Source organism: Zalophus californianus, chromosome 6 (assembly GCF_009762305.2).
Source record: "Zalophus californianus isolate mZalCal1 chromosome 6, mZalCal1.pri.v2, whole genome shotgun sequence".
In the NCBI taxonomy this organism is placed as follows: Eukaryota; Metazoa; Chordata; class Mammalia; order Carnivora; family Otariidae; genus Zalophus; species Zalophus californianus.
In genome coordinates, this window is record NC_045600.1 from 119136508 (window position 1) to 120289940 (window position 1153433).

Below are 1153433 nucleotides of genomic sequence, written 5' to 3' on the forward strand. Positions count from 1 at the left end.
GATTACCTTGACTAGAACTTCCAGTCCTACCTTGAATCGAAGTAGTGGTAGTGGGCATCCTTGTCTTGTTGCTCATCTTCGAAGAGAGATTTTAGTTTCTTGCCATTGATTATGATATTAGCTCTTTCTGCATTAGTGAGATAGTCATGTGGTTTTCCTTCCTTCATTCTATTAATATGGTATATTGTATTGATTAATTTTTATATTTTGAACCAACCTTATATTGTTGGGATAATATCCACTAAAACACTTTTTGTAAAAAGATTTATTTATTTATTTTAGAGAGAGAGAAAGAGAAAGAGAGAGCAGGGGAGAGGAGTGGAGGGAGAGGGAAAGAGAGTCCAAGCAGACTCTGTGCTAAGCACAGAGCTTTACATGGGGCTCGATCTCATGACCCTGAGCTGAAACCAAGAATTAGTCACTTAACTGACTGTGCCACCAAGGTGCCCCCACTAAAACACTTTAAAAAAGAAATTTATTTTATGTAGAACATCTTCCTGGACATATAAAACAATTAGAACTTTCAAGTAAATTTAGCAAAATTATAGAGTATAGGGTAATATATAAAAATCACTGTGTGCTTTTATATACTAGTACAGGTAACTGGAATTGAAATTTTAAAATACCATGTAAAGTGCTGTCTGGAAGAGAGAGGTCAAGGTGGCATCATAGGAAGACACTGAGCTCACCTTCCTCCACAGACATAAGAAACCTACAACTACATATGGAATAATTTTCTCTTTAGGACACTTAGATACTGGATGAACAAAGCCTCCACAATAAGAGACAGCACTGAGACATGTAGAAGAAGCAGAGATGTGGTCTTGCTAAGGAAAAAAACCACATCCAGATGCAACATTCCATGGTCAGGAGGGATCTCAAAGGTAGAGAACTTTTTCCTTAGAAGTGGGAGATTTGAGCTCCACATCAGGCACAGGAGATATGAATCCCCCAAACACCTGACTTTGAAAACTAACAGGGAATATATCCAGGAAAACTATAGAACTGTAGAGAAAGGAAAACACACTCTTAAAGGGCTCATGTACAGACTCACTCAACCAGAACCCAACAGAAAAAGAGTAGATTGAAAAGAGCATAAGCCATAGATGAAGGAGACCCAATTGCTAATCTTGGAGCACTTGCCAGAGAAGCAGGAGGAAGCTGGGCTGCTACCCAGGGACTGAGACAGTGATGGCAGTCATTTTTGCTATCTCATTCTGCCATGTTGATCCTGGAACTAGTGGATGCCATATTGGAATCCTCCCTCTAGATTGCTGATACCATTGGGCACACCCTGCTGAGAGCCTAGCACAACTCTATACCTTAGCTGTGTCTCACAGCCAACAGGATAACTTTGTCCACAAGCACTCCCATATGAGTGGCAGCCAGCAAGGCTGGGGGTCAGCCCTGCCCACCAATGTGCTCACAACATTTGTGGCATCACCACAACAGGAGATTGAACACAGCCCACACATGGAACATCCCTGGAGCACCTAGTTCTGATGGCTATAGACAATTGCACCACTGGATCACACGGAACATCTCCTACATAAGGCCAGTCCTTCAAGACGGGGAAGTGTAGTTGAAATACCTAACACATAGAAACAAACACACTGTGAAAAACAGTATGGAGGTTCCTCAAAAAACTAAAAATGGAACTATCATACAATCCAGCAATTCCACTTTTAGGTATTTTTCCAAAGAAACAAAAATAGCAATTTGAAAAAAAAAACACATGCACCCCATGTTCATTGCCACATTATTTACAATAGCCAAGATATGAAAGAAATCTAAGTGTCCACCAGTAGGTGAATGTATAAAGAAGATGTTGCATGTATATACAATGGAATTACTCAGCCACAAAACTGAGATCTTGCCATTTGCAACACCATGGATGGACCTAGAGGGTCCTATCCTAAGTGCAGTAAGTCAGACTGAGAAAGACAAATAGCATATGATTTCACTTATATGTGGAATCTAAAACAAAACAAATGAACAAACAAAACAAAACAGAAACAGATTAGTAGACAGAATAACCTGGTGGTTGCTATAGGGGAGCAGGTTGGGGGATGCACGAAATAGGTGAAGGGAATTAAGAGATACAGTCTTCCCTTATGAAAAAATAAGACAGGGACACCTGGGTGGCACAGTCAGTTAAGTGATCCACTCAGTTTTTGGCTCAGGTCATGATCTCAGGGTCACGGGATCCAGCCCTGCATCAGGATCTGCACTGAGCATGGAGCCTGCTTTAAGACTCTCGCTCCCTCTTCCCCTCCCCCCACCCTGCACTCTTTCTTTCTCAAGTAAATGAATAAATCCTAAAATTAATATATATACACACACACACATATATGTATAATCACATCTTTATCCATTTGTCTATTGATGAACACTCAGGTTGTTTTCATATCTTGGCTATTGTAAATAATGCTGCAACAAACATAGGGTTCTATATATCTTTTCAAATTAGTGTTTTCATTTTCTTTGGGTAAACAGTAGTGGAATTACTGGATTGTGTGCTGTTTCTACTTTTAATATTGTTTTAGATCTGTTTTTAATTTTTTGAGGACCCTCCATATTGTGTTCCACAGTGGTTGTACCAATATTTCTATCAACAATGCATGAGGGTTCCCTTTTCACCACATCCTCATCAACACTTGTTATTTCTTTTCTTTTGATACTAGCCATTTTGACAGGTGTAAGGTGATATCTCATTGTGGTTTTGATTAACATTTTCCTGATTATTATGATGTTGAGTATCTTCTTATGTGCCTGTTGGCCATTTGTATGTCTTCTTTGGAAAAATGTCTATTCAAGTCTTCTGCTCATCTTTAAATCAGTTTATCTGTTTGTGTGTGTGTGTGTGTGTGTGTGTGTGTGTGTGTGTTGAGTTGTATGAGTTTTTTAATATATTTTGGATATTAATCTTTTTTAAAAATTTTATTTTGTTATGTTTGTCACCATTCATTACATCATTAGTTTGATGTTCCATGGTTCATTGTTTGCATATAACACCCAGTGCTCCATTTAGTACGTGCCCTCCTTAACCTATCACCAGCCTAACCCATCCCTCCACCCCCTCCCCTCTATAACCCTCAGTTTGTTTCTCAGAGTCCATAGTCTCTCATGGGTCATCTCCCCATCTGATTTCCCCCCCTTCATTTTTTTTATGGTGACAGATGTTAACCAGATTTATTGTGGTGACCATTTCTCAATGTATACAAATACTGAATCACTGTCATACACATGAAACTAATATACTGTTATATGTCAGTGAGGGCTCAATAAGAAACAAAAAGAATGATCTCTGGATGGAAACAAGGTCTATAAAAATGCACATGCACACAAATGTGTAAATGCTCTCCCACTGTGAAGTAATCTGATATCCACTCCCAAACTTCTACCCCAAAATTAAATATGATAAAATATGAATGCTTCAACAACAAATTAAAGAGCATAAAAGAAATAAAAGTGCCATATATCTGATGCCCCCAAGGGTTAGCCAATCCTTAATTCTACTTTTATATCTGCTAAACAGCAATATTTAAGAACCCTATCATTCAAGTCTGTACAATTTCCATAACAAAAGACAGGACAGATTTTTTTTTGAGAACTTCTTCAAGCCTTGTTTCTTTACCACTCAAGGTCATATCTGCCTTCCAACTATGGCACCTGTTCTTGTTCCTCTGAGATTGTAAAATCTTCTTGAAGCTTTTGAGCATCAACAGGCTTCTCTGCCAGAGGTGCTTTATGTTTTCAAACAGTATTCATATAAATTGAATAGTCTTAGCTTTTGAACATTGTAGATAGAAGATTTCTTTAGCCATGTTTTTTTGAAAATACTTAATAACAATAAAAAAGAAATTAATTAATAACAATTGAGTTATGGTGAAGATACAAACTCTAACATGTATTTCCTATTGGATTACAGTTGGTAAAAGTCAATTGTGAAGAATAAACATTCATGATATGATTCTATTTAATTAAAGTTTAAAAACAAATCTATGGGCATAGAGGTCAAACTAGTGCCCATATTTGGAGGAAAATGGTATCTGGTAAGGGGTTTGAGAGCATTCTGGAATATTGAAATGTTCTATCACTTGATCTAGATGGTAGGTACATGGATGTAAACATATGTGAAAATGCATCAAGCTGCCTAGGAAATACTCTTACTACTATAACTATTAGTAATAATTCTAGGACTTTCAATATGATATACATCAGCAAGGCCACCATTCTGAGTCAGACTAAAAGAGGGGCATGATTGCTTAGTCAGCTTCAAGACAACTTGAAACCCATTTTGCAAAACTTCAGGACCCAGTGAAATCGACCCATGGCTCTCACCCTATTAATTTTCCCAACACCATTTGTTGAAGAGACTGTCATTTTGTCATTGGACATTCTTTCCTGCTTTGTCGAAGATGAGTTGACCATAGAGTTGAGCATCCATTTCTGGGCTCTCTATTCTGTTCCATTGATCTATGTACCTGTTTTTGTGCCAGTACCATACTGTCTTGATGATTACAGCTTTGTAATAGAGCTTGAAGTCCGGAATTGTGACACTACCAGCTTTGCTTTTCTTTTTCAACCTTCCGCTGGCTATTCGGGGTCTTTTCTGGTTCCATATAAATTTTAGGATTATTTGTTCCATTTCTTCGAAAAAGTTGGTGGTATTTTGGTAAGGATTGCATTAAATGTCTAGATTGCTCTAGGTAGCATTGACATCTTCACAATATTTGTTCTTCCAATCCATGAGCATGGAAAGTTTTTCCATTTCTTTGTGTCTTCCTCAATTTCTTTCCTGAGTATTCTATGGTTTTCTCAGTACAGATCCTTGCTTCTTTGGTTAGATTTGTTACTAGATATCTTATGGTTTTGGGTGCAATTGTAAATGGGATTGACTCCTTAATTTCTCTTTCTTCTGTCTTGTTGTTGGTGTATAGGAGTGCCACTGATTTCTGTGCATTGATTTTATATCCTGCCACTTTACTGAATTCCTGTATGAGTTCTAGCAGTTTTGGGGTGGAGTCTTTTGGGTTTTCCACATAAAGTATCATATCATCTGCAAACAGTGAGAGTTTGACTTCTTCTTTGCTGATTTGGATGCCTTTGATTTCTTTTTATCTGATTGCTGTGGCTCGGACTTCTAATATTATGTTGAATAGCAGTGGTGATAGTGGACTTCCCTGCTGTGTTCCTGACCTTAGGGGGAAAGCTCTCAGTTTTTCTCCATTGAGAACGCTAATCACTGTGGGTTTTTCAAAGATGGCTTTTATGATATTGAGGTATGTACCCTCTATCCCTATACTCTGAAGAGTTTTGATCAAAAAAGGATGCTGTACTTTGTCAAATGCTTTTTCTACATCTATTGAGAAGATCATATGTTTCTTGTTCTTTTTTTCTTTTTTGTCATTTTTTTAAAGATTTTATTTATTTATTTATTTATTTGAGAGAGAGAGAGAGAGAGAGATAGGGAGAGAGGGGACACAAACGGAGAGTGGGAGAGGGAGAAGCAGGCTTCCCGTGGAGCAGGGAGCGTGATGTGGGGCTTGATCCCGGGCCTCCAGGATCATGACCTGAGCCGAAGGCAGATGCCTAACCGAGCCACCCAGGCGCCCCTGTTCGTTCTTTTATTAATGTATCATATCACATTGATTGATTTGCAGGTGTTGAACCAAACTTGTAGCCCAGGGATAAATCCCACTTGGTGGTGGTGAATAAGCCATTTAATGGACTGTTGGATCCTATTGGCTAGTATTTTGTTTTTTGTTTTTTATTTTCTCTTTAAATTTTTTATTGTTATGTTAATCACCATACATTACATCATTAGATTTTGGTGTAGTGCTCCATGATTCATTGTTTGTGCATAACACCCAGTGCTCTAAGCAGAACGTGCCCTCTTTAATACCCATCACCAGGCTAACGCATCCTCCCATCCCCCTCCCCTCTAGAACCCTCAGCTTGTTTCTCAGGGTCCATTGTCTCTCATGGTTGGTCTCCCCCTCCGATTTACCCACCTTCATTCTTCCCCTCCTGCTATCTTCTTATTTATTTTTTTAACATATATTGCATTATTTGTTTCAGAGGTACAGATCTGTGATTCAACAGTCTTGCACAATTCACAGTGCTCAACATAGCACATACCCTCCCCAATGTCTATCACCGAGCCACCCCATCCCTCCCACCCCACCCCCATTCCCACAACCCTCAGTTTGTTTCCTGAGATTAAGAATTCCTCATATCAGTGAAGTCATATGATACCTGTCTTTCTCCGATTGACTTATTTCACTCAGCATAACACCTTCCAATTCCAGCCACGTCCTTGCAAATGGCAAGATCTCATTCCTTTTGATGGTTGCATAATATTCCATTGCTGTATATATACCACACCTTCTTTATCCATTCATCTGTCGATGGATATCTTGGCTCTTTCCACAGTTTGGCTATTGTGGGCATTGCTGCTATAAACATTGGGGTGTATGTACCCCTTCAGATCCCTACATTTGTATATTTGAATAAATACCCAGTAGTGCAATTGCTGGATTGTATGGTAGCTCTATTTTCAAATTTTGAGGAACCTCCATACTGTTTTCCAGAGGGGTTGCACCAGTTTGCATTCCCACCAACAGTATAGGAGGGTTCTCCTTTCTCCACATCCCCGACAACATCTGTCGTTTCCTGATTTGTTAATTTTAGCCATTCTGACTGGTGTGAGGTGGTATCTCATTGAGGTTTTGATTTGGATTTCCCTGATGCCAAGGGATGTTGAGCACTTTTTCATGTGTCTGTTGGCCATTTGGATGTCTTCTTTGGAAAAAAGTCTGTTCATGTCTTCCGCCCATTTCTTGATTGGGTTATTTGTTCTTTGGGTGTTGAGTTGGATAAGTTTTTTATAGATTTTGGATACTAGCCCTTTATCTGATATGTCATTTGCAAATATTTTCTCCCAATCTGTCGGTTGTCTTTTGGTTTTGTTGACTATTTCCTTTGCTGTGCAAAAGCTTTTTATGTTGATGAAGTCCCAATAGTTCATTTTTGCCCTTGCTTCCCTTGCCTTTGGCAATGTTTCTAGGAAGAAGTTGCTGTGCCTGAGGTCGAAGAGGTTGCTGCCTGTGTTCTCCTTTAGGATTTTGATGGACTCCTGTCTCACGTTTAGGTCTTTCAACCATTTGGAGTCTATTTTTGTGTGTGGTGTAAGGAAATGGTCCAGTTTCATTCTTCTGCATGTGGCTGTCCAATTTTCCCAACACTATTTGTTGAAGAGACTGCCTTTTTTCCATTGGACATTCTTTCCTGCTTTGTCAAAGATAAGTTGACCATAGAGTTGAGGGTCCATTTTTGGGCTCTCGATTCTCTTCCATTGATCTATATGTCTGTTTGTGTGCCAGTACCATACTGTCTTGATGATGACAGCTTTGTAATAGAGCTGGAAGTTCGGAATTGTGATGCTGCCAGCTTTGCTTTTCTTTTTCAACCTTCCTCTGGCTATTTGGGGTCTTTTCTGCTTCCATCAAAATTTTAGGATTATTTGTTCAATTTCTTTGAAAAAAGTGGATGGTAATTTGATGGGGTTTGCATTGAATGTGTAGATTGCTCTAGGTAGCATTGACATCTTCACAGTGTTTGTTCTTCCAATCCATGAGCATGGAACGTTTTCCATTTCTTTGTGTCTTCTTCAATTTCTTTCATGAGTATTTTATAGTTTGCTGAGTACAGATCCTTTGCCTCTTTGGTTAAATTTATTCCTAGGTATCTTATAGTTTTGGGTACAGTTGTAAATGGGATCAACTCCTTGATTTGTCTCTCTTCTGTCTTGTTGTTGGTGTATAGGAATGCCACTGATTTCTGTGCATTGATTTTATATCCTGCTACTTGACTGAATTCCTGTATGAGTCCTAGCAGTTTTGGGGTGGAGTCTTTCGGGTTTTCCACATACAGTATCATATCATCTGCAAAGAGTGAGAGTTTGTCTTCCTCTTTGCCAATTTGGATGCCGTTGATTTCTTTTTGTTGTCTGATTGCTGTGGCTAGGACTTCTAGTACTATGTTGAATAGCAGTGGTGATAGTGGACTTCCCTGCCATGTTCCTGACCGTAGGGGGAAGGCTCTCAGCTTTTCCCCATTGAGAATGATATTCGCTGTAGGTTTTTCGTAGATGGCTTTTATGATATTGAGGTATGTACCCTCTATCCCTATACTCTGAAGAGTTTTGATCAAGAAAGGATGCTGTACTTTGTCAAATGCTTTTTCTACATCTATTGAGAGGATCATATGATTCTTGTTCTTTCTTTTGTTAATGTATTGTATCACGTTGATTGATTTGCGGATGTTGAACCAGCCTTGCAGCCCAGGGATAAATCCCACTTGGTCGTGGTGAATAATCCTTTTAATGTACTGTTGGATCCTATTGGCTAGTATTTTGGTGAGAATTTTTGCATCCATGTTCATCAAGGATATTGGTCTGTAATTCTCCTTTTGGATGGAGTCTTTGTCTGGTTTTGAGATCAAGGTAATGGTGCCCTCAGAAAACGAGTTTGGAAGTTTTTCTTCCATTTCTATTTTTTGGAACAGTTTCAGGGGAATAGGTATTATTTCTTCTTTAAATGTTTGGTAGAATTCCCCTGGGAAGCCATCTGGCCCTGGGCTTTTGTTTGTTGGGAGATTCTTGATGACTGCTTCAATTTCTTAGGGGTTATAGGGCTGTTCAGGTTTTCTATTTCTTCCTGGTTCAAACTGGTAGTTGATACATCTCTAGGAATGCACCCATTTCTTCCAGGTTATCTAATTTGCTGGCATAGAGTTGCTCATAATATGTTCTTGTAATTGTTTGTATTTCTTTGGTGTTGGTTGTGATCTCTCCTCTTTCATTCATGATTTTGTTGATTTGGGTCATTTCTCTTTTCTTTTTGATAAGTCTGGCCAGGGGTTTCTCAATCTTGTTAATTCTTTCGAAGAACCAGCTCCTAGTTTCATTGATCTGTTCTACGTTCTTTTGGTTTCTATTTCATTGATTTCTGCTCTGATCTTTTTTTTTTAAAGATTTTATTTATTTATTTGAGAGAGCGAGTATGAGAGAGAGCGAGAGCACATGGGGGGGGGGGGCGAAGCAGACTCCCTGCTGAGCAGGGACCCCGATGTGGGACTCGATCCCGGGACTCCAGGATCATGACCTGAGCCGAAGGCAGTCGCTTAACCAACTGAGCCACCCAGGCACCCCTCTGCTTTGATCTTTATTATTTCTCTTCTCCTGCTGGGTTTAGGTTTTATTTGTTGTTTTTTCTCTAGCTCCTTTAGGTGTAGGGTTATGTTGTGTATTTGAGACCTTTCTTGTTTCTTGAGAAAGGCTTGTATTGCTATATACTTTCCCCTCAGGCATGCCTTTGCTCTATCCCAAAGATTTTGAACAGTTGTCTTTTCATTTTCATTGGTTTCCATGAATTTTTTAAATTCTTCTTTAATTTCCTGGTTGACCCATTCATTCTTTATTAGGATGCTCTTTAGCCTGCATGTATTTGAGTTCTTAAGACTTTCCTCTTGTGACTGAGTTCTAGTTTCAAAGCATTGTGGTCTGAAAATGTGCAGGGAATAATCCCAATCTTTTGGTACCGGTTGAGACCTGATTTGTGATCTAGGATGTGGTCTATTCTGGAGAATGTTCCATTGGCACTAGAGAAGAATGTGTATTCCGTTGCTTTGTGATGGAATGTTCTGAATATGTCTGTGAAGTCCATTTTGTCCAGTGTTTCATTTAAAGTCTTTATTTCCTTGCTGATCTTTTGCTTAAATGATCTGTCCATTAAAGTAAGGGCGGTGTTAAAGTCCCCCAGTATTATTGTGTTGTTGTCAATGTGTTTCTTTGCTTTTGTTATTAATGCCTTGTATAATTGGCTGCTCCCATTTTAGGGAAATAAATATTTACAATTTTTAGATCTTCTTGTTGGATAGACACTTTAAGTAGGATATAGTGTCCTTCTTCATCTCTTATTACAGTCTTTGTTTTAAAATCTAATTTGTCTGATATAACGATTGCCACCCCAGTTTTCCTTTGGGGTCCATTAGCATGGTAAATGGTTTTCCACCCCCTCACTTTCAATCTGGGGGTGTCTTTGGGTCTAAAATGAGTCTCTTGCCAACAGCATATCTGTGGGTCTTGTTTTTTAATCCAATCTGATAGCCTGTGTCTTTTGATTGGGGCATTTAGTCCATTTACATTCAGGTTAACTATTGAAAGATATGAATTTAGTGCCATTGTATTGCCTGTAAGGTGACTGTTACTGTATATTGTCTGTGTTCCTTTCTGATCTATGCTGCTTTTAGGCTCTCTCTTTGCTTAGAGGACTCCTTTCAATATTTCTTGTAGGGCTGGTTTCGTGTTTGCAAATTCCTTTAGTTTTTGCGTGTCCCGGAAGCTTTTTATCTCTCCTTCAATTTTCAATGAGAGCCTACCTGGAGATAATATTCCTGGCTGCCTATTTTTCTCGTTTACTGCTCTGAAGATATCATGCCAGTCCTTTCTGGCCTGCCAGGTCTCTGTGGATAGGTCTGTTGCCAATCTAATGTTTCTACCATTTTAGGTTACATATCTCTTCTCCCGAGCTTTTTTCAGGATTTTCTCTTTGTCTCTGAGACTCATAAGTTTTACTATTAGATGTCGGGGTGTTGACCTTTATTTTGATTTTGAGAGGGGTTCTCTGTGCCTCCTGGATTTTGATGCCTGTTTCCTTCCCCACATTAGGGAAGTTCTTTGCTCTAATTTGCTCCAATATACCTTCTGCCCCCCTCTCTCTTTCTTCTTCTCCTGGAATCCCAATTATTCTAATGTTGTTTCATCTTATTGTATTGCTTATCTCTCAAATTCTGCCTTCGTGATCCTGTAGTTGTTTCTCTCTCTTTTTCTCAGCCTCTTTATTTTCCATCATTTGCTCTTCTACATCGCTGATTCTCTCTTCTGCCTCATTTATCCTAGCAGTTAGTGCCCCCATTTTTGATTGTATCTCATTAATAGCTTTTTTGATTTTGACTTGTTTAAGTTTTAGTTTTTTTATTTCTCCAGAAAGTGTTCTCTAATAACTTCCACGCTTTTTTCAAGCTCCGCTAGTATCTTTAACGTCACGATTCTGAACTCTAGGTCTGACATCGTACCAATGTCTGTATTGAGTATGTCCCTGGCAGGCGGTATTACCTCTTGTTCTTTTTGCTGTGGTGATTATTTTCGTCTTGTCATTTTGTCCAGAGAAGAATAGATGAATGAGAGAACAAAATGCTAACAGGTTAACAACGTCCCCAGCAAATATACTGTATACAAATCAGAAAAGACCTGAAACCAGGGGAAAAGGAAGAGAAAGAAAGAAAAAAGAAAGAGAAAAAAAAGATAAAGATCAAAACAAACAAAAACAGAACAGAACAAAAAAAAACCAGAATATGATCAAATAGGAGTGCATAGATCAGTGCCACACACTAGATTTTGGGTGTATTTTGGTCTGTTAGATGAAAGTGCCTCCTAAAATTTTAAAGGAAGAAAGACTTATATGTGTACAAAATAAGGGTTGATACAATGAAGGGATGGAAGAGGACTGTAAATATGAAAATTATAAAAGATTTTATAAAAGGAATTGATAAGAAGTTGTTTGAAAAATGAAAGAAGAAGATTTTAAAAAAAAGGAAAGAAAATAAATGGGAGAGAATGTGATCAGGCAGGAGACTAGAACAAAGCCGTACACTAGTGATTTAGGGTATATTTTGATCTGTTAGAAGAAACTGTATCTCAAAATTTTAAAGAGAGAACAACTTATATATATATGCCAAAAATAAGGGTAACTACTATGAAGGGATAAAGTATGACTCTAAAAATGAAAAATAAAAAATATTTTTTTTAAAAAAGGTATTGATAAGTTATTGTTTGAAAAAGGGAAAAAGAAAAATTAAAAAAAAAAACAGTTAAAAAAATTAACTTTGAAATACTAATGAATCATTGTAAAAAAAGCCATGAATTCTATGTGCAGTATTCCCCTTTCGCTGGAGTTCTCCGGTTCTTTTGATCGGTAAACTAGGTCTTGGCTTGCTGGCTGTTCATGCTGACCTTCTTCTGAAGGCCCCCCTTCAGGGGGAAGGGCCTGTTGCCGTAGTTTCCAAATGTCTTTGCGGGAGGCAAAATTGCCCCGCCCTTTTTGGTTCGGTCTAAGCAATCTGCTCAGGTCTGCTCTCAGGAGCTTTTGTTCCCTGCAAGCTCTCAGTACAGGTTTGGAGGACCAGAGTGAAAATGGTGGCCTCCCAATCCCTGCCCAGAGGAGCTGAGAACTTGGGGTGCCGCTCCTCAGTGCGCCCCCAGAGAAAAGCAGTCACTTCTGTCTCTCTGGTCCCCGGCCGCACTCCGTACTCACCCGGCCTGTGACCGAGCGTTTCTATCTCTGGCACCCGACCCCGTGTGGAGTCTCCAAACCCAGCAGATCCCTGCAGTGCGCTTCTGCGCCGCTCCTCCCGGGGGAGGAAGGGGAGTCTCCCCCGCTCTGCCGCTTGTTGGGTCCCTGCTGGAGGAGCAGTGGCCCGACTGGGCCTTGGATCACAGTTTATGGCAACCCCGAGCTGAGATCCCGCACCTCGGCTCCGTTTCTGCAGCTGGCTTCCCTGCCCCGATACCTGGGAGCTCTGCTGCACTCAGGCACCCCCGGTCTTTCTGTGACCCCGAGGGTCCTGAGACCACACTCTCCCGTGGGGTTTCCACCTCCAGCTTAGCGACTGGAGCAACATCCCTCAGCGTAGCTGACTTCTAAAAGTTCTGATATTGTGCTCCGCGGCTCTATCACTTGCCAGAAGCGGCCGACAGAGCCCCCTCCCCCGCCGTCTATCCTCCTGAATATCGCCTCGTATTCACTTCTCCGCATGTCCTACCTTCCAGTAAGTGGTCGCTTTTCTGTTCAGAGAGTTGTTGCTATTCTTCTTTTCGATCTCCTGATGAGTTTGTAGGTGTTCAGAATGGTTTGATCCCTATTCAGGTGAATTCCTGAGACCAGATGGAATCTAGGTCTTCTACTCCTCCGCCATCTTGCTCCACCCCCTAAAACCTCCATTTGTGATTGCACCTCATTAATAGCCTTTTTGATTTCGACGTGGTTAGATTTTAGTTCTTTTATTTCTCCAGAAAGGGATTGTTTAGTATCTTCCATGTTTTTTTCAAGCCCAGCTTGTATCTTTATAATCATCATTCTGAACTCTACCTCTGACATCTTACTAATGTCCGTATTGATTAGGTCCCTGGCATTCGGTACTGCCTCTTGTTTTTTTTTTTTTTTTTTTTTTGAGGTCAGATTTTCCATCTTGTCATTTTGTCCAGAGGAGAACAGATGAATGTGAGAACCAAATGCTAAGACAGTAACAATGACCCCAGAAAAATATACAGTAATCGTATCAGGAGAGACCTGAAACTGGGGGAAAAGAAAGGAAAAAAAAACGAATATGATCAAATATGATCAGGCTGGTGAATAGATCAGTGCCACACACTAGATTTTGATCATGTTTTGATCTGTTAGAAGACAGTGCCTCCCAAAATTGTAAAGAATGTTATATTTGTATATGTAGAACAATAAGGGTATATACAGTGCAGGGATGGAATATGAGTGTAAAGATGAAAATTATAAAAGATTTTATAAAAGGAATGGATAATATAACAAGTTGGTTGAAAAAAGATAGAAGAGAAATTGAAAAAAAAGGGGGGGGAGAATGTCTTCAGGCAGGGGACTAGAATAAAGCCATACACTAGAGATTTAGGATATATTTTTGTCTGTTAGAAGTAACTGTATCCCAAAATTTTAGAGAGAACAACTAATATATATACAAAAAATAAGGTCAACTACAGTGAAGGGATAGAATATGACTCTAAAAATAAAAATTAAAAAAGATTTCAAAAAAGGGAGTGAAAATGGGCCTAAGAAAAATTCAAAAAATAGAAAAAGGAAAAAAAAATGTAAAAAATTAACTTTGAATGACTAAAGAATCATGGGGAAAAAAAAACATGAATTCTATGTGCTGTATTCCCCTGGTGCTGTAGTTCTCCCGTTCTCATTGATCGGTAAACTTGTTCTTGGCTGGCTGTTCTTGCTGATCTTCTGGGGGAGGGGCCTGCTGCTGTGCTTCTCAGATGTCTTTGCCAGAGTGGGAATTGCCCCGCCCTTGCCTGTCCGGGCTAAGTAATCTGCTCAGATTTGCTCTCAGGAGCTTTTGTTCCCCGAAAGCTTTCCATACATCTTTGGAGGAGGAGAAAGAAAATGGTGGCCTCCCAATCTCCACCCTGGAGTTGCCGAGAACTTGGGGCCCCACTCTTCAGTGAGCCCCCAGAGAAAAGCAGTCAATCACTCCCATCTTCCTGGTCTCTGGTCGCACTCCATGCTCACCTGGACTGTGACCGAGCATTTCTTTCTCTGGCATCCGACCCCATTTGGAGTCTCCAAACCCAGCAGATTACTGTGGTGCACTCCTGCACCACTCCTCCTGGATGAGGAAGGGGAGTCTCCCCAGATCTGCCACTTGTTGGGTCCTCGCTCGAAAAGTAGTGGCCCGACTGTGCCGTGGACCATGGTTTATGGCAACCCCAAGCTGAGAGCCCACTCCTTGGCTCTGTCTTTGCAGCCGGCTTCCCCATTCTAATACCTGGGAGCTCTGTTGCATTCAGGCACCCCCGGTCTTTGTGTAAGCACCCCCCCACGCCCCCACCCCCCCCCCCACCCCCCGCTTAGCCACTGGAGCGATGTCCCTCAGCAGAGCTGAATTCTAAAAGTTCTGATTTTATGCTCTGCTGCTCTATCACTTGCTGGTAGCTGGCTGAGGAGGCTCCCTCCCTCCATGGTCTATCTTCCCAATTATTGCCTCGGATTCACTTCTCTGCAAGTCCTGCCTTCCAGAAATTGGTTGCTTTTCTGTTCAAAGGGTTACTACTATTCTTTTCTTTGATTTCCTATTGAGTTCATAGGTGTTCAGAATGTTTTGATACCTATCTAGCTGAATTCCTGGGACCAGACAAAATTTAGGTCTCCTACTCCTCTGCCATCTCACTCCTCCTCCCATATTTTGGATATCAATTTTATCAGATATATCACTTGCAAAAATCTTCTCCGATTCAGTAGATTGCCTTTTTGTTTTGTTGATGGTTTCCTCCAACTGTACAAAAGCTTTTTATTTTGGTGTAGTCCCAATTGTTTATTTTTTATGTTTAATGGATATTTAAGTATATATATTGATATTTAAGTATACCAAGACAAATCACTGGAACAAGGAAAACTCTCCAACAAATCGTCCTGGGGCAATTGGATACCCCTATGGGTGAAAAAGGAACTTTGACACATACTTCACACTATATATAGGTATGAGTTTTGAATCTCTCATATACTTGAATATAAGAGCTAAAATTAAAAAAAGAAACTTTTAGAAGAAAATAGGAAAGAAAATATCTGCAACCATGGCATAGGCAAAAACTTTTTAAAATACGAAATGAAGAAACACAAAACATAAAGGAAAAAGTAAATAATAAACGAGTTTTTATCAAGAATAAAATGTTTTTGTCCTCAAAAGACACTCTTGCAAATGCTATGTCCTAGCATGTACATTCTTAATATAATATGTAAGATTAGAATATACTGCATGTGTATAATATGTTATATATAACACATCCTATATCTTAACTTGATGTATAACTTTTTTATTGTAAAATATTTTGTCATTACAGCTGACAATGCTTTATATATACTAGATTTTGAAAACATCTTGGTTTTTTATTGATTGAATGAAAATTAATGCAGTCCTAAATAAACTCAGCTGATTTCAGCACCATATTTGAGATTGATTCCAAATGAGGTGGGATGTAAGTTTAGTGAACAGAATGGGAGAGCTGTTCTGCAGAGGGAGTGGGATGAGTAACACACTGGTGAGCTAAAGGGAACCATCAAAGACAGAAGACTCATTTTTTACCTTTCCCATTAACATCCAAACTGTCACTCTTAAATATGAGAAATTAGTCAATTGTGTACCCTGATGGAATTTAAAGACATTCAGTGCTCACATTAAATAATATTTTTAAGTCTGGTTTTTAAAGATTCACTTATACTGATGTTACCAATTTTGTTTTAGAATTTGTTACATGCTTCACTACCTCCTTCTGATGTAGGAAAGTGAAAATTTTCTCTTACAGGTGAGCAAAGCATTAAGAATAATTCAAATAAGGATGGGACTGCTGTAAATCAGTAAAACATAAGAATTAATCTCACTATTGTAGGTTTCAGTGCTACTTTTGCTGCAGAATAGAGGTGACAGCTTCAATGATTCAAGATTCAGATAGGACCCATTGACAGAGAGTTATGGGAAGAAGAGAAATTGCACATGGTGAGTGACTGAGCATGTCTCATGCCCTGTTGATTTTACCTTTACCTTTTGCAGAAAGGTCATTTTAGGCTTTACTGCATGTGTGCCTGTTTGTGCATGTCCTTGTGTGTTTCATTGTGTTGCAAATTGTTTTATATCAGTGGGAAGTGAAATCCCTAATTTTAAGGCTTTCAGACCATTCATAATGATGCAGCTTTTTATATATTCTCTTATATTCTTCAGAACCTCTATGAAGGGTGCCTGGGTGGCTTAGTTGGTTAAGCGTCCAACTCTTGGTTTCTGCTCAGGTCATGATCACAGGGTCATTGGATCGAGTTCCGTGTCAGGCTCCATGTTCAGCAGGGAGTCTGCTTGAGATGCTCTCTCTCCCTCTGCCCCTCTCCCCACTCATGTGCATGCTTTTCTCTCAAATAGATAAATCAATAAATCTTTTTTTAAAGAACTTCTACGAAGATCCAAGTATACTTTCTTTTTAATGCTAAGATTTTTTTTTTGATCAACCTATTTCTTGGGTCCACTTCAATCCTATACTGAATAAAATACCAAGATACATGAGGGAAACCCACTCACTGTGGTTAAGAACTGCTGTCCATGTGTGCATGTTCCCTACCAGGAGAGCACCCATCAGCTGGTGGTGCCAGGTTGTAGGCCCCAGTCTCTGTCACTATTTTCCCATCAGAACTACACAACCCGTGAGGGCTGGGTCTTCCTATTTGTAAGAACTAGGGCCACCAAGGGTATGATCCCTGCCTTTTTATATCTAAGGCAATGTAACCAATGTGCTTTCGTTTCTCTCTATAAAAATAATATCTGTATACCTTTTCCCGATATTTCTTTCTCCCAATGCACAAAGCAATATATTGTTTTGTTCCTCTAGAAGCTTGAGCCAGCATTTGTTGTGTGTGTGTGTGTGTGTGTGTATGTGTGTTTTTTGTCAGTGCAGATAAGATAAAGGAGGAATTAGAAGATGGGATATTATCCTTTCTCTAGATGAAAATAACCCTAAAATGTCAAATTTTCCATATAGTCAGAAAAAGCAAGTTGCAGAAATAATTGAAACTCTCAATTAGAAAGGACAATAATATATGTTAATTAGTCCCTATTACATACATGGACCCACACAAGTTGAGACATTAACAAAACTTCTCTTTTAACCAGCAACTAGCCCTCATCAGAGGCTAGGGTCACAGAGTTGCTCTCAACCCCAAAGGAGATCAAGGGCAGAAGAAACACACAACTAACTCTTAGATTTTAGGCTTAAAAACACATGATTTGGGTGAAAGCAAAAAAAAAACCCAATTAGTTAAAAATATGTATATTTATATAAACACCCACATATTTTGGGACAGGGTCAATCCAGTATAACCTGTATCCATCTCAACTAGAAAAATAACCCATCTTTTATAAAGGGAGAGTAGATTTTTTTTTTTAAAGGAACAGTCTTAGGCACCTGGGTGGCTCTGTCAGTTAAGCGTCTGGCTTCGGCTCAGGTCATGATCCCAGGGTTCTGGGATCGAGTTCCGTGTTGGGCTCCCTGCTCAGTGGGGAGTCTGCCATTCCTTCCACCCCTCCCCCCCGTTTGTGCTCTCTCTCTCTTTCTCTCTCTCTCTCTCTCACACTCTTTCTCTCAAATAAATAAAATCTTAAAAAAAAGGAGCAGTCTTGGGGAAAGAAACTTTGGGACCCAAGAGAAGCTTGGATCTGTGCCTTTTCCACCTTTAGTTTCAGAAATTATTAGCAGCCCCAGAGGTCCCCATTACCACATAACTTAGAATCCATAGAGATGGCAATATGACAGGTCAGGGCTTCAGCTCCCCTTTGGTTTCTAGAGTGCAGAAAGTCCCCACATAAGATCTGGAATTCAGTGAGGCAGAAAGATAGAGCAGGTGCTTGCTGGCGTCAGGCCATGTGAAGGGTACCTGGTAGAAGGATGTGGGTGAGGATGAGCTCCATGTCCCTGCCTCCCTGTGCTAGATCACAAATTTGGTAAAATCAAATTGCACTTCTGTACCCCTGGCTCTAGGACCAAGGTGTTTTAGCAGTTGCATGCTGTGCCTTCAACACGACTTCTAAGAATCCTTGTACTCAATACCTTTGCATGGCTGTCCTGTTTGATGGGCTAAACAGTCTATTCTCCCCCATGATGAGGTCTTATTCAAGTTCTGAAATTTGGAGGTGCCATTCTCCCTAAGAATAATTGTCAGATTGGGGCAAACAACAAAGACGTCATATTCTGGGATCAAGAAAAGATTTTGAAAAATATATGAATTATGGGAAAACCAGCCCTGTCCCCACCTCACCCACTCCATCCCCAGATTAATCAAGTTTCCCCAAGCAGGGAAGAAAAGGCAGAATTAGAGAGATGTCAGGGGTTCATTTCCCTGCAAACCACATCCCAGTGCACAGAGTGGAATGCTGATGTGACTTAGGTAATGCTAACTGCTCTAAATCGCTAAGCTTCAGTGGCCTAATGTGGTAGAGGCTTAAATCATGCATAGACTGCTTGCTTAAATGGTGCTTACATTGTGTGATAAGGCAGTGAGTAGCTTGTCACAGGGGATGTTGGCATTCAGCCTTCTTGACTGGGGGTTTTGTCTTCTCCTAGGGCCCAGTGTCCTCTGCACAGGAAGGAAAATGAACGATGGCACATGGGTGTTATTTATAGGCCAGAGATAGGCATCACTTCTGTTCATGTTTCACTGGCTGAGTATGCAAGCTCTGTAAGGTCTGTACCCAGGATAATGAGGAAAAGAGTTTGGGGAATGCTGGTCCTATCCCTGCTAAACCTCATTACAGGTCTGGGCATCTGAGGGCAGAGGTGGCTTTTGCTCTGCATCATAGGGTCACGGATGAAGTGACAGTTTGAGAATCCTGGGAAGTGAGACTTTCCTATGGCTTAGGAGGAGGGCCAGCAGCCCTGAGAACCCATGGGCATTAGACAACCCAGGAGGCATGCCTGGAAGGACTCACATATTAATCTTTCAATCACAATGATATATTTTTGATAAGTAAAAAATTTCCTCTTCACTTTTTCTTAAGATACTTAATTTTGACTAGTAGTATTTATTATATTCAATATAGCTGAACTTAAGTAATTACAATGGGTAGTATCTTACACAAGAATTATGTTCTAAATGCATCCTGTAAAGTAAAAATCATGTTCAGACAAATTTTTCCTTTACTTTACATGACCATGAAATAACCAAAACATAAATCCCAGATGCTTAAAAGCTTTATAACTGAAATTCACAACAATAATATTAAGCACAGGAAAACAAAGGATGGATTTGCTAATGGTTTTCCTTCCTTTGCAAGTCATATGAATATTTGCACTAAATATTAGATTAAGAATTAATCTAAGAATTAGTTTAAGAATCAAAGTCCAACTGCAGTTAAGTCCTGCAAGTTCATAATGATTGACAGGCATTATGTGACTTATCAAGTTAAGACCCAGATATATGGATATTATAAGATAAACGTGTGATGCATGCACACACACTGATAAGCACACACATGTATTTTTATGCTCAGGTTTATAACCCATAACTATTAATGATCAGCAAATTGTTTATTAAATTGCTCATCAATCTAATGGGTTATTCAATGTCTCTTATTAAAGGATCCAAAGCATGTGAAAAAGATGCTTATAATCACTGTTTGGTTTGGAGGGAAATAAGCACAGCAGTGATGTTCTATTTTGCTAATTTGTCAACAGTTGTGTCAATATGTCAGTAGGCCCAACTGAGAATATTACATAAATAACACATTAGTCTGAGAAGATGTGTCCTAGGAGTACATCATATTCACTTGCTGACAAATTTGGTAAGGGGTTGACATTACCTTTGGAAGTCATATAGTTCGTTGAGAAATGTTGGGAAAAATAAAGCAATAAGCCTGAAGTGTCTTTGTTGGTCCTCCTACCACTTCTGAGGGTTCCCATGGCAGGACATTGGCCTCACTCTGCAGGTCCTCCCCATTGACTGTACATCTTGTCCCCGGACACATCCTCTCCACACAGATGGTGGGTGCGATTGAAATTTTCAGTAACCTGAACTTTAATCAAGGTGACAGGTATTTAATGTCAGTGAATTGACACTGGAATATGAAGTCAGTCTGGAAAATAGGGTGCTAAACAGTTGTATTAGGCCACCTAGAGAAATGTTCTGTGATTATAAGAAAGTAGGAAACTCTGATCAGGTCTGACAAATGCATAACAAATAGTCTGTACTCAGGGCAGTCTCTCATCCACCAGGGTCGTCTTCCTCACACATCCTGTACACAGCCACCTCCAAACCCTTCTTGGAGCAGCACTGAGACAGCTACTCCCAGTTGCTCATGGATGAACATAAGGATCCTCAAAATTTCCCCTCCATTTTTCTGATCCTAGGCCCACCATTCTGTTTGCTAGATTGGCCTTCTAAATATAGCAATGCAAGAGAGGGGGTGCTCCCATGGTGAACAGAGGGATTCTAATCACTAAGGTACCTTGGAAACAAATATATCAGATCTGGTATTTGTCTTTTGAACTCTTAGGAGGTTGGTAAGGGTGAAATTTATCCTTGACTCAATAAACTCTGGGATACCAAGGGACTGAAAAACATTTTGAGTGAGGTCAAGTACTCCAAGCTACTTCCTTTATAATAAGATACAGGTTATTTTACTTTTATTACCCAGACAATTCCTTCAACTCTCTTCTGTAAACATTGCTTCTCTCAACAGGGACCAATTATTCTACAAACTACAATAGGTAGGGTGGGGGGAAGCTCCCTAGAACACAGTAGTCTGTTAGCTCATTCACTTTGTTTCCTAAATATGCCATTTCTTCCAATTTCAAATGTGTTCTTTTAATTTCTACAAAGTTATTAATTAATATTTAAAATACACAGTTCTGCATAACTTGATACACTCAAAAGAACTGAAAGTAGCCTTCATTTTGTTTTCAGTTGTGGGACCAGTGCAAAAACGTTCTTCATACACATTCTAGATATTTGGGATATGATTTATAGCATATAGCAAACAACACAATGTGTGGAATTACTGAAATAGCAATCTAAGGTCTAGAAAATCATTAGGATTTGCAATCAGGTAAACTGAACATACCAGGAGGAAGAGATTCGGAGGCACCAGCAAGAGACCCAGTTTCTGAATCCTGGATGAACTGTTTGATTTGGCAAAAAGAAGGCTGCCGTGATCCACTCTAGTCAGTCCCTATGAATGTGGTATCATTGAGATCTGACATCTGGTCATGCCTGATTCCATGGCTCAGGTACATCTGGGAAGAAGCTAACTACACTTTCTTTCAGCATTGTTAATCCTAGGGTACAGCTATCACATAACACATATTAACTGAGTGTCCACTCCTGGTCTGGCATCCTTTATGCACTGAGCACAATAACAGTGTCAAGGAGATAATAAGCAGGAAAGGGGTTAGTGCTTCCAGTTTAAAATGGAGTGATTTGGGAAGATCTCAGCGAAAGTGGTGGTTATCTGAGCAAAGACGTGAAGGTTGGGTGCAATGTTCATCAGTCAACAAGGAGACAGCAGAGAGTGAGTGATGTGGGGACAGAGGGAGGGTAGATCAAAGCAATAATGTGAAAGTGGGGTGTCTGTCATGGAGGGTTGGGGGACCCACTGTGAAGAATGTTCTGGTACTCTGAGATGGAAACCCTTGGAAGGCTTTGTGAGGAGAATGGCATCTGACTTATAATTGCAAAATTGCAGGGATGAAATGATAGATACCTATTTGCAAAGCAGGGCAAGGCAGCAAGGACTTTCTTAAATGAGAATTAATACTAAGAGGAAGGGGACCTAAACAAACAAACAAAAAGCTTGGTTAGTAACAGCCTCAATTGCTCAGGCAGATGAATTTGTATCAGCTGTCTGGAGGTCTGGACACTTATTTTTGAAGCCCCTGCTTCCTGCTCAGGCCAGCTGTTCTGTGTGTTATCCTAAGCAGTGACTAGTTCCTTGAGTAGGCTGTTTAAATTCTCAATGCCTCAGTTTCCTTATCTGTAAAATAGGCTTAAAATAAAACTTAGTTCAAGAGGTTATTATAAGGATCCAATGAAATAATATATAAAAACTGCTTAGAACAACTTGGCACATATGGCAAGAGCTTAATGAGTGTTAGATATTATTTTTGTTGCAGGGAGAGCCATTTACCCCACTTAGCAGCATGAGGGCATATGGCTTTAGCACTAACAGCTCCCAGGGCCTTAGTGAAGAGTGAAATAGGGCAACCATGAAGACATACTGTATCTGGTGGAAGAGCCACAGAGACTGAGAACAGGGCAGGGATTCTGGGACAGAGGTTTCTTTTCTTTTCTTTTCTTTAAAACATTTTATTTATTTTTTTGACAGAGAGAGACACAGTGAGAGAGGGAACATAAGCAGGGGGAGTGGGAGAGGGAGAAGCAGGCTTTCTGCTAAGCAGAGAGCCCAATGTGGGGCTCAATCCCAGGACCCTGGGATCATGACCTGAGCCAAAAGCAGATGCTTAACGACTGAGCCACCCAGGCGCCCCTGGGACAGAGGTTTCTTATGCAAGGTAGAACGATCATGCAATAAAAGTGGTCAATGCACAGATTGTTTGAGGAAAGGTATGAGGTCCTCTCACTTTCCGTCCCCCTACCATTTGCAAGAGCAAGAGATCTGACTTGAACAGGCAGACTCTCAAGAAGAACCAAAAATTAGGTCATATTTGAGTAATAAGACATGTTAAGTATTTTCTTAGTGTTTACTAAGCAGTGATAACAAGTGCAGGTTTACAAGACTAAGATCTAAAATGACAATTGAAGAATAGAATTTATGATGTGGACTCTAGCATTTTGATTCTTTCTTATTTAATTTCTTTAGAAATTTAAATCTATATAATTACACAGTGAACTGTATTTGCAGAATATCAAACCACCCAGGGGTAAGATTTGTCAAGCCAAGTGAATGTCCACTGGCTTTTTAACAGAAGTGACTGAATTCTAAAAATACTAATTTCAATTTTGCATATTTGTTCCAGATAGGTCTTGACATTCTCTTAGCATATTGATATGTGGATCACTGAAAAGAGTATTAGATCAAAGCAAATCCCATTTGGAGAGTAAAATATAGAATAAGTGATTTTTTTATCCCTATAATGATGCCAATAATAATATCAGATAAAATAAATTTCAGAGCAAGAAAAAATACCATGGATAGAGGCTGTCATTGTATAATGATAAAATGGTAAATTTACCAAAAAGATATGACAATCTAAATATTGTATGCACCTAACACAGAAGATCAAAAACCATGAAGCAGAATTGAAAGTAGAAATAGACAAATCCACAATTATAACTGGAGATTTCAATACTCCTCATTCAGCAATCAAAAGAGGAATTAGAAAATCAATAAGCTTATAGAAAAGCTGAATAATACCATCAATCAACTTGATTCAAATAAAAATTATAGAAAATTCCACCCAAAGACAGCAGAATGCCTATTCCTTTCAAGAGCTCATAGAACACATTTCAATACAGAACATATTCTGGTTCACAAAAAAAAACCCTTAAATTTAAGATAATTGAAAATCTATAAAGTATGTTCTCTGATCATAGTGAAATTAAATAGGTATGGATAACAGAAAGGAAGCTGAGAAAGTCCCCAATACTCTAAAGTTAAATAACATACTTTTAGAAATTCGTGAGTCAAAATAGAAGCTTCAAAGGAAATTAGAAAACATTTTTGAACTAAATGACAGAGAAAATATGACATATCAACATTTGTGGAATGCAGCTAACACAGTGTTTAGAGGGGAACTTACAGGATTAAATTCTTACATTGAGAAAGAAGAAAGGCCTAGGGGCACCTTGGTGGCTCAGTCCTTAAGGGTCTGCCTTCCGCGCAGGTTGTGATCCCAGAGTCCTGGGATCCGGCCCTGCATTGGGCTCCCTGCTCGGTGGGAAGCCTGCTAAAAATAAAACAAAAAAAAAATAAAATAAAAAAAAAAGACTTAAAACAAGTACATGGTTGGAAAAAAGGAGAACTTAACATGAGTAGAAAATAAATGATAGTTCACATTCTCTTGTATCTGTGGTCAGCATCAGTGCAGCACAGTGAGAAAGTTTGGGAACACTTAGAAGCCAGTATTCACAGGCAGAAGAATGGATGACATGATATTATAAGTAATGATAGTCAGGATTAAGTGTTACTAGGAACTTCAGAGATAAGCAGATCTATAATATTTCAATATGAATGTGTTTGGAAGAACCCTGGCAGTATGAGTAATAACAGTGTTGCTACATTCTTCTAGTGGTTAGAGACATGTAATTAGCCAGGAATGGCACATTTGACAATAAAAGACTTAGCAAGGAGTCTTCATGTTTGTGGGCAAAAACTAACTACTACTCTTCTATTAAAGCCCTCTTTAGCCGACTAATGTGTTAATCCCTTTTAATTTCTCTGTTCTATTTGACTTTCTCTAGCAGCAGCTCTGGTGAACTAAGAAGACTAGATGTATAAACACTGTCTATCAGAAATGGCTCAAAAAATGCTCTCTTCTAGCTGCTTAGTTGTCTTCCAATTTCAGATTTCAAAGTTTGTGAGGGTATATGGTATGGTGAAGAGTGGAGGATGGAATCACAGCTGGGATATATGTTAAAATGTACTCAAATACATTTATGAAAGCTTTCAAATTATTTTCCAAGGGAAAAAATTTCAGTCACCAATAGTCACAAATATTTATTGAGACTGGGTGATGGGCATTCAGGAGGGCATGTGATGTGCTGAGCACTGGGTGTTATACACAACTAATGAATCATTGAATATTACACCAAAAACTAATGATGTATTATATGTTGGCTAATTGAATTTATTATTTTTTAATTAATTAATTTATTTTTGATGTAGTGTTCCATGATTCATTGTTGGCGAGGATGCAGAGAAAGGGGGAACCCTCCTACACTGTTGATGGGAATGCAAGCTGGTGCAGCCATTCTGGAAAACAGTATGGATGTTCCTCAAAAAGTTGAAAATAGGGCTAATTTAATTTAAATAAAAAATGAAAAAGACACAAATATTTATTGAGAACCTGCTGTGTTAGACATTGTGGGAGATAAAAATTTCAAGACACAGACTCTGCTTTCAGGAGGTGTGTACTTTAACTATGGAGTTAAAATAGCAGAAAAAGAAATATATAACAATATACACACACAGAGTAAATACTCCTGAGATTCAAGGGGGGGAGATATCACAGTGAACTGAAGGTAGGATATGAAAGGAGTCTTTAGCAAGGATATAGGGGATGGGTAAGGAGTGGTATTTATTTCTAGAATCAATTAATTTAATTTAATTTAATTTATTTTTTTTTAAATGGTATTTTTTTTAATTTTTTTATTGTTATGTTAATCACCATATATTACATCATTAGTTTTTGGTGCAGTGTTCCATGATTCATTGTTTGTTCATAACACCCAGTGCTCCATGCAGAACGTGCCCTCCTCAATACCCATCACGAGGCTAACCCATCCCCCTACCCCCCTCCCCTCTAGAACCCTCAGTTTGTTTTTCAGAGTCCATCATCTCTCATGGTTCGTCTCCCCCTCTGACATACTCCCCTTTTCTTCCTCTCCTGTTATCTTCTTCTTTTTCTTTTTTCTTAAAATATGTTGCATTATTTGTTTCAGAAGTACAGATCTGTGATTCAACAGTCTTGCCCAATTCACAGCGCTCACCGTAGCACATACCCTCCCCAATATCTATCACCCAGCCACCCCATCCCTCCCACCCCCAACCACTCCAGTAACACTCAGTTTCTTTCCTGAGATTAAGAATTCCTCATATCAGTGAGGTCATGTGATACATGTCTTTCTCTGATTGACTTATTTCACTCAGCATAACACCCTCCAGTTCCATCCACGTCGTTGCAAATGGCAAGATCTCATTCCTTTTGATGGCTGCATAATATTCCATTGTGTATATATACCACATCTTCTTTATCCATTCATCTGTCGATGGGCATCTTGGCTCTTTCCACAGTTTGGCTATGGTGGACATTGCTGCTACAAACATTGGGGTACACGTACCCCTTCGGGTCCCTACATTTGTATCTTTGTGGTAAATACCCAGTAGTGCAATTGCTGGATCGAACGGTAGCTCTAATTTCAACTGTTTGAGGAACCTCCATACTGTTTTCCAGAGGGGTTGCACCAGCTTGCATTCCCACCAACAGTGTAGGAGGGTTCCCCTTTCTCCACATCCCCGCCAACATCTGTCGTTCCCTGACTTGTTAATTTTAGCCATTCTGACGGGTGTGAGGTGGTATCTCATTGAGGTTTTGATTTGGATTTCCCTGATGCCGAGCGATGTTGAGCACTTTTTCATGTGCCTGTTGGCCATTTGGATGTCTTCTTTGGAGAAATGTCTGTTCATGTCTTCTGCCCATTTCTTGATTGGATTATTTGTTCTTTGGGTGTTGAGTTTGATAAGTTCTTTATAGATTTTGGATACTAGCCCTTTATCTGATATGTCATTTGCAAATATTTTCTCCCATTCTGTCGGTTTTCTTTTGGTTTTGTGGACTGTTTCTTTTGCTGTGCAGAAGCTTTTTATCTTGATGAAATCCCAATAGTTCATTTTTGCCCTGGCTTCCCGTGCCTTTGACGATGTTTCTAGGAAGAAGTTGCTGCGGCTGAGGTCGAAGAGGTTGCTACCTGTGTTCTCCTTTAGGATTTTGATGGACTCCTGTCTCACGTTTAGGTCTTTCAACCATTTGGAGTCTATTTTTGTGTGTGGTGTAAGGAAATGGTCCAGTTTCATTCTTCTGCATGTGGCTGTCCAATTTTCCCAACACCATTTGTTGAAGAGACTGTCTTTTTGCCATTGGACATTCTTTCCTGCTTTGTCAAAAATAAGTTGACCATAGAGTTGAGGGTCCATTTCTGGGCTCTCAATTCTGTTCCATTGATCTATGTGTCTGTTTTTGTGCCAGTACCATACTGTCTTGATGATGACAGCTTTGTAATAGAGCTGGAAGTCCGGAATTGTGATGCCGCCAGCTTTGCTTTTCTTTTTCAGTATTCCTCTGGCTATTCTGGGTCTCTTCTGGTTCCATACAAATTTTAGGATTATTTGTTCCATTTCTTTGAAAAAAGTGGATGGTATTTTGATGGGGATTGCATTGAATGTGTAGATTGCTCTAGGTAGCATTGACATCTTCACAATGTTGATTCTCCCAATCCATGAGCATGGAACGTTTTTCCATTTCTTTGTGTCTTCTTCAATTTCTTTCCTGAGTATTTTATAGTTTTCTGAGTACAGATCCTTTGCCTCTTTGGTTAGATTTATTCCTAGGTATCTAATGGTTTTGGGTGCAATTGTAAATGGGATAGACTCCTTGATTTGTCTCTCTTCTGTCTTGTTGTTGGTGTATAGGAATGCCACTGATTTCTGTGCATTGATTTTATATCCTGCTACTTTACTGAATTCCTGTATGAGTTCTAGCAGTTTTGGGGTGGAGTCTTTTGGGTTTTCCACATACAGTATCATATCATCTGCAAAGAGTGAGAGTTTGACTTCCTCTTTGCCGATTTGGATGCCTTTGATTTCTTTTTGTTGTCTGATTGCTGTGGCTAGGACTTCTAATACTATGTTGAATAGCAGTGGTGAGAGTGGACATCCCTGCCGCGTTCCTGACCTTAGGGGAAAAGCTCTCAGCCTTTCCCCATTGAGAATGATATTCGCTGTAGGTTTTTCATAGATGGCTTTTATGATATTGAGGTATGTACCCTCTATCCCTATACTCTGAAGAGTTTTGATCAAGAAAGGATGTTGTACTTTGTCAAATGCTTTTTCTGCATCTATTGAGAGGATCATATGATTCTTGTTCTTTCTTTTGTTAATGTATTGTATCACGTTGATTGATTTGCGGATGTTGAACCAGCCTTGCAGCCCAGGAATAAATCCCACTTGGTCGTGGTGAATAATCCTTTTAATGTACTGTTGGATCCTATTGGCTAGTATTTTGGTGAGAATTTTTGCATCCATGTTCATCAAGGATATTGGTCTGTAATTCTCTTTTTTGATGGGGTTTTTGTCTGGTTTTGGGATCAAGGTAATGCTGGCCTCATAAAATGAGTTTGGAAGTTTCCCTTCCATTTCTATTTTTTGGAACAGTTTCAGGAGAATAGGTATTAATTCTTCTTGAAATGTCTGATAGAATTCCCCTGGGAAGCCATCTGGCCCTGGGCTTTTGTTTCTTGGGAGATTTTTGATGACTGTTTCAATTTCCTTAGTGGTTATAGGTCTGTTCAGGTTTTCTATTTCTTCCTGGTTCAATTTTGGTAGTTGATACATCTCTAGGAATGCACCCATTTCTTCCAGGTTATCTAATTTGCTGGCATAGAGTTGCTCATAATATGTTCTTATAATTGTTTGTATTTCTTTGGTGTTGCTTGTGCTCTCTCCTCTTTCATTCATGATTTTGTTGATTTGGGTCATTTCTCTTTTCTTTTTGATCAGTCTGGCCAGGGGTTTATCAATCTTGTTAATTCTTTCAAAGAACCAGCTCCTAGTTTCGTTGATCTGTTCTACTGTTCTTTTGGTTTCTAGTTCATTGATTTCTGCTCTGATCTTTATGATTTCTCTTCTCCTGCTAGGTTTAGGCTTTCTTTGCTGTTCTTTCTCCAGCTCCTTTAGGTGTAGGGTTAGGTTGTGTATTTGAGACCTTTCTTGTTTCTTGAGAAAGGCTTGTATTGCTATATACTTTCCTCTCAGGACTGCCTTTGCTGTATCCCAAAGATTTTGAACAGTTGTGTTTTCATTTTCATTGGTTTCCATGAATTTTTTTAATTCTTCTTTAATTTCTTGGTTGACCCATTCATTCTTTAGTAGGATGCTCTTTAGCCTCCATGTATTTGAGTTCTTTCCGACTTTCCTCTTGTGGTTGAGTTCTAGTTTCAAAGCATTGTGGTCTGAAAATATGCAGGGAATGATCCCAATCTTTTGGTACCTATTGAGACCTGATTTGTGACCTAGGATGTGATCAATTCTGGAGAATGTTCCATGGGCACTAGAGAAGAATGTGTATTCTGTTGCTTTGGGATGGAATGTTCTGAATATGTCTGTGAAGTCCATTTGGTCCAGTGTGTCATTTAAAGTCTTTATTTCCTTGTTGATCTTTTGCTTAGATGATCTGTCCATTTCAGTTAGGGGGGTGTTAAAGTCCCCCACTATTATTGTATTGTTGTCAATGTGTTTCTTTGCTTTTGTTATTAATTGCCTTATATAATTGGCTGCTCCCATGTTCGGGGCATAGATATTTACAATTGTTAGATCTTCTTGTTGGATAGACCCTTTAAGTAGGATATAGTGTCCTTCCTCATCTCTTATTACAGTCTTTGTTTTAAAATCTAGTTTGTCTGATATAAGGATTGCCACCCCAGCTTTCTTTTGGTGTCCATTAGCATGGTAAATGGTTTTCCACCCCCTCACTTTCAATCTGGGGGTGTCTTTGGGTGTAAAATGAGTCTCTTGCAGACAGCATATCGATGGGTCTTGTTTTTTAATCCAATCTGATAGCCTGTGTCTTTTGATTGGGGCATTTAGCCCATTTACATTCAGGGTAACTATTGAAAGGTATGAATTTAGTGCCATTGTATTACCTGTAAGGTGACTGTTAACTGTCTGTTGTCTGTGTTCGTTTCTGCTCTTTGCTGCTTTTAGGTTCTCTCTTTGCTTAGAGGACCCCTCTCAATATTTCTTGGAGGGCTGGTTTCGTGTTTGCAAATTCCTTTAGTTTTTGTTTGTTCTGGAAGCTTTTTATCTCTCCTTCTATTTTCAATGATAGCCTAGCTGGATATAGTATTCTTGGCTGCATATTTTTCTCGTTTAGTGCTCTGAAGATATCTTGCCAGTCCTTTCTGGCCTGCCAGGTCTCTGTGGATAGGTCTGTTGCCAATCTAATGTTTCTACCATTGTAGGTTACATATCTCTTCTCCCGAGCTGCTTTCAGGATTTTCTCTTTGTCTCTGAGACTCGTAAGTTTTACTATTAGATGTCGGGGTGTTGACCTATTTTTATTGATTTTGAGAGGGGTTCTCTGTGCCTCCTGGATTTTAATGCCTGTTTCCTTCCTCACATTAGGGAAGTTCTCTGCTATAATTTGCTCCAATATACCTTCTGCCCCTCTCTCTCTCTCTTCTTCTTCTGGGATCCCAATTATTCTAATGTTGTTTCGTCTTATCGTATCACTTATCTCTCGAATTCTGCCCTCGTGATCCTGTAGTTGTTTCTCTCTCTTTTTCTCAGCCTCTTTATTTTCCATCATTTGGTCTTCTATATCGCTGATTCTCTCTTCTGCCTCATTTATCCTAGCATTTAGTGCCCCCATTTTTGATTGCACCTCATCAATAGCCTTTTTGATTTCGATTTGGTTAGATTTTAGTTCTTTTATTTCTCCAGAAAGGGTTTCTCTAATAACTTCCACGCTTTTTTCAAGCCCAGCTAGTATCTTTAAAGTCATGATTCTGAACTCTAGGTCCGACATCGTACTAATGTCCGTATTGAGTAGGTCCCTGGCTGACGGTACTACCTCTTGTTCTTTTTGCTGAGGTGATTTCTTTCGTCTTGTCATTTTGTCCAGAGGAGAATAGATGAATGAGAGAACAAAAGGCTAACAGGTTTACAACGTCCCCAGCAAATATACTGTATACAAATCAGAAAAGACCTGAAACCAGGGGAAAAGAAAGGGAAAGAAAGAAAAAAGAAAGAGAAAAAGAAAAAAAAAAGAAAAAAAAGATAAAAACAAAAACAAAACAATTCAAAAAAGGCAGAATATGATCAAATATGATCAGGCTAGTGCATAGATCAGTGCCACACACTAGATTTTGGGCGTATTTTGGTCTGTTAGAAAAAAGTGCCTCCTAAAATTTTAAAGGAAGAAAGACATATATGTACAAAATAAGGGTTGATACAATGAAGGGATGGAAGATGACTGTAAAGATGAAAATTATAAAAGATTTTATAAAAGGACTTGGTAAGATAAGTTGTTTGAAAAAAGAAAGAAGATTTAAGGAAAAAAAAAAAAGGGGGAAAAGGGAGAGAATGTGATCAGGCAGGAGACTAGAACAAAGCCATACACTAGTGGTTTAGGGTATATTTTGATCTGTTAGAAGAAACTGTACCTCAAAATTTTAAAGAGAGAACAACTTATATATATATGCCAAAAACAAGGATAACTACTATGAAGGGATAAAATATGACTCTAAAAATGAAAAAAAAATAAAAGTTTTTTTTTTAAAAAAAGGGATTTATAAGATGTTGGTTGAAAAAGGGAAAAAGAAAAATAAAGAAAAGTCAACAAAAATTAACTTTGATGAAATAATGAATCATGGTTAAAAAAAAAAAAAAAAAAAGAAGCCATGAATCTATGTGCAGTATTCCCCTAGCGCTGGAGTTCTCCTATTCTCCTTGATCGATCAACTTGGTCTTGGCTTGCTGGCTGTTTGTGTTGATCTTCTGGGGGAGGGGCCTGTTGCTGTGGTTTCCAAATGTCTTTGCCGGAGGCGGAATTGCCCCGCCCTTGTTGGTCCGGGCTAAGGAAGCTGCTCCAGTTTGCTCTCAGGAGCTTTTGTTCCCTGCAAGCTCTCGGTACAGCTTTGGAGGACCAGGGCGAAAATGGCGGCCTCCCAGTCTCCGCCCGGAGGAGCCGAGAACTCGGGGCCCCACTCCTCAGTGCGCCCCCAGAGAAAAGCAGTCACTCCCGTGTCCCCGGTCTCTGGCCGCACTCCGTGCTCACCCGGCCTGTGATCGAGCGTTGCTATCTCTGGCACCCGACCCCGCTCGGAGTCTCCAAACCCAGCAGATCCCTGCAGTGCGTTCCCGCACCGCTCCTCCCCGGGAAGGAAGGGGAGTCTCCCCGGATCTGCTGCTTGTTGGGTCCTTGCTGGGGGAGCCGTGCCCCGACTGGGCTGCAGATCACAGTTTATGGCAACCCCGAGCTGAGAGCCCGCGACTCTGCTCCGTATCTGCAGCCGGCTTCCCCGCCCCGACACCTGGGAGCTCTGCCGCACTCAGGCACCCCCGGTCTCTCTGTGACCCCAAGGGTCCTGAGACCACACTGTCCCGGGAGGATTCCACCCCCCGCTTAGCCACTGCAGCGACGTCCCTCCGCCAAGCCAACTTTTAAAAGGTCCGATTTTGTGCTCCGCGGCTCTAGCACTTGCCAGAAGCGGCCGGCGGAGGCCCCTCCCCCGCCGTCTATCCTCCCGAATATCGCCTCGGATTCACTTTTCCGCACGTCCTACCTTCCAGTAAGTGGTCGCTTCTCTGTTCAGAGAGTTGTTGCTACTCTCCTGTTCGATCTCCTGTTGAGTTCGTAGGTGTTCAGAATGGTTTGATCCCTATTCAGCTGAATTCCTGAGACCAGACAAAATCTAGGTCTCCTACTCCTCCGCCATCTTGCTCCGCCCCCCTAGAATCAATTAATTTTAAAAATGAGTTTACCAAAGTAATTGAAAACCTAAATTAAAAAAAAGGTCATGTATAGTAGCTCCAAAAATACATATGTGTAAATCTAACAAAGCATGTATATTCTGAAAACTACATAAATCAAAGAGCTAAGTATATATAATATGAGGAACTAAGGAACTTCCTAATTTATTTAAGAAGCTAAATAAGTATAATATGTTCATAGATTAGAAAACTAATCCATCAGTAGGACGGGATGAAATCCTGAAGGAGATCCACACAAATATGGTCAATTAATATTTTTTATCAATATTGAAAGGGAATTCAGAGTAGGAAGAACAGTTTTTCAACAAATTTTGGAACAATTGGACATCCATATGCAAGAAAAAAAACACACCTCAATCTAGACTTCACACACTATGTAAAAATTAACTCAAAATATAATGCAACTAAATACAAATTGTAAAAAAAGAAATCACACTTTTTGATAAAAACAGGAGAAAATCTGCCATATCTAGGTTAGGCAAAGAGTTCATAGATATAATACCATAAGCACAACTCTTAAAAGTAAAAATGCTAAATAGGATTTCATAACAATTAGAAATAACTATTTCTTCAAAATACAGTTAAGAAAATGAAAAGCTAGCTTAGGAGAAAATATTTGCAAAGCTTATATTTGACAAAAGACTTGTATCCAGAATATTTAAAGACTTTTCAAAACTCAATAAGAAAATAAACACCCAATAAATATATAGGCAAAAGATTTGAACAGACACTTAACCAAAGAAGGTAACCTAACTGGATGCAGATAAGCACATGAAAAGGTGTTCAACATCATTTGTAATAAGAGAAATGCAAATTAAAACTAAAACAACACACAGCTATTAGAATGGATAAAGTTAAGAAGACTAGCCATAGCAAGCATTGTTAAAAATGTATAGGAAATAATATTCTTACACTGCTGGTAGGAATGTAAAACGGTTTAATTATTTTGGTAGTTTGGCAGTTTCTCAAACATTTAAACACGTATACCTAATATATGAGTCATATCACTCCTAGGTATTTATCTACCCAAGAGAACAGAAATCAAATGTCCATGCAAAGACTTGTACACAAATGTTTGTAGCAGCTTATTTGTTATAGCCTCAAACTGGAAAAAATCTAAACATTCATCAACAGGTTAATGGATATGCAAATTATGGTATATCCATTCACTAAAAGAGAACAAACTGTTGATACACACAATAAGGATGAATCTTTATCTCAGTAAAAGAAGTTAAACAAAAAGGAATGCATTCTGTATGATTCCATATGCACCAAACTCTAGAGCGTGCAAACTATAGTGACAAAAGGCAGATCAGTGGTTGCCTGTGGACAAGGAGTGAAGGTGGGCGGGAGGACACTTCTGGGAATTATGGATTGATTCTCTATCTTGATTTTGGTGATGGTGCATATATACATATGTAAAACCCTGTTAAATTATACATTTTAATATGTGCCAGTTATTGTGTATCAATTATATTGTAATATATTATCAGAGATTTAAATGAATAAATGTCTTGAAATTTCTGGGATCTACTTAGGTTGTCTTCAAGAAATGGAAAGTGAAACTTACAAGAGCATGGTTGTTAAGACCCTGGGGACAATATAAAACCAAATATAAAATTTGAACAAATTCAGACTACTCAGTAAGCTGGTTACATGGAAAACCAATGAAGATATGATAAATGTTTTGTTGGTGACATGAACAAAGTACTGATATGAGCAACATAGAGAAAACTTGCAGTTGTTTGCTAAATAAATGATTATCAAATGTTTCATCATTTAGAATCATGAACCAGTTTTATGTTGATGCCATAACAGGTCACCACAACCATGGTGACTTAAACAATAAAAGTATGTTATCTTACAGTACTGTAGGTCAGAAGTCTGGGAAGGGTCTCATGGGGCTACAACTACAGTTTCAGGAGGGCTGTATTCTTTTCTAGAGACTGTAGGGAAGAATATGTTTTTTCCTTTTCTAACTTCTCTGTCTGCGTTACTTGACTCATGGCTCCATTCTCTGACCCTCTCCTTCCCTCTTCCAAGCCAAGGTACAGTCCTTCTCACATTGCCATCATTCCAGTTTTTTGTTTTTAAGGACCCATAGCATTAAGTTGGGCTCCCTGCATAATCCAGACTAACCTCCCTAAGAGTTTTAATTTACATCTGCAATGTCTATTTGCCATGTAAGGGAATATTTTTCACAGGTTCCAGGGATTAGGATGTGAACCATTTTTGGGGCCGTTATTCAGCTTACTATACTTTTTCTAAAAAGGTCAGGTAATAAATATTTTAGGTTTAAGCTCCTGTCATAACTACTCAACTGTGCCATTGAGGCATGAAAGCAGTCATAAATGATATGTTGAATAATGAGTACAAATAAAACTTTATTTATAAAAACAGGTGTAGGTGGGATTTGGCCAGAGGGCCACAGTTTACTGGCTCCTGGTCCAGATCACTGTGTTTTCCATTGTTCTTCCTTAAGATTGATTCATCTTACCCAACATATTCACATCATAAATGGTGTGATGAGTGGTAAGTCATTAGCAATATTTCAAGGGATTGTTGTGCAGCTATCCATAATGATTCATGCTTTTCTGTCCTTTTCTCTAGTGGCTTGCTGTTTCATTTGCTCTGTCCACCTTGTTGGAGACACTTGTTCTCAGACACAGAGTCTCAGGCTGGGCCTTGAATGAAACAACCCAGTTAGCTCCATGGGGGAGGGAGATCTCATTTGGGTTCTAACAAAAACAAGCTTCGTGGTGTGTCACTCCTCACTCAGGAAGCATAAATTACTTGTGCAATGTGCATGGCTGCTTGTCAGAGTAAGCATTATGTCCTCTATGGCCCTTGCAAGTGCTCTCTGGTGAATGAAGGAGGGAACATGGGAAAACTCCTTTCCCTGGTTAACAACAAAATAGTGAGCAATGGTCTGTGTAAAATTCCAGTTCTTCCTGGGACCATCATGCCCTTCATGTGACCTCCAGGTTCACTCCTACCCTGATCCAAAAAAACTTCCTGACAGTGGCTGCCCTTGAGGGCTGGCCCCACAAGGTGCAGTAGGGATCGCCCTATTTTCAACTTGCCACAGTCCGTTCCACCCAGCCTCCAACAAGGTGGCGTAGTCATGCTGGGGTTAACTATCTTCCCACTTTCCAGGACCCTGAGACTGTGTCCCCTCCATTGGTATGACTTCCTGTTAGAGAGGGCCTTTCTCCCTTGAAGGTGAGTACATGTGAGGGAATATGGTCCTAAGCCTGCAACTGACCAGGCCCTAGACCCTCAGGGCTAATAGGAAACAATGTGCCAGGCTGCTCTAATTGCCATAGACACACAAATAACAAACCAGCCCAGTTCAGACTGAGCAATCCATTCTGGGATTTAGAAGATTTATTTTCTACATTGTTGTTAATAGTAATCAGACCACTGCCATCTTTTAGAAGGATGTGGCAAAAATAATCAAACAAACTAATACATGAATGGCTGGATAAATAAATAAGTCCTGTAATTTAAATGGATTTAGGTTTAGTTTCTTCAGAACAGGAAGTTTTAGTTTTTTTTAATTTTTTTATTTTATTATGTTATGTTAATCACCATACTTTACATCGTTAGTTTTTGATGTAGTGTTCCATGATTCATTATTTGTGTATAACACCCAGTGCACCTTCAATACGTGCTCTCTTTAATACCCATCACCAGGCTAACCCATCCCCCTCCTCCTCCCCTCTGGAACCCTCAGTTTGTTTCTCAGAGTCCATAGTCTCTCATGGTTCATTCTCCCCTCCGATTTCCCCCCCTTCATTCTTCCCCTGCTGCTATCTTCTTGTTTTTTTTTTTCTGTTGTTGTTGTTTTGTTTTGTTTTTTAACATATAATGTATTATTTGTTTCAGAGGTACAGGTCTGTGATTCATCAGTCTTACAGAATTCACAGCGCTCACCATAGCACATACCCTCCCCAATGTCTATCACCCAGCCACGCCATCCCTCCCACCCCCCACTACTCAGTCAAAATTTGTTTACATGTTACAATTTGACTCTGTTATACAAAGCAGTTGTCAACCCAACTAGATACAAAGTAAGTGTTTAGATCAGTATCCAGCTCGGACTTTAGGACTGTCAGACTTTAATTCAAGGATCTGTGATGGACTTGAATCTCACCAGACTTCCCTGCTTGCAGTCTACCTGGTCTCAGACTCCCAGATGGCCATGTGGCCTTTTTAGGCATCACCATGGTGGAGGGGGCTTTTTTTTCCTTGAAGGAGATGCTCCTGAACACAGCAAACAGGGATCCCTGGCATCACTCATATGTCTAGGACATTTAATATTTACACGTGCTCTTTAAATATCACTGTCTTGATTTTCATTTTAAATGAAGAAAGGAAAAAGAAGTTTTATTTTTTTTAAAGATTTTATTTATTTATTTGAGAGCGAGAGAATGAGAGATAGAGAGCACGAAAGGGAGGAGAGTCAGAGGGAGAAGCAGACTCCCCGCTGAGCAGCCTGATGCGGGACTCGATTCCGGGACTCCAGGATCGTGACCTGAGCCGAAGGCAGTCGCTTAACCAACTGAACCACTCAGGCACCCAAGAAGTTTTAAATTTTGTTCCTTTTCTATAGTTTTATTAATACAAATATGACATGCACATACACTGTCTGTCTATTCATTTTCTTTGCTGTGCAGCCTGCCATTGGGATTGGTGACTCTAATGGCCAGCTGGGCTGCTCTTTCGACAATGACTTTGCGATTCTTGGAGGAGACATTGTGAACAATCCCTACACAGTAAGATTTGTTGCACATCAGCAGCATTTCAAGCTCCTTGACCTTGTGAACTAGGAACTTCCAGAAGCCACTGAGCAGCATGTGTTTTGTTTTCTTGTATCTCCTGTAACCAGTGCTGGGCATCAAGATCTGGCCCTTGAATCTTCTGTGCACCCTACTGTCTATGCCTCTGCATTTCCGCCAGTTGCTCTTAATTTTGACATATTAGTCTGACTGGTGCTAGATTAACTTCTTGGTCCTCTTTTTAATGATCCTGAGCTTCACCAGAGGTCTGAGGGTGGCCATGATGATGAGTAGGAGATTGGCTACCACCTCTGCAGGAAGCACCGAGGAAGAGAGGGAAGTTTTTAATTTCGTGGAGTCCAAGTAATTTTTTTTTCTTTTGTGAATCATGCTTTTAGTGTTTTATCTAAGAAATTTTTGCCTGAAACAGTGTCAGAAAGATTTTGTCCTATGTTTTCCTCTAGAAGTTTTATAATTTTAGGATTTACATTTTGGCCTAAGATCTATACTGAGTTTATTTTTGCATATGATACAAAAATATAAATCTAAGTTATTTACTTTTCTTTTCCTCCTCTCCCTCATATTTCTTGGCACCATTCATTGAAAAGATTATCCTTTTCCCCTGAATTGCCTGTACACCTTTGTCATCCATTGTACTCTGATCCATTGACCTATTTGTCTATCTTGATGCTAATACCACAGACTTCTTTGACAAAAATTTATAGTAAGTCTTGACATTGGGTAATGTGAGTCTTCTAACCTTTTTTTATCAGAAGTGTTTTGCCTTTCCCCTTATAGTTCTAACAGCTGTTGCTTTAGGTATTTTGAAGCTCTGTTATTAGATACATAGGCTTTTAAAATTATTTTGTCTTTTTCATGAATTGGTCCCTTGATCCAAATGATATGACTTTAGTTATCTATGGTAATATTTGCTCTGAAGTCTACTTCAATCTGATATTAATGTAGCTGCTCCAACTTTCTCTTGATTATTTTTAGAATGGTATACTTTCTCTCATCCTTTTATTTTTAACCTATTTGTGTCTTAGTATTTAAAGTGTGTTTCTTGTAGCTAGTCGATAGAGTGTCTTTCCATTTTTCCAAGCTGACAGATCTTGTCCAAGCTGACAAATATTGCCTTAATTGGGGTGTTTACACCATTACCTCCCTGGTGTAGAGTTCTGTCCTATGAACTCTAGCCATCTTAATCTCCCAGACTCTCATCAATGTCTCCTTGATTCAGGGAACTGTCATGGTGCCCCCAGGATCTCCCTGCCTACACCACACACTAGAAACTCCTTCAAGGCGCTAAACAGGAGTTACCTTAGGGCTCATCTAATTTGTTTCCCATCTCTGAGAGATCACCGGTCTTCATTGCCTGATGTCCCACATCCTGAAAACCATTTTTTCAAATATTCAAATATATATTCAAATATATATATTTCAAATATTGCCAAGCAGGAGATTATTTCTTTTCCTTGTTACTCCATCTTGGTCAGAAAGAGAAGCACCTCCATAATGATTTAAATACTATTATCTTCTTCAAACTGAATTACATCCAAAGACTTAAAGGGAAGAAGGATTTGTTTTACCCTAGGTTCTTCCTTCCCTCTCCTTCTGGGTCCTTTCCCCCTATTCTTGTCAATTCAGAGTGTAGGGGTATTAGAAAGTTTTTTCTTGCCTGGTGGCTGTTTCAATACCAGTATTTCCTCACTGTCATTCTAGGTGACTCATTTTCTTAGAACCTCTTCCTTGAGTTGGGTTTCAACCTTCCTCAGCTGAAAACTAGTCTCTCTTTCTCCTTTTCTCTCTCTTTCTTACCTTTCTTTTAAATAGACTGAGGAGGATGTTTGAGGGAGGGTTCGAGATGGCAACATAGGGAGATCCTGAGTTCACCTCCTTCCACAGACACAGCAAAGTTGCAACTACATATAGGACATTCTCACAAAAAATACCTGAAGACTGGCAGAGCAGCTCCTCCACAAAACAAAACAAAACAAAACAAAACAAGCAAGTCATATCAAGATCAGTAGGAAGGGCAAAAATGATCTGGCTAGGACCCCCATACCCAACTTGGTGACCCACAAAAAGGAGGGATATCAAAGGCACAGCTCCTCTTTGAGGAATAAGGGTTTCAAGCCCCATATGGGGCAACCTAGCCTATGAGACCTGCACCAGAAAAGGAAGCCCTCCAAATTATTAGCTTTGAAAACCAGCAGGGCTGATGTCTGAGACAGTCAGAGGACTGTAGGAAACTGAGACCCCCTCCTGAAGGACTCACACAGAGAATCACTTGCTATGAGTCCCAGTGTAGAGGTAGTAACTTGAGAAACACCTGGGCCATATGTGAGGGAGATTCTTTGACTTGTCTTAGGGGAGGTGTACTGAAGGGGTAGATGTCTCTTGAAGATCTCTATGGAAACAGAGATACTGGCAGGTGCTATTTCTTTTATTTAAATTCAATTTAGCCAACATATAGTGTATTATTAGTTTCAGGGGTAGAATTTAGTGATTCATCAGTTGCATATAACACCCAGTGCTCATTACATCAAGTGCCCATCACCCAAATACTCCATTCCCCCACCCAAAAATTCCCCTCCAGCAACTCTCAGTTTGTTTCCTAGAGTTAAGAGTCTCTTACGGTTTGCCTCCCTCTCTGTTTTCATCTTATTTTATTTTTCCTTCTCTTCCCCTATGTTCATCTGTTTTGTTTCTTAAATTCCACATATGAGTGAAATCCTATGGTATTTGTCTTTCTCTGACTAACTTATTTTGCTTAGCATAATACATTTTAGTTCTATCCATGTCATTGCAAATGGCAAGATTTCATTTGTTTTGGTGGCTGAGTAATATACCACTGGATATGTATATACCATATCTTCTTTATCCATTCCTCTGTCGATGGACACCTGGACTCTTTCCATATTTTGGCTATTGTGGACATTGCTGCTATAAACATTGGGGTGCATGTGCCTCTTTGAATCACTATTTTTGTATCCTTTGGGTAAATACCTAGTAGTGCAATTGCTGGGTTGTAGGGTAGTTCTGTTTTTATCTTTTTGAGGAACCACCATACTGTTTTCCAGAGTGGTTGTACCTTTGTATTCCCAACAACAGTGTAAGAGGGTTCCCCTTTCTCTGCATCCTTGCCAACTACTTTGGTTTCCTGAGTTAATTTTAGTCATTCTGACTGATGTGAAGTGGTAGCTCATTCTGGTTTGGATTTGTATTTTCCTGACGCTGAGTGATATTGAACAGTTTTTCATGTGTCTATTGGCCATTATATGTCTTCTTTGGAGAAATGTCCATTCGTGTCTTCTGCCCATTTCTTGACTGGATTATTTGTTTTTTCAGTGTTGAGTTTGATAAGTTTTTGTAGATCTCTTGAAAATATCTTCTCCCATTCTGTAGGTTGCCTTTTAGTTTTGTTTATTATTTCCTTTGCTGTGTGAAAGCTTTTTATCCTGATGAAGTCCCAGGAGTTCATTTTTGCTTTTGTTCCTCTTGCTTCTGGAGATGTGTCTAGCAAGAAGTTGCTGTGCCCAACGTCAAAAATGTTAAATTACAGGCCAATATCCTGGATGGACATGGATGTGAAAATTCTCAACAAGATACTAGCTAATAGGATCCAACAGTACATTAAAAGAATTATTCACCATTACCAAGTGGGATTTATTCCTGGGATGCAGGGTGGTTCAACACCCACAAATAAATCAACATGATACACCATTTTAATAAAAGAAAATATAAGAACCATATGATCCACTCAATAGATGCAGAAAAAGCATTTGACAAAATACAGTATCCTTTCTTGATAAAAACCCTCAACAAAGTAGGGATAGAGGGAACATACCTCAACATCATAAAGACCATATACAAAAGACCCACAGATAATATCATCCTCAATGGAGAAAAACTGAGAACTTTTTCCCTAGGGTCACGAGCATGACAGGGATGTCCACTCTCACCACTGTTGTTCAACATAGTACTGGAAGTCCTAGCCTCAGCAATAAGACAACAACAACAACAACAATAACAAAATAAAAGGCATCCAAATCAGCAAAGAAGAATTCAAACTTTCACTCTTTGCAGATGATGTGATACTTTATGTAGAAAACCAGAAATATCCCACCAAAAATTACTAGAACTAATACAGGAATTCAGCAAGGTGGCAGGATATTAAATCAGTGCACAGAAGTCTGTTGCATTTCTATACACTAACAAAGAAGTAACATAAAGAGAAATCAAGGAACCAATCCCATTTACATTTGCACCAAAAACCATAAGATAGCTAGGAATAAACCTAACTGAAGAGCTAAAAGATCTGTACTTAGAAAACTATAGACTATTGTATGGTGACTAACATAATAAAATAAAATTAAAAAAAAGAAATTGAAGAAGACACAAATAAATGGAAAAACATTCCATGCTCATGGATTGGAAGAACAAATATTGTGAAAATGTCTATTCTACCCAAAACCATCTACACATTCAATGCAATCCTTATCAAAATACCACCAATATTTTTCACAGAACTGGAACAAATCATCCTAAAATTTATATGGAACCAGAAAAGACCCTGAATAGCCAAAATAATGTTGAAAACAAAAACCAAAGTTGGAGGCATCACAGTTTTAGACTGCAAGCTGTATTACAAATCTATAATCATCAAGACTGTATGGTACTGGCACAAAAACAGACACATAAATCAATGGAACAGAATAGAGAACCCAGAAATGGACCCTCAACTCTATGGTCAACTAATGTTCAACAAAGCAGGAAGGAATATCCAATGGAAAAAAAGACAGTCTCTTCAACAAATGGTGTTGGGAAAATTGGACAGCCACATGCAGAAGAATGAAACCAGACCATTTTCTTACACCATACACAAAAATAGATCCAAAATGGTTGAAAGACCTCAATGTGAGACAGGAATCCATCAAAATCCCAGAGAACACTGGCAGATGTTATTTTTAAATGTTCTTCTTCCTTGCTAGACTGGCCTTAGTGGGTACCATTTTTGTGCTCTCAATCTTCATTTTAATGTTATTGGCCCTGCCTTAGTGTTCACTGTGGACTCACCCCACCAGATCTGGCCCAGTTCTCGTTCACTGTAGCTGGTCTCCTGACAGACCCTGTAGGTGCATGCACCCTACCCAGGGGACAGACTTTGAATATCTGGTGCTGCTTGCCAAGGGGACTTGCATTTCTGAGACCCACAGAACTGAAACCATTGACGAAACAGAACCTGGAGATTATCCTCTCCAGGGCACTGCATAGACAACAGATTGAAACATACCTCCAGCCTTACAGTGACCACTCTTTTAAGACAGAGAGAAACTGCTTCTCCAAATACATAGAAACAAATACAGAGTTTCAGGAAAAATGAGGAGAGGAAAGAATATGTTCCAAATGAAAGAACAAGACAAAACCTCAGAAAAAGACATTGATGAAACAGAGATAAGCAATATACCTGAATAAAGAGTTCAGATTAGTGATCATAAACATGCTCACTGAAATAAGGAGAAAAATGGATAAACAGTGTATCTTTTCAACAAAAAGATATAAAATATAAGAAAGTTCAAACAGAAGTAACAGAGCTGAAGAATACAATAATCAAACTGAAAAATACACTAGAGGTGTTCAACAGCAGACCTGATGAAGCAGAAGAATGGATCAGTGAGCTGGAAGACAAGGCAGTGACAATCATATTGACAGAGAAACATAAAGAAAGAAAAAAGGATTTAAAAAATAAAGAGTCCTTAAGGGACATTTGGAGCAACATCAAGCAAAATAATATTTGCTTTATAAGGATCTCAGAAGGAGAAAAGAAAGAGAAAGGAAAACTATTTGAAAAAATAATGGCTGAAAACTTCCCTAATTGGGCAAGGAAAGAGACATCTACATCTAGAAATCCCAGAGAATTCCAAATAAAATGAACCCAAAAAGATTCACACCATGACACATTATAATAAAATGGCCAAAGTTAGAGATAAAGAGAGAATCTTAAAAGCAGCAAGAGAAAAATAATTTCTTATATACAAGGGAAACCCCATAAGGATACCATCAGACTTTTCAGCAGAAAATTTGCAAGCCAGAAGAAAGTGACATGAAGGGAAAAAAACAACAAAAGGCAAAAAACAAAAACAACTTCCAAACAAGAATCCTTTGCTTGGCGATGTTATCATTCAGAATTGAAAGGGAGAGATTTAAGTTTTCCAGATAAGCAAAAGCTGAAGGAGTCCTTTGAATAAATATGTAGTAGTGCAATTGCTGGGCCAAAGGGTAACTTTATTTTTAACTTTTTGAGGAAACTCCATATTGTTTTCAGGGGAAGGGATAATTGGGTGATGGGCATTAAGGAGGACACTCGAGGTAATGAGAAGTGGGTGTATGCAACTGACGAATCACTAAATTCAGCCTCTGAAACTAATAATACAAAGTATATATTAATTAAATTGAATTTAAATAAAATTAAAAAGCTGAAGGAGTTCAATAGTAAACTTGCCTTTTGAGAAATGTTAAAGGGACTTCTTCAAGCTGAAAAAAAATGGCACTAAATAACAAAAACAAAAATATATACAAAAGTAAAAATCTCAGTGGAAAAGGTAAATGTATAGTAAAGATAGTAGATTAATCACTCATAAGTGTGACGGTTAAAAGACAAAAGTAGTAAAATTAACTAAAACCATAATAATTAGCTAAGGAATGCATAAGATATAAAGATGTAAAATGTGACATAGAAAATGTAAAACTCAGTGGAGGATAGTACAAATGTAAAGTTTTGGAATTTGTTCAATTTTAAGTTGCTGTCAGCTTAAGACGCTATTATATATGTATGGGATACTATATGTGAACCCTTCACAGTAACCACAAAACAAGAATGCATAGTAAATAAACACCAAGAAATGAGAAAATAATCCAAATGTAACACTAAAGAAAGCCATAAAACCACAAAGGAAGAGGGAAAGAGAGGAAAAGGACAGATGGGAACTACAATAAAAGCCAGAAAACAATAAAAAGAAATGGCAATAAGTATATACTTATCAATACTTTAAATGTCAATGGACTAAATTTTCCAATCAAGAGAGTGGCCGAATAGATAAAAAACAATACGTCTACATACTGCCTACAAGAAAGTCACTTCAGAAGTAAGGACACACACAGACCAAAAGTGAAGGGGAGAAAGGTATTCCATGCAAATGGAAATGAAAAGAAAGCTGATGAGGCTGTAGACATATTAGACAACACAGACTTTAAAACAAAGACTGTACTAAAAGATAAAGAAGGGCATTATATAAAGATAAAGGGGTCAATATTCAGCAAGAAGACATAATATTTATAAACACATATGTGCTTGGGGCGCCTGGGTGGCTCAGTTGGTTAAGTGACTGCCTTCAGCTCAGGTCATGATCTCAGGGTCCTGGGATCGAGCCCCGCATCGGGCTCCCTGCTCTGAGGGAAGCCTGCTTCTCCCTCTGACCCTCCCCCTGTTTGTGTTCCCTCTCTCGCTGTCTCTCTCTTGTGTCAATTAAATAAATAAATAAAATCTTTAAAAAAATAAATACATATGTGCTGAATATGGGAGCGCCTAAAGATATAAATAAATATTAATCCACCTAAAGGGAGAAATTAACATCAATACAATAATAGTAGGGGGTTTTCATACCTCACATCAATGTGCAGATCAACCATATAGAAAATCAATAAGGAAACATTGATTTTAAATGATACATTGGACTAGATGGATGTATGCAGAACATTGTATCCAAAAAACAAACAAAAATACACATTCTTCTCATGTGCATAAGGAATATTCTTCAGGATAGATCATATATTAGGCCACAAAACAAGTCTCAATAGATTCAAGATTGAAATCATATCAAGCATCTTCTCTGACAACAGTGGTATAAAACTAGAAATGAATTACAAAAAGAAAACTGGAAAAGCACAAGAATGTGGTGATTACACCACATGCTAGTGAACAACCAATGGGCCATCTAGAAATCAGAGAAGAATTTTTTTAAAAGATTTCATTTACTTATTTGAGAGAAAGAGAGCAAGAGAGCATGAGCAGGGGGAGGGGCAGAGGGAGAATCAGACTCCCTGCTGAGCAGGGAGCCCGTCATGGGGTTCTATCATAGGACCTTGGGATCATGATCGAAGCTGAAGACAGTAACTTACCTGACTGAGCCACCCAGGCCTCCCTCAGAGAAAAAATTTTTTAAAAATGTTTAGACAAAGGAAAACAGAAATATGACATTCAAAAATCTATGGGATGCAGCAAAAATGGTTTTAAGAGAGAAGTTTATAGCAATTCGGACCTACCTCAAGAAACAAGAAAAATCTCAAAAACAATCTAACTTTATACCTAAAACAAACTAGAAAAATAAGAACAAAGCACAAAGTTTGTAGAGTAGAAGGAAAGAAATAATAAAAATCAGAGCTAAAATAAATGAAATAGAGACAAAAATAAAGAAAGAAAAGATCAATGAAACTAAGAGCTGGTTCTCTGATAACCACGGGGAAAAGAGAGAGGGCTCAAATAAAATTAGAAATGAGAGAGAAGTTACAACTGATATCACAGAAATACAAAGGATCATAAGACTACTAAGAACAATTACATGCCAACAAATTGTTCAGCTTAGAAGAACTGGACAAATTCCCAGAAACTCATCATTTTCCAAGACCAAATCAAGAAGAAATAGAAAATCTGAACAGAACAATTATCAGTAAGGAGATAGAACCAGTAATCAAAAACCTCCCAACAAACAATAATTGAGGACAAGATGGATTCATTAGTGAATTCTACTAAACATGCAAAGATTTAATGCTCATCCTTCTAGAAATATTTCAAAAAAAAAAAAATGAAGAGAAGGGAATGCTTCCAAACTCATTTTATGAGGTCAGCATTACCCTAATACCAAAACCATGCAAGGATACCACAAAAATTACAGGCTAATATTCTTAATGACCACAGATACAAAACTACTCAGTAAAATATTAGCAAAATGAATTGGACAACACATTAAAAGGATGATACACCATGATAAAGTGGGATTTATTCCAGTGATTCAAGAATAGTTCAACATCTGCAAATCAATCAATGTAATATACCACATTAACAACTTGAAGGATAAAAATCATATGATCATCTCAATAGATGCAGAAAAAGCATTTGACAAAATTCAACATTGATTTATGATAAAAACTCAACAAAATGGAAATAGAAGAGACACACTTCAACATAATGAAGGCTATATATGACAAACCCCCAGCTAACATCTCCAATGTGAAAAGCTGAAAGCTATTCCTCTAAGATCAAGAACAAGACAAGGATGCTCACTCTTGTCAATTTTATTCCACAAAATATTGGAAGTCCTAGCCAGGGCAATTAGACAAGAAAATGAAATAAAAGGCAACCACATTGGAAAGGAAAAAGTAAAACTCTCATTATTTGCAGATGACATAATACTTTATATAAAAAAAAATCCTAAAGACTCCACCAAGAAATTGTTAAAACTAATAAATTAATTTAGTAGAGTTGCAGGATACAAAATCACTTTTCAGAAATCAGTGGCCCTTCTGTACACTAATAACAAGCTATCAGAAAGAGAAATTAGAAAACATACCTATTTACAATTATATTAAAAAGAATAAAATATCTAGGAATAAATTTAACTAGGAGATGAAAGATCTGTACACTGAAAATTATAAGACTCTCATGAAGGAAACTGAAGAAAATATAAAAAAAATGGAAAGGTATTCTGTGCTCATGGATTGGAAGAATCAATATTGTTAAAATGTTCAAAGTACCCAAAGAAATCTACAGATTCAATGCAATCCCTATCAACTACCAATGGCATTTTTCACAAAACTAGAGCAAATAATTAAAAAATTTGTATGCAATCACAAAAGACCCCAGATAGCCAAAGCAATCTTGAGAAAGAAAAAATAAAGATGGGGGTATCATGTTTTCTGAATTCAAACTATATTACAAAGCTATAATATACCAAACCAGTATGGTATTGGCATAAAAAACATACACAAAGATCTGTTTCCTTAATTGAGAGCCTAGAAATAAACCCACTCATATATGGATAATTAATTTACAACAAAGGAGCCAAGAACATACAATGGAGAAAGGACATCTCTTCAAAGAATGGTATTGGAAAAACTGTAAATCCATGCAAAATAATGAAACTGGACCACTATCTTACACCAGACACAAAATTTAACCTAAAATGGATTAAAGACTTGAACGTAAGACCTGAAACCATAAAATTCATAGACAAAAACATAGGTTGTAAGTTCCTTGACATTGGTCTTAGTGATGTTTTTGTGGATCTGACTCCAAAGTTAAGGGAAACAAAAATAAACAAGTGTGATTACATCAAACTAAAAAGCTTCTGCACAGTGAAAGAAAACATCATCAAAAAGAAGAGGCAATCTGCTAAATGAGAGAAGATAATTGCAAGTCACATATTCAACAGGGGATATATACCCAGAATATATAAAGAACTCCTACAACTTAACAACAACAAAAAACAACCCAATTAATAAATGGTCGGAGGATATGAATAAACGTTTTTTCCAAAGAAGACATACAGATGGCTAACAAGCAAATGAAAACGTGTTCAACATCAGTAATTATTCGGGAAATGCAAATCAAAACCACAAGAAGATATCACCTCACACCTCTTAGAATGATTATCATCAGGGGTGCCTGGGTGGCTCAGTCAATTGAAGGTCTGACTGTTGATTTTGGGTTAGGATTGTGGGATTGAGCCCTGTATGGGGCTCCAGGCACCACACTAAGCGGGAAGTGCACTTGAGGATTTCCCCTCTCTCTCTCTGCTCCTCCTCACCTCTTGGGAAAGAAAATGGCTATCAATCATCAAAAAGACAAGAAGTAACAAGTGTGGAGAGTATGAGGGAAAGAGCACTGTTGGTAGGAATATAAATTAGTACATACACTGGAAAACAGTATGGAGCTTCCTCAAAAATTTAGCAGTAGAACTGTCATATGATTCAGCTACTCCTTATCTGAGTATTTATCCAAATAATATGAAAGCATTAATTCAAATAGATATATGCACCTTGATGTTCATAGCAGCACTATTTACAACAAGTAAGATGTGGAAGCAACCTAAATGTCCATTAGTGGATGAATGGATAAAGGTGTGGCATGTATACACAATGGAATACTCTTCAGTCATTAAAAGAATGAAATCTTGCCATTTGTGACATGGATGAACCTTGAGAGTATTATATTAAATGAAGTAAACAGAAGGAAAAAGACAAAACAGTATTTCACTCATATGTGGAATATAACAAAAGAAAAAGAAGAAATGAGACAAAACAAAACAAAAACAAACTCATAGACACAAAGAACATGTTAGTGGTTATCAGAAGGGAAACCTGTTGCGAGATGGGTAAAACGAACAAAGGGGGTCAAATGTATTTTGGTGGATGGTAACTAGACTTTTGGAGGTAATAGCTTTGTAATGAATGCAGATGTTGAGTTTATAATGTTGTACACCTGAAACTTATGTAATGTTATATACCAGTTTTACCTCAATAATAAATAGATAGGTGATATAAACAGACAGAGAGACAGACAGACAGATTGGGCAGGGATAGGGATAATGACAAGGGTAGCCGGACCAACTATTGACAACATTGGAGTGTGTCCAAATTCAGGGTGTGGAGAACATGAATACCATTTGCTCTCTGTTTTAGTTCTCAGTCCCTAAGCTTGGAACTAGGGTAGGTTCTTAATGGTGGGGATAAGGATTTTCCCACTCTTCCTTTTCCAAGAGACATTTGGCAATGTCTGGAAATATTTTTGTTGTTACAACTAGGAGAGGGTATTACTAACATCTAATGGCTAGAAACCAGGGATGCTGCTAAACATCCTATAATGCACAGGATAGCCCCCCACAAGAAAAATGTCAGTAGTGCTGAGGTTGAGATGTCCTGAGTCCAGGGAATAGTTCTATTCAACGTTTCTTTATATATAGAAGGGTTTTCCCCACTATATTATGGGTCTTTTTTATTCCTGATTCTTGACACATAGTGGGTGTTATTTTTTTAATGGATTATGTATTGAATTACTAATATACATGGTCACTGTGGCTCAACTTGAATTTTCTTCATAAAATGTAGTATTCTTTATAAAATGATACATGTGTACTATTCAATTTGGCAATGTTGAATTCTGAAGACCCTGCTTGCTTGAGACCTAGTGCACTGAAAAAGCCACACTAGAACCCTTTCCCCCCATTTTCTCCTTTCTGACTATTCACAACTGCTGGGAGTTTGTGGGAAGAGGGGTGTGGTTCACACCATGCTAACAAGAGAATGGTCTCAATTTTGGAGTGTTTTGGATCAATTCTTTGTTTTTCACTTTAGAAGCTCCATTTGGACACATCAGCACACAAGTACTGTTCCATGTACATCAGCTGTGTTTCTCTCTATAGACATAATTATGGAGTCCATCCCAGCACCACAGTGCCCACACCTTGTGATAGGGCAACTTGACCTGCATCAGTGGCCAGATTGGAACACAGCAGGGCCCTTAGAGGCAGTATGGAAGGCTCTTTCCCCACCTGTGTTCCTGATTACACTCATCCCATTCTTGGGGTGCTGGGTGGGGTATCTCTGAGCCACAGGAACCATGTCTGATGAAGACAGAAGAGATTAAGGCAATGCCAATAACTTAATATGTCATGAGGAGCAGTGCTTTATACTTTTCCATGTACAATCTCATAAAATCATGAAAACCATCTATATTATATCTCTATTTTACCAATGAAGAAACAGAACTCAGAAGGGTTAAGTAAGAATCTAAGATTACCTGTCTAGCAAACAATATTTGGGCCCAAACCCCACAGTCCCATTCTGCTCAACTGTCCCAGGTGTGGGGTTCCTTGGCACAAGTTTCCTGGCCGCATTCAGAGTGAGTCAGTTTTGGTCATCTCCACTGTATTTTTAGACACTGGTAAAATCAGTTTCATGAGCTCTGAGAAATTTACTGTAGGAATTCTCAATTTTATCTGTAACCCGGAACTGCCAATCTGGTCTTCCCATGAGAAATTAACAGAAAATAAGAAGACTGTGCAAGAGATAAAAAGATGTTTCTACAAATAATGTGAGAGCTGTGGCACAAAATGAGTCTTTATTATGATTTTCAGACACAGTCTCCTTGGGGGAGATTCTTTTCATTTTTCCCTCTCCTGCTTTCCCAACTTTAGTGAAGGGGAGGGAGGGAGTGAAAGAGGAGTGAGGGTGGTACTAAACAGACTTTGAACTGCAGGATCCCCTAGATGCTAGAATGAGCTAAGGGATAAGATGCTTCCTACCTATTCCAATGCAATTATAGCTCAAGAACATCACCTTAACAACAAGCTTACATAACAGGGAAGCTCTGAACATTGAACTCAGCAATAGAAAACTGCCTCAAGCCAGGGAAAACATATACAGTTCTGAGAGAAAGATGAGTTCGAATTTATAATTTAGTGAAAACATACTAAACAGCAAATACTTTGTTTTGCATGTGTTTTAAATTATCATGGCTTTCAAGCACATTTTAGTAAGGATTAATATTTTAAATATTTCCTTGTATCATGAATGAGCACAGGTCTATCTTTTGCATGTTTATTGAATATCTAGTTAGCATTAGATCAGATAATTTTGGCTATACAAAGATAAATCAAACATGGGATCTTTATTCCTAGAATGACCAGCCCTGTAAATTACATCCTATGAGTCCTGTTTTGCTCACCTCCCCCCATCACAGAGAAAGGCTTATGTATGGAAATCCCAATTTCTGGCCCTTTGTTTCAACATTTCTTCACAAGTAGGGAAGGAAGGGAAAACAAGAAGTGACTTTAATGGCATCAGTTATGGCTCCTGTGTAAGGACCATTTACCCAACCCATCTCTAGCCTTGTGGGAGGGACAGAAGGTTGAATCCCAGGTAGATTGGAGCCTGTTGGATAATCCCAAATTGGGCCTTGGAACTCTGTGTAGCACATCCCTGCCTTGGAAAGTCAAACAAGGTATATCCTTGATTTGTTTCCAAAATGTCTATTTTGTAGGAGTAGTGACCCTGCTAATAAACTTGAAAAAGTTTGTGGTGGGAAGATCCTGAGCCCCCAGCCTACCAGGATGATCTGTCCTCCAAATTTGGGAGATGTTCTATTAGGAAATGAGTAGGTAACTATAATGTAAAGCAGAAAGAGTTAATTTCCATAGGGCATGTACTGATAAATTATTCTAGGAGTTCAGCCGACGGAGATTATACATGCTGGAGAAATCCCACATTGCTTATGACCTTTAAGTAGAGCCTTGAAATATGGGTAAAGTGAACATGTCCAGTCACTGAGGGTAGGGAAAATCATTCCAGGCTGGGGAAACAACATAAGTGAAGATATTCATGTGGAGAAATGAAAGTCATATAAAAAATGGTAGATACTTAGTTTGATTGGAATTTAGTCCACATAAAAAGGGATTCCATGAGGATTAAAATGTTTTGGTGTCAGATGATGGGATAGCTTAACTGCCAGAGTAAGAAAATAGATGTTATCCTTTAGATAAGGAGAATGAATGAAAACAGAGCAGTAGCAGTATCAGAAGTATGTTTTTGGAGTTAATTTTCAAAGTGGTAGATTTCAGGTGGGGAATCATCAATGAAGATTCAATAAGTAGTTGTTGAATTAATTCAATTGTACAACTATATAGTGTTCATGGAAGAACAAACAAACAAAAACCACCTACAAGTTTCTGCAAAACAGATTTTACCTTAAGGTGAAATACAGATTTAGCTTTAATTCTAGCCTGACACCTGACTTCCTCTCTGTGAAGCTGGGATGGCTTGACACTCACTTATCAGATCTAGCTCTTCCTTGAGCACTAAGTCTTCCCCTGAAGAGCACTCTAACTTTAACTTATTACTATGAAAATTAATATCAAGTCACCCTTCATTCCAGCCTTACAATCCAGGCCTGATGAAAGTACTAAAACAAGGTAAAGACATTATAATAAAAGACTAATATCTCTTACAAACATAGATGCAAAAAGTCCTCAACAAAATATTATTAAAGTAATTTAACAATGTATAAAAGAAAAAAAACCTAAACCATTTATGTGAAGACATCAAAGAGATGCTGAGGCTGTGTGAATGGAGGTCTTATGATTCTGAGAAAAAGAAAAGCTCATTGAAATGACACATACCATTTCTCTTGGGACATATGCATGGTGCAAGAATATTAAAAGACGGTAAAGGGTAGCTTACAGAAGGAAAGAAGCAGAGATACATTTTAGAAATTGTATGGGGGCTCTAGAGATAAAACCTTATATTCTGGGTTTGTCAAAATAGCCAGGGCATGAGTAGCTAAGGTCACTTAGAAAAGGATACCTCAAAGAAATAAGCACAACATTTTGCTCTAGGCTTTATTTCAGGCATTTGCTGATTCTTAAACTTCACAGGGTGAGATGCCAAAAATAAAGAGAAATCTGATTAAAAGCTGAGTGGAGCTTCCAGCAGTATCAAGGTGGCAGAGAGAGAAAACAAATAGAGTGTAAGAGCCTCCAAGTAGAAGAGCCCATGTTGAAGACCTGAAGCTTTTTATAGAACCCCCAAAAGCTATACCTTAGAAGTCAGAATATAACAAATGTTTACTGAGCATTAAAAAGTCTGAAACAGGGCGCCTGGGTGGCTCAGTTGGTTAAGCGACTGCCTTCGGCTCAGGTCATGATCCTGGAGTCCCGGGATCAAGTCCCGCATCGAGCTCCCTGCTCAGCTGGGAGTCTGCTTCTCCCTCTGACCCTCCCTCCTCTCATGTGCTCTCTCTCTCTCTCTAATTCTCCCTCTCAAATAAATAAATAAAATCTTAAAAAAAAAGTCTGAAACATGACCTAAGTCAAGAATCAGGGGGGGTCATGACTAATTGAATTGAAAAGACCTGTCCTACAGTAGCTACTTCTCATATGATAGGGTGAATTTTTTCTTGGGAAGATAATATAATCTAGAGCCTCTATAATTCTCCATGCAGAATTTCTGCCATAGAATTGGCATTTAACGGGCATGCCAAGAAGCAGGAAAAGACGATAAACAGATTATAGAATAGACCCATAGGTGTTACAGACATCAAAGTTATTAAGCATGATCTCTAAAGTAATAGTAATTGTCAATACTAGGTATATAAATGACAAGAAAGAAATTTTAGCAGAAAACTATAATACGTCAAGAAGAATAAAGCAGAATTTCTAGAATTGAAATTAGGAACATGCATTTTTAACAGAAGATTAGAAGTGCCACAAGAAATGATTAGATAAATGGAATATAGGTCAAGAGAAAATGGTCATACTAAACTGTAACAGTCACCTTACAGGCAATACAATGGCACTAAATTCATATCTTTCAATAGTTACCCTGAATGTAAATGGGCTAAATGCCCCAATCAAAAGACACAGGCTCTCAGATTGGATAAAAAAACAAGACCCATCGATATACAGTCTGCAAGAGACTCATTTTAGACCCCAAAACACACCCAGATTGAAAGTGAGGGGGTGGAAAACCATTTACCATGCTAATGGACACCAAAAGAAAGCTGGGGTGGCAATCCTTATATCAGCCAAATTAGATTTTAAACAAAGACTGTAATAACAGATGAGGAAGGACACTATATCCTACTTAAAGGGTCTATTCAACAAGAAGATCTAACAGTTGTAAATATCTATGCCTCTAACATGGGAGCTGCCAATTAAATAAGGCAATTAATAACAAAAGCAAAGAAACACATTGAGAACAATACAATAACAGTGGGGGACTTTAACACCCCCCTGACTGAAATGGACAGATCATCTAAGCAAAAGATCAACAAGGAAATAAAGACTTTAAATGACACACCAGACCAAATGGAATTCACAGACATATTCAGAATATTCATTCCATCCCAAAGCAAAGGAATACACATTCTTCTCTAAGGTCCATGGACATTCTCCAGAATTGATCACATCCTAGGTCACAAATCAGGTCTCAACTGGTACCAAAAGATTGGGATTATTCCCTGCATAATTTCAGACCACAATGCTTTGAAACTAGAACTCAATCACAAGAGGAAAGTCAGAAAGAACTCAAATACATGGAGGCTAAAGAGCATCCTACTAAAGAATGAATGGGTCAACCAGGAAATTAAAGAAGAATTTAAAAAATTCATGGACACCAATGAAAATGAAAACACAACTGTCCAAAATCTTTGGGATACAGCAAAGGCAGGCCTGAGAAACAAGAAAGGTCTCAAATACACAACCTAACCCTACACCTAAAGGAGCTAGAGAAAGAACAGCAAATTATGCCTAAACCCAGCAGGAGAAGAGAAATAATAAAGATCAGAGCAGAAATCAATGAAATAGAAACCAAAAGAACAGTAGAACACATCAACAAAACTAGGAGCTGGTTCTTTGAAAGAATTAACAAGATTGAAAAACCCCCGGCCAGACTTATCAAAAGGAAAGGAGAAATGACCCAAATCAACAAAATCATGAATGAAAGAGGAGAGATCACAACCAACACCAAAGACATACAAATATTATAAGAACATATTATGAGGAACTCTATGCCAGCAAATTAGATAACCTGGAAGAAATGGGTGCATTCCTAGAGATGTATCAACGACCAAAATTGAACCAGGAAGAAATAGAAAACCTGAACAGACCTATAACCACTAAGGAAATTGAAGCAATCATCAAAAATCTCCCAACAAACAAAAGCCCAGGGCCAGACGGCTTCCCAGGGGAATTCTACCAAACATTTAAAGAAGAATTAATACCTATTCTCCTGAAACTGTTCCAAAAAATAGAAATGGAAGGAAAACTTCCAAACTCATTTTATGAGGCCACCATTACCTTGATCCCAAAACCAGACAAAGACCCCATCCAAAAGGAGAATTAAAGACCAATATCCTTGATGAACATGGATGCAAAAATTCTCACCAAAATACTAGCCAATAGGATCCAACAGTACATTAAAAGGATTATTCACCATGCCCAAGTGGGATTTATCCCTGGGCTGCAAGGTTGGCTCAACGTCTGCAAATCAATCAACGTGATACAATACATTAACAAAAGAAAGAACAAGAGTCATATGATCCTCTCAATAGATGAAGAAAAAGCATTTGACAAAGTACAGCATCCTTTCTTGATCAAAACTCTTCAGACTATAGGGATAGAGGGTACATACCTCAATATCATAAAAGCCATCCATGAAAAACCTGCAGCGAATATCATTCTCAATGGGGAAAAGCTGAGAGCTTTTCCCCTAAGGTCAGGAATGCGGCAGGGATGTCTACTACCCTTACTGCTATTCAACATAGTATTAGAAGTCCTAGCCACAGCAATCAGACAACAAAAAGAAATCAACGGCATCCAAATTGGCAAAGAGGAAGACAAACTCTCACTCTTTGCAGATGATATGATACTTTAGGTGGAAAACCCAAAAGACTCCACGCCAAAAGTGCTAGAACTCATACAGGAATTCAGTAAATTGACAGGATATAAAATCAATGCACAGAAATCAGTGGCATTCCTATATACCAACAACAAGACAGAAGAGAGACAAATTAAGGAGTTGATCCCATTTACAATTGGACCCAAAACCATAAGATACCTAGGAATAAATCTAACCAAAGAGGCAAAGAATCCGTACTCAGAAAACTATAAAATACTCATGAAAGAAATTGAGGAAGACACAAAGAAATGGAAAAACGTTCCATGCTCATGGATTGGAAGAACCAACATTGTGAAGATGTCAATGCTACCTAGAGCAATCTACACATTCAATGCAATCCCCATCAAAATACCATCCACTTTTTTCAAAGAAATGGAACAAATAATCCTAAAATTTGTATGGAACCAGAAGAGACCCCGAATAGCCAGAGGAATATTGAAAAAGAAAAGCAAAGCTGGCGGCATCACAATTCCGGACTTCCAGCTCTATTACAAAGCTGTCAGCATCAAGACATGTATGGTACTGGCACAAAAACAGACAAATAGATCAATGGAAGAGAATAAAGAACCCAGAAATGGACCCTCAACTCTAGGGTTCACTCATCTTTGACAAAGCAGGAAAGAATGTCCAATGGAAAAAAGGCAGTCTCTTCAACAAATGGTGTTGGGAAAATTGGACAGCCACATGCAGAAGAATGAAACTGGACCATTTCCTTACACCACACACAAAAATAGACTCCAAATGGTTGAAAGACCTAGATGTGAGATAGGAGTCCATCAAAATCCTAAAGGAGAACACAGGTAGCAACCTCTTCGACCTCAGCCACAGCAACTTCTTCTTAGAAACATTGCCAAAGGTAAGGGAAGCAAGGGCAAAAATGAAGTATTGGGATTTCATCAAGATAAAAAGCTTTTGCACAGCAAAAGAAACAGTCCACAAAACCAAAAAACAACCGACAGAATGGGAGAAAATATTTGAATATGACATATCAGATAAAGCAGTAGTATTCAAAATCTATAAAGAGCTTATCAAACTCAACACCCAAAGAACAAGTAATCCAATCAAGAAATGGGCAGAAGACATGAACAGACATATTTCCAATGAAGACATCCAAATGGCCAACAGACACGTGAAAAAGTGCTCAACATCACTCGGCATCGGGGATATCCAAATCAAAACCAATGAGGTACTACCTCACACCAGTCAGAACGGTTAAAATTAACAAGTCAGGAAACGACAGATGTCGGCGGGGATGCGGAGAAAGGGGAACCCTCCTACACTGTTGGTGGGAATGCAAATTCGTGCAACCACTCTGGAAAACAGAATGGAGCTTCCTCAAACAGTTGAAAATTAGAGCTACCATACGATCCAGCAATTGCACTACTGGGTATTTACCACAAAGATACAAATGTAGGGATCTGAAAGGGTACGTGCACCCCAATGTTTATAGCAGCAATGTCCACAATAGCCAAACTGTGGAAAGAGCCAAGATGTCCATCGACAGATGAAAGGATAAAGAAGGGGTGGTATATATACACAATGGAATAATATGCAGCCATCAAAAGGAATGAGATCTTGCCATTTGCAACGACGTGGATGGAACTGGAGGGTGTTATGCTGAGTGAAATAAGTCAATCAGAGAAAGACATGTGTCATATGACCTCACTGATATGAGGAATTCTTAATCTCAGGAAATAAACTGAAGGTTGCTGGAGTGGTGGGGGGTGGGAGGGATGGAGTGGCTGGGTGATAGACATTTGGGAGGATAAGTGCTATGGCGAGTGCTGTGAATTGTGCAAGATTGTTGAATCACAGATCTGTACCTCTGAAACAAATAATGGAATATATATTAAGAAAAAAAAAGAAGAAGATAGCAGGAAGGGAAGAATGAAGGGGAGGAAATCGGAGGGGGAGACCAACCATGAGAGACGATGGATCCTGAAAAACATACTGAGGGTTTTAGAGGGGAGGTGGGTGGGGAGATGGGTTAGCCCATAATGGGTATTAAAGAGGGCACATTCTGCGTGGAGCCCTGGGTGTTATGCACAAACAATGAATCATGGAACACTACATCCAAAACTAATGATGTAATGTATGGTGATTAACATAACAATAAAATTAAAAAAAGAGAAAATGGTCACACTGAAGCATAAAAAGAAAATTTTAAACTATAAAATATGGAGAAGAAATGTACAAGAAGCATGGTGAATAGAAGGCAAGGATCTAAATTATATGTAATTAAAGGCCCAAAAGTAGAACAGCAAAAATAATGTAGAAAAAATAATTTAAGAAATACTGGTTGAGGGTTTTCAAAATGATGAATGACATCAAGCCCTAGATTCAAGAATTTCTAAAAAATGTAATTATGATAAATACAGTTGGCCCTTGAACAACATAGGTTTGAATTGCATGGGTCCACTTATATGTCAGTTATTATTATTTTTTGGATACATACAGTACAGTACTATAGATGTATTTTCTCTTCCTTATGATTTTCTTATTTTCTTTTCTCTAGTTTACTTTATTATAAGAATACAGTATATAACATAAAACATACAAAATTGTGTTGATCACTATTATCAGTAAGACTTCTGGTCAAACAGTAAGCTTTAGTTAAGGTTGCAGGGAGTCAAAGGTTATAAGCAGATTTTTTACCGCATGGGCGGGGAGTCAGAGCCAGTAACCCTTATGTTGTTCAGGGATCAACTGTACAAAAAAAACCATGTCAAAGCATATTTGAGTTAGACTAAACTAGTGCAAGCTAAATAAAGGAGATCAAAGCTAACACAATAAAAAAAATGCAACAAAGAAACATTTATCTTCAAAGGAGTAATAAGTAATAAGGTTTACCTCAGACATCTCAACAAAACAATAGATAGCATAGTACAATGGATTCATCTGGTGGTATTGAAACAATTAGGTATCACATGCAAAAAAAAATCAAAAAAAGTAAACTTTAATCTGCACGTTGCACAATTTAGAAAATTAACTAAAAATAGATCAAAGATGTAGATATATAATCCCAAACTGTACAATTCCTAAAGAAAATATAAGAAATTTCACTTATACAAAGATTTCTTATCTATAAGACCAAAAGCATGATCTATATGAGAAAAAAAAAAAAAGATAAATTGGGCTATACCAAAGCTAGAAACTTCTGCCCTTTGTAAAATAGTTTTTAAAAGAATGAAAATCTGAGCCACAAACTGGGAAGAAATATATGCTTATCATATATCCTACAAAGGATTTGTAGGTAAAATATATAAAGAACTCTCAAATCTCAGCCATATAAAAACAAACAACCCAATTTTAAAAATGGACAAAAGACTTGAATAGACATTTCATCAAAGAGGATATAATTATGGCAAATAAACCCATAAACAGCTGTCAAACAACACTGGCCATTATGGAAATGCAAATTAAAACCATAATGAGAAACTAACACACATCAATTAGAATGGCTAGAATAAAAAAGACTGAGCATACCAAGTGTTAGCTAAGATGCAATGTAAGGAACTTTGAGAAGTTGCTGGTGGGGATGCAGACTGGCACAGTCACTCTTGAAAATAGTTTGTTGGTTTCTTATACATTGAAATGCGCTCTCATTATATAGTAAAGAAATTTTATCCCTGGGTAGAAAAATGAAAACTTGTGTTCACACAAAGCCTGTAAATGAATATTCATAGCAGCTTTATTTGTAATAGTTGAAAACTGGAAATAGTCCAAATGTCTTTAAATTATTGGATGAGTAAACAAACTGGGATATATCTGTAGAAAGAAATAACTACTCATAAATAAAAAGGAACAGACTATTAATACATGCAACAACCTAGATGAAGCTTAGGCATTATGTTGTGTTAAAGACATAAATTTGAGAAGATTACATAATAATTCCATTTATATGACATCTATGAAAAGATCAAATTATAGGAATAGAGAACTGATAAAATATATTACCTACAGAGGAATAAGGGATATAAGTTGGGACACTTCTTATTAATACTTATGCAAACCAGGAGACAATGGAGTGACAAATGTAAAGTTTTGAAGGTAAAAATTAACAAGCAAGAATTGTATAAGCCACAAAAATATCTTTCCAAAATAAAGGCAAAACGAAGACCTCCTTATACAAAAAGAGAGAGAGAGAAAGAATTCATTGCTAGCAGAAGTACTCTCTAAGAAATTAAAGGAAATTTTTCATGCAGAAAGAGTATGATTATCAGACTAAAACTTAGATCTACACAAATAAATGAAGGACACTGGAAATGGAATAATTAATTTTTTTAACTTTTAATTGACCTAAAAGAAAACTAACTTTCTAAAGCAAAAATAGTAGCAATGCATCATGTAGTTTACAGCATATGTGAAAGCAGAATGTATGACAAAAATAAAACAAAGGATTAAAGAGAAATTTTGAATATATTTTTAAAAAGTTTCTTAAATCACATAAGAGCTACTATATTATTCAAAGCTGGATTCTGATAAAAGATGTATATTGTAAACCTGAAGACAAGCACTAAAAGCAAAAATGTTAAAATAATCTTAGAATATAAAATGGGATAATAAAAATTGGTATAAAATACTGCAAGGCAGACAAAATGTTTAAATAAAATAATATAGAACTAATATAAAATTGCAATCAAGATGGTAATTTTTAGGGCACCTGGTTGGCTCAGTCGGTTAGTGTCTGGCTCTTGGTTTTGGCTCAAGTCATGATCTCGGGTTCCTAAGATTGAGCCCTGCATCTGACTTCCTGCTCACCAGGGAGTCTGCTTCCCTCTCTCTCTCCCTTTGCCTTTCCCCCAGCTCTTGCACTCTCTCTCTCACAAATAAATGAGTCAATCTTAAAAAAGAAAAGATGGTAGTTTTTAATCTAACAATCTTAATAGTCACATTAATATGAATGTTCTAAACACACTAGTTAAAAACAGATTTTGAAATTGGATTTAAAGCAAGATTTAACGATATGCTTTTAAAAAAAAAAACTCACTTTAAATGTAAAGACATAGATCATTTCAAAATAAAGGGAGAGAAAAATATAGAATTCAAGCATGAACATAAAAGCTGGTGTAGCAATACTAATTTAAGCAAAGCAGACCTCAGAACAGGGAAAGAAGTTAATTATAGAGGTTAGCATTACCTATGTATCATAACTGAACAAAAGCGTCACTATAGAAAATGCAATGTAGTTGCAAGCCTGAACAAAATACTAGAAAATCATGTGGGGCTCTTTCCAGGAATATAAAACTTGTTCAACATTCTAAATTCAATAAAATTATATCAACAAACTAAAAAGGATTAAAAAACACATGATCATTTCAAAGATGCAGAAGAAGCATATAAGAAAATTTAATACACATTCATGATAAAAGAAAAAACACTCTCAGCAAAGTAGGAATAGAGGCTTCCTTAATCTAATAAACACAATTAAAAAAAATAATCCTACAGCTAACATAATACTAAATAAGAAGAGACTGAATGCTTTCCCTCTACATTTTAGAATAAGCCAAACTGTCCCTTCTTATCACTTCTACTCAACATTCTGATGGAAGTTCCAACCAGTCAATAAAGCAAGCAAAAGAAACAAAAGGAATACAAATTGAAAAAGAAGAAATCAAACTGTCTCTATTCACAGGTGCAATATTTGTCTATATAGAAATTTCTAAAGTATTGATGAAAAACCTCCTAGAACTAAGTGCATGTATCAGGATTATTATACAAGAAATTTAAAATTTTAAATATAATTTAAAATATCCCCCCAAATAAGATATTTAGGTATAAATCTCACAAAATCTATGCAGAATCTGTGTACTGCAAAGTATAAAATATTGATGAAAGAAATCAAAGAAGATCTAAATGAATGAAGAGATATATTGTGTTCATGGTTGATATTTGATATGATTTGATATTGTTAAGACATCAGTTATGCCTAATTCATTCTATAGGTTCAAAGCAATCCAGATCAAATTCCAGGATCCATTTTTTTGGTACTTATAGACAAGCTAATTCTAAAATTTACATGGAAAGGCAAAGGAACTAGAAGAGACAAAACAATGTTTGTCAATATATTTTGAAAATTTACAATAAAGAAATTCCATGATTCATATGATTTTGTTTTGATTAAATATGTCAGTTTGTATTTTCCTGCATTGGGAGTTTTTGTGTCAGCTATAAAATATTCTAAGGGGGGAAAAAAAAGAAAAAAGAAAAAACATTTAAAGTAATGGAGAGAGGTAGCTATAGTGTAGAGGCCTCTTTCTATTAAAGAAATGAAAATATGTCTAAAAAAATTCCATAAAAAAATACAATTTACCAAAACTGACACAAGGCAAAATAGATAGCCTGAGTAGTTCTATTCCATTAAACAACAACAGCAACTGAATTAGTAACTAAAATCCTCCTCACAAAATGAACTCCAGGCCCAGAAGTCTTCCCCATTGGAATATTTACAAGTATTTAAGAAATAAATAATTCTAATCATTCCAAAACTTCTCTAGATAATAGAAAAAAATAGGAATATTTCCCAATTTATTTGATGAGGTCAGCACAACCTTGGCATCATAAGTTGACAGGAACTGACAAGAACATTATAAGAAAGGAAAGTGTAATAGGAAAAGAAAAAAAACATTGTTGAGGAAAAAATAAAGTTGTCTTTATTCAAGATTTATACAAGAATCTAAAATCCATATTTTAAATGGGACAAAGACACGAATAGAGATTTTTCCAAAGAAGACATACAGATGGCTAACAGACATATGAAAAGATGCTTATCACCACTTACCATCAGGGAAATACAAATCAAAACTAAAATGAGATATCATCTCATACCTGTCAGAATAGCTAAAAGTAACAACACAGGAAACAACATGTATTGGTGAGGATGCCCAGAAAAGGGAGCCCTCTTGCACTGTTGGTGGGATGCAAAATGGTGCAGTCACTCTGGAAAATAGTATGGTGGTTCCTCAAAAAATTAAAAATAGAACTACTCTATGATCCAGCAATTGCACTAGAAGGTATTTACCCAAAGGATACAAAAATACTGATTCTAAGGGACACATGCACCCCATTAGCAGCATTATTACAATAGACGAATTATAGAAACAGCTCAAGTGTCCATCAACTGATAAATGGATTTAAAAAAATAAGATGTGGTATATATACACAAGGGGATATTATTCACCCATCAAAAAGAATGAAATCTTGCCATTTGCAATGATATGGATGGAGCTAGAGAGCATTATGCTAAGTGAAATAAGTTAGTCAGAGAAAGACAAATACCATATGATTTCACTCATATGTGGAATTTAAGAAACAAATGATCAAAGGGAAAAAGAGAGAGAGAGGCAAACCAAGAAACAGACTCTTAACTATAGAGAACAAACTGATGGTTACTAGAGGGGAAGGGGGTGGGGGATGGGTTAAGTTGGTGATGGTGATTAAAGAGTGCACTTGTGATGAGCACCAGGTGTTGCATGGAAGTACTGAATCACTATATTATACACTTGAAACTAATATTACACTGTATGTTAACTAACTGGAATTTAAATAAAAACTTAAAAAAAGAAAAAATAAAATCCATATTTTAGCATAACAAAATTGACTTAGCATGTCACTGGACTTAACATCAATGAAAAAGTAAACTTTATTTTCATATACTGCCTACAAAATTTACAAATACTTAACCCACTCACCATAACACTAAAAATTTTATATAGCTAGGAATAAATCTGATAAAATATGAGACCTACATAAAAACTACAAAAGACTGTTGGGTGATATTAAATACTTAAGTATAGCAACAAATTATATTTTTAACTATAAGTTCAGTACTATAAAGATATCAATGCTCCCTGAGATTATAGAATCAACACAATCATTATAAAAAAGTACCAACATTTTTCTTTTGTGGCAGTTGGCTAAATAAAAAGGCAAAAAACCAAGAATACCCAAGATGATTATGAAGGTAGGAGAGCTTTGCTACTACATACCCACTCTTCTTGTTTCACTGACAAAATTCCAATTTTGTTTTAGGTACCAATGTGCCCAGCTAGAGGTGACTGTGGGACATGGTGCTGACTCATGAGACGTAGACACATGTTGTTTGTTCGAATTCCAGGAAAACTCTTTTCAAGGTGTCAGATTCAGTTGACAGGAGAGTGTTTTGTTTTTATTGTTTTTTCATTTTTGCCTAAAATGTGAAGATAAAGTGACTGAGAATATGGGAAAGCAAATGTGGATAAAAGCTGCTCATGGAGAATGATTGAGTGAAATAGGAATAGAACCTTGGTCCCCAAAATTATTTTTTTTGAAGCTGCTATAGCAACCCAAGAGTCCCAACCTCCAGAAATCTTGTCATGTGTGAAAAAAAAAGACAGCTATTTGTTTCATCCGCTGTAGTTAGTTCTCTATTACTTACAGCTGAAGGCAATTCCTAACAGACATAAAGTTTAATTTTTATGTTAATTAAATTGAATTCACTGAACATCTACTATTTTTAAAAGATTTCTTTTTAAAGAGCAATTTTTAGGTTTACAACAAAATTGAAAGGAAAGAGCAGAGATTTACCATATATCCTCTGCCCCCACACATATATAGCCTCCCCCATTATCAACATCACTCAACAGAATGGTATCTTTTTATTGTTTTCTCCAAGGATGAACCTACATTGATACATCACAATCATAATCACCCGAAGTCCCTAGTTTACATTAGGGTTCACTCTTTGTTTTGTATGCTCTGCGGGTTTGGACAAAGGTATAATGACATGTACCCACCATTGATGTATCATGCAGAGTATTTTTACTGCCTTAAAAATCCTCTGTGCTTTGCCTATTTATCTCCCTCACCCAACCCCTGGCAGTCACTAATCTTTTTACCCTCTCCATGGTTTTGCCTTCTCTAGAATGTCACATGGTTAGAATCATACAGTATGTAGCCTTTTTACATTAGCTTCTTTCACTTGGTAATATGCACTCAAGCCATGTCCTTTCATGGCTTGATAGCTCATTTCTTTTTAGTGCTGAACACTATTCCATTGTCTGGGTGCATGTACTTATCCATTCACCTGCTGAAGAACATCTTGGTTTCTTCCAAGTTTTGGTGATAATGGATAAACTGCCATAAACATTCATGTGCAGGTTTTTGTGTGGACATAAGTTTTCAGTTCCTTTGGGTAAATACCAAAGGATATGATTACTGGAAAGTATGGTAAGAATATGTTTGGTTTTGTAAGAAATCATCTAACTGTCTTCCAAAGTGTTTGTACTGTACTGCATTCCCACCAGCAATAAATGAGAATTTCTGTTGCTCCACATCCTCACCATCATTTGGTTTTGGATATAGTGTTTTGGATTTTAGCCATTCTAATAGGTATGTGGTAGTATCTCATTACAGTTTTAATTTGCACTTCCCTCATGACATCTGATGTGCAGCATCTTTTCCTATACTTATTTTCCATCTTCTAGTATATCTTTTTTGGTGAGGTGTCTGTTATGGTCTTTGGCCCATTTTTAATTAAGTTTAATTTTAAAAATTAGATTTATTATAGTTATTTATTATTCCACATGAAGTGATGATTTGTTGATAGCACAAATGGCTGACAGTATCAAACACATGCTAATAAAACACTTCTGCGGTTAGAAAATGACTCCTTTACTCTCCTTACTATCCATGTAGCCTTCGGCAAGTATGTTTTGTGACTTAGATTCCTTATCTTAGAAGGGGGATTAAAATAGCGCTGAGGTAAGGATTAAGTTCACTTCAGAAAAGTTCTTAGAACACTGACTTATCTTCCATTTGCCCCTATAAGATATATAAAGGCAGAAATTTTTGTTTTATTCACTATTGTTTAGTACATAGTAAGTACTTTCTAAATATGCATCATGCTGATTAGTCCATAATAAGTACTCTTAATTATGCAACATATTGATTAGAGGAATGAATAAATGAATACATCTAGGTATAAATTAAACTCACACAAATGGTTGCTTTGTTATTATTGTAAGTAATAGTAGCGACATATATGGTATGCTTAAAATAGTTTGCAGTGTCATTAACTTCATTCCTTGTGAAATATTTTGGGGTGTTGCTGTGTGTATGAATGCCACGTATTTTGCAGTAGGACAATTGTTTAGACCCAACATGAAGGATAGAAATAGCTTCACAATATTGGATGTGACATTTTCTATTTTCAGAAATAGAAATTAGCTATTCTTCATCTTCTGTCATTTAATGAACCTCTTCACTTACCTAAATTTTTTGAGAAAGGCGGAGGGTCAGATAGTGAGGTGAGTGGCACCTATAACTAGTTTTGGAGGGTCATCCAGGGCAGTTCCTTGAGGGGACACACCTGTGGCGAGGGGGCCCATTAAGATATCTCCAGGGTAGTCCTGGGATCGAGTCCCGCATCAGGCTCCCTGCTCAGCGGGGAGTCTGCTTCTCCCTCTGACCCTCTTCCCTCTCGTGCTCTCTATCTCTCATTCTCTCTCTCTCAAATAAATAAATAAAATCTTTAAAAAAAAAGATATCTCCAGGGTGGGGGGCGCCTGGGTGGCTCAGTCGTTAAGTTTCTGCCTTCGGCTCAGGTCATGATCCCAGTGTCCTGGGATCGAGCCCCGCATCAGGCTCCCTGCTCATCAGGAAAACGACTTCTCCCTCTCCACTCCCCCTGCTTGTGTTCCCTCTCTTGCTGTGTCTCTCTCTGTCAAATAAATAAATAAAATCTTAAAAAAAAAAAAGATATCTCCAGGGTGGGGACTGATGGTTAGTCACAAGTCTTAGCTCCACTGTTCTCAAAATAAAAGCTTGCTTTGAGGCTTAACCTGGATTTCCATGTTCTCTATCATGCAAGCATACATTTCAAGGAAAGATTAGTCAGAAAAAGCTCACCATGGATTGTTGCTCTATTAAATAGTCATCCTGACTAGAAGACATTTTGGTTGCAAATTGTTCATGAAAACCTAGCTCTGCTTCTTAATCCTGCACCTAGATCAGTGGCTTTAGAAAGAAATTGTAGTGGCAAGAAAAGGTGGGAAGAGCTGTCAGAAGCTTCCTTCCCCCATTTTCCAGGAAAGTGGGTTTGCTATGGCACTCAGGAAAATACTGAAGCTCTCTTGGTCTGTTTCTCCCTCTTTATACCATCATTTAAGGTACTATACTGCATCATCTGATTGGTTTTACCCTCCAGTGACTCTGTCAACTGTTCTTTCTCCTTGTTCCTTGCCACTGTCTTATTAAAGCAAAGCTCAAATGACGTATCTGAACCAATTCTACAGCTGATATGTGTCTCCCACCTTCAGTCTTGCAAACCCTACACCAGTAACTTCTTTATATTATAATCAGAGTGATCTTTCCAAAATTCAAATCTCTTCACTCATAGAATCCAATTTTCTTAAGGATGGATGGAATGAAAGTTTTTCCCCATCTGGACCCAGCTTTCTTTCCCCAAATCTCTCTTATGGCTAAAAATAACAACATCCCAGCAGTGGCTTTCCAATCATGTCTGACAACCTCATGCCCATGGACATTGGATGCCTGTTCTCCGCCCCGAAGCACCTTTCCTTCCTGATATTTTGGGACATCTGCTCATGCTTCAAACCCCTTTTATCTCTCAGGGGTCCTCCGTGAAACCCTCTTGGACACTCCTGTCATGTCTACAACCTTGAACAGATAACTACAGTTTCTCCTCCACCATGTGCATGCTTTGTCTCTACAGGGAGGCACTGCATTTGAATCAATGTAGTGTTCATCTAATTAACTGTTTCAACTAGGATTTCAGGATATGCTGAGATGATCTATAACAGGGACCTCCATAGTGGGGTAAAAATAATACAGGATGAGGCCATGAGGAGTAGATCAGGTTAAATAGAGTCCAAAAGGTGAACCAAGGGTAAATCTGTCTAACTAAAACAACGAGGCATTGGGGATGGGGAAGAAAGGAGTGTATGGGGAGGGAGGGACTGAGCAGCAAGGTCTGGGCTATCACCTGTGCAGAAATGTGAGACATTCTTGGTATCAGGGTGGTAAAAGAGTTTAAGACTAAGCAAGGCTAATATCTAACTTCAGGTAGTTGAGTTACTCTGATGTAAACTGCTTTGTTGATCCAAATCTTCAGTAAAATCTATTATATACTGAACAGCCTTGGCTACATGCTTTTTTTTTTTTTTTTTTTGTAAGGGATTAAGAGAAAAGAATTGGTTCCAAAAGTAAAAGAACATTCCTGGGAGACGAATTGTCAGTAGAATCTGGTGTTTAGGGAAAGTCATCTCAGCACTAGAGGGGACCAGGAATTGTGAGTTCCCCAGGGAATTTGCAGATGCTGTGCAGATTCTAGTCAATTTTCCCCAGAATGAAGGACAGCAGCTGGAACCAATATCAGTTAGATGACAGAGCAGTGGGACCTAAGCTTTCCACTTGTCTTGATCTTTGTATTCATATACTCGGCACAGAATGATCGTTTAGTTGGACTGACTTGAACTGGATGGTTGTGATATGTGCAAATTGAAGTAAAGACATTTTCTAGACACTTAACACTAAAGCAAATTAAAAACATAACCAAGCAAAAGAAAACACAAGTTTAAAAGTTCAAGCTATTGGGCTAAAAAGACAATATGATATCTTGAGTAATTATGAACAACTTGTAAGATTGCCTTGTTTCTCCCTATCATAGCATATTGGTGGTAAGTCTTTGAGGGTCACTGAAGGTAAAGTTAGGGTCACAAGTGGAAGTGTTGGGAGAGGGAGATGAATTTGACTTTGAATATTCAGTAAAGATTTTCTCTGCTGATGATCAAGGGCAAGGGTGTCCTTAGAAACAACATAGTGAGAATATTTTTTATGCAGTGGTTGACTCTGTTTTGTCCTTATTAGGTTTTGCTATCTTATCCCCAAGGATGTGGACTTTATGGAAATGGAGTAATAAAAGTAATTGTTTTATAAGTTTATTGTCTTCTGAGATTTATGTGAGGACCTCTGCATATAGCTAACACCCCTCATTGTCTCCAGTTATTGCTAGGCATATTTAATTTACTTCATGGAAAGTACTAATAAAAACTTATATTTCTTATAAACTTGCAAATTTTTCTTGAAGGGATTCATGAGAAAATGAAACTCTGCTTCATCCTCATAATACAAAGAGACGTTCTAAAACAGTGACTGCCACAGCACTTGATGCCATCCCTTTTTGTGTGACTGTCACATGTTCTGTGGAGGAGACAATAACAGAGTAGAAATGAAACCCCATTGGTGGTATGGATAGGAACGACTGAAACTCACAGAGCAGATGATCTTTGTTAGCTGATGCATCAACTGAAGGAAACAGAATTGATCAGAGGACAATAACCATCCTAATCATCAGGATAATAACTAATTGTCATTGACCACTTACTATAGACCAGGCATTTAGAAAGAATTCCTGAAACCTGAGACAAACTTACCAAATGGTTACTAGCTTGCTTAGATGTAAGATCTTAAACATAAAAATACTTCCTCTTCCCAAGCTCAAGAATGTCTGGGTTTAAATGGGCTTTGACAATGGAAACCCTGCTCAAAAACATGAGTCCACATCCCCACAGCCTCTTGCTTCCTCTGCATCGACTATTTCTAAGGATATGAATCCTTGAGGACATATTTCCTAATCAACTGCCAAGGCTGCTGCCACCTGCTACTTCAGCTGGACCAAGTTGTTTGCCACTGTGTGTGCTAAGGGGGAATGATGCTCACTGCAGGGAGGAGGGGAAGAGGAGGATGAGGAGGGTTAGAAGGGGGAGGGAGAAAGGAGAGAGAAGGGAACGGAGGGGAGAGAGAGGGAGAGGAAAAGAATGAATCTGTGAATAAAACTCAAAGTCAGAATTTTATGTCTACTTTTACTTTTTCTTAAGCCTTCTTCCTAAAGACTTGATATATATATATTTTAAGTGGCATATTTGTATTTGTAACTACTATAAATGTGTTGGTGAAGTAGACCTAGCTGACAGCTTTGGAAAAAAAATATTCCCCATTTCTAAAGAAAATAGTATTCTTTAGCCTTGAGTCCTGCTTCTAAAACCACATACATGGAATTATGTGGGAAGAAGCAGAATGCCCAGGTCAGCTATTCCAGCCTCAGTGGTCTCTGTCATGCAGGCCCTCATCCATTCAATGTGGACTGAATACCCACAATGTACCAGGCCCTGTTCTTGAGATGCCGTCACGAGGGGGACATGACTTTGCTTTAACAATGCTTCTGGGACAGTTGATTGTCTTTGCCCTCATCTGGAAGCCCATGCCTGAGCACATTCAGGCTGAGGATAGGCTGCCCAGCCTTGGAGTGGGGAGCTGGGCTGTATCGCCTCTATGCTTACTGGCAAGGCACTACATCAGTTTTCTAGGGGTTTCTGTGTGTCTTCTGTTCTCTAGTTCATCTCTGTGAATGGAGCCTTGGAGGTGAAAGGAAAACTCTCCATCCAGTTTGGGGTGGCTGCAGTGCCTGGGCACTCCTATACAGCTACCTGTGAACCTCAAATCTGAGTCCCAAAGGGTGATTTTTTTTAAATTTTTTATTGTTATGTTAATCACCATACATCATTAGTTTTTGATGTAGTGTTCCATGATTGTTTGTGCATAACACCCAGTGCTCCACGCAGAAAGAGCCCTCTTTAATACCCATCACCAGGCTAACCCATCCCCCCAACCCCCTCCCTTCTAGAAACCTCAGTTTATTTTCAGAGTCCATCGTCTCTCATGGTTCATCTCCCCCTCCGACTTACTCCTCTTCATTCTTCCCCTCCTGCTATCTTCTTCTTCTTCTTCTTCTTTTTCTTAACATATATTGCATTATTTGTTTCAGAAGTACTGATCTGTGATTCAACAGTCTTGCACAATTCACAGTGCTCACCATAGCACATACCCTCCCCAATGTCTGTCACCCAGCCACCCCATCCCTCCCAACCCCGACCACTCCAGCAACCCTCAGTTTGTTTCCCGAGGTTAAAAATTCCTCATATCAGTGAGGTCATATGATACATGTCTTTCTCTGATTGACTTATTTCACTCAGCATAACACCCTCCAGTTCCATCCACATCGTTGCAAATGGCAAGATCTCATTCCTTTTGATGGCTGCATATTATTCCATTGTGTATATATACCACTTCTTCTTTATCCATTCATCTGTTGATGGACATCTTGGCTCTTTCCACAGTTTGGCTATTGTGGACATTGCTGCTATAAACATTAGGGGGCACGTACCCCTTCGGATCCCTACATTTGTATCTTTGTGGTAAATACCCAGTAGTGCAATTGCTGGATTGTATGGTAGCTCTATTTTTAACTTTTTGAGGAACCTCCATACTGTTTTCCAGAGGGGTTGCACCAGCTTGCATTCCCACCAACAGTGTAGGAGGGTTCCCCTTTCTCCACATCCCCGCCAACATCTGTCGTTTCCTGACTTGTTAATTCTAGCCATTCTGACTGGTGTGAGGTGGTATCTCATTGAGGTTTTGATTTGGATTTCCCTGATGCCGAGCGATGTTGAGCACTTTTTCATGTGTCTGTTGGCCATTTGGATGTCTTCTTTGGAAAAAATGTCTGTTCATGTCTTCTGCCCATTTTTTGATTGGATTATTTGTTCTTTGGGTGTTGAGTTTGATAAGTTCTTTAGATATTTTGGATACTAGCCCTTTATCTGATATGTCATTTGCAAATATTTTCTCCCGTTCTGTCGGTTTTCTTTTGGTTTTGTGGACTGTTTCTTTTGCTGTGCAAAAGCTTTTTATCTTGATGAAATCCCAATAGTTCATTTTTGCCCTTGCTTTCCTTGCTTTTGGCAATGTTTCTAGGAAGAAGTTGCTGCGGCTGAGGTCGAAGAGGTTGCTACCTGTGTTCTCCTTTAGGATTTTGATGGACTCCTGTCTCACATTTAGGTCTTTCAACCATTTGGAGTCTATTTTTGTGTGTGGTGTAAGGAAATGGTCCAGTTTCATTCTTCTGCATGTGGCTGTCCAATTTTCCCAACACCATTTGTTGAAGAGACCGTCGTTATTCCATTGGACATTCTTTCCTGCTTTGTCAAAGATGAGTTAACCATAGAGTTGAGGGTCCATTTCTGGGCTCTCTATTCTCTTCCATTGATCTATTTGTCTGTTTTTGTGCCAGTACCATACTGTCTTGATGATGACAGCTTTGTAATATAGCTGGAGGTCTGGAATTGTGATGCCACCAGCTTTGCATTTCTTTTTCAATATTCCTCTGGCTATTCTGGGTCTCTTCAGGTTCCATACAAATTTTAGGATGATTTGTTCCATTTCACTGAAAAAAGTGGATGGTATTTTGATGGGGATTGCATTGAATGTGTAGATTGCTCTCGGTAGCATTGACATCTTCACAATGTTTATTCTTCCAATCCATGAGCATGGAACGTTTTTCCATTTCTTTGTGTCTTCTTCAATTTCTTTCATGTGTATTTTATAGTTTTCTGAGTACAGACCCTTTGCCTCTTTGGTTAAATTTTTCCTTGGTATCTTATGGTTTTGGGTGCAATTGTAAATGGGATCGACTCCTTGATTTGTCTCTCTTCTGTCTTGTTGTTGGTGTCTAGGAATGCCACTGATTTCTGTGAGTTGATTTTATATCCTGCTACTTTACTGAATTCCTGTATGAGTTCTAGCAGTTTTGGGGTGGAGTCTTTTGGGTTTTCCACCTAAAGTATCATATCATCTGCAAAGAGTGAGAGTTTGACTTCTCCTTTCCCGATTTGGATGCCTTTGATTTCTTTTTGTTGTCTGATTGCTGTGGCTAGGACTTGTAATACTATGTTGAATAGCAGTGGGGATAGCAGACATCCTTGCCGCGCTCCTGACCTTAGGGGAAAAGCTAGCTTTTCCCCATTGAGAATGATATTGGTTGTAGGTTTTTCATAGATGGCTTTTATGTTATTGAGGTATGTACCCTCTATCCCTATAGTCTGAAGAGTTTTGATCAAGAAAGGATGCTGTACTTTGTCAAATGCTTTTTCTGCATCTATTGAGAGGATCATATGACTCTTGTTCTTTCTGTTGTTAATGTATTGTATCACATTGATTGATTTGCGGATGTTGAACCAGCCTTGCAGCCCAGGGATAAATCCCACTTGATCATGGTGAATAATCCTTTTAATGTACTGTTGGATCCTACTGGCTAGTATTTTGCTGAGAATTTTTGCATCCATGTTCATCAAGGATATTGGTCTGTAATCCTCCTTTTTGATGGGGTCTTTGTCTGGTTTTGGGATCAAGGTAATGGTGGCCTCATAAAATGAGTTTGGAAGTTTTCCTTCCATTTCTATTTTTTGGAACAGTTTCAGGAGAATAGGTATTAATTCTTCTTTAAATGTGTGATAGATTTCCCCGGGAAAACCATCTGGCCCTGGGCTTTTGTTTGTTGGGAGATTTTTGATGATTGCTTCAATTTCCTTAGTGGTTATAGGTCTGTTCAGGTTTTCTATTTCTTCCTGGTTCAGTTTTTGTAGTTGATACATCTCTAGGAATGCACCCATTTCTTCCAGGTTATCTAATTTGCTGGCATAGAGTTGCTCATAATATGTTCTTACAATTGTTTGTATGTCTTTGGTATTGGTTGTGATCTCTCCTCTTTCATTCATGATTTTGTTGATTTGGGTCATTTCTCTTTTCTTTTTGATAAGTCTGGCCGGGGGTTTTTCAATCTTGTTAATTCTTTCAAAGAACCAGCTCCTAGTTTCGTTGATCTGTTCTACTGTTCTTTTGGTTTCTATTTTATTGATTTCTGCTCTGATCTTTATTGTTTGTCTTCTCCTGCTGGGTTTAGGCTTTATTTGCTGTTCTTTCTCCAACTCCTTTAGGTGTAGGTTTAGGTTGTGTATTTGAGACCTTTCTTGTGTCTTGAGAAAGGCTTGTATTGCTATATACTTTCCTCTCAGGACTGCCTTTGCTGTATCCCAAAGATTTTGGACAGTTGTGTTTTCATTTTCATTGGTTTCCATGAATTTATAAAATTCTTCTTTAATTTCCTGGTTGACCCATTCATTCTTCAGTAGGATGCTCTTTAGCCTCCATGTATTTGAGTTCTTTCTGACTTTCCTCTTGTGATTGAGTTCTAGTTTCAAAGCACTGTTGTCTGAAAATATGCAAGGAGTAATCCCAATCTTTTGTTATCGGTTGAGACCTGATTTATGACCTAGGATGTGATTAATTCTGGAGAATGTTCCATGGGCACTAGAGAAGAATGTGTATTCCGTTGCTTTGGGATGGAATGTTCTGAATATGTCTATGAAGTCCATTTGGTCCAGGGTGTCATTTAAAGTCTTTATTTCCTTGTTGATCTTTTGCTTAGATGATCTGTCCATTTCAGTCAGGGAGGTGTTAAAGTCCCCCACTATTATTGAATTGTTGTCAATGTGTTTCTTTGCTTTTGTTATTAATTGCCTTATAAAAGTGGCTGCTCCCATGTTAGGGGCATAGATATTTACAATTGTTAGATCTTCTTGTTGAATAGACCCTTTAAGTACGATATAGTGTCCTTCTTCATCTCTTATTACAGTCTTTGTTTTAAAATCTAATTTGTCTGATATAAGGATTGCCACCCCAGCTTTCTTTTGGTGTCCATTAGCATGGGAAATGGTTTTCCACCTCCTCACTTTCAATCTGGGGTGTCTTGGGTCTAAAATGAGTCTCTTGCAGACAGCATATTGATGGGTCTTGTTTTTTAATCCAATTTGATAGCCTGTGTCTTTTGATTGGGGCATTTAGCCCATTTACATTCAGGGTAACTATTGAAAGATAGGAATTTAGTGCCATTGTATTGCCTGTAAGGTGACTGTGACTGTATATTACCTGTGTTCCTTTCTGATCTATGCTGGTTTTAGTCTCTCTCTTTGCTTAGAGGATCCATTTCAATATTTCTTTTATGGCTTGTTTTGTGTTTGCAAATTCCTTTAGTTTTTGTTTGTCCTGGAAGCTTTTTACCTCTCCTTCTATTTTCAATGACGGCCTTGCTGGATATAGTATTCTTGGCTGCATATTTTTCTCGTTTAGTGCTCTGAAGATATCATGCCAGTCCTTTCTGGCCTGCCAGGTCTCTGTGGATAGGTCTGTTGCCAATCTAATGTTTCTACCATTGTAGGTTACATATCTCTTCTCCCGAGCTGCTTTCAGGATTTTCTCTTTGTCTCTGAGACTCGTAAGTTTTACTATTAGATGTCGGGGTGTTGACCTATTTTTATTGAGTTTTAGAGGGGTTCTCTGTGCCTCCTGGATTTTGATGCCTGTTTCCTTCCCCACATTAGGGAAGTTCTCTGCTATAATTTGCTCCAATATTCCTTCTGTCCCTCTCTCTCTGTCTTCTTCTTCTGGGATCCCAATTATTCTAATGTTTCATCTTATCGTATCGCTTATCTCTCGAATTCTGCCCTCGTGATCTTGTAGTTGTTTATCTCTCTTTTTCTCAGCCACTTTATTTTCGATCATTTGGTCTTCTATATTGCTGATTCTCTCTTCTGCCTCATTTATCCTAGCAGTTAGTGCCCCCATTTTTGATTGCACCTCATTAATAGTCTTTTTGATTTTGACTTGTTTAGATTTTAGTTCTTTTATTTCTCCAGAAAGCATTTCTCTAATAACTTCCACGCTTTTTTCAAGCCTAGCTAGTATCTTTAAAGTCAGGATTCTGAACTCTAGGTCCGACATTGTACTAATGTCAGTATTGAGTAGGTCCCAAAGGGTGATTTTTAAGAGACCAGTTGTCAGGGGTTATTTCCATCACTTTCCAGTATGGCATCTTTGATCTCTCAGCATTACAACTGAAAGATGCTAAAGAATGATATAAATAATACAGGTATACTGGATTTGCATAAAAATCATACCTTAAAAAGCTACATATGAATATCAGTGTTCATTTTTATTTCTCCTGAATGAAGTGGTGTTTTAAATGCACTAATGAGTGAAACTTATTCTCTAGATGAAACTTGGACAAGTGTATGCAATGCCATAACCTCAATCTACACACACAAGTTTTTCTCCTTGATTTATCTATTTTATTATTTGGAGGTAAAAAAGAGAAGGCTTGAGCCCTGATCCTATTGCTAGTTGAATAGGCCTAGGCAAGCCATTGACATTCACCCTGGCTTTCGTGAGTGTGCAGTGGCCCAGCTGGGGACTGGCTGAGAAGAGATTTTTGTCCTCAGGTCATGCTGACAGCAGAGGGATGAGGGCCAGGATTGAGGAAATTTGTGCTGCTGTCTGCCCTTAGGTTCTGGCCCTGCCCAGCAATGCCAACACAGGGTCTGCCTTCCAGTGTAAGGGTGGGCAACCAGAGCTCAGGTGCAAGTGGGAGAAATGTGCTTTTAAGAGAGCTGCATAGGCTGAGAGGGGTCTTTGGCCACTTTTAAATTCTTCCAACTTTGTCCGTGGTACAGTGCAGGAAAGCATTTTGCCAGGGGTGGGGGGGTGTCTTTTAAAAATTTTGTGGTAAAATACACATAATGTAAAAGTCACCATTGTAATCATTTCATGTAAATGATGGGTGTTACCAGCCTTTTCTGATCCCTTTGAAGCATGGTCATCTTCATGCTCTGGACCCCCAGCTCTGCCCAGCAGCCCACCTGGTATCTGGGCTGCACAGGACCACCTGGACCCCCATGGACCCTGTCCAGAATTCTTGGATTTTGTCATGAGTTTTTCCACCACAGCAGAGCCCTACTCTCAGGCCCTCTCAATCCTCAATCTTCACCCAGTGGTTTCAAGAGAAGCAGAGACCCCTGAGAGCCTGGGAACAAATAGTCTCCAGATCTCAAAAGTTTTACACTGTTTTTAAAAAGGTTACTTACCACTTCTTTTTTTTTTTAATTTTATTTATTTATCTGACAGACAGAGAGAGCACAAGCAGGGGGAATGGCAGAGGCAGAGAGAGAAGATGGCTCCCCACTGAGCAGGGAGCCCAATGAGGGACTTGACCCCAGGACACCTAAGATCATGACCTGAGCCAAAGGCAGACGCTTAATGACTGAGCCACCCAGGCATCCCGGTTACTTACCACTTCTTAAAAAAATGAACATATCTGCCTAAATTCTGATATGTATTGTTATAAAAATTCTGCATTGTTATTTTTCTGGCCAATGAGAAAACTATGGAGCCGTATCATGTACAATAAAATAGTTCATGCTAGACATACTAGGATTAAAACTACTTTTCTTCCCCCTAGTTAAGTAAACTACACAATTCTGTTATAGCAATTGACTTCACTTATTTTTTTATAGTTTTATTTCCATTATAGTACTTAATGGCAGATTCCTTTAAATATGAAGATTGTTTATAACAAAAAGTTGAAATACGCCACATTTGTGATGTTTTTACAGATTAGGTTTGTCAAAGATAAACAGGGGCTCCTGGGTGGCTCAGTCGTTAAGCATCTGCCTTCGGCTCGGGTCATGATCCCGGGGTCCTGGGATCGAGCCCTGCATTGGGCTCCCTGCTTGGTGGGAAGCCTGCTTCTCCCTCTCCCACTCCCCCTGCTTGTGTTCCTGCCCTTGATCTCTCTCTCTCTCTCTGTCGAATAAATAAATAAAATCTTTATTTTTTATTTATTTTATTTATTTATTTATTTTTAAAGATTTTATTTATTCATCTGAGACACAGAGATACAGAGAGAGAGAGAGAGAGAGCATGAGCAGGGAGAGAGGCAGAGGGAGAGGGAGAAGCAGGCTCCTCGCTGAGCCAGGAGCCCGATGTGGGGCTCGATCCCAGGATCCTGGGATCATGGCCTGAGCCGAAGGCAGATGCTTAACCATCTGAGCCACCCAGGTGCCCCAAATAAATAAAATCTTAAAAAAAAGATAAACAAAGCTGGACACTATTTAAGCTGGTAAGGGTAGATTTTGTCCAGTAGCAACTATTGCAAAAGGCAGAGCATCCAGCGTGAAGTAAACTCAACTTTGCTAAAACAAAAGGCAGAGGATCTTCTAATGGCTGGGGTGTGCTAGGGGATAGACAATGAGAAGTGTGGAGTGTTTTAGTCTGTGTGACTTAGGCCATCAGGGTTTATTAACTGGTTTTTATCTGGAGGAGAAACATACTTCTCATATCTTTATGATGTGGTGTGGGTAGGCCTGTACCCTCCCACAGGGGCTGGGAGCAAGAAGAGAGTAATCTCCTTGAATGTTTGCATTTCAACAATACAGTTCTTAGGTCCTTGAGGAAACAGCTCTGGTGGTGGAGGAGTTAAATCTCAAAGGGCAGAGAAAGGATTTACAACTTGAAGCTTTCTAAAGTAACTGTTCTGAGAGAAGGTACAGGGGCCTATCTGGGTGATACCAGGTTTTGGCTGGTACTAATAAGTAAATTTGGCTGAGACAAATAAATCCTGGCAGCACTGAGCCTTCTCAGGCAGGCATTTTAGGGAGGGTCATCTGAGCAACACGGCCTTAAGCTGCTGGAAGCCATGCTAGAGTTTGATCAAATCATTTCACACAAGGGCTTGGATGGAGTCATTCCATGCCAAGAGGTCTTTTGTAGTTCTCAGGCTTCATCAGTGTTTGAATTCTACCACTGAACTGAGTTGAAAGCAAAGAGAAAGAAAACATTTTTTCCTAAGCCAAGAGGATCGACACACACGTGTGTGTGTGTTGTGTTTGCACACATGAGTGCATGTGTGTAAGTGCATACTCATGTGTGTTTCAGGACAATGTATAGAATATCTCAATGAGTGAATGAATTCAATATATCCAAACTCTGCAACTAGTATTTTTACCTAGTGTCTTAGTTTGCCCCAATCTTTAACTTTGGAGAAGAAATGAAATGAATATTTTAGAACAGTCTATGGTACCCAAAGCCTCAGGTATATGGCTCTCACAGCCATACCCCTGGGAAGAGTGCCCTTCCTCTGGACTGCTGCATAATACTGTGACATATCAACAATGAAGACGACAATAGCAAGAGCCAGGACACCAGACCTACGTTGCACACTCTCCACACACAGAGCCCCATTCTGCAAACCTGACATGTTACCTGATTTCATCCAGGCTGTTTCCATCTTCAACACACCAGCAAATGGAGGGATAGAGAGGTAGACTCAGACAGTATCAAAGGTTTTCAAACTTTAAGCTTTGTTTTCAGTTTTCCTGTCTTAAAAGAAGCCTTCTGTGTAAAACCTTCCCAGAACCTCTCTGGCTAAGGTGACTGTCTGGTAGGATTCCCTGATGCTCCCCCACACACCAAGGACTTGACAGAGTGCAGTATGGAAAATACAAACTCAACCCTTGATATCATTTTCTGCTTTTAAACATTATACATCTAATATCTTCAAAACTACCAGTTTATTAGAAAAATCCTAAAGTCTTGTTTTTACAGAATAGAGCTAAAATTTCACCAATGTATATATCCATTATAAAATTGTTCTGCTGGAAATCCCTCCCTGACCCCCCCCACAACCAAATAAAATTGAACCATGATTTATAGGAAAATAACCCAAAGGGGTATGTGCATCTTTGTACTGTGACTTCTGTAAGGTCTGAACTGAGATCAGTGAATCTGTTTCTCATTGCCTATATAGCACCCATGAACTGGTGACAAGTTTGGGTTTATAATAAGGCAGGTCAGGTGTATTCTAAATGCAATAGGATTATTTTCTCACATTTTTAGAGAACTTGGAGGCATATTTGATATCTCCAAATGTAAGCCCTTTGGTTTACAGAGGACCACCTTGGTGCTGGGTCATGGTGTGTGTTTAGTGGCCTTAGCTGGCTTCATTCCTAATGTGGATTTCTATTCTTTTCCTCTTTATGTGTGCTTTTTCCTGGTGGTTCACAAATAGAATAAATAGGAAAAGAAGCATTGAGAATCATAAAGATGACTATATTAAAATGGGTAATAAGCCTGAAAATGCTTATTGCCTGTTGTACCTACATGTGCATTGCCCATGTGGGACTTCTTTCTACAATATCTGTTTTTTAAGGGAAAATTACAATATTCAAGGTAGTGAAATTTTATTTTTTTCTGGAGAACATGTTTGGTGTATACTTTAAAAATGAGACAAAACAACCTGCTTTGGGGAAGGTATTTAAAACACCAGAATACTTTCTGGATTCTTCTGGGATGATTTTTTACCCATTCCTCTGGGTAGAGCCTCCGTTTTCTGCCTTGTACTGGTGGTAGTGAGTTTGTCAGTGTGCTCATTGTTTGACAGATCGAAAGGTTTTGCCTAAGAAATAACGCCAATCTTTAGCCTGCCAGTGGCCACATAGCAGGACTTGTTATACAGGGAAAAGTAGATTTCATCTGTACTCACAGCCATGCAAACCTTTTAGTAACCCTGGGTTTTTGCCCAGTTGACCAACAATGTAATAGTTGTCACTCAGGCTTCTCAGCTTTCTTGGCACAGGTGATTGAAGTGTTGATATTTGATCCGAATTTTATCTAACACAATCTCAAATATCTATAAATAGGATTGTCTTGTATGAATTCTGATGTTTATGCATCCTTTATGCTCTTACATGATTTTAAAGATAGTTCTTGGGGCTCAGCACTCTAGAAATACATAGGAATTGATATGTCTGAATTTGAAATGTGTCATTTTGTCACATTTGAAATAATTAGTTTAATTGCTGTTAAATTCAAGGTAATGTGTGTGGAGATGTCCGGTGAATTTTAATTGAATTATAGTCTTCTCATTTCCACTGACCTTTGAAGATAACCATAAGATTAAACTACGTGAAGACAATTCTGACTTGGCAAGAGCAGTCAGTACCTCTCAAATTTTAAGGAGCTTATAAATGCAGTTTTATTTCGGTGGGTCTGGGATGGGTCCAAGGCTGCATTTCTAATAAGCATCCAGGTGCTGTGGCTATTGCTGGTCCATGGAAAACCATGTGCTGTGTTTATTGGCAGCTACAGGGTTTTCCAATATTGCTTGCTGGTATTTGAACTGCAAGGGTTCCCCACCCCATTTCCACTTCTGTTCACCTGTGTGGCAGAGACTCTTACTGACCAAACTCCGAGCTCTCCCTCTTTCTTCCTAGGCAGACAGCTGGACACTTCCCAGCCTCCTGTGCAGTCAGTTGGGTGTGGCCCTGCTCTTTGGCTCTGCCTCATGGCACGTGTGGTGCCACTTGACAACCCAGCCCATAAACAGTTTCCACCTGTGAGCCTCACACTCTCTCCCCCATCCACCTGATAAGTGGAAAAGAAGAACAGAGCCATATAGGAGAAGCAATGTGTATCTCCACATGTTGAATGGAGCCGAATCCCTCTGCTGGCCTGTCTAGGCTGCAATGTGAGAAAGCTCTGATTATGTGAGGAGGCTGAGATTTCAGAGTTTGTTGTATCAGCCTCCTTGGCAAATTCAGCGTCTGAGGTCAGACTGCTTAATTCTGGGACCGTACTGCTTGCAGAGAAGATTTGCTACTTCAATCTAATTTCAAAAATACTTCTAAGCCTAGGGCATCTGGGTGGTGCTGTTTGTTGAGCATCAACAGTTGGCAAATCTTGATTTCGGCTCAGGTCATGATCTCAGGGTTGTGAGATTGAACCCCACATGGGGCTCTGTGCTCAGCATGGAGTCTGAGATTCTCCCTCCCTCTCGCTCTGCCCCTAACCCCTGAGCGCGTTCCCTCTCTCCCTAAAATAAATTTAAAAATCTAAAAACAAAACAAAACAAAACAAAACTTCTCAACCTCAAAGATATACCTATTTAATTTATGATTTGCATCCCCCCTTCCATTCTAAGGGGACAACTGAAGAGCTTTGCTCAGATATCACATCTTTCTCATGTTACCTCTACATTAACTCCTCCCAATTTAGTTGGATAAATGTTTTACAAATGCATATTGTGAATAGTGGGTCCTACTCCAGACCTAATAAAATCAGAATCTACAGAGGGGGCACTTAGGAGGAACCTAACTTTAGCGAGAGCCCCAGGTGTCATGTTTATCAGCAGCTAATTTTTGGAAATGAGGAATCAGGCAAAATAGGCTTTGTGGATGGAAGGGGAAAATGGATTGGAGAGGAGTGGCATTTTTAACTTTCCATCTTTAAAAAGGCTTTCTTTGTGGAAGATTATTCTCAACTTTGCATTTTTCTTACTTGTTTAGTTTATTCACTTATTCCGCCCCCAGGGGGGAAAATGTATAGGAGTTAAATTCATAAAATTTAACTTTCTGTCACCAGGTGATCTGTACTTATTTGCATCTTACTTTTAAAATGCCAGATGCTGCATCTCCTTGGGTCGGGTATATGCACCTGTCTGCTGGCCCCATGTTTGCTACTTCACTCAATTACAGTGATTTTCTGCTCCATATTGTGTTCATATGAGGAGATTTATGCTATATTCAAACCTTGAATGGCAAGCTGAAGAAGGTGAGAGGGATAGACAGATCAGATTAAAGGTGAGTGTCCAGAAACCTGTCAGCCCTCTTTTTCATGAGTCTGTTAACACTTGAATTGCTCTGACACTTCATTTCTTTTGCCTTTTATTTCTATTCCATTGGTCCTCAATGAATTATGGCTAGTATTATTAGACAGTGTGGATTATCTGACTGGAGCGTTGTGGTGTGTTTGTCCATCATTGCTTATATCATTATACCATTACCATTTAAACATTTCCCACCAATAAGAGCATTTGTTTCTAGACCATTCATAAATCTATGAGAACCTCTTAAGTTCTGGCAAGTCGTATCAGCCTGAAAAGCAGAGGTGATGCTGTGTGGGCTGCCATGGCAATGAATAAGGAGTGTAAATATGTGAATGGCCATATTGGTAGGAAAGGTAAATTCACATCAGAAATACTTATCTATTCCAAAGAGAGGAACCATTCACTACTAGCTCAAGGATGTGTTCTATGTAATGAAACTGCCAGGTGGATGGCTGTGTCCCTAAGGAATGGTGCTGTATCAGAAGCATAGAGGGGCGCCTCGGTGGCTCAATTGGTTAAGCGACTGCCTTCAGCTCAGGTCATGATCCTGGAGTCCCGGGATCGAGTCCCACATTAGGCTCCCTGCTCAGCAGGGAGTCTGCTTCGTCCTCTGACCCAACCCCCTCTCATGTTTTCTCTCTCTCTCTCTCTCATTCTCTCTCTCAAATAAATAAATAAAATCTTAAAAAAAAAAAGCATAGAGTTTGTCTCCTCTGGTGACAGATGGGCTCTCATTGGTGGTAGATCATTTTTGGTGAAGGAAAGTCCATTTTCTTGCGCCTATGCATGTCCTCAATCCCTTCTGTCATGGTTACTTTATATATGGACTTGATACCATGAGAATCTGTACCTGCTGCTCATGCAAAATTGCTTATGCTTTCCACCTCTATTCAGGCATGGTGTCATACATAGCATCTCCATTTATGATGGGCCTATCAGGCCACATATCTTCCTTGGCAATTCACAGTCAGTCATTAAATCTCTACAAGCATACTAGCAAACCAGGAAAGGCTACTGGAATGGAGAATGGTTGTCAATAGAGGGGCACAAGTCTTTGCTCCAAAACTCAAGGCGTAGGCATGGTGATTTTCCTATTACAGCCTGTCAGAGATTCCATACAACATCCCTGTTTGTCACAAATACCTTAAATATCATTGGCTCTACTGAGTCACAAGGCCTACTGTGCACTTCAGCCTGTACCTATCTAGGGCCTACTTCAAATACTTCTTTTGCTATGGGTTCTACCCCAACTTTTCAGTTTTATGCGCTATGCAATAAATATGTCAAAACATTATATCTACATGTTTTGTATATTGCTTCCAAAGTCCAAAGAGATGTATCAAATATTTATTTATCTATTGTGTGTGACTGAAGATGGAACAATTTGTCTCTACATGTAAGGGAACTATCTAGACATGCTCAAGATCAGTTTGCTCCTAGGAAAGTCACTCATATAGTGGGACTCTGGGCTTCCCCAGAATTCATTGGATTCTGGAATGAGTCTCTTACTAAAGCATCTAGGATTCTTAATTCTGCCATTTGAAAGACCTAAATAATTTTGAATTCATTGAAATGGACTAGTATAATGCTCTGTGTACATCAATATAATTAAGGTCCCTCTGGGCTGGATATATTATGACAGAAGCACATGAGTTTACATTGTTCTGGTATTAGAGTCAAAGTGTATTACTGGCCATTGCAGATGAAAGCCAATCATTTTTTAATGTGTCCATTAATTGGGACTAAAATCAAAACATTTCCTGGATCAGTAGCTGCACACTAACTGCCAGAAACTTTGTTCATTTGCTCCAGAAAATATATCACATCTGGAATAATCTCTGAATGGCATTGTAACTTGATTCATTTTATAATAATCCCCAAAGTCACTTATCACAAAAAGTCATTCTCTAAGGTCTGTCTAGCTTTTGTACCAGACACATGTGCAAGTTCCAGAAGGGTGGTAGAATCATCTCCCCTTCATCTTTTACATCTTAGTTGGAAGGAGATTGAAACTTCCCCAGGGATATCACAATATTTTGGATTTACTATTTTGGCAAACTGGGGCAGCTAGGCCAGCTTCCACTTGACCTTCATACTGTAGTAGTCCTCACTCCATGGGTCAGCAAATATGGAAGCAAACTGACAACCCCCATGGTAGCACATCATGGGGAACATTGTATGGAACACAGTCAGAAAGAAAAAGGCACTTTGTCTCCTACCTCAACTACCCCCAAAAAATAAAACCATGAGCTTTTCTGTTTTTCTGTTACTGATTTAATAAGAACATGTTTATCCCTAACTTCTACATTCCTGATGTTTAAAGATATGTGATACCCTTTGTTGATATTGTGTTAACCATGATAGAAAATGCTTGCTTTTGGGGTGCCTGGGTGGTGCAATCAGTTAAGTGTTGGACTCTTAGTTTTGGCTCAGGTCATGATCTCAGGGTCCTAGGTTTGAGCCCTGAGTCAGGCTCTATGCTCAGCACAAAGTATGCTTGAGATTCTCTCTCCCTTTCCCTCTGCTCCTCCCATTCATGCTCGCTCTCTCTCTCTCTAAAATAAATAAATAAGTCTTAAAAAAAAGAAAGTGACTGTTTTTGTCACATGAACAGTTATATCTTGGTTACTTTAGTAATTTGGTTTTATTTCCTTTAAATACCATCATGTGTTTCATTCGGCAAGATTTAGCTGTGACTTCACTGGAAAACACTTTTGCACATAGAATGCTTTTTCTTATTTATTTATTTGAGAAAGAGAGAGCATGAGTGGGGGTAGGGGGAGGCAGAGAGGGGGAGGGCATGGGAGAGGGAGAGAGAATCTCTCCACACTGAACATGGAGCCAACTCCAGGCTCGATTCCACCATCCTGAGACCATGACCTGAGCCGAAACCAAGCGTCTGTCACTTAACTGACTGAGTTACCCAGGGCTCGATCCCATGACTCTGAGACCATGACCTGAGTCAAAACCAAGAGTAGGACTGTTAACTGACTGAGCCACCCAGGGGTCCCTAGAATGCTTTTTATTAAAGCCTTTGTCTCTCAGTCTTCAAAGAACAAATGTGTGGAGATTCCATCAGATTTACAGTATGTGTACTTCTATTACATATTAAGAGCCTTAGTCCTCTGGCCTCCTGGAGGATTGGCACAGGCAAAGAGAAAGAAGAAAGACTGTTTATGCCCTGACTTCCATAGCCCCACTGTGACCTTAGACCTAGTGTCATTTTGTGTTCCCAGGGAACTTTTAACATTCATAACCAATATCAAATAACTCTAGAAATTTTGATGATTTCCCTTTTCTCCTGACACAGTCACTCTGATAAATAGCTCCTTTTCTCTAGGAAAGGCTTAGAGGAGGAATCTCAGGATATACTTTTAGCCATGATGCAGGGTCCCTTTCAAAGGGATCTGGTTCATGCGCCACAAGGGGACTCTGTGAATCAGCTTAATCCAGGGCTGTAGTAAGGTCCATGAACTTTTATTATGTCAGCATGAGTTTCTGCCTGCTTGCGCTAGAACTTCCCTGATTATATACATCAAGCAATACCTTTGTAGGCTTTGCATCTATGTCATTCCTACAGACTTTGGCATCAGTTAGCCACTGCCTCAGATATTTGTGGATTGACATGCTCTGATTTCTCCTCCATTCCTAGGGCTTATTATGCTCATTAAGTCCACTGCCTCTGAAGGTTAAGTCACACCACCTGGCCCTGCTACTCCAAGATTTAATGATTCCAACTGAAACCAGGGATCTCAGGTCTATGGTAGCACATCTCCATCATCTGCAGCCTCCCCTGAGCTTCCACTGATGCTGGGGTTCCCTCACCGATGACTTTCCTAGCCTCTAGGTGAGGGGGTTAACCCTAAGTGTCCCTGTTTGTGGTTAGATGGTGGATAGATTAGTTGCACATGATGGACCCCTTCCAATATTCCCACCTCACAAAGACTTAGGCTTTTCCTCTATGGTATATCAAGGAAGTGAGGGCATCTCAATTTCTTTGGCTGAATACCACTGTGAATCCAGGTTTAAATAGTCATTTTTCTTGATTAGTTCATCATTAACCTTAAAAATTAATTGCTGGTGCTGTTTAATCCTTTCATATATAAATGCAGCCAGCCCAGCCTTATAGTTGGTCCCTTCTATTTCTAAAACCCTTAAAATAACTTCCAGGCAGGCTTCCCAGCATCCTTTCAATACAAATATTTAACATGCTGCTGTGTCCCAAGTGTACCTGCCATCTCCCCTAGGAAAGATCTGAGGCACTCCTTCTGGTCTGTGCTTAGATGAGACTTTGCTTTGGGTCTGGACCAATGAGGCTAATGGCCCATGGAAAGTCACTGAAAGGTTTTCAGAAAAGAGAATCTAGTTTGGTGTGAGGTGAGAAGTTTAAACATGCCACTCCAAGTCTCAGGGTCCCAAATCTTGAGACTTTATGAAGTCTCTCTTTTACCTAGAGTTCTTGTTCTGCATCTAGTACCTTCAGCTCCTGAGCATGAACTCTCTTCTTAATTTATAAGTCAAGCAATCAAGTGAGTGAACATTCTATGTATTACTTTTTAGTTGAGAGTAGCTTTTATTGGATCCCTACCAAGTACAGATCACCTCAGTGTGCCATTTTAACACATTATTTAGATGCCCCTTTGAAAGAGATGTTCTTTCCCAAACAACGGTGTGTTTAAGTTAATTAAAAAGTAAATTGCTACCACAGTAAGAGAACTGTCTCAGAAGTTCACTCCACAATATCAAGGTTTTCAAGACACTGACTGGCCGTGTGTAGCCACTAAGCACAGGAGGTTTAAAATGCTTGAAGTCATATTTCTAGCCTTTAAGTATTTTTTTCTGCATTTTTTAGGTTTACAGTACTGGACAAGTTATTTTAACCCACATCTTAGTTGTTTTATCAGTAAAATGGTGACAAAACAGTACCTCCATCACAGGGTGCTGGAAGGACTGAATGATTCAATGTGTGCAGAGTTCTTAGTACATAGTCCTCCATACATGAGAGCTGTTGTTATAATTATCTCTGAAGGGGCCACAGACAAGGGAGAATGTGACAATTCTAGTAAGAGGAAGCAATTAAGAACATGAAATGTTCACCAGTGTTTAAGCACAGATTGAAGTAATCCTAGAAGTAATTGCTGAAAACGCCAGACTAGATACCTTGGAGAGGTCTTATCAACTTCTGAAAACACAGTATCACATTTGGAGTCCTCTATTAGGACTGAGAGCAGAGCTAGAAACACACAGAGGTGGTAGAAAATGTCTCATAGCCCCCCCCCCCTCCCACCAGCACAGTGCCCATCTGAGAAGAGGTGGAGTCCTCTTGTTGAAGAGTCCAGTCTTGTTGAAGTCATAGTACATGAGCCAGAGGATCTGGGGTTGTTCATTTTTAGTATATGTGCTCAATTCAAAGGGACTAGAGTATAAATTTTCTGTCTGCCTGCAGTGCTTGTAGTTGTAATTGGTTTGTGGTTTTTGTGAAGGTTTGCCTTTACGTAGTGTGGGGCTACAGCACCATCCCACGGAGCCAGTGTTTGGACATTGGGGGTAGCCAGCTCTCCTTTCCAGATGCATAGAAGGTGTAGGATCCCTGCCAACACTATTTAATCCACTCCTGAGCTTCAGGTGAGGCCCTGAAGGCTGGCACCAGCTGCCTTGGCTTGGCTGGAGTGGGGCCTCCTGCTCTCTGGGATGGGTTCGAAATCTCTGTTCATGGGCTTTGGCAGGAGTGGAAGAGGAAGGCATTTCCTCTGGACACTGTCCACTTGTAACCTTTCTGCCAGAGAAGACACTTAACCTCCTCCCCTTTAACATTTGCAGAATCTGTCCCTGTGTGGGACTGAGCAGGGAGCTGAGTCTCCAAAAGGGGCAGTTGTTGCCATGCCCCTCTGGTGGGCAGAGTCATATAGAATTGTACCCTTGATCTCCACCCCAGCCTGCGTTTCCCCAGCCTCCTGGTCAGTCACCCCAAACCAGAAAGATGCTCATTCCTGGCTCAAGTATTTTTGACAACATGTGCATTTATTTGTATTAGAAGTACAAATGTAGGAATCCAAATACAAATACAGAGGGTGGCCCAGCCACCAGGCCCAGCTGGCCAAGGTCAGGGGGCCTAGAGGCTGCAGCAGGACCGTACAGGCGAAGCGGGGTGCGGTGCCTCCCGTGTCGCCAAGGCACGTCGGGCGCTAGTGCGCCCTCGTTTCACTAGGACACCACGAGCTGAGCTGCACGGTTAGCGGGGAGTTACGTCCTTGACAGAGGGGAGGAGGACAGCGGGACCTCAGTACTGTCTTGGGACAGTGGGGAAGGGACCAAGATGGCCCGAAGACTGGGAGTCAGGGCTTCCAAGCCCTTTTAGGACGACAGGGGAGCAGGGGCTATTGGAGGCCACTTGGTGAGGGCAGGGACCCTGGCCTGGTCCTTGGTCCACTTGCTGGAGAGGGTTGGGTGCACGCACTTGAGCAGAGTGGACCCCTTCTTGGGGCCAAGCTTGTCTGCACTGTGTGCTAAGAGCTGATTCCAAGATGCTCTCAGGCTCTGGAATCCCTCTACCTTCCTCCCAACTGAAGGAAATGGTTTCACAAGCAGGAAGGATTCTATTGAGGCAGAGAGCAGACCTGTGCTTTTGCCCTTCCTTTCTGTCTAGGGCATCTCCCAGGGCTCAAGATGGTTTTACTTCCTACACAAGCTTCAAAAAGAGAGGACAGTCCATGCACTATGGCTAATTCCTATGTCACATGGTTCACACCAGACCCCTGATAGATGCTTTCTCACGTTATATTGGAAAGCTGTGTCCTAAACAAGTGTGAGGATGGCTACTTGCCACCTACATCTTGAGAACTACTTCTAGCCTATCAGATGATATTGGCCACCTGCACAAATGATCAAGTAATCACTCAGATATGCACTCAAGTAAAAACATGATCAGGTGTTCTCAATAGGAGGCAGCCTTGTTTGAACTCAGAACCAACTTCTGATCAGGTATTTAAATTTGATTTTTTTTTTTTTTAGGAGAGAATGTGGTCCCACATTTCCAGAAAATGTAGAGATTGTCAGTTTCTCTTCCTCTCTCTCCCTCTCTCTCCCTCACTCCCTTTTCCTTAACTAAATGCTTAGTAAGCTAATACACTACCACTAGGAAACTGTGCTCCTTTCTACTTGTTTCAACTACATTTGGGGTGATGGGTAGAGTAATACACATATTAATAAGTTGTTCCAGTTTTACCACTGTACATACATACACAAATACACACATCACTGCATGTAAACACAAGATGGCCCTTTGCTTCTTAAAAGACTACCCAGGCCCAATCCCTGAAAATTATTATTCTTCTAAAATCTTCCATAGGAAAAGCACTCATGAGGAATGACCCTTTCACTCAGTCTAGGAGCTGCTTGTAAAGAAAAACATGTCATGTGGTTTTACAAATATATGCATGTAAACATTGTTCACTAGCACAAAATTAGTCATTTTGAAGGTCAAGAATGATTGAAAGTATCTTTTACACTGTTTTCATAGAGTTATTCTAAACAGATAATATAAAACACTGTAAATTTAATCAATATATTTTGCCTGTGTCTATTTCTATCTCAAAGTAAAAATCTCAAGATAAATTAGGGAGAATCAAAGCCCAGACCCAAATTGTATAATATGAAGCATATTGATTGTCCTTTTGGGCTAAGAAAATCTGTGGTGTCCACAGATGCATCCATTTTAGGGAAAAAAGTTCTTAGCCAATACATATGTTATCTTCATGAAAAAGAATGCAAAAGCCAAGTGAGATAAAACAAAGCAAACAAATATAAAACCCAAAATAAATGAAAGTAAGTGGAGTGTTCTCTTAAGGAATTGTTTCAAATTTTGTTTGAAGAAGGATAGATAGAACTGGGGGGACACAGAGAAGTTATGGAAATGTTTTAGGAAAGCAACATTTTAAGCTATGATCTGTGTATTTAATATTTAAACTAAAATGAAACTTATCCATTTTCTTCTTAATTTAAGTTCTAATTTCATAATGATTTGGAAAAAACATTAAACCTTTGTTTTGGATCAATAGCTAAGGACTAGTATGGAACAAGAAAAAGGATATAGATGATGATAATGGTGATGATGATAATGGTGCTGATGATGGTGATGGTGATGGTGATGATGGTGGTGATGATGGTGATGATGGTGATGGTGATGATGGTGGTGATGGTGATCATGGTGATGGTGATGATGGTGGTGATGATGGTGGTGGTGATGATGATGGTGATGGTGGTGATGGTGGTGATGGTGGTGATGTGATGGTGATGATGATGATGGTTATAGTGATGCAGCATAGTTTATTTCTTCTAAAATCTTATCCTATATGGCACAGAATTCAAAAATTTAGTCAGCAAATTATGTGAATTTTCTATCATCATTACTTATTTTGCAATTGCATTGAAAGTTACTTCAGAATGCAGTTTTTTTCTTTTCTTTTAAAACTTTTTCTATAGGTTCCAGGGCTACCCTGCACTAACCAGTGCATAGACTAAATGAATGGGGCATGTTAACTAAATGGTGGATGGGTTGACTGGGACTGTCATGGCTAGATAGAGGATGGGGTGGTCTGATCTCCCCATCAAAGTGACTAAACTGTTGCTCTATGTATTGGGGGGCTTTCACTCAGTTGACAAACTGACCTCTCCAAACCCCTCCTCTTATAAACATGAACAGTGCATAGTAAAAAACTATTATAATAAATTCTAATCAAATCAAAGAACTTGTCATTTGTTCCTGAAAATCAGTCTGACTGTGAGTTGGGACTTCTACCTTTTAATGGAAATTGGGAACTTTAATTATTTTGTGAATAACTGTTTCGTGGGAAAAACAAAGAAGAAACTCCAAATAACTAGAAAAGAGGAAAAGATAGCAGCTACCTTCTCACTCTGGGGGATATCATTACTGACAATCAATCTTCACTATTCTTTCCAATCTGTTGAGTTTAAACTGTTCAACAGACATAGAGGACCTTACTTCCCTGCAGGAACCATTATCACCCTCACTTTGTGGAGCTGGTCCACTGGGCTGGGAAAACTGTGTTGTGATTACAAATTCGACAAATAAAGTGGTGAAAGTAGGCCATTATCTGAATAATTCAAGTACAACAATTTACATTTCTTTCAATTACCTGAATGTTGCATTCAAGCAGTGTTTGCTTTGTGTGTATGCATGTGTGTGTATGGAAGTATGTATGTGTGTATGCACGTGTGTGTGTGTGTGTGCACGTTTGTGTGTTTGGTCTTCCTAATTTTCTAGCTCATGTTCCTATATTATACAATCTGAAAAACCTACTTGATTAGCTCAAAACATTGAAAACTTGTTAGTGACTGTTCAACTAATTTTTAACACTGATTTAAACTAGTCTAAAATTTGTTTTTTTATGTGAGCAGAGTAATAAGAGGCTTAAGGTATTTTATTGCCAACATTAAAAACCAAAGCATCATTTAACTAAAGGACATTTTGAAACAAACAAACAAACAAACAAATAGTAGGGAACAGCCTGTCTTTTGACTTTACTAGAACTAGACCAGGCTTATAGCCTGGAATTGCTGAGTTGTAATCAGAAGAAATTTTAAAAGGAGGATTCGAATTGCTCTAGTCTCTAGTCTTCAAAACCATCAGACATTTTTAAAAAGCCAAGTTTTTATTCTCCCAGAGATATGAATGTCTGAGTTGTTATCCTGTTATCTCAACATATACATGTTTTCTCCTTATAATGATAGAAATTTATTTTTAAGTAAAAAGTAAGTCAAGAAGGAATTACAAGAAGGGATTTGTCATTTAGCCTGAATTGTTCTTTTTTGGTTGGTTCTTTGGATGTTATTATACAATTTGGAGGTACTTCTAAACCATATGAACCTGAAGGTTTCCTACAGGCAAATTTGAGAGAAAGAAACATGTACAGATTGCATACTTCCTCAGTTTTGGGCAATTTGAAGGGGACTCAACAGAAAATTGTGAATTTCACATTTACAGTGTATTTACAGTCTGTTTCCCCTCATTTCCAGACCCCCTTCTGAATATTTTAAAAACAATAGTGTTCTGAAGCCCAAGACTAATCATAAACATTTCAATGTATATTTATATCTATGTTTATCCCAAATCATTCACTAACTTTTCTTTTTTACAGAAATTGATGATGAAACTTCATATGTGTATCATTCATAAACTTTCAGAAAAAGCAGACAGTTGCAAGATTATGGAGAGATTTCAAGGTGCTTTGTGTCTTGAGAATTTTGATCTCATATAGTGATAAGTTTAATGGTTAGAAACCAGTTATAATTCTTCAAGTTTGCAAATAAATCACAGAAAGTTCTCAGTTACTGGCAGCTGAGATAAAAAATGATCAAGGAAGAAGAGGTTTTGTTTGTCTTGTTTTCTAGCCCTTTAGATAAAGAGTGTGTTGCTTCCTAGTTGTGGCAAGTATTTGTTAATGCAAAATGGAGTTGTCAATTACCCACCTTTGCTTGCAGACTGTGATATTTTGCAGAGCAGCAAAAATATGTCTAGACACTTTTACTGCAGCAAGCTATGGCTAGGTAAAAAAGACTTGGTGTGAAGATTCTATGTGGACACTCATATCCCATCATAAGTACTATGTCACTGACTTTTAGATAGGCTCCAATTTCCCTTATGTAGCCTGAAAATACTTTGCCATGGAGAACAAGCATTTTTCCAATTGAAGCCACAAAAACTGTGTTCTTAACTGATTGATAGACAATTAAGGATAAGACTGCTTGGCACATAAAAAAATGAAAATGCTGTCTCCATCCATTCATAAACAATAAAAAAACCTGGCATGAAATACATGTGATCACAGGAAATGGAAAATCTATAAGATGTGTATGATATAAGCTTTATATGTTACTGTAAGGCATATTTTGGGCAAATTAGGGTCAGTATTGGCTGGGTCCAGAGTAAATTATAGTAACATTTTCCTTCTCTGTCCAGTACCTGAGAATCTCTCCTCTGGTCATTGGTGTTGAGACTTTGTACAGACTGTACTTTCTAGGCTCTGAAGAGGCATTTTTCTCTAATTCCATTAATGTGAAATGCCTTCTCTTTATCTCTCAAGCTGGATGCATCCTAAAGGAGAGACAGTCACAGTTGTAAGTATGATCCACAGTGGTAAGAAATTAGAAATCCTTTTCAAAATACAGAACTCTCATTTCTCCAATTTACAGTATTTCTGAAAGTAAGGAACACAGTAGCACCTTTAGGATACCAGTCACTCAGACAACTTCCCCACCAGCTGCCACAAAACCACAAAAGTATTTCTCAAGTCTAAATGCAAAGCAAGCTGCGCAGAGCTGTAAGGGTGCTGGGTCTGTGCAGAACAGTCTTACATCCATACACCTTACACAAACCCTACTAACCAAGCATACTGGTGAAAGAGAGTCCTTCAATTTAAGAGTGATACATTTCCCTCACATTGTTCCTGTGCCTCTCCTCTTCCTTTCTCCTAAAGGTAAACTCATACATACTTAGTAAGCGAGCCCCTGAGTTCTGCATCTGCATGAGGTACATGCCACTCTCCTCTATTTGTGGACTGAAGGCTCATCTCAGGAGTTGAAATTGATAAAGAGAACTTGAACAGGCAAGGCTGCGGAGAAACTGACATTAATGTGTTCTGAAGGGATGTCTGAGTTCTTTTTAGTCAGAACCCATTGTGGGTAGATTGCTGTATGTACAGAAATGAATTTTACACGTTGTGAGTGAACATCTATTAGACTCTCTTGAGATGAAAGTTTCCCTTCATGGAAAATGAATGATAACTAATGTGTTTAGATCAGCAGGATGACTGAGGTCAGGGAGAAGAGAATGGTTGGATTCAGAAAACAGGTTATTTATACGTATATCCTATATATATAATTTCATAAGAGTTGCCAATGAGACCCAAATAATAAGTGGCTTTGAAACAAGAAGCATCAATAAAATTTTAAAGGTAAAATTGTGCCAAACTTATGTTATAAAAGTGTTCTAAGTTTATTTTCCTTCCAAGAAGAATTTCACTAGAAAGTTCATTTCCCTCCAGAACTTTTTAAAAGACATAACGGGTTGAAATTCTTCATATTTAGATATTATAAATTCATAAAATTGAAAATTATGTTTGAAGAAGACTGGCCTTGGGCCACCTTCCATGGGTACTCAATGCTTTGGTGGGACATGGAGAAATTCCTTTGGTCAGGATGCCTCCAAACTACCACTGCCAGGTTGGGAGGGTGGTTTATGCATAAGAAACAGAACAAGGATGCTAGGAGGTGAAATTCTCCAATAGAGTAGAAATTTTATTAAGCCAATAGGTTCAACCTGGTTCTCCACAAATATTTATTGTTATTTTATATTTTAAGCTGAATTTGCTAGATCGAACCCAATTGGCTTATGGCCTATGTAGCAACTATCAAATCAAATGGCAGGGAGTTGACAGGAAGAAAAGCAATGGGCTTGAATATCTCACACTATTTATAGACTAAGTCCTTGAAAACTGGGTGATTGTATCCCAATATACTTGCATTTACTTGATATGAATGATGTTCATAAAAGTAAACAGATTCATCTAATTTTACTTTTCTAGCCTCTTCCACTCCCATCCCCTTCTGTCTGGTCTGCATCCAGTAAATTGTGTGAAATCAGTACTTTTATATATTCTCTCTGTATATTATTTTATCTTTTTTCTGAGTAATAATCATATTTGCACTAGATAATTAAAATAAAATTATATGGTTTCCAATAAAATTAATTCAGTTTTCTGGGTGAGAAAAATGAGAAGCACAGAGATACTGGTACCAAAATTTTAGTACCAAAATTTTAATAATGCCAAAGCATTATTAATGAACTGTAGGACTTTCTTTTTCCCTATCAATGGTGGGAAGCTTCTGAAGAGTCTTGTGAAGTACATACTGGCATCCAGTCATAACAAAGAACTAACATCAAGAAGCAAGTTAGTTTTGTGTTATAAAAATATCAAAAGAGTAATAATTTCAGGGGATTCTTTTCTTTGGGATTTTGCTATGTATTCATATTTCAAAGTATAAAATAATTTTTGTTCATCAAAATATATCATTGATGATAGCCATTGCCCTTGTTTTTGCATCTAAGGTTGATTTGACTTGAAAGTTAATATTCCCTAAGCAAGTTTTAAATTCTATCTACATTTCTTTCACACTCTGGAAAGCATTTTCAAGACAAAATCTTGTGAATGCTATATATCTGTCTTTGCAAGATGAAGATAATCACTGACCCTGTAATAGCATAACATAAGCAAGACGCATACTCTGGGGTAGTGTTTTGGTCTAGTAAAACACAACTAAGGTAAAATGTTGAACTCCAGCTGAACTAGTCCCAGAACCCAAAGTTAAAAATACTGCTGACTCTCAGTAGTTTGGAATAAAGTGGTAACTGATGTTCAGAGGCAATAAACATCATTGAATTCAGCAACATGAGAATTTTTAAAATCCTATTTTTTTCTCAACTAGAAACTTGTGGATGCATATACACCCTTCCCAAGCCTAGGGTGAAATTATTTGATAAAGGAATGCTAAGTAACAATGATGGTGCCTGCGTAAAAGAGGACACAGGGAGAGGAAACTGGGTCAAAACTCACTGCAGTTCACATTTGAACTCAGACTGCCCAAGAACGTGGGGCTGAGGTCAGCATGAGTGTGTACCAGCAAGCAGTGGCTCCACGAATGTGGGCACTGGTACATCCAAGGGTTGCAAAGGAAAGTTATAGAAGGGGTCTTGGCCTGAGAGATCTTCTTGGCTATTTGCTTGCATGTTTTACAGATTTCTTGGCAACAATTGGCAACTGCTTTCAATATCCAAAAACCATTCATAAACATCACCAAGCTACAGATTTAATAAGGGATTAGCAAGAATATCACTTTAAGACTCAATTAATGTGTATGTGCACACATGTGTGTGAGTGTGAAATACATAATAGAAATATTTGCCACATACTCCTGTACTGCTCAAAGGTAATGTATAACTTCAGATAAATTGAGCAGTGTCCTTCCTTCCTACTGCAGTTGGTCACTACTGGTCTGGGGAGGGTGAAAGGTAAAGAGGGAAACCTAGTGCTCTTCACTCATCACGATAGCAACATTTAGAGATACAGGTATCCAACCCAATAGACCAAGTTGAAGAGCAGGAACGATGTAGGGAAAAAGACCCGGGAATATGAGTCCAGCTCCAAGATGTCTATGTGAATACGCCCTTTTCTCCAAGATCCTGATTTGCATTCTTCATAGCAGCAGAAGAAGCTCTGACAGTCTTTGCCATCCAGACACTCATAGACACAGGTATCTTCAAATTCCTGCCAGTACACAGAATTGTTTAAAGTGATCATTGCAGATGGTGGTGGCCTCATGTCGAGGAGAGAATAGTTCTGTAGGCAACAAGAACAACACAAAAATCATCATGAAATACAATAAGTACAGCCCAAGGTGAATCAAGCAATAGGTGTATGTTATGTCTGTCCTTTAGATAAATAGAATAATGCCATGCCCCTTCCCACACATCCCCCATCTCTGTACTGGACAGTTTGATCTTTGAGAGTTCAATCTGCCAATTCAATATTTGCAAATTTAATGCAAAAAGAGTACAGTGCAGTTTTCAAAACTTGCATATCTCAGATTATTGATGAGGGAGGCTGAGCACATTTTCAGATGTGTATTAACCATTTCAAGTCTCTGTTCTGCCTACTTTTTGATTGATTGGGAGTAAATATGTACATATTGTCTACAAACCCTTAAGTGTTAAGCAGTACATTTAAAATGTGGAGAGATAAATTTGTTTTTTACCTAAGTAGTAAATAGTAAAAACTGTGCTATATAAGAATGATGAGAGAATCTTCTTGTTCCATGTAATTTATGTAAAAAATTAGCTTTCAGTGTGTGGTGGCCAGACACCACTTGTCATATCAAGAGTCACAGCCAAAAATGTGTACAATTGGAATGTTTTATTTTCTACTTCCCAAGCTCTCCTTCTGATGTGGAAAAGTGACTGTAGGGCAGGTAAAGGAGAGAGGATGACTTATGTTCACTCATAAATGAGAGGAATCACTCTTAAACTTTGAGAAGTGGCTTCTCAAAGGGTGAAAGGTAAAGAGGGAAACCTAGTGCTCTTCACTCATCACCATAGCGACATTTAGAGATACAGGTATCCAACCCAATAGACCAAGTTGAAGAGCGGGAATGATGTAGGGAAAAAGACCTGGGAATATGAGTCCAGCTCCAAGATGTCTATGTGAATATGCCCTTTTCTTCAAGACCCTGATTTGCACTCTTCATAGCAGCAGACTTGTCAATTCTTCAGACACTTGTTTGAGTTCTTCAAAATAACTATGAATTATGTATTAAATTGAATTCTGTCAAGAGGATATATTTCTAAATTTGAGTGAATAATGTGAAAGAAATAAAAATCATAGTTGCCTTTCTGCTTTAGTGTTATTTGTGCTGGTTGAACTGAGGGACTGAAGTGTGCCAGTGAAAGCAGTGGAGCCTGAAATCAAGGGAGAAGAGGATGCACAAACCCAGTTCTCAGCTGGCTGGCTAGATCCTTTGTCCCTTGCTGGGAGAGAGACCTTTCAGAACTCATTAGAAAGCATCTTTGAGTACCTCTTATGCAGTTGCCCCTGCAACATGGATTTCAACAGTGCAGATCCACTTATAGGCAGATATTTTTTTTTCAATAAATATAAGCCCAGTACTGCAAATGTATTTACTTTTCCTTATGATTTTCTTAATAACATTTTTCTCAATCTTATGTTAATGTAAGAATATAGTATATAATACATATAACATACAAAATATATGCTAATCAACTACTTATATTATTGGTAAGGCTTCCACTCAACAGTAGACTATGAGTAGTTAAGTATTTGGGGAGTCAGAAGTTATTGACTGCATGGATATTTGACTGCATGTGTTGGGGGTCGGCACCCTTAACCCCTACATTATTGGGTTAACTGTATTTCTTTTAAGGATCAACTATATTTTTATCAAAAACAATTGTTACAAGGAAACATTGTGCCCCTTTCCTTTTTCTTATGGATGTTAATTTGAATATGTCCATAGAAGTCTGGAGTCAAAAACCAGAGGAAAGCTGGTAAAAGTGTAGAGCATGCAGCCTCACAACTGGTAGCCTATTGGGGCATCCTTTTTTTTTAATAGTTTTTTTTTTAATTTTATTATGTTATGTGAATCACCATACATTACATCATTAATTTTTGATGTAGTGATCCATGATTCATTGTTTGTGTATAACACCCAGTGCTCCATTCAATACATGCCCTCTTTAATACCCATAGCCAGGTTAACCCACCCCCTATCCCCCTCCCCTCTAGAACCCTCAGTTTGTTTCTCAGAGTCCATAGTGTCTCATGGCTTGTCTCTTTGGGGCATCCTTTTAATGGCCAGTCAAGAGTGTCATGATGCAGCCTTCTACCTTCCTCCACAATTCTGGGCAATGGACAGAAACAAAAACTTTGTTGTTCTATAGGCTCTACTGTGGACACATTTCTAGGGGTATAAAAATCACCAGGAGGGGTCTGCTGAAAAAAAAAAATGTAGTCCGCTGCATTTGAAGATTCTGCATCTTTTTGACAAGATTCAATCTGAAAAATCTGCCTTTATTAAATAATAATTGCTTGTGTGTTTTGACAGTTTTCAGTCAGATATTCATCTTTTTATTTCTTCAAACCTCTGTGCCTGTGTAGTGACACAGAGATGAGTAGCCAGCCATTACTGACAGAGCAGGCCTAAAGGAAGATGTTGATGCAGAAAAGGCATCAGAAGGCTCTGAAGGGGTGGGGACAGCTCACTAAAGATCTAAAGGGTGACAAGAAGAGCTGTAGGCAAATAAGCAGCAAGGTTTCTGGGGTCAAGAGAAACCCCTATTTCACTTCTTCATTTAACAAACTAAAAACTTATGATCGTTGAAACATATACAAGCCTGATCTAATAATTAAGAGAGTTCTATTTATATCTTTATAGCTTACTTTTGAAATAAAATTAATTGCATTTTATAATATTGCAATAAAACTTAGGATGCTAAGAGCCCTAAACAGCCATATGTTAAATTGCTTAAATACTTTTTTAAATGCATACTTCTCATTTGTCATAAAAATTTCAAACTGTGCTCAAAATGGAGATTTTAATTATTGAGTCCTCAAGGTCACCTGCAGCCAAGTGGGACTGTGACTCATTCTTGCTTTGCCTGCATATATAATGCAGTCCTATGACTTCCCTGGAAATGCTATGCTTCCTGGGTGGCAGGTACTACTGCACATATGAAGTGGTTAGCCTTGCATTTTACATGTTAGGAAACTGAGGCACAGGGATGTTCAGACAGCTTGCCCTAACATGCACATGTGATTGTTAGTAGGACCTGGCTCCTGTCCTGAGCAGCTCAGAGCTGCTCATCTCTGTGGCTGTTGGTGATAGCAGCCCTTTAACCAGCCTATCCCTGTGGATCTTTCAGAATAGTACTGAAGACATTGACAATTATCACCCAACCTTGGAAAACTCTTTATTCGGCTGTTTTATGAACTTTTGTTGAAGATCTCTCCGTGTCTTCTCACCTGGCCTAGAGCCTCTCACTCTGAATTGTTTTTCTATGTACTTTCTTCAAGGCCATTACACTTTGCCTCTTAAAAAAAACAACAACAAACAATTCTTATAGCTTTATGAAAAATTCTTTTTTCTCTATGTTAAAAAATTCTTTCTTTTGGCAGTATCTTTTCTATACCAAAATGTCAATATTTCTTCTTCCACTCCCAGCCCCCTGGCTATGTGTGGTAAAGTGCTTTCTGGACCTCAGGCTATTTGTTCTGACTTGTCTCTGTTACAGCATCCCCATTCCCAACATTTTCCATTACTTTTCAGTCTGTTGCTATTTGGAAGCATTTGCTGACAAATCTGTATGTTCTCTGTGGCTTCCCACAGCTGTAAAAGTGGCTTCACCACTCACCTTCTGTCAGAACTAAAATGATGCACTTGCAGAGTAGAGATAACCAAGCAGTCTCCTTGAAAAAGTATGTTGAAATGCACTAAACATAAATTACTGATCAGCAATTAGAAAACCACGTATGGGTGGGCATAAAGCATTCAGTGTAATTAGTGAATTGAAATGTATAAAGAGATACAAGTTATATATAAATTTTGTTATATAATAAAAAAGGTAGTCCACATCAGCGATTTTAAAACATTTCTCAATTTTTCAATAGTTGGGTTCTTACCTCAAGCCACATACTAAAAATTCAGATGCATTAATAATTAAATATAACAATATTGTAAGTTGTTGAAACTTAACCAATATTTATAGAGCTTAATTTCTCCATATTTCAGTTTTCTCATCAGTAGAATGGGTTGTTTTGAGGATAAAATGAATTGATACATGAAAACACTTAGAATATAGTGTCCAAAAAAGTAAGTGCTCAAAAGAAAGTGAGGGAGAGTTAGATCATTCTGAGCAAGATGCAGAGACCACAAAAGGGAAGACTGATAGATTTGGCAAAGGTGATTTAAAACCATGTGTGTGGAAAAAGCACAAGAAATGAACAGTGACAACATTGCAATTAAACTGAACTAAAACTACATAACAAAAAAACATATTAATATCCTTAATTATTCGGTATATAACTATATAAGTTTTATGTCATATAAAATACAACATACATAATATATAGTATAAGTAACTGGCAGATCGTTACTTTAAAAAAGTTAAAAGACAAAAAAGTTAAAAAGGTTATATAAAAATTTTTCATAAAAGTCAAAAGACATAAAAACAAGTCACAAAAACAGAAATGCAAATAAAAAATAAACAAACGAAAATATTCAACTTTATCAGTAATCAAAGAAATGCTAAGGGAATAGTTTGCAGAAGCCAGTTTTCTGTTTGGCTATCAAACCTGTACAGGGAGAGTTCTGGGAGGTGGGTGTTCCACACTGCTGATGGAGCCAAGCAACCCTTTTGGCCCAGCCATTTTGCTTCTAGGAATTTATATTAAGTTAATAGTCGCAGGTTTATACAAAACTGCGGTGATAAGAATATGTATAAAAGTGAGAAGGTGTGGATTAGCCCAGTATCCAACCAAGATTGTCTATGCATCAATCATGAACATATAATGCATCATTAAAATGATTCTGTAAAATAATATTTGTAATATAGAAAATTATTCATAATATATTTTGAGTTAAAAAACAGGAATATGTATATATATGCTAATCCTTAGGTAGAAGGATTATGATTAATTTTTCCCTTTATTTTCCAAATTGGATATTTAAAAAGTATACACATTTTTGAAGGGGTTATATACATTACTCATTGTTTTTCAATACATGCATACATAAACAATAACATATCATTCAATCTTAGTTTAAAAGAGTTCTCAGAAATATTTGCACCTTCAATGCTATACATACGGAGGGGGCTTGTAGGCTTATTCTCTCATGAATCCATCTTGAGGAATCTGGATGTAATAACTACAAGAAAAGCAGAAAAAAAATAATTAGAAAACTTCTTTGGAAATCTGCATCATAGATCACCTTCATTAAGAGCAATCTTTGAGGTATGATTACATCAATCCATGTCACTGGTAGGTGAAGCTGAAGAGGTGCATTTGGGTCATATTCATATCTTCAGAATATCTGTCTTGTTTTTTGACATCTTTTTGAAGTAGTTATTTATATAACATTGTATAAGATCCTTAGGAATAAGGATCATTTATTGCAAACTATCCTCCCACTACTTTCCCAGAAAATCTTTGCTACCAGAACTCACCGATGTTTTCTTCTTAGTGGTAGTTGGTTTTCTACAACTTGAATAGTAGTTGAGGGTGGCGTACTCCATCAGAGCAGCAAAGACAAATAAGAAGCAAACGGTCACGAAGAGATCCATGGCAGTCACATAGGACACACGGGGCAAGGAATTCCTGGCAATGGTGCTGAGCGTGGTCATGGTCAGCACTGTGGTGATGCCTGTGCAGGAGACAGTTATCAAGTTGTAAAAGGAGCCATACAAAATTCCTCCACTCCAACAGTGTTTTATTTTTAGGTCAATCCTTCCTGACATTACATAAATATAATAATACTTTAATTTTAATGTCTATATAATTTTGCAAGCAACATTTCCATAACATTTTTTATCATAATCCATACATTAACATTAAAATACCTGAATTAAGTCAACACCTTTCAATTTATTCAGAAATTTTCAAATTGTTTCATATTTTGTCTTTTAAATATTTTTTAAATAACTGAGGGTTCTAGAGGGGAGGGGGTGGGGGGATAGGTTAGCCTGGTGATGGGTATTAAAGAGGGCACGTTCTGCGTGGAGCACTGGGTGTTATCCACAATGAATCATGGAACACTACATCAAAAACTAATGATGTAACATATGGTGATTAACATAACATAATAAAAAAAATTACACACACACACACAAAAGATAGTTTGCAGTCCTCCATACATTCTGTCTGTTCCACATCTCACACTGTTCTTCTGTCCAGATAAACTGTTTCCTTTCTTATTTTTTCTTTCTGCAATTTATAAATTCCCACCTTTCTTTAAGACCCAGCTGAAGTACCTCTCTTAATGGGGTGGCATTGCTTATAACACCCCAGGCAGAGTTGATAACATGCAAGACTGCACTACCCTTACCTTCTATATGCCTGGTTTCTGCATTAGCACAGAGAATTGCATGTTTTATAGTCTTTGTAGTCTGTCTCTCAATAAATTGTGTGATCATTACAAACAAAACTGTACCTTGCTTATCTTTGCTTACTTGTCATCAAGCATTGTGCTTAGCACATCTTAGGCATTTCAATGAATGCTTCACATGGAATGTATTGATTCATTGATTAATTAGTTAATTAATAATAGTGTTGGTCTGACTTTGACTATTTTATATATATATGTGTCAATACTAAAGATTATTTATTTATTTATTTATTTTAGTTTTAAGATTTTATTTATTTATTTGACAGAGAGAACACACAAGCAGGGGGAGCAGCAGAAGGAGAGAGAGAAGCAGGCTCCCCACTGAGCAGGGAGCCTGACGTGGGGCCCGTTCCCAGATCCTGGGATCATGACCTGAGCCAAAGGCAGATGCTTAACCAACTGAGCCACCCATGCGCCCCAACAGTGGTGACTTCTTATGAGAGTAGACATTATTTTTGGTGAGGTTGGAGGCTGTGGTGAAAGAATACTTATAGTACTGTTTGTAATGCTTTAATGTTTTCACAAGGAGCAGGTATCTACATATTACTTGGGTAAGGAACACATCAACTTGTTTTAATGTTCCAAACTTATCAAATACATGAGCACACACTCCTTGTATGGGAAACGAGGTGAATAGCATGACTGTACAAGGTGAATATAATTAAAAAAAATGCAAGTTCGCTTTTGGAATCAGCAAGATCGGTAGGCAGTCTACTGCACTAGTCTGTATAAGAGACAGGAGTGGGTGAACCAGAGCACTGGCAACAGAAAGGGAGGGAAGGATTTAAGATGTTTGGCAGGTTGAAGATACAGCAGAAAGGAAAATTAATGAACCCTGAATAAAGGAACTCTGAATGGATTGTTTCCAGGGTACAATGGAGCAATTAGCCTTGAACTGCAAATGAAGATTTGGAGTGGCTTTTGAGGAAATGAACAAAGGAGTTGACCATGGACATTTTGGGTAAAAACTGCTTAAATGCTAATCAATAGAAGCTAGTTAAATAATTTAGGGTAGATCCATAAACTGCTGGGTTTTCATTTAAAGAATAAGATGGAATTCATTCACATTTCAAAAGATCTCTAAGGCAGAGTGATTAAAAAAAAAAAAAAGCAAGTCAGAGAATACTATATGCCCAAATAGAAAAATATACATGTATTTCTAAAAGTCTGGAGAGAAATCAGGTTACCCGTAGAGTGGTTTCCCAGACAACAGAAAAGGAAATGATAAAAAAAAATATAAAATTAAAAATTAAAAAAAGAGGAATGGGACTTAGCTGGGAAAAGCGAACTTGCATTTTTTTTAAATACTAAAGATTTAAACAGAGACTATGGAAAAGAATCAGAAAACAGACATATATGTGATGGATGGTTTAAAAGGAAAGACAAATTAAAAAAAGAAGGGAGGCTACTAACGTGAAGAAGAATGAAATTACTGGGTGATGATTATACAAAAGGAGTTAAGGCTAACTCTCCTCTAGATGAGCTCCTGTAAAATCAGAACCTGCTAGAGCTGCTGGACAGGCAGGCTAGTGACATGGACTCTGGAATCATAGGAATATTGACCTAACACTCACTACTTCTGTGCTTGGATGAGAATACTATAAAATATCTACCTAGCAGTAATACTCCGTGATTGGGTAGACATGACGGATAAATACACATTAGTTCCCACCTTTGCTGAGCATCACAACTCCTAAACAGTGCTTCCCTGCACCTCGTCAGGGAGGTTAGCCAGGGCCAGTTGGAGAATGAGGCTAACAGCATAAGGTGGACAGCTTAGCCCCGTGTAAAAGGATATTGACCTGGAAGTCAAAGCCCTCGGCCTTGCTCTGGGACTTCTCAGCATTTGGTCATGTAAAATTACCTACCTTCTTTGAATCTGTTTCTTTAATCAGTACAGTGAAAACAGAATGCCAGGCTCTCCTTACTGTAGGTGGGAAAAAATGCTGTGTAAAAAGTCTACACTGATGGTAGATGTGTTTTTATAAAAATAATGATTTTGTAATAAATATCCAATTTAACTTTAAAAAATATGGTGACTATGTCATGTCTACAGAATATGTAGGTAGGAATTTTTTCACTAAATTTGGGGATTTTAACCTAATTTCTTAAAATTTTTTTATTGCATTCATTTTCTTTTCTCATTCTGGAACCCCAGTTATAGTTATACATCTTCATATTGTCCTACTGATCATTGAGGCTTTGTTCATTTTCCAAAATCTTTTTTTTAAGATTTTATTTTATTTATTTGACAGAGAGAGATAGAGACAGCGAGAGAGGGAATACGAGCAGGAGGAGGGGTAGAGGGAGAAGCAGGCTTCCGCAGAGCAGGGAGCATGATGCGGGGCTCAATCCCAGGACCCTGGCATCATGACCTGAGCCGAAGGCAGTCGCTTATTGACTGAGCCATCCAGGCACCCCTTAAAATCTTTTTATCCCTCTCTTCTTAAGATTAGATAAATTTTATATGATGGTCTTCAGTTACACATGACCTTTTATTTCTGCCATCTTCAATCTACTATTAAGCCCAGTTAGTGAATTTTTCAATTCAACTATTATACATTCATTCCAGAGTTTACTTTTTAAAATACTTTACCTGCTGTGATTATCCATCTGTTCATTCATTAACATTATTTTTTCCTGTAAGTCCTTTAACATTGTTATAATAGGGGCTTTAAAACTCATGTCTGCTGATTCAACACCAGATTTGTCTTTTTATATTGATTATTTTTTTCTTGATCATGGGTCACATTTTTCTGCTTCTAAGAATGCCTAATTATTTTTTATTGCATACTCAATATTGTGGATGATACATTACAAAGATTATGAAGTATATTATCCTTTTTTAAACCATGTTAAATGCTTTCTTATGACAGTTAATTTACTGGTGGTTCTCATTGATCTTGTTATGGCTTGGTTTAAGCTTTATTTAGAGGGGGTCTAGAGTACTCCTTTCATCTTAGGCACAGCTTTTTCTGGTGTCTCAACTAAATATTCTGGTGTTAATGACATTTCTCCACTCTTCTGGACTGTAAATCTATTATCTTCCAGCATTATGTATTTCTAGTATCTCTATCTCCTCAATGCCCCCGTGGTGACTCTTTGACAGGACTTTCATAGCTTCAAATTGTGTAACCATTACTACATATTATACTGTTTGGAAGCTGATTTTTCAAGTGATGCTTACTATGACACCTGGCATTTGTAATTGTGCAGTCATAAGCCCAAGAATAGTTACTAAATTTGTGTTGTGACTTTGCTGGATGATTTATCAATTCTATTATGTATTTTCTATAAACATGCAAAACTAACACTGGTGGGGGCATTACAGGCTAGTTTATCTTGATCAAAAAGTACTTAGTTGGTTGAACAAAGAATAAAGTAACAAATACAGAAAAAACACCATGTAATATGAGAGACTTTGCAAGGATTTTGAAATTGGGGGAGCTCCCTCTTCTGAAAAACATTTTTAGGGAAAACAACCTTTATATTCAGTCTTATATAATCTGTTTTCACAAATCAAAATATTGAAAGTTAGGTAATACTCCTATCATAAAGAAAAATTGATAGAAAAATGTTGCACAATTCTAAAACCACTGGAATTTAGTGTTTTATTAAGAGGACTTTGGGGGTCAGAGGAAAACTCATGAGAAGACTTTGAGCTTTAGTGTGTAGATTACAGCTGAAAAGAATGATCACTTTCTTGTTTGATGATAAAGTTGCTATAGACAATCAGAACTTTTGTTATTGAGAGACTATTTTACTGATATTATGTCTTTAGTCCTCAAAAGTGTGTGAAAAGTTGTATCTTTTTATACTATTGTAATGAGACTTTTCAGGGTGGCAGATTCCTAGGATGTGACTAATTTTTATGATGACATCATCCTTAGAGCATAATATCAGATGATGCAATTGATTTGTTCTTAATCTCTAACCCCAACTTATTTTAAGTGGCACACTTGGAATTCTATTGTCAGAAAGAAGAGTCTAACTTGACTACTTGAAACAATCTAAGCATAGTTTAAGGAGCCCTCAAATTAGATCAATTACATTTGAACTAAGTCTCTTTCACTGGAAGTATTTTTATGAATAGTTCTGTATTAATATTATACAAAATGGTGGGAAAGTTTTGTTTTTGTTTTTGTTTTTGAAACTCACCTAATGCTGTTCTTGCTGGTGTAGCATCTTTTTTGATCCAAAATGACACCCAGGATAAAACCACAGTCAGTATACAGGGAATGTATGTTTGAATAGTGAAGTATCCCATTCTTCTACTCAATTCAAAATATATGGTCATGACAACATAATCACCTGTAATAAAATATTGTCAAAAGTAAAACAACTTTCTTTGATTAAAAAATAATTCAGGGAAATAATTTTGTTAAATGTATGACTTGGATAAAAATATACAACTACAATAAGATCAAACTGTGAAAAAAGGTCAAAATACTGGTGTTCTTAAACTTAATTTTCATAAACTTTATTTTATCCATGGCTGTGCAAGACATTTTACTGGTCACTGGAAAAGACAAACAAACATATTAATTGATAGAGGAGACAGACATGCACATCTATTCTGTGATAGACCATTACTTAATGAGCTATTATTGCTTGGGTCCATCTGTATGTTTCATGTTTAAAATCAAGCGTAACATAAAATCCATCAAGCAGATCATAGTTATTTTGTTTTTTCAATAGTAACAAAGCTAAACATAAACTTTAATACATAAATTTGTATAACAGTTTTATATTTCTATGTTATAGCATGATTTTAGTTTATCAACCTTGTATTTTATATTTTATTTAACATTTTTATGTTGATCTTAGATTCCTTTCATGGCTCCAGCAGTTAGGCTGTGCCAACCCAGGACACAAACAGAAGAAATCATTTTATGACATTCTGCTTCCTCCTACTACAGCAAAGCCACACCATAAAAGAGTTATTACTAGAGAGTCCATAAGATTCCCTGAAAGGTTAAGAGAGGGTGCACGCTAAATACATTAGACATTTTATTCCAAAATCATCTCTATTTATGCCCTTTCTAGGCAACCTCCTGTTGAGAGCAGGTCTGTCCCCTTTCTCCCACCTGACCTTCACTCTTCAACGTGCTGGATTCAGCCTTTTGGCACTTGAAATTCACCATGTCCAGACCTGAACTATCATCTTCCCCCACACCAATGCCTGCTCTTCTCTCACCAAACCCAAGTCCTTCTCACTATGCAAGGCGGAAATCCAGAAGCCACCTGTGACTCCTCTTTTCCCTTCTTCATTTCCTGCATTGCCCTTAATTCTTTTTCCCACAAGTGCCAGATTCTATCACAGCTCCCACCTATCTCCTAACAACTAGCCCTTTTCCACTCCAGACCATTCCATGTCCTACCATCAAAAGGATCATTCTAAAACACAAATATCAGGATATCTCTTTCATAATCCTTCCTTAGCATCTTGCTACTCATGACTTTATTATGGTCTATACCATTCTGCATGCAATGCCCCTTGCCCATTCTGTATGCAATGCCCCTTGCCCCTTCCAAAGGAAGTCTTTGCACTCTGGACATCAGAGTCTCCCCAGGTCCTCAGATATACAAAGATCCTTCCCCATGGATCAATAAATCTCTTTTCATCTGCCTAGGGTGCTCTTCTTTTCCTTTCCCCTGCATCCCAATAGTTCCATTCACCTTTGAATCTCAGCTTAGAAATCACTTAGTTTACCAGGAAGTCCTCACTGAGCCCCTCCCAACAACTCTTATTAATTCATTTCCATAATTGCTAATATATTTTTCAGAGCAATAAACTGGTTAGGTTATAGAATATATCTCTCTTGTTTACCAATATTACTTAATGATAAATGATTGATTAGTGTTTGTTTAATGAAAAGATCATAATGAAAATCCCATTTTTACTTAAGAAGATTGACAGGGAGACTATATTGAGCCCATATGAAAACTGCCTTTCAATAATTAGAATTTTTTTGTGGTGTTCTATTGTAGCAATATTCAGGATGGTTGATAGAAACATCAATATTGAGATCATTTTCCAAGAAAGGCTTAAAATTTTAAGCAAATTAACATTTCAGTACAAAGAAATCAGAATGATTAACCTGAAGCAATCAAAAGACACAAAGATATTTTTCTAATATGAATGCCAAGTTACATCATTTCCTGAGGAAATATTATTGAATTATGTGTGATACTTAAATGCCTATTAATTTTTACATAAAATTTCAATTAAAAGCCAAGCAGAAAACAAGTGTAGACAGAAAAACAAAACATAATAAATCAGTTATGAACACAGCCTCAATGGAATATCCAGAGTTGAATAATTTCTTCAGCTACCATTGTAGGTTTCTGAGAAAGATAAAGAGGGACAATTTCAGAGCAGACACACAATTCATTTTAGCAAATCTATATGCTTCCCCCAACCTAAAGTAAATGGACTCTCTACACCTGTGCTCAACATACACCTTTGCCTGACTCAGAGATCTGTTGAATGTCCCATTATCAGGTATGAAGGACAGATGGACTGTCAGGGCCACATTCTGGGGCCTGGTCCTATAACTAGTAGTTTTTGGTGAGGTTTTGGGACACTCCCCAAGAAGCAGTTCCAGAGAGGGAGGAATTGTGGGCTCTAGCCCATTGCCCACACAAGACCAACGCATAGCCAATTTGCCACTCATCCTAAATTGGAAGGAAGGGGCCATGGGGTCCTAATTTTCAGATGCATCACATGTTTCAGTATATACTTAATTTGTTTGTGTAGGCTTGAGGCAAGGAGAGGAAGCAAAAACCCTCAGAGGTAACAAAAATCCTTCCCTATATCTATAAACATGTGGTTGAAAAGTTCTTCAGAGTGGCCAAGTACATGCCTAAGTTATATGTGCCATTAGTTTTCGGGCTCTTGGCTCAAGAAAAATGTAGTTCTATCTGCTCCGCTTCTGTAAGTGTACATATACCCACACAGACACATTCCCACACACAGACACTCACACACCGCCATGGACCCAGTCTGCTCCAACTTGGGTGTGAAGTCTCAGCTCCTGCTTTGTGTTCCTTGGAGGCTTCCCCCCCACCCCCGTAATGTTTTCCCATGCACCCTTATCAATGTGCAGCTTTCCTAATGGAATTCATGAACTGGACAAGAATGGTTTTGGTTTTCTGTGATCAGTTCTTTCTAAACCAAAGTTTCCTGGGTTTTTGGTTGACTCTTATGACAGATAATAGGGATCTAGAACCCACGGAGGTCTCCAGAGTTCACCCTGGAATGTGCTTGATGCCCACTTCCCCAGGGGAAAATGGAACAGAAACAGTTGGGGAGGGACTGAGAAGCTTCTCTTTGATCCATCAAGGTAAAAAAAAGTCATCTTGGGCCTAGTGGAATTATAATAACAAGTTGCTCTTTGCCAGTAGTTCACTTGTGTGCGTGTGTGTGTGTGTGTGTGTGTGTGCGTTTCCTGAGCCAATGTAAAGAAAAATATGTGAAAGCGTTGAAGGCTTTTTGGGAGAGCATGTGTAGTACTATTTTTTAGCACAATGGCACATATTTATGAAATAAAAATTTATTAAGCTAATACTGTGTTTCATGAAGTTGGAAGTACAAAGATTAATAAGATACAGAAAGTTCCCTCAAAGCTAAAGACTAGCCAGCCGCATCTTCCGTAATTTACCCCAGCATCGTTTCCAGAAAGAACTATTATAAATCATTATTTACTCCATGTCATAGATAACTTTGTTTATTTATTATATCTTAGGCACCAAAAACTTCCTTTGAATCTCTTTTATTTTATTTTTATTTTATTTTATGTTAGTCACCATACAATACATCATTAGTTTTTGATGGAGTGATCCACAATTCATTGTTTTCATATAACACCCAGTGCTCCATGCAGTACATGCCCTCGTTAATACCCATCACCAGGCTAACGCATCCCCCCACCCCCTCCCCTCTAAAACCCTCAGTTTGTTTCTTAAAGTCCATAGTTTTTCATGGTTCATCTCTCCCTCCGATTCCCCCCCCTTCATTTTTCCCTTCCTTCTAATGTCCTCCATGCTATTCCTTATGTTCCACAAATAAGTGAAACCATAGGATAATTGACTTTCTCTGCTTGACTTATTTCACTTAGCATAATCTCCTCCAGTCCCATCCATGTGGATGTAAAAGTTGGGTATTCATTCTTTCTGATGGCTGAGTAATTATCCATTGTATATATGGACCCCATCTTCTTTTTTTTATTGTTATGTTAATCACCATATATTACATCATTAGTTTTGGTGCAGTGTTCCATGATTCATTGTTTGTTCATAACACCCAGTGCTCCATGCAGAACGTGCCCTCCTCAATACCCATCACCAGGCTAACCCATCCCCCTACCCCCCACCCCTCTAGAACCCTCAGTTTGTTTTTCAGAGTCCATCATCTCTCATGGTTCGTCTCCCCCTCTGACATACTCCCCTTTTCTTCCTCTCCTGTTATCTTCTTCTTTTCTTTTTTCTTAAAATATGTTGCATTATTTGTTTCAGAAGTACAGAACTGTGATTCAACAGTCTTGCACAATTCACAGTGCTCACCGTAACACATACCCTCCCCAATGTCTATCACCCAGCCACCCATCCCTCCCACCCCCAACCACTCCAGTAACACTCAGTTTCTTTCCTGAGATTAAGAATTCCTCATATCAGTGAGGTCATATGATACATGTCTTTCTCTGATTGACTTATTTCACTCAGCATAACACCCTCCAGTTCCATCCACGTCGTTGCAAATGGCAAGATCTCATTCCTTTTGATGGCTGCATAATATTCCATTGTGTATATATACCACATCTTCTTTATCCATTCATCTGTCGATGGGCATCTTGGCTCTTTCCACAGTTTGGCTATGGTGGACATTGCTGCTATAAACATTGGGGTACACGTACCCCTTCGTGGACCCCATCTTCTTTATCCATTCATCTGTTGAAGGGCATTTCAGCTCTTTCCACAGTTTGGCTATTGCGGACTTTGCTGCTATGAACATTGGGGTGCATATGGCTATTCTTTTCACTGCATCTGTGTCTTTGGCGTAAATACCCAGGAGTGCAATTGCTGAATTTCTTTTAAACATCATTGTTATTTCTCCCAATTTGCTCTCCTTCTGATGGCCATGTCTTCTAACCCCCTCACAGAGGTATCTTCCCTTGGTCTCCTTTCAAAATATCCCAAGTTAATAGCCATCAAAAGCCAGCCAAGGCCTGGTAATTAGCAAGCAATGTTCAGTACAAAAAAAAAAAGTTTGCCATGGGAAGACTTGTCTTTTCTTTTGTTTATGACATCTGTTCATGAAATTAAATTCTTCATTTTAAGGAATTAAATCTATCAACCTTTTATGTTATTGTTAGTGCTGTTGAGAATCTGTTTCCTATCCTAAAATCATGAAGATATTGTATTGTTTTTGTCTATAAGTTTTGTTTTTATTTTTAGATGTAGTTGATTCTTCTTTAAATTAAGTTTCTTAAATTCCATGATCAGTTGTCACAAAATCATTCATTGTCACCCTCAGTCATCCACAGTGCCATCTCACATGTCCATATAGGTATGGATCTGTTTTATTCATGTATCCATATATGTATGGATCTATTTCTACATGTCGATTCCTGCACAATCACCACATTATCTTAATTATTAAAACTGGGAAACACACCCTTAAATGACCCCAAATTAATCACACTCTGGTACAATTCTCTCATCTTGAGTGTAAGAAGAACCTGTGATTTTGTTTTAACCAAAAGAATGTAACTTGTCACTTCCTTGATCAGGTTACTTTAGAGAGCAAAGGTGAATAGATTTTGAGATCTGTTGATTTTAAGCTAATCCAAAGAGAAATTATCATGGGTGGACCTAAGGATTGGGACTTTCCTGAACAGAGATTCTCCTTCTGGTCTTGAAGAAGTGAGCCACCATTAGCTCTACAGCTACAAATAATAAACTCTGTGAACCACCTAATGAGTTTAGAAGTAGGTTCTTCCTTAGTCAAGCCTCCAGATGAGAATGAAGCTCAGCCAATTGTAGCCTTATGAGAGCCTAAACAAAGGACCAAGCTAAGCCAAATCCATGCTTTTTACTCACAGAAACTGTGGAATTATAAATGTTTTATTTTAAGTCACTACATTCGTGGTAATCTGTTACACAGAAATGAAAAATTAAGGGACAGTGACATCAACAAGATGGCCAAATAAGATGTCCCTCAAACATATTCCCCCTCAATAACACTAATTTGGCATCCATCCATCTTTGTGCCTTTGTGGGATCTGTGGGATCCAAGTAGGAGACTATGAAATCCTGGTGTTATTCAAGAATGAAGACAGCCATTTTGAGAAAACAGACTTTTACTGAGGCAACTGACTCATTGAATCTAAAAACAGCTCTGTTCACCTGAGGACTCATCTACAGCCTCACTTGTAATTGGTTCTGTTGCTAGCACCATATGTCAAGGGACCCATGAAAAGTCACACCTACTGTGTGTGGGGTAATTGGCATATAGAACCTCAATCCCAGCTATGGACCATAAAATGGCTCATGAAACAGCTCTAGCCGGGTTGGTCACTATCTGGGAGTCTCTGAAGAACACTGACTTAGACATTCGTCCACAGATGAGAGAGCCTTTGTGGAAATCCAAAAGTCAATGGAGATGTTAAAGCACACTGCTAGAGCAAAAAAATCTGGGACTGGACACATTTAAGAGGAATAGTTTGACTTAAGCCATATCACCCATCCCCCAAAGCAGCACAGCTCAGTGACAAGAGGGATCTTGGTCTGTGATTTCTCCCACAGGGGAAAGTGAGAAAGTGTGACTTAGTGCCTGGCTTCCCCAGCTGTGTGGGGTGCTGCTAATGAGGCCCATTTCTCTCTCCTCTCACACAGAGTGCTGAGTCCTGAGCTGCATGCATGGAGGGTGGTGAGCACTGAGGGAATAGCAGCCAGGGCTTGGAATGGAATATAATAAAGGGACACAGATCCTGCTAACAGTCTCATGGATTCTATCAGGAGGTTTGCCAACAAGTTGCTGGGGAAACCTCACCTATGGACCTCCCTAACTGGACCACAGGCCCCTTTAGTGCTCTGTGTACCACTCCCTCCCCCAACAGTGGCTAGCTCCCTGTGTGCATTCTCAGTAGTGGTGAGAGCAAGCTTTAGCAAATGGCTAGTGAGCACACACAGAAAGCTCGCCCAAATCCGTAGGCCTGGGAGAAACTACAAGCTTGAGCACTCAGCAAAGCACTAAGGAAAGCAAAAAAGAGGCTGTGAGCACCCGCTATGGCTTTTCCCGATTGAGAGAAGGCATACAAGTTTAAATATTATGTCAGGAGGAAGGAAAGATGGCGGAGGAGTAGGGGACCCTATTTCAACTGGTCCCTGGAATTAAGCTGGATATCTACCAGACCACTCTGAGCACCCACGAAATCAGCCTGAGATGTAAGAAGATCTGGATCTCTACAAACAGAATATCCTGGGTGGTTGGTTTCGAGGTACAAAATGGGGAGCCTAGATTCCACAGGCAGATACTGAAGCATATAAACGGCAGTGGGAGGGAGCCTGGCCATGGGTATCCTACACCTTCGGTGAGTGACAGCCTCATGCGCTGGGGACGGGGCACAGACTCTCAGACTGGTAGCAGTGGGAAAAGGACTTTAGGGCAGCCCCCATGGCAGAAACCCAGAGCAGCAGGGTCGCACATGCGAACTGGAAGCCGCTGGCAGTTTTAGAAGCACAAAGGGCAGAGACATGCCCCAACCTGGAGGCAGGACTGGGAGTGCTGCAGAGGGGCGCACAACCCAGCACACTGCAGTTTATAGCAGCACAGACAGAAACGGAGACAGTGTGGCCTGGAGAGCTCACTGAAGAACAAACTGTGATCTCTCTGCTCTGAGGCAGAGGGTTGGAAACAGTCTCTTCTGCTATGACTCACAGAAGAGATGCAGAAAGCCACCAGGGAAAACCGCCAGAGAACAAAAGCCCCCAAAACCTGATTCCCACTGAGCCCATCCCTTGCCACAGGGGGGCAGGGTAACTCTGCCCAAACAGGGATGCCTGAGTAACAGCATGGCAGGTCCCTCCCCCAGAAGACAGGCTGGGAAAACAAGAGACCACCAACCCTAAGGTCCCTAGAAAACAGGTGCATCTTGCTTGGGTTATGGTCAATAATTTGGACTCTATACATTCCCTCAACCACCCATCAACAGAATGACTAGGAGGAGGATTGCCCCAAATAGAAAGGACTCAGAGATTATGACTTATGCCGCAGATTTACAAATGGATGCAGATATAACCAAGATATCAGAGATGGAATTCAGGCTAGCAATTGTGAAGACAATAGCTAGAATGGAGAAATCAATTAATGGCAACATAGAGTCTCTAAGGGCAGAAATGAAAGCTGAACTGGCAGAACTTAAAAATGCTATCAATGAGATCCAATCTAATCTAGATAATCTAAGAGCTAGGGTAAGTGAGGCAGAGAACAAATAAGCGACCTGGAAGACAATTTAATAGATAAAAAGGGGAAAGAGGAGGCCAGGGAAAAACAACTCAGAATCCATGAAAATAGAATCAGAGAAATAAGTGACACCATGAAGCGTTCCAATGTCAGAATTATTGGAATCCCGGAGGAAGTGGAGAGAGAGAGAGGACTAGAAGATCTATTTGAGCAAATCATAGCTGAGAACTTCCTTAATCTGGGGAATGAAATAAACATTCGTGTCCTAGAGGCAGACAGGACCCCTCCCAAGATCAAGGAAAACAGGCCAACACCCCAGCATGTAATAGTAAAACTCGCAAATCTTAGAACAAAGGAAACCGTCTTAAGGGCAGTTAGGGGGAAGATATTCCTTATGTACAGAGGGAGAAATATCAGAATAACATCAGACCTATCCACAGAGACCTGACAAGCCAAAAAGGCCTGGCAAGACATATTCAGGGTACTAAATGAGAAGAACATGCAGCCAAGAATACTTTATCCGACAAGGCTGTCATTTGGAATGGATGGAGAGATGCAGAGCTTCCAAGACCAGCAGAAACTGAAAGAATATGTGACCACTAAGCCGGCCCTGCAAGAAATATTAAGGGGGGTTTATAAAAGGAGAAAGACCCCAAGAGTGATATACAACAGAAATTTACAAGGACAATCTATAAAAACAACGTCTTCACGGGCAACATGATGACAATTAATTCATATTCTTCAATAATCACTCTCAACATGAATGGCCTAAATGTTCCCATAAAATGGCACAGGGTTGCAGATTGGATAAAAAGACAGGACCCATTCATATGCTGTCTACAAGAGACTCATTTTGAACCTAAAGATACATCCAGACTGAAAGTGAAGGGATGGAGATCCATCTTCCATACCAACGGACCTCAAAAGTAAGCTGGGGTAGCAATTCTTATATCAGACAAATTAGATTTTAAACTGAAATCTGTAGTTAGAGACACAGAAAGACACTATATCATTCTTTTTTTTTTTTTTTAAAGATTTTATTTATTTATTTGAGAGAGAGTGAGAGAGAGCACGAGAGGGAAGAGGGTCAGAGGGAGAAGCAGACTCCCTGCTCAGCAGGGAGTCCGATGTGGGACTCGATCCCGGGACTCCAGGATCATGACCTGAGCCGAAGGCAGTCGCTTAACCAACTGAGCCACCCAGGCGCCCACACTATATCATTCTTAAAGGGTCTATCCAACAAGAAGATCTAACAATTGTAAATATCTATGCCCCCAACATGGGAGCAGCCATCTACATAAGCCAACTGTTAACCAAAATAAAGAGTCATATTGATAACAATACGTTAATTGTAGGAGACCTCAATACTCCACTCTCAGTAATGGACAGATCATCTAAGCAGAAAATCAACAAGGAAACAAGAGCTTTGAATGATACACTGGACCAGATGGACCTCATAGATATATACAGAACATTCCACCCTAAAACAACAGAATACTCATTCTTCTCGAGCACACATGGAGTTTCTCCAGAATAGACCACATACTGGGTCACAAATCAGGTCTCAACTGGTACCAAAAGACTGAGATTATTTCCTGCATGTTCTCAGACCATAGTGCTTTAAAACAGGAACTCAATCACAAGAAAAAATTTGGCAGAAATTCAAAAACTTGGAAGCTAAAGACCACTCCGCTCAAGAATGTTTGGGTCAACCAGGAAATCAAAGAACTTAAACAATTCATGGAAATCAATAAGAACAAAAACATCAGTCCAAAACCTATGGGATACTGCAAAGGCAGTCCTAAGGGGGAAATACATAGCCATCCAAGCCTCACGCAAAAAAATAGAAAAATCCCGAATTCACCAACTAACTCTACACCTTAAAGAACTAGAGAAAAAGCCACAAACGATGCCTAAGCCATGCATTAGAAGAGAAATAATTAAGATTAGAGCAGAGATCAATGAATTAGAAGCCAGAAACACAGTAGATCAGATCAAGGAAACTAGAAGTTGGTTCTTTGAAAGAATTAATAAGATTGATAAACCAGTGACCAGACATATACAAAAGAAAAGAGAAAGGACCCAAATTAATAAAATTATGAATGAAACGGGAGAGATCAGAACTAACACCAAGGAAATAGAAACAATTATTAGAAATTATTATCAACAACTATATGCCAATAAACTGAGCAATCTGGATGAAATGGAGGCCTTCCTGGAAACTTATATGCTGCCAAGACTGAAAAAGGAAGAAATTGACAACCTGAATAGGCCAATAACCAGTAACGAGATTGAAGCAGTGATCAAAAACCTCCCAAAAAACAAGAGTCCAGGGCCTGATGGATTCCCTGGGAATTCCAGCAAACATTCAAAGAAAAAATAATACCTATTCTACTGGAGCTGTTTCAAAAAATAGAAGCAGAGGGAAAACTTCCAAACATATTCTATGAGGCCAGCATTGCCTTAATCTTCAAACCAGCCGAAGACCCCATCAAAAAAGAGAATTTCAGACTGATATCCTTGATGAATATGGATTCCAAAATCCTCAACAAAATCCTAGCTAATAGGATCCAACAATACATTAAAAGGATCATCCACCACGACCAAGTGGGATTTATCCCCGGGATGCAAGGGTGGTTCAACATTCGCAAATCAATCAATGTGACAGAACACATTAATAAGAGGAGGAAGAAGAACCATATGGTCCTCTCAATTAACGCAGAAAAAGCATTTGACAAAATACAACAACTTTTCCTGATTAAAACTCTTCAGAATATAGGGATAGAGGGAAGATTCCTCAAGTTCATAAAATCCATCTATGAAAAACCCACAGCGAATATCATCCTCAATGGGGAAAAGCTGAGAGCCTTTCCCTTAGGATCAGGAACACGTCAAGGATGCCCACTCTCGCCACTATTGTTCAACACAGTACTAGAAGTCTCAGCAACAGCAATCAGACAACAAAAATAAATAAAAGGTATTCAAATTGGCAAAGAAGAAGTCAAACTCTCTCTTTTCACAGATGACATGATACTTTATGTGGAAAACCCAAAAGACTCCACCCCCAAATTACAAGAACTCATACAGCAATTCAGTAATGTGGCAGGATACAAAATCAAAGCACAGAAATCAGTTGCTTTCTTATACACAAACAATGCAACTGTAGAAAGAGAAATTAGAGAAACGATTCCATTTACAATAGCACCAAAAACCATAAGATATCTCGGAATAAACCTAACCAAAGAGCTAAAGGATCTATACTCTAGGAACTACAGAACACTCATGAAAGAAATTGAAGAAGACACAAAAAGATGGAAAAATATTCCATGCTCATGGATCAGAAGAATAAACATTGTTAAAGTGTCTATGCTACCCAGAGCAATCTACACCTTCAATGCTATCCCGATCAAAATTCCAATGACATTTTTCAAAGTGCTGGAACAAACAATCCTAAAATTTGTATGGAATCAGAAAAGACCACAAACTGCCAGGGAAATGTTGAAAAAGAACAACAAAGCTGGGGGCATCACGTTGTCCAATTTCAAGCTCTATTACAAAGCTGTGATCACCAAGACACAGCTGAACTGGCAGAACTTAAAAATGCTATCAATGAGATCCAATCTAATCTAGATAATCTAAGGATCTAGATTAAAATTAGATCCACATTAAAAGGACTAAAACAGACATATAGACCAATGGAAGAGAATAGAGAACCCAGATATGGACCCTCAGCTCTACAGTCAAATAATCTTTGACAAAGCCGGAAAAAACATGCAATGGAGAAAAGACAGTCGCTTCAATAAATGGTGCTGGGAAAATTGGACAGCCACATGCAGAAGAACGAAACTTGACCATTCTCTAATACCATACACAAAGATAAACTCAAAACGGATGAAAGACCTCAATGTGAGACAGGAATCCATCAAAATCCTAGAAGAGAACATAGGCAGTAACCTCTTTGACACAGCAACTTCTTTCAAGATACATCTCCAAAAGCTAGTGAAGCAAAAGCAAAAATGAACTTTTGGGCCTTCATCAAGATAAAAAGCTTCTGCACAGCAAAGGAAACAGTCAACAAAACAAAGAGGCAACCCAGAGAATGGGAGAAGATATTTGCAAATGACACTACAGATAAAGGGCTGGTATCCAAGATCTATAAAGAATTTCTCAAACTCAACACCCAAAAAACAAATAATCAAGTCAAAAAATGGGCAGAAGATGTGAAAAGACACTTCTCTGAAGAAGACATACAAATGGCTAACAGACACATGAGAAAATGTTCACCATCATTAGCCATCAGAGAAATTCAAATTGAAACCACATTGAGATATCACCTTACACCGGTTAGAATGGCAAAAATGGACAGGTAAAGAAACAGCAAATTTTGGAGAGGTTGTGGAGAAAGGGAAACCTTCTTACACTGTTGGTGAGAATGCAAGTTGGTATAGTCACTTTGGAAAACAGTGTGGAGGTTCCTCAAAAATTTAAAAATAGAGCTACCCTATGACCCAGGAATTGCACTCCTGGGTATTTACCCCAAAGACACAGATGTAGTGAAAAGAAGGGCCATATGCACCCCAATGTTCATAGCACCAATGTCCGTAATAGCCAAACTGTGGAAAGAGCCTAGATGCCCTTCAACAGATAAATGGATAAAGAAGATGTGGTCCATATATACAATGGAATATTACTCAGCCATCAGAAAGGATGACTACCCAACTTTTACATCCACATGGATGGGACTGGAGGAGATTATGCTAAGTGAAATAAGTCAAGCAGAGAAAGTCAATTATCATATGGTTTCACTTATTTGTGGAACATAAGGAATAGCATGGAGGACATTAGGAGAAGGAAGGGAAAAATGAAGGGGGGGGAATCGGAGGGAGAGATGAACCATGAGAGACTATGGACTCTGAGAAACAAGCAGGGTTTTAGAGGGGAGGGGGGTGGGGGGATGGGTATAAGGAGGGCACGTACTGCATGGCGCACTGGGTGTTATATGAAGACAACGGATCATGGATCACCACATCAAAAACTAATGATGTATTGTATGGTGACTAACATAACATAATAAAATTTAAAAAATAAATATTATGTCACAAGAGGGAGCATGTGCACTCATGGAAAAATTATGAGAAAGACTCACAATCCCTAGCAGGGCTACTGGAAGGAAGGTATTTACCTCCCAAAGTCAGTATGTAAAGACTGGAGGAAGTGACTGCTACTCCAAATGCAAAGACAGCAATGCAAGACTTAAAGGAATATAAAAAATTAAGGAAACGACTCCAACAAAGATCATAATTTTCCAATAACCAAGCCCAAATATGGAGATCTGTGATTTACCCAATAAAGAATTCAAAATAGCTGTTTTATGGAAGCTCATTGAACTACAAAAAAACAGAAAGACAATTTAATACAATCAGGAAAACAAGACACACAAAAATGAGAAGTTTGACAAAGAGATAGAAATCACACACACACACACACAAAGACGAACCAAACAGAAATTCTGGAGCTGAAGAATACAATTAATGAGGTTGGAAAAAAAATGCAATAGAAAGCATCAACAGCAGACTTGATAAATCAGAAAAAAGAATCTGTAAACTAGGAGCACAGGACCTTTGAAATTATTCAGTCAAAAAAGAATAAGGAAGAATAAAAAAGAGGGAAGAAAATCTATGTGATCTATAGAATATTATTAATAGAAACAATTTGCCAATTATTGGAGTCCCAGAAGGAAAAGAGACTCAGATGTGGATAAAAAAATTAATTAAATAGATAATGGCTAGCTGAGACTTCCCAAATCTGGAGAAAGACTTGGACATCCAAGATCATGAAGCTGATAGGTAACCCCAACATTTCAATCTAAAACAATTTCTCCAAAATACATTATAATAAAACTGACTAAAATAAAAGAGACAGATCATTAATAGAAGAAAAAGAAAAAAAAATAGTTCTCATAGAAGGGAACCCCAATGAGTTTATCAGCATAATTCTCAACAGAAACCTTGCAGGTCAAGAAAAGGTGGAGTGGTATGTTCAAAGTGATAAAGGAAAAAAAAAAAATCAGCCAACCAAGAATACTTTACCTTGCAAGTTGTCCTACAGAAATAAAGGCAAGATAAAGACTTTCCCAAACAAAGAAAAGCTTAGGGAGTTCATCACCACTAGACTTGCCTTAAAAGAATGCTGAAAGGATTTCAAGTTGAAACAAAAGGAGGCTAATTAGTAACATAAAAACATGAAAATATACAACACACTGGTAAAGATAAGTATGTAGTCAAATTCAGAATATTCCAATACTGTAATATGGTGGAGTGTTAACCACTTTAGTATAAACGTTAAAGGAAAGAAGTATTAATAATAATTATAGTTACAATAATTTGTTAATGGGTACAAAGAATAAGAGGCAAATTCTGATATCAAAAATATAAAAAAATTAAAGGAGGAGGAATAAAAGAATAGCATTTTTAATGCAATAGAAGTTAGTGTAAAATAGACTGTTAGAGCTGTAAGATATTTTATTTAATCTTCATGGTAACTGTAAGACAAAAAGTTACTATCCTACAGAAATAAAGGCTACTATAGATATACAAAAGATAAAGGGAAGGGAATAAAAGGATACTACAATGGAAAGTCATCAGTTTACAAAGGGGAAGACAGCAAGAGAGAAAGAAAGGAATAAGGGGATTATAAAACATCCAGAAAACAATGAATAGGATAACATTAGTAAGTACATACTTATCAATAATTACTTTAAACGTAAATAGAATAAAAATCTCCAATTAAAAACATATAGTGGCTGAATAGATTAAAAAGGAGATCTAACTATATGCTGCCTATCAGAGACTTCAGCTTTAGACATACATAAGCTCAAAGTGAAGGATGGAAAGAGAAATTCCATGCAAGTGGAACAAAAAGATAACAAGGTTAGATATACTTATGTCAGACAAAAAAGACTTCAAGTCAAAAGTTGTAACGAGAGACAAAGAAGGTCATTATGTAATGTCAAAGGAGTTGATTTATCAACAGGATATAATAATTGTAAATATAAGTGCACCCAACATTGGAGCATCTAAATATATTAAGCAATAACTAACAAATCTGAAGAGAGAAATAGACAATAGTACAAATATAGTAGTGGGCTTTGATACCCCACTTGACACACTGGGGAGATCATTCAGATGGAGAATCAATAAGGAAATGTTGGACTTGAACTATATCTAAGACCAAATGGACGTAACAAACATATTCAGAACATTCCATCCAACAGCAGCAAGCATACACATTCTTCTGAAGTGCACAGGAAACATTTTCCAGAACAGATCATGTTAGGTCACAAAAAAAGTCTTACCAAATTCAAGAAGATTAAAATCATACCAATTCTTTTTCTAACCATAATGGTATGAACCTACAAATCAGCAACAGGAAAAGAAATGGGAAAATTTGTAAACATGTGGAAATTTAACCCCACACTCCTGAATAACCAGTGGGTCAAAGAAGAGATCCAAGAGAAATAAAAGCAATTCTTGAAACAAATAAAAATGAAAACATACAAAAACGCATGGGATATAGCAAACCCAATTCTAAGAGGGAACTTTATAGTGACAAATACCAACTTTAAGAAAAAAGACAGATCTCGAATAAACAGACTTACTTTTATGTATCAAGGAACTAAAAAAATAAGATCAAATTAAGCCCAGAGTTAGTAGGAGGAAGAAAAAAACAAAGATCAGTCCAAATATAAATGATAGGTCCATACCGTCCACTGGATCCTCACTCTAAGCATAAGCATGGTTTAGTCCCTCTGTAGTCCTGAATGCCAAGTCTCAGCAAAGATGGAATTTGGGACACAAGACTCGCCCTTGATGAATCAGCAAGAATACAGGACGAAACCATGCCAGGTGCAACCATTGGGATCCCATTGGAGAGCATGATTCTAGGTAAAACTTTACCCTCAGCCCCATCATGTGCCTAATCCCTGACCCTGAACATGAACCCTGAGCCTCACCCTAACGCTCACCCTCAACCAGCCCTCAGGGAGTTCTGGGTGGTGCCATTGGATAGGCCCCTACTGACTCCCAGTCCATAACCCCAACCCTAGCCCTGGCTGTGGCACTGAGAGGGCCCAAACCCTAGTTCTGAAGGCACAATGGATTTGGGACACCTGGCCATGCCAGATGAATTGGGCAGGAACACAGAAGGAAACCAGGCCACTTGCAACCCCCAGGGAGTTGCTGGAGAGCATGATTCTAGTGAAAAACCTAAACATCAGCAACATTATGAAGATCCTTCTGAGGCCAAACCAGAAGGTGGAGCCTCACCTTAATGCTAGTCCTCAACTCAGCCTTCAGGGCAGGTCTCTGCACTCCCATCAGATAGATGCCTACCACCTCCTGGATCCTCACGTTAACCATAGGCATAGATTTGGCCTTACCTGGACCTGAATGCTAGGTCTGAGGAGAGATGGGATTTGGGACACAAGATTGGCACAGGACAAATCAGACAAGAATTCAGAAGGAAGCCGTGCATGTGCAACTGCAAGGATTCCAATAGATAGCATGATTCTAATGAAAAATTCACCCCCATCATGTGGAACCCTAACCCTGAGCCTCACCCTAAAGCTCTTCCTCAACTCAGCCCTCAGGCCTGGTCTCCACACTGCTACCAGATAGGCCCCTACCATCTCCTGTACCATAACCCTAACCCTAGTCCTGGGTGTGGCCCTGACCTGGTCTGAAACCTAGGTCTGAGGGCATAATGGATTTGGGACACCTGCTCCATGCCAGACTAATTAGGCAGGAACACAGAAGGAAACTGTACCACTTGTAACCCCTGGTAAGTTGTTAGAGAGCATGATTCTAGCAAAAACCCTAAACTTCAGCAACACTATGAGCATCCCGCTGAGGCTAAAGTGGAAGTCAGAGACTCACCCTACTTCTACCTCTCAACTCAGCCCTCAGGTTAGGTCTCCATACTGCCATAGATAGGTCCCTACCATCTCCCAGGACCTCATCCTAACCCTAGACAAGGCTCTGGCCCTACTTGGCCCCAAATGCTAAGTTTGAGGAAAGACAGGTTTGGGACACAAGACTGGTGCAGGACAAATCAGCCAAGAATACAGAAGGAAACCATTGCAGGTACAACCACCAGAATGCCATTAGAGAGTATGATTCTAGTGAAAACCTGATCCTCAGCTCCATCATGTACCTAGTCTCTGAAACAGAAGATGAACCCCGAGCTTCACCCTAATGCTCCCCCTCAACTCAGCCCTTAGGGCAGGTCTGCACAGTGCCATTGGATAGACCCCTTCTGACTCCCAGAACATAACTCTAACCCTAACTCTGGCTGTGACCTTGACTTGGTCTGAACCCTATGTCTGAGGGCACAGTGAATTTGGGATACCTGGTTGATGCCAGACTAATCAGGCAGGAACACAGAAGGAAACCATACCACTTGCACCCCCCAGGATGTTATTGGAGAGCATGATTCTAATGAAAAACCTAAACCTCAGCAACACTATGAACATCTCCCTAAGGCCAAACCAGAAGACAGAACCTCACCCTAAGGTTAGCCCTCAAGTCGGCGCTCAGGGCAGGTCTGTGCACTGCCATCAGACCCTAAATAGCCAAAGCAATCCTGAGGAAGAAGAACAAAAGTAGAGGCATCACACTTTCTGATTTCAAATTATATTACAAAGCTATAGTAATCAAAACAGTATAGTACTGGCATTAAAATAGTCAAATGGAACAGAATGAGAGCCCAGAAATAAACATCAATAAACATCCACATATATGGTCAACTAATATTTGACCACGAAGTTAAAAATATTCAATAAGGGAAATAATCTCTTCAATAAATTGGAAAACTGGATAATCACATGCAAAATAATAAAACCGATTCCCTATCTTATACCATTCACAAAAATGAACTCAAAGCTGTTTAAAAACTTCAATGTCAGTCCCTTAGAATATGAAACTCCTGGAAGAAAACATAAGGGAAAAATTCCTTAACATTGGTCTTGGCAAAATTTTTTTTTGGCTATGATATCAAAAGCACAAACAACAAAAGGAAAATTAAATAAGTGGGACTATATCAAACTAAAAAACTTCTGCATACCAAAAGAAATAATCAACAAAATCTAAAGACAACCAATGGAATGGAAGAAAATAGGTGCAAATCCTGTATCTTATAACAGGCTAATATCCAAAATATATAAGGAACTCAACAGAGAATAAATCTGACTAAAAATGGGCTGAGAACAAAATAGACATTTTTTCAAAGAAGACATACAAATGGCCTACAGGTACATGTAAAGATGTTCAGCATCCATAATATCAGGGAAATGCAAATCAAAACCACAATAAGATATCACCCTATACTTCTTAGAACAGCTAATATCAACATGACAAGAAATAACATGTACTGAAGAGGATGTGGAAGAAAGAGAACTCTTATGCACTTTTGGTGGGAATATAAGTCGATGAAGCCACTATGGAAAACAGTATGGAGGATCCTCAAAAAATTAAAAATAGAACTACCATATAATCTAGCAACCTCACTTCTGGGTATATCTCTAAATGTATCTCAAAGAGATATGTTCATTGCAGCATTACTTATGACAGCCAAGGTATGGAAACTGCGTAAGTGTTCATGTACAGATAAGTGGATAAAAGAAGTGATATATGTATCATATCATTTACATACAAATATTGGATATTTTCCAACCATGAGAAAGAAAGAAATTCTGCCATTTGCAACAAACAACATGGTTGGACCTTGAGGGCATGATCTGAGTGAAATAAGTCAGACACAGAAGAAAAATACTCTATGATCTCATTTATAAGTAGGCTATAAAAATGCCAAACTCATAGAAACAGAGAGTAGAATTGTGGTTGTCAGGGGCAGGGATGGGGAGGCTGGGGGAAATGGGGAGATGTTGGTCAAAAATTAAATACTTCTAGTTATAGGAATAATATGTTCTAGGGATCTAATATTCAATGTAGTCACTATAGTTATCCTACTGTATTATATACTTGAAAGTTGCTAAGAGAGTAAATCTGTAATGTTCTTACCACAAAAAAGGTAATTATGTAAGGTGACAGAGGTGTTCATTAATCCTATTGTGGTAATCATTTTGAAATATATACATGTATCAAATCAACATGTTGTACACCTTAAATGTACAACAATGTTATATGTTAATATTTCAATAAAACTGGAAAAAAGAGAGATGAGAAATAATACAATAACATTTATTACTAGTAGAAAAATCCTCAACCTTAGTATTCTTCTCCAAGAATACCAAGGCTAGTTGTGGGTCTTTGTATTTCTATATAAATTGTACAGTTTGAAAAGTTCCTTTGGGCGCCTAGGTGGCTCAGTTGGTTAGCGTCTGCCTTTGGCTCAGGTCGTGATCTCAGGGTCCTAGGATTAAGCCCCGTGGTGGGCTCCCTGCTCAGTGGGGAGTTTGCTTCTCCCACTCCCTCTGCCTTTCCCTCAACTTGTGCTCTCTCTCTCGCTCACTCTCTCTCAAATAAATAAATAAAATCTTTAAAAAAAAAATTCTTTAATAAACACTTTGGGTATTTTTATTGGAGTATATCAATAAATTAATGTATCTTCATTTATTTATAGTTCAATGTGATTACCTGGAGGTAGAGCTCTTAGCAAAACAAAATTTTATCCTTCATAAAGTATTACTTATTTCAATTTGAATATCCTTCAATAAGATATTGAGTTTTTTCCATACAGTCTTGGCATGTCTTGTGTTAAATTTAATATTGATGGATATATATTCTGTTATGGACAATGACATATTTAAATATAAATTATATTTCTACTTAAATTACATTTTATAACTCTATATTTCTGGCATACAGAAATGAAATTTAATATGGATCTTATATCCAACTACCTTTAAAATCTTATTAATTTGAATAATAATTTCTATGGATTCTGTCTTTTGGGTTTTCTATGTAGAATATCTTAACTTTATACTTTCAAGTACCTCTAGTCATATATTGATAGAACAGAAGGAGTCATCTTGAGCATACTTCTGTTGTTTTAATTTTTCTCTTTCTCTCTCATTATAACTTTTTAAAAATTTTTTATGTTAATTCCATGTAGTTAACATACAGTGTTATATTATTTTCAGGTGTACAATATAGTGATTCAATAGTTCCATATATTACTCAGTGCTCATCAAGATAAGTGTACTCTTAATCCTTTCACCTCTTTCATCCATCTCCTCACCCTGCTCCCCTCTGGTAACCTTTATTTTGTTTTCTATAATTAAGAGTCTCTTTCCTGTTGTGACCCTCTTTTTTTCTCCTTTGTTCTTTGATTTGTTTCTTAAATTCCACATATGAGTGAAATGATATGCTATTAGTCTTTCTCTGACTGGATTATTTCACTTAGCATTATGTTCTTTAGATCCATCTATGTTGTTACAAGTGGAGAGACTTCATACCTTTTAATGGCTGAATAATATTCTATCACATATATATATATATACATATAATATGTATATATATAAACACATCTTTATCCATTCACCTATCAGTGGACACCTAGGCTATTTTACACTTTGACTATCATAAATAATGCTGCAACAAATATAGGGGTGCATATATCCCTTCCAATTAGTATTTTTGTATTTTGGGGGGTAAATACACCATAGTGTGATTACTGGATTGTAGTGTAGTTCTATTTTTAATTTTTTGAAGAACTTCCATACTGTCTTCCATAGTGGCTGCACCAGTTTACATTCCAATGAACAGTGTGAGAGCTTTCCTTTTTCTCCACATTCTTCCCAGCACTTGTTGTTTCTTGGGTTTGTTTGTTTATTTATTTATTTATTTAAAAAATTTATTTGTTTATTTGTCAGAGAGAGAGAGAAAAGAAAGAGAGAACAAGCAGGGAGAGCAGAAGGCAGAGGGAGAAGCAGTCTCTCTGCTGGGCAAGGAGCCTGATGCAGGGCCTGATCCCAGGACCCGATCATGACCTGAGCTGAAGGCAGACGCTCAACCAACTGAGCCACACAGGAGTCCCTTGAGGTTTTATTTTAGCCATTCCCACAATTGTGAGGTGATATCTTATTGTGGTTTTGATTTGCATTTCCCTGATGATGAGTAATGTTGAGCATCTTTTCATGTGTCTTTTGGCCATCTGGATGTCTTCTTTGGAGAAATATCTGTTCATATAATCTGCTCATTTAATTGGGTTGGTTTTTTTTTTTGGTATTAAGTTCTCGATATATTTTGTATACTAACCTTTATCAGATATGTCATTTGCAAATACATTCTCCCATGAAGTAGGTAGCCTTGTAGTTTTCTTCGTTGTTTCCTTTGCTTTGCAAAAGCTTTTTATGTTGATGTCATCCTAATAGTTTTTGCTTTTGTTTCCTTTGCCTCAGGAGATGCATCTAGAAAAAAGTTGCTACATCTGATGTCAAAGAAATAACTGCCTATGCTCTCTTCAAGGATTTTTCTGGTTTCAGGTCTTACATGCAGGTCCTCAATTTTGAGTTTATTTTTGTGTATGGTGTGGTAAAGTGGTCCAGTTTCATTCTTTTGCATGTAGCTGTCCAGTTTCCCAAAAGCATTTGTTGAAGAGACTTTCTCTGATTGCATATTCTCATCTCCTCTCTCAAAGATTAATTGACCATATAACCATGGGTTTATTTCTGGACTTTCTATTCTGTTCCCTTGATCCATGTGTATATTTTTGTGCCAGTACCATACTGTCTTGATTACTACAGCTTTGTAATATAACTTGAAATCTGGAATTGTGATGCCTCCAGCTTTGCCCTTTTATCCCCCCAAGATTGCTTTGGCTATTCAGGGTCTTTTGTGGTTCCATACAATTTTCAGAATTCTTCATCCTAGTTCTGTGAAAAATGTTGTTGGTATTTTAATAGGGATTGCATTAAATCTGTAGATAGCTTTGGGTAGTGTAGATATTTTAACAATATTTGTTCTTCTAATTCATGAAAATGGAATGTCTTTCCATTTCTTTCTGTCTTCAATTTCTTTCAACAATGTTTTATAGTTTTTAGAGTATAAGTCTTCACTTCTTTGGTTAAGTTTATTCCTAGGTATTTTATTACTTTTGGTGCCTGTAAATGGGATTGTTTTCTTAATTTCTCTTTCTGCTACTTCATTATTGTTGTATAGAAATGCAATGGATTTCTGTCATTGATTTTGTATCCTGTGACTGTAATTACTGAATTCATTTATGAGTTCTAGTAGTTTCTGTTTGGAGTCCTTAGGGTTTTCTCTATATAGAATCATGACATCTGCAAATAGGGAAAGTTTTACTTCTTCCTTACCAATTTGGATGCCTTTTATTCGTTTGCTAGGAATTCCAATACTATGTTGAATCAAAGTAGTAAAAATGACATTCTTATATTGTTCCTGACCCTAGAGGAAAAGCTCTCAGTTTTCCCCCATTGCGTATGATGTGGCTGTGGGTTTTTCATATAAGGTCTTTATTGTGTTGAGCTATGGTCCCTCTAAATCTACTTTGTTGAGGGTTTTTATCATGAATAGATGTACTTTGTCAAATGCTTTTTTCTGCATCTGTTGAAGTGACCATATGGTTTTTATCCTTTCTCTTATTGATGTGATGTATCATGTTGATTGATTTGAAAACATCGAACTATTCTTGCAACCCAGAAATAAATCCTAGTTAATCATGGTGAATGATTTTTTTTTTAAATGTATTGTTGGATTGGGATTGCTAATATTTTGTTGAGGATTTTTGCATCTGTGTTCATCAAGATTTTGGCTTGCTGTTCTCTCTCTCTCTCTCTCTTTCTCTTTTGTACTGTCTTTATTTAGTTTTGGTATTAGGATAATGCTGTCCTCAGAATGAATTGGGAAGTTTTCCTTCCTTTTCTATTTTTTTTTAAAGTTTGAGAAGAATAAATATGAACTCTTCTTTAGATGTTTGGTAGAATTCATTTGTGAAGCCATTTGATCCTGGACTTTTGTTTGTTGGGAGTTTTTTGATTACTGATTCAATTTCATTGCTTGTAATCAGTCTGTTCAAATTTTCTATTTCTTCCTGCTTCTTTTTTTTTTTTATGAGTCTGGCTAGAGGTTTTTTTGATGTTATTGATCTTTGCAAAGAACCAACTTCTTGTTTCATTAATCTGTTCTATTTTTTTTTTTTTTTTTTAGTTTCTATTTCAGTTATTTCTGCTTTAACCTTTTGGTTTTCCTTTGTTTTTTTCTTTTTTAGCTACTTTAGGTGTAAGTTTAGGTTGTTTGAGATTTTTCTTGCTTCTTGAGGTAGGCCTGTATTACTATAAGATTCCCACTTAGAACTGCTTTTGCTGCCTCCCAAAGATTTGGGACCATTTTTAATTTCTCTCCATGTAATTTTGACTTTTTTTTTTAATTTCTTGGTTGACAAGTTCATTGTTTAGTAGCATGTTATTTAACCTCCATGTATCTTTGTCTTTCCAGATTTTACTCTGTGGTTGATTTCTAGTTTCATAGCACTGTGGTCAGAAAAGATATATGGTATAATTTTGATCTTTTTTATTTGTTGAGACTTGTTTTGTAGCCTAATATATGATCCATTCTGGAGAATGTTCCATGTATACTTGAAAGGAATGTGCATTCTGCTGTGTTAGGATGGGATGTTCTGAATATATCTATTAAATCTATCTTGTTCAGTGTGTCATTCAAAGCCATTGTTTCCTTGCTGGTTTTTTGTTTGGATGATATGTCCATTGATGTAAGTGGAGTGTTAAAGTCCCCTAAGTCCCCTACTATTATTATGTACTATTGCTTAGTTCCTTTATGTTTTCTACTAAATGTTTTGTGTATCTGGGTTCTCCCATGTTGGGTGCATAAATATTTACAATTACCATATCTTCTTGTTGTGTTGTTCCCTTTATTATTATAGAGTGTCCTTCTTTGTCTCTTGTTAGTGTCTTTTTTAGAAAGTCTATTTGTTCAATTTAAGTATTGCTATCCTGCCTTTTTTTGACATTCATTTACATGATAAATATTTCTCCATTTTCAATCTGCAATTGTCTTTAGGTCTGAAGTGTGTCCCTTGTAGGCAGCATATGGGACTTGAGTTTTTATTCATTCTGTGACCCTTGTCTTTTGATTGGAGCTTTTGGTCCATTTACATTCAAAGTAATTATTTATATGTGTGTATTTATTGTCTTTTTATTAGTTGTTTTATAGTTGTTTTTGTAGTTCTTCTCTGATCCTTTCTTCTCTTGCTTTCTTTCATCTTTTGCTGGGTTTCTTTCTCTTTTTTTTAATGTTTTATTTATTTATTCATGAGAGTCAGAGAGAGAGAGAGAGAGAGAGAGAGGCAGAGGCAGAGGCAGAGGGAGAAGCTTAGCAGGGGCCGAAGGCAGATGCTTAACCATCCGAGCCACCCAGGTGCCCCTTTGCTGGTTTTCTTTAGTGATATACTTGACTCTATTTCTCTTTACTTGTTACATGTCTATTACTGGTTTTTGATTTATGGTTACCATTAGGTTTGTATATAACACCTTCTGCATATAGCAGTCTATATTATTTGGTCACTTAAGTTTGAACCCATTCTTTATTCCTCTGTCTCTCAGGTTTTAGGTATATAGTCTCAATGTTATAAATTTTTATCTTGTGAATGACTTGACTGATTTTTACAGATATACTTATTATCACTGTTTTTGTTTCCTTCTATTCTTATTCTTATTTATGGTCTTTCCTTTTCACTCAAAGTCCCCTTTAACATTTCTTGTAGGACTGATTTAGTCGTCATGAACTCCTTTAGCTTTTGTTTGTCTGAGAAACTCTTTATTTCTCCTATTCTGAATGATAGCCTTGCTGGGTAGAGTATTCTTGGCTGCAGATTTTTCCCATTTAGCACTTTGAACATATCATGCAACTCCCTTCTGGCATGTAAAGTTTCTGCTGAAAAATCTGCTAATAGCCTTATGGGGTTTCCTTTGTATGTAAATGTCTTCTTTTCTCTTGCTGTTTTTAAAATTCTCTCTTTATCACAACCTTTTGCCATTTTGATTACTATTTATTTTAGTGTGGACTTCTTTTGACTGATATTGTTGTGTGATCTCTGTGCTTCCTGGATCTGGATTCCTTCCCCAGATCAGGAAAGTTTTCAGCTATTATTTCTTCAAATAAATTTTCTGCTCCCTTTTTTCTCTCTTCTTCTGGGATCCTTATAATGCAAATGTTATTACACTTGATGGAGTCACTGAGTTCCCTAAGTCTATCTCATTTTGCATATTTTTTTCTCTCACTTGCTCAGCTTCATTCCTTTCCATTACTCTGTATTCCAGGTTGTTAATTTGTTCCTCTGCTTCCCATAGCATGCTATTTATTCCATCTAGTGGATTTTTAATTTCATTTATTGTTTTCTTCATCTCTGATTGGTTCTTTTTTATATTTTTGTTAAGGGTCTCACTGATGTCCTCTACTCTATTCTCAAGTCTGGTGAGTATCTTTACGATCATTACTTTAAATTCTCTATCCAACATATTACTTATTTCCATTTTGCTTCCATCTTGCTATAACTTTGTCTTGTTCTTTCATTTGGGACATATTCCTCTGTCTTCTCATTTTGTCTAATTCTCTCTGTCTCTCTGTGTTAGGACAGTCAACTACATCTCCTGCTCTTGAAATAATGGCCTTATGGTGAATAGGTCCTGTAGTGCCCTGCAGTGCAGTGTCCTCTTTCACCAGAACCTACTGCTTCAGAGGGTGTCTTCTGTGTGTTGTGTATGCCCTGCTGTTGTGTCCTGGCCATTTTTTCCTTCAGTCCAGTTATCTGCAGAGGCTCTCTTTGCCTGTTGTGGGCAGTGTTTTGTCCCCAGCCAAGGTGGGGCATGTAGTTTTAAGTGTGAGAGCTGGTCTGCTTGGGTAATGAGACCTTTTTCTGCTGCTGCTGCCAGGACAGGGCCAGCCTGGGTAGAGCCACAAAATGCATGTGGGCAGGGCATACAATTTTAACAAGGTGGTTTTGGGCTTCTGTCAACACTATTGGGACTGAGGCTCTGCACAAAGCACATTGGGAGAAGAGGTGTTGGCAAGGTTTGTGCTAATCTTCTGGAAGAGGGGACCTGAAGTGTCAGGACTGGGGCAATTGTGACTTGTAAGGGCAGATCTGCCCCCATCCTGGGGGTTGGGTGGGGCAGGGCTCAGTGTAAGCAAGTTAAGTAGTGAATATTGGCACCCTGCTTGTTCCCACAGGTGGCCATGTGTTTATGCTGGGGGGCTGAGGGGTTGAGGGGATTGGTGCCTACCAGCTCCTTTTTTTCTAGAAAAGTCCGTCAGTGAACGTTGCCCCTCTGGGACATGCGCTGAGATTACTAAATAACTCCCTCCTGTATGTCTCAGGTGTTTTCAAATCACTTCTTATACTGTATCTCCACAAGCTGTTTGTCTTGCTATCACTTTAAGGGTAGAGATTCAGCTTCCTATCACCAACCCCTCACCCAGGCTGTCCCAGAACCAAATCTGCTGATTTTTAAAATTTTAGTTTTTAAGCCCTGCTGTTGTAAGAACTCATGAAGTTTTGTCCCTCTTGCTTTCAAAGCCAATTGTTATGAGGATTCATCTTCCCTGTGCTGGCTCCCTGGTGTGATAGTCTGTTTCTCCTGCTTCTCCATGCCTGAGGCTCCCTCTTCCCAATGGACAGCCATGGTTCATTTAGCTCCCCACAGTGTCTCTGCCTTTCCTACCCTCTTTGATATGGCCTCTTCCCCACCTTTGGTTGTGGAATTTGTTCTGCCAGTCTTCGGGTCATTTTCTGGATTATTTATGCTGATGTGAGTGTTATCTAGTTTTTTCCATGGGATGAGGTGAGCTTAGGGTCCTCTTACTCTGCCATCTTCCCAGCTTTTCCTGTTTCTTTATAACTTTATTAAGACATCTCACATACTGTTTTCCTAGGATCTAGTCTCCAGATTCATGGCTTCCTTCATTTCAGGTCTTTCTTTTTTCTAATAATATCTTTAAATATTTTAGTTTATTTGGTTTGTTCTTTTCCCTTTCTCAAGAACATTAACTATGTGTTTGTGAACACTCTGTTTGATTTACATACAGATTATTTTCTTCTAACTAATTATTCTGTCTTGGGTGTACTCCTCAGTATTTCTAAACCTGTTGTTCATGTTCCTGACAATGTTTTTGGCAGATTAGAGTTTATTATTTCTCCTTTTAATGTGGTTTTCATCTTTTATTATCTTATTTCTTCTTCTGTTTTATTTCTCCTGACCTCTCCCACCCTTTATATTTCCTTTCTTATTATCTCTTTCCAGCCTTCTTTTATTTCCTTTTGGCTATTTCATGTTTGAACTCAAACATTTTTTCTCCCCAATTACTCTAAAGTCTTAGGGAAATGTTTAGTATTTGTTTGGATTCTTAGGATACGTATCCATCACCTGAATTTGTAGTGTTTTATGTTTTTTCTTTCGTTTGTGTTTTTGTTCTTTTTTTTTTTATTCTCTGGTATCTTTGCATATGTCCTATTTATACTCATAACTCAACATTAATTGAAGATTCTTCTTTTAGGTTCAGCACTACTAGAAGAATAATGCCAACTGAGGTCAACTTTGCACAAGTGATTGTCTAGAGATATTTCTAAAGCCCTCAACTGTCTATTTTCCCCCTGGGCTTTGTCTTTGAGCAGTATCTCCTTAATCTTATTGTAGTGTCTCTTCCTCTATGCAACCTCTGTATATGAGCATATCCATAGTTCAGCCCTGAGATCTTCCTTCTATTCCTTTTCTCTAGAGGATATCATCTAATTTCAGGAGTTTAAATACTATGAATGTACCATACAATATTGGCCAGTCATATATAACCTAACATCATTTCAATATGTCCACACAAATGTCTAAAAAGCATTTCAAACTCTATGTGCCCTATGACTCCTGCTTCTCTTGCTTCCTGCTCTAGAATAAGCAGCTCTGTCTGCAGTATAACCAGCTCAGCAAATGTCAACTCTGCCCTTCTAATTGCTCAGACCTGAAATTTCAGAGCTATTCTTCATTCTTCTCTTCCTATCACACTATATATTCAATCCATTAAAAAAACATAAAAATATACTCAGATTCCAACCACATATTAGCATCAGTGTATAGTCATGTCCCACCTGGTTATTATAATAGTTGTCTAACTTGCTTATCTGCAGACTATTCTCCATCCAGCAGCCAACACAATTCTTTTAAAGTAGAGGGCAGATCGAACCTTGGCCAAGCTCCATCCAGGAACTTCCCATCTCATTCAGACAAACCCCCAAGATCTTAAATTGGACTATAAAGACCTCCATGGCTTGAATTCCCTCTCCATTACTGACCCCAATTCCTGCTACACTGGCCCTCATACTATCCCTCAAACATCCCAGTTTTTCCTCCTTTGCTTTTGCATTTTTAGTTCCCAAACCAATCTCCCAACAGATCTCTGCATTTCTTACCTCTTCACTGCCTTCAGGTTTTCCCCAAATAAGATCCCATTAGATCCTTGAATACCTTGTTTAAATAAAAATCGTTTGCCACAAACAGTGGGAATCCATTCTCTCCTTCCCTGTTTTATTTCTATTGCACTTATCACCATCACATACAAGATATCTGCATGTTTATTACTTTACCATCTATTCTCCTTGCCTCGTCGAATGCAAGTTTCAATAGGGCAATTTTGTCCTTTTCTTTGCTTTCTTAACTCTTGTGGGCCCTCCATGGATGTTTGTTGAATAGCCAATTAATTTTTCAGCATTGTGCAGCCTCTGATTTTTCATTGAACAAGACATCAGTGGAGAATTTTAAAGGGTTTTTGTAAGACATAGGGCTAGGTATAGTAATTTAGTGCTTCCTTTTCCATGATTAGTAGCAGTATGATGGATCTCTCTCTCTCTCTCTTTTTACTGATATATCATTGTCTATTCCATGGAATAAGGCCTATTTCTATGATGCCTTCTGTGTCACCTTTGTCTCATTCATAGTTTAGTATACATACATATATTTCCTTGCTCTATCTGTGCAGAGGGTTTAGAAGTGATGATACACCATTAGCAATGAGCTAACTGAGGACCTAGATTTTGATTTATAATACTATTCCCCAATAAAGAGAACCAGGGATCCCTGGAGAAATCTCTGATTTTTTTTTTAAGTGAGGGCAGAAAATAAACAAGATGAAGTTGGAGTTTGTGTGTAGTGCTTAAAGATGTGCTGAAGAAAATTAAATGACAGGGGGTATGTCAAAGGACTCTTTAATGCTCAAGGATGGAATAGTTTGAGAAGAAAAATGGATAGAACTATATTGGATTGTAACCCAAAGTATAAAATAAATATTAATGAACCCATACTGATATAAATAAATAAATAAATGAATGAGTAAATAAATACTGGAGAAGGGACAAATCTCCCATGAAAAATATTGCCAAATAATTTATGTAGATACTTTTACCTCAAGGAAGTAAAGCATACCTTCTTGCCTGATAAGTAGGTGTGATTAGTAACTTGCTTTCAAAAGGTACAGTAAGAAAGCAGGGAGAAGTAACTTTACAGTGAGGATACACTATCTTATCATCAGTGATAAGTAATGTTCAAGCACTTACCTTAATGTGGTGTGTTGAGAATGGTACCTCATCTCTGTGGTCTCTCTTCCCAAACCTTTAACACTAATCTAATCATGGGAAAAACACCCGAGAATCCTAAACTGAGGGACATTTTACAAAATGCTTGATAAGTACTTTCAAAACTGTCAAGTTTACTAAAAGCAAAGAACATCTGAGAAACTTTCATAGCCCAGAAAGCCTAAGGAAATATTATGACTGAATGTAATGTGGTATCCTGCTTGGGATCCTTGAATAGAAAAGATATAGTGAACAACAATTATGAAATCTGAATACTTTTAGTTTATTTAATAATAATATATCAATACTGGTTATTTATTTATCTTTCCTTTTTTTACTCATATACTATAGAAATTGAAAGAGATGTTAACAGAGGGACCTAGGTAAGGAGGGTATAGGAACTTTCTATAGTGTCTTTGCAAACTTTATGTAAATTTAAAATTACTTCAAAATAAAAAGTTTAAATTATTAAGATAGCATAAATTAGAAATAAGCATCAGGTATATGTTAATTGGGTTGAGACAAACATTTTTATAATTTAGGTATGAATAAAGCATTTAGTATAGTGGAGGTATACAGTTTGTCTACCCCTCATTTTTTCCTATGGAAAACTGCCATCTCCCATTTCATTTAGTTCTTGTTAGGCTGTCAATCATTGTCTCTGGCCCTCCTTAATAATAATGTAATCTACTCTTGGCTAACTGGGGCAATTTACTCACTTGCTTGTAGTGATTGCAAATTAATAATATTTTTTGCAAACTAATAACTTTTATTGAACCATCTTTTACTGAATAATAACTTTTATTGAACTATCAAGAATATAAGGTTTCAGGGCAAATGACTAATCTGAAATCTTTACAAAGAGAGACACTAGTAGGCATTTGCTTATTTAAGCATTGCTTACTTGAGATAAGCATCACCAAACACTATATAATCCATTAAGACTATTGAGGCAAAAGGGTTTACCAAATTACTAAACGTTAAATGTAGGTAGCATGAAAATGTGAAGCCTCTGAGAGCCACAGAGATAACGGTTTCTCATCCTCTTGCAGTTTCTTATCCAGAAATTTCACTGGCTTTCAAAGGGAGGATCAGGGAGAATCCTGAGAAAGCCTTTCCAGTGACACAACCTGTGGGAGGGCAACAGTTTCCACTGCCAAAACTCATCGCTTCTCGGCCTTTTGGCTAAGATCAAGTCCACTGCCAAAACTCTACCCAGACACATATTGCTGTGTTCCCTGTGAAATAAATACCTTATTATATGGGAAGAGAACAGCAAGTACTGTTGCATTAGGGAACTGTTGGAAACCTACTGCAGCTGTGAGAGGAACTGTAAAATAAAAAAAAAAAAAACTACTTTCAAGGAAGAGTAGGAATACTTGCTAGGCTCAGCATTACACCTGGAAGGGGCATAGAAGCACTTGCAAAGTTCACACCTGAAGAACTAAATATACAAATTCTGCCTAAGACTAGATTTTAGTCAAAATATCAGATAACACCCACCCTCCCCTGTTGCAAACACTAATACACTAGCAAGCATTGAATAAAAGCAATAGTGTAATCCAGGTGGAGAAACTGTAAGAGACAGATTATCTCTGGGCAAAGGAAAAGGGAAGACCCAAATCCAAGTCACAACACTCAAAGTCAAGTAGGAAGAAAACTTTAAACCCGGATCAACTTCCTACCAGATAAGCAAAAACCCTCACACTAAAGGCCTAAGAGAATGAAAGGCATACTCATCTCCAAGCATACAAAACATTAACCTCAGTGCCTACTATTCTATACAACATGTCCAACAATAAACCAAGAGTAGCAGTCTGAAGACACAAAGCAGTCATTAGAAAGAGAACCAGACATAAAAGAAGTGTTTAAAATAATCATTTAATATGTTAAAGGCTGTAATGGAGAAGGTAGACAACATGCAAGACCAATAGGTGATTTCAATGGATCAATGGAAATTATTAAGAAGGAATCTAATGGAAATGCAGAAAACAAAACAACATAGGGGAGATAAAGCATGCCTTTGATGGTTATATGAATAGACTTATCACAGCCAAAGGAAAGAACCAGTGAGCTTGACAACAGCTGAACAGAAATTATCCAATCTGAAACACAAAGAAAAAAATAAGTTAAAAAAATCAGAACAGAGAAACCAAGAGCTATGAAACAGTAACACACTGTCTACTATTTGCTATATTGCTAACTCCATATTCAAGCCAGCAAAAACACATGAAATCCTTCTAGTGCTTTACTCTAAATTCTGCTTTTGGAACTGGCTAGAGAAAACTCTTGTTTTTTTAAAAGATTCACGTGATTAAGCAAGGCCCATCCAGATAATTTCCATATCTTACATTTAACTGTGCCATGTAAATAACATAACCTAATCATGGGAGCAAACTACATCAAATTAATGGTGTGGAAGACTATATAGAGGGTAGAAAACCTTGGAAGCCTTCTTAGAATCCTCCCTATACAGCTGAAAAAGCCCTGGACAAGCTTGCCAAGGAAAAAAGATAAAGCACAAAAAATCAATATCATAAACAAAAGAGGGGGCAACATTATTTTATGATCAAAAAATTAAGTGGAAAATGCCATATCAATAATTCTACAACATAAGTTATATTTAACATATTCCTTGAAAGATATAAACTATCAAAACTCATTAAAAAATAGATAATCTTTATAAACCTATATCTATTAAAGAAGTTAAATTTCAATTAAAGATTTTCTAAATACACAACTCTAATCATAAATAGCTTCTCTATCAAATTTTATCAAGCATCAAATTTTATCAAGCATTTATAGTACAAAGAACACAAACTTTTCCAGAATATAGGAAAAGGAGAATTTTTGAATTCATTTATGAGACCTGCCTTACCAATAGCAAAAATAGACATAGATATTAGAAGAAAAGTTAATAAAACTAATGAAGGCAATTACCTCTTATTAATGTAGACACAAAAACCATCAACAAAATAAGAACAAAATTGAACCTAGCGATACATATTAAATACACATCATGACATGTAAGATTAATACCAGAAATGAAAGGCTGGTTCACATTAAAAAATCAGTCAATAATTCAGCTTAAACAGGAAAAATTATTTGGTCATTTAGGAAATGTAGAACAATTTGATGAAAGGGAACAAAAAATCTCAGAAAACTACAAATAGAAAGGAACTTCATTAATCTATAAAGAGCATTTACAAGAAAAAAACAAAAAAACAAAAACAAAAACACTACAGCTAACATCATTCCCTCCCATTGAATATGGGCTAGACTTAGTGACTCACTTCTAATTAGTAGAAAATTAAAAAGGATAAAATTGTTACTTTACAGTGGAGAAATCTGGCAGACAGTATCTTAATAAAGAGATGAAGACTAATACCACCTGTAATAAGTAATGTTGATATCACATAATCCCTAATGTTATGTGATGAAAAGTGTCTAATATGAGAAAACATCAGAAAAGCCTAAGCTGAGGATATTCCACAAAATATTTCACCAGTAGTATCCAAAAGTGCCAAGGTCAATTTGCTTTTCATAAAGCAAATTGTCACAGATTAGAAGAGACTAAGGAAACATATAAACTCAATGCAACATGGTATCTTGGACTGGATCCTAAAACAGGAAAAGAACATTAATGGAAAAATTGATAGTGTCAACAAAGGCCATAGCTGAGCTAATAGTTTTGTGCCTATGTAAACTTCTTAGTTTTGCCAACTTTGCCATGGCTATGTAAGACATTAACAGTAAGGGAAGGTGAGGAAAACATAAATGAGAAATTTTTATATTACCTTTTATAATTCTTTTGTAAATCTAAAACTTTTTCAAAAGAGAAATAAAAAGCAATCCTGTCAACTTATAAGACTATACCAGCAAAAATATCTTCCAGACATATAAAAGTGGAAAGAATTCATCACCAATAGATCCATAAGAAATGTTAGAGGAAATCATTCACATGGGAAAAAAATAACAAATGGAAACTTGGATCTACACAGGGAAACCGGCCCTCTAAATGGTAATCACACAAATAAAAAGCAAAGGCCAGAAGTACCATTTTATATGATTCCACTTATATAGCTAGCATTCCTGAAATGGCAAAATGGAAGTGGAGAGCATATTAATTGTTGCCAAGGATTAAGGAGGGAGTGAAGGAGAAAGGGAAATGAGCATGGCTATAAAAGGGCAACATGAGAGATCTTTGTGGTGATGGAAATGTTTCATATCTTGTCTATATTACCAATCTGTGATACACTTTATAACTTGGTAAAGACTACATATGTATATATTACTTATATATATTTCTTATACTTATATTTTAATCAATAATTATCTTAAAATAAAAAGGGTAATTTAAAACACCCTATCAAATAATAAATCAAAATGTGGAAGTATTTTAACTAAAGGAAAATTATATTGAATGTAAATGTTGAATGAAAATGAACTTAGTAAAAATCATCCATGATTCTGATTCAGACTTTGCCAAAGGTGATTAGTTTCATTTACCTAAGCTATCTGATTTTTATTAAATCTAAGTCATATGCTCTCCTTACCCTGAGCTTGGACTTTTTTGTTGGTGATCGTATCACCAGATCTGTGGTAGGCCCTTGGTCAGGTCCTCTCAAGTCAACTCCTGAGAATATTTCAACATGAATGCAAGACTGACTCATGGGTAATAAAACAAGTGTCATTTTCTAAAGTTGGCATTTTCTCAGTACGCTATGACACTCTATTCTTATATTTGTAGGCAACTCCATTATAGAAAATCAGAGATAGAACTAAAATTAAAACTCCTAGTTTCTCATTTCCAGGTGTTCAAAGGTGCTTTAACACTATTAATCAAGACAACTTGGGCACAGTCTCAAGTGCCTGAAGTCAGATGAGGAGCGTTCACGTGGGATGTTTCATAAACGTATTTTACTTCATATAAAGTCTGTTCAATTCTTTGTTTTAAAGCTTTGGGATTTTTCACAGCTGACGGAATTCCTTCAAATTCAGTGTCAGGGATGAACTGTCAGTTAGGAATCCTGATTTAAATAGATTGTAGAAGAATGAGCCTCTTTTGGGCTAGAACTCATTACATCTGTGATGAAGGTTTAAAATGGTTTTGAGGTGTTTGATTTTGAGACTCTAAAAGGAGCCTCAAAGACTGGCCTCATGATCAGTCCATAACTGTCTGCAGGGAATATTCCAGGAAGATTTGTGCGGCTTGCTTTGGAGAGGAGAATCTCTGTTCCTGGCACATCATTGTAGTTGAAGTCTGCGTTCTTTAGGGATAAACATTCGAGTCTGCTTCCACTACCCCAGTCAATGTTTAGAAACAGGTCTTGGTTCTTATTTTGATGCAACAGTTACTCAAGGCTAAATCTATGGTCATCTTTTATCTTTTCATTCTCCCTTATTATAAGGTTCCTGAGTTAATTTTTTATAGCAAATACAGATGATCCCTGCAAATTACCAAAAATAATAGACACTTGGCTATATTGTTAATATAGTTATTCAGTCTGTAGCACTGAACTCTGTAGATTTTGTACTACACTACTTTAACTTTATATAATAAGTGAATGTATCCTAAAATAAAAATAAATGAGATCAGAGAGTAGGCTGGGCAGATTTTCCGGATTTCAAATTGACAGATGGAACTTAACATAGAAGATGCCTCCAGAAAAGGCAGATTTTAGGGAGTGGGAATTTAAGGAACATCTTTATTTAACAAGACAGGTTTATGTCATGTCTGCGCTGGCCTTGGGCCTCTGACAACAAATCTATCCCTTGTCTCTCCTCTGTCCCATTCTGTACTTCACAGAGACTGGCAACTGTGAGCTATTTCCCTAGCTCCTAGGTAAGTGGCTAAATGATTGCCACTGAGAAAGGTAGCTGGCAGAGTGGAGAATGGGAGAAACCAAGTTATTTCCCCCTCTCCCTGGCTGTCTTGGCTATGTCTCAGGGACATGGAGCTCACTAGGTTCTATGAGACTCCTCTTAACTGGGCTTCCATGAGGCTATTTTGAACACTCCCTCCTTTGTCTCACTAATATGGAGGAATAGGGTCTTCCACCCTTATTAACTCTGGGTTGTCTTATATCCCCCGGTTGCCTTCTCTGCCTTTCAATCACTTGTCTAGCCAATTCCCTGCATTCAACTCTCTCAGCTGTTATCCTGGTCACGCTCTGACCAGCTCAAGTCAGCTGATATGTAAGGTAGTTCCCATACAGAGAGACATTTCTCCAAGTTCATCTGTCTTTTGTGCTTCTTCCAGACATCAGGTCCTCTTTCAGTGGCACTGTGCTCCTTCTAACAGCCTGCTTCCCAGAGCCACCTTTTCCACCATGCCAAATGTACCCCTTTGCTTGTTCATTCAGGTCTCAGTTTGAAGATTACCTTCCTGACCACTGGGGTGAGGTCAGGCTCCCCAGTTAGTGTCTTACAGAGAATTTTGCGCATGTATTCTCCTTAACTTATCACAGTTGTGATTTCATACTTTTTGGTGACACTGTTGATTAATGTCCATCTTCCCTACTGACTACAAACCCCATTAAGAGCTGGGTTTTTGCAGGATGCCTGGGTGGCTCAGTTGATTAAGTGTCTGACTTCATCTCAGGTCATGAATTTGGGGTCCTGGGATGGAGCCCCACATCAGGCTCTGAGTTCAGCAGGGAGTCTACTTGTCCCTGTGCTCCTCCCCCTGCTCATGCCCTCTCTCTCTCAAATAAATGGATAAAATCTTAAAAAAATTTTTTAAAAAGAGCTTTCACAATTGCATTTCTAATGTTTAACAAGAGGCATTACTCAGAGGAGATGATGATTACTAATCATGTCAGCCAATAAATGAATGAAAATCCAATTGCCACTTTAGACTGCAGTCAAATGGATGAGTAGGTTAGGCAAGACATTGCCCTCATAGGAGCAGCTGTGGACTCTGGTTCTGCCCTGCTTTCCTCACTCTTTTGGTAATATTCTCAGCATCTGCTAAGTGTCTAATGTGCATTGTAGACTCAAATGCAATAGTTTTGTTTTCTGTGCCTATCAGAATTGCTGGTATATTTACTCATCCATCATCAGAACTCTTATTTTGTAAAGAAGCAGAGTAGCATATTTAAGAGCACAGCCGGAGCAACTGTGTTACCTGGATTTTCACTAGGTGGCTCATCTCTTTGTGTCCCCATTTTCCTCACTTGTGAACTAGTAATAATAATGATATCTATATCTCCTATGCTTGTTGGGAAGGCTAAATAAGTTAATAAATGTAAAGCCCTCAGAACAGGGCTAGTAGAAGGAAGCTGACAGCATATGTCAACTGTGTTTTTAAACTATGCTGATGTTGTAGACACTATATGACACCTTTGAGGACCAAGTAAAATTCATAATTTGTATCTTTTTACTTCAATAAAGACTACAAGCTTAATTGCTGCTAATGCTCACTGCTTATCAAATATCCTCAGAAGCCTTGCTTCTTACATGGAAATAAACATTTACATTAAAACAAAGCTTTATATCAAACAGGAGTTGGTTTTTGAAGACAAATGTAAGACTAGTTCTCAGATTGGAGTTGAACATTTTTTTAACATTACTTGTGCCCCTCACCAATGACTGGGTTGTTTATAGTCAGTAATATGTCTCTGGATTTAGTGCTATTGTTTCAATAATGGAAGATTTGAATGGAAAAGTGGATATTAGGAAGTCAATCTCCCCTGTGGACTATATCTTATCTTCTGAGACTCCTTCTGGTGAATGTTTTATCTGAGATCAATTAGTACTTAGAATGCAACCCTTCTCAAATCTGTTTCCAATATTTTCAGAATGAGTCTTACATCTTTGTATCAAATTAAATCCTAAAAATTCTAAGAATTGTCATGATGTGCAATTATAAATATGAAAAAAAGTGTATCTTAAGCCATATGAGGTTAGTTATCTTGGGATGATGAAAGCATGGTACTTATTACCACTATAACTGACCAGGTTTGTTTGATAATAAATTCCTAATGGACAGATATCTTTTTCCTAAATTATAATCAAAGGCTAGAACAAGCCCAGCTATAACTCCAAAAGGTGATACTTCTCATATGAGTTAGTAGACAAGCCATGTGGATGAAGTAGTGCAAATTCACAATGATTACCACTGTAAAGCTGCTATCTTTCTGATATGGTATATGCTTCTAAGGGGAAACCTTTGCATTGGCCTCAGATTTCTCCAAACATTCATGGCCAGAAGACATAGAACAATATCTACAAAGTTCTCAGGGAAAGAAACTGACTAAGCTAAGACACTATTAAAGAATAAAGGCAAGGGCAAACATTCTTAAATATAGAAGTCAGGGGGTCTTTCATGAAAAAAATAACTTAAAAATAAAACCCACCCCATTAAGTATTGGCTCAAATTAAGAATTCAGGGAAAAGGTCAAAGTTTTTTCCTCAGTCTTTTGGGCCTTAAATATTTTCAGCTTGAAATAATCTGCATGCCAAAGCAACATATCTTGGGGCCACTCCTTCTGAACCCCTATACTACATATAAATGAAATCAGTAGGAAAGCAGTATTTCTATTTCCCTTCCAAATAAGTGTTAAGTGACCCCCTAATGTTTTCATGACCCAGGACAAGATTACAAATAGAGACACTTATTGTATACAACTGGAGGTTTAAAAGGTATAAACCAATTTAATAAAGTCATAAAATATGTTTATTCTCTTTATCCTCCTAACTTGATAAATATACTTTATTATGACCTAGTAGTGTAGGTTCAAAAATGAAATTCCTGGATCTTTAGCATTCTATCCTGGAACATGGCACTGTAAGGAAAGTAAGCTTCTGGTTGCTGGTCCCAAACCTTCCGCTTCCTCCTTTCTCTTTCCATCTCAAGCTCCATCCCACAGCACAATAAATGTGGACAAGCCATCTTGCAAATGCAAGCTTCATACATATCCTGTAAACAGTGTTAACTTGGCCATCCCTCAGGAAAAGATAAGCAAACGCAGCAAAATGTTAACTATTGATGAATCTAAGTGAAGAGCATACAGATGTTCATTGAATTATTCTTGCCATTTTTCTAAAGGTTTAAAAATTTTCAGAATAAAAATGTAGGGAAAAATGAAGGTTTTTTTATTGAACAAATAAATTTCTAAGTTGACCTTCCTTAAAAGAATTTAAATAGAGGACCTGTCCCAGGAAGGGAGCTATTTCACCATAGACAACTACAGTATAATATGAAGTAGGAGTGGCAGAAAGAAAGGAATTTAGCAGTCTGTTAAAATTCCTCTCTATATCCCATTGTTCCTGCATAACCCAGCAAACATCTGTTAACCAAATGTTTATTCTTCATTTTTCTGTGAATTGCCTTCCTTCCCTTTGACTTCCTGGAATGTACCCCCTTCTCCTTAGTGCAAGATAGCATATATAACTCATTTTGTCTGACTGCCTTCAAAATCTCATGTGTATGTGGTTTCCTGTACATATGTAATTAAATTTTATTTTCTCCTGTTTAAAAAAAAGAACTCAGGGGCAAAAGGATATTACATCAGGAAATTTGGTAATCATTGAATTCACCTTAATATAGGAAGACTTTTTAAAACTTTGGAAATTTTCATTCCAGAAGATAACTTGAAATTTATGGAATCTAAAAGTGAAAAATCCTAATGTAAGGAATATGTAACCATGCAGGATATTAATGAGAAGAGAATTTAGAAAGATAGTGTCTCTGAGAAAGAGAAGAGTCTCTGGCATCTGGGAGCTGGCCTTATACTACTGGCTAGGGCTCCCTTGGGGTTGCTAGGAGTTGACATATGACACTCACAGATAGGCATGTGGTAGCATCCAAAATCAGAGCCAAGCTCTACACCCTCAAACCTTCCCCCAGACACATGAATGCTATAATAATTCCTTTATGTCCCTCTTACTAAAATGCCCCATTGTTCCCACACTTCATGTTCTCCCTCACTCAATGAGTAATAAATCCAGCTTGTTCAACTGTAGGTGTGTTCCTGATGATCTCTGGCTGGAGGGTATGACACCACCTCGATGTCTTGGTGCTGAGACTATTGAGTCTATCTAACATTAATGAAAAAACATTTATTTGAAGTTTTAATTTCTTTACTCTTTAGTTTCCTATTATTCAATGAGAATCATGAGAAATTATATAAACTCTTTAACTTAGAAAATAGCATCAAATATAAAATTGTTATGAAACATATCTAAATTATTTATTTATTTATTTTATTATTTTTTTAACATCATGCACATGCAATTCCCAACAATGTCCTTGAAAAATGTTTTTGTTAGTCTAGATTCTAAATAATTGCTATTGCTGCTGTTTTTTTTTATCATAATAAGTGTACTCTTTAATCCCCATCACCTATTTTACCCATCCCCCACCAACTTCCCCTCTGATAACCATCAGTTAGTTCCCTTAGTTGAAAGTTTATTTCTTCGTTTGCCTCTCTCTCTCCCTTCCTTTACTTGTTTTCTTTCTTAAATTCCACATATGAGTGAGATCATATGGTATTTGTCTTTCTATGACTTATTTTACTTAGCATTATACTCCAGATCCATTCATGTTATTGCAAATGGCAAGATTTCATTCTTTTTTATGGTTGAGTAGTGTTCCATTGTGTGTGTGTATACACACACACACATACACACACCACTTCTTTACCCATTCATCTATCAGTGCATACGGATAGTTGGGCTCTTTCCATAGTTGGCGATTGTAAATAATGCTGCAATAAACGTAGTAGTGCATGTATCTATTTGAATTAGTGTTTTGTGTGTTTTTAGTAATTACTCAGTAGTGTGATTACTGGATAGTAGGGTAGTTCTATTTTTGACTTTATTTTTTTTAATTTTTTATTGTTATGTTAATCACCATATATTACATCATTTGTTTTGGTGTAGTGTTCCATGATTCATTGTTTGTTCATAACACCCAGTGCTCCATGCAGAATGTGCCCTCTTTAATACCCATCACTAGGCTAACCCATCCCCCTACCCTCCTCCCCTCTAGAACCCTCAGTTTGTTTTTCAGAGTCCATCATCTCTCCTGGTTCGTCTCCCCCTCTGACTTACTCCCCTTCATTCTTCCTCTCCTGCTATCTTCTTCTTTTTCTTTTATCTTAAAATATGTTGCGTTATTTGTTTCAGAAGTACAGATCTGTGATTCAACAGTCTTGCACAATTCACAGCGCTCACCATAGCACATAGCCTCCCCAATGTCTATCACCCAGCCACCTCATCCCTCCCACCCCAACCACTCCAGTAACACTCAGTTTGTTCCTGAGATTAAGATTTCCTCATATCAGTGAGGTCATATGATATATGTCTTTCTCTGATTAACTTATTTCACTAAGCATAACACCCTCCAGTTCCATCCACGTCGTTGCAAATGGCAAGATCTCATTCCTTTTGATGGCTGCATAATATTCCATTGTGTATATATACACCACATCTTCTTTATCCATTCATCTGTCGATAGACATCTTGGCTCTTTCCACAGGGGGGCTATTGTGGACATTGCTGCTATAAACATTGGGGTGCACGTACCCCTTCGGGTCCCTACATTTGTATCTTTGGGGTAAATACCCAGTAGTGAAATTGCTGGATCGAATGGTAGCTCTAATTTCAACTGTTTGAGGAACCTCCATACTGTTTTCCAGAGGGGTTGCACCAGCTTGCATTCCCACCAACAGTGTAGGAGGGTTCCCCTTTCTCCACATCTCCGCCAACATCTGTCGTTCCCTGACTTGTTAATTTTAGCCATTCTGACTGGTGTGATGTGGTATCTCATTGAGGTTTTGATTTGGATTTCCCTGATGCCAAGCGATGTTGAGCACTTTTTCATGTGCCTGTTGGCCATTTGGATGTCTTCTTTGGAAAAATTGTCTGTTCATGTCTTCTGCCCATTTCTTGATTGGATTATTTGTTCTTTGGGTGTTGAGTTTGATAAGTTCTTTATAGATTTTGGATACTAGCCCTTTATCTGATATGTCATTTGCAAATATTTTCTCCCATTCTGTCGGTTGTCTTTTGGTTTTGTGGACTGTTTCTTTTGCTGTGCAAAAGCTTTTTAACTTGATGAAATCCCAATAGTTCATCTTTGCCCTTGCTTCCCTTGCCATTGGCGATGTTTCTAGGAAGAAGTTGCTGTGGCTGAGGGCGAAGAGGTTGCTACCTGTGTTCTCCTTTAGGATTTTGATGGACGCCTGTCTCACGTTTAGATCTTTCAACCATTTGGAGTCTATTTTTGTGTGTGGTGTAAGGAAATGGTCCAGTTTCATTCTTCTGCATGTGGCTGTCCAATTTTCCCAACACCATTTGTTGAAGAGACTGTCTTTATTCCATTGGACATTCTTTCCTGCTTTGTCAAAGATAAGTTGACCATAGAGTTGAGGGCCATTTCTGGGCTCTCTATTCTGTTCCATTGATCTATGTGTCTGTTTTTGTGCCAGTACCATAGTTTCTTGATGATGACAGCTTTGTAATAGAGCTGGAAGTCCGGAATTGTGATGCCGCCAGCTTTGCTTTTCTTTTTCAATATTCCTCTGGCTATTCGGGGTCTCTTCTGGTTCCATACAATTTTAGGATTATTTGTTCCATTTCTTTGAAAAAAGTGGATGGTATTTTGATGGGGATTGCATTGAATGTGTAGATTGCTCTAGGTAGCATTGACATCTTCACAATGTTGGTTCTCCCAGTCCATGAGCATGGAACGTTTTTCCATTTCTTTGTGTCTTCTTCAATTTCTTTCCTGAGTATTTTATAGTTTTCTGAGTACAGATCCTTTGCCTCTTTGGTTAAATTTATTCCTAGGTATCTTATGGTTTTGGGTGCAACTGTGAATGGGATTGACTCCTTGATTTGTCTCTCTTCTGTCTTGTTGTTGGTGTATAGGAATGCCACTGATTTCTGTGCATTGATTTAATAGCCTGCTACTTGACTGAATTCCTGTATGAGTTCTAGCAGTTTTGGGGTGGAGTCTTTTGGGTTTTCCACATACAGTATCATATCATCTGCAAAAAGTGAGAGTTTGACTTCCTCTTTGCCGATTTGGATGCCTTTGATTTCTTTTTGTTGTCTGATTGCTGTGGCTAGGACTTCTAATACTATGTTAAATAGCAGTGGTGAGAGTGGACATCCCTGCCGCATTCCTGACCTTAGGGGAAAAGCTCTCAGCTTTTCCCCATTGAGAATGATATTCACTGTAGGGTTTTTGTAGATGGCTTTTATGATATTGAGGTGTACCCTCTATCCCTATACTCTGAAGAGTTTGGATCAAGAAAGGATGCTGTACTTTTCAAATGCTTTTTCTGCATCTATTGAGAGGATCATATGATTCTTGTTCTTTCTTTTGTTAATGTATTGTATCACGTTGATTGATTTGTGGATGTTGAACCAGCCTTGCAGCCCAGGGATAAATCCCACTTGGTCGTGGTGAATAATCCTTTTAATGTACTGTTGGATCCTACTGGCTAGTAATTTGGTGAGAATTTTTGCATCCAGGTTCATCAAGTTTATTGGTCTGTAATTCTCCTTTTTGATGGGGTCTTTGTCTGGTTTGGGGATCAAGGTAATGGTGGCCTCATAAAATGAATTTGGAAGTTTTCCTTCCATTTCTATTTTTTGGAACAGTTGCAGGAGAATAGGTATTACTTCTTCTTTAAATGTCTGATAGAATTCCCCTGGGAAGCCATCTGGCCCTGGGCTTTTGTTTCTTGGGAGATTTTTGATGACTGCTTCAATTTCCTTAGTGGTTATAGGTCTGTTCAGGTTTTCTATTTCTTCCGGGTTCAGTTTTGGTAGTTGATACATCTCTAGGAATGCACCCATTTCTTCCAGGTTATCTAATTTGCTGGCATAGAGTTGCTCATAATATGTTCTTATAATTGTTTGTATTTCTTTGGTGTTGGTTGTGATCTCTCCTCTTTCATTCATGATTTTGTTGATTTGGGTCATTTCTCTTTTCTTTTTGATCAGTCTGGCCAGGAGTTTATCAATCTTGTTAATTCTTTCAAAGAACCAGCTCCTAATTTCGTTGATCTGTTCTACCGTTCTTTTGGTTTCTAGTTCATTGATTTTTGCTCTGATCTTTATTATTTCTCTTCTCCTGCTGGGTTAAGGCTTTATTTCCTCTTCTTTCTCCAGCTCCTTTAGGTGTAGGGTTAGGTTGTATATTTGAGACCTTTCTTGTGTCTTGAGAAAGGCTTGTATTGCTATATACTTTCCTCTCAGGACTGCCTTTGCTGTATCCCAAAGATTTTGGACAGTTGTGTTTTCATTTTCATTGGTTTCCATGAATTTTTTTTAATTCTTCTTTAATTTCCTGGTTGACCCATTCATTCTTTAGTAGGATGCTCTTTAGCCTCCATGTATTTGAGTTCTTTCTGACTTTCCTCTTGTGATTGAGTTCTAGTTTCAAAGCATTGTGGTTGAAAATATGCAGGGAATGATCCCAATCTTTTGGTACTGGTTGAGACCTGATTTGTGACCTAGGATGTGATCATTTCTGGAGAATGTTCCATGGGCACTAGAGAAGAATGTGTATTCCGTTGCTTTGGGATGGCATGTTCTGAATATGTCTGTGAAGTCCATTTGGTCCAGTGTGTCATTTAAAGTCTTTATTTCCTTGTTGATCTTTTGCTTAGATGATCTGTCCATTTCAGTCAGGGGGGTGTTAAAGTCCCCCACTATTATTGTATTTTTGTCAATGTGTTTCTTTGCTTTTGTTATTAATTGCCTTATATAATTGGCTGCTCCCATGTTCGGGGCATAAATATTTACAATTGTTAGATCTTCTTGTTGGATAGACCCTTTAAGTAGGATATAGTGTCCTTCCTCATCTCTTATTACACTCTTTGTTTTAAAATCTAGTTTGTCTGATATAAGGATTGCCACCCCAGCTTCCTTTTGGTGTCCATTAGCATGGTAAATGGTTTTCCACCCCCTCACTTTCAATCTGAGAGTGTCTTTGCGTCTAAAATGAGTCTCTTGCAGACAGCATATTGATGGGTCTTGTTTTTTAATCCAATCTGATAGCCTGTGTCTTTTGATTGGGGCATTTAGCCCATTTACATTCAGGGTAATTATTGAGAGGTATGAATTTAGTGACATTGTATTGCCTGTAAGGTGACTGTTACTGTATATTGTCTGTGTTTCTTTCCGATCTATACTGCTTTTAGGCTCTCTCTTTGCTTAGAGGACCCCTTTCAATATTTCTTGGAGGGCTGGTTTCGTGTTTGCAAATTCCTTTAGTTTTTGTTTGTTCTGGAAGCTTTTTATCTTTCCTTCTATTTTCAATGACAGCCTAGCTGGATATAGTATTCTTGGCTGCATATTTTTCTCGTTTAGTGCTCTGAAGATCTCATGCCAGTCCTTTCTGGCCTGCCAGGTCTCTGTGGATAGGTCTGTTGCCAATCTAATATTTCTACCATTGTAGGTTACATATCTCTTCTCCCGAGCTGCTTTCAGGATTTTCTCTTTGTCTCTGAGACTCGTAAGTTTTACTACTAGATGTCGGGGTGTTGACCTATTATTATTGATTTTGAGAGGGGTTCTCTGTGCCTCCTGGATTTTGATGCCTGTTTCCTTCCTCACATTAGGGAAGTTCTCTGCTATTATTTGCTCCAATATACCTTCTGCCTCTCTCTCTCTTTCTTCTTCTTCTGGGATCCCAATTATTCTAATGTTGTTTCGTCTTATCGTATCAGTTATCTCTCGAATTCTGCCCTCGTGATCCTGTAGTTGTTTCTCCCTCTTTTTCTCAGCCTCTTTATTTTCCATCATTTGATCTTCTATATCATTGATTCTCTCTTCTGCCTCATTTAACCTAGCAGTTAGTGCCCCCATTTTTAATTGCACCTCATCAATAGCCTTTTTGACTTCGACTTGGTTAGATTTTAGTTCTTTTATTTCTCCAGAAAGGGTTTCTCTAATAACTTCCACGCTTTTTTCAAGCCCAGCTAGTATCTTTAAAGTCATGATTCTGAACTCTAGGTCCAACATCGTACTAATATCCGTATTGAGTAGGTCCCTGGCTGACGGTACTACCTCTTGTTCTTTTTGCTGAGGTGATTTTTTTCGTCTTGTCATTTTGTCCAGAGGAGAATAGATGAATGAGGGAACAAAATGGTAACAGGTTTACAACGTCCCCAGCAAATATACTATATACAAATCAGAAAAGACCTGAAACCAGGGGAAAAGAAAGGGAAAGAAAGAAAAAACAAAGAGAAAAAAAAAGAAAAAAAGATAAAAACAAAAACAGAATAATACAAGAAAAACAGAATGTGATCAAATATGATCAGGCTAGTGCATAGATCAGTGCCACAGACTAGATTTTGGTCGTATTTTGGTCTGTTAGAAAAAAGTGCCTCCTAAAATTTTAAAGGAAGAAAGACATATATGTACAAAATAAGGGTTGATACAATGAAGGGATAGAAGATGACTGTAAAGATGAAAATTATAAAAGATTTTATAAAAGGACTTGATAAGATAAGAAGTTGTTTGAAAAAAGAAAGAAGATTTAAGAAAAAAAAAAAAAAGAAAAAGGGAAAGAATGTGATCAGGCAGGAGACTAGAACAGAGCCATACACTAGTGATTTAGGTTATATTTTGATCTGTTAGAAGAAACTGTATCTCAAAATTTTAAAGAGAGAACAACTTATATATATATGCCAAAAATAAGGGTAACTACTCTGAAGGGATAAAATATGACTCTAAAAATGAAAAATAAAAAATGTTTTGTTTTTTTTTTAAAAGAGATTGATAAGATGTTGGTTGAAAAAGGGAAAAAGAAAAAAGAAACAGTTAACAAAAATTAACTTTGATGAACTAATGAATCATGGTAAAAAAAAGCCATGAATTCTATGTGCAGTATTCCCCTAGCGCTGGAGTTCTCCCGTTGTCCTTGATCGGTAAACTTGGTCTTGGCTTGCTGGCTGTCCGTGCTGATCTTCTGGGGGAGGGGCCTGCTGCTGTGGTTTCCAAATGTCTTTGCAAGAGGCTGAATTGCCCCACCCTTGTCGGTCCAGGCTAAGCAAGCTGCTCGGGTTTGATCTCAGGAGATTTTGTTCCCTGCAACTCTCCGTACAGCCTTGGAGGACTAGGGCAAAAATGGTGGCCTCCCAATCTCCACCCGGAGGAGCTGAGAACTCGGGGCCCCGCTCCTCAGTGTGCCCACAGAGAAAAGCAGTCACTCCCTTGTCCCCGGTCTCCGGCTGCTCTCCGTGCTCACCAGGCCTGTGACCGAGCATTGCTAACTCTGGCACCCGACCCCGTGTGGAGTCTCCAAACCTAGCAGATCCCTGCGGTCCGTTCCCGCGCCGCCCCTCCCTGGGAAGGAAGGGGAGTCTCCCCGGATCTGCCGCCTGTTGGGTCCCTGCTGGAGGAGTAGTGGCCCGACTGGGTCGCGGATCACAGTTTATGGCAACCCCAAGCTGAGAGCCCGCGCCTCAGCTCCGTCTCTGCAGCCGGCTTCCCCGCTCTGATACCTGGGAGCTCTGGCACACTCAGGCACCCCCGGTCTTTCTGTGACCCCAAAGGTCCTGAGACCACACTGTCCTGGGAGGATTCCACCCCCTGCTTAGCCGCTGCAGCGACGTCCCTCAGTGGAGCCAACTTCTAACAGTTCCGATTTTGTGCTCTGCGGCTCTATCACTTGCCAGAAGCAGCCGGCGGAGGCCCCTCCCCCGCCATCTATCCTCCCGAATATCGCCTCGGATTCACTTCTCCGCACGTCCTACCTTCCAGTAAGTGGTCGCTTCTCTGTTCAGAGAGCTGTTGCTAGTCTCCTCTTTGATCTCCTGTTGAGTTCGTAGGTGTTCAGAATGGTTTGATCCCTATTTAGGTGAATTCCTGAGACCAGACGAAATCTAGGTCTCCTACTCCTCCGCCATCTTGCTCCGCCCCCAGGGTAGTTCTATTTTTAACTTTCAGAGGAATCTTCAAAGATATTGTTTTCCACAGTGGCTGCACAAGTTTGCCTTCCCACCAACAGTGAGAGAGGGTTCCTTTTTCTCCACATCCTCGCCAACACCTGTTGTTTCTTGTGTTTTGATTTTAGCCATTTCCAAAGGTGTGAGGTGATATCTCATTGTAGTTTTGATTTGTATTTCCCTGATGATGAGTGATGTTGAGCATCTTTTCCTGTGTCTTTTGGCCACCTGTATGTCTTCTTTGGAGAGATGTCTTCTCTCCATTTTTTAATTGGATGATCTGGTTTTTGGTGTTGAATTGTATAAGTTCTTGATATATTTTGGATATTAACCTTTTATCAGATATCTCATTTGCAAATATCTTCTCTCATTTTAGGTTGTCTTTTAGTTTTGTTGATTGTTTCCTTTGCTGTACGGAAGTTTGTTTTTTTTCTTTTTTAATTTTGATATAGTCCCAATAGTTTATTTTTGCTTTTATTTCCCTTGTCTTGGGAGACATACCTAGAAAGAAGTTGCTATAGCTCATGTCAGAAAATTTACTGCATGTGCTCTCTTCAAGGATTTTTATGATTTCAAATATCAAATTTAGGTCTTTAATTCATTTTGAGTTTATTTCTGTGTATGGTGAAAAAAAGTGATCCAGTTTCATTCTTTTGCGTGCAGCCGACCAATTTTCCCAATACCATATGTTGGAGACTTTTTCCTATTTTATGTTCATTCCTTCTTTATTGCAGACTAATTGACCATATAATTGTTTTGTTTTTTTTTCTTTCTGGGTTTTCTGTTCTAGTCCATTGATCTGTGTGTCTATTTTTATACCAATACCATATTGTTTTAATTATTATTACTTTGTCATAGAACTTGAAATCTTGAATTGCAATACCTCCAGTTTTGTTTTCCTTTTTCAAGATTCCTTTGGCTACTCTAGGTCTTTGTGGTTCCATACAAATTTTAGGATTATTCTAGTTCTGTGAAAAATGCTGTTGGTATTTTGATAAGGATTGTATTAAATGTGTAGATTGTTTTGTGTAGTAGAGACATTTTAACAATATTTGTTCTTCCAATTCATAAACAGGGAATGTCTTTCCATTTCTTTGCATAGTCTTGAATTTTTTTTATCAGGGTTTTATAATTTTTAAAGTACAAGTCTTTCACCTCTTTGGTTAAGTTTATTCCTAGGTATTTTTTTGTTCTTGGTGCAATTGTAAATGGGAATGTTTTCTTAATTTCTCTTTCTGATTCTTCATTATTAGTGTACAGAAATGCAATAGATTTCTGCACATTGATTTTGTATACTGTGACTTTACTGACTTCATTTATCAGTTCTAGTAGTTTTTTGATGGAATCTTTTGGATTTTCAGTATATAGTATCATGTCATCTGCAAATAATGAGACTTACACTTCTTTCATACCAATCTGGTTGTCCTTTATTTCTTTTTGTTGCCTAATTGTTGTGGCTAGAACTTCCAGTACTATGTTGAATCAAAATGGTGAGACTGGACATCCTTGTCTTGTTTCTGACCTTAGGGGAAAAGCTCTCAGTGGGAAATACCCAGTGGGAAACTGGGTATGATGTTAGCTGTGGGTTTTTCATATAAGGCTTTTATTATTTTGAGTTATGTTCTCTCTAGACCTACTTTGCAGAGGTTTTTTTTATATCATGAATGGATGTTGTACTTTGCCAAATGCTTTTTCTGCATCTATTGAAATGATATATAACTTTTATCCTTATCTCTTATCAATGTGGTATATTACAATAATGGTTTTGCAAATATTCAACCACCACTGCATCCTGGAAATTAATCCCACTTGATCCTGGTGAATGATTTTTTTTTTTTTTTTAGTGTATTATTGGATTAGGTTCACCAATATTTTGTTGAGGATTTTTGCATCTAAGTTTACCAGAGATATTGGCTTGCAGTTCTCTTTTTTGGTGGTGTCTTTGTCTAGTTTTGGTATCAGGGTGATACTGGCCTCATAGAATGAATTTGGTGGATTTCCTCCCTCTTCTATTTTTTGTAATAGTTTGAGAAGAATAGGTATTAACTCTTCTTTAAATAAATATTTGTTAGAATTCACCTATGAAGCTGTCTGGTCCTGGACTTTGTTTATTGGGAGTTTTTTGATTACCAATTCAATTTCATTGCTGGTAATCGGTCTGTTCAAATTTTTCATCCAATTCTTCTAAGTTGTTCAAAAACATATCTACATTTCTATGTTTGCATATCGATCTACTAATCTGTATGGGCTCATTGCATACTGTTGTGGAAGACATCTACCTAATATTAGCTGTGGGCTTTACTAGGAGATACTTAAAACAAAACAAAACAAAACAAAAAAACTCTCATCTCTGTACTTTTCTCCACTTTTGAAGTTTTTTTTTTGAGAATTTATTTTTTAAAATATGACAACAAATCTATTGCATGCAACGTAGTGTGTTTAATGTTAAGGGGAAAAAAAAAACCTCTGGTTATATTTACAAGATATTAATGATTGGTGGAGGATGGAGATTTATTCCTCCTTTGTGAATTTTCCTGTGACTTTTAAGTTATTAGGAATAACAATATTTCAGGGGCACCTGAGTGGCTCAGCCAGTTAGGCATCCAACCCTTGGTTTTGGCTCAAAACCTGGCACCCCCATGTCCTGATCTTGGGGTTATAAATTTGAGCCCCGGATTGGGCTCCACTCTCAGTGTGGAGTCTGCTTGGGATTCTTTCTCTTCCTCTCCCTCTGCCCCTCCCCCTGCTCACATGCTCTATCTCTCTCTAAAATAAATAAATAAATAAATAAATAAAATATTAAAAAAAGAATAACAATATTTTGAAACATGTGGAATATGCACACATAATTTAAGAAGAATGGAAAATATTTCCCAGAGATGATAGTAAAACCACCATTATGGTTTTATTTTATTTGATCTAACATTTTTATAAGCATTTTTCATTGTTCAAAATAACTAATTCTTTCATGGTCTTCTTATTCAATAAATCATCCTTTCCTTTGGGGCCATTGAACAGTTTGTGAATTGAAGACACAGAATATTACTGATGACAGAAACTTCAAATAGCAGGTGTGATGCTAAAAGGTAGGCTTTATATGCAAATCATAAATGCACAGATGTATTTTTACCAGTGGTTCTTTCATCAATACAAAGAACAATACAAAAATCTGTCTTAAACAAATAGCTATTCTTCTTCAGGAAAACACATTTCTTTATAAAACAGTGTCATTCCATTCAATCCAAGTGGCACTTTGAAGATTCATTCCTAGAAAGCAAACATTTCGTTATCTTGGGAAATAGGTCTGAGTTTCCCCAGATTGTATGTTGATTAAAAAGAAAATGGAAGTCAAATCAAAATCTTCAGGTGAGTTAGATGAGTTACCTTCTGGATGAACATTAACAACTTAAGCTCCTGACCCTCTAAGGGATTCCTAATTAAGGAAGCCAGTCTCCAAACAGGTTCCAAGCTGTTAAGAAGGGTCACATGCACCCCAATGTTCATAGCAGCAATGTCTACAATAACCAAACTGTGGAAAGAGCCGAGATGCCTTTCAACAGATGAATGGATGAAGAAGATGTGATCCATATATACAATGAAATATTACTCAGCCATCAGAAAGTATGAATACCCACCATTTGCATTAACATGGATGGAGCTGGAGGAGATTATGCTAAGTGAAATAAGTCAAACAAAGAAAGTCAATTATCATATGGTTTCACTTATTTGTAGAACATAAGGAATATCATGGAGGACATTAGGAGAAGGAAGGGAAAATGAAGGGGGGAATCAGAGGGAGAGATGAACCATGAGAGACTATGGACTCCAAGAAACAAACTGAGGGTTTTAGAGGGGAGGAGGTGGGGGGATGGGTTAGCCTGGGGATGGGTATTAAAGAGGGCACATATTGCATGGAGCACTGGGTGTTATACACAAACAATGAATCATGGAACACTACATCAAAAACTAATGACTCCTGCCAAAAGTATTCAGGGTTTTCATAGAAACAAATTTGTGGTAAAGCATGTCTTGTGTGGTCTATAAATATGCATATCAAATAACTTAATAAATTAATCTGCTCTGTTCCTTTCACAAATTTCAGTTCAGACATTTGTATTCACACACCAAAATAAGTGTTATCTGTAAAGTACAAAGTAGATAAAAGTGTTCTTCTTAATTAAATTTTAAATCATGAAACTATAAACAAAATACTAAATAAAAAATAGAAAATACTACTAAAATCAAAATGCAATTTCTTTATTACTATATCATCTTAATGGTATTATATTAATATTTCTAAGATGATAATTAAATCTTGGCAAAGTGAAATATTTATCTTTTTTACTTGTTTGGTAAACAAATGGTTCTTTTTTCTTCCACACATTCATATATCTACCAAGTACTTTCTTTTTGAGAGAATTATGTACTTTGCTAGAACCTTTCCATCTATTGGGAAACACCCATAAAATTAATGCTAGACAATGATTACTGACAAATTTCAAGCTCATTTAATCCTCACAAGATCCTTGTCTATGAGGCAGGCACTGGTATTGTCTTCCCCATTTTACAGATGAAAAAACTGAGTCTCAGAGAGGTAAGATAACTGTCCAAGATGATACAACTTATAAGTATAAGCCTGGAATTTAAACCGAGAGAGCATGGTTCTAGAGTTCTTGTTCTCTACTATGTTTCATATTTTCCCTTTGATTGCAATCATAATACATTGCAATGTGATAAACCCTACCCTGGGGCAAGGTCAGGAACTGTAGAAGTAAATGGCTGTCCTACTTAACCTAGTGTTTGAGAGATTTCTTAAAAATGGCTTCCTGGCTGACCAATATCAATGCTTACAACTGTAGGGATAAAGTGAACAAGGGTTGTGTGGAAGGGAATGTGGAGAAATGTGGTGTGACATGCTTGCTAGGATGTAGACAGGAATAAGTACTCTAGGTGGCTTTAGCACAGGGTTCGGAGAATTGTTTGATTTTATGCTAAACAGGACTCCCCTAGCACTTTTTAGAATGATGTACTCAATAAGAACACTCAATAGCTGTCTTGAGGCTTGACACTGGTTGACATAAACAAGCATGATTTTAAGACCTAGGTTTGCCATCTGTTAACATTTTAAACATGGGGATATACTAGAGTATTCCTTGCCAGAGTTCTAAATTTCAACAATAATGTAATTCTTTTTACAGATAATTTTAAATTATTATCCTTCCTTATATGAGTGTAAAATTTAAAACATTTCTTCCAGTAAAATGATTGGAAACAGGAATGTAACTCCATAATGAAAAAAAAATGATATACAATATCAGTCACGACAGGAAATATACCAATGAAGTCTAACCCAACATATAGGACTAGAGAAAATAAAATATTCTGAAAATTGAGAGTTAGCTGCAGGAAGTAATGTTAACTCTTTGTTTCAGTGATGTCATGGAAAAGACACTGGCCTCAGAGTAAGAGGCTCAAACATCAGCCGCAGCGCACATTGGGTGTGTTGCTGTGGGCCATGCCCACAATCTTCCTGAGATTCAATCCCTTATCTATTAATAAAGATATTGGTGCATGTTCCACCTTCCTCAAAGTGCAAGATGAGAAGCAAATGAAAACTGTAAAATGGTATATGTATAAATATCACTGTCACCATATACTAAGTGTTATAATTTGTTCAGGTCCCATGGAAAGATGGTTTTGCTTTTAAGGAGTAATTAATTAAATCTGATTTTAAAAGAGCAGACATAGTCAGATGTAATTTGTATTAGAGAATTTCAATTTTCTTAGTGGGTGAGCAGTTCATTCAACCAAGCCATGGTTCTTCCACATTTCCTCTCTGAATTAGAGGAGGAAGATGACTCACAGTGGGTTTGAAAGATTTTTCACTCAGTCTTGTGCACAAAGACACCGTCGCTATTTTTAGAATTCTGACTCTAAAACCCAGACTGATTTATTACTCAGATTGCACTCAGACAAATATGACAAAAAGCCCAGAAGAAACCACTTTTAGAGTTTCTTCTACCGAGCTATTTTAAATGTATATTCCTATTTGCACTCAAGATATAAATCTCACTCTAGTGCCATGTTAAAGCATGTCTCATTGAATACAGCGCTAACAGCTGATTTAACGGACTATTTACTAAATGAAGCAATGCAGAAATCTCACAATTGTCCCTCACAGGAAGTGGATTAAAGCAATAATAACAGATAATATTTATATGAAGGGATGGCAATTATGCACTTTATGTATGGTAGTTTACTTAAATTCACAACAGCCATATAAAGGAGAAGGCAATTTCCTTCTCATTTATGAGAGATGTGCATGGATGGATCACAGAAGTTGCCCAAGGTCAGATAGCAGGTAAGTGGTGCTACTGCATTCAAAGCTGGGCAGTCTGGTTCCGCTGCTCCTACCCTCTGTGCTTACTCTTTACCATGGGCACTGATAGAGAAAATATTTTTTAAAACTTCTACTGGAGGATGACCTACCTATTGAATATATAAAATTTCATGTACAGAATAATTTGGGGGAGGTTAGGAGAATTAGTTTCAGAAGCTGCTAAACTTAAAGCCTGAATAAACTTTAAAAATATCAGGCATATTCACATCAAATGGTGTGGCTTTTGCCATAGTCATGGCAGAGCAATTCTTTCCCATGGTTACTTTGATGATAACAACTTTACTTTTTTAGGGGGCCTATTTGGGGGCTTGTAACAAAACAGGCACCCAGAGGAAAAGCCACTAGTGCAGTTATATTTGGGCCCCAAGCTTCTGACTTGATCTCTTCCTTTGATGCCTCTGTTAGGACTGCCTCCACTAAAAAGCCACTTATAAGCATGCTCTGAGCATGCTCTAAGCTTGCCATAAGTATGCCCACCATGGAATGTGTTTCACATTTCTGGTCCCATTTCACAAAGCTTGCTCTAGATGCTTGGACACTCTGGATAAAAAATGCTGTGTGTCTTGCCCAAGTGATTTTAGATAACTGGACTCAGATTCAGATGGACATTATGGGTAGACTTGATACAGCAAAGAAATGGATTAGTATGCAAATATCTTAAAGGTTTAACCCAAGAGAGAAGCGTTTGCTATAAAAAATCACAAAATCAATCTCTCTCTCTCCCCCATGTTCCCTTAGCCTGAAAACATCATCATTTCACTTTTATGTTTATTGCCTATTTTGTTGGATATCAAATTTTCTTTTTATTTATATTTAATTATAAAAGTATAATTTTTAAAAAGGATTTTATTTATTTATTTGTCAGAGATACAGAGAGAGAGCACAAGCAGGGGAAGTGGCAGGCAGAGGGAGAAGCAGGCTCCCTGCTGAACAAGGAGCCTGATGAGGGACTTTATCCCAGGACCCTGGGATCATGACCTGAGCTGAAGGCAGACACTTAACCTGAAGTATAATTAACATATAATGTTATATTAGTCTTAGGTGTACACTATAAGGATTCAACAACTCTCTACATTTCTCAGAGCTCATCAAGATAAGTGTACTTTTAACCCCTTTTATCTATTTTGGGTGATTATCCCCCCAACTACCTCCCCTTTGGCAAACCACCAGCTTGTTTAAGAGTCTGGTTTTTTGTTTGTCTCTGTTTGTTCATTTGTTTTGTTTCTTAAATTGGACATATGAATGAAAAAAATAAATTCTCTGTTTCTTTTCACATTTTAAATTCCATTGTCTTTTGGCAGCCTTGATTTCTTGTTCAAAGTCAGATATCTGTGTTAATTTTGCTCCTTTGATGGTAATGCATCTTTTCTTCTCTCCATGCTTAAAGACGTACTTTCTACCTTTGGTCTTTGGCAGTTCAGTGGTTTCCTTTGCATTATACATCCTTTGGAGTTTACAAGTGTTACTGAGCATGTGAGTGAATATCTTCATCTATCTATGGTAAGTATAAGCCTTTATTTCTTCAGAGAGTGCTTCCCATTTTCTATTGCCTACATTTCTGGGATTCCAATTGCACTTAGTTTTTAATTTTTCTCTTTACCAATTCATTTACATTATAACTTTATAACATATCCCACATATTTATTGCACTCTTAACTCTTTATTTATTCCTTTCTATTTTTTCTTCAGTTATGATATTTTCTTTCTTTTTTTTAAATTTTATTTATTTATTTGACAGAAAGAGACACAGCAAGAGAGGGAACACAAGCAGGGGGAGTGGGAGAGGGAGAAACAGGCTTCCCGTGGAGCAGGGAGCCTGACGCGGGACTCAATCCCAGGACCCTGGGATCATGACCTGAGCTGAAGGCAGACACTTAACGACTGAGCCACCCAGGCGCCCCTGTTTTTGATATTTTCTATCGATCTGTTTTATAGTTTACTGGTCATATTTGTCCTTTTATCTATTTTTATCTAATAAGTAAAGGTTTTTTATCTTTTGTGTTTGTAATTAAAATCCTTGAATTAAAAAATCCATTTGAGTGTTTTCTATTTTACAAATTCCTGTTCTCTGATGAAAGTAAAAATATTTTCATTCATCATTTTCTCTTTTCCTCTGTTCTCTTAAAAATATTATTTATTTCCATACTAAAGTGTTTGCTGGCTAACTCCAATATCTTAATCACCTCTGTGTTTATCCTCTTTTATTTTTCCTTTGGGTTTTGTTCATTTGGCAACAGCATACACCTTGTGTGAAATTTGTATGAAACTTTTTTTTTTAATCCTCCAAAGACAGTTCATCATTTTCTTTTTTGGTCAATAAGTATGGGACTAGTCACTCTAACACAATGAGGGGCTGGGGTAACTCAAGGCTCAGTTAGTTTAGTAGGATACATTTTGTTTTTGTTTTTGTTTGTGTGGTTGGTTTTTGTTTACTTGTTTGTTTTTTGTTTTTGTTTTGGTCTCTTTCACAATTGCTCTAGGCTATAACCCTTCAGGGATTCTGAGTGCTTGGTGTGTTCACCATGGCCCCTATTCCTGGTACATCCTCAGTGATAATTCTTGTCTTACCAACATTGATGGGTTGTTAGACTATTCTGCTTTTCAGAGGTTTTTAGCTTGCTTTAACTTCTTTCTCTTAACAGTATCAGAATTAAAATATTTGGAGAATAGAATTCATTTCCTCTTCATCCTTTCCCCCAGGGATTCTGGCCCAAAAGACCTTTAATTATTAAATCTTGTTGATGCTCTAACCCAAGAAGAGAGCTTTTCAGAGCACCCACTCTCCAGAGTCTTTACCTATATTTTAAAATTCATTTTCTATTTCCAGATGCTCAGCAAATGTCCAGGAAGATAAAGCCACAACAGAATGTAGGTTCACCTCCCTATGTGGTGTTCACTTTTCCAGGATTTTGTACCCTCAAGTCATGGTTCAGCACAGCACCTACCTGATGTCTTCAATGAGATTATAATGTTATCCTATCCATTTATATTTTAGTTTATCTCAGTTAAAGAGTTGGTGTACTGCAAGCCACTTAAAAATAATTGGAAGCAGAACTTCATCATTATGATTCAGTTTCTTTTTCTTTTTTAATTTTATAACAGTTTTAGACTTACAGAAAAATTGTGAAAATAATGGGTTTCCATAGTCCCTACACTCAGTTTCCCCTATTATTAATAATTGCATTGGTATAGCCCATTTGTTACAATTAGCCAATATTAATACCTTATTAGTACCTAAAGCCCATACTTTATTCAGATTTTTAAAGTTTTTTCCAAATGTCCTTTTTCTGTTCCAGGATCCTAATCTGGATACTATATTGACTTTAAGTGGTTGTGACAATTTTTCAGACTTCCCTTGTTTGTACTGACTTTGACAGTTTTGAGAAGTACTGGTAGTGTTTTGTAGGATATCCCTTGATTGTGATTTGCTAATGTTTTCCTCATTATTAGACTGGGCTTCTATGATTTTAGGAGGAAATGACCAGAGGTAAAGTACCACTTTCATCACATCATATTAAGGGTACATACTACCAACATTATATGACTGTTGATGCTGACCTTGATCCCCTGCCTGAGCTTGTGTTTGTCAGATGTCTGCTCTGTAAAATTATTTTTCCATATTGTACTCCTTTCCATACTGTACTCTTTAGAAGGAAGTCACTAATTGTAGTTCACACTTGAGGAGTGGAAGTTAGTCTTCATTTCCTTGAGGGTGTAACATCTACATAAATTACTTGGAATTTTTATGCACAGGGTATTAGTCAAATTTCTCCTATTTATTTATTTAATCATTTATTTATGTCAGTAGGAACTCCAGATCATCATCATGTACATATTTTACACTTGAGTTATAGTTTAACTCTACTTTATTTTATTGCTCAAATTTTTCAGCTTTAACAATTGTGACATCTTTTAGTTGGCTCCTGTTTCCCTTTTACATACATTGTCATTGTTTGTGTGTTTTCTTTCTTCCTGGCACTACAAGGTGCTCTAATCTTATATATTTCCTGCCCTAGCCATACAATCAATCATTCCTCCAAGAAGCCCTGTTTCCTTTTACTGGAGAATGGCATTAGAAACCAAGATTTGGGCTCATTGATACTGGAGTGTCATTGCTTCTAGAGACTCTCAGCTGACAGAGCAAGAAAATGTATGTGTGTATACTAACCTGTGCATGTATACATATTTATAAATACTTTACTTCTTTTAAATTAATACAATTTTTTGAAAACCCAGGCCAAATGTCTTGACACTGACTTATTTCAAATAATTCCAATATATATGTCCTTAAATTCCCTGCACATTTTTCTCAGTGAAGATATTGATATACAGATTTTAAACTGTTAAAATAACAACCTAATGCAGGCATACCTTCTGTTACTAGTCTTTGCTTTATTGCAATTCACAGATATTGCATTTTTTATAAATTGAAGATTTGTGGCAACAAATGTACTGGCACCATTTTTCCAACAGCATTTGCTCACTTTGTGTCTCTGTGTCACATTTTGGCAATTCTCCCAATATTTCAAATTTTTTCATTATTTTTATTATGGGGATCTGTGATCAAGTGATCTTTGATGTGACTACTCTAATTATTTTTGAGGTGCCATGAATAGCACCCTTATAAGATGACAAATTTAATTGAAAAATATCATATATGTTCTGATTGCTTCACCAACTGTTTCCCCATCTCTCGCCCTCTCCTCAAGCCTCCCTATTACCTAAGACACAACAATTTTGAAATTAGGCCAATTAATAACCCTACAGTGGCTTCTAACAGTTAAGGTGAAAAGAAGGGTCATACATCTCTCACTTGAAATCAAAAGCTAGAAATGATTAAGCTTAGCAAGGAAGGCATGTCAAAAGCTGAGATAAATGAAAAACTAGGCCTCTTATGCCAGTTATCCAAGCTGTGAATACAGAGGAAAAGTTTTTAAGGAAATTAAAAGTGTTACTCCAGTGAACAGAGAAATGATAAGAAAGTGAAACAGCCTTATTGATGATATGAAGAAAGTTTTAGTGGTCTTCATAGAAGATCAATACAGCTACAACATTCCCTTAAGCCAAAACTTAGTGCAGAGCAAAACTCTTTTTTCTTTTTTTATTATGTTATGTTAATCACCGTACATTACAACATTAGTTTTTGATGTAGTGTTCCATGATTCATTGTTTGCGTATAACACCCAGTGCTCCATGCAGAACGTGCCCTCTTTAATACCCATCACCAGACTAACCCATCCACCTACCCCCCTCCCATCTAGAACCCTCAGTTTGTTTCTTGGAGTCCATAGTCTCTCATGGTTCTTCTCTTCCTCCGATTCCTCCCCCCCTTCATTTTTCCCTTCCTGCTATCTTCTTCTTCTTCTTTTTTAAAACATATAATGTATTATTTGTTTCAGAGGTTTTAATGCTATGAGGACTGGGAGAGGTGAGGAAGTTGCAAAAGAAAAGTCTGAAGCTATCAGTGGTTGGTTCATGAAGTTTAAGAAAAAGAAGCAGGGTTCCTGGGTGGCTCAGTCATTAAGCGTCTGCCTTCAGCTCAGGTCATGATCTCAGGGTCCTGGGATCAAGTCCCGCATCAGGCTCCCTGTTCGGCAGGAAGTCTGCCTCTCCCTCTCCCTCTCTCCCCTGCTTGTGTTCCCTCTCTCACTCTTTCTCTCGCTCTCTGTCAAATAAATATATAAATAAAATAAGAAAAAGAAGTCATCTCCATAATGTAAAAGTGCAATGTGAAGCAGCAAGTGCTGATGCAGAAGTTGCAGCAAGTTATCCAGAAGAGCTAGCTAAGATAATTAATGAAGGTGGCTACACTAAGCAATAGATTTTCAATGCAGATGAAAAAGTCTTATAGTGGATTATGATACTGTCTAGGACTTTCATAGCTAGAGAGAAGTCAATGTGTGGCTTCAAAACTTCAAAGAATAGGTTGACTCTCTTGCTAGAGGCTAATGCACCTGGTGATTTTAAGTTGAAGTCAATGCTCATTTACTATTCTAAAAATCTTGGGGCCCCTAAGAATTATGCTAAATAGGGGTATCTGGGTGGCTCAGTTGGTTAAGTATCCAGCTCTTGATTTGGGCTCAGGTCATGATCATGGGGTCATGAGATCAAGCCCCATGTTGGGCTCCACACTCAGCAACAAGTCTGCTTGAGATTCTCCCTCTCCTTCTGCCCCTTGCCCTGCTCTCTCGCTCTTAAATAAATAAATAATTAAATAAATAAATAAAAAATAATTATCTTTAAAGAAAAATAATTATGCTAAATCTACTCTACCTGTGCTCTATAAATGGAATAACGAAGTCTGGGTAATAGCACATCTGTTTACAAAATGGTTAATGAATATTTTAAGCCCAGTGTTGAGACCTACTGCTCAGAAAATATTTTTTCCCAAAATAATACTGCTCATTGACAATGCACCTGGTCACCCAAGAGCTCTGATAGAGATGTACGAAATTAATATGGTTTTCATGTCTACTAATGTAACATCCATTGTGTAGCCCATGACTCAAGGAGTCATTTCAACTCTCAAGTCTTATTATTTAAGAAATAAATTTCATAGGGCTATAGCTACCATAAATAATGATTTCTCTAATGGTTCTGGGCAAAGTCACTTAAAAACATTATCATATGGTTTCACTTATTTGTGGAACATAAGGAATAGCATGGAGGACATTAGGAGAGGGAAGGGAAAAATGAAGGGAGGGAAATTGGAGGGAGAGATGAACCATGAGAGACTATAGACTCTGAGAAACAAACAAAGTTTTAGAGGGGAGGGGGTGGGGGGATGGGTTAGCCTGGTGATGGGTATTAATGAAGGCATGTATTGCATGGAGCTCTGGGTGTTATATGAAAACAATGAATCGTGGATCACTACATCAAAAACTAATGATGTATCATATGCTGACTAACATAACATAATAAAATTTAAAAAAATCATTATGGAAGGGATTCACCATTCTAGATGCCTTAAATTAAGAACATGAGTGATTCATGGAACACTACACCAAAACAAATGATGTAATATATGGTGATTAACATAACAATAAAAAATTTTAAAAAAAAGAACATGAGTGATTCATGGAACGAGGTCAAAATATCAACATGAATAAGAGTTTGGAAGAAGTTGATTCTGACCTGCTTGGATGACTTTAAGGGGTTCAAGACTTCAGTGGAGGAAGTAACTGCAGATGTAGAGGAAATGGCAAGAGAGCTAGAATTAGAAGTGGAGGCCGAAGATGTGACTGAATTGCTACATTCTTATGATAAAATTTTAATGGATGAGGAGTTGCTTCTTGTGGATGAGCAAAGGAAATGTGGTTTTCTTGAGATGGAATCTGCTCCTGGGAAAGATACTGTGAAGATTGATGAAATGACAACAAAAGATTTAGGATGTTACATACACTCAGTTGATAAAATAGTGACAGGGTTTTTAGAGGATTGACTTCAATTTTCAAAGACATTCTATTGTGGAAAATATGCTATCAAAGGGCATCACATGCTGCAGAGAAATTGTTTGTGAAAGGAAGAGTCAATTGATGTGGTAAACTTCATTGTTTTCTTGTTTTAAGAAATTGCCACAGCCACCCAACCTTCAGCAACTACCACCCTGATCAGTCAGCAGTCGTCAACATCAAGGTATGACCTTCCACCAGCAAAAAGATTATGACTTGCGGAAAGCTCGGATGACAGCATTTTTTGGCAATAACATATTTTTTAAAATTAAGATATGTACATTATTTTCTTAAACACACTGCTATCCCACACTTAATAGACTATAGTACAGTATTTATAGTTATGTTTACATAACTTTTATATGCACTGAGAAACCCCAAAATTTATGATATTTGCTTTATTGTGGTGGTCTGGAACCAAACCAGCAATATCTACGAGGTATGTCTGTATATATATTTCAATATATATATATTATAATTCACCACATCAAAAACTAATGGTGTATTGTATGGTGACTAACATAACAATAAAATTAAAAAAAAAAAGACTTTATGTATTTAGATATAAAATTTCGTTTTTTTGATGTAGTGTTCCATGATTCATTGTTTGCATATAACACCCAGTGCTCCATTCACTATGCACCCTCTTTAATACCCCTCACCAGGCTAACCCATCCCCCCACCCTCCTCCCCTCTAGAACCCTCAGTTTGTTTCTGAGTCCATAGTGTCTCATGGTTTATCTCCCCCTCCAATTTCCCCCCCCTTCATTTTTCCCTTCCTACTATCTTCTTTTTTTTTTTTTTAACATATAATGTATTATTTGTTTCAGAGGTACAGGTCTGTGATTCAACAGTCTTACACAATTCACAGCGCTCACCATAGCGCATACCCTCCCCAAAGTCTATCACCCAACTACCCCATCCCTCCCAACCCCCACCACTCCAGCAACCCTCCATTTGTTTCCTGAGATTAAGAATTCCTCATATCAGTGAGGTCATATGATATATGTCTTTCTCTGATTGACTTATTTGGCTCAGCATAATACCCTCCAGTTCCATCCATATTGTTGCAAATGGCAAGATTTCATTCCTTTTGATGGTTGCATAATATTCCATTCTATATATATACCACATCTTCTTTATCCATTTTAGATATAAAGTTTCTGATTTTAATCAGAAACCTTTAATGCAAGGTGGCATTTGGCTAATACAAAGGAAAAGATTTTCTGCAACCATCTTCAGAGGAATAGCTGAGGAAGGCATAAAGACTAAATAAAGAATGTTCAAAAACATCAGTAACATAAGAAATACAGCACACTATTGAGTCAGTCAGAAATCATAGTAGGAGATTATTCTTCACTGGCTTTGCTGTCACAGGAATGCAATTTTTATCCACCAGCTATAATCTAGTCTGGTCCACCCAGTGCATGCCAACCTTCGGTATCATCAGAATCACTGGGGGGGGTGGTATGAAATGTAGAGTCCTGGGATCCTCCCCAAAAGATTCTGATCTAAAAGGTTTGGGGTGAGTCCCAGGAATCACAATTTCTGACCATCTACTAGGTGATGCAAAGGCTGCCCATTAACAGGTCACATACATGCTGGCAGTGCTGGTGCATGGCCTATTTTCTTCACAGTCAATGCAAACAGTCCACTTGGGAGGGAACACTTATCCTTAAGGGAATCCAAGTATAAAGAATGTGTTTGGGACAAAGAGAAAGTCTCATTTCCAAATACAACTGAAACACAAATCCTCATAGTATGTGATACTTTCTAGGTTACTGTTATGGGTTGAATTGTGTTCCCCAAAAGGTATTGTAGTCCTAACACACAATACCTCAGAATGTGACCTTATTTGGAAATATAGTCATTGCAGATGTATAGTTAAGATGAGGTCAAACTGGAGTAGGGTGGACTTCTAGTCCAATATGACTGGTATTCTTACATGAAAGGGGAAATTTGAACACAGAGGCAGACATGCACAGAGGGAAGATGACATGAAGACACAGAGACAATGTCATTTACAAGCTGGGGGGGGTTGGCTAGGACAGATCCTCCTTTACAGTCCTCGGAAGGAACCCCAGTGACACCTTGAATTTGGACTTACCACCTCCAGAACTGTGAAACAACCATTCCATGCTACCGTTACCACAGCCCCAGGAAACAAATACAGTCACTCATGCTCTGAAATGGTGTCTGCAAAATTTAGATAAGCATATTTATTATTTTATATCAAAGTCTGAGAGTAATATAAATAATATTTTTTATATTCTTGTTAACAGAAAAAAGTAGGGCCAGTCAGATAAAAGTGGCTGTCCAGAGTCACACCCAAAGGATGTTGGGGTTAGTGAAGATTGTGCTTACATAGGTTCTGTGATGATATGAGGCAATAATGAAGACAGTCCACCTCAAAGTACCTGGTGTTGGCAACACAACTAGAGACTGGACACCTGGCCTTATGATTGAGAGGTTTTGCAATGTTCTTCTATTTCACAGATAAGTTCCATAGAATTATTTATACATATTTAAAAACATGGAATAATAATATCCATCCTCTTCAAACTTCACAATGATTCTGGGAACCAGTTAAATAGATAATGCTCCAAATGCCTTAATCTTCTTGGATAAAAGAGATGTGTAATTCTATATTATTGTCATCCTCATTTTGAGATAGGAGATTGAAAACAAGAAGTGACATTTGTCTATAAAAAGACATTTATCTAACAGGGATCCTCTAAAATGCCATCAGAGCACTGTGAGTGATCCTCCATGTTGCAAAATTCCAGACACACTTAGCCACACAACTGTGTTTCATGAATATTCATTAAACTGTCTTAATTGTTGACACTTAAACTCATGCTGGATTTGGCCAGAAAAACACATACAAAACAGCACATTGTGGTGGGCGGGTACAGCATGTTTTCTCATCCTTGGGGGTTCTAGCTACCACACACCCATCTCACATTATCTTCAGTCCATAGAAATTTTGCAGTTATATATGAGAAAATTTCCTTCCCATTTATCCCTGCTGCACTTTCTTGCAAACCTTAATTGTAAACAAAGGTTTAAATTTCTCTCCTCAAATTGGGTGTTAGAGTAATGAATAAATGAGTCGTTGTAATATATCAATCAATCTATCTATCTACCTATCATCTATCTTTAAAAAAATTATGAAGAAGCTGATCAATGCAGCAAAGCTGGACACTTGTTGATGCTACTTTAGGACTTTGAGGGGCTCATAGTAACTCCTTTTCATATCCATTAGGTTGGATATGAATCCCACTAACCTTGAGTTTCTACAAAAAGAAGAATATGCCACCTGGGAATTCCCTCAGTAGGAAGTGGGGTATCAGGTCAGATCTCTCCCCAAACTGCAATGATATTTGTAAGAACATTCTGGGGATCTTAGAAAGATGATGTGAAGCTAAGAATAGTGTGAGGAGACACTGCATAACATGAAACGCACCTGAATTAAAGAGTATAAAAACCTAATATTTTTGATCAGTAGATAAACTTCTACAGGAGCAGAATTTTTTGTTTGTTTTTGCTTTTGTTTTCATACTTGGAGACATTACAACACAAGAATGTGATTGCCAAATAAAGAAATACCTAAGAGAACTATTTTTTATCTTATTTTGCAAATAGTGATTATACTAATGAATTGATTTCCTGGTTCACATAATCTGGATTCCGCCAATAATCAACAACAATCTGAGAATTGTATTGATGCTGTGATTAATGCTCATCAATGGTTAAAGTGCAAGTAAGATTATCAATTAGTAAACATATGAATTGGAATATTTTTTACATGTAAAGAGTGTTCTTGTAATTATGTAATTATACAAAAGATTGACTATGGTTACAAAACTTTTTAAAAGTGTGAACTCAGATTTATTCTAATTTTCTTATGGACCACAGTATTGGTAAAAATAAATAATCTCACCTGAGGAAATTAGTTTTCTCCATGATAAAAATTTAAATGAGAAATAAATTTGCAAGTTTCTCTGTGGCAGAAAGCATTTCTTCTTTTTCTCTCTCAGAATACATGTGAGCGGCACATGTAAATATTCCATATTCGTCCAAAGAAAAAGCTCAATTATTGACTAGTATGTTGATTTTGTGAGGCTATCTTTTTTTTTGCATTTTTCCCTCAATGATGACATTTAGTATTCAACCTATCTTCTAAATCCAAAAAAAAAAAAAAAACAACAATATTATACACAAATGGAATGCCCTAAGTGATGTTTTGCCGACTAATAATGCTATCCAGGAAGTTGTTGGATATTCCATGAAAAAAAAGTATTTTATGGTATAATGCATCTGAAAAATGCAGGATTAAACACAGACTAATTTATTTAAAATAATTCTTCTTTGTGTTTAGACATATTGGACATCTTCAGGAAGAGAATGCAATATGCAATGTTTCCGTGTTTCCTAATTTATTGCTTCAGTTAGGAAACACTTTCACTAACACTGTTGTTGGTATTTTGTACTATACTGGTGACCCATAGAAAATGGTGGGGAGAGGGGTGCTGGGTGGCTCAGTCATTAAGCATCTGCCTTCAGCTCAGGTCATGATCTCAGGGTCCTGAGATTGGGTCCCGCATTGGGCTCCCTACTCCATGGGAAGCCTGCTTCTCCTTATCCCACTCCCCCAGCTTGTATTCCCTCTCTAGCTGTGTCTCTCTCTGTCAAATAAATAAATAAAACCTTAAAATAAAAAAGAAAATGGTGGGGAGATGCTGAGACACCTGGTCACATGTGAAGTGCCAGCAATAAGCTATTCCTTCACCCCTGTGCTCCTGCAGCAGTTGGTGGAACACATTTATATTGACACATCTCTCACTAAATTCTAAATCCTTATGGTCATTGCTAGCCTGAAGACTCCTTAAGATCAAGCAGTGTCCAGCACATTTTAGCTTCTCCAGGAACCCTTTTGCAACTAAAAGAGTTAATAGATGATTGAATCTAAGAATAGTAGTTGAAAATACTTTTAAGGGCATAGCAAAATTTGTATAAAAATATTCAAGAAATCAGCTCATGAACATTTCCACCACTTCCTAAATATTTTAGAGTTTTCTATCATGATATTTTAACAGAAAAATTACTTTGCCTATATTTAACACCTCTTATGATTGTGTTAAATCATCTCATATCCATAAGGTTTGTCTTGGGTTCTATGGCAAGAGTAATTCATATGGACTTTGAAGTACTCCAGTTCCACCAATAACTTGCTTTGGGCACATTACTTTATCTTGATGAGTTTTGGGTTCCCTAACAGTAATAATGTGTGGGCATTGTGAAGTCTAAATGAGTTAATTCATGAAAACATTTAAAATAATAACTGGCATATTATATATTAACTGGCATTATTACAGTCAAGGTCATCCAGCTCATTGTGCTGTATCTGAGATCGACCAATTACCAAACTGCTTTACAGATCTTTGGGGCCTTACAGCCAGATGTCAGAATTGATATTGCACCAAGGAAAGATTTCAGGAATCTCTCTGAAATTGCAGGTGAAATCCAACAGCTGTATTCCCTTCAGGCAAAGAACTTCACAGGCTGGGACAATCAGGAAGGGATCCAATCTCAAGCAGGCATTATTCCAGAAGCTACTTGATCTAGATCTGTTCTTATGGGTATCACCCTCTGGTTATGACTAGTTATAGACACCCTTCCAGCATGATTCTATTACAGAAACATGGACATCAACTTGTTCAGCCCCCATTTCACAGATAAGCCTACTAGATTTGGAGTCATATCTGCCATTGGGGACTCTTAATGAGAATTTTCCTCCAGAATATCTGAGTCAGTCTCATGATTCCCTCCAACACATGTCCAATCCTGTTTGACCAATGTGATCACATATTGCTCCTATATGCCTTACTTCATTCCCCTTTGTTTTTAATGTATTTGTCTTATCTCATATATACATCACTTACTAGACTTGTTCATTTTACTGACAGAAAGTCTTTTAAATATAATACTTTTCCTTTGTATTGCCTCTTTCTGAGTCAGCACTCAATGATTTCTTGTCTAGACTCACAGATTCCTCCTAACTTATCTCCTTGACTCAAATATTTTCCTTTCTAATTTATTTAGGAGAGTATCACTAGGAGCCAAGCACAGTCTACATGTTCCATATAATTAGTTAATAACATAGACAATAACCCCTTCATGTAACACAGCAAAATAAGATAAACATAATAAATACATAAATTATATGATAGATTATATCAACTAGTGAAGGTAGAGATTGCTCATAGGGTAGGATTCAATAAGAAGATGATTTTTGAGCACAGACTTACAGAACATAGGGAGTTAGTCATGCAGAAGCCCTAATGAAAGGTATGTAAGCATAGAACCATCAGTCAAAAGTCAAATGGTGAGAACACGCTTGATACAGTGGGAGCAGTCAGAAAGAGTGCTTGGGTGAGATGTGGGGGGCAGGCCATCAGGAGGGAGATCATGTAGGGCTTGGTAGGCCATCATAAAGACTGACATTTGCTCTAAGCAAGAAGCGGAGTCATGAAACAGTTTTGAGCAGAGAAATGTTGACTTCAATAATGAAATATCACTTCGTTGTAGACCATAGGTAGGCAAGTCAAGAATCAAAGAGGTAAATAAGGGGCTAATGCTATAACTGAGGAAAAGGATGATGATGACTCAAATCAGGATAGTAGCAATGGAATTGGTAGAAGTCATCATATTTAGAGTGTTTTGATGATATAGTCAAGAGCATTTGCTGATATTTTGGATTTGATGTATAAAAGAGGGAAGAGTTGATGATTTTGGAGTTTGGGCTTGAGAAGATGAAAGGATGGAAGGGCCACTATCTGGTAGGGAAAGACTACAGGTGGAATTGTCTGTGAGCATGAGTTTGGGACATGCTAAGTAGAAAGAGTCTCCAAGACATCCCAGAGGAGATCATGAACAAGCGTTTGGGTCTATGAGGCTGGAATTTATGAGATGTTTGATCTAGGAGCTGGAGATATAAATTTTGGAGTTAATACCAGAGAAGTCTGGATGAGACTCACAAAGGAGTGAGTATACATAGAAAACAGAGTCCTGGGGCACTCACAAATGAATAGAAGGTGGAGAAGATGGAGGTCCAACACAAAAATGCAGAAGAAACATCAGGAGGAGGAGAACCAAGTGAGGAGTATCCTGGGAGCCAAGGGAAGAGTCATGGTGAAAGAAGGTTTAGCATTGTAGAGGTCCCTGGTGAGCTTCCTAAGAATAGTGCTGGTGGAGGAGTAAAAAGGAAAGCCTGGCTGGGGTGGGCTCAAGAGAATGGCATGGAAGTACTGGGTCAGTGAGATCTGATGACTCTTTAGAAGAGTTTGCTGTGAAGGGCACAAATAAGTCAGTATCTTATGGAGGAAAGAGTATTGGAATAACATTGTGTGGGGCACCTTCTGTTGCCCCTCCATACCTACTTTCTACTTTTTTTTTTACCTGCTTTATGCCCAGGAAGGTTCTGCTTGAGGCACACCATATAAGTTCCCTGAGCCTCGGCTTCTGGCCACTGGGGAGAAGGAACAGATAATGTGAGGTAAAGAGGTTAAGCCATGTATCCTTAGGCTTCTTTCCTGCCTCTGTGCTGCAGGTTGGCTGGATTCTCTGCTGAAAGTGACACCAGCTGTCATGCAGCCCTCTCACTTGTACTATTTCACCAGATTCCAGTAACCATTCCCACTTCTTGCCTCTTTAGCTAAGTGGTAAAAGCTTCTCAATACCACTAGTTTGAGATTACTGCAATATGTCTATATTAGTTTCCTATTGCTATTGTAACAAATGATCACAAACAGTGGCTTGAAACAATAAAACTTTGTTATGTTACAGTTCTTCAGGTTAGAAGTCTGACACATATCTAGTTTGGCTAAAATTAAGATATCAGTAGGGTCATATTCCCTTCTACAGATTCTAGAATTAATTTCCTTGCTCTTTCCAGCTTCTACAACTACCCACTTGCCTAGGCTGGTTGGCTCCTTCCTCCATCTTCAAATCCAGGAAAGTTGCACCTCTTTGTGAATTTCTTCCACAGTCACATTTCCTTCTCACTCTCTTCTTCTGCCTCCCTCTTCCACATTGAACCCACCTCAGTAATCCAGAATAACCTCTCCATCTGAAAGTCAGCTGACTTCCAACCTTAATTCCATCTGCTACCTTAATTCTCCTTTATCATGTAACACGATGCACTCACAGGTTCTGAGAATTAGAAAATGGAAATCTTTGGGAGCCATTTTTCTGCCTACCACAATGCCTTATTGCAATAAGTCCTAAGCCACGCCAGCAAGATTGTACATAGTTTCTTCCCTTCATTAACTTCTTCTAATAACCCAGTTTGTGTGGGTCAGTTATTGCATGCTGGAGACCTAACTGAAACAATTAAAAAAATATGTTAGTGAAATAAAAGCTTATTTTTAAATAGATGATAGTAACAATCCAGTAGAAAGTAAAAAAAAAAAAATGGTGTGAGTAAAAGGGAGATGTGCTGGAGCAATCTCTTGTGTAGGGGAAAGAACAGGATCTGATGTACATGTGGATAAGCAATGGGAGCTCATCTGCAACACTATGAGGGAGTAGTTGCCATAGGTGGGCAAAGATGTTGGACATTGTCTAATTTCCTCAAGATTCTAGGAACAGTGAGGAACAAAATCAGTAATGGAAAATAAAGAAGGTGTTGCTGTCAGAGGTTGGGACCAAGAACAAAATAGGAACCCCATCTAGGAAAGTGAAAGAATAAACAGACTAGAGTTTGCATTTTAATGGAGGTGATATTTATTCCTATGGGAGTGAAAATTCCTTTTTGGGGGGAGAGGTGACAAATCATTGATATTGCTATATGTAGCCCTCCAAAAGGCCATAACATATGAAAAGATATACAAGCATATCTGTAGTATCAATATTTATAAGAGAGGCAATTAAAAATACCAAAAAGACTCCTTAAGAGAGGTGATAATGAATAAAAGATTGAGAAACACTGGACCAGCACATACTATGATACTATAACCTTAAAATTCTCTTGAAATTCATGGACAACAACTTCAAAAGACAGCAGTTATGGAAATAGTGTGCTTTATTTATTATTAACCCCCCCATAATGCTGCACACTTGTGGTGTGGAGTGGGTGGAGTTCTGGATTTCACTATGGTTGGGTGTGTGCAAGAAAAGAGGAAAGGGAATGAGGGAGTGTGCAAAAGAGTGACTGTAATGATTTCTCCAGGGTTTTCCACTGGGGAAATAAGATAAAGAGCATTCTGGGCTGCTAAAGACAGATATGGGAGGGTGCTGACCACCTTGGGCCCATGAGAAGTTTAGAAATGAATAGTGAAAATCCATACATCTCACTCCCATCTTCAAAGAGCAACTGATTAGCTAGAAGCAAATGAGTTTAATTTTTTAATATAGATTAATTTCTTTAGAATATATTTTTTGCTTATTTTCTAAAGGAGAGGGAATGATTTATAAGATTCAATATAATGTAAAGTTTCATATAGAAATAGGAGAAGCCAGAGAAGAGGAGCAGATGGAGAACATCCATCTATTAATGTCAATACATTCATTGACTTCATGGAAAAAGAATGACCAAAAAAAAAAAAAAAGTCCTGAGAAACATTCATTCCTTATTCATAAAGGACTGTCCTAAACCTTGCTTCCATCTTGAGTACAATTTAGTTTAATATAATGTCTATTTGTTATGCTGGTGTACAAATTCCTAGTTTGTTCATAAGTCTCTCATATCTACCATGTTTTTCTAGTGAGACTGAAAGCTCCTTGCTGCCAGTGAATGTTTTCCATATATATTTTTTTAAACCCACAGTAATGTAATAGCACTCCCACCCATCTGAAGGGTAAACTTGCTTCAAGCTTATACACTCATTATTTGTAGAACTAAGTCCTTTAATCTCTAACAGAACCAACTTACTTTCCTTGGGATTTACAGACCACTGGCCTCAAGGAGGGAAGAACCAAACTTTCCCAGAAGATAAGGCCTGACTACATTGGAAAACAACTGCCACTGATGCCAACAAGTCTGTTCAGGATCATGTCCACAGAGGACTGGCCCCTGGGTACCTGCTTCTCCTGCATGTAGTCCTTCTCCCTTCTCCTATGCCTTTCCCTTTAAAACCTTCCAGCTTCAGCTGGACAAGGAAGATGATCTTTGAGATGTTAGCCCACCATCTTCTGAATAAAGCAACCTTTCCTCTCCCACCATCACATCTCTTGAGTATTGATTTTCCAGCAGCAGGTAGCTGAACCTTTTTGCAATGGGTTCTGTGTCTGGTAAAAGTATCACCTAGCACATAATCACTAAGACTATTACTTTGACTCCACACCCCTTTCTGTTTGCTGCTTCCCTGTGCTGGCATTCTCATACAGTCAGTTTCAAAACCCTATAGCAGTTTTACTTGCCTTTGAATTTCCTATCCTTTAACACCATCTTTCAGAGAACACTGAGAAAGGAAAAACAGAATCGACATTTGGCATTTAAACGCTAGAACAATCCCCTCATTTAGTTACCCTCCTTTGGGTTGCCTTATATCCAAAGGTCTGCTAGTGCATTTCTACCTTTCAGGGAGCAGAAATACATTCTTAATGTAGGTGCCTCATAATTGGGAAAAAGTCTCTCCAAAACACTTCCCTTCTTGCTGCCTCCACAGATTATTTAAATAGATTATGATCTTCTATTCTTTTAACCTTATTGTTTAATATTTAAACACAGATGGCTTTCTCACCTTTACCACCATGACACCTATAGGGAAGTTTTGCTCTTCTCTGTTAATCAGGTAGATTTTCAGACTTTTCTTAATGTATAAATGTTCTATATTTTACAACTCTATCAAAAATTCAGACTATCCTTTAAAGATATTTACCACTGATTAGCAAGGTTTAGATCTTAATCTTAGTCATCAGTGAAACAAATTATTATGGAGTTTTAAGAGCCAATAAACTATTCATATTAACAATAAGATCAGTAGAGAAGTTGGCTCCAACCTCATCTGCACCCCATACCCTGGCAAAAGAAAATCAGTTGCAAAATAGTGGATTATAGGAATAAATAGTCAAAAATAAATTAAAAAACCCATAAAACAAAGCAAAAAAAAAACCCCTATAAAACAAAACAAAACCCTTAAAACAGTCAAATACTCTAATAGATGAAACATCTCTTTTTATCTAATTACATACTTTATATTATGCATATAATGGTCACTTAATAAAATCAAATTGGTGGATAATTATTGTGTGTTCAATATGTTGGAAAAGAAATATAAAGCTCAAAATAAGGTTTAGAATAAAGGAAAGGAAGAAGCTAGAAATTAAAACTCAAAGGACATTTCACAACAGCTTCTTTTATGTGTAGATTGTCAATAATATTTTATTCTTATTATGTATGTGGAAAGCTGTAGAACTCTCATCATTAGTAAAATCAGTTTATGTAAATATGGTCAATAGTGGGAATCCTAGTTAAGTTTGTAGACATGATGCAAACAATATTGATTAAAAAATATGAGACAATTCTCATGATCCTTTTTCCATCCCAATAAAACATTAAAAAATATTTTCACTAGTGCACCTGGGTGGCTCAGTTGGTTAAGCTACTGCCTTCAGTTCAGGTCATGATCCTGGAGACCCGGGATCAAGTCCTGCATCAGGCTCCCTGCTCAGCAGAGAGTCTGCTTCTCCTTCTGACCCTTCCCCCTCTCATGCTATCTCTCTCTCATTCTCTCTCTCAAATACATAAATAAAATCTTAAAAAATATATTTTCACTATTGAATCAGTTGTTTTGTCTCAATTATCACCGAGGTATATAATTGCCTTAATATAATTAGTTAAAACATACACATGATGTAACTCTACATTAAAGGCACGATTATGCCTCAGGCATCAGAGGAAAAAAGTCAGATTTTCTTTGATAGTTATGTTTCCTTAAATTAATTCCTACCTGCAGATGTTGTTACAATTTCTGTCGTGTTTCTGAGTCCCATAAAGTCAAACTGATAAAGCCTCCAGGATTTCTGATCAGCTGCCTCAACTGAATTTTTTCTCCATCTGTAAATCATCTCTTCTTTGGGGTAGCCATCTGAAAATACAGAATAAATATTAACACTTGAAGACATAGGTTTATTAAATATGAAAGTCAAAATTATCATTCTGATCATTTAACAGAAGTTAAAATTTTAGGCCATATTTGTTTTTGTTCTCAAAAATTTCCTCAAAGACACTAAAACTCAAAAATTAATGGGTAAAGGCCACTCAACCCAGAGTTCTTGCTGCAGATCTTCATCAGCAAGATGTTTCCAGCCACAAGCCTGGTCATTGTGTGGACACAGCATATAAGGAGGCTGCTATCTTTATTTCTTTAACCTTGGAGAGCCACTTTTAGTCACCATAGGCTGTGGTCAACTTTCAAAGTGTGGAGATGCTGCTCAGAGTGTTACTTGTTTCCAGACTCTGAGATCTAACTACCTGGCCTACGCCCATCACACCTTCACCCTTCCCCAGAAGTTAATCCTTTCAGATCTCAGGAAAGACAAATTTAATAAGGCAATCACTCCAGGATTCCAAAGGTCAACTGACTCTCAGTCCTGCTCTGACATCAGTCTCCAGTTCTGATCAGTGAGCTTTGACCATTATTAGAGACCAATGCTTATCTTATTCATTCATTACTCAAGGAAGCAAGATGCTGGTGTGTTTCTGCTGCCTTAAGCCTAGTGTGGTAACCTGCCCAGAGCCAGGTGTCCTGGACAGGTGTTATTACTAGGGCCGCTTGGGCTCCCTGACCCAAGCCAGAGATTGTCCCTGTGGCTGCTTCTCAACTCCTGGATCTCCACTTCTGAATACCACTTGGGCAATACTTGTTTTCTAGAGTACCTGTCTCCAGGCTCTATGGCAAGGTCTGCTCCCTGGGGCATCCCTCACCAAAAGCAGGTCTAGAGCCCATGTTGTCACTCAACACATGACAGCATTGGTATTATTACCCCTTCACTGATTAATATAGGCACCGATGGCAAGACTGTGGTAGGAGGAAATATATGCACTACCACCCTGAATATGAAAAACACCTTACTGATACACACATGCTTACACAAACATATTAATAAAGTGGTTGGAAATTTCTAATTAGACATTGCAAAGATCAGTTTGTAAAACTCTTAAAGATAATATGCCTTCCTGGTATTTTCCCTTTCTTCCCATCAGTGCTAGCTTGGCTCCCTCATTCAAAGACTAAAATAAAACACAGGTATGCCCCCTGCTTTCTGATTGTGTATTGTTCTGTGAAATTATTGTCACCATTGCTGGGATACCTGCTCTCTTTTAACTTGACAATGTTCATATCAAGGCACTAAGACTCAGCCCCAGACATTTCTATGAAGTAACCAGACATTTTACTTGGTCATAAGCCACTGTCCTGCTTGCTTTATCTTCCTATTAGACTATCATAATCAGAAAAAGTACTTTATGCTGTAATTATTTCTTTTAATTTTTTTATTAAACAGCTTTATTGAGGTGCAATTCACATACATAACACATGTACAATTCAGTGGTTTTTAGTGTATTCTTGGAGTGGTGCAACTATTATCACAATGTAATTTTAGAATTAGATTTTAGAATATTTTCATCACCCCAAAATGAAACCGCAGACCCAGTAGCAGTCACTCCCCAGTCCCCTTCCTTGCACACATTGCACACATCACCTGTCTCATCCAGTTCTTGGCATCCATTAATATATTTTCTTTCTATAGATTTGCCTGTTCTGGACCTTTCATATAAATGGGATCACACAACATGTTATCTTTTGAACTGATGTCCTTCACTTAGTGTAATGTATTCAACATTCACTCATATTGTAGCCCTTGTTAGTATTTCATCCTTATTTATTACCCAATAATAATATTGGAATAATAATTCACTACATGAATATACCATATTTTGCTTATCCATTTGTCAGTTGATAGGCAGTTTGAGTCCACTTCTATGCTTTCTATGAATAATGCTATTATGAACTTTAGCATTTTCTTTTTTAAATAAACAAGGACTTCTCCTATCTTTATGATGAGTGGTAGTTTTGCAACTTGGAGCAAGGCCCCCACTGAATTAGGCTATTACCTTCCCACAGAAACTAGGAGATTGGGATATTATCTTTCTTGATTATATTTTAAAGAAATGGCTCCCAGACCTTAAGAAAGCCTTTAAAAAGATTTACATCTTGTTCCAAAACAGAGTTCCCTTCCCTTAACCGAAACTTGTTTCTCTTCCATTTTTCTACCTAAGCAAATGACAGTACCCACCTAATTGCTTAAGAGTTAAGAACACTTGTGTATGAGATTTTGTGCTGACATAGTTTTCAATTTGCTTGGGTATGTAAATAGGAGTGAAATTGTTGAGGAATAAGGTAACTCTATATTTAACATTTTTGAGAAACTGCTGGACTGTTTTTCAAGGCTTTACCTTAAAATCCTACCAGCAATGTATGAGGGTTCCAATTTCTCCATATTCTTTCCAACATTTGCTAATATCTGTCTTTCTAATTGTAATAGTCATAGTGGGTGTGAAGTGGCACCTTGCTGTTTAATTTGCATTTCCCTAATGATTGATGATATAGAGCATCTTTTCATGGGTTTATTGGTCAATACATGTCTTCTTTGGTGGGGTATCCAGATTTTTTGCTCATTTTTAAATTGTATTATTTGTTTTCATATTCTTGAGTCTTAAGAGTTATCTGTATATTTTGGGTCAAGTCTTTTATCAGACATATGTTTTACAAATATTTTCTGCCATTCTATGGCTTATCTTTTGACTTTCCTGCATTTTTGAAGAGTTTTGCTAGTTATAGAATTATTGGTTGACAGTCTTTTTCCTTCAACATTTTGAAGCTGTTATCTGTCTTCTAACCTCCATGGTTTCTGATGAGAAATCATCAAGTTGACTCTGCTGTGGATAGGTGTGGATCTCTGAGTTCATTGGAGTTAGTTGAACTTCTTCTGATTGTTATTTTTTCCAATAATTTTGGCCTTATTTCTCTGGTCTTCTCCTCTGGGACTTTCATTAAATGTATATTGGTAACTTTCATGATGTGCCACAGGTGTATGAGTTTCCTCACATTTTTCTCCATTCAGTCTTCATTTTGTTTCTCTTACTGGATAATCTTTACTGGCCTATCTTCAAGTCTGCTGATATTTTCTTCTGTCTCCTCAAATCTGTTGTTTGTAGCTGGCTAGTGACTTTTTAATTTCAGTCATTGTACTTTTCAACTCCAGAATTGCAATTAGTTTCTTTTCAATAATTTCTGTCTTTTTACAGATATTCTCTATTTAATGACACCTAGTTGTCAGACTTTCCTTGCCTTTAATTCATTGGGCATTGGTTTATTTTAGTTCTTTGAATGCATGTAGAATAGCAGACTTAAATTCTGCCTAGTACATCCAACATCTGGGATTTTTCAAGGATTATTCTATTATTTCAAGGATTATTTCTATTGACAGTTTTTATTACTCTGTATGTGATGTGCTTTCCTGTTTCTTTGCAGGTTTTGTAATTTTTCACTGGAAATCAGACATTTTAGATAATGTTTTGTGACAACTCCAATATCAGAACCCTCTTTCCACTCGAGGTGGTGGTTGTTCCTGGATTTTTGGTTTTGTTCTTGTTTTTCTTCTTGTTGTTTATTTCCTTAGTGACTTTTCCAGGTTAATTTATAAATCTGTACTCCCCACAGTGTGTAGCCACTGAGTTCCCTGCTATCTTTTTGTTGTTGTTGATTTTATGTTCTCGTTTTCAAGCCTGGTCTCCTAGGGTTCACCTTTGGTTCATTATAATTTAGTGGTCAGCCAATGATCAGTCAGAATGCTTCCTTAAATGCCTTGCCTACCTCTGCCAAGGAGATCTGTGTGTGAAAGCATGTCTTCAAACTTTAAACAGTTTACAAGTCAGCCTTAGCTTTAATTTTCTGCTTGTACAATTCCTCAAACCCAGAGGTGAGTAACTGGGGCTTTCTCCTTTCTTAGATCTTTCCTGGGCATGCACACAGCCTTGCACATGTGCACAACATTCTTATAGATCCCTATGAATTTGCTGGAGTTTTTCAAAGTTCTCTGTATCTAGGTCTTGCTTTAATTTTTTGGGGTGGGGTGTGGTTTTTTTCTTTGCACTAATTGATATCACAAACTTAGGCAGATGTAACACTGTCAGAAGATTTCCATTTTTTTCTATGATGCCCTGGTGATATGGCTTCTTAAATTTATTTTTTAGCTGAGCTGAGCTCTGAGTCAAATCAAATGTCCACAACACTTTGGGAATGAAAATTTTCAAATACTGCTAGTTTTGACATAATATTGATGATGCTCTTGGTATAAAGTTCTTACCTCTCCATTCATTGTGAGCCTGCACATCTTACACAACTACCACACTCCTGAGCTGGCAGGGAGGCAGAGAGAAAGGGAATAGTCCCAAGCTGACAAGTACAGGCACTGTTGTCTTTTTGAGATTCAGAAGTTTCTCTTTGATAGACAATTTTCATTTTTTCTGTGACTTTGGTTAATTTATGGTGTTTTAAAATGGTTGATTTTAGTTGCTTTGCCAGTATTTTCACTGCTTCTGTGGGAAAGTGGTCACTGAGATCCTTACTCCACCACTCCGAAGTTGATCTCCCTATGCCATAATTCTAATAACAATAATAACAGAAACAAACGATGGCTTCTATTTATTGCACACCAATAGTCTCAATAGGACTTTTACCTACATTTTCCATTTAATCTTATCCTGTTTTGGACTGATCTGAGCATTGTAATGTTAAATAACTTGCCCATTTCGATGAAGCTGCAGAACAAACCCAGAGCCTTCTCTTAACTCCATTCTACATGACTTCTCCTTTTACAAAACTTCCATTTTTATTTCTAATTCAGAAGGCCTCCCATTGTATCCTTCCTTCCACAAATAAATCAATACTAATGTGTTGATAAATTTATATGTAACACTTTCAATAAAACGTATTTACATTTAAATTAACCATAGTCTTCCAAAGATGCATGTAATAACTTGATATAATGATGGTAGTTGGGATTTCAGAGAGAAGGTAAAGTGGGAGGAAAATTTCAGTATCTTAAGTAGCCACTGAATTTTCTTCTACGCTTCCTCTTCCAATATATCATCATCATCAATATCCTCACAATCATGGTCATGGTCATCATTATCACAGTGATCATCAACTTCCCCAGTACCACCACCACCACCATCATATTGCTGTCACATATAACTGTAATTATGTGCCAAACAATGTTCTAAGGGTCAAGGGGCCCTTACTTGCAGGAAACCTCCCAAAGTCCTAAGCAGGGCATAGAAACCTTTTTTTTTTTCTAAAGATTTTATTTATTTATTTGATAGATAGAGAAACAACACAAGCAGGCAGAGTGGCAGGCAGAGGGAGAGGGAGAAGCAGGCTCTCCACCGAGCAGGGAGCTGGTTGTGGGGCTCCATCCCAGGACCCTGGGATCATGACCTGAGCCAAAGGCAGCCGCTTAACCGACTGAGCCACCCAGGCGCCCCGGGCATAGAAACTTTTGTTTTGGGATAATTTTGAATCATTTCAAGAAGGCCTCCCATTCCCATTTGTTTTCTCTCTCTTGGTATTTTTCTTGTATGTCTGACACACTGAACTTCAACAATTTTGTATTAGTAAATTCATCAATCATTTCTATATATATCTTTGTATTGATGTTTAAGTAATCCTTCCTTAAAATATATTCAGATAAGTATTTCCAAAATTTAATTATAATTATTTTATAGTTTTATTATTAATTTTATTTATTAGTTATTCTGAACTTATTTTGACCAAGTTCCTTCTACTTGGATGTCAGTTCTGTGTATGTGTATGTATGTGTACCTGTATGTGTGTGTGCGACTTGTGTGTATATATGATATTCACTAATACTACTTGATGGCAATTTTTTAAAGAGAAACATGCCCTGTGGTTATGAGAATAAAGTTTTCATATCAACAAAGTTAATTCCTAATCTTGTCCATTAAACTGTCCAGCTGGCCTCATGTTATAAAGATTTTACTGAAGCTTGCATTAAGAGTCATGACCATGGCAGATAGGCTTGCTCTCCAGGTTCAGCCCCTGGCTGCCATGATGGGAAAGATTTTCTTCAGGCTCTCTGTGTGTATCCTATAAAACAAAGTATTTTCTTTCTTTCTTTCTTTCTTTCTTTCTTTCTTTCTTTCTTTCTTTCTTTCTTTCTTTCTTTCTTCTTTCTTTCTTTCTTTCTTTCTTTCTTTCTTTCTTTCTTTCTTTCTTTCTTTCTTTTTTTTCTTCTTTCTTTTCTTTTCTTTCTTTTTTTTCTCCTTTCATTCTTTCTTTTTAAGATTTATTTATTTGTTTGGGAGAGAGAGAGAAAGTGCAGAAGGGAGGGGCAGAGGGGGAAAGAGAATCTCAAGCAGAGTCCACACTGAGTGAAGAACCTGAGGTGGGCCTGGATCTCATGACCCAGAGATCGTGACCTGAGCTGAATTCAAGAATCAGACAGTTAACTGATTGAACCACCCAGGCACCCCAAAGTATTTTCTAATTTTTGAAGCTAGAAGACAATATTAAGAAAAATCTAAGACAAGGATTTTAATCTTTACAGGCTTTCTCTATTAACTGTTGCTTTGTTGTTTCATTAAAACAAAGATTTTTTTTTAACCTTAAGTTCTTTCACATACATCATGAGATCTAGGCTAATACTTAAATTATCAGTTCAGGTATAATATTTTCTACAGTATCTTACAGAAATCAAAATCCTTGCCATAACCATATATTCCTTGGGAAACCAAATCTGATCAATCTAATTTATTTCTTATTTATTTATTTATTTATTTATTTATTTGACAGAGAGAGCGAGAGCAGGAACACAAGCAGGGGGAGTGGGAGAGGGAGAAGCAGGCTTCTTGCTGAGCAGGGAGCCCGATGTGGGACTCGATCCCAGGACCCTGGGATCATGACCTGAGCCAAAGGCAGACGCTTAACAACTGAGCCACCCAGGCACCCAATCTAATTTATTTCTCACTTGACCTATTTGATCTGCTCATTGTGAAAACATGAAAATTATTTCTTTTTCCTCACTTCACAGTGAAATATATAAAATTAAGCTTTTGATTAAACAAACTGACCAATCATTTTATTATATTGAATAGTTAACATATAAAATAAAAATATCAATGATTCATGTACCAGACATTCATAACTTCAGTGGCTGGTCAAGTTTGTCATGAAGGTTATAATTACTTTTAACACAGATTTAACAAACAACAATATTTCACAATTAGAGCATTTTACTTGTAAAAGATTTTACTCTACAAGTTCTAATTTTCAAAAACATGAGTATTTTTCTCTTTTTCATAGTTTCAAATTTTCTTTCAAAACAATTTGGTTCCCATAGAAGGAAAAATGGAAGGTTGTAGAACAAGTGACTGTGAGAAAGCATCAGGCCAGATAGAAACACAGGGAGTCCTACCATACCTTTAATAATCAGATCTTGTTGGTGGTATTTAAGCCCATCTAGAGAGTAGAAAATGAAGGAAAACATCCTAGTTATTTTTATATAGTAAGTATAACAATGATATACAACCTGATAATGGATGCTCAAGAAAAGCAAATCACACTTAACAAATACTGATGCTAAACCTCAAATAAATTATTAGTAAACAGTCTCAATCAGCATATTATTTTAAATACACATGACCTAATGAGATTAATGGGAAGAAAAGAGTGGAAATTCATGAATATAATCCATCTGATATTCATCTCCATAGAAGGCAAAGACATTTGATAAAATGTAGCATGTATTTGTGTAAAAATATTCAATAAAGGAGAATCTAAATGATATTTCATATATATGTATAAGTATATATACATATATGTGTATACATAGTGTGCACATATTACCAGAAGCCAATAACTTAATTAAAAGGAAAATAGTAGAAACTTTCCTTTTCTTTTAAAATGAGTAAATGTCTATTATCTTCACTCTTATTTGTCATTGTATTGGATACATTAGCCAAAATATTTCTAGCAAAATAAATACATAAAATAATAAATGGCATACAAATTAGAAAGAAAAATATGGTTTTGCAACTAGAAGACACAGAAGACTTAATGGATGAACTAACACAAATGATTTTTTTTAGCTATCATAAAATAACCAGTTATAACAACAAAAATGTGAAATTCTCTAAGAGGCAGTCCATAAGTTATTATTGAGCCAAAAGTAAACCAAATAAATGAGACACAAGCCATGTTCTTGCATAGGGAGACTTAATAATGTAAGGGTGTTGATTTTACCCAAGTTAAATATGTATTTGATGTGATCTAGATTAAGAAGTTCATTAGCTTCTTTTTTTTTTCCCTGTTTCCGGACAATTTGATTATTTATCAGTTTTACTTGAAAGAATAGTTAAGTGAGAATTACCAGGAGAAATGCAATGAGGGGAACCAGTTTTTGTTTTTTGGGTTTTTTTTAGATTATTTAGTATTATAAAGACTACACTAAACACAATTTTGCATTGGTACATAACAGACCAAGGAACAAGATAGGTGAGATTCTCTTGGAATTAGTATATGATGAAGGCAGCAACTTAGATTAGTAGGAGGAAGGAGTTTATGATCTGTGGAACCCATATGAGAAAAATATAAATTGGATGCATTCTTATACCGTACGCCAGGATAAATTCAAAAAGGATCAGAGATCTAACTGTGGAAAAAAACAAAACAAAATAAAACAAAACCAAGCAAGTACTAGCATAGAAATAGGAATGAATTCTTTTACAACTTTGGATTTTAAAAAAGTTTCCTAACAATCAAAATCCAAAAGCAATTAAAAAACATATTTATAAAATAGGCAATATGAAAAAAAAGATTTAACAATCTACAGCAAAAAGTATCCTTAAAGAAAGTAAAAACAACAAATGACAAATTGAAACAAATATGGTTAATATATCAGAATAAAAGGACTAACTACACTGATAAAGAATTACATATAAAAATGAGAAAAATTAACACCAAAAATCCAATAGTAAAATCTATGAATAAACAGTTAACAATAAAAATGGACCATAAGTTGATAAAGACACCAAACCTCATTCCAAATAAGAGAAAGAACTAGAAGGTGCTGGGAGCCAACAAATTGTACTGAAAATTGATAAATAAAGGGCAATATGCATTTTTCATGGGTGCCCTCTAAGAATTGAATTTAAGCTAAATAAATGCTGATTAGGGAAAGTTATTTTTTACAAACAAACCACAGCTAACAAATGTAGAAAAAAATGGTGTAATTAAATTATGCCCCTCTGTAGCATCTGAGGGATTTGGGAGGCTGTCTTAACATCATTAAAGAAGGAGAAGCAGACATGTTCCTTCTGCCATGATGTAATCAAAATTACACAGGACTGCCTATCAAGTGTTCTTGTCAAGAGAGTTAAACCTAAAGCTCACTAAGGCTCTAGAGCTAACTACCAGTGTGCAAGAAATGTGGAGACTACATGACACCATGAAAATACAATCAGCCAAATCTAGAATGTGTAAAACTTGACAGGCAAGATCATTTAGTTTCTATCCAAATAAATAGAGGGTCAGGGTGCCTGGGTGCCTCAGTCATTAAGCGTCTGCCTCCTGCCCAGGTCATGATCCAGGTCATGATCCCAGGTCATGATCTGGAGAAACTGGCCATAGATTGAGCTTTCTATGATATTAAGGAATCACTATTAACTTTGTGTGATAATGACAATGGATTAGCAGAAGTGTGTATCTGGTAGAGGCACCTATGGTATTCTTTAACAAATAGGAGAGGAGACATTCTAAGCTGAAAGAGCAAAATGTTGATGTTGGGTACCTATCATATGGGGTTTCATTGCACTTTTCCTTATCAAAAAAAAAAAAAAAAGAAAGAAAGAAAGGAAAAAAGACTGGGAAAATGTCCACACAATTTGCAAACCAAAGCCTATATTTAGCCAATAAAATAGCCACTGGGAGCCTAAAAGTTTTATCAAAATGAAAATATACGAGCATGTCAAAAACAGCAATACCAGCAACCCTACAGCCAGGATTCAGACTCTGCCCTTTATGCTCTAGGACTTTGATCCCATTAAGTAAAAAACTTCCCAGGTCTTAGGCTCCTAATTTGTGAAATGTGAAGAATGCAGATGGGAATCCTATCTCCTAATAGTGTAGTGGCACTGAGGACTGCACATAGTTACATGTTATGGAGTGATTGTTTGTGTCCCTAACACCCCACTAAATTTATATGTTGAAACTCTAACCCCTAATGTGTTGGGATCTGGAGGTGGGACCTTTGGAAGGCAACTAGCTTATGAAGGTGGAGCTCTTGTGATGGGATTAGTGTCCTTATAAGAAGAGACACAAGAAAGATGATTACTCTTTTTGCCACATAAGGGCAGGGCAGGGAGATCTGCAGACCAGGAAGTGGGCCATCCGAAGACACTGAATTTGACACTTTGATCTTGGACTTCCAGCCTCCAGAACAGTCAGAAATACATGTTTGTTGTTTAAGCTGCCCATTTTATGAAATTTTATAATAGCAGCCCAAACTGACTAAGAGATTATATAAAGTGCTCAGCAGTGTTCCAGGCCATGGTAATTACTGAATTAATGTCAACTGTAGTTTTTATTGTGGAGCCAAATATAAAATAAAATTACACCCCTCATTCAAAATACTGCATTGAAAAGTTCTTCCCTCTTTGTGTTGAGCTGTCCAGAAGGCTCTCCATTATGGGTTTTCAGTCCTAGGTGGCTAAAGGAGGGAGGGTGGGTAAGGCACAACAAGTAGTAGCTATGCCAACTGTCAACTGCTCTCCTGCAGGCCCCTCTGGGTCCCTCTTCTTGTGCTTTCAGCTTAGGATGCAGTGGGTCAAGAGGCAACAACCTTAGAGAAAAATTATACTCTGCACAGCCTTTTGTCTAGAGAAAAGTGGTATTTGTTTTGAATGATGAGAGTTAAGTGGTAGCTTCCTTATCTGTTGCATTTGACCTACTCTGAGAAATGTTTAGAGGTGAAAGAGGACACCATTGATTTAAAAGATGCAATAAGAAGCTGTTTTTAAATTTATTTTTGTTTCTAAGCAAGAAAAAATAAATTCCACTTTGGCAATTGTGATTAATTTCTTGTTTATGGTTGTTAATGTAGCCAACTATAATAATAATTTTCCTGATGCTAGGAAAAATGTTATTTTCTCAATGCAAATGTCACAAAAAGTACTCCAGAGATTAGGGGCAGCTTCAGGCATCAATGGCAAATTTATCACTGTCAGGGTAAGAGGGCACAGAGATTAAGAAATATTGTAAGGGCTACTGGATATATTGTCTAGGGGGCTGATGGATAGTGTAGGGGCTACAGGATGTTGTAGGGTTTACTGGGTACTGTAGGGGCTACTGGATACTGTGGAGTCCACTGGATATTGTAGGGTCTACTGGGTATGGTAGGGTTTACTGCTAGGTCACAAAACTCTTAAGTCCACTGTTTAAAAATCATTCCAGATTCTACCTCAAAATTCTTCATTCAGAGGTTTCTGAACTCACTGTACTCCAACATTCAGTGGCTATTTATTATTAAATAAGAGCCCTTGAATTGAAGCTTGTAGGTTATTTTTTGGTCTAAACACATTGTTCACCTGGTTTTTAGATAGTAGACAAGCCACTCAATCTCTTGGGGCTTTATCTCTTTAAATATGACAGGGTGAGGATGCCGGAGTGGCTCAGCCAGTTAAATGTCTGCCTTTGGCTCCGGTCATGATCCCAGGGTCCTGGGATTGAGTCCTGCCTCAGGCTCTTTGAGAAGCAGGGAGCCTGCTTCTCTCTCTGCCTGCCGCTCCCCTGCTTGTGCTTTCTCTCTCTCTCTGACAAATAAATAAATAAAAATCTTAAAAAAAAATATGATAGGGTGGTCTAGGATAGTTTTTTTGAAACATTGGGTCTTTGAAATCAATTTATTGGATCATATCCAGGATTTTTAAATGAAATATAGTAGAAGAATAGAAAAGAACATATCAGAAACCATCATGTATTGTCCCCAGAAATATTTTGTGCTATTTTCAGTACACACATATATGTGTACATATCCTGATTCTGGAATGGAAATTGTACTTTACAGGAGGACTTCGTGTGAAAAGTTGAAAAGCTCCATCTAGAAATAAATTTGCAAGTTCAGTGCCTTTGGGAGCAGGGAACATAAATGAGAGAGGCCATGGGTGAAGTGGGATGAGGGGGTAAGGGTGACAGAGACCTCCAGCACACAGCCCTATCCAGAGCAATGCCCACCACCTGTATCTGCCCAGAATCACCAAATATTTGGCCTTTCAAAAAAAAAGTAGAAATAGGTAATTTTGTATAAAATCTCCTGGCTTCTAAATGTTGACAACTCTTTTTTTTTTTTTTTTTTTTTTTTTAACAAGCCAAATTTGTTCATGGGATGGATGTTGACACTTCAGGGAATTAGTTGGTAAAAGGTAAAGGTTTTCAAACTATGTTTCCCTAGGGAGACAGCAGTTCAGACTTTGGGAAGTTAATAGTCAACAAGAGACCCTTAGGCTTATGTTTATTTTTTGTATTACTTTTAAGGGTTTCTTAGTTTTAAAAAAAAGGGAAAACACCAGCCTAGATTTAATTATACCTCTTGTGTATATATATATATTTTTAATTTTCTTTTGTAATTCTCAGAAGACTGTCATCAATCCTTAATCTCACCAAATGGAGGACAAATGAGCCCAGCTGAGGTGTGCAGGGGCTAGTGGGGCTACATGAGGTTGGCATTCCACCCAACAAGTGAATGGGACCACATCATCTGATCATCCTAGCTTAGTGCAGTCTGAGAGGCATCCATGTGCTCTGTGCCTGGGAGTGTGTGTATATGTGGCTTCTGAAGTCTTCCAAGGTTTCACCTACTCACTACTTATAAAAATTCAGCTACTCACAAAGAATTACCCATTCATAAATTTGAAATTATTAGCTTTGTTGTGTAATTTTAATATCCTACAAGATTTAAAAAAAATAAAAATAAAAATTTAAAAGCATGCTGGAACAGAATGGGAGCAAATATTTGCAAGTCATGCATCTGATGAAGGACTTGTATCCAGAATATATAAGAACTTTTACATCTCAACAATAAAAAGACAAATAGTCTAATTAAAAATGAGCAATAGTTTTGAATAGATTTTTTAAAGGTAGATATCTGTATGGCCAATAAGCACAAGAAAAGATGCTCAACATCATTAATCATTAGGGAAATGAAAACCAAAACTAGCATGAGATACTGCTTCACATGCACTAGGGTGAGTACAATAAAAAAAGAGAAAACAGCAAGCGTTTGAGAGGATGTGGAAAAATTCGAACCCTCAAACACTGTTGGTAGGAATGTAAAATGGTGCAACTTCTATGGAAAACAGTTTAGCAGTTCCTCAAAATGTCAACCATACAAATGTCAACCATACATACCACTTTCCCAGTATATACCCAAGAGAAAAGAAAAAATGTTCACACCAAAACCTGGACATTAATGTTCATAAGAGCAATAGTCATAATAGCCCCAAAGTGGAAACAACCCAGTATGTACCAACTGAGGAATGTAAAAATAAAACCACATATTGTATGACTCTACTTATATGAAATGTCTACAATGGGCAAATCTAGAGAGACAGAAAATACATTGGTGGTTACCTAGGGTTGCCGAGGAGGAGCATGGAGAGTGCCTGCCTAATGGACACAGAGTTTCATTTGGGGTAATGAAAATGTTTTAAGTTAGGTAGTGATGATGGTTGTGCAATTCTATGAACATACCAAAAGATGCTGACATGTATACTTCAAACTAGTGAATTTTATGGTATACAAAATACAACTCAATAAAGTGGTTATTTTAAAAAGTTCTGGGAGTACCATAAAAATACAGAGTGCTCATACCTCCAATAACTGTTCAGGGGCACCAACACATGAGTGAAACTGGCCCCCTTTTCACTAACAGATGGCAGGCTGCATGTGAGTGATGCAAATAAAGACATAACAAATTTCAAGTTCTAGTTATGAGAAGGGGCTATGGATTTGGTGATGTCAAAATTGAGCCCACTCCCTGGGATGGGAAGGCAAGAGAGGAACATTTGTTGAGTGATGTAGTAAACACCTAGTTTTCCATGAGCAGCAAAGGAGCTGTCAGCTATTCCTCTAACCTTTCACCTCATTTTCCTGAAAAGTTTCTAACATGCAAAGCTGCTCCTGGCAAGCCAAGAGAGAAGTTCGGGACTGGCACATGGACTCAGGAACATGTCTCAAGATGTGTGCACAGGTGTGAAGTGCGGACACCTCTGACTCCAATCAGCCTCTTCTGTTGCATCCTAAATGTGGCCACCACTATGCCCATTGCTCCCTCCAAAGTGCTTGGGAGGCAATGTGGAAAGGGATAGGCATGGTCATATAGCATGGCTTGAATATTTTATTTTTGCAGATTTTCCTAGGATCCCTCCTTGGGGCTTTGAAAGAGCCTGTACAAATGAGAGGTCAGGCAGTTGAAGCTTATCATCATCACTGTAATCCTCCCCTGGATCACTGTTAAAATTAGGATCCCTTCTCCTGTTATAACCGCAATTAATACAACAATTATACAGAAAAACCCACACCATTGGAATGCTGATTGAAATATCTTAATTATCAAATTAATCATGGAAGTCATCTTTGCAATAGCAAATCTTTCCTTTCAGGAACATATTCCTCTCTTGAAGGACTTATTTTAGGTTCTTCAATAGAATTTTGGTGATTTTCTTCACATAAGTCTTGTGCCATTAATGTTAAAAAATGTTCCTATCATGTATAAGTTTGCTTTTACTTTCTCTTTTTGTCTACTGCAAAGAGGCATTTTTCATTTATATTTTTACATACATATTGATAATGCAAATAAAAGCTGTTAAACATTATATATTTATTTTGTATTGAGCCCATTTCAAAATTTCTATTATTTTTAATCATTGCAGTTGCATGCATTATTTTTTCAAGATATATGATCATTTCATCTGAAAATGATAATATTGACTTTTCCAGTATTCTTGATGCTTATGTTTATTTTCTTCATATAATTCACTGAAGCAGTGATAACATCCCTGATGCTTGCTTTGTGTCTGGCATCTTGTATTTCTCCTTGTAATGCATGCTTAGAGTTTTTATTGAAATATGCTACTGAATCATTTTTTTAAATTTTATTTTATTATGTTATGTTAGTCACCATACAATATATCATTAGTTTGTGATGTAGTGATCCACGATTCATTGTTTTCGTATAACATCCAGTGTTATACGTACTCCATGCAGTACGTGCCTTCCTTAGTATAATCACCGGGCTAACCCATCTCCCCACCCCACCCCCCCTAAAACCCTCAGTTTTTTTCTCAGAGTCCATAGTCTCCCATGGTTCATCTCTCCCTCCAATTTCTCCCCTTCATTTTTCCCTTCCTTCTCCTAATGTCCTCCATGCTATTCCTTATTGACTTTCTCTGCTTGACTTATTTCACTTAGCATAATCTCCTCCAGTCCCATCCATGTTGATATAAAAGTTGGGTATTCATCTTTTCTGATGGCTGAATAATATTCCATTGTATGTATGGACCACATCTTCTTTTTTTTTTAAGATTTTATTTATTTATTTGGCAGAGAAAGAGACAGCGAGAGAGGGAACACAAGTTGGGGGGACAGTGGGAGAGGGAGAAGCAGGCTTCCCTCCGAGCAGGGAGCCTGATGAGGGGCTCGATTCCAGGACCCTGGGACCATGACCTGAGCCTAAGGCAGACACTTAATGACTGAGCCACCCAGGCGCCCCATGGACCACACCTTCTTTATCCATTCATCTGTTGAAGGGCATCTCAGCTCTTTCCACAGTTTAGCTATTGCAGACATTGCTGCTATGAACATTGGGGTGCAAATGGCTCTTCTTTTCACTACATCCATGTCTTTGGGGTAAATACCCAGTAATGCAATTGCTGGGTCATAGGGTAGCTCTATTTTTAATTCTTTGAGGCACCTCCACACTGTTTTCCAAAGTGGCTGTAACAACTTGCATTCCCACCAACAGTATAAGAGGGTTCCCCTTTCTCCACAACCTCTCCAACATTTGTTGTTTCTTGCCTTGTCAATTTTTGCCATTCTAATTGGTGTAAGGTGGCATCTCAATGTGGTTTTGATTTTAATTTCCCTGATAGCTAATGATGATGAACATTTTTTCATGTGTCTGTTAGGCATTTGTATGTCTTTTTTTGGAGAAGTGTCTGTTCATGTCTTCTGCCCACTTTTTGACTTGATTATTTGTTTTTTGGGTGTTGAGTTTGAGAAGTTCTTTTTTTTAAATTTTATTATGTTATGTTAGTCACCATACAATACATCATTAGTTTTTGATGTGGTGATCCATGATCCATTGTCTTCATATAACACCCAGTGCTCCATGCAGTACGTGCCTTCATTAATACCCATCATCAGGCTAACCAATCCCCCTCCCTCCTCCCCTCTAAAACCCTGTTTGTTTCTCAGAATCCATAGTCTCTCATGGTTCATCTCTCCCTCCAATTCCGCCCCCCCTCATTTTCCCCTTCCTTCTCCTAATGTCCTCCATGCTATTCCTTATGTTCCACAAATAAGTGAAACCATATGATAATTAACTTTCTCTGCTTGACTTATTTCACTTAGCATAATCTCCTCCAGTCCCATCCATGTGGATGTAAAAGTTGGGTATTCATCCTTTCTGATGGCTGAGTAATATTCCATTGTATATATGGACTACATCTTCTTTATCCATTCATCTGTTGAAGGGCATCTAGGCTCTTTCCACAGTTTGGCTATTGTGGACATTGCTGCTATGAACACTGGGGTGCATATGGCCCTTCTTTTCACTACATCCATGTCTTTGGGGTAAATACCCAGGAGTGCAATTGCTGGGTCATAGGGTAGCTCTATTTTTAAATTTTTGAGGAACCCCTACACTTTTTTCCAAAGTGGCTGTAACAACTTGCATTCCCACCAACAGTGTAAGAGGGTTCCCCTTTCTCCACAACCTCTCCAACATTTGTTGTTTCTTGCCCTGTCCATTTTTGCCATTCTAAATGGTGTAAGGTGGTATCTCAATGTGGTTTTGATTTGAATTTCTCTGATGGCTAATGATGATGAACATTTTCTCATGTGTCTGTTAGCCATTTGTATGTCTTCTTCAGAGAAGTGTCTTTTCATATCTTCTGCCCACTTTTTGACTTGATTATTTGTTTTTTGGGTGTTGAGTTTGAGAAGTTCTTTATAGATCTTGGATAGCAGTCCTTTATCTGTAGTGTCATTTGCAAATATCTTCTCCCATTCTGTGGGTTGACTCTCTGTTTTGTTGACTGTTTCCTTTGCTGTGCAGAAGCTTTTTATCTTGATCAAGTCCCAAAGGTTCATTTTTGCTTTTGTTTCACTAGCTTTTGGAGATGTATCTTGAAAGAAGTTGCTGTGGGTAATGCCATCCTGATCAAATTCCAATGACATTTTTCAAAGTGCTGGAACAAACAATCCTAAAATTTGTATGGAATCAGAAAAGACCACAAACTGCCAAGGAAATGTTGAAAAAGAAAAACAAAGCTGGGGGCATCACGTTGCCCAATTTCAAGCTCTATTACAAAGCTGTGATCACCAAGACAGCATGGTACTGGCACAAAAAGAGACATATAGACCAATGGAACAGAATAGAGAACCCAGATATGGACCCTCAACTCTATGGTCAAATAATCTTTGACAAAGCAGGAAAAAACATGCAATGGAAAAAGTCTCTTCACTAAATGGTGCTGGGAAAATTGGACAGCTACATGCAGAGGAATGAAACTCGACCATTCTCTTACACCATTCACAAAGATAAACTCAAAGTGGATGAAAGACCTTAATGTGAGACAGGAATCCATCAAAATCCTAGAGAAGAACATAGGCAGTAACCTCTTTGAGAAGTTCTTTATGGATCTTGGATACCAGCCCTTTATGTGTAGTGTCATTTGCAAATATCCTCTCCCATTCTGTGGGTTGCCTCTTTGTTTTATTGACTTTTTCCAAGATAGGCAGTGTATATATTTTAAAAAACAACTTACTAAAACAGGTATCATAACACCCAGTGCTGATAAAGGTGATTAAAAAAAAGATCACTTACACATTATTAATTAATACAAAATCATAAAAATGAAATGTGGCACTATGTTTTAAAGCAGCAAATGTCATAAATTTTGGCTTGTGAATTTATTTGATAGAAATTCAGTCCTGGAAAACGAATAATAATAGTAATAAAACTCAAACAAAATAGACACACACAAATGTTTATTACCATGCTGTTTTTCAAAGGTGGAAAATATTATGCTCCATCCATATTCTTGATTACAATAAAGCCATTAAAAAGAAGGAGGTAGTACAATATGCACTGAGTTGGAAGTATGCCCACAGCACTTTAAAAAACACAAGATCCAGAAAGATATGGTGAGTGTAAGTTTATCTTAAAAAATAAGTGTGTGTACATGTGTGTATTCATGTACATATTATTGTAAGTTTGCATGAGCAAACATAAACATATGGGACAAATACATGATGTGCTAACCATGGTTCAGTGTCAAGCAGAGGTTTGGGTTGCCATCAGGAGAGGTGGAATGACTTTTACTTATTTTGGATATTGTTTGAATTGTTGCCTCATGCAAATTATCACAAAAAATGTCTGCCTGGAAACAATTTTTTGGGGTCTATCTACCTAAAACAATATGAAAAATCAGAAACTAAAAATATTTGAAATGTTCTATTTGAGGAAATGGTGAGCAAAAATATTGTGAGTGGTAATATATTTAAATATTTTTCTGGTTATATTATTATAATACTTACCTTTATCCAATGATCAATGCTTTGATACTAAACTCAAATATTCCTGGATACATCTACAACTCCAGAAGTATGGACTCTGAGCAATTACATTAGCAATGACAGTCTTAATTCTATAGAATGGACCCTCAGATTTTTAGGCTCCCCATGATTCAGCTAGCCATGGTCGCCTTTCCCTCATTTCCCCCAAAACAGAAACAACAAATAAGAGATAAATGCAGAAAACATGCAAGTTTCACTCTTTGATAATAATGAAAAATTACACTTTATAGCAAAAATGAGAGAGAAAAACTCTGAATATTGGACAATGAATATCAGTCTGAGGAATTTAGTTATAGTTTGAAGGAAGTTTGCAAATACATGTCACCAGTCTTGAAATTGCAAAGGACTGTCCAGAGACCCATGTTTAAATTATCACCTTGATTATTAAATCTCATGCTAATTATAATTTGTTTTCCAGTTTCTTTTTCTGGAGGGTGACATGTTTTGGATGATGACATCCTTGAAAGGGGTTTTCCCTTCTTTTTGGAAACCGCTCACATTGTCACGTGTGTCACCTGAAGCACATGGGCTGACTATGGCCCACAGGATGTATGTGTTCACTTTGACATTCCAGAGACTCATCACAGATATGAGGATGCAAGACTGAGGCAAAGGGAGAACAAACCAATCATACCACCCTATGGACACCTGTGAAATAAATAAAATCTTAAAAAAAAGAGGGGGGAGAACAAACCACCATCATGTGGTAGCTGACTCTGAAGACTCCTTGTCTCACCATGAGAATAGAAAGAGAAAAGTCCTCTCATATTTTTACACTGACACATTTTCAATAGCTATCACATATTCCATCTAAAAATTGTTGAGACAGAGGGCAAAGAACAACCAGTTTTTGATATTCAGGAATGTGTGCTGGGAAGGATGTATGTCTTGAGAATGCAGAGAAGGAAGGAAAATCTTATAAGAGAGGATGTTGGTGGAATAGAGCTATGAGAGCATGAAAATAATGGGTATGGAATACTGGAACCAGAAAGAAGGGGCAGAAATATGCTGGAGACAGGGTAGTCAGAGAAAACAAGTTCTTGGGGATGTGATACTCACAGCATCCTCCTGGAGAACTACACTTCCATGCCTGGGTGCCATGGAAACCAAGAGTTCCTCTAAAAGACTGGACAGCCTAGACTCTCATCATTACATCCTCTGTTATAAGCAATAAGCAGCAATGTGCAACCATTAACTCACATAAAAAATAACCTTTGGAAAATAAGTCTGGATCTGGGTTATTTTTTGTTGGAAGCATTTTTTGTTGGAAGAAGAAAGTGAGCCCTTCTCAGTTAAGATACTCTCCTGAGAGGCACATTTAATTGCTGCCCAATCTCTGATCCAAAGGAACCACAAGGAATTGATTGCTTCTCAGCCAGATAATGAAATTGAGCTTGCATTTCCTCAAATCATGAAACAGCTATGGAACACCTCTCAAGACTTGATGAGCATGTGAATGAGCATGGAGATGAAATTTCAGGGAAAGAGCATTGTATTCCCAGTAACTAAGGCTATATTAAATTGAACAATTTCAACTGTTTCAATCAGGGTGAGAATTGGCTAGACAAATACATGTCACCAGTCAAAAAGTACTATTATTAAATGGTTCTGTGGTTCTTTCTGCCAAACTGTGATGAAGATAAACAGCATAATTGTCAATGTGATTCACTAAGATAGAGTATTGTGATGAGTCACTTAGTTGCATTTGAAGAATAAGAGAAACATGTCCCCTATAAGCCACATTCCAGTGGGCTTGCCATGATCTGCGTTTGCTTGCCCTGAAGATGCTACCTGGTCATGCCTCAGGCATAGTGCACTGGTCAGTGTCCAGCATGTGCCAGCAAAAGGAGTCTGACAATGTACCTATGCTCATAGAATTCAGGAATCTTACTATATTTTCCATCATCTTGAAGCAGCTTGCTTCACAGAAAGGTGGAATGGCCTCTTGAAAACTCAGATGCAGCACCAGCTGAATGGCAATACCTTGCAGAGCTAAGACAAGATTCTCCAGGAGGTTGTATATATTCTGAATCAGCATCCAATAAATCGTGCTATTTCTCTGATAACTAGTATTTATGATTTCAGAAATCAAGGGATGGAAATGAGAGTGGCACCACTCATTATCTATCACCCACTAGCAAAATTCTTACTTCTTGCTTCCCTGACCAGAGGTCTTAGTTTCAAAAAGTGGAATGTTTCTACCAGGATACACAACAGTGATCCCACTGAGCTGGAAGAGAAAACTCCCACCCATTCACTTTGGATTCCTCATGCTTCTGAATCAATAGGAAAGGAAGGCAGTTACTGTGTTGGCTGAGGGTACTGATCCTGAATAGCAAGGGGAGATTAGATAATACCACTCCACAATGGAGTTAAGGAAGAGTATGTCTGGAATACAAGTGATTCCTCAGGGCATCTCTTAGTATGACCATGCCCTGTGGTTAAGGTAAATAAAAAACAACAACTCAATCCAAGCACGACTAGCAAATGCCCAGACTCTGGGAATGAAGGATTGATCATCTCATTAGTTAACGAATCATAACCAACAGAGGTGTTGCTGAAGGCAAAGGGAATGTGGAGTACATAGTAGAAGATACATATAAATACCAGCTGTGAACACATGAGCAGTTACAAAAAAGAGGGCTATAATTGTCATGAATAATTGTCTTCTTTATTTCATTATGAATATTTGTGTACAAATATCTTTTTTCTTCCTTCTCTTATTCCTTTATGTAACATAAGTGTATTGACTTTATACCATAGTATTTAAGTATTGTTAACATTATAGTATTTAAGTTCGAGAATATCAAGAAGAGTAGGGACTTACTTCCTTTTATGGAGAAGAAGTTAGTATGTTTTGGTTGGAGGTAGGATAGTTGTATCATGACGGGTTGTATCGTGACAGTTGTATCATGATAGTTGTACCATGTTAGGACTTGATTTGTCATTGTCTTTATTTGGAGATTAAGTATGGTTTATGGAGATGTGTATGGGTGCCATGTTGACAAGGGGTGGACTTATGATGGTTAATTTTATGTGTCGACTTGACTGGGTTAAGGGAATAGATAGATGTTTAAAGAGATAGCTGGTTAAACATTATCTCTGGGTGTGTTTGTGAGGGTGTTTCCAGGTCAGGTTAGCATTTGAATTGGTGGAATCTTAAAGCAGATGGCCTTCCCCAATATGGGCAGGCATCATTCAATCAGCTGAGGGTGTGAATAAAAGCAGAGGAAGGGTGAATTTATACCCCCCCTTTTTTTTTGCCCATTAAGCTGGGACATGTCTTTCTATCTTCTGGGATTAAACTGGGATTTGCATCATCAGCTCCCCTGATTCTCAGACCTTCAGACATACTGAATTTCGCCACCAGCTTTTCTGGCTCTTCAGCTTGCTAATGGTGGATCGTGGGACTTTGTAATCACATGAGCCAATTCCTACCACAAATTCCTTTATACCCTATTGGTTCTGTTTCCCTGGAAAGTCCTGACTAATAGAGATAGAGATTGAGATGCAGTGGGGGCATCAAGAGGAGGAGGACAAAGGAATGGAGTTTTGGGCCTAGTTTCTACACTTTCCTGAGAATTCACGATAAGGGGAAATGGTCTTGTTTCTGCCTCTTTTGCCAGGCTGTATCCAATAATATCCCAGGAGAAAGCCCCATAGCCCTGGAGTCTGGAAGCTTTGTTTAATGGTCTAGAATTAGGAGATGTAGAATCTTCAGATTAGGTTCACATACACACACACACACACACACACACACACACACACACACACACATACCACGTGCATACACTTATACATACCTTACACACATACAAACTTACACAATCACACATGACATGCATACACATACATACCACACACACACCATGTGAACACACTCATAACATCACACACAAACTCACATGCATACACCCATACATACACACATACTCACCACATACACACATACACAAATGGTAGAAGATTAGAAGAAGAGAGAAACAAACACACAGAAGTTCTGTAGCTGCTTATACTGATTTATTTTCTTGAATTGTTTATCATTCCACCTTTTGCCAGCCAGGATAATGGTGATAACCAGGAATATTAACAGTTTTTCACTTAAAAGGACCTTAAAAATTTAAGATTCCAGTAAAAGAGAAAGACTCCAATGAAGCAAATTCTTTCTAGGCAGTTTCAAGCCTCAGCCATTAAAATGATAATGGAAAATGTACACTGAACAACCATTAGATACTACAGTAAATGGGAATGATGCCTATGTTTATTGATGTCAAAGAGAATGCACTTAGAGCTAACTGCCTGAAGGGAGAAAGAAAAGATTAATAATGACCATGTAACATTCCAGGTTTACAGTTTATATAAGATTTAGTATAGAATTGGATGAACTCATTATTGCTTCCTGCAGGTGTTACTGTTTACAATTTTTCACTTTGTTAAGATACGTATAGTTTGATGTGAAAGCTGCTTTGCAAGAAGCAAAAATGAGCACTTTTCCAAATGTGGATAAGGATGATTTGCTAAGGACTGAAACACATGAATGGAGGAATGTAAGATAGAGCATAATACAATAGCCACTTTGCCATTATGGTCTGAATACCCCAGGCAACTAAATAACAGATTCTGATGTGCAGGTTTCACCTTTCTGTGTTCTTCTAGTGTGAAAGAAACATGATTATATCAGCAGCACTAGGTGTCTGCATGGTGGCAGCATTACTGAGCCACATGGAATCTTGAGCCATTGGACCATCATTTCCTCTGCTTGAAAAATATTAACATCAATGTTACCAGTGTAATCAATTACCCTTTCAAAATTTCTTCATTTCTGAAGCAAAGTTATTAGAAATGCATTACCCAGTTTTTCTGTATTTAGATGCCTACTACAAAAATTCCCAAGAAGCTTTGCAAATATCTAGATAAGGCATGCTGTTATGATGCACAATAACTTTTCTCTCATTTTTGTGCAGGGCCAGGGAGAGATGTTTTTGTCCATTTCATATCAAATATGTTTAATTTTTCCAAAAATGCTCAAGGAAATGCTATGTTATTCCAATGAAAACATTAGGGGCATAATGAAAAGCTTATTTAAAGATGGACACACTACAGCTGCTTAAATAAAGGTCCATCCCCAAAATGACCTTGTGCAGGAGTTTTCCTGTAACTTTTGCCTAACCTGTCAGCATGGCAGCCACCTCTGTGGACCTATCACTTTCAATATAGAATTTGAATATACCACAGAACTCCGGAGCTTTATGACAAAACCATAAGAAGAAGTACATAGACCTATCCATGAAACGGAATAATATAAGAAAAGGAAGAATAGAAGCAAATGGGGTTGGAGGACAAGCAGAGTGTTAAAAATAAGATCAGTGTTTCTCAAAAGAAGACATCCAAATGTCCAGCTGGTGCATGGAAAAGGTTCTCAATATCACTAATCATCAGGGAAATGTAAATCAAAACCACAAGGAACTGTCACTTCACATCTGTTAGAATGGATATCATTGGATTTCTGGGAAAGATGACAGAGTAGGAAGACCCTAAGCTCTACCAGCATAAATAACCCAGAAAATTACCTGAAGACTGGCAGAGAAAACTTTACAGCTAAAGGTAGAGAAGAAGCCATATTGAAGAGGGTAGGAAGGGCGGAGACACTGTGGGGAGCTAAAAGGATTTTTGGGCCATCCAGGGGAGAGGGGGAACCATGAATGTGGAGAAGGGTGAGAAACAGACTATCACACCAGGGAGTCCACACAGGGAAGACAAATCTCCATAGCAATTGGCTTTGAAAACTGAACTTCATGATTTCTGACAACTAGTGGGACTTAAAGCCTGGAACTTTTAAAATCAGCAGGCTTGGCTATAGGAGATCCAGAAAAGCAATAGGAAACTGAGTCATCACCTTTAAAGAAACAAAACAACAACAACAAACAACAACAGAAAGAAAGAAAGAAAAAGAGGCAACATATCGAACAGCCTGTGGAGATAAAGAGAGCACATAAGCAGCAGTTTGAAAAACATTTGAGGCATATGAGAGGGAGAGTTATTTACTAATTGCAGAGTGTATCCCAAAGTGACAGAGATCACTGGGACACTTCTCCAGGAACAAAGGAGCTGGCAGGTGCCATTTCCCTCCCATGTCCCTTAGCATAAAAATAGTGGTCACCTGTGGAAATCAGCACAATAAAAATATTCACTACATAACTTGCTTATACTGCTCCCCACTCCCTGCAGCCAGGCCTGACTCAATCTCATTGCTGTGGGTCCCATCCCCAGAAGACCAGCACAAACCTTGCCAACACCAAGTCTCCCAACCCTTGTGCTTAGCAGGGCCCTGGTCTTGACAGTGGTGGTACATCCATGTAGAAAACTTGTGGGCACTGCACCATCAGCCAACCCCCCAAGCCACCCCACTGCCAAGACCAGGGCATCACATACCTTGTGGAAGAGAACCAGTGTGAATAACTTGTGGGCACTGTGTGCTGTGCTCACACAGCATGGTAGAAGATGACTAGAGAACAAAAGTTGTGAACACTGGGTGCCCCACCCATATGTGCTATGTGGTTTCACCCTGGCTTGCCTGTTCTTGGCAAAGCATGTGCCCTCTGGCAAAGGACCAGTGCTGCCTTGTGAAAGTGCATGTACAACCCACTACTTTTTTTTTTCTCCACCCAGTACTTTCAAGAAAGGAGACATGGCTGACTTTCCTAACACAAAGACACAACAAAAAAGAGTTAGACAAAATGAAGAGACAGAGGAATATGTCTCAAATGAAAGAACAGGACAAAATTACAGCAAGAGACCTAAGCAAAATGAAGATAAGTAATATGCCAGATAGAGAAGTTAAAGTAATGATCATAAAGATACTCACTGGACTTGAGAAAAGAGTGGAGGACATCAGTGAGACCCTTAACAAAGAGATAAAAAAGAACCAATCAGAGATGAAGGAAACAATAAATGAAATTAAAAATACACTAGATAGAATAAATAGTGGGCTGGAGGAAGGAGAGGAATGGATTAGTGACCTGGAAGACAGAGTAATGGAAAGGATTGAAGCTGAGCAGGTGAGAGGAAAAAAAAAAAAGTTATGCAAAATGAGATAAGCTTAGGGAACTCAGTGATTCCATCAAGTGTAATAATAACATTCACATTATAGGGATCCCAAGAGAAGAAGAAAGAAAAGGGAGCAGAAAATTTATTTTAAGAAATAATGTGAAGATATTTCCAAATGACACTACAGATAAAGGGCTGCTATCCAATATCTATAAAGAACTTCTCAAACTCAACACCCAAAAAACAAATAATCAAGTCAAAAAATGGGCAGAGGATATGAAAAGACACGTCTCTGAAGAAGACGTACAAATGGCTAACAGACACATGAAAAAATGTTCATTATCATTAGCTATCAGGGAAATTCAAATCAAAACCACATTGAAATACCACCTTACACCGGTTAGAATGGCAAAAATGGACAGGTAAAGAAACAAAAAATTTTGGAGAGGTTGTGGAGAAAGGGAAACCCTCTTACACTGTTGGTGGGAATGCAAGTTGGTATAGCCACTTTGGAAAACAGTGTGGAGGTTCCTCAAAAAATTAAAAATAGAGAGGTCAGGGAGCAAGATGGCGGAGGAGTAGGAGACCTGGATTTCGTCTGGTCTCAGGAATTCAGCTGAATAGGGATCAAACCATTCTGAACACCTACGAACTCAACAGGAGATCAAAGAAGAGAGTAGCAACAACTCTCTGAACAGAGAAGCGACCACTTACTGGAAGGTAGGACGTGCGGAGAAGTGAATCCGAGGCGATATTCGGGAGGATAGACGGCGGGGGAGGGGGCCTCCGTCGGCCGCTTCCGGCAAGTGATAGAGCCGCGGAACACAAAATTGGAACTTTTAGAAGTCGGTTCCGCTGAGGGACGTCGCTCCAGTGGCTAAGTGGGGGGTGGAAACATCGCGGGACAGTGTGGACTCAGGACCCTCGGGGTCACACAAAGACCGGGGGTGCCTGAGTGCAGCAGAGCTCCCAGGTATCGGAGCGGGGAAGACAGCTGCAGAGACGGAGCCGAGGCACGGGCTCGCAGCGCAGGGTGGCCATAAACTGTGATCTGTGGCCGAGTTGGGCCACTGCTCCTCCAGCAGGGACCCAACAAGCGGCAGAGCCGGGGAGACTCCCCTCCCTCCCTCAGGAGGAGCGGCGCGGGAGCGCACTGCAGGGATCTACTGGGTTTGGAGACTCCACACGGGGTCGGGTGCCAGAGATAGAAATGCTCGGTCACAGGCCTGGTGAGCAAGGAGCGCGGCTGGAGACCGGGGAGACGGGAGAGACTGCTTTTCTCTGGGGGCTCACTGAGGAGCGGGGCCCCGAGTTCTCAGCTCCTCCGGGCAGAGAGTGGGAGGCCACCATTTTCACCCTGGTCCTCCAAAGCTGTACCGAGAGCTTCAGGGAAAAAAAGCTCCTGAGAGCAAACCCAAGCAGCTTGCTTAGGCGGGACCAACAAGGGCGGGGCAATTCCGCCTCCAGCAAAGACATTTGGGAACCACGGCAACGGCCCCTCCCCCAGAAGATTAGCACCAACAGCCAGCGAGCCAAGACCAAGTTTACCGATCAAGGAGAACGGGAGAACTCCAGCGCTAGGGGAATACTGCACAAAGAATTCATGGCTTTTTTACCATGATTCATTAGTTTTTCAAAGTTAATTTTTCTAACTATTTTTGTTTTTTGTTTTGAATTTTTCTTTTTCCCTTTTTCAACCAACATCTTATCAATCTCTTTTTAAAAAAAATTATTTTTCATTTTTAGAGTCATATTATATCCCTTCATAGTGGTTATCCTTATTTTTGGCATATATATATATATATATATATATATATATATATAAAGTTGTTCTCTCTTTAAAATTTTGATATACAGTTTCTTCTAACAAATCAAAATATACCCTAAATCACTAGTATATGGCTTTGTTCTAGTCTCCTGCCTGATCACAGTCTCTCCCATTTTTTTCTTTACTTTTTCCTTTTTTTTAAATCTTCTTTCTTCTTTCAAACAACTTATCAATTCCATTTATAAAACCTTTTATAAGTTTCATCTTTACAGTCATCTTCTATCACTTCATTGTATCAACCTTTATTTTGTACATATATAAGTCTTTCTTCCTTTTAAAATTTTAGGAGGCACTTTCTTCTAACAGACCAAAATGCACCCAAAATCTAGTGTGTGGCACTGATCTATGCACTAGCCTGATCATATTTGATCATATTCTGTTTTGTTTTGTTTTTATCTTTATCTTTTTCTTTTTCTTTTTTTTCTCTTTCTTTTTTCTTTCTTTCCCTTTCTTTTCCCCTGGTTTCACGTATTTTTTGATTTGTATACAGTATATTTGCTGGGGACGTTGTTAACCTGTTAGCATTTTATTCTCTCATTTATCTGTTCTCCTCTGGACAAAATGACAATCGAAAAAATCACCTCAGCAAAAAGAACAAGAGGTAGTACCATCTGCCAGGGACTTACTCAATACAGACATTAGTATGAAGTCGGACCTAGAGTTCAGAAATATGACTTTAAAGATACTAGCTGGGCTTGAAAAAACCATGGAAGTTATTAGAGAAACGCTTTCTGGAGAAATAAAAGAACTAAAATCTAACCAGGTCGAAATCAAAAAGGCTATTAATGAGGTAATCAAAAATGGGGGCACTAACTGCTACGATAAATGAGGCAGAAGAGAGAATCAGCGATATAGAAGACTAAATGATGGAAAATAAAGAGGCTGAGAAAAAGAGAGAGAAACAACTACAGGATCACGAGGGCAGAATTAAAGAGATAAACGATATGATAAGATGAAACAACATTAGAATAATTGGGATCCCAGAAGAAGAAGAAAGAGAGAGAGGGGCAGAAGGTATATTGGAGCATATTATAGCAGAGAACTTCCATAATATGGGGAAGGAAACAGGCATCAAAATCCAGGAGGCACAGAAAACCCCTCTCAAAATCAATAAAAATAGGTCAACACCCCGACATCTAATAGTAAAACTTACGAGTCTCAGAGACAAAGAGAAAATCCTGAAAGCAGCTCGGGAGAAGAGATATGTAACCTACAATGGTAGAAACATTAGATTGGCAACAGACCTATCCACAGAGACCTGGCAGGCCAGAAAGGAATGGCATGATATCTTCAGAGCACTAAACGAGAAAAATATGCAGCCAAGAATACTATATCCAGCAAGGCTGTCATTGAAAATAGAAGGAGACATAAAAAGCCTCCAGGACAAACAAAAACTAAAGGAATTTGCAACACGAAACCAGCCCTCCAAGGAATATAGAAAGGGGTCCTCTAAGCAAAGAGAGAGCCTAAAAACAGCATAGATCAGAAAGGAACACAGAGAATATACAGTCCCAGTCACCTTACAGGCAATACAATGGCACTAAATTCCTATCTTTCAATAGTTACCCTGAATGTAAATGGGCTGAATGCCCCAATCAAAAGACACGGGCTATCAGATTGGATTAAAAAACAAGACCCATCAATATGCTGTCTGCAAGAGACTCATTTTAGACCCAATACACCACTAGATTGAAAGTGAGGGGGTGGAAAACCATTTACCATGCTAATGGACACCAAAAGAAAGTTGGGATAGCAATCCTTATATCAGACAAATTAGATTTTAGAACAAAGACTGTAAGAAGAGATGAAGAAGGATACTATATCTTACTTAAAGGGTCTATCCAACAAGATGATCTAACAATTGTAAATATCTATGCCCCTAACATGGGAGCAGCCACTTTTATAAGGCAATTAATAACAAAAGCAAAGAAACACATTGACAACAATACAATAATAGTGGGGGACTTCAACACCCCCCTCACTGAAATGGACAGATCATCTAAGCAAAAGATCAAAAGGAAATAAAGACTTTAAATGAGACACTGGACCAAATGGACTTCACAGACATATTCAGGACATTCCATCCCAAAGCAACAGAATACACATTCTTCTCTAGTGCCCATGGAACATTCTCCAGAACTGATCACATCCTAGGTCACAAATCAGCTCTCAACTGATACCAAAAGTTTGGGATCATTCCCTGCATATTTTCAGACCACAGTGCTTTGAAACTAGAACCTAATCACAAGAGGAAAGTCGGAAAGAACTCAAATACATGGAGGCTAAAGGCATCCTAATAAAGAATGAATGGGTCAACCAGGAAATTAAAGAAGAATTAAAAAAAATCATGAAAAGCAATGAAAATGAAAACACAACTGTTCAAAATCTTTGGGATACCGCAAAGGCAGTCCTGAGAGGAAAGTATATAGCAATGCAAGCCTTTCTCAAGAAACAAGAAAGGTTCAAATACACAACCTAACCCTACACCTAAAGGAGCTAGAGAAAGAACAGCAAATAAAGCCTACACCCAGCAGAAGAGAAATAATAAAGATCAGAGCAGAAATCAATGAAATAGAAACCAAAAGAACAGTAGAACAGATCAACGAAACTAGGAGCTGGTTCTTTAAAAGAATTAACAAGATTGAGAAACCCCCGGCCAGACTTCTCAAAAAGAAAAGAGAAATGACCCAAATCAACAAAATCATGAATGAAAGAGGAGAGATCACAACCAACACCAAAGAAATACAAACAATTATAAGAACATATTATGCGCAACTCTATGCCAGCAAATTAGATAACCTGGAAGAAATGGGTGCATTCCTAGAGATGTATCAACTACCAAAATTGAACCAGGAAGAAATAGAAAACCTGAACAGACCTATAAGCACTAAGGAAATTGAAGCAGTCATCAAAACTCTCCCAACAAACAAAAGCCCAGGGCCAGATGGCTTCCCAGGGGAAATCTACCAAACATTTCAAGAAGAATTAATACCTAGTCTCCTGAAACTGTCCAAAAAATAGAAATGGAAGGAAAACTTCCAGAACTCATTTTATGAGGCCACCATTACCTTGATCCCCAAACCAGACAAAGACCCCATCAAAAAGGAGAATTACAGACCAATATCCTTGATGAACATGGATGCAAAAATTCTCACCAAAATACTAGCCAATAGGATGCAACATTACATTAAAAGATTATTCACCATGATCAAGTGGGATTTATCCCTGGGCTGCAAGGCTGGTTCAACATCTGCAAATCAATCAACGTGACACAATACATTAACAAAAGAAAGAACAAGAGTCATATGATCCTCTCAATAGATGAAGAAAAAGCATTTGACAAAGTACAGCATCCTTTCTTGATCAAAACTCTTCAGAGTATAGGGATAGAGGGTACCTACCTCAATATCGTTAAAGCCATCTCTGAAAATCCTACAGCGAATATCATTCTCAATGGGAAAAAGCTGAGAGCTTTTCCCCTAATGTCAGGAACGCATCAGGGATGTCCACTCTCACCACTGCTATTCAACATAGTATTAGAAGTCCTAGCCACAGCAATCAGACAACAAAAAGAAATCAAAGGTATCCAAATCGGCAAAGAAGAAGTCAAACTCTCACTCTTTGCAGATGATATGATACTGTATGTGGAAAACCCAAAAGACTCCACCCCAAAACTGCTAGAACTCATACAGGAATTCAGTAAAGTAGCTGGATATAAAACCAATGCACAGAAATCAGTGGCATTCCTATACACCAACAACGAGACAGAAGAGAGACAAATCAAGGAGTCGATCCCATTTACAATTGCACCCAAAACCATAAGATTTCTAGGAATAAATTTAACCAAAGAGGCAAAGGATCTATACTCAGAAAACTATAAAATACTCATGAAAGAAATTGAAGAAGACACAAAGAAATGGAAAAACGTTCCATGCACATGGATGGGAAGATCAAACATTGTGAAGATGCCAATGCTACCTAGAGCAATCTACACATTCAATGCAATCCCCATCAAAATACCATCCACTTTTTTTCAAAGAAATGGAACAAATAATCCTAAAATTTGTATGGAACCAGAAGAGACCCCGAGTAGCCAGAGGAATATTGAAAAAGAAAAGCAAAGCTGGCGGCATCACACTTCCATACTTCCAGCTCTATAACAAAGCTGTCATCATCAAGACAGTATGGTACTGGCACAAAAACAGACACATAGATCAATGGAACAGAATAGAGAGCCCAGAAATGGACCCTCAACTCTATGGTCAACTAATCTTTGACAAAGCAGGAAAGAATGTCCAGTGGATTAAAGGCAGTCTCTTCAACAAATGGTGTTGGGAAAATTGGACAGCCACATGCAGAAGAATGAAACTGGACCACTTCCTTACACCACACACAAAAATAGACTCCAAATGGTTGAAAGACCTAAATGTGAGACAGGAGTCCATCCAAATCCTAAAGGAGAACACAGGTAGCAACCTCTTCACCCTCAGCCGCAGCAACTTCTTCCTAGAAACATCGCCAATGCCAAGGGAAGCAAGGGCAAATATGAACTACTGGGATTTCATCAAGTTAAAAAGCTTTTGCACAGCAAAAGAAACAGTTCACAAAACCAAAAGACAACCGACAGAATGGGAGAAAATATTTGCAAATGACATATCAGATAAAGGGCTAGTATCCAATATCTCTAAAGAACTTATCAAACTCAACAGCCAAAGAACAAATAATCCAATCAAGAAATGGGCAGAAGACATGAACAGACATTTTTCCAAAGAAGACATCCAAATGTCCAACAGACACATGAAAAGGTTCTCAACATTGCTTGGCATCAGGGAAATCCAAATCAAAACCTTAATGAGATACCACCTCACACCAGTCCGAATGGCTAAAATTAACAAGTCAGGAATCGACAGATGTTGGCGGAGATGTGGAGAAAGGGGAACCCTCCTACACTGTTGGTGGGAATGCAAGCTGGTGCAAATACTCTGGTAAACAGTACGGAGGTTCCTCAAAAAGTTGAAAATAGAGCTACCATACGATCCAGCAATTGCCCTATTGGGTATTTACCCCAAAGATACAAATGTAGGGATCTGTAGGGGTACGTGCACCCCAATGTTTATAGCAGCAATGTCCACAATAGCCAAACTGTGGAAAGAACCAAGATATCCATCAACAGATGAATGGATAAAGAAGATGTGGTATATATACACAATGGATTATTATGCAGCCATCAAAAGGAATGAGATCTTGCCATTTGCAACGACGTGGATGGAACTGGAGGGTGTTATGCTGAGTGAAATATGTCAATCAGAGAAAGGCATGTATTATATGACCTCGCTGATATGAGGAATTTTTAACCTCGGGAAACAAACTGAAGGTTGCTGGAGTGGTGGGGGGTGGGAGGGATGGGGTGGCTGGGTGACAGACATTGTGGAGGATATGTGCTATGGTGAGTGTTGTGAATTGTGCAAGACTGTTGAATCACAGAGCAGTACTGCTGAAACAAATAATGCAATATATGTTAAGAAAAAAAAAGAAGAAGATAGCAGGAGGGGAAGAATGAAGGGTAGTAAGTTGGAGGGGGAGACGAACCATGAGAGACTATGGACTCTGAGAAACATACAGGGTTTTAGAGGGGAGGGGGGAAGGGGGATTGGTCAGACGGGTTATTGTATTAAGGAGGGCATGTACTGCATGGAGCACTGGGTGTTATACGAAAACAATGGATCGTGGATCACCACCTCAAAAACTAATGATCTATTATATGATGCCTAACATAACATAATAAAATTTAAAAAATTAAAAAAAAAGAAATAGTGTAAACTTCCCAAATTGGGGAAGTAAACAGAAATTCAGTTCCAGGAGCCACAGAGATCTCCAAACAAAATCATCCCCAGGAGGTCACACCAACACACATAATAATTAAAACAGCAAAAACAGTGGCAAAGAAAGAATTTTAAAAGCAACAATAGGAAAGAAGACAGTTACATACAAGGGAAACTCCATAAGGCTTTCAGCTGATTTTTCAACTGAAACTTTGCAGACCAGAAAGGAGGGACATGATGGGGTGCCTGGGTAGCTCAGTCAGTTAAGTTTCCAACTCTTGGTTTTGGCTCCGGTCATGATCTCATAGGTCATGAGATCAAGCCCTGTGTGAACTCCATGCTCAGTCGGGAGTCTGCTTGAAGATGCTTTCCCTTTGCCCCTCTCCCCACTCTCTCTCTGTCTCTCAAATAAATAAATAAATAAATCTTCTTTAAAATAAGAAAGGAGGGGCACGATATATTTAAAGGGCTGAAAGGAAAAATCTGCAACCAAGAATATCCTATCCAGCAAAGCTACAATTCACAATAGAAGGACAGATAAAGAGTTTCCCAGACAGACAAAAGATAAAGAAATTCATGGCCACTAAACCAGCACTGCAAAAAATATTAAAGGTGACTTTGAGTAAAAGCAAAGACCATAAGGAAGGTTAAGAAAGTAAGAAAAATAAAAGCAGTAAAAATAAGTGTATCTGTAAAAGATCAGTCAAGGAATTCACAAAATAAAGGATGTAAAATATGACACCCTATACCTAAAATGTGGGGGGAGATGACTAAAGAATCATCAACTTAATATAGACTGTTATATGCAGAAAATGTTATATACAAACCTAGTAGTAACCACAAATCAAAAACCAGTAATAGATATGCAAATAATAAAGAGAAACAAATCATAGTATATCTTTAAGGAAAGCCAGCTTATGGTGAGAGAAAAGAGTAAGGGAAGAAAGAAATAGAGAAGATATACAAAAACAATGACAAAACCAATAACAAAATGACAATAAATACATACCTATTGATAATTACATTGAGTGTAAATGGACTAAATGTTCCAATCAAAAGATATAGGGTGAAAGAACAGATAGAACAATAAGACCCATATATACACTAACAACAAGAGACTCATTTCAGACCAAAAGAAGCATGCAGATTGAAAGTGAAGGGATGAAGGAATAGTTATCACACTAATGGGCGTGAAGAGAAAGTCAGGGTAGCAATACTTATACTGGAGAAAATAGATTTTAAAACAAAGACTACAATAAGAGACAAAGAAGGGTACTATGTAATAATTCAGGGGACAATGCAACAAGAAGACAAAACAATTGTAAAGATTTATGCACCCAACATGGAAGCACCCAAATACATAAAACAATTAATAACAAACATAAAGGAACTAATCAATAGTAATACAATAATAGTAGGGGACTTGAACATCACACTTACATCAATAGACAGATCATCTAAACAGAAAATCTACAAGTAAACACTAGCTTTGAATGACAAAATGGACCAGATAGATTTAATAGATATATTCAGAACATTTAATTCTAAAGAAGCAGAATACACATTCTTTTCAAGTGCACATAGAACATTCTCCCAAACAGATCACATATTAGGCCACAAAACAAGTCTCAACAAATTAAAAGAAATCAAAATCATACCATGCAACTTTTCTGATCACAACACTATGAAACTAGAAATCAACCACAAGAAAAAAATCTGGAAAGAGCACAAGTATATGGAGGTTAAATAATAGGTTACTAAATAATGAATGGATCAGCCAAAAAATTAGAGAAGAGATAAAAAAATTACAGAGAAACAAATGAAAATGTAAACACAATGGTCCAAAATCTTTGGGATGCAGCAAAAGTGGTTCTAAGAGGGAAAATTACAGCATTACAGGCCTACCTCAGGAAGCAAGAAAAATCTCAAATAAATAACCTAAACTTACACCTAAAGGAGCTAGAAAAGGAAGAACAAATAAAACCAAAACAAGCAGAAGGAAGGAACTAATAAAGATTAGAGCAGAAATAAGTGATATAGAAATTAAAAAAACAAAAACCAAAAACACCAATAGAGCATATGAAGCCAGGAGATGGTTCTTTGAAAAGATCAACAAAATTGGTAAACTAGCCAGACTCATCAAAGAGAGAGAGAGAGAGAGAGGGAGAGGGAGAGGGAGAGAAGCAAACCATAAGAGACTCATAATAGTGGAGAACAAATCAAGGGTTGATGGAGGGAGGTGGGGTGCGGGGGAATGGGCTAAATGGGTGGAGGGTATTAAGGAAGGTACTTGTTGTATGTAAGTGATGAATCACTAAATTCTACTCCTGTAACCAACATTACTCTATATATTAACTAAATAGAATTTAAATAAGAACTTGAAACAAATAAGAAAATAAGCACCTTAAAAAAGAGGAAATCTCAAATAAAGTTATGAATGAAAGAGGAAAAACAATAACCAACACCACAGAAATAGAAACTGTAAGAGAATATTATGAAAAACCATATGCCAACAAATTAGGCAACTTAGAAGAAATGGACAAATTCCTAGAAACATATAACCTACCAAAACTTAAGCAATAAAAAATAGAAAATTTGAACGGGCTTATTTCCAGCAAGGAGATTAAATCAATAATTAAAAAATTCCCAACAAACAAAGTTCCACGACTAGATGGCTTCACAGGTGAATTCTACCAAACATTTGAAGAAGAGTTAATACCTGTTCTATTCAAACTATTATAAAAATAGTAAAGGAGGAAAATGTCCAAATTCATTCTATGAAGCCAGTATCACCCAGATACCAAAAGCAGAAAAACACATCACAAACAAAAAAAAAAAAGAGAGAGAGAGAGCGAGAGAGAATGAGAGAGAGAAAACTACAGAGTAATATCTCTGATGGATGTAAATGCAAAAATCCTCAACGAAATACTAGCAAAACAAATCAAACAATACATTAACAAAATCATTCACCACAACCAAGTGGGGTTTACTCCCAAGATGTGAGGGGGATTTCAATATTTGCAAATCAATCAACATAATACATCACATCGATAAGAGAAAAGATAAAAATCATATGATCATCTCAATAGATAGAGAAAAAGCATTTGACAAAGTACAACATCCATTCCTGACAAAAACCCTCAACAAAGTATGTTCAACAGCCAAAGTGGTTACACCAGCTTGCATTCCCACCAACAGTGTAGGAGGGTTCCCCTTTCTCTGCATCCTTGCCAACATGTCGTTTCCTGACTTGTTAATTTTAGCCACTCTGACTGGTGTGAGGTAGTATCTCATTGTGGTTTTGATTTGTATTTCCCTGATGGTAAGTAATGTTGAGCATCTTTTCATGTGTCTGTTAGCCATCTGTATGTCTTCTATGGGAAAATGTCTATTCATGTCTTCTGCGCATTCCTTAACTGGATTATTTGAGGTTTTTTTGTGTTGAGTTTGATGAGTTCTATATAGATTTTGGTTACTAACCCTTTATCAGATATGTCACTTGATAATATCTTCTCCCATTCTGAAAGTTGCCTTTTAGTTTTGTTTATTGTTTCCTTCACTGTGCAGAACATTTTCATCTTGATGAAGTCCCAAAAGCTCATTTTTGCTTTTGTTTCCCTTACATCAGGAGACATGTCTAGCAAGAAGTTGCTGTGGCCGATGTCAAAGAGGTTGCTACCTGTTCTCTCCTCTAGGATTTTTATGGTTCCATGTCTCACATTTAGGTCTTTCATCCATTTTGAATATGGTGTAAGAAAGTGGTCCAGTTTCATTCTTCTGCATGTTGCTGTCCAGTTTTCCCAAAACCATTTGTTGAGAGACTTTTTTCCATTGGGTATTCTTTCCTGTTTTGTCAAAAATTAACTGACCATGGGGAACCTGGGCAGTGCAGCTGGTTAAGTATCTGACTCTTGGTTTCAGCTCAGGTCATGATCTGAAGTTCCTGAGATAAAGCCCTGCATTGAACTCTGTGCTCATCATGGAGTCTGCTTGAGATTCTCTCCCTCTCCCTCTGCCCCTCCTACTTGTGCTACCTCTCTCTCTGTAAAATAAATAAATAAATCTTTAAAAAAAAGAATTAGTTCACCATATAGTGTGGGTCCCTTTCTGAGTTTTCTATTCCGTTCCATTGATTTATGTGTCTATTTCCATGCCAGTACTGTACTGTCTTGATGATGGCAGTTTTGTAAATATAGTTTGAAGTCCAGACTCATGATGCCTCCAGCTTTGCTTTCTTTTTCAGGATTGCTTTGGCTATTCAGGGTCTTTTCTGGTTCTGTACAAATTTTAGGATTGTTTGTTCTAGCTCTGTGAAAAATGCTGGTGGTATTTTGATAGGGATTGCTTTAAATACATAAATTGCTTTGGATAGTATACACATTTTCAAAATGTTTGTTCTTCCAATCCATGAGCAAGGAATGTTTTTCCATTTCTTTGTGTCCTCTTCAATTTCCTTCATATATGTTCTGTAGTTTTCAGAGTACAGATCTTTTCCCTCTTTGGTTAGGTTTATTCCTAGGTATCTTACTGGTTTTGGTGCAATTGTAAATGGATTGATTCCGTGATTTCTTTTTCTGCTGCTTTATTATTGGTGTATAGAAATGCAACAGATTTCTGTATGTTGATTTTATATCCTGAGACTTTGATGAATTTATTTATTACTTCTAGCAATTTTCTGGTGGAATCTTTCTGTTTTCTACATAAAGTATCATGTTGTCTGCAAATAGTGAAAGTTTCACTTCTTCATTGCTGATTTGGATGCCTTTTATTCTTTTTGTTGTCTATTGCTGAGACTAAGACTTCAAGTACTATGTTAAATAGTAATGGTGAGATGGACATCCCTATCTTGTTCCTGACCATAGAGGAAAAGCTGTTTTTCCCCATTGAGGATATTAGCTGTAGGTCTTTTGTATATGGTCTTTATGATGTTGAAGTATGTTTCCTCTATCCCTGCTTTGTTGAGAGTTTTTATCAAGAATGGAGGCCGTCCTTTGTCAAATGCTTTTTTCTGCATCTATTAAGGATCATATTGTTCCTATCCTTTCTTTTATTAATGTGGTGTATCATGTTGATTGATTTGCAAATATTGAACCAGCCCTGCAGCCGAGGAATAAATCCCACTTGATCATGGTGAATAATTATTTTAACGTACTGTTGGATTTTATTTGCTAGTATCTTGGTGAGAATTTTTGCACCCATGTTCATCAGGGATAGTGGCCTGTAATTCTCCTTTTTAGTGGGGTCTTTTTTCTGGTTTTGGAATCAAGGTAATGCTGGCCTCAGAGAATGAGTTTGGAAGTTTTTCTTCCATTTCTATTTTTTGAAACAATTTGAGAAGAATAGATATTACTTCTTTAATGTCTGGTAGAATTCCCCTGGAAAGCCATCTGGTCCTGGACTTTTTTTTGTTGGGAGATTTGAGATTACTGATTCCATTTCCTTGCTGGTTATGGGTCTGTTCAAATTTTCTATTTCTTCATGTTTCAGTTTTTGTAGTTTGTATGTTTCTAGGAATTTGTCCATTTCTTCCAGATTGCCCAGTTTGTTGACATATAATTTTTCATAATATTCTCTTATGATTATTTGTATTTCTGCAGCATTGGTTGTGATCTCTCTTCTTTCATTCTTGATTTTATTTGGGTCCTTTCTCTTTTCTTTTTGATAGATCTGGGTAGGAGTTTATCAATTTTATTAATTTTTTTCAAAGAACCAGCTCTTAGTTTCATTGATTGTTTCTACTAATTTTTTTGGTTTGTTTCCATATCATCTATTTCTGCTCTAATCTTTATTATTTCCCTTCTGCTGGCTTTAGGCTTTGTTTGCTGTTCTTTTTCTAGCTCCTTTAGGTTTAAGGTTTTGTACTGAAACTTTTCTTGCTTTGCAGGGTAGGCCTGTATTACAACATACTTCCCTCTTAGGTCTGCTTTTGCTGCATCCAAAAGGTTTTGGACTGTTGTGTTTTAATTTTCATGTGCTTTTAAATTTTTACTTTTAAAATTTAAAATTTTACTTTTTAAAATTTCTTCTTTAATTTCCTGTTTAACCTATTCATTCTTTAGTAGGACGTTTTTTAACCTCTATGTATCTGTGATCTTTCCAAATTTTTTCTTGTGGTTGGCTTCAAGTTTCATAGCATGGTCTGAAATTATGAATGGAATGATCTTGATCTTTCTGTCCTGGGTGAGGACTGATCTGTGACCTGGGAGAGTGTTCCATGTGCACTTGAAAAGAATGTGTATTCTGCTGCTTTAGGATGAAATATGAATATTCTGTTAAGTTCATCTGGTCCAGTGTGTCATTCAAAGGCATTGTTTCCTTGTTGATTTTCTGCTTAGATGCTCTGTCCATTGTTGTAAGTGGGGTGTTAAAATCCCCTACTGTTAGTATGTACCTGCTCTTATTGTATTATTATCAGTGAGTTTCTTTAATTTTGTTATTAATCAATTTATATATTTGGGTGCTCCCAAGTTGGGGGCATAAATATTTACAATTGTTAGGTCTTGTTTTTGGATAGACCTCTTAAATATGATATAATCCCTTTCTTCATCTCTTGTTATAGTCTTTGATTTAAAATCTAGTTTGTCTGATATAAGTATGGCTACACTGGCCTTCTTTTGACATCCATTAGCATGACGGATGGCTTTCCATCCCCTTACTTTCAATCTGCAGGTGTCTTTAGGTTTAAAATGAGTCTCTTGTAGGCAGCATGTTATGGGTCTTGCTTTTTCATCCATTCTGACACTCTATGTCTTTTGATTGGAGCATTTAGTCCATTTACATTCAGAGTGATTATTGAAAGATATGAATTTAGTGCCATTGTGTTACCTATAAAGTTGGTATTTCTGGTGATTTTCTCCATTCCTTTCTAGTCTTTGTTGCTTCCCACCCATCCACCCTCAAAGAGTCCCCTTTAATATTTCTTGCAGGACTGGTTTGGTGGTCATAAACTCCTTTAGTTTTTGTTTGTCTGGGAAACTCTTTAGTTCTCCTTCTATTCTGAATGACAGTTTTGCTGGATAAAATATTCTTGGCTGAATATTTTTCCCACTCAGCACATTGAATATATCCTGCCATTTGCTTCTGGCCTGCTATGTTTCTGTGGACAGATCTCCTGAGAACCTGATCTGTCTTCCCTTGTATTTTAAGGATTTTTTTTCCCTCTTGTTGCTTTCAGGATTCTTTCCTTGTCTTTGTATTTTGTGAATTTGACTGATGTGTCTTGCTGATGGCTGGCTTTTGTTGAATTTCATGGGAGTTCTCTGTGCTTCTTGAGTTTTGATGTCAGTGTCCTTTTCCAGATTAGGGATGTTTTCAACTATAATTTGCTCAAATAAACCTTCTGCCCCCTTTTCTCTCTCTTCATCTTCTTAGACTCCTAATGTATGAATGTTATTACATTTTAAGAAGTTGCTGAGTTCCCTAAGTTCTACCCTCATGATCTAATACTTTTCTTTCCCTCTTTTTTCAGCTTCATTATTTTCCATAATTTCATCTCCTATATCACTGACTTGTTCTACTTCATCCATCCTCATTTTTCTGGCATCCATTTGTATTTGTATCTCATTTATATCATTTTTAATTTTGGCCTGACTAGATTTTAGTTCTTTTTTCTCTGTAGTAAGGGATTCTCTAGTGTCTTCTAAGCTTTTCTCAAGCCCAGCTAGTATCCTTATAATTGTTATTTTAAATTCTAGTTCAGACATCTTACTTATACCTGTATTGATTAAATCCCTGGCTCCCTGGCTGTTACTTATACTTCCTGTTCTTTCTTCTGGGGTGATTTCCTCCTCTTATCATTTTGTCCAGAAAAAAAAAAAGCTAGATCTCAGGTGTGTTTTGGTTTGCTTGTTAAAAGAATCTAGATACCAAAAGTAGAAATTACATATATATATATATATATATATATATATATATATATATATATATATATACATATATATATATAACAAATAATTCAGAAATAAAAAAACAATTAAAAAATAAAAATAAGATTTGAAGCAAAGCTTTGCAGCATTCTATGATCAGTAGACTTGATGCATGTAAGGGGTTTGTGTTGGTCTTCTAGGGGGAAGGTCTCTTGCACTGATTCTCAGGCTGACTTGTCCTCATAGAGATGCACTTGCTGTTCACAGGGGTGCTGGGCTTGGTATAAATGGTTCTTGTCTCCACTTGATGCTGTTTAGCTCACTGAGGTCAGTTAGTGATAGTGGGCAGGGGGCAAAATGGTGTTCCCCTGTTTTCTTGTATCCAGAGTGGAGATCTCACACTTGACACTCTTCAGGAAGCCCTCACAGAAGAGCAAACAATCATCCCTCTTGTGTCTCCATCTTCCTTCACCCTGTTTGTGTCTGAGCTGTCTGCCTGCCAGATGGCACAGTATTCTTTGTGTCTTATCTCAGGCTCATAGCTGTTTCTGAATCCCAAATTTTAGGGAGTCACCCAGTGTGGCCCTGTGTTGATCCTCTGGGGAAGGATTTCACAGTGCTTTTGCTGTTTGCTGACCAGTCCTAGGAAAGCAGTCCCATGACCATGTGGTGGTTCAGAGTTTATGGCAAAATGGAGCATAAAGTCAGTATCAAGACTCGCTGCCTTCAGCTGGTGTTCCCACTGCTACGCTTGGGAACAGTGCAGCAGGTTGGTACCACCCATTGTTCTGTCCATGAGGAGGTCTTGCCACCACTCCAAAATGCACTCCAGGCAGGGGAACTGTTTCTTCCTGTGCAACCTAGGGGATCCCCAGACCATGCAGTCCACTCCCAGGATTCCACCCTCCTTCCCTACAGGAATACTGCTAAGCCAGGCATGACTCCAACAGTGGTGGACTTCTAAAAGTTCAGATTTTGTGTTCTGCTACCTTGCAGTAGTCTCTGTAAACAAGGCTCCCTCCCCTCCACAGCACCCACAGTTCTAATCCCCCCTAAATTAAATCTCCACAGATCTTACCTTCCATGATTCTACTTGTAGATGTGCAGTTTTATTCTTTCAGTCCTCATATTGATTTCTTGGGTGTTCAGAATGATTTGAGATTTATCTAACTATGTTTGAGGGATGAAGCAAGCTTAGGATCAACCTACTCCTCCACCATCTTAACTCCTCTCCCATAATCTACGTATTTAATGTAATTCCTATCAACATACCAACAGCATTTTTCACATAACTAGAACAAACAATCCTGAAATTTGTATCAACCATAAAAGACCCCAAATAGCCAAAGCAATCTTGAGAAAGAAAATGAAAACTGAAGGTATCACAGTTCCAGACTTAAAGTTATATTATAAAGCTGTAGTAATCAAAACAGTATGGTACTGGGTTGCCTGGATGGGTCAGTCAGTAGAACATGTGACTCTTAATCTCGGGGTTGGGAGTTCAAACCCCACATTGGACATGGAGCCTACTTAAAATAAAATTTAAAAAATTAAAAAAAAACAAATTAGAACAACAAAACCAGTATGGTACTGGCACAAAAATAGACACATAGTTCAATAGAACAGAACTGAAATCCCAGAAACCAACCCACTATTACAGTCAATTAATCTTTGACAAAGGAGACAATAATATGCAATGAGAAAAAGACAGTCTCTTCAGCAAATGGTGTTGAAAAAAGTGTTCAGCTACATGCAAAAGAATGAAACTGGACCACTTTCTTACACCATACACAAAAATAAACTCAAAATGGATTAAGGACCTAAATGTGAGACCTGAAACCTTAAAAATCCTAGAAAAGAGCAGAAGCAATAATTTGTCTGACATTGGTCATAACAACATTTTTCTAGATATGTCTCCTAAGGCAAGGGGGAAAAAAAGCAAAAATGAAATATTGGGACTTCATCAAAATAAAAAGCTTCTACACAACAAAGAAAACAACCAACAAAATTAAAAGACAGTCTACTGAATGGGAAAAGATATTTGCAAGTGACATACCTGATAAAAGATTTGTATCCAAAAATATGAAGAAATATAAAACTCAACACCAAAAAACCAAATAATCCAAATTAAAAAATGAGCATATACAACTAATGAATCACTGAACACTATATCAAAAACTAATGATGTATACTATATGCTGGCTAACTGAACATAATAAAAAATATGAGCAAAAGACACGAATAGACATTTATCCAAAGAAGACATATAAATGGCCAACAGATACATGAAAGGATGCTCAACATCACTCATCATCAAGGAAATGTAAATCACCACCACAGTGAGATATCACCTCTTTCCTGTCAGAATGACTAAAATAAACAACTCAAGAAATAACAGTGTTAGTGAGAATGTGAAGAAAAAGGAATTCTCATGCACTTTTGAAGAGAATGCTAACTGGTTGCAGCCACTGTGGAAGACATTATGGAAATTCCTAAAAAAATTAAAAATAGAACTACACTATGATCTAGTAATGGCACGACTGGGTATTTATACCCAAAATACAAAAACATTAGTTTGAAGGGATATATGCACCCCTATGTTTATTGGAGCATTATTTATAATAACCAAATTATGGAAACAGCATTAAGTGTTAATAGATGGTTGGATAAAGAAGATATATATATAATTCAGTCATAAAGAATGAACAGAATATCATTCAGTCATAAAGAATGAAATCTTGCTATTTGTAACAACATGGAACAATCTTAGTAGTTTAATGCTAAGTGAAATAAGCCAGTCAGAGAAAGACAAATACCCTGTGATTTCACTCATATGTGGAATTTAAGAAACAAAACAAATCAACAAAGGAAATAAAAAGAGACAAACCAAAAAAACAAACTCTCAACTACAGAGAACAGAGAGTCACCAGAGGGGAGGTGGATGAGTCTATGGTTGAAATAGGTGAAGGGGATTAAAGAGTACATTTATCTTGATGAGCACTGAGTAATATATGGAATTGTTGAATCATTATATGTACAAGTGAATCTAAATATAACACTGTATATTAACTATACTGGAATTAAAATTAAACAAATAAAACTGGAAGGTAGGCCAAAAAAAAAAGAAGGGACACCATCAATAAAACAAGAGATAGTAAGTGCTGATGAGTGTGTGGAGAAAAATGACGCTTGTGCGCTATTGGTGAGAATGTAAGTTGGTGTAGTCACTATGGAAAACAGTATGGATGTTCCTGAAAAAATTAAAAATAAAACTATCATATGATCCAGTAATCCCACTTGGGGCAAGTTTTCAAAGGAAATGAAATCAAGATCTAAAAGAGATATCTGCATACCCATGTCTATGGTAGCATTATTCACAACTGATATGGAAATACCCTAAATATCCATCAACGGACGAATGGATAAAGATGTCACACACACACACACACACACACACACACACACACACACACACACACACTGGGATATTACTCAGCAATGGGAAAGAAGGAAATTCTGCCATTTGTGACAACATGGATGGATCTAGAGGGCGTTATTCTAAATGAAATAAACTAGACAAAGAAAGATAAATACTGTATGATGTCAGTTATGGGTGATATCTTTAAAAAAACCAAACTCATAGAAGCAGTGAGTAGAATGGTAGTTATCAGGGGCTGGGGAGGATGAGGGAAATGAGGAAATGTTGGTCAAAATTGCAGGGGGGATAAAAGAGTAAGATTGCTGCCATCATGAACTTAGTTTGAGGGATTTTGTGAGATTTCAAAGGTTACTGATATGATTAAATGGCTATGTTCTACCCTTGAGTATATTAATAACTTCTGTATTTTCATATTTTTGAAGAAGCATATGCAGTGGATTAAAAATGAAAAGAATGACAGTAGGGAAGGAAGTTGCAAAAGATATGTTTTTGTCAAACTTATGAAAATCCACCCCCAAATGTCTATGTCTGCCAGAAAATAACTATGTTCTTCTCATGGAGGAGGCAGAATTTTTCCAGAATCTCCATTTATGAACCAGACATCCGTTCAGCCTATCCCCAGTGCAAAATGCCTGATTGCAGGGTGAATTTGCAAAATCACATTTCAAATATTTTGAGTATTTTAAAAGACAGTTATATGTGCAGCTATAAAAAAGGTACAAAATCAAAGTCACCAACACCTTCGTATACTCCTGGAGAGTGCCTCACTTTCTACTGAGTCTGGCAAGCATTTGAGGACATTCAATTCTTTCAACTGAACTTCGCACAAACTTCATGTTGAGCTGATTAAAGCATGACTCACAATGTAGGTGTTTAGCCATCTTAGAGTTGGCCCTCATTGTCATAAATGATACAACACCCGAGCACAATGTAGGTACCTTTTCCTTTAAAACTCACACAAATGTGTTCATTCTCCTAGAGCTGGAGAGCACATAGTGATTCCATATTTCTCATTTTGTTTTTCACTATTTTAAACCAGTTTATCTGATTCCCCCCTGGATAAAATGTAGGAATCTCAAATAACAAAATTATTTCCTTCCTTATCTAACAGCAAGAATGTAAACATTCTATATTTTTCTATTTTCATGGGATTTACCATCTTAAGTTTTCAAAGCAGAATTTTAAAAAAAAGATTAGATTTCATTACTGAAGGCTTATGGGATGGCTGGTCCCAAATGGGGTAAGATGATTTAAAAAAACAGTCTTCAGCAGAGCTACGATTTTACTGATTGAATTTTGTGGGTTCTTTTAGCCCTCTGGAGTTGAGTTGCCAGAGGTAAGGAATACTACTGAGGAGATGCCCAGATGCAGGAGAAAGTGGCCCAACCTGAGCTTGAGGACTTCCAGGAAGCTGTAGTATTCCAACACAGGTATGCAAAGGCAGAGCTCTTCCTGAAAGATTATACCTCCCAGCACGTTCCTTTCCTTCACTTACTGGTATAGGAGACACCTTTGCAGGAGGAGATCAGCACAAGAATGAGGGATTAGCATGAAAAGGAAGGAAGACAGGTCTGTCACAGGTACGTTGTGGACACCAGACACATTCTTCTCCCCTCTTGGAGATGATGAATGCATTAGAGATGCTTAAAAAATTGGTATTAAATAAATGTACTAAATTTTGTTATTCAGGGAGTTTCCTGCAACTATCTGAAAAAAAAAAAAAAACTACAAAAGAAACAGTTGGGAAAACCCCTGGTCCAGACTATACATGGTAAGATCTACTTTTATTATTTTTTTTATTTTTATTTTTTTATCTTTTTAATTTATTTTATATTTTTTAAGCCCCAAAGCAGGGCTTGACTCCATTACCCTGAGATCAAGACCCAAGTTGAGATCAAGAATTGGACGCTTAACTGACTGAGCCACCCAGGTGTCCTGGTAGGAGATACTTTTAGAAAATTTTAATTTAATAACTTTTCAAGTATATGTTCTGCATGTATGGATGTTTGCATTTGTGTGCAGGCACAGAATGCATGTGTGAAGGCTTGCATTTTCTCAAGTTCTACAGGCTTTGTGAGGACAGTCATTTCAACCAACAAATGTTCTCTGATATCTACCATATGGAATATATGCCTATGGGACATATCAGTGAACCTAGCAGAGATCCCTGCCTTCTCTCCCTGACAAGGATTATGGAGCGTGCATTCATCAAAACTTGCCAAACTGATTTGAATCAGGGTTCTCTGAAGCATATAAGATGATATCATCAAATGCTAGTGCTATGGATATGTACTCAAACTATATTTTTCAGGCATAATTATGTGAATAATTATGTCATAACTGGTATTCAAATGAAAATGAGCTGCATTTACAAGTGAGACTCCTATATGCTCTTCCCTGCTAGCATCTTCTATTTTGCATGAATTGATGCCTTCCAGATTGATACTCTACCCCATTTAGCTGAATTCCTGGTCAGATTTGTGCTGTGTATTTCAATTCTTATTTCAATGTGTCTATGATGAAATTTATTCTCTTTTGTAATAGATTCTTATTTCTCCTCACTATCCCTTCTCTTGGGTAAATGTATTATAATTTCTCCAGACATATAGGCAAAAAACTATCAGAGTCATCTCCCACCTGTGCTTTATTTAATCATCAGTACATGAAGTCTGTGTCTTTTCCCCATTTGCTCAACCCCATCATTCTTGTTCAGACCCTCCCAGGTCTCCTTTGGCCTCTGATGTGGCCTCTTAATTTCTCTTTATAATTATGCAAACTTCTCTGCTAAAAATACTGAAAACACCATTTCCAGAATGATTTTTCTTTCTAAAAAATCTATGGCACTTCTATTATTAAAAACCTTAATGACACCCCACTTCCCACAGCATAAATGTCCGTAGTAAGCAAGGCTACCCCAAGTCTAGTGCAGCCTCTCCCACCTACACTTCCAGGCTTATACAAGTTCCACTCCCCCACTGGAGTGGACGAGTATGTTCAATGCTCCTGACATGAGCTGGTCTCTCTCTCTCTCTTTTAAAGATTATATTTATTTATTTATTTGAGAGAGAGAGAGAGAGAGAGTGTGTGTGTGTGTGTGTGTGTGTGTGAGCAGAGGGAGAGGCAGAGGGAAAGGGAGAGAATCTCAAACAGGCTCTGCACCTAGAATGTAGCCTAATGCAGGGTTCAATCTCAGAATCCCGAGATCATGACCTATGTCAAAACCAAGAGTTAGATCCTCAACCAATTGAGCCACCCAGGTGCCCCAAGCTGGTCTCTTTTGATTCTTGTTTTGCCATGATTGTTACTCTGTTTAGAATGAGAACCTTCTTCCCAAGGCCTTCCCTTACTCTTCCACATAGAATTAGTTGTTCCATCCCCTCTAGAGCTGTTGCATTTTGTACATATATGAGTTATGGCTCTTGTCAAATGCATTTTAATATTTTACAGGTGTGTCTTCTTGCATAGGCTTTGGCTTTTTTATGAAGGCAGGAATATGTGTCTGATTCATTTCTATCACCTTAAATGCACAACATCACCTCTGTTGCAGAGGGGGAATATTGCCTATGTTTTTTAAAGGAAAAAGGATATCCTTTAAAAAAAAAGGATATCCTCTGTCTAGTTGGAGGTATAGTGAGCTCAATGGTCCCAGAATGCTTAACAACCATAAGTACTATCTGTAAGCAGAGTGTTTACCATCCCCAGCTAATGAGTCCTAGATGAGAAGGTATTTTTAACAAAATGCCTCCTTGACAGCACCCAGAGTGTGACAAGGAACTGAATATAGTGAAAAGGCACAACCATCATAGTCTCAGTGAATAGCATATCTCTCTCTCTCCCTCTCTTTCTCTCTCTCACACGTGTACACACAACACTCACAGACTCATACACACTCATATACATACACACAGTCATATACATACACATACCACACTCATATGCATCCATTCATGCACACTCACATATGTATACACACTCATAAACACACACTCACACACACATATGCAGTCACATATATGCCATTCTGGAAGTTCCAAGGTAACTCAGTGGTTCCTAAGAATTAATAAAGCACAAGGTGGAAGTGAAATACTTATTCTTACTTTCATTTTTGCTTTCCCTTGATGTGGCAGTTAGAGCATTATACTATTTTTTTGAAAACTTTTTCTGTGTAAGTGGGTTATATTATTCACAGATTTTATTTCAGAAAAGTAAGATACATCAGGTATTAGTTGTAAAAAGGAAGCATAAGTGTTATGAGTTGAATTGTTTCCTCCAAGTTGAAGTCCTAATCACCAGTGCCTCTGAATGGAGCTTCATTTGGAAATAAGGTCTTTACAAAGGTGATCAAGTTAAAATTAGGTAATTAGGTAGACCCTAATCCAATGACTGGTGTCCTTGTAAAAGGGAAAATGTGGACACAGAAACATAGATAGAAGAAAGCCAATATGAAGAGATACGGGGAGAAAATGGCCACCTGCAAGCCAAGAAGAGAGACCTGAAAGAGATTCTTCCCTCATAGCCCTGAGGAGGAGCCATTCTTGCCAATACCTTGATACCATCCAGCTTTCAAAACTGTGAGACAATACATTTTTGTGGTTTGAGCCATCCATTTCATGGTATTTTCTTATGGTATCCTATCTTAGTCTGATTGGGTTGCTGTAATACATACCACAGCCTGGATAGCTTATAAACAACAGAAAAGTATTGCTCACAGTTCTGGAGGTCAGAAAGTCCAATACCAATATGCCAGCATGGTCACCTTTGTTTTGAAACAAAACTAATTCTTAGTCCCTACTTAATGTGTACCCACAATGTAGGCTAAGGATATCTTTAGAGCCTCTTTTATAAAGCACTAATCCCATTCATGAGGGCTTCACTTTCATGACTTAAGCACCTCCAAAGATTCTGCCTACTAATACCATCACCGTTAGGGGTTAGAATTTCAACACATGAATCTGGGAGAACACATATTCAGACCATAGTGCAGCTTTAGCAAATACAATGCAAATTTTACAATAATATACTGGGATTACAAATCATGGATCTACACTAACTGCTATGGACTGAGTTGTGTCTCCCTCAAATTTATATGTTGAAGCCCTAAACCCCAACGTTTGTATTTGGAGATGGGCTTTTTAGGAGATAATTAGGTTTAAAAAGTCATAAGGGTAAGGTCCTCAAATTGGATTACTGCCCTAATAAGAACAGACACCAGAAAGCCTGGTCTCTCTTTCTGCCTTATGAGGAAAGAGGTGGTCATCTGCAATCAGGAAGAGAGTATTCACCAGAAACCGAATTGGCCATCACCATGATCTTGGACTTCCTAGCCTCCAGAACTATGAAAAAATAAATTTCTGTTGTTTAAGCCATCCAGTTTAAGGTACTTTGTTACAGCAGCCTGCACAGACAAGGACACCAATCTATAGCTAGGAACATTTCACTGAATCAGGGCATTTCTGCCCACACTGGAAAAGAGGTGGTCTAATTCCCTTTTACCATGTTATCTATCCCTCAGGGACAGATCTGTCTTCATATCATGGAAGGATTGGAATGTGGGGAGAGCTCTTCTCTGACCACACCAGGGAGTCATTTAAAGGACAGTTCAGTGAGCCACTGTTTCTTATGCTATATTTCATATACTGGACTAAATACATGCCTTGTTTTAGCAATATAAAATAATTTGTGATGTTTTGAAATATGTCCAGGTCTCATCTGCACCAATTGGAAAAATAAATCAACCAAGTACTATTATATTCTCATGAAATGTACCACTGCTCTGTTGAAAACAGACACCTGAGAGTGGAGTAAGACTTAACAGCCCCCTACCCCATACATACACCACTTGCCCAAATTTCAAAGCTTTACATTGCCCCATGATCTTGGTGTCTGATGTTAATTCACATGATTATACTTTACATGGAAAAGGGAGTTTTCAGATATGATTAAGATTACTGATCAGTTGACCTTAAAATAGGATGATTATAGGGTAGGCTTAACTTAATCATATGAGCCTTTTACAAGTACAGAGATTTATAAATGATCACAGATATTAGTCAAAATATTACAAAAGTGAGAAGGATTTAAAATGAGGAAAGCTCTTTGTCCCTGGCTTTGATATGGAGGAGGATAAGGAACAAGAACTTGTGAGCAGCATATATGAGCTTAGAGATGTCCCTAGCTGACAGTCAGCAAGAAAATAAGACTTCATTCTTATATCCACAAGAAATTGAACTCTGTCAACACCCGGAATCAGCTTGGAAGAGGTCCTCAAGAGGACCCTCCATAAAAGCATGTAATCGGCCAACTCCTTGATTTCAACCTGAGCACATAATCCAATCACGTTATGCCAGATGTCTGATCTACAGAATCCTGAGCTGATAAATAGGTGTAATTATCCACCAAGTGTGTGATAATTTATTATGAACTGAAAGAAAAATAATATAAGAAGTCTCCGCAGAGTCCCTCCTACGAGTCTTTGTTCTTTTTTGGTGGTGTTGACAGCTTGACACAGAGGTTGAGAACCGGTAATGTTAATGATAATAATGATGATAATAATGACAATACTATTCAGGGACTCCTTAAATATGCAAAGTGCTTCCATAAGTGGTTTACCTGCATTAATTCACTTATTCAGCCTGTCACAAAGTGGCAGATGAGAATCTAAGATTTCCACATTAGGCTAAAAAACTGAGCAGGGCTAAAGTATTCCCAACTTTGTTTTGTCCAATGGAAGCCATAAATTAAAACAAAAATTTTCTCTGGGAGAGGGACATAGGATCTAGGATAGCACCTGCACCACTAGAGGAAAAAAACCTTTCTTCTGTTCCAGGTATTTATTGCCAACAGGGGATCAGGGTTGAAGAGCTGTCAATATTAAGGAGAAGCTAGAAATATGGATTTTTAAAAAATGTTAAATATTCCCATTTCTAAATGTTAGCAACTACTTTGACAAGAACTACAAAATGCTGTGTTGAATGAACAAAATATGCATCTTCAAACTTTGCTATAGAAAAATGAGCAAAGGCTAAAAATGGGCCATTCACAGGAACACAAATGACCAAAAGAAGTTTAAAAATATGGCCAACTTCCTTTAGTCAGAAAAAGAAAAAAAGGAATCATGAAGTATATTTTTCACCCATCATATGGCTGAAATTAACAAGAATAAATAATATTGTGTGTTGATACAAGGCTTAATAAAATGGGCAATTGTATACCCAGTTGCTAGGAGATTAAATGTTGATATCTTTTTCCTGGAGGGCAATTTGACACTATCAAAATTAAAATTTTAAAGGCATGTCTGTTGATGCAGTAATCTTATTCCTAACTATTTATCCTTTTTTTTTTAAATTTTATTATGTTAGTCACCACTAAATGCATCATTAGTTTTTGATGTGGTGATCCACGATCCATTGTTTTCGTATAACACCCAATGTTCCATGCAGTACATGCCCTCCTTAATACCTATCACCAGGCTAACCAATCCCCCTTCCCCCACCACTCTAAAATCCTGTTTGTTTCTCAGAGTCCATAATCTCTAATGGTTCATCTCTCCCTCTGATTTCCCGCCCTTCATTTTTCCCTTCCTTCTCCTAATGTCCTCCATGCTATTCCTTATGTTCCACAAATAAGGGAAACCATATGATAATTGACTTTCTCTGCTTGACTTATTTCACTTAGCATAATCTCCAGTCCCATCCATGTGGATGTAAAAGTTGTGTATTCATCCTTTCTGATGGCTGAGTAATATTCCATTGTAGATATGGACCACATCTTCTTTATCCATTTGTTTGTTGAAGGGCATCTCAGCTCTTTCCAGGGTTTGGCTATTGCAGACATTGCTGCTATGAACATTGGGGTGCATATGGCCCTTCTTTCACTACATCTGTGTCTTTGGGGTAAATACCCAGGAGTGCAAGTGCTGGGTCATAAGGTATCTCTATTTTTAATTTTTTGAGGAACCTCCACACTGTTTTCCAAAGTGGCTGTAACAACTTGCATTCCCACCAACAGTGTAAGAGGGTTCCCCGTTCTCCACAACCTCTCCAACATTTGTTGTTTCTTGCCCTGTCCATTTTTGCCATTCTAACTGGTGTAAGGTGATATCTCAATGTGGTTTTGATTTGAATTTCTCTGATGGCTAATGATGATGAACATTTTTTCATGTGTCTGTTAGCCATTTGTATGTCTTCTTCAGAGGAGTGTCTTTTCATGTCTTTTGCCCGTTTATTGACTTATTTGTTTTTTGGGTGTTGAGTTTGAGAAGTTCTTTTTTTAAAATTTTTTTATCTTTTTATTGTTATGTTAATCACCATATTCCATCATTGGTTTTTGATGTAGTGTTCCATGATTCATTGTTTGTGCATAACACCCAGTGCTCCATGCAGAATGTGCCCTCTTTAATGAGAAGTTCTTTATAGATCTTGGATACCAGCCCTTTATCTGTAGTGTCATTTGCAAATATCTTCTCCCATTCTGTGGGTTGCCTCTTTGTTTTGTTGACTGTTTCCTTTGCTGTGCAGAAGCTTTTGATTTGATGAGGTCCCAAAAGTTCATTTTTTGCTTTTGTTTCACTAGCTTTTGGAGATGCATCTTGAAAGAAGTTGCTGTGGCCTATGTCAAAGAGGTTACTGCCTATGTTCTCCTCTAGGATTTTGATGGATTCCTGTCTCACATTGAGGTCTTTCATCCCATTTTGAGTTTATCTTTGTGTATGGTGTTAGAGAATGGTTGAGTTTCATTCTTCTGTATATAGATGTCCAATTCTCCCAGCACCATTTATTGAAGAGACTGTCTTTTTTCCATTGTATATTTTTTCCTGCTTTGCCAAAGATTATTTGACCATAGAGTTGAGGGTCCATATCTGGGCTCTCTATTCTGTTCCACTTGTCTATATGTCTGTTTTTGTGCCAGTACCATGCTGTCTTGGTGATCACAGCTTTGTAATAGAGCTTGAAATCAGGCAATGTGATGCCCCCAGTTTTGTTTTTCTTTTTCAACATTTCCTTGGCTTTTCTGGGTCTTTTCTGATTCCACACAAATTTTAGGATTGTTTGTTCCAGGATTTTGAAAAATGTCATTGGAATTTTTATCAGGATGGCATTGAAGGTATAGATTGCTCTGGGTAGCATAGACATTTTAACAATGTTTATTCTTCACGATCCATGAGCAGGGAATATTTTTCCATCTTTTTGTGTCTCCTTCAATTTCTTTTGTGTGTGTTCTGTAGTTCCTAGAGTATAGATCCTTTTCCTTTTTGGTTAGGTTTATTCCGAGTTATCTTATGGTTTTTGGTGCTATTGTAAATGGAATCGTTTCTCTAATTTCTTTTTCTACAGTTGCATTGTTAGTGTATAAGAAAGCAACTGATTTCTGTGCCTTGATTTTGTATCCTGCCACATTACTGAATTGCTGTATGAGTTCTAGTAATTTGGGGGTGGAGTCTTTTGGGTTTTCCACATAAAGTATCATGTCATTTGCAGAAAGAGAGAGTTTGACTTCTTCTTTGCCAATTTGAATACCTTTTATTTATTTTTGTTGTCTGATGTTGCTACGACTTCTAGTACTATGTTGAACAATAGTGGCAAGAGTGGGCATCTTTGATGCGTTCCTGATATTAAGGGAAAGGCTCTCAGCTTTTCCCCATTGAGGATGATATTTGCTGTGGGTTTTTCATAGATGGATTTTATGAACTTGAGGAATCTTCCCTCTATCCCTATAATCTGAAGAGTTTTCAGGAAAGGTTGTTCTTTTTTGTCAAATGCTTTTTCTGCATCAATTGAGAGGACCATATGGTTTTCATCCCTCTTCTTATTAATGTGATCTTTCACACTGATTGATTTCCAAATGTTGAACCACCCTTGGATCCCGGGGATAAATCCCACTTGGTCGTGGTGGGTGATCCTTTTAATGTATTGTTGGATCCTATTAGCTAGGATTTTGTTGAGGATTTTGGAATCCATATTCATCAGGGATATCGGTCTGAAATTCTCCTTTTTGAAGGGGTCTTTGCCTGGTTTGGGGATTAAGGCAATGTTGGCCTCATAGAATGAGTTTGGAGGTTTTCCTTCTGTTTCTATTCTTTGAAACAGCTTCAGTAGAATAGTTATTATTTCTTCTTTGAATGTTTGGTAGAATTTCCCAGGGAATCCATCAGGCCCTGGACTCTTGTTTTTTGGGAGGTTTTTGATCACTGCTTCAATCTCGTTACTGGTTATTGGCCTATTCAGGTTGTCAATTTCTTCCTGTTTCAGTCTTGGCAGCTTATAGATTTCCAGGAAGGCTTCCATTTCATCGAGATTGCTCAGTTTATTGGCATATAGTTGTTGATAATAATTTCTAATAATTGTTTCTATTCCCTTGGTGTTAGTAGTGATCTCTCCCCTTTCATTCATAATTTTATTAATTTGGGTCCTTTCTCTTTTCTTTTGTATATGTCTGGCCACTGGTTTATCGATCTTATTAATTCTTTCAAAGAACCAGCTTCTAGTTTCATTGATCTGATCTACTGTGTTTCTGGTTTCTAATTCATTGATCTCTGCTCTAATCTTAATGATTTCTCTTCTAATGCGTGTCTTAGTCATCATTTGTGACTTTTTCTCTAGTTCTTTAAGGTGTAGAGTTAGTTGGTGAATTCGAGATTTTTCTATTTTTTTGCGTGAGGCTTGGATGGCTATGTATTTCCCCCTTAGGACCGCCTTTGCAGTATCCCATAGGTTTTGGACCGATGTGTTTTTGTTCTCATTGATTTCCATGAATTGTTTAAGTTCTTCTTTGATTTCCTGGTTGACCCAAACATTCTTGAGCACAGTGGTCTTTAGCTTCCAAGTGTTTGAATTTCTGCCAATTTTTTTCTTGTGATTGAGTTCCAGTTTTAAAGCACTATGGTATGAGAATATGCAGGGAATAATTTCAATCTTTTGGTATTGGTTGAGATTGATTTGTGACCCAGGATGTGGTCTATTCTGGAGAATGTTCCATGTGCGCTCGAGAAGAATGAGTATTCTGTTGTTTTAGGGTGGAATGTTCTGTATATATCCATGAGGTCCATCTGGTCCAGTTTATCATTCAAAGCTCTTTTTTTCTTGTTGATTTTCTGCTTAGATGATCTGTCCATTACTGAGAGTGGAGTATTGAGGTCTCCTACAATTAACATATTGTTATCAATATGATTCTTTATTTTGGTTAACAGTTGGCTTATGTAGATGGCTGCTCCCATGTTCAGGGCATAGATATTTACAATTGTTAGATCTTCTTGTTGCATGGACCCTTTAAGAATGATATAGTGTCCTTCTGTGTCTCTAATTACAGACTTTAGTTTAAAATCTAATTTGTCTGATATAAGAATTGCTACCCCAGCTTACTTTTGAGGTCCGCTGGCATGGAAGATGGATCTCCATCCCTTCATTTCAGTCTGGATGTATCTTTACGTTCAAAATGAGTCTCTTGTAGACAGCATATGGATGGGTCCTGTCTTTTTATCCAATCTGCAACCCTGTGCCATTTTATGGGGGCATTTAGGCCATTCACATTGAGAGTGATTATTGAAAGATATGAATTAATTGTCATGATGTTGCCTGTGAAGACATTGTATTTATAGATTGTCCTTATAAATTTCTGTTGTATATCACTCTTGGGGTCTTTCTCCTTTTATAGAAACCCCTCTTAATATTTCTTGCAGGGCCGGCTTAGTGGTCACATATTCTTTCAGTTTCTGCCAGTCTTTGAATCTCTGCATCTCTCCATCCATTCTAAATGTCAGCCTTGATGGATAAACTATTCTTGGCTGCATGTTCTTCTCATTTAGTACCCTGAATATGTCTTGCCAGACATTTCTGGCTTGCCAGGTCTTTGTGGATAGGTCTGATGTTATTCTGATGTTCCTCCCTCTGTATGTAAGGAATCTCTTCCCCCAACTGCCCTTAAGATGGTTTCCTTGGTTCTAAGATTTGCGAGTTTTACTATTACATGCTGCGGTGTTGGCCTGTTTTCCTTGATCTTGGGAGGGGTCCTGTCTGCCTCTAGGACACAAATGTTTGTTTCATTCCCCAGATTAGGGAAGTTCTCAGCTATAATTTCCTCAAATATATGTTCTAGTCCTCTCTCTCCACTGCCTCTGGGATTCCAATAATTTTGACATTAGAATGCTTCATGGTGTTACTTATTTCTCTGATTCTATTTTCATGGATTCTGAGTTGTTTTTCCCTGGCCTCCTCTTTTCCCTTTTTATCTATTCAGTTGTCTTCCAGGTCACTGATTCGTTCTTCTGCCTCACTTACCCTAGCTGTTAGAGTATCTAGATTAGATTGGATCTCGTTGATAGCATTTTATTTCCGCTTTCATTTCTGCTCTTAGAGACTCTATGTTGCCATTAATTGATTTCTCCATTCTAGCTATTGTCTTCACAATTGCCAGCCTGAATTCCATCTCTGACATCCTGGTTATATCTGCATCTATTTGTAAATCTGCTGCATAAGTCATAATCTCTGAGTCTTTTCTATTTTGGGGGTTCCTCCTCCTAGTCATTCTGTTGATGGGTGGTTGAGGGAATGTATAGAGTCCAAATTATTGACCAGAACCCAAGCAAGATGCACCTGTTTTCTAGGGACCTTAGGGTTGGTGGCCTCTTGTTTTCCCAGCCTGTGTTCTGGGGGAGTGGCCTGCCACTCTGTTACCCAGGCAGCCCTATTTGGGCACAGTTGCCCTGCCCCCTGTGGTGGGGGATGGGCTCAGTGGGAATCAGGTTTTGGGGGCTTTTGTTCTCTGGCGGCTTTCCCTGGTGGCTTTCCGCCTGTCTCCTGAGAGTCAGAGCAGAAGACCGTTTCCAACCCTCTGCCTCAGAGCAGAGTGATAGCAGTCTGTTCTTCAGTGAGCTCTCCAGGCCACACTAACTCCATTTCTGTCTGTGCTGCTATAAATAGCAGTGCTCTGGTTTGTGTGTCCCTCAGTAGTGCTCCCAGTCCTTGCCTCCAGGTCGGGGAATATCTCTGCCCTTTGTGCTTGTAAAACCGCCAGCCACTCCCAGTTCACACGTGCAACCCCGCCGCTCCAGGTTTCCGACCCAGGGGTTGCCCTAAAGTCCTTTCCACGCTGCTACCAGTCTGCGAGTCTGTACCCCATCCCCAGTGTGTGAGGCTGTCGCTTACCAGCAGTGTAGGATCCCCAAGGCCAGACTCCCTCCCGCTGCCATTTATCTTCTGATATCTGTCTGCAGAATCATGGCTCCCTTTTTCATACTTCCAAACTAACTGCCCGCAATAATCTGTTTGTAGAGATCCAGATCTATTTTCTTATATCTCAGGCTGATTTGGTGGGTGCTCAGAGTGGTCTGGTAGATATCCAGCACAATTCTGGGGACTAGTTGAAATAGGGTCCCCTACTCCTCTGCCATCTTTTCTCTCTCCCCAACTATTTATTCTACTAAAATATCTTCACCTGTTCACAAATATATACTTAGTATTCTTTGTTATATTGCTTAGAATTATGAGACATTGTAAAATCTCATTCTCTATGGAAAGACGGTTATGTTAAATAAATTAGGGTTGAATCTTCACTGTAAAAAAATTCTCTCTGGGGTAAATCATCTGGACTCTCAAAATAGTACAGGAAAGATTAAATAAATATAGTTCACAATCAAACAGCACACAAAACTCAAGGAAACAAGCCCCCCAGGAAAATGTTTTCTTGGGAAAAACAAGTAGGGAGTAGGAAAGGGGATTAGATAGGAAAGGAGATAAAAGAAATATGACGTGTAAGACAAAATCCTATAGAGATTCTGACTATAATTCAATCTTGAATGAGTAAGTATGATTAAGAGATAGAAGCCTTGGTAGAATTGAAAACTACCTGCAAATCATCTCATGCACCCAAATACCTGTCAGAAACAAATTTAACTCACTCTGAAGAATGAATTATATCTGTGGGCTAATATTATCTCAGTATATTTTTATATGCATCATCCAGTACTTAAAAACTATTAAGCATTGTGTGCTATAATAATTGCTAAAAAAGAGGAGAGGATACAGAGGTTTATAGAAGTAATATTTCCATACCACACTATAATTAAATTGGATATGAGAAATAAAGAACAAATGACAAAACTTACAGGATGCAACTAAAGCAGTGCAGGGAGGGTAATTTATAGTGGTAAATATCCATATTATAAAAGAGAAGAAATATAAAAGAATAAATACTTTAACATTCTACTTTAAGACAGTGGAAAAATAAGAATAAATTAAACCTAAAGTTAGCAAAAGTAAGAAAATTAAAGATTAGGGCATAAATTAATGGAATACAAATAGAAGATTAAAGAAAATAAAACAATAAAAGTTGGTTCTTTGAAAAGTTTAACAAAATGGACAAACCTTTGCATACTTTCCAAGAAAAACTAGAGAAAACTCAAATTACTAAAATTAGGTATGAAAGAAGCGTCATCGCTGCTGAACTTACACAGAAATAGAAAAGACCATAAGGGAATAATATGAACAACTGTACATCTACAAATCAGATTACTTAGAGTAAATAAAGAAATTACTTGAGAGATACAAACTGGACCATAAAAGAAATGGAAAATCTGAATAGATCTATAACAAGTTAAGTGATTGAATTCGTATTTTAAAACTTCCCACAAAGAAAATTCCAGGCCCAGATCTATTCACAGGCACATTCTATGAAACATTTAAAAGTGAGTTAATATCAACATTTTAGGAAGTCTTCCACAAAATAGAAGAGCAAATGCTTTCTAACTCATTGTGAGGCTAGTATTACCTGGATACTAAACTCAGACATCACATTATAAGACTAAAAACAAAACAAAACAAAACACCTCTAAAGCAACAACCCCTAAGAAATAGACAAAAAATATCATGAACAAAATATTGCAAATCAATCCAGCAACATATAGATTATAGAATATTACTAAGTGCTATTTATCTTAGGTACACAAGGACAACTTAATATCAAAAAAAAAGATTAATGTAATACACCATATTATTATGATAAAGGACAAGAAACACATGATTCTCTCAATAGATGCAGAAACAGAATTTCACAAAAAATCCATAACCTGTGTGGAAAAAAAAAACACTTAAAGTGAGGAAAAGATTTTCCTTATACAACTTGATAGCAAACAAAAGAAAACAAAACAAAACAAACAATCCAATTTAAAATGGGCAGAGGATCTGAATAGATATTTTTCCAAAAAAAGGCATACAGGTGGCTGACAGGCACAAGAAAAGATGCTCTACTCCAACGTAACTAATCATCAAAAAAAAAAAAAATGCAAACCAAAACCACAATGAACTCATCACCTCACACCTAGTAGAATGGCTATTATGAAAAAGACAAGAACCAACATTTGGCAAGAATAACCAGAGGCAAAGGATCAGTACTCAGAAAACTATAGAACACTCTGAAGGAAATTGAGGAAGACACAAAGAATTGGAAAAACGTTCCATGGTCATGGATTAGAAAAACAAATATTAAAATGTCTATGCTACATAGAGCAATCTACACATTCCTTATCAAAATACTATCAACTTTTTTCACAGAGCTGGAACAAGTAATCCTAAAATTTGTATGGAACCAGAAAAGATCTCAAATAGACAAAGGAATGTTGAAAAGAAAACCAAAACTGTTGGCATCACAATTCCAACTTCAAGCTCTATTACAAAGCTGTAATCTTCAAGACAGTATAGTATTGGCACAAAAACAGACACATTGATCAATGGAACAGAATAGAGAACCCAGAAATGGACGCTCAACTCTATGGTCAACTAATCTTTGACAAAGCAGGAACGAATGTCCAATGGAAAAAAGACAGTCTCTTCAACAAATGGTGTTGGGAAAACTGGACACCCACATGCAGAAGAATGGACCATTTCCTTAATACATACAGAAAAATAGCCTCCAAATGGTTGAAAGACTTAATGTGAGAAAGGAATCCATCAAAATCCTAGAGGGTAACTCAGGCAGCGACCCCTTCAACCTTGGCCTCAGCAACTTCTTCTTAGACACGTCTCCAAAGGCAAGGGAAATAAGGCAAAAATGAACTATTGGGACTTCATCAAGATAAAAAGCTTTTGCACAGCAAAGGAAATAGTCAACAAAACCAAAAGCCAACTGACAGAATGGGAGCAGATATTTGCAAATGACATATCAGATAAAGGGCTAGTATCCAAAATCTATAAAGAATTTATCAAACTCAACACACAAAGAACAAATAATCCAATCAAGATATGGGCAGAAGACATAAACAGACATTTTTCCAAAGAAGACATCCAAATGGCCAACAGACACATGAAAAAATGCTCAACATATACTTGGCATCAGGGAAATACAAATCAAAACCTCAATGAGATACCACCTCACATCAGTCAGAATGGCTAAAATAACAATTCAGGAAACAAAAGATGTTGGCGAAATGCAGAGAAAGGAGATCCTTCCTCAACTGTTGGGAATGCAAGCTGGTGTAGCCACTCTGGAAAACAGTATGGAGGTTCCTCAAAATGTTGAAAATAGAGCTACCCTATGACCCAGCAATTGCACTACTGGGTATTTACCCCAAAGATACGAATGTAGAGATCCAAAGGGGCACCTGCACCCCAATGTTTAGAGAAGCAATGTCCACGATAGCCAAACTATGGAAAGAACCCAGATGTCCATCGACAGATGAATGGATAAAGAAGATGTGGTATATATATACATGTAAATATATGCATATATATATCTGTACTCAGATGTGATATATATATATGTGTGTGTGTGTATACTTGTACATATATATGTGTATATATATATATACACTTGTACATATATATGTGTATATATATGTGCTTTTGTGTGTATGCACACACACAATGGAATATGATGCAGCCATCAAAAAAATGAAATCTTTGCATTTGCAATGAGTGGATGGAACTAGAGGGTATTATGCTAAGTGAAATAAGTCAATCAGAGAAGGACAATTATCATATGATCTCACTGATATGTGGAATTTAAGAAACAAAGGAGAGGAGCATAGGGGAAGGGAAGGAAAAATGAAACAAAATGAAACCGGAGATGGAGACAAATCATAAGAGACTCTTAATCGTAGTAAACAAAGTGAGGGTTGCTGGAGGGGAGGAGGGTGGGGGGATGGGGTAACTCGGTGATGGACATTTGGGAGGGTATGTGATGTAATGAGCATTGGGTAATGTATAAGACTGATGAATCACAGACCTGTACCCTTGAAACCAATAATACATTCTATGTTAATTAATTGAATTTAAATTAAAAAAATGTTTAAAAAGAAAAAGAAGGAATGTGAAGAAAAGGGAAAACTTGTATACACTTGGTTGGAATATAAAGTGGTGCAGCTATTATGAAGATTCCTCAGAAATTAAAATAGAACTACCATATGATCCAGCAATTCTATTTCCAGGTATTTAGCTTTAAAATATTTGTGCACCCTCATGTTTATTGCAGAATTATTTAAAATAACCAAGGTATAGAAACAATCTAGGTGTCCCTTGATGATGAATGAATAAAGAAAATGTGTAAATATTTTTATATTTTATATGTGTACATTTATTTAATGTATTTAATTTTTATATGTATATAATATATATGTATAATGGAATATTATTTAACCATGAAAAAAGAATGATAGTTGCCATTTGCAACAACACAAAGGAACTTGAGGCGTTATGCAAGTAAAATGTCAGAAAGAAAAAGATAAATAGTGTATGATCTCACTTTTATGTGGAACATAAAACAAAACAAACAAAAAACGAAGCTCATTGATATAAAGAACAGATTGTGGTTGCCTAAGGCAGAAGAGGATGGATGGATGGGGTGGATGATATAGGTGAAAGGGTTCAAAAGGTACAAATTTGCAGTTATGAAATGAATAAGCCATAAGGATATAATGTACAGCATGGTGACTATCATTCATAATATTGTATTGCATATTTTAAGTAACTCAAAGAGTGGATCTTTAAAGTTGTCATCACAAGAAAAAAAATTGTAAATATATATATATTGAAAGATGTTAACTGGACATATTTATTGTGATAATTTCCCAATATATACAAATATCAAATCATTATGTTGTATTGTAGCATAGTTGCTGGCACAACTAGATTTGCATGCCAAAGAAAGAAATTACACTACTCTCTCACAGTACACAAAAATTAACTGTATGTGGAACATAGCTGAAGCTACAAAATTTTTATAAGAAAAATTAAGAGTGAAGTCTTTGATATGACACCAAAAGCACAAACTGAAAGAAAAGAACAGACCTCATCAAATTAAAATTTTTTCACCTCAAATGTTACCATTATGTAAGTAAAATTACAATGTATAGAAAGGGAGCAAATGTTTGCTAACCTTATAATCTGATAAGACACTTTTACCTAGGATACATTTAAAAAACTACAACTCAATAATAAAAATAACAAATAAAACAATTTAAGAACACCAACAGATTTGAATAGACTTCCTTCTCCAAAGAAGATATATAGAAACATGAAAAGACACTCAACATTAATGACTATCAAGGAAACTTGAATCCAAACAACAATGTGCTGCCACTTCACACCTAGCAGGATGTCTATAATATTAATAATTAAAAAAAAACAGGTAACCAAAAGTATGGATGAGGATGTAGGAAAATTGCTGGTGCATATGTAAAATGGTTCAGCTACTTTGAAAATAGTCTTATGGCTCTTCAACAGGTCAAACAAAGAGATAGCATATGACCCCAAAATTTCACTCCTAGTTATACACCAAAGTGAAATGAAAACATATGTACATGCAAAATTTGTATATGAAAGTTAATAGCAGCATTATTCATAACAGGAGGGAACTGGCCTGGGAGATGTACATCAACTAATGAATGGATAATCAAAATGTGGCTTGTCTGTACAATGTAATATAATTCAGCAATGAAATGGAGTGTAGTACTTAAAACATGCTAAAACATGGATGAACCATGAAAATATGCTAAGTGAAAAAAGTCAGTCACAAAAGACAGACCATTTCATTGATAAATTCCATTCATGCAAAATGTCCAGAAGAGGCAAGATCAGTGTTTGTCTAAAGATGGAATAGGGAGTTGGAGGTAACGGGGAGTGACTGCCAATAAATTTGGGTTATGATCACGGAATGCTGGAATTTTTTCTAAAATTGATCACAGTGATGGTTGCCCAGTTCTATGAATATGCCAAACATCATAGAACTGTTCATATTAGGGTGGCTGGGTGATAGATATTGGGGAGGGTATGTGCTATGGTGAGCACTGTGAATTGTGTGAGACTGATGAATCACAGACCTGTACCTCTGAAACAAATAATACATTATATGTTAAAAAACAAAAAGAAGAAGAAAATAGCAGGAAGGGAAAAATGAAGGGGGGGAAATTGGAGGGAGAGATGAACCATGAGAGACTATGGACCCTGAGAAACAAACTGAGGGTTCTAGAGGGGAGGGAGATGGGGGATGGGTTAGCCTGGTGATGGGTATTAAAGAGGGCACATACTGAATGGAGCACTGGTTGTTATATGCAAACAATGAATCATGGAACATTACATCAAAAACTAATGATGTAATGTATGGTGATATAACATAATAAAATAAAATTTAAAAAAAGAATGGCTCATATTAAATGGGTCAGTTTTATGGCATGCAAATGTGTCTCAATAAAGGTATTATACAAGAAGAAGTTGTCAAGTAATGTAGAAAAAGCAGACGATAGAATAGAATAAATAGCAGACAATAGAAAATACATAGGAGACAATAGAAAAATATTGCAGGATCTAACTAATGGAAATATCAGACAGAGAGGCTTAAATACTTATCTTTAATATGTTTCAGAAGACAGATAATAAGATTAAAAATCTTGGTAAAATACTGGGAATTATATGCAACAAGTGCTAGAATTTAGGAATACAAAATAAAAATTAAGAATTCTGTGGATATACCTGAAACTCACATACAGTGTATATTTACTAACTGGCATTAAAATAAAAACTTAAAGAACTCAGCAGATAGGTTAGATATCACTTGGATACAATCAAATAACACAACAATGATGTAGAAGATAGCTCAAGAAAAAATTATCCAGAATAAATCACTGAAAATCAAAGGAGGATAGAATTAATAAAGAAATAGGAGATACAGTCAAAAAGCCTAACATGTGTATTTGGAGTCCAAGAAGGAAAATATAACTATGTGGAAGAATCAATACTTGAAATAATAATGGCTAAGTATTTTCTAAGACTATAGAAATGTACAGGGGCATAAATTAAATAAGCTATATGATCTAATGATAAAATTGACAAATAAATACACACATGTAGCATATCATAATATCCTCATTAAAAACAAATGACAAAGAGAAAAACTTAAAAGCAGAGAAAATGATAGACATTTTCAAGTCAGCAACAGTTAGACTGATAGCCGACTTAATAGAAAAATGAAAATCACAATACAAATCTATAACCTCCTCAAACTGATGAAAAATATTTATAAGCCTAAAATTTTATAAGCAAATATTCTACAAAAATGAAACAAAGACATTTTAGGCAAACAACCAGGAAAATTTATTCATCTGTGTATCTGACCCAAAATATTGTTGGCTAAGCAGAATTAGATTCTCTTAAAGGGAAGCACTGAAGGGCAGTAGGATTGAAGATCATGCAAAGGGTAAACATGATGGTAATATTGACAATATAAAATAATAATAATGCACTAAGTGTATACATAATTACCATACAACCATAATACCAAATTAAGTAAACAAAAGTAAATGATGTTAAAATGTTATAAAGTCTTTTTATTATCTGAAAATAATGAAAACACACCAAGTGTCATCAATTCCTACAAGCCAGGAAGACTTGTAGTAATGCATGATATAATTTCTATTTTTTAAAAAGATTTATTTATTTATTTCTAAAATAATAACTAAAAAGCTGTATAACTACCAAGATAATAAAAGGGGGAAGTAAAATAATGAAATATAAGCTGGTCAAAAGAAGATAAAGAAAATAAAGGGAGAGGGATTGCAAAGGTGGGCTAATTAAAAATTAAATAGTAAGTGGATAGAAATAAATCCAAACATATCACTTTTTAATTATATAATTATATAATAAAGATTATATAATTAAGAGTTATATATAATTAAGATTATATAATAAAGAACTAATAACTACACTCAAAAAGATAATATTAGACTTTAAAAAATCCTGAAAATCAACTACACTATTTTTAGTTTATTATCTAAAACATAAAAATTAAGAAGTTGGAAATCAAGTCATAATAAAAAAAAATCATGAAATCATTAACCAAAATAAAGCACCTGTTGCCATAGTAGCATTAGAACATGTAGACTTTAATATAAAATGAAGAACATTTAATAGTGGTGAAAATTTCCATTTTGGGGAGGTATAGCAATTCTACATTTGCATAAACCTCATATAGCCTCACAATATTCAAAGCCTCAATGTACAGAACCAGATGTAAAAATGAAGAGCTCTTAATCATTTTGGAAGATTTGAATATGCTTTGTGATGGTTTATTGGTTCTGTCTCTCTAGAGAACCATGACTAATAAGTGACTAATAACTGAATAAGTATACAAAAGTATACAAAAAAATTCAGTAAGTAGTAAGAAGATTTTTAAATGTATGACAAAGTTAATCTAATTCTTTAATTTAGAAAAAGAACTGTAAATTCTTTCACAAGGTAAACATTAAAAATCAATTGTTCCCACCTAATTTTATGAGACCATTTTTACTTTGATAATATTTCTCTTTTTTTAAAGATTTTTATTTATTTATTTGACAGAGAGCACAAGCAGGGGGAGTAGCAGGCAGAAGTAGAGGGAGAAGCAGGGTCCCCAGGGAGCAGGGAGCCAGATGCAGGGCTCTATCCCAGGACCCTGGGATCATGACCTGAGCCGAAGGCAATTGCTTAATGAACTGAGTCACCCAAGTGCCCCTAAAACTAAAGATAATTCAAGAAAAGAAATTGGACAAAAACGCTTCAACAAAATATTAGCTATTTGAATCTAGCAATATATGAAAAAGACAATATATAATGTACAAGTAGAGTTCATTCCAGGAATACAAAATCATTTTAACATTTGAAGATCAATCAATGCAACTTGCCATATTAATAGATTAAAAAAGAAAGCAGTATGATATTACAATAAATGAAATAAGCATCTGATTAAATTCAACACCAATACTTGATAAGTGAATATATTTATCATAAGTGAATTTATGATAAAACCTCCCAGGAAATTTGAATAAAAGGAATCCTTTTAACTTGATAAAGGACATCTACAAAGAACCTTTAGCTAACATCATGTTTAATGGCGAAAGATTAACAACTTTCTTTCTGAGATCTGGAAAAAGGAAAAGACATCTTTTCTTGCTACTCCTATTCAGTGTGGCACTGCACATTCTAGCAGGAACAATCAGACAAGTAAAAGAAATTAAATAGGCAAATTGGAAAATAAAAAAGAAAACATGAGTCTATATGTAGAAAATACTAACAAATCTACAAAAACTTATTTAAATTTATATGTTACTTTAGCAAAGTCTCAGGTACAAGATCAATAACAAAAATATATTACACTTCTATATTAGCAGTAAACAATTAAAAATGAAATTTAAAGTAAAATACCACTTATAATTGCATTAAAATATGAGATTCTTAAGGATAATTTAAACAAAATATGTGGTATAATATGTGGTATGAGCATTATTCAGAAAATTTAAAGAATACCCAGCTAAATAAAGAAATATCCAACTTAATGGATTGAGAGATGCTTTGCTTTTAAAAAGTCAGGTGTCTACAAATTAATCTATAGATTTAATTCTATCCCAGTCAAAATTCCAGTAGACACTTTTTGCAGAAATCAGTAAGATAATCCCAAAATAATATGGAAATTCTATAGACTTAGAACAATTTTTTAAAAGATCAAAGTTGGATTTCAAGATTTACTATAGGGGAGGAGCAAAATGGGAGGAGGAAGGAGTAAGAGACCTAAATTTCGTCTGGTCCCGGGAATTCAGCTAGATAGGGATCAAACCACTCTGAATACCTACGAACTCAATAGGAGATCAAAGAAAAAAATAGCAACTCTCTGAACAGAAAAGTGACCAATTTCTGGAAGGTAGGATGTGCTGAGAATTGAATCCACGGTGATATTCCAGAAGATAGACAGCGGGGGAGGGGACCCCCATCAGCCGCCACTGGCAAGTGATAAGAGCAGCACAGCACAAAATCGGAACTTTTAGAAGTCTGCTCCACTGAGGGATGTTGCTCCAGTGGCTAAGCAGGGGGTGGGAGCCTCGCTGGGACAGTGTGGTCTCAGGACCCTCGCGGTCACAGAAAGACTGGGGGTGCCTGAGTGTAGCAGAGCTCCTATGTATCAGAGCAGGAAAGCTGGCTGCAGAGATGGAGCCAAGGAATGGGTTCTCAGCTCGGGGTTGCCATAAACCGTGATCCGCAGCACAGTCAGGCCACTGCTCTTTCAGCAGTGACCCAACAAGTGGCAGATCCAGGGAGACTCCTCTTCCTCCCAGGGGAGGAGTGGCACGGGAGCACACCACAGGGATATGCTGGGTTTCGAGACTCCAAATGGGGTCGTGTGCCAGAGATAGAAATGCTCAGTCACAGGCCGGGTGAGCACAGAGTGCGGCTGGGAACCAGTGACATGGGAGTGATTGACTGCTTTTCTCTGGGGGCTCACTGAGGAGTGGAGACCGGAGGTCTCGGCTCCTTCAGGGAGGAGATTGGGAGGCTGCAATTTTCACTCTCATCCTGCAAAGCTGTACGGAAAGCTTGCAGGGAACAAAAGCTCCCAGAAAAAAAAACCCCAGCAGATTACTTATTCCAGACCCAGCAAGGGCAGTGCAATGCCGCCTCAGGCAAAGATATTTAAGAACCATGGCAACAGGTCCTTCCCCCAGAAGATCAGCAAGAACAGTCAGCAAGGACCAAGTTCACCGATCAATGAGAATGGCAGAACGCCAGCACTAAGGAAATATAGCACATAGAATTCATGGCTTTTTCCCCCTGATTCTTTAGTCTTTCAAAGTTAATTGTTTTGAATTTTCTTTTTTCTTTTTTTTTTTGAATTTTTCTTTTTCCCTTTTTCAACCAACATCTTATCAATCCCTTTTTTAAAAATCTTTTTCATTTTTCATTTTTAGAGTCATATTCTACCCCTTCATAGTAGTTAACTGTATTTTTGGTATATATATATAAGTTGTTCTTGCTTTAAAATTTTGGGATACAGTTTCTTCTAACAGACCAAAATATATCCTAAATCCCTAGTATGTGGCTTTGTTCTAGGCTCCTGCCTGATCACATTCTATCACCCCACCTTTTTTTTTAATTCCTCTTCTTTCTTTTTTAAACAAACTTTTTATCAATGCCTTTAATAAAATCTTTAATAATTTGCATCCTTACAGTCATATTCCATCCCTTCATTGTATTTACCCTTATTTTTGTACATATATAAGTTTTTCTTTCTTTAAAATTTTGGGAGGCACTTTCCTCTAACAGACCAAAATATGCCCAAAATCTATGTGTGGCACTGATCTATGCACCAGCCTGATCATATTTTATCATATTCTTTTTTTTATTTTAATCTTTTTCTTTTTCTTTCTTTCCCTTCCTTTTCCCCTAGTTTCAGGTCTCTTCAGAATTGTTTAGTGTATATTTTTCTTTGGTCATTGTTACCCTGTTAGCATTTTGTTCTCTCATTCATCTATTGCCCTTGGACAAAATGATAAGATGGAAAAAATCACCACAAAAAAAAAATAAAGAAAAAGAGGCAGTGCTGACTGCCAGGGACCTAATCAATGTGGACATTAGTAAGATGTTGGAACTAGAGTTCAGAATGACGATTTTAAAGATATTAGCTGGGCTTGAAAAAGCATGGAAGACATTACAGAAATGCTTTCTGGAGAAATAAAAAAACTAAAATCTAACCAAGTTGAAATCAAAATGGCTATTAATGAGATGAAATAAAAAATGGAGGCTCTAACTGCTAGGATAAATGAGGCAGAAGAGAGAATCAGCGATATAGAAGACCAAATGATGGAGAATAGAGGAGCTGAGAAAAAGAAAGATAAACAACTACTGGATCATGAGGGCAGAATGTGAGAGATCAGTGATACCATAAAACAAAACAACATTAGAATAATTGGGATCCCAGAAGAAGAAGAAAGAGAGAGAGGGACAGAAGGTATATGGGAGCAAATTATAGCAGGGAACTTCCCTAATTTAGGGAAGGAAATAGGCATCAAAATCTAGAAGGCACAGAGAACCCCCCTCAAAATCAATAAAAATAGGTCAACACCCCGACATCAAATAGTAAAACTTACAAGTCTCAGAGACAAAGAGAAAATCCTGAAGGCAGCTTGGGACAAGAGATCTGTAACCTACAATGGTAGAAACATTCGATTGGCAACAGACCTCTCCACAGAGACCTGGCAGGCCAGAAAGGACTGGCATGATATCTTTAGAGCACTAAACGAGAAAAATATGCAGCCAAGAATACTATATCCAGCAAGGCTATCATTGAAAATAGAAGGACAGGTAAAAAGCTTTGAGAACAAACAAAAACTAAAGGAATGTGCAAACACGAAACCAGCCCTAAAAGAAATATTGAAAGGGGTCCTCTAAGCAAAGGGAGAGCCTAAAAGAAACATAGACCAGAAAGGAACAAAGACAATATACAGTAACAGTCACCTTACAGGCAATACAATAGCACTAAATTCATATCTTTTAATAGTTACCCTGAATGTAAATGGGCTAAATGCCCCAATCAAAAGACACAGGATATCAGGTTGGATTAAAATACAAGACCGCTTGATATGCTGTCTGCAAGAGACCAATTTTAGACCAAAAGAACCTCCAGATTAAAAGTGGGGGTGGAAAACCATTTACCATGCTAATGGACACCAAAAGAAAGCTGGGGTGGCAATCCTTACATCAGACAAATTAGATTTTAAACCAAAGACTGTAATAAGAGATGAGGAAGGACACTATATCCTACTTAAAGGGTCTATCCAACAAGAAGGTCTAACAATTGTAAATATCTAGGCCCCTAACATGGGAGCAGCTAATTATATAAGGCAATTAATAACAAAAGCAAAGAAACACATTGACCACAATACAATAATAGTGGGGGAATTTAACACCCCCCTCACTGAAATGGACAGATCATCTAAGCAAAAGATCAACAAGGAAATAAAGACTTTAAATGACACACTGGACAAAATGGACTTCACAGACATATTCAGAACATTCCATCCCAAAGCAACAGAATACACATTCTTATCTAGTGCCCATGGAACATTCCCCAGAATAGATCACATCCTAGGTCACAAATCAGGTCTCAACCGGTACCAAAAGTTTGGGATCATTCCCTGCATATTTTCACACCACAATGCTTTGAACTAGAACTCAATCCCAAGAGGAAAATTGGAAATGACTGAAATACATGGAGGCTAAAGAGCATCCTACTAAAGAATGAATGGGACAACCAAATATAAAAGAAGAATTTTTTTTAAAGATTTTATTTATTTATTTGAGAGAGAGAGAATAAGAGATAGAGAGTACGAGAGGGAAGAGGGTCAGAGGGAGAAGCAGACTCCCTGATGAGCAGGGAGCCTGATGTGGGACTTGATCCCGGGACTCCAGGATCATGACCTGAGCCGAAGGCAGTCGCTTAACCAACTGAGCCACCCAGGCGCCCTAAAAGAAGAATTTAAAAAATTCATGGAAACCAATGAAAATGAAAACACAACTGTTCAAAATCTTTGGGATGCAGCAAAGGCAGTCCTAAGAGGAAAGTATAGAGCAATACAAGCCTTTCTCAGGAAATAAGAAAGGTCTCAAATACACAACCTATCCCTACACCTAAAGGAGCTGGAGAGAGAACAGCAAATAAATCCTAAACCCAGCGGGAGAAGAGAAATAATAAAGATCAGAGCAGAAATCAATGAAGTAGAAACCAAAAGAATAGTAGAATAGAATAACAAAACTAGGAGCTGGTTCTTTGAAAGAATTAATAAGATTGATAAACCCCCGGCCAGACTTATCAAAAAGAAAAGAGAAAGCACCCAGATAAAATTATGAATGAAAGCGGAGAGATCACAACCAAGACCAAAGAAATACAAACAATTATAAAAACATATTATGAGCAACTCTATGCCAGCAAATTAGATAATCTGGAAGAAATAGATGCATTCCTAGAGATGTATCAACTACCAAAACTGAACCAGGAAGAAAAGGAAAACCTGAACAGACCTATAATCACCAAGGAAATTGAAGCAGTCATCAAAAATCTCCCAACATAAAAAGCCCAGGACCAGATGGCATCCCAGGGGAATTGTATCACACATTTAAAGAAGAATTAATACGTATTCTTCTGAAACTGTTCCAAAAAATAGAAATGGAGGGAAAACTCCCAATCTCGTTTTATGAGGCCACATTACCTTGATCCCAAAACCAGACAAAGAGGCCATCAAGAAGGAGAATTACAGACCAATATCCTTGATGAACATGGATGCAAAAATTCTCACCAAAATACTAGCCAATAGAATCCAACAGTTCATTAACATGATTATTCACCACGATCAAGTGGGATTTATTCCTGGGGTGTAAGGTTGGTTCATCATCCACAAATCAATCAATGTGATACAATACATTAATAAAATAAAGAACAAGAACCATATGGTCCTCTCAATAGATGCAGAAAAAGCATTTGACAAAGTACAGCATCCTTTCTTGGTAAAAACTCTTCAGAGTATAAGGATAGAAGTTATATACCTCAATATTATAAAAGCCATTCATGAAAAACCCACAGCGAAAATCATTCTCACAGGGGAAAAACTGAGATCTTTCCCCCTAAGGTCGGGAATGCAGCAGGGATGTCCACTCTCACCACTGCTATTCAACATAGTATTAAAAGTCCTAGCCACAGCAATCAGACAACAAAAAGAAATCAAAGGCATCCAAATCAGCAAAGAAGAAGTCAAACTCTCACTGTTTGCAGATGATATGATACTTTATGTGGAAAACCCAAAAGACTCCACCCCAAAACTGCTAGAACTCATACAGGAATTCAGTGAAGTGGCAGGATAAAAATCAATGCACAGAAATCAGTGGCATTCCCATACACCAACAACAAGACAGAAGAGAGAGAAATTAAGGAGTCGATCCCATTTATAACAGCACCCAAAACCATAAGATACCTAGGAATAAATCTAACCAAAGAGGCAAAAGATCTGTACTCAGAAAACTATAAAATACTCATGAAAGAAATTGAGGAAGACACAAAGAAATGGAAAAACTTTCTATGCTCATGGAACGGAAGAACAAATACTGTGAAGATGTCAATGCTACCTAGAGCAATCTACACATTCAATGCAATCCCCATCAAAATGCCATCCACTTTTTTCAAAGAAATGGAACAAATCATCCTAAAATTTGTATGGAACCAGAAGAGACCCCGAATAACCAGTGGAATGTTGAAAAAGAAAAGTAAAGCTGGCGGCATCACAATTCCAGACTTCCAGCTCTATTACAAAGCTGTCATCATCAAGACGGTATGGTACTGGCACAAAAACAGACACATCAATCAATGGAACAGAATCGAGAGCCCAGAAATGGACCCTCAACTCTATGGTCAACTCATCTTTGACAAAGCAGGAAAGAATGTCCAATGGAAAAAAGACAGTCTCCTTAACAAATGATGTTGGGAAAATTGGACAGCCACATGCAGAAGAATGAAACTGGACTATTTCCTTACACCACAGACAAAAATAGACTCAAAATGGTTGGAAGTTCTAAATGTGAGACAGGAGTCCATCAAAATCCTAAAGGAGAACACAGGCAGCAACCACTTCGACCTTAGCCGCAGCAACTTCTTCCTAGAAACATCGCCAAAGGCAAGGGAAACAAGGGCAAAAATGAACTATTGGGATTTCATCAGGATAAAAAGCTTTTGCACAGCAAAAGAAACAGTCCACAAAACCAAAAGACAACCGACAGAATGGGAGAAGATATTTGCAAATGACATTTCAGATAAAGGGCTAGTATCCAAAATCTATAAAGAACTTCTTAAATTCAATACCCAAAGTACAAATGATCCAATCAAGAAATGGGCAGAAGACATCAACAGACATTTTTCCAAAGAAGACATCCAAATGGCAAACAGACCCATGAAAAAGTGTTCATCATTGCTTGGCAGCAGGGAAATCGAAATGAAAACCTCAATGAGATACCACCTCACACCGGTCAGAATGGCTATAATTAACAAGTCAGGAAATGACAGATGTTGGCATGGATGCAGAGAAGGGGAGCCCTCCTACACTTTTCATGGGAATGCAAGCTGGTACAGCCACACTGGAAAACAGTATGAAGGTTCCTCAAAAAGTTGAAAATAGAACTGCCCTATGACCAAGCAATTGCACTCTGGGTATTTACCCCAAAGATACAAATGTAGTGATCTGAAGGGGTACATGCACCCCAATGTTTATAGCAGCAATGTCCACAGTAGCTAAACTATGGACAGAGCTAAGATGTCCATCAATAGATGAATGGATGAAGAAGATGTGAGATATATATATCTATATATAGACAGATGATAGATAGATAGATAGATGATAGATAGATAGATAGATATAGATATAGATATATATTTGCAGCCACCAAAATGAAAGAAATCTGCCATTTGCAACAACCTGGATGGAATTGGAGGGTATAATGCTGAAGGAAATAAGTCAATCAGAGAAAGACTTGTATCATATGACCTCACTGATATGAGGAATTCTTATCTCAGGAAACAAACTGAGGGTTGCCGGAGTGGGGTGGGTTGGGAGGGTTGGGGTGTCTTGATGATAGACATTGGGGTGGGTATGTGCTATGGTGAGCACTGTGAATTGTGTAAGACTGTTGAATGACAGACCTGTACCTCTGAAACAAATAATACATTCTATGTTAAAAAAAAAAGAAGATAGTAGGAAGGGAAATATGAAGGGGGGGAATTGGTTGGGGAGATGAACCATGAGAGACTGTGTACACTGAGAAACAAACTGAGGGTTCTAAAGGGGAAGGGGGTGGGGCGATGAGTTAGCCTGGTGATGAGTATTAAAGAGGGCAGGTACTGAATGGAGCACTGGGTGTTATATGCAAACAATGAATCATGGAAGACTACATCAAAAACTAATGATGTAATGTATGGTGTTTAACATAACATAATAAATACAATAAAAATAAGAAAAAAAGTTTTAATATATATCTACAGTATTCAAGACACTGTGTTACCAGAGTAAAACAAAACAGAATCAAGAAGTAGATTCACACATATCTGGTTAATTGATATTTTACAAAAGGAGTGAAGATAAGTCAATAGGAAATTGATAGTCTTTTTTAAGAAAAGTGAATTTCAGTCCTTACCTTTCACCATTTACAAGATTTAACTCGAAATGTTTAATGTAATTTAATGTAGGTTCAAATGTAAAAATTAAATATATAGATTTCCAAGAAGAAAATATAGGAAAAAGTGTTCACCTTCTTGAAGTAATTCAAGACAAGAACACAAGAATCATATCAAAGAAAAATGTCACAAATTGAACTTTCCCAAATTAATAACTTCTGCTCTTTCTCTTTGACTGATGCAAGTAAAAAAAAAAACTGAGAAGGAAAGCCACTATATATCTATTTGAATGGCTATAATTTAAAAGATGAATAAAGTGGAGCAAACTTCATAATCTTCCTGATGGAAATGTAAAATGGTACACTTTTTAAAACTGTTGGACAGTTTCTTATAAAGTGAAGCATACCTTTATATTTGGCCAAATAATTTCACTCCCAGGTATTTACCAGAAAGAACTGTGAAGTTATGTCCATGCAAAGACTTGCATATGCATGCTTATAGTAGCTTTAATCCTCAAAGTTCAAAACTGGAAACAACCTAGCTTTCCATCAAACAATGAATGGATCAATAAATTGTGGAATATCTACACTAAGAGAATTATTTTTCACTAATAAAAAGGGTATGGAGTAATTTTACAGATAATAACATAATAAATCTTAAGAAAACTTTAAGCTGAATGAAAATAGTCAAGTTCAAAATAGTCTACACTTGTGATTTCATTTACATAAAATTATAGAACAGGCAGAATTAATCTGTAGAGAAAGAAGTAACTAAAGTTGATAATACGTAAACTAAAAGTTTCTTTTAAAAATTGATTATCTTGAGTCTGAGGGGGGTGAAACAAGATGGCGGAGGAGTAGGAGACCTGGATTTCGTCTGGTCTCAGGAATTCAGCTGAATAGGGATCAAACCATTCTGAACACCTACGAATTCAACGGGAGCTCAAAAAAGAGAGTAGCAACAACTCTCTGAACAGAGAAACGACCACTTACTGGAAGGTAGGATGTGCGGAGAAGTGAATCCGAGGCGATATTCGGGAGGATAGACGGCGGGGGAGGGGGCCTCTGTTAGCTGCTTCTGGCAAGTGATAGAGCCACAGAGCAAAAAATCGGACCTTTTAGAAGTCAGCTCCGCTGAGGGACGTCGCTCCAGTGGCTAAGAGGGGGGTGGAAAACTCGCGGGACAGTGTGGACTCAGGACCCTCAGGGTCACAGAAAGACCGAGGGTGCCTGAGTGCAGCAGAGCTCCCAGGTAACGGAGTGGGGAGGCCGGCTGCAGAGATGAAGCCGAGGCACGGGCTCGAAGCTCAGGGTGGCCATAAACTGTGATCCGCGGCCCAGTCAGGCTGCTGCCCATCCAGCAGGGACTCAACAAGCGGCAGAGCTGGGGAGACTCCCCTTCCTCCCCCAGGAGGAGTGGCGCGGGAGTGCACCGCAGGGATCTGCTGGGTTTGGAGACTCCACACAGGGTCGGATGCCAGAGATAGAAAACTTGGTCACAGACCGGGTGAGCGCGGGGTGCGGCCAGAGACCGGGGAGATGGGAGTGATTGACTGCTTTTCTCTGGGGGTGCACTGAGGAGCGGGACCCCGAGTTCTCAGCTCCTCTGGGCAGAGAGTGGGAGGCCACCATTTTCACCCTGGTCCTCCAAAGCTGTACCGAGAGCTTCAGGGAACAAAATCTCCTGAGAGCAAACCCAAGCAGCTTGCTTAGCCCGGACTCACAAGGGTGGGGCAATTCCGACTCCAGCAAAGACATTTGGGAACCACGGCAACAGGCCCCTCCCCCAGAAGATCAGCACGAACAGCCAGCAAGCCAAGACCAAATTTACCGATCAAGGAGAAAGGGAGAACTCCAGTGTTAGTGGAATACTGCACATAGAATTCATGGCTTTTTACCATGATTCATTAGTTTTTCAAAGTTAATTTTTTAAAATGTTTTTTGTTTTTTGCTTTGAATTTTTCTTTTTCCCTTTTTCAACCAACATCTTATCAACCCCTTTTTTAAAAAAATTGTTATTTTTCATTTATAGAGTCATATTTTATCCCTTCAGAGTAGTTACCCTTATTTTTGGCATATATATATATAAGTTGTTCTCTCTTTAAAATTTTAAGATACAGCTTCTTCTACCAGATCAAAATGTACACTAAATCACTAGTGTATGACTTTGTTCTAGTCTCCTGCCTGATCACAGACTCTCCCATTTCTTTTCTTTTCTTTTTTCTTTTTTTTACCTTCTTCTTTCTTCTTTCAAACAACTTCTTATCAATTCCGTTTATAAAACCTTTTATAAGTTTCATCTTTACAGTCATCTTCCATCCCTTCATTATATCAACCCTTATTTTGTACATATATAAGTCTTTCTTTCTTTAAAATTTTAGGAGGAACTTACTTCTAACAGACCAAAATACACCCAAAATCTAGTGTGTGGCACTGATCTATGCACTAGCCTGATCATATTTGATTATTTTCTGTTTTTTTTTGTTTTCTTCTGTTTTTGTTTGTTTTTATCTTTTTCTATTTCTTTTTCTTTTTTTTCCTCTTTCTTTTTTCTTTCTTTCCCTTTCTTTTCCCCTGGTTTCAGGTCTTTTCTGATTTGTATAGAGTATATTTGCTGGGGATGTTGTTAACCTGTTAGCATTTTGTTCTCTCATTTATCTGTTCTCCTCTGGACAAAATGACAAGACGAAAAAATCACCTCAGCAAAAAGAACAAGAGGTAGTACCGTCTGCAACGGACCTACTCAATATGGACATTAGTACGATGTCGGACCTAGAGTTCAGAAACATGACTTTAAAGATACTAGCTGGGCTTGAAAAAAGCGTGGAAGTTATTAGAGAAACCCTTTCTGGAGAAATAAAAAAACTAAAATCTAACCAAGTCGAAATGAAAAAGGCTATGAATGAGGTGCAATCAAAAATGGGGGCACTAACTGCTAGGATAAATGAGGCAGAAGAGAGAATCAGCGGTATAGAAGACCAAATGATGGAAAATAAAGAGGCTGAGAAAAAGAGAGAGAAACAACTACAGGATCACGAGGGCAGAATTCGAGAGATAAGCAATACGATAAGACGAAACAACATTAGAATAATTGGGATCCCATAAGAAGAAGAAAGAGAGAGAGGGGCAGAAGGTATATTGGAGCAAATTATAGCAGAGAACTTCCCTAATTTGGGGAAGGAAACAGGCATCAAAATCCAGGAGGCACAGAGAACCCCTCTGAAAATCAATAAAAATAGGTCAACACCCCGACATGTAATAGTAAAACTCACGAGTCTCAGAGACAAAGAGAAAATCCTGAAAGCAGCTCGGGAGAAGAGATATGTAACCTACAATGGTAGAAACATTGGATTGGCAACAGACCTCTCCACAGAGACCTGGCAGACCAGAAAGGACTGGCATGATATCTTTAGAGCACTAAACGAGAAAAATATGCAGCCAAGAATACTATATCCAGCAAGGCTATCATTGAAAATAGAAGGACAGGTAAAAAGCTTTGAGAACAAACAAAAACTAAAGGAATGTGCAAACACGAAACCAGCCCTAAAAGAAATATTGAAAAGGGTCCTTTAAGTAAAGAGAGAGCCTAAAACAGCATAGATCAGAAAGGAACACAGACAATATGCAGTCCTAGTCACCTTACAGGCAATACAATGGCACTAAATTCCTATCTTTCAATAGTTACCCTGAATGTAAATGGGCTAAATGCCCCAATCAAAAGACACAGGCTATCAGATTGGATTAAAAAACAAGACCCATCAATATGCTGTCTGCAAGAGACTCATTTTAGACACAAAGACACTCTCAGATTGAAAGTGAGGGGGTGGAAAACCATTTACCATGCTAATGGACACCAAAAGAAAGCTGGGGTGGCAATTCTTATATCAGACAAATTAGATTTTAAACCAAAGAGTGTAAGAAGAGATGAAGAAGGACACTATATCTTACTTAAAGGGTCTATCCAACAAGAAGATCTAACAATTGTAAATATCTATGCCCCGAACATGGGAGCAGCCACTTTATAAGGCAATTAATAACAAAAGCAAAGAAACACATTGACAACAATACAATAATAGTGGGGGACTTTAACACCCCCCTGACTGAAATGGACAGATCATCTAAGCAAAAGATCAACAAGGAAATAAAGACTTTAAATGACACACTGGACCAAATGGACTTCACAGTCATATTCAGAACATTCCATCCCAAAGCAACGGAATACACATTCTTCTCTAGTGCCCATGGAACATTCTCCAGAATTGATCACAACCTAGGTCACAAATCAGGTCTTCACCAATACCAAAAGATTGGGATCATTCCCTGCATATTTTCAGACCACAGTGCTTTGAAAGTAGAACTCAATCACAAGAGGAAAGAATGAATGGGTCAACCAGGAAATTAAAGAAGAATTAAAAAATTCATGGAAACCAATGAAAATGAAAACACAACTTTTCAAAATCTTTGGGATACAGCAAAGGCAGTCCTGATAGGAAATTATATTGCAATACAAGCCTTTCTCAAGAAACAAGAAAGGTCTCAAATACACAACCTATGCCTACACCTAAAGGAGCTGGAGAAAGAACAGCAAATAAAGCCTAAACCCAGTAGGAGAAGAGAAATCATAAAGATCAGAGCAGAAATCAATGAACTAGAAACCAAAAGAACAGTAGAACACATCAACAAAACTAGGAGCTGGTTCTTTGAAAGATTTAATAAGATTGATAAACTCCATACTTATCAAAAAGAAAAGAGAAATGACCCAAATCAACAAAATCATGAATGAAAGAGGAGAGATCACAACCAACAACAAAGAAATACAAACAATTACAAGAACGTATTATGATCAACTCTATGCCAGCAAATTAGATAACTTGGAAGAAATGGATGCATTCCTAGAGATGTATCAACTACCAAAACTGAACCAGGAGAAAATAGAAAACCTGAACAGACCTATAACCACTAAGGAAATTGAAGCAGTCATCAAAAATCTCCCAAGAAACAAAAGCCCAGGGCCAGATGGATTCCCAGGGAAATTCTATCAAACATTTCAAGAAGAATTAATAGCTATTCTCCTGAAACTGTTCCAAAAAATAGAAATGGAAGGAAAACTTCCAAACTCATTTTATGAGGCCGCCATTACCTTGATCCACGAACCAGACAAAGACCCCATCAAAAAGGAGAATTACAGACCAATATCCTTGATGAACATGGATGCAAAAATTCTCACCAAAATACTAGCCAATAGGATCCAACAGTACCCCAAAAGATTATTCACCATGATCAAGTGAGATTTATCCCTCGGCTGCAAGGTTGGTTCAACATCTGCAAATCAATCAACGTGATACAATACATTAACAAAAGAAAGAACAAGAGTCATATGATCCTCTCAATAGTTGCGGAAAAAGCATTTGACACAGTACAGCATCCTTTCTTGATAAAAACTCTTCAGAGTATAGGGATAGAGGGTACATACCTCAATATCATAAAAGCCATCTATGAAAAACCTACAGCGAATATCATTCTCAATGGAAACAAGCTGAGAGTTTTTCCCCTAAGGTTAGGAACACGGCAGGGATGTCCACTATCACCACTCCTATTCAACATAGTATTAGAATTCCTAGCCACCACAAGCAGACAACAAAAAGAAATCAAAGGCATCCAAATCAGCAAAGAAGAAATCAAACTCTCACTCTTTCCAGATAATATGATACTGTATGTGGAAAACCCAAAAGATTCCACCCCAAAACTGCTAGAACTCCTACAGGAATTCAGTCAAGTAGCAGGATATAAAATCAATGCACAGAAATCAGTGGCATTCCTATACACCAACAACAAGACAGAAGAGAGACAAATCAAGGAGTCGATCCCATTTACAATTGCACCCAAAACCATAAGATACCTAGGAATAAATCTAACCAAAGAAGCAAAGGATCTGTACTCAGAACACTATAAAATACTCATGAAAGAAATTGAAGAAGACACAAAGAAATGGAAAAACGTTCCATGCTCATGGATTGGAAGAATAAACATTGTGAAGATGTGAATGCTACCTAGAGCAATCTACACATTCAATGCAATCCCCATCATGATACCATCCACTTTTTTCAAAGAAATGGAACAAATAATCCTAAAATTTGTATGGAACCAGAAGAGACCCCGAATAGCCAGAGGAATATTGAAAAAGAAAAGCAAAGCTGGCGGAATCACAATTCCAGAATTCCATCTATATTACAAAGCTGTCATCATCAAGACAGTATGGTACTGGCACATAAACAGACACATAGATCAGTGGAACAGAAGAGAGAGCCCAGAAATGGACACTCAACTCTATGGTCAACTCATCTTTGACAAAGCAGGAAAGAATGTCCAATGGAATAAAGACAGTCTCTTCAACAAATGGTGTTGGGAAAATTGGACAGCCACATGAAGAAGAATGAAACCGGACCATTTTCTTACACCACACACAAAAATAGACTCCAAATGGTTGAAAGACCTAACCATGAGACAGGAGTCCATCAAAATCCTAAAGGAGAACACAGGTAGCAAACTTTCGACCTCAGCTGCAGCAACTTCTTCCTAGAAACATCGCCAAAGGCAAGGGAAGCAAGGGTAAAAATGAACTATTGGGATTTCATCAAGTTAAAAAGCTTTTGCACAGCAAAGGATCAGTCCACAAAACCAAAAGACAAGTGACAGAATGGGAGAAAATATTTGCAAATGACATATCAGATAAAGGGCTAGTATCCAAAATCTATAAACAACTTATCAAACTCAACACCCAAAGAACAAATAATCCAATCAAGAAATGGGCAGAAGACATGAAGAGACATTTTTCCAAAGGAGACATCCAAATGGCCATCAGACACATGAAAAAGTGCTCAACATCGCTCGGCATCAGGGAAATCCAAATCAAAACCTCAATGAGATATCACCTCACACCCGTCAGACTGCCTAGAAGTAACAAGTCAGGAAACGACAGATGGTGGTGGGGATGTGGAGAAAGGGGAACCCTCCTACACTGTTGGTGGGAATGCAAGCTGGTGCAACCCCTCTGGAAAACAGTATGGAGGTTCCTCAAAAAGTTAAAAATAGAGCTACCATACGATCTAGCAATTGCACTACTGGGTATTTACCCTAAAGATACAAATGTAGGGATCCGAAGGGGTACGTGCACCCCAATGTTTATAGCAGCAATATCCACAATAACCAAACTGTGGAAAGAACCAAGATGTCCATCAACAGATGAATGGATAAAGAAGATTTGGTATATATATATATATATATATATATATATATATATACACAAAGGAATATTATGCAGCCATCAAAGGAATGAGTTCTTGCCATTTGCAACGACATGGGTGGAACTGGAGGGTGTTATGCTGAGTGAAATATGTCAATCAGAGAAAGAGATGTATCATATGACCTCACTGATATTAGGAATTTTTAACCTCAGGAAACAAACTGAGTCTTGCTGGAGTGGTGGGGGGTGGGAGCGATGGGTTGGCTGTGTGACAGACATTGGGGAGAGTATGTGCTATGGTAAGCGCTGTGAATTGTGCAAGACTGTTGAATCACAGATCAGTACTTCTGAAACAAATAATGCAATATATGTTAAGAAAAAAAAGAAGATAGCTGGAGGGGAAGAATGAAGGGGAGTAAGTCAGAGGGGGAGACGAACCATGAGAGACAATGGACTCTGAAAAACAAACTGAAGTTTCTAGAGGGGAGGGGGTTGGGGGGATGTGTTAGCCTGGTGATGGGTATTAAAGAGGGTACGTTCTGCGTGGAGCACTGGTTGTTATGCACAAACAATCATGGAACACTACATCAAAAACTAATGATGTATGGTGATTAACATAACAATAAAAAATAAAAAAATCGATTATCTTTTCATGTACTAATAGTCAATAATTAGACAACTTAAAAGGTAGCATTTGAAATATAACTTAAAATGTAAATCTTTTACTACTATGTAAATGGAGGATATTAAAAACATATTACAGAAACTTATGGAGAGAGGGGAGGAATAATTTAATCATTCTTCATTCCATATTCTGTATCCATGGATGGGAAGTCACTTTTGTGCCCATATCTGTTATAGTTATCTGTTGATATCCTTCTCACGCCTATAGCTTTAGGGCATGGCAGCCTAACCTCCCATTTGCCTGCTCATTTTATTGGCCACCAGGGTCTCCTTTGCCTATTTGTGTGGTGGCTGGAAGACTGGAGAATAATTGTCCCCTGGGGACAGGTTTCAACCAATAACTGTGGAGTTGTGTATTAATCCTCCAGCAGGACAATTCTGAGGCCTTTGAATTGTGCTGGTTTCCAGAGCTTCCCTGCAGGATTGGTGAATTGCATAATTATACACTTTATTGTAAAGTGTGGCTATGTCCTTCCCTTCCTGATAGTGTTCCTATAGTAGTGCTTCTTTCATCTCCCAAATTGCTATTTGCACTTCTCTTAGGGTTTGTTGCTAGTTAAGCCTAAACAAAGGCACCAATTCACACCAAATGTATTAAAAATTCAATGCCATTTGAAATAAAATACCAATTGTGTGCTTGCATATGTGTGTGTGTGTGTGTGTGTGTGTGTGTGAATAAACTGACAAAATGACTCATAGTGTGAGGTACCTTGCTCTAGGCTCTTCAGCAGCAAGCAGACCCTGAGACAAGTACTGTAGCAGAAGTAATTTACTAAGATGTGTTGCTGGAAAACCAGTAGGGTGTGGGTAAGGCGGTGCAAGTAAGGAAAGGGGCTAAGAAAAAATTGGTATGGCCCCATTCAGAGTTGCCCCATCAAGCAAGAGGTGGGAGCTGGGGTATTTTTACTTCTGCACCAGTCTGCAGAAAGGGAGCACTTGGAGGACATATACTTCCCATCACTCTGGACCTCCACGTGTGCAGGCAGCATGGGCTCTGGTAGCCCCCCATTAAAGATGCTGTCCATCAGAGAGAAAGTATGTCTCGGGAAGATGCCTTGGAATGCCAGCAGAATCCAAGGGCAGCTGGGGGAACACAGCATGCACTGCATTCGGAGGGACACTTAGAGAAGACAGAAGCATTCTCCCTGGGAGCCTCCATTGACTGAAGCCCCAGTGGTGATACCAGAAACACTCTTAGCAGAACTGTTGCCAAGACATCACCATGAAGTGAACAGCTATTAGGAGGGACTTCCTATGGAAGACATGTTTCCAATGGCATCTGTTAAAACTGCTGCCATAAATTTCTGTTGATGGATCAAGGGGCTTTCCCAGGGACTTCCCTGGCCAGCACATCAAGCCACAAACATTCTGATTTATCGAGGCCTTAGTGTCATTGTGAGTGTCTCCAGGCATTTGACTGAGGTTGCAACTTATTGTATTTCTAGTTCTAAACTATGCCCTATCACTAACCAAATTAAACCTTAATTTGTTTTCAGGGTAAAAGATTAATAATATCTTCATCAGGGACACCTGGGTGGCTCAGTCAGTTAAGCGTCTGCCTTCAGCTCAGGTCATGATCCCAGGGTCCTGGGATCAAGTCCCACTTCAGGTTCCTTGTTCATCAGGGAGCTTGCTTCTCCCTCTGCCTGCCACTCCCCCTGCTTGTGCTCTCTCTCTCTCTCTCTCTCTGACAAATAAATAAAATCTTAAAAAAATATCTTCATCAGAAGCTCGTTAAGAGGTAATACTTAAGTGCCTATCAGAGTCTTCCAATCATGCAGGTAATTGATATATACTTCTTGCAGCTTATTTGTAAAATAATCTTTAGATTTCTCAGCTATGAGGATACATTCCCCTTTGGGAATATTGGTGCTTTAATGGCAGAATTTTGATCTACTGGCTAATGATTTTGAATTCAGTGGGCAAGGCTTGAGAAAAGAGTCAAGTTTCACTATAGTCCAAAATGTCACTTTTATTAAGTGACTGGGAAGAACAAGTGGACACTCACCCTAACAAAAAATGCCTGGCTTTATTAAAAAACAAAAACAAAACAAAACTGACCTTAAATTTTTACACAAATTCTAGCCAGCTTAGTTGAAAAGTTTTCTGATTTCATAACTATGATTTCCATGGTTATGACTAAGACTTCCTTTGTTTTTACTTCATAGTCCTTTGGAAAGCAAATAAGAATACCTCAGTGCAGAATGCTTTGTTTTTACTCTAAATTTTCTGAGGAGATGTCCATTGAAAGTGAAATGAAAGCATGAGCAACCCTACCTAACATATAAGAGGTTCCCAAAGGTAGCAAAGAATAAAAACTAAAAACTGAGGGGATCCAAGGTGTTGTCTGACAGTCACTCCACTGGATGCTCTGCAGAAAGGACTTTATATGGGTTTGTTTGGCTGCCATTTGTGCCATAACAAAATACCACAGAATGGGTAGTCTCACAGTTCTGGGGGCTGGACATCTTAGATCAAAGGGTCAGCAGGGTTGTTTCTTCTAATGTCTCAAGTCTCAGCTTACAAATGGACACCTCCTTGTGCCCTAATGTGGTCATCCTTCTGTGTGTGTCTGTGTCCTAATCTCTTTTTGTAAGGACACCAGTTAGATTGGATTAGGGCCCATATATATGAACTCATTTAACCTTAATCACCTCTTCAAAGACCCCATCTTTCAATGCAGTCACATTCTGAAGTACTGGAGGTTAGGACTCCAACATATGAATTTTTAGGAGACACAGTTCAACCCATAACAGACTTCATGCAGGGAGGACCAGACTCTGGCCAGCTCCTAGAGCACGTCTACTCTGATAGCATACAGACCACCCTTACTGAAGAGAAATGTTCTTCTTGCCTTTGATGTTTGACAGTTCCTATTTGCTTTGATGGGCTGACCCCTCTGACCTCATGCAGTCTACTACTTAGAAGAAAACAATCATGTTTTTCTCTATTTTCTATCTGAGATACAAAAATGTTATCAGGATTTATAGCCTCATTTGTTCAAATTTCCTGTATAAAGGGACCATATTGTGGAAAAATAGGTTAAAAAAAGTGATTCTGGAGGTCCTTATAAGAGGATGAAAACTTGAACCCAATGCTAATATATGGAAAAACTAACTTAATTGGCCTCCAAACTGCATTTTGTGTAAAGGAATTACCTGTATGGTCTAGCTTCCAGTCTGACAGTGCCCAAGGTGGCTTGATTAGACACCCTGATTAAAATACATGTGTGTTGGTTTCTCTTAATGGGTTCCTTTTCCTAGTAATTTGCTACAAGGAGAAGCTGAGCTGTGGCATATTCACCTGTTAATGCTATAAAGTGGACTTGTGCCCATGAGTGTGTTCCAGTACTCATTTAACCACTCAGCACTCTCATGCATTGTCCACCATTCTGAGGCTGTGTTTATAGAGAACATCACTGTTCTGGTGCACTCACAGGACAGTAATTGTCATAAACACTATAAAAAAAAAAAGAAGGAAAACTCTGGGAGCAAAAGAAAGGGAACCTGGAGGAATCTGTGCTTTAGGGAGCAAAGGATTAGAGGAGGAGGCTAAGACAGAGCCTTGCTAAGTGCATCAGCTATGAACTCTTCCAAGACTGGGGGTGGAGACATGGTAGTCACCTCTCCCTCCTAGAAGCTCTAAGGAGGGAGCAGTGGGTTTCTCTGGGCCTGGTTTGTTTGCACAGGCCTCACCCTTTGGCCCAAGATTTCACCTAGTGTAATCTTAACTGCTTCTTTAAAATATGAGTCTGTGGCAAAATAATTTGAGGAATGCTGTATATTATGCTTTCACTTTGAAATTCCCAATTGGTGTGAGTAACCTCATAGTAGTAAACTTCATTGAAATGTGTTTAATTCAGTGGTTTCCAAACCTTATCACAAACTTTAAAAAAAATAGCATTAACTCTCTGAACATCCTATGGGAACCACTGCATTAGAATGTGTGGACTTGGCTATTTCTTCCCAGGAAGTCACAGGCACAGAGAAGGAAATTCAAGAGGCAAGGGCTTAATGATAGCTCCTGGCTGGCCTGGGTCCTCCCTGATTTGTATATGTTCTCAGGGTAGTTTGAGAGCCCCCAAGATTTTAGAGATGAAATTTTGGTTCTAGGCAGGGAAAATGAAGATGAAGACAAGCTTTTATCAGGAAATTGTTCCGTGATATCAAGGAGAAGAGAAATGATTTGTCATTGCACTCATCCTGGAGTGTGTGTTGGGAATTCCTAACTGCTTTGTAGCTGGGAGTTCAAGGATACAAGATAGTTAAACATCTTTCCAGGGCTGCTTTCCAAGCCAAACATGAAAAAACAACCACGTTATAGGATACTCTGTGCTTTACCTGCTAAACTAGAGCAGAACAGTGAGATACCTGCCATATGGCTTATACAGATCAATAACTTAACATGATGAACTTAGGATGACAAAATATATTCCATGCAAGAGACTTAAGTCTACAGTGGGTACAGAAAATTGACATTGTACAAATGTTCCAAAGTAGTCTGTCCCTTTGAAAAAGAAAATTGCAGCAATATTTCATAAGTCATGTAGAATGGATCTTTGATATAAATGCTCAAAGCAATTAGAAATATCTGCCATATTTTTGCTATTCTTCATATTTATGATTTTTTTGAAATAAAAAAAGAAAAACAAAAAACAAAAAAATCCTGATCTTTTTTTTTCTTGCTTGGGTTAACAAAGGAGATCCATATTTTGAATTGTAACAGGAAATGGGAATGCAGCTTCAAGTGACAACTGGCAACCTGAAGAGATTCCTTTAACCTCAACACCTTTTGCCACTGAAGAAACTAACAGCCAGCACAGACACTATAGACTCCTTGCAGATTTCACCAGTTTTTCCCTCTCAGGTTTTCACATTCACAGATACCAACCCTCAGAGTCCCTCCCTACCAATCAATAATTACTTTAAATGTAAATAGATTAAAGTCTCCAATCAAAAGACATAGAATGGTTAAATGGAAAAACCCCACTCTATTCTGCCTATGAGAGATTCACTTCAGCTTCAAGAACACAAAGGCTCAAAGTGCAGGTATATTAAAAGATATTTCATGCAAATGGAAACCAAAAGAGACAAGGGAGAGCTATACTTACATAAAACAGACTTAAAAGTCAAACACTAACAAGACACAATGAAGGTCATTATATAACGATAAAGGGGTCAATTTATCAAGAAGATGTAACAACTGTAAATATATATGCAGCCAACATTGGATACCTAAATATTTTAAAGAAATACTAACAGATCTGAAAAGAGTAGTAGATGACAATGTAATAATAGTAAAAGACTGCAATATCCTACTTTCAACAATGGACAGATTATCCAGACAGAGAATCAATAAAGAAACATTGGGCTTGAACTATGCATTAGACCAAATGGACCTAGCAGACATATATAGAACATTCCATCTACAAGAGCAGAATACACATTTTTCTCAAGTGTGCATGGAACATTGTCCAGGATAAATCAGATGCTCAGTTACAAAACAAGACTAAGATGATTGAAATCATACCAACCATCATTTCAAACCACAATGGTATGAAAATAGAAATCAATAATAGGAGGAAAACTAAAAAATTCACAAATATGTAGGAATTAACACACTCCTTAACAACCAATGGGTCCAAGAAGAAATCAAAAGGGAAATAAAAATATCTTGAAATGGAAACACAACTCACCAAAACCTATGGCATGATGCAAAAGCCAAGCTAAGAGTGAAGTTTATAGTAATAAATGCCTACATAAAAAAAACTCAAATAAACAACATAACTTTACACCTCAAGAAATTAGAAAAAGAACAAACTAAGCCAAAAGTTAGCAGAAAAAAGATGATTTCATATGTGGGATTTAAGAAACAAAACAGATGAACATAGGTGAAAGGAAGGAAAAATAAAATAAGATAAAAACAGAGAGTGGGGGGCATCTGGGTGGCTCAGTTGGTTAAGCATCTGAATCTTGATTTCATCTCAGTTCATGATCCTGAGATCATGTTGTGAGATCAAGCACCACCTCCAGCTTCCAGCTGGGTGTGGAGCTTGCTTAAGTTTCTCTCTCTCCCTCTCCCTCTCCCTCTGCCCCTCCCCCTCTCTAAAAAAAAGAAGAAAACAAATGAACAAACAAGCAAAAAACAGAAACAGAATCATAAATACAGAGAACAAACTGGTGGTTGCCAGAGAGAAAGGGATCAGGGGATAGGTGAAATAGGTGAAGTAGATTAAGAAGGGCAAATTTGCTGTTATAGAATGGATAAGTCACAGGGATGAAAAGTACAGCATAAGGAATATAGTCAATAATATTATAATGGCATTTTATGGTGATGGATGGTGACTGCAATTTTCATGGTGCACATAGCTTAATGTATGGAGCTGTCAAATCACTATATTGTGCAACTGAAAATAATGTAGGATTGTATGTCCACTATATTTCAATTTTAAAAATCTCCTAACCAAAAAAGCTCAGTCCAGATGGATTGGTTAATTCTATCAAATATTTAAATAAGAACACTAGTGATCAAGACAGTATTGTACTAGCACAAAAACAGACATATAGATCAATGGAACAGAATAGAAAACCCAGAAATGGGCCCACAACTATATGGCCAACTAATATCCAACAAAGCAGGAAAGAATATCCAATGGAAAAAAAGATAGTTTCTTCAACAAATGGTGTTGGGAAAACTGGACAGCAACATGCAAAAGAATGAAACTGTACCACTTCTTACACCATACACAAAAAAAAATTCAAAATGGATGAAAGACCTAAATGTGAGACATGAAATCATAAAAATCCTATAGCAGAAACAGGTAGCAACCTCTTTGACATCAGCCACAACTTTTTGCTAGATGTCTCCTGATAATAAGGGAAACAATAGCAAAAATGAACTATTGGGACTTCATCAAGATAAAAAAAGTTCTGCACAGTGAAGGAAACAATCAATAAGACTAAATGGCAACCTTCAGAATGGGAGAAGATATTTGCAAATGACATATCTGATAAAGGGTTAGTAACCAAAAATCTATAAAGAACTTATCAAACTCAACACACACACACACAAAAACAACTAATCCATTTAAGAAATGGGCAGAAGACATGAATAGACATTTTCCCAAAGAAGACATACAGATGGCTAACAGACACACAAAAAAGATGCTCATCATTATTCATCATCAGGGAAATACAAATCAAAACTTCAGTGAGATATCACCTCACACCTGTCAGAATGGCTACAACTAACAACACAGGAAACATCAAGGCATTAGTGAGGACGAAGAGAAAGAGGAACCCTGTTATGGTGTTAGTGGGAATGCAAGCTGGTAGAGTCACTCCAGAAAACAGTATGGAGTTTCCTCAAAAAGTTAAAAATAGAACTACCCTATGATCCAGCAATTGCATTACTAGGTATTTTACCCAAAGGATACAAAAATACTGATTCAAAGGGGGTACATGCACCCAAAATGTTTATAGCAATATTATCAACAATAGCCAAATAATGGAAAGATCCAAAAATCCAATGACTGATGAAAGGATAAAGAAGGTGTGGTACACAATGGAATATTATTCAGCCATAAAAAAGAATGAAATCTTACCATTTGCAACGACATGGATGGGGCTAGAGTGTATTATGCTAAGTGAAATAAGTCAGTCAGAAAAGACAAATGCCATATGATTTTACTCATATGTGGAATTTAAGAAATGAAACAGATGAACATGGCGGGGGGAGAGACAGGCAAACCATAAAACAGACTCTTACCTATAGAGAACAAACTGAGGGTTGCTGGAGGGCAGATGGGAGGGGGGATGGGTTAAATGGGTGATAGATATTAAGGACGGCACTTGTAATGAGCTCTGGATGTTGTACATAAAATAAAAAAAAAAAAGAATTAACCCTAATCCTTCACAATCTCTTCCAAAAAAGTGAAGAGGAAAAAAATACTTCCAAACCCATTTTATGAGGCCAGCATTGTCCTAATATTAAAACCATGTAATGGTACTACAAGAAAAGAAAAACACAGGCCCATATTGCTGATGAGTATAGATGCAAAAATTCTCAGCATAATACTAACAAACTAAATTCAACAGTACATCAAGAGGATCATATATCATGGTAAAGTGGAATTTATACTTAGGATACAAAGATGGTTTATCAATAAATGTGATATTTCATATTAATAGAATTAAGGAAAAATTCATATGATCATCTCAATAGATGCAGAAAAGGCACTTGACAAAATACAATATCCTTTCATAATAAAAATACCCAACAGATTGAGAATATAAGAAGTGTACTTCAACATGATAAGCCCATATATCATAAGGCAACTGCTAACATCATAGTCAATGGTGAAAGTTTAAAAACTTTTCCTCTAAGATAGGAACAAGAAAGTCCACTTTCATCACTCTTACTCAAAATAGTACTGGAAGTTCTAGTCAGACCAATAAGCAAGAAAAAGAAATAAGAGGGATCCAAATCCAAAAGGAAGAAGTAAAACTGTCTCCTTATGATGTGATGCTGTATACAGAAATTCTAAAGACCCCACCAAAAAAGAAAGAAAGAAAGAAAGAAAAAACTATTAGAACTAATCAATGAATTCAGTAAATTTCAGGAAGCAAAATCAGCATACAAAAATCAATTGAATTGCTTTAGACTAGCAATGAACTATCTGAAAAAATTTTAAAAAGGTCCTATTTACAGTGGTATCAAAAACAATAAGAATATGTAGGAATAAACTTAACCAAGGAAGTGAGACATCTATACAATGAAAGTTATAATACATTGATGGAAGAAATGGAAGAAGACACAAATAAATGGAAAGATCCCATGTCCATAGATTGGAAGACTTAGTATTAAAATGTTCATACTATCCAAAGTCTATGAAATATCAACAAATTCTAATTGCATTTTTCACAGAAATAGAAAAAGACAATCTTAAAATTTATATGGGACCATAAAAAATTACAAGTAGACAAAGCAATCTAGTAAAAGAACAAAGTTGGGGACATCACATTTCATGATTTAAAACTAGATTACAAAGTAATAGTCATCAAAACTGTATTGTACTGGTATAAAAACACATTTATAGACCATTTGAACAGAAGAGAACCCAGGCATAAGCCCATGGATATACTGTGAAAAATATTTGACAAGAGGGACAAGGATACTCAATGGTGAAAGGAGAGTTGTTTCAACAAGGGTTGGTGGGAAAATTAGATCTCCACATGCAAAAGAATAAATTTGGACTCCTACCTTTCACCACTGACAAGTATCAACTTGAAATTGATTAAGGACTTCAATGTAAGGCCTGAAGCCATAAAACTCCTAGGAGCAGGGGGAAAAAACAACATAAGTGAAAAGCCCCTTGATGTGGATCTTGGAAGTAATTTTTTTGATATGACAACAAAAGCACACACACCAAAAGCAAAAATGAAATGGGACTACATTAAATGAAAAAGATTTGCATAGCAAAAAAATAATATAACGAAACAGAAAATTATGGAATGGAGGAAAACATCTGCAAATCATCTTTCTGATAAAGGGTTACTATCCAAAACATATAAGGAACTCATACAACACTGCAGCAAAAACAAAACAAAACAAAACAAAAACAAACAAGTAATCCAGATAAAATATGGGCAAAGGACCTGAATAGACATTTTTCCAAAGAAGATATACAAATGGCCAATAGATCCATGAAAATGTGCTTGACATCACTAATCATCAGGGAAATGCAAATCAAATCCACAATAAGATATCACCTCATACCTGTTAGAAAAGCTGCTATCAAAATGACAAGAGATATGAAATATTGGCAAGGATGTGGAGAAAAGGGAACCCTGGTGGTACACCGTTGGTGGGAATGTAAATTGGTGCAACCATTATGGAAAATAGTATGGAGGGGCCTCAAAAATCTAAAAGAACTATCATAGGATCTAGTAGTTCTGAGTATGTATCCAAAGGAAGCGATATCAGTATTTGAAGAAATATCTGCACCCTCCTGGTCTTTGCAGCGTTATTCACAAGAACGAAGACATGGTAGAAGCTTAAGTGTCCATCAGTGAATGAATGGATAAAAAAAAGTGTCATATATAAATAGGATATTATTCAGCCATTAAAAAAAAAAGAAGGTAATTCTGCATTTGCAAACAGCATGAATAGATCTGGAGGGAATTATGCGAAGTGAAATGACTCAGAAGAAGAAAACAAATATTGTATAATCTTATACATGGAACCTAAAATTGTCAAATTCATAGAAACAAAGGGTAGACTGATGCTTACCAGGGGGTGGGAGTATGGGGAGATGTTGATCAAAAGCTACAAACTTTCAGTTATAAAATGAACAAATTCCGGGGATCTAATGTACAACATGGTGACTATAGTTAATGATATTGTATTAATTTACTTGAAAATTGTGTGAGGGTAGACCTTAGCTGTTCTCATCATAATTATAACAAAAAATGGTAATTATGTGAGGTGAAGAATGTGATACTAATCTTATTAAGAAACACATTTTGCAATACATACATTGTACACCTTAAACTTACACAATATTATATGTCAAATATATCTCAATAAAGCTGTAAAAAAGGAATAAAGTTGGAGAGCCTTGCTCCAGGGTAACAGTAAATACTCCAGGACCCACATAGCATTCATGCATGCATTTTACTTTCATGTTCCTCATGATTATGTACCCAAATGCACTCACATGTATGATAAAGAACTTCTCTCACATGGAAGGGCACCTCACAAACCATACCCAGCCACCCAAGAATTTTCACCTGGAGTAAGTACTTGGTGTTTGGGATAGCTGGTGGTATGTAGGGAGCCACACTCTTCTGCCTCCCAGCAGGGCTGCTCTCACTCACTGACAGAATCCATAACTTACACATTATGATTTCAGAGGCTCCAACATGTATGCCCCTCTACTTACCTCCAATCTTACTACAAAAAAGAAGTAAAAAAAAAAAGAAACCGCTTTACATAAAGACAGGAATACCTAATCTCAGGCCTTCACCTGGTAAAATCTGTGATTTACTCCATTGTTATACTATTTACTTTGTCATTTATCTTCTATTTTATAATGGCTTCATGTAATTGAATAATTAGATATATCAGATTATTATGATCTATTTTTTAGCCATGTTACATTTATAATTCCTTTAAAGAGTAGCACCAGGCCCACCCCTTGCTCTGGACTAAATAATGAATCTCTCCTGCCTGCTTCCTTAGATAAAATGGGGACTAAATATTAAAAATGCCTACTTTGTGGGTCTGATATATTAAGCGTGCTTTATAGTGCCTGGCACAGGAAAAGCCCTAATCAACATTAATTGCTATATTAACACAGATTAATATTTGCTGTTAATATCCAGCAAAGAGAAGTGACACCAACAGATGGATTTTGATACTCTTCTAATGGAATGAAGCATATTGCAATGCAGATGGCATAGCTAATGATGAGAATTACTGAAAAGGAATGATTTTGGAGCTAGAAGGCAAGAACAGTTCCCCAACATTTCTAACTTGTTGGAGAAAAAAGATGCACTATAATGAAAACCTCAAACACACACATGTGAATCTCAGAGCCCATAAAAATGTTATCTAGACAGGTATAGATTCTAAAAAGTAAAGGATCAAACTGGCTCAGAATATCTTCCATTATTGATTTGTTTCTATTTATAATGTTGAAAGGTCTTTCATGGGTAGTTACAGACAGGGCACTGGCTTGCTAGGGAAAGCCCAGAAAAATTCTTGAGAGATTGGTGGGAATGGGGGGAAGTGTGGGTAAAGCAGATGTCTGAAAAGACCTCCAGCTTGAAGCTCCCCCATATGTGGATTCTCAGGATGGGGCAGGGATCCTGAGCCAAGTGGGGGCTTGGGGGGGAGAGTTTGGGCAAAAAGTTCACAATTTAGTGACATCCACACAGGCCACAGACATATACAATTCATATATAGCCAAGATCTCACATGTATGGTATCATTGCACACAGAGGGAAATGCAGACACATGGAAAATCTAATAAGGTCTCTGGTGTCAGTCATAAATGTTAACAACCTGGAAATAAGATTAAGTCCTAGGGGGTTAAACTAGTACAATCTATACCTTCTCTACATATAAAAAAATCATAATGGGCCAATGGTAACTTCCAAGTTTCCATAGTAAATATCCTAAAGCAAAATGTAGGGTTCTACCTTCTACAGTGACTCATTTGATTGAATTTGATAATCACGCAAAATTATTTCCAAGGCGTAAGGCCACCTGGAGTGGGCTCCTGGGATAGCCTTCTGCTCTGAAGGTGACCCTCTGGAGGTCCCAAAAGTGTGGGTCCTGGCAGTGTGGGTCCTGGTGGTCCTTAGGGGCATTCCACCGCAGACATGAGTGACAGTTCCAAAGATGGATACATTTCATTGAATTTCCCAGTGTACTTTGACTTCACAGACAATGCTGGTCTTATGTATTGTCTTTAGAAAATAAGCACAAGACTTCAAAGTATTATTTATTTTTTTTATAAAAAGCCCTCATAAAATGTGTGACATGAATAAAATTATGAGGAAAAACTTTACTTTTAGCTAAGCAATTGAGGAAACACTGAACAGATCTCTGGTGAGTGATACATTTATTAGAAGTAAGAAATTCAAATGTCACTTAAACAATCACACCATTATTTTCAGGTAATCAAATCTGTATGACTTTTGACCTAATGAACTGAACCAGATGATGTCCTATTAATGCAGGAGGAACACCTTCTTCAGGGGTCCACCTTGGATCCACAGAGATCCTCCCTCCTCCTTTCTCCTCTGCTGGAATGTGAATGCTCACAGAGGACACATCAACACTCAGACTTCTCCCCTGCTCTGCTTTCAACTGAAGCATCATTTCCATATGGGCCTTCCCAGGCCTGCTTCCTAAGGCACAGCCTCCCCTCATTTGTAGGAGGTGAACTCTGCTCTGTTAGGCTTAGTTAGATATCGTATTCATTCTCATATTTCTCCCAGAAACAATGCTTCCCTGGGAGGCAGCCAGGTCTGCTTTTTCTCCACTGCATGCCAACTTTTTGTTCAGGGCCTGGACATAGTGGGTGCTCTACAAATATTTGCAAAATGAAGGATAAGAGGCGCCTGGGTGGCTCAATGGTTAAGCATCTGCCTTCAGCTCAGGTCGTGATCTCAGGGTCCTGGGATCAAGCCTATGTTGGGCTCCCTGTGCCCCCTGACTCATGCTCTCTCTCTTTCTCAAATAAATAAATAAAATCTTTGAGAAAAATGAGGGAAAGAGTGGAAGAAAATGCCTCCATTAGAGTGAAAAGTGGGGTGAGGTGTAGAGGGGTTTGAAAGTAGGAAAAGATTTGCAAAAAAAGCCAAACTAATCTATTTCCTAGATAATAAAGAAAATTTCTGTTTCCACCAAAATACAATATGAAATAAAATTTAATTATACCCCACTTATTAAGCAAAGACACATTTAGAGTTGCTATGTTCAGTAACTCTAAAATTTACAACTTCTTTGACTTATATGCTGAATAATGCATCATGTCAGCAGATTCACCTGAAAAGTTTTAATATTTTTTTCACTCTTCCTAAGTAGCTGCAATTTTAGAACAGTCTGGAATGTGTGTGACAAATTCAAAGATGCTTGATGATAATCAACATTATCAAAGCTAAGTAAGTAGAAGATGAAAAGAAATATATATTATTGCTGATGTTCTGATGAGACTGTGGACTGCCCCCTGATTAATCCTCCTGACCTCCTGGATGCTCTTCTTGTACTTTGCAAGTTTTTTCCCCACTTTCAGGCCAGTCCACGTAGCAACCCAGCCCTCAGTCAAAGACCCTGTGATTTGCACTTTCCCTCTAAGGGGCCATATTCAGTGCTGTCGCTTTAAATACAAAGGATGTGCAGACAATTGTTACATTTCTCTCTCTCCTAGATTCGCCCCCTCCAGGCTCATCTTTTGAGTAACTCACAATTACCACTTATATATATAACAAGAATCACAATCTTATCTTTCCATGTCCAAAAGACTTAAGATTGCCTCCAAGCCTATTCCCCCCACATACCCAGTGTTCAAGCCAAAAATTAAGTTAAAGTATTTTATTTATCCCTTCAGTAACCCTAACACTCTTTTCATCAGCAATTGCCATCTATATGAACCCCAACATATATCATGAGTCTGAACACTTCCCCTCAACTTCACCGCACTGTGTACGTCAAAGCATCTTTATCTGGTACAGGAACTACCGCAATGGCTTCTCTTAGCCCTGCACCCATTCACAGAGCTTATAGAAACTGAGCAGCAGGAGGGCAAGCTGGATCCTTCTCTCCCTAATTCATACCTGATATAAAGGAGGCATCAATAAACTATTTATGGAATGTTTGCTAACTGATTAAAAGAATAGTTAATGGACAACTGGTTGCCTGAAGTCTAGGGGTTCTGGACTCTGGTCTGTCTCCAGATTTAGACATTTTACTTTCGTAGGCTTTGGCGGTGATTCTAATACCATAAACTTAAATTATTTAACAGAGATAAGGTAAGAAGAAACTAATATCAATCATTCAATGTTTAAGCAATAGTCTTTATTCATTCCTCATTCACCATATTTATTGAGCACCCATATTCTGGTGAAAGATAATAAATAAACAACATTTTTCCAGGGGTGCAAACTGCCAGCTCTAGAGCAGGGGCCAGCATACAATGGCTGCTGGTAAAATCTGGCTTCCACCTATTTTTATAAATAGGTTTTATTGAATCACACATTTATATGCATATTTTCTATGTGCCATAATGACATAATTGAGTATATATAGCCCACAAAGCCTAAAACTACTGACTGCTTTGACATTTACAGAAGAAGTTTGCTAAACTCTGTTACAGAAAGAAATAGAGCAGTGTAAGGGAAGAAAGAGACTGTGGGACAGTGATCATGGCAGGATATCTAGGGTAATTTGGAAAGCCCTTAGGATAAAGAAACCCTCCAATAGGTCCTAAAAATGTGAGGGCACAGGTGCTGCACTTGCAGGAGAAGAGTATCTAAACAGAGTGGGAGTTAGTATAAGGGCCCAGTACAAGAAAGTTTGGCATATTGGAAGAACAACAAAGGTGTCAGGGTTCTTGGGCTGGGTGACTGGGGAAGAGTAGAAAAAGATGAGAAGAGGAAGAAAATTCAGATAAATGCACAAATGGAATGCAACTAACCCAAACTGGACTCCAGATAAAGAGGGATCCTGTTGTAAGGCAGGAAAATTTCCCTCCACCTTAGACATCAAAGAGGGACCTTCCAAATCAAAGGCCCTGGAGAGTAATGACAGTCCTCTCCTGGTCTCCCCAGGAGAGTATCCCACTGCTCTGGCCCATTTCTACTGCTCTCAGTGACAAGTGACACTGGCTCGAATGGCATATGAGGGAAAGGCTATATCTACACACTCACACTTTAGTTGTGTTAGGCTATGGTATGTGCTATCATTTGTTTTAATTTTAAGAGATATTCAATATGAATAAGATCATTTCTCTATTCTGGATTTTCCAGTTATATAAATAAGCATTATATCTCATGAATTAGTTCATATAAAAGATGGATTTTTTAAAAATCCATCACTGTTATGTGTTATAAAGGCAAAAAATGATGACAATATGAGACCCCTGTCAGAGATACTACCTATACTGAACTCTCTTCTTTCTCTCTTTCTCTCTTTCTCTCTTTCTTTCTTTCTCTTTCTTTCTTTCTTCTTTCTTCCTTTCTTTCTCTTTGTTTCTTTGTTTCTTTGTTTCTTCTTTCTTCCTCCCTCCCTTCCTACCTTTCCTTCCTTCCTTTTTTCCTTCCTTCTTTTCTACCCATCTTTCTCTTGTCTGTCTTTATACTGCAGTACAAATCACTATGTATAACTTAAATGTTTCTTTTTCACTGTGCTTCAATTCTGTTATTCAAAGAAGTTATTTCTCATAATTTTATCTGACAAAATGATTATCCTTAAGTGCTCATTGTCTCCATCTTTTTCTAGCCATAAACACAAATTTAAACCATTCTAATTGAATTTGCTGTTAACATCTGCATAAATATGTCATGCATTATTCTGGGCTGCTTATAATGTGTGTGAACTATAGTGTTACACTAGCAATTTTAATGTTTATCAAAAAGCTTTAGTAAAGTCAAAAATCAACTGCCTGCAATTTGTTATGCAAATATATTTCCTCGGTCAGATTGAAGACTTCACATAGCTGCACTTGACATGGGTACCTGGTGAAGAAAAGTGTTATAAATAAAAAGACTCAGTACAGGTCTATAACAATTGTGTTGTCTAAACATTTTGGGCGAAATAAACATTTATTAGAAACTCATTACTCTTAGGTTTTTAGTGTTTGTACAGAAGGCACAGGTCATCTTGAAATTTATCTTTAGGACATTTGAAGATGTGGGGAGGGATCTATGATCACTGCTCCCTAGAAGGTTCTGAATCAGCATCTACCAAAGCAGAGTGATAGAGCATGTTTTTGCCATATGAACTATACCCAACCACATGCAATGGCACCCCTAAAGCCAAGGACGGCTTCACAGCCCCCAGTGAATTGAAGTTGCTAAAATAATTAATGAGATCATTTTGATAAACTAGTTGATTAATTGGATTTTAAAATAGCCACCAGAGTGGCAACACTTCTATAAGGACAAAGTAAAGATCTCTGCAAAGCCACTACTCCATAATAGCAAGGAGAACACTGGCAAAACTATTAATCTTTTCAGAACTCTGGAAATTAACCAAAGCCTTATAGCAGTCCAAGGAGAATTTATACAGACAAATGTTGACAGTTCAGTAAGAAGAGAAAGCTCTGTGGTGTTGTGACTTGCCTACTTCCACCTCCCTCTCCCCACCTCTGTGGTGGCTTTGAAAACCAAAGGCTTCCCCACCACAGTAGCTGTGAAAGCCAACACAGCTTAGAAGGCATGGGAAGAGTCAGAATGTACTGGGAATTCCCCAGTGAGTCCTAGACCATAGACTTTTCACTGTTTATTCTGTTTGGCTGTGTCAGTAGGATAAATAATGGCCCTCAAAGATACCCACATCCTAATTCCTGGAACCTGTGCATATGTTACTTTACATGGCAAAAGGCCTTTACAGATAGGATTAAGAGTTTTGTAGGGGGTAAGTATCTTGCATTGTTCAGGGCTCAATGTGGGCTTAATGTAAACAATGATCCTTAAAGAAGGAGGCAATTGGGTCAGATTCAGAGAAGGATGTGATGATAGAAGCAGAGGTCGGATCCGGTGTAGCAATGAACAAAGAAATGCAGACTGCCTCATGAAGCTGGGAAAGGCAAAGAATGGAATCTCCAACAGCCTGTGGAAGGAACAAAGGTCTACTGACAGCTTGATTTTAGTCAAGATCTATGTTAGACTTCTGATAATGAGACCTAGAGGATAACAAGCCTATGTTCTTTTAAGACACTAAGTTTGTTGTTATAGCAGCAATAGGAAACTAAGATTTTGATACCCGGAAGTAGGGTTCTGGCTTTTGGCAGTGGAGAGAAGCTAGCATCATTCTGAGGAGAGCAATAGAAAAAAGCCTAGATTTCCTTGAAAAGACAGTATAAATGTAAATATTAATAGCTCTGCTAGTGAGAATTCAAAGTGAGGACCATGGTAGAGAAAACATTATTTTAAAGAACACTTAAATCATCATAAACACACTGTTGATAGAAATATTAATATTAAAGGCACTAGGCATGAGGGATGTGTCGCTGAAAACTGAGGAAGGAGACTCATTGTTATACAGTAGAAGAAACTTTTGCAGAATCATGTTCTATAGTTATGTAGAATATAGAACTCTTGAATAATATGTTGTAAGTTTAGCTAAAGAGATTTCTGAACAAAGTGTTTCTTCTTGCTGCCTATAGTAAAATGTGATAGGAAAGAGATAAATTGAGGAGATAAACTGTTATGTAAAAAAGAACCAGGGTTTCATGATATGAAAAATTATCAGCCTATCCAGATTGCAAAAGATGATAAATTCAGGAAATGTGAGGAAAGTGTGTCCTGAAGAAAAAGCCAAGAATGTGGCTAGACTTTCTTTTCCTCCTAAGGATCAAAAAGTAGAATATTCAGTCACATAGAAAGCTCTTTGAAGAGATTAGGCATGTGGCTCTTGGATCTACTTAGCCATGTCAACAAATGAAAGAACGCTAGACAATAACTTGAATCCACACAAAGAAATAAAGAACACTAAAGAAATTTACATTTGTATATATAAAAGAAAATATAAATGTAAGTTGCTTGTTATACTCTTCTGTCTAATTTAAAAGATAAATACATAAATCAATAATTATATAAATGTGTTGATGGGCTAATAATGTATAGATAAATTATTTGTATATAATTAATAGCACAAAGGTGGGGTGAGGGAAAGGCGCTATACTGGAACAGAGCTCTTATACAGTATTAAAATTAAGTCAATATTAGTCTGAACTATATTATTTTAATTTAAGATGTTAATTAGACTAACAGACATCTATAGATGTCTCCACCAAACAGTAACAGAATACATATTCTCCTCAAGTACACATAGAATAATTTCCAGGATGAAGCATAGACTGGGCCATAAAGCAAACCTCATTACATTTAAAATTATTGAAACCATCCAAAGTATGTTCTCCAAACACAATGGAAGGAAATTATAAATCAATAACAAGAGTAAATTTGGTAAATTCACAAATATTTGTAAGTTAAACAACACACTCCTAAATAATGAAAAGATCATAGAAGAAATCACAAGGGAAATAAGAAAATACTTTTAGGTGAGTGCAGAAATGCAAGGTTGGCTTAATATATGAAAATCAAATAATATAAAACATATTATTAATATAATGAAGAAAAAAATAACATGACGGTCTCATAGATTCCAAAAAAATTAGCAAAACAAATACTCTTTTATAATAAGAGCAGATAACCAACAAGGAATAGTCAGCAGGTAACTTCCTCAACCTGATAAAGGGTATCTACAAAAAAAACTTATAGTTTACAGGATGCTGAGTATTGAAAAACTGCTTTCACCCTAGGAACAACACAAAGATATTTTTTCCTACCATTTCTATTCAGACTTGAACAAGAGCTTCTGTACAAGGATTTAAGCAAGAAAATGAAATGAGGTACTCATATTAAAAAGGAAGAAGTAAAACTATTTCTATGTATAGATAACATGGCATAAAATATAGAAATCCAAAGTAATCCACAGAAAAACTATTAAATATAATAAGGAAATTCAGTAAAGTTGCAGTTTCCAAGATCAATATACAAAAGTAAATTGTGTTTCTATACACCAGCAATGAAAATCAGAAAGGAAAAGTACAAAACAATTTCACTTTAAAAGCTTCCAGATGACATTTTACAGAAATTGACAAACTGATCCCAAAATTCATATGGAAATTCAAAGGACCTAGAATAAACAAAACATTCTTGGAAAAGAACAAAGTTGGAGGACTGGCAGATCCTTATTTCAAAACTTCCTACAAAGCTTCAGTAACCAAGATAGGGTGGTACTGTCATAAGGTTAGGCATGTAGACCAATGAAATAAAATTGAGAGTCTACAAATAAACCCTCATTAATGTGGTCAATTAATTCTTGACAAGGGTGCCAAAACTATTCACTGGGTGAAAGAACAGTCTTCTCAACAAATGGTGTGTGACAATTGGTTATGCACATGAAAAAGAATAAAGTTAGATTCCTTCCACTCACCATATGCAAAAATTCATTAAGAATGGATCACAAACCTAGCTACCAGAGCTAATATTATAAAACTCTTAGAAGAAAACAGAAATAGAACTTTATGACCTTCATTTGGTAATGATTTCTTAGATATTATGCCAAAAACACAAGCAACAAAAAATTAAAAAATTATATTTATTCAAAATTTATAATTTTTGTATTTCAAAAAAATACCATTAAATAAGTCAAAAACAACCCAGAATGCAAGAAAATATTTCTACAACATATGATATTATAAGGTACTTGTAACCAGAATATTTAAAGAAATCCTATAACTCAACAATAGTCAAATACAATTGAAAAATGGATAGAAGAGTTGAGTAGACATATCTTCAAAGAATATATACAAAGGGCCAGTAAGTATTTGAAAATATGATCAACATCATTAGTTATTAGATAAAATGGAAATCAAATCACCATGAAATACCACTTCACATCCACTAAGATAGCTGAAATAAAAAAGATAATACCAAAGTTTTGATGAGAATATGGAGAAATTGGAATACTCTTACATTGCCAGTAAGATTGTAAAATGATGAATTCACTGTGGAAAATTGGAAGTTCCTCAAAATATAAACTAGATTTACCATATGATCTAGCAACTCAAATCCTAGGTATATGCCGAAGAGTATTGAAAACAGAAATTAAAACTTGTACATGAATTTTCACAGCAGAATTATTCATAATAGTGAAAATGTGAAAAAAAAAACCCAAATGTCTATCACTTGAAGAATAGGTCTTCAAGATGTAGTATATCCATACAATGGAATATTACTCTGCAAACAAAAGGAATGCAACACTTACACATGCTACAATATGGACAAATCATGAAAACATTATTTTCAGTGAAAGAAGCCAGTCATAGAAAGCCACATATCATACCATCCATTTATATGAAATATCCAGAATAGGTAAATCCAAGTACAGAAAGTGGATGCCAGGATCTGAGGCAAAGAGAAAATGGGGAGTGACTGCTAATGTGTACCAGGTTTATCTTGGAGGTGACAAAAACAGTAGTTTTTAAAATTAGACAGTAGTGACACTTGCATAATTCTGTTAATATACTAAAAAACTATTAAATTGTATACTTTAAAAAGAAGGAATTTATGGTACATGCATTACATCTCATTAAAGTCATTATTTCAAAATTAGCCATCAGAATTTTAAGTTATATGAGACCGGACCCCAAGTCAAGCCCTGCTTTTAATTCTGTAGAATTCACTACCATGTTAGTAGCCTAAAGTCAAAAAGTAAAAAATGGATAAATCATCTTTACCTGCAAAATGAAAAGGTTAGATTAGGTAATCTCTCTTCCTTCCATTTCTTACTAATATGATGATATGAATGACTTAGCTCCAAGTCCTGTTCAGTTTAGTTTTGAAAGTGTTAATGTTGATAGAGATTGCATTAAATGTGTAGATTACTCTAGGTAGCATTGCCATCCTCACAATATTTGTTCTTCCAATTCATGAGCATAGAACCTTTTCCATTTCTTTGTGTCTTCCTCAATTTCGTTCATGAGTATTTTATACTTTTCTGAGTACAGATTCTTTGCCTCTTTGGTTAGATTTATTCCTAGGTATCTTACAGTTTTGGGTGCAGTTGTAAATGGGATCGACTCCTTAATTTGGCTCTCTTCTGTCATTTTGTTGGTGTATAGGAATGCCACTGATTTCTGTGCATTGATTTTATATCCTGCCACTTGACTGAATTCCCGTATGAGTTCTAGCAGTTTTGGGGTGGAGTCTTTTGGGTTTTCCACATAAAGTATCATATAATCTGCAGACAGTGAGAGTTTGACTTCTTCTTTGCTGATTTGGATGCCTTTGATTTCTTTTTGTTGTCTGATTGTTGTGGTTAGGTCTTCTAATACTATGTTGAATAGCAGTGGTGATAGTAGACATCCCTGCCATGTTCCTGACCTTAGGGGGAAAGCTCTCAGTTTTTCCCCATTGAGAATGATATTCGCTGTGGGTTTTTCATACATGGCTTTTATGATATTGATGTATGTACCTTCTAGACTTCAAGCTCTATTACAAAGCTGTCATCATCAAGACAATATGGTACTGGCACAAAAACAGACACATAAGTCAATGGAACAGAATAGAGAGACCAGAAATGGACCCTCAGCTCTATGGTCAACTCATCTTCAACAAAGCAGGAAAGAATATCCAATGGAAAAAAGACAGTCTCCTCAACAAATGGTGTTGGGAAAATTGGACAGCCACATGCAGAAGAATGAAACTGGACCATTTCCTTACACCACACACAAAAATAGACTCAAAATGGTTGAAAGACCTAAACATGAGACAGGAGTCCATCAAAATCCTAAAGGGGAATACAAGCAGCAATCTCTTCGTCCTCAACCACAGCAACTTCTTCCTAGAAACATCACCAAAGGCAAGGGAAGCAAGGGCAAAAATGAGCTATTGGGATTTCATCAAGATAAAAAGCTTTTGCACAGCAAAAGAAACAGTCCAGAAAACCAAAAGACAACTGACAGAATGGGAGAAGATATTTGCAAATGACACATCGGATAAAGGGCTAGTATCTAAAATCTATAAAGAACTTATCAAACTCAACACCCAAAGAACAAATGATCCAATCAAAAAATAGACAGAAGATATGAACAGACATTTTTCCAAAGAAGACATCCAAATGGCCAACAGACACATGAAAAAGTGCTCAACATCACTCAGCATCAGGGAAATCCAAATCAAAACCTCAATGAGATATCACCTCACACCAGTCAGAATGGCTAAAATTAACAAGTCAGGAAATGACAGATGTTGGCGGGGATGTGGAGAATGGGGAACCCTCCTCCACTGGGGTGGGAATGCAAGCTGGTGCAGTCACTCTGGAAAACAGTATGGAGTTTCTTCAAAAAGTTGAAAATAGAGCTACCCTACAATCTAGCAATTGCACTACTGGGTATTTACCCCAAAGATACAAATGTAGTGATCCAAAGGGGTACGTGCATCCCGATTTTTATAGCAGCAATATCCACAATAGCCAAACTATGGAAAGAGCCAAGATGTCCATCAACAGATGAATGGATAAAGAAGATGTGGTATATATATTCAGTGGAATGTTATCCCATCAAAAGGAATTGGATCTTGCCATTTGCAATGACGTGGATGGAACTGGAGGGTATTATGCTGAGCGAAATTAGTCAATCAGAGAAAGACATGTATCACATGATCTCACTGATAAGAGGAATTCTTAATCTCAGGAAACAAACCGAGGGTTCCTGGAGTGGTGGGGGGTGGGAGGGATGGGGTGGCTGGGTGATAGATATTGGGGCGGGTATGTGCTATGGTGAGCACTGTGAATTGGGTAAGACTGTTGAATGACAGACCTGTACCTCTGAAACAAATAATACATTATATGTTAAAAAAAAAAAAAAGAAGATAGTAGGAAAGGAAAAATGAAAGGGGGGAAATTGGAGGGGGAGACGAACCCTGAGAGACTATGAACTCTGAGAAACAAACTAAGGGTTCTAGAGGGGAGGGGGTGGGAGGATGGGTTAGCCTGGTGATGGGTATTAAAGAGGGAATGTAGTGAATGGAGCATTGGGTGTTATATGCAAACAATAAATCATGGAACACTACATCAAAAACTAATGATGTGATGTATGGTGATTAACATAATAAAATAAAAAATAAAAATAAAAAAAGAAAGTGTTAATGTGATCAAATAATTCTTCTAGACTTCAATTTCTAAATAATCAAAGTAATCATATTAGGAGACTCAATATGATCTGTAATCCTAGATTGCAGAAATCTAGTTAAAGCTTATCTAAGTAAGAGAATGAAAGTATACCTTATTTTTCTTCTGTCCATGAAAATGTTTTCTGAACTTTTAAAAGGCTTAGTTTCACATATTCACATTCAACTTTCCCCCTGAATTGTTGTAAACATTGAGAGGTTTAGACAAAATGTTGGCATTTAGCTATTTTAGTTTTAGGAAATCCATTTGTGAACTGACACAACATTTAAATGGACCTATTTTTTCTCAGAGTCTTTGCTTGTTTGCTTATTTGCTTATTCAGTCAGAAACACTTAAAATCACATGCCATTACTTTTTTGTTGTTAACCAGAAGTATTAGTTAGGAATGTGGTAAAGACTTTCTCCCATTAAGTTTATCTCTTATTATTTCATTCATGTCTGGTGGGCCAATTAGGAAGCAGTAAGCTAAACAATATAGGTCTAATCCACAGAAAAATGAATAATAAGAATTCAGATTCTTACATTTTTTATTTTTGAAAATTACACAAATCCTCCAAATAACAACAGAGTCAACAGAGTGGCAGAAGATCATTCATGGTCTCATTTTAAGTTCTCTCCCCCTCCCTTTGTCCCCTTAGTCAATCATTCTTTTTTTTTTAAGATTTTATTTATTTTTTTGAGAGACAGAGTGAGCAAGAGAGAAAGCATAGGAGCAGGGGCAGAGGGAGAAGGAGAGGCAAGCTCCCCTGCTGAGCAGGGAACCCAACATGAAGCTCAGTCCTAGAACACTGGAATCATGACCTGAGCCAAAGGCAGACACTTAACTGATTGAACCCCCAGGCACCCCATTAGTCAATCATTCTTGTGAAAATGATGGGAGTTAAGCTTCAATTTAAATGTTGCCAAATCTTCCCAGACCAGAAAGTAATAGATCCAGGATGAAAATGACCTTTGGCAATATATCTCTGGTATGAATGACAAAGCAGTATCCTTAATCATATATCTCAGCTATATTTTCATATTTAGTAAGAACAACACAGGAGATGGTAGTAGTTTTCACATTCCATGGTAGGAGTTTTCAAATGGAAGCCCTATTCCCCACCCTAAAACTCACACATTAAGGGTTTATTTGAATGTTTTTTATTTTTTTTAAGATTTTATTTATTCATTTGACACAGAGAAAGAGAGAGAGCACAAGCAGGGGGAGCTGCAGGCAGAGGGAGAGGGAGAAGCAAGCTCCCTGTGGAGCAGGGAGCCAGTTGTGGGGCTTGATCCCAGCACCTAGGATCATGACCTAAGCTGAAGACAGATGCCCTAAAGATTGAGCGACCCAGGTGCCCCAGCATAAGCCTTTTAAATTTCAGAGAAGTTAAATATAACAAGCCACTCCAGGGGATGGGCTAGATATATCTTAATTTATGAAAATGCTTAAGCATACATTTGTATATAAAGGTTAGGAAAGGAAGGAATCAAAAGCAAATAAGTAGAATCAAATTTCTCTTCCAGCTATTCAAGACATAAATGAAATTTAAAGGAGACCAAACAATACCAAGGTGAGTAGAAGAAAATAAATAATAAGGATCAGAACAGAATAAATGATGTAGAGACTAAAAGCAATTTAAAAATCAATGAAATCAAGAGCTAGTTCTTGTAAAGATAAATAAAATTGGAAACCCTTAGCCAGACTCCTCAAGAAAAAAAGATAAAGGGCCCAAATCAATAAAATAAAAAATGAGAGAGAAGTAACAACTGACACAACAGAAATACAAACGATTATAAGAGAATACTAAGAAAAATTATATGCTAACAAACTGGACAAACTAGGAAAAAATGGATAAATTCCTAGAAACATGCAGTCTTCTGAAATGAAACAAGCAAGAAATAGAAAATCTGAACAGACCAACTACAAGTAATTAAGTTGAATTGGTAATCAAAAAACTACCAAAAAGTAGGACCTAAGGACACCTCTGGACCAGATGGATTCACAAACGAACTCTACCAAACATTTAAACAGGAGTTAATACCTATTCTCCTCAAACTATTCCAAAAAATGAACTATTCCAAGTTCATTCTATGAGGCCAGCACTACCCTGATAACAAAATCAAACAAAGATACTACAGAAAAAGAAAATTACAGGTCCATATCTCTGATGAACATAGATGCAAAAATCCTTAACAAAATTTTAGCAAAACACATACATGAATATATTAAAAGATCATTCACCACAATCAAAATGTGATTTATTCCTTGGATGCAAGGATAGTTCAATATTCACAAATCAATATCAAACACCACATCAAAAAAATGAAAGATAAAAATCATATAGGGGGACAGAGCAAGATGGCAGAGGAGTAGGAGACCTGGATTTCGTCTGGTCTCAGGAATTCAGTTGAATAGGGATCAAACCATTCTGAACACCTACGAACTCAAAAGGAGATCGAAGAAGAGAGTAGCAGCAACTCTGAACAGACAAGCGACCACTTACTGGAAGGTAGGACATGCAGAGAAGTGAATCTGAGGTGATATTCGGGAGGATAGATGGCGGGGGAGGGGGCTCCATCAGCCGCTTCTGGCAAGTGATAGAGCCGCGGAGCACAAAATCGGAACTTTTAGAAGTCAGCTCTGCTGAGGGACATCGCTCCAGTGGCTAAGTGGGGGGTGGAACCCTCACGGGACAGTGCGGTCTCAGGACCCTCGAGGTCACAGAAAGACCGGGGTGCGTGAGTGCAGCAGAGATCCCAGGTATCAGAGCGGGGAAGCCGGCTGCAGAGACAGAGCCGAGGCGTGGGTTCTCAGCTCAGGGTTGCCATAAACTGATCTGCGGCCCAGTCGGGCCACTACTCCTCCAGCAGGGACCCAAAAAGTGGCAGAGCCAGGGAGACTCCCCTTCCTCCCCGGGGAGGAGTGGCGCGGGAGCGCATCGCAGGGATCTGCTGGGTTTGGAGAGTCCACACGGGGTCGGGTGTCAGAGATAGAAACGCTTGGTCACAGGCCGGGTGAGCACAGAGTGTGGCCGGAGACCAGGGAGATGGGAGTGACTACTTTTCTCTGGGGGCGCACTGAGGAGTGGGACCCCGAGTTCTCAGCTCCTCTGGGTGGAGATTGGGAGGCCACCATTTCACCCTGGTCCTCCAAAGCTGTACCAAGAACTTGCAGGGAACAAAAGCTCCTGAGAGCAAACACGAGCAGCTTGCTTAGCCTGGACAGACAAGGGTGGGGCAATAACGCCTCCGGCAAAGATATTTGGGAACCACGGCAACAGGCCCCTCCCCCAGAAGATCAGCATGAACAGCCAGCAAGCCAAGATGAAGTTTACCGATCAAGGAGAAAGGGAGAACTCCAGCGCTAGGGGAATACTGCACATAGAATTCATGGCTTTTTTTACAATGATTCGTTAGTTTTTCAAACTTAATTTTTTAACTGTATTTTTTAAATTTTTCTTTTTCCCTTTTTCAACCAACAGCTTATCAATCCCTTTTCTAAAAAAACATTTTTTATTTTTCATTTTTAGAGTCATATTTTATCCCATCATAGTAGTTACCCTTATTTTTGGCATATATATATGTTGTTCTCTCTTTAAAATTTTAAGATACAGTTTCTTCTAACAGATCAAAATATACCATAAATCACTAGTGTATGGCTTTGTTCTAGTCTCCTGCCTGATCACATTCTCTCCCTTTTTTTTTTAAATTTTCTTCTTTCTGTTTTCAAACAACTTCTTATCAATTCCTTTTATAAAATGTTTTATAATTTTCATCTTTATAGTTATCTTCCATCTCTTCATTGTATCAACCCTTATTTGGTACATATATAAGTCTTTCTTCCTTTAAAATTTTAGGAGGCACTTTTTTCTAACAGACCAAAATACGCCCAAAATCTAGTGTGTGGCACTGATCTATGCACTAGCCTAATCATATCTGATCATATTCTGGGTTTCTTTGTATTGTTCTATTTTTGTTTTTATCTTTTTCTTTTTGTTTTTTTTTTCTTTCTCTTTCTTTTTTCTTTCTTTCCCTTCCTTTTCCCCTGGTTTCTGGTCTTTTCTGATTTCTATAGAGTATATTTGCTGGGGACGTTGTTAACCTGTTAGCATTTTGTTCTCTCATTCATCTATTCTCCTCTGGACAAAATGACAATCGAAAAAATTCACCTCAGCAAAAAGAACAAGAGGTAGTACCATCAGCCAGGGACCTACTCAATACAGACATTAGTACGATGTCGGACGTAGAGTTCAGAATCATGACGTTAAAGATACGAGCTGGGCTTGAAAAAAGCGTGGAAGTTATTAGAGAAACGCTTTCTGGAAAAATAAAAGAACGAAAATTTAACCAAGTCAAAATCAAAAAGGCTATTAATGAGGTGCAATAAAAAATGGGGGCATTAACTGCTAGGATAAATGAGGCAGAAGAGAGAATCAGTGATATAGAAGACCAAATGATGGAAAATAAAGAGGCTGAGAAAAAGAGAGATAAACAACTACAGGATCACGAGGGCAGAATTCGAGAGGTAAGCGATACCATAAGACGAAAGAACATTAGAATACTTGGGATCCCAGAAAAACAAGAAAGAGAGAGAGGGGAAGAGGGCATATTGGAGCAAATTATAGCAGAGAACTTCCCTAATGTGAGGAAGGAAACAGGCATCAAAATCCAGGAGGCACAGAGAACCCCTCTCAAAATCAATAAAAATAGGTCAACACCCCGACATGTAATAGTAAAACTGACAAGTCTCAGAGACAAAGAGGAAATCCTGAAAGCAGCTCGGGAGAATAGATATGTAACCTATAATGGTAGAAACATTCGATTGGCAACAGACCTATCCACAGAGACCTGGCAGGCCAGAAAGGACTGGCATGATATATTCAGAGCACTAAAATGAAAAATATGCAGCCAAGAGTACTATATCCAGCTGGGCTGTCATTGAAAATAGAAGGAGAGATAAAAAGCTTCCAGGACAAACAAAAACTAAAGCAATTTGCAAACACGAAACAAGGCCTACAAAAAATATTGAAAGGGGTCCTCTAAGCAAAGAGAGAGCCTAAGCGCAATATACACCAGAAAGGAACACAGACAATATACAGTAACAGTCACCTTACAGGGAATACAATGGCACTAAATTCATATCTTTCAATAGTTACCCTGAATGTAAATGGGTCAAATGCCCCATTCAAAAGACACAGGCTATCAGATTGGATTAAAAAACAAGACCCATCAATATGCTGTCTGCAAGAGACTCATTTTAGACCCAAAGACACCCCCAGATTGAAAGTGAGGGGGTGGAAAACCATTTACCATGCTAATGAACACCCAAAAATAGCTGGGGCGGCAATCCTTATATCAGACAAATTAGATTTTAAAGCAAAGACTGTAATAAGAGATGAGGAAGGACACGGTATCCTACTTAAAGGGTCTATCCAACAAGAAGATCTAACAATTGTAAATATCTTTTTGATATTTGACTTGGTTAGATTTTATTTCTTTTATTTCTCCAGAAAGCGTTTCTCTAATAACTTCCATGCGTTTTTCAAGCCTAGCTAGTATCTTTAAAATCGTCACTTTGAACTCTAAATCTGACATTGTACTTATGTCCGTATTGAGTATGTCCCTGGCAGACCGTACTACCTCTTGTTCTTTTTTTTTTTTGAGATGATTTTTTCCATCTTGTTATTTTGTCCAGAGGAGAACAGATGAATGAGAGAACAAAATGCTAACAGGGTAACAACGTCCCCAGAAAATAAACCCTAAACAAATTAGAAAAGACCTGAAGCTGGCGGATAAGAAAGGGAAGAAAGGATAAAGAAAAAAGAAAAGAAAAAGAAAGATAAAAACAAACAAAAACAAAACAAAACAAAAAAGGAGAATATGACCAATTATGATCAGGTTGGTGCATAGATCAGTGCCACACATTAGATTTTGGGTGTATTTTGGTCTGTTAGAAGAAAGTGCCTCCCAAAATTTTAAAGAAATAAAAACTTATATATGTACAAAAATAAGGGTTGATACAGTGAAGGGGTGGAATATGACTGTAAAGATGAAAGTATAAAAAATTTTATAGAAGGAATTGATAAGAAGTTATTTGAAAAAAGAAAGAAGAGTATTTAAAAAAAAGAGAGGGAAAAAAGGGAGAGAATTTGATTAGGCAGGAGACTAGAACAAAGCCATACACTAGACATTTAGGGTATATTTTGATCTGTTAGAAGAAACTGTATCTCAAAATTTTAAAAGAGAACTACATATATATATGTGTGTGTGTGTGTATATATATATATATATATATATATATATACATATGCCAAAAGTAAGGGTAACTACTATGAAGGGATAGAATATGACTCTAAAAATGAAAAGTAAAAATGTTTTTTAAAAAAGGGATTGTTATAAGATGCTGGTTGAAAAAGGGAAAAAGAAAAATTCAAAAAAAAACAACAAAAGACAGTTAAAAAAATTAACTTTGAAAGACTAAAGAATCATCCTAAAAAAGCCATGGATTCTATGTGCAGTATTCCCCTTGCTCTGGAGTTCTGCGGTTCTCATTGATCGGTAAACTTGGTCTTGTTTGGTTGTTCCTGCTGATCCTCTGAGGGCGGGGCCTGTTGCCATGGTTCCCAAATGTCTTTGCTGGAGGCGGAATTGCCCCGCCCTTGCCAGGTCCGGGCTAAGTAATCTGCTCGGGTTGGCTCTGGGGAGCTTTTGTTCCCTGCAAGCTTTCCGTACAGCTTTGGAGGATGAGAGTGAAAATGGCGGCCTTCCAATCTTCGCCCTGGAGAAGCTGAGAACTCGGGGCCCCACTCCTCAGTGAGCCCCCAGAGAAAAGCAGTCCATCACTCCCATCTCCCCAGTCTCTGTCCGCACTCCGTGCTCACCAAGCCTGTGACTGAGCATTTCTATCTCTGGCACCTGACATATTGTGGAGTCTCCAATCCCAGCAGATTCCTGTGGTGCGCTCCTGTGCCACTCCTCCTGGGGGGAGGAAGGGGAAGTTCCCCGGATCTGCCACTTGTTGGGTCCCTGCTGGAGGAGCAGTGGCCCGACTGTGCTGCAGATCACAGTTTATGGCAACCCCAAGCTGAGAGCCTGTGCCTCAGCTCCATCTCTGCAGCCAGCTTCCCCACTCTGATACCTAAGAGCTCTGCCACACTCAGGCACCCCCAGTCTTTCTGTGACCTCGAGGGTCCTGAGACCACACTGTCCCATGAGGGTTCTGCCCCCCAGTTAGCCACTGGAGCAACATCCCTCAATGGAGCTGACTTCTAAAAGTTCTGATTTTGTGCTTCACTGTTCTATCACTTGCCAGAAGTGACTGACGGAGGCCCCCTCCCCCGCCATCTATCCTCCCGAATATCGCCTCAGATTCACTTCTCTGCCCATCCTACCTTCCAGAAAGTGGTCGCTTTTCTGTTCAGAGAGTTGTTGATATTCTTTTTTTCGATCTCCTGTTGAGTTCATAGGTGTTCAGAATGGTTTGATCCCTATCCAGTTGAATTCCTGAGACCAGATGAAATCCAGGTCTCCTACTGCTCTGCCATCTTGCTCCACACCCAAATGATAGCCTTTTCAATACAAAGTATAGGAAAAATTGGATACCAGCAAAAGAAATAAAGTGTAACTTAAACTTTATGTCATGGATAAAAATTAATTTTAAATGGATTTAAGTGCAAAACTATAAAAATTTTAGGGGTTCCTGGGGGGCTCAGTTGGTTAAGCATCTGACTCTTGATTTTGGCTCAGGTCATGATCTCCGGGTCATGAGATGGAGCCCCAAGTCAGGCTCCACACTGGGCATGGAGCCTGCTTAAGATTCTCTCTTTCTCGTTCTTTCTGCTCCTCCCCCTGTTCTGTCATACGTATGCTCTCAAAACAAAAACAAAAACAAAAATGAAAACAAAAAAACGATAAAAATTTTAGAAGAAAACATGGGGGAAATCTTTGAGGTCTAAAGCAAAATGTTATTAGATGTAATACCAAAAGCATGATCCATATTAGAAAAAACAAAGTAATTGGATTTCAACAAAATTAAAATTTTGCTTTATGAAAACGCCCTATGAACAGGATGAATAAAAAAGCTACAGACTAGGAGAAAGTTTATGCCACATATATATGACAAAATCTTATGTCTAGAATACATAAAGATAACTCAAAACTCAACAGAAAACAAACAATCAAACAAACAAGTATTTAAAGGATGGGCAAAAGAAATGCAGAGATATTTCACCAGAGAGGAGTTATGCATGGTCAATAAACACAAAAAGATATTCAACATCATTTGCCATTATGGAAATGCAAGTTTGCCAGTAGACCAGCTAAAATAAAAATAGTCATATTACCAAATTACTGATCCAGTTGCAGAGCATCTTGATCTCTCACACATTGCTAGTGGGAATCTAAAATAGTATAAATACTCTGGAAAATTGTTTGGAAATTTTTTTTTATTAAAGATGTACTTTTCAACAAATAGTGCTGGGAGAGTAGGATAGCCACAAGCAAAACATATGAAGTTGAACCCTTCCTTCACACTATATACAGAAATTATCTCAGGATGAATTAAAGAACTAAAACTATAAAACTGTTAAAATAAATCACAGGATAATATCTTCATGACCTTGGATTTGGCAATAATTCTTAGATATGACAGCAACCATTTTGTTCTTAAGAAAAGAAAACACAAATAAATTAGACTTCATCAAAATAATTTTTAAAATGTTTGTGATTTCAAAGGACACTTAAGAAAGTGCAAATACAACCCATAGAAAAGGAAATACATAAGTGGCTTGAGGAAGATATACAAAAGGCCAATAAGCACATGAAAGAAGATAGACATCATTGGTCATCAGGGAAATGCAAACCAATACCATAATGAGATACCATTTTACATCCAGTAGGATGGTTAGAATAATAAAGTGAGATAATGACAAGTATTGGCAAGGATGCAGAGATATCAAAACTTCCATACACTTCTGGGCAGGAATGTGAAATAATGCAATAGCTTTGGAAAATAATTTGGTAGCTCCTCAAATGAATAAACATGGAGTTACCATATGACTTCAGAATGTCACTACTTAGTATATACCCAAGAGAAAAGAAAACAGATGTCCACACAAAAACATGCACACAAATGTTTATGCCAGCATTATTTACAATATTTGAAAGTGAACACAACCTACATATCCACCAACAGTTAAATGGATAAACAAAATGTGGTATATCCATACAATGAAATATTACTCAATTATGAAAAGGAACAAAGTACTGATGCATGATATAACTTGGATGTAAATGAAAAACATTATGCTAAATGAAAGAAGTTAGGCACAAGAGTCCAGATATTATATGATTCCATTCACATGAAAGTCCAAAATAAGCACATCTAGAGAGGCATATAGTAGATTAGTGGATTAGTTGCTGAAGAGTGGAGGAGAAATGGAGATAAGCCACAATAGTGGACACGTATGGGGATTTTTTGTCAGGTGATGAAAACTGAGTGGAGTGATCATTGCACATGTCTGTGAATATACTAAAAACCATTGAATCGCACATTTTAGAAGGGCATAGTATGTGAATGATAGCTCAATAAAGATGTTTAACAAAAAGGTAAACAGAATTTACAACATGACACAGAAATCACATTTTTAGGAATTTGCAGCAGAGAAATAAAAACTATGTTTACGTAAAAAGCTGTGTACAAGTGTTCATAACAATTATTCATAACAGCTTTATTTGTAATAGCAAAAACACTGGAAACAACTCAGATGCCTTTCAAGGAGTGAGTGGCCAAATGAAATCTGGTACATCCATACAATGGAATCCTTCTCAATAATAAAAAGAAACACACTACTGATTTAGGCAACAACGTATGCTTAGTGAAAAGTGCATCTGATAGAAGAAATTAAAGAAAATCTAGATAAAGAGAAATAGCATGTTGATGGATTAGAAGACTCAATATAGTAAAGATATTCCCCCAGTTAAGCTATAGGCTACATGCTTATATGATAATATTTATATAGATCTTTTAAAACACAAGACTATAGACCAGGAGTAGAGAACAGGTTAGTGGTTGCTAGGGGGTAGGGCTGGGAGGTGGGGGGTAGTGATGCATGGTGCAAATATAAAGTAGCAGGAAGGAATTCCTTTGAAGTGATAGAACAGTTTTGTATCTTGATTGTGGTGGAAGTTACACATTATCTTTGTGTGTGATTAAACCACACAGAAATATACAAATACACATATGAATAAGTCAATTAAAAGAAAAGGTGAGCACCAAATAAGGTTTATACTCTACTTACTAATATTGTTCCAGTGTCAATTTTCTGGTTTTGTTATTTTACTTCAGTTCTGTATGATGTCACCATTGCAGTAAGTGTGGGGAAGACTATATGGGATTCTATGTGGAATTTTTGAAATCTATAATCATTTCAAAATTCAAAGTTTTAAACAAGAGATGGGGAGCATTCCCTACTTTTAGCTATTGCCATCAACTTAACACCTACTACCTGTGACATTTCCTTCCCAGGTCCCACTCCATGTGCCACCATGCATACCCAGCCCTTTGCATTTTATTGCTCCCTGTTTTCTTGTGGTGCATTAGCAGATTGTTGTCAATTCCCACCCTTCTCTCCTCCATGAAGTGAAGCATTCTCTCTATGCCCCATGCTTTTTGTATTCTAGGTTTTGTGTTTTCTAATTTTATAAGTGGCAATTTGATAAATTAACTTGGGCTGGTTTGATGAGGTAGCTGCTCTGGAGAACACTCCACTTGGGTATAAGGGCTTCTAATCCTGCTGTCCCACACCCTTTGATTTGGTTTCATGGTCTGTTTGAGCCCTAAATATGTCTGACAAGACTAAAAATATTGGATTCACCTGAAGAAAGAGGCTGTACTCTGATAATATGAGAATGATGGAGGAGAAACTGAATGCTTTTGCTTTTTCCCATTAATAAAACACATGTCATCTATTAGGATTTGTTTAAAGCAGAGACTCCTTTTTTATTATTTTCAAAATTAAACAACCTATTTTCTATTGGTTAAAATGTAGTACAATAACATAAAAGCTAATTGGAGGGATTTGAGGAAAAGCAAGATGACTTCTGATATTCTCAAATCTTTATACAGAAAGTTGCTGACTTCACCTGATGTAAGGTCCAGGACACAGTCTTTTCTAAATAACTAAATTATTACAGAAGAAGATACTGCATTTTAAGGCGGAACTTAATTCAGAGCAGTGGCTATATCCAGAAATAGCCAAATTAAACAAAGTGACCCAGATAGGGACCAACAGTAAATTTTTCTCTAGCTCTTATCTTTGTTCACTATTTACAGAACCTGGGTGAAGGCTACATGGGAATCAGGGTACCATGTTCACATTTAGAATGGAAATTGGGAGAAAGCAAACAGACTAGAGCCTTGAAATACAGATGTTGAGTCAACAGACTTGTTGACAGAACACTGAACATCACCACTTAGCAAAGATCATACCATCAACAAGAGATCATGGCCACCATCCCTGAAGTCATTGTATTTCAACATTGAGGAAGAAGATAAAACTGTGCTGACAAAATCTGGAGAGAAGGGGTCATGCCACCGAAAGACAATGATTGACAGGCTTCAACCCATGAAAACCTCTCATAAAAGGACATGCACTTGCCACATTATCAAGGTTCCTAAACCAAAGGACACAGTTTTAATAGTTGGGAAAAAATATCACAGAATTGTACAGCTTGTAGATATCATAATCTAAGACAAGGAAGGCAAAAATCAGATTAACAAATCCCTTGCTTATAATATAGGGTTTTTTTGTTTTGTTTTAAATGCCATCTTGACTTAATTTTGGGGTCCTGGCTAGAGGCTGATCAATTCCCTTTCTTGAGCAGCTGAATAAATCTGCACCTGAACCACTTCTATTGCCAGGATCTCACACAGAGCCACAGTGCACCAGCCCTAATCACTCAGGGCCAGGTATCAGATAAAAAAGGGCAACCTTTATGCCCCTGAGCCTAAGGAATTACTTAAATTAGCCAATCCATGGGGAGTCCATAAAACCTGGCCAAGTCCACCCCATATGCCATGCACAAGCCGCCCCCTGGAGCTGCAGTTTGCTGTTACTCTGTCCCAGGGGACAACCTCCCATTTGACCCTGACTGGCAGCCTTCTCTTGCTTGGAACTGCAAGTTATGAAAATGTTCTGCCTTTCATCTACCTGAGTGCTGAGTGTCCTGCCATCAAAAGAATCTTTAAAAATTATAAAACATTGCCCAAGGCTATGTTCTAGTTCAAGCAATGATATTAGTCAATGATCAAGTGCAGCCTAGCCAGAAATGTAAGGTATATACTCCTTTTACCATTCACAAGACCTGAGCACCTTATGGTTCACTTTCTGATAGTTAGATAGTCTCCTTGGAATTGGGAACGGGCATTTTTAACCTCATTGCCTAATAGAGTGCCTGAAACTTTTAATATTTTTACTCAATGTTTTTCTCATAATGTAATTAGATGAATAAAAGTTACTCAGCAATGTTGCATGAAATTAAATAACAAACAATTAATGCCAAATGTTTCAGGTTACACTGTCCCCAGATAAAAACTGTAAGACAAAAGGTTTTATCTTCTAGAATTTTCCATGTCTTTATTGTCATTCTAAGTCTAGAAGTTTTTCTGTACACAAATAGTCTTTTTAAAGATTTTTTTAATTTATTTGACAGAGAGAGAGAGAGCACAAGCAGGGACAGAGGGAGAGGGAGAAGAAGGCTCTCCACTGAGCAGGGAGAACAATGTGGGACTTCATCCCAGGACCCTGAGATTATGACCTGAGCCGAAGGCAGATGCTTAACCAGCTGAGCTACCCAGGTGCCCCCACAAATAGTTTTGGCTCAAACTTTGACGGTGTTGCAGCAGAGAAAAGAAACTGCCAGGTAAAATCCACAAGCTTTGATAATCATCTGAACAAAGGTGCAGATAGTGTCTTCACTTGGATAAGAAATGGAAATAACAGCTTTGGAATGAGAGCTGAGGGCTTGGTGGGTAGTAATGAGTGAGGTTTGCAGCATGTTGATTTTGAAGCAATGATGGGGCATTGGGTGGTAGTGGGATGAATGGATCTGTAGTTAAGATAGAAGTCTGAAGAGGAGGTAAGTGTATGAAATGTGTTACCAAGAGAAGTGTCTCAAAATGTGTTACCAAGAGAAGCTGAAAAGAAAGAAATGATTCCTGCTTCCTGTCTGATTTGAATATTTATCTTATATTAGGTGGAGGTAAATAGACTTCATGACATCTGGAAGTCAGAAAGCAATTAGGGCCCAGCAGGTGCCATGATAAGGAGAAATGTCCTCTCCAGTCATCCTGAAGCGGAATAACACCACACTGGAATTCTCAGGAACTATTCAAAATGTGGCAGGCATGGTGGCCCTCCCAGCTGTTACTGTTTCATTTTTCACCTTTCCACCCACCTTGACACAAGGTTCTCTTGTACCAATCTTCAGTTGAACACTGATAACAAAATGCATAAGTCCTTTAATATTCATAAATCATTTCAGAATTATGAAGCAGCCATTTGTAGTTCTCCTAAGAGATTTGGAGATTTGATTTCTAGTGTAGCTCATACTAAAATAGCTGTGTGACCACAGGCTATTCATTAATTTTTTGGTAGGGATGTTCTCACCTATATTCTTATTCATACATATTACTGATATCAAACTCAGTTGGTGTTCTTGTTAAAATTTGCCATTCCTAACTAATTCTATGTCTCCTACCAGGAAAAAAAATGAAGGAACACTGTAATTACTCACAATGCTATGGCTCTTTGAAACCTGTTTGTATAAAAACAGCACATATCTTCTTGCCTTTTGCTGTTCCCCAATACTATTGATTTGTTGTTGGTTACATCATTACTCATGATTGTGCTTCATCCATTGGGCTGCCTCTACATACCAGTTTCTAATAACTCTTTCAGAGGTGTTTATTTTATTTCATTTATGATAATCACAAATACAAGTCTAAACCAGAGTATGCAGGAAAAAAATGATAATTCATATTCAGATCATAGTGAATTTTACTATTTGGAATTTTATAGCACAAGCATAGAACAATACATTCTCCAATCATATCTCTTCCTGAACTTCTAAGGTCCTAATAACTGCATTCCTGGAATATGATCTGTTTTAATATAGACCACATCCCTGACTTCTGAGAAGACTCCCAGCAGGAAGAATGGAAGGGTTGTATAAATGGCTATGCCATTTATACAAAGGATGAGCATCCCTCCTCCAACATGGCTGAAACAGAACTGAGACCACAGTGACACCTTATCAGTCAAAATCAAGGGAGGACACTGATGGGAAGAATTGGTTGCCTTTGCTGGCCAATGGTCTCGAAAGCCATCAGGGAAAATATGTGTGGCCTTGGATGACTGACTGCCATGTGGTATATACTGAGGTGATCACACAGAAGGCCAGTGGCACGGGTGCACAAGTGGAGAATGTGTTGGTTCTTATAGACTAGTGGCGGCATTGTGGTGAGAACACAGATGGGACTCAAAGTCCACATCTGCCAATAAGGCAGATCTCTGAATTCTTCTTGTGTCCAATATGAGTAAAAGTCACCAAACATCAGTGCATCAGCACCATTCTTGAGCTCCAAGCTCAGATAAGCAAGCAGGAGCAATACATTGACCAGACTGCCCTCCCAGCACCAGGCCTTGCCACTGGACCCCAGGATGACCCACAGGCACAAAATCCAGAGCTATGTGGGGCATTTGGTTGACCTTATGTGTAGAAGAGAAGGTTAGAAAGCACTCCAAAGGAAAGAAACAGAGACAAAGGCCAGATGTGTATAACCTGGGCTCATGTTGCCAAACCAACTAGGCAACCCCCTAGTCGGATACCAGAAGGGGAGTTAGATAATTTTAAGGTCATCATCTCCAGGAACTGAGATCCATGCAGGACATTGTCTGTGCTGGTGGTGTCCTGGATGCACTGGCCATCCCAAGCAACAGAGAGGGATTTAAAAGATTTTAAGGAAGGTACTCCAAAGTATGGGGGCCCCAGAAGTACAAGACCCTGATGTCAGTTATTTTTTGAAAGTATGTTGAAGAATTCACTCTATTGTCCTCTGAATTCCATCTTCTCAGTTGGAACTTAGCTTTCAATCTAATGATTGCATCTTTCAAGGAAATGAGTGTTTTTGCTCTAAGTATTTTTAAGATTTTTCTATTTGGTCTAATTTTTAGCTGATTACCTCGATGTGTTTAAGTATTTTTTAACTACTTTCTCATTCATCCTGATTGGAATTCATATGGGTTTTTGAATTTTTGATTTGATATCTTCCATCAGTTTTGAAAATTTCATAGCTGTTATTACTTCAAATATTGCCTATCTTATTTTCTATCTCTTCTTTGATTAGGACTCCAGTTATTCATATGTTAAGCTTTTGCTTATGCATTTTAGGAAAATAAGGTTTTTTGAGTCAATTGATTTCTTTCTGTTCTGAAAAGCTCATCTTGAACTTGGAACACTCCACATATAACTATTTTTAAAGAGCATATTCTTATCTAATGATGAGGAATAATAAAGTTATGAAGTTACACATTTTTTTAAATTCTGGTTTTGTTTGTCTGACATATTTTAGTTCTAAGAAAATCATGTGCTTTCCTAATTACCACTTAAGTATTAACAGGGGTGCCTGGGTGGCATCTGCCTTCAGCTCAGGTCATGATCTCAGGGTCCTGGGATAGAGCCCCACGTTGGGCTCCCTGCTTGCAGGGAACCTTCTTCTCCCTCTCCTCCCTGCTTGTGCTCTCTCTCATTCATTCTCTCTCTCTCTAATAAATAAATTTTAAAAATTAAAAAAAATAAAAATAAAACAAGTAAACAAACATGTGAGTGGAAGGGGAATAAGGTGAAAGGAACTAATCAATTATTATTATGCAAAAACACCAAATAATATTATCTCAGCATGGGTAATGGCAGAATTTTATTTACTTTAACATAGTATTTTAAAGTAGAGAAATTAATTGAAACATTCCTATATGATTGCAGAATACTATGTAAAATCATGGAAAAATAAATACAAATGTGAGATAAAAATCTTAGATCAGAAAAAACAAAAATAAACTTATTTATTTCCATAATCTACTTTAAGGAAGAAGGACCTAAAAGGACATTTTTTTAAAATATGATGATGACAATTCATTTTAGTGTTCCAAAAACTACCAATTGTAAAGAGGAGGAAAAATAGTGTTAAAACCCTCAATATCTGGCTTTAGTAGAGAAGGGGAAACATCATCTGTGAAATAGATATTTGCTTCAAAAATTTATTTGATAACAAAGTGGTAAAATACTTAAACTTTATTTGTAACTTTGAAAATATGGAATAAAAATAAAAATAACATGCAATAGACATGGGCTTTAATTATTCATATAGATTATCATATAAAAATATATAACTCCTTATATTTCACTTGGAAGCAAGGCCAAATGCCTTTCTTCTTTGAGTACCTTAAAGAGTGTGTTAGTAAAATGGGGATATTTAATTTCTGACTCAGATCTGACCTTTTCTGTCCACTTGTGAAGATCTGGGTCTACTCTCATCACTCAGAGGAAATAACTTTAATAATCTTGAGGCAGAAAATTGAAGATATTTTAATAAAATGGACCAAACATTCAGAGTCAGCCATTTAAATAGCAAATACAGATAATGCTTTAAGATAAATCTATAATAATATAATCTATAAAATATAATAAAGTACTCTCTTTCTTCTACTAAGGGTCCCGAGGTCAAGCACAGGAATGAGTCTCTTCAGAAAACATACTTCCAAGTCCAAAGTTTCTAAATATCTCAAACCTTAAGCTAGAGCCTTTTGATAGACTAATTGAAAATGCACTATAGTTTGAACAAAGGTTACTAGGTATGTCTAAGGAAAGCAAAGGGATTACAAAGAAACCGTTGCTATGTAATTAAATAAGGCACTTGAATATTGATTAAGTGCTGGATTGGAAACCATTATTAAGCATCTTAAGCACAGGTTTGAGTCTGGCAGAGAGAGCACTTGCCATTTCTCTCCTTTTCAATGGACAGAATTGACATCCTCTGATTTGTCAATTTTTCATTTAGTCACTCAGTCTTTTTTGTAGGGTCTTTTCAAACAGTTTCCGAATGGACTCAGAGGAAGTCTTCAGGTAGAAAGCCTACTATTACTAAACCAACTTCCTGAAATTTTAGGTAATAAATAACAAATTTTAGCTGCCCACAGACTATGCCATTCTTTCAGCTTATTAACCAGTTCTGTTTTCATCTAGATTTGTAAATGAGAAGAAAGTTCTGCCGTTCTTCATATTTAAAGTTAAGAGTAAAACTCATAAACTACAGCTCTGATGATGGGAAGGTTCTGTTCACAATGCAGAAAACAAATTTCTGTTTGGCTGTCATGTGTCAGATGTGCCCCAAACTTGTGTTCTAACCCCACCTCTGTGCTTTATTTGTTCTTCTACTCAGAATTGCCTCTCTTGTGCACTGCTGATGATGTGGATTTTATCTGTAGTTCAGGGACTACTATGTTCTATCTTCTGAAAAATTCAGCAAATAGTTTGGTCTATGTTGGTCTCTTAGCAAGCCCTTTACTGAACTCAAACATTATTTAATTATACAGTGCCTTCCATTGTGCTGTGACTGGCATGTGTGTGGGTGTGTTTGTGGGTGTGAGATTCTCCCAAAAAGATGGCAAAACTTTTAAATTCGTGTGCCTTGTCTTATACATTCCTACTACACCATACTGGTAGGAAATTAGTAAGTATTTGTGATTTCCAAATAAAATGCTTTCTTTATAAAATATATTTCCTTTGCAACTCTTACCATAATTTGCACACATAAACACACACATATAACACATATATTCATAATGGCAATTGCCCAATAAATATTTATAAATTTAAAGATGTGATACATCAGGGTGCCTGGGTGGCTCAGTGGGTTAGGTCTCTGACTCTTGATTTCAGCTCAGGTCATGATCTCAGGGTTGTGGGATCCAGCCCCACGTCCAGCTCCTCACTCAGCAGGGAGTCTGTTGGAGATTCTCTTTCTCCCTCCCTCTCCCATGCTCACTCTCTTTCTCTCTCTCAAATAAATAAATAAATCTTTAAAAAAAAAGACATGATATGTCATATGAGAAAGAAAATAATTCATGTTAATGAGTATGGTTTTGAGAATGGCAATAAAAGTTTACCTATTCCTTCATCTCCACCTTCCAAAAACTTATAGTAGTAGAAGCTCATAAAACCCCAAACATATCACCTTAAATTAAGTATATGTATATACTTATTGCATTATTTATATATTATATAATAATAGTGTATTATATTTACATATATATGTAATTTTAAATATCAGGTACTATTTAACATCTTGACATCCAGAAACTTCTTTTCCAGCAAATGTCAATCTCAGGCTTTTCTGTAAGTGGTTTCAACTTGCATTTATATATGATATAGATATCTTACATTTATTTATAAATGACATAGAAAGTAAAGTTTCAGAAAAAAAAGTAACTTTGATGCTGAGATGAAGATTGGTGTGATACTGTGAACACCCACAACAAATACCTGTATATAAAATATCCTCTATTTGTATAAGTTACATGCGAATCACTGTCAACTTAATCAGAAGTTTGGAGGAAAGTATAGGACTGGGCTGAGAAAGAACATACATAAGCAGAGGCAGAGAAAAAAATTAAAAGCAAGAAACACTGAAAAATCAGAGGGAAGTATGTCCCTTACATGGCAGAAGACATGTGTTGTGGTCTGTGAAGGGGCCACTGTGAATGGAATCAGAGAGAGAGGCAGATTACAAAAGAGTCTAAAATAAGATGAACTACATAGGATAGGATCTCCTGATGATTAGTATTGCCCAAAAGCTAAGTAGAAAACCTAGGACATGACAAATCAGAAAATATGGAGAAATTACATAATAATGACAAATTGTTACAGCACTTATAAATAGTCATCATTTCCTTATATACCAAGATTGGAATTATAGACATTTAGGAAAACAACATGGTAGTCAAAATTAAAATTGCAGTTGTTTTTATCGTTAACCTTAGAGGATCACATCAAAATGATGTACCTCTGAAACAAATAATACATTGTATGTTAAAAAAAAAAGAAGGTAGAAGGAAGGGAAAAATGAAGGGGGGGAAATCGGAAGGGGAGAAGAACCATGAAAGACTATAGATTCTGAGAAAGAAACTGAGGGTTCTAGAAGGGAGGGGGTGGGGGGATGGGTTAGCCTGAAAAACAAAACAAAACAAAACAAAACAAAACAAAACATTGTTACTGGGGACAGCTCTTTTCTCCCCTACCCCTTTTAGGGTGGTCATATGTTGTCCTTGTAAGGTAATCAGATTCATTTGTCAGAGAATGAATTTCATCTTTACTTTCATATCCTGATGATTTTTAGAAATTTTAAATATTCATATTGTGATGGGGGATAAACAGGAAAATCCTAATCACTTGGTGTGTTCACATTTTATTGAAACAAAAAACTTTCCTGAAATCAAAATTGTATGCTACCTAGCACATAGTTTTAGTGAATACTGCCTTCACTGTCATACATTATTTTCTCTTGTTCTTGAATTTCATATAATTAGGATCAGTATATATTTTTTGTGTGTGTCTGGTTTTTTAATGTATGAGAGATTCATCATGTTACTTATATCAATATTCCATGTTTTATTGCTGAGGAGCATTTATTTGTATGAAGGTTTGTCCATTCTTCTGTAGACGGGTGTTTGGAACTTTGAACCAAGCTGAAGTGAATATTTTTTAATATTCTTTGTGGGCACTCATTTCTCTTGAGTATATGCTAGGAGTGGGATTCCCAGGTCATAGAATAGGTATATATTTAAGCTTAAGAGATAGCATCAAACAATTTTCTACAATGGTTGAGCCATCCAACTGTGGGTCTATTTGTATTTCTAATATCTCCCAGAAAATCTCATTTCCTGTGCATAGCTCATTTTCTCTGTTGAGAAAAACCAAAGTATTGCATAATTAAGTATCAATACTGATAAATTAGTTTTCCCCTTTAGATCCCTGTTTTTCTGCTTCATGTGATAAGATTAGAGCCAGTGAGAGGGAAACTAAAATTTGGATTGTTCAAATGAATGTTAGTTCCAAACAAAGGAAACTTAAATGCTTTCAATAGAACTCCTGCATTGGTAAAGCTCTGGAAGTATGGTTAATGAACATGAGTCAGTAAAATTTCAGTCTAGCACAGTATTGTATTCTCATGCCTAAGCATGAACTTTTCTCTCTTTGTTATTTTTATATCTCAACAAATATAGGTTTGTCTCTCTTTAAATTTTGAGAATTATAATCATGCATGCAGAAAATAATGCCTTCACATATTAATTTACATTAATTCTTCTTATTTGATGATGTATCATTTTTTGTTTCTTTGTTTTATTGTTGTTGTTTGCTACACAATAAAGCAAAATTTCTCCAGAGCTAAACAGGCATGATCGAACAGTATTCCTTGTAAAACTAATATTGTGATTCCAGCAAGAAAAGTCATCTTATAATTTTGATTTCAGACATTTTATGTGTGGAACCCTACTATCTTTTTTTTTCCATTGACAAAAAATACCCACAGACAGTTACAAACTTAAACTATGTATTTAAACCTCAAAATATGTATTTAAACACTTAAAATATGTGTCTAACCACTCAGGTGATTTGCTCTTTAGTCCTTCTCATGCCTTCCTCCAACTCCACATTTCCCAGGAATTCAGGAGAAAAGACCTTATTGCAGTGGTATCATCTGCCTGGAAGAGTTTGCTGCCCAGCATCACAGCTTCCACGTTGCATTCCCACTCACTTGATATGGTTGTCGGGGACAAAATTCTCCATGCCAGTTCACTTTCCCAGATATCATTTCCTTTAAAAACCTGCCTATTTCTGGGCACCTGGGTGGCTCAGTTGGTTGGGCGACTGCCTTCAGCTCAGGTCATGATCCTGGAGTCCCGGGATCGAGTCCTGCCTGCTCAGCGGGGAGTCTGCTTCTCCCTCTGACCCTCCCCCCTCTCATGTGCTCGCTCTCTCTCTCATCCTCTCTCTCAAATAAATAAATAAAATCTTTAAAAAAAGTTTAATAAAAAAAGAAAAACCTGCCTATTTCTCAAACCACTGATATTTCTAACATGGAGGCCAGCATCCTTTCTTCTTAGTATCTCTCATGAACACTGTGTGTATCCTCAGCACCCAAATTTGGGTGATATTCTCAAGAATACATGCATCTGGCTCCATTTCCTAGAACTTGGGAAACTCCTGTTGTTGAATTTAGGGAAAAATCAACTATTCTAAACTACAGAGGAGATGTAATGTATGGTGATTAACATAACAATAAAAATTAAAAATAAATAAATAAATAAACTACAGAGGAATAATTCATGTGCATACTTCCCCTGTTATACTAAACATGGTCCTTAGAGTCAAAAACAGTTAATGCACCAATTAAGTACTTGCTGTCCAAGAGTGACTGAAACAGTGGAGAGCATCTGAGTCTATAGTACATAAAAGTCACAGCTTACAAAGCAAAGAATTCAATAGAAGGAAATGAAATCTGCAATAGCACTAGGAAATTAAGGGGACTATTTTATATTTAATAAAACCAGAAAACTTGCTGGAGGAAAAATAGAAATTACTTTGGTTCTTTTGGCAGGATAACAGGGATGCTTTCTTGGAGGTCATACACATTGAGAAAACTGATGGCTATAGGGGATACATTAATTGAAGACTTTTGGACCACCTCAAGAAAATTCTGACCAGTTTCTTTTAACCAAATTTAGAATGCAGTTCTTCTGACCTATCCACATAAAAATCTAATGGAGGTTGAGGGCATGGATACTCTTGTTATTTTTTTTTTTTCATGATCTTTGCACTGTCTGAACTAAAATGTAAATTTCTGGAGGAAAAAGAATGTATTCCATTTTTAATACCAGGCATGTGGCAAGTGTTCATGTAAAATGTGAATTATATTGTCACTTTGGAAGACCAGTGTCCAAAAATAAAAATATATGGATGGAGATATATGAACTACACATACAGTTTTACATACTTTTTCTATGTTCATATGTCATCCAAATTGGAGATATTATACAACATTTCTTTGACAAATACTATCACTAACATAACTCTTTAATTCACTTCCTCTAGAATGCTCATTAAATGTATGAAATAACATAAGGGGATAAATTAAATTAGGGTATTTTTTTCATTCAAAATAAAAAACAGTTTTAATTTTGAGCCTCCTGAATCCGCACCTCTGCAGGAGGCCACAGGCAGACCCACACCAGAACCATGTTTCGCAACCAGTATGACAATGATTTCACTGTTTGGAGCCCTCAGGGCAGGATTCATCAAATTGAGTATGCAATGGAAGTTGTCACGCAAGGTTCAGCCACAGTTGGTCTGAAATCAAAAACGCATGCAGTGTTGGTTGCATTGAAGAGAGCACAGTCAGAGCTTGCTTCTCATCAGAAAAAAATTCTCCGTGTTGAAAACCATATTGGTATCTCATTTGTGGGACTTACTGCTGATGCTAGACTGTTATGTAATTTTATGCACCAAGAGTGTTTGGATTCCAGATTTATATTTGACAGACCTCTTCCTGTGTCTCATCTTGAATCTCTAATTGGAAGCAAGACCCAGATACCAACACAATGATATGGCCGGAGACCATATGGTGTTGGGCTGCTTATTGCTGGTTATGATGATATGGGTCCTCACATTTTCCAAACCTGTCCATCTGCCAACTATTTTGATTGTAGAGCCATGCCCACTGGAGCCCGTTCTCAATCAGCTCGTACTTACTTGGAGAGACATATGTCTGGGTTTATGGAGTGCAATTTGAATGAACTCGTTAAACATTGTCTGCGTGCCTTACGAGAGACACTTCCTGCAGAACAGGACCTAACTACAAAGAATGTTTCCATTGGAGTTGTTGGTAAAGACTTGGAGTTTACGATTTATGATGATGACGATGTATCTCCATTCCTGGAAGGTCTTGAAGAAGGACCACAGAGAAAGGCACAGCCTGCTCAACCTGCTGATGAACCTGCAGAAAAAGCTGATGAACTGATGGAACATTAAGTTACAAGCCAGTCTGTATGTTTATTATCAAACCTGTAAGAATGCAGGAACATGTACTGATGACAATAATCTATACATAGGAATCAGTCCAAATGTGTTTTTCCTAGCAACTTGTCTGAAACTATATAATGGTGTGCATTTTTCTTTGAGATCATCTATATAATCATTTTCTAGAAAGTATAGGTATCTGTACTGATGTTTTTATATGAAGAACATAGTGTCTTTGTGGTTTTAAAGACAACTGTGAAATAAAATTATTTCACCTGAAAAAAATAGTTTTAAGTTTGAATGTAAAGGACAAGCACACATAACTCCCAGTACATTAAAAAAAAAATAGTTTGATCACCATCATTTTGTTGTTGGTGGTTTTGAGTTATTACCTCCACTAACACTGGGAGCAGAGGCAGAGGAAAAACATTAACCATCCTTTCATTTTATTTGCAGTTCCTGATTTCCTGATTTTTTTCTTTCTATTTTAGCATATACCTCTCTAAATAAAAATATGAGACTTTACACAGGGTTTCTATGCTCCATTGACTGAATATATTCTACTAAGTACATTGAAAGAAAGTAAATATTCTATTTCCCTTAGAAAATGTTTCACATATCTAAAATAACCATAGAAGCTTCCAAGAAAAACTGCCAACTTTCAGAGAAAATTTTGGGGGAAAACATTGACATTATTTAATATGATATTCATATAGTTATCTTTCTCTGAGTAAATAAAACTTTTTTCTTAAGCTTTTCTTTAATTTGCATGTGAAAGACATCAATCAGATCAATGACAAAAGGCCAAGTGAGCAGGTAAATGTTTGGTTGCTCCAAATTGTCCATGTTCATAATTGATATACATTGCAAGAAGCCACAGTGTTTCTTTCTTAAGAATCTTCCTTATCTAACAGATTTGTGGCTCTCTTATCCATGATGTTGGTTTTTAATAAAAATAAAGCCAAGAAACCAAAACCAAGTAAAGCATTTCCCAAATTTACAGAACATGAAGCTCAAGTAACATGAAGTTTGGAGTAATCTTTCATCCGTCGGTGCAGGGATTGCTGGCCGTTCCTGGCAATGATGCATTTCACAATGTATGTATTGGCTCTGCGAATTAACTCTTTAAACCAGATTTCAGCAAGTTATTTTCATCTAAGCTTATGTGGTTATGTGGAGCAAAAACCTGGACAATGTCTTGCCCTTTGCTTTTTCATTCCCTGGAGTCATTCTGGCCTACTTACATGGTTAATGAACAACATTGCCAAATGAATGGACAGAGATTGTGTCAGCATGTTATTTTTTAAATTTTTTATTGTTACGTTAATCACCATACATTACAACATTAGTATTTGATGTACTGTTCCATGAGTCATGGTTTGTGCATACCAGCCAGTCTCCACGCAATACGTGCCCTCTTTAATACCCATCACCAGGCTAACGCATCCCCTCACCTCCCTCACCTCTAGAACACTCAGTTTGTTCTTCAGAGTCCATCGTCTCTCATGGTGCGTCTACCCCTCCGATTTACTCCCTTTCATTCTTCCGCTCCTGCTATCTTCTTCTTCTTTTTTTTTTAACATATATTGCATTATTTGTTTCAGAGGTACAGATCGGTGATTCAACACTATTGCACAATTCACAGCGCTCACCATAGCACATACCATCCAAAATGTCTATCACCCAGCCAGCACATCCCTCCCAACCCCCCACCACTCCAGCAACCCTCAGTTTGTTCCCTGAGGTTAAGAATTCCTCATATCAGTGAGGTCATATGATACATTTCTCAGATTGACTTATTTCGCTCACCATAACACCCTCCAGGTCTATCCACGTCATTGCAAATGGCAAGATCACATTCCTTTTGATGGCTGCATAATAATCCATTGTGTATATATACCCCATCTTATTTATCCATTGATCTGTCGATGGACATCTTGGATCTTTCCACAGTTTGGCTATTGTGGACATTGCTGCTATAAGCATGGGGGTGCACGTACCCCTTCGGATCCCTACATTTGTATCTTTGGGGTAAATACCTAGTAGTGCAATTGCTGGATCGTATGGTAGCTCTATTTTCAACTTTTTGAGGAACCTCTGTACTGTTTTCCAGAGTGGTTGCACCAACTTGCATTCCCACCAACAGTGTAGGAGGGTTCCCCTTTCTCCACATCCCCGGCAACATCTGTCGTTTCCTGACTTGTTAATTTTAGCCATTCTGACTGGTGTGAGGTGGTATCTCACTGAGGTTTTGATCTGGATTTCCCTGATGCCGAGCAATGTTGAGCACTTTTTCATGTGTCTGTTGACCATTTGGATGGCTTCTTTGGAAAAATATCTGTTCACGTCTTCTGCCCATTTCTTGATTGGATTATTTGTTCTTTGGGTGTTGAGTTTGATAAGTTCTTTAGAGATTTTGGATACTAGCCCTTTATCTGATATGTCATTTGTAAATATTTTCTCCCATTCTGTCGGTTGACTTTTGGTTTTGTGGACTGTTTCTTTTGCTGTGCAAAAGCTTTTTATCTTGATGAAATCCCAATAGTTCATTTTTGCCTTTGTTTCCCTTGCTTTGGTGATGTTTCTAGGAAGAAGTTGCTGTGGTTGAGGACGAAGAGATTGCTGCTTGTATTCTCCTTTAGGATTTTGATGGACTCCTGTCTCACGTTTAGGTCTTTCAACCATTTTGAGTCTATTTTTGTGTTTGGTGTAAGGAAATGGTCCAGTTTCATTCTTCTGCATGTGGCTGTCCAATTTTCCCAACACCATTTGTTGAGGAGACTGTCTTTTTTCCATTGGATATTCTTTCCTGCTTTGTCAAAAATTAGTTGACCATAGAGTTGAGGGTCTATTTCTGGGCTCTCTATTCTGTTCCCTTGATCTATGTGTCTGTTTTTGTGCCAGTATCATACTGTCTTGATGATGACAGCTTTGTAATAGAACTGGAGGTGGGCAATTGTGATGCCACCAGCTTTGCTTTTCTTTTTCAACATTCCTCTGGCTATTTGGGGTCTTTTCTGGTTCCATACAAATTTTAGGATTATTTGCTCCATTTCTTTGAAAAAAGTGGATGGTATTTTGATGGGGATTGCATTGAATGTGTAGATTGCTCTAGGTAGCATTGACATCTTCACAATGTTTGTTCTTCCCAATCCATGAGCATGGAACATTTTTCGATTTCTTTGTGTCTTCCTCAATTTCTTTCATGAGTATTTTATACTTTTCTGAATACAGATTTTTGCCTCTTTGGTTAGATTTATTCATAGGTATCTCATGGTTTTGGGTGAAATTGTAAATGGGATCAAATCCTTAATTTCTCTCTCTGCTGTCTTGTTGTTGGTGTATAGGAATGCCACTGATTTCTGTGCATTGATTTTATATCCTGCCACTTCACTGAATTCCTGTATGAGTTCTAACAGTTTTGGGGTGGAGTCTTTTGGGTTTTCCACATAAAGTATCATATCATCTGCAAAGAGTGAGAGTTTGACTTCCTCTTTGCCGATTTGGATGCCTTTGATTTCTTTTTGTTGTCTGATTTCTGTGGCTAGGACTTCTAATACTATGTTGAATAGCAGTGCTGATAGTGGACATCCCTGCCACGTTCCTGACCTTAGGGGGAAAGCTCTCAGGTTTTCCCCATTGAGAATAATATTCGCTGTACGTTGTTCATAGATGGCTTTTATGATATCGAGGTATGTACCCTCTATCCCTATACTATGAAGAGTTTTGATCAAGAAAGGATGCAGTAGGTTGTCAAATGCTTTTTCTGCATCTATTGAGAGGATCCTATGATTCTTGTTCTTTCTTTTGTTAATGTATTGTATCACGTTGATTGATTTGCGAATGTTGAACCAACCTTGCAGCCCAGGAAGAAATCCCACTTGGTCGTGGTGAATAATCCTTTTGATTTACTGTTGGTTCCTACTGGCTAGTATTTTGGTGAGAATTTTTGCATCCATTTTCATCAAGGATATTGGTCTGTAATTCTCCTTTTGGATGGGGTCTTTGTCTGGTTTGGGGATCAAGATAATGGTGGCCTCATAACATGAGTTTGGAAGTTTTCCTTCCATTTCTATTTTTTGGAACAGTTTCAGGAGAATAGGTATTAATTCTTCTTTAAATGTTTGATAGAATTCCCCTGGGAAGCCATCTGGCCCTGGGCTTTTGTTTCTTGGGAGATTTTTGATGACTGCTTCAATTTCCTTAGTGGTTATATGTGTGCTTAAGTTTTCTATTTCTTCCTGGTTCAATTTTGGTAGTTGATACATCTCTAGGAATGCACCCATTTCTTCCAGGTTATCTAATTTACTGGCATAGAGTTGCTCATAATATGTTATAATTGTTTGAATTTCTTTGGTGTTGTTTGTGATCTCTCCTCTTTCATTCATGATTTTGTTGATTTGGGTCATTTCTCTTTTCTTTTTGATAAGTCTGGCCAGGGGTTTATCAATCTTGTTAATTCTTTCAAAGAACCAGCTCCTAGTTTCGTTGATCTGTTCTACTGTTTTTTGGTTTCTATTTCATTGATTTCTGCTCTGATCTTTATTATTTCTCTTCTCTTGCTGGGTTTAGCCTTTATTTGCTGTTCTTTCTCCAGCTCCTTTAGGTGTAGGGTTAGGTTGTATATTTGAGACCTCTCTTGTTTCTTGAGAAAGGCTTGTATTGCTATGTACTTTCCTCTCAGGACTGCCTTTGCTGCATCCCAAAGATTTTGAACAGTTGTGTTTTCATTTTCATTGGTTTCCATGAATTTTTTTAGTTCTTCTTTAATTTCCTGGTTGACCCATTCATTCTTTAGTAGGATGCTCTTTAGCCTCCATGTATTTGAGTTCTTACCGACTTTCCTCTTGTGACTGAGGTCTAGTTTCAAAGCATTGTGGTCTGAAAATATGCAGGGAATGATCCCAATCTTTTGGTACCAGTTGAGACCTGATTTGTTACCTAGGATGTGATCATTTCTGGAGAATGTTCCATGGGCACTATAGAAGAATGTGTATTCCGTTGCTTTGGGATGGAATGTTCTGAATATGTCTGTGAAGTCCATTTGGTCCAGTGTGTCATTTTATTTCCTTGTTAATCTTTTACTTAGTTGATCTGTCCATTTCAGTGAGGGGCTGTTAAAGTGCCCCACTATATTGTATTGTTGTCAACGTGTTTCTTTGCTTTCATTATTAATTGCCTTATATAATTGGCTGCTGCCATGTTAGGGGCCTAGATATTTACAATTGTTAGATCTTCTTGTTGGAAAGACCCTTTAAGTAGGATATAGTGTCCTTCCTCATCTCTTATTACAGTCTTTGGTTTAAAATCTAATTTGTCTGATGTAAGGATTGCCACCCCAGCTTTCTTTTGGTGTCCATTAACATGGTAAATGGTTTTCCACCCACTCACTTTCAATGTGGGGGTGTCATTGGGTCTAAATTGAGTCTCTTGCAGACAGCATATTGTTGGGTCTTGTTTTTTAATCCAATCTGATAGCCTGTGTCTTTTGATTGGGGCATTTGACCCATTTACATTCAGGGTAACTATTCAAAGATATGAATTTAGTGCCACTGTATTGCCTATAAGGTGACTGTTCCTGTATACTGTCTGTATTCCTTTCTGGTCTATGCTGCTTTTAGGATCTCTTTTTGCTTAGAGGACCCCTTTCAATATTCCTTGGAGGGCTGGTTTCGTGTTTGCACATTCCTTTAGTATTTGTTTGTCCTGGAAGCTTTATATCTCTCCTTCTATTTTCAATGGCAGCCTAGCTGGATATAGTATTCTTGGCTGCATATTTTTCTCTTTTAGTGCTCTGAAGATGTCATGGCAGTCCTTTCTGTCCTGCCAAGTCTCTGTGGATAGGTCTGCTGCCAATCTAATATTTCTACCATTATAGGTTACATATCTCTTCTCCCGAGCTGCTTTCAAGTTTTTGTCTTTTTGTCTGAGACTCGTAAGTTTTACTATTAGATGTTGGGGTTGACCTATTTTTATTGATATTGAGAGGAGTTTTCTGTGCCTCCTGGATTTTGATGCCTGTTTCCTTCCCCATATTAGGGAAGTTCTCTGTTATAATTTGCTCCAATATACCTTCTGTCCCTCTGTCTCTTTCTTCTTCTTCTGGGATCCCAATTATTCTAATGTTGTTTCATCTTAGCATATCGCTTATTTCTCGAATTCTCCCCTCATGATCCAGTAGTTGTTTATCTCTCTTTTTCTCAGCTTCTTTATTTTCCATCATTTGGTCTTCTATATCACTGATTCTCTCTTCTGCCTCATTTATCCTAGCAGTTAGTGCCCCATTTTTGATTGCACCTCATTAATAGCCTTTTTGATTTCGATTTGGTTAGATTTTAGTTCTTTTATTTCTCCAGGAAGGGTGTCTCTAATAATCTCCATGCTTTTTTCAAGCCCAGTTAGTATCTTTAAAATCATGATTCTGAACTCTAGGTCCGACATTGTAGTAATGTCCGTATTGAGTAGGTCCCTGGCAGACAGTACTACCTCTTGTTCTTTTTGCTGAGGTGATTTTTTTCGTCTTGTCATTTTGTCCAGAGGAGAATAGATGACTAAGAAGACAAAATGCTAACAGGTTAACAAAGTCCCCAGCAAATATACTCTATACAAATGAGAAAAGACCTGAAACCAGGGGAGAAGAAAGGGAAAGAAAGATAAAAGAAAGAGAAAAAAAAGAAAAAGAAAAAGATAAAAACAAACAAAAACAGAAGAAAACAAAAAAAATAGAATATGATCAAATATGATCAGGCTAGTGCATAGATCAGTGCCACACACTAGATTTTGGGTGTATTTTGGTCTGTTAGAAGAAAGTACTCCTAACATTTTAAAGAAAGAAAGACTTATATATGTACAAAATAAGGGTTGATATGATGAAGGGATGGAATATGACTCTAAAGATGAAAACATAAAAGATTTTATAAAAGGAATTGATAAGAATTGTTTGAAAAAAGAAAGAAGAAGATTTAAAAAAAAAAGGAGAGAATGTGATCAGGCAGGAGACTAGAACAAAGCCATACACTAGAGATTTAGGGTATATTTTGATCTGTTAGAAGAAACTGTATATCAAAATTTTAAAGAGAGAACAACATATATATATATGCCAAAAATAAGGGTATGTACCATGAAGGGATAGAATATGACTCTAAAAATGAAAAATAATTTTTTTCGCAAAAAGGGATTGGTAAAATGTTGGTTGAAAAAGGGAAAAAGAAAAATTAAAAAAAAAACTGTTAAAAAAATTAACTTTGAAAAACTAATGAATCATAGTAAAAAAGCCATGAATTTTATGTGCAGTATTCCCCTAGGGCTGGAGTTCTCCTGTACTCTTTGATTGGTAAACTTGGTCTTGGCTGGCTGTTCGTGCTGAACTTCTGGGGGAGGGCTCTTTTGCTGTGGTTCCCAAATGTCTTTGCCGGAGGCAGAATTGCCCCACCCTTGTCCTCCCGGCTAAGCAAGCTGCTTGGGTTTGCTTTCGGGAGCTTTTGTTCCCTGCAAGCTCTCAGTACAGCTTTGGAGGATGAGAGTGAAAATGGCGGCCTCCCAATCTCTGCCCCAGAGGAGGCGAGAACTCTGGGCCCGCTCCTCAGTGCGCCCTCAGAGAATAGCAGTCAGTCAGTCCCGTGTCCCCAGTTTCTGGCTGAACTCTGCTCACCTGGCTTGTGACCGAGTGTTTCTATCTCTGGCACCCAACCCCGTGTGGAGTCTCCAAACCCAGCAGATCTCTGCAGTGCACTCCCATGCCACTCCTCCCGGGTGAGGAAGGAGAGTCTCCCCGGCTCTGCCACTTGTTGGGTCCCTGCTGGAGGAGCAGTGGCCTGACTGTGCTGCAGATCACAGTTTATGGCAACCCCGAACTGAGAGCCCACGCCTCAGCTCCATCTCTGCAGCCAGCTTCCCTGCTCCAATACCTGGGAGCTCTGCCGCACTCAGTCACCCCCGGTCATTCTGTGTCTCCGAACGTCCTGAGACCACACTGTCCCACAAGTGTTCCACCCTCAGCTTAGCAACTGGAGTGACGTCCTTCAGAAGAGCCAACTTCTTTAAAATTTCTGACTTTGTGCTCTGCTGCTCTATCATTTGCCAGAAGTGGACCACGGAGGCCCCCTCCCCTGCCATCTATCCTCCTGAATATTGCCTCGGATTCACTTTTCTGCATGCCCTACCTTCCAGTAAGTGGTTGCTTTTCTGTTCAGAGAGTTGTTGCTATTCTTTTCTTCGATCTCCTGTTGAGTTCATAGGTGTTCAGAATGGTTTGATCCCTATTCAGCTGAATTCCTGAGACTAGACAAATTCCAGGTCTCCTACTCCTCCGCCATCTTGCTCCACTCCCCCCAGCATGTTTTAAACAAGATTTTAAAACAATTCCTGTGGGCATGAAAACAGGGGCTATTTTTTTTTATTTTACAAAGTCTTCTGGGAAGTTATGTGAATATTTGGTTCCCAGCCTACACTGGGTGCTGTTTTCTACCTGAGGGATGGTAATTGCTTCCTTTGATCAGAATACCATAGACTTTCCAGAGCTGGTGAGAAAATCTCCAGACAGACCATAAAGACCTAACAAAGGATTTCATTAGCCTTCCTTCTTGGTTTAGCTAGATGACAAAAGATGTAATAGATCTCTACTTCTTATCTGACTCATTGTGGGACACTCATAGAAATGAGCAGGGACAAAAGTGCAGACAACATTCCATATTCCCTAGGGTCACTAGGATGAAGTGACAGAATGGGGGCCATGAGGAGGGATGAATGGATGAATGAATCCACTTCATTCAGTGCATGAATTATATTTGTGTTTTGGGTGCTTGGGCTTACTGACACCCTGGGGTGTTTATAGATTCATGGTTATCACAGTAAAACAAATAAAATCATGTCAACAGTTTGAAGTCCAGTGCTTCAAAGCAGAATAACTATCAAACTTTATTTTTGGTTTGTTCATTTATTTTAAATTTTATTTATTTATTTGAAAGAGACAAAGAGAGGCAGGGAGGGATGGAGCAGGGAGCCAGATGTGGGGCTCAATCCCGGGACCCTAAGATCATGACCTGAGACGAAGGCAGATGCTTAACCAACTGAGCCACCCAGGCACTCCTGGTTTGTCCATTCTTAACTTATATTTTAGAAATTACAAGCTGTTCACAGTTTATAATCTATTCCTAGTGAAGTCAAATATAATTTCTACAGAGCAACTAATGTTAACAATAAACAACAGTGGTTTGTTTTCTAATTTTCTAATGAGGTCACATATCAAAGGAGCAAAATTGACTTGAGGTATTATTTATGAAGCATTACTCATTAAAGTATTTATTGCTCAATATTTCTCCTATATGAGGGGTGCCTGGGTGGCTCAGTCAGTTAAGTGGCTGCCTTCAGCTCAGGTCATGATCCCGGGGTCCTGCAATCAAGCCCAGAGTCAGGCTCCCTGCTCAGTGGGGAGCCTGCTTCTCTCTCTCCCTCTGCCTGCCCCTCTGCCTACTTGTGCTCTCTATCAAAAAAACAAATAAAATCTTAAAAAAAATATTTCTCCTATATGATTTTACCACTATGAATATTTGATTTTTAAAAAGCTAAAACAATAAAAATAGCAAACACCTCACTAGACGCATCATGAGAAATTTATACTTTTAACATTGACATTTATATTTTTATACATTTTTTAATAGATTCCTAGCACACAAAAAGTTAGCATAAGAGGTGAGATAGATTACATTCTTTGTTCTTGAATAATATTTGCATATTTCCTTGGCTTCATGACATTTTTTATACCCTGGAGGCAGTTTTATGCCTGCATATTTTGTACTGCTTTTAAATTTAACCATAAAGGAGGATAAACCACAACATGCTTTTTTAAATTTTTTTCTATATTTGTTAAAGGAAAAATGGAAACCAAATATTTAACTAAATATTTAACTAGATTTAAGCAATTTACCAAATTAATTTTTTTTAGCACAGACCATTTAAATAGCTTATTCTGAGTAGGTGTGACTATTGGGTGCCGTCATATGTATATATTTTATCAATCAGAATTAGATTGTGGGATGGACTAAAAGCAAGAAGACATCACTTTAAAAGTTTAAGAATATATACTTAGTAAACAAAATGTAGTCAATGGCCAGCATTTTCCTGAGGGTACACACATACAAATATTACACATTATTTATCAAAATAATCCATGTATCTTGAATCCATTTGACCTCAGATAACACTGGTTGCATTGGCACAAAATTTGGCTGGATAAGCCTTTAACTTATATAGGCATCTGATCAGTTCTCTGTGGTACAGGAAATATTTTCCCACTTGGAAGAAAGATTGAAGGTTTAAATAATTGAATACCAAGTTACTTTCAAGGTGATATATTCATTTATGTTATTTTAAAACTCTCTCATTTCACACATACTCACTATTGAGCCCTTTCAAACAGTTTAATTGTTGCTACTTTCGTAGTTTAAAATGACAACTCACAGTTATTTTTATTTATATTTTGTATTTTATTGATATGCAACTAATTTTTTGTTAAATTACCATTTGTGTTTCTTTTTCTGTGTGAATTTCCTGTTTGTATTATATGCACACCTTCCTATTGCATTGTGGATTTTATTTATTTAGGTTTTTGGTATTTATTTATAGGGCTGCAGTTTAAGAAAGATATTATATAAGTCAGGATTCTTTCAGTTGCAAGTCATAAGTGTCCTTCCTTCCTTCCTGTCTCTCTGTCTTTCTTTTAAGGATCTTGGGAGCGCATAATTGGATGAATCATTATCTTTGTTTCATGATATACCCTTGTCATTGGTCCATTCAAAGTCTCCTTTTATTAATTTATTCAGCTAGATATTTTTAATGGTATAATAAGCTCCTACAAACTACCACCTGAAGTAAAAATTAGGACTTCAATAACACCCTGCATCTAAATTAGCAGTCTCCCCCAAACCCACCCACTTGCATACCCACAGTGGAATAATTATCTTAGTGTTTATTATTCCCCAGATTTCCTTTTATATAGTTGTAGTGCCTCTCTCTGTGTGTGTGTATGCACACACATACATATATACACATATGTTGTTTTATTACTTTCTACAAAGGTCACCATTAAGTTAACAATCTATGATGTAAATAATCCTCTGAGAATTTTTTCATTAAATATAATATTGCTTTACCGTTATCCTTATTGGATGTCATCATAGTTTATTTATCTTTATTATTGTATAATACTCCATTGACTTTTATTTTTCATATGTTCTTTAATAGTCTGTTCTAATAATGAAACCCTTTTTCAATTTTTGTGGTGTTATGAAATTATTTTATTTTCATATATTTTCTATAATTTTGGCAGGATTATGAATGAAAGAGAAGTTAATGTCATGCTCAGTCAACCGTTTTGTACTAAAAGTAGCATTGAGTTTTTTTAAGATTTTACTTTTAAGTGATCTCTATACCCAATGCAGGGCTTGAGTTACCCTGAGATCAAAAGTCACACACTCTACCACCTGAACCAACCAGGTGCTCCTGCATTGTTTTATTAAAAGTACTATTACTTTCTCTAAATTAGGTGTGAAACTCTAAAAACTCAAAGAAAAAAAAACCCTTATTATCCGGCACTCTTTGATTGTTTTCATCCATGTAAAAATAAATTTCTTATGACCATGACTTCCATTTATCTAAGAAAAATGAAAATATTTGAAAGTTAAACAATAATTTTTATAACAGCTTTTCATAAATGAAAAAGAAAACACTGAAATCAACCCAACTGTCTACTTACAAAAAAAGAGAAAACAAATTTTGGCATATTCATACAACAGAATAACACTCATTTTTAAAAGTCCATAAAAGATGAAATAAACACGTTCCACCCTTTTTCTATTGCTGATCACAACTCAAAATCCTGGACAATATATCTAAAACAACTATCAGAATATCCTGAAAGGGGATAAAGAAGCTAGAATGGCTAGGAACTTTGAGACTCAAGAGAAGACATGGTGGTGAACCTGCCAAAATGGCTAAACTCAACAACACAAGAAATAACAAGTGTTGGCAAGGATGGAGAAAAGGGAACCCTCTTGCACTGTTGGGAATGTAAACTGGTACAGCCACTGGTGAACAGCATGGAGGTTCCTCAAAAAGTTAAAAATAGAAGTACCTTACAATCCAGCAATTGCACTACCAGGTATTTACCCAAAAGATACAAAAATACAGATTCAAAGTGATACACGCACCCTGATGTTTATAGCAGCATTATCAACAATAGCCAAACTATGGAGAGAGCCCAAATGTCCATTGACTAATTAATAGATGAAGAAGAGGTGGTGTATATATATATTATTCAGCCACCAGAAAGAATGAAATCTTGCCATTTGCAATGACATGGATGGAGCTAGAGTGTATTATGTTAAGTGAAATAAGTCAGTCAGAGAGAGACAAATACCATATGATTTCACTCATATGTGGAATTTAAGAAACAAAACAAATGAACATATGGGAGGGGGAAAAAGAGAGAGAGGGAAACAGACCATAAGAGACTCTTAAAAATAGAGAAAAAACAGGGATGATGGAGGAAGGTGGGTGGGGAATGAACTAGATGAGTGATGGGTATTAAGGTACTTGTTGATGAACACTGAGTTGTATGTAAGTGATGAATCACTGAATTCCACTCCTGAAATCAATATTACACTGTATGTTAACTAACTAGAATATAAATATAATTTTTAAAAAAGAGAAGACATGGTGGTGAGTTTCTTGGGATTTTATATTTACATCTCTTATGTACACAGGCCTGGGAAATTGAGAAATTTTCAACTTGAAAATGTCAGTGACAAATATACATATGTGCACTCACATGTCTCCATGCATGTATGCACATACACATTCACACACACACACACACACACAATCCACTGTTTCTAATCAAGAGATAAGGAAGAGTATAGACTTGCAAGATAAAAATATGGGGGGCTATATCTGCCTTACTCCAGGTGAATGCCACAAAAATAGCAATACTTCTCACCTTGCCCAGAAAGTGCTGTAGAGATTGTGGGGTGGAAGACTCTAAAGTCCACCAACTCTGCACTCTTATGAGCAAAGATATTGCTCATCCCAGTCTCCAGTGGGTCTGTCAACACTGGGGGAGGGAGACCTGCCAGCCATCTCCAGTGTGTACTAAACAAGTCACAGCAGAGTTGGCTTCCAACCTCCTCCACCTAAGGAGGATAAAACTGGAAAAAAAATATTTCATAGTGGTGTATTGAGTCCTGGGCACACACCCAAGTTGTGCATGAATGAAACCAACCAGAATACACAGAGAAAAGCTTTAATAAGTGAACTAGAATATGGAATATGTGATTAAAAATGGCCTCTGGGTAGTACTAACTAGGGTGGGCCAGAATAGTGCTGCATAGACTTTGAAAACAAAATTAACATTCAAATGGAAGCTCACAAATGTGAGCCAGAATAAGTATTTGGAAACCAACTGATTTATTTTTTGCTAAAATAATAGATTTAAATAGGTACAAAAGTCTCATAATTTCATCCTCAAAATGTCTAGGATACAATCCAAAATTACATATCAAAAAAAGTGAAATCGCAATTGAAATGACAAATGATAATCAGCAGACATCAACACCAAGAAAACACATGTGGTTTACTTATCTGACAAGGATTTGAAAGCAGTGCTTAAAAAATGCTCTAACAAATAATTCAAAACACTCTTTAAGCATATGGGGAAATAGAAAATCTCAGCAAATAAACAGATGATATACAAAAGAACTAAATGAAAATTTTAGAACTGAAAAATGAAGTAACTAAAATAAAACAGTCAGTGGATGGGCTCAAAAGCAGAACAGAGATGACAGAGAAAAGAATCAGTGGATTTGAAGATAGAAGGATAGGATTAGAAACTTTCCAATCTAAACAACATATAGAAAATCAATTGTAAAAATAGGAACAGAGCCTCAGGGACCTGTGAGATATACAAGAAAATTGATATTTGCATTATGAAAGTCCAAGAAGAAGAAAAGGAAAAGTGTGGTGTGGGGAAAAAAATATGTTTGAAGTAATAATGGAAGAATACTTCTCAATATTGGTGAAAGACAGAAACATACAGATTCAAGAAGCTGAGAGACTCCAAAAAATATAAACTCAAAGAAATCTGCACACAGACACATCATAATCAAATTTCTGGAATTAAAAAAAAAAGAACACAAAGAAACAAAAACAAAAGAAACAAACAAACAAAAAACCTTGAAAGAATCCAGAGAGACATGAGACATTACTGACATACTTACAGGGGAATAACTATTCAGATTAATTTTTCATCAGAAATCATGAGAGCCTAAAGAAAATGGCATGAAATTTGCCAGATGCTGAAAGAAAACTGTCAACCTAGAATTTGAGGTCTAGGAAAAATAACCTTTAAGAATAAAGGTAAAAAAGAGGGGGGCAAGATGGCGGAGGAGTAGGAGACCTGGATTTTGTCTGGTCTCAGGAATTCAGCTGGATAGGGATCAAACCATTCTGAACACTTACGAACTCAAAAGGAGATCAAAGAAAAGAATAGCAACAACTCTCTGAACAGAAAAGCAACCACTTTCGGGAAGGTAGGATGTGCGGAGAAGTGAATCCGAGGCGATATACGGGAGGATAGACGGCAGGGGTGGGGGCCTCCGTGGGCCACTTCTGGCAAGTGACAGCAGCAGAGCACAAAATCGGAACTTTTAGAAGTCGGCTCCAATGACAGACATCGCTCCAGTGGCTAAGCAGGGAGTGGAACTCTCGCAGGACAGTGTGGTCTCAGGACCCTCGGGGTCACAGAAAGACCAGGGGTGCCTGAGTGCAGCAGATATCCCAGGTATTGGAGCGGGGAAGCCAGCTGCAGAGACGGAACTGAGGCGCAGGCTCTCAGCTCGGGGTTGCCATAAACTGTGATCAGCGACACAGTCAGGCCACTCCTTTTCCAGGAGGGATCCAACAAGCGGTAGATCCAGGGAGACTCCCCTTCCTCTCCTGGGAGGAGCGGCATGGGAGTGCACCACAGGGATCTGCTGGGTTTGGAGACCCCACACCCAGACAGGTGCCAGAGATAGAAACACTTGGTCACAGTCTGGGTGAGCATGGAGTGCAGCCGGAGACTGGGGAGATGGCAGTGATTGACTGCTTTTCTCTGGGGGCACACTGAGGAGCGGGGCCCAGAGTTCTTGGCTCCTCTGGGGTAGAGATTGGGAGGCTACCATTTTCACTATTGTCTGCCAAAGCTGTACCGAAGCTTGCAGGGAACAAAAGCTCCAGAGAGCAAACGTGAGCAGATTACTTAGCCCAACCAGCAAGGGCGGGGTAATTCCGCCTCTGCAAAGTCATTTGGAAACCATGGCAATAGGCCCCTCCCCCAGAAGATCAGCAAGAACAGACCGCCAAGACCAAGTTTACTGATCAGTGAGGCTGCAGAACTCCAGCGCGAGGGGAATACTGCACATAGAATTCATGACTTTTTTACCATGATTCTTTAGTCTTTCAAAGTTAATTTTTTTAACTGTCTTTTTTTCCCTTTTTCAACTTTCTTATCAATACCCTTTTTTTAAAAAAAAATTTTGTTTTTCGTTTTCAGAGTCATATTCTGTCCCTTTATAGTAGTTCCCCCTATTTTTGGCATATATATATAAGTTGTTCTCTCTTTAAAATTTTGATATACAGTTTCTTCTAACAGATCAAAATATACCCTAAATCTCTAGTGTATGGCTTTGTTCTAGTCTCCTGCCTGATCACATTCTCTCCCCCCTTTTTCCTCTTTCTTTCTTTTTTTAATCCTCTTCTTTCTTTTTTCAAACAACTTCTTATCAATTCCTTTTATAAAATGTTTTATAATTTTCATCTTTACATTCATATTCCATCCCTTCATCGTATCAACCCTTATTTTGTATATATATAAGTCTTTCTTTCTTTAAAATTTTGGGAGGTACTTTTTTCTAACAGACCAAAATACACCCAAAATCTAGTGTGTGCCACTGATCGATGAACCAGCCTGATCATATTTGATCATATTCTGTTTTTTTTGTTTTGTTCTGTTTTTGTTTGTTTTTATCTTATTCTTTTTTTTCCTCTCTTTATTTTTTCTTTCTTTCCCTTTCTTTTCCCCTGGTTTCAGGTCTTTTGTGATTTGTTTAGAGAATATTTTCTGGGGACATTGTTAACCTGTTAGCATTTTGTTCTCTCATTCATCTATTCTCCTCTGGACAAAATGACAAGACGAAAAACATCACCTCAGCAAAAAGAATAAGAGGTAGTATCGTCTGCCAGGGACCTACTCAATACGGACATTAGTACGATGTCAGACCTAGAGTTCAGAATCATGATTTTAAAGATACTAACTGGGCTTGAAAAAAGCATGGAAGTTATTAGAGACACCCTTCCTGGAGAAATAAAAGAACTAAAATCTAACCAAATCGAAATCAAAAAGGCTATTAATGAGGTGCAATAAAAAATGGAGGCACTAACTGCTAGGATAAATGAGGCAGAAGAGAGAATCAGCGATATAGAAGACCAAATGATGGAAAATAAAGAAGCTGAGAAAGAGAGACAAACAACTACAGGATCACGAGGGCAGAATTTGAGAGATAAGCGATACCATGAGATGAAACAACATTAGAATAATTGGGATCCCAGAAGAAGAAGAAAGAGAGAGAGGGGCAGAAGGTATATTGGAGCAAATTATAACAAAGAACTTCCCTAATGTGGGGAGGAAACAGGCATCAAAATTCAACAGGCACAAAGAACCCCTCTCAAAATCAATAAAAATATGTCAACGCCCCGATATCTAATAGTAAAACGTATGAGTCTCAGAGACAGAGAAAATCCTGAAAGCAGCTCGGGAGAAGAGATCTGTAACCTGTAATGGTAGAAACATTCGATTGGCAACAGACCTATCCACAGAGAGCCGGCAGGCCAGAAAGCACTGGCATGATATATTCAGAGCACTAAACGAGAAAAATATGCAGTCAAGAAAACTATATCCAGCTAGGCTGTCACTGAAAATAGAAGGAGAGATAAAAAGCTTCCAGGACAAACAAAAACTAAAGGAATTTGCAAACATGAAACCAGCCCTACAAGAAATATCGAAAGCAGTCCTCTAAGCAAAGAGAGAGCCTAAAAGCAGCATAGACCAGAAAGGAACACAGACAATATAGGAACATTATAGGCAATGAAAATGGCATTGCCACTTACAATGGCACTAAACTCATAACTTTCAATAGTTACCCTGAATGTAAATGGGCTGAATGCCCCAATCAAAAGACACAGGCTATCAGATTGGATTAAAAAGCAAGATCCATCGATATGTTGTCTGCAAGAGACTCATTTTAGATCGAAAGACACCCCCAGATTGAAAATGAGTGGGTGGAAAACCATTTACCATGCTAATGGACACCAAAAGAAAGCTGGGGTGGCAATCCTTATATCAGACAATTAAATTTTACCCAAAGACTGTAATAAGAGATGAGGAAGGACACAATATCCTACATACAGGATCTATCCAACAAGAAGATCTAACAATTGTAAATATCTATGCCCCTAACATGGGAGCAGCCAATTATATAAGCCAATTAATAACGAAAGCAAAGAAACACATTGACAACGATGCAATAATAGTGGGGGACTTTAATACCCACCTGACTGAATTGGACAGATCATCTAAGCAAAAGATCAACAATGAAATAAAGACTTTAAATGACACACTGGGCCATATGGACTTTACAGACCTATTCAGAACATTCCATCCCAAAGCAACGGAATACACATTCTTCTCTAGTGCCCATGGAACATTCTCCAGAATTGATCACATCCTAGGTCACAAATCAGGTCTCAACTGGTACCAAAAGATTGGGATCATTCCCTGCATATTTTCAGACCACAATGCTTTGAAACTAGAACTCAGTCACAAAAGGAAATTCGGAAAATTCAAATACATGGAGGCTAAAGAGCATCCTACTAAAGAATGAATGGGTCAACTAGGAAATTAAAGAAGAATTAAAAAAATTCATGAAAACAAATGAAAATGAAAACACAAATGTTCAGAATCTTTGGGATGCAGCAAAGGCAGTCCTAAGAGGAAAGTATATAACAATACAAGTCTTTCTCAAGGAAAAAAAGGTCTCAAATACACAACCTAACCCTACACCTAAAGGAGCTAGAAATAACCCTACACCTAAAGGAGCTAGAGAAAAAACAGCAACTAAAGCTTAAGCCCAGCAGGAGAAGAGAAATAATAAAGATCAGAGCAGAAATCAATGAATTAGAAGCCAAAAGAACAGTAGAACAGATCAATGAAACTAGGAGCTGGTTTTTGAAAGAATTAACAAGACTGATAAACCCCTGGCCAGACTTATCAAAAAAAAAAAAAAAAAAAGAGAGAGAAATGACTCAAATCAACAAAATCATGAATGAAAGAGGAGAGATCACAACCAACACCAAACATATACGAACAATTATAAGAACATATTATGAGCAACTCTATGCCAGCAAATTAGATAACCTGGAAGAAATGGATGCATTCCTAGAGATGTATCAATTACCAAAACTGAACCAGGAAGAAATAGAAAACTGAACAGCCCTAAAACCACTAAGGAAATTGAAACAGTCATCAAAAATCTCCCAACAAACGAAAGCCCAGGCCCAATGGCTTCCCAGGGGAATTCTATCAAACATTTCAAGAAGAATTAATACCGATTCTCCTGAAACTGTTCCAAAAAATAGAAATGGAAGGAAAACTTCCAAACTCGTTTTATGAGGCCACCATTACCTTGATCCTCAAACCAGACAAAGACCCCATCCAAAAGGAGAATTACAGACCAATATCCTTGATGAACATGGATTCAAAAATTCTCATTAAATACTATCCAGTAGGATCCAACAGTACATTAAAAGGATTATTCACCATGACCAAGTGGGATTTCTTCCTGGGCTGCAAGGTTGGTTCAACATCCACAAATCAATCAACGTGATGCAATACATTAACAAAAGGAAGAACAAGAATCATATGATCCTCTCAATAGATGCAGAAAAAGCATTCGACACAGTACATCCTTTTTGATCAAACCTCTTCAGAGTATAGGGATAGAGGGTACATACCTCAATAGCATAAAATCCATCTATGAAAAACGTACAGCGAATATCATTCTCAATGCGGAAAAACTGAGAGCTTTCCCCCTAAGGTCAGGAACGTGGCAGGGATGACCACTATCAGCACTGCTATTCAACATAGTATTAGAAGTCCTAGCCACAGAAATCAGACAACAAAAAGAAATCAAAGGCATCCAAATTGGCAAAGAAGAAGTCAAACTCTCACTGTTTGCAGATGATATGATACTTTATGTGGAAATCCTAAAAGACTCTACCCCAAAACTGCTAGAACTCATACAGGAATTCAGTGAAGTGGCAGGATATAAAATCAACGCACAGAAATCAGTGGCATTCCTATACACCAACAACAAGACAGCAGAGAGAGATATTAAGGATTCAATCCCATTTAAATTTCATCCAAAACCATAAGATACCTAGGAATAAATCTAACGAAAGAGGCAAAGGATCTGTATTCAGAAAAGTATAAAATACTCATGAAAGTAATTTAGGAAGACGCAAAGAAATGGAAAAACTTTACATGCTCATGGAATGGAAGAACAAACATTGTGAAGATGTCAGTGCTACCTAGAGCAATCTACACATTCAATGCAATCCCCATCAAAATACCATCCACTTTTTTCAAAGAAATGGAACAAATAATCCTAAAATTTGTATGGAACCAGAAAAGACCCCGAATAGCCAGAGGAATGTTGGAAAAGAAAAGCAAAGCTGGCGGCATCACAATTCCGGACTTCCAGCTCTATTACAAAGCTGTCATCATCAAGACAGTATGGTACTGGCACAAAAACAGACACATAGATCAATGGAACAGAATCGAGAGCCCAGAAATGGACCCTCAACTCTATGGTCAACTCATCTTTGACAAAGCAGGAAAGAATGTCCAATGGAAAAAAGACAGTCTCTTCAACAAATGGTGTTGGGAATATTGGACAGCCACATGCAGAAGAATGAAACTGGACTATTTCCTTACACCACACACAAAAATAGACTCAAAATGGTTGAAAGACCTCAATGTGAGACAGGAATCCATCAATATCCTAATGGAGAACACAGGCAGCAACGTGTTCGACCTCAGCCATAGCAACTTCTTCCTAGAAACATCACCAGAGGCAAGGGAAACAAGGGCAAAAATGACCTACTGGGATTTCATCAAGATAAAAAGCTTTTGCACAGCAAAAGTAACAGTCCACAAAACCGAAAGACTACCGACAGAATGGGAGAAAATATTTGCAAATGACATATCAGATAAAGGGCTAGTATCCAAAATCTATAAAGAACTTATCAAACTCAACACCCAAAGAACAAATGATCCAATCAAGAAATGAGCAGAGACATGAACAGACATTTTTCCAAAGAAGCCATCCAAATGGCCAACAGACACATGAGAAAGTGCTGAACATCTCTCGGCATCAGGGAAATCCAAATCAAAACCTCAATGAGATACCACCTCACACCAGTCAGTATGGCTAAAATTAAGAAGTCAGAAAACGACCAATGTTGCCGGGGGTGTGGAGAAAGGGGAACCCTCCCACACCGTTGGTGGGAACACAAGCTGGTGCCACCCCTCTGGAAAGCAGTATGGAGGTTCCTCAAACAGTTGAAAATAGAGCTACCATACGATCCAGCAATTGCCCTATTGGGTATTTACCCCAAAGATATAAATGTAGCGATCAGAAGGGGTATGTGCACCCCGATGTTAATGGCAGAAATGTCCACAATAGCCAAAATGTAGAAAAAGCCAAGATGTCCATCGACGGATAAATGGATACAGAAGTTGTGGTATATATACACAATGGAATATTATGCAGTCATCAAAAGGAATGAGATCTTGCCATTTGCAATGACGTGGATAGAACTGGATGGTGTTCTGCTGAGTGAAATCAGTCAATCAGAGAAAGACATGTATCATATGACCTCACTGATATGAGGAATTCTTAATCTCAGGAAACAAACTGAGAGTTGCTGGAGTGGGTGTAGGGTGGGAAGGAGGGGGTGGCTTGGTGATAGTCTTTGGGGAGGATATGTGCTATGGTGAGCCCTGTGAATTGTGCAAGACTGTTGAATCACAGACCTGTACCTCTGAAACAAATAATGCAATATATGTTAAAAAAACAAAAAAGAAGAAGAAGAAGATAGCAGGAGGTGAAGAATGATAGGGGGTAAATCGGGTTGGGACACGAACCATGAGTGACAATGGACTCTGAAAAACAAACTGAGGGTTCTAGAGGGGAGGGGGTTGTGTGGTTGGGTTAGACTGGTGATGCGTATTTAAGAGGGCACGTTCTGTGTGGAGCACTGGGTGTTATGCACAAACAATGAATCATGGAACAGTACATCAAAAACTAATGATGTAATGTATGGTGATTAACATAACAATAAAAAATTTAAAGAGAAAAAATAAACACACAATGAGGAAAGAGAAAGATAAAAAAAGAATAAAGGTAAAAAAGGCACTCTTAAAATTAAAAAAAATAATAAAACTATGAGAACCTGTTAGACCCGTTCTAAAATAATGGGTAAAGGCATTTATTCAGACAGAAAGAAATGACAACAGAGAGAAACATGGAACATAAAAATTAATAAAAGTAATAAAAATGATAAATTTCAGAATTCTTTTTTTTTAAAGATTTTATTTATTTATTCATGAGAGAGAGAGAGAGGCAGAGGGAGAAGCAAGCTCCCAAGGAGCAGGGAGCCCGATGCGGGACTCGATCCCAGGACCCTGGGATCATGACCTGAGCCGAAGTTAGACACTTAACCATCTGAGCCACCCAGGCGCCCAAATTTCAGAGTTCTTATAATACCCTATTTTTCTCTAGAGTTTTTTTTTTTAGATTATGTTTGATGGTTTAATAAAATTAATAACACCACCTTACATAGTTTTCAATGTTCATAGTAGAAATATTTAAAACACTTATATCATAAAAGTTAGAGGGGTAGGTAAAGAAATGTAAGTGCTTGTGAGGTTTCTGCAGTCTACTTAAGTGGTAAAATGTTGACATTACTAGACCATGATAAATTAAGGATGTATACTGTAATTCTTGGAGTAGCCAGTAGCACCATAAGATTCCTACCAAAATCCTGAAGATTTTTTTTATAACTATAGAAAAGCTATTTCAAAATCTTCTATGTATAGGAAAAGGAATTAGAGTAGGTAAAACATTTTTGTATAAGAATAAAGTTACAGAATTCACATTACCTAATTTAAAGACTTACTATATAGATACAATGATAAATATAGTGTGGAATTAGCATAGGGATAAACTCTAGATCAGTGAAATAAAAGACAGTCCAGGACTCATACAATTATAGCCAACATTTTTTTTACAAAGATGCAAAATTAATTTTATAGAGAATTGATAGTCTTTTCAATACATAAAACAATAGGCCAAAATGAACTTTAATTTAAACCTTATACCTTATAGAATTCAAATATTAACTCTAAATGTGTCATAGATGTAAGTGTATAACAAAATTTTAGTATTTTATAAAAATATAGAAAATCTTCATAATCTAAAATTAACTGAAGAGTTGTTAGATTTAACACAAAATCAAAATTCATAAAAGAAATTGGTAGACTGAATTTCATCAAAATCAAAAGTTTTAACTCTGTGAAAGACACTGTTAATAGAAGAAAAATGTATGCTACAGATTGGGGGAAATATTTGCAAATCATACATTTAAGAAATGGTTTCTATGAAAAATATATAAAGAACTTTCTTAACTCAATTGTAAGAAAACAGTGTAATTAGAGAATGGGCAAACAGATCATTAAAGAAAATATATGGATGACAAATAAGCATTGCAAATATATTCAACATTATTAGCCAAAAGGTAAATTCAAGTTAAAGCAGAATGACTAAAATAAAAAAAAAAAGCTGGTAAAACTAATAATGGGATTAGTACAGAGCACCTGGATACATCCTACATTGCTGGTGAGAATACAGAATGATAGAGTCACTGTAAAAACATTTTGGCAATTTCTTATAAAATTAAGCATTCACCTTCCATATGACTTAGCCAGCCCATACCAGATTACTTACTGTACAAAAATGAAAACTTATGTTCATATAACAGCTTGTGTACAAGATTTCATAGTGGCTTTCTTTGTAATTACTGAAAACAATCTAAATATCAATGGGTGAGTGGATATGCAAACTACACTAAATCCATACAATAGAATACTATACAGCAATAAAAGGAAGAAACTATTGATACATGCAACAATTTGGGTGACATTATTCTGAGGGAAGAAAGCCTCAAAAAGTTTGCATCCTCTATTGTTCTACTTATATAACATTCTTGAAATGATAGAATCAATTATGGAGAACAGATTGATGGTTATGACTAGTTAGATTTGGGTAGAGGATATGAATATAAAATGATAGAGAATTTCTTTTAAGCAATAAAATAGTCCTGTGTCCTGATTATAGTGGAAGCTGCATGAAGTTATTCACATGATAAATTCTTAGGACACACACACACATACACACACACACAGTGAATTTAAAAACTGGTAAAATCCAAATTAAAAAAAAATAAAGGTCATGGTGAATTGAGGAAAAAAAAATCCAAATAAGGTTTGTCATTTAGTTAATATATTTTATCAATGTCAATTTCCTTGTCTGATCATGCATACTGTATTGGGAGATTCTGGGTAAAACATACACAGGTATTCTCTATACTATTTCTCAAGTTTCTATGTGAAGGCAAAATCATTAATAAATTAGAAAAATTAAAAAGTAGAGAAACTACTGATACAAACATTAACACGGAAAAAATTTTTAAACTGTCAAAATAAGTCAGATATATACACGCACATACATATGCACACACAATTGCATACTGTATAATTCCATTTTTCTGAAATCTAAGAAAAAACAAAAGTAATCCATGGTAGCAGAATGTCTGTGAGAGGAACTTGGTTAATCCTTTTCCAAAAAAAACAATGATAAAGTTGACAACGTTTTCAAAAATTATGATTTAGTCTCTAGATATTGGCTGAAGGACATACAACAAGTCAAGAATAATTCATTAAAGAAAGCTATTGAACTCTATATAAACTCTGAAATCTATGTCATTTTTTTGCCATGGATTGCTTTTACCCACCCCCAGCTCCATGAATGTAAGTTCTTCCCTGATTGTTGGGGCATTCCTTGAGTACTGGCAGCTCTGCTGCACTGTCAGACAAGGCTTATTTTATTTGGAGCAGAGCGTGGGAAAATCCTATTAAAAATAGAATATTTGTTTCAAAAACAGTAGAAATTTCAGTGGCAAACTATGAAGGCTAACATGGCTATGATGTTAGTTGAAGAAAGTAACAAAAAAAAGACCAGCCAGAGATTTGACAGATAGATCCAGAGAAAGAGACTGCCAAAGAGAGCCCTGCTAATATTTCACTTATCTTGAACCCACGCAGAAGATTGGAGAGGGCCTTTGGAACACTGAAGAGACTCATTAGGTCCTTTAATTAAAAAAAATCCAATGGTAAAATGTGGCAACCTAATTCACTCAAGGGGTTTAAACACAACTAAAGTTGTGCTGATCCACTTACAAAGCCAAATTTAAAAATAAAAATAAAGAAAAACTAAAAAAAAAAGAAGAAAGAAAGAAGAATGAAAAAGAAAGAAAGAAAGAAAGAAAGAAAGAAAGAAAGAAAGAAAGAAAGAAAGAAAGAGAGAGAGAGAGAGAAAGAAAGAAAGAAAGAAAAAAAGAAAGAAAGATCAGAAACTCTTCCTGTGAGGGTAACAGATGTCACGAAATTAGTCCAGGCAAATCAGGAAACATAAAAACTGCAATGGCAATAAATCTTAGGCATATCAGAATACAGAGCTGCTACATTATCTACTATGTCCAGTTTTTTAAGGTTTTTATTTTATTATGTTATGTTCATCACCATACATTATATCATTAGTTTTTGATGCAGTGTTCCATGATCCATTGTTTGCGTATAACACCCAGTGCTCCACGCATATGTGCCGTCTTTAATACCCATAACGAGGCTAACACATCCCCCCACCCCCTCTCCTCTAAAACCCTCAGTTTGTTTCTCAGAGTCCATAGTCTCTCATGGTTCATCTTCCCCTCCAATTCCCCCCCCTTCATTTTTTCCATGAATTGTGTAAGACTGATGAATCACAGACCTGTACCTCTGAAACAAATAATATGTCCAGTTTTTAATAAAGAAATACGAGATGTTAAAAGAAACAGGAAAGTGTGACCCATGCATAGGAAAAAAAATAATAGAAACTCTTTGAGGGGTTCCGGATATTGGACAAGCAGACAAGAGCTACAAAAAAGATGTAAGTATGTTCAAAGAACTAAAGGAAACTACTTTTCCAGAATTAAAGGAAAGTATTATGATAATGACTCACAAAATACAGATTATCAATATACAATGAAACTGTAAAAATGAACCGAATGGAAATTCTGGATTTGAAAGGGCAATAATGAAACAAAAATTCACTAGTAAGACTCAGTATCAGATTTGAACTGGTAGGAGAAAGAATGAACTTAAAGATTGTTCAATAAAGATTACTCTAAAAAAGAAAACGGAAAAAAATGAAGAAAAATAAGAAGAAACTTAGAGACCTGTGGGACATCATTTAGGACCCTTAAATACACATAATGGTAGTGTCAGGAGAGGAGAGAGATAAAGCAATAGGAAATATATTTGAAAAAAAATAACAGTTGAAAGCTTTTAAAATTTGGTGCAAATGTTGACATGTATGTCCAATAAGCTCTACAAACTCCATGTTGGATAAACACAAAGAGATCCACACTCAGACACAAGATAGCCAAATTCTTAAAAGTCGAAAACAAAAGTAATTTATAGTGATAGATAATGCTTTTGCTTTAGGGCTGTAGAGAATTTGTAAAGTGTTTCAAAATGCAAACTTTATTATTCAAATATGGTGAGGCCAACAAATCAGGACAAGATTGTCATTGAAAAGATAGTTCCCAAGAGGAAAATGTATGCTATGCCATGGGGGTCCACACAGAGAAGCGCCAGGATTGTTTAGGGATAGAGGGAAAAGGGGGAATATAGGAGGGAATAGACAAGGCAGAGTAAGCTGTTTAAGAATGGCTAGTTTGAATAATTTCAGCAGACTCTGGAGCATACAGATTTTCTCTACTTGTCTGGTACCTGGCTCTGGGGTGATTAGGGCAGGTGGAGAGGGACACCAAGTGTAACAGACCCTGCAGGAGGTTGTGGGGTATGGGCTCTGGATTGGTTGGTTTGCTCCCAGGGAAGCTGTTAGCTATCCCTAGGAATTAGTTAACTCTGGGAGCCCTTTATAGTGTCAGCAATGTCCCAAAAGGTCAAAGCATCAGAATAAAAAAATATGCTTAATAAATAAAGGGGTAGGAGGAATATTTGGGGGATAAGAGAAATTTTCTATATCTTTTTGGATTGTACTTACACAGATGTAGACAAGTGTCAAAATACATTAAATGGGACATCTAAGATCTGTGAATTTTATGGTATGCCAATAGTACTTCAATCAAATATAAATACAAATAAAATTCAGAAAATCAATCTGATATAGTAATATTAATATTAAATTAATAGTAATACTAAAATTAGCCAAAAAAGTCCATATTGGAAACTTATTATGAGGGTCAGATACCATGTACAGAAGGTTTCTAGTGCAGTTTGGTACATATTATGAGTTTTATAAAATAGAGGCATTTTTATTCTTGTATTACCCACAAGACTTTTCTACTTTCCACCACTTTTGTACATTTATCATTAATGTGTAACTCAGAATTATGTTGTCAATAGTTAGTCTTTTTCTTGGTTTTCCTCTCTCCTTTTCCCCCATGATCATTTGTTTTGTTTCTTAAATTCCACATATGAGTTAAATCATATGGTATCTGTCTTTCTTAACTACTGAGAACAAACTGATGGTTACCAGAGAAGGGATGGGTGGGGCGATAGGTCAAATAGGTGATGGGGATTAAGGAGTGCACTTGTGTTAAACATTGTAAGTCCTATGTAAGTGTTGAATCACTAAATTCTACACCTGAAACTAATATTACACTGTATGTTAACTAACTAGAATTTAAATAAAAATTAAAAAAATGAATTATGGTCATAATCTAAGGCACAGAACATTATTAAATCATTACTAAATCAGGAGCAATCATCAGGGCATTTTTATTATCCTCTATTCTCTAAATATTCATAATTAATCTAAAACATGAATTAACTTATTCTGTCAGTTAAAATGATCCACACACCACCTTTCCCAGGTACTTGTGTGTGTATTTCACTTCTCACTTGTGTTTATTCTTAGTAATTTCCAAAAATCCTTTTATTAAAATGTCCTCTTTTACTTTTTCAGGCAGCAGGTGGGTTTTGTGATATCATAGCTGGAATCATCTTATTTAATGCAATACTCAATTCTCATTTCCTAGGCTTATGCTAGATTTCAAGGTTCTTCTGAAAATCATCCTCAGTGACACTTGATTTGCATTTAATCAAGAGAAGCGACAGAATCTGGAAGGCTGAGCCATCTTCTGTGCCTCTTGCACTGATTCACTGTGTCCTGGTTGTTTTCTATTGCCAAAATTACTTGACCTCAGATTTTGCACTTTAGACATACAGTAACCATTAAATATAATATAAAAATAGCATTGAACTTATATGTTTGCATTTCTGTTGAGCAAAATTAAACCTAGTTCATCTGTTGAACAGATTACAATTAATTAAGCTAAAAAATAGCAGAAGAAAGCTACTATATAAAGTCTGTTATGTGGTCCTTAAATATTGTTCATTCTTGAAGAAAATTTGCAGAATAATCAATAAAAATATCAATCAATTGGCCTCAATTTTCCATTGCTAAATTTACCACTGCACTTGGTGACATTATACAAATAAAACATGGAACCCTGTAATTATCATATACTCTATTTTATAAAATTACTTTTAAGCTCATAAGCACTCATTAAAAATTATTTTGGGGACGCCTGGGTGGCTCAGTCGGTTAAGTATCTGCCATTCGCTCAGGTCATGATCCCAGGGTCCTGCTCAGCAGGGAACCTGCTTCTCCCTCTGCCTGCAGCTCCTCCTACTTGTGCTCTCTCTCTCTCAATCTGGCAAATAAATAAAATCTTTAAAAATTATTTTTAAATTTCAATTAAGCAAGTTAAATAGTGAAGATAATGACATATGCATTTATAATGCTTCACATTTAGTGAGATTCTATAAGGTGTGAATAATTTTTCCTTCAGATATTGTGTCTTCCTCTTATAGGTACTTGGATAAACCTATGTCCTGCTTTGCTTGATACAGTTGGCAGAATGGCTGGAAATATTTCACTTAATGTTCTATTTTATTGAAAAATGAAACAAATGGGACAATTACTAAACTGGACATATGTAGCTGGAAAATAAGAAGGGATCAGAATTGCTTTGAGCAGCTAAATGAATGATCACTTATGATAGGGAAACTGAGGAATAGATGACTTGCCTAAAGTTACAGCCTAGAATTACAGTATCCTAGTTTCAACGGGAGCATAAGACAGGGGTCTGTCAAAGTACACATAACCTAGTTTGTAAACTATATTAAACAAATGAACGAGTGGTCTTGGGTAACAAGATAGAAAGACAAAACATTTTGTATCTTCATGAAAATCCCAAATTAAAGTAACTGTACTCAGATGAAGATAACGATGCCTTGTTTAAGAAAGAGCCTTAAGACACATTAACCATTAGTCAAGACAGTCAAAACTGTTGCCAGGATGGGGCCCCTAGTGCATCAGTTCATCTCGTGGACCACTTCTCAGTCTCCTTGGTGGCTTTCTCTTCATCTCTCCAATCGCTTAATGCAGGAGTGTTCTATGAGTGTTCAGATGATTTCTCTTTTCTCTCAACTTGTACCTTATGTGATTTCATCCAGTTAAAATATCTCACATTCCAACTCTCCATTAAATTTAGTAGTGGTATATCCAACTGTACTCAACACTTCTAAATATCTACCAAACATCTCAAACTCAATATCCTCCAAAAGAGCTGAAAATTGTCCCCTAATCCACCAAAACTGACTCCTCCTATGGTGGTCCTCATCTCTATACATAGTAATCTGATTCATCCATGACTCTTCTTTACTCTCATACCATATATTTAATCCCTCACCAAATGGTTTTCACTATACTCTTGACATATATTCAGAATCCAATTACACCTTATCATTTTTTCTTTTTTTATGTTATGTTAATCACCATACATTACATCATTAGTTTTTGATGTAGTGTTCCATGATTCATTGTTTGCGTATAACACCCAGTGCTCCATTCAGTATGTGCCTTCTTTAATACCCATCACCAGGCTAACCCATTCCCCGACCCCCCTATCATTTTTTCTAATACACACTAGTTTAAACTATTATCATAACTTGCCTTCTATTGGTTTCCCTCTATGTACCCTTGTTCTTGTCCCATTTATTTTCCACACAATATCCAGAACAAACTTTTAAAAATATGAATCAAATTATGTCTTCTCCTTAAAACTCTATAATGGCTCCCATCTTCACTCAAGTGAAAGCTATATGGTGGCCTCTAGCTTCTCTTAAATAGTCTAAGTATGTTCTGCCTTAGGAACTTTACACTTGTTTTTGCATCTGCCCTTAATGCTCTTGTCACTTAATCAACATAGTTGGCATTGCCCTACTTGAAAGACCCCCTCTCCAGCATTTCTATATACTTCCTCTTAGTTTCATCCATATATCTTATCTCCATATGGCATATTGGATATTTCACACATTTGCTTATTGATTTTTTTCTACCTTAGAATATGGCATGAACATGCCAAAAAGATAGGCATTTTTGTCTATGTGCTTATTAATGTATTTCCAGTTCCTGGAAGAGTACTTAACACATAGCAGGTATTAAATAAATGTGCAGTGAATGAAGTATGTAAATTCAGCAAAATATCAACTAACTGTTGCTTAATCTTTAACAAGGTTTTACAAATGCAACACTAGTTTTGATAGAGAATATAGAAGCAGGCATAATAGCTACATTACATCTTCAGTAAATTATGATTTAAAATAATAAATTCCTCTGAATATTCTTGTAATTGGGGCATGGAAGAGCAGGAAAGCAGGCTGACATAGGTGGAAAGCTCATAAGTAAATCATACTTCCAACTATTCAACACAACGCTGAATCCTAAAAGTCATCTTAGCCTCTCTTTATCTCATTCTGCATATCCAATCAGACATATCATTGAGGGGGGAAATGTTCACCAGCCTGGATCTTACACATAAGTGAGTATCAGGAGAAACAAAGGAGGAGGACTTCCATTCTCCTTTATTTTCTGGTTCAGCATGTAAGAAACTTGGACGTCATCACTCTAAACATCACAAGAAAAAAAAGCTGAATAAACTGAAAATAAACAACTCCTCTTAGATCTGTTAAAGAGCTGAGGTCACAAGGAAAACGATTGCTCCCAAAATTGGAGACAGACAAGTAAATACAGAGACTTGTAACTTACTGAAGCAGAACTGCAGGAATAGAAAGTTCTGTGGGAACCAGTATTCTTACAGAAAACTGAACTGTAATTGACAAGTTGTCAGAGACTCGCTGTGGACAAATCTGGAGAATTAAAAACTTCAGGGAGTCCAGTCTTCAGAGGGCTTTAACATTTTCATGAGTTTTACCCCCAGGAGGCCCACCAGGTTTTCACAGTGAAGACTAGAGAAACATTCTTTTGATTCCAGCAGAAGGGGGAGATAGCTGTTTCAAAATATACCTAGAGCATCCTGTTCTTAACAAGGCATAACATCAAGGAAATTGTTTGGTTTACCAGCAAAAAGTAGGTAAAATAGGGTTTTACCAGAACCTAACTAACCTTGGGGAAGAGAAATACCTAACTCAAGCTCCCATTAGCCTTCTTGTCTCACCTAAAAGTGGGAAGAACAACGGAGAAGAATTTGCAAAGATCACAGACCAGGAAAACAGGCACACTAAGAGACGGAGAATTAATAGTAGAACTATGGAACCCTTTTCCTCTCCTGACCCCTTACTACCACATCAATAGGCTCCTGTATTATAACAGGGGCATACAACTGAAAGAACTATATGTCACAGACCTCATTCAAGAAGATGTCTCTAAGGAAATTTAAAGACAACATAGGGACTAAAGCAAGGAAATCAAGAAATTTTAGTCAGCTAGACTAAATTTCATGACAGCTAGAACCAAGAATAAACACAACATAGTTCCTAGCTAGATAAGTGCAAAACCTCGTATTAAAGGTTTATTTATCTCAATTCCTTTTACAAATACAACATGTCTGGCTTTCAGAAAAAAATTGCAAGGCATCCTAAAAGCCAAAGAATACAGTTTAAAGAGATGAAACAAATTTCAAAGCCAGACTCAAATACGGCAGAAATTTTGGAATTATCATACCAGAAATTTAAAACAATTGTGATTAGTATGCTAAAGGACCTAATGTAAAAAGTGGACAGCAATGTGGGCACCTGGGTGGCTCAGTTGGTTAAGCGACTGCCTTCAGCTCAGGTCATGATCCTGGGGTCCTGGGATCAAGTCCCACATTGGGCTCCCTGCTCAGCAGGGAGTCTGCTTCTCCCTCTGACCCTCTTCCCTCTCGTGCTCTCTATCTCTCATTCGATCTCTCTCAAATAAATAAATAAAATCTTTAAAAAAAAAGGAATAGGTGAGCAATGTAAACAGAAAGCTGAAAATTCTGAGTTCAAAAGAAAATGCTAAAAATAAAAAACACTAACAGAAATGAGGAAAGTCTTTAATGGACTCATAAATAGCCTGGACACAATCAAGAAAACAATTAGTGCTCTTGAAGACAGGTCAATATAAACTTCCAAAACAGAAATGTAAAGAAAAAAAGAAAAGAATGAAAGGACGGAAGAGAATATCCAAGAACCATGGGACAATTACAAAAATTTAGCATGTATACAGTGAGAAAACCAGAAGGAAAGAAAGAAAAAAAGAAAGGAGCAGAAGAAATGTTTGAAAAAGTATTAACTGAGAATTTTCCAAAATTAATGATAGACATCAAACCACAGATCTAGGAATTTCAGAGAATACTAAGTGGATGAATACAAAAAACTATAGCTGTGTATCAATACAAACTGTAGAATATAAAAAAAAAAGAACATCTTGAAAGAAGCCAGGTATATGTGTGGGGAAACCCCTTATTTACAGAGGGGCGAGAATAAGAATTACATTGTGTTTCTTTTCATAAATCTTGGAAACAAGAAAACAATGGAGGGAATTATTTAAATGTTGAAAGAAGAAAACCACCAACCTAGAATTATGTATCCAGAAAAATTATTCTTCAAAAGTGGAGCACAATAAAGACGTTCTCATATGAACAAAAATTGATGGGATTTGTTGCCAATAGACCTGCCCTGAAGAAATATTAAAAGAAATTCTTCATAAAGAAGGCAAATTATATAGGTTAGAAACTCAGGTCTACATAAAGAAGAACGTTAAGGAAAGGAGATAAAAAAGTACTTTACTTTTATTATTCTTAATTGATCCAACAGATAATAGTTTTTCAAAATAATAACAGTAATCAATTTGGTGATTATAGTTTATGGCTAAGGGAAATGAATGACAGCAATATTATGAGGGATGAAGGAAGTGAGAGAAGAATTAAGATTACTCTGTTATAAGGTACTTGCAATACCTGTGAAGTGATACAATGTTACTTGAAAGTGGACTTGACTTTGTTGTAAATGTATATTGCAAACTCAAGAGCAACCACTGAAAAAGGCAAAAAAAAAGCATAATCAATATGATGAGGGGAGAAAAATGGAATCATACAAAATATAAATTGCTCAGTTACAACCATGAAAGGCAGAAAAAAGAGTGGGAACAAAGGAGGAGAGATGACCTTTGGCTTTGGGAGACTGGGAAATCTTAGTTCTTCAGATGAGTGGGGATCTTTAGAAACAAAGACAGCAAAGAACAGACACATTCACATGAATACACACACACACAGAGGGGCACAAAGCAAAACAACACTTTTCTAATACACACGTCTGTGGATGGCATTCATTGAAGATCTACTTCATCTAATTTTCTTTCTTTGCATCCCATAACCACTTCTCCCATCTGTTCAAAATTAACTTGGCTTCTTCACACACCAATTCCAAAAACAAGAGATTTATATGATCTCATCTTAGTTTTCCAGTGAGATGACACTCCTTTCATAAAATATGTGAAATTGCTGCCTTAGCTTAACCATTAGCACTCTGACCATTTATCATGACTTCAATAAATCAATAATCAAGTAATTATACAAATAAACTGTAGAGCCAAAACATGGATCAGAAATCATCATGCTTTAAACATGCGTGACATATTAGGTCACATATCTAATTGCAAGACTATGATGTTTCAGAATCCATACCAGAATCATACAGTGACAATAAAAATGTCCTCATCTACCCTAGTAATATTTACTTCACTAGTAAGGTGTATTCTCACTGGGTAGCTTTGTTCTTGCCAAATGTTCAACTACCTATTAGTCACTATTGACTACTTCTGATAGATAACAAAGTTTTCATGTCTGACAGATGGTCCAACAAAACTGGCCAAATTGTGCCTCAAGTAGCCCATTCAAGGAACGAAGGGAGGGGATAAGTACTTTGGGGAATGTTGATAAAGTAGAGATTGTTAGTTGTTTAAAAAGAAGTAGAAGAATGTCAGACAATTTCCCTACCTCATAATTTCTGCGTGGAACCTATGCTAATATCATGACATCAGATAAAACAGTTTTTTGTCTTTTTTTTTTTTAGAAGGCGATAGCACATGTGGTACAAAAGGTCATCACTCACCAACTGACAATTTGGGGGCAAGTTACTCAATCATCTGTAAGGTTAGAGGGTGAATTAAATTGTTTCCATGGCCTCTTTTCTAACTTCTTAGGCCTGTTAATATTATATGATCATTTAATTGCTATCTGAAGTTTCCACACCTTATTCTAGCACAAAAATCTTAAAAAATGATTTCAGAACTGGTAAAGACCAATTAAAATTTGGCCAAATGAAGCATGAAAAACCAATACTAGGTACTATTTCAAAGACTCCACAGGTAAGCCTTACAAAGAGCCATGTTCAACCAAGGTACTTTTAATGATATATCCACGTGGATGGTGTTGGCCCCTTTGGCACTCACAGCTCTAATATGAGTGTCCTAAAGCAGCACCTGCAATTCTGTTTTAAGGCTTCCTTCCACTACAAGTGACAGGACCTTAGCCAATGGTAAATGCAGCTGGAGGATAAGCCCCAGTTTCCTAACCCCTAGCTGAGACAATTCTGAGGTGTGTTCTATTCCAGGAGACCACAGCCTGCTCTATGCATACTTTTGATTGGCTACCAGTGTTTCCTGAGGTTTCCTCCCAAATATACTGCTTGCAGTTAGTGTTTGCTACAGGTTCTGTTTCTGGGAAAACCCACCCTGAGACAAGAGAAATACACAGACCATACAACTAGGTTGTATGGGTAAAGCATTTGTTTATGAGTAACAGGAACAAACTTGAAAACAGACAAAATATCAAATGGATTCTTAAATTTTAAGATGCAAATATATTAATAAAACACTGTAGGATACATCAGTTTGAATTCTTTTTTTTACAAAAATAAATGTCATTTAAGACTTGAGCATCCCCTCTGAGATGAGAAATAAATAACAAAATAAAGAAAAATATGAAAATATTAGTAGCACATTAATATTACATTGGGACTACAGCTACACATGATAGTGTTTCAGAGAAAAACTAAAATTAGCTGATGTACCAGGAGAGGGGTCTAATGAAGGTTCTCTATTACTAAGTGTTAATTATCTTTTGAGTATTTATAAATAAAATTATCCATGTTTTAATCATAAATTTGTAGGACACCAAAATTATTTTTCTGTACTATTGAGGGTTAAAAATAAATGCCAAGGTGTGGGCGGAGCAAGATGGCGGAGGAGTAGGAGACCTGGATTTCGTCTGGTCTCAGGAATTCAGCTGAATAGGGATCAAACCATTCTGAACACCTATGAACTCAACAGGAGATCGAAGAGAAGAATACCAACAACTCTCTGAACAGAAAAGCGACCATTTATTAGAAGGTAGGACGTGCGGAGAAGTGAATCCGAGGCGATATTCAGGAGGATATATGGCAGGGGAGGGGGCACCCGTCGGCCGCCTCTGGCAAGTGACAGAGCAGCAGAGCACAAAATCGGAACTTTTAGAAGTCGGCTCCGCTGAGGGACGTCACTCCAGTGGCTAAGCGGGTTGTGGAACCCTCGTGGGACAGTGTGGTCTCAGGACCCTCGGGGTCACAGAAAGACCGGGGGTGCCTGAGCACGGCAGAGCTCCCAGGTATCAGAGTGGGGAAGCCGGCTGCAGAGACGGAGACGAGGTGCGGGCGCTCTCAGCTCGGGGTTGCCATAAACTGTGATTGGCGACACTGTCAGGCCACTGCTCCTCCAGCAGGGACCCAACAAGCAGCAGATACGGGGAGACTCCCCTTCCTCCCCCGGGAGGAGCGGCGCAGGAGCACACTGCAGGGATCTGCTGGGTTTGGAGACTCCACACGGGGTCGGGTGTCAGATAGAAACGCTAGGTCACAGGCCGGGTGAGCACGGAGTGCGGCGGGAGACCGGGACCTGGGAGTGACTGACTGCTTTTCTCTGGGGGCGCACTGAGGAGCGGGGCCCCAAGTTCTCGGCTCCTCCGGGCAGAGATTGGGAGGCCACCATTTTCACTATCGTCCTCCAAAGCTGTACGGAAAGCTTGCAGGGAACAAAAGGTCCTGAGAGCAAACCGGAGCAGATTGCTTGGCCCGGACCGACAAGGGTGGGGCAATTCCGCCTCTGGCAAAGACATTTGGGAACCATGGCAACAGGCCCCTCCCCCAGAAAAATCAGCACGAACAGCCAGCCAAGACCAAGTTTACCAATCAAGGAGAATGGGAGAACTCCAATGCTAGGGGAATACTGCACAAGAATTCATGGCTTTTTTACCATGATTCATTAGTTTTTCAAAGTTAATTTTTTTAAGTTTTTTTTCTGAATTTTTCTTTTTCCCTTTTTCAGTCAATATCTTATCAATCGCTTTTTGGAAAAAAATTTATTTTTCATTTTTAGAGTCTTATTCTATCCCTTCATAGTAGATACCCTTATTTTTGGCATATATAAGTGGTTCTCTCTTTAAAATTTTGAGATACAATTTCGTTTCTTCTAACAGATCAAAATATACCCTAAATCACTAGTGTATGTCTTTGTTCTAGTCTCCTGCCTGATCACATTCTCTCTCTTTTTTTTATCTTCTTTCTTTTTTCAAACAACTTCTTATCTTATCAATTCCTTTTATAAAATCTTTTAGAATTTTCATCTTTACACTCATCTTCCATCCCTTCATTGTATCAAACCTTATTTTGTACATATATAAGTCTTGCTCTTTCTTTAAAAATTTAGGAGGCACTTTCTTTTAAGAGACAAAAATTTACCCAAAATCTAGTGTGTGGGACTGATCTACGCACTACCTGATCATATTTGATCATATTCTGTTTATTTTTTTGTTTTGTTCTGTTTTTGTTTTTTTATTTTTTTCTTTTTCTTTTTTTTTTCTCTGTTTCTTTTTTCTTTCTTTCCCTTTCTTTTCCCGTGGCTTCAGGTCCTTTCTGATTTGTTTAGAGTATATTTGCTGGGGACGTTGTTACCCTGATAGCATTTTGTTCTCTCATTCATCTATTCTCCACTGGACAAAGTGAAAAGGCAAAAAATATCACCTCAGCAAAAAGAACAAGAGGTAGTACCATCTGCCAGGGACCTACTCAATACAGACATTAGTACGATGTCGGACCTAGAGTTCAGAATCATGATTTTAAAGACACTAGCTGGGCTTGAGAAAAACATGGAAGTTATTAGAGAAACCCTTCCTGGAGAAATAACTAAAATCTAACCAAATCGAAATCAAAAAGGCTATAAATGAAGTGCAATCAAAAATGGGGGCACTAACTGCTAGGATAAAGGAGGCAGAAGAGAGAATCAGCGAAATAGAAGACCAAATGATGGAAAATAAAGAAGCTGAGAAAATGAGAGATAAACAACTACTGGATCATGAGGGCAGAATTCGAGGGATAAGCGATACGATAAGACGAAACAACATTAGAATAATTGGGATCCCAGAAGAAGAAGAAGAGAGAGAGAGGGGCAGAAGGTATATTGGACCAAATTAGAGCAGAGAACTTCCCTAATGTGGGGAAGGAAACAGGCATCAAAATCCAGGAGGCACAGAGAACCCCTCTCAAAATCAATAAAAATAGGTCAACACCCCGACATCTAATAGTAAAACTTACGAGTCTCAGAGACAAAGAGGAAATCTTGAAAGCAGCTCGGGAGAAGAGATATGTAACCTATAATGGTAGAAACGTTAGACTGGCAACAGACCTATCCACAGAGACCTGGTAGGTGAGAAAGGACTGGCATGATATATTCAGAGCAGTAAACAAGAAAAATATGCAGCCAAGAATACTATATCCAGCTAGGCTATCATTGAAAATAGAAGGAGAAATAAAAATCTTCCAGGACAAACAAAAACTAAGGGAATTTGCAACACAAAACCAGCCCTACAGGATTTTGAAAGGGGTCCTCTAAGCAAAGAGAGAGCCTAAAAGCAGCATAAGCCAGAAAAGAATACAGACAATATACAATAACAGTCACCTTACAGGCAGTACAATGGCACTAAATTCATATCTTTCAATAGTTACCCTGAATGTAAATGGGCTAAATGCCCCAATCAAAAGACACAGGCTAACAAATTGGATTAAAAAACAAGACCCATCAATACGCTTTCTGCAAGAGACTCATTTTAGACCCAAAGACACCCCCAGATTGAAAGTGAGGGGGTGGAAAACCATTTACCATGCTAATGGACAACAAAAAAAAGCTGGAGTGGCAATCCTTATCAGACAAATTAGATTTTAAAACAATGACTGTAATAAGAGATGAAGAAGGACACTATATCCTACTTAAAGGGTCTATCCAACAGGAAGATCTAACAATTGTAAATATCTAGGCCCCTAACATGGGAGCAGCCAATTATATAAAGCAATTAATAACAAAAGCAAAGAAACACATTGACAACAATACAATAATAGTGGGGGACTTTAACATCCCCCTGACTGAAATGGACAGATCATCTAAGCAAAAGGTCAACAAGAAATAAAGATTTTAAATGACACACTGGATATAATGGTCTTCACAGACATATTTAGAACATTCCATCCAAAAGCAAAGGAATACACATTCTTCTCTAGTGCCCATGGAACATTCTCCAAAATAGATCCCATCCTAGGTCACAAATCAGGTCTCAACTGCTACCAAAAGATTGGGATTATTCCCTGCATATTTTCAGACCACAATGCTTTGAAACTAGGACTCAGTCACAAGAGGAAAGTCGGAAAGAACTCAAATACATGGAAGCTAAAGAACATCCTACTAAAGAATGAATGGGTCAACAGGAAATTAAAGAAGAATTAAAAAAATTCATGGAAACCAATGAAAATGAAAACACAACTATTCAAAATCTTTGGGATGCAGCAAAGGCATTCCTGAGATGAAGGTATATAGCAATACAAGCCTTTCTCAAGAAACAAGAAAGATCTCAAATACACAACCTAAACCTGCACCTAAAAGGAGCTAGAGAAAAAACAGCAAATAAAGCCTACACCCAGCAGGAGAAGAGAAATAATAAAGATCAGAACAGAAATCAATGAAATAGAAACCAAAAGAACAGTAGAACAGATCAACGAAACTAGGAGCTGGTTCTCTGAAAGGATTAACAAGATTGATAAACCCCCGGCCAGGCTTATCAAAAAGAAAAGAGAAATGACCCATGTCAACAAAATCATGAATGAAAGAGGAGAGATCACAACCAACACCAAAGATATACAAAGAATTATAAGAACATATTATGAACAACTCTATGCCAGCAAATTAGATAACCTGGAGGAAATGGATGCATTCCTAGAGATGTATCAACTACCAAAATTGAACCAGGAAGAAATAGAAAACCTAAACAGACCTATAACCGCTAAGGAAATTGAAGCAGTCATCAAAAATCTCCCAACAAACAAAAGCCCAGGGCCAGATGGCTTCCCAGGGGAATTCCAGTAAACATTTCATGAAGAATTAATATCTATTCTACTGAAACTGTTCCAAAAAAATAGAAATGGAAGGAAAACTCCCAAACTCATTTTATGAGGCCACCATTACCTTGATCCCAAAACCAAAGACCCCATCAAAAAGGAGAATTACAGACCAATATCCTTGATGAACATGGATGCAAAAATTCCTCACCAAAATACTAGCCAGTAGGATCCAACAGTACATTAAAAGGAATATTCACCATGACCAAGTGGGATTTATCCCTGGGCTGCAAGGCTGGTTCAACATCCACAAATCAATCAATGTAATACAATATGTTAACAAAAGAAAGAAGAAGAATCATATGATCCTCTTAATAGATGCAGAAAAAGCATTTGACAATGTACTGCATCCTTTCTTGATCAAAACTCTTCAGAGTATAGGGATAGAGGGTACATACCTCAATATCATAAAAGCCATCTATGAAAAACCTACAGTGAATATCATTCTCAATGGGGAAAAGCTGAGAGCTTTCCCCCTAAGGTCAGGAACGTGGCAGGGATGTCGACTATCACCACTGCTATTCAGCATACTATTAGAAATCCTAGCCACAGCAATCAGACAACAAAAAGAAATCAAAGGCATCCAAATTGGCAAAAAGGATGTCAAACTCTCACTCTTTGCAGATGATGTGATACTTTATGTGGAAAACCCAAAAAACTGCACCCCAAAACTGCTAGAATTCATACAGGAATTCAGTGAAGTGGCAAGATATAAAATCAATGCACAGAAATCAGTGGCATTCCTATACACCAACAAGTCAGAAGAGAGACAAATTAAGGAGTTGATCCCATTTACAGCTGCACCCAAAACCATAAGACACCTAGGAATAAATCTAACCAAAGAGGCAAAGGATCTGTACTCAGAAAACTATAAAATACTCATGAAGGAAATTGAGGAAGACACAAAGAAATGGAAAAACGTTCCATGCTCATGGATTGTAAGAACAAACATTGTGAACATGTCAATGCTATCTAGAGCAATCTACACATTCTGTGCAATCCCCATCAAAATACTATCCACTTTCAAGGCGCCTGGGTGGCTCAGTCGTTAAGCGTCTGCATTCGGCTCAGGTCATGATCCCAGAGTCCTGGGATCAAGCCCCGCATCGGGCTCCCTGTTCAGCGGGAAGCCTGCTTCTCCCTCTCCCACTCCTCCTGCTTGTGTTACCTCTCTTGCTGTCTCCCTCTGTCAAATAAATAAAAAATCTTAAAAAAAAAAATACCATCCACTTTTTTCAACGAAATGGAACAAATCATCCTAAAATTTGTATGGAACCAGAAGAGACCCCAAATAGCCACAGGAATGTTGAAAAAGAAAAGCAAAGCTGGCAGCTCCCAGTTCCGGACTTCCAGCTGTATTACAAAGCTCTCATCATCAAGACAGTGTGGTACTGGCACAAAAACAGACACATAGATCAATGGAACAGAATAGAGAGCCCAGAAATGGACCCTCAACTCTATGGTCAACTCATCTTTGACAAAGCAGGAAAGAATGTCCAGTGGAAAAAAGACAGTCTCTTCAACAAATGGTGTTGGGAAAACTGGACAACCACATGCAGAAGAATGAAACTGGACCATTTCCTTACACCACACACAAAAATAGACTCCAAATGGTTGAAAGACCTAAACGTGAGACAGGAGTACATCAAAATCCTAAAGGAGAACACAGGCAGCATCCTCTTCGACCTCAGCTGCAGCAACTTCTTCCTAGAAACTTCGCGAAAGGGAAGGAAAGCAAGCGCAAAAATGAACAACTGGGATTTCATCAAGTTAAAAAGCTTTTGCACAGCAAAAGAAACAGTCCACAAAACCAAAAGACAACCGACAGAATGGGAGAAGATATTTGCACATGACATATCAGATAAAGGGCTAGCATCCAAAATATATAAAGAACTTACCAACTCAACACCCAAAGAACAAAAATCCAATCAAGAAATGGGCAGAAGACATGAACAGACATTTTTCCAAAGAAGACATCCAAATGGCCAATAGACCCATGAAAAAGTGCTCAACATCGCTCGGCATCAGGGAAATCCAAATCAAAACCTCAATGAGATACCACCTCATACCAGTCAGAATGACTAAAATTAACAAGTCAGGAAATGACAGATGTTGGCAGGGATGCGGAGAAAGGCGAACTCTCCTACATTGTTGGTGGGAATGCAAGTTGGTGCAACCACTCTGGAAAACAGTATGAAGGTTCCTCAAACAGTTGAAAATAGAGCCACCATAGGAACCAGGAATTGCCCTACTGGGTATTTACCACAAAGATACAAATGTAGGGATCTGAAGGGGTAAGTACACCCTGATGTTTATAGCAGCAATGTCCACAATAGTCAAACTCTAGAAAGAGCCAAGATGTCCACCGACAGATGAATGGATAAAGAAGAAGTGGTATATATACACAGTGGAATATTATGCAACCATGAAAAGGAATGAGAGCTTGTCATTTGCAACGACATGGATGGAACTGGAGGGTGTTATGCTGAGCGAAATAAGTCAATCAGAGAATGACCTGTATCATATGACCTCACTGATATGAAGAATTCTTATCTCATGAAACAAACTGAGGGTTGCTAGAGTGGTGGGGGGGTGGGAGTGATTGGGTGGCTGGGTGATAGACATTGGGGAGGGTATGTGCTTTGGCGAGTGCTGTGAATTGTGCAAGACTGTTGAATCAGAGATCTGTACCTCTGAAACAAATAATGCAATATATGTTAAGAAAAAAAAGAAGAAGATAGCAGTAGGGGAAGAATGAAGGGGGGGAATCGGAGGGGGAGACAAACCATGAGAGACAGTGTACTTTGAAAAACAAACTGAGGGTTCTAGAGGGGAGGGGGTGGGGGGATGTGTTAGCCTGGTGATGGGTATTAAAGAGGGCACATTCTGCATGGAGCACTGGGTGTTATGCACAATGAATCATGGAACACTACATCCAAAACTAATGATGTAATGTATGGAGATTAACCCAACAATAAAAATATTAAAAAAAATAAATAAATTCCAAAAGTAAATGCCAGCAGTTGTAAAAGTTCATGTTTTTCAAAGAAATTTTAATATGAATTGTCACTAATATAGTTAAATATTACTAATATTGATTCATAGCATTTTAGAGTTGTGAGATCCCTTTTAATGAACACTGTTAAGACCACTGACTAAAAGCCCTGCTCCTAGTGAAGCCACCTATTAACCTGTAGACTTCTGCCCAGTAGAGATGCAAATATTTTCTGTCTTGTAGAAAAGATAACCCTAAATATTAAGGGTTATTTTCCTGAAGGGATTTAATTATTCTATATCTAACAGCAATCTTTCTACCATTTTTAAAAGTCAAATTTCCGGGGCATCTGGATGGCTTAGATGGTTAAGTGTCTGTCTTCGGCTCAGGTCATGATCCTGGGGTCCTGGGATCGAGCCCCACATCGGGCTCCCTGCTTGGCGGGGAGCCTGCTTCTCCCTCTGCCTCTATCCCTCCCCCTGCTTGTGCTCTCTCGCTCTCTCTGTCAAATAAATAAATAATCTTTTTAAAAAAATAAAAAATAAATAAAAATCAAATTTCCTTTAAATACCTCATTCTTCAAATGAGTTTGGCATCTTATTGATTTCCTCATTTATTGAATTTATTAAAATGTTTGACACATGTTCATTTTATATTTTAAGAGTCATCCTTTTAGGTTTTTGAAAGTTATACTTCAGCAGCATATAGTTTGAATTCTTCATTTCATAGGCAGAGACACTGAAAAAGATTATGCAAATTCCTGGTCAAGAATTTGAGGGTATTAAGGAGGGCTCTTGTTACGATGAGCACTGGGTGTTATATAGGTAAGTTAGGAATCATTAAATTCTACTCCTAAAACCAGTATTATACCATATGTTAACTAACTGGAATTTAATTTTGAAAAAAAAAATTGAAAAAGTAAAAAAAAAATAATTTGAACCCATGCATTCTAAATCCCAGACTGGGCCCTTGCTAGAATGGCTCATCTTTCTCTTACTGTATTTTAGTTTTTTTAAATTTGACAGAAAGAAAGCACAAGCAGGCAGAGTGAGAGAGAGAAGCAGGCTCCTCGCTGAGCAGAGAGCCAGACATGGGGCTCAATCCCAGGACCCTGAGATTATGATCTGAGCCAAAGGCAGACGCTTAACTGACTGAGCCACCCAGGCACCCCATCTCCTACTGTATTTTAATTGACGTCTGTATGTCCTTTCATTTACATAGGTACTGTTAGGTATGGGTTAAACACTAGCATTTTGCAAATGGAGAGAAGTGAACACAGATGGCATAATATCTTGCTTAAGGCCGCAAACCTAGTAATCAGATCACCACAGTATGGCTGATGCCCACAAGGAGCTGTCAGTTACAGTTAAGGACCATTTAAGCTACAGTGGCCTGGGACCTGGAGAGAGGTCTGCGCACAGTGAGTGCTGCTGGGGCTAGAAGGGGGGCAATCAGGTGTGGAGACACAGTGAAGGATTCAAAGAGGAAGCTGGTTTTGAGCTGGACCATTTAAACAGGCTCAGTGATGGTAAGTTTCTATATTTAGTGGTGGACTTAAGTTTTAAGAAGTAGACTAATGCTGCAAGGAACTTGTTCTTAAGAATAATAAAGTTTGGGGGGGAGGGTGGGGGGATGGTTTAGCCTGATGATGGGTATTAAAGAGGGCACGTACTGCATGGAGCACTGGGTGTATGGTGTCATACACCAACAATGAATCATGGAACACTACATCAAAAACTAATGATGTAGTATATAGTGATTAACATAACAATAAAAAATTAAAAAAAACTAATGATGTAATGTATGGTGATTAACATAATAAAATTAAATTAAAAAAGAATATTAAAGTTTGGTTGTTAAACTACGTTTTAATAATAAAACTGAGAAAGTTTTAATAATAAAACTGAGAAAAAAACACATAAAGATATCATCAGAAAATCATCCCCTAAGATTCTGATATCATTTTAGCTAAAAAGCATCCCATAATAGGATTCAAACCTAATAACAATGACATATAGTCTATAAAATGTGGACAGATATAAGCTTTAAGCTGAGTCAATATTTGAATAAAATTTTGTGCAATATTTTAGGTTTTTATTAACTTAAAATATAAATATATCCGAAGTCAATTAAAACAATTAAAACTGAACGGTATGTGTTTTAAAAGCCATTGAAAAAAAGATGCAGTATTCTTTGCTCTTAAGCAATCAAAATGAATTAACATTATTAAACCACATGTTCCCATCATTTTAATGCTCTGATTTTAGGCTATCAATATAATATTTTGATAACATTAGCATTATTTGCTTTTTATAAAATATACTGTAAAGTAAAATATTAATATTTGTGGATGACAAATTTCATTGTAATGAGCTTTATTGCAACTGAGATTTAGGGAAATAGGTCATCTTTTTGTAATTCTTTTTCTTTTTCCTCACATATGCACAGGTTTGTTGGATATAAACAAGAGTCAAAATCCATAGAAACAAGTTGCGTTTCAACTTTCCTCTGGCACCCAATCATTAACAGTTTTGGAAATCATTTAACATTAACTATAAATGGTACTCTTGTGATTTGTGTTATTAATTATCACCAACATAATTGCCACAGACTACAAGGAAAGATACATTTATATTATATATTATATTATTATATTATGTATAGTATGTATGTTATATAATATATACATTAATAAGAGGGTCAGCTTTTCCTTCTAACAGAGCAGATTCCTTTTTCTAAATCATCTTTCTTTTTTAGAAAACGATCAAAAGTTTCTTTAATAAATATACTTGCATCTTCCTACCTAGGCTAAAAGAGATTAGCGTTTAATTCACACCTGGGAATTCCAGATATATTTATAAAACATTCCAAAAATGTTGTTTGAGGGAAAAGAGAGGCAGGAAAATGTTAACATATTCTATCAATGGTTAATCATTAATCTAGCCTTTAGGCAAACACAGAATTAATGTATGATTTAATATAGTACATGATTTAATATAGTAAATCTTTTCTCACAAATCTCTGTTTCTAATTCTTTTTTTTCTTTAATTTTTTTATTGTTATATTAATCACGATACATTACATCATTAGTTTTTTTAAGATTTTATTTATTTATTTGAGAGAGAGAGAGAGAATGAGAGATAGAGAGCATGAGAGGGAAGAGGGTCAGAGGGAGAAGCAGACTCCCTCCTGAGCAGGGAGCCCAATGTGGGACTCGATCCTAGGACTCTAGGATCATGACCTGAGCTGAAGGCAGTTGCTTAACCAACTGAGCCACCCAGGCACCCTACATCATTAGTTTTTGATGTAGTGTTCCATGATTCATTTTTGTGCATAACACCCAGTGCTCCACGCAGAACGTGCCCTCTTTAATACTCATTACCAGGCTAACCCATCCTCCCACCCCCCTCCCCACTAGAACCCTCAGTTTGTTTTTCAGAGTCCATAGTCTCTCATGGTTTGTCTCCTCCTCTGATTTCCCCCCCTTCATTCTTCCCCTCCTGCCATCTTCTTCTTTTTTTTTTTTTCTTAACATATATTGCATTATTTGTTTCAGAGGTACAGATCTGGAATTTAGTGCACTGACCATAAAAGCTGGTTAATGTAGGGCGATCACATAATTGCAGAGATAAATGAGGGCACCTGTGTCACTTTAAAACTCAACATAGGGTGCCTGGGTGGCTCTGATGGTTAAGCGTCTGTTTTCGGCTCAGGTCATGATCCCAGGGTCCTGGGATCGGTGCCCGCATCAGGCTCCCTGCTCCTTGGGAGCCTGCTTCTCCCTGTGCCTCTCTCTCTGTCTCTCATGAATAAATAAATAAAAACTTTTTAAAAAAATAAAATAAAATAAAACTCAACATAAGACATAAGTGCTTGTATGTTTGTTTTTTCCCAGTATCGTGACCTGGTGACTGAGAAAGAATCAGGAGAGCAGTGAATGTCACAGCTGTGTAGTGCAGAACCAAGTTTGTCATTGTTATTAATGTGCACATGGACCTGCACCCATTTTTGGCCACTGTTGGAATAACAACTAATATCTTTAGAGTAGCGACTGGTAGCATCTCCATGCATGAGAAACACAGATATTTGTTATATTAAATATAGCAGGAGAATGTGCCAGACTGCCACTTCATTTTGCCATTGCTAGTTATTTTCATCATTGAAATGTAACTGATGAGGAAAAAAACCATGCAATTGCTTTAAACAAGCAGCCAATGAAGTGGGAGGCACCTGGCTCCTCTTCTGAAGTGGACTTCTGAGATTCTAGGGCAATAACAGGTCCATGTCACAGTGCCTGAAGTCTGCTGGACCAAGCAAAATGGGTCGCTCCAGACTCTGCTGCTCAGATCCCAGGTGGAGTGGCAGAAACACTTCGCCAAGCAATCTGGACGTTATCCAAACAGGCAGAAGACTGGCAACTTTAAATTGTCTGATGTTGACAACAAAAACAAAGCAAGGGAAAGCTGTAAAATATTTACTCCAGGCTATTGTTTGAGCAAGATGAGTGGCTAAGTAACCATCTGGTTGGTAATTCTTCCCTGGCAATCTGTACATTGCATTGTTCTCCTTAATTTCCCTCTAGGCTCTGCTAAAAGCTTAATGTAATCATCATGGTTGCTGTCAACCTAAATAAAGAGATAAACTGAGGCAAACTCAAAATTGACTAGAAGATGAAGCAATAGCAATTGCAATTGCAACTAAATTTGCAATATGACAAATTGTAATTTGAGAGGACCAACTGTAGCAATCTACAGGCGAGTCCATTGAGGGTTTTGGGCAGACTGTATTTATGGGCAGGGAATGTAAAGAGGGACAAGGTCAGTTAGTGGTGAATTCTGTTAAAGGCATATTTTAAAGAATGGCTTTGTTCTTTAAGAACTAAAAATTCACTTGATTAGGATGTATTGAAGGATTTTGCAATCAGTATCCAACCTATTATGCTTACACGTTGGAACTGATGGGCCTCGCATGCTTATCTGGAGTAAGGGGGTAGAAGGAACATCCCATTCTCAGTCTCCACATGATGAAAGAAGAAGGAAATTTTGTCAATACCCATGTCTGAAAGTTCTTTCTAATGTGCCTTAACTTCATACAACAAGAAAATTCCTAGAATTTCATCCAATTTTCAGACAGAATACCTACATCATTTTGTGTTGAGGCAGCACTACCTATATTGGTATTGTCTACATTCCCAGCAGAGCTTTTGTGTTGAGCAATTTTCCTAGTTATGCTTCTTATGCCCATTAATTGAAAGGTCTTATAAAGAATATTTGGACTGGGTATTTCCTTGTTTTTGTATTCATTCACCATTAGGTTATCTTTCTGAACACACTTGAGTTACCTAGAACTTTCTGATAATTGGTTCTCTACACACCTATGGTATAATACTAACTGATGTCAGATAAAATGATCTCTGAGGCTTTAAAAACTAAATAAATCCTTTGAATAATCAAGATAAGATTAAGTTGTTCAGTACATTTTTAGTAGTATGCTTAAGAAAGATCAAATACAGTTAAAAGGCAAAAATACTAGGTGGGATGAAAAGCATAAACCGTTTTTTAAATAATGAAAGAAAAAAGGTGAATGAAAGTCAAGTCTTAGAAAATGTAGAGAATTTATTATCTGACTCTTGCCTACCTATCCAAGATCATTTCAAGGTGTTGGGCTGTTTCAACTTCCTCCCTTTCTTTCACTTCCTTGATTTCCTTTCCATCCAGAAAACCCCTACATATCTGTCAAATCCTCATTTATTCATTATCTCTACTGTGATGCTTCCTCGACTCCTAAGTGGATGCATTTCCTTCTACAGGGTTCTTCTTATTTTCAGAGTGTACCGAAACCTGTATGTTGAACCCTGTGTGACCTAGAGTTCTTCATCCCTATGCATCAGCATCCTGTAAAATTGGAGCATCCCAACCACAAATTGTGTTGTGAGGGTTAAGTAAAACAACACCAGGACAATGACAGGAACAGTGGCAGCAACACTATGAATGTCAGATAGGATAACTGTTAGTGTTAGTAGTATTATAATTATTTGTATCATGTAATAAAATGATTGAAATATTATTGTTTTCTGAGAGGGACAGTGGTACAGTGAGGACAGTTCCATGTCCTTTTCATATTCCTTATACCTAGATCTACTATATCACAACATTCTTGACCAACTACCCTAGCATTTTCTGTGTGTGCACGCACACGCGTGTGTGTGTGTTTGTGTGTGTGTGTGCGCACGCACGCGCGTGTGTGTGTGTGTGTGCGCGCGCATGCTCTTGGGCCCACACACCTCTATCAGGTTTCCTGATGATAAGCTTTAGGAATGAGTTTAAAACTTGGATGAGAGGTGGCCATATTGTCTTCTTGTCTCCATTCCCTTAAATTCATGCTATAATCTGAGTCATTAAGCTCTGACTTTACTTCACTGAAGAAGAAATTAAATGAAGAGAAGAAAGAGTCCTTCTTTCCAAGACTTTAAGCTGAGTGGCCCATCCTATCAGTCCTTTTCCTATCCCACTCCTGGCCATGCTGGGGGTCTCAGGAAGTGGTGAGGTCCTGAACCTGGAAATACCCCAATGAGATGGATAGGAGTAAGAAAAGACAGTGAACTCAAAAGAGAGAGAGACAGAGAAAGCTAAGAGATTTACCCTGATCTCTTTCTACTTTCCCACCTATAAAAGTATTCCTTATTACAGTTGTCTGACTTTCCTTATCTCACATTTGGACTTCTTTGCCTGGTAAACAGAAGGAAAACTGGTACAACCCATGAAGGTTAACCAGTCAGGGCCATATGGCATCAAGAGGGTTTACAATTAATGTATGATTAGCTGACTAAAATTTATAAAATTTAAATAATCAACAAGCTGCATACAATTTAGAGAAGTTGCCACATGTGTATAAAATGATTCAATTTTGTCATAATATTTATAGATACTCCCACTATATTTGAAACATTTCAAATGTAGTTTGAAAGTCTAACTTCTTTCCAATTCTTTCCCTTCCTCTCTCACTTTATCTCCCTCTCCTTCTCTCTATAGTTCTCTCTCATTTTCTCTCCATCCTTCCCTTTCCCTCTCCCTCCTTCTCTTTTCATGCAATGGGAAGGGCACTGTGTAAAAAAGAGAACTGTAAATTTATTGGCTCCTCAAAGTAATATAAAATGCCTTTTAGTAATAAAACAATAGTATCCTTGCTGCCTACCCTTACCAAGATTTACCATATTGTTTGGAATAATGAAGCTACTCTTTGACCTTTAGACACCACATATTTTTATTGGTAGCTGGCTTCTTTTGCTATCCCTTTTGTCCATGAGGATAGGTTAAGAGTTATATTGTTTTAGAGAAGGAGGAAGAAGACTACTATCTGTCACCTAGATGACTTAAACAAATATATAGGACAGGTAGGTTTTAAGGGTGGGGAATGAGAAAGATGCCACAGATATTCCTACCAGCCTGGATGAGGGAGAAACTCCAGGTGAGGGAGAAAAAAAAAACACATGGGGAGCGCCTGGGTGGCTCAGTCGGTTAAGCGTCTGCCTTCAGCTCAGGTCATGATCCCAGGGTGCTGGGATTGAGCCCCATGTCAGGCTCCCTGCTCAGCGGGAAGCTTGCTTCTCCCTCCCCCACTCCCCCTGCTTGTGTTCCTGTTCTCGCTATCTCTCTCTCTGTCAAATAAATAAATAAAATATTTATAAAAAAATAAAATAAAATTTGTAGCAATATACAATATCATTATTTTCATAAGTTTTTGTTTATCAGTATAATTACTTGTTTTATTCTTATGTACTTTCTAGTTCCTTGAAATAATGAAGAACAAAGTGTTATTTTTGGCAGTTTAAACAGCTTCATTTGCACCATTGTGTGGAGAGATGCTCATTTGAAATACTGATATCTGGCTCTAACATCTGAGATGGAATGTTAAGCCCTAACTAGTTGGAAGCAGTGACTATAACCTAGAGCAGAGCATGATATTAGGGTTAAGTAAAAGGCATCCAACTGAATGTCAAGGTATACAGAGTCCTTTTGGTGAACCTTCCATTTCCTGTTACATGGCAAAATCACAAAAATGGGAGATATTTTCACTTGTGTCTATTTTTCATGTTTTAATATACTGAATATAAATGCTACATCAAAGGGCTCTTAATATATACTGAAAAGTAAAAACCATAAAAAGTTAATGATGGAAATAGGCATTAATCAATTCTCACCACTTTCTTAGCCAAAAACTAATCCCTTCAAAACCTCTACTTTTGCAGAATTATAAGGTCACAATATTTTTTTTATTTTGATTCTTGACTTCTTCCAAAGAACATCTTCACACACTGATTCAAACTACAACACCATCTTTAATCCTATGTCTGAACCTCACAGATGAATCCTGCTGGGACACTTGCCATGTGCAAAAATTCCCTCTTGGTGGAATCTGCTAGTCTAGATTTTACATTTTAACCTAATTTCTGTCATTAAAGTGAAACCACCAGATAAAGAACAAAACATAAAGATGATAGTAGAAGGTGTCATTTTGCCACTTTTGGATGTGTGCTTTTAATATTCTGTATGTACATTTAATTAAGCCAGTTTGAGCTCTTGAAAAATATTCAATAGTTTCAGAAAATATCCAATCTAACACTAAGTACCTGGGAGCAAATATAAAATCATTTTGTATAATGAACATTTGTGGTCATCATAATTAAGTACAATGAGTTGGGAGACAGAAAAATGGTGTTGAGTGTGAGTGCAAAATATACATGTGTATATTAATTTTTTAACATGAACTTTTCTCAAAGTAAATAAAATGGGGTTATTGAATTATACTCAAAGAGGCTAGTGAAATCCATCAGTTAAATAAGTCCTAATATTTAAAGATATGGGATAATAATCATTTTAGAAATGTTGAAATTACAGATTGAATGGGAAATGTTGTAATTTGACTTAATTGGCCCATACTCTTCCTTTTTTTAATTGATTGATTGATTGATTTTAGAGAGTGAGAGAGAAAGGGAGGGAGGGGCAGAGGGATAGAGAGAGTGAATATCCAGCAGATTCCCCTCTGATGTGGGACTTGATGCTGGGCTCAATCTCATGATCCTGAGATCATGACCTGAGACGAAACCAAGAGTCAACTGACTGAGCCATCCAGGTGTCCCTGACATATACACTTCTGTTAGCCTGTCTCTAAATGAAGGCCAGATTCAGGAGTGCAACAAAAAGTGAATGACATCTGTATTAGAACACATAAGCCCCGAAGAATCACCTGCCTTCTTATATTCACAGTCTGTTGACCACTCACCCTCATTAAAGGTTGGAGTGCTTGGGCCCAATCTTGGAAGAATTTCCCCTGGGCTCTCCAGTGAGAGGAGAGGACTCCTGTCTTTTGCCAGGGATGTTCATGAAGGTGAAACCAGCTTCAGTTAAATTTCATGGAAGTTTACCCATGAAAATAATGCTATTCTCTCCACCCTTACCTCCAGAATAGAATAATATTCAGAGAAAGCACTGATCCAGTCCTTAATCTTAGCTCATTAGCATCATTCCAGAAAGAAGTTAATTCAGTATCCCACCTAAGACATTGCATTGGCCTTTTCCCACCTCTGGGGTACCATTTAGATAAGCAGACTTCAGCACTCAAATCCAGAAATGGGCTGAACCAGGAGAAAGTGAGTTTCACTGTGGAAGTGCCCCAAGTGCCATGCTAGATCATACCACAAGTCCAGGTGTTTTGCTGAACCTACTAGCTAAAATGCCACATGAACATACTCCTTCAGAGCCCTGAGCCCTAGTCAATGAGAAGAAGGCTCTGCTCTTCTGTGCCTCCATTCAGCCTTGGAGAGGCTGCAGTCATGATGGACAACAGGTACTGAGGGCTTGCTGATTGCCAGGCACAATGCTTAGGCATTTAAATAAGTGATGATTTCACTCTTGCATGGTACTGTTGAGATAAGCTATTCGTGATCTCTCTTTCCCAATTACCAAAACAAAGACCTCAAGTCAGTCCCAGAATGAATTGCCCAAGATTACACTGCTAAGAAATGGACCTCAGCCCTGAATGCATGAGCTCAACTCCATAGTTGCCTGACTCATGGCCACACAGCACCATCTGGAAGCATCAAGGGTTCCATTTCACACAGATGAGGGAGGATCCCACACATTTCTCTGGGAGCCAAAGAAACTTGGGCTCTTCATCCCAGAAACAGATGGGAGTTTAGCATCACAGTGGCAACCTTTGGATTTCTTAGGGGTCATCTTTGCAGCAGGGGAGTCTGGTTTGGCAGAAACAGGCTTGCAGGGCTTATGTAGTAACTGCAGGGGAACAGTGAGCATGGAGGAGGAACATTTCCTTTTTGTTTTTTTAAGATTTTATTTATTTGTCAGAGAGAAAGAGAGCACAAGCAGAGGGAGAGGCAGGCAGAGGGAGAAGCAGGTCCTCACTGGGCAAGGAGGAGCTCAATGTGGGGCTTGATCCCAGGACCCTGGGCAGACGCTTAACCAACAGAGCCACCCAGGCATCCCAAGGAGGAGCATTTCCTACCACTGGACACACCGACAGGTAGACTGGGAGGTCCTTATCCAGGTCACATGCCTAGACTATGATGGCTTGTCTATTAGGAATTACTCATCACTGGTGTTTCATGTTAATAAAATCTCCTTTTGGTACATTCTCATTGAAACAGCACATGTTCTGAGGAAAATGCTTTCCAGGTAAAATATTTTCCAACTGACTTACAGGGCTCTGGGTTCAGAGCAGTTAAACATCCGGACAAGAGAATGCTAGTTCTTTTTCACTTGGGCTTTCTGACACAAGCCAAGATCATGTCCCATTAGACACATTTCTCAAGCCCTCTCTTCTGCTCATTCTTTGAATCACTCTCTCCAGGCAGGACAAGGCTCCCAGTGAGTCTGCCTAAGGAAAAGCAACAGGGTTTGGACCTAAGTTTCTTCCACTCTCCCACCCTCCTGGTCACTGAATAGTCGTGCCTGTCCTGCCACAGCTGCTTCTGTTGTCATACTGGGTATCACCTTCTCTGTTAAGTTAAAAGTGTCTGGTGAGCCCTTAAGTAATTGCTCTCCTTGCATAGCACTTTGACGCTGCATCATGGTCTGGAAATGCTCTGGGTCCTAACTCCTAGAGGCAGGGAAGCAGGTTCCCTCTGTCCCCAGGCCCTAGTACAGAGCCCAGTGTGTGGTCTATACCAAAAAACTGTGTGGTAAATTGAAGAACAAAGTAGACAAGCTTACGAAGGAGGAAGAAGAGAATGAGGACACATATAAAAATATTTATATCAGACCTAAATCAGAGAACTTGAAGGTTTTATAAAGATTTCAGATAATCTTGGCATGACTTCTCTGGCTTACATAAGCCTCTGCTTCAAATCTGTCTTAAAGAAAGGAAATCTGGATGGAGGTTTAAGATAAACATGCACGGAAATAACAGAAATTATCTATTAAACCCTCAGAAATTGCAACATGTCATTTGCCTATAGTGACTTCATAGAAAAGGTCACAAAAATTTAGATAGGAATGCTTATACAAATACTTTCCCTTTCATTTTATATTTTATTATACTTTTAACGATGGGGATAGATCACAAATGTTTGCTTCCTCAGCTTCAAACCAGAGTTTATAATATCCTGGCCCATAAAGAATTGCATTGTTTATCCTAGCTTTTGTTTTGTATTTGACTTGATTATTCACAAAAACAAAATAACTGGGGCGCCTGGGTGGCTCAGTCAGTTAAGCATCCATCTCTTGATTTTGGCTCAGGTCATGATTTCAGGACCATGGGATCAAGCCCCAGGCCTGGCTCCACACTCAGCGGGGAGTCTGCTTGGGATTCTCTCCCTCTTCCTCTCCCACTGCACTTCCCCCAGCTCACACACTGTCTCTCAAATAAATAAATAAATCTTGAAAAAATTAAAAAATAAAATAACTAAATGAATATATCACCTCTCATTCAATTAAGTTTTAATTATGGGCCACTGTGGAAAACATTAAAATCTGATTAAAATTGAATATATTGCCAAAAAAAAGGCTGAAAAGGAGGTATAACAATAAAAATCAATGTATTTTATTATAATTGCATAACACTTTAAACAGCTTCTGACTGAGGAAACTGAAGGACCAAAGAGACAATAGATAGTTGTCCCCACTGAACAAATGAGTCCAGCTCATGATGTTTTGGGCACCATCCTGAAGTGGGATTGGCATGGGGCCAGGAGGCCTCTGGGACATCCTGGATGGGAGGAATGAAGCCAAGCTGACCTGCCCAGTAATGCTTCTCCACTGCTTTCCCTCTAAACTTCAGTGTCTATAAAAGAAGCCTGCAGTGCCACATAGCCACCAGACGGTGTCACTGCGGCTCTTGAACTACGAACCGGTCGCCCTCCCAAGTACAACCAGGATAGGAGTCAGACCTAACCAAATGCTCCAAAAAGTGGCACTCTGCATTGCTTAACTCTGTGAACTGGAGCTGAGGTTAGCCCTTCAAGGAGCTTCGAGATGTGCAAACCAACTAGTTTCCAGCTCACACAGTAACCAGAGTCTCCTATGTTTCTGTGTGCTTCAAGAGAAAAATAAAAACAAAAAATCCTTGCTTCTTGACTGTACATTTCACCCATAGTAGCCTCTTGATATATGTATTTGAGTAGGAAATAAATTATTTTTTATGCAATACTTTCTCTTTACATTCTTCAGTGTTCATCCAGTGTCTCATTTATTACATGCCCTGTGCTCTGACAGTTTTTCTTTTTGGATCTCTTTGGAAACCTGAAGGGATAACAGAATAAAGGGCTTCAGGCAGATCTGTTAGCTCAGAGCACAGCTTCCCACTGGGGAGGTACATTGAGGGTGTGTCACTTCTCTCACCTCTGAATTTACTGATTGCTTTACTACCAACCACCAGCCCTTCTCTCTACACTTCTTTTCGTGTCTCAACACAGTATAATTTGCATTGGAATAAAATTTCCTAAAGCTGGGAAGGATACTGTCTTCAATAGAGTAGTTCCCAGAAAGGATTTAGAATGAATCTACAATATTCACCTACAACTAACCTTACATCCAAGGTGCTAAAAGGCACAGTTTTTCTCATGAAATAGAATGCTATTTGTAAAAACAAGCAGACAAATTGTGGTTACTTTCAGACTTGGGTGTTTGGTAGATATTTTCTTGAAAATGAAAGAAGGCAGTCTGTCACTTCTAGGAAAACAATTGAAAGTTTTTGTTGAAAATACTAAAATTTCAGATTTCAAGCACACATTAAAATTTTGGAAAACTTGTATTTACCATCATGAGTTTGATAGATTCCCAATACTTTAAATACTATTCTAATGAGATTGGTGAGATCGTTAACAAGTGTGATCTTTGTGACATTGTGTCAACATTTGGATGATCTGCATGACTCTGTGAACCAATATTTTTCAAAGGACCAGTGCATAATGTTGCAAAATCATGCATGGGTAAAAGGTATATTCAAATAACAAGATAGACCAATAGATTGCAATGTAACAGTATGAACAGTTTATTATACAGTTTCAGGTTTCACATTGCAATTAAATTCTAAGAAATTACTCCTTGTTGAAGTTTATGTGATATCAAAGAAGAATATCCATGATTACCTGAAAGGTCTAATAAAATACTTATCCGTTTTTTATTTTTATTTATTATTTTTTAAGATTCTATTTATTCATTTGAGACACAGAGATACAGAGAGAGAGAGAGAGCATGAGCAGGGAGAGAGGCAGAGGGAGAGGGAGAGGCGGGCTCCCCCCTGAGCAGGGACCCCAATGTGGGGCTCCATCCCAGGATCCCAGGATCATGACCTGAGCTGAAGGCAGATGCTTAACCATCTGAACCACCCAGGCGCCCCCTACTTATCCGTTTTTTAACTACAAATCTGTCTCAGGCTGGATTTTCTTCAATCAAAATTATATATCACAAAATATTGAATGCAGAGGGAGATATGAAAATTTTCTGGCTTTCATTAAGCCAGATTATTATAGAGATTTGCAAAAATGTAAAATAATATCACTAAGTTCTTGCTAAATTCTTTTGTTTTGGATAATATAGTTGTTTTTATAGAAGTACATTACTTATGCAGGCTTTTTGTTATTTTCAAATGAATTAATAAATACATATATTAAAATGAATCAGTTTTAATCTCTAATATAGTAAATATTGATGGAGATAATGCACATCAAAGTTTTTTGGGCCTTCAATAATTTTTATGAGTTTTACATAATACTGAGAGCATTTTTGCTGTATTAGTGGGCACATGGACTGGGGGTTTTGTATCTTATGCTAAGTCAATTCACACATTTAAAAGTCATGGCTGCTAATATAAATTTCACTGAGACTCAGTGTATTTTAGTAAATTCAAATTATTCACTAGGAATCGTTTCAGAGGCAGAATGGGAAAAATGAACATAAAGGGCTAGTCTCCGCTCAGTATTAGGGAAGACAGAATGAGAGAAGGGGAGTTAATCACAGTGAAGGACCTTTAGACTGCAAGGGTAATTTCTGCATTGGAGTACCTCCCCATGGAATCCCAGTAAAAACAAAAACAAAAATAACACCAAAAAATGCCCCACTCTTGAAGTTAATTTATCTTTATAATGTTTACAAAAATTTCAAATGTACAAAAATGCTGCAAGGCTTTTATAATGAACACCCCATATCCATGTAGATTCTTCAGTTAACATTGTACTATATTTGCTTTTACCCTTATCCGTATAGATCAAATAAATCCATGGGGTTATAGGATTCCTGCTGTGATCTAACTGCATTTATCAGTCAACATGTTAGGAAATTCTCTCCATGTCATGAATACAAGTCCTTAGCACCACATTCAAAGTGTGCAGCCTGTTCTTGTAAGGACACACTGAGATCTATCTAACTTATCTCAGATTATTTAATATTTGGATTGGTTAAACTCTTTACTAATTTGAGAAATGTTGAGATAGACACATTTTTCCATTACAATGATCCTTTATTTACCTAAGATAAAGTCTAAGAATTAGGATCCTTCAGTGAATGAACATACACTTTTCCAAGGTTTCGTGTGTCTATTGTGGTAAGTTTTGTCAACATAAATCTTCTGTGCAATATGAGTCCATATGTAGCAGGCAAAGAAAGTTTGAAGACAAGAGGAATAGAGGGGGCATTAATAGCTCTTTTCACATCCTGCTTCATAGTGGGTCCTCAATAAGTATCATAAATAACTTAATTAAATGAAATAACTTAATGATGAAGCACAGTGCTAGAAGATTTATTTCTGGAGTCTCTGATTGGGAGGTAAAAATCACAGAGTTGCTGGGAAGTCAGCTTTGTCTGTACATTGAGATCTCCTGCCTCCATCGCATCCCCCGTCAAATCCTCCCCACTCCCTAGATAGAAATTTTTTTATTCGAATTGTCATGGAAATCAAGGGTAAGATATAATTTATTATATAAATATAAAATTCATTATGGTAAATACACTTTATAAATCATCTATAGTATTTTTTATAGCAGCTCTATCTAGCTATAAATGACATACCATTAAATTCACCCTTTAAAAGTGGACAATTCAGTTGTTTTTAGTATATTCACACATTGGTTACCAATCCATTAATTACCAATATCTGATTCCAGAACATGTCTTCACTCCAACAAGAAAGCCTAATCTATGCCTTTTAGCCCTTATTCCTTATTCTTCCCTAGCCCCAGTCCCTGGCATCCACTAATATAATTTTTGTCTTTATAAATTTGTCTATTCTAGATATTTTATATAAGTGGAATCATACAAATTTTGGTCCTTTTTTGTCTGCTTTTTTTTTCATTTAAAAAAGTGCTTTCAATGCTAATCCATATTGATGCATACCTCAGGACTTCAAATTTCTTCTAATTGCTGAATAATATTCCATTGTGTGGATATATCACAAGTTTTTTATCCATTCATCAGTTGGTGGACATTTGTATTTTTTCCACTTTTTGTTTATCATGGATAATGCTGCTATGAACATTCATGAACAAGTTTTATATAAGTGTGAATGTATATTTTCATTTCTCTTGGCTATATACCTAGGAATGGAAATGATGAATCATATGGTAACTTTATGTTTAACTGTTTGAGGAACTGCCAAACTGTTTTCCAAAGCAGATGCATCATTTTATATTTCCACCAGCAATGAAGGGTTCTAATTTCTCCATATCATCACAAAGACTTACTTTACTATGAAGCCTTCTTAGTGGGTTGAGGTAGCACTTCATTGTGGTTTTGATTTGCATTTCCTTCATGACTTGTGTTATTGAGCATCTTTTCATGAACTGATTGGCCATTTGTATATCTTCTTTGGAGAAAAGCCTATTCAAATCCTTTTCCCATCTTTAATTGCCTATTTGTGTTTTTGTTGTTGTGTTGTACAGGCATACACTCTTAGTGTCTCTATTCTCGTGGTCTGTTTGTTTACACAGAGGAGACAGACTCCCCACCAGATTTAAGGCTGGGGATCACTAAGCAGCTCCCATCTGGTGGCAGATTTTGAGACATAGAGAGACTAGGAGACAAACATGTTATAGCTCATGATGGAAGCCAGCAGAGACAAACCTTTTCCTGTTGAAGTGAAACCCTGAACACCCTGAGCTTTTCTGGCACAGCAGTTTGGTCCTGTTGCCATCCCAGAATTATTGACAGTGCTCTTTCCTTCTTAAAAGTGTTTTGATTGAAACAAGAATTCACATGATATACAAGTCCTGGGTAGTAACACTACTGAACAGCAAAAGTCCATTCAAAAACTCAGTAATGTGGGTTGTGCATCACCCAGGCTGTGTGCAAGACATGTGGTGCTGAATATAGCAGGTGTAGCCACTGACTTTGGGAGCATTTATCTAGTTAATGAGAGTCTTCCATAAAACTCTAGTAGATATCAAGATTGTGGGAATTGAATCATGCTTTAAACACATGTGAAACAGTCTCCCATGTAACAGAACTCTGAAGTGAAACGTAACAAATATTAAATTCTTACAGTAGCTTCTCTGGTTGGGGCATACTGCTACTGTAAGCCACAAAATATGAGAAAGCATATTAGCATTTCTTAAAGCCTCCCCTTGATGCTTCTCTGTGCAGGTAAGTGCTGTTGCCCTTCTTCAGGCCCCTGACAATGCTGAGTCTTCGAGGCTCCCATCCACACACAGGCAGCATCACCCATCCTTAGACAGCCCCTGCCGGGGGTAGGAGTTGTCATTGTGCTTCCGTCTCAAAGTGAGGTATGGCCGAAGACATAGTCATTCATTGTAGTCAAAATAACTTTAAAATGATATACTTTTGTTAATTAGAAAAGATTTGAAGTTATGGTGATGATGGCACAGCACTGAATTCCATCTTGCTCTTCTGAGAAGGAGGTGGGCAGGGACATGCTTTAATCTCATGGTGAATAAATGCTCAAATGATAACTTGCACCTGCTGTCAGTTTTCTTGTCACCAAGAGTGCGACTCACCATTCCAAAGGGTTATCTAACTTCATCCTACTATTATTACCATAATTTTTCAGACTATGAAACTAAGGCTTAGAAAGATACAGTAATTGCCCAAGGTCATCCAGTTTATCAGTGCAAGCTCAGATTTGAACCAAAGTAATCTGACTTTAGAATTGGCCAACTACCTTATCAACCCTTTCTTCCTCCCTTCTTTCAAAAGCACTGTGAGCCCTTACAGAGCCAGGCACTGCCCTCAGGGGCTAGAGGTGCCACAGAGAACAGAGAAAACTGCTGTGCTCATGGTACTCACTGGGGTGGGAAAGGCAGTGAACACAGGAAAAAGAACATGCATGATGTCTCAAAGAAAATAAAGCAGAACCCAAGGGTGGAGTGTGGTACTGTTATACACAGACAAATCTCAGAAGGCTTCTTGAATATGGTGAACTTTACACCAAGACCTGGAAAAAGGGCAAGAAAATTATGCATAGGTGTATGAGAAGAGGCTTCTGGTCAGAGAGAAAAGCTGATACAGCATTTGCAGGCAGGCATGTCTGGCAAGTGCAGAACATAGGTGTCCAGTGTGGCTGAGCACCTGGAGGAGCAACAGTATGTCTGTATGGGAGGTGGAGAAGCCTTGGGAATGTGGTAAGGATTTGGTCTTTATTCTGAGTGAGGTAGAAAGCAATTGCAAGGATATATCTGACCAGCCTGGCTGCACTAATGAGATGACGTATAAATGCCCTGGTGGTGGCAAGAGGCATCCACCAGCCTCCACATGGAGAAACTGCCACTGGGCCAGGAGGAAGCTACACAGACACTGAAAGTGGACATAGGCCCTCAGAGAATACAGTGACTACATGTTAGGGAGAGAGAGATGTCCAGGACAACTCTAAAGTCTGCAAAGATGGTTTTCCTTTAATGAGCAGAGAAAAGAACAGAAAAGGACATGTTTGGGGTGGTTTGTAGGTGTTACACTTGAAATGCGTGATGGGCACCCAACTAACAGAATACCCATCCCCTTTCAATGTTTCTTTGTCAACAATAGCAAAATTAAATAATACAGATAAAATGAGGTATCAATTTTTTACCAAATGAGCACATGCTGGGTTCTATCTTGGGCATGTCACAGAGGTGGTTTCCTTTATTTTATCCCCACAATCCTGTGAGTTAATTATCAGGCCCTGTGACTTCCACCACATCACCTCCTGCTTCTATGTCAAGTGTGGGGCATGGGGAAAGCAGTGAGAACATCGCTCAGCATTGACTCTCAAGCTCAACTATAGGCATTAGGGCTGAGTCCAAACCTGACCCTAATGTGTGGCCTGTGGCCTCAAGCAAGTTGCTCGTACAGTCTCCTTCCCCCTCAGAAGCATGGGGTGACGTGAGCACCTGCCTTACAGGCCAGTGAGGAATAACTTCTGACAGCCCCTGACCCAAAATATGTTCACTATATCTCATTTTTTCATTCTCAGAATTCCATACTTTAATGTTTTTTAGTCTTAATTTGAAGGCTATCAACTTGCTTGGTTCACCTTGAATTTATGTCTTGTGGGATTTCCTGAGTCATTTTTTCTAGTTTAGGAAAATGAAAAAGAGAAGCTGACAAATCTCCTCCCCACACACCCCTCCCTCTTTGAAGTGTAGAGAGCTGAACGTGCTCTCCCTTGGTCCTCTTTCTCTATCTGCCCTGATTTATGAGGTGAAGAGTGACAGTGAGGTGGAGATTAAATGGCTGAGCGAGGGGTTTGGCAGAGTCCCTGTGTGCCATGCAGTCTTAAAAGAATGTAAGAGGACAAAAAAGAAAAAAATAAACACTCACAAGAAAGAATACCTGGCCTGTCTAGACCTATGTATTTTAGCTGCAAAGGAATGTCCAGTGGACCAACGGTCTCCTGTGGAAACCCTGTAACCTCCAAAAGCCATACAGCACACATCTTCTGTCTCAGCACTCATGACAGGCCAACCTTGTTTGTCTGCCAAGTCTAGGGTGTCTTTCCTCTCCCACCAGGGCTTCCAGAGTTGGCCTTGTTGGGCTCTCCTCCCTCAGCAGGCCTGTCATCCCAGTTTGTCTCCCATTTCTGATCCAGCTCCATCCTGACTCTCCAAACATAAAGAGCAATGGGATTTCTACAATTCACTTGGCAAACAATTGGTAACCTCTCTTATCTGTGCAATCATCCCTTGTGTATCTTCATATCGATCTATATTCAATATTTCTATTTTTATGTATTGATAGCTTATCTATTTAAAAAAAAAGACAGTTTAAGTTGTTGAATTGATGTTGGATTTTTCCTCCTATAATTCCTCCAAAAACTGAGTAATAAAAAGAGCACTGATGTGGTTTCCCATCATGGATCTATCAGGACCAGCTTTGTGCTGTGAGAAGCATAGGTAAGCTCTCTGGGCCCTGGTTCCTCATAAATGGAGTGAAAGTCTTGGATGAGATTATCTGTAAGATACATTCAAGCTTGAAACTTTTAAATGTCTCAGATGTACATGGAGGGAAGTCCTGAAGTCTAAAAGGATGGTTGGGAAAGTGATTAGGAAGGAAGAAATGTATGACAAGTGTGGTAATTTCTCCAAATAAAGTTTATTGTGTGTACACAGGGGAAAATCACAACCCAACACAATAACCTTTTGGCTATTGTTGAAGTTGCCAAAAATAAGTATTGGTAAGAAGTGTTTTTGTTATTGTCACAAAAGAAAAAAAATAGGGCAGTAAAGGATGCAGTCAGGTATGAGCAAAATAATAAACATGGTCTGAAACTTAATGGGGAGCCCAAAAAACATGTTTCTGGGAGAAAGACTGCTGCACAACCATTCCTCTAAAATGCATTTCCCCCAAAGCACAAGTTCTAAACATCCCTCCATTTTCTTTGGTAATAACCTCACAAACTATGAACTATGGAAAACTTTACACAAGGCTCAAGAAGCAGGCAAGGTTCTGTTATCCCAGCCAAACAATAAAGAAATTCCCTTAGTGGGGGAATTTGCAAGGACAGAAAGGCAGACCCAATGTCTGGTCAGCATGTTCTGAATGCAGAAAGATTGCAAAAAGGTGTTTGATCTCAACAGTGTTGATGATGTTCTGGTGAGAGTGGGAGCTGAGGACACCACCCTTCACCATTTCTATTGTCCCCTATATTAAGTTAAATAAACTCTCTTTAGATTTTAAACTTAAGTAGAAGTGTGTCTCTTCCGAAAAAAAATGACACAATCCCTCTCTTGAGTAAGAGTTATGGCAGACATAATTTTTCTTTGGTCTCTGGGTCTTGAGAAGATCACCCTTCATTTTAGGTTCCAGCCCAACTAATTACAACGACACAGAAAGCTAGAGGAGTATTTGAGTTCTCCCCTAAGGGCTCCAATTTAATTTTAAATGTTATTTTATGTATATTATTTGCTCTTTAGCAATCTATTTCATCATTCTCTAATCACAGAAACTTTAAACACTAGAGTCAATTTTTATTTCTTTTTCTGCCTTAACACATCCTCAACTCACTAGTCTTTGTCCCCTCTGGCCCTTTCTCCCCCTTTCCACTCTCACTACAACTGTCTAACATGTATCTAACTAGTTTGTCTGTCTCTGTTCCTTATTTCTCCAGCTCTCTCTGTTACACATTGATCTTTTTCAAACATGCAAGTGATCCTGTCGTTTCTTAATTCAAAAGCTCTCTTTCCTGTTGTTGTCAGGAAACATTTGAGATCTCCCAGGCTGACATTCTGTTCTAGGCTTCTCTCTCTCTCTCTCTCTCTCTCTCTCTCTCTTGCACTGCACACTGTTTATGAATCTCTGGGTCTGTCCACCATTTTTCTTCCTCTCAAAAGCCTGTCATCATAACTGTCTGTTAAATCCTAACTTTAATAACTGGAAATGCCAACTCTTCCCTGATTCCCCATTACAGGAGTAATTTCCTGCCTCCTAAAATGTCAGAGGAAATTTTACTTTCCTTGTTACTATTTGCATTATTATGTGTTAGTATATTATCTACACGTAATAGTTGGAGAGAGGTAAAGTACAGTGGTTAAGAGAATGAGATCTGCAGACTTGTTTTAGAATCTTGACTCTTGGGACTTGAGCAAGTTACTTGAGCACCTTGGACCTCAGTGTCCTCATCCGAAAAGTGAAAACAACAATGGTATGTATCACATTGGGGCTTTTAAAGGGTTAAGTTAATTAATTAATTAATTATTACATAAATACAGCCGTCTAAACAGTATCTGCTCAGTAAATTCTTACTGATGAAAGGAGTGTCGGACATTTATTTAACTCTGCAATCTTTTGTTTCCATTTTCAAGGACATCTTTCTTTGAAAATTCCTGATTCTTAACTATTAGCTGTAACTGAAATAGCATACATAGACACTTCTGGACTCTGCTCCAGGCTGAAAAGAGCTTGCAAGTTGTCACAACTGTCCTTACAATGAGAAAAGCTTGGACTAACTGAAAGTCAATGACTTTTTTTAGACCCATCCAAGAACTGAGATCACAAAGCAAATCATCACTCAGAAATATGGAGAGACATGTGAACATGGAGTCAAAGAAAAGGTCTATTTATATGGAGAAATCACTGAAGCAATAAGCTAGTAGGAACACTCACATAATAATTCTGATAGTTGTTGGAGGCTCAGTGTGAACAAGAATGAAACCGAAAAACTTCTTGGGGCAACAACTTCAGGGGTGCCCCAACATTTTCATGGACTTAACCTCCAGGAACCCTATAAGGTTCTCGAAGTGAAGGTCCAAGAAAGATCTCTTCTTTTCTCTGGGAAGAGAAGATTAATCATTATAAAATACATCTGAAGCCCTCACTATATAAAGGATATCTACTGGAGAGGGAAAAAGTCTTTACCAGAATCTTATCTCAGATAGAGAAAGGCATTCCTGGCACTTCCGGGCCTCTGGCCTTCTTATCTCACCTAAGGTGGTGAGGCACAGTCAGCAAGAACTAGGGCTTCAAGAATATCAGATAAGGATACTGTAGCCAGCGAGGTGAATAGGGGTAAGGAAGAAAACATCTTATACCCCTGGAGAAATACTTGTGAAAGTCATAACCAGAAACCCAGGCTTACTTAAAGGCTGAGATGCAATTATAAAATTAGAGCTCCCCCACCCCAATACCTCACTATAAACTAACAGGACTCCAGTGTAAGAACAATGGATTGGAGCTGAGAGAGTTTCAAGATGCAGACTCTCTATGAGGAGGTGCAACTGGCAAGCCTAAATCACTCAACAAGGACACTGGAGGGATTTTTAGCCTTTGGCACTTACAGCTCCAGCAAATGTGACAAACAGCCCAACTCCTTACCAGATTAAGGTAAATTCTCACATTAAAGGCCTATTTCCTGGTATTTAGTAATCAATACAACTTGCCTGGCTTTCAAAAAAAATTAGAAGGCAGGCCAAAAGGCAACAAAACTCTGGAGAGACAAAGCCATCAATAGAACTATACTCACAGATGACACAGGTGTGAAATTTAAATTAATTAAGATTAATATGTTAAAGGTTCTAATAGAAAAAAATGGAGAACCATTGAGTTATATAGGCAGAAAGCTGAAAACACAAAGAAAAATTAAATGGAAATGTTATAGGGATGCCTGGGTGCTCAGTTGAGTGTCTGACTCTTGGTTTCAGCTCAGGTCATGATTTTATGGGTTGTAGGATCAAGTCCCATGACCTTGGGCTCTGCACTCAGTGGGAGTCTGTTTGAAGAGAGACACATGCTCTCTCTCTAAAATAAGTAAATAAATCTTTAAAATCTTTAATAAAAAAGGAAATATTTTAAGCCAAAAACACTATAACAGAAATGAAGACTATCTTCATGAGTTCATCTGTAGATTTGACACAATCAAGGAAATAATGAAGATAGGTCAATGGAAACTTCCACAACAAATGGAAAGTAAGGGGGAGAAAAAGAGGGACCATAACATCTAAGAACTGTAGGGCAATTACAAAAGGTTTAATATATACATAATTAATGGGGTGCCTGGGTGGCTCAGTGGGTCAAGCATCTGGTTCAATATCAGTTCAGGTCTGGATCTCAGAGTCATGAGTTAAAGCCCTGGGTTGGGCTCCATGCTGGGCATGGAGCCTACTTAAAAAAATAAATATATACATATATATACATATACATTATTAAATATATATAATATATGTAAAATATATAGATATAATATATATAGTTATAGAATATACATATATTTTATTAAAATACTAAAAGGAGGAAAGACACCATGGTGGCTCAGTCAGTTGGTTAAGCATCTGCCTTCAGCTTGGGTCATAATCCCGGGGTCCTGGGATTGAGTCCTGCATCAGGCTCCTTGGTCAGCAGAGAGCTGCTTCTCCCTCTACCTGCTGCTCCCCCTGCTTGTGCTATCTCTCTCTCTGATGAATAAATAAATCAAATCTTTAAAAAAAGAGATTTAAAATACTAAAAGGAGAAAGAGAGGAGGAGAAGAAATGTACAAAGTAATACAATAAGGGCTAAGAATTTTCCAAGATTGACAGACACCAAACCACACATCCAAGAAGCTCAGAGAACATGAAGCAATTTTTAAAAAATACAACAACCAAAAACCCATCACTTAGACATATCATATTCAAACTGCAGAAAACCAAAGACAAACAGTAAATTTTGGGGAAAAAACATGAGAATGGTAGCAGGTCTAAGAGGGCTAATAAATCCTAACATTAGAGAAACAAGGACAAAAACTCCAGTGCACATGTTAGAAACCATGCTGGTACAGACACTTTGGAAGACAGTTTAGCAGCTTCTTACAAAACTAAACATCCTCCAACCATACAATTCAGCAATCACACAGCTTGTTATTTATCCAAAGTAATTGAAAACTTATGTTCACACTAAAAGCTCCACAAGGAATTTTGGAACCAACCAAGATGTTCTTCAGTGGGTTAATGGATAAGCAAACTATGGTACATCCAAACAATGAAATATTAATCAGCATTAAAAAGTAACGAGTTACCAAGCCATAAAAAGACATGGAAGAACATTATATGCACATTATTAAGTGAAAAAAGCCAATCTGAAAAGGCTATAACCTGTGATTCCAACTATATGACATTCTGGAAAAGGCAAAACTATGGAGACATTAGAAAAATCATTGGTTGCCATGGGATGGGTGCAGGGTGCATGGATAAACTGGCAGATCACAGAGGAGTTTTAGGGCAGTGCAAGTACTTTGTGACACTATAATGTGAATATGTGATCATACACTTTTCAAAATCCACAGAATGTACAACACGAAGAATGAACCCAAATGTAAACTATGGACTTTTGGTAATGACATGTCAATGTGCGCTCATAAATTATAACAAATGCACCACTCTGGTGGGGGACATTGATAATAAGGGAGGCTGTGTGTGTGGGGGGGTGGGAGTATGTGGAAAATCTCTGTAACTTCCTCTTAATTTTGCTGGAAACCTAATAATAAAGTCTTCCAAAAAAAATGCAGGCAAGAGATTGGAGTGAAATATTTGTAATGTTGAAAGAAAGAATAAAACATTAATTTAGAATTCAATATCCAGATAAATTATCCTTCAAATGTGAAGGAAAAAACTTTCTCATACAAACACAAACTAAGAAAATTTGTCAACAACAGACTTGCCCTTCAAGAAATGTTAAAGTATGTTAAGCAGACAGAAGAGAAATGAAGTCAGAAATTCAGATCTACCTAAATAAAGGAGTATTAGGGGAAAAAAAGAGAAAATAAAATCTTTTAATAACTTTTAATTGATGTAAAATATAACTGTTTAAAATAGTAACTATATGATTATAGCATATGGACAAGTGAAATAAAAAAGAATAATGTCACAAGGGACAGAAAAAAAAAAAGCAAATTCTCTAATCAGGAATCTGCACCACACGTGAAATAATATCCCATCATTTGAAATTAGAATTACAGTTGTTCAGAATGTAAATTGCAAACTTTAGGGAAACTATCATTTTTTAAATAATATAATTTATATGCTAAAAATTAAATGGAATCACATAAAATCACATGAAATGCTCAATTAAAACCAAAGAAGGGAGAAAAAGGGAGAGGGGAATTAAAGAACAAAGGTAATGAAACAAAAATAATTATAGACATAGTAGATATTAATCCAGTTATATTAATGATAATTTTAAATCAAAATGCTCTAAATACCTCAAGTAAAAGAGATTGTCAGAGTGAAGTAAAAAAAGAGAGCCATATGTTGTTTATAGGAAACTCATTTTAAACAGAAAGACTCAGACAGGTTAATTTTAAAGGAATGGAGAAAGATTTGCTAACATTAATCAGAAGAAAAAATAGTTATTTTAGTTTCAGACAAAGCTGACATCAGAATAAGAAAGTTAATAAGGGGTAAAAAGTTACATTATACAATGGTAGAGGTGTAAATTGTACAGGAAGACAAAGCAGTTCTAGAAATGTAGGTACCTAACAAAATAACATCAAATTACATGAGGTAAAATTGAAAGAACTGAAAAGAGAAGTATATAAATTTCTTGAGATCCTTCAACATCCCTATCTCAGCAGATATAGAAACTTACACAGCTATTAAATGGCAGAGAAAATTCAAATCTAAATCAAAACCACTGTTTTATCAATTGGTAATTTTCCAACTAGTTCATAAACTTATGATTAAAGAAAGCACCAATCTGTGACTTAAAATGTCTTAAATGTTTTAAACAGTTTATAGAATTTGATATAATAATCAAAATAATTTCATCACAAAAATTACATTGCCTTTCAAAAGTTAAGAGGATTTAATTCAGCTAAATTAAGAGAATGTTTCCAATATTCATTTCTGTCCAATATTAACTTTTCACTATGGGACTTCTTTAATGAAAATTCTTTACAAAGACTAGTAATGGAATGAACTCTGAAAGATACATATTAAATAACAAAGCATATTTACATTGACATTCATAGTCTGCATCAGATCGATAATAAAACAAACAACAACAACAACAACAAAACATTCATCACTTCACATTGCTGAGGTATTAAGACTAATAAGGAAATCCCTCACCTAAAACAGAGTCTGACCCAATGTTTCTTTTATTCCAAGCATGCAAGCATGAGAATGTGTGTTATGTCAGAATAAGCTTAACAAGTTGGGAGGAAGATGGCAGCAGAGTAGGAGGACCCTAGGCTTACCTCATCCCATGAATACAACTAGATAACTATCAAATTATCATAAATGCCCCAGAAACCCACCTGAAGACTGACAGAATAAACACAACTAAAAGGAGAGAAGAACCCACATCAAAGAAGTTATGAAATGTGGAGATGTGGCTTCAGGGAGAAGAGGATTCCTGGCTGCTGTGGAGGGGAGGGAGCCATGGCTGCAGAGAAGGGCAAGAGAGAGAAGGGCACACAGAGGAACACACAAGGAGAATGTTTCTCCATAGCAATTGGCTTGGAAAATGAGAAAGACTGAATTTCATCAGTTCTTGAAACCTTAAAGCCTGGAGTTTTAAAGGTCAGCAGGCTTGGCTGAGAGAGTCTGGAGGACACTGCACTGCTCTTGGAGAGAAAGCAGGCAAACAATCCAGGGACATACAGTGTGGAAACACTGATCTCAAGAGCATCCAGGGTACACAGTGAGGAGATTATTTGCTCTTCTCAGGTGTCTCTGAAAGACAGTATTCATGGAGACACCTCTCAGGGAACGAAGTAGCTAGCTGGTGCCATTTCCTTTCCTGCCCCTCAGATTGAATACAAAACCACATGCAGGAAACAGAACAGCCTGGACACTGGCTGACTAACTTGCTTACACTAAGTCCCACCCCTTTGTGCTCTGGTGGAACTGCCCTTCTCAGTCATGCTTGCCTCAGTCCCATTGTGGGGGCACCTTCCCCAAAAAAACAAGCATAAACTCCTGCCCACACCATGTCTCCAGAGAGTTTTGCAGGGTTCAGTTCCAGTGAAGGTGGTGACAGTTCTCATTTCACAAGCAGGCCAGAACACACCCAGTTAAAACTCACCACATTCAAGCCAGGGACCAAACACGGCCCACATCAGGCAAGAAGAGCCTCTGTAGATGACTGGCCTGAAGGACAGAATAGCGAGGACATAACAGCAAAGTGCACACAACACACACAGGAGGCACTCCCTGAAGTGCCAGGCCCTGGGCATTATAAGACCTCTTCTTCATAAGGCCATTACTTTCAGGAGAAGGAGATAAACTGGCTTTTCTGACACAGAGAAGAAGGCAGAGACTTAGACAAAATGAGAATACAAAGGAATTTATCCCAAATGAAAGAACAAGATAAGGTCACAGTCAGAGACCTAAGCCAAACAGATATAAATAACATGCCTAATAAAGAAGTTAAAGCAACAATCATAAGGAACACACTAGACTTGAGAAAAGAATGGAAGACATCAGTGAGACCCTTGCCACAGAGATAAAAGAGTTAAAAAAGAATCAAAGATGAAAGAGTACAATAAACAAAATTAGAAACATGCTTGATGCAATAAACAGCAGGCTAGAAGAAGCAGAAGAATGAATTAATGATCTAGAAGACAAAATAATGGAAAGCAATGAAGCTGAACAAGAGATAGAAATAAGAATTATACAAAGGGAATAAACTTAGGATACTCAGTGACCCCATCAAACATAATAACATTAATATTAGAGGTGTCTTAGAAGAAGAAGAGAGAGGGAAAAAAAGTGGGCACAAACTTTATTTGAAAAAATAATAGCTGAAAATGTCACTAATCTGGGGAAGGAAATAGACATCCAGATCCAGGAGACACAGAAAACTCCCATTAAAATCAACAAAAACGGGGTAAGGGGTGGAGAAAGATGGCGGAGGAATAGGAGACCTGGATTTCATCTGGTCTCAGGAATTCAGCTGGATAGGGATCAAACCATTCTGAACACCTACAAACTCAATAGGAGATTGAACAAAAGAATATCAACAACTCTCTGAACAGAAAAGCGACCACTTTCTGGAAGGTAGGACGTGCAGAGAAGTGAATTCAAGGCAATATTCGGGAGGATAGATGGCGGGGGAGGGGGTCTCCGACTACCGCTTCTGGCAAGTCATAGAGCAGCGGAGCACAAAATTGGAACTGTTAGAAGTTGACTCCTCTGAGGGACATCGCTCCAGTGGCTAAGTGAAGGGTGGAACTGTCGCAGGACAGTGTGCTCTCAGGACCCTCGGGGTCACAGAAAGACCGGGGTGCCTGAGCGTGGCAGAGCTCCTGGGTATCAGAGTGGGGAAGCCGGCTGCAGAGACGGAGCCAAGGCGCAGGCTCTCAGCTCGGGGTTGCCATAAACTGTGATCGGCGACACTGTTGGGCCACTGCTCCTCCAGCAGGGACCCAACAAGCGGCAGATCCGGGGAGACTCCCCTTCCTCTCCTGGGAGGAGTGGTGTGGGAGCACACTGCAGGGATCTGCTGGGTTTGGAGACTCCACACCAAGTCGGGTGCCAAAGAAAGAAACGCTCGGTCACAGCCCGGATGAGCAAAGAGTGTGGCCAGAGACCAGGGGGAGTGATTGACTGCTTTTCTCTAGGGGCGCACTGAGGAGTGGGCCCGAGTTCCCGGCTCCTCTGGGATGGAGATTGGGAGGCTGCCATTTTCACTCTTGTCCTCCAAAGCTGCACCGAAAGCTTGCAGAAAACAAAAGCTCCTGAGAGCAAACTCGAGCAGATTACTTAGCCCGGACCGACAAGGATGGGGCAATTCCGCCTCCAGCAAAGACATTTGGGAACCACGGCAGCAGGCCCCAGAAAATCAGCAAGAACAGCCAGCCAAGACAAAGTTTACCGATCAATGAGAATGGCATAACTCCAGCGCTACGGGAATACTGCACATAGAAATCATGGCTTTTATCCGATGATTCTTTAGTCTTTCAAAGTTAATATTTTTTTAACTGTCTTTTTTTAAAATTTTTCTTTTTCCCGTTTTCAACCAACAACTTATCAATCCCTTTTTTAAAAAAACATTTTTATTTTTCATTTTTAGAATCATATTCTATTCCTTAATAGTAGTTACCCTTATTTTTGGCATATAGATATATATATGTTGTCTCTCTTTAAAAATTTGAGATACAGTTTCTTCTAACAGATCAAAATATACCCTAAATATCTAGTGTACGGCTTTGTTCTATTCTCCTGCCTGATCATATTCTCTCCCCTTTTTTTTCTTTTTTTTAAATCCTCTTCTTTCTTTTTCAAACAAATTCTTATCAATTCTTTTTCTAAAATTTTTTATAATTTTCATCTTTAGTCATATTCCATCCCTTCATCGTATCATCCTCATTTTGTACATATATAAGTCTTTCTTTCTTTAAAATTTTGGGAGGCACTTTCTTCTAACAGACCAAAATACACCCAAAATCTAGTGTGTGGCATTGATCTATGCACCAGCCTGATCATATTTGATCATATTCTGTTTTTTTGTTTTGTTCTGTTTTGTTTGTTTTTATCTTTTCCTTTTTTTTTCTCTTTCTTTTTTCTTTCTTTCCCTTTCTTTTCCTATGGCTTCAGGTCCGTTCTGATTTGTTTAGAGTATATTTTCTGGGGACATTGTTACCCTGTTAGCATTTTGTTCTCTCATTCATCTATTCTCCTCTGGACAAAATGACAAGACGGAAAGGGACGTTGTTACCCTGTTAGCATTTTGTTCTCTCATTCATCTATTCTCCTCTGGACAAAATGACAAGATGGAAAAAATCACCTCAGCAAAAAAAAACAAGAGGTAGTACCGTCTGCCAGGGACCTACTCAATACGGACATTAGTACGATTAGGGACCTAGTGTTCAAAATCATGACTTTAAAGATACTAGTTGGGCTTGAAAAAAGTGTGGAAGTTATTAGAGAAACCCTTCCTGGAGAAATAAAAGAACTAAAATCTAACCAAATCGAAATCGAAAAGGCTATAAATGAAGTGCAATCAAAAAGGGGGCATTAACTGCTAGGATAAATGAGGCAGAAGAGAGAATCAGCGATATAGAAGACTAAATGATGGAAAATAAAGAAGCTGAGAAAAAGAGAGATAAACAACTACTGGATCACGAGGGCAGAATTCAAGAGACAAGCGATACCATAAGACGAAACAACATTAGAATATTGGGATCCCAGAAGAAGAAGAAAGAGAGAGAGGAGCAGAAGGTATATTGGAGCAAATTATAGCAGAGAACTTCCCTAATGTGGGGAAGGAAACAGGCATCAAAATCCAGGAGGCACAGAGAACCCCTCTTAAAATCAATAATAATAGGTCAACACCCCGACATCTAATAGTAAAACTTACGAGTCTCAGAGACAAAGAGAAAATCCTGAAAGCAGCGTGGGAGAAGAGATCTGTAATCTATAATGGTAGAAACTCGATTGGCAACAGACCTATCCACAGAGACCTGGCAGGTCAGAAAGGACTGGCATGATACATTCAGAACACTAAATGAGAAAAATATGCAGCCAAGAATAATATATCCAGCTAGGCTGTCATTCAAAATAGAAGGAGAGATAAAAAGCTTCCTGAAAAACAAAAAAATAAAGGAATTTGCAAACACGAAACCAACCCTACAGGATTTTGAAAGGGGTTCTCTAAGCAAAGAGAGAGCCTAAAAGCAGTATGGATCAGAAAGGAACACAGACAATATACAGTCACAGTCACCTTACAGGCAATACAATGGCACTAAATTCATACCTTTCAATAGTTACCCTGAATGTAAATGGGCTCAATGCCCCAATCAAAAGACACAGGCTATCAGATTGGATTAAAAAAGAGGACCCATCGATATGCTGCCTGCAAGAGACTCATTTTAGACCCAAAGACACCCCCAGATTGAAAGTGAGGGGGTGGAAAACAATTTACCTTGCTAATCAACACCAAAACAAGGCTGGGATGGCAACCCTTATATCAGACAAATTAAATTTAAACCAAAGATTGTAATAAGAGATGAGGAAGGACACTATATCCTACTTAAACGTCTATCCAACAAGAAGATCTAACAACTGTAAATATCTATGCCCCTAACATGGGAGCAGCCAATTATATAAGGCAATTAATAACCATAGCAAAGAAACACATTGACAACAATACAATAATAGCGGGGGACATTAACAAACCCCTGACTGAAATGGACAGATCATCTAAGCAAAAGAGCAACAAGAAATAAAGACTTTAAATGAAACACTGGACCAAATGGACTTTACAGACATGTTCAGAACATTCCATCCCAAAGCAACAGAATCCACACTCTTCTCTAGTGCCCATGGAACATTCTCCAGAATAGATCACATCCTAGGTCACAAATCAGGTCTCAACTGGTACCAAAAGATTGAGATCATTCCCTGCATATTTTCAGACCACAATGCTTTGAAACTAGGACTCAGTCACAAGAGGAAAGTCGGAAAGAACTCAAATACATGGAGGCCAAAGAGCATCCTACTAAAGAATGAATGGGTCAACCAGGAAATTAAAGAAGAATTAAAAAAATTCATGGAAACCAATGAAAATGAAAACACAACTGTTCAAAATCTTTGGAATGCAGCAAAGGCAGCCCTGAGAGGAAACTATACAACAATACAAGCCTTTCTCAAGAAACAAGAAAGGTCTCAAATACACAACCTAACCCTACACCTAAGAAGCTAGAGAAAAAACAGCAAATAAAGTCTAAACTCAACAGGAGAAGAGAAATAATAAAGATCAGAGCAAAAATCAATGAAATAGAAACCAAAAGAATAGTAGAACAGATCAACGAAACTAGGAGGTGGTTCTTTGAAAGGATTAACAAGATTGAGAAACCCCTGGACAGACTTATCAAAAAGAAAAGAGAAATGACCCAAATCAACAAAATTATGAATGAAAGAGGAGAGATCACAACCAACACCAAACATATACAAACAATTATAAGAACATATTATGAGCAACTCTATGCCAGCAAATTAGATAACCTGGAAGAAACGGATGCATTCCTAGCGATGTATCAACTACCAAAACTGAACCAGGAAGAAATAGAAAACCTGAACAGATCTATAACCTCTAAGGAAATTGAAGCAGTCATCAAAAATCTCCCAACAAAAGCCCAGGGCCAGATGGCTTCCCAGGGGAATTGTACCAAACATTCAAAGAAGAATTAACACCTATTCTCTTGAAACTCTTCCAAAAAGTAGAAATGGAGGGAAAACTTCCAAACTCGTTTTATGAGGCCACCATTACCTTGATCCCAAAACCAGACAAAGACCCCATCCAAAAGGAGAATTACAGACCAATATCCTTGATGAACATGGATGTAAAAATTCTCACCAAAATAGTAGCCAATAGGATCCAAAGGTACATTAAAAGGATTATTCACCAGGAACAGTGGGATTTATCTCTCGGCTGCAAGGTTGGTTCAACATCCGCAAATCAAACAACGTGACACAATACATTAACAAAAGAAAGAGCAAGCATCATATGATCCTCTCAATAGATGCAGAAAAAGCATTTGACAATTGGGAACCACGGCAAAAGGCACCTCCCCCAGAAGATCAGCAAGAACAGCCAGCCAAGGCCAAGTTTACTGAACAATGAGAACTGCAGAACTCCAGCCCTAGGGGAATAGTGTATCAAGAAAGTACAGCATGCTTTCTTGATCAAAACTCTTCAGAGTATAGGGATAGAGGGTACATACCTCAATATCATAAAAGCCATCTATGAAAAACCTACAGCGAATATCATTCTCAATGGGGAAAAACTGAGAGCTTTCCCCCTCAGGTCAGGAACGGGGCAGGGATGTTCACTAACACCACTGCTATTCAACTAGTATTAGAAGTCCTAGCCACAGCAATCAGACAACAAAAAGAAATCAAAGGCCTCCAAATCACCAAAGAAGAAGTGAAACTCTCACATAATATGATACTTTATGTGGAAAACCTAAAAGACTCTACCCCAAAACTGCTAGAACTCATACAGGAATTCAGTGAAGTGGGAGGATATAAAATCAATGCACAGAAATCAGTGGCATTCCTATACACCAACAACAAGACAGAAGAGAGACAAATTAAGGAGTCAATCCCATTTACAATTGCACCCAAAACCATAAGACACCTAGGAATAAATCTAGCCAAAGCGGCAAAGGATCTGTACTCAGAAAACTATAGAATACTCAGGAAAGGAATTGAGGAAGACACAAAGAAATGGAAAAACGTTCCATGCTCATGGATTGGAAGAACAAATATTGTGAAGATGTGAATGCTACCTAGAGCAATCTACACATTCAATGCAATCCCCATCAAAATACCATCCACTTTTTTCAATGAAATGGAACAAATCATCCTAAAATTTGTATCGAACCAAAAAAGACCCCGAATAACTGGAGGAATGTTGAAAAATAAAGCAAAGCTAACGGCATCCCAATTCCCCACTTCCAGCTCTATTACAAAGCTGTCATCATCAAGACAGTATGGTACTGGCACAAAAACAGACAAATAGATCAATGGAACAGAATTGAGAGCCCAGAAATGGACCCTCAACTCTATGGTCAACTCATTTTTGACAAAGCAGGAAAGAAAGTCCAATGGAAAAAAGACAGTCTCTTTAACAAATTTTGTTGGGAAAATTGGACAGCCACATGCAGAAGAATGAAACTGGACCATTTCCTTACACCACACACAAAAATAGACTCCAAATGGTTGAAAGACCTAGATGTGAGACAGGAGTTCATCAAAATCCTAAAGGAGAACACAGGCAGCATCCTCTTCGACCTCAGCTGCAGCAACTTCTTCCTAGAAACATTGCCAAAGGAAAGGGAAGCAAGTGCAAAAATGAACTATTGGGATTTCATCAAGATAAAAAGCTTTTGCACAGCAAAAGAAACAGTCCACAAAACCAAAAGACAACAGACAGAATGGGAGAAGATATTTGAAAATGACACATCAGATAAAGTGCTAGTATGCAAAATATATAAAGAACTTATCAAACTCAACACCCAAAGAACAAATAATCCAATCAAGAAATGGGCAGAAGACATGAACAGACATTTTTCCAAAAAAGACATCCAAATGGCCAACAGACACATGAAAAAGGGCTCAACATCCCTTGGCATCAGGGAAATCCAAATGAAAACCTCAGTGAGATACCACCTCACATTAGTCAGAAATGCTAAAATTAACAAGTCAGGAAATGACAGATGTTGGCATGGATGTGGAGAATGGGGAACCCTCCTACACTGTTGGTGGGAACGCAACTGGTGCAACCACTCTGGAAAACAGTACGGAGGTTCCTCAAAAAGTTGAAAATAGAGCTACCATACGATCCAGCAATTGCACTACTGGGTATTTACCCCAAAGTTACAAATGTAGGGATCTGAAGCGGTACATGTACCCCGATGTTTATAGCAGCAATGTCCACAATAGCCAAACTGTAGAAAGAGCCAATATGTCCATCGACTGATGAATGGATAAAGGAGATGTTTTATATATATATAATGGAATATTATCCAGCCATCAAAAGGAATGAGATCTTGCCATTTGCAACGACGTGGATGGAACTGGAGGGTGTTATGCTGAGTGAAATAAGTCAATCAGAGAAAGACATGTATCATATGACCTCACTGATATGAGGAATTCTTAATCTCAGGAAACAAACTGAGGGTTGCTAGAGTGGTGGGGGGTGGGAAGGATGGGGTGGCTGAGTGATATACATTGGGGAGGGTAAGTGCTATGGTGAGTGCTGTGAATTATGCAAGACTGTTGAATCACTGATCTGTACCTCTGAAACAAATAATGCAATATATGTTAAGAAAAAAAGAAGAAGAAGAAGATAGCAGGAGGGGAAACATAAAGGGGGGTAAATCAGAGGTGGAGACAAGCCATGAGAGACTATGGACTCTGAAAAACAAACAGGTCCTAGAGGGGAGGGGTTTGGGGGATGTGTTAGCCTGGTGATGGGTATTAAAGAGTGCACGTTCTGCATGGAGCACAGGGTGTTATGCACAAACAATGAATCATGGCACACTACATCAAAAACAAATGATGTAATGTATGGCGATTAACATAACAATAAAAAAATTAAAAAAATCAACAAAAACAAGCAACACCAAGACGTATTGTAATTAAATTTGCAAAATATATTGATAAAGAAAATATATTAAAAACAGGAAGAAAAAAAGTCCTTAAGTTTCAAGGGAAAACACATATGGCTAGCTGGATTTTCTCACCAGAAACATAGCAATCCAGAAGGTAGTGTCCTACATACTCAAAGTGCTGAATAGGGAAAATCTGCACCCAAGAGTACTTGATCCAGCAAGGCTATTATTTCAGAATAGGAGAGATAAAGAGTTTCCCAGACAAAAATAAATAAATAAAGGACTTTGTGACCACCTAATCCTTCCTGCAAGAAATATTACATGGGACCCGGTGGAAAGGAAAATCAAAAGTGACAGTATAAAAGTAGGAACCAAAAAAGCAGTAACAATGAATATTTCTGTAAAAAATCACTCAAGGAACTCATAAAAAGGATATAAGTTATATAACATATACCTAAAACATTAGAAGAAGAGGAGAAAAGAATAGGTTCAAACCTAAATGACCGTTAACTTAATATAGACTGCTATTTGCAGAAGAGGTTATATACAAACCTAATAGTAACCATATATCAAAAACCATTAATAAACATGCAAAGAAAAAAGAGAAAGAAATCCAAATATATCACTAAGGAAAATCAACAAAATATGAAAGAAAGACAAGGAAGGGTCAGAGAAAATCTACAGAAACAAGCACAAAACAGGTTATAAAATGGTAATAAATACATATCTATTAATAATTACTGTGTATATAAATGGACTAAACTCTCCATTCTAAAGAAATAGGGTGTCAGAATGGTTGAAAAAAAGACCCATCTATATGCTGCCTACAAGAGACTCATTTTAGACCTAAATACACCTGCAGATTGAAAGCGATGAAATGAAAAAATATTTATCATACAGATGGATGACAAAAGAAAGTTGGAGTAGAAAAACATATATCAGACAAACTAGACTTTAAAACAAAGACTATAACAATAGAAAAGGAAGCATTATATAATAATAAATGGGACAATCCAATAAGAAGATGTAACAGTTGTAAATATTTATGCACTCAATGTGGGACAACCAAATGTATAAAACAATGACAACCACAAAGAAACTAATTAATAATAATATGATAATAGTCGGGGACTTTAACACCCCACTTATATCAATGGACAAAACATCTAAACAGAAAATCAGCAAGGACACAATGGCTTTGAATGACACACTGGGTCCAGATGGACTTAATAGATATATTCAGAACATTCCATTCTAAAATAGCAGAATACACATTCTTTTCGAGCACACATGGGTCATTCTTCAGAGTAGATCATATATTAGGCCACAAAAGAGGCCTTAACAAATACAAGAAGATTGAAGTTATACCATGCATACATCTTTTTTTACTACAATGCTGTGAAACATGAAGTCAACCACAAGAAAAAAATCTGGAGAGACCACAAATACCTGGAGGTTAAATAGCATGCTACCAAACAATGAATAGGTCAACCAGGAAATCAAAGAAGAAATTTTAAAAATACATGTAAACAATGAAAATGAAAACAGTCCAGAACCTTTACGATGCAGGAAAAGTTGTCCTAAGAGGGAAGTATGTAACAATACAGGCCTACTTCAAGAAGCAAGAAAAATTTCAAATTAACAACATACCTTACACCTAACGGAGCTAGAGAAAGAACAACAAATGAAGCCTAAACCCACCAGAAGGAAGGAAATCATAAAGAGTAGAGTAGAGATAAATGACATAGAAACAAAAAACAAAACAAAAAAAATGAAATGAAATCAGGAGCTGTGTTTTTTTTTTTTAATTAATAACATCTATAAACCTCTAGCCAGACTTACCAAAAGGAAAAGAGAAAGGACCCAAATAAACAAAATTAAAAATGAGGGAGGAGAAATAATAAACACTACAGAAATACAATTATAAAAGAATATCATGAAAAAGTATATGCCAACACATTGGGCAACCTGGAAGAAATGGAAAATTCCTAAACATATAAATTACCAAAACTAAAACAGGAAGAGATAGAAAACTTGAGCGGACTGATAACCAGAAAAGAATAGAATCAGTAATAAAAAAAACTCCCAACAAACAAAAGTCCAGGATCAGATGGCTTCTAGGTGAATTCTACCAAACATTTAAAGAAGAATTAATACCTATTCTTCTCAAACTATTCCAAGTAAAAAAAAAAGGAAAACCTAAATTCATTCTATGAGGCCAGAATTACCCTGATACCAAAACCAGAAAATAAGGGAACCAGTAGCCAATATCTCTGATGAACACAGATGCAAAAATCATCAACAAAATACTAGCAAACCAAATCCAACAATACATTAAAAAACATCATTCACCATGATCAAGTGGGATTTATCCCTCAGTTGCCAGGGTGGTTCAATATTCACAAACTAATCAACGTGATGTATTACATTAATAAAAGTAAGGATAAGTACCATATGATCATTTCAATAGATGCAGAAAAAGCATTTGACAAAGTACAGCATCCATTCATGATCAAACCCTCAACAAAGTAGCAAAGTGGGTTTAGAGGGAACATACCTCAACATAATAAAGACCATATATGAAAAACCCGCAGCTGATATCATCCTTAATAGGGAAAAACTGAGAATTTTTCCCCTAAGGTCAGGAACAAGACAGGGATATCTCCTTTCACCAATTTTATTCAAAATAGTAGTGTAAACCACAGCAATCAGACAACAAAAAGAAAGAAAAGGCATCCAAATCAGCAAGGCAGAAGCAAAATTTGGTTTATCCGCAGATGACATGATACTATATATAGAAAACCCGACAGACTCCACCAAAAAACTGGTAGAACTGATACACGAATTCAGTTAAGTTGCAGGATAAAAAATGTACGGAAATCTGTAGAAGTTTTATACACCAATAATGAACCAGCAGAAAGAGAAATTAAGGAATCAGTCCCATTTACAATTGCACCAAAAACAATAACATACCTAGGAATAAACCTAATCAAAGAGAAGAAAACTCTGAAAACTATAAACACTGTGAAGGAAATTGAAGATGACCTAAAGAAATAGAAAGACATTCCATGTTCATGGATTGAAAGAACAGATATTAATGCCTATACTATCAGAAGGAATCTATGGATTTAATGCAATCCCTATCAAAATACCAACAGCATTTTTCACGTATTTCACTGAGCATTATCCTCTAGTTCCATCCATGCCATTGGAAATGGCAAATTTTATATACTACCCAAAGCAATCTACAATGAAATCCTTATCAAAATCCCAACAGCATTTTTCACAGAACTGGAAGAAACAAACAAACAAACAACAACAACAACAACAACAAAGAACTGGAAGAAACAATCCTAAAATTTGCATGGAATCACAAAAGACCTTGAATAGTCAAAACAATCTTGAAAAAGCAAAGCAAAAGTCCATCACAATTCTCAACTTCAAGTTATATTACAAATCTGTAGTAATCAAAACAGCATGGTACTGGCACAAAAATAGACATAGATGAATAGAACAGAGTAGAAAACACAGAAACTGGGGTCCTGGGTGGCTCAGTGGATTAAGCATGTGACTTCAACTCAGGTCATGATCTTGGGGTCCTGTGATCAAGCCCCATGTCAGGCTCCCAACTCAACAGAGGGTGTGCTTGTCCCTCTCCCTCTGTCCCTTCTCCCACTCATTCTCTCTTTCTTTCTCTCTCTCTCCCTCAAAGAAATAAATAAAATCTTAAAGAAAAATAGGAAAACCCAGAAATGAACTCATAATTATATGGTCAATTAATTTTTAACAATACAGGAAAGAATATCCAAAGAGAAAAAGACTGTCTCCAACAGCTACATTTAAAAGAATGAAACTGGACCACTTTCTTACACCATACACACAAATAAATTCAAAATAGATTAAAGACCTGAATGTGAGACATAAAACCATAAAAATCTTAGAGGAGAACACTGGCAGTAACCTATTTGGCCATGGCAACTTCTTTCTAGATGTGTGTCCTGAGGCAAGGGAAACAAAAGCAAAAATAAACTATTGGGACTTCGCCAAAATAAAAGGCTTCTGCACAGCAAAGGAAACAACCAACAAAACTAAAAGGCAACCTGTGGAATGGAAGAAGATATTTGCAAATGACATATCCAATAAATAGCATCTAAAATACATAAAGAACTCCAAAAACTCAACACTCAAAAAACAAGTAATTGAATTTAAAAATGGGCAGAAGACATGAATAGACATTTTTCCAAAGAAGAGACACAGATTTCCAATGGACACATGAAAGATGTTCAACATCACTCATCATCAGGGAAATGTAAATCAAAAGTACAATGAGATGTCACCTTACAGGAATCAGAATGGCTAAAATCAACAAGAAAGAAAACAATAGGTGTTTGGGAGGATGTGGAGAAAGGGGAACTCTCTCGCACTTTTTTTGGGAATGAGAACAGGTGCAGCCACTCTGGAAAGAAGTATAGAGTTTCCTCAAAGAGTTAAAAATAGAACTACCCTACGATCCAGCAATTGTACTACTAGGTATTTACTCAAATACTACTAAAATACTGATTCAAAGGAATACATGCACCTCGATGTTTATAACAGCATTATCTACAATAGCCAAACTATGGAAACAGTCTAAGTGTCCATTGACTGATGAATGGATAAAGAAAATGTGGTGTGTGTGTGTGTGTGTGTGTGTGTGTGTGTGTGTGTGTGTGTGTGTGTATATATAATGGAATATTACTCAGCCATAAAACAGAATCAAATTTTGCTATTTGCAATGATATGGATGGAGCTAGAGTATTATGGTAACTGAGAAAGACGAATACCATATGATCTCACTCATATATGGAATTTAAGAAACAAATGGATAAAGAAGATGTGGTACATATATACAATGGAATATTATTCAGTCATCAGAATGGATGAATACCCACCATTTGCATCGACATGGATGTAACTGGAGGGGATTATACTAAGTGAAATAAGTCAAGCAGAGAAAGACAATTATCATATGGTTTCACTTATATATGGAACATAAGCAATAGCATGGAGGACCATAGGGGAAGGGAAGGAAATCTGAAGGGGGAGAAATCATAGAGGGAGAAGAACCATGAAAGACTATGGACCCCAGGAAACAAATTGAGGGTTTCAGAGGGGAGGGGAGAGGCGGTAACAGGGTGATGGGTATTAAGGAGAGCACATGTGGTGATGAGCACTGGGTGTTATATGCAACTAATGAATCACTGAACACTACATCAAAAACAAATGATACAGTGGCTAACTGAATATAATATAAAAAAGAAAAAAGAAACAAATAAGCAAAGGGGGTAAAAAGTAAAAGAGAAGCAAACCAAGAAACAGACTCCCAGCTATAGAGGGACGGTGGGTGAGGGATGGGTTAAATTAGTGATGGGGATTAAGGAATGCACTTGTGATGAGCACTGGGTGCTGTATGGAAGTGTTGAATCACTATATTGTATGCCTGAAACTAATATTACACTGTATGTTAACTAACAGGAATTTAAATAAAAGCTTAAAAAAAGAATAAGCCTAACAAGTTGAGAACAGACATGATGTTCCTCCCTCCTGGTCCTCTCAGTACAGATCACATACTTCATAAGATGATGACCTGAGATCCCAGAACCCTCTAAGTTCTCAGGAAATACATCACTCGTTATAAGCTATGTGTCAAACATATTTATAGAACCCTGAAACAAAGTACTCCCTTTCACCATAACTATTTTCCTTTTTATTCAAGCTCAAAGATGTGCATCATCTTAAATTCTACAACCTCTGCCTGGCTGCAATAAAACATCAAAATGTATAGAGTTATCTGATTTTCTCTACTTCTTGGTCATCCAAAGAAAGGAAATGTGTCTAGAGGTATAGAATGTAGTTCACCTGGTACTTAAACTTTACCCAAGTCCTCTGTTCATGCTCACATAAAGAATAATAGGATTGTTTTGGCTCTATTCCCAAATAATGAAAATTGATGATGAGTGCTTTTTGACTGCCAACTCTCTCTCTCCCTCTCTGTCTTTGTCTCTCTCTCCTTTTTCCCTCCCTCCCTTCCTTCCTTCTTTTTCTTTCTTTCTTCTTTCTTTCTCTCTTTCTTCTTTCTTTCTTTCTCTCTTTCTTCTTTTCTTTCTTTCTTTTTCTTTCTTCTTTCTTTCTTCTTTCTTTCTTTCTTTCCTGATAAATAAATTTGAATTTACTTATGAATAATTTTTGAAAATTTTTAAAGAAGAATGATTCACATTTCCTCTTTTGGTAGGTCATTTAGTTGAATCAGTAGAGAACAGATTTTAAATCTGAGTATTAGTGAAAGTTTAAAGAATCACAATATAGAGGAAAGGAAATTAATACACAAATTCAAGATATGTTTAAAATAATATGTATTTGATAGTTATTTGCACTTATAAATGTATTATTTTTCAGCTGTAAACTCATCCTTTACTACCTGCTCTGTGATGACAGACATGGACTCCTGTCAACAATTTTCCTTTACAGCTGGTACAGTGTTAAGTATTGTAAATAGAAGGCATAGGAAAGAAACTGAAAAAAGGATGGGACTGCATAATATTCCATTGTGTGTGTATATATATATATATATACCACATCTTCTTTATCCATTCATCTGTCGATGGACATCTTGGCTCTTTCCACTGGGTGATAAATATTGGGGAGGGTATGTGCTATGGTGAGCGCTGTGAATTGTGTAAGACTGTTGAATCACAGACCTGTACCTCTGCAACAAATAATACATTATATATTTAAAAAAGAAGAAGATAGCAGGAGGGGAAGAATGGGGGCAGAAATCAGGGTGGGGGAGACGAACCATGAGAGACGATGGACTCTGAAAAACAAACTGAGGGTTCTAGAGGGGAGGGGGTGGGGGGGATGGGTTAGCCTGGTGATGGGTATTAAGGAGGGCATGTTCTGCATGGAGCACTGGGTGTTATACGCAAACAATGAATCATGGAACACTACATCAAAAACTAATGATGTAATGTATGGTGATTAACATAACATAATAATAATAATAATAAAAGTGTGGGACTTCTTTTCCTAGTTTGGGTGTTCTTCTCTTGGCTTTTTCTTCCTTCTGCTATACAGTGTACACTCAGAGCATGCAGTTCCTTTGTGAGTTTGCAGCCCCAGTTCTGGCCTGCTTACCACCTCAATGCAGTCCTCTCAGTAGAGACCGTACAACCCAGCTTTTGTGCTAACCATTCAGTGACCAGTTCCTGATGCCTTGTCCTCCTCCATGAATCCATCCATGTGCCTGGGTCTACCTGCACCCCATCAGTGTGTCAAGAAACATCTGACACAGATACCACATACCTCAGGCCTCACAACACACAGCCATTTAGCAGGTTCTGAAGCCCTGACTTCCTCTCTGGGCCTTCCAATCAGGCTTGGTCACCTATACCCACAGGGTTGTTTCCTGGTTGCAAATACCAGCCAAGATTTTTACCCATTTGGACTCTGACCAGGTGCTTCCTACTTGCATGCCAACGATAAACCAGCTCTGGCCCAGGTCAGCCCAGAGAATTTTCCACCATCTGGTGAGCTGCCACCACACTTGCTCCAACAAGGTCCCAGCGTAAATCCTTCAAAGAAGATCTGCTTCCGGTTTGTTTCTACTTTGGATTCTCTCCCTCAACCTTAGGTTTTTTGTTCATTTGTTTTAATAGATTTTATTTTTTGGAACAGTTTTAGCTTCACAGCAAAACTGAGCCAAAATTACAGAGATTTTAGATGAGATGTTTGAGATGACATTTTAGAATTTGTTGATGGAAAATGTTCTTTAATAAGAGCAGCATATGTCCTCATTAATGAGCTCACCACCTACTTAGACCAATAGTATTCCCCAAAATGAGGCATTACATGGGCTGCATCACCTTAAGTTGCTAATATAAATAGTTGACCTTAGCCAGCTACCTACACAGAATAAATATCTATTAAGCACCTACTGTGAACAGGTATTTAGTAGCTCACAGAAAATATGATCCCTAACCTCCAAAACTCAACAAGGTCAAGTTTTTTTTTTTTTTTAAATAATGACTAAATGTACAGAAAGAGCAGTTTATAACCAACATGCATTGATAGTCTTTCTTCCCAATTACATTCTGGCTTCATTGGCCCAGCAGGGAAATTTAGTTGGTTTATAGATTTCCTATTTTGATCTTTTCATGTTGTTAAGGTGACAACAAAACACTTTTCCCAGAAATTCTTTCAGTTCATAACTGAAGACCACAGGGTCTTCTGCACCCCATGATCTTAGTATATTGGGGTGCCTGGGTGGCTCAGTCGTTAAGCGTCTACCTTTGGCTCAGGTCATGATCCCAGGGTCCTGGGATCAGGCCCTGTGTCGGGCTCCCTGCTCAGCGGGAAGCCTGCTTCTCCCCTCTCCCACTCCTCCTGCTTGTGTTCCCTCTCTCGCTGTCTTTCTCTGTCAAATAAATAAGTAAATAAAATCTTTAAACAGGTATATCAGTGGACAAGTGAAATGAAGCACAGCAGCTTTTCAAAATTAATGGAAAAGTCAAACTCATAGTCCACATTTCTCCTTCCTTTTTCATATTTATCTATGAAGGTCAGATAAGTTAGTGGCACCATGCAAACTATCATTGGACAGTTGAAAGGGGAGGAGAATTTAGAGGAGAAAAAGACAAGTTTTATAGTAGACAGGGAGGGAATTCAAAACATTTTTTGTAGTAGTTCTGTGTCACAGTTTACCATGTTTTTCTGTTGCTAAGTGCACCCACCTTGGCATGGTTCAAATAATCCTGAAACTGTCCACACACCCTTGCTGAGATGCGCTTTAACCTCTAAGCAGAGTAGAAAACAGTGTGAAGCTTCCTGAGAGCCCAGCCACAGGGAAGAAGCAGGTGAGTGAGGAGTGCTGCTTTCTGTCTATGGCTTACCTGATTCAGGCAGAACCCTCTGAATCAGGATCTAGAGGCAGGCTCCCCACCTTGGTTCACTCAGTGGAACAAGGCAAAGCAGAGCAGGGAGAAGCTCCAAGAATTCCTGGTATCTATCATTTAACAAGCTTTTACAAATGACATCAACAATGCTTTGATAAAGAATGTGCTAGGTTCTCCTTTGAAAAATGCATTATTTCCCTAGGAATCCTCTGAGATTTACATTTCCAAGTTCTTTTTCTGTCTGGAATGTTTAGGGAAATGGAAGCAGTAGTTGTGTCATGTCCTGCATTCAGGTTCATGCCTTTCAGTCGTCCACTGAGGAGGCAGTGTTCAGAGTATGGATGGAAGAGATGGAGAGTACATTTCTAGAATGCCCTACAAGGGGTCATTTGCCTTGACATTGGTTCTATTTAACTAATAACTGCGCAGGTAAAGGCTGGCCTGGTAGAGAAAAGCCTGGATTTGGGGAAGCAAGAGTTGATTTTATCTACCATGCACTAGCTGTATGACCTTGAACCTGAATTTTTATTATTTATGTAAGACTCCGTTTTCTCATCTGTAAAAGGGGATTGGCAGGTGGGAATGGGGTTCAAAATGTGCTTCCCTGCACACTGACAGGAAATACATGCCCAAAAGAGGATCTGTCACTGCTCTCTGGCCACTGCTTGGTGCTGGGTGTGGCATCAGACCAGAGGGATAACTGGATTCACCCTTTGCTCTAACTCAGCAGTGGCAGGACCCAGACACATTGACACTGAGATTTACTAACTGGCATTTACTCCTCTTCCAAATTAATTACCTTGGGAGAATGGAGCATTGCCTCTTAAAACTCTGAAATCAGCCAACATTCTCAGACATTTCATACATCATTGTAGCAGCAGTGACATTTCCCTAATAATTTTTCTAGCTTCAATGTGGTTACAAGTTGATATAAGTGTCAAAGATAAATAGTACTTGTGTATGTGTTTATTTTTGCCTTAAATGGTTTACTGGGATAAAGCCACACTGCAGCAAAATACCTCTCATATCTTATGATGTGGGTATCTGTTTTTGCTCTACCTTCCTCTACCAATAACAATAAAAATAGTGATAATCAAGACCACAGACTCAATAGCCATTGGACTTGATTCAAACCTCCAGTGATGTAGTAGATGACCTCATTGCTCTTGCTGGATTTCCACAGCTGTGAAAGTCATTGGGAAACACAGGGCCTCCCAGGGTCACTGTAAGGATCAAATGGGGTTATGATCATAAGTGCTCAGAACAGTGTCTGGCACATACTAAGTGCACCTACAAAAGTGTCAGGTGTCAGGGGTAAGCACGGAGGTCAATGCTTAACATTAATCCACAACCCCTCTACCCCAGCCTGTGTGTAGGTCTGAGCAGGGAAGAGGCCAGGGCTTCCCTGATACTCAGCATGGCTCATACTTTATTTTTAAAGTTCAAAAAAGTTTTTTAAACTTCATTTTAGAGAATACATGCATTATATAAAACAACAAAAACACACAAAGAGAATAGAGATTTCACCATTTCTATTCCTTCACATAATGCTTACTATCAAGACTGTGTTAGGGGAAAATTTTTAAAGGCAAATTAATGATGTATTGTATGGTGACTAACATAAAAATAAAATAAAATGAAATTTAAAAAAATGAAAACAACTACTAAATAAATGTCTCTCCTGCCCCCACCACACTGGTTAAATTTCTTCTGGAAAGCCAAATGTAGAAATAAAATAAAACAAAAATCCTGAACTGGAGGGTAAATACTCAAGCGGATTGTTGACGTAGGTAACTGTTCATTAGTTTAAGGCATTCATTTCTCCATTACAGTGTTTCAGCTGTCCTGCCCTGTTTTCCCTCTAAACTACAACCCAGAGCAAAAATGCTTGTATCTTTGGGTATCTGTTCCTAACAATTCATTTTAAAAAAGAAAATACTGTACAAGAATTTGTAACAGAACTATAAAAAATGTAAAGAAGCAGTCCTTTCTTCATAGCCAAGCAGTCTCTGCTTTGCCGGGCTTCTTTTGTGTACTCTTCAGTGTTTGTTTGTCTGCCCCAAGAGTAAGACAACACTTGTGGGATAATGTTAGATGAAAGGTAAAAAATATCTGTCTCCAATAAACAAAGGAAGTAATGACGTTGTCATTAGATTCCCAGTTGTTGCTGCTGAAGTTTTGGTTCCATCTTTGCTGACTTCAAGTTTTGCTTTTTACAAGATGTAAGAAACATGAAGGTTTTTTTGATCTTGTTATTTTTGCAGAAGTTTCTTTTGATGGATCAAGCACCTTGGCAACACCAACAACTTTCAGTGGCTCCTTCAAATCAGTTTGTGCTATGGCTGTGCACTTGGGTAGGATAGATGCATGCTCTTGATGCCTTGGTGCTCACATTAGCTGTCTATGGTAGGTACTGATGTGGAGGTAATGGCCAAGGATGGCGGTGGAGATATTGGTTGGCAGAATGGTCAGCCTGCTGATGCTTTCTCCATGATATGGTAGTTCAATGAAGTTGTACCATAAATCACTGGGGGTGCTTTTGACCTCCACCAGAACACAGAGAGCTGGACTAGTACTGACACTGATAAGATTTCCTATCAGCTGCCAAAAATATACTTTCTTTGTATTCTCAGATCGAAACCTTGATTTTCTTAAACCTTAAATTTCACCTCACTGACAAGACCCAGTCCAGTGAGCATGCCATTGATATGGTCTAGGGAAAGGAGACTGGCTATCGTATTGCTGGCTTCATTTTTAACACAGTCACAGAGCTTAGTGTCTTCAGACAATCCTATACAGAAATGTGTGCATTGTTGGGTAAATTCTTTTGACTAGGAGAAGTCAAGTCCAGTAGGAAATGCTAATAACTACATAACTACAGAGGGTTTGACTTTTTTCTTTTCCCTAGAAAGCCTTCTGTGCAGAGTGTGTCTACTATAGTTGTGCATCATTGGGAAATCCAACAGAAAGAGGGAAAATGTGCAAACATCTCTCACACTTGTTCCTGACATCCTAATCCCATTGATGTTGACATCCTTGACTAAACCAACCAGAAATCTCTAAACAGAGTGCTTCTAGTCCCTTTCTATCATTTAGTAACTTGCTGCTATTCTCACCTTACAGATGGGAGGAAGGAGGTTTAAAGAGATTTAGAGAAATGTTACTACTGCTAATCAGAGAAATTATTGCTTGTGTTCTCGTCTAGGATTTTTATGGTTTCAGGTCTCACACTTAGGTCTTTAATCCATTTTGAATTTATTTTTGTGTATGCTGTAAGAAAGCTGTCCCATTTCATTCTTTTGTATTGTAGCTGACCAGTTTTCCCCACACCATTTATTGAAGGTACTGTCTTTTTCCCATTGCATATTCTTTCCTCCTCTGTTGAAGATTAATTGACCATAAAATTATGGGTTTCTTTCTGGGTTTTCTATTCTGATCTATTGAGCTATTTGTGCCATTACCATACTGTTTTGATTACCACTACTTTGTAGTATATATTGATGTCTGGGATTGTGATGCCTCCAGTTCTATTTTTCTTTTTCAAGATTGCTTTGGCTATTCAGGGTCTTTTGTGGTTCCACACAAATTTCAGGATTGTTTGTTCCAGTTCTGTAAAAATACTATTGGAATTTTGATAGAGATTTCATTAAATCTGTAGATTGCTTTGGATAGCATATAAAATCTTACCATTAGAAATGGCATGGATGGAGAGGCAGAGCAAGATGGCGGAGGAGTAGGAGACCTGGATTTCGTCTGGTCTCAGGAATTCAGCTGAATAGGGATCAAACCATCCTGAACACCTACGAACTCAACAGGAGATCGAAGATAAGAAGAGTAACAACACTCTGAACAGAAAAGCGAACACTTTCTGGAAGGTAGGACATGCAGAGAAGTGAATCCGAGGCGATATTCGGGAGGATAGACGGCAGGGGAGGGGACCTCCGTCGGCCGCTTCTGGCAAGTGACAGAGCCGTGGAGCACAAAATTGGAACATTTAGAAGCTGGCTCCACTGAGGGACGTCGCTCCAGTGGCTAAGCTGGGGGTGGAACCCTTACGGGACAGTGTGGTCTCAGGACCCTCGGGGTCACAGAAAGACTGGGGGTGCCTGAGTGCGGCAGAGCTCCCATGTGTCAGAGCAGGGAAGCCGGCTGCAGAGATGGAGCCGAGGCGCAGGCTCTCAGCTCTGGGTTGCCATAAACTGTGATCCGCGGCCCAGTCGGGCTACTGCTCCTCCAGCAGGGACCCAACAAGTGGCAGAGCCGGGGAGACTCCCCTTCCTCCCTGGGGAGGAGTGGCGTGGGAGCGCACCGCAGGGATCTGCTGGGTTTGGAGACTCCACACGGGGTCGGGTGCCAGACATAGAAACGCTCGATCACAGGCCGGGTGAGCATGGAGTGCGGCCGGAGACCGGGGAGACAGGAGGGACTGCTTTTCTCTGGCGGCACACTGAGGAGCGGGGCCCCGAGTTCTCAGCTCCTCTGGGCAGAGATTAGGAGGCCACCATTTTCACCCTGGTCCTCCAAAGCTGTACTGAGAGCTTGCAGGGCACAAAAGCTCCTGAGAGCAAACCGGAGCAGCTTGCTTAGACTGGACTCACAAGGGCGGGTCAATTCTGCCTCCGGAAAAGACATTTGGGAACCATGGCAACAGGCCCCTACCCCAGAAGATCAGCACGAACAGCCAGTAGGCCAAGACCAAGTTTACCTATCAAGGAGAACGGGAGAACTCCAGCGCTAAGGGAATACTGCACATAGAATTCATGGCTTTTTTACCATAATTCATTAGTTTTTCAAAGTTAATTTTTTTAACTTTTTTTTAAATTTTTCTTTTTCCCTTTTTCAAACAACATCTTATCAATCCCTTTTAAAAAAAACATTTTTTCTTTTTCATTTTTAGAGTCATATTTTTATCCCTTCATAGTAGTTACACTTATTTTTGGCATATATATATATATATAAGTTGTTCTCTCATTAAAATTTTGAGATACAATTTCTTCTAACAGATCAAAATATACCCTAAATCACTAGTGTATGGCTTTATTCTATTCTCCTGCCTGATCACATTCTCTCCCTTTTTTTTCTTTTTTTTCTTTTTTCTTTTTCTTTTTAGATCTTCTCCTTTCTTTTTAAAAACAACTTCTTATCTTATCAATTCCTTTTATAAAATCTTTTATAATTTTCATCTTTACATTCATCTGCCATCCCTTCATTGTATCAACCCTTATTTTGTACATATATAAGTCTTTCTTCCTTTAAAATTTTAGCAGGCACTTTCTTTTAACAGTCCAAAATATGTCCAAAAGCTAGTGTGTGGCACTGTTCTATGCACTAACCTGATCATATTTGATCATATTCTGTTTTTTTTGTTTTGTTCTGTTTTTGTTTGTTTTTATCTTTTTCTTTTTCCTTTTTTTTTTCTCTTCTTTCTTTCCCTTTCTTGTCCCCTGGTTTCAGGTCTTTTCTGATTTGTATAGAGTATATTTGCTGGAGACGTTGTTAACCTGTTAGCATTCTGTTCTCTCATTCATCTGTTCTCCTCTGGACAAAATGACAAGATGAAAAAAATCACCTCAGCAAAAAGAACAAGAGGTAGTACTGTCTGCCAGGGACCTACTCAATACTGACATTAGTACGATGTCAGACCTAGAGTTCAGAATCATGACTTTAAAGATAGCTGGGCTTGAAAAAAGCGTGGAAGTTATTAGAGAAACCCTTTCTGGAGAAATAAAAGAACTAAAATCTAACCAAGTCGAAATCAAAAAGGCTATTAATGAGGTGCAATAAAAAATGGGGGCACTAACTGCTAGGATAAATGAGGCAGAAGAAAGAATCAGCGATATAGAAGACCAAATGATGGAAAATAAAGAGGCTGAGAAAAAGAGAGATAAACAACTACAGGACCACGAGGGCAGAATTCGAGAGATAAGCGATACGATAAGATGAAACAACATTAGAATAATTGGGATCCCAGAAGAAGAAGAAAGAGAAAGAGGGGCAGAAGGTATATTGGAGCAAATAGCAGAGATCTTCCCTAAGGAAGGAAACAGGCATCAAAATCCAGGAGGCACAGAAAACCCATCTCAATATCAATAAAAATAGGTCAACACCACGACATCTAATAGTAAAACTTACGAGTCTCAGAGACAAAGAGAAAATCCTGAAAGCAGCTCGGGAGAAGAGATATGTAACCTACAATGGTAGAAACATTCGATTGGCAACAGACCTATCCACAGAGACCTGGCAGGCCAGAAAGGACTGGCATGATATCTTCAGAGCACTAAAGGAGAAAAATATGCAGCCAAGAATACTATATCCAGCTAGGCTATCATTGAAAATAGAAGGAGAGATAAAAAGCTTCCAGGACACACAAAAACTAAAGGAATTTGCAAACACAAAACCAGCCCTACAAGAAATATTGAAAGGGGTCCTCTAAGCAAAAAGAGAGCTTAAAAGCAGCATAGATCAGAAAGGAACACAGACAATATACAGTCACAGTCACCTTCCAGGCAATACAATGGCACTAAATTCATACCTTTCAATAGTTACCGTGAATGTAAATGGGCTCAATGCCCCAATCAAAAGACACAGGCTATCAGATTGGATTAAAAAACAAGACCCATCAATATGCTGTCTGCAAGAAACTCATTTTAGACCCAAAGACACCCCCAGATTGAAAGTGAGGGGGTTGAAAACAAATTACCATGCTAATGGACACCAAAAGAAAGCTGGGTTGGCAATCCTTATATCAGACAAATTAGATTTTAAAGCAAAGACTGTAATAAGAGATGAGGAAGGACACTATATCCTACTTAAAGGGTCTATCCAACAGGAAGATCTAACAATTGTAAATATCTATACCCCTAACGTGGGAGCAGCCAATTATATAAGGCAATTAATAACAAAAGCAAAGAAACACATGGACAACAATACAATAATAGTGGGGGACTTAAACACCCCCCTAACTGAAATGGACAGATCATCTAAGCAAAAGATCAACAAGGAAATAAAGACTTTAAATGAAACACTGGACCAAATGGACTTTACAGACATATTCAGAACATTCCATCCCAAAGCAACAGAATCCACATTCTTCTCTAGTGCCCATGGAACATTCTCCAGAAATGATCACATCCCAGGTCACAAATCAGGTCTCAACCAATACCAAAAGATTGGGATTATTCCTTGCATATTTTCAGAGCACAATGCTTTGAAACTAGGACTCAATCACAAGAGGAAAGTCGGAAAGAACTCCAATACATGGAGGCTAAAGAGCATCCTACTAAAGAATGAATGGGTCAACCAGGAAATTAAAGAAGAATTAAAAAAATTCATGGAAACCAATGAAAATGAAAACACAACTGCTCAAAATCTTTGGGATACAGCAAAGGCAGTCCTGAGAGGAAGGTATATAGCAATACAAGCCTTTCTTAGGAAACAAGAAAGGTCTCAAATACACAACCTAAACCTACACCTAAGGAGCTGGAGAAAGAACAGCAAATAAAGCCTAAAACCAGCAGGAGAAGAGAAAAAATAAAGATCAGAGCAGAAATCAATGAAATAGAAACCAAAAGAACAGTAGAACAGATCAAGGAAACTAGGAGCTGGTTTTTGAAAGAATTAACAAGATTGATAAACCCCTGGCCAGACTTATCAAAAAGAAAATAAAAATGACCCAAATCAACAAAATCATGAATGAAAGAGGAGAGATCACAACCAACACCAAAGAAATACAAACAATTATAAGAACATAGTATGAGCAACTCTATGCCAGCAAATTAGATAACCTGGAAGAAATGGGTGCATTCCTAGAGATGTATCAACTACCAAAATTGAACCAGGAAGAAATAGAAAAGCTGAACAGACCTATAACCACTAAGGAAATTGAAGCAGTCGTCAGAAATCTCCCAACAAACAAAAGCCCAGGGCCAGATGGCTTCCCAGGGGAATTCTATCAGACATTTCAAGAACAATTAATACCTATTCTCCTGAAACTGTTCCAAAAAATAGAAATGGAAGGGAAACTCCCAAACTCATTTTATGAGGCTACCATTACCTTGATCCCAAAACCAGACAAAGACCCCATCCAAAAGGAGAATTACAGACCAATATCCCTGATGAACATGGATGCAAAAATTCTCACCAAAATACTAGCCAATAGGATCCAACAGTACATTAAAAGGATTATTCACCATGACCAAGTGGGATTTATCCCTGGGCTGCAAAGCTGGTTCAATATCCACAAATCAATCAACGTGATACAATACATTAACAAAAGCAAGAACAAGAATCATATGATCCTCTCAATAGATGCAGAGAAAGCATTTGACAAAGTACAGCATCCTTTCTTGATCAAAACTCTTCAGAGTATAGGGATAGAGGGTACCTACCTCAATATCATAAAAGCCACCTATGAAAAACCTACAGCAAATATCATTCTCAATGGGGAAAAGCTGAGAGCTTTTCCCCTAAGGTCAGGAACGTGGCAGGGATGTCCACTCTCACCACTGCTATTCAACATAGTATTAGAAGTCCTAGACACAGCAATCAGACAACATAAAGAAATCAAAGGCATCCAAATCAGCAGAGAAGAAGTCAAACTCTCACTTTTTGCAGATGATATGATACTGTATGTGGAAAACCCAAAAGACTCCACCCCAAAACTGCTAGAACTCATACAGGAATTCAGTCAAGTAGCAGGATATAAAATCAATGCACAGAAATCAGTGGCATTCCTATACACCAACAACAAGACTGCAGAGAGACAAATCAAGGAGTCCATCCCATTTACAATTGCACCCAAAACCATAAGATACCTAGGAATAAATTTAACCAAAGAGGCAAAGGATCTGCACTCAGAAAACTATAAAATACCCATGAAAGAAATTGAAGAAGACACAAAGAAATGGAAAAACGTTCCATGCTCATGGATTGGAAGAACAAACATTGTGAAGATGTCAGTGCGACCTACACCAATCTACACATTCAATGCAATCCCTATCAAAATACCATCCACCTTTTTCAAAGAAATGGAACAAATAATCCTAAAATTTGTATGGAACCAGAAGAGACCCTGAATAGCCAGAGGAATGTTGGAAAAGAAAAGCAAACTGGCGGCATCACAATTCCGGACTTCCAGCTCTATTACAAAGCTGTCATCATCAAGACAGTATGGTACTGGCACAAAAACAGACACATAGATCAATGGAACAGAATCGAGAGCCCAGAAATGGACCCTCAACTCTATGGTCAACTCATCTTTGACAAAGCAGGAAAGAATGTCCAATGGAAAAAAGACAGTCTCTTCAACAACGGGTGTTGGGAAAATTGGACAACCACATGCAGAAGAATGAAACTGGACCATTTACTTACACCACACACAAAAATAGACTGCAAATGCTTGAAAAACCTAAACGTGAGACAGGAGTCCATCAAAATCCTAAAGGAGAACACAGGTAGCAACCTCTTCGACCTCAGCCACAGCAACTTCTTCCTAGAAACATCGCCAAAGGGAAGGGAAGCCAGGGCAAAAATGAACTATTGGGTTTTCATCAAGATAAAAAGCTTTTGCACAGCAAAAGAAACAGTCCACAAAACCAAAAGACAACCGACGGAATGGGAGAAAATATTTGCAAATGACATATCAGATAAAGGGCTAGTATCCAAAATCTATAAAGAACTTATCAAACTCAACACCCAAAGAACAAATGATCCAATCAAGAAATGGGCAGAAGACATGAACAGACATTTCTCCAAAGAAGACATCCAAATGGCCAACAGGCACATGAAAAAGTGCTCAACATCGCTTGGCATCAGGGAAATCCAAATCAAAACCTCAATGAGATACCACCTCACACCCATCAGAATGGCTAAAATTAACAAGTCAGGGAACGACAGATGTTGGCGGGGATGTGGAGAAAGGGGAACCCTCCTACACTGTTGGTGGGAATGCAAGCTGGTGCAACCCCTCTGGAAAACAGTATGGAGGTTCCTCAAACAGTTGAAATTAGAGCTACCGTTCGATCCAGCAATTGCACTACTGGGTATTTACCCCAAACATACAAATGTAGGGACCCGAAGGGGTACGTGTACCCCAATTTTATAGCAGCAATGTCCACCATAGCCAAACTGTGGAAAGAGCCAAGATGCCCATCGACAGATGAATGGATAAAGAAGAGGTGGTATATATACACAATGGAATATTATGCAGCCATCAAAAGGAATGAGATCTTGCCATTTGCAACGACGTGGATGGAACTGGAGGGTGTTATGCTGAGTGAAATAAGTCAATCAGAGAAAGACATGTATCACATGACCTCACTGATATGAGGAATTCTTAATCTCAGGAAAGAAACTGAGTGTTACTGGAGTGGTTGGGGGTGGGAGGGATGGGGTGGCTGGGTGATAGATATTGGGGAGGGTATGTGCTACGGTGAGCACTGTGAATTGTGCAAGACTGTTGAATCACAGATCTGTACTTCTGAAACAAATAACGCAACATATTTTAAGAAAAAAGAAAAAGAAGAAGATAACAGGAGAGGAAGAAAAGGGGAGTATGTCAGAGGGGGAGACGAACCATGAGAGATGATGGACTCTGAAAAACAAACTGAGGGTTCTAGAGGGGAAGGGGGTAGGGGGATGGGCTAGCCTGGTGATGGGTATTGAGGAGGGCACGTTCTGCATGGAGCACTGGGTGTTATGAACAAACAATGAATCATGGAACACTGCACCAAAAACTAATGATGTAATATATGGTGATTAACATAACAATAAAAAATTAAAAAAAAAAAAAGGGATAGTATCCAAAATCTCTAAAGAACTTATCAAACTCAACACCCAAAGAACAAATAATCCAATCAAGAAATGGGCAGAAGACATGAACAGACATTTTTCCAAAGAAGACATCCAAATGGCCAACAGACACATGAAAAAGTGCTCAACATCGCTCGGCATCAGGGAAATCCAAATCAAAACCTCAATGAGATACCACCTCACACCCGTCAGAATGGCTAAAATTAACAAGTCAGGAAACGACAGATGTTGGCGGGGATGTGGAGAAAGGGGAACCCTCCTACACTGTTGGTGGGAATGCAAACTGGTGCAACCAGTCTGGAAAACAGTACAGAGGTTCCTCAAAAAGTTGAAATTAGAGCTACCATACGATCCAGGAATTGCACTACTGGGTATTTACCACAAAGATACACATGTAGGAATCCGAAGGGGTACGTGCACCCCAATGTTTATAGCAGCAATGTCCACAATAGCCAAACTGTGGAAAGAGCCAAGATATCCATCAACAGATGAATGGATAAAGAAGGGGTGGTATATATACACAATGGAATATTATGCAGCCATCAAACGGAATGAGATCTTGCCATTTGCAATGACGTGGAGGGAACTGGAGGGTGTTATGTTGAGTGAAATAATCAATCAGAGAAAGACATGTATCATATGACCTCACTGATATGAGGAATTCTTAATCTCAGGAAACAAACTGAGGGTTGCTAGAGTGGTGGGGTTGGGAGGGATTGGGTGGCTGTGTGATAGACATTGGGGAGGGTATGTGCTATGGTGAGCTCTGTGAATTGTACAAGACTGATGAATCATGGATCTGTACTTTTGAAACGAATAATGCAATATATGTTAAGAAATAAAAAGAAGAAGATAGCAGGAGGGGAAGAATGAAGGGGAGTAAGTCGGAGGGGGAGAGGAACCATGAGAGACGATGGACTCTGAAAAACAAACTGAGGTTTCTAGAGGGGAGGGGGGAGTGGGGGGATGGGTTAGCCTGGTGATGTGTTTTAAAAAGGGCACATTCTGCGTGGAGCACTGGGTGTTATGCACAAACAATGAATCATGGAACACTACATCAAAAACTAATGATGTAATGTATGGTGATTAAGATAACAATAAAAAATTTTTTAAAAAAAAGAAATGTCATGGATGGAGCTAGAGAATATAATTCTAAGCAAAATACATCAGTCAGAGAAAGACAAATGCCATATGATTTCACCCATATGTGGAATTTAAGAAACAAAACAAACAAGCAAATGAAAAAAAAAAAGAGAGAGAGAGAGAGAAACAAAGAAATAGACTCTTAACTATAGAAAACAAACTGATCGTTACCAGAGGGCAGGTGGATGGAGTAATGGGTGAAATAGGTGATGGGGATTAAGGAGTACACTCGTCCTTATAAGCCCTAGGTAATGTATGGAATTGTTGAATCACTATATTGTACACCTGAAACTAATATAACACTGTATTAAAACAAAAACGTAATAAATAAAAAAGGGGGGTTTAAAGAGGTAAAAGAAGTTCCCTGATGTTCTATAGTGAGTGAGCTGCCAGCTGGGATTCCAGCCCAGAAAGCCTTGCTTCATGTCCTTGTCCCCTCCCTCACAGACTCTGCTCCCAGTACTCTGCTGCCACAGGGTTCTTTATAGTAATGAAGATCAGATGACTCCCTCCTGACCTCTAGGTGAGCCCTGGGCAGTGGCTCCGATTGCAAACACACTGTCACTTTATTTAATCTTCAGTGACAGATGAGGTAGGTATTATTATTCTGATTTCATAGATGAAAAAACTAATGTTCAGAAGGGTTAAACAGTATGAAAACACCTATACAGTGAGAAGTGGTGAAAGTGGGAAGAGATCCCACTCCTGTTTCACTCTAGACCTCTGATGCTTCCACTTTGCTTTTTTACAGGCACACAGTGTTTGGAATGTGCAGACAGCCCCTGTGTACATTCTTGTGCAAAAGACAAAAATCACATTCTTCTCCATGTGATCCAGCCTTGAATACAGGCACAACCACAAGACCATTTGCTGCATACCCTTTAGATATCAAGGGAAGTGGTCTTGCTGTTATATGATAGAATCTGCAGGATACTGAAAAATCACCGTCTCTGGCACCTCCTTGACCTTCTTACCACTGTACCATCCTCCCTCCTTCCACCTGTTGTAAGTCATTTGGAAAAGAGGCAAGATGCCTCCAGGGATTCACTGTGACAGGGCTCGCTACAGTGGGACTACATGAAAAAAAGAGCTTCTGTAAAGCAAATGAAACAATCAACAAAATGGAAATCAATCTCCAAAATGGGAGAAAATATTAGGACAAAACATATAAAGAACTCACACAACTCAGTAGGGGAAAAAATAACGTGATTAAAAAATGGTCAAAGGACCTGAATGATATTTTTTCAAAGAAGACATACAGATGGCCAACAGGTACAAGATAAATGCTCAATATCACTAATCATCAGGGAAATACAAATCAAAACGACAATGATATGTCACCTCACACCTATCAGAATGGCTATTATAAAAAAGATAACAGTATTAGGCTAGGATGTGGAGTAAAGGGAACACTAGTGTCCTGTTAGTGGGAATGTCAACCAGTTCTACCACTATGGAAAACAGTATGGATGCTTCTCAGAAAATTAAAAAATAAAACTACCTTACAATCCAGCAATTCCATTTTTGGGCATGTATTCAAAGGAAATGAAATCAGGATCTCAAAGAGATCTGCACACCCGTGTTCATTTTAACATTCATAACAAGTAAGACATGGAAACAACTTAAGTGTCCATCAGTGGATGAATAAAGTAGTTGTGATATATACATATATATACACATAGACACACACACACAGACACACACACACACACACAATGGAATGTTATTCAGTCTTAAAAAGGCAAGAAATCCTGCCATTTACAACAATATGGTTGGATCTTGAGGGCATTATCCTAAATGAAATAAACGAGACACAGAAAAACAAACAGTGCATGATCTCACTTATGTGTGGAACCTAACACAGTCAAACAGTTAGCAGAGAGTAGAAAGATGGCTTCCAGGGGCTGGAGGGAGGGGGTAATAGGGAGGTAATGGTCAAAGGGCACAAAGTTTCAGTTATGCAAGATAAATAAATTCTGGAGATCCACTCTACAGCATGGTGCCTATAGCTAACAATATTTTACTATGTACATAAAACCTGTTAAGAGGGTAGATCTTATGTTAAGTGTGGTTATCAAAAAATGAAAAAATAAAGTAATAATAAAAATATAAAAATAATTAATAATAATAAAATAATAATAAAAATAATAAAGGGAGCTGGAGGAAACCTTGGGAAATGATGGATATATTTGGGGATGATTTCATGGCTACATATTTACCCCCAAACTTATTGAGTTGTACACATTAAATATTTACAGCTTTTCACATGTCAATCATACCTCAATAAAGTGATTTCAAAAATAAAAGTAGCAGAACATCATTATGAAAGAAAAAAAAAGATGGGAAAAAAAAAAAGAAAAGCCCAGCATTCAAAGTCACAACTTATCTCTTGCAGTGAAGCATTCTTTGTTCTGCCATGATCAGGTCCTTAACCTCTCTGAACATCTTACTTCACCTAAAGCTAGAATAAATATAACCCACATTCAAGACTGGACAGTGGAGCCACAGAAATCATGTGTAACAGTAATTTACCAGTTTTAATGAGTTTCCACCACATTGAGGGTGACAGTTACATGGAGGAGATCCCAAAGCCCTGTTCGTTCTGCTGTGGATACCATCACTGCCATTGTAGAAGGCATGCCCAGTCATAACCATCTGCAGTGGACACCCTCCCAGCCCCACCAAGGCATGTGTGTCTACAGCAAGGGGAAGACAGGGACAAGACAGAATTGGAGAGGCCAGAGATCCAGGAACATGTGGGCAATCAAGCTGGCTGGCAGTTGTGGGGTAAGCACCTTGAGGAGTATGGGGCCGGCCAAGAGAAGGCGGCAAAGTCTGCCTCACCCACCACACAGGCTTGCCTGGTGTGGTCCTTGATGGGAAACCTGGTTGCTAGGGTGCTGTCTTGATTCTCACTGAAAGGTGGAGGCTGTTGGACTCAGTTGTGTCCCCCAGACATGCCACAGAGCTCACTCTTGCTGCATCCAGATTAGGTAGATTCAAGCAGATGCTGGAGCATTTGAGACCTTGGAATTCATGTATTTGGTAGGCTCAGAGGGTGGGTACTTCCTCTTAGTATCAGTCAGGGTTCTCTAAAGAAGTGGAACCAGTAGAATAGACAGATACAGATAGGCATAGGCATAAGAGAAGACTTACTACAGGAATTGGTTCATGCAGTTAGAGGCCAAGAAGTCCCATGATCTGTCATCTATAAGCTGAAGACTCAGAAAAGCTTGTGGTGCATGAATACCTTGGAGAAATCGCAGGTTCAGTTCCAGATCACCGCAATAAAGTGAGTATCACAATAAAGCTAGTCAAATGAGTTTTTTGGTTTCCCAGTATTTATACTGACTGCACTTTATGAAGTATACAGTAATATTATGTGAAAAAATGATGTACATAACTTAATTTAAAATACTTTATTGCTAACAAATGCTACCATCATCTGAGCTTCCAGTGAATCATAATCACTGAGCACAGAGCACCATGACAAATAAAATAATCATGAAAAAGTTTGAAATATTGTGAGAGTTACCAAAATATTCACAGAGACATGCAATGACCAAATGCTGTTGGAAAACATGGCATGAATAGACGTGTTCAATGCAGGGTTGCCACAAACCTTAAATATGTGAAAAAAAGAGTGTTTGTGAAACACAGTAAGTGAAGGGAAATAAAATGAGGTATGCCTATGTAAGTCTGTGTCTATAGGCCTGACGACTGGGGGCTAATCATATAAGTCCCAGTCTGAGTCTGAAGGCCTCAGAACCAGAAGGAGCAATGTCTGAGGGCAGAAGATGGATGTCCTGGCCCCAGTAAAGAGAGCAAGTTTCATATTCCTCTGCCTTGTTCTATTTGGACTTTCAGTGCATTGGATGATGCCCACCAGCATTGATTAGAGTAATCTGTTTTAGTCTAGCAGTTAAATGCTAATCTCTCTTCTGGAGACATCCTCACAGACACACCCAGAAATAATGTTTTAGCAGTTATCCAAGCAACCAATATCATAGTCAAATTACACATAAAATTAACCACCACTCTCCCCTTGGATGATGTGTTTCCTTTTGGAAGTCTCACACCTGAGCATTTGCTTCAGAGGACACAGGACAACTGCTGGCATTTCACACCATCTGCTATTTGGTGATTAACTCCTCCAACTTTCAAGGAGCTGTGTGATTCCTTTCCTGCCAAAGCAAAAAGGATGGGAGACAGCCCCACCTGCCAGGATGCTCTACCTGGCAGAAGGCCCACCTCATTAATGCACTTCGGCAGCATTCAGGAAACAAACAATTTTGACTCAACTTATTTTAAGACATGCACTGGTTATAAAAGCATTTGGATGAGCCTAGAGTACTTAGTTCCCTCTCCAGGTCACATCAACAAAAGCTTAGAATAAAATACATTTGGCTGTAATCTGGCTGCTGCACACATAGGAATAAAGAAGGTATTAATGACTCCTAAAAATAAGTCTTTCTGGTTTATTTGTACCTCTGCAAGGCAGTCAGATGTTGCTGGAGCCTGATAGTGATGAAGCTAAGTGAAGTCTTCTAGTCCTGCTCAGCTTGCCTTCCTGCCTTGAAAGGATATAATTCAACTGACCATGAGATGCAGATGGTGCCCTCCCTCTAAGTTCTGAGACCTAAATGGGAGCATGAACCTCCTGGATGTCTTTAGAATCTTTTTCTGAGTCAACATTCCTCAGAGATCCTATTGCCATGAAGGGATGCGAACAGAGTAAACCAGTGTCTGAATCAAATTCAGTAGCAATGAATTTAACTTCACAACCACAGAACTGGGTAATTTGATCAATTGGAAACTGGTTTCCATTGCCCTTTGGCTTTTTTGTATCTCATCATGGCAGGTATGTATTAAGAGGAAAATAGAAGGGATGTCTGGGGGCATTACTAAAGGAAATTTTTAATCAAATTGTCTTTTTTTGTTATTGAATTGTATGAGTTCTTTATATATTTTGGATATTAGTCCTTTACTATATATATGATTTGCAAATATTTTATCACATTCAATAGGTTGCTTTTTCATTTTGTTTGGTTTCCTTTTCTGTGCAAAAAAAAAAAAAAAAAAGCCTTTTAGTATGATGCAGCCCCAGTTATTTATTTTCATTTTTGTTAGTTTGGGTTTTGGTGTCGGATTCAAAATATCATTACCAAGACCTATGTCAAGGAACTTACAGCTTATGTTTTCTTCTAAGAGTTGTATGATTTCAGGTCTTATATTTAAGTGCTTAATCCATTTTGAGTTAATTTTTGTGTGCATGTAAGATAGTGGTCAACTTTCATTTTTTTGCATATGGCTGTCCAGTTTTCCCAGCATCATTTATTGAAGAAACTGTCTTTCCCCATTGTATATTCTTGGCTCCTTTGTCATTAATTAATTCAGTATATATGCATGGGTTTATTTATGGGACTTCTATTCTGTTCCATTGATCTGTGTCTGTTTTTTCCAAAAGCCATTGGAATTTTGATAGAGATTGCATTGAATCTTTAGATTGCTTTGGATAGTATGGACATTTAAAAAATAGTGATTCTTTCAATCCATGAGCATGGAATATTTTTTCATTTATTTGTGTCTTCTTCAGTTTATTTAGTTAATGTCTTACAGTTTTCAAAATACAGATCTTTGGTTAAATTTACATCTAGGTATTTAAGTAAACTAAACAGGGAGCAAAATAGGAAAGAGGAATCAAGAACATTATTGATATTAAGCAAAATACACAGTTTTAAAGGAGATTAAGAGCTGGTTTGAAAACCTCTGGGAGAGTCTAAGACTGTGCTTTCCAACAACAGTTGGCCATGAGCTGTAGGTAAACTAATGAGTACTCAAAATGTGACTACTCCAAACTAAAAAGTGAGGTTAGCATAAAATATACATTGGATATTGAAGACACTATGAAACTATCCCATACTAATTTATTAAAACATTTCACTAATTATTTTTCACATTGATTGCATGTTTAAATGATGATATTTTGGATAAATTTTGTTAAATAAAATATTATTAAATTTAATTTTAAGCTTCTTTTAACTTTTTAAAATGTGAGTCCTAGAGGGGCACCTGGGTGGCTCAGTTGGTTAAGTGCCCAACTCTTGATTTCAGCTTAGGTCTTGATCTCAGGGTCATGATTTCAGCCCCACATTGGGTTCCGTGCTGATCATGAAACCCACTTAAAGAAAGATGCAAGTCCTAGGAAATTTACAATTACACCCTTGGTTCGCATTCTATTTCTGTTAGATAGTATGATAAAAGGAGAACAAGGACTGTTAATTGAAAATAAACACTTTGGAAAATGAAGAGAACACAGTGCTACCCAGAGGAAACAGTTACACAGTTTAAAAGAAATGTAAAACAGAGGAAAGAGCTAATACAGAGATTGTGCTGTTGTCTGTCCAGTTCATGGATATATTTTGTTTGGTCAGTAGAGTTCTAAAGTTCAAAATGTTTTAATTATACATTTAATTTTAAATGAATTTCTTGTCAACTTTTAAAAAATATTGGAAACTTTCATATAAAAATTCAGATCTCCTGTTTGAAAAATAAAAATACCTGGCAAAATCTTTCCTGTGTTCCATCAAAGTAAGATTTGGCCAACATTGAAAGTGGTTCTCTCACAGGCAATTTATGTACTTTGCCATAATCTCCATCATGACCTGTTTTACGCTGGAGCCTGAAAATAAAGGTTGGCTGCTTTTTACTAGTCAAGCATGTAGTCATGCTTCTTGCTGTATACTTATGAGGGAAAAAAAGTATATATGGTATATATATATATGAGGGAAAAAAAGTATATATATCAGAGTCATTCACTGAAATTCTTGATGTGGCTCAGTATTTTTGTTTTTGTTTTGTTGTTGTTGTTCATTGCATTTGCAACCCCTACCCTATGGTATAGGAGAGGATGGTGCAGCGCCAAGAAGAGCTAAGAGTAAATCTTGGCATTCATATAGAGTACAAGTTTCTCAGAGTTAGGAGCACTAGATAAGGAAAAATAGAAACAGAAATTTCTGCAATGGGGAAAATAATATTGAAGGATGATCAAAGATAACTATTTCTGTGGGTCCTAATATATCTTTTCAATTTATCTTTATAAGAACAATTAAAAATAATCCACAGATCAGGAACAGAAAGCAATATCCCTCTTAATATGATAGAATAACAGTTTCAGATATTGAAAAAGATATGGGAAGAAGTATCAGATCTCAACGTCAGAAGGAAGCTGTACATATCACAGAAAATGGAGGGGTGGACTTGAAGTTTATTTTGGTACATGTGAGGTACTGTTATTGAGTAGATAATCAAATTCCTAAGGAAAACACAACAGGTTAGTGTAACCTCCTTCCTTCACAGAAACTTCTCATGAAATTGAGTAAAGTGAAGCACAACTGACATTATCCACCAGATGCCATTTCTCACCAAGCACATAGCTACTCTCCTGAATGAGGGGCTCATGGAGTGCTAGAAGAGCTAACAAACATCCCTCCTCATCAAGTAACCATAAAGGAATATGGAGGATGATCTTATTGTCATGATGATTATGATCCTCTTTAGAGGCTTCCATTCTACTCACAATGACTATATTTTATTCTTTTCATATGTGTTGTTCTGCAGGTGAAATATCATTAAATCATATAACTAAAAACTGTAGAAGAAACTATTTTTGGTTTGGAACATGCAATTAAAATTCTATGAGTAAAATCCATAGATACTAAATCTTTGTGTTTGAATTGATCTATATACACAAGCTATTGAGGATGCCTTAGTTTACAGTTTGGTAAAATGAAAATATAAAGGATATAGAATAGTGTTGTATAGAGCTATATTTTGAGTGAAAAAGAGATAAACATCCATAAAAGGAATAGTAAAGCATGCACTTTCAAGACAGAGAGTGGAAAGAAATTAAGTTAGAGAGAGAGGAAGGAATCTTGTTGGTTATGGTAAAGCATTCCTGTCTGATACTCATCACCAGGGGAAAGAATTTTGAATGGTTAGAAGTACTGGAATGATTTAGACAGATATATATTTTAGTAAGTGAATGCCAGGATATATGTATATAATGAACTTGAAATATAAGAGTTGGAGCGAAAAATCCAACAGGTGGAAACAGTTAGCAGTGAACAAGTTCAGGGACATTTTTGAGGTAGAGTCAATAGTAACATTTTTGAGGTAGAGTCAATAGTAACTAATCAATAGTAATAGTTTGATACAATGGAAGAAGCACTTTCCAGAAGTCAGAGGATCCCATTTCTAATCCCTTAACCTAGGAAAGTGACAGCATCTGTTTCTGTTTCTTCATCTACACATGAGCAAGATGGACTAGATGAGAAGTTTTGAAACTCTGGACTACAAATTATGTAGCTGGGAGGTGCAAAATATCATGTGAAATTATCTAAATGTGTGAATAAAGGACCATAAGTTTGTTCAGACTCTCATAGTGATATGTGAGCCCAAAATATGTAAGAACCACTGTACAAGATTGTTTACCACTGAGATCTCTACGCTGGAACTTCTAACTCAGGGTCTCCAGAAATTTCCCATAATTCAGAAGTTTGTTTTGCTGAAGTGAAGGAAGAGGCATGGGATCTTGTTTTGTCATTTTTCACCTTATTATTTCACTTAAGCCCTTAAAGTAGTAATTTATCAGCAACTTGGACCAATTTTATTTAGGATTTGGACCTATAATACCAGCTCGGTATGATTACTCATATTTCTATCTTTTTGAAGATAAGATTTTTGGGGGGGTGTTGAGTTTGATAAGTTTTTTTATAGGTTTTGGATACTGGTCCTTTATCTGATAAGACATTTGCAAATATCTTCTCCCGTTCTCTAGGTTGTATTTTGTTTTTGTCTACTGTTCCTATGCTGAAATTTAAAATAGTTTTAAACTTATGGAAAAAATTACAAAGATACTAGAGGGAGTTCCCAATACACCACACCCAGTTTCCCCTATTATTAATATCTTACATTAATATATACATTTGCCACAATTATTGAGCCAATATTGGTATATTATTGTTAAATCATGTCCAGTCTTCTTTCAGATTTCATCCATTTGCCCCTAATGCTCTTTTTCTATCCTGGGATGCCATCCAAGATACCACATTGGCTATGATGGTTTCAAAGACATTTCTTGCTCTGTCAATGGCATTGACGGTTCTGAACAGTACTGTTCAGGTTTTTGTAGAATTAGGATTTGTCTGGTGTTTTTCTTATGATTAAAAGGGGGTTATGGGTTTTTAGGAGGGAGATCACAGAGGTAAAGTGCCATTATCATCTCATCATATAAAGGTACATACTATCAATATGACTTACAACTGTTGATATTGACCTTAATCACCTGGCTGAAGTAGTGTTTGTTAGTTTTCTCCACTATAAAATACCTCATTTTATCCCTTTCCATTATAAACTTCTTGGAAGGAAGTTACTATGCTCATCTTTGACCTAAGGGGTAAGAAGTTATGTTCCACCTCCATGAAGGTGGAATATCTATATAAATTATTTGGAGTTCTTCTGCATGGGAGATTTGTCTCTTTTCCCAATCTACTTAAGGTGAAGTTATATTCTGTTATACATCAAATTTTATCTGTTCATCAATTGATGGGCATTTGAGTATATCTGTATATCCATCTTTATAGCAGCACCACACCACACTGTCTTGGTTATTGTAGCTTAGTAGTAAGTTTTGAAATCAGAAGTGTGAGCTCTCTAAATTTGTTTTTCTTTCAAGATAGTTTTAGCTATTCTAGATTTCTTTAATTTCCCCATAAATTTTAGAAGCAATTTGTCAATTTCAGGGAAAAAGAGCCAGCTGGGGTTTTGATAAGTATTGTACTGAATCTATAGATTATTTTGGAAAGCATTACCACCTTAAAAACATTGTCTCTGTTCATGAACATAGAATGCCTTTCCATTTGCTTAGATCTTCTTTCCTTTCTTTCAACATTTTTGTAGTTTTCAACATACAATTCTTGCATTTATTTTGTTAAATTCATTCTTAAGTATTATATTCTTTTTGATACTTTTGAAAATGTAATTGTTTTCTTACTTTCCTTTTCAAGGCTTAATTTCTAGTTTATAGAAATGCAAATGTTGTTTGTATATTGATCTTGTATCCTGCAATCTTAATTCAATCATTCTAAATTTATTGACTTGTTTCATTACCTAATATGTGGCTTATCTTGCAGAAAGTCTCATGTGCACTTAAGAACAATGTGTATTCTGTTGTTGTTCAGTGGGCTATTCTATAGATATCTACTAGATCTGGTTGCTTTGAAGTACTGTTCAAGTCTTCTGTTTCCCTGATAGACCTTCTATTTATAGTTTTTCTATCCATTTTTTAAAGTGAGTTATTAAATTACCTAACTATTGTTGAATCATCAGTTTTTCCCTTCAGATCTGTCAATTTTTGCTTTATGTATTTTAATGTTCTATTATTAGATGCATGCATATTTATTATTACTGTGAATTTCTTGATGTGCTGACACATTTTATCATTATAAACATCCTTCTCTGTCTCTAATAACAGTTTTCTTTAATATATTTTGTCTTATATTAATATAACCAATCCAACTCTCTTTCCGCCACTATTTGCATTATATATCTTATTTCATCCTTTCACTTCCAAATGATTTATCTTTGAATCTAAATTGTGTCTCATATAGACAGTATATAGCAGGATCATGATCTTTTATCCTTTCTCCCACTTTTGCTTATCCATGCATCTGTTGGTGGACATTTGTGTTGCTACCACAGGGAAAGGAGATAACCTCAGCTTGTGGACTCAGGAGAAACTCTCCCTAAAAGTAGATTCCCTATCCTGATTTGGCTCTGGGAACAACAGAAAAGCAAAAAAAGTCTTTCCTAAGAATGTAAAATCACAGACATGTAGCTAGAATTCACACCAACTATGTAGCCTAGGAATCCAGGTTTAAACTTTAAAGTTATAGAGACACCAGGCAGAGCCAGAGCAAAACCTGCTTAGAAAAACCTGTTTTAAATGTAAGCCTCAAAGAAATCCCACAGAAAAAAAAAAAAAATCCAAGAAACATGAACTGAAATGAACAAATTACTTATTGAACAGAAAAGTAAATTAATTACCATGTAACCAAGTAAAACAAAACAACAAATTCTGCAAATTGCTCCTACAAAGATATCGGAAAGTTTTGGAAATTTAAATAAGTGGAAGATGACATTAAAAATTTAGTGAAGAAATGAGATGCTGTCAAATTGCATAAAGAATTAGAAAAAAGCAAAAAATAAGAAACAACCATTAAAGTTATGTAGTAGTAATAATTATAGTTATAGTAGTTATAGATGAATTAATAGCATATCAGAGCATTGGAAGGATCTACATAGCTAAATTGGGTTTACTGAGAACACTAATAAATAGTGAAGTGGACAAATCACTAGGAAAATTGTATACATTATACCAAACTGACTCACAAAGAAATAGACTATTTGAATGGTTCTATAACTTTTAAAGTAATAAACGCTTTCTACCTTGCCTTTTTCTGTACCTAAAATGAACTATAAAATGTGTTCATCTCTTATTTCATTTTTGTCTTTTCACTATAATGTCTGGTGAGGGAAGCCACAAAACCTCTGCCTGAGATTTCATCACATTTGTTTGTCAAGTTCCATATGCAATTTTATAGAAAGCCAATAAAGTTAACTAAATTCTTATGAGTCATACTTAGCTACTTGTGATCAATACATTTAAAAGGAACTATCCTGAATTCTACAGATATATTTCCATATTGAGCTTTACTTAAAAAGTTATTTTATAAATACACATAAATTTGATATTTCCTTTTATACGTATCCCTGTATGTATTAGATATTGTCTTAAAGAATTTGTGAATGATTACTTGTTAGCTAATATTAATTATATATAAAATATTAGAAAATAAAATACTGAAAAATTATATCCTACAATATGGCAATAAAACAAATATAAATATATTTAAATAAAATTTTTTACCTTTCTATTCTGAAAACAAAACAACTTGCTTGAAGATGATATTAAACCCAAAAATATTGCAAATGAATTTTTTATACTTCCAAATATGCACAGCTCATTAGCATAAGGGTCTTTGGTAAGTCAACTGTTCACCAATTTCTGACTCTTTCATTATTCTAAGTAATGGTCAAGTTGCTCACAGCTTTTTCAAAGCTACCTATTCTGTAACATACATCCAAACAATAGAGTTAAAACACCCATGTGTCTAATACCAAAACCATTATCCCTTTTTGCTGTGCACAATGATGCTATAATCAATCTCATGACCATCTGCCATAAATCAACAGAAGATAGACATTCCTTTACACAGCATTTATACCCAAGTTGGTACTCACAGCTGGAGAAAATCAGAGGGCAGGAGTGCTCATCCATGGGGAAGTTGTGCAGCTGCAGCTGGCATTCTGCATTTATAGTGAGCCTGCAGGAGAGCCAAGGGTCACTCTTGAGGTCTGCCAGGAGCAACCCAGAAAAGTCCCAGATCAAAGCCAAGGAGCAGTCACTTTACCACAATTGGGGAGTGAGAGCAGTGCACTTAACTCACTCGGCAGTGGTGCCTTTTAGGGATACCATTTAGTGGCTTTTGGGTTATTTTGTTCTGTTTTTAACTATTGGTAGCAGAGAGAACTTCAGTTAGTAAAACTCCAAATATGTCTAGAAATACAAGCAAAGTCAGAGAGGAGACAAATAAAAACAACCGTTATTTTATGTCTTTGTCTTCAATCTGTTTGACTGAATTAAAACCTTCCTCCATTTTGAAACTGGTGTATTTGTCTAGGTAGGTATAATGCAAAACTAATCCACTTGTAGAATGGACTTCATATTTAGACAACTCTCTCATTAGACTAAGCAGGTGGTGGCTATACAAGTGTGTGCACTGCATCCTTCCAGAGCACACAGCTCTGGGGCCAGAGTTCCTATGAAGGATCCCAGGATAGGCCATGTCCCCGTTCTGGTTTGCTGAGGCTCACCTTTACTTCAGAGTCTCATCCGCACTCCATTAAGACTGATGTGGAAACACCTGTTACAGACTCTGTCTCTCTAACTATAATCCATCAGCAGAGTTCCCTGCTGTGGATTTGTTGTTGTTGTTCTCTGCCTGCCAAAATTATTATTTCCCTGAAAGTTGAAATTCTCTAATCTTCCACTTCTTTTGATTTTAATCAGTACTTTTATTTGTGCTGTGGATACTTGTTTACCATTCTGAGTTACAGACTTCTCTGCATGGCCACAATTCACCTGCAATTAAGAGTTCATGTACTGAATGTGGGGGTGGGAGAGGAGACGTGCCCAGGGGCTGGTGGTGGGCTTTACTGAGCCAGGAAGATACATGTGTCAGAAGAATTAGACAAGTCACAGTCTCCTGAGGCATGCTGAATTTGCAATGCCTTTCAGACCCTCAGGAGGAGACATCCCATAGGCAGGTGGCTCCAAGCATCTGGAGTCCAGAAGGAAAGTTCTGGGTTGGAGGTAGGCATGTGGGAAGCCTCAGCATAGATATGGAAATGGATGAACTAAGTCAGCAGGAGGGAAGAAAGTGAGTGAAGTAATGAGGAAGTCCCGAGGCAGAAAGAACAGTGGGAGAAAAGACTGCACAAAAGCAGAAGCAGGAGACATAGAGAGGAGCCATGGTGCTGCAAAGGTGGTGAAAGAAAGTGTTAGAAGAGAGTGAGCACATATAGTGTTCCTAAGGGATGGCGGGCAGTGGGGACAACAGTGTCTGGAGGGTACTGTCTTGATCCTAATGCTAGACAAACAGAAAGGCTGGCCAAGGTACAGGGCATTCCTGTGGTATGTTACAGCTGGGTGTTCAGTTAGACTTGGGCCACGCTAGTGGAAAGACTTCTGAGAGATACAGACACAGGTTCAAACTCTGATAACACTAGTTCCCAGTGGTGACTTTGGACAGGCAAGTCAGTTCACTTCTTTGACGTGTGGTTTCTCTTACCTTGCCCAGCTTTGTAAGGACTGCCTGGCCCACAGGAAGTCTTATTACACTGTAGCTGCCACTTCCATTAGGGATGCATTGGGGAATACCTTTTGTGCTCTTTTTTTCCTGTAGTCTTAAATTTGGCTATGATTACATTTGTTAATTGGTACACCAAGATATCTTTATTTTCTTAGCTGAGTGGACCCATGGGTTAAATATATTAAAGATAATTGCACAGTCCACTTCCAGCAGAAATGGGTTCTGACGAAGGAATGAGTTTATATTCATTGTAGATCATTTGTATGCCTTTATTTTCACACATAGTGGCATTAGGACAAACTTTTTCAGGATGCTGTAGCATGTCAAACGTGAGAAGTGACAGAACGCAGAAATGAAAATAGGGTCCCATCTCTACAATGATCTAAATTATCAGCCCATCAGTGATTAAAAATCCACCACATCTCACCTTAAAGTATAAAGGATTTTCCCATCATTCCAAATTCTGAGTAGCTGATTGGGGGTGGTGATCCAGTGAGCCTCTGCAGTTTTAGAATTACGGAAGATTGTGTCTGGAATCCATATTAATCCCACCATGTTGCTGTTCAGAGTGAGTATTTTCATAGTACTGTTGAATCGAAGGCGACTGTCTGTCCAGGTCTGAGCAAAAAATATGTCAATTTGGTATTCCTGAAACAGAGCAAAAGGAGAGGCAAAGTGGTTCATTAAATGAATTTTCCGTATGTTTCATTTTCTTTGTCAAAAGTTTGGGTTTCCTCCATGTTTACCTCCTTAACCCCCACGTCCTTTTCTGTTAGAGCTTAGTATAGTGCATGGCTCAATATGGTAAACATTTTAACAAATGATAACCAGTTTATTAGTCAATAATGTGATAACATATGTACAAAAGATTCTGTAAGTCTTAAATTGTAATAAACACATAAAATATGATAAGGGGTCAAGTGGTAGTAGACTATAATTCAAAGCACAGAATCAGATTCCCCTGCATTCACAAGTCCAAGCTTTAACTGGTAATATTACCTATTGAAGCCTCATTCTAATCTGTACAATGGGTGGAATGTTCACCTCCTAAATGGGTTATAAAGAAGAAAGGAAATGATTACATGAAAAACCCTTAATGTCTGGCATAGATCCATACAGTATTAGCTTATATAATAATGATCATTTTCACTTAAAAGCCTTATCAAACAACACAATCTAAATCAAAAAGAAAAGTAAGAAACAAGCAACAACAAAGAACTATAAAGGTAACAGACATCCAAGCCAAATGCTGATTCAACAGAAGGCTGGTGAGGTTCACACGACCTCTGTAATTGGAAACCTTTTGGTATTCCCAGCACAGAATAAAGCTTTGCTGCAACCATTAAATGTGGGATAGGACTAATTTCACCAAGAGACCTAAATAAATGTCCCGAGGGACACCTGGGTGGCTCAGTCGGTTGAATGTCTACTTTTGGCTCTGGTCCTGATCTCAGGGTCCTGGGATCAAGCCCTACATGGGGCTCTCTGTTCAGCAGGGAGCCTGCTTCTCCCTCTCCTTCTGTGCTCTCCCTCTGTCTCTCAAGTAAATAAATAAAATCTTAAAAAAAAAATAAAAGAAATATTCAGAGACTGGACCACTTCAGAGGCCCTTCCCCTAAACATAGTTTAAAGGATTATCATCAATTAGGCCCATAGTAAAGTGGATCTAGAAGCAGACTGTTAGAGATTTTTATACCTTTCAGTTTTATTTACATATTATATATAATAATGAATTACTATTACCGAGTGTGGGTTCAGTAATTCTCAATAAATCCCACATTTATCCTTACCATCGAGTTTCCAGTTAAAGAACCTTTCTGAGGTAGTTAATTCAACTGACCAGATCCTGATTTTTATTAACTGATCCATTCATTTATATCTCTTTGCTGCACTGAGTATGCCATGCCCTGCAAACCACTGAAGACCCAGCACTGCCCCGACAAGAAAACTCCCTCCCTTCATGGAGCTTATATTTTAGTCTGGGAATTAAACATACAATTAAGGTGAAAAAACAGCAAGTTTGATGGTCACACATAGCAACCAGAAAAATGAAGTCGGCGTATCAATTAGGATTCCAGCTAGAAAAGACAAAAAACATCCAAGTTTTTAATGTGGAAAGAATTATGTATAGGGAATCTGAGTCTTGCTTAAGCATTTGACCAGCTGCAGGAGCAAATACCAGGGAAGCAGAAGCTGGGGGCAGGTAATTGTGGGAGCTTCCAGAGTTGAATGAAATCTCAACATCCAGAGGGGCCCAGTGCAAGTCCTCCCCTCTGTCCATGTGTCTGCCTAAACATGCCTTTGGGGGATAATAGCCTGTCTCATTATCACCTTCCAGAACTTTGCACGTGTCTCTCATTAACAGACTCTGACCTTGGAATTGTACAGAGAGAGAGAAATAAAGAGGAAGTTTGTGTGTGTGTGTATACATGTGTGTTATTTCCTGTTGTATACTGACTAATTTTAAAATGGGTTTGGGGGCACCTGACTGACAACCTAAGGTTGACTAAGGATTAGTGAAACCATAGAAAGGGAAACCACAGATAAGGGGGGGGGCCACTGTAATCAGAAACCATCTGTGATGCTACAGCTTGCAGAGTGAGGCATGGATTCCTGTCCCTACCCCCAGTATTACTTTCTTATAAGGGAAAAGAGCACACCATGATGCTCTGGGGTTGGGGACAGTGGGGCTTGGGGGAATGCTCTCTTTATTCTGAAGCCCTGCCACAAACTCTAACTCAAGAGGGTATAATGCAGATGGTGTGTGTGGTGCATGGGGTAGATGTTTTATTGTGTCTACATTTGACTAAATGTTGAAGAAACACTTCCCACCCACAGAGAAATATTTTTATGTTTCTCAAACTTTCTTTGTTATGTCATTAAACATTTTTCCTTTCTGCAAGAAAAAAAATCACTTACAAATAAATATTTTATATAATTCATAAATAGCTGTGAAATTAATGTGTTTAAAATACTAATAAATGTAACACATGGTAAATGTGCAGAATCCCCCAGTTTAAAACATCATGCTTGTGGAGAGCCTATGTTCATAATTTGTTTTAATAATTGGAGAGCTTAATGATTCCTAAATAGGCCATGAATTATTGTAGCATGTGGAGCATTTTGACAAAACAGAAGAAAAATTATGCCTCTTAATGATATCAATTTGTAACTTCTAAAACTCAGAAAATTACTTCCTAACACTTTCCTTTTCCTTTACCATAGATAGAAGAGGGTCAAATGGAAAAATGATTAATAAAGGACAGGGACTTGGAGATTGGGTTTATAGCAGACACACACTCCCAGGGGGCAGAGGCTCTTTTCCTTAGGTTCTGAGCACTTTAGCACCACACCTGGTACTGGTGCATAAATATATTAGTAAATGAAGCCACTGGAAGTTTTCGTTATAAAATGGTAATCACAGGCCCGTGCCAATTAAAGGCTGCTCAGATATCTCAGCCAAGCGCAAAATGTCAGTTGAGATTGTCAGAAATAAAACACAAAATTATCCAAAGGTGTTTGTAACATTTGTCCTTAAACACAGTTTTCTGCCACTTTCAGGTTTCCATTTGAAAATGCACCTATCCTTGTTACCCAAACTCTCACTGTCTCAATATTCACTCTAACAGTTCACAAACAGTATTATCCAAATTTACTATCAAGTAGAAAATCTGCTATAATGAATCTTTATGTGCACATTAGCAAAACTTTTAAGAGATAGGTGAAGGATGAAAGTGTGTCTGGTAGTATGTAAGTTATTTGTGAAAACAGCTATAAGAATTCTTTTTATTTTGTTCATGGCCTTGTCCATGTGACTTAATAGCAAAAATGACATCAGCAGAAACTTGGAAAGTCTTGAGGGCTGGGTTTGGCCCCTCTTGCTGCTCTTGGGAACGCTGTAACCACCAAATGAGTGAGTCTAGGCCAATCTGCCAGAAATAAGACAAATGCCCAGACATGTTCATGGCCCCAGCTCAAGTCAAGCCAACACCCAGACGGGTGAGTAATGCCATCATTGACTAGCCAGCCCTAGCCTGGCCATCCTCAATCAGACAACTTGCCCAACCAATCCAAGAATCATGAGGAATAATAAAAACCCACTAGATTTTAGGATGGTTTGTTACACAGCAAGCTGACTGATAGGCTCATACATCAAATGTTATATTTGTTGCATTATGATTTTCAATCCCCTTCCCTTTCCTGAAAAGTTTAACTCCTAAAGTTTGTGATATTCATGTCTTCAAACCTATCAAACCTATTGCAAAATTGAGCCCAATTTTAGGTAGTATCTTTATTATCTTTTAAATATTATGTCTCTATTCTTTACATCATAACATGTATTCTTTGCAGCTTGCAGAGTGGGACATGGACTCTTTGTACTGGGGAGGAAAATTATAATTCATAACCAGTACAGTACTCAGATAGCCTTTCTGGGTTGTTATATAGGTGTTTAATAGTATTTCATTGTTTTTTAGGGAAATTGGAATTTCTTTTTTTTAATTTAATTTCAATTAGCCACCATATAGTACATACTTAGTTTCAGATGTTGTGTTCAACAATCCATCAATTGTGTAAACACCCAGTGCTCATCACATCATGTGCCTCCTTAATACCTATAACCCAATTACCCCATCCCTCCACACACTTCCCCTCCAGCAACCCTCAGTTTTTTTTTCCTATAGTTAAGAGTCTCTCATGGCTTTTCTCCCTCTTTGATGACTTCCCAATCAGTTTTCCCTCCCTTCCCCAATAATCCTCTGTGCTATTTCTTATATTCCAAGTGTGAGTGAAACCATAAGATGATTGTCTTTCTCTGATTGACTTACTTCATTTAGCAAAATACCCACCAGTTCTATCCACATTGATGTAAAAGATAAGTATTCATCCTTTCTGATAACTGAGTAATATTCCACTCTGTGTGTGTCTGTGTGTCTATATATATATATATATACACCACATCTTCTTTATCCATTCATCTGTCAATGGACATCTCATCTCAGCTTTTTCCACAGTTTGGCTGTTGTGGACATTGCTGCTATGAACATTGGGGTGCAGGTGCCCCTTTAAATCACTAAATTTGTATCTTTGGGGTAAATACCCAGTAGTGCAATTGTTGGGTCTTAGGGTAGCTCTATTTTTAACTTCTTGAGGAAACTCCATACTGTTTTCCAGGGTGACTGTACCAGCTTGCATTCCCACCAACAGTGTAAGAGGGTTCCCCTTTCTCCATACCCTTGCCAACATTTGTTGTTTCCTGTCTTGTTAATTTTTGCCATTTGGACAGGTATGTGGTGGTATCTCATTGTGGTTTTGACTTGTATTTCCCTGATGCCAAGGGATGTAGAGCATTTTTTCATGTGTCCATTGGTCATTTGTCTCTCTTCTTTGAAGAAATATCTGTTCATGTCTTCTGCCCATTTCTTGACTGGATTCTTTGTTTTTTCAGTGTTCAGTTTCATAAGTTCTTTATAGATCTTGGATACTAACCCTTTATCTGGTATGTCATTTGCAAATATCTTCTCCCAGTCCATAGGTTGCCTTTTAGTTTTGTTGACTGTTTCTTTTGCTATGCAGAAGTTTTTTATCTTGGTGGAGTCCCAATAGTTCATTTTTGCTTTCATTTCCCTTGCTTTGGAGAGGTGTCTAGCAAGACATAGCTGCAGCTGAGGTCGAGGAATTTGCTGTTTGTGTTCTCCTCTAGGATTTTGATGGATTCCTGTTTCACATTTAGGTCTTTCATCCATTTAGAGTTTATCTTTTTTTTAAGATTTTATTTATTTATTTGACAAAGAGAGACACAGCAAGAAAGGGAACACAAGTAGGAGGAGTGGGAGAGGGAGAAGCAGGCTTCCCGCTGAGCAGGGAGCCCGATGTAGGGCTTGATCCCAGGACCCTGGGATCATGACCTGAGCCGAAGGCAGATGCTTAATGACTGAGCCACCCAGGCGCCCCATTTAGAGTTTATCTTTGTGTGTGGTGGAAGAAAATGGTCCAGTTTCATTCTTCTACATGTGGCTGTCCAATTTTCCCAGCACCATTTATTAAAGAGACTGTCCTTTTCCCATTGGATATGCTTTTCTGCATTGTTGAAGATTAGTTGACCATAGAGTTGAGGGTCCATTTCTGGTTTCTCTATTCTGTTCCAATGATCTATGTGTCTGTTTCTGTGCCAGTACCATACTCTCTTGATGAACACAGCTTTGTACTATAGCTTGAAGTCCAGAATTGTGATGCCACTAGCTTTGGTTTTTCTTTTTCAACATTCCTCTGGCTATTTGGGATCTTTTCTGGGTCCATACAAATCTTAGGATTATATGTTGCAGCCCTGTGAAAAATGTTGATATTTTGATAGGGACTACATTGAATGTGTATATTGCTTTGGGTAGCATAGACTTTTAAACAATATTTATTCTTCCAGTCCATGAGCATGGAATGTTTTTCCATTTCTTTGTGTCTTCTTCAATTTCTTTCATAAGTATTCTGTAGTTTTTGGAGTACAGATCCTTTACCACTTTGGCTAGGTTTATTCCTAGGTATCTTATGGGTTTTGGTGCTATTGTAAATGGGATCAATTCTTTAATTCCTCTTTCTGCTGTCTCATTGTTAGTATATAGAAATACAACTGATTTCTGTGCATTGATTTTATATCTTGCCACTTTCCTGAATTCCTGTATGAGTTCTAGCAATTTTGAGGTGGAGACTTTTGGATTTTCCACATAAAGTATCATGTCATCCATGAAGAGTGAGAGTTTGACTTCTTTGCCAACTTGAATGCCTTTTATTTCTTTTTGTTGTCTGATTGCTGAGGCTATATTGAACAACAGTCATGAGAGTGGGCATTTCTGTCGTGTTCCTGACCTTAAGGGAAAAACTCTCAGTTATTCCCCATTGAGAGTAATATTTGCTGTGGACTTTTGTAGATGGTTTTTAATATATTGAGGTATGTTCCTTCTATCCCTACACTGTAGAATTTTAATCAAGAAAGGATGCTGCATTTTGGCAAATGCTTTTTCTGCATCAATTGAAAGGATAATATGGTTCTTGTCCTTTCTTTTATTAATGTGCTCTATCACATTGATTGATTTGTGAATGTTGAACCATGCTTGCAGCCCAGGAATAAATCCCACTTGGTCATGGTGAATAATCCTTTTAATGTACTGTTGGATCCTATTGGCTAATATCTTGATGAGAATTTTGGCATCCATGTTCACAGGAATATTGGTCTGTAGTTCTCCTTTTTGATGGGGTCTTTGTCTGATTTGGGGATCAAGGTAATGCTGGCCTCAGAGAACGAGTTTGGAAGTTTTCCTCCCATTTCTATTTTTTTTTTTGAAACAGCTTCAAAAGAATAGGTATTAGTTTTTTAAATGTTTGGTAGAATTCCCCTGTAAAGCCATCCAGCCCTGGACTCTTTTTTGTTGGGAGATTTTTGATTACTTCCTCAATTTCCTTGCTGGTTATGGGTCTGTTCAGGTTTTCTATTCCTCCTGTTTCAGTTTTGGTAGTTTATATGTTTCCAGGAATTCATCCATTTCTTCCAGATTGTCTAATCTGTTGGCATTTGGTTGCTCATAATATGTTCTTACAATTGTTTGTATTTCCTTGATATTGGTCGTGATCTCCCCTCTTTCATTCATGATTTTATTAATTTGGGTCCTTTCTCTTTTCTTTTTGATAAGTATGGCTAGGGGTTTATCAATATTATTAATTCTTTCAAAGAACCAGCTTCTAGTTTCATTGATCTGTTATACTGTTCTTTTGGTTTCTATTTCATTGATTTCTGCTCTAATTCTTTATTATTTCTCTTCTGCTTGGTTTAGCCTTTATTTGCTGTTCTTTCTCTAGCTGATTAGGTTTAGATTGTGTATTTGAGATTTTTCTAACTTTTTGAGAAAGGCTTTTATTGGTATGTACTTCCCTCTTAGGACCACCTTAGTTGTATCCCAAAGGTTTTGAACATTTGTGTTTTCATTTTTATTTGTTTCCATGAATTTTTTAAATTCTTCTTTAATTTCCTGGTTGACCCATTCATTCTTTAGTAGGATGCTCTTTAACTTCCAAGATTTTGAGTTCCTTCCAAATTTCCTCTTGTGATTGAGTTCATTTCAAAGCTTTGTGGTTCAAAAATATGCAGGGAAAAATCTCAAAATTTTAGTACTGGTTGAGACCTGATGTGTGACCCAGTATGTGATCTATTCTGGAAAATGTTCCATGTGTACTTGAGAAGAATGTATATTCTGTTGTTTTAGGATGGAATGCTCTGTATATATCTGTGAAGTCCATCTCATTCAGTGTGTCATTCAAAGCCCTTCTTTTCTTATTGATCTTCTGCTTAGATGATCTGTCCATTGCTCTGAGTGGGGTGTTGATATCCCCTACTATTATTGTATTATTTCTTATGTGTTTCTTTAATTTTGTTATTAATTGGTTTATATAATTGGCTGCTCCCAAGTTAGCATAAATATTTATAATTGTTAAATCTTTTTGTTGGATAGACCCTTTAAATATGATATAGTGTCCCTCTTCATCCCTTACTACAGTCTTTGGTTTAAAAACTAATTTATCTGATATGAGTATTGCTACCCCAACTTTCTTTTGATGTTCATTAGCATGATAAATAGTTCTCCACCCTCTCTCTTTCAATCTGGCGGTGTTTAGGTCTAAAATGAGTCTCTTGTAGATAGCATATCAATGGGTCTTGCTTTTTTATCCAATCTGATACCCTGTCTCTTTTAATTGGAGCATTTATCCCATTTACATTCAGAGTAACTACTGAAAGATAAGAAGCTAGTGCCATTGTATTGCCTGTAAAGTCTCTGTTCTGTAGATTGTCTCTGTTTCTTTCTAGACTATGTTACTTTTGGGCTCTCTTCACTTATAGGATCCCTTTAATATTTCTCCAGGGCTGGTTTAGTGATGACAAATTTTTTTAGTTTCTGTTTGTCTTGGAAGCTCTTTGTCTCTCTTTCCATTCTGAATGACAGCCTTGATGGATAAAGTATTCTTGGCTGCATCTCTTTCTCATTTAGTACCCTGAATATATCATGCCAGCCCTTTCTGGACTGCCAAGTCGCTGTGGTTAGGTTTGCTGCTGCCAGTCTACTGGCCCTACCCCTGTAGTTTAAGAACTACTTGTCTCGAGCAGCTTTCAGGATTTTCTCTTTATCTCTGAAATTTGTAAGCTTCACTATTATATGTCAGAGTGTTTATTTTTATTGATTTTGAGGGGTATTCTTTCTACCTCTTGGACTTGATTGCCTATTTCCTTCCCCAGATTAGGGAAGTTCCTAGCTATGATTTGCTTCAATATACCTTCTGGTCCTCTCTCTCTTTCTTCTTCCTCTGGGACCCCAGCAATTCTAATATTGTTTCACTTTATGATGTTGCTGCTTTCTTCAGTCCTCCCCTAGTGGTCCATTAGTTGTTTTTCTCTCTTTTCCTCAGCTTCCTTCCTTTCCATCATCTTGTCTTTTATGTCATTGACTCTGTCTTCTGTGTCATTAACCCTAGCTGTTAGAACATCTATTTTAGACTGCATCTCTGTTAAAGCACTTTTAATTTCAGCCTCTTTAAATTTTATTTCTGCACTAGGAGATACTCTAGTGTCTCTTATGCTTTTCTCAACTCAGCTAGTAACATAATCGTTATTCTGAATTCCAGCTCTGACATTTTACTTATATCCGTATCAACTAGATCTGTGGCAGAGTCTTACCTCTGTTTTTTTCTTTTTTTGTGAATTCCTTCTTCTAGTAATTTTGCCAGAAGAATGGATTAACAAAATCAAAAATATCAACCATGACCCAAGTGAAATACACACTAGACAATGTTAGAAGACACTAAATCCCAAAATTGTAAAGAAAGCAAACATATATATATATATATACATATATATATATATATAATCTAATATACAAAACTAAAATAGAATACAGTTAAAGGAAGCCAAAAATGAAGAACATATCTACAAAATGTTAATGTAAAAATATAAGTTAAATAAAGGCTTAAAAACAAAGAGTTGATAAAATAAGAAACTAGATGAAAAGGAGAAAAAGCAAAAAAGAAGAGGAAGATTTTAAACTGAAAGATAAAAGAATCATGAGAAAAAAAACTCGAATTCTACATACTGTTTTCCCCTAGTGCTGGAGTTTTGAAGTTCTGTGTGCTCTGTAAACTTGGTATTTGCCTGCTGTTCCAGCTGGTCTTCTGAGAGAGGGGCCTGCTACTCTGATTCTCAGATATCTTTGCGTGGGAGTTGCACCACCCCTTGCCAGTGGGCCAGGTTCAGTGTAAGCTGCTTGGGTTGCTCTATGTGGCTTTTGTTCCCTGAAAGCTTTCCAGTTCTCTTTAGAGGATGAAAATAAAAATGGCCCCACCCAATCTTCAGCCTTGGAGTTCAAAGTTCCTAACCTCCTCTCTTCAGGGAGAAAGCAGGGAAAAATCGTTTTTATGTTACTGTGCGCCAAACTCTGCAGACTCTTGCAGTGCATTCTTGAGCTGATACTCCCAGGGGAAGGTGGAGGGTCACCGTGTTTCATCCCTTTGGAGGGTCCCTGCACGGACAGTGGTTGCCTGATCCTGCTGGGGTTTGTGGTTTATGGCAAACTGAGCTGAGAGCCCCCTACTGGGTTCACTGACCAGAGCCGGTTTCCCTGGTCCAATACTTGGGAGCTCTTCCAGCTCAAGTACCCCCATTCTTTCTGTGACCCTGGGGATCCTGAGACCACACTGTCCCTCCTACAATTCTGCCCTGCTTCTCCATCTGAGAACCTTTCAGGCAGGAAGTCTCTCACTGGAGCAGATTTCTAAAAGTTCCAATCTTGCCCTGGGGGCTATATCACTTTCCAGCAGCCAGCTTATGGAGGCCTCCCCCAACATTTATCTTCCAATATATCCCCTCAGATTCACTTCTTTGCACCTCCTACCTTGCAAAAAATGATTGCTTTTCTATTTGTAGAATTCCAGCAATTCTTTTTTTACATATCAAGTTGAATTCATAGGTGTTCAGAATGACTTGATAGTTATCTAGGTAAATTCAAGGGACCAGATGAAACGAGGTCCCCTACTTTTCTGCCATCTTGCCTCTTGGAGATTGGAATTTCTGTATGGACTGCAAATACATTAATGTTTTCACTTGAAAATAGAATATAGCCTTCCACTATCTAAAAATTGCTATTTTTTCAGTTTTCACAAAGGGATTGAAATCAAATAATGAAAATGCCATTGTAGTCCCATCCAGGTTTGAAGAAGTTGGTATTATGGGGAAAGGAGGGCAAAGAAAACCGTAATCACAAATAAAAATCATAAACAAAAACATAAAAACACAGACATCCCACTAGAGAGAATATCAATGGCATCTGCACATCCAAAGTAAAGAGAGAATGTCATAGAAATAATTTCCATTTATCACCCCTTGATACTTATCGGGAACTTTCATCTCCGAAATTTCAAAAATGAATTACATCCTATGATCCAGCAATAACACTACCATGCATTTATCCAAAGGATACTGAAACAGTGATTTGAAGGGGCACATGCACCCCAATGTTTATAGCAGCAATATCCACAGTAGCCAAAATATGGAAAAAGCCAAGATGTCCTTTGATGGATGAATGGGTAAAGAACAGTGGTTTTATATATATATATATCAAAAAGAATGAAATCTTGCCATTTGCAATGATGTGAATGGAGCTACAATATATTAACGCTAAGTGAAATAAGTCGGTCAGAATACGCCAAATACCATAAGATATCACTCATATGTGGAATTTAAGAAACAAAACTGATGAACATAGAAGAACGGAAAGAAAAATAAAATAAGAAAAAAACCGAAAGAAAAGCCAACCATAAGAGACTCTTAACTATAGGGAACAAACTGAGGGTTGTGGGAGGGCAAGTGAGTGTGTGAAGGGCATTAAGGAGGGCACTTCATGTAATGAGCATTTGGTGTTATTATATGCAACTGATGAATCACCAAACTCTATCCTGAAATTAATAGCACAATACATGTTAACTAAAAAAATGCAAGATTATAAATGGGTGATGGGTATTAAGGAGGGCACTTGTTGTGAGGAGCACTGAGTATTATATGTAAGTGATGAATCACTAAGTTCTACTCCTGAAATCAACTAACTAGAATTTACTTTATTTTTTTTAAGATTTTATTTATTTTTTGAGAGAGAGAGAGAGACAGTGAGAAAGGGAACACAAGCAGGGGGAGTGAGAGAGGGAGAAGCAGGCTTCCCGCTGAGCAGGGAGCCCAAAGTGGGGCTTGATCCCAAGACCCTGGGATCATGACCTGAGCCAAAGGCAGATGCTTAACAACTGAGCCACCCAAGCACCCCTCAACTAACTAGAATTTAAATAAAAACTTTAAAAAATGGTTTACAAATTTTACTTTGTTCCATTACAGATAATACAAGAAATATGTGTTAATAGTTGTCCTAGTTGTATGATTCTAGTCCTCAAAAACAGTATTGAGTGCCTTCCAGATGCCAGAACTGAGAGTGATTCTGGGATCCCATATGTCTGGAGACACAGTACAACATGAAAGCAGAGGAGGTGCCTTTCAAAGCTGATTCCCTACACCCAGGTTTCTAAAAAATTGGGGCCATCCCAAGCAACTTCATGACTGCAGAAAGCATCATAGGGACTGGGAAAGCATCATAGCCCAGGTCTGACCATCCACTCAGACTTATTAGCCTCATATTCTCATGTTGTTCCTAAGGGAGGAATTGTAAAGCTCACTGCTCCTATCACTCTTCTGCTCCCTCTCCCAGTGTGTCCTGATGGAAGCATAGCCTAGAGACAGCCTACCTGGGTTCATATCACACCTCACCACTTAGGGTAGTGAAAACATGGGTATGCTACAAAACCTCTTCATGCCAAAGGTTCTCTAGGCAAATTGGAAAACTAAAGATTCATATATCATTTTTTAAAATTTTTTATTGTTATGTTCATCACCATATATTACATCATTAGTCTGTGATGCAGTCTTCCATGATTCATTGCTTGTGCATAACACCCAGTGCTCCACACAGAACGTGCCCCCCTTAATACCCACCACCAGGCCAACACATCCCACCAACCCCCTCCCCTCTAGAACCCTCAGTTTGTTTCTCAGGGTTCAGTGTCTCTCATGGTTTGTGTCCCCCTCCGATTTACCCCCCTTCATTCTTCTCCTCCTGCTATCTTCTTCTTCTTTTTTTTCCTTAACATATATTGCATTATTTGTTTCAAGGGACAGATCTGTGATTCAACAGTCTTGCACAATTCACAGTGCTCACCATAGCACACATCCTCCCCAATGTCTATCACACAGCCACCGTATCGCTCCCACACCACCCCCACTCCAGCAACCCTCAGTTTGTTTCCTGAGATTAAGAATTCCTCATATCAGTGAGGTCATATGATACATGTCTTTCTCTGATTGACTTATTGCACTCAGCAGAACACCCTCCAGTTCCATCCACGTCCTTGCAAATGGCAAGATCTCATTCCTTTTGATGGCTGCATTATATTCCATTGTGTATATATACCACATCTTCTTTATCCATTCATCTGTCGATGGGCATCTTGGCTCTTTCCACAGTTTGGCTATGGTGGACATTGCTGCTATAAAATTGGGGTACACGTACCCCTTCGGGTCCCTACATTTGTATCTTTGGGGTAAATACCCAGTAGTGCAATTGCTGGATCGTATGGCAGCTCTATTTTCAACTTTTTGAGGAACCTCCATACTGTTTTCCAGAGTGGTTGCACCAGCTTGCATTCCCACCAACAGTGTAGGAGGGTTCCACTTTCTCTGCAACCCGCCAACATCTGTCATTTCCTGACTTCTTAATTTTAGCCATTCTGACTGGTGTGAGGTGGTAGCTCATTGAGGTTTTGATTTGGATTTCCCGGATGCCGAGCAATGTTGAGCACTTTTTCATGTGTCTGTTGACCATTTGGATGGCTTCTTTGGAAAAATATCTGTTCATGTCTTCTGCCCATTTCTTAACTGGATTATTTGTTCTTTATAGATATTGGATACTAGCCCTTTATCTGATATGTCATTTGCAAATATCTTCTCCCATTCTGTCGGTTGTCTTTTGGTTTTGTGGACTGTTTCTTTTGCTGTGCAAAAGCTTTTTACCTTGATGAAATCCCAATAGCTCATTTTTGCCCTTGCTTCCCTTGCCTTTGGTTATGTTTCTAGGAAGAAGTTGGTACGACTGAGGTCGAAGACGTTGCTGCCTGTGTTCTCCTTTAGGATTTTGATGGACTCCTGTCTCACATCTAGGTCTTTCAACCATTTGGAGTCTATTTTTGTGTGTGGTGTAAGGAAATGGTCCAGTTTCATTCTTCTGCATGTGGCTGTCTAATTTTCCCAACACCATTTGTTGAAGAGACTGTCCTTTTTTCATTGGACATTCTTTCCTGCTTTGTCAAAGATGAGTTGACCATAGAGTTGAGGGTCCATTTCTGGGCTCTCTCTTCTGTTCCAATGATCTATGTGTCTGTTTTTGTGCCAGTACCATACTGTCTTGATGATGACAGCTTTGTTATAGAGCTGGAAGTCCAGAATTGTGATGCCGCCAGCTTTGCTTTTCTTTTTCAACATTCCTCTGGCTATTCGGGGTCTCTTCTGGTTCCATAAAAATTTTAGGAGGATTTGTTCCATTTTTTTTTAAAACAGTGGATGGTATTTTGATGGGAATTGCATTGAATGTATAGATTGCTCTAGGTAGCATTGACAACTTCACAATATTTGTTCTTCCAATCCATGAGCATGGAATGTTTTTCCATTTCTTTGTGTCTTCCTCAATTACTTTCATGAGTATTTTATAGTTTTCTGAGTACAGATCCTTTGCCTCTTTGGTTAGATTTATTCCTAGGTATCTTATGGTTTTGGGTGCAATTGTCAATGGGAAAGACTCCTTAATTTCTCTTTCTTCTGTCTTGTTGTTGGTGTATAGGAATGCCACTGATTTCTGTGTATTGATTTTATATCCTGCCACTTCACTGAATTCCTGTATGAGTTCCAGCAGTTTTGGGGTGGAGTCTTTTGGGTTTTCCACATAAAGTATCATATCATCTGCAAACAGTGAGAGTTTGACTGCTTCTTTGCTGATTTGGATGCCTTTGATTTCTTTTTGTTGTCTGATTGCTGTGGCTAGGACTTCTAATACTATGTTGAATAGCAGTGGTGATAGTGGACATCCCTGCCATGTTCCTGACCTTAGGGGAAAGCTCTCAGTTTTTCCACATTGAGAATGATACTCACTATAGATTTTTCATAGATGGCTTTTATGATATTGAGGTATGTACCCTCTATCCCTATACTCTGAAGAGTTTTGATCAAGAAAGGATATGGTACATTGTCAAATGCTTTTTCTGCATCTATTGAGAGGATCATATGATTCTTGTTCTTTCTTTTGTTAATGTATTGTATCATGTTGATTGATTTGTGGATGTTGAACCAAACTTGTAGCCCATTCTCCTGTAAAGTCAGACTGTAAAGATGAAAATTATAAAAAAAATTATAAAAGGAATTGATAAAATAAGAAGTTTTTTGGAAAAAGAAAGAAGAATATTAAAAAAAAGAAAGAAAGAAAAAGGGGAGAGAATGTGATCAGGCAGGAGACTAGAACAAAGCCATACACTAGAGATTTAGGGTATATTTTGTTCTCTTAGAAGAAACTGTATCTCAAAATTTTAAAGAGAGAACAACTTATATATCTATGCCAAAAATAAGGGTAACTACTATGAAGGGATAGAATATGACTCTAAAAATGAAAAATAAAAGGTTTTTTTAAAAAAGGGATTGATAAGATGTTGGTTGAAAAAGGGAAAAAGAAAAATTAAAAAAAAAAGACAGTTAAAAAAATTAACCTTGAAAGACTAAAGAATCATGGTAAAAAAAAACCATGAATTCTATGTGCAAATTCCCCTAGCCCTGTAGTTCTGCCGTTTTCATTGATTGGTAAACTTGGTCTTGGCTGGCTGTTCTTGCTGATCTCCTGGGGGAGGGGCCTGTTGCCATGGTTCCCAGATGTCTTTGCCGGAGGCGGAATTGCCCCGCCCTTGTCGGTCCAGGCTAAGTAATCTGCTCGGTTTTGCTCTTGGGAGCTCTTGTTTCCTGCAAGCTTTCCGTGCAGCTTTGGAGGACTTAGTGAAAATGGCAGCCTCCCAATCTCCACTCTGGAAGAGCCAAGAACTCAGGGTCCCGCCCCTCAGTGCGCCCCCAGAGAAAATCATTCAATCACTCCCATCTCCCAGGTCTCTGGCCGCATGCTGTGCTCACCCAGCCTGTGACCGAGCATTTCTATCTCTGGCACCCAACCCTGTGTGCAGTCTCCAAACCCATTAGATCCCTGCAGTGTGCTCCCGCGATGCTCCTCCCAGGGGAGGAAGGAGAGTCTCCCCAGATCTGCCGCTTGTTTGGTCTCTGCAGGAGGAGCAGTGGCCCGACTGTGTCGCTGATCACAGTTTATGGCAAACCCGAGCTAAGAGCCCATGCCTCAGCTCTGTCTCTGCAGCCAGCTTCCCCACTCTGATACCTAGGAGCTCTGCCACACTCAAGCAGCCCCAGTCTTTCTGTGACCCTGAGGGTCCTGAGACCACACTGTCCCATGAGGGTTCCACTTCCCACTTAGCCACTGGAGCGACGTCCCTCAGCAGAGTCGCCTTCTAAAAGCTCCTATTTTGTGCTCCGCTGCTCTATCACTTGCCAGAAGCGGCTGATGGAGGCCCCCTCCCCCGCCATCTATCCTCCCAAATATCACCTCGGATTCACTTCTCTGCACATCCTACCTTCCAGAAAGTGGTCGCTTTTCTGTTCAGAGAGTTGTTGCTCTTCTTTTGTTCGATTTCCTGTTGAGTTTGTAGGTGTTCCAAATCGCTTGATCCCTACCCAGCTGAATTCCTGGGACGAGATGAAATCCAGGTCTCCTACTCCTCCATCTTGCTCCATCCCCCTCATATATCATTTTTAATTGCATCATGGAGTCCATAGTCTCTCATGGACTCTGAGAAACAAATTGAGGGTTCTAGAGGTGAGGGGGGTGGGGGTATGGTTTAGCCTGGTAATGGGTACTAAAGAGGGCACATATTGAATGGAGCACTGGGTGTTATACGCCAGCAATGAATCATGCAACACTACATCAAAAACTTATGATGTAATGTATGGTGATTAACATAACATAATAAAAGAAAAAAAATTGCATCATGGTAATATATAGCTTGCACTTAACACATTAGATACATTTGTTTTTAAGAAATCACTTAGTCATCTTCATATAGTCCTAGTTTTAAAAACTATTTGAAAGCTTATTCTATGTATGTGTGTATATATATACATATATATGTTATTTAAATGTATATTAAACATATATAACAAATATATAAAATAATTATATCTATGTACTAATTTATGGAAAAGTATGCCTGGCCATGGAAGAAATGAGAATCTGAAGTAAATACTACCTTTTGCAAATAGTCATGGCAGCATGGCTCTCTTCATATCCCTGCACATTGACAAAGGCTGTTAAATTCTTGCATATATAGAGAATTTTAAGAGAAAGAAGGTAATCACAATGCTTACAAGAAAATTTCGAGTTCATTGGTGCTTCCAATTAAGCAAAGCAATCTTTACTGTCCATTTTGAAAAGTAATGCACATGATGAGATTTGCACTGTAAAGTACACCTTTGCATGGAGATATGTAAAGAAAACCAGATTGTGTGTAGATATCTAGATATTTGCCTAAGTTCTAAGGCATCTCTGTAAGCCCCTGAATTTTCTGACTGTGGTTGTGTTCACCTTTCCCCATTAATGCCCTTGGCACTGGAGTCAAGACCTTTTCAGAGACAACTTTGCAGCCCCTTGGACCTTCCTTAACCTTCACAAAAGAGTCAGACAAGGCCCTGAATGACTCTTTTTTTCAATTTTTTAAAAATATTAAAGTTCTGAAAGATTTGTACCTGCAATTTCTGAAATGTCATCTTATGTTAAGAAAAAAGAATGTCCTATGCAAACCCTTCCTACAGAATGTATGAAACCCATGGGGCAACTGAGTGGCTCAGTCAGTTGAGCATCCAACTCTTGATTTTGGTGCAGGTTATGATCTTAGGGTTGTGGGATCCAGTCCTGCATTGGGCTCTGCACTGGACGTGGAGCCTGCTGGAGATCCTCTCTCTCCCTCTGCCCCTCCCCCACCTTGCACTCTCTCTCTTTCTCTCTCTTTCTTAAAAAAAAAAAAGGTGTAAAACCCTGAAATTGAAGGTGCAATTCTTTCAGAACTTTAATATTTTTATGGAACCACAACAGACCCTGAATAACCAAAGCAATCTTAAAAAAGAACAAAACTGGAGGTATCACAATCCAGATTTCAAGATGTACTACAGAGCTGTAGTAATGAAAACAGTATGGTACTGGAACAAAATAGACACATAGATCAGTGGAATAGAATAGAGAGCCCAGTAATAAATCCACAATTATGTGGACAATTAATCTATGCAAAGGAGGCAAGAATATGCAATGGGGAAGAGATAGTATCTTCAATAAATGGTGTTGGGAAAACTGGATGGCTATATGCAAAAGAATGAAACTGGATGACTTTCTTACATCATACACAAAAATAAACTCAAAAATGATTAAGGACCTAAATGTGAGACCTGAAACCATAAAAATCCTAGAAGAGAGCATAGACAGCAATTCTCTGACATTGAACATAGCAACATCTTTCCAGATATGTCCCCTGAGACAAGGGAAACAAAAGCAAAAATAAATTATTGGTACTACATCAAAATGAAAAACTTCTGCACAGCAAAGAAAACAATCAACAAAACAAAAAGATAACTTATGTAATGGGAGAAGATATTTTCAAATGATACATCTGATAAGGGGTTAATATCCAGCATATATAAAGAACTTATATAACTCAACACTTAAAAAACAAATAATCCAATTAAAAAATGGACAGAAGACACGAACAGACATTTTTCCAAAGAAGACATACAGATGGCCAACAGACATGAAAAGATACTCAACATCATTCATCATCAGGGAGATGCACATCAAAACCACAATGAGATGTCACCTCACATCTGTCAGAATGACTCACATCAAAAAGACAAGAGATAAAAACTGTAGATGAAGATGTGGAGAAAAAGGAACACTTGTGCCTTGTTGGTGGGAATGAAAACTGGTCCAGCCACTGCAGAAAATAGTATGGAGGTTCCTCAAAAAATTTAAAATAGAACTACCATAAGATCTGGTAATTACACTACTGAGAAAAATGAAAACACTAATTCAAAAAGATACATGCACCTTTATGTTTATTGCAGCGTTATTTACAATAACAAAGATATGGAAGCAACCTAAGCATCCATTGATAGATGAATGGATAAAGAAGATATGTTATATATATATATATATATATATATATATATATATATATATATATATATATATATATGTAATGGAATATTATTCAGCCCTAAAAATGAATGAACTCTAGCCATTTGCAACAACATGGATAGATCTAGACAGTACAATGCTAAGTTATATAATTCAGTCAGAGAAAGACAAATTCTACATGATATCACTCATATGTGGAATTTAAACAAACAAAGGAAAAAAGGAACAAACCAAGAAACAGACTCTTAACTGTAGAGGACAAACTAATGGTTACCATAAGGGAGGTGGTTGGAGGGATAGGTGAAATAGATGAAGGAGATTAAAAGTACACTTGTCATGATGAGCACTGAGTAATGTATAGAATTGTTGAGTCACTATATTGTACACCTGAAACTAGTATAATATTGTATGTCAATTATACTGGAATAAAAGTTAAAACATTAAATTAATTTTTTTTAAAAGATGACTCTTTTAAACAGAGTACCTGAATTTTTTTCTAGAAAAATTGTCTGCCACTTTCCTAGTATATCTTCTTTCTAGATAAAATCCTTCATGTTATTATTTGTATGTAATACAAGTTTTAGGACGTTCTAGGAAGTTAAATATCAGTACCAAATGATAAATGCATTTTCTTTGTTCCAATCAAAGCACTGGACACCACTCATTCCCTAAATATTCATGAACATTCCTCTGGATGTGCATTTTCCAAGTGTTCTCTTGTTCAGACAGGGTAACTTCTGAGTGTAGGAAGTGAAGTTAGCATATACTGACAGCAGGATACTACTGGCACATGCAGGAAAGTTAGAGAGGGGAGTTCTGTCACCAAGACAGGGACACAGGATCACAATCCTCCAGAAATAATTAGGTCCCTAAACTGAAATTTTAAATGGACAGTGGTGCCCCATCAGTAAGTTCAGCATAGTATAAAATGGAGAACAGGAGATGAGAGAGGCCTGACTTCTTGGTGGACTGTGGTCACATCACCAGCCCATGTGTGCCTGGTGTTCCTGTTGATTAATAAGTAACCACCAAGACCCCTGCCACAGTGATGACAGGTGTCATCACCAAATTACCTTTGTTGGAAGAAAGTAGGCTCCATCTTTCTAATACATTGACACTCATTACAAATTTCTAGGACTCAATCCATGTTCTAAATGATTCATGTACCCTCAATTTGCTGAGTGTTCATAACTGTTAATATCCTTGTTTCTCAGACAGGAACCAAGGGGTGGGTAAATCATCCACCTAACCAGTGATCCAGCTTTGGTGGAGCCAAGTTGGTTTTAAATGTTTTCTCATGACTATGTCCAGCAATAGTGAGAGGTTCACCTCAGACCACTGGACCCACAAACAGGAGGCAGAAAGTGGAGATATGCCTTTTGGTGCTAGCCTCCATTCGAGGAAGTTGCCTTCATACATGCAAAGCTAAATACATTATAAAGAGGATGCATTACAGAGATTTAAAATCCTTCCAGGTAAAGTAAGATGAATTGAGTCACAATCTGACAACAGTCTGTAGCATTCCTGGGGCATCACCACAATAAAGAATAAACAGAATTTCCGACCAATATGAAATGAAGCCTTTTTAGGTCCTGGGATCTCATCAGTGATTTAGAGAATCCACATAATGTTCCAAGGTAGAGCAAGGAGGAAGGAGGTGGAACATACAGTATTTTTCTCCTCCTTTCCAACAGAGTGCCTGTTTTACCCTAGGGGACCTTTACAATTAGAGATGACTTTAAAGATGTAAATCTCCCCTTTGGGACATTGCTTTACATGAGGCTCTATAAAGGTAATAGTGGAAGGTGAAAAAAAATAATGTGGCTTTCCTGTGCATAGAGAAAACTATTATAATTCTGCACTGGGTTACATTTTTAATATTTACCTCTGTAAATAGGTCTCCAGGAGATCCCTGCTTTGTGTTTCCTTCCAGAATGATGAAGTACTTTCCTTTTAGTCATTATTCAGAAGTACTCACCACCACCCAAAAGGGAATTGTGAGAATTTTAGAATGTAAGATGGTGTAGTAAAACTTTATAAAGGAAGCTGTATCAGGTATTTACATAAGCAAGGTTTTTACTTTGTGTTATTTGCTTTTACCCTTGAAGAACTGAGCTCTTTCTCTTATTAGCAACCTTAAAAATCAGGATTCCAGATTTCATAGTGTTGTTGTTGTTTTAACACAGTTGGTGTTAAAATGTATTGCAAGATATGTTAACAACGCTCTATTTAAACTGCATGAGCAAAGGATGTGGGGAAGTCTTTTTTCCAGGTTTATTGAGATATAAATTAATATATTCACTGTGTAAGTTTTAAGAAGTATAATGTACGGGCACGCTTATATATTGCAAGTGATCATCACTATCGCTTTAGCTAGTACTTCCATTCCATCACATAATTACATTTTATTCCTGTGGTGAGAAAAGGAAAATGATGCTCTATCTGTAATTTAACAAGGTGACTTCTCAACCACTTTTTTTAGCCCAAAAATGTTTGACCATTCCATGAGAAAATGATTTAAGTTCCTACAAAATGTTTCGATGTACAGCTGATCCCAGCATGAAGTTGGTCGCAGTTGGTGATCATTCCTGGTCAAAGTTCATTGCCAAATCACATTTTATCTTCAGACTAAAGTATTGCTTTTTTAATATTTAGACATAACACAGCAAGTCCTTAGCCTCGCCAGGTCTCTAAATAACTTTGCACTAGTGGGGATTCTCAATGAACATAAAGCACCTTTGAAGGAAGTCTGGGTCAATCTGGAATAACAAAGAAGAATCTAAGATAAATGGTGGCTAACACAGAAAATGACAACAGCTGATTCTCATGCTTGGGTCCCATGAGTCCACCACTCAAATTGGTGAATACAAAGTATAAGCCTGAGCTAGCCAGGAGAGAAACTTTTGACCTCATTTTCAGATTGGAAAGCAGTCCCCACAGTGGTACTGGAAGGCTGTGTACATAATTTTCAAGCCTTATAGAAGATACCACATATTCAGGATGGATGCCACAGTGAAGAGGGAAGAGAGGTCAGGGTTTCAGTGCAGGGGAGAGGACAGAGGCATGGGAAAAATGTGAGCCAGCACTTAACTGAAGGAAAGAGTTGATGCAGTAAATGAGGAAGGACCTGGAAAACAATTATAAAAGTGGAGAGGAGCTCCAAAGCACATCAGAGTTTAAAACCTCTGACCTAGAAAGATTAAAATAAGTAAACTAAGCGAGCACAAACTTTATCAGCTCTGGGATTAGGGTTCACAGAAGACAGGTTTTTTTTTTTCTAGATAGTACTTTGTGACATCACAAGAAATTTCTGAGATTTTTTAATCTTCTTTTATTTAAACATTTTATATTCCTCACAAATATCTAAGAAGTGATTTTCATTTGGAAATTGGGATTAAAAAAAGAATTGATTGAAAATCACCACTTTCTCATATAAATTTGTAGAGATGAAAAGCATCACTTCATAAAATAGCACTCCTTGTTTGACAGCTATAGCCCAGGTGGAAGTCAGAGGTCATGCTGAAAACTCCACTCCCTAAAACAAACTAAATTCCTCATTAATCAGAGGAATTTCTCTCACATGAAAAATATACCCAAACTAAAGACATGGAATAAGATCCTGGATTATAATCTTAGACATTTTAAAGCACCAGTGAGTAATTCATTTACTGTGTACAAGTGTGCACAGTATATATCCCAAGTGTTACAGTTGTTTGACAAATACTTTTTTTAATCTGCCCAACTACCTTATGAGGTAAAAACTTTCTCAATTTTTTATCCAAAGATGGTGTCAGTGAAGAGATATACTTTCTTTTCAACTGGAAACAGCCAAACCATTTTCACATTTTTTTTGAAAATACTAATGAATTAAGAAGCTGAATAAGTGAAGGTAATTTACAAAATATAATTCCAAGGAAAATATCATTTGAAGTTGTCAAATTTCGTTAAAACAAATATTTTCAAAAAGAACTCATGTTTAAAAATGTAGAATGCTACAACTACAAAAATCAAAATTTGGATGTTTTCAGAAAAGTCAAATGAAGAAGTTTGAACTACAAAAGGAGTGCATATTGAAAAACTTCAGAAGTCAAATGAAACATATACTTGTATAGTCTACATATAGATTCATCAAAAATCATTGTGTAGATCTAAGACCATTTTAATTATTTGAGAAGTCTCAACATTTATATAATCAATGTGTTTTTTAAAAATGGTCAATATTACCAAAATTATTTTAAAGCACGTGATAAAAGGATAAAACAGGATAAAAGGATTTCTGTGCATAAATGTAATATGACTCATATCTATCACCATGAGAAGAGCAAGAATGCGTTTGATGAAAATATTTAGCATTCAGGTTCCAATCTGTCAATTACCAGGACTATAACACTAACAGGAATATCTCCATTTATTTATGTCCAGAAGGTTTATTGTTTTGTCTTTCATATTTTAGTCTATAATCCATCAGAATTGGGTTTTGTGTGAGATAGATGTTAAGTTTTCTTCTCATATTGTCATACCATTATCCCACCACTACTGACTGAAAAGGCTGTGTTTTTCTCACTGTTTGGCAATGCCAATCTTTTCATAAACCTAGTGTCTATATATGCCCAGGCCTTTTTTCCAGATTCTTGAATCTGTTCCACTGACCTGTTAGTGTACCTTGACACAGATACCACTCTTGTAACCATTATAGCTTTCTAATAGATATTGATATCCAGTAGAGCAAGTCCTTTCAACTTGTTCTTTTTTTTAAAAATATGGGGGTGGTGGGTTGGACAAAATTGGTGAAAAGGAGTGGGAGATCCAGACTTCCTGTTATGGAATGAATAAGTCACAGGAATAAAAGGGAAAGGCATAAGGAATATAGTCAATGATATTGTAATAGCAATGTATTGGGACATATGGTAACTGCACTTGTAGTGAACACAGCATAATGTACAAACTTGTCAAATCACTAAATTGTACACCTGAAACTAATGTAACACTGTTTGTCAGCTATATTCAAACAAAAAAATATGCTGGTCATTTCTAGTTATGTGTATATTACATACATTTTGGATTAGCTTCTAAATTTTTACAAAAAACAATAGGATTTTGATAGGGATTGCACTGACTCTACAGATTAATGGATAATTGCCTTGTTTCCAATATAGAGCCTTCCAAATCCATGAACATAGAATACACCAACCTTTACTTAGGTCTCTCAATTCTCTCAATAATGGTTTATAGTTAGCTATCAGGTAATAAGCATCTTTTGTTAGGAGTTCCTTAGGTATTTGCTATTACATTTTATTTCTGTATTTATCATACAGTAACTCTTTCTGTGGAAATACAGTTCCATGAATTTTAAACATGTATATATTTGTGTAACTATCAACATAATAAGAGTATGGAACAGTTCTGTCATTCACCAAAATTATCTTCTGCTAAAGCTTTATCATACTTCTTCAGAATTGTTTTGGATAGTCTAGTTCCTCTACTTTTCCAATAAATTGTAGAATCACTTGTCCATATCTACAAAAATCCTTCTGGGATTTGGATTGGTTTTGCATTCAAACTATGTCTCAATTTGTGGATAATTTTTATGTTTACCATATGAGTTTTCCATTTGATGAACACAATGTAACTCTTCATTTTTTATGTCCTCTTTGATTTCTTTTATCAGCATTTTTAGTTTTCTATAAACTGACACTGTGCATATTTTGTTACTTTTATACCTGAGTCTTTCAATTTTGGACTTATTTTAAATGATGCTTTCAAACTTTTCTGTTTTCCAATATATATTTATACTATGCAGAAATATACTTGATTCATATAGGGACTCAGATGTGAGAGAATGAAAGAAATGGGGGGAGGAAATGGGAGATTTTTGTCCTCTCTATGAATTAGTTCTTGTCCAACTCCTCAAGCAGGACTAGAAGGCTTATTTTAAGAGCTCTCATTGTCTACAAAATAGTGCTGACTTCCAGATTTCAACTTGTGTTGAATTCAGGTCAGAAGATCCTGGAAGAAAAATAATGGTAAATTCCTTGACTGTGTGTGGTACTTCAAACTTTGGTGTCCTTTCCCAATCCACCTGCTATTATTTAATTTTCAGTGTCTTCAAATAGGTGTTCCAGGCACTCTGCCTATGTTTTTTATTGCTGTAATGAAGTGAGAGAGAAAGAGTGAAGAACGTTTATCCTATCTAACCTAGAACAGGAACTTATAAATTGTATCTTTAAGAAAATTTTAGTTTTAACTGATTTTTCATTGATATATAAAAATAGTTAATTATGAAATATTGATATTATGGCCAAGAATCATGGAAAAGTCACACATTACTTTTTAAAAATAGACCTTATTCAATATTTTATGTATAAAATTATTGATTTCTAATTTAATTCCATTGTTGTTAAAGACTATACATTGCATGATTTCAATCCTTTTAAATGCATTGAGTCTTGTTTTCTGGCCTATGATGTGGTTTTTCCTGGGGAATGTTCCATGTTACACATGAGAAGAATGTGCATTTTGCTGTTTGGGGATGAGTATTCTAGAGACAATTGTTAGGTTTAATTGATTTATACTGTTGTTCAAGTCTTCTATTTCCCTATTGATTTCTATTTTTTCTATCCATTATTGAAAGTGGTCATTGGAAACTCCAAATATTATTGTTGAATTGTGTATGTCTCTCTTCAGTTCTGTTTTTCCTTTATATATTTTGGAGTTTTTTTTTTTTTTAATTGAAGTATAGTTGACACATAATGTTACATTAGTTTCAGGTGAACAACATGGTGGTTTGATAATTCTATACATTATGCTATTCTCACCACAAGTGTAGCTACAATCTGTCACCATACACCACTATTATAATACCATTGACTATATTCCATATGCTGACTTTACTTGAGGCTCTGTTTTTATGTTCATGTATGTTAATATCTTCCTGATGCAATGACCATTTTATCATTATGTAATACTCCTATTTATCTCTGGCAACATTTGTTTTTCTTAAAGTCAATTTTGCCTGATATTTGTATAGTCACTTTAGCATACTAACTTTGGCTGGTTTTGTGTTAATCTCTTTTCATCATTTTACATTCAACTCATTTGCATCCCTGAATCTAAAGTGTATCTTTGTGGACAACATATGGTAGGTAGGGTCCTCCTTTTTTCTAATCTGATAATCTCTGCCTTTAATTAAATTATTTAATTCATTCAGATTTAATGTCATTGATATGGTTGTATTTACATCTGCCATTTGCTTTTTTAAATATTATTTCTACTTTTTTTATTCTTTTTTTCCTTGTTTATTTATTTCTTTAATATTAAGTGAATGTTTTCTAATATAACATTTGAATTTCTGCAGTAATTTTTTAAATTGTATTTTAAAAATTATATTTTTAGTTGTTGTTCTTGGACTTACACAATACATCTTAGCTCATTAAATATATTTCAGATTTGCACAAAATTAGTCCAGGGAAATGTGGAAACTACTCCTACATAGCTCCATTTCCTCTGATTTTTGTGTTATTGTTATATGTATGACATTTATATATGTTAAAAACTCTACACATTGTTTCGTTATTATTTTATATAATCTTATACATTTTAAGAAAGCCAAAAGAAGAAAAGAGATCAAGTATACATTTATATTTGTAGAGTTGTTATATTAACCATCTTATTTACCATTTCTGATTCTTTTAATTTTTTCCAGTGGATTCAAATTAGCATCTAGTATCAATAATCTTCATCTAGTACAGTTTTATTCTCACTCACATCCTCTATGCTATTATTATTAATTAAATTTCTCTTTATATATACATATTGTTTTATGCAATTGCTTTTAAATCAAGAGAAGAAACAGGCAATTATACTGTCTTTTGTAATTACATATTTAGCTTTACTGTTGTCTTTGTTTTCATGTGGAATTACTGTCTAGGATCACCTGCTCACAGCCAGAAGAATATCTCAGCATTTCTTATAATCGGGTCTCATCATCGCCACCTTCACTCCCATATTGCACAAGCTCTAGTCAAGATAAGTGCAACAGAGAGGACAGAGGCTCCTCCTTCATGCTGCCCTACTCACAGGGTAAGAGATCACTCTAAGCACAGCAGGCCATAAACACTTGGGGCCCCAGTAACCCCTATCACAGGTTACCTGTGGGTGAAGATCCCATACCAAGAAGGGCAAGCCTACAGGATCAGGGACTACTATTCCTCCCATTTTCAGCTCATAGAGCAAATTCATCCTGGAAGAAGTAGAAAGCCACTGTCTCCCTCCCAGTTCCTGTTTCTGCCCAGGGTAAAGGTAGGTCATAGGGTTAAAGATCTCCATAGCTCTGCCTGAAAGGACTGACTTTATTTGAAATGCCAGCAGCCTGCCCATCCCAGTGAAACTGTAGTCCTAGATTAGGATCTGAGGGGAGAGGTAGCCGCAGTCTTGTTGGAGGCACCTGTCCAGAGTACAGTGCCTATATTTAAACTTCCATAAGATAAAGGTGGGGGGAGGGAGCAGATGTGGCTTAAACACCACAGGCTTTTGCTCTCCTTACTGAGACTTAGTAGATTTCTTGAATGGTTCTCCATTTGTTGTATGCATTCAGGATGAGCTCCAGAGACTTTAAATGATTGTGTGTGTGTGTGTGTGTGTGTGTGTGTTATAATTTTCTCCAGTTAAATGGTTGTTTTGCCAAAAAAAAAAAGGATCTGCTGAGCTCCTCATTCCATCATTCCAAAACACCCATCTGCATTCCTAATTATCTGCAAATAATGACAGCTGTGTTTGCTCCATTATAACACCTACATTTTCCCCATTTCAGGAACAGGATTCAGTGTGGGTCTATTTCCATATACTTTTACTCCTAGTCTGTAGACTTTGGGAGTTGAAATCCAAAGTTTGCAGGTTTCATCAGACATCCTCTTGGAGGGCTCTGGACATTAATTTTTTCTTTAATACCTATATGGTTGGCTAGAATTTCTGCTCAGAGTCTCAGCTTGTCAACAACCTCTCCCAAAATGCAGATGCTCCTTAAGGTAACATAGTCCTAACTACCTGGCTACCTACTGTGAATTTTCTTTATCACTTGAATCTTTGTCCCAAAACTTTTCACAGCCATGATGCTTGATTTCCCATGCTTTCAAGCAGAATTTTTGTATTTTGTTCAGCTTTTGTGGTTATTTTTAGTGGGCTAGTTGTTCTGATCTCCCTTATTCACTATTATCAGAATTGGAGTCCAATATGGTTCAAAACATCATGACTACTAGTAAGATTTTAGGCTAAAGTGAAGGAGTAAAAAGATATAAGCTATCCTTGTACTTATCCACCTCAAGTTGGAATATAATTCTAATATTAAGTAATGGAAAGGAAGGAAACATAATAAAATTTAATTAAAAATCTACACTGCCCCACATTTAGGTAAAAATTGACTCAACAGTGACTTTTGATGGGTCTCTCTCTCCAGAGGACCTTTGTTCTCAGAGTGGTTCTAGAAAATCCTTTCTTTCTCCATGGATGAGATTCTTTTCCCCCAGAATTTCCTCCAGGTTGGGTGAATTGGTGTCCCAGAACTTGGCTGTTCTTACATTTATTCTTTGTTAGGATAGCACTAGGCCAGGCCTTCATCTTTGGGTATCCATTCTGTCCTCACTTGGTTCTGATTATGCTACATTGAAGGTATGTCTTCTTTATTTTGGAATAAATTCTGTTGAATATTTCCTTCTTACAAAAAAACAAATTGGGATATTGGGGAACTAGGATAGTTGATAAATTAGGACTCATTTATGAAAGATGTCACAGACCCCAGAATCAAAAGTGAGGCAAGTCATTGAAGAGGATGTGCAGTGTATTTAGAGAAATAACTATCAGAATTACCTGAGGAGCTTGTTAAACTCAGTAAGTCTTTGGGTAGGGCCTGATAGTTTATATTTCTAACCAGCTCCCAGGTAATGTTGATGCTGCTGGTCCAAGGACAGCCCTTTGAGAACCTCTGAACTAGAACAATTGTAGAGGAAATTATATTGGTGGGCAACTGTTTAAAATGGAGGGATAGAGAAAACAATGAGACACAGAGGACAGGCACTAGGTTTTATTCCTGGTCTGCCATTATCTGGCATGTGATATTGTCAAGACAGTACCCTTCTTTCTTACTGGGATGTTCTTCCTAAGCTATTTGGCATGGCTAACTTCCACAAATGTTGCTTACCCAATGAGGCCAACCCTGATATTCCATTTTAAATTATAACTCCACCTTTATACCTGCTATCCTGCTGATTTTGCATTCTTTTATAGCACTTGTCATGTACACACACATGCACACATGCACAACTTTCTTATTTATTATCTTTACTTTTTATTGTCCATATTTTCCCTTGAGACTATAGCTCCACAAAGACAAGGATGCTTGTCTGTTTAAATCACTTATATACAAACCAAGAACTTAAAATAGTATCTGGCATATAGGAGAGGCTCAATAAATATTTGCATGAATGAATGCCTTTTAACACTTGATATGCAAATTGAGCATGCATAGTCTTAATGTGCCTTTCCAGCTGTGCAATCTTACCCTCCATTTGCTTTTATTTCTCCTTTCCCTCCAGCGTTTACTTCCAAGGAACACACTCATATTACTGCATCAATTACATTTTTCTCTTTTTTTATCAGATCTTTGTTATGTAATGTTGCAATCTATTCAGATTCCCCCTCCATACATTCTAAATCTAATTCCATTTACATCACTTCTCTAATGTCTACTTTTGGTTTTATTTATTTATTTATTTCTTTATTTGAGAGAGAGAGTGAGGAAGAGTGGGGTGAGGCACAGAGGGAGAAGAAGACTTCTTGCTTAGCAGAGAACCTGACACAGGACTCCATCCTGGGGATTCCAGGATCATGACCTGAGCTGAAGGCAGATGCTTAACTGACTGAGCCACCCAGGCACCCCTAATGTCTACTTATTCTATATCTTGCACTTGTCCCCTGACACAGTCCTTGGTACAAATAAATTAAGGAAAATTTCTCTGAATTTTGCAGAAAAATAAAAAGAAACATTTGTAGCAGTCAGTAATCCCTTAGTTTCCCCAGTGTCAGTCATCCAAATTCACAGCATCACCCCTGGACCTTAGTGACATTTTCAATTAATGCAGTTTCTATGTCTTTCATTTTAGGCCATTATTAGTTCAGGATCAGGGCTTTCTAAATTTCTACTCCTATAAAATTGTTAATGATTAGTATCAGTATTATTAGGTAAAGAAAAGTATAATCTACCAACAACAGTAGATCTATGTTGCTATGGACACAGCCCCGATTTCTTTTCCCTTTGTCCCTTGTCTGAAAGCACTTCTGTTTACTGCTCGTATAGAAATAGACTGCAACTCGGTAGCAATAGTAACAGCTTGCAGAAAGTTGCTTTTCATATCACTGCTTCTCTCCCATCTCTGCACACCAGAACATAGTCTTTATTTCAACTAAGTGACATGGCTTATTATCTAGGAAACAACGTTAGATAACTTGTTCTAACACCAATATGCAAATGCCTCAAAGACATTTGGAGTGTTAGTTACATGGGGAGACACACCCATGTCCCCTTTCTCTCTCTCTTTCATACATCTAATCCATAGCCAAATTTATTAGACATACAAAGAGTACAGCATGAAGGAAGAGCACAGTTTCTTCTTTCTAATGGAGGGCTGCCCCAACAATAGCAGGATGAAATGAGGTCAAAATTATAACTCTGCCCCAAACACATTTGTTTGTTCTTCAGTTCACATTAAAAGAGTTCAATGATTTTGACAAGATTTGGAATACTATATAAAAGGGCAAAATATTCATTTTGTACAGAATGTTTTCATTAACTAAGAAACTTCTCAAATGGACTGCATAATTCTGTTTTACTTCTTGAAGTTAAATGAAAACTGGTGTTTTAAAATAAGATCATCTGCTGCCATGTTGATAGATTTCAGTGGGATTCAATTATATGGGTACAGATAAAAGATGGGGATGATTTTAATGACTGATGTTGAGAACAAAGACCAAGGTTATACTAATATGTCATCTAGACATAGCACAGATATTAACATACAAGGCATTAAGATTCACAGCAACTACAATAAAGTTAAGTAAAAATACAAGTGATATCTGAAATTACACAGAAGGCCATGTTTATCCTAGAATCCAAAACTATTAATCATGGATCTACTTTCATAAGCATGGGTTATATCTAACTTCATAATAATCAAAATAGCCAGTTATGGAATGTTGCCTTGATAAGGAGAACAAAGGCAAAAGAAATGCAGATAAAATTAAATTTCCTTACAACTTGCAGCCTATTTACAAATACTTGAGACAAGCAGAGTATTAAACATTCCTTAAGGAGCTCACAACTGCCTTAATGTTAATGCTTTGCTAGAGGCAAAAATCCTTAGCTTGAGAATAGCCAGAACTCCAGGATCCTGTAAGTATTCTTTAACATATGAAAATAACTTTATGGGGCACCTGGCTGGCTCAGTGAGTTAAGCACCTGCCTTTGGTTCAGGTCATGATCCTGGAGTCCTGGGATTGAGCCCCACATCGCATCACATCGGGGTCCCTGCTCAGTGGGGAGTCTGCTTCTCCCTCTGCCCTTCACCCCATTCGTGCTCCCTCTCACCCTCTCTCTCAAATAATTAAATAAAAATCTTAAAAAAAAAGAAAATAACTTTAGAAACTTCCTTTATCTCTACCCCTGTCAACTTAAAAGTATGTAATGAGTCACTCCTCACAAACCCAGTGCAGCTCTTTCTGCCCGGAGGTCCTGTCCCTGTGCTATAATAGAAACACCTTTTTGCATCAAAATGTCTCAAGATTCTTTCTTGACCATTTGCTTCTGGCCCATATCACATCAGCCAAATATCCAAATATCTTGGGAATTTAAGCACAGTTTGGCAATAAATACAGTGTGTGTGTATATTTGAGTGTGTGTGTGTGTGTTTTCTGAAACACCTATAAAATTCTCCATTAATATTATTCTTTCTATAATTACTGAGAAAAGTTTTATAAGAGAAAATTTTTTTTAAAGATTTTACTTATTTATTTGAGAGAGAAAGAGTGTGAGCAGGGAGAGGGGCCAGGAAGGAAGATGGAAAGAGAAGAGAATATCAAGCAGACTCCATACTGAGCACGGAGCCCAAAATGGGGCTGGATCCCACATCCCTGAGATCACGACTTGAGCCAAAACCGAATCGGATGCTCACCTGACTGAGCCACCCAGGTGCCCCAGAAAATAGGAGAACTTTTGTTGTTATTGGGACACATATAATTCATTGTATAATTCAACAAACTGTAAGTATGGTTTTTTTGTTTTATTTATTTTCTTAATAATTTTTAAATTAAGGACAGTTTTGGATTTACAGAAAAACTGGAAAGATAGTATAAAGTTCTTGTACACCCTTTACCCAGTTTTTCCTGTTATTAACATGTTAGATTAGTATGAAATATTTGTAACAATTAATGGACCAATATTGATACATTATAGTTAACTAAGGTCCATATTTTATTCATATTTCTTTTTTTAATATACAAGCTTTTTTCTTTTTAAGATATTTATTTATTTATTTGAAAGAGAGAGTGAGAACACAAGCAGGGGGTGTGGCAGAGGGAGAGGGAGAAGCAGACTCCCAACTGAGCTGGGAGCCCAATGCAGAACTTGATCCCAGGAACCTGGAGGTTATGACCTGAGCCGAAGGCAGACACTTAACTGACTGAGCCACTTAGGAGCCCTGTATTCATATTTCCTAGTTTTTACCTAATACACATTTTTTATTCCATGATCCTGAAACCAATGCCTGGACCCCTCCAGCCAACTTAGTAGTCTTTAAATTTTAGCAAACACATGATTTAGCCCACATGATTGATTAACTAAACCTTTCTTTGTGTATCTATAGATCATGCATTGCTTCCTAGAAAGACTCAGACCCAGACCCTCCCCCCAGGCACCAATGCACAACCTCTAAACACCATGATAAGGTCTGTAATTGGCACCATTGAGTCTGCAAACAATCAAGAAGTGTTACAGACCATTGCACTCCTTTTTTACTGATGAACTGTTGTAAAATTCCTTTAAAAATCTTTGGGCCAGGCAGAAACCTCGGAATTGGTTTTTGGGCAAGAGCGTCCCTTCTCCCCAGGTGGTGGTCTTCCGAATAAAGCTCATATTCCTTTCCAATCAAAACTCATCTCTTGAGTGTTGGCTTTTTGAACCACAAGTAGCCAAACTTGGATTTTTCCGTAACAATCCCATCCAGGGTACCACATCAATTTTAGTTGCCAATTCTCCTTAGGTTCTTTGTGATCGTGACAGTTTCAGACTTTCTTTGTTTTTGAAAACCTTGACAATTTTCAAGACTACTAGTTAGGAATTGTGTAGAATGTCTTTAATTGTGATTTGTCTGATGTTTTTCTCATGATTAGACTTGTGTTATGGTTTTTAGAAGGAAGACCACAGAGGTATAGACACACTCAATACAATCTATCAAGGGCACATGCCTGCTTAGCACTGCTGATGTTGACCTTGATCCCCTGGATGAGGTCATGTTTGTCAAGTTTCTCCTCTGTAAAGTTACTTTCTTGCCCTCTTTCCATATTCTAGTTTTTTAAAAGAAAATCATTAAGTCTAGTTTACACTCAGGTTGGGGAAGGATTGAGCTTCACCTCCTGGAAAAAAGTTATCTACATAAATTATCTGAAATTCTCCCATAAGGAAGATTTGCCCCTTCTCCACATTTATTTATTTATTTATTTATTTATTTATTTATTTATTTATTTTCATTTATATCATTATGGTCTCATGGTATTGATTTATACTTTCACTTATAAACCAATTGTACTTTTTATGTATTTTTGACTCAAATTCTTCCAGCTTTTCCACTGTTTTATTGGCTCATGTGCATTTTTGCCATACATCCACCAGTGTGTGTGTGTGTGTGTGTTTAGAACTGTCTTGCTTTCTGCCACTATAAGATACTCCAGACTCATGTATTTACTTCCCCAGTCCTAGAATCTGCCATTTCTCCAAGAAGCCCTGGTTTATATCTTTTTTATTGGAGACTGGTATGAGAAACCATTATCTGGATACTAGTTATGCTTGTTGCTTCTAGGCACTCTTAGCTGAAAGAACAACACATATCTATGTGTGTACTACTCTATGTATACATTTATTTATAAATATTCCTACTTGTAACTATATCTATATTAAACTAAACATGAATTCACACTCAGCTAAATTATAACCAATTCTAAATCATTACCACACAGATCATTCCAGCCTCCTCCCTTTGCTTATGTAAAATTTCTCACTCCAACCATGAGAAACCTGACTCCTACATTGGCCATCCATTTATTTAACTGTGCAATTTTAGTATACTAGATAGTGGTATCAGAATTTTAAACCATACTCCCAAAGGACACAAATTTGTCATCTAGTTTACAGTGTTTATGTACAGTTTTTGATCTTTAGTCTTACAGACTCCACTTATTTACAAAGTTAGTTAGGTCACTAGATTTTCCCTGCCCTTTTTGTTTCATAAATATGTGATATTGTTAGAATGTTTTCTCATATTCTTCATTCAATACAGGGAGTTAAGTTTATCCATAATGAGCAGAAAAATATAAATGACAGATGATAGTTCCAATGGACTCAAAGATAGATTGTCTAGATTGAAAAAATAAGTAAAATAAAAATGTATAAAATCTTAGAGACGTCTTAGACATCAACATTTGAGGAATTAGAGTCTTAAAAAGAGGGAAGAGATAGAATGGGCAGAAAAAATGAAGAATAATATTTAAATAAGTAAACTGGACAAAAGTGTGTGTGTGTGTGTGTGTGTGTGTATGATAATGAAAATTCAGGCTCAGGAAAAATTATATATGAAAACATGGAAGAACTTCGTAAATTTAAATATCTGTGTAAATAAAAATCATCAACTTTTTACATTTTTCCTCTTAATTTCCTTATGAAGATATGACATTTTTGAGCAAATACTATATTTTCTCATGGATAATATATGCATTAAAAATACGTTTAACAACTATAGCATAAGGTACAGGGGAGAGAGATAAGTGGATTTATGCAGTTTTGGAATTTCTATATTTGTCTGTGGTAGTACAACTTCAATTCTAAATAGATTGTGAAAACTTAAGGAAGTCTATTTTAATTCTTAAAGCAAACACTCAAATATAGTGCAAAGTATTATACATGAAACAACCTAAAAACTATAGTTTTTATCTTTTATGTATTTTTACTGTTCTTTATGGTTTTTAAAATCAGGCATAATGGGGAAAAATTAATAAAATTATAGACCCAAACTCAATCTTATCAAAGATGTTCAAAGTCATTATTCAGCATTACTAGAGATGTGGAGTACCCTGAAATCTTCTATATTGCTAATAGGAATATAAAATGGTACAGTCATTTTGGAAAATTTGGAAAATTATTTGTCAAGATCTTATAAAGTTAGTCATATACTTATCATCTAAACCCAGCCGGCCTGTTCCTTGGAATTTACCTAAAAGAAATAAAAACATACACTCACATAAAGATTTGTATGCAAATGTTTAGAGTGGCATTATTCATAATAGCCAAACTCTAGGAACAACTCAAATGTATGTCAAGTTGTGAATGAATAAATTGTAGTAGTCTATGCTATAAAATATTAATTATATAAAAGCAAATGAACAAGTGATAAACACAACAACAATGGATGAATCTTAAAAACATGGCATGAAGTAAAAATCTGTCAACTACAAATGACTACATATTGCATCATTCCATTTATATAAAATTTTAAGCCAAGCAAAACCATAGTGACAAGAAGCACATCAGTGACTGCTTGGGGCTAGATGAATGGAGGAGATTGATTGCAGAGGGGCATGAAGATGATGGGGTGATGGAAATGTTGTTTGTAGTGGAAGTTACATGACTGTAAACAATTGTTAAATATCAATAAACTACACAGAATTAGCAGGTTTTATTATGTGTAAATTATATGTGAATAAAGCTGGAGAAAAAGATATAGAAAAATATTAAAATAGAGCCTGAATAAAACAAAAATAACTTCAAGAGGGCTGATTTAAAAGGAAAAGGAAAGCATAAATACAAAATATTAGGCATAAAAGAAATAGTACAGCCACAAATGAGTATAAGTTTTAATAATAACAAAAGAATATGACAAACAACCTGCTGTGAATAAATTTAAAATTTTAGATGAAATAGAAAATTCTCTGAAGAATTTTTATTTATCAAAATCAACCTAAAAAAAACCTGAAAACAGGAAGCTACCATATGCAATTAAGATAACTGAAATTGTTATAAAACATTTTGCCAGTGCCTTCCCCCAACCCTCACCCAAACAAAAAATGTACATAGTCCGGGGAGTTTCTTTATCAAATGTTGAATGAGTGGATGATTTCAATTTGTAAAACTGATTCAGAGAATAAAAAGAAAAAAAGGAAGGGCACCTGGCTGGCTCAGATGGTTAAGCGTCTGCCTTCAGCTCAGGTCATGATCCCAGGGTCCTGGGATCAAGTCCCACATTAGGGTCTCTACTCAGTGCAGAGCCTGCTTCTCCCGCTTCCTCTGCCATTCCCTCTGCCTGTGCTCTTCTATCTATCTCTCTGTCAAATAAATAAAACCTTTAAAAAAAAAAGGAAGCTATTCACTGGTTTTATGAAACAAAAATAATCTTAACAATAAACAAAACAAAGAAAATACAAGAAAAATACCAAATGCAATTAAAGACATTGTATTAGATTTTACTGCTGTTGCAGCAAATTGCCACAAATGTAGTGGCACAAACTGCAGCTCTTATAATTCTGGTGGTTAGAAGTCTAACATGGGTTAGCAGGGCTGCATGCTTGTGTGGAGGATCAAGGATAAAATCATTTCTTTGCTTTTTCCCATTTCCAGAGGCTGTGGCATTCCTTGGCTCTAGTCTGACATCACCTTGTGTTGCCTTGTCATGTCTCCCTCTCTGACTCTGGTGTTACGCCTCTCTAAGAACCCTTGTAATTAGACTCACATACCAGACACTAGGATCATCTCCCCATCTCAAATCCTTAACATATTCACATCTGCAAAGTCCCTTTACTTATGTAAGATAATATTCACAGGTTCTGGGGATTCTGATGCAGACATCTTTGGGGAGCCATTATTCTGCCAAATTCAAAAAAGCAAAAATCCTAAATAGTTATATCAAAACTAAATATATATAAAAACAACAAATCATCCTGAACAAATACAAGTTATGTTCCAAGGTTGGCTCAACATCAGAAATTACATTACAAAGTAAGAAATTGTAGCATTATCTCAATAGTTGAAGAAAAACATTCCTTCATTCATAATAAATATTTATTCATAATAAAAATATCTTAACAATTGAGAGGTATAATTGTGAATGTGTAAATGTGTAAATATTTAGCTTATTTCAAAATGATTACCTACAACCTGTTATTCCCCAAAGTAATTTCCCAATTTTAACTTCCTTCAGGAAGATATAGGAAAGAGTTCTTATTTTTGCATATCTTCACCAATATTTGATATTGTCAGACTTTTCAAGATTTGCTGGGTGGGTGGGCACGTGGGTGGCTCAGTCATTAAGCATCGGCCTTTGACTCAGGTCATGATCCCAGGGTCCTGGGATCGAGCCCCTCATCAGGCTCCCCGCTCAACAGGAAGCCTGCTTCTCCCTCTCCCACTCCACCTGCTTATGTTCCCTCACTCATGTCTCTCTCTGTCAAAAAAATAAATAAAATCTTTAAAAAAAAAGATTTGCAGTCTCATGAATGCAAATATTATTTCACTGTTTATCTATGAATATTACTATTTACTAACGGATTCTCTTTCCCCTTCTTTTTCTCCTTTTCCTTCTTCCTCTCCTCCTCCTCCTTTTCCTCCTTCTTATCCTCCTACTCTTTTGTTCCTTCTTCCCTTTCTTTCTTCAATAGTTAATTGCTGGGAGAAAGAGCAAGATGGTGGAGGAGTAAGAGATCTAAATTTCATCTGGTCTCAGGAATTCAGCTAGATAGTTATCAAACCATTATGAACCCCTCAAACTCAACAGGAGAGTGCAGCAACTCTCTGAACAAAAAACTGACCACTTTCTGGAAGATAGGAGGTGCAGAGAAGCGAATCCGAGGTGATATTTGGGAAGACAGACCACGGGGAGAGGGAGCTGGCTACCAGCAAGGGATAAAGCAGTGGACCACACAAAATTGGAACTTTTAAAATCTGCTCCACTGAGGGATGTCACTCCAGGGGCTAAGCGGAGGGTAGAACCCTCGCTGGGACAGTGTGGTCCCAGGACCCTTGGGGTCACAGAAAGACCAGGGGTGCCAGAGTGTGGCACAGCTCCCTGGTATCAGAGTGGGGAAGCCAGATGCAAAGATGGAGCTGAGGAGTGGGCTCTCAGCTCGGGGTTGCCATAAACCATGACCTGCGGCACAGTCAGGCCACTACTCTTCCAGCAGGGACCCGAGTGGCAGATCCAAGGAGACTCCCCTTCCTCCCCTGGGGAGGAGCAGTGTGACAGCGCACTGCAGGAATCTGCTGGGTTTGGAGATTCCAAATGGGTCAGCTGCCAGAGATAGAAATGTTCAGTCAAAGGACAGGTGAGCACGGAGTGCAGCCAGAGACTGGGGAGATGGAAGTGACTGACTACTTTTCTCTGGGGGCTCATTGAGGATTGAGGCCCCGAGTTCCCAGCTCCTCTGGGGCAGAGACTGGGAGGCTGTCATTTTCTCTCTCCTCCTCCAAACCTGTACAGAAAGCTTTCAGGGAACAGAAGCTACCCAGAGCAAACCCGAGCAGATTGCTTAGGGACCGACAAGGGCGGGGCAATTCAACCTCCAGTAAAGACATTTGGGAACCACAGCAACAGGCCCCTCCCCCAGAAGATCAGCACGAACAGCCAGCGAAGAACAAGTTTACCGATCAATGAGAATGGCAGAACTCCAGCGCTAGGGGAATACTGCACATAGAATTCATGGCTTTTTTACCATGATTCAATACTCTTTCAAAGTTAATTTTTTTATAACTGTTTTTTTAAATTTTTCTTTTTCCCTTTTTCAACCAACATCTTATCAATCCCTTTTTTTTTAAAAAAAATTTATTTTTCATTTTTAGAGTCATATTCTATCCCTTCATAGTAATTACCCTTATTTTTGGGAGATATATATATATATATATATATATATATATATATATATATATATATATATAAGTTGTTCTCTCTTTAAAATTTTGAGATACAGTTTCTTCTAACAGATCAAAATATACCCTAAATCTCTAGTGTATGGCTTTGTTCTAGTCTCCTGCCTGATCACATTCTCTCCCCCCCTTTTTTTCTTTCTTTCTTTCCTTTTTTTAATCCTCTTCTTTCTTTTTTCAAACATCTTCTTATCAATTCCTTTTTTAAAATTTTTTATAATTTTCATCTTTACAGTCATATTCTATCCCTTCATCATATCAACCCTTATTTTGTACATATATAAGTCTTCCTTTCTTTAAAATTTTAGGAGGCACTTTCTTCTAACAGACTAAAATACACCCAAAATCTAGTGTGTGGCACTGATCTATGAACCAGCCTGATCATATTTGATCATATTCTGTTTTTTTTTTGTTATGTTTTGTTCTTGTTTGTTTTTATCTTTTTCTTTTTTCTTTTTTTTTTTCTCTTTCTTTTTTCTTTCTTTCCCTTTCTTTTCCGCTGGTTTCAGGTCTTTTCTGATTTGATTAAAGTATATTTTCTGGGGAAATTGTTAAGCTGTTAGCATTTTGTTCTCTCATTCATCTATTCTCCTCTGGACAGAATGACAAGATCAAAAAAATCACCTCAACAAAAAGAACAAGAGGTAGTACCGTCTGCCAGGGACCTACTCAATACAGACATTAGTGTGATGTTGGACCTAGAGTTCAGAATCATGACTTTAAAGATACTAGCTGGGCTTGAAAAAAGCATGGAAGTTATTAGAGAAACCCTTCCTGGAGAAATAAAAGAATGAAAATCTAACCAAGTCGAATTCAAAAAGGCTATTAATGAGGTGCAATAAAAAATGGGGGCACTAACTGCTAGGATAAATGAGGCAGAAGAGAGAATCAGCGATATAGAAGGTCAAATGATGGAAAATAAAGAAGCTGAGACAAAGAGAGATAAACAACTACTGGATCATGAGGGCAGAAATCGAGAGATAAGCGATACCATAGACAAAACAAAATAGAATAATTGGGATCCCGGAAGAAGAAGAAAGAGAGAGAGGGGCAGAAGTTATATTGGAGCAAATTATAGCAGAGAACTTCCCTAATGTGGGGAAGGAAACAGGCATCAAAATCCAGGAGGCACAGAGAACGTCCCTCAAAATCAAGAAAAATAGGTCAACACCCTGACATCTAATAGTAAAACTTACGAGACTCAGAGACAAAGAGAAAATCTTGAAAGCAGCTCAGGAGAAGAGATATGTCACCTACAATGGTAGAAACATTAGCTTGGCAAAAGACCTATCCACAGAGACCTGGCAGGCCAGAAAGGACTGGCATGATATATTCACAGCACTAAACGAGAAAAATACGCGGCCAAGAATACTATATCCAGCTAGGCTCTCATTGAAAATAGAAGGAGAGATAAAAATCTTCCAGGACAAAAAAAAAAAAAAAAAACTAAAAGAATGTGCAAACACGAAACCAGACCTACAAAAAATATTGAAAGGGGTCCTCTAGGCAAAGAGAGAGCGTAAAGCAGCATGAATGAGAAAGGAATACAGACAATATAGAGTAACAGTCACTTTACAGGCAATACAATGGCACTAAATTCATATCCTTCAATAGTTACCTTGAATGTAAATGGACTAAACGCCCCAATCAAAAGACACAGGCTATCAGATTGGATTAAAAAAAAAGACCCATCAATATGCTGTCTGCAAGAGACTCATTTTAGACCCAAAGACACCTCGACATTGACAGTGAAGGTGTGGAAAACCATTTACCATGGTAATGGAAACCAAAAGAAAGCTGGGGTGGCAATCCTTATATCAGACAAATTAGATTTTAAAAGAAAGACTGTAATAAGAGATGAGGAAGGATATGATATCCTACTTAAAGGGTCTATCCAACAAGAAGATCTAACAATTGTAAATATCTATGCCCGTAACATGGGAACAACCAATTACATAAGGCAATTAATAACAAAAGCGAAGAAACATATGGACAACAATACAATAATAGTGGGGGACTTTAACACTCCCCTCACTGAAAAGGACAGGTCATCTAAGCAAAAGATCAACAAGGAAATAAAGACTTTAAATGACACACTGGACCAAATGGACTTTACAGACATATTCAGAACATTCCATCCCAAAGCAACAGAATACACATTCTTCTCTAGTGCCCATGGAACATTCTCCAGAATTGATCACATCCTAGGTCACAAATCAGGTCTCAACTGCTACCAAAAGATTGGGATTATTCCCTGCATATTTTCAGAGCACAGTGCTTTGAAACTAGAACTCAATCACAAGAGGAAAGTCGGAAAGAACTCAAATACATGGAGGCTAAAGAGCATCCTACTAAAGAATGAATGGGTCAACCAGGAAATTAAAGAAGAATTTAAAAAATTCATGGAAACCAATGAAAATGAAAACACAAGTGTTTAAAATCTTTGGGATACAGCAAAGGCAGTCCTAAGAGGAAAGTATATAGCAATACAAGCCTTTCTCAGGAAACAAGAAAGGTCTCAAATACACAACCTAACCCTACACCTACCTAAAGGAGCTGGAGAGAGAACAGTAAATAAAGCATAAACCCAGCAGGAGAAGAGAAATAATAAAGATCAGAGCAGAAATCAATGAAATAGAAACCAAAAGAACAGTAGAACAGATCGATGAAACTAGGAGCTGGTTCTTTGAAAGAATTAACAAGATTGATAAACCCCTGGCCAGACTTATCAAAAAGAAAAGAGAAATGACCCAAGTCAACAAAATCATGAATGAAAGAGGAGAGATCACAACCAACACCAAAGATATACAAACAATTATAAGAACATATTATGAGCAATTTTATGCCAGCAAATTAGATAACCTGGAAGAAATGGATGCATTCCTAGAGATGTATCAACTACCAAAATTGAACCAGGAAAAAATAGAAAACCTGAACAGACTTATAACCGCTAAGGAAATTGAAGTAGTCATCAAAAATCTCCCAAGAAACAAAAGCCCAGGGCCAGATGACTTCCCAGGGGAATTCTACCAACCATTTAAAGAAGAATTAATACCTATTCTCCTGAAACTGTTCCAAAAAATAGAAATGGAAGGAAAACTTCCAAACTCATTTTATGAGGCCACCATTACCTTGATTCCAAAACCAGACAAAGACCCAACCAAAAAGGAGAATTACAGACCAATATCCTTGATGGACATGGATGCAAAAATTCTCACCAAAATACTAGCCAATAGGATCCAACAGTACATTAAAAGGATTATTCACCATGACCATGTGGGATTTATCCCTGGGCTGCAAAGCTGGTTCAACATCCACAAATCAATCAACATGACACAATATATTAACAAAAGAAAGAACAAGAATCATATGATCCTCTCAACAGATGCAGAAAAAGCATTTGACAAAGTACCGCATCCTTTCTTGATCAAAACTCTTCAGAGTATAGGGATAGAGGGTACCTACCTCAATATCATAAAATCCATCTATGAAAAACCTACAGGGAATATCATTCTCAATGCGGAAAAACTGAGAGCTTTCCCCCTGAGGTCAGGAACGCAGCAGGGATGTCCATTATCACCACTGCTATTCAACATAGTATTAGAAGTCCTAGCCACAGCAATGAGACAACAAAAAGAAATCAAAGGCATCTAAATCGGCAAGGAGGAAGTCAAACTCTCACTCTTTGCAGATGATATGATACTTTATGTAGAAAATCAAAAAGACTCCACCCCAAAACTGCTAAAACTCATACAGGAATTCAGTCAAGTGGCAGGATATAAAATCAATGCACAGAAATCAGTGGCATTCCCATACACCAACAACAAGGCAGAAGAGAGACAAATTAAGGAGTTGATCCCATTTACAATTGCACCCAAAACCATAAGATACCTAGGAATAAATTTAACGAAAGAGGCAAAGAATCTGTACTCAGAAAACTATAAAATACTCATGAAAGTAATTGAGGAAGACACAAAGAAATGGAAAAACGTTCCATGCTCATGGATTGGAAGAACAAACACTGTGAAGATGTCAATGCTACCTAGAGCAATCTTCACATTCAATGCAATCTCCATCAAAACACCATCCACTTTTTTTTAAAGAAATGGAACCCAAAAATAGACTCCAAATGGTTGAAAGACCTAGATGTGAGACAGGAGTCCATCAAAATCCTAAAGGAGAACACAGGCAGCAACCTCTTCGACCTCAGCCGCAACAACTTCTTTCTAGAAACATCGCCAAAGGCAAGGGAAGCAAGGGCAAAAATGAACTATTGGGATTTCATCAAGATAAAAAGCTTTTGCACAGCAAAAGAAACAGTCCACAAAACCAAAATACAACAGACAGAATGGGAGAAAATATTTGCAAATGACATTCAGATGAAGGGCTAGTATCCAAAATGTATAAAGAACTTATCAAACTCAACACCCAAAGAACAAATAATCCAATCAAGAAATGGGCAGAAGACATGAACAGATATTTTTCCAAAGAAGACATCCAAATGGCCAAGAGACACATGAAAAAGTGCTCACATCTCTTGGCATCAGGGAAATCCAAATCAAAACCTCAATGAGTTACCAGCTCACACCACTCAGAATGGCTAAAATTAACAAGTCAGGAAACGACAGATGTTGGCGGGGATGTGGAGAAAGCGGAACCCTCGTACACTGTTGGTGGGAATGCAAGCTGGTGCAACCAGTCTGGAAAACAATATGGAGGTTCCTCAAAAAGTTGAAAATAGAGGTACCATACAATCCAGCAATTGCACTACTAGGTATTTACCCCAAAGATACAAATGTAGGGATCCGAAGGGGTACGTGCACCCCAATGTTTATAGCAGCAATGTCCACAATAGCCAAAGAAAAGAAAAGAGCCAAGGAAAGAGCCAAGATGTCCATTGACAGATGAATGGATAAAGAAGATGTGGGATATATACGCAATGGAATATTATGCAGCCATCAAAAGGAATGAGATCTTGCCATTTGCAAGGACATGGATGGAACTGGAGGGTGTTATGCTGAGTGAAATAAGTCAATCAGAGAGAGACATGTATCATATGACCTCACTGATATGCGGAATTCTTAATCTCAAGAAACCACCTGAGGGTTGCTGGAAAGGTGAGGAGTTGGAGGGATGGGGTGGCTGGGTCATAGACATGGTGGAGGATATGTGCCATGGTGAGCACTGTTAATTGCATAAGACTGATGAATCACAGATCTGTACCTCTGAAACAAATAATACATTGTATGTTAAAAAAAAAAGTAGGAATGGAAAAATGAAGGGGGAGAAATCGGAGGAGGAGATGAACCATGAGAGACTATGTTTTCTGAAAAACAAACTGAGTGTTCTAGGGGGGAAGAGGGTGTGGTGTTAGCCCGGTGCTGGGTATTAAAGAGGGTATATATTGAATGGAGCACTGGGTGTTACACACAAACAATAAATCATGGAACACTGCATCACAAACTAATGATGTAAGGTATGGTGAGTAACATAACATAATAAAATACAATTCGAAAAAACAAAAACAATGTAATAACCAAAAGTTTCCTAACAAAAAAGTTATTTGCTGATTCAAGTTATCTCTTTTCCAAATCCCCTGTCCATAACCTTGGCCTCTTTTTCGAGTGTGTTGTCCTTTGTTTCCTTAGTTGATGTACAGTAGTCCTTTATGTTTTCTGAATAGTAATCCTCATTAAGTAAGTTGTATGCGAATTTTCTAGAAATTCTGTCATATATGAGAATGGGAAACATGGATGAAATTGTTCTCTGCTGCATTATTTTAATCCTGAAAATGGAAAGGTCAAAACTATCTAACTGAACTGTGATTCAGACAAACAACAGAATACTGCATAGCAGTTAAATGAATATGAATAAAGTAGACCTATACATATGCACATAGCTAGTTTTCAAAAACATAAAGTTCAATGTGCCAGCTGCAAGTTAAAAGACCTAATGGACTATCATATCATCTTTGTGAATTTGAAGACACACCAAGCCATACTATAAATTTTATAGATAATATAGCCAGTTAGTGGAAGTAAAAATAAAGTGACTGGAAGAATACACACCAAATTCATGGGTGTGGTTGACTCTGGGCACGGCAGTGTAGATAGGTATTAGGAAGCAAGCAGAAAGTGATTTTAGTTTTATCTTAAGTATTCTGCTTCTTGTTGTTTAAAGAAAATAGCAACTAATAAAAAGGAAATACCATCTCACTTTATTAACAGCACTATCAACAACTTAAAGTTGTTTCAAATGATCAACTTAAAATTTATAAAGATCTTTCCAAAAAGAAAACCAGATTTTCAGGGCACCTGGGTGGCTCAGTCAGTTAAGCATCTGCCTTCGGCTCAGGTCATGATCCCAGGGTCCTAGGATCGAGCCCTCTGCTTAGCAGGGAGTCTGCTTCTCCCTCCCATCTCTCCCCAGCTTGTGCTCTCTCTGTCTCCAATAAATAAATAAAATCTTAAAAAAAAAAGAAAACCAAATTTTCATAATTAACCAAATTAAAAGCCTAAGCAGATAGACTCACTGGGCATTCCAAATCCCCTCACTGATTCCAATTATCAATGGAAATAAATATATAAAATAGCTACTTTCAAGAATATCTAAGAAGGGTATTTCTTATTAGCAACAATTTCAGCTCCATATAAAAGAAAATGTTATAAAGATCAGATACACATGTAAACATATTCAGCATTCATGACAAAGCCCATGAAGATGTGGAGGGAAAGGGTGTTCTTTCAGTATTCTGCTACATTAATATTTTATTTTTCTGTTGCCTATTTCATAGATTAACCTTCCTCCTGTTTCTGAAAAACTATTTGGAAAGAGGAAGAATTTATATGAGAAGAGTGCAAGAATATGAAAGCATATAAAGTGAGACTCATACCAAAGCTGACTCACCTTTCCTTCTTTATATTATAAAACATTACTGTTTATCAAAAACAATTATTGTTTAACTTTAAGCTTTTTAAAGTGTTCTTAATATGGCTGAGAAAAGGCTGGTAATATTTTTAAATAAACTTTTCATTTTAATTCACTTGCAAAAGGCAATGAATAAATATAGTGTGATGGCCAAAGTCTGTTGATGAATGTAACACTTGTTAAATGATAGGGAAGGTGTTAACATTGAACAGCTGCTCCTCACAATAATAAAAACCTAACAAAATGAGGATCTGATTTGGGAATATATATTGCAGTCATTGATGTTGAATTTCAGAAGGAAGTAAATAAAAAAGTTGTGAAGTCTGTTTATCAACCCAAAGTACTTAAAATAGTAGATTCTTCCAAAAGTTAGAAAAGAATTGATAAATGATTTCATAGAAAAGAGTAAATAATTCTTAATGTTACTCATATGCACCTGAAAGCTCATATTTGTTTACATTTCATTTGAACTTGATGTGAAATAAGGGGTAAGATATCTAAAGATTTCAATTAACAGCTCATCTGCTAAAGTCAGTCATCAGGGCTGAAAACTGAGATACTTATCCTAGTATCTCATGTGATCCGGACTTTTATAATATGTCTTCTAGACTCAATCTATTACAAGATAAGGTAAACTTCTTACTCTAAGCCTTACAATCTTAGTCCTTGTCACCTGTACCAGTTTCATTATCTTAATTGCTTCTCTTGTGATTGACATAACCCCAAAAGAATACTTAAATGTCTGCATATTCAAATATATCTTTGAGACATGATCTTGCTAACCATGACCTTTTGCCTAACTGTGCTGATTCAATAATTCTATTTTTACTCAAAACATATTAAACGTATTTTTAAAAAAATATTTCCCATACATATTACTCACTGAAGACTTTCATTTCATTCTTAATATTATAAATCTCCCAACATAATATTATATAAATAATATTCTATAATATAATAATATAAATATAATATAAATAAAATTATAAATCTCCCACATAATTAAGTGATTTGTAATGATCAATGTATTCCCCAGGCAGAATCAAAATACTTCTTGTTACTTGCAGAAAAAAGTATTTGAATTTTAAAATTCAAGGGGTCTTCTCACTAAATAGTGTAAATTTCCTTGCAAGAACTGGCTCTGTGTTCAGTTAGGATAGAGCAACTCAAAAGCTATTTATTGAAAGACTCTGTGCAATCTAAACCATTATCCTCCAAAACGTTTTTTTTTTTTAATTTCAGGATTAAAATTTATACTCCTCATCACAAAGTACCTATAAGTGCTATAAAAAATGGACTTTATTGACTCAAATTTTATCATGTATTTACCTTTGGGAAGTTCTATTTTCTTTTTTAATTTTACATGGAAAAAAAAACTTAACCCTTTATCCTCCTAATAACTTTTTCAAAATATTCTTTCATAATTCAAGTCTTTCTATCTTTTCTTACTAACATATTTATCACAACTTCTTAATCCATAAAATGGCAAATTCCATCACATTATTAAAAATATTGCTTTAAAGAGAAAACAAAAATAAAAATTAAAATAAATAAAATAAAATATAAATGAAGTTTTTCTTTGTATCCTTTCCTAGACATCTTGCAAGGCTAAGACCCACCCACCTTTAGGTGGCATTCTTAGCCAGTTCCCCTCACTGGGCATCAGCTACACCTTTACAAAATTAAAAGCTGAACAAAAACATCTCAAAGATTCCTTCCAAACCAACAATTCCCTAAATCTCTAATTGATTAGCCCTGGGATAATTAGCTATCTATGATGTGACAGTCACTCATTTTATTACTTTTAGTGTGAGTACTGACACTATATAATATAGAATATAGCTTATGATGAAATTATCTTGATTTCCTGAAAGCAACACAAGTTCATTAACCTTTAATCCATTAAATATTGAATTAATTCTTCTTCCACTGATGCAAAAAAATACAATTACTGAATTGAACAAAATATGCATTAAATTAAACCTTCATATTTAAAAGTCAAGTGTGGGTTCCTGATTTATATTGTAAGAGATCAATTTTTCATTGGTTAACTTGATGAAATCAATTTTATCCATGGTTTTATCTCAAAGCTTTTAAATTTCTTTTGGAAAACATCACTATCAGAGATGTCATGGTGTCTTCAAGGAGAATGATTGTGTGTGAAGCAAGAAAAGAAAAAGCCAACCTGTGAATTACTTCATTTGCTCACTCAGCCCATATTTCCTCAGGCCACAGGAGGCCAAGATTTAAACTGTAGTCACTAAGAATAATTTCACTTATGTTTCTATCTTTTTTGTCAAGATTTCTAGCTGTCTGCAAGATCTCTTCTGTACTGTCTCTTTCTTGGGTGAGAAGACCCATAGGTACAAAAGCAGTTACTGTCAGTCGTCCTGTGTCATCAGCTCTTCCTATCTTTCTCTCTCCTGGCAACGGGTCAATATACCAATTACGGCAACTGACACTGCAGCATGATATGATCCCGGGGCCTCACCGAGTGCAGGACAGAGCCACAGCACCTTCTTAAAAGAGTGAGAAACAGAACTGCTTATCCCAGTGAATCAGGGAGATTTAGAAAGAATCACTCCTTAAAGGATAAAATAGATTCCAGAACAAAGGTAATTATCAGATATTAAAGAAGCACATTACATGATGATAAAAAAGATCAATTTGCCAAGAAGACAGTGATTCTAGATGGCAAAAAACAACACAACTGTAAAATATATGCAACAAAAAGCCTAAAAAGATAAATAAAAAAGTCCACAAATAGAGGTGGGGGCTTCAACACCAAACTCTCACCAGCACTATGAGGCACAAATGAGTAAGATATAGAATAACTGAACAATACCATCAACTAACAAGATTTCACTGCTATCTATAGGACAATCAACCCAGCAAGAGCAGAAGATAATGTTACAGAATCTATATCATCGATCTGCTGATCATTTTAGCTGCATCTGACATGTTGACTTGTAGGATTACATTAAGGAATGATCTGATGGGAAAGGGCATAGTAGCTACCTATCCAGGCCAGGGGCTACCTATCTAGGAAAAAGATGAGGAGAGATGGAATTAAGACAGTGGCAGTGAGGATGAGCCTCAAAAGGAAGGACTCTCCCTTACATGAATACTTGATCCACTGATTAAAATATATCATGGTATATTTCTGTTCTTTACCAAGGAACTCCTTATATTTTTATTGCTTGAGGTGAGATTTTATGTTTCTGAGTAGTCATTCAGGAACTTCTTTCTTGAAAGTACTCAAGGTCTGTGCACTCCTTAAATTATTGATGTTTCTTCTCCATTTTTACAAACATTGAAAGTACAAACTGCACCTTTTCTATCTAAAGTCATTTCAACCAGACTCTTCTAGTGATCTGGATGATTTGATTCAAATGCTACTCTCCTTCCCATGGCCATACAGTTGCCTTCTTTCCTATCATTGCTTGCTCTTCACAAGTAGCAGACTTCCCTTTCTCCATCCCTCCCTCAGAGCACAGCCTCAAGGGGCATGTCCCTCTGTCAACCCTTGTGGGAAGAATAAGAAGCTGTTTGAAGCTTTCCAAATGGGAAGGAGAACAGACAAACCAGCCAGCCCCAGAGAAAGAAAATGGTCCAGATGTCAGGAGATTCAGTCTGGTTGAACCATCACAGGTTTCAGGGTTAGAAGGAGTGACTATTTCATTTGACTTTGTATATCCTAAAGTAAGTGTAACACTGCCCTGCATTTAAGAGGTATATACACACATATCAGGTCAATTCAAATGAAGATTTTAGAAAATGCTTGATGAGTGAATAAAAGTTGAATGTAAAGCTCATTTTGCTTATACATTTGCCTGGTGTGTAAAGTATGATATTAGTTTTGTGTTCTGTGATCTCTTATGACTGCCTATTTTTAAAATGGTTATTTTTAAGCAAAGAAAGTTCCCAAATGAATTTATTTATCAGGTATTTTTCAAGATCCTACCATGTGCCAAGCAATGTGTAATTGACACAAAGGTGAGAAGATGCCCCTCAGCTGTCTGGGAGCTTCAGTGTAATGCCAGAAGCAAACCATAAAGCATAATTATATATAAATGTAGCAATAGAGAGAGGTAGAAACTACCACTTAAGATAAAATAAGGAGTGACCTCTTGCCTAGTATAAGCCAATCTGCTTTGATGGCAGAGAAGATGGAATCCATTTTCCTCTCAAACTCTTTCACTACCAAAGGAGATAAAGATTATGTAACTAGAAATAGGAGCAGAAAAAAAATCAGCTTAAATGTCTGCTCATTCTCTGGTTATATCACCTCTGTCATCAAATATTAATGGCTAATACTAATTAATAAACTACATATCTATACTATATCATTAAATGTCTTATTATTTCTCACTTAGAAAAAACAAATACATTTATTTTTTCTATTCTGATTTTTTTACTGAATGACTAAAAATTCAAACAATGATGTAGAATTTCACTTAAAAAAATTCAATACCTGCTGACAAAATTTTTGGCAAGAAAAATTAACACATTTTTTTCTGGGGAAACAAGGAGGTAACAATGGGGAAACATTAGCTTCAGGGAAGCTAAATGAGTTTTCCTCTGTCTCAGTCATTGGTTACAGAGCCTGTCCTCTGATTTCCTTTGCACACCATATTACAGGTAACACACACACACACACACACACACACACACACACACACACACCTGAAAACTCAGCAAACTATAGCTACCATACTACAGAAAACACATTATAGGAAAACTTTAGTCTCTAAGGTTCTTTTTTTTAAGATCTTATTTTTTGTAGTGTTCAATGATTCAATAGTTGTGTATAACACCCAGTGCTCACCACATGTGTCCTCCTTAATTACCCAATTCTTGAATTAAATATACACATATAGAACTAAGGAGGGAGGAACAGGTTGTTCTGTTCTGACATTTACCCATAGCAAAATCTCCAAGGTAACTACAATTCATAGTTCTTTATGGATTGGTGGAAACATTCTTTATTGTACCCAAAGAAAAACAAGTCATCACAGCAAATTTAAGGATCGAAGGTAGAAGTTAGAACAAAGCCCTGAGATTCTTCATTAGCCAAATGCAATATCTACTTTCCACATTGTGAAAAGTCACAAAATAAAGAGGAAAACATTTCTGTAATAAATTTATATCCTTCCTGAGTTGTCTTTCTTCTCAAAAGCTATTAGAACTGAAAATACAACTTTTTCTCTTGTATTTTGCTTCCATCATTAGGGACTATGGCAAACTAGAAGAAGGAAACAGGAATCATTTCTGTAGATCACTAGTTAAATTATTTGGAGTTTGTAGGCTAATAATGAGTTATATTCTGTCTCCATGGAAACTCCAGTCAAATCTTGATTATCCTAAGTATGAGAGGATTTTTCAGACTTTTCTAACTGCTCACAGTGTTTTCCTCTTGCTGCTCAGCTGGGTTCAAGCCAGTCTCTCCCGATGAGAAAAAAAGGGGGGGTCAGATGCTGCTTCCTTTGGGCCATGTGTGTGTGCATGTGAGAGAGAAAGACAGACACAGAGACAAAGAGTGAGAAAGATGTCATGCACAGACAGGTGTCTGTTCTTAAATACATAGATAATATTTTTATTTATCTTTCCTATCTATCATATCCTATATATAAACAAAACTGACCACAATTCTATTTTTTCATGACTTAGATCTCAAGAGTCACTTGGCAAATATTTGGGAAATATTTTTATGAAATCCTAGATTTTTGTGAACAAGTTTAATTCCATAGGAAGCAGGTGTTAAATTTGCTTCTAAATCTATGTTTCTGCAATTCATGACCTTGAGTAAGATGACTGACCTTTTATTATAAACTACCTTTGTTAATAAGAAGGAAGGGAACACTTATGTGTCTATTTTTGTATACTGCTTAGTTTGTCTTCTGATTTTCTGAGACCACAAAAATGACTTGATTGAGAACTTCTAGTTCTGGACAAGACAAAATAGACATACATTTAGTTATTTTTTTTTTCTTGATCTCTCCTACTGAGTACAGCTAAAAACCCTAAAAACCATACATACACTAAAAGGTAAGGAGAAGATTTCAGATCAGCTTGGGATCCCAGGAGACACACTGGTAAATTCTCTGAGTTTCCTTTTTTGTCTCAAAATCCCAAACAGAATTTGGAAAAGCCTGTGACCTGGAAATGCCAATAGGCACAGACAAAAATATCCCCAAGAAAAGCCTGCTTCAGTTTGCCATAAAACCAGAGAAGGGGAAGCTTAGCAAGACAGAAATTTTTTGATAACACACATCCTACTCAGTTAGAGCATCAGGGAAAAATAAATCACTGTCCTTAACCTTATCAACAAATGTCTGGTAATAACAAAGTGCACCAAATCCTCCAAAGTGCCAGCAGAAGCTAAGTGAGAATCCTGGATGTCCACTCCACCCAGCAGGAGGAAGAGCCTCTTGTCTCCCCAGCAGGATGATACTGGTAGGGGCTGAATGGGCAGCCTGGGCTACCACTGAAGCTCAGCCATAGAGTGTGTCCCTCCACGTCCCTGAGTGGGATGTTGGAGGGAGCCAAACAGGCAGCAAGACTTTACTCACCCACTGGCAACCAAGCACCCCTCCCACCAGTGTGTCTGAAGATGAGTGTAGAACCTGGACTTCCAACCCCCCACCCAGCAGTAAGAACTTGGTTCCCCTCCTTGACTGACAGCATGGTTTCAGAGAACAATTAGTAAAAGAGAAGATCCAGTGTTTCATAACATAATTAATAACAGGTCAAAATTGAAAATCACTCATAATGCCAAGAACCAGGAAAATTTCAACTTGAATGGGATAAGACAATCAACAGAAAACAACAACCAGATGACAAGGTGTCAAAATTATCTGAAAAGAATTTTGATGCAGCCATCATAAAAATGTTTTCATGAGCAATTAAGAACATAGTTGATACAAGTGAAATGAAAATCACAATACAAAAAATAGATGATAAAGTAGAACCAAATGGAAATTTTATTTATTTTTTAAATACTTTATTAATGTATCTGAGAAAGAGAGTGAGCAGGGAGAGGAGCAGAGGGAGAGGGAGAAGAAGACTCCCGCTGAGCAGGGAGCCCGAAGTAGGACTCAATCCCATTACCTTGGGATCATGACATCATGACCCGACCCAAAGGACTTGAAAATAGATAGAAATTACTCAATCTGAACAACAGAGAGAATGCACTAAAAAAAACCCAAACAAACAAACAAGCAAACAAGGAGGGCATTAGAGACATTGATTCTATAACAAAAGATGTGACATTCATGACAGAGTCAAAAAAGGAAAGAAAGAAGAGAACAGGGCAGAAAAAGTACTTAAACAACAAACAAACAAACAAAACAAATAATAAAGCAAACTTCCTAAAAGGTAAAAGACATTAACTGACATATTAAGGAAGATGAATAAACTCTAAACAGGGTAAATCCAAAGTAATCCATATCAAAACACATTATGATCAAACGTCTAAAAATAAAGGACAAAGAAGAACATTGAAAGAAGTTAGAGAGAAACAAGCATTACATATGGAGAACAATTACTTGAATGACAATAGATTTCTCACCAGAAACATAAATAAGGAAAAGGCACATATATTGAAAATATTTATTATAAAAACATTAATCAAAAGAAAGTATAAGATAAAATAGACTTCAGAGCAAAGAAAATTACCAGGAGCAGAGAAAGACGTTACCTAATGATGAAATGGTCAGCCTACAAAGAAGACATAACAATCTAAATGTGTATGCACAAACAACATAGATTCAAAGTACATGAAACAAAACATAAAACTGGAAAAAGCAATAGACACATTGGAGACATCAACACCCCCTTTCAGTATTGATAGAACAACTAGTCAAAAAATGAGCATGGATAACCTGGGGGAAAAGATGGTGGGGAGGAGTAGAGGACCCTATTCTAACCGGTCCCCTGAACTGAGCTGGATATCTACCAGATCGCTTTGAACACCCATGAAATCAGCCCGAGATGTAAGAATATATAACTGAATCTCTACAAACATAGTATCACAGGCGGTTGGTTTCGAGGTATGAAGTGGGGAGCCTGATTGTGCAGGCACATAACGAAAGATAAATGGAAGGGGGAAGGAGCCATGGGGATCTTGCACTGGGGACAAGGCACAGACTTGCAGACCAGTAGCGACGGGAAAAGACTTTAGGACAGCCCCCCAGACTGAAACCCAGAGCAGTGGGGGCCATGCCTGCAAATTGGGGGCAGCTGGCAGTTTTAGAAGCACAAAAGGCAGAGACATGCCCCCATGCCCTGACTTGGAGGCAAGGACTGGGAGCCTTGCTGAGGGGCGCACAACCCGGGACACTGCAGTTTATAGCAGCACCGACAGAAATGGACACAGTGTGGCCTGGAGAGCTCACTGAAGAAGAGACTGTGATCTCTCTGCCCTGAGGCAGAAGATTGGAAATGATCTCTTCTGCTCCGACTCTCAGAAGAGAAGCAGAAAGCCACCAGGTAAAGCTGCAAGGAACAAAAGCCCCCCACAAACAGGTTTTCACTATTCCCATCCCCCCCACAGGGGACAGGGCAACTCTGCCCAAATAGGTTTGCCTGAGTAACAGCATGGCAGGCCCCTCCCCCAGAAGACAGGCTGGGAGAACAAGAGGCTGACAACCCTAAGGTCCTTATAAAACAGGTGCATCTTGCTTGGGTTGTGGTCAATAATTTGGACTCTGTACATTCCCTCAACCACCCCTCAACAGAATGACTAGGAGGAGGAACCCCCAAAATAGGAAAGACTCAGAGACTGTAACTTCTGCCGCAGATTTACAAATGGATACAGATATAACCAAGATGTCGAAAATGGACTTCAGGGTAGCAGCTGTGAAGACAATAGCTAGAATGGGGAAATTGATTAATGGCAATGTAGAGTCTCTAAGGGCAGAAATGAAAGCTGAACTGGCAGAACTTAAAAATGTTATCAATGAGATCCAATCTAATCTAGATAATCTAACAGCTAGGGTAAGTGAGGCAGAAAACGCATAAGCGACCTGGAAGACAATTTAATAGATAAAAAGGGAAAAGAGGAGGCCAGGGAAAAACAACTCAGAATCCATGAAAATAGAATCAGAGAAATAAGTGACACCATGAAGTGTTCCAATGCAAGAATTATTGGAATCCTGGAGGAACTGGAGAGAGAGAGAGGACTAGAAGATGTATTTGAGCAAATCGTAGCTGAGAACTTCCCTAATCTGGGGAATGAAATAAACATTCATGTCCTAGAGGCAGACAGGGCCCCTCCCAAGATCAAGGAAAACAGGCCAATACCCCAGCATGTAATAGTAAAACTCACAAATCTTAGAACCAAGGAAACCGTCTTAAGGGCAGTTAGGGGGAAGAGATTCCTTACGTACAGAGGGAGGAACATCAGAATAACATCAGACCTGTCCACAGAGACCTGACAAACCAAAAAGGCCTGGCCTTTTTTCAGGGTACTAAATGAGAAGAACATACAGCCAAGAATACTTTATCTGGCAAGGCTGTCATTTAGAATGGATGGAGAGAAGCAGAGCTTCCAAGACCGGCAGAAACTGAAAGAATATGTGACCACTAAGCCGACCCTGCAAAAAATATTAAGGGGGGTTTTACAAAAGGAGAAAGACCCCAAGAGTGATATACAACAGAAATTTACAAGGACAATCTATAAAAACAATGTCTTCACGGGCAACATGATGACAATTAATTCATATCTTTCAATAATCACTCTCAACATGAATGGCCTAAATGTTCCCATAAAATGGCACAGGGTTGCAGATTGCATAAAAAGACAGGACCCATCCACACGCTGTCTACAAGAGACTCATTTTGAACCTAAAGATACATCCAGACTGAAAGTGAAGGGATGGAGATCCATCTTCCATGCCAACTGACCTCAAAAGAAAGCTGGGGTAGCAATTCTTATATCAGACAAATTAGATTTTAAGCTAAGGACTGTAGTTAGAGAAGAGAAGGACACTATAACATTCTTAAAGTGTCTAACCAACAAGAAGATCCAATTGTAAATATCTACATCCCCAACATGGGAGCAGCCATCTACATAAGCCAACTGTTAACCAAAATAAAGAGTCATATTGATATTAATATGTTAATAGTAGGAGACCTCAATACTCCACTCTCAGCAGTAGACAGATCATCTAAGCAGAAAATCAACAAAGAATCAAGAGCTTTGAATGACACACTGGACCAGATGGATCTCATAGATATTTACAGAACATTCAACCCTAAAACAACAGAATACTCATTCTTCTCGAGCACACATGGAACTTTCTCCAGAATAGACCACATACTGGGTCACAAATCAGGGCTGAACCGATACCAAAAGATTGAGATTATTCCCTGCATATTCTCAGACCACAATGCTTTAAAACTGGAATTCAATCACAAGAAAAAATATTGCAGAAATTCAAACACTTGGAAGCTAAAGACCACTCTGCTCAAGAATGTTTGGGTCAACCAGGAAATCAAAGAAGAACTTAAACAATTCATGGAAATCAATGAGAACGAAAACACATTGGTCCAAAACCTATGGGATACTGCAAAGGCGGTCCTAAGGGGGAAATACATAGCCACCAAACCTCACTCAAAAAAATAGAAAAATCCTGAATTCACCAACTAACCCTACACCTTAAAGAACTAGAGAAAAAGCAACAAACGATGGCTAAGCCATGTATTAGAAGAGAAATAATTAAAATTAAAGCAGAAATCAATGAATTAGAAACCAGAAACACGAAATCAATGAAACTAGAAGTTGGTTCTTTGGAAGAATAATAAGATCGATAAACCACTGGCCAGACTTATCCAAAAGAAAAGAGAAAGGACCCAAATTAATAAAATTATGAATGACAGGGGGGAGATCACGACTAACACCAAGGAAATAGAAACAATATTAGAAATTATTATCAACAACTCTATGCCAATAAGCTGAGCAACTTGGATGAAATGGATGCCTTCCTGGGAACCTATAAACTCCCAAGACTGAAACAAGAAGAAACTGACAATCTGAATAGGCTAATAACCAGTAACGAGATTGAAGCAGTGATCAAAACCTCCCAAAAACAAGAGTCCAGGGCCTGATGGATTCCTGGAGAAATCTACCAAACATTCAAAAAGGAAATAATACTTATTCTCCTGATGCTGTTTCAAAAAATAGAAACAGAAGGAAAGCTTCCAGACTCATTCTATGAAGCCAGCATTACCTTAATCCCCAAACCAGGCAAAGACCCCATCAAAAAGGAGAATTTCAGACCAATATCCCTAATGAATATGGATTCCAAAATTCTCAACAAAATCCTAGGTAATAGGATCCTACAATACATTAAAAGGATCATCCACCATGACCAAGTGGGATATATCCCCGGGATGCAAGGGTGGTTCAACATTCGCAAATCAATCAATGTGATAGAACACATTAATAAGAGGAGAGAGAAGAACCATATGGTCTTCTCAGTTGATGCAGAAAAAGCTTTTGACAAAATACAGCATCCTTTCCTGATTAAAACTCTCAGAGTATAGGCATAGAGGGAATATACCTCAAGTTCTTAAAATCCATCTATGAAAAACCCATAGGAAATATCCTCAATGGAGAAGAGCTGAGAACTTTCCTTTAAGATCAGGAACACGACAAGGATGCCACTCTCGCCACTATTATTCAACATAATACTAGAAGTCCTAGCAACAGCAATCAGACAACAAAAAGAAATAGAATGTAATCAAATTGGCAAAGAAGTCAAACTCTCTCTCTTTGCAGATGACATGATACTTTATGTGGAAAATCCAAGACTCCAACCCCAAATTACTAGAATCCATACAGCAATTCAGTAATGTGCAGGATACAAAATCAATGCACAGAAATCAGTTTGTTTCCTTATACACTAACAATGCAACTGTAGAAAGAGAAATTAGAGAAATGATTCCATTTACAACAGCACCAAAACCATAATATACCTTGGAACAAAACTAACCAAAGAGGCAAAGGATCTATACTCTAGAACTACAAAACACTCATGGAAAGAAATTGAAAAAGACACAAAAAGATGGAAAAACGTTTCCATGTTCATGAATCAGAAGAATAAGAATTGTTAAAATGTCTATGCTACCCAGAGCAATCTATACCTTTAACACCATCCCGAATCAAAATTCCAAACGACATTTTTCAAAGTGCTGGAACAAACAGTCCTAAAATTTGTATGGAGTTAGAAAAGACCCCAAATCACCAAGGAAAATATTGAAAAAGAAAAACAAAGCTGGGGGCATCACATTGTCTGATTTCATGCTATATTACAAAGCTGTGATCATCAAGACAATATGTGCTGCACAAAACAGACATATAGACAAATGTAACACAATAGAGAGTCCAGATATGGGCCCTCAACACTATGGTCAAATAATCTTCGACAAAGCAGGAAAGACTTATCGAATGGAAAAAAGACAGTCCTCTTCAATAAATGGTGCTGGGAAAATTGGACAGCTATATATAGAAGAATGAAACTCAACCATTCTCTAACACCATACACAAAGATAAACTCAAAATGGATGAAAGACCTCAATGTGAGACAGGAATCCATCAAAATCCCTAGAGGAGAACATAGGCAGTAACCTCTTTGACATTGGCCACAGAAACTTCTTTCAAGATACATCTCCAAAGGCTGAAACAAAAACAAAAATGAACTTTTGGGACCTTCACCAAGATAAAAATCTTCTGCACAGCAAAGGAAACAGTGAACAAAACAAAGAGGCAACCCATAGAATGGGAGAAGATATTATAAATGACTAAAATAAAGGGCTTGTATCCAGGTTCTATAAAGAACTTCTCAAACTCAACACCCAAAAAGCAAATAATCAAGTCAGAAAATGGGCAGAAGACATGAACAGACACTTCTCTGAAGAAGACATACAAATGGCTAACAGACACATGAAAATGTTCATCATAATTAGCCATCAGGGAAATTCAAATCAAAACCACATTGAGATACCACTTTATACCAGTTAGAATGGCAAAAATTGACAAGGCAAGAAACAACAAGTGTTGGAGAGGTTGTGGAGAAAGGGGACCCCTCTTACACTGTTGGTGGGAATGCAAGTTGCTACAGCCACTTTGGAAAACAATGTGAAGGTGCCTCAAAAAATTAAAAATAGAGTTACCTTGTGAACCAGCAATTGCACTCCTGGGTATTTACCCCAAAGACACAGACGTAGTGAAAAGAAGTGCCATAGGCACCCCAATGTTCATAGCAGCAATGTCTGCAATAGCCAAACTGTGGAAAGAGCTGAGATGCCCTTCAACAGATGAATGGATAAAGAAGATGTGGTCCATATATTCAATGGAATATTACTCAGTCATCAGAAAGGATGAATACCCAACTTTCACATCAACATGGATGGGACTGGAGGAGATTATGCTAAGTGAAATAAGTCAAGCAGAGAAAGTCCATTATCCTATGGTTTCACTTATTTGTGGAACATAAGGAATAGCATGGAGGACATTAGCAGAAGAAAGGGAAAAATGAAGGGGGGGGAAATCAGTGGGGGAGATGAACTATGAGAGACTGTGGACTCCGAGAAAAAAACTGAGGGTTTTAGAGGGAAGGGGAGGGGGGTGGGAGGATGGGTTAGCCTGGTGATGGATATTAAGGAGGGCAGTACTGGATGGAGCACTGGGTGTTATAGGATAATAATGAACCATGGAGCACTACATCAAATATTAATGATGTATGGTGACTAACATAACTTAATAAAATTAAATTAAATCTAAAAAAGTGAGTATGGATAGAAAAGGACTAAACAACACCATCAATCAACATATTCGAAATGCCATCTGCAGAACTTTCTATGACCATCAACAAATACGTATTTTTTAAACAGCTATCAAACTTTCATCTGAATACATCACACCCTGAATCACAAAACAAACTTCAACAAATGTAAAGGAGTTGAAGGCATATAAAGTTTGTTTTCTAACTACAATGAATTAAAACTAAAATGCAGTAATAAAAAGATGATAGGAAAATCTGCAAACATTTGGAAATTATACAAAACAGTTCCAAAAAATCCATAAGCCAGAGAGTGGGTCACAAAAGAAATCAAATATACATTCAGCTGAATGAAAATAATAAAACACATTAAAATTTGTAAGATGCAACTGGGGCACCTGCGTGACATAGCTGGTTATGTATCCAACTCTGGGTTCAGGTCATAATCTGATGGTTGGGACCTCAGGGTAGTGAGACTGAGCCAGGCGATGGGCTCCCCCACTCAGCATGAAGTCTGCTTAAGACACTCTCTTACTTGGCCCCTCCTCCCTCTAAAATAAATAAACACATCTTTTAAAAAGATTTGTAAGATGCAATTAAAGCAGTGCTGAGAGAGAAATTCATAGCACAAAAAATGTTTACATTAAAAAAGAGAAAAGTTCTCAAATCAATAATTAAAATTCTCACCACAAGAAATTTGAAAAATGATAGCAAAATAATCCCAAAGAAAGCAGAAGGGAAGAAAAATGAAGATATCAGCAGAAATCAATAAAATTAAAAGAGAAAATTAATGGGGGTGGGGGTACTAGTTCTTTGACATTATCAACAAAGTTCACAAAGATCTAGAAAGACTGACAAAGAAGGAAGTCACAAATTACCAGTATCAGGAATGAAACAGTGAATATCATAACACACCTGCAGATATTAAGAGGATAATAAGGGACTACTATAAGCAACTCTACACACATAAACTCAACAACCTAGATAAAATAGACGATTTCCCCCAAATATACAAAATAACAAAAATCAACTAACATTAAATATATCATATAAATGAAAAGCCTAGGGATGCCTGGGTGGCTCAGTTGGTTAAGCATCTGCCTTCAGCTTAGGTCATGATCCCAGAAGCATCAGATTTCTTGCTCAGTGGGGAGCCTGCTTCTCCCCCTGCCTGCAGCTTCCCCTGCTTGTGTGCACACGCTCTCTCTCTCTGATAAATAAATAAATAAATAAAATCCTTAAAAATAAATAAATAGCCTTATACTTATTAAATAAATTAAATATATAGTTTAAAGTTTCCTAAGGAAAATATCTCCAAGTCTAGACTATTTCAGTGGGAAATCCTACCAAATATTCAAAGAATTAAGATCAATTTTACCCAATCTCTTCTAGATAATGGAAGAGTATGGAACACTTCCCAAATCATGTATTATCCAATACCAAAACCAGAGACTACAAGAAAAGGAAGAATACTAATATCCTTCATGATTATAAATGCAGGAATACTCAACAAAATATTAGCAGATCAAATCCAGCTATATACAAAAAGAATTTATACACCATGACGAAGAGAATTTTATTTCAGAAATCCAATAAAAATTAAAAACACATTACAATTTATAATGACTAGAAGTGAAATACATAGGTATAAATCTAATAATAACTATACAACATTTGTACACTGATAACTACAAAATACTGATGAAAGAAATCATGAACCTAAATAAATGGAGAGACATAATGCATTCATGGATTAGAAGCTTTGATATTTTCAGATAACTGACTTTCTCCAAACTGATCTGAAGTTTAATATAATTTCTATCAAAGTCATATAGATATAGAAAAAGGTTTCTAAATTCATGTGGAAAGGCAAATAAGTGAGAATAGTTAAAGCATTTTTTTAAAATGAAGAATAGTGGGAGGAATGATTCTATCTAATGTTAAGACTTACTATCTAACTATCATACTCAGAAGAGTGTGGTTCTGGAAGAAAAACAGAAACTCAGATCAAAGGAACAGAATAGAGAAAGCACAAATAAACCCAAAAATGTATGACCAACTGATTTTGTATAAAAATGCAAATCAATTCATTCAAGGAAGGATATTCTTTTTAATATATGGTGTGAAAGCAACTGGATATCCACAGGAAAAACAAAAATGAACTTATAGCAAAGTCTCACACTTTATACAAAAAGTAATTAAAAATTGATCATAGATTTAAAAGCAAAATGTGAAACTACAAAACTATTAAAATAAAACATAAGAGGAGAATCTTTAAGACTTATAGCAAGATCAAGAGTTGACTCCAAAAGTTTGATCCATAAAAGAACAAAAAAAAAAGGAACAAAAAATAAATGGGACTTCACCAAAATTAAAAACTTTTGTTCCGCAAAGCCCTATTAAGAGAATGGAAACATAACATATAGATTTAGGGAAAATATTTGCAAACCATATGTTTGACAAAGGGCTCCTATCTAGAATACATGAAGAACTCTCAAAACTCAACACTACAATCCAATTAGAAAATGGGCAAAAAACACCAACAGAGATTTCACTAAAGGGAAGATATAGATGGCAAATAAGCATATGATAAAATGTTCAACATCATTAACCAGTAGGGAAAGGCAAATTAAAGCCATGATGAGATATCAACACACCTATTAAAATAGCTAAAATGATAATAATAAAAAAAAGTAATAGCACCAAATGCTGGAGAGGATGTAGAGAAAATAAATCTCTCATACATTGCTGGTGGGAATGTAAAATGGTACAGCCACTCTGGGAAATAGTTTGGTAGCTTAACAAAAACAAGAACAAAACAAAACAAAAAAATTAAACATATCATTACTATATTATCCAGAAATTACACTCATGGTCTTTTATTACAGAGGAATAAAGACTTAGGCTCACATAAAAACCTGTACAAGAATGTTTATAGCAGCTTTCTTTCTAATAGTTAAAGATTGCAAATTATCCAAACGTCCTTCAATGAATGAATGGCTAAATAAACTGTGGTACATCCATACCAAGAAATACTAGTCAGGAATACAAAGAAACAAACTATCTATACAAACAAGTTGGATGAATCTCAACAGAGTTATGCTGAGAGGAAAAGAAGGCAATCCCAAAAAGTTACATTCTGTGGGATTCCATTCATAAAACATTCTTGGAAAACAGATTAGTGGTTTCCAGCAGTTACAAATAGGGGTGGGGATGGGTATGGCTATCAAGCAGAGCACATCTTCTCAAGACATCATTGTGGTTAGGAAACCGTCCTATATGTTTACTATGGTGGTAATTACAGGCACCTACTATGTAACAAAATTTCTTAGAACCATACACAGACACACACAATGAGTGCATGTAGAACTGGCTAAATCTGAGTAAATTCTGTGGATTGTACCAATGTCAATGTTATGGTTTTGATACTCTCCTAAAGTTATGCATAATGTTTCCCCTGGGGAAAATGGGATAAAGAGTTTCCAGGGCTTTCTGTACTATTTTTATGATTTCCTCATAATCTATAATAATCTCACAATGAAAAATTAAAAAATAAAAATAATGGCTCAATTGCCTTTATATTTCTTCTTTATTACTGATTAACAATAGTAAATTTAGATTATAATCACACAGAATTATAGTAGTTAAAATGGAAGTCTTTTTGCAATCTTTATAACTAGTATCATAAAGCAGAAAATAGGAGAAAAAGCAGAGAAAAAGGTTAAATGCATTATAGAAGTGAATGTCAGGCTATCAATAGATCGTTACATAATTATGAGTTTATATGCCCTGGAAGAATGAAAGTCTATGAATATTTTTTTAAATATTTTATTTATTTATTCATGAGAGACAGAGAGAGAAAGAGAGGCAGAAGTAGGCTCCCAAGGAGCAGGGACCCCAATGCGGGATTCGATCCCAGGACCCTGGGATAATGACCTGAGCCGAAGGCAGACGCTTAACCATCTGAGCCACCCAGGCGCCTGTCTATGAATATTTTTATACTGATCCCACTAAGTATGCTTTCAGTGTCCTCCAGTTAGACACCAGGACTGATTCTCCGAAGCCATCAAGGAATTTATGGTGAGTAATTATCATCTCTATCTTCATAATTATGCAATATGAACTAGTTTGTACTCAAATGTCCATACCTTGTAATATTATATGGTGATTAGGAAAAAATAAAAACAATGAACAATGTAGATAAGAACAAGAAGGCTTCAAAACAACAGGTGGTCATGTGTCATACTTTTCCATAATCATTCACAGATATCTTTTTCTGTAAACATTTCATTTACTCTGTTTCCTTCTCAAAGAACTCCTTGCTGGACTCCACAAAGAAAAAAAAAGAAAGAAAGAAAAAAAAGAAAGAAAGAAAGAAAGAAAGAAAGAAAGAAAGAAAGAAAGAAAGAAAGAAAGAAAGAAAGAAAGAAAGAAGAAGAGAAGAAAGAAAGAAAGAAAAAGAAAGAAAGAAGGAAGAAAGGAAGAAAGGAAGAAAGAAAGAAGAAAGAAAAATTGCAGAGAACTTCTCTGATTTCTTGTTGGTCTGAACCTGGATCTACATCCTCCTCAACCCTCATCAAAGAGGAAGCCTCCTTACCTGCTCAATGACCTCAGCTCTCAGTCTCAGAGGCTTGCCTTATTCTGACTTTCCCTTTCTTGAGCACCTTATTTACGGCTGTTTTGATATTTTCTTCCTTATTTTTCATCTAAACAAACTACAAACTTCTCTCAGAGATATCCAGTCAACTATCAAACTTTGTTTCTATTTTAGCTAGGGGCCATGAGGAGGCACAGAATAGAAACATTGGTCCAACCCCAGTAAAATTAGCAATTCCAATGGCATTGGAATGACATCCACACAGGGATGTAAAAAATACATGTCTCACATACTGAATTCAGACCCTGCTTTGGCTTTGCTTTGTCAGATTTATCTTATACTTTAATCCGTTGTGTGGAGCGAGCATTTCCTACTCTGAGGTGCTACAACCAGGATGGTCATGCAGGCCTGCATCATGCCACCCTTTTCCCTTTAATCAATGCTACATAGCATTGCAGGATAAAATTTTCCAAACAAAATTATCACCATTCCCATACTCAAGTCTCTTGGTAATTAAGCCCAGTCTTATCTGTTTCTTAATATTTAAAAATTATAATATGGCTCATTGAAAGCTTTACCATACATAAGGTGATGTGCTGGGTACTTGGTGACATCTCATTTAATCCCAATCTGAAAGAATGGACATACAGGCAGACAACAGCCAGACCACATACGGCAATAGAACTCTGCATCACAACCTCTGCAGCTAACAGCTCAGGAAGCTAAAATCAACTGCAGCAGCCATTGGCTGAGAATGGTCAGGACTTGGTGGATGACTGCCAGATTCCTTAATTTGCCCACATTTCTAACTCAGGACAAACCAGAGAAAGCCAAATATGCTCCCCAAACCAATCACATAGGATACCCAACTTTAATTAGCCTGCTTCCAGCTTCCCATGCCAACAAACCTCCAATCAGGGCATGCCTTAAGCCATCACTTTTTTAACTATAAAGCTCTCTCACCTCGCTGCCTTCTTTTAATTCCTTGTCAAATGCAAGTCATGGTGGCTGATTTCCTTACTATAGCAACCTCTGAATAGCCTCTGCTTATTGGCATTTGGTTGGTCTCATTTATTTCCACAAGTCTACAATCCACAGGGTCATCTGCATCATTGGCAGATGTAGAGACCATGATGTGGGGTGGGCAGAAGCTGGTGAAGGTCATTATCATTCAACCTAATGTATCCAGGACTCTGTTCTCAAAGCTCCTTTCTCTAACATCTCTGTGTTCATTATCATTTGTTCTTGCTACTAAATGATACCATGAAGTCCCTTGGTCAGGCCTGCAATCACAGGAATCAGTGGTTAATTAGTGCATTTTACTGATGACCTAATTTAAATATTCAGGGTTTTTCTGTTTGTCATAGGGAAGCGATACTAAAACCTGACCAAACACTGAGGACAATTATTCATTTACCTGGTGGCATTTGTGAGAAGATACAATTTCTCTTATGTCTCAACAGACAGGAGAAGAGTAAAGACCATTGGGAACTATCAGAAATTCAACCCAATCCTTGTGGGAACAAACTTGGCAGGTCTGTTTGGTGTAGTCTAGGCAGGTGTCCCAGTAGAGGGATGGGCTTTCCTGGACTTTAATCACAGAACATCACTTTCTCCATGCAGTCCATAAAGGTTCACTGACTCAATAGGACCAGCTTTTTGTCAGTAAAATGTTTAATACTAAAATCTCATTATTTTAAGATTTTTAAAAAATATTTGTTATATACAAAGCTAGTCCTACCACCCAGCCAGGGGGAAACTGAATGTATAGCTCAAGGAGATAATAGGTAGATTTAGAACAAACAAGGATATTTTGAACAATAACACTCAAGTATAAGTCAAAAGCTCATGTTACTTGCAGACAACCCAGGGACTCTTAAAATGCATAGACTGCAAGCCTACCTAACCTCCATGATTGTAACATGCATGACTGAGTTCACCAATGCTTGCACTGAGGGTAGGATCCTTGTTTTTCCATTGCCATCTCCCAGAGGTCACAGATGAACAGATTCACTGTGTGGATGCAGCACACTGTGGCCCAAGTCCAGGAAACATTGAGCTTATTGCATCACTTACTCTATCGTCTTGCCTTTGTTATCCTTCAATTCATAACACTAGACATTTCTATGGTTTTTGCCTTCACATCCACCACAAACATTTTAGCAATTCAAGAAATGACAACACTTTGATAAAAGGACAGGGGCCTTCAAGATTAATTTGTTCTTTAATGAACACAGTACTTATCATGATTAACTGCAGTGTTGTTTCAAGAAAGATGCTATGTAAGCAAAGCACTATGCATATGTATAAGGTCTGTGTTATAGAAGGAAGAATGAGAAGGAAGATGCAGGCAGAAAGAAAGATGGTAAATAAGTAAGGATGACTGAAGGAGTAGATGATTCTTCGAGGGCCAGTGCCACATTCCTTCAGTAGTTCACAAGCAAGACAAGTAAATGAACCATGTAATGCACATGAATTCTCACTTCAGATAATTATTCTATCTTTGACATGGGGCTGAGGCTTCATCCTCTTGCAGTGGTTATGTCTCTTTCTCCAAGCAGCCTTTCTCTGAATCTTTCACTATGAAATAATTTCTATGAAATATTAATAGAGGTTCCATGAAAAAGTGTCCATAGTCTAATAACTTTGGGGAACAATGCCCACCATATGCTTCAACCCTGCCAAGTTTCATAAGGAATTTTAGTATATCAAAGTCTCTAAGAAATCCTGAAATTACAAAACAAAGTTTTACTTTGCTAAATTCAGTGTTTCCCAGATATTTCCACATGCAAACTTTTTTCACTGACCACATGTTTAACTCATTGCATAGCCCTAGCATGTCTCAGAAGGTGTTCTGAGACTTCATGCCAGTATGTGATAGGTGGTGCTTTTTGATATAGAACTGGAAGCAGAAAACAGATACCAAAATGGACCCCGATGATCCTTGTCATTTATTATTCACAGTCTTGTGTAGTCCCCTCCCACATTCTACTAAGGCTAGCCTGTGTGACCAACAGAATATGGCAGAAGTGCTGTATTATAAATGACTGTGACTGTCATCTTGGACTTGCCCTTTCTTGGATCTCTAGCTTTGCAGCAAGGTGGCTGCCATGTTGTGAGGAAGATCAGGCAGCCTATGGAGATAACCTTTTGGTGAGAAATGGAGGCCTCGTGCCAGCAGCCATGTGTGTGAACTTGGAAGATGCTCCTCCCTTGGCTGCAACATTTGATGGACCTGAAGCCAGACTCACCAAGCTAAGCCCCTCATGAATTCCTGATCCTTAGAAATTGTGAGACACTAAATGCTGTTTTCATAAGCTACTAAGTTTGGGGGCAATTTGTTATGCAGCAATAGGTAACTAATAAACTAGATAATTAAGAAAACCTGGGGAATATGATATTTAGGTTTGTACCAGGAGGACATGCTCATTCATGCAATCAAGTGTGAATTATGTTGATACCATGAGCCATGCACTAAGATACAGCAGTGAACTAGGCAGAAAATCCCTTTCTTTACCTTGTGTTCAAGTGTGCATTTACTTGGCAGATAACTCCAGTTGTCTTTCAGAATGTCTCACGTCTACAGTGACTCCATTTGTAGCTGGTCCCAGGCTGAGCCCACTTCCCAGTCTCCTGTGCAGCACTGTGTGGAGGGGCTACCAATTTCTCAGAAGCTCATGCAGCTTCTGTGTCTTGGAGTATTATCTCCCTCCTCTGTTTCTTCCCTTTTTCTTTTTTATTTTTTTAAAGATTTTATTTATTTATTTGAGAGACAGTGAGAGAGAGAGAGAGAGAGCACATGAGAGGGGGGAGGGTCAGAGGGAGAAGAAGACTCCCTGCTGAGCAGGGAGCCCGATGCGGGACTTGATCCTGGGACTCCAGGATCATGACCTGAGCCAAAGGCAGTCGATTAACCAACTGAGCCACCCAGGTGCCCTGTTTCTCTTTTTCTTGCTACCAGCAGAAATGCAGACAGAGAGTAGCCTAGTTTTAACCACGAAGAACATCACAATGCCCTTGCATATGATTATGAACCAAAACATGCAAGAAACCTGGGCCCCTGAGTAATTGCATGGAGCAGAGTCATCCCACAGCCCTGATGGCTCATGTCAAAGCATTACATGAAAGAGAAATAAAATAAGCTTCTATGTGTTTTAAGCACTCTACTGTTTTTGTTTTTTTTTTGTTGTTGTTGTTGCAGTAGGATAGCCTAGAGCATACTGATGCAATCTATCATCACAAAATATAGGTATTAAACACTTAATTGAACTAAGCTATATACAGTTACTCAAAAAAAAAAAAGTCTTTCAAGAATCAAACAGCATCCAAAAATAATGTTATTTTGGACTTAGGGGAAACACTTCTTCTGTCATGATCTCTAGCTTGCTCTTTGTCTATTTTTTATCATTGTAGAACAAGAGTCAGGGGTCAGCAAATGATGGCCCATGGGCTAAACTCTAACACACCATCTATTTTTGTAAATCAAGTTGTATCAGAACACAGCCATGTCCTATTAGTTACGTGTGGTCTGTGGTTGGCTGCTTTTGCACAACTGCGGAGGTGAGTAGTTGCAAGACTTGGCCTAAAATATTTACTACCTGGTGCTTTACAAAAAAAGTCTTTTAACCCTTGCTGTAGAATATATGTTTCCATTAAATACTTTGTTGAAAATACTTTATTATTGGCTCATTATTAAAAATTACAATGTCTAAAAATTCACTTGCCCTGATTGTATTTTGGATAGCCAAACAGCCTGTTTCTTCTGTTACTTTCCTAAAGGAGAAAAAGAAAACAGTCAGTCTTCCTATGAAGCACCCTTTCTCCTGAATGAGACTGAAGCACGCCCCCCACCAGGGCTCAGCTGTCATCACGTTAGTGACTGAAATGCTGCACCATGGGTCCTAGCTGCTCAATTTGGTCTCCTCCCCTGTCTTCAGGAGCATGATTCAGCCCTGATTCAGCAGCCAGACATTCAGGGGGAAAAAGGGTTTTGAAGAGCTTAGAGTAGGTACAATCATAGACATATCTTTTTCCAGAAGACTTTAATAATATACACTGTGGATCCTTATGTAAATTGAACCATACTCATTAAAGGTAGTGGAAATTTCAAACCTAGTTTATGTGATTTAAAAAGACAGGCTATACTGGCAAAGCTTACATGGGTATTATTCCTCAAGACCTCCCTGGGGCCTGCATATGTCCTCTGCCCTCTTTCTCTTTGCACTTTATCTGCTAAGATACAGCAAGTGTCTGCATCTCACCCTGTAAAGTGCATCATCCAGGAGGGTCCCCCAGCCACCTACACACGTCTACCCTGATGTACAGTTACTAGCAGAAGATTACAGAGAGTGTCTTGCTTTCTTGCCATGTTTGTGACTGATGGTTGGTTGCATACCTAACCTGTTACTTTCTTAAGGAAGAAAAAGAAAATATGCAATCTTCTTATGAAGCACCCTTTCTTCCAAATGAGACTGAAACATACCCCTCTCCAGTGTTCAGCTATCATCATATTGGTGGCTGAGATGTTGTCACCCCAACTTCCACCCAACCCTCTTGGTTGTTGCCTCCCCAAGGGTGAGGCCCGGGCCCCACTTACCTCTACTTCCAGTGTCTAGCATATGTCAGAGCACATATGACACACACAAACAGCAAGCATGTGAGAGCCCGAGTGATAGCCCAAGAGACACAAAGAGACATTTCTGGCAGAAAAGCCAAACACAACTAACTCAAAGGTCTGCCCTGCAGGGCTGTAGAACTGGGTCCAGATGTCAGAACCAGCAATTTCAGTGGGTAGGGCCAGCCAGGAGAGTTCTGACTGGGTGGAAGAGCCTTTCTCCCCATCCTCTCGTTCAACCCCTAGTGATGGGAGGAACTCACCCAGAAGGGAAGGGGGGTTCAGAGAGCTAGACTCCCTAAGTTCAGTGTTTCCCCTCTCTGTTCAGGCTCTATCTCGGTGTGCACAGCACATAAAATGATAATAAAAGAACAAATAAAAATAGTCACCACCATGACCTTGAATCCTTGAATTTCCTCTGCCAGTTTCTCCTGGAGTGGCTCTTGTCCACCTACATCCCAGAAGAATAGCTGAGTTAGTCTATTCCCCTTACATGTTTTGGTATTAGGTAGTGAATTCAAGGTACATCATCTATAAGTGGACCTTTTCCTCTTAATCTGCTTGGCTATAGTTTCTGTGTTGAAGAAGCAAGGTTACATGACCAGCTGCCAACAGACAAAGTAAAACAAAGTTGGGAAACAAGCAAGGCTACATGACCAGGTGCCAACAGACAGAGTGAAACAAAGCCCCATGTCCACACCATCATTTGTGTTTTAAAGATCAAAGAAAAATTCAATTACTAGGCATCTGAATACATCCTCTTCATGGCCTTTCCCTCTTGCAAAAGAGATGTTTCCAGATCTTAAGCCCAAACACAGATCATTCAAAATATTAGCAGAGAAAATGGATTCATTTTTCCAAAAAGTGTTTTTTTATTTTCATTCTCTTTTTTATATACTGCTCTTTACCACTTCTATTTTGGATGCTATCTGGAATATTCATTATTTTTTCCTGACATAGCTTCCTTTCAAGTGATGGATTTTTTAATTTCTATGAATCTTGGGTTGTAAGTATCTTCCACTATAAAAGAGTTAATAAAGGAAGTATTAAAATTTAAATGTTTAAAAAAAATTTCCCTTGCTTTTATGGTTATAGTTAATATAATATTTAATATTAGTTAGTATTAATAATATATTTTTCACGATACTTAAAATAGGTGTGTGTATTTATGACATATATATTAAACAGAAAATAAATGATAAAACATCATTCAATTACCTATCACCAGTTCTCCAGACTTCCAGTGATGTTTTATGATACATCATCTTCAGGCCAATTTCATGTTGAATTATTCTTTTAGTCTATAAGTATATTCATTACCTATTAACGTCAGGACTACACAAGGCCTGGGGTATAAAAGATGAACTGTGAGTGGCAAAGCCCTGCCTTCAAAATGTTTAGAGAGTTTTAACAAGATAGATATGTAAAAATTCATTTAAATATGATGCTTGCTGGGAGTGAGTTGTACAAAATGCAGTATAAACATAAAAGGGAGAACACTAAAGTTAGTGAAGGATGGAGGTGGTGGTATTAGAGGATACAACTTTAGGCTGATGCATAAAATAATAGCTGGAATTTCCTGAAGACACCTAGAGACAGAGGGCATTATAGGAAAATGACAACATGTGAATGAAAACAGGGTTATAAGAACTCCATGTGGCTTTGAACTGTTGGATCAGGCAATAATGTGCTGGATAAAGAAGACTGAGGAAGGACCAGGATGAAGCAGGCCAGTAGCAAGATCAAGAAAATTCTTGGCTTGGGCCACCTGGGTGGCTCAGTTGGTTAAGCATATGACTCCTGATTTTGGCTCAGGTCTTGATCTCAGGGTTGTGAGTTCACGCTGGGCATGGAGCCTACTTAAAAAAAAAAAAAATGTCTTGGCTCCAAATTAAAGATATTTAGGTTTTACATTGAAGTCATGGGGGAGACCACAGAGGGGTTCTGGGAGGCAGATGTTGCTCTGGCAGAGGGGGGAAGATTGGTTAATTTTTTGTGTGAGGGACAGAAGAACAGGCACTGAAGTAGCCCAGTTGAGAGACCATGAATGATAAAAGGTGGCAGAAGTGAAGATATTTCTTCACTTCCAGTGTTTGCAAGAAACGGCATCAGTGGATGGTTCCCTAGAAAAGGGAATCAAAAGAGGTGACCCCTATGGTTGTTCTTGCTTACTGACTTAGAAGAGTTTCTAGGCCTCAGGGCAATGAAGGAAATCCTTGAATTGAGGGGATGAAGCTGAGACGCTGGAAAAACTAGGTGGCTAGAGTTTGCAAAACAGAGCACTAGAGGAGAGAACTGCACTGGGAGCAAATATTTGAAATGAATAAAAGTGAAAACATAACATAGCAAACAGGCAGGATGCATCTAAAGCAGAATTGTTTTTTACTATTTACTGTACTAAGTTAATTTCTTATTGCACTAAGTTTATTGCACTAAACATATTAGAAGAAAGATCTCAAATCAATCACCTTAGCTTCTGCCTTAAGAAACTTGTAAAAGAAGAGCAAATTAACATCCTCACTTTTCTTATCCTCACCTTTCAATAGAAGAAAAGAAATATAAAGTTCAAGAAGGAAAATAATAATAATAAAAAAGAAAACAACAAAAAATCAATTAAACCACAAGCTAGTTCTTGGAAATTAATAAAATTGACAAACCTGTAGCCAGACTGATCAGAAAAGGGAGAAGACACAATTAGTTGTATCAAAAGTGAGAGAAGTGGGCGCCTGGGTGGCTCAGATGGTTAAGCGTCTGCCTTCGGCTCAGGTCATGATCCCAGGGTCCTGGGATCGAGTCCCATATTGGGCTTCCTGCTCCTTGGGAGCCTGCTTCTCCCTCTGCTTCTCTCTCTCTCCCCCTCTCTCTCTCCCTCTGTCTCTCATGAATGAATAAATAAAATATTTAAAAAAATGAGAGAAGTGACATCACTACAAATTCTATTTCTGTTAAAAGGAAAAAAAAGTTAAGACTACAAACAACTTTCTGGCACTAAATTGATACCTGAGATGAAATGGGAAAATTCCTTAAAAGACACAAATTTCCAAATTTAAGTGAAGAAATAGTTAATCTGAAAATCCCTGGATCTATTTTGAAATTGAATTTTCAGTTAAAAATCCTTCCCATATAAACAACAACAACAAAAAAACAAAACAAAAAAACCAAAACTCCAGGTCCAGATAGCTTCACTGGTGAATTTAATCAACATATAAGTAAAAAAATGAAACCAAATCTATAAAATCTATACACATCTTCCAGAAAGCTGCAAAAAAGGGAATACTTCTTAATTCATTATATGATCCAGGAATACCCTAACGTCAAAACCAGAAAAAGACATTATAAGAAAATTACATAGCAATATTCCTCATGGAAATACATGCAGAAATTTTAAGCATATTTTTAGCATAGTAAATCCAACAATACATAGAAAGGAAAATGCAGCATTATCAAGTGGTATTTAATCCAGGAATGTAAGGTTGGTTTAACACCCAAAAGTTAATTAATGCAATTCACCATATTAACAAACAGAAAAGGATATAATCATATCAATATATACCAATAAATAATTTATCAAAATACACCTATTCCTGACTTAACAACTCTTAGTAAACTAGAAATAAAAGAGAATATCCTTAATCTGATAAATGGCATTTTGAAAAATCTTTGAGGTGACATCAGACTTAATTATGAAAGACTGGATGCTTTCCTCCTAAGATCATGAAAAATTTAAGGATATCTGTTCTCACCATTTCTACTGAACTTTGTACTAGGGATTTTAGCCAATGCAATAACACACACAAAGTAAAGAAATAGAAGACATACAGATTGAGCTGGAAAGAATAGTTATTTGTAGGTGACATAATTACTTATGGAAGTTATTTTAAAAGCATATTACCAAGACAGCAAGATACAATCAATGTACAAAAATAAATTATATTTTTATATACTAGCAACAATTGGAAATTAAAATTAAAATCAATGCTACCTACAGTACTATCAAAAATACGAAATTAATGGGTATAAATCTGACAAAAGATGTGAAATAGGTGTAAACTGAAACCTACAAGGCATTGTTGGGAGAAATTAAAGAAATCTTGAATAAATGAAAAAAATATACCACATTTATACTTCAGAAGACTATAAGAATATTATATCTCAATATTAAGACATTAATCCTCCCAATTGATCTTTTTGATGTAAATTGATTGGTGCATTCCTACTAAAAATCCAGTACAATATTTTTTATAAATTGACAAACTATTTCTAAAATTCTCATGGAAATGCAAAGCATCTATAATAGCCAAAACCTTGGAAAGAGAAGAATAGAAAAACAAGACTGCAGGACTATAGATCTGATTTCAAGGTTTATTTAAAGCTATAGCAATCCAGACAGTGTGATAAAAACAAATAAATTGATCAATGGAAGAGGACAGAGTCTAGATATAGACCCACACACATGAATAACTGACTTTTAACAAAGATAAGAAGACAATGCAAAATGATAATCTTTTCAACAAATAGCATGGAAAGATTGGGTATCCACAGCAAAAAGAAAGAAAAGAAAAGAAAGAGAGAGAGAGGAAGGAAGGAAGGAAGGAAGGAAGAAGGAGGGAAGGAGAAAGAAAGAAGAAAGAAAGAAAGAAAGAAATAAAAAAGAAAGAAAGAAAGAAAGAAAGAAAGAAAGAAAGAAAGAAAGAAAGAAAGAAAGAAAGAAAGAAAAAAAAGACAAAAAGAAGAAAGAAAAAGAAAGAAGAAAGAAGAAAGAAAAGAAAAGAGAAAAGAAAAGAAAGAAAAGGAAAGAGAAAAGAAAAGAAGGATTCTGACTGATACTTCATACCACATACAAATACTACCTCAAAATGGGTCACTGACCTAAAGGTAAACCTAAAACTCTAATCTTCAAGAAAAAAACACACAGCTTGGGTTTGGTGATGAGTTTTTAGGTAAAGCACCAAAAGCATGATCCATGAAAGGAAAAAAAAAAGTAGATAAACTGGACTTCAGCAAAATTTAAAAATCTGCTCTTCAAGATAGTGCTAAGAAAATGAAGGACAAGCCAGACTGTGAGAAAACAATTGCAATGCACGTATATGTTAAAGGACATGTGCCAAAACAACAGTACTCACTTTTGTTCCCTGAAATATCTACTCCTAGTTGGGGCCAGAAAGGTCACTTTAAAATGCATATCCATTCATGTAAACACCCATGCCGAATGCCTCCACTGCTTCCTTTAGCTCTGGCCATGAAGCCCAAACACTTAGATAGTTCTGGAGCCCTGGTTACCTTGATTATTATCATCCTGTTGTGCTATGTCTTGGATGTTCACTCTTTACTCTCTAAGCATGAGGGTTGCTAGCCTTTCTCAGTTTCTCCAGAAGCCTGTGTCTACACTTACTTATCCACACCTCTACATCCATCCTCCACTGTTACCTCCAAATAGAATATTGCCACCTCTTCTTGAGCCCAACAATGCCTTGTTTATTTCTCAGCTGTCAGCTCAAAAATTAATCTCCCAAGAGACATTTCTTGACCCTCCACCAGACGAAGACATGGGTTCTCACAGAATCCTGTGCTCCTCTTTTCCAGCACTTGTTACGATTGTAATTTATTTAACAATAGTCTGATCAGTGTTCATCTACTCAACATGGGGATCACGCTTACTGTCTCAGCAAGTGGCATTGATCAATATGTAAAAATAATTCATAAATATTTGTTTAAGGAATCATAACTGAACACCACTGACTTGGTAGTAATTAATCCTAGGCATAGAAGTTTTGGTTCATAAGTTTAAAACAAAAATGATTCCCACAGATAGAGAGAAAGAAAATGGGTGTTTTAAATATTTTGGTTTCTGTCTGTGTATCAGATGTTCCCATCTGCTCCTAAAATGGCTAACCACAGGCTTCATTTACTTGTTTGAAAGTGTTCAACAAGTTCAAATCTCTTAATGTGGGGAAATATCCAAGTATCAGTTATAGCATCCATCTCTGTCATAGACTGAATGGTTACTAGAAATTAGGGCCCGGTGACTTGAACAAAACAACATCACACGTTTCAGATGAATTTTTTTGGGACACACTACAGCTTACAGATGACTGACCACTTGGGTTGAGATCAAAATATTACTAAACTCTGGAAAACAAGAATCTAGCTATGACACCACATTTGAGTGCTAAATTCAAATTGCTTCCATTTCTCATCTGTCCTTCAGGGAAGTTTATGGCCCACTGCCAATCTGTCATTACTACAGATGCACTCCTTGCATTCTGCACTATCCGTGACAGCTCCTGGCTTTGATGTAAGTGAGCTCTGATGATTTCATTTTCAAAGAGGAATTCACTTAGCATGTATCCTTGGCTAGGCTAGGAATGAGAGCCCACTTGATTCAAAATTAGTAGTTCTCACCTGCGCCAAACTGATACAATAACCAATTGAGGAAATGTGTGTTTCTTTTGTGTAGAAAATAGCACTGGGCATAGTGAAGAGAGACAAGACGTATAATTTAGTGGACTCTATATTTTCTCAAAATTATTTGCTAATTTTAAAAAGAGGAAATATGTGTTTCTTTTGTGTAGAAAATGGCACTAGGCAGAATGAAGGACTAGAGAGAAGACATATAATTTAGCGGACTCTATTTTCTCAAAATAATTTGCTAATTTTTAAAAAAAAGTTTATTAAATTGATTTCTTAGTAAGTCACTTGACTGTCTTTTGGTTCTACATGTGCATCCCTAGAAAGTTCCCAAATTGTTAAAGATGATACTTAAATCAGGTAAGGGCATTTGTCCCACCTCAAATAATTATGAATGGCAAACAAGTGAGTAAAATTTATAAACTTCCTCAACATTCTGGTGGGAGTCAACTGTAGCTAATGGGGCAGGGAGGAGAAGGAGTTAACCAAATGTCACCTTCCTAATAAGGCAGAACTAGATCCTAAAAAGAAATCACTCGTGTAATAAGGGCTGCAGAGATCTGGAAAAGAATCATTAAGACCCATTATGGACCAAAAGACCCTGTTGCATCCTTGTTTTGAAAATAGCATTCTTATAAGCAAGTGTTACAGAAATGGCTCATTAAAGGCACCTAGTATCACAGGGTAGAAGATTCCACTGACTACCTGCAGCTTTCATCTGAAAAGAGAAAAGAGATAACAACTGATGGAAGTGTCTCTTTAAATTCTGAGATTCTCCTTTCTCTTCCCTGGTACACATTATATTTTCCCTCCCTTGAAAGACACACAGGTCTCTGATCACTGTCTAAGTAGGATGCACAAATATGGAGCTTTTATCATTGTTTTCTACTCTAACACAGGAAGTTTGAAAAAGGAGGAATTTGAGAGAGAATGGCTGTGTAGGTGGTCTCAAGAATGAGTTCTGATTTGCTGTATACTCATGGAAAAGAAAGACAAGATGGACTCTGTTGGGAGAAAGGGAGAAAGCAATAATAAAAAACAAAGCCATTTACTAAAGCGACTTTGGTCTAAGACACAGATGTGCAACCAACTGATTCACAGGGAAAAATAAGGGAAAATTTGTATTATTGGCCTCAACTCACAACACATAAATTTAGAGAATTAAAAAATGTAGACCCTAAATGGTAGTCATTCATATAATGGAGGCTTTTTATTTAGATAGAAATGGGGCAATTTAAGAGCATGGCTTGTTGTGAAGTGAAATAAATTTTTCAGTAATTTTGCAAGTCAAGAAGTTGATCCTGCAGATGGAAATACACCAGGAAAAGGTTTATACAAAAAGGAAAGTAAAGGGAGAGGTAGTTTTTAAGTCTTTGTCAACTAAAATGTCAACATTATAAATATCAGATATATTTAATTATATGCATTTGATATGCCTATTTAATTAAATACACACGTATATGAACAAATAGAATGTCAGAAGTGTATATGATGGGGATCTGCCCATCTAGCTAACCCAAATACCTTCTACCTTGAGCAGAAGCAAGTGGGGAGGTAAGGGTGGGGGTGTTAATTCTTTCAACTTTTTCTCGTCCCAGTGGTTAATTCCAGCTCTCCAGATAATGCTTTGCCACTGAAATACATATTGATTTAACAATTCTAGACTCTAGTACATGAAAATCACCTTTCTTAAAATGTCTCTAAGACTGTTACGATTGCCTATATTGCTTACATTTGTAACTTTAAATCACCTGCTTCCAAATGTTTCCTTCTACAGATAAGAGATCTTGATTCACAGTGTTACAGGATAACTTATTTTCCCATCCTTTCCTCTCATCTCTCAGCTTCTAATTTGTCATCTATTAACACAAAGTTTGCATGCTGATTCTAAAAGCTGAAAATCAATAAATAACTCACATTAGTATTTTTACCACAGAGATAGGTGGAGTATTATTATGCCCTTTTATTTATGCACATCTTGTGGCTTTTTTCATTATTATTTTTCTTGTACCCTTGTGTTCTTGGCCCATGTTACATCATTTAGTGCATACCTGCTTTGTCCTAGTGCCCTTGCTTCTGACCTTCCACCACCCCAGTCCATTTGCCCTGGTGCTTTCTAGAGAACATCTATACAGGATCATCCTTGAACCCTCTTCACACATTTCCCACTTTGGCCTTATTTCCTGGAACCAGTATCTTTCTTGAAATTTGGTTTACCAGGTTTTCTGGAAGGAGGCAAACTGTCTGAGTCCTTGACATATATAAATGTCTTTATTTTACCATCACACGTATTTGTGTTCCTCCAAAATTCATATTTTGAAGCCCTAAACCCCAATGTGACTATATTTGAAGACAGGGGTAGTTAAGAGGTAATTAAGGTTAAATGAGGTCATAGGGTGGGACCCTAATCCAATAGGACTGTGGCCTTATAAGAAAAGGAAGAGATACCAGGGATGTACACTCAGGGAAAAGGCTGTGTGAGACCGTAGCAAGAAGGTTTCATCTGTAAGTCAATGAGAGAAGCCTCAGGAGAAACCAATCCTTGATCTTAGACTTTCAGGCTCCAGAACTATCAGAAAATAAATTTCTGTTGTTTAAGCCATGTAGTCTTTACTATTTTGTTATGGTAGCCCTAATGGACATGGTTATTGGGCCATATATATTTACATGTAAGGAAAGAGAGAAAGCTGCTGCCTTATAGCTGGCAAGGCTTTTAGGCAGGAAGGGTGAACTCTAGGGTAAGCAGACAGAAGTCCAACTAGACAAATGCCCAGGGTTGTACTCAGGGACCCTGCCTCTCATTACCTCCCTGTTCAACTCTCTTGAACAACACCTTTTGGGTGTTCTCTGGTGGCACACACCTGACTTCCAGTATGATGCTCCTAGGGACAAGGAAAGTCATGCTCTGTCTGTGCAGCTCAATGGTGGTTGCTTCCTGCCTCACATATCTAAAGACTGGGTCTCTTCCAGTTCTTGTAGGACAAAGCATGCCCCTTTTCTGCAGCCTCTTAGTGGGCTTTGAGCTGCAGTTCCCCCACTCAGATTCCCCACTCCTCCATCTGCTTTCCATGTTCCAAGATGTTTCCCATCACTCACAATGAAGACCCTCCTCCTCCTGTCTTCATTGTTGTAAAGGTGTTCCATTTTGTTCCTCAGTCTCATGGAAATGGGAATAAGGCAGATGATGGTGTAGTTCCCAATCTACTCCAGGGAAAGAGACTTGCTGACTCGTTAACTCTCAAAAGGTAGAAGAGATTCTTTGAACTTATCTCTTACTATCAATGGCAAGATTTGAGGGGCTGGAGCTTGAAGATGGTGGGACCATGCTGTCTTAGAACTCATGAAAGTAAAAAAAAAAACTTTTCTTTGTATCACAGGCAGGCATATTCCCAAGGTATTGGGGCAACAGAAGACTCTGGATAGCTAATGACTGAGTATAACAAGCAGAAAAAACAAGGTCCTGAAGAAAACCTTGTGCTGTATTCACAGTATCCAAGGACATCTTGCAATAGAAAAAGGAGCTGAGAGACAGAGAATAGAGAAGAGGGTGAAGGAGATCACAGCCACACTACAGGGCTGATAGGGAAGTGGGAGCTGCAGAAAGCAAGAACTTAAGGGGCTGAGATGGTCAGCCATACTAAGGAAAAGAAACAGGCATAGGGAATATAGTCAATAATATTGTGATAATGTTTTAAGATGGCAGATGGTAACTACACATAGTGGTGAGCATTTTGTAATGTATATCATTGTCAAATCACTATGTTGTATACCTGAAACTAAAATAATATTCTCTATACTTCAATTAAAAAAAGTAAGAAAAGATGGGTATCCTCTGGGAGCAGTGCCAGCCCCTGGCATGGTGCTCACCAACATGGCCAGCAGGGGGCGCCGGGCCTCCCCCAGGGGAGGCATCTCCAGGAAATTGCCTCCAGTGCTGCTGGGGGTCACTCAAAGCTTAGACTTATAAAGGAGCCTTTCACAGACTGTGGAGATAATGATTCTGGAGATTGTAGAGATAGAGGGGTAGATTGTGCAACCACTTTTTAAAAGGTCATACTTTGACAGACCCTTTGGTTGTTCCATATCTTGGCTATTGTGAACAATGCTGCAATAAACATGGAAGAGCAGATATCTTTTTAATATCCTGTTTTCATTTCCTTTGGGTCAACGGATGAATGGATAAGGTAGATGTGGTATTTATATACAGTGGAATGTTATTCATCCATGAGAAGGAAGGAAATCCTGCCATTTGCAACAACTTGGGTGGACCTTGAGGACATTATACTAAGTGAAATAAGCCAGACAGAAAAAGGCCAATATTGTATGATCTCACTTATATGTGGTATCTAAAAAAACCAAACTCATAAAAGCAGAGAGTACAAGGATGGTCGCCAGGGGCTGGTGGGTGGGGGAATTGGGAGATGTTGTTTAAGGGTGCAATCTTACAACTAGTAGATAAATTAAGTCCTGGAGACCTAATGCACAGCATAGTGATTATAGTCAATAATACTGTATTATAAACTTCAAAGATGCTAAGAGACTAGATCTTAATTGTCCTCACCACAAAAAAAGAAATGTTAATTGTGTAACATGATAGAGGTGTTAGCTAATGTTTTGGGATAATCATATTGCAATATATAAATGTATCAAATCAACATAGCCTCCTATACAATTTTATATGCCAATTATATCTCAATTTAAAAACAGTTTGTACTTTCATTATTAAGATTTATGTTGGGCATTACTATTATGATGACATTGAAATAAGGCTTCGTCTTTATATATTTATACCTACGCTCAACTTGTGTCCTTTAGATTTTCTTCCTACACTCAGGATGCCCTTAGAAATCAAATGTTTCCTTTCATAATTTTACTCCCAAGGGACTGGGCACCCCAGGCCCATGTTACTATTGAAGCAAGCACAATAATGCATTTGAAAACAGCCTGTATGGGATACACAGTGCAAGTCTGTTATTTAGACCATTGACAATAAGCTGTTTTTAAAATACAAATAACATTTTCCTTTTGAACTACTTTATTAACTAAGAAAGTTCTAAGTAGAAAACTGATGAATGTTTTGAGCCAAATTACCTATAGAGATATAAGTAAATAGATACCCTAATGTTTCACATACTGTTCTAAATATTCTTCTGCAGGGATAAAAAATCCTTGAACACAGTACAATGTGACCAATTGAAATAATAATTTTGTAAAAAGAGTCACTCTAGAAAGAAACACTGTATTGTATTAGTTACAATATATTATATCATTATATTAGTTTTTATCATTGCTTTGACAAATTACCACAGATTTAGCTTAAAACAACATAAACTTATTATCTTGTTCTGAAGGCTAGAAATTTAAAATGTGTCTGCAGAGTTGCATTCTTTCTGGAGGCTCCAGGAAAGAATTTATTTCTTGCCTTTTCTAGCTTCTAGAGGCCATCCACATTCCTTGGCCCAGGGCCCTCACACCTCCTTCCTTCTACACCACCCTGCCTCCCTCTTAAAAGGACCTTTATGATTACATGAGGCCCACCCAGATAATACATCTTGCTATATCAAGACCATTAACTTAATCATATCTGCATAGTCCTTTTAACATAGCATATTCACAGGTTCTGGGACATGGACATATTAGATGGAGGGAGGACCATTATTCTGCCTTCCACGCTCACTAAAAACCCACAAAAAGTAACCAAAGTATGTTTCAGTTTCAAGTGAAATTTGGCATCTTCAGAGCCAACTTAGGAGAAAGGATGCTGTGTAGCCCCAGAGTCCTCTGCCTTGAAGATACCAGACCTCAATTCCAGCCTGGCTCTGCCCCTTAGCACTTACTGGCTTTGTCACCAAAGGCCTCTCAGGAGGATTAATGCAATGGACCATGTGAGCTGCTTGGAGGAGCCTAATTTATGATAATAATACTACTTACCGCAGGATTCAAAAGAATGAGGTATAATAGATCACTAATACATTTCCAAAAAAATATGAAAATGGAATAGAAGTTTCAATTTGAAAAGACCTTATGTCCTCCCTATCATCTAAAGATATAGCCTGAAATGAAATGGTAATGTGTGAAAGCAGGAGGCATTCCAGCACCCATTTCATTCAGTTTCATACATAAGTAGGCCAATAGTCCATTAAAGGACAAAGCAAAATGAAGACCAAACCTCAAAATTCTCTGAGCAGATAAAACCATTTAAACCAGGTAAGCAAAACTAAATCTAATATTTTATGAACATAGGCAAAACTTAACTTGGGTTATTTCTTGTAAATGGCTCTGATAATCATAACAGAAACTTAACTCATCTTTCTAAAAATGGTATAAGATAATCACTTTTAACCAATCTCCTGACATCTAGAAACCCCACTATAATATCTAGTATTATAAAGGTTATTTTTTTTTAAAGATTTTATTTATTTGAGAGAGAGAGAGAATGAGAGATAGAAAGCACGAGAGGGAAGAGGGTCAGAGGGAGAAGCAGACTCCCTGCTGAGCAGGAAGCCCGATGCGGGACTCGATCCCTGGACTCCAGGATCATGACCTGAGCCGAAGGCAGTCGCTTAACCAACTGAGCCACCCAGGTGCCCTAGTATTATAAAGGTTAAACAACTTCCTCCTTTTTACTTCAAAAGCCATTCTAGAAGGTCATGCCCCTGAGCTGCATACCAGTTCAAGGATTTGAAAGCTCCCATTCACAAACTGTTTTTATGAGCACAATATACTCTTACTAGTTACCACGTTATTGACCTGGTGATTTTAATTTTGTTTTCTGGATTTTTAACAAGCCAAGCAAGGCATGAGTAGCCTGACATATCTGAATTGATCATTACGTTGGTCTGGCTTCTCCAAAGCTACACACAGCAAAGTTTCCTGGAGCTACTGGTCTATTGAGGGGTGTGGAGGGGGGTGGAGAAAGGAGACCCTGGCTCTTGATTTCATAGGGCATTCTCCAGGAGGAAGCTATGCCCACGGGGGAAGAGGTGGAGGGAAGGATCTGCAGATCCTGCTTCTGTCGATCAAAGGTTTGCCCAGGGAACTAGCCTGTGTGGAAAGAATGAAACATATTCCTTACCTCAGCATCAACTGCCAAGCCAGATAGGTCACACACCCTGAGGGGCAGCCCTGGGAGCTGTAAGGAGCCCACACAGAGATAGTACCCATGCAGCTGTGAGCCTGGACAAGCTGCCAAAAAAGGCACGGGTGCTGGTGGGCAGTGTCTGGCCCAGGTGGGACCAGGCTAGCTCTGTGTGTGCCTCCCTGCTTATGTCAGAGCAGACAGCTCACCTCTCCACCTTCCTTTCTGTTTTCTATGCCCTGCTCTCTCCAAGAGTGATGGATTACTTCTCACTGCAATGTGGGCTCTGCTCCTGTCCTACTGCAACCTAATCCCACAGAGTGGAGCACAACAGAGAAGATCCTTAAATCAAAACCAGACAGTGCAATTTCCTTGATTAAAATGACAGGGAAGCTTACTCAAAAAAGCATTCAAGAACCCGCCCATGTGATGTGTTCCATCTTACAGTGTCCCTCCACTGTGCTCAGGTCACCTTGCCTTCTCTCAAGTCTATAACACATTGAGCTCCTTCCCACTTTAGGTTCCTTGCCTTTTGTGCTTCTGTGAGGTCTGCATGCAAACCCCTCCCTTCATCTGGTTTCTGTTGAATGAAGCCTCTTGCAGAGACCCTTCCTGACCCCAGTCTGCCTCCTCGCTCTCAGGGCCTCTTGCCCAGGCCCTTTCTTCCCCAGCCTTTATCTCCATCTGACACTATGTGCATGGGTACTGGTGAGTGTGCTGAGCAGCTGAGAGCCAGGCAATTGCACTGTCACCTCTGAGTTCTGGGACAATGTCTCTGCAGTTACTAGAAGAATTCTAGAACTGCAGCAAAACAAGATTCTTCACAGATGCCCCAAGATTCTTCAAAGCAAGGTGATTAGAGTTAGTAATTGGGAAAATTAATTTCAAGCATCACATTAGGTTACTTTTCGAACTATAGGAGGAAAAGTCAATTGGAGAATGACACAACCTCTGAGAATGACTCTATTTAAAGCAGGAAATTTAAAATATCACCAGCCGGTCATTATTCCTCTCCCCAAAGTGAAATTGAGCTAGTCCAAGAAGCTGGGAATAAAAGAAGTTAGATCTGGCTCATGGTAGAATGAGAATTATTCCTTCCCACCCCATTATATCATAAAAGACAACACCCATGGCACTGCAGCAGATGGAGTCCTAAGCCCAGGGTTTGTCAGTGAGATCAGAAGAGAGTTTCTGTCTTTCCCGCCAGGGGCGAGCAGCTGCGGTATTGAACCATGACTCCAGGTTCCTGCGCTACATTCCCACTTTGTGCCCGGAACTTATGGCCAACACCACCAAGACCAGGGACCAGGTCTCTTCAGGGTCTTTCCAGAGGAAGCCTACTCCACAAGGAGGCTCCTGTCTTTGAAAATGCATTTTCTAACCAACAGCAAAAGGAATCAGTGCACACAGGGCCAGGAAACCCTCTGGGGAGTTTTACCTCATGGGGATTTCTCAAAGCCTGGAATGTGACAATTGGGCCAACTGGGTGGTTAGCACCAAGGGAGGGAGGAGCATGAGACACCCTTAGAGAGGCAGAGGAGGTCAGCCAGGGAAGGGGCAGAGGGTTCCAGTGAAATTCACCCTGCTGTGCCCCTTGTAGCACCCAGGAGAGCCCTGCTCTGGGCATTCTCACTAAAAATCAGTCATGTCCCTAAATGCCTAAACCCATCCATTTGGAAAATACTGTAGTCTACATTTTGATACATGCCATTTTTGCAGTGCTCCTTCCCAGGAAGTCCTTTCTTGGGTGACAGGCAAACACTCCATGAGTGGCCCAGGAGCCCTGCGACTAGATCAATGATACCCCAGAACTATTTTATGTTAGTTCAGTGAACTTGCCATAGCCAGTATACAGTGTGTGTGTCTACAGTATTAATCACTGAGGAAATAATCTGACAATATGACCTCAACCATCTAAGCACTAGAGCCAATGTTGGGGCCCAAGCTCCAATTCAGTAAAAGCAAGTGGACTTCAATGTGAAAGCAAATGTTACGGTCCTTGAAGATACATGGCCAAATTAACACAAACCCTGTGTTAGAGACATACAGATGATTACAGATTAAAATTATAAACTGTTAGGCAGTGTGCTGTGCTATTATTTACAATGAAATCCTCTGGACATGGACCTTTCAAATCCTAAGTTTCTTTATCCATAAAATGATAGCATTGGATTATCTCAGAAATCTCTTCCAGATTTAGTATTCTTTCTGTCCTGCCTGGTGTCAGGGATGTAGGTGGGAAGGGTCCCCTCTCAGAGTCTAATTTTGTTACCTGAAAGAATCTGCCCCACTTGACCCTGCTGAAGCATTTAATTTCCATGGTTGCAGAGTGCTTGGGGGTTTAAGAAAGTTGTATAAATTCCTCAGAGGCCCAACTGGTTTGTCCACAAAGCAGATGGCATGAGTTTCCCCTGGCAAAGAGAGAGATGGAGGCAGGTATGTTCTCCCTGATCTGGGGCAATCTCATCTATTTAAGTGCTCAATACCTATAGGGCACAGGCTTTTCACGTGGGGTCCATGCATGGGATAGGATGGCCCCTTGGAAGCTAGGGAAGTAGTGTTGACAGAGTGACTAGCCAGCCTAAGGTCTGGGGCTGGTAAGGACCCAGGGAAGCCAGGCCTGGGCTGGCCCATGATGATGCATTATGTCACCTAGTGGTCTGGAAGCCTGGAAGACATCAGACCAGAAAAAAACAGAACCTGAGGGCATGAAGGGGTGACTAGCAGCAGAGAGCACAGAGAAGCTGTCTCAGCGGCCACTCTCTGTTCTCTTGCTAATCATCTCCCATACCCACTGACTGAATAGCCAGTGTTATATCACCGGTGACGGGGCACTAAAGAAGGGGAGGGAGACTGCAAGTCTCACTTTAGCAATTATTAATTTCCTTAGCATGCATCTTTCTCAAGGAGGCTCATCTATACTGGATTTGCAGGCATCAGGCCTCAAAGCACCGGCAGGGTGTATCCACCCAAACTCTCACAGGGTTGATGCTGAGCAGCCCTGCAGGGGAAGTCTCATCTGTTAGCAACAAGGATCCCAAGGTTCTGGCCCAGGTAGGCAGGGGCAGCGATGGCAAAGGAGGGGGCTGTTTGGCTGGGACACAGGAAAAAAAAAGCCTGCAGTCAATTCTGTCCCCATTTTGCTTTTCATCTGAGCTCTTGACTTCTTCTCAGGTTATCCCGGACTAGACTCCCCTACAGAATCACCTCTGTGAACTGCAGAAAGGAATATATACTGAGAATAAATCAAAACCTCACACAATGCTTGAGTTATGAAAAAAGCCCATCAAATAATTTATAGCTTACCATATCATATTTAATATTTTATTAGGATATCTTTAAAAAGCACTGTAGTTTATCTGTAACATTTGGTTCAAGTCAAAATGTTACTACTTACATTCACTAAGAATAGCACTTTTTTTAAAAAGATTTTATTTACTTATTTGGCAGAGAGAAACAGAGAGGGAACACAAGCAAGGGGAATGGAAGAGGGAGAAGCAGGCTCCCCACTGAGCAGGGAGCCCAATGCGGGGCTGGATCCCAGGATCCTGGGATCAAGACCTGAGCTGAAGGCAAATGTTTAACAACTGAGCCACCCAGGCGCCCCAATAATAGCACTTTTAAAATCAAACAATGAAAAAAAAACAAAAATGCAAACAAACATAAAAAGATTTTACTCTCCAAATATCCTACATTTTCCAAGTGTCCCTTATTCTCTCTGCTTTGAGAAGAATGGAAGGTAGGGGTATGTCACTGTCTCTGAAGGCACATGCTTCTTGTAACCAAAAACAAAACAAAACAAAACAAAACAAAAAACCCTCACTGGTCATCACCTGGGAAGTCATGAATGCAAAAGTGTCTAGAAAAGAAACTTCTGCAATGCTAGAAATAAAACATGAAAGGAGTTAGCACTTGAAGACAGCAAAAGGAGAATCATGATGAGAGAGTTTACCTTTCTAGTAACTACCATATAGGTGATAGAATAAGCCAGAAAACAGGTATGGTTTGTCAATTCACTTTAGAGCTCTCTCCCCCTGCAAGAGTGAACCACACAGTGAAGCTGGATAGGAGAGAATAGCCAGAGCATCTGGCAGGTGGTCTCTGTTGTAGAGTGTGCCTGAAGGTTCACTTTGCCCCAGGCCTCCTGCAGGCAAGACAGGGAAGCAAAGACAGAATGCAATGAGAAGCTGTGAAAGCAGTGGGCTCTGGCACTGGGGGCGGCTAACAGGAACAGTGCCTGTGGCTTGCGGAGCTCTGTGGTGGCCCTTCACTTCCCTTGCACTCTGAGCAGCCTCTGAATTTGCACTGTTCCTATCTTATAACTTGACAGCCTAGGAAAATGTGATGAAATATTTAGCTCTGCTCATAGGTACTATCTAGAGTGAACTTTGTGCAATGCTAGAAGTGTTCACATAAAATGCGTGACTATTTATCACTTCAAATGTGGTCAGTGCCACTGAGGAAGCAAAATTTTAACTTTATTTCCTTTTCACTAATGTAAATGTCAATGGCCTCTTGTGACCAGTGGTTATGGTACTGGACGGCATAGGTCTGCAGGCAAGCAAAGCTTATGCTGCAAGACAGGGGACAGAGAGTGGTTTTCAGGGCAAAAGAAAACAGATACTCTTCCACGGGGTAAGGATGGGGGAGTGTGGCTGGGTATACAAAGACCCCTTGTGTCCAGGGACAAGGCATTCCTGTTCTTAAACTCAGAAGTGCCCAATCAGGCCAATGGAAGTGAGACAAATGTGGTGGTGGGTGTGGGGGAGGTTAGGTGAGTGTGGAAAGGAGGGGAAGAAGCAGAGGAGAAGATGGAGAGAAGGAGGGAAAGGTGAGGAAACTGGGTGTGCACATGGTGATGCCTCCTGTCCAGGGCAGCCTGTGCCAGGTTACCACCTGCCTCCACCCCATGGATTTCAGCATCTTTGCTGCCCTGAACGGAAGGTCAGATCTGAGGCTCCCAGTTCCTTTTTGTCCCTTGACACAACCTGCTCGGCTTTCACAAATCACAAAAACGTCATTATCTTAATGCACCAAATGAAATTATGCAGAAACTTCTTTCTGGTTGCCAAATGAAGCATCACTCTTTCTTTGTGCTGTCTCTCCTCCACAGTGTCTGGTAAAAGGTTTTGCAGGTTGAGTTGCAAAGGTTTGAGCGATCAATTAGGTAATCTCCTTTAGAGCTACATTCTTTAATTAATACACGTATCTGCTCAAGCAACGTGTGTCATTGAGCTCACACTGTCATACAGTTGAAGGTGACTGGGATGCAGCAGTTTGTAGTTAATCCTACTGGGGGAGGACAACAAGGAATGCTATAGTGTCCTGTGGTGACACTATGACCATGGCGAGATTAAGCAGACAAAGCCTCAGGGAGGAGGGATGATAAGGAAAGGGCTCTCTGAGGAAGGGAGAAGGGACTTACAAAGTTCTGGGGGAAATATGGTGCCAGGCAAGATAAATAGCAAAGACATAGCCCTGAGCTGTGTTTAAGGCATGGGGCTGAGGTGATGTAGATCAGATATGTGTGTGTAAATCTATGCCTTCAGATTTTGTAATTATGGTGACATGCAGGACCCATTAGTAAAGTGGGCTTCAGTACCAATGAATGTCTTTCAGCAAAGAGATATCTTGCAATAATCCCACTAGCCTACAGTTGTCCAGATATGCACCCTGCTCCCAGAGAGCCTGATGTCCCAACATGCAGGGTTAGGTACCCCCAGTTCAAACTTAGTTGGCATCAAAGCCAAAGTCCACCCTTATGCTCTGTGTATTTGATTGTGAAACTTGACTAATCTTTAAGATTTCAATAAAGCTCACGTAAAGCTTATGCATTATATCCATGCATAAGGCCTTAGGCATTTTCCACCCCACTGCCCTCCTTGTGCTATCCTACTCATTGCAAAGTACTCCTGAGACACAGATGTGCCATCATCACATTTACTAGGGTGCACGTAAGTAGATCAGCATGGAAGAGACACTCCAGGAGGGGGTGGCTGTCCACTTAACAGGTCACTTATGCTCTCCAAAAGTCAGAAAGTGCTTTATCTTTCATCAGTGTGGCAGAGATGGTCTTATTCGAAATTCTGTGCTCCTGCAGAATACCAAATTCCACCTTCTTCCAACCATGAGGAATGAGAGAAAAACTGGTTATTATACCATCTGAAAAAAATAAATGCATCACATGTCTGCTGGTACGAGCTGCCTTTGTCATCTGGCTACTGCCCACCACAATCAGATATTGCAGCTTCTTCATTACCCATCGAGAATATTTCTTCAGCTTGTCAAGCCTGGCTCTACATCCAATTCACACTAATAGGCACTCAAAAGTATGTCCTGCTTCCTGGTAGGAAACTTGTGACAGTAATAGAGTTTGCATGGCCAGGCTGAGTTGGTGTGAGTTGCTAACATAGATGCAGCCATGTGAACGCCCTGTGATGCCATGGCCTTGGGGTAGGGTAGGTTCCATGGGCTGGTCTTGAAATGGGTTCAGTGACATCCTTAGCAGGTACACATGGCAAGCTTTGAAGTAGAAATCTTGGAAATCCCTTCCTGATGAATGAGTAACAGCTGACTGACCCCAAGCTTCTCAGCCCTGCTTTTGGATGACAACTCTCTGGTTTTAGTCCCCAGGTCTGTTTTTGACCCATGTTAGGAAGAAACCTCTGAGGAGCATGGTACATGAATCTGAGAAACACTGATGATGATGGCTGTCACCTATAGACCAGGACCTTCAGGTTCAAGCATTTCTCCTGACCTTCTCCCCAAATGTGTCTACTTGAAAAATTGGAAGTGACTATCATTTTTACAGCCCACCTCATATCTGTCAAATGTCCTGAATAATCTTCCTTATGTGTTGTCTCTAGTTATCCCAGCCATTTAGTTAAATTCCGTGTTGTTGTTCCTCACAAGGAGACTGTATGTGTTCCTCACTCTACATATCACCCTATCACCCAGAACACAGACTTGTTGATCCATCCTCAAAGTTGTGATGGTTCATTGTTTCAATGGTGTTCTCCTTAATGACTGACACACAGGCCCCTGAGGTTACGATGGTCCTTCCTTTCTCCAAGACCTACAGAGGCCATTCTTCTTTTTACTCCTCACTCAAAATTCTTCCATTTTTAGATGTCATTACTGGTATCATCAAATACTCTACAGATCACTGATTTCAGTATTTAGTTTGTTCTTAGTGCCAATGATATGACTGGAACCATATGCCAGAACTTTATGTGGTCAAACAGCTCAAGTACAAAAATTAAGACAGGATTTAACTTGTACCAATATTGAATGTTGTGAAATACTCACGTTTTCTTTATTGGATGTATGTGCTATTTTCTGAAAGTATACTTTAGTTCTTTGCCTTGCCTTCAGATACCAATGGGATGAGCTATTGCTCATTGTATGGTGCTGGTTTGGCTCTGACCATATGACAGATAGTTAGGAAAACAGAAGGCAGGATGGCCAATCTACCTAAAGACTGCACCAGATCTAGTGGTGACCTGATAGAGAATGACAGTAGGAACCCACTGAAACAGGATTATGGGATCTATTCCTAGGAGAATGGGATGCTTTTAAAGTGGTGAGGTTCAAAGGGAATTTGGGGGAGCAGTTTTGCCTGATGAGACAGGGAAACTGCAGGTGAGACAGGCACCTGTCTGGAGGACTTCAACAGCAATGAGCAAAAATTAGAAAATGAAGCAGAAACTGCTTTTCCAAATACATGAAGAGCTTTTCTGCATGGTTCATGGGAGAAAAAATAAGTAGAAGTGCATACAGATGACGGTGGAGTCACTCCTGCTTTGTCTTCTCTCTGTGTTTCAGACTCTGTTAGTGATCATCTGCTTACATGTACCATGTGACAGTTTGGGGGGATTCTCCTCTGTCTCTTAAAATAGACAATATTTTTTTTTCTTTTATGGCAGGGTTGAGTAGTATTTTAAGAAAACTCAGAATAAGAATGAAAGTGTGGTGTTTTCAGCATCAGATAACATCTGGAAATATTACAAGGCTAAATATTGTAAGGCTAAATATAAAGCAGGTCAATTATTGAGCTCATGGTTCTTGGAGGTTGGGAGTGAGAAAACTCAATCAAAGGTGGTAGCCCAACATGTGCTTGAGGCAGCAGCTCTGCAAGGAGGATGGATGGGGTGACCAGAGCAGTAAGAGAATTACGGGACAGGAGGAGGATGCAGAGCTCATGAGAAGAGGGGCATATATAAGACAATTTAAAGATGGGATTTTATATAAATATACATTTATGTGCATATGAGTACACACGCACAAAATGCAATCACAAGCAAAAGAAGCGTTTGTAAATCATTATGCTACTTAACACCATTTTATATTCAGGTCACACTGCTTTTGTTACAGTGCTGTCTTTCAGTATTTATAAAACCAGAAGAAATATTCTTTCATGGCAGGTCTTTCCAAATTGCTGCTTAATAATCAAATCGTGATAACCACAATATTTATCTAATTAGGTCTGTTATGATTTTAATTCAAGGCAACTAATGATGCTAGAATTGGAAACCTAGTGCTTTGAGCCAGAGTTATGCCTTAATTAGAACAGTTGTCCAAGTTTAATATTACTTAAAGCCATTTTAAGAATAAAAAAGCTAAGAAAGCTTTGCTAGGTAGCTTCCTTAAAAGAGAAGTTTGATGGATAATATTTTATTATATTAATGGCCTATACATTTGTGACCAAATGATACCCAACCTTTAGAGAATAACAACTGCCGTATCTTAGATGTGTTTGTTTATCTTTGCACATCAATCTCCATTTGTAAATGGAACATGTATATATTTAGAAAGTAATTATTCATAAAATGATTACATGACTCAGCTATGTTCACCCACATTCACATTCATTTTCCCCATGTAAAGAGTATGCCATATCATCTTGGAATTAAACTCCTAAATATGTTGACATTGCTATATTTTATTTTATTTTTTTTAAAGATTTTATTTATTTATTTGAGAGAGAGAGAATGAGAGATAGAGAGCACGAGAGGGAAGAGGGTCAGAGGGAGAAGCAGACTCCCTGCCAAGCAGGGAGCCCAATGTGGGACTTGATCCTGGGACTCCAGGATCATGACCTGAGCCAAAGGCAGTCGCTTAACCAACTGAGCCACCCAGGCACCCCTACACTGCTATATTTTAAAGAAAAAAGGAGACAGAGAGATTATGTCCATGCTGTGTCAGGTTTTTGGATGCCCAAATCATATTTCAGCCACCTTTTGAAGACAGCTTGAAGGAAAATCCAATTTTTAGTTAAACAACTACTCATTAGTACATTTGCGCACATATAAACAACATCATTCCTTGAGAGTTAACTAAGTGCTGGGCAACTGGGTTAGAGTATTGTCAATGTTACTTCATTGAATCCTTACAATCCATTGAATCCATTAGGTCTTTCACAAGTGAGGAAGCAGACCCCCTGAAAAAGATGTCATTTCCAAATGTTAGGGCTGTTTCATTTGCTCCTCCTGCCTGGAACCTGCTACCTGGCCCAGATCATCATATTCCAAAGTTCAAGACAGACCTCATTTCCCCCTTGTAGATTCTCCTCAGCTCTCACATCACAATACAGAATGACAGCCCTCCTTTGTGGGGCCCTCCTCTGTCAGAGTGTCCATGTGTCTCTCTCTATGTACCTTACAGGGCTGAGGAGGGCCTGCTTTACACACATTTCAACCCATACACATGACATGCATATGGAAGGAAGGGACCCCCTTTACTAACCTTAAATTACTTCTCTCTAGGGGCAAAAAGACCATGGAAGTTTTAAGAACACACATATACACACTGTTGAAAGGGATATGTAACCTTCTTTGGAAAGAAAAATTATTAGAGTATTATTTAGTATTATTTTCTTTAAATATTTCCAGACTGATAAAAAGAGAATTCTATCCAAATGACATTATAGTTTAAAAATACCACAGCTATTTAATATATATGCTGTACATTAAGTGTCAAATGAAGTAAAAATGACAGATCCATCTAGGTTGAAGCTATGTAGCATGATAGAGGCTAATACATACTGGAGTTAAGATGTTCTGTGAGGGGCTCAGCTGGGTACATTCCCTGGATCTCAGGTGCTCCTGCCGGAATTGTTCCTAACTCACCAAATCAAGAAGGCCCCTATGGTCTTCTAATGTCTTTTTTTCTTTTTTCATGTTATGTTAATCACCATACATCATTAGTTTTTGATGTAGTGTTCCATGGTTCATTGTTTGCGTATAACACCCAGTGCTCCATGCAGTACATGCCCTCTTTAATACCCATCACCAGGCTAACCCAACCTCCCACCCCCTCCCCTCTAGAACCCTCAGTTTGTTTCTCAGAGTCCATAGTTCTTTAATGTCTTTTATACAGTCACTCTCCTCTCACCTCTACCCACACCTTGTTATGGTGCTAATTGCAGGTTGTAATAAATATAACATGTTTGTACCACATGAAAATTATGAGATCTTATAGCTCAGAGCTCTTTCATTTTCATTTTCCCAAACCCTAAGACATAACCTAGCTTCATCTTACACAAAAACCTTGAGATGGATAAAGAATGTTTTTTTTTTCAACTTTGCCTCTTAAATATCCATATACACATGCTCTTAATCTCCAGGCAGATAAAGAGATGATGTCTTCTGTTTCCTGTGTATTTATCCACAGTGGCCAGAAACCAGCACTCACACATTCCATACTCAATCAATATTTTACATGCTTTTCTTTCTTTTTTTAAAATTTAATTGGGGCGCCTGGGTGGCTCAGTTGGTTAAGCAACTGCCTTCGGCTCAGGTCATGATCCTGGAGTCCTGGGATAGAGTCCCGCATCAGGCTCCCTGCTCAGCAGGGAGTCTGCTTCTCCCTCTGACCCTCCCCCCTCTCATGCTCTCTCTCTCTCTCTCTCATTCTCTCTCTCAAGTAAATAAATAAAATCTTAAAAAAATTAAAATAAAATTTAATTGTATTTTATTACATTATGTTAGTCACCATACAGTACATCATTTGTTTTTGATGTAGTGTTCCATGATTCATTGTTTTCGTATAAAACCCAGTGCTCCATACAATATGTGCCCTCCTTAATACCCATCACCGGCATAACCCATTCCCCCACCCCCTTCCCCTCTAAAACCCTCAGTTTGTGTCTCGGAGTCCACAGTTTCTCATGGTTTGTCTCCCCCTCTGACTCCCCCCCTTCATTTTTCTCTTCCTTCTCCTAATGTCCTCCATGCTATTCCTTATGTTCCACAAATAAGTAAAACCATATGGTAATTGACTTTCTCTGCTTGACTTATTTCACATAATCTCCTCCAGTCCCATCCATGTTGATGTAAAAGTTGGGTATTCCTCCTTTCGGATGGCTGAGTAATATTCCATTGTATATATGGACCACATCTTCTTTATCCATTTGTCTGTTGAAGGGCATCTTGGCTCTTTCCACAGTTTGGCTATTGTGGACGTTGCTGCTATGAACATTGGAGTGCATATGGCCCTTCTTTTCACTACATCTGTGTCTTTGGGGTAATACCCAGTAGTGCAATTGCTGGGTCATAGGGTAGCTCTATTTTTAATTTTTTGAGGAACCTCTACACTGTTTTCCAAAGTGGCTGTACCAACTTGCATTCCCACCAGCAATGTAAGAGGGTTCCCCTTTCTTCACAACCTCTCCAACATTTGTTGTTTCTTGCCTTTGTTTCATTTCAATTTCCTTAGCATCTTATCACTTTCAGAAATCAACAAAGCCAAAATAAATAAAGAAAAGAAACAACAAATAAACACTAAGTGCTGTAACCTTGTTTTCCTGAAAAATCCCAGTTTAATTGGGTTATCATTATTCATACAGTTCTATGGCCCTAAATGTGAATGTACTAGTAAGCTCCAGTGTGTATGTACTGAAATCTACTTGACAGCTTCTAGAATACATGCCTTATGAATATGCACACAAGATTCTGAAATTTTCCATTTACTGGTAAAATCATGATTTGGGGTCTTTTTCTTCTGAAAATGTTCTGTCATAACATTTAAGAGGATTCCCATTAAGCTTTACTAGTATTAATTGTTGTTGAACTGGTACTTATAGACAGACTATGCAAACAGACAATGGCCAGACCATATATAAAACAGAACTCTGAGTCATAACCTTTGTAGCAACCAGCCAGGGAAGCCAAGCCACAGCTCTGCAGCAATTCACTCAAATTTTTCTCAACTTGGTCAATAACTGCCAATTTCCCTAATTTTTGCCCCCATGTCAAACTTAAGAACCACTAAAGAAAGCCACATAAGCACCCTTAACCAATTACACAGATGCCTTGTTTCTAGTTAGCCCACCTCCAGTCTCCTCATGCCAGTGGCCTTCAGGGCACCCCTGAAGCCTTTCCTTTTTTCCACATAAAGCTCTCCCACTTTTCTACCTGCTTTTGAGTCTCCACCACCTCCAAGTGATGGTGGCTGACTTTTTTGCTATAGGAATTTCCAACCAAAAAACAGCCTTCACTTACTCTCTTTTGGGTGGTCTTTTTTACTTCTACAGTATTAATGATGGTAACATTAAAGTACCTTCCTTCTTGCATCTGAACGAAGAGCATGCACCCTTATCAAGTATTTATTCTTCATATCAAATGTTTTTCTAGCAATTATAAAAAGAGAATTGTATTAGGAGTATTCCCTAACACGAGTGGAATAGTAACTGGTAAGGATCCAGAAAACTTCTTTAGAACTGACATGATTGGATACTGAAGTCTGTAATCCTAGCAGAATTCAAAATGCTAAGACTCACAATAATTTATGGTGATTCCCACTATCCCTCTCATCTATCCTTCCATTCATGCAGCTGCAATGTCTATTGTATCTTCATGGATGTTGTGGATGTTGGGAAGAAATAGGAATAAAGTAAAAAATAAGTTAAAAATCAATCCTAAATGCCTCAATTAATTCATTTATTCTCTAAATTAATATTTATAATCTAACTAATACTTATGTGGTAAACTGTATGAGAAACATGTAAAATAATTTGCTCATTTTTAGTTATTGAGAATAATCTAATTATCAAGCTGCAAATTACCCAAAATTAAATTCTCATCATCCATCCATTTTTCTGTTGTGGCTCTTTCTGTGGTCCTTAGCAAATGGTGGCCCAAATTGCAGTTGCTATTTATCCTGCTCTGTCCAATGAAGACTTAACATATACCAACTATCAGTTTCAACTGAATAGAAAGTAATTTGAGCATTGGTTTGATAAATACATTGACTTCTTGAAGTATCATTATTCTGATTGAGAATTATTAGCAACAAGGCTTTTCAAAGGAAATAAGATGTAGAGTTCATTATTTTAACCAAAATAATGTAAGTAAATTTAATTTTTATGTAAATTAAGGACTACTCAGGAAAGACCTAACTGAATTTTCCCTAGTTAACTAATAATTTGGGTAGACACAAACTGTCTTAATCACAAATACTCAAAGACTTAAAAAAAAATAACTCCTCTAAGCCCAAAACAACTAAGTGAATGTTGCAGTATCATAGAGATATGTAGTTGTCTCCTGTTTGACCCCATGTCTCCTCCTGTCCTACAAGAGAACCCTAGGGAATGTATCCAGTTTAAAGAGTAGAACTACCCAGTGTCTCTTGCAGGTTGGTATAGCCACAAATGTGAGTTTTAGCTAAAAAGATCGTGTGTTATATATAACTTCTGTAAGTCCTTCTCACACCCTTCTTCATTTTTGCTCCCTGAGATGGTAGAGCAGCAGTTTGTCCAGGCAAACCTTCCATCATGTATGTGAAGGATGAAAACAACCAGGACAGAGCAATGGCAAAAGGGAGGAGCCTGGGTCCCTGATGATTTTATGAAGTCACCATATTAGCTCTGAACTATCTACCTACAGACACCTTCTGGGAGAATAATCTCTTGTATGGTTAAGGCACTTATGTGGAGTCTCCATTACTATTTGTTAAGCTCAATTTCTAAGTGATCTACAGGGTTGCAGATATAATATTAAATCTAGTTTTAGCTCTTGTGGAAAGTGGAGCTTTTATTAAGAAAAACAAAAAAAATTCAAAATTCTGATATGCCATTCACTTTAGAGGAAGGGACATATCGAGAGGCAAAATCTGGCTTGTCTTGATTGATCACCTTGGAAAGACAGATGTTCAACTGAATTTAGAATGCTCATGGACTGCTAACTATGCACGAGGATAGTAGTTGATGTGACTAGAATCAAATAGTACATGAACGAGAACATTTAAATGGAGATTTAAAAAGTGAGATTTTTAAAGAAGAAGATAACAGGAGAGGAAGAAAAGGGGAGTATGTCAGAGGGGGAGACGAACCATGAGAGATGATGGACTCTGAAAAACAAACTGAGGGTTCTAGAGGGGAGGGGGGTAGGGGGATGGGTTAGCCTGGTGATGGGTATTGAGGAGGGCACGTTCTGCATGGAGCACTGGGTATCATGCACAAACAATGAATCATGGAACACTGCACCAAAAACTAATGATGTAATATATGGTGATTAACATAACAATAAAAAATTAAAAAAAAATAAAATAAAAAGTGAGATTTTTAGATGCAGCATCCAAACATTCTCAATTGCAACACAGTCCTGTCACCAAATACCCAATATGCATGTTAAATGGGAGATTGTGCTGGAAGCCATAAAGTCCCACCTGCTGCTCTAGGAGGTATGGCATTCAGTCACAGAAATAGTATACTTCCTAAAAAGTCAGCCATTCTTTTACCCAAGTGTTGCCAAATGTCTTAATTTGACAAATTAAGCTGATAAGCATATAGGAAGAAACAAAGGAGATAATGCTGTCACCAACTTACATTCTTTGTAATAGATTAAGATTTTTCACTCTATCTGCCTCTGAAGAAATGATCTGTTGTGACCCCAGGTATCTTAAAATACACATGAAGTCTTCGATCTTGAAAAGACATTAAAAAACACAATTTACACTTGCTTCTCCAGGGAAATGAATCCAATTATTTTAGTGTGTGTTAAAACAGTTATTCTCACACTGTTCCCTATCAGTGCTCAATGCTCGGGATATCTGGAGTTACCTGAGGGGTCACTTGGGGTGGTGGGAAGGGATGCAGGGGTTGATGGACATGGAAGGACTTACTCTTGCCCCAACTTCAGTAAGAGCATCTCAGATTTTTTATCAGGATTCCATATAAAATTGCATTTGATGAAAAGTTTCAAAGCCCAAAATAAACGAATAAAAACAAAGAAAGAAACACCACTATCCTGAACATTTACAATGGTATGAAAAGTCACCTAACCACATTCAGTGCAACACTGAAATCAACATTTTACATATCATTTCATCATGATAACAGAAAACATAAATATGCTGAGGTCTCTACAAAAGTCATTCATCAGACCTAAAAGAAAAATTAAAAATTTCAGGACTCAATTTGATAATATCTGTTACCTTAAGCTTAGACCCACCTTGATGCCTTTAAATAGGTGTTTTGTTGTTCTTTATCAATACAATTTAGTCATAATTCCCACCTGCTTTATAAAATATTAAGAATATTGTCAGGAATATTAGAAATAATCCATTTAGATAATCCAGATGGGAGCGAAAATATTTAATTATTCTTGTGTACATTTTTTTAAATGGCACATATATTTTTAATGTGTTAGCTAATTATGAAGTAATTTCCACAAGTCATGCAAAAGTCATGTATGGAAATCATCAGCTGCAAAACTCAAGGTCCTACCTCATCAGGAAATGAACTCCTACCACCTATCACTAGTCTTCCCACATCCCTGATCAAGAGTTTCTCACATCTGTGTGTACGATGGTCCCGTTCTTTGCTCTAAGAGCCCTGCTTTACTGCTTTTACCACCTTGTTAGCAAGATAATTAGCTGTGTCTAGTTCATTTTCTAAAAATATAAAATGATCTTACACATAACAAAATATAGGGGGCTTTAGAAAGAAAGTCAAAGATGACAAAATCATAGAGCAAGTGGGAAATTTCAGTGGATTTGTATGGGCTTGCCGTTCTAAAGTTTAAATTTCAGAAAAAATATTAAGTAATTGATAGCACTAACTCATTAGGAGTTTTCATAAAAGTTTCAAAGCATCAATACTAAATGATTGAATTTAACATTGAGGGAGTAACTAATCATTGTTAGTATTATAATAAGGATATGGTAATTTATCATAATACAATTAGCTGTAAGTCCAAGCATATAAATTAGTAAATGTTAAGAGATCTTAGATAATGGTTAGGAAAGTGTGGAGTGATGAAAATTCTCATATAAGAGCAATTTATGAATGACTAAAGATTACCATTTAGTTCTGAAGATATATGAGAAAATGTTTTTAGATAACTTGTAGAAACCAATATATTTAAGCAGATGGGGAAACTGTTTAACTCAGATAAAAATTTTATTAATAAGATATATGATTTCTGAAGTCTCATGAGCTTTAAACAGGTGTTATTATTTAAACAAATGCTCTGAGTTCAGTATTAGAAAAAGAAATATATAAAATCAACCTATTAAATTTATTTCACTTAATATATAGAAATGTTTAGCTGTACAAGGTTAGAAAATATAAAAGTGGTCTTAAACTATGCATAGTTCTTCTATTTCTAAAGAGGTTATGCTCTTTTTGAAAGAATCAATGTTTTACAAATATTCTTCTAAATTCAGAATTTTAGTTTTTGTTTGACTATTAGGATACTAACAATCATGATGTATATAGAAACATTTGAAGCAACCGTAACCTATCCGTTAGTTTAATACAGTAGCGATGCTGACTGTTCTTTGAAACGTCAGGTGAATTAACCAGTAGTTGTTGAACACTTTCTAACTATAGAGAAATTTTACTTGGTCTTGTTATGGGAAGCAAATTCTTTAAGTGATTAAAAAACTCAAAAATTCCCAGCACTTACAAACAAGAAAGAGAAGGGAAACATACATAGCATTAAAAAATATTATTTAGTTCAATTATGTGTCATTCATGAAGGTTGGGGCCTTAGTCTATGTTTATTTTCCTCTTATTCGCCTCATATTACAGATTAGGGAAGGAATGAATGAAGGAAGGAAATGATAAAATATTTCTCATCCAGATCTCTGTAACTTCACAGCATCATTTCATGTCTTTCCACGTTGTTGCCCTAATGTGAAATAAATGGGATAATGTATACTATTCTCCCAGGTCTTCCTCAGGAAATCCTGAGCAGGAAGGAGGGTGATGGAAGCTTCACTCCTCCTGCCATGGGTGTTCTGAGGACCCATGTTAGAGAACACTGTCTCTCCCAGTTTTTAATAATTTAAACACATTAAACAAATGTAATTTCTGTCACTGCTTCCTTATGAAGCATAAATTCTTCCATTTCTGAGACCTCATTTATCACATATCTAATAAGGAACAAAAACAAAAAGAAGTGTTAAATCTACCATGCCTGCTATCTAGTAGGTGTGGAGTGCTAGGATGATTCTATCATAGTATGTCCAATACAAAGGACCAAGTGCTTCACCTTCTAAGTGCAGAATTGATGCAGGGTCTGAGTAAACTCTTCTCTTACCTTTCCCTCCTTCCCTTCCTTCCCCTAGATATAATAACTAAATGTTCCTGTGTTCACTAGCACCATGCACAGTCTATGTACAACAGGTATAAACAAAAATTAAATAACACATAGACCCACATAATTCACCTACTCCTCACAGAGACCCTCTATATTAGGTGCATTGTTAGTCTCCCTTTACAGATGAGAAATCTCTCTGCTGGGTTGAAAAATCAGTTGAATGGATCATGGCATCTTAGTCTGTTTGGACTGCTATAACAAAATACCACAGACAGAGTGGCCTATAAACAATAGAAATTTATTTCTTTCAGTTCTGGAGGCTGCAAGTTTGAGATCAGAGTGCCAGCCTGGTCATATTCTGGTGAGGGCCCTCTTCCTGGCTTGCAGACAGCCACTTTCTCATTTTATCCTCACATAGCTTTTTATCACCATGTGTGTATAGAAGGAAGGAGACCTCTCTCTTTACTTCTTCTTTTAAGGTCACCAGTCCTATCAGATGAGGTCTTCCCATCTTATCGCCTTATTTAAACCTAACCTCTTCCTAATGGCCTTATCTCCAAATACAGTCAATGGTGGGTTAGGGCTTCAACTCAGGAATTTGGGAGAGACACAATTCAGTCCACAGCACACCTTCTCTGGTGACATGAAAACATCAACTAGACATCAAGTAGCACTCAGAAGGACTGACCTCATTCATGGAGCTCTGAATACATTGGACACCTCATAGGAATTTGCAGATTTTTTTGTTAAGATGGGTGCATGCATGCTGTGCATGCATGCTGGATGTGTCCTACTGAGTCTCTGCCATGGTTCTTTATAAAATGTGCTGTAATACCATTCTTCAGGTGATCAAACTGTCATGACCTAGAGATGAGAAGGGGTTGTGTTCATCTGAATGCAGTTGCTTTACACTTAGTCCTGTGATTAAAAAGTGGTCAGCATTGTCACCATTAACTTCCCATTTATTTCATAGATTCAATTTCATTTATCATTAACTTTCATGAATTATGTCAGTTTATACCTCTTTCTAATAACCTATAACATTCATTCAACTCAGCAATCATCCAATCTAATATGTACCTTCGACATGCTTAAAGCTAGTTGTGCTAAAATCTGTTAGATACATAACAAAAATACTTGATCCAATGTCAGCTTTCACTGGATTTATAATTTTAATGAGAAGACAAGATAAAAAAATCCAGAAAGAACAAATACCCTTTGCAAAGGGCAGCTTCTTTCATTCTCGCATTGGTAGCAATCACTAGCAAGGGAAGACGGGGAGAGACAGTGTACCCCTTTGGGGGCATAACAGGGTAGGTATTAACTGCCAACCCTGAGGGTCCCAGAGGACCCCATAAACCACGAGTTAGGGAATCATGGACTGTAGCCATTAACGTCTTAGGAAGTTCTGAAATAATCATTTGTTTCAAAACAATTTATCTACCTTCTTTTATGAATGTGACTATTATTTAATGAAATGGGGGATAAAATTGGATACATTTCCTAATGGATATTTCAGTTTGAACACATTAAATGAATTGGGTGAATTTCTTTCACCAAAGAAATATGTGGGCACAGTCACTGGGACTCAATGATTTTATGAGAGTTTTTTAGTTAGTTTACACTTAATATGTTGTGACATGCAAATCACTGACCAGCTTCTAGGGAGACAGGAAGGTATGTAATTACCATGTCAAATGCAGAGCATGTAGAAGCCACAGAACAGTGGTTCTGCCTGGACACTAGTGTGGAGTGGTAACTGGCTATGAAAGAGTTCAGTTTCTTGGGTCATTTTAGTGAAAAATAAAATAAAATAAAACTTTAACCTGGAAATTCCAACACCTTAAAACATTTAAATCTTTGCAATTCTGTAATAAGATTGAGCTTGTGCCAGGCATGTTTTCCACCTACTGTAAGGCAACAACTTAGCCTCTGGGCTCAGCCTTCTCTTAAATTTCTCCTCCTCATAATGGCCTTTTATTTTTTTATTTTTTTAAAGATTTTATTTATTTATTTGAGAGAGAGAGAATGAGAGATAGAGAGCACAAGAGGGAAGAGGGTCAGAGGGAGAAGCCGACTCCCCGCTGAGCAGGGAGCCCAATGTGGGACTCGATCCTGGGACTCCAGGATCATGACCTGAGCTGAAGGCAGTCGCTTAACCAACTGAGCCACCCAGGCACCCATCATAATGGCCTTTTACATCCCTTGTCTCTTACCAGCCATTTGCCTGCTAATAAAGTAATATGCCACAAGCTGGAGCCCTAATTCTTGACCTTTGAGTTCCCCTTTGAAAAGAAAGCACAGCTCTGAGTCATTACGGAAGAGCACAGGAAGAGAGGAAGGCAGATTAATTGCTTTTCAACTAATCCTAATTGTTTGCTGCTAAACAGTTTGTTTATCTTTTCACATCAAGAGAAGAGGTGGCTAATTGTGTTATTGTCAAACATGAGAATGTTCCCAATGCTATCAAAAACCCAATGTTGGGTTGCCTGGGTGGCTCAGTTGGTTGGACTGCCTTTGGCTCAGGTCATGATCCTGGGGTCCCAGTCCTGCATCCAGGCTCCCTGCCTAGCAGGGAGTCTGTTTCTCCCTCTGACCCTCCCCCTTCTCATGCTCTGTCTCTCATTCTCTCTCTCTCTCAAATAAATAAATAAAATCTTAAAACACACACACACACACACACACACACACACACACACACACACACACACACACACAAATTTCAAGAGAATGGGAGAGGACACGTCCAAATAGGAACTCTCCTTGCCGGTCTAAATGAGTGCCCTGAAATACATATAAAACGTGACCACCTTCCAAATGTTGTTCACTTTGGAGTGTTCACATTGGTGAGCTGCAGATAATTTCAAAAGTCAAATACACAGTAGTTGGGAAGGATAGAAGGAGGGCTGAGGAAGGGATTAACCTTCCCTTACATGAGAGGTTTTCTTTGAATGTGTTTGTTAGCACAGTGAATTTTTTTCAGTAAAATCTTAAATACCATTACTCAAACCTCTGCCCAAGGTACCCCATCCTTTTTAAAAAATAAAAAGTAAAATAGAATTTTAAAACAAATTAAACCCCAAAATAAATAAACTACCCACATGCATCCCCTTTCTTACTTCTACTCACTTCTCTGCAGGAAGGTGGGGATCACTAGCCCATACCTCAATTTCCCCTACAGCTTGGAAATCTGTGTCCCAAGTGTATCCATGACAGGAGTGATTCTCAAAATTGGATAAACAGGACTCTGCACTTTCTTACTGCATTTCCAATCTCCTAGAATCTTGTGTTCCTATTTGCATGTAATTCACATTAAGAGAACATCAACTCTACTTCTTATGTGTTCTCCTCCACCTTCCTCCTTCCCAAACCTCTAGTACACTTCTTCAAGGAGTTTATGGACTCTGGTGGAAATAACACAAACATAAGACACCTTAAGTTAGCACAAATGAGAAGACTCTCTGCTTGACCAAACTTTAGCCTCATTCCCCTGAGCTCTCTTCTCAACTATATCTCAACCTTGGCCTTCTGTATCTGTCCTGTCCTTCCTTGCTAGGCCTGCCTAGCATAGTTTTAGCAAGAATTCTGCTAAATCATTTTAGCTGAAATCCCCCCATTCTCTGTATCTGATCACCTCTGCTATCAGATCAAGTTCCTCATCCCCACCTGTGATGTAAAAATCGTGACTTGGTCAGCAAGAATCCTATTAGGTCAGGCAATTAAGAATCCCTCCACCCCTGGTGTCTAACCAAGTTCCTCTTAGCAATTTTTCTTCCACTGAACCCCTCACTAGACATTGGCTATAAATTCCTACTTGTCCCTATTGTATTTGGATTTGAGTTCAGTCTCTCTCCCCCATTGCAATAGTCTTGAATAAAATCTGTCTTGCTATTTTTAACTAGTGCCTGGTGAATAATTTCTCTTTAACACATCACAGATTGGCCTGTTGTACCATGAAATTGTTGCACTGTAGGATGGTTTCCAACTTGGGTTACCCACTTCCCGGGATTTGGGGACTTGGGTCAATTGGCGATAGGGTGGAATGAGAGTATTTGAAGAGGGCTGTGGGCCCCTTCATTACCACTGTCCTCTGTCTTATATTACGACTTTCTGCTGTAGATTTCATTTAAGGGGAAAAAAGCAAAAGTATTGAAAATTGCTGCATGAGTTATGTGACTTCTAAACCTATTGGTAGATTATTAAAAATTTCTGGAGTATGAACTTATGCTGTGAATTTTATTTACATTGTTAAAATTACTTAAAGAGTAATATATGTATGTGAAAGAAATAAAATAGTGCAAATACAAAGCAAAACATTCATCCTTCTCCCTGGAGCCCCATACCTAACTCCTTGGGGCTCTCATCTAGCCTGTGGTGTTCCTTCTCATGGGTTTCTCAATCTGTCTCCTATGTTATCAGGTGAATTTTGCCAGTTTTTTTTTTAAATAATTTTTAATGGCCTCATATTATGTACATGGCTCTAGAATTAACTTTTTTCTATTTTAAATTGTGAATAAAATGTGCACTCAAAAGAATGTATAAAATATATTAAGTGTGGCAGTTTTTTTCATGCAAACTCTCTTATAACCAAGAGAGTTATAGTTAAGAAGTTAAGAAGTAGAATGCCCCTCTGCCCCTCAGGTTAAGAAGTAGAATGTTGTAGGGACATCAAGCACTCGTGTGTCCAGACTTTTCTTCAGAAGGTATTCACTACTTTAAATTTGTGCTAATAGTTCTCTTACATTCACTATAGGCTTACTGCCTCTCTATGCAGTTCTAAGTAACAAAGTTTAGTGTTCTATTTTCACTTGGCAATCCTCAATTGCTCATGAGGTTGAGCATCTTTCAGATTTTTATTGGCTATTTACGTTTTCTGTGAAATATCTATTAAATTGCTTTGCCCATCTTTATCATGGGTTGATTGCCATTTTCTGTTTTATAGGAATCCATTATATACTGTTCTTTTGTTTATGTAAGTTTGTATGGTTTGATCACCCTCACCCATTTCATCTACTACCCTACACCTCTGGCAACTACGAATCTATTCTTTGTATCTATGAGTTTTTGTGGGTTTTTTTTTTTTTGCTTTTTGTTTTTGTTTTTGTTTTGTTTTGTTTTTAGATTGCACATATAAGTGAGATCATATAGTATTTTTTTTCTCTGACTTATTTCACTTTGCATAATGCCCTCAAGGCCCATCTGTTTTGTCACAAATGACTAGATTTCCTTCATTTTTTTATGGTGAATAACATTTCATATATATATATATATATTATAATATATATATCACACACACCCCATTTTCTTTAACATTCCTCAATCAAAACCACAATGAGATACCACTTCACACCCACTGTAATGGCTATATGCTTTTTTGAGATTCACTTATTGTTTTGAGAGAGAGAGATGGGGCAGGGGCAGAGGGAAAGGGAGAGAAAGAACCTTAAGCAGACTTCCTCCTGAGCACAGAGCCCTACAGAGGGCTCAATCTCACGACCCTAAGATCATGACCTGAGCTGAAACCGAGAGTCAGTTACTCAACTGACTGAGCCACCCAGACGCCCCTATAATTTTTTTTAAAAGTGGAAAATGACAATCGTTGATGATGGTTGATGATGGTGTGGAGAAGTTGGAGTCCTTATACATTGGCTAATGGGAGTGTAAAATGATGTAGGCCTTATAGGAAATAGTTTGGCAGTTTCTTAATGGGTTAAACAGAGTTGTCATTTTGCCAAGCAATTCCTCTTCAAGTTGTATATTCAAAAGAATTGAAAACAGATATGCAACAAAATATTTGTTCACAAATGTTCATACCAGTACTGTTTATGACGGTTGAAAAAGTGAAAGCAGCCCTAATGTCCACCAATGGATGAATGGATACAAATGTGGCATATTTGTACAATGGAATATTGTTCACTTTAAAAAGGAATTAACTACTTCTAATCTATGAGCACAAACTTTCAATTTATTTGTGTCTTCTTCAATTTCTTTCATCAATATCTTATAGTTTTCAGTGTATAGGTGTTTTATGTTTGGTTAAATTTATTCCTAGATATTTTTATTCTTTTTGATGCAATTGTAAATGGGATTGTTTTCTTAATTTCTCTTTCTGATCATTTATTATTAGTTATAGAAATGCAACAGATTTTTGTATACTGACTTCGTATCCTTCAACTTTACTAAGTTTGTTTATTAGTTCTGACAGTTTTTCAGTGAAGTCTTTAGGGTTTTCTATATGTAATATCATGCCATTTGCAAATAATGACATTTTTTCTTCCTTTCTGATTTAGATGCCTTTTATTTCTTTTTTTCTGTCTGATTGCTCTGGCTAGGACTTCCAATACTATTCTGAATAAAAATGGTGAGAATGGACAACCTTGTCTTATTCCTGATCTTACAGGAACATTTTCACCATTGTAGCTTTTCACTATTGAGTATAGTATTACTGTGGGTTTGTCATATGTGGCCTTTATTATGTTGAGGTATATTGCCCCTATATCCACCTTGTTGAGAGTTTTTATCATTAGTGGATGTTGAATGTTGTCAAATGTTTTTGGCATCCATTGAGATGATCATGATTCTTATCCTTCGTTTTGTTAATGCAGTTCATTACATTGATTTATTTGTGGATGTTAAATCATCCTTGCATCCCAAGAATATACCCCCCTTGTTCATGGTATGTTATCTTTTTAATTTATTATTAAATTCAGTTTGCTGGAATTTTGTTGAGGATTTTTGCATCTATGTTCATCGAGGCAACTGGCCTATAATTTTCTTGTGGTGTCCTTATCTGGTTTTGGTATGATGGCAATGCTGTCCTCATAAAATAAGTTTGGAAGTCTTTCCTCCTCTTCTATTTTTGGAAGAGTTTGATAAAGATTGGTATTAATTCATCATTAAATGCTTGGTGGAATTCACTATTAAAGCCATCTGGTCCTAGACTTTTGTCTGCTGGGAAGTTCTTACATATTTTTAGTATTAGTCCTTTTGGATTACTATGTAATAAAATGGAAATTCTTAATTTTAATCCATCTAAATATGTACCTAACCTAATTATCCAGTAAAATTTATATGTATATATGCATAGATGGACTTTTAATATATATACCAGTTACTTTGCTTGTTTTGTATGTTTACATATATATATGTATATATAGATCAACAAATTATCCAGTAACATTTATTATAAATCCATTCACTGTCCATAATCTGAAAATCTACCTTTGGTGTGTTTCTAGGCCCCATCTATACAGGGATATATACATCAGTCTGTTTCTGCTCCTTTGGTCTATTTATGTATTTTTACACCAATCCTACATACCATAATTACTAATGCTTGATAACAAATCTTGATAAATGCCAGGGCAAGGCCACCCACACCTAATCCTCATAGCAACCCTAGGAAGAAGGTCTTTCTATTTTATAAATGAGAAGACTGAGGCCCAGAGAAGCTAAATACATGTGAAAAGGTCACACAGCAAGAATGTGGCAGAACTGGCACTGGGGCCCAGGGACGGATGGTGCAGAGCCACACCCTTGCCCATGTGTTATGGATGTGAGGATGGGGTGCCTCCTTGGGGAGAATGTGGGCTTCAGGAGGTTTTTTGTTTTGTTTTTTATACAATAATAAGCTTTCTTGATACATTATTCCATCAACCAAATGTCACAGAACCAAACAGAATAGAACAGAATAGAATTAGAACTAAATAGTTCTAAATAATTTTTAGTTTCCTTTTTAATAAAATTGTAGAATTTTATTCCTTATTTTTTAAATCTTCTCAGACTAATGAAAAAAGAAAGAGAAAGAGAGAGAGAAAGAAAGAGGAGAGATGAGAAAAGAACAAAAAAAGAAAAAGAAAGGAAAGGAAAGAAAAGAAAAGAAAAAAAGGAAGAGAAAAGAAAAGAAAGAAAAGAAAAAAATATTTAAGAAAAGAAAAAGAGAGAAAGACAGACAGGAATCTTCCTCTCTAAAGTTCTGTGGTCTTGAAGTACAAATGCATGGTTCATAATATGTAAAGAAGGAGAAGACGTCATATTGTAAATTTAAATAACTACCTATTTAATGACATAAAAATAATTTTAATAGAATGATAATTTCATATTATATCTAATAGCTTCACAACTTATAGGAAACATAAAAACCATGAATGGGGGCAAAATTAACCCCATTTTTCTATTATAGTCAAGCTATCTAGTGGTTTGTATAGGTGTCTAGTGTATTTTGTAGAAAAATGTTAATGAAGTGGGTTCACTATTTCTATAAACTACTCTGGACCAAATGATTGTATCGCCCAAAACTCATGTGTTGGAATTCTAATCTCCAATGTGACGATATTTGGAGGTGAGGTCTTTGAGATAAAATTAGGGTTAGATGAGGTCATGTGGGTAGAGCCTCCAGGATGGGATTAGTGTCCTTATGAAAAGAGCAAGAGACACAAAATCTCTCTCTGCTGTGTGGAGACAGAGTAAGAAGGACATGGTCTGTAAACCAGGAACAAGGTTCTCACTAGAACCCAACCATGCTGGCATCCTGATCTCAGACTTCCAGCCTCGAGAACTGTGAGAAATAAATTTTAAAGTCACCAAGTCTATGGTATCTTGTTATATTAGCCCAAGATGACTGAGTCACACACCCTATTCCACTTCTCTATGCTTCATATTAAGGCTTAGCTAAATAAAACAGGAATTTAAAGAAAAGGGAAGTCTAACAAACAGATGTTTGGGTACACGGCAAAGATAAACACAACCCATCACCCAGCAGCCCCATCTCTTCGCCCCAGCCTGAGATGAAAGGCACACACGCCCCACATTTCCAGGCATGCCACCCAGTGAGATAGGTTTAGCTTCCCACACAACCACACCTCTAATTGTTTCTCTTCAACCCAGGCTCCCATCTCTCCCACTCCAGGGACAAAAGGACCCGAGACTGAGGGAGGGCATCATTCAAATGGACAGATGCTCACAGAAGAATGTCTGCTTCCACCTGTGTTTTCTCTGCAGCATGCCCAGGAGAGCAAGGCTCCTCTTGATTGACACAGGCTCCCCGGAGGGCACTACATCAGAAGTAAAGAAGCAGATTTCTCATCAACTCATTTCCTTTAGAGATGCAGGTAGAAGAGAGCTCAATTACCATGGACCTAACTATGGTATCTTATTTGAGAAGAAATATTTAAGACATTGTATCATTTTTCCCCTGAAAATGTTTGTGAGTAGAAAGTAATTTCTACTCTTAATGTCATCAAACAAAAGAGAATAATGGCCTTTCCTCTTTCATCTATGTCTCCTTGCCTTCTGCCCCCAAGTCAAGGTTGACTGATCATAAACAGAATTTTCATGGATATCCTCTAGGGTCTCGGCACTTAGAATGTGACCTGGTAGGAGAAAAGCTGCCTCAGTTTACCCCTAAGGTAGGGAGTCGCTCCTGGTGTACTCTGGGTCTCCTCCTCAGCCCAGCACACTGCCAACCTATCCTCTCATGCCACACCACAGCCCACCAAGATTTACAGTCTCCATCCAGTAAGTAACCATGTGCTAACTCTGTACAGAAGACCTCAGATCTGGAATGAGGCAGGTGGCAGATAAAATGGCAGTTGCTTGAACCACACTTGCCTCCACTACATTTCAGGCCAGAAGCATGAAGAAAATGGGTTACTTTAAGTACTTATTGAATTTAATGTAAACCATATTCACTCTTTGTTATTTTACTGAATTAAGTTTGAAGAATCGGCCCTCACTAACCATATTCCACGTGGTTAAACAGTATGTTCAAGACCTCAAAGTTAGACTGAATTATGACATACAGAATTTCCTGCAATGAAATTGGATTTTACTCCATTTAACACAGCACAATTATTATAAAGCATCTGATGTTTCCATTTTCTTTGAGAAAATTAATCTAAAATTGTCTTACTTTCTATATCATTTTCACATATTAAAAATTTATTTTTACCTGAATTGTAAGAGGGCTGATACAATTTATTATGTAGTTGACTTTATTATTTACCAGCATAAAAATTGGATTTTTGTATGAGAAGCTCTTATGAACCACGGTAAACAAGAGTAGCATTACAGTTTTCCCATCTATTATTTAGATCATTTGATGAAGGGGAGAGGATCTTTGTCAAGTTAAAAAAAATATTTTAATATGTTTTGCAAGGTTTAGATAATTGGATCATTCTTTCCCTCGCAAAACTGTGGAAGAGCCAAAAAAATTTGGATATACTCTGTCTACCAAGCAAAACATAAAAAGGTTACCATATCCAGAAAACGAATTAATTGAAAATAAATGAAAAAAAGCTGAAATCTCTATTTTTGTTTCTACAGCTAGGATACTAGGGAGGGTTCTAGGATGCCAACCTCGACTGGCAGGCACCCTCTGCCTTTCTTTTCCAGAAGATATTTTCCAAGAAAGAGAGTCACCAAATTCAGGTTTTCAACCCCACATCCATGAATGATAGCAGATAATACAAGACATTTAGAAATTAACAGCTTATTTCATTCCAGGCTACAGTCTCCTTGGCATAGGACCAAGCCCTCCTCTTCTCCTGCTGTTGATGTCCTCTTCCCCCTCCACATTTCACAATATCTGTAGCACTTGAACCTCAAGGAATGTTCTGAAATCAAAGACAAACTTGCTGCTCAGGAGGCCTTCAAAGTTCTCAAGAGAAAGTACTGCCTTGAAGCTTGGTATGACTCTTGCTAAGTATTTTCTATCCCTTCCTTCCTTCTTTCATATTTCTTTCCTTCTCTCTCTCTCTTTCTTTCTTTCTTTCTTTCTTTCTTTCTTTCTTTCTTTCTTTCTTTCTTTCTTCTTTCTTTCTTTCTTTCTTTCTTTTCTTTTCTTTTCTTTCTTTCTTTCTTTCTTTCTTTCTTTCTTTCCTTCTCTCTCTCTCTTTCTTTCTTTCTTTCTTTCTTTCTTTTCTTTTCTTTCTTTCTTTCTTTCTTTCTTTCTTTCTTTCTTTCTTTCTTTCTTTCTTTCTTTCCTTTCTTTCTTTCTTTCTTTCTTTCTTTCTTTCTTTCTTTCTTTCTTTCTTTCTTTCTTTCTTCTTTCTTTCTTTTCTTTTATGGTTATCATTAGCTTAACTATAATTATATTGCTGTGTTGGACATCTAACACTTGAACATATAGGATTTTTTTCACAGGATTTTTTTAAAAAATTAAGTGTTTGGGAAAATATGTAAAATATAAAGGTAACTTTAAAAGTTCATAGTTTATTTATTCATACAAATACATGTAACACTAGTGTGTATGCAACATGAAAACATTAGTTTGAGATTCAGATATTTGATATGTTATATAGAAAGTATAAGTATATTAAAGGTTTATTTTCTTGAATCCCCTTTAATATTAAGAAGAAAGCCCACCATATGTACATGCACACACACACACACACACACACACACCTTTTAATTTGGTCCAATCACTTAAAATACAGTTTTAAAACTATTTTCACTATTCAAAGGACCAAAACAATGACCCAGATTTCAGCTGCTCTACTGTCTCCTGCAGAGTACTTTACACCCAGCTGTTAATGACAAGCTACAACAGCATGGGAGGTTCAGGTCTATAATTTGTAAAATTTATTTTTAGGCCAATTTAAATATTTTCAGTGCTAAGTCATTTAATGGCTTAATATTCACAGTTAAAATAAATAAATAAATAAGAAGACCACAGTAGAAATGTTTCTCATTTTCAAATGGCAGCTCTTGCAAAGAGCACTAGACTAATTATTTTCTCCACTATTAAAGGGTCAAACAAGGCAGAGGAAACCTATTCAGCAAAAACCAACAGCAAATAGTCTAGAGGAAATCATATGCAAATTCTATAGACATCCACAAATGATAAAAGCCTGCGCTTGTAGAACAAGTATTTCTAGGGAAAAAAATGAACAATTAAAAAGTAACAGTGAGAGTTAACATCCAAGGTAGAAACTAAGGAAAATGAATGTGAGTAACCTGTCCATTCCAGACTCTGGCACATAACCTCATTTAGGGTGTGCCATGATATTTTGACAGGTAGAAGCCATCAGATGTGCAGAAACAAACAGAACAGTATAAAAACTAGTTAGGGTTGATCTGTAATTTAATTTCAGACCGTTACCATCATAAATGCATCTCAGATTCATGCTATAGGTTTGATTCAATGTACAAGTTCAGAGCTCTGTATTACAATGGGTATTTAATTGGTGCTAACACTGTTATTCAACTGTGAAAACATAGTAAACATTACCTTTCAGTTTATCTATGTGAGCATTTAAAATTGTAAAAATAAGGGTGCCTGGGTGGCTCAGTTGGTTGAGCACCAGGCTCTTGATTTCAGCTCAGGTCATGATCTCAAGGTTGTGAGATGGAGCCCCACCTCAGGCTCTGCGTTCAGCACAGAGTCTGCTTGAGAGTCTCTCCTTCTGTCCCTCCCTGCTTATACATGTTCTGTCTCTCTCTTTCTAAAATAAACAAATAAAATCTTAAGAAAAAGAAAAAGTTTAAATAAATAAAATGAAACTGTAAAAATATATATCAAGAGAGTTAAAAGTTTTTATTCCTAATTACAAGCAAAATGAAAACCTGCAGTTTTATATGGTTTATTAAGACCACAAGGAAAGACATGCATGGTAGGATGGAATTACTGAATAATTACCTCAGCCTTTATATTATTTTTGAAGAGCAGATACAGTACAAAGCTTCTCTACCAAGTACTTGATAACATTTCTTTATTTCATGGTTGAAATCTAGTAATTGATTTTTTCTATAAAAGAGATATGAAGGGGTATGTGCACCCCAATGTTTATAGCAGCAATGTCCACAATAGCCAAACTATGGAAAGAGCCAAGATGCCCATCAACAGATGAATGGATAAAGAAGATGTGGTATATATATACAATGGAATATTATGCAGCCATCAAAAAAAACAAAATCTTGCCATTTGCAACGATGTGGATGGAACTAGAGAGTATTATGCTAAGTGAAATAAGTCAATCAGAGAAAGACATGTATCATATGACTTCACTGATATGAGGAATTCTTAATCTGAGGAAACAAACTGAGGGTTTCTGTTGTGGTGGGGGGTGGGAGGGATGGGGTGGCTGGGTGATAGACTTTGGGGAGGGTATGTGCTATGGTGAGCGCTGTGAATTTTGTAAGACTGTTGAATCACAGATCTGTACCTCTGAAACAAATAATATATTATATGTTAAAAAAACAAACAAAACAAATATGTGGAACAATCTTACTGAAAAGCATGGGGGTAATGGTGCTGACCTAAGTATTTTTGGAAATGACTGGAGTCTATGAATAAAGACAAAATGAACTGCAAAAAAAGAGAGAGAGAGAGAGATTACCATGGCTGCTTTTGTGTCTTCTTTAATTATGAGATTATCATATTTTCTAGTTTCTGTTAATAAACTTGATACTTTAATGTTAAGCCAAGAACCTTTTTTTAAAGATTTATTTATTTATTTTAGAGAGAGAGAGAGAACAGGGTGGTAGGGAGAGAGAGAATCCTCAAGCAGACTTTCCCGCTGAAGGAGGAGCCCAACACCAGGCTAGATCCCAGGGCCCTGAGATCACAACCTGAGCCTAAATCAAGAGGCGAAAGCTTAACCGACTGAGCCACCCAGGCACCCCAAGCCAATCTTCTATGTAAGTTAACATCTAGGGAACTTTGCTGTCTGCCTCAGGGCCTTTGGCTGTTTTTGCAACTTATGAAGAACTTTGTTCCTTTTTTCCTTTCCTTTCCTTTCCTTTCCTTTCTTCTTTCTTTTTCTTTCTTTTCTTTTCTTTTTTTTTTTTTAAGGGGTATGGATGTTTTATTATAGGAGGATAAAAAGTTCCTTGGGGAAGTAGAGGTCTGTGGTTAATTCCTTTGGTAACAGGGACAATATGAGCCAGTCTAACTCCCTTAGGGGTCCATTCTTCCAGGGGATAAAACAATAGGTTAAGAGGAGGTGCTGGCTGTGACCAAATAAATGTCCAGGATGCCCTTCATGAATCAGGTGAGCATGCTTCTGTCCTCGTGTCTCCAGGAATGGAGAGAAAGATCTTAGTTAGGAAAGGTATGGCAGTGTTGTCATTCCATAAACTTAGGAGTTGTCACTGGTAGATTACATTAACTAAAATGGAAGCAGAGTTCCCCACTCAGCACCTCTGTCAGCATGGGCCCTGACAACCAGAGGGTGGGCAATCACCAATGATGTGCACCCCAACCCCCAAGCCCAGAGCAGCTGGGCCTTGCTGCAGCCATGACGAAGCTTAGTGTGAGCACAAAGTTCACACCATGCTCCCTGGGATGACAGCTCATCTGCCTAGGCCCATGGCTCCTGAGACCCTGTTCCTCTAATCTCTAGGTGTCCAAGACAGCTACTCCCAAGCCTTTGGCGACATTCCCACAACATGAGTTTCCATAGCTTGGCTATGGAAATCTTCCTCCATCTTCTTTATCCATTCATCTGTTGATGGGCATCTTGGCTCTTTCCATAGTTTGGCTATTGTGGACATTGCTGCTATAAACATTGGGGTGCATATACCCCTTCATATCTCTTTTATAGAAAAAATCAATTACTAGATTTCAACCATGAAATAAAGAAATGTTATCAAGTACTTGGTAGAGAAGCTTTGTACCATATCTGCTCTTCAAAAATAATATAAAGGCTGAGGTAATTATTCAATAATTCCATCCTACCATGCATGTTTTTCCTTGTGGTCTTAATAAACCATATAAAACTGCAGGTTTTCATTTTGCTTGTAATTAGGAATAAAAACTTTTAACTCTTCTTTTAGCACTTCTCCCTGAGCACTCTGTCCTTAATGCTCTGCCAGCGAAGGCCCACACAGTTACCTTTACCCCTTTCTGCTCAGGCTTTCAACCTCCCTGCCTCATTTTCCTAGGCTCAAATCCATCAGCACATCCTCAGCACCAAGTGCATCCACATTGCCGTCTGTGTGCCTGTACCTGTCTGCTGGCTGATTCTTCCTAGGGTCAGGTAAAACTATACACTGTTTAGATTCCCTAAGAGCTACTTCCTATACAGCTACTAAAGCTGGGTAACATGATTCAGTATTTCAGGGTTTCTAAGAAAATGATTCTGCACTCAGGGACACTAAAATCCAGCTTGGCTGAAATATGATTTTTCTGTTTTACATATCTAGGTGCTGGCACAGTGAGGACACAAACATGGGATACTACAGAATCCCTTCTCTCAGTGAAAGTCATGTTAACTGTTAATCATTTCCTGCGAAATTGGAGACCAGCAGTGGGAGGTTGGGGGTTAAAGCAGATTTAAAGCCTTAAGAAATGTCCAACCTTAGGGGGCTGAGCAAGATGGCGGAGGAGTAGGAGACCTGGATTTCGTCTGGTCTCAGGAATTCAGCTGAATAGGGATCAAACCATTCTGAACACCTACGAACTCAACAAGAGATCGAAGTTAAGAAGAGTAACAACACTCTGAACAGAAAAGCGACCACTTTCTGGAAGGTAGGACATGCGGAGAAGTGAATCCGAGGCGATATTCGGGAGGATAGACGGCGGGGGAGGGGGCCTACATCGGCCGCTTCTGGCAAGTGACAGAGCCGCGGAGCACAAAATCAGAACTTTTAGAAGTCAGCTCCGCTGAGGGATGTCCCTCCAGTGGCTAGGCGGGGGGTGGAATCTTCGCGGGACAGTGTGGTCTCAGAACCCTCAGGGTCACAGAAAGACTGGGGGTGACTGAGTGTGGCAGAGCTCCCAGGTATCGGAGCAGGGAAGCCGGCTGCAGAGACGGAGCTGAGGCGCGGGCTGTCAGCTTGGGGTTGCCATAAACTGTGATCCGCGGCCCAGTCGGGCTATTGCTCCTCCAGCAGGGACCCAACAAGCGGCAGAGCTGGGGAGACTCCCCTTACTCCCCTGGGAGGAGCAGCGCGGAAGCACACCGCAGGGATCTCCTGGGTTTGGAGACTCCACACGGGGTCGGTTGCCAGACATAGAAACGTTCGATCACAGGCCGGGTGAGCACGGAGTGCGGCCGGAGACCGGGGAGACGGGAGTGACTGCTTTTCTCTGGGGGCACACTGAGGAGAGGGGCCCCGAGTTCTCAGCTCCTCTGGGTGAAGATTTGGAGGCCACCATTTTCACCCTGGTCCTCCAAAGCTGTACTGACAGCTTGCAGGGAACAAAAGCTCCTGAGAGCAAACCGGAGCAGATTGCTTAGCCCGGACTCACAAGGGCAGGGCAATTCCGCCTCCGGAAAAGACATTTGGGAACCACGGCAACAGGCCCCTCCCCCAGAAGATCAGCACGAACAGCCAGCAAGCCAAGACCAAGTTTACCGATCAAGGAGAACGGGAGAACTCCAGCGCTAGGGGAATACTGAACATAGAATTCATGGCTTTTTTACCATAATTCATTAGTTTTTCAAAGTTAATTTTTTAACTGTTTTTTTTAATTTTTCTTTTTCCCTTTTTCAAACAACATCTTATCAATCCCTTTTTTAAAAAAACATTTTTTATTTTTCATTTTTAGAGTCATATTTTTATCCCTTCATAGTAGTTACCCTTATTTTTGGCATATATATATATATATATAAGTTGTTCTCTCTTTAAAATTTTGAGATACAATTTCTTCTAAAAGATCAAAATATACCGTAAATCACTAGTGTATGGCTTTGTTCTATTCTTCTGCCTGATGACATTCTCTCCCTTTTTTTTTCTTTTTTCTTTTTCTTTTTAAATCTTCTTTCTTTTTAAAAACAACTTCTTATCTTATCAATTCCTTTTATAAAATCTTTTATAATTTTCATCTTTACAATCATCTGCCATCCCTTCATTGTATCAACCCTTATTTTGTACATATATAAGTCTTTCTTCCTTTAAAATTTTAGCAGGCACTTTCTTCTAACAGACCAAAATATGCACAAAACCTAGTGTGTGGCACGGACCTATGCACTAGCCTGATCATATTTGATCATATTCTGTTTTTTTTGTTTTGTTTTGTTCTGTTTTTGTTTGTTTTTATCTTTTTCTTTTTCCTTTTTTTTTTTCTTCCTTCTTTCCCTTTCTTGTCCCCTGGTTTCAGGTCTTTTCTGATTTGTATAGAGTATATTTGCTGGAGAGGTTGTTAACCTGTTAGCATTCTGTTCTCTCATTTATCTGTTCTCCTCTGGACAAAATGACAAGACAAAAAAATCACCTCACCAAAAAGAACAAGAGGTAGTACCGTCTGCCACGGACCCACTCAATACTGACATTAGTGTGATGTTGGACCTAGAGTTCAGAATCATGACTTTAAAGATACTAGCTGGGCTTGAAAAAAGTGTGGAAGTTATTAGAGAAACCCTTTCTGGAGAAATAAAAGAACTAAAATCTAACCAAGTCGAAATCAAAAAGGCTATTAATGAGGTGCAATAAAAAATGGGGGCACTAACTGCTAGGATAAATGAGGCAGAAGAAAGAATCAGCGATATAGAAGACCAAATGATGGAAAATAAAGAGGCTGAGAAAAAGAGAGATAAACAACTACAGGATCATGAGGGCAGAATTCGAAAGATAAGCGATACGATAAGATGAAACAACATTAGAATAATTGAGATCCCAGAAGAAGAGAGAGAGGGGCAGAAGGTATATGGGAGCAAATTATAGCAGAGAACTTCCCTAATGTGGGGAAGGAAACAGGCATCAAAATCCAGGAGGCACAGAGAACCCCTCTCAAAATCAATAAAAATAGGTCAACACCCCGACATCTAATAGTAAAACTTACGAGTCTCAGAGACAAAGCGAAAATGCTGAAAGCAGCTCGGGGGAAGACATATGTAACCTACAATGGTATAAACATTAGATTGGCAAGAGACCTATCCACAGAGACCTGGCAGGCCAGAAAGGACTGGCATGATATCTTCAGAGCACTAAACGAGAAAAATATGCAGCCAAGAATACTATATCCAGCTAGGCTATCATTGAAAATAGAAGGAGAGAGAAAAAGCTTCCAGGACAAACAAAAACTAAAGGAATTTGCAAACACAAAACCAGCCCTACAAGAAATATTGACAGAGGTCCTCTAAGCAAAAAGAGAGCCTAAAAGCAGCATAGATCAGAAAGGAACACAGACAATATACAGTCACAGTCACCTTCCAGGCAATACAATGGCACTAAATTCATACATTTCAATCGTTACCCTGAATGTAAATGGGATCAATGCCCCAATCCAAAGACACAGGCTATCAGATTGGATTAAAAAACAAGACCCATCAATATGCTGTCTGCAAGAGACTCATTTTAGACGCAAAGATACCCCCAGTTTGAAAGTGAGGGGGTGGAAAACCATTTACCATGCTATGGACACCAAAAGAAAGCTGGGGTGGCAATCCTTATATCAGACAAATTAGATTTTAATACAAGACTGTAATAAGGGATGAAGAAGGACACTATATCCTACTTAAAGGGTCTATCCAACAAGAAGATCTAACAATTGTAAATATCTATGCCCCTAACATGGGAGCAGCCAATTCTATAAGGCAATTAATAACAAAAGCAAAGAAACACATTGACAATAATACAATAATAGTGGGGGACTTTAAACCCCCTTAACTGATATGCACAGATCATCTAAGCAAAAGATCAACAAGGAAATAAAGACTTTAAATGACACACTGGACCAAATGGACTTCACAGACATATTCAGAACATTCCATCCCAAAGCAACGGAATACACATTCTTCTCTAGTGCCCATGGAACATGTTCCAGAATTGATCACATCCTAGGTCACAAATCAGGTCTCAACTGCTACCAAAAGATTGGGATTATTCACTGCATATTTTCAGACCACAATGCTTTGAAACTAGAACTCAATCAGAAGTGGAAAGTCAGAAAGAACTCAAATACATAGAGGCTAAAGAGCACCCTACTAAAGAATGAATGGGTCAACCAGGAAATTAAAGAAGAATTTAAAAAATTCATGGAAACCAATGAAAATGAAAACACAACTGTTCAAAATCTTTGGGATACAGCAAAGGCAGTCCTGAGAGGAAAGTATATAGCAATACAAGCCTTTCTCAAGAAACAAGAAAGGTCTCAAATACACAACCTAACCCTACACCTAATGGAGGTGGTGAAAGAACAGCAAATAAAGCCTAAACCCAGCAGGAGAAGAGAAGTAATAAAGATCAGAGCAGAAATCAATGAAATAGAAACCAAAAGAACAGTAGAACAGATCAACGAAACTAGGAGCTGGTTCTTTGAAAGAATTAACAAGATTGAAAAACCCCTGGCCAGACTTATCAAAAAGAAAAGAGAAATGACCCAAATCAACAAAATCATGAATGAAAGAGGAGAGATCAGAACCAACACCAAAGAAATACAAACAATTATAAGAACATATTATGAGCAAATCTATGCCAGCAAATTAGATAACCTGGAAGAAATGGGTGCATTCCTAGAGATGTATCAACTACCAAAATTGAACCAGGAAGAAATAGAAAACCTGAACAGACCTATAACCACTAAGGAAATTGAAGCAGTCATCAAAAATCTCCCAACAAAGAAAAGCCCAGGGCCAGATGGCTTCCCAGGGGAATTCTATCAGACATTTCAAGAAGAATTAATACCTATTCTCCTGAAACTTTTCCAAAAAATAGAAATGGAAGGAAAACTTCCAAACTCATTTTATGAGGCCACCATTACCTTGATCCCAAAACCAGACAAAGACCCCATCCAAAAGGAGAATTACAGACCAATATCCTTGATGAACATAGATGCAAAAATTCTCAGCAAAATACTAGCCAATAGGATCCAACAGTACATTAAAAGGATTATTCACCATGACCAAGTGGGATTTCTTCCTGGGCTGCAAGGCTGGTTCAACATCTGCAAATCAATCAACGTGACACAATACATTAACAAAAGAAAGAACAAGAATCATACGATCCTCTCAATAGATGCAGAAAAAGGCATTTGACAAAGTACAGCATCCTTTCTTGATCAAAACTCTTCAGAGTATAAGGATAGAGGGTACCTACCTCAATATCATAAAAGCCATCTATGAAAAACCTACAGGGAATATCATTCTCAATGGGGAAAAGCTGAGAGCGTTCCCCTTAAGGTCAGGAATGCGGCAGGGATGTCCACTCTCACCACTGCTATTCAACATAGTATTAGAAGCCTAGCCACAGCAATCAGACAACAAAAAGAAATCAAAGGCATCCAAATCGGCAAAGAGGAAGTCAAACTCTCACTCTTTGCAGATGATATGATACTGTATGTGGAAAACCCAAAAGACTCCACCTCAAAACTCCTAGAACTCAACAGGAATTCAGTCAATTAGCAGGCTATAAAATCAATGCACAGAAATCAGTGGCATTCCTATACCCCAACAACAAGGCAGAAGAGAGACAAATCAAGGAGTCGATCCCATTTACAATTGCACCCAAAACCATAAGATACCTAGGAATAAATTTAACCAAAGAGGCAAAGAATCTGTACTCAGAAAACTATAAAATACTCATGAAAGAAATTGAAGAAGACACAAAGAAATGGAAAAACGTTCCATGCTCATGGATTGGAAGAACAAACATTGTGAAGATGTCAGTGCTACCTACAGCAATCTACACATTCAATGCAATCCCCATCAAAATACCATCCACCTTTTTCAAAGAAATTGAACAAATAATCCTAAAATTTGTATGGAATCTGAAGAGACCCCGAATAGCCAGAGGAATATTGAAAAAGGAAAGCAAAGTTGGCGGCATCAGAATTCCGGACTTCCAGCTCTATTACAAAGCTGTCATCATCAAGACAGTATGGTACTGGCACAAAAACAGACACATAGATCAATGGAACAGAATCGAGAGCCCAGAAATGGACCCTCAACTCTATGGTCAACTCGTCTTTGACAAAGCAGGACAGAATGTCCAATGGAAAAAAGAAAGTCTCTTCAACAAATGGTGTTGGGAAAATTGGACAGCCACATGCAGAAGAATGAAACTGGACCATTTCCTTACACCACACACAAAAATAGCCTCCAAATGCTTGAAAGACCTAAACGTGAGACAGGTGTCCGTCAAAATCCTAATGGAGAGCACAGGCAGCAACCTCTTCGACCTCAGCCACAGCAACTTCTTCCTAGAAACATCACCCAAGGCAAGGGAAGCCAGGGCAAAAATGAACTATTGGGATTTCATCAAGATAAAAAGCTTCTGCACAGCAAAAGAAACAGTCCACAAAACCAAAAGACAACTGACAGAATGGGAGAAAATATTTGCAAATGACATATCAGATAAAGGGCTAGTATCCAAAATCTCTAAAGAACTTATCAAACTCAACACCCAAAGAACAAATAACCCAATCAAGAAATGGGCAGAAGACATGAACAGACATTTTTCCAAAGAAGACATCTAAATGGCCAACAGACACATGAAAAAGTGCTCAACATTGCTCAGCATCAGGGAAATCCAAATCAAAACCTCAATGAGATACTACCTCACACCGTCAGAATGGCTAAAATTAACAAGTCAGGAAACGACAGATGTTGGTGGGCATGTGGAGAAAGGGGAACCCTCCTACACTGTTGGTGGGAATGCAAGCTTGTGCAACCACTCTGGAAAACAGTTTGGATGTTCCTCAAACATTTGAAAATAGAGCCACCATACGATCCAGCAATTGCACTACTGGGTATTTACCACAAAGATACACATGTAGGGATCCGAAGGGGTATGTGCACCCCAATGTTTATAGCAGCAATGTCCACAATAGCCAAACTGTGGAAAGAGCCAAGATGTCCATCGACAGATGAATGGAGAAAGAAGAAGTGGTATATATACACAATGGAATATTATGCAGCCATCAAAAGAATGACATCTTGCCATTTGCAACGACGTGGATGGAACTGGAGGGTGTTATGCTGAGTGAAATAAGTCAATCAGAGAAAGACATGTATCATATGACCTCACTGATATGAGGAATTCTTAATCTCAGGAAACAAACTGAATGTTGCTGAGTGGTGGGGGGTGGGGCGGATGCAGTGGCTGGGTGATAGACATTGGGGAGGGTATGTGCTATGGTGAGTGCTGTGAATTGTGCAAGACTGTTGAATCACAGATCTGTACTTCTGAAACAAATAATGCAAGATACGTTAAGAAAAAAGAAAAAGAAAAAGATAGCAGGAGGGGAAGAATGAAGGGGAGTAAGTCGGAGCGGGAGAGGAACCATGAGAGACGATGGACTCTGAAAAACAAACTGAGGGTTCTAGAGGGGAGAGGGGTGGGGGGATGGGTTAGCCTGGTGATGGGTATTAAGGAGGGTACGTTCTGCATGGAGCAGTGGGTGTTATGCCAAACAATGAATCATGGAACACTATATCAAGAAATAATGTTGTAATGTATGGTGATTAACATAACAATAAAAAATTAAAAAAAAAGAAATGTCCAACCTTTGACTCAAATAGGTTCTGGGAATTTACCTAAAGAAAATGGTTCTATATAGAAAAGATTGTGTATAGCAGTGTTCTGCAACATGAAATCAACATTTCTTGCAATGAGGAAATGGACCAAGTGAATTTAGGGGCAGCCACTCACTGTACTCAATTGAGTATTATCCTGCAGCAGACTTCACAGTCCCTGAGTGTGCAGTGTCAGGCTGTGGATAATCTATCTAAATATCCTTTTATATCTATCTAGCTATGTAGCAAAATGGGTTGTATATGTATGTATGTATGAAAATACACACACACACACACACACATATATTTAAAGATCTAACATTTATTTTTATCTATCTAATCTACCTAGTATTTTAAAAATTAAAAAGTGATCCTACCAAAATGCTAAACATAGCTGTGTTAAGGTAGTAAGATTGTGAGTCTTTTAAAAAATTTTTTCTTCGTATTCTGATATTTTGGAAAGAAAAATCATTTAATTATAAACTGATCTTAAATTTCTGCACAATAAAAAATATGTGTTTTAGTTTTTTTGTTTGTTTTGGGGTTTTTTTTTAGAAAGAGACAGTGAGCGAGCATGCACACACATGAGCTGGATGTGGGAGGGAGGAGCAGAGGGAAAGAGAATCTTAAACATCTCCATGCCCAGTGCAGAGCCCAACTGGAGGCTCAATCTCATGACCCTGAGATTAGCACCTGAGCTGAAATCAAGAGTTGGGTGCTTCACCAAGTTAGCCACCCTGGTGCCCCATGTTTTAGTGGTTTACAAGAAAGTTTCCTCAGGCGCCCCCACATCAGTGTTGGATTGAAAAGAAATGCTATAAAGATACAAATCGATGTTACATCTTTAAATTATTCACAGCACTCCTTTCTCTGCCCTTAGAATGAATGAATCATGAATTTCAATTACTTCAAACCTACCCTCAAGAAAGTAAATAAGAATCAACCAAAAGAGGCAAACAATTGAAGAAAGAGGAAGGATTTCTTAAGCTTGGCAGCAGATTGTTTTTAATTCTGCTTTGGGCACCCATGTGTGGCAAGAAGAATTTATGTAAGGCCCTCTCTGTGTGTTCTTGGGCTGAAACTATTCACAAGCGAGTGTAGCCACTGGCAATGGCTTGGCTTCAGCCTATGGCTCCCGAGGAGCATCACTGCAGCTACAGCTGGAATCAATCTCGGTTTGTAATGAGGTCATACAAATGTACATCATACATTTGTAATGTAACAATTCACTCCAAATACCTCTCAAATACCTCTCAAGATCTTGAACACATTCAGGATTGGGGAGCTCCTATCTTTGGAGATAATGAGTTATGTCATTTGACACCTCTAATTCCTAGATTGATATTTGCACTGATTGTGTGTTCCTGCTTTATGCACCCATATTGTACTCAAGTACCCCTGAATTCCAAAGTCCACATTCTCCACTAATTCACTTTAGAAAACTAGGAATTTGCTTTTGGATATTTTGCCAGAAGTTTTAGCATGAAATCCAAGTGAAGAAGTAGGTCTGACAGAGATCATATCACTGATAATTATAACTAACCCTTATTTGACATGAAGTATCTCTCAGGTACTCTTCTGAGACTTTGTATATGATCTTCAAACATCCCTGCAAGCAGATTATTCTATTATTCCCATTTTACATATGCGGATACCCTGCCTGAGACGGCATTGCCAATAAGCAACTGAGCCAATATTCAAGCCTATGCACCTGGCTCAGACCTACTGACTCTCAACGTTGAAGGGGTAGGGGATAAGCTCCACCCAGGGTAGTGCTCACAAAGGAGAAAGCAGTTCAGGGAGTCTTCTGTTGAAGAATATTTGGAGCCTTAGGATTAGCTTCCCCAGAAAGGTTCCCCAGGAAGAGAACAAGGAGGGAAGGGAGAGAAGGGTTGAGACCAGAACGATAGAGAAATCTGCATTTGAAAGGCAGAAGAATATATTAAAAAGGGTTTAAAAAAAGAATATAGAGGCAGCAAAGGAAAACCAAAAGCACCTGCTATCCTCAAACTAAATGGATTTCAATCATGTAACCCATTTGGGGGCAATCATAAAAACGCCTAGTGCATGGCTTTACTTGAGAAAGAAGACATAAAACAGGATCTTCATCATTTTTATTTGCCATCTGGACAGGCAAGGTCAGTTTGCTGACCTCAAATTTTGAGTAGCTGAGAAATAGAGAGAAGCAACATTTTATAAAGCCAAAACAGGCTACATTTATCCAGGCACACTCAGAAGAAATTATGAAGGGCTATTTAGACACTCTAGAAAATGACCACTACATTGTAAGGAGGCAAAATATTACAGAGGCAACTGGAAATGTATTTTAGTTCACAAGTGTGATGGATGACCTGATGGGAGCCCCCAAAGTCTTGGTACACATGGTTATGTCTGTGTCCCCCAGGGCCTTCTGAGAATCCACCTTGAAATTAGCATCTCTTACCAGACTCCTTTTCTCTGAATACTTTAAAAGTAAAAATCAGTATCCACTTAGTCACTGTACCTTAATCTTGCAAAACAAACAAACAAAAAAAAGATTATTGCTTTTTGTTTGTCTGGGTTTTTTTGTTTTATAACTTCCTCTACTCTTTTTCAAACCATGTGGTCATTGATTTTGTGATTTAAAGATGTAAAGTGCAGTAACATAAACTAACATTGCACCAGGAATTAACTGGTCTTCAGCCTCTTCACCAAACAAATGGGAAGAGAAGGAGGTTTCCCTCTACAGAGCATATTGGGAGCACAGCAAGTATCTAAAAATGAAAGTCACAAAGAAAGGAAAAGAATCACATTTCTGCATGTTTCAGGAGACAAATATTCCTGGAATATTTTATATCATGTTAATCATCTATTAAATAAAAGACTTCATCTCTTTAGAACAAATTCTAATTCCCTTTAATTAATCCTGAAAGTCTGAGCAACTTTCTTCCCTGGATGTAGCCCAGTATGTGCACCTCAATATTTGTGGAGTAAAAGATAGAAAAAAATAGAAGAAAGAAAAAATAAATAATTCTAGGTTCAACCGACTGGAAAGTTCAATAATGCCTTGCATATAAAGTATTGTCAATTTAAAAGTTTGAACAGAATTCCTGATCTGTAATTTTTTATTATGGATGGCAAAAAGCACCCCCTACTACTACTATGTAGTAAAATGGCCACATTCCTCAATTGTTGAATGTGTAACCAGGAATAGTTCTTGGGAGAAACAGTTGCACAAGTCATGGCAAACAGACTTGAATCTAATGATTACATTTCTGCAAATCTGTCTTAAGTAAATCATATTAATTGTAGGGAGATGCTTTTAAACAAAGCAAGGAAGGAACAGGCATTAAATTTCCTCAACACTGTATTCCTCAGTGTTCCAGGCTCTTGTGGGGCTCCCTGCTAGGGGAAGCCAGCACCAGCCAGCCAGCAGGAGCCTGCAGCATGCAAGTCTGCAGGGTGGTGACACAGTTGGCTGCCAGGCAGAGGCCAGGAAGATGGAGGCTGGGGGTGGCAACCATGGGATCCCACAGCAGGTGTCCAGGGCTATGGGATCCACAGCCATGAGTGCATCTATCCTCCTGCTTCCTCCTTGCTCTATCCCATCACCTGTCATGGCAGCTATGTGTGGGGTAGGAAGGCACAGAGCCACTGGAGACTATTTCACCTCTACAATTCAGAGGCCAGAAAGGGGACAGAGCTTCTCTCACCCAGACCTTGTATGACTAATACTGGGGAAGAGGTTTTGCCCAAATTGGGCTCTTTGCTTATCCCTTGGGGCAATTGCCATGGCCTGGGAGGAGAACCAAAGGGAAAGCCATGCCCACCCCCAGGCCAGGACGACTATGTAGGTGAAAACAATCACCACTCCCCATGCAATGACATCCACCTGAAATAGAAAAAAAAAAGTATATATATATATATATATGGTACAGGGTCCCCTTGGGCCCCTATGGTTGCTGAAGGAACTTAAAATCTAGAGGGAAGAAATTAAAACCAATGAAGGAACAAGTCCAGCAAAGATTTCAGAATCTCAGGGCAAATAGTTAGAGCTTGGACTGTAGCCAAAAGGAGAAGGCCAAGGTTAGAGCGGCACATAAGTAAATTGAGAGACTGGCAGGGAGAATGCCAGCCAGGTTCCTCAGGGGCAAGAGGAAACCACAGGGTTTGTGTTCATTAGTCCTTACTTCAACAGTTAGAATAATAGTAGCTGACTTTTTCTCTGTTAATGTGAATAGACATAAAACCTCTGTCATACTGTCAAGGGGGAGAAATGGAAACTATTTTGGAAGGTGACCTGCTCAAGGTCACCCACCTGTTAGCATCAGTCCCAGCCATTCAAACCCAATGGTGACTGATTCCTGAGTCCTCTGCTAAATCCTGCTCTGTTCTCTAAAACAAGCAGGATATGAGTTGCATGACCACCCTCAGAGCTTGGCCTCAGAGTTGATAAAGGGGTTAATAGAGTTGAGAGGACACATTTGGGCTGGGCTGCCACATTCAACCAAGTCAGACAGACAGAAACTGGGTAGTGATGAGGAGGAGACAGAAATGCAGGGCATGGCAGCCCTGGGATGTGAGCATTTATCACTGCTGTGTGAAGATCAGAATGTGCCACCCCAAATATGCCACTTTGGCTATAGATTATTTTGAACTGAAGGCCACTGAGATTCCATAAGTACAGAAAGAAGCCTTCTCAGGAGCATCCCTTATCTAAGAGCATGAACTTCTGAAAAATGAGGACTGCCATAAATCCCCTCTTCCAGGGGAGTCTGGACTGAGATTGGACTGTACAAACATTACTAAATAACCCTTATCTTCCCTTGGTTTTCTTATATATTTACTTTCTCACAATTTATCATCCCTAGAAACTCAAAACCCTTTTCCTTTGATCTATCACTTCTCCACAAATTTATTGCCCTTTGTTAAAATGGTATATAAACATCCAGGTCTGCCTGTCTCTTAGGGGTTTTCATGTTGTGTCTGTGAGGCCTACCACATGTATATGAAATAAACCTTTTCCTCCTGTTAATCTGTCCTATTTCAGTTCAATTTGTGGGGCTCCAACTATTGAACCTAAAGGGTAGAGGAAAGTTTATTTTCCTTCTTGTCATGAAGAAGAAGTGGGGCTACCACCCTGTGAGTACGGACGAGGTCCAGAAAAATGGTGAGACTTCCAAAGTGCAGGTCACTAGAGCACCCAGAGGTTGTGGCCCTTGTTCATGTCCTCCTCTCATACCCTGCCCCTGAGGTTGGAGTGCTGCTCACCCCCCTTCCCACAGACCCCACCTCAGGGAGAGGCAAGATAGCTCTGCCTTCTGGGAGGCTGTGCCTACAGGTGACCCGGCCAGGGTCTGGCCAACAAGGACTGCCCCATTGAGCCTGCTTTCTCTTATGTGTGTCTATCTTGAAATCAAAATCCTTTGGTCTCCTTTGTGTCCCTCAATGCATGACACACAGAGTATCAAACTGTAGTGACAGTGTGATCCCTGATACTTTATTGTTTACAAAACACTTCCATATTCACCATTACCACATGAGGCATGCAGGGGTGAAAGCAAAATTTTTAACAACCAGTGTGGCCACAGCCTGCAGCAGGATCCTAGAAGCTCCTGCTGGCCCAGGTGGAGACTTGCAGCTCCGGAAACTGAGGTAGAGCAAGGAAGGCCATTCCAGGCGGTTCTGGGGTAAGGTTGTGAGGCCAGGGAGGGGGCCCCTAGGGGCCACAAGGCAGTGGGTATTATTTAGCTATACAATAGCATCTCAGAACCATGACACCCTGGTGGATGAAAAAAAGAAGCTAAGATGCGTTTCCCAAAATATCACATGTATACAGCGGTGGCGACTAGAGCTGTACTTGTCGTCCACTGCTGTTACTAACAGCCATAGCAGGTGTTCAAACATCCCTACATGGAAATGAGCTGGTCAAATATAATGGCAGGTTTATAGCTTGGGAGATTATACCTGCAGAAACAGGGAATGTGTAGTCACAGCATGAACCCAGCTCCAAGTTCACTGAGTGTTGGTACCTAACAACTGATTCCCAAGAGCTGGTTTGTGAAATATGCAGTGGATTCTTCTTGAAAACATACTGATGGAGATAAATGTCAGAATAGGTGATCCCCAGTAATAAAGTAGCTTCTGCCTCTGGGACTGCTCCAGAGCAATGGTTGCTGGTGTGACTTTTGAATGCCCACCCCCTTGGGCTCTGTCTTTCTCTGCAGAAGAACCCCTGTGCTCCCAGGTGGCAGAACTGAGCTGGAAGGCTCTCTAGTTTTTACTGTCTCCAAAGATTTCTGCAGAGTCTCCCTGCTCTCCTTTCAAATCTTGGTAAACTTCATCTTTGTGCATCTAATTATCACCAGCTCCATAGACTATGTTTCCAACCCAAGCATGCAGAGGTCTGCACCCATGTTTGGCCCCAAATCCACCTCCCTTAGTTTTTACCATCTACAGAATAGCCAGCCTGTGCCAGTCTTATTTGTAAAACACCGCAAATGAGCCAATACCACATTAGAGCATCAGTAAAGCAGAGATCTTTGGATAATCTTGATACAGTACAGGTTTATCCTAGCCAATTCCCTCAATTCATTAAGTTGTGTGTAAATGCGACTGAAGATACACATTCATCTTTTCTATATCCTGCAAACTCAGCTCATAAAAGAAGAATATATGTATAAATTATTTTAATTTGAGCCACTAATTCTAGGTAACAATATGCAGATATTCATCAGCTCCCAGAAGAGGGACCAGGAGAGGGAGGACATGGCCCAGTAGAACCCATCCCTATGACTAGAAAAAACACAAACCACATGTCCTCACAGAAAGTCACTGCCCACATTCATCTGTCACACACCAGTCATTGCAGGTCCACACTCCTGATCCAAGTGACTCAGAATACCCTGGTCTGGTCTTGTGATTCATGCCCAAGGAGTGGATGCCAATTCTCCCACACAGGTTTTGCAAATATCTTTAATAATACAGCATGAGATAAAGAGAGGCAAACTGAACCTTTGCTGGTTAATCATAAGGAATGGTTCTAAGGTCCTTGCAATGTGTGGGAGAAGTTTGGAACTATCTATCAAGATTAGACTTAGGATCTTGATGGGGTAAAAGTTTGCAGAATGTTGAGCTTCAGAGAAGCATAGGAAAGTTTAAATGGCAGGAATGAGGTGCAGCTGGGAGAACCCCTTGCCTCCTTTTAACCCTAGCCCTTAGGAAACAGTGCAGAAGTACATGAGAAGGGCTCACCTTTTTAAGCCTAGGGCAAGAGTGGGATAAAGACCAAAGAAGACAGGCAGAGGCAAATCTTCTGTGCTTCTGCCCTCAGGCCATGTGCAACCCCTCCTCATAGTGCTTTCTGGAGTGCAGCATAGGGTAGGCACATCTCGCATTCCTAACGTGTTGAGCGTTGAACAGTCAGGCCTTGTCATGGTTGCCTAGGGAGCTGCAGCATGTTTGCAAGAACATCAAAGTCAGGGAGAGTGCCTAATAATGAGCTAGGGAAAGAAAGGGAAGCCAGGGAGCTCAGAAGCCACTGGGAGTGTGCAGGGTCCCAAATCACCTGCTAAACAGCCTTGCTGAGCCCTCTTCCTCTTTTGAGTTTCCCAACCTTTCCCCGCAAGGAGCGATCCAAAAATACTGGCTGCTTCTCTTTAAAGGAATATTGGCATTGAGTAAATCTGACATAGAGTGAACATTAGATAGAAGACTGATCCACATCCTTGTCAGCATTTGGTGTTTTCAGTGTTCCAGATTTTGGCCATTCTAATAGATGCATAGTGGTATCTCACGGTTGTTTAATTTGCATTTCCCTGATGACATATGATATGGAACATCCTTTCTCTATATATCTTATATGGTGAATTGTCTGGTCAGGTCTTTGGTCCATTTTTCAATCAAGTTGTTTTCTTACTATTGAATTTTAAGAGTTTTTTGTATATTTTGGATAACAGTCCTTTATCAGATGTGTTTTTCTGCAAATATTTTCTTCCAGTCTGTTGCTCATCTCATTCTCTTGACATTGTCTTTCATAGAGCAGAAGTTTTAAATTTTAATGAAGTCCAGCTTATCAATTATCTATTTTATGTATCATGCCTTTGGTACTGTATCTAAAAAGGCATCACCATACTCAAAGATTTTCTCCTATGTTAACTTCTAAGAGTTTTATAGTTTTGCATTTTACATTTAAGTCTATGATCTATGATCTATTTTGAATTAATTTTTGTGAGGGGTGTAAAATCTGTGTTAGACTCATTTTATGCCTGTAGATATCCAGCTGTCCCAGCACATTTGTTGAAAATTATCTTGTTCCATTGCTTTTGTCAAATATCAGTTGAATACACGTGTCTGTTTCTGGGATCTCTCTATTTCTGAGATCAATGGAGAGTAGCTACATTGATTTATTTGACTATTTTTCTTAACAGTTCCACAAAGTCTTGATTACTGTAGCCTTATAGTAAAGTCTTGAAATCAGATAGCATCAGTGCTCTAACTTTGTTCTCCTTCAATATTATGTTGGCTATTTTGGGTATTTTTGCCTTTCCATGTAAACTTCAGAATCATTTTGTCAATAGCTACACAATAACTTCCTGGGATTTTGACTGGGATTGCATTAAATCTATAAATGAAGTTGGGAAGAACTGACATCATGAAACTATTGAGTCTTTTTATCCATGAACAAGGAATATCTGTTTATTTTGTTCATCACAGTTTTGTAGTTTTCCTCATACAGATCTTGTACATATTTTGTTAGAGTTATACCTAAGTATTTCATTGTTTTGGGGTGCTAATGTAAATAGTATTGTGCACTTAATTTCAAATTCCACTTGTTCATTGCTGGTGTACAGGGAAAGGGCTGACCTTTTTATATTAACCTTGTATCTTGCAACCTTGATATAATCACTTGCTATAATCACTTATTAGTTCCAGGAGTTTTTTGTCAATTTATTCACATTTTAAAGATGCTCATTTTAATGACAAGATTCAGCTTTTTCCCTATATGTAGTTTTCCTTAAGCTGAAAATGTAAGTGCTATTGTCCCCTGAACCCAATTCTTGAAGTTTGAACTCAAACCGTTAAGCCTCAATTTTCCAGTTTTTAGAATGGAAAACAAAAATTCCAACACCAGTATTGTTATGTGTATTTAATGAGGTTATGCATGCAAATTCATGAATATATAGTAAGTATTTCAAACACAAAGTCAAATTCTAGATGAGAGAGCAGGAGGACAGACCAGTGGAGCCGAATGTGTCTAATTTTTATTACTCAGCACAGAGGCTTGGGGATATTTAACTGGCCTTTCTTACTAGTCTCAAAAAGAAAAAAGAAAGGCAAGTTGTCATTCTAAACTGTACTCTCAATGATAAGAGGAAAAACATATTAGCATGCGCTGTTAGTTACTTTCCAATGTATCTGTATACAAGCCTAACTACACTATAAAAATATGCATGTTAATAACCTCTATTCTAGTTTAGGAATACTAAAACCTTCTAAATGTGTTTGTTTCTTAGGACGGGAAGTCTCTATGCTTCATGTATTATTTGTTTCCTAAGCAGTATTTCTCTATTATATCAAAAGTCTTATTTATCAGTGGTTGAAATGTCTCGTTTTTATATTAAATTTTTGTAGGTTGTTAACTAATGAACCATGGCACTGCTTCTGTGATAGTAACCAAGGGGCCAGGAGCAGGGAATCTAGAGGTAGTTCATTCCTGGAAAGCCTTGGGCCTCTTTTAGATGCATCGATCAGATATGTTCTCTACAAGAACTGTCTCCTAATAGCCCCACCCTGGAAGCACTTGCAAGAATCCCACGATGGGGTCTGTATGGAGATAGCCCATGGCAAGACCTCAAGAAATGTAGCTCCCATCATTATACCCAGCATGGACAAAAGTTCACCCATGTAAACCTCCCAGGAGCCAGACCAAAGCCAGACCTTCCATGAACTTAAATTGCTCATGTTCTGATTTACTATTTTTTTTAAGTTTTTAAATTCCAGTTTGTTAACATACAGTGTTATATTAGTTTCAGGTGTACAATATAGTAATTCAACATGTCCATACGACACCCCGTGTTCACCATGACAAATACACTCCTCAATCCCCATCACCTATTTCACCCATCCCAGCCACTCACCTCCCTCTGGTAAATCAGTTTGTTCTCTATATTTAAGAGTCTATTTCTTGGTTTGTCTCTCTATATTTTTCCTTTGTTTATTTGTTTTGTTTCTTAAATTCCACATATGAATGAAATCATATGGTATTTGTCTTTCTCTAATTTTGCTTAGCATGGTGCTCTCTAACTCCATCCATGTCAATGCAAATGGGAAGATTTCATCCTTTTTATGACTGTATAATATTCCATTGTATGTATATGCCACTTCTTTTTTATCCATTCATCAATTATTGAACACATGGGTTGCTTCCATATCTTGGTTATGGTAAATAATGCTGCTATAAACATAGGGATGCATGTATCCCTTTGAATTAGTGTTTTTGTATTCTTTGGGTAAATACCCCCTAGTGCAATTGCTGGATCATAAGACAGTTCCCTTTTTAACTTTTTGAGGAATCTCCATACTGTTTTTCACAGTGGCTGAACCAGTTTGCTTTCCCACTAACAGTGCACAAGTATTCATTTTTCTTCACATCCTCGCCAATACTTGTTGTTTCCTGTGTTGTTGATTTTAGCCTCTTAGCTTTTCTGACAGGTGTAAGCTGATGTATCATTGTAGTTTTGATTTGCATTTCCCTAATGATAAGTGATAATGAACACCCTTTCATGGGTTCATTGGCCATCTGGATGTCTTCTTTGGAACAATGTCTGTTCATGTCTTTGCCCACTTTTTAATTGGGTTATTTGTTTTTTGGGTGCTCAGTTATATCAGTTCTTTATATGGTTTTGATACTAGCCTTTTATTAGATATGTCATTAGCAAATATCTTTCCCCATTCTGTAGGTTGCCTTTTAATTTCGTTAATTGCTTCTTTGTGCAGAAGAGTTTTATTTTGATGACGTCTCAATAGTTTATTTTTGCCTTTGTTTCCCTTGCCTCAGGACACATATCTAGATAAAAGTTGCTATAGCTAATGTCAAAGAAGTTAGTGCCTGTGTTCTCTTCTAGGACTTTTTTTTTTTTTGGAGAGAGAGAGAGAAAGAGGAGGGAGATGGAGAGAGAGAATCCTAAGCAGGCTCCACACCCAGCACTGAGCCTGACACGGGGCTCAATCTCATGACCCTGAGATCATGACCTGAGCCAAAATCAAGAGTCAGGAACTTATCCATTTCTTTCAGGTTGTCCAATTTGTTGGCATCTAATTTTTCATAATATTCTCTTGAGTCCTTTCTCTCTTTTTCTTGATAAGTCTGGTTAAAGATTTATCGATTTCATTGATTTTTTTTTTTTTTCAAAGAACCAGCTCCTGGTTTCATTGAGCTGTTCTTTCATTTTTGTTTTTTTTAGTTTTTTTTTTTTTTTAGCTTCTGTATCGTTTATTTCTGCTCAATCTTTATCATTTCTTTCCTTCTTCTGGTTTCAGGGTTTGTTTGTTTGGGTTTTGTTTCATTTTGTCTTGTTTTGTTGGTGTTCTTTTTCTAGCTCCTTTAGGTGCAAGGTTAGGTTGTTTATTTGAGATTTTTCTTGCTTCTTGAGGTAGGCCTGTAATGCAATAAACTTCCTTCTTGGAATCACTTTTGCTGTTTTGGACCATTGTGTTTTCATTTTCATTTGTTTTCATGTATTTTTTTTAAAGATTTTATTTATTTATTTGACAGAGAGAGCACAAGTAGGCAGAGGGTCAGGCAGAGGGAGGGGGGAAGTAGGCTTCCCACTGAGCAGAGAGCTCAATGTGGGGCTTGATCCCAGGACCCTGGGATCATTACCTGAGCCAAAGGCAGATGCTTAACCGACTGAGCCACCCAGGTGCCCCGTTTCCATGTAGTTTTTTATTTCTTCTTTGATTTCCTGGTTTACCCATTCATTGTTTAATAGCATGTTCTTTAACGTCTGTGTATTCCAGATTTTTTCTTCTGGTTTATTTCTATTTTCATAGGGCTGTGTTCAGAGAATATGCATGCTATGACTTTGATCTTGATTTATTAAGGTTTGTTTTGTGGGCTAATATGTGATATATTCTGGAGACTGTTCCATGTGCCTTTGAAAAGAATGTGTCTTCTGCTGTTTTAGGATGGAATGTTCTGAATATATCTGTTAAGTCCATCTGGTCCAGTGTGTCATTCAAAGCCATTGTTTCCTTGTTGATGTTCTGTTTAGATGATCTGTCCATTGATGTAAGTGGGATGTTAATGTCCCCTACTATTATCAATTAGTTCCTTTATGTTTGCTATGAACTGTTTTGTGTATTTAGTTGTTCCCGTATTGAGTGCACAAATATTTATAATTGTTATATTTTCTTGCTGGATTGTTCCCTTTATTATTATATAATGTCCTTATTTGTCTATTGTTACTGTCTTTGTTTTAAAATCTATTTTGTCCAATATACATATTGCTACTCTGGCTTTCTTTTGACATCCATTTGCATGGCAGATGTTTCTCCACCTCCTTCCTTTCAATCTGCAGGTGTCTTTAGGTCTAAAATGTATCTCTTGTAGGAAGCATATAGATGGGTCTTGTTTTTTAACCATTCTTCCACCCTATGTCTTTTGATTGGAGCATTTAGTCCATTTACATTCAAAGTAATTATTTTTTTATTTTTTTAAAGATTTTATTTATTTATTTGACAGAGAGAGAGAGAACAAGTAGGCAGAGCAGCAGGCAGAGGGAGAGGGAGAAGCAGGTTCTTTGCTAAGCAGGGAGCCCGATGCAGGGCTCAATCCTAGGACCCTGGGATCATAACCTGAGCTAAAGGCAGACACTTAACCAACTGAGCCACTCAGGTACCCCCACATTCAAAGTAATTATTGATAAATATGTATTCATTGCCATGTTGTACTTGTTTTGTGGTTGTTTCTGAAGATTTTCTCTGATCTTTTTCTGTCTTTCTTTCATGTTTTGTTGATTTTCTTCTGTGATATATTTGGATTTCTTTCTCTTTATTTTTTGCATATTTATTAGTGGTTTTTGATATATGGTTACCTTTAAATTTGTATATAAGCTCTTCTGCATATAGCAGCCTGTATTAAGTGGATGGTCATTTAAGTTTGAACCTATTCTTTTTTCCTCTCCTCCCCACATTTTAGGTATATGTTATTATATTTTATATTCTTTTTTTGTGATTTCCATGACTGATTTTTTACAGAAATATTCTTTATTACTGCTTTTGTGTTTCATACCTCTGTACAGCCACCTTTGGTTCTCTTTTCCACTCGAAGAGTCCCTTTTAATATTTCTTACAGAGCTAGTTTAGTGGTCATGAACTCCTTTAGTATTTGTTTGTCTGGGAAACTCTTTATCTCTCTTCCTATGCTGAATGATTACCTTACCGGATTGAGTATTTTTGGCTGCAGATTTTTCCCATTCAGCATGTTGAATATGTCATGCCACTTCCTTCTGGCTTGATCACTATATTTTGCAAATTTAATCACAATATGTATTGGTGTTGGTCTGCTTTTGTTGATTTTGTTGGGGGTTCTTTGTCCCTCCTGGATCTGGATATCTGTTTCCTTCCCTGTATTTGGGAAGCTTTCACCTATTATTTCTTCAAATAAATTTTGTGGCCCCTTTTCTCTTTCTTCTTCTTCTTGGACTCCTATAATACAAATGTTATTATGTTCGATGGAGTCACTGAGTTCCCTAAGTCTATTCTCATTTTGCATAATTCTTTTCTCTCTCTTTTGTTCAGCTTGATTACTTTCCATTACTGTCTTCTAGGTAACTAATTTGTTCCTCTGCTTCTTTCAGCTTGCTGTTTTTCCATCAAGCTAGTTCCTTACTTCATTTATTGTATCCTTTATCTCTACAATATTTTCCTTATCTCTGTGTAAGGATCTCACTCATGTATTCCATTCTTTTCTCAAGTCCAGTGAGTATCCTTATGATTATTGCTTTGAATTCTGTATCACGCATGTTACTTATATCTATTTTAGTAGATCTTTGCCTTGGCTTTGCTCTGTTCTTTCATTTGGGATAAATTTCTCTGTTTCCTCATTTTGTCTGCCTCTCTGTGTCTATTTCTGTGTGTTAAGAATGTCAGCTGTGTCTTTTCCTCTTCAAAGTAGTGGCTTTATGAAGAGGTCCTAGAGTTCCCTGTAGTCCACATCCCCTGTGCACCAAAACCTGGCACTTCAGAAGAATATCCTATGTGTGTTGTTTACACCTTGCTGTTGTGTCTGAGTCACTTTTCCTTTCTGTGCAGTCATCTGCACTGACTCTTTGCCTGTTTTGGGCTGTGTTTGCTCTCTGTTGTGTTAGTAGGACTTACTAAGCCAGCTCTGGGGGTGCATGTCCACTGGAGAACTTGGGAGAAGGGTGGCAGTGTCAGAAAAATGTGTACTGGGCAACTATTCCTACACCAGATCCCATTCATTGCTGGGGTAGCAGGGGGCTGTGTGCCAGGGCAGCCAGGGGCATGAGGCTGGTTGCAGAGCCAGATGGTGGCTGGGGATGTGTGGTTAAGCATGGCATGCCCTTCTAGCTAATTGTGGTGGCCAGGTGTCAGTGTGGCCTCGGCTGTGCACCTGGCAGGTGGGTGAGGCACACAACTGCTGCCGGGGTTGCATAGCTGGGTGGGGTGAGAGACGGTGCCTGTGGGCACCCTGCTAGGCAGGGGCAAGATAGTGCATCAACCCATGGCACGTGTTGGTGGCTGGAGGTGCATAGTTGGGTAGACACTGGGGTCGACATAGTGGGGCAAAGGGGTGCATAGCCAAGCACAGCAGATGTACATGGTGTCAGTGGCAGCTGTGTACCTGGCATCTGGGTGTGGTGCCCGTGTACCACAAATTTTTAACAAAATTTGCCCTGATCTCAGGCCTGAGGCCAGCAGGCTTGGAGTGGGCAAGTCCTAAGGAGAACTTGTAAGCCTGCTGCACTGCTAGTGGGTTAGGTAGCAAGTGTCTGTGCAGCCCGGCCTCTAGCAGGTTTCTCTGTGCTTATGTTTAGGGCGTGGGAGGGGGGAACGGTGCCTGCCAGCTCCCTTGTTTTCAGAGAAGTCCCCTAACATGCTCAGAAATCAGTGTGAACAGTTCTGTCTCCTGTTTGCCCCCAGAATTATGTAAATGACCATTTGTATGTTGTTTCTCCATGCAGGCTGCTATCTCTCCAAGGGTGGCAACTGGCTCTTGCTTGCCCTCCTGGCTCATCCAGTGCTGAGTCAACTGACTTTTAAAGCCCCAGGTTCCAAGTCCTACTAGTTTTACAAACTCCCAGAATTCAGCCCCACCAGTTTTTAAAGCCAAACATTACAGGGATTAGTCTTCCCCATGTGAGCTCCCTGGTTCAAGGACTAGTGTCTCTGCCCTCTCCGAGTGCACAGCTCACTCTCTCCTGTGGGCAGCCTCCCTCTATCTTTCTGACTTTTGTAACCTTTCAGATGCAGCTTTTTCTCTGAATTTAGTTGTGGAGTTTGTTCTGCCAGTCTTTGAATCACTCTCCAGTTTATTGAGTTGGATGTGGATGATATCTCACTGAAAATGTGGGGCAAGGTGAGCTCAGGGTCCTCCTACTCCACCATCTTCCCAAGCTCCTCCAGTTCTGATTTACTTTAAGATTTGTTTTCTGAGTTCCAAGCTGCTGGAAGCTTAGAAGCTTAAAAATGTTAATTAGAAACAGAGGGAATTACAATAGATAATATTACCAATGGCATCAAAATGTTAGGAGAGCATAAGATCAGGGAGGGACAGAATGAAATAATGACAAGAAGACACAGGACATCAGAGACCTCCAGCTTCCAGGAGCACTTAGCACTGTGGCCAGCACTGCAGCTGTGCCAGAGGACCTCTGGTCCCCAACCAGCCCTCTGTTTGGAGACCACAGAGCAACTTACATTTGATGAACTGTCTTTAAGAACACCAAATTGCAAATTACATTTTAGAAAGAGGGCTGCCTAAAGGGTATAGTTAAATCTATCCCTGTAACTTGGGGATGATGAATATTTATGTGTTCTAGGGACTTCCTGTAATTCTGAGCATATGGAATGTTTGCTTGGGTCCCATGAAAGGTTGTGTGTTACATAGACCTGGTGAAGAGATGACTGAAGGAACACAGGCTTCTTGTCTTGAAGGAATGGCCTGCTTCTGTTAGCCGAAATGACATTAAGGATGCAACATCTGGTCCTCTCAGTGGACACAAGGAGACCTGCGTGACTAGAGTCCAGATGCAGGCAAGCCTGGCCCTGGTGTTCCCTCACTGGCTCACTTCCTTCCAGGTCTCTTTTTCAGTCTCCCACAATAACAAAAATATATTCCCAACAGGCTCAGAGATGGCCTAGGGTATTTCTTCAATCCTCCTTTTATTTCTACTTTCTGATAGATAGAAAAATGCTCCTTCAGTAGGGGATCTTCTAAGGAATCTGGAGAGATCAGGGTGAGAGAAAATAGGGACTATGTTCCTAGGAACCTGGCTTTCTAGTGTGCTTTAACAAAACATGTTGTCAAGCAAAACACTTACACCAGGGCTGTCCCCATAGCTCCTCCTTATGTCCCTGGGGGGGGGGGTGGCATCTGCAAGGTCCACAGAGTGTTCCTTTCCAGGCTATGGAACTGCTACTTCTCCTACTCTGTTGGCACTTGACTTTTAAAATGTCAAGATTTAAACATTCAAACTGTACCATGGTCTACTGTTATTGTATCTTCTAAGAATAAGCACTGTCAGTAATATTCTCCATTACACTTACCTGTTATCAAGGGAAATATTAGAGTGGCATCCCTCATAGTTGGCAACTCACTGGAAACACAATTCTGCATCAGTTTAGGTTGTGAGTTTGAAAGTGACCATGCCCTAGTGCCTGTGTTTGTGTGTACAGGTGTGTGCATATGATAGAGAAAAAATTCACATAGCTGCAAGTAGCCCAAAGTTGGGAAGAATCCCTGGCTGTGAGAGACAGGCAGTATGCCACTAAACACTATGGGAACTAGAAAGTTGAAAGTCACCTATGTGGGGGAAAATGTGTTCATGAATACTCTTCTTACTACACTCATTTGTTTTTAGCATAGGTAAAATAAAGGCCAGCTCTGTTGCCTGCAATCAGGAGGGGAAAGTTTAAAATGAATTACAGGTGTTTCTGGAGGCTGAGGAGAGAAAGAGGGATCCTTTCTTCTGCTTTATCCACCTGTGAACATTCACCTCAACTCTGCCCCCTATCTAGGGCTCATGTGGTCTTGATTCTGTGGTCTTCTGAGAGGCATTCCTGCATAGAAGTGGCCAGTCCCTGGTAAACTGGGCATGTTGTCCGGCCTCATAAAGGAACCTGGATGTTTGTTGGACTTTTTTCTCATCCTAAGAGTCCCTAAACCAGATTTTCAGGCCTCAAATATTCAAGTTATTTACATAGACCAAAACTGTCAAGAAGAAGCAGTTCCCAGTTTTCAAAAATACTATGGACTCTGGTCCACTGCCCTTGGGCAAGTTGTTGTCTTTGTTGTTGTGTTGTGTTGCTCAGAATGACTGTTCTTTCTCGTTCTTTCTGTATTCCTTTCTCCTTTTCTCTCCCTATTTCACACACACACACACACACACACACACACACACACACACACAGCTGGGTAGATGCTCATTCCATGTACTCCAGTGACATCCTATGTGGAGCTCTGCTGGTTGACTTTACCATGCTCTACTCTGCTGGGTATTTGCTTTTCTAACTCTCTTCCTGACCTGCCCACATTTAAGGGATAGCAGCCTTGTCCTACAGCTGCATATCCAAAAAACAACACACTGGTAGGGACCCAACAGGTACTCAACAGAGAAGAATTTCTGTTTAATCTCTTCTTTAGAAATCGAAGCAGATGCAGTTAGTCAAGCAGCAGACAGGAGCTAAAGACAAACATTCTGCTCTATTTCTCCGCTCTACTTTATATTTGTTTGGATTAGTGGGGATTATTCCAGGGGAGATGTGTAGAGATGGCTGGTTATCTATACAGAGTCTAGGAGATGCTGTTCTCTGCATTTCATAAAATATGGATGAGCTAAAAAGCTGGAGACAGCTAAAAGGAGTAGGGAATATAGGCAACAGCAATAAAAAATTTAAAAAGATGTAAATATCGAGGCCTTAAGGAAAGATTTTGTGGGGAGTGATGAATATAGCTCAGAGATAGCACACTGGGACTCTCAGGTCAAGTCCACCTAAGGTATACTTCTATAAATAAAGTTTCACTAAACACAGCCATGCCCATCATTCACATATGGTTCACGGCTGTTTCCAAAACAAGGGCGTGGGTGAGCAATGGCAAGAGAGACCCAGTGGTCAAAATTTAAAGCATTTACCATCTGGACTCTTATAGGAAGACTTTTGGGACCCCCTTCTCTAAAAGAGAAAAGGGGTCAGTCACTCTTCTTCCTCATGCCAGAATGCAAACTCCCTGAAGGAAGGGCCTGCATCTGCTGTGCTCAGGGATGTGTCTTGAGCTAGAGAAGTAATGCCATCGATGAAGCACCGACAGAAATCCTAAACACTTAACTAACATGCCAGTCTGGAAAAACATGATTTTCTTATTTTGTTTCCTGTAAAATTCCCAAAAGGGAGCATATATTTTAAGAGTGAAGAGTGCTGAGACAGTTTTTCTAGTATGGCTCATAGAATTCAACCTCATAATTAGATGATTTATAGTAAGAGGGAAAGCCACATCTGCGCCATATAAACTGAATTTAAACGTAACACGTCATAGCTGCACACAGACAATGTCAGCCAGGAAATCTTGCTGGACTGTATCTGCTGTAATTTCTTTGTTGAAGGGTCACAGAGAAGCTGGTAAACATTCTTCCTTCTTTTTCTTCTGTTTTTTTGTTTGGAAGAGATAGAGGCATTATTTTTAGGAGAAATATTTAAGAAAGAAGGAAGGAAGGAAAGAAAAGAAAAAGAAAGAAAGAAAGAAGAAAGAAAGAAAGAAAGAAAGAAAGAAAGAAAGAAAGAAAGAAAGAAAGAAAGAAAGAAAAAGAAAGAAAGAAAGAAAGAAAGAAAAGAAAGAAAGAAAGGAAGAAGAAAGAAAGAAAAAGAAAGAAAGAAAGAAAGAAAGAAAGAAGAAAGAAAGAAAAAAGAAAAAAGAAAGAAAGAAGAAGAAAGAAAGAAAGGAAGGAAGAAGAAAAAAAGAAAGAAAGAAAGAAAAGAAAGAAAGAAGAAAGAAAGAGAGAAAGAAGAAAGAAGAAAGAAAGAAAGAAAAAAAAAAAAAAAAAAGAAAGAAAGAGAGAAAGAAAGAGAAAGAAAGAAGAAAGAACACTAGGAAGGAAGGGAAAGAGAGAGAAAAAAAGAAAGAGAGGAAGGAGGGAGGGATAGAGAGGGAGAAATAAATAATATAATAAACTAATGAATCCTTGAACACTACATCAAAAACTAATGATGTACTGTATGTTGGTTAACTGAACATAATAATAAAGAAAAACAGATTCACTTTAAAACAAAAGTGCATCACCTCCAGGACCAGATTAACACAATGGTTGTCATTCTAACCACACAATCAAAATAAAAAACCAAAGCAGGTTGTCAATATGTGGTCCTTTTGTTCCAATAAGCTTTGGCTCCATCTATCCTTAATCCTTTCTTGTGAGACCTTCCATAAAATGCATATTTGACATTTACTTGTATGTACTCCACTGGACACCAGACCCAAGTACAAGCCTGAGTTCCACTGTTCTGTTTCCTGAGGGCGTCACCTGGGAAGGTCACTCCCACCAGGGGCATATGCAGCTGCCACCTCATCCACATTGCTTTCAAGATGAAGTAAATTCTTATTTAAAGAAGACAAAAATTAAATAAATAGGTGGATGCTTATTTTGCTATGGAGAGTTCCATTGGTATCTCCTCAACAAGCCCTCCTATGAACATCAACTTCTTGCTCACATAAATGGAACAAAGAGACAAGTTTGGTAGTGAGAGCTGTTCAGGGCAGAAGCAGGCAGCTAATATATCACATTTTAAATAGAATGGTTTTTGTTCTTTCTAGAGTTTCCATAGAGGAAACCTGGAAGTAACCAGAAGGATCATTCCATCTACTCCTCCTCCCACCCTGTGTTTCCAGTGTTAGAGAGACGTCCACCTTGTACCACTTATGAGCTCTGTGCTCTTGGGCTAATTTCACCTCATTGAGTCTCACTTTATGGCACGGCAGTAATGTTAAGCTCAGCAACAACCAGAGCTGCAGAAGTTATCGAGTGCTTACTATGCTCAACACCTCACACCAGGAGCTCTCATGTGTCGCCTCCTTTAAATTTCACAACCCTGGGAGTACTGCCCATATTTCATGGATGCAGAGCTGTGATCCACATGGTCAAAGACCCTCGTAGTAGGGCTGAGCTGGGATCTGCATCCAGGGCCAACTCCTCCAGAGTCAAGTGAAATAAGTCAGCCAGAGAAAGACAAATACCAAACCATCTCACTTATATGTGGAATCTGAAAAACAAAACACTGAACTCACAGATACAGAGAACAGACTGGTGGTTGCCAGGGACAGGTTGCCATGGGGGTGGGGGGTGGGAAAAGAGTGAAGGTGGTCAAAAGGTACAAACTTCCAGTTATAACATAAATAGGTTCTGAAGATGTAATTCACAGCATGGTGACTATGTTAACAATAGTGTATTGTGGATTTGAAAGTGGCCAGGAGAATGGATCTTAAAAGTTCTCATCCCAAGAAAAGAATTATAACCATATAAGGTCACCATCTTACAATATATACACCCATAAATCATCACATTGTACACCTCAAACTAATACAATGTTATATGTCAATTACATCTCAATAAAACAGGGGAAAATATACTTTGAGAGTTTTTAAGGCCCAGAACCATTTCAAACCTCCTTCAAAACACCACTTTTGTTACTTAAATTTGCAGTATTGGATAAAATCAGGGAATGGGGATCCAAACTGCCTGTTCTCAGTCTGGCTCCCTCTGCTTAGCTAGCTGTGCAACCTCAGGCACACATCTCCATCACTCAGTTCTCTCTCTTCTTATCTTGATGCCAGGAACAAGATGCTAGTTGAAAGCCAAGCCTAATGCTTTGTTTTGTTTTCTCTTTCCAGGCTTTCTGTAGCTAAGGGAGTAGAGGAGGTGGTAATAAAGTTAACTATTTTTTTATATCCTTATCATTCAGAAATTCAGCAACATGATCAGGTACCTATTAGAAAGAAATGAAGCATGTTTGTCATCCATTTAAAACTCTAGCCGATCATTTCACTGCTTGCCAGGAGGAAAAAAATTGAAAACAAACAAACAAACAAACTTGTCATCTGTGAAATAATATTTCACAAAGTAGAAATCAAGGATTTAAAGGAATCCACCACCTAAGGCTTTTGTCTCTAAGATGAACCGATCATTCTTCAGTAAAAACTAAAAATAAATCACAAAAGTGGAAGTTTTATTTTCTTGCTGTTTTTGCTCAATTTAGCTTGGCATCACCTTAAGACTGTGTCCTCGGTTATCAAAGGATGTTTTTTGTAGGCTTCCTGTAAACATTAGTTGCCCATTAGCAGCCTGAATCAGCAGAACCTCGGTCAAGAGGACATCTTGCTAGTTGGACCATTGAGCCCACACACTGCCTGCTCCCCCAGCAGGGCCACTCTTGATTTGCAAAAGTTGAAAATCCAGCTGTGCACAGCTGGATATCCAGTGGGGCCACCAGCGTTCAGCACAAATCTATTTAGTTGATGGTTGCTTGGGAAGCTCTTTTCTCTCTATACTGGCCTCCCAGCTAAGCACCCTCCTCAGGTCATCTCATTCAAATCTCAGCACCATGCTGAGAAACAGGAATCCTTACCTCCATTGTATAAATCAGGAGTGGAAGCCCAGGTGTGTCCAGGCATCAGGTCACACAGCTTCAGAGCATGGTCTCTGATTCCTGAGTGCATCCTCTTAAACATCACTTATGAAAAACAATAAAAACCAGTAAAACTCTGACTCATGGATTTGACTACCCAAAGTCTTGAGTATTTGAGAATAACTTCTCAGGTCCATGACATTTTACTACCTGTAATTTTGAATACATGCACATTTGAATAATAAACCTAACAAGAGTAGTTTGTGGGAGCAAACTGTGTCCAAGCACCAATCTGCATTCAAACATAGAGCCTGCAGTCTAAAAATCAGCCAGAGAAACTACAGAAAGTACCTGTGATGTGGGACCATCCCCAGGGCTGATGTACAAGGGTGCCTCAGAATCTGCATTTTTATTGACTTCTCCATGTTATTCTAATATCTGTGTCCACATTCAATTGTATTGCTTTTTTACTAAGTACTAACTCTCAATAGGAGTCACATATATTTTTCAGTTATATTCAGTTGTATTTTATATTGGAAATGCTATGCCTTTAGTAGTTTCAGGAATTCATTGTACTTTCTTGTGTGCAGAATTTAATGGGAGAGATTGCTAAGTATATGGCATAAAAAGATTGCTAAGTATATGACATATATGTCATTAAGAAGTTCAGAGAGTTCTTAACTAGGACCTTATGATCTGAATATGACCAGAACTTGTCACTCTTGAGTGCTGGAGTCTTGGTTTACAGCTGCTTACCCAGCACTTTGGGGAGTGCTTACACATAACAGTCACTCAATAAGTATTTGTATAAGTGAATGAATAATCATTTATCACTGATGTATTATGGAACTGAAAAAGGAACAATCAGAAAGATGTGGCTGGAATATATGTGTGTGGTCAGATGGCTTTGTATATATATGATAGTGTATTATCATAGAACAAACAGAATTAGCAATTCATTCAGACAGAAATCATGAAATCTGTGTTTCTGGCCCTAACCTCTGTCTGATCCTTTCAGTGGCCACACATCTGTAACACTGCCTTTGTTATTTGTTGTATGCCCAGGTATTTGTATTAGGGTATGTCTGTTACACAAATCCAGACCCAACTGTGATTCTAGGTAAGACTTCTAGTAAATAAGGTGTATGTTGGCAAGAGGACTGTCTTCTTTTTCCCTCCCTGATCAATAAAATCTAGAACGAAGGACTCTGGGGATTTGGAATGGGGCATCATGGTTATGCTGATTTTAGACTCCCCACCAAAAACACCCCCCGCAAAATTGCCCACATGATATATGAGCAGCTCTTAGTGGCTGTCAGTGGCACAAGACTAGAGAATAAAAGCAGCTTTTAACAAACCATCCCTCCTATCAGGTGCCTGCTTGCAATGTCTCCATCCCAAAATGTTGGAAGATTTGATGGTGAGATATGAAGGAATTTATTGAATTCTGGCCCTTCAACTCTTTAGGCCCTTACTGCCCTGCTCCCTCTCATGAAGGTTGAAATTGGGGCTCTTGTAAGCAGAGTCAGTGCAATCTAGCAGCTAGAAGTAACTTCTGATGTGAGAGAGGAATTTCCAACCTTGCTATGGACTGAATATATTCCCTGCCCCCAAGTTCATACACTGAAGTTCTAATGCCCAATGTCGATGTGGGAAGCAAAAGCAAAAGAAAAATTAAATTCCCAGGGCACCTGTTTGGCTCAGTTGGATAAGCATTCAACTCTTAGTTTTGGCTCAGATCATGATCTCAAGGGTCCTGGGATGGAGCCCTGCACTAGGCTCTGCACTCAGCAGGTAGTCAGCCTAAGATTCTTTCCCTCTGTCTCTCGTCCCCCCCCCCAGTAAATAAATAAATCTTTAAAAAAAAGAAAAATTAAATTTCCTTACTACCTATAGCCTACTGACAAGTCCTTGAAACAGGCAGAGTGACATTCCTCTAGGAACTCAGCTGCCTTGATTTAATACTTGGCTAAGGGCAAAGGCAATCTTAGCCCAACCTCCAGGATCCTGTGAATCTACTTTAACGTATAAAAATTACTTTGGAAATTTCCTTTATTATGTTAGCAATCATCCCCCAAGTATATGACCTACCGATATACATCTGAAGGGACTCATGACTAGGGTTTTATTAGACAGTAATAAATGACCTTTTTCTAACAATAGCTAGCCCCCTCAAGGTCTTGGAAACTTTGCTTCCAAAATTCCTTAGAGATTTATGCTACCCCTAACTCCCTTCCAACTTGAAAGTATATAATCAGCCACCCTTCACGATCCCAGGGCAGCAGCTCTTTCTGCCCACCGGTCCTGTCCCCATGCTTTAATAAAACCACCTTTTGTACTGAAGACGTCTCAGGAATTTTTTCTTGACCAATGGCTCTGAACCCCACCACTTCAAACCATTTCAAATATAACTATATTTGGAGAGAAGGCCTTTATGGAAGTAATTAAGGCTAAAATGAGGTCATAAGCATGAGGCTCCAGTGAGATAGGATTAGTGTCCTTATATGAGTCTCTGCCATGTGAAGACACAGAAAGAAGGCTGCGATCTGCAAGATAGGAAAGGAGGTCCTACCAGGAACCCAACTGGCTGGCACCTTGATCTTGGACTTCCCAGCCTCCAGAACTGTGAGACGATAAATTTCTGCTGTTTAAGTAACCCAGACTATGGTATTTTGTTATTGTAGTCTGAGAAGACTAAAACAAACCTTAAAATACCAAACCAAAACAATTTTGTGCATTTGGTTGGTCAGTCTGAATCTTGAGCCCTATCTAAATATTAGAGAATTTTCAGAGGCCATAAGTTCTGTGTCTATGCTAACAGAGACAGCATTAGTGTTAGTCAGTGGGTTTGGAGCCAGGGAGAATGAAGGAAGAAATAGAAGAACAAGGAACAAAAACAGAGCTGCTGGTGGTGGTGTTTTCCAATAATCTCTAGAACTGACCCTGCTTGAACCCTTGTAAGAATGTGCATGTGCAGTCCACAATAACCAAACTGTGGAAAGAGCCAAGATGTCCATCGACAGATGAATGGAGAAAGAAGAAGTGGTATATATACACAATGGAATATTATGCAGACATCAAAAGGAATGACATCTTGCCATTTGCAACGACGTGGATGGAACTGGAGGGTGTTATGCTGAGTGAAATAAGTCAATCAGAGAAAGACATGTATCATATGACCTCACTGATATGAGGAATTCTTAATCTCAGGAAACAAACTGAGTGTTGCTGGAGTGGTGGGGGGTGGGAGGGATTGGGTGGCTGGGTGATAGACATTGGGGAGGGTAAGTGCTATGGTGAGCACTGTGAATTGTACAAGACTGATGAATCACAGATCTGTACTTCTGAAACAAATGATGCAATATATGTTGAGAAAAAAAAAAGAAGAAGAAGATAGCAGGAGGGGAAGAATGAAGGGGAGTAAGTCGGAGGGGGAGACGAACCATTAGAGACGATGGACTCTGAAAAACAAACTGAGTGATCTGGGGGGGTGGGGGGATGGGTTAGCCTGGTGATGGGTATTAAAGAGGGCACGTTCTGTGTGGAGCACTGGGTGTTATGCACAAACAATGAATCATGGAACACTACATCAAAAACTAATGATGTAATGTATGGTGATTAACATAACAATAAAAATTATTAAAAAAAAGAATGCACATGTGCATGTGCACACACACAGAGTATAGATTCACCTTAGAAATGGGATCTAAGTTGGGGTGAAGATAATAGGGTAAATGATGATGTGGTTGGAGCCCTAAGTTGAGCTTGAGGGTATGAAAGGAGTCAGGGTTGGCTAACAGAAATGGGTTGATCAATGAATCTCGAGAAGGTGAATGCAAGCTACAGTATAGGAAAGTCTAGTACTTTACCAGAGGGGCACTGGGCCACCTGAGGATGGAAATGCATTTGAAAACAACTGTCACTAAGTGATCTGGGAGAATATTACAGCTGCTATCTTGTTCAGTGTCTCTTTGTTTTTTGTTTTTCCACTCAGGCCATTTGCCTGTCTGTTCTCAGTTGCTGTTGAAAGGTATAAATCTACTCAGTCTTCTAAACTAACAGTTCCCACAGCTTTACTTAGATATTAATAAGTTTCTTCAGAAAGAGTGTGGTGGTCATGCCCAATTTATCACTATCACCCCTAGATGCCAGCTAACATCTTCATGAACTCTCTGTGACATGAAGATGAAGTACATTGAGCCCAGTGTTTCCCGGGGAAAGCCAAAGATCCAAGGATGTTCCAGCAGGCAGTCTACCAGCAAGCACAATGCACTCAGAGGTAGAACTGCTCTGACTCCTCAGAGCTGCCTTCAGTTACATCTAAAAGGTGATGAACTTACTGTGACAGCAGAGGACAGTTTGGTAACAGAGATTAAAAACAGAGGCACTGTTTTGAGTCATACCAGGCTGAAGAGGGAACTGTTCCCCTTCCCCACCTTACATCATTACGTTGTTTCCTTTTCCAAGCACCCCGTGCTGCTTCTGACCTCCACATACTGTGGCATTTGAAGTTCATGACATGAAAGGATAAGGAACAAGTGGCAACAAATAGGGAATCAAACTTTTGAAGACACAAGATAAATGGGTTCCTGACCCAGGAATAGAACCCTAGGGTGTTGTGTTTCTTTGTACTCTGGAAAGAGGTGAATTCTGAACATTTTCAAACTGGAAATTGCTCACTTGGGTACTTCTTGATTAAAGTTTTCATACTATAGCAGAGGAGAAAAAGATAAATTTCTTGGGAGTCAGACTAAGCATCAAACCATGAGGATTTCATCACAAAAATCAGAGGAATTTGTTATGCAAAGAAGTTAGTAGACCGAAAATAAGTGATTACAAAACTGGTGGCACCGTTATCAACAAAAATGGAAAAAGCACAATGCCCCTTTTTTGAATGTGACTAATGCATTATTATCGTGGACACATACAATGAATGCATAGTGACACTGCCTTGCAAGGGGCATGGGACAATGCATGGGACATTGTTGCAAGCTGCTCTTAGAGGGAAGACTGACAACACTGCTTTTCTAGATTGCTAAACTGGACATGTTCCAAAATGGCAAATCGTGGCACTTCCTTGATGATACTATTTTCATTTACAAAATAAGTAGTATTTTTGATTCTGGCATTGATTTGTATTTCTGAAGAGGAATTTCATATTTTCTGACATTTAGGCTTGTATGAGTTGTGGTTTTTAACCAAGAGTAAGTATTAACTGAGTCAATAATACTCATAATCTCTGTTGGAGCATCTATAAGATGCCTCATATCATTTTCCATGGTTTGGTTAAGCTAGTCTTCTTGGCAGCCCTGCAAAGTTTTTAGAAAGAGATTGAAATGTGGGACGACTGGGTCGCTCAGTTGGTTAAGCGTCTGCCTTCGGCTCAGGTCATGATCCCAGGGTCCTGGGATCAAGTCCCACATCGGGCTCCATGCTCAGTGTGGAGCTTGTGTGCTCTCTCTCTGGCAAATTAATTGAAACAATTAATTAATTTAATAAAAAAAGAGATTGAAATGCATTGAAGCAGTTAAGGAGTGTTCCTCTGCTTAATGAACCACAGAAATGAGACACACCCAGGTAGGTGTGACACAAGCCAAACTGATGTAGGAAACAAAGACAAAAGAAAAATTATTAGATTTCCTTACTACTTGCAGCCCATTGACAGGTCCTTAAAACAGGTGGAGTGACATTCTCCTAGAGTGACATTACCTAGGGACTCAACTGCTTGGATGTTGACACTTCGCTAAGGGCATAAAGCAAGCTTAGCCTGCCCCCCCCCCACCCCAACCAGGATCCTGTAAGTCTACTTTAACATATAAAAATTCCTTTGGAAACTTCCTTTATCTCTACCCACCCCCCCCAAAGATACATGTTGGCAATCATCCCCTAAGTGTATGACTCACCGATATACATCTGAAGGGTCTCAGTGAGTAAGGGACAGGCAAGGCTAGGTAGGGAGAGATAGATAGGGGGCTATGTGATCAAGCTCACAGAAATGCTGAGACATAATGAAACCAGAGATAAGGGAACAAACCAAATCACCCTGCCCTTGGTGTCAGAGGTAGGGAGCTTTTATAACAGTCATTTGTGACCAACAAAGAATGAGCAGACCCCAAAGAAGATGTGAGCCATTAAAGATTTTATCACCAGTCCTTACTCTAAACAAGACATCACAAGAATGTTAAGGCCACAGGCTTTCTGGTCAGTTCTAAATAAAAGACTGTCAGTGGAGGCCCACATTGGCAACCCTGTTGGGACCCCTCTCACTCCTGAGAGCTTTTTCTATATCCTTGCTTTATAAAACTCTATTGCTTTACTCACTCTCCTTTGTCTGCAAGATTCATTCTTTGACTCCGTGAGAGAGGAACCTCACTTTCCCACTTCAAAACCAACTCTTCCACACAATATCCATTAATTCAAGAGTCATAACTTGAGCATTGTCACTGATGCTCTTCGTGGCTTTATTTAAAATCAGGCATTGAATTCAGCATTTGAATCCCAGAATTTTCCAAGCTCTCCTTCCAGTGGAAAATCACACAGTGGTACATGACATATTGGGATTGGACACTCCCAACTCTTTCAGCTCTCTGCCATGCAAGTTCTCAGACTTGTACTCTCTGGGCACTGCTTCTGGGAAGCCTTTCTGACTTTCAAAAGCAGAGGCAATCACAGTGTTAAAACAATTAAACAGATAGGCTAATAGACCGGTGGCTCTAATGCCTTGGTGGTTTCTGTAAGCAAACCGAAACCTAAGCCAGAGTCAAGTCCTATAAATGCATTGGTATTCCAGAAAATGAAATTTAAGGGATGCCTGGGTGGCTCAGTTGGTTAAGCATCCACCTTCAGCTCAGGTCATGATCCCAGAGTTCTGGGATCAAGTCCCACGTCAGGCTCCCTGCTCAGTGGGGAGCCTCCTTCTCCCTCTGCCTGCCGCTCCCCCTATTTGTGTGCTCACTCTCTCTGTCTCTCTGACAAATAAATAAATAAAATCTTTTAAAAAAAAAGAAAATGAAATTTAAGAACAAGCAAACATAAACAGTCAGCTAGGCTTTCCCAAATAAGGAAACTGCTTAAGCTATAACTAATCAAATCATTTCCTTGTTTTGCTTCCATGTCTGCTCCTTAAAAGCTTTGCCCCTATGATGAGGGAACAGAAGTCAAGCTGAGGACAAAGCAGAAGCTGACACCCCTCAACCCCCCCCCCACCATGGGATATATGTGAAATTCCTCAGGCACTCTTGGCTACCCTAAAGGAAAAACAAATAGTTAACTTACAGAGATCACAATCCTACAAGACATGAGTCTCCCTCAGTTTACAAATGTTTTAGCAATCTACAAGAACCAAAGCATTCCTATCATCAATGATTTAGCTTCCAAAAGGAAATGTAGATACGATTAAATGCCCTTATAACCTGCAGCCCATTGACAGATACTTGAAGTGGGCAGAGTGTATTCCTCCAGGAAGCTCCCAACTATCTTCATGTTAATGCCTTGTTAGAGGGAAAAACAACCTTAACTTGACAATGGCAAGTCTTCTGGTATCTTCTAGGTCCTCTTTTGCATGTGAAAGTTCTTTTGAAAGCTCCCTTTTTCCTTACCTCCCCTAACCCCATAGTATATAATCAGCCACCCATTACAACCCCCATGCAGCAGCTCTTTCCGCCCATGGGTCCTGTCCCCGGCTTTAATAAACCACCATTTTGCACCAAAGATGTCTCAAGAATTCTTTCTTGGTCATTGACTCCGGACTCCATCCCACTGAACCTCACCTATATTCCAAAACCACATCACCTTGTTCCTGTCATTGGGGCGCTCTTAACCACTTCTGGGTTGGCACTGCCTGACTCGAATTGATGTTTGCGTAAATAAAGTTAAAATTTCAACATGCCTCAATCTAACTTTTAACACTAGAAATAAACCACAAATGTTTAAAGTAACAATAAAACTATCCTTAGTATAAAAGATCTCTTGTTCTTTTAGCCATAGTTCCTCGTACTTTATAACTGCTGAACTCATCATGTTCTGTTATGATGATTTCCTAATTTCCTAATGTCTCCTTCGGTGGCATAACTAGCATGACCTGGGATGACACCAGGCTATTCAGTAAACACTAGTTCATAAATAAGTTGTTAAAGAATAAATATTATTACCTTTCTTAAGCTCACAGTAGTTTTTTGGTGCTAATAAGTGCTAGAGCCCCGTTACATTCATTCTATAGCTGTGTTTCTTGGGATTGAACTGTTAAAATATAAGTGTAAAATGGGTGGGTGGTCAAGTTAGCTGGGGGATGCTGACTGCTGGCTCTTTCTTTAAGAAATTCATTATTATATGCATTGCTATTATATATATGTGTGTGTGCATTGCATTAGCATACCAAAGAGTGTGATGATTTCTTAAAAGAAAAAAAGGAACAGATTTTCACTACGTTGTATACCTGGAACTAATGAAACACTGTATGTCAATATATTTTAATAAATTTTTTTTTTGTAAAGGAACAAGTTTAATTTTACTTAGGAGACAAATTTAAGCTACAGAATGTCTTTTTTGCTTGTTTATTATTATTTTTTCAGCATTTCTATTTACACAGGTCAAAATAAGTTTCCCTAATACCAGCTTTGGGCTTCAAGTCTTTTTTTTTTTTTAAGCTCCAAGCCTTTTTAATGAAAGGTTGCTAAGAGCTACTCTCTAAGCCTTTTTTTTTTTTTTTTTTTTGGTTTGCCCCAGACCTGCTGCTCCAAGCCATTCTGCTGGGTGGCTCTGCAGGTGTGCTTAAAAGGAAGGGACAATGGCTCTTTTCTTTCATTGTAACCAGCAGTTAGAGGTGAACTAGAAATGTTTAAAGCAACAACTGAACTATTCTTAGCACAAAGGTCAGGATGCATTGTGAGGGAAAGAGAATAAAGGCATCCCTTCTTTAGGACAATCCTGAGGGATGCTGAACCACCAAGGGCCCATTTGCCTTGCTTTCTGGCGTTTGTTTTGTTTTATCTTCTCCTCTGAGAACATGTCTGTAATGTCTCCATAAGAGGCATATGTCTAGGCTATGTCTAATTATATACTAATTTTAATTTAAAACATTATTGGGCCATGGAATTAGAATGTCTGCATCGTTTCTGGATTTCCCCAAATTCCCAATGCAAAACAAACAGATCGATGGGGATAGTATATGGAAAACTCATGGATAATATCTTTGAACGAAACAGACAATTGTCAGGGAATAGCCTGAGCCCTAAAATACTGGTGGTGGCCACATCGGTAGCTGGGGTTAGTGTGGGGTGTTGGGGTCATGGATGATGCAGGAGATACCTGAGGTCCCATAGGCTGCCCACCAGGTTCCATCCTTCCTAAAGGAGGATTTGGCCCCTGATAGAAACCAGGTCCATGGGTCAGCAAATGATGGTGAAACCAGAAGTCAGTGCAGACCCCAAACTGTAGGTAAATGCAGAAAGTGTGCCTGGCAGAGGGGCTGATGGATTGCCCCTCTGGGCAGGGAACTCTGTGATGGTCACAAATACTAGATGGTTGCAAAAGCAGGGTGTCCCTTGAATAGGGCAGAAGCCCTGGGCCAGGAAAAACAAAGTGCCCCTGGGATGGGGTGAGAGGGGTGCAAAAGAAGGGGATCCCAGAGAGATGGACAAACATCAAAATCCACTATCCCCAGGGAAAGGCCTGGTGGAAGACTGACAAATGTGGGGCTAACCCTTGGTCCCAACTGCTTTCTTTAAACACTATGTATTTCCTAGCTCTGAACCATAGAAGGTTCTAGAAACTGTGACCTCCGAATAATAGCAAAGCCCAACCATAGGTGCCTGATGTTATTTTCTAAAAGCCATTCCCTACCGAATCGGGGCAGAGCTCCAGAGAGGGATAATTGATTCCAGGGCTTGAGAAAGAAATGTGAAAAGAGATTCTGGGACGTCCTGAGGAGAGTCATGTCAAAAGTCACAGAAGCCAACTTGTGGGGGCTTCCATTCTCTAAAGATAGGAATATGTGAGAATCAAAAGGTAACCATTGTAACTGACTGAAATGCACTGAATATATAAGAAGGCTGAATTTCTAATGATATTTAACAAGGTGCCAGGGTGAGGAGGGAAAGAGGAGAGACAGAAGGAAAAGGAAAAGAACGAGGGGCAAGAGGAGCAGGAGGAGAGAGAAAAGAACAGTCACTGGGCGACACTGGAGATAACTGGGGCACCGCTCTCTCTGCAAACTGGCAACTGGAGGGAAAGATCTCCACATTTATCCTCCATTTCCTATACAGTAGTCTTTCCAGGTAACCAAATAGTTCTAATTGAGGAAGAGAAGTAGTTTTGCACCGAGAAACTCTAGCTATTAAAAGTGGAAGAGATGGCACACCTGATGTGATGCAGTATTTGCAATTCAGAGAAGGGGGGCAATAGAAAAAGTTAAATGGCTCAGTGAGAAAGAAAACTGCCAAATGTCTTCAGCAAATCAGCATGAGATAGGAAAACTGAAGGGCTCCATAAAAATCTGCTTTTTCTCCTTCTCCTGCTTCAATTCTTGCTAGGACCTGCACTTCCATCCCACTTGACATATGCCTTGTAATGCAAATAGCATATGTCCTCCTTGTAAGGGACAAAGAGTTTATGATTTCTCTAGAACAGATGACATCTAAGGAAGGACCAGATGAGAACGACTGGATAAAGTGATCATATGTGTATTCCAGATCACCAGAGCTAGACATCTCAATGCCAAGACCCCTGGCTCCAAAGAATAACACCCAGGCCCTCATCTTTGTTCTAACCAGTTCCTGGATGCCCAAGAGGACATGGACACAAGACCACTGTCCTCAGTAAAAACTCTCAGACTCCAAAGACGAGACTCTCTCCTTTCCTTTCTGAGTCTCCCAGACACTCTGTCTGTATCTGCACTCCCTCTATATCTTCAATAAACTCTGCTTTCACCTCCTGCTGGCTTGTTTGATTTCCATCCTGTGTGCAAGGGACCCTGTTGGCTGGTCCTGTGGGACCCCATCTGGGTCCTCTGACCTGGCTTGCTGGCATCATATGCTACGGAAAACAAGCAGATCGAGGTTCTGCTGGAGAACAAAGGACATTCAACAGACATGTGGGTATTTCCAAGTGTGGACAGTGGAGTCTGATACTGCTTTAAGCCAGGCAGCCACACAAATGCATTTGAATGTGGACTGGGGATTACATACAGGATGTCAGAGAAATACCAGGAATTTTTTTGGTAGTATAATAGCATTGTTGTTAGGTGTTAAAAGTCCATATTTTTGCTAAAAATTATGGACCTGTGTGTTACAGTCTTTGGAGCAAGGAATGCTATTCAGAATTTCCACACTAGGTGTCCACCCCTCCCCCTGCCCCCTAACCCTCTCCCTTTCTTATAAAACCATACCAACTGTATCCAGATGGCTTGGAATTGCTAGTCAAAGGAGCAGACATAATGGGTATTTGCGTTTGGGTTATCTTCTGAACACCGCTAGAATGCAGAAAATTCCCGCTGAACTGCTAATGGGACTCTAACTGCATACAACATTTCCCTACACCAATAAAGAGAATCACATCCAGAACATTTTGAAATGAAGTAGGTAGTTAAAATGCAACAAGAAGAAAGCCCTGACATATCAACTTTAGAGTTAGCAAATGATTATAGACTTTTAGAATGGTGCATTATATGCCTCTGTCACAAGAAATGAGTCTAACTGTTTGATGGAGTGTTGCTCTCCTAATATGGGAGTGAGGCTTGCAAGCGGAAAAAGAATTTCTCTAGGTGCATTCACACATGGATAAGTGAAATTCAGGCCACCCAGATGATGATGGGGTACAAACTGTTGCTGGCAATCTGACAGTCCTCATCTGATAGAGTGGCTGGATGCCTTGCACAGTATTCCCAGACTCACCAGTTAATTCTGAGATGACAGTTTGCAAAAGAGGAATGAGACCATGATTTCCAGGTACAGAGACCTGAACTAGGAGGCTGTCTGTGGACTAAAGGCCCTTCTCTGAAGGTCTGAGTAGCCCGGAAATCCCTGGATCCCTGGAGGGGGAGTAAGGTGCCTGCCCAGTAATGACTGGGATTAAACTGAGTGATGGGGCTTGCAGTCATACTTAACTTGACTAAAAAGGAATCAGTGGACTTTTCTGGCTCACAGAGGTTAGGAGTTGCAGGTGCAGCCTGCTACATGCATTAACTAAATGAGGTGGCACTACAGAAGTCCCTGTCCAGCTCCACCTGTCCTGTTGAAACTTGGAGCTAAAGGACAGAGAAGATCCCGTGGAAGTAGTAACAAAAGTGTCAGAGAGGAGTTCAGTACGCAAAAGTGCAGGATAGTGACTTGTCTAAGTTACACATGTCATGGTTCTGAGCCAATGAGTTTCAAAGGAGGAAAGGGGAGTGAAGGTCAGTGTGTAACCCAGCGCTGACAATACCCAGAGAAATTTTACAGCCAGGAAAGCCATCATCCTGAGAACTAAAGATCTTCCAGGATTTCACAGGGGCAACAACTCCATGCATTCGGGGAAGCTTCACCTCTCAGCACCAACACTATATAAGAAATGTTGTGCCAGGTGACAAGAGAGGGAAATATTTTCTCTCCTTCTATCTCTCCCTCTTCCTCTCTCTCTTTTCTCTCTGCCTTTCTCTTGTTCTCCCTATACTACACACACACACACACACACACACACACACACACACACACACACACACACAATTTGGGGAGAAAGGCAATTGGCATGGCAGGTACTTTTGGGCAAATCTACCAGGAATAATGATTCAATAGGAACATTTATATGCAACACTATTCCTTTATTTCTAGCTGTTACATTGGGCCAAGTGAAAGAAAAATAATTTTTATTTAATATTAAAAGAAATCATTACTTAAAGTGAATGGGTTTCATGATTTTTGACTGATATAGAATCTCAAAGCTATAATTTATTTCTTAATTTAGGATCATGGATTCTAAAATACTGGTGTTTCATCTGCCTTACCAAATTATGGACTATAATTTTAGGAGAAACTTTTGATGATCTGGCTCTAACATCGAACCCACCCAACCCACTGCTGAGCAGTGAAATCTGTGCTTCTATGCCCTGAGACACTAGGCCTCTCATCCTATCCTTCCCTTGTCACCCCAGCACCAGACCATGCCCAGCTCTTTCTTTTTTGTCACCCGCCCTGGTGAAGTCTGAGTCAGCTACAGAGCGAGAGCTAAAAGCCCAATCTGGAAGGGACAGACTTGAAAGTAGTAATTATATATTTTCAATTTGAAAACTGCTTGAGTTGAGAGATTCAAAATCTATTTGGGGAATGCATAAATAATATACTGATAATTGGCACATTTTTTACATCAGCCTTCCTATTTTAAACACTCATTTAAAACAACTGGCAAAAAAATGCTAACAAAATAAAAATGAAATCTTATTTCTTGCACACATCTTATTTGTCACAATCTTTACATGATTCCACTGTCATGATTTCAAAATAATCAAGAGCGCTAATACTGCTATTGAAAAATGGATGTATTAGGTAATTAATTTGAGTATTTGGTCCATTTACATTTGATGTGATTATTGGTATATTTCTGTTTGCCTTCCATCTTGTTATTAGTTCTCTATTTTTTCTATCTGTTCTTTATTCCTTATATTTCTTTTATGTCTTCTTTTGGATCAACTAAGGATTTTTTCATATTTTACCATATCTCCTTTATTTGTTTTTAAGCTACATCTCTGTGTTTTTTTTAAATTTGTGGCTCTGTGGTTTACAATATGCATCTTTTAATTTATCAATGTCTATTATAAACTAGTATTATATTATTTACATATCACATTATATTAGAAACTAAAAGAGTATATGCTTCCAATTACTCTCTCTTGTCCTTTGTGCTATTATTGTCACATGTTATTTCCGTATATATTAAACTTAATTCTACATTGTTATTACTTGTTCTTTAAATGGTCAATTGTCTTTTGAAGAAATTAAGAAATAAGAAGTGTTTTAAATTTGCCTATATATTTACATTTATCTGAGCTCTTCAATCCTTCAGTGGACAACTTCCATTTGGTATAATTTTCCTTCAACATGAAAAAATTCCTTTCATGTTTCTTGTAGTTCATCCCTGCTGGTGATGAATTCTTTCACTCATTAATCATATAATATCTTACTCTCACCTTCATTTCTGGAAGATATTTTCCTTAGATCTAGAATTTTTTCTAGATCTTAGGACTGTATAAGTATAAAAGGCTAGTATAATAATGTTCATAGTTGCTTAATTTGTAATAGCCTAAAACTGGGGACAACTAAAATTTCTCTCAGTAAGTACACAGTTAGGGAAGCTGTGGTACATCCATACTATGGAATATCACTCAGCAGGAAAAAGGAATAAACTAGTTATTCACTCTACAACTTAGATGGTACTTAAGGACACTGCTGAGTGGAAAAAAAAAATAGCCAATCTCATAAGGTCACATACTGTGTGATTCCATTTATATAACATGCTCCCAAGGAAGAAAAGTGTAGAAATGGAAAACAGAGTAGCAGTTGTTGGGGTTAGAAATTCAGAGTGTGACCATAAAAAGGCAGTAGGAGAGAGATCTTTGTAGTGATGGAACAGGGTGAGGGAACGGTTTTGTATCTTCATTGAGGTTGTGGGTACAGAAATATACACATGTGATAAAATGGCATTAAACTATATCCATCCACACACTATAGCAATGCCAATCTCATGGTTTTGACACTGTAGTTATATAAGATGTAACCTTTGGGGAAAACTGGGTGAGGGGTACAAAGGACTTCTCTACACTAGTGCTGCATTTTCCTGTAATTATTTAAAATAAAATATTTATTTAATAAATGCAAATAAAATAAATGTATTTTATTTTAAATAATTATTATTTATTTGAATATATTTATAGTTATTACAAAATGAAAAGTTTAAAAAAATCATGAAAAAACTCACAAAAGTGTTGCTGTCCTGATGACTTTGAAGTTACCTATGGTAGCTTTAAAATTCATGAAAAATCTGCAATCTATCGTATAACACATCATATTTGTTTTAATATAAACTGATGTTTTAGATTACTTATGTTAGAAGTACATGAAAGCTTTATTTTCTGCTCTTCCAGCCATACTTCAAAATCCCCCAGTCTGAGGAAGTTTAGACTCAGCCTCCATTGGGTTGAAGCTAGTCTCTGCCATTCTCAGTCTTGTACTCCCCAAATAATAATCTTTGTAAACAACAGTTTTCTTATCTGAAAAATAGAGGCAAAAATTGTGTTTGAAGGGTCACTGTCAGATTTGGAGATGATAAACACAGCACCTATGATAGCTTCTGACATCCAGTGCTCACATGTTGTAACTACATACTCCTAAAGTAGGTGCACCGTAGGTATGCATGTGTAATATATATTTTTAATCATATGAAAACTCACATAAAGTCACCTATTTAACCAAAAACATTGTTTTCAGGGTAAAATATCTTTTTTCTGCTCTTCTAAAAATGAAATTTACTAATCAGAGAGGGGGAAAAAAACTCTCAAGGATCACAGAGAAGAGTAAAAAAGATTATGAATTCACTTTTTTTAAGAGACATTAAAATCCTCTTTAATGTCTAAAACATTTAAAATAATATTCAAATCTATATATTAAGAATTAAAAACAAGAGGGGAGGGGAGGTAAAAAAATAAGTAGGGAAGGAAGAGTTAAAGATGTCCTCAGAAATGAAAAGAGTTTCCAAGAGAAAATTAAGAACAAGAGTGGAAATACCTATGGAAGAAAGGAGAGGAAATGGGAGAGATGGGGTGGAAGCCCACAGTAAAATAATAGGAATAAAGAGGAATTATTAGACCTTGAGAAAATTCTAAAATCTTGGGCAAATGTCATTGTCACATAGTGTCTCCCTTGAGACAGCTGTCTTAGAAGATTTTAACTTGCCTTATTGCTCTTTGAAATTCCCAGTAAGCTCTCTCATCATTTTTTATGGTTCTTCACCTATTTTCTGAAAGATAACAGAGAATCCACTGAGTAGGAGAGGGAAAAAGATGTCCTCTAGTCTCCAATAGTAAACTGAGGAATATCACACACATGGAGTGAAAGTAAAAATCCAGAATACTGTTATCCTTGATTAAATTCCAGCCTTGGAAATAGCTGAAAGAATTACCTGCCTCTAGCTAGTCATTCAATTTCCACTTTTCTGAGTTTAATGCTATTTCAAATACTATCTATATCTTTTCTATCAAAAGGAATAATTTTGGAATTAGAAAAGGTAGAATGTTAAAAAGAATGATGATGACTGACAAATATCATTTATTGGGTATTTACTGCACCCCAACTCCACCAGGGACATTATGCATTGTGTCTTATTTAATTACTATTTATTGTAATATATTAACAATTAACATTTATTGAGAGCCAAATAAGTATGAGCATGCTGCTTTATTTACATGCATTATTTCATTGACCCTTACACTTTCATATGAGAAAAGTGAAGTAGAGAGGAGTCAAGTACCTTGCTCACATTCATTTAAATAGAAAGTGATAGTGCTGTGTTCCAGTTCATCTTTCTTTGACCATTTTCAGGACTCCATTTATTCAATAATTCTTTAACTGTTTACAGGGCATTACGTTAAAAGGATGTGGTAACTGGCCTCTTGTAACTAACTGTAAGTAGCTTTCTTATGGTCATAGAGCCAACAGGTGGCTTAGCTGAGCCTCAAACCCAGGTCTGTCTGACTGCAAAACCTTGTTCTTTATCCTTATGACCAACCATCTCATCATTGAGGTAACTGAGGCTCACTGGAGTTAAGTTATAGTACTTGAAATAACGAACACTTCAATCTCCTAAACTAGGCAACCACATGCATTTATACAGCAAGTGTTTATTACATTCTGGGCACTGTTTTCAGTACTTTCAGCCACATTTTACAATCCTAATGTTTTGTAATAGATATTTCCATTCTGTTAGTAAGGAAAATACATTCCAAGGAGGTGTCTGGCTTGAAAGTCTTAACCCAAGCTCCTTGCTGCCTCCCTTTTAGGTTTTCCCAGCCTTCCGGATGTGGGCAATAAGCAAGGTTGACCAGGAGAATGAATCAAGTCATAAACTTCAGTCTGACACCAAAGGAATGTGAAGTGGATGAACTGAATTAAGATTTTCATGTGGATTTAACACACTTTGGCCAAGAAGAGGCAAAAAAAAGTAAGACTTGATTCCACAGGAAATGGAGAAACTTTGAAAGCTTTTTATTTTTTATTTTTGTTTTTAAAACAAGCTGTGGCCAGTTTTATCAAAGAAAAATTTTGCGTGATTTACTTTTCACCAGTCTGTTCTGGCATGCTTCTAATGATATCAGAATCACCTGGATCAATGATAGCCAGTGTGCATACTCTGCAGTATTTCCCACATGCTGTGCCCAATTCAATATTATTGCCGCTGTAGTGATGGGCACCAGTTTTGGCCAACATGGCATAGTATTCTATTTCAGATTTCCTCAAGGCTGGGCAGTTGTTGGCAGGGAGGACCAGTTTCGCTTTGCCATGTCTGATCATTTTCAGAGTGCTTGTACCCCAGCACGTACTTTCCACTTTTCATAACAAGCTGGAGCCTGGAGTCGACGGACTCCAGCAACTTTTTCGTCTTCTTTGCGGCCACCATCCTCCTGCCTTAGATGCCGGAGGGTCCCAACCCAAAGCAGCCGCCAAAATGGCCGGAAGAGAGAAAGGAAAGAGTTCCCACAATGCAAAGCCCTTCACTGCCTGAAAGCTTTTGAAAAGGAAAATACCAGGATAAAATCTGTGCTTCAGCAAACTGGATCTGCTGCAACATATGGGAAGACAAGCAAGTGGCAGGGTCTGGAGACATCGGGAATGTCCCAGGTAAGAGGATATGAGAACCTGAATTGGACCTTGGGATTTAAAAGGAGGACACAGCTGCCAGATAGGTAGGATTACCAAGTCTTAGAACTTGGTTGGATATAAAAATATAAGTTAAAGATAGCAATAAATGTTAATGGTAAGTGAAGCCCAGAAAAGCAATGGGAGGCAGGAGAATTTTAGAACAGGAGATGGTGCTCTCTAGTGAGCTTTAGAAATAATGAGAGATCCAGGGGGCGCTAATAGCAGGAAAATGTAAGGCTAAAATGGACTTCCAGGAAGCTTTAGCCGTGGAAGGTGACATTTAGTTGTTAAAATTTTAGGTTTAAAGTTTCAGGTTCAAGAGAATTACCTCCATATAGATGTTAACTACAAACCCTTCAAAGTGCAGAGAAGATAGCGGTTATGGAATAGTAGAAACTAGCACATGCTGTTATGATTTTCCTAACATTGAAATGGTAGGTTTGGGATAGACTGGTAAATCTAACAATCTCTCCTCAATGGTAAGAATAAATAATTATTGGGTGGTTGTTAAGCCTCTAGAAAAGGATACTCTAATCACTAGGAGTAAGATGGAATCAGTGAAAAAAAAAAAAGGTTATGGCAAACCATGCCACATCTTTTCAAGAGCTACCAAAATTGCAGGTCAGAGGAAAACCAGAGAGCCCATATGCCTTGATTTTTAGCAGGCGTTTGTGGACACTGAATGCTGTGGTGAGCACAGAAATGTGGCAGCTATATGCTGAGCAGTATAGAGGTTTAAAGAGGATTGGAGTCATGCGCAGAGAATAGAAGTTAATATCAGCTGAGAACATACTTCTCAGCATCATAAACATTTGTCACATTTGAAAACATGATGAAGATGTAGGAACATCATAACATTATGAACTATTGGGTTGAGCATTCTGTGGAGTAAGGGGAATATCTTAGCTGACATTAATGCCCAAAATATTGTCCCAGGTTATTGTGATCAATTTAAACTAAGAAGAACTTTTAAAGGGATAAGAAGTAAAAATTAAGTACATAATAACTGAATAAAAAGAGATCATGTAGCAGGAAATCATTTGAGAAAGGCCTCAGAGTTTGGGCTACAAACAAACTTTAAGCCAGCAAAAAATAAATAAATAACTAATTATTTAATTAAAATAAATTGCTAGTATAGACTCATGCTGCATAAATAGAAGTCTTTCATCCCTATTAAGGGCAGCAAAGGTGGTCCAGCATTGGTCACTGAACTGACTATATCTGGAGTCACTTCATGGTTGGAAAACTTATTTTTTTAAAGATTTTATTTATTTATTTGACAGAGAGAGAATACAAGTAGGCAGAGCAGCAGGCAGAGAGAGAGGGAGAAGCAGGCTCCCCGCCGAGCAGGGAGCCTGACACGGGGCTCAATCCCAGGACCCTGGGATCATGACCTGAGCCGAAGGCAGACGCTTAACCAACTGAACCACCCAGGCGCCCTGGAAAACTTATTTTTAAAAGTTCATTGCTGGGGGCGCCTGGGTGGCTCAGTTGTTAAGCGTCTGCCTTTGGCTCAGGTCATGGGATCCAGCCCGGCATTGGGTTCCCTGCTCCGCGGGAAGCCTGCTTCTCCCTCTCCCACTACCTGTGTTACCTCTCTCGCGGTGTCTCTCACTGTCAAATAAATAAATAAAAAATAACAATAAAAGTTCATTGCTAAACAGGAGGATTTCCAGTGGAAATTATTAGCAAGGTTGAATATTTTGAGGAATGAGATAGATAAAAACACTTATGTCCAACCAAGCTAATAAAGGGAATCTCATTGGGAGAAGAAAACAAAAGATTTTAAACCTTGAAAATGGAAGACTTATTGGTAATGGGATTATATTTTCAAATATTTAAAGACCTTAATATGCAAAGGCTAATTCCAGGAAGTAGAATTAGGAGCACTGGTTTGACAGATGTTAATGAGTAACTAGGAATATGCTTATGTGGGAGATATTTTAGCAAGATACTTGATTCAAAACCCTTTGGGCAGAAATACACCAGTCTTGGACATGCTAGCAAATGTCAAGGCCAAAATAACATGCATTTATTCCACAAATATTTTTTTAAGCTTTATAGTGACCCACACACTGGGTTTGGGGGTAGAGATGCACTGATAAATAAGAGAGACAGTCATGGACCCATTAGTATGGGGCTAGTCATAGTGGGGACATAGACAGGACTTTTCACTGGGGTGACCGGTGGGAAGAAAGTGCTACCTAAGAATCTGAACTGCTGAGACAAGACTTAGCTTGTAACCAAGGAAAAGAAAAGGTGAGGTGGAAGTGGGAACAGAGAGGCTGGGTGTTTGGTTAACCAATATCCCACACAAACTGAAGCACAATAATTTTGCTATTAAGTCCTTTTCACAGAGGGTGGTGGGACTTTTTCTTTTTTTTTTTTTTTTTAAGCCACTGCTGGGAGGATAAATGAATATATGTAAAACACCTACAAGCATACCAAACACATAGAAAGTGCTACATAAAGGTTGGCTAATATTGTTGTCATTGTTGTTGGCCTTTTTCTTGATGGTCTTTGAAAGTGTTGTGTTATGGACTGAATGTAAGTGTTTCCCCAAAATTCATATGTTGAAGTCCTAACCTCCAAATGTGATGATATTTGGAGGAGGGGCCTCTGGGAGGGAATTAGGGTTAGATGAAGTCATGAAGATGGAGCCCCCATGATGCGAGGAGTGTTCTTATAAAAAGAGGAAGAGACACCAGTACCATGTGATGACATGAAGGCAACTGCATCAGTCAGGACCTTGATCATAGATTCCCAACCTCCAGAACCTTGAGAAAATAAATGTCTGCTGTTTAAACCATCCAACCTCCTGTGTTCTGTCATGACAGCCCAAGCTAAGACAGACAGGGAGGGAGAGCTGCTATCAAAGGATACTGAACTATCTCAGTGAGGAGGGAGCACATGCTATTGTTGGTCATCAGCTATAGCTCTTCTTGTGCAGAAACCCTCAAAGGGAAAGGATTTGACACACAATTTTGTTCACATTCCCATCAGCCATTCCTAATGGCTTTCCATAGCTATTATCACCTAGAAGCCTTGGGTAAGCTATCCTCAGCCCACTTCTCCAGGCCCATCCATCAACATGCTCCTCTTCATTCTCTTCCTTAGACTCACTGGCCTTTGATCAGCTCCTCCAATAGGCCATGCTCCCTACAGCCTTCATGCCCTGTTGTATTACTCCCTCTGCATGTCATGCTCTTTCACTCCCTTTCACATCTAGCAGTTGTCCAGGAAAGTCTCCTCTGACTTTCCTAATCAGATAAATTTTACCATTACACATTTCATGACACCTGTACACAGCACTTACCAACATCTGTTAAGTATGTTTTCTATAAGTGTGAGATTAATGGCTTTTCCTCCACTCTTCTCTCCTTGTTCCACAAGGACAAGGGCCCCCATGTCTATTTTGTGCACCATTGTATCCCCACCCCTCAGCACAGGACTTGGCACATACCTATTTTGGCCCAACTTATCTATTCTAATAAACATGTTGATAAAGAACAATATAGACTTCCATATACATAAGGTCGTGCCATCATGGTTCTCCCCTTAGACCTAGATTTAATTCCTCTGCATAAACCTTGACTATAGGAATCTTGCAGAAAAACAGAAGGAGAAACTTTTTAACCAAACAACTACATGTTCTGCCTTTCACAGGGAGACCTGATTAATTATTGTATGTTTTCAGCACAAGTGGGGTGACCACCCATTGGGGAGTTGTGATGGTTAATTTTACACATCAACTAGACTGGGTTAAGACAAGTCTAGAGAGCTGGTAAAACATTATTTCTGGGTATGTCTGTTAGGATGTCTCTGGAAGACATTAGCATTTGAATTGGTGAACTGAGTAAAGATTACCTTCACCACTGTAGGTAGGAATCATCTAATCCATCCAAAGGCCCAAATAGAACAAGAAGCAGAGGAAGGAGCAAAAGCAACATGAGGCACTATGATGGTGGGAGCACAGTAGCCTTGAGGATGTGCTTCCTGCAGTCATTCCTTCAACTATTCATCCAAAACCAACAGAGCCTGGGCCTTGTACTATGGAAGAGCTGGGGACACAAAAATGAAGAGAAGCCCCTGTTCTACATGAGCTCATAGTCCAGAGAACCAGAAAGAGGGAATTATATTTTAGAGAAGGATATATTTAGAGATGCTGAGCAAAATTAGTCAAGGTCACACTGGCTGGATAGTTAAACCTAGAGAGAATGAGGCTCCCTATCACTTGAATTTTTGTTATAAAGAGTCTGGCTTCAGCCTAAAGTCCCCTGAGGTGACACAGGAGAGGGGTTCAGGCTGCAAGACTTATTCCATCATCTCTGTGAAGAAATATGCTAAGAAAGGAGGGATATTATCTTTGCTGAACAAGCATGTCCTGCATACAGTTTGAGACATTCATCCTTCAGGATGATTGAATTTTCCTTTGCTGTAATCTTATTTAAATAACATTATATGTAATACTATTTGTGATAATATACTGAACATCTTTATTTCTCTACAGACAGCAGGAGCTATTTGTTTTGCCAGTCCAATGCCAGTGCCTCACTGGGTGTTGGAACCTAATGGGTGTGACCAAACTGATGGGCATGGTGGCTGCAGTACATGAAAGCTGAGGGCTGTCATGGCCACACAGTTTTCTACATGTGGGCCAAGCCAAGAGAACAGGCACAGGCCTCCCTGCAGTATCTGTTCTACCCCAGAGAGTTCTCCAAAGAGTTAATGCTGGGAAGGAGGACACAGAAATGCTGTTATTTTCCTAAAAATAAAAAAATTTAAAAATGGCTCTAAAGCTCAAAGAAGATGGTGTTATAGATGTAAGGGCACTTTTTTTTATGTTATGTTAATCACCATTCATTACATCATTAGTTTTTGATGTAGTGTTCCATGATTCATTGTTTGTGTATAATACCCTGTACTCCATGCAGAATGTGCCCTCTTTAATACCCATCCCCAGGCTAACATGTCCTCCCACCCCCCTCCCCTCTAGAACCCTCAGTTTGTTTTAAAGAGTCCATTGTCTCTCATGGCTCATCTCCCGCTCTGATTTATTTATTTATTTTTTAAAATTTTTTTGTTCTTATGTTAATCACCATACATTACATCATTAGTTCTTAATGTAGTGTTCCATGATTCATTGTTTGTGCATAACACCCAGTGCTCCACGCAGAATGTGCCCTCTTTAATACCCATCACCAGACTAACCCATCCCCCCACCCTCCTCCCCTCTAGAACCCTCAGTTGTTTTTTCAGAGGCCATTGTCTCTCATGGTTCGTCTCACCCTCCGACTTACTCCCCTTCATTCTTCCCCTCCTGCTATCTTCTTCTTTTTCTTTTTTCTTAACGTATGTTGCATTATTTGTTTCAGAAGTACAGATCTGTGATTCAACAGTCTTGCACAATTCACAGTGCTCACCATAGCACATACCCTCCCCAATGTCTATCACCCAGCCACCCAATCCCTCCCACCCCCCACCACTCCAGCAACACTCAGTTTGTTTCCTGAGATTAAGAATTCCTCATATCAGTGAGGTCATATGATACATGTCTTTCTCTGATTGACTTAGTTCACTCAGCATAACACCCTCCAGTTCCATCCACGTCGTTGCAAATGGCAAGATGTCATTCCTTTCGATGGCTGCATAATATTCCATTGTGTATATATACCACTTCTTCTTTCCCCATTCATCTGTCAATGGACATCTTGGCTGTTTCCACAGTTTGGCTATTGTGGACATTGCTGCTATAAACATTGGGGTACACGTACCCCTTCAGATCCCTACATTTGTATCTTTGGGGTAAATACCCAGTAATGCAATTGCTGGATCATATGGTAGCTCTATTTTCAACTTTTTGAGGAACCTCCATACTGTTTTCCAGAGTGGTTGCACCAGCTTGCATTCCCACCAACAGTGCAGGAGGGTTCCCCTTTCTCCGCATCCCTGCCAACATCTTTCGTTTCCTGACTTGTTAATTTTAGCCATTCTGACTGGTGTGAGGTGGTATCTCATTGAGGTTTTGATTTGGATTTCCCTGATGCCGAGTGATGTTGAGCACTTTCTCATGGGTCTGCTGGCCATTTGGATGTCTTCTTTGGAAAAATGTCTGTTCATGTCTTCTGCCCATTTCTTGATTGGATTATTTGTTCTTTGGGTGTTGAGTTTGATAAGTTCTTTAGAGATTTTGGATACTAGCCCTTTATCTGATACGTCATTTGCAAATATTTTCTCCCATTCTGTCGGTTGTCTTTTGGTTTTGTGGACTGTTTCTTTTGCTGTGCAAAAGCTTTTTATCTTGATGAAATCCCAATAGTTCATTTTAGCCCTTGCTTCCCTTGCCTTGGGTGATGTTTCTAGGAAGAAGTTGCTGTGGCTGAGGTCGAAGAGGTTGCTACCTGTGTTCTTTAGGATGTTGATGGACTCTTGTCTCACGTTTAGGTCTTTCAACCATTTGGAGTCTGTTTTTGTGTGTGGTGTAAGGAAATGGTCCAGTTTCATTCTTCTGCATGTGGCTGTCCAATTTTCCCAACACCATTTGTTGAAGAGATGGTCTTTTTTCCATTGGACATTCTTTCCTGCTTTGTCGAAGATTAGTTGACCATAGAGTTGAGGGTCCATTTCTGGGCTCTCTATTCTGTTCCATTGATCTATGTGTCTGTTTTTGTGCCAGTACCATACTGTCTTGATGATGACAGCTTTGTAATAGAGCTTGAAGTCCGGAATTGTGATGCCGCCAGCTTTGCTTTTCTTTTTCAATATTCCTCTGGCTATTTGGGGTCTTTTCTGGTTCCATACAAATTTTAGGATTATTTGTTCCATTTCTTTGAAAAAGGTGGATGGTATTTTGATAGGGATTGCATTGAATGTGTAGATTGCTCTAGGTAGCATTGACATCTTCACAATGTTTGCTCTTCCAATCCATGAGCATGGAACGTTTTTCCATTTCTTTGTGTCTTCTTCAATTTCTTTCATGAGTATTTTATAGTTTTCTGAGTACAGATCCTTTGCCTCTTTGGTTAAATTTATTCCTAGGTATCTTATGGTTTTGGGTGTAATTGTGAATGGGATCGACTCCTTGATTTGTCTCTCTTCTGTCTTGTTGTTGGTGTATAGGAATGCCACTGATTTCTGTGCATTGATTTTATATCCTGCTACTTGACTGAATTCCTGTATGAGTTCTAGCAGTTTTGGGGTGGAGTCTTTTGGGTTTTCCACATACAGTATCATATCATCTGCAAAGAGTGAGAGTTTGACTTCCTCTTTGCCGATTTGGATGCCTTTGATTTTTTGTTGTCTGATTGCTGTGGCTAGGACTTCTAATACTATGTTGAATAGCAGTGGTGAGAGTGGACATCCCTGCCGCGTTCCTGACCTTAGGGGAAAAGCTCTCAGCTTTTCCCCATTGAGAATGATATTCGCTGTAGGTTTTTCATAGATGGCTTTTATGATGTTGAGGTATGTAGCCTCTATCCCTATACTCTGAAGAGTTTTGATCAAGAAAGGATGCTGTACTTTGTCAAATGCTTTTTCTGCATCTATTGAGAGGATCATATGATTCTTGTTCTTTCTTTTGTTAATGTATTGTATCACGTTGGTGATTTGCTGATGTTGAACCAACCTTGCAGCCCAGGGATAAATCCCACTTGGTCATGGTGAATAATCCTTTTAATGTACTGTTGCATCCTATTGGCTAGTATTTTGCTGAGAATTTTTGCATCCATGTTCATCAAAGATATTGGTCTGTAATTCTCCTTTTGGATGGGGTCTTTGTCTGGTTTTGGGATCAAGGTAATGCTGGCCTCATAAAATGAGTTGGGGAGTTTTCCTTCCATTTCTATTTTTTGGAATAGTTTCAGGAGAATAGGTATTAATTCTTCTTGAAATGTCTGATAGAATTCCCCTGGGAAGCCATCTGGCCCTGGGCTTTTGTTTGTTGGGCGATTTTTCATGACTGCTTCAATTTCCTTAGTGGTTATTGGTCTGTTCAGTTTTGTATTTCTTCCTGGTTCAATTTTGGTCGTTGATACATCTCTAGGAATGCACCCATTTCTTCCAGGTTATCTACTTTGCTGGCATAGAGTTGCTCATAATATGTTCTTATAATTGTTTGTATTTCTTTGGTGTTGGTTGTGATCCCTCCTCTTTCATTCATGATTTTGTTGATTTGGGTCATTTCTCTTTTCTTTTTGATAAGTCTGGCCAGGGGTTTTATCAATCTTGTGAATTCTTTCAAAGAACCAGCTCCTAGTTTCGTTGATCTGTTCTACTGTTCTTTTGGTTTCTAGTTCATTGATTTCTGCTCTGATCTTTATTATTTCTCTTCTCCTGCTGGGTTTAGGCTTTATTTGCTGTTCTTTTCTAGCTCCTTTAGGTGTAGGATTAGGTTGTGTATTTGAGACCTTTCTTGTTTCTTGAGAAAGGCTTGTATTGCTCTATACTTTCCTCTCAGGACTGCCTTTGCTGTATCCCAAAGATTTTGAACAGTTGTGTTTTCATTTCTATTGGTTTCCATGAATTTTTTTAATTCTTCTTTAATTTCCTGGTTGACCCATTCATTCTTTAGTAGGATGCTCTTTAGCCTCCATGTATTTGAGTTCTTTCTGACTTTCCTCTTGTGATTGAGTTCTAGTTTCCAAGCATTGTGGTCTGAAAATATGCAGGGAATAATCCCAAACTTTTCGTACCGGTTGAGTCCTGATTTGTGACCTAGGATGGGATCTACTCTGGAGAATGTTCCATGGGCACTAGAGAAGAATGTGTATTCCGTTGCTTTGGGATGGAATGTTCTGAATATATCTGTGAAGTCCATTTGGTCCAGTGTGTCATTTAAAGTCTTTATTTTCTTGTTGATCTTTTGCTTAGATGATCTGTCCATTTCAGTCAGGGGGGTGTTAACGTCCCCCACTATTATTGTACTGTTGTCAATGTTTTTCTTCACTTTGTTTTTAATTGCCTTATATAATTGGCTGCTCCCACGTTAGGGGCATAGATATTTACAATTGGTAGATCTTCTTGTTGGATAGACCCTTTAAGTCAAGTATAGTGTCCTTCCTCATCTCTTATTACAGTCTTTGTTTTAAAATCTAATTTGTTTGATATAAGGATTGCCACCCCAGCTTTCATTTGGTGTCCATTAGCATGGTAAATTGTTTTCCACCCCCTCACTTTCAATCTGGGGGCGTCTTTGGGTCTAAAATGAGTTTCTTGCAGACAGCATATTGATGGATCTTGTTTTTTAATCCAATCTGATAGCCTGTGTCTTTGATTTCCCTGTCCGATTTCCCCCCGCTTCATTCTTCCCCTGTTAGGGCACTTCTTAAAAGTTTAAAGAGCATATTGTCTGCAAACACAATAATAAAATCAAATCAATGGTGATACTCTGTTTACAATCAGCTAAGGTGGTATAAGATAACCAAGATATTAAGAGAAAAGGAAAATATAGTTCTGTTTTGCATTTTTTTCCCTCTTTGGTACATCTGATGATTAGTTGAGAAAATACTTTATTTCATATATAGATATCTAAATGCATTTTCCATCAGACATCCTTCTAAAAGGTGTGTCTGTCTTGTTACTACTCTGTAATGTGAAACTCATTCTGGAAGCTTCCTACTGCTCAAAGACATAATCTAAATCACTGAGAACAAGGCTCCAAAGACTATGCCTGGCTCTTTGCCTTCACCATCCCACACTCCTGCCACCTTACACTTCCCTACTTTGTAACTTGGTATGTCTTCCTCTTGCACTCCCCCATCCAGAACTTAGGCCATGCCCACCCCTCCCTAGAATACTACCACTCATACAAAACTGAGGTTCTCTTTCCTCTGGGTCCAGTGACCACTTCCTCCTTCATGATGGGTGTGACAGGAGCCCAATCCCAGTCATGGTGCTGACTCACTGCTGTGAATGCTGTTGGTTCCTTGGATTCTGTCCTTGTACTTTTGTGATTTGTGAGCTCCCTGAGGAAAAGCAGTCACCTTGGTGTTCCCATGCCTGGTTTGTACATGGTGGACCCCAATTATTGCCTGAGGAAGGAAATGAGAGATGGAGGGAGGGAGAGAGGACTGGAATACACATTTTAGAAAGAAAGCAGGCAGAATGTGCACATTTAGAGGAAATACCCAGGGGACAGAGGACAAGCTTAGGATTTTTAAACCAGAGAATAAAATTCTTCTGAGAACATAGAGCTGTCTACAAATATTTGTGGGTTTTAAGGTAGGTAAAGGCTTACTAGAACTATAACTTATATTTATATATGAAGATAGGGGGAAATTTTAACTCAAAAATTTCAATGGATGTCTCTGGTGATGGATGTCACCATTTTGAGTGGGGACCAGTTCTCTGCAGGGAGTTGGTGCAGTGAGTTGGAACACTGTATTACATGATCATGTGGGTGTCTCCCAACACTGAGTCTGGCTGTAGATAAATGCAACATCACTTCTATGGTCCTCTAATAAGAAGCCCCAATCCATCTGCCCCATATCAGACAAAAGAAAAGGGAAAGAAAACAATCTAGGACAAGAAACTAAATAGCTCTCTTAATGACTTATCTCAACTACCATTAATTTCTGTTATGTTAAGTTTTGGATTTTTTTTTCAAAGTAAAAAGTAAATTTTTAAGTAAAAATACTTAAAGCACATCTGCCATCTTGGATCTCTTGGAGAATATTTAAAAGAACAATATGAAGAAAATTCTGATCTGAGACTTATTACTGATCTGCTTATGGAGCTGAATTTCTAAACACTTCAAGAGCAACATGGATCTAATGTGAGAGATATCACTTTCCATTTAGAGAAGGAGATCCACATGTGTTAATATTACTTGTTAATTTTGTTGGAAGCTAAGGAATGCATGCCCATTATGATGAAGACTCCCTTTCACAATAGCAGAAAATGTAATATAGAAATGTATAGCAGAAAATGGTTATCATTTTCTGGTTAATCAAATTTATTTCACCAATGAGATATTACTGCCAAAAAATGTTCATTGTAAATCTAATCATGATGAAACAATCAGGTATTCCAGAATGTGGGACATTCTACCATTTAGTACATAACCAACCTGGAATCCTCACAAAAGTAAGTGACACGACAAACACAACAAATCAAAAAGGAGGGTGCCAATCTAGTTCAGAAGTGACTGAAGACACATAATTAGTAAGTGTCAAGTGTGAACCTTGATTCTTGGATCAAAATAACACAGCTATGGAAGACATTTCAAATGCAACTGGAAAATTTTTGACTGTAGATTAGACACCAAATGATAACTTTATTTTAGTGGTATTATGAAGGGAGTGCTTTCATTCATAGTTAGGGCATCCAAAATATTCAGAAGTGACATGTTGTGATGTCTGCAACTTATTTTCAACATATTAGCAAAAAAGAGAGAGTGTGTGTGTTTGTGTGTGTGTGTGTGTTTACAGAGAGAAAGTAAACATGGAAAAGTTAACAATCTAGGTCATTCTACAATGAATCAAACTAGCTCACTATGACTTATACAATGAAAACATGTGAACAACTGAGAAACTGAAGGTTACAATGGAGGGATGCCATGTGGAAGGAACTTTCATTACCCACAGCTTTGTCTTTCCCTGGGTACTGTTACTAGTAACCTGCTTATTTGCTCAGAAGTCCAGCACATTGTCTGGAGCCCAAGAATGAGTTGAGGGGACCTAAGCAATATTTCTTCTCAACTCCAGTCTGAGGTTAAGATGTCCTGAAGAGAGAGCAAGGTATATATAATGGAATCCAGCTCTTTAAGGATATCAAAAGGGAATTTTCAAGCTACTTTTTTGTACAATCTAGATGTTAAAATTAGCATACAATTATTTCTTTATAAATAAAAATTTTTAGCCTTCAAAAAAAAAAAAAACCCAGTTAATCTAGGTCAAGGGTAAACAGGCATCTATTGTACTATTCCTTCAGCTTTTTTTTACATTTGAAAATTTTCAAAAGAAAAGTGCAAAATTATTTTTGGAATATTAATGTCAAACATTCTCATTTCTTCTATGTTCAGTGGTAATAAAATTTACTTGGGAACATGACTATGGTTCCCTCTGATGCTTCTTTTTTCCAAACTCTCCACTAAATGAATTGGATCAGAGTCCACTACTTAGAAGATTCTTTTAGTGACAGTGAGTCTGGGCCTATCAATGGTGGAGTCGGCCCTCTACACAGAGCACTCCCCCAGCTCCTGCAGGGGAGATGCCAAGAGGCTCTGGATACCCCTCCTACCACAGAATGTTCACTCATGGAGGGACTAAGAGATGGAAACCCATATAGTGCATTATAGAGAGCAATGTTTGCACTGGGAGAGATTGTAATGGGAGTTTACAGAAGCTTTGGGAAAACTTGAGATGTTTGGGAAATTGGTTGAACCAGAGAATAAGAGAAGTGAGAGAGAAGAAGGGCATGTGACTGCCAGGCTGAGGCATTTATATGTAATCTAGGAGCCAGTGGGGAGTCTGCATGTGTTGAATAGTGTAGAAGCATAGTTAAGAGCAGCATTTTTCAGCAGAATTTGCCTGCGAGTGGTCTTGGTAGGTTGATGGGTCAGGATTGTTGAGAGAAATTTAGGGTGAGAAACTGTGGGGACAGTGAGGCTGCAGAGAGTAAGAGGCAAGAGTTAAGAGAATGATGTCCATAGACCCAGGTTCCACTAGACTGGGACTGACTACTAAAATAGTAGGCAAATCTCTTAACCTCCATGTGATTCCTTCTTTTTCATTTTAGAAAAACTGGCTGCAGTTTCTTGGGTTAAGAGAATCAAATAAGTGAGATAATTTAAATGTTTTAAAATCCAATAATAATGTTGCCTTACATTTATATGTTCAAAATAGTTTTCTGCTGGTCCTCTATCCCAGCTGCTAATTAGACCCTTATTCTTCCTCCTGCCAACCCTTCTCTTGCTCATAATCTATCTAAGAGCCTCAAAGAGATGTTTCACGTGTCTAAGGAAAAATCCCAGGGACAGTTGGGTGGCTCAGTTGGTTCAGCATCCAACTTTTGGTTTCAGCTCAAGTCATCATCTCAGGGTCATGATCTTAAGAGTCATGAGATCAAGTCCCAAGTTGGGCTCTGCACTCATCGGGGAGTCTGCTTGGATTCTCTCCCTCTCCTTCTGCCCCTCTCTCCACTCATGCTCACTCTTTCTCTCTAAAATCAATCAATCAATCAATCAATCAATCAATAAATAATCAATCTATCTTTAAAAATAAATAAATAACGGGGCACCTGGGTGGCTCAGTCAGTTAAGCATCTGCCTTCAGCTCATGATCCTGGGGTCCTGGGATCAAGCCTCACATTAAGCTCCATGCTCAGGGGGAGTCTTCTTTTCCCTCTCCCTCTGACCTTCCCCCCCTGCCCATGCTCTCTCTTTCTCAAATGAATAAATAAAAAAATCTTTAAGAACGAAAGAGAGTGAGAGAGTGGGAGGAAGGGTGGAAAGAAGGGAGAAAGAACAAGCCCAGTCTGCTCTCTGAACCATCAAAATGTAATGCTCATTTTCTCTCCTCTAATTGTAGTCTAGAAAACACTAGATACATTTGGCATGCTTTATCCATTGTACATGATTTCCTTTGTTGCTGGGTGCTGCCATCTGATCTGGTACCTGCCTTGTCCAAAAGGTGCCATTATAATTCCATTTAGCTCACTTGCCCTGTAGCTCTCAGAGGACCAAAGCTGCACAGTGATTAGTAGCAAAATGAGGAAGAATTAACTTCACCCTTTTGTGTAGACCCAGGTTTAAGAAATGATAAATTAGGGCTGCAAGGGCCCCAATATCCTACAATGGTTTCAGTGAAATAGCTTTACCTGCAGAAGAAAGGGAGTGTCAGATACCATACTCAGAGTTATCTCTCACATCTATTAACCAAAGCTTTGTTTATGAATCCAATTTGCCTTTCCTGGTGCTCCTTTTCTTGGATTGAGTTCTCTCCTAGGAAATTCCTTAATATATCAAGATATACAGTTTTTCCAGGCTCCCTAATTTTCCTTAGGCATGGACAGATATTTTGGAACAAATGTGACAACTGCAGTACTATAGTAACAGTTAAGAGGTCTTAGAAAAACATGTTATCCATTTTATTGCATAAATTTTTCCTTCATTTATATAAATTATAGTATATGTATAAAGTTTATTTCTATCCATTTGTTTATAACCTCCTTAAAAACAGATCTTTTGTTTCTTTGTTTCCTTTGAATACTCCAATCACAAATATACAAATAATACAACACAATAATGGCAGCCTTATCTGGTCTTACATTCTATAGTTCATAAAAGTAGTACATATTAAGTACTGAAACATGCTCCCAGTCTTTAGGATTCTATGCATTCTTTAAGATAGTTTTTCAAATATGTGGTCATGGAGCAACTGGATATCATAATGAGGGAGGGAAATTAACCTTGACTCTTATCTCATGTCATAGACAAAAATTAAGTTGAGGTAGATTATAGATCTAAATGTGAATGTTAAAATATTCAAATTTTAAGAAGAAAATAAATTTTAAAAATATGTTCATGACTTTGAGATAGGCAAATATCTCTTAAATAGGACATTAAAACATTGAGCATAAAAGAACAAATTGATAAATTGAATTTCCTTAAAATTAAGAAATTTCTTCATCAAATACATCATTAAAAGATGTGCAGACACTAAAAATGTCAGGGTTTTCTAACTTCAGGGGTCCTCATCTATGACACAAACTGTTTCACATTTATCCCATGGAACTTGGGTGGCAAGAGGAACAGAGACAGACATGGAACTTATGATGCTTGCTGTGACCTGAATAATAAAGTCCTTTGTCTCTGAACCAGTCATCTCTCTTCTGCCAGAATCTATGAAACTATAGTAGGCCAACTTATTAACTCACAAATGAGGTAGTATCTCAGACTGTCACAGTTCTTGATAAGGAGAACCCTGACGTATCTCAAGAGTTAGAGGTTCTGGGTATCTCAGGACAAGAACTAGCAATGGATCAAAAATAGAAGAGGGAGTTAAAACTCCATAAACCAAACACAGAGTTGGTGATTGTCTTTCCCCATTCCAGTAGAACATGGAGTTCCTTGATCTTTGGAGACTGAATCAAAAAACCCAGGATTCAGTGACACAGAAATAAAAGATGAGCACACCAGGTCATTTTCTTGTTTGGCTTCCAGCATTTTGTCCACAGGCTTGCAACTTCCCAAGCAAAGTATTAAAAAAAAAACTTTGTGAAATGAATAAGCCAAAGTAAAAAGACCTAGAAATACTAACAAGCCACACTTGCTCTAAATTCCCAGTCTTCACCCTAATGTGAGACCTACAGAGAGCTCCAATCATCCATAAGTACTTCATTTCTAAATATTAATAAGACACCAGTGAGGAAATGCTTTATTATAAAAAAAGTACTCCAAAACAAATAAATGATACCAGAGGTATCAGCAGCAATGTGGGACCAGAAGAAAACTTCAAAGTAATTATGATTAATGTCCTCAGAGAGAGAAAAGACATTATTAAGTCATCAAAATAATAGCAAGATGCCATAAAAGAAGAATATTCCAAGGACAAGATAGTGCTTTGGATTTGTTGTTTTTTTTTTTTAATTAGTAGATAGTTGGCAGGTAAATTGGTAGAAGTTTCCTGAAAACTAGTTCAATAAGAAAAATGCATACAGTACAAAGTGGTTATAATATAATTATAATATGAGAAGAAGATAATACCATAGAAGAAAGAATTTATTAAAGAAATAATGTAAGAAAGTTTTCAGAGAAAGATAGTGGTGGAATCGGAGGACTGTAGGATTGCCTCTTCCCATAAACACAACTAGATAACTATCTAATCATCCTAAATATCCCAGAAATAGACCTAAAGCCTGACAGAACAAACTCCACAACTGAAGAAAGAGAAGAGGCCACATCAAAGAAGTAAGAAGTGAAGAAATGTGGTTTCAGGGAGAAATGAATTGCTCATGCTGTGGAGGTGGGGGCGCCATGGTCATGGAGAAGGGAGAGAGAGAGAGGAACAGACAAGGTAATGCACAAGGAGAACTTTTTCCCAAAGCCATTGGCTTGGAAAATGAGAGGTGTTGAATTTCATGACTTCACGCAATGAGCAAAGCTTAAAGTCTGGAGTTTCAAATGTCAGCAAGGTTGGCTGGGCTAGAGCCTGGAGGGCACTGCCTTACTCCCAGAAAGAAGGCAGGCACACAACTTGGGGGCAGACAGCCTGGAAACAGCAGTCTGAAGAGAACCTCGGGCTCACAGTGGGGAGATTATTCACTCTTCTTAGAGTGCATTCCTGAGAGGCAGCTTTCATGGAGACACTTCTTAGGAAACACAGGAGTTGGCCAGTGCCATTTCCCTCTGCTGCCCTTCAGTATAAATGCAGAGCCACTTGTGGGAAGCAGCACAGCCCACACACTGGCTGCCTAACTTGCATACACTAAGCCCTACCCTTGTGCTCTGGTAGGACCGCCCTTCTCAGTCACGCTTGCCTCAGTCCCAGCACAGCAGACCCCTCCCCCAGAAGAACAGCGCAAACCCCTGCCCATACTGCTTCTCCCAACCAGAGAGTTCCTTAGGGCCTCAGTTATGGTAGAGGTGGTGACAAGTCTCATTTCACAAGCAGACCAGAGCACATCTAGTTAAAACTCACCACATTCAGGCCACAGACCAAACACTGACTACAGCATGCAAGGAGAACCTCAGCAGATGACTGGCTTGAAGGATAGAGCAGTCAAAACAAAACAACAGAGCTCATGCAGCACACGCTGGAGACTCTCCTTGAAGCACCAGGCCCTGGGTACTAGAGGACCTCTTATTCATGAAGCCATTACTTTCAACAGCAGAAGACATAACTGGCTTTTCTAACACAGAGAAGGCAGAGACTTAGAAAAAATGCCAAGATGGAGGAATTTATCCCAAATGAAAGAACAAGATAAAGGCATGGTCAGATCAAAGTGAAATGTATAAGAGTAACATGTCTGGTGGAGAAATTCAAGAAACAGTTATAAGGATACTGGGCATGAGAAATGAATAGAGGACATCAGTGAGATCCTTACCACAGAGATAAAAGAGTTAAAGAATCAATAAAAGATGAAGAATGCAATAAATGAAATTAGAAATGTGCTTGATGCAATGAACACCAGGCTGGAAGAAGTAGAGCAATGAATTAGTGATCTAGAAGACAAACTAATGGAAAATAATGAAGCTGAACAAAAGAATTATAAAACACGAGAATAGACTTAGTAAACTCAGTGACTCCATCAAACATAACATTCATATTATAAGAGTCCCAGAAGAAGAAGAAGAGAGAAAAGGGGGCAGAAAATTTATTTGAAGAAATAATAGTGCCAAACTTCTCTAATCTGGGGAAGGAAATACACATCCAGATCCAGGGGACAAAAAGAACTCCCATCAAAATAAAAAACAGGCCAATACCAAGACATATGGCAATTAAATTTGCAAAATATATTAATAAAGAAAACATCTTTTTTTAAAGATCTTATTTATTTATTTGACAGAGAGTGTGAGAGAGGGAACACAAGCAGGGGGAGTGGGAGAGGGAGAAGCAGGCTTCCCGCAGAGCAGGGAGCCTGATATGGGGCTTGATCCCAGGACCCTGGGATCATGACCTGAGCTGAAGGCAGATGCTTAACCGACTGAGCCACCCAGACACCCCTAGTAAAGAAAACATCTTAAAAACAGCAAGAAAAATGAAGTCCTTAATTTACAAGGGAAAACACATAAGGCTAGTTGGACGTTTCTCAACAGAAATGTAGCAATCCAGAAAAGGGTGGCATGATATATTCAAAGTGCTAAATAGGAAGAATACTTGATCCAGCAAGCTATTATTCAGAATAGGAGAGATAAAGAGTTTCCCAGACAAGCAAAAACTAAAGGACCACTAAATCAACCTTGCAAGAAATATCAAAGGGGACTCTTTGAGTGCAAAGGAGAGACCAAAAGAGACAAAAATAAGAAATCATCAGAGAAAATCTCCAGAAAGTAAAACAAGTAATAAAATGGCAATAAATACATATCTATCAATAATTACTTTCAATGTAAATGAACTAAATGCTTCAATCAAAAGATAAAGGGTTTCAGAATGGTTAAAAAAAATAAGACCCATCTATATGCTGCCTATAAGAAGCTCACCTTAGACCTAAAGACACATGCAGATTGAAAGTGAGGCCATGAGGAAACATTTGTCATGCAAACGGGCGTCAAAAGAAAACCAGAGTAGCAATACTTCTATCAGAGAAAATAGATTTTAAAACACAGACTGTAAGAAGAGACAAAGAAAGGCACTATATAATCACAAAAGGGACAATCCAACAAGAAGATATAACAATCGTAAATAGTTATGCATCCAACATGGGAGCACCCAAATATATAAAACAGTTGATAACAAACGTAAAGGAATGAATTGATAATAACACAGTAATATTATGGGACTTTAACACTCCACTTGCATCAACAGACAGATCATCTAAACAGGACATCAAGGAAACAACGGCTTTGAATTACACACTGGACCAGATGGACTTAACAGATATATTCAGAACATTTCATCCTAAAACAGCAGAATACACATTCTTTTCAAGTGCACATGGAACAGTCTCCAGAACAGATCACATATTAAGCCACAAAAGAAGCCTCAACATCGAAGTCATACCACACACCTTTTCTGACCACAATGTTATAAAACTGAAGTCAACAACAGGAAGAAGTCTGGAAAGACCACAAATATATGGAAGTTAAACAACATGCTACTAAACAATGAGTGCACCAACCAGGAAATCAAAGAATAAATCAAAAAGTACATGGAAACAAATGAAACTGAAAACACAATAGTCGAAAACCTTTGGGATGCAGCAAAAACCATCCTAAGAGGCAAGGATAGCAATACAGGCCTACTTCACCAAGCAAAACAAAACAAAACAAAACAAAAAAACCCTCAAATAAACAACTTGACTTTATACCTAAAGACCTAAAGGAGCTGGAAAAAGAACAACAAATGAAGCCTAAAGCCAGCAGAGGGAAGGAAATAATAAAGATTATAGCAGAAATAAAAGATATAGAAAATTTAAAAAACAACAACAATAAAACTGATCTATGAAACCAAGAGCTGGTTCTTTGAAAAAATTTAAAAAGTTGATAAACCTTTAGCCAGACTTATCAAAAAGAAAAAAGACCCAAATAAAGAAAATCACAAATGAAAGAAGAGAAATAACAACCAACACCACCAAAATACAAACAATTCTTAGAGAATATTATGAAAAACTATATGCCAAAACATTGGACAACTTGGAAGAAATGGATAAATTCCTAGAAGCATATAAACTCACAAAACTGAAACAATAAGAAATAGAAAATTTGCACAGATGGATAATTAGCAAAGAAATTTAATCAATAATCAAAAAACTCCAAACAAAAAAAAGTCCAAGACCATATGGCATCACAGGTGAATTCTACTAAACATTTAAAGAACTGATACCTATTCTACTCAAATTATTCCAAAAGCCTAGAAAGGGAAGGAAAACTTCAAAGTTCATTCTATGATGCCAGCATTACTCTGATACCAAAACCAGGTGAAGGCTCCACAACAAAAGAAAACTACTGGCCAATACCCCTGATGCAAAAATTCTCGAAAAACTACTAGAATCATTCACCATGATCAAGTGGGATTTATTCCTGGGTTGCAAAGGTGGTTCAATATTCACAAATCTCTCAATGTAATACATCACATTAATAAAAGTAAGGATAAGAAATATATGATCATTTCAATAGATGCAGAAAAATCATTTGACAATTATGATAGAAACCTTCAACAAAGTAGGTTTAGAGGGAACATACCTCAACATAATAAAGACCATATGTGAAAAACCCACAGCTAATCTCATCTTCAATGGAGAAAAACTGAGAGCTTTTTCTCTATGGTCAGGAGCAAACAGGGATGTCCACTCTCTCCACTTTTATTTAACATAGTACTGGAAGTCCTAGCCATAGAAATCAGACAAGAAAAAGAAATAAAAAGCATCCAAATTGGCGAGGAAGAAGTTAAACTTTCAATATTTGTAGATGACATGATACTATATATATAGAAACCAGGAAGATTCTGCTAAAAACTTCTAGAACTGATGCACAAATTCAGTAAAGTGCTAGCATACAAAATAAATGTACAGAAATCTCTTGTGTTTCTGGACACCAATAATGAAACAGTGGAAAGAAAAATTAAGGAATCAATTGCATTTACAATTGCATTCAAAACAATAAGATACCTAAGAATAAACCTAACAAAGAGGTGAAAGACCTATATTCTGAAAACTGTAAAACACTGATGAAAGAAGTTGAAGAGGACGCAAAGAAATGGAAAGACTTTCCATGCTCATGGATTAGAAGAACAAATATTGTTAAAATGTGTATACTACCCGAAGCAATCTACATATTTAATGCAATCCCTATCCAAATATCAACAGCATTTTTCATGGAGCTAGAACAAACAATCCTAAAATTTGTATGGAACCACAAAATACCCCAAATCGCCAAAGCAATCTTGAAAAAGCAAAGCAAACCTGGAGGTATCACAATTCCAGACTTCAAGTTATTTTAAAAAGCTGTAGTATGTAGTATGGTACTGGCAAAAAAATAGACACATAGATCAATAGAACAGAATAGAAAACCCAGAAATGAACCCACAATTATATCATCAATTAGTCTTCAGTAAAGCAGGAAAGAATATCCAATGGGAAAAAAGACAGTCTTTTCAATAAATGGTGTTGGAAAAACTGGACAGCACATGCAAAAAGAATGAAACTGGATCATTTTCTTACACCATATACACAAATATCATTAAAGACCTAGTTGTGAGACCTGAAATCATTAAAAATCCTAGAAGAGAACATGTAGTAACTTCTTTGACATCGGCCATAACAACTTCTTTCTAGATATGTCTCCTGAGGTAAGGGAAACAAAGGCAAAAATAAACTGTTGGGACTTCATCAAGACAAAAAGCTTCTACACAGTGAAGGAAACAATCAACAAAACTAAAAGGCAACCAATGGAATGGGAGAAGATATTTGCAAATGGCATATCTGATAAAAAGTTAATATCAAAAATATATAAAGACCTTATGTGACTCAACACCCAAAAAACATATATGCCAATTTAAAAATGAGCAGAAGACATGAATAGACACTTTTCAAAAGAAGACATACAAATGGCCGGCAGACACATGAAAGAAGCTCAATATCACTGATCATCAGGGAAATGAAAATCAAAACTACAATGCAATATCACCTCATACCTGTCCAAATGGGCTACAATGGACAATAGACGAAAGAACAGGTATTGGTGAGGATGTGGAGAAAGGGAAATCTTCTTGCAGTGTTGGTGGGAATGCAAACCATTGCAGCCACTGTGGAAAATGGTATGGAGTTTCCTCAAAAAGTTAAAAATAAAACTACTCTCTGATCCAGCAATTGCACTACTAGGTATTTATAACCCAAAGAATATTAAAATACTATTTTAAAGGGATACAGGTACCCAGATGTTTATAGCAGCATTACCTATAATAGCCAAATTATGGAAACAGCTCACATGCCCATTGGCTGATGAACTGATAAAGAAGAAGTGTTATATATGTACACACACACACACACACACACACACACACACGAATATTACTTAGCTGTAAAAGAAAGAAGTCTTGCCATTTGCAATGACATGGATGGAACTAGAGAGTATTATGCTAAGTGAAATAAATCTGTCAGAGAAAGACAGATACCATATGATTTCACTCATATGTGGAATTTAAGAAACAAAATAAATGAGCAAAGGTGAAAAAGAGAGAGAGACAAACCAAGAAACAGACTCTTAACTATAGAGAATAAACTGATGCTTACCAGAATGGAGGTGGTTGGGAGGATAGGTTAATTGGGTGATGGGGATTAAGGAGTTCACCTGTTATGATGATCACTGGGTGTTGTATAAAAGTGTTGAGCCACTATATTGTACACTTGAAATAATTTTACACTGTATGTTAACTGGAATTTAAATAAAAACTTTAAAAAAGTGTAAAGTTCTGTGTAGAAGCAAATGGATATAGCAGTAGGCTTAATTCACTAGAACTACAATGTATACATTATGTTCTTCAAATAACATCTTCTTCATTAAGATAGAAGTCTATGTAAACTTATGTGTAGAAGCATATGCGAATAGCCCTATGCTCAACTCATTGAAACTACACTTTGTATAATATGTGTTTCAAATGACATTTTCATTCATTAAGATAGGGTATGTAAACTCTTGTGTAGAAGCATATAGGAGTACCATTATGCTTAACTCATTAAAACTACTCTGTGTATAATGCATCTTTCAAGTAACATCTTTATTTTTTATTATAAGTGTTTGTAAACATATGGGTAGAACCATATGGGAATAGCCACATGTTTAACTCATGGAAACTGTACTGTGTATAAACCTTTTTTCAAGTAACATTTTCTTTCATTAAAATGTAAACATACATGTAGAATTATATGGGAATAACCAGATACTCAACTCATTGCAATACACTGTGTATATAACTTCTTTCATGTAACATATTTATTCATTATAAGTATTTGTAAATGTATGTGTAGAAGCACTTTAGAGTATACCTGTTACTGACTCAGTGAAACTCTACTCATATAATGTGTCTTTCAAGTAACATATTCTTTCATTAAGATAAAAGTGTTTGCAAACATATGTATAGAAGCATGTTAAGAACAGCATATAACTTGTCTTTTGAGTTATATCTTCTTTCATTAAGATACAATTGTTTGTACACTTAATGTGTAAAAGCATGTTAGACTAGCATTAGGCTTAATACTTTAAAACTACAGTGGGTATATTTAAAAAAGGAATAATAGGAGACAAATTTTTATTATCTAAAGGCTTGACCTTCCAGGTAGTTAAGATTTGCCTAGTGCCTGGCATAATGAAAGGAAAAAAAAAACAAACAAACAGATAATACTTGTATTTAAACACATCATCATAAAATTCCAAAATTTGAAGAGGAAAAGAAACTTTCTGATTGTGGCAAGGAGTAAAGGGGTTGAGGCAAAAAGTAGTCACAATCAAATGAGCATAAATAAGGTTGAGATAGAACCCATCCACATGCAATAACAGAATCTAGCCAGCAATAGATTAATGCTTGCACAACTCTGAGGGGAAATTATTTCCAACCTAGGAGAGTGAAGGTAAAGAAACTTTCAGATATTCAAGGTTTCTAAAAAGTTTCCTTCTATGAAACATTCTTCAGGAAGTTCTTGGAGAATGTGTTCCCCCAAAATAAGGGAAGAGAATGCCTAAGACTGGGAAGGACTGGTCTAGACACAAGAAAAAGAAGAAGGGGCTTCCTAGGATAATGGTGTAGGGAAACTCCAGGTCCACAGCCAGTGAGCAGTTCCATGAGCAGATGTAGGGAGAGCAATCTGAGGAAGATGGCCAAAGGTGGCTGTTGAAGAACTCAAACCTAGAGAGGATTTTATGATTCAGTCAGAATTACTGATAAAACACTGTGATGTCAGGATATGACATTATGTTTTTTAAAGGAAGTATTTACCTCCTAGAACAAACAGAATTTCTATTTCCCTCCCCCCAAAATTGAGCAAATCACACTAGGACATTCTGCGCAGTTCAGTAATCACATGATTATAACATGTAAGCAGGGAATATATATTTAATCAAATTTTGTTTTGTAATTGTTTGGGGACAATGGGGGTGGAGAATACACAGGGGAGGGCAGTTAGTAGAAAACTAAATTCTAGTCATTTCTGGTAGGCACTAATATGTACTGTCTTACAATGACTAATCCAGAAATTTTCATATAAACATATTTTAGGAACGGGAAGATAAGTAACAATGTAGAGAATGGAAAGTGGACTCAAGTCAGGCAAGGTAGAGCATGAAGCAGCTCTATTTTTCTTTTTAAAATCTTTTAGTATTATTTTTTTCTTTAAGTTATGAAAATTAAGTTCCATTGATTAACATAAATTTTAAAGGAAAGAAGAAGCAGAAGGAGGAGTGAGAAGGGGAATAGGAGAGGAGGAGAACAGAGAGGAGTAGAAGAAATAATTTTTTTAAATCCTTGGTAGGTGCATAAGCAATGTGGGAAGTTTGGAGAAAATGTCACATGACTTCATGAAATACTAAAATGACCTGTATAAGGAAGTAAATAATTTTGGTGGGAAAGGTGGGCAATGTGTGTGGAAGAGGGAGATGTAAATTATAAGGATGATGTCTTTAAACCAGAGAGGAATAAAAGACCACTATCAGAATAATTTAATATTCAGATGGTATTTCTACATAAAAAATCAGCAGTATAGTATTTTCATCTAATAAAAGAAGTATTCCCCAAGTGACATGGTTTCTATTTTCCCTTTTTTATCCGTATCTGACAAGAATGCTATTTTTTTGTTATTAAACCTCTGGCACATTATTTAAAAAAAACTCACACAGGTGCATAGTTAGGATAAAATAACATATTACACTCAAAATTCTTATGGAAATAGGTATGAGTAGTGTAATTCCTTTTTATTACTGCCATAATTAGACAAAATGTTTAATATAAAGCAAATTTAAATAGGATTTATAGGTATAATTTGAAAGTAAAAATTTTAAAAATCACATTAAAGAGAGCATGGAATATGGGGAAATAAAAAGCCTTTAACAAAATGATTTCCTCATGGACTCCTGGGTACAAGATCTGTTAGGTTCAGATTAGTATGTGTTCAGCACAAAATTACAGGAATGAGAAATCTGCTGTGATGGTGGGAGCTGTTTTTCTGCTGCTATGCACCTTGCTTCAGTGTCTAACCCATGGTTTTAAATGTATTTTCTCTTCTTTTTATCTCTCTTTTCTTGTGTAATTAACCCGAAAACTAACCACACTCTTTTCCATATGGGTTTTTATAACCCAGGTCTTATTCCTAACAACTATATTTCTCCACCCACCTGTATTCCAGAAGTTCCTGCTCACCTGAAAACCTAACCTGACCCAACAGGCAGGAGAAAAACCTGGAAAGCCCATCTGTGGGTCTGGTTTACTGCTATATAACCAGGGGCCAGAGCCTGCTTGCACAAAGTAGATGCTTAGCAAGTACTTATAAACTGAGAACATAAGAACTCCATACACTTCATTCAGGTATATAGTAGAGCTTCTGTGCATTTGGGTGAATGCAGATGGAGAATGCAGATAGTAATTTATATTCAGCCAGAGAGCTCTATGCACAAGAAGTCTGAGGAGGCATGATCAAAAGAAGTTTGATAACATGAGAAATTCTGACACTGTACACACATAGTCCAATATATTCTGCCTTATACATTGTGATATCTCAGTATAGTAAAAATTATAATAATGAGCATATATGCATCTGATATTGGAATATGCCTGTATAAGAATTATTACTATTATAAGGAGATAATATTACTATTTCTAGTTTATAAGTAAAGAAATAGAAATGTGGTAAGATTAATACTTTACCCAATTGTCATACAGGCAGTAATGGCCAAACTAGCATTTGAGTCCAGGTCTGTCTGCCCCCTTCCAAGCTCAGGATATACTTGAACACAGGAGTAAATATCTCAAGCGCTTTCAAAGTTCAGGTTGATAATAAATATATGTAAAACCCAGAGGATTGACAGTTGTGGGGGGAGGCACAAGAGCTTTGGTGCACTAGAAAATTCAGGATGAGGCTAAAGGAATTTTAATGTATTATTTTTAACCCACTGTGTTATCAAATGAAAAATTATTGCTAGCTTTTCTTCATCTTATGGCTCCTGTGTTCAAATCCTGAAAAATTTGCATTTCATATGTTCCTAATTCTTATGGGGCAAACTATCACATTAGAATAAAAATTTTAGTACCATATGGGTGAGTTTTTTTAAAACTTGGATAAACCACATAATTTTGCAAACCATAATTCTCAAAAAGTATTTGTAATATTTTCTTCTCCAAAATATAAAAATTTCCATCTTCTGCTCCAAGCATGCAGCAATTGAATTCCAGCTCTCATATTTCTGAAGTGGAACAGGATCATATATTATTGGCAAAATTATTTTTATTTTTTTATAGTGCAGTGTTCCCTAACCACAAGTGCAAATAAGTTTGCCAATAATATATGCTTTTCTTCTACTTCAGGAATATGATTCTTTCTCTGTTGGGCTGGGGAATGTCCAAGAAGGCAGATTTTATCAACTCTTATAGCTTCTATATTTGGAAAGGAATGCCATTCTACATCTGGGTAAGAGGCAGACAGGAAAATGGGAGGATAAAATTACTTCTCAAGTATAGTCTTCTTTAATGGACAAATTATCTAAACCTTTAATAGAAAGGAAAATATGACATACCTTTTAATTTTATCTGTGATCCATAGTTCCAAATGTATTAGTCCTACCCTTGCACAAAAATAAAATTTCTGGTCACTGAGAATAAAAACAGAAAAGCAAACCCATTTTCTATTAAAACCCAAACTTCTCTTGATGAGAACAGACTGAGCTGAGAAAAAAAAAAAATTATCTCAGAGATCTCACTTCTGCAAAGATGCAAGAGACATACTTACTCATATTTCTATTGCTAGGTTAGCTAAAATCCTTGGATATTATCATAAAACAGCATAAGAATGTGAAAAATAGAAGAAGGCCGACACTTAGGGCATCAGGACACAAAGAATGGCTTGGGGGTAAGTTCCTTGAGGTATCTATTCACCTCATATGGTCCAGACTTGGAGCTGAAAAAGCCAGCAACTGAGAAACATTTGAAAACACCACAAAAGCATGCTCTTTCTAACTAAAAGACCAATAAAAGTTCAACCTAGCAAAACAGAATACTTTTTTTTAACAATAATTGCTTTACTTTAGATAAACACAATGGATAAAATAGTGGACCCAGCCCCACTCATGCCAACAAAGATGAGTGGGGAGCCTTCACTTCCACTCCTGCCAGGCTACAGTAAGAATCCCCCACCTTCAACCAAGGTGGTTTCAGAGAATGTTGAGATGGGACTTTCATTTCCCCTGGACAGTAATGAGTAATTAAAATGAAAAACAGAATGACTAAAATGTAAACAAAAAACTCACTGATGGGTTCAACAACTGAATGGAGGGGACAGAAAAAAGAATCATGAAATTTAACATAGAACAATAAAAATTATACAATCAGAAAAGAACAGAGAGAAAATAGACTGAAAGAAAAATGATCAGATTTTCAGAGATTTATGGGTCTATTACAAAAGAGCTCATTCGTATCACTGAAGACCAAGAAGCAAAAGAGAAGGAGAGTAAGTATGAAAAAGTACTCAAAAAAAGGGGGGGGGGTGTTGAAAACATCACAATTAAGCTACAGACATAAATCTACACATTAAGAAGCTAAGAAATCCAAAAGCAGAATACATGCAAAGAAAGGCAAACTAGGACACATCATAGTAAAATTTCTGAAAACTGAAAATAAAAAGAAATCCTGAAATTAGTGAAAGAAAAATGATTATTTAAAACAAAAAAAAAAAATCAAAAACTTAAGTGACACTGGATTACTCATCAGAAACCATGGAGGTCAGGTATAAGTGGCACACATTTTCAAGTGCTGAAGGAGCTAAATAACCCTGTATTTGGCAAAAATAAGCTTAAAAAAGGAAGCAGTAACCAAGACATTTTCAGATGAAGGAAAGCTAATAAAATTTGTTACCACTAGACCTACTCTAAAAAATGGCTAAAGGAGTATCTCTAAACGAAGAGAATAAAAAAAGAAATTATAGGCAACAGGAGAAAGGAAGTAAGCCATTAACAAAAATATGGGAAAATACAATAGATTTTCCCTCTCCTCTTTATTTTTTGAAATTATATTTGATGATGGATGTAAAAATAATAATACTGTCTGATGCAGTTCCAAATGTATATAATGGAATTACTAAAGCAAGTTTATTACAAACTGGGGAGGGTAAAGGGATGTAAAGAAGGTATGGTGTCTAAACTTCACTTAAACTGGTAAAATCATTGCACCAGTAAAGTAAGATAAATTATGTGTATATAATGTAAGTCCTAGAGCAGAAAACAAACAAACAGAAAAAACCCAAGAAAACAAAACATAAAATGGCAGACTTAAGCCTTAGCATATTAATAATTACATGAAATGCACATGCTTTAAAGATATTAATTAAAAGATAAAGATTGGTAGAGTGGATTAAAAAAGATGAATCAATTATATGTTACTTAATTCAACCATATAGATAAGTTGAAAAAAAATGGGAAAGATATATCATGCAAAAGTTAATCAAAAGAAAGGAAGAATGGCTACATTAACATCAGCTAGAGTGGACTTCGGAGCAAAGAAAATTGCCAGAGACAGGGTAATATAATGATGTTTCAATCTACCAAGAAGATACAGCAATTTTAAATGTGAATGCACCAAACAACAGAGCTATAAAATATATATGAAGTGAAAACTGATGGAACTGAAAGGAGAATTAAATAAATCTATTATTACAGTTGATGGCTTCAACATCCCTCTGGCAACAACTGATAGAACAACTAGCAGAAAATCAGCAAGGATACACACAAACTCAAAACATCATAAAACAAGAGGGTCTAATCAACATTTATAGAGTAAGCCACCCAACGTAAGAAGAATATGTGTTCTTTTCAAGTGCCCACAGAATATATAGCTAGACAGACCATATCTTGTGTGATAAAGCAAACCTCACCAAAGGTAAAAGAATTGGAATCATACAGAGTATGTCTATAACCACAATAGAATCAAACTAGAAAGCATTAACAGAAAGATAATAGGAAAACCTCCAAACACTTGGAAACTAAACAATGTACATCTAAGTAATCCAAGGATCAAACAGGAAGTCTAAAGTGAAATAAAAATATACATAGATCTGAATAAAGCTAAAAATACATTGTATCACAATTTATGGAAAGCAGTTAAAGCAGTGATGAGTGGAAATTTACAGAATTAAGTGCATGCATTAGAAAAGAGAAAAAGGTGACAATAAATGATATTAAGAATACAGTTGATAGAATGAATAGCAGGCTGACAGAAGCCAAGGAACTATTAAAGAACTAGAATACAGAGTAATGGAAAGTAATCAAGCTGAGCAAATGAGAGAAAAAGAATTGTGCAAAACAAGGAGAGAATTAGGGAATTTAATGACTCCATCAAGCATAATAACATTCACATATAGGGATCTCAGAAGGAAAAGAGAGAGAAAAGGGGACAGAACATTTATTTGAAGAAGTAATAGTTGAAAACTTCCCTAATCTGGGAAGAAAATAGATATCCAAATTCAAGAGGCATGTAGATCCCCCAACAAAATCAACCAAAGGAGGTCCACACCAGGAAACATAGTATTCAAAATGGAAAAAAACAGTGATAAAAAAAATTTAAATCAGCAAGAGAAACAGAAGACAGTTACATACAAGGATAACCTCAAAAGGTTATCAATGGATTCTTCAGCAGAAACTTTACAAGCCAGAAGAGAGTGATATAGTCAAGGGCTGAAAGGGAAAAATCTGCAGCCAAGAATACTCTATCCAGCAAGGCTATCATTCAGAATAGAAGGAGAGATAAAGACTTTCCCAGACAAACAGAAACTGAAGGAGTTCATGACACTAAACCAACCCTACAAAAAATATTAAAGGGGACTCTTCAAATGGAAAGGAAGGACCATAAGTGAGAGTATGAAATGTAGGAAACACAAAAGCAGTAAAAGTAAGTATTTATGTAAAAAATCAGTCAAGGGATTGACAAAATAAAATGATGTAAAATGTGACACCATATACCTAAAATGTGTGGGGTTAGGGGAGGAGTAAAGAATGGGTTCAAACTTAAGTGACCATCAACTGAACATAGACTGCCAAATGCAGATGTTATATACAAACCTAATGGTAATCACAAATAAAAAACCATTAATAGATATGTAAAGAATAAAGAGAAAGGAATCCAAGTATATCACTAAAGAAAACCAGCCAACCATGAAAGAGAGAAAGAGAAGAAAGAATCAGGAAAAAAGCTACAAAAATAAGCACAAAACACTTGTGACAATAAATACGTATCTATTGATAATTACTTTGAATGTAAATGGATTAAATGCTCCAATCAAAAAACACAGAGTGACAGAGTGGATAAAAAAACAAGACCCATCTTTATGCTGCCTATAAGAGACTCATTTCAGACCTAGAGTCACCTGCAGATTGAAAGTGAGGGGACGGAGAAACATTTATCATGGAAATAGATATCAAAAGAAAGCCAGAGTAAAAGTACTTACACCAGACAAAGCAGACTTTAAAACAAAGGCTGTAGCAAGAGATAAAGAAGAACACTATATAATAATAAAGGGACAACCCAACAAGAAGATATAGCAATTGTAAATATTTATGCACCCAACATGGGAGCACCCAAATACAGAAAAGAGTTAATAACAAACACAGAGGAACTAACCAGTAGTAATACAATAATTGTAGGAGAGTTTAATACCCCACTTACATCAAGAGGCAGATCATCTAAAGAGAACATCAACAAGGAAACAGTGACTTTGAATGACACACTGGACCAGATGGACTTAACAGATATATTCAAAATATATTTAGATACATTCCATCCTAAAACAGCAGAATACACATTCTTTTCAAGTGCACATGGAGCAGTCTCCAGAATAGATCACAGGTTAGGCCACAAAACAACCCTCAACAAATGCAGAAAGATCGAAGTCATACCATGCATTTTTCCTGGCCACAGCACTATGAAACGAGAAGCCAACCACAAGAAAAAAATCTGGGAAGACAGCAAATGCATGAAGGTTAATGACCCACAATGGATGGGTCAACCAAAAATCAAAGAAAGAATCAAAAAGAACATGGAAACAAATGAAAAAGAAAACACAATGGTCCAAAACCTTGGGGATGCAGCAACAGTGTTCCAAGAGGGAAGTTTATAGTAATACAGTCCTACTTCAGAAGCAAGAAAAATCTCAAATAAACAACTGAACTTTACACCTAAGGGACCTATAAAAAGAACAACAAACAAAATCCCAAACCAGCAGAAGGAAGGAAATAATAAAGATTAGAGCAGAAATAATGGTATAGAAACTAAAATCAAAAACAAAAACAAACCAAAAACAGAACAGTAGAACAAATCAATGAAACCAAGAGGTAACTCTGTGAAAAAAAATTAATAAAATTAATACACCTCTAGCTAGACTTACCAAAAAGAAAAAAGACCCAATTAAATAAAATCACAAATGAAAGAGGAAAAATAACAACCAATACCACAGAAATACAAATAATATGATCATTTGTAATATAAATAATATGATCAATAAAATACATATGATCATTTCAATAGATGCAGAAAAAGCATTTGACAAAGTACAACATCCATTCATGATAAAAACCCTCAACAAAGTAGGTTTAGAGGGGACATACCGGAACATAATAAAGGTGATATATGAAAAACTCACAGTGAACATTATATTCAATGGGGGAAACCTGAGAGAAACATTTATCATGGAAATAGATGTCAAAACAAAGCTAGAGGGAAAGCCATATGTCAAAAGAACAAGACAAGGATGTCTACTCTCACAACTTTTATTCAACATAGTACTAGAAATCCCAGCCACAGCAATCAGACAACAACAACAATAAAAATAAAAGTCATCCAAATTGGCGAGAGAGAAGAAACACTTTCACTATTTGCAGATGACATGAGACTACATATAGAAAACCCAGAAGACTCCACCAAAAAATTTGCTAGAACTGACAAACAAATTCAGTAAAGTCACAGGATACAAAATCAATGTACGGAAATCTGTTGCATTTCTATACTCTAATAATTAAGCAGCAGAAATTAAGAAAACAATCCCACTGACAATTGCCCCTAAAACAATAAGATACCTAGGAATAAACCTAACCAAAGAAGTGAACAACCTGTACTCTGAAAACTCTAAAAAACCGAAGAAAAGGGGCACCAGAGTGGCTCAGTCAGTTAAGCATCCAATTCTTGATCTCAGCTCAGGTCTTGATCTCAGGGTCATAAGTTCAAGCCCTGGGTTGGGCTCCACACTGGGCATGAAGCCTATTTTAAAAATATTTATTTATAGAGACTTGGTAATGGCGACGGGTTTGTCGGAGCACCATAACATGGTGTGGGAAGTGAAGACAAATCAGATGCCTAATGCAGTACAGAAACTCCTGCTGGTGATGGACAAGCAAGCTTCAGGAATGAATGACTCACTGGAGTTGCTGCAGTGTAATGAAAACTTGCCATCCTCACCTGGATACAACTCCTGTGATGAGCACATGGAGCTTGATGACCTTCCTGAACTTCAAGCTGTTCAGAGTGATCCTACCCAATCTGCCATATACCAGCTAAGTTCAGATGTTTCACATCAAGAGTATCCAAGACCATCTTGGAACCAAAATACCTCAGACATATCAGAAAATACTTATGGTGAAAATGAGGTGGACTGGCTAACAGAATTAGCAAATATTGCCACCAGCCCACAGAGTCCACTTATGCAGTGCTCGTTCTACAACAGATCATCTCCTGTACACATCATAGCTACTAGCAAAAGTTTACATTCCTATGCACGCCCTCCACCTGTATCCTCTTCTAAGAGCGAGTCAGCCTTCCCTCATCATCACTGGAAGGAGGAAACACCAGTCAGACACGAAAGGGCAAATAGTGAGTCAGAATCTGGCATTTTCTGCATGTCCTCCCTCTCCGATGATGATGATTTGGGCTGGTGCAATTCCTGGCCTTCAACTGCTTGGCACTGTTTTCTGAAAGGCACACGACTGTGCTTTCATAAGGGAAGCAAAAAGGAATGGCAGGATGTTGAAGATTTTGCTAGAACCGAAGGCTGTGATAATGAAGAAGATCTCCAAGTGGGCACTCACAAGGGCTATGGTTCTGATGGTCTAAAGTTGTTATCACATGAAGAAAGTGTATCATTTGGTGAGTCTGTACTGAAGTTGACTTTTGATCCCGGTACAGAGGAAGATGGTTTACTTACTGTAGAGTGTAAGCTGGACCACCCTTTCTATGTTAAGAATAAAGGTTGGTCATCATTTTATCCAAGCTTGACTGTGGTACAGCATGGCATCCCATGTTGTGAGATTCATATTGGTGATGTATGTCTACCTCCTGGACACCCCAATGCCATTAATTTTGATGATTCAGGTGTTTTTGATACATTTAAAAGCTATGACTTCACACCTATGGATTCTTCTGCAGTCTATGTGTGAAGTAGTATGGCTCATCAGCGTCGTGCATCTTTGTCTTGTGGAGGGCCTGGAGGTCAAGACTTTGCAAGATCTGGAGTCAGTAAAAACTGTGGCTCACCAGGATCATCACAGCTCTCTTCCAATTCCTTGTATGCTAAAGCTGTCAAAACCCACAGCTCAGGGACTGTGAGCGCCACTTCTCCTAACAAGTGCAAAAGACCAATGAATGCCTTCATGCTTTTTGCCAAAAAATATAGAGTTGAATATACTCAGATGTACCCAGGGAAAGATAACAGAGCCATAAGCGTGATCCTCGGCGACAGGTGGAAGAAAATGAAGAATGAAGAGAGAAGGATGTATACGTTAGAAGCAAAGGCTTTGGCTGAAGAACAAAAACGCCTAAATCCTGACTGTTGGAAAAGGAAAAGAACCAATTCAGGCTCACAGCAACATTAAGCCAGGATGCATATGTTCTTAAGTCTGTAGTTGCATAAACACTGACTGTTGACGGAGGGACTTAAGATCGAGGTGTCACCATTTGTCCTGAATTCGTGTGACCATAAGATACTGATAGCATTGAGTCTTGAAATGATTTAATAATATGAATGAGGATTTGCTTTTTCCATTAGAGCATTAAGTAAGCTAAAACTATCAACATTGTAAACCAAATTGCCTTATTTTTCTTCCAAACTTCATATATGTCTCTCAGGTAATATAGGCTTGAAAATTGATATCCTGTGGTGTTAAAGTACAGTAGAAAGAGAGGAGAGTGTATACATGTTTTATTTTAAATTGTACAAAAGGGGAATTTAAAAATATGTAACTGCTGTTTATACATTGGCTCCTTACTGCTTATTAATCTGTATTGTACACATAGTGGAATGAAACCAAGCCGGGAGCTGGCCTTTCCTTGAGCGACCACCGCATGGTCCAGCATCTGTGCCAAACCCGGGAGCTCCTGAACATGTGCCTGGTGTTGGCGTCCCAGTGCACGCACGCCGCCTGCCACAGGGTCCCCCGGGCACGCCGAGACTGGCACCGGGCGGCAGCACCCATGCAGGACTTGCGGCGGAGGCCTCGCCCAGGCCCAGGTCAAGTTAGTTAATAGCATTGGGATATAGTCACTGTCATGGTGCTATTAACAGTTGACACCATTGTATTTTTTAACTTTGTGTTCTATATCTCCTCAGCCACATATCTTAAATATCTTGTTTGTCATCCTATGTGTATGGTGGGGGCAGACTTTGCACTTCCTGCAGTGCAACACATGCACTTTACTTCTCCTCCAACTGTCTGAGGTGAGAGCACACACGTTGGCAAGACAACTGCTTCTGCTCTGAACTACAATCATGGCTTTTCATGTTACTTACCAAGTGGTGTTTCTGGTTAGGAATCACAGCTGTAAAATTGATTTCAGTTCATTACACTTCTTCATGATGTTGCCCCTAAATTTTGCACACTATATTCTTATATATTATTTCAAATAAAATGAAAAAAATTGTTTAAAAAATATTTATTTATAAATAAATAATAAATAAATAAATAAATAAATAACAAAACAGATGAAAGATACTCAAGACAACACAAAGAAATGGAAAGATCCACGCTCATGGTTTGGAAGAATAAATATTATTATAATGTCTATACTACTCAAAAAAGCTACACATTTAATGTAATCCCTATCAAAATACCAAGAGAATTTTTCACCAAACTAGACCAAAAATCCTAAAATTTATGTGGAAACAAAAGACCCCCAAATAACCAAAGCAATTTTGAAAAAGAAAACAAAGCTTGAGGTATTACAATTCTAGACTTCAAGTTATATTACAAAGCTATAGTAATCAAAACAGTTTGGTTCTGGCACAAAAAATAGACACATAGATCAAAGGAACAGAAAAGAAGATCCAGAAAAGAATCAACAATTATATAATCAATTAATCTTCAACAAAAGCAGGAAAGAATATCCAATGGGAAATTGAAAAGTCTCTTCAATAAATGGTGTTGGGAGAAATGGACAGCTAAATGCAAAAGAATGAAACACAAAATACACAATACACAAAAATAAACACAAAATGGATTAAAAACCTGAATTTGAGAGTTGAAACCACAAAAATTTTAGAAGACTGCACAGGCAGTATTGTCTCTGACGTCAGCCATAGCAACATTTTTCTAGATATATCTCCTGTGGTAAGGGAAAGAAAAGCAAAAATAAACTATTGGAACTACATGAAAATAAAAATCTTTTGCACAACAAAAGAAACAATCAACAAAACTGAAAGACAACCTATGGAATGGGAGAAGATATTTTCAAATGACATACATGGTAAAGGGTTAGTATCCAAAATAAATAAAGAACTTAAACAACTCAACATCCCCAAAACAAATAATCCAATTAAAATATGGACAGAAGACATGAACAGACATTTCACCAAAGAAGTCATCAGATAGCCAACAGACACATGAAAAGATGCTCAATATTACTCCTCATCAGGGAAATACAAATCAAAACCACAATGAGATGTCACCTCACAACTGTCAGAATGATTAAAATCATCAGCACAGGAAACTACAAGTGTTGTTGAGGATGTGAAGAAGAAGGAACACTGTTGCAATGTTTGTGGGAATGCAAACTGGTGCAGCCACTGAGGAAAACATTATGGAGGTTCCTCAAAACGTTAAAAATAGAACTACCCTACTATCCAGTAATTGCACTACAGGATATTTACCCCAAAAATACAAAAACACTAATTCAAAGGGATACATGCACCCCTATTTTTATAATAACATCATTTACAATAGCCAAATTATAGAAGCAGGGCAAGTGTCCATCACTAGATGAATGGATAAAGAAGATGGGGTGTATAAATATAATGGGATATTATTCAGCCACAAAGAAGAACAAAATTTGCCATTTGCAATGACAAGCATGGAGCTAGAGAGTATAATGCTAAGCAAAGTGAGTCATAAAAAGACAAATACCATGTGATTTCACATATATGTGGAATTTAAGAATCAAAAATGAGCAAAGAATAAAAATGAGACAAATCATGAAACAGACTGTTAACTATACAGAGGAAACTGATAGTTACCAGAGGGGAGGTGGGTAGGGGGATGGGTGAAATAGGTGATGGGGTTTAAGGAGTGAACTTGTGATGGGCACCGGGTCATGTGTGGAATTGTGGAATCACTACATTTGCACCTGAAATTAATATAGCAGTCTATTAACTATATTGGAATTAAAATTTAAAAATAAATAAAATATAGGCAAGATTTTTGTTGAGATGGAGATTATTATAAAGTTTATATTAAGATGCAAAGGAACTAGAATAGCTAAAACAGTTTTGAAAAAGTAGAATTAATTTGGAGGAATTAATGTGTCTGATTTCAAGACTAATTTCATAACTACAGTAAATTAGACTGTGTGGTATTTGTGGAATAACAGGCACATAAATAGAATAGAAGAGAGAACCCAGAAAGAGACCCACACCAATTGCAAATATGCCCAACACACATTTGACAAAGGTTTGAAAAGAATTCGATGGAGGGAAGAGTCCCTTTTCAATATATGGTGTAAAAATTAGACATCTATTTTTAAAAAATTAATCTCATTCTTTATACAAAAATAATAATAATTCAAAATGCATCACCAGCTTAAAGAAAAACCACAGGAGAAAATCTTTAGGATTTAGGCCTGTGAAGAAAAGGTCTTGTACTGTTTTCAAAAGCATGACCAGAAAAGGATAAATTGATAAGTTGACTTCTTCAAAACTAAACTTTGTTCTGTGAAAAATCTTGTTAAGAGGATGTAAAGATAAGCTGGGACAAAATATTTACAACAACATAACTGACAAAGAACCAGTACGGAGAATATATAAAGAACTTTTAGAACTCAACAAAAAACCAAAGTGGGTTTCACAAATCTAAAACCAAGTGTTGGAAGGACTGTTTATTTTGGATACTCCAGGTGAAAAACTGTTTCCTTGCTTTTCCTAGCTTCTAGAGACCTCCTGTATTCCTTGAGTACTGGTCTTGTTCTTCCAACTTCAAAGCCAGGAACAGTGGGTTCAGTCATTCTCACATCAAATCACTTACCTCTTCTTTCTTCACATCTCCTTCTCTGACTCTCCTGTCACTCTTTTCTTTATAACAACCCTGTGATGATGCTGGGTCAACCTTGATAATCCAGGATAACCTTCTCATCTCAAGATTCTTAACTTAAGGGATGCCTGGGTGGCTCAGTCAGTTAAGCATCTGCTTTCAACTCAGGTCATGATCCCAGGCCCTGGGATAGAGTCTTGCATCAGGCTCCTTGCTCCCTCTCTCTCTGCCTGCCACTCCCCCTGCTTGTGCTCTCTCTCTGACAAATAAACAAATAAAATCTTTAAAAAAAAGATTCTTAATCACAACTTCAAAGTCCTTTTTCCATTTGACATAAAATATTCACAGGATCTGGTGTTTAAGGCATACTAAGTATGCTATTATTCTGCCCAATGTATTATGAAGCACTATTCAGTAATAAAAGGGAAGCATCTACTCAGTAACTTGGATCAAAGTAGAAAAAGCCAATCCCAAAGGTAGCATTCTATATGATTTTTTTCTACAATAATCTTGAATTAACAAAATTATGGAAATGGATGACACATTAGTGGTTGTCACAGGTTAAATAGAGGATGGAGGTGAGAAAAAAATGTATGTAGCTATAAAAGGGCAACATGTAACATTATTGTGGTGGTGGAAATGTTATGTATCTTGACTGTACCATTGTCAATATTCTAAATGTTTGACAAAATGTTATCATTTGGAGAAGATGGGTAAAGGATACAGGGGACCTCTATTATTTCTTACTACTGCATATGAATCTATAATTGTTCCAAAATAAAAAAGTTTAACTTAAAAATATTTATCTCAGGCATGTTATGAAAATCAGTAAATTTGGAAATGAGATGCTTCACAGTCTGTCTTAATCATCACCTGAGCACCTAGAAAAATTGAATTGCTCCTTCTGTGAGCTCATAGTCTATTCAGCAACTTGACAAATACTCTCTTCTCTAAAGTACCTGTTCCTTTCCAGGCATCCACTTGGTCAAGGTGCTATTCAAAATTGCATTTAGTCAATCAGAGGAGTGGGCTGTGTTGGAAAAAACAAAGTAGTCAGCTTGAGAAACGTAGGCCCCTTGTCTGCACTCTGCAATAACAAGTTGTGTGTTGTACTGTGAGCAGGTGATTCACAAAATTTATTCCTATTGAGTAAAACAGGAGTTACATGGGAAAGTGGCAGGGGTCAGTAGTGATATCACTTATTTTACATTTTGGCTAGGATCAACCTAGTTAGTAGAGTTCTTTTCTCTTTGTTTTTCTTTCTTTCTTTCTTTCTTTTGATCTTGTATTTTATGACTTTGCTGAACTAATTAGTTGTAATAGTTTAGGTTTTTTTTTTTAGATTCCTTTGATATTTTATATATAAAAACATATCATCTGAAGATATAGTTTTGCTTATTTTTTTCAATAAGATGTGTTTTATTATTTTTATTATTGACAGGTGCCTAACTGCTCTGAGTAGAAACTCTAGTACAATGTTGAATAGAAATGGTGAGAGTGGACATCATCATATCTTCTTCCTGTGCTTAGTGTGGAAGTTTTCTTTTTTCTTTTCTTTCTTTCTTTTTTTTTAAATCATTAACTATGTTGTTAGCTGGGGATTTTTCATAGATTCCCTTCATCAGGTTGAAGAAGATACCTTTTATTCCTAGTTTGTTGGGTGTTTTCATCATGAAATAATGCTTGATTTTGTCAAATTTGTTTTCTGCATCTACTGAGATGAACGTGATTTTTTTTTTTTTTGCCTATTCTCTGAACATGGAATTTTACACTAAATGATTTTTGTATGCTGAACTATTCTTACATTCCTAAGATAAATCCTACTTGGTCATTGGTGTATAATCAAATTTATATATTACAGGATTCAGGTTGTTACTATTTTGTTGATGATCTTGGTGTACATATTCATAAGATATACTGATCTGTGGTTTTCATCATTTGTGATATCTGTCTGGTTTTGGTATCAAAATAATATTGTCCTCATAAAATGTGTTTGGAAGTAATCCCTTCTCTTCAATTTTTTTAGATGAGTTTGTGAAAGAATGGTGTTAATTCTTTAAAGGTTAGGTAGGATTCACTAGTGAAGCCATCCAGGTCTACAGTTTTCTTGATAGGAAGGCTTTTAATTACTAATTAAATCCCTGTATTTGATAGGTCTATCCAGATTTACTTCCTTTAAAAAAAAACTTTACTGAGACATACTTAATAAAGTTTCACATATATAATTATACATTTTGATGAGTTTAGACATGTGTGTATATCTGTGATATCATCACCACAAACAAGTTTCTTAACACATCTATCACCTCTAAAACATTTCGTGTGTCCCTTGTGTGTGTGTGTGTGTGTGTGTGTGGTAAGAACACAGCATGAGATCTACCCTCTTAAGTTTTTAAGTGCACCACACAGAATTGTTAACTATAGTCTCTGTGTGGTACAGCAAATCTCTAGAACTTATTTAGTGTGTATAACTGTAACTTTTTACCCAAGGAACAACTCCCCATTTTCCCCACTCTGCCCATCCACTGGCAACCATTCTATTCTCTACTTCTGTGAGTTTGACTATTTTATGTACCTCATATAAATGAAATCATGGAATATCCTTCTGCATCTGACTTATTTCACTTAGCATAATGTCTTCTGGGATAACTCATGTTGTCACAAATGGTAGAATTTCCTTCTTTTTTAAGACTGAATACTATACCAGTGTATGTATGCACCATATTTTCTTTATCCATTCATCTATGTATGCACATTGGGATTGTTTCCAAATTTTGGCTATTATGAATAATGCTGCAATAAACATGAGGATGAAGATGACTTTGAGACCCCTTTTTTGATTTCTTTTGAGATATATCCAGGAGTGGGATTGCCAGATCATATGATAGTTCTATTTTTAATTTTTTGAGGAATTTCCATACTGTTTTCCATAGTAGTGACACATTACCAGCAGTGTACAAGAGTTCCTATTTCTCCACATCCTAGCCAATACTCGCTATCTTTTGAGTTTGGTTTTGTTTTTTGATAATAGTCATCCTAATTGTTGTAAATCTTGAGTCAGTTTTGATCATTTGTCTTCCCAAAAATTAATTTATTGTGTCTACATTATTTAATTCATTGAAATACAGTTGTTCATAGTATTCCTTTATAATCTTTTTTTTCCCTGTGAGGTCAGTAGTAATGTCCCGTTTTCCAGTTTTTAATTTAGTAATGTGTATCTTCTTTTTTTCTTGGTTAGTGTAGCTAAGGGTTTATTAATTTTGTTGATCTTCTCAAAGAACAACATTTTGGTTTTATTTTTTCCATTGTTTTTCTATTCCATTTTTTGTCTATTTCCAACATAATCTTTATTGTTTCATTCTTTTCACTTCTCTGTGGTCATTTTGCTCTTTTTCTACTATCTTAAGGTGAAAAGTTATCTATTTGAGGTATTTCTTCTTTTTTGAAATAGACATTTGCAAGTATCCATTTCACTCTAACCACTGCTGGTGCAGAATCTCAAAGGATTTAAAATATTGTCTTTCTATTATTTCATCTCAGTATTTTCTAATCTCCTTTTATTTCTTATTTGACTCATTATTTAGGAGTATATTGTTAATTTCTACACATTTGTGAATTTCCGAAATTTCTATTATTGACTTCCAAATTCATTTAGAAGAAGATACTTTGTATAATTTCATATCTTTCAAATTTATTGAAACTTATTTAATGGCTGAACATAGAATTTTTTCCTGGAGAATGGAGGAGATCTGTCTGTGTACACTGAAGAAGAATGTGTAGTCTGCTATTGTTAAGTTCTATAAATATGTCTAGTTGCTTTATAGAGTTAAAATATTTTATTTTCTTGTTAATCTTCCATCCAGTTTTTCTATCCATTACTGAAAGTAAGGAACTAAAGGCTCCAATATTATTGTTGAATTATCTTATTTCTCCCTTCAATTTTGTCAGGTTTTGCTTCATGTATTCTAGGGCTCTCTTGATAGGTCCATGTATGATTATAATTGTTATGTCTTCTTAGTGAATTGACTCTTTTTTTTATTATAAAATGTCCTTTATTTTTTTCTGGAAATCTATTTTGTCTAATATTAATATAACCACTCAAGCTCTCTTTTTTTGTGACTGCTTGCATGGCATATCTTATTTCCATGCTTTCACTTACAATCTACTTGTGTTTTTGAATATAAACTGTGTCTCTTATAGACAGCATATATTTGAATTATATTTTTAAAAATCTGTTCTGTCGATTCTTGCCTTTTGATTGGGGTGTTTAAACCATTTACTTTGGGGGGACGAAAAGATGGAAGAGGTGTAAGGGACCCGATTCCAACCAGTCCCCGGAATTGAGCTAGATATCTACTAGACCACTCTGAACACCCATGAAATCAACCTGAGATGTAAGAAGATAGATCTGGATCTCTAAAAACAGAGTATCACAGGCAGTTGGTTTCAAGGTATGAAGTGGGGAGCCCTGATTCCCAGGCACATATCCGAAGATAAACTGAAGGGGGAGGAATCCATGGCAATCCTACACTACCAGTGAGCAATAGCCTCCCGAGCTGGGGACAGGGCACAGACTTGCAGACCAGTAGCAACAGGGAAAGGACTTTAGGGCACTCCCACTGGACTGAAACCTGGAGCGGTGGGGCCGCATGAGCAAACTGGGGGCGGCTGGTGGTTTTAGAAGTGCAAAGGGCAGAGACATGCTCCTGTGCCCTGACCTGGAGACAAGGACTGGGAGCCCTGCTGAGAAGCGCACAACCCAGGATGCTGCAGTTTACAGAAACACAAACAGAAACAGAGACAGTGTGGCCTGGAGAGTTCACTGAAGAACAGACTGCAATCTCTCTGCTCTGAGGCAGAGGGTTGGAAACAATCTCTTCTGCTGACTCTCAGAAGAGATGCAGAAAGCCACCAGGGGAAGCTGCCAGAGAACAAAAGCCCCAAAAAACCAGTTTTCACTGAGCCCATCCCCTGCCACAGAGGGCAGAGGAACTCTGCCCAAACAGGGTTGCCTGAGTAACAGCACAGCAGGCCCCTCCCCCAGAACACAGGCTGGGAGAATAAGAGGCCAACAACCCTAAGGTCCCCATAAAACAGGTGCATCTTGCTTGGATTGTGGTCAATAATTTAGACTCTGTACATTCCCTCAACCACCCCTCAACAGAATGAGTAGGAGGAGGAACCCCCAAAATAGGAAAGACTCAGAGACTGTAATTTCTGCCACAGATTTACAAATGGATACAGATATAACCAAGATGTCAGAAATGGACTTCAGGGTAGCAGCTGTGAAGACAATAGCTAGAATGGAGAAGTCGATTAATGGCAATGTAGAGTCTCTAGGGCAGAAATGAAAGATGAACTGGCAGAACTTAAAAATGCTATCAATGAGATCCAATCTGATCTAGATAATCTAACAGCTAGGTTGAACAAGGCAGAAGACTGAATTAGTGATCTACAAAACCAATTGACAGAAAAGAAGGAAAAGAAGAGACCAGGGAGAAGCAACTCAAAATCCATGAAAACAGAATCAGAGAAATAAGTGACACCATGAAACGTTCCAATGTCAGAATTATTGGGATCCCTGAAGGGATAGAAAGAGAGAGGACTAGAAGATATATATATTTTTCTAAGATTCTGTTTATTTATTTAATTGACAGAGAGAGAGACAGTGTGAGAGGGAACACAAGCAGGGGGAGTGGGAGAGGGAGAAGCAGGCTTCTGGCTGAGCAGGGAGCCCAATGAGGGGCTCGATCCCAGGACCCTGGGATCATGACCTGAGCCGAAGGCAGTCGCTTAACCAACTTATCCACGCAGGCACCCCAGAAGATATATTTGAGCCAATCATAGCTGCGAACTTCACTAATCTGGGGAATGAAACAAACATTCATGTCCTAGAGGCAGAGAGGACCCCTCCCAAGATCAAGGAAAACAGGCCAATGCCCTGGCATGTAATAGTAAAACTCACAAATCTTAGAACCAAGGAAACCATCTTAAGGGCAGTTAGGGGGAAGATATTCCTTATTTACAGAGGGAGGAACATCAGAATAACGTCAGACCCATCCACAGAGACCCAGAAAGCCAGAAAGGGCTGGCAAGACATATTCAGGGTACTAAACGAGAAGAACATGCAGCCAAGAATACTTTATCCAGCAAGGCTGTCATTTAGAATGGATGGAGAGATGCAGAGCTTCCAAGACTGGCAGAAACTGAAAGAATATGTGACCACTAAGCTGACCCTTCAGGAAATATTAAGGGGGGTTCTGTAAAAGGAGAAAGACACCAAAAGTAATATAGAACAGAAATTTACAAAAACAATCTATAGAAACAAGGACTTCACAGGCAACATGATGACAATAAATTCATATCTTTCAATAATCACTCTCAATGTAAACAGCCTAAATGGTCCCATAAAACAGCACAGGGATGCAGATAGGATAAAAAGACAGAACCCATCCATATTTTGTCTACAAGAGACTCATTTTGAACCTAAAGATATATCCAGACTGAAAGTGAAGGGATGGAGATCGATCTTCCATGCCAGTGGACCTCAAAAGAAAGCTGGCATAGTTAGAGACACAGAAGGACACTATAGCATTCTTAAAGGGTCTATCCAACAAGATCTAACAATTGTAAATATCTACGCCCCCAACATGTGAGCAGCCATCTACATAGGCCAACTGTTAACCAAAATAAAGAGTCATATTGATAACAATACATTAATTGTAGGAGACCTCAATACTCCACTCTCAGCAATAGACAGATCATCTAAGCAGAAAATCAACAAAGAAAGAAAAGCTCTGAATGACACACTGGACCAGATGGACCTCATAGATATATACAGAACATTCCACCCTAAAACAACAGAATACTCATTCTTCTCGAGTGCACATGGAACTTTCTCCAGAATAGACCACATACTGGGTCACAAATCAGGTCACAACCAATACCAAAAGACTGAGATTATTCCCTGCATATTCTCAGACCACAATGCTTTAAAACTGGAACTCAATCACAAGAAAAAATTTGGAAGAACTTCAAACACTTGGAAGCTAAAGACCACTCTGCTCAAGAATGTTTGGGTCAACCAGGAAATCAAAGAACTTAAACAATTCATGGAAACCAATGAGAATGAAAACACACCGGTCCAAAACTTATGGGATACAGCAAAGGCAGTCCTAAGGGTGAAACATATAGCCATCCAAGCCTCAGTCAAAAAAAACCCAGAAAACCCTGAATTCACCAACTAACTTTACACCTTAAAGAACGAGAGAAAATGCAACAAACAAAGCCACACATTAGAAGAGAAATCATTAAGATCAGAGCAGAGATCAATGAATTAGAAGCCAGAAACACAGTAGATCAGATCAATGAAACTAGAAGCTGGTTCTTTGAAAGAATTAATAGGATCGATAAACCACCGGCCAGACTTAACCAAAAGAAAAGAGAAAGGACCCAAAATAATAAAATTATGAATGAAAGGGGAGAGATCATGACAAACACCAAGGAAATAGAAACAATTATTAGAAATTATTATCAACAATTATATGCCAATAAGCTGAGCAACGTGGATGAAATGGATGCCTTCCGGGATTCCTATAAACTGCCAAGAGTGAAACAGGAAGAAATTGACAACCTGAATAGGCCAATAACCAGTAACGAGATTGAAGCAGTGATCAAAAACTTCCCAAAAAACAAGAGTCCAGGTCCTGATGGATTCCCTGGGGAATTCTACCAAACATTCAGAGAAGAAAGAATACCTATTCTCCTGAAGCTGTTTCAAAAAAATAGAAACAGAAGGAAAGCTTCCAGACTCATTCCATGAGTCTGCATTACCTTAATCCCCAAACCAGGCAAAGACCCCATCAAAAAGGAGAATTTCAGACCAATATCCCTAATGAATATGGATTCCAAAATTCTCACAAAATCCTAACTAATAGGCTCCAACAATACATTAAAAGGATCATCCACTACGACTAAGTGGGATTTATCCCTGGGATGCAAGGTTGGTTCAACATTTGCAATCAATCAATGTGATAGAACACATTAATAAGAGGAGAGAGAAGAACCATATGGTCCTCCCAATTGATGCAGAAAAAGCATTTGAAAAAATAGAGCATTCTTTCCTGATTAAAACTCTTCAGGGTATAGGGGTAGGGGGAACATTCCTCAAGTTCATAAAATCCATCTATGAAAAACCCACAGTGAATATCATCCTCAATGGGGAAAAGCTGAGAGCCTTTCCCTTAAGATCAGGAACATGTCAAGGATACCCACTCTCACCATTATTGTTCAACATAGTACTAGAAGTCCTGGCAACAGCAATCAGACAACAAAAAGAAATAAAAGGTATTCAAATTTGCAAAGAAGTCAAACTCTTCCTTTTTGCAGATGACATGACACTTGATGTAGAAAACCCAAAAGACTTTACCCCCAAATTACTAGAACTCATACAGCAATTCAGTAATGTGGCAGGATACAAAATCAATGCACAGAAATGAGTTGCTTTCTTATACACTAACAACGCAAATGTAGAAAGAGAAATTAGAGAAACGATTCCATTTACAATAGCATCAAAAACCATAAGATACCTCGGAATAAACCTAACCAAAGAGGTAAAAGATCTATACTCTAGGAACTACAGAATGCTCATGAAAGAAATTGAAAAAGACACAAAAAAGATGGGAAAACCTTCCACGTTCATGAATTGGAAGAATAAATATTGTTAAAATGTCTATGCTACCCAGAGCAATCTATACCTTTAATGCCATCCCGATTCAAAATTCCAATGACATTTTTCAAATTTCTGGAACAAAAAATCCTAAAATTTTTATGGAATTAGAGAAGATCCCGAATTGCCAAGGAAATGTCAAAAAAGAAAAAGCTGGGGGCATCACGTTGTCTGATTTCAAGCTATATTACAAAGCAGTGATCACCAAGACAACATGGTTCTGGCCCTAAAACAGACATATAGACAAATGGAACACAGTAGAGAGCCCAGATACAGACCCTCAACTCTATGGTCAAATAATGTTCAGCAAAGCAGGAAAAAATATCGAATGGAAAAAAGACAGTCTCTTCAATAAATGGTGCTGGGAAAATTGGACAGCTATATACAGAAGAATTAAACTCAACCATTCTCTAACACCATACACAAAGATAAACTCAAAATGGATGAATGACCTCAATGTGAGAAAGGAATCCATCAAAATCCTAGAGGAGAACATAGGCAGTAACCTCTTTGACATTGGCCACAGCAACTTCTTTCAAGATACATCTCCAAAGGCTAGTGAAACAAAAACAAAAATGAACTTTTGGGACTTCATCAAGGTAAAAACTGCACAGCAAAGGAAACTGTCCACAAAACAAAGAGACAACCCACAGAATGGGAGAAGATATTCGCAAATGACACTATAGACAAAGCACTGATTTCCAAGATCTATAAAGAAGTTCTCAAACTCAACACCCGAAAAACAAATAATCAAGTCAAAAAATGGGCAGAAGCCATGAACAGACACTTCTCCAAAGAAAACATACAAATGGCTAACAGACACATGAAAAAAATGTTCAACATCATTAGCCATCAGGGAAATTCAAATCAAAACCACATTGAGATACCACCTTACGCCAGTTAGAATGGCAAAAATGGACAAGGTAAGAAACAACAAATGTTGGAGAGGTTGTGGAGAAAGCGGAACCCTCTTACACTGTTGGTGGGAATGCAAGTTGGTACAGTCACTTCGGAAAACAGTGTGGAGGTGCCTCAAAAAATTAAAAATAGAGCTACCCTATGACCCAGCAATTGCACTCCTGGGTATTTACCCCAAAGACACAGATGTAGTGAAAGAAGGGCCATAGGCACCCTAATGGTCATAGCAGCAATGTCCGCAATGGCCAAACTGTGGAAAGAGCCGAGATGCCCTTCAACAGATGAATGGATAAAGAAGATGTGGTCCATATCTACAATGGACTATTACTCAGCCATCCGAAAGGATGAATACCCAACTTTTACATCCACATGGATGGGACTGGAGGAGATTATGTTAAGTGAAATAAGTCAAGCAGAGAAAGTCAATTATCGTATGGTTTCACTTATTTGTGGAGCATAGGGAATAGCATGGAGGACTTTAGGAGAAGGAAGGGAAAAATGAAGGGAGGGAAATCGGAGGGGTAGATGAACCATGAGAGGCTATGGACTCTGAGAAATTAACTGAGGGTTTTAGAGGGGATGGCAGTGGGGGAATGGGTTAGCTCGGTGATGGGTATTAAGGAGGGCATGGACTGCATAGAACACTGCGTGTTATATGAAAACAATGAATCGTGGATCACTACATCAAAAACTAATGATGTATTGTATGGTGACTAACATAACATAATACAATTAAATTCAATTTTTAAAAAAAATAAAGTACTTTATTATTTTTTTAAAGATTTTATTTATTTATTTGAGAGAGAGAGCACATGAAAGGGGGTAGGGTCAGAGGGAGAAGCAGATTCCCTGCTAAGCAGGGAGCCTGATGCAGGACTCAATCCTGGGACTCCAGGATCATGACCTGAGCTGAAGGCAGTCGCTTAACCAACTGAGCCACCCAGGCATCCAGTACTTTATTATTTTTAATGAAAAAGAAAACCATTTACTTTTATTTTAGTTACTAATAAGGCAGGATTTGTGTGTGTCACTTTGGTATTTATTTTTTAAATTGATATTATGTCTTTTTTGTTCCTCCATTCCTTCACTAGTGCCTTCTTTCATGTTCAATTGATATTTTCTATTGTACTACTTTAATTCCCTTGACCTTTGTTTTAAATTTTTTAAAGTTATTTTGATAGTCATTGCCCTGGGGATTACAACTAACATCTTAATTTATAATCATCTAGCTCACATCAGCACCAACTTAATTTCAAATATATACAGAAACTATGCACATACATAGCTCCATTCTCTACACCCTCTTTGTGCCATCATTGTCATAGTAAGTGCATCTTTTTACATTATTATATCCATCAATGTAGATGTATAATTATTGCTTTATACAGTTGCCTTTCAATTTAGATAGAAGAAAAATACTATTTCTCCAGATAGATTTCAATTACTCTTTGGTGTTTCCATTTAAACCTGAAAGATTTCCTTTAGAATTTCTACAGACAGATCTGCTAAGGATGAATTTTCTGTTTTTGTTTATCTGGGCATGTCTGAATTTCACCTTCATTTTGGAATGATAGTTTTGTTGGATACAGAATTTTCCTGTGAGTCTTTTTCTTTTAGCACTTTATTATAATTCTCCCAATCTTTTGACCTCCATGATTTCTCTGTAGAAAAAGAAGGGGTAAAGATGTCCATCGACAGATGAATGGATGAAGAAGATGTGGTATATATAAACAATGGAATATTATGCAGCCATCAAAAGGAATGAGATCTTGCCATTTGCAACGACGTGGATGGAACTGGAGGGTGTTATGCTTAGTGAAATAAGTCAGAAAGACATGTATCATATGACCTGACTGATATGAGGAATTCTTAATCTCAGGAAACAAACTGAGTGTTACTGGAGTGGTTGGGGGTGGGAGGGATGGGGTGGCTGGGTGATAGACATTGGGGAGGGTATGTGCTATGGTGAGCACTGTGAATTGTGCAAGACTGTTGAATCACAGATCTGTACTTCTGAAACAAATAATGCAACATATTTTAAGAAAAAAGAAAAAGAAGATAACAGGAGAGGAAGAATGAAGGGGAGTAAGTCAGAGGGGGAGAGCAACCATGAGAGATGATGGACTCTGAAAAACAAACTGAGGGTTCTAGAGGGGAGGGGGGTGGGGAGATGGGTTAGCCTGGTGATGGGTAGTAAAGAGGGCACATTCTGAATGGAGCACTGGGTGTTATGAACAAACAATGAATCATGGAACACTACATCAAAAACTAATGATGTAATATACGGTGATTAACATAACAATAAGAAAATTTAAAAAAAGAAAAAAAAAGAAGGGGTAGGTTTACTGAGGATCACTTGAACAGAATGAATAGCTTTTCTTCACTGCCTTCAAGGTCCTTTCTCTTTTGCTTTTAAGTCAGATTCAGTTGTGTCTGGTATGGATCTCTAAGTTTTTCCTACCTATAGTTCACTGAGCTTCTTGGATGTGTAAGTTAATTATTTTCTTCAAATTGGAAATTTTGGGCCATTAATTTTTCAAATATTCTTTCTCCCACCCCTCTCCTTCTGGACTCTTATTATGTATATGCTTATGCAGACGTGATTTACTATTTTTTCTTCAAATTGGAAAATCTTGGGCCATTAATTTTTTCAAATATTTTTTTCTGCCACCCCTCTCCTTCTGGATTCTTATTATGTATATGCTTATGCAGAGTAAATAATAAATCACAAGTCTCTGAGGCTCTATTGATTTTTCCACACTTTCTAAAATTTCTGTTCCTCAGACTGGGTAATCTCAATTGACTTATCTTGATGTTCATTGGTAACTTCTGTCAATTTAAATCTGTTTTTGGTGCTTCTAGTGAATTTTTTAAATCAATTATAGAAGTTTTCAATTCTAGAATTTTGTTTGGATTCATTTAAAAAATAAGCTCTATCCTTTTTTTACATTCTCCATTTGGTGATATTTCTTTATTACTTCCATTAATTCTTTAAACATGGTTTCCTTTAGTTCTTTGAACATATTTAAAATAGGTAATTTAAAGTCCTTGTCTATTAAGTCCAATGACTGAACTTCCTCACGGACAAGTTCCACTGACTACTTTTTTACTTGAGTATGGGTCATTCTTTCTTGTTTCTTTTCACATCTCATAATTTATTCCCTGGAAATGGGACATTCAAAATAATGTGAAATCTGGAAATCAAATTCCTTTTCCTCCCAGGAATTGTTGTTGTTCCTGTTTCTTACTGCTGTTATTTGTTACTGTATTCTTTGTTGTGTGTAGCCATTAATATCTCTGCTGTTACTTAGTGGTCTTGCTTAGTGTTTGGAGAGATTTCCTTTAATGCCTAGAAGTAATAAATCTCTCAGCCTCTGCCAAAGAATTCTATGTGCATGTTGGTGTGCACATTCAATGCTCAGGTAGACATTTTACAACTTTGCCTTAGCCTTCACTTTCTGCTTATGCAGAGCCTCAAGGCCAGTCACAGATGAGAGCCCAGGGTTTACTCAGGTCTTTTCTGGACATTCATAGACACTGGGCTTCCCAAAGCCCTGCATATATGCCATATATGCTCAAGCCCCCCTTGAGCATCTTAGACTTCAGCTATTTATTCCTTTAAATCTTTTGGTCATCCTTAATTGCCCCAACTTATATTGTCATCTCAGGAATATGTTACTGTAAAAAAGTACTTTCAACAAATATCTCTGGTGAAAAGAATATTTGTACTAAGAGAACTCTGATTAGGTCAAATAAAGACAAAACAGCTTCATGGGAACTACTAAACAGTCTGAATAATGACAGTCCTCTGGGGAGTTCCAAATCCATTTTACATCTTCCAGTATCTTCTAGGCTGCTGGTTTTCACCATAATTTGGGGCTGTTGGTTTTCAAGGCTACCACAGAACTGTGGAGAGGGACATGGGAATGGGGCAGGTTGAAATCACACAAACTCACTGTTCTTATCAAGACTGAGATATTTTACTTGAATAAATGCTACTCAGATTATTGCAAATACTTGACTAATTTTCAGACTTCTGAAAAAGTTGATTTTGACAATTTTTGTCAGTATTCACATTGTTTTTATGGAAGAGTGAATTTTGGGAGGCCCTTACTCCACCATTTTCCTTAACCTCACTTAGAGTTCTCAATATTTCACAAGCTCTGTTAATGGCAAGCCTCTGAGTTGCATTTAAATGTCTTCAAAATGTAGCAAAATACTGTCTTGTCTTTCTATAAAGAAATATATTTTCCATTTTCTATTTTTTTCCCTACACTATGAAAGTCTACTTATCATCATCACAGCAAAGTTTCTGGTCAATACATTTATAAATTGATCAAGAGGGGGATATATAAATATCCAAATCAGCTTTGAAAAAAGAACTCAATGCCAGTTGCAATTCAACTTATCTTTTAGACACAGCTATTTCAATGCAAGTCATTCAATATTTTATGTTATTGTTTTGGTCACTCCTCTCAAAACATTCTAGTCTTAATAGACTGTCAGCCATTTCTTAAGTCTATAGGAAAGATACACTCACAGAATTCCATATCATTATCTCAAATACTCCTGTGAAATATCATTCTGTCACCCTGGCCTTTCTTTTTATTGATAATGTATGATTTGCCTTGCTCTTATCTAGGAGCATGAAAGATTCTTTAGTGAAATTTTCATTTGATAAATAAAGTGCATTTCAACCTGTGAAAATAATTGACAAATATTTGTCAAATTCATCTAATCTTTAAGGAAAGGTTGAACTGAAGGCTTTCATGGTGCTTCTTTTCCTAAGAAACCCAGTAACCCTTCTCAGTGGCTATGAAGGGGGTGGACTGAAGTGATAAACAGATGGGCATGTAGGGAAAACTGACTTATGCAAAACGTTGACTATCTAGCCATGAGAATTTGATCAAGAGGGAAAAGTCATGTACAAGAGAAGCATTTCAAGTGTCCGTGATGTGAATTTTATCTTAAAACAGAATACCTATGCAAAATATAGTAAAGGAATAAATTATCAAAGAAAAAGTAGCAAAATCATATGTATTTTATAGAATGAACTCAACCATCTAGAATTCCATTATGAAAGTATAAATTATGAAAGGCTGATTGTAAATTAAAATTAAAAAGAAGAAACCTGATAGTTTTAAAATCTAGGTGGAGGTATAAAAACTTTTTCACTTCTTTCTCAAGAAGCATCAAAGAGAAAAGGGAAACAGGATATAAACTCTAATAAAGCTAGAAATATTTAAAACTCATTCAAATATAGGAAGATAGAAAGCAGTAGGATAAATGAGAAATGACTGAGCAGTAAGTAGAAAGAGCAAACACAAGTTCACAAAAGGGAGTGGATTGGTGAAAACAGGTCTTGAAAATAGGAACAACAGTTCTTGAAAATAGGAACCTCTATTTATTCCCAGTACCTCTGTTGGGTTTTTAATCTTATCTTTATTAATTATATCCTTAATGTGCACATGTGTTATTCAGGATCCGAGGCATATTTCTTATTAAATACTTTACAGTAAATATGTTTGTGCCCCTCTCCTCCACTTTCACTAGTCCTTGTCCCTAGAGTAATGTAACAGCCAAATCAATTGTCCTATGTTGGTAGCTGGACACCTTTTAGGTGAAGGATAAGGTCCCTTGCCCCACCAAACAGGATCTCCTTGGGAATGTAATGGGTCTGAGTCCCAATTCCAGCCATTTGGTATGTCAATAAAAGAATCTACAGGAACTTGATCACCATAGAGATGTCTCCAAAGCTCATTCCTTCTTGAAATGTAAACACCTAGGGAGATAACCATCTCTGTCTTCCTGGAACCCTAGAGTCTAACCTAGGATCTGGCCTGAGCTGTAACAATTCAGTCCTCTTTGTGAAGATAAAAGATGTTTTACTGTCATTTCAGATCAGAGCAATTAACTAAACAAATGGTTAGAGATCTAATTCTTTTTTTTTTTTTTTAATTCTTAAGGGGTGTGAGATCTGGGGCCTAGAGGACCAGGGCTTTTTATAGAAACAATAAGAATTCCAGGAACATTTTATTTTTCCATAATCCCAAAGGCTAAGTATGTCAGATGTCAGAAAATAAGCCTATATCCAATTCTACTCTACCCTATGACATCTCCTCCAAGGCAGATACTACACACGAGCCTACTTTTCTGGATAGACAATCACAAAGAAACAATAGCAAAAAGGAAAAAAAAAATCAGCAAATGCTGATGATTGTGAACTCCAAAGGAAAAATATGTGAGACCTACCAATAACCCTGTAGTGAAGCACTCTGTCTATACATCCACCTCCACCCACATACACACAAAGAAATTTTAACCAACTTTTTAGTAATTCACTCTCAAATTAAATGGCAGTAAAATATGAGGGAACCAGAACCATGAAACAGACAATAAAATAAAAAGATAAAAAATAATATGAAGTATAAAAGAAAATATCAAAGTAACTATAATATCCTCAGGGAGATTAAAAAAAAAGCCAATGCACCCATAAATTAAAAACAATATGCTATTATAAAGGAACAATCAGGGAATAAGAAAATAAATCTTAGAAAATATATGATAATTTATAAAAATTCCATAGAAATTTGTAAGCTGAAATTGGGGAAATTTCCCATATGGGGAAAAAAATTGACAAAGCTAAAGGAGTAATGAAAAGAATACTATATGATTGGTCCAATGCCCAGTTAATATCAATTCCAGAAGGGGAGGCCAAAAAGAAATGGTAATAAAATTGTCAACTAAATACTACAAGAAGAAATTTCAGAACAGAAGGAGAAATATCCAAGATTGAAAAGGTCCCCCAAAATTCTTTAGATGGTAAATGAAAAAAAAAATCCATTTCTAGTCATCTCATAGTAAAATTTCAGAACACCAAGAATAAAAGGAATTCCCCAAAGCCTCCAGAGAGAAGAAAAACATTACAAAGGATAATTAATCAGAATGATATAGAACTCCCTAACCAGCTAAACTGAAAGACAATGGAACAATGCCTTCAGAATCCTGAGGGATAATGATTTTCAACTCCACAGTGGAGCTTAACCAAGGATGAGGAAGGCCTGAGATCCTAGATAAAGATGTCCAAGGCCAGAGGGAGGTGAAGCTCAAGGAAGATTCTAATGGGACAGGTGTCCGTCGGGGTTACAGCACTGTCACAGGGAACAAGTCTACACGAAGCAGTGCAAGGCTCTAAGAGGTGGGGGATGGGTAAATCATCAGACAGAACTAAGTGTCTGCAAAATTCTTCTGAGAGGTATTTTGCAAACTGTTTGAGGATGTAGGAAGATTTTGGGATGTGTTCCAAGAAACCTGAGTCTATAGTAGAAAAAAAGGTCAATTTTTGATTCCAAGGAAAAATAAAGAGTTTGGTGAGAATGGACATATAATTACAGTATACTAGCCCAAGAGGGAACAGAATTTACATGGTCAAAAGAATGAAAACTCTTATTATGAGTTTATCCAATTAAGATGCAGTTACACAGGGAGGATAGAGGTTATGGAGAGGAGCCATGAGTTACGCAGAATCTTCAGCAACCATTATAGGAAGTCAGTAGTCTGTGTCTAAAATTGAATCAAAGAAGTAGAATATACACATTATCCTGAACTGCAGGGATAAATAACAGAAAAAAAAAAAAAAGCTGGAAAAGTTGAAAGTCGTTACCTCTGGAAAACAGGATTGAGAAGGGAAACGTGATTTTTTGTTATGTTTTAAAGTATTTACAAATAACATAAGAATAGGAATAGCAAATAAGTTAAATGAACACGAAATAAACTTTAGAAAAGTAAACACATTTCAAAAGTGCTGTCACACCATCTCATTTTACAGGGGCATCAGCTGCTTTGTTAAATCCTAATGAAGGACTTTGTCACATACCCTAACCATGCAGAACAACCAGCAGAAAGCAAAAAGAAACAAACAAGCAAACAAAAACCTTAGATGGAAACAAAGCAAGCTTCCCAGCCCAACACCACCCAAAGAAGAGAAAGACAAGGAAAAAGTAACCTGAGTATAGGTTCATTTGTCACAGAATACCTACGGCTTTATGAAAGAGAAAACCAAATAGCAGTCACAAAGTCCTCCAAATAGATATTAGCAACTCCTGTGAACTGTTTGAAAACAGACAAAACGTAGGGAGTCTGTATTACAAATGGTTAGTCAGAACACTTCCCAGGTCTTTGCCCCAGTACATTATGCATTAGGCTTGGTTGTCCCAGAAAGGATGTGCACAGAGTGTTTAGAATACCCAATATTAAATGGACATTGATGTAGTTATTACACCAAAAGAAAAATAACATGGCTTTGCTTACGTAAGTGAAGTTCTTCCACAAGATCTCCTTCTTCAGGACAGAGGAGCCACAAGCAAAAACTATAAATAATAATGTGGTACTGGATTATTGTTTTTTTACTTTAACCTTTGGTCTTGTATCCATTTCCCCTTAGACCATCGGGAATTTGATTGGGAGTTAATTAATTGACTGATAGCTTTAATATTCCAAAACACATGCTCACTGGTACATTTCAGCCTAGGAAGGGGAGTTTTTTCAGGACAGACCCTTGGCTTTCCTCTTGCCTTCACTGCAGTGATGTCTCCTCCTCTTTTCATAGTACTTCTCTCCATATGCTTCTTCCTCCTGAATTCATTTGAATACTTGATCTTGGCATTTTCTACAGATGTTTTCATCAATTGCTTTGCTTCATCGCAATTATCTCATAAGGTTCCTCCAGCTCCCCACTATGACAGGGAAAGGATCATTCATTTATCCACAAACCTTAATTATCACACACTGTGTTAGGCAATGTGCTATTGACTGGACATAACCATAGGAATGAATCTGTAGATTATGGTCTAGCGTAGGAGATGGCAAATACAGCTATTGTAAGACAATATAATAAATGCTATAAATTTTTTTAAAGACTAACCTTGGGGTGTAGGACCAGAGCTCAGACAAGGCTGCCTGGGGCATGGATTACTGGATCTGGTAGGCAACAGGCTGGAGGGCCACCCACAGAGGTCCAGGATATTAAGACTACAGGGAACCTTGCATAGACAGTTTGGAGTTTGCCTGCAATGGGAGATGCTGGGGGAGACTGGTGAGATTTGAGGCCCAGTTCAGCTAATGGGGCATCCTGTACATCCCAGGAGGACACTAGGACTTTCTCTTACAGAGGAGTCAAGTGAAAATCACTACAGTATTTTAATCCGAGGAGTGATCCAGAAGCAGCCCCATCTATAGTCATCCAAGAGAGAAATGGCAAGGACTTGAGCTGAAAGAAGGAAGGTGTGTGGGGTGGGTGGTCTGCACTTGAGATAATTTCGGTGGTGTAATTGGGAGATCTTGTGACCCACTGACTGAGTTGGATGATGTGTGGGAACCTACGGTTTATTTTAAAGATTTTATTTATTTGAGAGAGTTCCTGCACATGATGGGGGCAGGAGAAAAGGCAGAGCAGACTCTCCGTTGAGCAGGAAGCCCGACTTGGGGTTCCATCCCAGGACCCCAGGATCATGACCTGAGCCGAAGGCAGATGCTTAACCAACTGAGCCACCCAGGCACTCCTGAACCTATGATTTTTTTAAAAAAGATTTTATTTATTTATTTATTTGAGAGAGAGAGAGCAAGGAAGAGCAGAGGGGGAGCGAGAAAGAATCTGCAGCTGACTCCATACTGAGCACGGAACCCAACATGGGGCTCAATCCCACCACCCGGGATCATGACCTGAGCTGAAACCAAGAGTCAGACACTTAACATACTGAACCACCCAAGCGCCATGGAACCTAGGGTTAATTTACATTTTCTAGACCAGGGAACAAATTTAGAGTATTATATCCAAGAGAACATAAATGGGAAATGGCAATTCTTTAAAAAGAATTTATATCCATTTTCACATAAGAAGAACATGAAGCAGCTAACCTATGATCACATTATAAGTGATCATTTAATAACTGATCTCTAGGGTCTATGACTGGTCCCAGCCTTTCAGCATTATTACCTAATTCATGCATTTAATAAAAAGCTGGTAAAACACAAGGAAAGACTTGAATTAGCAGAGCCACATTCCAACCCCTAATGTTAAAACCTCCACTTCATCTGAAACTGTTTTCTATTATATTCAGATGTAATTAAAGAGCATCAGAATACAGTCAAAAATACTTCTTCTGAAAATGACTCTTTCAAAACTTATATATGTCAATTTCACATCCCATATCAGTAATTATAAAATTCAATCCAAATTTTCACTCTTTGAAGACCAGTATAAATAATTCTTGATGCGGAAGTCATTTTGCCAAATATAACTTTTCAGAGCCTTAAAGAGATAAAATGTTTAATCATTGTATTTATATTTAATTAATGATCATAGCATCCTTTCACATACACGGCAGGCCTGGAGCTAAAGGGACAGAACCCGGCATTTCTTTTGCTTCAAGACATCATGTGGCTGTGGGTGTCACAGTCATACCCCAGCATGGGCTGCCAGCTCTTCATAACTCCCAGTTAGAGAGAAGGAAAAAACAGGCTTACTGAGCATCACCTCAGGGCACACCATTGGACTTTCTCGCCATCTTCTTTAGCTCTAATAGGAAACCTAAAGTCAGTGCTGGAAAATATGACTTTACTTGCCCTAGCTCACACAATTAGTGTGCTTGAGACATGGTTTACCTGATGAATCAAAATCCTCCTCCTTAAATGTCTAGATCAAGTACTGGATGGTGGGAGCTATAGGGAAGGAGCTGGGAAACAAATTAAGATGGTATGCAGAATTCCCCTTGCTGCTTATGAGAACAGACTGTCTTCAAGTACATAAGAACATCTACTTAGGAAAATTGCCATTATCCATCCATTCAAAGAAGCTCTATCTAGCCACGTATTCTGTTACTCTCAAAAGTTACTTAATGTTTTCCCTAATTAAGATTGGTTGATGTTTCATTGTTTATTTACATAAGAATACACATCCACACATAAATAAATGCACTATATCCTAATCACATTTATCTAAACTAGTGAAATTTAGCATGATAAAAAAAAATTTAGCATCCTACATTGCCACTGATATTTCTCTTCACCATACCTGAAAGCACCCATTTACTTATCAGTACAAATATATTTTGAATATAAATTTTTAGAGGAAATTACTGACCTTGTTTTCTATGATGTCTGGAAGTCCCACATTATCACTGGTGGTGATAATTGTTCTCATCACACTTTGGAAAATCAACTCTAATGTGGGGAACACCATTAATGAATCCCTGGAAATCTGTATCTTTTTACTTTCTTTTTTTTAATGAATAGAGGACGAGCTATGTGAGATTCAGAAGTGAAACAGAAGCCTCAAAAATGATCATTTTTTTCAAGGAATTTTTGATGATCTTAAAGAGGAAATTGTTTTATCATTGTCATATGCTTTGGAAGAAGTATTAAATTGCAAAATGCCAACTTATGAATGCAAGAGGATCTCTGTGGAGGGTGAGACCAGCATGAACAATAGAATTTCAGGAAGGCTTCCTGGAGGAGGGGCCTTGAGAGGGCTCTGTCTAAAACCAGGGCAATTTCATGCCTGTGGTCATTCTGAGGAAGACAGTGTACAGTTGGGAGGTGGTAAAAGAACAAGCCAGGCATGAGTGGGAATAAGCCAGAGGCTAGTGTGGTGATCATGGGGGCCTCAGCAGATGGGGGGCATCTGGGTAGACAAGTGGGGTGTCACATTGCAAAGCCCCCAGAAGCCAAGGAAAGGAGGCTGACCTTGAACAGATGTGGCGGTGGCCTTGAGCAGAAGAGTGTTGCTCACAAAGGCAGTGTTAGGGGCTCCCCTGGCAGAGTACCAAAGAGGGAAATACCCTTTCAAAACTGTGAGAAGGGGGAGCGGCAGCAAACTTGCACTTCAAGGACACGCTGCTGCTGTCTCTCAGACGAATCTCTGCTTAACACCTGGTACTTGCCATTTAACTTATGTATGTTTAATTCAATGACATACATTTTAAACTCTGGTCTCTGGCCAATCGTCATGGTTATGGCCAAGGTCATTTCCTACATTCAGAATTCCATAAGGGATAAAATGAATGAGGTGTAAGAAGATGTTTTCTGATGCCTATGGACACACTCAGAGATGTGAAATTGTCTTTTCTTTAAGTGGCAGGAGGTAAATGACAAAGTATTTTTTTTTAAGATTTTTTTATTTTTATTTATTTATTTATCTATTCGAGAGAGAGAGTGAGCACGAGCAGGAGGGGCAGAGGGAGAGGGAGAGAGAATCTCAAGTAGACGCCACACTGAGTGCAGAGCCCGATGCGGGGCTCGATCTCACAACCCAGAGATCAGGACCTGGGCCAAAATCAAGAGACAGACACTTAACTGACTGCACCACCCAGGCGCCCCGACAAAGTATTTAATTATAGCAAGGCCATAAGAACCAAATAATAATTTCCTTTGGTTCATGAGTAAGGAAATGTTGATTTTCTGCAATTAAATGCTTAAAATGCAAGTAGCCCAAAGAGGTCCAAATGTTTGGCATTCTGTGAGAAATTTTTAAGCTGCTGAGGTATATAGATCTTGCTGAAATGTGAAATCTTGTAAATGCATACTATAAGATGAACCTAGGTATTTACATTAACAAAAATCATTTATCATGCTCAAATTGACAACCTGATTGCATTTGCAACTTATAACAATTTGCTATCCAACTTCGCAGGTAACAGATTCAAATGATTCCTCACAAATTGCCTAATGGAGAAAGACTCCATTGCCGTAAGAATTAATAAAAAGCTCTCCCAAAGCAGTTTGTATTTGGATGTTAGAAAGCAAATTATATACTTGGAAGCAGTGCAACTAATTTTTGTCGCTATGAAAGCACTTTATTAGAGGTCCATTTCAAGGTGGGAAGGCTTAGAGGGAGGAGGACAATTCACAGCTCTGAAGTGAAACACAGGCAATCCACAGGCTGCCTCAAGAGCCCCTTGTGTGGTAGCTACAGGAAGTCACCCCATGACTCAGCAACTACGGGCACAACACAACCCCCGGGGCAGGAGTTTCCACAAATAATAATTGGTCAATGAGAAAAAAAGTTTGGCAGTGGAGAACCTGAGAATTTTAGGCATTTAACTCAGAACACTTGCTAAAAAAGTAATGAACCCATTATTTTAAAACCTCTTAATTTCTCAACAGGCAAGCAGAAAGGGTAATGAAAGCATGGCCATATTCACTTTTCTGTTCTCTATCCGTTAGCAGAAGAAACTGCAACAATTGGAGTGAAACTAGAAATTAGAAGCAGAAGAAAAACTGGGAAATTCACAAACATGTAAAAATTAAACAACACATTTTTAAACAAGTGGGTCAAAGAAGAAATCACATGTGAAATTTGAAAGTATTTTGAAAATAATGAAAATTAAAATATCACATAGAAAAACTTGCAGAATATAGCACAAGCTGGGTTAAGAGGAACATTTAAAGCTGTAAATGTTTATGTAAAATAGAAGAAATATTTCAAATCCATAACTTAGGTTTAGGCTTAAAGGAAAAGAAAAATAAGAACTAAACCAAAAGATAGCTGAGGGAAGGAAATAAAAATTAAAGCAAAATAAATTGGACAGACAATAGAAAAACAATAAAGAAAATCAACAAAACCAGGAATTGGTTCTTTGAAAAGATCAACAAAATTGACAAACCAAGAAAAAAAATAAGGAAAACTCAAATAACTAAAATAAAAAATGAAAGGGGACCTTCTAACCTATTTTACTGAAATAAAAAATATTATAATAAAGTACTATGAGGTGGAATGCCTGGGTGGCTCAGTCAAGTTAAGCATCTGGCTCTTGATTTCAGCTCAGGTCATGAGCTCAGGGTCATGAGCTCAAGCCCCAGGTTGGGCTCCAAGCTTAGCACAGAATCTGCTTGAAATTCTCTCTCTCCCTCTCCCTTTGCCCCTCCCCTTGCTCATGTGCATGCTCTCTCTCTCTCTCTCAAAATAAATAAATAAATAAAAAATCTTTTAAAAAAAAGTACTATGAAAAATTGTACACCAACAAATTGGGTAACCTAAATGAAATGAAAACTTCCCAGAAATACAACTTATCAAGACTGAGTAATGAAAAAATAGAAAATCTGAACAAACTTATAACTACTTAGGGGAGTGAATCAGTAGCCTAAAACCTCCTAAAAAAGAAAAGCCCAGAAACTATATGGCTGCACTGGTGAATTCTACCATTTAATGAAAAATTAACAACAATCCTCCTCAATCCCTTCAAAAAAATTGAAGAGGAAAGAACACTTCTAAACTCATTCTATGAGGCCTGATACCAAAAGACAAAGACACTATAAGGAAAGAAAACTACAGACTAATATCTCCTACCAATATTTATAGAAAAATACTCAATGAAATATTATCAAACAGAATTCAATAGTACATTTAAAGGATTATAGACCATGACCTTGTGGGACAACAAGGATGGTATCAACAATAATCATCTCAACTCATGCAGGAAAAGCATCTGATGAAATTCAATACCTTTAATGATAAGAACCCTGAAAAAAGAACCAAGAGGAAACAATTTCAACATAATATAGGCCATATATAAAAAGTCCACAGCTAACATCATACTCATTAATGACTAACTAAAAACTTCCTTCAGATCAGAAACAAGACAAGGATGACCATTTTACCACTTCTATTCATTGTAGCACCGGCAGTCTTAGCCACAGCAATTATGAAAGAAAAAGAAATTAAAAGGCAGCCAACCTTGAAAGGAAGAAGTGAAATTAACTTTTCAGAAAAAGACATGATCTTACATGTAGAAACCCTAAAGATTACACACACATACACTTAGAACTATAAATGAATTCAGCAAAGCTAAAGGATACAAAATTGACATCTGAAAATCGGTTGTGTTTCTATATACTAGCAAAGAAAAATCCAAAAAAGACGTTAAGAAAACAACTCTATTTATAATAGTATAAAAATAATAGGGATGCCTGGGTGGCTCAGTTGGTTAAGCATTTGCCTTCGGCCCAGGTCATGATCCCAGGGTCCTGGGATCAAGCCCCACATCAGGCTCCCTGCTCAGCGGGGAGTCTGCTTTTCCCTCTCCCACTGCTGCTCCCCCTGCTTGTGCTCTCGCTTTCTCTTTTTCTGTCTAATAAATAAATAAAATCTTTAAAATAATAATAATATACTTAGAACTAATTTTTCCTAAGCAGGCAAAAACCCTTGTACACCAGAAACTACAAAATGTTATAAGAAATTAAAGAAGACAATAATAAATGAGAAGATATTCTGTGTTCATGGATTAAAAGACAATATTAAGATGTCAACACTACCTAAATTGACCTACAGATTCAATGCAGTCTCTGTCTGCTTCCCAACAATGCCTGTTGCCAAAATAGAAAAAAGAATCCCAAAATTCAAATGGAATTTCAAAAGACCCCAAATAGTCAAAAAGGTCTGGAGAAGAACAGAGTTAGAGCTCTCCCACTTTCCAATTTCAAAATTTACTACAAAGTACAGTAATCCAAATAGTGCAATACTGTTATAAAGACAGACATAGGGACCAATGGAATAGAAAAGAGATACAAGAAATAAACCCACAAATATATAGTCAGATGATTTTCTACAAGGGTACCCAGTACTATTAAATGTGGGAAAAGACAGATTTTTCAATGAATGCTGGGAAACTGGATAGTCATATGTAAAAAAATGAAGTTGGACTCTTAACCTTACACCATATACAAAACTCAAAATTTATTAATGACCTAAATGTAAGAGCTAGAACTATAAAACTCTGAGAAGAAAACATAGGGAAAAAGCTTCATAACAATGGATTTATCAGTGATTTCCTGGATATGACACCAGAACACAGGCATTAAAATAAAAAGTAGATAAATTGGGGTTGTTGAGCAAGATGGCGGAGGAGTAGGAGACCTGGATTTTCTCTGGTCTCCGGAATTCAGCTGAATAGGGATCAAAGCATTCTGAACACCTGTGAACTCAACAGGAGATCGAAGAAGAGAGTAGCAACAACTCTCTGAACAGAGAAGCGACCACTTACTGGAAGGTAGGACGTGCGGAGAAGTGAAACCGAGGTGATATTCGGGAGGATAGACAGCGGGGGAGGGGGGCCCCGACGGATGCCTCTGGCAAGTAATAGAGCCGCAGAGCACAAAATTGGAACTTTTAGAAGTCGGCTCCGCTGAGGGACGTCGCTCCAGTGGCTAAGATGGGGGTGGAACCCTCGCGGGACAGTGTGGTCTCAGGACCCTCGGGGTCACAGAAAAACCGGGGGTGCCTGAGTGCAGCAGAGCTCCCAGGTATTGGAGTGGGGAAGCCAGTTGCAGAGACGGAGCCGAGGCTCGGGCTCTCAGCTCAGGGTTGCCATAAACTGTGATCCGCAGCCCAGTCGGGCCACTGCTCCTCCAGCAGGGACCCAACAAGCGGCAGAGCTGGGGAGACTCCCCTTCCTCCCCGGGGAGGAGCGACACGGGAGCGCACTGCAGAGATCTGCTGTGTTTGGAGACTCCACACGGGGTCGGGTGCCAGAGATAGAAACGCTTGGTCACAGGCCGGGTGTGCACAGAGTGCGGCCAGAGACCGGGGAGATGGGAGTGATTGACTGCTTTTCTCTGGGGGCACACTGAAGAGCGGGGCCCCGAGTTCTCAGCTCCTCCGGGTGGAGATTGGGAGGCCACCATTTTCACCCTGGTCCTCCAAAGCTGTATCAGAGTTTGCAGGGAACAAAAGCACCTGAGAGCAAACCCAAGCAGCTTGCTTAGCCCAGACTGACAAGGGCGGGGCAATTCCACCTCCGCAAAGACATTTGGGAACCACGGCAACAGGCCCCTCCCCCAGAAGATCAGCATGAACAGCCAGCAAGCCAAGACCAAGTTTACCGATCAAGGAGAGCAGGAGAACTCCAGCTCTAGGGGAATACTGCACATAGAATTCATGGCTTTTTTTTACCATGATTCATTAGTATTTCAGTTAATTTTTTTAACATTTTTTAAAATTTTCCTTTTCCCTTTTTCAACCAACATCTTATCAATCCCTTTTTTAAAAAGACATTTTTTATTTTTCATTTTTAGAGTCATATTTTATCCCTTCATAGTAGTTACCCTTATTTATGGCATATACATATGTTGTTCTCTCTTTAAAATTTTGAGATACAGTTTCTTCTAACAGATCAAAATATACCCTAAATCACTAGGGTATGGCTTTGTTCTAGTGTCCTCCCTGATCACATTCTCTCCCCTTTTTTTTTTAAATCTTATTCTTTCTTTTTTCAAACAACTTCTTATCAATTCTTTTATAAAATTTTTTATAATTTCAACTTTACAGTCATCTTCCATCCCTTCATTGTATCAACCCTTATTTTGTACATATATAAGTCTTTCTTCCTTTAAAATTTTAGGAGGCACTTTTTTCTAACAGACCAAAATACGGCCAAAATCTAGTGTGCGGCACTGATCTATGCACTAGCCTGATCATATTTGATCATATTCTGTTTTTTGTATTGTTCTGTTTTTGTTTTTATCTTTATCTTTTTGTTTCTTTTTTTTTTTTCTCTTTCTTTTTTCTTTCTTTCCCTTGCTTTTCCCCTGGTTTCAGGTCTTTTCTGATTTGTATAGAGTATATTTGCTGGGGACGTTGTTACCTGTTAGCATTTTGTTCTCTCATTCATCTATGCTCCTCTGGACAAAATGACAAGATGAAAAAAATCACCGCAGCAAAAAGAACAAGAGGTAGTACCGTCAGCCAGGGACCTCCTCAATACGGACACTAGTACAATGTCGGAACTAGACTTCAGAATCATGACTTTAAAGATCCTAGCTAGGCTTGAAAAAAGCGTGGAAGTTATTAGAGAAACCCTTTCTGGAGAAATAAAAGAACTAAAATCTAACCAAGTTGAAATCAAAAAGGCTACTGAGGTGCGATCAAAAATGGGGGGAACTAACTGCTAGGATAAATGAGGCAGAAGAGAGAATCAGCAATATAGAAGACCAAATGATGGAAAATAAAGAGGCTGAGAAAAAGAGAGAAACAACTACAGGATCACGAGGGCAGAATTCGAGAGATGAGCGATACGATAAGATGAAACAACATTAAAATAATTGGGATCCCAGAAGAAAAAGCAAGAGAGAGAGGGGCAGAAGGTATATTGGACCAAATTAGAGCAGAGAACTTCCCTAATGTGGGGAAGGAAACAGGCATCAAAATCCAGGAGGCACAGAGAACCCCTCTCAAAATCAATAAAAATAGGTCAACACCCCGACATCTAATAGTAAAACTTACGAGTTTCAGAGACAAAGAGAGAATCCTGAAAGCAGCTCGGAAGAAGAGATATGTAACCTACAATGGTAGAAATATTAGATTGGCAACAGACCTATCTACAGAGACCTGGCAGGACAGAAAGGAAAGGCAGGATATCTTCAGAGCACTAAACGAGAAAAATATGCAGCCAAGAATACTATATCCAGCTAGGCTCTCATTGAAAATTGAAGGAGAGATAAAACCTTCCAGGAAAAACAAAAACTAAAGGAATTTGCAAACACGAAACCAGCCCTACAGGAAACATTGAAAGGGGTCCCCTAAGCAAAGAGAGAGCCTAAAAGCAGCATAGACCAGAAAGGAACAGAGACAATATACAGTAACAGTCACCTTACAGGCAATACAATGGCACTAAATTCATATCTTTCAATGTTACCCTGAATGTAAATGGGCTCAATGCACCAATCCAAAAACACAGGCTATCAGATTGGATTAAAAAACAAGACCCATCAGTATGCTGTCTGCAAGAGACTCATTTTAGACCCAAAGACAACCCCAGATTGAAAGTGAGGTGGTGGAAAACAATTTACCATGCTAATGGACACCAAAAGAGGGCTGGGGTGGCAATCCTTATTTCAGACAAATTAGATTTTAAAACAAAGATTGTAATAAGTGATGAAGAAAGACACTATATCCTACTTAAAGTGTCTACCCACCAAGAAGATCTAACAATTGTAAATATCTTTGCCCCTAACATGGGAGCAGCCAATTATATATGGCAATTAATAACAAAAGCAAAGAAACACATTGACAACAAAACAATAATAGTGGGGGACTTTAACACCCCCCAGACTGAAAAGGACAGATCATCTAAGCAAAAGATCAACAAGGAAATAAAGCCTTTAAATGATACACTGGACCAAATGAACTTCACAGACATATTCAGAACCTTCCATTCCAAAGCAACGGAATACACATTCTTCTCTAGTGCCCTTGGAACATTCTCCAGAATTGATCACATCCTAGGTCACAAATCAGGACTCAACCGGAACCAAAATTTTGGGATCGTTCCCTGCATATTTTCAGACCACAATGCTTTGAAACTAGACCTCAATCAGAAGAGGAATGTTGGAAAGAACTCAAATACATGGAGGCTAAAGAGCCTAAAGAATGAATGGATCAACCAGGAAAAAAAAGAAAAATTAAAAAAATTCATGGAAACCAATGAAAATGAAAACACAACTGTTCAAAATCTTTGGGATGCAGCAAAGGCAGTCCTGAGAGGAAAGTATATAGCAATACAAGCCTTTCTCAAGAAACAAGAAAGGTCTCAAATACACAACCTAACTCTACACCTAAAGCAGCTGGAGAAAGGACAGCAAATAAAGCCTAAACCCAGCAGGAGAAGAGAAATCATAAAGATCAGAGCAGAAATCAATGAAATAGAACCCAATAGAACAGTAGAACAGATCGATGAAAGTAGGAGGTGGTTCTTTGAAAGAATTCACAAGATTGATAAACCCCTGGCCAGACTTATCAAAAAGAAAAGAGAAATGACCCAAATCAACAAAATCATGAATGAAAGAGGAAAGATCACAACCAACACCAAAGAAATAGAAACAATTATAAGAACATATTATGAGCAAATCTATGCCAGCAAATTAGATAACCTGGAAGAAATGGGTGCATTCCTGGAGATGTATCAACTACCAAATTTGAACCAGGAAGAAATAGAAAACCTGAACAGACCTATAACCACTAAGGAAATTGAAGCAGTCATCAAAAATCTCCCAACAAACAAAGCCCAGGGCCAGATGGCTTCCCAGGGGAATTCTATCAGATATTTCAAGAAGAATTGGTATTCTGTTCTCCTGAAACTGTTCCAAAAAATAGAAATGGAAGGAAAACTCCCAAACTCATTTTATGAGGCCACCATTACCTTGATCCCAAAACCAGACAAAGACCCTATCAAAAAGGAGCATTACAGACCAATATCCTTGATGAACATGGATGCAAAAACTCTCACCAAAATACTAGCCAATAGGATCCAACAGTACATTAAATGATTATTCACCATGACTAAGTGGGATTTATCCCTGGGCTGCAAGGCTGGTTCAACATTCGCAAATCAATCAACGTGAGACAATACATTAACAAAAGAAAGAACAAGAATCATATGATCCTCTCAATAGATGCAGAAAAAGCATTTGACAAAGTACAGCATCCTTTCTTGATCAAAACTCTTCAGAATATAGGGATAGTATACCTCCATATTATAAAAACCATCTATGAGAAACCTACAGCGAATATCATTCTTAATGGGGAAAAGCTGAGAGCTTTTCCCCTAAGGTCAGGAACGCGGCAGGGATGTCCACTCTCACCACTGCTATTCAACATAGTATTAGATGTCCTAGCCACACAATGAGACAACAAAAAGAAATCAAAGGCATCCAAATTGGCAAGGACGAAGTCAAACTCTCACTCTTTGCAGATGATATGATACTGTATGTGGAAAACCCAAAAGACTCCACCCCAAAACTACTAGAAGTCATACAGGAATTCAGTCATGTAGCAGGATATAAAATCAATGCACAGAAATCAGTGGCATTCCTAGACACCAACAACAAGACAGAAGAGAGACAAATCAAGGAGTCGATCCCATTTACAATTGCACCCAAAACCATAAGATACCTAGGAATAAATTTAACCAAAGAGGCAAAGGGTCTGTACTCAGAAAACTATAAAATACTCATGAAAGTAATTGAAGAAGACACGAAGAAATGGAAAAAAGTTCCATGCTCATGGATTGGGAGAACAAACATTGTGAAGATGTCAATGCTACCTAGAGCAATCTACACATTCAATGCAATTCCCATCAAAATACCATCCACTTTTTTCAAAGAAATGGAACAAATAATCCTAAAATTTGTATGGAACCAGAAGAGACCCCAAATAGCCAGAGGAATATTGAAAAAGGAAAGCAAAGCTGGCGGCATCACCAATTCGGGACTTCCAGCTCTATTACAGAGTTGTCATCATCAAGACAGTATGGTACTGGCACAAAAATAGACACATAGATCAATGGAACAGAATCGAGAGCCCAGAAATGGACCCTCAACTCTCTGGTCAACTCATCTTTGACAAAGCAGGAAAGAATGTCCAATGGAAAAAAGGCAGTCTTTTCAACAAATGGTATTGTGAAAATTGGACAGCCACATGCAGAAGAATGAAACTAGACCATTTGCTTACACCACACACAAAAATATGCTCCAATGGTTGAAAGACCTAAACTTGAGACAAGAGTCCTTCAAAATCCTAAAGGAGAACACAGGTAGCAATCTATTTGACCTCAGCCGTAGCAACTTCTTCCTAGAAACTTCGCCCAAGGCAAGGGAAGCAAGGGCAAAAATGAACTATTGGGATTTCATCAAGATAAAAAGCTTTTGCACAGCAAAAGAAACAGTCCACAAAGCCAAAAGACAACCGACAGAATGGGAGAAAATATTTGCACATGACATATCAGATAAAAGGCTAGTATCCAAAATGTATAAAGAACTTATCAAACTCAACATCCAAAGAACAAATAATCCAATGAAGAAATGGGCAGAAGACATGAGCAGACATTTTTCCAAAGAAGACATCCAAATGGCCAACAGACACATGAAAAAGTGCTCAACGTCACTCGGCATCAGGGAAATCCAAATCAAAACCTCAATGAGATACCACCTCACGCCAGTCAGAATAGCTAAAATTAACAAGTCAGGAAATGATAGATGTTGGCGGGGATGGGGAGAAAGGGCAACCCTCCTTCCACTGTTGGTGGGAATGCAAGCTGGTGCAACCCCTCTGGAAAACAGTATGGAGGTTCCTCAAACATTTCAAAATAGAGCTACCATACGATCCAGCAATTGCACTACTGGGTATTACCCCAAAGATACAAATGTTGGGATCCGAAGGGGTATGTGCACCCCAATGTTTATAGCAGCAATGTCCACAATAGCCAAACTGTGGAAAGAGCCAAGATGTCCATCAACAGATGAAGGGATAAAGAAGGGGTGGTATATATACACAATGGAATATTATGCAGCCATGAAAGGAATGAGATCTTGCCATTTCCAACGACGTGGATGGAACTGGAGGGTGTTATGCTGAGTGAAATAAGTCAATCAGAGAAAGATATGTATCACATGACCTCACTGATATGAGGAATTCTTAATCTCAGGAAACAAACTGAGGGTTGCTGGAGCGGTGGGGGTTGGGATGGATGGGGTGGCTGGTTGATAGACATTGGGTAGGGTATGTGCTACGGTGACCGCTGTGAATTGTGCAAGACTGTTGAATCACAGATCTGTATTTCTGAAACGAACAATGCAACATATCTTAAGAAAAAAGAGGGCGCCTGGGTGGCACAGTTGTTTAAGCCACTGCCTTCGGCTCAGGTCATGATCCTGGAGTCCCAGGATCGAGTCCCGCATCAGGCTCCCTGCTCGGCAAGGAGTCTGCTTCTCCCTCTGACCCTCCGCCCTCTCATGTGCTCTCTCTCTCTCATTCTTTCTCTCAAATAATTAAAAAAAATCTTTAAAAAAAAAGGAAAAAAGAAAAAGAAGAAGATAGGAGGAAGGGAAGAATGAAGGGGAGTAAGTCAGATGGGGAGACGAACCATGAGAGATGATGGACTCTGAAAAACAAACTGAGGGTTCTAGAGGGGAGGGGGGTGGGGAGATGGGTTAGCCTGGTGATGGGTAGTAAAGAGGGCACATTCTGCGTGGAGCACTGGGTGTTATGCACAAACAATGAATCATGGAATACTACATCAAAACAAATGATGTAATGTATGGTGATTAATATAACAACAAAAATATTTTTTAAAAATTAGATAAATTGGACTACACCAAATTAATAACTTTTCTGCAGGGATACTATCATGAGAATGAAAAGTAACCTACAGAATGAGAGAATAGATTTGGAAATCATATGCCTGATAAGGGGTTAATATTCAGAATATATAAAGAACTACAATTCAACCACTGAAAAGCAAAATAAAAACCAAAAACAACCTGATTTAAAAGTGGGCAAACAGAGGCGGAGGAAGATGGCAGAGGAGTAGGAGACCTAGATTTCATCTGGTCTCAGGAATTCAGCTGAATAGGGATCAAACCATTCTGAACACCTACGAACTCAACAGGAGATCGAAGAGGATAGTAGCAACAACACTCTGAACAGAGAAGCGACCACTTACTGGAAGGTAGGACGTATGGAGAAGTGAATCCAAGGCAATATTCGGGAGGAGAGATGGTGGGGGAGGGGCCTCCACTGACCGCTTCTGGCAAGTGATAGAGCCGTGGAGCACAAAATTGGACCTTTTAGAAGTTGGCTCGACTGAGGGACATCGCTGCAGTGGCTAAGCGCGGGGTGGAATCCTCCCGGGACAGTGTGGTCTCAGGACCCTTGGGATCACAGAAAGACCGGGGGTGTCTGAGTGCGCCAGAGCTCCCAGGTATCAGAGCGGGGAACCCGGCTGCAGAGACGGAGCCAAGGCGCGGGCTCTCAGCTCGGGGTTGCCATAAACTTTGATCCACAGCCCAGTCGGGCCACTGCTCCTCCAGCAGGGACCCAACAAGCGGCAGAGCTGGGGAGACTCCCCTTCTTTCCCGGGGAGGAGCGGCGCGGGAACGTACCGCAGGGATCTGCTGGGTTTGGAGACTCCTCACGGGGTTGGGTGCCAGAGATAGCAAGGCTCGGTCACAGGCCGGGTGAGCACGGAGTGTGGCCGGAGACCAGGGAGATGGGAGTGACTGCTTTTCCCTGGGGGTACACTGAGGAGCGGGGCCCTGAGTTCTCAGCTCCTCCGGGCGGAGATTGGGAGGCCACCATTTTTGCCCTGGTCCTCCAAAGCTGTACCAAGAGCTTGCAGGGAACAAAAGCCACTGAGAGCAAACCCGAGCAGCTTCCTTAGCCCGGACCGACAAGGGCGGGGCAATTCAGCCTCCGGCAAAGACATTTGCGAACCACAGCAACAAGCCTCTCCCCCAGAAGATCAGCACAAACAGCCAGCAAGCCAAGACCAAGTTTACCAATCAAGGAGAACGGGAGAACTCCAGTGCTAGGGGAATACTGCACATAGAATTCATGGCTTTTTTTTACCATGATTCATTAGTTCATCAAAGTTAATTTTTGTTAACTGTTTTTTTTATTTTTATTTTTCCCTTTTTCAATGAACATCTTATCAATCCCTTTTTTTAAAAAAAACTTTTTATTTTTCATTTTTAGAGTCATATTTTATCGCTTCCGAGTAGTTACCCTTATTTTTGGCATATATATATAAGTTGTTCTCTCTTTAAAATTTTGAGATACAGTTTCTTCTAACAGATCAAAATATACCCTAAATCACTAGGGTATGGCTTTGTTCTAGTCTCCTGCCTGATCACATTCTCTCCCTTTTTCCTTTTTTTTTTTCCCTAAAATCTTCTTCTTTCTTTTTTCAAACAACTTCTTATCTTATCAAGTCCTTTTATGAAATCTTTTATAATTTTCATCTTTACAGTCATCTTCAATCCCTTCATTGTATCAACCCTTATTTTGTACATATATGTCTTTCTTCCTTTAAAATTTTAGGAGGCACTTTTTTCTAACAGACCAAAATATGCCCAAAATCTAGTGTGTGGCACTGATCTATGCACTAGCCTCATCATATTTGATCATATTCTGCTTTTTTTGTATTGTTCTGTTTTTGATTTTATCTTTTTTTTTTCTCTTTCTTTCCCTTTCTTTTCCCCTGGTTTAAGGTCTTTTCTGATTTGTATAGAGTATATTTGCTGAGGACGTTGTTAACCTGTTAGCATTTTGTTCTCTCATTCATCTATTCTCCTCTGGACAAAATGACAAGACGAAAAAAATCACCTCAGCAAAAAGAACAAGAGGTAGTACCGTCACCCAGGGACCTACTCAATACGGACATTACTACGATGTCGGACCTAGAGTTCAGAATCATGACTTTAAAGATACTAGCTGGGCTTGAAAAAAACGTGGAAATTATTAAAGAAACCCTTTCTGGAGAAATAAAAGAACTAAAATCTAACCAAGTCGAAATCAAAAAGGCTAATGATGAGGTGCAATCAAAAATGGGGGCACTAACTGCTAGGATAAATGAGGCAGAAGAAAGAATCAGTGATATAGAAGACCAAATGATGGAAAATAAAGACGCTGAGAAAAAGAGAGAGAAACAACTACAGGATCATGAGGGCAGAATTCGAGAGATAAGCGATACGATAAGACGAAACAACATTAGAATAATTGGGATCCCAGAAGAAGAAGAGAGAGAGAGATAGGGGCAGAAGGTATATTGGAGGAAATAATAGCAGAGAACTTCCCTAATGTGAGGAAGGAAACAGGCATCAAAATCCAGGAGGCACAGAGAACCCCTCTCAAAATCAATAATAATAGGTCAACACCCCGACATCTAATAGTAAAACATACGAGTCTCAGAGAGAAAGAGAGAATCCTGAAAGCAGCTCGGGAGAAGAGATATGTAACCTAAAATGGTAGAAACATTAGATTGGCAACAGATCTATCCACAGAGACCTGGCAGGCCAGAAAGGACTGGCAAGATATCTTCAGAGCACTAAACGAGAAAAATATGCAGCCAAGAATACTATATCCAGCTAAGCTATCATTGAAAATAGAAGGAGAGATAAAAAGTTTCCAGAACAAAAAAACTAAAGGAAATTGCAAACACGAAACCAGCCCTCCAAGAAAAATTGAAAGGGGTCCTATAAGCAAAGAGAGAGCCTAAAAGCAGCAAAGATCAGAAAAGAACACAGACAACATACAGTAATAGTCACCTCACAGGCAATACAATGGCACTAAATTCATACCTTTCAATAGTTACCCTGAATGTAAATGGGCTCAATGCCCCAATCCAAAGACACAGGCTATCAGATTGGATTAAAAAACAAGACCCATCCATATGCTGTCTGCAAGAGACTCATTTTAGACGCAAAGACACCCCCAGATTGAAAGTGAGGTGGTGGAAAACCATTTACCATGCTAATGGACACCAAAAGAAAGCGGGGGTGGCAATCCTTATATCAGACAAACTAGATTTTAAAACAAAGACTGTAATAAGAGATGAGGAAGGACACTATATCCTACTTAAAGGGTCTATCCCACAAGAAGATCTAACAGTTGTAAATATCTATGCCCCTAACATGGGAGCAGCCAACTATATATGGCAATTAATAACAAAAGCAAAGAAACACATTGACAACAATACAATAATAGTGGGGGACTTTAACACCCCCCTGACTGAAATGGACAGACCATCTAAGCAAAAGATCAACAAGGAAATAAAGACTTTAAATGACACACTGGACCAAATGGACTTCACAGACATATTCAGAACATTCCATCCCAAAGCAACGGAATACACATTCTTCTCTAGTGCCCATGGAACATTCTCCAGAATTGATCACATCCTAGATCACAAATCAGGTCTCAACCGGTACCAAAAGATTGGGATCATTCCCTGCATATTTTCAGACCACAATGCTTGGAAACTAGAACTCAATCAGAAGAGGAATGTTGGAAAGAACTCAAATACATGGAGGCTAAAGAGCATCCTACTAAAGAATGAATGGGTCAACCAGGAAATTAAAGAAGAATTAAAAAATTTCATGGAAACCAATGAAAATGAAAACACAACTGTTCAAAATCTTTGGGATACAGCAAAGGCAGTCCTGAGAGGAAAGTATATAGCAATACAAGCCTTTCTCAAGAAACAAGAAAGGTCTCAAATACACAACCTAACTCTACACCTAAAGGAGCTGGAGAAAGAACAGCAAATAAAGCCTAAACCCAGCAGGAGAAGAGAAATCATAAAAATCAGAGCAGAAATCAATGAACTGGAAACCAAAAGAACAGTAGAACAGATCAACGAAACTAGGAGCTGGTTCTTTGAAAGAATTAACAAGATTGATAAACCCCTGGCCAGACTGATCCAAAAGAAAAGAGAAATGACCCAAATCATCAAAATCATGAATGAAAGAGGAGAGATCACAACCAACACCAAAGAAATACAAACAATTATAAGAAGATATATGAGCAACTCTATGCCAGCAAAGTAGATAACCTGGAAGAAATGGGTGCATTCCTAGAGATGTATCAATTACCAAAACTGAACCAGGAAGAAATACAAAACCTGAACAGACCTATAACCACTAAGGAAATTGAAGCAGTCATCAAAAATCTCCCACCAAACAAAAGCCCAGGGCCAGATGGATTCCCAGGGGAATTCTATCAGACATTTCAAGAAGAATTAATACTTATTCTCCTGAAACTGTTCCAAAAAATAGAAATGGAAGGGAAACTTCCGAACTCATTTTATGAGGCCAGCATTACCTTGACCCCAAAACCAGAGAAAGACCCCATCCAAAAGGAGAATTACTGACCAATGTACTTAATGAACATGTATGCAAAAATTCTCACCAAAATACTAGCCAATAGGATCCAACAGTACATTAAAAGGATTATTCACCACGACCAAGTGAGATTTATCCCTGGGCTGCAAGGCTGGTTCAACATCCGTGCAAATCAATCAACGTGATACAATACATTAACAAAAGAAAGAACAAGAATCATATGATCCTCTCTATAGATGCAGAAAAAGCATTTGACAAAGTACAGCATCCTTTCTTGATCAAAACTCTTCAGAGTATAGGGATAGAGGGTACCTACCTCAATATCATAAAAGCCATCTATGAAAAACCTACAGCGAATTTCATTCTCAATGGGGAAAGGCTGAGAGCTTTCCCCCTAAGGTCAGGAATGCGGCAGGGATGTCCACTCTCACCACTGCTATTCAACATAGTATTAGAAGTCCTAGTCACAGCAATCCGACAACAAAAAGAAATCAAAGGCATCCAAATCGGCAAAGAGGAAGACAAACTCTCACTCTTTGCCGATGATATGATACTGTATGTGGAAAACCCAAAAGACTCCACCCCAAAACTGCTAGAACTCATACAGGAATTCAGTCAAGTAGCAGGATATAAAATCAATGCACAGAAATCAGTGGCATTCCTATACACCAACAACAAGACAGAAGAGAGACAAATCAAGGAGTCGATCCCATTTACAATTGCACCCAAAACCATAAGATACCTAGGAATAAATTTAACCAAAGAGGCAAAGGTTCTGTACTCAGAAAACTATAAAATACACATGAAAGAAATTGAAGAAGACACAAAGAAATGGAAAAACGTTCCATGCTCATGGACTGGGAGAACCAACATTGTGAAGATGTCAATGCTACCTAGAGCAGTCTACACATTCAATGCAATCCCCATCAAAATACCATCCACTTTTTTCAAAGAAATGGAACAAATAATTCTAAAACTTGTATGGAACCAGAAGAGACCCCGAATAGCCAGAGGAATATTGAAAAAGAGAAGCAAAGCTGGCAGCATCACCAATTCCGGACTTCCAGCTCTATTACAAAGCTGTCATCATCAAGACAGTATGGTACTGGCACAAAAACAGACACATAGATCAATGGAACAGAATAGAGAGTCGAGAAATGGACCCTCAACTCTATGGTCAACTTATATTTGACAAAGCAGGAAAGAATGTCCAATGGAAAAAAGACAGTCTCTTCAACAAATGGTGTTGGGAAAATTGGACAGCCACATGCCGAAGAATGAAACCGGACCATTTCCTTACACCACACACAAAAATAGACTCCAAATGGTTGAAAGACCTAAACGTGAGACAGGAGTCCATCAACATCCTAAAGGGGAACACAGGTAGCAACCTCTTCGACCTCAGCCACAGCAACTTCTTCCTAGAAACATCACCAAAGGCACGGGAAGCCAGGGGAAAAATGAACTATTGGGATTTCATCAAGATAAAAAGCTTTTGCACAGCAAAAGAAACAGTCCACAAAACCAAAAGACAACCGACAGAATGGGAGTAAATATTTGCAAATGACATATCAGATAAAGGGCTAGTATCCAAAATCTATAAAGAACTTATCAAACTCAACACCCAAAGAACAAATAATCCAATCAAGAAATGGGCAGAAGGCATGAACAGACATTTTTCCAAAGAAGACATCCAAATTGCCAACAGGCACATGAAAAAGTGCTCAACATCGCTCGGCATCAGGGAAATCCAAATCAAAACCTCAATGAGATACCACCTCACACCAGTCAGAATGGCTAAAATTAACAAGTCAGGGAACGACAGATGTTGGCGGGGATGTGGAGAAAAGGGAACCCTCCTACACTGTTGGTGGGAATGCAAGCTGGTGCAACCACTCTGGAAAACCGTATGGAGGTTCCTCAAACAGTTGAAATTAGAGCTACCATTCGATCCAGCAATTGCACTACTGGGTATTTACCACAAAGATACAAATGTAGGGACCCGAAGGGGCACGTGTACCCCAATGTTTATAGCAGCAATGTCCACAATAGCCAAACTGTGGAAAGAGCCAAGATGTCCATTGACAGATCAATGAATAAAGAAGAAGTGGTATATATACACAATGGAATATTATGCAGCCATGAAAAAAACCCGAAATCTTGCCATTTGCAATGACGTGGATGGAAGTAGAGCGTACTATGCTAAGTGAAATAAGTCAGTCAGAGAAAGACAAATATCATATGATCTCCCTGATATGAGGAATTCTTAATCTCAGGAAACAAACTGAGGGTTGTGTGTGTGGTGGGGTGTGGGAGGGATGGGTTTTTTGGGTTATGGACACTGGGGAGGGTATGTGGTTTGGTGAGTGCTGTGAATTGTGTAATACTGATGAATCACAGACCTGTACCTCTGAAACAAATAGTACATTATATGTTAAAAAAAAAAGATAGTAGGAAGCGAAAAATGAAGGGGGGGAATCGAAGGGGGAGACAAACCATGAGAGACGATGGACTCTGAGAAACCAACTGAGGGTTTTAGAGGCAAGGGGATTCGGGGGATGGGTTAGCCCTGTGATGAGTATTAAGGAGGGCACGTATTGAATGGAGCACTGGGTGTTATACACAAACAATGAATCATGGAACACTACATCAAAAACTAATGATGTAATGTATGATGACTAATATAACATAATAAAATAAAATTAAAAAAAATAAAAGTGGGCAAAGAGCATGAGTATCTATTTCTCAAAGAAGATATATAAAATGCTAATAAGCCATGTAAGGATGTTCAACATCATTCATCATCAGGGAACTGCAAATCAAAAGCACAATGAGATATCATTTCACACCCAGTTGGATAGCTATTAGAAAAAATAATTGACAGTAACTAACAAGCGTTAGTAAGGATGTGCAGAAACTGGAATATTTGTGTACTGTTGATGAAAATGTGAAATGGCGGACCTGCTATGAAAAATGGTATGGCAGCTCCTCAAAAAATTAAAAACAGAATTATGCTATGATCTAGCAATTCCACTTCTGGTACATACACACCCAAATGATTTGGAAGCGGGTACTCAGACATATCTGTACATATATGTTCATATCAGCATTATTCATAAGAGCCAAAAGTAGGAGCAACCTGAGTGTCCATTGAGAGATGGATAAACAAAGGTGGTATATCCATTCAATGGAATATTATTCAGCCTAAAGAAGGAAGGAAATCCTGACATATGCTAATGAATGAACCTGGAAGTTATTATGCTAAGCGAATCAAGCCAGCGACAAAAGGACACAGATTGTGTGATTCCATTTACATGAGACACCTAGAGTAGTCAAATTCATAGGCACAGAAAGTAGAATTGTGGTTGCTAGGGTTTGAAAGGTATGGGGAAAGGGAGTTATTTTTTAATGGGTACAGAATTTCAGTTTTGGAAAATGAAGAAAATTTTTTGGATAGATGGTGATGATAGTAGCACAATTTGAATCTACTAATGACACTGAAGTAGTTCAAATGATAGATTTTGTTATGTATGTTTTAACAGAAGTAAAAAAAGCCCCCACAAAAAGGTTTTTCAAACTTCCAATATTGACTTAAATTACCTTAATTTTAATTTTACTTAAATACGTGGGAACTTAAAAGTAGATATAAATTACATGACATAATAAAATACAAAAATTTTAAAAAGTAGATATAAATTCCATATCTTCTTTTTAAATTCCGTATCTTCTAATTCTCACACAAGTGAAAATCCAGTTTCATAAACAAAATACATAACTCAAAATCAATTAAAAATATCAGACAGACCTTGTTAAAATAATGAGATGCATGGTACTGTTCTGTAGATAATTATAGCTGCTTTGGTCTCCTCCACTGGACATGAACAACATACGCCATTAATCATAACAAACCAGATATTAAAGGATGAAAGAGGACTTTCCCTCCAAACATCACTAGATGCATGTTAATGTTATTGACTGTGATATCCAAGTCACATATGTTTCTCCTCATTTCATAATATTGAACCCACACATATGCTCCTTAACTGACCTCTCCTTGACCCGCTCACGGGACAGAGTATGGCCCTCCATCATCACCACCACCCTTCATGCACCCACCAGCTGAGGGTTTCTACTCTTACTGAGAGTTATAGCCTGCCAAATCTACCAAGGCCAAAGGCAATTTTTAGTATGATCACATGTACTATTATTTAAAAGACACATGAAATATAAGTTAAACAAAGAATGCATGTTTCTTTGAAAATTAAGTTCATGTTGTCCAGACAATGAGAAAGCACTCTGTTCACCAGTGTCTTTAAACTCTCACTCCACCTTAAAATATAGGGATTGGAATTCATAGAAGATTTCTGCAATTAAAAAAAGAAAAGGAGACAGGACTTTCAGTGAGATTCTGTTTTGGGGGACTAGTCTTGGTTCAGGATTGCTGTCCAGGGGCTGCCATGTTCTGCACCTCACTGGCCTTGGACATCTCAGCTGTCCCTGCTGATGTTCCCTGGTGACCCAGGGTTTCATATGCCCTTCACTCTGTAAGCCCAGATTCCTGAACTGTCTGGAACCAGCTTTCATATTGTTTCCCAGGCAGAGCGAAAGCGAGGGCTAAAGAGTATCCAACTGACAATTAAATGTGGAAGTGGTATCAATCCTGGCTTGAACTAGTCCCCCAGCCCTACCCAACATTATGGGTCTAGGAAATACAATCCCACCATGTACAGGGAAGGCAGAGGGTGACAATATTTTATGAAAAGCACTCTGGTCACAGTGTTTGGTTCCCTTTCCTTCCTGCAGGGAGACAACCCGAGGCCTTCCTTTGCATGGCATCCAGCTCACAGCTCCAGCATTCTGTGTCATATGCAGCAGTCTCTGTCAAGTCCCAGATGCAGTTCCTCTTCATCTGGAGACTCAGAACTAAAATGACCAGTTGCCTGCCTTGTCTTCCACCCACTGGGAGGATGGCAGGAATTGGTCCATGCCAATGCTGTGAGGGGTGCCAACTCTTTGGGAGGGCCCCTACTGTTCTCTGACAGGGTCTCCCAACAGCCTTGCTCTGTCCTTGGAGGCAGGGGTGAGTTTCCCTTTCTGTTGCCTTCCTTGGGCCCTTCGGCAGTGGGCACTGGAGAATATTCCTTTTGGGGGGGGGCTAAGCAGTTTTCTTAGCCTTGCTCATAGATGTTTAATGGGTTAAGTTGCACACAGTCACAGAAACTTTGTTCAGGTTCATGTGTTTCAGTCTTTGTGTCTGTGATTATTTTGGCAGTGTGAGTCTCCTGAAATCAAGTACATTTTTAAGCACGATGCCACCAACTGTACGTGCTCACAGCTATTCCTACAGCTGCTCCCGTAGCTCTCTAGACACACTGGTGAAGTGTGGTTTTTCTGTGCCTCCTCTCCCCATGCCTTCAGCCTCCTCTTTCTTGCCATCATCTTTTTCTCTCAGCTGTGGGTACTTTCAGTGTGGGTGCTTTGGCAGGTCATGCTCCAGAGTGAGGACTACATTTGTATTTCTTTTTCCAAGCCTTGGAAGGGCTTACTGGGTGCCAGTTTCAGTAGTGATTATAATGGGCACACTCTTGATTGTGTGCTTGCCACTGGTCTATTATAATCAGATTTTGTTGACCAAGATGCTTCTCAATTTTAACCTTTAGAATTTGGAATTGAGAAGTAATTGCCTTTTTCCATCTGGTAAGTCCCTGAATTTGTGAACTCCTATTAGTGCCTTAAATTTCTACTTGTAAAAACCACTTGTTTTTTGGGATCATCTCTTTCTTTTAACGCCTTGTCAAATACAATCAATACCGAAGTAACATGTACCATTGACAATCTTGGTTTCTGATCTCTCCCCTGGCCATGAGGTCTGTAGTACCTGCTCTGCTTTCCAAATTATTGCTCATCAAAACCAAATGTTTCATCACTGTATAACACAGATCAAGATGCCATTGGCCCCAGAGAATATTTCCCTTGTCATCTACTATTAGCCCTGAAACTAGTGCTGGATATTTTAGGTGTTTGGTTATTATGCCATCCATTCCTCATAGCAATTTCCGAATTCATCATAATGGGTAAACTAAACTTTTGCAAAAGAGAATCCCACAATTTCTTTGGCCTACAACAACAAAAGTTATTTCTCACTCTGCATTTTCCATAGCAGGTTGGCAGGGTGCAGCATTGTGCTATCCTCACTGTGGACTTATTCCACCAACGGGGGATGATTCACCACAGCATGGGGGTAGAGAGCTTGAAAGGATGTCCCATTAACTATCTGATGCTCAGGTCTGGAAGTGACACCCATCGCTTCTGTGAAAAACCCATGACCTTACCTGGTTAGGTGACTGCAATCAAACACAGTCAGGAAGTGCAGTCCTGAGGGCGATCAGAAGGAAAAGACTCACAAGTATTGTAAGAACAGTCCTATACACTTAGAAGAGGTAGAACTCCCAACCAGGGACTGTCTGACTTGGTGAATGCACCTTAACATTTATCTTAAAAACACACATTGAAGTACATCCAGTCATCAGGTCTTTCATGCCTCTGCTGCATCACATATGGCAACTTTCTTTTACCGTATATGCCATTTTAAAGCTCCTAATACATCTTATTATTACTTCCCTTCAATTCTGTTAAGAAGCATTCAACTACAAACTTAGATCCAATCTTGCATTTGGTGTTTACAGTGGTCCTGAGCAGACTCTGGTACACCTGCACATAATCCACATGACCCAGCCATGTGGTGGACAGCTGCCTTCCCCCCCCATGTCTTACTTTGAGAGACAATCTCGCTCTCAGGAAGATGGCACTCCAGCTAACAAGGCTATTTTTTGCCTATGTTTGAATTACCTTTTATTATGCAACAGTGGCTGCTGAATCTATCAGTGATAGATTTCAGCTCTTTTTTTATTCAAAAAAAATTTTTTAAGCCCTTTGGCATATTCTCAGACTGAATCTCTTTAGGATCAAAAAAGGTAATATAATTAAAGATGTTTTGGAAATGCAACTGGCTTCTTAAAGTCAATGTCTGATGAACATTTGGGGAAAAACAAACCCACATTGACTAGTAAGCAAGCATTAAAAGTCATATTGGAAGGAACTGAGGTTTTTTAGAAAGAAGCAGCTATAATTAGAGTAAAAATGTAATTATAAGGCATCAAACAGGTAGTCTCAACAGCACTGCTGAAAGAGAAAAAGAAAAGATAGGGAAAGCTTTCAAAATATATTCTTTTCAAAGGAACCAGAACAGTTCCTCCAGGAATTTCTAAATGTGGAGAGAACCTCCAGCAGGCCGGTCCGAGAGCATTAGGTTTACTCATTGCACCCACAGCTTTTCCCACCAGAGAGTTTTCTGTGCCTCTCTCCACCCCTATGTTCCCCTACTAGAGCTGCGATTCAAAACAAGGTATTTACTCACACAGTGAATAACTGATGCACATTGCTGAGAATGGTTTCCTTTTAATGAGACACAAAACTGACAAGGCCCATGATAATCAATCAAAGACAACAGGGGCCTAATTTCTCCCTCCATTCCCTGATCACATCATCCAGAAGGCTATACTGTCTTGACTGTATGGAAAAATGACTCTGCTTCACATGGTGAAAAACAGGATGGCTCAGCTGTGGGCAGCCTGGACTTAGAATCGGAAAACAGTTCCACTGGGCTTTTTGGTTCAGTCTAATTGACCCTCTGAACTCCATCTGTTCACCTGTAAAATGGGGGTAATGACTTCATAGGGTTACTATGAGGATCCCAGGAAATAAAACAAAGTGAACTAGACACAATAAGTTAAATGTGATTTCTTACCACAGTTGTTTCAATCATTCTACAAGTTGTGTTTAAAGGGAAACCATGGTTCTACAATATCTGAAAGTGTCTGTAACTATCTCAGTAGATATCATCTACTTGGTAATTTATTCCCAGACCCCATAAAAACACAGGCCATTCCACTATGATCTCATGTGAGTCAAACTGCTCTAGAGTTTGCCTCCTCAGTGCTGCCCTCTAAATACCTCAGGCACTCCACCTTTATCAATCTGGATTTTAATACCTTCCCTAAAATGTGAGCTTCACAGGGAGATCCATGATAGTCAGCAGGATAGTTCAGCCACCTGGGTGTTCAGCAAATGCCAGATGGATGGATGGGATGGGTGGGTGTCTACTTCCAGAAGTGGGTCAGAGGCCACCTTCACTAACACTTTCAGTGACCTAAGTCAACCCCCATTAACCTCAGCTTTCCCTTTGCCTACACTCACCTTTTTGGGTCCTGTTCTATGCAGCTTTAAATTTTAAATTTTCATTTTCATGGATGTATTTCTCTCCAGCTGTACACTGAGCTGTTTGAGAATAGAGATTGGATATAAGTTATCTTTATTTCTCTCAGTATATTAATCATTCAAGACTTTACATGGATGATACTTAATAAATGTCTATTGGTTTCACTGTAGGCAATGACAAAGAAAATGTGCCAAGATGTCCAATCATCACAAAGATATCTCACACCTAAGAGGATGAGAATTCATCTATATTTTTTCAAGTAGTCACCTATTTTATTCATTAGCATATTCCAACCTCAACAAAAGTTTCACTGACAAAGAAAGAAAAAGGGGGATTTCACAGATGCCCTATTAGGTAAAATCAACATGTAAGGTTAAGATGGTTCTTAGAAAAAGGTAGGAGGGGAAAAAGAAAGGGAACCACTCCATGCTACAAGCCATGCCTATGACAGTGGCCCACCTGTGCCCAACATCTTACTAGAAGTGGGATCACTTTGACGCTCTTGAAACAATTATCCAGCTTGCTTTCAGTGGTAAACATATCCTATTTTCAAAATATCAAAACAAATCATAAAGGGGGAGTGAAGGAAACAAGTTAGGTGCAGAAGGTATACTATTTTACTGAGCTTCAAGAATAACCATTAGCTTATTATCTACTTTGACTCTGAATCAGTTGCTAAAGAGCCATCTTTTAGCAGGAAGGCCTATTTTTTATTTTTTTTTATTTTTTTTAAATTTTATTTATTTATTTCAGAGAGAGAGAGAATGAGAGATAGAAAGCACAAGAGGGAAGAGGGTTAGAGGGAGAAGCAGACTCCCCGCCAAGCAGGGAGCCCGATGTGGGACTCGATCCCAGGACTCCAGGATCATGACCTGAGCCGAAGGCAGTCGCTTAACCAACTGAGCCACCCAGGCGCCCCTAGTAGCACGTCCTATTGATACGATTGGTATGGGGCCACAGAGACAGATCAGCTTTATGTGCAGAGCACCAGGCTATCTAAGCCTTCATACTGTAAGAGAGGAATTTTTCTGAAATGATGCTGCTTTGGCTTTCTCTCCTTTTTACAAATTTTCTTTTTTTACTAAATGCAGAGCAAGGTCATGTGGATAAATAAATTCCTCTACACAGTTCATAATTTCTAGTATATTGGTTAACAGTGCATATGTTGGGTTTGAACCCATTTCTAGTTGTGAGACCTAGAACAAGTACATCACCTTTCTGTGTGTTGGTTTCTTCATTTCTGAAATAAGACGATAATAATAATATATCTCATTTCACAGGTTGTTCTTCTATCATATGGAACACTACATATGAAGTATATAGTACTGTATCTGGCACATAAATTGTTTGTATTGATATTATTTATCCAAAGCACATCTTATATACTATGCTTTTTTAAGATTATATAATACTATAGAGGAAACAAATTGCCTGAGTTTATATCCCGGTTCAGTTATGCTCTAGCTTTATGACCTTGGGCAAATTATATAACTTTCTAAGTATATAAAGTGCTTAGAAGAGTAGATGGCACAGTTTTTACCATATTGCCTAGTATTATTGGGGTGGTGGCTGGATGGGCAGACCCATGCTGGAGCTTCTACAACAGTCCCTTTTAGTCACATTACAGCACAACCCTGGCATCACTCAGTAGTTATGCATATAGCTGTTGATTGAATAACTTACTCACCAGCTGCTCAAAGGGAAATTAGAAATGATGGAACCAGAATGGGTATCACCAAAGGGAAGCTGAGCCAGGCTTTAAGATTCTGACTCCCTGAAGCTGTGAGATACAAATCTGAGTACTCTCCAAGGGCAAAGGCATCTGTAGTCTATGAACATCTGCTTTAAAGCAATCAAGAATATCTCAGTTTAGCTTCAAATAAGGAACGAAAATACAAGCTCCACTTTACTGGAGAGAAAGTTAACCAGCTTCCAGAATAAGCAGGCATTTGATTTCTTATATAGCGGCCATGATAGGGCTGATGTTTGTATTGTATCAGAACCATAAAATAATCTGTAGGAATGCTACCCTCTTGTTGCCTATAGGACTTGTGCTACGTAGAGACAATAAATAAAGTGAAATGTGGTCTATAAATGAATAACCATCCTTCCCTAAGGCGGTTCATTTTCTGAATTACAAGCTATGGATGACCTCAGATTATTTACTTTTTTTTTTCTTCTTCTTCTTTTTTTTTTCTAAAGAAAAGGCCAACTGAGTGGTCACTTTGGGATAGCACTGCCTCCTGAGAGTATTGAGATATTGACAAACAGGGAGGATAACCAACATTTTTATGACAATGAATCTGTAACCTCAGGCTGTCTTTGACTAAGGTGAATATCTATACTATGTAAAACACATTCAAGGAAGTTAGAGATTTAAAGAAGTTTACTACAAGTCAAGATTCTAAAACAGTAAGATGGGGCTTCAAGACTTGGCCTCCACCAAAGGAGTTTTAGTTGGCAGTGACAACCAGCAGCCTTGACACTAGGATCCTGGTTAAGGAATACCAACTGACAAGCACAAAGCCTGTGGATGATTAGAAACTTTCAGTGGCCAAAGATAGACTATTATGATTCCTTACAATCTTTAGCACAAAATGATAGCCAGAATTTCACAAGGAGTAGGAGCAATCAAAGACATCATGCAACCCTAAGGAAAGGAAAGAAATAATATTATATATTTAGACCAGGAGTCATAAAACCTCAAATGCCAACAGAGGCCAGATAGGTACTACAAATAATTGATGCTGCTTAGATGTGAGAAAAACAACTATGCAAGGATAATAAACAGCAGCATACAGTAAGAAGACAGACTGTGAGCCAAAGAAGAGCAAGTGACCTGTTCAAAGGAACTAGCTATTTCTCAACCCACACCAGTACTTGCCATATAAAAACATACCTTCTATCAACCTTCTTAAAATCTGGAAACCACCTTGTTTTTAATATATGATTTCCTAACATTTAAGTGGTAGCAATAAATTTAATCATTTAAATGTGTCGCAGGCAGACACATAGCCCTCCGTGATCCTCCAACTCCTCATGTTCACATCTTTGTTCAATCTCCTCTTCTTGGGTATAAACAGGTCTTGCAACTTGCGTCTAACCAAGGAAACTTTGTAAAGTGATGGAGTGTCACTGCCGTGATTCCATGACATTATATAAGACTCTGTTTTGCTGGTAGACTCACTCTAGAGATTCTCGTTTTTTTAAGATTTTATTTATTTATTTGACAGAGAGAGAGAGAGAGCACAAGCAGAAGCAGCAGGCAGGGGGAGAAGCAGGCTCTCTGCTGAGCAGGGAGCCTGACGTGGGGCTTGATCCCAGGACCCTGGGATCATTACCTGAGACGAAGGCAGACGCTTAACCGACTGAGTCACCCAGGCGCCCCTCTAGAGATTCTCCTTATTGATGGATGAAGTCAGTATCCAAGTAGGGAAAGCCCACATGCCAAAGAGCTGCAGGTGGCCTCTAGGAACTGGAGGAACTAGGCCCAGGGTGGTGTCCAGGGCCTGAGGGTTTTCTCTGGGACCTAAGAGCTGACCCTAGCAAGAATCCAAAGCCTTCTGTCCAACCACAAGGATATGAATTCTACAAACAACCTGAGTGATCTTAGAGCAGATTCTTCCCCAGTTGTGATTCCAGATGAAAACAAAGACAGATGATACTCTGATTGTAGCCTCATGAGACCCTAAACAGAGGACCCAGTTAAGCCATGTCCAGACTGCTGTCCTAGAGAAACTATGAGATTAAAAATGTGTGCTGTTTTAAGCCATCAGTTTGTGCTCATTTGTTGCACAACAGTATGCAACTAACACACTATGCAAAATAAACAAATCACATCTAAAAGACATATTTTGCCATGGAAAACTAACTTACAGTATCTGCTGTATTCCACTAAACCTGACATCAATATTTGCCAAAATTATAATGTTTTCTAGGCAGAGTTCAAAGCATTTAGGGGAAACAGATAAACCCTGAGAGTCATTATAGTACATGCAGGGTACGTTTTTCCTTTTTTAATTCATTTCCTCATTAGTGAATCAGGAAAATGACTGAGGCATAACCCTGGATTTTATTATTATATTTGGTAAAGATTTATGTGCTCATTTCTACAAAGATTGGATGAGTTGGTCTAGATAATAACACAATTACTTCAGAGGTGGATTTTTTAGAGATTGGGTGACTCACCAAATGGCATTTAAAGCAGAGCTAGATGTGCAGTAATTATATGTTAAATGGATGCATGAATGACATTTAATGGACAGGTGCCACCTTGGCATGCCTCAGGTGACTGCCCTTGTGCTATTCTTCTACAATATTAGAATTAGTAACTCAAAGCAAAACAGAGTTTCTGGATACCAAATTCATAAATGACATGTTGTTTGGAGGAGAAGAAAATGAATTAGAAAATAGAACAAGGTAGACTTAAAAGGTCAGAATGATGCACCAACTCTAATGATACACATTTTTTTAGGATTAAATTGAAATCTCTCAGTTTAGGTTGAAAAGTACAAACCACACACAGATGAAGTAGAGTACATATGGTAGCAGAAATGGAAAGGTCTTATATCTTGGGCTGTATGCCCCTTCTTTGTGAATCAAAAGAAATGCCCTATTACTTAATGTCACCATTGCTACTGCATTTATGGTATAATATACACACATGAACCATGCTACCAGGTTTCATCCCATCTCGATTCCAGGCCTTGGAGAACCATGTTCAATTTTGACAGGTATCACCAACTAAAGCCCTTTAAAGGAGGCAACCCAGCATGGTGGTATGGTGCCTGGTATGTGGCTAATAGTCAATAAATATTTATTGAATAACTACATTATGGACTGAGTGAACGAATGTCTGTAAACAGAAGCCACAAGAAACAGTTTGGAAAATGAAGATTTAAATTAGTAGAAGACATAGTGGGGGTTTCAGTTTGCAATTGTAGTATGCTGGTGATGGAGCTCAAGGACACATTGCCTCAAAATAAGGCACCTTGGCATATTGAATATGTCATCTGAAGGAATGTGAGAAATGGCATGCATAGGAAGGTCTTTCAGATCTTCCCCTGAAGCAGGTTACAAAACCCTCATGAGAAAGGAGCCCTCCCTATACCCAGAAGAAAGGAGCATTCTTACCTCTGAAGACAAAGGGAACAGAGTAGAATCTCAAGGAAGAGGCCTTGCTAAGTTTCCCTCAATTTAGCACCCTTTGGTCATACCCTTTTGTTCTACCATATCTTTCCACAACTTTCCATTCTTCCTCAAACTTAGCATAAAAGCATTCAATTTTAATCATTTCTTCAGGTCTTCATTTCCTTATGAAGGCTCTGTGTCATGTAGAACTAATATTAAATAAATTTGTACGCTTTTTTCCCCTGTTAATCTGTCTTTGACTGTTTCATTTTAGGAAAACTTTTTACTCCGCAAACTGGTTAAGTACATAGACACAGGAGCAAGGCTATTTGAGTTCAAATCAGCTCTTACGCCTGCATTTTATATTATTTGCTCCCGTTTTACTTAAGTGTTCTTATTTGTAAAATGAAGATCAGAATATCAACACCCATCTCAAGAGGGTTTCATGAAGAGACATGTTAGCACATTTACACAGCTTAGAAAAAGGCATGTCACACAGTAGCACTTAGGAAGCATTAGTGATTAGTAATAATATTATTAGTATTTTCCCATTAGCTAAAAGACTAGTTAGAAGTAGGCTTGCTCTGAGGTCAGAACTACTATTAGTGGATAGAAATCACAGAGACAGAGACCAGTTCTATGTAAAGAAAAACTTTCTAATTATCTGAGCCTGATAATGGAAATGACACTGTTTGAAGTAAAGGGCACTTCACCCCTGGAAATTTGCAAATAATTCTCTATGATTTTTTAGGAGAGTTCTTATAAAAATATCTTTAATTCATCTCAATCACTCAACAATTCAAATGATCCACTTTATCAGAGTCTTTTTGTCCCAACCCCACTCCAAAATGTTACAGGAGGACCACTTTGTGAGCCTGTGGGAGAAGGCAAGGGTATGCCATTCAGAATATGGAGAGAGAAAGCACTTCTTTGTGATCTGTTTATATTGCATCTAAGAAATCTTTTTTTTTTAAGATTTTATTTTTTTGACAGAGAGAGACACAGCGAGAGCAGGAACACAAGCAGGGGGAGTGGGAGAGGGAGAAGCAGGCTTCCCGCTGAGCAGGGAGCCCGAGGCAGGTCTCGATCCCAGGACCCTGGGATCATGACCTGAGCCGAAGGCAGATGCTTAACGATGGAGCCACCCAGGCGCCCCAGGATCTAAGAAATCTTGATTATTTCTTTGATTCAGGGAAGAAAATTCTAAACTGAAATCCAGGCCTCATCTAGGGGGATAAGGAAGAAATTTACCTATGTAAGATTTCCAGGGAGAGTAAAGTTTCCAGAGAAATACCTCAGTGAAATGAGATTCACAAAACAAGGGAGTTCAAGGTATGAAACAAAGACTGTGCTCTAAAGCCAAACTCTTGGTTTAAATTCTGTCTCCATTCCTTATTAGCTTTGTGACCTTGAGCTATTGCCTTGATTTGCTTATATCTAAAAAATCAAGACAGTAGTATTACCTACCTCATAGCGTTGATGTGAGCATTAAATGGGTTATGACGTGTAAAGTATTTAGGAGAACTTTATGCATAAATGGTAGCTATAATTCTCCTCCTTTTCCTCCTTTTTTTCCCTTAGTAGTATAGAAGAAGTAGTAAAAGTGGAGTACTAATATTATTTACTAGAATCCTTCATTGTGTCTTGAGAAAAATAAGTAGACAATAAATATTTCTAGGTTTTATTTATTTTTTTTTGGCTATTAAGGAACTCGAGTAACAAGAGTATTACATATTCTAGGCATGTATGTGAAAAAAATAATCATGAACAAATTGTAGAGGCTGATAAAGTTAATTCGTATATCAGGACCCACAAAATGGATCTAAACCTGTCTCTCTACATTTAAAAAAACACCTCAGTATCAAGGAAACAACACCAGTCACATTCTCCAACTCCGCTTTAGCTGGCTTAATTTACCTTACACAGTAGGACCTGCTAAGCTGAAAAGGAAATCCCCAACTTCCTAGCCAGCTATGCCATTTCTGCATTGCCTCTCCTAACAATCTATAAAACTCACTCTTGCCCAAAATCCTTTGGGAAGAGTTCTCCATTGCTTGTGAGGCACTGTTAGCCAAAACTGAGTCACTTTTTGGTGGATGTCAAGCCAAAAGACAACCAAGCCAAAGAATAGGAAAAAGAAGGGTTTTACTTGCAACAAGTAAAGGAGAACACCAGGGATATTTCCCAAAGCAGTGTCTCCCTGAACAACAAAACTAGGGAAGTTTTAAGCTTAAGAGTACATATATATTGGAAGGGGCTTGCACAATAGGGGATTTAGCATGGAATTGGAACAAAAGTCATCTTAAGATGATAGAGTCCAGGTCTAAATCACAAGGACTGCAAGGGTCAGCATCATGAATTCTCTGGCTTTAGTTGGTTTGGTGTCTGAGTGCTCAAAGAGGGTTAAATCCAACAAAGATAACTCAAGAATGTGTTTCAGGTCAATCTTTACTTTTGAACCAGCACTAGAAGTTCTACCTGATTTATTGTCCCTGATATGATTGGGCTATCTCTTGGCCTTATAGTAGTGTTTGTTCTTACATTCTTTAGTTCCTTTTAAACCATTATCTATTGGGATCTATTCTTCCACAATTTTAACATATCCCAGGAGGTTTTGCAAGAAATGTGCTTTGGTCAAGTAGTATTGGTCAGGCATAGATCACAAGATGGCCGGGGACATAAAATGACTTCTCTTACGTCAAAAAAGCTGTTTCATCTTTCTTTCTTCCAGGGACCCCTAACTCTTTCTGCTTACAGCAGTGGACTCCCCCCAGCCCATGGATTGTCTTCCCTTCAGTAAAGGACATCAAACTTGTTACTAAATTGTTTTAGTTTTGTCATTTGTCAAGGCTATTATTGTTTTCTATAAAGAGGAAAATGAAGGATGAATCAACATCAAATCCTATTTTCAAGATTTGTATATAACTGCATGGATTTGGAAATTGGGAACTTTGAAAATTTTACTGTTTATAAATTCATGAAAGAATTCTGGAAATACCAATTAAAAAACAAATGTTTATTAGCATGTGTATTGGAATAATATTAAATTCAAAGGTATGCTGTGGAAGTTAATCCCAGCAGGACTACAACTAGCTTGAAATAAGAAATGTTATACTAAAATAAGAAATGTACTTGCTTGGGACTGACACCTAGTCAAGGCATGACACATGATACTTGACAATATTGTTTATAAGCACAGATCCAAGAAATTTGGGGGTGATTTGCACTATCAGCATTTTATTGATAATGTTAGTTAGAATGCAACAAGGATGTACTCAAATCAGAGGGCTGAAAACTATAAGTTGAACGGAGGAGGAGGTGGTAGGGACAAAAGCAGAGAAAAATGTGTTTTGTTTTGAAGAATGAGCAGTTCCTTCCAAGGGGACACCCAACTAGGTGTTTCACCTGATAGCCCCTTGCTAGGTGTTTCATCTGATAGCTCCTAATGTGAGCCAGTTTAAGCCAGATGAAGTTGAGGACCTGTGCAGAAGCCCCCCTAAGTTGTCCTGAGATTACTTTTAGCTCATTATAATACTAAGATCTCCTCCTATGGGCGGGGCTTTCTGCCAGTTTCTGAACATGTGATGTGTGCACTAGGACACTGACATGCTGGGAATGCACAATTGAACCAAAGTGCCTAAGTAATAGAATATGCATAAGTTCTTTAATGTATATGCAAGCTCCCTTCCTCTGCTCCCTAATACACTAAATAAAACCTTCCTGTACTAATGCTGTGGGGAGACAGTGAGTGCTTTTGAGAGCTATCTCCCTGTTTCCTTACATGCTGCAAGTAATAAAAACTATTTGTTCAAACAGAAAGGACTTGGGCTGATCTATTGGCTGACATATTCCAAGAGGCAAGCCTTTTCCATTCAGTGACAGTAACAGTGAGAGTGATGAGTCACACAGGCTGAAGGTGAGAAACCCAGAAGTATCTGCTATTGGGGTTGGTTGTGTGGTAGGTATATGCCACAACCAGAAGGATATAAAATGTCCTGACCAGGACTCAGTTTTGGGCATCTCAACCCAAGGTGTTCTGTGCATGTGTCAGTGGTTCTGAGAGAATGAGTGTTTATATGTGGCACCTGTCCTCTCTGGACCTGTCAGGGTGTCTTTGACTCTCATGTATATCCTTTTTTTAATGCTGCTGTTGCTATACTGAGTCCTTTTCCTGCACTAAACTATAGCTTTGTACGCATGATCATTTTGGGTCCTCTGAGGCTTCTGTCCAATCAAACCCTATCTAACTTCCACCATTAGTCAAAAAGTATATCCCACTTACAAAAAAAAATGTATAGAAGTAGCTCACTATTTCTATTTATTTCACTTTTTAAAGTATGTCCTGGATGTTATAATAGGAAAGTAAACTAAGGGCAAATTTTAACATCAAGAAGTTATCAAAATTTATCTAAAAATTAATATTTCCAGAAATCAAAAGGCCAATGACATTACTAAAAGTTTTATTCCATGTAATGATTATAATAAACTTCTTTGCAATAAAGGCAGCAGATGATAATTATACCTGTGAGTTCACTGTAATGGTACATTTCCATGGGCAAACAGAATAATTCTTTTGGGTAAATATTCCCTTATTCCCTCAATAAATCTGTACCTTATATTATCTAGTCAAATAACTTTATCTCCTACTTTCACTTTTAAATCATTATCTTCATTCATCAACTAAAACTATCCTGGAAACTTGTAGCAGAATCCAGATAGTAGTCACTAAATATTATTTAGCAGTAAAGGGAACCAGGACTCTTTGAAGAAATGGTCATTCTAAGTTTAAAGCAGGAAATGTATAAGATAAGCCTGGAGTATCTTGTTATAACAGAATGCAAATAATCTGTTAAAGACTACTCAACATATACCCAAAGAAGTTAGGAGGAAATTTCAATATTTTCCTACTGGCTAAAGATAAGACAATTTGAGTTTCAGTAAGAATAAGCGCAATGGATTAAAAATATATCAGATATGTTTATCCCATGCCTTTATAGAAATTTTTAAAAATTATTGGTCATCTTGGCAAAATAATTAGCTAGTGCCTTACCATCACCCAAACCAGTAAACAAAGGGGCGGGGGAGGCAGAATTAAGCATTTATCTCATCTTTTCCATACAAACTGCACCTCAGAGTATCCAGGCAATCAAATAGTTGGTAAGTTTTTATACAGTATCATATTCCTTGTTGCTGTTATCCATATTTCATTCATGTAGAAGGTTTTATTCTATGTCAGATTTTTAATTTTGATGAAACTGCTCTCTCTTGGAAACAAATACCCAAAGGGACCTATTTCTAAAGAGAGAAAGCAGGAATCCCTAGATTTAAAGCTTAAAAAATTGAATGATTAAGAAGCTAGGGGCACACACTTCTGCCAAAAATGTATTAGGATTCTGATTATCTAGCCCACCTTTGTCTGAATCTTTGCCCAGGTCTTAAAACTCAGAAATATACCTCCTCCAAATGCATCGACCCCTCACCAGATCACAGCCAGAACATCCCTCATCTTTACTCTCAACTTAGTCCAGTTACATAGACACACTGGTATGTGGTTACTCCATTAAACTCCCAGTCACTCACTACATAGATGAAAAGTCTTAGATCCACTTGTCACATAATAATCAAATTTATGAACAGACAAGGAAGAATCACTAGAGATTAAAAACATAGACTAACAGGGGCGCCTGGGTGGCTCAGTCGTTAAGCGTCTGCCTTCGCTAAGCGTCTGCCTTCGGTTCAGGTCATGATCCCACGGTCCTGGGATCAAGCCCCGCATTGGGCTCCCTGCTCGGCGGGAAGACTGCTTCTCCCTCTCCCACTTCCCCTGCTTGTGTTCCCTCTCTCGCTGTCTCTCTCTCTCTCTGTCAAATAAATAAGTAAAATCTTTAAAAAAAAAACATAGACTAACATAAAAACACAGAAATCAAAACAAACAAGAAAAAAGGAACTTGGAGGAAGCAGAAACAATGCATGAAGAAATAACATACAATAAACTATTATTAATATAACCTCAGAGAGAGAAAAAAAATTATTGCATTCAAGAGAGAAAAAGAATTATTCAGGAAAAAAAAGCTCTTGGAAAAAAATATGATAGTTTAATTAGAAGGAACAGAACATAAAGTTGAGGAAATCTATGACCAAAGATTAGAAAAACAAAAAAATAAAATGAAAAGAGTAAATATATGCCAAAGAGAGGATCCCTCTAGAAGTTATTTAAAGAGCAGAAGGGTGGGCGTTGGGGGGCATGGGGTAGCCGGGTGATGGGTATTGAGAAGGGCACGTGTTGTGATGAGCACTGGGTGTTATACATAACTAATGAATCACTGGACACTACATCAAAAACTAATGATGTACTATGCAGTGGCTAACTGAACATAATAATAAATAAATAGTAAGAATTTTTAAAAGTAAAACCAGAGAAAACATATTAGAGGAAATTTATTTATTTATTTATTTTTAAAGATTTTATTTATTTATTTGTCAGAGAGAGAGAGAGAGAAAGAACACCAGCAGCGGGAGCAGCAGGCAGAGGCAGAAGCAGTCTCCCTGCTGAGCAAGGAGCCCCATATGGGACTCAATCCCAGGACCTGGGATCATGACCTGAGCTGAGAGTAGACACTTAACTGACTGAGCCCCCCAGGAGTCCCATTAGAGGAAATTATTGAAGAAATATTTCAAGATTATTCCTAGAGCTAAAGGGCAGAGTTTCCTTGTTGGAAAGGATTACTGACTGCAAATAAAGTAAATGGATGAAAATGTCCCCAAATAAATCATAGTACTGTGAACTAGCAAACTAGTTAACTAATTACACATGAGGGATCAGATGACTAATTTATAGCATGCCCATACAATGCAAGTGAAAACAACACAAACTTGTGTTTTCTAAAGAAATTAAATGACATAAGAAAATGATTAAGATAGAAGGTTAAGTGGGAAAAAAAATTTGTTTAGTAGGACATCTGGGTTTGTTTCCTATATATTCAGAGAACTCAAAAGCTGTTATTCCTGCTTTATGACAAGAAAAAGCTTTACAAACTGATAATCAATGACCTTTCTTGGAAGCATCAGAGAAATAAAGTTATAAGGCAAACTGCCACATCAAAATCTGGAGAGATGGCAGCATTCTGAGAAGTAAGCAATGGAGATCTGCCTGCACTGGGCAGAAGCCATGGGAGCCATAAAACGGCAGGATCAATGAAATGTTGATTTTCTGGAGGCTGAGCTCAGGTGAGCACAACAATGAGCAAACTCTGTGGGCCCCATCGTAAGATACACCCAATACTTTCCTGGGCTTTTCCTCAGGAACTCCACCAGATTCTGTGATATTGTGACTTGTAAGATACATACAGTTAGTCTTCATCCCTGTTTCTGGCACAGAGCTCCTAAAATGCTTGAAATTTCCTAAGTGATGACAGCAACAAAAGTCTTTTTTTTATGTTAATGAGGTGACTTTGGAGGCCATCTAAGAATGGAGGCTGGTTGTCAGGAGAACCAATAATGTGATTAGAGGGTTGGAACTTTAAGTCCCACTTCTCTGACCTCTCAAGAGGGGAGAGGGGCTGGAGAATGAATCAATTGTCAATGGCCAATGATTTAATCAATCATGCCTAAGTAATGAACCTCCATAAAAAAACAAATTACAGGGTTTGGAAAACTTCCAGGTAGGTGAACACTGTGGAGATGCTTGGAGAGTGATGTGCTTGGAGAATCCATGGAAGCTCTGTGTCCTTTCCCCATATTTGCCCTATGCATCTCTTCCATACGGCTGTTCTTCAGTTATATCCTTTCATATCAAACAGATAATTTAGTAAGTAAAATGTTTCTCTGAGTTGCGTGAGCCCCTCTAGCAAATTAATCAAACCTAAAGAGGGGGCACTCCTGACCTATAGCCAATCTGTCAGAAGCACAGGTAATAACTTGAACTTGCAATTGGCTTTTGAAGTGTGTATATGTTGGGGTGGGCAGTCTTATAGGACTGAGCCCTTATCTTGTGGATTCTGATGCTATCTCCAAGTAGATAATGTCAGAATTGAGCTGAATTATAGGACACCCAGACGGTGTCAGAGAATTGCTTAGGGATATGCAAACCCCTACCACCAACACACACACACACACACACACACACACACACACACACACACACACACACATTGGAATTGATCAGAATCCTTAGATTAGCTACAAGACATAAACTCTTAGATTCTCATGGTAAGGACACAAAAGGAACCCATTCTCATGGTCCTGGTAGTGGGTAAGGGACAGTAATTATTGTGAAACACTCACAGAGGCTGCTCCATAACAAAGGCCTCCTCACCAGAGGAAATAACTTTGCAGTAGCAGAATTCTGAAACTTACCACTCCTGAAGGAATGGGGTAGGAAGAAAATCTATACCACTAGAGCAAGAACAAAAATACCTAAAAGCCCACAACACTAAGACACAGGCCTACTTAAAGACTGAGACTATATCAGAAAAGTATAGCATGGTTCCCCTACTCCATATACAACCACCGTACCAAGGTGGCTCCAGTGATGGTTAACAGTGGGCCAGGGATACAAAACATAAACTCTTGGAAAAATGACTGATACTAGGGCTAGGGCAGGGAATATACAAGATAAGCCTGGAGCACCTTGTAGTACCAGAAAAGAAAGCACAAAACAAACAAAAAAACCCACAATGGAGACAGGACAACTAAATATAATGTGATATCCTAAATGGGATCCTAGAACAGAAAAATGACATAGAACTCACTGTTCCATATATTCCATTAGGAAATATAAATAAAATATGGAATTCAGTTAATAATAATGTATCAATATTGGCTCATTACTTGTGATGAATGTATCATATTGATGTAAGATGTTAGCAACAGTGGAAACTAAGTGTGGGATATATGGGAACTCACTCTACTATCTTCATGACTTTCCTATAAATCTGAAACTATCCTAAAATTAAAAACTTATTTTTTAAATGGCATAAAGAATTGGAGATATGCAACCCTAATTCTATTTTCTAGAAGAACCTGTGTAAAATTGAAGAGATTGTATGAGATTATTTAGTATAACCATCTGTGCCAAGATATTTCTTTTTGGGGAGCTTAGTAATCACAAATTAAATTCTGCAGTGGCTCTAGAGTTATTCAGGTAGTCTAGTTAATCCTGGTTGAAATTTTATAATTTTCAAGGACCATTTCTTAAAGCTGGTACATTTCTTAAAGTTGTTGAATTTATTTGTTTTTTAAAGATTATTTATTTATTTATTTGAGCAAGAGACAATGAGAGAGAGAGCATGAGAGGGGAGAGGGTCAGAGGGAGAAGCAGACACCCTGCTAAGCAGGGAGCTGGATGAGGGACTCGATCCCGGGACTCCAGGATCATGACCTGAGCCAAAGGCAGTCGCTCAACCAACTGAGCCACCCAGACGCCCCAAAGTTGTTGAATTTATCAGCATAAAAGTGCTCAAAATATTTCCTTATTATCTTTTTAATAGATGTAGGATCTGTACTGATATTCCTAATAATGATGATTTGCATTTTTCTCTCTTTTTATTTTTGTCATCTTGCGTACCAATTTCATTGATTTTGGGGGACGAATCAGCTTTTTTTTATATTATGTTATGTTAATCACCACACATTACATCATTAGTTTTGATGTAGTGTTCCATGATTCATTGTTTGCGTATAACACCCAGTGCTCCACGCAGAACGTGCCCTCTTTAATACCCATCACCAGGCTAACCCATCCCCCCACCCCCCTCCCCTCTAGAACCCTCAGTTTGTTTTTCAGAGTCCATAGTCTTTCATGGTTCGTCTCCCCCTCTGATTCAGCTTTTTGTTTCATTGATTTTGTGTACTGTTTTCCTATTTTCAATTTCATTGATTTCTGTTCTTATTAGTACTGTCTTCCTTTTATTTGTTTGGGTTCATTTTACTTTTCTAATTTCCTGTGGTAGGGATTTAGATTACTGATTTGAAATCTTCCCTCGTTTCTAATGTAAACATTCTTGCTATGAATGTCCCTCTCAGCACTGCTCTAACTTTATCCCACATATTTTGATATGTTTTCATTTTTGTTCAATTCTATGTATTATTTTTTCTTTTAAACTTTTTGATGGGTAGATTATTTAGATATGCATTCATTTCCATTTGCTTAGAGATTTTCTTATTGTCTTTCTGTTATTGATTTCTAATTTCATTGCATTATGGGCACAGAACAGAACAGAATTCTTCTTTTTTTAAAGATTGTATTTATTTATTTATTTAAGAGAGAGAGAGAGAGAGAGAGAGAGAGAGAGAAAGCATGCACAAGCAGGGGGGAATGCCAGAGGAAGAGAGAGAAGCAGGCTCCCAGCTGAGCAGGGAGCTTGATGCAGGGCTCAGATCCCAGGACCAGGATCATGATCTGAGCCGAAGGCAGATGCTTAACCATTGAGCAACTCAGGCACCCCTGTATAATTGCAATTCTCTTAAATTTGTTGACGTTTGCTTTATGACCTAGTATATAATCTATCTTGGTATATGTTCTATGAACACTTGAAAAATAATGTGTATTCTGTTGTTAATTAGATCCTGCTGGTTGAGTGCATTGATCAGATTTCCTGTATTCTTCCCGAAGTACATCCAAAGTATATATGACTATGTACTTCCCAAGTGGGTGTATATGTTTCTTCTTTCAGCTTCATCAGTTTTTGCTTCATGTATTTTGAGGCTCTATTGTTTGATATATACATGTTTAGAATCATTACATCTTCCTTGTGGGTTGATACTTTTATCATTATGTAATGTCCCTCTTTGTCTCTATCTTGATCTGAATTCTACTTCATAAGATATTAACATAGCTCCCCTGCTTTTTAAATTTTAATTTAATATTTTCAGGGTATAACTTTTTTTTTATTTTTTTATTGTTATGTTAATCACCATATATTACATAATTTGTTTTGGTGTACTGTTCCATGATTCATTGTTTGTTCATAACACCCAGTGCTCCATGCAGAATGTGCCCTCCTCAATACCCATCACCAGGCGAACCCATCCCCCCACCCTCCTCCCCTCTAGAACCCTCACTGATATGAGGAATTCTTAATCTCAGAGTCAATCAGGGTATAACTTTTCTCATTCTTTTACTTTCAACCTACCTATATCATTGAATTTGAAGTGAGCTTCTTGTAAGGAGCATAGAGTTGGATCTTTTTTTTAAATTTAAAGCCAGTCTGCCTATCTCTGTCTTTCCATTTGCATGTTTTAACCATTTACATTTAAGGTAATTATTGATATATTAGGGTATAAGTCTGTCATTTAATATTAGATTTTCTTTGTTTCCTCTGGTCCTCTTAATTTTACTTTTAAAATTTCAAAATTTATAGTTAAACAGAGATATCCTTAGAAGGAAATGCCTTAATTTTTACAATGACTTTCTCTTAGCTGTGTGATTCCAGTTACTTGTATTTCAGTGTATTACATTTTCCATCTCCCATTCAACCAAGGAAATGAAGATCACCTGGGGCTTTTATTCTTACCTAGGTAGACTAGCCCAGTTAAAACGTTATGAGGCAGAAGAAAAAGCTATGGGTGAGATGCCTGCTGAGGCCAGCTTAACATCTCATAGGAAACATAAGCCGTGCTTAATTGGTATCTGTATAACAAATGCATAACATAGCATCAGTCATACAGATAGCCCTCCATGTTTCCCTCAATGTGTGAATGAGAGAAAAGGTTTAATACAGCCCATAAACAAAACTACAACAAACAGACAAATTTTAAAAATTTGTAAAATTTACTTCTCCCTGAGACTAAGTTAGCATCCAAATTCATACTCAAAAGCCAGGACACCTTGGCCATTATTGGACCATGCTTGTCACTGTACAAAAGCCTCTGGAAGGCAACAGTGCTTGGTCAGTTTGCTTGTCATTTGATTCAATCAAGTGCCATGGGCAAAGTATTAGAAAACAAAATATAAAACAAAACAAAACAAAAAACAAGATATCATATAGAAAGAAAATTAACTAGGGCGCCTGGGTGGCTCAGTTGGTTAGGCGACTGCCTTCAGCTCAGGTCATGATCCTGGAGTCCCAGGATGGAGTCCCGCATTAGGCTTCCTGCTCAGCAGGGAGTCTGCTCTCCCTCTGACTCTCTTCCCTCTCGTGCTCTCTATCTCTCATTCTCTCAAATAAATAAATAAAATCTTTAAAAAAAAGAAAGAAAATTAACTAAAATCATCATTTTAAGGCAGAACAAATAGCTCAGCATTCTATAAACAAGCTAACAAGAGTTATTTTTCATGTGACTTCACATTTCATTAGGAGTAGGTTTTCTCCTTCCCCAAACACCTTAAGGCAAGGCACATTCCATTCTGTGACTTCTATACGCATGTGTGTTGCACTAAGACTGCCTCAACTTGGTAATTTCCATATATTGAGGCACATTCTATAGGGCTCTGGCTGAGCTAGCCTTTTGTTCTTTAAAACAACTGTTTATTTATTTTCCAACTAACCATTAAAGAAACCCCTCACCATGAGAAACAGATGCCAAAGGACCATTTAAAAAGCAGTCATTTAAAAGGCATATAATTTATATTTGAATGCATGTATAAGAGCCAGGAGAAAGCTGTGGGTGAACATACCCCCAAACTATTGGTCACCTTAGGTGGGTGGGAAAGAACAGAGATCAGAAAGGGGAGTTAACTGTTTTTTAATACATCACTGTATTGCATACTTGTTACAATGGGTGTGTAAAATTTTTATAATTTATAAAACCAAATAAAGATTTAAAGGAAAATAGGAAGCAATTCCTTTTGGTTTTCTCTTCTCCAGGCTTCCTGCCTACACTCTGGTATTTATAAATTGGTCCTATTTCTTCTGATTCCCTCCTGCTGCAAGGGCAGCCCTGGGTCATCTGAATGGGGCCTGCTGTGGGCAGCCCCGGGGTCCATGGGCTCTTTAACTATGCTTGAGTGGAAGTCTTTGATTTGAAACTTTGACAGCAGAAAGATTACCTTTTATTTTTAAAGATTTTTAAATTTATTTGACGGGGAGAGAGACAGCGAGAGCAGGAACACAAGCAGGGGGAGTGGGAGAGGGAGAGGCAGGCTTCCCGTGGAGCAGGGAGCCCGATGCGGGGCTCGATCCCAGGAGCCTGGGACCATGACCTGAGCCGAAGGCGGACGTTCTAACGAATGAGCCACCCAGGCGCCCGAAAGATTACCTTTTAAGCATTAAACCATGCCAATATGATTTTATTAACACTAAAGGATAAGGGATTCAGTTCCAAGAAGAGGCTTTTCAGTCCAGGGCAAATATGGATAGAGATGGATATGTCAGAGCAGATGTAAGGCCTTCAGTAGACCTAGAACCTGCTGAGAGTGGTTGTTCAGTGTCCCTGATGTATTACTGTATGATGAAGATCACACAGCACACATAAACACCTGTAAATCTTCCACATTCACTGAGAAGAGATGTTATATGATTATAAAATAATAGTATATTGGTCTCTGCCCTCAGTTCCTGGCACAGAGCTCCTAAAACTCATAATTTCCTAAGTGATAAGAGCATTAGGAGGATCTTTTGTTTTAATATTTGGTCTTTGACCCAACTCTTGACACATAGCTCCTAAATCCCTTGGAATTTTCTGGGTGATAGGAGTGTATTTTGTTCAAATGAGGCAATGCTTGGTGGGCACTTGATAGCTTCAGGGTGAGGGCTGGTCACCAGAAGGACCACACCATGATTAGAAGATCGGGATTTTTACTCCCCCTCTTCCAGGAAATGAAAAGGGAAATTGAGTTAATAATCCATCATGCCTATATGACGAAACCTCCATAACATTCCCATTATTACGGGGTCTGGAGAGCTTCCAGGTTGATGAACACATATCTGTGCCAGAAGGGTGATACACACTGATAAAGGAAATTTTCAACTTTTAACATTTGAGGGACCTGTTTCTGGGATTCCAGGGAAGCTATATTTTTATCAAGGCCAGAATGACTTCACCAAACTTCAAAGCATGGGCTCTTATTTCTGCCCCAAGCACACATTGTACATCTGCTTCGTTAGCAAATAACCTAAAAGAAACATTCAAACTAAAGAGTAAAAATCTCCCTAAGTTCCTACCTCCAAAACCTGCAACCTTGCACATACTAACAGCATAAGATAAAATTTGTAATTTTCTGAAATGTTCTTCATCATGATGATTTGTAATACTTGATGTAACACAAAAACATATAACGCTGTATTAAACATTCCTTCTCTGGGGCGCAGGGGTGGCTCAGTTGGTTAAATGACTGCCTTCGGCTCAGGTCATGATCCTGGAGTCCTAGGATCGAGTCCCGCATCGGGCTCCCTGCTTGGCAGGGAGTCTGCTTCTCCCTCTGACCCTCTTTCCCTCTTGTGCTCTCTATCTCTCATTCTCTCTCTCTCTCAAATAAATAAATAAAATCTTTAAAAAAAAATCCTTAAACATTCCTTCTCTGGAGCACTCTTCTTTGTGAAGGTTGTGTATCCCAGGCAGCTGTCCTCACTTGGGCTTGAATAAAACTTTTTTTTTTTTTTTAGAAATTCTAAAAGGTTTGTCCATTTTGTGTCTACAACCCCAACTTTATGGAGACAAAAGCTCCTGTGCTCAGGACCCTCTCAGACCTTGCTCTATGTATCTCTTCATCTGTTCATCTGTATCCTTTATCATATCCTTTTTATATAATGAATCAGTAAACATAATTGTTTCCCTGAGTTTGCCATCCTTGCAAATAATGCAACCCAAGGAAGGGGTCATGGGAACCCTGATTTATAGCCAGTGGTCAGAAGTACAAGTGATGATCTAGGACTTGCAATTGGTATCTAAAGTGGAGCGGTCTTGTGGGACTGAGCTTAACCTGTGGGATCTGATGCTATGGCCAGATAGATGGTGTCAGGATTGATTTAAATTACAGGACAACCAGCTAGTGTCACAGAATTGCTTGATGTGTGGAAAACCCACACACCTGGTGTCAGCAGTGGTACAAATATGGCAGTAGCAGGGTGAGAAGAATGTTTTTCTTATACAGTGACTAATATCTCATAATTCACAAATCTGAATGCTTGGCATAAACAAGTTTTTAAACTTTTTAAAAGATAATAATACAAAAGCAATTAAAGAAAATATTAGTTAGAAATCACTTTGTATCATTTCTATCGATGTAAGTTTTATTTGCTCTTCCTGGGATGTTTCCCCCCCCCCCCGGGATTTTTTTAAAGATTTTCTTTATTTATTTGACAGAGAGAGAGAGAACACAGGCAGGGGGAGCAGCAGAGGGAGGGGGAAAAGCACGCTCTCTGCTGAGCAGGGAGACTGATGCAGGGCTCAATCCCAAGACCCTGGGATCATGACCTGAGCTGAAGGCAGCCTCTTAACTGACTGAGCCACCCAGGCACCCTTTCCCTAGGATTTTTAATATTTGAGACTTGGTTAACTTTTACTATACATAGTACTCCTGGGAAGACTGTGCAAAAAAAAAAATACAAACATGCACCAAAATTACATATTTATGTCGAAAAATCAGATATTAGCAATTACATGTACTAAATTTAATGAGTATTAAAAGGTATGCCCTGTCAGCACTTTAATTAGGAGAAGTGAGCTCATGTGTTAATGTGGTGGAAATTCTGAAATTCAATCCATAGCATCATATTCCTGAAGCATATAGTACAGGAAGCAACGTGTTCATATTATATGACCATAGAACAGTCTTTAGCCAAAGATTCAAATAACAATGAACAATATTTGAATAACAATACCTCAGACCATGGGATATCCCCCCCTCCTAGGAAGACTATCATCACCAACATCTTCTTCAACATCATTTATTATTATGGAGACTGGGCATTTATCTGAACACCTTTGAGGAAACAGAATATGCCTCCAAATCATTTTTTAGAGCCAAGTTTGAGTGTCTAACTCCTCAGTGGAAATTCTGATTAGCTATCCCCAAATCCTCAAATAATTAGACCCATTAAGAATAAAGAGGCAGGTCATACTACAAACCAAAGACTGTCATTTCCAAAACTGTATGGAAAATAGCAGTTTTTAGGATTTTATGTGTTAAGATTAAATTTAATTAACTGGATCCATGAACTTCTAACATCAACAGCAGCCAATGTATTTATCTGGACATGAGGACCCTGCTAAGCAGAGCTCAGGGGGTACAAGCCCATGTTGGAAGACCTCTGACACCAGGAGGGTCTTGTTCACACCTGAGTGGCCTCCCTGTAGCAAGATTGTGTGGGTACTCACATTATGCACAGAGCCTGGGTCGGCTGTGGAGAGCCTCTCTCAGACCAGAAGTCAGTGGTACCCTACAGCGTTCAATGGATAAAATTATGTCCAAATCGTTCTTAACACATTCATATACATACATGTGAAAAGCATACTATTACATATATTTTAACTTTCTTTTTGAGATCATTGTAGGTTCACATGCAGTTTTTTTTTTTTTTCATAGATTTATTTATTTTTTTATTTTTTTAAAGATTTTATTTATTTATTTGAGAGAGAGAGAATGAGAGATAGAGAGCATGAGAGGGAAGAGGGTCAGAGGGAGAAGCAGACTCCCTGCTGAGCAGGGAGCCTGATATGGGACTCGATCCCAGGACCCTGGGATCATGACCTGAGCCGAAGGCAGTTGCTTAACCAACTGAGCCACCCAGGCGCCCGGTTCACATGCAGTTTTAAGAAGTAATGCAGACAGATCACATATATACTTTACCTGGTCTCCCCCACTGTTAACATCTTACAAAACTATAGTAAAAATTCACAACCAAGATTGACTGGCTTTATTCAGATTTCACCAGTTTTGCATGTGTGTGTTTAGTTCTATGCAAATGTATCATATGTGTAGATTCATGTCACCTCCTTCACAGTAATGACACAGAGCTGTTCCATCAAATGGATCCCTCACACAACTCTTTTATATCCATAGTCACCTTCCTTTTGCTTCCTCCCAGGCCCCAACACACAGCAACCACTCATCTGGTCTCTGTTGCTATAATTCTATCATTACAAGAATGTTATCTAAATAGAATTGTATAATATGTAAACTTCTCAGTAGGCTTCTTTCATTCAGCATGATTTCCTTGAGAACCATCTAAACTATTCTTTGTATCAACAGTTCATTCCTCTTCAGAGCTGAGTATTATTCAATGGTAGGAATGGACCCAGATTATTTGGCCATTCTCACCCATTGAAGAACATCTGAATATTTTCAGATTTGGGCTGTTACTCAGAAACCTGCTATGAAAAGGTATGCATAGGTTTTTCTGTAGTTTTCATTTCTCAGGGACAAATGCAGAAGAGTGCAATGGGTTGAATTATAAATTCACCTTGAGTTTCTTAAGAAACTTCCAAACTGTTTTCCAGGGTGGCTGTCGATTTTACTTTCTCACCAGTAACATGAGTGTTTTGGACTCTCTACATCCTTGTGGCATTATCACCATTCTTTTCTTTTAGTCATTCCGATTGGTCTATAGTGATATCTTTTTGTGTTATGTTTTTAACATTTTATTCATTTATTTGAGAGAGTGAGAGAGAGAGAGCACCAGTGGTGGGGAGAGGCAGAGGGAAGAGGGAGAAGCAGGCTCCCAGCTGAGCAGGGAGCCTGACATAGGGCTCATCCCAGGACCCCGGGGTCATGACATGAGCCACCCAGGCGCCCCTCTTCTAGTGGTTTTAATTTGTATTTCCCTAATGGCTAGTGATGTTAAATATCTTTTGTCATCTGCATATCTCCTTCAGTGAAATGTCTCTTCATGTCTTTTGCCCATATTCCAATTGGATTGTTTGTTTGTTTACTATTAAGTTTTGAGAGTCCTTTATACATTCTAGGTACTAATCTTCTGTTGGATATGTGGTTTACAAATATTTTCTCTCTTTTCATCTACTTAAAAGGTCTTCGGTAGGGCCTTAATTTTAATGAGGCCCAGCTTATCCATTTTTCCTTTTTTATTAATCTGGGTCAAGTCTAAGAATTATTTTGACTAAACCTAGATCCTAAGAATTACCCATTTTTAAAATAAAAGCTTATAATTTTACATTTTATTTTGAGTGAATATTTTAAATATAAAGTGTGAAGTTAATGTTGAGGTTTTGTAAGGGCTTTTTGGTCTGTTTGCCTATAGATGCCCAACTTTGTCAAATTCAGTTGAGCATAATTGTATGGGTCTACTTATGGATTCCTCATATTCTGTTGAGTTATCTGTCTATTCTTCTATGCAAACTTGCTGTCTTTATTATGATAGCGACATAAAAGGTCTTTAAGTAAGATAGACTAATTCTTCCAATTTTATTCTCTTTTTTTCAAAATTGCTTCAGCTATTCTAGGTCTTATAACATTCTATATAATTTTTTTTTTTTGACAGAGAGAGAGCATGAGCAGAGAGAGGGAGAAGCAGACTCCCCACTGAGGAGAGAGACCAACGCAGGGCTCAATCCCAGGACCCTGATATCATGACCTAAGCTAAAGGCAGTCGCTTAACCTACGAAGCCACCCAGGCACCCCTCATTCTATATAAATTTGTAAATAAGCTGCCTATATCCACCAAAATCATTGACAATATTTTGATAGGAATTACATTAAACCTATAGATCAAGTAGGAGAAAACTAACATCTTTATTTTGTTGAGTCTTCCAAACCTGGAACAAAACATTTCTCTATTTACTTAGAGCTTCTCAGATTTCTTTCATCAGCATTTTGTAATTTTCAGCATATAGAATCTATACATGTTTTGTTAGATTTATACCTAAGTGTTTCAGTTTTTGAAACAATTGTAAATGTTACTGTGTTTTTAACTTTGGCTTCTACATATTCTCTGTTATTATATACAGATATGATTCAATTTGTGTGATGATCTTTTCTCCTAAGACCTTGCTGAATTCATTAGTTCTAAGTGTATTTTGTACATACCGTGTGATTTTTATGTAGACAATCAGGCTGTCTGTAAACAAGTATACTTTTATTTTACTCTTTCCAAAGTGTTTCCCTATTATTTCTTATTCTTGCCATATTGTAGTGGCTAGGACTGTCAGTACTATGATGAATAAGACTAGTGAAAACATAGGGGAAGGGAGGGAAAAATGAAACAAGATGAAACCAGAGAGGGAGGCAAACCATAAGAGACTCTTAATCTCAGGAAACAAACTGAGGGTTGCTGGAGTGGAGGGGTGTGGCTGGGTGATGGGCATTGGAGACGGTATGTGCTATGGTGAGCGCTGTGAATTGTGTAAGACTGATGAATCACAGACCTGTACCCCTGAAACAAATAATACATTATATGTAAAAAAAATATATACACTCCTGCCTTGTTCCTGATTTTCAGTCTTTCATCGTTAAGTATAATGTTAGCTGTAAGTTGGTTTGTTTATGTGAATTTTGTAGATGTTCCATATCAGGGAGGTTTCCTTCTATTCCTAGTTTACTGAGAATTTTTATAATGAATAGGCATTGGATTTCATTAAATACATTTTCTTCACCAAATGATATAATCATATGATGTTTGTTTCTTTAGCCCACTGATTTTGTAGATTGCATTGATTGATTTTGAACGTTGAACCAGCCTTCCATACCTGGTATAAATCTCACTTGGTCATGAGGTATAATAATTTTATACTTTGCTGGGATCTATTTGCTAATTTGTTAAGGATTTTTACACCTAGGTTCATGAAAGAAACTAATCTGTAGTTTTTTTTTTTTTTTGTATTGTCTTTATCTGGCTTTAGTATTTAAGAACACTAGCTTTATAAAAAGAGTTGAGGAATGTTCTCCACTTTTTGATTTACTGGGAGAGATTGTGTAAAGTCAGTATTAATTTTTCTTTAGCTATTTGGTAAAATCCTCTGGTGTAACCAAATCAAATTAAATATTTCTTGTTTGGGAGCTTTTAATTACTAATTCAATTATTTAATGGTTATAAGAATATTCAGGTTCTTGTTGCATCTTTTTTTTCTATAGTCAATTTTTTTTAAATGGTCCACTTATTCTAACTTATAAAGTAATGTCAAATTTGGGTTTAAATTTGGTTATATTATTCCTTTCCTATCCCCTTACTGTCTACAGGATCTATAGTAGTACACTTTGTTTCCTTCTTAATACTAGTGATTGATGGTTTTTCTCCTGGTTTCTATTTTCCCTCTGTTTCTCATTCTTCTGTTACTTTTGTTATTTCTATAAGGGTATGTGAATATTTTTAAGATTTCTTCTTATCTTATTTATAGTTTTAGTTTTTTAAATTTTTTATTGTTATGTTAATCACCATCCATTACATCATTAGTTTTTGATATAGTGTTCCATGATTCATTGTTTGGGCATAACACCCAGTGCTCCACGCAGAAGGTGCCCTCTTTAATACCCATCACCAGGCTAACCCATTGCCCCAACCCCCCTTCCCCTCTAGAACCCTCAGTTTGCTTTTCAGAGTCCATCATCTCTCATGGTCCCTCTCTCCCTGCTATTTACCCCCTTCATTCTTACCCCCCTGCTATCTTCTTCTTCATCTTTTTTTCCTTAACATATATTGCATTATTTGTATCAGAGGTACAGATCTGTGATTCAACAGTCTTGCACAATTCACAGCGCTCACCAAAGCACATACTCTGCCCAATGTCTATCACCCAGCCACCCCAACCCTCCCACCCCCACCACTCCAGCAACACTCAGTTTGTTTCCCGAGATTAAGAATTCCTCATATCAGTGAAGTCATATGATACATGTCTTTCTCCGATTGACTTATTTCACTCAGCATAACACCCTCCAGTTCCATCCACGTCATTGCAAATAGCAAGATGTCATTCCTTTTGATGGCTGCATAATATTCCATTGTGTATATATACCACTTCTTCTTTCTCCATTCATCTCTTGAAGGACATCTTGGATCTTTCCACAGTTTGGCTATTGTGGACATTGCTGCTATAAACACTGGGGTGCACGTACCCCTTCAGGTCCCTACATTTGTATCTTTAGGGTAAATACCCAGTAGTGCAATTCCTGGATCATATGGTAGCTCTATTTTCAACTGTTTGAGAAACCACCATACTGTTTTCCAGAGTGGTTGCACCAGCTTGCATTCCCACCAACAGTGTAGGAGGGTTCCCCTTTATCCGCAAGCCTGCCAACACCTGTCATTTCCTGACTTGTTAATTTTAGCCATTCTGACTGGTGTGAGGTGGTATCTCATTGAGGTTTTGATTTGGATTTCCCTGATGCTGAGCGATGTTGAGCAGTTTTTCATGTGTCTGTTGGCCATTCGGATGGCCTCTTTGGAAAAATGTCTGTTCATGTCTTCTGCCCATTTCTTGATTGGATTATTTGTTCTTTGGGTGTTGAGTTTGATAAGTTCTTTATAGATTTTGGATACTAGCCTTTATCTGATATGTCATGTGCAAATATTTACTCCCATTCTGTCGGTTGTCTTTTGGTTTTGTGGACTGTTTCTTTTGCCGTGCAAAAGTTTTTATCTTGATGAAGTCCCAAGAGTTCATGTTTGCCATTTGGAGTCTATTTTTGTGTGTGGTGTAACGAAATGGTCCAGTTTCATTCTTCTGCATGTGACTGTCCAATTTTCCCAACACCATTTGTTGAACAGACTGTTTTTTCCCATTGGACATTCTTCTCTGCTTTGTCAAAGATTAGTTGATCATAGAGTTGAGGGTCCATTTCTGTGCTCCCCATTCTGTTCCATTGATTGATGCGTCTGTTTTTGTGCCAGTACCATACTGTCTTGATGATGACATTGGTAATAGAGCTTGAAGTCCGAAATTGTGATGCCACCAGCTTTGCTTTTCTTTTTCAACATTCCTCTGGCTATTCGGCGTCTTTTCTGGTTCCATACAAATTTTAGGATTATTTGTTCCATTTCTTTGAAAAAAGTGAATGGTATTTTGATGGGGATTCCAATGAATGTGTAGACTGCTCTAGGTAGCCATGACATCTTCACAATGTTTGTTCTCCCAATCCATGAGCATGGAACGTTTTTCCATTTCTTTTTGTCTTCCTCAATTTCTTTCATGAGGGGCGCCTGGGTGGCTCAGTTGGTTAAGCGACTGCCTTCGGCTCAGGTCATGATCCTGGAGTCCCGGGATCGAGTTCCACATCGGGCTCCCTGCTCAGCAGGGTGTCTGCTTCTCCCTCTGACCCTCTTCCCTCTCGTGCTCTCTATCTTTCATTCTCTCTCTCTCTCTCAAATAAATAAAAAAATAAAATCTTTAAAAAAAATTTCTTTCATGAGTATTTTATAGTTTGCTGAGTACAGATCCTTTGCCTCTTTGGTTAGATTTATTCCTAGGTATCTTATAGTTTTGGGTGCAATTGTAAATGGGATCAACTCCTTAATTTCCCTCTCTTCTGTCTTCTTTTTGGTGTATAGGAATGCCACTGATTTCTGTGCATTGATTTTATATCCTGCCACTTTACTGAATTCCTGTATGAGTTCTAGCAGTTTTGGGGTGGAGTCTTTTGGGTTTTCCACATACAGTATCATATCATCTGTAACAGTGAGAGTTTGACTTCCTCTTTGCTGATTTGGATGCCTTCGATTTCTTTTTGTTGTCTGATTGCTGTGGCTAGGACTTCTAATACTATGTTGAAGAGCAGTGGTGAGAGTGGACATCCCTGCCGCATTCCTGACCTTAGGTGGAAAGCTCTCAGCTTTTCCCCATTGAGAATGAAATTCGCTGTAGGTTTTTCATAGATGGCTTTTATGATATTGAGGTAGGTACCCTCTATCACTATACTCTGAAGAGTTTTGATCAAGAAAGGATGCTGTACTTTGTCAAATGCTTTTTCTGCATCTATTGAGAGGATCATATGATTCTTGTTCTTTCTTTTGTTAATGTATTGTATCACATTGATTGATTTGAGGATGTTGAACCAAACTTGTAGCCCAGGGATAAATCCCACTTGGTCGTGGTGAATAATCCTTTTAATGTACTGTTGGATCCTATTGGCTAGTATTTTGGTGAGAATTTTTGCAACCATGTTCATCAAGGATATTGGTCTGTCATTCTCCTTTTTGATGGGGTCTTTGTCTGGTTTGGGGATCAAGGTAATAGTCACCTCATAAAATGAGTTTGGAAGTTTTCCTTCCATTTCTATTTTTTGGAACAGTTTCAGGAGAATAGGTATTAATTCTTCTTGAAATGTTTGGTAGAATTCCCCTGGGAAGCCATCTGGCCCTGGGCTTTTGTTTGTTGGGAGATTTTTGATGACTGCTTCAATTTCCTTAGTGGTTACAGGTCTGTTCAGGTTTTCTATTTCTTCCTGGTTCAATTTTGGTAGTTGATACATCTCTAGGAATGCATCCATTTCTTCCAGGTTATCTAATTTGCTGGCATAGAGTTGCTCATCATATGTTCTTATAATTGTTTGTATTTCTTTGGTGTTGGTTGTGATCTCTCCTCTTTCATTCATGATTTTGTTGATTTGGATCATTTCTCTTTTCTTTTTGATAAGTCTGGCCAGGGGTTTATCAATCTTGTGAATTCTTTCAAAGAACCAGCTCCTAGTTTCGTTGATCTGTTCTACTGTCCTTTTGATTTCTAGTTCATTGATTTCTGCTCTGATCTTTATGATTTCTCTTCTCCTGCTGGGTTTAGGCTTTATTTGCTGTCCTTTCTCCAGCTCCTTTAGGTCTAGGGTTTGGTTGTGTATTTGAGACCTTTCTTGTTTCTTGAGAAAGGCTTGTATTGCTATATACTTTCCTCTTAGGACTGCCTTTGCTTTATCCCAAAGATTTTGAACAGTTGTGTTTTCATTTTCATTGGTTTCCATGAATTTTTTTAATTCTTCTTTAATTTCCTGGTTGACCCATTCATTCTTTAGTAGGATGCTCTTTAGCCTCCATGTATTTGAGTTCTTTCCGACTTTCCTCTTGTGATTGAATTCTAGTTTTAAAGCATTGTGGTCTGAAAATATGCAGGGAATGATTTCAGTCTTTTGGTACCCGTTGAGACCTGATTTGTGACCTAGGATGTGATCAATTCTCGAGAATGTTCCTTGGGCACTAGAGAAGAATGTGTATTCCGTTGCTTTGGGGTGGAATCTTCTGAATATGTCTGTGAAGTCCATTTGGTCCAGTGTGTCATTTAAAGTCTTTATTTCCTTGTTGATCTTTTGCTTAGATGATCTGTCCATTTCAGTCAGGGGGGTGTTAAAGTCCCCCACTATTATTGAATTGTTGTCAATGTGTTTCTTTGCTTTTGTTATTCATTGCCTTATATAATTGGCTGCTCCCCTGTGAGGAACATAGATATTTACAGTTGTTAGATCTTCTTGTTGGATAGACACTTTAAGTAGGATATCGTGTCCTTCCTCATCTCTTATTACAGTCTTTGGTTTAAAATCTAATTTGTCTGATATAAGGATTGCCACCCCAGCTTTCTTTTGGTGTCCATTAGCATGGTAAATGGTTTTCCACCTCCTCACTTTCAATCTGGGGGTGTCTTTGGGTCTAAAATGAGTCTCTTGCAGACAGCATATTGATGGGTCTTGTTTTTTCATTCAATCTGATAGCCTGTGTCTTTTGATTGGGGCATTGAGCCCATTTACATTCAGGGTAACTATTGAAAGATATGAATTTAGTGCCATTGTATTGCCTGTAAGGTGACTGTGACTGTATATTGTCTGTGTTCCTTTCTGATCTATGCTGCTTTTAGGCTTTCTCCTTGCTTAGAGGACACCTTTTGATATTTCTTGGAGGGCTGGTTTTGTGTTTGCAAATTCCTTTAGTTTTTGTTTGTCCTGGAAGCTTTTTATCTCTCCTTCTATTTTCAATGACAGCCTAGCTGGGTATAGTATTCTTGGCTGCATATTTTTCCTCATTTAGTGCTCTGAAGATATCGTGCCAGTCCTTTCTGGCCTGCCAGGTCTCTGTGGATAGGTCTGTTGCCAATCTAATGTTTGTACCATTATAGGTGACATATCTCTTCTCCCGAGCTGCTTTCAAGATTTTCTCTTTGTCTCTGAGACTCGTAAGTTTTACTATTAGATGTCGGGGTGTTGACCTATTTTTATTGATTTTGAGAGGGGGTTCTCTGTACCTCCTGGATTTTGATGCCTGTTTTCTTCCCCACATTAGGGAAGTTCTCTGCTCTAATTTGCTCCAATATACCTTCTGCCCTCTCTTTCTTCTTCTTCTGGGATCCCAATTATTCTAATGTTGTTTCATCCTATCGTATCGCTTATCTCTCGAATTCTGCCCTCGTTGTCCAGTAGTTGTTTATCTCTCTTTTTCTCAGCTTCTTTATTTTCCATCATTTGGTCTTCTATATCGCTGATTCTCTCTTCTGCCTCATTTATCCTAGCAGTTAGTGCCCCCATTTTTGATTGCACCTCATTAATAGCGTTTTTGATTTCAACTTGGATAGATTTTAGTTCTTTCATTTCTCCAGAAAGGGTTTCTCTAATAACTTCCCGCTTTTTTCAAGCCCAGCTAGTATCTTTAAAGTCATGATTCTGAACTCTAGGTCCGACATTGCACTAATGTCTCTATTGACTAGGTCCCTGGCTGACGGTACTACCTCTTGTTCTTTTTGGTGAGGTGATTTTTTTCGTCTTGTCATTTTGTCCAGAGGAGAACAGATGAATGAGAGAACAAAATGCTAACAGTGTACCAACGTCCCCAGAAAATATACTCTATACAAATCAGAAAAGACCTGCAACCAGGGGAAAAGAAAGGGAAAGAAAGAAAGAAAGAGAAAAAGAAAAAAAGAAAAAAGAAATAGGTAAAAACAAACAAAAACAGTACCAAACCAAACATAAAACAGAATATGATCTAATACGATCAGGCTGGTGCATAGATCAGTGCCACACACTAGAGTTTGGGTATATTTTGGTCTTTTAGAAGAAAGTGCCTCCTAAAATTTTAAAGAAAGAAAGGCTTATATATGTACAAAATAAGGGTTGATACGATGAAGGGATTGAATATGACTGTAAAAATGAAAATTATAAAAAATTTTAAAAAAGGAATTGATCAGACAGTGTTTGAAAAAATAAAGAAGAGGATTAAAAAAAAGGAAAAGAAAGAAAGAAAAAAAGGGGAGAGAATGTGATCAGGCAGGAGACTGGAAAAAAGCTGTACACTAGAGATTTAGGGTATATTTGATCTGTTAGAAGAAACTGTATCTCAAAATTTTAAAGAGAGAACAACTTACATATATATGCCTAAAGTAAAGGTAACTACTATGAAGGGATAGAGTATGACTCTAAAAATGATAAATAATTTTTTTTTTTAAAAAAGCGATTGATAAGATGTTGGTTGGAAAAGGGAAAAAGAAAAATTCAAAAAAAAAGATAAAAAAATTAACTTTGAAAGACTAATGAATCATGGTAAAAAAGCCATGAATTCTATGTACAGTATTCCCCTAGCGCTGGAGTTCTCCAGTTCTCCTTGATCGGTAAACTTGGTCTTGGCTGACTGTTCTTCTTGATCTCCTGGGGGAGGGGCCTGTTGCCATGGTTCCCAAATGTCTTTGCCGAAGGCAGAATTGCCCCGCCCTTGCCGAGTCCGGGCTAAGTAATCAGCTCGGGTTTGCTCTCGGCAGCTTTTGTTCCCTTCAAGCTTTCCTTACAGCGTTGGAGGACGAGAGTGAAAATGGCGGCCTCCCAATCTCCGCCCAGGGGGAGCCGAGAACTGGGGCCCCACTCCTCAGTGCGCCCCCAGAGAAAGGCAGTCAGTCACTCCCTTCTCCCCAGTCTCTGGCCGCACTCTGCGCTCACCCCGTCTGTGACCGAGTGTTTCTATCTCTGGCACCTGACCCCGTGTGGAGTCTCCAAACCAGCAGATCCCTCCAGTGTGCCCCCGCGCCACTCCTCCCCAGGGGAGTCTCCCCGGATCTGCCACTTATTGGGTCCCTGCTGGAGGAGCAGTGGCCCGACTGTCACCGATCACAGTTTATGGCAACCCCAAGCTGAGAGCTTGCTCCTCAGCTCTGTCTCTGCAGCCGGCTTCCCGCTCTGATACCTGGGAGTTCTGCCACACTCAGGCACCCCTGGTCTTTCTGTGACCCCGAGCGTCCTGAGACCACACTGTTCCACGAGGGTTCTACCCCCCGCTTAGCCACTGAAGTGACGTCCCTCCGTGGAGCCAACTTCTCAAAGTTCTGATTATGTGCTCCGCGGCTCTATCACCTGCCAGAAGTGGCCAACGGAGGCCCCCTCCCCTGCCGTCTATCCTCCCAAATATCGCCTCGGATTCACTTCTCCGCACGTCCTACCTTCCAGAAAGTGGTCGCTTTTCTGTTCAGAGAGTTGTTGCTATTCTTTTCTTTGATCTCCTATTGGGTTCGTAGATGTTCAGAATGGTTTGATCCTTATCCAGTTGAATTCCTGAGACCAGACAAAATCCAGGTCTCTTACTCCTCTGCCATCTTGCTCTGCCCCTATAGTTTTAGTTTTTTTAAGTGTATCACTTGTATAGTTTTCTTTGTGGTTGCTACAGATATTATAATATGCATATAATTGCATAAAATACAATGTGCATAATTATTATGGGCTGAATTGTGCCCCCCCAATTCATATGTTGGGTCCTAACCCCCTGTACGTCAGAATGCAACTATATTTGGAGATACGGTCTTTAAAAAGGCAATTACATTAATATGAGTTCATAAATGTAGGCTCTAAGCCAATATGACTGGTGTCCAATAAGAAGAAGAGATCAAGGGATTCCTGGGTGGCTCAGTCAATCATCTGACTCTTGATTTCAGCTCAAGTCATGATCTCAGGGTCATGGGCTTGAGCCCTGCATTGGGCTCTGTGCTCAGCGGGGGCTCTGCTTGAGATTATCTCTCTTCTCCCTCTGCCCCTCCCCTAGTGCTCTCTCTCACTCTCTCTCTCTCTCTAAAATAATAAATAAATAAAAAAAGAGATCAGGAAACAGACATGCATAGAGAGAAGACAATATGAGGACACAGGCAGAAGACAGCCATCTACAAGCCAAGGAGAGAGGCCTCGAGAGAAACCAACCCTGCATACATTTTGATTTTGGACTTCTAGCCTCCCAAATTTTGAGAAAATAAGTTTCTGTTATTTAAGCCTCCCCTACCAGTCTGTGGTACTTTGTTATAGCAGCCCTAGCCAACCAATGCAGTAATGCCTCACAGTCATAGTCTACTGGTGTTGACATGTTAGCCCTTTGAGTGAAGTAGAGGGGACTTATTTCATTCAGGTCATTTTATCTTCCCCACTTTCTAAATGTAATCGTCTCAGTATTTTCTCTGCATACTACATCCTTTGTTAAATAATAATAACATCTTATTTATCTCGGTAGTGCCATCTGTTCATTTTCTCTTCTCATTCAGGTTGTGATTTTCCTGTCTCATTGGATAACAAGTGAGTTTCATTTCTATATACAGCATTCCAGATAACATATTATAGCACTGAGGCTAACTCACCATTGTGTTGTTCTTAAGTCCTAAAGTCCCAAGGAGATTTGCCTCTTATTTCCATGTTTCAGCCTTTCTATGCTTGATAATTGTGTTATATCCAGGGATTTTCTCTCCTAAAATGAAGGTCCTGAGAGCAATGGGGCTGCTCCATCTTGACTGGAACTAGAAATCTCTCTGATATGTTTAAACTTTTGTCTGGTACAGGGAATGTTTCTATCTTTTTGGTCAATTCTTTTTGTCATTTTCCATATGGAAATTTGCCATATCTGAGTTTTATAAGAATTTCTGATTTACCTTAATGAGTAGAGACTCTCTGCTTCTCCTATCAGACTTAGGAGGCCTTCAGACCTCACTCTTGAAAGTAGGCTTGGGAAAGGCTCAAATTACTTAAGAAATAATGATAATTATGTAAAATTTCTTATTTAAAAACTAAAAAATTACTTCCTTTTCCTGGTATCCAAGTCAGGTTGGTTAAAAAAAAATGGGAGCATATTTTCTGGGGTAGGCCCTGTGATATTAGCGTTCAATATTTTTTTTTTAAAAAACTGAATTTTCCCTTATTGTTTCTCAGAGTATATTTACAAAAATTCAAAATAATAAAATTCAAAATACCCCAAATATTCAGGCCTAACTATCTGTGCATTACCCAGGACTTCATTGTTACTGTTTGTTTTGATTCGATTGCAAATGGGATTGTTTTCTTTATTTCTTTTTCAGATGAAAAATTGTTGTTAGGGCAATTACACTTATAAGAATTTATCCTAAAGAAATAATCAGACAAGCATACAAAGATGTTTGCACAGTTATTCACTGCTGTATTGCATTTAATTGTGAATAACTGGAAGAATTCAAATTGGAAACAACAAAGAGATTGGCTAATTACATGCTGGTGTACCTATGCAGTAAAATACCATGCCGTCATTAAAAAAGACAATGTTGATCTATGTGTACTTACATGGAAAGATATTCGTGATGTATTTGGTGAAAAAATAATCAGAGGAAGGGTCTAGCAGGGCTACTATGTTAGTGGGTATCATGCAAAGGGTGTAGGTGAATGCCAGCAAGCGTTGCTGGTAAGGACTAGGATTCATGGGGAGAAGGACATCACACAGGACCCTCACAATTTCCTGACATCCTATGGAGAAGCATGCCTGGGCCAAGATGCAGCTACATGCACTTGAGGACTGGGATCTACCACAGGGACCTCACACTCTGTTGCTTTCTTTTCTTTTCAGTTAAAAAAATTTGAGATACAACTGACATATAACATCGTATTGGTATCAGGTGTAAAATGTAATGATCTGATATGTGCATGTATTGTAAACAATTACCACAACAAGTTTAGTCAACATCCATCAGCTCAGATAGTTACAAAGGTTTTTTCTTGTGATGAAAACTTTTAAGATCTATTCTCTTAGCAAATTTCAAATATACAATGTAGTGTTACTAACTGTCATCACTATGCTGTACATTACATCCCTAAGACTTATAATCAGAAGTTTGTACCTTTGGAAACCCTTCACCCATTTCACCCACCCCTCACCCCTATTTCTGACAACTACCAATCTGTTCTCTGAATCTACCAGTTGGTTTTGTTTTGTTTTAGATTCTCCACATAAATGGGATCATATAGTTTAGGTTTTTTTTTTTTTTTTATTCTACCCAGGATCTCTTCTTGTAACATCTCTGATAAAATAGAAAAATACACTTAAGAAGGAAAGAATTTTTAGCTAATAATGATAACAAGCTTGTAATACAATCACAATGCCCTTTATCCTGGATATCTTTATTTTCTAGGGCAAAGTTCCTCATAATCTTGACACTATTGACATTTGGGCCAGATAATCCTATTTGGGGGGATGGGGAAGGACTTTTGTGTGCATTAGGATATTTAGCAGCCCATCTCCAGCTTCTACCCACTCAGTGTCAGTGGCACTACCTGTATACATTGCACCAACAAAAATGGCTTTGAGCATTGCCAAATGTCCTCTAGTGTGTGTGGCAGGGAGGAGGGGGCAGCAAAATAGCCTTGGTTGTGTATCACTGCCCTAGAGTGATCAGACAATTTAAAGAATATTATAATTAAAGCCGGGGCACTGAAGGAAAGAAAGGCTTGGGTGGAGAGGATAGGAGGGAGGGAGAGGGGAAGGAAAGAAAGGTAACAATAACTGGATAAGCTTTTCTGTGCCTCAAGAAAAATTATGAATGAGCTGAGCCATGTCTATGAAGAAGATGCCTTTTCTTCCTAACCCTTCCTACCTTTGGGGCTATACCTCAGGTAAATAGGTCCCTCATCCTAAGCCCCATGTACTGAAGGCTCCCACTAGCCCACCCCTCACCTCAAACTACTTTGTCTCTGTCACCCCAGGCCTCCCTATGCAGCTTCTTCCATCACTCATATTTTTATGTGCCAGAGAGAGGGCCAGAATTTGCAAGTACCTGCCCACCAGACTCAGAACTTAGTAGAAGGAACTAATGTAAATAACATGTCAGCATGTGCTTCAACCAATTTTTTTTTAATTTTATTTATTTATTTGACAGAGAGACATAGCGAGAGCAGGAACACAAGCAGGGGGAGTGGGAGAGGGAGAAGCAGGCTTCCCGCTGAGCAGGGAGCCCGATGTGGGACTCGATCCCAGGACCCTGGGATCATGACCTGAGCCGAAGGCAGATGCTTAACGATGGAGCCACCCAGGCGCCCTCACCAATGTTTTAATACAGAGGTAGACATCATACAGTGATAGAAAAATAAAAATAAACCCCAAAACGAGGTGGACAGGACCTAATCCTTGCCCTTTATCTGACCCAGTTCAAATTTATAGCTTATTTGGAAAGTGATTCTACATTTGAAAAATAAATTTAGAAAGGGAAATTAGTATCTCACAGTTATGTGTCCTTCTCAGAAAACATACAAATAAAATGTATGCACACAGAGCTCCTGAAAATTCGAAGGTAAATGCTGGTTCTAATTTTATGCTTTGTCCAGAGTTGTCTATTCTTGACTAAAGATTCTTGTCTTAACACAGTTAACCCTGTAGCACTGCAGCTCTCTCTTAAAAGTCCAAAGATGCAAGAACCATGAATATGAACAAAGATGAGTAATCAATCCATCATCTCTGCTGAAAGATCCATTTTTTCCTGATGTCCAAAACACAACAGAGGCACAATGCTGCATCTGGTTTGCCAGATATTTGTGTGCACCTCTTAGCCACTCCCCAAACTAGATACTCCAGGACAGAGACTTTCTCTCACCAACCTCAGGATCCGTGGCAACACCAAGCCCAGGGCCTCTATTCAATTGTGCTCAGTAAATATTTGTTAAATTGAACGACAAACATGAGATTAAAAAAATACATGGAAACAGAATGCTGCTTTGTGTGATAGGATCCACTGTGAATCTGTGAAAGAACAATTTGTCATGACTTATTACGAGCTGATTGACTACATTTTGCTGGGAACTGTACGTGATGAATTGGAGCATTTCTGAATGCAAGAATCCACAGCCTGCCAGGCTGACCATATGGTGGCTGTTTATCAAACGTGATAATCCAGGTCAAGCTGAACTGCTGGAAATTGAAGAGCTGTCATGGGCACACAGGAAGGGAAGGTGGGCCCCCAGGAAATTCTGCAGCCAGGGGAACTCAGTCTCAAGACGCAAGAGAGACGTGGGCATCGTGTCTGAAGACTAGGGTGGTGTGAAGAGGAAAGCAGAAGAGCAGGGAGAGCCAGGGGAAAACATGTCCTTTCTGGCTATGGTTAAATGAGGTCAGCCTTCACGAGGTGTGAGCAGATGAAGGGGTCCAGCAGGATCTCTCCTCAGGGCAAGTCTTGGATGATTTTCTCTGAGGAGGCTTAATTCCCAAAGACTTGCTCCACAGAACACATCATCCAGAGGGAAAAACCTAAATTCAGTGAGAAAGTGGGGAAAAGATGACACTTGCCTCCCCTCCCCATGCTTTAGCATCATTCTCTGCTAGCAAGTGATTAGTGTAAACTTGGTTATGAGAAGTCTGAGAAGGTTTTGCAAATTGTAATGAGAGACAACCACACATGATTCCAGAATGATTTCACTTTCAGATACCACCATACTCCAGCACATCAAAATATCCAATGTAAGAGATGCTAGCCAGAGGAAGTCATTTTAAATGAGAAAACTTACATTTACCACATCTGTTGCAGGAAAGTGAGCAGATGGCAAAGAAGCGGAATGACCACTGAGGCTGAGCTTCCAGATGTGATTTTGGAGTGGATCTGGATTCCCAGAACTCTCTTTTGCCATATAGAAGATTATAAACATATATATACATATATAAGCAAACATATATATATACACATATATGTACCTTTTATATATTATATATGTCATATGTTATATGTTATAGATGTGTGTACAGATACACACAGATACATACAAAACCCCAATTCTTAAAGCCTTCAGCTCCATAAAATCCATGCACATTAGCTAAAACAAACATTAATGCCTTCATTCAGCACAGTTGCTGACAGCCTGAGCCAGGCATTGTTGATATGATGGTGACAGGATAGGCTAAGTCCTGCTCCTGTGGAATTTGTTCACTGACATTTCATTTTTTTTTTTTTTTTACAATGGGAGACATCAATGTGGCAGAAACCCAGTATTGTACAGTTTGTTGGCAGAGATGCCGGCCTCTCAGGGTGGAGAATGTATTAAGGGCCTATATAGAGACATAGACTTTGACTCATGACTGTAAGAAACTGTGGTATTGAAGAAGCTAGTCACCCAGGTACTTATAATGTATTCTGTGTAAAAAGCATATGTGTGTGTATATGTTGTCATAATGCATATATATTTGGAAAACTATACACTGAAATGTAAATGATGATATTTAGGATTTTTTTTTCTTCTCTGTTTTTTTTTAATATATTTTCAAATTTCAACAGTAAACGTTTATCACTTTTGTGGTCAGGAAAAAAAACTTCATGGTAAATTTTTTAAAAAATTACCTTTTGAGTGTAGACATAAAGGGATAGAAACATTTTTGGGCCCTATTCTATCAAGATAAGAAGGTACCTGGCTCTCTCTGTTCACTGTGTTACTGCCATCTATCTTTATGTTCTGGATCTCTAGAATCTAGGCATCCCTTCCCTAGAGCCAGAGGCTTTTCCTAGGACCCAAGAAGGGCATTGTCTTATGGGTACAATCCAGTCATCTGTTTTCCTTGGTTGAGATTTGTAGACACTGCTTTCTGGACCAAGTTACAAATATCAGGGCAGGCAATTTTTCAAAAAGGTAGTCTGGTACTCTGAAAAGCTTTATAGTCTGACAGTCCTTATTTGGAATCTTATATCTCCCTGCAAACGCCTTGGGCAATGCTCTCAGTCTCTGTGTCCCAGTTTCCAAAGGAATAACAAGGAAATATGGTAACCCTTGCAGCCTCTGAATAATCAGTCATTAGAGTATTCACTAGGAAATGGGAAGGATAATTGCCTGAGTTATTGGCTCAGAGCCCAGGGTTGAGCACATGGAAGCACCCAGCTCAGTAAAGGTCTGTTTCCTATATTGAGTAAATATTTGCAACCACTAATGCTAATTATGAACGTGTACTATGTGCCAAGCACTTTGCTATGTAATTTGCATGCATAAAACCAATTTCAGTTGTAGAACACTGTAGGAGGAAGGTATTATTATTATCATTTTCATTTTTTAAATAAGGAGGCATGGAGTTGACAAAGTTATACGCTTGCTCATGATCCCATGGAGTTTGGTTTTGGAACCAGGTTATCTGATCAAACTTTGAGCCACTATGTTTTCCACCCTTTATATGAAGACATTAAGACATTACTAATGCATGCATTAGCACACTGAAGTGATCTCAACATTTAAAAAGTACAATACTGTCAATATCATTTGGAGCTTCTCTAGGGCTCTTTAGGTCATTCTCTGACTACAATATGGAAAATTGGGTTTTTATTTTGAGCACCCAAGCATTGGTTGCCAAAATTATCCAGCTTGGTATCTTTCTAAAATTAAAAAAAAATTAAAATTCTAAAAGCCTTTCTTTTCACAGAAATATCCTGGGTATCAGTACATGTAATTATTTTGTACATCCAGTAGAAGAGCCAACAGCAAAGATGAAGAGAAAGCACATTGGACTGGACCCTGTGCATACTGAAAAGCAGAATCCCTGAGTTCACTGGGGAGCCTCAGTGCTTAACATGTGTTTACAAATGATAGCAATGAATTAATAACAGCTAGCAAACTCTCATAGAGTTCTTTGTGTATGTCCTAAGTGTTTCATACATTTTCTTCATTAATCTTTTCTATCACTATTATCCCCCTTGTACAGATGGAGAAACTGAGATGGAGAACATGTAACTGGCCTGCTGAAAGTCACACAGTAATAAGTGGCAGAACTCCCCGCCCCTGCCACCCCATTTGACCTGAATCTGCCTGGCTCAGCCTCTCCTATCTTATCACTGTTCTTCTACATCTGACTCACCAGCCCAACCACACTTGCCTTTGGTTTGTTCCCTTCTCACTTGTATAGTCCTTTCTTCTCCTGCTTCATGCTCCAGGTGCCAGGGCCTTCACCTCAGGCACTGATGCTCTGGGCTGCCATCCCTACCAAAGAAATACCTTCATTCATACCAACTAGAGAAATGATTAGTGGTAGGATTTCAAAGACTGGGGAAAGATGCAAGGAAGGCATTAGGAAAGGAGGTACCTTTCTCAGTTCCCTTTAAACTATACCTCACAAGAATCTGAAAATTCAGCTACCAGATAAGGCTTAGTGAAAACTCACTGAGAAGAGCCACCTAGATGAAGACACTAGCAACTGTGTGATGCACCAGAGGCACACTCCCCTGGAAGGAAGGAATCTGTTGCCTGAAGGGCTTTTGTGAATTCTATTCCCTAGTCTGTAAATGAAGACACTGAATAAGTGATCTCAAAGATTTTTTTCCATTCTGAAAAATCTGTTAATTCAAATTGTACACAAAGGAAACAAATAATAAGCACATCTTCTCTTTCTCAACATCTCTTTTTTCAACAGACAAGCCTGTCTTTGTTTTCATTGGCACTAAGTCACCAGAGATTGAGAACTATCAGCCCATGGGGGCTGGGAATCACTACCTTGAACATTCAGAATATTGGTTGCTGGTAAAAACAAGAAAAACCATGAAGTGAGAGTGTTATGGATCCTTACACAGCAGCCAAAGGTCAGTAACAAATGTCAAATGTGGGTACATCAAGATAGAATGTGGTCTAAATAAGTGAAAGAGGAAAGCAGAAGAGATGTGGATGGGCCCTCAAGGTCCTCTAGAAATACTATACTGGGGAAAGCAAATGAGAAAGACATTCCCTGCCATGTTTGCTCATATACTAAGAATTTGCACACACAAATAACATTATTTATGAGATTCAAATCTGAGGGACCATTTCACCTAAAGATTCCTCATTGCTCCCAAAAAAGAAATAAAAAGCTGATGAACCAAGTCACATGGAAATGAAATGGTTAGTTTATCAACTGATGCTGTGTGATCCAGACACTGAAGCCATGAATTAATGGACGCAGTAGCATGCTTTCACCAGAGAGCCTATATAAGACTATAAAAATAATGAAAATGTTTAAAACTCCAAATTAAAAGGAATAATGCTTGAAGAAGTATCAGCAGTTTGAAAGGAATAACAGGGGCAAAAAATGGTGGAGTAGGGATCCCTAGGTCCCAAAGAAACAGAAAAAATTCACAAAAATTATCAAAATCAACCTTATCAGAACTCTCAAAGCTTGTCGAAGGTTTCTGGTAACCAAGTGAACAGTAAGCCAGGACATAAGTCCACTGAAACAGGGTAGGAGAGCATTGTGATATTTTAACTTTTCTAAGCCAACCCTCTTACCCAGTACAACATCAGTCTTGAAGACAATAGCCTGTGTTCCCTGGGTGAGTACTTGGTTCCAGAAAGGGCAGAGCAAACGTTGTTCCCAGGAAATTGTGTTTGTTGGTCTTGCCCTGACAGGGATTTCCATAAAGAACTGATTCAAGGGACTGATTCACAAAGAAAACAGGAAATCTAATAGACCTATAGCAAGTAAAGAGTTTGAATCAGCAATCAAAACCTTCCAGCAAAGAAAAGTGCAGGATCAGATGGCTTCACTGGTGAATTCTGCCAAATATTTAACAAAGAATTAACACTAATCCTTTTCAAACTTTTCCAAAACTAGAAGAGGGGGGAATACTTCCCAACTCATTCTTTTTTTTTTGAGTTTTTTTATTTTTTATTGTTATGTTAATCACCATATATTACATCATTAGTTTTTGGTGCAGTGTTCCATGAGTCATTGTTTGTTCATAACGCCCAGTGCTCCATGCAGAACGTGCCCTCCTCAATACCCATCACCAGGCTAACCCATCCCCCTACCCCCCTCCCCTCTAGAACCCTCAGTTTGTTTTTCAGAGTCCATCATCTCTCATGGTTCGTCTCCCCCTCTGACATACTCCCCTTTTCTTCCTCTCCTGTTATCTTTTTCTTTTTATTTTTTCTTAAAATATGTTGCGTTATTTGTTTCAGAAGTACAGATCTGTGATTCAACAGTCTTGCACAATTCACAGCGCTCACCGTAGCACATACCCTCCCCAATGTCTATCACCCAACCACCCCATCCCTCCCACCCCCAACCACTCCAATAACACTGTTTGTTTCCTGAGATTAAGAATTCCTCATATCAGTGAGGTCAGGTCATCATTACAAAGTAAAACAGAGACATCACAAGAAAACTATAGAACAATATCCGTTATGAATATGTATGCAAAATTCCTTAACAAAATACTAGCAAACTGAATGTAGTAACTTATTAAAAGAATTGTATATCATGACCAAGCAGGATTTATCACAGAATTGCAAGAGAGTCTTATGATATACAAAATAATATAATATACCACATTAATAAAATTGAGAAAACAACACAATCGTCTCAATTGATGCAGCCACAGTAATTGACAAAGTGCAATAGCCTTTAATGATTAAAAATACAGTAACCTAGAAATGAAAGAGAACCTCCTCAAAATTATAAAAAGACATATATGGTGAACCCACAACAAACAACATGCTCAATGATAAAAGACCGAAAACCTCCCACTAAGATCAAGGATGTCCACTTTTGTCACTACAATCAACACTGTACTAGAAGTTTATTTAGAGCACTTAAGCAAGAAAAAGAAGACATCTGAGTTGGACCCAACAAACAAAAGTCCAGGACCTGATGACTTTGCAGGTAAATTCTACCAAACACTTAAAGAAAAGTTAATACCTGTCCTTCTCAAACTATTCTAAAAAATTGAAAAGGAAGGAATGCTTCCAAATTCATTCTACAAGGCCAGCATTATCCTGATACAAAAAACAAACAAAGACACTAGAGAATAATGAAAATTTTAGGCCAATATCCCTGATGAACATAGATGCAAAAATCCTCAACAGAATATTAGCAAACCAAATTCAACAACGCAATAAAAGGGTTATTTACCACAGTCAACTGGGATGTATTCTGGGGATGCAAAGATGGTTCAATATCTGCAGATCAATCAACATTATACACCATATTAACAAAACGAAAAATAAAAATCATAGGATCATCTCAATAGATGTAGAATAAGCATTTGATGAAATTCAACTTCCATTCATGATAAAATTCTCAATAAAGTAGGTATAAAGGGAAATTACCTCAACATAAAAAAATATGACAACCCCACACCAATATCATACGTAATGGTAAAGAAAAGCTGACAGCTTTTCCTCCAAAATCAGGAACAAGACAAGATTGTCCCCTCTCATGACTTTATTCAATATAGTATAAGAAATCCTAGCCACGGGGCACCTGGGTGGCTTAGTTGGTTGACCGTCTGCCTGCAGCTCAGGTCATGATCCCAGGGTCCTGGGATGGAGCCCTGCATCAGGCTCTTTGTTCAGTGGGGAGCCTGCTTCTCTGTCTCTCTCTGCCTGCCACTCTGCCTACTTGTGCTCTCTCTCTCTCTCTGTCAAATAAATAAAATCTTAAAAAAAAATAAGTCTTAGCTACAGCAATCATACAGGAACAAAATGAACATATAGGAACAGAGGCATCCAACTTTGTAAGGAAGAAATAAAACTGTCACTATTTGTAGATGGCATGATATTATATGTAGAAAACCCTGAAAACCACCAAAAAAACTTAGAATAAATGAATTCAGCAAAGTTGTAGAATACAAAATCTGTGTTTCTGTATGCTAATAACAAATTAACAGAAAGCGAAATTAAGAAAACAATTTCATTTACAATTGTATCAAAGATAATAAAATACTTAGGAATAAATTTAAACAAGGAGGTGACAAATCTGTACTCTGAACACTACAAGACATTGGTGAAGGAAATTGAAAGTAACACAGATAAATGAAAAGATATACCATGCTCATGGATTAGAATAATCCATATTGTTAAATGACCATATTATCCAAAGCAATCAACAGATTCAGTGCAATCCCTATAAAAATACCAATAGTATTTTTAACATAATTAGAACAAGAAGTTCTAATATTTGTGTGGAACCACAAAAGACTTCAAATAGCTAAAGCAATCCTGAAAATAATGAACAAAGCTGGAGCCATCACAATCCCAGATTTTAAACTATACTACAAAGTTATAATAATCAAAACCATATGGCACTGGCATAAAAATAGACATATTGATCCATAGAACATAATAGAGCCCAGAAACAAACTCATGACTACCTGTTCAACTAATCTATAACAAAAGAGACAAGAATTTACAAGGGAGGAAACACAGTCTCATCAATAAATACTGCTAAGAAAACTGGACCACAACATGCAAAAAATGAAACTGGACCACTTTTTTACACCATTTACAAAAATTAACTCAAAAATAGATTAAAGAGAGGCACCTGGTTGGCTCAGATGGTTAGGCTTCTGTCTTCAGCTCAGGCCATGATCCCAGGGTCCTGGGATCAAGGCCGTATCAGGCGTCCTGCTCCACGGGGAGCCTGATTCTCCTCTACCTCTGCCTCCCTCTCTCTCTCTCTGTCTCTCATAAATAAGTAAATAAAATCTATTAAGAAATGGATTAAAGACCTAAATATGAGACCCAAAACCATACAATTCCTTACGAAAATAGGCAGCAAATCCTTGGACTTTGATCTTAGCAATACTTTTTTTTTTTTTTTGAGCTGTCTTATCAGGCAAGGGCAACAAATCAAAAATAAATAAATGGGACTACATCAAACTAAAAAGCTTTACACAGTGAAGGAAATTGTCAACAAAATGAACAGGCAACCTACTGAATGGGAGAAGATATTTCCAAATGATATATTTGATAAGGGGTTAATATACAAAATATATAAAGAACTTATACAACTCAACACCAAAACCCCAAATAATCCAATTTAAAAATGGGCAGAGGGGGGTGCCTGGGTGCCTCAGTCATTAAGCATCTGCTTTTGGCTCAGGTCATGATCCCAGGGTCCTGGGCTCCAGCCCCATATCAGGCTCCAGCCCCATATCGGGCTCCCTGCTCCGTGGGAGGCCTTCTTCTCCCTCTCCCACTCCCCCTGCTTTTGTTCCTTCTCTCACTGTGTCTCTCTCTGTCAAATAAATAAATAAAATCTTCAAAAAAATAAAAATAAAAAAAATATGGGCAGAGGACCTGAATAGACATTTCTCCAAAGAAGACATATAGGTGGCCAACAGACACATGAAAAGATGCTCAACGTCACTCATCATCAGGGAAATGCAAATCAAAACTATAATGAGATATCAGCTTACACCTGTCAGAATGGCTAGCACCAAAAGATAAGAAATAAGTTTTGGTGTGGATGTAGAGAAAAAGAAAACTCTTGTGCACTGCTGATAGGAATGCAAACTGGTATAGCCACTATGGAAAACTATGGAAGTTCTTCAAAAAACTAAAAATAGAAATATCACATAGTCCAGTAATTTCACTTCCAAGTATTTACTGAAAGAAAATGAAAACACTAATAGAAAAAGATATATGTACCCCTCTGTTTATTGCAGCATTATTTACAATAGCCAAGATATGGAAGCAGCCTAAGTGTCTTTTGATAACTGAACGGATAAAAAAGATGTGGTATATATACAATGGAATATTACTCAGCTATTAAAAAGAATGAAATCTTCCCACTCGGGACAATATGGATGGACCTAGAGGGTATTAAGCTAAATTAAATATGTTAGACAGAGAAAGACAAATATTATATGATTTCACTTATATGTGGAACCTAAAAAATATAACAAGTGAACAAATGAAAAAAAAAACAGAAACAGACTTATACATACAGAGAACTGGTGGTTGTCAGAGGGGAGGGGATGGTGAGATGGGCAAAACAGATCAAGGGGATTAGGAGATACAAACTTCCAATTATAAAATAAATAAGTCATGGGGATGAAATATCCAGCACGGGGAAATATAGTCAATAATATTATAACTTTGTACAGTGACAGATACACTTATCATATATATATAATATATATGTATGTATATATGTGATAAATAATGTATCCTTATGGTAGCTACACTTATCATGGTGAGCATTTGGTAGTGTATATAAATATTGAGTCACCATGTGGTATACCTGAAGCTAATATAATCTTGTGTGTCAACTATACTTCAATTAAAAAGAAAAAGAAAAGAAATGCTTCCAAATTGGAAGAAAAGAAGAAAAGCTATCTCTATTTGAGGATGGCATTGTCTTCTATGTAAACAAACCCAAAGAATACAAACACACACACACACACACACACACACACACACACACACACACACACACACAATATTAGAGCTAATAAACAATATCAGCAATGCTGTAGGATTCAAGAAAAACTCAACTATTAGTTGTATTTCTCTATACTAGCAATTAACAATCCAAAGAGGATGGCAACACTACCCCCAAACAATGCAATCCCTATCAAAATCCCAAGGGCATTTTTTGCCAAAATGGAAAATGTGATCCTCAAATTCAATAATTCTGGACTTACAGGTCAGGAAGTCCAGGGGCTCAAATTTGACTCAGGTGTCTGTCAGCAACCTCACTGTACAGCACCTACCTCTCATCTCAGCAAGGTTTCCATATCTGCACTTAACTCAGAAGTGTCCAGTCTGCACCACAGAATTGCATGGAGGTCAAGTATATGTGTGACCAGCTCAGACTGCATCGCCATGAAGCCTCAGGGCAGGAGAGGCTTCCGAGGTCATCGAAACCTTGTCTGCCTGCAGTCAAAACAACCTCAAAGAACAGGAGTTGGCTGCAGTGTGATGTGCTACTAGAGGACCAGAGGACATATTGCTCTGTCAAGCCAGGTGTTCATGGGTGTATTTTAAGCACCAGCTAGTTTTCTTTTGCTGGTGGAATCTTTGGTAACAGAAGTTGTGGTTTCCTACAGGGGTGGAATATTCCTGCCTCCATTTATCTTGGATACGTGGATACCATACAGATGTGGTATGGAGACAAGACTGTTACCTAGTAGGGCTCTGAGAATCCAGCCCAGACATCCCAGAACAGGCCAAGAGCTCCAACATTGTAGAGTGGCGATTGGTACAAAGATTACAATTTAAACATGTCAAAAATAAATCAGCAAATTCAGACAACCTTGAATATTTTTGCATGCTTTACTTAGGATTAGCAATTGAAATAAACTGTCCATTGGAAAAAAATATTTGTCTAACAAACCTAAACATAAATATTATAAAGTTGTTAATATAGTAGCATAGTTGTTCTGATGCTATTAGCTACAAATGTCTGGGGCACTCATCTGGGCCCCTCCTACTGGTGGCAGCCCCACAGACATTTCTCTGAATAGAGCCTGTGTTGTGGCTGGACCAGTCCTTGTGGTTCTCATTATAACTGCAAGATGCACCTCAACAACAACCATCATGGAACTTGGACAATACAAGTTTTATTACTCACAAGTCCTGGGGGGTACACAGTACACGTAGGGCCACACAGTGAGGTCTCAGGGAGAGACAGAGGAGAGGAGAGGGAAGGCCGGCAGGAAGGAAGAGAGAGAGGGGATCTCAAACCTGGGTTTCTGCTTTTATTTGGGTTGAGGGTGGGGTGCTCAAGGTTTCCTGGGTTCATTCTTTCTTGATGAATTTAAAGAGTGGGCATTAGATTGTGGGAAGGGAAAAGCAGGGTCACTTAGATTGTCAGTTGTCTAGGTTACGGGGGTTTCTTAAGAGGGGAACTTCATGGGTGGGCCGGCCTGGCTCCTTATGTAGTTGTGTAGCCAATAACTGTGTCACACAGCTGTTAAGGTGTTTATTCCAGATGAATGTCATTGAAATGGATGCCTTGGCAATCAAAGGCTTAACATCAGGCACTTACATTGCAATCAAAAAAGCTTAATGTTAGGCACTTACATTACAATAGTTTTTGTTAAATTACCTTTCAAAGTTAAACTTTATTACAGTTTTAACACCCTTCTGTTGTACAAGACTTTCCAATTTGCAGCATGCTTTCATGCATATTATTCGTTGGATTTTCAGTAAATCCTGCTAAGGTAAGCAAGGTAGTAATTACTGCCCTTGTTTTCAGAGGAACAAGTTGGGCCTTAAACTTCTAGTCCTTAGTCTGTCACTCCATGGCCTACAGTACCTCATTGGCAGCTCAGCCCACATGTCTCCCCCAGTAGGAGCAGGTTACAGAGAGGAGGGGCAGACCTTCTACCCCTGACAGGCGGCTCCATTCTCTGCCTCCTTCCGCAAGGGAACATTTCATAAAGTGTCTCTTGGAGTAGTGACGGACATGTAGAGGTCCACAGTCATTAATATATTTGATTCTCCACTCCCATGTTCTTTATGGAAGAAAAGAAATTGTCAGCATTTCAAAATGGTCAGTTTTTCAAAATTCTATGTAATGTTTAATCTCACCAATGTTGTATTGAATATTTAAAATTTTGTTTAATGGGCAGATCTCTCAATAGACACTAGGTCACTTCTGTGGCTTGGCTATTGTACATAATGCTGCAATAGACACAGTGGTACATGTATCTTTTCCAATTAGTGTTTTCCTTTTCTTTCCGTAAATTCCCCAAGGTAGAATTACTGGATCATATGATACTTCTATTTTTAATTTTTGAGGAAACTCCATTCTGTTTTTCACAATGACTACACCAGTTTACATTCCTACCAAAGGTGCACAAGGGTTCTTTTTCTTCACATCTCACCAACACTTGTTATTTCTTGTCTTTTTGATACTAGCCATTCTGACAGGTATACAGTGATGTGGCTGGACCAGTCCTTGTGGTGTAAGGTGATATCTCATTATAGTTTTGATTTGTATTTCCCTGATGATGAGTGATGCTGAGCACTTTTCATGTGCGTGTTGGACACTTGTATGTCTTCTTTGGAGAAATGTTTATTCAGGTCCTCTGCCCATTTTTTAATTGGATTATTTGTGTTTTTTTGGTGTTGAGTTCTATAAATTCTTTATATATTTTGTATATTATCGCCTTATCATATATATCATTTACATCAATAAATGAATGGATAAAGATAAAGAGGATGTGATATATATATATTTGTGTGTGTGTGTATGTGTTTGTGTGTGTGTATATATACACACACATACATATATATATCCCATTATGGGATATTACTCAGCCATGGAAAAGCCCTGGAAAAGAATGAGATCTTGCCACTTGTGAAAATATGGATGGACCTATAGGGCATCAGGCCAAGTGAAATAAGCTAGGCAGAGAAAGACAAATACTATATGATTTCACTTGTACATGGAATCTATAAGACAAAACAAACAAAGAAACAAACCAACCAACCCAAAAACAGACTCTTAAATACAGAGAACCAACTGGTGGTTGCCAGAGGGGAGGTGGGTGGGGAGATGGATGAAATCAATAAAGGGAATTAATAAGAGGTACAACCTTCCAGTTATGAAATAAGTAAGTCATGGAGATGAAAAGTATAGTATAGGGAATATAGACAATAATATTATAATAACATTATATGGTGACAGATGGTGACCATACTTATCATGGTAAGCACTGAATAATATACAAAATTGTTGAACCAATATGTCATACACTTGAAACTAATACATTATATGCCGATTATACTTCAATAAAAATAATTTTAAATGAATAAAAAAATAACAAAAAAAGAGAAAAAAAGGGTAGATCTCATGCTACATATTCTTACCACAATAAAATAAAAATTTAAAAAAAGGAATCGAGGATGAATTTGTTGGAAGAACAGCAAGTTGTTAGTTAGCATTCTGTCATTTTGAATATCCATTTGGAGTTAGTTTTAAGTTCTTCAATGAAATGTTTACATTGATGGTTACCATAAAGTGCATGAATCATTATCTTCCATCTAAAAGGCATGATATATTCAAATAATATCAATTTTAATTTTAAACTTAGGAGGGGAAAGTAAACCATAAAGCTTACACATCATAAGAAGGTCTTTCTGTATGTTAAAATAATATACTAGGCATAAAATAAGCCAAAGAATTTTGATTATATTTTTAAGTGACCATTTTCATATTTTAAAATTAACTGGAACTTGCCATTACCCTCCTTTAATACACACATAAATATACTTCATTCAGTCTCTCCCTATCATAGATCATTAAAAACAAATTGTTACTAATTATTAGATTTGCAATTTCTAAGTTAAAACGGGTTATATCCAGTGCTTGTGAAAGAAAAAAAAAAGCACCCTTCTATACGATTGATGTAATTTGAGATAACATATTGAATTCTTTCAAGTAAAATTTGGCAATAACTTAAGTGCACAGACCTTGAAAACTGCAACTGCATTATTTCTAACTGATCTGTTTAGAGGAAAACCTGGGGGCACCATCAATAGCATACTGGTTAAAAAACAGACCATGCATCCATACTATGGGATACTTTGAATTAATTAAGTAGAATGGGGTAAATCTATTGTTATGTAAAAGGTAATTACACATAATAAAATTACAGCCTAGAGATATGGCATCCCATTGGGATGAACTCTGCTCATCTATAACTCTTCCTTCAGGGTCCTTAGGATCATGTGATATTCTCCACTCAAATCAGCCTGGAAATAAAGTCCTTAGGTGCCCTCATTGTGGCATGGCCTATGCTCATTCAAAAATGAACTTACTGAGTATAAATAACCTTAAAGTAGTTCTCAACAAATTTTGACATAAACCACTTCTATGAATTGCTGAGATTAGAGATACTTCAGTTACTGTAAAAGTCCCAGATCCTGTGAAAGAGGCTCCAAGTGCTAAGTAGTCAGACAATTAGAAAATACCAACATCAAAACAAGAATCACTTTTTATGTTAATCCTATTTGCTCAAGAAGCAAAGGAAAAAGCTCCTCAGAGAGGGTGCTCTCTCCTTGGAGCAGCTCAGGCTTTGTAGTTCCACCGGTGATGGATATGATTGCTTGCAGAATCTAGTGGAAACTAGCTTTTGTGTCTGCTTCATAAAACAGGATTTTTGCCCATGTTGTACCCCAATTTGTTAACTAATCTTTTGGTTTCCATGATCTGAAAGAGACACAATTGACTGCTTGACTGATGAGCACCTCCTGAGTATACTTTGAACTTTCTGGAAACCTGCCTGACTGGGGCCCCACCAGTGCCAGCAAACCTAAAGTGCTTTGTGTTCACCTTCACTGTTGTATGATGACCTTGTCTTCTAAGAGTCTCCTTATTTTTCTCACCACACAAGCTCCTTCAGCAAAAATTAACAAGATAGGAAACAACAAATATTGGCAAGGATGTGGAGAAAGGGGAATCCTTTTATGCTGTTGGTGGGAATGCAAGCTGGTAGAGCCCCTCTGGAAAATGGTATGGAGATGCCTCAAAATATTAAAAATACAGCTACCTTATAACCCAGGAATTGCACTACTATGTATTTATTCCAAAGATACAGATGGAGTGAAAAGAAGGGATACATGCACCCCAATGTTTATAGCAGCAATGTCCACAATAGCCAAACTGTGGAAGGAGCCGAGATGCCCTTCAACAGACAAATGGATAAAGAAGATGTGGTCCATATATACAATGGAATATTACTCAGCCATCAGAAAGGATGAATACCCAAATTTTACATCAACATGGATGGGACTGGAGGAGATTATACTAAGTGAAGTAAGTCAAACAGGGAAAGACAATTATCATATGGTTTCACTCATAGTGGAACATAAGGAATAGTGTGGAAGCCCAAAGGGAAAGGGAGGGAAAACTCAATGGGAAGAAATCAGGGAGGGAGACAAACCATGAGAGACTCTGGACTCCAGGAACCAAACTGAGGGTTACAGAGGGGAGGGGGGTGGGGGGGATGGGGTAGCTGGATGATGGGTATTAAGGAGGGCACATGTTGCAATGAGCACTGGGTGTTATATGCAACTGATGAATCATGGAACACTACATCAAAAACTAATGATGTACTATATGCTGGCTAATTGAACATAATAATAAAAAATAAATAAAATGTAAAAAAAAGAAAAAACAAAACAGAAAAAAGCTCCTTCAGTTAAAGACTGAATCTCTATTAAATGCTAGTGTCCAGCCCAGGACCAGGGCAGAACATATACTTTCCCATTCTGGATGGACTGTAGAAGGCATCCTGCCAGATGCAGTGCAGACACGAACATTTTTTTTTTAAGATTTTATTTATTTATTTGGCAGAGAGAGACACAGTGAGAGAAGGAACACAAGCATGGGGAGTGGGAGAGGGAGAAGCAGGCTCCCCACTGAGCAGGGAGCCCAATGCGGGGCTCGATAACAGGACCCTGAGCCGAAGGCAGACGATTAACGACTGAGCCACCCAGGCGCCCCGAGACATGAACATTTAGGGTCCTTCCTTGAATTTCATCCTCTTCAGAGAATGAGACACGTGTCTGGAAAACCAAAGAAAAAAGGTTGCAAAAGAAAGTCTCAGAGAGACACAAGGGACCGCAGGAATTCAGAAACATCTAGGATAATCCAGAAAGGCTCAAGGACAAGATAGTATTTGAATTTGAACCGAAAGAATGAGCATTTTCAGTGAGATTGTTTATCTAGACAAGTTTTCAGTTGGGTGGGGGAGCATAAACAAAATGGTTGAGGCAAGACAGGGTCTGGGTTAGACAAAAAAATATGTGGTCCTACTGGGATCCAGGGTCCTGGATCACTGGACCTCACCAGCCCAGGAACCCAACCAGGCTGCCCTCCACATCCTCTTTATTGTGGACAGTTTAACATATAAGCTATTAGCAAATGAATTTATGATTGTGTAGACAGAGAAAGGTGAGTAGTTCACTTTCATACCATGTAAAAAATGAGGCTTGTTGAATAAAAATAGTAAAAAAGAAGTCTAGAAAGAAAACATTTACTTAAACTCCATTCATGGAGTGTTAAAGCACCCGTGCTCCACCCATATGGTAAAATGGTACTGCACACAGGGCCTGGAGCTTTGTGACAACATTGGGAAAGAATGCATATGTGGACTTTGATGTGTTGGGGAGAGAGACTCACCTTTGCTGAGGCCATCTTTGTTTGGCTTTCGCATTTAACAATATGTACTTAGAAGTGATGAAACTTTCTTGGAAAAAATAGCCAATGGCTCTTTTTCTTCCAGTAATTCAAATTTTGCCATCAGTCAGTTCAGATAACTAAAAAGTTTATGCAGTTATGTAGCTTCCTTTGTGAATAAAAGTCAGGAAAAAAATGATCTTAGCCTTTGTTAATGAGGGTTAGCTTGTTGGCTTGCAAGTGCTATTTTTTCATAATGAACGCCATCTTAATTTTTCCTTACCTCATTTATGTTATGCTAACAAGCCCAGCTTGTAAGTTACCATTAAAAACATGAAAAACTACATTTTGTATAGTTTAGCCTGGTTTGATTGTTTCCTTATATTATAAAAATAATGATAAAACCTAAATTACACTACACATATACACATAAGGTTCTTCAAGCATAGGAAATGGTTAATGGAGAAAACTTGTAGTGATGAAAACCCTGTGGGGGGCACGGAGATCCAGGGAGCTCAGCAGGACTCTGGTAGATGAGTGCAAGGAACAGAGTAGCTGGGGCAGGTACTGCAGGGCACTGGACTTCTACCAAGCTCGCCAAAATTCTTACTGCTGTTCTAGCTGGTCTTTATTCATCAAGTCGGGGTCTTTTATTGCAGGGGCTTTTAAAAGCCATCTGGTGGTTTCTGAAAGTTATTTCTCATCTGTGTGTTGGTAAGCTAAATAAGGTCATTTTATCCTTTCACATAAGTCACATTTTCTGCCAACTACTTAATGACACTGTGGTTTTCCCTTGATCTTAAATTCTCTGTGACATCTTTCTTCAGTCATACGGTTCAGAAACAAACTAATGCTGAGCCCTTGCATTAGTGATTTTGAATCAGGTTCCATTTACTGCAGTGCACCCAGTCATCTTGAATCCTCCTAAAACAACATTTCTGATCTGAAACCTCGCTTACAGAAATATTTTGTTTTGTTATTTTGAAATTTTGGTTAAGAATCTGAATGAATGCCACACAAGCTCATGTGTTCTCCCAGATGAAGGACACATTATCTACTCAAGGTGCTCGGATTCTTTCTTCTCTATCATTATATCTGCATCTTCATTTCCTTTGACTAAAAGCAGAATAGTGGCTTCCACTTCCCTTGAGGATTATAGAAGTTGCCGAATCAGAAGCCAAATGCCCTGTGACTTATTTTTCAGAAGTCATTTCATGTCTGATACCATCTGCCATTGTGAGGGAGCAGACAGGATTGCTCCATCATTGTAAGGGGCCACATGGCAGCAGGGGTAAGGGTATATCTGGACATACCTCAGACAGAATTGGACACAGGAAATCTTCATAATCAGAGAGAAAAGCAGAGCTTCTCACAATGATGGCCAGATCTGTTATTTGTAATGTTGTGTGACTGTTTGCTTTGCCTCACAACTAAAGATTGACCAAGACATGTTCAGATACAGGCTATAACTTAAGTACATTCTGGGTTCCCAAGAGAACTCTCACCGAGGATTAAAACTCAATTCAGTGAAATGTGCCCAGTTAATAGCCACTAGAGGGATGTGCCACATTAGCGTATATAGCTCCAAGGGCCTTCTTTAATACTGAAAATATATTTGATACTCATGTGGTCGAGCCACAAACATTCAAAGTATGTCTCCCACAGTGAGCAGGGTCAGCCATAAGCAGATGAGTTCAGTTACAGGCTATTAGACACTGACTCTGCAAAGCATGTGCTGTTGGTATTATAATTGGATGGGAGAGGCCTGTCCTGTCCATTGCTCATCATTTACAACCCTTTCCTTCTGTCCCAGTTCTTAGAGCCCAAGAGCATTCCACACAATGTATTCTGAGATCCATTTGGGGACCAGCCCCCTCTGGTCCACACATGCTCTGAAGGTCTCTATAAGGCACAGCTTGAGGGCAAAATCAATAAATGAATACTTAATGAATTTAAAAAGAATTTTTATAAAAATGCAATCATTGGAGCACCTGGGTGGCTCAGTCAGTTAAGCGTCTGCCTTTGGCTAAGGTCATGATCCAAAAGTCCCGGGATTGAGTCCTGCATTGGGCTCCCTGCTCAGTAGGGCTCCCTGCTCCCTGCTCAGTCTGCTTCCTCTGCCCTGCCCCACCCCTCATGCTCTCTATCTCTATCTCAAAAAAATAAATACATGAGATCTTTTTTAAAACATGCAATGGTTAAAAAAGCCACCAACTTTACCAGAATGTTTGTCATCAGTTTCCTAACAAATCAAGCAGGAAAAACCATTAACCAAACATCAGAATAAGTAGACCCTGGTTTTATTACCATGCATCTAGCATTCTTCTGGGTCTCAGTTTTCTAATTTGCAAATTGTCAGTATTAGCACCTGTACCTGCTAGCTTTCACTATAGCCAACACTTAGTGGCTTAAATTAATACTCGTGAGTATATAGGTCAACTAAGTAGTCCTACTGATGTGGGCCAGACTTAGCTAATTTTGGTTGGGCTCATTCATGTGGGTGCCAGCAGCCCCAAAAGGGGTGTCTCACCAAGATGGCTTCAGCTGGGATGGCCCATCTCTGTTCCACGTGTTCTCCCATCCTCCATCGGGCCACCACGTCTGGTTTCCATGGCAGCTTGGGAAGGGTTCCAAGCAAGTAAGTGGAAACCACAAGGCCTCTTGCCTCCCAGACTTGGAACTGAAGGGTAACTTCCACCTAAGTCCCAAGGAACAAAGCAAGTCCCAAAGCCAGGCCAGATGAAAAGGATTTAGATAGAGACTCCAACTCTGACTGTAGGAGTTGAGAAGTCACACAGTAGAGTGATGTGGACACAGAGAGGGATATAACTATGCCCACTGCTTATAGACAGTCATTCAAGGTATCTTTTGAATTTAAAATGCTGTCATTTATCCTGTGTTCCCCAAGGGGCTGACATAATGCCTCACTTTTCACCTGATCCTAGAGATTATCCTTAGCCAAAAGCCAGCCCCTGGAAAAATTAACCTCTGCATGTAGAGAGAGAACTGGGAATTATTTAGGGAAGATATCTTTCTGCCAGGAATATGATCAACAGAAGAGTAAACCTTAGAAGGTGAGAGCTAATTTTTATTTCATTTTCCATCAACCCATCTTTTGCCATTAAAAGTCTTGATGCTCCATCTGAGGATGTCATGAACCAGTTTTCAGGACTACTTTGGGACTGTGTTGGAGGCTCTGTCTTCAATTTACCTTGCTTTCCTGCAAGGTGATGGATATGTTAGTTATTTTTAATAATGTTTATTAACAGCAAGACCTGGGCTTGGTCTCGTTGGCTAAGAAAGCCAACTTTGCTGCCAAACTCCTACTGGGCCTCTTCATGAAACTTCTGTACTACCATTCTGTCCCCTTTTATCCCAGCCACTTGATTATTAGTCCTTGCCAAGATTTAAATCCATCTTCCAATGAAAACTCACCCACTCACAACACACACATCCTATGCAATGTCTTCTAAATTTACTCTATTTGTAGCTTTTGTCCTTAAATTATAAGGAAGACCTGTTGTTTCTCCAAATGCTTCCCCGCTCCCATTTTATTTTAAATTGCCCTTAATTCTTAAAAGTATCATTCTAACTTCCAACAGTTGTTCAACTTTGTAGAACAGGGCTTTTGGTGCTTTTTCTTAGTGACTTCTTTTTATCCCTCTACTCTTTGCTTTTGCCATTGCTTTTAGCAACTACCAGTTTTTGGTTAGGGATATTAATAAATATCCTCAGTGTTCATTATGTCTATCTCCCAAAGTGCTATGGCTTCACTCACACATGATCTTGCTGGTAGTCTAAATTCAAGGTGTTGGCTAAGCTCTTCTTGAAGGTTCTAGTGGAGAATTGTTCCATGTCTTTTCAGATTCTGGTGTTGCCAACAATCCTTGGCATTCCTTGATTTATTGACACATCACTCCAATCTCTATCACCACCATCACATGGCACTCTCTCTGTGTGTCTCTGTCTCTGTGTTTCTCCTCTTCTTATAAGGACATCAGTCATATTTAATTAAGGGCCCACCCTACTACTCTAGTCTGACCTCATCTTAATTAACTACATCTGCAACAACCCTATTTCCAAACAAGGTCACATCCTGAGGTTCTAAGAAAGATATGAACTTTGGGAGGACACTATCCAATGCATTACAGGACTCTTTGTTTGACCAACTGATTTTTATCAGACCTGTAATAAGGCCATCATTCAAAAGACATTTCAATGTCTTTTTTCATCATGCCAACAATGGTCTCAGAGAGAGTCTATGATTATTCCCATTTTACAGATGAGAAGACCCTGGGCAATGACCCAGTGATGTCTGATATTACATCTTCTAGTTTCTCTACTATAGTTTTGTTTTACTTCTACAAATATCTTAATGTGTTATGATTTTTGTAATATGTTTATGGTTAAGGCATGTTTTCCCTTCCATAAATATGGGTTTTTTTTTCCCCATTGGAGAAGAGCTGAGAACTTGGTTGTCCAAAGTTAGAAATATTGTGAGAAGAATGAGAAAATGATCAAAGCCCCAAATGATAAGATAAAACAAGTTGTGTTAGTCAGTGTCCTCTAGGGAAACAGAAGCAATAGGGTGTATACACAGTGAGATTTATTACAAAGTATTGGTTCATGGGATAATGGAGGCTAGCAGGTTCCAAAATCTGCAGATGGTATCTGCATGTGAGTCAGCAAGGTAGAAACCCAGCAGAGCCGACGCTGTAGTTTGTCTTAGTCCAAAGGCCTGAGAACCAGGAGAAACAGTTGTGTAGTTCTCATCTGAAGGCTGGCAGATTCAAGGCATCAAGAATCAATATTTCAGTTTGAATAAGGTTGATTTTTTTTCAGTTTGAAGGCCACCAGGGGATACTCAGTCTTTGTAATGATCAGCTGATCTCTCCTCTTATCCAGGGGATATGCTTACCCAGGGGATACTCAGTCTTTGTGTTCTATTCAGACCTTCAACTGATTGGATGAGACCCACCCACATCTGGGATGACAATCTGCTTTACTTAGTCTAGTGATTCCAATGCTAACTTCATCCAGAAAAAAACCCACACAGACACACCTAGAGTACTGTTTGACTAAATATCTGGGCACCTTGTGGCTTACTTAGGTTGGCACACAAAATTAACCCTTATACAAGGAAAACCTATATTCTGCATGTTTAGCATCCCTGAGAGCCTGGGAAAATATTAACATGGCACGTATTTAAAGTACCTGATATGACCTGACCTGAAAACTGAACGGAAGAAGCCTGGGCCAGCCTGTGGGGCTGAGACATATATGCTGTCAGGCTCACTGCATTAGTGCTTGTTGGGCTGTTTTAATACTCAAAATTGCCCTCCAGAGCGATCCACCCTTAGCCATCTCTTTGTCTCTGGTCCTTGTAGATCTCAGCCTTAAACACTGGTTAGGCAAGAGGGGGAAAAGCCCTTCCTTTGATTTCCAGAGCAATCTTCAGCTAAATAAGAGGAAAGATATCAGGTGATCATTACAAAGCCCAGAAAATCACTGGCCGTCTCAGGAAATGGTTTCTTTCATCTTTACTCAATTTCCTCAAAGTATTCTGGAAACTGACAAGGCAACAGGGAAGAAGTCTTGTTGAGGACACAAAGAGGATGTTCATTTTCCTGCTGGCTTCCACTTTCCCACAAAGGTCAGTGCAGGAAACAATCAATTAAGCCATAAGGGGCATTTGGAAATTAGTCTCCATTTGTCTTGGCATTTCTAAAATTAATGCACCCCAGAATAGAACAGAATAGGAAAAAAATAATGAGAGAATGAGAGTCCAGCTGCTCCGGAAAATGCAGCCAAGCTGGAATGAATCTAACAAGCCAGTGTGGGGCTACATGGGCCGTTGGGTGCATGCAGGGCTTTTAGTTCTAATTTTCATTAGAATAAAGTTTTTATGAAATGGAGATGCTAGCATGGTTGGAACTGTACAGCTCATGAAATGTATACCACAAACACTCTGCAACACGGTGACTACCCAGCATGGTTGAAAATGCAGAGTGTTTTCAAGAAACTGTATGTCTCTGGGTGATGTTGCTCCACTAACATCCAGTCACTACCTTGCTAAGACTGCACACTGTTCGGCCTCATTGATTGGTGCGTTCTGGAAAATGGCAGAGGAAGACGATTATAACAGGTGTTACACCCTAGCAGAACTGTAGAAACTAAACTCAAGGGTTGTATATGGATTAATCAGAGGGAGGCCTTGAGTCAAGGAAGGTCACTGAACTCTCAGAAATCAGTTTCTCCGTTTGCCAATGAGAAAGCTTCCTGTGGCTACCATAACCAAATACCACAAACTTGGTGCCTTAAAGCAACAGGATCTTTTCTTTCACAGTTCTGGAGGTCAGAAGTGTGAAATTCAGGTGTTCCAAGGTCCCACTCTCTCCCAGGCTCCACTGAGAGAATCTTTCCTTGCTTCCTCCAGCTTCTAATGGCTGCCACATTCCATGGTCTGTGGCCATATCACTCTAATCTCTGCGTCCATCTTCACACCATATTCCCTCTTCTGTCTGTATCTTCTTCCCTCTGTCTGTCTCAAATTTCTCCTTGCCTCTCTTTTATAAGGACACTTCTCATTGTATTTAGGACACCCTCCCCCCCAATCATCTGGGTGTTTTCATCTCAAGATTGTTAACTTAATCCCATCAGCAAAGGCCCTTTTACCAAATAAGGCACATTCACGGTCCCAGGGATTTGGACATTAGTCTCCACTCCCCATTGGAAAGAAGTCTCCACTTTTAGGGAACTGTGTTTCAGCCTCCCACAGAAGGTCTGGGTGAGGTAGTCTATAAGACCTAGCCAGTCTTGACATTCTGAATCAATGAAAACAAAGTGATATGGAGCCAGCACTCCTTTGAAACCAAGACAAATGGAAAAGCATGCAGGGCCTGCAAGAAGTGTATCCAGGAGTTAAACATTAGTAAGTTCAGGACTCTGAAGAAGCCCTTGAAAATAAAAATAACCTTGACTTTCAATGCAGAAACTCTGCATGCTAAGTGAACACTGGGTCATTTCTACTCTATGAGTTGCATTGCATTCTTGCAGGGACTAGTAGATGGTAGACAAGACACACATGCATCTGGGTGGCAGTTCTCCACATCAGGACCTTCACTCTGTGGTTCCCCTCGACTGGAGTCCCTTGAACCTCTCATTGTCTGACAGACAACGGACTTATCTTCCAGTACAAATATCACCTCCACCAACAAGCCAACTTGGCTCTCAGGAAGAATCTTCCTTAACAAAGTGACTTGTAAATCCTTTTAATAGCAAAGTTGATCATGTGATTTTAAAAATTATTGTAAGTTATATTACTTTGAACATCATTTCTAGCTTGTCTTCTGTGTTTTAAATTGTTTGATTCTTTAAAAAATGTTCTAAATTATGTCACTTTAAACATCACTTCTGGCTTGCCTTCTGTGTTTTGAATTGTTTGACTTTTTCAGGTTCAATGAATGACTCAGAGGGCAGAACAGATTTCTTACACAAACACCATAGGAAGCCTTCTCTGCTGGCTGCCCAAAACTGTCATTTCCTGGAAGCTGACTTCATTATTGTACTAGGTTGAGGATGAATTATGTAACTCATTTTTTCTACAAACCAGCATTGACCTTCTGCTATGTGGTGGACACTGTCCTTGGTGCTGTATTGCCAAAATAAACAAGGTTCAGTTTCTTTCCTGAAGAATCTACACTGTAGTTCAATCAAGGTAGAGCCTGTACACTTAAACATTTGCTACACCACTAAATATTTTGAAATGTTTTGCTCAATAAGAGAGGAAAGTCTTCCTGTTAAATAACTTTTACATAACCACAAGTACTACTAATAGTCAGTGATATTACTCCAAACAAATGAGAAGAAATAGTAGCCAACCAGTTTTAAAAAGTTGTTTTAAGAATCATGATCATATTTAACTTGAAGTAGTTTAGTTAAGATCCATTGGTATCAGTAAGAATTATCTTTTTCTACCATCAACTTTGAACATGAGCTGTTAGGTATGACTATTACTTAAAAATAACTGAAGGGTACACATATTCTCAGGCTTTCAAACACAATGCCTCCTCCTAGAACTTCAGAATGAAGCCTCAGTGTGAGGCTCAAGCACTTTACAAACCAACACCAATCTATCTTTCCAGCTTCACTTCCTCTACTCATTTTCTACCCTTGCCTTTCATTTATTCTCTACACACACATTCACACACTTGCACATGTGTGCGCTCACACATATACACATACACACTCTTCTAAATGTGTCACACTAAATACTAAACTTGATCCCTGGCTACACACTTACTATCAGGTTAGTAACTTTTCTGAACTTCAATTTTCTTATATGTGTGATAAAGATAATAACTGCCTCAAATTTTGTTGTAAAAAGTAAGTGCTATAGTATATATTTACAAATAGATTTTCAATAAAGGCTCTAGAATGGCCTGAAATTCTACCCACCTCCTAGTCCTTAAGCCCTTATGCAATCCCTTGTCCCTGAATGTGAGCAGAATCTATGATTTGCTTCGAATCAATAGCATGCAATGACCAGATGTCACTTCCATGATTATGATTGCAATGTCAATCTCACTAGGACACTCTCTGTGTCTGGCTCTGATGAAGCAAACAGCCATGCTGGATGGGCCCATGTACCAGGAGCAAGGGGCCACCTCTTGCCACAGTCAGTAACAAAATGAGTCCCTCAGTTCAACAGCCAGCAAGAAACCACATGTGAACAATGACCCCATGAGTTTAGAAATGGAGCTTTCCTCAGTCAAGCCATCAGATGAGAACCCAACCTTAGCTGATACCTTGATCTCAGCCCTGCAGAAGGCCTACCCAAGCTGTGCTTGGACTCTTATTCCTCAGACTATGTGAAATAATAAATAATTATTGTTCTAAGTCACCGAGTTTGTAGTATAATTATATAACAATAGCTAACTAGTTAACAAAGTATTACAAGAAGGTGAGCTCAGTGGAATATTGGTTTGTGTAAAAGCAAAAATAAATAATAGAAGAAGAATCTAGAAATCTGGGGACTTTAGGGATAGTGAAATTGACTGCTTCTAGAGTCAATGAGAGAAGTAGAATTATAAAAGATGTTGAGCCACAAAACCCCATTAAGAATTCTCAGTCAAAGCTGGTAACTCCACACATCATAAACCATCAGGTGATATTGTTGTCGTTAAACAAAGTTTATTGTTTCATATGCTTCATTGTGGCCACCACTAAGCAGAAGAAAACTGCACACACTATGACAACTCTAAAGAAGACACCCTGCCAATGCCTACCACATTTGAAGCCATACCAGCATCATGGACAAGAAAGAATCTCTAGAAGGCATTGTCATTGCCAGGAGCCTCCTCCTCAGCCAGGACAGAAATGCTGCTCAACGTCTGCCATGTGGGAATGTATGAGGTTGGATTCCTGAAGGTTCTGTGCACCCATTTCTTCTCCTCTCCAGAAGGTTTTTTTTTTTTTTTGAAAAAATTCTGTCTCTACTTCCCTATCACAAATTGGATGGATGTGCAAGGAACCAGATATCTCATGATTTATAGATCCCTGAATACCCAAATCACACCAGAACTGGATACACTGACCCAAACATCTTGTACATTGAGCTGGACACAGTCCTGGTCAAGAATGTGGCTGTCTGATGAGGAGAGTAGTGAATGGCTTTGTTCTATATTTCAAAAATAGGGTAAGCCTGAACATTTGGTAGCTAGAAGGGTGGACTTTTGCAGAGATGGCTAACCACCACCAATAGCCTACATTTTCTACTCTAGGATAAAACTATTACTGGAAATTGATGAGCATGTTCCATGAAAGAGGTGGTTTTGGGGGCTGTTTTGAATACCTTGTAGAATCCTTGAATAAGATGCATACCTAAGTGGTTATGAATGAGTTTCTAAGAATCAGAAGGATGCTTCAAAGAAAAGGTGATGAGATGCTGAAGACAAAGTGTATCTACACCAATATTAGAAAATGGATTGGGGCCATACAAAGGCCATTTATTGAAAGACAAATAATGTCTTTTCTTGCAGGTAAGAGTCTTTAGATCATGAGGAGACTTAGAGGGAGAGTATCCAGTCTTTTAGGACCCCGAGAGGAAAGGCAGGGGGCTGGCATCACAAAGAGCATGCCTGGGGATGAGTGTGGTAATAGGTTCTCATTTCTAAGGGTAGAATGAGAAAAGCAAGGCTGTATGAACTGAGGTCCAGCTTTGCATATGGCTTAAATATTGTCCTGATTTATTAGACATGACCCAGATTTCTTGTCCACACCCTGAAGCTGGCTAGTGGACAGAGAAAACTCTGTGAGGTTTCATTTGCATGATTTGGTACAGCCTGAGAGGAGGTGTCAAGATTATTTTCCTGATTCCCACAACTGTGAAAGAAGAACGTAATTGCTATTCACCAGAAAATTTGTCCTAGAACTCCTGAATAAAATGTTCAAGCTCTAAGATACACTTTAAGAAGGTAACATCTTAACAACCAAAATTCAGAGTAAATATCCATAACTGACTGCAAATGTGACAATTTTGGCATCTCTAGAAAATAAGTTTTCAGCATATCTAGAGTGGGTACTGCTTTATCACTAATAGAGGAAAATCCACTCTCCCATACTAAACCCAGAAGAGAGAGGTGCTAGCAACGCTTTGCAGGCTGCCTAGTTAGTGAAGAGCAATCACATTTTCTGACATGGTATTAAAGTCAGAGATTTATCAAGCTGCAGCACCAAATCAGGACTGGTAAACAGGCTTCCCTAATTAAGCACACTCAAGTTTCCAACATCACTGGTGCACTTGCCAGCAAAGACAAAAAGCAGAGATTGGGCAGTACATTGGTAACTGCGTAATTAGCACAGTATCTCCTTCCTCACCTCTCTACAATTCTAAGTAGACTGACAAAAGAGAGAAGGAGAGGGTAGAGGTGGCAAAAGGATAAAAGAATTCCCTCCTTGGCTGCCAAGCCCAGTGCAGTGCCACCAAAAGTCTCTGGCTACAAAAGCTTTGACCCCACAGGGTCAAAATGACAGTACCAAGATTGTTGCTGTTACTTGGGACTAGAGGTTGTGACAAACACACAGGCAGCCTCCCATTTTGCATTATCTTTGCTCCAAACGGTTGCCTAGGATACAAGGGAGCCCAGATTTTGAAAAACAACACAGACACTGAATGCAAGATCAGACATCTTTCAAGTTAGTCAGATGGAAGAGAAATTAGAATGCAGCAGTGAAGCCCATTCTCCCAGTGCCTTGGGAGGTCCTTAGGTGGGAGAGGGCCTTGCAAGGTTCATTTGCATTTGCAAAGTAAATTTGGTTTTAGCAGGCAGCGGGAGACTCTAAGCTACTGTCTGAACACCAACAACATTAATTGGGTAGTTCTCTTTTTCTAAACTCAGAATAAAATGTGGTCATTTATCATTGAGACATTTACTTCAGTGCCTTATTTCAAAGAGTCCAGTTTTCTAAATAAACACATCCTACCAGTCCACTCCATTTCTGGCTTCCCAGGATGTCTCTAGGGTCACAGCTTGCTCAGGGCCAACCAGAAACAGGTTCTAGCTTCTTCATTTATATCAATTATCATGAACCTTAAAAATCTCATCAAATTCACTACTTCGACCTCTAAGACAAAAAGGACAAGGAGATGAATTGACCAAAAACTCTTCAGACTGTTGGTAACAAGCGTAATTCCATTCCCAAATATAGAGCAGAAGAAATTTTGTTGGTGTGAAACTTACATATTTATAAGACTTGCCTAAAAATGGGTTTCACTCATGCCATAGGATGTAGTCTGATTGAACAGAGGAGGGAAGTATGACACAGTGACACATCATATGTGGCCACTGTAGGGTCAAGGGCAGGCTGCCCCAAAATGTACCACTTTGGCATATTGATAATTTTAAATAAAGTTACTTAGACAGCCTATGCAAGAAGGACACTCAGACCTTCCTTTTCCCCCTGAAAGCAGGAAATAAATTTCCCATGTGAAATTACCCTCCTTGTACCAGGAAGTAAAGAGACATCCTTATCACCAAAGACAGGAAATTTAGGATTCCTCGCTAATTGAAGCTCCCAAAGTTAAGGTGTTTTTTTTTTTTTCCATTTATTCCTATCAGTTGTTCATGAATCTATTGTCCCTCTGTCTAAAAAGTATAAAAACTGCTTGCCTTGGTCATTTCTTTAGATCTCAATTTCATTATTGAACCTCTGTGTGCACATAATAAAATTTTGTTTTCTTCTCCTGTTAATCTGCCTCAGGTAAATTCAATCTTGGTCCAGTTGGAAGACCTTGAGGGTAGAAAAGAATTTTCTCTCCCTTTCACCACAGTCACTCTCAGTGATGAAAAACAGATACAATTTTAAAGACAGTCATAACTACTTGATACTCTTCCAGAACAGCCCCAGTGCTACATCTCCTGCAGTGATAACTCACCAACAGGAAGCAATACCCCCAAATGATTTTTGTCTCTTTATATTGACATTGAAGGCACAAAGCAAAGTTTGAACTGCATTCAGAGTGTTGAAAAAATATTTTGTTTTCCACAGAAGGTGGTGTAACTGGAAACTGGACACTTCTCTTCTAAATTGGAGGACAATTTCCACCCCCCACCCCGTCCAGGGAGACTGCATATCCACCCTCTGCCTCTTTGCTTTCTTGTTTCCCTAATATGCTTGCAAAACTCTTACTACTCTCTCTAACTTGCTTCCCTTTCTGCTTCTTCTAGGAAGTGCAGCTTGGATCACCTTCAAATGATGGAATTACCAGTGTGATCAGAAACAGTTGAGGATGTTTGAAAATAGGCTTCTGTTCATCAGACAGAAGAGCATTTGGAGAAAGCACAGATCCACAGGCATGGTTGCAAACTCTCTGAACTCATTCCTTCAGTGAGTAGATTACTGGGACATTTCACTTTTGCACACGTGTAACGTTAGGCATGTCTTTTACAAGACGATAAAGTGAATATTACTCCTAAATAAGATCTACTTTTCCTGATTACGACTGTGGTGCATTCAGATTGTGTAACATTTGGAAGACTTAGTAAGGTATAAAGAAAGAAATTTAAGTCATCCAAAATCCTACCTCCTAGAATAACTATAATTAACATTTTAGTCTATATCCTGCCAGTCTTCCCCTCATATGTATGCATGTAAACCCACTCAGGCACACACATATATACGGAGAGGAGAGAAAGGGCAGAGACGGTTTTGTGTGTGTACAGTGTGATTCCTGCACTAGGCTTTCTAACAGAATTTAGTTCTTTGATACACAGTAGAACTGTAAAATACATGATATTTTAGAGCCTTTCAGTGCAACTCATTCATTTTATGGATGCAGCAATGAAAACAGGAGACCTGGAGTGGCTTTTCACAATGACCCAGCTGTGTATGGAGGGTAGTAGCCTGCCTCTGGGTGCAATGATCTCTCCACTAAGTCATGAATGTCTACGTAGTAAAGTGTTTCATCCCAAATTGATACTCGACCTTGGGAAAATCACAAGTCCAAAAGTATTATACATTGTGAAAAAGCATCAATATGCTTAAGAGTTCTAAGAGAAGATGCATGGTTCAAGGGCACACTGTATCCATTTAGCTATTTCTGTGACGTCCAAGATGCAGGACTGCAAGCTTGCAAGAACAGGAACAGAAGCAAAATTATTCTATCCACAGCGTATGTGCCTCCCTTCAGTCATTTATTTGCCTTGGAATTTGCAGTCCCATTTGCCGGGGGTGGAAAACAATGTCCTATTTAAAGTGAGGAGTTTCTGCAATAATGCTTGAGCTGGTGCGCTTGCTGGAAAACAGAGGAATGTGGCACTCAGATCCATAGGTGTTATCTATCTCAGAAGACACAGAGAGCCTAGAAAGTGAGAGATTAGGGAGCTCTGATTAAATAAAATACTCTTATTACAGTTCCAAGGTAAATGGTTTTCACTTTCTTTTTGAAAGTGTTAACAATTCATCCCCTTCAATACCTTGCCCTTCAATTACACCGCTTATTTATCAGACACTCCCTATCCCACCGGACTAGGAAAGAGTTCCTGCCAGGTCATCCCATGAGGAAATAGGACATTGTGCCATTTATCAATTAACTACCTCTCAGCTCTGAGTTTGCCCTTCATCGCCAATTCATGGAAATAGACTTGGACCCTATATGAATACGTTTTATCGGCCAACTGGCAGTAGGTTCTGTCAGCAGGGGATGCTGTAGAGACACTGCCAAGGGTTTGCTTCTTGGTTCTGGAACTTTCTGAGCAGGTTCCTGCAGTGTGTGCTGCTTCTCCAGCATCCACCTCCTGCAACACGGTGGTGTCTCCAAGGCTTGGCTCTCCCAGCACATGTGTCTTTTCCAGTTCTAGGCTCCTGCAGCATACCATTTCCCCAGTGCCCAGCTCCTGCAGTATGGGCAGCTCCTCTCACAGCTACCTCCTCATTGTACAGCAGTTAATAGCTCCCAGGGCCAGGAGCTTCCCCAGCACCCACCTTGGGTGATTTTATAGTGCAGTGACTCCCTAATTGGACACCTCCCAGTAAAGAGATTTTCCCATAACTTGGTGGGTGGGTTTCTGACAAGTTCCACTGGTGCAGGACCACACTGACTTCTCTGTCACCCGGTGAGCCACGGCCGCAGTCCCTCCAACAATTCTGCATCTTATCCCCTGGGGCCACCTCCTTGGGTGTCTATCTCCTTTTATCCTTTTATTCCTGTATTTTTCAGTGTTCTCTTTACTTCTTATTAGCCGGCCCCTCTTCACTCCAATCCTCTGTTACAGTTAGTAATTCTTTATATTAAACTTTCCCCATTCAAAGTACTATACAGCTTCTCTCTCCTGACCTGACCCTCATGATAGATACAGGCATCAATCTGTTAGAGCTCTGTGGTTGCAAACAATATGCACAGTCTCTAACTAAGAGCAGAAAAGAGATTAGTGAAGGATACTGAACAGTTTACAGAATGAAGGGGAAGGCTGGAGGCTAGGCTTGGAAAGGAGAACAACTTCAACAGATCTAGGGTTCTAGGCGCCAAAGTTCCTGGGAAGTCCTGTCTTGGGTCAGGCTCCCTGAAAGTGGAGGCTGAAATGGGGGTCTTGGGCAGGTGATAATCTAGGGGAGTGATCTCAGGAGCAGGAGAGTGAGGGAAGCAGAATAGGGCAGGAGAAAAAAGCCAAGCAAAGAGGACGTCTTAGCTGGAAGCAGACTGGCCCCATAGGGGAGGATGGACCATATTATAGAATTATTCCACCTGTGGCAAAAGGGCCAGCATCTTGTAGCCGTTGTCAGTCACTGCTGTCCTGGGAGAGTGATACAAAACTTCCTATATAGAGTGGCTCCTTTCAGCATGGAATGTTCTCTGGAAAGGGGTAGCCATGAGCCCTCAGCTGGCAACACAACATCAGCTTCCTCCACAATATATCATAAAAGAAAAAGGAAAGAAAGAACCTCAAATAGACACAGGCAGGGACATGTGAATCAGGACATAGGAACCCTCACCTACGCATAACCCTGCTCCACCAGCTTTGAATAAAACACAGAAACGAGATGTCAGTAACATGCAAATAGCTGAAATGCTTTTTTGTTGCTTTTATCTAGATGAATCCAGGTCCATCCAACTTCCAACCATGTCCTGTCTTCACTAAGCCTTAGATCTTCTCATTTGGCCAGACTGAAGCATAACATACTGTAAAATGCTTCTTTGATTGGGAAAGGGGAGCTGTAGCGAGGAAGGTGGTTCAGGTTGTAACATTTTAACGTGTTTATGGAATTTTAAAAAGTAGGAATATTTCATTTATGTATACATCAGTGCTTTCATTTCTCTTGGGAGAAGTTTGCAAATTAGCCCTTCACATTCCCGAGAGTCATGTGCACACTGAAGTTTTTGCATATTTATTTTTTTACTTAGTCCCTCTCACTCTTGAAAACTCTTCCCCAACATTTTGGCACATAAGTTTAGCTATACAATATTATAAATAAAAATGATAAATTTCTTCACCCTTAGAACTTGGAATAAAGAATTTAACAGGATAAAATCAAGAGAGATTTTTCTGGAAGCATGCAAATTAAAATGATGCTATTTTCCAAAATGAACTTGAGTGGGAATCCAGGAAATGTGATCCATGTGGGGCCTCCTGAATCCTGATCAAGTCCAAGCCTCTCCCCACCATCTTAGCCACTCCTCTATCTGTGATAGCTAGCCTGCCAACTCTGTAAAACTGCTTTGAGGTTAAAAGATTTTTCCATTATTTTACAAAAATTTGTTCCATTGCATTTTCCAGAGAGTAATAAGGGTTTTTTTATGAAAAAATTCATTGCAATGACGATTTACAAGTGAATCAGTAACAAAATTTGGCTTAAAATGAGTTAAGTATTTTGCATTTGAAATTCAATTTTACAAACATTCATGATCAGTGAATTTTGATTAAAAAAAAGAGTAGCAGAAAGGAAAAAGACACCTTTTCAACAAATAGTAAATTATAAAGGGTTTTTTTCTTTAATGCTCTGAGGAAAACATTACAGTATTTAAGAAAAGTTACTTAAAAGTTAGTTGAGTGCTTAACATTGAGTGGGGTTCAGACTGAAAACTATTTTAAAATTTTCCAAAAACTTGAAGTGTTTCCATGCAACTATGGACAACACCAGTCATTTCTGAAATCCCTCAATTGGCCTGGGGTCTACTTTTAAGTGCTTGCATTTTGATGGTGCTTTTCTTTTTCTTACAGAAATATTTGAATTGTAGCATTAGAAAAAGAACTGTTAACATCTCATCACAATCAGTCCCAATTGTTCCAAATGTTAGTGAGGTGCTTTCTCTTGTCTAGGGTTTGAGCCCACTGGTCTTTCAGACCACTTAGCTGCAAAGTTCAAGCAACACTCTACCTCTATAAGCTAAAGATACAGAATAAAAGACCACCATGATTTCAAGGATATGTAGAAAAAGACAGGATAAATTAAACTGATGAGATCTTTGATGCTCAAAAGATACAGTTAGTATTAAGCAAGTTTTGTGTGAACATCTATATATTAAGGGTTCCTAGTTCTATCAAGGGTTAGGAAAAAAAGAGGGGGTAAATTTCAGGGAAGCCTGAAATATCATTTTTCCAGAAACCCAATTTTTAATCCTTGCAAACAGCCATTGTCACTTTAGTTCATTTATTTCAGCTATCACTGAGAAACATTGTAGAAGTATGATCATGCAAAATTAGTCATTTTCTGGGAATGTACACAGGAAGTAAATGCCACCTTCCCGCAGAGAATACTCTTCCCTTTAAAAGTATAAATCCAAGTTGACATGTCTAAATTGGCCAGGATTTTGTCTATATGAAAAAAGAAGTTCACACAATGTTGTAGCTGTCTAGTTCAATTCCCTACAGAGGATTCCAGTGGAGATAAAAGCTGAAAATATGCTTGGGTTGTTTTTCTATTGTTTCTCAAAAAGAAGCTTGTAAAGTGCTATGATCTATCAGGCTGTATTTTGGCTCCAGCGACTGCCTGATTGCTGCTCAGCAGACAGCAAAATTGTGTTTCGTCCTCTTCTCTTTTCCTGTTACCTCTCTGGAAACAAAAATCTTATACCACACATCTTTTATCAAAATAACAAAAAGCACATAAACATAATTTGAGTTGGCTCCCAAATTCCTTGTAAAACTACTGGTCTACACCCATGGGATGTCACTAGTGGGAGGAACAGAGACCCATCTGTCCTACTGCAGTTTTCAGGGGACGTGCAGAAAAGACAGCCCCTGACTTCCTGTGTCCTTACCACCGACCAACCAGAGGAAAACTCACACATTCCTGGAATTCTGCCTCCAATTCTTCCTATAATAATGAAACAACTTCATATCATTTCAAATTTTCAGAAATATAGACATATGTCTAGGAGCAAGTTTTTGACGAATCCAATTCCTACTATGTGTTAGCTGAAAGTCCCAGTCCAGAGACAATAGCAAAGACCTACTTAAGAATTTTTTGTACAAATAAGAGAAGAATCAAATCCATGCATTAATTTGTTCAGTGAATTGCTTTGATCCATTCACTAATCCATTCATTACCATTTTTGCTAAGTGCAAGGTAAACAGCTAACTGAAGCTTTCCTCAAGAGCATTACCAGTAGAGAGGGTAGGCACCATAAAACACAGAGTAAACAACACAGTGCCAAAAAGAAACCATGGGGGAGCTTACCCTATATGATATGGCACGTAGGCCTTCTTGGGAGAGATGACAACGTAAGCCTCTGTTATGGGCGGTCACCTCTGGTGACTCTTTGAAGGATCAAGTTTAACTGTTTAAATTTAGTGTATTGACTTTACATTGATTTAAAAAAGGATTTAAAAAGGATAAAATTTATGAATGAAATGAAGGTGGGATGAGGACTGATTTTTAATGCACCATCAATAACTAGTCCTTTATGGTTAGAAAATTGTATAATATTGCAAAAATATACCTTAAGATTTTAATAAATTTGCATACCAAGGTGGTATGCAAAGGTGATCATGTCTGGAATTGCCCTTGAACATTCTGCCATGATGAGAAGAGCCAAAATGAAGCCCCCTGTTAACCACATGCTCCACTCATTCTTTAAGTGCTTTGAACCCCTAGTGAAGGTGAGGAGGAGTGAATTGAGGATAATCAAAAGAACTGGGCAGCAATGTTCCCTATTATTCAGCATGATTTCTGAAACAGTGGGGCCAAAGGACACTGCTGACCTGAGTCTTCACTCAGCTATGGACCAGCTGGTCACCTTGACTGCCCCACCAAGACAGGCAAAAGCCAGAAAATGAAATGTTCCTTTCCTCCAAGAAGCAGTGAGACTAGAGTTCCTGCAAACAGCGGGATTCATGGATTAAGAGGAAGGGTAAGAAAAGCTGTGTCAATTTACCAGCTTTAAAGAGTCCAGAGAATCCAGGATGTGTAACCACATTGCCGTGCCTGGCTGGGGCCCTCAAACTTGATGGTCAAGTAAAGTTTACTTCATCTGTAAAAATTTTCACTTTTATAACTATAGTGAGACTTACAATGGCCATTTTCTTCCTGCAACTCACCCTAGTGAACACTAGGTTTTTTGATGATCACCTTTGTCCACCTGTTTAGAAGCCATTTGCCTTCTGTATATCTCATCCGTCCACCCCACTCCATGGACCTGACCCTTTCCATTTTTCTCTCCTGAAACCCAAATCAATACTTGCATCTTCAAGTAAACACATTAAAATGATTTACTGCTTCTCCAGAGACTGTAACTTGGTTGGTCATTTCTCTGATTAGGGACAAACAGGTACTCTTACCGGCCAAAATGGCTTTTTGTCTCTAGACAGCAGTGGGGGCTCAACCCTGAAATTATGCCCATCAGGGGGAAAAGGATGCAAATGAGAAAGGACACAAAGAAAGTGAACAGGCAGGGCAGCCAGTCCACACCAGCACATTTCCCCACTTTCAGATCAGCCTGAATCTCCTGAGGTCAGGCATGGGGGACTGTCCATTTGTCAACTCCATACTCATTAAAAAGAAGGCAATGCTGCTGGGCTGCATGGCTATCCCACTGATTGGTTTTCTAAACACTGCACAAGGCTTCCCAAAGCCACCTGAATGAATATCTGCATTTCCCATCTGAAAAAATATACCTTAAGATATTAATATGCTGTCACTGCTGTGACATAGACACTGACAACATTTAAATGCAAAAGTTCTTTTTTAAGTTTCCACTTTTGCCATGGTTCCAACTTTGCCTTTGCCTTGCAACAACTTAGCCAGGCTTAGGCAAGTGAGTAATGCAAAGTATACATTTCATCCTTTGAGCTTGTCCCTCACTGGGGGAAGAAAGAGTAATGACGTTTGCATTTTTGCAGTGCAAAATTGACTTCTTAGGAGACTGAACTATAATATATGAATTCCTTTTATTTGCAAATCACCAGCAAATATAAGAAGTGAAGGGGATGTCAGATATATTTTAGCTAAATCCACTTATTTTATAAATAAAATAATAATCTCCAGAGAAACTAATTTGTTAAATTTCTCTTTTAGGGTTTACTTTTAATTTAAAAAAATGCTTCTCAATTCAGTAAACATTAATTGAGCACTAACTAGTAAATATTAACTGAACCTATCTGGTCCTCACAGGACCTACAAATGAGTACAAAATATCTGTCTGAACTATTCACCAAGTATAGTCAAAATATCTATTCCTGCTCTCGAGCTAAAGACTGAAGTATTCCCAGTCTTTTCAAGTGGCTGCGTTCGCTCATGGGCACCCATCTGAACACGCACACAAAACAGTCAGTGCACTGAGCTGTTTTTCTTCTCTAGTGACTCTGTGCTAGTCAGCTCTATCTACAGAAGAAACTTAATCTAGAGGTCGCAGCTCTGAGACAAACTCATGAATATCCAGACAACACAGTGGTGTGGTCAGGTCAGAAACTCCACTTGTAGCACCATAGTCTGGGGAAGCTGAGGATATGCATGAGGCACAAGAACACTGAGAATAAGGTGGTTGCCTCCCAATGTTTCAAAGGTAGCTTGTGGATGGTTGGTTAGAATTATTCTGTAAGATTCCAGGCAGCAAAATACAGGACCAGTATATAGAAGTAAAATAGGCAGATTTTAGCGTCATGAGAAGAATTTTCTTTTAATTCAAATTGTTCAAGCATGGAAAATGCTGACGCAGAAGGCAGGTGATCCTGTCAGGGACATTTTCTACCCAGGGAAGGGACGCTGATGCTAAGGCTTCTACCAGGTCTGAGTTACTTTTTAAAACCAGGCTTGCTGCTGGAAAGCAATTTACTCAAGGTCATCGACTAAGCTGGGGTCAGAGCTGGAGTTTCCGTCGTCAGGGGAAACACTCTTCTTTCCTTTTTCTTTTCTTTTTTCTTTCTTTCTTTCTCTTTCTTTCTTTTCTTTCTTTCTTTCTTTCTTTCTTTCTTTCTTTCTTTCTTTCTTTCTTTCTTTCTTTCTTTCTTTCTTTCTTTCTTTCTTTCTTTCTTCCTTCCTTCCTTCCTTCCTTCCTTCCTTCCTTCCTTCCTTCCTTCCTTCCTTCCTTTCTTTCTTTTTCTTCCTTCCTTCCTTCCTTCCTTCCTTCCTTCCTTCCTTCCTTCCTCTCTTTCTTTCTTTTTCTTCTTCTTCTTTTTTTTGTTGTTGTTGTTGTTGAGAGGGGAGAGGCAGGAAGATAAAAGATAGGGAGACTGGTTCCATAAATCAATCTGAGCATTTTCTTTGAAACTGGTACTGATCATAAATCCTTGGCTGCATCTGACAGGTGTGTAAGAACACGACTAATAAGCACAAGGATTAAGCCTGGGAGAGTTGTGATCATAATCTAAACAGTTTTGTATGCAGCCCAACAGTTTGTTTTTGAATTAAATGGTAAAATACGATGCTTAATTTTAATAACAAAAAATGACTAGTTAGTTCAATGGAACATTGTTTTGTTATCATAGACTTATTAAAAACCCTAATTAGTTAGATGGCCAGAGTTGAGAATCCAGCCAGTTCAGTATAAGGCATGAGACCAAACAGGGTGGTGTTTCCTATGATGACCCATTCAGGGCTTCCTTGAGGGATCCATGAAACTATGGAGTTCATTGCATCAGCAATATAAGAATATATGTTTGGTCAAATCTCCCATTATCATTAGATGTACACAATACCATCTCCATAAAGTGACCTTTCATTTTCTGCCAGCACAGACACACTTTTCCAAGTATTATCTGCCTTTATTGGGAGAAGAAAATATTAAACACATGAGAGCAAATTCCCTCATCCCTAATAGATTCCAACTTTGTACTGTGACCTTCTCATCTATTAAACTTGAAATGCTTGAGGTAGGGCTTCACTCATTTGAATCATATTGAGCGAGGCACTGCGCATCGCCTCATTAAGTAAACTACAGAATATTTTATTTATTTATTTTTATTGTTATGTTCATCACTATACATTACACCATTAGTTTTTGATGTAGTGTTCCATGATTCATTGTTTGCGTATAACACCCAGTGCTCCATGCAATACATGCCCTCCTTAATACCCATCACCAGGCTAACCCATCCTCCCACCCCCTCCCCTCTAGAACCCTCAGTTTGTTTCTTGGAGTCCATAGTCTCTTACGGTTTGTCTCTCCCTCCGATTTCCCCCCCTTCATTTTTCCTTTCCTGCTATCTTTTTTTTTTTTTCTTAACATATGATGTATTATTTGTTTCAGAGGAACAGGTCTGTGATTCAACAGTCTTACACAATTCACAGCGCTCACCATAGCATATACCCTCCCCAATCTCCATCACCCAGCCACCCCATCCCTCCCACCGCCCATTCTCCAGCAACCCTCAATTTGTTTCCTGAGATTAAGAATTCTTCATATCAGTGAGATCATATGATACACGTCTTTCTCTAATTGACTTATTTCGCTTAGCATAAACTACAGAATATTTAATGGCATTTGGTGGCTTCCCTAGAAAATCAAAATACTATTAGCACCCCACAGGAGGAACAATGGAACTATAGTTGGAACTGCTACATGTCAGAAGAGCTGAAGAGAGAAATATTAAAAAAACAGACCTACGGCATCAGCCCCTTTACTGAGAGGAGGGAGTTTGGGGCTATCAAATTCACCTGTTTTCAAGCACAAAGAGTAATCAATGAGACTGGCAGAGTGCAGTGGGCAGAAGGCCAAGGTTACTCCTTCCTTCCACCCCCACAGCTGGTACTTAGCATGGACTCCTGTGTTCTCATCACCTGTTGCTCCTTCAGGGGCAGGCACTCATCAGGAATGATCTCTGTATCCTCCTCCCTCCACCTAACACGAAACACAGTAATTCCACAGGATTCATTGAATTGCTTTGCATGTTAATGCATGGATCTGTTAACATTCTTGAATTCTCAAGGACCTTCTGAGGTTGAATTGAGTCCTTCTGGGCAGGGACTGTTTTGCAACATGTGGCCATGACACAGTCCGTTAGGTCTAAGTAGCTGTGGGACTACCAGCTGTTTGCCAAAGAGAGTTTCCAGAGCAACATGCCATGACTTTGTAGAACCTGCGAAGGAGAGCTTCAGCCCTGCCCAGGGGGCCTGGTCAGCCGGTCAGGAAGTGCATTGCCAGACCATGGGATGAGTTCAAATAGGTAACCACCCTGCCTGCCCCTTCTGGAGACAAACAGAAGAGGGCTTATGTTTGAAAGATTCCAATAGTCTTAAGTTCTCCTCTCATGAAAATTCATGACCACAAGTGGTTCAATACTGGAAATTAAAAAAAAAAAAAACACAATAAAACTGGATTTTAAATTCTCCTTCATGCATACAAATTAAAGTATACATTTTAAAAGTCTGTAGTTTCCACTGTTCTTCGTCTCTTGGTTTATAACCACAATGAACAGTAAATGCATTGTCTATATTCTAGCATTTAATTTTAGAACACTGATAAAAGATTATAGTTAATAGGACACTATCTGTTCATACATAATTTAGGGAAATAAACTAGAAGGGGAACATGGTTCTTTCTCCAATAAGCTTTGACTGCACATAAGAAAGACCAAGTTTTGATGCTAGAAATAACAGATACTTAAGCATAGAGCAAACCTTTCCACACCCTGGTGATTGGTGCAGAAATTTACACTCTCTGTGGTGCCACCTGGTGGTTCAATAATCTAACTGTATCTTTTTACAGAGACCATAGGGGCATTATCATCAGGTAGGTGAAAGATTGCATATGGTTGCAAATCCTTTTACTTTGCATAATTTACCTTCACACTGTCTTAAGACTATAGTCTTGGAACGCATGTCTTCTCTCTTGAACATCTAAGCTGGAAATGAAAAAGGATATTTGCCAAACTTCTTCAGGTTTCTTGACAGGGTGAGAGAAATGCAGTTGGTATTGGTTGGCTGTAGATACAATTTTAGCCTTCTCTTTGGGACTGGTCATGAGAATAAACACATAGCTAAACCTCTTCAAGTAGAGCCAAAGAGGAGTTTGTTTGTCATATGCCCTGTTAATATCACTTTTTGAAATAGATCCAGATGGTCTGAAAATAATCAGACATATTTATATTTCTATTTCTGACAACTGTGGTACATGTTGCCAAGGAGGAAATGAAAGGGGCTCGTTTCTGCCAGGTGAGCCGCCCTGTGCGCCATCACTACATGGTGGGGACAATGCCACCATGAGTGAGGACAGCAAAAGAAACACTATTGAGAATATGGGTTTAGAAATTGTTACAAAATAGTGATAAAGACTTAATTTGGAAATACATTCTCATTCCTTGTTTATTGAACCATATTTTCAAATTGGAATAAAGGTTGAAATTATCATGGTTACCAATAGCAATTTAGAAATTACAGGCCAACATACTCTTCATGTAACTTGTAGAGACTAATGTAGTGGCGAAGACTGCTATTTGCCCACCAAAAGCTCCCAATGTTCTATTTAGTGGGGTTGCAGGTTGGAGCTGTCTGATAGAAAGGATCCTATTTCATAGACTCCCTTGCAGCTGGTTGTAGCTCTGGGACTTATATCTTCCCAAGAGAAATGTGGACAAACAGAAGTAGAGAGTACCCCTAAGCTCTGTAGTCACATGCTGTAAATGAAAAGGAGCATGCTCTATCAGCCTGCTTCCTGGAATGACTGAGGGGCCAGAGCAACCTATCAGCCTGAAATGTTCACCTCCGAATTCCTACACGAGAAACTTCTATTCTCTTCAGATCACTGAATTACTTGGAGTCTCTTGTTACAGCAGCTTAGTGCTCCCTATCCAACAAATCACAGTCTAACTTTATTTTAATATTGGCCATGGGATCCAAAATTTGTGTGTAGGCTTCACAAATGATTTATTGGTGACAGTGGTTGCATTTAGTTTAAGAGCTTTTCAAAAATGCATTAAATTGTAACTATGTGATGGGATGGAAGTGGTAGCTAACACTATGGTGGTACACAATAAACTTACACAATGTTATGTGTCAATTTATATCTCAATAAAGCTGGGGAGGGGGTTACATACTGTAGCAATACAAAAGCAGTTAAGAAGCAATTTTATTTCATACAAAATGCATAGTTACATACTTAGTGCTAATCACTTATCACTTGAGAATAAGTCAATGAACATACTGGAATCTAACAGACTAAATTAGCCTTCATATCTACACGGATACAATCAGACAGCACATCTCTACAGTTACTCTGATTAGATATGAGATCATGGCTCTTAGCTTCCTTTACAGCAATTTGATTTTTAAAACAAAATACTTTGACAGATAGCAACAGATCAAAACAATTGACCAGAAATGGATATGTAGCCAGAAATTTGGGGGATTCATAAATTTATTTCCCAAATTCAGACATACTGTGACTTCTGGGAGAGCATAGCATAACTCACTTCCTGTTCAATAGATGTTTCAGAACTTAGTCAAATTGAGAAATCAAATGATTCAGATCTCTGCTGAGTATTTTCACTCCAAAGCGTGCATCTAAAGCTTAAAAGGAAAAGGATACATAAAAATCTTTACCCTTATCTGTAGTTATCAGGTCAGATTATGTAATCCCACTGAACAGAGGACAGCTCTATGGGGAGAGCTGGGTATGGACTCTCAACACCCTCCACTTCATTCTCAGAGGCAGGGTAAAGCTGGATACCTAGACTTCCTAGCAGAAATCAGCATCTCTCTTGTTCTCTTCTGGCATATTGAAGATCTGTGTGATCTGATGTCTTATCATTGTGAGCTATCATGTGAATTCAATAAGATAAAACTTTAAGATCAAAGACTGTCTTTGGAGATGCAACAGATAAGCACACTCTTCAACAAAAGTCTGGCCTTGCCATCCAACTGTTTGTAAGAATCTGCATGTTTCTTCAACTTTGAGAAATATCCCTAAGATTCACCGTGAATGTGAGTAAATAGCTTCCCGCTTGAGCTCTCACGTCATGCAACAAACCTGACAGCACAGGGCAGAGCAAAGGCCTCCTGGCACTACAGTAGGGCTAGATGTAATGAGTTTCATTCTGGACATATGTGGGAACTTCTTTTTTATTTCTTTGTCTCTGGGACTTTTAGGCAAGTAAACTTGGCTTTTCTGTGTTTGGATTAAATGGCAAATATCTGGGACTATATTGTCTTACACCTACCAACCAGTATTGTAAGTTTCCAAAGAATGAGTACATGGTAAAATCCCTTTAAAACAATACCACATTTTGGGGGAGGCGGAGCAAGATGGCGGAGGAGTAGGAGACCTAGATTTCGTCTGGTCTCAGGAATCCAGCTGAATAGGGATCAAACCATTCTGAACACCTACGAACTCAACAGGAGATCGAACAGGAGAGTAGCAACAACTCTCTGAACAGAGAAGCGACCACTTACTGGAAGGTAGGGCGTGCGGAGAAGTGAATCCGAGGCGATATTCGGGAGGATAGACGGCGGGGGAGGGGCCTCCGCCGGCCGCTTCTGGCAAGTGATAGAGCCGCGGAGCACAAAATCGGACCTTTTAGAAGTTGGCTCGGCAGAGGGACGTCGCTGCAGTGGCTAAGCGGGGGGTGGAATCCTCCCGGGACAGTGTGGTCTCAGGACCCTTGGGGTCACAGAGAGACCGGGGGTGCCTGAGTGCGGCAGAGCTCCCAGGTATCAGAGCAGGGAAGCCGGCTGCAGATACGGAGAAGAGGCGCGGGCTCTCAGCTCGGGGTTGCCATAAACTGTGATCTGCGGCCCAGTCGGGGCAGGGCTCCCCCAGCAGGGACCCAACAAGCAGCAGATCCGGGGAGACTCCCCTTCCTTCCCGGGGAGGAGCGGTGCGGGAACGCACTGCAGGGATCTGCTGGGTTTGGAGACTCCGCGCGGGGTCGGGTGCCAGAGATAGCAACGCTCGGTCACAGGCCAGGTGAGCACGGAGTGCGGCCTGAGACCAGGGAGACGGGAGTGACTGCTTTTCTCTGAGGGCGCACTGAGGAGCAGGGCCCCGAGTTCTCAGCTCCTCCGAGTGGAGATTGGGAGGCCACCATTTCTGCCCTGGTCCTCCAAAGCTGTACCGAGAGCTTGCAGGGAACAAAAGCTCCTGAGAGCAAACCGGAGCAGCTTCCCTAGCCCGGACCGACAAGGGCGGGGCAATTCTGCCTCCGGCAAAGACATTTGGAAACCACAGCAACAGACCCCTCCCCCCAGAAGATCAGCACAAACAGCCAGCAAGCCAAGACCAAGTTGATCGATCAAGGAGAATAGGAGAACTCCAGCGCTAGGGGAATACTGCACATAGATTCATGGCTTTTTTTTTTTTTTTTTACCATGATTCATTATTTCATCAAAGTTAATTTTTGTTGACTGTTTTTTTATTTTTATTTTTCCCTTTTTCAACCAACATCTTATAAATCCCTTTTTAAAAAAAAAAAAAAAACATTTTTTATTTTTCATTTTTAAAGTCATATTTTATCCCTTCATACTAGTTACCCTTATTTTTGGCATATATATATAAGTTGTTCTCTCTTTAAAATTTTGAGGTACAGTTTCTTCTAACAGATCAAAATATACCCTAAATCACTAGTGTATGGCTTTGTTCTAGTCTCCTGCCTGATCACATTCTCTCCCTTTTTCCTTTTTTTTTTTTTCTTAAATCTTCTTTCTTTTTTCAAACAACTTATCTTACCAAGTCCTTTTATAAGATCTTTTATACTTTTCATCTTTACAGACATCTTCCATCCCTTCATTGTATCAACCCTTATTTTGTACATATATGTCTTTCTTCCTTTAAAATTTTAGGAGGCACCTTTTTCTAACAGACCAAAATACGCCCAAAATCTAGTGTGTGGCACTGATCTATGCACTAGCCTGATCATATTTGATCATATTCTGCCTTTTTTGTATTGTTTTGTTTTTGTTTTTATCTTTTTTTTCTTTTTTTTTTTTTTTCTCTTTCTTTTTTCTTTCTTTCCCTTTCTTTTCCCCTGGTTTCAGGTCTTTTCTGATTTGTATACAGTATATTTGCTGGGGACGTTGTAAACCTGTTAGCATTTTGTTCTCTCATTCATCTATTCTCCTCTGGACAAAATGACAAGACGAAAGAAATCACCTCAGCAAAAAGAACAAGAGGTAGTACCGTCAGCCAGGGACCTACTCAATACGGACATTAGTACGATGTCGGACCTAGAGTTCAGAATCATGACTTTAAAGATACTAGCTGGGCTTGAAAAAAGTGTGGAAGTTATTAGAGTAACCCTTTCTGGAGAAATAAAAGAACTAAAATCTAACCAAATCGAAATCAAAAAGGCTATTGATGAGGTGCAATCAAAAATGGGGGCACTAAATGCTAGGATAAATGAGGCAGAAGAGAGAATCAGCGATATAGAAGACCAAATGATGGAAAATAAAGAGGCTGAGAAAAAGAGAGAGAAACAACTACAGGATCATGAGGGCAGAATTCGAGAGATAAGTGATATGATAAGAGGAAACAACATTAGAATAATTGGGATCCCAGAAGAAGAAGAGAGAGAGAGAGGGGCAGAAGGTATATTGGAGCAAATTATAGCAGAGAACTTCCCTAATGTGAGGAAGGAAACAGGCATTAAAATCCAGGAGGCACAGAGAACCCCTCTCAAAATCAATAATAATAGGTCAACACCCCGACATCTAATAGTAAAACTTACGAGTCTCAGAGACAAAGAGAAAATCCTGAAAGCAGCTCGGGAGAAGAGATATGTAACCTACAATGGTAGAAACATTAGATTGGAAACAGACCTATCCACAGAGACCTGGCAGGCCAGAAAGGACTGGCATGATATCTTCAGAGCACTAAAGGAGAAAAATATGCAGCCAAGAATACTATATCCAGCTAGGCTATCATTGAAAATAGAAGGAGAGATAAAAAGCTTCCAGAACAAACAAAAACTAAAGGAATTTGCAAACACGAAACCAACCCTCCAAGAAATATTGAGAGGGGTCCTCTAAGCAAAGAGAGAACCTAAAAGCAGCAAAGAGCAGAAACGAACACAGACAACAGACAGTTAACAGTCACCTTACAGGTAATACAATGGCACTAAATTCATACCTTTCAATAGTTACCCTGAATGTAAATGGGCTAAATGCCCCAATCAAAAGACGCAGGCTATCAGATTGGATTAAAAAACAAGACCCATCAATATGCTGTCTGCAAGAGACTCATTTTAGACCCAAAGACACCCCCAGATTGAAAGTGAGGGGGTGGAAAACCATTTACCATGCTAATGGACACCAAAAGAAAGCTGGGGTGGCAATCCTTATATCAGACAAACTAGATTTTAAAACAAAGACTGTAATAAGAGATGAGGAAGGACACTATATCCTACTTAAAGGGTCTATCCAACAAGAAGATCTAACAATTGTAAATATCTATGCCCCGAACATGGGAGCAGCCAATTATATAAGGCAATTAATAACAAAAGCAAAGAAACACATTGACAACAATACAATAATAGTGGGGGACTTTAACACCCCCCTGACTGAAATGGACAGATCATCTAAGCAAAAGATCAACAAGGAAATAAAGACTTTAAATGACACACTGGACCAAATGGACTTCACAGACATATTCAGAACATTCCATCCCAAAGCAAAGGAATACACATTCTTCTCTAGTGCCCATGGAACATTCTCCAGAATTGATCACATCCTAGGTCACAAATCAGGTCTCAATCGGTACCAAAAGATTGGGATCATTCCCTGCATATTTTCAGACCACAATGCTTTGAAACTAGAACTCAACCACAAGAGGAAAGTCGGAAAGAACTCAAATACATGGAGGCTAAAGAGCATCCTACTAAAGAATGAATGGGTCAACCAAGAAATTAAAGAAGAATTAAAAAAATTCATGGAAACCAATGAAAATGAAAACACAACTGTTCAAAATCTTTGGGATACAGCAAAGGCAGTCCTGAGGGGAAAGTATATAGCAATACAAGCCTTTCTCAAGAAACAAGAAAGGTCTCAAATACACAACCTAACCCTACACCTAAAGGAGCTGGAGAAAGAACAGCAAATAAAGCCTAAACCCAGCAGGAGAAGAGAAATCATAAAGATCAGAGCAGAAATCAATGAACTAGAAACCAAAAGAACAGTAGAACAGATCAACGAAACTAGGAGCTGGTTCTTTGAAAGAATTAACAAGATTGATAAACCCCTGGCCAGACTGATCAAAAAGAAAAGAGAAATGACCCAAATCAACAAAATCATGAATGAAAGAGGAGAGATCACAACCAACACCAAAGAAATACAAACAATTATAAGAACATATTATGAGCAACTCTATGCCAGCAAATTAGATAACCTGGAAGAAATGGGTGCATTCCTAGAGATGTATCAACTACCAAAATTGAACCAGGAAGAAATAGAAAACCTGAACAGACCTATAACCACTAAAGAAATTGAAACAGTCATCAAAAATCTCCCAAGAAACAAAAGCCCAGGGCCAGATGGCTTCCCAGGGGAATTCTATCAGACATTTCAAGAAGAATTAATACCTATTCTCCTGAAACTGTTCCAAAAAATAGAAATGGAAGGGAAACTTCCAAACTCATTTTATGAGGCCAGCATTACCTTGATCCCAAAACCAGACAAAGACCCCATCAAAAAAGAGAATTACAGACCAATATCCTTGATGAACATGGATGCAAAAATTCTCACCAAAATACTAGCCAATAGGATCCAACAGTACATTAAAAGGATTATTCACCATGACCAAGTGGGATTTATTCCTGGGCTGCAAGGCTGGTTCAACATCCGCAAATCAATCAACGTGATACAATACATTAACAAAAGAAAGAGCAAGAATCATATGATCCTCTCAATAGATGCAGAAAAAGCATTTGACAAAGTACAACATCCTTTCTTGATCAAAACTCTTCAGAGTATAGGTATAGAGGGTACATACCTCAATATCATAAAAGCCACCTATGAAAAACCTACAGCGAATATCATTCTCAATGGGGAAAGGCTGAGAGCTTTTCCCCTAAGGTCAGGAACGCGGCAGGGATGTCCACTCTCACCACTGCTATTCAACATAGTATTAGAAGTCCTAGCCACAGCAATCAGACAACAAAAAGAAATCAAAGGCATCCAAATCGGCAAAGAGGAAGTCAAACTCTCACTCTTTGCAGATGATATGATACTGTATGTGGAAAACCCAAAAGACTCCACCCCAAAACTGCTAGAACTCATACAGGAATTCAGTAAAGTAGCAGGATATAAAATCAATGCACAGAAATCAGTGGCATTCCTATACACCAACAACAAGACAGAAGAGAGACAAATCAAGGAGTCGATCCCATTTACAATTGCACCCAAAACCATTAGATACCTAGGAATAAATCTAACCAAAGAGGCAAAGGATCTGTACTCAGAAAACTATAAAATACTCAGGAAAGAAATTGAAGAAGACACAAAGAAATGGAAAAACGTTCCATGCTCATGGATTGGGAGAATCAACATTGTGAAGATGTCAATGCTACCTAGAGCAATCTACACATTCAATGCAATCCCCATCAAAATACCATCCACCTTTTTCAAAGAAATGGAACAAATAATCCTAAAATTTGTATGGAACCAGAAGAGACCCAGAATAGCCAGAGGAATACTGAAAAAGAAAAGCAAAGCTGGCGGCATCACAATTCCGGACTTCCAGCTCTATTACAAAGCTGTCATCATCAAGACAGTATGGTACTGGCACAAAAACAGACCCATAGATCAATGGAACAGAATCGAGAGCCCAGAAATGGACCCTCAACTCTATGGTCAACTTATCTTTGACAAAGCAGGAAAGAATGTCCAATGGCAAAAAGACAGTCTCTTCAACAAATGGTGTTGGGAAAATTGGACAGCCACATGCAGAAGAATGAAACTGGACCATTTCCTTACACCACACACAAAAATAGCCTCCAAATGGTTGAAAGACCTAAACGTGAGACAGGAGTCCATCAAAATCCTAAAGGAGAACACAGGTAGCAACCTTTTCGACCTTAGCCGCAGCAACTTCTTCCTAGAAACATCACCAAAGGCACGGGAAGCCAGGGCAAAAATGAACTATTGGGATTTCATCAAGATAAAAAGCTTTTGCACAGCAAAAGAAACAGTCCACAAAACCAAAAGACAACCGACAGAATGGGAGAAAATATTTGCAAATGACATATCAGATAAAGGGCTAGTATCCAAAATCTATAAAGAACTTATCAAACTCAACACCCAAAGAACAAATAATCCAATCAAGAAATGGGCAGAAGACATGAACAGACATTTCTCCAAAGAAGACATCCAAATGGCCAACAGGCACATGAAAAAGTGCTCAACATCGCTCGGCATCAGGGAAATCCAAATCAAAACCTCAATGAGATACCACCTCACACCCGTCAGAATCGCTAAAATTAACAAGTCAGGGAATGACAGATGTTGGCGGGGATGTGGAGAAAGGGGAACCCTCCTACACTGTTGGTGGGAATGCAAGCTGGTGCAACCCCTCTGGAAAACAGTATGGAGGTTCCTCAAACAGTTGAAATTAGAGCTACCGTTCGATCCAGCAATTGCACTACTGGGTATTTACCCCAAAGATACAAATGTAGGGATCTGAAGGGGTACGTGTACCCCAATGTTTATAGCAGCAATGTCCACCATAGCCAAACTGTGGAAAGAGCCAAGATGCCCATCGACAGATGAATGGATAAAGAAGATGTGGTATATATACACAATGGAATATTATGCAGCCATCAAAAGGAATGAGATCTTGCCATTTGCAACGACGTGGATGGAACTGGAGGGTGTTATGCTGAGTGAAATAAGTCAATCAGAGAAAGACATGTATCACATGACCTCACTGATATGAGGAATTCTTAATCTCAGGAAAGAAACTGAGTGTTACTGGAGTGGTTGGGGGTGGGAGGGATGGGGTGGCTGGGTGATAGACAATGGGGAGGGTATGTGCTACGGTGAGCGCTGTGAATTGTGCAAGACTGTTGAATCACAGATCTGTACTTCTGAAACAAATAACGCAACATATTTTAAGAAAAAAGAAAAAGAAGAAGATAACAGGAGAGGAAGAAAAGGGGAGTATGTCAGAGGCGGAGACGAACCATGAGAGATGATGGACTCTGAAAAACAAACTGAGGGTTCTAGAGGGGAGGGGGGTAGGGGGATGGGTTAGCCTGGTGATGGGTATTGAGGAGGGCACGTTCTGCATGGAGCACTGGGTGTTGTGAACAGACAATGAATCATGGAACACTGCACCAAAAACTAATGATGTAATATATGGTGATTAACATAACAATAAAAAATTAAAAAAAAAAAAAACAATACCACATTTTTACATAGAAATGGCATGAAGGCCATGCCCAAAGGGAGCACTAAGGATAACCTGGAGAGCAAGACTCACTTTCCCCATCACCAGTGCCCTCAATCTTTTGAGACAGTAGAGATGCATCCTTCAGGACTGTGCTGCCCTTTAGATGTATAAGGCACAGACAGTTGAGCAAACCTCAAATGATTCCATGACATATCCTCTGGAATTATTTTGTTTTAATAAATCTGAGAATCCTAGTTATTTATTTGCCATTCTCTCCTAGAAACCCAAAGCCTAAGTAACCATAGGAGTTGAAGACTTCTTGTTAATTAGATTCAAAAAACATTCTCCACTGGAACGACAAAAATAGAAATTATTTAGTCTCATAAAATCTTTGCCTGATCACTTGTCCTAACTGGTTTTGTGCAAAAGACCCAATTAGAAAATGTCTTTATGGAAGTTCTCAGTGACCGCAGGGTACAGAAGTTCTCCTCACAGATCAGCTCATGTCCACAAGTAGGAAGGAAGAACTGCCCTTGCAAAAAACACCAGTGAAAAATCTGATGAAAAAAGGCGGGGGGGAGGGGAGGACAAATACTGAATGCTTCAAAACAGCAGGGTCTTGCTGGAGGGTTTTATTTTTCCATCAGGACAATGGATATGGAAGAGCACTGTCTACTCTAGACTCTGTCTTCATATTTCAACACTTTAAGCAAAGAAAAGTACAGAGTCTGGAAAGTGGGAGAAACGGTCTACATTCTTATGACATATTTCTTTGAGGAAGGTTCAAGCACTTGTATATATAGGAACTGGGTGACCTACTGTTGCTTTTTCCTGATCAAAATTTTAGGACTTAGGAGGAGTCAGTAAAGGAATCCAGAATAATATGCTAGAACCATTCTTGAAAATCCACTGTATAATTGAGTTTTATTCATTACAGAATAAATATTACAAATCCAATGAAAACAACCTATCTGCCCACCTCTCCCATCTTGCATATATATTTGTTTTCTGTTTGCAGTAGATGCTTCCGTGGTGGGGCTTAGGGGTTCCCATTTGGCCCATACATAATGTCCTAGCAGATGTGACATGATGCACTTCCATGTGGGGGCTTCTCAGAATTGCTCCCCATAAACCCCAGTATTATTCTCCCACCAACACTGGATGACACATCTCACCTCTCCCCACAGTCCTTTACAGCACTATGTTATCACCTTTGAGAACATCTTGCTAATTCCCAGGGTGAGTTTTGGTGTTAAATTTTATTTCAGCACCTAAAACAATGCCTGACCCAGAGAAGGCAGGCAATACACATTTGTTTAATGAGTCATTTCCTTTGATTACTGATTTAAAAATTGTTTTGTATCTGTATTTTCTATTCATGATTCTTCTTTTGTAAAGTTTTATTTTAAATTTAAAATATTTTGTAAATATTTAAAAATTATTTTCCCCAGTACTTCTGGTGTGATGGTGGTTTATTTTTCCTTACTGACTTTTAAGAATACTTTCATCTTTGTTCTCAAACCTTTAAAAATCTCTCTCATCTAACTTTTCCATTGTCTTCTTTTGGTTTCCTAAATATATAATCATGTCATCAGCAAGTAATAATTTTAGCACAAATTTCCCCAAATTATTCACCTAATAGTTCATGTTACTTTTTGTATTGATTGATCTTAACATCCAAAAAAAAGTTATATTATAAAGGCAGAAAGGTAAGGATATTGCTAGAGAAGGTGTCATAAAACTGTAAAGATCCAGAGATCAAAAATTTCAGGCTTGCAGGACACAGAATCTATCACACATCCTTCTTTTGTTTTGGGGGCTTTGTTGGTGGTATTGCTACTGCTGTTTTTTTTTTAATCCCTTAAAAATGTAAAGACGTTTCTTAGCTTAGAAGAGGGGAGGAGGAGGAGGAGGAAGAGGCGGAGGAGGAGAAGAGAGAAAAAATAAAAGAAAAAGAAAAAGAAAAAAACACGTCTTGACCCCATTTGGCCCATGGGCTGTAATTTACCAAACCTTGACCAGCTTCATGTCCAGGTTTGATACTCTTGCTTTAAGGCTGACAATCATCCTACAAGGGGTCTGTCTCAGGGTCACCATAGAAAGGAACAGTATTTATCACTTGGGTTTTTGTAGTCAATCTCAATGATTACAAGCGTTTCCTTCATGTTACAGCTGCGACATTTGCACAGCTGCATCTTCTCTGATGCAGAACCACCTTACAACCTGTCAAGCAGTCCTGGGATCTGCAGAAGGTCCTTTCAATGTAATACAGAGTTTTCTTTGCAAGCGTTGCCTTTTGTGTTGAGATTGATCTAAATTCATTATATACTACAGATGTGCAGCACTTTGTTGTCCTTCACTAGCTTTCTGAATTAAGATCAGAGTAGTCATAGGAAAGTCATTACAAAATAAATATTTTATTACAAGGAGGGTGTGTTTTCACCCTCCTTGTAATGCTCAGTCAAGTTTTATAGTTCTGAGACTACTAATTCTGAGAAAATCTGAAAAACATAAATTTGGCTCTGATATCTTTTTTGGAGAAAATTCTTTGACAACTTGTACAATTTTTCCTAAAGTTATTTGCTTACCTCTTGGGTCTAGATTTTACAATTTATCTTCCCTACAAATTGTCCATTTTATTTAGATTTTAAAAACTATTAACAAAACCGTATATTACATTTTTTTAATTAGTGGTTAATCTGTTTGCTAAATTTTCTGTTCCGTTCACTTGTTGATATTAGATTTCTTGTGTTCTGGAAGCAGTAAAAAGTATATGGTCTGCTATATGGAGACATCAGGGGCTACTGACATGATTCATTAAGGGGTTACCACAGAAGAGATGTGTCACACACTTGGGATTTTCTATGATTAACCAGGCTTTTATCCTCCATAGTTGGACCACAGAATGGTGAGTTTTTCTCCCTTCCTCAAGTGCCACATTCTGAGGCTCCAGAGCCTGAGGGCTAAGTCCTTCCTCATAATCTGGTCTAAGGGCTCAGTCTTTCCTTATAATCTGCTCTGCCGAAGAGGCAAGGAAGTGAGAAACCTCCTCTCAAAACAGCTAGAGGTATCATGATCAAAGTAACCCACTGCCCCAGGAAACAAAGAGCAAGAGTGGTCCATCTCAGGAGTTTCCTTTTATTCCCTGAGAATACTAGGGAATAAAACTTTGTTCCTACCAGACGTGACATTTTCGTGGCTCTCCCTTCTGTCAGAAAAAGAAATACAGCTAAATGGCAGATATTAATCAAGAGAACAACATTTTTCTTAATTCATTATAAAAAAATAATTGCCATTTCACTATGGTTTGTATTTTGGATGTACTTTTGGAGGACATGGCCTCAATAAAAAATAAAATCAATAAAACACTGGGTTGCTTAATTTTACATACCAATTTGCCTGGGATGCCCAGATGGCTGGTAAAACATTATTTCTGGGTGTGTCTGTGAGGGTGTTTCCATAAAAGATTATCATTTGAATCAGTAGGCTGAGTAAAGAAGATCCACCCTCACCAAAGCAGGTGGACACAATCTAATTCATTGAGAGCCTGAATAGAACAAAAATGCATCAGAAGGGTGAATTTACTCTCTTCTTAAACTGGACATCCATCTTCTGCCTTGAGACTTGATGTTCTGTGTTCTCAAATTTATACTGGAACTACACCACCAGCTTTCCTGGACCTGCAGTTTACAGATGGCAGATTATAGGACTTCTCAGCCTCCATAATCATGTGAGCCAATCTGGAGGATTGGCTCACATCCATATCGCTCTCTCTCAAAATTAAAAAAAAAAAAAAAATATATATATATATATATATATATATATATATATATAAAACCTATTGATTCTGTTTCTCTGCAGAACTCTGACAAAAATAAAGAGATTTATTCTGAAGTCCCAAAACCATAAGTATGGGATGCCTGGGTGGCTCAGTCAGTTAAGCATCTGCCTCTGGCTCAGGTCATGATCCCAAGGTCCTGGGATCGAGTCCCACATCAGCCTCCTTGCTCAGCAGGGAGCCTGCCTCTCCCTCTGCCTGCTGCTCCCCATGCTTGTGCTCTCTCTCTCTCTTGCTCTCTCTCTCTGACAAATAAAATCTTTACAACTACAAGCAAATCTAAGAATAAAGGATGCAGGTCTAATCACTACCTAAAATGATTAAAGTCAAGGGAATCAAAAGTTGTAGCTTGTCTAGATTTCTTAGCTTTGGAATGCAAGCCCATAGAATTTAGGTGATAGGTATGAAAAAAATGCACTATGGGCATACGATAAGTGTACAAAATTTGTGGATTACATCCTACTGCCTAAACGCATCTGGTTACACCTAGACTTTGTGCAGTATTTATATGCTAGAGATTACCAACAGCTTAAAATAGACATTGAACGATATTTGAATCATTTTCCTTTCATCCTACATAGTGGACAAGTGTCTTAACCTTCTCATATGAATTAAGAAACTACCAAACTTAGAAGAGCAGAATCACTATATTAAATATTATATTGTAAGCAAGCTACTTATATACAGCTATTAGCAACATTATAATACATAATTTATTAATCAGTAGTAGTATTTTATTACTATGGTAGATTACAATTTCACTATAATTATAAATTATTAGTTTATAATTTATTAAAATGAACAAATAGTTGATAAAATATTACAATTAAATAGACAAACCTTTTAAAAATGCATTGTCATCAGTTTGGAAATAAAACACATTAAGTATGAAAATAACCAACACTAGGAAGTCTGAATCTTAGAGTCTAAACTCAGCAGCATCTACATAACTTTGTTTACTTATCTGAGGAAATCTTGCTGTCTTTGGCTAGTAACAGTTTTACTGATAGTAAAATCCATACATCCTCCTAAGATCCACTCTAAAATGGTACTTTATTCTAAGAATGGCAGGAGGATGGAAGGATGCATCCCCTCTAAGGAGATGGGTAGACAAACCAGTGTGCCATCATTGCCCAGATTGGGGGGGAGCCTGCTGATGCTGGCTGGAGCTCTTGGGGCTTATGTTATAGCTGAATCTGCTCCTGCTCCAGGGGACGGGGTGGAACGTCATGTGAAGTCAACACTGCTGATCTAAGGGGCTGACAGAGCTTCCCATGCAAGAGCATAAGGAGAAGGAAACAGTCCAATGCAAATTCACTCTTTCATACAGAAATAAAATAGTGTAGTTTTCTTTCTAAAGCTAATCTCCTTGTGTGTTATCCAAGCATAAATGGATGCTATTTGAGTTCATGCCTATTATAGAAACTAAATCTCACTTAAGAATCTGCAATATACACAGGTATTAGAAGGGACAGATGTACCACAAATTACATTTAAACCATCTTCCTCCACCAAAAGACTCTTGCTTCATCTCTGCTTTTGAAAAGTCCCATCTCAGAACAAGAGAGAGGAACTCACTTATAATAGGTCTTATTCAACATATATCAGAGAGCATTGCAAGTGTTTGACATAATTATCTCATTAACTAACAATTGACCAGTCTATAACAGGTTTAACAAATACAAAACAGAGGCTCAGGGAGGGCACATGCATCCTGGATACGGTCATTCCTGGACCCCTGGCCTTTTCACATCCTCCCACATTCCCCCCATCCTCCCAACTAAAACTCCCACACACCCAACTCTCCTGAGTTCTAGCAATCTGCACATTTCATTCATCCTTTTTATTTACTTTTCTTTGAGGGAGTAATTACTCGTTAATGAATTAATTATACATATTTACGTGTGATATCTGGTATAATTATAAATTCATTTGATAGATGCTTTATTGTGTCCACTTTTCAAATATGGAGATAAGAACCACGATATTCAAACACTGGGAGTTAGAACATATGAGCCCTGATTTGTCTTACTCCATGACTGACAATTGCTCTCCTCTACATTTCTGCAGTGCACTGTGTGGGTATCCCAACCACCCACATGTGTGACTCTAAACTATTATAGTCATTCCCCAACTCAGGTGAGTGATTTGTAAGGCTCCTAGGAAGGAAATGAGCTGCGATTAGAAACTGTAAGATTAAAAATTGGAAGACACTAATACACAGTGTGAATAGCCAATGGCTAGCAGGTCTTTCTAGAAGATTTGGAATTGTATGATTGATTTTGAAATTGTAGCTTGCACAGGTAATGCTCTAATTTGTGGGATTATGGGCTGTGTAACCATGACAGGTGAAACAAACCTACTACTTGAAGGTAGAGATTCACTGGAAGATGGGCTGCCTCCATAATTTGCGGGGACCAGTACAAAATAAAACACAGGGCTCCTTGGTCAAAATTATAAAAATTTTGAAGGTGGTAACACAAGAACATTAAACTCACACAGGGCACCGTGTGCCTGCATAGGGCACTCACCCCTGCAGCTGCCCTGTGAAGGCAGCTCAGCATTTCTCATCAGTCTCTGACTTCTGCATTCTTCCTCTAGTGTCTGAGTACAGACTTCCTCCAACAGGTTGTGTGCCCCACAAAGGCGTACAGAGCCCAGGTTATGGTGAGCAGTGGGTGCAGGGGCCCTGAGGGTCATGGAGGAAAGTCAGGGACTGACTATACCAGAAGAACCCCAAGACTCATGAAGTGAAACAGAGAAGGAGACAGATGGGGGAAATAGACCACTTAATCAAGATCTTCAGGGGGTGAGATACAAACCTTGTGCGGGTATGGGGCAGAGAGAAGGACCAAGTCCCAAGGTCGGATTTACCAGGTTTAGGCACAGCAGAGGGTCAGGGGAGATCCTGGAGGAGCCTGGGGCTCTGAGCTAATCCCAGCCCTGAGCTTTGCCTTCCTGGAGGAGTCTGAGGCCAGTGGTACCACTCCCTGGACAGCACATAAGTCACATCACAGTCACAGTAATGAACACCCCACATCTTGGGGGAAGATATAAATTCAAGGTGACAGTTAGATGGTCATTTAAAAGGAAGATGTCTTCCTTTTAAAGAGAATTACAATGCCAGCTCTCAGGAAGCCAATCGACATTATGATTTCATGATTTTATATTAGCATGAATGGCCGTCTCAGGAGACTGAAACCCCCATCTTTTTCTCAAATAGCTAAAATCCACATGTTTACTACCATGGGACTGGGTGGAGGAACACAAACAGTGAGACTCTGGCATCCCTGCCTGAGGTCCTCATGGAGGGGCTGCAGTCACTTGGACTCTCCTGAGCCTGCAGGTTCCTCTGTTCTCCAGGGCACATTCCCAGAAGACTCCACTGCTGGGGCCAGATTACCTCCCTGTGGCCTTTCTAAACAAATACCTGTTTAGGCATCTGCTCATGAGGTCTGCTATGGGCCTCGCACTTGGAGTTTATGAGGTTTCCCCAGAGATTCTGATGTCCACCTGGTCCAATGCTGAAGGCTCTGGATCAGAGGGTAGGCTGGCTCTGAAACCATGTCAGTGACCACTCTCGGGAAGGGAGAAAGAGGCTGGGTATCCAGGCCCTCAGCAGAGTAATGCGCACCTGAGAGGCTTAAGTTCTACCTCCAGGGGCAGCAGGGATGCAGCGCTTGGGCGGTCATCTGCAGGTCTTTTGCTAAAGCCTCCTCCCAGGCTGCAGCAGACCCTCCCCGCCAAGATGGAGCCTCACTCTGCTCTTCCTAGGGTGTCACCTCACCCCTCTCACACAAAGTAATAACCCTGTTTGTGTCATCACTTTACTAAATATAAATGAGCTGTCCTTAATTCATTTGCTTGGATCCCCACTCACCTGAGTCTCTAATTTTCTGTAATTCAGTTGTTTCGCAAATTAAAGTCTTACCCAGGTTCAAAACATTTAGCAAAATGGCCTCTGATTAAAACCTAATAGATCTAAATAAAGATAAACTATACAATTAAGTTTTGTCTCCTGGGCTGAGACAATCCATCTTGACTCCATTTTTGGCCCACAAATAGATTCACACTTCCTCTTCCAGATCAGCAAAGTCGGTAGCAGCCCAATAGCAAATCCAATAGTATTTCCAGCTCGTTTCTTTTAAGACAGAGCCTAGCCATGACCCTCTGTAGCTGAAAATGGTTTTTAAAGATGCTTATGAAGTATACATTTGAAAAACTTAAAACTCTGTATGGCCAAATATGTTTCAAGTATTGAAAATTCCCTTTTCCGTATTCAATACATAGAATGTTGCTACAAATGGAACCACCTTTGTCCTTTAGCTAAGTGTTTTCTCATGCAACAAACATATGAGAACCAAGAATCATGAAAATGTATCTGAGTTGTATAATTAATTATGATATGACCTTGGGGCTCCCTCTAAGCCAGGCCATTCATCAGAATGACAGCCAGTACTGAGAACTATAGTAATGAAGGCACTGGGCCTCATTTTTCTTCACTGAGTCTGCAGATAATTATGATGGCCTGTGAGGGTGCCTTGTATCCTTTACATAAGTGTGCACCCCTGGACTTTTTATTCCTCAATAATGCTGGTGATATAAGAAGTACAAGACTGGAAAGTCTCAGTGAGTATACAGACACTCGACCAGAATGTTCCTTCAGAACACAGCCTAACAATGCCCAATATGCTGGATTTTAAATGAATGTTTGGTGGTTTATCTCTGGAAGGCAAGCTAGCCTGAACAATTATGCAACTAGCTGAGTAAGCAACTGATACCATATGGTCCCACTGAAGACATTATCTTATGGTGTCTGTAGCCATCTCAGAGTATTATAGAGAAGTCACTGAAGAAAGATTTTAAATAAATAATAAAACATATAAAACAAGAAAGACACAGAGGCATAGCCATGATTAACAGTTGTTTAGGTATAATTCGTCCTGAAGACATCATACTATTCTAAGCATTTATGAGCTGCAGATGTGCCTGATGATATTTTACCTCCAAAAGAAGGCTGGAAGACAAAAGTATAATGAATGTTTTCTTCTATTCCAAGACTGGAATAACATTATAAAAGCACGTGCCTACTTTCTGACCTCCAAAAACCATGCCTCCCATATTGGAGAGCAATGAAACATGAACATGAGGTGACTCTGAAACTGGAGTTCAGAGAATTTCCTATCAATGTATTAAAGAGCAAAAGAAATATGGAGGATAAGCCTTCTCCTATAACACAGAACTGCAAACCAAAGACTGATGAGGAAACAGCATGTGTATAAAGATGTGTGGTAGGTCTTCCCCATCTTTATACACACCCCATCTCCTTGTCAGTCTTTGGTTTGCAGTTCCAAGAGCACAGTGGCTCGAAGCACAGCAGAGTAAGTTTCGTGGCTGTTTTCACACCGGTGGAGAAAACAGGAACAGGCCAGAGAGACACTGAAGAAGAAGAAATAATTTAAGAAGAATATAAGGACTCAGGGCATGCTGTCATCATTCTGAGCTCTGAACTTTCCAGAGTTCTCAAGTCAAGCTAACATCCACCCCCGTGTGCTGACACAGCAAACATAATTAACATCACCATTTGCAGATGAAGAAATTGAAACTGTGCTCCAAAGTTAGGCAGGGTTTCTCTGTATACTTAGGATTAATTGGCCTGTTGGTAGGGATAGGGATAGCTGCAAAGTGAGGGAAAGCCACCCTGCAGAGGGCACACTGCCCCTGGGGTGGACAGACGTGGGCATGGGTCTCAGGCCAGGGTCTAACTGCACTTGGTTCCATCTCTGAAAAGCTTCTGGTCAAACTGACTTCATGAGGCTCTGTGAGGACTAAATGAGATAATTTGGGTAAATTGTTTGGTAGGTATTGGGAACTCAGTAGATGCTAGTTCCATTCCCTCTTTCACTGAACACACATCTGCTTTTGATAAAGCAAAGTAGTGTGATGGCTGACGTCCCTTGATACCCAGCAATTTCAGCAGATTTATGGTTTTGTGCTCTAGCCAGAAGCTGTTTAAAGTGATTGTCATCAAAGCATATATCACTTCATTCATTCCAAATAGTTTATCTCATGGTAGAGGCTAGGTGCACTCCAGAAAAAGGAAATGGATGAAGTATTGGGCTGAGTGCAAACCAATAAGGATGGAGCATAAGGTAGCAACTTTCTCAAGTCTGTTCTCCTGGTCAGAGCCGGTGAGATGTTTTGCTCTTCTTTGAGTGTCTGGGATGTGCCATGCAGCACACAGCATGAGCGCTTTGTGCCTACTGTTCCTTCCTATTCAGGATGCCCCAATGCCCACCCCAGGCCTCCCACCACCTGCTCCCCTGGTTAGCTTCAACTCATCTCTTCAGATCTCATGAGTTCCTTGAGGAATCCTCTGATGATCTCTGATCTAGGTCAAGCTCCATCATAACATCGCTTCAAAGTTGCTCACTCCATTTCTCCAAATAACTCACCTCAACTTGTATAATAATCTGTTTCAGTGATTATGTGAATTCATGACTACTAAACCTTCTAGGTTTTATAACCTTGATTTCAGAGGCTATGTCTAGTTTTGGTTTGCAGTTCCAAGTGCACAGTGGCTCAAAGCACAGCAGAGGGAGTTTCATGGCTGGAGAAAACCAGCAGAGTGACTGTCACAAAGCAGGTGTGTGGTCATCAGCTTCTAAAATGGCTCCTAAATACCCCCTCCTCCTGGCATTCCAGCCCTTGAGGATATCCCCACCTATTCTGTGGGTTGGACCTAATGGTATGCTCCCAATGAACAGAATATGGCAGAAGTGATAGGGTATCACATCCAAATTAGATGATAAAAACTTGCCTCTTACACACCTCCTCTCTCTCCTCCCAATCCTTCCTTCCTTCCTTCCTTCCTTCCTTCCTTCCTTTCTTCCTCACTCTCTCTGGCCTCTCTCTAATAAAACCAGCTGCCCTCAGAGAGGCTGATATGGCAAGAACTGAGAGAGGCTCCAGCAAAGGCCAGCAAGGAACTGAGACCCTGAGTTCAACAACCCATGAAGAACCAAGTCCTGCGAACAGCCACATGAGTGAGGCCAGAAATGGATCCTCCCCCCAACTCCAGTCAAACCTTGACATGTCTGTAGGTCTGGCCTTATCTGCAGCCTGTGAGAGATCTTGGAGCAGAGATGCCAGCCAACTGTGCCTAGATTTCTGACCATATAAACTGTGAGACAAGAAATATGCCATTTTAAGTCACTGTTAGGATAATAGGTTATGCAGCAATAGGTAGCCACCCATACTTAACTGTATACTCCTGACCTGATGGAGAAATACATACTGATGGAAAATGCATATTTACATCCAAGCAACAGGGGAAAAAAATGTGGTGTTTTTCTGAGTTTAAGAAAAATGAAGTGGCCCACCAAATTCAATTCAATCAACAATTCCTCCTGGGCTTTGCTGAAGAAAGCATTACTAAAGAAGTGATAGATGCTGGAGTTGAGCTGAAAAGATGGAAATCATTTGTCTGGGCAAGGAAGAGCTTTCAGACAGTGGAAGAAGCATATACAAGGTAATCAGTTTCAGGCAGAGTAAAAGATAGTTACTGAGCATCTGCTCAGGGCCAGCCATTGAGCCCTGCAAATGTAGGACCCCACCCTTAAAGGCTTGTCACTAAGTACAGCACACAAACCTACAGAGAGAAAGGCAACAGTGATATCTGCTAAGTGTCTAACACACGTCTGTACCAGGCTTTGTGATCACTCTGGAAAGAGTCTCCTGCCCAGCCTGGAATGATAGCAGATTGCCTGGGAGGAGAAGAACAGTAAGAGTTATACAGACCTAAGTCCTTAAGGACTGAAGAAAAGCTGTTCTCCAGGAAAAAAAAAAAAAAAAAAAATGGCGATTACACTTCAAAAAAAAAAAAAAGAGAGAGAGAGAGAGAGTTATACAGGCAAAGAGAAAGGCTGAGAGCATTCTTGGTGGAAGCAATGGCGCCAGCCAAGGGACAAAGTCCCACAAATCTTGTGGAGAGCCTGACGTCCATGGCAAGGAGTTTGGAGCTGAGGCCGGAAGCATTGTTCACATTGAAAGAATGTGAACAAGCAGTCATGAGGAGTGGCTGGGAGCCTCCAGGCTGGGGAGACTCCTGCAGTATCATACCAGCAACACTTGGTGATGTGCCAGCAGGTGGAAGGGAAGGCAGGGAGCCAGGAATGGTACCCAGGAAAGGGGAACCAGCTATAATCACACAACCACATGAAAGAGCAATGAGGCTTCCTCAAAAGCTTTTCAGCAGAAGGGCTGGCCAGCTTACTTTGCACATTCTGGAGGATGCATAGGACATGGCAGCCATGTCCAGGAAGGAGAGAAAAGGAAGCAGCCAGAGTCAGAAGCAGCAGGAGGGAGCTGCAGCATTCTAGGTGAGGGATTTTCAGAAAGGTTCTATGGGCCCCAGGAGGCAGGTGGCTCCCTGAGGTGGTGGGAGGGTACAAGTGGCATGGCTCCAGGCTCTCTCTTCCTACTTGCCTCAGAGAAGCTCCAACATCCACTCATTTTACATATTTTGATTCTGTGTAAGAATTTAGAAAATAGTGTGTGTGGCTGGGGAGGTTATATAGCTACTCTGTTGAAATTCTCTAGGTCAGGTGAAAAATCAATAAAGAATGAGGTTTTCTATCAATAGCGAGAGTGGGGATGCAGAGGGGATCCACCAGGGCAGTCCTTTGCATCAAACTAGGCCACCAGGGTGCTGCATCCTCCCATACAGATCTGGTCTCCAAGAACCTCGAGGTCAGTTTTGGCTCTCTGCCTCAGTTTCCTCTAAAGAAATCACACACCACAAAATAAGACCCAAAACAGGAGACCTGCCTTGCATGTAGAACAGGGCTGTTTTTGGAGGATGTCACCCTTCCTTCATGAATATGAAGACCTATTTGAGGACTTCTTATACCACTTTATGGACCATGAGAGCTCTACCAGGGACTGCAGTGACCTAAGTGCTTGGACTGACAGCACTTTTCCTCTCACTGTGTCTTCCTATGGATGCAGAGATAAGTTTAGAGTTCTGACTTCATGCTGGTAGCATCACCTATGCAGCATACCTGGTGACAAGACATATTTGAAAAAGTAAAAGACACAAGATCAAAGATGATTCTGACTTGGCCCATTTGTTTTGACTGGCTGATTTTGCAAATGAGTATGTTGCTAACAGTATGGAAACCAAGAAGCAGAAGTTTGGATTGACAAGTAAGGGTGTTCAGTTAAGAATCTGCTGAGTGAGGAGTAGTTACCAGATAGCCATACAAGATCTAGGAAGAAGTCAGAAATCATGTCTACAGCCTAGGCTAAAAAAAACTCACAAGATGTTCAAATCATATAATTTTCCAAATAAGGAACACTGTGTACAGTGCATAGAGCATCTAACGTCTCTCTCTTCTGTGGCTTTTAGTCTGCCCAGCACTGCTAGACAGAGAGATTTTCAGCAAATATAGTCTACAGATGCTCCTTAAATACTGGATGCTGGAAGAGGTTTCACCTGTCAGTGCACCTGATAGAAAGGTCCACTCCTCGTAGAGAAGGGGTCTTGCTGGTCAATTTCATCAAAACCGAGTTATTCAGAGAAGACTGGACAATTCCAGAAGGAGGAAGAAAGGGAAACTGAATTCACAGGGTCACTTTTTTTTTAATCTCATGTAAATTCCTTTTAAAAGCTTAAACTTTAATTGCTTTCCTCATTCAAATGTCTTTCTTGAAATCTCTAACTTGTAACTTTTGAAGCCAAAAGAAAAGAAAGGAAAACAGAATTTTACTGCTTTCTTTGATAATTCATTTTCATTTCCTTGCATAGCTCCAAGGATGAGTCTATCTTTAGACTTCAATATTGTGAAAGAGAAGGATGGCCAGATTAGAGTCTAGAAACAAAAGGTGAGTGATTGCAAATCACTGACACAATTAATTGTTGGTAGGAAATTTTAAAAGAGTTTTTTTCAGTATTATAGAATTTCCCCTTTGTGTCATAGGCTCATGAAACTGTAGGACATTTACTCTAGAAGAGATCAAAAAGGACACTTCATGAATGTTTCTTCTCCCCAACATTGCCCCAGCACCTTGGTTTCCACTGGGCCCTTCAGTGACCTGGGAGCAGCCGGCTCTGCCCTCTGGGAGTGGAGGTACAACCTGCTTGCCTCCAAGGCCCAGCCGTTTGCTTCATTCCAGTTCTATCCTCTTGCAAGATTTCAGGCATTCTTGGGTGGACAAAGAAAGAGTGGGCAATGTGGTTTATGCAGACTGGAGTGTGTCTCAGGATCTTCCTAGCCCTAGGTGCCTGCCTGTCAGCCTAAGAGCAGTGAACTCAGCAAATGAGTTATCCAGTGGTGGATAATCTGGACTCCCAACCTGCCTGGGACATGCACCTCTTCCTAACTGGCCCGGCTCTGTTCTGCTGCTGTGAGCTGCGGGGCAACACCAAGTGCGGGGACATGCACAGTGGGGCAGCTGTACGACCAAAGGAAAGACTTGGCAGAGTCAGCAAGGACATGAGAACCAAGTTGAACCATGTGAGGATGGCAGAAGCTCAAAGGGGGATGAAAGTGTCTAAATAAGGAAGAACTTCCTGAAAAGGTACAACTAGAAGCAGATTCTCTTAGGTAAGTGGCTATGTAAGTGTAAGGGAACTCCACAATGGGAGTTTCTCAGGACTAGTCTTGAATAAGACACCTATATTTAAAAATAACTTCTCTTTAATTTCAAAGTTGAATTAATTCTTACTATTTATTACATCCTTCCCACTTGATTATTTTCTTACAACTGAATTTCACAAACCTGTACACATTTATTAATCCTCTTCTATGTGCACAGAACCCTGGAAAATGACAGTAAGAGACAAAAACAACCAGACAAAACCAGTTCCCAAGAACTGAACTCCTGAAGCAGTTAAAAATGTTAGGGGTCAGACATATATTCCCCTAGTAGGAATATGAAGAAGCATGTGGTGAGTGCCACAATTGAGGATTTTTGTGTTTGCTTTTTTTTTTTACTGCACTAGTAGAAGCAAAAAAGGAACCCACTGAATGGCAGTGGTGAGGTGTCTTCAGAGTGTTCGAGCCTTGACGAGTGAATGTGATCTTTATGGAAAGAAAAACCGGACAGTCATTCCAGGAGAGGAACAGGATGAGCAGAGGCCTGAGCTAGGAATGGGAAATTGGGGGTAACACTGCTAGTTCAGCATGCCTAACGTATCATGTTTCTGGGACTGCAGTGGGTAGTGAGGCTGAAAGAGGCTAGAGGCAAACTGTACAAGACCCATGGTGCTGGCTGGGGAGCCTTTATTCCACAGACACCTGGGACCCGCACAAGGTGTTCCAACAGAGGAGCAGTGAACTGAGTTCCACCTCCAGGAAGACAGCTTGGGGCACCTGTGTGAAGGTGACATGGGAGAGAAAGAATACTGTACACAGGAAAGCCAGTCAGGAAACTGAAGTAGCCCAGAGAAAACAGGTGGGAGCCTGAAGAGAGAGCAGAAGAGATCAAAGATACAATCAAAGAAAATAGTTCCTGGAGCAAAGTTCGAGGGAGCAGAAGGAGAGCCGTGAATGGGGGAGGGAAAAGGACAGGAGGTGGCTAAGGGAGCCCATGAAGCGCTCCTGCCATGGCTAGCCTGGACGGGAGGAAAATGAGCTGGGACAAAAGAGGACAGACAACTGCTGCTGGAGCCTGGATCTGTGTCGGGGTGTGTGAGTGGCTGACAGCCCGCAAGCAAACAAGGTGTTCTCTGTTGTCATGTGCAGTCCTAGAAACACAGGGGGAAAGCATGGCATCTTCTCCAAAGGTCAGCCTCTCTTGCTCATCCCCTTATTCTTCACAAATGAGGAAGAGAACATATGCACACATTTTCCTCTTTCTCTGGACATTTCCTGCTCCCTTTGCACCAGTGATCTGCCCTTGGGAGGGCCAAGCTCCAAGCACTCCTGACTATCCACACTGCACTGCTCACACCCCCCACACCCTGATTGATACTGGGGAGAGCATGGCAGTCGCTCCAAAGTGGGAAAGTTATCAACAGGTTTCATGAAGCTTCTACTGTCCAGGCCATTCTGTTAGCCTCACCGCACAGGAAATGTCTGGGCCTGGGGAGTGGTAAGGCCTGGGTCTAGAATGTCACAACTGAGTGAAGCCCTGAGCACAGTGCTATGTTATTCATAATATTCCAGGTGGTTTCTACAAACTTCAGGAAATTCCTGACTGCACAATGTAAGTTACTTCCATTGTAGCTGATTTGAAATGATGTTTGTGGTTATTTTTATGAAACAAAAATTATCAGAACATCAGATGCTTTAGTGGGGAAATAACCCCTAGTCATAGCATTGTGACTTTCAGGAAAATGGTATTTGACTGACATGGTTTCGAATTGCAGCATTTTTTCCAAGAATCCAAATCATTCTAGTAGTTTAAACTGACTGAGTAGTACCTGGAGAGAGCCACAGGCGAACGCATTTCTTCCCATTTTCCCAACACAGGTGTTGTTGATTCTCTCCTTCCAATTGGGTCAGTGAGGCTCGGCATACACATACCCACCTAACATAGACCCATACATGACCAGCATCACGGCAGGTACTGTAAGAGGCACAAGGATGAGCAAGCAGCCTACAACTCAGGGCCTCTTAAACCTAGATTCAAAGGATAAAGGTGTGACTTCCAGTCAACACCAGTATTTAGTGTTCTGTGCCTGACATCATGCAGATGCTAGGGTTTGTTAGTGAACTAGATGCTAAAGGTCTTGGCTCCAGAATGCACATCCCTAAATATTACCCCCACAATTCTGTTCTCAGAGTGCTTCATTCATTCTATCATTCATCCACACCACCCCACCCACCGAATGCAAGTTTTCTCTGAGTCCTGCATCTGTGCTAGTCAGGGGATGACAGACACACAAATCCATGCTCTGGGGGACTTCTGAGTCTCATGGGAAAGAGAGATGTAAAAATAAGTGGTTATCACTTATGTGGAGGTGTCCTGGCCACAGCAATGATACGGGTGCCATAATATATGATGTTCATGTTGACCTTGGGATTCACAACCCCTGCAGATCTCACTCCAAGTGTGAAATGGGGCACACTGGCCATGAGGGGCTGACACCAGTGGGTGCCATCCTGGCGAGGTGGGGTGGGGGGTGGACTGCGATTCTCCCTTCTGTATAATCCCTCACAGCCATGGGTCATGTCCAGTGACCCACCCTGACACCCTCCTTGCCCACTTAGGAAGTCTCATTGCTGGTGAGCTGAAGAATGGTCACAGCTCCCAGCTATGGCTCTTGCAGAACCAGTGAACAGCTTTGTTTCTCAGAATGGGAGATTCAGGAAGCACCATTCACACCTCTAGAACCAGCCTTGCCTTCAAGTCCTCCTTCTACTTATTCTCTGTGGGTGGGTCTTGTGCTCTTCATTATTAAGTGGAACAATAATTCTTACTTCCTAGGACTGTCCCAGACCAGTAATATAATATGAAATACAACCTGGCTAGGGGAGTAGCTATACAAAGAGGGAAGCTACGCCTGCTTCCACTGACCTGTCAGTCATCCCTGTTTGTGATGCTGAGTCCTGAGAAAGGGGTAATGTAGTGGGGGAACTACAGCCTCCTTGAAGCAGCAAGTCAGTGTCACATGGAAAGTGACAACCTCTTATAAATGACCAGAACCTGAAAAATATGGGATGGGCCCTGTCTTACCCTGCTAGGGCTGCCACAATAAAGTACCACAACCTGGGTGGCTCAAACAACAGAATGGGGCATCTCACAGTTCTGGAGGGTGGAAGCCCAAGATCAAGGTGGCATTGGGGTCAATTCCTTCAGAGGCCTGTGAAGGAGACCTTATTCCTGGCCTTTCTCCTAGCTGCTGGGGGCTTGCTGGCCATCTTTGGCATTCCTTGGCTTATAGATCACTACCCTCATCTTCACATGGTGTTCTCCTTATGTGCATGCCTGTGTCCAAATTTTCTTTTTATAAGAACACTAGTCTTGTTGGATTAGGGCCCACCCTACTTCAGTAACTAGTTACACTTACAATGACTCTATTTCCAAATAAGGTCACATTCTGATGTACTTGGGGAAAAGACTTCAATAATGAATTTCAGTAGGGGGGACCTGACGGGGGAGATACAATTAGGCCATCACAGGCCTCATTAACAAGATTTGTAGATGCTATATGCTGCCTCCAGGGAACTGGGTGACAAGGGTAAAGCTGGCCTTTCAACCCTTTGCATAGTCAGGGTACAGCACTAGTAGTTCTGAAAGATAAGCTACATAATTTACCTGTTTAGTAACTTCCATAGGTTTCCTCCTGAACCTAGAATAAGGTCCAAACACCTTACTGTGTTCTACAAAGCCCCCACTGTGATCTGGCATCAATAAGCAAGCATATCTAGCTCTCTCCACTCTCATAAAAGGAAACCTTGAGTGTGTGGTCACATCCGTGTGTTTAACTTCTTTGTGGATCTGCCCACAAATTGAAGCCATAGTGCTTGTGTTTGTTCAATGTTTTATGCTATAGGAATTGAACTTGCGTAAACACTGTGGCCTTTTGCAGTTTATTACACAAACATTGTGTCCCATTACCTGTCTCAGCATCTGGCACATAGTGGGTGCTCAGTAATATTTATTGGATTAACGAACTCTGTTAGACTGTGAGTCACCCTGACTTCTGCCATTCTTTAATACCTACATGAGGCCAATCATCATGTCTCGGAATTTACATTTCTCAGGTCCACACTCACCTCTATATCCTACCACCACTATTCAGGTTCAGGACTCATATTTCTCACCCTAGACTTGCATAGCAATCCTCAGAGATCTCCCTAACTCAGTCTTGTTAGCCCCTACTGTCATCCTCCACAATCCTACAGGAAGGACTTCTCTGAAAGATACATGTGACCAACCACCTTAGGAGCCAATAATTGTACCCTGCCATCTGTAGCAACACCTCAGCACAACACGCCTGTCCTTCTGATCCTGCCACAGGTGCAAAATAAGGCCACAACAAACTGAGTGCTATTTCCTGCCTCTAGGCAAGCTGGACCTGTGTGAAGACTTGTGGGCACTTAATCAAGGTAAGATGCAAGAGCTTCTTCAGATTCTTTAATAATGAGTCCCAATTCAATGGCCCACCCTTTCAGAAAATGGTTTTTATATACAACAAAAAGAAGATGCTCTTTTCAGAGGTACATCATGGAGCCCATATTGTGAAGAAGGACAGATATTAATTATGAAATATGCAACAGAAATGGAAAAGTTCAAGAGAAAAAAATAAGAAACTACTCATACATTTAAAGGAGTTTGTATGCAAGATCACCACTAACAAAGGACAGATGTTTTATTATCATTACAGATATTTCACTGTTCTTAAGTCACTGAAAAATTCACATACATTCACACAATGCACATGAATGCCCCATCCTACCAGGTAATATCTCTAATAACATTTTGTATAAAATGGTAAAAAGTTCCAAGACACAAGAGGACAAAGAAATAAGACATATGGTATAAACTTAAAATGCAGATTTTACATTTAAGATGTGCCTGTTAGGATAGCTCACACTGATTTCCTTTTTACTTCAAAGGGTGAGTGATTGTTCTGCCATCTTTCAGATGGACAGCCTTTGAGATGGAACATGAGGATTCTAAGCTTTAGCTCCATTAGCCATAGCTTGGGTGATGATATTAATATCCTTCATAGGTTTATTGTCAGGATTAATTTCTTGCAATGTGGAAGTACTGGAAAAGTGTTAGCTAATATTGCTAAAGAGAAGTTAGTCTATTAACTAATAAAATTGTAACCTAATGACATGGCAAAGTGTATGGTGTGAAGGATGTATGTTTTCACACATAAAGATATACTAATGGGTATGTATGTGGAGAAACAGAGGGTGAAAATGATTTTTGTCCTTTTATTCATTTGACACATACTTATCAGGGCATCTGGACTAAATACTAGGGGAACCAAAAAGAGATGTGGGTGTTGGCTTCAGGACTCACAGTCAAGTGGGCACCTGCTACAGAATGAGGCTTGCTGGATCTCAGGTTGAAAAAGTCTTTATTTATTTATTTATCTATTTATTTTTAATTATTACATTCAATTAGCCAGCATATCGTACATCATTGCTTTTTGATGTAGTGTTCAATGATTCATTAGTTCCGTATAACACCCAGTGCTCATCACTACATGTGCCCTCCTTAAGATCCATCACCCGGTAACCCCATCCTCCCCAACCCCCTCCCTTCTATATCCCCCAATTTGGTTCCCAGATTCCAGAGTCTCTCATGATTTGTCTCCCTCTCTGATTTCTGCCCATTGAGTTTTCCCTCACTTTCCCTGTGGTCCTCTGCACTATTCCTTATGTTCCACATATGAGTGAAACCATATGATAATTGTCTTTCTCTGCTTGACTTACTTCACTTAGCATAATCCCCTCCAGTTCCATCCATGTCGATACAAATGGTGGGTATTCATTCTTTCTCATGGCTGAGTAATATTCCTTTGTATATATAGTATATACAAGAGGCTAAGATTTCAGAGAAGATAAATGATGGGGAAGTGAGCCATACAACACTCATTTGCCCTCAATACATTTACTGATTAGACCTCATAGAAAAGTTAAAAAGCAGTCATAAAAACAGCTTAAAAAGAAGAGCAGAATTGTCAGCTATTTTCTTATGCCAAAAATATAAAAACTAGAGTTTAGAATCTTTTTGGGGGGGCCCTGGGAAGCATCCCAGGACCTCAATTGGGACCCCTGGGGAGCTATGCCCTGGAGTAGGAGAGAAACAGAGCCCAACTGTGCCTTGGTAAGACTGAAGACCAGACCACACCAGCTGTGATGTCCAGACATGAGAGGGAACATCACCTGAAGCCTCCACAAGTTTCTGCACATAATCAAAATTATCAGGCACACCAGGAAAATGGGGCCAATTAACAAAACAGGCAATAAAACTGGTGCCATGGATAGCCAGATCCTGCAGCTATCAGCCACATTTAATGATTAATGTGTTCAAGGAAACAGATTGCAAGATGGAGAATTTCACCAGAGAACTAACTTAGAAACAACCAAATTAAAATTTTAGAGTTGAAATTAAGAACTCAACAAATGGCTTTCAGAGATAACTGGACACTGATGAGGAGTGACGATTTGCTGAAAGGTAGGCTGGAAGCTTTTCCACTGACGGAAGCATGGACCAAAGGGATGTCAAAAAGGCCACAAGCATACGGGACAAGTGGAATGTGGGGGAAACATTTAACATGCATATGATTGGAGTATTAGAGAGTGAAGAGGGAGAAAGAATGGTGCAGAAACCAGATTTTAAGAAATAATAGCCAAGATTTTTAAAAAAACTGATGAAAGGTATCAAAGTACAGATGCAAAACTGCTATGAATTGTGAGCAGGATAAATGCAAAGAAAACCAAAACAAGGGCGCCTCCAGGGCACTGCATCCTTCCCTTCCTTTGGACTTTCCTGAGCTTAGATGCCTTCAGAAAAGTTTTATGAAGCAATGGGCAACCTGTAGTAATAACAGATCTTTCTGTAATGGAATTTACCTTCCTCCCTTCTGGGCTTCCATGATTCCACGTGATCACCTGACTTCACCTCTTAAAACTTCAGCCAACAGCAAGAGGAGGTGGGATGAGGTTCACAGACGTCACAACAAGCTTTACAAGCCCACATTCCCCACCTTCCCCTCCTGGCTGCATGTCCTCCCACAAGTTTTATAATTTTAGGCATGGAGCATATTCTGGTGATGTGTGACCTGTCCTCAAGACCTGTACAGAGGCCCCCTTCATTTCTAGGTAACACGTCATCACAACCAGCTAGTATAGTCACATCACATTGACTCAATCACTATGTGTCTTGGATTTCCTCAGATGACTCAGTACCAGTTCTCTTAAAAATAAAGGCAAAAAATAAAAGCCAGGCTGAGAGAGCTACATTCTCTAGGATTCCAACTGTATGACTTTCTGGAAAAGGCAACTGATGGAGACAGTAAAAAGATCGGTAGTTGCTGGAGGTTACAGCATAGGGATGAGCAGGTAGAGCACAGAGGATTGATAGTGCAGTGAAAATATTTTTATGTGATACAACAATGGTGGATACATGTCATCACACATTGGTGAAAACCCATAGAACGTACAACACCAAAAGTGAACCTTAATAAAAACTACAGACTTCAGCTAATAATAATATATCAATATTCTTTCATCAATTGTAACAAATGTACCATACTAATGAGATGTTAATGATAGGAAAAGGGGCGTGTGTGTGTGTGTGTGTGTGTGTGTGTGTGTGTGTGTGTGTGTGTAGGCCCATATGGGAACTCTCTGTGATTTCTGCCCAATTTTTGTAAATTTAAAATTATGCTACATTATGTGAGTCAGAGAATGACAAATACTGTATGATATTCTTATATGTGGAATCTAAAGAAACAGAAATCATAGAAACAGTAGAATCGTGGCTGTCAGGGGCTGGGAGTGGGGGAAATGGAGAGATGTTGCTCAAATGGTACAAACCTGCAGCATCAAGATGAGTAAGTTCTGGGAATCTAACATACAGCATGCTGAGTATAGTTAATAATATTGTATTATATTATATACTTGAAAGTTGCTTAGATCTTAAGAGTTCTCATCACAAAAAAGGGGGAGTAACTATGTGGGGTAATAGAGGTGTTAACTAACCTTATTGTGGTAATCATTTTGCAGTGTACATATATCCGATTGCCAAGCTGTAAACCATAAACTTATACACTGTTTTATGTCAATTGTATCTCAACAAAGCTGAGAAAATATTTTTAAAGCTGCTCTAAAAAAATAAAGTCTATTATTTTTTTTTAAAAAAGGAAAACAATTCTAACATTACACTCACTCTGAGCCTTTATCATCTCAACTTCCAAATTAAAGCTGAAACTCCGTAAGTGCTGCAGCTGTATTTTGATATTGACTACAGAAGTGCAGTTGGTCATAGTTGGAACCATTGCTCCGGGATCTCCATCTTCAAGAGCTTCACATACTCATTACAAACACAGTACGTGGAAAAGAGCAGTATCTTCTCTACCATGACCTTGTGAAGATCAAAGGAGATGAGGTCGATACCACAGAATAGGTATCAAAGCATTAGTTTTCTTTTTTCCTTTCCTAAAATGTTGCTTATGGTGATCACTCTCAAAAATAAATGTGCAAGCTCTCCTGATCTTCAGATTCCCAGTCTTGAAATAAATGATGCACAATTTCTATTAAGAATTGTGCACATTTAGGGGCACCTGGGTGACTCAGTCAGTTAAGCATCTGCCTTCAGCTCAGGTCATGATCCCAGGGTCCTGGGATCAAGTTCCGCATAGGGCTCCCTGCTCAGCAGGGTGTCTGCTTCTCCCTCTCCGTCTGCCACTCCCCACCCCCCTTGTGCTCTCTCTCTTGCTCTCTCTCAAATAAATAAATTTTTTAATTAAAAAATTGTGCACATTTAGATATCCTGTAGTGACAAAGACAGAGAATGTGATTAAAGATTGTAAAAAAAGATTCTCCTCAACATGTGTGAACCATTTCTAATCTTCTCAATAACTAGAAAAATCATAAACAACTCCAGGATAAACAAGACAATGAGAATCAGTCTATTAAACAACAGACTGAAATGCAACTTCATTTTTATTTAGCGGAGAGAATATCTGAAACTAAATCTTAAGTATTAATAGTATCAATAGAAGAAACAGAAAAGTGGGAGGGAAGAGAGGAAAAAGGAGTAGAAATAATTGTTTTCTCTCTTTCCTTGGTTGTTAAATGAATATTTGGTGGGAGGAAGCCATAATTTTATCAGGCTTTAGCATCACAGTCAAAACCCCAATAAAAATGTATATGTTAAATCCCACATACATCTCTAAATTGTACTTTTTTTCCCCATAATAGATTATTTAATTTGATTGCTTTGGTCTCTCTCATATTCTTCTTTTTATTATTATTGCTGACCCAATTCCCAATACCCACTTACACCATCAACTCTCTACTTTTAAATTGCTTCTACTTCTCATGAGGTCCACTTTGAGGCACTTTACATTTTTTGAAACCACATTATTTGGTGTTACAGAGTGGATGTATGTGATGATTTCAGCAATGTGAGAAGAACCCCTTTATCCTTTTGACTTCCAAGCAGAATTTCGAAGTTTGGACGTTTTCAAGTTTGGAGCACAAAGGTTAGAAATACTCATCCTTCAAGAAGCAACTGACAAACAGGGTTTTTAGGGCAGTAAAACTATTCTGTATGATCCTATAATGGTGGACACATCCTCACACATTTGTCCAAATCCACCGATGTACACCACCAAGAGTGAACCCTGATGTAAACTAGGATATTTGACTGATAAAGAAGTCAATATATAGGTTCACCGATTGTAACAAATGTACCACTCTGGTTGAGGGGAGGTGGTGTTCATATGGGGTAAGGCTGCGCATGTGTGAAGACAGGGGTTATATGGAAAAATCTCTGTACCTTCCTCTAAATTTTGCTGTGAACCTAAAACTGCTCTAAAAAAATAAGTCTTTTTAAAAAATAAATATATAAATTTTAAAAAAAGCAATTCAGAAGCTTTCGATTCATGAGCCTCTTGAAACACCCCTCAGGGCTATGGAATAATCCCCTTTGGGGACACTTGGCATTGAATCTATCTTTGCTCTGGCCCCCTATGTAGCATGATGGTTTGTTTATGAATCTGGACTTGCTCCTCCCACTCATCTTTGTCTTAACCTGCACCCAGCACCATGCATGACACACAGTAGTCGTATGTCAAATGTTTACTGAATGAACAAAGATGGAAATAGAGAAATTCACCCCAGAAACATAGGAATTGAATATCTAAATGTACCTGTGTATACCTAGATTGATCAATTGATCTATCTATAAAACAAGCCTTTGCCTATCTATCTATCTATCAAAACTTTGCCTACCCTTTATGCTTTGCTTAGCTGACGTATGTTAGTAGTACATTAATATTCCTCTTGGAAGCAGACAGGGGGACAGCTTAGACAACTCTGGTTCTGCTGAGAACGGTCTATAAACATGTCACTATTTCCAGAGCAATGCATTTCCTATTGTTCAGCTTGCCCACTGTTGTCTAGATACTTGCTTCACTTTCATCAATAAAAGGCAACCAACATTTATTGGCCTCCCCTTTCACTGCAGTAGATAACGCCTAGAAAGAAAGAAAAACTGAACCAAATGAATTTTCAAGATATTCAAGCTATTTTTTCAAATGGGAGGTTAACTGGAAAAGCTTTCTACTCAATCTCACTTATTAAAAATCTAACAGCAGTATTTTGGTGTGTCTGCCACAGAACATATATGGTTTTGATGCTCATGTATTTTTCTCAGGTCTTACAACATCTCAGACCATTTAAGATCATTCATCCCCTCTTGATGAAGGGATCAGAGTAAATTATTTTAAATAATGATGTTCTTTTTTTATGATTATGTTATGTTAATCACCATACATCACACATTAGTTTTTGATGTAGTGTTCCATGATTCATTGTTTGCGTATAACACCCAGAACTTGCCCTCTTTAATACCCATCATCAGGCTAACCCATCCTCCCACCCCCTCCCCTCTAGAACCCTCAGTTTGTTTTTCAGAGTCCATCGTCTCTCATGGTTCATCTCCCCCTCGGATCTCCCCCCCCTTCATTCTTTCCCTCCTGCTATCTTCTTTTTTTTTCACTGTCAGTTCTATGCCATGTAATTGCGCGTGCTCTCTCTTCCCTGGAGGAAGGGGTCTGAATAGAGATCTTTGCTAGATACAAACCAATTTCACAAAATTTGACCCATACATATCTTAGATGGAAGTGGGTCTGCACACTTCCAAATGCCAAGGTCTGCCCAAGGATGAAGCCCAACTCTTCATAAAGGCTTCAGGGCCTCAGTCCCAGGCAGGTCCAAAGTGCTGTCTAGCCACACCCCATTCCCTTGGCTTTTCAAACAACACACTAGTCCCCCCCCATTCCTTCCATCAGGTCACACACCTGTGTTCCTGACTGCTACTGAGGACTTCCCCATGCTGTCCCACTTGGCAAACACCTGCCTATTGATCAAGTTTCAGATTGAGACCTCATCAGAGAAATCTACTCCAAATGTTACCAGCTTTCCCAAGAGGGGGCTTGCCCATTAGCAGAGTCCTTATCACTCCGTGGGTGACTATCACTTACTTAGCCTCCTCCTGTGAAGCCTATGACTTCCAGGCAGAAATTTCTATCAATTCCAATAGCAAAGCTTAATCCTGGGCACTGAGTAGGTATCAAAGCTACAGGAGTTCATGAAATTCCCTAAGATATATAAATGCAAGCACCTGTTTCTAAAATAATTTTGTAACTATATCTCTGTGGAGGCACTTCTTTTTTAGTGTTAGATATAAATTAATGTTAGACATAGGGTGATGAATAATGTGGAACTGATGTAAGAAAATAAAACTCCAGAATAAGAAACAAATGAACTAAGAAGTGGTGATAGTCTTTACGCGGTCAACTGAAAAATTATATAGCAAGGAAAGGGAATATTACATTTACAATTTACATTTTACAATCAGCAACACATAGGCTGTGTGAACTGAATTCTCTTTTATTCATTTCACTTCTTTGCCAGTGCCACATCCCCAATTTATGGATAACATGTTTTTTTTTATGTGAGTCACCCATAAATATAATTTTACCCCTACATAGAAAATTTTATATCATCAGAGAAAAGATAAACACTTTTAATATCTGGCAATGAAAAGAACTGATTTTGCTACTAATTCTGGAGAGATTATTTCTATCTACAGAACATTGCAATGAAAAGACAACATCTAAGTCAGCATTTTGGCAATTCCCCACCCTCAGCCTCACCTCCCCCAAATCCAGGAGCCAGTGTGCAGCAGTAAAATACAAAGAAGCCCCCCAGCATACAAGAGTTTCTGCCATCACTGGGTCCACAAATGCCAATGTGTGCTCTTGGAACCCTGCATACGCCTCTCAGGGAGCCACATCACGGCCTGCAACACCTCATGGGACACTTTTATGCTAATGTATTCCAGCATTCCAACACTTTCTTCATAGCTAAGCACTTTTTACAGGGAAGGCCTTCTTTCACACTGCAGTTACTTCTGGAGCTCATTTTGCTTCTAAATCTGTGAAAATACCCTACTCAGGAAAATCATATACTTGATGCCATACTTTCTCCTGCCAAAAATAAATAAACAAATAAAAATAAGGCAGTTTATTTACCCCCCGAGTTCAAACTGAAGAGCAAAGTATAAACTGGGTAATCTCAGATCCTTTCCTAAGAAACACTAAAAGGCAGCTCTTTGGGGTCTTGAAAAACCGAACCAAAAGTTAAAAAGCTGTCATTTATATTTATCCTTAATATTAATGAAATCAGATATAGCCAATGATTGCCTAATTGCAAATAATCTTATCCGAAAATCTATGTGCATTAAATATGTGTGTGGAGAAGGTTTGGATGAGATGCCTTTTAAACACTAGAGCCATGTCTCACTACTAGGGTCACAAACTCCACTCCTTGATTTTTTAAAATCATTTTCAATATTTAAACTACCAATCGCTGCTATAGATTTAAGAAGTCCATTGTGAGTTTAAGCCTGCATGATAAATCTTGAACAGAAACTCATGACAAGAATGTAAGTAAGAACTGATATAAAGGTCTTCAAATCAGAAAAGAGCTTCTTACCATGTTTATTGATGAAACAGGACCAATGCTGTTAACATAGATGTCAACGTCAATTACAGTCGGTTTTACTGTGGAGAAAAATACACGTGTGTTAACACCTTGTGCCAGAGAGACTGAGGAAAGCAGTATTCAACTTCCTTTGACTCATGCACTGACACCTCATGGGTATGTGGAAAAGTGGTGGATTTTTTTTTTTTTTTTTGGATTTGCCTTGTAGTTGCAATTCAAACCCTGCCTCTCTTCCTTTTTTAAAATTCTCAAAGGATTAGAGATTCTTACTGGTATTTAACAAATTCTTGGAAAACAGGACATTTATACATTGCAAGTTGCCAGGAATAGATGACTGTAAAGATATCCTGCAATATTTGTTAAGCTGATTATATGGCAAAGAAAATATAAGACAATAAATGTTAAATGGTAAAAGACACTGCATAATCAACTTAATGTCAACGTTTTCTATAAAGCCAAATCCCCAGTGAGTAATATCAGATACAGCTCCAGTCCCTTATCCATCACCCGACTTCTTAATTGTTCTAAAGCAACGTGACTCAAAGCAAAGATTGGAGAGTGTATGCATCAGAGAAGAATAAGGAATACTGATTATTGTTATTGGAAAACCTAAAGACACATACACGTATCACAGATTTAAAATCCTATAGTTAAAAAATAAATAACACTTTTGTAAGTCAAGGAATTACAATTTCAACTACGAGGGCATAGAATGTATAGATGAGAGATTGTAATCCAACATTGTGCATCAGAGGTAAAATTGGCTCATTTCCCCTTAAAGAAAACCAATAATGAGATTGCAGAGCCGGCCAACCTCTGAGTCAGGGGTTCATGCCCTCTGAAAAGAAGGAGGTTCTCTTCTTTGAACTTAGCAACTGATAAAGTGAATCACAGCACCAATTTCAGAATATTTCTTCCCCAGAGGAAAAGGAGAAAGACTCTGAACCTTTGCATATAAAACAAATCATTTCAGATACAAGAGTGTTTGTATCTGCAATTATTTCGATAAGCTTCCCTCAGTTTTGCTAAATAACCAATCATTCACAAATGGACTTCCACACTCTACTTTCCGAACTATGAGGGGTACTTCTGAGCTCACAATCTCATTAAATTGCATACCCAGCAGTCTGTTGCCTGAGCCACATTTTCCAGACCTCCATGAAAATGAAAACAATGATTATGAATTTGAGCCAACCACTCTAACATCTGTCAGGACAACCAAGTCATATTGGCTTCAAAGAGCTGTTGGCATTTTGGAAAACACCCCAACACAATTCTATGTATTATGTATATAGTGCTTACATTTCCTAAAAGGACTGTTCTTCATTTTAGACAGATTTGTTAACTACTATAAATAGTAAGTAGCATCTTTCTTCAACTTCAATGGATTCAGCAAGTTTTCTGTCCCCAGACACCGCAATAACCTTTGGTGATGTCATTCAAAAGCCTGGTTAAGTCAGTCAGTTGAGAACCTACTTTTTTGCAAGAGACTTTTCTGGTTGTTTTATGGTATTAGAGTTTAGGCTTCCAGAGCTCTTACTCTCATTAAATTAAAAAAGACCTACAGACATAAAACCTTAACTTGAAGTGGGAAGTGCCAAATGAGTATTAAGTGCAATAGTGCAATAAAGGTTTTAAGGGATAACGGTTTGGAATAAACACACACACACACACACACACACACACACACGGATGCACACATGTGCACACAAAACCAGGGGAAAATTAACTGTTTTAAGCAAATGCTCTTTTAAGAAGCATCATGCTAAAGTAAAAGGAGCTTTTAAGAAATTGGCTCTGACAGTGACACCCAGGAAAGAGCCTGGCCACAGGTGGCTCATGGTTTATAATTCAAAGACTCAAAATTAGGCCCTGACAAATGATCTTTGACAAGGGAGCCCAGACCATTCAAATGTGAAAAGGACAGTTTCTTCAACAAATAGTGTTGGTTAGACTGGATATCCACATGCAATGGATCAAAGACCGAAAGGTAAAACCAGAAACTACAAAACTCTTAAAAGAAAACATGGGGGAAAACTTCATGACACTAGAGTTGACAATGATTTCTTGGATATGAACACCAAAAGCACAGGCAACAAAAAATAAATAAATATATTAGACTATATCAAAATTAAAAACTTCTGTATATCAGACACAGTCAACAGAGTGGAAAGGCAACCCACAGAATGGGGGAGAACATTTGCAAATCACATATCTGATATGTGGTTAATCCACAACAGAGAAAGAACTCCTGCAACTCAACAATAAATAAGCAAAAAAAAAAAAAACCTGATTTAAAAATGGACAAAGGACTTAGACATTTCTTCAAAGATATACAAATGACCATTAAGCACATGAAAAGATGCTCAACAGCACCAGTCATTAGGGAAGTGCAAATCAAAACCACAATGAGATACCACTTCACCTCCATTATGATACCACTTCATGTCCATGAAAAACAACAAAACAGAAAATAACAAGTGGTGGCAAGGATGTGGAGAAACTGAAACTCTTGCACATGGTAGGAATGTAAAATGATACAGCCACTGTAGAAAACAGTATGGCACTCTTCAAAAAAAATTAAACATATAATTACATGACCCAGTAATTCCACTTCTGGCGATAGACCCAAAGGAATTAAAACCAGACATATATTTGTACACCCATATTCATAGCACCATTATGCACAAAAACCAACAGGTAGAAGCAACCCAGTGCCCATAGAGGGAGAAATGGATAAACCAAATGTAGCATATTTATATGGAATATAGTTCAGATATAAAAAGGATGGAGATTCTGACTGTTTTATATTCTTTTATGTGATGGTTAGTCACATGTAGCTACAAGAGAAAAGGCTCAGAATAACAAAATTTATTATATTCACAAGTCCTAGAGACTGGACATATGACTTGCAGGTCCACATGAGAAAGACACCAGAGTGGTCAGGAGGCAGAAGCCAGGGCAAGGTAGAGGGAGAAGGCACTTATGCCACGATCATAAATGAGGTTTCCATGGGAGAGACACAGCAAGGCAGGATAAACAACTAACATTGGCTAGTTTGAATAATTCCAGTGGTTTCTAGTGGTCCTGGGATGATTAAGGCAGAAGAATATTGCTTCTTGTAGTGTAAGGGCCAAAAAGAGCGACTACAGCTCTGGACTGGTTTGCCTGCATACCAAAGGTATACTCCTTCCTGGCTAGGCCCTTTGCTATCTCTAAGAATTGGCTAGTCCCAGAGGAGCAGTCTGTCCTCAATCAAGAAGTTTTTAAGATATCAAAACATCATAAGATTCAAATTATAAATATGAAATGTAAAATTAAAATATCCATGTGTGTTTATGTATACATATATACAATACAATGACACATGTTACAACATCGATGAACCTTGAGGATATTATAATAAATGAAATACTTCAGTCAAAAAAGACACATACTTTGTAAGTCAACTTCTATGAGGTACTTGGAGTAGTAAAATTCACAGAGAGAGAAAGCAGAATGGTGGTTGCCAAGGGCTGGGAAAGGGAGGAGTGAGGAGTTAGTGTTTAATGGGTGCAGAGTTAAAGCCCTGCAAGATGAAAAGAGTTCTGGAGATGAGTGGTGGGTGGTGATGGTTGCAAACAATGTGAATGCATACAATAGCACTGAACTGTACACTTAAAAGTGGCCAAGATAGTAAATTTTATGTTATGTATATCTTACCACAATAAAAAAAAGATTAAGCTCTGGATAGTTGGTAGAAGGATGAAGAGTTACACAGAGGTAAAGAAGCTAGAAATGGGGAGAGAGGGGGCAGGGGATGTGATTTTCTGAGTGAAAGGAGGCAGATTCAATTGAAAAAAAGTATAAAATAGGGCTGATGATACTGGGTCCCATACGTGTCACACAAAAATATATTCACTTTTCAATTCTTCATTTGAATTCTATCTTACCTATTTGGATGTCATTATTACCTTTAAGTTCGGAATGAGTATGTCTGAGAAGAATCACAAACTCATAAACTGTGAAGCATAAAGGAATGTGGCAAAGATGCACTGGGTTAGCTGTGACAGGCATCAACCACATTCATTCCCTTGAAAGATATGTGGCCCAGATAGGCGGAGCAAGATGGCGGAGGAGTAGGAACCTGGATTTCGTCTGGTCTCAGGAATTCAGCTGGATAGGGATCAAACCATCTTGAACACCTGAACTCAACAGGAGATGGAAGAAAAGAATAGCAACAACTCTCTGAACAGAAAGGCGACCACTTTCTGGAAGGTAGGATGTGTGGAGAAGTGAATCCGAGGTGATATTCGGGAGGATAGACAGTGGAGGAGGCCTCCGTTGGCCACTTCTGCCAAGTGATAGAGCAGTGGAGCACAAAATCGGAACCTCAGCTCCGCTGAGGGACGTCGCTCCAGTGGCTAAGCAGGAGGTGGAACCCTCGTGGGACAGTGTGGTCTCAGGACCCTCAGAGTCACAGAAAGACCAGGGGTGCCTGAGTGCGGCACAGCTCCCAGGTATCGGAGTGGGGAAGCCGGCTGCAGAGACGGAGCCGAGGAGCAAGCTCTCAGCTCGGGGTTACCATAAACTGTGATCCACGGCACGGTCAGGCCACTGCTCCTCCAGCAGGGACCCAACAAGTGGCAGATCCGGGGAGACTCCCCTTCCTCACTTGGAAGGAGCAGCACAGGAGCACACCGAAGGGATCTGCTGGTTTGGAGACTCCACACCGAGTCGGGTGCCAGAGATAGAAATGCTCGGTCACAGGCTCGGTGAGCATAGAGTGTGGCCAGAGACCGGGGAGATGGGAGTGATTGACTGCTTTTCTCTGGGGGCGCATGAGGAGTGGGGCCCCGAGTTCTTGGCTCCTCCAGGGTGGAGAGTGGGAGGCTGCCATTTTCACCCTCCTTCGCTGTACCGAAAGCTTACAGGGAACAAAAGATCCCGAGAGCAAACCCCAGCAGATTACTTAGCCCAGACGACAAGGGCGGGGCAATTCCGCCTCCGGCAAAGACATTTCGGAACCACAGCAACAGGCCCCTCCCCCAGAAGATCAGCAAGAACAGCCAGCCAAGACCATGTTCACCATCAATGAAAATGGCAGAACTCCAGCACTAGGGGAATACTGCACATAGAATTCATGGCTTTTTCACCATGATTCTTTAGTTTTTCAAAGTTAATTGTTTTTTTATGAATTTTTCTTTTTCCTTTTCTCAAACATCTTATCAATCCCTTTTTATTTTTTATTTTTTTTTAAAGATTTTATTTATTTATTTGACACAGAGAGAGACACAGCGAGAGAGGGAACACAAGCAGGGGGAGTGGGAGAGGGAGAAGCAGGCTCCCCGCTGAGCAGGGAGCCTGATGTGGGGCTCGATCCCAGGACCCTGTGACCATGACCTAAGCTGAAGGCAGACGCTTAACGACTGAGCCACCCAGGAGCCCCTATCAATCTCTTTATAAAAAAAAAACATTTTTATTTTTCATTTTTAGAGTCATATTCTATCCCTTCATAGTAGTTACCCTTATTTTTGGCATATATATATAAGTTGTTTTCTCTTTAAAATTTTGATATACAGTTTCTTCTAACAGATCAAAATATACACTAAATCTCTAGTGTATGGCTTTGTTTTAGTCTCCTACCTGATCACATTCTCTCTCCCCACCTTTTTTTTTGTAAACCCTCCTCTTTCTTTTTTCAAACAACTTATCAAATCCTTTTATAAATTTTTTTTATAATTTTCATCTTTATAGTCATATTCCATCCCTTCATCATATCATCAACCCTTATTTTGTACATATATAAGTCTTTCTTTCTTTAAAATTTTGGGAGGCACTTTCTTCTAACAGACCAAAATACACCCAAAATCTAGTGTGTGGCACTGATCTATACACCAGCCTGATCATATTTGATCATATTCTGTTTTTTTTTGTTTTGTTCTGTTATTGTTTGTTTTTATCTTTTTCCTTTTTCTCTTTCTTTTTTATTTCTTTCCCTTTCTTTTCCCCTGGTTTCAGGTCTTTTCTGATTTGTTTAGAGCATATTTTCTGGGGACATTGTTACCTTGTTAGCATTTTGTTCTCTCATTTTCTATTCTCCTCTGGACAAAATGACAAGACGGAAAAAATCACCTCAACAAAGAAAACAAGAGGTAGTACTGTCTGCCAGGGACCTACTCAACACAGACATTAGTACAATGTCAGACCTAGAGTTCAGAATCATGATTTTAAAGATACTAGCTAGGCTTGAAAAAAGCATGGAAGTTAATTAAAGAAACCCTTTCTGGAGAAATAAAAGAACTAAAATCTAACCAAGTCGAAATCAAAAAGGCTATTAATGAGGTGCAAAAAAAAAAAATGGGGGCACTAACTGCTAGGATAAATGAGGCAGAAGAGAGAATCAGCAATATAGAAGACCAAATGGTGGAAAATAAAGAACCTGAGAAAAAGAGAGATGAACAACTACTGGATCACGAGGGAAGAATCTGAGAGATAAGTGATACCATGAGACAAAACAACGTTAGAATAATTGGGATCCCAGAAGAAGAAAGAGAGAGAGGGGCAGAAGGTATATTGGAGCAAATTATAATAGAGAACTTCCCTAATTTGGGGAAGGAAACAGGCATCAAAATCCAGGAGGTACAGAGAAGCCCCCTCAAAATCAATAAAAATAGGTCAACACCCCGACATCTAATAGTAAAACTTACGAGACTCAGAGACAAAGAGAAAATCCTGAAAGCAGCTTGGAGAAGAGATCTGTAACCTATAATGGTAGAAACATTAGATTGGCAACAGACCTATCCACAGAGACCTGGCAGGCCAGAAAGGACTGGCATGATATCTTCAGAGTACTAAACAAGAAAAATATGCAGCCAAGAATACTATATCCAGTTAGGCTCTTATTGAAAATAGAAGGAGAAATGAAAAGCTTCCAGGACAAACAAAAGCTAAAGGAATTTGCAAACATGAAACCAGCCCTACAAGAAATATTGAAAGGGGTCCTCTAAGCAAAGAGAAAGCCTTAGCAGCATAGATCAGAAGGGAACACAGACAATATACAGTCACAGTCACCTTCCAGGCAATACAATGGCACTAAATTCATATCCTTCAATAGTTGCCCAGAATGTACATGGGCTAAATGCCCAAATCAAAAGACACAGGCTATCAGATTGGACAAAAAAACAAGACCCATCAATATGCTGTCTGCAAGAGACTCATTTTAGACCCAAAGAAACCCCCAGATTGAAAGTGAGGGGGTGGAAAACCATTTACCATGCTAATGGACACCAAAAGAAAGCTGGGGTGGCAATCCTTATATCAGACAAATTAAATTTTAAACCAAAGACTGTAATAAGAGATGAGGAAGGACACGGTATCCTACTTAAAGGGTCTATCCAACAAGAAGATCTAACAGTTGTAAATATCTATGCCCCTAACATGGGAGCAGCCAATTATATAAGGCAATTAATAACATAAGCAAAGAAACACATTGACAACAATACAATAATAGTGGGGGACTTTAATACCCCACTGACTGAAATGAACAGATCATCTAAGCAAAAGATCAACAAGGAAATAAAGACTTTAAGTGACACATGGGACCAAATGGACTTCACAGACATATTCAGAACATTCCATCCCAAAGCAACAGAATACACATTCTTCTCTAGTGCCCATGGAACATTCTCCAGAATAGATCACATCCTAGGTCACAAATCATGTCTCAACCGGTACCAAAAGACTGAGATCATTCCCTGCATATTTTCAGACTACAATGCTTTGAAACTAGAACTCAATCACAAGAGGAAAGTCGGAAAGAACTCAAATACATGGAGGCTAAAGAGCATCCTACTAAAGAATGAATGGGTCAACCAGGAAATTAAAGAAGAATTAAAAAAATTCATGGAAACCAATGAAAATGAAAACACAACTGTTCAAAATTTTTGGGATGCAGCAAAGGCAGTCCTAAGAGGAAAGTATATAGCAATACAAGCCTTTCTCAAGAATCAAGAAAGGTCTCAAATACACAGCCAAACCCTACACCTAAAGATGCTAGAGAAAAAACAGGAAATAAAGCCTAAACCCAGCATGAAAGAGAAATAATAAAGATCAGAGCAGAAATCAATGAAATAGAAACCAAAAGAACAGTAAAACAGATCAATGAAACTAGGAGCTGGTTTTGTGAAAGAATTAACAAGATTAATAAACCCCTGGCCAGACTTATCAAAAGGAAAGAGAAAGTACCCAAATATATAAAATCATGAATGAAAGAGGAGAGATCACAACCAACACCAAAGAAATACAAACAATCGTAAGAACATATTATGAGCAACTCTATGCCAGCAAATTAGATAACCTGGAAGAAATAGGTGCATTCCTAGAGATGTATCACTACCAAAATTGAACCAGCAAGAAATAGAAAACCTGAACAGACCTATAACCACTAAGGAAATTGAAGCAGTCATCAAAAATCTCCCAAAAACAAAGGCCCAGGGCCAGATGGCTTCCCAGGGGAATTCTACCACACATTTCAAGAAGAATTAATACCTATTCTTCTGAAACTGTTCCAAAAAAATAGAAATGGAAGGAAACCTTCCATACTCGTTTTATGAGGCCACCATTACCCTGATCCCCAAACCAGACAAAGATCTCATCAAAATGGAGAATTACAGACCAATATCCTTGATGAACATGGATGCAAAAATCCTCACCAAAATATTAGCCAATAGAATCCAACAGTACATTAAAAGGATTATTCACCATGATATAGTGGGACTCATCCCTGGGCTGCAAGGTTGGTTCAACATCCGCAAATCAATCAATGTGATAAAATACATTGAGAAAAGAAAGAACAGGAACCATATGATCCTCTCAATCCATGCAGAGAAAGCATTTGACAAAGTACAGAATCCTTTCTTGATCAAAGCTCTTCAGAGTATAGGGATAGAGGGTACATACCTCAATATTAGAAAAGCCATCTACGTAAATCCTACAGCAAATATCAATGTCAATGGGGAAAAACTGAGAGCTTTCCCCCTAAGGTCAGAAATGCGGCAGGGATGTTGACTATCACCACTGCTATTCAGCATAGTATTAGAAGCCCTAGCCACAGCAATCAGACAACAAAATAAATCAAAGGCATCCAATTCTGCAAAGAAGTAGTCAAACTCTCACTGTTTGCAGATGATATGATACTTTATGTGGAAAACCCAAAAGACTCCACCCCAATACTGCTAGATCTCATACAGTAATTTAGTAAAATGGCAGGATATAAAATCAATGCACAGAATTCAGTGGCATTCTTATACACCAACAACAAGACAGAAGAGAGAGAATTTAAGGAGTCGATCCCATTTAGAATTGCACCCAAAACCATAAGATAGCTAGGAATAAATCTAACCAAAGAGGCAAAGGATCTGTGCTTAGAAAACAATAAAATACTCATGAAAGATATTGAAGAAGACACAAAGAAATGGAAAAACGTTCCATGCTCATGGATTGGAAGAACATTATTGTGAAGATGTCAATGCTACCTAGAGCAATCTACACATTCAATGCAATCCCCATCCAAATACCATCCACTTTTTTCAAAGAAATGGAACAAATAATCCTAAAATTTGTATGGAACCAGAAAAGACCCCGAATAGCCAGAGGAATGTTGAAAAAGAAAAGCAAAGCTGGCGGCATCCCAATTCTGGACTTCCAGCTCTATTACAAAGCTGTCATCATCAAGACAGTATGGTATTGGCACAAAAACAGACACATAGATCAGTGGAACAGAATAGAAGGCCCAGAAGTGGACCCTCAACTCTATGGTCAACTCATCTTCGACAAAGCAGGAAAGAATGTCCAATGGAAAAAAGACAGTCTCTTCAACAAATGGTGTTGGGAAAATTGGACAGCCATATGCAGAAGAATGAAACTGGACCATTTCCTTACACCACTCACAAAAATAGACTCAAAATGTTTGAAAGATCTAAATGTGAGACAAGAGCCCATTCAAATCCTAAAGGAGAACACTGGCAGCAACCTCTTCGACCTCCGTGACAGCAACTTCTTCCTAGAAACATCGCCAAGGCAAGGGAAGCAAGGGCAAAAATGAACTGTTGGGATTTCAGCAAGATAAGAAGCTTTTGCAGAGCAAAAAAAAACAGTCCACAAAATCAAAAGACAACCGTCATAATGGGAGAAGATATTTGTAAATGACATATCAGGTAAAGGGCTAGTATCCAAAATCTCTAAAGAACTTCTCAAACTCAACACCCAAAGAACAAATGATCCAATCAAGAAATGGGCAGAAGACATGAACACACATTTTTCCAAAGAAGACACCCAAATGGCCAACAGACACATGAAAAAGTGCTCAGCATCGCTCGGCATCAGGGAAATCCAAATCAAAACCTCAATGAGATACCACCTCACACCAGTCACAATGGCTAAAATTAACAAGTCAGGAAATGACAGATTTTGGGGGGTTGCGGAGAAAGGGGAACCCTCCTACACTGTTGGTGGGAATGTAAGCTGGTGCAACCCCTCTGGAAAACAGTATGGAGGTTCCTCAAACAGTTGAAAATAGAGCTACCATACGATCCAGCAATTGCACTACTGGGTATTTACCCCAAAGATACAAATGTAGGGATCCGAAGGGGTACGTGTACCCCGATGTTTATAGCAGCAATGTCCACAATAGCCAAACTGTGGAAAAAGCCAAAATGTCCATCGATAGATGAACAGATAAAGAAGAAGTGGTATATATATACAATGGAATATTATGCAGCCAGCAAAAGGAATGGGATCTTGCCATTTGCAAGGACATGGATGGAACTGTAGGGTGTTATGCTAAGTGGAATAAGTCAATGACCTTACTGATATGAGGAATTCTTAATCTTAGGAAACAAACTGAGGGTTGCTGGCATGGGGATGGGGTGGGAGGGATGGGGTGGCTGGTGATAGACATTGGGGAGGGTATGTGCTATGGTGAGCACTGTGAATTGTGCAAGACTGTTGAATCACAGATCTGTACCTCTGAATCAAATAATGCAATATATGTTAAGAAAAATAGAAGAAGAAGAAAATAGCAGGAGGGGTAGAATGAAGGGGGGGAAATTGGAGGGGCAGATGAACCATGGGAGACGATGGACTCTGAAAAACAGACTGAGGATTTTATGGGGAGGGGGGTGAGGGGATGCGTTAGCCTGGTGATGGGTATTAAAGAGGGCACATTCTGCATGGAGCACTGGGAGTTATATGCAAACAATGAATCATGGAACACTACATCAAAAACTAATGATGTAATATATGGTGATTAACATAACAATAAAAAAACAAAGAATGATATGTGGCCCAAAGGGCAGTAATGTAAACTGCACTTCTACTTGCCTCTCTCATAAAACCTATGCACATACCTGCCTGGTTAGTTTTCCCCACTCAACCAGGGTCTTCTTCATCTTAGAACAAGCATCGTAGAATTATCAGTCAGGAGCTGAGGAGATGACCCAGATGCACAGACAAGAAATGGCACCTATCAGAGTGACCTTGTTGCGGGAAGAGTATAGTTCTTGGGTGGGTCTGTCTACTGATGGACCTAAGGGCACATGGATGAATTTTGCTCCTTAAAGCCTGGAGGTTAACAAATTCTTTGTCTTTTTTACTGTGGACACAAAAGAAATCCTGTTATGATAAAAAGTAAATAAATTGTTTCAATGCAAGAAAGTCTATTTTTTTATGTTTGACATCCAAAACCACATCTAATATAATATAAGATTCCTATTAGACAAATTCAGCCCCTCTTGTGAAAAGAAAAATAAATTTCATTTCCAAAATTCCCAACAAGCATCTGTTAAGGGGCCCCACTGATGTATCATAAATGTTACTTCCTAGCAGGTGTCTAAAATGCCAAACCTGAATCAAACAGGTAATAAAAACATTTCTGTATAATCTGCCACCAGCTTACTGCTTCCCAGTTACATATAAATCTTAACAAACATCTTTCATTTTTCTGCCAAATTTGGTGGTTACTGTTCTGGTCCTGGGCCCCAGGGGTGAGCACCAATATCATCCAATTTGGTGGTTACTGCTCTGGTCCTGGGCCCCCAGAGGTGAACACCAATGTCATCCAATGAATCAAATATGTCATTGTGCCTCAAAATAAGGTCAGCTCTGAGCTTCTCTTATAGCAAGATAAGGGGCAGACCGGCTGATCAGATTCCATATCTTCTAATTTTCCTAAGATGAAATGGAAAGGTGTATTGAGCTGGCTTCTCAAAACCCCCAGAAGTTCCTCTCATTTGGAGGGCAGAGGAGAGAGAGAGAGTGAGCTGGGGGGAAGGGTCGTAGGGAGAAGCAGGGGGAGAGGGAGAGAGAATCTTAAGGACATCCATGCCCAGCATGGGCAAGATGCAGGGTTGGATCTCACAATCCTGAAATCATAACCTGAGCCGAGATCAAGAGTTAGACGCTTAACCAACTGAGCCACCCAGGCACCCCATTTCTCCCTAAAACCATAGAATTATGATAGCATATTTTACTTAAGAAAAATTGGTGGAGAAAATTAAAAAGACAGTAGAAAACAGAGGAGTTATGCTTGGTGCAATGTGGACTCATGGGACTCTGGGTGAGTCGGTGTCAATTCCTCTGGAGGTAGAAGAGCAGGAATCCATCCCAGAAATCCATCCCAGATGGAATGAGGTTAAAGATTTACACAAAATTCCCAGCATGTTGAAGTGGCAGGCCTCAAAACCACAAGGACCCACATTAATAATCATTTGGTTTTTCTCAAGTCATTTGATTAATATCTTTTACAAAAGATAGTCTCATACAAAGTTTGAATAAGTGCCTGGGGTCTGTTAGGAAAAATTATTTTACATGTAGTAACTGAGAGAAAAAGATGTATAGCCTTTCTCTGAATCTCCATATTGTTAGGTCACTTGCTACTTTTAGGTCATGAACATCCCTTACCATTCCCAATGAGGACTAGCCCTAGGAGAGAGGGATCTACAGGTGACTCAGTTTCACCCCTTCCCACAGCATCTGCCACGGTTCCTGGCACACAGTAGGTACTCATTGATTACTGGATAATTATGGTTCCCGAAAATTGTGGTTTTATTATATTTAAATGGCTCTTACATGTTAAGTTGTTCACATGAGATTGCAAACTGCAACAGGAAGAATAATTTTTAAATGTCCCCTGGAACCTGATGACAACCACAGATTGACGCAAGTAGCCAAGTAGTCAAGACCAATAGTCAAGAGCTGATAAAAGATTGTCCAAGACAAGGATACTCCTGGAAATAGGCATCTGTTATAATGGAAATTACATTAACTCCCTGGGAGGGAAAAAAGCTGAGAGTGGCATTGGGAAAGCAAATAAACCATTTATATTCATTCATAAACAAGCAAGAAATAGGCAATGATAGAAACACAGATTAGAATAGATGGAATATAGGGCCAGTAAGGGTTGACAGGGATAGAAAGTGCAGAGTAAGGGAAAGTTCCAGGTGATTATAGCTCTTCACAGAAGGCAATCCTTCATGAGCTGGTCCCAGATTGGCAGCAAGAGGGAGGAGGAATGGCGACCCCAAAGGACACTGAGTAAATGTGCTAAGTGAGGCAACACAGACAATAGAGCCTGCTGCCAGGCTGTCCGGAGCAGCCCTGCCATTTACCAGTTCTGTAATCCTGAAAAGTGTCTTAACATCTCTGTGCCTCAATCCCACTATGTGCAAAATGAGATGATAATAGAACCTAAATCATGGTGGGGGCTCAGATGGTGGTTAAACCATTGTGAAATAAGTAGTAGGTGCTCAGTAAATGTTTGCTATGGCTGCTGGGACCCCTGGAGTTACATACAGAAAAGAATGCCAAAATCTTGCATTTGTTGCCTTTCCACTAATATTTATGTCTAAAAGTCACTCTGGTCACTTAAATTCTATTTTATCATGAGAAGTTTAAGTATACTGACAGAAATATTTAAATATCAGCAAATGAATTTTAAAAAGAGAGAAAAATAAACAATACAACTCATGCTCATGAGGGTTAAACAGTCGGGCTCTTCCTATAGCTGATAACCTCCTTTCTAATCTTTGCTGCCTTTGGGGAAAAAGTGGGGATTCATCTGCTCTGGGACCCTCCAATTTATTGCCCCCTTCCTTTACCTGAAGTAAGAGTACACTGAGGAAGATGATGCATTAGGTAGACTGACTCCCCACTCCATTGCCAACTTCCATTTAAGTTTTGCCTCCCCTCCTGTTGATGCCCATAGATAAAAGTATTAATATAAATTAAACTGCACTGTAATAAGCATTTACATCTAATCAATATGTAATATTTCATTCCCATTTGAAAGATGGGCAGTTAAAAACATGGTTGAGGAGGTGACTTATCCAGGATTCTACAGCCTCACTGGAGCAAAATCTTAACTTTGATAATGAGGCTTAAAAGAATTCTGGATAACAATGACTTCATTGGCGGGGGGGCATCTAGGTGACTCAGTCGGTTAAGCCTCTGCCTTTGGCTCAGGTCATGATTCCAGGGTCCTGGAATCGAGCCCTCTAGGGCTCCCTGCTCATCAGGGAGCCTGCTTCTCCCTCTCCCTTTGCTTCTCCCCCTCTTTGTGCTCTCGCTCTCTCTCAAATAAACAAATAAAATCTTTTAAAAAATGACTTCAGTTTATCACCACTACTACCATCACCACCACCATCATCACTGTAAATAATCTTTCCAGGCTCTTCTTAAAATGCAAATACTGCCTCTGAGGCTTACATTAAGTCCATCTATACCATCTCAGCAGAGATGTGTTTTCAAATGCTTTTCTCTAGCTAGGAGAATACTAGGTTATGGGGGGATGGGTGAAGGGATTTGGGGAAAAGAGGTACCTAGAATGGGCAACCTTGGTTAGTATCACAGTTTTCTCAAAACTTAAGTCCATGCAGAAATGTTTGACACAGGTTAGTACTGGAGCATTGAGAGCACTATTGTGGGTCCCATTTCAGCTCTGTTGGGGTTCTTACTGGGCCAGTTACCTTGGTTCTGGCATTCCCTTATAAGGTTTACAGCTAATCCCACCTCCACTAATCCCAGAACTATAGACGCCAACTCCAAAGCCTTACTTCTTTCTCAATCTTTCTTTAAGTATGTGATCTCAAGTGGGCCAAGTTAAAAGATAAAGATACAGATGTCCTCACCTCAGACCCGGGTCACACCTGATAAGTAATATGAAAGAAGGCAAACAGTGAGATTCTGCTTTTGTATGCACTTGGATAAAAATGTATTACTGAGGTAGATAGCCTGAGAATTCATATTCTCAAAAGAATGAAAAGAGCACTAGTGCTAAAGTTCAGAACCACAACTTCAGAACTCCAATGGGTATATAAATTTCCACCTCTTTTTTTTTAAGATTTTATTTATTTGACAGAGAGAGACACAGCGAGAGAGGGAACACAAGTAGGGTGAGTGGGAGAGGGAGAAGCAGGCCCCCCGCTGAGCAGGGAGCCCGATGCAGGGCTCGATCCCAGGACTCCGGGATCATGACCTGAGCCGAAGGCAGACGCTTAATGGCTGAGCCACCCAAGCGCCCCAAATTTCCACCTCTTAAAAGAGTTTGGTGATAAGAAGATAAAGGAATTTAGAAAGGCCTCCACAAAGTCTAATAATCTTATAAATTCGACTCTGAAGTAGACACATGACCTTGTGAAAATAATTTAAATTCTCTGAGGCTCATTTTCTACATCTGTAAACTGAGTGTTTAAAGTAAATTTTCCTCCAAGCATGAATATAATTGGCTATTAACAGGAAAGATACATTTTAACAATGTTCTTCATGATAGCACCTTGTGGTGCTACCTAACTGGGAATATCAAACTATATTCACCAAAAGAATTTTTAGCCCATAGCAGATATGAAAAACGAATGCATTACATTTTTAAACAATAAGATTGAGAATGGTATGAGAGGCCTGGTATGTGACAGATCTTACTGTACTTTAAAATGCATAACAGGGTAATACCAGCAAGATGGGTGAATAGGAAGTCCCAGATCCTCCTACCCCCACAAAGAACCCAACTACTAACTGCCTTTGTGAGAAATCCAGAAGCCAGTTAAGAGGTCCCTGCACCCCAGGTGAATTTGAAGCCAGCCGCATGGAAGCCCAGCAGGAAAATTCATGGCACACACTTACCAGGGTCTCTTCCCCTAACACTGAAGGAAAATATCAAGACAAAGCTCCCATTTCCCAACTTCACCCTGGGGAGGGAAAAAAAGGGTTGAACATACTTTCAACATTTTGACTATTGGGAGAACTGCCCCAGAGGCTATTTTCTGTCTTGCCTGAATTTAAGCACTCACAGGAACTGGGTACCAGGTTGGGGACTACTGAGAACAAGAGCCATTAATATGGTTTGGTCAATCAGCAAAATCTGCAGTACCCAACAAAGACATTAAGAAGAGCTCCAGTTTAGCTTGCTACAGCACTGGAGAGGCCTCAGTACCATAGTCAGACACCAGGGGGAGCACCAGAGTAGTACTGGCAAACCTCTTCAATTCTATTACCAAAAAAAGCCCAAGAAGACTGCATCCTCAGGCAAAGTTTGAGAAGTTGCTGGAATCCCTAGGCAGGAAAATTGGTGAAAACTTCCCTGTATGAAACCACACCACAAAGACTGGGAGAAGTGACTGATTTTTCAAATGCCTACATCCCACAGAAGATAACAAGAGAAACAGGGTTCGATCAAAGAAACATATTAAATCTCCAGAAAATGAAACAGAAATATATTAATTACCAAAGAACTCAAAATAACCACCATAAGGATGCTCAATGAATGAAAAGAGAGCACAGATAGACAAATAAATGAAATAAAGAAAATGATACATGAGCAAAATGAGAATATCAAAGATACAGAAATCATGAAGAAAAACCAAACAGAATTTTTTGGGCTGAAAATTACAATAACTGAATTGAAAAAATTCACTTGAGGGACACAGGAACAGACTTGACCAAGCAGAAGAAAGAATCAGTAATCTCAAAGATAGGACATTAAAAATTACCAAACTGGAGGAACAAACAAAAAAAAAATGAAGAAAAATGAAGATAGCCTAAGGAATTTATGAGATACCATCAAGCAGAACAACATATGCCCATGGGAGTTCCAGAAGGAAAAGAAACAAAGAAAAGTACAGAGCTTATTTGAAGAAATTATGGTCCAAAATGTCCTAATTTGGACGAGATAAATGGACACACAAATTTAAGAAACTCAAGAAACCCCAAGTAGGATAATCTTAAGAGATCTACACAGAGACACATCATAATCAAATTCAAAAATCACAAAGAATCTTGAAAACAGAAAAGTGACTCATCACATATAAGGGAGCTCCTATTAGATCATCATTGGATTTCTCAGCATAAACTTTCATGGCTCTATGGTAATGGGATGATATAATCAAAGTGCTGAAAGATAAAACTGACAACCAAGAATACTATGTCTGGCAAAACTGTCTTTCAAAAATTAAGGAGAAATTAAGACTTTCCCAGCTAAACAAAAGCTGAGGAAGTTCATCACCACTAGATTTGCCCTACAAGAAATACTGAAGGCAAGCTGAAGCAAAAAGATAATAAATAGAAACACAGCACTATACAAAAACATAAAATTACCTGGTAAAAGTATAAAAATAAGTATATAATCCTGTACTATTGTAATGTACATACATAAATCACTTTTAAATATAATAGAGATTTTTTTTTAAAAAGTATAGAAAGTAACTACAAATCTATGTATTGAATACACTATATAAAAATAAGTAAATTGGGGTGGGAGGAGCAAGATGGTGGAGGAGTAGGAGACCTAAATTTCGTCTAGATCCAGGAATTCAGCTAGATAGGGATCAAACCATTCTGAACACCTACAAACTCAACAGGAGATCAAAGAAAAGAATGGCAGCAACTCTCTGAACAGAGAAGCGACCGCTTTCTGGAAGGTAGGATCTGTGGAGAAGTGAATCTGAGGCAATATTCGGGAAGATAGACGGCAGGGGAGGGGGCCTCCATCAGCCAGCTACCGGCAAGTGATAGAGCACCAGAGCACAAAATCGTAAATTTTAGAAGTTGGCTCTGCTGAGGGATGTCGCTCCAGTGGCTAAGCGGGGTTGGAACCCTCGCTGGGACAGAGTGGTCTCAGGACCCTCTAGATCACAGAAAGACCAGGGGTGCCTGAGTGCAGCAGAGCTCCCAGGTATCAGAGCGGGGAAGCCGGCTGCAGAGACAGAGCCGAGGAGTGGGCTCTCAGTTTGGGGTTGCCATAAACCGTGATCGGCCGCGCAGTCAGGCCACTGCTCTTCCAGCAGGGATCGAACAAGGGGCAGATCCGGGGACACTCCCCTTCTTCTGCCCAGGAAGAGCAGTGCAGGAGAGCACTGCAGGAATCTGCTGGGTTTGGAGACTCCACATGAAGTCATGTGCCAGAGATAGAAACACTCAGTCGCAGGCCGGGTGAGCACGAAGTGCGGCCAGAGACTGGGGAGTTGGGAGGGATTGACTGCTTTTTTCTGGGGGTGCACTGAGGAGTAAGGCCCTGGGTTCTCAGCTCCTCTGGGGCGGAGATTGGGAGGCCACCATTTTCACTCTCATCTCCCAAAGCTGTATGGAAAGCTTGCAGGAAACAAAAGCTCCCAAGAGCAAACCTGAGCAGATTACTTAGCGCAGACTGAAAAGGGCAGGGCAATTTCACCTCCAGCAAAGACATTTGGGAACCACGGCAACAGGCCCCTCCCCCAGATCAGCAAGAACAGCCAGCCAAGACAAGTTTACTGATCAATGAGAATGGAAGAACTCCAGCACTAGGGGAATACTGCACATAGAATTCATAGCTTTTTTCCCATGATTCTTAGTCTTTCAAGGTTAATTTTTAAAATTTTTTTTAATTTTTCTTTTTCCCTTTTTCAACCAACATCTAATCAATCATTTTTTTAAAAAAATCTTTTCTATTTTCATTTTTAAGGTCATGTTCTATCCCTTCATACTAGTTAATCTTATTTTTGATATATATATATATATATATATATGATGTTCACTCTTTAAAATTTTGGGATACAGTTTCTTCTAACAGACCAAAATATACCCTAAATCTCTAGTGTATAGCTTTGTTCTAGTCGCCTGCCTGATCACATTCTCTCTCTCTTTTTTTAAACTCTTTTTTCAACCAACTTCTTATCTTACAAATTCCTTTTGTAAAATCTTTTATAATTTTCATCTTTACAGTCATATTCCATCCCTTCATCATATTTACCCTTATTTTTGTACATACATAAGCTTTTCTTTCTTTAAAATTTTGGGAGACATTTTCTTCTAACAGATCAAAATATGCCCAAAAGCTAGTGTGTGGCACTGATCTATGCACAGCCTGATCATATTTGATCATATTCTCTTTTTTTGTTTCTTTGTTTGTTTTTTATCCTTTTCTTTTTCCTTCTTTTTCCTTTTTTATTTGTCTTTCCTTTCTCCCGGTTTCAGGTCTCTTCTGATTTTAGTGTATATTTTTCTGAGGTCATTGTTACCCTGTTAGCATTTTGATCTCTCATTCATCTATTCTCCTCTGGACAAAATGACAAGACAGAAAAAAAAATCACCTCAAAAAAAAAGAACAAGAGGCAGTACCAACTGCGAGGGACCTAATCAATATGGACATTAGGAAGATGTTGGACTAGAGTTCAGAATCATGATTTTAAAGATACTAGCGGGGCTTGAAAAAAGCACGGAAGATATTAGAGAAACCCTTTCTGGAGAAATAAAAGAACTAAAATCTAACTAAGTTGAAATCAAAAAGGCTATTAATGAGGTAGAGTGAAAAATGGAGGCTCTAACTGCTAGGATAAATGAGACAGAAGAGAGAATTAATGATATAGAAGATCAAATGATGGAAAATAAAGAAAGAGGAAAAAGAGAGATAAACAACTACTGGATCACGAGGGCAGAATTCGAGAGATAAGTGATACCATAAGATGAAACAATATTAGAATAATTGGGATCCCAGAAGAAGAGGAAAGAGAGAGAGGGGCAGAAGGTATATTGGAGCAAATTAGAGCAGAGAACTTCTCTAATGTGGGGAAGGAAACAGGCATCAAACTCCAGGAGGCACAGAGAACCCCCAAAATCAATAAAAATATGTCAACACCCAGACATCTAATAGTAAAACTTACGAGTCTCAGAGACAAAAGGGAAATCCTGAAAGCAGCTCGGAGAAGAGATATGTAACCTAAAATGGTAGAAACATTAGATTGGCAACAGACCTATCCACAGAGATCTGGCAGGCCAGAAAGGACTGGCATGATATCTTCAAAGCACTAAATGAGAAAAATATGCAGCCAAGAATACTATATCCAGTTAGGCTCTTATTGAAAATAGAAGGAGAGATAAAAAGCTTCCAGGACAAACAAAAACTAAAGGAATTTGCAAACACGAAACCAGCTCTACAAGAAATATTGAAAGGGGTCCTCTAAACAAAGACAGAACCTAAAAGTAACATAGACCAGAAAGGAACACAGACAATACACAGTAACAGTCACCTTATAGACAATATAATAGCACTAAATGCATATCTTTCAATAGTTACTCTGAATGTAAATGAGCTAAATTCCCCAGTCAAAAGACACAGTCTAGGGCACCTGGGTGGCTCAGTCATTAAGTGTCTGCCTTCAGCTCAGGTCGTGGTCCCAGGGTCCTGGGATTGAATCCCACATCGGGCTCCCTGCTGAGTGGGAAGCATGTTTCTCCCTCTCCCACTTCCCCCTGCTTGTGTTCCCTCTGTCACTGTGAATCTCTCAGTCAAATAAATAAATAAAATCTTAAAAAAAAAAGACACAGTCTCAGATTGGATAAAAAGACAAGACCCATTGATATGCTGTCTGCAAGAGACTCATTTAAGACCCAAAGAAACTCTCAGATTGAAAGTGAGGGGTGGGAAAATATTTACCATGCTAATGGACACCAAAAGAAAGCTGGGGTGGCAATCCTTAAATCAGACAAAATAGATTTTATACCAAAGACTATAACAAGAGATGAGGAAGGACACTATATCATACCTAAAGGGTCCATCCAACAAGAAGATCTAACAAATGTAAATATCTATGCCCTAACATGGGAAGAGCCAATAATATAAGCCAATTAATAACAAAAGCAAAGAAACACATTGACAACAATACAATAATAGTGGGGGACTTTAACACCTCCATCACTGAAATGGACAGATCATCTAAGCAAAAGATCAACAAGGAAATAAAGACTTTAAATGACACACTGGACCAAATGGTCTTCACAGATATATTCAGAACATTCCATCCCAAAGCAACAGAATACACATTCTTCTCTAGTGCCCATGGAACATTCTCCAGAATTGATCACATCCTAGGTCACAAATCAGGCCTCAACCAGTACCAAAAGACTGGGTTCATTCCCTGCATACTTTCAGACCACAATGCTTTGAAACTAGAACTCAATCACAAGAAGAAAGTCAGAAAGAACTCAAATACATGGAGGCTAAAGAGCATCCTACTAAAGAATGAATGGGTCAACCAGGAATTTAAAGAAGAAATAAAAAAATTCATGGAAACAAATGAAAATGAAACCACAACTGTTCAAAACCTTTGGGATGCAGCAAAGGCAGTCCTAAGAGGAAAGTATATAGCAATACAAGCCTTTCTCAAGAATCAAGAAAGGTCTCAAATACACAACCTAACCTTACACCTAAAGGAGCTGGAGAAAAAACAGCAAATAAAGCCTAAACCCAGCAGGAGAAGAGAAATAATAAAGATCAGAGCAGAAATCAATGAAATAGAAACCAAAAGAACAGTAGAACAGATCAAAGAAACTAGGAACTCTTTCTTTGAGAGAATTAACAAGATCGATAAACCCCTGGCGAGACTTATCAAAAAGAAAAGAGAAAGCACCCAAATAAATAAAATCATGAATGAAAGGAGAGATCACAACCAACACCAAAGAAATACAAACAAATATAAGAACATATTATAAGCATCTCTATGCCAGCAAATTAGATAATCTGGGAGAAATGGATGCAATCCTAAAATGTATCAACTACCAAAACTGAACCAGCAAGAAATAGAAAACATGAACAGACCTATAACCACTAAGGAAATTGAAGCAGTCGTCAAAAATATCCCAACAAACAGGGACAGGGCCAGAAGGCTTCCCAGGGGAATTCTACCAAACATTTCAAGAAGAATTAATACCTACTCTTCTGAAACTGTTACAAAAAATAGAAATGGAAGGAAAACTTCCATACTTGTTTTATGAGGCCACCATTACCTTGATCCCCAAACCAGACAAAGACCCCATCAAAATGGAGAATTACAAACTAATATCCTTGATGAACATGGATGCAAACATTCTCACCAAAATACTAGCCAATAGGATCCAACAGTACATTAAAAGGATTATTCACCACGACCAAGTGGGATTTATCTCTCAGAATAAAGGTTAGTTCAACATGTGCAAATCAATCAATGTGATACAATACATTAATAAAAGAAAGAACAAGAACCATATGGTCCTCTCAATAGATGCAGAAAATCATTTGACAAAGTACAGCATCCTTTCTTGATCAGAACTCTTTAGAGTATAGGGATAGAGGGTACATATCTCAATATTCTTCAAGCCATCTATGAAATGCCCACACGGAATATCATTCTTAATGGGGAAAAACTGAAAGCTTTCCCCCTAAGGTCAGAAATGTGGCAGGATGTTGACTATCACCACTGCTATTCAACATAGTATTAGAAGTCCTAACCACAGCAATCAGACAACAAAAAGAAATAAAAGGCATCCAAATCAGCAAAGAAGAACTCAAATTCTCACTCCATACGGATGATATGATACTTTATGTAGAAAACCCAAAGACTCAACCCCAAAACTGCTAGAACTCATACAAGAATTCAGTCAAGTGGCAGGATATAAAATCAATGGACAGAAATCAGTGGCATTCCTATACACCAACAAGAGAGAAGAGAGAGAAATTAAGGAGTCGATCCCATTTACAATTGCACCCAAAACCATAAAATAACTAGGAATAAATCTAACCAAAGAGGCAAAGAACCTGTATTCAGAAAAGTATAAAATACTCATGAAAGAAACTGAAGAAGACACAAAGAAATGGAAAAACGTTCCATGCTCATGGATTGGAAGAACAAATATTGTGAAGATGTCAGTATCACCTAGAGCAATCTACACATTCAATGCAATCCCCAACAAAATACCATCTACTTTTTTCAAAGAAATGGAACAAATAATCCTAAAATTTGTATGGAACCAGAAAAGACCCTGAATAGCCAGAGGAAAATTGAAAAAGAAAAGCAAAGCTGGCGGCATCACAATTCCAGACTTCAAGATCTATTACAAAGCTGTCATCAAGACAGTATGGTAGTGGCACAAAAACAGACACATAGATTAATGGAACAGAATAGAGGGCCCAGAAATGGCCCCTCAACTCTATGGTCAACTAAACTTTGACAAAGCAGGAAAGAATGTCCAATGGCAAAAAGACAGTCTCTTCAACAAATGGTGTTGGGAAAATTGGGCAGCCACATGCAGAAGAATGAAACTGGACCAGTTCCTTACACCACACTCAAAAATAGACTGAAATGGTTGAAAGGCCTAAATGTTAGACAGGAGTCCATCAACATCCTAAAGGAGAAAACAGGCAGCAACCTCTTCAACCTCAGCCACGGCAACTTCTTCCTAGAAACATCGCCAAAGGCAAGGGAAGCAAGGGCAAAAATGAACTTTTGGGACTTCATCAAGATAAGAAGCTTTTGCAGAGCAAAAGAAACAGTCAACAAAACCAAAAGACAAGTGACAGAATGGGAGAAGATATTTGTAAATGACATATCAGTTAAAGGGCTAGTATCCAAAATCTCTAAAGAACTTATCAAACTCAACACCCAAAGAACAAATGATCCAATTAAGAAATGGGAAGAAGACAAGAACACACATTTTTCCAAAGAAGACATCCAAATGGCCAACAGACACATGAAAAAGTGCTCAACATCGCTCGGCGTCAGGGAAATCCAAATCAAAACCTCAATGAGATACCACCTCACAACAGTCAGCATGGCTAAAATTAACAAGTCAGGAAATGACAGATGTTGGCGGGGATGCGGAGAAAGGGGAACCCTCCTACACTGTTGGTGGGAATGCAAGCTGGTGCAGCCACTCTGGAAAACAGTATGGAGGTTCCTCAAAAAATTGAATATAGAGTTACCATATGACCCAGCAATTGCACTATTGGGTATTTACCCCAAAGATACAAATGTAGGGATCCTATGGGTTACGTGCATCCCGATGTTTATAGCAGCAATGTCCACAATACCCAAAGTATGGAAAGAGCCAAGATGTCCATCGACAGATGAATGGGTAAAGAAGAAGTGGTATATATATACAATGGAATATTATGCATCCATCAAAAGGAATGAAATCTTGCCATTTTCAATGACGTGGATGGAACTGGAGGGTATTATGCTGAGCGAAATAAGTCAGTCAGTGAAAGACATGTATCATATGATCTCACTGATACGAGGAATTCTTAATCTCAGGAAACAAACTGAGGTTTGCTGGAGAGGTGAGGGTGGGGAGGGATGGGGTGGCTGGGTCATAGACATTACATTGTATGTGCTATGGTGAATGCTGTGAATTGTGTAAGACTGTTGAATCACAGACCTGTAGTTCTGAAACAAATAATACATTATATGTAAAAAAAAAAAGAAGAAGAAGAGGAAGAAGACGATAGCAGGAAGGGAAAAATTAAGGGGGGTAATCAGAGGGGGAGATGAACCTTGGGAGACTATGGACTCTGAGAAACAAACTGACTGTTCTAGAGGGGAGGAGGGTGTCAGGGTGGGCCAGCTTGGTGATGGGTATTAAAGAGGGCATATACTGAATGGAGCACTGGGTGTTATATGCAAACAATGAATCATGGAACGCTACATGAAAAACTACTGATGTAATGTACGGTGATTAACATAACATAATAAAATAAAAAAATATAAAAAAATAAGTAATTTGGGTCATCAAAAGCATAAAGTTTTCAGGGGTTAGAGTGATATAAAGAAGTAGAGTTTTTATATGCAATTGAAGTTGTTATCAGTTTAACATAGATTATTATAACTTTAAGATGTTTAATATAATAGGAACCACAAAGAATATATCCTATAAATATAACTAAAGGAAGTGAGAATGTAATCAAAATATGTCACTACAAAAAATAAATGAAAATAAAATAATGCAGCAAGAGGAATAGGACAAAAAGGTGTAAGACATACAGAAAACACTAAAATGGCAATAAAAGTCCCTCCATATCAATAATCACTTCAAAATTAAATGGATTATGGCGCCTTGGGTGGCTCAGTAGATTAAGCACCTGACTCTTGATTTCGGCTCAGATCATGATCTCAGAATTGTGAGACTGAGCCCTGTGTGGACCCTGCTTAAGATTCTCTCTCTCCCTCTGCCCCTCCCCTGCTCACTCATGCTTTCTCTCTCTTTCCCTCTCTCTCTCTTCCTCCTTCTCAAAAAAAAAAAGAAAAAAGTAAATGGATTAAATACCTCAATTAAAAGACACAAATAGAAATTGGCTCAATGTTTTACAAAACAAGATCCAACTTGCTGTTTACAAGAATTCACCCTAGATCTAAGGACACACATCAGCTAAAAGTGAAGGATGAAAACCTTATTCCATGTAAATGGGAACCCAAAAAGAGCAGGAGGGGCCATATGTATATCAGACAAAAGAAACTTTAAGACCAAAAATATCACAACAGAGAATGTCATTATAGAATGACAAAAAGGCCAATTTACCAGAAAAATATAAAAATATATGCAACTGTTAGAGCTGCCAAATATATAAAGTAAATATGGCAGAACTGAAGGAAAAAATAGACAGCAACACATTATTAGTAAAAGATTCAGCACCCCACTTTCAGTTATGGATATAACAACCAGGCAGAAGATCAGTAAGGAACCAGGAAATCTGACGACACTATAGACCAATTGTACCTAACACATAAATGCGAAACACTCCATACAACAACAGCAGAAACATACACTATTTTCAAATGTGATGGAACATTCTTTAAGACTGACTACATGTTAGGCCACAAAACAAGTCTTAATTTTAAGAATATTGAAACCATACATGCGAACTATTTTCTCTGACTATGATGTAATGAAACTAGGAATCACTATGAGAAGGGGGAATTAAACACATATGTGGGAATTAAACAACTCACTCTTAAATAACCAATGGGTCAAAGAAGAAATCACAGGAATTTAAAAGTATCTGGGAGCAAATGAAAACAAAAACACAACATATCAAAACTTATGAGATGCAGAGAAAGTAGTAGTAAGGGGGAACTTTATACCAGTAAACACTTGCAAGATAGGAAGAAAAGAAGATGAAGAAGAAGAAGAAGAAAGAAAAGAAGAAGAAGAAGAAGAAGAAGAAGAAGAAGAAGAAGAAGAAGAAGAAGAAGAAGAAGAAGAAGAAGAAGAAGAAAGAAGAAGGAGAAGGAGAAGGAGAAGGAGAAGGAGAAGAAGAAGAAGGATCTTAAATCAATAACTTAACTTTGCATCTCAAGGAACTGAAAAAGAAAAACTAAACCAAAAGTTAGCAGATAGAAGAAAATAATAATTGTAGACAAGTTAAATATAATAAAGAATAGAAAAACAACAGAAAAAATAAACAAAAGCAGGAATTGATTCTTCAAAATAATCCACCAAATTGACAACATCTTAGCTACACTAAGAGTAAAGGAGAGAAAACTCAAATAACTAAAATTATAATTGAAAGAGGGGACCTACAACTGATGTCACAGAAATAAAAGGGGTTATAATAGACTAACAATAATTATACACCAACAAATTGAATAACCTGGAATAAACATACAACCTACCAAGACTGAATCATAAAAAATAATAGAGCTCCAAGCTCATTCTGCGAGGCTGCTATCATTACTCTAATACTAAAGCTAGACAAAGACACTACAAGGAAAGTACAGACCAGTATCTCTGAAGTCTGATAAAAATTTCTCAAAAAAATACTAGCAAATAGAAACAGCAAATTAAAAGGACTGTACACCATGACCAAGTGGGATTTACTCCTGGAATGCAAGTTAGTTCAACATATGAAAATCAACATATATATATATATATATATATATATATATATATATATATATATACACACACACACACATATATACATATACACACATACATACACACACACAAAAATTAACAAATTAAGAAAAAAATGTATGAGGGGCGCCTGGGTGGCTCAGTCGTTAAGCGTCTGCCTTCGGCTCAGGTCATGATCCCAGGTCCTGGGATCGAGCCCCACATTGGGCTCCCTGCTCCGCAGGAAGCCTGCTTCTCCCTCTCCCACTCCCACTGCTTGTATTCCCTCTCTCGCTGTGTCTCTCTCTGTCAAATAAATAAATAAAATCTTTAAAAAAAAAAGAAAGAAAGAAATGTATGATAATCTCAATTGATTCACAAAAAGCATGTGACAAAATTTAATACCTTTTCATGATAAAAAAATTCAACAAACTAGCAACAGAGAGAAATTATCTTAATATAATAAAGGCCATACATAAAAAGCCCACTGCTTATAATACAAAGAAATAAAAGGCACCCAAATGTAAAGGAAGAAGAAAAATTAAACATTATCTTATAAGATGAAAACTCTAAAGATTCCACACACACACACATACACACACACACACACACAGATTTATCAAAGTTGCAGGATATAAAATCACAAAAATCAGTTGGTTTTCTATACACTAACAATGAACAATCCGAAAAAGAAATTTAAAAAACAGTTCCAGTTACAGTAGCATCAAAAAGAATAAAATACTTAGGAATAAATTCAACCAAAGGAGCAAAGAACTTGTACACTGAAAACTATAAAACATTGATAATAGAAGCTAAAGAAGACACCAGTAAATGGAAGACATCTTGTGTTCATGGACTGGAAGACTTAATATTTTTAAGATGTCAATACTACCCAAAATATCAATGACATTTTTGGCAGAAATAGAAAATCCCATTCTAACCTCCATACTGAATCTCAAGGGACCTTAAAGACCATAAGAGTCTTAAAAAGGAAAACGCTCAAGTTAACAGTCTCACATATCTTTAAACATACTACAAAGCAACAGTAACCAAGTCTGTGTGGCATAAAGACAGATATATAAACCAATGAAACAGAATAGAAAACCAAAAATAAACCCTTGTGTACGTGGCCTAATGATTTTTGACAAGAGTGCTAAAACTACATAATGAGGAAAAGACAGTCTCTTCAACAAATGATGTTGGAAAAATTGTATATCTATGTGAAAAAAAAAAATGAAGCTACAGCCTTACCTTATCCCATATGGAGAAATTAGCTCAAAATGTATCAAAGATCTTAACATAATACCTAAAACCATAAGACTCCTAGAAAACTCCTAAAACTAAATGGGAACATATTCATGATATTGGATTTGGCAATGATTTCTTGGGTATGACATCAAAAGCCCAAAGAACAAAGGCAAAGATGGATAAATGGGACTGCATTAAAGTTAAAAATTTCTGAAATCACAATAGCCAAGAGGTGGAACTAACCGGTCAATCAGTATATGAATGGATAGAGAAAATGTGTCCACAAATACAATGGACTATTACTCATCCCTAGAAAAGAAGGAAATTCTGTCATACGCTAGAGTATGGATGAACCTTGATAACATGTTAAATGAAATAAACCAATTACAAAAGGACAAATGCTAGATGATTCCACTAATATGAAGTCAAAAGCCATCTGTGATCCTGTGATTCTATTACAACAAATTAAGCATTAATAATATAAAATATTTTTACTATTTCAAATTGCTTTCACTTTCCAATCTACTTTTATAACTCAACATTTCAGTATTACAATTAATGGGTTTTATTAATATTTATGTTTTAATATTGTCCTTTCTAAGAAAATATGGTAAATCCTATCCTTGCCTTCCTACTTAATGTTCTTCATTCACTCAACAAATAATCAGTAGGTAATTACTGAACTAGATAGAGTCCTAGGGGCTGAGAATAGCCTATAGTCAAGACATAAAACTCCTACTTTCATAGACTTTAAATCATAGTGAGTTAAACAGATAGGAAACAAGCAAACTAATAATAAACCAGGTATTTTGATAGTGCTGAGTACCATGACAGGAATAAACTTAGATATTGAGATAAAGAGTGAGTACGGTGTGAGGATAGGAGCCTGCCCTCAGTACTGTGGTTCACTTCCCTATAGCCATGATACCCTAGATAGTTAATAGAGCCTTGACTGTAGTTTTTTTGAATACACAGGCAGCCCAATTACATCTAATGATTTATGAAGAAAAAAATGTATAGAATTGGATTCCCAGAAAAAGAGACATTGGGATGAAAAAATTTGAAGAGTCAAGAATTTTCTAAAACTGATTAAAGATATCAAATCACAGATCTAAGTGAGCCATCTAACACCAAGAATCATAAATATAAAGAAAACTCTATCATGACATGTCCTTATCAAACTGCTGAGTAGTCAGTAAAGAATAAAATCTTAAGAGCAGTCAAATAAAGATATATAAAGAAGGAAATGATGACTGATTCATCATAAGGAATAACACAGATGAGAAAACAATGATACAAGATTTTTTTAAATACTGAAAGAAAAAAATATTAATCTATAATTCTGTACCTGGAAAAATATCCTCTAAAAATCAAAGGGAAATAAATATATCTTCAGCCAGACAAAATCTGAAAGAATTCATCTGCAGCATATTTTCACTGTAAGAAATACTGAAAGAAAGTTTTCACACTATTAATAAATTATAACATACGGAAGCCTGGATCTGCAAGAAAGAATGAAGAGCACCATAAAAGACTGGCTAGGAAGTTATCAGGCAAAATTTAATTAAATTCAATCAAAATTTGTTATGGCCCCACTACGAACAAGCATTGTACCAAGGGGGAAGGTAAGAACAAATTAGATGAATTGCCTGTGAGACTCCTACAGTGAAGAAAATAAGATGTACATGTCTAAGTAGACAAGAGTTGAAAGTAACATGTTCTATTAAAATTACACATGTGTTGTAGAGTTTATTGTGGTTTGCAGTGAAAGCTCATTGGACAAAGTGACCTTGTGAAGTGAGGCTAACAGAAGCGAGTAACTCAGGCAGTCAGAACAGCAGGAGCCACTTCAAAGAAACTGGAAATCACTAAATAGATACTGAAATCGTTAGCGCCTTTGTCTTTAACTGGCATATAGCAGGCATGTGAGAAAGAAGGGAAAATATGTTTGAAAAAACGTTGGTTGTTATAAAAACTATTATACCATTTGTTGCCAGAAAAAGAAGTTTGACTTTCATGGTGAAGAACTTTAACAAGAAGAGGCTTTGCGTCATGGCTGACTTTATCCAGATGGTTCTGGCAACAGTGGATAGCTATAAGGATGGGATGGGAAACTGCCAGGCCAGTTGGGACTATTTTAAAAGCCACTGCATATGTGAAGTTAAAGAGTCTGATGGAATAGCATGTACCTCAAATATCCAGAAGTAAACTGCAAATGTAGAACTAAGTAGCAATGTGGTCTAGGCCAAAGTATAGATTTGGAAAATATTATAAGAATGCATGGGAATGGTGGTTGAAGCCAAATATGTTGATGTCACATTAAAAATGATTGGATTTAAAAAAAGAAGAAGAACAGAAGAAAACTTATTGAAGGGCCAAAAATCTGGGTGATGGGAAGGGGAAGAGATACCAGAAAGGGGATAATAAGAGGAGAAAGTATTTCATTGAAAGATATCTTGCTTTTAAAAAGGTGCCAAGGTTCTATAGACAGCAGTGAAGAGGAAAAAAAAAAACATTCTGAAAGGCCTAAGACAGTTGGGGAATTTTAAGGGAAATAACTCAATCAGAGAAACACAATTATCACATGGTTTCACTCATATGTGGCACCTAAGGAATAGTTCAGAGGACAATAGGGGTGGGGTGGGGAAACTGAATGGGAAGAAATAAAAGGAGACAAACCATGAGAGACTCAACTCCAGGAAACAAACTGAGGGTTACTGGAGGGGAGGGAGGTGGGGGGATGGGGTAACTAGGTGATGGGCATTAAAGAGGGCACGTGATAAGATGAGCACTGGGTGATATACTCAACTAATGAATCATTGAACATTGTATCAAAAACTAATGATGTACTATACTTTGGCTAATTGCATTCAAATTAAAAAAAATACTAAAACAAAAGCTTATGCTATGGTCAGAATTTAAAATAAAAGTAAGAATTTCAGTTTTTAAGCCGTTCTGAGTTATGTCAAAGACCAAATTTGGGGATGGTGGAATGGAAAACAATGGAGATTAAACTCTTTAAAACTGAGTAGGTCCTGAGTTGGGGACATGGGTGTGTTGTTAAAAAGAAGGGAACGGGGGGAAGAGCAAGATGGTGGAGTAGAAGACCTGGATTTCGTCTGGTCCCAGGAATTCAGCTGGATAGGGATCAAACCATTCTGAACACCTACGAACTCAACAGCAGATCAAAGAAAAGAATAGCAACAACTCTCTGAACAGAAAAGCAACCACTTTCTGGAAAGTAGGACATGTGGAGAAGTGAATCTGAGGCAATATTCAGGAGGATAGACGGCGGGGGAGGGGGTCTCGGTTGGCCACTTCTGGCAACTGATAGAGCAGCAGAGCACAAAATCGGAACTTTAAGAAGTGGCTCCGCTGAGGGACGTCGTTTCAGTGGCTAAGAGGAGGGTGGAAACCTCGCTGGGACAGTGTGGTCTCAGGAACCTCGGGGTCACAGAAAGACTGGGGGTGCATGAGTGAGACAGAGCTCCCAGGTATCGGAGCAGGGAAGCCAGCTGCAGAGATGGAGCTGAGGAGTTGGCTCTCAGCTCAGGCTTGTCATAAACCATGATCCGCTGCACAGTCAGGCCACTGCTCTTCCAGCAGGGACCCAACAATCGGCAGAGCCAGGGAGACTCCCCTTCCTCCCCTGGAAGGAACGGCGCGGAAGTGCACCGCAGGGATCTGCTGGGTTTGGAGACTCCACATGGGGTCATGAGCAAGAGATGGAAATGCTCAGTCACAGGCCAGGTGAGCATGGAGTGCGGCCGGAGACCAGGGAGAAGGGAGTGACTGCTTTTCTCAGGAGGCTCACTGAGGAGTGGGGGCCCGAGTTCTCGGCTCTTCCCAGGCAGAGATTTAGAGGCTGCCATTTTCACTCTCATCCCCCAAAGCTGTACAGAGGGCTTGCAGGGAATAAAAGCTCCCGAGAGCAAATGCAAGCAGATTACTTTGCCCAGACCCAGAAAGGGCAAAACAATTCCACCTCCAGCAAAGGCATTTGGGAACCATGGCAACAGGTCCCTCCCCCAGAAGATCAGCAAAAACAGCCTGCAAAGACCAAGTTTACCGATCAATGAGAATGGCAGAACTCCAGCACTAGGGGAATACTGCACATAGAAATCATGGCTTTTATCCCATGATTCTTAAGTCTTTCAAAGTTAATTTTTTTAAAGACTATATTTTTTTATTGTCATGTTAATCACCATACATTACATCATTAGTTTTTGATGCAGTGTTCCATGATTCATTGTTTGTGCATAACACCCAGTGCTCCACTCAGAACGTGCCCTCCTTAATACCCATCACCAGGCTAACCCATTCCCCCATCCCCCCTCCCCTCTAGAACCCTCAGTTTGTTTTTCAGAGCCCACCGTCTCTCATGGCTTTTGAATTTTTCTTTTTCCCCTTCTCAACCAACATCTTATCCCTTTCTTAAAAAAATCTTTTTTATTTTTCATTTTTAGAGTCATATTCTATCCCTTCATAGTAGTTACCCTTATTTTTGGTATATATATATAACTTGTTCTCTCATTAAAATTTTACCATACAGTTTCTTCTAACAGATCAAAATATACCCTAAATCTCTAGTGTATGGCTTTGTTCTAGTCTCCTGCCTAATCACATTCTCCCCTTTTTTTTAAATCCTCTTTTCATTTTTCAATGATAACCCTTATTTTTCTACATATATAAGTTGTTCTTCCTTTAAAATTTTGGGAGTCACTTTCTCCTAACAGACCAAAATACGCCCCAAAACTAGTGTGTGACACTGAGCTATGCACCAGCCTGATCATATCTGATCATATTCTTTTTTTTTTTAATTTTTGTTTGTTTTTATCTTTATCTTTTTCTTTTTTCTTTCTTTCCCTTTTTTTTCCCCTGGTTTCAGGGCTTTTCTGATTTGTTCAGTGTATATTTTCTGGGGATGTTGTTACCCTGTTAGAATTTTGTTCTCTCATTCATCTATTCTCCTCTGGACAAAATGAGAAGATGGAAAAATCACCTCAACAAAAAGAACAACAAGCAGTACCAACTACCAGGGAACTAATCAATACGGACATTAGTAAGATGTTGGAACTAGAGTTCAGAATGATGATTTTAAAGTTAATAGCTGGACTTGAAAAAAACATGGAAGTTATTAGAGAAAACATTTCGGGAGAAATAAAAGAACTAAAATCTAACCAAGTCGAAATCAAAAAGGCTATTAATGAGGTGCAATCAAAAATGTAGGATCTAACTGCTAGGATAAATGAGGCAGAAGAGAGAATCAATGATATACAAGACAAATGATGGAAAATAAAGAAGCTGAGAAAAAGAGAGAAAAAACTACTGGATCACGAGGGCAGAATTTGAGAGATAAGTAATACCAGAAGATAAAACAACATTAGAATAATTGGGATCCCAGAAGAAGAAGAAAGTGAGAGAGGGGCAGAAGGTATATTGGAGCAAAATAGAGCAGAGAACATCTTTAATTTGGGGAAGGAAACAGGCATCAAAATCCAGGAGGCACAGAGAAATCCCCTCAAAATCAATAAAAATAGGTCAACACCCCAACATCTAATAGTAAAACTTACAAGTCTCAGAGACAAAGAGAAAATCCTGAAAGAAGCTCGGGAGAAGAGATCTGTAACTAAAATGGTAGAAACATTAGATTGGCAACAGATCTACCCACAGAGACCTGGCAGGCCAGAAAGGACTGGCATGGTATCTTCAGAGCACTAAATGAGAAAAATATGCAGCCAAGAATACTATATCCAGTTAGGCTCTTATTGAAAATAGAAGAAGAGATAAAAACCATCCAGGACAAACAAAAACTAAAAGAATTTGCAAACACGAAACAGCCCTACAAGAAATATTGAAAGGCCTCCTCTAAGCAAAGAAAGAGCCTAAAAGTAACATAGACCAGAAAGGAATAGAGACAATATACAGTAACAGTCACCTTATGTACAATATAGTGGCACTAAATTCATATCTTTCAATAGCTACTGAATGTAAATGGGCTAAAGGCCCAAATCAAAAGACACAGGCTATGAGATTGGATAAAAAAACAAGACCTATTGATATGCTGTCTGAAAAAGACTCATTTTGGACCCAAAGACACCCCCAGATTGAAAGTGAGGGGGTGGAAAACCATTTACCATGCTAATGGACACCAAAAGAAAGCTGGGGTAGAAATCTTTATATCAGACAAATTAGAATTTAAACCAAAGACTGTATTAAGAGATGAAGAAGGACACTATATCCTACTTAAGGGTTTATCCAACAAGAAGATCTAACAAATGTAAATATCTATGCCCCTGACATGGGAGCAGCCAACTATATAAGCCATATATAACAAATGCAAAGAAAAACACCAACAACAATACAATAATAGTGGGGGACATTAACACCCCCCTGACTGGAATGGACAGGTCACCTAAGCAAAAGATCAACAAGGAAATAAGGACTTTAAATGACACACTGGACGAAATGGACTTCACAGATATATTCAGAACATTCCATCTCAAAGCAACAGAATACACATTCTTCTCTAGTGCTCATGGAACATTCCCAAAATAGATCACATCGTAGGTCACAAATCAGGTCTCAACCAGGACCAGAAGTTTGGGATCATTCCCTGCATATTTTCAGGCCACAGTGCTTTGAAACTAGAACACAATCACAAGAGGAAAGTCAGAAAGAACTCAAATACATGGAGGCTAAAAAGCGTCCTACTAAAGAATGAATGGGTCAACCAGAAAATTAAAGAAGAAATAAAAAAATTCAAGGAAACCAATGAAAATGAAAACACAACTGTTCAAAATCTTTGGGATGCAGCAAAGGCTGTCCTAAGAGGAAAGTATATAGCAATACAAGCCTTTCTCAAGAATCAAGAAAGGTCTCAAATACACAACCTAACCCTACACGTAAAGGAGCTGGAGAAAGAACAGCAAATAAAGCCTAAACCCAGCAGGAGAAGGGAAATAATAAAGATCAGAGCAGAAATCAATGAAATAGAAAGCAAAAGAACAGTAGAACAGATCAACGAAACTAGGAGCTGGTTCTTTGAGAGAATTAACAAGATCGATAAACCCCTGGCCAGACTTATCAAAAAGAAAAGAGAAAGCACCAAAATAAATAAAATCATGAATCAAAGAGGAGAGATCACAACCAACATCAAAGAAATACAAACAATTATAAGAACATATTATAAGCAACTCTATGCCAACAAATTAGATAATCTGGGAGAAATGGTTGCAATCCTAAAATGTATCAACTACCAAAACTGAACCAGCAAGAATTAGAAAACCTGAACAGACATATAACCACTAAGGAAATTGAAGCAGTCATCAAAAATCTCCCAGCAAACAAAAGCCCAGGCCAGATGACTTCCCAGGGGAATTCTACCAAACATTTCAAGAAGAATTAATACCTATTCTTCTGAAACTGTTCCAAAAAAATAGAAATGGAAGGAAAACTTCCAAACTCGCTCCATGAGGCCACCATTACCTTGATCCCCAAACCAGACAAAGACCCCATCAAAAAGGAGAATTACAGACCAAATATTCTTGAAGAACATGGATGCAAAAATCCTCACCAAAACACTAGCAAATAGGATCCAACAGTACATTAGAAGGATTATTCACCACAACAAAGTTGGATTTATCCCAGTGCTGCAGGTTGGTTCAACATCTGCAAATCAATCAGTGTGATATAATACATTAGGAAAAGAAAGAACAAGAATCATATGTTCCTCTCAATAGATACAGAAGAAGCATTTGACAAAGCACAGCATCCTTTCTTGTCCAAAACTTTCAGAGCATAAGGATAGAGGGTATTTACCTCAATATCATAAAAGCCATCTATGAAAAACACACAGCAAATATCATTCTCAATGGGGAAAAACTGACAGCTTTCTGCCTAAGGTCAGGAACACAGCAGGGATGTCCACTATCACCACTGCTATTCAACATTCTCTTAGAAGTCCTAGGCACAGCAATCAGACAAAAAAAGAAATAAATGGCATCCAAATCGGCAAAGAAGTCAAACTCTCACTCTTTGCAGATGATATGATACTTTGTGTGGAAAACCCAAAAGACGCCACCCCAAAACTGCTAAAACTCAGTAAAGTGGCAGGATATAAAATCAATGCACAGAAATCAGTGACATTCCTATACACCAACAACAAGACAGAAGAAAGAGAAATTAAGGAGTCGATCGCATTTACAATTACCCCCAAACCCATAAGATACCTAGGAATAAATCTAACCAAAGAGGCAAAGAATCTGTACTCAGAAACTATAAAATACTCATGAGGAAACTGAAGAAGACACAAAGAAATGGAAAAAACGTTCCATGCTCATGGATTGGAAGAACATTACTGTGAAGATGTCGATGCCACCTAGAGCAATCCACACATTCAATGCAGTCCCCATCAAAATACCACCCAGTTTTTTCAAAGAAATGGAACAAATAATCCTAAAACTTGTATGGAACCAGAAGAGACACCAAATGGCCAGAGGAATGTTGAAAAAGCAAAGCAAAGCTGGCGGCATCATAATTCTGGGCTTCAAGCTCTATTACAAAGCTGTCATCCTCAAGACAGTATGGTACTGGCACAAAAACAGACCCATCGATCAATGGAACAGAATCGAGAGCCCAGAAATGGACCCTCAACTCTATGGTCAACTCATCTTCGGCAAAGCAGGAAAGAATGTCCAATGGAAAAAAGACAGTCTTTTCAACAAATGGTGTTGGGAAAATTGGACAGCCACATGCAGAAGAATAAAACCGGACCATTTCCTTACACCACACACAAAAATATACTCAAAATGGTTGAAAGACCTAAATGTGAGACAGGAGTCCATCAACATCCTAAAGGAGAACACAGGCAGCAACGTCTTTGACCTCAGCCACAGCAACTTCTTCCTAGAAACGTCACCAAAGGCAAGGGAAGCAAGAGCAAAAATGAACTATTGGGACTTCATCAAGATAAGAAGCTTTTGCAGAGCAAAAGAAACAGTCAACAAAACCAAAAGACAACTGACAGAATGGGAGAAGATATTTGCAAATGACATATCAGATATAGGGCTAGTATCCAAAATCTATAAAGAACTTATTAAACTCAACACCTAAAGAACAAATGATCCAATCAAGAAATGGGAAGAAGACATGAACACACATTTTTCCAAAGAAGACATCACCAAATGGCCAACAGACACATGAAAAAGTGCTCAACATCGCTCGGCATCAGGGAAATCCAAATCAAAACCTCAATGAGATACCACCTCACACCAGTCAGAATGGCTAAAATTAACAAGTCAGGAAACGACAGATGTTGGCAGGGATGTGGAGAAAGGGGAACCCTCCTACACTGTTGGTGGGAATGCAAGCTGGTGCAGCCACTCTGGCAAACAGTATGGCGGCTCCTCAAAAAATTGAAAATAGAGCTACCATATGACCCAGCAATTGCACTATTGAGTATTTACCCCAAAGATACAAATGTAGGGATCTGAAGGGGTACATGCACCACAACGTTTATAGCAGCAATGTCCACATTAGCCAAAGTGTGGGATGAGCCATGATGTCCATTGACAGATGAATGGATAAAGAAGAAGTGGTGTATATATACACAATGGAATATTATGCAGCCATCAAAAGGAATGAATTCTTGCCATTTGCAGCAACGTAGATGGAACTGGAGGGTATTATGCTGAACAAAATAAGTCAATAAGAGAAAGACATGTATCATATGACCTCACTGATTGAGAAATTTTTAATCTCAGGAAACAAACTGAGGGTTGCTGGAGTGGTGGGGGTGGGAGGGATGGGGTGGCTGGGCAATAGACATTGGGGAGGGTATGTGCTATGGTGAGTGCTGTGAATTGTGTAAGACTGTTGAATCACAGGTCTGTACCTCTGAAACAAATAATACATTATATGTTAAAAATAAAAGAAGAAGATAGCAGGAAGGGAAGAATGAAGGGGGGGGAATTGGAGGGGGAGATGAACCATGAGAGACTATGGACTCTGAAAAACAAACTGAGGGTTCTAGAGGGGAGGGGGCTGGGGGGATGGTTTCGCCTGGTGATGGGTATTAAAGAGGGCATGTTCTGCATGGAGCACTGGGTGTTATAAGCAAACAGTGAATCATGGAACACTACATCAAAAACTAATGATGTAGTGTATGGTGATTAACATAACATAATTTAAAAAAAACAAAAAAAAAGATACTTAACAATTTAAATGTTCAGAGGAAAATGTCAAATGGTTTAAACAAAACTACCTAATCTTGTGAAAATTTCTAAAGAATTTTATGAAATCAGAATGATCTGTTAGAGAGGAAATGTTATCAGTGAAGACTGGCCTGCAGCCAGAGAGAAGTAGATGGCTTCAGACAATGAACAGACTCTGCCCTGAGATGACACTGGAAAATCTCCTTGTGGGCCACTGGGCCCTAACAGAAAACACGATGGTGTGTCATCAGGGCATGACTTCAGGCAGTAGCCTTCAACAACTGTATTATAGTTATTGCTCAAGGTACATGTAATGACAGGGTTTTCAATGTTTGAGTTAAATGCTAATTATTTTTAAAACTTGATTGTTGGAGGAAGATTGGGCTTACAGGTACGAACATTTTAAAACTTTAAGTTCTTTCATTGTTGTGGTTGACATAGGTAAAAGTAAATGGTTTCCTATGCAATCACTGTAAAAACATATATAACACTCATGATAGTTATCACAATATTTGCCACTAGCTGATAATACCCCAAAAATCCTTAAAGAGTCCACTTTGCCCTGACCACAGTCTTAGAAGCTGGATATGGGCATCTTTCTTTAAGAGAAATCCCCTTTTCCCATCTGTTTCTAAGCCAAATCAGATACTGCCTCAAAGAAAACAGTCCACGAGGTTATCAATTCATCTTTCCCATTCTTTCTGCGACCTACTAGAAACAAGTAATAGAATGTGGTAGATATAAAATTACTGTAAGTATTAACTACTGCACACCCCCATCTTGTTACAAATATGACTTAAGGAGCAACGCAGTAAGAAAATGGCTAAAAAGAAGCATACAAACCCTCCTGCTAGTCCCAATTTAAGCAGTAACTCCTCAAATCGAGTGGAGAGAAGAAATTCAAGGTCCACAAATGCTAGCTTGTAGAGAAGTAACAGGCTTGCAATTTTAAACTCAGCCAGGACAATAAATACTCCTGTTTCCATCCAAGATGGAGTAATAGAAACTGAATTTACTCTGTCACTTGAAACTAAAGAATCAGGGGCGGAGCAAGATGGCGGAGGAGTAGGAGATCTGGATTTCGTCTGGTCTCAGGAATTCAGCTGAATAGGGATCAAACCATTCTGAACACCTACGAACTCAACAGGAGATCGAAGATAAGAAGAGTAACAACACTCTGAACAGAAAAGCGACCACTTTCTGGAAGGTAGGACGTGCAGAGAAGTGAATCCGAGGCGATATTCGGGAGGATAGACGGCAGAGGAGGCGGCCTCCGTCGGCCGCTTCTGGCAAGTGCTAGAGACGCGGAGCACAAAATTGGAACTTATAGAAGGCGGTTCCGCTGAGGGACGTCGCTCCAGTGGCTAAGCGGGGGTTGGAACCCTCGCTGGACAGTGTGGTCTCAGGACCCTCGGGGTCACAGAAACCCGGAGGAGCCTGAGTGTGGCAGAGCACCCAGGTATTGCAGCGGGGAAGCCGGCTGCAGAGATGGAGCCGAGGCTCAGGCTCTCAGCTCGGGGTTGCCATAAACTGTGATCTGCAGCCCAGTTGGGCCACTGCTCCTCCAGCAGGGACCCAACAAGGGGCAGAGCCGGGGAGACTCCCCTTCCTCCCCTGGGAGGAGCGGCGTGGAAGTGCACCGCAGGGATCTGCTGGGTTTGGAGACTCCACACAGGGTCGGGTGCCAGACATAGAAATGCTCGATCACAGGCCGGATGAGCACGGAGTGCGGCCGGAGACTGGGGAGACGGGAATGACTGCTTTTCTCTGGGGGCACACTGAGGAGCGGGGCCCCAAGTTCTCAGCTCCTCCGGGCAGAGATTGGGAGGCCACCATTTTCACCCTGGTCCTCCAAAACTGTACCGAGAGCTTGCAGGGAACAAAAGCTCCTGAGAGCAAACCCGAGCAGCTTGCTTAGCCCGGACTCACAAGGGCGGGGCAATTCCACCTCCAGAAAAGATATTTGGGAACCACGTCAAAAGGTCCCTCCCCCAGAAGATCAGCACGAACAGCCAGCAAGCCAAGACAAAGTTTACTGATCAAGGAGAACTGGAGAACTCCAGCCCTAGGGGAATACCGCACAGAGAATTCATGGTTTTTTTTACCATAATTCATTAGTTTTTCAAAGTTAATTTTTTAACTGTTTTTTTTTGAATTTTTCTTTTTCCCTTTTTCAAACAATATCTTATCAATCCCTTTTTTAAAAAAAACATTTTTTATTTTTCATTTTTAGAGTCATATTTTTATCCCTTCATAGTAGTTACCCTTATTTTTGGCATATATATATAAGTTGTTCTCTCTTTAAAATTTTGAGATACAATTTCTTCTAACAGATCAAAATATACCCTAAATCACTAGTGTATGGCTTTGTTCTATTCTCCTGCCTAATCACATTCGCTCCCTTTTTTTTTCTTTTTTTCTTTTTTCTTTTTGTTTTTAAATCTTCTTTCTTTTTAAAAACAACTTCTTATCTTATCAATTCCTTTTATAAAATCTTTTATAATTTTCAACTTTACAGTCATCTGCCATCCCTTCATTTTATCAACCCTTATTTTGTACATATATAAGTCTTTCTTCCTTTAAAATTTTAGCAGGCACTTTCTTCTAACAGACCAAAATATGACCAAAAGCTAGTGTGTGGCACTGAACTATGCACTAGCCTGAGCATATTTGATCATATTCTGTTTTTGTTTGTTTCTATCTTTTTCTTTTTCCTTTTTTTTCCCTCTTCTTTCTTTCCCTTTCTTGTCCCCTGGTTTCAGGTCTTTTCTGAATTGTATAGAGTATATTTGCTGGAGACGTTGTTAACCTGTTAGCATTCTGTTCTCTCATTCATTTGTTCTCCTCTGGACAAAATGACAAGACGAAAAAAATCACCTCAGCAAAAAGAACAAGAGGTAGTACCGTCTGCCAGGGACGTACTCAATACTGACATTAGTACGATGTCGGACCTAGAGTTCAGAATCATGACTTTAAAGATACTAGCTGGGCTTGAAAAAAGTGTGGAAGTTATTAGAGAAACCCTTTCTGGAGAAATAAAAGAACTAAAATCTAACCAAGTCGAAATCAAAAACGCTATTAATGAGGTGCAATAAAATGGGGGCACTAACAGCTCGGATAAATGAGGCAGAAGAAAGAATCAGCGATATAGAAGAGCAAATGATGGAAAATAAAGAGGTTGAGAAAAAGAGAGAGAAACAACTACAGGATCACGAGGGCAGAATTCGAGAGATAAGTGATACGATAAGACGAAACAACATTAGAACATTTGGGATCCCAGAAGAAGAAGAAAGAGAGAGAGAGAGGGGCAGAAGGTATATTGGAGCAAATTATAGCAGAGAACTTCCCTAATGTGAGGAAGGAAACAGGCATCAAAATCCAGGAGGCACAGAGAACCCCTCTCAAAATGAATAAAAATAGGTCAACACCCCGACATCTATTAGTAAAACGTATGAGTCTTAGAGACAAAGAGAAAATCCTGAAAGAAGCTCGGGAGAAGAGATATGTAACCTACAATGGTAGAAACATTAGATTGGCAACAAACCTATCCACAGAGACCTGGCAGGCCAGAAAGGATTGGCATGATATCTTCAGAGCACTAAAGGAGAAAAATATGCAGCCAAGAATACTATATCCAGCTAGGTTATCATTGAAAATAGAAGGAGAGATAAAAAGCTTCCAGGACACACAAAAACTAAAGGAATTTGCAAACACAAAACCAGCCCTACAAGAAATATTGAAAGAGGTCCTCTAAGCAAAAAGAGAGCCTAAAAGCAGCATAGATCAGAAAGGAACACAGACAATATACAGTCACAGTCACCTTCCAGGCAATACAATGGCACTAAATTCATACCTTTCAATAGTTACCCTGAATGTAAATGGGCTCAATGCCCCAATCAAAAGACACAGGCTATCAGATTGGATTAAAAAACAAGACCTATCCAAATGCTGTCTGCAAGAGAGTCATTTTAGACCGAAAGACACCCCCAGATTGAAAGTGAGGGGGTGGAAAACCATTTACCATGCTAATGGACACCAAAAGAAACCTGGGGTGGCAATCCTTATATCAGACATATTAGATTTAAAACAAAGACTGTAATAAGAGATGAAGAAGGACAGTATATCCCACTTAAAGGGTCTATCCAACAAGAAGATCTAACAATTGTAAATATCTATGCCCCTAAGTGGGAGGAGCCAATTATATAAGGCAATGAATAACAAAAGCAAAGAAACACATTGACAACAATACAATAATAGTGGGGGACTTTAACACCCCCCTAACTGAAATGAACAGATCATCTAAGCACAATATCAAGAAGGAAATAAAGACTTTAAGTGAAACACTGGACCAAATGGACTTTACAGACATATTCAGAACATTCCATGCTAAAGCAATGGAATACACATTCTTCTCCAGTGCCCATGGAACATTCTCCAGAATTGATCACATCCTAGGTCACAAATCAGGTCTCAAACGGTACCAAAAGATTGCGATTATTCCCTGCATGTTTTCAGACCACAATGTTTGAAACTAGAACTCAATCACAAGAGGAAAGTCGGAAAGAACTCAAATACATGGAGGCTAAAGAGCATCCTACTAAAGAATGAATGGGTCAACCAGGAAATTAAAGAAGAATTAAAAAAAATTCATGGAAACCAATGAAAATGAAAACACAATTGTTCAAAATCTTTGGGATACAGCAAAGGCAGTCCTAAGAGGAAAGTATATAGAAATACAAGCCTTTCTCAAGAAACAAGAAAGGTCTCAAATACACAACCTAACCCTAAACGTAAAGGAGCTGGATAAAGAACAGCAAATAAAGCCTAAACCCAGCAGGAGAAGAGAAATAATAAAGATCAGAGCAGAAATCAATGAAATAGAAACCAAAAGATTGTAGAACAGATCAACGAACCTAGGAGCTGGTTCTTGAAAGAATTAACAAGATTGATAAACCCCTGGCCAGACTGATCAAAAAGAAAAGAGAAATGACCCAAATCAACAAAATCATGAATGAAAGAGGAGAGATCACAACCAATACCAAAGAAATACAAACAATTATAAGACCATATTATGAGCAACTCTAAGCCAGCAAATTAGATAACCTGGAAGAAATGGGTGCATTCCTAGAGATGTATCAACTACCAAAATTGAACCAGGAAGAAATAGAAAACCTGAACAGACCTATAACCACTAAGGAAATTGAAGCAGTCATCAAAAATCTCCCAACAAAAAAAAGCCCAGGGCCAGATGGATTCCCAGGGGAATTCTATCAAACATTTCAAGAAGAATTAATTCCTATTCTCCTGAAACTGTTCTAAAAAAAAAAAATGGAAGGAAAACTTCCAATCTCATTTTATGAGGCCAGCATTACCTTGATCCCCAAACCAGACAAAGACCCCATCCAAAAGGAGAATTACAGACCAATATCCTTGATGAACATGGATGCAAAAATTCTCACCAAAATACTAGCCAATAGGATCCAACAGTACATTAAAGGGATTATTCACCATGACCAAGTGGGATTTCTTCCTGGGCTGCAAGGCTGGTTCAACATCCGCAAATCAATCAACATGATACAATACATTAACAAAAGAAAGAACAAGAATCATATGATCCTCTCAATAGATGCAGAAAAAGCATTTGACAAAGAACAGCATCCTTTCTTGATCAAAACTCTTCAGAGTATAGGGATAGAGGGTACATACCTCAATATCATAAAAGCCATCTACGAAAAACCTACCGCGAATATCATTCTCAATGGGGAAAAGCTGAGAGCTTTTCCCCTAAGGTCAGGAAGCGCGGCAAGGATGTCCTCTCTCCCCACTGCTATTCAGCATAGTATTAGAAGGCCTAGCCACAGCAATCAGACAACAAAAAGAAATCAAAGGCATCCAAATCGGCAAAGAGGAAGTCAAACTCTCACTCTTTGCAGATGATATGATGCTGTATGTGGAAAACCGAAAAGACTCCACCCCAAAACTGCTAGAACTCATACAGGAATTCAGTAAAGTAGCAGGATATAAAATCAAAGCACAGAAATCAGTGGCATTCCTATACACCAACAACAAGACAGAAGAGAGACAAATCAAGGAGTCAATCCCATTTACAATTGCACCCAAAACCATAAGATACCTAGGAATAAATTTAAGCAAAGAGGTAAAGGATCTGTACTCAGAAAACTATAAAATACTCATGAAAGGAATTGAAGAAGACACAAAGAAATGGAAAAACTTTCCATGCTCATGGGTTGGAAGAACAAACATTGTGAAGATCTCAGTGCTACCTAGAGCAATCTACACATTCAATGCAATCCCCATCAAAATACCATCCACCTTTTTGAAAGAAATGGAACAAATAATCCTAAAATTTGTATGGAACCAGAAAAGACCCCGAATAGCCAGAGGAATATTGAAAAAGAAAAGCAAAGCTGGTGGCATCCCAATTCCGGACTTCCAGCTCTATTACAAAGCTGTCATCATCAAGACAGTATGGTACTGGCACAAAAACAGACACATAGATCAATGGAACAGAATAGAGAGCCAGGAAATGGACCCTCAACTCTATGGTCAACTCATCTTTGACAAAGCAGGAAAGAATGTCCAGTGGAAAAAAGACAGTCTCTTCAACAAATGGTGTTGGGAAAGTTGGACAGCCACATGCAGAAGAATGAAACCAGACCATTTCCTTACACCACACACAAAAATAGCCTCCAAATGGTTGAAAGACCTAAACGTGAGATAGGAGTCCATCAAAATCCTAAAGGAGAACACAGGCAGCAACCTCTTTGACCTCAGCCGCAGCATTTTCTTCCTAGATACATCGCCAAAGGCAAGGGTAGCCAGGGCAAAAATGAACTGTTGGGATTTCATCAAGATAAAAAGCTTTTGCACAGCAAAAGAAACAGTCCACAAAACCAAAAGAGAACCGACAGAGTGGGAGAAAATATTTGCAAATGACATATCAGATAAAGGGCTAGTATCCAAAATCTATAAAGAACTTATCAAACTCAACACCCAAAGAACATATAATCCATTCAAGAAATGGGAAGAAGACATGAACACACATTTTTCCAAAGAAGACATCCAAATGGCCAAAAGACACATGAAAAAGTGCTCAACATCGCTCAGCATCAGGGAAATCCAAATCAAAACCTCAATGAGATACCACCTCACACCAGTCAGAATGGCTAAAATTAACAAGTCAGGAAACGACAGATGTTGGCAGGGATGTGGAGAAAGGGGAACCCTCCTACACTGTTGGTGGGAATGCAAGCTAGTGCAGCCACTCTGGAAAACAGTATGGAGGTTCCTCAAACAGTTGAAATAGAGCTACCATACGATCCAGCTCTTGCACTACTGGGCATTTACCACAAAGATACACATGTAGGGATCCAAAGGGGTACGTGCACCCCAATGTTTATAGCAGCAATGTCCACAATAGCCAAACTGTGGAAAGAGCCAAGATGTCCATCGACAGATGAATGGGTAAAGAAGGGGTGGTATATATACACAATGGAATATTATGCAGCCATCAAAAGGAATGAGATCTTGCCATTTGCAACGACGTGGATGGAACTGGAGGGTGTTATGCTGAGTGAAATAAGTCAATCAGAGAAAGACATGTATCATATGACTTCACTGATATGAGGAATTCTTAATCACAGGAAACAAACTGAGTGTTGCTGGATTGGTGGGGGGTCGGAGGGATGTGGTGGCTGGGTGATAGACATTGGGTAGGATATGTGCTGTGGTGAGCACTGTGAATTGTACAAGACTGATGAATCACGGATCTGTACTTTTGAAACAAATAATGCAATATATTTTAAGAAAAAATAAAGAAGAAGATAGCAGGAGGGGAAGAATGAAGGGGAGTAAGTCGGAGGGGGAGACGAACCCTGAGAGAGGATGGACTCTGAAAAACAAACTGAGGGTTCTAGGGGGGAGGGGCGCGGGGGGATGGGTTACCCTGGTGATGGGTATTAAAGAGGGCACATTCTGCGTGGAGCACTGGGTGTTATGCACAAACAATGAATCATGGAACACTACATCAAAAACTAATGATGTAATGTATGGTGATTAACATAACAATAAAAAATTATTAAAAAAAAGAAACAGTAAAGGATCAGAAAATAAATATGTGAAACAATGGTTTTCAAGACAGGGGATATCTGGCAATGAAATACAGTGGTCTCTGAGATTGGAAATAAGTAAGGTTAGCCTAACAACGACCCCAGCTTACTACCTTAAAAGAGTTTCCAGGCTGTGGCTCATGATAAGGCACCCAGGCAAAAGCTCAGTGGATTACCTGAGTTCAAGAGATGAAGCTGATTATTTAATGAGACGAAGGCAAATAGTGTTCACAGAACACAACTTGGAAGAGGAAAGAGCTGTGCAGCAGAATTATGGAGATCTGCAGAGGGCCCCTCTCTGCTATCTAGCAGAGCAATTATCAATGCACATGAGTAAGGAAAACTCACTGGAATCAGTGTAAGAACAATCCATACGATTACAGAAGGGTTTTCCATGCTCTCATACGACTGGGAACAGTGCCTGTGCTCAAAAGCCAGAGTGGAAAAATGCAAAATTCATGGAGGTTTTGGTACTCACAAAAATCTTGACTTAATAGTGGAGAATAATTAGCCCTAGAATCTGCCAGACCACTTCTCCTGATCTGCCGAACAAATAAAAAAGGCAGGATTTAGAAGATCAAACTGTTTCAAAGTAACTTAACACACCCTAGAATGACACTCAAGAATATTTACAGAAGTGGGGTGCCTGGGTGGCTCAGTTGATTAAGTGTCCAACTCTTGATTTTTGGCTCGGGTCATGAGATTAAGTGCTGCATGGGGCTCCATGCTCAGTGTGGAGCCTGCTTGGGATTCTCTCTCTCCCTCTCTTTATATATATGTCTATTAGAGAAGATAAAAGATAATATGGGCATCAGAACAAACACACTTTTGAAGAAAAAGTAGCTGAAATTTTCAGAATTTAATGAACCCATATACCTACACATCCATGAAGCTTGAGGAGACTCAAGCATGAGGAACATGCCATGAGACAAATCATAATCAAATTTCTCAGATCTAGTAATAAAAAGAAAATCTTAAAAGACTCTGCAGGGGGGGAAACCATATGGAATACAAAGGAACAAAAAGAAGTACAGCACCATATTCCTTGTCAGAAAAAGGCAAGTGAGAAGACAGTGGAGCATTTTCTTTTAAGTACTGAAAGGGAATAAACAAACAAAAAACCAAATCATGGCTGCTAACCCAGAATCCTATATCAAAAATGAAGACAAGTGACAGGACTTCCAAAATGGTAGGATGAGGAGTTCAGTAGACCCACTCCCAAATAAAATAGCCATTTAACTGGTAAAAATTATTAGACCCAATGTATAACATGGTGACTATAGTTGACAACATTGTATTTTTTAATTAAAATTTTCTAAGACAGTGGAATTTATATCTCTCATATATATATACATATATATATATGAAATGATGGATGTGTTGATAATCAGATGAGAGGAATCCTTTCACAATATATATGTACCTCAAATTATCATAATGCATACTTTGAATATCTTAAAATTTTATTTGTCAATTATACCTCAGTAAAGCTGGAGGAAAAAGAATTTAATGTCCCTATATCCTAAGGGCATACAGCAAATAAGAGATACATTCATTTAAGAAAATCTACTAAATATCAGTGAGAACAGTGTGAGTCTATGGCATTTTAGCCCTCCACCTCACTCCCATCTCCATTTTAAAAACTCTACTCTGGAAATCTATGTTGGGTGTGTTTGGCCAAGACAGCAAATGTCCCCACTCTTCCAGGCTGAGATTAGGGTTAGGGTTTCACCCTTGGAGGGGCAGGTTACCAGTGTTTCTCTCTTTCTAGCCTTATTTTTCAGCAGTTCTGTTTCAGGTAGGCATGGTCTAGAGGACTGATATTGCCTTTCACCACCAAGGCCTTCCTCATAGGGGAGAAGTTTAATCCAGGTGCTCATACATTGTACACTTGTAAGGTGAAGGTTGCACACTGAAAAGAGCAAGCCAAATAGTCCAAGGTCACCAACCTCCCTCCCCCACAGTCCTTGTAGAGCAGAGATGTCACCATCTGAGAGTAGCAGAGTACTGTCCCAGTCCCCAGCACTATCCAGTGGCATAGAGAGAGATTCTTTCCAGAAGAAGAAGACCAGAAACATGAAATACTCTTCAGATCTGCATAAGGAGGATGATATTATTTGGCAGAGAGTGTGGATAATTCCATGCCTAAGGGTGTTGCTGCAATCAATGGAGATCTTTGAAAAGAGCAATTAAGATCTTAGCTTTATGATACTGGTAACAAAACAAAACAACACAAACAAACAAAAAAACAGAGCAACCAGAAGTTTAACAAAGAGAATCAGAGCAAGAGGCAACTATAAAGAGTGCTCTTGTGGAACCAGTCAACATTGGGCATCAGAAATTCCGTGAATATGTGTTAAGCTATATCTACTCAGGTACAATCAGAGCAAAATATGAACATACTGAAAACATTCCCTAAGCCATAAAAACAGACACATCAGTAAAGGCTGGAAGCCTCAATGGCACAAGGGCTTAAACACAACCACTGACCAAACACTGTCTGAAGAACAAAGTACTCTGAGCCAGGGGTGATTCTTAAGGAAATCAGACTTTAAATAAAACCATTTGCATACTTGGAAGTCTGGAAGACTGTGCATGACAAAGGCTGCAACATCTCAGGAGTGATGTGTGGGGAGAGGGAGGGTTGGATAGCCAACCTACCAGTTCCCAGCTAAACATGTGGTAAAATATAAAATTTCAAAACTTTGAGAGTAGCCTCCAACTCTTAAAGACATCCTCTCATAAAAAAATCTAACTGGAAAAGGGGACTTAAGGACACCCATTGGCCAATAAGTAGTAGATCTGCTGACTCAGGCAAAACTCAACCACTAGGTTACTAAGCTAAATGGGGAAAAAAATCTGAGCAGAGACATCATTGGTTGCCTACTCTGTGGGATGTGGATGGAATATACTTCTCAGAGTAATACAGGTAAATCACTAGACTAATAAATAAAGAACCTAGCAAACAAAAACAGTATCAATGCTTAAATGATGGAGGATTAGTATTCAGAGTTGCCATAATATATTAACTAAAGCGTAAAGTTTAAAAAAAAAAATTATGGACAAACAGAAAAGTGTGACCCAAACAAGGAGGAAAAAAAAAAGTAGGCACTTACTCTTCAGGGGTTCCAGATACTGGACTTAACAAAGACTTCAAAACAGCTATTATAAACTAAATATGTTCAAAGAATTAAAGAAAACCATATCTAAAGAACTAAAGGAATATGATAACAAAGTCTCATGGAATAGAGAATATCAATAAAGAGAAAAGATAACAAAGAACCAAATGGAAATTCCAAAATGGAAAAGAATAATAACCAAAATAAAAATTCACTGGAGAGACTCAACAGTAGATTTGAGCTGATAGAAGAATCACCAAACTTGAGGTTAAATCAGTAGAGAGAATGGGATCTAAAGAACAGAAGGGGGAAAAAATGAAAAAAAATCAACAAAGATTCAGAGAAATGAAGAATACCACCGAACACACCAATATATGCATAATGGGAATATCAGAAAGAGAAAAAGAAAGGGGCAGAAAATATATTCAACGAAATAAGATTTAAAATCCTCCCAAATTAGATAGGAAACATTCATCTACACATTCAAGAAACTTAACTCCAAGTAAGATAAACACAAAGAAATCCACATCCATGCAAATCATACTCAAAATGTTGAAACTCAAAAATAAAATGGTGAAAACAGAAAGAGAAAAATAACTCATCATATACAAGGAAATTTCAATTAAATTGAAAGCTGACTTCTCATCAAAAACAAAGGCAGAAAGCAGTGGGATGACATAGTCAAAGTGTTGAATATTAAAAAAAAACTATCTTTCAAAATAAAGGCAAAATAAGGATATTTCAGGAAAACAAATACTGAGAGAACTTTTTTGGTAGCAGACCTGCCTTATAAGAAACATTAAAATACTTCTTCAGGTGAAAAGCAAACAACCCCAGAAAATAATTCAAATTAAAAAAAAAAACCCACAGAGCTGATAAAGATAATTATGTAGACAATTTTTTTAAAAAAGCATAATTGCAAATATCTTCTCTGCTTTCTTCCTAACTTAAAAAGTAATTGCAAAAAATAGTACATATACAATTGTATTGTTAGGTCTGTAACAGGAAATAAATTTTAAAATAACAATATATGTAACAAATATATTTATATTTGTCAACAAATATATTTGATGAAATACATTTAACAATAACAAAAAGACAAGTGATATGTTTAACAATAAGAGTGTGGTAGGAATATAGCTATATTAGAATAGGTAATAATTCCAGATGACAGCTCTAACAGGAAGAAATGACAAGAATCATATAAGTATAGCATTTAAATAGTAAATACAATTTAAAAGACATAAAATTATATAAAATAATAATTTGAAGAATAAATTATTAGGTTTATAATACATATGTTTATAATGGCATAAAAATGGGTGAGTGAATGAAGCTACTAGAGTAAATTTCTATATTTAATTTGTGTTAATTAGTAAGATCTAAGGTAGATATTGTTTAGAGTAGAAAAGATTTTGATAAATGTATATTGTAATAGGCTTGCAAATACTAAGAAAATAAAAAATATATAATTAAAAATCATTGATCCACACAAAAACTTACACAGGAATATTTATAGCAGCTTTATTAACAATTTCCAAAACTTGTAAACAATCAAGATGTCCCTCAGTAGGTTAATGGATGAACTGTAGTATATCCAGATGCGTATTACTCAGCACAAAAAAGAAGTAAGCTATCAAGCCATAAACAGATATGAAGAAACCCTGAATGCATATTACTAAGTGAAAGAAGCCAATCTGAAAAAGCTACACACTGTATGATTCCAACTATATGACATTCTGGAAAGGTAAAACTATGGACACAGTAAAAGATCAGTGGTTGCTAGTAAGGGGAGGGAGAAGAATAGATAGAACACAGAGGATTTTTAAGGCAGTGAAAATACTCTGCATGATAATATAATGATGGATACACATCATTATACATTTGTCCAAACCCACAGAATGTATAACACAAAGAGTGAACCCTAAGATAAACTGTGATCTCTATGTAACCATAATGCATCAATGTTGGCTTATCCTTAGAAAAGTATACCATTCTTTTGGTGATATTGATAATGGGCAAAGCTATGCATGTGTGGGGACAGGAGGTATATGGGAAATCTCTGTACTTTCCTCTCAATGTTGTTGTAAACCCAAAAGTGCTCTTGAAAAAATTAATTTTTTTAAAAGTCATTAAAGAAACTAAAATATTATACCATGAAATATTCATTTACTATAAAAGAAAGTAGTAAAGGAAGCCAGAGAAAATACTTAAATAAATAAACAAACAAGCAAGCAAATGAACTTAAGACAGAAAACAAAAAGCAAAATGTCAGAAGTCTAACTGTATTAATAATATCATTAAATGTAAAATGATTAACTAGTACAATCCAAATGAATATAAAAACAAGACCCAATACTTTGTTGGTTCTGGAGAAACATTCTAGATTCTAAGGTACAAATAGTTTGAAAACAACAGGATGGATAAGGATGCATGATGCAAACAGCACTGTAAGAAATTGAAATACCTATAGTAATATTAGACAAAATACTTTAAATAAAAAATGCTATAAGAGATAAAGAGGAATATTTTATAATTATAAAGAGTCAATATACTGGTAAATACAGTAACTAGAACTATTAACACAGCCCAAAATTACATAAAGAACAAAACTAATGGAATTGAAAGAAGTAGTAGATAATTCAATATATCATACTTTACTTCAATTTTCTACTTCCAATAATGGATAGAATAACTAGACAGCAATTGACAGGGAAACAGAGAACTTGACCAACACTACAAAATGACAAGACTTAACAGATTTCTATAGAACACTCTACTGAACAAGAGCAGAATATGTATTTTTCTTAGGTGTGTATAGAACATGCTAGAATAATATGATATTCTATAAAACAAGCCTTGATAGATGTAAAAGGACTGAAAACATACAAAATGTGTACTTCAACTATAATAGAATTACATTAGAAACCAGTAACAAAAAGAAATTTGGTAAATTCACAAGTATGTGAAAATAAACAATGCACTTCTAAATAAACAATGGGTGGAAAAAGAAATCACTCAGAATTTCCACGAATTCACAAATATGTGGAAAATAAACAATGCACTTCAAATAAACAATGGGTGAAAAATTTCTGAGTGATTTCTTTTTTCACCCATTGTTTATTTATAAGTGCATTGTTTATTTTCCACATATTTGTGAATTTACCAAATTTCTTTCTATTATTGATTTTTAATATAATTCTATTAAAGTATAAAAATCAGAGAGGGAGACAAACCATGAAAGACTCTGGACTCTGGGAAACAAACTGAGGGTTACAGAAGGGAGGGGGTGGGGGATGGGGGAGCTGGGTGATGGATATAAAGGAGGGCATATGTTGCAAGGAGCACTGGGTGTTACATGCAACTGATGAATCACTGAACACTACATCAAAAATTAATAATGTACTAAAACTCCTCTCCCTCTGCAGCTCCCCCTGCTTGTGTGCTCTCTTTCTCTCTCTGTCAAATAAATAAATAAAATCTTAAAAAAACTAATAATGTACTATATGTTGGCTAACTGAACATAATAAAAAAATTCCACTTCTACATGTATAAGAAATGAAAATATATGTCCACACAAAATACACACATATTCATAGCAGCATTATTACAAACAGCCAAAAGTGAAAACAACCTTAATGCCTTATTGAGTTTTGTTATTATTAATTGATGAAGGATAGAACAAAATATAGCCATACAATAAAATATTATTAATAGAAAGAAATACTGATAACTATCATATAAATTAACCTTAAAAATTATGCTAAGTAATAAAAGCCAGTCACAAAAATGCACATATTCTGATTCCATTTATATGCGAAGTCCAGAATATGCAAATCATAAGAGATGTAAATTAGATTACTGGTTGCCTACTGCCCAAAGTGGGAGGTTGCAACAATGAAGAGTGACTGCTAATAGATACTTGTCTTTTGGGGGGATGATGAAATGTTCTCAACCTAGGGGTGCCTGGGTGGCTCATCTGGTTAAGCATCCAATCCTTGATTTCAGCTCAGGTCATGATCTCAGGATCCTGAGATCGAGTTCCACATCAGGCTCTCCACTCAGCAGGGGGTCTGCTTCCCCTCTCTCTCTCTGTCCCTCCCCCACCACTTGTGCAATTTCCCTCTCTCTTTCTCTCTCTCAAATAATTAAATCTTAAAAAAAAGAAAAAGAAAATGTTCTCCAACTAAATCATGGCAGCACAACTTTGTGAACATTTAAAAACCAATGACGGGCACCTGGGTGACTCAGTTGGTTAAGCTTCTGCCTTCAGATCAGGTCATGATCCCAGGGTCCTGAGTCGGGGCTCCCTGCTCAGTGGGGAGTCTGCTTTTAACCTCACCCCTGCCCCTCCCCCTGCTCATGCTCTCTTTCTCACTCACGGTCTCTCAAATATATGAATAAAAATAAATAAATAAATAAATATAAAACCCACTGAATTGTATACTTTAACTGGATGAATTTTATAGTATATGAATTATATCTCAATAAGGATTTTTTTTAAAAAAGTAAACTAAAAATATTTTCAGGTTTACAAATGCTGGAAGAACTCATAATAGACTTACACTAAAAGAAAAGTCAAAGGAAGTTCTTCAAGTAGAAGGAAAATGATAAAAGACAGAAATATGTATCCACACACACATTTGTACTATATGTAAACTGGTATAAAATCACCTGGAGGTAGACTGTGATAAGTTAAAAATTATACTACAAACCTTTAGTATAACCACTAAAATGGCATGATAAAGGTTATCGACAATAACACAGGAAATAAGAGACATAAAAAGAGGAGAAAAGGAACAACAGACAGGATCTATAGAAAATTAATAAAAAGGTGACAGGTTTAAATTTAACCACAACAATTATTACAATAAATGTAAATGATCTAAAGACTCCAATTAGAATGAAGAGATTGATAGACTGAATGTTAGGAAAGCAAAACCAATCTATAAGGTGCCTACAAGAAGCACACTTTAAGCCTACTGAGAAATATAGTTTACAAGTAAAAGAATGGAAAGACCTATACCATACTAAAACTAGGCAAAAGAAAGCTGGAGTGTCTATTTTAACATCAGACAAAGTAGATTTCACAAAAAAAGAATATTGCCAGGTACAAGGATATTCATTTTCTAATGATGATGTGGTCAATTAATCAAAAGGACATAAAAATCCTAAATGCTTCTACCCCTAATATCATTGTTTCAAAATTCATGATTCAAACACTGATAGAACTATAAAAAGAAATGGACAGATCCATAGTTATTGCCAGAGATTTCAATACCCTACCCTGAATAATTGATAAAAATTGGTTTTAAAAAAATCAGTAAGTAATAAATAAGTCATGAGGATGAAAAGTACAGCATAGGGAATATAGTCAATAATATTGTAATGTTGTATGGTGACACATGGTGTCACTGCACTATATTGTACACCTGAAACTAATGTAACATTATATGTTAACTATTCTTCAATAACAAAAAATTAAATCAGCAAGTAGATCTTTATAAAAATATGAGCTAACTTCACCTAATCTAATCACACAGCACTCCACCTCACAATAACAGAATACATTCTCTCCAAGTGTGCACCAATATAGATCATATTCTGGGCCATGAACCAAGTCTCAGTAAATGTAAAAGGATCTAAGTTATACAAAGTATGTTCATTGACTACAGTGGATTTTAATTAGAAATCATTAACAGAAAAATCTCATATATTTGGAAAATGAATACCACACATCTAAATGAACACCATGCATGGGTGAAAGAAGAAATAAAAAAGGAAATTAGTAGGGTTTTCTTTATTGAATGTAAATGAAATCAAAACACTGAAATCTGTGGAATGCCACTATAGTATTGCTTAGGAGGAATTTATAGCACTAAACACTAAAATTAGATAAGAAGGTCTCAAAATCTATGACTTCATCTTCCACATTAAGAAACTAAAAATAAAGCAAACTAAATTCAAAGCAAGCAGAAGAATGGTAATAATACAGATCTAAGTGAAAATCAGTGAACTAGAAAACAGAAAAATAATATTCCATAGCAGGTCTTGGGGTTGGGCCCTGAGCTCTGTGTTTTAAAGAGCTCCCAAGGTAATTCTGATATAAAGCCAGATTTGTAAATTGTTGGACAGGTTTCCTTTGGAATCCCTTCAAGCCATGATATTCTATGAAACTATGATTCTCACATCTGCATTTGTCCCTCAAATGTGAATTAGTAGGATAACAACCTAATCAGTATGGGCACAGTAATACTTTATAAAAGGATCTGTAAGACATTTTGGATCAGGATGTTAATTACATACTGATGATATGCCGACAGCTGAACAGAAATCTCGATCTAAGACAAAGCTTTTATGACAGTGGAACTGGCTGCGACTTCTATTTCACTACTCATAAACCAGGCAGAACCAGCAGCCAACACGGTGTGTAGGTCTAGGAATACAGTGGGCCGAAGGCAGATGACACGTTCTGTCCTCTCTCTATGGGTCAGACGTTATAATCTACAATTCTTACAAGACTTGGATACAGTTTTAATTATCCAACTAAACCTACAGGTCAGTGAGTTTGTATCTCTAAGTCAATCCACTGGCAACTGGTGGAAGAACCCATTATTTGAGTCCAGCTCTTTTCTCACTCAAACTCTCTCTAAGCCACATGAAGCTATTTGCTCAATTCCTGCAGTGGTAATGAATAAACATAAGAAACAGATCACTTGTTATTCTATAAACTGAATTGCATATTCAAATCAAGTCCAGTCATTAGATTATTCCTAGGGACATGTGATCAGAGTTATTTACCAAATTACAGATAAAAAAAATACTTATACATTGAGATCTCATTACATGTCTCCTACAAGAAAAAATATAGCCTAGTAAAAAAATCTTTTTAATGAACCAAACTATAGGCAGATGCTCTCATACAGCCTTGCCTTACACAGAATTCTGCCTTAGGTAGAGTGCCATGGTGAAATCCCAAGTGCTAAGGTATAAGTGTAAAAAGGATCACTGCCCAAAATGGTAAGGATTATGAGGGGAAGGGTCACCTACCAACATGTAGGTCTTACATGAGGTAATGGGTCTTAACCCAGCATCCTCTGGATGCCTGATTACTCTCCCATAGAGATGACAGGTATAATTTCTCCACAAAATTTGTTCTCCACCTCTCTATGTATTTGAATTAACTTTGTGAGAAAATCAGTTAACTAAGTCTACAGTAATAGCTTTTACTTTGAGCACAGCAATTAAGAATGTCTGTTTCCTCTCCTCCTACACCTTTTCTGAGAATGGAGTGAATATATTTGAATTATTTTCTGGATATACAGTAATTGTTGGGAAATGACAACTCACCCGTCTGCATAGTAGGCTGTGGTTTTAGATGAAGATTAACCAAGCTAACCTAAATGTACAGTTGAGACAGTCATCTGATGTGCAGTAAGACAGTTAGAAAGGTCATCTGAAAATCAGTACCAAAGCTGAGGCACTTAGATTGTGATCCATCAAGTCGCTATGCTTTAGGGACCCCAAAATCAACTCTCTCTTCCTCTGGCACACAAGCACCTACACTTTAACATGTGTATTTCATTCCTTCAGATTAAAACTTTATGTCTCTTTTTTTTTCTTAAAATATAAAACCATCAGGATGAGGGACAATTGTATATATCCATTATAAATCATATGTTAATATAATTGATTGTACAGTCCTTCACACATTTCAAAATTCTCTCAAATTCTATGATCCAGCTTAAACTCTCAAAACCCTATGGCAGGGCCTGACAGGAGTTGTCACATTTACACACATCAGGAACCAGTCCAGAAACAAAGGAGGTTTTGCTCTGCCTTTCTACTGGCTACTCCAGGCCTCTCTCAGAGACATCACATCTGTGACCAACATTCTTTAGGCATTCTTTTTACAGTTCTTTGGTTACTCAATTATCCTCATAATTTTGAGCTGAAAGATATTAAAGAGCAACATGATAAGGTGTGCTTTAAAAATTATACTTCAAAGCCCACTTGTTATGTCTTTTAGTCATTTAACGTAACATTATCTGCAACAAAACTAACTCCAGACCTCTCTGGGGTCATATTCCCACTACTGAGTCATTCTCTCCTTCTCCTTCCTCAGCCAGGAACGTGACCTTGGAAGGAGCAGGAGCTCCTCCTAGCAAGGATTTGGTCCTGTCACTTCAGTACTCTTGAATCAGTGCCCAGCTGCCATGTCCAGCTCTGGGAATTGTGAAGAAAAGAAGCTCAAGTGGCCTCTCCACTAGGGGGGTACTCCCCACTGAGGAGGAGGTTGGGGTTCCTCTGTCTTCTGCCAGCAAATTACAGCAGTGCAAAGCTCACCTTCTCACTCATGCAACCAGCTTCTTCTCATGCTGGATGCTCATCATCCCTCATTTTGAAGAAGTTTTAACTAAACTGGGAAAATAAGCTTTAGAAAAGCCTGGAAAAGAAGTCCAGATATGCAAACACCTGAAGAAGAGGAATAGAAAAATTAATCCTTCTTGTTATGGACATAGCCAAGAAAAGATTATTCAGATGTTCTGCCTAAATTAAATGAGTCCATGAGTCATTTCTATGCATTGTGCATGTATTCGGTGTTCATTCACCTTTAAAAGCCAACACATAACCTTTTATTTTTCCCAATACTGACTGTATTTGGTATAGACTGTCCAGATTATGGACAAGGAATTTGTATTCTGAAATACTTTATTTTCAAAACAGTGGTTCAAATTTCTTCAAACCCTGAAGGGAGAGAAATTCACTCAGGTTCATTTCCTTTCCTTTTCACAGTTCTCTTATTAGAAGTTTTATCCTCCTCTAGCCTTTTTGAGCTCACATGACAAGATCTGTTCCTGAGATAAATGATACCCTGAATAACCCTGAACTAGTAAAGGACATAGCTGAAGTATTACTTAGAATGAAGGAGAATTAAAGATGGAGAACTAAAACAGATACATCCATAATTTAGTGGATAGTTGAGAGATAATAGCTAGAAAAATAATGAGTATTTTTAAAACGTAATGATCACAGTTTGTATTATGAAAACTAAGTAGAGGATTCCATGTGGGTATGTTACTTTTGTGCAACATAAATGAGTCTGTTCAATTCCATCTATTTATTGTGGACAATAACAGTGATGAGCCATTTTATTTATTTCCTGATGTTGGATCTTTGTGGATGCAGTTGGACTACGTATGTTGGGAGATGCCAACGTAAACTGATGCATCTACAGTTAGGAGCTGGGAACTGTGTCCTGGGGTGGGAGGAAAGAAGACCAATTCCAGCTGCAGAACTGTGGAAAGTACACAAAAGTGTTGCAGAAGCTATTTCATGGCTGCATCACATTTCGCCATCCTCAAGACAGTCTTTCAAAATGTACTATTCCTATTGCACAAATGAGAAAATGATGCTAGAAGAAACTCAGAGAAACACTTGATCCACCCTGGCAGGGAGGTGAGAACGGGGCAGGTCATGGAAGAGGGCTTCTAATAGGAGGTAACTTCACGGCTTGAAGAAAGGTAGGAAAGAGCTCAGTGCAGAAGAGGGAAAAGGGTGTTAAAAGAACCACATGCTAGAATGAGAGAACCATAAAAGCAAGCATCCAGTTAAGGAAAGCAGGAGGTTTGGTGTCCCCAGAGGGTATAACATGTGAAATGTGGAGTGTCAGGAAGTGAAAGCAGAGAGGTAGGCAAGGGCCAGATAGTGGCTTAACACTTTATGTCATTCTAAGGGTTTGGATTTTATCCTAGAATTAAAGTGGAATTTTCAAGGAATTTAAACTAAAGAGTGCCTTAAACAGGCTTGCCTTACCCCAAAGTGGGAATCCCAATATCCCAATATCGACTCTTACATGCCTGTATTCAGGGAACCTACCTCCTTCCCTCTCCTTTAGGAAAACCCAAACATCTGCTTTGCTCCCCACATATCCATGTCCCAGGGCTTGGTGCAGAGTGAAAGCACCGTAAATAGAGGTTGACTGAGAGAGGGAGGAAGAGTATAGGAGAGGTGAGTAAATAAACTGGGAATTATAGTAAACTAATGATAAATCCATGTATAGCACCATGCTATGTAATATAAGTTGATTGTGCCCTGAGGAAGAGGCAGGATGGTCATAATAAATAGGCTACAAGTGATAAAAGTAGTGAAAAAAAGAAAAGAAATTCAGATTGTTATAGGAAATTGTCCTTTAAAGAAGAGCCCTTCTAAACCATGAAAGAAAATGGTGTCTAATTCAGTATCTTTGACCAGGAGAGCTGTTCTTGGGCAATGACTCTTGATTGAGCATCAGTGAGTTGCTGGATTCTGCCACTCAGACATTATTTAACATTTAAATGAAACAAGAGGAATCCTAAGATGCAACAGTGATCCTGCAGACTTTCATCAGGTCACTCTGCTGCCCCAGGGATCACGGCAGTGTGCTTGGAAGAACTTCAAAATCATAAAACAAAAGAGGAGCATCCTGCTTTATGGTTTTATATTTAGTTGTTTTTTTAAATATCTTTCGCTCAAAAACCACAGAGCCCTTCTGATGACATGAGGCTTTAGAAGAGTTGCCATTTAAAAAAGTATTCTTTCTTAGTTTGTAGCACACTGTTTCACTTAGAAAATTTACAATTCCTATGTACATAGTGGAAAAATAAAATCCTTAGAATTGTGAATTCTGCTTGCCTGTTGCACATGACAAAGCCTTAGTACATCCCCTTCTGAATGTTTTGGTGTGTGTGTGTGTAAGAGAGGCTCCCTGTTTTTTGAACAGAATTGCCTGGCATTTTCTATAGCTAGTAAAGTGGCTAAGTGATCAAGGTATCGTCAGAGACCTGGGTGGGAAGCCGAGCTCACCCACTTTCTACCCATGTCCAATTTTCCACCTCAGAGGACAAATGTGGTACTGAATAATACCATAGATGGAAAGTGCAGCGCTGTATTTATAGCATGGGATAAGCAAAGGACTAAACTTACCCAGAAGGGCAAGGAGAAAAGTCTTATTTATCTTTGCTGTAGGGTCAAGCACAGTGTCTGACAATTAATAAAGAAATTAGCAACATTTTCTCAATTTTCTCTTTCCATGTAAGTGCAGAACTGCTGCACATTCTTCACACTGGATAGACACTTTATATAATTATGAAGGGGAAATGTGGTGACAGTTGAATTTATGAACCTTGTGCAATGGTAATTTAGATGTATTGCTTACTGAATAAATATCTTAAAGCTGGAAGGAAGTTTACAGGTAATTTGGTCCCTTTCCTTTATTGTATGGAAAGGCAACAGAAACATGTAAAGATGACATGACTGCTTCAATAATGCATGGGCATGCATCTCCAAGCCTCCTGCACACTACACCACAAGGGTTTTGATGTTCTATGCCTATTGGAACCAATGTAGTTCTATGTCCTGCTACTGATAAATTGGACACCCGAGCCTCAAACTTGGAAAAACAGAGGAACAAGGTGGCTGGGGTAGTATGCGAGTTGGCAAGCTGCTGGGCTCTAAATGAAACTGAGCCCCATGGAGAAGAAGAAATAAACTAAAGCTTGGGTTCATCCTATAAAAAATGTATCTGCCACAATCCCCATGGTCTCTGATCATCATCATGACTATGGCACAGGTCTATACCAATAACTGTATGTGATTCTCTCCTGGACAAACACACCACTCTTGTCTTGGTCTTGGATCAAAATCTACTTTTTGATCTATCTATTGTTAACTTATCAAAACAATTGATAGAAAAACCAGACAGAAAATCAGTAAAGATATAGAAGAACTCAACAGTACCATCAAACAACAGGTTCATTCCATTCAACAACAGCAAAATATACATTCTTTTTAAGTGCCTATGGGACATTCACCAAAATAGACCATATTCTGGGTCATAAATCAAAGATTAACAAATTCAAATGAATTTAACTCATGTAGAGTGTATTCTCTTATTACAATGATATCAAACTAGAAATCAGTAACAGATAACAGGAAAACTTCCAAACACCTGGGAACTAAAAATACACTTCTAAATAATCTGACTTAAGGAAAAAAAAATCTCAAGAGAAATAAATACACTGAACTTAATAAAAATGAAATTTCAACATACCAAAATCTGTGAGAGAACAGTTAAAGCAGTACAGAGAGGGTAATTTAAAGCACTATTGCTTACATTAGAATATTTACTGTTCATATTCATGGATGCTATCATTTTATTATTTTTATATATTCCACAATAAACTTGTGTTAAGTCTTTCCAAAAAAAAAAAAAAAATAGTCTCATGTCAAGAAACTAAGTGCTACCTCAAAAAAGAAGTGCAAAATAAACCCAAATCAAACAGAAAAAAAACAAATAATAAATATAAAAGAGAAGTTTAATGAAATTGAAAACAGAAAAACAATATGAGAAAAACAATGAAACAAAAAGGTAGTTCTTTGAAAAGATAAATCAAACCTCTAGCAAGATGACAAAAAAAAAAAGAAAGATGACACAAATTACTAATATCAGAAATGAAGCAGGGGATATACTATAGGCCATAAAGATATTAAGAGGATTATAAGGGAATATCATGAAAAATTCTGCACATATAAACTAACATCTTAAAAGAAATGGACCAATTTCTTAAAAAGCACAAATGCTCACAACTTACCTAATATAAAATTGATAAGTTGAAGAGACTTATATCTATTAAGGAAATTAATTTGTAATGACAAAACTTCAGAAAAGAAATCTCCTGACTCAGAGAATATTGCTGGAGAATTCTATGAAATATTGAAGTTTACACAAACTTTTGCACAATCTTTTCCAGAAAACAGAAGATCAGAGGGCACTTCCTAACTTATCTTATGAAACTAGTATTACCTGATACCAAAACCAAACAAAGATTGTCAAAAAAAAGAAAAGAAAAGAAAAAAGAAACAGAAAACTGCAGACCAATGTTCCTCATGAATAGAGAGGCAAACATCCTTAACAAAATATTTGCAAATAATTTCAGCAATATATAAAAGAGGTTTTTAAAAAGAGTATTATCAAATACATAACTATGTGGGGCTTATTCTAGGGATGCAAGACTGGTTCAATATTTGAAAATCACTCAACCTAATCCACCATATTAACTGGCTAAAAAAAAAAAGTCACATGATCTCATCTATTGATGCAGAAAAAGCATTTGGCAAAATTCAACATCCATTCATGATTTTTAAAAAAGTGACTTTCAGAAAACAAGGAATAGAGGGAACTCTCTCTGATAAAATATATATACAAATATATAGCTAAAATTACATTTAATAGTGAAAGACTGAATGTCCTTCCTCTAAGATCTGGAACAAAGCAAGATGTCCATTCACACCACTGCTATTCAACACAGTGCTGGAAGTTCCAGCTGGTGAAATAAGGCAAAAAAATAAAATAAAAGATATACAGATTGGTAAGCAAGAAATAAAAGTTCCCATATGAGATGATGGTATACACAGAAAATCCCAAGGAACCTATCAAAAAACAATCACACAAAACTTCCTAAAATAGTGAGTTTCAGCAAGTCAGAGGACACAAAATCAATATATAAAAAATCAACTGTATTTCTGTATATCTAGCAATGAACATAGGGAAAAAGAAATTTTAAAATACAGTACCATTTATAATCACTCCAAAACATGAAATACTTAGGTGTAAATCTAACAAAATATATTCAGAACTTGTATACTAAAAACTGTAAAACACTGAATGTAAGAAATTAAAGATCTAAAATGGGAAGACATATCACATTTGTGGATTTGAATACTCAACATAGTACAGATGGCATTTTTCCCAAACTGATAGAAAATTAGCAGAAGAGTTTTTCTAGATATAACAAGATAATTCTAAAATTCATATGGAAAAGAAATGGCTTATAAGAGTTAAAATAATTTTTAAAAAGAAGAATAAAGAGGTTGAATTAATCTACCCAATTTCAAGACTTATTATGTAACTATAGTAATCAAGACAGTGGGTATTACACAGTGATAGACACATAAATAAATAGAACAGAATAGAGAATCCAGAAATATCCTATGCCAGTTGATTTTTGGCAAATGTGTAAATGCAATTCAACAGAGGAAAGACAGTCTTTTTAATAAACGGTGATAGAAGGACCGGATATCCATAGGAAAAAAATGGTGGGGGAACTTAGCTCTAAACCTAACACACTGATTTTATATAAAGACAGATAATGAATTAAATGTAAAACATAAAATTATAAAACTTTTAGAAGAAAACAGAGGAGAAAATCTTCAGGAACTAGGGCTTCATGAAGAGTTCTTAGTCATTACTCCAAAAGCATATTCCAAAAAATGTTTAAAAATCAATAAATTGAACTTCATCTATATTAAAAACTTTTCCTCTGTGAAAGATCATGTTAAGAGAATGAAAAGACAAGCTACATACTGAGAGAAAAACATTTGCAAACTACATCTGGCAAAGGGATTATACCTAGATTATATGAAGAACTCAATAATTCAACAGAAAAAATAAAACAAAAGAATCCAATTTTTAAAGGCAAATAATATGAAGAGATATTTCAATGAAGAGGATATATTGCTGGCAAATAAGCATATAAAAGTAGTTCAATATCACTAATCATCAGGAAAATGCAAGTCAAAACACAATGAGGTATCAACCTATTAGATTTATGCCTATTAGAACAGCTAAAATAAAAAATAGTGACAATACTCCTTGCTGGTGAAGACAGAGAAACCGGATCTCTTATACATTGGCTGGTGGGAATAGAAAATGGAACAGGCACTTTGGAAAAAAAGTTTTGACAGTTTCTTTAAAAAACTAAACATTCAGCATAAAACCTAGTAATCATACTCCTGGGCATTCATCCGAGGGAATGAAATCTTACTTCCACACAAAAACCTGAATACAAATGCACATAGTCATTTTATTTGTAATAAAAACTGTAAGCAACAAAAATGTTCCTCAATAGGTGAATGGATAAACAAACTGGTATATTCCTCCCATGGAAGATTACTTAGCAATAAGAAAGAACAAACTACTATTAATACACACAACAACTTGAATGGATCTCTAAATCACTTTGCTGAGGGAAGAAAAGCCGATTTCAAAAGGTCACATACTGAGGGCACCTGGGTGGCTCAGTTGGTTAAGTGACTGCCTTTGGCTCAGGTCATGATCCTGGAGTCCCGGGATTGAGTCCTGCATTGTGCTCCCTGCTCAGCAGGGAGTCTGCTTCTCCTTCTGGCCCTCCTCCCTCTCTCATGCTTTCTCTCTCATTCTCTCTCTCTCAAATAAATAAATAAAATATTAAAAAAAAGTTCACATACTGAATGATTGCATGTATATGACATTCTAAAAATGACCAAAACACAGAAATAACAAATAGTGGCTGACAGGGTTCAGAAATTTTGGAAGAGGGAGGTGGATACAACTATAAAGGGGCACAGCAGGGAGCGGGGTCTTTATGCTGATGAAACAGTTCTATAGCTTGATTTTGGTGGTCCTTCCACAAATCTATGTATGATAAGATGACATGAAATCATGCACATACATTGTACCCATGCCAATTCCCTGGTTTTGATGTCATATTTGATATCATATCATACACTCATAAATTGTGTGACTCTGTACCATCTTTGCAACTTCCTGTGAATTTATAACTATTTAAAATAAAAACTTTAAAAATATATCATCACAGTGTATTTTCTATTAGAATAATAAACAACGACACTCACTTCCAATATCCGGCCTCAGCTTTTTATCATATTCTCTCAGCAATTTGTTGAGAATAAGAGTCACATCAGTGTCCTGGGATTTTGGAGCCAAGACCCACTTTTGGTTTGATGATGAATCCTCATATTCATCCTCTTCCACCTTTCTGGACCTATAATTATGGGACAAAGCGTGAAGTATAAGTCGTAGCAATGGCTCCAGGAAGTATCTTAAGCTTTGCCCACTCAAGCACCACTGACATAAGTAGACAGTCCCCAATACTCGCAGCCAAATGGATTACCTCTAAAATGAAAACAAAATATCATTTAGAAAGAATCAATAGGAGGAATGCCACTGATCTTAACATGTTATAATGTTTTCATTAAATGTCACAAAATGATTCCTTGTCTATGTTAAGCTATAAACACGAAAATAAGCAAATCAATGCCAGGAGATCAAACAGCAAGCAATCAGCCTTGCTTGGTCCCACCCTGAGAACCTCTAAAGGTCCAGGCACAAACCTTCCAGATGTTTGTTAGATGGTGACTTTATCATGCTGTTTCTACCCCCTACTGCCAAGACCTCATTTTTGTTGAAGGTGAGACTAACTTTTGCTGAAAATAGCTGAGTCTGACTTTTGTGTTTCTTAAGGAGACTGGAACCTTCAATCTAGGTAGACATGGGGACATTATGAGGTGGTCTGCTTGGCCAGCACTCATGTGTGGTGAAAAGGAGCAGAGATGGTGTTTGATGAATACCCTCTGGCAATTTGACCTCTTACAACATAAACTGATTCATTTCCTACAGAGCAGGCTAATACAGACATTAAAAATTAAAATCTTTCTAGTATGTCTTAATCATTTGGCCCCTCAATAAACGGGTTGAAACAGATGCTTGAGCATCTCTGAGCTTGTCTTGTGCAGCAGGTCAGCCGCCTCTCCTGGGTGATACACACTGACAGGAGTACTTGAATGGAGAGGCCTCAAAATGACAAGCTAGTTTTCACAGTGAGTGAGGCCAAATCAACAACACAGCCATTCAGGCTTAAAAGAGGAGAGTCTCCTTCTGCCTTAAAGCAGCATTTCCAGGTGGACTTTCATTTACTAGGGCAAGAAAAACTTATAAAACAACAAACAACTTTGCTTGTTTCCTTATACTTTGTCGACATAAATGCCTTAATGACTTTTGTCTTCACCAAAGAGAACAAAATATAGAATAGAAGATTGTATTGAGGTTTATTTGTCCTGACTTGGTACGAGCTCATTTCTGTTTAGCTTCCCAAACAGGAGCCAAAATGTTAACATTATCCCAGGGCAAGTTGTGCTCTGGGACACGTTTCTTTAAGTTAATTTTTGGAATTGTCTAAATTATCTATAATGAACATGAAAGAAAGGAAGAGAAGAAACTTCTAAAAATTCATTATCTCTACTTTGTTTAAATGCTCACAATTGTATATATAATATAATCACATAGTTACATATATAGTACAATAGTATACATGATTTTATATAATATGTAATTATATGTATATGTCATGTATCATATACATTACAGTATTTCTATGAGTGTTAACTAGCCTTAACCTAGACTAGGGCAGTGTCACATAGTCTGGTCCTGGTTGAATATATACATATAAATGAGATTTTGAAAATGAGTATATGGCATATGTCTGGCAGACTGACTTTATTTAAGTTTTCTTAGGTTTATCTTAGACTGTAATTCTATTTCTTGAATATTTATTGGCTAGAAGGTTAAAATATATCATCCACAGAAACTATAAAATGCTGTGAGTTTTTATTTGCCCTGAACATTCACCATCAATAGGAACCAACAAAATTTGGGACACATTCAAGAAGTGATATGCTGCATTTCATTATTTGTAAAACTGAACTTTTACAAATAACATTATAGAATTTAAAATGTCACTTTAGAACATTTTATCAGAAATATTGTCAGGAATATTAATTTTATCATCTTGAAAAAAAAAAAAAAGGACTAGGTTGAAGCAGGTTCTCTAGGACATGGTTAGCTGGAAGCAATCATTGCCCACAGGACCTGGCAATTCATTCTGCAGCAAAACCATTCGGAGGGACTACGGACAGAGGGGCAGATCACTTTGGCAGAATCACATACAACATTCTCAAGACATGTTCCAACTCCAACCACAGTGCTTTCCTCTCTCCCTCTTCTGTCTCTCTGCTTCTTTCTCTCTCTTCTCTTCCCCTCCCTTACCTTTCTCATTCCTCTCCCTGTTTCCCCTCTCCCACCCCCAAAGATAGCTCACCAGCACAGACCAGACTATGGTCTCCATGCCCTGTTATTTTCTATTGCCCCAATGGTCATATGTACATAGACTGAGCACACTAATTCTTCATCAGTTCTCTGTATACACACAGCCTTCGTTTTTGAAAAAGACTGAGCTACTTCAAAGGCAGGTATTATAATGAGCCTAATTCTCCCTCTAGTGGTGACGAGAGGGTTTTCCTGAAATTGCATAAGCTTCTTCCTTAGAGGCCAAGGCAGGTGAGAGTGGGAGAGAGGAGGAAGGAAAAGCAGCAGGGTCCTCTCCCACCCCTTCAGGAGGTAAACCAGAACCTGCAGCGCAGTGGCTGGGTTGGGGTGCACAGTGGCAAAGTGTGGGCAGAGATCCTCTTGCCCCCTTAGAGGCCGACACCGAGTTTCTCCCAATCCTGGTCTTCCGTCAGTTTCCTGCAGGACTTCAGGGAATGAATTAGAAGCCTCACAGTGCTAGTGTCAGACCACCAGCCCCACAGGAAAATCCTCCCTTTCATGAAAACCAAATCTCGTCTCAGAGGACCCACTAGAATATGAATAAAATAAGAATGATCTGCTTTTCTAAATTCTAGGTGGGCTATATATAATCTTTTGAGTGTTCTATTATCAGGAATGTTGGCTCCCAAAAACCATCACTGCAATTAGCTTTTCTTAAAAAACAAATCGGCAATGTATTGTCATTGTCACAGAACTGCTCAACCCTCAGATGTTATTTTCAGGTCTTACAAACCTTCCCTTCAACTAGAAGGACAGAGACAAAGTCTGAAGTATTTTTAAACATTAAAAGGAGCTCCTAAACCTCAGAAAGCAGTTAACTGTCTGCAAGGTATCACCAAGGTCCAGGCATGCCGTGGTGCGTTGTAATGCATAATAACTTCATCCATGGGTGTCAGAACAGGGTGTTTTTCTCTCCACGGAGGTACCAAGCCATCACCACAGAGCACAACTCTCAGAACTTTTTCCAGGGATTCTGAACACCAGAAAGGCATTCCAGAGTGAAAATGAGAACCCTCTCAGCATTAATAATAGTTTTGAAAGATGTCACTGGACTTCAGATTATTTTACATGTCTATAAAACCCATTCAAAGAACAGAGATGCTCTCAAAGGAGAGGCATAGAGCAATGCAATTAGCTTAAAATTTGGATTTTTTTTTCAACTGATATGCAACCTCTATTATAAAGGCCAGGCAATGAACCGAGAGACAGAACATATTAAAACAATTATATCTGCCTTGGTGAAATGGAAGGATGAAGAATCCCAAGAAATTGTACATGTATTTGGGAATCCCTAGAAACCTGACTGCTTCATGTTAGAAACTAAGATATCTTCCTACTAAGCACATAAACTAATGAGGACAATAAGCAGTTTTCCTTGTAGCATGTTAAGTAGCTACAAATCTAAACTGTATGTAATTATCTAACTCTGAAATGCAGATCACTTCATCCAGTTGGTAGCAACAGAAGGGTCATGCAGATGTGACTTTAGATCAAGATTATATACTTCAGACGTCTACATTATGCCTGGTGCTATCTGCTGGTCTCTCTGCCTCTAAACAGAGATACTTCCAGGCATAATCAACTTCAGAAAGTGCACTTCCATATCCTTCCCTAGCTCTCTCCTTAGACAGGAAGAAACTTGAGTTGAAAGGCCCAAGGAGTACAATGCCCGGTTGAGAGAGTTGCCTGTGTATCACCAGCTGACACTGTCTCTGGCACACTGTCTGCCTTTCACACTCTCACCTCTTAATAGGGATAAGTGGTATGGAGGGGAGAACCGGGGCTTTCTTTGTCAGTGTCAAACACCCCTGTCAAAAGTGGGGAGTGAAATTGGGGGTCCCTTTATGTCTGCTAAGATTTGTTAATGTGCCTTCCTACTTCATCAGTATGAATGAAAATCTAAGACCTGGCATTGCCTGCTGACACCTGCAGGGCTAACTGCCCATAGGAAGGCTCTCTAGCTCTCTAGCTTCCAGATCCAGGAAATGAACAAAGAGTGTTTTGGGGAAAGGGGTGTCCCAAGACTCTTGGGATGGGGGTAGGAGGAGAGGCATGGAGCTGCTCTGATTTCCAAAGTCTGCAGGCTCTGGGCTAAAGATCTAGTCTGGGAGACAGAATTAAAGAAACCAAACCCAGAATATCCAGTTATATTTACAGCAACAGGGTTTAACTCTTCTGGTTCGACAGCCCTTCCATCCTTATGAGCCATCTTCATCCCTTCCAGGAGCCCCTCTAAGCTCCCCTTAGCGGGTTGCTGTTCTAGGAGGCAGGTTAAGGGTATTTAGGGTAAGATCTTACAGTTACCAGGCAGAAGACTTATCAATTTCAACATGTTTGCTTTATGGGGGTAAGTGTGTGTATGTTCGTGTGTGTGAAAAGTGGCTCATCTAGAAGGGGTGCAATGTTTATAGTGTGTGTTTGCAGGACCTGGGTCGGGGGAATCCTTTCTGAGAAGTAGGGTTCTTTCCCTTGCTCCAATCCTCTTCCACCTGCCCCCAGCCTGGATGCTCTTTGCCAGTGTGACCTAAACTAGGCAGCTAGGAAATCATGACTTCTGGGTCCTCGGAAATTTCAGAGTGATGGAAATTATACAGAATGTCGGCCAGTGTGTGTGTGTGAGCCCCTGGAACACTTGCAGGGAGGTAAACAGGAGGTAGACACCTCCGGTTCTTTATGATAGTGGTTTTCAAAACCCCTTAAAACAACCAGATCCTAAAAGCTTTAGGAGAAGCCCATTAATCTCAGAGCCCCCACATTCCCCATTGCAGAGAAGGCTGCAGTCACCCAGCCTGGAGAGGCAGATGGCCATGTCGAGGGGGCAATGGGACAGGTGAGGTGCGGGCCGACTTCCCCTCTTCTCCTGGCCCGGGCCCAGCGGGCTATGCCGCAGCCCAGCCGACGGCGGGGCGCGCCGGGACTCCTGGCCGGCAGACAGCGCCCCCCGCCGCCCTCCAGCCCGGCTCAGAGCCCCGGCGCTGCGGGGCCCGGGTGCCACTTACCGCGCGTGCAAGCCCGAGAACAGGCAGAGGAAGAGCAGCAGCTTCGGGGCCATGGTGCGGTGGAGCTTGGGGAGCAGCGTCCAGGGCCTCCAGGCGGGTGCGGCGTCCTCCGGAGCACGCGCCTCGCCTCCGCCCGCTCTCCTCTCCCTTCCTGCCTCCGGTGCCGCGGAGTGCGGCGCCACACCGGCTCCCCGCCGCCGCCGGCGGACAGGCGTGGGGTCTGGCTGCCCGCCGCGCCCCCGACGGCCGGCGGGTCTGCGCGCGGCTCCGCGGGGCGCACGCGGGACGCCCGGCCACCGCGGCGCGCCGCCCGCACCCGGGCGCCGGGTCCGCGCAGCCTGGTGGCAGGAGCGGGTGGGCGCGGGCGGTCCCTGGTGGTCCCTGGCCCTGCAGCCCCGAGGCCCGCCGAGGCACTGCCCCCTCCGCGGAGAGCTGCGCGCCAGTGCCCCGGCGGTGGGCTCTGCGCGCGGCAGTGAGTCCGCCGCGCGCTCCGAGATGGGGGCAGCGAGGCAGCTCCTCTGGCAGCGCCTCTGTGAGGCGGTCCCGGCGGGGAGGAGTTTCCCCAATTACACGCCTGACAACGCGCGTGGCGAAGAAAGCAAGGTTTGAATGGACTCAAGAGTTTGAGGCCAGGAAGGGGGCGGGGCTCGGCGGGGGAGGGGAAGCTTGGGGATCCCGCAGGGAGCCATTAGAAGGATTCCAGGGACTGGCACCTCATCTTTGAGAGCTAGCCCCCGAGTCCGACGGAATGCGTTCCTTCTGTCCTTTCAGCAGACGTGTTGGTTCTCCCAGGCTCTCTGACCTCATGTTGCCCGTCCTTCACCGCGCGTCTTCAGCTAGATAGCCATAACAAAGGAGTGAGATGGTTTGCTGAAAGCGCCCCTTCCATGCACACGCCCTGCTAGGCCTACTGAACTCTAAGATTACTAAGATTGTGTGTGGAAAAAATGGCTTGCTAGGGATATTTAGAAAAAACCACTCCCAATATGTACCATTCTAACACATACCAATAAACAGGTGAAAAAGTTAAAGGTAGGAGAGAGAAAGATACTAAGTCAAAACGTAAAAGGCACTTCGTTCAATGTATTTTCATTCCCCAAAGACTGAAAATTGCATTTATATTTTCATTTGTAATAGTAGCCCCCGAAAGCTAGTCTGTCACCAAATAAGTATTACAATGTTAGGATAGCTTAGAATAAATCCACTAAGAAGTTTGCTTTTATACTGCAAAACAGTAGTTCTTATAAATTATTTTATATTTGAACTACTATTCATAGAATTATGGAAGAGTATGATAACTTTCTTAATATTTCAAATACTTTTGTTCATAAAATATATAGAACAGTAAGTTGGAAGTTGGTGTTTTCTCTCTGATTTCTAGTTCATCAACATGAATGTGGTCATGAAGTGGAGTGGAGTGAAGTCAGTGAAGTCAGTATTGGTTTCTTCCTTGCCATTACTATCTTCCTATCTCTGTGTGGCCTTGAGCTCACTCCAGCTCACTGCTTCTCAGGGCTCCTTCTGGCATCCTCCTCTGCCTTCCAAATCTCTCCTACTTAAATGCACAGACCCCATTCAAGTCTTATTTTCTAAGAGGACCCCCAACATTCCTGCATTCTGCCACTTCCAGAAATTCTTTCAGCTTCATGGGAATATGAGCCTTTATCATACTCTGCCCTAATCTCTAATTTTCTCTATCACACAACTGAATACTTTAAAAATCAGTTAGATAATGACTTATCATTTGTTAATTGCTTATAGAAATATGTCAAATGTTCACATAGTTTTTAAATGTGCTGTGAGAAAACTTCAAGTAAAGAAAGAATTCTGACCCCCAATTTTTAACACAGCAATAGGAATATAGGTAAAAATAACCTTCAGATATTGATAACATAAAGGGGCCCAGGGCTGATGTGAAGGCTTTACATTGACTAACTCATTTTTAACTTTCACAGCAACCTTCCTATTTCAAAGATGAAGGGAAAAGTACAGAGAAGTTAGGTCACTTCCCTAAGTTCACACAGGTTGAGAACTGGAGGTTAAAACCCAGACAGTCAGCTCCAACGTCTCAGTCTTAATCACTATGTCATACTGCTTCTCAGATGAGTAGGAGCTCAGTGAACCATTGTTGTTTGCCCCTTTGAGCAAAGTTTTAGACTCGTAGCTGTATTCTTTTTTATTTGAGCATGAGTAAAATGCTTACAAGTTGTTTATAATAAAGACAGAACAATACTTGAGTGTTTTTGAAGCTCTTCTGGCATTTGGAATGCTTTGCTCCACTTATTGGACTTAATGGGTCAGCTTGGTAGACATGAACATTTTACCTTCAAAAGCCCCCTTTCTCATGTTGAGATCTGGAGCAAAATTTTCCCTTTCCTTTCCTCTCCTTTCCTTTCCTCTATTATAATCAAACTGAGTTGAGAGGAAGGAAAATCCAAAACAAGCTCTCTGGGCATGAGTGTAAAAACAAAATGCAGGGTCCAAAATAGAGAATCTTCGAAGGACAAACTTTCAGGCTTTGATTGTGATTTTCCTCCTTTGCCCAGTTTGACCTGTGGGTAGGGGAGGGAAGGGGAAGGAAAGGAAAGGAAAAGAAGGGGAAGGGGTAGAGAGAGAAACAAAAAAAAAATGCTTTACAGAGCATGCGCAGTGTTCACTCTCCCTTTGCCTCAGCTCTCCATCTTCAGCACCAGAAAAACTGACAGTTCCACATGGATGCGCGGGACTTGCATTCATTCAATTCTCCAAGTTCACAGGAAGAGAAAGGAAAAATAAAACGTAACGTAAGAGGTAAGGGTTGGGGATCGAGCCACTCAAACCAAACACATGCACTTCTGTGAATATCGAACATCCTCCGGCAATGCATGCTGTTTGTTTCGAGCTTTTGCATCAGGTCCAGACTCAAGGTTTCCGGGGAAAGACCCAGGCTGGCCTGCACAGCGTGGGTTGAGCTGCATCTCTGCAGGAAGCGGGAAGGAACCCAAGGAGGCAGCCAGACTGGCTGCTTGGTTAGAGATCCTCTTGCGGCGTCTCTGAGAAATACCTCAGGATTTCTTTCATGGCCTCGCTTCACCTCCTACAGGCGCGAAGGAGCAGAGCGAGTCACCGTGCTGAATATAACTGGACAACTGCATCAGTTCTGCATATTATTCTTTATTGCTTCTGAATTTTCTGTTTGAATAAAATCTCTCTTGCCCTCAAAATTATACTTCTGAATTGTATTATGATGTTTCATAGTTGTTAAAAAAAACTTTTCCTCGTCACTTAAAAATATTAAAAGAACACATACAACAAAATGCACTCATCTTAAAATAATGGCTTAATGATTTTTTGCACATGTATATGCCATATGTATAAGAATAGCATGTGTATATCATCCAGATAAAGATTTAGAACATTTTCCAGGTGCTCCCTCCCAATAACTGGGTCATCTTCCCAGTCAATACTGACCCCAGGTAAACACTATTCTGGCTTCTGGCACAGTAGACAGTTTTTGCCTGCTCACATAGAATTATGTAGTATGTTCTATTTAACATGTGATTTCTTTCACCCAATATAGTGTCTGCAAGATGTATTCATTCCTTATGCTTTATTGCTGCACATGGTATTTCATTGTGGTGTTCAATATACCACATATTATTTAGCTGATATGAACATATTGGTACATTTTTTTTGTGTGGAAATACGTGCTCATTTCTTTTAGTTTTCTGACTAAAAATGGAATTTTTAGAACACAGGGAAGGTATATGTTTAGTTATAATAAATATTACTAAAGAGATTTTCAAAGTAGTTGTATCAATTTACCACCCATTAGCTATGAATGAGTTCCATACATAACTTCAGTGAAATGTGACTTTATCATTCTTTTTTAATTATAGCCATTCTTATATTTTACTCTAATTTTAATTTCACTGAGCTCTGAAAGGAGCTTGAATTGTTAACTATTCTTTAGGACAAATTATTTGAAAACATTTAACTATTTTAGTTTTAGCTTGCGTTGGTGGTTCTTCCCTGCTAGTTGTAAACATTTATTTATTTGAGAGAGAGAGAGAGAAGTGTGAGTGGGGGGAGGGACAGAGGGAGAGAATCTTTCAAGCAGACACTGAGTGGGAAACCAGAGGTAGGGCTGGATCCCAGGACCCAAGAGATCATGACCTGAGCCTAAACCAAGAGTCTGGAGTTCAACTGACTGAGCTACCCAGGCATCCCACCTGCTGGTTGTAAAAGGTGATTTTGTTGTTCTTTCTACATTTATGAGTTATTATTAGTATACTATAAGAAAACACTTTCCCTCTTATTATTTTCAGCATAGATTCATGGTTTCTTGTTTTATTCAATGCATTTTAATCCATTGCTGTAATTATTTATTGTTATTCTCATATTATCCAAGATTTAGACAGTAGAAGCCTCTCCAAGCTGACTCCTAACTCCTTTTAGTATGTCACCAGTATATTTTTGAGTATATTCTTACATTGTGGTGCAAGAAGATTCTCAAGGCCCACTCATAAGTTCTTTTTCCAGCCCTCGAAGCCACAATTTCTTCCTGGATCCTTTTAACTGGGAATGATAGTCAGGAAACAAGATCTAATTCTTCTGAAGTGCCATTGATTTGAGGCTTTCTAGAAGGATGAGCTAGAATACATATATTCTATATGACATACAGAACTACACTATACTGCTATAGACTATTATATCATATATCATACCATCTTATATAATATTATATAATTAATTATATACAATATGATATTGTATATTAAATTATATATATTACATATATTATATTATATTATATTATATTATATTATATTATATTATATTATATTATATTATATTATATTATATTATATTATTATATTATATTATAGAATTTATGAGTGCTCATGGTACTCCCATAGCATTCTTCCTTACCTTTGCAATTCTATTTGTAACTCTCTTCTTTCACATCAAGATTCCCAATTCTCAACAAAATTAATATATTTATTAATTTGCTCAACCCTACAATGCAGGCAAGGTAGTTTCAGAATTACTGTAATCATACTACAAAGAAAAGCAGATTTCTAGATTGAGTTCAAGATTTCTTTTCAGATCTTTTTGTCCTCTTTAAAAGAATTCAAGAGAATAATCAAAATACTGTGTTCAAAAGTTATTTGGTTTAGGTTTTTTTGTTTTTTTCCCCAATGAGAGTATGCTATTAATTTAAACTGGAGAGGACTTCATTTGTTTCCATGTGTACTCAACTTTAGGGTTTGTTCTCCTTCATGGTAAATTTAAATTTGTTTTTTAATATGTAAAATATTAATATGATTCCAAAAGTCAAAACTATACAAAAAGGAGTAAGGAATACCCAGAAGAGTGTCATTCCACCCCATCCTTTCCATTTGCCCCTAACCACACATACCCTTCTTGTATATAACCTATTCTATGAATTTCTGCTTTATGTTTTTCTTTTATTTTTTACAAAAATAAATAGGTGAATAACTATTTTCTCATTCCCTTCCTTTGTTTTTTTTTTTAATATTGCATGCTAGGTAAAAATTTTTTGCATGTTTTTTCTTTAACTTCTTCAATAATGTGTCTTGGAAACCACTCTATACCAGTTAATGCTGCTTTTACTCATTTTATGTAGCTACTCTGTGAGTAAGTACTACCATTTTAAATCATTCTACTTTGTTGGAGAATTTTAGTAGTTTCCAATCTTTTGCAATTACATATAATGCTGGATTATATATCCTTGTTCGTGTTTATTTTCGTTCTATTGGAGGTGTGTCCATTTCCTTCATGTCTCATATATTTATATATGTTTATTTTATATATAAAATATAAATATTTTATATTTTAGCAAATTGTCTTCCCATGCCTTTGAACATTTTTCTGTAAGATTTCTTCATATCTTGTCCTTACACTTTAAGAATTTATATTTTTATATATTATAGCTATTTTTCTATAGTATGTGTTACAAATAATTCCTTCCCACTTGTCATTTTTCATTTGACTTGCTTAAATTTTCTCATTATGCAAATTTTAAAAATATTTCTGTGGTCAAATTTATCAATATTTTATTGCCTCTTGATTTGGATTTTCCCTACATCCAAGTTATAAAAAAATTCAACCATTATTTACTCTGGTCACTATTGTGCTTGCATTTTTTACATTTATATCGCTGGTCTATTTGGAGTATATTCTTGTGTACTGTGTGAGGTATGAATGTAATTTTAATATTTCCCAAATGGCTATCCAGATCTTCCCACACTACTTATTCAAAATTTCAAGTTTGCCCCACTGATTTGAATTATCACCATTATTATATATTAACTTTCTATATGTACCTGGATCTGTCTTTGAATATTCATTCAATTCCAATGGCTGTTTTACTACTAATGTGCTAGTACCACAATTTTAATTATTGAGACTTTGTAAAATGTTTTAACATCTGTTTGGGTTAGCAATAGCTCTTAGTCTTCTTGTACGGTAATTTCAAGTACTTTCACATATTTTTCCAAATTAACTTTACTCTCAACTTGTACAGCTGCAGAAAAAAAAACTTTATTCATCTTTTTTTTTTAAAGATTTAATTTATTTATTTGACAAAGAAAGACACAGTGAGAGAGGGGAACACAAGCGGCGGGGGGTGGGAGAGGGAGAAGCAGGCTTCCCGCAGAGCAGGGGTCCCGATGCGGGGCTCGATCCCAGGTCCCTGAGAGACACTTAACAATTGAGCCACCCAGGCGCCCCAAATTTTTTCATCTTTTACTGGAGTTCTATTAAACCGATAAATTAACTTAGGGAGAATTGACAGCTTTATGATACTGAGTTGTCCTAGACAAAAACAGAGCATATTTATTTATTTATTTTTAATTTAAATTCAGTTACTTAGCATATAGTGTATTCTTAGTTTCAGATGTAGAGTTCAGTGATTCATCAGTCTTATATAATACCCAGTGCTCATTACATCTTGTGCCCACCTTAATGTCCAGCATCCAGCCACCCTATCCCCCCACACCCCTCCCCTCCAGCAACCCTCAGTTTGTTTCCTATGATTAAGAGTCTCTTATGGTTTGTCTCCCTCTCTGATTTCATCTTGTTTTCTTTTTCCCTCCCTTCCCCTATGATTTTCTGTTTTGTTTCTTAAATTCCACATGAGTGAGATCATAAGATACTTGTCTTTCTCTGATTAACTTATTTCGCTTAGCATAATACCCACATTGTTTCAAATGGCAAGATTTCAATTTTTTGATGGCTGAGTAGTATTCCATTGTACATATATATATACACCATATCTTCTTTATCCATTCATCTGTCAATGGATAGCTGGACTTTTTCCATAGTTTGGCTATGGCTATGTGGTAGACTCTTTAATTATGATATAGTATCCTTCCTCATCTCTTATTACAGTCTTTGGTTTAAAATCTAATTTGTCTAATATGAGGATTGCTACCCCAGCTTTTGTTTGATGCCCATTAGCATGATAAATGGTTTTCCACCCCCTCACTTTCAATCTGGAGGTTTCTTTGGGTCTAAAAAGAGTCTCTTGTAGACAGCATATGGATAGGTCTTGCTTTTCTATCCAATTTGATACTTTGTGTCTTTTGATTGGGGCATTTAACCCATTTACATTCAGAGTAACTATGGAAGGTAAGAAGTTAGTGCCATTGTATTACCTATAAAGTCACTGTTTCCGTACATTGTCTCTGGTCCTTTCTGGTCTATGTTACTTTTGGGCTCCCTCATCGCTTAAAGGATCCCCTTTAATATTTCTTGCAGGGCTGGTTTAATGATCACAAATTCTTTTAGTTTCTGTTTGTCCTGGAAATCTTTATCTCTCCTACTCTGAATGACAGCCTTGCTGGGTAAAGAATTCTTGGCTGCATATGTTTCTCATTTAGCATGCTGAATATATTATGCCATTCCTTTTTACTTTGCCAGGTCTCTGTGGATGGTCTGCTGCCAGTTTTATGTTTCTGCCCTTGTAGGTTATAGACTTCTTGTCCCTAGCTGCTTTCAGGATTTTCTCTTTGCTTCTGAGATTTGCAAGCTTCACTATTAAATGTCGAGCTGTTGACCTATTTTTATTGGGTTTTTTTAGGGGGGTTCTCTGAGGTGAGGGGGGTTCTTGCTTCCTGGATTTGAATTCTTGTTTCCTTCCCCAGATCAGGGAAGGTCTCAGCAATAATTTGCTCAAATATACCTTCTGCCCCACTTCCCTTTCTTCTTCTTCTGGGACCCCAAGTAGTCTAATATTGTTTCAGTTTATGGTATCACTTACCTCTCAAATTCTCCCCTCATGATCCGATAGTTGTTTATCTCTTTTTTTCCTCAGCTTCTTTATTCTCCATCATTTTGTCTTCTATATCACTAATTCTCTCTTCTGCCTCATTTGTCTTAGCAGTTAGAACCTCCATTTTTTATTGCATCTCATTAATAGCTTTTTTGATTTCGACCTGATAGATTTTAGTTCTTTTATTTCTCCAGAAAAGAATTCTCTAGTGTCTTCTATGCTTTTGTCAAGCCCAGCTAGTATCTTTATAATCATTATTCTGAACTCTAGTTCTGACATATTACTTATATCAATACTGATTAGGTCCCTGGTAGTCAGTACTGCCTCTTGTTCTCTTTTTCGAGGTGACTTTTTCCATCTTGTTATCCTGTCCAAAGAATAGATGAATGAGGGAACAAAATACTGAAATGGCAACAATGACCCCAGAGAAATATACACTATACAAATCAGAAGAGACCAGAAACTGAAGAGAAAAAAAAAATAGAAAATATAATCAGACAGTTGAACAGAACAGAGCAATACACTAGATCCTCAGTGTATTTTGGTCTGTTTGTTAGAAGAAACTAGATCCCAAAATTGTAAAACAAGAAAAACATATATGTACAAAACTAAGATCAAATACAATGAAAGGATAGAATGTAACTCTAAAATTGAAAATTAAAAAAAAAAAACTTTAAAAGAGTTGATAAAATAAGAAATTAGTTGAAAGGAAAAAGAAAGAAAAATAAAATTGAAAGACTAAAGAAACATGAGGAAAAAAAAAAAAAAAACATGAATTCTATACACTATTTTCTCCCAGCACTGGAGTTTTGCAGTTCTGTGTGATTGGTAAACTTGGTATTAACTGGATGTTCTTGCTGGTCTTCTGGGTTGGGACCTGTTATGCTGATACTCAGATGCCCTTGTCCAGGAGGAATTACACTTCCCTTGCCAGGAGTCCAGGCTCAATGTCAGCCCTCTGGATTGCTCTATGTGTCTTTTGTTCCTTGAAGGCTTTCTGCACTACTTTAGAGGATGAAAATGAAAATGGTGGCCTCCCAATCTCTAGCTCCAGAGCTGAAAGATCACAACCCCTACTCTTCAGTGGACCCTTAAGGAAAAGCAATCAATCACTCTTGTCTCCCTGGTTTCTGTCCACATTCTGTGCCTACCCAGCCTGTGACCAAGCATTTCTATCTTAGGCACGCAACCCCACTATGAGTCCCCAAGCCCTGTTGACTCCTGTGGCGTGCACCCACACTGCTCCTCCTGGAGGGAAGGAGGGGTGTCTCACCCCAGTTCTGTTGCTTGCTGGGGACCTGCTCAGAGAGCATGCCAGTGTTCACAGTTTATAGCAACACCTACCTGAGAGGCCCCTCCAGGGCTTGCTGATTGCAGCTGGCTTCCCTGCTCCAATGCCTGGGAACTCTGCCACACTCAGACACCCCCATTTTTCTTTGACCCCAGGGATGTTGAAACCACACTGTCCCAACTAGGATTCTGCCCCACTTTGTCATTTGAGTGGCTTTCAGGCAGGGATGTCCCTCACTGGAGCAGACTTCTAAAAGTTCCAATTTTGTGCTCTGAAGCTATATCACTTTCCAGTAGCAGGCTTATGAAGGTGCCCTCTCCCTGCATTTTATCTTCCAATATGTTGCCTCAGATTCAATTCTCCACACCTCCTACCTTGCAAAAAGTGGTCGCTTTTCTATTTGTAGAATTGCAGCAATTCTTTTCTTAGATCTCCAGTTGAGTTCACAGGTGTTCAGAATGATTTGATAGCTATCTAGCTGAATTCCAGGGACCAGATGAAACTAGGGTCCCCTACTCCTCTGCCATCTTCCTCCCTCCCCTGTGTAGAAGTTTCCTGGGAATGTTCTTTTCTTTTCTTCTATGGAAAATAGTCTCCTTAAACTAAAGCTGTATATCTTTAATGAGGTTAATTTCAGTAAACTACTTCCTCCAAGAAATCATCCACTACATCCATGTTTCCATGTTTTTGAATAAAGGTATGCTAGGGGCACCTGGGTGACTCAGATGGTTGTCTACCTTCAGCTCAGGTCGTGGTCCTGGGATTGAGCCCTGCATCATGCTCCCTGCTTGGTGGGGAGCCTGATTCTCCTCCTTCTACTGCTCCCCCTGCTTGTGCGTGCTCTCTCTCTCTCTGTGTGTGTGTCAAATAAATAAAGTCTTTAAAAGTAAATAAAGAATAAAGGTATGCTAAGTAGTCTCTTTTTCTTTTGACTTCTTTTTGTTTTTCTCTGTATATATAGTATCAGTTCTTACTTTGTGTGCAATTCCCTTTTATCCCTAAATGGATTGTACATTTCATTTTATCACCAGAGTTTTGGTTCATTAGTTAGATCTTCTGTTTTTATATGCTCTACATCATTAATTTCTGCTTTTATCTTTATTATATTTACCTTGTGCTTTCTTTTGGTCGATTTCATTGTTTTATTTCTAGCTTTTTGAGTGAGAATTTAATTTTTTTGCATTTTTTCATTTTTATTGATATAAGTATTTAAGAATATGAATTTTCTTCTGATATGTCTTAAATGTATCCCGTAGACTTTTATGTGTAATTTAAAATTACATTTGGGTTTTTTTTTTGTAATTTTGATAGTTTTTATGTCTCCCTTTCATTCTTGTACTATTTAATAGAAGTATTTTTAAATTTCCAGTTGGAAGAGACTTTTTTGAATTTTGTCTTTAATTTCTAGTTTTATTACTAATGATCAAAGTACCATTCATGAAATTTGTAGGATCTTTTTCCATCCCCTAGAATTTCCTTTAGTGAGGATCATTTGGCATTAAATCTCAGATTTTATTAACCTAAATATGTCTCCACTGTATTTTCTTTCTTAAAAATATAGTTGTCATGGGTATAGAATTCAATTTGAAAGTTATTTTCTCTTGGCTCTCATTATTTTTGGTTTCTCATATGCAGTGGAGAAAAAAGGTAACAATTTAACATTCATTTCATCTTTTTTTTCCCCCTCTGTATTTTTATTAATTTGAAAAAGCATAGCAATTTTAACTAATTAAGCATTTTTTCTATATAATTGCAGATTCATATGAATTTGTAAAAAATAATACAGAGAAATCTCATGTATCCTTTAGTAAGTTTCTTCCACAGGTAACAACTTAATAAATAATGGCACAATATTATACCAAAGGTATTGACATTAATACGATCAACATATAGAATACTTTCCTTACCACTGGGATCTCTCATGTTGCCTTTTTATAGCTATACCCACTCATTCTCACTTCCATCCCGGGTATACCAATTTTTTAGCCTATGTCATATTAGTTCCACAGAAATCTTGGTCACCTTTCGCATCCAAAAAAGGGAAGAGACTCAAATGCCCATGACCATTTTGCCTGGAAGGAAAGATGTCCAGACATATGAATCGCTTCTATTTCATGAGCTGTGGCAAGTAGTGTGTCTGGATAACCAGAGACCTGGAGGGAATACAGTTGGGATACTGGCAACAAGGTGATCTGGGGAAGATGTATGTGGAAACAACTTTTCTTTTTTTTTCATTTTTTATTATTATGTTAATCACCATAGATTACATCATTAGTTTTTGATGTAGTGTTCCATGATTCATTGTTTGTGCATAACACCCAGTGCTCCACGCAGAGTGTGCCCTCCTTAATACCCATCACCAGGCTAACCCATCCCCCCAACTCCATCCCCTCTAGAACCATCAGTTTGTTTTTCAGAGTCGTTCGTCTCTCATGGTTTGTCTCCCCCTCCGACTTACTCCCCTTCATTCTTCCCCTCCTGCTATCTTCTTCTTCTTCTTCGTTTTTTTAACATAATTGCATTATTTGTTTCAGAAGTACAGATCTGTGATTCAACAGTCTTGCACTATTCACAGCGCTCACCATAGCACATACACTCACCACTGTCTATCACCCAGAAAGCCCATCCCTCCCACCACCCACCACTCCAGCACCCTCAGTTTGTTTCCTGAGAATAAGAATTCCTCATATCAGTGAGGTCATATGATACATGTCTTTCTCTGATTGACTTATTTCACTCAGCATAACACCCTCAAGTTCTATACAAGTCGTTGCAAATGGCAAGATCTCATTCCTTTTGATGGCTGCATAATATTCCATTGTGTATATATACCATTTCTTCTTTATCCATTCATCTGTCGATGGACATCTTGGCTCTTTCCACAGTTTGGCTTTCCACAGTGTGGACATTGCTGCTATAAACATCGGGGTGCATGTACGCCTTTGGATCCCTACATTTGTATCTTTGGGGTAAATGCCCAGTAGTGCAATTGCTGGATGGTAGGGTAGCTCTATTTTCAACTGTTTGAGGAACCTCCATACTGTTTCCAGAGTGGTTGCACCAGCTTGCATTCCCACCAACAGTGCAGGAGGGTCCCCTTTCTCTGCATCCCCGCCAACATCTGTCGTTCCCTGACTTGTTAATTTTACCCATTCTGACTGGTGTGAGGTGGTATCTCATTGAAATTTTGATTTGGATTTCCCTGATGCTGAGCGATGTTGAGCACTTTTTCATGTGTCTGTTGGCCATTTGGATGTCTTCTTTGGAAAAATGTGTGTTCATGTCTTCTGCCCATTTCTTGATTGGATGATTTGTTCTTTGGGTGTTGAGTTTGATAAGTTCTTTATAGATTTTGCATACTAGCCATTTATCTGATATGTCATTTGCAAATATCTTCTCCCAATCTCTCGGTTGTCTTTTGGTTTTGTGCAGTTTCTTTTACTGTGCAAAAGCTTTTTATCTTGATGAAATCCCAATAGTTAGTATTTGCCCTTGCTTCCCTTGCCTTTGGGGATGTTTCTAGGAAGAAGTTGCTGTGGCTGAGGTCGAAGAGGTTGCTACCTGTGTTCTCCTTTAGGATGTTGATGGACTCCTGTCTCACGTTTAGGTCTTTCAACCATTTGGAGTCTATTTTTGTGTGTGGTGTAAGGAAATGGTCCAGTTTCATTCTTCTGCATGTCGCTGTCCAATTTTCCCAACACCATTTGTTGAAGAGACTAATTTCCATTGGACATTTTTTCCTGCTTTGTCAAAGATAAGTTGACCATAGAGTTGAATGTCCATTTCTGGCTCTCGATTCTGTTCCACTGATCTATGTGTCTGTTTTTGTGCCAGTACAATACTGTCTTGATGATGACAGCTTTGTAATAGAGCTGGAAGTCGGGAATTGAGATGCCGCCAGCTTTGCTTTCCTTTTTCAATATTCCTCTGGCTATTTGGGGTCTCTTCTGGTTCCATACAAATTTTAGGATTATTTTTTCCATTTCTATGAAAAAAGTGGATGGTATTTGGATGGGAATTGCATTGAATGTGTAGTTTGCTCTAGGTAGCATTGAAATCTTCACGATGTTTGTTCTCCCAATCCATGAGCATGGAACGCTTTACCATATCTTTGTGTCTTCTTCAATTTCTTTCATGAGTATTTTATAGTTTTCTGAGTACAGATCCTTTGCCTCTTTGGTTAAATTTATTCCCAGGTATCTTATGGTTTTGGGTGCAATTGTAAATGGGATCGACTCTTTGATTTGTCTCTCTTCTGTCTTGTTGTTGGTGTATAGGAATGCCACTGATTTCTGTGCATTGATTTTATATCCTGCTGCTTTACTGAATTCCTGTATGAGTTCTAGCAGTTTTGGGGTGGAGTCTTTTGGGTTTTCCACATACAGTATCATATCATCTGCAAAGAGTGAGAGTTTGACTTCCTCTTTGCCGATTTGGATGCCTTTGATTTCTTTTTGTTGTCTGATTGCTGTGGCTAGGACTTCTAATACTATTTTGAATAGCAGTGGTGATAGTGGACATCCCTGCCGCGTTCCTGACCTTAGGGAAAAAGCTCTCAGCTTTTCCCCATTGAGAATGATATTGGCTATAGGTTTTTCATAGATGGCTTTTATGATATTGAGGTAGGTACCCTCTATCAATATACTTTGAAGAGTTTTTCATATGATTCTTATTCTTTCTTTTGTTAATGTATTGTATCACGTTGATTGATTTGCGGATGTTGAACCAACCTTGCAGCCCAGGGATGAATCCCACTTGGTCATGGTGAATAATCCCTTTAATGTACTGTTGGATCCTATTGGCTAGTATTTTGGTGAGAATTTTTGCATCCATGTTCATCAAGGATATTAGTCTGTAATTCTCCTTTTTGATGGGGTCTTTGTCTGGTTTGGGGATCAAGGTAATGCTAGCCTCATAAAATGAGTTTGGAAGTTTTCCTTCCATTTCTGTTTTTTGGAACAATTTCAGGAAATAGGTACTAATACTTCTTTAAATGTTTGGTAGAATTCCCCTGGGAATCTATCTGGCCCTGGGTTTTTGTTTGTTGGGAGATTTTTGATGACTGCTTCAATTTCCTTAGTGGTTATAGGTCTGTTCAGGTTTTCTATTTCTTCCTGGTTCAATTTTGGTCGTTGATACATCTCTAGGAATGCACCGATTTTTTCCAGGTTATCTAATTTGCTGGCATAGAGTTGCTCATAATATGTTCTTATAATTGTTTGTATTTCTTTGGTGTTGGTTGTGATCTCTCCTCTTTCATTCGTGATTTTGTTGATTTGGGTCATTTCTCTTTTCTTTTTGATAAGTCTGGCCAGGGGTTTATCGATCTTGTTAATTCTTTCAAAGAACCAGCTCCTAGTTTCGTTGATCCGTTCTACTGTTCTTTTGGTTTCTATTTCATTGATTTCTGCTCTAATCTTTATTATTTCTCTTCTCCTGCTGGGTTTAGGCTTTATTTGCTGTTCTTTCTCCAGCTCCTTTAGGTGTAGGGTTAGGTTGTGTATTTGAGACCTTTCTTGTTTCTCGAGAAAGGCTTGTATTGCTATATACTTTCCTCTTAGGACTGCCTTTGCTGTATCCCAAAGATTTTGAACAGTTGTGTTTTCATTTTCATTGGTTTCCATGAATTTTTTAATTCTTCTTTAATTTTCTGGTTGACCCATTCATTCTTTAGTAGGATGTTCTTTAGCTTCCATGTATTTGAGTTCTTTCCGTCTTTCCTCTTGTGATTGAGTCCTAGTTTCAAAGCATTGTGGTCTGAAAATATGCAGGGAATAATCCCAATCTTTTGGTCCCAGTTGAGACCTGATTTGTGACCTAAGGTGTGATCAATTCTGGAGAATGTTCCATTGGCACTAGAGAAGAATGTGTATTCCGTTGCCTTGGAATGGAATGTTCTGAATATGTCTGTGAAGTCCATGTCCATTTGGTCCAGTGTTTCTTTTAAAATCTTTATTTCCTTGTTGATATTTTGCTTAGATGATCTGTCCATTTCAGTCAGGGGGGTGTTAAAGTCCCCCACTATTATTGTATTGTTGTCAATGTGTTTCTTTGCTTTTGTTATTCATTGCCTTATATAATTGGCTAGTCCCATGTTAGGGTCATAGATATTTACAGTTGGTAGATCTTCTTGTTGGATAGACACTTTAAGTAGGATATCTTGTCCTTCTTCATCTCTTATTACACTCTTTGTTTTAAAATCTAATTTGTCTGATATAAGGATTGCCACCCCAGCTTTCTTTGGTGTCCATTAGCATGGTAAATGGTTTTCCACCCCCTCACTTTCAATATGGGGGTGTCTTTGGGTTTAAAATGAGTCCCTTGCAGACAGCATATCGATGGGTCTTGTTTTTTAATCCAATCTGATAGCCTGTGTCTTTTGATTGGGGCATTTAGCCCATTTACATTCAGGGTAACTATTGAAAGATATGAATTTAGTGCCACTGTATTGCCTGTAAGGTGACTGCTACTGTATATTGTCTGCGTTCCTTTCTGATCTAAGCTGCTTTTTGGCTCTCTGTTTGCTTAGAGGACCCCTTTCAATATTTCTTGGAGGGCTGGTTTCATGTTTGCAAATTCCTTTAGTTTTTGTCTGTCCTGGAATTTTTTTATCTCTCCTTCTATTTTCAACTCAGCCTAGCTGGGTATACTATTCTTGGCTGCATATTTTTCTCGTTTAGTGCTCTGGAGATTTCATGCCAGTCCTTTCTGGCCTGCCAGGTCTCTGTGGATAGGCCTGTTGCCAATCTAATATTTCTACCATTATAGGTTACATATCTCTTCTCCTGAGCTGCTTTCAGGATTTTCTCTTTGTCTCTGAGACTCGTAAGTTTTACTATTAGATGTCGGGGTGTTGACCTATTTTTATTCATTTTGAGAGGGGTTTCTGTGCCTCCTGGATTTTGATGTCTGTTTCCTTCCCCACACTCAGGAAGTTCTCTGCTTTAATTTGGTCCAATATACCTCTGCCCCTCTCTCTCTTTCTTCTTCTTCTGGGATCCCAGTTATTCTAATATTGTTTCATCTTATCGTATCGCTCATCTCTCGAATTCTGCCCTCGTGATCCTGTAATTGTTTATCTCTCTTTTTCTCAGCCTCTTTATTTTCCATCATTTGGTCTTCTATATCGCTGATTCTCTCTTCTGCCTCATTTATGCTAGCAGTTAGTGCCCCCATTTTTGATTGCACCTCATTAATAGCCTTTTTGATTTTGACTTGGTTAGATTTTAGTTCTTTCATTTCTCCACAAAGGGTGTCTCTAATAACTTCCACGCTTTTTTCAAGCCCAGCTAGTACCTTTAAAGTCATGATTCTGAACTCTAGGTTCGACATCGTACTAATGTCCATATTGAGTAGGTCCCTGGCAGACGGTACTACCTCTTGTTCTTTTTGCTGAGGTGATTTTTTTTGTCCTGTCATTTTGTCCAGAGGAGAATAGATGAATGAGAGAACAAAATGCTAATAGGTTAACAACGTCCCCAGCAAATATACTCTATAGATATCAGAAAAGCCCTGAAACCAGGGGAAAGGAAAGGGAAAGAGAGAAAAAAGAAAGAGAAAAAAAATAAAAAAGAAAAAGATAAAAACAAACAAAAACAGAACAAAGCAGGCACGGGAAGCCAGGGCAAAAATGAACTATTGGGATTTCATCAAGATAAAAAGCTTTTGCACAGCAAAAGAAACAGTCCACAAAACCAAAAGACAACCGACAGAATGGGAGAAAATATTTGCAAATGACATATCAGATAAAGGGCTAGTATCCAAAATCTATAAAGAACTTATGAAACTCAATACCCAAAGAACAAATGATCCAATCGAGAAATAGGATGAAGACATGAACAGACATTTCTACAAAGAAGACATCCAAATGGCCAACAGGCACATGAAAAAGTGCTCCACATCGCTCGGCATCAGGGAAATCCAAATCAAAACCTCAATGAGATACCACCTCACACCCGTCAGAATGGCTAAAATTAACAAGTCAGGGAACGACGGATGTTGGCGGGGATGTGGAGAAAGGGGAACCCTCCTACACTGTTGGTGGGAATGCAAGCTGGTGCAACCCCTCTGGAAAACAGTATGGAGGTTCCTCAAACAGTTGAAATTAGAGCTACCGTTCGATCCAGCAATTGCACTACTGGGTATTTACCACAAAGATACAAATGTAGAGACCCGAAGGGGTACGTGTACCCCAATTTTTATAGCAGCAATGTCCACCATAGCCAAACTGTGGAAAGAGCCAAGATGCCCATCGACAGATGAATGGATAAAGAAGATGTGGTATATATACACAATGGAATATTATGCAGCCATCAAAAGGAATGAGATCTTGCCATTTGCAACGACGTGGATGGAACTGGAAGGTGTTATGCTGAATGAAATAAATCAATCAGAGAAAGACATGTATCACATGACCTCACTGATATGAGGAATTCTTAATCTCAAGAAAGAAACTGAGTGTTACTGGAGTGGTTGGGGGTGGGAGGGATGGGGTGGCTGGGTGATAGACATTGGGGAGGGTATGTGCTACAGTGAGCGCTGTGAATTGTGCAAGACTGTTGAATCACAGTTCTGTACTTCTGAAACAAATAATGCAACATATTTTAAGAAAAAAAAAAGAAGATAACAGGAGAGGAAGAAAAGGGGAGTATGTCAGAGGGGGAGACGAACCATGAGAGATGATGGACTCTGAAAAACAAACTGAGGGTTCTAGAGGGGAGGGGGGTAGGGGGATGGGTTAGCCTGGTGACGGGTATTGAGGAGGGCACGTTCTGCATGGAGCACTGGGTGTTATGAACAAACAATGAATCATGGAACACTGCACCAAAAACTATTGATGTAATATATGGTGATTAACATAACAGTAAAAAATTAAAAAAAAAACAGAACAAAACAAAAAAAAACAGAATATGATCAAATATGATCAGGCTAGTGTATAGATCAGTGCCACACACTAGATTTTGGGCGTATTTTGGTTTGTTAGAAGAAAGTGCCTCCTAATATTTTAAAGGAAGAAAGACTTATCTATGTACAAAATAAGGGTTGATAAAATGAAGGGATGGATGGTGACTGTAAAGATGAAAATTATAAAAGATTTTATAAAAGGAATTGATAAGATAAGAAGTTGTTTAAAAAAAGAAAGAAGAAGATTAAAAAACAAAGAAGGAAAAGAAAAAAGAAAAGGGAGAGAATGTGATCAGGCAGAAGACTAGAACAAAGCCATACACTAGTGATTTAGGGTATATTTTGATCTGTTAGAAGAAATTATCTCAAAATTTTAAAGAGAGAATAACATATATATATATATATATATATATATATGCCAAAAATAAGGGTAACTACTATGAAGGGATAAAATACGACTCTTAAAAATGAAAAATAAAAAAATATATTTTTAAAAGGAATTGATAAGATGTTGGTTGAAAAAGGGAAAAAGAAAAATTCAAAAAAAGAAAAAAAAACAGTTAAAAAATCAACTTTGAAAAACTAATGAATCATGGTAAAAAAGCCATGAGTTCTGTGTGCAGTATTCCCCTAGCGCTCGTGTTCTCCCTTTCTCCTTGATCGGTAAACTTGTTCTTGGCTTGCTGGCTCTTTGTGCTGATTTTCTGGGGGAGGGGCCTGTTATAGTGGTTCCCAAATGTCTTTGCTGGAGGCAGAATTGCCCTGCCCTTGTCGGTCCGGGCTAAGCAATCTGCTGAGGTTTGCTCTCCGGTGCTTTTGTTCCCTCCAATCTCTCGGTACAGCTTTGGAGGACCAGACTGAAAATGGTGGCCTCCCAATCTCCTCCGGAGGTGCTGAGAACTCGGGACCCCGTTCCTCAGTGCGCCCCCAGAGAGAAGCAGTCACTCCCATGTCCCCGGTCTCCGGCCGCACTCCGTGCTCACCCGGCCTGTGACCGAGTGTTTCTATCCCTGGCACCTGACCCCATGTGGAGTCTCCAAACCCAGCAGATCCCTGCGGTGCGCTCCTGCGCCGCTCCTCCCGGGGAAGGAAGGGGAGTCTCCCCAGCTCTGCCGCTTGTTGGGTCCCTGCTGGAGTAGCAGTGGCACAACTGGGCCACGGATCACAGTTTGTGGCAACCCCGAGCTGAGAGCCCGCGCCTCGGCTCCATCTCTGTAGCCGGCTTTCCCGTTCCGATATCTGGGAGCTCTGCTGCACTCAGGCACCCCTGGTCTTTCTGTGACCCCGAGGGTCCTGAGATCACACTGTCCTGCGAGGGTTCCACAGCCCGCTTAGCCACTGGAGTGACGTCCTTCAGAGGAGCCGACTTCTAAAAGTTCCGATTTTGTGCTCCGTGGCTCTATGACTTGCCAGAAGCGGCCAACGGAGGCCCCCTCCCCCGCCATCTCTCCTCCCGAATATCGCCTCCGATTCACTTCTCCACACATCCTACCTTCCGGGAAGTGGTTGCTTTTCTGTTCAGAGAGTTGTTGCTATTCTTCTCTTTGATCTCCTGTTGAGTTCGTAGGTGTTCAGAATGGTTTGATCCCTATCCAGCTGAATTCCTGAGACCCCACGAAAACCAGGTCTCCTACTCCTCCGCCATCTTCCTCCCTTTGGATAGAACTTTTAATATGTGCTCAGAAGGAAGACATATATGTCCCATGAGAATGCTCACCAACAGATGACCTCAGCAGTGATAACTTTTAATAAGTACGTAGGCAGTATGACCCGTGCTTGGGATACTAGATAGCCTCTTTTTTCAGCCACTTATGTCATTGACCAATAGGCTAATGAACAAACAGGCCATGGTGGCAAGGATGGAGATTGTGCATAGACTCAGCAAGATGGACTTTCTCTCAAAGAGGCCAACATGGCTATGCCACTGTTGAGAGCCCAGTCTTCCAGGAGCGGAGAGCTGCACTGAGTCCTCAATATGGCACCAGTTCCCATGGTGATCAGTTCTCATGGTGCTACCTGGTGGTGGGTTGATTACTTTGAACTGCTTCCATTAGGGAGCAGTGTTTTGTTGTTATTGGAAAAGATACTTAACTGGATATAAAGTTGCCCACCCTGCCCGTAATGCTTCTTCTGCCAAAAGCACTTTCCATGGACTTAACAGAATTCCTTATTCACCACCATGGTATTCCAGACAACATTGCTTCTGATCAAGAAATTCATTCACAACAAATAAAGTATGATAATGGGCCCACACTCATGGAATTCATTGGTCTTACTATGTTCTTCATTATCCTACAGCAGCTTTCTTAATAGAATGGTGGAATAGTAGTATAGAGTAAATGTTTGTATTCACCTAAAATTCATATGTTGAAATATTAACCCCACTGTGATGATATTAGGAGGGCCTTTGGGAAGTTATTAGGTCATGAGAGTGGAGACTTCATGATGAAATTAATGTCCTTAGAAGAGATTCACAAGGCTTGCTTTCTTTCTCTCTGCTCTCCCCTATAATGAGGATACAATGAGAAGACAGCTATTTGAAAACCAGTTAAGTGGGCTCTCAGCAGACACTGCTGGCACCTTGATCTTGGACTTCCCATCATCCAGAACTATGGGAAATAAATGTTTGTTGTTTCAGCTACCCAGTCTCTGGTAATTTGTTATAGCAGCCAGAACTAAGACAAATACCCCTTGAAGACTCATCCATGACACTGGTTAACTGGCAATACCTAGCAAAATTTGGGTTCCCTTCCCCTTGATCTTAGACTCTACATGTTTAGAGGTCTCAGTTCCAAAGGCAGGAATGCTTCCACCAAGGGACATAACAGTGATTCCATTGAAAACTAAAAGATGAGACTAGCAACCAGCCATTTTGGGCTCCTTATGCTTCTGAATCAATAGGCCAAAAAAGAGTCACTGCTGGCTGGATTGACTAACCCTGATTACCAAGGGGAAATTGGACTATTGTCCCACAATGGACGTAAGAAAGAGTATATCTGGAATACAGGAGATCTCTTAGGGCATCATTTAATACTCTCATGTCCTGTGATTAAAGCCAATGGAAAACTTCAACCACCCAGTTAAGGCAGGACTGCTAATAACAGACACCTTTCAGGAATGGACCTGGTTCACCCCATCAGCTGAAATGCTTGCTGAGAGTAAAGCAAATATGAAATGATTTGTAGAAGGAGGTATTTATAAATACTTCCAACCATAAGGCCAATTTCAGAAATGAGGACTAATAGTTATAAATATTTCTTCTTTATTTTGGTGTGAATATTTTTGTATGTACATACAAATATTTTGTTTTTTTCTCTTTATTATCCCTTCATCTAATATAAAATGTGTTGATAGTAGTTAATTTTATATCTCATTATTTAGGATATAATATATCAGGATGAATGAATAGCACCCAAAGACTTTGTGTACTCACCTGGGGAAAATGTTGGTGTGTTTTTTGTTGTGGGTAGGTTAGTTGTATTATGTTATGCAGAGATATAACTTTGTTATTATCTTTATTAGGAGATTGAATGAATACAGTTTAAGGAGATATTAAATACAGTTTGACAAGGGGTAGACTGTGTTGGCATTTTGATGTGTGAACTTGGTTAGGCTACTGTCCCCAGTTATTCAATCAAGCACTAATCTAGGTGCTGTTATGAAGGGAATTTGCAGATGTAATTAAAGTCCCCAATCACCCATCCTGGTCGTCTGCCCTATAGACTTTGAATTTGCTTAGTCAGCCCCTACATTGTGTAAGCAATTATATATCTGTATTATTTATATCTATATATATCCTGCTGATTTGCTTCTCGTTTACTGCTGACAAATACAAAATCATTAAAATTCTTTGGAGGTATACTGTTAGTTCTAGTAGCAAATTAAAAGGATCACAAAAATATTCAAACTGCTTTCTCTCACAGACAATTGTCAGGATTCAGAAGAAGAGTGGTTTTGACCAAACATTTACATTTTGCCTGCCCCTTTTATACTCAAACTTTTAGGTTAGAATATTTCTGCTAACAAAATCCCCTCCATATAATCAGGCTCAATTAGTTCACCCCTCTAAGCAAAATAATAGGTGAGAAAAGTGGAAAATATCTCTTTTCCCCACTCTTATTTGCCATATCAAGGTTTTACGATGTTTGAGGTTTGGAATGGTATACATTTCTAGTAAAGCTTGGAATTTCCAGGTAGATACAATAAGTAGAAATTAACCATTCTAAAATGCTAAGCATTCCCAAAGCCAAGACTGAGTCTGAAGCCAAATGCAACAAAGGGACAAAGCCAAACTTTTCTTTAAAATTTCCCATAGCCCACCTTTGTCATGTGGATTTAACTTAAAAGTAAAAAATTCTAACTAAATTTGTCTTTAAAAATTGTTTTAAATAGGCATACTGAACTCAAGATTAATTCATTTGAAAATAAAGTGCATGTCCCCTGAAACACCCCAATTCAAATTGGCCTAGAAGATGTGTTACGAACTCAAAAGTCTACAGGGTGAGGTAGGTTTCACACTGCAGATGACTGAAGGAGAGGGAGAGGGGAACTATGGGGAATGGTATATCAATTCCCTGCTAAAAGTAGGATGAACACATAGCTTTATTTGCTTAAGTCAGTTTTCATTTATGTCTGTTTTCCTGGTGTAATTATCAGTATTGAGCCCCTCTTAAAAGTGTCCTGGTTTGAACAATAAATATTTAATTGAATTCCACTGTGTTTTGAAAACAAACTTTTGTGATTTCAATCTCTTTAATATTGTTAAGACTTGTTTCATGGTACAGAAAATGTGCTATCCTGGAGAACGTTGCATGTGCATTTGAAAAGAATATGTGTATCTTCTGCTGTTGTTGGGTGAAGCCTTCTATAGATGTCAGTCAAGTTGGTTGATGGTGCTGTTTTTGTCTTCTGCATCCTTGTTGATGTTCTGACTAATTGTTCTATCAATTATTGAGAGTGGAGTATTGACATTTTCAACTATTATTATTGATCTTTTTATTTCTCCTTTCAATTCTGTCATTTTTTGCTTCATGTATTTTGGGGCTCTGTTGTTAAGTATGTATCTGTTTTCAATTTTTTACATATGCCCGATGAATTGACTGTTTTATCATTATAAATGTCCCACCTTGACTGTAGTAATATTTTTTGTATTAAAGTTATTTTTTCTGATATTGGTATAATCATTCCAGTGTTTTTTTGGTTACTGTATGCATGCATGGTATATATTTTCCATCCTTTACTTTCAACCTATCTGTGCTGTTGAATCTAAAACCTATCTCTTACTGACAGCATATAGTTGGATCTTTAAAAAAAATCCAATTGACAATCTCTGCCTTTTGATTGGAATACTAAATACATTTCCTTTAATATAATTACTGGTATGGTTAGATTTACATCTGCTGCTTTGCTCTTTGTTTTCTTATATCCTTTGTACCAGTGTTACTTGTTTTTGCCTTCTTTTGTATTAGATATTTTCTAGTGCACCATTTAAATTCCTTTTAGCACTGTCTTATGGCCTCCATGGTTTCTGATGAGTAGTTAGCTGTTAAGCTTATGGAGGATCCCTTGTACATGAGAAGTCTCTTCTCTTGTTGCTTTTGAGATTCTTTCTATGTCTTTGGCTTTCAACAGCTTGATTATAATGTAGACCTCTTTAAGTTTACTATACTTAGAGTTGATTGAGCCTCTTTGATGTGTAGATTAATGTTTTTAATCAACTCTAGGAAATTTTGACCATTAATTCTTCAAATATCTTTATCTTTTTCCTGTTCTGGAATTCCCATTATGCACATGTTGGTCCATTTGATGGTGTTCCATAAGTATCTTAGGCTCTGTTTATTTTTTTCATTCTTTTTCTTTCTGTTCCTCAGACAATAATCTCTATTAAGCTGTCTTCAAGTTTGCTGGTTCTTTCTTCTGCCTACTCAAATCTGATATTGAGACCATCTAGTGAATTTTTCATTTCAGTTATTGTTTTTTTAACTACAGAATTTCTATTTGTTTCTTTATAAAAATCATTTCTCTCTGTATTGCTATTACCTATTTAGTGAAATATTCTTGTCCCACTTTTCTTTATGGTTTCCTTTTCTTTGAACATATTTATAAAAGCTTATTTAAAGTTCATCTACTAAGGCACACATCTAGGCACCCTCAGGGTCAGTTTCTTTGGATTGTTTTGTTTCCTGTATACAGGTTGTACTTCCCTGTTTCTTTGCATATCTCCTAATAGTTGTTGAAAACTGAACAAACTATGTGTATATTTTAGTAACTTTGAAATCTGATCATCCTTCCCATCTCCCCACTGTTCATTGTTATTGTACTTTTTTGTTGTTGTTGGGAATTAGATTTCTTTTTTTTAATGACTTCCCAGGACCAGTTCAGTAGTGTTTGTATCCCATGCTGTGTGAAGTCTCTGTTTGTTTTAATTCTTGATTAAATTTTAGTCCTGGCTTCTTAGGGGTCATTCCTGCATCAGCATAGCTCTCTCTGCAATTTCTTTACAGTTCATTAAACGCTGAACAGGCAAACAGCATTCCAGATCTCCCAGGAATATGTCAGAGGTGTTCCTAGCCCACTGTGGACATGTAATTACCTAGACAGACCTTCCTTTTAAATTCTTGTCTGGACTCCTTCTTGCACAGCTGATATCACAGCCTTACGAAACCATGATATGTACCTTCCTGACTACTACTGGTTTCTACTGTTATCAGCTACATCCTGGGAATAAAGTTTTTCCATGAATCTCCAAGTCGGGTCAAATAGTGGCAAAGCCCTAGGGACAGGTTGTGTGTGTGTGTGTGTGTGTGTGTGTGTGTGTGTGTGTGTGTGTGTGTGTGTGTAGTTCCAAATCACATTAGCTCCCTCTGGTGGCGGCAAGGCTTATGATCTTCATGTTACCATTCTAAAGAGTTGGTAGGGAGATGGGAGTATTCCTAAGTTAAAATGTCATAGACTTCTTTATTCCAACTTAGGTTCAGTAGTTTTTCTTCAATAAGTACTTTAATTTGTTGTATGTCTTTGGTGAAGTTTCCAGAGTTCTGAAGTGATTGCTTTTGATAATCTTGCCAGTGTTGTCATTATTTGTCATCTGGAAGTTTCACCCCTAGATAATAAATTTTATAGTCACTCTACCTAAAGGGTCAGCCTGTTAGCCAGACCAAGCCAGTTGTTGCCATGTGGGGATGTGTTGCCAGTAGTGTTGTTATGTGAAAATATGGATAAGTTCGTAAATATCCTGAAATTTTTATTTTATACATTCTTAAAAAATATTTTCCTTGCATGGCATACAACCACCCTTACCCAAAGAGGTTTCATAACATCCAGTCTATCCACTTTCTAGTATTCATTCCTCTATCAGTTCACATTCACTGAGCACCTGTCACTGCCCTGGAATAGTGTTGGCTGCTAGAGAGGCAGTGGTAGCAACATGAAGAATGTAGAATAGATTGGACTTAAATTAGTATTGTGTCAATTACAGTTCATTTCAAAATTTGCCTTCTAAGATTATACATTATAAAATATAGTATCTGATCTATGGTTTTGTTTGTCTTTCAATTTGAACTCAGAAAATCTAAGGAAATTCATTTCTTCAGACTTTTATATTAAGGAAATTCAAAGCAGTAAATATTTTTGAATCACAGGTTTCCATAAAGAATCCATGATCATTTCAAGATAAGATACAGGGCATCTGAGTTTGGGATTGAGACAGTCTATTGAAAATGACAGTGACAAACAGATAATCATGCAAATCTTTGATGAAATGAACCTTTTGCACACTTCAGAGGCATTACCTTATATCACTGCAAACCTGGCAAGTAATTGCAATGATCAGAGTTATTCATATTCAAATTCTCACCATGTTTGCTCATGGCATTGATTGTCCCAGATGTGCTAGTATTGTAAAAAAGACATTGAGACTAATTTTTAAATATTTAAAACACTGTTTTTACTGAAAGAACTATGGTATTTCCAATTTTCAAAAAATAGTTCTTTTTGATTTGAAGCTAGTTTTTACAATGGAAGCTAATGTTGATTGATACGCTTGAATTGAAATAATGAATGTTTTTTTTTGTTTCAATACGATTGAAAGATACGCTTTCTCCTTGAAGTAGACACCGCCCAATGCAGTAACCATAATCATTTACATCGGTACTCTGGAAGGAGCAATCACATCAAGATACTTGGCTCCAGTCAATCAGGGCTTCTCTCTCCCCTCCCTTCCCCCTTACACCCATCCGCTCCCTGCCTCTTCCTTCCTTACCACTTCTCTCTACCAATTCCTCCACTCACTGTTTCTTTGTCTTTTAGATGGGGGAGGTGGGATAGAGAGTGCTACACTAGGTCCATTCTATCAAAAGGAGTTTCTAAGATCACAGAAGCACAGAATTTTTATGTAAAAAGGAACAGACTTAACGGTCATGCTTTCAACTACTGGGTATTTACTTCAAAGATGCAACTGTAGTGATCCGAAGGGGCACCTGTACCCCCAATGTTTATAACAGCAATGCCCACAATAGCCAAACTGTGGAAAGAGCCCAGATGTCCATCGACAGATGAACGGATAAAGAAGATGTGGTATATATATACAATGGAATACTACTCAACCATCAAAAAAGTAAAATCTTGCCATTTTGCAATGAAGTGGATGGAACTAGAAGGTATTATGCTAGGTGAAATAAGTAATCAGAGAAAGATGATTGTCATATAATCTCACCAGTATATGGAATTTAAGAAACAAAATAGAGGATCATAGGGGAAGAGAGAAAAAAATAAAACAAGATGAAATCAGAGAGGGAGACATAAGAGTCTTATGAGAGACTTTTAATTATAGGAAACAAACTGAAAGTTGCTAGGGGAAGGGGGATGAAGGGATGGGTAATTGGGTGATGGACATTGGAGAGTTTATGTGTTGTAATGAGCATTGGGTATTATGTAAGACTGATGAATCACAGACCTGTACCTCTGAAACCAATAATGCATTATATGTTAATTAATTGAATTTAAATAAAAAAATGAAAGTGAGAGAGAGAGCAAGCATGAGCAGGGGGAGGGGCAGAGGGGGAGAGAGAGAGAGAGAGAGAGAGAGAGAGAGAATCCTAAGAGGACTCCCCGCTGAGCATGGAGCCTGATGTGGGACTCAATCCCATAACCCTGAAATCAAGAGTCTGACATTTCACTGACTGAGCCACCCAGGTGCCCCTCAACTTTTTAAAAATAAAATGTTACAGATGTAGTTAAAACCTTCTGTAAATTCTGTCCCATTCCATTCCTCACCTTCTGCCTCCCATGTATGCACTATTACACATCAACGGTTTTTCCTCTTGTATCTTTTTATAATTTTATTATATATGAATGTGTAATAAAATACAGTACTGACATGAAAAAAAAAAGGTCATGCTTTCAGTGACAAAGACAAAAACAAAATAAAAACCAAAAATATTCTCTAAGGTATTTGTAATAGATAATCATTCAACCAGAGCACAAAGCAAGATTTTTCATTTTAGGTTACATTTTTGTTCTAAATCAACTTCCATCTGGAAGCAATCACATGGTGTTGTGAACTATGAGAACTAAAATCTAGGCCTGCATTTTCTTCTAACATGTGATATGATTTGAGCCAATGGATTAACCTCTTTGGGTTTCAATATCTTTATTTGTAAAACAGATTTCTCTTTTGCTATACCTATTTCCCATAGCTTGTTCCATAGGAGACATAAAACACTATTTCTAAGGCATTCACATACAAATAGGTTAGAAAATTTACAACCTCTTTGTCAACCTTCAATGAGGTGGGATAGTGTTTGCTATACCATTTTAACTTTGGTGGTTACTCTAGAAGCAATTGAACCCAAATATTTATACAAGCGTTTAGGCCAACTTTAGCAAAAGCCTGCCCTAGATAGGTCCATGGATTCCTGAGAAATATAGAAGTAATACTGATTGCTGACTTATTAGAATATTCTATTTATGGTAATGTCAAAAGAGATACATTTAAATACATACCCTCATTCTAAAAGTAGGGCACTGTAATTTATAATTATTTCCAAAAATTTTTATTTCTTGCCTTGTTATTCTTCCCAGGGTGATTCTTATGTCCTCATTAAAAATAATAAACACTGAAATATCTACCATACAAAATCAGAGAGCAAGAAACTAATGTGATCTTTTTCACTAAATAGTAATCATTTTTAAGACTGAGCAGCATGTAAATGCAATAGGCATATCTTCAAACTGGAATTCATGCAGCAGAGCTCCTAGGATTCTCTGTAATAAAGGCTAGAGCTTATCAAGAAAATTATTGCAGGGTGCCTGGGTGGCTCAGTCGTTAAGCGTCTGCCTTCAGCTCAGGTCATGATCCCAGGATCCTGGGATCGAGTCCCACATCGGGCTCCCCGCTCAGCGGGAAGCCTGCTTCTCCCTCTCCCACTCCCCCTGCTTGTGTTCCCTCTCTCGCTGTGTCTCTCTCTGTCAAATAAATGAATAAAATCTTAAAAAAATAAAATTATTGCAACTTGATATGGAAGACATCATTTTCTATTAGATGTTTAAGGTGTCTGTATGTATAGCCATCTAGACCTAAATTATAGTATATATTTCTCCAAACTACAATGCAATGCGAAACCATAAAGACTATATAGGCAGACTATAACTAAACAATTGATAAAACAGAAGCTTCATACTGAGCTAGGTTTGCCTTTTGTTATAGCAGATTTTATGCTGTGACATAAGGAAAAGCACATACATTAATTCTACAAATATAGCACCATTTGTAATTGAGAAATGCTTCTTGCTTGAAAATTTAAGAGCACCTTTTTGTTGACCTTTACCTTTCTATGTGTGATATCCTGAAACCAGGCAGAGATAGTGAAAAATGGGTACCCATCTTTTTAAAGAACAAAATGATCTCTCTTACTACTCTGATTAAATATGATAACTGAATCCCATGAAAAGCTCTTTCAGGATAAATATTTGGAGTTCTCAATGAATGGATGTTAGGAGCATTTACATGGTTATTCAAGATGAAAGGTGTTGCTGAATATCTGCCTATGTGTGTGTTCATGTCCATCGCTGTGTCTACCAAACACAGTGAAGTAAATTGGTATTAAAGAACTGTGTACTTTTATGTAGTCAATTTAGTCAGGCCTAATTTTGATACTGTTTGCTAACCATCATAACTTCCCTTTTATAAATCCAACTGAGTCACAGAGGAGGCAGGAAGTGTTTATTTTATACATGTCATTCCTGGATACTTCCCTTCAACAGTAAGTAGATGGTCCAAATGCAGTACTTTGCATCCATAAACAGCAAAAGGAAGGAGGAAGGACTGAGCAGTTACCTTGCCCATAGCAAGCACCCACTGTGGGAACACCCTTAGGTAGGATTCTATCAGGTAGAGACCCATGTGACATATGTGATGACAATGGACTTCTCGTTTTACTCATTTACCCTGTGGTCGAAATTGCTTTCTCTTTACTACGCTACTCTAGAGAATTAGATTCAAACAGACATGAACCACCAAGAGCTTTTTTTGCAAGCAATTTCATGACTGGTTTTATGTCATTTTTAGGAAATGAGCCCACCAAAATATGGATTTTTTTTTCAAAAAATGACATTTATCCACAGGATTGGTTCATTTTTTATTTTTTAATGAACATTTAAGGTTCATATACAAAAGCTAACAGAGCAATAAGTCAATCATGAAATAAGTACAAGGAAACAAAATGAAAAATAACTTAATTACAATTTCTCACCACTGAAGCACTACGCACTGGCTGCAGCAAGAGGTGGTCAATGTTTCAGCCAGTGAATGCATGGGCCAAATGCCAAGACTATCATCACATCGCTTTTTGTGTTAACACTTCCTTTTCTTCCTCTGATCAGTATTCAGTTGGGTGGGGAGGTTGGGGGGGAGAGAAATGTTTCTCCCCCCCCCAAATAAAAGATTTTTAAAGCAGTTGATTATTTTCCTTGGGGAAATAATTTAGCTGTTAATCTAACATACCATATATTTCTGTTATTAAGTTTATCTGCATAAATATTTGCCTAATCTATTTCTTAATGTAAGATCATGCAGTACTTTCTAATTTCAGAACAGTAAGAATTATCAAAGGCAATTAGTTTTGTACATAAATGCCCACAGTTTCCTTTTTAATGAAAAATGTGCTCTTTGTGATCTTTGTTTCTTGCAAGAGAGTTGGTCAAGTAATAATCATGGAGCATTTCCTAAAATATTTATTTGCTGGGAAAATTTGTATGAAATGACATTTGAAGTATAAAAAACATTGTTAGGTAACACTTGGAACAGTTAAAAATATACTTATCTTGTTTGTAAACTATCAGTGTAAGATACTGAGTATCTGAGTGTCAGAGCCATTGTCTCCTGTTTTTCTAGAAAGTTGTTTGCTTTATTTATCAATGTGACATCTTTGAAACATCTGACGTTATATATAGAAACATCAAGGCAATATTATTTGTACATATTATTAAACATGCAAAAATTTCCTGAAAGATAGTGCCCGAATATGGAAAATCCCTCTGAGCTCAACCTCTCCTTGGTACCATTCTGCTGGAAGTATGGCTCTCTTGGAGTTTGGGAGTGCGGTGGGTTATTTTGGAGAGGCAGCCCCTTTAATCACCGGTTCCCTATTCAAATATGTTGCCCAGTAAACTAAGTTGAAAGTGCCAAACAAGACTGGGAATACAATTCGGGACATTTTGTCAATCTTGCTGATGCTGTTGTAAGTCTTTTTGTTTTCAGAAGTCTTCTCTTCAGAAGGCTTTACTGAAGCTGAAGATGCATTTGAGGTCCCTGCAGGGGTCTGTTCCTTTGGGATGTTGGGGGGGTGGGTCATCTTCCCAGTAGTATAAGCATTTGTGGACTTATTTAATATGAGTTCCCGCTCCTTTTTCTGGAAAATATAATAAGATTGTAAGGGCATGACATTTGCAGGCAACTGTCAACTCATTTTTGAAGATTCGAAAGGTTTATCTCTCAAAAGAGAGATAGAGAAACATAGCTTAGCTCTGGGGAGGGCAGTTCTCTCACAGACTTCTAAGCCTACAACCCCACATGGCCAGTCTTGAATAAAAAATTCTAGAACAGGCAAAATAATTCATGGCAAAAAAAAAATCAGAACAGTAGTTGTCTTTGTTGAGGTGGAGACTGGAAAGGCCTCTGTTGATTGGGAACTGGCATGGTGAAATTTCTGGAGTGCTAGTGATGTTCTCTATCTTGACAGGGATTTGCGTTACACAGGTGAACATGTTCAAAATGCAGCAAATGTATCCTTAATATCCTTGTATTTTACACTATGCAAATTTTTCTTTGAAAGAATCAAATGGTAAATACTGAACTGTAGTTAATGACATACATAAATTTATATGTATATAAATATATTTACTGGGAAATGTACTGTCCTTTAAAATTTACTTTGAAATGGATAAGAATATAAGATGGATTGAGGATGAGTGAATGCATGGATAGATAGATGATAGACAAACAGACATTAGTGACACATGCATAATAAAATGTTCATAATAGAGAGATTTTCATTGTAAGATTCTTTAAACACTGCTGTCAGTTTGCAAATGTACATGATAAAACACTGCAAAAATCTGTTCCATTAATATAGTGCCATTAAGTAAAATTTACTTAAGAAAACACAGGAGAGTAAATTGAAAGAAATATATCAACCATTAAAACTGTGGAAAAGATAACAAGTAGAAAGGAAACACATGCAGCAAGGAGCAAGAAGAAGCAAGTGAAAAGAGAGGTAGAGTAAATGTGGAACCAGAGGCAAAGAGCATGGTGACCACCTGCGGACATGGTGAGGTAAGCCACAACAGTCCTGGGCCAGAGTAGGGACCCTCTGGGCCACTCTTCAGAAATACTACAGCTCTTCCATATACCAGTGATCATGTGTGCATCCACACTTGTCTGCCAGAAGAAACTTTTTTTTTTTTTAACTACCTTGAATGGCTCCCATTTCTTGGTGGGGCCAAGAAAAGAACAGACACTTTAGGAGACACTAAACTGTCCTGGTAGTGCATGTTTTACTTGGGGAGATGAGCAGCAGCAGCACAGGATTCAGCACAGTCACAATGGCTGTAGTGTTCCTGGAGATGTGCCCTGGTCCCCTTTCCAGGATGACTTGCTGCCCAACTGCAGGCAGAGTGGCTGGAAGATATCCTCCAGCGCCAACTCCTTCAAGGTTGACTTCAACGTCTTCCTCCACTGAATGTTGCTCTAAACAAGGTCTGTTCTTTCACTGGTGTTCACTCTTAAAAAATACCCTGCACCCCAAACTCTTAGGTGGCATTTGCCTCTGGAGATCCCAACACGTGACAATGGTGAACCTAGTCTATTTTTCAAGCTCTCTACTTCTAAGTAAAAGTCAGTTTATGTGAGTAGGCTAATACTATGTTTACTAATTCATGTGTACTATCCATGTCTAACAGTGTGACTTGCCTGCCTAAATGCCTTTAGATGCCCTGATGCTTCAACTGCACAGCACCTTTCAGGCCTAAGGGGTAGGATCCCCAGTACCATAGCCCTCTGGAGAACAACATGTAGTCTTGAAGTTGCACAAGACACTGAAGTGTGCTGCTTATTCTAAAAGATCAGTGCTAATTTAGGACTAGGCAATCCGTGTTAGCTTCAACTCTCCCTCTCCTTTCAGGTTTGGATCTATGGCAAGTAGTAACAACAGTGGAGCCAAGTGTGAAAGTGGTGGCTGACAAAGATGGTGAGCCTACATGACATTTTGGGGCTCTCCATTCATCCCTTTCTCTTAGACTCATAGATATGAGCCTGAGGCCTTAATTCCTGTCATAGGCTCCCATCTGCCTTCCTACTCAGATGTGGCTATCTCCAGTCCACTGTCACGTGGCCACCAAGACCCAGCCCTTAGTAATCATTTAATTTCTGGCAACACAATGCTGGGTGTTGGGAAGCCTTCTCTCCCGATTCCATTCATGTTCCTCCCCCCACAAACCTCCTCCATGGCTCCTTTGGTCTTCATCACCAAGTCCAGATGCTTTGGTCAAGAATCCCCAGTCTGCCTCTACAAATGTTTTCCCAGGTCACCACAAATCATCCACCATGGTCAGCTCACTCCTATTCTCCCACTTGGTCCCTAACCCCCAAAACATCCACTCCTGAGGTTGCTACTTGTCAAGGCCCTCCCTCCTGTCCCTTCTCCCTTGAGAGGGCCCAGCATGGATCCTACTAGGCCTTCCTCCAACCAGGGAAGGTGGACTTGGAAATGGGTTTTCCAAGACTGAAACTGGCATGGGAGGGGACTCCTGGGAAGGAGAAAGGAAATTGCTGTGTTAAATGCAAAAAGCAAGCATGAGGCCATCAATGAGACACAGCTGAATGTTCTCAATAAAAAGAGTGTCCTGGGTTGCCATTCCTGATTTGTGGCCCTGGTTGGGAGGTCAGGCCACACAATTCCAGTCTTCTATAATATCTTCCAGGACTCCCTTCATGCTGAGTTCTCATGGACAGATTTTTGATTTTTAAGGACAGATTTTTACTTCAAGTCTACCCTGTTAACTTTGGCCTGCTCTTGTCTCAGAGGAAAAGCTTTACCTATTTGTTTAATGCATGGTATAATTAGCAGTTTATGCTGTGCTGTTTTATTTTCTGTTCCGTATATGTTATTCTCATCTCCCCCAAGGACATGGTTCAGCTTGGAATTCTGTGTAACCTCTTTTCTTCAACTATTCCTTAGATTTAGGCATCAATCATCCTCTAAATACCTGGCATTTAATTGCTTTGAACAGACTAATGCTTTCCACAATTACTGTGTATCATTTAAGTGAACCAAATCATCTCCTCAGTGGAACTGGGTATGTTTTGAGGCTTCTAGGAGGTCACATTGTTCTCCTCACGTCTTTAAAGCCACCCTGCAGAAGATCTACTGCTTTGAAGTGACAAAAGAGTGAACAGAAGATGTATAATTCAAAACTGGACAAGTAATCACTGAATAGACAGGAGGTACTTTAGCAAAAATAATAGGCCTAAGTCTTCGCAAGCCCAAGCCATTCACATGACATCAGACCTTTTGCTTGATCAAAGCGGATGATTCAAAACAAAGTTGAAACAGGACCTCTTGCAATAAGACTTGACAGGGTAGGACGCCTGGGTGGCTCAGTTGGTTAAGGGACTGCCTTCGGCTTAGGTCATGAGTCTGGAATCCCGGGATAGAGTTCTGTATCGGGTTCCCTGCTCAGCAGGGAGTCTGCTTCTCCCTCTGACCCTCCCCCCTCTCATGCTCTCTCTCTGTCTCATTCTCTCTCAAATAAATAAATAAAATCTTAAAAAAAAAAAGACTTGATAGGGTCCTTGAACATAAGGGAAGGGGTTATTTTTTCATTGGCAGGGCAGGGGGGAGATGGGGAGGAGAAACACCTGTCTTGTAGTTGATATTTTATTTCAGGCACATTTTCTCTGGAGGAAGGTGGAAATGAAGGGGGAAAATTTACCTTGACCTTGGCTGCTTCTGATGCTTTTTTGCCATCCCAGGCCCAGCCTCTCTTTGTGAAATAGTTGACGGTAGCAAACTCAATCAGCGCGGAGAACACAAAAGCGTAGCACACAGCTATGAACCAGTCCATGGCTGTTGCATAAGCCACTTTGGGCAGAGAGTTCCGAGCACTGATGCTGAGGGTCGTCATGGTCAGCACCGTGGTCACCCCTGTGGTTGTTAGTGACGGGGCGGGGGGGGAGTGGTCAGGCAGAGAGAATGGAAACAGAAATCAGTATTGGCACCCAGACCCTAGTATAATATCCTTGACCCTGACAGATGAAGACAGGAAAGGAACTGGTTACTTTTATCCCCAGACAGAACTTCCCTCTCTCCTGTTTTCCTAACATTTAACACACTCATAGCATTTATATTGCTTATTTGATTTATCTTATTAATTGGCTCCTTCCTCTAGAATATAAACTGAGGAGGGTAGGAACTGGGTCTGATATATACACATACTTTGTGTCCCTCTTGTCCCGAACCAAGCCCAGCAGAGAGCTCGTGTCCAGGAATGATGTGTTGAATAGGTGGTATTCCTCTGCGGCAATGGGGCGATACCCAACTGAGAACAGGTAATGACATTCATGCGCCACCTAGTGAAGTGTTTCAATAAAATTTGCTATGCACCCTGTGAGTACTGGGCTCAAGGCAAACTGAAGACACAGACTTGCTTTTACATGATTCACCCAACTTGCAGACCTCCAGGAACCGAGCAGCCAAGTGCAATAGAAATACAAGGTCTGAATCTGGATCTCAGCACTTCACTCTATCCAAGAGGGATCAATGTCCACTCAAAGCCCTTGTGTGAGGCGCCTGTGGTTGTCCGCCTTGGCTTCTGTGGAAACTCTGCAATGACCATGCAACAAGGCCAGACTGTTGTAGGGGGACATCCAGGACTGGCAGATTATGAGCCATCTCTCTAGTATCCACTAAGTGCCAGACTGATCTAAGCCACATTCTGGATGGGTGTCATTATCCCAATTCACAGGCAACAAGCTTAAAGATTTAAAAATATTTAGCAATGTCCCCCATTTCACTAGCTGGCAAATGAGAACCCATATTCGGACCCAGGTCTGCAGGACCCTTTGCAGCCCATGCAGCTTCCACATGCTCTGTGCCCTCCTCCTTACTGAAGTTTTGTCTGCATGAGGGTGCACCTACGTGCACGGGGTGTGGGTGCAATGCACTTGTTACGGGTTGAATTGTGTTCCCCCGAATCCATATGTTGAAGTCCTAAACCCCAGAATTTCAGAATGTAACCTTACTTGTAAATACAGCCTTTACGCAAGTAATCAAGTTAAAATGAGATTGTTAGAGCAGGCCCTGATCCAATATGACTTGTGCCACAGAAATGCACACGGTGTGCGAAGACTGGAATTATCTGCCACAAGCCAAGGAGCTACCAGCTAGGAGAGAGACCAGAAACAGAACCTTCCCTCACAGTCCTCAGAAGGAACCAGCTTTGCTGACCTCTTGATTTGGGGCCTGTAGCCTCCAGAACTGAGACAACTAATTTCCATTGTTTAAGCCACTCAGGGCATGGTACTTTGATATGGAGCCCTAGGAAATCAGTAGAGTACCCAGTACGTCATGTCACTGGTGGTCACAGCAGCTGAGTTTTCATCCAACGTCAACTTTCAAAGGTATTTATATGTACCCACTGAGCATGGTACCTGCGTGGAATTAATGCTTAGTGAGAAATCAGTAGGCATCTTTGATTTTTCTTAGAAATCCACTTAATCATTGTGCTGGGGGAAAGTGTTCTGTGCATGAGCTTGAACAGCTTCTTGCAACGTCTTGGGTCCTTTAACATCCCAATGTGCATTGGGAAGCTCCCAGAAGAAACAGAAACTAATATGCAGCATTCTTCAAACTAATTTTTTTCCCCTGCCCACCTGCTAATATTCCCCTGAAGAGCTGGGGGGCACTGCCTGGCCATGAACCAACCTCCACACCCCTTTGAAACATTCCTGAAGCTCGATGAAGCAAGGCTAGTGAAGCTGGCCACGTAGGTAGAGAGATGCTCTGACAGAAGTACTCCTGGGCCATCACTTAGCAACTCCCTGGGCTCTCAGCTCCCTATAGACTACGGGAGGGGTAACATAAAATGCAGGTCGTGGTTTCCTTCTTTGCAATAGTAAGAGCTGAGGCATGAAATGTACCTTACAGTTTAGAAATATGTCAGCATCCATTACCACAACTGACCTGCAAAACTACCTTTAATATCGCTACTCAAATGTGAGGAAGCAAGCAGAGCTTCAAGTTAAGAGTTAAATGCTCAACTATGTCTACTCTGCCGAGGTACCTCCTGAACTAGATCTTGCTAAACCTAATGTAAGTCTTAGGGATGCCAAATGATGTTGTTCCAGATTCTTATCATATATATGTGTATATGTACATGTGCATATCTATGTATAATATATATGCATTACATATATATATACAAATATCCACATATTCATATCATATACCCCATAAATATGATGGTATATATGATATATAGATATGTAATTTATTATTACCATATAACATATGATGGATTGAATGCCCCTTGGGAGTTCATTTTAAAGTGGCACTCACATTTCAAAGAAAACTGCCTGATAACATACAAAGTGGTACTTCGGGAGAAGTGTGAAAATACTGTAGCAAAATCTCACATAAGACAGATTGCCGGCATTTTCAAATCTTATAAAAAAAGCTACCAGCAAAGGCTTTTCAAAATGGAAACAATGATCAAATAGACCATGCATCATTTCCCAAACCCTTGTTGGAGAGCCATCCTAAATCCTAATCCTTACACTGACTTCTTAACTAATTGGTCTGTTTTCCAGGTCACAGAACAGACAGTAGACACTAGGAGTTTGGAGGCTGCTGTTTGGAGGTAGTTAGAAGCAGTCCCAAAACACCTGTGCAGGTCTGGCTTGGGAACACTCACCAAACACTGTCCTGGCAGGGACCGATTCTCTGTTCAGCCAAAAGGACACCTGTGACAAGATCACGGTCATTATGCAGGGAAGGTAGGTCTGGATGACAAAGTACCCGATCTTCCTCTTCAGATGGAAATGAGCCGTCATGATTGTGTATTCGCCTGCAAATAAGCAAATTCATGCAGGATAACCACCTGTCCTAGAATCCTGTCTGTCACTCCTGCTCCCGGACCAGAGGTGGTCCTTCTCTCCACCTTCCCCTTGGAAAACTATTAGTTTGTATTGTTGGGGTGAAGGAGAGAATGGGGGATGCAGGATTTCTTAACTGTCATTTTATAAGTAAGTCTTCTGAGCCACAGCCTCTGAAGAGCCTTTGCTGGTGGATGTTTTTCCTGGGGAAAATCAGATTTGTGTGTTTTCCTAATCCCTGGTCATAATCTGTGTCACTCTCTGCCCACCCCCTCGCTGCTACTGCCATCAGGATTTCAGGATTTAGCCTCTCCAGATAGAACTCAGGACATCACAGAGCCCTGCTGCAGGTGGAGAATTTTTCTCCCTATTTCCCAGCCAGAGAAGGCTGGAAGAAGCTAGGGGTGACCACCCCCCTGCTCCGTGCTCCCTGCCTGACCGAGGTGGAGGGTGAGCACCAGTAGCTGGAGGAGGCCACAGGTCCGGGCAGCCCTTCCCTCCCGCCGCCTACCAGGGAGATTGGGGCATTTCCTTGGCGATGCCCCAGTGCCTTCTCTGGATCTGCCTGGCAGTGTGGGAGGCCCGCGGGGACCTTCCGTTCATTGCTGAGAATGATGCTACCTTGATGGTGAACTGGTAAGGAGCCGAGACGGGCTGCGGTGGGAGGGCGTGTGAATGGCTGTCAGCTGGAGAGGCTCCAGGGCTAGAATTTTTTTTTTTTATTCAAGTATGGTTAACATACAATGTTACGTAAGTTTCAGGCGTACAACATATTGATTCGGCAATTCTGTACATTACTCAGTGCTCACCATGATAAGTGTAGCCACCGTCGGTCACCGTATAATATTATTACAATATGATTGACTGTTCCCTGTGCTGTACTGTTCATCTCTGTGACTGCGCCCTGGGGAGATGGGAAGGCTGCTTTGAGAAGCGGAGGCAGAGTTAAGCTGATCTGAGGACAAGAGTTCTTTCACTGAATTGCAAGGAGTAGACGGTGTGGCCGCGTGGAACTGTGAAGTGGGGAGCAAGGGCGTGAGGCCCCCCTGAAGCAGACCCGGTGGGAGCCATCTATTCAGGGGGCAGTCTGCTGGAGACCAGTGTAGAGCACTGGGACGTCTGAGCCAGATAACACAGCCCTGACGCTTGCTTTTGTAATCAGAGCCCGGAGCTCAGCATGGCCAGCTGTGGATGTGCCCCTGCCTTTTCTCACAGCTGGCTAGATGTCAGAGGCAGAGGGAACCTCATGCAGCAAAATCTGCCCCTTACAGAAATAGAGAGCAAAATTCTCAGCAGTGCCTGCCACACACCAGCAGCGGCAGACCACACTTTCCCCATAGTTCCAAGGCAGGTCAGAGCAGAAAGTGGCTGAGCTGGCTCTGTCACAGCGACAAAGAGGAGGACGAGATATGTCTGATAGCATGGACCGGACCTTTAACGCGATCCAATTTTGCGTCTCCTTAACATCTGAGAAGAGGGGAAATGCCACTTTATTCCTCTGCAGTAGGGTTTGATAGTACTCTCTTACTTATAATGCTTTTACTGTTGTTCTTTTCATTCTGTTTTTTTTTTTTTTTTTTTTTTTGAGTATAGTTGACACACAATGTCACACTAGTTTTGGGTGTACAATATAGTGATTCAACAAGTGTATGCGTTATGCTGTATTTACCACAAGTGTAGCTTCCATCTGTCCCAATACACCCTTATTACAGTATCATTGACTATACTCCTTATGCTGTGCCTTTTATTCCCGTGACTAACTCATGCCTTCATAGGAAACCCCTATCTTCCACTCTCCTTCACCCATTTTGCCCATCCCTTCACCCCCATCTCATTTGTTTTATTTTTGAGTTGAAGGTAACAATATCAGATAATGTTTTTTAAAAAGACCATCTTTTTAGAATGCAAAGAGGCAGAAACCCCATTTACACATTTTTAAAGAACCATATGAAACAATTCCGAACTGTAGCATCCTCCATTAGCATGGCGATTCTTTACCCCACACATCTGTCATGCCACCTTTTCACTGTTCCCATAAGGTCAGGCTACCACCCTCCCAGTCCTGCCAGGCTCTCCCCCTCTCCCCAGGATGCCCAGCACAAGGCCAGTGGGCAGGCTCTGGGAGCCTGTACGTAGAGGGGGCATGCACTCAATGTCCGTGAGCTTCCTGCCAGCTGTGAGTTTGGCAGTGCAGACAAAGAGTGGTGCTGACCAAGGTACGTTTTTGGGGCTTACAACTCATCCCCGTGACAGGGCCCACGCCATCCCTGCTACACTTTTCTTCTCTGCTGTGGAGACTCTCTGTGGCCCTGGAGTCTCCTCTTCTCCTAACAGCCAAGCCTCCTGACTGCTAAGGTTGGGCCTCCTGTGGCCAGGAGTCAACCAAGGACACACGTTGCAGTGCAGCAAGCAGAACACACTCTGTTCTTTTGGACACCTCACCCATTTTACATTAGGTGAAGCCAGGCTGTACTGGGCCTGTGGTACTCAGCCCAGCCCTATGCATGTGAGAGCGAGAGCCCCTTCCTTCTTGGTAAGGCCTCAGCTATTTCTATGCTGCTTGGTTGTGCTTACCAAAATTCAACCCCTGGGACTGAACTGGCACAGAGACTGCCGCCTCTGTGTCTCAGTGCTTGAAGCAGGGGCTGTGCTACAGAAGCAGGTTCATGTGGCTTCCAGGCAGAGCATGCAATCACAGGGGTGTGCTCACACGAAGGCAAACACACCTGAGATTATACCTCTTATTGCCCTTAGTACTGCCAGTCACTGTAGCTGGTGCCTCCGTGTGCCACTGCAGGGACTGGGACCCGAACTGGAGGGCTCTTTGTGGCCAGTACTGGAGCTGTGCCCCAGATTGCTAAGTAGAACTGAGGTGAGCCTGGGGGGCATCCTTCCCACAAACATGCCACAGGAGCCCTGAGCTCTCCCAGGTGTGGCATTCTGCATTCACTTGGGTCTCACCTGTGCTGGTGCTGATGTTCTCCGTGCCCACCGTCTGCCCCATCAAGTGGTACTGGTTCAGCCTGGAGCCATCTTCTGCCACCACCACTGACTTAGTGGTGCCATTAGTCCAGACATAGACAACTTCAGAATTAGGATATGCATCTGTATGGGGTGGGGGGGAGAAGGTGGTAGAAACATGGAATTATTTTCTGCCTGGCACAACCAAAGATGTTTATAAAAGTAACAAGAGAGATGACTGGAAGGTCAAAGTTAAAGGACCTGAAGAACGCACAGGGTGGTCAGACCAGGGCAGACGTCACCACTGTTCAGGTCCTTTTCATTTCAAAGATCTGAGTGGTCAGCAATCAGTGCCTGGTGCTTCCTAGGATGTGTTTTCTCCATAGGGTACACTATTGCATGGACTGAGACCACAGTGCTGGGGGCTCTCCCAGCTCTGTGGTCTTGGGCAAGTTACTTATGCTCTGTGTCTCAGTTCTTCCATCTGTAAAATGGGGCGGTAATAGCAGCTACTTCTTAGGGCTCCTGCTATCATGATACAAGCTCCTTGATGACCTAATGCATAGAGCACATGAGTGGCACCCGAGTGCATTAGCTATGACAAAGGTTCCACATTTGCAACTGGTACTTCTTTCCTGTTGTCCAATTCTGTCCTTGTGGGAGGGTGGCATGGTAGGTAAGACTTCCTCCCCCTGCTATCATGCCTATGACTGTTACCTTATATGGCAAATAGCACTATACAGATGGAGTTAAGGCTATGGGCCTTTAAATCAGAAGATTATCCTGGATTATCCCAGTACACCCAATATAATCACTTGAGCCCTTCAAAACAGAGAACTTCCTCCAGCTGGAGCCAGTCAGAGACCCAGCTCAAAGAGATGTGAGGCATGAAGTACTTGACCGTCATGAAGATGGAGGAAGGGGCCACGGAGTGTGAGCAGTGAGAATGATCCCCCCAGGTGACAGCTAGCAGAAAACAGGGACTTCAAACCTGCAGCCACACAGAACTGAATCCTGCCAACAACCTGAATGAAGCTAGAAGTAGATTCACCCCCAGAAAGAAATGCAGCCCTGACAACACTATAACTCTGGCCAATGGGACCCTGCACAGAGACATCAGGCAAACACATTGTATTCTGACCTATAGAACTCTAAGACAATAAAGATATTGTTTTCTTTTTTCTTTTTTTCCAGCTTTATTGAGATATAATTGACATGTAACATTGTGTAAGCTTAAGTTGTACAATGTAATGATTTGATATATGTATAAATTGTGAAATGATTACCACAACAAGGTTAGTTACACATGTATTGCTTTAAACTGCTAAATTTGTGATAACTTGTCATGGAGCAAAAGAAAACTAGAACAGGTAGATGGAGAACAAAGACATAAAACATGTAACAGGTGTGTTAATGCTATAGAGAACTACACACTATTTTAAATGGCATTGTCTGGAAAGGCCTAACTTAGGAGACCCAAGAAATGTCCAGGAGCTGGCCATGTGGCCGTCAGGAGGACAAGCAATCGGAGGAACGGGTGCTACAAAGGTCCTGAGGCGGGAGCGTGCCTGCAATGCCTGAGAAGCCAGGCAGGCACTGTGGCTGGACAGGGCAGAGGGGAGAGGGCAGAGGAAAAGACCAGATAAAATGGTGCCTCAAGGCCGTTTTAAGGCCTCTGACTTTTGCTCTGAGCTAGTCAGAAAATACAGAGGTGGCGGTGAGGGGTTAAGCAAATAAGTGACATATTCTAACTTATGCTTTAAAAGGATCCATCTGGCTGAGATGGGGGAATAGAACGGAGGTGGGAACCAGACAGAAACGGGAGACTGCCGAGGGCAGTATTAAAATAATCCAGGTGGAAGATGATAGTGGTGGGCAGGGGCAAAAAGAGGAGAAATTAGGGATACCTGTTAAAGGAAAGGGTCATCCAGTCGCTAATGAATCATGTGAGGTGTGAGAGGGAGAAGGTGGCCGGGCTGGGCATCTGGACAGGTCATTTGCATGTGGGAGGATGGCAAAGATTCTGGAAGGACCTGGCTTTGGTGAAAAGGCAGCAGCGCCGGTGCCAACGTGTCAGAGTTGAGACCTTCGAGGGCTTTACTTAGGGATGCTGAGCGGACAGTTACACGAGTTAGTTCATGGGAATGGTCCCAGGTTAAGGATGTGACTGAAGCAGAGGCTGGTGAGATCACCTGAGGAGTGCTGGTGGAGAAAAGGAGAGGGAGGAGCATGCCTTTCTCGGGTGCTGCAGGGTCTAGAGTTTGAGAAGCTGAGGGGAGAACAGCAAACCACTGGACCAGCAGGCACTGCCGTGGGAGGGCACCGGGAATGTGCTGTCCGGGAGGCCTGTGTTACAGGCTTCAGATGATGGCTCAGGAGTGGCCCCAGGGCCTAGCAGGATCTGGTCACCCCGGCAAGAGCAGTTGGCTTTGAAGAACTGACAGGCTTATTTGTTCCAGATGTCTCTTGAGGCCCCTGGAGGAAAACCAGCACACCTGCCCCGTAATCAAGTCCATGAGTCTGAACAGATGCCACATCCAACCACTCTGACACCTTTTGAACAAAGCTGTATGCTTGCTCCTAGCTACTTAAACAGAGCACGACCCTCACTCCAGGTTGAAAGGAACCATGCACCCCCCCAGGTGAGGAATCTGTAGATGTCTCTGGAGATGAGGGATCAACTGCAGAGGTCTGCTGCCCTTGCTGGCAGGGGAGGCCTTAATTAGGAAAACATGCCCTGCAACTCTCCACGAGGAGGGGCTAGCTCACTGCACCATGAAGGACCCCTGGAGCAGTTAGGCTGAACCAGCAAAACTATCCACTTAGATCAGAGATTTTTAACAGATAGAAGCCAGGAGAATGGTCTCAGGAACAACCAAGAGTCCTACTAAAAAGTGTGGATGTTTCTTTGCTAATGTACATCACTACCTTTTCTTCATTTATGTGCAAAAGAGTACCTGTAACAGTTGAAAAATAATAAAATCAGCATCTTTGTTGAAACACTGAACTTAATACAGAGGAAAACAGCAGAAGCTTCAAAACCCTCTGTGCATGACTCACTGAAAGCTCACCTCCTCCCTACAAGGTGGTATTCTGAATTTTATGATAACCACTGCATAGTTTGCTTTGTGGTTTTACTTTCTGGGCAGAAGTCACTAAACGAAGCTTTTTTTCTTTTTGGATTTGCCTATGTTTTCTTTGTGAAATTTGTTCATGTTTTTACCCATTTGATTCACGTTTCCTTTATATATTCTGATACATTTTGTTCTATGTGTTACACATATCTTCAAATTTGTGGCTATTTCACTGTGTTGATGGCTTTTTTTCTTTTTTGATAAACATTAGTTTTAGCCAAATTTATCCATCTTTTCATCACTCTGCATCTTATTTCAGAGGCCCTCCCTGTTCTGAGGTCACACTATATTACACGTGCATTATCAAAGTTTTAATGCGTCATCCTTCACCCTTAGGGCCTTAATCACCAGGAGTTGATTGTATTTATATATATCTTCCAAACAAAAGGCATCCAATGGCATTTTCTCCGTGTGGTTTTCTGTGTTGCCACCAACCTCATCAAGCCGTCTCTCCCACCCAGTCACTTGCAGACTTTGCACTGCCAAGTAGGGTTTCCATCACACACAGGTCTTCTCTTTGCTGGATCTTTCGCTCTGCTCCCTTTTTTTGTCCTGTTCAGAAGATGCCAATAGCTAGAATGGTCAGGTCCCCCTCTTTTCTTCTTCACGGGACCCTGGCTATTCTTGGTCCTCTGCTCACCCAGATACATGTCGGAATTGGCTTCCTTAAAAATACTCCGATGAGATTTATATTGGAACTGAACTGGATCTATATATTATAGATTATATATGGGAAGACATGACATCTTTTTCATCATGGACATGATGTATCTCTCCACGTATTTAGGTCTTCGCAGTGAAAGTGCCTGACAATAAGCTTTTCTGATTGTAATATAAGCACCTGATGTTAAGCTTTTGATTTCGGAGGCACTCCCTTCAAAGACATCCCTCTTGATCACACTGCCAGCTACACAACTAAATAAAGAGCCAGGCCGCCCCACCCATGAGGTTCCCCTTTTAGAAAGCTTGGGGTGACCTAGATAGCTGGCCACTGGAGTCATCCACTTTTCCCTTCCTATGCCCTAATTCTTGCTCTTGTGTTTTAAATTTGACAATAGTAACGAGTGAACCTGCCAAACCCTTGTCACCCCAACCTAGACCCCTATAAAGGAAGAACCCTAGGTCTGCGCTCTCCCTTTCCCTCTTTCTACCTGTGACCTTGCCGTGTGGCTCCAGGCATGCGGTGTACCTTGCAGGACTTGTGAATAATATATGTTTTTTTCAAAGTTCCCTAATGGTTGTTGCTGAGGTGCATCTTGCAATCATTATGAGAACCACAGGGCTAATCCCAGCACAGCATTGGCTCCACTCAGAGAAATGTCACTACGAGTAATATGGCCAGGCAAATGCCGAGACATTCCTAGCTGACAGCATCACTATTGATAGGCTGAGAAGTACCCAAAAGAGTCTTCTATATTGAAATATTTTTCAATAAGGTTGTATCATTCTCTATCCTTTGCTAGATGTTCTCCCCCTAGATGTGGGATACTTAATAGTAGTCTTTTCCAATAACCAGTGCACCCTGTCCCTGAGCAAAGGTCAAATGGTAGGCCAACTTATCAGAAAGTTGCTTAACAAGGGTGGGGTCAGAACCATGAGAATTACTGATATAATTCTGATATTTATCTGCATATTATTGATATGAAAGGGAAGTAAATAGACTGTTATAGCAATTGATGAAATATCATGGATGCTAGACTTAACTCACATTGCAGGTAAATGTTGAGTGGTATTTTTTTTTTTAATTAACATGACCTTCTATTTTCAAGTTTTAAGTAATATAGAAGTGTATTTTTCACATGGGCAGCATTGGAGCCCCCCGACACAAGTGCTTCCTGTTGTAATTTCCCTTCTCTACTGAGGAGATGGGTGGCTCTGGGCACTGAGGATGTTCATGGGGGCTAATGATGCCCTGCGCCTTGGCAAGCTGCTTTCCAAATGTCTGGTCATAGGCACCACTGGGCATATGCTAAGACTGTGAAGGTGCCCTGAGTTCCACATAAATAACACTGAGATTTCTATCTCCTTCCTACTGTGTAAATGCTATAGGACCCTGAATATTAAAGAGCTGTGGCAATCAGACATGGACTAGAGCAGAGCACCCCGCTGGATTCTGGCCAAGGCTGTGAGTGTGGAGCACAGTAGATGGTGATAAGATAGGATCCCCTGGCTTCTTACTGTCCCCAGACTGATTCAGGCCGCTTCCGTTTCTATTGTCCTGTGCACTGCCCTGTATCTTATTCCCAGCTCATCTGCCTCATACTGGGGAGAACTGCTGCCCTGTGAAGCTGTCCCCCCACCCTCCCCGTGGCTACATTTCCAGTGAGGAGGGCTGCACATGTCCCATTAATACCTCCTCATTCCATTTCCCAATCCCCAGGGGAGTTGTGAGTCTGAACTCTGGTCAAGAGAAGGGCCTCCCCGCTAACCCTTGGGAAATATGAGTAGATTGGAAAATGTGAATCCTGAAGCTCACAAGGGAATTCAAATTTCAAGGCAACAGGTCAGAGTGACCAGGGTCAGTTCTGAGAGTTAAGAACATCTAGGAAACAGATGTGTCTACAAAGAATATAGAACATGGGAAACAATGCTTCCCTTGTGGAGCTGTCTACTTGGTGCCTAATCTGCTCAAGAAAGAAGGGAAAGGAAGCAAAGAGCATATGAGAGTCAGGAGAGAAAGGACATCAGGACACATGGAGCATTCTGGGATGTGGTAGAGGTCTAGGGGGCAAGTGTCCCCTCTGGTGGCCTGGAGGGAGGCCGAGTGAGGAAGTAAGGATACAGATGGGAGGCCTGGAGTGGTGGAGGCACTGAGGTAGGTGTGGAGACTGGGACAAGCCTGTGGAAGGCACAGACCCCACGCCATCTGCTCTCCTGACTGCAGTGCTGGACATCACTTTCTATGGGGAGATTGGAGATGGCACCCAGTTACAGATGGCACTCCTTGGGCCCTGAGGCTAAGTGTTATGTTGACCAGGGAGGTATGTCTGTGCTGCAGGGATCACTGGCTGGGGACAAGGCTGGCTCTGGTACCTGCAGACTCGCTGGACACACAGGCCTCTTTCTCCAATGTGTGTGTGTGTAATAATAATTATCTTATAATAAAGACCCAATAATAATTTTAACCAGATAAAAGTTACTTAAAATCACAAAGTGATAGATGAGTGTCACAATGCATACTAATAATTCACATCATCTTACTTTTAAAACTGTTAGGAAGTATTATATGTTTATTGATAATGTTAATTGCATTAATAATAACAACAAGAGGCAGTGTGACCTCTGGCATGTCAGTGCAGCATTGGTGAGTTCTGCTCTCTTCCTCAAATTAAGGGTGGAATAAATGATCACTCATGTGCATTTCATCTTGGGTATTTAGCAGCACTAAATTCTTCTCTTTGTGTCAGGTGCATGGCATTCAATCTCTTAGCCAGGCACAATGGTAGATGAGGCAATCAGGTTTGTTCTGCTATCATTTGTCATGAGTTAAAGCTCCAGAAACATAATGCTTGCCTCCCGTTGACCATATATCAGCAGAGCAAGGCAGGAAGGTTTGAAATGTTTTCACTCTTAACTGACTTGGGAATTCATCAGAGTTTTCTGAGTGGCTCCTTCTCCTGGGTTGACACTTTCTGTTTTTCTAGGTCTAGCTTTGCAAATCCTGATGAAGAGGTGGCGATGTCACTATTAATCCTTATTTACAAGGCCTTTCAAAAGCAATGAGTGTTTTCCAAACTATGAGAGAAATACAGTGACACAACTCTGAACTTCAACAAGCAATATATGCTTTAAGCCTCTATTTCCTCATGTGTAGATTGGGGGGAAATAACTCCTATCTCCTAGGGGTACTGTAGGACAAAGTATATTCATCAATATCAAGTATTTAGCATATGCCTGACACACAGTAGGTGCTTAATAAATATTAGGAATGTACCCATACAGTGGGAATAATTCTGGGTGTGTGTCAGATCCAATCCTATGAAAAGATATTTCTACCTGAATTCACTTTCTGTCAGTCAAAAGCAAACCCGATGTGTGAAGACCACTGGTTAGCCTTATCTGCCAGGCTACATGGGCACCTGGGAAACCAGGAACTGCCAATAACCAGGTAGGAAATCTGTCTTACTCTGTGCATTCATTGCCTATGATGTTAGAAGAAATGCAGATTAGGATGTACCCAAAAAGCAGAATTTGGGTAATCTGAAAATATACAGAATTTAAGTTGTTTGACAGCCATGTCCTCAGCCTTCCTTTCTCCTCTGAAATGGAAAGTGGGAATGAGCAGAGTAACTGACAGAAAACCTCACTACCCATCACCTGTGTGACCTTCTGCAGGATCCTCAACCTCCCTAAACCTCAGTATTCTGAGCCAAAATCCAAGTCAACACCTGACCTATCAATTGCATAATCTAGATTACAAACTTCCTAAGATATAAATGTATGTAGATACATTATCTTTAACAGCCTATTAGATACCCAATATCCCTGCTTTCAATTCATCAGGTAAAAGTTAGATCAGAGGGGCTTTGCCATGCTTTTTTCCTTGCCTAGAATCAATTGAGACATAAGGGCAGCTATGTACAGATGGAGATGAGCAGATGACATTTGTGCCCTGTTACCAAAGGAATTACAGGGGAAGGTTGAGGTTTGCTAGTCCAATGGCCCATAACCACTCCACAGTCCAGTCTGTAAAATTACAGAGTCACTGCCCTGACTGGTCTGACAGAGAGAGAGTCAAAAAGACTGCACCCTCCACGTCCATGGATTTAAATGGGAACAAATCAGGAAAGAAGGACTGACTGTCACCCACCCAGCAGAAAAGACCGTCCCGCTGTGGAAAGGAGTGAGAAGCAGAGCAAAAGTTTAGAGGTAACAGGAGGAAATCCCTTCATGTAATTTCCCACTATCTCATAAACCAATCAGCTTTTTTAAACCTTGAAACCAGTAGTTCCTTCTAATTACTTTCAATTTCCTCACAGAAAATAATTTCCTAGGTTACAAAGTCCTAAAATCATAATGCCATCTTTGACTCATGACCCCCTTTGACCCTGTATATCCACTTGTCACATCTGGTCACCACCCTGCTCTCAACTCTCAGCATTTTTACTGCTTCAGGGTAATTCCTAGCTCTTGGTGTCACCTCCCTAAATAGTGAGTCCAGCACATTCTCCCCTTGCTCCACAAACAACTCCCAGTCTGCCTACTACTTTTATACTTTCACATTTGAGTCATAAAGTCATCCTGTCATTTCCCCAAAGGACGTGTTCGTCCCCTCCACTAACCGACCCCTTATGTGCTTTGCCCTTACGTCAGTTATGCTTTCTACCCAAATCCTTCCAGGTTCAGTTTAAAATATCATCCCCATGATGAGTTTCCCTGTCTGAATTCCAACTGGCTTTCAGCTGTACAATGGTATTTAATCTTACTATGTAATGTGTCCATCAATTCGTTGGGAGCAGAGCATCACTCATGCTTCTGTGATTCTCACTGCACCTAGCAGAAAGGAGAACACACCCAGTGTATCTGTTAAATAGTAACCAAGGTTAACTAGTGCATCTAAACTTAGACACAATTTCAATGTGTTTCTAAGACCTCACAGACTAGCATACCCACATTAGATACTCTGAAATCTCTATTCTACATCACCCACACTCATGCTGAGTTGCTACATGCTGGGTATGATGAATGCAGTTAATAGTGTCATAATTCCACGTGTTTGAATGAACTAATAGCTCACTACAGTGAGATTTACCCTGATTTTGAAATTCTCTCCACTGGATGTTTACCAAAGAGGCATCTGTATCTAATTTAGCATATATTTTCATGAATCCAGATGTTGTCTCACGACTTAATCTACTATTTAATGCATCATGCCACAAATAAGATGAACAAAAAAAATTAAGGTTTTTTTTTTCTTTTATAAAAGTCTTGATTTAAGCATTTGCTTCCAAATAGAAGCCATGCCATTGTCTTCTCAGAATTTCCTCATGGACTAGGAAACATCCCTCTGTAAAGTAGGGCTAATTTCAACATTTGCTTGAATTCTTCAGAGTGGAGATAGCAATAACAGAAATGTCTGTTAATTCAGTTCTGCTTTAGAGAAGCCAGAGCATGTGGCTCATTAGAATAATGACACCTATTTGCATTCCTTTGTCTGTAATAGCAGAGAACTGTTGGATTGGGTAATTTGAAACTCATTATACTATCACATTTAGCCTCTGCACCATGCTTAGATGCCCATGGTATAAGTGAACTACTTGGCCAAGCAGCTATTTTTAGTAAATCAAAAAAATGAAAGACAAGTAAGAAAAACACTTAATTAAATAACATTTCTTCTCTTAAAATTATTAAGCCCTGTGCTGAAACCATATAAACTGAGGAAAGGTGAAGTTTCTGCAGTTTTCTAGCCCTTGGACAACTGTATATAAATATGATGTATTAAGAAAATCCTTCCAGGGTGCCTGGGTGGCTCAGTCGGTTAAGTGTCTGCCTTTGGCTCAGGTCATGGTCCCGGGGTCCTGGGATCAAGCCCCGCACCATGTTCCCTGCTGGGTGAGGAGCCTGTTTCTCCTTCTCCCAACCCCCACCTCGTGCTATCTCGCTATCTCTCTCAAATAAATAAAATCTTTAAAAAAAATCCTTCCAATTGCTTTGTATATTATAGTAATGATATTAACAGCAGATATAAAGAAACAATCAACATCTAAAACCAATCTTCAAAATATCAGGCAGATAAAAAAGAAATTTAGCATGAGAGTTCAAAATCTCTACTGAGTTCAAGAAGTGTTTATATTGGTTTTGGGCTCTCTACTGAGTTCAAAATACATGTTTATACATGCAAATACACATATACACATGCTAATTGATCTCATTTGGTGTGACTGACTATAGAAGTGATGAGATCCTATCAAATGTGTATTTTATCTTGGAATGCAATAAATGACTTAACTGCAGTTGGTTGGCTGTTGAATATGAGATAATTTAGCGAAGAAGGATTTAGAGGGTCACATATTTTCTTTCACCAAACATTGCTTTTGTGCTGCCTGTCCTGCACACCATTGTCATTATATCTGAATATCACATTAACTTGAACTTAACTAATGATGAAAAAAATGACAATTTTACTTTCAGTGTTTTGCCTTTGATCAAATCAAGGACATAATTTTCATATGCAAAGAGGGGTATAATTTTAAGTCATACAACTCATTTTCTTCTTGGGGACATGAACAATTCATTTCCCTTCAGGGACATGAATCAGTAATTCCCAAAAAAGATGTCGTAGGGATCTTTTGAAGGCTTTGTCAAGTACTGATGTGCACAGCCACCCCCTGGCAACAAATGACTTAAATAAATCCTGGTGAAAATCCCCTTCCATTATACTGCTTCCCCCAAATAAATGTACATTTAATTTCATAGTTTGAAAAAATATATATTATCTCCATCCAACCTAAACCTTTGGCTCATCACACACAGTCACCTCTCCTAATTCCAAAAATCTCTTTGAAATGATAGAAGTAATAGAAAAGGAAACCCCTGGAGTCAAACAAACTTCCCCTTACCTGTGGTTGTAATCAGGTCACAACTATTAACTCTGGAGTTAATAGTTAGGCCCTGGAGAGTGAACAAACAGGAAGAAACTGGAGAGAGTTGCCACTTGGAAGAAGGGAATGCCTTTTTACTTAAAAAGCTTTGAGTCAGAGCTGTGAGGTAACTAAGGCTTAGATACATCCCTTGGTCTTACTGGCTTGAAGAACCAAAAGAAAGAGTCTAGAGCTATCAAAACAGCACATCTGAAAAATGAGGTATAAAATCCTGGAAAGGAAAGAGCAACAGAGAAGCCCCAAATTTAATGTAATGGATGTATGTAAACTCTACCCAGATATCTACACGTACCGCTGAATTATGCATACCTAGAGCATAATCCAGTCTCTGCAATATAACACTGAAATATTCAGGAAAGAACTCAAATATTAAATGTAAAAGAAACAGGAAAATATGATCCATACTCAAGAGAAAAGAGGATCAATGTGGAACGATCCCAAGAGGATTCAAATCCTGGATTTAGCACGCAAGGATTTTAGAGCAGCTTATATGGTTATGCTTAAGAGTGTAAAGGAAAAAAATGTAATGTTCTGTAATGAAAAACCAAGAGTAAGTCTAGCAGAGACACTGAAACTACTTAAAAGAACCACATACAAATTCTAAAACTGACAAAGATACTAAATAAAAAATCTACTGTATGAATTTAGCAGAAGATTGAAAATGACAAACAAGGTGGTGAACTTGGGGGTGCCTGGGTGGCTCAGTTGATTAAACATCTGCCTTCAGCTCAGGTCATGATCTCTGGGTCCTGGGATTGAGTCCCACATCAGACTCCCTGCTCAGTGGGGAGTCTGCTTCACCCTCTGCCCCTCCCCCCTCATACTCTCTCCCTCTCTCTCATAAATAAGAAATCTTTTTTTAAAAAAGTCAGTGAACTTGAAGACAGACTGATATAAATCATCCAATATAAAGAATAAAGAAAGAAAATTCTTTAAAAAATGAATATAATTAGAACTCCAGATGGAAAAAGGAGGATGGAACAGAAAAATATTAGAAGAAACAATGGCCAGTATTCCTCAAGTTTGATGAAAGACAAATTTAGAAATTCAAGAAATCTAGAAAGTACCAATAAAAATAAAAATACATGTAAGGGGATTTCTACTTCCAGAAAATGGATATGTGTTTTCCCCTAATCCCCCCACTAAATATAACTAGAAAACCTGGACGTGATATAAAATATACGAAGAATCTGAAAGCTAGAAAGAATAAGGCAGACATGTCTTGGGATCTTGGGACCCAATGGATGTCCCAGTAGTGGGTTCTGTGGTTTTATTCTTGCCATATGCATCCCAGACTGGGAGCCCAAGAAGATTAGCAACCCAGAAACACAACGGGCATAGACAAAACACAGTAACACCACTACCATAAGCCTGTGCTCTCTCTAGCCCAAGGACCAGGAAAGGGTCAGCTTATCAAGACAGAAAACTTTTAGACAATAACTGGAGAAGTCCAGTCAAACATCACAGAAAAATTGCAGTCCTGCCTGACCACAGACCAAAAAGAAAGTGGAGAGCCCAGACTTCCACTCCCATCAGATACCCAACCCACCAGTGTAGTGGCATCAGGGAAGGGAACCAGCACCTTCATTCCTGCTAGGAAGTAATGACACCCATTCCTTATAGTGTGCTGACAGCCATGTGGGGAACCTGGAGGTCCACATTAATCCAGGAGTAGCAGGTCCTTCCTGCTCCTTGCTGGAGCTGTGTTAGCAGAGAATTAATAAAAATTGAGACTTCTGCTACTGCTCAGTGCTAGTGAGGCCACCCTACCCCACTTGGTGTCTGTGGAGACCTGGTATGAAGCTGGAAATCCTGCACCCACCCAGCAGGAATAAAGGGCGCACCCTGTGTCATGGGTGTTGAGTGGAGAACCTGGACTTCTACCCCCTCCGGCAGTAATGAGGCTATGCTGCATCTTTCCCTGCCAGAGCAGTGTTAAAAAGAAAAAAAAAAAAGCAAGCTAAAACAGAAGACTTGAGTAAGAGTCTCATGACACAATACACAAAATGTCCAGGTTCCAACAGAAAATTATTTATCATACCAACAACTACTAGGATGATCAAACTGAATAAAAAAAAGCAATACATACCAAAACAAATATGGCAGAGATATTAGGATTACCTGACAAAGAATTTTTGAAGCAGCCATCATAAAAGGCTGCAATGACCAATTACAAATATGCTTGAAACAAATGAGAAATTATAAGGTCTCTGCAAAGAAACTGAAGAAATAAGGAAAGACCAAACAGCAGTTTTAGAAGTTGTGTTGGTCTGCTTGGGCTACCGCGACAAAATGCCATAGTCTGGGTAGTTAAACTACCACGATTTATTTTCTGACAGATCTAGAGGCTGGGAAGTCCAAGACCAAGGTGCCAGCAAATTTGTTTCTGGTGAGAGTTCTCTTCCTGGCTTGCAAATGGCTGCCTTTCTGCCGTGTGTTCACACGACTTTTCCTCATTGCGTGTGTTTGCAGAGAGAGCGAGATTTCTCCCTCTTCCTCTTCTTCTAAGGGCACCAATCCTGTTGGATTACAGTTCCACTCTTATGACTTCACTTAATCTTAATCTCTGTCTGTGTTAAGTGTTTGTTGCTTAATTGTGCTCTGTCTCCACACACAGTAATATCGGGGATTAGGGTTTCAACATAGGAATGGGGGGAGAGGACACAATTCAGAACAGAGCACTCTGCTCCCACTGCCCCCTCAAATTCATGTCCTTCCTGCATGCAAAATATTTCCATTCCATCCCAATAGCCACAAAACCTTAACTAATTCCAGCATCAACTCCAACATCTAAAGTTCAAAGTCTCATCTAAATCAGATATGGTGAGACTCAGTTCATCCTGAGGTAAAATTCTTCTTCAGCTGTAAGTTTGTGAAACCACACAAATTATGTGCTTCCAAAACACAATGGTGGGACAGGTAGAGGATAGACACTCCCATTCCAAAAAAGAAATCAGAAGGAAAGGGGTGATGAGTCCCAGGCAAGTCCCAAACCTAGCAAAGCACATTCTTACGGCCTGAGAACCTTCCTCTTTGATTCAGTGCTCTGCCCTCCGGGCCCAGTGGGGTGCCAGCATCACCCCAACTGGGGTGCTGCTGTCAAGGCTCTCTGTAAGGGCTCTGCCCATACAGCTCTGCAGGTTTGCAGTTCTGCCCTTTGAAACTGAGGCCTGTGATGGTACTGGCAGCCATCAGCTCTGAATTGACTTCGGAGTCATTCTTCCTGGTTTATGTTGAGACAGCCGATCAACATCATGGGTGTCAATTTTATGAAGTAATTGTCCAGTCACACTGTTGGTGTTCTCTCCATAACAAGCTTCCTCGTTTTTCACAATATGGGCAGGCTAAGGATTTTCCAAATCTTCAAATTCTAGTTCCTTTTTGCTTAACAATTCCTTCTTGCATTCATCACTTGCTTCTCATGTTTTGCTATAAGCAGTGAGGAGGAACTCAACACTTTGCTAGAAATCTCAACTAAATATCCAGTTTCATTGCTCACAAATTCTACCTTCCATGAAACACTAGAACACAATTCAGCCAACTGCCTTGAACACAATTTAGTCAATTTGTAACAAGGACTGCCTTTCCTCCAGTTTCCTCTAACTTGTCCCTCATTTCTGCTGAGACCTCACCAGAAGACCTTTCACACCATATGTCTACCAGCAGTCTGTTCATGATTATTTATGGATTCTCTAAGAAGATGAAGGGCTTTCTCTCCAGCTCTCCTTTTTTCCTTCTGAGCTCTCACCAGAATCACCCTTTCTATCATGCACCACAATACTCTCCAGCCTCTACCTATTATCCAATTCTAAGGACACGTACACATTTTCTTTTATTTTTTTTAGGAAACATCCACATTTTTAATTATTTGTTACAGCAGCACCCACTTCTCAGAACCAATATATGTATTAGTCTCCAGAGAAATAGAACCAATAGAACATAGATAGATATTCTTTTTTACGCTTGATCTTAGCCAAAAGGCCGAGAAGCGATATTCTTTTTAAAAAAATTTATTATGAGAAATTGGCTCATGTGAAAATGAGAAGTCGTGCAGTCAGCAAGCTGGAGACCCAGGAAAGCTGATGGTATAGTTCTAGTTTGAGAACTGGCTGGCCAGAAACCCAAGAGCTGATGTTTACAGTTTGAACCCAAAGGCAGGAAAAGACCAATGGTCCTGATGAAGGCAGTCAGGCAGGAGGAGTTTCCCCTTATCATAGGAAGGTCAACCTTTCTGTTCTGTTCAGGACTCCAGCTAATTGAATGAGACCCACCCACATTAGAAAAGGCAATCTGCTTCACTCAGTCTATTAATTTAAATGTTAATCTTGTCCAAAAGCATCCTAACAGACATCGCACAGAATAATGTTTGACCAAATATCTGGGCTTGCCATGACCCAGTCAAGATGATAGACAAATTAAACTTCACAGAACTGAAAAATACAATGACCATAATACAAAGCTCAATACATGAATTCATAAGCAGGATGGAGGGAATAAAGGAAAGAATTAGTAAACTGAAAGATAAAACAGAAATTAAATAATATGAAAAATGGAGAAAACAGGAAAAAATGAAAAGAGCTTCAGAACTTATGGGGATATAAAAAAGTATCTAATATTCATGACATTGGATTTAGGAAAAGAGAAGAGAAAGAGGAGTATTCAAAGAAATAATTGCTCAAACTTCTAAATTTGGCAAAAATCTATAGGTTCAAGAAACTGAGCAAGGCCCAAGCAAGATAAACCCAAAGAAATCTATACCAATACACATCATAGTTAAACTTCTGAAAACTAAAGACAAAGAAAAAAATCTTGAAAGCAACCAGAGAAAAATGACATCTTATCTATAAGCGAAAAATGATTTGAATGGCATCAGATTTCTCATAAGGAAGCAAGAATAAAGTAGCACATTTTTCAAGTGTCAAAGAACTATCAGAACAGAATATATCTGGTGAAAATATCCATCAGGTATGAAGGGAAAAATCAAAACATTTTCAGATGAAGAAAAACAAAGAGAATTTATTGCCAGTAGTCTATCCTAAAAAATGGCTAAAGGAAGTTTGCTAAGCAGTTATAAAATAAGTTCTATTATAAAATATTTTATCGCGTTATTATTTTTATTATTTTATTATAAAATAACTTAGTTTTAAAGAAGAAATCTTGGAACACTTAAAATAAAAAAGAACACAGTGTAAAAATATGGGTAAATATAATAGAATTTCCTTCTTGTCTTGAGTTTGTAACTCAAACAAAAAGAACATCTTTAGGCAACTGTATTATAATTATGGGAAGATAAGCACATATAAAGGGAGATAAGGTTTTTATTTTTCATTTGATCTGGCAAAATGAAGACACCAGTAAATTTTGATAAGTTATATATACAGTTGACCCTTAAACAACATGCGTATAAACACGTAGGTCCACTAATACATGGGTTTTATTTATATCAGTATAGTACAATACTATAAATGTATTTTCTCTTCCTTATGATTTTCTTAATAACATTTTCTTTTCTCTGGCTCACTTTATTGTAAGAATACAGTATATAATACCTGTAAGTACAAAATATGTGTAAATTGACTGTTTAGGTTATTGGTAAGGCTTCCAGTAAACAGTGGGCTATTAGTAATTAAGTTTTGTTGAGTCAAAAGTTATACATGGATTTTAAACTGTGTGGGAAGTTGGTACCTCTGTGATATTGCTCAAGGGTCAACTGTATGTAAACAACTACAGCAACAACTAAAAAAGCTATACAAAAACATACAGAGTTCCCAACTTAAGATGGTTTGACTTATGACTTTTCATCATGGTGGTACAAAAACAGTATGTACTTTGTACCAACCTCACTTCAAATTTTGAATTGTGATCTTTTCCCAGGCTAGCAATATGTGGTTCTGAGCTGTGGCACTGAGCCACCGCTCCCAATCAACCACATGATCACAAGGGTAAACAATTGACACATTTACAACCATTCTATGCCCATGCAACCATTCTGTTTTTCATTTTTGTATAGTATTCAATAAATTGCATGAGATATTCAACACTTTATAATAAAATAGGCTTTGTATTAGATGATTTAGTCCAACTGTCAGCTAATGTAAGTGTTCTGAGAACATTTAAGGTAAGCTAGGTTAAGGTATAATGTTCTATAGATTAGGTATAATAAATGCATTTTCAACTTACAATATTTTTAACTTACAATGAGTTTATCAAGATGCAATCCCATTATAAATTGAGGAAAAACTGTATAGAAAAAATACTATAAGCAAATAAAAATTTAATAATATAATAATCATAATAATTGTCCAGCTAACCAATAGGAAGGCAGAAAAAAGAAAATAGAGAAATGAGAAAAATAAAGAACAAAACCAAAAATAAATAAATAAAATGGCAGACTTAAGCACTAACATATCAATAGATACATTATATGTAAATGATGAAAATACACCAATTAAAAGACACAGACTGACAAAGTTAATTCAAAAATCTGATCTAGCTATATGCTGTCTACAAGAAACTTATTTTCACATAATGACATATAAGTGTTGAGAGTAAAAATAAGAAAAAAAATTACCACTCAAACATTATTCAAAAAGAAAGCAAGAGTGGCTATGTGGATATTAGGCTGACTTTAAAACAAAGAAAATTACCAGAGACAGAGAAGGATATTATACAAATCCACCAAGAAGACATAACAATCCCATGTGTATTCACCAAATAATAGCTGAAAAATATGTGAAGCAAAAACTGATTGAACTGAAAGTGGAAATACACAAATGCACAATTATATTTGGAGATTTCAATACCTCTTTCTCAAGAATTGATGTGAAACAACTAGACAGGAAAATGCTAGTCCTAAACTAATGTAATGACAGGACAAGGAAATGAAAGATACAAAGATTAACAAGTAAAAATCCCGTCTTTTTTTTCTAATCTGCACACTTTTATTTCCCTTTCTTGTCTTATTGCACAGGTTAGAATTTCCAGCATTATGTTGAGTAAAATTGGTGAAAGCAGACATCAATTCCTTATTCTCAGTCTTAGGAAACTATTCAGTCTTTTTTTTTTTTTTTTTACATTAAGTGTAATATTTATAGCTTTTCATTGTGGTTGTTTGTAGAAATATTTTATCAAATTCAGGAATTTCCCATCTATTACTAGTTTTCTGAGAATGTTTTTCCTGCATCAATTGACATTATTATGTTAGTTTTCTTTTTTTTTTTAGGATTTTATTTTTTTCAGAGAGAGAGTGTGTGTGAGCGGGGGTAGGGGCAGAGGAAGAAGAGAGAAATAGAATCCCAAGCAGGCTCCACACCCATTGCAGAGCCTGACACGAGGCTTGATTTCACAACCCTGAGATCATGACCTGAGCTGAAACCAAGAGTCAGATGCTTAATCAACTAAGCCACCCAGGCGCCCCCATTATGTTAGTTTTCTTGTTTACAATGTTAAAATAGTGAATTATAACTCAGTCTTGCATCTCTGGAATAAACTACTTGGTCTTGGTCATTGTGTATTATTCACTTTATTGTTGAATCCAATGTACTAGTACTTTGTCAAGGATTTTTTTGTGTGTCTCTATACATGAGGGATACTGATCCAAAGTTTTACCATTTTTGCAATATCTTTGGTTCTGGTGCCAAGGTAATCTGGCTTATATAAAGAAAGATACAACACTCTAATGAAAGAAATCAAAGAAGAACTAAACAAATGGAGTTATTTCATGTTCATGAATAGGAGGCCTAAATTATGTCAAGATGTCAGTTTTTCCCTACTTGATCTATAGATCCAATGCAATAACAATAAAAATCCCAGCAAGTTATTTTGTAGATACTGACAAACTGACTCTAAAGTTTATGTGGAGGGGCAAAAGAATGGCCAGCACAATACTGAAGAAGAGCGAAGTCAGAGAACTGACCCTACCCAACTTCAAGACTTAGTATAAAGTTATAGTAGGAAGACAATGTAGTATTGGCAAAAGAATAGGCAAATAGATCAACGGAACAGATTAGAAAGCTCAAAAATAGACCCACACAAACCAAGTCAACTGGTCTTTGACAAAGGAGTAAAGGCAATACAATGGATTAAAGATAGTCTTTTCAACAAATGGTGCTGAAACAACTAGACAGCCACATGCAAATTTAAAAAAAGGAGGATCTACACATACACCTTCTATCTTCACAAAAATTAACTCAAAATAGACCACAGACTCATGCATAAAATGCAAAACTATAAAACTCTCAGATGATAACACAGAAGAAAATCTAGATATAGATTTTTTTGATAACCTTAGTTTTTAGATACATCAGAGACATGATCCATTAAAGAATTAATAAGCTAGACTTCATGAAAATTATAAATGTCTGCTAGATGAAAGACACTGTCAAGAAAATGAGAGGATAAGCTGTAGACTTGGGGAAATATTTGCAAAACACATATCTGATAAAGAACTGATACACAAAATATACAAAGAACTCTTTAAACTAAACAATAAGAAAATGAACAACCAGATTAAAAATGGGAAAAAGCCTTGAACAGACACCTCACCAAAACACCATAAATGGATAGCAAATAAACATATGAAAAGCTATTCAGTATCATATGTCATAAGGATATTATAAATTAAAATAAGATACCATTACACACCTATTAGAATAGATAAAATTCAGAATACTGATAACACCAAATGCTGATGAAGATGTGGAGCAAGAGGAACTCTCATTCTTTGCTGGTGGGAATGACAATTAGTCAATTTCTTATACAGCTAAACATATTGAAACTATATGATCCACCACTGGTGCTTCTTGATATTTAACCAAAGGAATTGAAAATGTATGTCCACACAAAAACCTGCACACAGATGTTTTCAGCAGCTTTCTTCATAATTGCCCAAATGTGGAAGCAACCAAGATCTCATTCAACAGGTGAATGGATAAATTATGGTACAACCAGACGATGGAATATTACTTAGCACTAAAAGGACATAAGTTCTTCAGACATGAAAGGCATGGAGAAACCATAAATACATATTACCAAGTAAAAGCAGCAATCTGACAAGGCTGCATACTATATGATTCCAACTGTATGACATTCTGGAAAAGGAAAATCTATGGATACAGTCAAAAGATCAGTAGTTGTTAGGGACTGAGGGAAGGGAGGGTGAATTAGTGGAGTACAAAGGATTCTAAGGGCAGTGAAACGACTTTGTACAATAATATAATGGTGTATACATGACATTATAAACTTATCAAAACGTATAGAATATACAACACAAGAGCGAACCTTAACATAAACTATGGACCTTAATTAATAATAATGTAACAATATTGGTTTATAGATTATAAAAAAATGTAGTACCTTAATACAAATTGATGCTCAATCTCAAAGAGCACATTCTTCTGCTTTCAAAAATGAAAATTTCGGCGGAGCAAGATGGCGGAGGAGGAGGAGACCTGGATTTCGTCTGGTCTCAGGAATTCAGCTGAATAGGGATCAAACCATTCTGAACACCTACGAACTCAACAGGAGATCAAAGAAGAGAGTAGCAACAACTCTCTGAACAGAGAAGCGACCACTTACTGGAAGGTAGGACGTGCAGAGAAGTGAATCCGAGGCGACATTTGGGAGGATAGACGGCGGGGGAGGGGGCCTCCGTCGGCTCCTTCTGGCAAGTAATAGAGCCAGGGAGCACAAAATCGGACTTTTAGAAGTCGGCTCCGCTGAGGGACATCGCTCCAGTGGCTAAGTGGGGGGTGGAACCCTCGTGGGACAGTGTGATCTCAGGACCCTCGGGGTCACAGAAAAACCGGAGATGCCTGAGTGCCACAGAGCTCCCAGGTATTGGAGCAGGGAAGCCGGCTGCAGAGATGGAGCCGAGGCGCGGGTTCTCAGTTCGGGGCTGCCATAAACTGTGATCCGCGTCCCAGTCGGGCCACTGCTCCTCCAGCAGGGACCCAACAAGCGGCAGAGGTGGGGAGACTCCCCTTCCTCCCCTGGGAGGAGAGGCGCGGGAGCGCACCACAGGGATCTGCTGAGTTTGGAGACTCCACACGGGGTCTGGTGCCAGAGATAGAAATGCTCGGTCACAGGCCGGGTGAGCACGGAGTGCGGCCGGAGACTGGGGAAACAGGAGTGACTGGTTTTCTCTGGGGGCGCACTGAGGAGCGGGGCCCCGAGCTCTCAGCTCCTCCGGGCGGAGATTGGGAGGCCACCATTTTCGTCCTGGTCCTCCAAAGCTGTACCGAGAGCTTGTAGGGAACAAAAGCTCCTGAGAGCAAACCGGAGCAGCTTGCTTAGCCCAGACCAACAAGGGCGGGGCAATTCCGCCTCCGGCAAAGACATTTGGGAACCACGGCAACAGGTCCCTCCCGGAGAAGATCAGCACGAACAGCCAGCAAGCCAAGACCAATTTTACCGATCAAGGAGAACGGGAGAACTCCAGCGCTAGGGGAATACTGCACATAGAATTCATGCCTTTTTTACCATGATTCATTAGGTTTTTAAAGTTAAATTTTTTTCATTTTTTTAAATTTTTTTTTCCCTTTTTCAACCAACATCTTATCAATCCCTTTTTTAAAAAAAAACATTTTTTATTTTTCATTTTTAGAGTCATATTTTATCCCTTCATAGTAGTTACCCTTATTTTTGGCATATATATATAAGTTGTTCTCTCTTTACAATTTTGAGATACAGTTTCTTCTAACAGATCAAAATATACCCTAATACACTAGTGTATGGCTTTGTTCTAGTCTCCTGCCTGATCACATTCTTTTTTTTTCTTTTTTTTTTAAATCTTTTTTTCAAACAACTTCTTATAAATTCCTTTTATAAAATCTTTTATAATTTTCATCTTTACAGTCATCTTCCACCCCTTCATTGTATCAACCCTTATTTTGTACATATATAAGTCTTTCTTCCTTTAAAATTTTAGGAGGCACTTTTTTCTAACAGACCAAAATACATCTAAAATCAAGTGTGTGGCACTGATCTATGCACTAGCCTGATCATATTTGATCATATTACATTTTTTTGTATTGTTCTGTTTTTGTTTTTACTTTTTCATTTTTTTTCTTTCTTTTTTCTTTCTTTCCCTTTCTTTTCCCCTGGTTTCAGGTCTTTTATGATTTGTTTAGAGTATATTTGCTGGGGACATTGTTAACCTGTTAGCATTTTGTTCTCTCATTCATCTATTCTCCTCTGGACAAAATGACAAGACAAAAAAAATCACCTCAGCAAAAAGAACAAGAGGTAGTACCGTCTGCCAGGGACCTACTCAATATGGACATTAGTACGATGTCTGACCTAGAGTTCAGAATCATGACATTAAAGATATTAGCTGGGCTTGAAAAAGCGTTATGAAGTTATTAGAGAAACCCTTTCTGGAGAAATAAAAGAACTAAAATCTAACCAAGTTGAAAACAAAAAGGCTATTAATGAGGTGAAATCAAAAATGGGGGCACTAACTGCTAGCATAAATGAGGCAGAAGACAGAATCAGCAATATAGAAGACCAAATGATGGAAAATAAAAAGGCTGAGAAAAAGACAGAGATCCCTACAGGATCACGAGGGCAGAATTCGAGAGATAAGCGATACGATAAGATGAAACAACATTAGAATAATTGGGATCCCAGAAGAAGAAGAAAGAGAGGGAGGGGCAGAAGGTATATTGGAACAAATAATAGCAGAGAACTTCCCTAATGTGAGGAAGGAAACAGGCATTAAAATCCAGGAGGCACAGAGATCCCGTCTCAAAATCAATAAAAATAGGTCAACACCCCGATATCTAATAGTAAAACTTACGAGTCTCAGAGACAAAGAGAAAATCCTGAAAGCAGCTCGGGAGAAGAGATATGTAACCTACAATGGTAGAAATATTAGATTGGCAACAGACCTATCCACAGAGACCTGGCAGGCCAGAAAGGACTGGCATGATATCTTCAGAGTGCTAAATGAGAAAAATATGCAGCCAAGAATACTATATCCAGCTAGGCTCTCATTGAAAATTGAAGGAGAGATAAAAAGCTTCCAGGACAAACAAAAACTAAAGGAATTTGCAAACACGAAACCAGCTCTACAAGAAATATAGAAAGGGGTCCTCTAAGCAAAGAGAGAGCCTAAAAGCAGCATAGATCAGAAAGGAACACAGACAATATACAGTAACAGTCACCTAACAGGCAATACAATGACACTAAATTCATACCTTTCAATAGTTACCCTGAATGTAAATGGGCTCAATGCCCCAATCAAAAGACACAGGCTATCAGATTGGATGAAAAAACAAGACCCATCAATATGCTGTCTGCAAGAGACTCATTTTAGACCCAAAGACACCCCCAGATTGAAAGTGAGGGGGTGGAAGACCATTTACCATGCTAATGGACACCAAAAGAGATCTGGGTTGGCAATCCTTATATCAGACAAATTAGATTTTAAAACAAAGATTGTAATAAGAGGTGAAGAAGGACAAGCTATCCTACTTAAAGTGTCTATCCAACAAGAAGATCTAACAATTGTAAATATCTATGCCCCTAACAAGGGAGCAGCCAATTATATAAGGCAATTAATAACAAAAGCAAAGAAACACATTTACAACAATACAATAATAGTGGGGGATTTTAACACCCCCCTGACTGAAATGGACAGATCATCTTAGGAAAAGATCAGCAAGGAAATAAAGACTTTAAATGACACACTGGACCAAATGGACTTCACAGACATATTCAGAACATTCCGTCCCAAAGCAACGGAATACACATTCTTCCCTAGTGCCCACGGAACATTCTCCAGAATTGATCCCATCCTAGGTCACAAATCAGGACTCAACCAGTACCAAAAGATTGGGATTATTCCCTACATATTTTCAGAGCACAATGCTTTGAAACTAGAACTCAATCACAAGAGGAAAGTCGGAAAGAACTCAAATACATGGAGGCTAAAGAGCATCCTACTAAAGAATGAATGGGTCAACCAGGAAATTAAAGAAGAACTAAAAAAATTCATGGAAACCAATGAAAATGAAAACACAACTGTTCAAAATCTTTGGGATACAGCAAAGGCAGTCCTGAGAGGGAAGTATATAGCAATACAAGCCTTTCTCACGAAACAAGAAAGGTCTCAAATACACAACCTAACCCTACACCTAAAGGAGCTGGAGAAAGAACAGCAAATAAAGCCTAAACCTAGCAGGAGAAGAGAAATCATAAAGATCAGACCAGAAATCAATGAACTAGAAACTAAAAGAACAGTAGAACAGATCAACGCATCTAGGAGCTGGTTCTTTGAAAGAATTAACAAGATTAATAAACCCCTGGACAGACTTATCAAAAAGAAAAGAGAAATGACCCAAATCAACAAAATCACGAATGAAAGAGGAGAGATCACCACCAACACCAAGGAAATACAAACAATTAAAAGAACATATTTTGAGCAACTCTATGCCAGCAAATTAGATAACCTGGAAGAAATGGGTGCATTCCTAGAGATGTATCAACAACCAAAACTGAACCAGGAAGAAAGAGAAAACCTGAACAGACCTATAACCCCTAAGGAAATTGAAGCAGTTGTCAAAAATCTCCCAACAAACAAAACCCCAGGGCCAGATGGCTTCCCAGGGGAATTCTACCAAACATTTCAAGAAGAATTAATACCTATTCTCCTGAAACTGTTCCAAAAAATAGAAATGGAAGGAAAACTTCCAATCTCATTTTATGAGGCCACCATTACCTTGATCCCCAAACCAGACAAAGATCCCATCAAAAAGGAGAATTACAGCCAATATCCTTGATGAACATGGATGCAAAAATTCTCACCAAAATACTAGCCAATAGGATCCAACAGTACATTAAAAGGACTATTCACCATGACCAAGTGGGATTTATCCCTGGGCTGCAAGGTTGGTTCAACATCCGCAAATCAATCAACATGATACAATACATTAACAAAAGAAAGAACAAGAATCATATGATCCCCTCAATAGATGCAGAAAAAGCATTTGACAAAGTACAGCATCTTTCTTGAACAAAACTCTTCAGAGTATAGGGATAGAGGGTACATACCTCAATATCATAAAAGCCACCTATGAAAAACCTACAGCGAATATCATTCTCAATGGAGAAAAGCTGAGAGCTTTTCCCCTAAGTTCAGGAACATGGCAGGGATGTCCACTATCACCACTGCTTTTCAACATAGTATTAGAAGTCCTAGCCACAGCAATCAGACAACAAAAAGAAATCAAAGGCATCCAAATCGGCAAAGAGGAAGTCAAACTCTCACTCTTTGCAGATGATATGATACTTTCTGTGGAAAACCCAAAAGACTCCACCCCAAAACTGCTAGAACTCATACAGGAATTCAGTCAAGTAGCAGGATATAAAATCAATGCACAAAAATCAGTGGCATTCCTATACACCAACAACAAGACAGAAGAGAGACAAATCAAGGAGTCAATCCCATTTACAATTGCACCCCAAACCATAAGATACCTAGGAATAAATTTAACCAAAGAGGCAAAGGATCTGTACTCAGAAAAGTATAAAATACTCATGAAAGGAATTGAAGAAGACACAAAGAAATGGAAAAACTTTCCATGCTCTTGGAAGAACAAACATTGTGAAGATGTCAATGCTACCTAGAGCAATCTACACATTCAATGCAATCTCCATCCAAATACCATCCACTTTTTTCAAAGAAATGGAACAAATAATCCTAAAATTTGTATGGAACCAGAAGAGACCCCGAATATCTAGAGGAGTATTGAAAAAGAAAAGCAAAGCTGGCGGCTTCCCAATTCCGGACTTCCAGCTCTATTACAAAGTTGTCATCATCAAGACAGTATGGTACTGGCACACAAACAGACACTTTGATCAATGGAACAGAATAGAGAGCCCAGAAATGGACCCTCAACTCTATGGTCAACTTATCTTTGACAAAGCAGCAAAGAATGTCCAATGGAAAAAAGACAGTCTCTTCAACAAATGGTGCTGGGAAAATTGGACAGCCACATGCAGAAGAATGAAACTGGACCATTTGCTTACACCACACACAAAAATAGACTCCAAATGGTTGAAAGACCTAAATGTGAGACAGGTGTCCATCAATATCCTAAAGGAGAACACAGGCAGCAACCTCTTCGACCTCAGCCGCAGCAACTTCTTCCTAGAAACATCACCAAAGGCAAGGGAAGCAAGGGCAAAAATGAACTCTTGGGATTTCATCAAGATAAAAAGCTTTTGCACAGCAAAAGAAACAGTCCAGAAAACCAAAAGACAACTGACAGAATGGGAGAAAATATTTGCAAATGACATATCAGATAAAGGCTAGTATCCAAAATCTATAAAGAACTTATCAAACTCAACACCCAAAGAAGAAATAATCCAATCAAGAAATGGGCAGAAGACACGAACAGACATTTTTCCAAAGAAGACATCCAAATGGCCGACAGACACAGGAAAAAGTGCTCAACATCGCTCGGCATCAGGGAAATCCAAATCAAAACCCCAGTGAGATACCACCTCACACCAGTCAGAATGGCTAAAATTAACATGTCCGGAAATGACAGATGTTGGCTGGGATGCAGAGAAAGGGGAACCCTCCTACACAGTTTGTGGGAATGCAAGCTGGTGCAACCCCTCTGGAAAACAGTATGGAGGTTCCTCAAACACTTGAAAATAGAGCTACCCTACGATCCAGCAATTGCACTACTGGGTATTTACCCCAAAGATAAAAATGTAGGGATCCGAAGGGGTACGTACACCCCGATGTTTATAGCAGCAATGTCCACAATAGGCAAACTGTGGAAAGAGCCAAGATGTCCATCGACAGATGAATGGATAAAGAAGATGTTGTATGTATACACAATGGAATAAATTTGAAGCCATCAAAAGGAATGAGATCTTACCATTCGCAATGACGTGGATGGAACTGGAGGGTGTTATGCTGAGTGAAATAAGTCAATCAGAGAAAGACGTGTATCATATGACCTCACTGATATGAGGAATTCTTAATCTCAGGAAACAAACGGAGGGTTGTTGGAGTGGTGGGGGGTGGGAGGGATGGGGTGGCTGGGTGATAGACATTGGGCAGCGTATGTGCTATGGTGAGCGCTGTGAATTGTGCAAGACTGTTGAATCACAGATCTGTACTTCTGTAACAAATAATGCAACATATGTTAAGAAAAAAGAAAAAGAAGAAGATAGCAGGAGGGGAAGAATGAAAGGGAGTAAGTCGGAGGGGGAGATGAACCATGAGAGATGATGGACTCTGAAAAACAAACTGAGGGTTCTAGAGGGGAGGGGGGTGGGGTGATGGGTTAGCCTGGTGATGGGTATTAAAGAGGGCACATTCTGCGTGGAGCACTGGGTGTTATGCACAAACAATGAATCATGGAACACTACATCAAAAACCAATGATGTAATGTATGGTGATTAACATAACTATAAAAAAAATTTTAAAAAATGAAAACTTCACATAGCATGAGCATAAAGGGATAGCTTAAAGAAAGAAGGGAAGAGTTTGGTTCTAACCCTGCCTTCCAACATCTTAGAAGTGAGTATGAACCTGCAGACTTATGTAGGGGCCAGTGTCATCACTGCACTGTCTGGCATGGCTGGAATTCAAGACTTTCTACTAGAATCAGAGAGATGTTCACCTAATGAATAATTATTTGTTCAAGCAACACATTTCCCAATATGTGCACAAGGTGAGTAGTGAGGGTGAATATGACAATGTCATTGCTCTCATGAACAGTCTAGAAGAAGTGTGTTAAGACAGCAATGACTACAATCCAACAAAAAATGTATTGGCTGTGTATTGGAAAGTGGGTCTGGAATGGGTGTCCCCTTGCGGGAGGTAACCTGCAATCTGAGAAGTGAAAACAACAAAGAACTGCCAGGTGAAGGCCTGGAAACACTTCCCCAGGATCATCTTCTAGATGGTTTGTCCCTCCGCTCATATTCTCTCAGTTACAGACAAGGAAACTAGTCTGCGAGGACAAAGGTATAAATAATCCACAGCATTCCAGTCTTCTCAAGCTGACTGCCACCCATAACGTGCTTATTCACATATGGAACTTAAATTCTGAATGAATGTGGAAATAACCCCGAAAGTATATCCATGGTTCTTACTTGTGAAAATAACTTACAGCTGCCAAATTTCAGAGGGCAAGCATGGGCATCCATCGGGAAATCCTCAAGTTGCATTGGGCACTCTGCAGAGATGGTCAAACTGAAAAGTAAGAGACAAAGACCTTTAAATGACTCTCCAATTCTGGCTATTTACTGAGCGGCACCATGTTCCATAAAGCCATGTTAAGTACTTCACTCATTATTTCAATTACCATATTTCATGAAATTGTCTAAACTGTTTCACAAAATTATATAGGTTTGCCTTGAAGATGGATATCATTTAGAAACAGGCTTAAGTCAAATCTACTTAGTTCTGTGGCTTTGTGTGTGTCTGTACATACATTACCACTTGTAAAGTAATTTTCAGATGCCTTTAAAAATGATTTATTCTTTGTTTTCCATCCCTTACTCAGAGTAATCTAAAAAAACTTCCTTTGACAAGGCTGAAAATATAAGTATTTTCTAAAATAGTTTATATGCTCAAAAAATATAAATGTGTAATAAATGCTGTCCAAAGTTTGACCAGAAGCTGGCTGTAATTATTGTGTACTGGACTGATGACATGACACTGAAGAGTAGGTGAAATTGTGTTATGACAGCAATCTACTGGTACAACCTAATTGCTTTTAATCCAAGCCTGGTCTTCCAGATAATACCACCATCTACTACCACTGTCACTCAAACAGTAATGGACATAATAACCACCAGGTCTATGCCAGGCACTGTGTTAAATGCTTAGCTGCACTAACACATCTAATCAGAATAACATTAGGAGCTTTGTTGCTGTTAATGTCCCAGTTTACAAAGCAGGAAAGTGATGCACAGATATTAAAGGATCAGGATGAGGATATAGAGCTATTAAGTCATGGAGTCATGATTTGAACCCAGACCCCTGACTACTGTGACTCCGTAATGGCACGTCCACCACACACTAAGTAGTAATGGGTTCTGTACACTTCCAAAGTTGCCACACTGTCGTGCTTTTATTTCTCGACAGACTTTACTAATTAGATAGTGAATCTAAATTTCATTAATGAGTTAATCTGTTTCTTAAGTTTCTTATTCTACTATTTAAAATGAAATTAAATTATACAGAATGAAATCATAATATAAAACATTCACCCTTAAACAGATGTTATAATTACATTTTTAGACAAATAATAATTCGATATGATATTAGCACTATTGGTCCTTCCCTCTTATATTGAGTCTGGATCTTGGCTATGTGCCCAGGGTGAGAATAAAAATGTAAAAACATTTATTTTTACCTTCACTACTTCCTCCTGTTAAAACAGAGTAAACTGTTGCTATTAAATTGGGCACAGAATTCACACTTGACGACTGCAGAGTGGTCAATATATGTATTTTTTTTTTAAGATTTTATTTATTTGACAGAGTGAGAGACAGCGAGAGAGAGAACACAAGCAGGGGGAGTGGGAGAGGGAGAAGCAGGCTTCCCATGGAGCAGGGAGCCCGATGCGGGGCTCGATCCCAGGACCCTGGGATCATGACCTGAGCCGAAGGCAGACGCTTACCGACTGAGCCACCCAGGCGCCCCAATGTATGTATTCTCTGAATGAATGACACAAAAATATGAGTCAGTGCAAGAAAGGTCTGTGTGCATCAAAGAGAAGAAATCCTCTGCTGCCTCTGGCTTGAGGGGATGGAATAATGCTTAAAAGGCTGGAGTGCACATGGACTAGAACACAGCACCAAGTATCACATTCAGACAGGGAGATGGTATTTAAAATGATACACCGCATATGTTCATAGAAAGATATGGGAACATACAGGAGAATTGTGAAGGAGAAAACTACAAATAGATATCATTTCACTTATAATTTCACCCGATAAATTTTGTCCAGAGTTTTCTGACATGTACATGTATTTTCTTTTTGTTCTTGGTATACAAAATTCAGTCTTTCATATACCTAACATTAGGAACAGGGTAATTCTGATGTGAAAATCTCTACATAATCATGATTTTGAAAGACGAACTATTTAATTCCATGATGCAGATGTGTGGGCTATATGTATGTGTATATACATATATTATATGTATAACATACATATACACATACATAATATAACATGTGTAACATTAAATCAATTATGTATAATAATAAATAACATAATAATGGATATATATTAAAGCAATTGTTGTTAGACTTTTAGATTGTTTTACATGATAAATAATCTGCAATGGACCTCTTCAAAAGGATTATTATTAGAGACTATGAAGTGGATAAAGTATTTACTTATTAGAATTAAGAAAATTATGACTTAAAAATCTCTGTGAAGAAAGCATTCAGCCAACACAAAAGAAAATGTTAACTTTGTTTGTTAGCAAATTTAAGAAATTTTTAAAGTAAAACATATAGTGTGACAAAGAACTTAAATGAGTCAAAAATGTTTTAGAGAATAAATTCACAATGAACTCAGAAAATCTAAAATTTTCTTCAGAAGCAAATTTTTAGTAGGAAGATAAGAATATATAAAGCTGCAGTGCCAGGTACAAAGCAATAAATGAGAGAATAAGCACACAAAATAACGGGGCTGCAGGAGCTTAAAGGAGAACAGTTTTGATTTGGAGATTCTGTGCTGGTCTGCAGCCTCTGTTCAAACGGTTTATGGATGCAGGTGTAAGGACGACCCTGGGCTCAGTCAGTGGGAGCAGTGTGAGGTAGGGTGTAAGCGGAGATGCTTCAGGTGATCCTGACTGTCTTAGTCCAGCCACAGGTACTGCAGACCCAGCACTGCAGTCTTCAAGTTGCCCTCCCAAAATGCTGACAACTTTTTGGGCCCCATTCCCATCATCAGGGTGATGTGGAGATGGTCTCTCCATGGAGGAATCCTCTCTCTAGACACAGCCATGTCTGCCAGCTCATATAACTGAGCCTCTGTTCCCCAGGAAACACTCTACTGCCCACTGGGTCTGGAGGCGGACTTGAAGCCAGATGTGTTGGCTGAGTCCTTGAAGGTGTCGTGAATCATTGGTCAATGCCTCTTCCCTCCGTGCTCATGGCAGTACTTTGCTTCCATCTCCATGGCCACTGGAGGCATCACCACCTGGCTTTTCTATTGTTTGCCCCTACTTGTCAGAGAAGATCCCCTCAAGGAGACTTGACTTCTCACCTTGGGCACACTGCCCACTCCTGGCTTTTTCCCCTTTTCCTCATGCCCTCCTTTTTTCTTGGCCAACACCATGTATTTATAAGGGGGATGAGAAGTCTTCTTTTCTGTCATGGTGGTCTCAGCTCTTACTTACTCAGTTCATCTCATGTCCTGCTCTATTCTGGCTGTTTGGCCCTGAGAGCTGGTTACCTTCTGAAAGCTACTGCACTGACATTTAAAGATGATAAGGATTATACACTAAGGAGTCTGCTTTCAGCATACAGCTGCAAGACCAGAGGGTTAAGTGATGGTGGGAAGAGACTGGTGGACAGAATTTAGCTGGATCTAACTAAAAAGAAGAATATGTTTAAAGAAAAACTAATTCCAGTAAAAACATTATAAAAAGATAGTAATTCTACAATTACCATCTCAATAAGTGCTATCATTAAAACCTCATGGATTGTTCCCCCATTTTAAAAGACCTCCTTAGAAGTAGAATTCCAAACACTGGAAAAATATACATCTATGATAGCATCTTTCTTCTAAAGGATGAATGTATTTATTCAGCTAAATCCTCTAATAGCAAATGTTTCAGCCTCAGTAGGGGAATGACTTTCAAATTTTTTATCTCTTTGAACATTTCAAAAATAGCCTATACTTTTATAATACTCAAAAAATATCTCTAGATAAGAGGACACCTTCCATTGATGGGCTCCCTAAAATGTAGAATGCCTTGATATATAACCAACTTCCTTCATACAGAATTGAGATCAAAGCACTCTAAGGAATAATAGATTGTCATAGTTCAAAGGAGCCAGCCAGGCCACCTACTAGAAAGTTTTACTTTTCAGATAAAGGAAATAAAACCTAAAATGTTAAGAAATGTGCCTTATGGGAAAACTTCACTGAATTACTGATAGATCCAAGAATCCAGCATTCCCCCCCCCCCGAGGTCAAATTTCTATTATACTTCCCATTTCTGTTAAGATATTCAAACATTAACTTATTGAAACACATGTCTCAATTTTCAACAACATTTTATTTTTAGGGTCAGGAAAGGGCATTTTGTGAGATAAACTACTTGCTTCAACTTGGATTTATATCATACTAATCAAGGGTTTAGGATCCTAAACTCACTAGAGAGCTCTCTGCTTGACCAGGGGCAGTTCACAGTGGAAAGCACTTTAAGATGGTTAAAACGGCCGAATTCTAGGGTAGCTTTGCCATTAACTAACTGTGTAAACTTTGTAAAACTGCCTAACTTCTCTGATCCAGTTTCCCATTTGAAGAAGAAAGATAATAACAACTGCTTTTATTTTCTGAAAAAAAAATAGTTGATAAGTGTGAAAAGGGGGTTAGCCTCCAGATGTCTACTTAGTAATCTCTTCAGATCTGAGCCTTCTTCACTTACATGGAAATACTACATCAGTGCAGCAGAAAGTATGGTGGTGGCAGGTAGAAAAATGGTCCTACAAAGATGCCCATGTCCTAACTCTCCACACTCCCAAACCTATAAATATGTTACTTTAAGTGTCAAAGAAGCTTTACAGATGTGATTAAATTAAGGTCCTTGGGATAGGGCAGATTATCCTGGTTTATCCAGATGGGCCCAGTGTAATCACAAAGGTTCTTTTGAGAGAGAGGCAGGAGTATGAGGGTCAGAAAAGGAGATGTGATGACAGAAGCAGAGATCAGAGCATGTGGCCATGAACTCAGGAATGCGGGTAGCTTCTAGAGGTTGGAAGAGGCAGGGAACAGAACAGATTCACCCCTAGAGAATCCAGAAAGAATTCTGGGTGTTATATGCAATGGATACAATGATGAAATTGGATACTTAGATGAGATTTCCAAGCAAAGTGCTGTAGTTGTGGTCTGTTTTCTTCCTGTTGCTTATAGTAAAATGTGAGAAGAAAAAGAGAGGATGAGGGAAGACCTGCCAACAAAAAGGGACCAGGACTTGATTTGGGAAATTCTCAGTCTATCCAGGTTGCAAGAGATGCTGTAATTAGGAGATTAACTGTCAGGAAAGAATGTTCTTAAAATAAAGATAAGGGTGTGGTTGGACAAACTTTTGCTAATGCCTCAAAAGTATCAAAAGGTCAGAGTATTTAGTTACACAGCAGACTCTCTGAGATTAGGTATGTGACTCATGGGACCCCATACTCCCAAATTTGTAGATATGTTACTTTAGTGGCAAAGAAGCTTTAACTGTGTAAGCAAAAGCCAGGAATAAAGATTAGATTATCCATGAAAGATTTAAGTACAAGCCTCTTGTCTAGTGGTATGAATTCTTGAGACACACACAGGAGACCTACAAAACTTTTGAGAATTTTATACCAGCAGAAACACTGCCAATTTGGACTGAAAAGGACAGAGAGAGGGAAGAGTGCTTCATTTTTTCCTGACATTTTCTCCCCTTTCAAATGGGAATATCTGTGACTGTTATCATATGCCTGTCCAACCATTTGATTTGGGGAGCAGAAACTTGTTTCTTGAGTTCCACAAATTTACAAATGGGAAGGAATTGTGCCTCAGGGTAGATCATACCCCAGTCATCTTACATAGTTTATTTAGATAACTTCAATAATGATATCTGGAACTTTTGAGCTGCTGAGATTTAGTTGGGTCTTTAATTCAATGCTGTAATGAGTTGTGACATTTAGAGATATTGGGATGGGGTTAACATATTTTGCACGTGGGAAAGACATGAGTTTTGGGGAGAACCAGAAGACAAGATTGTGGTAAGCAAAATAATAACCTCCAAAGTTGATCATGTCCTAATCCTTCTTACCTATCACAGCAAAAGGGATTTTTCAGATTAGGATGGGATTAAGGCTCTTGAGATGGGAAGATTATCCCGGGTTTTCTGGGTGAGCTCAATGTAATATAAGGCTACTTATAAGAAGAAAACAGGAGTGTCAGAGTCAGAGAAGGAGATGTGGTGATGGAAGGAGTGATGTAGGGCCAGAGCCAAGGAATGCACACATCTTGTAGAAGCTGGAAAAGGCAAGGAAATACTCTTCCCTAGAGAATTTGAAAGAGACACAATCTTGCCAAAAGCTTCATCACACTTCTAGTCTCCAGAGCAGTGAACAATAAATGTACGTTGTCTTAAGTCACTAAATTCATGCTAATTTGTTACAGCAGCAATAGAAAACTAATGCAATAGTTTCCCTTAAAAAGATAGTATTATAAGTCAAATGGTCCGTTAGTGTGCTGAATAGCAGCCCCATGTATATTTTGAAATAATTTTCCAAAGTTAAGAAAGAAATTTGGTAATATTAGCCAATTTATAAACAGCTCACAAATTGTTAGCTACAGTGAAAATTCAGACCTTGCTAATGAAATAGCATCTCGTGCAAGGTGTCCTGCCTTGGTCAGTTTGTGAGCTGTACACCATACCTCAGCTAGATTCACTCAGTGGAAACATAACCACTCTATAAAGATGCTACAGTGACTCTCAGGCAATATATGAAATTTATGAATATATGAAATAAATTTGGGGACTCTTAGAAGTAAATATTAACATAGCATCTAATGATTGGTGTTATGGGAAAGAAATAAGGCTTAATTTGGTCATGATACGTTTCTAGCCCTATGAGTCGTTGTAAAGAACAAATGAATGCTTAATGTAGATTACTTTCTATTTACCACAGCTGCTCCCATCTGAAAGGCTGCAGGGTTTGGAGATAGAGCAAAGGGGCGCTGCTCACCTGGCATTCCTGTAGGCAGCACCCTTATTGTACTATAGCCTCACTGTGCTGCCTCTGGCTTATTCCCACCTGCATGGGGTAGTGAAGGCCTCTTTCAACCCTTCAGTAGGGATGCTGCTGGAGAGTTCTCCTTGCTCTATAGCTAAGTCATATCCTCACTGTTGATGGAACTGTAGATTCACACTGCATGTGAGAAGGATCTTTTCCACTGTGAGGGGGTGTCTGAAAGGAAGCCCAGCTTTGAGGAGTATATGCCTCCTCTTCTTATATTTGACTCACCTCTAGATTGACAAATGAAGAGATGTTTATTCATGTATTCAATTACAGAGAATTGGCATTATTATTAATACAAATATGTAAATATATTATAGAAAAGTATAAATTATATATATTTAATAATTTACTAGTGCTAGGAATACACATAGCCCTGCTTCTCCTTCAGAAATTTCCCTTTGATACCTTCCTGATGCTAAAAGCCTGCCCCACTTGAGCTTTCTCCCTTGTATGTCTGCATTCAGAAAAAGAAACTGCAAACTTTTTCATTAAATAAAATAATGCAACAAAGCATTTGTCTTGTTATGAACAATCACTAACATGATGTACCATGCATACTATTGGTTAGTTAGGAATTACCAGTTCTTGGGAACGTAACTACAATTTATAATAATGTTTTGAGGAAAAATTGTATTCTAAAACTCAGTCAACTATAAAAAAACGGAATTTTTTGAATCTAAACATTGTCAAGTTGGGAACAGTGTATGTTTGGAACCCAAAGGTCATTGCCAGGATCTTCCATTCCACTGCCTTTTTACTAACTGTAATGTGTGTACTGGTCCCTTCTGTGATAATTGTAGATCTACTGCAATTGTGTTTGGTCCAGACCAGAACTGCAAGCCTAGTTACTTTCAGGACCTGGCCATTGTGCTTGTCCTGGTTAGCCAACCTCCTAAGGGATCTTCACCATAGAACTAACACTGGCCCTACCCAAATCCCAGGCAGGGGGTTTGCCTGTGATCGCGAATAGATGAGATGCCATGTTCATCAGGGGTTAGTGAAGTATGGGAATAGGGGGCAGTCAATGGAGAGCTAACAGAATAAAGTGTGCAGTGACTTGCTTAAAATGTAATGGAATTTAAATTCAGTGAAGGGCAACCTTGTAAAAAGCAAAAATTAGGAAACTATCTGAAAGTTCAAGAATATACTAAAATGATGAATGTTCTGACTTATACAATTGTAGAGTTCCACACTTTTTAAAAAAATGTGTTTTAACATAACGAATGTCTTCTTTTTAGCAATGGTGCCAAATTCTACAACTTACTTCAAGCTTGAGTTACAGATTTCATTAGTAAGTTGAAGGCTAATTTATTCATTTTGTACTCTTATTGTATAAAGAATGTACACGAGACCAACCATTGGAATTATGCTGGGCTAAAAATTCTTTCTGAACTTCGCATTCCTCTTCAGCTACTGGAAAGATTTCAGCAATTCTCATTTATGTTGAGAAAACTAGTATATGTGTGATAATTTTTCAAAGTTAGCATATTTCTTATCAAAAGGAAACAAAATTTATTGATCTATTTTGATTAACACGGCTGTATCTATTTTTAATACTCTTGTTTCTCAGGAAGGCACTGTAATGATTAACCTGAGAGTGGAAATATTTTGTTTAAAATTTTATACATATTCACATGCCCATCAATAATTCTTATTAGATCAAATGTAGGAAAATAAAGACAAGCTTGAACAATAAAAAAAAATGCTGCAAAAAAGGAACAGCACAAATATGCAAAGAAGTTCCTTTCTCAAAATGAAATTCAAGTATGTCTTTAATCATAAAGCATAAGGCAACCAAGACTATAATACAGGAGAAAGCACAGAGAAGAGGTAGTAGAATCAAACAGACTCTGCTTTAACTCTCATCTCAGGCTCTGTATACTTGCTGTGTTACTCAACATTCCTGGGCCCAAACTATCTTCTAAAGGGGATTCTAAAGCTTATTTTACAGTGCTGTTTTAAGTCCTGAATAGAAATATGTGCTGCAATGCCTGACACATAATAGATGCTTTAAAAATGCTTGGGAAGAAGTAACAGTGATATCAGCAAAAGTAGTGAATTAGGGAGCATCCACAAAAGCAATGAATAAGCTGACAAAAACTGTCAGCATCATCTTTTTTTTTTCTTTTTAGAAAACTGGAATCTAATAAAAAACTTACAACAGCCAGGAGAATGCTTAGTGAAGAAAAAGAATACCCAAATCTCAGTGAGCAAGCTCTGTGGCATTTGAACTTACACTGTCACCAGCCCCCATTCTCCAGCTCTACAGTGGCCTTGAAAATGGCAGCCCATATTCCTGCTGCAGGTTGCTGAAGCAGCTGAAGGTGGGTCCCTGAAGGACTGAGTCAGGGTTTGCTTTAGTTTCAACTGACTCGGAGTTTTCCAAGGCTGAGGTGTCCTCTAAGGGACCATTTGTTCAAAATATTTAAACACAAATATATTCATCACAGCCATCAGGCAATGTATACATCTGGGAGAAGCAACAGACACAACAAAAAGTCTAGGAAGGAGAGGCTAGGGAAAGAGATATTTGGGGAAGTAAGGGCTGAAAGCTCCTCATATTCCAGAGAATCTAGAAAAATATGTGCATGCCCAGGGCTGGATGCAAGCTCAGAAAAGACCCAAGAAGACCAAGTTCTTATCTCCAGCTGAGCTAAAAGCACTGCAAAAGCAAGACATGAAAGCTATGGAAGTTGTAAACTGCCTGGATAAGCATTGAAGGAGCACCCCAACACACACAGAACTTATCTGCAAAGACTGAGAGTTTTCATTTTTTGGGGAACTGTTCCAGATTTTAATGACATACATAAATATAAATGCCAGTATTATTTTATTTTTTGGTTATAACCCCTCTCTTATTCTATATGATTTAAAAGACAAAGGCATAAGATGAGAATTATTAATCTACATTAGTGGCTACACTATGTAAAAAGATGTAATTTTTGACAATAACAATATAAGGGAACAGAGCAATGCAAGCAAAGTTTTTTCATTCCACTGAAACTAAGTTGGTATTAATTCAAATTTGATTGTCATGAATTTAGATGTTAATTTAAATACCCAGAGTAACCACTAAGAAAATAACTAAAATATATATACAGTAAGAGATGTAAGATGGAATTGAAATGGTACACTAGGAAAAAAAATCAATTGAACACAAAAGGGGCGCCTGTTTGGCTCAGTCACATTAAGCATCTGCCTTCAGCTCAGGTCATGATCCCAGGGTTCTGGGATTGAGCCCTGCATCGGGCTCCCTGCTTCATGGGAGGTCTGCTTCTCCCTCTCCCACTCCCCCTGCTTGTGCTCCCTCTCTTGCTGTGTCTCTCTCTGGCAAATAAATAAATAAAATCTTTTCTAAAAAAGTACTAATAGAAGAATTAAGGAACAAAAAAGAAATAAGACATATAGAAAGCAAATTTTAAAAAAGCAAAGTCTTTTCTTGTCAGTAATTATATTAAATATAAATGGAATAAAAACTTCAATTAACAGGCAGAGATTGGTAGAATCAATAAGGAAATATGAACTATACAGCCTACAACAGATTCACTTTAGTTTCCAAAACACAAGAAGTTGAAAGTGAAAAGAAAGAAAAAGACATTCTATTCAAACCATAACCAAAAGAGGACTTAAGACAAAATTTGTGAGAAGAGACAAAGAAGGACAGTATATAATGATAAAAGCCTCAAGGTATCAAGAATATATAGAAATTATACACATACATGAACCTCACTTCAATACCTCACTTTCAATAATGGTTAGAAAAACTGGACAGAATATTAATCAGAAAATAGAAGACTTAAACAGAAGACACTGTAAACAAACCAGACCAAGCAGCCATATACAAAACACTCCAACCAACAACAGCAGAATATACATTTTTTAAGAACACATGGAACATTATCGAGGATAGACCATGTGTTCAGCCACAAAACAAGTTTCAATAAATTTAAAAATACTGAAATCATACAGAGTATCTCCTCTGACCACAGTGGAATAAAACTAAAAATCAGTAACAGAAGGAAAAGTGAAAACTTCATAAACATGTGGAAATTAAACCACATTCCTAAGTAACAAATAAATCTAAGACACAAGAGAAATCAGAACATAACTTTGAGATGAATGGAAATGAAAAACACAGTATACCAAAACTTACAGGATGCAACAAAAACAGTCCCTAGGTTGAAATTTAGAGCTATAAATGCCTACATTAAAAAAGAAGAAACAACCTAATTTCATATATTAAGAGACTAGAAAAAGAAAAGCAAATTAAACCTAAAACTAATTGAAGGAAAGAAATACTAAAGACAGGATAAATTATAAAAAGAACAGAAAAACAATAGCCCACTGGGCTTACAAAGAGGTCTTAGGGCATAGGGCATGCTAAGTAGTGATGTGAAATCCCTCAGGATCCCAACCCCAGTGCCGGTCTTCCACACTACAGATGGTGCTGTTTTCAATTCCTGAATCTCTTCTTCCAGATTTCTGAATGCTATAGATAATGAAGGGGAAATTTCAGCTGGTTTTAGAATGTTATTTAACATATTTTAACAACCCAGAATCTTTCAAATGATGACACCCCATCCTTCTTTTGGGGAGCTAATAGAAAGGATGGTGTTGCAGCAGGTGGGTGCACATACACTTGATGTACTAAGTGATGCTGAGAAGACTGACCCAAGGGCAGGCACATCAGAGTGGCAGTCTGCATCTTCCATAATGCAAGTACTTGCACTGAGTTTTCTGTTGGCCTTTATTCACTGAGCAGAGGGGATTTCCTTTTCTTGGAGACTTGACAGTGATTTTCTATCTGAAACTGTCAATCAGTGTCATTGCTCTCAATTTCCATGACTATGATTTGACTCTCAATCTCTTCTTTACACTTCACATTTCAAGATGCTCTGTTTTCCACAATGGCGGCCTCCTTGTTTTATTGAAGTATAGTTGACATACAATACATTTTATTAGTTTTAAGTGCATAACATAATGATTCAACAATTCTATACATTATGAAATGTTGACCACGATGAATGTAGTTACCATCTGTTAGCATAAAAAGTTATCATAATATTATTGATTTTATTCCCTGTGCTGTACTTTTCATCTCCATGATTCATTTATTCTATGACTGGAAGTTTGTACTTCTTAACCCTCTTTATCCATTTCACCCATCCCCCACCAACCTGCCCTCTGGCAACCAACAGTTTGTTCTCTGTATTTGGAGTTTGTTTCTGTTTTGCTTGTTCATTTACTTTGTTTTTTTAGTGGATAAAGAATAGTGATATATATCTATATATATATCTATACATATATATGAATATGAATTAGTCATAAAAGAAAAATGAAATCTTGCCATTTGGGCCAACATGGATGGACCCAGAGGGTATTGTGCTAAGTGAAATAAGTTAGAGAGAAAAAGACATATACCATATGATTTCATTTATATGTGGAGTCTAAAGCTACTCATTTTGTGACATTCTATCATTCCCACAAAGCTAGACAAATATTCTAGACTATCTGGTGTTTCTGAGTTTCTGTGAATCAATCTCAGGTTTCTCTCACTATTCTGCAAATTACTGAGCTCAAGGCTACTCAGAAAAGGGTCATCGACTTAGAAATGGCGCATTATTTTTAGTAGTGTGATAAAAAAAGCAGTAAAAAGCCCCTCCATGGGTCAGTCATGTCCCAAGTACATAGTGGGTGCCCTACAAGTGGCGATGACTGGTCTGCACTGTGCTAGCTGGGTAGATGGTGGCCCTCGGAAGGGCCAGAGCAGTATGGTAGAGAAATAATAAAAAGCAGGCAATGATATACAAACCCAGCTGGTTAACTACTAACTAGGAAAGCAGTCACTATTTGGGAACACTGGGATGAGTTTCAAACCTTGGAGGAATGTGCATGAGGAGGTGTTCTGTAAGCCATTAATTAGGGCTTGACTGTGTTTTAAAGCATATAGGTAGACAGACAGTAGTTGGATCCACAGAAGCAGATGGATTTTCAGAGAAGAAACCCAAGAGTGATGCCAGAAGACAAAACACTGCAGGAACCCTATTCTCTCTAGGTCCATGTGGCCAAGTCTCAGTTCAATCATGTGCAAAAAAGGGCAAAATATATGCCCAACCTCATTTCGACAGAGCACACAACACACCTTGAGTGGCCATGAATAACACGTTTTAGCATCCTTCGTAGTGAGTGAGGAAAGGAACGCTGTTGGTGAGTGAAGATTACAGGAAAACAAAGGCTCATGCAGTGAAGGACAACAAATGTTTTAGTGCCCCAGTGTTCTGGAGGCCAAGAGATGAAGATGAAGGAAAACTGAGGGAAACTGGATGTGACGGGGAGAAGATCCTTGCCAGCCTTGGACCAGCTATTATAAATAGGTGACAAAGAAAGTGCAACAGTCTGAAGCTGTGAGAAAACACGTATCATCGCGTGTAGGATGGGGGTGCAGACAGAAGCACCTCCTGTGTGAGGCTGCACCCCATGGGGTGTCGTGCCAGGAGCTTTGCCTGCACCATCTCACTGATGATCCCCCATCTCGAGGAGATGCTACAGTGACTATTCTAATCTTCCTGATGGGAACTGAGACTCTGAGAGATGATAGTGCCTGGAGAAGTGGCAGAGCCAGACCACTGCCAGCCAGTCTGATGAACAAGGTTGATGCTCCAGACACATGGCTAGTCTCTCCTTAAGTAGTCCAAGTATTCAGAGAGAATCGTAGTCATTACATGGAGACATGGATCCCTTCTAGAAGGTTTTTTGTTTTGATTTTTTTTCCCCAAGTGAATGCTGTAGCTGCTGTTCATGGAGGTCCCAGGCCAGGGGTCCAGGCCTCCTGCACCCTGCTGTGAGGGGCAGGACTTTCTCACCTGGTGGCTTTGACATGGCCTCTGACCTCATGATGTCCTCTCCTGTTAAATAGAAACAGTGATTCCTACTACTCTACAGACATCTGAGGAGGAAAGTAGATGTGTGGTCTATGTGGGTGGTCAAGAAAGGTTCTTCTGACCCTTGCCCTAAAACTTCCTGCAGCCCAAAGCAAAAGCAACTAGCTCTGAATACAGGGATCCTTTGAATCAGTCCCAGTCCACCATTTAGGTATTATTCCTGCTGCAGGACACACTTTTCAACTGCTACTTTCACATTTGTACATGTTCGTCCCTATGTCTGGGACACCTTGCAACTCCATCCCTCACCCCAACTGCTGCACCTCCTCAATACTCAGCTCAGGTATGACTTCTGTGAACCCATCTTCTTCCCCCTCTCACTTACAAAGCCAGGCTTCCCCTTACTCACTGCTGTATTCTCAAATTTGCTAGCCTCCATCTCAGTGACATCCAGGTTCTACAAATGGTGTTCAATGCACAGTTCTTTCAAGGAATTTTATATTAATGAAGGGATTCAGCAAGTAGAGAGAAAATGATGGTTAAGTGAAAGGTTGAGTGAAGGCAGGGAAGCAGTCAGATTATGGGTCAGCTCCTGGGGCCACTGTTCAGTTATTTAAATGAACACTCAGGGAGATCTGTCCAAACAGATCTGTCTTGACTTTCCTCTCCCTGTTTAATAATATACTTTCACTTGGGAGATTAAGGCCTATCCCCTTACTCTCACCCCTCAACACACACGTGCCCACACATTGCTCCAGCTTCAGCACTGACATCTTCAGTAAGGATGTTCTCGCTAGCTCAGTTGTGCATCAAAAATGCAGAGCAGGGAGGGGAAGGAGTATGTCCTTCAGAAGCATCTGAAGTTTTCAGTTATTCAGGTAAGCAAAACATAGCTTGTATGTTTGGGGCCTGACAGAGCACAAGATGCAGGTGAACACCAGTGCAGTGGACACCACCCAGAGCCCTCCAGGAAAAGCTCATGTCCGTCTGCCACCTCCCCCCCGCCGAGCATGAGCACCGGTGCACTCACTGGCTGCTGCCCAGGGCTTGGTCTCTGCTGCCCCAAACTCAGGGAAAGGATTTAATAATATGCTGAGAGCAAAACATAAAACATCTAGTTTGATTGCATTTTGTCTGCACTACATACCTTCACTTAGCAGTCTCAGAGACTACCCAAGCTCAAATTATTTAAAACAGAATTCAACCTTTCTCTGACCTTCTCAAGAAGCCCCAGCGCCCTTCAAGTGCTTCCATTCATTCATTCCTTCAAATCATTATCTTGAGGAATAGGACAACTTTGGCAAGACAGATCTGGGAATCACTTCGGACACTTCTCATATATCACTCCATTTCAGTTCTATCAGCAACCTGTCAGTTCTCTCTCCAAAATGACTGTCCATTTTTTTCCCCCATGGCTTCTGCCTCTGGCAGAGTTGTCCTCATCTCCTACCTGGATATGGCAATCACCCCATAACAGCTCCTTGATGTCACTTGGAAGCCTGGTTTCTTTAAGCCATATTTTTTCACAGGGCAGCAGATTCCTAAGCTTAAATCACAACAGAGGTCCCCAATGCATTAGAATGGACCTCACTTCCCACATTAGCCTCCTCTTGTTTCCTAAGCTCTGCACATCTACTCACAGTCCTTTTCTTACCCACTCAATGCTGCTACATCCTTCTAGCCACAATTGCAAAGTGACTTAAAGAAGCCATTCTGGGGGACCCCCAGCCTAAAGATCCCCTCCTATTATTCTCCCATGTTCTTTTTCTTTTCTATGTCTCAGTGCTAACAGAAAATAACATTTCCTAGGCTTACATTTACTAGTGTGTATTTATTGACCTTATTAATATTGCCTAAAGCATGATGGAAAAAAATTTAGGTTCAATTTTAAGCAAAACTAATTTCAATAATAAAAATTAGATTAGCACTGTTTACTATTTTCTTATTAGAAGTCTATTAAAATATTTAGAGTCTATTTGGTTATTCATACTTTTAAAATGTTTTTCAAAACAAAATCACCCCAATTAAAAGATTGTAGGGAAGTAATATCACTAAAATGGCAACTTAGGAGAGCCTAGAATCTGTAACCCCACAAAGATCAACAATTAGCGATCCATGAACAAAAACAGCTCTGTTAGAGAACAGGAGTCCACTTACGAAACTTTAATGACACAGTAGATAACTGCAGATAACCACCCAGAAAAGAAAGGAAAACAGCTTCGCTTGGCTGCATCACCCCCCCAAGCTACTATTACTCAGAGCCAAGAGGACACTCCCCAGGTAGAAAGAGTACCCCCACCAGGAAAGCAAGAGCTGAGTGAGTGACCAGCTTCCCTGGCCTTTCGAAGAACCACATTAAGTTCCCTCTTCAGTTATACCCAACCAAGACTGGCAAAGCTGAGACAGAAAGAGGTGGTGAAGAACAAGGAACAAACCCAGGGGCTGCCAGTAGCAACCACACAGCATGAGCAAGAGCAGTTCACAGTAATATGCTCTGCAGACAAACCCAGCTTGTTTTACTACCAAAGAAACCAAAGACTAGTCCAGACACCACGGAACCCCTGTGGATTCTGCCAGCTCTGGCCCCACAGGTATTCACATTCATTATGCCAGCTGCTTGGGTCCCTCTCCACGATGCCCCCACCAGAGCCCAGGAACTGCAGCTAGCCTTTCTGGCTGTGCACAAACATGCCCCAGCCTGATTCCTGTCACCAGTCTCCATTACCACGTGCCTGTGGTGTAACCCAGAAACCACAGTAGTGCACACAGACAGCCGGGGCCTCTGTGCTTCCAGTGAGCCCACAGCTGGCCCTAGGCCTTGCTGCTTGTCCTGGCTCCCACCACTACATGCAACCAGTCTCTGCCACTACACAGGCACCTGCAGCGTGCTCCTACAACCAAGTGTGCACCACAGCCACCTGCCCTGGTCCCCAGCCACAGACTATGGAGACACTGCTAAGGACCCAACAGCCATTACAGCTGCTTGTGGTAGTGCTTGCCATGGAATTCATAAGGAATCAGTGAACTATGACTCCACCAAAGGAACATAGTAAACCTTTTGTAACTGGCTCCAAAGAAATGGAGATCCAGAATTTGTCCAACAAAGAATTCAAATTGATTGTTCTAAACATATTATGAGAGCTACAGGAGAACACAGATAAATAACAACATCAGGGAAATTACACAAGATCATAATTAGAAGATCAGCAAAAATATAGGGTGAAAAAAGAATAAAAAACAGAACCACTGGAGCTGAAGGAGACAATGACTACACTGAAGAATTCAATGGAGAGCTACAACAGCAGACTTACCAAGCAAAGGAGATTATCAGTGAGCTAGAAGATAAATCAATTGAAGTTATCCAGTCAGAGGAGTTAAAATAAAAAAAGAATGAAAAGGAATAAAGAAAACCTATGGAAGTTATAGGACACTATTAAGGGAAAAAGGTACTATAATCAGAAAGGAGAAGAGAGGGAAAAGGGAGTGGAAAGCTTACTTAAAGAAATAATACCTGAAAATGTCCTAAAGTTGGGGAGAAAATTGGATATCCCAATTCATGAAGCTAATAGGTCACCCAAAAATTTCAACTCCAAATAATCTTCTCTAAGACAAATTATAATAAAACTATCTAATATCAAAGGCAAACAGAATTTTAAAAGCAGCAAGAAAAAAATTCTCTCATACAAGGGAACCCCATAAGATTATCAGTGGATTTTTCAGCAAAGACCTTGCAGGCCAGAAGAGAATGAGATGATATAACTAAAGTACTAAAGCAAAAAACAAAACACAAAAAATGCCAGTGAAGAATACTTTACCAGGTAAAGCTGTCCTTCAGAAATGAAGGTGTCATAAAGATTTTCCCTAGCCAACAGAAGCTGAGGGAGTCATCACCAGTAGTCCTATCTTACAAGAAATGCTGAAAAGAGTTCTTCAAGCTGAAATTAAGGGACAATGATTAGTAATATGAAAAAAATATGGAAAAGATGGTGGAGGAGTACGTGACCCTATTCCAACGGTCCCCGAAACTGAACTGGATCTCTACCAGACCACTGTGAACACCCACGAAAACAGCCTGAGATGTAAGAAGACAGATCTGGATCTCTACAAACAAAATATCGCAGGAGGTTGGTTTCAAGGTATGAAGCTGGGAGCCGTGATTCCCTGGGCAGATATTGGAGGATAAACAGAAGGTGGAGGGAGCCTGGCTGTGGGGATCCTACACCACCAGTGAGCAATAGCCTCCTGCGCTGGGGACAGGGCACAGACTTGCAGACCAGTAGCGGTGGGGAAAGGACTTTAGGGCGGCCTCCCGGACAGAAACCTGGAGCGGCGGGGCTGTGTGTGGGAACTGGGAGCGGCTGGCGGTTTTAGAAGCACAAAGGGCAGAGACGTGCCCTGATCTGGAGGCCATGACTGGGAGCCCTGCTAAAGTGCGCACAACCCAGGACGCTGCAGTTTATAGCAGCACAGACAGAAATGGAGATAGTGTGACCTGGAGAGCTCGCTGAAGAACAGACTGCGATTTCTCTGCTCTGAAGCAGAGGGTTGGAAACAGTCTCTTCTGCTCTGACTCTCAGAAGAGACAGGGAAAGCCACCAGACAAAGCTGCCAATGAATAAAAGCCCGAAAAAACCGGTTTTCACTGAGCCCATCCCCTGCCACAGGGGGCAGGGCAACTCTGCCAAAACAGGGTTGCCTGAGTAACAGCACAGCAGGCCCTCCCCCAGAAGACAGGCCTGGAAAAAAGAGGCCAGCAGCCCTAAGGCCCCTAGAAAACAGGTGCATCTTGCTTGGGTTGTGGTCAATAATTTGGACTCCATACATTCCCTCAACCACCCATCAACAGAATGACTAGGAGGAGGAAACCGCAAAATAGGAAAGACTCAGAGATTATGATTTATGCCACAGATTTACAAATGGATTCAGATATAACCAAGATGTCGGAGATGGAATTCAGGCTAGCAATCGTGAAGAGAATAGCTAGAATGGAGAAATCGATTAATGGCAACATAGGGTCTCTAAGGGCAGAAATGAAAGCTGAATTGGCAGAACTTAAAAATGCTATCAATGAGATCCAATCTAATCTAGATAATCTAACAGCGAGGGTAAGCGAGGCATAAGAATGAATTAGTGACCTGGAATAATAGATAAAAAGGGAAAAGAGGAGGCCAGGGAAAAACAACTCAGAATCCATGAAAATAGAAACAGGGAAATAAGTGACATCATGAAACATTCCAATGTGAGAATTATTGGAATCCTTGAGGGGGTGGAGAGAGAGAGAGAGGACTAGAAGATATATTTGAGCAAATCAAAGCTGAGAACTTCCCTAATCTGGGGAATGAAACAAACATCCATGTTCTAGAGGCAGAGAGGACCCCTCCCAAGATCAAGGAAAACAGGCCAATGCCCCGGCATGTAATAGTAAAACTCGCAAATCTTAGAACCAAGGAAACCATGTTAAGGGCAGTTAGGGGTAAGAGATTCCTTATGTACAGAGGGGGGAACATCAGAATAATGTGAGATCTATCCACAGAGACCTTGCCAGAAAGGCCTGGCAAGACATATTCAGGGTACTAAACGAGAAGAACATGCAGCCAAGAATACTTTATTCACCAAGGCTGACATTTAGAATGGATGGAGAGATGCAGAGCATCCAAGACCGGCAGAAACTGAAAGAATATGTGACCACTAAGCCGGCCCTGCAAGAAATATTAAGGGGGAGTTCTATAAAAGGAGAAAGACCCCAAGAGTGATATAGAAAAGAAATTTACAGGGACAATCTATAAAAACAAGGTCTTCACAGGCAACATGATGACAACAAATTCATATCTTTCAATAATCACTCTCAACATGAACGGCATAAATGCTCCCATAAAACGGCACAGGGTTGCAGATTGGATAAAAAGACAGGACCCATCCATATGCTGTCTACAAGAGATGCATTTTGAACCTAAAGATACATCCAGACTGAAAGTGAAGGGATGGAGATCCATCTTCCATGCCAACGGACCTCAAAAGAAAAGTGGGGTAGCAATTCTTATATCAGACAAATTAGATTTTAAACTAAAGACTGTAGTTAGAGACACAGAAAGACACTATATAATTCTTAAAGGGTCTATCCAAGAAGAAGATCTAACAATTGTAAATATCTACACCCCCAACATGGGAGCAGCCATCTATCTACATAAGCCAACTGTTAACCAAAATAAAGAGTCATATTGATAACAATATGTTAATTATAGGAGACCTCAATACTCTGCTCTCAGCAATAGACAGATCATACAAGCAGAAAAAGAAACAAGAGCTTTGAATGACACACTGGACCAGATGGACCTCATAGATACACACAGAACATTCCACCCTAAAACAACAGACTACTCATTCTTCTCAGGCGCACATGAACTTTCTCTAGAATAGACCACATACTGGGTCACAAATCAGGTCTCAACTGATACCAAAAGACTGAGATTGTTCCCTGCATAGTCTCAGACCATAATGATTTAAAACTGGAACTCAATCAGAAATAAAAATTAGGAAGCTAAAGACTACTCTTCTCAAGAATGTTTGGGTCAAACAGGAAATCAAAGAAGAATTTAAACAATTCATGGAAAACAATGAGAATAAAAACACATTGGTCCAAAACTTATGGGATACTGCAAAAGTGGTCCTAATGGGGAAATACATAGCCATCCAAGCCTCACTCAAAAAAATAGAAAAATCCCAAATTCACCAACTAACTCTACACCTTAAAGAACTAGAGAAAAAGCAACAAACGATGCCTAAGCCACGCACGCATTAGAAGAGAACTCATTAAGATTAGAGCAGAGATCAATGAATTAGAAACCAGAAACACAGTAGATCAGATCAATGAAACTAGAAGCTGGTTCTCTGAAAGAATTAAAAAGATCGATAAACAACTGTCCAGACTTATCCAAAAGAAAAGAGCAAGGACCCAAATTAATAAAATTATGAATGAAAGGGGAGAGATCTCAACTAACACCAAGGAAATAGAAACAATTATTAGAAATTATTATCAACAACTATATGCCAAACTGAGCAATCTGGATGAAACGGATGCCTTCCTGGAAACCTATACACTCCCAAGACTGAAACAGGAAGAAACTGACAAACTCAATAGGCCAATAAGCAGTAAGAATATTGAAGCAGTGATCAAAACCTCCAAAAAGGCAAGAGTCCAGGGTCTGATGGATTCCCTGGGGAATTATACCAAACATTCAAAAAAGAAATAATACCTATTCTCCTGAAGCTGTTTCAAAAAATAAAAACAGAAGGAAAGTTTCCAGATTCATTCTACGAGGCCAGCGTTACCTTAATCCCCAAACTAGGCAAAGACCCCATCGAAGGGAGAATTTCAGACTGACATCCCTGATGAATACGGATTCCAAAATCCTCAACAAAATCCTAGCTAATAGGATCCAACAATATATCAAAAGGATCATCCACCACGACCAAGTGGGATTTATCCCCAGTGTGCAAGGGTGGTTCAACATTCGCAAATCAATCAATGTGATAGAACACATTAATAAGAGGAGAGAGAAGAACCATATGGTCCTCTCAATTGATGCAGAAAAAGCATCTGACAAAATACAGCATCCTTTCCTGATTAAAACACTTCAGAGTATAGGAATAGAGGGAACATTCCTCAAGTTCATAAAATCCATCTAGGAAAAACCCACAGTGAATATCATCCTCAATGGGGAAAAGCTGAGAGCCTTTCCCTTAAGATCAGGAACACGACAAGGATGCCCACTCTTGCCACTATTGTTCAACATAATACTAGAAGTCCTAGCAACAGCAATCAGACAACAAAAAGAAATAAAAGGTATTCAAACTGGCAGAGAAGAGGTCAAACTCTCTCTTTTCACAGATGACATGATACTTTATGTGGAAAACCCAAAAGACCCCACCCCCAAAATACTAGAACTCATACAGCAATTCAGCAATGTGGCAGGATACAAAATCAATGCACAGAAATCAGTTGCTTTCTTTTGTTTTTTTTTTAAGATTTGTATTTATTTATTCATGAGAGACAGAGAAGTAGAGGGAGAAGCAGGCTCCCAAAGAGCAGGGAGCCTGATGCGGGACTCGATCCCAGGACTCTGGGATCATGACCTGAGCCGAAGGCAGACACTTAACCATCTGAGCAATCAGTTGCTTTCTTATACACTAAAAATGCAACTGTAGAAAGAGAAATTAGAGAAACGATTCCATTTACAATAGCACCAAAAACCATAAGATACCTTGGAATAAACCTAACCAAACAGGTAAAGGATCTATACTCCAGGAACTACAGAACACTCATGAAAGAAATTGAAGAAGACAGAAAAAGACTGAAAAACACTCCATGCTCATGGATCAGAAGAATAAACATTGTTAAAATGTCTATGCTACCCAGAGCAATCTATACCTTCAATGCCATCCTGATCAAAATTCCAATGACATTTTTCAAAGTGTTGGAACAAATAACCCTAAAAATTGTATGGAATCAGAAAAGACCCCGAATCGCCAAGAAAATTCTGAAAAAGAAAAACAAAGCTGGGGGCATCACATTGCCCGATTTCAAGCTATATTACAAAGCAGTGATCATCAAGACAGCATGGTACTGGCACAAAAACAGACATATAGACCAATGGAACAGAATAGAGAGCCCAGATATGGACCTTCAACTCTACGGTCAAATAATCTTCGACAAAGCAGGAAAAAATATGGAATGGAAAAAAGACAGTCTCTTCAATAAATGGTGCTGGGAAAATGGGACAGCCACAAGCAGAAGAAGGAAACTCGACCGTTCTCTAACATCATACACAAAGATAAACTCAAAATGGATGAAAGACCTCAATGTGAGACAGGAATCCATCAAAATCCTAGAGGAGAACATAAGCAGTAACCTCTTTGACATTGGCCACAGCAACTTCTTTCAAGATCCATCTCCAAAAGCTAGTGAAACAAAAGCAAAAAATGAACTTTTGGGACTTCATCAAGGTAAAAAGCTTCTGCGCAGCAAAGGAAACAGTCAACAAAACAAAGAGGCAACCCACAGAATGGGAGAAGATATTTGCAAATGACACTACAGGTAAAGGGCTGGTATCCAAGATCTATAAAGAACTTCTCAAACTAAACACCCAAAAAACAAATAAATCAAAAAATGGTCAGAAGACATGAACAGACACTTCTCCAAAGAAGACATACAAATGGCTAATAGATTCATGAAAAAATGTTCATCATCATTGGACATCAGGGAAATTCAAATCAAAACCACATTGAGATACTATCTTACTCCAGTTAGAATGGCAAAAATTGACAAGGCAAGAAACAACAAATTTTGGAGAGGTTGTGGAGAAAAAGGAACCCTCTTACACTGTTGGTGGGAATGCAAGCTGGTACAGCCACTTTGGAAAACAGTGTGGAGGTTCCTCAAAAAATTAAAAATAGAGCTACCCAATGACCCAGGAATTGCACTCCTAGGTATTTACCCCAAAGACACAGATGTAGTGAAAAGAAGGGCCATATGCACCCCAATGTTCATAGCAGCAATGTCCACAATAGCCAAACTGTGGAAAGAGCCAAAATGCCCTTCAACAGATGAATGGATAAAGAAGATGTGGTCCATATCTTCAATGGAATATTACTCAGCCATCAGAAAGGATCAATACCCAACTTTTACATCCACATGGATGGGACTGGAGGAGATTACGCTAAGTGAAACAAGTCAAGCAGAAAAAGTCAATTATCATATGGTTTCACTTATTTGTGGAACATAAGGAATAGCATGGAGGACATTAGGAGAAGGAAGGGAAAATGAAGGGGGGGAATCAGAAGGAGAGATGAACCATGAGAGACTATGGACTCTGAGAAACAAACTGAGGGCTTTAGAGGGGAGGGGGTGGGGGGATGGGTTAGCCCAGGGAGGGTATTAAGGAGGGCACCTACTGCATGGAGCACTGGATGTTATATGAAACAATGAATCGTGGATCACTACATCAAAAACTAATGATGTACTGTATGGTGACTAACATAACATAATAAAATTAAATTAAAATATATATATATATATATAAAAGAAAAAAAACACGAAAATATATAACACACCAGTAAATCTAAGTATATGGCCAAATTCAGAATACTCTGTAATACTGTAATGTGGTGGTGTTTTAATAAAAGTTAAAAGAAAAAAAGTATTAAAAATAACTGTAGCTACAACAATTCATTAATAGACACACAATATAAAAAAGAGATTAGTTTTGACATTAAAAACATAAAAGGGGGGAATAAGAGAGTAGAGATTTTGTATGTGATTGAGGATAAATTGTTATCAGCATAAAAGAGATTGTAATATCTATACGATGTTTTATGGAAGACTCATTTAAATATCAATTCACAAAGGAAGAGAACAAGAGAGGAAGAAAGGAACAAGGGAACTACAAAAGAACAAGAAAACAATTAATAAAATGACATTAGTAAGTTCTTACCTGTCAATAATTACTCAATGTAAATGGATTAAATTCTCCAATCAAAAGACATAGAATGGCTGGATGGATAACAAAAGTAGACCCAATTACATGCAGCCTACAAGAGATCCAGTTTAGACTTAAGGACATACATGGGCTCCAAGTGAATAGATGAAAAAAGATATTCAGTGAAAGTGGAAACAAAAAGAGAGAAGGAGTAGCTATACTTACATATGACAAAATAGATTTTAAGCCAAAAAAATGTAACAAGAGATAAAGAAGGTCATTATATAATGATAAAGAGGTCAATTCATCAATATATATAAATATATATGCACTCAAGCCTGGAAAACCTAACTGTAATACTAAATGTAAATGTAAAACCTAAATTGAATACTAACATCTGAAAGATGAAACAGACAATACAAGTAGAGGACTCAATACCTCACTTTCAACAATGGATACATCATCCAGACAGAAAATCAATAAGGAAACATTGAACTTGACCCATATTTTAGACCAAATGGACCCAACATACATAAATATTTGCCAACAAATTGGATAACCTAAAAGAGACAAATTCCTAGAAACATACAAACTACCAAGACTGAATCAGAAAGAAAGAAAATCTAAACAGGTGAATAATGAGTAAGGAGACTAAATCAGCAATCAAAACCTCCAAAAAAGAAAAGCCCAGGACCAGAGGGTTTCTGTGGTGAAATCTGCTAACATTTAAAGAAGAATTAGCACCAATCCTTCTCAAACTCTTCCAAAAAATGAAGAGAGAACACTCTAAAATTCATTTTACAAGGCCAGCATTACCAGATATCAAGGCTGGACAATGGCACCATAAGAAAGGAAAAGAGCAGATAAATGTCCCTGATGAATACAGATGGAAAAATTCACAACAAAACATTAGTAAGTTTAATTCAACACTATATTAAAAGGACCACAGTATGGAACCACAAAAGACCCTGAATAGCCAGAGCAATCTTGAAAAAGAAGAGCAAAGCTGGAGGCATCACAATTCCAGACTTCAAGTTATATTACAAACCTGTAGCAATCAAGACAGTATGATACTGGCACAAAAATAGACACATAGACCACTAGAACAAAATAGAAAACCCAGGAATAAATCGATGATTATATGGTCAATTAATCTTTAACAAAATATAAAAAAAATATCCAATGGGAAAAATGTCTCTTCAACAAATGGTATTGAGAAAACTGGACAGCAACATGCAAAAGAATGAAAGTGGACCATTTTCTTATACCATGCACACAAATAAATTCAAAATGGATCAAATACCTAAATGTGAGACCTGAAACCATAAAAATTCTAGAACACACGTAGTAATTTCTTTGACATCAGCCATAGCAACTTCTTTCTAGATATGTCTCCTGAGGCAAGGGAAACAAAAGCAAAAATAAACTATTGGGACTATATCAAAATAAAAAGCTTTTGCACAGTGAAATAATCAATAAAATTAAAAGGCAACCTATAGAATAAGAGAAGATACTTGCAAATGACATATGGGTTAGCATCCAAAATATATACAGAACTTATAAAATTCAACACCCCAAAAATGAATAATTCAATTAAAAAATGGGCTGAAGATGTGAACAGACATTTCTCCAAAGAAGACACCCAGATGGCCAACAGACACATGAAAGATGCCCAAAATCACTGACCATCAGGGAAATACAAATCAAAACCACAATGAGATACCACCTCACACCTGTCAGAATAACTAAATTCAACAACACAAGAAACAACAGGTGTTGGTGAGGATGTGGAGAAAAAGGAACCCTCCTGCATTGTTGGTGGAAATGTAAACTGGTGCAGACACTCTGGAAAACACTATGGAATTTCCTCAAAAAGTTAAAAGTAGAACTACCTTACCATCCAGCAATTGCACTACTGGGTATTTACCCAAAGAATACAAAACCACTAATTTAAAGGGATACATATGCACCCTGATGTTTAAAGAAGCATTATCTACAATATCTACAATTCTAAATTATGGAAGCAACCCAAGTGTCTGCTGACTGATGAATGATCAAAAAAATATGTGTTATACACACACACACACACACACACACACACACACACACACACACACAAAATGGAAAATTACTCAGCCATAAAAAAGAATCAAATCCTGTCATTTGCACTGACATGGATGGAACTGAGAGTATTATGCTAAGCAAAATAAGTCAGTCGAGAAAGACAATACTACATGACTTCACTCATGTGTGGAATTTAACAAACAAAACAAAGGAGCATAGGGGAAAAAAGAGAGAGAGGGGCAAACCAAGAAACAGAGAACAAACTGATGGTTACCAGAGGGGAAGTGGGTGGGGGGATGGGATTGAGGAGGTACTTGTGATGAGCACCGGGTGCTGTATGGAAGTGTGGAATCACTACATTGTACACCTGAAACTACTATAACACTGTATATTAGCTAACTAGAATTTAAATCAAAACTAAAAAAAGAAGATCCACACACCATAATCAAGCAGGATTTATTCCTGGGATTCAAGGATGTTTCAATATACACATATCAATAAATATGAAACACTACATTAATAGAATAAAATGGTCATCTCAATAGATGCAAAAAACTATCTGACAAAATAGAACACCATTTCATGGTAAAAACACTGAACAAATTTGGTATAAAAGGAACATAACATAAAGAGGTCATATGACAAGACCACAGCTAACATTATACTCAATTGTGAAAGTTTGAAAGCTTTTCCTCTAAGATCAGGAACAAGACAATAGTGTCTACTCTCACCTCTCCTATTCAACATAGTACCCAAGTACTGGCCAGAGCAATCAGTGAAGAAAAAGAAATAAAAGATATCCAAATTGGAAATAAAGAAGTAAAACTCCTCTCTGTTTGCAGATGATAGGATCTTAGACAGAATCCTAAAAACTTAACCAACAAACTGTTAGAATAAACAAATTCAGTAAAGTTGCATGATACAACATCAACACATAGAAATTAGTTGTTTCTCGATAGATGTTGGCGGGGATGCAGAGAAAGGGGAACCCTCCTACACTGTTGGTGGGAATGCAAGCTGGTGCAACCGCTCTGGAAAACAGTATGGAGGTTCCTCAAAAAGTTGAAAATAGAGCTACCCTATGATCCACCAATTGCACTACTGGGTATTTACCCCAAAGATACAAATGTAGGGATCTGAAGGGGTATGTGCACCCCAATGTTTATAGCAGCAATGTCCACCATAGCCAAACTGTGGAAAGAGCCAAGATGTCCATCGACAGATGAATGGATAAAGAAGTGGTATATATATACAATGGAATATTATGCAGCCATCAAAAGGAATGAGATCTTGCCATTTCCAACAATGTGGATGGAACTGGAGGGTGTTATGCTGAGCGAAATAAGTCAATCAGAGAAAGACATGTATCATATGACTTCACTGATATGAGGAATTCTTAATCTCAGACAATCTGACAAATCTCAAACAAACTGAGCATTGCTGGAGTGGTGGGGGGTGGGAGGGATGGGGTGGCTGGGTGATAGACATTGGGGAGGGCATGTGCTATGGTGAGTGCTGTGAATTGTGCAAGACTGTTGAATCAGAGATCTGTACCTCTGAAACAAATAATACAATATATGTTAAGAAAAAAAAAAGAAGAAGAGAGCAGGAGGGGAAGAATGAAGGGCAGGGAAATCAGAGGGGGAGACGAACCATGAGAGACGATGGACTCTGAAAAACAAACTGAGGGTTCTAGAGGGGAGGGGGTGGGAAGATGGGTTAGCCTGGTGATGGGTATTAAAGAGGGCAAGTTCTGCATGGAGCACTGGGTGTTATGCACAAACAATGAATCATGGAACACTACATCAAAAACTAATGATGTTATGTATGGTGATTAACATAACAATAAAAAATTTTTTAAAAAATTAGTTGTTTCTCTACACTAACAATGAGACATTTGAAAATGCAATAAAGAAAGCAATTCCATTTACAATAGTATCCAGAAACAATAAAAGACTTAAAAATAATTTAACTAAGGATGTTAAAGATGTGTAAGCTGAAAACTACACGACTTTGATAAAAGAAACTGAATGAAGAAAATATGAACAAACACAAATCCTGTGTTCATGAATCAGAAGAATCAACCTTGTTAAAATGTCCATATTACCCAAAGCCATCTACACATTCAATGTAATCCCTATCAGAATTCTAATGGCATTGTTCATAGAAAAAAAAGAAGTAGAAAAAACAATCTTAAAATTCATATGGAATCACCAAAGACCCTAAATAGCCAAAGCAGTCCTTAGAAAGAAGAACAGAGCCGGAGGATCACACTTCCAGATTTCAACTATATTGCAAAGCTGTAGTAATCAAAGCACTATGGTATACTGACTTAAATATAAACACATAGACCAATGGAACAGAATCAAGACCCCAGAAAGAAATCCTCATGTATAAAATCAAAGTTTGACAAAGAAGCCAAACAAACTCACTGGGAAAAGAATAGTCTCTTCAGTAGTGTTGGGAAAACTGGACAACCACATGCAGACAAATGAAATTGGAACCCCATCTTATACCACTCACAAAAAATATCTTGAAGTGGATTAAAGACTTAAATATAAGACCTGAAACCATAAAACTCCTAGAAGAAAACACATGGGAAAAACTTCTTGACACTGGTCTTGGCAATAATATTTTGGCAACAAACAGCACAAGCAACAAAAGCAAAACTTAATAAGTGGACTATATTAAACTAAACCTGTCAGGATGGCTATCATCAGAGAGACAAGAGATAAAAAGTGTTGACAAGGATGTGGCGAAAAGGGAACCCTTGTACACTGTTAGTGGGAATGCAAATTGGTACAGACACTATGGAAACAGTATGGAGGCTCCTCAAAAAATTAAAAATACAACTACCATTTGATCCCACAATTGCACTTCTCAAGATCTCAAGGAGATATCAGCATTCGCATATTCAGTGCAGCATTATTCACAATCGCTAAGACATGGAAACTATCTAAGTGCCCTTCTATGGATGAATGGATAAAGACAATGTGGTATACTTATAAAATGGAGTGTTACTCACCCATGAGAAAAATGGAAATCCTGCCCTCAAAGTTCATTTATAGATTACCACAAATGGAGGATGGATTTCTTGGCTCCGAGCATCCTCAGATCTGTTGCAGATATGCCAACTGCACTTCCATGGCAAAACACCCCAGAAATGCAACAGTTTAATTTTCCCTGAAAGTGTTTTAGTGAAACCAGTGCTTTACTTGAATCTGATAAAGTAGCAGGGCACTCAGGAACTCTCTAGCCTAAATTGGCATAGCACCACCTGGTGGACATTATTTTCACATGTGTTGGCAGAAAGGAGTGCATAGCTTCCTATTTTATACTTCTTAGATATTATATTAAAATAGATACAGGCAGGTGGATTTGGCATTTGGGCTTTAGTGATAGTCTAATTCCTCATCTATCAATGGGCATAATGATGATACTAAATTCTTGGGGTGTTAGGAGTGTACGTTTCTGAAGCACCCAGCACATAATAAAGGCCACATATGTTTTTAGAAAAATAATTAGCAGACCAGCTTAAGTGGTTCTTCCTTTTCAGACACTTTGAGGCTGGGGGCCTGGGGCTGGAGGCCTGGAGCCAAGACCCTAGCCAGCAGCTGCCTGGGGCTTTCCACCCAGAGCCTGCAACCATCACCTCCAAAGAGCCGTCACTAGAGATTCCTGGAAGCCTTCTGAAGACGTGGCCCCGAGTTTGCAGGTGGCTCATTTCCAAGAAGGTCCCTGCCTGGACAGGAAAGTGAAGAGCTGCACCAGGAGCCTGGCTTCTCTCTTGTTAGTAGAGAGTGTCTGACAGCCTCTGTGGGGTCAGGACCTCAGAAGACAAAAATGTGCTGGAGATGGCCCATTTGCAAAGGATGAGGTGGTCCTTCAAGAAATGTGTACCTAACAGTCCAAAAGTCCAAACTAACCAGACTGAATTGACCCAGGATAATTCCAGTCAAGTTTTCAAACCAAATATGTAAGAAATATGTATTAAAGTATCATTTGTGTACCACAAGTACAAATTGTTAGCCAAACATCAACTCAAATCTTTTTTTTTTAAATATTTATTTATTTATTTTGAGAGAGTGAGAATGAGAGAGAGAGAGAGAGCACATGAGACGGGGGGAGGGCCAGAGGGAGAAGCAGGTTCCTCGCTGAGCAGGGAGCCTGATGTGGGACTCGATCCCGGAACTCCAGGATCATGACCTGAGTCGAAAGCAGTCGCTTAACCAACTGAGCCACCCAGGTGCCCTCAACTCAAATCTTTATAAACTGGTGGAAACCTATGCACTGAGCATGTTTGTGAAAGAGAAATTCTGTAGGTATCCTGTCTCAATCCCTCAAACTAAGGTCTGAGAAGTGGGAGGGCCTAGATTATGAGAAGGCAGTGTCATGCATTCCATTATTACCGTCCCTGCATAAACATGCAGGACGTTCCTCCTGAGGGCCAGCCCAGGTGCCAGACACAGGGAAAGAGATTACTCAGGGTGCCACGAAACACAAAGGACCCACAGGTGAGTCATGGTGCAACAGGCTGAAGGAGAGCAGGAGACTTCAGGAAGAAGTCAGGGAAAGTCTTGGTTTTCCGTGGCTGAGGAAACTGAGGGAAGGTGTGGATGTGTGTGTGATGGAGATCAGAGCGTAGTTTGCAGGTCAGGTTGCACGTCCCCAAATTTAGATCATTCTCAGTCAAGACAGTGCACAGGCTATTCTGTGGGAGTCATTTCCCAAAGGGAAAAAAGAAAGCCGATGTTACTAGAAATCTCAGGATGAGTCAACTTTTAGACAGTGGTTGCTAATCACATCTTGTGTAGCAAAAAGGGGCAACACTCCATCTTCATCTTTATATATAAAGTGTGAAGGAGGAAGTAATAGAGAGGATTTCCACTCTAACAGTTGGTGAAAGGGAAACTGCTAGTTCTTCTAAAGAACAACTTGGAAGTGGGTATCAAAAGTCTTATCTTTTGGCCAGTTCTTGGACTTTATCCCAAAGATATAATTATGAGTTTGCATGGCAATGTTGCTTATGACAGGAGGAAAATGGAAATGACATGAATTTTTGTCAGCCACCATATAATGACAGGATATCCACATGATGGAATGTGATGGACCATGAAGTTTCAGAATGATGTTAAATGATGGGGGGAAAAGTTTTCAATATATTTTAAATTATAAAAGCTAGTTACAAAACACTTTTCAGAGAGTGAGACCACTCAAAAGCTATAGGGAGAATATGTGTGCAGACATACACCGATATACACAGATGTATACATGTGCCTACACACACATAAACATGTGCACATGATACACACCAAACTTTTAACAGTGATTCTTTTTGGTCTGAGCATTATCATAGCTGTGTTCATACTTGGTGATTTTCCGTGTTTTACAAATTTTTAATTCATATTTTGATCCTTGTCATTAAAATCAATGTTATCTTAAATATTGCAAGATTTAGCCAGCATATCTGTTGGTATCACGAAAGACACTTTTATCTACACACCGGTGTGTGTGTATGTGTGTATAAATACAGGTATATATAGATGCCTACATGTGTGTATAGGGTACGTATACATATCAGTGCCCTGTTAAAAACTTCTACTTATAAATGTATAATTTCCTTTAAATATGTTATCCACAAGTCAAACATGTAATAACTTCCTTCCAGTTACTTGTCTTCTAACTTTAACGGATGCTGCCAATGATTATGCAAAACTACGACTATGCTGTCTCCCAGTGGCCATTCCAGGAATCAGTGTCTATACTACTAGTTTTCAAACAAACTTTCTCAGACCCTACAGCTAGAGTGCTTAGGAAGAAAATGAAAAACAACAAAAATCGATCCAAGAGGTAAAATGACCAAGAACTCATGACTACTAAGTGAGAGAGTCAGGACTTGAACTTAAGTCAGCCTAACCCTAAAGCCCATGCTCTCTTCACTACATCATAGTCCTCAATTCAAAACAGTGCTTTCTACTGATGAAAATCTAAATGGGGTGTAAGCAATGATAAAGACATGCCTTTCTATTAAGACAAGTGCTAAAAACACATGTGATAAAGACGCTTATGAGATCTACAGATGTAGATCTCATGTGCAGGAAACTTTGAGAAGAGTGTTATTTCAGGGAACAGATGATAGATCTTCCATAATGCATGTGAAGAAGTGTTTAAAAACAATTGTAATAACTAAATTGAAAAAAGTTCTGTACTTGCTTGGTAGCAAAAGAACAGTGTTGCCATTTTTAAATGCATTTAGAGTCGTGTTTAAAAACACACGTAATAAAGATGTTTATAAAAGTTGTAAAAAATATGCCTTTCTCAAATAAAAAAAGCACAGGCAAATAGGTATTGTGTGAAAGTGACAATGTGGAGTGGCATGCAGCGCATGACTCTGTCCAGTACTTTCACTACATACAGTGCATTCTATGACTCCCCCCCCCCCAATGACCCAAGGCACTGTAAAATATTTGCCCGGATGTCTCTATTACACATCTATTGCAAGGTGATCTTGGATAGAATGGCAGCCAGGTTTTCTGAGACAGGCAGAACTGTGTGGTCCCAGCAGAGCCTGCCTTCTAGTAAGTTCTTTCTTGCCTATTGTGGTTTCTTATAAAAGAAACTAAGAGAGACTTGCTCTTCTGCAAGAGGCCCAAAGACCAGGGGAATATGCCCTAAAGTGGTCCTCATTGTGGGTCTCACAGGAGTTTGCACTATTAGATGATGTGGGGAACAGGGGGATGAGAGGAAGGAGGGCATTGTCTCCCAGCTCAGGTGTTCATAAAGGAAAATGGATCATCAGATTTGGCATGCTTCCAGCTCACATGTTCATAAAGGAAAATGGATCATCAGATTTGGCATGCTCCCTGAGAGACGTGGTCATCCTATACTGCATGGGCTTGCCTGGGCATGGAATAGGGACCTACTGCTACGTGATGACAACCACAAGTTCTACCCGGGGGGGGGGGGGGATAATTAGCAAGGCTGTCCAGATGGACAAGTCCTTTGGTCCCTAGATGGACTGATGTCAAGCTCTGGGCTCTGCACCTCCTCTCTCCAGCCCTGCAAGGGAAGGCCCGGGAAATCGCCGTGCTGAGGTTCCCTTTGAGGTTTCCTGGCTACTTGTCTAATGTCTAAAGCAGAACTCTGGGGATCATTCTGTAAAATGTATCACTCTGTTTGCTGAACGACTGTCCTCAACAAACTGTTCAGTACTCTGTAAGTGTCATCTCCTTGAGGTCCAACTAGAAATGTTTGTTGCTCTCTATGGAATGATCCTGAGCAGCTGATGATTTTTACCTTTATATCCTATAAGCAGATAACCCATTGGTGGTAGAAAGTTCTTCAGAACCAAAATTGGCAATGACTTCCAGGCAAGCACCTAAGACTTTTTGGCAGATATTTTGGGAGCAAATGACAGCAACAGCTTATGTTCCCTTGGCTTCTTTGGAATCACCTATTTAAAGAATTCCATCTTAAGAACTGTGTGTTATCTTTGAATGCTACTTTAAATGATCTCTGGAGCATGGTGGGGATTTTACACGAATAAACCCCATCCACGTACCATCATCTTTACGGAGTTACTTTTTAGAAGTTGGTAACAGTATTTTATTAGACATTTGTCTCAGTGCATCACATGAACCCCAGTTTGTTCTACATTTTCATATTTCATCTTTTTCATTAGGTCCAAAGTCTGGATAAAAATGTAAAAACAGGGGCACCTGGCTGGCTCAGTCAGTTAAGCTTCCAATTCTTGGTTTTGGCTCAGGTCATGATCTCAGGGTCGTGAGATCAGGCTCTGTGCTGGGCGTGGAGCCTACTTAAGATTCTCTCTCTCCCTTTCCCTCTGCCCCATCCCTGCACATTCACGCTTTCTCTACTAAAAAAAAAAAAAGTAAAAATAGTTTTAGTTGGAAAATGTTCATTTTCTAGATTCCTTCCAATGTTTGATATCACAAGTAATATAATAACAGAAATCTTTGTGCATAAAGCTTAATCTATATTCCTAATTATTTCCTTAAGATGGATATTACATGGGAATTACCAGATTTAAGTATATCATTGTTTTTTCAAGGCTTGACAGGAGTGACCCAAATGCCAAACAGAAAGGCTCTGACAATGACAAGGTGGGGGCGCTGAGACACCAACAGCTGTGCGATTAGTCCTATCACACCGTCTTTGCTAAATCAACAGGCAAAATGCTATCAAATTATAGCTATAGTTCTATCACATAAAATTCATAACACTTTCAAGTGGAACTATGTACACTTTCCAAATGTATATGACTGAAAGAGAAAATTCATTATCAACTCTGCAAATCATTAGCAGACTTCCTCTGCATAAACAAGGAAAAATTACTGCTGACAAGTTGCTTTGGTTCTCACCATCTTCCTTCTGGGCATAACATTTGACAAGAATAAGAAAAAGGCTAGTATATGTCTAGTAATGCTGCATCCTCCAATTTTCAAGTATGGTGGCTCAAACAAGGAAATTGCTTAGACCTGAATTCAAATTCCTGCTGCCTTTCTCACTAGTTGTGTGACCTTAGGCTGATTACCAAACCTCTCTGAGCCTCATTCTCTTTGTTGGTTAATGGAAATAGTATCATGTAGTGGCCAGGCTGTTGTGAAGTTGCCAGGTACGTAGACACTCAGTAAGAGGCCCCTATGCTGCCCCTTCCCTTCTAAACAGGGAGCCTACCTAACCCTGTTCAAGAAATCATGCACCAAGATTAAAGCATCCCGCTGTCTTGGGCCTAAATACACTCTTTCAGTGTTAGAAACCAGACATGAATCAAGGTCAATAATCTGTGGGGACTAGAGGTATTTTTATTCTATGAACAGAATGAAGGCAAACAGCAGGCTCACATGGTGCCCCCACATTAATAGTATCCAATCATTCATCCCAACCAGTATCTTCCAAGACCCGGGACTCTTCCCACACCTGCTCTTTGTTCACAAGGCTGAACAAAGTACCCTTGGATTCACTGCACAGACTGACTCCCTTTTACAAGAATGATGACCATGGACTAATTTTCAACACTTGAGATATTTTGTAGCTTTTCAACATAATTCTGCATGAAGAATGTGCTGTCCCAGGGCACTGATGTTCACAACTCATGTTTCCATCCATGGGCAAAATATGTTCAAGACCAATGTAGGGAAAAGGAAAGGGTGAGAAATAGTACAAAATGCTAAGGTGTGTCTTATAGGCTCATTTATCAGAATCCTTACTGGACTGTTACAAGAAAAATCGAGATCTATTGTCAAATAGTTTTGGGAGACAATGTGTCAAAACATTCCTCAGAACATATGTTAGGGCATGTAGCCTCGCAAGATGACAGCATCAGTGTTATTTCCACTATGATTACTTCTTTCAAACATAGTTTATTATAAAGACTATAAGTTAGGTGGAGAGAGAAATTCCAATAATGCCCATACAAATATATGCTGTTTTTTTAAATTTAACTTAGCTTTAGTGCTTTTTTTTAAATTAAAAAAAATCTTTTTTAAAAATACTTAGACCCACCATGGAAACTGGAAAGCTATAAAGGAGCCTTTCTCGCCGCCAATGTATTGATTTACTCAAATGTAATGAATAATTCAGAATTTAAAAAATGACTACTGATCATTTTAAATTAGAAATACTAAAATTTAACCTCAGCATTGGAATGTTATCAAAACATATGAGAAATTGGTTTTTAAAATTTACAAGGGTGTACAACTGCAATAAAAAAAAATTCTCCTTAGAGCTTTTAAAATAAAATTTGTATAAAATAAATTTTCCCTAACTTCCATTACCTAGGTCACTATTCCAAAGATGCTTTCTATCTTGAACCAACAAGTATAGATAGCAAACACACGGACCTATAGCAGCTCAGGTAAATAATCCACATGGACACCAGAATGGACAGGTCAAAAGGTAAAAACTACCCCAAACCGCATGCCCTCACAAACTCGAAGCACTCTTTGACCCCATGAGGCTGTAGGACCCTCGGGGCAGGACAGGCAGGGGCATGGGCCCCGTGCTGCACCCCTGGCCAGTCATGCGCCTGGCGGCCCCACCTCTGCCCTGGGCGCTGTGCCCTCTCCCCACAGCTGTGCGTGCTCACCGCATGGTGTAGAGCAGTGTGCCATCATCCTCCAGCCTCAGCAGCTTGTTGGGTGTGGTCATGTTGTGGGCGATGGACTTTTTCCCGTTGTGGAAGAATGTGTCTGGGGTCCAGATTTTGCTGGCAAGAAGATTGTTGAGCGGGAGGCGCTGCATGGGCCCTTTAAACCGAAGCCTTTCATCTTTCCAGCTTTGTCGGAAAAACACGTCTATGGTATATTCCTAATGCAAAGGAAGGCAACCGGGTGATGCGTCAGTAGAGAAACCCCTCAGGGGAGATGGTTCAGTGCCTATTTAGAACAGTCTGGATGGGGCCATGCCCTGAGACCTACCATTTCCGTGTCGGATACCGGGCCGAAGCTGGTGACGTAGATGTCCGTCCTCACCTGAGTGATTCGTTCTGAAACACAGACACAGGTTCCTGCCTGGGCACGGAGCTCACAGGGAACCACCCATCACAGCGTCTTTATGTCCTTAGTCTAGGAACCAGTTTCACTCTTGGCAATCACAGGGCTTTGATAATGTGTTTGTTGAATTTGGAAAACTTGACAAACACCAAATGAAGCCAAACTGTTCGGAACTATAGCAGGAAATAAAATGCCCATTGTGTAAGGAAAGGGTCTTGGCTCTCATTGTACTTCTTGGCCCGTGAGAATCTGTCATGAACAGATAGGAAAGGGGTCCTGGCTATGGGACCTTGGGTGGGTTTTAGTTTCCTCCTCCCTAAACCTGGAACAATACTCCCAACCTCACAATGCGATACCCACTCTCCCACAATCTCTGGCTTTTAAAAGGGTTAGGCAGTTTTGATGAGGGGATAAGATCTGAAGGAATGTCTAGTCAAAACTGCAGCACTGGGTGGTCTCTGGGGAAAGGCTGTATGAGAAGGTGTCCACAGCGTGGCTTGGGACAGGACCGCTTGAGAAGACCCATCTTACCTTATGTTGCATTTTGAATTGTTAGAAATTTCTATCATGACAGACTATTATATCAGTTACAATTATTAAATTTATAAAGCAATCCAAGAAGCTAATAATATTGGGGGGGGGAATTGTGTGTTCCCTGGGCATCACCCAGGCCCTGTACCCCCTGTGGTCATGAATGGGGACCATTCACAGTATACTACAGTTCACTATAAATAATGCCACACCACTGGTAGCATTGTTCAGTCACAGCTGGTGGGGAGAGGGGGACTTTTTTCTCTGGACATCTCGTTGTGTGGTAAACATATATGTGCATGGTGTGTAGTTAAGTGTGTGTAGGTGTTAGTATGATGCTGTGTGCTTTCGGTGCCCACTGAGATTCTAGCCCCAGCAGGCAGCTCCTTTGGCTCTCTGTGGTGTTCTCAGGATCCTGCCCCATAGAAGTGTGCCACATGCTGAGTGGATGAGAGAATATTGTATACCAACAACTCACTGGATCTCTACATGCTTTGATCCTTGTGGATGTGTTCAAAGGGACAGGGGCTGCTGGACAAAAGAGGCCCAGGGGTATAACTCAGAGGGTGGAGTAAGACAGTGTCAAGGAGGCTTTGTGGGCTTTTCTTACCAAAAAGGTAGAGAATGGCAATTCATGCTTTACGTGAATCTCCCTGTTAAACATGCAATAATAGAAAATAACTTTTTCCTCTAGGAATGTAGTTGCTAGAGGGTCTCTGACTTACCTAATAAAGCAAGTTCAAATGTACCACATCTAAATCAGCTAGAGCCAAGGGCATTGCACATGCCTGGAAACAGCACATGAGTCTCAGCACAAAATTAAGTTGTTCTAATTGTGCCCTGAAAGTGCCTTTTGCTATCCACTTATTTTTATCAACTTCCATGGGATTAAAGTAAATACAATGATTATGGTCCTAGTGAAAAAGTTAAACATAATATATAAAGATGTAAAGAGCAATTGCATTAAACAGTGGATTGTGAAAAGGATTTGTGAAGAGGATTTGCATCAATACAGGAGTAGGCAGTTTGATTATGCATTATTTCTTAACATAAGGTAATCTTGGCTTTAGTAACACTTAAGAACTGGTTCCTCCCTAAGCAAAGCAGAATGGATAGATTTTCTGAGGAAAAGGGAGTTTGCAGAGAGACCACATCCCCCGGCTTTTTGTATCTGGGAAATGACAATAAAGGATGCAGGAGCCTTTGCAAAACCATCAGTTCAAACTCCTGGCAAGGAATTCTTGAATGAATCCTCTGAATCACAGCAGGTGTGAGCTTGAGACTGAGTTTAAGCAAGCACTTAGTGGGCTGCAGCTGAGGAGAACCTACTCACCTCCAAGGCCAGGCCGCAGTCTATTGTCATAGCCATCCAAAAGCCCATCCAAGATCCTGGTAAATATTGTGATGTTGTCATTGGTCTCATCTTTTACTGAACTAGTTGGCATCTGTGAAAAGCTTTTAAACAGAGAAACAAGAATTCAAACTTGCATTAAGTATTTTTTACAAATTCTTCTCAAAATATAGAAACCAGAAAATGATATGGTGACTTGTCCTGGAGGGAGGGCACCTGAAAACCATCTCCTCTACTAATCTAGGCTATTGTTTTTCATAGACAAGCCTTAATTCTTGAATTTCCAGAGTGTGCTGGCTCTGGGCTGGTCATCCATCAACCTAACATGATGCTCAAAATCCATCTTTCCTGATTCTGAGGCATAGTTTATATTAAGATTATAGCCATTTTTAAAACATTAGCCACTACATAGACTAGCAGAACCTAATCAATTCCTAGGGGAGTTCAGAAGTTTGGTTTAAACACAGAAAAACTGAGTCTTCATATTGTTAATGAATCACCTGTAATGAGCAGTGGGGTGTGGGGAGGATGTTCAAAAGTGATGCAATTTGAAAGACTGGTAGGCCCAAATTTCACTGCATCCCTAATCGGGAGCATTTGTGCCATGAGCAGTATGCCAGAATTAGAGCATATGGAGATAGAAACAATCAAGTTTGTGAAATGTCTCTGGGCTTCCTCACTCATCAGCACTGCTTGTTGCTGGCACATTCAGCTCCAGCCAAGGCATATGACCCAGGGGCCATGAATTGTAAAGACCAGTCTGAAAACCCTTATTAGGGTTTACTCAGCATCACCTCAGATCAGGGACTCAGGAAGCACAGTGTTCTGAATGACCCAGCTTGTCAGATTTACAGTAAAACCCCAAGAAAAGTAGGCTGAACCTTCCAAGAAAAACCAAGAACAGTCCTGGTTTGTCCAATTCAGTGCAGTTATCTAGGCCCCAAAACTTTGTGTAGATGATCTGCAGCAGCTGGAAATGAGAAACTGCCCTGAGCAGATGAAGAAGTTATTTGGGGGGAAAGAAAGTCCTAAGTCTAGAAGACGGTAATACACAGGTTTCTAGAGCTGCTTTCAAATGTTGCAAAAAGCAAGATGTTTGGAATTACCAAGAACTCAACCTACACATATGGCTTGGCTTCAAGTAGAACTTATGCAGATGAAAGCCAGCTGTGAGTCCCAAGAAGTTAGCACCCCAGGCACTTGGGAGAAGAACAGGAGATCCCTGGAATTTCCCTGAAGTGCCTCCTATGGTACCTCAGCTCTACTAATGGCAATTTCTTTTCTATAAATTGTCTGAAATGAGGGTGAGACCGCCCATCAGCTGTTGGATGCTGAGGGCAGAATCGATGTATGCTTGCCCCACCCAGTTCTTGAAACTCAGTCATTTGTATTGATTGCATCTAAACAGATCAATTCTTTACTGCTCTAAAGCTATTCCCTTTTGAATGAGAGAGTATAAAGTTCTTTTGATCTAATTTTCACATCATCATTAAGCATATAGTTGAAACTCTAACAAGCTAAAATTCAGTCCTGTTCATATGCAGCCCACAGACACAATTTTTTTACTCTGTGACTTAGTGTTTGAAAATATTAAATTCCCTTTTCTCTGACATCCACTGTCGTTTCACACTTTAGAATGATGAAGCACTCAGCCTCACAGACCTAATACCAGGACAAAAGGCCTTAAAGCTGTCCCCTGGATTTGTGAGAGAAAGAAACAGTGACATTTTGTACTTGCCCAGTTGAGTAAACTGCTCAAACTAAATCTGGCCTCACTGTCCACTTCTTATGGTATTCGTAACTCTTATCAAAAAGTTTGGTTATTTAATTTTAGGCTATATCTAAGTGTCTGGATGGGGGAGCTTCACTGGCTCTTTAACTTAGGGGAGAGCATACACAGTAGCAGAAAAAGCATATCACTTCCTTGTGCAATCTAAAAAAGACAAATTTGCAGAAATAGAAAGTAGAATGGCAGTTAGCAGGGGTTAGGCGTGGGTAATTCTGGGGATGTTGGTCAAAGAGTACAAACGTGTAACTAGAAGATGAATAAGTTCTGGAGATCTAAAGCACAGTATAGTGATTACAGTTAATGGTACTGTATTATAAACTTCAAAATGGCTAAAAGATTCAATCTTAAATGTCCTCACCACGAAAAAGAAATGATAATTTTTTAAAATTTATTCATTAGAGAGAGAGAGGGTACAAGCAGGGGGAGCGGCAGGCAGAAGGAGAGGGAGAAGCAGGCTTCCCGCCGAGCAGGGAGCCCGACCTGGGGCTCGATCCCAGGACCCTGGGATCATGACCTGAGCCGAAGGCAGACACTTAACTGACTGAGCCACCTGGGTGTCCCAGAAGAAATAATTATGTGAAATGATAGAGGTGTTAGCTAAGGCTACAATGGTAATCACATTGTAATATATAAATGTATCAAATCAATATATTATATAATCAATTATAGCTCAATTTTTTAATTAAAAAATAAAAATATCACTATGGATCAGAAAAAGAGAAAAGAAAAAGGATATCAATGTTTCAAGTATATTTTTCTAAGCTGTTTGTTATCTGTTGTGAAGTGTTCTTAAGTTACATTTGATCTGAACAGCCCTGGCTGTTAGGAGACAAACCTTGACTACATCACTGACCATCCAAGATGTTCCAGACACTGTGTACTTGTAGGGGTCATCTCCATGACCACTGCTTCCCTTGGCCCTCTGGTGCTTCTTCTGCTTCACCACAGTTTCAAAGAAACACCAGCCCATCTGGCTCTGAATCCTACTTCACAAATACCCAAATCATTGCCAATAGAAATGCAATGAACGCAAGGCTTAAGAATTCCAAATCTAACCTTCCATTTATTGATCAATTTCAATATCTGCCCCGTTCTGCCATAACGGTGTCTTGTAATTATTTGTGGGCCTATCTACAATAGAGGCCATTGCTGGAGATTTGCTATGACTTCTCTGTATTTACAGAAGTTAGGACCTAGGAGGTAGGAAACAAATTCTAAAAGAATCTCTGAAAATGCTTGTCAGGGCAAGAGTTGAAGTTTTCTCTCAGGAACAACTGGGAAGCCCTCTGAGGTCACAGATCATCCTCAAAAATGGTTAATTTGCAGGCCCTTCCTGTCTCACAGAATGCATGTGATATGCCTGCACACAGGAGAATCTCACAGCTGTTTGGCAAACTTACTTGTGCCTCTCTCAAGGTGCATAATCTTTAAGGACTACTTCTAAGGTACAGAGTAACTTCAGTTTGCTTTGTTCCATTTTGGTTAGTTGAAACCACTTGAAAAATAATACAAAAACACTGGGCTATGCCTTCAGTGAGCAATAATGCACAGTTACATCTATGAGGCCTCCTTCCAGATGGAAACACAAGATGCCCTCATCTCTTTGAACACTCATTCCATTTAGGTTCAGAAGGGAGGCTCCAGCTTGCCAACATTCCAATTCAGTTTTTCTTAAATGTATTGACTATAACCGAGGAGCTCTGCTGATCCTTAGGTTAATGGTGAGTACACAATTGCTTCAAGGATAAGCTAAAGGCTCAGCTCTCTGGGGGAGTGGATTTTTGTGAGCTGAGACCAGATCCCCATTATTATTGACCATAGCCTTGGACATACTAGAAATATTTGAAAAGTCTGGGGGCTGACCCTTCAGTATTAATCCTAATTAACTGTTTCCTTATATTTAGTGCATTTTGTCTACAAAAACATGTCACATCTAGTTCATGTGAATAGTTCCAACACTGCCAGATTACTGATGCTCTAGAAAGGGGATCATAAAGGAAATGTAGGGGGCGCCTGGGTGGCTCAGTTGCTTAAACATCTGCCTTCAGCTCAGGTCATGATCTCAGGGTCCTGGGATCGAGCCCCACATCGGGCTCCCTGCTCAGTGGGGAGTCTGCTTCTCCCTCTGCCCCTCTCACGACTCATGCTCTCTCTCTCAAATAAATAAATAAATAAATAAATAAATAAATAGATAAATAAAATCTTTTAAAAATAAAATAAATGAAATGTAGAACCAACCATTCTTCTTAAAACATCCTGAGATTTTCCTTGCTCAAATATTGGTCCATACAAAAGACACAAGGACTTGATTACTAAACTTAAACTCTTTTACAATGATTTTAGTTTGAAAAATAAGGAAATAAGGCCACGGAGCCCCATATTCTAAGCTGAGAAAGGAAGGCAGTGGCCGTGAAATGCGCAGGGACATGGGTGGGCAGTAGGACAGCAGAGTAAAGCTTAGAGGTATGGAAGGGCTTCTCAAAAAGCTGTGCAATGGCCCTCCATCAGACTTGAAGTTCTGGGTCATTCAGGGACTTCTGATGAGGTGGAGTGGGGAATGAGAAGCTCAAGAAATTTGGTCTACTAATGGATTTAACAGAGCGTTTAAGAAAAATAAATATGAATGTCTCCAGAAAGGGTAAACTCTTGCAACTGTGTGAATCCCCCCGCCCCCCGCCCTGTTGTCTTATATCTGGCTTTTTCAAGGCATTTGATTCTGGACTCCTACATTAACTCTTTCTGATTTCTGGGTCCTAGAGACTTGGTTTTAATTGATTCAGGAGAAACAAGGACCAGTATTTTTTTAAAGTCCCCAAGTGATCTTCATGTGCAGCCATGGTGGCTCTAGGCCTAACTAGATTACCAATGAAAAGGCTGCTCTGTAAGCCAACTGCCAGAGTGACTCTAAATGCATCAGAAAGCTTCTCTCCCCCATTATGTCTTTAAGAGGCTATACACTTGGGCTTAGTGCTTATTCCAACAGCTCAGCTCAACAGTGTATTTTGGATGTCAACCACATATGTTTCTGGTATTGTGGTGAGTACTGGGTATGTGAAGATGACAGAGATAGTATCCCCAACCTGTAGGACACAGCTGTGTTCTAAAAGAATCAGTCATATTCACAGAGTATTTCAATAGAACACGGTAAGTGTGGGGATCTATGTGATACACAAGACATTCTAGGAACACAAAGGAAAGAGACGGAGCTCTGTCCAGAGCTAGCAGAAAAGAGAACCGACCTGAGCTTTCAAGTATGAGAATTGAGTCTCAAGCCAAAGAAGGGGATGTTGAAGGGGTTGTGAACAGTGGCCTTGGGAAAGAAAACAATGATGCTTGCAGAGGTTAAGAAAGAACCTTGGTGAGTGAAGTAATGCATGTCAGTGGAGAGACAGCACACATTAAACCATAAAGGACATCACATGCCATACGCTGTACTCCTAGGATCAGTCCTGAAGGTAGTGGGAGCTTCAGAGCATTTAAACAGGGTGCACTTTCTTTTCTTGTGGCCCTTGGGCACTTTGTGGATGATGGACTTGGCAGGGGCAAAGCCAGAGGTACAGAGGCCAGTTACTCAGACCACAGCAGTGGCGAGAGAGATGGGGATGGATGGAGCCATCAGCAAGGTTTCTGAGGTGGGACACAGGGAGGGGTCTGAATACAGCAGGATAGGGAATCCGAAGCAAGCTATCACCCAAATTAGCCAGTTACCACACAGAGTTAACCCTGCAGCAGAATCCATACATTACTCGAAAGGGGAGTTGTATTATTAGTTCAATGTCAGAGTAAGTTTCTTTTTGAGGAACTGTGAAGGATTTTACTCCAACATACCTTTATCTATTTATCTATCAGTATTATAATTTCTAATGATAATAATGATAGTAATAAGAATATGCTGCAGATTCCAGCTTTAAAGGTACTTCATTTTATCAGGTGATACCTGATGGTGTCTTATTTTGGCACCTAAAAGAGTACAAGTAAAACAGTTATGTCATCATTTCTGGGGTTTAGAAAAATCTGTTGAGAACTGTACCACAAATGTTGCTACTGAAGGCAAGGCGTGATGCATTTCTTGGTGATGTTATCTCTGCTTATGTTGACAGCCATTTTTGATTTACATAAAATGGGATCAATAATGGCAATGAACTTTGGGAACTGAACTAGATTGCTTTTAAGTGGCAGCTTCTCTGTCTTCTTAAATTGCATTTCTGCATTCTTTCCCCAGTATTTAATGACTTCTGAGAAATAGATCTTCAGGTTATTTGTTTGTCACTTTCAGCTCATTAAATAAGTACCTCTAAGTGGCACCATTTTGTGATGCTTTCCTGAAATTTCCATCGCACACCACTTTAACCATTTCAAAAACTATGTAAAAGAAAATAACAAACATGGTAGACACTAGCTAGACAATGAAAGGCAATTCCAAGTTTCCAAATAAGAGTCGTCCCCCCTTGTGGTGGAAACATGGACTTGAAATATGTCTCATATGGACAAAGTCGTGGACACGAAACAGTATGCCACAACTCTTAGATTGCTTCCACTGCCATGGGCCTTACTCCCCAGTCCTGCCTTTCAGCTCCCTGCATAGTGCTCCAGCTTACCCCTGCTTGCACCTTTCATGTAGTCTCTACTCTTATCCCTATCACTGCAGTGCAGCTCAGAATCCTACAGCCTACAGGGTAAAACACAGGTCTCCCATCTAGCAGGCCACACCACCTTCATCTAACCCTACCCACACTTCCCTAGACTCTCCCCAACCACACTGCATACCCCATATGTGTGATTATGCTGCACAAAAACCATCCTGGTGTTTATCTCACATAGTTTTCTCTTCCTCCTTAATCATTCCCATCAGTAATTACATCTGCTGTAACATAGCAGGTCTTTAAAACATCTCTCATTCACCTTATATTCCCTTCCAGTTATTGTTCCATTCTTTGCCTTTCTTCTCAAAACTCGCTGAAGAGTTGTCTACACTAGAAACCTCTGCTGCCTCTCCTCCCTTCTCCTGGACCCACTCCAGTCTGGCTTTCACTGCCTGCATCCCAAAGGAGCCTCTCTTCCGGAGGTTACTGACCACTGCCAAATCTGATGATCAAGTCTCAGTCCTCAGCTGACCACGTCTCCCTTCTTACAACAGTTCCTCCACCTGGCCTCAGGATGCTACCCTCTTTGTTCTGTCCTATCTTCACTGGCCTTCTCCTCTGGCTTCCCCTCACCCCCTTACCTTCCTAAACTTAGACAGGGCACAGTCCAGGGACCTTTATTCGGTTTACAATCAATCCTAATTGATCTCATCCAATCTAATGGCCTATAGATGAAAGACCTGAAATTCATGTTTCCAGGCCCAGGCTTTTTCTGACCTCTGGACTTCGATGTCCAAGAGCCTGTCTGGACCCTTGGATATCTAACGGGGCTTAACATGTCCGTAACTGCACTCAGCACTTTTGCTAAAACTTTTTCTCCTGCTGCCTTCTCCAACTCAATGATAGGCAATTGAACCCGTCATGTTCTTAGGTCAAATACCTGGGGGCAGGCGGTGTCATCCTTGACTCCTTTCACGCCCATATCAACCCACCAACAAATCCTGCTGTCCAAAATCATCCCTCCCCTGAGTCGTTGCATTGTCCTCTCAACTGTCTTCACTGCTCCTTCCTTTACTAACCACCCCCGCCCCAGATTCTATTCTATCCTCCACTCAGCAGCCAGAGCAACCTTTAAACTTTAAGTCACATTATTGTCACATCTCAATTGGGTCATACTTCACTCCTACTTAAAACCACTCAAAGACCCTCTTTGACCTAGAAAAGAACAGCCAAATGCTTTTCCTGGTACTACCTAGCATGGCCTACAAGGTCTTTCACTATCTGACCCTCTCCCCTCCCCACTGCCTCTCTGATTATGCCTCCCATCTTGCCCTTCCTTACACTGCTCTCGTTGTCCCCTCCATGCCATTCATACTGGTGCATCTGCTTTTCCTCTCACCTGTTCAAACTTCTCCACACAGCAGTGCTCATATCCTCACTTCCCTCAGATGTTTGCTAAGGCATCTGTCTCCAGCACATTCACTGTCTCTTACTCTGAATGTTTCTTCACAACAAATGTGTCCCAACTGACATGTATGTTCACTGCACAGGAGAATGCACCCTCCTTGAAGGCAGGCTCTACTCTGCCCACTGCAGGATCTCAGCACCTAGAACAGTGCCTGGCACACTGATGCAGCAGGAGGCGACGTCCTCTGTGATACTCATACCCTAATCCCAGTCTGTGACTGTGGGTGTGCTACTTTAAATGACAAGGGAAATTCTGCGGAAACGATTGTTGACTTTGCAGTGCTCTGGCCCCAGGCCCAGCACCGTGCTTGCCCTGCAGGTCTAGTAAACCTTGGGTGCCTTCTTGTCACAACATCTGAAAAGACAGCTAGCCAACACTTAGCGCCCCCTCCCTACCTGGCCTTATTTCAGCATTTAGCATACATTCAGCAATATATCCTCTACATCAGCCCTGTGACGTGGGATCCATTATTAACTCCACTTTGAGATTAGGAAACTGAGTCGTAGGCAGGTTCAGAAATTCTTCTGTAGCCACACAGCAAGTGTGCAGCAACAGAGATCAGAGCAGCGTGACTGCACTCTGTCAAAGTGATACCTGGCGCTATCCCTATACACTTGACAGGGGACCTAAAACAGGAACCAATTTGATTGTACAGCGATGGCCCAATTTTTTTGTTTGTTAAAACTGAAAATGATCTGGTCCTGGATTTAATTTATTTTTAGGTTTGCTTTTTGATCTTGAAATGAATTCTTAAATAAATACAAATAAAATAGTTTTCAATGAACTGCTAAAACTTGTTTCCTAGCATACCTTTCTTTTCCTCACATGATCGCTTCTCTATAATATTTTTATTTCATAGGACATATTTTGTGTTTGATTTTATTCAAGCAGTAGTAGACACACTATCTTTAGAATGGTGTTATCTGAGTTCTAGATTAGGACGTTCTTTTGTTTCTGATGTATAGATTTCCACCCCCATTCTTTCCCTTTAGACTGTACCCGACATATCAGGACATTCTGGAGAAGGCCCTGCAATGGAGAACACTGGCCCAGGCCCTGACCCCCAATACGGATGCTGATTCTCCCACTTTCTCATGAAATTTAGACACAATTCCCTATGCTCTTCAGCCTGAACTCTTTTCATCTACAAAAGGAGTTTTTTTGTAGTAGAAAATTAAATAGTACATTGTTTTGTTAATTACTGTTGCTACCAACAGAGTTCTATAAGATTTCTTTTCACTTTTGATTCTAATATTTTTCTCTGAAATTTCACACCAATTAAAATATGCATGTTATGCAATTGCACCTTTGTAAAAATCCAAAAGCCCACATTCTCCTTCTCCCCTTGAACCAAGCCAGTGACTCATCTTGGAGCTGATCGCCAGACCGGGTCGGCTGGGTCGGCACTGGCCGACTGTCCTTCTAAGCTTTGCTTAGCTCACTGCCTGTTGGCATGACAAACATGCTAAAAGTTTCCTCTCTAAAGCATATAATTTGGAAGTGTTTTTTTTTTTTTGTCTTAAAAAAATGTTGGGTATTACCCTGTAGCAAGGTCCTAGTCACCTAAAATTTTTGCTATATGGGGGAACTACCTTTCTGATCTCTGGCCATCCCTGGGGCCTCCACTTAGATGTCCCACCACCTGCAGGTGGTCTAACTGCTTAGGTGATGCTTTGATGTGTTTTTATAATTGTTACAATGACCGTTTGTCCTGGGCCTCATGAACCTGCAGCTACGGTGCAGGAAGAACTTGCCATCTGGGGATTCACAAGAGAGAACTTGCCATTTAAAAAGACATTGTGAGTACTTGAATGATTCAGAGAGAATGTACTTTCTGCTCCAGTTAAAAGAAAAGAACCGTCCTTGAGAGAGTGTATGAGAAAGCTCTCTTCACGAAACCAAAGGTCCAGGTTAGCATACTCATGTAGACAGATAAAGAATAAATTTATCTGTTCGTGTTCATAAGTTACTTCTACAAGAATCTGCTTTTAATTACCAATTATAAAACATGGTTTCTAAAGTATATTTGAATTGTAGCTCCCATGTAATAAAATGTTAATGCAGTTGTTCTTTTCCAATAGATAAACCCTTAAATATATTTAATACAAATAAATGAATGGAAAGAGATTTTACTTTATTATTAAGTTGGTAATCCTCAAATTTATCTTATAATTATCACTGGTCAGTCAAGTCCGATGAAGTGTGATTTTTCAAATGATAAATTAATTCCAGTTTAAATTTAATATTATGTATTTGGAGATTACGTTGATTCAAATATCGTTTCTGTGCTAGTTTTTCGATACTGTGCACTTCCGATTACTGGTTTTGTTAAAATAATTATAATGCTTCAAATAATACCACGTCTCTAAACGTGACATAGCTTAAGGCTGACAGTCAAATAAGGCCTCTGTCCCATTATATGTTTGACTCATGCTCTGTTATATAACTTAAAACCAATAAAAGAATTATAAAGGCTATTCTGGTGACTCTGGTGACTCTGATCAAATCGGGAGAAGCAAAAGAAACAATACTCGTATATTTTCAAAGCAATTTCACGTTAATTATCTTACATAATCACCAAATATATTTTACTTATCACATTTATAAATTTTCTGATTGCTAAATCCACATACTTGTCACAAACACTGAGTATATGCACAAAAGCTCACATTTGCCTCTTTCCTTTTGCTCCCTGACTGGTCTTCTGTAACCCTCTTTACCCTCCACCAGTTGTCTGGTTTCTTTCATACATTTGCAGGAGCCAGTATTTCTCTTGTCCCGAAACTTTCAAATTTAGGGCCTTGCATGCTTCCCCTTTCATCTTTCTCTGAAACCCAATCAAACAAATTCTTTCTTTAGGGAGAAATGACAGAGCTTACCACCACTCTTCCCCCCCCCCAATCTCAGAACAGAAAACTCTCTCTACCCCAATGCAGAGAATGCCTTCCAGATTACGTTCCCCTCTTCTAAAGATTGGTCTGACTCAGACCTGCCCAGCAAGCTCTGGGGAGCAATCACTAAGGAGTGCTAAGTAAGAAATCCTAGAAGTTCCTGGCTGGCTTAGCTCTCCCTCCCTCTTACCTTCCCAGAGTCTAAGATTGGGCTAATGGTGCTTAGCTCCTAAGGCTCCTCCTAGGATTTACCTAAAACAGATAACAAAGCAATACATGCTCCATATTGCAATAGCTATTATTCTGTCAAGATTTTAAGCCAAATGAGTGTTAATGAAAGTTTCTTTGCAATTTAACAAAGTCATTCTTAAGTACATTTAGAGTAATAAGCAAGTGAGAGGAACCTTGCATAAGAAGGCTCCTTGTATAAGAAGGAAAATCAATAGAAACTTGTGCTCCCAGATGTTGAAATGGCTTTTGCGGCTAGCCAGACTTTTTGAAACCTACCTTTCCACTTTGCTAGAGACCCTACTTCACTGAATGCCAACTGGACACACAGGGTCACGATCTAAAAGCACTCAGGGAACCTGATGTAAAATCCACTTATAGGAATATCTTCTAATAGAAATGGTCTCAAATACTTAAAACAGTTAAAGCCAAATATGTTCGCTATAGGGAAATTTATAACAGCATAATCAGAAAGAATGTAAACACCCCAAATTAGAGATGTAGCAGATGATGAAGCATTCATGCACTGTAATAATATTCATCCATTTTTAAATCATATATTTTAAAGAAACTGTAATAACAAAAAAAGCATGAAAAAAGCACAGTATGAAACTGAAGGTGCAATATGATCCCAAATGTATAAAAATATGCATAGAAGCAAATGGAAGAAGACACCAAAATATAAAAGATGATTGTTTCTGTGTGGTGGAATTAAGGACATTTTCTTTTTTTATGTGATATTCTGTGTCTCCCAGATTTTCTGCAGTTAGTAGGCATTGTTTTAGGATGGACTGTTGAGCATATATCTAAAATTCAAAACTTCTCCCACGGCTAATTCTCTATGGAGGTTGAAGGGTCTTATACCACTTGTTCAGTGTTAGCTTCTGGAAAATAACAATTATGTTTCTTTGGAAGTTGACCTCAGAAAGCCGCCAAATTAAATAAGAAATAAAGCATAGCTGCATCTAATGGCTAACCTCCATATATGCACATTACTTCGTATTTCAGACTTGTAGCCACCAGGGAGTGTAGAAACTTCATGCCTACAGAATGCAAATTCATGATAATATATTCAACCAAAATCTTAAAAAGAAAATGTTTCCAATCCTAGCATATTCCTCACCTCTGAAATATTGCTAAATAGATGCAGTATGTCAGTAAACATACTAACTACCTAATGTATTAACTTGGAAATCTGAATACTGTGTATGAGTTCAGTTACAAAGTTTTCATTCAGGGGAAGACCAGGAACATCACAGTTTATAGGATTTTACAGCTGGGAGAGACTTGGGAAAGGAAAAGTTTCATTGAACAGATAAGGAAATTGAAGGCAGAATAGGGGAGATGTCAAGTCAAGATGATCAGCAAGGCAAGAATAACAACGAATGCCCTGTCCCAAGGGAGTACTCTGGCTGAAAGGGCTGCAGCACAGGATGTCCTGTGCTTGTCAGCATGCACGTGCTGCCCCCCTCACAGTGCTGAGGGATGGGCATGTCCCTGGCTGACCTGGATTACAGTCCCAGTGTGGGCATTTACCAGCCATGGCACCTGGGGATGGTCAGTTTCTCTCTTCTGTAGAGACCTGGAAAGATCAGAAGAGCAGAAAATGTCCACAGGACAGAGAATGTCATGTACCTGGGAGGGTCCTCCTTACTGGCCAGAGAGAAGGGGTCTCTGGGGGGTAGAAGAGCCACTGTGTGCTCAAGATCCCTCCATGATTTACACTGAGTGTGGAGTACACTGTGGAACTTTTAGAACTGATTTTTACAGAACAAGTGCTGGGCAACTTTTGTCATGAAATTTAATTTCTTAATTATACCCCATCAACTTCAAGTTATAATCCTTTTGATTAGCCAGAACAATTTTAGGGAGGAGAGGAGGAACATCAGTACCTATAAGAACATTTGCCTGGAATGTTGGTTACCCCTAGTTTGATGAAAACAAAACAAAACAAAAAAGGATCATAATCAGTATGCCAATACTAAAGGTCAATGTGAAAGAGCTTAAAGGAATCGATAATGCCTGATGCCTTGGTGTATCTTGCAGATCTTCAGACACGTGTAGTTCCTAGTATCTGCACCTGCATTCAGGTGGCCACTGTTTAAGGCCTTTGGCTCAGGCCAGGACCCACTGCAAGTCCTTGTCAATACCACATAGTATGGATTTGGCTTTCAAGGCAATTCCTTTGCATAATGGAACCAAGAAGGGCAACCAAAACATTGAACAGTCTTGTCTAACAATCAGTAAGTGTCCTTCACGCATGTGAACTTAGGAATCTTGTTTTAACCTGATTAGGAGAGAACACAGCTGACTCTGAAACCACCTCTGCTTGCATTTCTGAAAACATAATCTGTCTCTTTCCTCTGACTCACTTCAGAGACCCCACACGTGGCACAGCCCTACTCAAAACGAGAGTGTGGGGTAGGGCAAGGACTATTTATTTACAACAAATGGAAGGGCAGGGGACTGCAAAGATGCAAGTGAGGGTTTGCTGGTGTACTAGTCAACAAAGTTTCTTAAAGGCACTTGTGCACCAAACCCATAAAATGAAAGCATAAATGGTAACTCACCCAAAGTGACTGGCTAAGTTCATGGAAATACAAAAGAGAAGGAGGTTTTTTATCATGATAAAGCTAGAAAACATTCCATTGTCCATTCCCAATGAGAATAATAGTTGAAGCAGATGAATCTGTAAGAATAACTGTTCCTTTCTCCAACTTGATCTTGAAGCTGAAAGGTACACAAAGGGGGAAAGCATATAACATGAATGTTTTTGTGTCACAGTTCCTGAAATCAAATCATACGGCCAGCATGCACAATTTACAAAGAAAGGAACCTGGCCATCCTTCCCCAGCACAGCTCCACATGGGCTTGTTAGCTATGTCCACTGGGCAGTAAGTTGGGGCATGAAAAGGAGTTACAATATGGCTCAGTTTCCACTTTGAGTATTACTCAGAGTGCAGACTCATTCTAATTTTTTTTTACACGTTTCAAATACTGTGTTTTACTTTTCAGCATATTACCAAATGACCCATTACTCCTATTATTAGAATAAATGTTTGAAGTTATCTGATTAACTGTTTTTTGCATCTGTCAAATCCACAAGTGGAATCATTTTACCTTTCTGAAATATTTGCCACGCGTTCAAAGCCAGCAAGCTACTCCTTGTTCTGCAAGGTGCTGAGAGAAAGTATGTGGAAAGAGGGGAAAAAAGGCACATTTAAGAAACAAATCTACAGGATCAGGATAATATAAGAACTGCTTATAAGAGAGGGTTGCCCACTTTCTCAGCATTCTGTCCCCATAACTAAATAACTTAATAATCACTGCATTTGGGGAAGTCTCTCATCTCTGTGCTGGGCCCTAATTAATGCATTTGAAGTCCAGGCAGGCAAAGTCCCTGGGCTCTGCAACTAACCTTACCTAAGGCACATATTTCTCAATATGCGCATAACGCAAATAGGTGCACAAGATAGAGGAACACCGCGTGTTCACAAGGAACATTTTCCCAAGGAGACCCCAGGCAAACTCCGGAATTGGGAAACATACAACAGGTACTTCCACCTCAGAAGCTAAAGCCCTCATGTCGAGAAAGGCAGAGTGCCATGCGGTGGTCGCCTGGGCGCGTCCTGGGGCTTGTCGCCTGACCCGGGCCGTACTCCGGGCGGCTAGCACTCGGCGCTGCATGCGGGAAGCCGGGGCGGCGCCTCCTGCTGCCCTCAGCCCTCAGCCAGGACCCCCAAAGAGAGGCTCCGCTCCCACCGCCCCCTGACCACAAAGCGGGGGCTTGCCGGCGCAGGTGGGCGCGGGGGCGGCATTGCGGAGCCGCAGCCTGGCCAACCTGGCGCCGGCTGCCGGGCAGCGTCGGCCTCCCACCCTGTCAGCTGCAGCGCGCCCAGTGCCTCCTGCTCGCCGACCCTTCCCCTCTCGCTTCTGGCCCTCTCACACCTCCACTGCTCCAGCCTCAGGTCTGAGCCTCCTCCGCGAGGAGCGCTCTGTGCAGCGGCGGCTCCGAGACCCCCGGCCTCGAGCAGCCGGCCCAACCCACCCGCTATACCCCCGCGGAGTCCGCGCCCACCCCGCAAGCAGCGCCGGGACGCCGCGCGCCTCAGAGCCCCGGGGCTGACGGGGCCCTCCAGGTGGGCGATTTCGCCCCTCCGGCTCCAGGGACGGCGGCGGCGGGTGTCCCCACACCCCAAGTCCTACCAGCGGGCCCGCGCCCGGTGAGCCCCGGTGCCCCGTCCGGCCGGGCTGTACAGCTCAGGCCCGCCCCCGCCCTCCCGCGTTGGCTTTGCCCCCGCAGTCGCCGGGGGAAAGTTTGCGCTCCCGGCCGCCCGCGGCGCCCCGCCCGCTCTCCACCTCCCCTCCCCGGCCATGCAGTTCGAGGCTCCAGAGCCCCGAGGGGAGGGGTGCGCGCCGCGCTGGGGCCGCCCTTCCTCTCACCCTCGCCTGCATCTTCTTACCCCACTGCCAGGGAAGCGAGCCGTCGGCGAGGGTGCATCGTCTTCCTCCTCCTCCGCCTGCTCTCGCCCGGCTGGCCGGCGCGGAAGGCCAGTGCGGCGTCACCGCCCCATGCTGCCAGCGCGAACTTGCCCAGTTCTCCCCGGCCGAGCGGATCCGCCGCCCCGCGCTCCCGCCGCCGCCCTGCGGCTCCGCTCTGCGCCGCGCCCGAGGCCGCGCGCTGCCCCGCTGCAGATCCCCCCGCGCCCCCAGTGCACTCGCGCGCTCGCTCTCACCTCTCCTGAGCGCCACATGTCGTCTCTGGGTTTGAGGAACGTTCCTCTGCAGAGGCGCTCCGGTAGAGGCCGCCAGACTCTCACCAAATGCGCCCTCGGGCCGGCTCAGCAGAGGGGGAGGGCTCAGGGCCCGCGCTTGGCCTGGTTTGGGATAGGCCATATATCTGAAGTTTCTTGAAGGCCTTCAGGAGCATATTTGGTGCCTCCTGTAATAACCACTGGCTTCCCTTTTTTACAGCAAAGGTGGAGGGGGACTGTCAGCAAAGCGGTAGACTGAGGCCGTTGCTCTGAGTTTTTCTCTTTAGGTCCAAATCTGAGTACCTCCCTAACCTGGTGTTCCTCCTCAGTCCTCACACTCCGTCATGCTCTCATCTCCTATTCTCTTAAGGAAGAAACTCCTTTATGAGGCTTCTTTTTTTTTTTTTTTACCTGTAATTTATTGCTACGGGAGGGAAAGAGCAAAACTGGATTAGAATTAGAATTAAACACTTACCTAATCGCAATATACATTGTTTTTTGTTTTTTGTTGTTTTTTGTTTTTTTCCTGTAGTGTTATTTATTGACAAGAAACCGTGTGTCGATAGCAAGGGGCTGTGGGTCTGAAGACCTGAGAGCAGCTCTGGGTTTAAGCGGGAGGAAGCTCCCCCAAGGAGCGCTCCTGGGACCAGGACATGGGTGCACTGCACTGCCGCTGGTACCCATGCACATGTAGGTTTCAGTACTGGGGTTGTGGGGTTATGTCTGTCTCTGTCTCAGAGGTGCAGATCCTGAGAGGTGGCACTAACGACAACTGTAAGGAAATAGGGTCCCCTTAAAGCAGCACAAACAAGATGGATGCAAAAGCCAGCACAGTCCTTAATTTTCAGATTGCAGCATCTTGTTTCCTCAGGAGGTGGATGCCTCTTGACTATGAAAACATCCGAGAGAAAATGATCAAGATTTAAAGTTAAACCACCAAGAAAATGATGAGACTTATACTATCGTTCCACAGCTTTTGTGACACTGCATTGTTAATAGTCACTTTTAACAGAATAATTGTGAGAAAAGGCAAATCTCTAACTCTGCTCCGGAAAGGATCTTTAATCTTTCAGGATGTGAAGTTACTTTATTCTTCAGTTGTGCCTAATACCATGTATTCCAAATCTAAGTTACCTGCTGGTACTTTTGCACATTTCAAAAATTCTGAGATTCTTCAGAAATGGGTAATTGTAAATATATTTCTGAACAGGACATAAAAAAATGTATGAATATCACAAATATACAGGAGGTGTTACTCTGGATATACATTTAGCCACAGTGTTAAATAATTCTGATTTTAGTGGTTCTGCATGAAATATAAATTAGATAAAATGCTCATTTGAACTTTTCTGATTCTAAACTGATTAACTTAAACACATACATTTCTTCATTTTCTAATTTTTCAAAAAACCAATCACTGAGATAGGCTTGTTGACAGTCAAAATCATTAAATTAAAAACAATCAGAATCAACTTAATGTAATTTTCAGCTTTTAGGTGTTAGAATTCTAGATTTAGATATACCAGTGACAGCTACTTTTCTCTCAGGATTAAACAGCATAAGGCAAATGAAAGAGTTCAAATAACTAGTGAATTTAAAGCTTTCTAGATTATGAAACAAGGTTATTCAGAAATTTTTGCAAAAAAAAGAAAATGTGGACAAGTCAGAGATTACTTTTGGATTAGTGAGAGGTATGAACATTGAATCTTCACAATAATACCTTATTAGGGTATCATTGACAAATAATGAAATATCCACTGTAAGTGAATTTATGTTCTTTTGATGAATTAATTTTAAAATTTCCATGTTTTGGGTATGTTTTCTATCAGTTTAATTTCAGTGCATATTATTGAACATATGGAAATTATCTTAAATAAAATCTAATCTTTAAAATTGTATTTAAGCATGTCGCTTAGATACTTACCTCCTCCATGTGATGAAATGATAACCCAGTCTTTCTTCTTAATTTTTATGAACATATAACAGAGCCTTAGGTTAGGTGGGCCTGAGGGGATAGTGAAATAGTGACATATCGAAATTATATAGAAACTCATATTTAGAAGAATATTTATTACCATTTTAATGTGTTTGTTTATTTTGATATAGAATTCAATGTTTGCCCTGAGAAATAACAGTTTATCAGCTGAATTCCCATTTGTTCCATTAGCATTTTCCCTTTTATTGAATGACATAAAGCAAAATAGTTACAGTTCTGGAAAGCAGTAGAGGGCACCCCAGTTCCACATAACCTCAGGGTTAACCAGTCTCACTAAGAATTTAGTTTCCAGTGTGAGAGCCTAAAATAGTTGAACTTGGGGAAACTGGGCGATGGGTGGACCACTTGCCCCAATAACACCCACTCTGTACCATCCAAAACAGAGACCAAGAAGGGAGGCTCTGTTTATGTGGGTAGGTGTAGTAGAGATGGCTAAAACCCAGAACGAGTGTCACTATGAGGAAGCAGAACTTGACAAGTTGAGTGGAGGATGTCCTAAACCAAGAGCCTACTTGTATAGAATAAGGCAATTTTATGGGACTGTAGGTAATTTTGTGTTTATGAAGAATCAGGGTAAAGAAACCAAGAGGTAAGATGAAGCAGATATACAAGGGCCAGGTACAAGAAGACAGGAAATGTGGAGAAGGAGTTAACTTCCTCCTGCAAACAAGAAGGAGCTACTGAATAGTTTTGTCAGGGGAAAGACATGATTCTAGAAGAGACCCACCCTGGCAACTGTATAGAGAAAGAGTGTTGGGAGGAAGCAAATCCAGGCTAAAAGCAGGTAAGAACATTGCAGTGCCAGTCCATGGCGGGAATTTAATAAATGTTTGAGTTATTTCATTAATGGAATAATAAACTGATTGATTCTCAGGTATTCAAAGCAGATTTTTAAGTGTTTTGCCCAAACAGAAACAAAAGAATCTTGATTGTTAAGAAAAAAAAAAGGTCATGTCTGATTAGAAGAAGAAGGAAAATTCCGAGGGAAAGATGGTGCTTGATTTGGACTCTGAAAAAAGTATTTGGACAGAAAATATCAGAAAAAGCAAAAGAAAGAGTAGGAACAGGGTAGAAGGTACAAGGTACGCTATGTAATAAATGCTCCATTCATAGAAAGCACACTCTGTATTTTTAATTCATTTATTTCTTTTATTTTCACTTATTTGTTTGTTTGTTTGTTTATCTTTAAATATGGAACACTTCATGAATTTGTGTGTCATCGTTGGGTAGGGGCCATGCTAATCTTCTCTGTATCATTCCAATTTTAGTATATGTGTTGCCAAATCGAGCAGTCACCTTATTTAAATTAGAACTCTCATGATAGTCATCTGAAGGCTACATATAGACTATGACCATGTTTTAATCAGCCAGTACTGTTTTAAAATAAATCAGAAACAACAATTAAAAACCAGGTTTCACATAAATAAATGAATAAGTAAGCAAAGGAATGAGTAAGCAAATACTCTAGATTTCTGGCTTTTCTTAAAAGAGAAAAAAATTGAAAGTAGATTTAGCAGTAATAAGCATACATTCCCATCCTCTCACCCTACCCCGCTCCACTTATATTGGGAATGGGCTTCTTAGAACAGTGTAGTCTATTTATTTTTACACTTAGCCTGACCCCTTCACTTAAATTACTTGGCAAATGGAACCAACTGAGGTTTTTATAAAGATTTACGATTTTTTTATTCTCATTTCATTTTTCTCTGTATTACTGGCTTGTTAGTTATATCTATTTTATTTTGTTTTTACTAGTTGTTCTAGAGTTTAAAATAGATACCTTTAAAGTATTACATAGTCTACCTTTAAGTAACATACCATTTCATGTATGGTATATGAATCTTACAATATACTTCTGCTCTTTTTTTTTTTTTTTTTTTTGGTGCAGTGTTCCATGATTCATTGTTTGTTCATAACACCCAGTGCTCCATGCAGAACGTGCCCTCCTCAATACCCATCACCAGGCTAACCCATCCCCCTACCCCCCTCCCCTCTAGAACCCTCAGTTTGTTTTTCAGAGTCCATCATCTCTCATGGTTCGTCTCCCCCTCTGACATACTCCCCTTTTCTTCCTCTCCTGTTATCTTCTTCTTTTCCTTTTTTCTTAAAATATGTTGCGTTATTTGTTTCAGAAGTACAGAACTGTGATTCAACAGTCTTGCACAATTCACAGCGCTCACTGTAGCACATACCCTCCCCAATGTCTATCACCCAGCCACCCCAAACCTCCCACCCCCAACCACTCCAGTAACACTCAGTTTCTTTCCTGAGATTAAGAATTCCTCATATCAGTGAGGTCATGTGATACATGTCTTTCTCTGATTGACTTATTTCACTCAGCATAACACCCTCCAGTTCCATCCACGTCGTTGCAAATGGCAAGATCTCATTCCTTTTGATGGCTGCATAATATTCCATTGTGTATATATACCACTTCTTCTATATCCATTCATCTGTCGATGGGCATCTTGGCTCTTTCCACAGTTTGGCTATGGTGGACATTGCTGCTATAAACATTGGGGTACACGTACCCCTTCGGGTCCCTACATTTGTATCTTTGTGGTAAATACCCAGTAGTGCAATTGCTGGATCGAACAGTAGCTCTAATTTCAACTGTTTGAGGAACCTCCATACTGTTTTCCAGAGGGGTTGCACCAGCTTGCATTCCCACCAACAGTGTAGGAGGGTTCCCCTTTCTCCACATCCCCGCCAACATCTGTCGTTCCCTGACTTGTTCATTTTAGCCATTCTGACGGGTGTGAGGTGGTATCTCATTGAGGTTTTGATTTGGATTTCCCTGATGCCGAGCGATGTTGAGCACTTTTTCATGTGCCTGTTGGCCATTTGGATGTCTTCTTTGGAGAAATGTCTGTTCATGTCTTCTGCCCATTTCTTGATTGGATTATTTGTTCTTTGGGTGTTGAGTTTGATAAGTTCTTTATAGATTTTGGATACTAGCCCTTTATCTGATATGTCATTTGCAAATATTTTCTCCCATTCTGTCGGTTGTCTTTTGGTTTTGTGGACTGTTTCTTTTGCTGTGCAAAAGCTTTTTATCTTGATGAAATCCCAAGAGTTCATTTTTGCCCTGGCTTCCTGTGCCTTTGGCAATGTTTCTAGGAAGAAGTTGCTGCGGCTAAGGTCGAAGAGGTTGCTACCTGTGTTCTCCTTTAGGATTTTGATGGACTCCTGTCTCACGTTTAGGTCTTTCAACCATTTGGAGTCTATTTTTGTGTGTGGTGTAAGGAAATGGTGCAGTTTCATTCTTCTGCATGTGGCTATCCCATTTTCCCAACACCATTTGTTGAAGAGACTGTCTTTTTGCCATTGGACATTTTTTCCTGCTTTGTCAAACATAAGTTGACCATAGAGTTGAGGGTCCATTTCTGGGCTCTCGATTCTGATCCATTGATCTATGTGTCTGTTTTTGTGCCAGTACCATACTGTCTTGATGATGACAGCTTTGTAATAGAGCTGGAAGTCCGGAATTGTGATGCCGCCAGCTTTGCTTTTCTTTTTCAGTATTCCTCTGGCTATTCTGGGTCTCTTCTGGTTCCATACAAATTTTAGGATGATTTGTTCCATTTCTTTGAAAAAAGTGGATGGTATTTTGATGGGGATTGCATTGAATGTGTAGATTGCTCTAGGTAGCATTGACATCTTCACAATGTTGATTCTCTCAATCCATGAGCATGGAACGTTTTTCCATTTCTTTGTGTCTTCCTCAATTTCTTTCATGAGTATTTTATAGTTTTCTGAGTACAGATCCTTTGCCTCTTTGGTTAGATTTATTCCTAGGTATCTAATGGTTTTGGGTGCAATTGTAAATGGGATCGACTCCTTGATTTGTCTCTCTTCTGTCTTGTTGTTGGTGTATAGGAATGCCACTGATTTCTGTACATTGATTTTATATCCTGCTACTTTGCTGAATTCCTGTATGAGTTCTAGCAGTTTTGGGGTGGAGTCTTTTGGGTTTTCCACATACAGTATCATATCATCTGCAAAGAGTGAGAGTTTGACTTCCTCTTTGCCGATTTGGATGCCTTTGATTTCTTTTTGTTGTCTGATTGCTGTGGCTAGGACTTCTTTTTTTTTTTCTCTTTTTTTTTTATTTTTTTATTGTTATGTTAATCACCATATATTACATCATTAGTTTTTGGTGCAGTGTTCCATGATTCATTGTTTGTTCATAACACCCAGTGCTCCATGCAGAACGTGCCCTCCTCAATACCCATCACCAGGCTAACCCATCCCCCTACCCCCCTCCCCTCTAGAACCCTCAGTTTGTTTTTCAGAGTCCATTATCTCTCATGGTTCGTCTCCCCCTCCGACATACTCCCCTTTTCTTCCCCTCCTGTTATCTTCTTCTTTTTCTTTTTTCTTAAAATATGTTGCATTATTTGTTTCAGAAGTACAGATCTGTGATTCAACAGTCTTGCACAATTCACAGCGCTCACTGTAGCACATACCCTCCCCAATATCTATCACCCAGCCACCCCATCCCTCCCACCCCCAACCACCCCAGTAACACTCAGTTTCTTTCCTGAGATTAAGAATTCCTCATATCAGTGAGGTCATGTGATACATGTCTTTCTCTGATTGACTTATTTCACTCAGCATAACACCCTCCAGTTCCATCCACGTCGTTGCAAATGGTAAGATCTCATTCCTTTTGATGGCTGCATAATATTCCATTGTGTATATATACCACTTCTTCTATATCCATTCATCTGTCGATGGGCATCTTGGCTCTTTCCACAGTTTGGCTATGGTGGACATTGCTGCTATAAACATTGGGGTACACGTACCCCTTCGGGTCCCTACATTTGTATCTTTGTGGTAAATACCCAGTAGTGCAATTGCTGGATCGAACAGTAGCTCTAATTTCAACTGTTTGAGGAACCTCCATACTGTTTTCCAGAGGGTTTGCACCAGCTTGCATTCCCACCAACAGTGTAGGAGGGTTCCCCTTTCTCCACATCCCCGCCAACATCTGTCGTTCCCTGACTTGTTAATTTTAGCCATTCTGACGGGTGTGAGGTGGTATCTCATTGAGGTTTTGATTTGGATTTCCCTGATGCCAAGCGATGTGGAGCACTTTTTCATTTGCCTGTTGGCCATTTGGATGTCTTCTTTGGAGAAATGTCTGTTCATGTCTTCTGCCCATTTCTTGATTGGATTATTTGTTCTTTGGGTGTTGAGTTTGATAAGTTCTTTATAGATTTTGGATACTAGCCCTTTATCTGATATGTCATTTGCAAATATTTTCTCCCATTCTGTCGGTTGTCTTTTGGTTTTTGTGGACTGTTTCTTTTGCTGTGCAGAAGCTTTTTATCTTGATGAAATCCCAATAGTTCATTTTTGCCCTGGCTTCCCATGCCTTTGGCGATGTTTCTAGGAAGAAGTTGCTGCGGCTAAGGTCGAAGAGGTTGCTACCTGTGTTCTCCTTTAGGATTTGGATGGACTCCTGTCTCACGTTTAAGTCTTTCAACCATTTGGAGTCTATTTTTGTGTGTGGTGTAAGGAAATGGTCCAGTTTCATTCTTCTGCATGTGGCTGTCCAATTTTCCCAACACCATTTGTTGAAGAGACTGTCTTTTTGCCATTGGACATTCTTTCCTGCTTTGTCAAAAATAAGTTGACCATAGAGTTGAGGGTCCATTTCTGGGCTCTCAATTCTGTTCCATTGATCTATGTGTCTGTTTTTGTGCCAGTACCATACTGTCTTGATGATGACAGCTTTATAATAGAGCTGGAAGTCCGGAATTGTGATGCCGCCAGCTTTGCTTTTCTTTTTCAGTATTCCTCTGGCTATTCTGGGTCTCTTCTGGTTCCATACAAATTTTAGGATTATTTGTTCCATTTCTTTGAAAAAAGTGGATGGTATTTTGATGGGGATTGCATTGAATGTGTAGATTGCTCTAGGTAGCATTGACATCTTCACAATGTTGATTCTCTCAATCCATGAGCATGGAACGTTTTTCCATTTCTTTGTGTCTTCTTCAATTTCTTTCCTGAGTATTTTATAGTTTTCTGAGTACAGATCCTTTGCCTCTTTGGTTAGATTTATTCCTAGGTATCTAATGGTTTTGGGTGCAATTGTAAATGGGATAGACTCCTTGATTTGTCCCTCTTCTGTCTTGTTGTTGGTGTATAGGAATGCCACTGATTTCTGTGCATTGATTTTATATCCTGCTACTTTGCTGAATTCCTGTATGAGTTCTAGCAGTTTTGGGGTGGAGTCTTTTGGGTTTTCCACATACAGTATCATATCATCTGCAAAGAGTGAGAGTTTGACTTCCTCTTTGCCGATTTGGATGCCTTTGATTTCTTTTTGTTGTCTGATTGCTGTGGCTAGGACTTCTAATACTATGTTGAATAGCAGTGGTGAGAGTGGACATCCCTGCCGCGTTCCTGACCTTAGGGGAAAACCTCTCAGCCTTTCCCCATTGAGAATGATATTCGCTGTAGGTTTTTCGTAGATGGCTTTTATGATATTGAGGTATGTACCCTCTATCCCTATACTCTGAAGAGTTTTGATCAAGAAAGGATGTTGTACTTTGTCAAATGCTTTTTCTGCATCTATTGAGAGGATCATATGATTCTTGTTCTTTCTTTTGTTAATGTATTGTATCACGTTGATTGATTTGCGGATGTTGAACCAGCCTTGCAGCCCAGGAATAAATCCCACTTGGTCGTGGTGAATAATCCTTTTAATGTACTGTTGGATCCTATTGGCTAGTATTTTGGTGAGAATTTTTGCATCCATGTTCATCAAGGATATTGGTCTGTAATTCTCTTTTTTGATGGGGTCTTTGTCTGGTTTTGGGATCAAGGTAATGCTGGCCTCATAAAATGAGTTTGGAAGTTTCCCTTCCATTTCTATTTTTTGGAACAGTTTCAGGAGAATAGGTATTAATTCTTCTTGAAATGTCTGATAGAATTCCCCTGGGAAGCCATCTGGCCCTGGGCTTTTGTTTCTTGGGAGATTTTTGATGACTGTTTCAATTTCCTTAGTGGTTATAGGTCTGTTCAGGTTTTCTATTTCTTCCTGGTTCAATTTTGGTAGTTGATACATCTCTAGGAATGCACCCATTTCTTCCAGGTTATCTAATTTGCTGGCATAGAGTTGCTCATAATATGTTCTTATAATTGTTTGTATTTCTTTGGTGTTGCTTGTGATCTCTCCTCTTTCATTCATGATTTTGTTGATTTGGGTCATTTCTCTTTTCTTTTTGATCAGTCTGGCCAGGGGTTTATCAATCTTGTTAATTCTTTCAAAGAACCAGCTCCTAGTTTCGTTGATCTGTTCTACTGTTCTTTTGGTTTCTAGTTCATTGATTTCTGCTCTGATCTTTATGATTTCTCTTCTCCTGCTGGATTTAGGCTTTCTTTGCTGTTCTTTCTCCAGCTCCTTTAGGTGTAGGGTTAGGTTGTGTATTTGAGACCTTTCTTGTTTCTTGAGAAAGGCTTGTATTGCTATATACTTTCCTCTCAGGACTGCCTTTGCTGTATCCCAAAGATTTTGAACAGTTGTGTTTTCATTTTCATTGGTTTCCATGAATTTTTTTAATTCTTCTTTAATTTCTTGGTTGACCCATTCATTCTTTAGTAGGATGCTCTTCAGCCTCCATGTATTTGAGTTCTCTCCGACTTTCCTCTTGTGGTTGAGTTCTAGTTTCAAAGCATTGTGGTCTCAAAATATGCAGGGAATGATCCCAATCTTTTGGTACCGATTGAGACCTGATTTGTGACCTAGGATGTGATCAATTCTGGAGGATGTTCCATGGGCACTAGAGAAGAATGTGTATTCCGTTGCTTTGGGATGGAATGTTCTGAATATATCTGTGAAGTCCATTTGGTCCAGTGTGTCATTTAAAGTCTTTATTTCCTTGTTGATCTTTTGCTTAGATGATCTGTCCATTTCAGTCAGGGGGGTGTTAAAGTCCCCCACTATTATTGTATTGTTGTCAATGTGTTTCTTTGCTTTTGTTATTAATTGCCTTATATAATTGGCTGCTCCCATGTTCGGGGCATAGATATTTACAATTGTTAGATCTTCTTGTTGGATAGACCCTTTAAGTAGGATATAGTGTCCTTCCTCATCTCTTATTACAGTCTTTGTTTTAAAATCTAGTTTGTCTGATATAAGGATGGCCACCCCAGCTTTCTTTTGGTGTCCATTAGCATGGTAAATGGTTTTCCACCCCCTCACTTTCAATCTGGGGGTGTCTTTGGGTGTAAAATCAGTCTCTTGCAGACAGCATATTGATGGGTCTTGTTTTTTAATCCAATCTGATAGCCTGTGTCTTTTGATTGGGGCATTTAGCCCATTTACATTCAGGGTAACTATTGAAAGGTATGAATTTAGTGCCATTGTATTACCTGTAAGGTGACTGTTAACTGTCTGTTGTCTGTGTTCGTTTCTGCTCTTTGCTGCTTTTAGGTTCTCTCTTTGCTTAGAGGACCCCTCTCAATATTTCTTGGAGGGCTGGTTTCGTGTTTGCAAATTCCTTTAGTTTTTGTTTGTTCTGGAAGCTTTTGATCTCTCCTTCTATTTTCAATGATAGCCTAGCTGGATATAGTATTCTTGGCTGCATATTTTTCTCGTTTAGTGCTCTGAAGATATCTTGCCAGTCCTTTCTGGCCTGCCAGGTCTCTGTGGATAGGTCTGTTGCCAATCTAATGTTTCTACCATTGTAGGTTACATATCTCTTCTCCTGAGCTGCTTTCAGGATTTTCTCTTTGTCTCTGAGACTCGTAAGTTTTACTATTAGATGTCGGGGTGTTGACCTATTTTTATTGATTTTGAGAGGGGTTCTCTGTGCCTCCTGGATTTTAATGCCTGTTTCCTTCCTCACATTAGGGAAGTTCTCTGCTATAATTTGCTCCAATATACCTTCTGCCCCTCTCTCTCTCTCTTCTTCTCTGGGATCCCAATTATTCTGTTGTTTCGTCTTATCGTATCACTTATCTCTCGAATTCTGCCCTCATGATCCTGTAGTTGTTTCTCTCTCTTTTTCTCAGCCTCTTTATTTTCCATCATTTGGTCTTCTATATCGCTGATTCTCTCTTCTGCCTCATTTATCCTAGCATTTAGTGCCCCCATTTTTGATTGCACCTCATCAATAGCCTTTTTGATTTCGATTTGGTTAGATTTTAGTTCTTTTATTTCTCCAGAAAGGGTTTCTCTAATAACTTCCACGCTTTTTTCAAGCCCAGCTAGTATCTTTAAAGTCATGATTCTGAACTCTAGGTCCGACATCGTACTAATGTCCGTATTGAGTAGGTCTCTGGCTGACGGTACTACCTCTTGTTCTTTTTGCTGAGGTGATTTCTTTCGTCTTGTCATTTTGTCCAGAGGAGAATAGATGAATGAGAGAACAAAAGGCTAACAGGTTTACAACGTCCCCAGCTAATATACTGTATACCAATCAGAAAAGACCTGATACCAGGGGAAAAGAAAGGGAAAGAAAGAAAAAAGAAAGAGAAAAAGAAAAAGAAAAAGAAAAAAAAAAGAAAAAAAAAGATAAAAACAAAAACAAAACCATTCAAAAAAGGCAGAATATGATCAAATATGATCAGGCTAGTGCATAGATCAGTGCCACACACTAGATTTTGGGCGTATTTTGGTCTGTTAGGAAAAAGTGCCTCCTAAAATTTTAAAGGAAGAAAGACATATATGTACAAAATAAGGGTTGATACAATGAAGGGATGGAAGATGACTGTAAAGATGAAAATTATAAAAGATTTTATAAAAGGACTTGGTAAGATAAGTTGTTTGAAAAAAGAAAGAAGATTTAAGGAAAAAAAAAAAAGGAAAAAGGGAGAGAATGTGATCGGGCAGGAGACTAGAACAAAGCCATACACTAGTGGTTTAGGGTATATTTTGATCTGTTAGAAGAAACTGTACCTCAAAATTTTAAAGAGAGAACAACTTATATATATATGCCAAAAATAAGGGTAACTACTATGAAGGGATAAAATATGACCCTAAAAATGAAAAAAAAAATGTTTTTTTTTTTTAAAAAAAGGGATTTATAAGATGTTGGCTGAAAAAGGGAAAAAGAAAAATAAAAAAAAGTCAACAAAAATTAACTTTGATGAAATAATGAATCATGGTAAAAAAAAAAAAAAAAAAAAAAAAGAAGCCATGAATCTATGTGCAGTATTCCCCTAGCGCTGGAGTTCTCCTATTCTCCTTGATCGATCAACTTGGTCTTGGCTTGCTGGCTGTTTGTGTTGATCTTCTGGGGGAGGGGCCTGTTGCTGTGGTTTCCAAATGTCTTTGCCGGAGGCGGAATTGCCCCGCCCTTGTCGGTCCGGGCTAAGGAAGCTGCTCCAGTTTGCTCTCAGGAGCTTTTGTTCCCTGCAAACTCTCGTTACAGCTTTGGAGGACCAGGGCGAAAATGGCGGCCTCCCAGTCTCCGCCCGGAGGAGCCGAGAACTCGGGGCCCCACTCCTCAGTGCGCCCCCAGAGAAAAGCAGTCACTCCCGTGTCCCCGGTCTCTGGCCGCACTCCGTGCTCACCCGGCCTGTGATCGAGCGTTGCTATCTCTGGCACCCGACCCCGCTCGGAGTCTCCAAACCCAGCAGATCCCTGCAGTGCGTTCCCGCACCGCTCCTCCCCGGGAAGGAAGGGGAGTCTCCCCGGATCTGCTGCTTGTTGGGTCCTTGCTGGGGGAGCCGTGCCCCGACTGGGCCGCAGATCACAGTTTATGGCAACCCCGAGCTGAGAGCCCGCGAATCTGCTCCGTATCTGCAGCCGGCTTCCCCGCCCCGACACCTGGGAGCTCTGCCGCACTCAGGCACCCCCGGTCTCTCTGTGACCCCAAGGGTCCTGAGACCACACTGTCCCGGGAGGATTCCACCCTCCGCTTAGCCACTGCAGCGACGTCCCTCCGCCGAGCCAACTTTTAAAAGGTCCAATTTTGTGCTCCGCGGCTCTAGCACTTGCCAGAAGTGGCCGGCGGAGGCCCCTCCCCCGCCGTCTATCCTCCCGAATATCGCCTCGGATTCACTTCTCCGCACGTCCTACCTTCCAGTAAGTCGTTGCTTCTCTGTTCAGAGAGTTGTTGCTACTCTCCTGTTCGGTCTCCTGTTGAGTTCGTAGGTGTTCAGAATGGTTTGATCCCTATTCAGCTGAATTTCTGAGACCAGACAAAATCTAGGTCTCCTACTCCTCCGCCATCTTGCTCCGCCCCCCCTGTGGCTAGGACTTCTAATACTATGTTGAATAGCAGTGGTGAGAGTGGACATCCCTGCCGCGTTCCTGACCTTAGGGGAAAAGCTCTCAGCCTTTCCCCATTGAGAATGATATTCGCTGTAGGTTTTTCATAGATGGCTTTTATGATATTGAGGTATGTACCCTCTATCCCTATACTCTGAAGAGTTTTGATCAAGAAAGGATGCTGTACTTTGTCAAATGCTTTTTCTGCATCTATTGAGAGGATCATATGATTCTTGTTCTTTCTTTTGTTAATGTATTGTATCACGTTGATTGATTTGCGGATGTTGAACCAGCCTTGCAGCCCAGGGATAAATCCCACTTGGTCGTGGTGAATAATCCTTTTAATGTACTGTTGGATCCTATTGGCTAGTATTTTGGTGAGAATTTTTGCATCCATGTTCATCAAGGATATTGGTCTGTAATTCTCTTTTTTGATGGGGTCTTTGTCTGGTTTTGGGATCAAGGTAATGCTGGCCTCATAAAATGAGTTTGGAAGTTTCCCTTCCATTTCTATTTTTTGGAACAGTTTCAGGAGAATAGGTATTAATTCTTCTTGAAATGTCTGGTAGAATTCCCCTGGGAAGCCATCTGGCCCTGGGCTTTTGTTTCTTGGGAGATTTTTGATGACTGTTTCAATTTCCTTAGTGGTTATAGGTCTGTTCAGGTTTTCTATTTCTTCCTGGTTCAATTTTGGTAGTTGATACATCTCTAGGAATGCACCCATTTCTTCCAGGTTATCTAATTTGCTGGCATAGAGTTGCTCATAATATGTTCTTATAATTGTTTGTATTTCTTTGGTGTTGCTTGTGATCGCTCCTCTTTCATTCATGATTTTGTTGATTTGGGTCATTTCTCTTTTCTTTTTGATCAGTCTGGCCAGGGGTTTATCAATCTTGTTAATTCTTTCAAAGAACCAGCTCCTAGTTTCGTTGATCTGTTCTACTGTTCTTTTGGTTTCTAGTTCATTGATTTCTGCTCTGATCTTTATGATTTCTCTTCTCCTGCTGGGTTTAGGCTTTCTTTGCTGTTCTTTCTCCAGCTCCTTTAGGTGTAGGGTTAGGTTGTGTATTTGAGACCTTTCTTGTTTCTTGAGAAAGGCTTGTATTGCTATATACTTTCCTCTCAGGACTGCCTTTGCTGTATCCCAAAGATTTTGAACAGTTGTGTTTTCATTTTCATTGGTTTCCATGAATTTTTTTAATTCTTCTTTAATTTCTTGGTTGACCCATTCATTCTTTAGTAGGATGCTCTTCAGCCTCCATGTATTTGAGTTCTTTCCGACTTTCCTCTTGTGGTTGAGTTCTAGTTTCAAAGCATTGTGGTCTGAAAATATGCAGGGAATGATCCCAATCTTTTGGTACCGATTGAGACCTGATTTGTGACCTAGGATGTGATCAATTCTGGAGAATGTTCCATGGGCACTAGAGAAGAATGTGTATTCCTTTGCTTTGGGATGGAATGTTCTGAATATGTCTGTGAAGTCCATCTGGTCCAGTGTGTCATTTAAAGTCTTTATTTCCTTGTTGATCTTTTGCTTAGATGATCTGTCCATTTCAGTCAGGGGGGTGTTAAAGTCCCCCACTATTATTGTATTGTTGTCAATGTGTTTCTTTGCTTTTGTTATTAATTGCCTTATATAATTGGCTGCTCCCATGTTCGGGGCATAGATATTTACAATTGTTAGATCTTCTTGTTGGATAGACCCTTTAAGTAGGATATAGTGTCCTTCCTCATCTCTTATTACAGTCTTTGTTTTAAAATCTAGTTTGTCTGATATAAGGATGGCCACCCCAGCTTTCTTTTGGTGTCCATTAGCATGGTAAATGGTTTTCCACCCCCTCACTTTCAATCTGGGGGTGTCTTTGGGTGTAAAATCAGTCTCTTGCAGACAGCATATTGATGGGTCTTGTTTTTTAATCCAATCTGATAGCCTGTGTCTTTTGATTGGGGCATTTAGCCCATTTACATTCAGGGTAACTATTGAAAGGTATGAATTTAGTGCCATTGTATTACCTGTAAGGTGACTGTTAACTGTCTGTTGTCTGTGTTCGTTTCTGCTCTTTGCTGCTTTTAGGTTCTCTCTTTGCTTAGAGGACCCCTCTCAATATTTCTTGGAGGGCTGGTTTCGTGTTTGCAAATTCCTTTAGTTTTTGTTTGTTCTGGAAGCTTTTGATCTCTCCTTCTATTTTCAATGATAGCCTAGCTGGATATAGTATTCTTGGCTGCATATTTTTCTCGTTTAGTGCTCTGAAGATATCTTGCCAGTCCTTTCTGGCCTGCCAGGTCTCTGTGGATAGGTCTGTTGCCAATCTAATGTTTCTACCATTGTAGGTTACATATCTCTTCTCCTGAGCTGCTTTCAGGATTTTCTCTTTGTCTCTGAGACTCGTAAGTTTTACTATTAGATGTCGGGGTGTTGACCTATTTTTATTGATTTTGAGAGGGGTTCTCTGTGCCTCCTGGATTTTAATGCCTGTTTCCTTCCTCACATTAGGGAAGTTCTCTGCTATAATTTGCTCCAATATACCTTCTGCCCCTCTCTCTCTCTCTCTTCTTCTTCTGGGATCCCAATTATTCTAATGTTGTTTTGTCTTATCGTATCACTTATCTCTCGAATTCTGCCCTCGTGATCCTGTAGTTGTTTCTCTCTCTTTTTCTCAGCCTCTTTATTTTCCATCATTTGGTCTTCTATATCGCTGATTCTCTCTTCTGCCTCATTTATCCTAGCATTTAGTGCCCCCATTTTTGATTGCACCTCATCAATAGCCTTTTTGATTTCGATTTGGTTAGATTTTAGTTCTTTTATTTCTCCAGAAAGGGTTTCTCTAATAACTTCCACGCTTTTTTCAAGCCCAGCTAGTATCTTTAAAGTCATGATTCTGAACTCTAGGTCCGACATTGTACTAATGTCCGTATTGAGTAGGTCCCTGGCTGACGGTACTACCTCTTGTTCTTTTTGCTGAGGTGATTTCTTTCGTCTTGTCATTTTGTCCAGAGGAGAATAGATGAATGAGAGAACAAAAGGCTAACAGGTTTACAACGTCCCCAGCAAATATACTGTATACCAATCAGAAAAGGCCTGAAACCAGGGGAAAAGAAAGGGAAAGAAAGAAAAAAGAAAGAGATAAAGAAAAAAAAAGATAAAAACAAAAACAAAACAATACAAAAAAGGCAGAATATGATCAAATATGATCAGGCTAGTGCATAGATCAGTGCCACACACTAGATTTTGGGCGTATTTTGGTCTGTTAGAAAAAAGTGCCTCCTATAATTTTAAAGGAAGAAAGACATATATGTACAAAATAAGGGTTGATACAATGAAGGGATGGAAGATGACTGTAAAGATGAAAATTATAAAAGATTTTATAAAAGGACTTGGTAAGATAAGTTGTTTGAAAAAAGAAAGAAGATTTAAGAAAAAAAAAAAATTAAAAAGGGAGAGAATGTGATCAGGCAGGAGACTAGAACAAAGCCATACCCTAGTGATTTAGGGTATATTTTGATCTGTTAGAAGAAACTGTACCTCAAAATTTTAAAGAGAGAACAACTTATATATATATGCCAAAAATAATGGTAACTACTATGAAGGGATAAAATATGACTCTAAAAATGAAAAATAAAAAATGTTTTTTTTTTTTTTAAAAAAGTGATTGATAAGATGTTGGTTGAAAAAGGGAAAAAGAAAAATAAAAAAAAACAGTCAACAAAAATTAACTTTGACGAAATAATGAATCATGGTAAAAAAAAAAAAAAAAAGACATGAATCTATGTGCAGTATTCCCCTAGCGCTGGAGTTCTCCCATTCTCCTTGATCGATCAACTTGGTCTTGGCTTGCTGGCTGTTTGTGTTGATCTTCTGGGGGAGGGGCCTGTTGCTGTGGTTTCCAAATGTCTTTGCCGGAGGCAGAATTGCCCCGCCCTTGTCGGTCCGGGCTAAGGAAGCTGCTCCGGTTTGCTCTCAGGAGCTTTTGTTCCCTGCAAGCTCTCGGTACAGCTTTGGAGGACCAGGGCAGAAATGGTGGCCTCCCAATCTCCACTCGGAGGAGCTGAGAACTCGGGGCCCCGCTCCTCAGTGTGCCCCCAGAGAAAAGCAGTCACTTCCGTGTCCCTGGTCTCCGGCCGTACTCCGTGCTCACCCGGCCTGTGACCGAGCGTTGCTATCTCTGGCACCCGACCCCGCTCGGAGTCTCCAAACCCAGCAGATCCCTGCAGCGCGTTCCCGCACCGCTCCTCCCCGGGAAGGAAGGGGAGTCTCTCCGGATCTGCTGCTTGTTGGTTCCTTGCTGGGGGAGCCGTGCCCCGACTGGGCCGCAGATCACAGTTTATGGCAACCCCGAGCTGAGAGCCCGCGCCTCGGCTCCGTCTCTGCAGCCGGCTTCCCTGCTCTGATACCTGGGAGCTCTGGCGCACTCAGGAACCCCCGGTCTCTCTGTGACCCCAAGGGTCCTGAGACCACACTGTCGGGGGAGGATTCCACCCCCCGCTTAGCCACTGCAGCGACGTCCCTCCGCCGCGCCAACTTCTAAAAGGTCCGATTTTGTGCTCCGCGGCTCTATCACTTGCCAGAAGCGGCCGGCGGAGGCCCCTCCCCCGCCGTCTATCCTCCCAAATATCGCCTCGGATTCACTTATCCGCATCCCTACCTTCCAGTAAGTGGTCGCTTCTCTGTTCAGAAAGTTGTTGCTACTCTCCTGTTCGATCTCCTGTTGAGTTCGTAGGTGTTCAGAATGGTTTGATCCCTATTCAGCTGAATTCCTGAGACCAGACGAAATCTAGGTCTCCTACTCCTCCGCCATCTTGCTCCGCCTCCTACTTCTGTTCTTTTTTCTATCTTATTTGCTGTTGTTGTCACACGTTACTTCTACATAGGTTAATTGTTACTCAATTGTCTTTTACATTAACAATGAATTATCTTTTTTTTAATTGTGGTAAATTATGCAGAATATAAAATTTACATTTAACCCTGTTTAAGTGTACAATTCTGTGGCATTAAGTTCATTCATGTTGTTGTGCAACAATCATCACTATCCATCTCCAGAACTTTTTCATCATCCCCAGCTGAAACTCTGTAACTATTAAATAACTCTCCCTACCCCCAGTTCCTGGTAACTACTGCTCTACTTTCTGTCACTAAAGGATTTGACTGTTCTAGGTACCTTATATCAATGGAATCATATAATAATTCTCCCTTTGTGTCTGCCTTGTTTTACTTATCATAATGTATCCAAGGTTCATACATGTTGTAGCATGTAATTAGTATTTCATTCCTTTTTAAGGCAAAATATTATTCCATTGTATACATATAGCCAAAATTTGTTTATGCATTCATGTGTCCATGGACATTTGGATTGTTTCCACCTTTGAACTACTGTGAATAATGTTGCTATGAACATTGGTATACAAATACCTGTTTAATCCCCTGCTTTCAATTCTTTTCTGTGTAAACCCAGAAGTAGAATTTTTGGATCATAGGGTAATTATATGTTTAATTTTCTGAGGAGCCGGCCTACTGCTTTCCACAGTGACTGCAGCATTCTGCATTCCTAAGAGCAAGAGTTCCAATTTCTCCACATCCTCAACAATACCTATTTTCTATTTTTGATTTTTTTAATAGCCACTGTTGTTTTGATTTGCATTTATTTAATGATTAGTGATGTTGAGAATCACATCATGTGCTTATTGGCCATTTGTATACCTTCTTTCAAGAAATCTCTATACAGATTTGACCAGTTTTGAAATGTTTTTTTTTTTCATTTTTGAGTGATAGGAGTTTTTTTTTTAATATATTCTGGATATTAATCCCTTACCAGATATATGATTTGAAAATATTTTCTCCCATTATTTATGTTGCTTCTCTACTCTGTTGATAGTGCCCTTTGATGCACAAAATTTTAAATTTTGATGAAGTTTAATTTGTCTATTTATTGTTGCTGTTGCTTGTTTTTTCGTTGTCATATCCAAGTAATCAATGTCAAATTCAAAGTTATGAAGCTTTCCTCTATGTTGTTTTCTTCAAGTTTGATAGTTTTAGCTCTTACATTTATGTCTTTGACCTATGTTGAGTTCATATTTGCATATGTGCATATGGTATTCGATAAAGGTTCAAATTCATTCTTTTGCATGTGAATGTCCAGTTTTCCAAATGCCATTTGTGGAAAAGATTATTTTTGTCTCTCACTGAATAGTCTTGGCACCCTTTGGTAAGTCATTTGATCATATATGCAAGGTTTTATTTCTGGGCTTTTTAGGGTTTTTTTATGCCTATACCACACTATTTTGTTTACTGTGGCTCTATAGTAAATTCATAAATAATGTGAGTCCTCCAACTTCATTCTTCTTTTTCAAGATTGTTTTAGCTATTCAGTGTTCCTTGAGATTCATGTGAATTTGAGAAAATGTTTTTCTATTTCTGCAAAATAATGGCAATGGGATTTTGATAAGGATTGCATTAAATCTGCATATCCCTTTGGTAGAATTGACATCATAGCAATATTAAGTCTTCCAATCACTGAATAGGGAATGTTTTTCCATTGATTTAAGTCTTCTGTAATTTTTTTCAGCTATATTTTGTAGTTTTCATTGTACAGTCCTTCACATTCGTGGTTAGGTTAATTCTTAAGTATTTTATTAGTTTTGCTATGATTGTAAATGGAATTTTTTAGAATTTCCTTTTCAGATTTTTCATTGTTAGTGTGTAGAAATGCAACTGATTTTGAAGTGTTGATTTTTATGTCCTGCTACTCTGCTGAATTTTTTTTGTCAATTTATCTGTGTGTGTGTAAACTTTAGTGTTTCTAATACAATATGATATTATCTGTGAACAGAGATAATTTTACTTCTTCCTTTCCAATTAGATGACTTTTGTTTATTTTTCTTTCCTAATTTCTCTGGTATAATTTTCAATACTATATTGAAAAGAAGGGGCAAAAGTGAGTATCACTGTTTTGTTTCTAATCTTAGAAAAACAGTTTTAGTCTTTCATCACTGCTGTATATATATATAAACCTCATTTTCTTTATGCATCCATGATGGCAACTGGGTTTTTCATATATGGCCATTATTTTGTAGAGGTAGTTTCTTTCTATTCTTAGTTTGTTGAGTATTTTTATCATGAAAAGGTGTTGAGTTTTGTCAAATGCTTTTTCTACATCAATTGATATGACCAATAGGGTTTTATTTGTTTTTGTTTTAGGCATTCTGATAATTTAGTGTACTGCATTGATTGACGTCAACCATCCTTGCATTCCAAGAATAAATCCCACTTGGTCATTGTATATAATCCTTTTTCATATGCACCTGAATTTGGTTTGTTAGTATATTGTTCAGAATTTTTGCTCAATATTCATAAGGGATATTGGTCTATAGTTTATTTTCTTATAGGGATTTTATCTGGTTTTGGTATTAAGGTAAAGTTGGCCTCACAAAATGAGTTAGAAAGTGTTCCTTCCTCTTCAACTTTTTGGAACATCTTGCAAGGATTGTTGTTAATTCTTTAAGTGTATGTTAGAATTTATCAGAGTAGCCATCTGATCCTGAGTTGTTTTTATTTTTAGAAGTTTTTGATTTCTGATTTGATCTCCATACTAGTTATAGATCTATTCAGATTTTCTATTTCTTTGATTCAGTCTCAGTAGATTTTGTTTTTCTAGGAATTTGACAATTTCATTTAGTTACCCAATTGTTGATATACAATAGCTCATAGTGCCCTCTTATAATCATTTTTATTTCTTTAAAATTGGTAGTAATGTCTCCATTTCATTTCTGATTTTAGTAATTTAAGTTCTCCCTTTCTCTACTTTTTTAAAAGTCTGTCTAACTAAAAGTTCATCAAATTTGTTAATCTTTTCAAAGAGTCAACTTTTGATTGTGTTGATTTTTTTCTGTTTCTGTTTTCTATTTCACTTATCTTTTCTTCTATTAGCTTTGTGTGTAGTCTGTTCTTCAAGTTTTTTAAGCTGTGAAATTAGCATGTTGATTTGAGATCTTCTCTTTTAAGGTAAGTGTTTAGGACTATCAATTTTCATGTCAGTATTGTTTTCATTGCATCCTATAACTTTTAGAGATATTGTGTTTCCAATTTATTTTTTCTCTAAATATTTTCAAATTTCCTTGTGATTTACTTTTTAACCATTGATTGTTTTAAGGTGTGTTGTTTAATTTCCACACATATCTTACTTTTCCAATTTTCCTTCTATTATTGATTTCTAATTTCACCCAGTTATGGTCAGAGAAGATACTTTTTATGATATCTATCTTTTTAGAATCTACTGAGGCTTGATTTGTGGCCTAACTTGATTTGTGGTCTATCCTGGAGAATGCCCCATGTACAGGAGACAATCTGTTGTTGGGTAGAGTATTCTGTATATTGCTGTTAGATCTAGTTGTTTTATTGTGTTAAGTCATCTATTTTCTTACTTATCTGCTGTCTAGGTAGGGGCCAAGGGCATGCTGCCCCAGAAGTCCTACTTTAGCATATTGATGATTTTGAATTAAAAGTTACATTAAAAAAAAAATCTCCAGAGAGCAGGAAATAAATCTCCCATGTGAAAGAGATACCTTCCCTGTACCAGGAGGTAAAGGGACAACCTTATCACCAAAGATAGGGAATTAGAGCTAAGAAGGCTGTATAAACAACCCTTGTTACTTTTTAGTAATTTACTACCCCAGCCCAAATTCTGTTTAGAATTCCTTACTAATTGAAGCTCCTAGATATATGTTTATTTTTTTTCCTGTCAACTTCTCACAAGTTTATTATCTCTTTGTCTAGGAAGAATAAAAACTACCTGCCTTGGTTATTTCTTTGGGTCTCAATTTCATTGCTGGTTCCCTGTGTGTATGTAATAAACTTTGTTTTTTTTTTTCTCCTGTTAATCTGCCCCATTTAATTTAATTTAATTAATTTAACTTAGTCAATTTAATTATTAGACTAGCTAGAGGAATCTTAAAGGTTTGGAAAAAATGTTTCCTTTCCAACATTTAGTTTCATCTGTTATTGAAAGTGGGTATTGAAATCTCAAATTATTGTTGAAGAACTGTCTTTTTTTCCCCTTACAATACTATCAATTTTTCTTTTTATACTTTGAGGATTTGTTATTAGGTTCATAAATGTTTATAATTAATTTATCTTCTTGTTGTATATAACTTTGTATTGATATATAGGGACCTTGTTAGTCTCATGTAACCTTTTTTTTTTATTTAGATTATATTTTTTCTAATGCCAATATAGCCACCTCAGCTCTCTTTTGGTTACTATTTGCATAGAATGTCTTTTTCCATTCTTTCATTTTCAACCTATTTGTGTCTTTGAATCTAAAATGAGTCCCCTGTAGCTAGCATATAGTTGTATCATGTTTTTATCTATTCTACCTATTCTATCTATTCTATTTCTGTCTTTTGATTAGAAAGTTTAATTAATGTACATAGAAAAAGTAAGACAGTTGACCCTTGAACAACACAGGGGTTGGGTTGCTAACCTTCTATGCAGTGAAAGTTTACTTGAAACTTAACTACTAATAGTCTGTTGACTGGAAGCCTTACTGAAATTGTAGATGGTCAATAAACACATATTTTGTGTGATATATGTATTATATACTGTATTCTTATACTAATATAAGCTAGAGAAAGAAAATGTTTTTAAGAAAATCATAAGGAAGAGAAGATACATTACCATTTTCATCCATCCTGTTGCAAATGGCAAGATTTCATTCTTTTTTAAGGCCAAATAATATTCTGCTGTATATATATAAACCACATTTTCTTTATCCATTCATTTGTTGTTGGGCACTTAGTTTACTTCCATATCTTGGCTATTGTAAATAATGCTGGAATGAACATGGGGGTGCAGCTCTCTTTTGGAGTTAGTCTTTTTGTTTTCTTCAGATAAATACCCAGAAGTGGAATTGCTGGATCCTATGGTCATTCTATTTTTAATTTTTTGAGGAAATCCATACTGTTTTCCATAGTGGCTGCACCAATTTACATTCTCACCAACAGTGCACAAGGTTCCTTTTTTCTCCATATCCTCAAGAACACCTGTTATCTTGCAAAAAAAAAACTTATCTTGCCTTTTTGATAATAACCGTTCTAATAAGTGTGAGGTGACATCTCATTGTGGTTTTGATTTGCATTTCTCTGATGATTAGTGATGTTGATCATCTTTCCATGTACCTGTTGGCTTTCTGTATGTCTTCTCTGGGAAAAAAAAATGTCCGTTCAGATCATCTGCCTTTTTTAAACTAGAATTTTTTTTTTTGCTACAGAGTTGCATGAGTTCTTTATATATTTTGGATGTTATCCACTTATTGGACATATGATTTGCAAATATCTTCTCCCATTTGGGAGGTCGCCTTTTCATTTTGTTGATGGTTTCCTCTGTTGTGAAGAAGGCTTTAATTTGATATGGATCCACTTGTTTATTTTTGTTTTTATTGACTTTGTTTTTGTATAAATCCCAAAACTCATAACCAAGACTAATGTTAATGTTTACTGCCTGTTTCTTCTAGAAATTCTATGGTTTCAAGTCTTACATTCAATTGTTTAATCCATTTTGAGTTAATTTTTGTGTATGAACATAGTTTTCCAGTTTCATTCTTCTGCATATTGCTGTCCAGTTTCCACAAGACCATTTATTGACAAAACTATCTTTTTCCCATTTTTACTCTTGGATATTTTGTCATAAGTTAGTTGACCACAGATGCATGGATTTATTTGTGGGTTGTCTATTCTGTTCCACCAATCTATGTGTCTGTTTTTATGCCAATACCATACTGCTTTGAATAAATAACTTTATAATGTAGTTTGAAATCAGGGTGTGTGATACCTTCAGCTTTGTTCTTCTTTTTCAAGAGCTTAAGATACTTAGAGTCTTTTGTGGTCCCATACAAATTTTAGAATTGTTTCGTTTAGTTCTGTGAAAAATGCCACTGGACTTTTGATAGGGATTGCATTGAATTTATACTCAAGATTACATTGGATAGTATGGACATTTTAACAATATCAATTTTTCCAATCCATAAGCATTGAACATCTTTCCATTCATTTGTGCCTTCAATTACTTTCATCAATGCCCATAGTTTTCAGCATATAGGTTTTTAATCTCCTTGTTTAAATTTATTCCTCAGCATTTTGTTCTTTTTGATGTGATTGTAGATGGGATTTAAAACAAACAAGCAAATTTCTCTTTCTGATAGTTCATTATTAGTGTATAGAAATGCAACTGATTTCTCTATATTGATTTTTGTCCTATAACTTTAATGAATTTATTCATTAATTCTACTGGTTTTTTTTTTGTAAAGTTTTTAGGGTTTTCTTCATAAGTATTATGTTATCTGCAAATGGTGAATTTTACTTCTTTTCTAATTTGGATGCCTTTTATTTATTTTTTTGTCCTATTTGCTATGGTTAGGACTTCCAATACTATGTTGAGTGAAATTGGTGAGAGTAGGCATCCTTGTGTTGCTACTGATCATAGAGGAAAAGGTTCAGCTTTTTATCATTGCATATTACGTTAGTTGTGGACTTGACATATATGACCTTTATTATGTTGAGGAATGTTCTCTTTATATTTACCCTGGTGAGAGTTTTTATCATAAATGAATGTTGAATATTGTTAAATGCTATTTCTTCAGCTTTAGATACCATAAGATTTTTATTCTTCGTTTTCTTAATGTGGTGCATCACATTGATTGATTTGTAGACTTTGATCCATCCTTGCAAGTTTGGAATAAATCTCACTTAATCATGGCATATGATCCTTTTAATGTATTGTTAAATTTGATTTGTTAGTATTTTGTTGAGGATTTTTTCACCTATATTCATCAGGGATATTGAACTGTAGTTTTCCTTTTTTGTGTCCTTTCTGGTTTTGGCATCAGGGTAATGCTGGCCTCAAAAATAAGCTTGGTTGTGTTCCTTCCTCTTCTATTCTTTGGAATAGTTTAAGAAAGATTGGTATTAACTCTTCTTTGAATGTTTGGTTAAAATCAAGTGAAGCTGTTTGGTCCTGGACTATTATTATTAAGATCCAATATCCTTACTAGTAATGGGTCTGTTTTAGTACTTTATTTCTTCATGATTCAGTCTTGGAAGGTTTATGTTTTTTTTGACATTCATCAATTTCTTCTAGGTTTTCCAATTTGGTGTATAATTAATTGTTCATAGTAGTCTCTTATGATCCTTTGCATTTCTGTGGTATGAGTTGTAAAGTCTCTGCTTTCATTTCTGATTTCATTTATTTGAGCCATCTCTTTTTTCTTGGTGACTGTAGCTAAAGTTTTGTCAATTTGGTTTATCTTCTTAAAGAACTAACTCTGGTTTTATTGATCTTTTCTATTGTCTTTTTAGTCTCTATTTCTTTAGTTTCTGCTTTGATCTTTATTTCCTTTCTTCTACTAACTTTGGAATGCATTTTTTTTTGTAGTTGTTGTGCCTTTAGGTGTAGTTGGATTGCTTATTTGAGATTTTTCTTGTTTCTTAACATAGGTATCTATGGCTCTAAACTTCCTTCTTAAAATTGCCTTTTCTGTGTTCCATAAATTTTGGTATGCTGTATTTCCATTTTCATTTGTCTCGAGGTAATATTTTATTTCTTTTTTGATTTCTTTGACCCATTAGTTGTTCAGTAGTATATTGTTTAGTCTGCTCATATGTGTGAGTTTTCCAGTTTTCTTCTTGTAATTGGTTTCCAGTTTCATACCATTGTGGTTGGAAAAGATGCTTGATGTGATTTCAGTCTTACATTTGTTAAGACTTGGTTTTTTGCCTAACACATAATCTGTCCCGGAGAATGTTCCATATGCATTTGAGAAGAATGTGTATTCTGTTGCTTCTGGATGGGATGTTCTATAAATATCTGTTAAGTCCATCTGGTCTAACCTGTTGTTTAAAGCCAATGTTTCCTTTTGTCTGTATGATCTATCCCTTGATGTAAGTGATATGTTAAAGACCCCAGCTATTATTGGATTGCTGTCATTTTCTTCCTTTAGGTATATTTGTATTTACTTTATATATTTAGGTGCTACATTTTTGGGTGCATAAATATTTACAAATGTTATATCATCTATGGATTGAATTCTTTATCATTATGAATAGCCTTTTACCATTAGAATAGCCTTTCTTTGTCTATTACAGAATGTTTTAAGGTTGATTTTGTCTGATATAGGTATAGCTATCCCAGCTTTCTCTTTGTTTCCATTTACATGTACATCTCTTTCTATACCTTCCATTTTAGTCTGTGTATGTCCTTACATCTCAAATGTGTCTCTTGTAGGCAGCATAAAGATGGATCTTGGGTTTTTTGTTTGTTTGTTTCTTTGTGTTTTATCTATTCAGCCTCCCTGTGTCTTTTGACTGAAGAATTTAGTCCATTTATATTTAAGATAATTATTGGTAGGTATATATTTATTGCCCCTTCGCTTATTGTTTTTAGGCTGTTTTATATTTCCTCTGTTCCTTTCTTCTCTTGATCTCTTTCTTGGTGTTTAAATGACTTTCTTTAGTGGTCTGTTTAGATTCCTTCCTCATTATTTTTTGTGTATCTACTCTAAGTTTTTGCTTGATGGTTGCCATGAAGCTTACGTAAAATAACTTATATTTATAACAGTCAGTTTTAAACTGATAACAACTTAAATGTGAATTCATTCTAAAGCCTTACATTTTTCCTCATCCTGCTCCATGTTTTACATTTTTGATGTCAGATTTTACTTATTTTTAACTTGTGAGTATCCCTTAACTAATTATTACAGTTACAGTTATTTTTACTACTTTTGTCTTTTAGTCTTCATACTAGCTATATAAGTGGTTAATCCACTACCTTTACTATATTTACCTTTACAAGTGCAATTTATATTTTCATATGTTTTCTTGTTGATAATTAGTACCCTTTCTTTTCAGCTTTAAAACTGGTTCTTTAGCTTTTCTTGTAAATCTGGTTTAGTGGTGATGAACTTCTTTAGTTTTTGCTTATCTGGAAAACTATTTCTTCTCCAATTCTGAGTGATAACTCTTCTGGATATAATAATCTTCGTTGGAATTTTTTTTCTTCAGAACTTTGAACATATCATGTCACTCCCTTCTGGCTTGTAAAGTTTCTGCTTAAAAATTTGCTAATAGTCTGATTTGGGTTCCCTTGTACATAAAAAGTTTTTTTTTCCTCTTGCTTCTTTTAAGATTCTCTCCTTGTTTTTAACTTTTGGCAAAAATAATTATCAAATGTATTGGTGTGGGTATCCTTAGAGTCAACTTATTTGGAACTTTCTGGGATTTCTGGATCAGGTTGTCTGTTTCTTTTTCCATATCAGGCAAATTTTCAGCCATTATTTCTTCAAATACATTTTTGCCCCTTTCTCTCTCTCTTCTATTTCTCATATCCCTATAATTAGTACACTTAATGTCCATAAACCTCTTCAGCTGTCTTTCCTTTTTTTCCATTTGTTTTCTTGCTACTCTGATTGGTGAGTCCTTGTCTTTGGTTCACTGATTCTTTTCTCTGCTTTATTTAGTCTGCTGTTGAATCCCCTTGATGTACTTTTTTTTTTTTTATTTCAGTTACTTACTCCTCAGTAATGTGGCTTCTGTTTGGAACTTTCTTATGTTTTCTGTCTCTTTGTTGAAATCCTTGCTGTGTTCATCTATTCCTCTCCTGAGTTCAGTAAGCATTTTTGTGACCATTACATTGAACTTTTATCTCCATTTCTAGTTTTTTTTCCTGAGGTTTTATCTTGTTCTTTCATTTGTAACATATTCTTCTATTTCTTCATTTTGCATGGCTCTCTGTGCTGGTTTTTATGCATTAGATGAAAAACCATGCCTCCCAGTCTTTAAGTGTTAGCCTTATGTAGGAGATGAAACTTATTCAATCCTGCTTTAGCTCTTGGTTGTCTCTAAAACCCTGTGCTGGCCCAAGCAGCCTATTTCATTTTTAATATCTCTGAGAAGTTCAGGTGTACCAAGACCAGATGGTGTCTGAAAAGGGAAGATCTCAGTCAGCACCTAGATTCAGGCTGACTGGAAGCCCAAACCTCAGGCAGCAGTTTTTAAAGAATGCAAGTATATGCAGTCCTGTGGGACCACAAGTATAATTCCCATAGTCTCCAGAGCCAGGAAATCTGGATGTGTCCACTGAGTGGCAACCACAAAAAATGGGCCACCAGATGAGTACCAGCTCCTTTTTGGAGATAACTATGAGCTGTAGTGATGCAGAGAGAAAATGCAAAGGTGGCATCCTCAGCCTACATTTCCTGAGATCATCTCTGTAACCCCTAGATGTGTGCCAAACCTGAAGCTTGCCCCTAGGGCCAAAACTCCAGGACCAGCAAGTAGGCCTCTTTCACAGAAATGTTGGAGGTGTATTTTAGTCTGTTGTGTGTGCAATGCCCTGGGGGTAGTAGCCTGCCAAAAACTGTCTCTCCTATTGTTACAGTCTTGTGGGACCCAGGATTGCAAGCCCCCCGGGGCCATCAGAGCCACAAGATCTAGGGATATTCCCTGGGCAATAGCCATAAAAAACAGGGCACCAGGTATAAAAACTTGAGTACCAGGTACATATAAGAGCTCCCCTTTAGGAGACAGTGGCACTCTGGAGCATGGCAGAAGGAGATAGTGAAGATAATGCCCACCCTCCATGGTCTCAGGGAAGGCCTATAGACAATCCTTAGATATATGTTTAACGAGAAGCCTACCTCTTAGGCTGCAGCTATGATGGTAAGTGAATAAGCCTCTTTCACAGAAAGATTGAGCTGTTAGGTCTGTTGCTGCTTGCTATTCCCTGGGTTGGTAACCATTTGTAGAACTTTTTTTTTTTCTGTAGGTTCTGTAACCTTGTGGACCCACAAACATAAGCCCCACTGACCACCAGAGCCAGACAATGTGGAGGTTTACCTTGGCAATAACCACAAAAATCATGGCACCAGTCAAAGGAATAAGCTCCTTTCTGGAAGATGCCAGTGGGCTAAAGTGAGGCAGAAGGACAGTGCAGAGATTGTGTCCACTGGTCTCCGTTCTGTTAAAGCCCCTCCAGAGGCTCCTAGAAGTTTGCCAAACTGGAAGCCTGCCCCTGAGGTCAAAGCTCCTATACAGACAAATAGGCCTCTTTCTCAGAAAGACTGGTGTGTACTTCAGTCTGCTGTCTGTGTAGTGCCCTAGGAGTGGGAGTCTGCCAAGAACTGTCTCTCTGGTTGGTACAATCCTGGGACCAGGAATACAAGACCCCTGTTCTCCAGAGTCAGACAACTGAGAGGTGTCCTCTGAGTAACAGCCATAAAAACTGGGTCACCGGACATAAAAATCAGACATGTGTAGAAGCTCCCTTCTTGGAGATACTTCAGCTTTGGAGTGCAACAGAGGGAAAGTGCAAAGGTGGAACTTAGTGGTTGCAGTGAGGCAGAGGAAGAGTACAAGGTGGGAACTGACAAAGAAAAGAAAAAAAGGAAAAAGGGAAATTAAAAAGAAAGAACAGGAAGAAAAAAATGGTGCCCACCAGGTTTAGCAAGTCAGAGGGAGATCAGGAAGATGTTGCACATTGGCCCCAGATTCCAGAGAGTATCGCAGCAGGACCCTGCCCCTAAGACCAATGCTTTAAAATTAACAAATTTGCCTCTTTCACATGGAGTCTGGGTGCTTTTCAAAGGGCTGTTTCTTCACTGGACCCTGGGGCAGGTTATTCTACCCCGGGGCCCTTGAAGAGCTTTTGCTTAATTCAGCACAACTCTGTGGACTTCAAAGACAGATGTTTTAAGGGTTCATATTTCAGGTACTGGTCTTAAAAGTTGGGGTGTCTGGTGTGCTGAACAAACCTTTCATTCCTTAGAGAGAAGCTCTGATTTTGTGAGTTTCCTCCAGGTTGTGGACCACCCCGTGTGTGGGGGGGGAAGGTTAGCAAGGTTGTGTCTCAGATTTTCTACCCACTTCAGGGTGGTTTCCCTCTTTTCTATCTGATGTGAAGGGGTTGTTCTGCCAGTTTTTACTTTGTGTGTGTGTGTGTGTGTGTGTGTGTGTGTGTGTGTGTGTGTGTGTTTCCCCTACAGGAACTTGTTCTTCATAGCTGTAGATTTGGTGTGTTCATGGGAGGAGGTAAATTCAGGTTCTTCCTACCTCACTACTTTGAACCAGAACCCCTAATAGTATAGTAACTTATATAATAGGGTAATGACACAAAGACAGAGAAACCGACAAAAGGGAACAGCGATTACACAATCACCTCGTATGTAACAAAGGGACACTGTAGTGCAGTGGAGGAAAGATAGTCTTTTTTTTTTAAGATTTTATTTATTTATTTGAGAGAGAGAATGAGATAGAGAGCATGAGAGGGGGGAGGGTCAGAGGGAGAAGCAGACTCCCCGCCGAGCAGGGAGCCCGATGTGGGACTCGATCCCCGGACTCCAGGATCATGACCTGAGCCGAAGGCAGTCGCTTAACCAACTGAGCCACCCAAGCACCCGAAAGATAGTCTTTTTCAATAAGTGTTGCTGATTCAATTTGACATTCATATTGAAAAAAACTTGCTCCCAACTTCATACCACTCACAAAAATCAATTCTAGGTAAGTTGTATATCAAAGACACAAAAGACCAATAAATTGAACTATATTAAAATGTAAAACTTCTGTTTATGAAAAGTCAAAGAGTGGGAAAAATATTTGCAATAATTTTAGTTGTCAAAAGCCTTATGTGGTAAATATATTAAGATTCCTAAAATCAATAGAAAAAAAATCAGCAACAGTTTTAGCAGTTTTGTTTTTTGGGGGGTTTTTGTTTGTTTGTTTACGACAGATGAAATCTGAATGGTCAGTAAAGATCTGATAAGATGCTCTGTGTCACTAGTTACCAGGGTAATACACATGAAACCACAGTGAGGGACCACCCTATAGCCTGAGAATGACTTAAATTTGAAATACTGGCAATCTTAAGCATCAACAAGGATATGTTTCAGTTGAAACTCTTATATACTAATATACTCTTATATACTAATTGAAATATAAACTAAAAATTAAAAAAATAAATTATAATTACTTTGGGAAACTGCTTGACATTATTTACTAAAATTTACTAAAATTGAACATCCATACACTCTATGACCCAATACTTTCAATACTTCATATAAATGGGTGCATCTGTGCCCCAAAGACATATATAAAAATATTCCTAACAGCATTATTTATAATAGACAAGTCTGGAAACAAATGTCCATCTATAATAGGTTGAATAAATAAATGATGGTATATTCATGCAAATACCACACAGCAATGAATAACTGCTCCATGTAACAACATGCAAAAATCTTCTAAACAATCACCAAGCACAAACAATATTTATTGTGTGATGCCATTTTTATAATGTTCAAAAACAGATAAATGTGATACACAACTTTAGAAGTCTCCATAGTGGTTTCCTTTGGGAAGGAGGAAGGATTAGTGATTGGGAAAGGTACATGAGGACTTTTGCAGACTGTTAACACTTTATTTATTTGTCTGGATGGATGGTGGTTACATGGTATTTTTTTTTTAATTTTGTGATGTGACCATCCTATATGCTTATGGTTTGTACACTTTTCTCTCTTATGATTATACATCTATATGAATGTTTAAAAACATTAGACTGCCACATTTGAGCTTCAGAAAGATATTTTTGCACATTTATAAAGGCCTACTCTAGTGGAATTCTCTTCAGTACATGCCCATGACATTATGGAGGTTGTTATTGGAAGTTAGCTTTGCTGCTGAATTTCCCAGTGGATTTTGCAATTACATTTTAAAATTCAGATAAATATGAAGAGAAGAATACATTTGCTAAAATTTTGGCTCAGAAGTCTGTTTGGGAGAACCAGCATCCAGCCAGGCAGTGAATGTTCTTGGATATATGTGCTAGTATGATTCTCAGTCAACATCTATCCTGACCTGATGGGTCGCTGTTTCCTTCTCAGACTCTGTCACTTCCCCAGTGTCTCTAATTTGTGATCCAAACCCAGTACACTTACATCTCAGAGCCTGGATCTGCCTTAGGGATTGTGAATCTGTTCCCACAGGAGCGTGGACTAGATGTAACATAGGAAGGAAGGACTCCAAAGCCAGGGACAGGTATGTGCCCTGGGGCAAGCGGTTTTACCCCTTTCAGATTCTTGTATTCACTTTGTTTTGTTTTGTTTTGTTTTAAGATTTTATTTATTTATTTGACAGAGAGAGACACAGCAAGAGAGGGAACACAAGCAGAGGGAGTGGGAGAGGGAGAAGCAGACTCTCCGCTGAGCAGGGAGCCTGATGCAGGGCTCGATCCCAGGACCCTGGGACCATGACCTGAGCCGAAGGCAGATGCCTAACAACTGAGCCACCCAGGGGCCCCTTGTACTCACTTTGTTAAAATGGATTAATTATATTTTATCATAAGGTGATTGGAAGGATTAAATGAATTCATGTCTGATATAAACACTAGATAAATTTTAACTTTTTCTTTTAATACCTGAAGTTTAAATTTTGACTGTAAAAGACAGCTTTTGGTGGAATACTAAATTTGATAATTCCACATATAAATGTGTTATGCATTGGAAACTAAAATAACCCATTATCAGAATTACCTTGAAAAGACCAGGAAGTCTGGGTCTTGAAACCCCTGGAATGCAATTTCAAGTGCAGGGACTACATTTATGATTCTGTGTTATAGAAAAATAAAAAAAGAAAACTTTCTTTTCTATTGTATTTAGTGAAAATACATCCGGTGACATCTAAGTTTATTGTTTTATCCTCAAGTCAATCTGGCTTATCAACAGAATAGACTATAAAATTAAAACAAAGTTGTACATACATGCCTGTGGGTTGGGGGTGAACTTGAGTTTGAATTGATCTGATAGATAAAAATTTATAAATATTTGCTCTCTGTGTATTGGATTCATCTCTGATATCACCCAGATATGCTGGGGGAAATACAAAATTTTTGACAATCCTCATTTAATTATATAAAATGTTCAACATTTACTTTTCTTGGCTTGTTTGAAGGGCCCAAAAACAAAAAGCATATTTTGTGAATTCAGAATGTTGAATAATAAATTAATTAAGGTAGTATTTCTATTATATCTGGTCTGAAGAAGTCATTTAAAATGAGGCACTAGAGAGATCGCTTGATTTGGAAAGAAAAACCTGGGTTTTAGTGCAGGCTTTCCCCTGTGATTAACCTCAAAAATTTAAACATATTACTTAATTTCTCTGTTTTTCCACCACCTCTTCTGTAAAAGTGAAAGGTGTACCTGTTCTGTACAGGTACCTAGAAGATCAAATGCAATGTTGTATATGAAAGCCCTTTCACAGATATAAGGCAAAACATAAATGTAAAGACATTGCTGTCAACCTCAGGTCACCCATTCATGTTCATCACCATTTTACCTTGGATTATTTAGGGGTTTTCATAACTAATAACTTGTTATAGTGTTCAAAATGATGAAATATATTTGTGAATTAGACCACTGGTCATCAATAGTGTACTCTGTTCATTTATTATCTTTTTGTTCTCTGAGTGTTGTCTAATCACCAAAAATCACAATCACTTAACAAGCAAAGAGCAGACCCAACATGGACCCTCTGTGAGGAGCACTAATCATCTGGATTCTTAAGTTATAACATCATAGAATTGCTTTCATGTGTCCAATCCATCCTGTGCCCAAACATGTGACAGGTCTCTCACTGTCCACGGCCTGACAGTCAGCAGGTAGCATACAGATTAAGTTTGCTTCTTATTAGCCCACAATGATTATTTAAAACAGAAAAAAAAAAAGCAAGACAGAAACCTCACAACTATGTTTCTGTTTTGTACACAAACCAACATTTTATTAGAGGTTATTCTCATCTGTAGAATGAAAATTCTATCTAATGAATTACACAGGAGTTAGTAGCAATACTTTGAATCTTACTGGAAGCCACTCTCCAACTGTGTATAGAGTAAGTACAATTCTAAACCCTTTTATTTTTTATTATTTAAATTTTTAATTTTAATCCCAGTTAGTTAACATACAGTGTTATATTACTTTCAAGTATAGAATTTAGTAATTCAACACTTACATACTTCACCCTGTGTTCATAACAACAAGTACACTCCTTAATTCCCATCATCTATTCAAACCATCTCCCCAGCTACCTCCCCTCTGGTAACCATCAGTTTGTTCTCTATAATTAAAGTTTGTTTCTTGGTTTGTTGCGTGCTCTCTCTCTTCTGTTTTTTTTTTTTTTTTTCCCCTTTGCTTATTTTGTTTCTTAAATTCCACATATGGGTGAAATAATATGTTATATTTATCTTTCTCTGACTGACTTATTTCTCTTAGCATATATTCTCTAGCTCCATCCATGTTGTTGCAAAGGACAAGATTTCATTCTTTCTTATGACTGAATAATATTTTATTGTATATATAAGATATCTTCTTTATCTGTTGATCTATCAATGGATACTTGGGATGCTTCCATGTCTTGCCTATTGTAAATAATGCTGCTATAAACATAAGGGTCCATGTATCCCCTTGAATTAGTGTTTTTGCATTCTTCCAGTAAATACCCAATAGTGCAATTGCTGAATCATAAGGTAGTTATGTTTTTAAATTTTTGAGGAACCTCCATATTATTTTCCACAGTGGCTGCCTCATTTTGCATTCTCACCACCGATGCACAAGTGTTCTTTTTTTGTCACATCCTTGCCAACACCTGTCATTTTTTATGATGTTGATTTTAGCCACTCAGTCAGGTGTAAGCTGGTATCTCATTGTAGTTTTGATTTGTATTTCCCTGATAATGACTGATGTTGAGCACCTTTTCATATGTCTGTTGGCCGTTGTATGTCTATTCATGTTTTCTGCCCATTTTTTTAAAAAGATTTTACTTATTTATTTGACAGAGAGAGAGAGACAGTGAGAGAGGGAACACAAGCAGGGGGAGTGGGAGAGGGAGAAGCAGGCTTCCCGCCAAGCAAGGAGCCTGATGCGGGGCTCGATCCCAGGACCCTGGGATCTTGACCTGAGCCGAAGGCAGACGCTTAGCGACTAAGCCACCCAGGCGCCCCTGCCCATTTTTTTTTAACATATAATGTATTATTTGATTCAGAGTACAGGTCTGTGATTCAACAGTCTTACACAATTCACAGCACTCACCATAGCACATTCTGCCCATTTTTAAATTCAATTATTTGTTTTTTGGATGTTGAGATGTAAAAATTTTATATAATTTGGATAATAACCTTTTGTCAGATATGCCATTTGCAAATATCTTTTCCCATTCTATAGGTTGCTTTTTATTTTGTTGATTGTTTCCTTCACTGTGCAGAAGCTTTTCAGTTTGATGTTTATTTTTGCTTTTGTTTCCCTTGCCTCAGGAAACATATCTAGAAAGAAGTTGCTACTGCTGATGTCAAGGAAGTTACTGCCTGTGTTCTCCTCTAATTTTTATGGTTTCAGGTCTCACCTTTAGGTTATTAATTCATTTTGAGTTTTTTTTAAGATTTATTTATCTATTTTAGAGAGAGAGAGAGTGCACACAAGCAAGAGGGGCAGGGAGAGGGAGACAGACTTTCATGCAGACATGCTGAACACAGAGCCCCACATGGGGCTTGATCCCACAACCCTGAGATCACATCCTGAGCCAAAACCAAGAGTCAGACACTTAGTCAACTGCACCATCCAAGCACCCCAGTTTATTTTTGTGTATCGTGTAAGAAAGTGTTCCACTTTCATTCTTTTGCATGTTGCCGTTCCATTTTCCCAATAACTTTTTTTGAAGAGACTGTCCATTTCCCACTGGATATTCTTTCCTGTCTTGTCAAAGTTTAATTCACCTTATAGTTCTGGGTTCATTTCTGGGTTTTCTGTTCTGTTCTATTGATTTATGTGTCTATTTTTGTGCCAGTACCATGTTGTTTTGATTAATATAACTTGAAGTCTGGAATTGTGATGTCTCCAGTTTTGCTTTTCTTTTTCAAGATTGCTTTAGCTATTTGGGGTCTTTTGTGGTTCCATACAATTTTTAAGATTGTTTTTTGTGAAGAATGCTGTTGGTATTTTGATAAGGATTCCATTAAGTCTATAGATTGCTTTGAATAGTATACACATCTCAACAATATTTGTTCTTCCAATGCATGAGAATGGAATCTCTTTCCATTTCTTTGTGTCCTCTTCAGTGTCTTTCATCAGTGTCTTATAGTTTTCAGAGTACAGGTCTTTCACCTCTTTGGTTAGGTTTATCCTCTTTCTGCTGCTTCATTATTAGTGTATAGAAATGCAACAGATGTCTCTACATTGATTTTGTATCCTGTGAATTTACTGATTTTTTTATCCGTTCTGGGAGTTTTTTGATGGAGTCTTGAGTTTTCTATACATAGTTATCATGTCATCTACAAATAGTGATAGTTTGACTTCTTCCTTACAAATTTAGATGCATTTTAATTCTTTTTGTTGTCTGATTGCTATAGCTAGGACTTCCAGTACTATGTTGAATAAAAATAGTGAGAGTGGACATCCTTGTCTTGTTCCTGACCTTAGGGGAAAAGCTGTCAGTTTTTCACCATTGAGTATGATGTTAGCTGTCGGTTTTTCATATATGGCCTTTATTATGTTGAGGTATTTTCCCTCTAAACCCACTTTGTTGAAACTTTTGATCATGAATGCATGTTGTATTTAGTCAAATTATTTTTCTTCATGTATTGAAATTATCATATAGTTCTTTTCTCTTATTTATGTGATATAGCACTTTAATTGATTTGGGAATATATTGAAACACCAACCTGGGAATAAATCCCACTTGATTGTAGTGAATGATTTTTTTTACTGTATTGTTGGATTCAGTTTCCTAGTATTTTGTTGAGGATTTTTGCATCTATGTTCATCAGGGATACCACCCTGTAGTTCTTTTTTTGTGTGTGTGTGATGTCTTTAAATGATTTTGGTATCAGAGTAATGCTGGCTTCATAGAATGAATTTGGAGTTTTCCCTTCCTTTTCTACTTTTTGGAGTAGTTTGAAAATAGGTATTAACTCTTCTTTAAATGTTTGGTAGAATTCACCGGTGAAGCCATTTGGTCCTGGACTTTTGTTTGTTGGGAGTTTTTTTTATTTCTGATTCAATTTCAGTGCTGGTTATTGGTCTGGTCAGATTTTCTATTTCTTCCTGTTTCAGTTTTGGTAGTTTATATGTTTCTAGGAATTTATCTATTTCTTCTGGGTTGTCCAATTTGTTGGCATAAGGTTTTTCATATTTTCTTAGAATTGTTTGTAGTTCTGTGATGCTGGTTGTTGTTTCTCTCTTATTTGGGATTTTATTTATTTGAGTCATTTCTCTTTTTTCTTGATAAGTGTAGTGAGAGGTTCATCAATTTTATTAATTTTTTTCAAAGATCCAGCTCCTGAGTTCCATTGACCTATTCTACTGCAGTTTTTTTTCTTTCTGTATTATTTATTTCTGCTCTAATCTATATGATTTCCTTGCTTCTTCTGCTTTTAGGTTTTGTTTGTTGTTCTTTTTCTAGCTCTAAGGTTAGGTTTTCATTTGAGATTTTTCTTGCTTCTCAAGGGAGGCCTGTATTGTTATATAAATTTCCCTCTTAGAACCACTTTTGCCAAATTCCAGAGGTTTCAGGTCATTGTGTTTTCTTTTTCATTTGTTTCAATGTACTTTTTGATTTCTTATTTGATTTGTTGGTTGACCATTCATTGTTTAGTAGCATGTTATTTAACCTCCATGTATTTGTGCTGTTTTGAGATTTTTTCTTGTGGTTGACTTCTAGTTTCCTAGTATTGTGGTCAGAAAAGATGCATGGTATGACTTTGGTCTTCCTGTATTTGTTGAGGCTTGTTTTGTGGTATAATATGTGATCTATTCTGGAGAATGTTCCATGTGCACTTGAAAAGAATGTGTATTCTGCGGCTTTAGGATGGGATGTTCTATCTAAATCCATTTGATTGAGTGTGTCATTCAAAGCCATTGTTTCTTTTTTGATTTTCTGTTTGGATGATCTGTCCATTGACGTAAGTGGGGTGTTAAAGACCCTACTATTATTTTATTATTATTATTAATTTTTTATGATTAGTTCCTTTATGTTTGTTATTAACTGTTTAATGTATTTGAGTGCTCCTATGCTGGGTGCATAAATGTTTACAGTTGTTATATATTCTTGTTGGATTGTCCCCTTTATTATTATATAGTATCCTTCTTTGTCTCCCATTACAGTCTTTTGTTTTAATATGTATTTTGTCCAACATAAGTATTGCTGACTTCACTTGACATCCATTTGCATGATAGGTGTTTCTCCATCCTGTCTTTTTCAATCTGCAGGTGTCTGTTAGTCTAAAATGAATCTCTTATAGGCAACATATAGAAGGATCTTGTTTTTTTTTAATCCATTCTTTCATCCTGTGTCTTTTGATTGGAGCATTTAGTCCTTTTACATTCAAAGTAATTATTGATAGATATGTATTTATTTATCTTATTACTTGTTTTGTGGTTGTTTCTGAAGATTTTCTCTGATCTTTTCTTGTCTTTCTCTCTTTCATGGTTTGCTGATTTTCTTTAGTGATATATTTGGATTTCTTTCTTTTTATTATTTGCATGTTTATTAGTGGTTTTTGATATATGGCAACTGTTAGGTTTGTATATAACCTCTTTTGCATATAACAGTGCATATTATTAAGTTGATGATAGTTTAAGTTTGAACCCATTCTTTACTTTTTTCTCTTCTCCATATTATAGGTATATGGTGTCATATTTTGCATTCTTTTTTTCTGTGAGTTCTTTGTTTTTTACAGAAACATTCATTTTTACTGCTTTTGTATTTCCAAAATTTATACTATGAATTTTGGTCTCTCCTTTCCATTCAAACAGTCCCCTTTAATATTTCTTGCAAGTCTGGTTTAGTAGTCATTAACTCTTTAGTTTTTGTTTATCTGGGAAACTGTTTATCTCTCTGTCTATTCTGAATGACAGCCTTGCCAGACAAAAGTATTCCTGGCTGCAGATTTTTCCCATTCAGCACTTTGAATATATTATGCCACTCCCCTCTGACTTATCATGTTTCTGTCGAAAAATCTCTTCTCTCTCTTATGGGTTTTCCCTTAGAAATCACTCTCTTCTTTGTCTAGCTGCTTGTAAGGTTTTTTATTTACCACAATATGTCTTGGTGTATGTCTGCTTTTGTTGATTTTTATGGGCGTTCGCTGTGCCTCCTGGGTCTGGATATCTGTTTCCTTCCCCAGATTAGGAAAATTTTCAGCTATTAGTTCTTCAAATTAATTTTTTGCCCCTTTTCTCTCTCTTCTTCTTTTGGGACTCTTATAACATGAATGTTATTATGTTTGATGGAATCACTGAGTTCCCTAAGTCTATTCTCCTCTTTGTTCTCTCTTTTCAGCAGACTGCTTTCCATTTCTCTGTCTTCTAAGTCACTAATTCCTCTGCTTCTTCTATTCTGCTATTCATTCCATCAAGCATGTTTCTCATTTCATTTATTAAGCCCTTTATGTCCCTTTATCTCTGATATGTTATTCCTTATCCCTGTGTTAAGGGTCTCACTCACGTCTTTCACCCTTTTCTCAATCCTTATGATCATTGCTTTAAGTTCTCAATCAAACATGTTACTTATATCTCTTTCACTTAGATCTCTAACTATGGCCTTATCATGTTCTTTCATTTGAGATAAATCTCTCTGTCTCCTCATTTTGTCTACTTCTCTACATCTGTATCTCTGTGTTAAGAAAGTCAGGTGTGTCTTCTCTTGAAAGAAGTGACTTTATGAAGAGGTCCTGGAGTGCCCTGCAGTGCCATGTCCCTTGTACACCAGTAATTGGCATGTCAGGGGAGTATCTTATGTGTGTTTCTTATGCCCTGCTATTGTGTCTGAGTCACTTTTACTTTCAGTGCATGCTTCTGCACTGACAGTCTGCATGTTGTGGGTTTTGTTTGCTCTCTGTGGTGTTAGTGGGACCCAGGCAGGCCAGCTCTGAGTGGGTATGCCCACTGGGAAGCTTGGGAGCAGGAAACAGTATAGCAAAATTTGCATTGGGCCACTGGGCCTATGCTGGGCTCCCCAAAGCACTGTGGCAGCTGGAAGCTCCGTGCTAGGGTGGCTGTGGGTATGAGGCTGTGTGCAGCATGCGTGATGGCTGAGTGCAAATGGTTCTAGCATGGGATGGGTGTGGTGGCTGGGGTGCTTGGCTGTACATGGCACATAGTGGGGGCTTTCCACATGGTGGCTGGACATGGTGCACTGCAATGGCTGGGGGTGTGCAGACAGGCTCTGTGTTGCAGCTGGACAGGATGTGTGCACAGTTTTAACACAATTTTCTCTGAGGCCTGGGTTGAAGCTATAAGTGTCTGTGCAGCCCTGCCTCCTGCAGATGGCTCTATGCTTATCCTGGGGTATGGGGAATGAAAATGTCAGCTCCTTCCTTTTCAAAGAAGTCCCCCAATACACTCCAAAATCAGTATGAACAGATCTATCTCCCATTTGCCCCTGGCATTGTGTAAATTGCCATTTTTGTGTTCCATTTCCATGCAGGCTGCTGTCTCTTTGCCTCCCAGTCACCCAGTGCTAAGTCAGCTGACTTTTAAAGCTCCAGGCTCCATGTCCCACTGGTTTTACAAACTTACAGAATTCAGCCCTTCTGGTTTTAAAGCCAGTGAGGATTAGTCTTCTCCATGTCAGCTTCCGGGTGCAACAGCGTGTTCCTTTGCCCTCTCTGCACTCATAGCTCCCTCTTCCCTGTGAACAGACTCCTTTCCCCTTTCTGATCTTCCTAATCTTTGAGATACATCTTTTTCTCTACATTCAGTTGTAGAGTTTGTTCTGTCAGTGTTGGATCGCTCTCTGGTTTATTGACTTGGCTGTACATGATATGTAGTTGTAAACATGGGACAAGGTGAGCTCAGATCCTTATACCCTGCCTTCTTCCTGAGTTCTCTCAACTCTAAACCCTTTTAGTATAAATGCCACAAAAATGACTAAATGGGTTATAAAATACTTAGCTTATGAATAAAAATACATATTTCAATTAATGAGTAGTTTTATAAATTTATACTACTTCCTGTTACTTTAATAAATTAATTTTTAAAAATCTGTCAAGTAGTTGCTAGGGAAATTTGCAAATTCCCAAGCAATTCCTAACTTTATCATTATATTTTGCAAATTTAATTACAATATGTCTTGGTGTTGTTGATTTTGACGGGAGTTCTCTGTGCTTCTTGGATCTGGATGTCTGTTTCCTTCCCCCAATTAGGGAAGTTTTCAGCCATGATTTCCTCAAATAAATTTTCTGCCCCCTTTTCTCTCTCTTCTGGGGCTCCTGTGATACGAATGTTATTACATTTAATGGAGTCACTGGGTTCCCTGTCTACTCTCATGATCCATAATTCTGCTTTCTCTCTTTTGTTCAGCTTCCTTATTTTCCATTATTTTATCTTCTATATATCACGTATTCATTACTCTGCTTTTTCTATCCTTGTGTTCATTACATCCAGTCTGTTTCAAATCTCAATTATTACATTTTTCATTTCTGACTGTTTTGGTTCTTTTATCTCTTTGATATGGGGTCTCCCTGGTATCTCCCATGCTTTTCTAAGCCCAGATATTATCCTTATGATTGTTGCTTTAAATTTTCCATCAGGCATATTTCTTATATATATTTTTTATTAGATCTCTGGCTGTGACCTTATCTTATTTCATTTCGGATGAATTCCTCTGTCTTGGCATTTTGTCTAAGTCTCTGTTTCTGTGTGTTTCCTGCTTCAAGAGTAATGGCTTTATGAAAAAGAGGCCATAGAATGTCTAGGGCCTGGAGCTTCAGAAAGTGTCTCTGGTGTGTGCTGCCTGAACTCTGCTAGTCTGTTTTGCTTGCTCTCTCCTCCAGCCCAGGGCACCTGCAGAGGCTCTCCTCACTTACAGGGGGCAGTTTTTGGACCTTGGGCAGAGTGTTGCAAGTCTTAGCAGATGTAATCTGGTCTGCTTGTTAAATGAGACCTGATGCTATTTCCACTAGAACTGAAGCCTTGCAGAACTCTGGTCGGGAGACATGGTGTGGGTAGGGGTTTCTCCTGGTCTTCCGGGAAAGGGGCCCATTGTGTTGGGACTGAGGCACACTTGCCCAAGAAGGGCAGTAATGGCAGAGTGCAAGGAGCAGGACTTGGTTAAAGCAGTTTAGGCAGCTAGTGTCAGCGCTGTGCTATTTACTGCAGGTAGGTGGCTCTGTGTTTACGCTACGGGGTGGGAGAAGGAAATGACCGCAGCCAGCTCCGTTGACCCCAGAGAGGGGTTTCTGTGCTTACTGCTCTCGGGAAACCACTCCTAGAAGAGTGAATCATCTCCCCCCTTTGCATCCCAGGCATTTTTCAGATCTCCGTTTTCGTGCTGTCTCCATGCTATTTGCCTGCCTTGTCTCCAGGAGCAGCACAGTGTACTCCAGGCTTTATCCCAAACAAGCCTGCTGACTTTTTTAAAACTCCAAACTTTAGGGATGTGGTGTGTGGAGGGGTCTGTGCTGATATTCTGGGGGAGGGTTTCACTCTGCTGGAACTGATGCACGTTTGATCAAGAAGAGCAGTTGTGCCAGATTGCAGGGGTGTGGGACTTGGAGCAAGCAGACTAGGCAGCCAGTGTTGGGGAAAGCCACCCTCAGCGGGGTGGTAGGGGGTAAATGGTGTCTACTGGTTCTTTTATCCCAGGAGAGGCATCTCTGTGAATGCCACCTCTTCAAAGATGCACTCCAAGAAGAACGAACAGTCTCTCCCCTGTGTGCCTTAGGCATTCCTCAGATTGTGCTGTCTGCTCAGGGTTGTTTGCCTGCCTTCTCTCCAGAAGTAGGGCAGCACACTCAGGGCTCTATCCCAGGCAAGCCCACCAACCTTTAAAACTTCAGTCTTCAAACCATGCTCACTGGTTGCAAAATTTCATGAAAATCAGCCTCTGTCATTTTCCCAGCCAATGGCTTTGGGGAAGTGTTCTCTTTGTGCATTCCCTGTGTGCTCCTCTCTCTCATCTTTCTCCACAACTATGGCTTCATCCCTCCGCAGCACCTGTGGTCCATTTCTCCCCCAAACCACATCTTCATACTTCCTACCATCCTCTATGTGGCCTCTCCTCTCCTGTTAGATATGGGATTTGTTCTGTCAGTCTTCAAGTCAATTTCCTCAGTATTTAGAATGATTTGATAGTTATCTAGTTGTGTTTGAGGGATTATCTAGTTGTGTTTGAGGGACAAGACAAGCCTAAGGTCTTCGTACTATGCTGTCATCTTAGCTCCCCCTACCAAGCAATTCCCACCTTAAAGATGCTTGAGAAATACTAAACATAGAAGAAACTAAAAGACTCAGGAAACCTTTGATCAGATCCAAAGCCTGGTCTTCTATATGTGCTTTTAGTAAATTTTTGGTCATCTTTTTCAGAAGTTTGTGTCTTTTAAAATGTGAATAAAAGATGCCCATCTTGATCTGTTTATGTTACTCACCTATTTAAAGGAGAAGCGTTCTCAGTTTTCAAATACTCATTTATTGGGATTAGAAAAACTCTTAGAATAAGGTCAATGAAGCATGGTGTACATTGTGATGAATGTCTCCTATAGTATCATAGATGAACTCTTACTTCTGAACTGAAGATGATCAATATTAAATAGGAATTTATGACATAATTTGGACCCTACCTCAAAAATTTTACTGGGACAGAGGAAGGTATAAAAATAAATAAGTGCAACAAATGCATAAAGCCAACAATGAGATAAAGTACCAGTGAACTTTATATAATTTCTGACAGGAAACATGATTAAATAGTGAGAATGGGGCAGAGCTTTATATTTCTCTATGAGGTGGGAATGAGTTTCTCATAGATCACTCTACTTTATTATATCTTTTTGTGGACATGAGCTCGTGTTGGATCTTGATGTCTACTACCACTGGTATAATAATTCCTCCCGAAATTTTATGTAAGTCCACTGATGTGAAGCTGTGTTTAAAAATAACAATATTTGTAATTTTTATAAACCCTTAATTTTTGAAGCACTACCCATATGTGGGCATAGGCTAGTTGCTTTGTAGGCAGAAGAGGACAAAAGTTATGTGGCAAAGGTGGTTGCATCCTTGTTCTAACTCAGGGCTCCTTTTGGCTTGGAGTCTATTCTTTGATGTTCCTTCCAAAAACCATTTACTTATTATTGTAAATAATTACATGTAACTACAGTTGTGTAGAAGCGACACAGTTCTCTGCTAGAAAATACAGTGAATTCCATATAACTGTAAATTTATGGGTATTAATAACAAGTGTTTTGAGTATGCATTTGCTGGACAGTGCCTTAGTGAACTGAATAACATCACTAACCCCATACTATAAAGGAAGTGTAGTTCTGAAATAAGGATGGTTAATGAACTCTGGATGGATTTAAGACCGAAGAACAGATTAAGAAAATAGACACAACAATATACCAAATAGAATGGTAGTCATCTCTTAGCACTTGATTAAACTTCTGGTTACTAATTCATTTTCTTTTGGGGAGCCTCTATGTACACTCTTCTATTATGGGGAACAGTAATACATTTTGATTAAAAAAAAGTGCTGCATAAGAAATTAGCTGAGAGGAATGCCTACATTAAGAAGACATTAAATTACTTTCAGAGCCATTCTCTGAGGAGTAAAATGTTATAATGCACAAATAAAGATAGTACAGTTTGGGACAAAGCAGGCTGTCATCCACATTTTCACAGGCTGTTCCTACCCTGGGACAAAAGAGTGTCCAGGAACAGTCACTGAGTCTTTTCTTTTCTTTTCTTTTTTTAAAAGATTTTATTTATTTATTTGAGATAGAGAGAGAGAGAGAGAGAGAGAGAGAGAAACAGCATGAGAGGGGAGAGGGCCAGAGGGAGAAGCAGGGTCCCTGCTGAGCCGGGAGCCTCATGTGGGACTCGATCCCAGGACTCCGGGATCATGACCTGAGCCGAAGGCAGTCGCTTAACCAACTGAGCCACCCAGGCGCCCCGTCACTGTCTTTTCTTGGCTCTGACTTTGACCACTAGCACCACTGCCCATATCTGGAGACCCTTATATGGAACCTCACCAATCAAAGAATCTACCATTTTCCACTTCCCCTTTCTGATTTCCCTGTGTCGTCCGATGACCCCCATCTTGTGTCACTACTGGTGGAGATTGCTGCCAGTTGGACAAGCTGCCCTTTCTGTGTCTAGTTTTATTAAAACATGGCTCTGTGGGTTTGTGTACTCTTTGACATGCTTTGCATGCTTGCACTCAACATACTCAGACTTATGATTATAGAGATCAAGCCCAAGGGCTATCCTTGGAAATCTTGTGATTGGCATCCTCTCTCTTCTGCAGTTTTGGTGCTCTGCTCTCTCCCAGAGACCTAAGCCCTTTTTGCATCACAACAACATGCTTCATAGAATTCCCTAATTCCCCAGAGTAACAGGTATTCAGCAGACCCTCTTTTACCATTGCTTTAGAGATGCCCAACTTTGAATCCTAGAGACATCAAGGATTATATTTAAATTAAAATCCTTGGTGCAGGAGTTTATCTTTTAAACAAAATCGTAATGTCTTTGATCACTTTGGGCTCTGAGAATACATCTTTCTGTAAATATTCCCTGTAATATGAAAAGAGAAAATAAAGCATTTAATAGTCTATAGCTATTACAGATAAAGAAAATACCAAATAAGTATTTTCAAGTTACAAGATGAAAAAGTATGACACAAATTAACAAAATCCATTTTTCTGGTTAGGCTTACAGCAAAATAAAAACATTTGTCATGCTTTTATACACAGGGAGAAGTGAATTGAAAACAAAACCTAAAAGACAAAGACCCTGTTATTTTTTAACAAAATATATAGTAAGAAAATTAGTTGCTCTTTATTCTGCAAAAAAGCTCTTTTCTGCCCTTCAAAGCATTATACTTCTTTGAAAATTAAACTATTATTAAATTATTATTGAACAGTGGCCAGGTAGAAGTGGCACACTCTTGAAAGAGTGCTTGCATCGTCTCAGGTTATAGAACTGACATGGTGAGTAGAGTTATTTCTCAGCCATGAGTCCTCACAGTTCTAATACCATCTGCCTTCTCAGATCCTCTGTTTTTAGGGAGTGAAGAAGGAGCAGCAACAACAAAATTATGCAGGTGAAGGTAGTGGAGAGAAGAAGGCCTTTCCTATTTTATGCCATCAGAAAACATTTGCTGTGACACAACACTGTCCTGGTGTCACTCAGCTATCCAAGACTGATGTTGCTCCATCTACAGCAGAGTTCAGATCTTTGGTTCCTGGGAATAGTTTTGTACCTTATTTTTACTTTAGTTCCATTTCGGTGTGTGTGTGTGTGTGTGTGTGTGTGTGTGTGTGTGTGTGTGTGTTTGAAGTAACATTTTTTTAAAGATATAATTATTTTAATTTAGTTCTATTTTGGAAGAAAATTATTTGTTTAATTCATAGCCTTATTTTTATGTTTAAAATTGTGTTGATCAAAGGTGGTACAGAGTAGTCCTATCCCAATTAAAATTAAAATTTCCACAAAGGTTTCAAAAAGCAAGCAAATTAGTTCACAGTTCCAAAACATATTTTCTTTCCTGGTTAAGGAGATAAATTGTCAGCTTTCTAAATTATCTTATCAAAAAGTAATATGGGAGCATCTAATAAATTATCTCAATGACCAAATTAAGTCAAAGCAAGATAATATATTTGGAAGGTTCTGAGAAATATGGCACATGCATAGAAAACACTCAACAACTGGTACCTATCTTTAATGTCACCATTTAATTATAAAAAAACATGAACCTTGTTTACACACACACACACAGCCAAAGGAGAGGCTATTATAAATAACAGAATTATCTAATAAAGAGCTGGAACAGACAATCAAAGGATAAAATAGTATGCAGTAAGGTACTAATAGTGCAGTATCGATAGCAAAGCTAAAGGAGATGAAGGATTGAAGAATGACAAGGTCAATCAGGGTAGAACATCAGCCTACAATCAATCCAGGCCCATGGAGATCAGCCTGGAAAAGAGCAAATATACCAATTATCGTTAGACTTTGATAACTCAAGATCATACTTAATGTTAAAACTTATTCTAGAATTCAAACTGGGCATAACGTTAGAAAATCTGTCAATGTGATTCACTTCATAATAGAGAAAGTGGAAAAATTATATGATTATCTCAATGAATAGAGAAAACAAAAAGTGAATTTACTTAATTTGAAAGTAATCTCTTAAAAAGCAGTAGAAAATTTCATGTATTTATTTATTTAAGACTTTACTTATTTATTTGTCAGAGAAAGAGAGAAAGCACAAGCAGGGGGAGCATTGGGCAGAGGGACAAGAAGGCTTCCTGCTGAGCAGGGAGCCCGATGTTGGGTTCGATCCCAGGACCCTGGGATCATGACCTGAGCCAAAGGCAGATGCTTAACCAACTGAGCCACTCAGGCATCCAGAAAACTTCATATTTAGATAAAATAGTTCCTTCAAATTGAGGGCCAATAAAAGAATTGTCATTATTCTCACTTCTGTTAAACATTATGCGTAAGGCAAGATTATAAAATTAAAATATTAGAAAATAAGAAATAAAACTGTCATTATTTATATGTCCATAGAAAATCCAAAGCATCTAAATATAAATTATTATAATTTATAAATGTGTTTAAAAATTTGTCAAATAAAAGACAAAACTAACTTTCATTACCATATTCCAGCAATACAATTTAAAAAACAAAATTCACAAGGAAAATTCTTTTTCCAATATCCAATAATCAACATAGCAGAAGATGTGTAAAGACTTCATATAGAAGTTATAAAATATTACTCATGTAAATTTTAAAAGACATAAAAAGTATAGGAATAAACCATGTTTATAGGTTAGAAGACTCAACATTGTAAAAGAGTAATTCTATCCGAAGTACTTTAGAATTCAATGCAATCTCCATCAACATGCCAACAGGATTGTGTGCATGTATGTGACTTGAGAATTGATTCTAAAAGATTCAGTTAAGGGAAGAAGATTCTGGGAGGATGACAGAGTAGGAAGTACCAGAAATCTTTCTTTGCATATACACAATTGAACTGACAGAATCTGTCTGATGTAACTATTTTGGAATTTTGGAGTCAATTGAAGACTTGCAATTTCCAAGGAAAAACTTGGTTGCTATATTGGTTAATTTTGGTCAATCCAGCTCTTAGCACAGTAACAGCCTTCATCTCCCATCCCTCAGCCACATGGCGGGCAGATGTGCATGTTACAGTAGTAGCTTGCACATAGCTTGCAAGAGCCATGATGGGCAAAAAGCACTGTGTCCTCCAAAACTTGAGGGTATGTACTCTGATCTTGATTGCCGCTCTGATCACAGAGGTGCCAATGAGGAAGTAGAGGCCATGGCTTTTGCAGTGCCGTTATTGTTTCAAATCCCGGTTCCTCTGGCTGAAGTAATTTCCAGGAGATTTAAAAGGTCACTGCCATATTTTTTAAGGTTTTTATTTAAATTCATGAATCACTGAACACTAAACCAAAAACTAATGATGTACTATATATGGGATAATTGAATTTAAATAAAAATAAAATAAATAAATTCCATTTAGTTAACATACAGTGTAATATTAGTTTCAGGTGTACAAAATAGTGATTCAACATTTCCATACAAATCCAGTGCTCATTGCAACAAGTGTACTCCTTAATCCCCATCAACTATTTAACTTTCCCCCCCACATACCTCTCCCCCGGTAACTATCAGTTGGTTCTCTATAGTTAAGAGTCAGCTCCTTGGTTTGCCTCTCTCTTTGTTTTATTTCCTTTTGTTCATTTGTTTTGTTTCTTAAATTCCACACATGAGTGAAATCATATGGTTTTGTTTTTCTCTGACTTATTTTGCTTAACATAATACCCTCTAGCTCATCCATGTCATTGCAAATGGCAAGATTTCACTCTTTTTTATGGTTAAATAATATTCTATTATATATAAATATATATATAAAATATATACACACACAAACTCCATATATATTTATATATATGGTGTATATTTAATATATTTTATATATATGTATATCTTCTTTATCCATCAATCTACCAATGGACACTTGGACAGTTTCCATAATTTGGCTATTGTAGATAACACTGCTATAAACATCAGGGTACATGTATCCTTTTGAATATACTACATTAATAAAAGAAAGGATAAGAAACATATGATGAAGAAAAAGCATTTGACAAAGTACAACATCTGTTCATGATCAAAACCCTCAACAAAGTGGGTTTAGAGGGAATATACCATTGTTATTTAACATAGTACTGGAAGTTCTAGCCATAGCAATCAGACAACAAAAAGAAATAAAAGGCATCCAAATCAGTAAAGAAGAAGTAACAGTTTCACTATTTGCAGATGACATGATACTCTACATAGAAAACCAGAAAGAATCCACAAAAAAACTGCTAGAATTAATACACAAATTCAGTAAAGTCACAGGATACAAAATCATTGTACAGAAATCTGTTGTGTTTCTATACACCAATAATGAAACAGCAGAAAGAGAAATTAAGGAATGAAACCCATGTATAATTGCACCAAAAATAATAAAATACTTAAGAATAAACCTAACTAGGGCATCTGGGTGGTTCAGTCAGTTAATGGTCAGACTCTTGATTTTGGCTCAGGTCATGATCTCGGGGTTGTGAAATCAAGCCCTTAATAAGACTCCACATTGGGCATGGAGCCTGCTTGGATTCTCTCTCTCCCTTTGCCCCTCCCCATCCCTGCTCAAGAGAAAAGAATAGAAAACTCAGAAATGAGCCCACAACTGTATGGTCAATTAATTTTTCAAAAAAGCAGGAAAGAATATCCAGTGGAAAAAGACAGTCTCTTCAATAAATGGTGTTGGGAAAACTGGATAGCAACATGCAAAAGAATGAAACTGGACCACTTTCTTATACCATACACACAAAAAAATTCAAAATGGATTAAAGATTTAAATGTGAGACCTGAAACAATAAAAATCCTAGAATAGAACACAAGCAGTAACCTCTTTGACATTGGCCCTAGCAAATTCTTACTAAATATGTCTCCTGAGGCATGAGAAACAAAAGCAAAATAAATAAATAAAGTATTAGGGCCTCATCAAAGTAAATAGCTTGTGCACAGTGAGGGAAATAATCAACAAAGCTAAAAGGCAACCTACAGAATGGGAGAAGATTTTTGCAAATGACATGTGTAGTAAAGGGTTAATATTCAAAATATATAAAGAACTTAGAAAAATCAACACCCCCAAAACAAGTAAACCAATTTAAAAAATGGGCAGAAGATATAGACATTTCTCCAAAGATGGCATATGGATGGACAACAGACACATGAAAAGATGCTCAACATCACTCCTCCTCAGGTAAACGCAAATCAAAACCACAATGGGATATCACCTTAAACTTGTCAGAATGGCTAAAATCAACAACACAAGAAACAACGGATGTTGGCAAGGATGTGGAGAAAAAGGAACCCCCTTCAGGGCATCTTTGGCTCAGGTCATGATCCCAGAATCCTGGGATCCAGCCCCACATCAGTCTCCCTGTCCAGTGGGGAATCTGCTTCTCTCTGCCCCTCTGTCCCTTTCCTCACTCATGCTCTTTCTCTTTTAAATAAATAAATAAAATCTTTATAAAAAATCCCACTGTTGGTAGGGATGCAAACTGGTGCAGCCACTGTGGAAAACAGTATGGAGGTTCCTCAAAAACTTAAAAATAGAACTACCCTATGATTCAGCAATTGTACTACTGGGTATTTACCCAAATAATACAAAAATACTAATTCAAAGGGATACATGCACCCTCATGTTTATAGCAGCATTATCTACTACAATAACCAAATTATGGTAACAGGCCAAGTGTTTATTAATAGATTAATGGATAAAGAAGATGTAATTATTGGATAAAGAAGATGGAATCTTATTCAGCCATAAAAAAGGTGAAATCTTGCCATTGAAATGATATGGATGGAACTAGATAGTACTATGCTAAATGAAATAAGTCAGTCAGAGAAAAACTAAGACCATATGATTTCATTCATATGTGGAATTTAAGAAACAAAACAAACAAGCAAAGTTGAAAAAAAAGAGAGAGAGGAAAACCAAGAAACAGACTCTTAACTACAGTGAACAGACTGATGGTTACCACAAAAGAGGTGGTTGGAGAATAGGTTAAATAGGTGATGGGGATTAAGGAGTGCACTTAGGATAAGCTCCAGGTGTTGTAAGGAAGTATTGATTCACTGTATTGTAGACCTGAAATTAATATTATACTGTATATTAACTAACTGAAATTTAAATAAAATTTAAAAAGAGGATTAAATTGAATCCCCCCAAAAATAAATGGTGACAGATGGAAGATGGATTAGATTTTGAAATCAGCAAAGAAGGATTTTAAAACAACTATAATAATTAATTTTAATGGCATGAAGTAATATATATATATACTCACCATGAATGAAAAGTTAGGAAAATATCATCAAAGATATAGAAATTCTGGAAGAAAATAAAAGGAAAATTATGTAACTAAGAAATTAATATTGGCAATTTAAAAATTAAAATGCACTGAACTAGAGAATGTAGATGAAAGATTAAGCCCACTTGAAGGCAGATCAGTAGAAATTATCCAGTTTCCAGAACAGAGGGGAAAAAATTAAAAAGAAATAAACAAACCCTCAGGACCTGAGGACTCTATCAAAATATTTGACATATATGAAATTGAAGTATCACAGTAGAGAGAAGAATGAGTTCAAAAAAGAAATTGCAGAAACAGTGGCCAACTCTCCCAATTTAGTAGAAAACAAATTTATATATTCAAGAATCTCAGAAATTCCCAAATGTTAAAATTACAATGAATATCAAACATAGGTACAGTGATTCAAATCACTATTGATCCCTTAATAGAAATAATTGAGGCTGGAAAATAGTGGGACTAATTTAAAGAGTTGAAAGGAAAAAAAAAAAAACACTGCAAGCCCAGAATCTTATATTCAACAAAAGCTGAATATTCTATTTCATAAATGAAGTGAAATTATTTTCAGGTTTTAAAAAATAGAAAGAATTTGACATCAAGAAAATCTATATTACAAAAAATGATAAAGGAAATGCCTCGTTGAAAAAGAAATTATCTAGATTAGAACTTAGATCTTCAGGAAGAAAGAAAGAGTCAGACATGGTAAGTATATGGATAAATACAAGAGACTATTGTTTATTTCTTAATTTTTTGAAATGCAAACGACCATTTAAAAGCAATAATATAATATTTTTGTGATTTATGTGTCTATAAATGTACATTCACAATGGTAGTATAGACAATGGGGGGTGACAAATGGACATATGTAGTTGCAAGGATTCTACATTTTATGGGAAACCACACAATTTTAAACCTATGAGGACAATAAAGAATTAAGAATGATATTTTAATATTCCAAGTACCCACTAAAAAATTGCAGAGAGGTTTTGCTAAAAAAAATCAGGTATATAAAAGTGGAATCTTTTTTTTTTTAATATTTTATTTATTTATTTGACAGAGAGAGACAGCGAGAGAGGGAACACAAGCAGGGGGAGTGGGAGAGGGAGAAGCAGGCTTCCCGCGGAGCAGGGAGCCTGATGCGGGGCGCGATCCCAAGACCCTGAGATCATGACCTGAGCCGAAAGCAGTCGCTTAACCAACTGAGCCACCCAGGCGCCCCATAAAAGTGGAATCTTATATTTAATCCAAAAACAGGCAAGAAAGGAAGAACATGGAAGCAAAAACAAGCAAACAAGGGGACAAATAGTAAAATGTCTAACTAAAATCCAATTACGTCAATAACTAATGGAGTTTTAATGGAATAAACACTGCTACAAAAGACATAAAATATCAGAATGGATCAAATTAGAGAAGTAGGTGTACATGGTACTTTCACCAAAATAGTATGTATGCTGGACCATTAAACAACTCTCAATGATTTAAAAGAATTGAATCATACCAAGCATGTTCTCTGATCACATTAAATTAAATTAGAGATTAATGACTGAGAGCTTTCTGGAAAATTTCCCCAAGTATTTGGAAATTAACATTTCTATATAATCCATAGGTCAAAAAATCACAAGGAAAATTAAAAAACAATATTTAAAACTGAATAATAATGAAAGCACAATATATCAAAAATTGTGGAATGAAGATAAAGGGAAATTTTATAACTATAAATGGTTCTAACAAGATAGGAAAAAGGTCTAAATTTGGTGTCCCAAACTTCACCTTAAGAAGTTAGCTAAAACAAAACAAAACAAAACAAAACAAAACACAGTATCTGCAAATCAAGCAGAAGGGTGATAATATATATAAGGGCAGAAATAAATGAAATAGAAAATAAAATGGAAATACTAAATAAACAGTTGTTTCAGAGAAAAGATCAATATCTTTTGATCAATATCAATTGATCAATATCAATTGCTAAAGCCATAGTTGAACAAGAGAGCAAGAACATAGTTACCACTAGTTCTTGACAGATGTTTGCTTTGTGTTAAATTGTTGAACTAAATATTTGCTTTGTGTATTTTCTGTATGTGTGGTTTTACAATAAAATGTTTTAAAATATAATAAAGAAGTAATTATATATATACATATACATCAGATACACACACACACACACACACACACACACACACACACACACATACAAATCATGGTAATAGTAGAAAACATGGGAAATCTTTTATACATTGCCCAGCTTCAGATGCTATCATCTTATGGTCATTGTTGTTGCATCTCTACCTTCACCTCATTCCTTCCTTCCCCAAGATTTAAGCAAATCCAAGATATAATACTCTTTTATTGGTAAATAATTCCATTTGCTTTCAGTACATATATTCTCAATTTAAAAAAAGCAAGTTGCACAACAGTGACTATACTATGATGCTGTTCTTAAAGATATATTTGTTTACATATTTATTTGTATTTGTTGGCTGCACATATAGAAAGAATCCCAGAAATTGACACAAGTGAAGATATAAACATGTTTTGCCTTTCAGAAGACATGTAGAAGATGGTTTTCTTGCAGGATATAGTGTTTCACACTCTGTTTACTGCCCCCAGATACACATGTTGTACCCCCTTGATAGCCATCTCAGCCTGTATTAAAAATAGCAATGCAAATAATTCTAGAGATGACCAGAACTTGGCAATAAGGAAAGGAGATATCTATGTCTGAAAGCTTAAACACACACACACACACACACACACACACACACACACACACACACACACACCAGAAATAGTTTACTGTAGGTAATTAAATAAGTTAATGGATAAAATGGCTGGGGAAGGACAGAGGCAACATGTTCAATATAAAATTCAACATGCCTTGATCTCATACCATAGCAAGTAACCAAATGCGGAAATAAAAAACATGGTCTTCTCTTTGTTGTATCTGTTGTAAGAATGATGAGCATTCCCAGCAATCAGACAGTTGACATTTCACAAAATGTAAACATCACTGAAGGAACGTCCAGATTTTATGAAGGACCCCAGAACAATCCTGCAGAAGCACTTTAATCACTGTGAAACTTAGCTACTTGGAAAGAAAATAAGCAGTTCTGGGTTGACAGATGATAGGGAAAAAGAGGGAAACTACCTACTATTTGCACTATCTATTGTGATATACAAGATATGATCAAAGGTATTCTGGGGCCTCCATTACAGGAGGAAGTATGCCTACACTCCCTGTCCCACCAAGGTTGTTATTCAGGAGGGTTGGTGTGCTATTGAGATTTACAATATATTGGCTGCCAATATATTTGAAGGTTTGGATGAGGTCAGGTATTGGTTGCTTGTTATTGAAGCCCAGGAAAATGAGTTAATTCCTAAAAGAAATGGCATTGAACTTACATCAAATTCAGCTGCCTTGATTCATCAAGCCATGAAAGTTAAAAAAAAAATGGAAAGTATCTATTTCTCTAAGAAAGTAAGGTGAATGTCTGGTCCCCCAAATTCAGCTAGATAGTTATCACACCATTCAGAACACCTACAAACTCAATAGGAGATCAAAGAAAAGAATAAGAGCAATTCTATGAACAGAAAAGCGATCAATTTCTGGAAGGTAGGATGTGTGGAGAAGTGAATCCAAAGCAATATTTGGGAAGATAGACCACAGGGGGCGGGAGCCTCTATCAGCTGGCTATCAGCAAGTGATAGAGCAGCAGAGAACAAAATGGTAAATTTTAGAAGTCTGCTCCGCTGAGGGACATCACTCCAGTGGCTAAGTGAGGGGTAGAACGCTTGCTGGGACAGTGTGGTCTCAGGACCATCGGGGTCACAGAAAGACTGGGGGTGCTGAGTGTGACAGAGCTCCCAGGTATCAGAACGGGGAAGCTGGCTGCAAAGGTAGAGCTAAGGAGTGGACTCTCAGCTCTGGGTCGCAATAAACCATGATCCACAGCTCAGTCAGGCCACTATTCTTTGAGAAGGGTTTGGAGACTTCACATGGGGTTGAGTGCCAGAGATAGAAACGCTTGGTCACAGGCTGGGTGAGCACAGAGTGCAGTGAGACCAGGGAGAGAGGAATGATTGACTGCTTTTCTCTGAGGGCGCACTGAGGAGTAGGGCCCCGAGCTCTCAGCTCCTCTGGGGCCAGAGATTGGGAGGCCACCATTTTCATTCTGGTCCTCCAAATCTGTACGGAAAGTTTCTAGGAACAAAAGCTACCGAGCAAACTGGAGCAGATTAGTTATCCTGGCCCCTGGCGAGGGTGGTGCAATTCCGCCTCAGGCAAAGGCATTTGAGAATACCTGCAACAGGCCTCTCCCGCAGAAGAGCAACAAGAACATCCAGCCAAGACCAGGTTTACCAATTAATGAGAACTGCAAAACTCCAGCCCTAGGGTAATACAGCACATAGAATTCATGGCTTTTTCCCCATGATTCTTTAGTCTTTCAAAGTTAATTTTTTAAATTTTCTTTATTTTTTTCTATTTTTCAAAAATTTTCTTCTTTCTTTTTTCAACTAACATCTTCTTACCAACTCCTTTTTTAAAATCTTTTTTAATTTTGATTTTTAGTCATATTCCATCCCTTAACTGTATTTAAACTTATTTTTTGTGTATATATAAGTTTTTCTTTCTTTAAACTTTTGGGAAACAGTGTTTTCTAAAAGACCAAAATATACCCTAAATCTAGTGTATGACTTTGTCCTAGTCTCCCATCTGATGACATTCTCTTTTTTTATTTTTTTCATTCTTTTTTCAACCAACTTATCAATTCCATTTTAAAAACCTTTTATAATTTTCAACTTCACATTCATATTTCATTCCTTCATTGTATTTACCTTTATTTTTGTATATATATGTTTTTCTTTCTTTAAAATTTTGGGAGGTAATTTCCTCTAATAGACCAAAATACACCCAAAATCAAGTGTGTGGCTATATTCTGTTCAACAGACTTATCATATTCTTTTTTTTCTTTTTCCTTTCTTTTCCCCCTGGTTTTGGGTATCTTCTGATTTGTCTAGTATATATTTTTCTGGGGTTGTTGTTACCCTTTTAGCATTTTGTTCTCTCATTCATCTATTCTCCTCTGGACAAAATGACAAGATGGAAACACTCACCTCAAAAAAAAAAAAAAAAAGAACAAGAGGCAGGAATGACTGCCAGGGAACTAACAATACAGACATTAGTAAGACGTTGGAACTAGAGTTCAGGATGATGATTATAAAGATACTAGCTGGGCTTGAAAAAAGGATAGAAGATACTAAAGAATCGCTCTCTGGAGAAATAAAAGAACTAAAATCTAACCAAGACAAAATAAAAAAAAAAAGGCTATTAATGAAGTGTAATAAAAAATGGAAGCTCTAACTGCTACAGTAAATGAGGCACAAGAGAGAATTAGTGATATAGAAGATAAAATGATGGAGAATAAAAAAGCTGTGAAAAAGAGAGATAAACAACTACTGGATCATGAGGGCAGAATTCGAGAGATAAGTGATACCATAAAGTGAAACAACATTAGAATAATTGGGATCCCAGAAGAAGAAGAAAGAGAGAGAGGGACAGAAGGTATATTGGAGCAAATTATAGTGGAGAACTTCCTTAATTTGGGGAAGGAAACAGGCATCAGAATCCAGGAGGCACAGAGAACCCCTCTCAAAATAAATAAAAATAGTCAGTACCCTGACACCTAATAGTAAAACTTACGAGTCTCAGAGACAAAGAAAATCCTGAAAGCAGCTCGCAAGAAGAGGTCTTTAACCAACAATGGTAGAAATATTCGATTGGCAACAGACCTATCCACAGAGACGTGGCAGGCCAGAAAGGACTGACATGATATTTTCAGATCATTAAATGAGAAAAATATGCAGCCAAGAATATATCCATCTAGGTTGTCATTGAAAATAGGAGAGATAAAAATCTTTCAGGACAAACAAAAACTAAAATAATTTACAAACACGAAACCAGCCCTAAAAGAAAGATTGAAAGGGGTCCTCTAAGCAAAGAGAAAGCCTAAAAGTAACATAGACCAGAAAGGAACAGAAACAATACACAGTAACAGTCACCTTACAGGCAATACAATGGCACTAAATTCCTATCTTTCAATAGTTACCCTGAATGTAAATGGGCTAAATTCCCCAATCAAAAGACACAGGCTATCAGATTGGATAAAAAAAACCAAGACCCATCAATATGCTGTCTGCAAAAGACTCATTTTAGACCAAGAGACACCTCCAGATTGAAAGTGAAGAGGTGGAAAATCATTTACCATGCTAATGGACAGCAAAAGAAAGCTGGGGTGGCAATTCTTATATCAGACAAATTACATTTTAAAACAAGACTATAGTAAGAGATGAGGAAGGACACTATATCCTACTTAAAGGGTCTATCCAACAAGAAAACATAACAACTGTAAATATCTATGCCCTTAACATGGGTGAAGCCAATTATATAAGCCAGTTAAGAACAAAATCAAAGAGAAACAATTGACAACAATACAATAATATTTGGGGATTTTAACACCCCCCTGACTGAAATGGACAGATAATCTAAGCAAAAGTTCAACAAGGAAATAAAGGTTTTAGATGATACATAGACCAGATGGACTTCACAGATATATTCAGAACATTCCATCCCAAAGCAACAGAATACACATTCTTCTCTAGTGCCCATGGAACATTCTCCAGAATAGATCACATCCTGGGTCACAAATCAAGTCTCAACCAGTACCAAAAGATTGGGATCATTCCCTGCATATTTTCAGACCACAGTGCTTTGAAAATGGAACTCAATCATAAAAGGAAAGTCAGAAAGACCTCAACTACATGGAGGCTAAAGAGCATCCTACTAAAGAATGAATGGGTCAACCGGGAAATTAAAGAAGAATTTTAAAAAATTCATGGAAAAAAATGAAAATGAAAACACAACTGTTCAAAATCTTTGGGATACATGGGCGCCTGGGTGGCTCAGTTGGTTAAGCAACTGCCTTCGGCTCAGGCCATGATCCTGGAGTCCCGGGATCGAGTCCCGCATCGGGCTCCCTGCACAGCGGGGAGTCTGCTTCTCCCTCTGACCCTCTCCCCTCTCATGCTCTCTCTCTATCTCATTCTCTCTCTCTCAAATAAATAAATAAATAAAATCTTTAAAAAAAATCTTTGGGATACAGCAAAGGCAGTCCTGAGAGGAAAATATATAGCAATACAAGCCTTTCTCAAGAAACAAGACAGTTCTCAAATACACAACCTAACCCTACACCTAAAGGAGCTGGGAAAAGAACAGCAAATAAAGCCTAAGCTCAGCAGGCAAAGAGAAATAATAAAGATCAGAGCAGAAATCAATGAAATAGGAACCAAAAGAACAGTAGAACAGATCAATGAAACTAGGAGCTAGTTCTTTGAAAGAATTAATAAGATTGATAAACCCTGGAGAGACTTATCAAAAAGAAAAGAGAAAGGACCCAAATAAATAAAATCATGAATGAAAGAGGAGAGATCACAACCAACATCAAAGAAATACAAACAATTATAAGAACATATTATGAGCCAATATATGTCAGCAAGTTAGGTAATCTGGAAGAAATGGATGCATTCCTAGAGATGTATCAACTACGAAAACTGAACCAAGAAGAAATAGAAAACCTGAACAGACCCATAACCACTAAGGAAACTGAAGCAGTAATCAAAAATCGCCCAACAAACAAGAGCCCAGGGCCAGATGGCTTTCCAGGGGAATTCTATCAGACATTTCAAGAAGAATTAATACCTGTTCTCCTGAAACTGTTCCAAAAAATAGAAATGGAAGGAAAACTTCCAAACTCATTTTATGAGGCCAGCATTACCTTGATCCCCAAACCAGACAAAGACCCCATCCAAAAGGAGAATTACAGACCAATATCCTTGATGAACATGGATGCAAAAATTCTCACCAAAATACTAGCCAATAGGATCCAACAGTACATTAAAAGGATTATTCACCATGATCCAGTGGGATTTATTCTTGGGCTGCAATGTTGGTTCAACAACTGCAAATCAATCATTGTGATACAATACATTAATAAAAGAAAGAACAAGAATCATATGATCCTCTCAATAGTTGCAGAAAGGGCATTTGACAAAGTATAGCATCCTTTCTTGATTAAAACTCTTCAGAGTATAAGGATAGAGGGTACATACCTCAATATCATAAAAGCCATCTATGAAAAACCTACAGCAAATATCATCCTCAATGGGGAAAAACTGAGAGCTTTTCCTCTAAGGTCAGGAAGGCGGCAGGGATGTCCACTATCACCACTGCTATTCAACATATTATTAGAAGTCCTAGCCTCAGCAATCAGACAACAAAAAGAAATAAAAGGCATCCGAATTAGCAAAGAAGAAGTCAAACTCTCACTCTTTACAGATGATATGATAATTTATATGGAAAACCTGAAAGAATCCACTCCAATACTGCTAGAACTCATACAGCAATTCAGTAAAGTGGCAGGATATATAATCAAAACACACCCCTCAGTTGCATTTCTATACACCAACAACAAGACAGAAGAAAGAGAAATTAAGGAGTTGATCCCATTCACAGTTGCATCCAAAACCATAAGATACCTAGGAATAAATCTAACCAAAGAAGGAAAGAATCTGTACTCAGGAAACTATAGAATACTCATGAAAGAAATTGAGGAAGACACAAAGAAATGGAAAAACTTTCCACACTCATGGATTGGAAGAACAAATATTATGAAAATGTCTATTCTACCTAGAGCAATCTATACATTTAATGAAATCCCTATCAAATTACCATCAACTTTATTCAATGAACTGGAACAAATAATCCTAAAATTTTTTGGAACCAGAAAAGACCCCAAAAAGCCAGAGGAATGTTGAAAAAAAAAAAACCTGGTGGCATCACAGTTCCAGACTTCAAGCTCTATTACAAAGCTTTAATCATCAAGACAGTATGGTACTGGCACAAAAACAGACTCATAGATCAATGGAACAGAATAGAGTCCAGAAACGGACCCTCAACTCTATGCTCAACTAATCTTCGACAAAGCAGGAAAGAATGTCCAATGGAAAAAAGGCAGTCTCTTCAACAAATGGTGTTGGGAAATTGGACAGCCACATGCAGAAGAATGAAATTGGACCATTACCTTACACCACATATGAAAATAGACTCAAAATGGATGAAAGACCTAAATGTGAGACAGGAATCCATCAAAACCTTGAGGAGAACACAGGCAGCAACCTCTTCAACCTCAGCCTCAGCAACTTCTTAGAAACATTGCCAAAGGCAAGGGAGGCAGAGCAAAATGAACTATTTGGACTTCATGAAAATAAAAAGCTTTTGCACAGCAAAAGAAACGGTCAACAAAACCAGAAGTCAACTGACAGAATAGGAGTAGATATTTGCAACTGACATATCAGATAAAGGGCTAGTATCCAAAATCTATAAAGAACTTATGAAACTCAATACCCAAAGAACAAATGATCCAATCGAGAAATAGGATGAAGACATGAACAGACATTTCTACAAAGAAGACATCCAAATGTCCAAAAGACACATGAGAAAGTGCTTAACATCACTCGGCATCTGGGAAATCCAAATCAAAACCTCAATGAGATACCACCTCATACCAGTCAGAATGGCTAAAATTAACAAGTCAAGAAATGACAGATGTTGGGGATGATGCGGAGAAAGGGGAACCTTCCTACACTCTTTTTGGGAATGCAAGCTGGTGAAGTCATTCTGGAAAACATTATGGATATTCCTCAAATAGTTGAAAATAGAGCTACCCTACGACCCAGCAATTGCACTACTGTGTGTTTAACCCAAAGATACAAATGTAGTGAACCAAACAGGCACCTGCACCCCCAATGTTTATAGCAGCAATGTCCACAATAGCCAAATTATGGAAAAGACCTAGATATCCAACACAGATGAATGGATAAAGAAGATGGGGTTATATACAATGGAATATTATGCAGCCATCAAAAGGAATGAAATCTTGCCATTTGCAATGATGTGGATGGAACTGGAGGGTGTTATGCTGAGTGAAATGGATGGAACTAGATGGTATTATGTTAAGCAAAATAAGTCAATCAGAGAAAAACAAGTATCATATGATCTCACTTATATGAGGAATTTGAGAAACAAGACAGAGGATCATAGGGGAAGGGAGGGAAATATGAAACAAGATGAAACCAGAGAGGGAGACAAACCATAAGAGACTCTTAATCTCAGGAAACAAACTTAGGGTTGGTGGAGTGGAAGGGGTGGTGAGAGTGATGTGCTGGCTGGGTGATGGACATTGGGGAGGGTATGTACTTTGGTGGGTGCTGTGAATTGGGTAAGATCGATAAGTCACAGACCTGTACCCCTGAAACAAATAATACATTATATGTTAAAAAAAGAAGAAAAAGAAGAAGAAAAGAAAGCAAGGTGATGGATTAGATGAAGGAATTATTCAGCTGTAGAAATAAGATGTTGGATGATACCTATTCATGGTATTTTTATTAAACACAATACAATTATAATACCAATTCCAAAGAAAAACCTCATACATACCCTTTTTTCTAGCTTTATTGATATATAATTGATATTAACTTTGTACAAGTCTAAGGTGTGGCACATATTGATTTCACATATATAGCAAGATGAAGAACACTTTAGCATTAGCTAACACCTGTATCATGTCACATAATTTATCATTTCTTTTTTGTGGTGAGAATATTTTAAAATTTGCTTTTAGCAACTTTCAAGTATATAATACAGTATTATTTACTATAATCACCATGCTGTACATTAGATCCCCAAAATTTATTCATTTTATAACTGGAAGTTTATACTCTTCGACCAACATCACCTCATTCCTCCCAACCCCCAAACCCCTAGCCCTTGGTAAACATTATTCTGCTCTGTTTCTATGAGTTTAACTTTTAAAAAAATACCAAATATAACTGAGATAGTACAGTAGAAATCATACAGTAATTGTCTTTGTTTGACTTATTTCACTTAGTATAATGCCCTTAAGATCTATCCATGTTGTAAATGGCGGGATGTCCTCCTTGTGGATTCTTGTGGTTGAATAATACCCTATTGCATAAATACATATATACTATGTTTTCTTTATCCATTCATCCATTGATAAACAGTTCAGTTGTTTCCATATCTTGGCTATTGTGAATAATGGTGCAATAAACATGGTGGTACATATATTTCTTCAAGATCCTGTTTTCACTTCCTTTGGGTATATTCCCAGAAGTGGAATTGCTGGCTCATATGTTAGTTCTATTTTTAATTTTCTGAGGAACCTCCAAACTGTTTTGCATGGTAGCTGCTTCAATTTACATTCCCATGAAGAGTGCACAAGAGTTTCTTTTCTCCACATCCTTTTCAACACTTGTTATCTCTTGTCATTTTGGTGATAGCCATTCTATCTGTGCATCTAAGTTCATTAGGGAAATTGGCCTGTAATTTTTTTCTGATACATATTCTTAAGGAACCTACAGTATGATAAGATAGGGAAGGTAAAAAAAAAATCTGATAATAATCAGAACATGGCAAGGATAGGAAGAAGGCAGCAGAGTAGGAGGTCCCTAGTCTTCTCATCCCATGAATACAACTAGATAACCATGAAATCACCCTAAATACCTGAGAAATTGTCCTGAAGACTGGCAGAACAAACTCCACAACTATTAGCAATAATCGCACCTCGGATAAACCTCATTGGCTACGATACTGCTGCTGTGCAAGGCTCAAACTCCACAACTAAAGGTAGAGAGGAGGCCACATCAAAGAAAGTAGGAAGTGCAGAGACATGGTTTGGGAGAGAAATGGATTGTGACTGCTACAGTGGGTGGGGCAGTCACAGTCATAAAGAAGGGCAAGAGACAGATCAGCACTCACGAGAGTGCACAGGGAAAAATGAATCCCCATAGAAATTGTCTTGGAAAGTGAGAGGAGCTTAATTTTGTGACTTCTGGCAAAAGAAAGCCTGGAATTTTAAAGGTTAGTGGGCTTGGCTGGGATACAGCCCAGAGGCATTGTGCTGCTCTTGGAGAGAAGACAGACAAACAATCCTCAGACACACAGCAAGGAGACAGTGATCTGAAGAGCACCTGAGGCATATAGTGGGGAGGTTATTCACTCATACTGGAGCACATTCCAGAGAGATTACATCCAAAAGAGACATCCCTGGGAAAAAGGAACTGGCAGGCATGTTTTCCTCCCACACTCTTCATCATAAGAACAGGGTCACCTGTGAGAACCAGGGCAGCATGGACATTTGTTACTTCACTTGCTTACACCAAACCACTAACCCACTAACCGCTCCCCCCACCACCGTGCTCCAATGGAACGCCTACAGTCCCAGGATGACGGCCTCCCTGCCCCAGAAGCCCAGCCAAAACCCCTGCCAACATCATGTCTCCCAATGCAAGAGTTTTATGAAACCTCAGTCCCAGAGGCAGTGACAACAGGCCTAATTTCAACAACAGACAAGAGTGCACCTAGTTAAAACATGCCACGTTCAGATTAGGGACAAAACACTGCCCACAACAGGGCAAGAGAACCTCTGCAGATGACTGGCCTGAAGGATAAAGCAACCACGACAAAACACCAGAGCATATGCCGCACACATCAGAGACACTCCTGGAAGTGGCAGGCCTTGGTGAGGAAGGGATACCTCACTGCAGGGCACTCCAAGACCGCACATTCTTAAGGCCATTACCTTCAAGAACAAGAGATATAGCTGACTTTCCTAACACAGAGAAACAGGCACAGCAACAAAGTCAGGAGACAGGGAAATCTATCTCAAATGAAAGAATGGGACAAAGCCATGGCCAGAGATATAAGCAAAACAGAAATAAGTCACATGCCTGATAGAGAATTTAAAATAATGAACATAAGGATACTCACTTGACTTGAGAAAAGAGTGGAAGACATGAATGAGCCCCACAACACAGAGATAAGGAATAACATAGTAGAGATAAAGGGCGCAATAAATGAAATGAGAAACACACTTGGAATAAACAGCAGGATGGAAGAAGCAGAGAAAATAATTAGTGACCTAGAAGACAGAGAAATGGAAAGTAATTGGTTGAATGAGAGGAAAAAGAAGTTCTGAAAATGAGAATAGACTTAGAGGATGCAGTGTCTTCATCAAAGGTAATAATGTTCATAATTATAGTAGTCTCAGAAGAAGAAGAGAGAGAAAAGGGGGCAGAAAATTTATTTGAAGAAATAATAGCTAAAAACATTCCTAATCTGGGGGAGAAAACAGATATTCAGATCCAGGGGACACAGACAACTCCCATCAAAACCATCAAAAGCAGACACACACCAAGACATATTGTAATTAAATTGGCAAAATACTGTGATAAAGAAAAAAATCTTAAAAGAAGCAAGACAAAAGAAGACAGTAACTTATAAGGGAAAACCCATAAGGCTAGCTGCAGATCTGTCAACAGAAACATGGCAAGCCAGAAGAAAGTAGCATGATATATTCAACTTGCCGAATGGGAAAAATCTGCAGCCAGGAATACTCTATCCAGCAAGGCTGTCATTCAGAATAGACAGAGAGATAAAGAGTTTCCCAGACAAAAATTAAGGAGTTCATGACCACTAAACCAGCCCTGACAGAAATATTAAAGACAAATATTTGAGTGGAAAGGATAGACCAAATGTGATAGTATAACTTGGGAAACATAAAAGCAGTAAAAATGAATATTTCTGTAAAAAATCAGTCAAGGAACTAAAAAGAAAAAAGATGTACTCCTTAAACAGCCATCAACTTGACATAGATTGCTATATGCAGAAGCTGTTATATGCAAACCTAATAATAACCATATATCAATATCTAGTAATAAATATGCAAAGAATAAAAAGAAAGAAATCCAAATATATCACTAAAGAAAATCAGCAAACCATGAAAGAGAGAAAGACAAAAATGATCAGAGAAAATCTTCAGAAACAACCACAAAACAAATTTTAAAATGAAAATAAATAAATATGTATCAATAATTACTTTGAATTTAACTGGACTAAATGCTCCAATCAAAAGACATAGGGTGACAGAATGGATTAAAAGAAAACCCCCACAAGATCCATCAGTATGCTGCCTTTAGACCTAAAGACACCAGCAAATTGAAAAAGACAAGATGGAGAAACACCCATTATGCAAATGGATGTCAAATGAAGCCAGAGGAGCAATACTTATATTGGACAAAATACATATTAAAACAAAAGACTGTAATGGGAGACAAAGAAGGATACAATGTAATAATAAAGGGGACAATCCAACAAGAATATATAAAATTGTAAACATTTATGCACCCAGCATAGGAGCACTCAAATACATAAAACAGTTAATAACAAACATAAAGGAACAAATCATAAAAAATTAATAATAATAATAAAATAATAGTAGGGTCTTTAACACACCACTTACTTCAATGGACAGATCATCCAAACGGAAAATCAAAAAAGAAACAATGGCTTTGAATGACACATTCAACCAGATGGACTTAACAGATATATTCAGAACATCCCATCCTAAAGCAGCAGAATACACATTCTTTTCAAGTGCACATGAAACATTCTCCAGAATAGATCACATATTACACCACAAAACAAGCCTCAACAAATATAGGAAGACCAAAGTATGCATATAGATGTATGCATCTATGCAGATGTAAGCAAAGTATGCAAAAGATGCAAATACCATGCATCTTTTCTGACCACAATGCTAGGAAACTAGAAGTCAACCACAAGAAAAAATCTGGAAACAGCACAAATACACGGAAGTTAAATAACATGCTGCTAAGCAATGAATAGTCAACCAACAAATCAAAGAAATCAAAAAGTACATTGAAACAAATGAAAAAGAAAACACAATGTTCTGAAACCTCTGGAATGTGGGAAAAGTGATTCTAAGAGTGATTTTTATAGTAATACAGGCCTCCTTCAAGAAGCAAGAAAAATCTCAAATAAAAACCTAACCTTACACCTAAAGGAACTAGAAAAAGAAAAACAAACAAAACCTGAAAGTAGAAGAAGCAAGGAAATCATAAAGATTAGAGCAGAAATAAATAATACAGAAACTAAAAAAACCAGCAGTAGTCAATGAAACCAAGAGCTGGATCTTTGTAAAAAATCAATAAAATTGATAAACCTCTAGCCAGACTTATTAAGAAGAAAAGAGAAAGGACTCACATAAATAAAATCACAAATGAGAGAGGAGAAATAATAACCAATACCACAGAACCACAAACAATTCTAAGAGAATATTATGAAAAACTATATGCCAACAAACTGGACAATGTAGAAGAAATGGGCAAATTCCTAGGAAGATATAAACTACCAAAACTAAAACAGGAAAAAATAGAAAATTTGAACAGACCAATAACCAGCACTGAAATTGAATCAGAAAACAAAACAAAACAAAACTCGCAACAAACAAAAGTCCTGGACCAGATGCCTTCACAGGCAAATTCTACCAAACATTTAAAGAAGGGTTAATACCTAAAATAAGTCAGTCACAGAAAGACAAATATCATATGATTTCACTCATTTGTGGAATTTAACAAACAAAACAAATGAGCAAAGGGAAAAAAAAAGTGGTAGAAATGGAAAGACATTCCACATTCATGGATTAGAAGAACAAATATTGTTAAAATGTCTATACAACACAAAGTAAACTACAGATTCAATTCAATCCCTATCAAAATACCAACAGCATTTTTCACAGAACTAGAACTATTCTAAAATTTGTATGAACCACGAAAGACCCCAAATAACAAAAGCCACCTTGCGGGGGGGATAGCAAATCTAGAGGTGTCACAATTACAGACTTCAAGTTATATTACAAAGTTGTGGTAATTAAACACTATGGTACTGGCACAAAAATAAACACATAGATCAATAGAAAATAATAGAAATGCCAAAAATCAACCCCTAATTATATGGTTAATTAATCTTTGACAAAACAGGAAAGAATATCCAATGGGAAGAAGATAGTCTCTTCAACAAATGATGTTGGAAAACTGGACATCCACATGTAGAAGAATGAAAATGGACCACTTTCTTACACCATACAAAAAAACAAACCTCAAAATGGATTAGAGATCTAAATGTGAGACCTGAAACCATAAAAATCCTAGAAGAGAGCATAGGCAGTAATGTCTGATATTGGCCATAGCCACATTTTTCTAGATGTGTCTCCTGAGTCAAGGGAAAGTAAAGCAAAAATAAATTATTGGGACTACATCAAAATAAAAACTTCTGCACAGTGGAGGAAACAATCAACAAAACTAAGAGGCAACCTATGTAATGGGAGAAGAATTTTGCAAATGACATACCTGATAAAGGGTTAGTATCTAAAATATATAAAGAACTTATAAAAATCAACACCCATGAAATGAATAATCCAATCAAAAATGGGCAGAGGACATGAATAGACATTTCCTCAAAGAAGAATCGCAGATGGCCAACACATGAAAATTGCTCAACATCACTGATCATCAGAGAAACACAAATCCAATGAGGTATCACCTCTCACCTGTCATAATGGCTAAAATCAACAACACAAGAAACAACAGGGGTTGGGGAAGATGTAGAGAAAAAGGAACCCTCTTGAACTGTTGGTAGGAATGCAAACTGGTATAGCCGTTGTGGAAAACACTATGGAGATTACTCAAAAATTTAAAAATAAACTCTTCTGTGATCCAGCAATCACACTACTGGGTACTTACCCAAAGAATACAAAACACTAATTCAGAGGGACACATGAACTTGTATGTTTATAGAGGTATTACTTAAAATAGCCAAACTATAGGAGCCTCACAAATGTCCATCATAGGCCGGGTGCTTCAATCAACACCTGTAGAAACACTTCATTAGGTTATGTTTTGTTGCACTCACAACAGGTTAATGATGTCACAATCTCATTAGCAATAGTTAAATCATACTGAATATATTTTCTGGGCCAGGTAAGACAATGAGGACCTAACATGTGGAGTACAAATGCTGATTAGGAGCCTGACAGTGCTGGCTTCCATCACCTCCTAACATCGGAGGTAATACCAGCAATAGAAGCCTAGGGTGAAGTCAAGAGGAATTAAAATATTGAAATTACTTCTACAAGTGCTTTTAAATTTTAAAATTTTTAATTTCAGTATAGTTAACATACAATGTAATCATTCAGCAATTCCGTATATTTTTAAATGCTCATCATGAGTGTACTCTTTTTTTAAATTTTTGTATTGTTATGTTAATCACCATACATTACATCATTAGTTTTTGATGTAGTGTTCCATGATTCATTGTTTGTGCATAACACCCAGTGCTCTAGGCAGAATGTGCCCTCTTTAATACCCAACACCAGGCTAACCTATCACCCCACCCCCCTCCCATCTAGAAACCTCAGTTTGTTTTTCAGAGTCCATCATCTCTCATGGTTCGTCTCCCCCTCTGACTCACTCCCCTTCATTCTTCCCCTCCTGCTATCTTCTTCTTTTTTTTCTTAACATATATTGCATTATTTGTTTCAGAAGTACAGATCTGTGATTCAACAGGCTTACACAATTCTCAGCGCTCACCATAGCACATACCCTCTCAGTGTCTATCACCCAGGCACCCCATCCCTCCCACACCCCCACCACTCCAGCAACCCTCAGTTTGTTTCCTGAGATTAAGAATTCCTCATATCAGTGAGGTCATATGATACATGTCTTTCTCTGATTGACTTAATTCACTCAGCATAAAACCCTCCAGTTCCATCCATGTCGTTGAAAATGGTAAGATCTCATTTTTCGATGGCTGCATAATATTCCATTGTGTATATATACCACTTATTCTTTATCCATTCATCTGTCGATGGATATCTTGGCTCTTTCCACAGTTTGACTATTGTGGACATTGCTGCTATAAACATTGGGGTGCAGGTACCCCTTCGGATCTCTACATTTGTATCTTTGTGGTAAATACCCAGTAGTGCAATTGCTGGATCCTATGGTTGCTCTATTTTCAACTGTTTGAGGAACCTCCATACTGTTTTCCAGAGTGGTTGCACCAGCTTGCATTCCCACCAACAGTGTAGGAGGGTTCCCCTTTCTCCGCAAACCCCCAAAATCTGTCATTTCCTGACTTGTTAATTTTAGCCATTGTGACTGGTGTGAGGTGGTATCTCATTGAGGTTTTGATTTGGATTTCCGTGATGCCGAGCGATGTTGAGCACTTTTTCATGTGTCTGTTGGCCATTTGGATGTCTTCTTTGGAAAAATGTCTGTTCCTGTCTTCTGCCCATTTCTTGATTGGATCATTTGTTCTTTGGGTGTTGAGTTTGATAAGTTCTTTATAGATTTTGGATACCAGCCCTTTATCTAATATGTCATTTGCAAATATTTTCTCCCATTCTGTCGGTTGTCTTTTGATTTTGTGGACTGTTTCTTTTGCTGTGCAAAAGCTTTTTATCTTGATGAAATCCCAATAGTTCATTTTTGCCCTGGCTTCCCTTGCCTTTGGCAAAGTTTCTAGGAAGTACTTGCTGTGGCTGAGGTGGAAGAGGTTGCTGCCTGTGTTCTCCTTTAGGATTTTGATGGACTCCTGTCTCACGTTTAGGTCTTTCAACCATTTGGAGTCTATTTTTGTGTATGGTGTAAGGAAATGGTCCAGTTTCATTCTTCTGCATGTGGCTGTCCAATTTTCCCAACACCATTTGTTGAAGAGACAGTCTTTTCTCCATTGGACATTCTTTCCTGCTTTGTCAAAGATGAGTTGACCGTGGAGTTGAGGGTCCATTTCTGGGCTCTCTATTCTGTTCCATTGATCTATGTGTCAGTTTTTGTACCAGTACCATACTATGATGACAGCTTTGTAATAGAGCTTGAAGTCTGGAATTGTGATGCCGCCAGCTTTGCTTTTCTTTTTCAACATTCCTCTGGGTATTTGGGGTCTCTTCTGGTTCCACACAAATTTTAGGATTATTTGTTCCATTTCTTTGAAAAAAGTGGATGGTATTTTGATGGGGATTGCATTAAATGTGTAGATTGCTCTAGGTAGCATTGACATCTTCACAATATTTTTTCTTCCAATCCATGAGCATGGAACGTTTTTCCATTTCTTTGTGTCTTCTTCAATTTCCTTCATGAGTATTTTATAGTTTTCTGAGTACAGATCCTTTGCCTCTTTGGTTAAATTTATTCCTAGGTATCTTATGGTTTGGGGTGCAATTGTAAATGGGATCGACTCCTTGATTTGTCTCTCTTCTGTCTTATTGTTGGTGTATAGGAATGCCACTGATTTCTGTGCATTGATTTTATATCCTGCTACTTGACTGAATTCCTGTATGAGTTCTAGCAGTTTTGGGGTGGAGTCTTTTGGGTTTTCCACAAACGGTATCATATCATCTGCAAAGAGTGAGAGTTTGACTTCCTCCTTGCCGACTTGGATGCCTTTAAAATCTTTTTGTTGTCTGATTGCTGTGGCTAGGACTTCTAATACTATGTTGAATAGCAGTGGTGAGAGTGGACATCCCTGCCGCATTCCTACCTTAGGGGGAAAGCTCTCAGCTTTTCTCCCTTGAGAATGATATTCGCTGTAGGTTTTCATAGATGGCTTTTATGATATTGAGGTATGTATCCTCTATCCCTATACTCTGAAGAGTTTTGATCAAGAAAGAATGCTGTACTTTGTCAAATGCTTTTTCTGCATCTATTGACAGTATCATGTGAGTCTTGTTCTTTCTTTTGTTAATGTATTGTATCACGTCGATTGATTTGTGGATGTTGAACCAACCTTGCAGCCCAGGGATAATCCCACTTGGTCATGGTGAATAATCCTTTTAATGTACTGTTGGATCCTATTGGCTAGTATTTTGGTGAGAATTTTTGCATCCATGTTCATCAAGGATATTGGTCTGTAGTTCTCCTTTTTGATGGGGTCCTTGTCTGGTTTGGGGATTAAGGTAATACTGGCCTCATTAAATGAATTAGGAAGTATTCCTTCCATTTCTATTTTTTGGAAGAGTTTCAGGAGAATAGGTAATAATTCTTCTTGAAATGTTTGGTAGAATTCCCCTGGGAAGCCATCTGGCCCTGGGCTTCTGTTTGTTGGGAGATTTTTGATGACTGCTTCAATTTTCTTAGGGGTTTTAGGTCTGTTCAGGTTTTCTATTTCTTCCTGGTTCAATTTTGGTAGTTGATACATCTCTAGGAATGTACCCATTTCTTCCAGGTTATCTAATTTGCTGGCATAGATTTGGTCATAATATGTTCTTATAATTGTTTGTATTTCTTTGGTGTTGGTTGTGATCTCTCCTCTTTCATTCATGATTTTGTTGATTTGGGTCATTTCTCTTTTCTTTTTGATAAGTCTGGCCAGGGGTTTTTCAATCTTGTTAATTCTTTCAAAGAACCAGCTCCTAGTTTCGTTGATCTGTTCTACTGTTCTTTTGGTTCCTATTTCATTGATTTCTGCTCTGATCTTTATTATTTCTCTTTTCCTGCTAGGTTTAGGCTTTGCTGTTCTTTCTCCAGCTCCTTTAGGTGTAGGGTTAGGTTGTGTATTTGAGACCTTTCTTGTTTCTTGAGAAAGGCTTGTATTGCTATATACTTTCCTCTCAGGACTGCCTTTGCAGTGTCCCAAAGATTTTGAACAGTTGTGTTTTCATTTTCATTGGTCTCCATGAATTTTTTTAATTCTTTTTTAATTTCCTGGTTGACCCACTCATTCTTTAGTAGGCTGCTCTTTAGCTTCCATGTATTCGAGTTCTTTCTGACTTTCTTCTTGTGATTGAGTTCTAGTTTCAAAGCCTTGTGCTCTGAAAATATGCAGGGAATAATCCCAATCTTTTGGTAGCAGTTGAGACCTGATTTGTGACCTAGGATGTGTTCAATTCTGGAGAATGTTCATGGGCACTAGAGAAGAATATGTATTCCGTTGCTTTGGGATGGAATGTTCTGAATATGTCTGTGAAGTCCATTTGGTCCAGTGTGTCATTTAAAGTCTTTATTTCCTTGTTGATCTTTTGCTTCAATGATCTGTCCGTTTCAGTCAGGGGGCTGTTAAAGTCCCCCACTATTATTGTATTGTTGTCAATGTGTTTCTTTGCTTTTGTTATTAATTGCCTTATATAATTGGCTGCTCCCACGTTAGGGGCATAGATATTTACAATTGTTAGATCTTCTTGTTGGATATACCCTTTAGGTAGGATATAGTGTCCTTCTTCATCTCTTATTACAGTCTTTGTTTTATAATCTAATTCATCTGATATAAGGGTTGCCACCCCAGCTTTCTTTTGGTGTCCATTAGCATGGTAAATTGTTTTCCACCCCCTCACTTTCAATCTGGGGGTGTCTTTGGGTCTAAAATGATCTCTTGCAGACCGCATATAGATGGTTCTTGTCTTTTAATCCAATTTGATAGCCTGTGTCTTTTGATTGGGGCATTGAGCCCATTTACATTCAGGGTAACTGTTGAAAGATAGGAATTTAGTGCCATTGTATTGCCTGTAAGGTGACTGTTCCTGTGTATTGTCTCTGTTCCTTTCTGATATATGCTGCTTTTAGGGTCTCTCTTTGCTTAGAGGACCCCTTTCAATATTTCTTGGAGGGCTGGTTTTGTGTTTGCAAATTCCTTTAGTTTTTGTTTGTCCTGGAAGCTTTTTATATCTCCTTCAATTTTCAATGACAGCGTAGCTGGATATAGTATTTTTGGCTGCATATTTTTCTCGTTTAGTGATCTGAAAATATCATGTCAGTCCTTTCTGGCCTGCCAGGTGTCTGTGGATAGGTCTGTTGCTAATCTAATGTTTCTACCTTTATAGGTTACTTATCTCTTCTCCCAAGCTGCTTTCAGGATTTTCTCTTTGTCTCTGAGACTCGTAAGTTTTACTATTAGATGTCGGGGTTTTGACCTATTTTTATTGATTTTGAGGGAGCTTCTCTGTGCCTCCTGGATTTTGATGCCTGTTTCCTTCCCCACATTAGTGAAGTTCTCTGCTATTATTTGCTCCAATATACCTTCTGCCCCTCTCTCTCTTTCTTCTTCTGGGATCCAAATTATTCTAATGTTGTTTCGTCTTATCATATCGCTTATCTCTCGAATTCTGCCCTCGGGATGCTGTAGTTGTTTATCTCTCTTTTTCTCAACCTCTTTATTTTCCATCATTTGGTCTTCTATATCGCTGATTCTCTCTTTTGCCTCATTTATCCTAGCAGTTAGTGCCCCCATTTTTTATTGTACCTCAGTAATAGTGTTTTTGATTTCGACTTGGTCAGGTTTTAGTTCTTTTATTTCTCCAGAAAGGGTTTCTCTAATCACTTCCATGCTTTTTTCAAGCCCAGCTAGTATTTTTAAAGTCATGATTCTGATTTCTAGGTCTGACATCCTCCTAATGTCCGTATTGAGTAGGTCCATGGCAGACGGTACTACCTCTTGTTCTTTTTGCTGAGGTGATTTTTTTCGTCTTGTCATTTTGTTCAGAGGAGAATAGATGAATGAGAGAACAAAATGGTAACAGGTTAACAACATACCCAGGAAATATAGTCTATAGAAATCAGAAAAGACCTGAAACCAGGGGAAAAGAAAGAGAAAGAAAGAAAAAAGAAAGAGAATAAATAAGATAAAAGCAAACAAAAACAGGACAAAAGAAAAAAAAAACAGAATATGATCAAATGTGATCAGGCTAGTGCATAGATTCGTGCGACACAGTAGATTTTGGGCGTATTTTGGTCTGTTAGTAGAAAGCGCCTCCTAAATTTTAAAGGAAGAAAGACTTATATATGTACAAAATAATGGTTGATACAATGAAGGGATGGAAGATGACTGTAAAGATGAAAATTATAAAAGATTTTATAAAAGTAATTGGTTAGATAAGAGGTTGTTTGAAAAAAGAAAGAAGATTAAAAAAAAAGAAAAGAAAAAAAAAAGGGAGAGAATATGATCAGGCAGGAGACTAGAACAAAGCTGTACACCAGTGATTTAGGGTATATTTTGATCCATTAGAAGAAACTGTATCTCAAAATTTTAAAGAGAGAACAATTTATATATATATGCCAAAAATAAGCATAACTACTAAGAAGGGATAAAGTATGACTCTAAAAATGGAAAATAATTTTTTTAAAAAAAGGGATTGATAAGATGTTGTTTGAAAAAGGGAAAAAGAAAAATTCAAAAAAAAAACAGCTAAAAAAATATTAACTTTGAAAAACTAATGAATCATGGTAAAAAAGCCATGAATTCTATGTGCAGCATTCCCCTAGCGCTGGAGTTCTCCCGTTCTCCTTGATCGGTAAACTTGGTCTTGGCTTGCTGGCTGTTCGTGCTGATCTTCTGGGGGAGCAGCCTGTTTCCGTGGTTCCCAAATGTGTTTGCTGGAGGTGCAATTGCCCCGCCCTTGTTTGTCCCTGCTAAGCAAGCTGATCGGGTTTGCTCTCAGGAGCTTTTGTTCCCTACAAGCTCTCGGTACAGCTTTAGAGGATTAGAGTGAAAATGGTGGCCTCCCAATCTCCACCCAGAGGAGCCGAGAACTTGGGTCCCCGCTCCTCAGTGCACCCCCAGAGAAAGTCAGTCAGTCACTCCCGTGTCCCCGGTCTCGGGCCACACTCCGCGCTCACCCGGCCTGTGACCGAGTGTTTCTATCTCTGGCGCCCGACCCCGTGTGGAGTCTCCAAACCCAGCAGATCCCTGCAGTGGGCTCCCGCGCCGCTCCTCCCAGGGGAGGAAGGAGAGTCTCCCCGTATCTGCCGCTTGTTGGGTCCCTGCTGGAGGAGAAGTGGCCCGACTGGGCCGTGGATCACAGTTTATGGCAACCCCGAGCTGAGACCCCGTGCCTCGGCTCCGTCTCTGCAGCCAGCTTCCCCACTCCGATACCTGGGAGCTCTGCTGCACTCAAGCCCCCCCGGTCTTTCTGTGACCCCAAGGGTACTGAGACCACACTGTCCCGCGAGGGTTCCACCCTAACTTAGCCACTGGAGCAACGTCCCTCAGTGGAGCCAACTTCTAAACGTTCCGATTTTGTGTTCTGCGGCTCTATCACTTGCCAGAAGCGGCCGACGGAAGTCCCCTCCCCTGCCGCCTATCCTCCCGAATATCGCCTCGGATTCACTTCTCCGCACGTCCTAACTTCCAGTCAGTGGTCGCTTTTCTGTTCAGAGAGTTGTTGCTATTCTTCTCTTCGATCTCCTGTTGAGTTCGTAGGTGTTCAAAATGGTTTGATCCCTATTCAGCTGAATTCCTGAGACCAGAGGTAATCCAGGTCTCCCACTCATAAGTGTACTCTTAATTCCCATCCATTTCACCCATCCCTCCACCCTCCTCCACTCTGGTAACCACCAGTTTGTTCTCTATAGTTGAGTTTGTTCTTGGTCTGTCTCTTTTTTTTTTCCTTTGGTCATTTGTTTTCCTTCTTAGATTGTACTTATAAGTGATATCATATGGCACTTGTTTTTCTCCGACTGACTTATTTCACTTAGCATTATAACCTCTAGATCCATACATGTCTGCAAATGGCAAGATTTCATTTTTTATGGCTGAGCAATATTTTATTGTATGTATATATCTATCTATCTATCTATCATCTATCTATCATCTATCTTTCTATCTATCATCTATCTATCTATCTATCTATCATCTATCTATCTATCTATCTCTCATCTATCTATCTAACATCTATCTATCATCTATCATCTATCTATTGTCTATCTATCTATCTATCTATCTATCTATCTATCATCTATCTATCTATCATCTATCTATCTATCATCTATCAACATCTATCTATCATCTATCTATCTATCAACTCTGTATCATCTATCTATCTATCTCTCATCTATCTATCTAACATCTATCTATCATCTATCATCTATCTATTGTCTATCTATCTATCTATCTATCTATCTATCTATCTATCATCTATCTATCTATCATCTATCTATCTATCATCTATCAACATCTATCTATCATCTATCTATCTATCAACTCTGTATCATCTATCTATCTATCTATCATCTATCATCTATCTACCTATCTATCATCTATCTATCAATCATCAGTGGACACTGGGCTGCTTCCAGAGTTTGTCTACTGTAAATAATGCTGCTATAAACATTGGGGTGCATATATACCTTTGAATTAGTGTTTTTATATTCTTTGGGTAAGTATCCACTAATGGAATTACAGGATTATAGGGTAGTTCTCTTTTTTAGAAACCTCTATACTGTTTTCCACAGCAGCTGTCCCGGTTTGCATTCCCAGCAACAGTGCACAAGGGTTCCTTTTTCTCCACATACTCGCCAACACTTATTGTTTCTTGTGTTGTTGATTTGGCCATTCTGACAGGTGTGAGGAGATAACTCATTGCGGTTTTGATTTGCATTTCCCTGATGAGGACTGATGTTGAACATCTTTTCATATGTCTGTTGGCCATCTGTATGTCTTCTTTGAAGAAATGTCTGTTCGTGTCTTTTGCCATTTTTTAATTGGATTATTTGTTTTTTATGATGTTGAATTGTGTAAGTTTTCTATATAGTTTGGATACTAACCCTTATCAAAAATGTCATTTGCAAATATCTTCTATTCAGTATGTTCTCTTTTAATTTTGTTGATTGTTTCCTCCACTGTGCAGGAGATTTTTATCTTGATGAATCCTAATTGTTTATTTTTGCTTTACTTTCCCTTACCTCAGGAGACATATCCAGAAGTATTTTCTACAGCAGATGTCAGAGAAATTACTGCCTGTGTTCTCTTCTAGGATTTTTGTGATTTCAGGTCTCACATTTAGGTCTTTAAACCATTTCGAGTTTAGCTTTGTGATGATATAGGAAAATTGTCCATTTTCCTTCTTTGTAGCTGTCCACTTGTTGAAAAGAGTATCTATTTCCCATTGGATATTCTTTCCCGCTTTGTCAAAGATCAATTGGCCATATAATTATGAGTTTATTTCTGGGCTCTCTATTCTGTTCTATTGTTCTGTGTGTCTATTTTTTTTTTTTTTTTTGCCATTACCCTACTGTCTTGTTTACTACAGCTTTGTAATATATCTTGATATTTGGGATTGTGATACCTCCAGTTTTACTCTTTTTTTCAAGTTTGCTTTGGCTATTCGGGTCTTTTATGGTTCCATACAAATTTTAAGATCATTTGTTTCTGTTTCTGTGAAACATGCTGTCAGTTTTTTAATAGGGATTGCATTGAATCTGTAGTTTGCTTTGGGTATTATGGACATTTTAACAATATTTGTTCTTCTAATCCATGAATGTGGAATGTCTTTCCATTTCTTTGTGTCATCTTCAATTTCTTTCATCAATGTTTTATAGTTTTCAGAGTACAGGTCTTTCACCTGTTTGGTTAGGTTTATTCTTAAGGTATCTTGTGATTTTGAGTGCACATGGGTGGCACAGTCAGTTAAGTGTCTGACTCTTATTGTAAGAGTCCCATTGTAAATGGGATTGTTTATTTCTCTTTCTGCTCTTTCTTTATGGGTGTACAGAAATGCAACAGATTTCTGTACCTTGATTTTTGTATCCTGCAAATTTACTGAATTTGTTTATTAGTTCTAGCAGTTTTTTGGTTACGTCTTTCTGACTTTTTATATACAGTATCATGTCATCTGCAAATTGTGAAAGTTTCACTTCTTCCTTAATGATTTTGATGCCTTTCATTTCTTTTGTTGTTTATTGGCTGTGGCTAGGACTTCCAGTACTATGTTGAATGAAAGTGGTGAGAGTGGACATCCTCCTCTTGTTCCTGACCTTAGGGGAAAAACTCTCAATTTTTCACTATTAAGTATGATGTTAGCTGTGGGTTTTTCATATATGGCCTTCACTGTGTTGAAGTATGTTCCCTCTAAACCTACTTTGTTGAGGGTTCTTATGATGAATGGATGTTTTACTTTCTCAGATTTTTTTCCATCTATTGAAATGATCATATGGTTCTTATCCTTTCTCTTATTGATGTGATGTATCACATTGATGGATTTGCAAATATTGTACCACACTTGCATCCTGGGAATAAATTCTCCTTGATCTAGATGAATGACTTTTTAAATGTATTGTTTGATTTGCTCTACTTATATTTTTTTCAGAATATTTGCATTTATGGTCATCAGAGATATTGACCTGTAGCTCTCTCTCTCTTTTTTTTTTTTTTTTGTAGTGTCTTTATCTGTTTTTGGTATAAGGGTAATGCTGTCCTCACAGAATGAATTTGGACACTTTCCTTCCTCTTTTATTTTTTGAAATAGTTGGAGAAGAATAGGTATTAACTCTTTAAATGTTTGGTAGAATTTCCCTGTGAAGCCATCTAGTCTTAGACTTTGTTTGTTAGGGGATTTTTTTTAATTATTATTATTACTGACTCAATTTCATTGCTGCTAATTGGTCTTTTCAAATTTTCTATGTCTTCCTGGTTCAGTTTTGGGAGGTTATATGTTTCTAGGAATTTACACATTTCTTTTATGTTGTCCAATTTGTTGGTATATAATTTTCATAATATTCTCTTACAATTGTTTTTTTTTTCCTATGGTGTTGGTTGTTATTATCTTGTGATTATCTTCTCCTCTCAGGGTGGAGGAGTCTCTTTGGAGTGGTACTGGCTCCTGACAGGGCTGTTTGCACACTGTCAGACTTGTGGCACCACTTTGGGTTGTCTCTAGCCAAGGGCATGTTGGAGGGAGTTAGGTCTTCAGGAGAATGTGGAGCAAGGAGTGTCATGCCAGCAAGGTCTTTGCTGGTCTGCTGTGGGAGGAGAACAGCAACTGACCTTGAAAACTCCTGCCCAAGCTGTCTTGGAGGGGACAGATTGGCAAAGCATTTGGGGTGGGGCATGCTATTGGCAAGCTAGGTGGAGAGTGTTGGTGCTGTGTTGGTTCTCACAAGTGTCCTTGTATCTAGGCTGGTGGTAGAGGGAAAAATGACACAAGCCAGCTCTTTTGTTCTTGGAGATGCCTCCCAAAGATCTCTGGCCCTCAGCTTATGTTCTGAAATTCATAAATAAATATTCTTTCTGTATACCCCAGGCATTTTCCAAACAGTTCCTATGCTGTATCTCAGAGGGCTCTTTGTTTTACTGTCTCTTTAAGGGCAGGGACTCCACCCTCTGGGCTTTCTCAGAGCTTAGCCCTCTGATTTTTAAAGTACCAAGTGTTAAGCCCCACTGATTGTTAGGTCCCCCTGGTTTTCAAAGCCAAATGTTATGGGCATTCATCTTCCTCATGTGGGTCCCCATGCCTGAGGTGGGAGTCTGGTCCTCTCCCCTCCATACGTGCTGTGTTCCTCCCTCTGTGATAGAGTCCTCCATGTCTGTTTGGATTCTGACCACATCTCCACCCTTATTACTCTCTCTGATGTGGCCTCTTCTTTACATTTAGCTGTGGAGAGTCTGTGGGTCATTTTTGGGGTTGTTTACATTGATAGATAACACTATCTAGTTGTATCTGTGGGATGAGGTGAGCTTAAGATCCTCCTACTCTGCCATACTTCCAGGAAGTCCCAACAGCATTATTCTTATTGGTTATCCACAAACTCCCCTGAAGTGGATACTACAATTACTACAATTTACATAGAAGAAAAGGCATGGAAATTGTTATTAACTGATCTAAAAGCGTATTTTCCTGGCTAGTACCAAAAGAGCAGAGATTTGTATGTGTTCAGTGGGAATCCACTCTATCAAATAAACCCACAGCAAATTTTCATCCCTATCATTACTAGAGAAGTTAGCATTGGAGATTCATGAGTATGTGATTGCCCTGGGCTAGGCACTGTGACCCACAAGTGGTGTGTAGCTATTTAACATGCATGTTAGAACATACCCCAGACAACACTTTACACTTTGAGAAATGTTGGAATAGGTTATTTTTCAGTGGGAATTAGCACTGCCCAGTGGAGTTACCAGAATAATGTGATAGGAATGCTATTAGAAGTAACTCACATTTATTGATTTCTGTGGATTTCATTGGTATCTTGTACCTCCACCTTTGATTTCCTTTCCATATTTCTTATTTATTTCACCCAGGTTGTTCTTACTGAAGTAGTATTTATCCGGTACATTCTTAACACTTCAGTAAACTTTAATGTATTGCAATTCCCTATGGTGTTGGGGGAAATGGAAAGAAAACCAAAGGAAATACTTTCCAATGGTAGAATTTAATGCATTTGTGGTAAGTAAGGGCATAGACTTATTTTTAGGTAGTAGATCTTACTTGTTTCCAAGTCATAAGGAGAGTTGCCCTTTATTTTTAGCTACCTCAGTGTTCACATGTGGTGTGGAAACAATCATCAGGCTCTGAGTCTTTGGAATTAAATTTTTAAGACATTTATTTTCTTTTTTCATTTTTGTTAGTGCAAAATTATATGATTTTTTCCTCCGATAGTTACTTTATATCCCACTTGTTTCATCCCATTGGTTCTTATATGTCATATTTTCAACACTAATTTTCTAAATGTTTTTCATTTTCCCTTTAAATCAAGACTTTTTAGTAGAGAAATTATTGTGGTACAGATAGATACTTTGTTGCCTTTTGTTTATATATTTATTTTCTAGCTATATTGCACAGTACATTCTTATAACTTAAGTTTATTGTGGCCTACTAAATTATCAATTTTTGTAAATTTTTATGTGCCTTGAGAGAAGGTATATTCTCTAATGACAGAGTTTTGAGATTAATATATGTATCTATATACAGATAGATATATATAGATATAATATAGATATAAATATTAGGGTTTTTGATTAATTTTAGATCTTCTAACATTTCAACTTTTTAATTTGGCTTTGTCTGAGTTGTGTTAATGTCTTATTATTAGTTCCTATTTCTCCTAGAATCTCTTTAACTTTCTACTTTTAAACGTTTCTTCATTTGGTGCATAGATAATAATAATTTTTATGTATTCATGGGCAAATGTAATCTTTTTATAAAATGTCCTTTTGCCCTTCTTTCATTTAATACTTTTTTCATTAGATTGTATATCTTTTCTGAAATGAAGATCACAGTTCCTACATTTCTTTAAATTAATAGACTTTATTTTTTATAACAGTTTTAGGCTTACACAATTGAGCAGAAAGTACAGAACATCCCCAGATACCCTTTCTCCCTGTCAATGTGGTTTTTCCTATTATTAACATATTTCCTTAGGGTGATACATTTGTTACCATTGATGAACCAATATTGGTATATTACTATTAATTAATGGCCATAGTTTACATCTGGGTGAACTCTTTGAGTTATACCATTTATGACTTATGACAAATGTATAATGTTGTGTACCCCCAATTTCAGTAACATACAGAATAGTTCCACTGCCCTAAAAATCTTCTGTGCTCCTCTTATTTATTCCTCCCTCCTCCCAACCCTTAGCAAACAGTGCTCTTTTTACTGTCATTATAGTTCTGCCCTTTCCAGAATGTCATATGATTGAAATTCACACAGCATATAGCCATTTTAGACAGACCCCTTTCACTTATGCAGCATGCTTTCAATATGTAAATTCAAATAATTTTATTCTATTATCATTTCCTTGACTTATAGTCTTTTATTGAAATATAATGGACATACAATATTGTATTAGTTTCAGGTGTACAATATAGTGATTTAAGAATTCTATACATTACTTAGTACTCAGCATGATAAATATAGTCATCACTGTTACCATACATTATTACAATATTATTGACTCTATTCCTAATGCCTTTTCATTTCTGTGACTTATTTATTTTATTATAGTCTTAAATATTTTCCTAGTTTCAATGCTTTAGTGTTTTTATCAGAGAAGTTCCATATTCCATATGTTGAACTCTCTTATATGTCTTCTATCTGTATTCCTTTTTCTTATGCCCTTTTTATCTTTTCTCCATTTGTATTTGATAATTTTACCCTTCCCTTTTTTGTTTTCTCTTTCTCTTACAGTGTTTACCATGATATTCATCACCATTAGGGTTTTCTTTTTTCATTTTAAATGCTTCTGAAATATTAAGCTAGAGTTTTTGTCCTTAGTTTTGGTTTTCCCAGAAGGAGACCATGAGAAGAGGATTCAGGTGAAATAGTTTATTTGATATATGGAGGAAACACATGGGGAGATAATGGAAGTAAGTGAGGCAAAGGAGGGAAAGACAGGCAATTGAGTACATTATCAATAATGTTACCTTTCTGGGTAACTAGAACATAGTCCTCCTGGAGAACTTCAGACACTAAAGCAAAGATGCTGTCCAGAATGATTGGGCATTTGAGCATGCTTACTTCAGCATCACCTATACTAAAAATTGTAATGATACGGAGAAGTTTAGTGTGGCCCCTGCACAAGGATGGCTTGCAAATTTGTGATGTGCTCCATAAAGGGTGTTTTAACTAGGTATTTTCAAATTTCCATTATTGATTGAGGTTTGCTCCAGGAAAGCTTTCATTCTAAGGCACTTCTCCAACTCTGGAAGTAGAGAAGCCAAGCTCTAGGAGCCAGAAAATGTCCTTGGCAATGACATGGAAATGCTGAAAGTGGGGCAGGCAAATGCCAAACATGGTGGAGAAGGGGCACCTACAGTGTCACATTTTTCATCACATTTTTACATTTCACATTTTATATTTCTTTTTGTCACTTTTTTTCTGGCAGGTTTTATTATTTGGTGGCATGCTATTATGTTAATATAAATATGTTCCCAAGTCCTTGCTTTGTTTTATTAGGAGAACCTTATGTGAAAGCAGCAATGATTCAGGGTAGCTCTCAAATTCATGGCTCAAGGCACACTCTTAAAAATAAAAGTATCTTAAAATATCAAAAATACCTCTTTGTGTATCCACTTCTATGTTCCTTGGGATTAAGTCTGATTCCAGAAGACTTCTAATCTTTGTCTTTGTGTGGGTCAGAGTTCTACATCACTTCATTTTCCTTTTACAGTACTCTTTCTGCCTATGCCATACCTTCTTTCTCATTACATCTTTCCAATCTCTGAACCATCTTTTTCCTATGATCCTGCTTAATTTAGGTTTTGTTACCATGAATTATTCTTTGGAGTAGAACTTCGACCTTTGGAAAGGAAATGTTTGATCTTTCTGGGATCTTAAGTGGTTTGGGCTGCTTCAGTATTACTTCCCATTTAATATTTCCCCATAAATTTCATACTTACTTGAAATGAGAAACCTATGAGAACTTTTCTAAATAACACTAGTTTATCTCAGATTTGCTCATCAGGTTATTTCTTAGTGTGCACTTTTTTTTTATGGTGGAGGTGGTATTTGTCATTTTTGTGTTCCTAGGGTCATTCTATACTTCAAATTTCTGTGCCACTATGGAGCAACTGTTGGTCCCATATATAGCTGGTGGCTCTTTTGTATTTGGTCATGCCTTCCCCTATTTTGGATTTCACTGAGATTCCTTGTCATCTAGTTTGGTTGAAAATGTTACATATTTTTACCCTCCTACCTCTCATCTTTTCTATCCAAGCTGCTTTGTTTGGTTTTCATGAATGTATTTGGGGATATCAAAAGCACAAACAGACAAAAAGCATATGATGTTACCACACTCTTGCTGCCAGAATTTCTCTATTTCTTCTGGGGTCTGTTTTGGTAAGATTATTTTCTTCAAGAGATTGTAAATTAAATAAATAAAAGTATATCTCAATTGCTGCAGAATTAGAACAAAGATTTTATAATAACATTTTATTATTTTTTAATTTCTTCAATATCTGTAGTGATACTTCATATTTTATTTCTAAATATTGATTATGTGTGATGTATTTTTATTCTTCCTGAAATCTCACCAAGGGTGTCATCATTTTTTATTTGTCTTTTCAAATAATAAACTTTGGCCTTGCTAATAATTATCTTTATTATATGTTTGTTTTCTATTTATTTGATCTCTGCTATAATCACTCATTATTTTTATCTTCTACTTTTTTAAATTGGATTTTTTTCTCTACCTTCATGGAATGTACATTTAGTTAATAATTTTTTAGTCTTTTTTTCTTTTCAAATGTAAGTATTTGTGGTAACTTTTCTCCTAATAATTTTTAGCTGTATCCCACAAATTTGGTATATAGATTTTTAGAGTTTGTTTCAAATTTTTCAAAATCCTTATATTTTTCTCTGATCCATGAGTTAATTTTCAAGAAAATAGTAATTTTGTATTTACTTTTTGTCATTGATTTCTAAATTAATTTTATTTTATTTAAGAAACATGCTTTATATTATTTCATTCCTTTGAAATTTATTGAGCTAGGTTTTAAGACATTACATTTGTAAATATTTTACGTAGTCTTGCAAAAAAATGTATTCTGTATTCATTGGGCGAATTAATGTCCTTATATAAGGTCAATTTTGTTAATAGTATTGCTCAAATTTTCTTCAACTTCACTGTTATTTTGTCTGTTTTGTTTGTTTGTTTTTACAAATAAGTGTTTCAAAGAGTCTTCTTTAGTTAATTGGACATTTTTTCATTCTATAGTATCCACTTGATCCCAAGTAATGATATTGCCTTAAAGTTTATTAAAGTCTTACCAATTTTGTTCAAGTATAGCTATACACTTTCCCTTTGGGGTACCATTTCAGATATATTTTTCCTCATTATTTTTCATCCTTTTTTTTTATTATGTTCAGTTAGTCAGCAAAGTACATCATTAGTTTTTGATGTAGTGTTCAATGATTCATTAGTTGTATATCTTTCTATTAAGATGACTCAGACATGAAATTGTCTTTTTTGAGTAAAAATATTCAATATTGTAAAAAAAATCTAATAAACCTGAGAATCACTGTCTTTTAAGTGGATTTTTTAGTCTAGCCATATTTAATGAAATTCTTAATATTTAAATTTAAGCCATATGAAATTGCCATTTTTATGTAGTCACATTAAAGATATCCTCATTAGTATTATTTTGAATGCTTTCTCTAGAGAAATAAGGCAAGAAAAGAAAGAAAGGACAAAAGTATCATTATTTTCAAGTACTATATAATACATACATAGAAAACTGAGTAAACTGAAGCAGATATTAGAAATTATTTTTAGCAGTTTACAAAGATGCTTAGCTGCTTACTTAATATATGTTCTAATGGAAGCCTTTTAAATCATCAACAAGAATATAAAAACACACAAAAAAATCTCCTTTCACATTAGACAATCAATTAACAAAATACCTTAGAGTAAATCTAAGTACTCTATAGCACCTTAATGAAGATAATCACAAAATATCATTGAATGATGACATTTATCGAAATGTCATTGAATGAGAAGACTTGAAAAAAAGAGAGAATAGATACATCTGGATGGAAAAATACATTGAAACTATGTCAATTTTCATAGGTCTTATTTACTATGTCTAAATAGATGAGCAAACACTAAATTATAGTGTTATAGTACTTTAAACACTTCTGCTTTCATCTACAAAGTATGGGACATACTCTGCAATAAGTTGCAACATATATTAGACAGCACACTAGTTAAAAAGGAGAGGAAATTCTGCTTTTAATTTTGTGGACTTGCAAACCTTTTCTGAAGCATTGACATTGGAGCTTTCATATATGTGACTGTATACTTTGCTATGATTTTTGGCATTTATTTTAACAGAACATAAGAAGAAAGATGAAGGAAATAAATTCTCACAGCCATACAGAGAAAAATGTTCTTTTTGGAGAATGAATTAAACTTGCAAAATTTCACTTTCTGTTGGTATTAATTTATATTCAGGGAACAGAAATATATTATTTAATATTAGTTTTAGCTCTCCTAGATTATTATTCCTAAAAGTTTCTCTACTATCTTCTTTATATGTCATCCCATAATCAATCTCTCCTCCATGTACAATCCAGTGTGATATTTTATTTATTTTGTTTTTTAAAATATTTATTTATTTATTTGAGAGACAGAATTAGAGCACAAGTGGGAGGAGGGGCAAAGGGGGAGAGAGAGGGAGAGAGAATCTTCAGCAGACTCCCCAATGAGCACAGAGCCCAATGGGGGGCTTGGTCCCAGGACCCTAATATCATTACCTGAGTAGAAATCAAGAGACAGAAGTCCAACTGACTGAACCACCCAGGTCCCCCAGTGTGATATTTTAAAGCTAAACAAAAAGAAATCACACCAATCCCTATGTGATTGCTATAATTCCCTATGACTTCCCCTTACAGTTAGAATAAAATGAAAATATAAATGCAACCCCCATGAGCCTACATGATCTAGCCACTCTCTTTCTCTCCTTCCTCAACAGCTATCCTTTTCCATCTCAACCACCATTGTCCCCTAAGTAAAAGAATCAGTGTTAGTGAATGAGGCACAGGAACCATGTCTTGGGTCTTCCCATGAAGTAATGATAGAATCTCCTAGAGCCATCTCGTGGCCCTGAGGAGAACTGGCCTGAAGATGGCTTGAACACCACAGTTGACAGATGGAAAGATGCAAGAACTGTCAATAAGCCAAACCTGGAGAAACAATTGTTCCAGTATTCTTGTTATGTAAAATAGTAATTCCTTATTGCATAAGCCAAAAAAGCTTACCTAAGACAGTTGGGCATCAGAAAACATTCATCAAAGGGGAAAAATTGGATAAAATAAAATGGATGTAAACTTTTGAGTAATGGAACCATAGAAAAAGCAACTATCTAGACTGTGTACTGAGAAAGTGCAATGGAAAAAGTGCCAATTGTCTGATAGATAAAGAAGAGATTCCAGACTCACAGGAAGCAAAAATAACAGAGGCAAGAATGAGAACTGGGGCAGAAACTGGGAGATTTGTTGAAATAAATATATGAAAAAGCCAGCCCTACCCTTTTTTCTCCGATGCCCCATGCCCACAGCAAGACATTTTCATAGAAACATAAACTAGGAGGATCTTTTGCTGAGGAAAATGAACAAATAGGCACAAATAGAAATCCGTTAAATTTTTGTTGAAAGAATGAATGAGTACTTCCTAAAACTTAACATATGCTGCACCATAATGCACAGTAACTGATAGAGGCAGCAGTCAAAAAAGTCAGGAAGAATATATCAGATTTGAAGAATGACCACATTCACATATATAACCTTGTGTGTAACAATTCCAGAATATGAGGTGCCTGGGTGGCTCAGTTGGGTAAGCATCTGCCTTTGACTCAGGTCATGACCTCAGGGTGCTTGGATTAAGCCCTGCATCAGGCTTCCTGCTCAGTGCAGAGTCTGCTTTTCCCTCTCCCTCTGCCCCTCCCCCTGCTCATGGTCTCTCTCTCTCTCTCTTTCACTCTTTCTAATAAGTAAATAAAATCTTAAAAAAAGAATTCTAGAATATACACTATTTTTAGGTATACATAGAACATTTACTAAAATTAAATATAATGGGAGCTAAGGAAAGTATTAATACATTTAGAAGAATTAAAACTACATCTTACATTTTATTTTACCTCAGTGAAATTAAATTTAGATATCAACAGTCCTCCTCTCCTACCTTCCCTCTGCTCACAAATGATTAGAATTTAGTTACCCATTTGGGAATTAAGACAGTGTTTTTAAATAATGCATGAGGGAAATAAAAAATAACAATGGAAAATTTTAAAATATTATGAACCAAATGATAATATAAATAAAAGATATCAAATTTATGATATGTAACTGAAGCTATGCTGATAGAAAATAGATCATCTGAATGCATAAAAAAAAAAACAAGAAAAGTTAAAGATCAGTAATCAAATCAGGGAGTTTCTGCTTCCAGTCAAGACAGAGTTTTAAAGACTGGATTTAACCTCTTATCTGAAACAAAGGAAAATCAGACAGAAAAGTATAAAACAATGACTTTTAAGACATTGAAATTAGATAATGAAGGAAGTAATTGCTGAGAGATAGAAAATACATGGGGCAGGGGGCACCTGGGTGGCTCAGTCAGGTAAGTGTCCTCCTTTGGCTCAGGTCATGATCCCAGGGCCCTGGTATGGGGATCCAGCCTTGCACTGGGCTCCCTGATCAGCGGGGAGCCTGCTTTTCCCTCTCCCTCTGTTGCTCCCCTGGCTTGTGCTCTCTTGCTTTCTCTATCAAATAAATAAATAAAATCTTAAAAAAAAAAAGAAAGAAAAAAAAAACCACAGAGGGTAACTCTATAATTGCTCCCACTGTCAATGCCTTGACAGAGTTGTTAAGAGAACTAAGAAAATTTATTTTTTATTTTTTATTTATTTTTTTATTATTATGTTCAATTAGCCAACATATTAACATCATTAGTTTTTGATATAGTGTTCAACGATTCATCAGTTGCTTACAACACCCAGTGTTCTGAGTTGAGGAGTTGGAGCCCAAAATCTGGAGAGACCAAAGCAGAGAAATTAGCAATATAGAATCTATAGATATTAAAGGATAGTAAAAACATATTAAGAACAACTTCATGCCAATAAACTTGGCATTTTAAATTCCTTTCAAGACATACAAGGCTAAACCAGGATAAAATGGAGAATATGAATAGCCTTATCTCTACTAAAGAAAAAGAGTTAGTAGTTAAAAATCTTCTCCCCTCGGGCACCTGGGTGGCTCAGTTGGTTAAGCGACTGCCTTCGGCTCAGGTCATGATCCTGGAGTCCTGGGATCGAGTTCTGCATGGGCTCCCTGCTCGGCGGGGAGTCTGCTTCTCCCTCTGACCCTCTTCCCTCTCATGCTCTCTCTCATTCTCTCTCTCTCAAATAAATAAATAAAATCTTTAAAAAAAAGAAAAAAATTCTCCCCTCAACAAACAAAAACAAACAAGCACTCCAGGTTCAGAGTTTCACTTGTGAATTTTACCAATAACTTTAAAAAAAAATTAAATTCTACACAAAATCTTTCAAACATTGAGGAGCACGGAATGTTTCCCAAATCATTCTATAATATCAACTTTACCATGATATTGAAAACCAGAAAATGACATTACAAAATAAGAAAACTGTAAACCAATATTCCTCATTAATATAGATACAAATGTCCTAAACTAAATTTTAGAAGATAATATTTAGCAATATATATAAAGAGAGTGATACATCATTATCAAGTAGAGTTTATAACAGAAATGCAAGGTTGTTTTAATATTCTAAATAAGGGATCAGCAAATTATTTCTTTTAAGGGCCAGCTAATAAATATTTTAGGTTATGGCTATATAGTCTTTGTCACAACTGTTCAGTTCTTCCACTGTAGCATGAAAATAGCTATATACAATACATAAATGGATGGCATGGCTGTGTCCCTAAAAAAAAAAAAAAATTTTTTTCACAAAAACAGGCAGCTGGACCTTGCGCTATAGTTTGCTGACCACTGTTCTAAATCCTTTAATTTAAATCATCATATTAACAAATAAAAAAAGAAAAACAATATGATCAACTCAAAAGATGGAGAAAAAGCACTTGAACAAAATTTACATCCATTCCTACTAAAAATTTCAGCAAAACAAAAAAAATTAAAGGGAATTTCCTTCCCTGAAAAAGGACATCTACCAAAAAGCTACAGAGCTCGCATCATACTTAATAGTGAAAGACTGAATGTTTGACTTCTCAAATTAGGATAAATTCAAGCCTACCTACTCTCACCACTTCTGTTAAACATTATAGTGAAGATTCTAATCACTTAACAATAAGGCTAAAAAATGAAATTCAAATTCATCAAATTTGAAAGCAAGAAGTAAAATCATCATTACAGACACAGGATCATTTATATGGGATAATGTGATCCTCAAAAATCTACTAGACATCTTAAGAAAGCTTAATGAGATTGAAGGATATATGAATATAAAAAAATCTTTTTGTTTCTATTGATAATGACTGACTAAAATTGAGATATAAAATAAAACTCAATTTTTAAGTAGTATCAAAACCTATAAAATACTTCAGACTAAATATGACAAAATATGTAAAACAATATACACTTAAAACCACAAATATTGTTGATAGAAATCTTAGAGGAACTAAATAAATGGATCAGAAGACTCCTAAAATTGATCTTAGAATGAATGCAATCACAATGAAAATCTCCTCATGTTCTTTGTAGTAACTGACAGAGTAATACTAAATTTCCTATGGAATGTAAAGCCAATAATTTTGAAAAATAAGATCAAAGGTGGAAGACTAATATTACTTGATTTCAAAACTCATAAAACTTTAATAATCAAGACAATGTGGCATTTGTGAGAAGACAGAAAATTACATCAAAGTAATAGAGCAGAAAGCCCGTAAATAGACACATGCATACATGGAAAAATGAAATTTTTTTCGAAAAATAATTCTTAATGAAAGCACAAGGCAACTGATTTGTGTTCATTGATTTTGTATCCTACCACATTGCTGAATTGCTGTATGAGTTCTAGGAACTTGGAGGTGGAGTCTTTGGGTTTTCCACATAAAATATCATATCTTCTGTGAAGAGCGAGAATTTGACTTCTTTGACAATTTGAATGCCGTTTATTTCTTTTTGCTGTCCAATGGCTGAGGCTAGGACTTCCAGTATTATGTTGAACAATAATGGTGCTATTAAGGAGGGCACATGTTGTGATGAGCACTGGGTGTTATACACAACTAATGAATCGCTGAACACTACATCAAAAACTAATGATGTACTATATGTTGGCTAACTGAACATAATAAAATTTTTTTAAAATAAAAGTGCCTGTAGAGCAATAGTTCTGAAATTTTATGCCCTAAGATTCTTTTTCTACTTTTGAAATATTATTGTAAACAACCTCTTGGTAAATAAACTTTATTAACAAATAAAAAGAAAAGAAAACACAAAGGCAAATCAGTAAAGGATTATTTTTTCAAAAATATTGCAGAAAAATTAGATATCTAAGTGTAGAAACAAATAAACTTCTATCTTTATGCTATATATGAAAATTAACTAAGAATGAATCACATATTTAAATATGAAACCTAAAACTATATAACTTCCACAAGAAAACATAGGAGAAAACCTTTGTACTGATCTTGGGTTGGGCAAAGGTATCTCTGATATGACAGTAAAAGCATGATCCATAATAGAAAAAAAAATTGACGAATTGGATTTCATACAAACAAAAGCTTCTCTTTGAAAGACATTTTTAAGAAAATTGAAAGAGAATCCTCAGAATTGGAGAAAATATTTTCAAATAATATATTTTATTAAAAACTTACAATAAAAATATATAAAGACATTTTAAAACTTAATAATGAGAAACCAGTCAAAATAATTAGCAGTCTTTAAACAGGTACTTCACCGAAGAATGTAAACACATGAAAAGATGTTCAAAATTACAGCTTATTTAAAGAAATAAAAATTAAACCCACATTGAGGTATCACTACACACTTTTTAGAATAGTTTGCATTAAAAAGACTCGTGTGTTAGTGAGATTGTGGAAGAAATGGAGCTCTCATTTATTACTGTTAGGAATGTAAAATCATACAATCACTGTATTACACAGTATGCCAATTTCTTATAGAATTAAGTGTACTTCTTACCATATTATCCATGCTTGAGAAGAAAACCAAAAAAAATCACTATTTCTATTCAACACTCACCTAGAAGTTATGACTACAACAATAAGGTGAAGGGAAAAAATATAAGGACTATAAAGGAATAATTAACATGATTATGTACATAAAAAAGCCAAAGAAATAATGGAGAGGTAGATTACTAAAATTAATAAGGTAATTTAGCAAACTGGATAGCAGTCCAGTATAGAAAAGTAAGTTGTAATGATTATATACCTACAACTGAGAAAAAATAAAATTTAAAAAAGAAACCCCTTACAATATTTTGAAAAACACATTAAATACAGAGTCATAAAATAAATAGTAAGACTGAGACTTAAGACAATAAAAAAAATACCCTCCACACTCAAAACCAGGAAAATAAACATTATGTAAAAAGTAATCTGCAAGGGCTGAGCCTCTCTGAATCCCAGTGCAAAAGGAGCTTAAAGCCAAGGATGGAGGAGTCATGAGAGGTGTGGGAGTGTGGAAAACACACCTCTGGCAAGCCAACCTTTAAACATACGATGTCTCTAGAAGAATCTGAAGCCTGTGGCAACTGAAAGGAAATGTAAGAACAAACCTCAAACAGAGCTAAACTCGACTAGTTTAATTGAAACCCTATCATAAAGCCCTAGATGAAGAAAAGGCATACCCATGTCTAGGGATGAAAACTGTTTTTTCATATTTAAGTCTTATACAAAATATACAGTTGTCAACAACAAAAAATATGAGGTATATATGAAGGCAAGAAAAAACACTTTCAAATGGCAAGATTTCCTTCTTTTTATGGTATATATATATATATATATATATATATATATATATATATATCACATTTTTAAATCAAATTATCCATCAATGGATACTTAGGTTGTTTCCATGTCTTGAATATTGCAGATAATGCTGCAGTGAACATAAAGGTGCAGATATCAATATAGCGATTTCGTTTTCTTCAGGTAAATACCCATAAGTGGAATTACTAGGTCATATGCAGTTCTATTTTTAATTTTTTGAGGACCTGTTTACTGTTTTCCATAGTGGCTGCACCGATTTCATTATCAACAGTGCACAAGGTTCCTTCCCTCTTCCCCACATCCTCTCCAGCGTTTGCTATTTCTTGTCTTTTTGATAATAGTATTCTAACAGATGTGAAGTGATGTCTCATTATGGTTTTGATTTATATTTCCCAGGTGATTAATAATATTGAGCATCTTTTCTTGTACTTGGTGGCCATTTTCTTTGGAAAAAATGTCTATTCAGTTCCTCTGTCTAGTTTAATTGGATTGTTTCTTTTCTTGTTATTCAGTTGTATGAGTACTTTATGGAATTTTGATATTAACCCCTTTCCTGATACATCCTTTGCAAATGTTCTCTCCTGTTCTAGGCTACCTGTGCATTTTGTTGATGGTTTCTCCTTATATATAAAACATTTTTCCTTGATGTTGTCTCACTTATTTATTTTTGCTTTTGTTGCTTGTACTTTGGATATAATATCCAAAAAAGTCTGGTGCCAAGACTGATGTCAAGGAATTTTTTCTGTTTTTTTTTTTTTTCTAGGACTTTTATGGTTTCAGGTCTTGTGTTTAAGTCCTAAATCCAATTTGAGTTAACTCCTGTGAGTGGTGTAAGACAGAGGTCTAATTTCGTTATTTTTCATGTGGATATCCAGTTTCCCCAAAAGCATTTATTAAAGAAACTATCCTTTCTTCATTGAGTAATCTTGGCTCCATTGTTAATTATTAACTGGCCATATATATGTGGCTTTGTTTCTGTGCTCTCAATTCTGTTCCATTGGTCTATGTATCTGTTTTTAAGTCAGTACTATAATCTTTGATTACATAGCTTTGTAACATGGCTTGAATCATGAAGTATGATGCTTCCAGCTTTGTTTTTTTCTCTACTTTGACTATTCAGGGCCTTCTGTGGTCCCATATGAATTTTAGAATTGTTTTTTTCTATTTCTATGAAAATGTCTTTGGAATTTTTATAGGGATTGCACTGAATCTTCACTTTTCGTTTTTTATTCCCTTTTGATCCTCTGATTGTATAATTTCAATTGATCTGTCTTTGAGTTCACTGATTTTTCTGCTTGGTCAAGTTTGATACTGAATTCTTCAACTCTAAAATTTGTTTGGTTCTTTTCTGTTTTTTCCTTGTTTAACTTCTTATTTTGTTTTTATAGTTTGCTTGGTATCATTAAATTATTCATCTGCTCTTTTGTAGCTCTCTGAGCATCTTTAGAATAATTATTTTGACATCACTATCAGGCAATTCATGTAACTCCATTTCTTTGGATTAGTTACTGAAGGTTACTGTATTCCTTTGGAGGTGTTATTTTTCCCTGATTCTTCATGTTACCTGTAGCCTTGCAGAGGTGTCTGTGCATTTGAAGAAGTTACTTTTCTACGTTTTATGGACTAACCTTGCTAAGGAAAGACTTTCACCTGCAAGTGGAAACACACTGGAGCGTACTGTGATCCGGGGTCCAGTGGTGGCATGGCACCAAGTCCAGGGCATGTGGCAGGTCTGGGTCCAGGAAGGCATGAGGTTTTATCAGTTCAGACTTCTAAGATCCACCGTATTGACAAATAAATGGTCTTTAGCTAGAGCTGTGAGGAGTCCAAAAGTGTCTATACAGACTATTGGGGTCCTCCTGAGTGCCTTTAGGTCCAGTATCTAGGGACTAGTGCAGGCATCAATTGTGGCCAGAGCAAACAGTATACACACACTCAGCTGCAGGAGCCAGCTGCAGGTCCTCTGTATTGGCAGAGTCCATTTGCAGAGACACACATAGTGGTGGGAGTCAAGACAAACAGTGAAGGCCAGGGCCAACTGCAAGCACAGGCACACTGGCAACTGTGGGTGCCCCGGCTGTGGTGTACTCTATGTTGGGTGTCACCATGGGGACACAGCAAGGGAGGCCAGCATCTAGATTCAAGCTGAGGTCATGTAGGTATCTAACTGGAAAGACTAGTTTCAGGTCAGATCCAGGGTGTCAGCTAGTGACAGCAGACAAGGCTGGATCTGGGCTGTGAAGGTCTTGATACATAAGAAGTACTCTTATGGCTGCATGGTCTCCCAGTGGGTACATAGCAGTGGAGGCTAGAGTCATGCAGGTATGCAGCTGGAGAGGCTAGGCTCCATTGTATGCACATTGGTGAGGAACAACTGCTGGGATCTAGGCTCTACACTCACACAGTTGCAGAGGCCTGGGCTAACTGCTAGTGTGGGTCCCAGATCTGGCAGTGATGAGGAGAGGAAGCCTAAAAGGAGTCAGGTGCTGCTGTCTATGATCATGAATATCTGTGGGGCAAAAATGGTATCTGCAGTGGGTCCCTGGGGGTGTGCTAGCCCTTGGTTTCTTCACTGTTAATAGTTACTGGGGTCATCTGTAGAGCAGGTCACTGGTAACCATGGTTGACCTGCGCTGCATGACTCATATAGGTAGTTCTTGCTCTCCTTTTTTGTTTGCAGCTGTCTCTGTATGTCTGAGCTCTGCCAGTTGCTGGGTGGGGTGAAACTGAAGCAGGTCCTTCATGTAGTGCCCCAAATGCTGGGGAAGCTGGTTGCTTACTCAGCCCTTCTTTTCCTGACAAGTGGAATTCTTTCTAGTTTAGGAGTTGCCTCTTGGCACTGAAAAATGCAGTCCTGGGGAATGGGATTATGCAGAGAAACTTAAGGTGTTCTTCCTTCTCTTTTTGTGCAGTTATTCTTTGTTTTGTTGTTAGACTGTGTTACTGGAGTATAAGGGGACTCCAGAGCTCTCTAAGAGTTGTTTTTGTTTATAAATAGCTGTCTAATTGTTGAACTTTGTGGAAGGAGAGAGGCTGGGGTCTCTCATGTGGTCATTTTGGGTTTGGTCAATTGATTTTTGACAAGAATGCCAAGGTAATTTCGTGAGAAAAAAAAATCTTTTAACAAAATATTTCTAGGATAATTGGATACCAAAGGTAAAATAATGAATTTGGTTCACACCAGATACAAAAATTAACTCAAAGTGTGTTAAACCTAAATACAGGAGATAAAACTATTAAACTTTTAGAAGGAAACATAGGTGACCTTGAATTAGGCAAAAGTTTCTTTCAAAGAAAGAAAGGGAAAAAAATAGATTAATTGGAAAAAGCACTGGGTATTGTATGTGGGTGATGAATCACTGGATTCTGCTCCTGAAACCAGTGCTGCACTGTATGTTAACTAACTTGAAATTAAATTTAAAAAAATGAAAAATTTTGTGCATTATAGTGTACTATCAAGAAAGTGAAAAAGCCCATTATATGGGGGAAAATATCTGCAAATCATGTATCTGGTAAACATCTAGCATCCAGAATATATTAAAAAAACCTTACAACTCAACAATAAAATGATTAATAACCTAATTTCTTAATAGGCTAAGGATTCAAATAGACATTACACCAAAGAATTTATACAAATGGCTAACAAGCTCATGAAAAGATGCTCAACATCACTATTCATTAGAGAAATGAAATTAACTACAGTAATGTACCACTTTATACCCAATGCAATATCTAAAAAGTATTAAAAAGACAAACAACAATGTTGTTTAGGACATAGAGAAATTGGAACACTTACACATTGCTGGTAGAAATGTAAAATGATGTAGCCACTGTGGAAAACAGTTTGGCAGTTCCTCAAAAAGATAATGATAGAGTTAGGATATGATCAAACAACTCCATTCCAAGGTGTATATTCAAAAGAATTGAAAACTTATTTTGACACAAAAACACATATGTGAATATTCACAGCAGAAGTATTCATAACCGCCAAAGAGTAGAAACAAACCAAAGGCCCATCAACTGATGACTAGATAAACAAAATGTGGTATGCCCCAAAATGGAATATTATTTAGCTGCAAAAAGCAATGAATTACTGATACATACTACAATTAGGATGAAAATGAAATATAATGTTAGGAGAAAGAAACTGAACACACAAAAAAGACACATATTTTATGGTTCCATTTATATGAAATGTCCAAAATAGGCAAATCCACAGAAACAAGAAATAGATTAGTGGTTGCCAGGAGGTGGGAAGGGGAAAATTGGGAAGGATGAGTTTATTTTGGGGATGTGGAAGTATTCTGGATTTGATAGTAATTAAGGGTATACAACACTGTGAAGAACACTAAAATCCACTAAGCTGTATACTTCAAAACAAAATAATAAATTCCATGTTACATAAATTTTATATGAATAAAACAGACACTCTTAGAAAACTGCAAATAGAAGGGCACTTCCTTCACCTGATCAAGAATATCTACAAAAGACCTACAACTAACATCAATCATAAAGGTGAGAGAACAAATGCTTCCACTCTCAGAGTGGAAAGATGGCAAGAAGGCTCTTTCACATACTCTTAATCAACATTGTCCTGGAACTCCTAACCAGTGCAGTAACTCAGGAATAGACCTACATATTATAAATGAAAAAAAATCATGTGATATAATTGTCTAGAAAACTAGGAGGAATATACACAAAATCCCCTAGAATAAGTGAGTTTATCAGGGTCTCAAGAATTAAGGTCATTATTTAAAAGTCAATATTATTTCTATAGAATAGCAATTAGCAATTAGATTTTAATTTTAAAAATGTCATCTGCTAGGTGCCTGGGTGGTGCAGTTGGTTAAGCATCTGATTCTTGATTTTAGCTCAGGTCATAATCTCAGGGTCATGAGATCCAGCCCCATGTCAGGCTATTGCTCAGCCCGGAGTCTGCTTGGGATTCTCTCTTCCTCTCCCTCTGCCAATCCCCCCATGCTCTCTCTCTCTCTCTCTCTCTCTCTCTCAAATAAATAAATAAATAAATATAAATCTTTAAAAAATATCATCTGCAATGAATTACTTTAGTACATATCTAACAAAATATATGCAGAAACTACCCTTATTAAACATTGATGGAAGAAATGAAAGTATTTATAAATAAATGATGATATCTAATGTTTATGGATTGTAAATCTCAATATTACTAAAATGTCAATTCTTAATTTATCTATAGATGAAATGTAATTCCAATCAAAATCTGAGCAATTGTTTTGGTAGGTCTAAAATATATAAATGTATATGATGGCCAAGACAATTTTGAAAAATGAAAATTTGGAATATTCATACTACTTGATTTCAAGATTTCTAATAAAACTACAGTAATTAGGAGTGTGGAAAAGATGAGAATTTAAATCACAGATCAATGAGTCAGAGTAGAAAATCTAGAAATATACCAACACGAATCAGGTCAACTAATATTTTTAAAAAATTTTTTTATTGTTATGTTAATCACCATACATTACATCATTAGTTTTTGATGTAGTGTTCTATGAATCATTATTTGTGCATGAAACCCAGTGCTCCACGCAGAACGTGCCCTATATAATACCCATCAACAGCCTAACCAATCCCCCCACCCCCATCCCTTCAAGAACCCTCAGTTTGTTTTTCAGAGTCCATCGTCTCTCATGATTCATCTCCCCCTCTGATTTCCTCCCCTTCATTCTTCCCCTCCTGCTATCTTCTTCTCCTTTTTTTTTTCTTAACACATATTGCATTATTTGTTTCAGAGGTACAGATCTGTGATTCAACAGGCTTGCACACTTCACAGTGCTCACCATAGCACATACACTCCCAATGTCTATCACCCAGCCACCCCATCCCTCCCACACCCCCACCACTCCAGCAACCCTCAGTTTGTTTCCTGAGATTAAGAATTCCTCATATCAGTGAGGTCATATGATACATGTCTTTCTCTGATCGACTTATTTCACTCAGCATAACACCCTCCAGTTCCATCCACGTCGTTGCAAATGGCAAGATCTCAATCCTTTTGATGGCTGCATAATATTCCATTGTGTATATATACCACTTCTTCTTTATCCATTCATCTGTCGATGGACATCTTGGCTCTTTCCACAATTTGGCTATTGTGGACATTGCTTCTATAAACATGGGGGTGCACATACCCCTTCGGGTCCCTACATTTGTAACTTTGTGGTAAATACCCAGTAGTGCAATTGCTGGATCGTATGGTAGCTCTATTTTCAACTGTTTGAGGAACCTCCATACTGTTTTCCAGAGGGGTTGCACCAGCTTACATTCCCACCAACAGTGTAGGAGGGTTCCCCTTTCTCCGCAACCCCCCAAAATCTGTCATTTCCTGACTTGTTAATTTTAGCCATTGTGACTGGTGTGAGGTGGTATCTCATTGAGGTTTTGATTTGGATTTCCCTGATGCCGAGCGATGTTGAGCACTTTTCCATGAGTCTGTTGGCCATTTGGATGTCTTCTTTGGAAAAATGTCTGTTCATGACTTCTGCCCATTTCTTGATTGGAATATTTGTTCTTTGGGTGTTGAGTTTGATACGTTCTTTATAGATTTTGGACACTAGCCCTTTATGATATGTCATTTGCAAATATTTTCTCCCATTCTGTCGGTTGTTTTTTGGTTTTGTGGACTGTTTCCTTTACTGTGCAAAACCTTTTTATCTTGATGAAATCCCAAGAGTTCATTTTTGCCCTTGCTTCCCTTGCCTTTGGCGATGTTTCTAGGAAGAAGTTGCTGCAGCTGAGGTCGAAGAGGTTGCTGCCTGTGTTCTCCTTTAGGATTTTGATGGACTCCTGTCTCCCATTTAGGACTTTCAACCATTTGGAGGCTATTTTTGTGTGTGGTGTAAGGAAATGGTCCAGTTTCATTCTTCTGCATGTGGCTGTCCAATTTTCCCAACACCATTTGTTGAAGAGGCTGCCTTTTTTCCATTGGACATTCTTTCCTGCTTTATCAAATATTAGGTGACCAGAGAGGTGAGGGTCCATTTCTGGGCTCTCTATTCTGTTCCATTGATCTATGTGTCAGTTTTTGTACCAGTACCATACTGTCTTGATCATGACAACTTTTAATAGTGCTGGAAGTCCGGAATTGGGATGCCGCCAGCTTTGCTTTTCTTTTTCAACATCCTCTGGGTGTTTGGGGTCTTTCGGTTCCATACAAATTTTAGGATTATTTGTTCCATTTCTTTGAAAAAAGTGGTTGGTATTTTGATGGGGATTGCATTGAACATGTACATTGCTCTAGGTACCATTGACATCTTCACAATGTTTGTTCTTCCAATCCATGAGCATGGAAAGTTTTTCCATTTCGTTGTGTCTTCTTCAATTTCTTTCATGAGTATTTTATAGTTTTCTGAATACAGATCCTTTGCCCCTTGGTAAATTTATTCCTAGGTATCTTATGGTTTTGGGGCAATTGTAAATGGGTTAAACTCCTTAATTTCTCTCTCTTCTGTATCGTTGTTGGTGTATAGGAATGCCACTGATTTCTGTGCATTGATTTTATATCCTGCCACTTGACTGAATTCCTGTATGAGTTCTAGCAGTTTTCGGGTGGAGTCTTTTGGGTTTTCCACATAAAGTATCATATCATCTGCAAACAGTGAGAGTTTGACTTCCTCTTTGCCAATTTGGATGCCTTTGATTCCTTTTTGTTTTTTGATTGCTGTGGCTAGGACTTCTAATAATATGTTGAATAGCAGTGGTGATAGTGGACATCCCTGCCGCGTTCCTGATCTTAGGGGGAAAGCTCTCACTTTTCCACATTGACAATATTTGCTGTAGGTTTTTCAAAGATGGCTTTTATGATATGGAGGTATGTACCCACTATCCCTATACTCTGAAGAGTTTTGATCAAGAAAGGGTGCTGTACTTTTTCAAATGATTTTCTGCATCTATTGAGAGGATCATCTGATTCTTGTTCTTTCTTTTGTTAATGTATTGCGTCATGTTGATTGATTTGTGGATGTTGAACCAACCTTGCAGCCCAGGGATAAATCCCACTTGGTCATGGTGAATAATCCTTTTAATGTACGGTTGGATCCTATTGGCTAGTATTTTGGTGAGAATTTTTGCATCCATGTTCATCAAGGATATTGGTCTGTAATTCTCCTTTTGGATGGGGTCTTTGTCTGGTTTGTGGATCAAGGTAATGCTGGCCTCATAAAATGAGTTTGGAAGTTATTCTTCCATTTCTATTTTGGGAACAGTTTCAGGAGAATAGGTATTAATTCTTGAAATGTCTGTAGAATTCCCCTGAGAAGCCATCTGGCCCTGGACTTTTGTTTGTTGGGAGATTTTTGATGACTGCTTCAATTTCCTTAGTGGTTATTGGTCTGTTCAGGTTTTCTATTTCTTCTTGGTTCAATTTTGGTAGTTGATACATCTCTAGGAATGCATCCATTTCTTCCAGGTTATCTAATTTGCTGGCATAGGGTTGCTCATAATATGTTTTTAGAATTGTTTGTATGTCTTTGGTGTTGGTTGTGATCTCTCCTCTTTCATTCATCATTTTGTTGATTTGGGTCATTTCTCTTTTCTTTTTATAACTCTGGCCAGGGGTTTATCAATCTTGTTAATTCTTTCAAAGAACCAGTTCCTAGTTTTGTTGATCTGTTCTACTGTTCTTTTGGTTTCTCTTTCATTGATTTTTGCTCTGATCTTTATTATTTCTCTTCTTCTGCTGGATTTAGGCTTTATTTGCTGTTTTTTTCTCTAGCTCCTTTAGGTTTAGGGTTAGTTGTGTATTTGAGACCTTTCTTGTTTCTTGATAAAGGCTTGGATTGCTATATACTTTCCTCTCAGGACTACCTTTGCTGTATCCCAAAGATTTTGAACAGTTGTGTTTTCATTTTCATTGGTTTCCATGAATTTTTTAAATTCTTCTTTATTTCCTGGTTGACCCATTCATTCTTTAGTAGGATACTCTTTAGCCTCCATGTATTCGAGTTCTTTCCGACTTTCCTCTTGTGATTGAGTTCTAGTTTTAAAGCATTGTGGTCTGAATATATGCAGGGAATAATCCCAGTATTTTGGTAGTGGCTGAGACCTGATTTGTGACCTAGGATGTAATCTATTCTGGAGAATGTTCCATGGGCACTGGAGAAGAATGTGTATTCTGTTGCTTTGGGATGGAAAGTTCTGAATATGTCTGTGAAGTCCATTTGGTCCAATGTTTCATTTAAAGTCTTTATTTCCTTGTTGATCTTTTGCTTAGATGAACTGTCCACTTCAGTCAGGGGGGTGTTAATGTCCCCCACTATTATTGTATTGTTGTCAATGTGCTTCTTTGCTTTTGTTATTAATTGCCTTATATAATTGGTTGCTTCCATGTTAGGGGCATAGATATTTACAATTGTTAGATCTTTTTGTTCAATAGATGCTTTAAGTACGATATTGTGTCCTTCCTCATCTCTTTTTACAGTCTTTGTTTTAAAATCTAACTTGTGTGATATAAGGATTGCCACACCAGCTTTCTTTTGTTGTCCATTAGCGTGGTAAATGGTTTTCCACCCCTTCACTTTTAATATGGAGGTGTCTTTGGGTCTAAAATGAGTCTCTTGCAGAAAGCATATTGATGGGTCTTGTTTTTTAATCCAACCTGATAACCTGTGTCTCTTGATTGGGGCATTTAGCCCATTTATATTCAGGGTAACTATTGAAAGATATGAATTTAATGCCATTATATTGCCTGTAAAGTGACTGTTAGTGTTTATTGTCTGTGCTCCTTTCTGGTCTATGCTGCTTTTAGGCTCTCTCTTTGCTTAGAGGACCCCTTTCAATATTTCATGGAGGTCTGGTTTCGTGTTTGCAAATTCCTTTAGTTTTTGTTTGTCCTGGAAGCTTTTTATCTCTCCTTCAATTTTCAATGACAGTCTAGCTGGATATAGTATTCTTGGCTGCATATTTTTCTCGTTTAGTGCTCTGAAGATATCATGCCAATCCTTTCTGCCCTGCCAGGTCTCTGTGGATAGGTCTGTTGCCAATCTAATGTTTCTACCTTTATAGGTTACTTAAATCTTCTCCTGAGCTGCTTTCAGGATTTTCTCTTTGTCTCTGAGACTCGTAAGTTTTACTATTAGATGTCGGTGTGTTGACCTATTTTTATTGATTTTGAGAGGGGTTCTCTGTGCCTCCTGGATTTTGATGCCTGTTTCCTTCCCCACATTAGTGAAGTTCTCTGCTATAATTTGCTCCAATATACCTTCTGCCCCTCTCTCTCTTTCTTCTTCTGGGATCCCAATTATTCTAATGTTGTTTTGTCTTATCGTATCGCTTATCTCTCGAATTCTGCCCTCGTGATCCAGCAGTTGTTTATCTCTCTTTTTCTCAGCCTCTTTATTTTCCATCATTTGGTCTTCTATATCACTGATTCTCTCTTCTGCCTCATTTATCCTAGCAGTTAGTGTCCCCATTTTTTATTTCACCTCACTAATAGCCTTTTTGATTTCGATTTGGTTAGATTTTAGTTCTTTTATTTCTCCAGGAAGGGTTTCTCTAATAACTTCCATGCTTTTTTCAAGCCCAGCTAGTATCTTTAAAATCATGATTCTGAACTCTATGTCTGACATCGTACTAATGTCCATATTGAGTAGGTCCCTGGCAAACGGTACTACCTCTTGTTCTTTTTGCTGAGGTGATCTCTTTCGTCCAGTCATTTTGTCCAGAGAAGAATAGATGAATGAGAGATCAAAATGCTAACAGGTTAACAACATCCCCCGATAATATTCTCTAAACTAATTAGAAAAGACCTGAAACCAGGGGAAAAGAAAGGGAAAGAAAGAAGAAAGAAGTAGAAAAAAAAAGAAAAAGAAAAAGATAAAAACAAAGAAAAACAGAACAAAAAAAAAAACCCAGAATATGATCAAATATGATCAGGCTAGTGCATAGATCAGTGCCACACACTAGATTTTGGGTGTATTTTGTTCTGTTAGAATATAGTGCCTCCTAAAATTTTAAAGAAAGAAAGACTTATATATGTACAAAATAAGGGTTGCTATGATGAAGGGATGGAAAATGACTGTAAAGATGAAAATTATGAAAGATTTTTATAAAAGGAATTGATGAGAAGTTGTTTGAAAAAAGAAAGAAGAAGATTTATAAAAAAAGGGGGGAGATAATGTGATCAGGCAGAGACTAGAACAAAGCCATACATTAGAGATTTAGGGTATATTTTGATCTGTTAGAAGAAACTGTATCTCAAAATTTTAAAGAGAGAACAACTTATACATATATGCAAAAATAAGGGTAACTTCTCTGAAGGGATAGAATATGACTCTAAAAATGAAAAATACAAAAAAAAATTTAAAGTGTTTGATAAGATGTTGGTTGAAAAAGGGAAAAAGAAAAATTAAAAAGAATAGTTTAAAAAATTAAGTTTGAAAAACTAATGAATCATGATAAAAAAATTCTATGTCCAGTATTCCCCTAGGGCTGGAGTTCTCCCGTTCTCCTTGATCGGTAAACTTGGTCTTTGCTGGCTGTTCTTGCTGATCTTCTGGGGGAGGGGCCTGTTGCTGTGGTTCCCTAATGTCTCTGCCCAAGCTGGAATTGCCCCGCCCTTGTAATTCAGGTGAAGTAATCTGCTCGGGTTTGCTCTTGGGAGCTTTTGTCCCCGCAAGCTCTCAGTACAGCTTTGGAGGATGAGAGTGAAAATGGTGGCCTCCCAATCTCCACCCCGAAGAGCCAAGAACTTTGGGCCCTGCTCCTCAGTGCACCCCCAGAGAAAAGCAGTCAATCACTTCCGTCTCCCTGGTCTCTGGCCGCACTCCGTGCTCACCCGGCCTGTGACCAACCATTTCTATCTCTGGCACCCGACCCCGTATGGAGTCTCCAAACCCAGCAGATCCCTGCAGTGCACTCCCCGGCCGCTTCTCCCGGGGAAGGAATGGGAGTCTCCCCAACTCTGCTGCTTTTTGGGTCCCTGCTGGAGGAGCAGTGGCCCGACTGGCCTGCAGATCACCGTTTATGGCCACCCCGAGCTGAGAGCCTGCGCCTCGGCTCTGTCTCTGCAGCCAGCTTCCCCATTCCAATACCTGGAAGCTCTGCTGCATTCAGGCACCCCTGGTCTTTCTGTGACCCCGAGGGTCCTGAGACCACACTGTCCCGTGAGGGTTCCACCTTCCGCTTAGCCACTGGAGCGCCATCCCTCAGTGGAGCCGACTTCTAAATTTTCCGATTTTGTGCTCTGTTTCTCTATCACTTTCCAGAAGTGGCGGAGGCCCTCCCCTACCATCTATCCTCCTGAATATCGCTTTGGATTCACTTCTCCGCAGGTCCTACCTTCCAGTAAGTGGTCACTTCTCTGTTCAGAAAGTTGTTGCTACTCTCTTCTTCGATCTCCTTTTGAGTTCGTAGGTGTTCAGAATGATTTGATCCCCATTCAGCTGAATTCCTGAGACCAGACGAAATCCAGGTCTCCTACTTCTCCGCCATCTTGCTCTGCCTCCAGGTCAACTAACTTTTGACAATATTGCAAAAATAATTCAATATGAGATAGAATATTTCTTACAAATGTTACTTGAACAAAGATCCTCTTTACTCAAACCCTTGAACCTTGACACATATTTCATATCTTTTACAAGATTAATTCAAAATGGATATGAATATAAAACATAAAATGACAAAACTTCCAGAAGAAAAAAAGAGAAAATATGTGTTCAGTTTTAGAAAAATAAAGTTTAGAAATGACATTGAAGGCATAATTCATAAAAGGGCAAATTGATAAATTAGCCTTCAGCAAAAATAAAAATTTATACCCTTTGTAAAACACTGTTAAAACAATGGACCAGCTACAAGCTGAAAGAAAATACTTTTAAATTACATATTTGATTAAGGACTTTATCAGATCCAGAATATATCCAGAATATATAAAGAACTCTGAGAGCTTAACAATAAGAAAACAAACAACAAAATTTTTTAAAATGGACAGATGACCTGATTAGACATTTTACCAAAGAAGAGATGTGAATGATCAATAAGAATCAGAAAAGATGCTCAACATTTTTTGTCATTAAAAAAAAAAAAATACACAGTAAACTACCAGGTGATACAATACATGTGTATTAAACTGGGTTAAATTTAAAAACAAAAACTAGAAATAACAAGTCCTAGTGAGGATGCAGAGAACCTGGATCTCTCATACTTTACTATTTGGAAGGCCACTTTGGAAAACAGTTTGGCAGAGTCTTATAAAATCAAACATACATTTACCATATAATAAAGGAATCACTTCCAGGTGTTTATGCAAGTGGAATCAACTTATATTCATATAAATCCCTGTACATGAGTGGGGATTGCAGTTTTATTCATGGTTGCCAAAGATGGAAACAACCCAGATGTCCTCTTAGGGAGAATGAATAAACAACCTGGGGTACATCCATAAAATGGAGCACTACTCAGTTGTAAAAAGAAACAATTTATTGATTCATGGGACATGGATGAATCTTTAGTGAATTTTGCTAAGGAAAGAAACCAAATCCAAGACACCCTATATGGTTTGTTTAATTTATATGACATTTTGGAAGAGGCAATAATATACCATTAGAGAATAGTTGCTTGGGGTTGGAAGTGAAGGAGGGGTTGACAACAAACAAATTGGGGGTGATTAACTGTTCTATATGTTACATTGCTGATGGGTATATAAACTTATGTGTCTGCAAAAACCATAGAACTTATACCACAAAGAGTGAATTTTTATTTTATTCAAAAATTTAAAGATCAACCAGCATATTGATGAAAGTTAAGATGGAATGCAGACTGTGAGAAAAGAATCTGACTCGATTACAAATAAATGACATAATTACTTGAAAGGGTGGGAAAGAAAGGAATATATTCCCTCACCTTACTGCAGATTGACTCTGGTGTAAGAACCCTCAGAGTGGCTGAGACCTTCTTGTTCTCTTTTAGATGGGAAAGTGTACATATGTGAAACCTAGGGTGCTCCATTCAATTTACTTCCATGAGGATAGTCAGCCTGAGAACAGAAACATCTGAATGCGGGTAGAAGAGAGACTCCCAGAGTAACTGCACCAGGATCCTGATCAAATGTGTCTCCCACTACCCACTTACACACTCTTTAAGTAAATAATTAGTAAATTCTCCTTTTTCCCTCAAAATTTGCTAGTAGTAATCCAAACCATCCTACCAGATACACCTTCCATATGCCCTTTTGAGGAATTTACTTGAGCATGTACTTCTGTAAAATTGGAAAGTAAATAAAGAAAAAAGAAACCCCGACTCACAAAACTGTATCTAACCCACTAAGGCAACATCAGAAATCCTGTGATCATGGCTTTGCAGCAGGCATAAAAAACAACAGATGCAGGGGTGCCTGGGTGGCTCAGTTGGTTGAGTGTCCAGCTCTTGGTTTTGGCTCAAGTTGTGATCTCAGGGTCGTGGGTCCCCCTGCCTCGGCTGCATGCTCAGTGGGGAGTCTGCTTGAGATTCTCTCCCTCTCCCTCTGCCCCTCCCCGACTTGTGCTCATCCTCTCTCTCTCTCTCTCTCAAATAAATAAATTGTAAAACAAAACAAAACAACAACTGATCCAGACTGAAGCTATCTGGCAAGGTGGGATATTATGGATTAGATAGTATACTTCAGGGTTTCAGAATGACAAAGAAATAAAAATATAGAATAAAGAAAGGATTATATTTATTAGGAGCCAAATGTTTTGCAGAAGACACACAAAAACTTTCCCATTGGCAAAGACTGAGTCATTTGCCTTCAAGTAAACCAGTCACAGGCAAGGGGGATACAATTCCTAAAAAGAAGGCTACCTCCTTTGAACTTATGGGAGTCTGAACATCCTAATACACCTAGCCTCTGCCATTAAGAAAGTAAGCAGAAAAAGCACTGTTTTGATATCAGTCAACACTTTCTGTGGTAGTATTTTGCCAGCCCATGAAAAAGGAGACTGTTACTTTGGGCTCAGAGTCTCATCCTCCCACACTGTTGGGACAATACAGCCCCAGATCTCAGGCCACCCCAGGAGCCAAGAGAAAAAGGAAGAAGCCCATTCAGAACCAAGTGTGTTTACAAGCTGAACTGAAAGTTACAGAAGTGACTAAGGGATTACAAGGATAGTATAAATTGCATATGGCAGACCAGATGTGAAAAAAGGTAGAACTGTTAATGGAAATGTAGAGCAATGATTGCTTTTCACTCATGAAGCTAGAGAGCATTGGTGTGTTTCCATTAAATGTGTTGTGAGAAGGGTAACACACTTGAGCAGTCACAGAAATCTTGGCAATAAGATCTAGTTTAATTTTACAACAAATATTTCCATATCAAAATTGACTTTTTAGCTTCTTCTGTAATGCAAGGATTACTTGATGTGCTAGACTTTCAATGGCAGCCTCCACTTATATTGGAACTGATTACATTAAAAGGGCTTCATCTGTAGAAAAATTCAATTTGTTAGCCATTTACTCCAAAGATATTTTTCTTAGGAAAAAAAAGTTTCTCATCACTGAAAAGTTTAAGAAAGTTTTAGGAGTTTCAGGTCCTCAGGAGAAAATGTAAAATGAGGCTGGACAAAGAATCAAAAACTGCATTATTGAAAAACAATTTTGTAGTAGTTACCAAGGCCTTTTCCTTTCCTAATCACTATTGATTGTCTGACATTGCTAGGGACTCAACAAGTCATGAGGAAAATAAATAGCAGCATGACTGCCAACATACTTGTTTTAGGCTGCACATTAACTTTGATACAATTGTTATATAATGCATATCTTCCTAATTGTTTTAATTTTTCTGAATTTACATTTTGTTAAAAAGGCAGATTTTAAAATTTTCTGAGAGACATTTTTTGTAATAAATTTAAATTTTTTCAGCTTATCTATAATTTATGGTCACCTTGGGGTGCCTGGCTTTCTCAGTTGGTAGAGCATGACTCTTGATCTCAGGGTTCTGAGACCCACATTCAATATAGGGATCACTTAAAAAATTTTTTAAAGTAGTTTATGGCCACCTCATTATTATAAAATGGCATATATATTTGGAAATTACAGAGAACTAAAAAGTTAACTCGCTGCAAGTCTTTGTACACTGTTTAAGTTTTGATCTATTTGCTAAGTAAACACATGCAAGGTTGTGTATTATGATGTCACTTACTATTATGAGCATTTTCTATGTCATTAAAGATTATTCAAATAGATATTATTATGCCTATTTAAAATTAGTTTTAAGGCTAATTTTATAAATTAGCCTTAAATAAATAAATATAATATAATATAAATAAAGCCTTATAAATAAAATAGTTACCCTATTTTATTTAACAATTTCTGTACTATTAGTAATGCACTTAGTCTTTCAATATTTTACCAGTAAAAGTATTTAGATCAATACAACTGGCAGCTAGCTTTTTTTGTAATCAGAAATTAGCTCAGATTTCCAAAGGACAGATACCCAGTTTTTTGAACCAGATTTGTAATTACTGGTTCAAAGTACATGAAATTTCTTGAGGCTCGTAGACCAGACATATGAAAATTAATAACATTTAGTGCCAGCATACAATAGAATGCTTTTGTTACAGAATGCTTGACAATATTAATTAAATTTTTTTCAAATGGCTCATGAAAATGCTATCATATTATTTTAATTCATATTTCCATCAAAATTTGCTCATAATATTTTTATCATATTCAGTTTTTAAAACCTTGTGAAACATTTATTATTCATTTTTTATATCACTTTTTTCTCAAAAGATCTTTTCCCACTTCAAAACTCAACTAATAGTAATTTTTTTTCTAAAATATTTATGACTTAACTTTTAATTTTATTTCTTTTTTTAAATTTTATTGTTATTATTTTAATTGAAGCATAGTTGACATGCAACGCTACATTACTTGTACATTAGGTATACATTGTACAGTAAGTGTATACAACATAATAATTTGACATTATGCTATGCTCATTACAAGTGTAGCTACCATCTGTCCCCATACGACCCTATTACAATATCATTGACAATATTCCCTATGTACCTTTTATTCCCATGATTTATTTTTTCCATAACTGGAAATGGCTTAGGCTTTTAAAGTAAACATTTTATTTAGATTCATATGTGGCTATAAGAAGTAGTAGAGAGGTCCCTTGTGCCCTTTACCCATGTGCCCTCAAAGATAATATCTTGAAAATTATACTCTAGTAGCACAACCAAGGTAGTTACATTGACACAGTCAAGACACAACCCTTATGTTTCTCACTTGAACCCGTGTCCCATAGCCAATCTTCCTACCCTAACTCTCCTTAAACTCTGGGTATCACCAATCTGTTTTCCATGTGTATAATTTTGTCATTGCAACAATGTTATATAAATGGAATAATCCAGTAGTAATATTTGGGGATTAGCTCTTTTCACCCAGCATATATCTCCAGAGTTTCCTCAGTTGGCATGTATCAATAAAAATAGCTTGCCCCTTTCCGTGGCTGAATACTAGTCCACAGCATGGATTAACTGAAGTCTGTTCAAAAGTTCATTTATTGAAGGACATCTAGCTCCTTCTGTTTTGGCTCCCATGAACAAAACTGCTACAAAAAGTTGTGCACAGATCCTTGTGTGAACATAAATCTTCATTTTTCTGGAATAAAGCCAGGAGTGCAATTGGCAGGTTGTATGTTTTTTGCATGCTTAGATTTTTTATTTTTAGAGCCTGCTTTCTAGTGTGGTAATGTTTTACTATATTTTCATCAGCAATGTGTAAGTGATTGAGTTTCTCTGCCACCTTGCCAGCATTTGATGTAGGTTTTCTTTGCTTTAACCATTCTGATAGGTGTGCAGCAATATTTCATTGTTTCAATTTGAATTGACCCAATAGCTGATGATGTTGAACATGTTGTCATGTGTTCACTTGCTATTTTTACATCCTGTTTAGTGAAATGTCTTTTCCTGGCTTTTGTCCGTGTTCTAATTGGGCTATTGGATTTTTTTTTAACTTTTATGTTTTGTGAGTTCTCCATACACAATAGATAACAGTCTCACTGGATGTGTAGTTTGCAAACACTTTCACCCACTTTATAACCCGTCTATCCCTGAAGTAGGGCCTTCACAGACCTAAATTTTCTATCTTGAAATTTGCTAGTTCAACTTAGAAAACTTCTCTGATATGAATTTTGTCTTTGTTGTCATGTACAAGAACTCTTTGCCCAGCCCTGGATCCCAAAGATTCTTTTCAAAATTTTCTTTCTTTTTTTCTTTTTTTCAAGATTTATTTATTTATTTATTTGACAGAGAGAGAGATAGTGAGAGCAGGAACACAAGCAGGGGGAAAGGGAGAGGGAGAAGCAGGCTTCCTGCCAAACAGGGAGCCCGATGCGGGGCTCCATTCCAGGAACCTGGGATCATGATTGAGCTGAAGGTGCCCCTCAAAATTTTCTTTCAAAAATGTTATAATCCATGTTTTAAACCTAAGTCAACAATTCATCCTTATTTAATTTTTTTTAAACAGACTTTATTTTTTAGAGCAGCTTAAGGTTCATAGCAAAATTGAGTGGAAGGTACAGAGATTTCCCATACACTCCCTGACCCCACACATGTTTGGCTTCCTTTATTATCACCGCCCCCCTCAAATTGGTACATATGTTACAAGTGATGAACCTATGTTTACACATCATTCTTACCCAAAGTCTATAGTTTATAAGAGTTCACTCTTGGTGTTATACATTTTATGAGCTTGAACAAAGGTATAATGACATGTATCCATCATTACTGTATCATATAGAATAGTTTCATTGCACGAAAATCAATCGTACTCTGCCTATTTATTTCTCCCTCCTTCTCAGCACCAGGCAACCATTGATCATTTTACTGTCTCCATAGTTTGCCTTTTCTAGAATGTCATATAGTTGGAATCATACAGTATGTAGTCTTCTCAGATTGCCTTCTATCACTTAGTAATATGTATTTAAGATTCCTACATGCCTTTTCATGGCTTGATAGTTCATTTCTTTTCATCTTTGAATAAACTTCCATTGCAGTGATGTATCACAGTTCATTTATTTACTCACCTACTGAAGGACATCTTGGTTGCTTCCAAATTCTGGCAATTATGAACAAAGTTGCTGTAAACATCAGTGTGTAGGTTTTTGTAGAGATGTAAGTTTTCAATTCATTTGGGTATATATGGAAAAGTACAATTGTTGGATTGTATGCAAAGAGTTTGTTTAGTATTATAAGAAACTCCCAAAATGTCTTCCAAAATGCTGTACAATTTTGCATTCCCACCAGCAGTAAATGAGAGCTCCTATTGCCCCACATCCTTACCAGCATTTGGTGTTACCAGTGTTCTGGATTTTGGCCCTTCTAATAGGTGTGTACTGTTGTCATTTTAATTTGCATTTCCCTAATGATATATGATATTGAGCATCTTTTCATATGCTTATTTGCCACATTTATATCTTCTTCAGTGAGGTACCCATTCAGGTTTTTGGCCCATTTTAGAATTGGGTTATTTGATTACAGTCCATAATCACATTGTCTTTTTCAACTATTTTCTCCCAGTCTGTTGTTTGTCTTTCACTCTCTTGACAGTGTCTTTCAAGCAGAAATTTCTAATTTTAATAAAACACAGTTTATCAACTATTTTTTTCTGGGATCATGCCTTTCATGTTGTATCTAAAAAGTAATTGCCAAATACAAGGTTATCTATATTTTCTCCTATGTGTCTTCTACTAGTTTTATAGTTATGTCGTTTATATTTAGGTCTTTTATTTGCTTTGAGTTAATTTTTGTGAAGAGTATAAAGTCTGTGTCTAGATTTATCTTTTTGCATGTGGATGTTCAGTTGTTCTAGCACCATTTGTTAAAAATACTATTGGGGGACCTGAGTGGTTCAGTTGGTTGAGCATCTGACTCTTGATTTTGGCACAAGTCATGATCTCAGTGTGTGAGATCAAGCCCCATGTCGGGCTCCACACTTAGCGGGGAGTCTGTTTCTCTTTCTCTCTCTCTCTCCTTCTCCTTCTACCCCTCTCCCTGGTCACACTCTTGCACGCTCTCACCCTCTCTCTCTCAAATAAATAAATAAAAAATAAATAGATAAATAAAATCTTAAAACTTTTTTTAATAAAAAAATAAAAATGCTATCTTTTCTCCATTGTATTACTTTTGTTCCTTTGTCAAAGATTAGTTGGCTATATATATATATGAGTATGTTTCCAGGCTCTCTATTCCATTCCACTGATTTGTCTACTCTTTCACCAGTACTACACTCTCTTGTTTACTGTTGATTTATACTTAAGTCATGAAGTCTGGTAGTCTTCCAAGTTTGTTCTTCTACTTCAATATTGTGGTGGCTATTCTGGATCTTTTCCTTCTCCATATAAACTTAAGAATCAGTTTTTCAAGATTCACAAAATAACTTGCTGGGATTTTTATTGGGATTGTGTTAAATCTATACATTAACTCGGAAAGAACTACCATCTTAACAATATTCAATCTACCTATCCATAAGCATGGAATATTTCTTCATTTATTTAGTTCTTTGGGTCTACTCATCAAAGTTTTATAGTTTTTCTCATATAGATCTTATTTATATTTTGTTATATTTGTACATAATATTTCACTTTTGGGGTGCTAATATAAATGGTAATGTGCTTTTAATATCAAAATCCATGTGTTCATTGATGATATATATAAAACTGACTGACTTTGATATATTACCCTTTTATCTTACAACCTTGATATAAATACCACCCATTAGTTGTGGCAACTGGCAATTCTTTTGTCAGTTCTTTTGGATTTTTCCATATGGACAATCTTATCATCTGGGAACAAAGACAGTTTTATTTTTCCTTCTCAACCTGTATACCTTCTTTTCCTTTTCTTGTCTTTTTGCACTAGCTAGAACTTCCAATGTGATGTGAAAGATAATGATGAGATGTGACATCTTTGCCTTTTTCTGACCTTACTAGAAAGCTGTTTCTTCTCATTAAATGCAATGTTAGATACAGGTTTTGGTAAATATTCTTTATCAAGCTGAGGAAGTTTACTTCTATTCCTACTGAGAGTTTTTATCATGAATGGGTGTAGTAATTTCCCAAATACTTTTTCCCTTTTATGCATTTATTAATCTGATCATGTGATTTTTCTGTCTTAGCTTGTTGGTGAAATGGATTCTGTTAATTTACTTTCAAATGTTGAACCAGCCTTCAATACTTAGGATAAATCACATTTGGTCATGGTGTATAATTCTTTTTGTACATCACTGAAGTCAATTTGCTAATACTTTGATGAATATTTTTGCAGATGGGACATTCTGCAGGCTAGACCATAATGTTAGGCCAGAAACCAAATCAACAAATTTGAAAGCATTCTAATCATACAAATTGAACCAAAATGGAATAATAGAAATAAAAATAATTAGAAATAAAAAAGCAGAAGGAGATGTGTGAAAATTAAGCATACTTATAAACAACCCATGGCCAAAGAAGAAATTACAAGGGAAATTTGAAAATAATTTAAGTATAATTGTAAATGAAAACACAACCTGCTAAAACTATGGTATACAGCTAACATAATACTTAGGAAAATTTAAAGCTATAATTGATTTTTTTTTAAAAAAGAAAGATTTTAATCAATAACCTTACTTCTAGCCTTTAAAAACTAGAAAAAAGGGGCACCTGGGTGTTTTAGTCATTAAGCATCTGCATTCAGCTCAGGTCATGATCCCAGGGTGTTGGGATCAAGCCCTGCATTGAGCTCCCTGCTTGGTGGGAAGCTTGCTTCTCCCTCTCCCACTCCCCTTGCTTGTGTCTCCCCCTGCTTGTGTTCCCTCTCTAGCTGTGTCTCTCTCTGTCAATTAAATAAATAAAATCTTTAAAAAAAAAAGGCTAGAAAGAAAACAAAGGTGGGGCAAACAGTTGGGAAGAAATAATAAAGATTAGAATGGAAATAAGTAAATAGATAATAAAAAAAAATCAATGAAACCAAAAGATAATTTTTTGAAAAATGTCAACAATATGCATAAACTCTTACCTAGACAAACCAAAAGGAGAGAGGGAGAGAGAGAAAGACAAGATTCAAATTACAAAAAGCAGAAATGGAAGAACAGGAATTATTACTAACCTAAGAGGAAAAAAGATTATAAGGGAATACTAAGAACAGTTATAAGTTAGATAGTAGGGATGAAATTGACAAATTTCTATAAAGACAGGAACAACCAAAACTAAGTAAAAAAAAATAGTATTTTTCCTTTAACATTTAGGTTTTTAATTTGACTACAGCCAATTGCCAAGTTTACCGACAGAGATTTATACTTTTCTTCATGTGGTGACTCAGTTTTTCCAAAACTTCATGCTAAAATGCTCTTTGGTCATTGATTTTTAGTGTAACTTTTCCAGATTTTCTAGATATATTTGTCCATATATACTTGCATGTGCCATTGGGATCTTTACTATATTCCATTAATCTTTTTTAGTTTCTTTTTGTGCCAACACCACACTGGTCTTACTCTTATAACTTTATAATATCAGTATCTGATATGATTAATGACTCTTTTTGCTATTCCTTTTTAAAAAATCAGAGTTGTCAAAAGATATTCTTTCTGTTATAAGTTTTTAAATAAATGGTTGAATTTTTAATATTTTTTAAAGTTCCAGCAGCAGTTTGATTGGGATTGCATTGATTTTCTAGATTAATTTAGGAAGAATTAGCATATTTGTATTATTAAGTCATTCTATCTGTATGCATGAAATGTCTCATTTTTGAAAACTTTTTAAATATCACTTAAAAGAGCTCATTTTTTAAAAAAAATTTTTTGAGAGACAGAGAACACTTTCACTCACATGCATGAACTGGGGGAGAGGCAGAGAGAATCTTAAGCAGGCTCCACACCCAGTGAAGAGCCCAACATGGGGCTCAATCTCAGGACCCTGAGATCATGACCTGAGCCAAAATCAAGAGTTGGATGCCTAACTGACTGAGCCACCCAGGTGCCCCCCAAAGGCTAATATTTTCAATAGGAATTGTATGTTAATTTTTTTCTTGCTATTTGAATTAAAGAATATGATTACTTCATTTGATTTCTGATTGCTGACAACTTTAATGATGCATCTATTCCTCATACCCTTATACATCACATCTGGGCAAGCTGTTAAGAAACTCCAGTGTTCCCTCTTGGTTTGGAGACTCTACACGGGTCGGGTGCCAGAGATAGAAATGCTTGGTGACAGGCCAGATGAGCACAGTGTGGCTGGAGGCCGGGGAGACAGGACTGATTGACTGCTTTCCTCTGGGGGCTCACTGATGAGTGGGGTGCCAAGTTCTTGGCTCCGGTGGGGCAGAGATTGGGAGGCTGCCATTTTCACTCTCCTCCTCCAAAGCTGTATGGAAAGCTTGCAGGGAAAAAAAGCTCCAAAGAGCAAACCCGAGCATATTACTTAGCCAGGATAAGGCAAGGGCGGTGCAATTCCACCTCTGGCAAAGACATTTGAGAACCAGGGCAACAGGACCCTTCCCCAGAAGATCAGCAAGAACAGCAAGCCAAGACCAAGTTTACCGATCAATGAGAATGGCAGAACTCCAGCACTAGGGGAATACTGCACATAGAATTCATGGCTTTTTTCCCCTTGATTCTTTAGTCTTCCAAAGTCAATTTTTTTTAACTTTCTTTTTTTTTTTTGAAATTTTTCTTTTTCCCTTTTTCAGCCAACATCTTATCAATCCCTTTTTGAAAAATCTTTTTTTATTTTTCATTTTTATAGTCATATTCTATCCCTTCATAGTAGTTAACCTTGTTTTTGGTATATGTATATGTATATGTGTATATATATGTGTGTGTATATATATATATATATATATATATATATATATATATATATTGCTCTCTCTTCAAAATTTTGGGATACAGTTTCTTCTAACAGACCAAAATATACTCTAAATCTCTAGTGTATGGCTTTCTTCTAGTCTCCTGCCTGATCACATTCTCTCCCTTTTTTTTTTTTAAATCCTCTTTCATTTTTCAAACGACTTCTTATATTACAAATTCCTTTTATAAAATTTTTTATAATTTTCATCCTTACAGTCATATTCAATCTCTTCATCATATTTACCCTTATTTATGTACATATATACATTTTTCTTTCTTTAAAATTTTGGGAGGCACTTTCTTCTAACAGACCAAAATACACCCAAAATCTAGTGTGTGGCACTGATCTATGCACCAGCCCAATCATATTTGATCATATTCTGTTTTTTTCTTATCTTTTTCTTTTTTTTCCTTTATCTTTCCCTTTCTTTTCCCTGTTTCAGTTCTCTTCTGATTTGTTTAGTGTATATTTTTCTAGGGTCATTGTTACCCTCTTAGCATTTCGTTCTCTCATTCGTCTATCCTCCCCTGGACAAAATGACAAGATGGACAAAATCACTTCAAAAAAAAGAACAAGAGGCAATATTGACTGCCAGGGACCTAATCAATACAGACATTAGTTAGATGTCAGAAGTAGAGTTTAGAATGATGATTTTAAAGATACTAGTTGGGTTTGAAAAAAGCACGGAAGATATCAGAGAAACTCTTTCTGGAGAAATAAAAGAAATAAATCTAACTAAGTCGAAATCAAAAAGGCTATTAATAAGGTGCAATCAAAAATGGGGACTCTAACTGCTAGGATAAATGAGACAGAAGAGAGAATTAGTGATATAGAAGACCAAATGATGGAAAATAAAGAAGCTGAGAAAAAGAGAGATAAACAACTACTGGATCATGAGGGCAAAATTGAAGCGAGAGGTGATACCATAAGACGAAACAATATTAGAATAATTGGGATCCCAGAAGAAGAACAAAATCTCTTTTTTGAAACAGGCATCAAAATCCAGGAGGCACAGAGAACCACCCTCAAATCATTAAAAATAAGTCAACACCCTGACATTTAATAGTAAAACTTACGAGTCTCAGAGACAAAGAGAAAATCCTGAAAACAGCTCAGGAGAAGAGATCTGTAACCTACAATGGCAGAAACATTCGATTGGCAACAGGCCTATCCACAGAGACCTGGCAGGCCAGAAAGGACTGGCATGATATCTTCAGAGCACTAAATGAGAAAAATACACATCCAAGAATACTATATACAGCTAGGCTGCCATTGAAAATACAAAGAGATAAAAAGCTTCCAGGACAAACAAAAACTAAAGGAATTTGCAAACACGAAACCAGCCCTACAAGAAATATTGAAAGAGGTCCTCTAAGCAAAGAGACAGCCTAAAAGTAACATAGACCAGAAAGGAACACAGACAGGATACAGTAACAGTAACCTTACAGGCAATACAATGGCACTAAATTCATATCTTTCAATAGTTACCCTGAATGTAAATGGGCTAAATGCCCCAATCAAAAGACACAGGGTATCAGATTGGATAAAAAAACAAGACCAATCAATATGCTGTCTGCAAGAGACTAGTTTTAGACCCAAAGACACCTCCATATTAAAAGTGAAGGGGGGGAAAACCATTTACCATGCTAATAGACACCAACAGTAAGCTGGAGTGGCAACCATTATATCAGAGAAATTAGATTTTAAACCAAAGACTATAATAAGAAATAAGGAAGGACACTATATCCTACTTAAAGAGTCTATCCAAAAGAAGATCTAACGGTTGTAAATATCTATGCCCCTAACATGGGAGCAGCTAATTATATAAGTCAATTAATAACAAAAGCAAAGAAACACATCGACAACAATACAATAATAGAGAGGGACTTTAACACCCCCCTGACTGAAATGGACAGATCATTTAAGCAAAAGATCAAAAAGGAAATAAAGACTTTAAATGTCACACTGGACCAAATGGTCTTCACAGACATATTCAGAACATTCCATCCCAAAGCAACAGAATACACATTCTTCTCCAGTGCCCATGGAACATTCTCCAGAATAGATCACATCCTAGGTCACAAATCAGGTCTCAACCAGTAACAAAAGTGGGATCATTCCCTGCCTATTTTCGACCACAATGCTTTGAAACTGAACTCAATCACAAGACGAAAGTCAGAAAGAACTCAAATACATGGAGGCTAAAGAGCATCCTACTAGGGCTCCTGGGTGGCTCAGATGGTTAAGAGTCTGCCTTCGGCTCAGGTCATGATCCCAGGGCCCTGAGATCGAGTCGCACATTGGGCTCCCTACTCCTTGGGAGCCTGCTTCTCCCTCTGCTTCTCTCTCCTCTCTCTCTCTCTGTCTGTCATGAATAAATAAATAAAATCTTTAAAAGAAAAAGAGCATCCTACTAAAGAATGAATGGGTCAACCAGGAAATTAAAGAAGAATTAAAAAAATTCATGGAAACCAATGAAAATGAAAACACAACTGTTCAAAATCTTTGGGATACTGCAAAGGCAGTCCTGAGAGGAAAGTATATAGCAATACAAGCCTTTCTCAAGAAACAAAAAAGGTCTCAAATACACAACTTAAACCTACACCTAAAGAAGCTGGAGAAAGAACAGCAAATAAAGCCTAAGCTCAGCAGGAGAAGAGAAATAATGAAGATCAGAGCAGAAATCAATGAAATAGAAACCAAAAGAACAGTAGAACAGATCAACGAGACTAGGAGCTGATTCTTTGAAAGAATTAACAAGATTGATAAACCCTGGAGAGACTTATCAAAAAGAAAAGAGAAAGGACCCTAATGAATAAAATCATGAATCAAAGAGGGGAGATCAGAACCAACATCAAAGAAATACAAACAATTATAAGAACATATTATGAGCAACTCTATGCCAGCAAATTAGATAACCCGGAAAAAATGGATGCATTCCTAGAGATGTATCAACTACCAAAACTGAACCAGGAAGAAATGGAAACTCTGGATAGACCTATAACCACTAAGGAAATGAAGCAGTAATCAAATATCTCTCAACAACAAAAGCCCAGGGCCAGATGTCTTCCCTGGGAAATTCTACGAAACATTTCAAGAAGAATTAATACCTATTCTTCCGAAACTGTTCCAAAAAATAGAAATGGAAGGAAAACTTCCAAACTCATTTTATGAGGTCAGTGTTACCTTGATCCCAAAACCAGACAAAGACCCCATCGTATAAGAGAATTACGGACCAATATCCTTGATGAACATGGATGCAAAAATTCTCACCAAAATACTAACCAATAGGATCCAACAGTACATTAAAAGGACTACTCACCACGACCAATGGGAATTATCCCTGGGCTGCAAGATTGGTTCAACAGCTGCAAATCAATCAATGTGATACAATACATTAATAAAAGAAAGAACAAGAACCATATGGTCCTCTCAATAGATGCAAAAGAGGCATTTAACAAAGTACAGCATCCTTTCTTGATTGAAACTCTTCAGATTATAGGGTTAAAGGGTACATACCTCAATATCATAAAAGCCATCTATGAAAAACCCACAGCGAATATCATTCTCAATGGGGAAAAACTGAGATCTTTCCCCTGAGGTCAGGAACGTGGCAGGGATGTCCATTATCACCCCTGCTATTCAGCATAGTATTAGAAGTCCTAGCCATAGCAATCAGACAACAAAAAGAAATAAAAGGCATCCAAATCGGCAAAGAAGAAGTCAAACTCTCACTCTTTGCAGATGATATGATACTTTGTGTGGAAAACCCAAAAGACTCCACCCCAAAACTGCTAGAACTCATACAGGAATTCAGTCAAGTGGCAGGATATAAAATCAATGCACAGAAATCAGTGGCATTCCTATACACCAACAACAAGACAGAAGAAAGAGAAATTAAGGAGTCAATCCCATTTGCAATTGCACCCAAAACCATAAGATACATAGGAATAAATCTAACCCAAGAGGCAAAGATCTGTACTCAGAAAACTACAAAATACTTAGGAAAGAAATTAAGGAAGACACAAAGAAATGGAAAAACTTTCCATGCTCATGAATTGGAAGAACAAATATTGTGAAGATGTCAATGCTACCTAGAGCAATCCACACATTCAATGCAATCCCTATCAAAACACCGTCAACTTTTTCAAAGGAATGGAACAAATAATCCAAAATTTGTATGGAACTAGAAAAGACCCCAAATAGCCAGATTAATGTTGAAAAAGAAAAGCAAAGCTGGCAGCATCACAATTCTGGACTTCAAGCTCTATTACAAAGCTGTGATCATTAAGACAGTATGGTACTGGCACAAAAACAGACACATAGATCAGTGGAACAGAATAGAATGGCCCTTCAACTCTGGTCAACTCATCTTTGACAAAGCAGGAAAGAATATCCAATGGAAAAAAGACAGTCTCTTCAACAAATGGTGTTGGGGAAATTGGACAGCCACATGCAGAAGAATGGAATTGGACCATTTCCTTACACCACACACAAAAGTAGACTCCAAATGGTTGAAAGACCTAAATGTGAGACAGGAGTCCATCAAAATCCTAAAGGAGAACACAGGCAGCAAGCTCTTCGACCTCCGCCGCAGACACTACTTCCTAGAAACATCACCAAAGCCAAGAGAAACAAGGGCAAAAATGAACTATCAGGACTTCATCAAGATAAGAAGCTTCTGCACAGCAAAAGAAACAGTCCACAAAACCAAAGGACAACCGACAGAATGGGAGAAGATATTTGCAAATGACATATCAGATAAAGGGCTAGTATCCAAAATCTATAAAGAACTTATCAATCTCAACACCTAAAGAACAAATGATTCAATCAAGAAATGGGCAGAAGTCATGAACACACATTTTTCCAAAGAAGACAACCAAATGGCCAACAGACACGTGAAAATGTGCTCAACATCGCTCGGCATCAGGGAAATCCAAATCAAAACCTCAATGAGATACCACCTCACACCAGTCAAAATGGCTAAAATTAACAAGTCAGATTAACAACGACAGATTTGGCGGGGATGTGGAGAAAGGGGAATCCTCCTACACTATTGGTGAGAATGCAAGCTGGTGCAGCCACTCTGGAAAACAGTATGGATGTTCCTCAAAAAGTTGAAAATAGAGCTACTATACAACCCAGCAATTTCACTACTGGGTATTTACCCCAAAGATACAAATGTAGGGGTCTGAAGGGGTACATGTAGCCTGATGTTTATAGCAGCAATGTCCACAATAGCCAAACTATGGAAAGATCCAAGATGTCCATCGACAGATGAATGGATAAAGAAATGTCCATTGACAGATGAATGGATAAAGAAGATATGGTATACACACACACACACACACACACACACACACACACACACACACACACACACTGGAATATTATGCAGCCATCAAAAGGAATGAAATCTTGCCATTTGCAATGATATGGATGGAATTGGAGGGTATTATGCTGTGTGAAATAAGTCAATCAAAGAGAGACAGGTATCATATGACCTCACCTATATGAGGAATTCTTAATCTCAGGAAACAAACTGAGGGTTGCTGGAGTGGTGGGGGGTGGGATGGATGGGATGGTTGGGTGATAGACATTGGGGAGGGTATGTAGTATGGTGAATGCTTTGAATTGTGTAAGACTGTTGAATCACAGATCTGTACCTTTGAAACAAATAATACATTATATGTTAAAAAAAAAAGATAGCAGGCAGGGAAAAATGAAGGGGGGAAAGCGGAGAGGGAGATGAACCATGAGAAACTATGGACTCTGAGAAACTAACAGCGGGTTCCAGAGGGGCGGGGGTGGTGGGATGGGTTAGCCTGGTGATGGGTATTATAGAGGGTATGTACTGAATGGAGCACTGGATTTTATATGCAAACATTGAATCATGGAAAACTACATCAAAAACTAATAATGCAATGTATGGTGATTAACATAACAATAAAAATTTAAAAAAAGAAAAAAAAGTAATGATTGTATGGCGATTAACATAACATAATAAAAAAAGAAAAAGAAAAGAAACTCCAGTGTTCCTTCTTTTCATACCAGTTGAAGTTTGAAACTGTCCAAGCCTCTGTCCACGTACAGGAATACTCACTCAGCCCTACCCCCATCACAGCAATCCAACCTGATCTCATTTCCTCACTCTCCCAAGCCATTTTCTGACCCACTTGGTAAGCCTGCTCTGTTAACCCAAAAAAGCCTCGTTATATGAGTAATAAACATTTTCATATCCTTTGGGTGTATGAGTGTGTAAAAGTTTGGGCCAAGTTTTGGGAGTAAGGGGGTCCGATTTCTTTCTGCAGGGTGCCAGCAATATTGTGGTTAATGGTATTTTATTTTTATAATAGTTTGATATTTTGTAAAATTTGTATTTTCCAACACTTTCAATTTTGTGGAGATATTTGTCATTGAAAATTGGCTATATAGTTGCAGTTTTGCCAAACTCTGCAGTTTTAATTGTTTGTAACCTAAGTCTCTCAGATTTTCTATTTAAATTATCATGTAATTTATACAAAGCAAAAGTTCAATCTCTTCCTTTCAAATCCTGACACCTGACCATTTTTGTTCTTCCCACAGAATATTGTCTAGGATTTCGAAAGCTACATTAAAAGTCATGACAAAAGTGAGCATTTTTATCCCATCTTGAGCTTAAAGAGAAGACATCTGAAGATATCCTATTAATGCAATTTATGCTGTAGATTTTTAGAATGTAACATTTACCAAGATAAGGAAGGTTCCTTCTACATTTTGTTTTCTAACAGTTACCTTTTAATATCATAAGTAGATAGGTGTTGATTTTATGAAAATCTATCTCTTCATCTATTGAGATAAGCATTTAAATTTTTTCCTGCCTACCAGTTTTGTAGAATACAAATTGCTTGACAGATTTTCTAATGTTGAATTATCCAGCAATTCTTGGTTAAATCAAATTTTGGCATATAGCATATTAACTGCCATCTAATTCTAAGTGTTTTATAATCCCCCTAAGATTTTTTTTTAAACTAAGGATCATTTATTTTTCAAAAATACAGGAAATTTTAGCAAGAACATATTTTATAATATTCAAAAAGCAATCTGAATGATACTGATTCTTTGGGACTTGCTGAAGTTCTTTCTTCATGGCCAATATAATGCATACTTGACAAGATCATGTATTCTCTATATGCCAAATATGATATTCCAGATATAACCAATGGCTAAACTTCATTAATTGTATGATTTATACATTCTATTTCTCAGTTTTTTTGTTTTCTCAATTTGTAAGTTCCAAAAGGGATGAGTTAAATTATTTATTATTTATTTATTTATTTATTTAATACCTTATTTATTTATTTCTCCTACAGTTCTATCCACTATGGCTATACACATTAAAATTTATATTGTTAGATATATATTATTTATAATAGTAATATCATTTTTTCTAGTTTCTTTTTATAAGTAGGTAATATTTCTCATTATCAAAATATTTGACTTAAATTTTATTTTGCCTTGATATAGCTTTTCCCTGTTTCATTTTCAACCATTTTTTTCAAGTGCGTCTATTGGAAACAGAATATTTTTGGATATTTTAAAAAATGAACCTGAAAATTTTTGTGTCTGAATTCTTGTTTTTAATCCATTTGGATGTATCATAACATTTTAAAAAATCACTGAATAAAAATGACTTTGGATATAAAATTCTATGAATTTTCATATACTTGTGAAAATTCTCATGCACTTAGATTCATGTAACCACCAAATTTAGGATACAGTATAATTCCATGACCACCTGCTATAGACTGTTCCTGTTGTCCCAAAATTCTTCTACTGAAGCCCTAACTTGCCCTGTGATTGTATTTAAAGATGGGGTCTCTAAAGAAGTAATTTATGTCAAGTGAGGTCAGAAGGGTGGGGCTCTGATTTGATAAAATTAGTGTCTTTATAAGAGGAAACATCAGAAAAGTCATTCTTTTTCTCCCTGTGCTCATGCACCAAGGAAAGACCATGTGACCACACAAGCAAAGGTGGCTGTCAGCAACCAAGAGGAGAGTTCTCACTAGAAACTGTCCCTGCCAGACCTTGACCATTGACTTATAACATTCAAAACTGTGATAAAATAAATCTGTTATTTAAGCCACCCAGTCTATGATATTTTGTTATGGCAGCTGTAGCAGACTAATATAAATCTTGGTACAGAGAAGTGGGTACTGTTGTAACAAATAACTAAAAATGTGGAAATGGCTTTGGAATTGGGTAATAGGTAAAAGTTGGAGGACTTTAAAGTAGCATGCTAGAAAAAGCCTGGATTGTCATGAAGGGACTACTGGTAGAAATATGGATGTTGAAGATGATTTTGGTGAGGGGCACTTGGGTGGCTCAGTTGGTTGAGCATCCAACTCTTGTTTTCAGCTCAGGACATGATCTCAGGGTCCTGAAATGGAGCCCAGCGTCGGGCTCCCTGCTTAGCAGGGAGTCTGCTTCCCCTCTCTCTCTCCCTCTGCCCCTCCCTCCACTTTTGCACTCTCCCTCTCTCCCTCCCTAAAATAAATAAATAAATTTAAAAAAAAAAGCTGATTCTGGTGAGAGCTCATGAAGAAAAGAGGAAAGATGGAGAGTCCCCATCTTCTTAGAGAATCCATAAATAATTATAAACAGACTGTTGGTGGAAATATGAACACTAAAGATCATTCTAGTGAGGTTTCAGATATAAATGAGGAACAGATTATTGGAAATTGGAAGAAAGGCAATCCTTGTAATAAAAAGGCAAAGAACTTGGCTGAATCATGATCTAGTGTTTTGTGGAAGATAGAACTTTAGATAATGAAATAGATATTTAGCTGATGAGACTTCTAAGGAAAATGTTGCAGGTGTACCCTGGGTTCTATTGACTGCTTATAGTAAAATGTGAGAGGAGAGAAATGAATTTAAAAAGGAATTGTTAAGCAAAAAGGAATCAGAACTTGAAATTTTGTGAAATTCTCAGCCTATCCATATTGCAAAAAAATGAGAAAGCATATCTTGAAAAGACCACTAAGGCTATGGCTGAACAGCCAATTGGTAAGGAGATTATTATGGATGTGAATCATAGATCTAACAAACTCTCCCAACAGAAGTCGGAGATGAGATTATTAGAGCAGAGATAGAGATGGAATTATGCTAGCGGAGACCCTGCCAGCTAGGACGAAAGGAAATAAGCAAAAAGGTGGAATGGAGGAAGGCTGCAAACATGTGTTAACCTTCAAGAAAAGTGTAGAATGATTTAATACTTCATAGAGCATCAGGGCTGCCAATCCTACCACAGGCCCAGGGGCAAGGCTGATTCTTTCTCAGTTTCAGAAATAGGACCCTCTCCTTAATTTCAATGGGACAGGCAGCCGCCACAGAGAACTGCATAAGCAGAGCTTTCACAGAATACCATGGGAATGTGACCCTGGCGGAGAGCAAAAGGATCAAGACTACCCTAATAGAGCAGTAGGTGTAATGCTGCTGCCTCAGCAAGGCTGGAAGGCAGACCATCAAATAAAGAGGATTATTCTCAAACATTAATACCTGGGGGAATTTGACTTGCTAGTTTTGGATTTGTTGGGACCCATTACACCTTCCTTTTTTCTGTTTTGTTCCTTTCAAATGACAATGTCTATCCTAAGGCTATTCCACCATTATATTTTGGAAGCACATAATTTGTCAGGTTTCACTGGTTCACCACTGGAGAGAAATTTTGCCTCAGGAAAAATTGTATCTTAAGCCTCATCCATATCTGATCTAGATGAGACTTTGGATTTTAGAGTTGATGTTGGAATGAGTTAAGACTTTGGGGACTGTAGGATGGAATTAATGTATTTTGCATGTGAGATGACATGAATTTGGAGATGCCAAGGGTGGAATGTTATGGATTATATGTTTGTGTCTCCCCATAATTCACTCCCCAATGTGACTGTATTTGAAGATAGGTCCCCTAAGGAAGCAATTAAAGTCAAATTCATTCAGAAAGGTCAAATAGGCTTAGTGTCCTTCTAAGAAGAAGCACCACTGAAAAAGGGCATGTGAAGACCTAGTGAGAAGGTGGCTGGCTGTAAGCCAAAAGAAACTGATCTTGCTGGATGTTGGTCTATGATTTCTATCTCTAAGAACTATGAGAAAATAAATTTATGTTGGGGCTCCTGGGTGGCTCAGATGGTTAAGCATCTGCCTTCAGCTCAGGTCATGACCCCAGGGTCCTGGATCGAATCCCTCATCAGACTCCTGGCTCAGTGGAGAGTCTGCTTCTCCCTCTCCCTCTACCTCTCCCTCTGTTCATGCTCTCTCTCTGTCTCAAATGAATAAATAAAATCTTTATTTTAAATAAATAAATAAATAAATAAATAAATAAATAAATAAATAAATAATTTATGTTGTTTATGCTACCTTGTCTGTGATATTTTGTTATGGCAGCCCAAGCAGACTAATATACTACCCAAATTCCTTTGTGCTATCCTCCATCTCTAATCCCTGCAAACCACCAATTTGATCTCAATTTTTACAGTTCTATCTTTTTTGAAAATGTCATAGAAATGAAGACGTGTATTACATATTTTTTTAGGCTCGTATCTTTTACTCAGCATAATGCCTTTGAGATCCATCCAAATTGTTTTATCAATAGCCCATTTTTTAAAAAAATTTTTTAAAAATTTTTTAAAAAATTGCTGAATATTATTCCAACAAATGAATGTAGCCTGTTTACTTACTCATTTACCTATTGAACAAAATGTGTTGTTACTAGGTTTAGTCAATTGTGAATAGAGCTACTATCAATGGGTCTTGTGAAAATATACTTTTATATAAACAAAAAAACATTTATTTCTCTAAATACTCGAAAAGTGCAGTTGCTGATTATATAGTAAAAATGTCTTCAACTTCATAAGAAACTGTCCAACTCTTTTGCACTATGGCTGTAGTATTTTGCATAACCACCTGCTATGTATTATAATTCCAGTTGCCCTTCATCCTCACTAGTTTTATTTTTTTAATTCTAGAGCTTCTAACTGTTGTGTAATAGTTTCACAATATGATTTTAATTTGCATTTCTCTAATGTCTAATTTTGTTGTGCATCGTTTTGGGTGCCATCTGTATATCTTATTTGCTAAAGCATCTGTTCATATCTTTAATTCAGTGTTTAATTGAGTTGTTTGATTTCTTACTACTGACATTTGAGAGTTCTTTATATATCCTAGATAGAAGTCCTTTGTTGTATATGTGATTTATAAATATTTTCTGCCAACATGTAGCTTGTAATTTCACTTCCTTAAACATTTCATATCTTAAACTAATGTTTTAAATTTTTATTAAACACAGTTTGTTATTTTATCATGGATTGTGCTTTCAGTGCCATGTCTGAAAAGTCTTCCTAATCTCAAGTCATAAAGATTTTTTTCCTTTTTTTTTCTAGAAATGTCTAAAATGAAAAATTTTAGATACATGATAATTCAGATATGTGACTAATTTTGAGATCTTCTTTGTGTAACTTATGAGGTTTAGGTCAAAGTTTAATTTTGCATATGTATGTCTAATTGTTCTGACACTATTTGCTGAAAGGTTTGTTCTTGGTCATCAATCATTTGAACATATTTTGGGGATATATTTCTGACTTTCTATTCTATTCAATTGGTCCATGTGTCTATCCCTTCACCAATACAATACTATCTAGATTATATTACTATAGCTTTATGGTAATTATAAAAATGCAGTGGAATTTCTCCTCTTTAATGTAAAATATTTCTTATTTAATTTTGGGAAATTTATTTTTATTTTAGCAAGTAATTTATTTCCTGTTTTTTTTTTTCCTCCACTTCTGGTACCTCTTGTTATCCAGAGCTTGACATCTATAGTTAGATATTTCATTTCTTTTCTACTCCTTTACATTATTATCTCCTCATCTTTCAGTCATGCCTTTGAGAGTCTCTCAACATGACCTGCCAGTGCACTCATCTTTTCTTCAGCCATTTAAATTCTATTTATCCTTTTAAATATGTTCCTTCCTAAAACAGTTATATATTTCAAAATTAACAAGTTAACAGATTCTTTTTTATGTTTTGTTCTTTTCCCATGATGCTAATATTCACTTGCCTCTTTGAGATATTTATTTTGCTTATTTTACTTCCTCACTCCATCTTTTTTCAATAGTTTCGCCTCACAGAGAAAAAGGTTGCCTGGCTTTTTATTAATTCTAGATGTACTTCCCAGATGTCCAGTATTTTTTTTTTCTGTAGTTCATGTTCTGCTGCCATCACAGCTAACCCAGGTCAGTGATAGATATTGAAGAAAGGCTATAGGCCAGGCCTCAGGTTTCATTTCTCCCTCTCACTGACAGTTTTTCACTGTCATTTATGGTTTTACTGCCTTGAATTATGGATTTCACTTCCATTGGTTTACTTGGTTACTCTACTTGAATTATCTTATTTTTTATTGTTTTTTTCTCTTTTCTTCATTAAAACAGTCATCCTGTAACCATTCCAGCTGTAATGGTTAGTAATCAGAGCAAGAACCAAAACCTAAGCTTATCTAATGTGATGTGTATTACTTTTTAAAATGTGTACACATTTCTTTAATTATTATTTATTGAATTTCACCAAATAGACACAATTTGACAACATGCTTATTGAAGGAATTTCAGATCTTAGCAATACATTTAAAGCTTATATCTAATCTTTCTTTTACCTTTTTTCAGGAATGCGGTCAAAGAACACAAGAAACTTTATACCATTTATGAAACTAGGTGAGTCCATATCTTCAATTTATTTATTAAAGTTTTCTTCTGCTTTTCACTAATGATACAAATATTATGTCATTATAATATGAGCTTATGACTTATCTTGCTCTATATATTTTGTGTTTGAAACATCCACCAAAATTATTGTAAAGCATACATAGAAACTAAATAATAATAATAATAATGTAATATGACCTTATCTTATGTAATTTTCCATAATTGTAATTAAAATTTTAAATTTTAAATTAATAATTTTAAAATTGAATTCTAATAGAGCATTTGATTCTAGGAGTAAGTGCATCCAAGGTTAAAATAGAATGTTTTATCATTAGAAGAAACTTTAAACATCATCATTTTACATATTTGGAAGGGTAGCCCAGAAAAGTTAGGCTAAGATCACACAGCTAATCAGGGATTCCTGAGTAGCTCAGTTGGTTAAGTGTCTGCCTTCAGCTCTGGTCATGATCCCAGGGTCCTGGTATCAAGCCCCACATTGGGATCCTTGCTCAGTGGGGAGCCTGTTTCTCCCTCAGCCTCTACCCCCCCCAACCCACCGCTTGTGCTTTCTCTCTCTCAAATAAATAAATAAATAAATAAATAAATAAATAAATAAATAAAATCTTTAAAAAAAAATAACACAGTTAATCAGAAGCAGCATTAGGAAAACACAATATATTACTCACTTTCATTGTTCCACACTGCCTGGGGGAAATAATTCCTATCGAAGAATTTTGTGTGTATAAAAGCATATTCTCCAACTGATATCCAACTCCAACTTGGATAAAAATGGGTTCGAACAACAAAATTTTCAGCAAATCTTGTGAAAACATGTATTTAACAGAAACTAAATCATCTGATAAATTCTTGTTTATCTTTAAAAGTTCAGCTACAATATATTTACAATTAAAATTTCTCTAGATACCAACCAACCCCAAACTCCAAACTCAATCAGCATTCCAGGCAAAGTTCACACTCTTCTGGGTCCACTATTTGTTAATGTTTAAAGCTTTTCTATATAAAATGCTAATAATTCTTTCCTTTCTTTCTTCCTTCCTTCCATATATCCAGATTCTAAGTACTGTAATATGAACTACAGTTGTTATTCAATATTTTTGGGAGAAGTAATAATTTATTAGAATATATCATTTTAGTTTATTGTTTTGTTTATTGTGTACATATAATTTTATTTATTTATCCAAATATTTCCTTAGGATAAATTCTTAAAAACAGTATTGCATGGGAAGAAAGTATGCACATTCAAAACCTTTTTAAATTTACATATAAGTGTACAGAATTTTGCAAAAAATTATAAGTATAGAGTACTAATATTCAGAAGTAAACACAGCCATGTAATCACCAATCAGATTGGGAAATAGCAAATTAAGTCATCTCAGAAGCTTGCTCCACTCTATGCCAGCCACTCTCTTCACTTGGCACTCCGTGCCTCTCGAGGTAGTGGCAGCCACCACCTCAACAAAGATAATGGTTACCATGGAAACGTCATGACTTCTATCACCAACTGCCTTAGGTTGTACTCCCTAGAAACAAGATTCTTTCCAAGATAAGGATTCTTTTTCAGTGATTTATAGAAAAATACTATCCAGAAAAAATTTGTGAGAGTGATTAACAAGTATGATATGAGAGGTAAAGAAAATACAAAAAGTGTTTTTGAGACACCTAGCCTCTACCTCATCCCTGGGCACTCTGTCACATCAATTGTAGAACAAAATATGTCCACCTAGAAATCTAGTGGTTATACCCCTGCCTCAAAACACTTTAACAAAGCATTGTCTCTGGAGCCAGAGCATCACTTCCCAGCCATCTCCAGGTGAGGCAGCACCTAGGCAATATTTTGGAAAAAAATTGTAAGTTTGAGTGATTAGTAGCCAACACTGCATCTGGGAACAAACAAAGGAAGTCTGGTACCAACAACATATGCTGCAAACCATGGTCTGCACCATGAAGATCCATTTTCTTTTCACATTAAGTTTATTCCACAGTTTCATAAGAATTTTTTTTAGGGGGGCCCCAGGTGGCTCAGCCATTAGGAGTCTGCCTTGGGCTCAGGTCATGATCCCAGGGTCCTGGGATGGAGCCCTGCATCAGACGCCCTGCTCTATGGGAAGCCTGCTTCTCCCTCTCCCACTCCCCCTGCTTGTGTTCCCTCTCTCAATGTCTCTCTCTCTCTCTGTCAAATAAATAAAAGGAATTTTTAAAAAGATTTTTATTTATTTGTTTGACAGAGCAAGAGAGCGCAAGTCTTGGGAGCAATAGAAGGGGAGGAAAAAGCAGGCTTCCCTCGGAGCAGGCCTCCAGATGTAGGCCTCGTTCCCAGGACTCTGGGATCATCACCTTAGCCAAAAACAGACACTTAACCATCTGAACCACCCAGGTGCCCCAGTTTTGTAAGATTTCTAACTGGTCACAATTTCATGGGAAATTTACCAGAAAAGGTTTCTGGCAAAAATCACAGCTTACACCGTGACAGTACTTCCAGGGGCCATGATAGATAAGCATCGCCTCTGTACCCCCACATTACTATTGTAAGTGTTCTCAGCTACCACCAGTTCTGGGCCAGCTAGCTTACCTGGTGGGATGACGGTGACCATTATTACTGAATCTCTGCTTTTCATGACCCTTTCAGAAAATTTTTAATACCCCCACCAAGTTGGACAGTGAGGCTGGGCACATAAGTATCAAGAAATGCTCCAAATTGAAAAGCTGACAACTTTTCCTTGAAAATTAGGAGCAGGACAAGGATGCCCACTCTCACCACTTTTATTGAACACAGTATTACAAATCCTAGCTGGAGCAGTTATGCAAGAAGAAAAAAATAAAAGGCATCCAAACTGGAAAGTAAGAAGTAAAATTGTCACTATTTGCAGATGACATGATATTATATGTAAACAACTTTAAAGACTCCATGAAAAAAACATTAGAACTAATAAATTTAATGAAGTTGCAAGATATAAAATGTTCTTATACAAGAAACTATTGAATTTTTATATATTAATAAACTACCAAAAAGAAAAATTAAGAAATTGTCCTGTTTACAATTCCATAAAAAAAAGTAAAATAACTAGGAATAAATTTTAAAAAGTAGGTGAAAGACCTGTACACTAAAAACTATGAGACACTAATAAGAGAAGTTGAAGATCAAATAAATGGAAAAATAGTCTGTGCTCATGATTTGGAAGAAATAATATTACTAAAATATACATACTACTCAAAGTAATCTTGGGTAGAGATTCAATGCAATCCCTATAAAATCTCTCAAGCCATTTTTCATAGAAAGTGGAGAATCCTAAAATTTATATGGAACAACAAAAGACCTCAAAAAGCTAAAACAATCTTCAGAAGGATCAACAAGGGCACCTGGGTGGCATAGATGGTTAAGCATCCAACTCTTAGTTCGGCTCAGGTCATGATCTCAGGGTTGTGAGATTGGGCTCCACACTCAGCATACAGTCTGCTTAAGACTCTCTCTCCCTCTCCCTTTGCCCTTCCCTGCCACACACTCTCTCTTTCTCTCTCTCTAAAAGAAAGAAAGAAAGAAAGAAAGAAAGAAAGAAAGAAAGAAAGAAAGAAAGAAAGAAAGAAAGAAAGAAAGAAAGAAAGAAAGAAAGAAAGAAGAAAGAAAGAAAGAAGTAAATAAATAAATCTTTAAAAAAATGAACAAAACTAGATGCATGATTCCTCCTGATTTCAAATTATATTGTAAAGCTGCATTAACCAAACCAGTACAGTATTGGCATAAAAATGAACACATAGAAACAGAATAGAGAGCACAGAAATAAACCCACACATGTATAGTCAATTGATTTATGACAAAGGAGCCATGAACACAATGGGGAAAATCTCTTCAATAAATGGTGTTGGCAAAACTGGACAGATACATACAAAAAAATGAAACTGGACCACTATCTTATACCATACACAAAAATTAACTCAAAATGGATTAAAGACCAGAATGTAAGACCTGAAATCACAAAAATCCTAGAAGAAAACATAGGCAACTTGGATCTAACTCCAAAAGCAAAAATAAACAAGTAGGACCACATTAAACTGAAATTTCCTGCAAAGGAAATCAGCAACAAAATGAGAAGGAAACCTACAGAATAGAAGAAAATATTTCCAAACAATAAATCTGATAAGGAGATAATATCCAAAATATATAAGGAAGTCATACAACTCAATAACAAAAAACAAAACAAAACAAAACCCAAAAGATCTAATTTTAAAAAATGGGCAGATCATCTGAATAGACATCTTTCCAAAGAAGACATACAGGTCAGGTTCATGAAAAGGTGCTCAACATCACTAATCACCAGGGAAAGGCAAATCAAAACTACAATGAGATGTCACCTCACATACAGGATGGCTATTATAAAAAAAGACAAGATATAACAAGTGCTGGCCAGGATGTGGAGAAAAGTGAATCCTTGTGCACTGTTGATGGGAATGTAAATTGGTGCAGCCACTATGAGAAACATTATGAAGCTTCCTCAAAAAATTAAAAGTAGAACCATCTTATGATCCAACAGTTTCACTTCTGGGTATTTACTTAAAGAAACTAAAAACACTAATCTGAAAATGTATCTGCACTTCATGTTCATTGCTGCATTATTTACAATGGCTAAGATATGGAAATAACCTAAGTGTCCACTGATGGATAAATGGATAGAAAAAATGTGGTATGGATATATAAAATGGAATATTATACAATCATGAAAAAGAAGTAACTCTTGCCATTTGCAGCAACATGGATCAACCTTGAGAGCATTATGCTAAGTGAAATAAGTCAGACAGAGAGAGGGACAAATACCATATGATGTCAGTTATATGTGAAATGTAAAATAAGAAGGAAAGAAAGAAAGAGAAAGAGGAAGGAAAGAAAAGAAAGAAAGAAAGAAAGAAAGAAAGAAAGAAAGAAAGAAAAAGAAAAGAAAGAAAGAAAGAAAGAAAGAAAGAAAGAAAGAAAGAAAGAAAGAAAGAAAGAAAGAAAGAAAGAAAGAAAAAGAAAGAAAGAAGAAGGAAGGAAGGAAGGAAGGAAGGAAGGAAGGAAGGAAGGAAAGAAAGAAAGAAAGAAAGAAAGAAAGAAAGAAAGAAAGAAAGAAAGAAAGAAAGAAAGAAAGAAAGAAAGAAAGAATGAAAGAAGGAAAGAGAAAGAGAGAAAGCGCTTATAGATACAGAGAACAGATTGGTAGTTGCCAGAAGTGGGGGATTTGGGAGGGGCTTGGCAAGATGGGTGAAGGTGGTCAAAAATGCAAACTTCCAGTTATAAAATACGTAAGTCCTAGGGATGTAATACACAGTATGATGACTATATTTAATAAAACTGTATTGCATATTTGAAAGTTGCTAAGAGAGTAATCCTGAAAGTACTCATCACAAGAAAAAAATTGTAACTATATATGGTGACAAATGTTAACTAGACTTATTGTTGAAATTATTTTGCAATGTATACAAATATTGAATCATTATGTTGTATACCTGAAACTAATATAATTTTATATGCCAATTATACCTCAATAAAAAAATGAATGAAATGCTCCAATTGATCATCTAGAAATCAAACATATTTTTATCTGTACCATTCCTCTTCATAATCATATGGGTCAATTCCTCTGCAAATATGGCAACTTCATTGTTACCCAGCTGATTTACTGGCACAAGGATACCAAAGTGACTGCACAACAACCATAACTTTATATTTAATAAAGCTATTACTGTATCTATTTGTAGAAGTGTCTCTTCTCTGGGAACCAGGACGTGTAGATCCACAATGTTGATCAATTTTTATTAACAAAAGTCCATAGTGTATATTATAGCTCACTCTTGATATTGTAAATTCTGTAGGTTTTGACAAATATATAATGACATATATCCATCGTTACAGTATCATACAGAGGTTTTTCATTCTCTTAAAAATCCCATTTCCATCCATTGACCCCTCCCTCTTTTTCCCTGAATCTTCAGGAGCCACTGATCTTTTTGCTGTCTCCATTATTTTGCATTTTCCAGAATGTCATTATAGTTGGAATAATACAGTATATAGCCTTTGTAGATTGGCTTCTTTCACATAACGATATGCATTTAAGATTGTTCCATGTACCCCAAAGATACAAATGTAGTGATCTGAAGGGGCACCTGCACCCCAATGTTCATAGCAGCAGTGTCCACAATAGCCAAACTGTGGAAAGAGTTGAGATGTCCATCGACAGATGAATGAATAAAGACAATGTGATGTATATATATACAATGGAATATTACCAAGCCATCAGAAGGGATGAATACTTACCATTTACATTGACATGGATGGAACTGGAGGGTATTATGCTAGGCCAAATAAGTCAATCAGAGAAAGACAATTATCATATGGTTTCACTCATATGTGGAACGTAAGAAACGGAGCAGAGGACTGTAAGGGAAGGGAGGGAAAACAAAATGGGAAGTCATCAGAGAGGGAGAAAAACCAAGAAAGACTCTCCACTATGGAAAAGAAACTAAGGATTGCTGGAGGGGAGCTGGGTGGGGGGATAGGGTGATTGGATGATGGGTACTGGGGAAGGCATATGATGGGATGAGCACTGGGTGTTGTGCAAAAGTGATAAACTGTTGAACACTGCATCTGAAAATAATGTACTCTAACTTCACTAATTGATTTTTTAAAATAGACTGTTCCATGTATTTTTGTGGCTTGATAACTCATTCCTTTTTATAACTGAATAATCTTCCATTGTATTGATGTACCACAGTTTGTTTCTTTACTCATTAAAGATTTTATTTATTTGAGAGAGAAAGAGCAGGAGCAGGGGGAGGGACAGAGGGAGAAACAGACTCCCTGCCGAGCAGGGAGCCCAGCTTGAGGCTCAATTCCAGGACCCCTGGATCATCTGAAGGCAGATGTTTAACAGACTGAGCCACCCAGGCACCCCCACAGTTTATTTATATATTTACTTATTTAAGGACATCTTGGCTGCTTCCAAATCTTGGCAATTATGATAAAGCTACTGTAAACATTCATGCACAGGTTTTTGTGTGGACTTAAGTTTTCAATTCATTTGAGTAAATACCAAGAAATGTGATTGTTGGATCATAAGGTAAGAGTATGTTTAGTTTTGTGAGAAACCACAAAACTCTCTTCCAAAGTGGCTGTATCATTTTGCATTCCAACAAGCAACAAGTGAGAATTACTGTTGACCCATATCCTTTCTAGCATTTGGTGTTGTCCATGCTTTGGATTTTATCCATTCTAATAGGTATATAATGGTGTCTCATTGTTTAAATTAACAACAACAGTCGTTATCAATCCCTTCATGACATATGATGTTGAGCATCTTCCCATATGCTTATTAGCCATCTGCATATCTTCTTTGGTTAGGTGTCTGTTCATGTATTTTGTTCATTTTTTTTGTTCATGTTTTAATTGGGTTGTTATTGTTGAATTGTAAGAGTTCTTTGTATAATTAGATACCAGTACTTTATTAGATATGTGTTTTACCAGTCTGTGGCTTGTCTTTTCATTTTCTTAGCAGTGTTTTATGCAGGGCAGAAGTTATTTATTTTAATTGAGTCCAACTTATCAATTTTTTTCTCCCAGGGATTATGGTTTTTGTATTGTATCTAAAAGTTCAACACTAAACACAAGGTCACCTAAATTTCCTCCTATGTTATTTTTTAAGAGTTTTATAGATTTGCATTTTACATTTAGCTCTATGATCCATTTTGAGTTAATTTTTGTGAAAGGTGTAAAATCTTTGTTGGTTGGTTTTTGCATGTGAATGCCCAGTTGTTTGGCATTATTTGTTGAAACGGTTATTCTTCCTTCATTGAATTGCCTTTGCTCTTTTGTCCAAGATCGGTTAGCTATATTTATGTGGATCTATTTCTACACTCTCTATTTTGTACCATAGATGTATTTGTCCATTCTTTCAGGTGTATGATATAATGATTCAACAATTATATACACTACTCTGTGCTCATCGTGATGAGGATACTCTTCATCCTTTTTATGTATTTCATCCATCCTCCCACCCACCTCCCCTCTGGCCACCACCAGTTTGTTCTCTGTATTTGAGTCTTTTCTTGTTTTTGTTTTTCTCATCTTTGTTTTGTTTCTTAAATTCCTCATATGTGTGAAATCATTTGGTATTTGCCTCTTTCTGACTGACTTATTTCACTTAGCATTATACCCTCTAGGTCCAACCATGTTGTTGCAAATGACAAGATCTCATTCTTATTGTGGATGGATAATATTCTATTATGTACCTACCACATCTTCTTTATCCACTCATTTATGGATGGACACTTGGGTTGTTTGACTATTGTAAATAATATTGCAATAAACATAAGGGTGCAATATCTTTTTGAATTAGTGTTTTCCCTTTTTTGTGTGTAGATACCAAGTAGTGGAATTACTGGATCATATGCTAATTCTATTTTTAAATTTTTGATGAATCTTTATACTGTTTTCAGTATAATTTAAATTTCCACCAACAGTGCAGGAGGGTTTCTTTTTCACCAAGAATGTTATTTCTTGTCTTTTTGATTCTAGTCATTCTGACAGGTGTGAGGTGATATCTCATTGTGGTTACGATTTGCATTTTCCCTGATGATAAGTGATGTTGAGCATCTTTTCATGTGTCTGTTGGGCATTTGTATGTCTTTTTTGCAAAAACGTTTACTCGGTCCATTTTTAATCAGATGATTTGGGTATTTTTGGTGTTGAATTGTATAACTTCTTTATATATTTTGAATATTAAGTCTTTATTGGATATATCATTTGCAAATAATTCTCCCATTCAGTATGTTGCCTTGCCATTTTGTTAATGGTTTCCTGTGTTGTGAGATTTATCTTTAGGTATCTCAGTTTTTGATGTTAATGACCTAATAGGATTTTAGCTATATTATTCATTAATGACATAGAAATTATAATAGACATTTTATTAGTGTCTAACATGGATTATTTTTCACTTTCAAGACAATTATTGCTATCATTAATTTAGATGCAAATATACATTCTGTACTCTTACAAGTTGTTATTATTAGATTAGCATATGTTATACACTCAACAGTAATTCAGATTTATTTTCATACTTACCACTAATGTAGCTCTTTGTTTCTTTCTACAATACCATGTTTCTCTCAGTGTTTAGATTCTGTGTCCTTGGAAGGACTCTTTTTAATATATCTCAGTGTAAGTGTGCTGGCAACAATTTCTCTAAGTTTTTTGTCTGCTAAATCTTTATTTTTTTTCAAAAGTGAAGAATGTTTTCAGAGACTGTAGAATTCTTTGTTGGCAGCTACTTGCTTTCTTCACTTTATTTATTGTCTTCTTTGTTTTCCTGTTTCTATTCAGAAGTCTATTGTCAGTCTTATTGCTGTTCTTTGGAGTTAATTTTTACATTTTCAGACAAGTGTTTATGATTTTTTTATTGATTCTGATGTCCAAAGTTTTAACTATGATGTATTTAATGCAGTTTTCTTTCTGTTTATCTTGATTTGGTTTCACAGTTTTGTGAATCTGTGGCTTTTTTACCAATTTTAGAAATGTCTCAGCCATTATCTCTACAAATATTGTATCCACACCATTATACCTGTTGTCCCCTTCTGTATCTTTAATTATAATTGTTATATCTTTTTACTGTTATATCATGCTTTTATTATTTTTTTCTGTTTTTCCCGTACCTTTTTTTTCCTTTCCATGCTTCAATCTGTTTTTTTCCCAAATGATATATCTTCAGGTAATAATTCCTCTCTTCAGCTAAATCTCATCTGCTGTTTGACCCACTTTTACTGTGTCATTGTACTTTTCACTTGTAGAATTTTTATTTAATTCTCTTATATAGATATTGATTCTATGAAGTATTTCTCCATCTTTGATCTATTTCTTAAACATATTATCAAAGTTTTGTTAAAGTCTGCATCTGATAACTCCACTATCTGGATCATAATTATTTTATTTTTATTATTTGTTTTTTGTTGGTTCTAGATCTTGGTGTGCCTTTAAATTTGATTCAATGTTAGACATGTGTTTTAAAACATAAAAGCTGTAGATCAGTACTGTTCATAGAACTTTCTATGCAGATAGAAATGTTTATATGTATGTTGTCCAAAACCATAGCTACTAGCCACCTGCAATTTTTGAGCACTATGAAATATGACTAGTGTGACTAAAGAATTGATCCTTTATTTTATAAACTTTTTTTTAAAGATTTTATTTATTTATTTGAGAGAGAGAGAATGAGAGACAGAGAGTACGAGAGGCAAGAGGTTCAGAGGGAGAAGCAGACCCCCTGCCTCAGCAGGGAGCCTGATGTGGGACTCGATCCCGGGACTCCAGGATCATGACCTGAGCCGAAGGCAGTCCGACTAACCAACTGAACCACCCAGGCGCCCCTATTTTATAAACTTTAATAAATTTAAATGTAATTAGACACACGTGTCTTATGACTAACACATTGGACAACACAAGTCTAGATGAAGTTTCTTGCTGACATTGTATATTAAATGTTGCAAGTGTTCAATTTGATATTTCTTCCACCAGAAAAGATATTCTTCAGCTTTCTGCAAGTAATTACAGTAGGAACAGATCTTTTTAATGCAGGCAGGCATGGAACTGAGTTTCACCATGTCTTTGCTTTATTTCTGGTTCATCTTTTCTCTTAGTTTGCAGTTCTTTGGATCACAAATGAAAGTTGAGTATATTTACCTGGGTCTCTCAACCTTGACTCCAATTTTTGTCTCCCCAGAATAGGGAGAGTGTTGGTAGCTCTCCTTAGCTTTCCAACCTATTACCTGCCTCCTGCTCAGCCTCTCTGCCTCTTGCCTCTACAACGCTGCTTAGGAATTGGCAAATGTCTTAGCACATTCTTTTCTGTGCTTCTCTTTTTTCCAGGATTTTGACCTCTCAGGTCCTCACCCTTTGGTAGCTCTGAACTCAGTTTTTATCTCATTAGCCCTGTGAGATGTCTGAAAGCTCTTTTGGTTTCTTTGTCTCTTAACAGCTTCTGTTCAACTTCACAGACTCAGCCCACACACAGCTTATAAATCATCAGTTAGGCTGCTTTAGAAGCAGACCATGAGATAAGTATTAGAGTAAAAGTTATTTATTTGGGCGGTGTATCCGACACTGGTAGTGGCATGGGAAATTTATATAGAGAAAGGAAAATAGCTAATAAAAGTCAACCAATTTAGTCAGCTGCCATAGTAGACAATTGGGGCTGAATTCTTCAGGGATACTGTGGAAAGTGGTGCAAAACACATTATCTCAGAGTTATCATATTCAATAGTTGAGAGATCTGGAATCTTTTTATACTAACTCCCAAGGGCTATTTTGGAAGGGAGGCAATGTCAATAACAATCCCTGCCTCCAATGTATAGCTTGTCATCACTTAGAGCAGCATTCTGAGGTTCCAGAATAAAACAGGTCATCAGACTTGGAGATGCACATACTGGTAACAGGAAGTCGGGGAGAGCACACTAAAAGGCTGACAGATGGGACAGAACAAACATAGCATAGAAGGTCATGTTTCTCTCAATGAATTTGCCCTCTTTCCAGGATTTTGGCTTTTCAAATCCTGGCTACCTTAATTGTTCTCTAGTACCCTCTCAGATATATTTTTTTCTATTTTTATCCCTTTTTTTTTTCCTGCTGTTCTAAGTAGGAGGATTGGTCTCTTGAAAGCTAGTCAGTGATAGCTGACAGTGGAAATTTGGGTTATATTTTGGACCCTAGAAAGTATTTTACTGAATGATTTATGGGTCTGGGAATAAAAATATCTTTTTATTGATTTGGAAGGTGGATAACTGTTACCTAATTTGTACCAGTTAAATTGAGATATTTTTAAGACCATCAAGTAAAAAAACATGCATTCATTGGTAACTCATTTCCTTATTTGAGTGATATATTAAATGTATGTTCTTTCCAGTTAAAATGTTTTTGTTCTTTATTTATTTTTTCATGTGATTGTATATGAAAGATTAAAGAAAGAGTAAATTCTTCTTCAATATCATCACACACAATTTATTGATAGAATTACTTTGAAAACAAAAATGGAAAGTGCTAATAAGAGAAGATTTTTCCCAAATCTTGTTGTTTATGCTTGCCAGAATTTTAACATTCCCCAGCTTGACTCCAGACCACAGTAGTGCCCTGTTGAATGATTCTGGTCTCTAACTTGCTGAGAGCTGTGTTCCTTTCTGATACTGCTGTTGGTGTCAATTCTCAAGTTCCCCGAAGCATTTCCTCACAGTGGCTGGGTTTTGCTAGTTAGTGACAAGTGTCAATGCACATCTTCCCTTGTCCCTGAAACTCACCTCTCAGCTATTTCCCTGAACCCCAGGAAAGCTGCTCATCACCCAGCACATTCTATCAGGACAGAACCTGCCCAGCATTAGATTATCAATCAGAGATTCAAAAGTGAGAGTTTCCATGGACTGTCAAGGGCCACTATACAGCCATCATGGTAAGTTAAGGAAATGTGGATCAAGGACAGCATTTTGTAGAACTGTCATTAAGCATTTTTTATCACACATATTAACAGTAAAATAATGAAATAAAGCCCACATACATTTCATTCTTTATAAAATACATTAATACAGATGAAATTTTTTAAGGTCAAAAAATCCTCTAGTCCTGGGGTGCCTGGGTGGCTCAGTTGGTTAAGTGACCGATCCTTGATTTAGGCTTAGGTCATGATCTCAGGGTTGTGAGATGGAACCCTGAATCAGGCTCCAAACTCAGCGGGGAGTCTCCTTGAGATTTTTTCTCTACCTCTGCCCTCCCTCTCATGCTCTCTCTCTCTCTCAAATAAATAAATCTTTTAAAAAAAATTCTCTAGTCCTCTAATCCTCCTCCCTGAAGTGGAGCATCTTGCTGACTTCCTGTGGAAACTATTAATATAGACAAGAGAAAGCTGGATACCAGGAAATCCAAAGGCACTGTAACTACAAGAGTGTCATTGCAAAAGTAGCCCAAGGTCAGTCCTTGGAATTGAAAGTGACAACAGGCAGAGAGAAACCAGTATGTGCCACGTTCCATAGGACGTGATCATTGAATTAGCCCCCACCCCACCCGCGCAGGACAATATCCAATTTCAGAGGAGCTTAACTAAATCCTGTAAGCAGAATGGTTAATGAGCAGCTTCAAACCGAAGTGGAATATTTAGAGAATTAGTATAGTTTCCCAGAAGCAAATCCAAATATATCCTGAGCTTATACTGAGACAGTTACTTTGCCTTCAAAACCTCACGTTCAATGCAATATGTCATTGGCTTTGCAGTTATATTTTTATCTGCTGTACAACACCAAAAAACGTAAGGTTGAATTTCCTCTCTATTGTGATGCAATTCAATCTAATTTTACTTAGAGCAGAAATGAAGTATAATATGACTTTAGATTACATTGTTTAGATAGGATGAGTCAAAATCTGATATTGGATTTTGCAATCAATCCTATTTCGGGAGACAAATAAAGGTATGGGTGGTAGTTATAATACTACCTGAGATTTCCAAGGGAAGTTTGTGTTCAAGCTTCTCTTGTGCAGTGTTCCTCACATCATCCATGCTTGGTAGCAATAGCCCTGTGAGATGCCATGAATGTGTCACCAATATTTGTGTTCCTTTTAACCACTGGCAGAATCCAGTGCAGGGTCTCCTGTATTTATCAACTCCACTTGTAAATGTCCATGAAGATGAGAAGCATAGTGTCACACTCTACCTCCTGACTCTTTTCTTATTAAATGAAATGCAGAGCATCAAGTAGCTTCTGACTTATTTATCTTTATTATTGGTGCTTATCTATTAATATCATACAGTAGCCACAGCTCCATTTATGGCTTGTGTACATCTGACACACCATGACAAAATTTGGGTGAATGTCTGGTCTCAACCTTAGAGGTGTGTATTTTATCCTAGAAGTACTTGCTTAGTCCTAATTTGAAAGTTTGTGTATTTGTCAAGATTATTAAAAAAAAGATTTGTGATTATCCTAAGTTTTCCTATCTGAATTTTTCCCACTTCCAGTCCATCTGTAAATTTTGCACCTGAAAAATCTAAAAATAAGAGTTTTGTGTACGTCATGTATTTAAGAGTGTTAAGAAATTAGTCACAAAAATTTAAGGTGTTTTATGGTCCCCACAGCAGGTCTCCCTACATTACATGGTCTGGATTATCTCAGGAAATGTAAAGGAACAATGGAGAAAGTGTATCCCACACAGCAGCATCCAGGGTTGTGCTGAGCAGCAATTTATTAGTATATTCTACCTAGAGACTTTAGTGGGCTCAGAACTGAGATCACTCAGAGAGGAAAAGCCAGTGAAGTATCCCTTATGATCACCCAAATATCCACCTGGAGTAATTTCCAGACCTTGGTGCAAAATGGATAATCCAAAGAGAGTTTGTCAGGCTGGCTGAGTTGAAGAGCAAGAATCAGAGTTCTGAGAAGCTAAGGTTACCATAACTTGGAGACAAGAGTCTCAGAGCAGAAGCACGTACACAGAAAAAGAGGTTCAGAGATGTGGTACATTTTTGTACATTTGAGTCTTTGGTTCAAGGTACATTTTATCTTTGGCTCAACATCATTCTACATATGCTTTGAGTAAAACCCTTATATGGCCAGGCAAAGAAAAATGTGCAGAAAGACTCAAACAATTCTAAGAGATTACAAACAGCTAAGAATCTTTTGAATTACTAATATCCACAGTGAAGAAAACTCCTTAAATACGTGAGATATTCAGGAGACTCTAGAAATACAATGTCTTAATTATAGGGCTAAACTAGACCTAGAGGAAAATCCACCCTAGATCCACCATTATAAAAGCTTAAAAGCAAGTCTTGAAAGTGTCAAGTACATCCATGGAAGCCAGCCAGAAAAAACTACATCAATCTTTATTAGAATATAACAAAGCTAGAGCTCAAAAATGTAAAATTCAGGGGCCCCTGGTTGGCTCAGTCGTTTAAGCATCCAACTCTTGATTTCAGTTCAGGTCATGATCTCAGGGTGGTGAGATCGAGCCCCCACATTGAGCCCACATCAGGCTCAGTGCTAGGCATGGAGTCTGCTTAAGAGTCTCTCTCTCCCTCTGCCTGTCTCCCCAAATCACTCTCTCTCTAAAAAAACAAATGGAAAATTCCTAATGTGGTATTTTATTGTGTATAAATTATACCTCAATAAAAACTGAATTTAAAGAAAAAAGTAAAATATCTCTATATCAACAGATAATGAATTTGGTAAAATATAATACTACCTCGATTAAAGAAATGTAACAATCTGGTAATAGGAGATATCTTCCTAAAGTAGATAATGGATCATACATTTCTACTAACATTATAGTTAATAATGAAGCAATAGACACATTCTAAGTTTAAACACTGTGGTTAGGCTTAGTCTAAGTATTTTACAGATTTCATAGTTAACAACATTGCTTTTTATTACATTTTTTATTTTATTTTATTTTTTTATATGCAATTCCTAAAGTTTTATTTATTTTTTTAATTTTTTATTGTCATGTTAATCACCATACATTACATCATTAGTTTTGGATGTAGTGTTCCATGATTCATTGTTTGTGCATAACACCCAGTGCTCCATGCAGAATGTGCCCTCTTTAATACCCATCACCAGGCTAACCCATCCCCCCAACTCCCTCCTCTCTAGAACCCTGTTTCTTTTTCAGAGTCCATCGTATCTCATGGTTCATATCCCCCTCAGACTTACTCCCCTTCATTCTTTCCCTCCTGCTATCTTTTTCTTCTTTTTTTTTCTTAAAATACATTGCATTATTTCTTTCAGAAGTACAGATCTGTGATTCAACAGTCTTGCACACTTCACAGCGCTCACAATAGGACATAACCTCCCCAATGTCTATCACCCAGCCACCCCATCGCTCCCACACCCCCATCACTCGAGCAACCCTCAATTTGTTTCCTGAGATTAAGAATTCCTCATATCAGTGAGATCATATGATACATGTCTTTCCCTGATTGACTTATTTCACTCAGCATAACACCCTCCAGTTCCATCCACGTCGTTGCAAATGGCAAGATCTCAATCCTTTTGATGGTTGCATAATATTCCATTGTGTATATATACCATTTCTTCTTTATCCATTCATCTGTCGATGGACATCTTGGCTCATTCCACAGTTTGGCTATTGTGGACATTGTTGCTATAAACATCGGGGTGCACGTACCCCTTCGGATCCCTACATATGTATCTTTGTGGTAAATACCCAGTGGTGCAATTGCTGGATCGTATGGTAGCTCTATTTTCAACTGTTTGAGGATCCTCCATACTGTTTTCCAGAGGGGTTGCACCAGCTTTCGTTCCCACCAACAGTGTAGGAGGGTTCCCCTTTCTCCGCATCCCCGCCAAAATCTGTCGTTTCCTGACTTGTTAATTTTAGCCATTCTGACAGGTGTGAGGTGGTATCTCATTGAGGTTTTGATTTGGATTTCCCTGATGCCGAGTGATGTTGAGCATTTTTCCTGTGTCTGTTGGCCATTTGGATGTCTTCTTTGGAAAAATGTCTGTTCATGTCTTCTGCCCATTTCTTGATTGAATGATTTGTTCTTTGGGTGTTGAGTTTGATAAGTTCTTTATAGATTTTGGATACCAGCCCTTTATCCGATATGTCATTTGCAAATATTTTCTCCCATTCTGTCGGTTGTCTTTTGGTTTTGTGGACTGTTTCTTTTGCTGTGCAAAAGCTTTTTATCTTGATGAAATCCCAATAGTTCATTTTTGCTCTGGCTTCTCTTGCCTTTGGCGATGTTTCTAGGAAGAAGTTGCTGCGGCTGAGGTCGAAGAGGTTGCTACCTGTGTTCTCCTTTAGGATTTTGATGGACTCCTGTCTCACGTTTAGGTCTTTCAACCATTTGGAGTCTATTTTTGTGTGTGGTGTAAGGAAATGGTCCAGTTTCATTCTTCTGCATGTGGCTGTCCAATTTCCCCAACACCATTTGTTGAAGAGACTGTCTTTTTTCCATTGGATATTCTTTGCTGCTTTGTCAAAGATAAGTTTTTCATAGATGGCTTTTAAGATATTGAGGTATGTATCCTCTATCCCTATACTCTGAAGTGTTTTGATCAAGAAAGAATGGTGTACTTTGTCAAATGCTTTTTCTGCATCTATTGAGAGGATCATATGATTCTTGTTCTTTCTTTTGTTAATATATTGTATCACGTTGATTGATTTGCGGATGTTGAACCAACCTTGCAGCCCAGGGATAAATCCCACTTGGTCATGGTGAATAATCCTTTAATGTACTGTTGGATCCTATTGGCTAGGATTTTGGTGAGAATTTTTGTATCCATGTTCATCAAGGATATTGGTCTGTAATTCTCCTTTGTGATGGGGTCTTTGTCTGTTTTGGGGATCAAGGTAATGGTGGCCTCATAAAATGAGTTTGGAAGTTTTCCTTCCATTTCTATTTTTTGGAACAGTTTCAGGAGAATAGGTATTAACTCTTCTTTAAATGTTTGGTAGAATTCCCCTGGGAATCCATCTGGCCCTGGGGTTTTTTTTGTTGGGAGATTTTTGACGACTGCTTCAATTTCCTTAGTGTTTATAGGTCTCTTCAGGTTTTCTATTTCTTCCTGGATCAATTTTGGTAGTTGATACATCTCTAGGAATGCACCCATTTCTTCCAGGTTATCTAATTTGCTGGCATAGAGTTGCTCATAATATGTTCTTATAATTGTTTGTATTTCTTTGGTGTTGTTTGTGATCTCTCCTCTTTCATTCATGATTTTGTTGATTTGGGTCATTTCTCTTTTCTTTTTGATAAGTCTGGCCAGGGGTTTATCAATCTTGTTAATTCTTTCAAAGAACCAGCTCCTAGTTTCGCTGATCTGTTCTACTGTTCTTTTGGTTTTTATGTCATTGATTTCTGCTCTGATCTTTATTATTTCTCTTCTCCTGCTGGGTTTAGGCTTTATTTGCTGTTCTTTCTCTAGCTCCTTTAGGTGTAGGTTTAGGTTTTGTATTTGAGACTTTTCTTGTTCTTGAGAAAGGCTTATTACTCTATAATTTCCTTTAGGACTGCCTTTGCTGTATCCCAAAGATTTTGAACAGTTGTGTTTTCATTTTCATTGGTTTCCATGAATTTTTTTAATTCTTCTTTAATTCCTGGTTGACCCATTTATTCTTTAGCAGGATGCTTTTTAGCATCCATGTATTTGAGTTCTTTCCGACATTCCTCTTGTGATTGAGTTCTAGTTTCAAAGCACTGTGGTCTGAAAATAGGCAGGGAATAATCCCAATCTTTTGGTACCAGTTGAGTCCTGAATTGTGACCTAGGATGTGATCAATTCTGGAGAATGTTCCATGGGCAGTAGAGAAGAATGTGTGTTCTGTTGCTTTGGGATGAAATGTTCTGAATATGTCTGTGAAGTCCATTTGGTCCCGTGTGTCATTTAAAGTCTTTATTTCCTTGTTGATCTTTTGCTTAGGTGATCTGTCCATTTCAGTCAGGGGGGTGTTAAAGTCCCCCTCTATTATTGTATTGTTGTCAATGTGTTTCTTTGTTTTTGTTATTAATTGCCTTATATAATTGGCTGCTCCCATGTTAGGGGCATAGATATTTACAATTCTTAGATCTTCTTGTTGGATAGACCCTTCAAGTAGGATATAGTGTCTTTCTTCATCCTTTATTACAGTCTTTGTTTTAAAATCTAATTTGTCTGATATAAGGATTGCCACCCCAGCTTTCTTTTGGTGTCCATTAGCATGGGGAATCGTTTACCACCCCCTCACTTTCAATCTGGGGGTGTGTTTCGGTCTAAAATGAGTCTCTTGCAGACAGCATATTGATGGGTCTTGTTTTTTCATTCAATCTGATAGCCTGTGTCTTTTGATTGGGGCATTGAGCCCATTTGCATTCAGGGTAACTATTGAAAAGTACGAATTTAGTGCCATTGTATTGCCTGTAAGATGACTGTTACTGTATTTCGTCTGTGTTCCTTTCTGATCTATGCTGCTTTTAGGCTGTCTCTTTGCTTAGAGGTCCCCTTTCAATATTTCTTGGAGGGCTGGTTTGGTGTTTGCAAATTCCTTTAGTTTTTGTTTGTCCTGGAAGCTCTTTATCGCTCCTTCTATTTTCAATGAGAACCTAGCCGGATATAGTATTCTTGGCTGCATATTTTTCTCGTTTAGTGCTCTGAAGATATCATGCCAGTCCTTTCTGGCCTGCCAGGTCTCTGTGGATAGGTCTGTTGCCAGTCTAATGTTTCTACCACTGTAGGTTACATATCTCTTCTCCCGAGCTGCTTTCAGGATTTTCTCTTTGTCTCTGAGACTCGTAAGTTTTACTATTAGATGTCGGAGTGTTGACCTATTTTTATCGATTTTGAGATGGGTTCTCTGTGTCTCCTGGATTTTGATGCCTGTTTCCTTCCCCGCATTAGGGAAGTTCTCTGCTATAATTTGCTCCAATATACCTTCTGCCCCCCTCTCTCTTCTTCTTCTGGGATCCCAATTATTCTAATGTTGTTTCGTCTTATGGTATCGCTTATCTCCTGAATTCTGCCCTCGTGATCCTGTAGTTGTTTCTCTCTCTTTTTCTGAGCCTCTTTATTTTCCATCATTTGGTCTTCTATATCGCTGATTCTCTCTTCTGCTTCATAATCCTAGCAGTTAGTGCCCCCATTTTTGATTGCACCTCATTAATAGCCTTTTTGATTTCGACTTGGTTAGATTTTAGTTCTTTTATTTCTCCAGGAAGGTTTCTCTAATAACTTCCATGCTTTTTTCAAGCCCAGCTAGTATCTTTAAAGTCATGATTCTGAACTCTAGCTCTGACATCGTACTAACGTCTGTACTGAGTGGGTCCCTGGCAGATGGTACTACCTCTTGTTCTTTTTGCTGAGGTGATTTTTTTCCGTCTTGTCATTTTGTCCAGAGGAGATTTTCAGTACGTGGTCGCTTTTCTGTTCTGAGAGTTGTTGGTATTCTTTTCTTTGACCTCCTGTTGAGTTCGTAGGTGTTCAGAATGGTTTGATCCCTATTCAGCTGAATTCCTCTTATTACATTTTTTATTTTTAAGAATATCTTTTCATGTTGCTTTTTTTCCAGTGGTTAATTTTTTTATTACTTATTATGTTATGTTAATCACCATACATTACATCATTTGTTTTTGATGTAGTGTTCATGTTGACTTTAATGTAACCACTTTCCTTCTTTTTTCCTTCTTTCCTTCCTTCTACCTCATTTAGTTTAATTTTGTTGTTCTCTTTAAAAATTTATTCACTTGAATATTTAGCTCCCAAATTTTAATCCTTTTTATTTTCTGATAAAGTGATTTAAGATAGAAATTTTATATAAGTGGAAGTTTTGGGTGGATAATTTTATAATATTCTCTTATTTCTTAATATATGATTATTTTAGCTATAATTTTTCTTAGTGATTTAATATTTAGGTAAAGATATATTTTGACTATCTTTTAGTTATTAATTTGGAATTTTATTACATTGCTTACTGCATATTGATTCCTACTTTTAAAAATTTCTTGACAATTTCCTTATGCATAATACACAATTTCTTAGACTGGTCTGTGTGTGTTTGCAAAGATTATGTTGGATATATATATACATATATATATATACATACATACATATATGCCTATATATGTTGTATTTTCACCAAGATATTTAAATTTGTCATCAAATCTCCTATATCATATTTATTCTGATCGATCTTTATTATTGATCTTTATTATTATTGCTTTATTATTTACTTTAGGTACACACTATATTAACACCATTAAAGAAATAAATGAGGAAATAAAACCTATTTTACAAGAATATGTTGTAGACGACTCATTTCCAAGTTATCTATTTATTGCTTATTTTTCAGACAGTGATCCTAGAAATAAGGTATACAATTATCCAAATTAAAAAATAATAAAAGTGATAGACTAAGAAGCAGAATGGTCACAACTAATAAGTGAAATATATGTAATATATATGTAATATATATTATTAGTGAAAAATATATATATAACCATATATTAGTGAAAAAATATACTAACATATATATTACATATATTTCACTCATTAGTTGTGACCACTCATTAGTGAAAAAAATGTATATTTAACCATATATTACAAAATACACCATATATACACAAATTCATGGTGTATTTTTACTTTTCATCAATGTTAAAAATTTACTTTTCTCCAGACAAATAGCATGACAATAGCATAGAGAAGTAGTTAAGATACTGAGTGTCAGAGACAAAGATGTAATTCAGTAACTAGAAGGACAGATTTGGGTACTCAGTAGTTGCTCCAGCAGCATTCACCACTTTAAACATTAGTTTCCTCACACATACCATGGATGTTATAAATACACCCACCCTTACACATTATTAGAGGGTTTATGTGAAGTGAGACACTATATAAAGAACAATTATCTCAATACCAGGCATACAGGAAGCACTGAATAAGTATTAATCACCAGTCCCATAAACTATTTGGCAAAGATTTGTCTTGAAAGTTTCTTAAAAATCAATAAGAAAAATACAAAAATATTGATAGAAAAATGAGCAAATGAATAGCAATTCACAAAAGGAGAATAAAGAAGAGTATAAGCATATGGATAAATATGTATGTAATAAACATGTAATAATAATCAATAAGTGAAATAAATAAATAACAAATGTAATAACAAAACAAGTTAAAGCTATAATTAAAATCCATATATTGCATATAGCAATATATAGAATATACACTGATAAAAAATGCAATCTCTTGTTTCCTGGAATTCACGTTGTGGTAGCCATGGACACTTTAGATCGAGCTGTAAAGCCCAAAACGAAAAGAGCCAAGCAATTCCTTGAGAAGAGAGAACTGAAACTCAGTGAAAATATTAAAAATACTATACTTATTAAAGGGGGAAATGCCAATTCAATTGTGACACAAGTACTTAAAGATGTGTATGCACTGAAAAAGCCATATCAAGTTCTGTATAAAAAGAAAAACATTACAAGACCATTTGAGGATCAGACATCATTGGAATTCTTTTCAAAGAAGTCAGATTGTTCTTTATTTATGTTTGGCTCCCATAATAAGAAGCGGCCAAATAATGTAGTAATAGGTCTTATGTATGACTACCATGTGCTGTATATGATTGAATTGCATATCGAGAAGTTTGTCTCTCTAAAAGATATTAAGAATAGTAAATGTCCCGAGGGAACAAAACTCATGTTAATATTTGCTGGTGATGATTTTGATGTAACAGGAGACTACAGAAGGCTAAAAAGTCTTCTTGTTGATTTCTTCAGAGGCCCCACAGTACCAAATATCTGCCTGGCTGGTTTAGAGTATGTTCTGCACTTCACTGCATTGAATAGGAAGATTTACTTTTGAAGCTGTAAGTTGTTGTTGAAGAAATCTGGTTGTAGAACACCAAGGATTGAATTGGAAGAGGTGGGGCCCTCATTGGATCTGGTTCTGAGGAGGACACATCTGGCATCAGATGATCTTTATAAATTATCTATGAAAATGTCAAAAGCACTCAAGCCAAAGAAGAAGAAAAATGTCTCCCATGATACTTTTGGTACAACTTATAGAAGGATTCATATGCAGAAGCAAGACCTAAGCATACTACAAACCAGGAAAATGAAGGGGTTGAAGAAGCGACCTGCAGAAAGGATAACGGAAGACCAAGAGAAAAAAATCAAAGAGAATTAAAAAAAACTGATGGAACTTAACCAGTGACTGTAATGTTATTGTAGTCTGTTTACTTAAGAGAATTATCAATCAGTCAAAAAAATGTAATCTCTTTGGTTCAAATGTGAAGAAAAGACACACTCACTTATGCTTGAAGGAGAGAGCTGTCAGCTGCTTTCTGGGGCACAGAGTCAATACTTTCTGGGAACCTCAGCAAGAGGCTTGCCATTTGAATTGACACTTCCACTGTTAAAACCTCATCTGAAGGAAACAAGTAGACAAGATGAAAGTGATGTTTTAGAAGTTCTTACCTCATAGTTTTGTTATGGTTAAAAATTGGAAATTATTGTATAACTAATCATAGGGAATAAGTTAAATAGATTATTATATAAGAATTACTATTTAGGCACCAATAATGATTTTGAAGTTTATTAATTTTTGGAAATATGTTAATAATGTATCATTTAGTTTATTATGAAGCCAATTGCAAACTCCCATTCTCCCAGAACAACTTGTATATTCAAAGTGACCCTTGAAAAAAATCAACAATATACACTAAAATGATAACAGTATTATTTTTTGTTGGGTAGAAGTCAATCTTATATTCTTTATTATTTTCCTACAGTGATATTTATCATTTGCATAATTTTAAAAGATTAAATGAGGAAAAATATATTAAAAGATAAAGGATCTACATACATTGTTAATTACTGGTCATAATATATGACATTACCATTCATTTCTTATCTTCCAATTACCAGCAAAATGATACATGTTTTAAAGTTTGATGATGCCTAGGTCACTGTCTTAAAATGCATGATGATTACTACTGTGGCAACAAATAATCATATTGTTGTCAAGTATTTTGATAGGTAATATTTTTTTGAAGATTTTTTATTTATTTATTTGAGAGAGAGAGCATGAGTGGGAAGGGACAGGTGGGGAGGGAAGAGGAAGCAGACTCCCTCCTAAGTAGGGAGCCCTGGGCCCGATCCCAGGACCCCAAGATGATGACCTGAGTGGAAGGCAGACGCTTAGCTGACTGACTCACTTAGGTGCCCTGATAGCCCATTCTTGATTACCATTTCTCAAAATATAGAAATCAATGTCAGTAGATCAATACCTTATATTAAAAAATACATTTTAAGGGTATCACTTAGAATTATAACTGAGATATAGAAATATGAGAAGGACATCTTTAGACAGTATAAGCAAATTTGCAGATTGCTTTTAATAGAAACATATGACTTCTTATGTCAGCCCTGACATGTAAAGGAAGTTGGAAGTAGTCACTGCCATTTTTCCAAACAAGAAAAATCTGAACAATGTGTAAATTCACAGATTCTTTTAGAGGCGTCAGAGAACTGAGGTTCCAGGGCAAGCCACTACCCTGAAATCCAGAGATACAGAGTATAAGAGTCTATGAAGAGAAACAGCTGAGACCTGCATCTTGGAGCAGAAGCCACTGTTGCCATAATCTACCTGGAACACTCAAAGAGAAATTTGGATCAATTGCTGGAGACCGAGTATGGAATAGAGTAAGATTGAAGGCCTGCGGAGGATCTGAGGCACAGTTTGGGGGTGATTCACACTTTGGTGGATTTTACCTCCTGAAATGCCACCCAGTTCTCACACTGCAGATCTGAGAAATATTCCCTAGTAGTTCTGCCATGAGGAAGGGAAAATTAACTATGCAGAATATCTCCCAGAGCCTTCTCTCTAACAAAGGGAGGCCAAGTTTCCAAGGACAATTTTACCTGAGCCTCATACCACCCTTATCACCCTGAGATTTGATCACAATACTATGAAATGCTTATCTTCCCCCATACCTGACCACCATACCAGTAGGGCTTCAATAGAATCACAGTGAATTACAGTGGACAAATCTGAAAGACACAGTCTCTAAGGAAGAGTGAGCAGGAAGCCCACATTCAAGAGAGGAGACAAAAACAAGGACACCAGAAGAATTTGAAACCCCTGGCTCCCCAGGCCAACTTCTATCCAGATTAACATAAATTCTCACACTCAAGGCCTAGTTACCTCAGCTTTCATTACCTGACACAAGTCCAGCTTTCAATAAAAAGTACAAGGAATGCCAAAAGTCAAGAGTAAAAGCACAATCTGATGACAGTAAGCAAGCAACAGACCCAGGCTCAGATATGACACAGGTCTTGGATTTACTTGAGGGCATTTAAATAGCTATGATTAATATGTTCAGGGATCTAATGGAAAAAAAATATGCAAGAACAGATGGATAATGCAAGCGGGAAGGTGGACGTGCCAAGAAAGAATCAAAAGGAAACATTAGAAATCTAAAAATAGGAACAAAATTAAAGAATGTTTTTCATGGGTTTATTAGTACCCTGGGCATGGCCAAAGAAAGGATGAATGATCCTGGGGAGAACAGAGAAAATGATCAAATTGAAATGCAAAGAGAATGAAAATAAACAGTGGCGCCATTTTAAAAGGTGTAACATACACATTATTGGAATATGAGAAGAACAGGAAAGAGAACATAGAATATAAGAAATATTTGAAGTGAGAATGTCTAAAGTCCAAAATTAATGACAGACACACCAAAGAACAGATCCTAGAAGTTCAGAGAATTCAAAGAAGGATAAATACCAAAACAAACAAACAAACAAACAAACAAAACACACAAAAGACAAACTGTACTTAGGTATATCACATTCAAACTGCAGGAATCCAAAAACAAAAAGAAAATCTTGAAAGTAGCCAGAAGAAGAATGAGGCACCTGGGTGGCTCAGTCAGTTAATCATTCGACTCTTAATTTAGGCTCAGGTCATGGTCTCAGGGTCATGAGATCCAGCCCCGTATTGGGCTCTGCGCTGGGCACAGGGCTTGCTTCTGATTCTCTTTCTCTCTGCCTCTGCCCTACCTGTCCCCCACACCATGCATGGGCTTCTCTCTCTTTCTGGAAAAAAAAAAAAAAAAGGGTAGCCAGAGGAAGAAAAAAAAAATACCCAAAGTGGAACATGTATGAGAATTACAGTGAACTTTTAGTCAGAAATCATGCAACCAAGAAAAGGGTGGAATGAAATATTACATGTGTTGAAAGAAAAAAAAATCAAACTAGATTTCCATATCCAGTAAAATTATCCTTCAAATGTGAAAGAGAAATAAGTACTTTTGAGGTGAACAAAAACTGAAGGAATTTATCATCAAGAGACCTGCTGTACAAGAAATGCTAAAAGAAATTCATTAGGAAGAGGGAAGATTATACAGATCAGAAGTTTGGAATGACAAGAAAGGAAGAATATCAGTGAAGTTATAAATTAAGATAAAATATTTTATTTTTCTTATCCTTAATTGATCTAAAAGTTACCTATTTCTTTAAAGTGGTAATAGTAGCAATGTATTAAGTGATTATAGCACATGAATAATTCAAATTAATGACACGTCAGAATAGAAATTGGGAATATTCAGTTGTAAGATAACTGCATTGTATGTGAAGTAACATATTGTCATTTGAAGATAGATTTAAATTAGTTAAAATTTATATTGTAAAACTATATATAGGGACGCCTGGGTGGCTTAGTCGGTTAAGTGTCTGCCTTCGGCTCAGGTCATGATCCCAGGGTCCTGGGGTCGAGTCCTGCATTGGGCTCCCTGCTCTGCGGGGAGCCTCCTTTTCCCTCTGCCTGATGCTCCCCCTGCTTGTTCTCTTTCTCTCTCTCTCTCTGACAAATAAATAAATAAAATCTCTAAAAAAAGATATAGATGATAGATAGATAGATAGATAGATAGATAGATAGATGATAGATAGATTTAAGAAGAGTATCTATTTAAGAAAGCCCCTAAAATATTTTTAAAAATAAATATAATTGATATGTTAAGAAAAAAGACAAATGGAATCATATAAAGCACAAAAGGCAGGAGGGATAAAAAAGAAACAAAGAACAACTGCAATGAACAGAAAATACAATGTTTGTAGATATTAACCCAACTACATAAATAATTACTTAAGAAGGGAATGACAAATATACCAATTAAAAGGCAGTAATAAACAGACGATTAGAAAAACAATATCCAACTATATGTTGTCTATTAAAAAATTCACTATAAAAATAAATTTACAGTTTAAAAGATGGAGAAAATATATGCTGTCTTGGTGAATAGTGTCCACCCCAAGGTCATGTCCACACAGAACCTTTGAAAGTGACCTTGCTCAGAAATAACCGTCTTTGCAGATGTAATTAATTAAGATGAGGCTGTACTGGATTAGGAGGGGCCCTCAATCCAAAGCCTGGTGTCCTTTAGGAAGTACCCTTGAAAACACAGGACCCAGAGACACTCAGGAAGAACACACAATAATGGAGGCAAAGACTGAAGATATATGACTGCAAGCCAAGGATCACGAAGGGCTGCTGACAACCACCAGAAGCTGGAAGAGGCAAGGAAGAATTCTTCCTAGAGCCTTCAGAGGAAGCATGGCCCTGTTCATAACCTTGCTCTCATTCTGGCCTCTAGAACTGAAATGGAATAGATTTCTGTTTTAAACCACCCATTTATGATAATTTGTTATAGTGGCCTTAAGAGACGACCACATGTGCTAATAATCATCAGAATAACCTGGAATAGTTATAGTAATTTCAGATAAAGTAGAATTCAGAAGAAGGAAAATTATCAAGGATGAAATGGGGTATTACATGATGATAAAGGGGTCAATTTTCCAAGACAAAACAATCCCCACCATTAGAGTCAAGACTAGTCTACAGAGAAACGGTAACTAAGTATAATGCGGTATTCTGAATGGGATCCTGGAACAGAAAAAGAACATTAGATAAAACTAAGAGAATCTGAGTAAAGGATGGACTTTATTTATATACGGTATTAATATTGGTCAATTGTGACAGATATACCTACCATACAAGATGCTAATAACAGGGAAAATTGCGGTGTGGTATATAGGAACTTTCTGTACCTTTTACACAGTTTTTCTGGAAATCTAAAATTGTTTTAAAATAAATAGTGTGTGTGTGTGTGTGTGTGTGTGTGTGTGTGTGTGTGTGTGTGTCCCCTAGGGGAAACACAAGACTAAGTAAGAAAAATTAGAAATATGACATTTGTAAAAATTTTACCTTAGTAAAAATGTATTAAAACAAAAAGCTGAATTATTATTTTTTCACGCATCAAATGCTCACAGATGACAAAATTAAATGAACATTTATGTGGGTGATCTGAATTGGTCACTGTCATACTCTGCTCATGTGAAGGAAACTGTTATAACTTTTGGAAAAAATAATTGGTTATATTTATAGAGTTTTTTTTTTTTTTACAATGTCCATACCATTTAACTAAGTAATTTCATTCCTTGAAGTGTTTCAGAAGGAAAGTGTCAAAATGGAAACAAAGGTTTGGTCCAAAGATGTCAGAAATGAGAGTTACTTATAATATTGAATATTAAATATGACATGCCTTGCAAAATGTCTCAACAGCTAACATTTTCTTAGTAGAAGTCCACTTGGTTTTTTAATAGCTTATCTTTATAGGACATATGTCAAGAACCAAGCAGAGCTGGAGAGAGCTAGGTTGCTAGTTTTTGGAGTGGTTGATTAGGACAAGCCAAAGTGAAAGTAACTGTTAAGCCTTGAACCACAAATGGCAACATTCACAGAAACAAGAGGCTAAACAGGAGAAAGGTCCATCTCCCTCATGTTTCATTTTTCCTGTAGCAGTGCCAGCAAGGCCCAGTGGATTAGCTCAGATGTGGGGTCATCTCTCTGCCTAAGGAGCCCCAAATGAAACGCTTCTGACATTTTTTGTACCCAGAGGCCAAGAAGAAAGGAGGAAGGGCTAGGAGTGGAAAGTACTGAGCCCTGAGTCAAACTGGAGAAGAGTGTCCTCAAGGTCATCTTCTCCTGATAAAAAAAAGGGGAGGTACTAGGGAAGGTTTTAGCTGAGAGACCCAGCAAAGAGGCCTGCAAATGGAGGTTCCTGGGAGAGGAATACAGATATGCATAAGAGCAGGGTGGTGGTAGGCTATGTCCTTGACTCAACTCCCCTGAGAAGCCGCTGCACTCTGGTTGCCACCAACCCTGGTGTGGAGAGGACCTGCCAGGTAGAACTTTGTAACTGTCTGTGATTGGGCCTGAAAAAAATCGCACATTGGTTTTAGTCTGGAGTTGGAGTCCTCAATATGCTTGTATTTTTAAAAATGCTTTTCTGTTGCTGTTTGCATAGGGGAAAATATATTTATGTTCCCAAGTGCAGTATGTTTTTTAACAAAATGGCATGTGGTAAAATTGTTAAGTGACATTCAGTCACAATGGATAGAACACTAGCATTATACAGAGGTATTTTGAGAAGAGTGTTAAGAATCAAAAGGGGATGGGCATCAGAGAGATGCCATGTTAATGAGTGCAAAGCAGCTGTTCATTAAAAACCACATTTGTTGGGGCTCCTGGGTGACTCAGTTGGTTAAGCATCTGAGTTTGGCTCAGGTCATGATCCCAGCTCCAGGGATTGAGCCCTGCTTTGGGACCCCTGCTCAACAGGGAATCTGCTTCTCCCTCTCCCTCTGCCCCCTTCCCACTCTCTCTCTGTCTTAAAAGTACATAAGATCTTTAAAAAAAAAAAAAAAAAGGAAAAACACCACACTTGTTTGATGCACAGGAAGCAATGTTATAAACTTTTCATATCCTGACATGAGAGTTTGTTGCTTACGTACAAATGGTTAGGAAGTTAATTGGGAGTTTTAGATGGATATATACTATAGTATAGTCGATCTCACTTAACATAATAAGAGTCTCCTGGTTACAATATTCTAGCCAAACATCTAAAATTCAGGGACAGGTCACTGACCTGAAGTGGGAGATGCCTTTATATAGGTTATCAGGGGAATCTGTTAATTCCAAGATTCATACAATGATTAGTTACTGAATGTCTATTAGGGCAAAAGATGAAACATTATTTTATATTCAAACAATTGATGAACTAGAGATTAGATCTAGAAAACTACTTCTAATTCAGTATAGAGAGAAAATGAGATGGAATATAAGGGGATTTCATAGTCAGTTTTATAGGAAACCATTAATGTAAACCCTGATGTGAATCCTAAGAATTCCAGAAAGATATGTCAGAGAGCAGAGGTCAGAGAAGGCAGGAAGGTAAATATTATAAGGGGTAAGTTTTCTGGAACTTATTACAAGTCATAACTTCTCAGACTGAATACTCACAAAACTAGGTAGAATAAAAAGAAATCCACACACAGACTCTCCTTGGTAAATATGTAGAATATCACAATTTCCATGAATCTGACCAAATTCCAAACAGTTAGATAAGCTTGAAGAAGTACATCAAAGACACAAAAAGGAAAAACCATAAAATTGCTATCAGTTTTTACAAAAACAGGAAAGAGTCCTGAAAGCAATGAGCTACTATTACCAAACTATTGATAGGAAAATTTGGCTGTCCAGATATTTGACAAGGCCTGTCAAATTTAGTATTCAATATATTTTTAAAGATTTTATTTATCTATTTGTCAGAGAGAGAGAGCACAAGCGGGGGGTGGGGGTAGCAGGCAGAGGGAGAAGCAGGCTCCCCGCCAAGCAAGGAGCCCAATGTGGGACTCAGTCCCAAGACCTCAGGATCATGACCCAAGCCAAAGATAGACACTTAACCGATTAAGCCACCCAGGAATCCCAATATTCAATATTATAAGTAAGTCTCATTTCTGACATTTTGAAGCCTAAGCCTTTGTTTCCATTTTGACACCTTAATACATTAGAATTCTATATTTAGCAAACTAATATTCTAAAATAAGGACAAAGTAAATTAATTGTTCAAATACATAGAAAAAAGAACAGGATCCAAAGACCCCAAATAGTCAAATCAATCTTGAAAAAGAAAAGCAAAGTTGAGGTATCACAATTCTGGACCTCAAGTTATATTACAAAACTGTAGTAATCAAAGCAGTTTGGTACTGGCACAAAAACAAACACATGGATCAGTGGAACAGAATAGAAAACCCATAAATAAACCCACAATTATATGGTCAATTAATGTTTGACAAAACAGAAAAGAGTGACCACTGGGAAAAACACACTCTCTTCAACAAATGGTGTTGGGAAAACTAGTCAGCTATATGCAAAAGAATGAAACTGACCACTTTCTTGCACCATACACAAAAATAAACTCAAAAGGGATGAAAGACCTAAATGTGAGACCTGAAACCACAAAAATCCTAGAAAAGAGCACAGAAAGTAATGTTTTTGACATTGGCCATGGCAATAATTTCTAGATATGTCTTCTGAGACAAGGGAAAAAAAAGCAAAAATAAAATATTGGGACTTCATCAAAATAAAAAGCTTCTACAAGGTGAGGAAATAATCAACAAAACTAAAAGACAACCTACAGAATGGGAGAAGATGTTTGCAAATGACATATTTGATAAAGGGTTAGTATCCAAAATATATAAAGAATGTATATAACTCAGCACCAAAAAAACAAATAATCCAATTTAAAAATGGGCAGAAGACATGAATAGATGTATTTCAAAAGAAAATATACAGATGGCCAGCAGGCACATTAAAAGATGTTCAATATCACTCATCTTCAGGGAAATGCAAATCAAAGCAAAATAGAGATATCATATCACATCTGTCAGGATGGCTAATAGTGTTGAAATATATCAACAGTTTTAAATGCCTCATAAGAGTTGAGAAGTTTTTGGGGTGCCTGGGTAGCTCAGTCGTTAAGCATCTGCATTCAGCTCAGGTCGTAATCCCAGGACCCTGGGATCGAGCCCCACATCTGGCTCTCTGCTCCGTGGGAAGCCTGCTTCTCCGTCTCCCACTCCTCCTGCTTGTGTTCCCTCTCTGTGTCTCTCTCTGTCAAATAAATAAATAAAATCTTTTAAAAAATAAAATTAAATTAAAAATTTTTAAAAAAGAGTTGAGAAGTTTTTTTTAATGTTTTTAGATATCAAAGTTGGTAAATTCAGGAAAGATCTATTAATTATATGATTCAAATATTTATTTTAAATGTTTATTTTTGTTTACTTCTTTTGCAAATGCCTGAGAAAGATTTGTTAAACTTTCTTGTTGCTATTATGTTATCACTCATTTTTTCCCTTTCATCCTGAAGATTTTTAACGTTGTGTCTTTCTGTTTTAAGTATATGTCACCTAATAAATCTACAATGACATTTCATTGCTTATTGACACCTTTTAGCAACAAAAATGAGTTGTTCCACTTATTGCTATTTGCACTATTTTTTTGATATTATAATGAAATTCTCTTTCAGTTTACCTCTAATAGCAACCACTATTAGATATTTCTTATGGATGGTATAATTGGAATCAGTTTTCTGTCCTTACTGATAATTTTTGTTTACTTTGTAGAATTCAATATTATATATTGAATTATATATATTTAATGTATTGGAATGTCATGAAATATTATTCAGCCATAAAAAAGAATGAAATTTTGCCATTTGCAATGACATGGATAGAGCTAGAGAGAATTAAAGCTAAGTGAAATAAGTCAGTCAGAGAGACAAACACCATATGATTTCACTCATATGTGGAATTGTAGAAACAAAACAAAAGAGCAAAGGGAGAGAGAGAGAAAGATAATCCAAGAAACAGACTCTTACTTGTAGAGAACAAACTGATGGCTACCAGAGGGGAGATGGGTGGGGGGATGGATATGTGATGGAGATTAAGGAGTGCATTTTTCATGAGTGATGATGTATGGAATTGTTCAATCACTATATTGTACACTTGAAACTAACATAACACTTTATGTTAATTATCCTGGAATTTTAAAAACCCCAAATGCCAAAATCTCTTTCTGCACTGATGAAGTCCAAAAAAAATAAGTAACAGATATAATCATTGAAATCACTTCAAAATAAGAATAAAATCTATGTAAATATTTTAAATAAGGCTATAAATTACTATACTTATAATAATAGAAAAGGATGCAAATGTAGAAAGAGAAAAGTGAAAATATCACAGTTTTTTATGTTATGTAATAAGAAAATAAATATAATTCCATATGGATGTTGTGCATTTAAGAAATATATATTCAAACATTTTTTTGAGAATGAAAGGAAAATAATTCATAAAGTTGTACAAGAAAAAACTCATGAAATCAATGATGCACAAGAAAGAGCACACAAAAATAAAATCCAGGAAATTTTGATTCATAAAAATGTAAATTGATTGAATCCTTCAAAGTAAACAAAAATTATCAGTAAAGACAGAAAACTAATTCCAATTATACTATCCCATTAGAAATATCTAATAGTCGTTGCTATTAGAGGTAAACTGAAAGAGAATGTCATTATAATATCAAAAAAATAGTGCAAATAACAATAAGTGGGACAACTCATTTTTGTTGATAAAGGGTGTCAATAAACATTGAAAGGACATTGTAGATTTATTAGGTGACATAACTTAAAACAGAAACACACAATGTTAAAAGTCTTCAGGATGAAAGGGAAAAAATGCATGATAACATAATAGCAACAAGAAAGTTTAACAAATCTTTCTCAGGCATTTGCTAAGAAGTAGACAAAAATAAATATTTGAATAATATAATAGATCTTTCCTGAATTTACCAACTTTGATATCTAAAAACATAAAAAATATCAACCCTTATGAGGCATTTAAAACTGTTGATATATTGCAACACACCAGTAAATTGAAGATAGAAAAATACTGAAGACATTTTCTGATTACACTGCAGAAAATTTGGTGTATAATAACAGCATTGCAATTTTTAAAAAATCACAACAAAAAGCAAAGTAAAATCCCTATCACTCAGAAATTAAAAAATTTTTTTGGCCAAAGATAAAATAAAATTGGCAATCTAGAGTACCATTTCATACTGAAAACCACTAATATAGTCAAAGCTGATTCAGAAGGAAAGTCACTGACTAATGCAAAACAAGAAATAGAAAATTTAATAATTTTAACATTCAAATCAGGAAGTGAAAGGAAATGTAATAACAAATACACACAAATAGAAATAAATTAATAAAAATTAAATCATAAAATTTCTGGAAAGCAAAAGAAAAATAGAAATGACATTAAATCCAGTATCTTTTTTAGAAAAAAAAAGTAAAAAATAAAAACTCTTACCTGTTTTTTTAAAAGAAAAGACACAGATACATGAAATTGCATATAGAAACACTGTTATTTCTGTTCAATATGTGAGAATCTGTAAATTTGTAAGGCAGTAAAGATATTCATATAATCTTTATAGGGGTGCCTGGGTGGCTAAGTCAGTTAAGTGTCTGCCTTGGACTCAGGTCATGGTCCTGGAATCAAGCCCCATGTGGAGCCCCATGTCAGGCTCCCTGCACAGCAGGGAGTTTGCTTCTCCCTCTCCCTTTGCTCCACTCCCCTGTTTGTGCTCTCACTTGCTCTCTCTCTCAAGTAAATAAATAAAATCTTAAAAAAAGATAATCATATAATTTTTACATACCCCCAAAACCAAGATTCATCACAGATTAAAAACAAGAAAACCCATATTGAGGTTTGAATTGAATACTTCCTTAACATGTTAAATAATATCTATTCCTCTATGTATTATATAAATCATATCTTAATATGAGGAATTATATATTTTCTTTTTTATATTTGATTGTAAATGCGTTGTCAAGTACCACTGAAGACAATTGACAAAAGTGTCAACAGTTATCACTCATGTTTAACATTGTTCTGAAAATATAAGCCAATTCAATGAAAAGAGCTAAATGAATTTGACATATAAAAATTAAAAATGAGTACACATTTATGTTACTTCAGATGGTATATTCATCTAAAATATCAGAAAGAATAAATTTTTTTCTTTTTTTTTAAATTTTTTTATTGTTATGTTAATCACAATATATTACATCATTAGTTTTTGGTGCAGTGTTCCATGATTCATTGTTTGTTCATAACACCCAGTGCGACATGCAGAACGTGCCCTCCTCAATACCCATCACCAGGCTAACCCATCCCCCCACCCCCCTCCCCTCCAGAACCCTCAGTTTGTTTTTCAGAGTCCATCATCTCTCCTGGTTCGTCTCCCCCTCTGACATACTCCGCTTTTCTTCCTCTCCTGTTATCTTCTTCTTTTTCTTTTTTCTTAAAATATGTTGCATTATTTGTTTCAGAAGTACAGATCTGTGATTCAACAGTCTTGCACAATTCACAGCGCTCACCGTAGCACATACCCTCCCCAATGTCTATCACCCAGCCACCCCATCCCTCCCACCCCCAACCACTCCAGTAACACCCAGTTTCTTTCCTGAGATTAAGAATTCCTCATATCAGTGAGGTCATGTGATACATGTCTTTCTCTGATTGACTTATTTCACTCAGCATAACACCCTCCAGTTCCATCCACGTCGTTGCAAATGGCAAGATCTCATTCCTTTTGATGGCTGCATAATATTCCATTGTGTATATATACCACCTCTTCTTTATCCATTCATCTGTCGATGGGCATCTTGGCTCTTTCCACAGTTTGGCTATGGTGGACATTGCTGCTATAAACATTGGGGTACACGTACCCCTTCGGGTCCCTACATTTGTATCTTTGTGGTAAATACCCAGTAGTGCAATTGCTGGATCCTATGGTTGCTCTAATTTCAACTGTTTGAGGAACCTCCATACTGTTTTCCAGAGGGGTTGCACCAGCTTGCATTCCCACCAACAGTGTAGGAGGGTTCCCCTTTCTCCGCATCCCCGCCAACATCTGTCGTTCCCTGACTTGTTAATTTTAGCCATTCTGACGGGTGTGAGGTGGTATCTCATTGAGGTTTTGATTTGGATTTCCCTGATGCCAAGCGATGTTGAGCACTTTTTCATGTGCCTGTTGGCCATTTGGATGTCTTCTTTGGAGAAATGTCTGTTCATGTCTTCTGCCCATTTCTTGATTGGATTATTTGTTCTTTGGGTGTTGAGTTTGATAAGTTCTTTATAGATTTTGGATACTAGCCCTTTATCTGATATGTCATTTGCAAATATTTTCTCCCATTCTGTCGGTTGTCTTTTGGTTTTGTGGACTGTTTCTTTTGCTGTGCAGAAGCTTTTTATCTTGATGAAATCCCAATAGTTCATTTTTGCCCTGGCTTCCCGTGCCTTTGGCGATGTTTCTAGGAAGAAGTTGCTGCGGCTAAGGTCGAAAAGGTTGCTACCTGTGTTCTCCTTTAGGATTTGGATGGACTCCTGTCTCACGTTGAGGTCTTTCAACCATTTGGAGTCTATTTTTGTGTGTGGTGTAAGGAAATGGTCCAGTTTCATTCTTCTGCATGTGGCTGTCCAATTTTCCCACCACCATTTGTTGAAGAGACTGTCTTTTTTCCACTGGACATTCTTTCCTGCTTTGTCAAAGATGAGTTGACCATGGACTTGAGGGTCCATTTCTGGGCTCTCTATTCTGTTCCACTGATCTATGTGTCTGTTTTTGTGCTAGTACCACACTGTCTTCATGATGACAGCTTTGTAATAGAGCTGGAAGTCCGGAATTAGGATGCCGCCAGCTTTGCTTTTCTTTTTCAATATTCCTCTGGCTATTCGGGGTCTCTTCTGGTTCCATACAAATTTTAGGATTATTTGTTCCATTTCTTTGAAAAAAGTGGATGGTATTTTGATGGGCATTGCATTGAATGTGTAGATTGCTCTAGGTAGCATTGACATCTTCACAATGTTGGTTCTTCCAATCCATGATCATGGAACGTTTTTCCATTTCTTTGGGTCTTCTTCAGTTTCTTTCATGAGTATTTTATAGTTTTCTGAGTACAGATCCTTTGCCTCTTTGGTTAAATTTATTCCTAGGTATCTTATGGTTTTGGGTGCAATTGTAAATGGGATCGACTCCTTGATTTGTCTCTCTTCTGTCTTGTTGGTGTATAGGAATGCCACTGATTTCTGTGCATTGCTTTTATATCCTGCTACTTTACTGAATTCCTGTATGAGTTCTAGCAGTTTTGGGGTGGAGTCTTTTGGGTTTTCCACATAGAGTATCATATCATCTGCAAAGAGTGAGTTTGACTTCCTCCTTGCCGACTTGGATGCCTTTGAAATCTTTATGTTGTCTGATTGCTATGACTAGGACTTCTAATACTATGTTGAATAGCAGTGGTGGTAGTGGACATCCCTGCCGTGTTCCTGACCTTAGAGGAAAAGCTCTCAGCTTTTCCCCATTGAGAATGATATTCGCTGTAGGTTTTTCGTAGATGGCTTTTATGATATTGAGGTATGTATCCTCTATCCCTATACTCTGAAGAGTTTTGATCAAGAAAGGATGCTGTACTTTGTCAAATGCTTTTTCTGCATCTATTGAGAGGATCATATGATTCTTATTCTTTCTTTTGTTAATGTATTGTATCACGTTGATTGATTTGCGGATGTTGAACCAACCTTGCAGCCCAGGGATGAGTCCCACTTGGTCGTGGTGAATAATCCTTTTAATGTACTGTTGGATCCTATTGGCTAGTATTTTGGTGAGAATTTTTGCATCCATGTTCATCAAGGATATTGGTCTGTAATTCTCCTTTGTGGTGGGGTCTTTGTCTGGTTTTGGGATCAAGGTAATGCTGGCCCCATAAAATGAGTTTGGAAGTTTTCCTTCCATTTCTATTTTTTGGAACAGTTTCAGGAGAATAGGTATTCATTCTTCTTTAAATGTCTGATAGATTTCCCCTGGGAAACCATCTGGCCCTGGGCTTTTGTTTCTTGGGAGATTTTTGATGACTGCTTCAATTTCCTTAGTGGTTATAGGTCTGTTCAGGTTTTCTATTTCTTCCTGGTTCAATTTTGGTAGTTGATACATCTCTAGGAATGCACCCATTTCTTCCAGGTTATCTAATTTGCTGGCATAGAGTTGCTCATAATATGTTCTTATAATTGTTTGTATTTCTTTGGTGTTGGTTGTGATCTCTCCTCTTTCATTCATGATTTTATTTATTTGGGTCCTTTCTCTTTTCTTTTTGATAAGTCTGGCCAGGGGTTTATCAATCTTGTTAATTCTTTCAAAGAACCAGCTCCTAGTTTCGCTGATCTCTTCTACTGTTCTTTTGGTTTTTATTTCATTGATTTCTGCTCTGATCTTTATTATTTCTCTTCTCCTGCTGGGTTTAGGCTTTATTTGCTGTTCTTTCTCCAGCTCCTTTAGGTGTAGGGTTAGGTTGTGTATTTGAAACCTTTCTTGTTTCTTGAGAAAGGCTTGTATTACTGTATACTTTCCTCTCAGGACTGCCTTTGCTGTATCCCAAGGATTTTGAACAGTTGTGTTCTCATTTTCATTGGTTTCCATGAATTTTTTTCATTCTTCTTTAATTTCCTGGTTGACCCATTCATTCTTTAGTAGGATGCTCTTTAGCTTCCATGTTTTTGAGTTCTCTCTGACTTTCCTCTTGTGATTGAGTTCTAGTGTCAAAGCCTGTGGTCTGAAAATAGGCAGGGAATGATCCCAGTCTTTTGGTACCGGTTGAGACCTGATTTGTGACCTAGGATGTGATCAATTCTGGAGAATGTTCCATGGGCACTAGAGAAGAATGTGTATTCTGTTGCTTTGGGATGGAATGTTCTGAATATATCTGTGAAGTCCATTTGGTCCAGTGTGTCATTTAAAGTCTCTATTTCCTTGTTGATCTTTTGCTTAGATGATCTGTCCATTTCAGTCAGGGAGGCGTTAAAGTCCCCCACTATTATTGTATTGTCAATGTGTTTCTTTGCTTTTGTTATTAATTGGCTTATATAATTGGCTGCTCCCATGTTAGGGGCATAGATATTTACAATTGTTAGATCTTCTTGTTGGATAGACCCTTTAAGTAGGATACAGTGTCCTTCTTCATCTCTTATTACAGTCTCTGTTTTAAATTCTAATTTGTCTGATATAAGGATTGCGACCCCAGCATTCTTTTGGTATCCTTTAGCATGGTAAATGGTTTTCCACCCCCTCATTTTCAACCTGGGGGTGTCCTTGGGTTTAAAATAAGTCTCTTGCAGACAGCATATTGAACGGTCTTGTTTTTTAATCCAATTTGATAGCCTGTGTCTTTTGATTGGGGCATTTAGCCTATTTATATTCAGGGTAACTATTGAAAAGTATGAATTTGGTGCCATTGTATTTCCTGTAAGGTGACTGTTACTGTATATTGTCTGTGTTCCTTTCTGATCTATGCTGCTTATAGGCTCTCTCTTTGCTTAGAGGACTCCTTTCAATATTTCTTGGAGGGCTGGTTTCGTTGTTGCAATTTCCTTTAGTTTTTGTTTATCCTGGAAGCTTTTTATCTCTCCTTCTATTGTCAATGACAGCCTAGCTGGATGTAGTAGTTTGGCTGCATATTTTTCTCGTTTAGTGCTCTGAAGACAACTTGCCTGTCCTTTCTTGCCTGCCAGATCTCTGTGGATAGGTCTCTTGCCAGTCTAATATTCCTACCGTTTTAAGTTACATATCTCTTCTTCCGAGCTGTTTCAGGGTTTTCTGTTTGTCTCTGAAACTCGTAATTTTTACTATTAGTTGTTGGGGTGTTGACCTATTATTATTGATTTTGAGAGGGGTTCTCTGTGTCTCCTGGATTTTGATGCCTTTTCCCTTCCTCACATTAGGGAAGTTCTCTGCTATTATTTGCTCCAATATAATTTCTGTCCCTGTCTCTCTTTCTTCTTCTGGGATCCCAATTATTCTAATGTTGTTTCGTCTTATCGTATCGCTTATCTCTCGAATTCTGCCGTCGTGATCCGGTAGTTGTTTTTCTCTTTTTCTCAGCCTATTTATTTTCCATCATTTGGTCTTCTATATCGCTGATTCTCTCTTCTGCCTCATTTATCCTAGCAGTTAGTGCCCCCATTTTTTATTGCACCTCATTAATAGCCTTTTTGATTTCGACTTTGTTAGATTTTAGTTCTTTTATTTCTCCAGAAAGGGTTTTTCTAATAACCTCCACGCTTTTTTCAAGCCCAGCTGGTATCTTTAAAGTCATGATTGTGAACTCTAGGTCTGACATTGTAATAATGTCCGTATTGAGTAGGTCCCTGGCTGACGGTACTATCTCTTTTTCTTTTTGCTGAGGTAATTTTTTTCGTCTTGTCATTTTGTCCAGAGGAGAATAGATGAATGAGAGAACAAAATGGTAACAGGTTAACAACGTCCCCAGGAAATATTCTGTGTACAATTCAGAAAAGACCTGAAAAGAGGGGAAAAGAAAGGGAAAGAAAGAGAACAAAAAAAGATAAAAACAAAAACAGAACAACACAAAAAAAGCAGAACATGATCAAATATGATCAGGCTAGTGCATAGATCAGTGCCACACACTAGATTTTGGGCGTATTTTTGTTAGAAAAAAGTGCCTCCTAAACTTTTAAAGGAAGAAAGACGTATATGTACAAATAAGCGTTGATACAATGAAGGGATGGAAGATGACTGTAAAAATGAAAATTATAAAAGATTTTATAAACGGAATTGATAAGATAAGAAGTTGTTTGAAAAAACAAAGAAGAAGATTAAAAAAAAAAAGAAAAAAGGGAGAGAATGTCATCAGGTAGGCGACTAGAACAAAGCCATACACTAGTGATTTAGGGTATATTTTGATCTGTTAGAAGAAGCTGTATCTCAAAATTTTAAAGAGACAACAACTTATATATATATTCCAAAATTAAGGGTACCTACTATGAAGGGATAAAGTATGACTCTATAAATGAAAAATAAAAATAAATTAAAGGGATTGATAAAATGTTGGTTGAAAAAGGGAAAAAGAAAAATTAAAAAAAACAGTTAAAATAGTAACTTTGATGAACTCATGAATCATGGTAAAAAAAAGCCATGAATTCCATATGTAGTATTCCCCTAGCGCTGGAGTTCTCCCATTCTCCTTGATCGGTAAACTTGTTCTTGGCTTGCTGGCTGTTCGCGCTGATCTCCTGGGGGAGGGGCCTGTTGCCGTGGTTTCGGAATGTCTTTGCCGGAGGCTGAATTGCCCCACCCTTGTCGGGTTCCGGCTAAGCAAGCTGCTCGGGTTTGCTCTCAGGAGCTTTTGTTCCCTGCAAGCTCTTGGTATAGCCTTGGATGACCAGGGCAAAAATGGTGGCTCCCAATCTCCACCCAGAGGAGCTGAGAACTTGGGGCCCCTCTCCTCAGTGCGCCCCCAGAGAAAAGCAGCCACTCCCGTCCCCCTGGTCTCCGGCAGCACTCCGTGCTCACCCGGCCTGTGACCAAGCGTCTCTATCCCTGGTACCCGACCCCGTGCGGAGTCTCCAAACCCAGCAGATCCCTGCGGTGTGCTCCCGCACCGCTCCTCCCGGGGGAGGAAGGGGAGCCTCCCCGCCTCCGCCACCTGCTCGGTCCCCGCTGGAGGAGCAGCGGCCCAAGTGGGCCGGGGATCACAGTTTATGGCAACCCTGAGGCGAGAGCCCGCGCCTCAGCTCCGTCTCCATGGCCGGCCCCCCGCTCCAACACCTGGGAGTTCCGCCACACCCAGGCACCCCTGGTCTCTCTGCGACCCCAAGGGTCCCGAGACCACACCGTCCTGGGAGTACTCCATCCCCCGCTTAGCCACTGGAGCGACGTTCCTCAGTGGAGCTGACCTCTAAAGGGTCCGATTTTGTGCTCCGTGGCTCTATCACTTGTCAGAAGCGCCGGCGGAGGCCCCTCTCCCACCGTCCATCCTCCCAATATCGCCTTGGATTCACTTCTCCGCACGTCCTACCTTCCAGTAAGTGGTCGCTTCTCTGTTCAGAGAGTTGTTGCTACTCTCCTCTTCCATCTCCTCTTGAGTTTGTAGGTGTTCAGAATGGTTTGATCCCTATTCAGCTGAATTCCTGAAACCAGATGAAATCCAGGTCTCCTATTCCTCTGCCATCTTGCTCCAGCCCTAGGCTTCCAATATTTTCAATTAAAAAATATATTGGTAAGCTTAGAATTGGGAAGGAATGTGTGGAGTCAGTGGATGAATGGATTGGATTGACTGCTAATGGGTACAGGGCTTTCTACAGATGGAGGAAAATGTTCTAAAAAAAGATTGTGGTGTTGGTTGCAAAACACTTTGAAAGCAAAATTAAAAGTAGAATAAAAGCATAAAGAATAACATAGAAAAAGCAGGAGGTAGACATTTTTAGAATATAAAGCATTTTTACAAAAAATTAGCATAGGACAATCCATAATCGTTTGCAATGTAATAAGAAAAAGAAAATGTTTGTCCTTGTTTGAGGGTACAAGCAAATATAAATGACCAGTAAATATGAAAAGATGCTTAATTTTATAAGTAAACAGGTAATCGCAAATTATTACCACACTAATATTTCATTTTATAAAATGGCAAAAATGTAAGTCTTGTATTACAGAGAATTGGTGAGTATATAGATCAAAGAGAATTTTATTTCCTGCTGTTGTGATTGTAAGTTGATAAAGTCGATCTGGGAAATAATCTGTCAGTATTTAGTAAATGTGAAGATGCACATATCCTTGGATATGACACACTATATGTGTTTGCTTATATAAATTCACCAAAGCTACAATTATTAATAGTGATGAATCTAAAAAATCATAATCATAAGGGCTAAAAGCAAGTTACACAGAATATGAGGTTTAAAAACAATTTAGTTCTCTAGAGCACATCCCTATACACATTACTATGTCAAGTATAGAAGTCCTTTGTATAAGGAGAATATGTTTTTCTCTCTTCCATTTACCTCTTTCTCTTTGATGTTATTAATCATTTAACTAGCATATTGTCCTTAAATCTTCAGCTGATAAACTGAAGCTAAATTTAACGAGGGTATTTTTTGTGATTCTATGAACTCCTCCAACTGATAGGAGCACAAATGAACTGTGGGATAGGTGTCATGTTTGCTATCTTGGTACTTTGCTGGTTAAATTCAGCTGATCTAGCTGAATAGTTTATATCTCTTTCCTCCCTCACTGACTCATGACTTTTCCTGGCAGATAAGTGACTGTCTTTAGTAGCAGGTATAAGAGATCTTGAATTCTGCTTAAATGATCCATCTGTTAAATCTAGTTTAAGATCTTTCTAGTTGGCTACAATACCTCTGATAAAAAGTTTCAGGGCCACAAGAACAACAATAGACTGTATTATATATTTACTAAAAAATATTTTGTGTTATCACTGGTGATTTTTTTTTTGTCTCTATCTCTTCAGTTAACAAAAAATGGCAGCAGGTTACCTTTGTGCTTATTGTCACATTTTTCTCCTCTTCCCATTGGAGTTTAAGGAACTACTACTCCAGTTAAAACAAAAAATTAAATAGCATTTCTGATTGGGATTTTACCATAGATGTAAATGTACTTAGTAGGATATATAAACCTATTTTGCTAGTAAATTTATTATGTATTTAATTGACTAAATACATAGTGAATATTTTGTGGATAAATGTTCCTACTATTGATGAAATCATTTGCTACTTTGAGATTACTAGATCTGGCCTGAGAGTAATGACAATTTAATTTTCAATTGTGATTTTCCTAAAATCAAAATCACCTCAAGAATTCTTCTGGCAATAATGACGTAAATGTGAGTAGGCTCCCACCATAAACAACTAGGAAAGCTGAAGAAAATATATGAAGCAGCTATATTTACATACTGAACAACAGGGAGTGCAGTACTTTGACCCCTTAGAGAAGGGAAACAGAGGCCCTATAACTGAACTAGCTTTTTGCCTTGAGATTTTATGGAACACAAAGTAGTGAGAGAAAACTCAAACAGGATATTACAGATTCACTGGGTTGAGAGGAGAGAGAGCAGAAGTCTGAGATACTGTAGCAACTTATACTTGCAAAATATAGAATAGTGAAGAAGGATGTTGTACAAAAAGAGAGCTCCAGACTTATGGGTCCTCTTGCCTCTGTTGGTGAGTACTAAGCTGTGCATCATAGGGTAAGTATCCACAATGCTAAGCAGAAAATAAGCAAAGACCTACAAGCTATATGATTTTCAGATGTTACACAGGACTGGGAGATATTCTAGTTCTGATCAGCCAGAGTGGAAAGTCATTATTAAATGCCTGGGACATTCAATAGATATTCCATAAAGATAATACTTTAGTAGTGTGTCCAAACTAGCCTTAAATTAAATATTACCTTAGACCTGCTCTAAAAAAAAGCTTTTAAACTACCTTGAAAAGATCAAACAGATCAGCAAGTAACTCACTGCAAGGAAAGAGTCCAACACTCTTTAAAAGAAGATAACAAAATCCAGCACAGAACAACATAGAATTCAAAATGTGTAGTACAAACAAGAATTATTAGCATACTAAGAATTGGAAAAAAAGTGACATATAACTAGAAAAAAAGCAATTTATTAAAAATAGTCTCAATGAGAGATGATTAAATAAGCAGGTACAAAATTTTTAAGAGCTTTCTATCAAATACCTCAAGAGTTTAAAGGAGAAGTGAACACAATGATGGCAATGATAGAATATATAAAAACAGAAATAAATGGAATTCTTAAAGCTTAAATAAAATTTCTAAAATGATTGTGTCTCTGGACATGACTAAAGGCAGATTAGGCACTGCAGAAGAAAAGATACAAGAACTTGAAGACATAACAACACAAATTATCCAAACTAAAGCTTAATGGAAAAACAGAAAAAAAAAAAGTGATTTAGTGACATATGAGACTGTATCAAAGTGTTCAGCATATGTGTAATTGGATTTCCAGAGGGAGAAGGAATAATATTTAAAAAAATACTAGCCAAAAATTATCCAAATTAGATGAAAGCTATAAATACACAAATCCAAGAAGCTGTGACTACCCAAGAAGAATAAACAAAATGAAAAGCACACTTATGAATATCATAATAAATTTGTTAATAAATATCTGAAACTAATGATGTACTATATGTTGGCTAATTGAATTTTAAAAAAATGCTAATAAGCATTGAGAGAAGAAAAAATCTTAAGAGTAAACAAAGGGTGTGTATAAAGATATTATGTACATGAGACCAGTAATAAGTAATTTTATTAATTTCTTATCATAAATATATAAGCCAAAATAACAATAGAATACTATATTTAACTGTTAAAAATTTTGTAAACTTTGAATTTTATAACTAAGTAATCTTATGAAAATGTAGAAAAAATACAGATTTTCTGATAACCAAAAGCTATGAGAATTTGTCACTAGCAGACATGCACTAAAGAATGCTAGTGTAAGCTCTTTAGATACAAAGAAAATGATATCAGATAGAAACTTGGTTCTGGAGGGGGGAGGAGTAGGAGAACTAAATTTCCTCTGGTCCCAGAAATTCAGCTAAATAGTTATCAAACCAATCTGAACACCTACAAACTCAACAGGAGATTGAAGAAAAAAATAGCAGCAATCCTATGAACAGAAAAGCGACCACTTTCTGGAAGGTAGGACATGCAGAGAAGTGAATCTGAGGGGATATTCAAGAAGATAGACCGCGGGGAGAAGGACCCTCCATCAGCCAACTACAGGCAAGTGATAGAGCAGTGGAACAAAAAATCAGAAATTTCAGAAGTCTGCTCTGCTGTTGGACATTGCTCCAGTGTCTAAGTGGGTGTGTGTGTGTGTCGGGGGGGGAAACCTTGCTAGGACATTGTGGTCTCAGGACCCTCAGGGTCAGAGAAAGACCAGGGGTGCCTGAGTGTGGCAGAGCTCCCATGTCTCAGAGCAGGGAAGTTGGCTGCAAAGATAGAGCCAAGGAGTGGGATCTCAGGTCGGGATTGCCATAAACTGTGATCTGTGGCACAGTCGGGCCACTACTCTTCGAGCAGGGACCCAATAAGCAGCAGATCCCGGGAGACTCCCCTTCTTCCCCCAGGAAGAGTGGCATGGGAGTGTACCACAGGAATCTCCTGGGTTTAAAACTGCAAAAGGGGTCCTGTGCCAAAGATAGAAATGCTGGGGCACAGGCTAGGTAAGCATGGAGTGAGGCTGGAGACCAGGGAGACAGGAGTGATTGACTGCTTTTCTCCGAGGGCTCACTGAGCAGTGGGCCCTGAGTTCTTGGCTCCTCTGGGGAGAGACATTAGGAGGTAGCCATTTTCATTCTTGTCCTCCAAAGCTGAATGGAAAG

At 38.2% G+C, this 1153433-nt stretch overlaps 3 protein-coding genes, 3 non-coding genes and 4 pseudogenes across 10 annotated transcripts; 5 read left to right on the top strand and 5 right to left on the bottom strand.

Moving 5' to 3' along the window:
• Window positions 1-90772: 90772 nt before the first annotated feature.
• Window positions 90773-855135, bottom strand: GABRG3 (gamma-aminobutyric acid type A receptor subunit gamma3). Of its 2 annotated transcripts, none has more exons than XM_027571971.1 (10): window positions 854954-855135; window positions 849686-849834; window positions 784106-784173; window positions 424096-424316; window positions 422038-422120; window positions 181074-181211; window positions 107437-107589; window positions 102341-102537; window positions 101983-102042; window positions 90773-96944 (listed from the first exon to the last, which is right to left on the bottom strand). In XM_027571971.1, the coding sequence occupies exons 1-10, from the start codon at window positions 855004-855006 to the stop codon at window positions 96663-96665; spliced, it is 1404 nt and encodes a 467-aa protein (XP_027427772.1). In that variant the 5' UTR covers window positions 855007-855135; the 3' UTR covers window positions 90773-96662. The 2 variants fall into 2 exon arrangements, with proteins under 2 accessions (XP_027427772.1, XP_027427771.1); XM_027571970.1 differs by having other exon boundaries at window positions 101965-102042.
• On the top strand, window positions 310248-311039 carry LOC113910131 (annotated as a pseudogene).
• On the bottom strand, window positions 586772-587117 carry LOC113910132 (annotated as a pseudogene).
• LOC113910659 lies at window positions 598823-598889 on the top strand. The gene has a single exon (XR_003516161.1). It is a non-coding gene; the product is annotated as a small nucleolar RNA SNORD29 (small nucleolar RNA).
• Window positions 619491-621178, top strand: LOC113910129 (HMG box-containing protein 1-like). The gene is given in 1 exon segment (XM_035728222.1): window positions 619491-621178. A coding segment is annotated over 1 exon segment (1572 nt). The 3' UTR covers window positions 621063-621178.
• Window positions 855136-885049: 29914 nt separating the features above from the next.
• GABRA5 (gamma-aminobutyric acid type A receptor subunit alpha5) lies at window positions 885050-978523 on the bottom strand. 4 transcript variants are annotated; one of them, XM_027570991.1, is made up of 11 exons: window positions 978281-978523; window positions 976665-976724; window positions 976115-976274; window positions 962568-962689; window positions 960629-960696; window positions 960298-960518; window positions 923906-923988; window positions 896036-896179; window positions 892894-893046; window positions 889915-890126; window positions 885050-886334 (listed from the first exon to the last, which is right to left on the bottom strand). In XM_027570991.1, the coding sequence occupies exons 1-11, from the start codon at window positions 978438-978440 to the stop codon at window positions 886032-886034; spliced, it is 1686 nt and encodes a 561-aa protein (XP_027426792.1). In that variant the 5' UTR covers window positions 978441-978523; the 3' UTR covers window positions 885050-886031. The 4 variants fall into 4 exon arrangements, with proteins under 4 accessions (XP_027426792.1, XP_027426793.1, XP_027426794.1 ...); XM_027570992.1 differs by lacking the exon at window positions 978281-978523 and adding an exon at window positions 978008-978240; XM_027570993.1 differs by lacking the exon at window positions 978281-978523 and adding an exon at window positions 977751-977800.
• Window positions 978524-981479: 2956 nt separating this feature from the next.
• On the bottom strand, window positions 981480-981590 carry LOC113910610. The gene has a single exon (XR_003516122.1). It is a non-coding gene; the product is annotated as a U6 spliceosomal RNA (small nuclear RNA).
• Window positions 981591-1041603: 60013 nt separating this feature from the next.
• Window positions 1041604-1041722, bottom strand: LOC113910585 (annotated as a pseudogene).
• A 19466-nt stretch (window positions 1041723-1061188) lies between these two features.
• Window positions 1061189-1061296, top strand: LOC113910646. The gene has a single exon (XR_003516153.1). It is a non-coding gene; the product is annotated as a U6 spliceosomal RNA (small nuclear RNA).
• A 68225-nt stretch (window positions 1061297-1129521) lies between these two features.
• Window positions 1129522-1130443, top strand: LOC113909176 (annotated as a pseudogene).
• The last annotated feature ends 22990 nt before the right edge of the window (window positions 1130444-1153433 follow it).

Excerpts from the sequence above, each read along its gene's own strand:
- GABRG3 (XM_027571970.1), bottom strand. The coding sequence starts at position 855,006 with ATGGCCCCGAAGCTGCTGCTCTTCCTCTGCCTGTTCTCGGGCTTGCAC. Across the intron at positions 181,212-422,037 it reads CCCTCTGATTTTCTCCAGCT|ATGGCTACCCCAAAGAAGAG; the intron begins GTGAGTACCAAC and ends CTGTATTTTCAG. Across the intron at positions 102,043-102,340 it reads CCACTAAGAAGAAAACATCG|TTATTACATCCAGATTCCTC; the intron begins GTGAGTTCTGGT and ends CTTTTCTTGTAG.
- GABRA5 (XM_027570991.1), bottom strand. The coding sequence starts at position 978,440 with ATGGCCTATCCCAAACCAGGCCAAGCGCGGGCCCTGAGCCCTCCCCCT. Across the intron at positions 960,697-962,567 it reads ACTGCGGCCTGGCCTTGGAG|AACGAATCACTCAGGTGAGG; the intron begins GTGAGTAGGTTC and ends TCTGTGTTTCAG. Across the intron at positions 893,047-896,035 it reads GAACATCAGCACCAGCACAG|GCGAATACACAATCATGACG; the intron begins GTGAGACCCAAG and ends GCTTATTTGCAG.